This window comes from Aspergillus udagawae, assembly GCF_001078395.1.
Source record: "Aspergillus udagawae IFM 46973 DNA, scaffold_5, whole genome shotgun sequence".
NCBI lineage: Eukaryota > Fungi > Ascomycota > Eurotiomycetes > Eurotiales > Aspergillaceae > Aspergillus > Aspergillus udagawae.
The window spans coordinates 428221-1504307 of NW_025091268.1; the positions used below are offsets into that span (position 1 = coordinate 428221).

General features: G+C 50.2%; 355 protein-coding genes and 3 non-coding genes across 358 annotated transcripts; 180 read left to right on the forward strand and 178 right to left on the reverse strand.

Annotated features, from left to right (window-relative positions):
• Positions 1–2002: 2002 nt before the first annotated feature.
• Positions 2003–3843, reverse strand: Aud_006966 (uncharacterized protein; the record flags this gene model as incomplete). Its single annotated transcript, XM_043291862.1, has 2 exons — positions 2003–2006; positions 2114–3843. The coding sequence occupies 2 exons, from the start codon at positions 3841–3843 to the stop codon at positions 2003–2005; spliced, it is 1734 nt and encodes a 577-aa protein (XP_043147797.1).
• A 186-nt stretch (positions 3844–4029) lies between these two features.
• Positions 4030–5028, forward strand: Aud_006967 (ketopantoate reductase family protein; the record flags this gene model as incomplete). The annotated part of the gene is made up of 1 exon (XM_043291863.1): positions 4030–5028. One exon carries the CDS (start codon positions 4030–4032, stop codon positions 5026–5028), a length of 999 nt encoding a protein of 332 aa, XP_043147798.1.
• Positions 5029–7204: 2176 nt separating this feature from the next.
• On the reverse strand, positions 7205–7747 carry Aud_006968 (GNAT family N-acetyltransferase; the record flags this gene model as incomplete). The annotated part of the gene is made up of 1 exon (XM_043291864.1): positions 7205–7747. The coding sequence occupies one exon, from the start codon at positions 7745–7747 to the stop codon at positions 7205–7207; it is 543 nt and encodes a 180-aa protein (XP_043147799.1).
• A 1693-nt stretch (positions 7748–9440) lies between these two features.
• Aud_006969 (uncharacterized protein) lies at positions 9441–12050 on the forward strand (the record flags this gene model as incomplete). The annotated part of the gene is made up of 1 exon (XM_043291865.1): positions 9441–12050. One exon carries the CDS (start codon positions 9441–9443, stop codon positions 12048–12050), a length of 2610 nt encoding a protein of 869 aa, XP_043147800.1.
• A 732-nt stretch (positions 12051–12782) lies between these two features.
• On the reverse strand, positions 12783–16228 carry Aud_006970 (putative ubiquitin conjugating enzyme; the record flags this gene model as incomplete). Its single annotated transcript, XM_043291866.1, has 2 exons — positions 12783–16012; positions 16066–16228. 2 exons carry the CDS (start codon positions 16226–16228, stop codon positions 12783–12785), a joined length of 3393 nt encoding a protein of 1130 aa, XP_043147801.1.
• A 3079-nt stretch (positions 16229–19307) lies between these two features.
• Positions 19308–20170, reverse strand: Aud_006971 (oxidase ustYa family protein; the record flags this gene model as incomplete). The annotated part of the gene is made up of 6 exons (XM_043291867.1): positions 19308–19406; positions 19463–19506; positions 19556–19591; positions 19646–19748; positions 19819–19958; positions 20029–20170. The coding sequence occupies 6 exons, from the start codon at positions 20168–20170 to the stop codon at positions 19308–19310; spliced, it is 564 nt and encodes a 187-aa protein (XP_043147802.1).
• Positions 20171–21668: 1498 nt separating this feature from the next.
• On the reverse strand, positions 21669–22181 carry Aud_006972 (uncharacterized protein; the record flags this gene model as incomplete). Its single annotated transcript, XM_043291868.1, has 2 exons — positions 21669–22042; positions 22103–22181. The coding sequence occupies 2 exons, from the start codon at positions 22179–22181 to the stop codon at positions 21669–21671; spliced, it is 453 nt and encodes a 150-aa protein (XP_043147803.1).
• Positions 22182–23065: 884 nt separating this feature from the next.
• Aud_006973 (uncharacterized protein) lies at positions 23066–23772 on the reverse strand (the record flags this gene model as incomplete). The annotated part of the gene is made up of 2 exons (XM_043291869.1): positions 23066–23701; positions 23758–23772. 2 exons carry the CDS (start codon positions 23770–23772, stop codon positions 23066–23068), a joined length of 651 nt encoding a protein of 216 aa, XP_043147804.1.
• Positions 23773–24534: 762 nt separating this feature from the next.
• Aud_006974 (uncharacterized protein) lies at positions 24535–28772 on the forward strand (the record flags this gene model as incomplete). The annotated part of the gene is made up of 8 exons (XM_043291870.1): positions 24535–24820; positions 24852–25135; positions 25191–25265; positions 25322–25501; positions 25555–25562; positions 25690–25931; positions 25992–26645; positions 26911–28772. 8 exons carry the CDS (start codon positions 24535–24537, stop codon positions 28770–28772), a joined length of 3591 nt encoding a protein of 1196 aa, XP_043147805.1.
• A 3467-nt stretch (positions 28773–32239) lies between these two features.
• Aud_006975 (CRAL-TRIO domain-containing protein) lies at positions 32240–33743 on the reverse strand (the record flags this gene model as incomplete). Its single annotated transcript, XM_043291871.1, has 3 exons — positions 32240–32769; positions 32818–32959; positions 33009–33743. The coding sequence occupies 3 exons, from the start codon at positions 33741–33743 to the stop codon at positions 32240–32242; spliced, it is 1407 nt and encodes a 468-aa protein (XP_043147806.1).
• A 1326-nt stretch (positions 33744–35069) lies between these two features.
• Positions 35070–36285, reverse strand: Aud_006976 (glycoside hydrolase family 28 protein; the record flags this gene model as incomplete). Its single annotated transcript, XM_043291872.1, has 3 exons — positions 35070–35528; positions 35582–36001; positions 36058–36285. 3 exons carry the CDS (start codon positions 36283–36285, stop codon positions 35070–35072), a joined length of 1107 nt encoding a protein of 368 aa, XP_043147807.1.
• Positions 36286–38080: 1795 nt separating this feature from the next.
• Aud_006977 (MFS transporter) lies at positions 38081–40072 on the forward strand (the record flags this gene model as incomplete). Its single annotated transcript, XM_043291873.1, has 3 exons — positions 38081–38607; positions 38702–38826; positions 38886–40072. The coding sequence occupies 3 exons, from the start codon at positions 38081–38083 to the stop codon at positions 40070–40072; spliced, it is 1839 nt and encodes a 612-aa protein (XP_043147808.1).
• Positions 40073–41049: 977 nt separating this feature from the next.
• On the forward strand, positions 41050–42743 carry Aud_006978 (uncharacterized protein; the record flags this gene model as incomplete). The annotated part of the gene is made up of 4 exons (XM_043291874.1): positions 41050–41145; positions 41202–41345; positions 41402–41744; positions 41797–42743. 4 exons carry the CDS (start codon positions 41050–41052, stop codon positions 42741–42743), a joined length of 1530 nt encoding a protein of 509 aa, XP_043147809.1.
• A 698-nt stretch (positions 42744–43441) lies between these two features.
• Aud_006979 (putative MFS transporter) lies at positions 43442–45021 on the reverse strand (the record flags this gene model as incomplete). Its single annotated transcript, XM_043291875.1, has 3 exons — positions 43442–43793; positions 43854–44498; positions 44546–45021. The coding sequence occupies 3 exons, from the start codon at positions 45019–45021 to the stop codon at positions 43442–43444; spliced, it is 1473 nt and encodes a 490-aa protein (XP_043147810.1).
• Positions 45022–46892: 1871 nt separating this feature from the next.
• On the reverse strand, positions 46893–48309 carry Aud_006980 (uncharacterized protein; the record flags this gene model as incomplete). Its single annotated transcript, XM_043291876.1, has 2 exons — positions 46893–48065; positions 48112–48309. 2 exons carry the CDS (start codon positions 48307–48309, stop codon positions 46893–46895), a joined length of 1371 nt encoding a protein of 456 aa, XP_043147811.1.
• Positions 48310–48860: 551 nt separating this feature from the next.
• Aud_006981 (putative nicotinamide N-methyltransferase) lies at positions 48861–49877 on the reverse strand (the record flags this gene model as incomplete). Its single annotated transcript, XM_043291877.1, has 1 exon — positions 48861–49877. The coding sequence occupies one exon, from the start codon at positions 49875–49877 to the stop codon at positions 48861–48863; it is 1017 nt and encodes a 338-aa protein (XP_043147812.1).
• Positions 49878–50759: 882 nt separating this feature from the next.
• Aud_006982 (uncharacterized protein) lies at positions 50760–53463 on the reverse strand (the record flags this gene model as incomplete). The annotated part of the gene is made up of 6 exons (XM_043291878.1): positions 50760–51993; positions 52047–52595; positions 52643–52667; positions 52715–52888; positions 52941–53017; positions 53069–53463. 6 exons carry the CDS (start codon positions 53461–53463, stop codon positions 50760–50762), a joined length of 2454 nt encoding a protein of 817 aa, XP_043147813.1.
• A 499-nt stretch (positions 53464–53962) lies between these two features.
• On the reverse strand, positions 53963–55457 carry Aud_006983 (FAD-dependent oxidoreductase; the record flags this gene model as incomplete). Its single annotated transcript, XM_043291879.1, has 3 exons — positions 53963–54069; positions 54117–54793; positions 54841–55457. 3 exons carry the CDS (start codon positions 55455–55457, stop codon positions 53963–53965), a joined length of 1401 nt encoding a protein of 466 aa, XP_043147814.1.
• Positions 55458–57345: 1888 nt separating this feature from the next.
• Aud_006984 (uncharacterized protein) lies at positions 57346–58259 on the forward strand (the record flags this gene model as incomplete). The annotated part of the gene is made up of 2 exons (XM_043291880.1): positions 57346–57700; positions 57784–58259. 2 exons carry the CDS (start codon positions 57346–57348, stop codon positions 58257–58259), a joined length of 831 nt encoding a protein of 276 aa, XP_043147815.1.
• Positions 58260–63489: 5230 nt separating this feature from the next.
• Positions 63490–64844, forward strand: Aud_006985 (TauD/TfdA family dioxygenase; the record flags this gene model as incomplete). The annotated part of the gene is made up of 4 exons (XM_043291881.1): positions 63490–63739; positions 63785–64271; positions 64330–64635; positions 64685–64844. The coding sequence occupies 4 exons, from the start codon at positions 63490–63492 to the stop codon at positions 64842–64844; spliced, it is 1203 nt and encodes a 400-aa protein (XP_043147816.1).
• A 2577-nt stretch (positions 64845–67421) lies between these two features.
• On the forward strand, positions 67422–69066 carry Aud_006986 (putative MFS multidrug transporter; the record flags this gene model as incomplete). The annotated part of the gene is made up of 3 exons (XM_043291882.1): positions 67422–67661; positions 67709–68203; positions 68251–69066. The coding sequence occupies 3 exons, from the start codon at positions 67422–67424 to the stop codon at positions 69064–69066; spliced, it is 1551 nt and encodes a 516-aa protein (XP_043147817.1).
• A 42-nt stretch (positions 69067–69108) lies between these two features.
• Positions 69109–70757, reverse strand: Aud_006987 (putative MFS multidrug transporter; the record flags this gene model as incomplete). Its single annotated transcript, XM_043291883.1, has 3 exons — positions 69109–69658; positions 69707–70527; positions 70575–70757. 3 exons carry the CDS (start codon positions 70755–70757, stop codon positions 69109–69111), a joined length of 1554 nt encoding a protein of 517 aa, XP_043147818.1.
• A 3163-nt stretch (positions 70758–73920) lies between these two features.
• Aud_006988 (uncharacterized protein) lies at positions 73921–74498 on the reverse strand (the record flags this gene model as incomplete). The annotated part of the gene is made up of 3 exons (XM_043291884.1): positions 73921–74102; positions 74161–74245; positions 74310–74498. The coding sequence occupies 3 exons, from the start codon at positions 74496–74498 to the stop codon at positions 73921–73923; spliced, it is 456 nt and encodes a 151-aa protein (XP_043147819.1).
• Positions 74499–76034: 1536 nt separating this feature from the next.
• Aud_006989 (uncharacterized protein) lies at positions 76035–76516 on the forward strand (the record flags this gene model as incomplete). Its single annotated transcript, XM_043291885.1, has 2 exons — positions 76035–76231; positions 76306–76516. 2 exons carry the CDS (start codon positions 76035–76037, stop codon positions 76514–76516), a joined length of 408 nt encoding a protein of 135 aa, XP_043147820.1.
• A 1468-nt stretch (positions 76517–77984) lies between these two features.
• Positions 77985–79079, forward strand: Aud_006990 (uncharacterized protein; the record flags this gene model as incomplete). The annotated part of the gene is made up of 1 exon (XM_043291886.1): positions 77985–79079. One exon carries the CDS (start codon positions 77985–77987, stop codon positions 79077–79079), a length of 1095 nt encoding a protein of 364 aa, XP_043147821.1.
• A 1030-nt stretch (positions 79080–80109) lies between these two features.
• Positions 80110–81304, reverse strand: Aud_006991 (uncharacterized protein; the record flags this gene model as incomplete). The annotated part of the gene is made up of 3 exons (XM_043291887.1): positions 80110–80364; positions 80414–80834; positions 80892–81304. The coding sequence occupies 3 exons, from the start codon at positions 81302–81304 to the stop codon at positions 80110–80112; spliced, it is 1089 nt and encodes a 362-aa protein (XP_043147822.1).
• A 1235-nt stretch (positions 81305–82539) lies between these two features.
• Positions 82540–86274, forward strand: Aud_006992 (ankyrin repeat domain-containing protein; the record flags this gene model as incomplete). The annotated part of the gene is made up of 3 exons (XM_043291888.1): positions 82540–86010; positions 86039–86044; positions 86113–86274. The coding sequence occupies 3 exons, from the start codon at positions 82540–82542 to the stop codon at positions 86272–86274; spliced, it is 3639 nt and encodes a 1212-aa protein (XP_043147823.1).
• Positions 86275–88600: 2326 nt separating this feature from the next.
• On the forward strand, positions 88601–89824 carry Aud_006993 (putative extracellular sialidase/neuraminidase; the record flags this gene model as incomplete). The annotated part of the gene is made up of 1 exon (XM_043291889.1): positions 88601–89824. The coding sequence occupies one exon, from the start codon at positions 88601–88603 to the stop codon at positions 89822–89824; it is 1224 nt and encodes a 407-aa protein (XP_043147824.1).
• An 836-nt stretch (positions 89825–90660) lies between these two features.
• Aud_006994 (putative polyphenol monooxygenase) lies at positions 90661–91796 on the forward strand (the record flags this gene model as incomplete). The annotated part of the gene is made up of 3 exons (XM_043291890.1): positions 90661–90749; positions 90792–90917; positions 90965–91796. The coding sequence occupies 3 exons, from the start codon at positions 90661–90663 to the stop codon at positions 91794–91796; spliced, it is 1047 nt and encodes a 348-aa protein (XP_043147825.1).
• A 14-nt stretch (positions 91797–91810) lies between these two features.
• On the reverse strand, positions 91811–92869 carry Aud_006995 (putative glycosyl hydrolase; the record flags this gene model as incomplete). The annotated part of the gene is made up of 1 exon (XM_043291891.1): positions 91811–92869. One exon carries the CDS (start codon positions 92867–92869, stop codon positions 91811–91813), a length of 1059 nt encoding a protein of 352 aa, XP_043147826.1.
• A 293-nt stretch (positions 92870–93162) lies between these two features.
• Positions 93163–94468, reverse strand: Aud_006996 (uncharacterized protein; the record flags this gene model as incomplete). Its single annotated transcript, XM_043291892.1, has 2 exons — positions 93163–93861; positions 94019–94468. The coding sequence occupies 2 exons, from the start codon at positions 94466–94468 to the stop codon at positions 93163–93165; spliced, it is 1149 nt and encodes a 382-aa protein (XP_043147827.1).
• A 1101-nt stretch (positions 94469–95569) lies between these two features.
• mep20 (putative penicillolysin/deuterolysin metalloprotease) lies at positions 95570–96695 on the forward strand (the record flags this gene model as incomplete). Its single annotated transcript, XM_043291893.1, has 2 exons — positions 95570–95789; positions 95842–96695. The coding sequence occupies 2 exons, from the start codon at positions 95570–95572 to the stop codon at positions 96693–96695; spliced, it is 1074 nt and encodes a 357-aa protein (XP_043147828.1).
• Positions 96696–98012: 1317 nt separating this feature from the next.
• Positions 98013–98451, reverse strand: Aud_006998 (ubiquinol-cytochrome c reductase complex assembly factor 2; the record flags this gene model as incomplete). The annotated part of the gene is made up of 2 exons (XM_043291894.1): positions 98013–98387; positions 98440–98451. The coding sequence occupies 2 exons, from the start codon at positions 98449–98451 to the stop codon at positions 98013–98015; spliced, it is 387 nt and encodes a 128-aa protein (XP_043147829.1).
• A 456-nt stretch (positions 98452–98907) lies between these two features.
• Aud_006999 (metal homeostatis BSD2 family protein) lies at positions 98908–100122 on the forward strand (the record flags this gene model as incomplete). Its single annotated transcript, XM_043291895.1, has 3 exons — positions 98908–98931; positions 99000–99488; positions 99544–100122. 3 exons carry the CDS (start codon positions 98908–98910, stop codon positions 100120–100122), a joined length of 1092 nt encoding a protein of 363 aa, XP_043147830.1.
• A 606-nt stretch (positions 100123–100728) lies between these two features.
• Positions 100729–102870, forward strand: Aud_007000 (uncharacterized protein; the record flags this gene model as incomplete). Its single annotated transcript, XM_043291896.1, has 2 exons — positions 100729–100936; positions 101018–102870. The coding sequence occupies 2 exons, from the start codon at positions 100729–100731 to the stop codon at positions 102868–102870; spliced, it is 2061 nt and encodes a 686-aa protein (XP_043147831.1).
• A 490-nt stretch (positions 102871–103360) lies between these two features.
• mpkA (mitogen-activated serine/threonine-protein kinase SLT2) lies at positions 103361–104944 on the reverse strand (the record flags this gene model as incomplete). The annotated part of the gene is made up of 5 exons (XM_043291897.1): positions 103361–104007; positions 104058–104372; positions 104427–104493; positions 104550–104682; positions 104832–104944. 5 exons carry the CDS (start codon positions 104942–104944, stop codon positions 103361–103363), a joined length of 1275 nt encoding a protein of 424 aa, XP_043147832.1.
• Positions 104945–106014: 1070 nt separating this feature from the next.
• Positions 106015–107460, reverse strand: Aud_007002 (glycosyltransferase family 31 protein; the record flags this gene model as incomplete). Its single annotated transcript, XM_043291898.1, has 1 exon — positions 106015–107460. The coding sequence occupies one exon, from the start codon at positions 107458–107460 to the stop codon at positions 106015–106017; it is 1446 nt and encodes a 481-aa protein (XP_043147833.1).
• Positions 107461–107992: 532 nt separating this feature from the next.
• On the reverse strand, positions 107993–110449 carry Aud_007003 (threonine--tRNA ligase THS1; the record flags this gene model as incomplete). The annotated part of the gene is made up of 5 exons (XM_043291899.1): positions 107993–108147; positions 108203–108872; positions 108930–109505; positions 109566–109830; positions 109902–110449. The coding sequence occupies 5 exons, from the start codon at positions 110447–110449 to the stop codon at positions 107993–107995; spliced, it is 2214 nt and encodes a 737-aa protein (XP_043147834.1).
• Positions 110450–110712: 263 nt separating this feature from the next.
• Aud_007004 (H/ACA ribonucleoprotein complex subunit GAR1/NAF1) lies at positions 110713–111647 on the forward strand (the record flags this gene model as incomplete). The annotated part of the gene is made up of 6 exons (XM_043291900.1): positions 110713–110788; positions 110851–110898; positions 110958–111058; positions 111119–111264; positions 111321–111349; positions 111403–111647. The coding sequence occupies 6 exons, from the start codon at positions 110713–110715 to the stop codon at positions 111645–111647; spliced, it is 645 nt and encodes a 214-aa protein (XP_043147835.1).
• A 491-nt stretch (positions 111648–112138) lies between these two features.
• On the forward strand, positions 112139–113147 carry Aud_007005 (CDP-diacylglycerol-serine O-phosphatidyltransferase; the record flags this gene model as incomplete). The annotated part of the gene is made up of 5 exons (XM_043291901.1): positions 112139–112190; positions 112250–112307; positions 112367–112404; positions 112533–112714; positions 112779–113147. The coding sequence occupies 5 exons, from the start codon at positions 112139–112141 to the stop codon at positions 113145–113147; spliced, it is 699 nt and encodes a 232-aa protein (XP_043147836.1).
• Positions 113148–117546: 4399 nt separating this feature from the next.
• Aud_007006 (WSC domain-containing protein) lies at positions 117547–118529 on the forward strand (the record flags this gene model as incomplete). Its single annotated transcript, XM_043291902.1, has 3 exons — positions 117547–117862; positions 117924–118444; positions 118506–118529. 3 exons carry the CDS (start codon positions 117547–117549, stop codon positions 118527–118529), a joined length of 861 nt encoding a protein of 286 aa, XP_043147837.1.
• A 3486-nt stretch (positions 118530–122015) lies between these two features.
• Aud_007007 (uncharacterized protein) lies at positions 122016–123726 on the forward strand (the record flags this gene model as incomplete). The annotated part of the gene is made up of 3 exons (XM_043291903.1): positions 122016–122391; positions 122588–123585; positions 123691–123726. 3 exons carry the CDS (start codon positions 122016–122018, stop codon positions 123724–123726), a joined length of 1410 nt encoding a protein of 469 aa, XP_043147838.1.
• A 2838-nt stretch (positions 123727–126564) lies between these two features.
• On the forward strand, positions 126565–130287 carry Aud_007008 (PE repeat family protein; the record flags this gene model as incomplete). The annotated part of the gene is given in 4 exon segments (XM_043291904.1): positions 126565–126723; positions 126743–126971; positions 127038–127289; positions 127340–130287. The coding sequence occupies 4 exon segments, from the start codon at positions 126565–126567 to the stop codon at positions 130285–130287; spliced, it is 3588 nt and encodes a 1195-aa protein (XP_043147839.1).
• A 9140-nt stretch (positions 130288–139427) lies between these two features.
• Aud_007009 (uncharacterized protein) lies at positions 139428–140588 on the forward strand (the record flags this gene model as incomplete). The annotated part of the gene is made up of 5 exons (XM_043291905.1): positions 139428–139553; positions 139608–139633; positions 139685–139792; positions 139860–140409; positions 140466–140588. 5 exons carry the CDS (start codon positions 139428–139430, stop codon positions 140586–140588), a joined length of 933 nt encoding a protein of 310 aa, XP_043147840.1.
• Positions 140589–141858: 1270 nt separating this feature from the next.
• Aud_007010 (uncharacterized protein) lies at positions 141859–143298 on the reverse strand (the record flags this gene model as incomplete). The annotated part of the gene is made up of 3 exons (XM_043291906.1): positions 141859–142626; positions 142681–142999; positions 143060–143298. 3 exons carry the CDS (start codon positions 143296–143298, stop codon positions 141859–141861), a joined length of 1326 nt encoding a protein of 441 aa, XP_043147841.1.
• Positions 143299–144207: 909 nt separating this feature from the next.
• Positions 144208–146202, forward strand: Aud_007011 (gamma-glutamyltransferase family protein; the record flags this gene model as incomplete). Its single annotated transcript, XM_043291907.1, has 4 exons — positions 144208–144372; positions 144434–144452; positions 144510–144859; positions 144919–146202. 4 exons carry the CDS (start codon positions 144208–144210, stop codon positions 146200–146202), a joined length of 1818 nt encoding a protein of 605 aa, XP_043147842.1.
• Positions 146203–146928: 726 nt separating this feature from the next.
• Positions 146929–147900, forward strand: Aud_007012 (putative thiol methyltransferase; the record flags this gene model as incomplete). Its single annotated transcript, XM_043291908.1, has 2 exons — positions 146929–147420; positions 147541–147900. 2 exons carry the CDS (start codon positions 146929–146931, stop codon positions 147898–147900), a joined length of 852 nt encoding a protein of 283 aa, XP_043147843.1.
• Positions 147901–148030: 130 nt separating this feature from the next.
• On the reverse strand, positions 148031–149026 carry Aud_007013 (deubiquitinase OTU2; the record flags this gene model as incomplete). Its single annotated transcript, XM_043291909.1, has 1 exon — positions 148031–149026. One exon carries the CDS (start codon positions 149024–149026, stop codon positions 148031–148033), a length of 996 nt encoding a protein of 331 aa, XP_043147844.1.
• Positions 149027–149509: 483 nt separating this feature from the next.
• Aud_007014 (short chain dehydrogenase/reductase family) lies at positions 149510–150476 on the forward strand (the record flags this gene model as incomplete). The annotated part of the gene is made up of 4 exons (XM_043291910.1): positions 149510–149539; positions 149601–149835; positions 149892–150195; positions 150257–150476. 4 exons carry the CDS (start codon positions 149510–149512, stop codon positions 150474–150476), a joined length of 789 nt encoding a protein of 262 aa, XP_043147845.1.
• Positions 150477–151776: 1300 nt separating this feature from the next.
• Positions 151777–153994, forward strand: Aud_007015 (putative potassium uptake transporter; the record flags this gene model as incomplete). The annotated part of the gene is made up of 9 exons (XM_043291911.1): positions 151777–151780; positions 151844–151988; positions 152054–152181; positions 152233–152262; positions 152326–152634; positions 152688–152802; positions 152873–153590; positions 153645–153688; positions 153742–153994. 9 exons carry the CDS (start codon positions 151777–151779, stop codon positions 153992–153994), a joined length of 1746 nt encoding a protein of 581 aa, XP_043147846.1.
• Positions 153995–154921: 927 nt separating this feature from the next.
• On the forward strand, positions 154922–157390 carry Aud_007016 (alpha,alpha-trehalase; the record flags this gene model as incomplete). The annotated part of the gene is made up of 5 exons (XM_043291912.1): positions 154922–155047; positions 155118–155190; positions 155265–155386; positions 155464–157205; positions 157261–157390. 5 exons carry the CDS (start codon positions 154922–154924, stop codon positions 157388–157390), a joined length of 2193 nt encoding a protein of 730 aa, XP_043147847.1.
• Positions 157391–158196: 806 nt separating this feature from the next.
• Aud_007017 (oxidoreductase, short-chain dehydrogenase/reductase family) lies at positions 158197–159351 on the forward strand (the record flags this gene model as incomplete). Its single annotated transcript, XM_043291913.1, has 5 exons — positions 158197–158286; positions 158322–158732; positions 158803–158989; positions 159047–159160; positions 159209–159351. 5 exons carry the CDS (start codon positions 158197–158199, stop codon positions 159349–159351), a joined length of 945 nt encoding a protein of 314 aa, XP_043147848.1.
• A 1653-nt stretch (positions 159352–161004) lies between these two features.
• Positions 161005–162802, forward strand: Aud_007018 (isocitrate lyase 1; the record flags this gene model as incomplete). The annotated part of the gene is made up of 4 exons (XM_043291914.1): positions 161005–161208; positions 161265–161420; positions 161491–161833; positions 161889–162802. 4 exons carry the CDS (start codon positions 161005–161007, stop codon positions 162800–162802), a joined length of 1617 nt encoding a protein of 538 aa, XP_043147849.1.
• A 1119-nt stretch (positions 162803–163921) lies between these two features.
• Positions 163922–165670, forward strand: Aud_007019 (hexadecenal dehydrogenase; the record flags this gene model as incomplete). Its single annotated transcript, XM_043291915.1, has 4 exons — positions 163922–164067; positions 164141–164371; positions 164434–165233; positions 165303–165670. 4 exons carry the CDS (start codon positions 163922–163924, stop codon positions 165668–165670), a joined length of 1545 nt encoding a protein of 514 aa, XP_043147850.1.
• Positions 165671–166387: 717 nt separating this feature from the next.
• Positions 166388–168424, reverse strand: Aud_007020 (putative AP-3 adaptor complex subunit mu; the record flags this gene model as incomplete). Its single annotated transcript, XM_043291916.1, has 3 exons — positions 166388–167795; positions 167890–168309; positions 168378–168424. 3 exons carry the CDS (start codon positions 168422–168424, stop codon positions 166388–166390), a joined length of 1875 nt encoding a protein of 624 aa, XP_043147851.1.
• Positions 168425–169561: 1137 nt separating this feature from the next.
• Positions 169562–170380, reverse strand: Aud_007021 (uncharacterized protein; the record flags this gene model as incomplete). The annotated part of the gene is made up of 1 exon (XM_043291917.1): positions 169562–170380. One exon carries the CDS (start codon positions 170378–170380, stop codon positions 169562–169564), a length of 819 nt encoding a protein of 272 aa, XP_043147852.1.
• A 690-nt stretch (positions 170381–171070) lies between these two features.
• Positions 171071–174701, forward strand: Aud_007022 (putative SNF2 family helicase/ATPase; the record flags this gene model as incomplete). Its single annotated transcript, XM_043291918.1, has 4 exons — positions 171071–171190; positions 171271–171501; positions 171568–174528; positions 174588–174701. 4 exons carry the CDS (start codon positions 171071–171073, stop codon positions 174699–174701), a joined length of 3426 nt encoding a protein of 1141 aa, XP_043147853.1.
• Positions 174702–175139: 438 nt separating this feature from the next.
• Aud_007023 (RNA methyltransferase) lies at positions 175140–176600 on the reverse strand (the record flags this gene model as incomplete). Its single annotated transcript, XM_043291919.1, has 1 exon — positions 175140–176600. One exon carries the CDS (start codon positions 176598–176600, stop codon positions 175140–175142), a length of 1461 nt encoding a protein of 486 aa, XP_043147854.1.
• A 451-nt stretch (positions 176601–177051) lies between these two features.
• Positions 177052–181634, forward strand: Aud_007024 (putative chromatin remodeling complex subunit (Chd3); the record flags this gene model as incomplete). The annotated part of the gene is made up of 3 exons (XM_043291920.1): positions 177052–177411; positions 177480–181068; positions 181123–181634. 3 exons carry the CDS (start codon positions 177052–177054, stop codon positions 181632–181634), a joined length of 4461 nt encoding a protein of 1486 aa, XP_043147855.1.
• A 1174-nt stretch (positions 181635–182808) lies between these two features.
• Positions 182809–184616, forward strand: Aud_007025 (uncharacterized protein; the record flags this gene model as incomplete). The annotated part of the gene is made up of 3 exons (XM_043291921.1): positions 182809–183300; positions 183357–183426; positions 183484–184616. The coding sequence occupies 3 exons, from the start codon at positions 182809–182811 to the stop codon at positions 184614–184616; spliced, it is 1695 nt and encodes a 564-aa protein (XP_043147856.1).
• A 945-nt stretch (positions 184617–185561) lies between these two features.
• On the reverse strand, positions 185562–186772 carry Aud_007026 (mitochondrial 37S ribosomal protein mS35; the record flags this gene model as incomplete). Its single annotated transcript, XM_043291922.1, has 2 exons — positions 185562–186160; positions 186220–186772. 2 exons carry the CDS (start codon positions 186770–186772, stop codon positions 185562–185564), a joined length of 1152 nt encoding a protein of 383 aa, XP_043147857.1.
• Positions 186773–187101: 329 nt separating this feature from the next.
• On the forward strand, positions 187102–187826 carry alg13 (N-acetylglucosaminyldiphosphodolichol N-acetylglucosaminyltransferase catalytic subunit ALG13; the record flags this gene model as incomplete). The annotated part of the gene is made up of 3 exons (XM_043291923.1): positions 187102–187426; positions 187498–187636; positions 187688–187826. 3 exons carry the CDS (start codon positions 187102–187104, stop codon positions 187824–187826), a joined length of 603 nt encoding a protein of 200 aa, XP_043147858.1.
• A 644-nt stretch (positions 187827–188470) lies between these two features.
• Aud_007028 (actin-related protein ArpA) lies at positions 188471–189736 on the forward strand (the record flags this gene model as incomplete). The annotated part of the gene is made up of 3 exons (XM_043291924.1): positions 188471–189238; positions 189295–189609; positions 189674–189736. The coding sequence occupies 3 exons, from the start codon at positions 188471–188473 to the stop codon at positions 189734–189736; spliced, it is 1146 nt and encodes a 381-aa protein (XP_043147859.1).
• A 1068-nt stretch (positions 189737–190804) lies between these two features.
• Positions 190805–191290, reverse strand: Aud_007029 (DUF3602 domain-containing protein; the record flags this gene model as incomplete). The annotated part of the gene is made up of 1 exon (XM_043291925.1): positions 190805–191290. The coding sequence occupies one exon, from the start codon at positions 191288–191290 to the stop codon at positions 190805–190807; it is 486 nt and encodes a 161-aa protein (XP_043147860.1).
• A 3389-nt stretch (positions 191291–194679) lies between these two features.
• On the reverse strand, positions 194680–195927 carry Aud_007030 (glycoside hydrolase family 16 protein; the record flags this gene model as incomplete). The annotated part of the gene is made up of 3 exons (XM_043291926.1): positions 194680–195024; positions 195079–195529; positions 195578–195927. The coding sequence occupies 3 exons, from the start codon at positions 195925–195927 to the stop codon at positions 194680–194682; spliced, it is 1146 nt and encodes a 381-aa protein (XP_043147861.1).
• A 1156-nt stretch (positions 195928–197083) lies between these two features.
• Positions 197084–197893, forward strand: Aud_007031 (putative U1 snRNP complex component Yhc1; the record flags this gene model as incomplete). The annotated part of the gene is made up of 3 exons (XM_043291927.1): positions 197084–197150; positions 197215–197343; positions 197424–197893. The coding sequence occupies 3 exons, from the start codon at positions 197084–197086 to the stop codon at positions 197891–197893; spliced, it is 666 nt and encodes a 221-aa protein (XP_043147862.1).
• A 729-nt stretch (positions 197894–198622) lies between these two features.
• On the reverse strand, positions 198623–200850 carry Aud_007032 (transient receptor potential ion channel family protein; the record flags this gene model as incomplete). The annotated part of the gene is made up of 2 exons (XM_043291928.1): positions 198623–200415; positions 200478–200850. The coding sequence occupies 2 exons, from the start codon at positions 200848–200850 to the stop codon at positions 198623–198625; spliced, it is 2166 nt and encodes a 721-aa protein (XP_043147863.1).
• A 3796-nt stretch (positions 200851–204646) lies between these two features.
• On the forward strand, positions 204647–206763 carry has1 (ATP-dependent RNA helicase HAS1; the record flags this gene model as incomplete). Its single annotated transcript, XM_043291929.1, has 5 exons — positions 204647–205277; positions 205344–205425; positions 205483–206122; positions 206180–206440; positions 206512–206763. 5 exons carry the CDS (start codon positions 204647–204649, stop codon positions 206761–206763), a joined length of 1866 nt encoding a protein of 621 aa, XP_043147864.1.
• A 2874-nt stretch (positions 206764–209637) lies between these two features.
• Aud_007034 (uncharacterized protein) lies at positions 209638–214604 on the forward strand (the record flags this gene model as incomplete). The annotated part of the gene is made up of 3 exons (XM_043291930.1): positions 209638–212913; positions 212978–214390; positions 214449–214604. The coding sequence occupies 3 exons, from the start codon at positions 209638–209640 to the stop codon at positions 214602–214604; spliced, it is 4845 nt and encodes a 1614-aa protein (XP_043147865.1).
• Positions 214605–215267: 663 nt separating this feature from the next.
• Positions 215268–216292, forward strand: Aud_007035 (putative metallo-beta-lactamase domain protein; the record flags this gene model as incomplete). The annotated part of the gene is made up of 3 exons (XM_043291931.1): positions 215268–215383; positions 215458–216055; positions 216104–216292. 3 exons carry the CDS (start codon positions 215268–215270, stop codon positions 216290–216292), a joined length of 903 nt encoding a protein of 300 aa, XP_043147866.1.
• Positions 216293–216473: 181 nt separating this feature from the next.
• Aud_007036 (uncharacterized protein) lies at positions 216474–217364 on the reverse strand (the record flags this gene model as incomplete). Its single annotated transcript, XM_043291932.1, has 1 exon — positions 216474–217364. The coding sequence occupies one exon, from the start codon at positions 217362–217364 to the stop codon at positions 216474–216476; it is 891 nt and encodes a 296-aa protein (XP_043147867.1).
• A 485-nt stretch (positions 217365–217849) lies between these two features.
• Positions 217850–218915, forward strand: Aud_007037 (putative haloacid dehalogenase-like hydrolase; the record flags this gene model as incomplete). The annotated part of the gene is made up of 5 exons (XM_043291933.1): positions 217850–217977; positions 218100–218132; positions 218190–218399; positions 218475–218637; positions 218706–218915. The coding sequence occupies 5 exons, from the start codon at positions 217850–217852 to the stop codon at positions 218913–218915; spliced, it is 744 nt and encodes a 247-aa protein (XP_043147868.1).
• Positions 218916–219305: 390 nt separating this feature from the next.
• On the reverse strand, positions 219306–221295 carry Aud_007038 (zinc knuckle domain protein; the record flags this gene model as incomplete). Its single annotated transcript, XM_043291934.1, has 2 exons — positions 219306–220232; positions 220330–221295. The coding sequence occupies 2 exons, from the start codon at positions 221293–221295 to the stop codon at positions 219306–219308; spliced, it is 1893 nt and encodes a 630-aa protein (XP_043147869.1).
• Positions 221296–222367: 1072 nt separating this feature from the next.
• Aud_007039 (ORMDL family protein) lies at positions 222368–223064 on the forward strand (the record flags this gene model as incomplete). Its single annotated transcript, XM_043291935.1, has 3 exons — positions 222368–222500; positions 222600–222958; positions 223011–223064. 3 exons carry the CDS (start codon positions 222368–222370, stop codon positions 223062–223064), a joined length of 546 nt encoding a protein of 181 aa, XP_043147870.1.
• Positions 223065–224057: 993 nt separating this feature from the next.
• Positions 224058–224141, reverse strand: Aud_007040. The gene has a single exon. It is a non-coding gene; the product is annotated as a tRNA-His (tRNA).
• Positions 224142–224436: 295 nt separating this feature from the next.
• Aud_007041 (uncharacterized protein) lies at positions 224437–226159 on the forward strand (the record flags this gene model as incomplete). The annotated part of the gene is made up of 2 exons (XM_043291936.1): positions 224437–224539; positions 224598–226159. The coding sequence occupies 2 exons, from the start codon at positions 224437–224439 to the stop codon at positions 226157–226159; spliced, it is 1665 nt and encodes a 554-aa protein (XP_043147871.1).
• A 219-nt stretch (positions 226160–226378) lies between these two features.
• Positions 226379–228317, reverse strand: Aud_007042 (calponin homology domain protein; the record flags this gene model as incomplete). Its single annotated transcript, XM_043291937.1, has 2 exons — positions 226379–228092; positions 228151–228317. 2 exons carry the CDS (start codon positions 228315–228317, stop codon positions 226379–226381), a joined length of 1881 nt encoding a protein of 626 aa, XP_043147872.1.
• Positions 228318–228871: 554 nt separating this feature from the next.
• Aud_007043 (uncharacterized protein) lies at positions 228872–229604 on the forward strand (the record flags this gene model as incomplete). The annotated part of the gene is made up of 3 exons (XM_043291938.1): positions 228872–228944; positions 229012–229128; positions 229201–229604. 3 exons carry the CDS (start codon positions 228872–228874, stop codon positions 229602–229604), a joined length of 594 nt encoding a protein of 197 aa, XP_043147873.1.
• Positions 229605–230247: 643 nt separating this feature from the next.
• wetA (developmental regulatory protein WetA) lies at positions 230248–231957 on the reverse strand (the record flags this gene model as incomplete). The annotated part of the gene is made up of 1 exon (XM_043291939.1): positions 230248–231957. The coding sequence occupies one exon, from the start codon at positions 231955–231957 to the stop codon at positions 230248–230250; it is 1710 nt and encodes a 569-aa protein (XP_043147874.1).
• A 3183-nt stretch (positions 231958–235140) lies between these two features.
• Aud_007045 (uncharacterized protein) lies at positions 235141–236241 on the forward strand (the record flags this gene model as incomplete). Its single annotated transcript, XM_043291940.1, has 1 exon — positions 235141–236241. One exon carries the CDS (start codon positions 235141–235143, stop codon positions 236239–236241), a length of 1101 nt encoding a protein of 366 aa, XP_043147875.1.
• A 785-nt stretch (positions 236242–237026) lies between these two features.
• On the reverse strand, positions 237027–237142 carry Aud_007046. Its single transcript has one exon. It is a non-coding gene; the product is annotated as a tRNA-Leu (tRNA).
• A 274-nt stretch (positions 237143–237416) lies between these two features.
• On the forward strand, positions 237417–237532 carry Aud_007047. Its single transcript has one exon. It is a non-coding gene; the product is annotated as a tRNA-Leu (tRNA).
• Positions 237533–240244: 2712 nt separating this feature from the next.
• On the forward strand, positions 240245–243951 carry Aud_007048 (uncharacterized protein; the record flags this gene model as incomplete). The annotated part of the gene is made up of 2 exons (XM_043291941.1): positions 240245–242746; positions 242803–243951. The coding sequence occupies 2 exons, from the start codon at positions 240245–240247 to the stop codon at positions 243949–243951; spliced, it is 3651 nt and encodes a 1216-aa protein (XP_043147876.1).
• A 776-nt stretch (positions 243952–244727) lies between these two features.
• Positions 244728–245691, forward strand: Aud_007049 (emp24/gp25L/p24 family protein; the record flags this gene model as incomplete). The annotated part of the gene is made up of 4 exons (XM_043291942.1): positions 244728–244940; positions 245065–245191; positions 245292–245592; positions 245673–245691. The coding sequence occupies 4 exons, from the start codon at positions 244728–244730 to the stop codon at positions 245689–245691; spliced, it is 660 nt and encodes a 219-aa protein (XP_043147877.1).
• A 641-nt stretch (positions 245692–246332) lies between these two features.
• Positions 246333–247291, forward strand: Aud_007050 (succinate dehydrogenase assembly factor 2; the record flags this gene model as incomplete). Its single annotated transcript, XM_043291943.1, has 2 exons — positions 246333–246792; positions 246864–247291. 2 exons carry the CDS (start codon positions 246333–246335, stop codon positions 247289–247291), a joined length of 888 nt encoding a protein of 295 aa, XP_043147878.1.
• A 534-nt stretch (positions 247292–247825) lies between these two features.
• cpcB (40S ribosomal protein RACK1) lies at positions 247826–249261 on the forward strand (the record flags this gene model as incomplete). The annotated part of the gene is made up of 4 exons (XM_043291944.1): positions 247826–247905; positions 248046–248172; positions 248289–248606; positions 248836–249261. 4 exons carry the CDS (start codon positions 247826–247828, stop codon positions 249259–249261), a joined length of 951 nt encoding a protein of 316 aa, XP_043147879.1.
• A 448-nt stretch (positions 249262–249709) lies between these two features.
• Positions 249710–251146, reverse strand: Aud_007052 (TPR domain protein; the record flags this gene model as incomplete). Its single annotated transcript, XM_043291945.1, has 1 exon — positions 249710–251146. One exon carries the CDS (start codon positions 251144–251146, stop codon positions 249710–249712), a length of 1437 nt encoding a protein of 478 aa, XP_043147880.1.
• Positions 251147–251449: 303 nt separating this feature from the next.
• On the forward strand, positions 251450–252843 carry Aud_007053 (SOS response-associated peptidase; the record flags this gene model as incomplete). The annotated part of the gene is made up of 3 exons (XM_043291946.1): positions 251450–251476; positions 251534–252068; positions 252128–252843. 3 exons carry the CDS (start codon positions 251450–251452, stop codon positions 252841–252843), a joined length of 1278 nt encoding a protein of 425 aa, XP_043147881.1.
• A 289-nt stretch (positions 252844–253132) lies between these two features.
• Positions 253133–254024, reverse strand: Aud_007054 (uncharacterized protein; the record flags this gene model as incomplete). The annotated part of the gene is made up of 5 exons (XM_043291947.1): positions 253133–253193; positions 253246–253276; positions 253335–253414; positions 253466–253872; positions 253929–254024. The coding sequence occupies 5 exons, from the start codon at positions 254022–254024 to the stop codon at positions 253133–253135; spliced, it is 675 nt and encodes a 224-aa protein (XP_043147882.1).
• Positions 254025–254509: 485 nt separating this feature from the next.
• On the forward strand, positions 254510–256873 carry Aud_007055 (RNA polymerase II mediator complex middle subunit MED1; the record flags this gene model as incomplete). The annotated part of the gene is made up of 2 exons (XM_043291948.1): positions 254510–256159; positions 256217–256873. 2 exons carry the CDS (start codon positions 254510–254512, stop codon positions 256871–256873), a joined length of 2307 nt encoding a protein of 768 aa, XP_043147883.1.
• Positions 256874–261366: 4493 nt separating this feature from the next.
• Positions 261367–263051, forward strand: glnA (glutamate--ammonia ligase; the record flags this gene model as incomplete). The annotated part of the gene is made up of 6 exons (XM_043291949.1): positions 261367–261375; positions 261425–261460; positions 261556–261648; positions 261999–262503; positions 262561–262982; positions 263034–263051. 6 exons carry the CDS (start codon positions 261367–261369, stop codon positions 263049–263051), a joined length of 1083 nt encoding a protein of 360 aa, XP_043147884.1.
• A 627-nt stretch (positions 263052–263678) lies between these two features.
• Aud_007057 (putative MFS transporter) lies at positions 263679–265481 on the reverse strand (the record flags this gene model as incomplete). The annotated part of the gene is made up of 4 exons (XM_043291950.1): positions 263679–264269; positions 264326–264917; positions 264971–265282; positions 265336–265481. 4 exons carry the CDS (start codon positions 265479–265481, stop codon positions 263679–263681), a joined length of 1641 nt encoding a protein of 546 aa, XP_043147885.1.
• Positions 265482–267465: 1984 nt separating this feature from the next.
• Aud_007058 (uncharacterized protein) lies at positions 267466–268657 on the forward strand (the record flags this gene model as incomplete). Its single annotated transcript, XM_043291951.1, has 2 exons — positions 267466–268192; positions 268251–268657. 2 exons carry the CDS (start codon positions 267466–267468, stop codon positions 268655–268657), a joined length of 1134 nt encoding a protein of 377 aa, XP_043147886.1.
• A 575-nt stretch (positions 268658–269232) lies between these two features.
• Aud_007059 (sugar porter family MFS transporter) lies at positions 269233–271142 on the reverse strand (the record flags this gene model as incomplete). Its single annotated transcript, XM_043291952.1, has 5 exons — positions 269233–269527; positions 269578–270517; positions 270590–270778; positions 270846–270979; positions 271054–271142. 5 exons carry the CDS (start codon positions 271140–271142, stop codon positions 269233–269235), a joined length of 1647 nt encoding a protein of 548 aa, XP_043147887.1.
• A 3263-nt stretch (positions 271143–274405) lies between these two features.
• Aud_007060 (putative zinc knuckle transcription factor (CnjB)) lies at positions 274406–276710 on the reverse strand (the record flags this gene model as incomplete). Its single annotated transcript, XM_043291953.1, has 13 exons — positions 274406–274584; positions 274643–274714; positions 274781–274857; positions 274911–274971; positions 275031–275107; positions 275155–275302; positions 275384–275591; positions 275657–275755; positions 275836–275966; positions 276023–276153; positions 276206–276286; positions 276345–276489; positions 276632–276710. 13 exons carry the CDS (start codon positions 276708–276710, stop codon positions 274406–274408), a joined length of 1488 nt encoding a protein of 495 aa, XP_043147888.1.
• Positions 276711–277760: 1050 nt separating this feature from the next.
• Positions 277761–279374, reverse strand: Aud_007061 (uncharacterized protein; the record flags this gene model as incomplete). Its single annotated transcript, XM_043291954.1, has 5 exons — positions 277761–278906; positions 278976–279008; positions 279078–279116; positions 279165–279209; positions 279264–279374. 5 exons carry the CDS (start codon positions 279372–279374, stop codon positions 277761–277763), a joined length of 1374 nt encoding a protein of 457 aa, XP_043147889.1.
• Positions 279375–280966: 1592 nt separating this feature from the next.
• Aud_007062 (DUF846 domain-containing protein) lies at positions 280967–281678 on the reverse strand (the record flags this gene model as incomplete). Its single annotated transcript, XM_043291955.1, has 3 exons — positions 280967–281115; positions 281177–281463; positions 281539–281678. 3 exons carry the CDS (start codon positions 281676–281678, stop codon positions 280967–280969), a joined length of 576 nt encoding a protein of 191 aa, XP_043147890.1.
• A 570-nt stretch (positions 281679–282248) lies between these two features.
• Aud_007063 (HpcH/HpaI aldolase/citrate lyase family protein) lies at positions 282249–283392 on the forward strand (the record flags this gene model as incomplete). The annotated part of the gene is made up of 3 exons (XM_043291956.1): positions 282249–282288; positions 282406–282626; positions 282682–283392. The coding sequence occupies 3 exons, from the start codon at positions 282249–282251 to the stop codon at positions 283390–283392; spliced, it is 972 nt and encodes a 323-aa protein (XP_043147891.1).
• Positions 283393–283789: 397 nt separating this feature from the next.
• Aud_007064 (CCCH zinc finger and SMR domain protein) lies at positions 283790–286100 on the reverse strand (the record flags this gene model as incomplete). Its single annotated transcript, XM_043291957.1, has 3 exons — positions 283790–284360; positions 284413–285117; positions 285175–286100. The coding sequence occupies 3 exons, from the start codon at positions 286098–286100 to the stop codon at positions 283790–283792; spliced, it is 2202 nt and encodes a 733-aa protein (XP_043147892.1).
• A 1507-nt stretch (positions 286101–287607) lies between these two features.
• On the forward strand, positions 287608–289007 carry Aud_007065 (TVP38/TMEM64 family protein; the record flags this gene model as incomplete). Its single annotated transcript, XM_043291958.1, has 3 exons — positions 287608–288077; positions 288157–288576; positions 288641–289007. 3 exons carry the CDS (start codon positions 287608–287610, stop codon positions 289005–289007), a joined length of 1257 nt encoding a protein of 418 aa, XP_043147893.1.
• Positions 289008–290312: 1305 nt separating this feature from the next.
• aof2 (putative lysine-specific histone demethylase Aof2) lies at positions 290313–293345 on the forward strand (the record flags this gene model as incomplete). Its single annotated transcript, XM_043291959.1, has 1 exon — positions 290313–293345. The coding sequence occupies one exon, from the start codon at positions 290313–290315 to the stop codon at positions 293343–293345; it is 3033 nt and encodes a 1010-aa protein (XP_043147894.1).
• A 578-nt stretch (positions 293346–293923) lies between these two features.
• Positions 293924–295192, reverse strand: trr1 (thioredoxin-disulfide reductase TRR1; the record flags this gene model as incomplete). Its single annotated transcript, XM_043291960.1, has 3 exons — positions 293924–294123; positions 294183–295082; positions 295171–295192. The coding sequence occupies 3 exons, from the start codon at positions 295190–295192 to the stop codon at positions 293924–293926; spliced, it is 1122 nt and encodes a 373-aa protein (XP_043147895.1).
• A 1074-nt stretch (positions 295193–296266) lies between these two features.
• Positions 296267–300738, reverse strand: Aud_007068 (uncharacterized protein; the record flags this gene model as incomplete). Its single annotated transcript, XM_043291961.1, has 4 exons — positions 296267–297036; positions 297088–297383; positions 297438–297640; positions 297886–300738. 4 exons carry the CDS (start codon positions 300736–300738, stop codon positions 296267–296269), a joined length of 4122 nt encoding a protein of 1373 aa, XP_043147896.1.
• Positions 300739–302492: 1754 nt separating this feature from the next.
• Positions 302493–305091, forward strand: kexB (kexin kexB; the record flags this gene model as incomplete). The annotated part of the gene is made up of 2 exons (XM_043291962.1): positions 302493–304243; positions 304308–305091. 2 exons carry the CDS (start codon positions 302493–302495, stop codon positions 305089–305091), a joined length of 2535 nt encoding a protein of 844 aa, XP_043147897.1.
• A 517-nt stretch (positions 305092–305608) lies between these two features.
• Aud_007070 (sorting nexin-4) lies at positions 305609–307203 on the forward strand (the record flags this gene model as incomplete). Its single annotated transcript, XM_043291963.1, has 2 exons — positions 305609–305905; positions 306007–307203. 2 exons carry the CDS (start codon positions 305609–305611, stop codon positions 307201–307203), a joined length of 1494 nt encoding a protein of 497 aa, XP_043147898.1.
• Positions 307204–307467: 264 nt separating this feature from the next.
• On the reverse strand, positions 307468–307861 carry Aud_007071 (uncharacterized protein; the record flags this gene model as incomplete). The annotated part of the gene is made up of 2 exons (XM_043291964.1): positions 307468–307584; positions 307637–307861. The coding sequence occupies 2 exons, from the start codon at positions 307859–307861 to the stop codon at positions 307468–307470; spliced, it is 342 nt and encodes a 113-aa protein (XP_043147899.1).
• Positions 307862–308077: 216 nt separating this feature from the next.
• Positions 308078–310354, forward strand: Aud_007072 (putative ubiquinone biosynthesis monooxgenase (Coq6); the record flags this gene model as incomplete). Its single annotated transcript, XM_043291965.1, has 3 exons — positions 308078–308132; positions 308644–308913; positions 308991–310354. 3 exons carry the CDS (start codon positions 308078–308080, stop codon positions 310352–310354), a joined length of 1689 nt encoding a protein of 562 aa, XP_043147900.1.
• A 320-nt stretch (positions 310355–310674) lies between these two features.
• On the reverse strand, positions 310675–312553 carry Aud_007073 (histidine--tRNA ligase; the record flags this gene model as incomplete). The annotated part of the gene is made up of 2 exons (XM_043291966.1): positions 310675–310995; positions 311060–312553. 2 exons carry the CDS (start codon positions 312551–312553, stop codon positions 310675–310677), a joined length of 1815 nt encoding a protein of 604 aa, XP_043147901.1.
• Positions 312554–316600: 4047 nt separating this feature from the next.
• Positions 316601–318962, forward strand: creB (ubiquitin C-terminal hydrolase CreB; the record flags this gene model as incomplete). Its single annotated transcript, XM_043291967.1, has 3 exons — positions 316601–316681; positions 316755–316768; positions 316859–318962. The coding sequence occupies 3 exons, from the start codon at positions 316601–316603 to the stop codon at positions 318960–318962; spliced, it is 2199 nt and encodes a 732-aa protein (XP_043147902.1).
• A 1682-nt stretch (positions 318963–320644) lies between these two features.
• Aud_007075 (dolichyl-P-Man:Man(7)GlcNAc(2)-PP-dolichol alpha-1,6-mannosyltransferase) lies at positions 320645–322465 on the forward strand (the record flags this gene model as incomplete). The annotated part of the gene is made up of 3 exons (XM_043291968.1): positions 320645–320660; positions 320724–320999; positions 321063–322465. 3 exons carry the CDS (start codon positions 320645–320647, stop codon positions 322463–322465), a joined length of 1695 nt encoding a protein of 564 aa, XP_043147903.1.
• Positions 322466–322664: 199 nt separating this feature from the next.
• Aud_007076 (dynactin subunit 2) lies at positions 322665–324241 on the reverse strand (the record flags this gene model as incomplete). The annotated part of the gene is made up of 3 exons (XM_043291969.1): positions 322665–323999; positions 324072–324131; positions 324203–324241. 3 exons carry the CDS (start codon positions 324239–324241, stop codon positions 322665–322667), a joined length of 1434 nt encoding a protein of 477 aa, XP_043147904.1.
• A 795-nt stretch (positions 324242–325036) lies between these two features.
• On the forward strand, positions 325037–325939 carry Aud_007077 (uncharacterized protein; the record flags this gene model as incomplete). Its single annotated transcript, XM_043291970.1, has 4 exons — positions 325037–325090; positions 325153–325194; positions 325296–325751; positions 325817–325939. The coding sequence occupies 4 exons, from the start codon at positions 325037–325039 to the stop codon at positions 325937–325939; spliced, it is 675 nt and encodes a 224-aa protein (XP_043147905.1).
• Positions 325940–326711: 772 nt separating this feature from the next.
• Positions 326712–328660, reverse strand: Aud_007078 (CoA-acylating methylmalonate-semialdehyde dehydrogenase; the record flags this gene model as incomplete). Its single annotated transcript, XM_043291971.1, has 3 exons — positions 326712–327128; positions 327196–327833; positions 327907–328660. 3 exons carry the CDS (start codon positions 328658–328660, stop codon positions 326712–326714), a joined length of 1809 nt encoding a protein of 602 aa, XP_043147906.1.
• An 838-nt stretch (positions 328661–329498) lies between these two features.
• On the reverse strand, positions 329499–331449 carry clxA (calnexin; the record flags this gene model as incomplete). Its single annotated transcript, XM_043291972.1, has 5 exons — positions 329499–329996; positions 330053–330706; positions 330772–330902; positions 330962–331244; positions 331324–331449. The coding sequence occupies 5 exons, from the start codon at positions 331447–331449 to the stop codon at positions 329499–329501; spliced, it is 1692 nt and encodes a 563-aa protein (XP_043147907.1).
• Positions 331450–332365: 916 nt separating this feature from the next.
• On the forward strand, positions 332366–333207 carry mde1 (methylthioribulose 1-phosphate dehydratase MDE1; the record flags this gene model as incomplete). The annotated part of the gene is made up of 3 exons (XM_043291973.1): positions 332366–332500; positions 332564–333039; positions 333096–333207. 3 exons carry the CDS (start codon positions 332366–332368, stop codon positions 333205–333207), a joined length of 723 nt encoding a protein of 240 aa, XP_043147908.1.
• Positions 333208–333775: 568 nt separating this feature from the next.
• Aud_007081 (sorting nexin 1) lies at positions 333776–335808 on the forward strand (the record flags this gene model as incomplete). The annotated part of the gene is made up of 6 exons (XM_043291974.1): positions 333776–333809; positions 333872–333925; positions 334000–334487; positions 334552–334932; positions 334991–335593; positions 335650–335808. 6 exons carry the CDS (start codon positions 333776–333778, stop codon positions 335806–335808), a joined length of 1719 nt encoding a protein of 572 aa, XP_043147909.1.
• A 531-nt stretch (positions 335809–336339) lies between these two features.
• Positions 336340–336861, reverse strand: Aud_007082 (mitochondrial 54S ribosomal protein bL31m; the record flags this gene model as incomplete). The annotated part of the gene is made up of 1 exon (XM_043291975.1): positions 336340–336861. The coding sequence occupies one exon, from the start codon at positions 336859–336861 to the stop codon at positions 336340–336342; it is 522 nt and encodes a 173-aa protein (XP_043147910.1).
• A 398-nt stretch (positions 336862–337259) lies between these two features.
• Aud_007083 (flavin reductase family protein) lies at positions 337260–338174 on the forward strand (the record flags this gene model as incomplete). Its single annotated transcript, XM_043291976.1, has 2 exons — positions 337260–337311; positions 337378–338174. The coding sequence occupies 2 exons, from the start codon at positions 337260–337262 to the stop codon at positions 338172–338174; spliced, it is 849 nt and encodes a 282-aa protein (XP_043147911.1).
• Positions 338175–338855: 681 nt separating this feature from the next.
• Aud_007084 (putative ubiquitination network signaling protein) lies at positions 338856–341979 on the reverse strand (the record flags this gene model as incomplete). Its single annotated transcript, XM_043291977.1, has 2 exons — positions 338856–340168; positions 340230–341979. 2 exons carry the CDS (start codon positions 341977–341979, stop codon positions 338856–338858), a joined length of 3063 nt encoding a protein of 1020 aa, XP_043147912.1.
• Positions 341980–344799: 2820 nt separating this feature from the next.
• Aud_007085 (thioesterase family protein) lies at positions 344800–345953 on the reverse strand (the record flags this gene model as incomplete). The annotated part of the gene is made up of 4 exons (XM_043291978.1): positions 344800–345153; positions 345214–345383; positions 345511–345523; positions 345594–345953. 4 exons carry the CDS (start codon positions 345951–345953, stop codon positions 344800–344802), a joined length of 897 nt encoding a protein of 298 aa, XP_043147913.1.
• Positions 345954–347463: 1510 nt separating this feature from the next.
• Aud_007086 (class I SAM-dependent methyltransferase) lies at positions 347464–348633 on the reverse strand (the record flags this gene model as incomplete). The annotated part of the gene is made up of 1 exon (XM_043291979.1): positions 347464–348633. One exon carries the CDS (start codon positions 348631–348633, stop codon positions 347464–347466), a length of 1170 nt encoding a protein of 389 aa, XP_043147914.1.
• Positions 348634–352183: 3550 nt separating this feature from the next.
• Aud_007087 (CCR4-Not complex 3'-5'-exoribonuclease subunit Ccr4) lies at positions 352184–354497 on the forward strand (the record flags this gene model as incomplete). The annotated part of the gene is made up of 2 exons (XM_043291980.1): positions 352184–353243; positions 353308–354497. The coding sequence occupies 2 exons, from the start codon at positions 352184–352186 to the stop codon at positions 354495–354497; spliced, it is 2250 nt and encodes a 749-aa protein (XP_043147915.1).
• Positions 354498–355223: 726 nt separating this feature from the next.
• On the reverse strand, positions 355224–356734 carry Aud_007088 (tRNA (adenine-N(1)-)-methyltransferase; the record flags this gene model as incomplete). The annotated part of the gene is made up of 4 exons (XM_043291981.1): positions 355224–356225; positions 356286–356356; positions 356418–356564; positions 356629–356734. 4 exons carry the CDS (start codon positions 356732–356734, stop codon positions 355224–355226), a joined length of 1326 nt encoding a protein of 441 aa, XP_043147916.1.
• A 650-nt stretch (positions 356735–357384) lies between these two features.
• On the forward strand, positions 357385–360792 carry Aud_007089 (uncharacterized protein; the record flags this gene model as incomplete). Its single annotated transcript, XM_043291982.1, has 8 exons — positions 357385–357472; positions 357534–357547; positions 357600–357676; positions 357742–358044; positions 358109–358257; positions 358316–358413; positions 359092–360467; positions 360528–360792. 8 exons carry the CDS (start codon positions 357385–357387, stop codon positions 360790–360792), a joined length of 2370 nt encoding a protein of 789 aa, XP_043147917.1.
• Positions 360793–361168: 376 nt separating this feature from the next.
• Positions 361169–362486, reverse strand: Aud_007090 (FAD-dependent oxidoreductase; the record flags this gene model as incomplete). Its single annotated transcript, XM_043291983.1, has 3 exons — positions 361169–361652; positions 361703–362091; positions 362145–362486. The coding sequence occupies 3 exons, from the start codon at positions 362484–362486 to the stop codon at positions 361169–361171; spliced, it is 1215 nt and encodes a 404-aa protein (XP_043147918.1).
• A 1072-nt stretch (positions 362487–363558) lies between these two features.
• Aud_007091 (uncharacterized protein) lies at positions 363559–364667 on the forward strand (the record flags this gene model as incomplete). Its single annotated transcript, XM_043291984.1, has 3 exons — positions 363559–363791; positions 363905–364204; positions 364262–364667. The coding sequence occupies 3 exons, from the start codon at positions 363559–363561 to the stop codon at positions 364665–364667; spliced, it is 939 nt and encodes a 312-aa protein (XP_043147919.1).
• A 461-nt stretch (positions 364668–365128) lies between these two features.
• Positions 365129–366345, reverse strand: Aud_007092 (GATA transcription factor LreB; the record flags this gene model as incomplete). The annotated part of the gene is made up of 2 exons (XM_043291985.1): positions 365129–365172; positions 365238–366345. 2 exons carry the CDS (start codon positions 366343–366345, stop codon positions 365129–365131), a joined length of 1152 nt encoding a protein of 383 aa, XP_043147920.1.
• A 944-nt stretch (positions 366346–367289) lies between these two features.
• On the forward strand, positions 367290–367766 carry Aud_007093 (uncharacterized protein; the record flags this gene model as incomplete). Its single annotated transcript, XM_043291986.1, has 2 exons — positions 367290–367414; positions 367490–367766. 2 exons carry the CDS (start codon positions 367290–367292, stop codon positions 367764–367766), a joined length of 402 nt encoding a protein of 133 aa, XP_043147921.1.
• Positions 367767–368465: 699 nt separating this feature from the next.
• Aud_007094 (MRX complex DNA-binding subunit) lies at positions 368466–373024 on the forward strand (the record flags this gene model as incomplete). The annotated part of the gene is made up of 6 exons (XM_043291987.1): positions 368466–368471; positions 368730–368767; positions 368981–369071; positions 369131–369214; positions 369267–372956; positions 373016–373024. 6 exons carry the CDS (start codon positions 368466–368468, stop codon positions 373022–373024), a joined length of 3918 nt encoding a protein of 1305 aa, XP_043147922.1.
• A 294-nt stretch (positions 373025–373318) lies between these two features.
• Positions 373319–375057, reverse strand: Aud_007095 (putative DNA repair protein Rad1; the record flags this gene model as incomplete). The annotated part of the gene is made up of 5 exons (XM_043291988.1): positions 373319–374464; positions 374653–374692; positions 374753–374807; positions 374872–374901; positions 374955–375057. The coding sequence occupies 5 exons, from the start codon at positions 375055–375057 to the stop codon at positions 373319–373321; spliced, it is 1374 nt and encodes a 457-aa protein (XP_043147923.1).
• Positions 375058–375365: 308 nt separating this feature from the next.
• On the forward strand, positions 375366–376946 carry gcnE (histone acetyltransferase GCN5; the record flags this gene model as incomplete). The annotated part of the gene is made up of 7 exons (XM_043291989.1): positions 375366–375387; positions 375452–375546; positions 375602–375658; positions 375719–375927; positions 375987–376101; positions 376155–376862; positions 376926–376946. 7 exons carry the CDS (start codon positions 375366–375368, stop codon positions 376944–376946), a joined length of 1227 nt encoding a protein of 408 aa, XP_043147924.1.
• A 1059-nt stretch (positions 376947–378005) lies between these two features.
• Positions 378006–379249, forward strand: rgsB (putative RGS domain protein (Rax1); the record flags this gene model as incomplete). The annotated part of the gene is made up of 3 exons (XM_043291990.1): positions 378006–378160; positions 378235–378961; positions 379013–379249. The coding sequence occupies 3 exons, from the start codon at positions 378006–378008 to the stop codon at positions 379247–379249; spliced, it is 1119 nt and encodes a 372-aa protein (XP_043147925.1).
• Positions 379250–379966: 717 nt separating this feature from the next.
• Positions 379967–380996, reverse strand: Aud_007098 (PCI domain-containing protein; the record flags this gene model as incomplete). Its single annotated transcript, XM_043291991.1, has 2 exons — positions 379967–380676; positions 380738–380996. 2 exons carry the CDS (start codon positions 380994–380996, stop codon positions 379967–379969), a joined length of 969 nt encoding a protein of 322 aa, XP_043147926.1.
• A 1635-nt stretch (positions 380997–382631) lies between these two features.
• ctpA (Cu(2+)-transporting P-type ATPase CCC2) lies at positions 382632–386204 on the forward strand (the record flags this gene model as incomplete). Its single annotated transcript, XM_043291992.1, has 1 exon — positions 382632–386204. One exon carries the CDS (start codon positions 382632–382634, stop codon positions 386202–386204), a length of 3573 nt encoding a protein of 1190 aa, XP_043147927.1.
• A 414-nt stretch (positions 386205–386618) lies between these two features.
• Aud_007100 (uncharacterized protein) lies at positions 386619–387998 on the reverse strand (the record flags this gene model as incomplete). The annotated part of the gene is made up of 4 exons (XM_043291993.1): positions 386619–387121; positions 387179–387830; positions 387889–387937; positions 387991–387998. The coding sequence occupies 4 exons, from the start codon at positions 387996–387998 to the stop codon at positions 386619–386621; spliced, it is 1212 nt and encodes a 403-aa protein (XP_043147928.1).
• Positions 387999–388529: 531 nt separating this feature from the next.
• Positions 388530–390440, forward strand: Aud_007101 (phosphoribosylaminoimidazole carboxylase ADE2; the record flags this gene model as incomplete). Its single annotated transcript, XM_043291994.1, has 4 exons — positions 388530–388995; positions 389062–389159; positions 389215–390172; positions 390244–390440. 4 exons carry the CDS (start codon positions 388530–388532, stop codon positions 390438–390440), a joined length of 1719 nt encoding a protein of 572 aa, XP_043147929.1.
• A 296-nt stretch (positions 390441–390736) lies between these two features.
• Aud_007102 (uncharacterized protein) lies at positions 390737–394037 on the reverse strand (the record flags this gene model as incomplete). The annotated part of the gene is made up of 12 exons (XM_043291995.1): positions 390737–391707; positions 391769–391808; positions 391863–391979; positions 392040–392394; positions 392446–392576; positions 392627–392766; positions 392828–393110; positions 393163–393344; positions 393403–393727; positions 393805–393830; positions 393886–393925; positions 393987–394037. The coding sequence occupies 12 exons, from the start codon at positions 394035–394037 to the stop codon at positions 390737–390739; spliced, it is 2661 nt and encodes an 886-aa protein (XP_043147930.1).
• Positions 394038–395902: 1865 nt separating this feature from the next.
• Positions 395903–397895, reverse strand: Aud_007103 (Zn(II)2Cys6 transcription factor; the record flags this gene model as incomplete). The annotated part of the gene is made up of 3 exons (XM_043291996.1): positions 395903–396782; positions 396842–397447; positions 397498–397895. The coding sequence occupies 3 exons, from the start codon at positions 397893–397895 to the stop codon at positions 395903–395905; spliced, it is 1884 nt and encodes a 627-aa protein (XP_043147931.1).
• Positions 397896–401156: 3261 nt separating this feature from the next.
• Aud_007104 (putative C6 transcription factor) lies at positions 401157–403825 on the forward strand (the record flags this gene model as incomplete). Its single annotated transcript, XM_043291997.1, has 4 exons — positions 401157–401303; positions 401385–401883; positions 401944–402706; positions 402763–403825. The coding sequence occupies 4 exons, from the start codon at positions 401157–401159 to the stop codon at positions 403823–403825; spliced, it is 2472 nt and encodes an 823-aa protein (XP_043147932.1).
• Positions 403826–405300: 1475 nt separating this feature from the next.
• Positions 405301–406721, forward strand: Aud_007105 (uncharacterized protein; the record flags this gene model as incomplete). The annotated part of the gene is made up of 3 exons (XM_043291998.1): positions 405301–405823; positions 405940–406574; positions 406638–406721. The coding sequence occupies 3 exons, from the start codon at positions 405301–405303 to the stop codon at positions 406719–406721; spliced, it is 1242 nt and encodes a 413-aa protein (XP_043147933.1).
• An 882-nt stretch (positions 406722–407603) lies between these two features.
• Aud_007106 (DUF4202 domain-containing protein) lies at positions 407604–408206 on the forward strand (the record flags this gene model as incomplete). Its single annotated transcript, XM_043291999.1, has 1 exon — positions 407604–408206. The coding sequence occupies one exon, from the start codon at positions 407604–407606 to the stop codon at positions 408204–408206; it is 603 nt and encodes a 200-aa protein (XP_043147934.1).
• Positions 408207–408412: 206 nt separating this feature from the next.
• Positions 408413–409440, reverse strand: Aud_007107 (VIT1/CCC1 transporter family protein; the record flags this gene model as incomplete). Its single annotated transcript, XM_043292000.1, has 3 exons — positions 408413–408920; positions 408979–409315; positions 409371–409440. The coding sequence occupies 3 exons, from the start codon at positions 409438–409440 to the stop codon at positions 408413–408415; spliced, it is 915 nt and encodes a 304-aa protein (XP_043147935.1).
• An 882-nt stretch (positions 409441–410322) lies between these two features.
• Aud_007108 (uncharacterized protein) lies at positions 410323–411152 on the reverse strand (the record flags this gene model as incomplete). The annotated part of the gene is made up of 2 exons (XM_043292001.1): positions 410323–410914; positions 410974–411152. The coding sequence occupies 2 exons, from the start codon at positions 411150–411152 to the stop codon at positions 410323–410325; spliced, it is 771 nt and encodes a 256-aa protein (XP_043147936.1).
• A 1525-nt stretch (positions 411153–412677) lies between these two features.
• On the reverse strand, positions 412678–412977 carry Aud_007109 (uncharacterized protein; the record flags this gene model as incomplete). The annotated part of the gene is made up of 1 exon (XM_043292002.1): positions 412678–412977. One exon carries the CDS (start codon positions 412975–412977, stop codon positions 412678–412680), a length of 300 nt encoding a protein of 99 aa, XP_043147937.1.
• Positions 412978–414636: 1659 nt separating this feature from the next.
• Aud_007110 (uncharacterized protein) lies at positions 414637–415431 on the reverse strand (the record flags this gene model as incomplete). The annotated part of the gene is made up of 1 exon (XM_043292003.1): positions 414637–415431. The coding sequence occupies one exon, from the start codon at positions 415429–415431 to the stop codon at positions 414637–414639; it is 795 nt and encodes a 264-aa protein (XP_043147938.1).
• Positions 415432–416776: 1345 nt separating this feature from the next.
• Positions 416777–419332, reverse strand: Aud_007111 (guanine nucleotide exchange factor VPS9; the record flags this gene model as incomplete). The annotated part of the gene is made up of 5 exons (XM_043292004.1): positions 416777–416822; positions 416877–417508; positions 417571–417746; positions 417814–417891; positions 417943–419332. 5 exons carry the CDS (start codon positions 419330–419332, stop codon positions 416777–416779), a joined length of 2322 nt encoding a protein of 773 aa, XP_043147939.1.
• Positions 419333–419747: 415 nt separating this feature from the next.
• Positions 419748–421563, forward strand: Aud_007112 (asparagine synthetase domain-containing protein; the record flags this gene model as incomplete). The annotated part of the gene is made up of 2 exons (XM_043292005.1): positions 419748–420458; positions 420511–421563. 2 exons carry the CDS (start codon positions 419748–419750, stop codon positions 421561–421563), a joined length of 1764 nt encoding a protein of 587 aa, XP_043147940.1.
• A 1173-nt stretch (positions 421564–422736) lies between these two features.
• cpcA (amino acid starvation-responsive transcription factor GCN4) lies at positions 422737–424674 on the reverse strand (the record flags this gene model as incomplete). The annotated part of the gene is made up of 3 exons (XM_043292006.1): positions 422737–423470; positions 423522–424129; positions 424568–424674. The coding sequence occupies 3 exons, from the start codon at positions 424672–424674 to the stop codon at positions 422737–422739; spliced, it is 1449 nt and encodes a 482-aa protein (XP_043147941.1).
• A 2230-nt stretch (positions 424675–426904) lies between these two features.
• On the reverse strand, positions 426905–428818 carry Aud_007114 (uncharacterized protein; the record flags this gene model as incomplete). Its single annotated transcript, XM_043292007.1, has 5 exons — positions 426905–427581; positions 427639–427932; positions 427988–428189; positions 428277–428475; positions 428547–428818. The coding sequence occupies 5 exons, from the start codon at positions 428816–428818 to the stop codon at positions 426905–426907; spliced, it is 1644 nt and encodes a 547-aa protein (XP_043147942.1).
• Positions 428819–432285: 3467 nt separating this feature from the next.
• Positions 432286–435687, reverse strand: Aud_007115 (sulfate transporter family protein; the record flags this gene model as incomplete). Its single annotated transcript, XM_043292008.1, has 5 exons — positions 432286–433467; positions 433515–433748; positions 433807–434006; positions 434059–435402; positions 435456–435687. 5 exons carry the CDS (start codon positions 435685–435687, stop codon positions 432286–432288), a joined length of 3192 nt encoding a protein of 1063 aa, XP_043147943.1.
• Positions 435688–436638: 951 nt separating this feature from the next.
• On the reverse strand, positions 436639–437418 carry Aud_007116 (DNA replication protein PSF1; the record flags this gene model as incomplete). The annotated part of the gene is made up of 3 exons (XM_043292009.1): positions 436639–436732; positions 436814–437340; positions 437392–437418. 3 exons carry the CDS (start codon positions 437416–437418, stop codon positions 436639–436641), a joined length of 648 nt encoding a protein of 215 aa, XP_043147944.1.
• Positions 437419–438662: 1244 nt separating this feature from the next.
• Aud_007117 (HMG-box domain-containing protein) lies at positions 438663–440316 on the reverse strand (the record flags this gene model as incomplete). Its single annotated transcript, XM_043292010.1, has 3 exons — positions 438663–439934; positions 440001–440075; positions 440128–440316. The coding sequence occupies 3 exons, from the start codon at positions 440314–440316 to the stop codon at positions 438663–438665; spliced, it is 1536 nt and encodes a 511-aa protein (XP_043147945.1).
• Positions 440317–449055: 8739 nt separating this feature from the next.
• On the reverse strand, positions 449056–449927 carry Aud_007118 (uncharacterized protein; the record flags this gene model as incomplete). The annotated part of the gene is made up of 3 exons (XM_043292011.1): positions 449056–449227; positions 449295–449410; positions 449478–449927. The coding sequence occupies 3 exons, from the start codon at positions 449925–449927 to the stop codon at positions 449056–449058; spliced, it is 738 nt and encodes a 245-aa protein (XP_043147946.1).
• A 1180-nt stretch (positions 449928–451107) lies between these two features.
• On the reverse strand, positions 451108–453915 carry Aud_007119 (putative PHD finger domain protein; the record flags this gene model as incomplete). The annotated part of the gene is made up of 5 exons (XM_043292012.1): positions 451108–452286; positions 452342–453184; positions 453249–453468; positions 453533–453630; positions 453745–453915. The coding sequence occupies 5 exons, from the start codon at positions 453913–453915 to the stop codon at positions 451108–451110; spliced, it is 2511 nt and encodes an 836-aa protein (XP_043147947.1).
• Positions 453916–455000: 1085 nt separating this feature from the next.
• On the reverse strand, positions 455001–456425 carry Aud_007120 (Rcd1-like cell differentiation family protein; the record flags this gene model as incomplete). The annotated part of the gene is made up of 4 exons (XM_043292013.1): positions 455001–455178; positions 455255–455630; positions 455704–455859; positions 455936–456425. 4 exons carry the CDS (start codon positions 456423–456425, stop codon positions 455001–455003), a joined length of 1200 nt encoding a protein of 399 aa, XP_043147948.1.
• A 1159-nt stretch (positions 456426–457584) lies between these two features.
• On the reverse strand, positions 457585–458708 carry Aud_007121 (uncharacterized protein; the record flags this gene model as incomplete). The annotated part of the gene is made up of 2 exons (XM_043292014.1): positions 457585–457664; positions 457721–458708. The coding sequence occupies 2 exons, from the start codon at positions 458706–458708 to the stop codon at positions 457585–457587; spliced, it is 1068 nt and encodes a 355-aa protein (XP_043147949.1).
• A 1529-nt stretch (positions 458709–460237) lies between these two features.
• On the reverse strand, positions 460238–461407 carry Aud_007122 (uncharacterized protein; the record flags this gene model as incomplete). The annotated part of the gene is made up of 2 exons (XM_043292015.1): positions 460238–461020; positions 461249–461407. 2 exons carry the CDS (start codon positions 461405–461407, stop codon positions 460238–460240), a joined length of 942 nt encoding a protein of 313 aa, XP_043147950.1.
• Positions 461408–462491: 1084 nt separating this feature from the next.
• Positions 462492–463000, forward strand: Aud_007123 (putative prefoldin subunit 1; the record flags this gene model as incomplete). The annotated part of the gene is made up of 3 exons (XM_043292016.1): positions 462492–462521; positions 462581–462747; positions 462832–463000. The coding sequence occupies 3 exons, from the start codon at positions 462492–462494 to the stop codon at positions 462998–463000; spliced, it is 366 nt and encodes a 121-aa protein (XP_043147951.1).
• Positions 463001–464599: 1599 nt separating this feature from the next.
• Aud_007124 (uncharacterized protein) lies at positions 464600–466199 on the forward strand (the record flags this gene model as incomplete). Its single annotated transcript, XM_043292017.1, has 3 exons — positions 464600–465799; positions 465862–465927; positions 465990–466199. The coding sequence occupies 3 exons, from the start codon at positions 464600–464602 to the stop codon at positions 466197–466199; spliced, it is 1476 nt and encodes a 491-aa protein (XP_043147952.1).
• A 361-nt stretch (positions 466200–466560) lies between these two features.
• Aud_007125 (putative mitochondrial carrier protein) lies at positions 466561–467652 on the reverse strand (the record flags this gene model as incomplete). The annotated part of the gene is made up of 2 exons (XM_043292018.1): positions 466561–467504; positions 467601–467652. 2 exons carry the CDS (start codon positions 467650–467652, stop codon positions 466561–466563), a joined length of 996 nt encoding a protein of 331 aa, XP_043147953.1.
• Positions 467653–468727: 1075 nt separating this feature from the next.
• Positions 468728–469867, forward strand: Aud_007126 (ceramidase; the record flags this gene model as incomplete). Its single annotated transcript, XM_043292019.1, has 4 exons — positions 468728–468823; positions 468879–469065; positions 469120–469636; positions 469690–469867. The coding sequence occupies 4 exons, from the start codon at positions 468728–468730 to the stop codon at positions 469865–469867; spliced, it is 978 nt and encodes a 325-aa protein (XP_043147954.1).
• Positions 469868–470181: 314 nt separating this feature from the next.
• Aud_007127 (putative toxin biosynthesis protein) lies at positions 470182–471697 on the reverse strand (the record flags this gene model as incomplete). Its single annotated transcript, XM_043292020.1, has 4 exons — positions 470182–471058; positions 471119–471227; positions 471291–471429; positions 471485–471697. 4 exons carry the CDS (start codon positions 471695–471697, stop codon positions 470182–470184), a joined length of 1338 nt encoding a protein of 445 aa, XP_043147955.1.
• Positions 471698–472506: 809 nt separating this feature from the next.
• Aud_007128 (uncharacterized protein) lies at positions 472507–475272 on the forward strand (the record flags this gene model as incomplete). The annotated part of the gene is made up of 4 exons (XM_043292021.1): positions 472507–472599; positions 472666–473105; positions 473163–474555; positions 474625–475272. The coding sequence occupies 4 exons, from the start codon at positions 472507–472509 to the stop codon at positions 475270–475272; spliced, it is 2574 nt and encodes an 857-aa protein (XP_043147956.1).
• A 222-nt stretch (positions 475273–475494) lies between these two features.
• Positions 475495–476167, reverse strand: Aud_007129 (ESCRT-II subunit protein VPS25; the record flags this gene model as incomplete). The annotated part of the gene is made up of 3 exons (XM_043292022.1): positions 475495–475607; positions 475659–475734; positions 475787–476167. 3 exons carry the CDS (start codon positions 476165–476167, stop codon positions 475495–475497), a joined length of 570 nt encoding a protein of 189 aa, XP_043147957.1.
• A 521-nt stretch (positions 476168–476688) lies between these two features.
• Positions 476689–477879, forward strand: trm8 (tRNA (guanine46-N7)-methyltransferase; the record flags this gene model as incomplete). The annotated part of the gene is made up of 3 exons (XM_043292023.1): positions 476689–476858; positions 476914–477101; positions 477170–477879. 3 exons carry the CDS (start codon positions 476689–476691, stop codon positions 477877–477879), a joined length of 1068 nt encoding a protein of 355 aa, XP_043147958.1.
• Positions 477880–478213: 334 nt separating this feature from the next.
• On the reverse strand, positions 478214–480820 carry Aud_007131 (LIM domain protein; the record flags this gene model as incomplete). The annotated part of the gene is made up of 3 exons (XM_043292024.1): positions 478214–478537; positions 478593–480598; positions 480721–480820. 3 exons carry the CDS (start codon positions 480818–480820, stop codon positions 478214–478216), a joined length of 2430 nt encoding a protein of 809 aa, XP_043147959.1.
• A 1209-nt stretch (positions 480821–482029) lies between these two features.
• Aud_007132 (MCT family MFS transporter) lies at positions 482030–483636 on the forward strand (the record flags this gene model as incomplete). Its single annotated transcript, XM_043292025.1, has 2 exons — positions 482030–482257; positions 482308–483636. 2 exons carry the CDS (start codon positions 482030–482032, stop codon positions 483634–483636), a joined length of 1557 nt encoding a protein of 518 aa, XP_043147960.1.
• A 230-nt stretch (positions 483637–483866) lies between these two features.
• Positions 483867–487022, reverse strand: Aud_007133 (exosome catalytic subunit DIS3; the record flags this gene model as incomplete). Its single annotated transcript, XM_043292026.1, has 2 exons — positions 483867–486775; positions 486827–487022. 2 exons carry the CDS (start codon positions 487020–487022, stop codon positions 483867–483869), a joined length of 3105 nt encoding a protein of 1034 aa, XP_043147961.1.
• Positions 487023–487444: 422 nt separating this feature from the next.
• Aud_007134 (carbon-nitrogen hydrolase family protein) lies at positions 487445–488437 on the forward strand (the record flags this gene model as incomplete). Its single annotated transcript, XM_043292027.1, has 5 exons — positions 487445–487507; positions 487582–487865; positions 487922–488000; positions 488074–488376; positions 488423–488437. The coding sequence occupies 5 exons, from the start codon at positions 487445–487447 to the stop codon at positions 488435–488437; spliced, it is 744 nt and encodes a 247-aa protein (XP_043147962.1).
• A 371-nt stretch (positions 488438–488808) lies between these two features.
• Positions 488809–489261, reverse strand: Aud_007135 (uncharacterized protein; the record flags this gene model as incomplete). Its single annotated transcript, XM_043292028.1, has 2 exons — positions 488809–488896; positions 489002–489261. The coding sequence occupies 2 exons, from the start codon at positions 489259–489261 to the stop codon at positions 488809–488811; spliced, it is 348 nt and encodes a 115-aa protein (XP_043147963.1).
• Positions 489262–489903: 642 nt separating this feature from the next.
• Positions 489904–495113, forward strand: Aud_007136 (bifunctional ATP-dependent DNA helicase/ssDNA endodeoxyribonuclease DNA2; the record flags this gene model as incomplete). The annotated part of the gene is made up of 5 exons (XM_043292029.1): positions 489904–491499; positions 491557–491652; positions 491708–492202; positions 492255–492516; positions 492577–495113. The coding sequence occupies 5 exons, from the start codon at positions 489904–489906 to the stop codon at positions 495111–495113; spliced, it is 4986 nt and encodes a 1661-aa protein (XP_043147964.1).
• Positions 495114–495413: 300 nt separating this feature from the next.
• Aud_007137 (ribonuclease P protein subunit p40) lies at positions 495414–496941 on the reverse strand (the record flags this gene model as incomplete). Its single annotated transcript, XM_043292030.1, has 7 exons — positions 495414–495642; positions 495707–496043; positions 496093–496239; positions 496299–496400; positions 496452–496514; positions 496587–496731; positions 496798–496941. 7 exons carry the CDS (start codon positions 496939–496941, stop codon positions 495414–495416), a joined length of 1167 nt encoding a protein of 388 aa, XP_043147965.1.
• Positions 496942–497930: 989 nt separating this feature from the next.
• Positions 497931–499258, forward strand: Aud_007138 (WD repeat-containing protein; the record flags this gene model as incomplete). The annotated part of the gene is made up of 3 exons (XM_043292031.1): positions 497931–498046; positions 498128–498440; positions 498557–499258. The coding sequence occupies 3 exons, from the start codon at positions 497931–497933 to the stop codon at positions 499256–499258; spliced, it is 1131 nt and encodes a 376-aa protein (XP_043147966.1).
• A 451-nt stretch (positions 499259–499709) lies between these two features.
• Aud_007139 (putative C6 transcription factor Prf) lies at positions 499710–502570 on the reverse strand (the record flags this gene model as incomplete). Its single annotated transcript, XM_043292032.1, has 6 exons — positions 499710–500384; positions 500456–500695; positions 500746–501237; positions 501317–501836; positions 501890–502181; positions 502267–502570. 6 exons carry the CDS (start codon positions 502568–502570, stop codon positions 499710–499712), a joined length of 2523 nt encoding a protein of 840 aa, XP_043147967.1.
• Positions 502571–503494: 924 nt separating this feature from the next.
• Positions 503495–504776, reverse strand: Aud_007140 (mitochondrial 54S ribosomal protein uL2m; the record flags this gene model as incomplete). Its single annotated transcript, XM_043292033.1, has 2 exons — positions 503495–503596; positions 503664–504776. The coding sequence occupies 2 exons, from the start codon at positions 504774–504776 to the stop codon at positions 503495–503497; spliced, it is 1215 nt and encodes a 404-aa protein (XP_043147968.1).
• A 1614-nt stretch (positions 504777–506390) lies between these two features.
• Aud_007141 (B-type cyclin nimE) lies at positions 506391–508118 on the forward strand (the record flags this gene model as incomplete). The annotated part of the gene is made up of 4 exons (XM_043292034.1): positions 506391–506399; positions 506512–507765; positions 507825–507963; positions 508021–508118. 4 exons carry the CDS (start codon positions 506391–506393, stop codon positions 508116–508118), a joined length of 1500 nt encoding a protein of 499 aa, XP_043147969.1.
• A 1012-nt stretch (positions 508119–509130) lies between these two features.
• Positions 509131–509911, forward strand: Aud_007142 (HIT family protein; the record flags this gene model as incomplete). The annotated part of the gene is made up of 3 exons (XM_043292035.1): positions 509131–509418; positions 509471–509585; positions 509640–509911. The coding sequence occupies 3 exons, from the start codon at positions 509131–509133 to the stop codon at positions 509909–509911; spliced, it is 675 nt and encodes a 224-aa protein (XP_043147970.1).
• A 178-nt stretch (positions 509912–510089) lies between these two features.
• On the reverse strand, positions 510090–511823 carry Aud_007143 (tRNA (guanine-N2-)-methyltransferase; the record flags this gene model as incomplete). Its single annotated transcript, XM_043292036.1, has 5 exons — positions 510090–510152; positions 510210–510334; positions 510391–510596; positions 510649–511541; positions 511710–511823. The coding sequence occupies 5 exons, from the start codon at positions 511821–511823 to the stop codon at positions 510090–510092; spliced, it is 1401 nt and encodes a 466-aa protein (XP_043147971.1).
• Positions 511824–512372: 549 nt separating this feature from the next.
• On the reverse strand, positions 512373–514108 carry Aud_007144 (putative histone deacetylase SIR2; the record flags this gene model as incomplete). Its single annotated transcript, XM_043292037.1, has 5 exons — positions 512373–512555; positions 512614–512793; positions 512851–513405; positions 513464–513774; positions 513856–514108. 5 exons carry the CDS (start codon positions 514106–514108, stop codon positions 512373–512375), a joined length of 1482 nt encoding a protein of 493 aa, XP_043147972.1.
• Positions 514109–514501: 393 nt separating this feature from the next.
• Aud_007145 (ACL4 family protein) lies at positions 514502–515757 on the reverse strand (the record flags this gene model as incomplete). Its single annotated transcript, XM_043292038.1, has 2 exons — positions 514502–515144; positions 515201–515757. The coding sequence occupies 2 exons, from the start codon at positions 515755–515757 to the stop codon at positions 514502–514504; spliced, it is 1200 nt and encodes a 399-aa protein (XP_043147973.1).
• Positions 515758–516173: 416 nt separating this feature from the next.
• Positions 516174–516956, forward strand: Aud_007146 (RWD domain-containing protein; the record flags this gene model as incomplete). The annotated part of the gene is made up of 2 exons (XM_043292039.1): positions 516174–516240; positions 516316–516956. 2 exons carry the CDS (start codon positions 516174–516176, stop codon positions 516954–516956), a joined length of 708 nt encoding a protein of 235 aa, XP_043147974.1.
• Positions 516957–517626: 670 nt separating this feature from the next.
• On the reverse strand, positions 517627–518599 carry Aud_007147 (LYR motif-containing protein; the record flags this gene model as incomplete). Its single annotated transcript, XM_043292040.1, has 3 exons — positions 517627–518259; positions 518330–518490; positions 518551–518599. The coding sequence occupies 3 exons, from the start codon at positions 518597–518599 to the stop codon at positions 517627–517629; spliced, it is 843 nt and encodes a 280-aa protein (XP_043147975.1).
• Positions 518600–519240: 641 nt separating this feature from the next.
• On the reverse strand, positions 519241–519819 carry Aud_007148 (E2 ubiquitin-conjugating protein MMS2; the record flags this gene model as incomplete). The annotated part of the gene is made up of 4 exons (XM_043292041.1): positions 519241–519360; positions 519420–519545; positions 519602–519681; positions 519747–519819. The coding sequence occupies 4 exons, from the start codon at positions 519817–519819 to the stop codon at positions 519241–519243; spliced, it is 399 nt and encodes a 132-aa protein (XP_043147976.1).
• Positions 519820–520400: 581 nt separating this feature from the next.
• Aud_007149 (putative endosomal peripheral membrane protein (Mon2)) lies at positions 520401–525867 on the forward strand (the record flags this gene model as incomplete). Its single annotated transcript, XM_043292042.1, has 5 exons — positions 520401–520478; positions 520537–520603; positions 520891–521097; positions 521153–521241; positions 521293–525867. 5 exons carry the CDS (start codon positions 520401–520403, stop codon positions 525865–525867), a joined length of 5016 nt encoding a protein of 1671 aa, XP_043147977.1.
• A 324-nt stretch (positions 525868–526191) lies between these two features.
• Aud_007150 (vacuolar protein sorting-associated protein 26) lies at positions 526192–527968 on the reverse strand (the record flags this gene model as incomplete). The annotated part of the gene is made up of 5 exons (XM_043292043.1): positions 526192–526406; positions 526880–526996; positions 527102–527126; positions 527190–527662; positions 527749–527968. The coding sequence occupies 5 exons, from the start codon at positions 527966–527968 to the stop codon at positions 526192–526194; spliced, it is 1050 nt and encodes a 349-aa protein (XP_043147978.1).
• A 2790-nt stretch (positions 527969–530758) lies between these two features.
• Aud_007151 (gluconokinase) lies at positions 530759–531541 on the forward strand (the record flags this gene model as incomplete). The annotated part of the gene is made up of 2 exons (XM_043292044.1): positions 530759–531004; positions 531086–531541. The coding sequence occupies 2 exons, from the start codon at positions 530759–530761 to the stop codon at positions 531539–531541; spliced, it is 702 nt and encodes a 233-aa protein (XP_043147979.1).
• A 779-nt stretch (positions 531542–532320) lies between these two features.
• On the forward strand, positions 532321–534616 carry Aud_007152 (terpene cyclase/mutase family protein; the record flags this gene model as incomplete). Its single annotated transcript, XM_043292045.1, has 3 exons — positions 532321–532467; positions 532545–534260; positions 534332–534616. The coding sequence occupies 3 exons, from the start codon at positions 532321–532323 to the stop codon at positions 534614–534616; spliced, it is 2148 nt and encodes a 715-aa protein (XP_043147980.1).
• A 998-nt stretch (positions 534617–535614) lies between these two features.
• Positions 535615–538309, reverse strand: Aud_007153 (uncharacterized protein; the record flags this gene model as incomplete). The annotated part of the gene is made up of 3 exons (XM_043292046.1): positions 535615–536341; positions 536401–538111; positions 538174–538309. The coding sequence occupies 3 exons, from the start codon at positions 538307–538309 to the stop codon at positions 535615–535617; spliced, it is 2574 nt and encodes an 857-aa protein (XP_043147981.1).
• A 464-nt stretch (positions 538310–538773) lies between these two features.
• On the reverse strand, positions 538774–540180 carry Aud_007154 (putative 2-oxo acid dehydrogenases acyltransferase; the record flags this gene model as incomplete). The annotated part of the gene is made up of 3 exons (XM_043292047.1): positions 538774–539844; positions 539910–539981; positions 540037–540180. 3 exons carry the CDS (start codon positions 540178–540180, stop codon positions 538774–538776), a joined length of 1287 nt encoding a protein of 428 aa, XP_043147982.1.
• Positions 540181–541450: 1270 nt separating this feature from the next.
• On the forward strand, positions 541451–542899 carry Aud_007155 (phosphatidylinositol-specific phospholipase C; the record flags this gene model as incomplete). The annotated part of the gene is made up of 1 exon (XM_043292048.1): positions 541451–542899. One exon carries the CDS (start codon positions 541451–541453, stop codon positions 542897–542899), a length of 1449 nt encoding a protein of 482 aa, XP_043147983.1.
• Positions 542900–543218: 319 nt separating this feature from the next.
• On the reverse strand, positions 543219–544283 carry Aud_007156 (mitochondrial 54S ribosomal protein uL10m; the record flags this gene model as incomplete). The annotated part of the gene is made up of 1 exon (XM_043292049.1): positions 543219–544283. One exon carries the CDS (start codon positions 544281–544283, stop codon positions 543219–543221), a length of 1065 nt encoding a protein of 354 aa, XP_043147984.1.
• A 359-nt stretch (positions 544284–544642) lies between these two features.
• On the forward strand, positions 544643–546000 carry Aud_007157 (anthranilate phosphoribosyltransferase; the record flags this gene model as incomplete). Its single annotated transcript, XM_043292050.1, has 2 exons — positions 544643–544972; positions 545041–546000. The coding sequence occupies 2 exons, from the start codon at positions 544643–544645 to the stop codon at positions 545998–546000; spliced, it is 1290 nt and encodes a 429-aa protein (XP_043147985.1).
• A 450-nt stretch (positions 546001–546450) lies between these two features.
• Positions 546451–546779, reverse strand: Aud_007158 (Rpo12/RPC10 RNA polymerase subunit family protein; the record flags this gene model as incomplete). The annotated part of the gene is made up of 2 exons (XM_043292051.1): positions 546451–546475; positions 546577–546779. The coding sequence occupies 2 exons, from the start codon at positions 546777–546779 to the stop codon at positions 546451–546453; spliced, it is 228 nt and encodes a 75-aa protein (XP_043147986.1).
• A 560-nt stretch (positions 546780–547339) lies between these two features.
• On the reverse strand, positions 547340–549200 carry nar1 (iron-sulfur cluster assembly protein NAR1; the record flags this gene model as incomplete). The annotated part of the gene is made up of 2 exons (XM_043292052.1): positions 547340–549025; positions 549096–549200. The coding sequence occupies 2 exons, from the start codon at positions 549198–549200 to the stop codon at positions 547340–547342; spliced, it is 1791 nt and encodes a 596-aa protein (XP_043147987.1).
• A 604-nt stretch (positions 549201–549804) lies between these two features.
• On the forward strand, positions 549805–550818 carry Aud_007160 (uncharacterized protein; the record flags this gene model as incomplete). The annotated part of the gene is made up of 1 exon (XM_043292053.1): positions 549805–550818. The coding sequence occupies one exon, from the start codon at positions 549805–549807 to the stop codon at positions 550816–550818; it is 1014 nt and encodes a 337-aa protein (XP_043147988.1).
• A 135-nt stretch (positions 550819–550953) lies between these two features.
• On the reverse strand, positions 550954–552121 carry Aud_007161 (putative formamidopyrimidine-DNA glycosylase; the record flags this gene model as incomplete). Its single annotated transcript, XM_043292054.1, has 2 exons — positions 550954–551464; positions 551529–552121. The coding sequence occupies 2 exons, from the start codon at positions 552119–552121 to the stop codon at positions 550954–550956; spliced, it is 1104 nt and encodes a 367-aa protein (XP_043147989.1).
• Positions 552122–552643: 522 nt separating this feature from the next.
• On the forward strand, positions 552644–553307 carry Aud_007162 (MIX23 family protein; the record flags this gene model as incomplete). Its single annotated transcript, XM_043292055.1, has 2 exons — positions 552644–552716; positions 552796–553307. The coding sequence occupies 2 exons, from the start codon at positions 552644–552646 to the stop codon at positions 553305–553307; spliced, it is 585 nt and encodes a 194-aa protein (XP_043147990.1).
• A 652-nt stretch (positions 553308–553959) lies between these two features.
• On the forward strand, positions 553960–556618 carry Aud_007163 (peptide alpha-N-acetyltransferase complex A subunit NAT1; the record flags this gene model as incomplete). Its single annotated transcript, XM_043292056.1, has 3 exons — positions 553960–554041; positions 554124–556103; positions 556155–556618. 3 exons carry the CDS (start codon positions 553960–553962, stop codon positions 556616–556618), a joined length of 2526 nt encoding a protein of 841 aa, XP_043147991.1.
• A 652-nt stretch (positions 556619–557270) lies between these two features.
• On the reverse strand, positions 557271–558804 carry Aud_007164 (Tim22-complex subunit TIM54; the record flags this gene model as incomplete). The annotated part of the gene is made up of 2 exons (XM_043292057.1): positions 557271–558652; positions 558705–558804. The coding sequence occupies 2 exons, from the start codon at positions 558802–558804 to the stop codon at positions 557271–557273; spliced, it is 1482 nt and encodes a 493-aa protein (XP_043147992.1).
• Positions 558805–559929: 1125 nt separating this feature from the next.
• On the forward strand, positions 559930–562126 carry Aud_007165 (serine/threonine protein kinase CBK1; the record flags this gene model as incomplete). Its single annotated transcript, XM_043292058.1, has 4 exons — positions 559930–560582; positions 560652–561155; positions 561280–561756; positions 561814–562126. 4 exons carry the CDS (start codon positions 559930–559932, stop codon positions 562124–562126), a joined length of 1947 nt encoding a protein of 648 aa, XP_043147993.1.
• A 690-nt stretch (positions 562127–562816) lies between these two features.
• On the reverse strand, positions 562817–563593 carry Aud_007166 (spliceosome assembly protein PRP11; the record flags this gene model as incomplete). The annotated part of the gene is made up of 2 exons (XM_043292059.1): positions 562817–563521; positions 563582–563593. 2 exons carry the CDS (start codon positions 563591–563593, stop codon positions 562817–562819), a joined length of 717 nt encoding a protein of 238 aa, XP_043147994.1.
• A 216-nt stretch (positions 563594–563809) lies between these two features.
• On the forward strand, positions 563810–565780 carry Aud_007167 (putative tubulin-specific chaperone; the record flags this gene model as incomplete). The annotated part of the gene is made up of 4 exons (XM_043292060.1): positions 563810–563981; positions 564036–564480; positions 564527–564617; positions 564680–565780. The coding sequence occupies 4 exons, from the start codon at positions 563810–563812 to the stop codon at positions 565778–565780; spliced, it is 1809 nt and encodes a 602-aa protein (XP_043147995.1).
• Positions 565781–566146: 366 nt separating this feature from the next.
• On the forward strand, positions 566147–567105 carry Aud_007168 (putative formin binding protein; the record flags this gene model as incomplete). Its single annotated transcript, XM_043292061.1, has 2 exons — positions 566147–566170; positions 566263–567105. The coding sequence occupies 2 exons, from the start codon at positions 566147–566149 to the stop codon at positions 567103–567105; spliced, it is 867 nt and encodes a 288-aa protein (XP_043147996.1).
• Positions 567106–568936: 1831 nt separating this feature from the next.
• Positions 568937–571609, forward strand: Aud_007169 (putative C6 finger domain protein; the record flags this gene model as incomplete). The annotated part of the gene is made up of 3 exons (XM_043292062.1): positions 568937–569971; positions 570259–570676; positions 570744–571609. The coding sequence occupies 3 exons, from the start codon at positions 568937–568939 to the stop codon at positions 571607–571609; spliced, it is 2319 nt and encodes a 772-aa protein (XP_043147997.1).
• Positions 571610–572141: 532 nt separating this feature from the next.
• Positions 572142–573406, reverse strand: Aud_007170 (D-mandelate dehydrogenase-like dehydrogenase; the record flags this gene model as incomplete). Its single annotated transcript, XM_043292063.1, has 5 exons — positions 572142–572240; positions 572309–572548; positions 572605–573014; positions 573074–573288; positions 573354–573406. 5 exons carry the CDS (start codon positions 573404–573406, stop codon positions 572142–572144), a joined length of 1017 nt encoding a protein of 338 aa, XP_043147998.1.
• Positions 573407–574301: 895 nt separating this feature from the next.
• Positions 574302–576484, reverse strand: Aud_007171 (putative cell cycle control protein (Cwf19); the record flags this gene model as incomplete). The annotated part of the gene is made up of 2 exons (XM_043292064.1): positions 574302–575123; positions 575186–576484. 2 exons carry the CDS (start codon positions 576482–576484, stop codon positions 574302–574304), a joined length of 2121 nt encoding a protein of 706 aa, XP_043147999.1.
• Positions 576485–576779: 295 nt separating this feature from the next.
• Positions 576780–578078, forward strand: Aud_007172 (putative ATP binding protein; the record flags this gene model as incomplete). The annotated part of the gene is made up of 2 exons (XM_043292065.1): positions 576780–576822; positions 576901–578078. The coding sequence occupies 2 exons, from the start codon at positions 576780–576782 to the stop codon at positions 578076–578078; spliced, it is 1221 nt and encodes a 406-aa protein (XP_043148000.1).
• Positions 578079–578590: 512 nt separating this feature from the next.
• On the forward strand, positions 578591–579245 carry Aud_007173 (uncharacterized protein; the record flags this gene model as incomplete). Its single annotated transcript, XM_043292066.1, has 3 exons — positions 578591–578596; positions 578663–578780; positions 578836–579245. The coding sequence occupies 3 exons, from the start codon at positions 578591–578593 to the stop codon at positions 579243–579245; spliced, it is 534 nt and encodes a 177-aa protein (XP_043148001.1).
• Positions 579246–581320: 2075 nt separating this feature from the next.
• Aud_007174 (S8 family peptidase) lies at positions 581321–582726 on the forward strand (the record flags this gene model as incomplete). The annotated part of the gene is made up of 4 exons (XM_043292067.1): positions 581321–581644; positions 581702–582146; positions 582213–582301; positions 582373–582726. 4 exons carry the CDS (start codon positions 581321–581323, stop codon positions 582724–582726), a joined length of 1212 nt encoding a protein of 403 aa, XP_043148002.1.
• A 759-nt stretch (positions 582727–583485) lies between these two features.
• On the forward strand, positions 583486–585295 carry Aud_007175 (putative MFS multidrug transporter; the record flags this gene model as incomplete). The annotated part of the gene is made up of 3 exons (XM_043292068.1): positions 583486–583697; positions 584003–584332; positions 584392–585295. The coding sequence occupies 3 exons, from the start codon at positions 583486–583488 to the stop codon at positions 585293–585295; spliced, it is 1446 nt and encodes a 481-aa protein (XP_043148003.1).
• A 551-nt stretch (positions 585296–585846) lies between these two features.
• Aud_007176 (glutathione S-transferase family protein) lies at positions 585847–588519 on the forward strand (the record flags this gene model as incomplete). The annotated part of the gene is made up of 7 exons (XM_043292069.1): positions 585847–586595; positions 586670–587249; positions 587381–587625; positions 587681–587858; positions 587924–588007; positions 588064–588409; positions 588458–588519. The coding sequence occupies 7 exons, from the start codon at positions 585847–585849 to the stop codon at positions 588517–588519; spliced, it is 2244 nt and encodes a 747-aa protein (XP_043148004.1).
• Positions 588520–588612: 93 nt separating this feature from the next.
• Positions 588613–589625, reverse strand: Aud_007177 (uncharacterized protein; the record flags this gene model as incomplete). Its single annotated transcript, XM_043292070.1, has 3 exons — positions 588613–589270; positions 589334–589446; positions 589560–589625. 3 exons carry the CDS (start codon positions 589623–589625, stop codon positions 588613–588615), a joined length of 837 nt encoding a protein of 278 aa, XP_043148005.1.
• Positions 589626–589987: 362 nt separating this feature from the next.
• Aud_007178 (uncharacterized protein) lies at positions 589988–590587 on the forward strand (the record flags this gene model as incomplete). Its single annotated transcript, XM_043292071.1, has 3 exons — positions 589988–590063; positions 590109–590447; positions 590535–590587. The coding sequence occupies 3 exons, from the start codon at positions 589988–589990 to the stop codon at positions 590585–590587; spliced, it is 468 nt and encodes a 155-aa protein (XP_043148006.1).
• A 1135-nt stretch (positions 590588–591722) lies between these two features.
• Positions 591723–594034, forward strand: Aud_007179 (uncharacterized protein; the record flags this gene model as incomplete). Its single annotated transcript, XM_043292072.1, has 3 exons — positions 591723–591775; positions 591971–592338; positions 592410–594034. The coding sequence occupies 3 exons, from the start codon at positions 591723–591725 to the stop codon at positions 594032–594034; spliced, it is 2046 nt and encodes a 681-aa protein (XP_043148007.1).
• Positions 594035–596242: 2208 nt separating this feature from the next.
• Positions 596243–597277, reverse strand: gldB (putative glycerol dehydrogenase (GldB); the record flags this gene model as incomplete). The annotated part of the gene is made up of 2 exons (XM_043292073.1): positions 596243–596812; positions 596870–597277. 2 exons carry the CDS (start codon positions 597275–597277, stop codon positions 596243–596245), a joined length of 978 nt encoding a protein of 325 aa, XP_043148008.1.
• A 1604-nt stretch (positions 597278–598881) lies between these two features.
• Positions 598882–600318, forward strand: Aud_007181 (phosphatidyl synthase; the record flags this gene model as incomplete). Its single annotated transcript, XM_043292074.1, has 1 exon — positions 598882–600318. One exon carries the CDS (start codon positions 598882–598884, stop codon positions 600316–600318), a length of 1437 nt encoding a protein of 478 aa, XP_043148009.1.
• Positions 600319–602735: 2417 nt separating this feature from the next.
• On the forward strand, positions 602736–603773 carry Aud_007182 (zinc-binding alcohol dehydrogenase family protein; the record flags this gene model as incomplete). Its single annotated transcript, XM_043292075.1, has 1 exon — positions 602736–603773. One exon carries the CDS (start codon positions 602736–602738, stop codon positions 603771–603773), a length of 1038 nt encoding a protein of 345 aa, XP_043148010.1.
• A 3011-nt stretch (positions 603774–606784) lies between these two features.
• On the forward strand, positions 606785–608849 carry Aud_007183 (Leucine Rich Repeat domain protein; the record flags this gene model as incomplete). Its single annotated transcript, XM_043292076.1, has 3 exons — positions 606785–606989; positions 607051–607383; positions 607441–608849. 3 exons carry the CDS (start codon positions 606785–606787, stop codon positions 608847–608849), a joined length of 1947 nt encoding a protein of 648 aa, XP_043148011.1.
• Positions 608850–609472: 623 nt separating this feature from the next.
• Aud_007184 (TFIIH subunit TFB1 family protein) lies at positions 609473–611679 on the forward strand (the record flags this gene model as incomplete). Its single annotated transcript, XM_043292077.1, has 2 exons — positions 609473–609830; positions 609893–611679. 2 exons carry the CDS (start codon positions 609473–609475, stop codon positions 611677–611679), a joined length of 2145 nt encoding a protein of 714 aa, XP_043148012.1.
• A 258-nt stretch (positions 611680–611937) lies between these two features.
• On the forward strand, positions 611938–612951 carry dscB (the record flags this gene model as incomplete). The annotated part of the gene is made up of 2 exons (XM_043292078.1): positions 611938–612204; positions 612313–612951. 2 exons carry the CDS (start codon positions 611938–611940, stop codon positions 612949–612951), a joined length of 906 nt encoding a protein of 301 aa, XP_043148013.1.
• Positions 612952–613150: 199 nt separating this feature from the next.
• On the reverse strand, positions 613151–615320 carry Aud_007186 (putative PHD finger domain protein (Ing1); the record flags this gene model as incomplete). The annotated part of the gene is made up of 5 exons (XM_043292079.1): positions 613151–613209; positions 613259–613822; positions 613878–614086; positions 614148–614860; positions 614922–615320. The coding sequence occupies 5 exons, from the start codon at positions 615318–615320 to the stop codon at positions 613151–613153; spliced, it is 1944 nt and encodes a 647-aa protein (XP_043148014.1).
• Positions 615321–615955: 635 nt separating this feature from the next.
• On the reverse strand, positions 615956–619325 carry kgd1 (alpha-ketoglutarate dehydrogenase KGD1; the record flags this gene model as incomplete). Its single annotated transcript, XM_043292080.1, has 4 exons — positions 615956–616494; positions 616548–616921; positions 616983–619027; positions 619110–619325. 4 exons carry the CDS (start codon positions 619323–619325, stop codon positions 615956–615958), a joined length of 3174 nt encoding a protein of 1057 aa, XP_043148015.1.
• Positions 619326–620378: 1053 nt separating this feature from the next.
• On the reverse strand, positions 620379–623480 carry Aud_007188 (uncharacterized protein; the record flags this gene model as incomplete). Its single annotated transcript, XM_043292081.1, has 1 exon — positions 620379–623480. One exon carries the CDS (start codon positions 623478–623480, stop codon positions 620379–620381), a length of 3102 nt encoding a protein of 1033 aa, XP_043148016.1.
• Positions 623481–624403: 923 nt separating this feature from the next.
• Positions 624404–627103, reverse strand: Aud_007189 (uncharacterized protein; the record flags this gene model as incomplete). Its single annotated transcript, XM_043292082.1, has 1 exon — positions 624404–627103. One exon carries the CDS (start codon positions 627101–627103, stop codon positions 624404–624406), a length of 2700 nt encoding a protein of 899 aa, XP_043148017.1.
• A 2483-nt stretch (positions 627104–629586) lies between these two features.
• psf3 (DNA replication protein PSF3) lies at positions 629587–630417 on the forward strand (the record flags this gene model as incomplete). The annotated part of the gene is made up of 6 exons (XM_043292083.1): positions 629587–629628; positions 629683–629751; positions 629802–629860; positions 629922–630111; positions 630185–630293; positions 630350–630417. The coding sequence occupies 6 exons, from the start codon at positions 629587–629589 to the stop codon at positions 630415–630417; spliced, it is 537 nt and encodes a 178-aa protein (XP_043148018.1).
• A 1735-nt stretch (positions 630418–632152) lies between these two features.
• Aud_007191 (uncharacterized protein) lies at positions 632153–635362 on the forward strand (the record flags this gene model as incomplete). Its single annotated transcript, XM_043292084.1, has 5 exons — positions 632153–632291; positions 632366–632449; positions 632504–632581; positions 632669–632952; positions 633008–635362. 5 exons carry the CDS (start codon positions 632153–632155, stop codon positions 635360–635362), a joined length of 2940 nt encoding a protein of 979 aa, XP_043148019.1.
• Positions 635363–636073: 711 nt separating this feature from the next.
• Positions 636074–637540, reverse strand: Aud_007192 (uncharacterized protein; the record flags this gene model as incomplete). Its single annotated transcript, XM_043292085.1, has 1 exon — positions 636074–637540. One exon carries the CDS (start codon positions 637538–637540, stop codon positions 636074–636076), a length of 1467 nt encoding a protein of 488 aa, XP_043148020.1.
• Positions 637541–637926: 386 nt separating this feature from the next.
• On the reverse strand, positions 637927–638912 carry sod2 (superoxide dismutase sodB; the record flags this gene model as incomplete). Its single annotated transcript, XM_043292086.1, has 4 exons — positions 637927–638017; positions 638088–638155; positions 638208–638614; positions 638789–638912. 4 exons carry the CDS (start codon positions 638910–638912, stop codon positions 637927–637929), a joined length of 690 nt encoding a protein of 229 aa, XP_043148021.1.
• A 391-nt stretch (positions 638913–639303) lies between these two features.
• On the forward strand, positions 639304–641607 carry Aud_007194 (putative G-patch domain protein (TFIP11); the record flags this gene model as incomplete). The annotated part of the gene is made up of 1 exon (XM_043292087.1): positions 639304–641607. One exon carries the CDS (start codon positions 639304–639306, stop codon positions 641605–641607), a length of 2304 nt encoding a protein of 767 aa, XP_043148022.1.
• Positions 641608–642057: 450 nt separating this feature from the next.
• Positions 642058–651739, reverse strand: Aud_007195 (membrane morphogenesis protein VPS13; the record flags this gene model as incomplete). Its single annotated transcript, XM_043292088.1, has 4 exons — positions 642058–642098; positions 642157–642573; positions 642624–644244; positions 644306–651739. 4 exons carry the CDS (start codon positions 651737–651739, stop codon positions 642058–642060), a joined length of 9513 nt encoding a protein of 3170 aa, XP_043148023.1.
• A 1085-nt stretch (positions 651740–652824) lies between these two features.
• Aud_007196 (DUF3429 domain-containing protein) lies at positions 652825–653984 on the forward strand (the record flags this gene model as incomplete). Its single annotated transcript, XM_043292089.1, has 4 exons — positions 652825–653052; positions 653106–653162; positions 653276–653500; positions 653559–653984. The coding sequence occupies 4 exons, from the start codon at positions 652825–652827 to the stop codon at positions 653982–653984; spliced, it is 936 nt and encodes a 311-aa protein (XP_043148024.1).
• A 3589-nt stretch (positions 653985–657573) lies between these two features.
• On the forward strand, positions 657574–659508 carry Aud_007197 (glycerol kinase; the record flags this gene model as incomplete). The annotated part of the gene is made up of 4 exons (XM_043292090.1): positions 657574–657836; positions 657949–658943; positions 659004–659170; positions 659239–659508. The coding sequence occupies 4 exons, from the start codon at positions 657574–657576 to the stop codon at positions 659506–659508; spliced, it is 1695 nt and encodes a 564-aa protein (XP_043148025.1).
• A 679-nt stretch (positions 659509–660187) lies between these two features.
• On the reverse strand, positions 660188–662825 carry Aud_007198 (i-AAA protease YME1; the record flags this gene model as incomplete). Its single annotated transcript, XM_043292091.1, has 5 exons — positions 660188–660586; positions 660643–662360; positions 662418–662532; positions 662590–662733; positions 662796–662825. 5 exons carry the CDS (start codon positions 662823–662825, stop codon positions 660188–660190), a joined length of 2406 nt encoding a protein of 801 aa, XP_043148026.1.
• Positions 662826–663560: 735 nt separating this feature from the next.
• Aud_007199 (uncharacterized protein) lies at positions 663561–664658 on the forward strand (the record flags this gene model as incomplete). The annotated part of the gene is made up of 1 exon (XM_043292092.1): positions 663561–664658. The coding sequence occupies one exon, from the start codon at positions 663561–663563 to the stop codon at positions 664656–664658; it is 1098 nt and encodes a 365-aa protein (XP_043148027.1).
• A 1353-nt stretch (positions 664659–666011) lies between these two features.
• Aud_007200 (mannose-1-phosphate guanyltransferase) lies at positions 666012–667381 on the forward strand (the record flags this gene model as incomplete). Its single annotated transcript, XM_043292093.1, has 5 exons — positions 666012–666018; positions 666084–666127; positions 666211–666357; positions 666423–667299; positions 667362–667381. The coding sequence occupies 5 exons, from the start codon at positions 666012–666014 to the stop codon at positions 667379–667381; spliced, it is 1095 nt and encodes a 364-aa protein (XP_043148028.1).
• An 833-nt stretch (positions 667382–668214) lies between these two features.
• Positions 668215–669681, reverse strand: Aud_007201 (3-keto-steroid reductase; the record flags this gene model as incomplete). Its single annotated transcript, XM_043292094.1, has 2 exons — positions 668215–669493; positions 669614–669681. The coding sequence occupies 2 exons, from the start codon at positions 669679–669681 to the stop codon at positions 668215–668217; spliced, it is 1347 nt and encodes a 448-aa protein (XP_043148029.1).
• Positions 669682–678029: 8348 nt separating this feature from the next.
• Aud_007202 (putative C2H2 finger domain protein) lies at positions 678030–679151 on the forward strand (the record flags this gene model as incomplete). The annotated part of the gene is made up of 4 exons (XM_043292095.1): positions 678030–678083; positions 678213–678404; positions 678479–678558; positions 678614–679151. The coding sequence occupies 4 exons, from the start codon at positions 678030–678032 to the stop codon at positions 679149–679151; spliced, it is 864 nt and encodes a 287-aa protein (XP_043148030.1).
• Positions 679152–685959: 6808 nt separating this feature from the next.
• Positions 685960–687099, reverse strand: Aud_007203 (sucrase/ferredoxin-like domain-containing protein; the record flags this gene model as incomplete). The annotated part of the gene is made up of 2 exons (XM_043292096.1): positions 685960–686682; positions 686743–687099. 2 exons carry the CDS (start codon positions 687097–687099, stop codon positions 685960–685962), a joined length of 1080 nt encoding a protein of 359 aa, XP_043148031.1.
• Positions 687100–687423: 324 nt separating this feature from the next.
• Positions 687424–688686, reverse strand: Aud_007204 (DUF4129 domain-containing protein; the record flags this gene model as incomplete). Its single annotated transcript, XM_043292097.1, has 1 exon — positions 687424–688686. The coding sequence occupies one exon, from the start codon at positions 688684–688686 to the stop codon at positions 687424–687426; it is 1263 nt and encodes a 420-aa protein (XP_043148032.1).
• Positions 688687–689032: 346 nt separating this feature from the next.
• Aud_007205 (pyridoxal phosphate-dependent aminotransferase) lies at positions 689033–690780 on the reverse strand (the record flags this gene model as incomplete). Its single annotated transcript, XM_043292098.1, has 4 exons — positions 689033–689652; positions 689714–689999; positions 690094–690569; positions 690699–690780. 4 exons carry the CDS (start codon positions 690778–690780, stop codon positions 689033–689035), a joined length of 1464 nt encoding a protein of 487 aa, XP_043148033.1.
• Positions 690781–692728: 1948 nt separating this feature from the next.
• Positions 692729–695676, reverse strand: Aud_007206 (Rho family guanine nucleotide exchange factor CDC24; the record flags this gene model as incomplete). The annotated part of the gene is made up of 4 exons (XM_043292099.1): positions 692729–694062; positions 694134–694320; positions 694396–694644; positions 694702–695676. The coding sequence occupies 4 exons, from the start codon at positions 695674–695676 to the stop codon at positions 692729–692731; spliced, it is 2745 nt and encodes a 914-aa protein (XP_043148034.1).
• Positions 695677–698127: 2451 nt separating this feature from the next.
• Aud_007207 (F-box and WD domain protein) lies at positions 698128–700852 on the forward strand (the record flags this gene model as incomplete). The annotated part of the gene is made up of 2 exons (XM_043292100.1): positions 698128–698365; positions 698451–700852. 2 exons carry the CDS (start codon positions 698128–698130, stop codon positions 700850–700852), a joined length of 2640 nt encoding a protein of 879 aa, XP_043148035.1.
• A 587-nt stretch (positions 700853–701439) lies between these two features.
• On the reverse strand, positions 701440–702903 carry Aud_007208 (uncharacterized protein; the record flags this gene model as incomplete). Its single annotated transcript, XM_043292101.1, has 1 exon — positions 701440–702903. One exon carries the CDS (start codon positions 702901–702903, stop codon positions 701440–701442), a length of 1464 nt encoding a protein of 487 aa, XP_043148036.1.
• A 440-nt stretch (positions 702904–703343) lies between these two features.
• Positions 703344–706169, reverse strand: Aud_007209 (involucrin repeat protein; the record flags this gene model as incomplete). Its single annotated transcript, XM_043292102.1, has 3 exons — positions 703344–703454; positions 703514–705937; positions 706008–706169. The coding sequence occupies 3 exons, from the start codon at positions 706167–706169 to the stop codon at positions 703344–703346; spliced, it is 2697 nt and encodes an 898-aa protein (XP_043148037.1).
• Positions 706170–707901: 1732 nt separating this feature from the next.
• Positions 707902–709555, forward strand: Aud_007210 (putative cell surface receptor/MFS transporter (FLVCR); the record flags this gene model as incomplete). Its single annotated transcript, XM_043292103.1, has 3 exons — positions 707902–708048; positions 708122–708583; positions 708692–709555. The coding sequence occupies 3 exons, from the start codon at positions 707902–707904 to the stop codon at positions 709553–709555; spliced, it is 1473 nt and encodes a 490-aa protein (XP_043148038.1).
• A 674-nt stretch (positions 709556–710229) lies between these two features.
• Positions 710230–711032, reverse strand: Aud_007211 (cytochrome b-c1 complex subunit 6 family protein; the record flags this gene model as incomplete). The annotated part of the gene is made up of 3 exons (XM_043292104.1): positions 710230–710294; positions 710396–710518; positions 710729–711032. The coding sequence occupies 3 exons, from the start codon at positions 711030–711032 to the stop codon at positions 710230–710232; spliced, it is 492 nt and encodes a 163-aa protein (XP_043148039.1).
• A 521-nt stretch (positions 711033–711553) lies between these two features.
• Positions 711554–712450, reverse strand: Aud_007212 (uncharacterized protein; the record flags this gene model as incomplete). Its single annotated transcript, XM_043292105.1, has 3 exons — positions 711554–712072; positions 712130–712301; positions 712440–712450. 3 exons carry the CDS (start codon positions 712448–712450, stop codon positions 711554–711556), a joined length of 702 nt encoding a protein of 233 aa, XP_043148040.1.
• A 2880-nt stretch (positions 712451–715330) lies between these two features.
• On the forward strand, positions 715331–717790 carry Aud_007213 (putative glycerol-3-phosphate acyltransferase Sct1; the record flags this gene model as incomplete). The annotated part of the gene is made up of 4 exons (XM_043292106.1): positions 715331–715504; positions 715617–716211; positions 716275–716543; positions 716597–717790. 4 exons carry the CDS (start codon positions 715331–715333, stop codon positions 717788–717790), a joined length of 2232 nt encoding a protein of 743 aa, XP_043148041.1.
• Positions 717791–718798: 1008 nt separating this feature from the next.
• Aud_007214 (undecaprenyl diphosphate synthase family protein) lies at positions 718799–720110 on the forward strand (the record flags this gene model as incomplete). The annotated part of the gene is made up of 2 exons (XM_043292107.1): positions 718799–719023; positions 719124–720110. The coding sequence occupies 2 exons, from the start codon at positions 718799–718801 to the stop codon at positions 720108–720110; spliced, it is 1212 nt and encodes a 403-aa protein (XP_043148042.1).
• A 363-nt stretch (positions 720111–720473) lies between these two features.
• On the forward strand, positions 720474–722230 carry lys9 (saccharopine dehydrogenase (NADP+, L-glutamate-forming); the record flags this gene model as incomplete). The annotated part of the gene is made up of 5 exons (XM_043292108.1): positions 720474–720525; positions 720609–720662; positions 720841–721127; positions 721195–722058; positions 722135–722230. The coding sequence occupies 5 exons, from the start codon at positions 720474–720476 to the stop codon at positions 722228–722230; spliced, it is 1353 nt and encodes a 450-aa protein (XP_043148043.1).
• A 421-nt stretch (positions 722231–722651) lies between these two features.
• Aud_007216 (AHA1 family protein) lies at positions 722652–723925 on the reverse strand (the record flags this gene model as incomplete). Its single annotated transcript, XM_043292109.1, has 4 exons — positions 722652–722766; positions 722823–723478; positions 723561–723643; positions 723703–723925. 4 exons carry the CDS (start codon positions 723923–723925, stop codon positions 722652–722654), a joined length of 1077 nt encoding a protein of 358 aa, XP_043148044.1.
• Positions 723926–724701: 776 nt separating this feature from the next.
• On the reverse strand, positions 724702–728883 carry Aud_007217 (uncharacterized protein; the record flags this gene model as incomplete). Its single annotated transcript, XM_043292110.1, has 3 exons — positions 724702–728237; positions 728333–728781; positions 728876–728883. The coding sequence occupies 3 exons, from the start codon at positions 728881–728883 to the stop codon at positions 724702–724704; spliced, it is 3993 nt and encodes a 1330-aa protein (XP_043148045.1).
• A 3831-nt stretch (positions 728884–732714) lies between these two features.
• fbp1 (fructose 1,6-bisphosphate 1-phosphatase) lies at positions 732715–733864 on the forward strand (the record flags this gene model as incomplete). The annotated part of the gene is made up of 2 exons (XM_043292111.1): positions 732715–732836; positions 732925–733864. The coding sequence occupies 2 exons, from the start codon at positions 732715–732717 to the stop codon at positions 733862–733864; spliced, it is 1062 nt and encodes a 353-aa protein (XP_043148046.1).
• Positions 733865–734274: 410 nt separating this feature from the next.
• On the reverse strand, positions 734275–737075 carry Aud_007219 (H(+)-transporting V0 sector ATPase subunit a; the record flags this gene model as incomplete). The annotated part of the gene is made up of 4 exons (XM_043292112.1): positions 734275–735174; positions 735231–736699; positions 736798–736876; positions 736950–737075. The coding sequence occupies 4 exons, from the start codon at positions 737073–737075 to the stop codon at positions 734275–734277; spliced, it is 2574 nt and encodes an 857-aa protein (XP_043148047.1).
• Positions 737076–737806: 731 nt separating this feature from the next.
• On the reverse strand, positions 737807–743823 carry Aud_007220 (proteasome activator BLM10; the record flags this gene model as incomplete). The annotated part of the gene is made up of 3 exons (XM_043292113.1): positions 737807–737869; positions 737929–743335; positions 743396–743823. The coding sequence occupies 3 exons, from the start codon at positions 743821–743823 to the stop codon at positions 737807–737809; spliced, it is 5898 nt and encodes a 1965-aa protein (XP_043148048.1).
• An 847-nt stretch (positions 743824–744670) lies between these two features.
• On the reverse strand, positions 744671–746198 carry Aud_007221 (DUF409 domain protein; the record flags this gene model as incomplete). Its single annotated transcript, XM_043292114.1, has 3 exons — positions 744671–745100; positions 745155–745773; positions 745844–746198. The coding sequence occupies 3 exons, from the start codon at positions 746196–746198 to the stop codon at positions 744671–744673; spliced, it is 1404 nt and encodes a 467-aa protein (XP_043148049.1).
• Positions 746199–749076: 2878 nt separating this feature from the next.
• Aud_007222 (uncharacterized protein) lies at positions 749077–750849 on the forward strand (the record flags this gene model as incomplete). The annotated part of the gene is made up of 1 exon (XM_043292115.1): positions 749077–750849. One exon carries the CDS (start codon positions 749077–749079, stop codon positions 750847–750849), a length of 1773 nt encoding a protein of 590 aa, XP_043148050.1.
• A 398-nt stretch (positions 750850–751247) lies between these two features.
• Positions 751248–752505, reverse strand: Aud_007223 (aldo/keto reductase; the record flags this gene model as incomplete). The annotated part of the gene is made up of 4 exons (XM_043292116.1): positions 751248–751754; positions 751818–752183; positions 752255–752405; positions 752474–752505. The coding sequence occupies 4 exons, from the start codon at positions 752503–752505 to the stop codon at positions 751248–751250; spliced, it is 1056 nt and encodes a 351-aa protein (XP_043148051.1).
• A 2646-nt stretch (positions 752506–755151) lies between these two features.
• Aud_007224 (carbonic anhydrase) lies at positions 755152–756015 on the reverse strand (the record flags this gene model as incomplete). The annotated part of the gene is made up of 1 exon (XM_043292117.1): positions 755152–756015. One exon carries the CDS (start codon positions 756013–756015, stop codon positions 755152–755154), a length of 864 nt encoding a protein of 287 aa, XP_043148052.1.
• Positions 756016–757033: 1018 nt separating this feature from the next.
• Positions 757034–761502, reverse strand: aarA (L-aminoadipate-semialdehyde dehydrogenase; the record flags this gene model as incomplete). Its single annotated transcript, XM_043292118.1, has 4 exons — positions 757034–757337; positions 757402–757726; positions 757806–761085; positions 761134–761502. 4 exons carry the CDS (start codon positions 761500–761502, stop codon positions 757034–757036), a joined length of 4278 nt encoding a protein of 1425 aa, XP_043148053.1.
• Positions 761503–762186: 684 nt separating this feature from the next.
• Aud_007226 (uncharacterized protein) lies at positions 762187–764072 on the forward strand (the record flags this gene model as incomplete). The annotated part of the gene is made up of 2 exons (XM_043292119.1): positions 762187–763922; positions 763997–764072. 2 exons carry the CDS (start codon positions 762187–762189, stop codon positions 764070–764072), a joined length of 1812 nt encoding a protein of 603 aa, XP_043148054.1.
• A 787-nt stretch (positions 764073–764859) lies between these two features.
• Aud_007227 (putative xanthine dehydrogenase HxA) lies at positions 764860–769119 on the forward strand (the record flags this gene model as incomplete). The annotated part of the gene is made up of 4 exons (XM_043292120.1): positions 764860–765096; positions 765160–765363; positions 765428–767385; positions 767436–769119. 4 exons carry the CDS (start codon positions 764860–764862, stop codon positions 769117–769119), a joined length of 4083 nt encoding a protein of 1360 aa, XP_043148055.1.
• A 425-nt stretch (positions 769120–769544) lies between these two features.
• On the reverse strand, positions 769545–771767 carry prm1 (pheromone-regulated protein PRM1; the record flags this gene model as incomplete). Its single annotated transcript, XM_043292121.1, has 1 exon — positions 769545–771767. The coding sequence occupies one exon, from the start codon at positions 771765–771767 to the stop codon at positions 769545–769547; it is 2223 nt and encodes a 740-aa protein (XP_043148056.1).
• Positions 771768–773593: 1826 nt separating this feature from the next.
• Aud_007229 (uncharacterized protein) lies at positions 773594–776055 on the forward strand (the record flags this gene model as incomplete). Its single annotated transcript, XM_043292122.1, has 3 exons — positions 773594–773873; positions 774063–775514; positions 775580–776055. The coding sequence occupies 3 exons, from the start codon at positions 773594–773596 to the stop codon at positions 776053–776055; spliced, it is 2208 nt and encodes a 735-aa protein (XP_043148057.1).
• A 492-nt stretch (positions 776056–776547) lies between these two features.
• Positions 776548–778275, reverse strand: Aud_007230 (kynurenine--oxoglutarate transaminase; the record flags this gene model as incomplete). The annotated part of the gene is made up of 8 exons (XM_043292123.1): positions 776548–776838; positions 776891–777381; positions 777426–777586; positions 777637–777709; positions 777761–777866; positions 777925–778009; positions 778071–778139; positions 778202–778275. The coding sequence occupies 8 exons, from the start codon at positions 778273–778275 to the stop codon at positions 776548–776550; spliced, it is 1350 nt and encodes a 449-aa protein (XP_043148058.1).
• Positions 778276–778926: 651 nt separating this feature from the next.
• Positions 778927–780546, forward strand: Aud_007231 (ssDNA-dependent ATPase MGS1; the record flags this gene model as incomplete). Its single annotated transcript, XM_043292124.1, has 1 exon — positions 778927–780546. One exon carries the CDS (start codon positions 778927–778929, stop codon positions 780544–780546), a length of 1620 nt encoding a protein of 539 aa, XP_043148059.1.
• A 1076-nt stretch (positions 780547–781622) lies between these two features.
• On the forward strand, positions 781623–783525 carry Aud_007232 (uncharacterized protein; the record flags this gene model as incomplete). The annotated part of the gene is made up of 2 exons (XM_043292125.1): positions 781623–781950; positions 782000–783525. 2 exons carry the CDS (start codon positions 781623–781625, stop codon positions 783523–783525), a joined length of 1854 nt encoding a protein of 617 aa, XP_043148060.1.
• A 598-nt stretch (positions 783526–784123) lies between these two features.
• On the forward strand, positions 784124–785032 carry cdc31 (putative cell division control protein Cdc31; the record flags this gene model as incomplete). The annotated part of the gene is made up of 2 exons (XM_043292126.1): positions 784124–784408; positions 784541–785032. The coding sequence occupies 2 exons, from the start codon at positions 784124–784126 to the stop codon at positions 785030–785032; spliced, it is 777 nt and encodes a 258-aa protein (XP_043148061.1).
• Positions 785033–785472: 440 nt separating this feature from the next.
• On the forward strand, positions 785473–786426 carry Aud_007234 (ankyrin repeat domain-containing protein; the record flags this gene model as incomplete). Its single annotated transcript, XM_043292127.1, has 1 exon — positions 785473–786426. One exon carries the CDS (start codon positions 785473–785475, stop codon positions 786424–786426), a length of 954 nt encoding a protein of 317 aa, XP_043148062.1.
• Positions 786427–787319: 893 nt separating this feature from the next.
• On the reverse strand, positions 787320–789745 carry admB (ADAM family of metalloprotease ADM-B; the record flags this gene model as incomplete). Its single annotated transcript, XM_043292128.1, has 2 exons — positions 787320–789607; positions 789676–789745. 2 exons carry the CDS (start codon positions 789743–789745, stop codon positions 787320–787322), a joined length of 2358 nt encoding a protein of 785 aa, XP_043148063.1.
• A 1140-nt stretch (positions 789746–790885) lies between these two features.
• On the reverse strand, positions 790886–792836 carry Aud_007236 (putative DNA polymerase iota; the record flags this gene model as incomplete). Its single annotated transcript, XM_043292129.1, has 3 exons — positions 790886–792352; positions 792413–792700; positions 792792–792836. The coding sequence occupies 3 exons, from the start codon at positions 792834–792836 to the stop codon at positions 790886–790888; spliced, it is 1800 nt and encodes a 599-aa protein (XP_043148064.1).
• Positions 792837–794829: 1993 nt separating this feature from the next.
• On the forward strand, positions 794830–796044 carry Aud_007237 (uncharacterized protein; the record flags this gene model as incomplete). Its single annotated transcript, XM_043292130.1, has 1 exon — positions 794830–796044. The coding sequence occupies one exon, from the start codon at positions 794830–794832 to the stop codon at positions 796042–796044; it is 1215 nt and encodes a 404-aa protein (XP_043148065.1).
• Positions 796045–796956: 912 nt separating this feature from the next.
• On the reverse strand, positions 796957–800864 carry Aud_007238 (C2 domain protein; the record flags this gene model as incomplete). Its single annotated transcript, XM_043292131.1, has 5 exons — positions 796957–798432; positions 798485–799972; positions 800030–800404; positions 800458–800493; positions 800550–800864. The coding sequence occupies 5 exons, from the start codon at positions 800862–800864 to the stop codon at positions 796957–796959; spliced, it is 3690 nt and encodes a 1229-aa protein (XP_043148066.1).
• Positions 800865–802195: 1331 nt separating this feature from the next.
• Aud_007239 (uncharacterized protein) lies at positions 802196–803148 on the forward strand (the record flags this gene model as incomplete). The annotated part of the gene is made up of 2 exons (XM_043292132.1): positions 802196–802331; positions 802397–803148. The coding sequence occupies 2 exons, from the start codon at positions 802196–802198 to the stop codon at positions 803146–803148; spliced, it is 888 nt and encodes a 295-aa protein (XP_043148067.1).
• A 3518-nt stretch (positions 803149–806666) lies between these two features.
• Aud_007240 (acetate--CoA ligase) lies at positions 806667–808970 on the forward strand (the record flags this gene model as incomplete). Its single annotated transcript, XM_043292133.1, has 6 exons — positions 806667–806705; positions 806773–808017; positions 808077–808337; positions 808397–808526; positions 808581–808855; positions 808908–808970. 6 exons carry the CDS (start codon positions 806667–806669, stop codon positions 808968–808970), a joined length of 2013 nt encoding a protein of 670 aa, XP_043148068.1.
• Positions 808971–810408: 1438 nt separating this feature from the next.
• On the forward strand, positions 810409–817310 carry Aud_007241 (nucleoporin family protein; the record flags this gene model as incomplete). Its single annotated transcript, XM_043292134.1, has 6 exons — positions 810409–810505; positions 810770–810862; positions 811226–815001; positions 815163–815399; positions 815455–817131; positions 817197–817310. 6 exons carry the CDS (start codon positions 810409–810411, stop codon positions 817308–817310), a joined length of 5994 nt encoding a protein of 1997 aa, XP_043148069.1.
• Positions 817311–818239: 929 nt separating this feature from the next.
• On the forward strand, positions 818240–820045 carry Aud_007242 (putative MFS transporter; the record flags this gene model as incomplete). The annotated part of the gene is made up of 2 exons (XM_043292135.1): positions 818240–819333; positions 819421–820045. 2 exons carry the CDS (start codon positions 818240–818242, stop codon positions 820043–820045), a joined length of 1719 nt encoding a protein of 572 aa, XP_043148070.1.
• A 648-nt stretch (positions 820046–820693) lies between these two features.
• Aud_007243 (NADH-quinone oxidoreductase subunit NuoF) lies at positions 820694–822353 on the reverse strand (the record flags this gene model as incomplete). Its single annotated transcript, XM_043292136.1, has 3 exons — positions 820694–821851; positions 821917–821988; positions 822093–822353. 3 exons carry the CDS (start codon positions 822351–822353, stop codon positions 820694–820696), a joined length of 1491 nt encoding a protein of 496 aa, XP_043148071.1.
• Positions 822354–822602: 249 nt separating this feature from the next.
• Positions 822603–825118, reverse strand: Aud_007244 (SET domain protein; the record flags this gene model as incomplete). Its single annotated transcript, XM_043292137.1, has 4 exons — positions 822603–823843; positions 823895–824154; positions 824249–824821; positions 825078–825118. 4 exons carry the CDS (start codon positions 825116–825118, stop codon positions 822603–822605), a joined length of 2115 nt encoding a protein of 704 aa, XP_043148072.1.
• Positions 825119–825920: 802 nt separating this feature from the next.
• Positions 825921–830091, reverse strand: Aud_007245 (uncharacterized protein; the record flags this gene model as incomplete). The annotated part of the gene is made up of 4 exons (XM_043292138.1): positions 825921–826619; positions 827210–827884; positions 827942–829351; positions 829411–830091. The coding sequence occupies 4 exons, from the start codon at positions 830089–830091 to the stop codon at positions 825921–825923; spliced, it is 3465 nt and encodes a 1154-aa protein (XP_043148073.1).
• Positions 830092–831927: 1836 nt separating this feature from the next.
• Aud_007246 (putative SNF7 family protein (Cta1)) lies at positions 831928–832654 on the forward strand (the record flags this gene model as incomplete). The annotated part of the gene is made up of 2 exons (XM_043292139.1): positions 831928–831993; positions 832070–832654. 2 exons carry the CDS (start codon positions 831928–831930, stop codon positions 832652–832654), a joined length of 651 nt encoding a protein of 216 aa, XP_043148074.1.
• Positions 832655–832875: 221 nt separating this feature from the next.
• Aud_007247 (NRAMP family metal ion transporter) lies at positions 832876–834747 on the reverse strand (the record flags this gene model as incomplete). The annotated part of the gene is made up of 3 exons (XM_043292140.1): positions 832876–833689; positions 833757–834028; positions 834094–834747. The coding sequence occupies 3 exons, from the start codon at positions 834745–834747 to the stop codon at positions 832876–832878; spliced, it is 1740 nt and encodes a 579-aa protein (XP_043148075.1).
• A 1665-nt stretch (positions 834748–836412) lies between these two features.
• On the forward strand, positions 836413–839118 carry Aud_007248 (uncharacterized protein; the record flags this gene model as incomplete). Its single annotated transcript, XM_043292141.1, has 3 exons — positions 836413–837456; positions 837519–838111; positions 838173–839118. 3 exons carry the CDS (start codon positions 836413–836415, stop codon positions 839116–839118), a joined length of 2583 nt encoding a protein of 860 aa, XP_043148076.1.
• Positions 839119–839771: 653 nt separating this feature from the next.
• Aud_007249 (uncharacterized protein) lies at positions 839772–840542 on the reverse strand (the record flags this gene model as incomplete). Its single annotated transcript, XM_043292142.1, has 4 exons — positions 839772–839867; positions 839931–839992; positions 840062–840380; positions 840435–840542. The coding sequence occupies 4 exons, from the start codon at positions 840540–840542 to the stop codon at positions 839772–839774; spliced, it is 585 nt and encodes a 194-aa protein (XP_043148077.1).
• A 964-nt stretch (positions 840543–841506) lies between these two features.
• Positions 841507–842896, forward strand: Aud_007250 (3-ketoacyl-coA thiolase peroxisomal A precursor; the record flags this gene model as incomplete). Its single annotated transcript, XM_043292143.1, has 3 exons — positions 841507–841516; positions 841580–842030; positions 842098–842896. The coding sequence occupies 3 exons, from the start codon at positions 841507–841509 to the stop codon at positions 842894–842896; spliced, it is 1260 nt and encodes a 419-aa protein (XP_043148078.1).
• Positions 842897–843072: 176 nt separating this feature from the next.
• On the reverse strand, positions 843073–844057 carry Aud_007251 (RraA family protein; the record flags this gene model as incomplete). The annotated part of the gene is made up of 5 exons (XM_043292144.1): positions 843073–843249; positions 843305–843403; positions 843461–843780; positions 843853–843928; positions 844001–844057. 5 exons carry the CDS (start codon positions 844055–844057, stop codon positions 843073–843075), a joined length of 729 nt encoding a protein of 242 aa, XP_043148079.1.
• Positions 844058–845069: 1012 nt separating this feature from the next.
• Aud_007252 (arylamine N-acetyltransferase family protein) lies at positions 845070–846147 on the forward strand (the record flags this gene model as incomplete). Its single annotated transcript, XM_043292145.1, has 3 exons — positions 845070–845479; positions 845536–845581; positions 845641–846147. 3 exons carry the CDS (start codon positions 845070–845072, stop codon positions 846145–846147), a joined length of 963 nt encoding a protein of 320 aa, XP_043148080.1.
• Positions 846148–847558: 1411 nt separating this feature from the next.
• Positions 847559–850881, forward strand: Aud_007253 (putative histone acetyltransferase; the record flags this gene model as incomplete). The annotated part of the gene is made up of 4 exons (XM_043292146.1): positions 847559–848049; positions 848118–848197; positions 848256–848303; positions 848363–850881. The coding sequence occupies 4 exons, from the start codon at positions 847559–847561 to the stop codon at positions 850879–850881; spliced, it is 3138 nt and encodes a 1045-aa protein (XP_043148081.1).
• A 6415-nt stretch (positions 850882–857296) lies between these two features.
• vosA lies at positions 857297–859182 on the forward strand (the record flags this gene model as incomplete). Its single annotated transcript, XM_043292147.1, has 9 exons — positions 857297–857381; positions 857472–857541; positions 857607–857752; positions 857811–857895; positions 857967–858013; positions 858071–858182; positions 858251–858572; positions 858705–858827; positions 858898–859182. The coding sequence occupies 9 exons, from the start codon at positions 857297–857299 to the stop codon at positions 859180–859182; spliced, it is 1275 nt and encodes a 424-aa protein (XP_043148082.1).
• An 865-nt stretch (positions 859183–860047) lies between these two features.
• Positions 860048–862938, forward strand: Aud_007255 (uncharacterized protein; the record flags this gene model as incomplete). The annotated part of the gene is made up of 2 exons (XM_043292148.1): positions 860048–860185; positions 860305–862938. The coding sequence occupies 2 exons, from the start codon at positions 860048–860050 to the stop codon at positions 862936–862938; spliced, it is 2772 nt and encodes a 923-aa protein (XP_043148083.1).
• Positions 862939–863058: 120 nt separating this feature from the next.
• Aud_007256 (ribosylnicotinamide kinase) lies at positions 863059–864146 on the reverse strand (the record flags this gene model as incomplete). Its single annotated transcript, XM_043292149.1, has 2 exons — positions 863059–863878; positions 863953–864146. 2 exons carry the CDS (start codon positions 864144–864146, stop codon positions 863059–863061), a joined length of 1014 nt encoding a protein of 337 aa, XP_043148084.1.
• A 719-nt stretch (positions 864147–864865) lies between these two features.
• Positions 864866–868587, reverse strand: Aud_007257 (DEAD/DEAH box helicase; the record flags this gene model as incomplete). Its single annotated transcript, XM_043292150.1, has 2 exons — positions 864866–868420; positions 868534–868587. The coding sequence occupies 2 exons, from the start codon at positions 868585–868587 to the stop codon at positions 864866–864868; spliced, it is 3609 nt and encodes a 1202-aa protein (XP_043148085.1).
• A 739-nt stretch (positions 868588–869326) lies between these two features.
• Positions 869327–871511, reverse strand: Aud_007258 (putative HMG box transcriptional regulator; the record flags this gene model as incomplete). Its single annotated transcript, XM_043292151.1, has 3 exons — positions 869327–870802; positions 870870–871015; positions 871070–871511. 3 exons carry the CDS (start codon positions 871509–871511, stop codon positions 869327–869329), a joined length of 2064 nt encoding a protein of 687 aa, XP_043148086.1.
• Positions 871512–873621: 2110 nt separating this feature from the next.
• Positions 873622–874485, reverse strand: Aud_007259 (uncharacterized protein; the record flags this gene model as incomplete). The annotated part of the gene is made up of 2 exons (XM_043292152.1): positions 873622–873706; positions 873770–874485. The coding sequence occupies 2 exons, from the start codon at positions 874483–874485 to the stop codon at positions 873622–873624; spliced, it is 801 nt and encodes a 266-aa protein (XP_043148087.1).
• Positions 874486–876933: 2448 nt separating this feature from the next.
• On the forward strand, positions 876934–878136 carry Aud_007260 (40S ribosomal protein eS6; the record flags this gene model as incomplete). The annotated part of the gene is made up of 7 exons (XM_043292153.1): positions 876934–877038; positions 877174–877246; positions 877334–877354; positions 877417–877462; positions 877526–877578; positions 877653–877971; positions 878040–878136. 7 exons carry the CDS (start codon positions 876934–876936, stop codon positions 878134–878136), a joined length of 714 nt encoding a protein of 237 aa, XP_043148088.1.
• Positions 878137–879116: 980 nt separating this feature from the next.
• On the reverse strand, positions 879117–880288 carry Aud_007261 (ribose-phosphate diphosphokinase; the record flags this gene model as incomplete). The annotated part of the gene is made up of 4 exons (XM_043292154.1): positions 879117–879543; positions 879605–879977; positions 880063–880154; positions 880218–880288. 4 exons carry the CDS (start codon positions 880286–880288, stop codon positions 879117–879119), a joined length of 963 nt encoding a protein of 320 aa, XP_043148089.1.
• Positions 880289–881290: 1002 nt separating this feature from the next.
• On the reverse strand, positions 881291–893806 carry tom1 (E3 ubiquitin-protein ligase TOM1; the record flags this gene model as incomplete). The annotated part of the gene is made up of 7 exons (XM_043292155.1): positions 881291–881385; positions 881444–881788; positions 881859–885704; positions 885765–885845; positions 885898–889728; positions 889809–893685; positions 893759–893806. 7 exons carry the CDS (start codon positions 893804–893806, stop codon positions 881291–881293), a joined length of 12123 nt encoding a protein of 4040 aa, XP_043148090.1.
• A 1134-nt stretch (positions 893807–894940) lies between these two features.
• On the reverse strand, positions 894941–898508 carry Aud_007263 (peroxidase/cytochrome P450 family protein; the record flags this gene model as incomplete). The annotated part of the gene is made up of 7 exons (XM_043292156.1): positions 894941–895267; positions 895331–895457; positions 895507–897685; positions 897737–897929; positions 897982–898030; positions 898085–898182; positions 898242–898508. The coding sequence occupies 7 exons, from the start codon at positions 898506–898508 to the stop codon at positions 894941–894943; spliced, it is 3240 nt and encodes a 1079-aa protein (XP_043148091.1).
• Positions 898509–900427: 1919 nt separating this feature from the next.
• On the forward strand, positions 900428–901494 carry Aud_007264 (trans-2-enoyl-CoA reductase (NADPH) TSC13; the record flags this gene model as incomplete). The annotated part of the gene is made up of 3 exons (XM_043292157.1): positions 900428–900464; positions 900521–900736; positions 900812–901494. The coding sequence occupies 3 exons, from the start codon at positions 900428–900430 to the stop codon at positions 901492–901494; spliced, it is 936 nt and encodes a 311-aa protein (XP_043148092.1).
• Positions 901495–901925: 431 nt separating this feature from the next.
• On the reverse strand, positions 901926–903029 carry Aud_007265 (putative alpha-1,6-mannosyltransferase subunit; the record flags this gene model as incomplete). The annotated part of the gene is made up of 3 exons (XM_043292158.1): positions 901926–902156; positions 902229–902662; positions 902729–903029. 3 exons carry the CDS (start codon positions 903027–903029, stop codon positions 901926–901928), a joined length of 966 nt encoding a protein of 321 aa, XP_043148093.1.
• Positions 903030–903702: 673 nt separating this feature from the next.
• Aud_007266 (mitochondrial 54S ribosomal protein bL28m) lies at positions 903703–904341 on the reverse strand (the record flags this gene model as incomplete). Its single annotated transcript, XM_043292159.1, has 1 exon — positions 903703–904341. One exon carries the CDS (start codon positions 904339–904341, stop codon positions 903703–903705), a length of 639 nt encoding a protein of 212 aa, XP_043148094.1.
• A 413-nt stretch (positions 904342–904754) lies between these two features.
• On the forward strand, positions 904755–906309 carry rvb1 (RuvB family ATP-dependent DNA helicase pontin; the record flags this gene model as incomplete). The annotated part of the gene is made up of 4 exons (XM_043292160.1): positions 904755–904898; positions 904969–905188; positions 905244–905791; positions 905845–906309. 4 exons carry the CDS (start codon positions 904755–904757, stop codon positions 906307–906309), a joined length of 1377 nt encoding a protein of 458 aa, XP_043148095.1.
• A 220-nt stretch (positions 906310–906529) lies between these two features.
• Positions 906530–907003, reverse strand: Aud_007268 (uncharacterized protein; the record flags this gene model as incomplete). The annotated part of the gene is made up of 1 exon (XM_043292161.1): positions 906530–907003. The coding sequence occupies one exon, from the start codon at positions 907001–907003 to the stop codon at positions 906530–906532; it is 474 nt and encodes a 157-aa protein (XP_043148096.1).
• A 2409-nt stretch (positions 907004–909412) lies between these two features.
• Aud_007269 (v-SNARE protein VTI1) lies at positions 909413–910067 on the forward strand (the record flags this gene model as incomplete). The annotated part of the gene is made up of 2 exons (XM_043292162.1): positions 909413–909592; positions 909657–910067. 2 exons carry the CDS (start codon positions 909413–909415, stop codon positions 910065–910067), a joined length of 591 nt encoding a protein of 196 aa, XP_043148097.1.
• A 416-nt stretch (positions 910068–910483) lies between these two features.
• Aud_007270 (DSC3 family protein) lies at positions 910484–911422 on the reverse strand (the record flags this gene model as incomplete). Its single annotated transcript, XM_043292163.1, has 1 exon — positions 910484–911422. One exon carries the CDS (start codon positions 911420–911422, stop codon positions 910484–910486), a length of 939 nt encoding a protein of 312 aa, XP_043148098.1.
• Positions 911423–912157: 735 nt separating this feature from the next.
• isa1 (Fe-binding Fe/S cluster assembly protein ISA1) lies at positions 912158–912907 on the reverse strand (the record flags this gene model as incomplete). The annotated part of the gene is made up of 1 exon (XM_043292164.1): positions 912158–912907. One exon carries the CDS (start codon positions 912905–912907, stop codon positions 912158–912160), a length of 750 nt encoding a protein of 249 aa, XP_043148099.1.
• A 905-nt stretch (positions 912908–913812) lies between these two features.
• Aud_007272 (ARMH3 family protein) lies at positions 913813–916226 on the forward strand (the record flags this gene model as incomplete). Its single annotated transcript, XM_043292165.1, has 8 exons — positions 913813–913893; positions 913949–914071; positions 914131–914211; positions 914264–914417; positions 914483–914595; positions 914666–915000; positions 915060–915470; positions 915539–916226. 8 exons carry the CDS (start codon positions 913813–913815, stop codon positions 916224–916226), a joined length of 1986 nt encoding a protein of 661 aa, XP_043148100.1.
• A 415-nt stretch (positions 916227–916641) lies between these two features.
• Positions 916642–918018, reverse strand: Aud_007273 (MRG family protein; the record flags this gene model as incomplete). The annotated part of the gene is made up of 4 exons (XM_043292166.1): positions 916642–916853; positions 916910–917294; positions 917406–917637; positions 917855–918018. The coding sequence occupies 4 exons, from the start codon at positions 918016–918018 to the stop codon at positions 916642–916644; spliced, it is 993 nt and encodes a 330-aa protein (XP_043148101.1).
• Positions 918019–918977: 959 nt separating this feature from the next.
• Positions 918978–919574, forward strand: Aud_007274 (Cnl2/NKP2 family protein; the record flags this gene model as incomplete). Its single annotated transcript, XM_043292167.1, has 1 exon — positions 918978–919574. The coding sequence occupies one exon, from the start codon at positions 918978–918980 to the stop codon at positions 919572–919574; it is 597 nt and encodes a 198-aa protein (XP_043148102.1).
• A 476-nt stretch (positions 919575–920050) lies between these two features.
• On the reverse strand, positions 920051–920650 carry Aud_007275 (uncharacterized protein; the record flags this gene model as incomplete). Its single annotated transcript, XM_043292168.1, has 1 exon — positions 920051–920650. One exon carries the CDS (start codon positions 920648–920650, stop codon positions 920051–920053), a length of 600 nt encoding a protein of 199 aa, XP_043148103.1.
• A 1112-nt stretch (positions 920651–921762) lies between these two features.
• Aud_007276 (Ctf8 family protein) lies at positions 921763–922248 on the forward strand (the record flags this gene model as incomplete). The annotated part of the gene is made up of 1 exon (XM_043292169.1): positions 921763–922248. One exon carries the CDS (start codon positions 921763–921765, stop codon positions 922246–922248), a length of 486 nt encoding a protein of 161 aa, XP_043148104.1.
• Positions 922249–922981: 733 nt separating this feature from the next.
• On the forward strand, positions 922982–924314 carry Aud_007277 (4-hydroxyphenylpyruvate dioxygenase family protein; the record flags this gene model as incomplete). Its single annotated transcript, XM_043292170.1, has 3 exons — positions 922982–923646; positions 923710–923874; positions 923930–924314. 3 exons carry the CDS (start codon positions 922982–922984, stop codon positions 924312–924314), a joined length of 1215 nt encoding a protein of 404 aa, XP_043148105.1.
• Positions 924315–925596: 1282 nt separating this feature from the next.
• Aud_007278 (Dabb family protein) lies at positions 925597–925966 on the forward strand (the record flags this gene model as incomplete). Its single annotated transcript, XM_043292171.1, has 2 exons — positions 925597–925698; positions 925754–925966. 2 exons carry the CDS (start codon positions 925597–925599, stop codon positions 925964–925966), a joined length of 315 nt encoding a protein of 104 aa, XP_043148106.1.
• Positions 925967–926591: 625 nt separating this feature from the next.
• Aud_007279 (putative GTPase activating protein (Gyp5)) lies at positions 926592–929389 on the reverse strand (the record flags this gene model as incomplete). The annotated part of the gene is made up of 4 exons (XM_043292172.1): positions 926592–926654; positions 926710–927651; positions 927716–929287; positions 929354–929389. 4 exons carry the CDS (start codon positions 929387–929389, stop codon positions 926592–926594), a joined length of 2613 nt encoding a protein of 870 aa, XP_043148107.1.
• An 838-nt stretch (positions 929390–930227) lies between these two features.
• Positions 930228–931527, reverse strand: Aud_007280 (Rab geranylgeranyltransferase BET4; the record flags this gene model as incomplete). The annotated part of the gene is made up of 4 exons (XM_043292173.1): positions 930228–930613; positions 930668–931256; positions 931344–931454; positions 931519–931527. The coding sequence occupies 4 exons, from the start codon at positions 931525–931527 to the stop codon at positions 930228–930230; spliced, it is 1095 nt and encodes a 364-aa protein (XP_043148108.1).
• A 377-nt stretch (positions 931528–931904) lies between these two features.
• Positions 931905–934862, forward strand: Aud_007281 (WD40 repeat domain-containing protein; the record flags this gene model as incomplete). The annotated part of the gene is made up of 2 exons (XM_043292174.1): positions 931905–932916; positions 933223–934862. 2 exons carry the CDS (start codon positions 931905–931907, stop codon positions 934860–934862), a joined length of 2652 nt encoding a protein of 883 aa, XP_043148109.1.
• A 573-nt stretch (positions 934863–935435) lies between these two features.
• Aud_007282 (uncharacterized protein) lies at positions 935436–936053 on the forward strand (the record flags this gene model as incomplete). Its single annotated transcript, XM_043292175.1, has 2 exons — positions 935436–935716; positions 935798–936053. 2 exons carry the CDS (start codon positions 935436–935438, stop codon positions 936051–936053), a joined length of 537 nt encoding a protein of 178 aa, XP_043148110.1.
• Positions 936054–936439: 386 nt separating this feature from the next.
• Positions 936440–939059, reverse strand: Aud_007283 (WD40 repeat and Utp12 domain-containing protein; the record flags this gene model as incomplete). Its single annotated transcript, XM_043292176.1, has 2 exons — positions 936440–938429; positions 938488–939059. The coding sequence occupies 2 exons, from the start codon at positions 939057–939059 to the stop codon at positions 936440–936442; spliced, it is 2562 nt and encodes an 853-aa protein (XP_043148111.1).
• A 2618-nt stretch (positions 939060–941677) lies between these two features.
• On the forward strand, positions 941678–944298 carry Aud_007284 (putative transcription regulator BDF1; the record flags this gene model as incomplete). The annotated part of the gene is made up of 3 exons (XM_043292177.1): positions 941678–941781; positions 941852–943910; positions 943966–944298. The coding sequence occupies 3 exons, from the start codon at positions 941678–941680 to the stop codon at positions 944296–944298; spliced, it is 2496 nt and encodes an 831-aa protein (XP_043148112.1).
• Positions 944299–945148: 850 nt separating this feature from the next.
• Positions 945149–946484, forward strand: Aud_007285 (uncharacterized protein; the record flags this gene model as incomplete). The annotated part of the gene is made up of 4 exons (XM_043292178.1): positions 945149–945292; positions 945399–945497; positions 945559–946133; positions 946190–946484. The coding sequence occupies 4 exons, from the start codon at positions 945149–945151 to the stop codon at positions 946482–946484; spliced, it is 1113 nt and encodes a 370-aa protein (XP_043148113.1).
• A 245-nt stretch (positions 946485–946729) lies between these two features.
• dph3 (CSL family zinc fnger-containing protein) lies at positions 946730–947072 on the forward strand (the record flags this gene model as incomplete). Its single annotated transcript, XM_043292179.1, has 2 exons — positions 946730–946924; positions 947013–947072. The coding sequence occupies 2 exons, from the start codon at positions 946730–946732 to the stop codon at positions 947070–947072; spliced, it is 255 nt and encodes an 84-aa protein (XP_043148114.1).
• Positions 947073–947688: 616 nt separating this feature from the next.
• Positions 947689–948467, reverse strand: Aud_007287 (frataxin family protein; the record flags this gene model as incomplete). Its single annotated transcript, XM_043292180.1, has 2 exons — positions 947689–947961; positions 948090–948467. The coding sequence occupies 2 exons, from the start codon at positions 948465–948467 to the stop codon at positions 947689–947691; spliced, it is 651 nt and encodes a 216-aa protein (XP_043148115.1).
• Positions 948468–948913: 446 nt separating this feature from the next.
• Aud_007288 (uncharacterized protein) lies at positions 948914–950500 on the forward strand (the record flags this gene model as incomplete). Its single annotated transcript, XM_043292181.1, has 1 exon — positions 948914–950500. One exon carries the CDS (start codon positions 948914–948916, stop codon positions 950498–950500), a length of 1587 nt encoding a protein of 528 aa, XP_043148116.1.
• Positions 950501–950748: 248 nt separating this feature from the next.
• Positions 950749–953025, reverse strand: Aud_007289 (SNARE-binding exocyst subunit SEC6; the record flags this gene model as incomplete). Its single annotated transcript, XM_043292182.1, has 1 exon — positions 950749–953025. The coding sequence occupies one exon, from the start codon at positions 953023–953025 to the stop codon at positions 950749–950751; it is 2277 nt and encodes a 758-aa protein (XP_043148117.1).
• An 814-nt stretch (positions 953026–953839) lies between these two features.
• Positions 953840–954124, forward strand: Aud_007290 (mitochondrial 54S ribosomal protein uL30m; the record flags this gene model as incomplete). The annotated part of the gene is made up of 1 exon (XM_043292183.1): positions 953840–954124. One exon carries the CDS (start codon positions 953840–953842, stop codon positions 954122–954124), a length of 285 nt encoding a protein of 94 aa, XP_043148118.1.
• A 619-nt stretch (positions 954125–954743) lies between these two features.
• Aud_007291 (sphinganine-1-phosphate aldolase DPL1) lies at positions 954744–956692 on the reverse strand (the record flags this gene model as incomplete). Its single annotated transcript, XM_043292184.1, has 4 exons — positions 954744–955755; positions 955816–955949; positions 956004–956481; positions 956598–956692. 4 exons carry the CDS (start codon positions 956690–956692, stop codon positions 954744–954746), a joined length of 1719 nt encoding a protein of 572 aa, XP_043148119.1.
• A 725-nt stretch (positions 956693–957417) lies between these two features.
• hcsA (homocitrate synthase) lies at positions 957418–959059 on the reverse strand (the record flags this gene model as incomplete). Its single annotated transcript, XM_043292185.1, has 5 exons — positions 957418–958372; positions 958430–958497; positions 958561–958641; positions 958710–958939; positions 959002–959059. 5 exons carry the CDS (start codon positions 959057–959059, stop codon positions 957418–957420), a joined length of 1392 nt encoding a protein of 463 aa, XP_043148120.1.
• Positions 959060–960550: 1491 nt separating this feature from the next.
• On the reverse strand, positions 960551–961551 carry Aud_007293 (DUF4448 domain-containing protein; the record flags this gene model as incomplete). The annotated part of the gene is made up of 2 exons (XM_043292186.1): positions 960551–961362; positions 961431–961551. The coding sequence occupies 2 exons, from the start codon at positions 961549–961551 to the stop codon at positions 960551–960553; spliced, it is 933 nt and encodes a 310-aa protein (XP_043148121.1).
• Positions 961552–962509: 958 nt separating this feature from the next.
• On the forward strand, positions 962510–963397 carry Aud_007294 (uncharacterized protein; the record flags this gene model as incomplete). Its single annotated transcript, XM_043292187.1, has 3 exons — positions 962510–962827; positions 962903–963300; positions 963358–963397. 3 exons carry the CDS (start codon positions 962510–962512, stop codon positions 963395–963397), a joined length of 756 nt encoding a protein of 251 aa, XP_043148122.1.
• A 439-nt stretch (positions 963398–963836) lies between these two features.
• Positions 963837–964548, forward strand: Aud_007295 (aminoacyl-tRNA hydrolase PTH2; the record flags this gene model as incomplete). Its single annotated transcript, XM_043292188.1, has 2 exons — positions 963837–964146; positions 964244–964548. The coding sequence occupies 2 exons, from the start codon at positions 963837–963839 to the stop codon at positions 964546–964548; spliced, it is 615 nt and encodes a 204-aa protein (XP_043148123.1).
• Positions 964549–965344: 796 nt separating this feature from the next.
• Positions 965345–967366, forward strand: Aud_007296 (U4/U6-U5 snRNP complex subunit SNU66; the record flags this gene model as incomplete). The annotated part of the gene is made up of 1 exon (XM_043292189.1): positions 965345–967366. The coding sequence occupies one exon, from the start codon at positions 965345–965347 to the stop codon at positions 967364–967366; it is 2022 nt and encodes a 673-aa protein (XP_043148124.1).
• A 1405-nt stretch (positions 967367–968771) lies between these two features.
• On the forward strand, positions 968772–970379 carry Aud_007297 (putative aspartate aminotransferase; the record flags this gene model as incomplete). The annotated part of the gene is made up of 6 exons (XM_043292190.1): positions 968772–968891; positions 968958–969036; positions 969121–969761; positions 969823–970110; positions 970166–970225; positions 970278–970379. The coding sequence occupies 6 exons, from the start codon at positions 968772–968774 to the stop codon at positions 970377–970379; spliced, it is 1290 nt and encodes a 429-aa protein (XP_043148125.1).
• A 5762-nt stretch (positions 970380–976141) lies between these two features.
• Aud_007298 (uncharacterized protein) lies at positions 976142–978295 on the forward strand (the record flags this gene model as incomplete). Its single annotated transcript, XM_043292191.1, has 1 exon — positions 976142–978295. One exon carries the CDS (start codon positions 976142–976144, stop codon positions 978293–978295), a length of 2154 nt encoding a protein of 717 aa, XP_043148126.1.
• A 1377-nt stretch (positions 978296–979672) lies between these two features.
• On the forward strand, positions 979673–981883 carry Aud_007299 (RMD1 family protein; the record flags this gene model as incomplete). Its single annotated transcript, XM_043292192.1, has 4 exons — positions 979673–979723; positions 979805–981344; positions 981414–981599; positions 981660–981883. 4 exons carry the CDS (start codon positions 979673–979675, stop codon positions 981881–981883), a joined length of 2001 nt encoding a protein of 666 aa, XP_043148127.1.
• An 853-nt stretch (positions 981884–982736) lies between these two features.
• On the reverse strand, positions 982737–984193 carry Aud_007300 (putative C2H2 finger domain protein; the record flags this gene model as incomplete). Its single annotated transcript, XM_043292193.1, has 3 exons — positions 982737–983522; positions 983585–983724; positions 983785–984193. 3 exons carry the CDS (start codon positions 984191–984193, stop codon positions 982737–982739), a joined length of 1335 nt encoding a protein of 444 aa, XP_043148128.1.
• Positions 984194–990468: 6275 nt separating this feature from the next.
• On the forward strand, positions 990469–991494 carry Aud_007301 (3-demethylubiquinone-9 3-methyltransferase; the record flags this gene model as incomplete). The annotated part of the gene is made up of 1 exon (XM_043292194.1): positions 990469–991494. One exon carries the CDS (start codon positions 990469–990471, stop codon positions 991492–991494), a length of 1026 nt encoding a protein of 341 aa, XP_043148129.1.
• Positions 991495–991973: 479 nt separating this feature from the next.
• Aud_007302 (putative RING and UBP finger domain protein) lies at positions 991974–994212 on the reverse strand (the record flags this gene model as incomplete). The annotated part of the gene is made up of 3 exons (XM_043292195.1): positions 991974–993200; positions 993261–993934; positions 994002–994212. The coding sequence occupies 3 exons, from the start codon at positions 994210–994212 to the stop codon at positions 991974–991976; spliced, it is 2112 nt and encodes a 703-aa protein (XP_043148130.1).
• A 3066-nt stretch (positions 994213–997278) lies between these two features.
• On the reverse strand, positions 997279–999714 carry Aud_007303 (Zn(II)2Cys6 transcription factor domain-containing protein; the record flags this gene model as incomplete). Its single annotated transcript, XM_043292196.1, has 4 exons — positions 997279–997379; positions 997438–997636; positions 997692–998543; positions 998602–999714. The coding sequence occupies 4 exons, from the start codon at positions 999712–999714 to the stop codon at positions 997279–997281; spliced, it is 2265 nt and encodes a 754-aa protein (XP_043148131.1).
• Positions 999715–1002540: 2826 nt separating this feature from the next.
• Positions 1002541–1004449, forward strand: Aud_007304 (CAAX farnesyltransferase subunit beta RAM1; the record flags this gene model as incomplete). The annotated part of the gene is made up of 7 exons (XM_043292197.1): positions 1002541–1003064; positions 1003137–1003292; positions 1003345–1003419; positions 1003481–1003608; positions 1003663–1003780; positions 1003832–1004110; positions 1004170–1004449. 7 exons carry the CDS (start codon positions 1002541–1002543, stop codon positions 1004447–1004449), a joined length of 1560 nt encoding a protein of 519 aa, XP_043148132.1.
• A 2663-nt stretch (positions 1004450–1007112) lies between these two features.
• Positions 1007113–1007840, forward strand: Aud_007305 (uncharacterized protein; the record flags this gene model as incomplete). Its single annotated transcript, XM_043292198.1, has 2 exons — positions 1007113–1007137; positions 1007422–1007840. The coding sequence occupies 2 exons, from the start codon at positions 1007113–1007115 to the stop codon at positions 1007838–1007840; spliced, it is 444 nt and encodes a 147-aa protein (XP_043148133.1).
• A 715-nt stretch (positions 1007841–1008555) lies between these two features.
• On the forward strand, positions 1008556–1010075 carry Aud_007306 (uncharacterized protein; the record flags this gene model as incomplete). The annotated part of the gene is made up of 2 exons (XM_043292199.1): positions 1008556–1009006; positions 1009057–1010075. 2 exons carry the CDS (start codon positions 1008556–1008558, stop codon positions 1010073–1010075), a joined length of 1470 nt encoding a protein of 489 aa, XP_043148134.1.
• Positions 1010076–1010197: 122 nt separating this feature from the next.
• Aud_007307 (uncharacterized protein) lies at positions 1010198–1010820 on the reverse strand (the record flags this gene model as incomplete). Its single annotated transcript, XM_043292200.1, has 3 exons — positions 1010198–1010286; positions 1010334–1010634; positions 1010719–1010820. 3 exons carry the CDS (start codon positions 1010818–1010820, stop codon positions 1010198–1010200), a joined length of 492 nt encoding a protein of 163 aa, XP_043148135.1.
• A 1920-nt stretch (positions 1010821–1012740) lies between these two features.
• Positions 1012741–1013366, reverse strand: Aud_007308 (Hpt domain-containing protein; the record flags this gene model as incomplete). The annotated part of the gene is made up of 3 exons (XM_043292201.1): positions 1012741–1013029; positions 1013087–1013262; positions 1013322–1013366. 3 exons carry the CDS (start codon positions 1013364–1013366, stop codon positions 1012741–1012743), a joined length of 510 nt encoding a protein of 169 aa, XP_043148136.1.
• Positions 1013367–1017488: 4122 nt separating this feature from the next.
• Aud_007309 (protein tyrosine phosphatase-like domain-containing protein) lies at positions 1017489–1018346 on the forward strand (the record flags this gene model as incomplete). The annotated part of the gene is made up of 3 exons (XM_043292202.1): positions 1017489–1018021; positions 1018079–1018218; positions 1018273–1018346. 3 exons carry the CDS (start codon positions 1017489–1017491, stop codon positions 1018344–1018346), a joined length of 747 nt encoding a protein of 248 aa, XP_043148137.1.
• A 150-nt stretch (positions 1018347–1018496) lies between these two features.
• Positions 1018497–1019831, reverse strand: Aud_007310 (adaptin-binding domain-containing protein; the record flags this gene model as incomplete). The annotated part of the gene is made up of 3 exons (XM_043292203.1): positions 1018497–1018576; positions 1018624–1018929; positions 1018997–1019831. The coding sequence occupies 3 exons, from the start codon at positions 1019829–1019831 to the stop codon at positions 1018497–1018499; spliced, it is 1221 nt and encodes a 406-aa protein (XP_043148138.1).
• Positions 1019832–1020355: 524 nt separating this feature from the next.
• On the reverse strand, positions 1020356–1020875 carry Aud_007311 (putative small nuclear ribonucleoprotein SmD3; the record flags this gene model as incomplete). The annotated part of the gene is made up of 4 exons (XM_043292204.1): positions 1020356–1020458; positions 1020506–1020635; positions 1020697–1020757; positions 1020819–1020875. 4 exons carry the CDS (start codon positions 1020873–1020875, stop codon positions 1020356–1020358), a joined length of 351 nt encoding a protein of 116 aa, XP_043148139.1.
• A 488-nt stretch (positions 1020876–1021363) lies between these two features.
• Positions 1021364–1022122, forward strand: Aud_007312 (phosphatidylglycerophosphatase; the record flags this gene model as incomplete). The annotated part of the gene is made up of 1 exon (XM_043292205.1): positions 1021364–1022122. One exon carries the CDS (start codon positions 1021364–1021366, stop codon positions 1022120–1022122), a length of 759 nt encoding a protein of 252 aa, XP_043148140.1.
• A 983-nt stretch (positions 1022123–1023105) lies between these two features.
• On the reverse strand, positions 1023106–1025028 carry Aud_007313 (homeobox domain-containing protein; the record flags this gene model as incomplete). The annotated part of the gene is made up of 3 exons (XM_043292206.1): positions 1023106–1024385; positions 1024438–1024637; positions 1024694–1025028. The coding sequence occupies 3 exons, from the start codon at positions 1025026–1025028 to the stop codon at positions 1023106–1023108; spliced, it is 1815 nt and encodes a 604-aa protein (XP_043148141.1).
• Positions 1025029–1030117: 5089 nt separating this feature from the next.
• On the reverse strand, positions 1030118–1035160 carry Aud_007314 (aminophospholipid-translocating P4-type ATPase DNF3; the record flags this gene model as incomplete). The annotated part of the gene is made up of 1 exon (XM_043292207.1): positions 1030118–1035160. The coding sequence occupies one exon, from the start codon at positions 1035158–1035160 to the stop codon at positions 1030118–1030120; it is 5043 nt and encodes a 1680-aa protein (XP_043148142.1).
• A 2011-nt stretch (positions 1035161–1037171) lies between these two features.
• Positions 1037172–1039962, reverse strand: rfeF (putative transcription factor RfeF; the record flags this gene model as incomplete). The annotated part of the gene is made up of 7 exons (XM_043292208.1): positions 1037172–1037582; positions 1037631–1037698; positions 1037761–1038610; positions 1038720–1039139; positions 1039386–1039451; positions 1039588–1039713; positions 1039957–1039962. 7 exons carry the CDS (start codon positions 1039960–1039962, stop codon positions 1037172–1037174), a joined length of 1947 nt encoding a protein of 648 aa, XP_043148143.1.
• A 1370-nt stretch (positions 1039963–1041332) lies between these two features.
• On the forward strand, positions 1041333–1042478 carry Aud_007316 (Gfo/Idh/MocA family oxidoreductase; the record flags this gene model as incomplete). The annotated part of the gene is made up of 1 exon (XM_043292209.1): positions 1041333–1042478. One exon carries the CDS (start codon positions 1041333–1041335, stop codon positions 1042476–1042478), a length of 1146 nt encoding a protein of 381 aa, XP_043148144.1.
• A 314-nt stretch (positions 1042479–1042792) lies between these two features.
• Positions 1042793–1044934, reverse strand: Aud_007317 (signal recognition particle subunit SRP72; the record flags this gene model as incomplete). Its single annotated transcript, XM_043292210.1, has 4 exons — positions 1042793–1043996; positions 1044051–1044195; positions 1044252–1044525; positions 1044614–1044934. 4 exons carry the CDS (start codon positions 1044932–1044934, stop codon positions 1042793–1042795), a joined length of 1944 nt encoding a protein of 647 aa, XP_043148145.1.
• A 1888-nt stretch (positions 1044935–1046822) lies between these two features.
• Positions 1046823–1048280, forward strand: Aud_007318 (glycosyltransferase family 31 protein; the record flags this gene model as incomplete). Its single annotated transcript, XM_043292211.1, has 1 exon — positions 1046823–1048280. One exon carries the CDS (start codon positions 1046823–1046825, stop codon positions 1048278–1048280), a length of 1458 nt encoding a protein of 485 aa, XP_043148146.1.
• Positions 1048281–1049275: 995 nt separating this feature from the next.
• Aud_007319 (putative C6 transcription factor (AmyR)) lies at positions 1049276–1051286 on the reverse strand (the record flags this gene model as incomplete). The annotated part of the gene is made up of 3 exons (XM_043292212.1): positions 1049276–1049719; positions 1049792–1050242; positions 1050310–1051286. 3 exons carry the CDS (start codon positions 1051284–1051286, stop codon positions 1049276–1049278), a joined length of 1872 nt encoding a protein of 623 aa, XP_043148147.1.
• Positions 1051287–1053854: 2568 nt separating this feature from the next.
• On the forward strand, positions 1053855–1057015 carry Aud_007320 (glycoside hydrolase family 31 protein; the record flags this gene model as incomplete). The annotated part of the gene is made up of 4 exons (XM_043292213.1): positions 1053855–1054555; positions 1054620–1055027; positions 1055089–1055259; positions 1055326–1057015. 4 exons carry the CDS (start codon positions 1053855–1053857, stop codon positions 1057013–1057015), a joined length of 2970 nt encoding a protein of 989 aa, XP_043148148.1.
• Positions 1057016–1057231: 216 nt separating this feature from the next.
• On the reverse strand, positions 1057232–1059394 carry Aud_007321 (putative glucoamylase/glucan 1,4-alpha-glucosidase; the record flags this gene model as incomplete). The annotated part of the gene is made up of 5 exons (XM_043292214.1): positions 1057232–1057834; positions 1057896–1058533; positions 1058582–1058678; positions 1058737–1059023; positions 1059112–1059394. 5 exons carry the CDS (start codon positions 1059392–1059394, stop codon positions 1057232–1057234), a joined length of 1908 nt encoding a protein of 635 aa, XP_043148149.1.
• A 998-nt stretch (positions 1059395–1060392) lies between these two features.
• Aud_007322 (alpha-amylase) lies at positions 1060393–1061992 on the forward strand (the record flags this gene model as incomplete). The annotated part of the gene is made up of 7 exons (XM_043292215.1): positions 1060393–1060490; positions 1060545–1060653; positions 1060701–1060929; positions 1060985–1061147; positions 1061202–1061348; positions 1061407–1061647; positions 1061711–1061992. The coding sequence occupies 7 exons, from the start codon at positions 1060393–1060395 to the stop codon at positions 1061990–1061992; spliced, it is 1269 nt and encodes a 422-aa protein (XP_043148150.1).
• A 603-nt stretch (positions 1061993–1062595) lies between these two features.
• On the reverse strand, positions 1062596–1064765 carry Aud_007323 (uncharacterized protein; the record flags this gene model as incomplete). The annotated part of the gene is made up of 6 exons (XM_043292216.1): positions 1062596–1063167; positions 1063224–1063453; positions 1063511–1063936; positions 1064011–1064412; positions 1064530–1064569; positions 1064645–1064765. 6 exons carry the CDS (start codon positions 1064763–1064765, stop codon positions 1062596–1062598), a joined length of 1791 nt encoding a protein of 596 aa, XP_043148151.1.
• Between the last annotated feature and the right edge of the window lie 11322 nt (positions 1064766–1076087).

The window sequence follows — 1076087 nt, forward strand, 5'->3', positions numbered from 1 at the left end:
TCTCGGTAGCGGAGGGTGTCTTTTCTTCCCAAGGTCATGTGCCGGCCATTCCATGGTATGACGATGGGCGGACATACTGCTTTCGCGATGAGTGATAATAGACGGACTTCAAGTGATGATATTAAAGTATTTGGTACGGAGAATTATTAGGAAGTAAATAAGCCCCGTTGACAAAGACTAAGTGCACAAACCCTGGCGTTGATCACCATGTCAACACCCACTCCATTTATCTATCGCAGTGTTTGAATAACCTTGCAATTGGTTTCCATTCTCCACACTCCTCTATCACTAAAACCGCATTATTAGGTATACTACTTCATCTGAGTTCTCTAGCAAATCTTGTTTCTGATGCGTAGGTGGGTCTAGATAGGAAAGAGCCTTCCTGTATGTGTGGATTGCTACTAACGCGTACGCATAATATGTTCTGTTCTTCAGAGAAGCAATCAACTGGACTTGATGATACTCCCTCTTGTAGTATTAGTAGAGACTTTCTCAGCTAACAAAGGTGTTGCATCTGTTCCATTGTGTCAATTCACATCAACAAACAAGATGGTCCGGTACATTCTCAAAGAATATACCTTTGACATTCAAGTATGCTGAAGAGATAGCATGTGAGACATTTCCATGAGTCAAGTCTCTTCCCAATCTCAATGTAAAAGACACTTTTGGCTTTTTGCCAGGCGCTCGCCGCTTCTCTTTCCAACACAAAATCTGCCATGCGAGCGAAGGAGAAGATCCTTGTATTATCCCATTCATCGGCATATGGACGTCCCTTCCACTGCACAGCAAGGTTGGTTTTGCCGTACTTTTTCCGATAACCCTCAATCAGATCTGGAACCATACAAAATTCCTTTGGGCTGTACCTGGCGCCTGCCCGGTCATACTCCCATTCGTTAAGGGGGGTTTCCCTAGGGCGGAAAGGGTTGAACAAGGGCAGCGGATCATACTCTTGCAATTCAACCTCTGGATACAACAGGCGAGATACCAGTTAGTCTTGCAAGTTACGCAAAAAAACATCGTCACAGTAAGAGGGCTGTCGGACCAGCTCAACTTTCAGAAAACTCCCTCAATACTCGGACTGATGACTTCAAACAAGTCGGACGTAATCTCATCCATCCATGTACAACGGGATGCGCGAACCTCTCTCCCGGTTCTCCTGTTCAGGCGGTAGGGTGCCATTGGGGTGACTATTTGCTGTCCTTCGTGGAATCTCAGGTCAATAGACTCGTATATGATCACGAGACGTCTGAGCTGACATATGTTGCGTCTTCCAATGGTCTCCAGCCATCCAGATAACATATCCCAGTCAGCCTCACCATGCCTGATGCCGAGTCGGAATGTGTTTTCCCCGAAGAATACTCTAATTGCTTCGTGGTAGATGCTGCTGAAGCAAAGAAACAAGGGTAGTACTGAGCAAGGGAGATTTACTGCTGCAAAGGTGGATAATGCGCGTCCCCACAGATGCCGTAAGCCTCTGACCTTGCGTTTCTGAACGGGATCAAAAATCACTTCCTCTCAATCTTCCCAGTTCCGTGGATCTGTATCTTTGGGGTCAGAAACATATCTCTCACTGACGGCGATATAGCGTCCTGTCGGGATAAGTAAGTATCGGTAGATTTGGAGGCGGATCTCCGGGGGAAGAAACAGGAAACTCTTGGACTTATTGGCTGACTCCATTTTGCTGGATGAAGGGGAGTATGTTTCAGCAGTGTTGATGCGAAACATGTTTCTGGAAATATGTAGAGATATCACGACCTCTTGTCCTCAGGCAGCAATGACATCCAATTGTGTAATTCTGATCGCGACACTTTCTCCCAAGGGGCAGCAAAGTTCGAACCACGGCGTACCAGACTTTGTCCCCTACCCTTGGCTTCTAGCATGACTTGTTATATTATGGAAGAACGCTATATTCATTTTCCTCTCCCCTTGAGCTCATTGCGTCTCATCTACAGCCAGAGGAAAACTTTTCCAAACGTCCCAATACCTAATATTAGTGAAGTTTCTATCTTGTGTGATAGGCCAAATCCGCAAAAACACCTTAGTAACCCAAGGATACACATTATCATTATAGGAAAACTGGAAACGGGAATTCAGAGACATTCGCGCTTCGAACCTGTCCCGGTGCTCGTAGCGGATATCGCGATGGATGGTCCACTCCGAAGCGAAGAACCTCACAAGATAAGAGAACCAGCATTGCGGACGGTAGCGCGGGACAGCCTGCCCTTGTATTGATAAGGTCAGCCGCTCGAGGGCTGGTGCGTCGTGGGATTTTGCAGTCGAAATGACCTCGAAGATCGAGGACGCAAGAGGTTCGTCAATGAGGGTATTGACCAGAAGGTTCCGGATGTGTCCGTTGCGGCTCTGGTTGATACCTCCAAGATCTTCCTTGGTGTATTGATTGTCAAAGTCGTCCCAGTCCGGGTCAATGGAAGCCTCCTGGTACAAGGTCGGATCAGAGACGTCCAATGTCAGGTCGAGGAACTTCAGGTTTCTGATTGTGCCCAACGCCTTGTAGAGAGCCACTTCCCGGGCGTCTCCTTGGGTACGGCGGATAGGGATGCTCATCTTCTCCAGTAGAGGGCAATATCTGCCGAGCTGGAGGATATCGTGCTCGCTGAAACATTGCCAGGGCAGACCGGCCACAGACAGCTTGCGTAAACGAGGTCCGTGATGCTTCGCTAACGCCCCTATGGACAGCTGTGAGTGCCATGCAATCAGGTAGATCTCTGATAGTGACGGCAGGCTCTGGAGAAATCTTGTTGCTTGCGGGTAAAATTCAGGTGCTTGTTCTACTCCACCCTCTTTAGTACCAAGGAACAAGCGCAACGTTCGAAGGGCCGGGAAATGAAGATGGTCTGACCAGGCTGCGAGAGCTTCTCCCTGGATGGATGACCCCAGGTCAAGAATCTGCACGGTGGAGAAATCAATGTACGGAGCCCATTCCTCCAGTGCAGCAGCAAGCATGGGGTAGTAGGAGTGTTTGACTCGAAGACATTCTATTGCGGCTGGATGTTCGTCGCCTGGGTTTCGTGTCAATTTGGTCATTCCGGCTCCTGACGCATTATAGGAACCATCGTCTGCCCTTGGATATATCACTTTCAAGTTGGGGGCGAGGCCCAGGATTCGCACGAAGCTTTGCTTCTGCCAAATACCTTCTGGTCTCGATGTGACATAGTAGGGAGTGATACTATGCAGAGACGGCGAGGTGACTAGGCAATATTCATGTTCCTCAGCGGTAGGCTTCCATATACTCCGCAGCACGAATGAATGCAAATGCAGTCTGCACTCAGGTCGGTATTGATGCAGTGCCTGAAGCAGGCAAGGGGGAAACTGTTCGTAGTGCAAATGATGAAGGTTGTCAAGGGCAGGGAGTCTCTTAATCAACTCCGCGACACTTCCCCAACATTCATAGTCAATGTCTCTGTCGCGACAACATACGTCCAATCCTGTGCCGTCGAGCTCCTCTTCAAAATCATACGCATCTCGCGGATCGCGATTTAACGGTGAGAAACGTGAGACTGGGGCTGGAAACCACTCGTCATCATAGTCCACTTCAGGGGGATCTTGCGCGAGAAAGCCCTCAATGATCAGCCGCCTGACATAAGGAAAGGCATCAGCCTTTTGCAACTTCGCGCAGACCGTTGCGACTTGATGGTCAATGCGTTCACGGTGACAAAATTGCAAGCGGATTGTATGGAAGACGAGTGACTTTGCTACTGACAGAGCTAAGGCGAAGCATCGCTTGTTGACTCGCAGCAGGCGAAAGACACTGAGAGGATGGACGTCAGCAACGAAGCGAACAACCAAGGAAATGATCTCTGGAGGAAGGGCCTGAAAAGACATTGTGCCATTTCGGAGGAAAAGGGGCATGAGAAGAGCAGAGCTGCCCTCGTGTTCAGCCGAGGGGCCCGAGATAAATAACCGACCCCACCAAGAACGAGAATAATAATGACTCACCGATTTTGCAACTTCACCCACTGATTGCCATCCGAGTATAAGGTCCCCCATTTTCTCATCATCAACTCAGCCATGGGATCACAGCCTCATATTCTGCTGCTTGGGGTCGGCAGCGTTGGCGCCATTCATTTACTGCAACTGCAGCGTGCGGGATGCACCGTGACGGCCGTGTGTCGGTCAAACTACGCCGTCGTCAAGGAGAAGGGATTTACAATGAGAAGCGTCCGATTCGGCAATGTCACATATCGGCCAGATTATATCGTTCGCACTATCGCTGAATGCCCAAAAGATACTGTATATGATTACGTCCTGGTGACCACGAAATGCTTCCCCGGCAGTAAGCCGTCAGTAGCAGATCTAATCAGACCGGCCCTTATCGGCCGTCCAGAGACTGCCATAGTCCTAGCACAGAATGGCATAGAGATTGAGAAGGATATAGCAGACGAATTCCCGGAAAATCCTATCCTCAGTGGTGTCGTCTACCTCCCAACCACCCAAACTAGCCCCGGCGTCATCGACTACCCAGAAATGCTGAACATGCTCGAACTGGGAACTTATCCCGCCAATGCACCCGCTACACATAAAGCAGCGGCCAGCAAGCTCGTTGCCCTCATGAATCAAGGCGGCGGCGAGGCGAAACTTCACGACGACATCCAAATCGCACGGTGGACCAAGCTGCTCATTAACGCGTCGTGGAATCCTATCTGCGCGCTGAGCATGTGCTCGGACGGTGACTTCCTCCTCAGTTCCGAGCCATTCGCAAATGAACTTGTCTGGGGGATTATGATGGAGATCGTGGCACTGGCGAAGAAGGTGGGTATCCCAGGGGTGGATGAGGAGGCGGCGAGAGTTCGGCTTCAAATAGCAACTCGTCGGGCGGAAGCAGGAACAGGCCGCGATCCAAGTATGCTGCAGGATGTCAAGCAGGGCCGATTATTTGAAGTCGAAGCGATTGTCGGGAACACGGTGAGACTGGCTCGGAAACATGCAGTGAGCATGCCTCGGTTGGAAACAGTGTATGCACTGGCGAAGGGAAGATATGAAGCCTTAGCGCGGAATCAATCGCACTGATGTATTTAGACCCTATCAATATTAGCGATCAGATAAGATGATAGATTAGCGCTATGCTTAGCATTCGCTCTCTGCTATAAATCATCACTTTCAACTTTCTTTCGCTAACTCCCATATCTACCATCTCCCTCACTCTCCCATTCTTTACAACAAATCTTTTTCTGTCTGCGCTTATTTCTTGATTGAATTCAGTTAAAATTATCTAGCTTGCTTAGCGGTCTCTTGGGCTGTTTACTTTTTACAGGAATGTGATTACTTTCCGTTGGTTCTCTCACTATGGTGTGTCTGGATTGCTCCAGCAGCCTGAGATTTACCCGGCTACAGCTCACATTCAATGCTAGTTCTGAGTTCTGAGGTCTCTGGATTACGTGTATTGTCCTAGCAACTATGGTTGGCTAACACAAAATGACGACATTTCTTGTGATTCTTATCCGCTATTTCGTCCGCGGCTTGACCAGTTTGTTTGATTCTTTACTGGCGTTTGGAATAACGTTGAAGTTCTCGTCGTACCATCTGTTTCCTCTTACTTTTGGCTGCTAGCGCGCGTATCTAAATGTATGTTTTCACCTATCCGAGCCTGATGGAGACCGATACCTGGAAATCTCACCCTTTCAGCCTCGAGTTAAAAATTAGCTCTGTCAATAATGTTCGGTAGATGACGAGCGACTCGACACGTCGCTGTGCACCATCGACGGCGTTGGGTATGATCATAAGTTCGACGATAACCTTGAGGACACGGCGCAACTCTGGGACCTATATTTCATAGATGAAGAACACTTCCGTGCTATGAGCGATGACGTGTCCTCTGACTTCGTTGAGACTACGGGCATCATCCGCGAAAGAGTTAAAAGTAACGTCGGCTCTGACACCATGAGGGCAGCCGGAGAAAGTTGCCAATCCTTCTTAATTACTCAGGGGAGGGGAAGGCCAGGACACATTTCCTGGGGGTGACGGCCTAGGCCTCGTCACGGCCACCGATGATGAGTCAGAGTCTGCCTTGGGTATCACTGCGACATGGACAAGGAGGCAGCAGATTAGGGACAGAGACTGGACATGGGCAGGGGTAAAGGCTGCGGAGTATGAAAGTGATGCCAGTCGCATGGGATGGACCGTATGCACCTCGTCCTCAGCACAGGCCATCCAACAGTTATGCTTGAAGTGGGCGATTCGTAGTCGGCACGGCGGCTGGCAATCTGAGAGGATGGCTGACATCTGGGTTGACCATCAAAACATGCATAGTGGCCATTTAGCAAAGCAAACACTTCACTATTATTGTTTGGAGGGTCCGCAGAAGGGATGATGCGGTTTCCATTACAAACCTCCCCTCCCCCGCCGTTCGGGTGCACGTTGAGCACGTTGAGATTCTCAATGGAGATGTGGGACCCGAGATTACATGTTTGGAGGATAGATCAAAACCCAGATGTCGCCCCTACGAACGAGATTTAATTGGATTTCGCGATGCTTGTTGGGCGCTGCGCTACTACCGATCTAGAAAACATGTCGCCATATGTAGGAATCTTCTGATGGCATTCGCCAACAGATTCTGGATGCCTTGATGGCCTGCGTCTGCAAGGCTGATAGTCGCTTGGCTTTTAACAATTTGCCTGTGTCGGAGAAGGTGTTAGACGGTGCTTTTGTGAACGAGAGGCGAGCCGCTCCTTGGTTGGTGGCGTTTAGCTTGGCAGCAGGAGAGCCACTGCTCATCGCAGATCGATAAGGCATAGGGGAGTTTCACTTGAAAGGTGCCCTCGTACGTCGTGTGCCGAAAACGAAGCCGGTTAACATTACGGCGCCTGAATGTGGATTCTCCACGGCAAAATAATTGAACCAGAAGACGTCGGGAGTTCTGGGAATGCGCTCTCTTATTAGGTCTTGGGACTGGAGCGGTTGGCGAAATTTTCCTCTGGCTGTGAATGAAGGCACAACGGGACCACGGTTTGAGGTAAATGTATAGAAGTTTTACCTGGAGTGTATTTGGAACAGTAGTAGACAGTGGAAGGGATCTAAGGATTATGCCCTGAATCGGATCCAATTTTCACCAGTCACTCTTTGACAGGGGAAAGTGATATACCTGCATCTCAAGGTCTTCAGGAAGTGGGGTGTAGATTCGGACTCCTCTCGCGATAGGTAATCCGACGAAGAATGTCTTTTCCATAACGTATGCCAATCCACAATGCTACACTGCGACACTCTTCCGCATCACACATCTCCTGGCTCTATCGTGGCCACACCGCGCCTGCTCCTCCAACTCCCGTCCATGTCCCTCACCAGCGATGTCCACATCAACCTCCTCGAACCCCATCCTCGCATAGAACCGTCCATTAAACTCCAAATCCCGATACGTCGTGAGAGAAACATACTCATATCCCCTGTCTCTCGCCTGCCTTTCCGCCTCCTCAAGCATCATCCGCGCAACACCCCTCCTCTGCCAGTTTGCATGAACATCCATCTCAGCGATGTACAACATTCCGTCTAGCTCCTGCACGGCAATGAAACCAACTTCTGTGTTGTCTGCTGTGACTGCTACCCATACGTTCTGCTGTATGATCATTGAGCGCAGGGTTGCCGGATCCAAGGGCGGAGAGTCGGCGACCCAGGCGAGATTGACAGTACAGAAAAGCTGTGCGGCGGAAGTTTCGATGGTGTTTAACCTTGGGATGTCTTCTTCAATGGCGGGTCGGATTGAAATTTTGACTTTTTGGAAGGGAGTAGTGGACATTGTGATTCGGGGTGGTTTTTGGTTGAAGAGATACAGCAAGGTTGTGAGGTGATTGTTCAGTATTGCGGGGAACGGCAATAAATGAAATGATAGGGCTGTTATATAGATTCAAGTACCCACTGTTAGCTGATCGTAGGCAACGCTACAAAAATGACCAATCAAATACGAGCGTTCCACCAATTTTAGACAGTTTGAGTCATACTTCAAGACTATTAACTAGACCACGAATCGCGATTCCCAATCTAGCCCTTAGAGCACTATACAAAAGGTGGTAGGTCTTGATAGTCGAAGACCGGCCGGGTCACCTACACTTCTCAGCTTCTAAAGTGCGTCTTTGTGATTCCCGGCAGAACATACTCCAGTGCTGCCCGGCAAGCATCCTTATATTGAGGCACACATCCCAGATACAACACCTATTGGCCAATCATGTGGACGATGTGTGATAGGGCCATGTTCTGCTGACTTTCCCGACTTCAAAGTTTTGAAGCTCGGCTCGACCTCATCCTGCAGGTTGCGCAGAGTACAGGTACCAGAGTAACCTGCTCCGGTGATGGCGCCATCGGGTTGTCAGCTATGCAACCCACTTCCAACAGCAGAGTCTCAGTAGATTATGCTGTCAGATTTGGACTGGCCCACAATAGAGATTCTCCAGTTGGGCAGTGAGAGTATTCAACCATCAGATTGAGGTAGACTTGTCCTTACCTATAAAGAATCTCCAGTGCGTTATTCAGCCCTGTCGGTCATGTGCAGCAAGTTTTTGTCAGGCCAGGACACCGGATATCCTCTGCTACAGACATAGCCCATTTTTGAGTGGCGAAATTATGTCTAGGTCACCCAATCCGTGTAAACCGGCCTATAATGACAGGGGTAAAGGGCAAGGTTGCGTAACCAACCAATGCACGGGTAGGAGGCGATCGTTACGGTATAATAACCCGCCGAGGGCGTACGGTGAAGTGACATGGGTTGGTAATATCATTCATACCCTGTCTCTTTTGCTTGAAATTGAGGAACGTTCAGAATCCCCTTTGCTCATGCAATTCTTGCCTACGACGCAGAAATTCAACTCAATGACTGGGGACTAAACGATATGTTTCTCTGGTGGGAAAAGTGCAGGGATATGTATGCAGCCAGCACTTGACCTCTCGAAGCGCCAGATCGGCGTGCCGATACAAGCTGGCATTGGCTCACTGTATCTAAGCGCCCATTAACGGACCTCCTCAGCATCCGCCACTTTCAGCTATTCTCGAAGCCTTGCCCACCACAAATTTGCTTCGTCTTGTTCATTTGATAGCATCTTCCAGGACGCAGCCTACATCTCATATAAACGACCAGCGCATTCAGTGGACGGTCAGCGATATATTCCCTATCTCGCTCGAGTTACCGACCACCGTCCAAGTCTCGCTTTGCTATTTTTTAGCTCTTTGAAATCAACTGTTGTCACGTATTTCCCCGCCCCACCGGCTGCTTCAAGGAAATGCTGAAGCGCTTTTCTCACAATGATTACACCGTCGCATGGATCTGCGCTCTGGCCGTGGAAATGCGGACCGCGGTAGCCTTGCTTGACGAGGAGCACGAGAGCTTACCGCAGCCAGATACTGACCAAAATGTTTACGTGCTTGGGGAGATCTCCGGTCACAGGGTAGTTATCGCAACTCTGCCTGCTAGAGTTTATGGAACTACCTCAGTAGCCACCATGGCCGTGCGACTGAATTATTCGTTCCCCAAGATTCAGGTTGCTCTACTGGTAGGAATTGGAGGTGGCGCGCCCAGTGAAGCAGTCGATATTCGATTAGGAGACGTTGTGGTTGGGGTCTCTGAATATGGAAACAGTGCCATATTGCAATACTATCCGACCAGGCGACCTATGGGTTTTATAACCGCCCAACCGTCCGTAAGCGTCCTCAACGCGGTGCGCTCCCTTCAATACTACACTTTAACTCGTGGCAACCCACTTCCCAAGACTTTGAGCAACGTGTTGAAGAGACATCCGCGGTTGATTGATATCTTTTCCTATCCAGGAAGTGAGAAAGACCTGCTTTTCGCTGCCTCATATGAACATGTGGATGGTTCATTAGATTGTTCTAATTGTCGTCCCGACAAACTAATTAGTCGACCCCCAAGAGCTCCTCCTTGGCCGCAAGTACATTATGGACCCATTGCGTCAGGAAGGAGCATCATGAAAAATGGCCTACGTCGAGACCAAATCGCACAAGAGTACCGAGTACTTTGCTTTGAGACGGAAGCAGCAGACTTGAACAAGAGATTTCCTTGCTTGGTCATTCGCGGTATATGTGACTATGCAGACTCACATAGGAATAAAGACTTCCAGGAATATGCGGCAGCAACAGCAGCTTGTTATGCAAAAGAGGTCATCTCCCGTCTTCCTCGGGATGGGATGCAAAGCACCATCGCGCATGGACTAGGCGAACCTACGAAGTCTCACGCAACTGAGGTCAGGCAAGATCGTGCAGCGGCAACGAAACAACATCCTGACAACAAGAAAGAACATACAGTGGTAGACGCGCTTACTAATTCCTCAGCTAAATACCAGGGCATTCTTAATATCCAACAAGCCGAAGTTGCACTTGAAAGGCTTGTCCAACGAAAGGGGCTGGGATCAGGTTGGCGGGAATCAATGGTTGACCTTCTCAACTTACTTGGCCTGGACAGCAGGCTTCAAACCCGCTATCTGCTAGCAAACCTTTTAAACGTTCATACTGGCTCACCAAATTCGGCCGTGCAAAACACCTCACTTCACCAGGCAGTTCTTCAAGAGTTAGCACGGAATGGTGGTGAGCTTCCGGCGAACATGAGAAATCAGTTAGTCAGTGCCAAATTTCGCGCGACCAAGCAAGCATCGATCAGCGACGAAAGCGACGTTGAAAGCATTTTTTCAGATGATTCAATAGCCTCTTCACAGTCCTCGTCAAGTCTGACCGCAAATCCTGCGTTGGAGATAGCAGACCTGCTCTTGAAAAATGAAGCTTTGACTCCCCTCTTTGAGATCGCGTTTGCCAAGTACGATATTAGCAGATTGAGAAAAAAACTGAAACGCTTAATTTCTGATTACGGGAGTGATTTGGAATCGGAGGCTTCCAGTGACGTCCAAACTGAAGTCGCAAAGTTTGTTCAAGGAGCGGCACGACGAGTCACAATAGAGCTTACCAGGGCAATGATGCCAGAAATAAAGTATGACTTCATCTCAAATCGCAGGGGAATCAACAAGCTTCTTGAGGCTTTGCCAGCCAATCAACAGACACCGACGAATCCGGTCGAAAAGACGTCTGATCACTCCCAAGAGCCATTAGCTGATAGCGATTCCGATCAATCGGAGCCTGAGAGTGACGTTGCTCTGCAGACTCTCGAGGAGGTTGAACACTTTATGGTTGTATCCAGGGCATTCAACACTCTGGTAGGCAAATTGCGTAAATGGCTTGGGGTATTGGACCAAGACCTTGATGAATCAGCGCCAAATAGACTTTCAGAGACGAGCCATGCCATGCTCGGTGAGATGGACGACAATAACAACACAGACCGGACAGGTACGCCTTCATTGCCCGAAACATCTCAGCAGCAACTCGAGGTTGGTGCAAACCAGACCACGTCTCAAATGACGGCGCCAATCCTTGTGCGCCCACTTGTATCAGCACTTGCCTTGTTGGAACCCATGTTTTGGCCGAAGCCTCCAGAAGGGTTCAAACGCATAACATGGAGGAGTCCTCTTGGAAAACCTCTCTACATTGATGTCAGAGAGCGCGTAGATGGTGCAGCAGAGCGACTGCAAGAAAAATTCAGAGCATCTGCTCAAAAGACCTCCGCTACTTCTTCTTCGCCTTCCTCATATTCTTCTTCTCCAGGGCCGTCTTCTAGGAGCACATTCGTTACGACGCCAAGCGCGCCTCCGCCTGCCCATATTGTGGGCAGTCCCTCTAACCAGCCCCCTAGGAGGGAACATGATGCGCCTGGTCGGACTGTGTCAGCAATAATACCAGACCATGTCCGCCAGATGGACCGGAAATATCTTCTTGTTTGTTTCAGCACACATAAATCCGAGATTCTCAAGGGAATCGATGTGACGTTCTTCGCGACGGATCAAAGTCTCTTTGATAATCTTCGCCTCAATTACCATGCTATTAAGACCGAAGAATCATGGGTTTCCAATGTACCATTCCTAAGATCAGTGGAGATGCCGTCTTGGCTCTCCTGGTGTTTGGGTGACTTGCACCTCTTTAAGCCGGAGAAGATTAACTTTGTATCTGTAAGTTATCAAGCATCTGTCAAACAGCAGTTCCTTATATCTTAAGCCACTGACAGATCGTTCTCTTGCAGTTCAAATTAATGCCTCTTGGTGAAGTCCCCACGCCCTTTATATACGGGCCCCGTCCCTTCCCCCCGAGCAGGAAGTACGCATGAAGAAGTGGCACTACTCCCCATGTCCCATCGAGGTCGAGGAGTGGGCTATAAGTAAAGCTTTTGCGACCAAGCTCCTCGAACCAGGGCATGCCTTCCGAGATGCCGAATGGTTGGAACTCTTTCCGAAGAAGTTACGCTTGTCTTTTACCAACGAGCCTGGTAACAAGACTGTCTTATGGGGAATTAATATTATTGAAGGCCTGGACAAAGCGGCTGTTGCATGGCTAGCCCTATTAGTGATGATCCTGAGCGCAGCATTAGGGCTTATCTACTCGCTTGCTTCGCATGACGTTCCCGCGGCTTTCACGTTAGCGGCATGGTTTGCGACTTTTGCTTCTCTTTCCATTACATATTTTCAATTTAGCAGGTAATTGGGGAATTCTATGCATCCGAGGTTCTTTTCAAATATTGTGTAGTCAGCAGCTTTTATAAATCTTTGACGCCATACCCCTCCGAACATGGTATTGTACTACAGCACTGTGTGATTAAGCAATTTCATTTCATTTTGTTTTATCGAGCAAAGATTAGTATATTAAAACACCTTCGAGAAGAGCTAAGCGATAGATTGCTGTGTGTCCCACATTCATAAATAGGTCGTTTGTCTCGTAAAACATCAACCCCATCACGCCCACGAAAGCCGCTGAATATCCTCTGGAATCTGCCATCCATGCGCCAGGCATGCCCTCTTGTACGCTTCAACTGCCTCGCCAACAGAGTAGTCCCTGCGAGACCGGTTCAGCGCCAGACGCGCAGGACGGGGTTCAGTGTTAGTGATTGCCATTCGGACCTGCAGCAACACGCTCTCGATGGATGCCGTCGGGAGCCAGCCTGAATTGGTCAAGAGTTCCATACACATGGCCCCGCCGGCTGTGACGTGCCCGCCACCACCATTGGCAAATTCCAGGAACCGCGGCCGGATCACGCGGACAAATGGAGGAGACATAGGGAAGCCGGGGGGGAAGCGAAGTTCGAGCACGACGCTTTTCATATTCGCTTGCTTGAGGTCTTTTGCGAGCGGGAGTTTAGGGTCGAAGCTGTGCAGCTCCACGATCCACTGGTATACTGTGGTTATAAAGTCTGGGTCAATGTACCAGCCCAGGTCGTGAAGGGGCTCTCGAGCCTGGACTTTGAGAGTCGCTCGGAGATGTTGTTGTAGGACTGTGGTCGCTGGTGTGGTTGCATATTGGGGAGGAGTGAGCAAGGGGAGCGATTCCTTTCTAAGAGTTCCGGGTTCGAAGTCACTTTTCACATTGTTCTTGGACGGCTTGACTGTCGAGAGCTCCTCTGTCTCGCCCTCGTCTTCTGAGAGAAGGATCTGAAGATCGTCGAATGCCGTCGCCACACTAACAACGTCATCTTCCTCCAACACTAGGTTGTTTTTCGAGGCGTCAGGGGTAGGTATCTTATCGACATCCCGCTTTCGCTTCTTTTTTCCAGGAGATGGGGATATGGCAATGTCAGAATCGGTTCGGCCAGTAACCCCCAAGCTATGTCTTCGCTGGCTGTTGAGAGCAGAGATCGGAATGTAGATTGGAGTTCCATTTGGCCCCAGGGCTGGATACTGCGGATCCTGTTTGTACATGGCTGGTGGTTTCGCATTTGCCGTACCATCGCCCGGCCCTGCACCTTGGCATTTGACGAAGAGATATCTCGACTGTATCCAGTCCAGCTGCGTAATTACGTAATGTGGATTTGTGTGTTTGAACTGAGTTGGCGCGTTGACCAGCTCGTTTAGTGAGACCAGCATCTTAATCTTCAAATTGCTCTGAGGCCAGGAGTAGTCGAGTCCTTCGGGCGCGTAACCCACGGATGTATGGAACTTATTGGACAGGTAAACCCCATCCCCAAAGGCGCGTCCATTTGTAATCTCCTTGAAGTGCAGGCCTTCTCTGAGAATACTGTGCCAGTTGTACACTGGACTCCCGTGCCAGGCAAAGATGGTCGGGTAATCTGTGTTGGTAATGGCAGCGTTGGCGGCCACGGCGGCTCTGAAGCGCTGCTCTTTGTCTGGGGCCCCTTGCACAAGCCGAAACTGCTTGTATGACTCCATTCCAGTCACTCGATAATCGGAATGCCCAGTGGTATCGTCCTCCATGATAAAGGAGCGGTTTGACGCGACGACCCAACGCAGCACATCAAGTGCTGCCGGGGAAATGACGTCCCTCCAAGCAGCCAGCTTTTTGTTATCGGAGTCCGCAAGGAAGGCTCTCATCTTAACGACATTAGGGAGGGTATCGAGGAGCAGTCTGACCGCAGCTCTTTTATCGTTGGCGTCAAGGTCGTCGAAATTCCTCTCATAAACTATGAATTTGACATGTGACGGGCCAGGCAGAAGTTTGGATGCTGAGAGCTGCTGCCCCTTCACGACCGGAGAGGAGAGCTGTACGAGCTGTACCCCACAAGTACCTACATGAATGTCCTGTACTCGACAATGCCAGGGCCCGTCCTTCAGATCCGTCCCAGTCTGAAAAATGACCACCCAGTCTCCGAGTTTCAGATGCGCGTGCTTATCCAAGCGGCAGGCCATTGTTGCAGGGACCAGGTTGCCACTGTAGCAGGTTGGAACCTGAGAAGAATTACTCTCCTTTCCCTTTGTCAGATGATGTTCGATCTCATCAAGCCTATTCATATTTAGGACTCCTGGGACCCTGAGACCTAGGCCTGTGGGAAGATCCGTGAGCCGACCGGATACTGCCCGAGCATATGTCAAACTGATGAGCAAATCTACAACGCTAGGTTGGAATTGGATCTCATGTTCCAAGCTAAGCCCCATGCCGAGCGTCATGTATTGGAACAAACACAAACCGTTAGAGCAAACGTACGGCTTGATTGCTTCAAAACTGTCGCGGATTTTGCAATGACAAACCAGGCAGAATTCCGTGCACTTGACAAAGTGGCGAAGAGTGAACTGCATCGCTATCAACGGTAGGGACAGTTTATCAAGTCCAAGGTCTTGACCTATCTGGTCATCCTGGAACAGGGCCGTTGCGGAGACACTCCAGGTGTCTGGCTCAAAATAGGCTTCACCTAGAGCGCCATCCTCCGGCTTCCTGCCCTGATTTTGTTGAATGTAAAGCTCAGCACCAGTCCATGACAGGCCTAAATGATATCGCAGTTCCATAATCCGAAGGAATCTCTCGTTCAAAAGCGAATCCAGCGGTTGTTCGATGAACAGTGATCTCAAACGGGCGGTCCCTGAGAGGCCTTCTTCAGGCAGTGAAAGATCCCCTTGAAAGGCTCGGATGGCGTCTTCGGCAGTTGGCTTGTAAGAGTCACATAGTCCGATGTGGAACTGGATTGCTGAGTACTTTGAATTTCCGAGCGCCAGCAGTTTCTGAAAATGCACATAGGTCCCTGGATAACGAATGAGCACAACCAGGTATTCCGAAGCCCAAACATTCCATGCTCTCATGGCCTCCTCAGATATGCCTAGTCGCCCGATGCGACAGGAGACTGATACGATAATAGCTCCTGTCAGTGTTCCCAGATAGCCCACTTTAAGACCCGCATTCTTCACGGCGCGAAGGTCGCAGCGCAGTGTTTTCAATAGATCCTTTTCGTCTGTCTCCGAAATGGCAGATGCGGGTTCATTTTCCATATCCCAGTCGTCGTCGTCGTCGTCAAAGTCAGTATCATCCACCCCATAGTCAACCTCCTCGTCGTCATCAACTTCGATTTCCGGTTGCCGCAGCGCATCTTGGACGAGCTCGTCAATGTAAGTCAGGAAATCCTCAAGTGAAACCCCTGAAAACCTGGACTGAGCATTTTCTAGAACTGTAGCGACCCCTGAAGGAGGATCTTCGGACGTGGTGAAGACAAAGTACGCGTGATTTTCGGGGTAGTCTTGAGTATCTACCGAGACGTCAGTTGGTCCCGATCATGAGAGGGTCCTGAAGAAGCCTCACCTGATACTATGGCTTGGAAATCAATCCTGGTGCCGGTTGAGGCATCAACGAACGTAAAAGTGATCGAGCCATCATGATCTCCTGCTCTGACACCGTTCAGATGAGGGAATCTGCCTGGTACTTTTGCACTAATCAGGTCTCTCTGAAAGTCTTTGCGAGGCATGATGCCTCATGTAGAAGGGAAGACTGCAATTTGCAATATATGAGCTTCTGTATTTTGGGATATGTCGCTGTTTTGATCAAGGTGATGGTAAAACGTGGTTGACGTTGGATGTTTTGTCGATGCGTTGTAGTGAGAGAAAAGTCAGTGAAAGAATCAGAGGCGAGGTTCGCATACCTTAGACGGTTGTCCAGGCTGCAGCGGTCATGGACTCATGGATACCTAGTTTTCTCTCTGTGCACAACCATGGCATCGCCATTTCTATCCCTGAGTGACCTTACGTCTGCGCAGTGAAAGACTCTGGTAGCATCTTTGGGAATTGCGTCATTCTTTTCAGTTCTATATCTCAATTTACTTCATAGAGTTGGGTTGTCTCTGTTTGTTCGACGCGTCATGACTCATTTCCATTTGACTCTGAAATGTTTGCTCTCCCCCAGGAACAGTCCACCGTGCATCACTTGGATACAAAGAGTTTTGAAGGTTGTCTCCTGATGGTATATATCGAAGTGGCTCGATATCCCCAGCTCCAACAATCCATCCTCTAGTTTAATTCTGCCTCAGGCAAGGCTGCCCTGAGTCGGATACTCTGATTGGCCAACCCCTGACCAAATGCTTCTCTTGTCACATGACTCATCTCATGGAAACTGCATACTATGGGAAATAGGACAAAATTTATAACCCCTAGTATAGATACTAGACGTTCGAAAACTTAGGATTACTGAATTCACTGTGGATTAAAATTATATAAAATGCTAAATTGCTAAGGCATCCCAGGACCAGGCTAACCTTGAAAATAAATTTAGGAATTAGTTATGAAAGTAAACTAGGTTAATAGTATAATAAATCGGAAAATCCAATAATAAAAATATATCTATTACAAGACGGTAAGACCGTAGAGTAAGAGTGGCATCCTTGAGAGTAAAGCAGCAAAATTAATAATGCTTAGCAGCTTAGGAGGGTGCTAGAATATAACTAAAGCAAGCTAGTATTTAATACTCTAAAGAAGTAAAGAAATTGGAGGCTTATAGAACTTTCCTTGAATTAGCAATTTCTTAGCGGCCCTACCCGAATCCGTAGCCTTATGCACGTTATTACACAGGACAACTCGTTTTGTATTAATGAGCTAGTTACTTGGTTCCAGCACCATATCACTTTTGGATGCTCATAATTTGCAGCAACTGACTTTTGATGGTCCACGGCTAAGCTTCGCCTCACGGCATATCGGGGGCCGCTCCACATGAATCATGGCCCTCAAGATGTTAATCCATCCTGACTATGCAAAGGGCTACTTTGGAGTTTCAAGGTGGTTGCTCCAGTCTTGGAAGCCAAGTGGAGTTCGGATAGCTTATGTTTGCGATATTATTCCAGCCACGGATAGAACACTTCTTGTTGGTGTGGGGCTTCTAGTCAATGTAACCCCGAAGATATTTGGCAACGAAAGTCCGACTACCAAAGTACCCTGCAGCATGGCGGAGAATTAACGCATAACGTAGCAGGGCAGTCTATCTAGAGTCATGCAGTCTCAAGCAACAACTCTGGATGCACATCCTCATCATACCACTCCCCCAAACCTCGCTCCACAGCTGGTCGCGCCGCAATGCGATCCACCCACTGCTGTAAATGAGGTAACTGAGCCAACTCATTCTCTGAGAATCCAATGCGTCGAATATTTCGTATCCAGGCCCAGGCATTTATATCAACAATGCTGTATTTGCCCTTATCTTGCCCAGCCAAATATTCCCGTGTGCCACCACCGTATCTCCCTGAAAGACGGATTTCAAGTACATTGTAAACCCGCAGCACTTCCTGCTTGAAGCGATCCACTACGTCTAGATTTTGTCAGCAAGCACATATCGAAGCTGCACGGTAACACTCACGAGGGATTTGGTCCGCATTATTCCGAAAATAATTATATTGCGCTTGATTGGGTTGCCCTGAAGCATGCCAAAATATTAGCCATTGAAATGCCTCACTCTGATCAATCGGATCCGAAAACCAGAAAAGATTGTTTTCGTCTGCCAAATTGACGAGGTACAAAAGTTCAGCGGATGATTCCATGACTACGTGGGGTGGACATGTATTGTTGTCGACTAAGATTGGGATGCGCCCTGAATTATTTTTTCATGAGTCTTCATTCTGGAATAATGAAATGTACGTATATGAAAAAGAAAAGAGGCACCATCAGGATTTAGTCTGAGAAACCAGTCTTTTTTCTGTTCGTTTTTGTCGAGGTCAATCAGACTTGTCGTCCACTCAAGGCCATAGGCGTCCTTGAGTTCTTCGAGAAGAATGTGGACTTTTCTTCCGTTTGGGGTTAGAGAAGTTATGAGGTGTAGGCCCTTGTGAAAGTTAGCTATAGGCCTTTTTTGCGGGGTCCATGGTAGAGGAGGGGCAAGATTGATTCGTTGCTATGGTAGAAGGTCTGTATCTGACCTTAAGGTACTTACTTGGGCTTTATTCACCCGTTCGGGGGTTTCCGCGGCATAAAACGAAGACATTCTTGATTTGTAAGGGGTCTTAGTTAACCTAACAATTCATTAAAAAGGTTAGGTAAGAATATGGAGAGCTGGTCGCTGGTGGAGGACGTGCACTGAGATAAATATAAAGAAAAAGCGAGGTAATACCGCTTAGCTGAAATCTGAGGATCAACAGCGTCTCATGCTTTGTTTGATCGATTGTGATTGCGTGATAGATGCATTGTATGAGAACGAATTGGCTATGAAGTCCACTGGGTACCCTAAACGCCCAATGGGGCTACTTGCTACGATTAAATTGAACTACTTGTCCCCCACGGTACATGTTTGCTTTGAAATCGCTATCAGCCACTAAGATAAGTCTCCACATCGTATGTTACAATTCTCCTACTGGCCGGAGCTATGGTTTTACAGTTTCATATATTTGATCTAGGAGCCTCTATGGGGATAACGTGTATGTAATTCGCTGTCAATTGAACGGATGTCAATCCCAATGGTGGTAGTTGTTTAGAATGGCGCTTGATTCTCTAATGCCAAAAACGTCGTATATGTACCTCTTAGTTGTAACCAAAAAAGTCGTATACATGACATCTGAATCAGACTGAAGATCAAGGAATAGCAGTATGGTCAATAACCCATTGACGGATATCCCAGAAATTGCGGCATTTATGGTTTGACCGGAAATCCGCACGCTCTCCAAACGGCGCCTGCTCTCGAAATTAGAAATGGAAGGCCATAAAGTGCTGAAGGACTTGGTGCTTACTTTTGGATCTAATTCTATAAGGATCGGCGTCACATCAGACGTACCTGGGATGTGTTAGTTGTCATGGTATATGACCGCTGATTGCATACTTACACATAATGTTTGCTCGTAGAACCTCGATGCAATGATCTGCCAACCACGTCAACATATGTTGCTGCATACATAATCTTTTGCTAAACTTACCTAGATGCATCCTTGTGAGCTTTGGGTCTCCATAGAGACTTCCAGGTAAGTCAAGTCCTTGGTCAAGCCAGTGCTCTTTGTAGGACCATTGTCGAAGCATGTGCTAGAACGGTCGAAGTATAAAACTGATTAGTAAGTGTTCATACAGTCGCCTTTCTTCAAAATGAGCATACTACACAATGCAACTGATGGAGGACTTCCAGCTGAGCCGCATAGCCGGTTCCAACCTCTGGTGGAACATGTTTGTATGTTCTGCCGGAATGTGATTTGTTCATGATACCCAACTTGTCCTCAGGAACCTCAAATGCACCCTCTGCTCCAGTATTCGATGCACTCAGCTTTTTAGTTTCACCCAAAAGTTCATTCATGTTCAGATCACGTACGGTGCCAAAGTTTCTCCCACAATATCTCCCTCTCTGGGGTTGGTGGGCCACGATAGTCTGTTTTCTCGTTGAAGTACAGTGGAAGATCGTACTCGGAATACTTGACCAAGTCAGGTTCTTCAAGAAGAGGGGCTGTGTTCATTAGCTCTGTTGTCTTGTCCAATCTTCTTGGCTCACAAGACGTCAGGCGAAAGGACTTACAATATGCTGATACTTGTCGGGCGCATTGAAGATCTGAATCTGACTCTGAGTGTCTCGTCTGAAGAGCAAGAACGAGTCCAGCTGTCAGCAGAATCAGGGCAATGGCTTCCAGAACGCAAGTAATGCGTAGAAACAGCAGAGACTTGGGTTGGCGGACTTCAATCACGAAGTTCTCGGACTCATCATCCGATTTCTCTGCCAGAGACCCCGATCCATGTGAAATGAAAGGTCGGCTTTCTTCTGACATCTTCAGTGGGAGATGGCAATGCCTTGTATGTCCCTGGCTCTCGAATGTTGTCTTCTGTCACTGTGAAAAGATTCCTTGGTTTTTGCAGAGAACTGGCCTCGGAACATGTTTAAGCAATTATCTTTCTAGTGCAGGTGCACCTGATTGAGTGTGATTAAGGAATGAAAAATTGGTATTGAAAAACAAAGTAATACACACTTCACAATTCATCCGCCTGCTCTTGGACAAATGGAGCTAATTCAGGTGTACAAAGACCCACAGATTCTATATACTAATTCAGAAGGCCATTGTAGGCAAGTGATTGTGATGCAGCCGTTGGATCTCCATAGAAGACGTCGCCTGTACATAACTAAACCATGAAGGGCAATAAGCGAATCATTGCCGCTGTGCAATCAGAAACGCAAAAACCTCTAACTGTTTATTGCGCCTTGCATAGGATCTACATCCCAGTCCCAGCTGCAAGATCAATCTGACCAATGGGGTAAATAACGCTGTGTTGGGCATTCGGACCTTCCATCCGCCTGCTCTTGGTCAAATGGAGCTAATTCAGGCGTACAGAGACCCACAGAGGCCCACAGAACCTAGATGCTTATCAGCCGTCGGATCTCCGTAAAAGATGTCACCTGTAACTAAACCATGCAGGGCAATAAGCCAATTATTGCCGCTGTGCCATCAGAAGGCAAGCAACCTCTTAACTGTTTATGCTGGATGAGGCTGCTCCTTGCAAAGGAGCTACATCCCAGTCTCAGCTCCAAGATCATTCTAACCAATGGCGTAAATAACGCTGTGTTGGGCACTCAGACCTTATGGTGATCTGCATGGTTGGACTTTTGTCAATAATGCCTCGCCCCAGTATAGTGAGACATGGTTGTAGTGAAAATATCGGGCATTATCAGAGAAAGTTATCATGTGGCAAGAACGGAAGACAGTAGGGATCGGTAATGCTTGTTAACCAGGACTTTGTATACAAGCTTGTATATGTGGACTTCATACCTATAGCCTTTGACTATCTTACAGTAGAAGCCAATCACAAATCCTTCTTGGGGGGATTCATACGATCAAAGAAGATAATATCAAGTATGACGGGTTTAGTATTGGATGGGGAACTATCTACAGATACTGGATTCTTCAACGAACGTATAGTATGCAGAGATGGCTACCTCTTCGGTATCCTAAGCTTTATGGCTCAAACCTAGTTATCTTCGAGCAGATCTGCGTAGGCAGCTTGGCATTTCATAGTAACATCATATTGATCCCGCTTCTCGAGCAAGTCCGCATATGCAGCTTGGCATTTCATGGTCACATCGTATTGGTCGCGTTTCTCGATCAGATCGGCGTAGGCAGCTTGGCATTTCATAGTAACATCATACTGGTCACGCTTCTCGAGAAGATCCGCGTAAGCAGCCTGACACTTCATAGTCACATCGTACTGATCACGCTTCTCGATCAGATCGGCGTAAGCGGCCTGGCATTTCATAGTAACATCATACTGGTCCCGCTTCTCGAGAAGGTCCGCATAGGCAGCCTGGCACTTCATAGTGACATCGTACTGGTCACGCTTCACCTCTAGAATATTGTGAGCACAATTCATCAATACTAAACTTAGGAAATGGCTTGGAGTCTTACCGGTAGACACAGGTGCAGCTCCCACAAGAGATGCGGCGGCGAGAATTGCCACGCAAATTGCTTGGTTGAAAGACTTCATTTTGACTTTGATTGATGGAAGAAGATAAAACTGGAAGGCTCTGGCTCGAAATATCGGTTCAGCTAGGTTGGTCTGAACGAAATATTAGCCGTTGCTGGGAGGACCGTCGTATTTATACCAAGCATTCGCCTAGATCCTGAAAGATATTGAAGTCGGTATTCGTAGTAACCGCTAGCAGCTTCCTACTGGCCTGCATTTACGAGTCATAACGTTTTCCTGCCGATGTAACCTCGGCAGGGGAACAGGCATCTGTTTACAAGTCCATTAAGCAGAGGTCCTAGCAGCGAGACCACAGTCCCTCCCCCGCAAGGCTTCCGAGTCCATAGTACCCTGTCAGGATTTGACTAATCCGAGCAGCTGAATACTCGACTGTCCATCGGGTAATTGAAAGGAGTAGTCTTACACCGACGATCATTCATGACCGTTCATTCTAACCAATTAATCTCCCACGAGCTGCATCTTCACACTGGGTTGCATGCGACGTGCAGCGTGCAGCGTAACATTTCAAGGGACAAACATGATGCAAATCAAGCAGCTTCCCCGAGATTCATACAAAATCATTTTCATAGGTCCAAACAATCTATAACAAGGTCTGCGTCTGATCCAAAGCTACCCACAGACTGACGTGCTCACTTGGTCAGCTCACGAAATGGGGCCAATTTGTGGATATACTGGATTAATTAACCTACTGAGGAAAGCCTTTCGACATCTCGCGAGAGGAAACGACGCCTGAGATTTGCCTCCAGAGATTTTGCGAGCAGGGGCCAGGGGCGGAGGTTGAGGGAGAAGTTCTGTCATACATGGGAATGATATGTCCTATGAATTTTGGGCTTCCATTGTCTCAATGCTATAGTTTCGGGTGTAATATCGCAAGACAAGGCCACTTAGCATGACCCAAGAGCAATATTTCCCGGCGTGTTTACTCTGTCATTCTCGGGATCTGCCTTGCTGGCATCTAACAACATCATCACACAATGCTTCGTATGACCAAAGCTCCCCGTTAGATGGTCGATTTTCCCACCTCGCTCGAGGACTTTGTGAAGCCTCAATATCATGAATGCACAATGCACCAGGTGCTCCCTCTGCGTTGACCACCAAAATTTATCCCCTAACTCCGACAACTCATCCGTACTCTTGATTGGATGTTCGGCATGCCTATCCCGATAGTAAACCCAGGTCTCGTTTGCAGAGTAATCGATAAATTCCTGTGTCTCGTCGCGAGGACACTGTTCTGGAAGCCAGTTCATAGACAAGATGTCAAAGGTACAGCCTCTCTGTTTTGCTTCCTCAGTCGAATTGCCGCATGTGTACTTTTGAGATTTGGATTGCGGATAGAGCGACTGCGTGTAGGGTGTCACCGAGTGCCATTGGATTTCTACTGCTAAGAAAGCAATGGCCGCGGCACAGAGGGCGATAGATGCGCCGAATGCAATCCAGATGAGCGTGGGTGTTGGCTGTGTAATAGGGTATTTCGAGGCGGTAGTATCTTCACGCCCCTCCTCAATAGGCTCATATTTTCCCTTGATCAATCTTCAGTCAGTCTGTCTGATAATCATTCGCCATTGTAGGAGCTTACCAATTTGGAAGACATGTTCTAGTAATGGTAAAACCTATCTTTGTGATGGTGATCACGCAAACCAAGAAAAGGAAAAAAAGTACTGAGGGGCTAATGACACATTTGACTCATGAGATGTGTGAAATAGATATTGGAAACTTGTCAACCTAACGTCCAACTTACCCACGAATCTTACTCGGCGAGATTTCGTGGGAACAGTCAGCCTACGGAGTTCTGAGATTCGGCCGACGGAAATTGAAATAATGCTTAATTAAGCTAATGCAGGTTCTGCAGCCTTTCCCTTTCCCGCCTTGAAAGCGAGCTAAATTGCCTTGCTTTTAGCCACGCCGGGAAGACAAATTGCGAGCCGATAGGGAGCGCTCGGGGATGCGTGACGCAGATCCACCGAGGCTGGTAGCTACAATTAGTGCAGATCGCCGTTTCCTTTACCATCCAGAGTGAATCAGTCTTGCTAACGAAGTCCTTTTGCTTTGGGGGCATGGGGGTACGGTAACGACACCAGCTTTCCTGTCTCTTACGTTCTGATTACTTACAGCTAAGTTACACTAGAAAAGCCAACTGCTCCCTGGTTTTTAATTCGGTAAATATGTCGTGATTCAGTCAGCCTGTGCAAGATGGACGACCCCTATATGCACGGCAACAGCGTTACGTCCTTGTCCCAAGCGGATAATACTACTGCATGTGAACTCTGACTGCTTTAAAATCTATCTTCATCTTTGTCTTTTTGTTCATGCGTCTTGTTCTCGTCTTACCCTGCCCAATCCAATTGCGTTTACCATGTTTCTCCATTCTAGTATTCAACTGATACTCCTGGCTTTGACTCACGTGGCATACTCCATTTCCCTCAAAGGCCAAATAGTCGAATTAAATGGAATTTCATTTTACCTCCCACCAAAGGTTCTTGGTACATTCGGCTTCAATGACAATCCAGTTGTCGCGAAGTTGACGGAACCTTTGTATCCTATCACCTTCATAGACACCGCTGGCGGCAATAGTTCTCTGGATGCAATTGTTGCGGGTTATCAATCGTTGGATGATGTTTTCAATATCGGGTTTTTGCAGGGTACAGTTTATCACTACTAACAACTTGCTAGCGGCTAAACTGACCGGCTGTCAAGTCATTTTCCACAATGGGCACTCAAATGACGGTATTCAGGACTTTCAGACGGCCAAGTCAAAATATGGAGTTGAAGCCATATTGCCATACCCGGTTGATGCCTCTAACCCGCCCCTTCCTCCTGGGCCATATTTCTGGTCTCCAGCATCAGGAATAATAAACGCCGCTTATCGACTCTATCCAGACGAGCAAGGGGCCTTTACGCAAGGCCTAATACCCTCGGGGAATGGCGCTTACGATGTGATCCCTGCCGCTGTACCAGTATGGCCATCCACATCAATCAAAAAGTCTCTGCCTCATTCTAACTGCGTACCAGGGAGCCGGGTCGATGACCATCGGGGTACCGTCAAGGCTGTATTCCACGAAGGACCCGGCAAAGCCACTAGCAGGTGTGAGTGCATAATTCCCATATCATCCAAGTATGTTTGCTGAGTAACTATGGCTTAGGTACGTCTTGGAGTGAAGGACATCTTCGATGTTGCTGGCATCAAGTCCAGTGGCGGAAATAGGGCTTACTATCAACTGTCTCCTCCCGCGAATGAGACAGCCCCCGCCATCCAGAAGCTAATCGATGCTGGAGCTGTTTTGATTGGAAAAATGAAGACCAGTCAATTCGCGAATGGAGAGGTAAGTCAGAAAATGAGACTTTTGTGCTCCTGTGTGCTGATCATCCGCGTTAGTGGGCCACGTAAGTTTGATCGGAAGCACTAAGGCACAATACAGAAGCTAATTGCAGCTGGAATGACATAGAGCTGATTGGTACTTACTATTACAAAAGGTTTATCGTTTTGTTTCGTTGCTGATCAAACAAATAGGGTTGATTACCATGCTCCATTCAACCCACGAGGAGATGGTTATCAAGATCCGGGAAGTTCCAGCAGTGGTCCGGCAGCTGGAGTGGCGTCATACGACTGGCTCGACCTGGCCGTAGGAACAGACACTGGAGGCTCCATACGTGTTCCTGCTGGGGTGAATGGTGTGTACGGAATCCGGCCTTCGCATGATTCAGCTTTGCTGAAAGGGATCATACCTCTCTCGCCCGAGATGGATACAGTTGGTACGGAATACTCATCAGACTGCGTGATGTTGCTCAATATCCTCTAACCACGAGCTCCAGGAATTCTAACCCGAAACACAACGCTATGGAAAGAAGCTTCGAAAGTACTCTACGGCGGCCTCGGAGCTGACGCCACTCTGCCACGAAAACTATACCTAGTTGACTTTCCCACTAACCGATCGAGCCAAAGCGATAATATTCTCTTGGATTTTACTGAATCACTTGCAGATATTCTCCACACAACTGCCGAACACTTTGATACAGAAAAGCTATGGAATTCTACTGCCCCGAAGGAGGCAAATGGTGCCAGACTTGTTGATTTCGTTGGTGATATTTTCCCGCTGTTGACTGCAAAGCAGCAACTTCAGCTAGTGGGAAAGAAACTATACGCTCACTATAAAGAAGAGAATGAAGGCAGGCTACCTTTTATTGACCCAAGTCCCTCGATCCGGTGGAACTGGGGAACAGAACAAGCAGACGCATCTATAGATGAGGCCTTTCACAATATGAGTATCTTTACCAGCTGGTGGCACTCTCATGGGCAGGCAGGCGGCACAGATTCATGCTCTGATTCTCTATTTGTCTATCCTCAATCGACCGGAGATACCATGTATCGAGATGGCCCATACCCAATTGATGCACCAGGAATCCCGTCGGGCTTTGGAATCGATCGTGTTCCTTCATTCGTAGGTTCGCCTGATTTCGCATTGCCAAGTAAGTTTTATCGAAATGGAAGAGCTTTGCAAACGTATTGTGTCTGATTTCTGCCAGTTGGAGAAAGTGAATATCACTCAAGGATCACAAACCGAACAGAAGTCCTGCCTGTTGCAGTTGATATAATGGGAGGTAAAGGGTGTGAGGGGATGCTGTTTAATGTGATAGACAAACTGGTCGCGGCTGGAAAGTTAAAGGAAAACCTCCATACTGGAAGGTCATTGTATAATTTGAATTAGCCATAGATAACCTTCTACCTCTTTAGTCTGGAACACGTTGTATGGCCTCCAGTCAGGAGAAGATCTGCATCAAGCAGAGATCACGAATGCCAACGGTACGACCAAACCTTTAGTCCCACGGACTGTCACTAGCGATCAGCGCGACTCGGCCGTGGCCGCCGTCAAGAAGCTGCTAGAAATCAAAGACAAACTCCCAAGCGATGGATCCAAACAGCGGAAACCCCTGCCCATGCCTCCGGGCAGCCCCGAACGTCATCTGGTGACTGGCAAAACGAAGCCTTCAACAGAGGAATCATGGAATGAGGTCAAACTGTTCTGGGGGGACCTGGTGCGATGGATAAAGAAGGCGTGGAATTACGTCGACTCAATATTCTTCGGCTTCGAGGACCACGCCTGGCACTTCTTCGTCGAGGCGGGGGGGTACTTGTACAGAGCAATTATCGACAGCATTCCCGCGGTGGCAGGAGTGGTCAAATATGTCTTCCAGTGGATTCAAGTGAAATATGACGATGCGGTCAAGTATCTTGGTTTCGTTTTTGACTGGAATGATATCCTGCGCACACACAACGTGATCAAGAACTTCCTCCGGCTGGCGGCAGATCGAGTCGTCACGGAGATCGACCAGGTGGAACAGTATGTCAAGAAAACGTTCGAGGGGCTCGAAGAGAAGATTAGTGAATGGGGTTCAATCCCCAGTGACAGCGGGACAGTGGGCCAGCACGAGAGTACGCGGGACCAGGATTTCAGCCATACCTACCCGCAGTCCAACTGGGCGTCGTATCATGCATCCTCCAATCTCATGAATGCCGATACCCCGTATAGCATGCCCGACCAGTGGTCAAAGGATCTCGAGGACGCGCTGAACAACCTCTCTGCTCTCCTGCAAGACGAGGAAACTGACGTCCGGGCCATGGTCAAGGAGGTGAAGGATAGCATCATCGAGTCGTATTCGACGCTCACCGTCACCCAGATTGTGGAGAAACTCGCGGCGATCGTGGGGAATTTCCTTGTGGAGTCGGCTGAGAACGGTATCCTCGCGCTGCTCGTAGTCCTGAAGCTCATAGCCCGCGAGGCCGTCGATCTCCTCGATGCCCCCTTGAATATCCCCATCCTCACTCCCACTTATCAGTCCCTTACCGGCGGAAGCCCCTTTACTTTTCTTGACATGACTTGTTTGCTTTGCGCAATACCAGTAACCGTCATGTATAAAGATATGGCAAACACAACCGCCTTCCCAGACGATGACCTGACGCTGCAATTAATCACCGCCCCAACGTGGGATAGTCTCATCAACGTGATCCAATCGGGCATCACACCGGAACAGCCACGGAAGGCATGGAAGAAATTAATGCACAAGCAGGCTGATGGCAGACTCCGTCCTTCCCCATCCGACGATATCGCTAACAGATTTGTTGTGGTCGCCAACCTCACGGCCGCCGGAGCCGCGTCCCTTTACATCCTCACGAGCAAAGTCAAAAGCGAGATTCCCGCTGAGGAGGAACCCCCCCGATTTCTGCGCTACATGAACACAGCTATGTACCTCGGATACATCATGCCAGACATTGTGGTATCGGATTGGAACCCTAGCTGGGACAAGGATGTCAACTGGAGCATCACAGCCGTCAGCTTCCTGAAAACGTTGGCTGATAACTCAGATACCTTAAACAGTAACAAGGTTCGAAGCAGCCTCTGGTCCACGACCGTATCTCCATTGCTTGAGGTCGTCATTAATGGCGTTTGGCTTGTTCCTACCATCTACGAGCTGTGGCAAAACCACAGCAAACCACAGGATTACGTTGGAGCGGCAGGGAATATCTGCTTCGACCTAGGCGGGATGGCGAGCGTGTTCATGTCTTTGCCCGACCCCAATGACAAGTTGTTGGTTTAAACTTGGTGTATACCGGCTGTTGCATCGGGATGGCCGAGGTTCTGGCACATGGCTAGAACTGATGGTTGGAACAGGGTAAAAAAGTACGTCTGTGTATTGTATAGTTGAATTTGTAGGTTTGTGACAATTGCATTTTTCTGATCCTACACTTTGCGATGCCATGAGCTCCAAATGCTCCCCCCACGGTATTTACATATTTACAATGCATTAAAGCCATAGGTTTCTGTACTCCGCTTTCCTGTGATCCATTTCGTGTTATTACATAGGTATGTACGATATCTGTTCTAATGAGGGGAAGTCATTGCCACCTAATTACGTTACGTTCTATATCCAATAGTCTGTTGCGGCTTCACTTCTTCCCAGCAGGCTTTCTTTGCGGTTCATTGGCGAGATCTTGCAAGATATTGATACGATGTTGCAGTCAGAATGCATAAGTTCTTACCCCTAATAGAGGACTCCGTATATAGGAAGTGAGGGATCTTATGCAGGCAAGAAATGAGAAAGGTAAGTAGATTGCTGGTTCATCTGCTGGTTCCGCGGCTTTACCTTAAGAACCACCAAATCACACTCCACCAAGGTGTTTAAATTGCTTTATTATAGGGCATACTAGAGTTAGATGCCCTACACGTAATAGTGGCTAGATCCAAGAAAATAATATACTATTTTGGTTGGTTTGGATAGCTTCAAGATTCAAACTCGTTGAAACAAGCCCACTCCCTTATGTAAGGACAGAATATCCTGAGATCGCGGATCTTGGAAGACCTTATTTGACAAATCCTCAAAAATAGAAGCGATTCACACCCGTGAAGCCTTTTCCAAGACTGGGACATATTAGCAGTGTGCAAAGAGACAGCATTTGTAACCTACCAGTTTCGTAGGCAATTTTAGAACGATCCATTCCCTGGATCTCAATTGAGATACCCATTAGTGTGCGGCGAAATTCTCCAGTGGAACTGGCATGGAGCATTTTCTGCGATATCCTGACACCGTCCGGGACCCTAGTATCAATAATGAGATCCTGTCATGCTCTTTTGGTATCTTAAGTCAGCTAATAAAAACTATCTTATTTCTTTTGTCACCATCTTTGTCGTATTCAAAGTCATACACCGCCCATCGGCACTCGTCGTCGGGCAAATCCTCATTAAATTTGGTATATTCTTCCTCATAAGAGTTGGTGCTACTCCTTTCGACGGCTTTGTCCACAACAATACTCTTCTTGTCGGCACTGAGCTTGAAGATAACGTATCGGTATTTGTGATTGATCCTGAATTCTTGATACTTAGCTGCGCAGTCACCATCTGGCTTTACCGCAGAAGACATGTTGGTCAAGGAAATATTTCAGATAAGGGTTGCGAGACGAATACAGTCGGCCACAAGGCTGGAATACAGTAGGACCAAGGTAGTATAGTGTAATAGGAAGTCCACAAAATATGGAAGAGTTGCTTGTTTCCCCAGCAATCCAGAATAGGTGACCCAGGTCTTATAGTTAGTCAAGTCGAGAAGTATCTTACTAACCCTTCCGCCAATTGGGGTAATATTGGCTTGCAGGCGGGGTATGCAGATGTAGCTGTGCATCTATCTACCCAATCTGATATATAATCTTTCTGAATTGGCAGAAGCATGGCCTGCCTGTACTGTCCTAGTCCTATGATGACTGCATGAGAACCTCCGTGCGATAGTTTAATACGGTAACAAAACATTATGAATGAAAGGTATAATTTTCAACAGGATAAGTGCAGTAGAAAGATTCAAATGCTGAAAGAATGAAGGTACTCTATAAGATTCTCATCTAGGAATCTGGTCTTAATTGTATGGTCTTCAGTGAGATATAATAATCATTGCTATTTCGGTGAACAATACTTACGGGTTTATACTTTGAACCCAGGAGGCTCGAGCAAGAGCCCATTATTATTTGATTTCCATTCACAAATGTGGTTAGACAATACATGTTTGAGTTTTGGCCCAAACTGCAAGTGTGCCTAAGGACACAAATACATCCTAACATTTATATTGCTCGGGCATTTGGGAATGTGGGAGGTTGCAGCGTGATACTAGAAGGCCTCCTAGGGGGCTTGCTATCAAATGAGAGTTAAAATCCTTAAGAGAGTAAGGAGTCATCTATAATTTATATTAATAACTAATCTAACTACTACCTTGATAAATATCTTGATGCTATTGCTATTGTATAGAGGTTTGGTGGGTGAGTTCTACTAAGCAAGATTTTATGATTGATCACCACCATATTATCTGTATGCCAACGCACCTAATCAGTTATGTAACTGTATTTGGGCTTGCACATATATCCTTGATCAAATTGAAACTTTACTAGTATATCTTCATTTATTAAAAGTGACCACACTGCAGTACTCATGAAACACAGTCTGGACCTATACTAAAAGCGAGAGCTCTGTGGTCTACTATTTGATCAGAATATCAGACGTTCTTTCTTGACCTCTTTTTTTACGCATGCATTGTATCTATATAGCTTGCCACTGTAAGTGCCAAGGACGCTCCCGCCATCCTTCTTTGTCAACATCCAGGTAGCTGTGGGTACTGCATATACCAGCTGCAGCTATCCCGCTGTTGACCCCGCGGCCTCAGTTCGGTTTGCGAGTGACTTGATCCGATGGAATAATGGGAGTTGTCACTTCCAACAAATATTATACGTCTGACCGGGAATGAAGTGGGATACGTGGATAAGTGGACTTTGGGTCAATGGAGGAAGCTCTCCTCCTTCGATATGAACGCGTGCAGTGTGAATGATCGGTCCTAGTGAGAGCTTGCCCTGTACCCCTCTATGCGAGGGCCATTCGGTACAGTGAATCTCGGGGAGCATCGACCAATGCCAACCATGGCAAAAGCAGGGGAGATAAGCACTCCAAGGTCTGAGGGCGTCATTGGGGAAGTTGTACGATGTGATGGCTGTTTAGACTTGAGAATAGTCGCTTGTGGCTTGACAGTCTCCAATCGAGGTCCCAATGTGTCAGGTTATCGTGCCGCTTTGTACGACATGGAAGGCTCTCATGTTGGTTTAGTCACACTTCTTGCGGACTCCGACCGTATCAGGTGCTCCATCTTCTGGTTTGAAGAACTCCAGCTTATTCATGACCTCACGAGGTAAGTTATTTCTCGAGAAGATTAGCCATATCTCGCAATTAATTGTCACGAAGCGCGAGAAGCTTCTGACATGGACAGCTGGACTTCACGGATGAAGCTGCGGGATTTTCGGGACGACCGGGGTAAGATGGTCTAGTTCCAAGGTCTTACACTCTCCAGGCTAACGGAGCTGCTAGGACTGAGGTATTGGGCTTGTGTTTGTCTGACTGATACCTGAAAATTGCATCCGAGGCAACTGTTACGATGCAACGAGCTTGGTGAGCGGTTATGGAGAAATGGTGGGCATGTTCTAAAGATAAAGCTATGAAACTGGTATATCGAAAACACAATTCATACAGAACGGAAACGAATCAGACATTAACAACCTGCGCCTGAGTCTGTTCCACGTGCTCGACCTCCACGACCTTGGCCACCTCGACATCCGACTGCGGTTGGCTCTTGGGGTAGAAGTCGATTTTACCTCCCTCCCGGATCACCCCTGTTCGGTCCAGATAGTTCCGACTCCGCACGTATGGGTCTAGCTGCCAGTAATTCGACCGCAACTGCTCAATCAACTCATCCCGATGAGCCTTGGCAGCTGCTGTCTCCTTCTCATCCTTGTTCTTGATGGCCGTGACCCACTTGGCGGTGGCGTTGAGCAACTCGTCGCCGATGCTGGCGCGTTGGGCCACTAGAGCATCACGCGCGGCTGTGTCTTCCATGCGGTCATTCTCATTCTCGTCAGGCTCCACGTACTCATACGTCCAGTCCTCGGTCCCGCCGAGTTCCTTGACGATCTGGTCGCGGGGAATGAACTTCTCCATATCGGCAATGGTCCTGGTGAACTGAATCTTGGAGACAATGACGGGATCCATCCAGCCTTTGATGAGGCGCCAGATACCTGGTCTCGTCAGTCGATACTCTTCTTGCAATAGGAAACCAATCGTACCTGAGAACACCCATGGTGCGTTGTGAATGAGCAGCACACCCAGTGACTCCGGGTAGTTTGCTTCAAAGCATTTAATGATGAACTTGACGGGAGGATATTCCATGTTTGAGAGACCGAATCCGGTCATATCGAAGACAACAGCCTGCACTCGTCAGTTCCGTCCAGCCAAAGCCGAAAGTGATTTTGCTTACAGCAGTCTCCACCGGCGGCGCCAGCAACAGCCGCACCGACTCGATAACGTGGATAATGAATTGATTCAACGTCTCTTCGCTCTGCGCACCGGGCTTATGCAGCTTGACCCGGATCACGACGATGGGCCGGCCCAGCTTATCGACACCGTGCACGTACGCCTTCCCCATCCGCATTTGCGCCAGAAAGTCCTTGCCATTCTTTGCAGCAACCGCATTGGAGGGATCTCGCGACGCCTTGAGCGCATGCAGCTCGCCCTTGGCGATAACTTCCTCGTCGACGTGGAACTCCTTCATGCGCCACACGATGGCATCCAGCATCATGACAAAGGCCTTGTTGACGTCCCACTTGCGCGCGCGCAGGAAGCGCAGCAGCAGCACGTCTGGATGATCGTGCTTCGCGGTGCTCAGGAGTCCATCTCGAATTTCCTCGGGTGTGATCTGGGTGAGGACGTGTTGGACTTGTTTGATCTCGGGGGCGTGCAGTCCGAGCCCCTGGAGGTGTTGAGAGACCTGAGCAGCGTAAGCGGGGGTAGTGGCGGTGCTGCCCTTGGAGGCGGCCGTGTTGGTCCGAGCGAGGGAGGAGTTGCGTCGGTGGTGAGGCTCATTGGTGTCTGTAGTGGTGGATGACAGAGCGTCGGACAGACTCAAGATGATAGTCCATAACTGCTCGAGTTTCTTCTGTTGGTCTGCGGTGAGATTTCCGAGGAATCCTTCGGGGATGTTCGTGGGCGCCATTGTCTCAAGCCAGGGTCGGTCTCAGAAGAATGTCTGGTGGTCTGGACGGTCAAGCTGGATTAGACCCTATATATTAATCCAGACCAGCCTTATTGCGCACAGGGCATATGAAAGTCCCCCGCATGGATCGGCATACCTCGGTTCTGAACCGATCATTATTGTGGGAGACATAATGTCATGATAAGCGCTACGAGGGATCAGGGGCCGTTGATCCATCCCCGCGATTGTGGATCCACACCATGGCTTATCAAGTTCGTCTCAACTCAAACACCCAAATTTCCAAGTCCCAACGCATGGATCGAACCTAGGCTCAATACACTACTATTATTTTCGGAATCTACACATGCTCTGGCGAAGATCCTTGATATGACGCCCGCATGCTTCCCCTGGTTCCAGCTTCCAGCAATCCTTGACTCCCAGCATATGCATGATATCTCCACTCCATGTACGCGCCGGCCCGCGGAATTTGGTGCTTACCTACAGCAGCGTGTTCTCAAAAATGAGACTTCAATTTCAAATCGCCCTGGGATTTGAATGGATGACCGTCAGTGTTGTTTCTGAATCTACCCCAGAGTCAACAACCCCCGCATTCACGATGATTCCCCAACTGCCGATCGCGGACATCAACCAAATTGTTATGTGGGTTGACAAGGAGCGACCAATTACCATTTGATATGGAAGAACTAGACCCATCGGCAATCACATATGTCCCAGTGACCACAAATTGAAGCGATCCACAAAGACCCACAAAATTCCACGCTTGGAGTACCGTAGATTGCAACTACACTAACGTGTTGGAAAGAGGACGCGGCTAGACTCATTCCGGAATGCACTGCGAGTTTGCTGGAGCAGCTCATTGGCCTTCCGATATACTGTTTGAGATTCACCATTTCTCAGCCTGTAAACGCATCCAGGAACGAAATATTACTCATTTGGGAAAGGAGTGCGATGAGTTCCAGGTTTGACCAAGATGCATGTATACCTTGCCACCACGGTTCTCGGGTATGCTCAGTGTCAGGGATGCATCATTTGCTCCCGACGTCGCAATCGCCCTGCCCCGTGACGGAAGAGTTGTATCAACTCCTCGGTTTCATCTGCTTTCGGACCACCGGCTGGACATCGTTGTCAGATCGGGATTACCTACAGCGACCTGTTTGGATTCAAGGACCTCTGAATATTTCAACTATTAAGTCTTTGAGCACCGAGTGCCTCGGACTTGCCTAGCGAGCTTGGAGTGCATGACGTTGCATCAGAATATCTGATATTACACTATCTCAGTTGTCACTGAACCAACAGGTTAACGCTACTCTCCATCCGATAAGGCTCCTAGCAAGAAGCACCCGAGGGAACATTCTCGCACTTGGAGCTCGTCTTGCCGCCGGTGATGTCCACTCCCTCCCAGGTCCAGTCACTGCAGCTGCCGTCCCCGCAGAGAATGTACACCTCAACGGCGTCGGACTCGACAGTACCGGTGACACCGTCGATGGTCAGGTTGGTGATCGGAACGCCAGTGGTAGGGGTACCGGTCGGGCTTCCGTTCTCGTAGTCCTGCTCAATGACGATACCATAATCGGTGATACCGGACAGCTTGATGTTGGAGTAGGTGACCTCGCTGACGGAGCCAGTAGCGTCATACACGGTCTTGATGCGGACACCATTGGCCGAGTCGGTCACGGTCGAGTCGGTGATGGTGACGTTCTTGACGGTGTTGTCGTCGCGGCCGCCGACCGAGCCGATGGAGAGACCATGGCCGCCGGAGCAGGTGCCGCCGGAGAATTCGATATTCTGGAGTCAATTAGGGTCAACGCCAACCTCCAAGAAACGCCGCAGGAGCATACCTCGCCTGAGTTGATAGCAATGCAGTCATCCTGGTTCTTGACGGTCGCGCCGCGGATGTAGACGCCGGTACTCTCGCTGATGTCGAACCCGTCGGTGTTGTGCCCGCCGTTGTCATCGCCGTCCGAGTTGTCGATGGTGATGTCGATCAGGTAGAGGTTGGTCGCCTGCACACTGATGGCCTGCACGGGGGTGTTCTTGATGGACAGCCCGGTGATGGTCGAGTCCTCGAGGCTGTGCGCGTACATGAACTTGGGCTTTGTCTTGCCGCCGTTGGTGCCCTCGCCATCCCACCAGCGGGAGCCCTCGCCGTCAATCACGGCGCCGGAGTTCTGCTTGATGGTGATGTCCTTGCCGCCGAAGCGGATCAGGGGGCCGCTCCACTCTTCGTAGCCGAAGGTGGTGGTGCCCTCGAAGACGATCTGCGGGGATTAGTATAGTGGCTATGGCAGGTATATGAACAATGGAAGCCACGTACGGTAGTTCCATCATCGACATCAGACAGATCCAGTGTCTCACCGGCAGGAACCTCGATGTTGTCCAGGACAATCTCGGAGCAACCAGAAGCGCTCTCGGTGGCCTGGGAGGCCGCGGTGAAAGTACAGGTCGAAGACCTCTTGGTCAGGTCCGACACGCGGGACGGAGCAGGGGCAGCAACGACGAGGGAGCCCAGCGTAGCCAGGCTAAGGAGCTGAACGGAACGCATGACGAATAAACAAAGCAGAAGTTCCGATCAACAGAACAGTTTTGGTCGGTAAGGAATGAATCTGGTCAACAGGTACGAAAGAAAGGAATGTCGGCTTGGAGGTTGCAGCCTGCTAAGTGAATCATGATTCCATGGACCACTCCCTTATATACCCATTGACGTTCAGCACTGATCACTGAAAATAAGCTTCCACAAACTTGGCTCCAACTTGGCTCTGGCCAAGCCGGTACATGAATTTCTGCACATTAATGATCATTGGTGGGAATTACAAGGTCCATCAACTTCGAACGGCTATCGGAGGTTAGCCGGGTCAGGAGGATGCTTGGTCTGGGAATCGTCGTCATCAAGGAGGTGCGGCGGCGTCTTGCGGGATATCAAAATGCTCCACTGCGAGTCAAGATTAGTGCCGTGGATGGGCCGTAGGGAGGTTCGGTGTCGCACTAGTCTGTTGGGATCTTTCCTTCCATATCTTCCTTCGCCATCGATTAATTTACTGCAGTGATGCTCCTGCGATCCTCCTTGTTGTTGTCAGCCTTCGTCACACACAAATAGCTTGCACTGCAGCAGGGAGCTTGAAGTAACAGCATCATCTCAAGAACCCAGCAGACGTTTTCAGATTAACTCTCCAGACGAGAGAATCGATGAAATGACACAGATACTAGCTACTCGATCCTTTCCTGAACGGTCGAACTAATGTCTATTCAGGGGATTATAGCGACGATCGGCAGTCATAACAAGCATTCGTCAGGTATATAGCACGCATCCACCCATAATATCCATAAATTAACTGCCACGCAATGCTGTCAGAACAGACAGACACACTATTCATGCGTCAGTCAGAGTTCCGAGTCGGCTATTTCGGTATGATGCAGTAGGTTGAAATATGGATGTCGATCTACGCATTAAATTGCATGCACCAATAACATGAGGTGACTTGCGCAGGGGATACAACGCAAAACTGTCCAGATCTTTTAGGCTTGTCTGAAAGTGGCTAGACTCGCGCCATGATGAGGCAAGCGCGCTGAAGTCTCGTGCTGCTGGATGACGCGGCCATATATCGTGTCCTAAGGAGAGTAGTATAGGGGCTGGAATAAAGACTTGCGAATCCAGTCCGAAGGGTATCATACGATATGGGCTGCTCATTCGATTATTGACTGGAGGCCACTTAACTGATGTTTCTGTGAGCCCTTGAATATCTACTTGACTGGATTGACTCCCCTGGCTTGAATCACCCGTTTCGACCCTGGCAATGGATGAAAGCAAACTATCCCCCAGCACTTCCTATGAATCAGTGCATGAATGCGAAATATTTTTTGCAAGATATTGCTCCCAAATTTCCAGCCTTTAGTATACGCTGACGCTTTGATAGGTGGACGATCTCAGTTTCATTCTTCATGAACCGTGCCATATTTGAGGATCGGAATGACACGAAGGAATGTCCCTACTCGTTGATGCGGAGCCATCAACACGTGTTCCCTCATTATTTATTTGCCTTAGGTATGCAAGTGTCTTGCTGGCTTCATTGGCTGGCCTGCACTCCTTCAACGAGGACCACAAGGGAATAGGAATATATCACCTGAAATTGAACAACAGCAATACCACGCTGCTCGAAACAGTTCAATGTTTGTGGTCATCTTGGCGGTGGGGCCAGGAAAGCTCCGTGTGTATGATCGGTCAAGCCAATGCGGGAATGAGAGTATGACATCATGACCAACCACAATCGTAGATCAGCATCGAGCGGACCCTCCTGCATGACCATTACACTCTCTGAAGCACAAGTCAAAGCGTTATCGCCATGGCAAGCTTTGTTCGAAGCAGCTATGCAGGGCAGTTCCTGAGATGGGTCACGGGGAAGAAGATACTGAAATACCCCGAAGAGAAGGGTGGATTTCACCCCCCAGCCTGCTATTCTAGCCCAGAGGCGCTGTTCGAACGTGAAACAGTTGACAGAGCCATGGTCCAGGCAGACAATGGTGAGGAAAGCAGAGGTGCCTCGAGAAGATCATCGTCACAAAGCGTAGGCGCGACTCGCAGCGAAGAGTCGCTGGATAGGCGAAACTCACTCCAAGCGTCAGAATCCAACGCCTTGTCTAGGATCACCACGAGACCCGAACTTGAGAGGGTCTACACTCAGGTAGACCTCGAGAGGCTTTATACAGCTGCGACGCACAAAGAGGAACTGGAGAACGCTCCTGCCCGGCCTATTGCGCCGACAAAGACATCGGATGGAACAATCTTGGTGGATTGGTATACCACAGACGATCCGGAAAACCCCCAAAATTGGCCCAGTCGCAGGAAGAGTCTTGTTGCTTTGCAGATATAGTAAGTCTTGTATTGTCTGATATGCATCGTGCCATCCACAGTCAATATTCTGCTGTATGATAAACCAGGCAGGTGCAGAACTGACCTTTCGTAGCCTTTATACACTTGTAGTATATATGGGTTCTTCTATATATACTCCCAGTGCGCAAGCTGTTGGAGAGAAGTTCGGTGTCTCTGCCACAGCCGCATCCTTGGGTCTGGCTTTATATGTTCTCGGATGTGAGTAAGTCCAAGAGTCCAATCTTCGAATAGTTTTAGTGACTGTCAAGGTTGCGTAGATGGTACTGGTCCAGTGATCTTCTCTCCACTCAGTGAAATCCCCAGTATCGGTCGAAACCCGCCATACATCCTCACCTTTGGCTTATTCGTCATCCTCAGTGTTCCCACCGCTCTCGTGGATAATTTTGCCGGGCTCTTGGTACTGAGGTTTCTCCAGGGTTTCTTCGGCAGCCCTTGTCTGGCTACTGGAGGTGCCAGCATTAGTGACATATACAGTCTCCTCAAGCTTCCTTACGCACTGACCGTTTGGGCCGCATTTGCGACCCTCGGACCGGCATTGGGGCCAGTGATCTCTGGATTTAGCGTGCCCGCAGAGAATTGGCGGTGGTCGCTGTGGGAGATTCTCTGGATGGCCGGACCGGTCTTCTTGGTCATGCTATTTTTCCTCCCTGAGACCTCGGCGGACACTATCCTCTTGAACAGAGCCCAGCGCTTGCGAAAGCTCACCGGGAATAACAAACTCAGGTCTCAATCAGAGATTGACCAGAAGAAGCTCACTGTTTCCGCCGTCGCCGTGGCTGCTCTATACCGACCAGTCCAGATCGTCATTCTGGACCCGGCCGTGCTCTTCGTGAATGTGTACACCAGCCTTATTTACGGGATTTACTATTCCTTTTTCGAAGTGTTCCCGATCGTGTACATTGATATATACGGCTTCAATGTCGGCGAAATGGGCCTTGTCTTTCTCTGCATCCTCGTGGCGTTGCTCATTGCCGTGCCGCTGTACTTCCTGTATCTTCGCAAGGTCTTCGAGCCTGAGATCAAAACCAAAGGTCTCCAGGCTCCCGAGCGACGACTGATCCCCGCTCTCTTTGCCTCATTCCTGCCACCTATTGGCCTCTTTATCTTCGGCTGGACAGGGCGCGAGGGTGTCCACTGGATCGTGTCGGTCATCGGAATCACCCTCTTCACCATCGGCATCTTCCAGGTCATCCAATGTATTTTCATCTACATCCCGATGACGTACCCACAGTACGCGGCAAGTCTGTTCGCAGGGAACGATTTCATGAGAAGTGCGCTCGCCTGCGGCGCCATTCTATTCTCTCGCCCCCTCTATATTAACCTAGGCGTTGGCCCGGGTGTCAGTTTGTTGGCTGGCTTGACGGTTGTCTGTATCGGAGGTATCTTTGCCCTATATTACTATGGGGCCGGCCTCAGAGCCCGCAGTAGATTTACCGCGAAGTGAGTCCCAAAAGGACCGCGAGGGAGAAAAAGTGTGTAGAGCTCTCCGGCATTAAGAGAGAGACTACGATTTATTTCCAATTTCTGCTTTATGGGGATTTTCTTTTCTCAAGTATGAGACCCGATGGCGTGCTAGGCTTGCAATGGTACAGTGCTTCTCGAAATCGCTTTGACCAATATACATTAGCACGGAAAACTTATCAAGCCGCATCAAACTGAGGGGCAAAACAAAAAGGCTCTGATATGGTCCTGTATCTTGCCACCTGAAATTACATGCTACGCTTTTGATTCTTGAACGATAAACCTTAAATGGCAACAGGATTATATGGCATCATAATCTTGCGGCCCTCACTTTGGTACGGCTTCGTCAATAAAGTTATCCGTGCTAACGCCTTGGCAGTGGCTCAGGAATGAGTTGCTCAGTGCATGCTGGTCAAGGCGATTTCGAGAATGAGTGTAAAGAGTTGTCATTAGGGAGTGATGTTACTTACAATGTGAGGGGTGGACTGACCCACTCTGCGGGGAGAGTTAAGTACGTACCTAGGGGAATTTCAGCTATTAATAGAAGCATGAATGAAGGATGACAAAGAAACTGATATAACATTCCTCGTAGAATATCAAAGCAGAACTTAGCCAGCACAGCCAGCGTTCAAGCCAAAGAAAGGCCTTCTACTTACAAGTCTTGGAAGATGTCCACAACGTAAGGAGCCTTGGGCACTGACTATTCCCTGCAGAATACCTCATTGGCTCACTGGGCACCACTAATGCAGCTCTAGTCACCTGATTAGTTACTGGACTGGGAATTCCCATAACAAAATGACATGTTGCCTGACTGACAACTGGTTATTCACAGCTTAGACAAAGAATACATTCACTGCTTTGTTTATCAGGCTGAGCAGGTATTCGCGCTCAGTCATCAAAAAAATATAAGACTTGTGTCCGTCCACTCCTTAGATACTGGCTTTAGGTACTAAAGTCGTCATGGGTAGTCTTCTTGACCTGGCGTCGATGGACGATCTTAGCAATCGTTTTAATCATTTTTTTAAGCAGGACGCGGAAAGGGCCCAGCTTATCGAGGTGAGACCGCCTTCACCGCCCCTTTATCGACCGTGGAAATCACTGATTCTGGCCAGCTTGTGTTAAGAAAAATCAATGAAGATAAAGGACAACTGGATACGCTTACCATTGAGCTGGAGCATGAGCGAGAGTCCCGCCATAGGTACCAGCTAGAGCTCCGCGATTTGCGAGAACAACGGCAAAGATGGGAACAGCTCTATGTAAGTTGAACTTGTCATATAAATTGCCTTCCTTGCCGTCTAATCCTCCGACGTAGAACAAAGACCCATATGTGGTAGTCCTGGTTGATGGTGACGGTGCCATCTTCAATAACGACTTGTTGCAGGACCCCCGACAAGGCGCCCCTGAGGCTGCGCTGCGGCTCACGGACGCAGTGAGGAACTACCTTAAGGATACACCTCTTGGCTCCGAGGACGTTCCTATTGTGGTGCGGATCTTTGCAAATCTGAACGGGCTGGCCAAATCGCTTTTCCACCACAATGCCATCGACTATGAGGATAAGATGCGGGTTTTTGCCGAGCAGTTTACTAATAGTCGTGCCGAGTTTGATTTTGTCAATGTCGGTCACGGCAAGGAGAACGCTGACTCTAAAATGAGAAGTAAGTCGTCGGACCGGCTGACAGGTATCTCACTGACTTGATGTTCTTGTAGAGATGTTCAATCATTTCTATAAAAACTTCCAGTGCAAGAAAATCTTCTTCGCTGGTTGCCATGATAACGGCTATCTTCATGAGCTTCGTGAGCACGCAGGCGAGTCAGGCAGACAGCGCATAGTTCTCCTGGAGACTACTCCTGCACAGCCTGCGTTCGCTCTGATGGGATTTGAGATGACCCGTTTTGATACTGTTTTCCGCACCGACTTTCTTGGATCCCCGCCTATCCCCCCTACGTCTTTGGCCGCTCTCAGAACACAATCGGTGACTGCGGCACCTGCCGACAATGGCGTTATTGCACAACCACCGATCGCGCCTCCGTCTGCTGCTAGAAAGGAAAGTCCTATCGTGCGACCATCAACGACAAATTCTGTCCGCACCAACTCTCCCGCGGTAGTTCCGCCAGAGCGTCAAGCCTCCCCTGCAGTTGGAACGGTGGTGAGCTCCGGCAACGGTGGTGTCTCGATTAAGTATCCCACATACGCCACAGCCAGCGGTGCAAACGGTCATCAGAACGTCGTCATCGCAGCTAGTGCCAAAACTAAAGAGCCGCGGGTCATATACTACAACAGCAATGGGCAGCGCATCGATCCTCCCAACAACAAGCCCGCGAACCTGAATGATCATCGAACCTACAATGAAAAGTGCCTGAGAATCAAGCCAAAAGCCTTCTGTAACGAGCTGTTCCTGGCCGATGGCTGCAGCAAGGGACCGAATTGCCCGCAGGAGCACGAAGTCAAACTGACCCCGGGAGAGCGCGCGGTCCACAGATGGAAAGCCCGGGGCAGTCTGTGTACTAACGGTCCCTTCTGCGAAAACTACCGCTGCTATTTGAGCCATCACTGTCCATTTGGAGACGGCTGCACTCGCGGCCCGACCTGCAAATTCAAGACTGCCCGCTGGGGGGATTTGCATCATGCGAAAGTTGATTTAGAACCTGAGTAGGTCATCGCCACTTATCTTGATCATCCGCTGACATATTCCTAGTACCAAATGGGTTGAAGGTAACGCCTTTCCAGTGAGAGTTGGATAAGTGCGATGGACTGCATACTAGGAGATTCGCAATCCTCTTAACGCAACCTGCTCATGCTCGTGGATGTTCTCACGGGCTCCCAACCTGGAATATCGGTTCCTCCTAATTTCTTTAACTTTAACACGCTCACTTTCCTGCTGATCAGCAAGGTTAAATATCTCAACTGAGTCATCTTTATCTTGGTGTACTTTCGACTGTCATTTCATATCAATCATCTAACTATTATTTCCTAGTGCTACTGATCCCAAACATGATTATTCGTTGGACTCTAAAAGAAGTGGTTTGCTCCGTAGCTGCAATACCTGAACATAATTATAAGTAATTTTAGATTAGCAGAATCCAGCAAAGGACAAACGGGTCATGTCTAAGTGTGAGTCTACTGAGCGCCTCCCATCCTTGTATGCTGTTTCTGAAATGATAGAACACAATCTACGGTCTAGAGAAGTGTGAATTACCGGATGGCGGCCTATTCAAGGCGTTATTACCTAGCAACGGACACCAATGAGGACTGATATTGTATCAAAAGAGAAGTGGTTACAATAAGACGTACATGTATCTCAACATCGTGACACTAAAGAAAACGGATTATAGCCAGCTATATCCAAACAAACTAATACGACCACCTGAAATCAGGACAGTCCGGCCCATCATGTAACCTCTCCGTCGAGACATCCTGCGCCCGAACCTTCCTCCCCTGAACACGATCCCTCCGCGCATTATCCACCATCATCCACCCACCCAGCAACAACGTCAACAGAATTCCCGTGCCCCCAAACGACGCGGTGGTAATAAGCGCAGGCATATACCGCGGAGCGTCTTGGCTCCGGAAGATATTTGAGCTGACGACGCCCATCAGATTCGCCACGGGGACCGCGATGCTTGTCAGGACGACGCGGCGGCCCTCGTTTGCAATGTTGTTGTTGTACCAGACGTCCAGGAGGACGGAGGGTGCGGAGGTACCCCTACAAACGCATTAGCTCATCAATCAAGGAGGAGGGTGGGAGGGAAATAAGATAACATACCAGGTCATCATGAACGAGGCAAAATACGCGACGTGGATATCCGTCTTGACATCAATCGCCGCGTAGATGACGAATCCGATAAAGGTGAATAAGAACCCCAGCGCCACGAAAGGGAACCGCCAGCGGGTCCAATCGCTGCAGAAGGCGAGGATGAGGAGCATGGCTGCGCCCGAGACGTTGGGGGCAACGGTGTACAGGTTTGTTTTGACGGTGTCGTAGCCTAGGCGTTTAATGATGGATGGGAGGAAGAGCTGTACTGATTGCAGGGGTACGCCGAGACAGATCTGGATGGCGAGGATGAGCCATGATGTGCCGTGTCGGAAGATCTTGAATGCGTCGCGGAGGTCGAGTTTCTCGTCGACGATGGCGGAGCTATCGCGCTGCAGGCGGAGGTATGCGAGTTCTTTTTCCTCGGGGGCGAGGAAGGATGCGTGCGCTGCGGAGCGAGGGAGATACCATAGTGAAAATATTGCTACCAGGATTGTTCCTCCTCCCTCGATGAGGAAGAGGTAGCGCCATGATGCCAGTGGGCCGGACTGGATCCGGAAGACGCCGAATGCGAGTAGGCCGGAGAAGGCGGAGGCGATGCTCTGCGCTGCGTAGAAGATGGCGAGACGGCGGGCTAGTTCTCCACGGCGGTAGAATCTGATCTGTCAGTGATGTTCGTTTGAGCATGGTAAGAAGGGACATACGTGGTGAGATAGTAGATCACCAACGGAAAGAACGCGCTCTCTGCCATCCCCAGAAACCAGCGGATTGCCAACAGGCCACTGAAATTGAACACCGCGACGACAAGGATGGTGCATAACCCAAAGGCGAACATCATGCATGGCAGCACGCGGTTAGGACCGTACTTCTTCCCCAGGATACCCAGGAAGGGCGCGGTTAGGACATATGGGATGAAGAAGATGCTGAGAATCAAGTTGTACTGGTTTCCCTTTAGATGGAGCGTCTTCTCTAGTCCGGCGGTCTTTGCGTTCCCCACATTGGACTTGTCGAGACTGTTGAAGAGGTACATGACTGCCAGAACAGGGAGAACGCGCAGATCGAACTTCCAGACTAGGGCACGTTCAGCGCGGGGATCGATGCCTGCGTCCGGGGGAGAGTCATCTTTAGGGAGGGCTATGTCTGTGATTTCCACGGAGGTCTTGGTGTCTAGGGAAGCCATGATGCGTTTATGGATGCTATCGTGCTGTGGGCATGCGTCTCGTCTATATCTATATATCTGTTCCATCTTCCTTATCTCCTCATGTCCCCGTATAATCCGGAGATGTACCGATATCGGGGAACTGTACCCCATATCTCGCTACTGATAAGCACCGGCCAATCAAGGCATTCGGTGGCGCAAACCTTAGATATGATCAATCCGAATTGTTCATTCAGGCAGATAAACAAATTAAAGGAGTCAGTTAACGGGAAAAGAATTCCGATTGTCTATCTTCTACTCATCCTTGTCACTGCTTTCTTCCTCTGTGTGCTTCCACGCTTTCAGCACATCGAAGATGCCAGTCTCATCCGTGAATTTCTCAGGTCGTCCAAAATAGTTCGGAAAAGAAACATCTGGTTCAGTGAACAAAACAGAGGCTTGGAACAGTTCAGCTGCATTATGTTTGAATTCTGAAGTCGTACCAGGTGTTGCCCTTTGGCGGGAGAGGCCCATATCCGTTAAATTCCATAGGAGGCTCGTCTGGGACATCTTCACCAAAGTAGAAGCTCATAAGAAGAGTCCCATCCTGAGGACTTCGCTCATCTGCAATAGCGATAATACTCTGTTCGATAAAGTTAAATTTAATAGGCTGGAGCCACTTGTCTAGTGCCCAGTTCTGGCATTCCTCTTTTGAGGCTTTGATGAAATCTGACTCGAAAGATTCACCATCTTGTAATCTCATTCTGAATCCCTCTCCATGCTGGGGCAGTCCTTTGATTCAACAAGATAGTACAGAAGGGGAGGGTCGTCTGGGTCTGTACTGAATTCACGCAAGGCCCTAGGCACGAACTGGTAATCACAGTCAGCCTTGAGTTCTTCGACCCGTCCCCACACGCTGCCACTACGGCGTCCTGACTTACAGGCTTAGCCTCTTCTGCAATACAGAAAAACAAGGTGCGAGTCATGGTAAGAGATCTTTGCTGTGGCCACAGTGATGCTCTCTAGCATGACAGGAAAAATTAGAGACAGGTAGGACTCTATAATGTCTTTATGCATTCCCAACTGCAAAGGTGCAATGACGTCATCCCTTGTCTGAGGATAACCCATTCCAGGACAAGAAGCGTTGACCCCGGACGCCCGCCCCCGCCCCCAACGCCTAGGCAAGTGTGTAATAGTCAGTGTCCATAGTCTAACACGACGAGGACCCTGAATCCCAAATTAGCAACAATTTTTCAATTTTAAAACACTTTCCCTTGTTGCGAAAACTGCCCCTACGTGAATTATCTAGCTTATGATTAGAGCTGGCAGATATTACGGGGAAAGTCTTATACAGCCTTGCCGCGCCTTTGCACCTCTCCTCTTCCTTCTTCCCCCTGCCTTTCTTCCGTCTGTGTCGCCTTTACTCTCCCTACCCAACATAGACTCTTCCAAATTTGAGAGCTGTAGCCGACCACTGATTCTTTAGAAAAGAACCATCGACTTGAGACGACTATCATATTTTAACCTAAGTAGCAATAACTCTTTTACATGATAGTCCTTAAAGATAGTATAAGAGGCCTAATATATAAGCTACAGAGGGTCATCTTGTATTATGATATAGTAGAAGTACTACGTCACTGGACTTAGGAACCAATTGGATTGATGCTATCATGTTGTGTGCTTGCATCTCATCTAAATCTATATATCAGTTCCGTCTTATCTCCAGTCTGTCTATAATCCGGAGATGTACCGATATCAGAGAATTGTACCCCATATCTCGCTCCTAATAAGCACCAGCCAATCAAGGCATTCAGTGGCGCAAACCTTAGATATGATTAATCCAATCCAGCGCAGATAAGCAATTAAAGTAGTTAATAATGGGAAACGTTCCAATAACAGATAGAGGAGATTCTCTACCATCCAGTTGTTCTCGCCCAGACATCCACTACCCTGGATCCCTCACCATCCTCGCTAGAATCAACCACCAGATACCACCCATACAACGAACCAGTCACACACGCATGGTTCGGATAAAGCCTCACAGCCTGGCCAACCCGCACCGGGATCGCCGGCCCATTACCGCCCTCCCAAGCGACAATCCCATGCTCCTGGCTGATCCGCTCGACGATCAGACGCGACACGCCCCTGTCGTTTTGCCGTCTCCAGTTGCCGACGACCGCCCAACCGGGATATGACTTGCACGGCTCCCTGCCGAGAGCGAGAGTTCCCGCCGCTACCAGCGCCTCGGGCTTATCCCGCTCTCCCTCGTTATAGACACTGCACATTTCCGCAACCACCGAGATGGCGATTTCCTCCTCAAAACTACCCGCGCGCTGCGCGTTCGTTGCTAGCTGCTGCATGTCGAGGAGAGTATACACCCCCGCATGCAACTCTACCTTAACTCTACCCCCGATCTGCGCACTAGGATCCCGCAAAAGGTCCCTCAACGCCTTTGCATCAGGGGTCAAGGATTCCTCCTGCAACAGACTCCGCGACGAGACGACCTGCGGCGTGGCCCCGACACTAATAACCAATGGCCTGTCCGGCAGAAGGGAAGCGTGCTGGCGCAGCGCCCGTCCGCACCCCTCGATCTCTGTTTTTAGGTACGAGATGGCTTCGTCAGGGCTGGTGGCTGCGTAGCTCAGGCTGCTGTGCGAGTAGACCCCGATCAGGCGCGCGTGGCCTATCCTCTCTGCTTCTAACACTTTCTCGAGGAGTCCGTTTTTGTTGAGCCTGTCTGGCGGGACGCCAGCTCGGTGGTATCCCGTGTCGACTTTGAGGAAGACACCGGCGGGGAGGCCGGCGATTTCGTGGAATTGGCTTAGATAGGTAAGTTGATCTGGATGGTCGATCATGACGGAGATGGGGAGAGCATGATCAGTCGTGCGCAGTTTGTGGGCTAATGCGGCGAGACGAGGGACCTGGGACGGGACGAGCGGAATGCCGTAGAGGACATTGATGCGGCGGTTTTGGGCTTGCAGTTCCTGCAGTAGTGGGAGCAGAGTCTCCATCTCGGCGACCGTTGAGACGACAAAGTTTGCGTCACTGGACTCTGTGCCGACTTGGAGACGGGCGATTTGCGGTGTCTAGTTTTGGTCAGTTTGCTGTCTGGAACCCAGTGAGAGCACGTACCTTGTGAGTCTTGATGTGGGCTCGGAAACCGACGCTCAGCTGCTTCATTGTCCGCAGCAGTGCTTGACAATGGCGTTTGACGATTGCGACATCGAGCACGACCGCTGGTTTGGGAACGTCGCCGATGTCTTTTCCAATGTAGAACCGCCTCAATTCCTCATTGGAGGGAGGGTATCTTGAAGGGGGATTGGATGCCATTGTAGAGGTGAATGATTGTCTCCTCAGCGTGCCGTCCCTGCGTTGATGGTAGAAGTGCACGAATTGGCTCAGGAAAGATGGAATGATGGATGAATCACTGCGGGGATAGGCTCCACTTTGCTAACGAGACTCCACAGCGGGCATATAAGACCGCTACAGGGTGATCTGGGGAATACTTGAATTCTCTCTGGGCATTCTGTTGTTGGATAAGAATATTAGATAGATTAAATATATCTTGGATGTTGCAGACTGCATCTTTACTAATATAAATATCTATTTTAGCTAGGAAGTTAAGTGTGATAGTGGCCAGAGGGGGTAAAACACTGTTAAGATAGTTATAGATAGGGAGGGTAAATCTAAGTAGTTGTGCATGGGATGGTCGAGTATCCGCGGTTTCGGTTTGGGGGGATGGAGGGGCAGGGGGTTCGTACGGTGTGTTTTCAGCGTGTCTAGATAAAGTAAAGGACTTGGTATGGAAGATCATATATTCGTCAGTCATGGGAGCCACGTCTACACAAGAAACAAAAGACTGTACTCCGTACAGTCAGATGCTACTCTCTCCTTCGTAAAAGAGCAACCACACACCATCTCCGCCGATTCTCCGGCCCCTCGCCTTCACGCTCGGGCATCCACTCCCGCCGCACCTCGCCCCCATCCTCGCTGGTGGCAATAAGATCCCGCTCGTGGATGCGCTCGATCTCCAGTCCACTCTGCACGGCCGTCTCGAAGAACCATGCTACAATCGCGCGCCCCGTGTGGAACCCTGCCACGACCCAGACCCTCCCGCCCGGCGCCAGGAACCAATTCATCGTGCGCACCAGGTTCTCATGCTGCGAGCGCATCCAGTAGCAGTCGGCCGCGATGATGCGGGTGAAGGTGCCGCGGTGCGCGACGGCCCACGGGTCCGATTCCAGCGTGCCCCATTCATGCGGCTGGCTTGTGACTTTCGTTTCTGTCGTCGCCAGATTACGGCGAATGTTAAAGTCGATAGCGCCGGTTAATGCAGGCGACGACGGGTGATCGGTGATGGTGACAGCAGCAGCGTGTGCACGCGCACATATAACAGAAGGCAATGCAGCGCCAGCGCCGAGTTCCAGCACATGCTCGCCGCGCACCGTCCACATGGCCGTGTCGGCGTCGAGCTCGCCGCGCGCGGCGAGGGTGTCGGCCTTTTCCACGCCCTCGGCGACCACCATCGCAGCGCTCCAGAGGAAATGCGCAAACAGCTTGCGGCCCTCGTCGACGGTGTTCACGCTGCTATCTTTTGACGGCAGGCCGGCGGCGGTCTCCTCTGAGCGGCGCTCGCTCTGGCTCGGGTAGGAGGGCACCATGATCTCGAGGTCCCCATAGCGCGGGGAGGTGTACAGAAGGCGCTGGCCGGGGTCTCCGTGGAAGGATGGCGCGTCGTCGGGGAAGAGATGGGGGAGGAACGCAGAGAAGAGGTCCTCAGCGGAGTCGTCATCGTTGCTGCTGTCTTCATCGTGGAAGTTGGGGGGCGGGGCAGACTCGGTGGGGATGGAAGATGCCGGTCGGCGGCGGGGGAGCGGACGGATGCGTGAATGAAGCATGTGGAATCTCCGTCAACGAGCTCCTTCGGATCCCTTCCTAGATGGGGGAGAATCTCCCTTGGAGGTGTTCCAAGTTGTTGTGTTGTGCTGTATACCAGACGGAGGACACGATTTTTTGGTAGAGATCATTGGCGTAATCTGATTGGCGGATATTTTGGCGGTGAGAATATGCCAGCGGAACCCTTCCGCCTGGTCACATGATTTATTCTCGAGCCACGATGGGCGGCGTTCGATCTACGGAGTAGAGCCAACCTTCTCAAGTCCTACCATTTGAGACCTCGGAAATGCGTGACATAGTGGAGCACTGCACATCGTGGTCAAACCCCACAACCACAATACATTAAGGTTAACGTTCTCAACTACCGAGCCGCGGCCTTGTATTCAAAATATCACTTTTAGAACTGGAATATCTCAGCCATTTCCAAGTTTCACCAAGAGATGTTGAATACGGAGATGTATTAAGTCTTTATTAAGATAATACACAATCTATTTGGCTGAACAATCTCCCATTACCAACTCAATGAGTCAGTACCAAATAGCTACCATGAGGAACTTTAACCAACCCGGGCCTTTTTTCTAAAGAACGCTTTCCTACAAGGGTTAAACCGGCTTCGACGCACGGAGTGGCGGCCAGTCCACGATACAGCAATATATCCCGCAGCGTCATTGAGTCACAGCCAGCGGCATCGCATTCCAAGTATTACTTGTGAGGAATAGTCCTGAAGGACGCATCATGCGCTTTGAACGGTTTACTTCAAGCCCGCATGCATTCGCAGAGGGGAGTTACATATGCACCTATTCTGCACCGGCTATGGCATGGTACAATATAGCTCCATCGGGAACCGAGACTAAGACCTGCTGAAGTAGTCATTGCTGCAGGTTTCAAGCTGGAGACTCAGAGGACACCTGTTGACCTCGTGATTTGCCGGTGATATGACCAATGCGCGACCAAACCCTACCCTTTCGTGGCGTCGAGCTCCCGGAGCTTCTCATACCATGCTGATCAAATAAATCAATCCCACAAGAAGCGCACGGCAGCACAGCAGACTCCATTGGGTTCTGGTACTTGCAAGCCCGGCACTGCCAGTATAGACCCAATGATTCCATGCCCAAGGACTTAGACATGTACGGAAGTAGGTTCTCAACAATAGCACGATTTTGCCTCTTGATTGCCCATTCCAGGCTGCCCATCTCCATTGCATCCTGAATGGTCGGGTCTGCGCCCGCTTCTAATAATACCCGAACGGTAGCTGTTTGCCCTCTGTAACAGGCGACGATGAGAGGAGTTGCGTTGTTACGCCCGCCAGCTGCGTTGACGTTCGCTCCGGACCGGATGAGTCGGTCCACCAGGGGTACGATGCCGTACGAGGCAGCGTAGTATAGTGGCTCCGTGAGGCGGGCTTGTTCAGATGGCGCTTCATACAGGAGGACCTGGATCCAGGACGTATAGTTCCCACCGCCAGGAAGGTGGCGGGTATCGAAGAAAGAGAGGATCTCGTCAATTTCCACGTCGAGGAGAGGATAGCCTGACGGCCATGAGGGACTGCAGTGGCTCGCCCAGTTCTCAGAAGCATACTTGAGCAGCGGGTACGTTTCCTGACGCCTTTCGAGAGTGCGGAAGTTCGAGCAGGGTTGTTTGAACTCGTCGAGCATCAGATACGTCAAGCATTTCTGCCAGATGCGCCGTGATCCCTCGGTCTCATCCAAGCTGTAGTACGCTGCCGGACCGTCTTTGATTGCGTCTGATGTGAGGAAAGCTTTGACTGACGAATGCGCTAGAGCAACAAATGTAGTAAACTCGTCGTAGACAATTAGCCCTTGGCAGATCGAGAGAATTACAAGTGGATCGAACAGTCTACAGTCATCGTCAATGGTTTTATCCCCTTTCGTCAAGATGAGTGCCTCGCTCAGCTCGGACAAAGTGATCTCCTGGTAACCTGAACCAAGCCATAGTAGGGTCTCCCTTGCAATTTCCCGGTCATACGAAGGAATCCGACATAGTATAGTTTCGTAGGTGCCGTGCAGGCTTTCCGGCATGCTGTCCAGAGCGCGAATAACGTCCCGGCCTGTTTTCTGAGCACTTAAAAGGTCGATCTGACATTGCACGTATCGAAACCTGCAGCGAATGCCTTAGCTTGACTTCTTCAACTTACGATAGAGCATACGTACATTCCATTTGCTTTCTCAAGCAAGACTTTCTTGATGCGGGATTTGATGTATTCCGGTAGTCGTTGAAGAGCCGGGACGGACTGCAGCTGAGTATCGAGAAATGCCTCAATGTCAATTCTATTTGTGGAAGGTCTCATTTGCGATCTGAGGATACTAATGGCGGGATTTGACACCGGGGGCGAAGTGGTGCTTGTGACCATAATGCGAATGTTATCCGATGACTCCAGGAGGGTGAGTAATGCATCGAAAACCTTTGCACTCTCACTGCTCTCATTGATCGCATCCACCACGATGAACAATTCTGACAGCGCACCTGTGTATTTTAGAAGCATTTGTATCAGTACGTCTGGTAGAGGAAGGGTGCGTTTTTTGAATGTTTGCAATTCGGCGAGGATGTCTGGACAGGTCTCAGATAGCTGCACCAGCAATGCTCCTAGCAGGTAGACCAGCTCCTGCGACGAATTCAAGTGGAATGAGCAATAGTAGTAAATCACTTGGCCGGAGGTACGGGTGGCGATAGCATCTTTGACGGCTTCTATTGCCGTCGAGCTGATGAAGATTAGCAGCTGGCATGGCACAGAGTTTCCAGTATGTACCATAAAACAGTCTTTCCTGATCCCGCTGGTCTTGGTCAGCATCTCACTTTACTAAACATCAAGATGACTTACATTTTCCCTCTAGATAAAGCAATCGGCACTTGCTCTTCGTCGCAATCCATGACTTGAAGGGTCCGTGGATAAACCACGCTCCAGTACCAGGCTGACAGAGCGACCGAGCCTTGCGATGCATCGAATCGAAGTCAACAGGGCATATCCATGTTTTGATCTTCTGGTGCGTTTTCTCTTCAAGAATGAGACATGAGCGAAGCAAAGTATCAGATAAGTTAGGACCTACCTTCCCGTAGTTGCCTCATTTCCCTGCTCCAGTCGACAACCGCATCAATAGAATGGGCCGTCTCCTTCTCGACAACCCTAGACATCGTCAATATCGCCCATGGTCCTCATCTGCAGGCGCACACGCACGATCTATCATTCAAAATCACCAAAATAAAATACGTCTTTAGCCTCTCGAGCTGGGCAATATGCCCCTCCAGACCCCCCTTCCTACCCGGCCACCCCAACTTCGCCAACCGCGACTGCCGCATGGTTCTTCTCTGCAGATCATTCAGAATTTCCTCCAAGACGGTGTTGGCGTTGAACAACGCATCTCGGAACGGCGATGGCACTCCTTTAGCACCCTTTTCCTCGATGTGGTCTGTCTGAATCTGTTCGACAATCGCTTTCAGAGCGAACAGCTCCCCGAATAACTCGCGGATCTCGCTGTCGGCATTGTTGACTTGCTTTGCAAAGTCATATACTCTTTTCGCAGTATGGACTACCTGTAGTATCAGGCCTAGAACAGAGATCGGGTCGGCCATTGCCGGTCGTTGTTGTCTCTGAGCTAGTCAGTGTGGTGGTGAGGCTGAGCAAGTGTGGTGCTGTCATCCATTAGCTTGCAGTAAGCGACGAATCACTTGGCGTCGATGGATGATCGCGCGGGGTATTCATTTTCTGCCCCTCGTTTCGTTCCTTACGAATGGAATATTGTGTCCTCTGATACTAAAATTGCCAAAAGTAGAGAGGTACACGACTGCAGATCAGTGACGTAGGAAGCATATGGTCGCCGCCCTTAATCAATGAACGATGCTTGTCGGTATTAGTATCATCTGGAGAACTAAACGTTTCATAAACAGATTCATTCCATATCCTCTCGGTATTAAGTAAAATGGTGAGTCAAATGACGAAAACAAACGAGTCGATAGACGTGCCAAAGAATATCAGGAGTAAACCCTGCAGCAACAGAGAATAGACAGATCTCTCCTTTACTTCAAGGAAACCGACATTGGGCCTCGAACCCGCGTAAGTCCAGAATCCCAATCAATGCCTAGATGCATCCATCTCTGCGAGCACTTGGTCCACATGCTCTGCAACATTATACGAGAAGACCTGCTGCGCGGACTTGTTCATCACGCTCGGAAAGAAGCCTATACCTCACAGTTAGCCAGATCTCCCAACCTAATGGCATACATACCGATAATCCACATAATCGAATACATCAGATATTCCTGGACCACTCCCATATCTCGCTTTTGGTTTTGCTTCTTCCTCGCATCGTCCAAAATGGCCTGGATCCGCGGCCGGCGTAGATCCATGTACTGCTTCGCTGCCATTTTGACTGCCTCCTTGCACTCCTTGACACCATTGCCCTCCACCTTGCCGAAGAAGTAGCTCAAAAATTTTGTGAATGACTCTACATCCTCCAGCGCCTGTGACGATCCCTGCCCCGAAGTCGACGGGAGCGCATGCGCCGCATCCCCGACAAAAACCACCCCATCCCGCTCCCACGTCGGCAGCTGCGGCGATGTCCAAGTGGGATACATGCTCTTCACGTGCGCAGACTTGAGAACCTTTTGCACGACGGGATCTCCCCAGCGTTCGTGTCGCTTGTGCAACTGCTGAAGGACATCATCCATATCCAGCGTTCTGGGGTCAGGGCACTCGTCCACAGAATAGGTCGACCACCAGGCAAGAAGATCACCCGGCTCAGAGACATGGTGCGGTGAGTCCCGGTGCGGAGCGGTCGAAGAACTGGTGCTGAAGAAGTAGCCAAAGAAGCCATTGCCACCGAAGATGAAGTTCATTGATCCCTTTTCAACCAGGTCTTTCACTTCACTGGACGGCAGGAAGCCGCCAATACCGCAAACACCTCTACTCTTGTCAGCTCTGATAATGGAAGGGAGAAAAGGATAGCCCACTCGTAATGAGGGGGAAACGGATCCTCCTCCGCCTCAGGGAAAAGGGCTCCCTTCGCCACACTCTTGATTCCATCAGCACCGATCACCAGATCCGCTTCAACCGCTGGACTGCCATCTTTAAAGTAGATGGTATTGCGATCATCAGGACTGGCAATGACCCGCGACACACGCTTCGTCACTATATCCCCGTCGGGGATCCTCGCGCGCAGACACCGCCATAGCCATTCGCGACTACAACCGACCATGTACATCGGCGGCTCATCTCCCGCACCAGGAGCAGAACTGTCCATACGGACGAGAAGACGGCCGTGCTTGCTTTTCAGATTTCCGTGCGGGACTACGTATCCTCCTCGGACAATGTCGTGGAGGAGGTCCTCGTCCAGACGCTTGAGAACACGCAAACCATTGGGTCCGATACCTAGGCCCCCACCGACGATGAGGGTGGATGAATGTGTGGCATCCTCTTCTTGGCTACCCTTGGATGCGTCAAACTTGCGATCCCTGCTGGTATCGTGAGATTCGTAGATGGTGATTGTGTGGGATCCGGGGAGGTGTTTCTTGAGCTGGAGGTAGGCGGTGCATCCGGAGATGCCTGCTCCAATGATGGCGATTTTCATTTTGATGGATCATGGATTCATGCAAGATCTCATTGTCAATGTCGAAGGAAGTCCTGAAGCTCAAAAGGTCAATTTGTCTGCCTGGTGGCGATGCTGACTCATCACATCGTGTTCCTTAGGGAAAGTTTGTATACGAGGAGAAGGGAAGGAGAGACATCATAATAGCACTGAGAACAAGCAGATTCATGGTCAACAAGATCAAGTACGGGCATAATGGTAGTGTGCGATTGTTAAATATTCGCGAGTATAGCATTTATCGTAGAGATGAGTAAATGGTTATTTCAACTCGACCAAGTAATTGGTCCCCCGGCAAGCATATATACATATTCACTCCTTAGTCAAAGGTTCGACGCCATATGCTTACGACACTGCAAGACCTGCAGTACAAGGCGAATGAAGCATCTAGGTTAAACCGAGGGGAACTTTACCCAAGCCTAGGGGCTTAATGCGGGACAATTATTGAGCCATGTCGAGGCCATGATCAAGACGCCGGGGATGCATGGCCGTCTTGCTGAGGCGTGTAGAGAGCATGATGTCTATTAGTATACACTTACTAGTTACTATCTACTTATAACTAAACAGTGTCTACTACTTTAATATATTATTAACTATATATAATAGGTCTATCCTCCCTTATAAATAGCTATTAAAGAATATTCTTCAAAGCCAGAGTTTAAAGATAGATAGGTCCTTAATCTAGACTATAATAGAGATAAGGGAGATGACTTATCTTACTACTACGCTTATATTCAGTCATATACCTGAGTCGTTCATTCCTTGCTTGAAAGACATATCCAGAGGAAGGTGCGGCCTTCTATGGTTAAGAAGCATACCTACCTAATATGGAACAATTCAAATCCAAGCAGGCACGATGGCTCACTCCTTCCTTTGCATTTGTCAGACGCTGAAAATGGAAGGTGCGACCTGGCTTAGCTTAGGGATGGCGTACCTTCTTAGACGGAAACCCATGAGCAAGGAAGGGGAGTGAGTGGCTTGAGAGTTGTTTACTGCAAATCTATGGAGCAGGCAGCCTGGATTCGTTTTTTTGCTCTGCATTGACCATGGACCTCCATCCTATTAAGTGGTTGAAGTCAAAGTAAGCGCCCCATGATAGCAGCATAGCCGGAGTTTGGCATAAGTGGAATCTGCGCTGATTGTTTCGTTTCTTAACAGCTCATGGCTTTCTAGAAGGAGACATAATAGCCTCACTTAGTGCAGCAGGGTGGGCGGGTGTATCTTCATATAGCCATGCATAGATTGAAATGAGGAGGAGCAACCTAGAGGAGAATGAATATGGACATTATATTATGTATAGCTCTGCAAATAGGTATGTATATCCTTTAGATATGTAATGATCGTTTTGGAGGGATCTGTAGTAAAGGGGGCATTGTTGCTAGATGAAGATGGAGAGATTCGGGCTAGGGGGGTGTTCAAGATAAGGTTGGTATATGACATGAGCACATGTATGCAAACTGTGTTAGTACTTAGTGTTAGTGGGCTTTTAAGAGTGGTAAGATGAGAAAAGGCTCTAGATACTGTTTTCCCGCCTGCTTGGATGTGATTAAGAGAGTCAGTTGGGTGAGATAGATGTAACTGCCGGCCCCTAGCAAAAAGTGTGACTAGCAAGCGTTTAATGGTGGTTTCATTCGCGCCCAATAGAAGCGTTAACTTCCCTTCTCCCAATAAACCTCTGAATACTGGGCATGAATGATTGGCTCTTTCTCCGGGGCGCAGTGTCTGGAATGTATGCTGCCTGCGCCGCACACGTACCCTACCCTCCCAGTCAAATTATTCCTCTTTAACCCTCCAGCCCCTGGACTCGTCCATAGGAGCCACGAGCTAGCTCTATTTCATGAATATATTTTATTGTGTGAATCTCATCACCACCATGCCTCCTAGTACAGACCCACAAGACAACATCACCACCAGCGGACCCAGCGAGCCTTCACAGCCAAACGGGGAACAAAGATCAGAGTCTGTTCCAGCCGGCAATGCTGACGCAGCCGCAGAAAGAGAACTGCGAAGGGAGGAAAAGAGACGCGCGAGACGAAGAAGAGAACAGGCAAGATACATACTCCGGAAGCTCGAAACCGGACAGCAAACGCTATACCTGCAAGAGGTGTACGTGCAATCCAGCCACTGTCGAGCTTGGGAGCGCTCGATTGCAAAGGTGACGCGCGAGCCGAATATTCGGTCTTATTATCGATTTGCGTTGAAGGGTGGCAGGAATTCGTACGGTGGAGGTAAGCAGACTTTTCCTTTCTTTTCCATTTCGTGTCAATCAAAAATTAGAACTGTCATGGTTGCTAATCAGCCACTTATCTAGACCTGGTCGAGTACTACCACATCACCTGCATGGAGCGTCTTATCCGCAATCTCGGAGACCTCGCCGCAAACGGGTATCTCAAGATCGATGGCCGGGTATCCTTACGCGAAGAGGGCAAGGTCTCTGAAAAATGCGCATGGGAGGTCATCCAAGACTGGTTCAAATATGGCGGTCGCACGTTCGACATAGAATGCTACGAGAGGTTTGAGAAGGGCAAAGAAAAGTGGTCTGAGGATAGTTATGATCACTGCGTCCGGCATTCGCTCACGCATAAAGCAGCGGAGCCTGTAAAGGACTGCTGGTACTGTGAAGGCGCGCCCCCTGAGCCAGCGAAAAGGGACTATTGTCCTGGGGAGCCGAATGCGATCAGGCTGAGTCAGTTATTGCTGGCTATTACTGGCCTTCCACATATTGATCATTGGTGGCTCTGGTCACGGGAAGAAAGAGGTGGTGGAGGTGTAAGGGATCCTGCTTGAGTTTCTGCTGTGATTCAAAGTAGAGCTTGATGGCCAGGCATAGAGAGCACCACACCATACCTTTGGAGCATGAACTACCATGCACTATGGATGATATTTGAGTGCTATAGATGCATGTAGGACGCCGCTGACAAACAGAAAACACAGTTATTGAGGGATAATCTCATGGTTCAGACACCAATTAAATTTCTTACTTTCCAGTGCTATATGTCTATCTGCGAGATGTTCATGCACACTGCACTCAGCGCCGTGCCTATAATACAGCGTTGCCTATCTCAATCGTTACTCCCTTTTATAAAAAGACAAACCTTTTCCCCTTGAGAATAGCCCCGTTCCTCGCACACCATCGTGTCCCCCAGCGCACAGTAATAAGCACTCAAGCAAGACTTGACACTCTGGCAGAGCATCCCATAAGGCAGGATATTTCGGTCAAGGTAGCAATTGCACACTCCATTCAGACACCCAAGGGTCCGGCCCATGGGGCAGTCACCCACGCATTAGACAGAGTAGTCATAGGTGCCTCCGATCAGGACTTCCGGAATTTTGGTACCCATTGGAGTGGCGGTGGTGGTCCTAGTGGTTGTGGTGGTGCGAGTGATGGCGCCGTCCCAGTCCCCGTAGTAGGGGCTGTCCGGGTTGCGCGGGTCCAGGAAGTCCGGGTTCTGCTTGAGCGGGGAGCCGGCGCAGAAGAAGCCTGCGCAGCTGCTGCCACACACTAAACTAAACTTTTTATGCACGCTTAAAGCGATTAAACTAGCAAGTGGTTATGTGGGCGGTTGACTACCTTAAGAATAAATTAATGTGGCGGTGGCCCGAAGAGGCCGCCGTTCCCCTGTAACCTCCAAGGCGTTGTTCGACTCCAACCATTAACTATCACGGAGCATCTTGGTCAGTCAATTCTGACACTTTTTTTTTTTCACAAACACGGCCAAGACTATTTCCATATAAGTCACGGCCAGCAGTGCCTCAGTTCCAGGTATCTTTCAAGCACTGCCTGTATCCACTCACCTCGCCCACCTCACCCATCCATCACCCATGCTATCTCACACCAGGATCATGTTCCGCAAGCTACGTGGTATTAGCAGCTGTGGTAGCCGTGGCGGCGAGCCCGCGCCATTAGCACCGGCCATGACAGCAGAGAGTGAAACTATTAACCCATCCCCTCATGCCATCCATATCAGCAACGTGAGGCGGTCACTCACTAAGCTACCCTATAAGCCCGGTTCTAATGCACAGTCTGTGTCCATTATCATCATGAATGCCAAAGGCGCCACCAACTCCGTGGATCTTTACAGGGTACGTATCTACCCAGCGCAATATGCCCAGCGCAATATGCCTTGCTCTGAGTACCCCCAGGCTAAGCTCACCCCATGTGGTTTCATTAGCTACTCCAGGGAGAGAAGGATTACAGTGAGTTTAACCCTACAGGCAACTTCAAGATAGATTACCTTTGCAATGGTTACACCTATAATATCCACTTTATTTCAATGCCCAGTGACCCAGGGTCTAGCCTAGCTGACCTCTGCCTCATACAGCATGTCTGCCTTATCTTTATATAGTACTTCATTAAGCAAATCATGGGATGAAATCATTACCACCTATAAGAGGATATATAGCCACTATAAAGATAGGGCCCTCCTTTTCTTATGATAATAATTACCACTATAAGTAAAGGTAAAGGTGAAGACAAAGCTGCTATATTACACATAGAAGCTAAGGCACTTATAACCTAGTAGGACTATTACTTTATTAAGTTCTTATCTATAACTAGGTGCAGCACTTATAATATAATTAGCTTACTTATTAAGCTAGCGCACAGTGCTCATAATCAATATACTATAGATCAGGTGGGTTATACCCAGAGATATAAGAGGGCGAAGGCATTTCAGGCATTATTTTCCAGCTAGGGATAATACCCAGCTTAAGACTGACATCATCATGTATGGATGGATGTGATATACCACCGCCAAGATAGTTAGCAAATACAGTAAATACATTCAGTGGGACGCTGCTTCACCTGCACTTGGTTCGCCCCCGTAGCCAGTCACCAGTCTTGCATCTTGACTCAAGATGAGCCCCTGTCTGTAAGAATGCTGTTAGTGTCTGACATAATATAAGTCTTGTTGTCAGGTAGCAACAAAACCTGCAAGCCCCTCCTACCCCACCCAATTTCCTCCGTCTTGAAGGATGCGAGTTTTCAACGAGGACACCATGTTTCACTCCTCGTCATACTGCAACCCCTTGGAGATCTTATAATCTGATGTTTACTTTTCGTTCCCTCTGGCTCTCTGCCGTACCGTCACGATGACCTCCGAAAGTCAAGCGTCACCCGTCGAGACGACTCCTTTCAGTGACCGATTGGGAGGTCTTGTTAGGCAGGCCTGGCTTGATGTCAAGTCCGACGCTCTTAATACTCCAATACAGTCAATACGGCCGTGGGCGCGTTTCAGTCTATCAGTATCATGCAAGCTCGTCATCGATTGGGTTTTTGCCGAGGTTAGCCATGAGGGAAGTGTTTTCAATTATGATCACAACTAACAATTTGCACGTTGACCTTCAGATTACGAGAGATGGCCATCTTGCACGAGAGTCTTTGTCTAAATCATACGGATACATTTTTCATCAGCCATCGCTTATCTCAGTCACACCTACGGTTTTCATTCCATTGCATATAACACCTGGCGCCTCAGCCAACATAGGAAACAAGGAGATCCTTGAAGGATACTATTATACAGTACTTCAGCAAGATATCATTGAGGTCACTCCCGAGGGAAAGATCTTTGGGTTGGTGATGTTCAAATAGAGAAACCGCGTATACCTACCGAGTGTATGAGTTTGTGGACCACGCATCTTATTTAGCGATACATAAATTGATCATCATATATCAGATGCGAAAGCTAAGTTATCAGATGGCGATTTCTTGATATGTACTCGATTCAAGGCTATTGTCTCCAAAATTAAGTTGCAAAAGCGGCTCTTCCGAAAGGACATCGGATAATCCGAGTTGATAATATGCATCTAGAGATTCATGGCTGTCACAGGGTACGCCGAGATCGCACGAATCAAGATCTGATGCGCTCATGTGGAAAGACCCAGGAGGATAGGGAACGTCTGGGAGGTGACCACCGACTAGTTGAGGTCTCTCAGACTGATACTGATCTCGAGCGTACCCGGAGCAAGCTTGAGTAAGGTGGCCCCTTGCTTTTGACTGAGTAGTAACAGATGATTAAGCCATGGAAAAGGAAGGAGATGATAGGTAAATCGCGTTGTGGGCGTGTCTGCGGGGTCCAGACTCAATCCTACTGCTCATTAGTGAGCTAGCGGAAACCATGCTGGGGAACCCCTGGTCCAGAACGTATTATAGAGAAGCCCAAATGACGCAGAGCCCGGATAATATTGATAAACACGATCCCCACTTTGCTATGAGATGCCTTAAGAAGTCGCCCAACCAGATCCACAAACTACGAATTAGGCTTTATTGTATTCTTGAGGTGCACCGTCCTAACAACAGCCACCGCTCATGCCGTGGTCTTGATATGACTGATGTCAAACACTTCTTTAGGGTATTTCAAATTTCCAAGTAGGTGTCCCGACGGGGCATGAGGATAGTCTTCGGCGGATCAGAAGAACATGTGGGTTTAGATATGATCGACGGAATCATGACCATCTTATAAATTCAGTTTCAAACAGGTATTGCTCAGAATACACTCGAGGCTCAGTTTCAGCTGCACGGGCTTCCGTCTCTCTCCCACTTATCATTAATCTTTCCAAAGCCAGTTGGCGAAAATTTGATGTTGCTAAGGACCGAAGATGATAGAGGCTTGTACGAGCTGCTTCCATTGTCATTGCGTTTCCCGCTTTGTAATAGAAGATGAGAAAAGGGTCTCAATTTCAGCTCCACTGTGGAACCAAGGATCAGTGAGAATCGTATGGTTGGGTAACTAGGAAGCTTGGAAGATGGGAACCTATCTACTGGGTGTGTCCCATGGCCAGAGCTATTACCCAATCGGGCAGGGAGCGAAGCTCCAGAGAGAGTGGCTCAGCCCTCGACATGTTAGACTCGTCTCCGCAGTCAGGCTTTCTAGTGACGCTTATCTTAGGGCGAGAACTCCCAAAGTTCTCGGGAAGTCGCTCCTTGATATAACACTCATTAGTACAATATCGCACCATGATCCGTGGCCGCAGCTTGGGCATGCGCTGCCTAGCTTGTTTCACCCACGGATGGCTCTCAACGGGTAAATACTGAGACATCCTGATAAACACTTCTTGCTCCGACAGATGAGGGACCCAAGCGGAGCCTGGGTTTATCGCAAGAAGGTTGAACTTTTCATCTCATGCCGACTGCCACATGTACGCGAGGATGGTCCATTCGGCTTGTCGTTTCCATACTTCCACGGCCGTTTGGAATCGAGAACTGGTAAAAGTTTCGGAGAGCATTTGCACGGCCGGTTCCTTCTCCAATGCGTGTTCCCAGAATAATGCTTAAATTCCCTTAATCGAGCCTCGTCGTCAGCGTCGACCAACTGAACAGGGGGTCAGAGCTCAGAGCCGCTTCCATGGTGATATGCAGCGAAACCGCCGCCATGGCGATGTCTAGCCTGCTTTGACTCTCCGCACGATACGCAATGTCCGGCACGTCCTTAATTTTTACGCCGCGATAAAGAAGCCATGGGCTGTCGGATGCATCAGCACCATCCAACAGCGCCCCAGCAGGCTTGACGGGATTCGTTGCCGTCCAGAAGAAAGTCGGGGGTGTCTTATTCTGCTATCCGATGCGGGAAGCAGTGCTTCCAAATGAGACGGGGTAGTTCTAGAGGCGGCTGCGAAAAGCAGTAGAAGACATCCATTTGGTAGTTGCTGCCGAAGTAGATAGAAGACAGAAAAGGTCTTGTGGAATAATCGTAGATCAGATCTGTCGGCCCTAAATCCTAGTGGTTGGACCGATTCTAGCCGACCCCGAGAGTGGGTGGTTACTGCCATTCAGCGGTGATATATCTGTCCAGTTACATTTTGGTAGAATTGGGCGGGAGACCTGATAGGGAGGCGTTGATTACAGAGGGGGACATATTTATGCATGGCAGTTTAGTGTGGTGCATGTGATGGTGCAATACTTCGCTATACAGGCGTCCGATGATGTGATGCGGGCGGGGACTTATATACCACCTTTACAGTCCACGCGCAGAGCTGATCATCGGATAATCAAAGAGTATTCCTAGGATCAAGTCACAAAATGGTCGAAGTTCAGACACTCCGTCAGCCTGATATCCAGTATCATCCAGATTACGAAAAGTATCTCGCCCGCGTGCAGCGTCGAAAGGCAACCGAGGATCTGCCCAAGTCTCTTCCTCCTGGCTTCCCGGAGAAACTTTCTTCTCCTCTCGTCTGGGAGGGCAGGGAAATAGAAAAGCGTGATGACTGGATTTATAAGCTCAATGACACGCAGCGAGAGGAGATCCACGCTGCGTTGAATAGCTTCAAGTGTGAGTTTTCCGAACCAGTCATATGGCATATCCTAACTTCCACAGCCCTGGGACTTGGTCCCGGCCACATCAGTCAAGAGACATTCCCCCTTCCCACTCTCCATCCGATTCTGCGAGAACGCTCCAACGAAATCCACAACGGTCGAGGATTCTTCGTCCTCCGCGGCTTAGACGTCGATCGGTACTCCCGCGAAGACAACATCCTCATCTACGCCGGTGTATCCTCGCATATCGGCAGCCTTCGCGGCCGACAGCAGGACCAACGACAAGCGGACGGGACCTCCGTCATGCTCGCGCACATCAAGGACCTGACGCGCACCGACCAAGCAGAGCACATCGGCGGACCCGGCAGCACAGCCGACAAACAGGTCTTCCACACCGATGCAGGCGATATCATCTCGCTGCTCTGTCTCCAGACAGCCGCAGAGGGCGGCGAAAGCCAGATATCCAGCAGCTGGCTAGTGTACAACATCCTCGCCAAGGAACGCCCGGATCTGATCTGGACATTGGCGACTGATTGGCCTGTGGATGGGTGAGTCAGGAGCCCGTCGCCTATAGCCCCCTGCTGTCGATCCTCGCTTACAGCGTAGCTTCAATAACCCCGAGCGCCCGTATACATCGCGGCCCTTGCTCTACCACCAGAAAGCAACGGCCTCGACACCCGAGCGCGTCCTCATCCAGTACGCCCGCCGCTACTTCACCGGCTTCCTCGCCCAGCCCCGCTCAACGAATATCCCGCCCATCACCGAGGCACAGGCCGAAGCGCTCGACGCGCTGCACTTTCTGGCGGAGGAGCACAGCGCCTCTCTAGATTTCCAGAAGGGCGACGTGCAGTATGTCAATAACCTGAGCATTTTCCATGCTCGCAAGGGGTTCCGCGATGCCCCGGGGAAAGAGTAAGCCTTGCCCCTGGGCAATACATACATTATATACTAATAATTGCAGACGACATTTACTACGTCTCTGGCTGCGGGACCCGGAAAATGCCTGGGAGACGCCTGAACCTCTGCGGGAGCGGTGGGATATTGTGTATGGAAACGTGACGCCGGAAGAGCAGGTCTTTCCTCTGGAGCCAAAGGTGCAGAAGAAGAATATAAGTGCTTAATCTAGGACTTATGATAGCGGAATGCACGAAGCAGGAGATTTAAAGTTATTTAGTTCTACGTACCGATTCCAATTTGATAAGTTATCCGTGCCATACGCACCATAACCACCATTTTGACCATAACCACCAATTTTCGATATTTTGATATTTGAGGCTATTCCATCCACCAAACATGCCTAAATCTACTAGAATTGATGAGTCTGACCTCCATAAGGCCTGCGAAGCTGCTCAGGCCCAAAAAAAACTAAATACCTCTAAGATTGTGTGTGAATATGGCGTTCATTATGCCACCCTCCGTGATCGCGTCAAGAAGGGCGCGCAGCCTTAAATAGCTAGAACACTAGCTAATAAAGCCCTTAAAGGATACCAAGAGGAAGCTTTGATATAGTGGATAGTCTGTATGCAAGATTGGAACATGCCAATGATGTCTTAGCTACTAGAAGAGTATGCAAATCAGGCACTTGAATGCGCTGAGCCTGGAAGTGGAAGATGTGTTGGTAAGACCTAGGCATATCACTTTGAAAAACAGCTTCTAGAACACCTCAAGCTAGGCCCAGTGAAGCAAAAGACGAAGGAATTAAGGTGTATCCAGGCTGAAGACGCAGGGTTACTAGGAAACTGGTATAATCTGCTTATAAACATGGTTAAAAAGGATACACCAGCGCGATTGGTATATAACTTTGATGAATGTGGCTTCCAGCCTGGCGAAGGCAGATCTAGGAACGTAATTAGCTCAAGAAATGCCCCTGATCTTGCTGAATCCGAAAGAGGAGAGAATATTACAGCTATTGAATGTATAGCTGCAGATGGTTGGCAGATGGATCTATGGTTTATCTTTAAAGGTAAGCTCCTACTCTTTTAAACTATTCTTTTCTAACCTTTCTTGCTTCCTAAAGGCACCGGTATCTTCATAGAGAGTTGGTTTAATGAGAGCGAGGCCTTACTACTGAATATAATGATAGCTACTCAACCTAATGGCTGGATATCAGATGGAATAGCCATTCAATGGCTTCAAAGCTTTATTGAAGCAACAAATGAGTGTACAAAGAGGGGAGAGAAATGGATACTTATCTTTGATGGTCATAGCTCTCATCTCACTGTTGAATTCTTGCAAATATGTAAAGATAATGGCATTATACCCTTTGGATTCCTTCCTCATACTACACATCTTTACCAGCTACTAGATGGCAAGCTATTCTTGAGCTATAAGCAACACTTCTGACGCATGAATAATGAGCTACCTTACTGGGCTGGTGAGCCAGTAGGGAAGTCAAGGTGATTGGACCAGTATGGGAGAAGGCATTCAATCAATGGATTATCTGTGAAGCCTTTAAAGATCGTGGAATCTGGCCAGTTAATAGTAAGATAGCTGATGATCCTGCTATCCAGGCATGGGGACAAATTTCTGATCTACGCGCCTAATCTTGATAAGACTACTCCCTCTAGACCGCCCTCTCGGCCACCTTCTTCATCTAGCGTTGATATCTCACCTCCAACGACTATCCAGGCACTTGAGAAGAATCAGGCAAAGCTATCTAAGCATGCAGATCTGCTTACACCAAAGCTACAGTGAAACCTTACACGGATATTTCAGCATAATTGAATTGCCGCTGAGCACCTTGCTATAGCAAATGAAATGATTAATTGAATTAGGGCTGCACAAGCCCCTCTACGGCGCTAATATACTAAGCGGCAGGTTAAGCCGCTTAGCCAGACTGGTATATTAAAATCATGTGATGTAAATCGATTAATTGCTTCAAGGAAGGCCAAAGATGCTGGTATGCAAGAGAGGTGTTTACAAAGGCAGTGGGAGAAAGTGCATGATAAACCCCCACCACCAGCACCTACGCAAGAGAATATGGTATCAAATGGATCAGCAGAGGCAGCAGATAAGAATGGCGATTTTTCATATATATATAACCCCTAGTATAGCCTCAAAATCATGATTATATTCAAAATTGGTGGTTACGGTCAAAATGGTGGTTATGGTGCGTATGGCACGGATATGTGGCTGCAGGAACCGACTTGGTACACTTGGCGAACTCTCTGCCTCGAATCATACTTTGTTGCCTAGCCACGGTTAAGCTTCCGGTACTTGGCTGTAACTTTGTGATATAAAAGTTAGAATATTAATTGCACAGATTGTGACTTATGTAGAGAGAGAGAATGATGGCATTTGACCCTATTTGACTATGAATAGATGTCATCACGCAGACAGGATGATTCTGATTATTCTATTCCGTATACATCGGAATCCAGATCGGCAGTTGACCCAGCCTCGGCAAGCCATGACAGCTGTCTTCAGTCACAAACAACCCCGAAACCCCCCAGGATGGTGGGGATCAGCGTATCATACAGCGAGTGGGGAGTCCTCCCCGGATTCCCCCACGGCAAACAATCAGCGACAACTACCGGGCACTAGACTGGATAACTTCATTAGGAACCAATAGTCCTCTCGACTATTGTCCATCACCGTACCATCGCACGTTGATCCCACTGCTCGATCAGCCAAAAGGGGCTCCTCCCTATTTATCCAGGGCATTTATTTAACAGTTGTTTTGCGATTTGATCATCATCATGCCATCTATCGACCTACCAGAGCAGACCTTCGCTATGCCGGAGGACACACCCAAAAAGATGAAAACGCAATCTGACTTTCTAGAGAAAGCAGAACGAGACGTTGACATCGTATCAGACCCAGCCAGCGAACTATCCGAGCCTCATCGTGCATATCTCCTCCAGCGACATGGCACCCTGGACCTCGACCCCCTCCCAAGCATGGACCCGGCGGATCCGTACAACTGGCCCTTATGGAAGGTAATTCTGCCCATCCTGGCTATTCGAACAGAGATTAAAGAAAACAGAGAATAACCAATCTCCTCCTGGTGGCCTTCCACGCATTCATGGGCACCTTCATCGCAGCGAGCATCATCGCCGCGTACGAAGACATCGCGGTCGACCTGGGCGTCTCGATCCAGAGAGTCAGCTACCTCACCTCGCTGCAGATCGCCATCCTGGGCGGCGGCCCGCTGGTCTGGAAACCACTCTCTCATCGGTTCGGACGGAGGCCTATCTTCCTGGTCTCGCTGGTGCTAAGCTGCGCGTGCAATATCGGCTGCGCCAAGAGCCCGGATTATGCGTCCATGGCGGCGTGCAGGGCGCTCGTTGCCTTCTTCATCTGTCCGGCCATGGCGATCGGGAGTGCGGTCGTTGCAGAGACTTTTTTCAAGCGCGAGAGAGCGAGGTATATGGGTGTGTGGACGGTGATGGTGACGTTGGGGGTGCCGATTGGGCCGTTTATCTTTGGGTTTGTCGCGCAGCGCGTGGGTTATAGGTGGATATACTGGATTTTGGCCATTGTACGTTTCTGCATCCAAAGTACCAGGATACCGCTGACTGAGTACAGACCAACGCTATCCAATTCATCCTCTACCTCTTCTTCGGCCCTGAGACCCGCTACATCGGCAGAGACATGGGGACAGGCAAAACAGCCTTCCAACACGAATACCTCTCCGTCCGACGCATCGACCCCACCCCATTTACGCTCCGCGAATTCTACCACCCTCTTACCCTCTTCACCAACATCCCCGTCCTGACCGCCGCGTGCGCCTACGCAATGGTCTTCCTCTTCGGCAGCGTCCTCAACTCCGTCGAAGTCCCCCAACTCCTGCAGTCCAAGTTCGCCCTCAACGCCCAACAACTCGGCCTCCAGTTCCTCGGGCTCATCATCGGATCCCTCCTCGGCGAGCAGCTAGGCGGCCACGCCTCAGACAAATGGATGGCATTCCGCGCGCGCCACATATCCCGCCGGCCGCCCCCGGAGTTCCGCCTCTGGCTGAGCTATATTGGATTCCTGCTGACAATCGCAGGCATGATTGTCTTCCTGGTGTGCACGGAGCACGCAAAGAAAGGGGTCTGGACCGTCGCGCCGGTGGTGGGGACGGGGATCGCGGCATTTGGGAACCAGGTTGTGACGACGGTGCTGACAACGTACGCGGTTGATGCGTACCCGGCTGATGCTGGGAGTATCGGGGTGTTTATCAACTTTGTGAGGTCCGAGTGGGGGTTTATAGGGCCGTTTTGGTTCACGGCGATGTTTGAGAAAGTGGGCATTGCGAGGAGTGCAGGTGTGGTGACGGCGTTGATTATGGGGGTTAGTTTTGTGCCGACGGCGCTGCTGCACTGGAGGGGAGAGAGGCTTCGTTTTCCTCAGAAGGAGTAGACTGTATCGTATGAAGTATAGATGCTATAGATGCTATAGATGCTATGGATTGCTCTCTAAAGCCCTCCTCTCATCAACGGTCAGGTCGCTCTTCGCCCGACTAATCCTCACGAACAACGCATTCACCACCAGTCCCAGACCCGACAGCGCAACCTGGAACCAAAACACAGCCTGGTAACTCTTCCTTAGCCCTTGATCGTCAGTGTTGACCTGCACAATATCTGCAAACCCTAAATGCAGCGCGATCCCTAGATGCAACGTGCAGTTGATCAGCGCCCCCGCCAGCCCTTGCTTTTCCAGCGGCATGTTACTCGTGATGAAGATGTTTGTAACGTTGAAGCTGATGTCGATCCCAATCGTCCCGCAGATCATGGCTGGGAAGACAAACGCCCAGTACCCTCCGTTCTCCGGGAGGAGAGCAAAAAAGAGGCCTGAACCCATGTATCCCAAGCAGGAGATGAGCATGAGGATTGTGCCGGAGATGCGGTGTAGAATGAACCCGCCGACTGTGGAGATGAGCAGCCCCCCAAACGCCATGGGGACGGTCCATGCGACGATTTGCAGCGGACTGGCGTGCATGATGCTTTGCATACTGCGATTGCGTTAGCTTGGCCACAAAATAGATCAGGAGGAGACGTACTATAATGCTCCGTAGAGCAGAAAGATCCCCAAACTGCCGTACAAACTGACAAGCGAGAACAAGAGCGGCTTCATATACTTGACCGCAAACACATCCGCCGTCACCAGGGGGTCTCCCACCACCCACCCCTCCACATAGACAAACACCGCAAGAAGCACCACCCCCAGCGCAAGACACACATCGATATACACCGTCGCCCACTGCCTCGGCGCATGCGCACTCCCCGCGATAGCAAACACCAGCAACACCAGCCCGGGCACCAACAACCCGGCCCCTAACCAATCCATGCCCACCTTCCTCCCCTTCCTGCGCTCCGCAAAATCACTCGGAATCGAGAAAAACGACGTCGCAGCCGTCACCGCGGCAAGAATCCCCCCGATAAAGAAATACCACCGCCAGCTGAGAAACCGGCCACACAGCCCGGAGAAGAAAATCCCCACGAAGAACCCCAGCGCCGCGCAGGCGCCGTACACGCTGAAGACGAGGTTCTTGCGCGGGCCAGGGCGGTACACGCTCCCCAGGATCATCATGCCTGATGGCAAGAACGCAGCGAGCGCGAGGCCCTGTAGTGCGCGGCAGATGACGAGCATTAGCCAGGTTTGGGAGAAGCCGGCGAGAATGGAGGAGATGGTGAGCCAGGCGGCGCCGAAGAGGTAGCATGCGAAGCCGCCGTACATGTCTGCCAGGCGGCCGAAGATGAGGAGGGTGGAGGTGACGGCTAGCGAGAGCGCTGTGGAGGGCCAGATGGAGGAGGCGAGGGGGATGTCCAGGGCGGAGATGAGGGTTGGGAGGAGGATGTTGGAGCCGGAGATGTAGTATTCCTAGTTTGTTAGTCGGTAGCTAGGGCTATCGGGGTGAGGGAGCATACAGCGAGGATCTGCGACATGACGATGGAGAAGCAAAAGGTTAGTTCGGACCACAGGCTGGAGAAGCAGGGTGGTCGCTCGCGGCCTAGTCTTTCGAGGCGAGCTTCGCTGTCTTCTATATCTTGGACAGTTGCCATCCTGGCAGGAACTTTTCTCACAGGCGTCTCCTCCATTGTCATGTTCATTACGAGGAATCATCCTGTCGAGAACATCTCAATTTATATCTACAGGACATTCTGATTTCTAAGCATGGGCGTCGGCCAAGAGACTTGGTAAAGCCAACCTTCCAGAATAAGTTTCTACTCGGAGAATTGAACCCACCTTCAGTCTAAGCAGCTTTAACATGCAGGATAGTGCCTTAATACATAGAAGCTTGGCCTCTTGGCGCTGACTCTGGGCTTCCGTTTTAGGAAGTTGTGAGGAGTGGGTCTGATATACGAGACCCACAACAGTTCTTTGATGGCCTTCTTCAACGCATTTCATCGTAAATTTCTGCTCATACGTGTCGTAGCACGAGAGTTGATTTATAACCAGAGAAATTCTCAATATAATCGTCTGTTGTGCAGTTGCGCCTCTTACGGAAACTCATCGAAACCGCACCAAAATCACTATGATGTGTCGACAGTCTAACCAGGCTACAGGGCTTACTGCGTGCAAGAGTAGCCATAGTTGCCTGGCAAAGTCATTCGAATTGCTCCAAGGACTTGGTGGTCAAATACAAAGAAATCATCAACGCTGCCATCGAAGCACACAGGCATGAATATGAATGCTGCCATACAGGCAGAGCAACAGCCCTAATCCATAAAAACCAAATCTAAGCTTCGGGGTCGATTCTCGCTGACAATTTCTGATGCGAGAAGTCTATTCTTTATTGAGATCAAGTTACAGATTGCTCACAACATGAGCGAGCATCTCAGACTCCCTCGTAACGGGGTACTCTGTTATGCGCTGCGCATAATTTTAAATTACGATGATGGCAGGTGAGAATAGCGTTAGATGGTTTCACAGAGAGCAGTAACTATGACTTCTCCCGACGCACGGTGTGCCGCATCATGTAGCTCATAGTCAACCTTCGGAGTTGTGTGATCAAGAAAGTAAGAATGGGGTGTTCACAGTACCAAAACAGAGATAATTTTCTAGCTCATTCACTGTCCATGCCCAGAGGGTAGGCTCTTGAGTCCACAGGTGACTGTCAAGTGAAGCATAGTGTTCAAATCTCGTCTCTCTGTCTTCTCATCTCTCGCCTTGCCAGGTGCCCATCCATCCAGACACTAAAGTGTAGGATACTTCCATATCACTTCTTCCTTTCTCGGTCCAATCTGAGCACTAAAGCCAGTCCACCATGGCATCCACAACTGCCTTCCTCGATCTCCCGGTAGAGATACTTCTAATGATCTGCGACTACCTTGAACCTTCCTCGGCAGTGGCTTTGAAAAATGCAAATAAGTACCTCCGGTCCACCATCACCGTTGACACAGACGATTTCGATCTTGAAGACTTACTTGCCTACTACATGGCCCTTGAGATGTGGCCAGAGTGAGTGTGACTCCCAAACAACAGTGCAGGCTGCAAGCAGATAGAAGGGATGATCCTTACGCTTACATACCTCTAGATACTGGAACCATTTCTTCTGTTGCGACTGCGGGAAAATCCTCTCGGCAGATAAGTTCTCAGACGACCAAATTACCGGAGAGTATCACGAAAATTGCGACAGAACTCCGTGGAGAGCCTGCATCTCCTGTGCGATAGAAATAAGGCTGTACGAGCCCTATGATCAGCCCATTATGATCAATCAGATGGCCCGTTATTACTGCAAGGGGTGTGGAAGGCTGCAGGGAAGAGGTATACGGTGTGAAAGCTGTGGTCGATGCGATGATTGCATAGGAGTCGACTTTGTGATAGCCCAGAATCGGTACAGGTACAATCTCGTCCCACTTTCATCGTGCTCCAGTTGCGGCGATGAGTATGATCTTATGTATAGTATTGGTATGTGTCAAGCTCTCTGATTTTGAACCTTCTTTTTATTGCTTGAATATACTGATATGAAGATTAGGGGATGGCTCATGGGACCGATGCTAGGTCTTCTAGGTGGTCAAATGGAGACGGGACATTTTGCATTATGCCAACCACGGACCTGCTGGTGCTACGGCCGGTGAGCAGGCCGACAATAGCAGAGTTAGACTCCCTTCTAGCATCTGTGTATTGGATGTACTGTTTCTGTTTGTTTCTGTGGCTTGATTCCGACCTACACTATGGCCATGATCAGCGCAGTGAATCCCAAACCAGAGGTTCAGCCCTATCTCCATGTGGAATTTGTTTGTTTCTCATGGAATTCTTCATGACTACCTTCAAGCCAAAATTGTAACGAGTCATTCACTGTGGATAAAGGCAAGTCCCGCTGAATCAAGGAAACATGCTGACCCTTATGTGTACCTATCCACTCCACAGCCACTGGACAGTGAATTACATCGGAAGTAGATAATATAAAAGAAGATATCTGAATGAGCCGAGCTCTAAATCTCTACAGACTTCACCACTTTGCTCTTCATAATGGCTATAAACCCTTCTCTATCGTGCTTTCCTTCTCTCTTCCAACTCATTGCATTCTGCATCTTTCCACATCTCTGCAGCTACAAGCTTTAATCACTATAATCCTTACATCTCACTGTTCGTGATTACATGCGTCACCAACACATGTCCCGTTCAAACACAAGGAAAGTGAGTCTAGCTAGGAGCCATTCGCAAATTTTAAGTGCGATATGCTTAGTTTGGTCATGAACGGTTGTTGCAACCTGCCGTCGTTGTGTATCACTCTTATCTAGATGGCCAAGCACTAGGGTTGGAGGGATGTCTACAACTTTGTCCAACGTCCTCTAGCTGGTATCGTTATTTCTCCGCCCAGTAGATTGTATATATATAGCTAGCTACAGAGCTGCACCTTCGATGCTGCTAATTATGGTTTTATCCAATGACGTCGCATGCTTCTTGTCGCAGGATAAGGGTAGGTACAATATCCACCTGGGGCCTGCAATTAAAAACCATGCAACTGGGACACGGCAGAGCAAGAAGCCATCGCACATATCGTCCTTGAAAACTCTACATCTGAACTCTTGTACTTACTAAGTATGGTTGAGAACCAGCCATGGATAAGACTACTACCGATCGGATTCTTGTCGATTAAGACTAAAAGGTACGGTTGGTTCATAGGACTAGGGCGGGGCCAATAGCCGTGTATATCACACATTTTACTTTTGCAAAAGACCTTGATAGAGTGTGATAGTTTCAGGGAAGCAAGCAGAGTGATAACCATCCCCCTAAATCATTGTATGGTGTATGAAAGATGGATGGTTATACACACAGTGACGCCGTCAAAGTAATTGGCTGGGGACAACCATAGACCTTCTTGTGAGCCGGCGTACTGTAGCAGCCAGCATCGTTGGCCGCGCAGTCAAATTCCTCGCAGCCTTCTCCGGGGCTCAGCGTGTTGTGGTTTGCCGCGAAGGGGTTACCCCATTCATTGCTCAGCTCATCTGAAAAATGCCGTTAGTGGAAGATTTCGTAGAGGACAAGTGGATATGGAATACTCACAGTACGCATAGTCTGGGTTAGAAGAGAATGAATAGCCAAAGAAGAGAGGCTTATCCAGCGTTTTGGTCTTGGCGATCTTGATGGTCTGCGCATTCGTTCTGGTCAGCCTCTCTCATTATCTGGCTTTAGGGCAGAACAGATAAACGTACCGATCCAGAGGCTCTGAATTTCTCCGAGAATGTTCCGCCCGAGGGAATGGTGGTCAGAGGGCCGGGGGCGCTGCCATCGTAGGGGAACGACTGCACGTACACGGTGGTGCTACAGTCGTTATTCACGATGGCATTCTGGGCAGAGGTCAGGCCGAGGAGGGCACTGAACGCAATCAGAGAAGTCTTCATGGCGGATATTAGTCTAAAGGTTAGCAAGGAATAGTTAAAGTACCTGTCTCACCCCCGATTAGATGAGGGGAAGCCCGGGCTTCATATAGCTCTGCTACTCAAACACCGCAGTACCGATGAGTTACCGATGAGGAACATCCAAGAAGAGCATCCAAGACATCGCGGCGCCCTGGCCCATTCAACGTCCTAGATTGTCAGGCCACCGCTCGGGTATCCGTTTCCCCGCTAATCAACACGGGTGGTAGGTGAGACATGCGCATCATAGCCACTGCATGTACTCCGCATCAGACACCGCACGGGATACCGTTGCATCCCGGCGGCCAGTTTCTCAACATTGGATGGGCGTCCTGTCGACAGTGATCCACGTCAAGTAAGGATGATCTCAGTGGTGTGGAGATACTCCTGGAATCAAGGAATTCATCAGTCTAGAATCTCAGCTGGTTTCCCCACTTCTGACCCCGGCCAAGTAACCCCAAAGTCATTTGCCCGTTCCCCACGTGAATGCGATGGTGGATGCTGTCCCCCATCAGACCGCGGCTCCATTGGTATGTCGCAAGGAATGCTTGTAGTACGATGTGTATATTCTTCCTTCCAGAGTAGACATGCCCTTTAGCTCCCTGATTCATGCGAAGGACTCCAGGTCAGTCATGTGGTCAACCCTCCTGGTTTAGTTTGTATGGTCGCTAGTAAGACGAGGTCCTCTCCGGGCATTTACTCTTTAACCTCTGAGTTCTAGCGACGACAACTGTGTCTTCAGCCCAAGACAACCTTGCCTGATCATTATTATGAAGCTCATCACGAAAACTGAGGATCCGGGATGTTGTCGGATAATTTGCCCGTTTCAGATTCAATGGGGGTTGCGACCTCCCGTAATATTGTTTTGCCCAGGGTCTCGCTGGACTACCTTGCCCTGTGAGATCTTCTACCCCCCATCTACCTCACCATCTCCCTTACCATCTCCCTCACTATCTCCCTCACTATCTATCACTCTGCCTATCTCGCTGCGTGCCTCTCTCCCTGCCTGACGGCCTGCCTGCCACGGGGCCTCTTGGGCTGCCTCTCTCGCTACCATGCTGCCTCTCTCACTGCCATACTACCTGCCTTGCTGCCTACACATGACTATAGATCCTGTCTTTAAGCAGAGAAACAGCCCTAACTCATGAAGACCGAATCTAAGCTTTCTGTCCCGTTCTCGTTGACACTGTGAATCTGATGCCAGAAGCCTACTGTTTATTGAAGACAAGTTATGATTACTCTCAAGATGAGAGAACATCTCAGGCTGCCTCATAACGGATCACTCCGTTATGCAACTGGCAATAGCCGGACAATGCACACTCCATTCCCCTTTGCACGAAGTCAGGATAAAGGGTGCATCACTTCAGGCTTCTCACAACGGAGTATTCCGTTATGCAGCTGGAATAGTCACAGAATGCAAAGCACAATCTTCTATAAAAGCAGTACTGTTGGAAGAATGCAACTCTTTGTCTTCTACTTACTCCTCTCTTGGTCCAACTTGAGCACAAAAGCGACTCCATCATGGCATCCACAACTACCTTCCTCAATCTCCCAGCAGAGATCCATTTAATGATCTGCGAGTACCTTGACCCTGCATCGGCAATGGCATTGAAAAATGCAAACAAGTATCTCCGGTCCGCTATTACCGTCAAGGATCCAAAGTATTTCAAGTCGGAGGACTTCAACGTATATCATATGACACTGGAACTGTGGCCAGAGTGAGTAGGCCTTCAACAAACCCTGCAGTGTCCAGGGAGCTAGATGACCGATCCTTATACTTACATACCTCTAGGTACACAGACCACTTCTTCTGCTTTGAATGTTGGATATTTCTGCCGGCTGACAACTTTACCGACGAGCAAATCACGGGGAAGTGCGGGAAGAAGGGTTATGCAGCGTCGAGGAGATTCTGCATCGCCTGCGGCACAAATGGGGGAACATACCATCCTTATGAGAACGCCCTCGAGGATGACCAGATGACATATTATTACCGACGCGGGTGATAAAGGCTGCAGTGAAGTGGTGTGTTGGTTTACCGCCAATGTGATAATTGCATAGACGACGACTTACGATGCTGCGACGAGGGGATGATTTTATGTTTATTATTGGTGTGTCAGAAACCATTGGAGTGGCTTGGATATACTGATATGAAGATTAGAAGATGACTCGTGGGAGCGATGCGAGGTCTCCTTCTAGGTGGTCAATGGAGACAGGACATTTTCCCTTATGTCAAAGTTGGGCTATTGAGAAACTGGCGATTATACCTTCTTGGGAGCATGCCGAGGGTTATATTTTGATGTTTGAACTAGCCTTTAAGCTTGATAGCATATACTAGGCTATAAGGATCTAAATTATCACTCCAGGGTAATAGAGGTCCTACTAGAGACAGGATGTTCCATCCTAATAATATAGCCTAAGATATCTACGCAACTTAGTGGGTGGATTTGTTGTGGGATTGAATGACCAAATTGTTCATATTAACTTAACTAACTAGTTAAGTAACGTAATTGGTAAGTGAGCCGCCACAGCAAATTGATCTTGGAAGGTGCATTCAATGACTGAGATGTTCCGGTATTACTTTACTGCGCTGACCCTCAAGCTAGGATCCGCGCTTCTAGTTAGTTTTGCCGCTTTAAGATAGGGCTTGATACGAGTACCTCAGGATGAGTAGGGTGCGTGCAATAGAAAACCTGTGGCTCTTATTCACAGCCTGCCACATCATCGGCGAGCGCTTAGACAGGGTATTCTGCATCGTTGCGGATTCATATACCAACTGGTATGCCAAGATTGTGACAAGTCTCGGCTGACCGTCAATCCCGACGATCCATTCTGGCAAATTGGTGCCCCATTGCCCTGAAGCGGGGACCTCGGCGTACCAACCGTGGACCACCCAGGGGTACTTTCACCGATAACCCAGTGCACATAGGCTTTCAAAGATGATAAACCAAACAGACCTACCTGAGAGTATATACTTTCTGGATGCCGGGTCTTATCCGCAGCCGACCATGTTGTGGAGTAATAATTGTCGGGAGAATGATTTGATGCAAGGCTGAGCCTCATGCCAGTCAACGTGCCGAGAACGCACGGTTGGTCTTGGGGCTCGTATTCTGCTGTTACGCAGTATGTGAGAGGCTGGTCCTGCATAGATCCAGTCAGCCCCCAATACGAGAATTATGAAGAGCGCTATCCACTAATAACAACATGGCAATACATTAAACAGGCTAATGCGCATTTCAGGGAGAGCCGAACACTCTCTCAGGAGCATCCGGGGAACTTTGCATCTAAAAACAACCTTTAACCCTTCAACGTCCCACCATAATAATCCAACGTCCTGAACGATGCTCTTCATACCCCTATTCTGAACCGCACAGAGAGTCGAAAGTCACCAAATCTTCGGCTCAGGCCCTTCTTTTTGGTCTTCTGAATACTTTCCGAAGGCCAACCTCTATTTCTATCTCCTGCATCGCAAAGATGGCCCGACTGTTGCACTTCTTCACAGCGCTATACACACTCTACTCTCTCCAAGTAATTTTCGCCTGGACCTTCGTCTGGAGAAACGCCAGCGACACCCCTACAATCGAGGAAGGCACCGGCGCACAGCCGTGCAAGGCAATCAATCATGCGAAAGGCAAAAATTTCAAATTCGATCCTGAGGACAGTCTTGTGCGGATCTACCTGTACGGCTCACCCAATTGCACAGATAACCCCGGCGAGAGCGCCGAACATGATCTCACGCGGAGCTCGACTAGTCTGATACGGGGGTTCGCGGTTATTGACCTAAGAGGCGCGAATACGAGCACTAGTGGGGCACTCGAGCCGTTCCCTGGATCCGACTGGTTCAAGTCATCTCCTAACAGCCCAATCGTGACTGCCATGGGAAAAAGACTGGTGGCGGAAAATTGTGGGAAGTACACCGCGGGTCCGGGCCCCCAGTGGACTGATGCGGACCGGGAGTCTTATCAGTGTTGGCAAAAGAAGCTTGGCTACACTGGTGCGGACGCCGATGGGTGGCCCGGGAAGACGAGTTGGGATCAGCTCAAGGTGCCTCTAACGAAGAGCACCGGGTCTTCTACAACCACGGAGATACCTTCGAGTACGATTACGAGTACGGGTACGGGGACGCCTACGGGTACGGGAACACCTACGGGTACGGGAACACCTACGGGTACGTCTGCTCCGCCTACGAACGGTTCCTCGGGGTCATCACTCGGCGGAGGTGTAATCGCTGGCGTAGTGGTGGGCTCTGCGGTCGGGCTGGGATTCATCGGGGCGATAATCTATTTCGTGCGACGGATGGGGCGGCGATCTCCGCCGGAGTCCAGAGAGGAGGCAGAGCAAGAGCCAGGGGGTGGTGGTGATGATGATCATAAGGTCGATGATGCTGCAGTAGCAGCAGGAGACGCAAAGTCGATGGAGAAATTACCAGCCGAGGCTGAAGCCATTCCAGCAAAGATCCAGAAACACTACGTTGCCGAGCTTCCAGGAGACACAGTGATAGCAGAGTTGAGTGATAGTCGGAGGATCCTTGAGTTGGGAGACGGTCGAAAATACCATGAACTTATGTAGTCGGCCTGTTGGTATCGGCATATCATCGATTTGTTGATGATGGAGCTTGATAGCATCGGCTGGTCTCAATGGAACGCACAGTCTTCTTGCTTGAGCCACGACAGAAACTGCATTTTAACTTCTAAATGTTGCGTTCACATACATTGAAAGACCATGCGCTCCAGATTTGGTATATGTACTTCTCTGGGTAAGACGGCAGCCTACGAGCTTAATCCAAAGGCTCCTCCAGCATTGAGCAACTATCATATGAGTGGAATAAACTGAACCCCATTATTCAGGTACCAGTGTTTCTAATTGACCCCGTCCGTGGCTATAAGGTCATGGCTTTCTCAGGTAATGGTTCACCCAGATGGGTTCCAGCTGGTGCGCCAGGGATCCAGCCGAGCATTAGAATAGGTGTAGCAAGTCAACTGGTTCAACCACGGCTCTGTCCGCTAGTTGAGTGACAACTGCGCATCAGTTAGCTGATAAAGCTGCTTAAATGTATAACATACATGCTCTCATCAACTGCATGAGAAGCGAGATAGAATGGGGTTGGTCCGAACTACAAGAAATTTTCATATCTGATTTCACACTCCTCCATTTTTCTTGAGCAGAAATTATTCCGACCGTCATTGCACGTCAGTCCTACATTGCGAGTTATTAAATATACTGCAATCTGAGAAGAGTAGGTCATAGAGAGTGAAGCTTTCTGGGCATACATGTTGAAAGTGTTTAGTCTTGTATTGATTAACAAAGTGATACATTATACTAAGGTATAAAGACTGCTACTGTCCACCTGAGGATCTACACCTACTAAGGGACAGTTTTTGAACTTCTTAGATGGTGCTGTGACGTGGCTCCTTTCTATATGCCCCTTTGACTTCACACTATAGAGCCGGCCGTTCGTGCTTTTACTTAAGGTGATGGTGCAAGGAGAGATCTCCCCTCATAAAATATCATAGGTCCAGTTGAAGTTCTGCAGCTATACTGGCATCTAAGTGCTTTGACACGTAGTGGCCCAACTTGAGCGCCTGCTGTGACTTTCATGTCACTTGCCACGGCCTCCCAGTAAAATAGAGAAGAGTCGAGGGTCATTAATATTGCCCTGGATATGAGTCCCTCTCTCTGAAGTCGTGCTATGTCCACTGTAAAGATTTCTACTCCCTTCGATATTGGTATTCGGCGCTCCGAGGTCACCTTGAATATGCACACCTTGCCCCATCACGAGGGAAGTTCCAGAGTAGGTATGGCCAGTCGCTGATATCTGAGAGGGATCCCACCCTCCAGTAGAAGCGTTCTCCATCTAGTGTCGATAAGCTTTGAATTAACTCACAAACCGACGGTTGACTCACCAAAGTAGCTTCAGTTTTCTCGAAGGTGTGGTAGGCAAGTAGGTCATAGCCCTTGCGAAGAGCGTCACGAGCCCGTTCCAGTTCGTTACTGCGTACACTGCCATCACCGGGAAATGCTGATTCCATCAATCTTTCTACCTCGGTTAACTTCTCTTGTAAAGCAGTGCCTGATTTGAGGATTTCGTCCATGGTGGTTCGTAGTTTTTCATCTCCCTTTTCCATCCTCTCAAGCCTACCTTGGATCGCGGTCGTGTCAATGGCAATCCCAGTGGACGCTTCCTTCAATACAGTCAGCTGGGCAGTCATTTTGTTTTCTTGCCGGCTGAAAGCCTCCGCAATCTGGTCTTGTAGATTATAGATATCAGTTTGTACGGTTTCGAAGCGACTCTTTTGTGCTTCAGACATTTCTTCCAGCAACACACTATGGTGAAGTAAGTAAAGCTGCAACTTGCAGCGATTTATTATTAGAGTAATTTACCTCGAGTTGGCAGTTATATGTGTATTGAGTTCCAAGGTGAGCCCTCTCAGTCGACTATCTAGCTCCTGGAGCTTTTTCTTATCCCAGATATTGGCAAATGCCACCTTCATGGTCTTCCATTTCGTGACGTTGCCGTGAATCTTCAGTTTATCCAAGGCCGATTTGAATTCAGTTGCAATGACCAAGGAACTCTGTCGGAGGCGCCCTAGGCTGTGGTCTTCATCCTTGCTCCTTTGTCGCAAGTTTCCCAGTATTACCTCAATGTCTCTGACAATGATGTCCCGCTCATTGTTGATTTCTAGCTCCCCAGTGGACTCCTTGAGCTCTGCTGCCACAGATATGATCTTATATCCGAATGAAATCAGATCCAAAACTGCAGTGATGCCTCCGATGATCGTTAGTGGGTCTGCCATCGTGACTTTGATTAATATGACATGAAGTAAAACGAGTGTTACTCGATATAAGGCGGATAATCATAACATACATAGTACCGTCTGCTTTAGGCCACTTTGCCGCGTATAAGTGAAGAGAAAGAGCTCATGTGATAGATGTTGTTTTTGGTAACCTGCGAGCACTTGACCATGATGATGATGCAATCTAATGGAAGAACTTCCATTCAACTGTAGTAAATGGATAGGATGACGATGAAGTTACTCAATGCAGAACTGTTAAAGCAAATTAAGGTTAATGTGTACCTTGGCCCTGGTACAGTCTAGATGTGCCCGGACGAGTTCTCCCAAGGACCGATTTCAAGATAAACTTTCGCCACGTTTTGTGGGTGGAAAAACCACCAACCAAGTAGCTCGAGGTTAATCCCACGTTTATAATAATCCTCGTGCTACAGCTATGGCACTATGTGTCGAATCAAAGTTGTGCAGGGTGTCATCAAGGGCTTGGCGATCATTTTTGGCCTATGGGAGAGCAATCAAGTTGACAGAGATCGAGCCAAAGTGAACCGAATGATGGCTCAGGCGAACTTTGTTGTCAGAGATCGAACGATCGACGCTGTCAGTGGTTCGTTGGCCATGTGATTCTAGTTCTCAGTTCAATCTTGGCAACTGTCAGATAAGGAGTTTGAAATGCCCAGTGTGTGAATTGTTTCCTCTCACCACTTCGCCAAATCCTTTTGTTTAAACCATCAGGATAAGATACGTGATGAGTCAACCTATGGTCCAGGCGAGATATGGTGAAAGAGCCGCAGTATCGGACCGGGAGTACAGCGGTTCAAGTTTTGTTACTGGCAATGGACTGCATATCCAAGGAGATCTATCTGGTCCAGTTACATTCGGGCAAGGTAAATCAGCCAAGTCTTAACTTCCGATATGATGAAACTGGCATCTCTTATCCAACTCGGTACAGCGATATTCTAACATGCAATGACGACATAATTCGCAAGAATGAGCTAAGTTCTTGGTTTCTCTGACTTTTAGGAATTGATCACGAAGCTGAGGCGCGTGAAGCTTGCGAATTATCTCTCTTTCGCACAGACCCAGAAATCGATAAACAGAAGTTAGCATATGAACAGGGCCAGAGGGTACCCGGAACATGTAACTGGATATTCACGAACGAGCGATACACAGATTGGCATCATGCATGGTCATCAAACCTCCTCTGGCTTCATGGACCTCCAGGAGTTGGTAAAACAATGATGGCGAGATACCTGACCGATGTAATCGATGCCAGATTCGCCCCGCGCTCCAAGGACACTCTCGTCCTATATTACTTTTGCGACTACCAAGACGATAAAAGAAACACAGAGATAACTGTCCTTTGCGGCTTAATTTACCTTCTCTTGAAACGACAGCCGGATCTGATCAAACATTTATTGAGAGACTTCAAATTCTATAGTCAAAGCTCCGGTCTCTTCAGCAGGGCGAACAGAGATGTCCTATGGAGGAACTTCATGGTGCTCTTATCCACGGTCGAGGAACCCACTGTGTTCTGTGTGCTGGATGGCCTTGATGAAGTTGGAAAAGAACCGTGTCAATGGTTACTCCAAAGGATAAACGAGATCACAAAGCGGCCTATTTCCGACCAAATTACGAAGTTTATTGTTACCAGCGCAGACTTCGATCCAAAACTTCATGAGCTATCTAAGGTTGCCGATATAAATCTGGACCCTAGGTATAACCCTGGGGTCAAGTCAGACGTTGACCGGTTTATTGATGTAAAGGTTGATGAGCTCGCAATCCATGGGCAGTACAATGCGGATCTGCGGAGAACCGTGAGAGAACACCTCATTCAGGGAGCCAGTGGGACGTTTTTATGGGTTGCATTCGTTGTCCCTGAACTGATGGAAATGCCAACGCAGCAGGTCGAAAGGACCCTAACACAGTTTCCGAGGAAGCTGACTAACATCTATATGCGAATGCTCGAAATTAAAGTGCCAGAAAATGAACGTGCTGTCGTTGCAGGCATTTTACATTGGGTTGCGGTAGCGGTACGCCCATTGACGTTGACAGAGCTAGCAACTGCCACACATGTGAGCAAAAGCCGGCTCCAACACTACATCACATCAACTGGCGGATTCTTGAAGCTGTCCAAGTCAGAAGAAGCGTTTTTGGAGCCGACTGTGCGATTTATCCACAGCTCGGCGAAGGGTTCTCTCGTGAACCTGCGTGTGGGAAACACTCCGTTTCGCGAGCTTTACCTTGACCAGACGCAGGTACATTTACGGGTAGCTACAAGGTGTTTCGAGTATATCCAATCTAGTCCTTTACAGGATGAATGGATAAATCTTCGTCATAACCGTTCGTACCTAGCCAGGCCGTTACCCTTACGTCAGTATCCTCTTCTGGATTATGCTACTCGATACTGGCCGGAACACGCCCGTCTGTCATCACCCGAAATAGTGGACATGTTCAGACGATGGCCGAATTTCTGCGACCGACGCTCTATTATCCGGGATAACTGGCTCAAGACTTATTGGTCCGACTCTCCACTCGAGTGGAATACGCCACGCAACTTTGAACTGATACACCTTGCAGCTTTTTGTGGAATTATTCCTTTACTCGAATCTGAGACAGTGCCCCGACTGCTGGGATTTAACATACTCTATCGAAAAGTCAACCGAACGTGCGATCACAACATGACAGCCCTTCACTGGGCCTCGCGCAACGGCCAGACAGCAGCAGTAGAACGGCTATTGCTTAAGGGAGCCTCAATAAACGGCAAGGGGTACGGAATGACCCCGCTGACCTGGGCAATCCGCAACGGGCATTTAGAAACGGTGAATATCTTGCTGGCCAATGGAGCTAGTGTGGACGAGAGGGATTATGGCATGACCTCGCTGAACTGGGCAGCCTGGGAAGGACACCAGGATATCTGCACAGCTTTACTAAACAAGTGGGCCGAACTTGACGCACCCACCACACAAGGGAATTCCGCCTGGCTAGTTGATGCAAAATCTAGCTCCGGAGAGTTTCCCTGGAGGAGCGCAATGGAGGCTGCTAATTTATCCCGGCAGTCTGAATGGGTTGAAGAGCAGTGGCATGCTAGAGAGAGCGTGATACCGAACCTAACAATTGCTCTTTCATACGCCGTGTTGGCTCTCAACCTGCAAGTTCTTCAATATGTCGGATCCCTGATAATGTCTCGCTCACGGAACTGGTTCTGGTTGAATTCTCGACAAGGGAACATTGGTGGACAGGAAATATGCTGGGCAGCCGTTACACCTGTGGGTCGAGCGCGCCTGCTACTTGATTTATTTAAGGACTGGCGCTATGTCGTTTCAAAGCTTACTCGGGCATGGAGAGAAATTCCATATCACATTGTTGGTTCGCAATGTGCTTTGTTATGCTTCTGGCTATTTGCACACTGGCATGGTCTCACCACATACGCGCTGAGCGCCCTGGTAGCGGGCAGTGTTCTCGTTACAATTCCCGTCTACGTGATACTATTCTCAGTTAATCGTCTGGAAATCGCTCTTTTTCTGCCCTACGCCGTAACGCCCATATTCGCAAGTGGTATGCCGAGTGCACACAGATCAATATGGCGCGTACTCTTCGGTCTACTCGGGATCGGTCTAGGTGTTTGTCACTGGTATGGTTATGGATTTGCAGTCAATTACTATCCCTACTCATGTTACGCATTTTGGATCGGCGTGGAGCTCATCAGGCTGGTTTGGGTTAACATCAGCAAACGCAGTGATGGCTTTACGTCTCTACATCTTGCTGCTTCGCGAGGCCACGACAGCGTTGCTAAACTCCTTCTTCGCAGCGGTGCAGATATAGATGCGAAAGACGATGCGGGCCGTACCGCTTTACAGATTGCAATAGCGAACGGAAATATATCGGTTGAGCGTGTAATACTAGAGCACGAACTGGCAAAGATATCACCAGGCCGGGTTCCAGGCTCGACAGCCTTACAACTTTCGGTTGCGTTGGGACGCCTTGACTTGGTGAGGGACTTGATGACCAAAGGATGTGATCCCAATGAAACCGACTTGGAAGGCCACACGACTCTTCACTCGGTGGCGTATTTTGGACGCACAGCCATGATTGAATTTCTTTTCGAAAAAACCACGCCCCCGATCCATGGAGCCAACACGCTTGGAGAGACTCCCTTACACCTTGCCTGCATTGGCGGGCACCTTGATATTGCCAACTGGTTACTAGGACACGGCGCGAATCCATTTATTCTCACTGGATACGGATTTTCGCCGTTGCACTATGCAATTTTACGAGGCGATCTCGAGGTGTCAGCTCGATTAGCTTCTATAGACAACCTTGTCAATCACTGCGGGGCACGCCGAGTTACGCCACTTCACCTTGCCATCCGTTACAAGAGGGCGGACATTTTGGAGTGCTTGCTTCAATTAAACGCAGATCCAGACAGGATTGATATGTTTGGCCGCTCTGCTTTTGATTACGCTAGTAGTGCGACAGCACTGTTCAACAAAATGGAGGAAGCCCGAGGTAGTTACAAAATGACTACTATTTCAACCAGACATGACACATTACGCAACACGGTGGGCATACTATCTGAAGAGCTACGAGGCAATCCGCTTGACCTCGACCGCCTGGCAGACCTTGGATATGCACTCCTCAACTTGGGAAAGCAAGACCATGCTCGAACAGCTTATAAATATATCTTCGCTGTGGCTGGAAACTTTCTCTGTGTCTGTGATGGTTGTTTATGTTTTATAGATGAGGGTATGCATATCTGCCACGACTGTTGGAGTGTCCATCTCTGTGATGTGTGTTTCAACCTGTATACACAGGGTTGTACTGTGGTGCCAGGGTGCCAAAACCATGAGTACCTGCATGTTCCAGTGGATGATGTACTACGTTCGCCCGATTTGGAGCAAAGCCAAATCCGCCACGCTCAACTCGAGTGGCTCGAGGAGCTACAGCGTGAAGTGAACTATAATGATAGGGAATAGGAGGGAAACGAAAGGAAACTTGCACGAAAGCCGACAGTATCCTTGCTTCCTAGCCATGCGCTAAGGTCTGAGTAGGATCTCTCAAGCGATCTAGCTGATTTGCAGTGGTTGTCGATGATGCTGAGGGTGGACAGATCTATCATGCTCACCTCGTCGATGATCATGGTGGTTTTCCGCGACCATAGTTTGCAGACTCTCGCTCCCATCCCTGTACTTTGGGAGCGGTTCAAGGGAATCCCAAGGATTGCCAGTGCCGCCGAATAAAGGCTTTCAACTCTGAAAAGAACTCCTCAATGGGATTCAAATCCGGAGAGTAAGGTGGCATATACACAAGTTGGACCCCGGCTTGAGAGCACATCTGACTTATTTCATCTCGGTGGTGAAACGAGGCGTTATCCATGACAAGAACAGATCTTGGCTCGGGCCATCTTCCGCAATGAAGACCTAATGAGTCTAAGGAGATTCTCAAATCCATATGGTGAAGCAAGTATTGTACATAGACGCAGATAAAGGATGGCAATGGTCAATGACGGCAGCAATGCACTGAATATGTCAAATTTCTACATCAGAAGTACTAAACCTTTAGGCAAATGAACAGCTGGATATCTTTCTCGCAGACAACATTACTGGCGCCCTTCCTGATAAAAGTCAGTGCCTAATATATAGCTCTTCATGAATGACCTTTATGCAGAGTTACACAGCATAGAATAGCGCTAATTCTTCTCATAATACGCCAACATACCTGCCACAGACTACGGCTTAACCATGATCTCTGAGAAGTCTACGTTTGGTATATAGAAGTAGGGTCTCCCCAGCATTTGTTTGGCTCTTGTTTCCATTGATTATGGGCAATGCATGGCGAGAGCTTGGCTTAACATCGGGCACTGGCTGTCAAGTAATAATTTTCAAGCACACAATCACTATATTGCTGTGCCTGTATCTAGTGTCTTTGGTTTTCTTCCTTGTTTGATAACTTTGTAGTTCCCTGCATGAGAATTACACCCATTCAAGGCAGCGTTTCCTGCACTTGACGGATGTTCCTAGTTTAGGGATGACTATGCACTGCTGTAACTCGTAGACCTCTCTAGTGATAAATCGAGCTAGGGGACTGTAAATTCATAACATCAGATAGGGAGAGGATTCAAGAATAAATAAGGATAGTGGTAAAGTCTTCCTATCTTTCTTCAAATTAAGTACATAGCTTAGGGAAGGTCACATCTAAACAGTAGGTGCTTGTAGCCCTACTTAACCTTTCAGAATCCATGCAATCTTAACTGCTGTGTAAAGGAGAGACAAGTGGTCATATGAAAATCAGGAAGTAATTTTGTCATTAACTCATGCTTATCTACTATAACTACAGTGTATCTGTCTTCCTTCCACCCTATAATTTACCGGTTTTGCTGGCTATTTAATGCCAAAAGAAAGAATTAGAATATCAGGATGGGCAAGCTCACCGCACAATAATGAACCTATATTTCTAGCCCCTAGATGAACACAGGCATCCATCTCCTCTCATTTATCGGTGTGAATGATTCCATGTTGCGAGTTAGCGTGATGATGTTTACAATGGATGTAACTCTCAGTACTTAAGGAGGCCAGTGCAACATGCCTTTGGTCTGTTTTAGATGGGCTGTTCTATACATGGCTTCTCTATCACCATTATTGGATTAAAGTGGTCTGTTCTGTCAAGAGGCGCTGATCCGCGGTCCACGGGCTACCCCTGAAGTCGGGTTTGTATCGCAGATGACAATCGCAGTTGGTTGACTGATCCGAGGTATATCCTTGCCAGACTCGCAGCACTCGTCAGGAGACCACCGTGAACGACTTGCTTTCAGTATATTGTCTCAGCGGTGAACATGTCGAATACCTCACTCCAATGTAACCTGCCCTTGCAGCAAGGAGCTACCGTAAGCCCGTTCGCTCCAGTCAGGTACAATGATTGCGGACACGACGAGTGGCGTCGGCGGATTGCCCTGCATGCTGTGATGACAGAGAGCCATTCTCAATTGAGCATCATACGAATGCAACAAAATGAAGAGCGCCAAGCTACGGCGGAATCCTTAGCAGCTTGACACGGCCGGTCTAATTTCCGAGTTCGTATTCGCTACTTGCCATAATAAGTGATAGAAGGAATACGATGTGCATGTCGATCGTATACGAGGTCTCAACACGAGATTATATTTAGCTGTAGCTACTACACCCACGTGCGTTGATATTCAAGAATGTTTGGATAACCTGATCCGGGTGCTCAAGACGTAATTTCTGGCTATGGCTATAAAGCCTGACACGCGACCGGTCAGATTCACGACAGCAGCAATCCAGCAAGATGCAATCGATGCGCTTGATCATCCTGACGCTGCTTGTGCAGTTCCTCCCAGCATGGGCAATCGATGACCCGGCCAAATCGGCCGCCCCCTACCACGATGAATTCCCTCTCTTCCGCAGCGCCAACATGGCCTCGCCGGATAAGCTGTCTACAGGAATCGGCTTCCACTCGTTCCGCATCCCCGCCGTGGTCCGCACCACGACCGGCCGCATCCTCGCCTTCGCCGAGGGCCGCCGGCACACAAACCAGGACTTTGGCGACATCAACCTCGTCTACAAGCGCACCAAGACGACCACGAACAATGGCGCGTCCCCATCAGACTGGGAGTCTCTCCGCGAAGTTGTCGGCTCCGGCGCAGGCACCTGGGGCAATCCCACCCCTGTCGTCGACGACGACAACACCATCTACCTGTTCCTCTCGTGGAACGGCGCCACCTACAGCCAGCACGGCAAGGACGTCCTCCCCGACGGCACGATAACCAAGAAGATCGACACCACCTGGGAAGGCCGGCGACACCTGTACCTCACCGAGTCCAAAGACGACGGCAACAGCTGGTCCAAGCCAGTAGATCTCACCAAGGAGCTCACCCCCAACGGCTGGGCCTGGGACGCCGTCGGCCCCGGCAACGGCATCCGCCTCACGACCGGCGAGCTGGTCATCCCCGCCATGGGCCGGAATATCGTGGGCCGCGGCGCGCCGGGCAACCGCACGTGGAGCGTGCAGCGGCTGTCCGGGGCCGGGGCGGAGGGGACGATCGCGCAGACGCCGGACGGGAAGCTGTACCGCAATGACCGGCCCAGCGCCAAGGGGTACCGGATTGTGGCGCGGGGGACGCTAGACGGCGGGTTCGGGGCGTTTGCGACGGACACCGGGTTGCCGGATCCAGCGTGCGAGGGGTCTGTGCTGCGGTATAACAGCGATGCGCCGGCGCGGACGATCTTTTTGAATTCCGCGTCGGGGGGGAGTCGGCGGGAGATGCGCGTGCGGATTAGCTATGATGAGGACGCGCGCAAGTTCGATTATGGGCGGAAGCTGGAGGATGCGAAGGTTACCGGGGCGGGCAATGAGGGAGGTTATTCGAGTATGACCAAGACGGGGGACTATAAGATTGGGGCGTTGGTGGAGAGTGATTTCTTCAATGATGGCACGGGCAAGGATTCGTATCGGGCCATCATCTGGAGGAGATTCAATCTGTCGTGGATCCTGAATGGTCCTAACAATTGATTTCATCACGATGGTAGGAATGTTTACACTGTGTATCGATCCGCAAGGGAGACACGAGTCGAGTCCACCCCTTGTTATCCCTCTATCCCTAGTTTGTAAGAAATAAATACTTTCTCCCCGATTCTCTTCTCTATTCTACCATCATACGATTCATACGATTACTCAAAATGCGTCTCTCCTGGGTCATGCTCTTGGTCGTCTCGGCCGCAGCCAAAAACACGACTGTCAGTCATCCACTCTAATTTCCAACGCAGCACTAACAGGGATATTGCAGATCGGGCTGGAAACCATCGAAGAAGGAAGCAAATCAATTAGCGTTCCCTTGGACGATTGTCATACTCTAGAATCCTAGTACGTCCACGGCAAACGGCGCTTGGGGTTATGGTGCTGACTGACCACTGCAGTGAGGTGACGACGGTGTCGCTCAAGAAGCCATGTCGATTCTTCACGTACGCTGCCTGATTGTTGATGAGTCTCAAACTAGTTCAGCATACTGACCAAACTACAGAGGCCCCATGTGTATCGGACGGCAGACACTGCTGAAACCCGGCGTGCACGAGAGCGATGAACCGGTGCCGATCTGGAGTGTGTTTTGCGTGGACGAACCGGAACATAAACTGGAGCTGTAGCTGTGGCTGTCAGCATGTACGTACAGGACAGGCAATAATAGCATGCAATCATCGTATGATATGTGGATATTCTCCTAGACACCGCCAGCGTATTGGCTATGATCCTGATCCCTGTGCAAACAGAAGCACCGTTACACAGCAGGATCGGTCTAGCTGTCAGGCAGATTTAAATAATGGACATGCCTCTATCTTAATCTTCAAGCAATCATGCTTCTTGCTTTTCTTTTCCTCCTAGGCGTGGTTGCATCCCCTGCCCTACCGTGTACGCTTCAAAATGCGCGAGTCAGGCGAGAATGGTATGTGATGCCACCAGCAGAGGACGAGTATTGATTGAATAGGAGCTCCTTGACACGCCTCGAACGACGAGACTACATCGATGCGCTGTTCTGTCTACGGTCTCTTCCCTCGATCCTCCCGAATGACCAGTACCCCGGAGTCCGGGATCGATTCGACGACTTTGTAGCGTATGTTCCATCCTCTTGTCTCTCATGCATTGGTTCATGACAGCCAGAACACACATCAACTACACCTCGCGCATCCACAACAACGGCCTCTTCCTCCCCTGGCACCGCCACTTCCTGCACCTCTTCGAAAGCGCCCTCCGCACCGAATGCGCCTACAATGGCTCCATTCCCTACTGGAACTGGCCCCTACACCCCAACCTCACCGTCTCCCCCCTCTTCGATAACTCCCCTTCCTCCCTCTCCGGGGACGGCACCTACAACCCAGACGAGCGTATCCTCTGCGACGAGCAGGTAGGCTGTATTGGCCGAGGCAGCGGCGGCGGCTGCGTGACAGCCGGGCCCTTCACCTTCCCGGCCTGGTCAGCAAACATGGGCCCGCTGAGCCTCCACAGCCTGGACAAGCTGTACGGCCCGCTCGATCCGTCCGCCTTTAGATACAACCCGCGATGTCTAATGCGCAGCTTTAACCCCCGTCCGCTGCAGCGGTTCACCGGTCACGACACCGTGCAGCGCATGCTTACCGCTCAAACGATCCAGGAGTTCCTGGGGGTGCTGGACCCGAGCACCGCGGGCCGGTTGGGCGCCCATGCCGCGGGGCATGTTGCGCTGGGGCCGACGATGGGGGATGTGTTTTCGTCGGTGCAGGACCCGGCGTTCTTTTTGCATCATGCCATGGTGGATCGGCTGTGGGCGATGTGGCAGGCTGCAAGTCCTCAGCGACGGTATGCCCTGAATGGAACGGCGGGGATGTTTGATCCGCCGTGGGCGCCGAACGTGACGGTCGATACGGTCGTGGAGTTTGGGGTCTTGGGGGGCCCGAAGAGGGTGGCAGATTTGATGGATCCATTGGGAGAGGAATACTGCTACATCTATTCATGACCTAGATAATCTGTCTATACATGTAAAGTCCGTCTCAATGCCATGATTCGCGCCGTGCCGGCCTCAAACTCCTCCGTATCCACCTCCCCTGTCTCCAATGCCTTGGTCAGTGCATCCACAATCGCCTCCCCCTGCGAGACATTCCTCGCCGACGCAAGAAGCAGATCCATCCCCGCCTGCGCAGCAAGCACCCCCCTCGCCGCATCATCGCCATACGCCCCCAACGCCCCGGCCTCAATCGCATCCGTGATCGTCACACCCCTAAACCCATGCCTCCCTCTCAGCTCTCCCTGAATCCATTTCTCACTCAGCCCAGCCGGCTTATCATCCAGCGCAGGATACACCGCCCACGAGGCCATCACCATCTCCACCCCCGCCGCAATCGCAGCCGTATACGGCGCTTCATCCACCCGCCGCAACTCCTTCAGCCCGCGGTCAATCCTCACCGGCACGAGGTCTGTATTCTCGCCTGCCCCCGCAGCCCCGAGTCCAGGGAAGTGCTTTGCCGTAGCAATCACTTTCTGTTTTTGCTGCGCGGCGATGAACGCCTCCCCGCAAGACGTTACCAACCGGGAGGAATTCCCATACGACCGACCATACTCATCTATAAAGTTCCCCGCGGAGCGGTAAACATCCAGCACAGGCGCGAGATTCACATTCACGCTGTACTTGCTCAGTGTGCTCGCAGCTTCTGTCCCTGCTTCTGCAGCTGTAGATGCCGGATCGGCCGACATGCCGACCTGCTTCGCGGAGAGGGTCGGGCCGCCAGGGAGCCGGCGGACTTTGCCGCCTTCTTGGTCGGTCATGATGAGCAGTGGCGTGCCATTGTAGCCTGGGGACGAGGCGTAGGTTTTTTGGATGCTGGCGATGGTGGTGGAGAGGTTGGCGTCGATGTTTTCGCCGAAGAGGATGAGGCCGCCTACTTTGCCGGAGGAGATGAGGGAGAGAAGGCTTGCCGGGGGGGAGGGGCCGGGGTAGGAGTAGATTACGTGGGTTGCTGCTTGGTTTGCAGTGGTAGTTGCTGTCGAAGTAGCAGTGCAGACTGCGCTGAGGAGGAGGGTTGAGAGTTTCATTTTGCTGTGGTTTGGGTGATGGTGAGAAGTAGAACCGAAGGGCTAGTTATATACTTGAGATTCGCTAAATGAAGCCATTCGGGGTTAGATTAGTGCACCCAAGGTTGCATGATCGGCGGTTTAGGTGGTTTAGTCTGGCCATTGGAGATACTAATTGGTTGATATACGATGCTATACGATGCTCGTATAGCTATGCTTAAGATGGCTGAGTACTGGCAGCGTAGTAGATATAAGCTGTTTACTCGTTCCAACTGCGGATGCAACCCTAACTTACACCGGCAACAACAATAACCTCATCTGACACTTGGATCCGGCCATTGCATACCGGCAAACCTCTGCACCACATCACGAATAACCTCATAGCAAGCCCCAACGCGCACCACCCGCATACTCTCGAAATCCACCATGGTCGAACTCGCCCGCGGCCAGCAATCCCTCACCCGTCCATAATCAACCACAATATCCGCCGCCTCGTGAATCTCCGGCTCAATCTCCTCCACCATCGTCTTCGTCCCCTGCCCTGTCAGATTCGCACTCGAGCCAAGCACCGCCCTCCCGCCGGCAGCAGCCACCCGTACCAGCTCCTCCTGGAATGGACCCCCATTAACAAGCATGGCCATGGTGCCATGCATCGAACTCGCCGCCAGTGTTTCTTCGTCTAGTCTCGCAATCAACGGGTGGTCCCGCCGGTACGGAGCGATCACCCCTAGCGGGAAGTTTAGGTCAACCGTGAGCAAGCGCACGAGATCCATTCTGTCAGGCGGGAGGACGTGTATCTCGCGGTGCAGCGCGTAGCTGCCTATGATAGCATGGCGCTTGTGCGGCTGGCGACGCTTCACCGTGTAGATGCGCTGTAGCGCGGTAGACTCCGTGGCTACGATCCCGTAGCCGACGCTCGAGGGGATGATGGCTATCCCGCCTGCTAAGAAGACGGAGAGCACGCGGGCTGCGTCGGTGGGGATATCAATATAAGCAACCATTTCTTTGTTTCGCTATTACACTATGAGTGACTTGGGGTATCGAAGGATATAAGCATACTACAAGCGCAGTGGTGGAGGTTATATACGGGGTCCAGTCGTACATGTACAACATCAACACATCCATTGACTGTCTGTACTTGGTACAGGATGCTGGCAACTACTGAGTAACCTTGAACACGGCCTGCTCGGACTCAAACTCCCCCCTCTGGTCGAGCTGCTGCAGCTGCGAATCCGTTACTTGGTCGCGGGGACACTCCCAGATCCCATGCCAGATGCCCTTTGCCTGCACGGCGTACTCGTGTCCTTCCTCTAGTGGCACATGCGGGATGGTGATCGTGCGCTCCATGGAGCTCTCGGCGGGGATTTCGACCAGATCGTCCCGCGAAGGAGGCAGCTGGCGGTTGAACTTGATGGTGTCGAGGGTGATGGGCTGATCGGCGGTGGTGTCGTTGATCTGGAAGACGCCCAGGAGGTTGGCTTTGGGGTCGAACGGGGTGCCCCAGTTGAGGAAGGTTACTGGGGTCGCTGCTGGGTTGTGGATGGCGATGTTGATGGGGAGGCTGATGGGGGGAGTGGCGGAGGGAGGGACGGGCGAGAGGATTACTTGGAGGTTTGTCATGTCTCGTCGGTTGTCAGTCGTCAGTCGTCGGTTGGTAGTCGTTCAGTCGTTCAGTTGAGGAGGAGGAAATGAATAGTGTCTGATACCGGAAGTAACGGACGAAGCCGGAGAAGCGGTGGAGGGGGATGAGAGATGAGGGGATGGGTGATGAAACCCCAAGCTTTGCATGAAGATATGTAATGCACCAATTATATGCACAGCGGAAGCTGCCAAGCTTTTAAGCAGGAAAATAACTGGGAATGAAAGAGGGGGAAGTGAGACAAGAAGTCTTGGGTTGCATTGCTTCAGTATCAGCCGGATATTAAGGATTGATAAAGTGGTGGTGATCGGCACTTTAATCTATGCCTTTGTCTCTTTCAGTCACCGTTACGAGTCAGCCCCAGACTTCTCTGACAGTCATGGTCAGTGAATCCGCTCGTTTCACCCGATTCTCAGGGGAAACTCAGGGTCTGAGTCTAGAATACGAGCAGATCAAGTCTAGACCCGCCATCATCACTGTTGTTCAGTATGTTGAAGTCAACACACCACAAGAACAATGCTGATATGATCACAGCCGGAAACATGCCGATAGACCTCAATGGTTGGAGATACATTCTGCAGACAGACTATCTCGGCACTCGACACGGACATTCCTCTCCAGGCAGACGGACCACCGGGTAAACTCCTTCTTCATTTATTTACAGGCCGGACCAACCCTCTTGGCGTTCCAATCCAAAGCGGCCAACGCTGATATACCTCATGCAGACAAGAATCTCGCCTTCCTGAACCAACGGTCCTCCGGCGGGCCAAGCTTAATTCTCGGCCCGGCCGATGGTGGTGCTTCAACAAGCCTCGCGGAGTGGTTCTGCCGGCTTGTAAAACGCCATGGAGGTCTTCAGACAATCGGGGTCTTATCGTCCTGTCAAAGTCGCAGACGGGATAGATGTAACCTCCTGTTTTGGACATATCTCCGTTCGATTTCAAGCCCTGTTTGTGATATCGATGCTTCAGTTATCGGCCCCAGGATGTCTATAAATACGAGGATGATCCCAGGTCCAACAGAAGCGTCGGCAAGAGCGATAGCAACAGCAAAGCATCTCAATCCAATCCAATCCAATCATCATGAAGGTCACTGTCCTCGCTTCTGCCATTCTGGCCCTCATCAATGGCGCTCTGGCTCTTCCTGCCAACGCCCCAACCCTTGATGTCACCCTCACCCAGGTCGACAACACCCGCATCAAGGCCACCGTCAAGAACACTGGCAAAGAGGAGGTTACCTTTGTGCATCTCAACTTCTTTAACGATGCGGCCCCTGTCAAGAAGGTCTCGCTCTTCCGCAATGGTATCCTCCTCCTCACACTGCCCCTGAGACAAAGACATACTAACGAGTCCAGCCACCGAGGTTGAGTTCACCGGAATCAAGCGGCGCTACCTCACCCAAGGTCTCTCCAACGATGCCTTGACCACCCTCGCCCCCGGCGCCACCTTCGAGGACGAGTTCGACATCGCCAGCACCGCCGCGCTCACCGAGGGCGGCCCCGTGACCATCCGAACCGACGGCGTCGTCCCCATGGCCACAGACAACAAGGTCTCGGGCTACATCCCCTACCAGTCGAACGAGCTCGAGATCGAGGTCGACGCCGCAAAGGCCGCCGCCGTGCCCCAGGCCATTAAGCTCCTCGACCGCCGCACAAAGGTCACCTCCTGCTCCAGCAGCCGCGCCACGGCCCTCGCCACGGCCCTCCGCAACACCGTCTCGCTCGCCAACGCCGCTGCCAGCGCTGCCTCCTCGGGCTCCTCCGCTCGCTTCCAGGAGTACTTCAAGACCACCTCCAGCACCACCCGCAACACCGTCGCTGCACGCCTCCGCGCCGTCGCAAACGAGGCCTCGTCCCAGTCGTCCGGCAAGACTACCTACTACTGCAATGACCCCTACGGCTACTGCGACTCCAACACCCTCGCCTATACTCTCCCCTCCAACAACATCATCGCCAACTGCGATATCTACTACTCCGAACTCCCCGCCCTGACCCGCTCCTGCCACGCCCAGGACCAAGCCACCACTACCCTGCATGAGTTCACCCATGCCCCGGGCGTGTACTCGCCCGGCACGGAGGACTACGCCTATGGATACGGGGCTTCCACTGCCTTGGGTACCAGCCAGGCTGTGCTCAACGCGGATTCCTATGCCCTGTTTGCGAACGGTACCTCCCCTCTCCTCTTCCACTTTCAAGAGTTCCCCAACTAACATGGACATAGCCGTGAACCTCAACTGCTAGACAGTATGAGATAGTCACGAGAAACGAGAGATGAGATAGTAGCAAATTTGCTTTTACATAACACAATCAATTCATTTCATACTTCATAAAGCATACCATAATCATAACGCAAGCCAGCCCGTAGGATCAATTAAACCCTCCGACAAATCCCCTCCACACACTTACTTCCAGTATAGCAACAGTCCGCATCAGCCTCACACAGCTGGAAATCCTCCGCGCAGGCCGGCCACTTGGGATTCGTGGGCCGGCATTTCGTCGCGGCGCAGTACCCGGAGCAGCAACTGAGGCCGGTACCGAACGAGCAGGATTCTATGTCACCTTGTCAGCAGGTCGAGCAACTCGTATGCATGGCTGGGGGGTACTACGGTAAACGCCTAGACAGGTTGGGGCGGGGATGCAGGTTGTTAGGGTTGAGGAGGGGGAGGTGCGGGTGTAGGTTGTGCAGGTGCTTGGGGATGGACAAGGTTTATCTCCGCAGAGGTTATTGGGGCAGCCGGGGGATGCTATCTTCGTTAGTGGAGTTCTCTGTGTAGATTATGATTGCTGAGATACCTGCTGCGAGGGTGAGGAAGAGGACGGGTGCGAGGTGGGAGAGATGCATTGTGTTTAGTTTGGTTGTACTTGTAGATGTTGATGGTAGTAGTAGATGCGGATAGATGTAAATATATATATCGAATATCTCAGTATGTCTTACATCACCATGTTGCATATGCATAGAACAGCTGACAGATACCCTTCAGCACTGACTGTCAGATATCAATGCTGTTGGTCGCGTTTCAGGGTGTTTGAGACCTGTCGAATTGGAGGTTGTCCACCTCGTATAGAAAGGTTTGCCATGTCATGACATCGCTGTGCGGAGGCATTCAGGTTGAGCTTATGCTTTGTTTTGCAGATACTTGGACACAAATCATTAGTAGAAGTATGTATTTGTTTGGTGGGAAGAATTAGACGACTGCTTGTAGCACAGCATTTCTCAATCTGCTGATTATGCAGGTCAAGGTTGTTTAAAATAGACATAGAGCATAGAGCATAGGATGCAAAAGGCAAGATGCAAGACGCTGATACATCCAAGTATATTCGATCAAGATGGCAGGAATACTATTACATTCGACAATGTCTCGTAGTCATCAACTATAACTTATAGCAAAGTAACTATCCAAGACAAGTAGTATACAACTTCCAGATCATTACCTTCTGCAGCTCAATTATCGAAGTTAATCAACTTTTTAATAGTACAATGACAACAGCTATATACATACACTTATCTTACACCATAACACCATCCATCACGTAAATCTAAACAACCCCCCAAGCCTTTTCCCAACTCTTCCCCAGAAATCCCGCCCCGGTGCCTCTTCAAACTCCTTCACAACATTATCGTAGTGGTCCGGGTTCGCCGCCGGCCGCCGCAGCTTCGGCGGTAACGGATACCGTCTCGCGTAACGGTCTTCCAGTAATGACGAGAGGGCATTGAGCGAGGCCTCTGAGATTTCTGTCTTGGACGGCGGTGCTTGTTGTGGCTGCGCTTGTTGCGGTTGTGTTGTTGGGAGGTGGGATTGGAGGTAGTTCTGAACGGAGACAGAGGCCGGGCGGACGCGGTCGGCCGGCCAGTGTTTCAGGAGATGACTGATGCGGTTTTGTATTGTCTGGGGGTTCAGAGTCTGCAGCTGTTAGTGAGGTGCTTTTTGCACGGTGGTGTTGGAGTGGACTTACTGATTTGCTCATGGTGAGATACTGATATGTTTTTGTCTTTAGTGATGCAAAGACAGGTAAATAGTTCACAATATCTGAGAGCTGAATCAAAGGATCAAGGTGTAAGGCGACAGAGCTGTGGTTCTGCAGTTGAACGTCTGATAAAGCAGATGATGGATTGATGATATCGGAAAATCGGAGATGCCCCAGATTCCAGGCCATAATTTCAGCCACATGGACCACATCAGCCACACTGATGTCCAGTCACCGCCACCGCTGTCTGCCTGATTAGTGAGGAGATTACGGAGACAGCGGTCGATCCCCTTCCATCCTCATCCTAAGTCAACGCCTCACAAGTATCAAATCGAGTGTTACTACATCTCTGCACATTCTTTCATCTGCTTCTTTCTGTCTCCTTTCTCTCATCTCACAGTTGTTGTTTCTTTTGTCGTATCCGAGTGTCCCCTACGTGCACCTGCTCAGCTCGTCATGAGCTCGCAGCGTTATCAAAGGGTAGGCAGCACTCCATCTATATAGACATATTTTTATATCGATCCCTTCAGGATATTGACTACTTGCAGGTTAATGCCCATGACGAGGACGACGAAGTCGACTCTCATTCGTCGATTCCTCTGCAAACCGCCCCTACGCCCTCGTCTCCGCCTCCCTCATTCCATTCTCGTTCCTCTTCCTTCTCATCAAGAAGACTTCTCCAGAATGACCCCCATCGAAGCGATGCAGACCAGACCCTTGCCGACGCCTTTGGTGACGCCAGCGATTCCGAGGCAGATGACGAACCCGATGACCGACAGCGACTGATGCGGGCCCATCCGGAGCAGTCAGCGGGAAGTGGCCGAGAGACTGCCCCTTCATCGGCCGCCAACAACGAACAACCATCATCACAGAGTAATCAGTCGGGTTCGACACTTCAGAGAAGACCAACAATACTGCCCAGTTTCAGCACACCCTCGTCAGGCGCAGGTCGCGTGATCAGTTCGTCAAATGACGGAGTCTTTGCCAACCTGGCGGCCAAGCCAGAACGCGGAGAGAAGAACGAGGATCTACCTCCGGTAAGCATACTATCTGAGTATCTGAGTCTAATATTCGGGATCCTGACGTCTATAGTCCTACGAAGAAGCAGCTGCAGACGCCACACCCCCGTACTGGGAGACCACCATCTTGGCCCCCGGCATCTCGTCCGACGAGGTCTATGTGGATGGACTGCCCGTTGGCTCAATCTTCTCCTTCGTCTGGAACGCCATGATCTCAATGTCCTTCCAACTGGTCGGCTTCCTCCTGACATATCTTCTTCACACCACACACGCCGCGAAAAACGGTAGCAGAGCTGGTCTCGGCCTCACGTTAGTGCAGTATGGTTTCTACATGAAAGGAGGGAGTGATGGGGGATCGGGTGATGGCGGTGCGGACTATGTTCCTCCTCCAGATCCCAACAGCCACACCTTTGATCCAACTTCAGTGTCTGATGGTTCCGGTGGCAACGGCGGCGGCGGCGCGATATCCGATATCACCACGAGCGAGTGGGTTTCGTATGTCTTGATGATTGTCGGTTGGTTCATTCTCATACGCGCCATCAGCGACTTCTTACGGGCCCGGCGGCATGAGCAACTAGTACTACAAAGTCCCGAGCGTGGTCTCAGCGTTCCGATCATCGCGGAAGGCGAACGGTCCGAAACGGTTGTATAGAGCAGTTATTCAATCGAGACCGATCATTCGATCGTCGAATAGGTACAGAACAGCGGATCATTCAGCGGACGCATTGGAGTTCATATCTGATATCCTTGGTTTATCTGGCCGGGCAATGGGACTCGGGCTTTGTCTCCTTCATTTTTATTCATGTTTCATTCAGTAATAATGGATTCAGCAACGGGCATAGTTTCTTTGTAGCTATTTTCGTTTGTTTCGAGATACCAATTCGATGGAAGTTGGCTTCTGCCATTGGGTCCATAGATCTGCAGTCGTACTCCAGGCAGCGATTTTAGCAGACTCGCCGCTCACTTACGTGTCTCGTACTCTAGACAACAAACTTGTCTTTACGACCCCTGTTATTTTCTAGATCCCTCTCTGCTTGACCGGTCATCATCTCTCTCCATCTACTGCAATTCATGCAGATCGTCGCTGATATTTAATCTCTTGGCGGTTTCTCCACAACGGCCCAATCCTCCCGGCTCCTCCGCGATTGTTTGTTTTTGCTCAGGAACAGCCCTCCCTAGACCCTTTCAGTCGTCCAATACAGCTCATTCCGTGCGCCCCGTCACCTACCTGCCACTGCGACTGTTAATAGACAATCAAATGGCCGTGGTGGACGGTGCGGCGGACGCAGCTTCTGCATTATCCCCCGCCTCGGTCCATCCCAATGTCCCTCAGCCTCCAGTCGAGGCTCGTTCGCTCTCGTCCATCACTACCATAGCCTCCAACCCACCGGCCTATCCTCGCAATCCGACGCAAAAGAAGCTAGATCCTCTCGTGCTCTATATTGTGCGCGTGCCTGGAAGCAAAGGTATCTCCTGTGGAGCTGCCCCGCGCCACTCATTCAAGCCCTACTTCATTTGAGGAAGACGGACAGCTCTGACATGTACAGATGTATTTCTCTCGCCATTGAAGCCTCCGACCAAATCAAGCATCTCCGCAGAAGCCATTAACGCCTCCCTTTACTACCTTCATGTTGCGACGCCAGAGGACGAGATCCTGCTGCAGGAGGTCGAGGAGGAGCGAGAACAACAGGCGAAACTACAAAAGGAACAATGGAGCGATGGAGTACCGCCCGAGTTTGCGCGATTGAACAATGTCCGGCGAAAACCTGTCCCCGGTGGTCCTCTTCCACAGACACCATTGCAGCAGGAGAATGACTCGCCGTACACTGCTACTGTCGACTCTCCGCCTCCGCCTCCCCCATCCCGCCCGACGCTTCGTCAAGGCTTTCCCAGTTTAGAGTCAGCTACCGCTGCCTCGGATACCAGCGACCACCTTGGCGACTCGCGTGGAGATACAGGAGAGACTAGAGCACCCCCGTTACCACCGCGTCGGCCTCTGTCGTTTGTGCCAATAGAGGAAGCTACGCCAGGCCCGATCAACAACAGTGCGGCGAAGAGTCATCGATGGAGCGCCCTGTCGGGGTACCTCAATAGTAAAGGGCTCGATAGCTGGAAGGAAAAGTACGAAGCCTTGTCCGCAGGACGACGTAGCCTGGACACCAGTCGGCCCGAACTACGACCGCATACGTCTGACGGGGCAGGATCGAACCCTCGCAGACCGTCGCCGTCAAGGAGCCCAGGGCAGTCTCCTCACAGAAGGCCGCGCGACCACAGCCAGGCCGCAGACCGACGGGGATTCCATATCACTCTCATCCGCCGCGATCCCACTCACGGCAGTCAATGGAATGTTGCGACCATCTCCACGTCCAAGACAGACAGCACCGCCGTCGACATAGAGGTGTCGACTCCGGGGTACAACCGGTTCCTAGCCCAGGATGAGCCTTTTTCCCTGCAAAGTCTGGGCATAAACCTCCCATCAGACGGACAGTCTCTATCCTCATCCACGTTCAAATTTCCTACACAGTCGCACCCTGAAACACGGTCCCTGGACCCGTCCCTACCACGCAAATTCCGCCGTCAGCTCTGCGTATCGCGGCCACATCATCAGCGGGACGACTCGCGAGGCTCCCTGGATATGCCTCCCAACAGAGCCTCACTGGACACCTTTACTGGTAGCCCGACCCGGCCACATTCGCACGCCCAATCCAAGCTGAAAAGCGGCTACTACACCTTCACCTCCCCCTGGAACGGCATCTGCACCTTCTCCACCAGCGTCAACGGCCGCAGCCTCAAATGCAAGCACATGATCCCCACGCCCTCATACCCAGGCAATGGAACGAACCCCTCCACCCCGGCGGCTCCAGCCGTGACCGTCGCAGAAATCCGCTTCAACACCCCCTTTCAAGCCGGCCACCCGTCCAGCTCCGCCCATGTCTCCCCATTCACCCTCAGCCAGACCTCCTCCGACACCCCAGGCCACTCATCCTCCTCTCCAAGCCAAGCATCCCACCCAAACGGACACGCACACGCACACGCCACCTCAAAACGTAACTCCCTCGCCCACCTCCTCAACCCAACAACCTACACCAGACCCCGCTCCCACTCCGGCACCAGCATCTCCTCCGTCTCAGGCGTACCCGGCCACGCACACCCACACAGACAAAGACACGCACACACCCGCAACCCCTCCTCAAGCAGCACCAGCAGCGGCGGCGGCGGCGGCGGCGCTGACGACCTCGACCGTCTCGACTTCTCGCTCGCGCGCGAACCAGCAGGCGGGGGCCTGCGCGGCAAGAGCGCCAAACTAGGCAAACTGATCGTCGAAGACGAGGGGATCAAGATGTTGGATTTGGTCGTTGCGGCTTGTATGGCTGTTTGGTGGAAGGGGTATTATCATTAACTCTAGCGTTTAGCCTTCCTTGGTTTGCTTTGCGTACTCCGTACGTTTTGGATATATAGTCTATATGTTGCTGCCCTATATTGAGATAGCATAGGATAGGATAGGATAGGATAGGATAGGATGGGAGACGGGATGGGTGGTTATGTAAAGAACGGTACTTGATTTTTACACGATTGGATGATAATGATTGATGGATTTGTTTCGTTTATAGAGTTGAATTGATGGGTTAGTGCATGTATATGTATTTACGTTGAGCTTTGAGCTAGACTCTCGAGTTTGGAGACAATGTCTGGTCATGCATCTGCATTAACATTACCACAGGGGATGGACATAATTTGAGTTCCATCCAGACCAGGACGGCTACATGTTCTGCTAGGTGATGTCCAGCGGTAGTGCCTAAACAAAGAGGTATATATGACGTAATAATATACTAAGTTTACGGACTGCAACAATCGACATGACCGAGACATCCTCCAACGACGGTAAACGTCTATTGGACATCCATCCCCCGCTGCAATGACGATTCCAGATCGTTCGCGTGGCCGCCCGCGGCGTGCACCTCCTGAGGTTTGGGCTCCTCCTGCTTCCAGCCTCCCTGCTGGTGGTCAGGGATGGGAACGTTGGTCTGTTGAGCGATCAGCTGTTGCTGCTGCTGCGCGGCAGCGGCGGCCTGCGCCTGGGACTGCTGCCGGACGAGGGTGCGGAAGCGCACCACTTCGTCGTAGATCATCTTGCGCATCTCCTGCACGTCGTCGACGACCTCGAAGTGGAAGTCGAATGTCGTTGGGCAGGTGGGCTCGTCGGAGGCGTCGTGCCAGATGTGCAGGTATGGGTGCTCCAGCGCTTCTTCAACGGAAATACGCGACGCTGGATCAAAGGCCAGCATGCGGTCGAGCAGATCGAGAGCATCGGGGTTAGCGTTGGGGAACAAGCGCTGAAAAGGGATCTTGGGCATGAACGGCAGGTTGCGGACGTATTCCTGCGCACGAGGAGATCCAATGCGGCTAAGAGTCTCCTCGTTGGGAGTACCCAGATAGTGGAGGATCTGGTTGAGCTGGTCAACGTAGTCCCGGCCTTTGAAGAAAGGACGGCCGCCGAGCAGCTCTGCCAAGATACATCCTACAGACCACACGTCGACTACGATCGTTAGCATACCGGCGATCTAATCGCAAAGGAATTGAACATACTAGCTTTGGTGTAGCTCTGGAAGCTCAGCATAATCTCAGGAGCACGGTACCACCGAGTCGCAACATATTCAGTCATGTAGCCGGCGTTCTCCTCAGGGTCGATCGAAAAACCACGGGCCAGACCGAAATCGCAGATCTTGAGCTCGCAGTCCGCGTTGACCAGCAAGTTACCAGGCTTCAGATCTCGGTGCAAGACATTGGCGGAATGGATATACTTGAGTCCACACAAAATCTGGTAGATGAAAGATTGAAAGTGTGCGTCGGTCAGGGGCTGTCCCGAACGAATGATGGCGGCCAGATCACATTCCATTAATTCTGCATGAAATCAATCAGTGGTTGCTGATGCACCACAGTGAACGTGGCACTCACCCTCGTATAGATAGGTTTCGTTGAAATTGTCTGGTCGTGGAATGTCCATGTCGTATAGACAGGTGATCTGCAGTTCCGATCAGCCCTACCGATCTTACGAGTACAAACAAGCGATTGGCGTACGTTGCGGTGGCCTCGGAAGTGCTGGAGAAGCTTGATCTCTCTCAATGCCCGCTTGGCCAGAATTTTCTTGCTGAAGACATTGGTAACCTTCTTGATGGCGACGCCCTCACCAGTATGAACATTTGTGGCAGCACTACAGTCAAGTGATCGTCGTCAGTACTTGACTCAATCATAAATGATGATCGTTTCACCACCTCTTCTGGCGCCACTTCTTTTTTGCCGTACACCCCTCTCGAACCTGATGCTGAAACAGATAACCGCTTGAGAGCGCAGACAACCTACCAAACGATACCGTATGCACCCTGGCCCAGCTCCTTGGTCACATTGTACCGTTCATCCACGATAAAGTCTTGGTTGAAGACCTTGAAGACCTTCCGACCCTGTAGATCAGACATGGCTCAAATCCGATAGCTTTTTTTTGTTCTGGAGCGACCGGCTTATGGTCGACGAGAAAAGTCGGGGTGGGGAATCGACAGAGGAGTGTCGTGTGTGGCCGGAGTTGAATTCGAATCGCAATGCTTCAGTGCCAACGAGAGTGAAGACGAAGGGGGTATCTTAATGGAGCAAAAGGCACAGCTGAAATTTCTGAATGAATTTAAGGAGGAAAATGATCCGGTGCAACTGAGACAGACTTGGTGGAAAGGGAGCTGTCAGTAGTTCGAGCCCCGCAGTACAGGGTGCAGCCGCAGTAACAGATCGAAACCTCGACGGAGCGACGGAATGAGGACAAAACAATAAATGAAATGTGTTCAAAAGGAGAATGAGGGGTAGACAAGGAGGAAAAGGAAGAGAGCAGGGAGGGGGAAAAGGAGAAATGGAATGTGTTTTGATGTGAAGCTGCGCAGTTGGGGATGTGACGGGGAGTTAATTAAGGAATGATTGGGGCCTGCAGCTGCTGGAGCGCCGGGACGTGCATCAACCTAATCAATAATAATCACAGTGCTCCGCCGCAGTCGTAGAGAAAGGAAGGAGACTCCATCAAGATGATCCTAAATCATGATATAAATATATACAAAGGCAAATGAAAGAAAAACCTGCATTTACGGCGAGTCCATGCTACAAAAAAGACTCGTTGTCAAAGAGGAGAGGTGACATCGAGAACAAAGGATAGATGCCTGAAGGCCGTCCGAGACAGGAGAGGGGCTGTGGTGGGGATTCCCATGGCTCCATAATCCATACTGAATGGCTATTCTGTCTCGAAGCTTAGCCAGGAATCACAGTACTGACAAGCCTGATCATATAGCTTGAAGTCTAGAACAGACGAAAGGCAAACTCAATTCGACAGTTTATTATTCGCTACAGAGCGAGGGAGAAAATAATCAAGAACTCAGCCATTGCTAAGTCCCATCGGAACAATGAACGAGTATGGCTTCGGCTCGCCTTCAATGCTAAATAATCTCTCAGAGTATTCTGTATGGACAAGTCGTCCAAGGAATTTTGTAAAGAACTTGGACAGAAGGCAATATCACCCAGGTGCAGGTTTCCAGACTACTTCCAGTACTTCAGGAGGCTTCTCAGGCCCCACATCATGAATATAGACCTGTCGAACTGACCCTGCCTGCAGAGTTGCGCTCTGCAAACGAAAGGACACCTTGCCTTCATCTTTTTGGCGAAATGGACCCAGACTGAACGCGAAGCCGTCCCCGCCTCTGTATTTACTATCCTCCCAGGTCTTCTCCATCAGATCAACATTATCGGGTGAAGTATATTTGATCATAGAGAACCCGTTCACGAGGAACCAGTTGTCCTTCAAGCGCCATCGATGCAGCTGACAAGCGTCGCCGCAGATGGCCGCAACTTGACCGAGCCCAACCATATCTGCCTGGAACCATGATTTCCAGTGATGGAGCGACAGCGGCAGTGGGCGACCGGACTCGTAGAAGCCAGAAGCATCCCCGCGGAGATCCAGCTGATACAGGTCGCGGTCCCAGGTGAGTTTTGTGTGTGTGTAGGTGTAGATACACCTGGCCACTCTTCGGTCGCCGGTGGTTTTGATGCTGTTGCAATCATCATACACTTTGTTGAGTTGCTCAAGGAGTGGTATTGAGAGGAAGATCCCAGCACCTCCGAAGGCCATATAACTCCAACTGAACATCTGTGCGAGATCCTCCGTCAGAGCCCCGACATACTGTGGTTTCGTCGCGTCGTAGGTTGCGAGTCTGTCCACCAGATTCCGCATAGAAGGAAAGAAGGTGTCATCGTCAATCAAGACAGCCCACCGCGTGGATGCATCGCGGTGCTTGAGCAGAACCTGGAGTAAAGAGAAGTACTGATCCAGTCGGTCATCGTCCGATTGAATTATAGTCAAACGGATATCCAATTCGTTGGCTCGTTGCTGCACCCTTCTTATTTCCGAGAGTATTTCGGAGTCCACCAGAGCATATATGCGAGCGTCCGTTCCTGCCGCCCAGTGTGCGAATGCAGGCAGGGAATCATCCAGTCTTTCCAGTGTAGTCGCGACGCCGAACAGAATGTGGGACGCGTTGGGTGGTGCGACCGGTAACGGAGCTTGAATGGTCACTGCGGGAGAGCATATCTTTGGCGACAACGGTGCTTGTTGCTCGACTGTGTCCAAACGAATCTTCTGATAAGCGGGGAAACGGGTGGGCAAGGTGTCAGAGAATCCCGTAAAGTTCCCTGTTCGCCTCACGGCGATCTCGAGCCGTGCATATTTCGCAGTGGAATTGTACCCGTGAGATCTCAAGAGGTCGAGGTCGACATAGCAAGTTCCTTTGTTTTCTAAATCGTTGTTGCTGGAGGGTAGCGAGGGGACCAGGTCGACATCAGAGGGACTGGCAGGTCTGGAGTAGAACACGAGGGAGGCGGACACCAAGATGAAGGCGGCAGCGAGGGCAAAAAGCTTCAGTGGGGATGCGTGTCGCAATTGACGAAACGAATGAAGTCGCTGCATGATGGCATGACTGTTCGTGTTAGATATCGCCTGCTTGCAGCGAAGTCAGGACTCGCTGGAAAAGGAACGCAAAATACTGACCTGCATCTCCCCTCCTGTAGAAGGGAAATCGGGTGAATTCCCCCTTGCCAACCCCAGAGATGATCTTGGCAAAATACAACCTGGAGTCGTTGATGGCGACCAGTCACTACATATCACCACTTTGATTAAGGGGTGATCGAAATTTCATAGGCCCACCATACTCGCGGGTGGGACCACCAGTTGGTATGTAGCGATTCATGCAGGTGGCTTCCATGTATCTAAAGTAGGGTAGATAGATTATCCATAATACAGGATCAGAGAACCCCCATAATTTCTAGATTAGAACTCTCTTCGTGTCTTCATCGCTAAATACTCCAGGTCTACTTTTCTGTGAGAGAGGCAAATCAATGCCTACATAAGTCATAAACTTCTACGCAAGACCACTGGCCGTAAGAATAGCGGCCCTCGAGATACACCACTCAATAACGCTAGATACCAGTGTCGGATCGCTCTACAGAGCATTCACCAGTCTGCGCTCCTTTCTCAGAGCCCGGAGCTTCTGGCGAGCCTCTTCAAGAGGAACCATGACGCCCTTGTTCTGTGTAGCAGGGTCGTCTCGGTTACGGATGTTGACAGAGCGAGACTCCTTTTCTTGAGCGCCGACGACTACCCAAAGTCAATACCATCCAGGAATAAGATCAGGGTTCGCGATAAGTCTTACCAAAGATGAAGTTGTACTGCGCCAGCTGACCAGTACGGATCTTCTTCTGCATAGTGTTACCACTAATGTCAATGTCCACGTTCAATTTATCCCCACGCAGGATTTGCTGCAGCTCCTCAACATAGTCGTTCACAGCAGGCATGACGGGGACAATCAGGATCTGACGAGGGCTGATCCAGAAAGGCCACTTGCCGCCAAAATGCTCAATCAAGATACCCAAGAAACGCTCAAAGCTACCAATGATAGCTCTGTGGATGACAACGGGGCGAGCCCGACCGGGACCAGGTTCGTTGGACTTGGTCTCGCCTTCCTTCTTCGACTCTTCCATAACAGCCTGGCCCTTCTCGTTGGTCATGTACTCGAGCTTGAAGTTGATTGGCGCCTGGTAGTCCAGCTGGATAGTAGCACATTGGAACTCTCTCTTCAGAGCATCAGCAATGGTAATATCGATCTTAGGACCATAGAATGCACCATCGCCTTCGTCAATCGTCCAGTCTTTACCCTTGAACTTGGTCATCGCAGACTTGAGCTGCTCCTCGGCATAGTTCCAGGTCTCGAGCTCACCGAGATACTTCTCTGGACGAGTGGAAAGCTTCAGCTTGAATGTAAAGCCGAACAATCCGTAGATGGACTGGAGGAAATCAAAGAGACCCTCGATCTCGGAGGAAATCTGCGAGGAGTTAGTTGACAATAAGACATAAAAGATGGCGGTAAGATCCCTCCTCACCTGATCTTCGGTACAGAATATGTGGGTATCGTCTTGCTGGAATTTCCGCACACGGGTCAATCCGCTCAATGCACCGGATGCTTCGTTACGGTGCAGAACACCAAAGTCCGCAATTCTCAGCGGGAGTTCTCTGTAACTCCTCTCGCGGTGGCCGAAGAGCACGAAATGGCCCGGGCAGTTCATGGGCTTAAGAGCCCATTCTCTCTTCTCCACGTCAAGCTTGAACATATCATCCTTGTAATGCGCCCAGTGACCAGATGTCTTCCAGATGCCGACGTCGTACATGTTGGGAGTCTGAACCTCCTGGTAGCCGCGCTTGCGGTACTCGGACCGCAGAAGAGCCTGGAGAGCATTAAAAATCTTGGTTCCGTTGGGGAGGAGGAAAGGGCAGCCTGGAGAAACTTCATCGAAGAAGAAAAGCTCCTGGTCCTTGCCAATTCTCAAATGATTGCGCTTCTCTGCCTCCTCCAAGAACTTCAGATGTTCCTGCATCTGCTTCTTATCGGGGAAAGCAACACCACGGATACGTTGCAGAGAGTCGTTAGTCTGATCACCGAGGAAATATGCGGAAGAGTTCTGGACATAGCAATCAGCGATGGGCTTGGCAAAACGGCTTCCGCAGGATCGTGTTCATACCTGCATAATCTTGAAGGTCTTGATTTTTCCCGTGTTCTGGATGTGAGGACCTCTGCAAAGGTCGACCAGGGTACCGCATCTATAAACCGTACTCTTTTCTCCGGTCACAAGCTTGTCAATGTAGTGCAATTTATATTTGCTGTAGGCGAACATTTTCTTGAGGTTTTCTTTCGTGACCTCCAAACGGTCGAAGCTTTGCTTTTCCTTGAAGATCCGCGACGCTCTGCTATCCAAGGCCGGCCAGTCACTCTCTCGTACAACACGGCTATTCTCTAGAGTCAGACTCTTATTCCATCACAAGGCACACGTAAGGAAACGTAGGAATGGCAAACTGACTTGTCAGGCATGGCCATATCGTAGAAGAAACCTTGAGGAGTGGGAGGTCCATGTGAGAGTAGACATCCATATTCGCACTCGCATGCCTCACCCAGGCAGTGCGCGCTCGAATGCCAGAAAACTTCCCGTCCTTCGGGGCTGTCGAACAGAACATAAGAGACGGTACAGTCGCGCTCCAGAGGGCGATTCAGATCCCAAAGTTCCTTACCATCGATTTTCGCGAGGACGACATTGGCGCTGATCTCCTTGGGGACGTCTCTCAAAAACGATCCGGGTGTGGTCTCCCAGGCTTTGGCGGGGACAGGCGAGGGGCTCTCGTTGCCGAGATCGAGAAGGACATTGATTTCCGGGTGAGGCTTGTTCTTGAGCTCTTCAAGATACTGTTGCCACAATTCTTCAAATAGCTTGTTCCGTTCAATCATGAAATCGGGGAGAGAGTCGGTATTCGAGGCCGCATTAGCTTTCGCAGCCTTTGGCGGGGCAGTGGCATTGGCGTCCTGGGCCTCTGCAGGCCGTAATGGCAATTCTTTCGAGTCTTCAAAAGCCATGGCTGTATCTGCAAGTTCAGACCAGCAGTTCGGGAGACGCGCACAATAAGAGGGGGGAAGACTCAGAACGATGACTCTTCTTCAACGTATGCGAAGAGTCATAATAATTCGAGAAGGTGAGGGGAAGGAAGGCGGTGAAGCACGTGACATTAAACTGCCCTGGCGGCTAGCGACACTTTACCGTTTCGAGGCACCCACCATTTGAAAACTTCTCCGGACTCCGAACTCCAGACAGCTCCATCAATCGCAACACCACAATCAAGATGTCGTTTCGTGGAGGTGGCCGTGGCGGTTTCGCCTCAGGCGCCAACCGTGGTGGAAATTTTGGTGGACGCGGTGGTGAGTTCGAATAGTGCCAAAGATGAAGATTGGTGGTCGCTAACGAAATTTTCGTCGGACAGGTCGCGGAGGATTCCAAGCACAAACTGGACCGCCAGCACAGGTTCTGGGTAATTATACAGTTGCGAGTGCAATTGAGGGAAATGATGGATGACTGATTATTTGTCAGAGATGGGAACTGTTATGCACGCTTGCGAGGGCGAGATGGTTTGCGAATCAGTGAATCCCAAGATTCCTTACTTCAACGCCCCTATCTACCTCGAGAACAAAGTATGATACAGAGGCATCCTACCTCCTGTCGCAAACTTAGTGACTAACACTCTTCATCAGACTCCTATCGGCAAGGTCGACGAAGTTCTCGGTCCCATCAACCAGGTCTACTTCACCATCAAGCCTCAGGAGGGCATTGTCGCGACATCCTTCAAGCCTGGCGACAAGGTCTATATTGGAGGAGACAAGCTTCTTCCACTTGAGAAGTACGTTCTGCATCGCTTTGATTCGCATATTTGCGTGACTAACTATCCAATAATAGGTTCCTTCCCAAGCCTAAGCCGCCGCCGGGTATGCTTTTAGTTTCGTCCAGTTATCGTATACTTATTCTAACTTGTGTCTAGGTTCGAAACCGAAGAGGGCCGTCGGTGGCAGAGGTGGTTTTGCTCGCGGAGGCGCCAGGGGTGGACGTGGTGCACCTCGCGGTGGCCGAGGCGGCGCCCCCCGAGGACGTGGAGGACCTAGGGGAGGTGGTTTTGGTGGTGGTGGTTTTGGTGGAGGTGGTTTCGGTGGAGGCGGCTTCCGTGGTGGGAGCAGAGGTGGTGGTAGAGGAGGACCTCGTGGTGGAAGTGGAGGTTTCCGACGATAGACAGTTTGTCTTGACTAGTACTGTCTTATTATGGCGTTATGGGAAAACGGGAGCTCTTTCAGGAACCTTTCTTTTCGAGATATTTTATTATGCATATGAAAGTTTGCTGCTTCAATTTCTGCGATGTTGTAAAGTACACAGCCCGGGTCCAACTGTCGTCCGCTTGCAACAATACTACGTCCATTACCTTTAAATAGAGGTTAACCAGCCTGTAGCATCATCGAATGTTAAAAAGCTGGAAATTTTCCCTGGCATAATGTGGCTTGATCGTGTGGCGCAGCTTTGCACCGCCTTTCCAATGACGTCTGGGCCGCCCTAGAACTGGAGAATCTGTGCGTTTGTCAACACTGGAATCCTCGACCTGTTTCAACCTGCTACTTTCCTACAAGAGCCTTCAGATCGCTCTGAAACCTGCATTTTACTAAAAGTTTCCGTCGTATATCGTCTATTCTTGTTGATACGGATTGAGCATGTCTCGTCGAACAGCAGCCATGTCGTCAAGTCAGTCTTCAAATAGCGGTGTCGCAGCTTCAGGCGACGGTGGTGAGTTCGAATCACCAACAGTGCAATTGTACCGCAACATGCTCACCCATTGATTGCAGGTCAGGAAAAGCAGAAGATGCTCCTCTCGTCGGAGACGGGTCACTTTAGCTTGGTCAGGTTAGCATCTGAGTGCCTGGTGGGAATCAAGATACGTTGCTCATTCAAATTTCGTGCAGGGCGTTGCATCTTGCTGATTTGGTGACCGAGCTGAATGGTAAGATCTATTAAAAAAACATCATTCGTTTTTTATACTGACCATACTTGATAGGATTCTGTGGAGGCAAGACCGCAAATCTCATTGAAATCGAAATTGTGAACCGACACTGACTAGATTCTGAATAGTCATGTCCGTATTCTCGTCGATGCGGTACTGTCTAGGAGACCCACATGATTATGGTGCTATTTGGGCCGCTCTTGGTTTCATGCCCTTTGGTTTATTCTTTGATTTTATGGATGGCAAAATCGCGAGATGGAGGAAGAAATCGTCCCTCATGGGACAGGAGCTTGATTCTCTGGCGGACTTGGTATGGCATCTTCGCACTCCCCAAGGGCAGCGGGACGCAGCTAACCCCTATCTTTGCACACTAGATCTCCTTCGGCCTTGCACCAGCCGCATGCGCATTCGCTCTTGGAGCCCGCACCTTCGTCGACCATCTTCTGTTGGCGTTCTTCGTCCTTTGTGGCTTAACACGGTTGGCCCGATTCAACGTTACCGTCGCCGTGCTTCCCAAGGATAAGACCGGCAAGTCCAAGTACTTTGAAGGCACACCGATCCCGACAACATTGGGCATCGCTTCGCTCATGGCCTACTGGGTATCTCAGGGCTGGATTCTCGAGGATCTTCCTCTTGGAATCGCCGCTCAAGGCACGCCATTTGAGTTTCACCCCGTCATTCTGTTGTTTGTTTTGCACGGCTGCACGATGGTCAGCAAGTCGATAAAGATTCCCAAGCCCTAGAAAGCGTTGATAATCTGTACAGGCGAGTCCAGGCTTGACTGCTCAAGATTTAGTTATCGTGATAGAAAGACCTTTCTACGAACATATATATCGGAGAGGATGTGAAACATCGTTGAATACAATTTTGAAAAGTTGGCGTTTGATTGTGCATATGATTTGTATACCTCTGCTGCCTCCCTCTGTACCGGTTAAGCTGTTGTCGAGCTTCGCCGAACATCTGGTAGAAATACCGGCTCCAGTGCAACAATATGAACCTTTACTGAGCAATTCCTTACCTTTGTCAAATACATCAATTCATATTGAACATCTGTCAAAATACTTTTATACGATTATGGGAGGTTATAGGAGATGCCATATCCAAGCATTTCTTGACAAATTGAGATGGATGACAGTGAGGCCATAGTCTTGGTACAGATAGCGATATATATACAGCCGGCTGCGCTACGGCTGCAACATCCCGCAGCATGATGATATGTGCGGTTTATCCATGGCATGCAACGGAAATCCTTCAAGTCTAATACTCGCTACATCAGACTAATCATCCACATGTTAACATGGGTAGAGAGCCTGGCTAGCCCTTGAGCCTTAAGTCATCGATCGACGATGGGATGCAATACTGATGATAATCCCATCAATTGTCTCAAAGCTCCAGTCAAGCTTTCAAGTTAAAGATAAGGTTGACGACTGAGTACGCTGGCAAACATAACCCAGAGGCCGATATTGGCGCAAGGCCGCCAAGTCCAGGTCTGTGATGCCAGCCGGATTTCTAGTTGTCAAGCAGTGCAATGAAGCAACAGCAGCTTACTTTTTCCCAATCCTAGCTTCAGCGTAACTCCAGAAGTTCTAGACAGTCACTGTGGACTCGATAAGTCGATAGATCAAGAGTTAAGACAAAATTGGACTGGATGGAAGCCTGACTGTTGTGCTGTGGGTCAATTGATGGGTTCTAGACCTGTCTGAAGGCTTTATAATTCTGTCGGTAGTCCGGGACATATCTACATGTCCTTACAGCTTCCGGTCGTTCCGTCTAGGTATTCCATCATACAGTAGTTTTCATGAGTTGAGGTGAACGTGAAATACTGGTGTATCACTTTGTTGTATTGAAGCTTGTCCTTGGCTCGGGGTGATGGTGTTGTTAGGATAGTGGTTGGTCATAAAAAGAACACCACACGACCAGGGTCTAGTCTATCTAGATCTGGTTCTCGGAAAGTGAGCATGATCTATTTATACTCTGTATTAGTGCAAGTTGGTACCGTAGTCCTGGGGAAGCATTCGTACTCTCAAGGTCTGTTGATTCGAGGCTCTGACAGCCACAGATGAATCCGTAGCTGTCTCTTGGCCATGGGCCCAGCCTATTCGCAAGTATCGAACTCCTCTAGTCGTGTCAAGTTCGTCTGGCAGCTCTGATTGAATGAGAGAAATTTGCGATTGAAAAAATCTGAGCCTGTCTCCTTGAGCAAAGGACTAATGTCTCAATGTCTCCAGCAACATTCCTCTCATTTTTGGAATGGCTGGTTCTTCCATAATGTACATACAAAGGAGGTAATTCTCGGCGTATATGCCATGTCATTTCATTGCAAAGCAAGTCATTATCATTTAGCGGATTTCCGGGATTCACGAGAGGACAATGGGTTTCGAGAACTCGCAAATGGAGCGGTGCAAACGTGACTACATTTCTCACTGTCATATCTTGGACAAACATGATCTGAGCGGTTTACTCAGTATTGGGTACAAAGAGTCAGGAGTCAGGGACAGTCTCCTGCTCTCATCACAATAACATCGAGTTCGAACTGGTGACATACAAGGGGCTACCTTTCTCAGCCTACCTCGTTCTCCCATTCAGCAGAATTGTATGGAAAATTTCTTTGGTTGAGCTCCATCGAGATACGCGTCTGCGCAGACAACGTAAGTGGCGAAGCCATGAACTATTATCTTCGATTTACGGAGTAAATCACGCCTGTTGGACAACGAACCGATTTCATTATAATCGCTCACATGGGAATCAATCTCTGCCATTGGCGGACCTTCCAAGCCTTGTCGATCAGAGGATGAGCCATCGAGGTATAATCTCGCTGTGTTTTCGTCGTGTGTTACTTCAGCACCCAAACGAGGTGAACCTTACAGTTTCTTTACGGGTTCCAGAGATCCGCGTTAACCTGCAGAAGCCATGAAGGGGTTCAGACCCACACAGTCCGGGAGTGGCCGCTTGGAGCCTTGGAACTCATGAAAGCGTGGTGAGTTTGGGAGGAGAGTTTTGCACGAGTTCGAAAGTAAGAGAGGAACCTTCGCTTTGTTGGAAACCATACTGGTTGTGATCATTATGGCGTACTGTTGATTTCCTTGAAGAGATTTGACACATGTTGATCCGCGTTATCGGAGGGTACGGAATAAGGACTCGCATCACGGGTCTCTGTGTGTGTGATTCATTGGGGCGCTTGGCCGAAACAGGGATCGACGACGCCGCGTCCTTGTCATTGCAATGTGGCTGACAATGGCTTGTCGGGAATAGAGAGTTAGATACGGAGCATCTACCTCTTAACTACGGCAATAAATAACAAGAGAGAGGCCACGCGGAAAGTAGGCAGATAGATAGTTTGTTGCTAGGTGCTCGGATGAACTCGATTCCAACTTGGGAAAAGAGTGGAACGATGCTACAAGGGCAGCAGGACGCTCTGTAGGTCAGGCAGTGAATCACAAGTTATTCGTTTGCTTTGTTTCATGAGGATAGTTCAACCATGCGACAATGAAAGCCTACCTGGGCTTTGAGGCCAAGAGAAGAACGGTACATAACTTGTGAATACTAGCAGATCACTGGTCCTTCAACTCTGGTTATTCCACAAGATGGGCTTGCATGGACTTTGCCAGGGTACTTTGTACCTGAAGATCTCTTGTATCCTCTCCTCAACTGCACCTATTCGCTCTCGGTCCTGGAGCGTGATTCCTTTATGATAAGGAAGACTTGGTACTATCTAGGTACCTATCTTGGTGCGGCATGGTGAATGTACCTTCACCATGCCTGTGTACCTTACAGTCGCAGGTACCTTACTTAGCACTTCAGGCAATTCATAACTTTAAGTACTCCGTACCTTACGTACCTACCTTACTCCGTACAGCATCAGCCCAACTTTCAATAGATAAAACAGAAAGCAGAGCCACCACAATTCAGCAAGCTAATGCACGCCTTTACCATGTCAGGCTTAGTCTGTACCACACTGGCTCCCTTTTTCCAGCCGGATAGCCAAAGATGGAAACGACCTACTGTGCCCCCTGGTCATAGGCACGGCAAATGCGCTTATATAAACATAGATAATTCATTTCATTTGACAGAATTATGGGTGGAGCTCTTTACGCGGGATGTAAAATTACCGTCAGAGGCGAACCAGGGTCAGGGCCCGTTTGGACACTGTTCCTCCTTAGACACAGAAAATGGCGTACCGCGTATGCTCCTCTCCAATCCCTACCTAGGTACGGAGTACTTTACACCTTTATGTGTGGGAGGGGTCGCATTGTTTACCTTACCCTGTACGGAGTACTCTGTACTTAGGCTAGTCCCTCCTAATAATAATAATCTGAACCTGAAGATTATCGCTTAAGCCAATAATCCCTCCACTGCCTCCATTCAATAATCTGTCCCTCTCACAATAGCAGCCACTGTCAGTCACTCGTTCAGTGTGTCTTCCGTCTTTCTCCAGACCCTTCTCCTACTGCTTGTCCGCTTCCTCCGTTGTCACCCCTTCCATAATAATCCTTTTCCCTCAACTAAATTTCCACTCGTTTCTATCGTATGTTGGAAGGGTTCGACTTCATTAACCACCCTTTTTGTATTCTCTGTCGACGTCCTTGTTAATTTTTCTTCTTCGACACTTCGCTTTCTCTGTTCTACGTCAGACCCAATTTTCTCTTATTGACGTGAGGTGGTTGCCTGACTGGTCACACCGTGGTGCGAGCGATTAGCCCCGTTCAGATTGCTCATTTCAGCTTCCCGACAAAAGGGGTTTGTGAAACAACCGGTCCTCAACTTCTTCCCCGCTAAGGGATTATCTTCTCCAGAAGGATCAACTCCGGCTTTTCATCGATACCACCCTCTTCACTTCAACTTTGCCTCAACTAAACCACTTTGGTCGCTCCTCTCTGGCATCGCACGCCCGTCCACTCGCCATATCAATCGTCTAAGCTGGGTCCGACCGTCGAGGAATCGCGACGACTGTTTCTCGTTACCATTCCTACCGCTCGCTACTCAGGAAGGATAAACGGGGAATAGATTGAAGACAACATCACAAATAATATCCAAGGGTTACGCTGGTCGTCCCTTGTCTCTCGTTTCTCACCAAACCTCGTCAACCGCTTAACGCCTCAACTCTCGCTTTTTGATATTACAGTCACATATACCAAACACAGGATGAAGCCATTCACAATCCGATCCGCTTTTACAGCGTCAGCGCTGCTCCTCACTACCAACCTTCCAGCAGCCTACGCCGCCGACATGGTAGGCGTTGGTTGTTTCAGTGACTCCACGCCCTTGGTAGACCAAGGCCCCTATATGTATCAGAGTAACGGCTACTGTCAGCAACTCTGCTTGAAGAGCAGCAACAACCTTGTCTTTGCCCTGACGAAGGGATCGAACTGTCTCTGTGGAAATGTTCTGCCCGCGAAGTCGGCTAAGACGGACGATTCCGATTGTAACGTCAAATGCGCTGGTTGGCCTGATGTCATGTGTATGCTCTTCTCTGTAACTTCTGCTGGCTCCGTTGCCGTGCTGACTTGATGATTTAACAGGTGGTGGTCAATCTACATTCTCCGTCTACCTGACTGGTCAAAGTTCCAAGGTTCCGTACTACTCGGACTCGGATGATTCGTCTGCCAGCACCAACTCAAGCTCGACATCGACAACCAACGGCGGTTCGACTGTGACTACTGGCAGTCACGGTCAAGTCGTCACGCAAGGGGAGCAGACAGTAGTCGTCACAGCAGGAGCCAATGAGGCGGGCGCGACAAACGGACTCAACCAGCAAAAGAGCTCGAATGGCCCGAACACTGCTGCCATTGCTGCTGGTGTTGTTGTCGGTGTAGTGGGATTCTGTTCCCTTGTTGGAGCTGGATTCTTCCTCTGGCGCTTCAGGAAGCGCACAAACGTGCAGCCGCAGTACTCGAATAACGCTGCCGCTGAGCACTTTGGGAAGCCTGTGTCGCAAGATTCCATGTCCGATTCGCGGTTCGATGGCGACTTCATGGCAAAAAGGCGCCAAAGCAATGGTAGCATTGACGATGACCAAGACTTTTCCCGTCGTATTTTACAGGTGAGGGTCTTCAGACCTGCGCTGGGAATATTTAACTCGGGATACTGACTCGAAATTCTAGGTAACAAACCCTGACCGACGTTAATTCGAAATATGTCGAAGCAATCCCTGGTCGCATTGCATCAAGCGCAGCGTCCAAGTCCACCAAGGCTATCTGAGTCATCGCATTTGCTATGAATTCAACATACTATTACGAATTCCTCAACTTTGTTCCTAGCCGATCACCAGAACAGACTCAGCACTTTACGAACCTGTTGTCCTCCGCGCGTTAAAGAGGCTTATTCTTGAAATCAATCACTCTCCAAACTGTTCGCTATCGGCAATTCTCGGAAATCCTCAAACCACGACGTTCTCTTTGTATGAAAGATGCGAATCAGGGAGCGTCCCGAGTAGGTCGCACCGTTTGGACAGGATATTCGGACGATATCACATCATCCCAAATCAATCATATATACCTTGGATGTTACTTCCGGCAGGATCATTGGTAGGGTCATGGGCCCGATATTGTAGTTGGACGTATGTCAAGGAACTTGTATTATTCAAAAGGCGTTCCACAGTTGGCGTGTCGATTCATATTTTTCTTCTGTAATCAGTTCATTTTCTTTGGTTTCCCCTCTCCTTGAGCTGGACTATCACTTTCATTTTGATTTCTTTCTGTGATGCCGCATTTTGCTTTTCCCAGTCATCACTCAACTTCCTCGTCGTTTCCACCCCTAGGGTGGAATTAAGACTGGCTGAAGCGAGAGTCATGGACAGGTCTTGCAGTTAATGTTTGAGATGAATATGGATACCACCTCTAAACACTCATCTGAAGTGAATAATATATGTTTACCTTATACCACAGTAGCATTTCAACGCAGTGACTGACTGCACATTCAACGACTTGCTGTCAGGAATCCATTCATATCGGATACACGTCGCAGCTGCATGTTTCCTATCAAACACAGTTGAGTTCATGGGATATCTCAATAGTGTATTCTTGCCGATTTCTTCGATCTTTAGAAAATTATACTCTACGCGTCAATTGATGAGTACATCCCTTGAGTCCAACGAGTTTTCAGAATTCTCAGAAGGCAACCCAGCTCTTGGTCGAAGTATTAACATCGACATGGTGAACCTCCCTCATCCCATAGATCCTCTCAGACGTGCTTCTTTTCGTTTATTCCAAGCGATTGCTTGCTGCTGCGCGAGTCCACACTCTGTCGGCATATGAGGCAACTAATATACGTCCCATGCCCTGTGGTAGGTTGTCAAGATTCTAAAGAGATCAGCGGATTTGGCCCGGCGCGTCATATCCGGGGGTAGAGCAGGGACAAAAGCGTTGCGTAATTGGCATCCTGTTCTCAGGAACGACGGCTATGATTTGCTATTTGTTGCGATCTTGCCGTGCGTCCGGGGGCTTGGGATGCACGAGGTATACCAGAAAAATACGCCATTGATATAGACTGACGTCGATACTTCTGTCGATGGGAAATATCCATGGGATAGGGTCCGATCATCGGTTGGCTCGCGCTGGAGAGTAATCTTCCAGAACCTGATGGTATCTGGTTTTTGTATTGCGGCTGTCCTCTGACAGTGCATGCACATGAGTGCTGCTTCTCTCTACATTGGGTAGCGCACAATATATATATTTTGGTGGGGTTGACCCACGCCATCTCACCATCAGCGCCTTGGTGAAGTCCTTGGCGGATATGCCATCTGTCAAGCATTCCCAATTGAGGAGCGAATGGCAGTAAGCCATGAGCAAAGACCTCTTCCGATTCCTCATATCTCGATCGAATCTTGAGGAAGCACTCTCTCGTGCCTCCTCTGCCGCGGAAAACAAAGACCCTTGTTCAGCCGCAAGGCAAGGGCTCCCTTGGTCATTTCTAAGCAATGAGGCCTATGGCAAAGCATCCGATTGTTTCTCACATAGGTCGGTCGCCTTTACAGGCTCCATATCATGCAGACTGACACCCATCTGGACCGGGGCCCTGCGCAGTACCTTATCCGGGTGTTATTCTCATCTTGGGAGGTTCTTTTCAGCACCAAAGATGAGACATCACCTTCCAAAGCAGACTAGTATGCATAGCTTCGGATTGACTCCTTAAAGCAATAGGGCCAACTTAGACAACTGAACAGATAAATGTCGTGAAACTCGGTCATCGGAATCGGCGCACCTAGATACCTCTTCCTCGGCATACCCGAAATCCACTATAAGCTTGCTTGTCCCTCGCTCGAAGTTGTACTCGCCTGCAGCGGCTTCCACTGTTCACTGGTATGGAATTGACTCATTTCGCTGGGATGAGCCCTCAGGGGCTGTCTTTCCGCGACGTTATGGTCTTATATTGGGTTGCATTATGCATTTTTCGTTAGCAGAAGAGTTCCATGGTACGAGATCTTATTGTGCAGGATTTTGATAGACAGTTTCGTGCGCTGAGAGGCTCGATTGTCCCCTCGTCGCAGCTGAGGAAATCATCAGTGACCGACGGAGGAGGACAAACCGGGGTCACATACGGGACAGGCCATGTTGATTCGAGTCGTAGCTAATGTCACTGTATGAAAAAGCTTAGGCCGACGTTTATTGAGCGTTCACCAGTCAACAAGTATACTCCGTTCTCCTAACTTTGTTCCATACCTGACTCGCACACCAAGAGAAGACTGTCGGCTCTACATAAGGCTTGACCTCGGCTAAACTGGGGGGGTGGGAAGCCAAGGGCGGGAACCCCCGCCATCACCAAATGCGGCACTCTCTCCGACTGGTCGCTACGGATCAAACGGCACAGTGTCTCGATTCTTTGATTCATTCTTTTGATTGATGTGGAGACTGAGAAAGTCCGAGTTCGTTTGGACTGTAGATTTGGAGTCACTATGGATCGTATCAGGCAGATTCATGAAGAAAATGGGTTTCGCATGCGGAATAAGCCCGAGAAGAGGGACTGCTCTCCACTAAGAGCAGTATCCAGACAGAAAGAGTGCAAGAGAAAAAGGTGCATCTCTCACTGACAGCAGACATATCCCAGCTATCATATTTTCAATGCTCAATTCACTATCGAAGAGGAGATTGTTGTCCAGCAGCAAGTGGGGAGAACCAGTCCTCGAGTACTCCGTAGATCTACACCTGCCTCAAACGGCGCCAGTAGATAACGCTCACTTCTTTCTCTTTTTACCTAGTAGGCATTTCCCTTTCACTTCCTTCCTTCTAGACACTTCGTTACGCTCAAGAGGACGCCTCTTGGCATAGCTATCCTCTTGAATTTCTCCATTACTTTCTGAAGAACATGGAGAAGAACAGCTGCTCTCTCATATATCCACCAGTCTTATTAACTGACATCGCTACAGTTGCAGGATTTGCACAATATCTTCATTGACTGCTCTACAATTCTCTCATCCTTTCTTCTCGGCTTTGCTCTCTTCTCTTCGGACGAACTACCTGTTGGATCTCCCGGATACCACAAATCTCAACACTGATGCTAGACGGGGTTGCATCTTGCGTCATCCATCATATACTCTCCGTCCGTTTTCAGAGGAACAACCAACCACAAGAATTTTTTTTTTTTATCGCGACGCACAAATTTCCCATCCATAAGAAATGACTACTGCGGACTTGGAGGAAGGTGTTCACGAAATCACGTCGGCTGAAACCGCATATACAGATGCTCCAACAGTCAAAAGGCCCGGAGACGAAGACGTATGTGCCGAAAAAGATGCCCATTCTTCGTTCGGGGGATCGCCCGCGCAGTCGGCCATGGATGTGAAGGGCACAGCGATTGATGTGCCATATGCAGAACATGAAAGCTTGCCGATAGCGGTGCCGAGGCTGAGGCGCAGAGGGCTTTTCGGACAACTTACCCTGCTGGCAGAGGTAGAGAATCCGAAGACGTATCTCCGAAAAACGAAGTGGTTCATCACATTCATTGTCGCGCTGGCAGGATCTACGGCTCCCATGGGTAGCTCGATACTATTCCGTAAGTGGCTCCCAGTTCAACTGCCATTAGAATTGAACCCCGTTGTGGCCGATCCATTTCCCTTGTTGATGCGCTCCCCTTTTCGGTGAACAACTCTCGCCGGTGGCCTCGCTACCCTCACGCTTCGAGAATTCCTCGCTGACCGAAACGGTCTATATATCGTCCATTAGCGCGTGCTAACAGGTTCTCACAATAGCCTCCCTCTCTCAAATTTCCAAGGAAATGGACGCACCAACCACTGTCGTCAACCTGAATATCTCGCTGTACATGCTGAGTATGTCTATCTTTCCACTTTGGTGGTCGTCTTTCAGCGAGAGGCTCGGCCGACGAACGATATACCTCGTATCCTTCAGTCTCTTTGTGTTGTTCAACGTTCTGAGTGCCGTATCCCATTCCATATCGATGCTAATCGTCATGCGCATGTTAAGCGGTGGAGCATCGGCATCAGTCCAAGCAGTTGGCGCAGGGACGATAGCAGATCTGTGGGATCCGCATGAAAGGGGACGCGCAATGAGCATTTTCTACCTGGGCCCGCTGTGCGGTCCTTTGCTCGCTCCCATCGTGGGGGGTGCTTTGGCAGAGCGTTGGCGATGGAGGAGTACCATGTGGCTCTTGGCCGTTTATGGTGGAATCATCGTGATATTCATCTTTTTTGCACTTCCTGAGACATTGGCCAATCGAAAGCCACTTGATGGGGAGGAAGAAGCAACCGTTGAACGACAACTCAGCCGGATATCTTCCCGCCAGGTCGTCCACCTCACTGCCAGATGGTTGAAGGTCCTCAAGATGGTTTTCCTTGACCCTCTTAAGGTCGTTCTTTACTTGCGCTATCCGGCAGTGCTTTTGACTGTATACTACGCGAGTATCACCTTCGGCTCCCTGTACGTGTTAAATGTTAGCGTTGAACATACGTTTGGAACCAACCCCTACAACTTTAGCACCATTATTGTTGGATGCCTCTATATCCCGAACTCGCTGGGTTACATAGCTGCTAGTATTTTCGGCGGCCGATGGATGGACAACATCATGCAGCGTGAGGCCAAGAAGGCCGGCAGATATGACGAGCACGGCAAGTTGATCTATCGCCCGGAGGATCGCATGCGTGAGAATGCTTGGCTGGGCGCATTTCTGTATCCTGCAGCATTGATCTGGTACGGCTGGACTGCTGACAAGGGGGTCTTCTGGTTTGCGCCGGTTAGTTGGTCTAGCGGTTTGTTTTACTGGGAGAGTGAAAGCTAACCTTGTCTCCCAGATGGCTGCCAACTTTTTTTTTGGTGTTGGATCAATGCTCATATTCAGCATGTCAACGACGATGTTGACCGAATTCATGCCTAACAAGTCATCGACTGGTGTCGCATTGAACAACTTTATGAGAAATATATTCTCATGCATCGGATCGCTAGTGACAGCCCCCATTATTGATGCCATCGGGAACGGGTGGCTCTTTACGATCCTTGGGTTGGTCGCTTTCGCCAGCAGCTCGGTGATTCTCGCTATGAAAGTATTTGGACCTCGTTGGAGAAAGTCGATGGATGCTGTGAGTCACTAGTCTGGTCTTCTTTGGGGCCGGAATGCAGAAAGATACCCCAATAACGTTATTTTTATGAGTCATGTTAGCATAGCGTAAAGCAATCATAGAATCATCTGCTCTTTAGGTACCTGGTGTAGCTGATCTGTAAGCGCGCAATTCGCTTTCTGATGCAGAAATAGTAGGTCCAGACCAGGGTATTGACAGTAGGAAGTGACAGATTCTCTGTATTACTATATTCTATCCTTCGCTCTATTGATGTTGAAGCATGATGGCGATACTGAGCGTAGGGAAAACGCCGCCATAACGAGTGGAGGCTATTTGAGATTGGCCTGGTTGACTTGGTGGCGACTGTTTGGATGGGCAAAAGCTTCACCACATAATCTCTTCATTTACTGGTAAATGCAGTGCACTACGCACTGAGGTAGAGAAGGGCCATGACATATCATCGCGCGGCATCCACAGCGCAATCTGTCATACGATTGCCATATGTAGTAGACTCGTCAAGAAACATGTTTGTAGCCTTTTGAACCTCTTTGCGTGTTGTGAATCAATTGCCGAAGGAGCCGAGAATACACTTGAGGTAAGCAGTAGTCGGTCATGGATCAGAGATCATCTGCAATTATGCAGGTAACCACCACAGGAAGCTCTCTCAGTAACCTACTAAGGGTAGTACTACATGTCCAGTTGCATCTGGCTCTATGATTCGTCGCCCTGCTTATGGCTATGGACACCAAGCAACCAACTCTCAACGTCTATCTATCTATCCATCCACCTTCTTGGGTTGAAATTTGTTTTCTGGTAGCATTGAATGGGCTGAGCTGCTCTTTTCGGCCTGCTTCTCGGCGTGGCATACTCCGTAGTCAGGATAGCTCCATACATTATTTTCGCTCTGCAGTTTCTGCTCTCCTTTGCTATCATCAATATCGATTAAGAGAGGAGTGAACGAAGAGCCCTTTGAGATTCCAATGGGCCCAAACTATTCTAGCTAGTTAGTGCTCCATAGTTAGGTGGAAATTGACCACTCATTGACCGCCAAAGCAGCAATCCTCGCCTCATTTTTTAGGTGCAGCAATAGTAAACAAACCGGCTGATTACTGACACATCTTTAGGTGTTTCACAATCAGGACTTCTGGGTAATTCTGTGGCTTCTACGGATTATATTTGTCAGATTATTATTGTTGGCAGGATCCAATTCATGTTGATGATAACATCAACATAGCATTACATGTCGTTTCTTCAAAGGGCAAAAGTAGACTAAGGTAGATGGAGGTTGGGACTTGGGAGTATTTTGGGTATTGCCTAAAGCAGTCTAGAACTGATCTTCGTGGTGCTGAAGTGTCTCGGTGGAGTTGGAACGCCTTCTCTTTCTCCCTCCAAACGACTCGGTTTCATCAAGAATTGTCTATTCTATGTCCCAACTATCATCGTCGATGTCGTAATCGCAGAAATGAAACAGCTGGTGATCATGATTGACAATCTGCTGCAGCGAACAGGACAGAAGGCGATCATGCACTCCAGTCTGATCCCAGCCATGCTGGCCGGTGCTTCGACGCACCCTCCACACATTGTGCATCCTATTCCGGCCGCCGCCCGCAATTTGCGTTGGGCAGGAATCGGTGATTGAGGAGTGTCCCTGAGAGGTTGAACATGATTATCATCCTCGTTGTCCTGCTGGCCACTGGAGGCTTTCCATCTATATTTCTTCTAAGCATAGGAAACAGCCCGAGTCCTTCCGCTCTTCTGCATCACTGTTCGGTCTGCTTGGCATCTATGATGCCGTTAAGATCATGTTTATTGTCTAGCATAGGAGCTGCCCGACGAAAGCCCTCTCTTTGCTGGTCGCTCCTCCTAATGATTTACCCTTTTCGTCCACGCGCGTTGGCTTAGCCGCGCGAGGCTATTGCGGGTTATGGCCAAAAACAGAGAAAGCAACACAGACAATCATGATTTATCTGTCGGTGGCACCACCCCACCAACCCTGCGGTACCCAGTTATCCACAACCCACGCAACTCCACCACTGGACGGCTTCGCTTTCTCCCTATCGTCAATTCCCTTCTCGCCCCGCTACCTCTGCTGGCTACTGCATGCTCTTCCTGCAGATGGCAATCGTCCTGCTTTTTCCTGGCCCTAACGATGCTTTCGGGAGGGGTTCTCCCAAGCTCTTTTCCTAAACTCGTCAAGGGCTATTGGATCTGTGAGACGTGGCCCAATCAAAAATCATGCCGTTGGGTAGTTCGCTGGTGACGTCCCACGGCTATCCGGCCGCAAGACTCAACTGTAGTTTGACAGTATCCCATCCCAATGGGTACAGGCGGACGGCTATACGTCGCCTCGCCTTGGACCTTGGGCGGAACCACCATGCTGTTGGCGGAGGGACAAGAGGTGTGCTGCTTGTTCAATCCCGATTTGGCCTCCCTGACACATGAGTGTCTGCCCCAAATTCGGTTTTCCATGCCTGTTCATGTCTGAATCTTCCATTCCGTTCTCTTGCATCTTCCTTTTCTTTTTTTATCTGATTGATCGTTTCCTACCCCTGAAGAGAGTCTGACAGGGAAGACGTACTTTGTCTATATAAATCGATATATCAACTGGGCCGAACCGAGAGGCTTATAGCTGGACGTACTGTTACTGATCCGATGCCATGGCCAAAAAAGGAACAAAGAGCAAAAAGAAGAACAATAACAGCAATAGGCAACGCCTGCCGGTGAACGATAATAAGTTTTCCCTCCCTGAAGACAGCCCTACACCCGACTCCGGCCTTGAAGAGGCCACCGAGGCTGGGGACCATGGCCAACCTACAGTATGCACAACTTCCCAAGTTTGAATATCAGACATTCGAGCGTCAATATCAGACCTTCGACCGTCAAACTTTGCAATTTTCATTTTATCCCGTCACTGCTACTTCTTCGGATGGTCTGACATCGGATAAGGATCAGGATATCACCAACAACGCGACCAATTCAGAGGAAGGCCCATCCCCAGAGAGTGTTCCAGTAGAAGGATCAAGTAGTTCTCCCGATGACGCTGCACCTGCACCCGAATCTGAAGGTACGTATGCTTGCCAACCGCCACCTTCTCACTTTATCAGGGTTCAACTTGCTCACATTCGTCTAGAGTCATCTGAAGCGGCAGCTGCTCCACCTCAGCCTGAACCGTCAGATGAGCCTGCGCCAGAAGCCAAGGAAGAAGGAGAACCTGCGCCAGAGGCAGACGGTACTGAGCAGAAAGCGGAAGACGCTGCCGCCCCCGACGAGTCCGAGACGCAAGCGGCCACTGACGATGCCGCGCAAGCTCCACCGCCCGAGGAAGCTGATGGTGCCGCAGCTGCGGTAGATGAGAGTCCTCCGCCAGAAGGGGATAGCAACGGTATGCTTGCGGATACCGGAGTGCACAAAGCCAGCTGACCTCATTCCTAGAGGATGATTTCCCAGAATGTGATCCGTCCGCAGAGCTCGATAAGGTTGAGGCCGAGAAAGAGGAAGCGGCTCGGCAGGCTGAGGAGGATGCCAAAGCAGAAGAGGAGGCAGCAGCAGCAGCAGCAGCCGCAGCAGGGGTACCTGATGACGTCGATATTGATACTGGAAATGTGAACTCACCTACAGACAATCCGGACTGCGAAGAAGCTGCTCCCGTACAGGACGACCCACCTACGGCTGGGTCGGCAGAAGAAGATGCGACGAAACCCGTCACGGACGATAGTCCAGCCCCGGACGGACCTGCTGAAGAACAGAGCGACCCGCTACCCGAAAAGGAGGAGGTAGTTGACGACTGGGCCGAGGCTGCCGAGACCGACGACTCAAAAGAGCAGCCCGTCGCTGAAGAACAAGCTCCCACCGAGGAAGCTCCTGCTGAGCAGCAGCCCGCTGCTGAAGAGCCCGCGCCTGAACCTTCTTCTGAGGAGGAGCCCGCCGCGTCAACTGAAACGGCGGAGGACAACACTCCTGCAGAAGCGGTAGCTGCCAATGATGCAGCAGCGGATGACGTTGCAGACGGAACCGCACAGGAAGAACCGACGTTGGAGGAGTCTACCGCTGAGGAAGCCGCTGAAGAGCCTGAGGTTGAAGAAAGCCCAGTCGAGGACAAGCACGAGGAGGTAGCCGAAGCTCCCACATCCGAAGAAGCAGCAGCTGAGACACCGGCGGTGGACGAAGCTGTGGATGAAGATGCTGCCGCCGAAGCGGCTCCGGAAGCATTGCCAAGTGACGAGGTAACTCAATCAGAGGAAACTCCAGCGGAAGAAAAGGAAGAGGAAGCCCATGAAATACCACTCGAGCAACCTCCCGCTGAAGAGGCTGCTAAAGAGTCGCCGCCTTCGGAAGGAGTTGTCGAAGAATCTACTTCCCCCGAACCTGAGGCCGAGGAGCCGGCACCTACCGAGCAGCCCCCTCCTGTAGATGAGCCTGCGCCTGAAGAATCTCCTGCTGCTGAGGAGCCGACCCCGCCTGCGCCTGAAGCTGAAGAACCTGCGCAACCGGAGGAGACCCCAGCTGAAGGAGCTCCTGTTGCAGAACCGACTACTGTTGAGGACGTGGCCCCTGAGAAATCTGCTCCTGTTGAAGAGGCCCCGGCAGAGGAACCTGTTGCTGAAGAGCCTACTCCAGTTGAAGAGGCTGCCCCTGAGGAACCGCCTCCTGCCGAAGAACCTGCTGCGGCTGAAGAACCCACTCCAGTCAATGAGACTCCTGTTGAGGAACCTGCCCCAACGGAAGAACCCGCGGCTGAAGACCCAGCTCCAGCCGAGGAGGCTAACGAGCCTACTCCAGCGGAAGAGCCTGCTCCTGCTGATGAACCCGACATCGTTGAAGAATCCGCTCCAGCTGATCCACCTGCGCCTGTTGAAGAGCCGGCTCCTACTGAGGAGTCTCCCCCAGTTGAAGATCCTGCCCCCGTTGAGGAGCCTGCTGCCGCTGAGGAGATTCCTGCTGAGGAACCCACGCCAGTTGAAGAGCCCGTCGCTGCCGAAGAGCCTGCTCCGGCGGAGGAACCTGCCCCCGTTGAAGAGCGTGCTCCCGCTGAGGAGATTCTTGCTGAGGAGCCCGCGCCAGTTGAAGAGTCCGTCCCTGCTGAAGAGCCTGCTACTGTGGAAGAGGCTCCTGCTGAGGAATCTGTCCCCACTGAGGAATCTGCCCCGGTTGAAGAGCCTGCTGCCGCAGAGGAAATTCCTCCTGAAGAGCCGGCTCCTGAGGAACCTGCAGTCGTCGAAGAACCTGCTACTGTTACTGTGGAAGAGACTCTTGCTGAGGAGTCTGTCCCTACTGAGGAATCCGTCCCCGTTGAAGAGCCTGCTACCGCCGAGGAAATTCCTCCTGAAGAGCCGGCTCCTGAGGAACCTGCCGTTGTCGAAGAACCTGCTCCTGAGGACCAAGAAGTCTCCGAAGAGGCTCCAGCCCCAACGCCTGTTGAGGAAACCTCAAGAGATATCGATGGCTTGGAGCCCTTGGAAGCAGCTTTGCCAGCTATTGTTCCAGCCGCCATAGTAGCCGATCGTGCACGCAGGAGAAAGAGACGGTCCCCGGATCTGGGACAAAGGCGGCATTCGAAGAGTTCCTCTGAGGAAGTACGAAGATCATTGCCACGCCAGAAACTTGAGCGAAGTGGCAGTCTCCTTGATCGGTGGACCAAATCCCTCGAGGAAGCCAAGAGACAGCATGAAGAAAAGCTAAGGCAGGAGGAAAAACGAAGTAAAGACAAATTGCGTGCTCCCGAGAAGGCAGAGAAAGACAGGCATTCCATGGAGCGAGAGCGCTCTAAACGAAGCGAGCGTTCGTCCAAAGAAGAAGCTGCCGTGGATGTCAAGCCCAGTCGACGAAGGTCCGAGCGCTCAGGCACCTATGATGTCGAACGTTCTTCGCGAGAAAAGGCTACCGCGAGTATCGAACCGAGCCGAACCGGAGAGCACTCGAGTAGTCGCGGAGGCGAACGTAGAAGCACCTCCTCAAGGGATGGCCATGCATCGGGTTCGAAGCCGCGAGCCTTCCTGAAATATATGACAACAGCCGAATCAGAAACAAATGGGCCCCTTCTCAAGATCAATGGCAACAAAGCTGCTGCAAATGTATTTGAACGTCGGTCTTCCACGAGCCATACCCACAGTCACCGTCACGCGCACGAAGGAAGAGGGACCACGGACCGTTCCACGAGCTCCCATCATGCGGAGGAGGAAGACCATGCTCGACGCGAGAGAAGGGCTCGACGAAGGGCGGCGGACGAAGCAGAGCAGTCAAAGGGAGGAGAAACGACCGACCATCATCGCCACCGTCATAGTGGAGAGACACGCCATCGCCATCACAGACACCGGAGAGATGAGCCTCCAAAGGAACAGTCGAAGTTCAAGAATATGCTCAAAGCAGTTGTTGCTCATTAACTCAGGCGCCATTTCGCTTGTTATAACGATCTACCCACCTTGATATCTACTCCCATACTACCGTTCAGGTTATTGACAACATGGACGTTTCGCAACCATCTAGCGTCTCAGCGAATGTACTCTCGGCATCTTAGCATAAGCATATGTGGTGTTTTTTTTTGCTTTTACTTTGCCATTCTTCCTTGTATTCAATATTTGTTTTCATGAATGCATCTAGAGGGGTTTTGTACAGCAATCTTGTCGAGCGAGCTTTCTGACATTGGTTCTGTATTTAAAATGTGGACTCCTCCAGCGGGACACTTGTTTCGGAATTCACTGTGACCATTTGCAATGAAAAGAATCAACTTCTTCCACTTTTCTTCCTTCGATTCTCGAGGCAGAGCTGCAGATGCATCCCACGCGTCCCTTCTACCTTCCGGTGCCATAACTTAACGTACGATACAGTTGTCAGACATCGCAAGACCGGTATTCAACGTCTCGTCGTTATCTCTCCTAAGCATTTGCTAAGAAAGGCCACACAGACTAACTTAAACCTAACATCAGCACAGTCCGCGTGCGCGTCTACTGGAGCCTACTAATTGCACTGCAAGTATATATCTGACAGTATGTCTATGCGATGCCGATCCTAGCCACGTGTTTTACGCTTGTATCTTACTCAGAGATATCCAGCCCGGGCTGAATCAATACAGGGCCTCTGCCTCTCTGCTGAATATACGTTCAAGTCTGGCCAGTCTCGTCTCCTATGACCGTGAGAAACATTGTGTTGGCTTAGGGTCGTGCATGATCTGCAGTAATGTCACTCACATCATCCTCGTGGCGTCTTTCGCTACGGATAAGGCTCCGTATTGCTGTGACGGAGGCAGAAGATGTGGCGAAGATATGGTCATACTCGGCAGTCGCGGTATGGGGAAGATCAGTGCAGAAGAGAACCTAGGAGTAATATCCGCCCGTCCACGCACAGCAGTTCGACGTCTGTGGCGACGGGCATATCCAATCTGAGCTCTGGAGACTAGCTGATGGCCTGACTGTGCAGTCACAGAAGTTGGAAGTTGTCGATCGTAGCTGGACTCATCCAGCCGACTGACCAGTAACGCGTCCGTACCTAGACATCTGACTATGGCCTCATGGCCAAGCGCATGATATCATGATAGGCCTTTGGTAGACTCACAGCAAGGGAGCGAAACACGCAGCATTGTATGGAGTAAGATATCACCATCTCACCTCCCCTGTCTTAACAAATCAGCAGGGATGATTGGAAAGATGATGTCAGCTTCAGCTTACTTGTCGAGTGTCATCCTGTAGTCGTAGCCACACGGGTTGTCTATCCGGTGCATGATGACTCGGAATACGAGCAAATCATCGTGTCCGTTCTGCAGGAGAGTGTTGGTTCGCAGTGTTCGCCTGATACGATTGGGTGGTGGCCATCCGTGGACATCCATCAATGTTGGTGATCGTCTTCTTTGTGGACATCCTATAGAACGCTCTATGGCGTGTGGCATCCGCATATGGAATATGCTACCTGAATATTGAGATGAAGCTAATGGTGTGCAGAATGTCCTTCAGCAGTTAGTTGGTAAGATAAGCACTCTCCAGTGACTGCGTGTGCGGGTGCCTTGAAGAGAGCATGACTGATTGACTAGGCAACTGGTATTCTCTCGACAATAATCTACTATAATAAAAGACACCTCAGGCTGTTCCTCAATCGCCTTAAGGCACATGCACGTGTATAGTGGTTACCCATTACCAGTTTCCCATCCAGGAAAAATAAATCGGAAAAATAAAAGTTGGTACGGAGTACGCAGGAGAGAATCCTGGTCTTTAGCTGACACTGGCTTGGCTCGAACAATTGATTTAATCTAACCTTCATATATTTCCATGCTACTCTGTAATTCATAACAGCCAATTACTGAATTAATTCTCTGTTGGCTTGCACTTATGCTGCCACTGGCATTGGCCACGTTGTGTTAGACAATATCTGCATCCCAGCCAGGAATCGAATCCTATCCAGACGCAAAGACGTAGTTAATTAAGGGCAATTTGACATCTTCGCAGCATTTTGGTTTAACAACGTCTCCTTTGTTTATCTAGCTGGACGAGAACCCATCTTTATCAAAATACAAGGCCATTGTATGGAGTATGTAGCGGGGACATGACAGATCTGGTTCTGGATTTTAGTACAGTTGGCGCAGTTCAGGGGGTTACCAAAGCTTCAAGATCTACAATTGCGACACCTGTGATTGGGATGTTAGGGTAGACGGTAGACCATATGCCGCTCCCGTAAAAGTCTCTAAACGGGAGCTAGGCTCATCTTCCCAAGGAAATGCTTCCACATTCAACGGCGAAGGAACATTTCTCGCTTTTTGGCTGGTAGAAAGTGAACATATTCATCCAGCAGTTTTCAGAGCCCACATAGCTCCAGGTAAAGTCATTGTCCAATTTCTCGGCTAGCAGATTTCTATCCAAAAGAGGCAGCTGGGGAGTTGAGATTGCCAAGGCTTTGGGCGCTCTTTGCATGGGTTTGGATACAAAGCTGATTGGTATGGCGCCGATTTGTCAAGCGAGACACAACGGTGCTAGGCAAGATTAAGTAGTCACGACGACGGAAGACTGCCGAGCCAGTTTCCTCAGGGACAGAAAGCTAATATTACCTACTACTGAACTGCAATAGTACAGAGTAGACTAGACTACGCGACTACAGAGTATTAGTGAATCATGCGGACGGCCTCAGATGGGGTGGATTGACTCGAAAGCTTTGACAACCACAGATCCCCTGACAGCAGACTCCTACTCCATCAGGTACACTAGTTACATGTTCGGAGATAAAAGGAGTCGACCTTCAGATCGTTCTCCAATACTCCAATTTATTGCTAACTTCAGTCGCGGCACTTGGCGATAACCGGGCCGCTATTCCACTACTGGTAGCAGCCCAGGCGGTTCCTGCCGTTTCGTCTGTGGTGGAATCCAAACTCTCGCGATAGATTCCAAGGTAGGAGATATCGATGAGAAACTATCGTTAACACTAGAATGGCATTTGGTCTACCAGATCCTGGCTCAGTAGAATCCAAGCAGAATACAGAAGAACGTCTCAGCGTTAGGATCAACTAATCTATCTGCTGGTGAGGCATTGGCTGCAAGCCCGCAAACCGCAAGCCACATAAGTTAGTGGCTATTGAATTCTCAGATGATGCTATCTGGACTATTGATCTTACTTTGTGGCAGAATCCTTATTAATAGTGACACTTATGCTTGGTGAGATTCTGCCCATTTCAGGGGTCGCACCCGCTCAGGGTCCAGTCTTACAAGTCACTCCAGTATCCACGACTCCATAGCATGTCTGAAGGTTGAAGGACAATGAAACGCCAAAATAGGCAATTGGTATGAGCCCGTTAACTTGGCCGAGCTGGCCAGGAGGGTCAATGATTGCGCCAATTGGGAATCTGAAAGGTACGTCGGAGTCCTCTCCGCCATCCGAAGAGAAAGGTCTCAAGTTCTCCACCCTGAGGCTTTTACCTTCTGGTGTCAGGAATCAGGATCAAAAGTGGACCCAAGCTTGTAATTTACTGCACCCCTAAGCTCATGAATTTTTCCAGTACAACGTTCTTGGCGATTTGCAGATCCCAAGTCCCAGCCCACAGCCTGAGGCAATCAGGCCAGGCTGAATTCTCCTGGAGAACGGGTAACCCTATGAGCAAGGCGCAGTACCAACACCAACCTTTCTCATCCTTTCCGTTTCAGATCTCGATGCTTCAATCGATGACTCCATGATGACAGCAGATTTACCTATGTCATGTTTGAGATAGATGAATGACAGGAGTCGGTTGCATGGCAGTGCAAGATCCCTAAACTGTGCACTCGTGCAGGGCTTGGCTGCGAATTGCACTAGAGTCGAGACTCGATAATACAGCCATGATGCCATCGATATTTAGTCGGACGCTAATAAGCCTCATTAAGAATAGACCGTGTCGGGCCCGAGCCCGGGGATTGCAAATCTGGTCTCCATTGCAAATTATTATCTATCTACCATTATCTACCACCTACCATTATCTAACCTTTAGACTAGGCCCTAGTACTAGGACCTTTCGACCGGGGCGAGATTGGGCTCTGGCTGTGGGATCCTTGTCACGGATTGCTTTGTCTACCGATTCTCCGACCTGGAATGGACCTAACCAATCAAATACAAAAGTCCAGGTTGCGGCTTGTTCAAAATGGGAGGCTATACGACGAAGTCAGGTGAAGGGCAATGCTTGTGCAGGTCAAGATCTAACCCTCACTCTTCAGTTACCCTCTGCTTCAATGGTCGACGTTTATGAAGCTCTACCTTCTTATCTGCAACTGTTTTACTGCAACCATGGGTACCTAGTCATGGATACCTTGCCGGTATTGAGTAGTTCAAATTTCAGTTGATCTTACGATTCCTGTTGGACCTTACCGATTACCTGACTAGGCAAGGTGTGGTTGGTGGAGAACCAACTCCATCAACATACCTTAGCTATACCACAAAAGGCTAGCGGTATCCTGGTTCCATACAGCTTCTATTATGATTGAGGAATCACTGGCACACTGGTGACACCAGTGACACCATACTTGACACTAACAGAGGGCCTTTGGCCTTTTCCCCACAGACAACCACGTTGTTGTCTCACTCATAACAATCTCCAGTAACACACGTGCTCCTAGCATAGTACAGACTTGAGTTTTGGAATCTCAGGGTTTCGCGCATCTCGCGACAATCCTTGCCTAAGTTCCCTTGTGTAACGCAGGATCTGGACTTGGAATTGCCTGCATCTAATATGTGCCCTCGTAACACTCTGACTATTTTGGGACACCGCCAGATTCGCCGAGGAAGAAGCACGTAGTGTAAGTAAGTTGGAAGAAAAGAAGCATATTGACCGGTCGCTGACCAGTTGCCATCTCCGTCAACACACCTAGGTAATCATCAATGATAATGACGATTTACGGAAATACTAGTCCAAGTAGTCCGTGGTTTATCAGTCCCAACGCAAACTTCGCCTTTTCCTTGATCCACCGGCCCGCGTCGAAGGATTAGGAACCTTGCATGGCACCCCCGCCACGTGATGGCTCTACCAAAACCAACACGCCAGAGTCTTGAAAGGATTCGCTAGACTGCAGCCTGGCTGCGTTGTGTCAGCGTCGAAGGTTTCATCCATGCATCGCTTGCACACCCCATGACGGCATGGCTTCTGCGAGCACAAGTCGAATGTAATGTAAAATCGTGTGGAATGTTGGATGTTGCTTGGTACGGAGTAGGATGTACAAGGGCGAACAATAAATGTAAGGTTCTTTCGATCTGAGGGACTTAGAGCCAATGAGCTTCGGGTTGCAGCCTCAAAGGCTGGTGCCACTGCCCTACTACTACTCAATAGCTACGGAGTAGATGGCACTTAGTACTTCGCTTACAACGGCCATATACTTAGTATGTAGTATCAAGAACAGTTATCTGCCGAAATCCAGGACTCGAACGAAGTCCGTGTCCCAGTCCGTGGTCCGGGACGCTCAAAACCACATGGCCAACTGGCAAGTTCATGGGTGGTTGGCCACGTATCTTACCCTCCATTAACCCATGCTGCCATGCTCACTGCGGCATTCCTGGCTAATGCACTCTAATGCGGATTATGTCCATGTGGAAGTGACGATCATTTTTTTCGGGAAGAAGGAGGGTTAACTATTGCGTATTGGATGGAAATGTCGAGAAATCGTTAGCTCACTGTCGTATGTTCATCTGCAAAGAGGTTACGGAGGACTGGTTTCCCGAGTGATTGGCTAGGTTTTGCAGTGTGGGTTAATTGCAGAATGAGCCGATAGGACTGTTTGCTTGCAAAGAGTGAGGATGATGATAATGGATGGATGCAATCAATTTGCTGGATGCATAACAGATTACTAGAGGGCTGTAGATAACGAGTAGAAAAATGTTTCGGACGTTGGATCCGAGGCTAACCAATTTGGCCTTGGTTAAGACCTTCGCTGATCGTATCGAGGATCGACTGTGGTTGTTGATTTTCGAAGGATGGAGAATACATGGAGACAATTCCCGCAGCCAGAGTACTGTACACACTGGGACAAGCTTCAGAAATAACTGTGAAATTGAGGTATCGATTTGTTCTTTCCTTTAATTTTGCATGTCATAGACTAGGCAGTCGTCCATTAGATGGCGTACTGATCACCCAGATGAAACAAGCTAAGCCTATGCTTGGATTCTCCATAACAAGAAGTGGCCCACTCCTCCTTTGTCGTTGTCATTTTCTCTAGGAGTCCAGGGATACGGACAATGCGTTATTACAGGTGCCGAAATCCGGAGATCTTGACAGGGAAGTGATGTTTGGAAAGTACAGAGGTGGTACAAAATCGACCGGACATTTGGGGCAGATTGCCGGATCTTCCCCCGGAGGGCTGCATAGGTTTCAGTTGATTGTCAAGTGTCAATGCCAACAAACCACGGATGAGGACTAGTGCCGAGAGCACGAGCACGAGCACAGAGTAGACACTGCAAGCGAAGGATGCAAGGTTCTTATGGCATTTATCCACACGTGGAGGTGCTTGTCCACGTTTACGGAGTACCTTACTGCTCCTTACTCCTTAAGCCATGATCCATGCCTCTGTGGTGGAGGAATGTTACTCAAATGTCTGTCTTTAAATAAATTCGAGCAGCATGAACGAATTGTAAAATACAAGACAGGCCCCGAGAATGCATACTCTGCAGACCCTAGGGTACGTAGCTATATTTAACTGCAAATACGGAGGTCACAGCCCTGGGAGGCAGACTCGACACGGGACGAACCTTCTCCAGCATCTAAAAGAGGAAGTTTGCAACTAATGTTTGACTTATGGCTATACAATAGAATTGATCTGTCAGCGAGATGAAAATAGGGAGTTCCCTGAAATGCTATGTGTTGGTTGCGGGGCAGTGTCATGGCCATGAGGGCCAGACAGATGAACTTCTTCTGGTTGGCTCGTTCTAACTTTCAACAAAAGCGATAATCACAAGGGTCGGAATTTGAAACGACCATTTGGAATAACTTCCTAAAAGACCTAGATAGGTATTGAGGGACGACCAATGGCGGAATCCTTTTTCCTTTCTTTTGTTTTTCGCTGTCTGTCAGAAGCCAAATGAGCCGCCCGAGCTGGTTTAACGTTTGGTCCTTGGCAGATGTCTAGGAGCCCATAAAAGTTCAATCAGCATACTAATTGAGTCAAGAATAGGTAATTTTGTTCCGCTTGTGATAGATTCTGTGCCTAGGGCTGACCTGAGCGAAGCCTGAATGCCTTTGTCCCAAGGTGTCAGCGGTGCGGGAGCAGCCTGAGCGAAAAGACCAAAAAAAAGAAAAAGAAAAAAAGAAAATAATCTTCCAGAGAAGAAGTAAACTCAGAATGGATGGAGAAAAGTGGTATAATTAGCACACATTCCATGGGAAAATGCAGCTAAGATGGAAGTATTTCCGAACCAGCCAATCAGAGTCGCTGTTCAACCAACACTTTCAACCTCGTCCTATGGACTGCTATTATTATATTACCCTCTCGTGATTATTTGTTTTCTGTTGCTTTTCATGCTGCTGCATGGTCTAGGATGGCCACTAAACCCTTGCCCGTCAGAAAATCATCTCGTCATCATGACTTTGAGGCACCTATACTCCGTCCGCTACCTCAGAGTGGTAAGTACCCTGCCTTTGTTTTCATATGGAAAGAAACGTTTGAATTGAAACGTGTAGAGTGCACAACTCTATCTAACATAGACGTAGTGTTCAGACAATTCTACAATCCTTTTGATCCCTGAGGCAACTTGACTTCTAAAAGGTGGCTTGGGAATTGAAGATCCAGTCTAGCTTCTTCCCTGTGGATAAGAATCAGCCTAACCAAAAACCGTTGAAGTATATTTGGGACTTGGTTAATCCTGGCTGTACACGTTGTTGGCTCAAGGGTAAAAATAATATTCCAAATCTTTGCATGTCCATGTTTTTCGAATGCGCCTCAGCCGCATGAGCTAATCCGAGCCCTTTCGGTTCCAGTGTGGATGTTGGTGGTCTGCTTATGGCTGAAATGGGGAGGTATTATTATTTTCAGTTCTATCCAATACTATTTTTTTATTCAAATTTCAGGGGAAATTTTGACTTTCCTGTAAGGTATTCTAGCTCTGTGTAATGTAACCTCCGCAATCTGTCCTCGTTCACTGGGGCCCACCATGCTTCATTCTAATTTATTAAACTTTGAACTTTTGATGCTTCACTGATTTCCACCTTCGAGGTCCAGAGTCCTCACCTCAGTCAAGGTTGATTTCCAACGTAATGAGGACTGTTGGAGCTAATGTGGCTCTGCAGTATTTTTACTCTAGTTTTCACACTAGTTCTGCAGCCGGGAAACACATCGATAACAATGTGTACAAACAGTTTTACCGAGTCATCCAAAGTATACCTGGCTAGTAGGCACATAGCCATGCTTGTATGATCACCCTGCAGATTGATCATCAAACCTGCACCTCTCGCTTACTTACATGATTTGTTGCTATGTTTGACCAAAAATAATCATCATCAATAATACCGTTGTTTCAGGTTTTTTTTTTACCCCCTCCTGAATTCTTCACTATCATCTTCATATCAAACCATCCAATTGTGGGCCTGGGGGTGAGGAAGATCTTCTGGAGCAGGCTGCCTTGGTACCTCGCATATCCACTCCGACGGTTCAAACAATCTATATCAACTTCCTCATTCTCACCTCCATCCCCCCAGTCTCTCCAGTCGCTTTGCCACCATTCCGTCAGTTTCATCTTGACTCTTTCCTTTTTTCTTTTCTCCACTGCATCTCTGTCACTTGCATGCGAGGCTTTTTCTCTACAACATCTGATCTTACCCTCCTCGCCATCGACCAATCTCATCGCTGCTAGCTGTTAGGAACGCAACAATAGCTTTCATCACAGCCTACCTCCCCCATATATTGTCCTGCGTACCTGCGACATGCTTAGAGGTGCTTGTTCAAACTCTGAAGCTATATCTTGCTCTCAATCGCCAGTTCACCTCTCCGCATCAATACACTCCTCAAGCACATCTTCCGCAGCGACAGCCTATCAACCACGACGTTCTGCCTCTAAAAGATCATTGTCCTCCACAACAAGTAAACAGACCACTGTGACCATGCGTCGGAGCAATGCAGCATCAGAAATTCCTCTTCCTATCACTTATACACCTACCACTCATCGTATCAGCAAAGCCAAGAAGGGCAAGCGTGTGCATGCTTGCGAATTCCCGGGATGCAACAAGGTTGGTCCTTGGACATCTGACTGTGTCAGGGACATCTACTGACAAAGTCTTCAGGTGTTTACAAGAGCAGAACATAGAAGGTAGCATAGCCTCTCAATTGTGTCACAACAGACTTACTTATCATCTTATAGACGTCATGAATTGAACCACAAGCCTGAAGCTTTATACCGCTGCCCTCATCAGAACTGCAGAAAGGAGTTTCATCGCTCAGACTTATTAGCCCGACACATGGCAAGACAGTAAGTCTTGATCCTGGCAATGGAGCTCTGGCTCATCTGGAGGCACAGCTGACAGTCGACCTCACAGTGAACTCGAGGCACAGATGGAGAGCCCATCGCAGTGGGAGCGGGACACCCAAATTCCCACTATTTCAGAACCCCCTCGAGTATCCAAGTGCATGCCGATAGATCCAGCCATAAACACATATCTCGCTGCCACACAGTCACCAAGCACAATGTCCATCGGGGCCCTGGTAGGCTCGTCCATCAATTCGAGCCTCGCGAGCGACTGCACTATGATGTGGAACCCTATGGACATGCACTCAACTCCTCAGGTATCCATGTATGGCAATCACCAGATTTTCGAGTCAGTTGAAGACACTCGGTTCTACGCAACTCCAGAATCATGCCCGTCGCCCGCCTCGGACGGCACCTCGCTCTCTCTCCCGCCGCATAGCCGTTCCTCACTCTCATCTACCCCAGCTACAATGGTTGATTCGTACCCAAGTAGCATCATTGACTCTGATCTGACGTCTTCGCCGGTTCCTTTGCACTCCACACTACGGGGTTGGGACCCTGCCGAAGCCAACCTCTCCTCAATGATTCCCATCTCTTTGAATGGAAGCCTACTCTCCCCAGTACGTTGCCATGTCTCTCCGTACTACCCAGTCTTGTGAACTAACAGTTTTTATAGCCTATGACCTGCCATTATCCTTCTCCTACATGGACACCCTCACACCATGTCACCTATGATGACCACCCCCATCCCCAAACCGTACCCTTTCAAGCTGTGCCCTGGAAGTCCTGGACGCTATAATCGGTATACGTTTTTTTAGCCGAGTCTACCACAGAAAAGACTACCGCAGGCACCACCTTCGAATAAATCTCGTCGTCTTTCACCATCTATATCACCAAAAGGGCTGGTTGCAAGGACTCTCAGCCTCTATTATATCGTGCACACCCACACCCCATAGCGGTGTCATCAAACAATGTCTCCAATCATCTATCCTCACCTATATCCTCTGATAAAAAACTCATGGGCCAGGCGTATCTTGTACAGCTCGCCGCAATCATATATTCAGGCTTCAGGTGCTCATCCCGTTGGTTTATGCGATGTTCTTTGCTTCATTTATGTCCTTCCCTATGTTGCTTCACGAGCGTATACCCACGATTCGCTTTACAGAACTGCAGTCAATACGATCTTTTTCAAGTATTGTACAATTACTTTTCCTTCATTTTCACGTGTCTCTGGAGAGAACGCCCTTATGATAGAACTTGTTTGGATTCACGGCACTGGTTGATTTGGTTTCATGCTTCGTTGAGAGATAGAGTTTTCTCTTCCTTTAACTGTTTGTCAGTCGATACTGGTGTTGATAACACAATAACAGCGTTTGTCTCTAAACCTCAAAAAAATTGACATATGTCATGCTCTTGCCTCAGGAATCCATTCCAGACCTCATTAGCACTGGAAGATTATGCATATCAGCGTAATTGCCACCCATTATTCTTCCACTCTTTCGCTTTTGACCTGTTAGTCAATCTAATGTCCTCGTTTCGGAGCACATTCCTGCCGTGGAAAAGTGTCTGTGATTCCGACTGACATCTCTGCGACGGGCTGTACTAGGACTGCGCGGCTGCCGTGCGAGAGATTGGGGGTGTTGTGACAAGCGCAGAGATATGATACAGAAAGGATGCTAAATCGAGATATTGCAGTGCAGTATGTCCAAGTTGTATTCTTACAAATGGGCTTTCTTGGTCAGATAGCAGGATGTCATTACTGCGTGGATTCGTTGTGTCTGAGGAGCGAATCTGGTTGGTCAATAGGTGTACTGTGCGTGCAGTCGGGGATTGATATCATCAATGTGGTCGAGGGTTGATCATGGGATCATGATTTCTTTTGCTCGGTATGCCTACTGGGTTTTGTTGTGCTACTGTCGGGCTTCATTAGTCCTATATTTCGTATCTGTGTGCGCGACGGAAGTTTCAACTTTCGTATTAAAAGCGTATAAAAAGTCACCATGTTCCAACGCCCATACCACACTATCCCTATACACTCCGGCTGATTTACAATAAGACTTGCTATGTCATCACAGTATAGACAATAGATAAGCCAGGTCATCCTTGGATGGGATAACCCTGTAGCACCAACCGCACCAGCTCCTATTCAATCCCTGCTCTTCTCGAGTCAAATATTGACCGGTATCACGTTCATCCTCATACTCCACAACACAAGCTCCGACAGTGATGCGCTTCTTCGCTTTTTGCTTAACTCGTCCGCCTATCCCAATGATTTCCTGTCTGAAGTACCCCGGCTTTTCTTCATCACGACTGTTACTTCTTTCTAAGGACTGACCACGGAAAAGTTCATCGTGCGAACTGAGGTGACCATGTCCGCGCGCATTGCCCTGATGATGGTTGTGCGGACTTCCCAAGGGTGACGACTCGTCTGCCTCACACTCCACCTCCAGCTCAATCTCCTGAGCAGCTAAACAATCCTCTTCCCTCCCGCATTTCACCCCTTGACATCCCTCTCCAATCCCTGTGCCCAGGCCTCCTAGATATGTGCTATACCGAGTGCGCCAAGTCCACACACGGCGATAAGTAGTGTCGCTACTGCGTAGGGTTTTGCCGCATGGATAACAAAGCCATACCATATCTTCGCAAGAGCATGGTGAATGTATAAAAGCTGATGCTGTGAAACTGGAAAGGTCCGGCGGCACCTGGGTTTCAGAAGTAGTTGTAGTGGAAGGACTGCGGGTAAGATGGGCGGCTAAGGGTGCCGTACGGCAGGTGGTACACAGGCGGCGAACGCGATCTTTGAGGATATTTCTGGTAGGGGTTTTGATGGTGCAATTCTGTGGACGCCATTAGTCGAGCTCGTCCATGCCACAAGCTCCATTCGGTCATACCCTGCATACAATCCTGGAGCATCTCCGACACTCCGCTACCATATCCCGAGCACATCTACCGACCTTGCCCCTGACCAGTCTACCGGAAGTCAAGGTTCCCTGACTCACAAGCCGGAGCACAGATCTCACGCTGTCAGGAATAGCCGCCCTGCCATCCAAGAGATCCGAAAGAGTTTCAACATACTCATTCTCGCAACGAAGGGTCTGCTTCACCAGCTGATGACGATATGGTGCTAGATTGACATGAAACTGACGGCAAGTTTGGGAGAGTGCATAGAGCGTATTGAGATCGACCTGTCGGGCGATTTCCTTGACTATTCTGAAGCTTCAGTCAGCACCCAGGTGACGTTGGCAGAAACTGCCGGTCAGCAAGGCATACGGATAGCAACTCAAAGCAGCTGAAAACCCATTACGATTCAGTATCTCATGAGAGCCGTCAATTTTTTTATGATCGTGCATCGAATCAGCAGAATGATCATTGTCAGGAAGAGTTGGCGGATCAGAGCCAATAGCCTTCAACTTTGACAATGCAGGTTTATCGGGCTGAAAGTACCCCTGATATGTGCCCTCGTGGGTTCTAACATATACATCGCGGTCATAATCGACAAATACCACCATTATGCCATCAAAAACAGAAGGTAGAAGCAGGACGCGCTCGGCTCGAGGCAGCTCCACAGATGGTAGAGTCAGTCAGGAGCAGAAGAACCATTGAACGACCAAATCCAATATAGACAGATATCACACCGTTAATAGGGAAAGGCTGTCACTTTTGTATAGCAGCCATCCATGCAGACTATACAGTGGATTGATGCGGATGAGAACGATCGCTCCGTTGTCGGCGGGGCGACGCGACGGGGCGCCAGGCTCGTGGTTCGTTTCGGGAATGGAGAAGCGAAGGCGAACGGAAGACCTTAAGTGTGACAAGGCTCCCTTTGAGGCTCTGTATACACAGTCTCTATGACAATACTGCTGGTTACCCGGAGCATCAACGTCTAGATGAGAGATGGTCGTTCTGTTATGACGCCAGTGTCCCTCCGTCTTATCGGGAGGTCACGCGTATCCCTCCCGCACTAAACCAGAAGCAGTACAGCTGCCCCTCATTCCCGAAGAGGAAGGTGACCCCAACTTCTCCACGTTTTTCTGTTTTCCTCGGGGAGATGTCCAGCGTGTCGTCGCAAACAAGCGAATTCGAGACATTTGATGGTGGCAACGGACGGTATTGATGATGACAGGAAGGTACTTCATGCATGGTATATCTCAAATAGTGCTCCGTATGTTTATTCTGCGAATGTCGCAACGGTATTCCCAAGTTCAACCTACCCCAATACTGATAAGGTTACGGTTGGACTCCAGCGGACGGCGTAAAGGAGCGGAGCATCCCGATAGTAATAGTAGTAGGGCCCTATGAGTCTTCATCTGTTGTCCTACTTAAGAGTCGCCCGCCCCTCATCGTTTAACCACCGTCTTCTCGCTTGCTCAAGCTCACGGTCTACTGCTCTCCGTTTGCCCTTGCCATTTCTCTTCAAAATGCCTCTCAACTCCCACGCTGTTTATTCCAAATTGAACCCAGACTTTGTCCCGTTTGCTAGTAGAAGGAGTACTGTCCACAGTACCAAAGGCATCGTAACATGTACTCAACCTCTGGCAGCCGCTGCGGGCCATAGAATCTTGAAGGAAGGAGGAAATGCTGCGGTATGTGTGCAACGGGACATTTCTCCGGGCATCAGTTCCACTGACTATTACGTATCACCAGGACGCTGCTGTGGCGGTGGGTAAGTGCTGAATGCAATGAGCGATGATGACCAGATCTAACTCGTTTCAAATAATAGCCGCCGCATTGAATATCACCGAGCCTTCATCAACCGGGATTGGTGGAGACATGTTCTGTCTCTTCTATGATGCAAAGTCAAAGAAAGTTCATTCACTCAACGGTTCTGGCCGATACCCCGCCAACGCGACGCTTGAGACGATCAGAAAGGATTTGAACGTCGATGCCAATGAGAAGAGGAGCATCCCAATGACCAGCGTCCTATCGGTGACCACCCCCGGCGCAGCTGCTGGATGGGTAGACACAGTGGAGAGATTCGGCAGTGGCAAGCTGTCCTTGGAGCAGATTCTAACACCAGCAATTGAATTGGGCGAGCAAGGATTCGCGGTGTCAGAATTATCCTCCTACTTTGTAAGTTTCATCTTTTTTAATTTGTCCCGCATTTGTAGTATAATGTATCATTCTGACAGCTTCTCAAGTGGCGTGAGAGTGAAGATCTGCTACGAAATGCATCTCCAAATTTTCGGGAGATGCTCAAGCCTGATCCGAAAGCCAAAGATGGCGCTAGAAGCCCCCTTCCAGGTGAAATCATGAAGAATCCGACATTGGCCAAGACCTTCCGAAAGCTTGCTGCGGAGGGTAAGAAGGGGTTCTATGAAGGCGAAGTTGCAGAAGAGCTGGTCAAGGTCGTCCAGGACCTGGGTGGCTATATGACCCTGGATGATCTTAAGTATCATGCTGAGACCGGAACACAGAATACTGAAGCTATCTCACTCAAATTCACGGGCCAAGATATAGTTAAAAAGCAGACCGATGGAACGGACGGTGAAGCAAACCAAGGGGTGGAGATATGGGAGCACCCACCCAACGGCCAGGGCATCGTTGCTCTCATGGCCCTGGGTATTCTTGAGGAACTTGAAAGGACGGGAAAGATCCCTGTATTTACCGAGGATCAGCACAACTCGACAGAGTACCTTCACGCTGTTATCGAAAGTCTTCGAATTGCTTTTGCCGATGCTTCATGGTGGGTCACGGACCCAGATGTGGAAAAGGTACCGTCGAAAGAGCTGATCTCCAGGGAGTACCTGGCCGAACGGGCGAAGCTGTTCAACCCGGAGAAAGCGGCAGCCATCGTCGATCACGGTAGTCCAGCTCACAATCACTGCGACACTGTCTACTTCGCCGTGACTGATGAAGAGGGCAACGGTATTTCCTTTATCAACAGTAACTACGCTGGATTTGGTAGTGGGATCATTCCGAAAGGTTGCGGCTTTACGCTACAGAACCGCGGCGCCAACTTCTCTCTGGACCCAGCTCATCCTAATGCGTTGGCTCCACGAAAGCGACCGTACCACACAATCATTCCTGCCCTGATCACCAATTGCTCAGATGGCTCTCTCCACTCTGTTTACGGGGTCATGGGTGGTTTCATGCAGCCACAGGGCCATGTCCAGGTTCTTCTCAATATGCTTGCGTTCAACTATCATCCTCAAGCAGCGCTGGATGCTCCACGGATCTGTATCGCGGCTGACTCTGAGCCTGGCAATCAGACCATCTATATCGAGGAGGGTATTAGTGGCGAAACGATTGAAGGCCTCAAGCGGCTTGGACATCAAGTCAAGGTCTTGAAAGGGTGGCAAAGGGGAATGTTTGGTCGCGGACAGATCATTCGCTGTCATCACGACGATGGCCAGTTGGTCTACAGTGCGGGAAGTGACCCCAGAGGAGATGGGATGGCGATCCCTGCAGTATGAAATAGTTGACTCAGCTTTCTGATACCTATGAGTCAATGAACGTGGACCTATCGCAAGTCTCCTCTCTGAAAGATAGACTTGCAAGATGATTAGGCCATCTTGTAGCAGTGGATGCCAATGTCTCCCCAAGCTTCGAAATATTGCTAATTTACGCATGGCGCGGGCGTAACCGTTTAATTCCCTGTGATATCGTTTCCTGTGCATGTTAGGTGACCTGCTTTTAGCATCAATCGGCTTCTTGTGTACGCCGATATAGCAAGGTACCCTCAAGATTGCCTAAGGTTCTTTCGGATCACTTGTCTCCATCTACTACCCAAGGTAACATGCCACCTCAAAAATAATAGGTATCTTGCATATCGACGAATCCTTCCTCTCGAATATGGAGTGGACGCGGAGAGCTTGAGATCGCTCATTGATCCCAAGAGTTCTCAGCACAGTTGTGCATAAATGAGGATTTCATTCTACCGAAGCAATAAACTTGATCGGCTGGCTTATTAATCATTAGTCATTACGAGAGAGTTTGAGACCGTCGTCGATTGAAATCCTGGAGAAGTGGGTATAGTGAGGGAACCAAAAGCGAACCGTTTATTCGGGCCTTCCCAGAACCATAACTTACCCCGCCTCGTACCTAGGCACTATATAAGGCTTTGCGCCTTGATTCGCGGACGAGCTGGATTCGAGCAACGTTGAAGGACAAACCGCCATAGATTCCGTATTATCTCATTGATGTCGAACGACCCCAAACTCCCTTCCAGTATCCCGGGATTCCTGGCGGGATACAAGGAGAATTACGTTGAAGGATGGGCTGAGCTCTGGGATAAGAGTAAGGGTAAACCTCTCCCCTTTGACAAAGGATTCCCCAATCCAGCATTGGAGGATACCTTGATCGAGAAGCGCACTATCATCGGAAGCCCCATTGCCCGAGATGCGCAGGGCAACACGTACCGGAGGAAGGCATTAGTCCCAGGGTGCGGAAGAGGTGTCGATGTGCTTCTCCTAGCCAGTTTCGGGTACGATGCCTACGGTCTGGAATATAGCGCCACTGCCGTGGAGGTGTGTAAAGAGGAACAGGCAAAGAATGGGGATAAGTATCCCGTACGGGATGCGGAGATTGGTCAAGGCAAAATCACCTTCGTGCAGGGTGATTTCTTCCAGGATACTTGGTTGGAGAAGCTGCAATTGCCTCGCAATTCTTTCGATTTGATCTACGACTACACGGTATGTGGATCTCAGTCCAATGCACCCGGCCTAGTGTCTACTTTCTTTCTCAGGAGCAGAGTCAGCTAGCTTCTATATCGCAGTACTGTGGTTTTCTCGCTAAATTGCTGAGTTTGGTAGTTCTTTTGCGCCTTGAACCCGTTAATGCGCCCGCAATGGGCGCTCAGACACACCCAGCTTCTGGCAGATTCGCCGCGTGGGCATCTCATTTGCCTTGAATACCCAAGGCACAAGGATCCGTCACTACAGGGCCCTCCATGGGCCTCTACATCCGAGGCCTATTTGGCACATCTGAGCCACCCTGGCGAAGAGATCCCGTATGATGCAAACCGTCAATGTAGCATTGACCCATCAAAAGCGCCAAGCCCACAGGGGCTTGAGCGAGTGGCATATTGGCAACCAGCTCGGACGCATGAAAATGGGAAGAATGCGGAAGGAGAGGTCCAAGACCGAGTATCGATCTGGCGCCGCCCGAACTAGCTCATCAATCCTTTTGTTCTTTGTGGCGTAATTCGGAACCCTGACAACGATCCTGAGACGCTTAAGAGCAATTAGCAGCTTCGAGAACCAGATATCAAATCGCATGTTTCTCCCTTGTAGAATGGCTGCTCTATGATTGTTTCGTAAGTGCATTATAATGCTCTCCAAGCCCGTACGTATGCCGGTAGTATGCCAACCAGATGACCCGCTTATTTCTTTCCTCCTCATCAATTCCATCCATATTGCCGGCTTCGATCTTCTCTATCCTGCCATCGCCTTGAATGACATTAATGTTAACTCCATACGCCCGAGCGATTGCCTGCAGCTCCAGCTGTCCTCCCCACTCCGCCGTAAGCTTGATCTTCCGTGTATACGAATCCAACGGCTCCTCCATAAAGGGCTCGAAGTCATCCTTGTGCTCGACGATGAAATCCGCTGCCACTGCTCGAACCGCTCTGTAGCCATCATGTTTGGGCGAAGCAACCGTATCAATCCGAGACTGTGTCTGGGGTTGAATGACTATCCTTTGTGGATCAGGCCTTAGCCCAAGCCCTGATTCGTCCAACTGATTGGCAATAGCTGAGTACAGACAGTGCCCATCTGGGTTGATTTCCACCTCTTTCAAGCCGAGCCGTTTGTAAACAGCCTCCATCACCTCCTTTTCGTTACCACGATGGTCAACCTGTTGTGCGGCCTCTTCTGCGGCGAGCGCCGACTGAGCCGCCTGTTCCGCTGCCCGACGTGCCAGACGAGCTTTCTGTCGATTTGGTTTCTTCGTACGTGGGGCGGAGGCAGGTGTGGAGGTCGCAGTCGACTCGGTCGTTGAAGGCTCCGGGAGGCTGTCTGTGGCTTGTGTACCATCTGGCGTGGGTTTCTCTGCTGTATCTGCATCTTCAACATCGGAATCTCGAAGACTAAGGTCCTCGAAGCTAGCGACTGGCTGGATAGATTCGCCGTTGAGCGCTGCAATTTCAGCTTGGTGCCGATCGGAGAGCTCGCGCTGCAGTCTCTCGCATTCTTCATTTATTCCTCGACGTGTCTTCTTTGTAGCCGATTTCTTCTTCTGTGTGATGCGCGCCTGAAGATCTTTCTGCTCTTTGCGATGTCTCGCTAATAGCTCTTCCATTTTTGGATGAACGCAGGCAAAATGCAAGGTAAAGCGTAAAATCTATAATCTTCGGGTATTGAGAGCAAGTCTAAAGGAAATATGCGAGACTGTACATGAAACCAATCAAAAGGTGCTGAAACGATAATGTCATCTATGGTACCAACGCCATGCAACTGTAGAACAATTGCAACTCAAGACAAATATCATGAAACAGCACTTGGCCCCCACAAGCGCCCAGACAGCCCTGTATTTTCCTAGATTAGGCATAGCGTCTATTCGGTGCTTCTGTTGTTCCTGCTCCGAACAGCCTCGGTATTCTTCGCCAAGCCGTGCAACAGTCTCTCGGTCGTCGGATAAGCATCGTAGCTAGACTATATGAGGAGGGCATTTCTCGCCTCGACCATGGCGAAGACACATCTCCCTTGAAAGATTCTTCAGAACTCATTCCCTTCATTCGTTTCTATTTTTCTTCGCCTTAGAATCATTTTTGACACTATTGCCATGGATACCCAGAGCCTCTTCAATGTGGAGGTTAGTATTGGTGCTCATTGCTTGCGCGCCAACATTTTGCATATTGCTAACAATTATGTAGGGCAAAGTGGTGCTGGTCACCGGCGGAGCCAAAGGCATTGGGCGCATGATTTCCGAAGGTTACGTCACCAACGGCGCAACAGTTTACATCTCGTCTCGAGATGCCAAGGCTTGCGAGAAGGCCGTGCAGGAGCTGAATGCTATTGGCCGGGGAAAGGCGTATGCTATTCCCGCGGACTTCTACAAGGAGGAGGAATGCAGGAGGCTAGCTGAGGAGATTGCCAAGCGCGAAAGCAGTAAGTTGGTTTTGGGAGCCCTGCTCAGGCGGAAGGCTAATCTCATGCTCTACCAGAGCTTCATGTCCTCGTGAACAACTCCGGGTCAAACTGGGGTGCTCCTTACGATGAATATCCCTCGTCTGCCTGGACCAGAGTTCTCACCCTGAACCTTCAACGAGTCTTTGATCTCACCAAGCTCCTTACGCCTCTTCTTGAGAAGGCTGGTGCGCCGAATGATCCAGCTCGTATCATTAACATCGGTAGCATTGATGGGTTGAGAGTTCCGGCTCTAGAGACGTTCGCGTACAGCGCTAGCAAGGCTGGCTTGCACCATCTGAGCCGTGTTCTCGCACATCACCTTGGCAGGAGGAATATCACGTTCGTACACCTTATGCTGATTCCGTGCGTCGAAAAAGGCAACTAATATGGCTTCTCGCAGATCCAACACCCTGGCTTGCGGTCCCTTCGAGAGCAAGATGATGGCCGCCACGTTGGAGAAATTCCGGGATTCTATCGAAGGTGCTAACCCACTGGGCCGTATTGGCACGCCTCAGGACGTCGCTGGTGCTTGCCTTTTCCTCAGCAGTCGGGCTGGTGCGTACATCAATGGTGCGACAATCACGGTGGACGGTGGTAGCGCGATTGCTGCGAAGATGTAGACAACATACACAACCGGCTTAGCGCAGACTAGAAAAGCAAAAATGTTCGAATGCACACGCTTATCATGACCTATTCAAGGAGGTGTTGCCGAGATTATCTGAGATTATTTCCCTGGTTGTGGCTGCCTTGCACTGTTACGAGCAGTTGAGCAGGGGTTGCATGCAACAAGTCTCGACCTCTGGCAATAAAAATAGCTAAACAGGGTCAAAGATATCCACGTGTCTAATCTAACTTGTGCACTTCAGTCGATCGCTGGGGGTTTGCATGATACTTCTGTCCGCGAGATAGCCACCCTAACCCAGTTCAGCGAGCGGAATATTGCCTTGGCGTGGATAGACCATCCCGACTCCTCAGCGTCAAGGAGTCAACTGAGCAGATCTTCTGATGCCATCGTACCGTAAAAGTTGGGATAGGTAAACGCAGGTCTTGCCTTGACCCAATTGAGGTTTCCAGGCTGACAGATCGTCCTTTGCGACTCTCAGATCTCATCATTTCCAGCCCGATGGCGGTGGCTCAGTAAAAATATCTTGAGAGCTCGTATTCCGACATTTGTTAAGCAGTGGATGAGATAATTGCCTCTTACATCTGAAGCTTTATCGACGCAGGGGAGCTTCATAGTCGCGTGGGGTTGCTGTTTTGTGAGCTTTGGATTGGTCCAGCAAATCCCTCAGCTAACGCGCTCTATACTATAAAGCTTTAGATGGGCGAATTCGGTGAGAGTCTAATATATTAACGTTCTACTTCAGGGCCACTTAATTGAACGAAACGAAAGCCTCTAAGAGTATTCGGACTAGCATCGGTTCCTGGACTCAACCTAGAAGTATCGACGACCTGGTTGCGAGGGTATATCTCAAGTTGCGGTCAAGATCTATCTTGAGGCAAGGAATGTGGAAGCCACCACTTAATTTCATAACCTTGCATTGTGCGTTAACCTTATCTGACTTACATCATTCTGTGCAAGCTCATCGGAAATTAGATGCATACATTGTTACTCTGGGCATCTTAGGGATTGTTATCCTCTATCCGTACGGCAATCTCAGTGTAGTCGATGCCTACCTTTTCGGAGTGAGCTCCTCGACAGAATCAGGACTGAACCCGTTTGTTGACCTCACTCCGAAGTCCATGGAGAACACTTGCTGATGAAAATCCGAGCAAAAAAGTGTTGACGTGAAGGAGCTGAAGACCTATCAACAGCTATTTCTGTACTTTGTTCCCATTATCGCCAACGCCGGTTTTATCAATGTTGTAGTGGTCGTTGTGCGTCTGCACTGGTTCGAGAAGCGTCTGAAAAAGCTGGGTATGTGTTACAGCTCATCTATCGCATATTCAATCTGATCTAGGCTTTGTTGTTGCTAACTTCGTGAAGCACCTACTCTTCTGCAATCAGAATCATCACGCTCGAAAGATGCAGAAGCGCGACCAGCCAAGTTTAATGCCGATGAGCCTCCAGAAGCCAATACAGGGCAGTTGCACTCGAGCACTCTGTTTGATAATCAGCTGAAGCTGAATAAGTGAGTTCTTCCACTGACTTGTTTTAATTACGAGTGGGTTGTCTAAGCTTCAAGGCGGTTTTCAGGGAATATAATTGCATCGTCAAAGACAATGACAACAACGGCGGCGACAACTCGACCAAACACAGACAGATTTCCTTTGCAGAAGACTCAAAGGCTTTACATATACCCTCGCCGCGCGAACTCGATAGAGGTAATTCCTGGTTTTGAGTTGAGGAACTCAGTCCCGGCTAACAGGGTCTAGGTCATGCTATCACCGAGATAGACGACCACGGTATGATCTCTAGAGAGGTGTATCTTCAAGAGAGATAAACACTAATACATCTGTCAAAACCAGGCAATTTCAAACCCACCGATGATGAAGATCATCAAACGGATATAGCTCGCCACCGAACTTTGGTCAGCGGCATCCCGCTGGAGCGTGTGGCTTCGTCAATGTTTGTGCTAGGGTCTTATCCCTCTAGATCTCAAGAGCGACAGTCGAGGAGAACCATCCCCCTTGCTAAAGACCCGGAGCTGCCGCGCCTTTCCTCACAAGCCAGTCTCGGCAGAAACTCAACGTTCTACAACCTGACCTCAGAAGACAGAGAGGCGCTGGGAGGAATAGAGTATCGCAGTCTCAAGCTACTTCTGAAGATAACATTTGGTGAGGGCCGACTTATCTCATACTCGAACGGAGAGACTGACATATGAGCATAGGCTATTTTGTTGGCCTCCATGTCTTTGGTGTCATTTGCCTGGTGCCTTGGATTCAACATGCGGATCCCAAATACAGGGACTATCTGAAGGAATGCGGACAAGGAAACGTTTGGTGGTAGGTTTGCTTCTGCATGAGCATATGGCAGTCCAAGATCAGCAAGGCTTACTATGCTCGCTGCCGGCAGGGCCTTGTACACGTCCCAGACGATGGTTGACAACCTAGGAGTCACACTCACTCCTGACTCGATGATCTCGTTTCGAGACGCGGCATTTCCGATGTTCATCATGAGTTTTCTCGCCTACGCAGGGCATACTATGTACCCCTGCTTTCTACGCCTCATCATCTGGATCATGTACAAATGCGCCCCGGAACATTCGTCCCTCAGGGAGCCGCTGAGCTTCTTGTTGAATTATCCACGCCGTTGTTACACGCTGCTCTTTCGTAGCCGACCTACATGGGTGCTCTTTGGAATCCTTTTTGTGTTGAACTTTGTGGACGTCTTGCTCATTGTGCTGCTTGATCTCCATAATCCAGCCGTCAACACTTTATCCGGTGGGCAGCGCGTCCTCGCGGCCATTTTTCAGGCTGCTTCGGCACGCCATACCGGAACTTCGTCCTTCAACCTCGCAGAAGTGAACCCTGCAGTTCAATTCAGCTTACTAGTCATGATGTATATTTCGATTTTTCCGATTGCCATCAGCATCCGTGCTTCAAATACGTACGAAGAACGTGCTCTTGGGCTATATCCCTCTGATCAGGATGAGCTGGATGAGAACAATGGCATGAATTACGTGCTAACGCATATGCGCAATCAACTCAGCTTTGATCTTTGGTATATATTTCTTGGTATATTCTGTATCTGTGCCACCGAGGCGCGGAGGATCATGGACCCTTCGGAACCTGTTGGTTTCCAATCTTGTTTCCGTTTTAGACCTCGCACCACTGACTTCTTGCAGGCCTTTAGCGTGTTTTCCATATTCTTTGAGATTGTCTCTGCATAGTGAGTACAGTATCTATTCCTTGCCTTCCCCGAAGATGTCTGATCTATTGCAGTGGAAACGTTGGTCTCAGTCTGGGATACCCCAATGTGACAACCTCATTCTGTGGACAGTTTAGCGTCTTTAGCAAAATCGTCATCTGTGCCATGATGATACGAGGACGCCATCGCGGGCTGCCAGTTCAACTTGATCGTGCGATACTGCTTCCTGGTGAACGCCTTGCGGGAGATAACAGACTCGTTGCTGGGTCTTCTGCTGGACGTCGATCTCAAACACTGAACAGTTTTAGACGATACCATACGAAATAGTGAAGCGGCGTGGGGATATGGAAGAATAATCGAGGAATGACATCTCCAAGCGAATAGCTAGAATTGATATTGGATTGGTATTGTTGATACCTCTGGTAAAGGCCTTCGATCTATCATATGCACCCGTGGTCGACACTGGTAAATTTAACACAACCGTTTGATCGTAACCAACCGATTTCGATGTATTTCCCTCTTATTCTTCGCTCCGATCTGTTACTTATGATTTGTTGATCCGATAAAATTTATTTCATTCGGCCCCTCCCCCTCCATTTGCACGTTCTCAATTCGAGCATATCCTTGTCATGATTGCTATCGATAACTTTCTTTGACTCTGTGGATACCCTATCTACGGGCTACGAAAGATAGTAGTGATGAGCGGCAATGATGTAGTGATGGATCCCTGTGGAGCGGCGACATCATCAGTTCACTATGCCGTCATACCAGCACAATGAACCTCTTTATCATTGTCGGAGTTGAATTGTTCAGGAATTACTCAGAAAGTCCAACTTCGGAAGTCACTTGGACAGAAAAAGAAAGAAAGCCAAATCAAGCGGAATCCGAAGGGGAAAAAAAAAGAAAAACAAAAGTGAATCCCCCCACGGCGCACGTTGTCATTCCTCCGTCCGTCGTCTGTGGTAACTAATAATTGATCGGTGTGGCCAATTCGTGTGGAACTCCCCTTTGTCTATCTTTTCCCCTTCGTCATTTATCACTGAGGACTTTTCACACTGTATTGCAATCTGGAATTCTGACACCAAGCATATAGCAATTTTTAAGGGACACAGAAAGAACGCCACGGACGACTTTAGGCGCGGTCATTGATCTCTCGCTTTCCCTCGTTCAGCCCAACAATCCTTGCTCTGATCATTCTTTTAGCCTTTTTGACTCCGAGATCCATTCCATTTATTCTTCCACGACCGCCAGACGATGAGCTCGTCCAATACACAGCATCGACGAACGAATTCTCTCGATCCATTTTCTGATCCTGACGTTTATTATGGAGACGAGGATTCAGTTGCGCGGATTCGGGACCGCCGGCGTGCGTTTTCTTCGGTGAGTTACAACATGCTTACGAGACGTCGGAGACCGGGGCATTTTACTAATCGATCTCGGTAATACATAGACTTTGAAAGCATTCAACCGCGAGGATATCCAGGACCTTCTGGGCAAGATTCCTGCCAGGAGAGGCAGCCATGGTACGTATCCGAAGCCCCTGCGAAGAACAAACTGGGAACAAAGTTGCGGTGACTGACCCGCACGTGCTCAACAGATGAGCTTTCAGCACATCCACGAAAGTTCCTTATCGATGTCGACACAACCCTGCAGAGCTTGCTGGAACGGGAGGATACGGACAGGAACATGCAGATAACAATTGAGGATGTTGGTCCGAAAGTATGTGACCTGGTCTTCTCATTGGCCCCGAATGGTGCAAGTCATATTTCGAGCGACGGCTGATTTGTGCTGTTCAGGTGTTGTCCGTAGGAACTGCTGCGTCATCGGGGTACAACCGATTCGATGTGCGAGGAACGTACATGCTTTCCAATCTTCTCCAGGAGCTCACCATCGCCAAAGACTATGGGAGGAAGCACATCATTCTCGACGAAGCTCGTTTGAGTGAGAACCCCGTTGCGCGTCTATCTCGCCTTATCAAAAATTCATTTTGGGACGCTCTTACTCGTCGCATTGATGGTTCCAATATTGAAGTCGCCGGCAGGGATCCGAAAGATTGGACTGATGACCCGCGGCCCCGAATTTATATTCCCCCCGGTGCTCCCGAGCAGTTTGAGTACTACAAGGGGATTGCCCAGGAGCACCCCGAGTTGCGACTTGATGTGCAGATGCTCGACGCGAAGATTACACCGGACTATGTGAGGGACCTTAACTCTAAGCCGGGGTTGCTGGCGTTAGCAATGCAGAAGAAGTACAATGAATCTACCCAAAAGACCGAATACGTTGGTGTGCCGTTTGTTGTCCCAGGAGGCAGATTCAACGAGTTGTATGGGTGGGACAGCTACATGGAGTCTCTAGGCTTGTTGGTTAGCAACAGAGTGGACTTGGCCAAAGCCATGGTCATCAACTTTTGCTTCTGTATCAAGCATTACGGCAAGATATTGAATGCCAACCGCTCATACTACCTCACTCGCTCTCAGCCACCGTTCTTGACCGACATGGCCCTGCGCGTCTATGAGCGTATCAAGAACGAGCCGGACGCAATGGAATTCCTTCGCAACGCAACACTCGCTGCGATTAAGGAATACTACAGCGTGTGGACGGCTGCACCGCGTTATGACGAGCTGTCGGGTTTGTCCAGGTACCGTCCGGAAGGAAGGGGCGTCCCTCCCGAAACCGAACCGACCCATTTCACGCATATCCTCACTCCTTATGCTGAAAAGCATGGTATGGGGTTCAAAGAGTTCGTTCAGGCTTACAATGAAGGCAAAGTCGAGGAACCTGAGCTCGACGAGTACTTCTTGCACGATAGGGCCGTCCGTGAATCAGGCCACGATACCAGCTACCGTCTTGAGAGAGTTTGCGCTAATTTGGCCACGGTAGACTTGAACTCTCTTTTGTACAAGTACGAGGTCGATATCGCCAGGATTATCCGGACCTATTTCAAAGACAGGCTTGAGATTCCTCCTGAATTCCGCACTGAGTCGACCAAGGATATTGAAAGCGAGTCATCCTCTGTGTGGGATCGTCGTGCAAGAAGACGCAAGGTGCGGATGGATACCTACCTCTGGGATGATGAGAAGGGCATGTACTTCGACTATGATACGGTTCTGCAGAAGCGGACGACTTATGAGAGCGCCACGACATTCTGGGCCATGTGGGCCGGACTTGCGACACCGCACCAAGCGGCAGAAATGGTGAGGAAGGCTTTGCCCAGATTTGAGGTCTATGGGGGTCTGGTTTCCGGAACTGAGGAGTCCCGCGGTGCTGTTGGTCTTGACAGGCCTAATCGGCAATGGGACTACCCGTACGGCTGGGCTCCGCAGCAGATGTTGGCCTGGACGGGACTGCTGAGATACGGCTACCAGGAGGAAGCTGAGCGTCTGGCCTATAAGTGGTTGTATATGATTACCAAGGCCTTTGTTGACTTTAACGGTGTTGTCGTCGAGAAATACGACGTCACTCGGCCTATCGATCCACACAGGGTCGATGCCGAATATGGCAACCAGGGTGTAGATTTCAAGGGTGCGCCTCGAGAAGGGTAAGTGTCTACGTCTTTCAGCCACTCGCACCAGATGACTGACGATTGGATACAGGTTTGGCTGGGTTAACGCCAGTTATGTGTACGGCCTAGAGTTCCTAAACGCCCATCAACGGCGCGCGCTGGGAGCCATCACCCCTTGGGATACTTATAGCAAAGCTATAGCTGCGCAGGACGCTTATTAGAATCGGTGATTCCACGCTTACTACTTCCAGTTTTCAGGTTCCTCCTGTCTTCGGAGCACCTTCTACTACTGGTTAGAGAAGCATCCATCATGATTTGAGGCAGTTTGATTTCTCGTTTCGTTAGTTTATCATTTTAATCGCTAAATTGCGGCTCGTTTCTCAATATCCAATTCGAGTGGATCGGATGCAGAAGACCCTTTAGGCACCACGGAGTTTGATGTGGTTCTTGATTTTGCAGATGCTATCCTCGCGTCGTTCCAGTCGGCATGTTTCTTCCCAAGCCATATCAGCATAAGCAGAAAGGAATGAAAAATTGTTTTCCTCGTCTAGCTCTGTCTTACCATATGAATATCTTTCTTTCCCAAGTTACAGTCATTTACTCAAATTGCCATCTGTTTGCGAGGAGACGAAATAAGTTTTCTCCGGCAGGAACATCCACATAGATTACTTTTATAAGTATGATCGATCCAGATCTCAATAACATCATCTCATTCACAGGTTTTGGATTCCGATGAATTTAATACCTTCATAAAGACGTTCTTCACATTACCAAACCTGCGTGGGAGACAAAGAAGATATCTCCGCCTCACAACAGTCAGAAGGACGTCATCTCCGCTTACTCGTGCCTTGGAGGTAAAGACGCTATCTCCGCAGTCAGCAGGATGCATCTCCGCATACCCCGAGATTGCCGTGTTGCATCTAAAAAAGTGCCATCCAGCGTGGTCCTACGTATAGAAATAAAACACAAGTCTTCTCAAGATGCACACCCACAAGCTCAATCCAAAAAATCCTTCGCACCGACAATCATGTCTCCCATTGACAAGAACACTCCCGCCCAAGTACTAGTCCACAACTATGCCAGCCATATCAAAGGCAAAGTCATCCTCACCACCGGTGTTTCCCCGGCAGCCTAGGCAGCCACTTCGTGCAGTCCATCGCGGCCGCCGAACCAAGGTGTCTTATTCTCGCCGGCCGCAACAGGAGCAAAATCCAGCAGACTGCCGACGAGATCAAGGCCTCGCATCCAAACGTCGAGACCCGTCTCGTGGAAATCGATCTGGCTTCCTTGGAAAGCATCCGGCAGGCAGCTGCGGAGATCAACTCGTGGCCTGATATCCCGGCGATCGATGTAGTGGTTAACAACGCGGCCATTATGGCCACGGAGTATGCGCTTTCGCGGGAGGGGGTGGAGTCGCAGTTTGCAACGAACCATCTAGGGCCGTTCCTGCTGACGAACTTGATTATGGGGAAGGTTGTGGCGGCGGGGAGCCCCAGGGTTGTCATGGTTGCTAGTGATGGGCACCGGTTGAGTGGGATCAGGTTTACGGATTATAACTTTGATGTGAGTGGTTGTTTGTTCTTCTGCACGGATGCTTCAAAGGGTTGTGAGCAGAGCTGATGTCTGTTATCAGAATGGTAAGGTATACAATAGATGGCTTGCATATGGGCAGACCAAGACGGCGAATATGCTCATGGCCATCTCTCTGGCTGAAAAGCTTGCGTCCCGGAATCTTCTCGCGTTCAGTCTGCACCCGGGTGTGATCTTCACAAATATTGCGAGCCACCTTGAAGATCTGAACTCGAGTTTTAAGGAGCTCGGTATGTGCTGTTCCCTAGCTAGTCTCATCGTTCTTTTGAGTCTGACTAACAGAGCAGGCGCTCTCGATCGCGCGCAGGGCAACCCCGAAGGGTGGAAGGGACTGGACCCGAAACCATTGGAGACAGGCGTCTCGACCCATATCTATGCAGCCTTTGATCCTGACCTTGCTGGTAAGAGTCCTGCTATGCAATTGAGTTTCTCAATCTGACACAACCTAGAACACAACGGCAAGTACCTGATCGATTGCCATGTTGCAGACCCGTGGGTCGACACAGTCAAGCCATGGGCTACGAGTCCGGTCGAAGCTGAGCGATTATGGAAGCTGAGTGAGGAATTAGTAGGCGAGAAGTTCACATACTAGTCCAAGTTCCTGTTCCAGCAATATACCTCGTGACTGTTTGTTAGATGTAAATGTAATCTGACCTACGATTTGCATGTGAAGTTTCACAGAGTAGAGTAGAGCATCTCCGCCTCCAAGCGGAAATATGCCAAAATAGGCACCATACATCACCCAGCTGGCGAGACACGCATATCAAGTAGTCAGTATCGAGTCATCAACCAGACAGGCGATGATGGCATTTTCGTCGACAATGAAACGGAAACAGGACGAATTCCACCTCCTTGTTTTCCCGAGGCTGATTTTCGTGATCTTTTGGACAGATGCGAGTCACTCCTGGAGGAAGCGTCCCGGGCCTGTGATTGGTGCTCGCTGGGCCGAGGTTGATGCCTACCTAGGTACCTCAGGTAGTTTTCTCCATATGTATGGCTATTTGTTTCATCTTGGATACGGAGTCATGCCGAAGTATCTAAGACTTTGTACAATATGGTATTCTTATATCTACTTTCTCTGATAAAATGGGACTGTTTACTTGAGGCACTATGCTGTGATGGGGTATCACTGCCTGAGGCTTTATACACCTGAGGTTGTGTCATGATTTAAGCTCTGCGACGGTAACCGTACGTAGACAGGTAAGGTATGTGGGGTACAATTACCGGGGTCTGACATCGATACATGAGATGACTCAGATTCTGATATCGGCACCGAGTTCACCGAATTGTAGAAGGGCAGGAACAATCGGGATATATTCCTTTTCAGCATAGTACGCTATCCAGGATTTGATAATGTTTGAGAAGGTCACTGAAGCTCCGAGAATCGGTGTCAAGGAAGTGTTCTTTTAAGCTGTCAGATGCTGGAGTACGATCTACCTTAGGTATCTTTGATACTGTTACGTACCTGTATTGTTATGACAATCTACCTAGCACATGTCTTTATGGCAACCTGTCGCATTTGACAGCCTCGCTTTTCTGCTCTATAGCATTTCCTCATAGGAATTCGAATTAATCTGGTATTACTCGACTGGGAGAAGGACTCTAGCTATGAATACTAAAAAGTGGCAATTATATTAGTCAGTCGCATGCAAAATGGTTGAGTGGCAATGGGTATCGAATACTGGGACTCCTGTATTGCTGCGTCCATTAGACCGAGGATCATCAGCAAGTCTCGATCCCCTCTCCCGAGCCACCACCAGTGAGCTTGGCCGATTCTCGGGGCTAGCTTGTGAATTTGGGACATGTTAACCCAAAATTTCCTGATGAGCAAGTCGAATGTATGGATCCCCGCGGTTTACGAAACTCTCTGGTATTTTGCTCAATAATAATAGTGCAATGCTCATATGGCCGGCCCGCATTAGATTCCTCGTTGTCCCGCTGAGCCGAGCGATTACCGACCATAGACCTTCTGACGCATTCGCGATGGCGCATGCTTCAAATGTAATAAGTAGCCTGGCTTTTGGCTTGTGATTCTGGATTTGAGATCGCAATTCTCTTTTTTACCTGTTCTTCGGCTTCACCTACTTTCCTCTCTCCTCTCCTGGGTTCGGTTGTCCTTTTATATCTTGTCTTGGATGTTCATCCTAGTGTAGGGCTAGCTACTATTACATTACTGCTGTGAATCAACCTTTCTGTGGCCAATAGGTTCCAACTCACTCTTTGAATCCTCTTCATACCTGTCACAATGGGCTTCCTTGAGGACGAAGATCAGAAATACTTGGACGACGTCCAAGCCGTCAAGGCCTGGTGGACAGACTCGAGATGGAGGTACACAAAACGCCCGTACACTGCGGAGCAGATCGTGGCGAAGCGTGGAAACCTGAAGATCCAGTACCCTTCCAATGACCAGAGCAAGAAGCTCTGGAAGATACTGGAAAGCAACTTTGAGGTACGCAGGTTCGAGTGGAATGACTGAGAAACAGCACTGACCTTAACTTCCTCCAGAAAAAAGTTGCCAGTTTCACCTATGGCTGTCTCGAACCAACAATGCTCACCCAGATGGCCAAATACCTCGACACCGTCTACGTTTCCGGCTGGCAAAGTTCTTCCACCGCCTCGTCCACCGATGAACCCTCCCCCGATCTTGCCGATTACCCCATGGTAAGCTCATATTCCGCCTCGACCCTATAGGGAAGCTCTGTTGCGCTCGTGCTAATTCTGTATTGGGCAGAACACCGTCCCCAACAAGGTAAACCAGCTGTTCATGGCACAGTTGTTCCATGACCGGAAACAACGCGAGGAGCGCATCACAACCCCTAAGGACCAGCGGAGCAAGCTGCCCAATGTCGACTACCTGCGCCCCATCATCGCCGATGCTGATACCGGCCATGGTGGTCTCACAGCTGTCATGAAATTGACCAAGCTGTTCATCGAGAGAGGAGCCGCTGGAATTCACATTGAAGATCAGGCCCCTGGGACCAAGAAGTGTGGTCACATGGCCGGAAAGGTCCTTGTCCCTATCAACGAGCACATCAACCGTCTGGTTGCCATCCGCGCGCAGGCAGATATCATGGGTGAGTAGACACATGCAGATTGTCATTTTACCAATATCAGCTGACAAGAGCCCAGGAACCGACCTGCTTGCTATTGCCCGTACCGACTCTGAAGCCGCAACACTCATCACCTCTACCATCGACCACCGCGACCACGCCTTCATCGTTGGCTCTACCAATCCCAACCTGCAGCCACTGAACGATCTCATGGTGGCGGGTGAGCAGGCCGGCAAGTCTGGCGAAGAGCTCCAGGCCATCGAGGATCAATGGGTTGCCCAAGCTGGTCTGAAGCTGTTCAACGATGCTGTTGTCGACACCATCAAGCAGGGCGTGCATGTCAACAAGGATGCCCTCATCAAGGAGTACCTGACTGCCGTCAAGGGCAAGAGCAACAGCGAGGCTCGTGCTATCGCCAAGGGCATCACTGGCGTTGACATCTACTGGGACTGGGATGCTCCCCGTACCCGGGAGGGCTACTACCGGTACCAGGGAGGCACGCAGTGCGCTATCAACCGTGCTGTTGCCTATGCTCCATTCGCGGACCTGATCTGGATGGAGAGTAAGCTCCCTGATTACGCTCAGGCGAAGGAGTTTGCCGACGGTGTCCACGCCGTCTGGCCTGAACAGAAGCTGGCGTACAACCTGTCGCCATCCTTCAACTGGAAGAAGGCTATGCCACGTGAGGAGCAGGAGACTTACATCAAGAGACTCGGCGCTCTGGGCTATGCCTGGCAGTTCATCACCCTGGCTGGTCTGCACACCACCGCTCTCATCTCCGACCAGTTCGCCAGGGCCTACGCGAAACAGGGAATGCGCGCGTACGGCGAACTGGTGCAGGAACCTGAGATGGAGCAGGGCGTGGACGTGGTGACTCATCAGAAATGGAGTGGTGCCAACTATGTGGATAACCTCTTGAAGATGGTTACTGGCGGTGTCAGCAGCACTGCTGCCATGGGTAAGGGTGTGACAGAGGATCAGTTCAAGCACTGAGATAGCGGATAGTCAAGAACCGCCCGAAAGTTTTTCTCATGACACTGACGTCTAATTCTTTTCTTGATCTGACATCTCGTTCTTGACGCTGTCAAGTCTTGTCAGTGTACAGTAGACTGTACGCATTGGGATCTATGGAGTTTTTTGTTTTGAAATGTCTTCTCATACAGAGAAAACCAATACCTAGATAGTTCGCATCAAAGTCGTTTCATTCTTCAAGCTCCATTTTCAAGTATTCCATAACAGATTCTCCCGAAATATCCGCGCATTGTAGACGAGCTCTCCGTGAAAGGAACAATCTTCAGGATTATGGCCACTCCCGAGGTCTAGACTTTGCGTGGAAGAGACCCTCCTTTGTACTTCGGACGGATTACTGTACCTAGTCTTAGCAGGATTTGCTGCTGGCTAGTTATTGGCCACAAAGGATGATAGGGCCCGTGTGCCTGATAATAAACGGTGACTTTTGGACAAACCTAAGCAAATCGGCCGAACTGTTGCTCCGGTCAAGTTGACCGATTGAGAGATCGTTGCGAAGGGCGTTGCCGATCGTGTGGAGTTACTCCAAATCGGAAGAAGCATATTGTGAAGTTCCCATAGTTAGGGATGGTGCTGCAGAATGGAACAAGCATCTCTTCTATAAAGATATCTTTTAGAAACTGAGGTTATTGAATCGAGTGATCATCTGAATGAAGCTGATTGACCTTTAGTGGATGGATCAATATCATTTGTGATGGTAGGACAGTGCAACCATGGATGAGGAGAGAGAGAGAATGGAGGAGTTGCCGCGGTTCAAAGATGCGCAAAGCGAAGGGGGGGAAGAGAGGGGGAGAGCATTAAGCTTCTGGCAGTTTGACGCATGTGGTGACGATCTTGACAGACATGATTAATCTAGCCTTCCTGAAAATCGAATAATGAACATATTTCCGGGCTCAGGTTCTGAACAGGTAGATAAATTAACCTAGGTAGTAACTATATCATCTTAGCGTTTTGACCCTCTTCTTCGTCCCCCTTAAATCAATCATCCGATTATAGTAAGCTCCATTTATATAGCTCAGCTCCCTCCCCCGCCCAAAATTTCTTTCTCAGTTGTAGCTCTTCAACTTTCACCCCTGTTCCATCATGGTCGCGTCGGATATTCCCCAGCTTCAATTTACTCCTATTGAGGATATCCAGGAGCGCGCCTCGAGACTGCGCAAGTCGTTTCTGGAGCACAAGACGCGCGATGTCGAATTTCGTTTGAAGCAGCTTCGCAAGCTCTATTGGGCGTGAGTGAACCATCCACTCTATCATTTGTGCATTTCGGGACTCCTTTCTAATGGATTATGCCTTTCTTTTCAGTATCAAGGATCATGAGGAGCAGATCGTCGAGGCCTTGGCCCAGGATCTGGGCAGGCCACGTTTCGAGTCCGAAGTCTCCGAGACCTTATGGATGGAGAATGACATCGTATTTGTGAGCCGGAATCTTCACAAGTGGGTTAAGGATGAGAAGGCCGAGGATATCGACCTCAACTACAAGTTCATGAACCCTAAGATCCGTAAAGACCCGCTGGGTTGTGTTCTGGTTATTGGGTATAAGCTAGCCATTTACGACTTGCCAAAATATACACTAACGTTCGGTGATTCGAGTATAGTGCATTCAACTTCCCCTTTCAGTTGACTCTTGGACCGGTCATTGGCGCTATTGCTGCTGGTAATACTGTGGTAATCAAGCCTAGTGAGAATGCTCCTAAGAGTGCCGTCGTCATGCAGCAGATTGTGGAGGCCTCCCTCGACCCGTCATGCTATACAATTGTTCAAGGTGGACCCTCGGAGGTTCAGGCCTTGCTTGCCGATCGATGGGACAAGATCTTCTTTACCGGCGGCGCCAACGTCGGTCGTATTATCGCCAAAGCAGCCGCTCCTCATCTGACTCCCGTTGTGCTGGAACTAGGAGGCATCAACCCCGCCATCATCACTAAGAATGCCAACCCTCGTCTGGTCGCGCGCCGTATGCTATGGGGTAAAACGCTGAATGCCGGTCAGATTTGCACATCGCAGAACTACCTCTTGGTCGACAGAGCTATCTTGCCCGCCGTGGTTGAGGAGTTCAAGAAAGCCTACAAAGAATTCTACCCCCAGGGCGCTAAAGCATCACCGGATTACTCTCGCATCATCAATGAGGGTGCCTTCCGTAAACTCAAGTCCATGATCGATAACTCCAAGGGAAAGATCCTCATGGGAGGAACCATGGACGAAAACGAAAGATTCATCGAACCGACCCTTGTTCAGGTCGATTCGACCGACGACTCTCTGATCATCCAGGAGAGCTTCGGCCCATTGATGCCCATCCTTCCCGTCGACAACCTCGAAGAGGCCGTTAATATCGCCAACAGCATCCAAAGCACCCCCCTGGGTGTATACCCCTTCGGTAACAAGGCTGATACCGACAAGAGTAAGTCCACCACTTGCCCATGCGCAGCCATACTTGCCATGTGATCAACCCAACTGACGTAATCCACAGTCCTTTCCATGACTCGCTCGGGCGGAGCTGCCGTCAACGATGCCGCCCTGCACATCCCCACGCTTCCCTTCGGTGGTGTCGGTGAGAGTGGCCACGGCGCCTACAGAGGAAAGGCCAGTTTCGAGGTCTTCGTGCATCGCCGCCCAATCACCACCAGCCCCGGCTGGTTGGAGGCTATCCTTTCTATTCGGTACCCTCCGTATGCCGGCAAACTGAGCAAGTTCAAGGTCGCCAGCACCATGGTACCCGATTTCGATCGCGAGGGCAATAAGCTCCGGTTTGGCTGGCTACGCACCATCCTCACCCTCGGCGGAGGAACCGCGAAGGCTGGTGCTGGCAGGGCCGTAGTTGCTGCAGCCGGTGAGTAATCTCTCTTTATCTTTCTCCCGACAAGCCTCTTCGCTGCCAGTGAAGTACTCGTTGTTCCCGACTTCTCACTTCTCCGCGTTACTCGGCAGACAAAGAGTGAATTGCTCCGCCCTTCGCACCTTGAAAGCGCTCTCGAGGAGTCTTCCTCCTCTCGTCCCTTCGCTCTACTACATTTCCTTGCCCTGTATTTCATTTTTTTGCTTTTTGTTCAGTTCTTGGCCCCTTGAATGATTTCTGGATACCCGGCGGCTTGGAGATACCCTCACATCCGACATCTATCGATAATGATCTAATCATCTAATACCTATCATCTTGATTTAATACATCTACTTACGTCTCTGAATATTTAGTGGCCTACCTTGTGCTGCAAATTCTCGAACGTCGATCATCGAAACTCTAAGGTGGTGTGACGGACCTGTTTCTTTTCTCGGTTGCAAATCGCTACTCGATACGGCACTGTTGTCACGTTCTGTTATTTGTACTGTCATACAAAATTGGTCCATGATATAGCCTGAATCTGACAGATGATCTTGAATGTGCGCATGTTTCATGTCAGGAGATGTACTGTTGTCATTGCGAGTCCTCAACCCCCAAATTTATCTTCGTAGCTAGATTCTGCGAACACCGTATATTGCAAAGTAATGATATATCATGGCTCATCTCATGCATGTCTAGATAATGATAGCTTCTGTCCAGGTAGCACGATGAATTTGTGCTTAGCATCTCCCTTCCACGCCCTTCTTGCTGACACACAGATACTTCACGCCCTTGTATGGCTTCACGCCTTCTCCGAGTCCTCGACTGCGCCGCGGGTCGATATTCAGACTGTCGACTCGGAGCCCCGACGGTAGCCAACCTTTGACAGAGAATGAGACAGAGGCGGAGTTCGGCATAAGGCTGGCGTTCAGCTGTGCCTTGGTTTTTCGAGGTGGTGTATAAAATAAGGAGGATGAAGACTGGGAGGCGGGTGGTGCAGGGGCGGGTGCGGCTGGCGATGACGACGATCCAGGTGCAGGACTTTGAGGCTTAGAGGGATTGGGGGAGGTTTGCGGTACGTTGTCGAGATCGGAGGCGACGAGCGCGCTGGCGGCGGCGGATTTGGATGATTTCTTGGTCTTTGTTGTCTTTGTTGTCTTCTTCTTTTTCTTCGTTTTCCGTTTCGTTGTACCTGTTGCGGCTTCCTCCGCGACCTGGTAAGACGCTGCTGTTGAGGCGTCGTAGTACCCTTGCAAGAGATTTGCGTCTGCGTCACCCCCCTCGTTTTCTTCTTCAAGCTCATCTTCCACATTCTGGTGTCCGACGACCGTGCAGCGAAGAGTCGCTGTACCGGAAACAGTTCCGGAGTCTTTGGTAGGTATGCGCCACTCCAGTGTGTCGTTACCGGGCGCGAATATTGCTTCTCCGCGACTTGCCTGCATATCAGTGATGTTTCGAACCGTCTTCGGTATTGGTACTGTGACCACGACTTCTTCTAGGATGGGTGATGAGGAGCTCCCTCCTCCTCCAAGGAACGAGGGAGTGGAAGTGCCAGATCCGCCCCGCCCTCCTCCGGGGCGGTTGAAAGATGAGTATCCCGGAAAGCTTGTATTTAAGATCAATCGGACCTCAAATTCCGATCCCGTCGGTCCGAGTGATTTGCGTACTTCGACAATGGCAGGTAAGAACACCTTTTCCATATGCGTGGGAGGTTGGTCGATACTAGGATCAATAGGAAGCAGATCCACCTCATAACCCGCAAGAATAAATCGTCCATCGGGAGGCACAAAGCTGAGTTCGCCAGGTCGCTCCCTCCATCGAGCTAGTCGGACACAGGGATGGAATACCGGCAGGTCTATCTTCTTCCCAACAGCCTGGGGACCGCTGGGAGTGGTTAATGTGAGGAGCAAGTCGGGTATCCCGGATATTTTAGCCGTGAACGCAATGGTTCCTGATACCAGTGCAGACAGAAGCCGTCCAGATGGAGCAATCGTGATTGAGAGTGATTCAATGATATCAACGTATAACTCATTCGACGTGTGCCGCACATTAGCCTTTCTCCAAGGGATCGCAGGGCCCTGTGCGACATTTGCGGATGATAATGAGTGTTTCAGAGGGTTGGGAGGCCCTAGTATAGGTGTGGACGACCTGTGCGCAGCGTAACCCGGTCAGTAAGGGACTTCAGATTCTGAGAGAGCCGCATCAAAAGACCGGCCTGCACGAACAACAACTCCATACTCACCCCGGTAGTCCAACACCTCCTAACAACTTCCCCATCCATCCCGGCATCTCCACAACTTCCTGAAGCGCATTTGGTTCCGTATTACACACGATGCCCGCATCGCACATTTCGTGGAGCAATTGTGCAACCACATCGTAGTTCGCCTGAAGCTTGGAGGAGAGCAATGGAGCCCCGACAAAGTCCTCGAGCACATCAACAACTCGGTACAAGAACTCCAGCGCAAGAAGCGGCTCGGTATCAACTTCGGAAAGAGCCAAAAACAGCAGATTTGACTGTACGATTGAGAAGACCGTCACCGGGGGCGAGATATTTGGCATGTAGAGGAGTGACGGACGCGGGGGTGAGTGGGCGAGATAGAGGGGGAGGATAGCTGCCGCGGAGGGCGGACGGGAGCGATATACGTGCTCCACGAGCGGGTTGCTTGAGAGCTCAGACAGTCAGCACTAATGGATTTGAACCATGAAGAAAACTATAAAGACAGCGCATACTTGTGCTCATCATAGATGTAGAGCGCATCGACCTCGCCGCTCATCATGCCGGTGTGTCGAGTGTTTCTATCGGTGGGGAAGCATTAGCGGAGATCAGATACAACCGCTGGTTGACGACATTCAAAGATGTCCCTGTGTTTCTGCCGCTGAATCCCGCCTCGTGCACTTTTACAATGCGTTGGGGGGAGCTCCTCGCAGCATTCAAAGTTCATGTCCATCTGGATCGCTGATTAACTTCAGGGGCTGTGTCTGGAGTCGATCCCATTCCGAGACTGGTACACCTACCTTCGCACGCTGATCAGGACCGAATTACAAATGGCGCCATCAGAAAGCCAGAGCGCTGGGGATGCTCAATCAAAAGACGCAAAGCGTCTTCTAGCCGAAGACAAGTACGATGATTGCCTCTCCTGTCGAATAACAGGTACGTCACTCCCATCCTTTCTTTACTCCTGTGCGTAGAGGGTGGCTTTTTGCTTACTTGAAGACACACAGGTTCGGCCGCGTTCATTGGCCTTGGAGTATACAGTTACTACACGGGAATGAATAATCTACGAAAGCAAGAACAAACAATCATGCGAAGTGCGACAAAATACAAGATGGGATCTCGGAAATTGGGCATTGCAACTATATCTGCAACATTAGTAGGCATGGGAGTATGGAGAGCTTTGAATTAGTTCACCGGCAGCAAAGCTCTGGGTATTGTGACAAGCTGTCAACTAGAATAAGCCTATCATTTCTACTATGCTAGAAATGGTCGTCTAGACACCTTTTTGGTGTAGTGGTTTGATGGCTGACACAAGCTCATAATGTACATTATTGAATGTCGATGGCATATTTTATGTCCTGGGAAGAAGGAAGACAAAGGATTCCTTGGCGCGCATGCAGACCAAAATCCAAAATATATACGATTCAAGGTTCACAACAACTGCCTCACTGGGTATCGCCATGTCTGATATCCTCTATATGTTGAAATGCATGAAAAAACAAAAGCATGAAAAGGGTTTTGGAAAGCGTGATCATGTGAAGGAAGGTAAGAACAGAAGATAATAATGAAATGCACAGAAGAAAAGCGTATCAGAAATCACAACTAATACTCCCACAAATGCACCGAAAATCCAAAGTATCAATCAACCGCTGCGTGACTAAAAGAATAAAATTCGTCCCGTCGTCGACAATTATATTCTCTAGGCGAAGCGGCCGCGTTTGCCGCCTCCAAACATGTCTTTGTTGTTTCCCATGCCGGACAGGTCAAAAAAGTCGGGAAACGTGAGCTTCCGCTTCGAGCCTATTCCAACAGATGAGTCGCGGGGAGAGTTTCGAGGATTCGGTCGCGATAGGTTGCTTTGGCGGTTCTGCTGTCGGGAGTTTCGGGGCAAGACGGAGACGCTGACGGGGGAACTATCCTGAGACGATGCTGTAGAGCTATCCGGGGCTTGCATGTCGACGTCGTGTTCCTGGTATTGAGGGAAAGATGGTCCTGCCGTGAATGTGAAAACAGTATGCCTATCCAAGCCGTTGATATCGTTGGCTGTGGGGGTAGAAAGCGCTGGTGGCTGCTGCTCCGGGGCCGCAGGCTCGTCCCGCTGAGACAATCCAGGTTTCTGAGGCGACTCCGACTTCGTTGACTGCCGGACAGCTTCTGAATCTGGCTGCTCCTTACGGACTGTGGCCTGCGAAGTATTTCTGGTCTTCTCGAGATCTCCACGCTCGTCATCGTCACTAGGTGTACCTTGTCCGTCACTTCGCTCAGTGGCCCACTGTCGTACTCTCCACCCTTCCCCATCACCAAGACCAAGGTTTTCTCTGTCTAGAAAATGAAGAAGATCTTCAATCGCTTCTTGATAACCCGCTTGTCTCGCCTGCGCTTGTTCGAGTACAGCATTCTTGTAAAGGTTGGTGACGGATAGAGCAGCAGCTTTGAATGATTGTAGGAGCTGTTCGGGAGGCTGCGGGCGAGGCGTCGAGCTCGGTAAAGATGTGTTCAAAGATCTCATGGAGTCCATGATTGCTATAACTGCGACAGAAGCCGCCCTGATGGAAAATTGAAGACGGCAGTTGCTTTGGTGCCACAAGGAGGGGTGAGGTGAACCGTGCTCCGTGAACAAAAGGCCAATCAAGTCACGATGATGTAGCCAGAAAGAAAGGGTAAAAAGGAGTATGTCAGGCACTGAAACCAATGACTGACAAGGATGCAGATAGAGAAAAGAAAAGGAAAAGGAGAAAGAAAGGCGACGTAGAAGCGCGGATGCCAGCTGGTGATTGATGGACTGTAAACGATGCTCTTGTGCAGGTGATCTTTCTTTTCTTTGCTTTGTCCCGGTAACGTGATCCACCGCGGGGAAACTCCTAATCCGCGGCAGGAGGACTCGGCGCTTAGTCAGCAGCCGCTGCGCGCTTCAACCAATAGGCGCGTCTTGTCGCCTTGCTGCTCAGATGAAATGCAAGTCCATTTGCCATCCCAGCGCGACTGGCGACATTCTATCGTTCCTCAGTGTCCAACTTCCTCTCCTGTCCTTAACCTTGAGGCTTAAGGATTCGGCCGCCATAACCATCATACAAAGTTACAGGACAGCCCAGCTAATATCGGCTCCATCTTTTCAAGTTCTTCTTCGGTCTTTTGTCGTTCTTTCGAAGCACTCTCGACGTGTTTCGCGTCATAAGGAACACTTGCGCTCAGTGCGCGGAGAACGAAAATGGCTCCTTCACAAGTCCTCAACTCCGATACACCTTCACAGGCAGACACTCCAATGACGGATGCAAATGAAGACGCTGTCACGTCAGTACCCGTTGATAATGTAGACGCGCCAATGACGGTAAGTCTGATTCGAGCTTGCTGTGCCTTTGGCACTTGACTTTCATCTATCAGATGATACTAATCGTTCTCGCTCTACAGGGCTATCAAGATACGCCAGACTACACGGTAACTGCGCCTAACCCCATTGATATCGGCAATTCCGACTCTCTAATGGCAGGAAATCAGGACTCCGACACGAACCCTAACACAACGGCAAGCAGTGTTGCTGGCGATGCCGCTCCCATTGATGGCCGGAGAAGGAGATCTGAGGCTTTCCAAATGAGGAAGAGCATGTTCGGCAAGAAGCATGGGCGATTGGACGAGTCAAAGGTGGGTTTTGTGTGCAGCCTCACTGTGTTGGTACAGGCATTTACATTTGGCTCTGCGCCGTCATAGGAAGACGACTCTATCCGAAGATTTCGTTATCTTCTTGGCCTCACCGATTTGTTCCGCCACTTCATCGAAACCAACCCCAACCCCCGAATCAAGGAGATCATGGCAGAGATTGACCGACAGAACGCTGAAGAGGACGCCAGGGCTAAGAAGAAGGGATCTTCACGCACAGGGGGCGCAGGAAATGATAGACGTCGCCGAACCGAACAAGAGGAAGATGCCGAGCTGCTAAAAGACGAAAAAACTGGTGCCGGAACTGCTACGGTCTTCCGGGAATCCCCCCCCTTTATTCAGGGCGAGATGCGCGATTACCAGGTTGCAGGACTGAATTGGCTGGTCTCCCTACACGAGAACGGCATTTCTGGTATCCTGGCTGATGAAATGGGTCTGGGTAAGACATTACAGACTATTTCCTTCCTGGGGTACTTGCGACATGTCTGCGATATCACTGGACCTCATCTTGTCGCGGTCCCCAAGTCCACCCTTGATAACTGGAAGCGTGAATTTCACAGATGGACGCCAGAAGTCAATGTCCTGGTGCTCCAGGGCGACAAGGAGGCTCGTCATAAGCTCATCAATGAGCGACTTCTTGACGAAGATTTCGATGTTTGCATCACCAGCTACGAGATGGTTCTCAGAGAGAAGGCGCACCTTAAGAAGTTCGCTTGGGAGTATATCATCATCGACGAGGCGCATCGGATCAAGAATGAGGAATCGTCACTAGCCCAGATCATTCGTGTTTTCAATTCGCGCAATCGTTTGTTGATCACCGGTACACCCCTGCAGAACAATTTGCATGAACTCTGGGCTCTATTGAACTTCCTATTGCCGGATGTGTTCGGCGACTCGGAAGCTTTCGATCAATGGTTCTCCAGTCAAGATGCCGACCAAGATACCGTTGTACAGCAGCTACACCGCGTTTTGCGGCCCTTCCTTCTCCGTCGTGTGAAGAGTGACGTTGAAAAAAGCTTGCTGCCAAAGAAAGAAGTCAATCTCTATGTGCCTATGTCGGAAATGCAGGTCAAGTGGTATCAGAAGATTCTTGAGAAAGATATCGATGCGGTCAACGGCGCTGCTGGGAAACGCGAATCAAAAACGCGTTTGTTAAATATCGTCATGCAATTGCGCAAATGTTGCAACCATCCGTATCTTTTTGAGGGCGCCGAACCCGGTCCTCCTTATACGACTGACGAGCATCTCGTCTTTAATTCCGGCAAAATGGTCATTCTGGACAAGCTACTTGCACGCATGCAGAAGCAAGGAAGTCGAGTTCTCATATTCTCACAGATGAGTCGTGTGCTCGATATTCTGGAAGACTATTGTGTTTTTAGAGACTACAAATACTGCCGGATAGATGGTACAACGGCGCATGAAGATCGAATCGCCGCCATTGACGAGTACAATAAGCCGGGTTCAGATAAATTCATCTTCCTTCTTACAACAAGAGCAGGAGGGCTGGGTATCAACCTGACGACTGCGGACATTGTCGTTCTTTACGATAGTGATTGGAATCCTCAGGCTGATCTGCAAGCGATGGACCGTGCCCATCGTATCGGTCAGACCAAGCAAGTGGTGGTCTTTAGATTCGTTACAGAAAATGCTATAGAGGAGAAGGTTCTGGAGCGAGCAGCGCAGAAACTGCGCTTAGATCAGCTTGTCATTCAACAAGGCCGTGCTCAGCAACAAGTCAAGAACGCAGCCTCGAAGGATGAGCTGCTTGGCATGATCCAGCACGGAGCCGCAAACGTTTTCAACACAAAAGGTGCTACTGGCACATTAGTTAATGACAAGCAGTTGTCCGATGATGATATCGATGCAATCTTGCGCAAGGGTGAGGAGCGAACTGCTGAACTCAACAAGAAGTACGAGAAGTTGGGCATCGACGATCTGCAGAAATTTAGCTCTGAGAGCGCTTACGAATGGAACGGGCAGGATTTCACAGAGAAAAAGAAAGATATCGGTATCAACTGGATCAACCCAGCAAAGCGCGAGCGAAAGGAACAGTTTTACTCCATCGACAAATACTACCGTCAGGCGCTGGCCACCGGCGGAAGGACGGCAGAAACAAAGCCGAAGGTTCCACGTGCGCCAAAGCAGATATCCATCCACGATTGGCAATTCTTTCCCCCGGGTCTCCAAGAACTTCAAGAGAAGGAAACAGCTTATTTCCACAAAGAAATTGGGTACAAGGCACAGCTTCCTGAGGGCCCTGAAGAGGAGCTCAGTGAGCGAGAAGCTGAGCGTGACCTGGAGCAGCAAGAAATTGACAATGCTGTTCCGTTGACTGAGGAGGAACAGGCGGAAAAGGCCCGGATGTCCGAAGAGGGTTTCGCGACGTGGAATCGCCGAGACTTTCAGCAGTTCATCAACGGGTCTGCCAAGTTCGGCCGTACTGATTATGAAGGGATCGCTACCGAAGTGGACAGCAAAGATGCAGCCGAAGTGGAAGAGTACGCTAAAGTCTTCTGGAAGCGATACACCGAAATTCAAGACTACCCCAAGTATATCCGTATTATCGAGCAGGGTGAAGAGAAGCTCCGGAAAATGAGCCATCAACGCAAGATGCTTCGGAAAAAAATGGAAATGTACCGCGTTCCTCTGCAACAGCTCAAGATCAACTACACAGTGTCGACCACCAACAAGAAGGTTTACACAGAAGAAGAAGACAGATTCCTTCTTGTGATGCTGGACAAGTACGGAGTTGATGGCGAGGGTCTTTACGAGAAGATTCGCGATGAGATTCGCGAGTCTCCCCTTTTCCGTTTTGATTGGTTCTTTCTCAGCCGGACACCGGTCGAGATCGGCCGTCGCTGCACTACACTATTGAACACAGTCGCTAAAGAGTTTGAAGTTGGAGTGAATGGCGAGGCCGGCAAGGGCCGGGGACGTGATCGTGAAGAAGAGGATGAAGAGAACGAGGAAGTTGGCGCACCAGCCAAGAAGAAGAGCAAAAACGGCGCAGTGGTAAGTTGACTGCTTCCCCCACCAAGACGCATGTGAATGGCAACTAACACGGTATGCAGAACAAACAGGTCAAGGCCGTCAAAAGTGGCAGCAAAGCAAATTCCGCCTCGACCTCTCGAGCAGCCAGTGTTTCATCGACTACTGCATCCAAGTCCAAGAGCAAGAAAAAGTAATTCAGTCTTTTCCTCCGTTCTCGCTCCAATCAACAAAATCTTTATGACTATCCTGTACCTTATATTGAAAATTATTTGGCCATGGAATGGGTTGGTATCTTTTCGAGTGTTCGGTATGGCGTTGGCAATAGATGTCATCGACGAGTCGTGGTTCATGAAATTTCCTACTTTCATTTTTCCTCCTTTCATTCGCGAAATGTGAATTGTACAACAAGTACCTTTTCGGATCATTACTCGATATAGAAAAGACGTCAGATGTAGTAGTTTTTCGACAAGGCTCCTCAGTCGTACCACGGTAGTTGGCCTACTTTTCATGGCATCATATCATTGAGTTGTCCCACATGACTGACTGCACTTGGAGAATAAAGATATTAATACGCTAAGGGTATTGTACAAGCTATATACAGATAATGGCTCTAATTCAGAACTATCCCCTGATCATTTAATCACTGTCTTCTTTGCCACCGCCTCAGTGATCAAGATCGGGATTCGTAGAAACTGTTCCATCAGAATCGCCGCAGCAACACTTACGTTGAGGCTGTCAACTCTGGCGGGATCCTTCTCATATCCCCACTCGGTGACGTTTCTTGCCCCGGGAATGCTGACAGTCGAATCTGCGTGGGACTTGATATGGGCACTCAACCCAAACCCTTCACTGCCCAACATGATGACGCTAGGTGCTTGCGTGAGTGTGTTCCTGGTCAGGTCGATGTCGCCGGATGTGTCAGAAAAACTAGAGCCTGGCATCGGCGCATCGGCTGCGAAGAATCGCCATCCGTTGGCTTTGGACTGCTGGATGAAGTCCACCTCGTTGCTGACTTTAATGAGAGGCATGTTTTCCGCGGCTCCGGCGGATGCTTTGATCGTTACTGGGGAGAGAGGCGCACAGTTTCGGCCAGCGAAGACAATGGCGTCAATTCCCAGATAATATGCAGAGCGGATGATGCCGCCAAGATTGCCAGTATCGGTGATCCCGTCAAGGAGAAGGACGACTGGGTATCTGTTTTTACCTGGAAGGTGGCGGACGGGAATGCGGTTGTTCGTGCTGTTCACTGCTGCTTCCTCCTTTGACTGGGGTGCTAGGACCACACGGAACTCATCCGCGCCCAAGGTCGGAGCGGCGCAGAGACTCTTCACGGGCAGTTGTGGTAGAGGGGATGCGTCAAGTATACAGCCGTTGTGGGGTCTGCCAGAGCTCATCTGATCGAACAGCCGGTCCCATCCTGCATATGCCATTTTCACCTTGATGTTTTTGGAGAGGGCGAGTTTGCGTAGCATAGACCGTGTGGGACCAAGCTCCTCGTTGTCTCCCTGATATATGTACAACTTGTACAGCTGGCGTCTGCCGCTGCGCAGCGCCGCCTCCACGGCACTGGTTCCATAGATAAATTCAGACGCAGGAGTCGTGTATGGAACAGAATCAGGAACCAACACGTGTTTCTTCTTCTGCTCGGGTTTCCCTTCTGCGAAACGTTTCTCGCCCCTGTTCAGCCTGGATCGTTCTTGAAGATCCCTCTCCTTCCTGTGTTCTTTGATGGTCTTGGCCCTTTCGTCGGCTTGTATTCTAGGTCGCTTCGGCTCCGGTAAACTTGCATCTTGTTTCGATTTGAGCCCACGAAATCTACCTGTCTTAATAAACTCGTCCTCGTCAAAAGCTTTTATGCCGACGTCTTTGCGACTCTCGGATCGGCCAACATGCCTCCCAAGACGGCTTTGGTCTGAGTTACCTTTGGAGGTTTTCTGCGTTTGGTTTCTTCCCTCCACGTACTGAGTCTTGCGGATGCCGCGACCAATGGCCGAATTCAAGGAGGCATTGCGAATGGAACGGAGTGGGATTGAAGGAGCTCTCGATGGCTGTAAGCAGGTCCCGAGGGCTCTCAGGCGTGCATTCAAAAACATTTCAAGTGCAAGATAGAGTCAGGCAATGAAGTGCCTTTCGATGACGAATATTTAGTAGCACATAGTCAGTGATGAAGAAAATGAGAAACTGTGTTCAGAAATCGTGGTGCTGTCTTCCTGTCATGAATCACTCTTTTTTTCTTCCCAGCAATCAGAAACTGATAAGATAAGCGCATCATCATTGTTCCGGAACAATTTCGCGTTGTCTTTCGACGCGTCAGTGATGAACACCAATTGATTGATGAGGGCGTCGTAATATTACGCTTTTAAGTATGTCAAAGAGATAATCTGCGGTCAAATATGTCACTGACCTTGCATAGCCCTTTCCCATTTCCCTTTGTATTTTGTGGTTGTTCACTTCTTTTCGTGTCTAATTAGTTCTTTTCCCTACTCTTTACTTTACTCGTCGCTGAGTACTTCGTGTGTTGTGGAGCATCCCCTATAGAATATAATGGAGCTATATCACGGAACAGCGTTTCCTTCCCATGGAGACGATGACAACGAGGATCTTGTCGCGGATTTGCTAGCTAAAAGCAATGGTTCGCATACGACGCACACTCAATGGGGAAGACCTCAATCTACGCTTCAACCAACACATCAGCAAGTGTCTCAACAGCAGCAACCCCTCTCGCCAGATCCGACGCCTCGTGAAATGCGACTTGCTGCAGTCGAAATACCTCCCATCGCCAACCCAGAAGAGTATGAATTTCTTCCTGGTCATTTTGCGGTCCGCTATGTGATCAGCAAAATATCACATCCTATAGATGAGCCCTCGTACCGCGTGCGGTTACGAAGTGGTGAATCGGACATAGTGAGACTCGCCTGACATATCTCTCACTATGCTTGAGCTGATCATTCAATTTCCGCCTATATCTATAGGTCACTTTCTCTCACCTTCAGACACTAGACAACGGTCCCGAGGCCCTGCGCCATTTCCAGAACACTGATTACCGCTCGCCATCTCCCACAACTTCTCACATAACGCTTCACTCCTTGGACAAGGAGGATGTTGAATCTAAAACCAAGAGTCGGCGATCTCGACACGCAAAGAACGCTAGCTTCACGGATTTCTTTGGTCCGGTCAGCAGTTATGAGGATGAGTCTGTGAGGGGTACTGCTTCAAGTGACGACATTATCTCTTCCTCTGCTATCACCCCAAGAATTCGCCGCCTCAGGAGAGGTGTCCGCAACCGCGTGTCAGGACGATCAAGGCAGTCAAGTTCAGAGAGCGAGTACGCTGAACCTAGAGGCGAACGCTTCTCAACTCGTATGCGGAAGACCTTGCGGCGGAATCTGCGTGAAAGGATGGAAGATGATATCTCTGAGAAGGAAGACTCTTCCAGAGAAAAGAGATTTGTTGGAGCCAAGGAGATTTTTCAAAGGATTCCTCCAGACGATGCGTTCCGCCTTCGCCATCATGGCATCTGCGAGCTTTGTGGAATCGAAGGCGATGATAGCACTAGAGGCCCTCTTGTTTTCTGTCAGGGTTGTACTAGTGCCTATCACCAAGCCTGCTTAGGCCCCAGATCGAATCGTGATCATCTGGTCACTAAAGTGGCTGATGAACAGTTTGTTCTCCAATGCCGTCGCTGCATAGGAGTCTCCAATGCAAAGGACTCCATATCGCCCCATCAAGGCTGTTGTATGAAATGTAACGATCAAGGCAAGATGTCGAAGCCTCTCCGGGAGCGCTTGACACCGAAGCAAGAACAGCGGATTCGCCAGGACAATGGTGGGAAAGACCCGATTACCCCTGTGGACATGACTACTGTCAACAATGTGGAGAATGTGCTATTCCGATGTACAGCTTGCCACAGAGCCTTTCACTTTGAACACCTACCCCCAATTTCCGACACGACCGATGATCCTCCAACGGCCCGCTTTGAGGAATACTCCTATACCTGGAAGTGCCTTGATTGCTCATCAGTTCCCGGGGAGATTGGTGCTTTAGTTGCATGGCGTCCAGCAGACACCGGACTCGCTGGGTACACTGCGGACGCGGTGAAGGAAGTGGATAAGGAATATCTCATTAAATGGAAGGGGCACTCCTACCACCATACGTCATGGATGCCCGGCAGCTGGGTCTGGGGTATTGTTAGTCCTGCTATGCGAAGGGCTTTCTTCAGGTCAGAGAAGAATCTGCGGCCCCAAATGACGATAGAGGAAGCGGTCCCTGAGGACTTCCTGCGCGTTGACATTGTCTTCCAAGTGTATTATTCTGAAGAAGTGGAAGATCGAAGCCTTGAGGCAGACCTTGAGAGGATTCACACGGTGACCAGGGCGTACGTGAAGTTCAAGGGCCTGCCGTATGAGGAGGCGGAGTGGGACTCCCCTCCTGATCCTAGCCAAACTGAACGTTGGAATGATTTCAAAGCTGCCTATGAGGACTGGGTTAGACGTGATTACATCCATATGCCGGAGCCAAATGCACTTCGGAAACATCTTGCTCACATTCGGAAGCAAAATTTTAAGTCTCAGATTGTCAGAGACACTCAGCCTGAGACAATGACCGGGGGGCAGCTAATGGACTACCAGAAAGATGGGGTAAATTGGCTATACTACATGTGGTTTAAGCAACAAAATGCTATCCTTGCGGACGAGATGGGACTAGGAAAGACTATTCAAGTTATTGGCTTTTTCGCGACTCTCATCCAGTACCACAAGTGCTGGCCCTTCCTTGTTGTTGTGCCGAACTCAACCTGTCCAAATTGGCGCAAGGAGATCAAGTCATGGGTTCCCTCCATTCGCGTCGTCACATATTACGGTTCGGCATTCGCCCGCAAGTTGGCTCAGGAGCACGAGATGTTTTCCCAGGACGAGCCAGATCTTCGAAGTCATGTTGTTGTCACTTCCTACGAGACTATGATTAATGACGCGTCTCGACGGGTCCTCATGAGGATACCATGGGCAGGTCTGGTCGTCGATGAAGGGCAGCGCTTGAAGAACGACAAGAGCCAGATATATGAATCTCTCGCGCGATTCAAATTCCCGTTTAAGCTACTCCTCACTGGTACGCCACTCCAGAACAACACGCGGGAGCTCTTCAATCTGCTTCAGTTCTGTGATCCAACCAAAGACGCTGCAAAATTAGATGAAGAATACGGCACACTTTCAAAAGAGAACATTCCTGAACTACACAACATGATTCGTCCATTCTTCCTGCGACGAACAAAGGCGCAAGTCCTCACCTTTCTTCCTCCCATGGCTCAAATCATTGTGCCTGTGTCCATGTCTGTTGTTCAGAAGAAGCTGTACAAGTCTATTTTGGCGAAGAATCCGCAGCTGATAAAGGCAATTTTTCAGAGGAATAGTAACTCTGAAGGCGTTAAGCAGGCAGATCGCCATAATCTGAACAATATCCTGATGCAGCTTCGAAAATGCTTATGCCATCCTTTCGTCTACAGCGAAGCAATTGAGGAACGCACTGCTAATGCTGCGGCATCGCACAAGCACCTGGTAGAGGCATCAGGAAAGCTCAAGCTACTTGAGATTATGCTTCCTAAGCTTCAGCAGCGAGGCCACAGAGTTTTGATCTTTAGCCAGTTCCTTGATAATCTAGATATCGTTGAAGATTTTCTGGACGGCCTCGGCCTGCTGCATCGCCGCCTGGACGGACGAATGACTTCGTTGGAGAAGCAGAAATGTATTGATGAATACAATGCTGATAACTCGCCATATTTCGCGTTTCTTCTTTCCACCAGGTCCGGTGGTGTGGGAATTAATCTCGCCACGGCAGACACTGTTATCATCATGGATCCAGACTTCAATCCTCATCAGGACATGCAGGCTTTTTCTCGCGCTCACCGCATCGGTCAGAAGAATAAAGTGCTTATCTTTCAGCTTATGACTCGCGGAAGTGTCGAAGAGAAAATTATGCAGATTGGCAAGAAGAAGATGGTCCTTGATCATGTTCTCATTGAGCGGATGGTCGCGGATGAGGATGATGGGCGGGATTTAGAATCTATATTGCGTCATGGAGCCCAAGCACTGTTTGATGATGATGACTCGGGAGACATCCAGTACGATTCGGAATCTGTTGACAAGCTCCTTGATCGTAGTCAGGAAGAGCAAGCGAAGACCCCTGACGAAAGTGCACCGGAGTCTCAATTCAGCTTCGCCAGGATTTGGGCGAATGACAACCAAAATCTGGAAGGCCAACTTCAGGACACTGAAGATAAAGGTGAAGGTCTAGCAATCAGTAATACTCTTTGGGAGAAGATTTTGCAGGAGCGTGAGCAAGCGGCGGCAGAAGAGGCCAGGAGAAAGGCAGAGACGCTGGGTCGCGGCAAACGAAAGCGAGCGGCAGTAGATTACGGAAAAGACACGACGGACGTGTCGCCCGTGAAGGTTCGCCACGAGGCCCATGATGACGTTGAATACAAGGCGGACGAGGCCATAGAATCGGAATCAGACAATGACCCTGGAATGGGCTCTGATGAGATGGGCCGGCCCGTCAAGAAGCCCAAAGGTAACGCGGTTTCCCGCCTGAGCCCTGGTTCCTCGGTACTAACCACACGTACAGTCCGTCCCTTCAAGCGCATCACCGAAGAGGATGAAGTCCCTGCATACAGTGCAACTGGCATGGACGGCAATGTGGAGGCGCGTCAGCCGCCCTGCTTTGTCTGTGCCAAGCATCATCCGCTGGGCTCTTGCCCCTTGAAGCAGGCCGGTGTTGAACACTGTGGTCTATGCGGGCTTGCACATTACGGAATAGCGCGCACTTGTCCTCACCTTCGGTCTGAGACGCAAGTGGCAAGGATGTTAGACGCTCTGAAGCACAGCACTGAGGATCGCGAGCTTATTGAGAAAGCCAAGAAATACCTGCAAGGGATTCGCGGCTCCCTTGCACAGCGTCGAAGGATTTTGGCCAGTAGGGCTGCAGAAAGCCACGCCAGTAATGGAGTTCCTGGTACAACCAACACCGGTTCTATCGGGTCGCCCGTTTTCGATCTGACTGGTTACCCGGCAGGCCATGGAACAACGTCGTTCAGCCCGAGTCAACCCGGACAAAGCTTCTCAACGTCAGAAAGATAATCTGTGCTGCTTTCTCTTGTCGTTTTTGCGCTCTTTGACTCTATGTGGATAGGAATGAACTGGAATGGGGTCCTTACATAGGAGCGGTTGCATCAAATGGCGTACATGGGAATTGGAATGGAATCTTTTCTACGACTTTGATACCATGATGTACTTTAGCTTACACACATTTAGATCGGCATGAGAACGTCCATTCGAAATCTATCATGCAAGTCTTGAGCCTCGTAAAGTAAGCTGGCGGGCTCCACAGTTCCAATAGAAGACATCCTCAGTAGTCAAATGGCGATGCCTTATATCCCGAACAATCAGCCTCATTCGTAGGATCCGCCATTTCAGGAAGACAATCAAGATCGCTGAAATAAGACAATTACAAAAAGAATCAGACCCTTCTTTTCCCTTCCAGAACACCGTTGTCCTTCTCAGAAGAAGACCCAGGGAAGGGGGAGAAAAAGCAAAGAAGGCGAGTGGGAGAGCAAAAACTGCAGCCATCCGTTAAGCTGTTGTACCGATGCCAACACCATATGGTCTAGGATGGAGGCAAACAGTCCATGCTTTTTTTTAAGGGACTAAGATTGAAGCTTTTTTCTTCTTGTTCTTTTGAATCCTTGAGTCCTAAAGAAAAGTGACTCCTTTTCTTCCCTCTTGTTCATTTATTGTTGTTCACTGTCTTGTCTAGGAGCTTGGTCGATATAGTCTTTTTTGTCTTGTATCCAGACTTTGGGATAGCTTCATCCCGTCTGCCTATATACTCTTTTTTTTTTCTGGCGGCTGATTTCTCCTTCCCTTAGATGTTTTTCTTGGAGCCGCTATATACGCTGCTATCATTGATTTAGTAGATTCATCCATATTGTGATCACAACACATAGAAGGTAGTGTGCTTCAGCCTCTGCCCTATTCAGCAGTGAATGTCCATCTCGCTTCACATCGCACACAGAACATCAAAATACCTCACGAGTATTCACTCAGCGATAGACGTGAGGAATATCCTGGCTGACCTCTTCTCGCCTCCCTCTTTCTCTCTCTCTCTCAACACCCACCCTCTGCAAAGCATTTTCCTCAACATTCCACTGCAAAGCATCTCTCAAGACCACATCTTTGATAACCTCTCAGCCCTTCTGAGTTGTAGGCCATTCGGAGCGTCAGAGTCAAGCTCAGGAGAGCGAATTATCACGTCATGTCCTCCCCTCTGCGTCCTCAGTTTTTCTGCGCCAGACCTAATGGTACCCTTGTTCCTCTTATTGCTGTTGATGAGCTTCCTATCCATGTCAATATTCGTTCGGCACCACGCGTTCTTTCTCCAGGTGATACCCAGGGTATGACCAGCCTTGGTACCGTGGGCCCTCGTTGCTCGTTCTATGTTGTGGAGAGTACTCTTCCCTTCTCTCGTTTCCAGTTTCCAGTCGATGTCCCCGGCCAGCGTGCGAGGGAGTATGGCAACCAAGGTCAAGGCCCCGCGCCCAGATACATGCCGGATGAAAACAGTGCTGCTCCACAGCAGCGTCTGGCTATTCAGCCTATGTATCCTCAGGGCAATGGTCAGAACTGGGGGATGCCTACTCCACCTCCGAACCACGGTTGGATTGTGCCCGCTAGCATGGGTACTGCTCCTAATGCTGGCACTGTTGCTGGTCACGCTGCTGGAAACAGTGGCGGAACCCCCAGACAGGTGAGTCGTTCGTCAGTCTAAGACATGGAGCAAGGCCAAGACTGACTATGGCGTAGGGCAGTCATCAGAAGAAGGAATACTGTTCTTATTGGATCCGTCACGGGGAGTGCGACTATCAGCAGCAAGGTAAGGGCCAATCCATGACCACAGGCGATTGACAAGTGAGGACTAACGATCATGTAGGCTGCCTGTTTAAGCATGAGATGCCCACCGATCGCTCCATGCTCGAGAAGCTTGGTCTGCGCGACATTCCTCGTTGGTACCGTGACAAGTACAACGTCCCAAGCCTTTTGTCTGGCGGAGGCAACCAGACCCGTGAGTCGCGTGCTCTGGCCGGCTTGCTCGACGACACTGCTTCCGACCGCGGTGCTGCGAGGGGCTCTCGATTGGCAATCAGTGCAACTGTTGAGCATTCCGAGACTGAAAGAAGTAACAAGGGCAAGGGCGCTGTCTCCATGCACCAACCGACTCCTCTTGCGCTTCCAGGCCGCCCCAACTTCAGCAATGTCAGCTCGCCTAGAAGTTCTGCTCACTCTCACGGTTCCAAGCAAGCACAGGGTGCACAGCTTCAGACTTCTAGCTCACACATCCGCAACCAGGGCGGCCCAGTGCATGCTTCTGCATCCCAGAATCGGGTTCCGAATGTGAACAATAAGAAGATTGACCTGCTCTCCTTCGATCCTTTTCCTGATTACACATCAGCCGATCTGAGTCATTCTGGTCAACAGATTATCTCTGATCCCAAAGAGCGTGCCAAGCGTGACGAGTTCTTACGTGGCCTGCATGACATGTTCGCAGCTACCACCGTGCCTGGAAAGACCAACGCGGTGCCTGCCGATACTGACGTCTTCGCAAGTCAGCCTCGCCCTAAACGCGTGCAACCCAAGTCTCGTCGCCTGTTCCAGGACCGTCCTCCCGCTCCTAGTGGAGGTACGGAGACCAATGCCTCGGATGCCAACCAGATTCGCCAGCAGAGTGTCCGCCTCTACAACCTTGCTGCTGAAGCTATCAAAGACTTCGACGATGACGATGACTTCTTTGTGGGTCCCAAGTCCGGCGTCGTGCAGGGAACTCCCAGGTCCTCCGAGTCTCCCCGCCACCGCCGCTCGTCCTCGACAGAGTCGTGCCTCTCGTGCTCCGAGCCTAGCCCTACTGCCTACCTCAACAGCCGCGCCAGAAACAACGACGGCGACGGACGTCTGAAGCCGCTCCTTCCTCCTATCGGCGTGTTCACTCATAAGAACCCTACCGTCCTCAAACGTCCCGCCGTCTCCTCCGACGACATTTTCGGCATGGGCGGAGGACGTGCCAAGTAACCCCATATAAGTGAGAATTCTTGCCCGATTCGCCTGTCGAACGAATGTCTCTTGCGGTCGGTTTCACCCTCGCGTGACGGCAAGCGGGCCGTGGCTCTCTTCTCCTTTTAGTCACTTTCCCCCTACGACGACACGCCAAGCTGGTCTGGGTGGCTCGTACAATATTACTCACTCGCCCATGGTTAAATATACCCACCACTCGATGGCGGATGGCAACATGGAGAATGGAGGGTATTCAAGTTGATAGCGTCTGCATGGATACCAATTGTGGACATTCGTCGACGGTTGGACATCCTCCCATCTTCACATTTTCGATTCCTGGCCTGTTCCTTGTTGTCTCTCTCTTTCTTAATTTCGTTGGGTGGCTTTGAGTCTTCAACCGATTATTTTAATTACGAACAGAGGAAGAATATGAGATTGAACTGCTAGTTTGGAGGTTCTGAACAAAACCATCACGAGGCTTTTGAGTTGAAGTTGGCTTCGACTTTGGCCACGCCGGAATATTGTTCTCGTGACTTTTGAACTTGGGCGGATCTCTTGTCGTCCTTCTGTGTCTGTCGTCTGTTATAACAACGGTTGAGGGGTATCTATATCTTTAAATAAAAATCACTAAAAAACAAAAAAAAAAAAAAAAAAAAAAAAAAAGAGAGAGAATTGCCTTAATGACATATGATGGTTGATTGCATTTGACTTGTTGGAAGCTTTTCTCGGATTCCTCCTTCGTAGTACAGGCATAAAGCTGAAACGTAGTATACTTACATCCCGTGATAAAAGGTGGGAAAAGCTTATGAAGTAGAATATTGTACAGTAGTGTAAGTGATAGTCTATACGACCGTTTGACATGTGCGCCCGCCCTTGATATTTTCAACTCAAAAATCAACGCAAAGAAGACATCCATCGAATACATGAAGCAGACAAGTCCAATCGACCACCGCAATCAAGGTTCTAACGTACTCTCTTCTTCTGGCCCTTGCCTCCAACCTTGACAGCAACCTTCTCCCGCTCCTCAGCGGCTCTGGCGCTCAATGCAGGGTTCAAGGAAGGCAGTGACAGAGAGGCCTGTGCAACGATGGCGTTCCCATCCACGACCGCCCGCCGTGTTTGCTCGTTGAGCAGTCTCTCTCTCCGTGTGGCGGCGAGTTGCTTCCTCCGCTGCTCCGTCATGGCCCAGGATTCGGGGAAGCGCAGCTGAGTCTTAGGCTTGTGATGGCGGAGGTCGAGCGGGATGTCCACGAAGGAATCGCCTTCCTTCGCCTCTTTGATCAGCGTGTTGACAATGTCACCCAGGTATCGCTTGTTCTGGGCGCGAGTTGTGAATTTCTCGCAGGACATGCGTACAATGTCTGTATCGGGGTTGTAGCGTGTTCCCACGAGTTTAAGGAAGGTCTGGCGCTGTTTCTCGGAGAGATATTTGGGGACAAGATCCTTGCTGGCCAATTCGACAACCACCTTGCTCTCGGCTGGATGCTGTTCACCCATATACGTGGTGTAGCGGAAGCGAAGGATGTGAGTTTCAGGAGGAAGGGTGAAAGGTTTGGCGAGTTCTAGGGATTGAAGGTCAGATTGGTATTGAACCATAGTCGCTCAGAAACGTCGGACTTACTGCTCAATAAAGGCATATCCCAAGCTGCAATGCGAGCATATTCACGGATCTCCCGGTGCAGTTCGACCTCCGCGTGCGCCATGGACGTGATTTCGTCGTCATGGAAATCGTCGTCTGCGTCCTCGACAAGACCGAATTCATCGTCTTCTTCCTCGGCCCAAAAGCCCCGGGATTTGTCTGGCACATCCTCAAAACGCAACCCTACTTCCTTCTCTATGTCTCTCACACTCTTCTCAATCTCCGCAAATGCGGCCGCTCGCACTTGCGGGTTGTTGAATTCTTCAATCATCCGACGTTGCTCCGCGTCAAAGGCCTCCCGTTCCTCTGGGGATAGCATATCATACATTGACCGCTCCTCCTTGCTGAGGAGATCTGGCGAGTACTCCGTCACGTCAGGCAATTCATCCTCCGGCGAAGGTTCTTTGGTGATTGGCGGATCTTCCGGCATGAATTTGAAGGGTGTGACAGAGAATGGGCGGGATTGAATAGCAGCGGGGCCTCTCCGAGCGACCGAGAAGGCCGTACGGCCCAGATATCTTGCGACAAAGGCCATTGCGGGCGAGATTGGCCGTGGGGGTTCTCGAATTCCTCCTGGGATTTGGATGTCGGAGATGTTTTCTGCGGATGAACTTCGCATGGAAACGCTAAGCCCAATCAGGTTAAGCGCATTTACTGCTGCCATCATATCAATGCATCACTCCGCAAGCACTGCAACAACCATTCAATCATTCTCCTTTGTCTGACCTTGATGTTGGTCGATAACGGACTTGCATATTCATTCAAAGGGCATATAGCTTAGAAGCTGAAATGCTTCTGCGGCCCTGTCAAAGCATCGATCAAATTCCTTGTCAAACAGAGCTCCTGGGAACGTAGTTTGCAGTCATGTCAGCGAAGCTCCCGATCAAAGTATGCTTTGTGACAGTGGGCGCAACTGCCTCTTTCGAAGAGCTTGTGCGCGCTGCGCTAGATCCCTCATTTGTGACGGCCCTGGAGAGGAATGGCTACTCACATTTAATGGTTCAATACGGCAAAAATGCAGCGATTTATCATAATTTCCTCAAGCAGTATCCACCTGAGCGCAGGCCCTGGCAAAGAATAGATGTCGGTGGTTTTTCCTTCCACGAGCATGGGCTGGGAGGGGAGTTTGCATTGGCTCAGGCCGACATAAGTAAAGGACGAAGTGGTGGGTTGGTTATCAGTCACGCAGGTATTGATCATCTTTCTTGGCCGTTACCCATCACTGGCATCTTCTGATATCTGACATGGAATGCTTGTCAGGATCTGGCACTATTCTCGAGGTGTTACGGATGGGCATCCCGCTCATCGTTGTGCCCAATCCTTCTCTTCAGGACAACCATCAAGAGGAACTAGCGCGCCAGTTACAGAAACAAGGATACGTGGTTGCTAGCCATTATCAGTAAGTTTCAGGTTCTTCTATATGAGCTACAGTTTGCTAATTACCTGGCAGAAATCTTTGCCAAGCACTGCAGCAGGCTGAACAACTGCGAGCGCGCATGTTAAGGTGGCCGCCTGTGCGTGGCCCTGGTCAGAAAAACCAGCCGACACTGGAGCAAGTAATGTCTGATGAGATGGGATTTGTGGATTGAATACCGTCAGCTCCCTTATGAATGATGATTTATGCTACCTCTTGGCTACTTTCATATTGAAATGTGACACGTCACTGCTACTCCTTCACCCTTGGTGCTCCTACAGTTGGAATTGCTCCAAGCTTGACCTCAGGATATCTGGTCCTAGCTTTTTGTGCCTGGTCCATGTGCTTCCAGGCAGATTTGTCGGTCAATCGAGCTGTGTGGTCAGATAGAAGAAAGGCCGATGGCATGTTTTGAGTAGTGGACGACCGTCCATGAACTTAGGTATTAATATTGTTTTAAGGCTTCAGAATCCCATAGTCGTGTTCTATGATAGGTTTTGTGTCGCGGAAAATAGTCGTAGAAGTACTTGGGTAGTAGCGATAGTCGGCTGGCCCAAGCTCCTTGTTGATGGGAAGAGAGCGGACGCGAAGAGTTGCGGGATTCAACATCCCCTCTAAAAACATCTGTTTTGCCTGCATCGCCATTGTGCACGCTGATGAACTAAAACTCACTTTACGAGCTGCCAGTTATAGTCTTTCACATCTACCGGTCTTACAGTCACAACCAGCAAGAATAGGCCTCAGGGCCTTCGTCACCACAATTCGCACCGCCTTCCCCCTACCAACTTCCTCCCCAAGCACAACCCTTCTCCTCACAAAATGGCCGAGGCAACTCTTCACAACGCCCCCATTGTCATCGACAATGGCAGCGGCACAATCCGCGCCGGTTTCGCCGGAGAAGAAATTCCCTCATGTTTCTTCCCCTCGTTCGTCGGGCGGCCAAAACACCCCCGGGTGATGGCCGGCGGTCTAGAGGGCGACGTGTTTATCGGGCAACGAGCACAGGAATTGCGCGGGCTGCTCAAGATCCGATACCCACTGGAACATGGCATCGTGACGGACTGGGACGACATGGAGAAAATTTGGCACTACGTGTACGAGAACGAGCTGAAGACGCTACCGGAGGAACACCCCGTGCTCCTGACGGAGCCGCCGCTCAACCCGCGCAAGAACCGCGATGTCGCCGCCCAGATCATGTTCGAGACGTTCAATGTGCCGGCGCTGTATACGTCCATCCAGGCGGTGCTGTCGCTGTACGCGTCCGGACGCACGACGGGCGTGGTGCTGGACTCAGGGGACGGGGTGTCTCATGCGGTGCCTGTGTTTGAGGGTTTCGCGATTCCCAATAGTATACGGCGGATCGATGTTGCGGGGCGAGACGTCACGGAGCAGTTGCAGCTGCTACTACGGAAGAACGGGCATGTGCTGCATACGAGTGCGGAAAAGGAGGTGGTGCGGATGATCAAGGAGAAGGTCTGCTACGTGTCGTTGGATCCAAAGCGGGAAGAGAAGGACTGGATGAACAGTTACCACAAGTCGGAGGCGAAAGCCGTCGACTACGTATTGCCTGATGGGCACAAGATTAAGGTCAGCCCCCTCTACGGTCAAGTTTCTGGGGAAGGCGAGCTAATCAACCAGGATAGATCGGACAAGAGCGCTACAGAGCCCCTGAGATCCTATTCGAACCCGAACTCATCGGCCTGGAATACCCCGGCGTTCATCAGATCGTCCAAGACGCCATCACCCGCACAGATCTCGATCTCCGGAAATCCCTATACCTCAACATCGTCCTCTCAGGGGGCTCAACACTGTGCAAGAACTTCCCCGACCGGCTAATGCGAGAGATCAAGAGATTGGCCGTGGAGGACATGAAGATCCGTATCTCTGCGCCGGCAGAACGGAAATACACCACCTGGATCGGCGGTGGTATCCTCGCCGGGCTCAGCACATTCCGCAAGGTACGTCCAAGACAAACTTACCAACAGTATACCCCAAAACAGACCCAACTAACCGCTCCATCAGATGTGGGTAAGCGCAGACGAATGGCACGAAGACCCGGAGATCATCCACAGAAAATTCGCCTAAACATGTCTCACATCAACAAATGCGGTGATCATGAAGGGACGAGTCGTGCTCGTCCTTTACTTTCCTATCTCCCGCCTTCTGGCCCCCAGACTCCAGACCAGCCGCCACCAAGTCCGGCAGGCTCGAATCGAGTCAAACCACTACTTGTAGCGGCTAGGCTTGGGCTTTTGATACCCTTCTTCTTCCCTCTCTTCTTGAGCCATTGATGCATCGTTCGATCACATCACGCACTATACCTTTCTTTTCTCTTGATGTTTGGGCACAATGCAACATACCACATGATAGCGCCTCAATCTACATGCATGAAATCCATGTCCCGCTGCCGAATTGATCAAAGAGCAAGTAATTTACTTTACGCTTCAGTGGGCGGTGGGTGCGTTCAGGTAGTGTTTGCCCTATATCAGCAGGAGCCGTCTGAAGGCAGATGTTGTACATAATAGACATTGGAAATATAGACGGAATGAGCTACATGTCGTACGAATACGGGTGCCTCAGTCGGGTCTAAGTCTAAGGGTGACATGACTACGGACAAGTTACTGTAAAGCATACAAGTAGAGCAAAGTTCCACAATAGCAGAAATCTGTTTCCTGGTTTCCAATTGTTGTGGCCAACGCCAGTGGTACGCTAAGATACATGAGGGATGCAGATGCAGATGGCCTCCCCGATGCCAATCCAAGAATCTGGCATGGCACAAACACGCTGAATAGACTTGAAGAAACAGAATGGATGAGTGATGGGAGATGGGCGCAGGGGATGTTGAAAATCCTTGGGGAATCATAGACAAAGAAGCAGATTTCAGATGTGTCGACAAGAGTAACAGGGGGTATCAGGTCGATACTGTCATGTTGAAGTAGAAGTAGAGATTGTAGTCGCGGATTGTCGTCCAGGACGCTCCACAGCAATCACATTGCATGAAGGATGTTGAAGATGGATTAAGAAAAATGTAGGTGACAGTTGACTTCCCCAAGATAATAATCGAAAATGGAAAAACTTTTTTTGTTGTTGGTCATAAATCGTCATGTCGTTATGCGCAGTGTAGCGCAGTATGCAAGAGGGAATGACGACCCGTTAAGCCATACCCCTAATCTTTCCCCAGCCCTTCTCCAGGCCACGAAGGGCCTTTTCGCGAGCAGAGCCGGTGCTGCTGGCTGATGCCGTGCTGCTGGAAGAGAACTTGCGAGTGAGGATGCTGCTGCCACTACTGCAGCTATCGCTGTAGATCATGTTGCCGGCACCTCCTCGGCCCACATGGTAGACAGGAGCGGCGCGGCGCAATTCCCGTTCCAGTTCCTCATCAAAGCTGAAGATTGCCCGTTCGCTGCTGCTGTGGACATTCCCTGCGCCGCCGCGGCCGGACTTGAAGGTACTTGGGACATTTGAATCCAGGCGTGTCAGGGAGGCGGGGCCGGTGGCTGTTTGCGAATCGGTAGTCTTGGTGTTCTTCAGGCTGATGACATTGCCAGCGCCTCCACGAGCTGTATGTAGGGCCGGACGGGTGGTGTGAGGAACGGACGGGTGAGGTTCAATCACGCGGTAGTTTATTTTCGCAGGCATAATGTAGATAGTGGTGATAGATATCCTTTTGACTGGATTATACTCGAATCAAGCTCGTGGTATGGTATGCGGATCGTGCGATTGACTCAAGAGCCAACTCTCAACAAAGCACCATCTAATGGATGAAGCTCAACGTCTAGTCTATAGCTGACGTGACCACGCGGAATTGTAGGCGACTTCAAGCAAGCAGAGACAGGATGCTCGAATATCAAGTAGAGGAGTTTGTATAGATTGAGGACGTGAAAGAGAGAAGGTTAGCGCTGAGTATTAGAGGACGCGAGGTAATAAGAGGAAGAAATTTCTTCTGTTTGCTGGATGGAGACTGTATAGTATGGGACCCAAACATTCTGGCGGGGAAGGTTTTATATAGTTATGCCCCCTTGTGCCGTCACGGTCTACCATCATTGCACCAAATTGCACCATTAGTGCCTCAGCTGGGGCGTTCCTTGCCAGGCACAAGAGTCACAGACAAACCCAGAGGGGTCACACGCGGTGCTGTTTGTGGATATTGGATAGCCAAGTGGAGTTGGCGGTTAGTCTTGTCGTCAAAACCAAAAAAAATTTCCCCAGCGAAAAATTCTCTCATGGTCGACGTATCAGGTAAGCCTCCGAGAGTATGCGCGCGGTTCTTCGGCAGGCTCTAAAGCGGCAGCAAGAACAATTTGCTGACTCATTCCTGCAACAACCAATAGAAAGCGACAATTCTGGAATTGTGTCAACAGGTCAGTCTCCTATTGGGCAAAAAGTCCGTTTCGCAGCCAACAGTCCTTGCTGCTTTAAGAAATTCCTTGAGATCATCTGACGAGCACACCGTCCCAGCGGGCAGTGGCAAACGTAACAGAAACGGCCTCAGGAGCCAATCATATACGCTCTTTAATTTTCTGGGGGTAATGGAAATTCCTGGATGGCCAGTCACGAGTCGCTTGACCACTCGCCTCCTTCCCAAAATGCCACCAAAGCAATCCAGCTGTTGGTCACGATGAGAGCAGATGGTTCTAGACATGGTAAATGACGACGTTCCAATTCCATCTCCTCACCGGTCTCCGTCGATGCTTCAGATCCTCTCTGTCGGCTATTGCGTTGCAGTTCCTGGAGACTGGATCATGCGGCGAAATCCTAATTAAGGTAGTCTCGTGGCATCTTTATTTGGACAATGCTGCATGGGGAATCTCAGACAATGGTTCCTCACCATCTACAACAGATTCTACGTAGCATAAGATAAATTGTAACATGGCTTATTGTTATTGGACCTTTGGTTGGTTGTTTCTCAAGGCGTAAAGACAGCGGACAAAGCAAAAAGAAACAAAATAAAAGAGCCCCGCATGTACCGAATCCATGTACGATTGCATCATTTTGGTCGTAGAAACTATCATCTCTTAGGACATTTCATGCCCTCATTAATCTCCATAGCAGGCTGCAGAATATTCTCCCTGTACCTACCCCTTTCTAGGGATGAGCACTTGGGGATGGATCTACTATCATAGCACTATTTTCATAGCAAGGCAATAATCCATTCCATCACTGAGTCCCAGGAGAGGAGTCTTCAATACTGATGTCTCGGGGTGCAAATTGTATGGCTTGGCATTTGTAGATCCGACTAGCCTTGCTCGAGTCTAGCGCCAAGATCAAGTCAGGGGCGATCAGCCAAAGGATGAAGGCTCTCAGAATCTTCAAAATCTTGATTCTACCAACTATCTACTGCATTCTGAGGCAATCCTCATCAAGTTTCACGGAAGGAGCCATTTTGTAATTGATACCGTCATAATTACTACCTCGATCATACTTGGACCTTTCTGTCTAGGCACCTCAGATACGTATACTCCGTACTGTGGTAGAGACTTATGACAGGCCTGACCGCAAATCGACAGGAGAACAGACACTAGGCTCGAAGAGGACAGCTTTCCCCAGACTGGAAGAAGCCTGGACTGCAGACAGGTGTGGGTCTCAAAAAATGACGCAAAAAAAAAAAAAAAAAAAAAAATTTTTTCTCTCCTATTTTTCTCCTCTGTAACCCACTTGCTCCCAATTAATTTCCCCATGAGGAGTAGCAAATTTTCTGCCAACACCAAACCAGCAAAACTGTGCCTTCCGCTTTTGCTTTACCAGTCGTCATGTCAACTTGACAAGACAAACAGTCACTGACAAGACAAACAATCACTGGTGGTTCTCGCCGAGTGCCACTGACCAATACCAGCAACCGGATCACCTTACCGGCAAATGGCCGGTCCATCCAAGTCAAACCGAGCGCTCCGAGGCTTCTCCAGCCTGACAAAATGAAATAGGAAATTGCCTTCCCCGGATTTTCCACGGCTCAGTACCACGTATCTAACTGTCATGCTGGCACCACAAGCAAACAGCATCCCGTGACATCTTCCCGTGATCTAACCAGCAGGATATGTATTATTATCATCTATTGCGTTCTAAGGGGTTTGAATACCCCTTGTGGCAGAGCCCCTTTCCCCTAGACTTAAACCCTTCTGCTCTATTTTGAGGTAGTCTCCGGAGTACTGTTAACTGTTCGGGGACTCGAGTTTGGTGAACCCCTCTTCCCCAAACTTCAGCTGACTACAACAGCAGAACAACTAAGTTAGACTTTCTAGTCTCTGCAGTCGGAGATCACCTTCCCAACAAAAATCGCCCATTGCTCTCCACTGATCCATTTGCGACGAGTGTAGCACCAGCATGCATATCAGCATCCAGTGTTACAGTTGTACGAAACCGCATACACATCCCAATATGCGGCATTTCTTTCCCTTGCATCATCCTGCGGAGTTGGAGTCGTCAAGTCATTATTAATATTAGCTAAAGCCTGAAGATCAGGAGGACTAGAACCCTGCAGCCGGCATAATCTTAAGTAACAGAATGCCCCGGGTCTGGGGCCGGCTTGGGGTTCTGACCGCCCCGGTTCCTGGCGACTGGTTCATCTCCCGCTTGATCCTTGACAGGCCTCAAAAGTCAGTTTGTCACTCAAATCAGCTGGAGCGGAGTGGGAACGTGACTATGGTGTTCTCAGTATGGAGTAGAAGCCGCTCTGTTTCATCCTAGATCACGTCATGGCGAGTTGTCCATCAGCTTTGCGTGATTTATGCAAAGTCTCCTGTTGTTAGGGTTCGGGTAACCTGCATCGTACCCTGTTAGGCTTTCATACTAGCACTCCCACTAGTAGTACTACGCTCACAAACAATCAAGTAGAGAAAAGATCAAAAACGGGTATCAATTGCGTGAGACATAAGCCAGGAAGCGCCCCAATCACCAAAACGACCCCCGCAAGTCCATATATATAGCAAGATCCCACGAGCCAGTCGCAGAAGTCATCTCAGAAACACAAAAATTCATCACTCCCACGGAAGTATAGCCAGTCAAAATGAAATCAAAAACAGAATTCCCCCTCACATCGTCTGATAGATCCGGAAACTCCGAAACTCCCAATAAGCCTGCGAGAAATTCTGAGGGTTGCGAGCGACAAACTCCTCACATGTTGCCGGACAATCGTACAAATCATTGTAGACCTCCTGTTGGGCGCCCATCTCGCCACACAGATCAATGTTGACGATGATACTCTGGTTGCTAAAGTGTGATGGGATGTCACAGTGCGTGCTGGGAAAGTCAGCCAGAGCCGTTCCCCAAGAGGACGGGTCAGGCCTGCGCTCCGTATTCGAGATGTCATCTGGAATGGAGTCGCGAGGGAAAACCCAGACTCGGATTCCTGCTTCTCGGAGTTCGACCGCGTACACCTGGAACTTGTGTCAGTATTTTGACGCTGGAGAGGCAGAGGACGGGAACCATACACCGCCGCCATTCTCGTTGAATTCCTCGCCATACGTCGCCGGGCGACCCTGGACAACACAGCCCGCGTTCCCGTTCTTATCGTCGCAGGTTGAGTACTGCGCGCTGCCCAGCTGCTTCCGTCTTCCCTTGATGCTGCAGCCCTTATCGGTGTGCAGGGTGACAACGTTGCCTTCTGTAGCTCTGTTTGTTGTTTCGAGGACGTCGATTTCCCCTTTGAGCGGCCAGTTGTATGTATCCGCTAGCCACAGAGCGGGCCAGGTTCCGCAGCCGTATGGTGTGTGGACGATGTCGAAGATGAATAGGCCCGTGTCGTAGCCTTTTTTGGACTCGAGTCGGACGGACTTTCTGCCTCGAGGCGCGTAGCGAGTTTTGTTGTCGACTCTGATGCTCACAGAGGAATTCGTAGAGTTTATCAAGTCGAGGGACTCTGCTTGTTTGCGATCGACATACCTGTAGATTGTAAGCGCGAGCTCAATGCAGATTGCGTTATTTACTTACTCGACGAATCCATAGGTAGGGTCCTGGTCTGTGAAGTGCCAGAAGTGTTCAAAGAAGGAGGATGGGTGGTACTCGTCGACCAGGGAATAGTCAAGAGGTAAATAATCCGAATATCGAGTATCCGTCGTTCCTAGGACAGTGCCTACTATGACTGCAGCTAGCGCTGCAGTAACCACTGCAACAGGAACAAGGATCTTGACTGCACGGGGCCATCCCCTGGGGTTGTCGCATGAACGCTGAGCTTGACTGTCGACCTTGCAAGGTTTATTTGCCTGAATCTCATGGGACGTTGGATTTCTTTCGACCTTGTACAATGCCTCTCCTTGGTAGGAACTGCTTGTGTCGGCCATGGCTGCCAATTCCTGATCTTGATGTTTTGAGACTTGCAAGTCCGAAGCAGATGCAGCACACTACTGTCCGTGGATGAAGAACATCTTGATACATCGACGCCATCATGAATCACAGCTGAAATGATTCAGAGAAGTTCCCCGGATCTCTCACGATGCTCAACCACAGATCGACTTGACTATAAAGAGTGGCTCAGGCAGATATCCATTGTGAGAACCATCAGATAACGCTACTGATCTACTAAGTATGAGCAAAACAGCTTCAACAACTCTTGCCATTTAATATGGCCAAATTGGGATATCCTCCTTTGAGTGAGAAAGCAATGCGAATGTAAGACGACACTTATTCGCTCAGCTTACGTATTCATCTAGTTCGAGCTCCATCAGGACATGCAGCGCATGGTAAGGCAATGTTGACTTATTCTGTCGGACGAGTGATGGTCAACAGTTTTAGAGTCTTAGCTTGCAATTCCTCCAAATTGCCATTAGAGACATGGTTTTGACCCAGTGCTCTTAATAGCATGGGCCATTACGAGAGGTATTGAAATAATCGACTAAATATCGTCATTATTGCGACCTCATAACATGGGTGTTGTTTCAGGCAACTTCGCTACCCTTTGACACCTTCGAGCCTGAGGACATCCATCGGATTCTGCCACCTTCCACCGCTCTGATAACCTCCGTTAGATCGAATCTCTCCGCTCCGTAGATAAATTTACTTGCGGCGAAATGCTTTGATTAGCAACCCGACCTTGCGACTGAAATATTGACAAAGGAGACAAGAGTTGTACTGCAATCTGAGAGCTGCTCGATTGACCAGCAAAATCTGTGTTGACTCAGCCCACAATCTTCGTCCGACGCGCAACGCGCCTTTTGAGCGCCACCCATTGAACTTCTCCCATACTATTGCAGAAGCGATCGCTTCTACCATTGAAAATGCCAAAATATAAGTATCTCTTCCCTATAATGTGAAAATCCAGGCTGACCTCCGCTGTACTCTTCTGTAGGTCTTCTTCCCTAACATATCAGAGGTGCGGATGCGAGTGCGCATCCGAAAGCAATCATCTATCGATACGGACTTGAGTCTCATCTACAGTGATTCTAACGGTGGATTCTGTATACAGGTGACTACTGCGATGTATATCTCACGCACGACTCGATGAGCGTGCGGAAGGCTCACAATTCGGGTCGGAATCATTTGAGGAACGTGGTGGAATACTATCAACGTATGCACAGTCCTATCTCCCTCCAACCACAGTCTGTCGCTGAAAATGCTGACAATTGGTACAGAGATTGGACAGGAAAAGGCACAATCCGTCATTGACTCGATCACGTCTTCATATGCCGCCGAGGGCCAAGCTGTCCCCAACCCTGCCATGGCTCCCCCAGGCGCCTTTCCCCCACCTTTCGGATTCCCTGGTACGCGAACACTCCCCCTGCTCATCGACAATCCTCTTCTCTTTGTGTTGGAAAACGTCTTACCAGTATCTCTTGCTTAGGTCGCCCCGGTCAACTCCCACCTCCTCCATTCGGCATTCCTCCCCCCGGAGCTCCCAATGGAATTCCCCCAGGCATGCCCATTCGTACGTCCACACCCTCTATATCCCAGTTCTATACTCCCACCCCAATACTGACACTCCCAACAGCACCACCCGGCGGTAGAGGCCTCCCCTTCCCGCCTCCCTTTCCCCCACCAGCAGGCGGCGCTCCAGGAGGTCTTCCCCCACCCCATCTCGCCAACATGCCTCCCGGTCAAGGCTTTCCCCCTATCCCGCCACCTGGCGGGTTCCCGCCTAATTTCCAGATTCCCCCTCCCGGCGCTGGGGGATTCCCTCCTGTGCCTCCTCCGGGCCAGCCCGGTTTCAGCCCCAGCCCGGGGCCTGGTATGTCTGGTCCCCCGGCACCGCCGGGGATGAACTCCTCCAGTCTGCCGGGTCCTCCTCCTGGACTAGATGAAAAGCGATATTGAGTTCGGGCTGATTATTGCGTTGTATTACTTGTGACGTTACTCGGGCATTTCTCGTCGGTAGATCTTCTCTACGAATTCTTCTTTTTGTTCTACTTCAGCGTGGTTTAACAGGATGTTATACGAAAGAATGCATTTAGTGACAATGATTAATCAAACTGCAATACAACCATTGCCACACGCATCTACGTTCAAACCTCGAACTGACAACCATCCGGGTCTATATCATTCCAACATGAGTTCACGCTAATATCCAGTTGGGGTAACCACAAGACGTATTCTATAATAATGAGCATGTTGGGATACCATGCGTGTCTCACGCAAGTTCTAGCGATATGATTCCTGTCCATACATGGAACGCGCGATATGATACACCACCGGACAATGCAGAGCACAAACGACTCTAGGTCCCTAAAATACTCGGGAAAGTCCTCAAACCCAGGTCCCGATATCCAAATCCAATGCTTCAGAACGCCAGCTGTAATCGCAAGGGAAAAAAGAGAACATCCAGTAAGGATATAGCAAGATCAATAGAGGTTGAAAAAAAAAGGATTTTGGAGTATATCACAATGAAGCAAAAGGAAAGGTGGTAGAAAGGGTGGATGAGCAACGAAAGGATCAAAGGAAAATATCAGAGTTCAGAGGACAGGACGATTGGTCAGTCCACTCCCGCGCTCGCACCATAAACTTCATTTCCAGCAAGGCTCAGAGAAAATTAGTCAGTAAGATCCTCTAATGGTCATACCCAGCCCCTCTCTGCCACGGACTGGCATTGTGCTGGGCGCGGTAGGGAATTGGCGATGGTGAACGTCCATAATTAGGCGGCCCCCGTCCATCGCTGGGGAATAGAGGTACCGAAGGATCAACTGGAGAGACTGGGGCCTGCCGGTGCGGCGTCGTATCATGAGATACTTGGAGATTCTGACGTCCAATGCTGGCTCCGTTGCCGCTTGAGAAAGAGCCATTGTCATCGTCGAAGGGACTCGACTTGTACGATGTGTCCTTGACATCGCCACGTGCAGTGGCACCTAGTGCGTCCAACTCCGTGGTCAGTTGGCTCTGCGACTTGATAAAGGAGCCGCGGTCGTCTCTCATGGGCTGGTAACGGGTATCGGGGTTTTTCGATACGATGGCGTAGATGGATGCGATAAGCACCAGAATTAATAGAATCAGCGAGAAAACCGCGTTATAAACGAAGAAAATAACGCCCATGACACCCGTAACGATTCCTGGTTGGTTGAAGACCTCCGAGAAAAACAGCAAAAAGATAGCATTGACAAAGTTGATGGCGGCAATAGTAATGTTGTAGATGTTCGTCTTTTTGTCCATCCAAGGCCGCAGAACGCTGACGGCAATGAGCATAGCGGCCTCGAGGATGACCAGGGCGACGGTCTGTACAACAGGAGCCGGTTGACCAAGACCAATGAACATGCCCTTGACAAGAAGGTACACCAGGACGGGCACCACGAAGTAGTAGGCAGTCGCACGGTATTGCACGTACAAAAATCCCCACTTGTTCAAGCATGTGGGATCGGAGAAGAGGATGTAGGCTGGGTTCTTGTGCATGAGAACCGACCGCTTGGCTAGGAGGATCACTTTGAAAGCAGCCCAGCCCAGAGCACCGAGCACTGACAGAAACATGATAACCGCCAGTACCACCTCAGCGGCGGAGTCATGTTGGGTAAATTCCCAGAGACACAGAACGCACATCTGAGGAAAACCAATCAGGGTCAGTCGGAAGAGGATGCCTCGTGCCACGACTTTCCAGCCATTGCGGAAATCAGAGAATTTGTCACTCTTCATCCTTCCATTCTTGGCGAGGATCTCACACCCGGCTTTGAAGAGAGCGACAATGACCATCACCATGAAGACGAAGAAGACAAAGAAAATGAGACCTGTAAGGAAGATATTGGTCTGTTCAATGCCTGCTACGAAACCGATACGTTCAATGCCGCGCACGACGACGGTTGAGGAAGTAGCCGCGTCGTTGGCGGCACCAGATCTTTTCACGACTTCGTTGACGCCCCTCTTCATCAGGTTCGTTGTAGCTTCAATAGAACGTTTTCGGCGTTTCAGGACTTCGACGGATGTGGTTGACAACTCGGAAAGAAGGGTTGAAGGCGTTCCACCGGTCGATCGTTGATACCAAGTACAAAGGGTCTCCAGGAACCCAATGTGAATGATACCCATGCTCCATTGGAAATTCTGCGTCCATGCTTCGACGATCGGCGGCATTGCAACGGAGATCATGCCAAACATAGCCTGCGACTGCATGAAGCCAAAAAGAGAAAGCGCATTGGCTGCGACATGAGCGGCGGTATTTGAGTGACCGAGACCCGAGGTGATTGCGGAAGCAGCAAGACCCAAACCGGAGATGATGGCTGTTGTCCAACCGACGCCTTTCTGGTAAACCGTCTTGCCGTTCGACAGACTAGCTTCAATGCAAGTGATACTCTTGCCAGTGTCTGTAGAGTTGATATAGATCCGGACCTTGGCATCAAGATCAGGGACCGTGTAGGCGATGCCTAATGGTAAGGTTAGCGAGATTACACCATTTTCAGACAGCAGCCAGTGTAGGCATCCTCACCAGGGATCTGTTTAGCCACATCCTCTGAAACGACTACATTGGCGCTGGGGACATCGATGGGACCAGCGTTCATTGGGCAAAGACCCGCCAGATTCATTTCGCAAGGATCCAGCTCTTTCCTCAGTGCCTCATATCCATAGGCAGTGAGAACAAGCTCCGCGGTAACCTTACCGGAGATCGCAGCGACTCCATCAAAGGCAAAGGCTAATGTTCGATTGTTGGGCGTGAAGGTGACACTGAAGTAGGTTGCTGTGAAGTTCGAACTGTCTTGACACAGGTTCAAGGCATTGGACTCGATGAGCTTTGTCGCAGACACAAGCGGTGTTGCGAGAAAAGCGACGAACAAACTGATGATTAGCGATATTAACCGCATGGTGGCAGGGCCCTGTCGAGCTGTGTTTTTGCACTCGGCAGCGGGGAAGTTCGTGGATGGATGCGAGAATAGATCACAGTCAAAAGGCTGAAATGATCACTGTCGAATGGGAGGTGGTACTCCAGAGTACCAGGTGTGGACCGGCCGGATGCGGAAATGTGGTATCGACCAAAGGTTGTATTGTAATGATGTGGAAGCGAGGGTAACGAGCAGCAGAATCCAGAGAAGAGTGTCGATTTAAGTTTGTTCGAGTAAGCTCTGGTTGTATTGCGGTTGTTCTTCAAGAAGTCATTGAAGGGACCATAGATCGATATCCAGCGCGAGTCTTCTAGACCAAGTAAACGAGAGAAAGAATCGCACGATTCAACACGGCGACGAAGCGATCGGTAACAAATGCCAGGAAAGAGTGACGATTGTCGCAGCGTATATAAAAGAGTGTCGAAAGCGATATTGAAGTCGTTGGAGGACGATTGAAGCGAGCGGGACGGCGACACACAGTGTATGGCCCAAGAGGGTAAGACAACCAAGGGGACGGGGTTTCCCTGAGATATGGCCGTCGTTCTCTCTCCGTCTCTTTCTGTTTTCTCTCTCAAGACGCTCCGATTTGGACCAGTAGTCGAGAAGCGGTAAAGAGAGATACCAAAGAAAGGAAATAAAAGAACGAAGGTAGTAGAAGAGATAAAAAACTGGCACCCTTTCACTCTTGACCTCTCCAGAAACACAAGAAAACGGGGGGTGTGGATGGAACGGGAAGGTCTGGTCGCAGGAGTGACCACAGGAATGCCGATGAAACACCCTCGACAGCTGAGTCAGCACGGGGGTTTGCGTTGTGAGGTGGACCAATTACAGGCGATCACTGCATCTATTAATTAAGGTCACAGACTGAGTCTCAGGCAGCTGTGCCCTGGGTCGAGTGGATTTGCTGCAGTTTCAATTCAAGACAGAATCTTGGGGGTAGGTAACAAGTAACAAAGGATACGAAATAACATTGGAAGGTTACGTCTACAGTGTACTTATGCAGGGAGGGAACTTGGTTTTACATTAAGCCGAAGATTCTTCAGCATGACAAGTCTACATGCGCAGGATGATGGATGACCTTGTCAGCCATCGAGTTTCTTGTTGAAACTGCCGTAATGCTTGGATCATGCTCTGCAAGTTGTCTCGCAAAAGTTCCCTTGGCGGACAACCACCCACTGCATCCACCACCAGAGCAGATCAACCCAGCCCGTGCTGAGCCTCTGTGTGTTCCAATAATGCACGCGCGTCTCTCAGGGGCGCCATATTTGCTGGTCCGCTGCACCAAATCATTGGTTATAATTTTAATCCATTTCAAATTTGCCTTTGCGTCGGCGGCAACAGGAACACTGTCTCCTTTGTACTACGTACTTCAAAACTTTTCATCTTGGTGAAGTTTTTTTTCGATTCGTTCTTTTCCGTTTTCTGGAATCATGCTAGACCCCCGAAAAGGCCAAAGGGAGCAGTATCGTCATTCGTGAAGGCTGGGTATACCCTAGATGGTACCAAGGACCCCACGGATTGCGAGATTACATCCATCAAGGGTTCCAAAGGCACCAGTGGATCTGTCCCATTGTTCCATTGAAAATGATATGCTCATCGTTACTCGCCTTGGCGATTCAGCGTCTATTGCATTACTACTGTATGTTCCCAGCAATCACCCAGCCACGTCCAGGCTGGTTCAGAAATTGAAGCCAAGTATTGACAGGATGTGGACTGTGGACTACCTCAGGGTTGATCGTGGTAGCGGTCTTCCTGCTGGTCCTCTTTCAACCTTGGATCATTATTTCAAGCAGATGCTATTAATAACTCCGCCACCCACGCAAACCTTGATGCGATCATGCAAACTGTCGTTTAAGCTCAAGCCTGAAGTTATATCAGTGACTGATTATCATGATCACAAAATTCATATTTCTTTGGCATTAGCATTATTTGTATGCCCTTTCTCAAACAAGAACACAACTAGATCGTTGATGTAAAGTCTAAGCAGTAAGTTAGCGCCTATGTCTAGGTTCTGCACAGCCTCCAAAAGACTCCTTGGCGCATTTAACGATGGTTATGGTGCAGACGTCAGGATTGTCAGTTCCGGTCTAGGGAGTAGAGATAGATGATTTTCAGTTTCATTTGACAACAACGATCTGGAGGACAATGCATACGATACTACTTCAGCTCAAGCATCATGGTCCGGTGATAGTCGCACCTTGCCGTCCCTGATCTACATCAGAGGCTGGAGGTTGGAGCCGATCCTCCCACTGGAATGCGCGCAATGACGTTCATCCTCACCGATCTTCGCGGCTCGCACTTGTACTCGTCATGCGATGACAACTTCAACAATCTACAACATTAAGGAAACCAAGGAATAGTACTTCGTACTTCAACCCTGATGGACTCAAGACTCAAGGACAAAGAAATCGCAAATGCAGTTTCAGTACAGTGAAACTCCAAGACTTGAACAGACATTAGGTCATAGGCAGCAGGAATTGCTATTTTTAGGATGCTCAAACCACACACTACGTGGTAGAAATTGCATACAGAGTAGACTGATACCTCTCGTAGTTCTCTTTATTATGGCTCACAGCACGTTTAATCTTCTTGCATCTAGCCGAGACTGAGATCAATACATAATGCGTCGCCAAGTACTCGGCTACAAGTGAACGCCCAGCACTCTTCTCCTTGGATTCAAGGCAGCAAAATTAATCAGTTGAATGTATCTTGGCTCCCAAGGTCACACCGCTCCTATAGTGCATAAGCCCCGTTAAAATGACAGTGTTGGCGGCGAGAGTTGCCATGCGCTCTTATGCCTTCATTGGGAAGTGTGATGAGACTTCAGCAATATTAGGAAGTACTGCAGCTTGAGATATACAGCTCCTCCTGTGATCCTTAAAAGTACGTCTTGGTAACGTACCCCTTAGACCGCATGCGATTCTAAGTACGGAACTAGCCAAATCTCCGCTTCGAAATCAGCACCAGGGACTACTGAAGTCAATAGAGAACGTCTACCTGAGAGAAACCAGTCGAGTCCAGAGGACCAATGTCCCCTAATTCTTCATAATTCATCCCTTGGGGTTATGTCTGCCTCGCATGGGACTCACGAAGACATTGATCTTCTCCCAAGCGCAGTCCAGATCACAAATCTACCTAGTTACAGCAAGAGACACTGCGCCTAGATCGATAGAAAATAACCTCGAAGCTAAAAGTAGGATGAGAGCACGACAAAGTGGGCAAGGTGCTCCCTATGAGGTATTTTGCTCATTCGTTTAGTCCAAGCATGAGCGAGCTCAGGACTTTATTCCGATGTGTGCTGTCAACGTCCGCATGCTTCGCTGGGACAATTGCAATACATCAATGGATATGTCATTGATTGCGGAGTTCATATCAGTAGATGGAGGTCGAAAAAGAGAGTCGTGCAACATCAGATATAATGTCATCTCTGCATATAAGATCGATATCATCGAAGATTCGGGTATTGTATCACAATGAAGTGGACATAGGTCTACCTGAACTGAAACCTCACGTACCTTGGAAGTTGAAATGTGTTCCAGTATCTTTAATTAAATTGATGCCTTGGGAAAGTGGCATACAAGACTGCTGACACATCCGACAACAGCAATCAGTGCCTATCAGCACGTGACGTGGAGTTTTTGCAGTGGGTCGACCCCAAGAAAAAAAAAAAGAGCGAAAAATAGAAGGCATTGTCAGTTCACAGCTTAGGCTTTTTTTAACCAGACCACTTTAGCACTCCAGACACAACTCGTCTCTTTTACGATACGAGGCAGTCGAGATGCCGGGCCCTGTGGATACAGCGAAGTCGATTACGAAAAAGCGCAAGAGAAAGCACGGTGGAAGTGCTCGTGCAACAACTGAGACCGATGATGCGACTACTCAGCCGGCCACTGAAAATGGAGCTGTGACCGATTCTCCTGAGAAGATGGAGGATATTAAGAAGGACAAGAAGAACGGAAAAGATAAATCCACTAAGAAGCGCAAGGTCAGCCACGCATCTAGCGACGAAGAGAGTGAGAAGGAGGAACAAGAGGCTGCTCCTCCTCAAGCCGACGGAGACAGCGACGACGAGGAGGATGGCGAGGACCAGTCGGAAGCTGAGAATGGAAACACAGGGGATGAGAAGAATTCTGAGTCCACAGATCTTCCTTCGGCGGACGCTCTTCGTCTCCCAACGGTAGAGGGCGAGCCTCAGAAGTTCACAGAGCTGGGTTTATCGGAGAAGACATTGAAGGCCATCAATGATATGGGTTTTGAGACTATGACCGAGATTCAAAGACGAACGATTCCTCCCCTTCTCGCCGGTCGGGATGTCCTGGGTGCCGCAAAGACCGGTTCAGGGAAAACATTGTCCTTTCTAATTCCTGCTGTTGAGATGCTGAGCGCGTTACGGTTCAAGCCTAGAAACGGTAAAACAATATTCTTCCTTCTTATGTGAGAGCGGTTTATTGACTGGTCATCGTCTTTTCATGCAGGTACTGGTGTCATCGTTGTCTCCCCAACACGTGAGCTTGCCCTTCAGATCTTCGGTGTGGCTAGAGAATTATGTCAATACCAGTAAGTGACCTATAGCACCGACTTTAGCACTCAGCAGTTGCTGACTTGTGGCCGTAGCTCTCAAACATACGGTATAGTCATTGGAGGTGCGAATCGGAGAGCTGAGGCGGAGAAGCTCATGAAGGGTGTCAACCTCCTCATTGCAACCCCCGGACGTCTGCTGGATCATCTGCAGAACACTCAAGGTTTCATCTTCAAGAATCTGAAAACACTCGTCATTGATGAGGCGGATCGGATTCTGGAAGTTGGTTTCGAAGATGAAATGCGCCAGATCGTCAAGATCCTGCCTTCCGAAGAGAGACAGACGATGCTGTTCTCTGCCACCCAGACCACAAAGGTCGAGGACCTGGCGCGTATCTCCCTTCGACCCGGTCCTCTCTATATCAACGTCGACCATCGAAAGGAACACAGTACGGTCGAAGGCTTGGAACAAGGCTACGTCATTTGTGAAGCGGATAAGCGTTTCCTGCTTCTCTTCTCTTTCCTGAAGCGCAACCTCAAGAAGAAGATTATTGTCTTCTTCTCAAGTTGCAACTGCGTCAAGTACCACGCCGAACTTCTGAACTACATTGATCTGCCGGTGCTTGAGCTTCACGGCAAGCAGAAGCAGCAGAAGCGTACCAACACCTTCTTCGAATTTTGCAACGCCAAGCAGGGTACCCTGATTTGCACTGATGTGGCTGCTAGAGGTTTGGATGTGAGTCAATTCTCCACAACGATTTATCTGTCTGCTTTGTGCTAATCATCGTTTCAGATCCCCGCTGTGGACTGGATCATTCAGTTTGACCCTCCGGATGACCCGAGAGACTACATTCACCGTGTCGGTCGTACCGCCCGTGGTGCCAATGCCAAGGGTCGCAGTTTGATGTTCCTGCAGCCGTCCGAAGTCGGATTTTTGAAGCATTTGAAGGAAGCACGCGTGCCCGTGGTCGAGTTCGAATTCCCGGCGAACAAGATCGTCAACGTTCAATCTCAACTCGAGAAGCTCATTGGCCAGAACTACTATCTGAACAAGGTGCGTTTCGTTATTGAGCCTGTAGGCTCAGTTAAGTAGGCGAACAACATGCTGACATGCCTCCAATCTAGTCCGCCAAGGAAGGTTACCGCTCCTACCTCCAGGCATATGCCTCCCATTCCCTTCGCTCTGTTTTCGATATAAACAAGCTCGATCTCGTCAAGGTCGCCAAGGGCTTCGGATTCTCCACCCCACCACGCATTGACATCCAGCTGGGAGCTAGTCTGAGCCGCGACAAAAAGCAGCAACAGCAGGGGCGGCGCAATTACGGCAGCCAGCCGCACAGCAAAGGATTGAAATTCAAGCGGAAGCATGAAGACTAATACACTATTACGTGGTTATAGAGCGTATCTGGAAAGCCCAAAAGCAATCATGTTTGATCATTGTGAATATTGGCGTCATGTCTCATAGGAGTGCAGGAGTCTATACATATTTGTGGATATATAATTTGTCTACATGCTCTAGTCATCTTATGTTCCTTCCTTGAAAATTCTCTCCTAACCATATGTATTCAAAGTACCGAGTTGAACTAACTGGCTCGAAATCGTCCGAGTTGACTACCTATATTTCAGCAAGGAACCCAAGCATCAGTTCACGGTCCTCTTAAGGTGCCCTGTCAGATACACACGAAGCTTCTGGATCTGAGCCTCCAGCGAGAGCATAACAAGCAAGACGAGAGATGAAGCATATGTTCGAACGTCGGGCGAATTCTCGGAGTCACAAAGCCGATACTAGATAACTATATCTCTATAAATGGCATCGATTATTCCCTTGATTCAAGGTGACCCATGTAAGGTACAGTCTTGCACCCAATTTTCCCCTATGCAAGTATGCATCATAAACCCATCCGGCCTTTGCTTTTTCTGTTCCTCTCATCGGAACTGTAGAAAGAGCACAGGGAACCAAGGAAATGCAAGATAGTCAAGACTGTTCGGAGTACCATGGTACTTTCAGGCACAAGAGGTAAACATCCTTGCGATGATTCCGAAGCGATCGGATGTGACTGGTTGACTCTCCCCGATCATCCGATTAAATATTGCTTATTCTCTAAAATTTCGTTTCCTTTTGAAAAAGTGAAAGAAGGATTGTGATACCTGAAGCTGCAAACAAGAACCCGGTGGCTGGTGATGTCGGCCGCGGTGGCTGGGGAAACCCCATTGAATTAACCAACCACATCACGGGCGTTAAGGTGGGATGTGATGAGTTGGCCGGCGCATGGAGCCATCACGCCCAATGATGCAGAGAACACGAGGGTCGTCCTGGAGATGGCTGATCGGCCTTGATAGGTGTCGGAATTTCCCTCGGATTGGGGATTGATTCAGCACCAAGGAGGAAATGAGACTTTGAGAGTCAAACTAACCTTCTACTTTTGGTATGAGTGTTGTTGCCATGAGCCAGTGCTGGTGGTTCCTGGAGAGCGGGTCCTGATCCCGCGCCAACGGTGGATACTCAGAGTTTGTGGTCCTGTTTTGGACATAGATACAAAGCTCACCATTCAGTCTGACGTTAAACAGCTCGAAAGAGTTCAGATTATTCGTGACGGTGGTCATTACGGATTTTTTGTCAGACTGATAACTCAAATTACTCTGGCCGCTGGATCCCAATTAGGGGTTTGTCTGTACCACTAACCAGCACAGGATCTCAAGAGCACGGGTCTGAGAGGACACCAATGATTCTGATCGGCTACTATCTGCCATTGTGGAGGGTAATTGCCCAACTTGTGCTATTCTCCCAGGAAGTAATCATTGATGGCAGATTCAACATTTATTAGATACGATTGTGTGTATATACGCCGCAGACCGGGATACATCTCTATATAATGATAATGCAATGGGGAACTACAGTGCAATGTAAATATGATCCCAAACGAGCATCTGGGCACACAGACGGAGAGAATCTAACACAAGATATTCCGTAGAAAGTCCATGGAGCATTCAATGCGACAGTAACAATTTTCTCAGGCTAGGTCTGCGTACTGTACAATTGTCCCAGCCACCTTGCAGGTTGATGAGATTGGGCGTCACCTCGTAGTCTTGCCAATCGGAATTGTAACGGTAGCTCTTGTTTCCTCCTATTACACTGAGTCGCTACTACTCGGACTAGGGACGGAGTATATACCTTGCATTACTCCAAGGGGACATGGACTCCGAGGAAGGGCTTCATATATACATTGTAGGATGAGAGAAGGGGCAGAAACATTGGAAAAGTAAAATAGAAGTTTCGTGATAAGGAAAAAGATAGAAGAACAAGATCCGCATCTGAGAGCTTCCTTCCCACTTTAATAATAATTGACATTCAAAATTCAACGCGATTCTAGAGCACCCGTCGCCGCTTGGTGTGTTGCCGCTGGATAATCTGGTTTTCTGATCCTCCGCCAGCTGGCTGGCTACTCATCATCCCATCAACACTAGGTTGACTAGCTAGCTAGATAGATCTTGCCTTCTCCTGTCTTTTCCAGCCTTCGTCTTTTTCCCTTGTCTTCCTGGCTTTCTCTCATCTTCCTCCTTTGCTTGCTTTCTGTCTGATTGATTACTGTTATCTTTTCTGCCTTCTGAAAGACTATGATCGCAGCTTCCATCTTAGAGACAGCGAGCCTGTGACTTTTTCGTCTCCACCACCTTATGCGCCAAATCTCCCAGTTAGATACGGTCTGAGGATTAGGCTCTCTTGTCGGTCAAGCTCTATCTATTTCCTACTGTACGCACGCCCATACCTACAGGCTACAGCTGCTGTTACCGTCAAGTGAGGGATCGCCGTAGTCTAGAGGCGACATTCAAAAGTCGAGTTAACGTCTGTCGGCCTGTACACTTGTCTGTTCGACTTTGTGGTTTTCTTGCTGTCTGCTTGATTTCTTTTCAATTTACTCTGCATTGGTACGCTTGGACTCCTTTTTCTTTTCTCTGCCTCTTGTGGTACCAGACCACTATCTTCCCTGCAACAATTCACTTGCTTGCCTCACTCTTCCCGACGACCCCACCATCACCGTCCATACTGCATGTCTACAATCTGTAGTGACAAACCATCGTTCAGCTCTCTGGATCTCGGTGGCAGACCCCTCGTCATCCTACCCGATTGCCTCCATTGCCTCGTCAATCCCCTTTCAAGCTTCCCTTACCCTCAGAAGTATCTCGACAAAACAGACACAGCCTACTATGATCTTGTGTGGCTGAGGACCTCACATACTGGTTCCTACCAAGATGGGTGTCGACACCCGCAGGCCGATCTTACCCGCCCCCACTGAATCCATCGTCGATACCACTGGCGGCAGTGCTACAGGGACTGATTTAGCCACTGACCTCTCTCGACGCACAGACAAGACGTCGTACTCAATCCCTGACGACGGAAGCCCCGTAATCATCTCCACCCGGCGGAGACACCGTGACCGGGGCGACGATTCCAAACTGTCTCGCTCATCGCATCACTCCCAGACCTCCCTTCTTATCGAGTACTTCGAAGGAGGGAAGGGTTCTGGTTCCTTGACCTCGCGGCCAAGCGTCCGTGTCCGAGTGACTCCCTCGTCGGCTCGTAAGGCGAAAGAGCAAAAAGATCATATCCAGATCAGCGAGTCGAGCGGGAACCGAAAGCCGGTCTACTCGCGCCGCATTTCATTCAGCTCCCCTTCGAAGCACAAGTCCCTGATAGAGCCAGATGATAACAGTATCTCGTCCTCCAACTCTGCTATCGACGAGAACCACCACTCGTCTCGGCATCCCCCGGTGGAAATCGAGTTCGTGAATCGGGACCAGGGCAGTGAGCTGTCCAGCCTTTCGCGGGACAGGTATATCCAGCCAACATCGGACATCTCGTCGATGCCCGCGGATAGCATGCTCGAAGCCTCCTCTGCTGGTCCACGACGCAAACGAAGCTCGAGTCTTCATAGGAAACACGATCACGAAACCAAGGACTATCTCAAGACGCCGACCCGCCAGAGAAGCCGCAGTCTGAGTACGGAGAGAATCGCTCATCGAGTAGCTGAGAAATTGAGCAACGATCCACGCGACCGCGCCACCAGCAAGAAAAGCAGAGCCTACCGAGACGACGACATGGCGAGTCCTGAGTCCAGCCTATTGAGCGCTTCAGCGGTTTCTCACCGCAAATCCGGCGACCAATACTCTTTCCGGTCGGGAACTTCCAAATCGTCGATCAACAATCCAAAACTGCTTGAGACGGTTGAGGATGCGATCAGACGATTGATTTTGCCCGAGTTGAAAGAACTCAAAAAGGATCAAAAGGTCATCTCTAACACTTCCAAGTTTGAACGTGATCTCAATGCTTCCTACACCTCCTCTGCCAGCTCCCCGTCTCGGGATGAGCTGGGTCGGCGTCTGTCCAAGCATGCCAGTGCGCCAGATGTGATGAAACCAAAAGTTGTCCTTAACAAGGGTAGCAAGGACGAAGGGATCATACTCTCGGGCGACCCTGTGCCGGCAACGAAGGAGCGCCGCACAAGCAAGGACAGCGAGAAGAAACTCGAACCGACCTACGCCGTCTGGGGCAATCGGCCCGAGCTGACCGAACAAGACAAGTTGCGGAGACAGAAAAGCAAAGGATTGCGCCATGCGGAAAAGGCCGCGATTGTAGGGACTGCATTGACCGCGGCCGCTCTGAGACGTCATGAATCCCAGTCCAGCATCGACAAGGATGAAGGCAGAAGAAGTGTCGACAGGGACCGCGCAGAGGGCATCAATGAAACGGAGCTAGTTTTTCAAAAACATAACGTGGCGCCCATGCCGTTGCGCAGTGCCGTCGAGACGGAATTGACCCGGGACTCTCTGTTGTCTCAACGGACCGCAGAGACTGAAACTCCGCACAAAGAAAGCAAAGTCCAGGACGTATCGCGCAGCTCGCCCTTGCAAGTTAATTCTCCTACTTCTCACACTCCCAATCGGACACCCTTGGGCTCGCGGCATGAATTGGCTCTGAAACACAGCAACCTTTCACAACACAACCTCTCATTGCACAGCACCTCAAACCCTTCTCTTCACGATCGGGATCACTCGCCCGTCAGCGAGGCTGCTGCTGGGGCTATTGCTGCTGCGGCAGCGGCTAACCTGTTAGACGTCCATTCCGACCGTCGAGACTCCGACTTCCACAATGACTCGCGCCGACGCACGCTCAGTCCTATCCAGAGCGTAGCCAGCTATCAGAGTGACTCTCAACCCCAGCAGTATGCCTCTCAGCATGATCAACATGAATATTCTGAGGGCGAGAGGGAGCTGGAGCCACGACTGTCGATTGAATCGCTCTCCTCGGCGCCAAGCACGAGCCTCGCGCGGTCAACACGACCAGACGGCTTGACAAGTCATAGTGAGATTTTGAAACATCGGGACGAAATCGATCATGAGTTGGGATATGAGGAAACGCCGAGGCTAACACCCCATAACGAGAGTTGGCATGAAGGCTCGGAATTAGACGGCCCCAGTAACCGACACTCTATGGCAGACACTATTGACAGCGAGGGCAAACGGTTGACCAATTATACTGATGAAAGCGAAGTCAGCTACATCAAGAAAATTGACCAAGGCCAGCGTGTTGCTCAGGGCATCGGTGCAAATCCTCAATACATCCAACCCATTGCTGTTGAATCAGCGGTTGCTTCGCTCCTTGATCCTTCAATTCTGGATACCAAGTCCAATCAGTCAGGCGGGAACCTTTCACAGCAGAATCTGCCTCGCATACAAGATGACCGCAGCGCTGAGCCGCACCAGAAAACAACCCATGGGTCTCGCCAGGGAAGTCCTCTCAAGCAACGCCAAGATGCATCCAGTCCCGATGAGACCTCTTTCCCGAGAAGAATGGGCGCCACGTCGCCTCCCCAAAGTGTGACTCAATCGCTTGAGGATCAGACCCAATCGCCCCAAATATATGCTGATGATCACCGCAGTGCAGGAAGTCCAATAGGTGAGGGTCCGGACGTGAGCCCAGACTCTGAGTCGGAAATCAATACAAATCCTTCCATCATCCAAGGTCCGATAGGGGGTGTTGCTCAGGATAACTGGACATATCACCAGACACCGCCAAAGGGTGATCAGTCGCCGCATTACCAGAATGCTGACACAGGTGCTGGTGGAGCGGGTCTAGGAGCAGAGTCTATGGATCACCATGGTTACAACAAGGATTACTACGCTGCGGACGACTATGGACCTGACAGCTACTTTGATCAACCGTATGCTGGTGGTCACATGTTCGGCTCCCCTCTGGGTGTCAAGGACGAGGGTTATGTATCAGCCGCCAATCCTCTGTCACCAGGTGCCGATACTCCTGAGCCGGTCAGTAAGGGATTTGGTGGAATCGATGCCAATGGCATGGGCCTTTTCGATACTCCTCTGGAGGCCGACGATCCAACGGGGCCGTCTCACCAGAGGAATCTAAGTGGCTATTCACACGGCATTGGTTCTCCTTTGTATGATAGCGCAACAGGGAGAGGGATCGACAGAATCCAGTCGAAAGATATCATTGCCCTTATGGATCATGTGAGTGTCTCTTCCCTCTCCCTTCTGAAATTACAGAACAATCACTAACGTCTCCGCTGACTAGCTCACCGTTCGCGACGCTCAGCGTAATGCCAGGGATACTGAGATCCTGGTGACTCTCGTCAGAAGTGCAGCGGAGATGCGCAATTCATTCGAGGAAATGAAGAAGTTCATCGCTCAACAGGATGGCATGATCATGGAGGCCAGCGACAAGCAGCATGAACGCGTATATAAAGCTATCGGTGGACCGCGCCCACTACCTGCCAGTGGCTCAAGAAACTTCCGTCAGGCTGCGGAGGATATGGAGGACATGCGTTCGAAGCGAAAGAGCATATTCAAACGGGCGCTCAAGGGGCTGAGTCTCAAGTCTTCCAATGATTTGACCAAGATCGAGGAGATGCTGGAACAGCTTCTCGAGGAGGTTGAAGCCCTGCGCGCAGGTCAAGACGACAAATTCGCCCGCAGTGTCAATCGAACAGCGAGTGTTGATCCGGAAGGGTACGAGCCTGAAGGTCTCGCCGGTTCTGGCTCTCCAGGAACGGGATACCTCTCAACATCTTCTCGACCTTTTCAAGAATCTCATAGCAATGGACAAAGAAGAGAGCTCGAGAACCGCGTTAGCACCGTCCCAGAAGGCGATGAGGACGACGATTACGAGGAACGCGGAGAGTTTCTGAGCCCGAACTTGCCATCTCAGGCGAACGCGAATGGCCCTAGTGAGAGGGCCGAATCTGCGCCTCTTTCAACTCCACCTCGAGTGCCCGTGGCTTCGGGCGCTCTCAGCAACGAGACTAGCCCCAAGACGGAAAAGGCACGCAAGCACAAGTCGAGCAGCTCTTCCTTCTTTCCCAAGATCTCCCGATGGTCGAAAACCACCGCATCTTCTATGGGAGATAATATCCGCAACAGCCTCCAGCCCGGACGCAAGGAACGCCCGTACTTCGATGCGTCACGTTCTGGATCCGATTTCAACCGGCCCTACAAAACGGCTGACTGGTACGATCCGGAAGGCGATGACCGGCTACGGTCCAACTACACCCTGAACGACCAGCAGCAGGAGAATCGACCTCCGTCGCCTCTCGTCCCATCACAGGTTTCTGAGGCTCCGAAGTACCGCGCTCATCGCGACAGTCTCGATCTGCAGCATCCCCAACCGCGCCAAGGGCCTACCGGGCGCTACCAATCCCAGCTGGAGACGCAGGCGCAGATTTACGGAATGCCAATGACCGGGGCGACTTCAGATCAATGGGGTTCCAATCCCAGCATGTCTGCCACCAATCCGAATCAGAATCGGTACAGTGGCGCCAGTCGACTTTCACCGATTTCAGATACAGGCTTCTCGCAAACAAGTTCGAGAGCTGGCCAACAGGGGCCCCCGAGACCACCCAAGATCATGGACGAGGGTCCGCTCGTACCTGAGAGGCCTCCCAAGGTTAAGGAGGAGGAGCGATCGTACGCGGAGCGTGTTGCCTCCCAGGTGAGCTCACTTGTCTACCACATCAGGGACGAGAATATACTAATTATCTTACCTGCAGAGTTCTGCTATGCGTTCTCCACATGGCACGCCCTCTCCTCGCAAACCTACCGGGCCTCGACCTCTCAACTCTGGCTCCCAGTACAGCCCCAGCCGCAGAAAGAGGAGTCAGTATCGAGCAAGCCCCGACCAGGTTGACGTTGAACACGACCATTGATTAGGTGTCACACAACATCATTCAGACAGAGACTTCCAGTGACGCTTCCAAGACGCTACCCAATCTCAGCTAGGGATTGTGATCCTTGTTCTGATCAATATTTAATGACCTTAATGACCTTTGCTGTTGAACATTTACCTGATAATTGATCCCAGCGTTCCTGCATATCACATCTGCAGCCTCTTTTTGCCCTACCTGATGACGTGCTTTTGGGGGAACGGGTGGAGGTTGTAAACATTGATTTCATGGCATTACATGTACTTTTCTGTCCTATTTGCGCACGAATGATTCCCTACTCTCTTCACCCTTCCTGCATATTTCTGTTTTTTGGCAGACCGTCTTGACGGTCACTTGTGATGATGCTGGTGATGAATGTACTTCGCAGTCACATGCATAGCTTAGACATAAAAGCATGCTTGAACTCTTCGCACCAGTTACTATTCCACTTAAGAGAGCCAGCGCTCGAATTCTTGATCCTGAGACGATGACCAAGGACTGTGGCCATCATAGATGCAGTGCGCAATCGAAATGCGGGGTAAGTTATCAAGAACGACATCATCCCCTCACCTGATCGCCTCGGTCTCTAGAACCTCTTAAACTTCTCCCAACCACAGCGACGACAATATTGCATTTATCATAAGCGACAACTTTTGGACCGCAAACATGCCTGACACGTTGGACCTCATTATGTGTTCCACCTGTGGAACACAGTACGATACCACCTCCGAGTCCTCCTGTAAGATCTGCGACGATCCACGCCAATACCTCCCTGCAACAGGGTAAACATTACACCCACTCCTTCTCACCCACCCGAAGACCAGAAGCAAGGTATCCGCTAACATTCTCGATGAAGCCAATCCTGGACAACGCTCCGCACTCTACAATCAACAAACCAATACCACAACGACTTCGCCCCAGACCCGGACCACCCGGACTCACTGATAACCATCCACACAAGCCCCAAAGTCGGCATCGGCCAGCGCGCCTTCCTCTGCCGCACAGCCCACGGCAACGTCCTCTGGGACTGCCTCTCATACATCGACGAGGACACTATCCGCCGGATCAACGGGCTAGGCGGCCTCGCCGCGATCGTCATCTCGCATCCGCACTTCTTCGGGGCGAATGTGCACTGGGCAGAGGTGTTCGGGTGTCCTGTCTACATGGCGGCGGAGGACAAGGAGTGGGTGATGCGCAAGTCCGAAAGACAGATTTTCTGGGAGGGGAGGGAGTTAGGGATCCCCTTGCCCGGTAAAGGCGGTGGGGATGCGGATGCGGACCTGGTAACGGTGAAGACGGGGGGTCATTTCCCCGGTAGCTCGGTGCTGTGGTTCAAGCCGTTGAGGAAGTTGCTGGTTGCGGATTCGATCGCGGTTGTCCCTAGTGGTGTTTATCATAAGGATCGGGTGCCGGGTACAGCTTCGTATACGTTCATGTGGTCGTATCCCAATATGGTTTGTGGTTCTTGCTTGGTTGTTGGTATAGGTTGACCTGCCGGACAGATTCCCCTGCCGCCTGACGCGGTGCACAATATTTGGAAGGCTATCAAGCACACAGAGTTCGATGATGCTCATGGCGCCTTTGTCGGTTGGGAGACCCATGGCGACAGCAAGAAGCGGGTTCTGGAGAGCGCAAAGATCTACGTTCGGGCAATGGGATATCTGGATCATGCCATACACCAAGAAGAGTAGACTTGCTGCTCTTCTGTTTTGGATGAATTCTTACCGATTTGAATTATGGAATCGGGTATTAACCTGAATGCTAACCCTCTGACCCATGAGACTCCAAGTAACGATGAAAACACGGTCAACTCTCCATTACCCCAAACAGGAAAAGCAAAACCAAGAGCAGGACAAACAATCCCAGTTCTCGTCAAACATCCGAAAATGGCCTGACAGAAGTGGTTCCTCGACCTCTTATATGGTGTGGTGCCGTGGCAAGAGAAGTAAACTCCAGTCCATCACTGATGGGAAATTTTCCAGGAAAACTTTCCACCGAGTGGGTTGCTCGCAAAGTCTCCATTTCAAGCAAAGTCTGGTCGTTTAAGGAGTCATCAGTCACTCGAGGCTGCCCTCCATCCGTGGACTCCATCGACATTGGCCGACTGGCGGTGCTGAATTGTGGCCTGCCAGACACAAGCTTGGCATACTGTGCCGCCGAACTTGCCATAGCATGCTGCATACTCGAGGAATGCGAGTACATTCTGCGCACTGAAGTACTTCTTTTTATCGTCGTGTTGGAGTAAAGCGAATCGCTGCCGGTCACTGGAATCATTGAGTCCATGCCACTTTCCGATTTGTTTTTGGCAAGCTCTGCCTCACGATCCACGAGCCCCTGAGACATGCGGACTGCAGGTTCAATACTGGAGGAGACTTGCATCAGCAGACTGTTCTGGTTGGACGATGTCCTCTCGGTAGACTGTGCTTCAGCCGCATTTGTTGGTCTCTGGGACTGCTGAATCGAAATCGAATTCGTTGCGATGGAGGTTAAGGGAAGGTCGTTGGAGAAGAAGTCCCCGGTAATCGGTACGTAGTAGCTTTCCGGAATTGATGATAGAAAGGTCTGTACGATTTGCTGCTCTCTGCGATGAATGGCTCCCCGAACCGGGTGCCGTGCTGCTTCTTGCTCTATGCGAAAGACCAGCGCCACAGCATGCAGCATCTTCAGGGTCAACAGTGCTCCTACTAGCTTGAGAGCCTGTGCCAGACTGATCGCGATAGGTTCATGTTTCTGAGACAGGTCCTTGGGTTCTGAGGTCGTCATGAATGCTGTCCTTGAGATGAAGCGGTAATATCTATGCTGGGACAGGATATGTCACAAAAAATGAATATAGAGCAGGAGGGCCATAAAAGAATCGAAATACTATCCATTATACAAAGAAGTAAGCGTTCCAGTCTCAGGGAATTTGGTAAAAGTAGCAAGCTGTATTTGGAGGAAGGAGCAACCAGCAATGGCATTTTCAGCATATAGGATAGTTTCCCGAGAAGATCGGTAATGTAGGTCGACTTGTAAAATATCATCTGACCTCAATGGCGTCTTCGATAACTCAAGCATCATGGGCATCAATCTGTCACTCCAGGTGCTCTTCTCGGAAATGCCGCTAGTCCTCCTATCTCATCTCCCCCATTCACGTCACTTGATTCGATCCTCACCACCATACCTTAAATCTCCCCCCACCCAAACAACAGCCATTCCATCCTATGCTTACATCTCGTGCTTTCAGCCGATCCTCATCTTCAGTCGTCTCAATGGCTCCCTCACTTGAGAACTATGTCCTCCGACAACGACGCTTCGCTCCCCTCAATCCAGCCCTCGCGCAATCATCTGATGCGCCTCGGCTGAAAGGAATTGTGTTCGATGTTGACGGCACACTATGGTGAGACTTCTACTACTAAGAGAAACTAGCTGGAATATTCTTCTTTATTGTGATCCAAGAGATACACTTCACTGGCATCTGTGTTCCAATAGAATACTCGTAGTCTTAACTAACTGTAACAGCCTACCACAGAATTACATGTTTACCGAGATGCGGTAAGCACTCATCAAACAATACCCTATTAAAAGATATGACTCCCTAACAGCTCCTAGTAAAGCTCTGGGAATTGACAAGAAAGTCGACATTCTGCACCATATCCGGGATCTTCCCACCGCTGCCGAGCGCACCGCGGCAGCCGAAAGAATCAAAGCCATCGAGCGAGAAGCGATGAGCCATCAGCAGCCTCAGCCAGGTCTGGTGGACCTGATGGACTACCTCCAGTCTCGGGGATTGCATAGGGCCCTCTGTACACGCAACTTCGAGTGCGTCGAAGCCTTTGCCAATGCTTTCCTAATCACTCAGGGAGAGGGAGTCGCTAACTCCGCTATGTACGACAGGGCGCCGGTGATGCATCTCTTGCAGAATCACCTTCCTACTCACGTCTTTCTACCCATTATTACGCGCGAAACGCCCGGTCTGCTTCCCAAGCCTGATCCAGCAGGGATTATACATATTGCCCGCGAATGGGGGCTTGACAATCGCGCTGAGAATTTGATCATGGTAAGTCAGCATATCCTTAATTCACTTGTATCCAGGACCTAATTACGTCTTCCTTGGTAACGCCACAGGTCGGCGATAGCATTGATGACATGACTGCCGGCCATACGGCAGGCGCAGCGACCGTGCTGCTTGTCAACGAGCACAATTCTCATCTCAAAGACCATGTTCATACGGATCTTTGTGTAGACCGTTTAGACGAGCTGATTGACATTCTAGAAAACGGTTTCGTTGGTCACCAGGGCGGAGATAAGCCACTCACAAGTGACAGGGAAGGATAGAGGATAGAAAATTACCTTCAATCGTCACATGGTCTGGTTTTGTATAAAGCGTAATCTGGTGTACGGTATATACGCAGGGAAGTATATACAGTCCGGGAATTGGACGCAAATGCGTATTCTCAATGCCCTTACGCGTAAGATTTCAAGAGAACATGGTGATGGTCATGGTGTCCGAATCAGGACATGATGGAAGATAATGCTATCTAAACAAAGCCCCCAAGTCAAGACTCGAATAAAGTTGGTGAACCCATCAACGCCATTACCCTTAATACACCAACAATAGCCGCATGCAATATACAAGGTCATCTGGCAAGGTCAAGTCACTCACAGACTTTGGCAAGGTAACCAGGCCCCTGCAGTTTCATGGGTATCATTACACTGTCCATTTCATTATAGTCGGTACCTGTCCCAATTCTTTTTGGCGGCACTAGGCATCGGACGATAGCCATCGTTAGAACCTCCGCTGGCACCGCCTCGTTTGTTCCCACCTCCTCCTCCACGCCCGCCGCGACCGCCGCGACCCCCGCCGTTTCCTCCACCTCTTGTCTGACGCGACGGCTCCGGTCGATTCCGAGGAGGCGAGCGAGGCGGTGGCTGCCGCCGATAATCGCTTCTACCTCGGCTCGAGCGTGCGTTAGGAGACAGGGAGCGCTGGCGTGAATTGGGGCCCCCATAGTCCTGACGGTCTCGGTACGTCTGACGGGTATCCCGGTCCGAGGCGCGAGGGCCAGCGGGCGCAAGATTCTTGCCGCGTCCTATCCCGCTGCCGATTCGAATGCTGGGCCGGTTTGCGTTCGCGTTCGCGTTCCGACCGATGGGTTGGCGGCGGTCTCCCCTGGGCATCATGTCCTCGCTGTCCGAGGATGCCGAGGGCCGATCCGCGCGGCCCCGGATTTGCATGCCGCTCTGGCCTCTTCTGGGGACTGGTCCGCCTTGCCTGCCGCTGGTTACTGAGTTGATGTTGGTCACCATGTGCGGGTCGATGCCTCGGAGGGTGAATGATGAGGAGACCATCGATCCTGAGAGGGACGGGCAGTCGCCTACAAGGTGGCGGTTGCTGGTGCAGTGGGAGCATGAGATTGAGACTAGCACGGGCCCTGAGGGCAGTTCCTGCCGCGGAATCTTCCACATCATATCGCATTGGAGTTCTAGGTGGTTGGATGACCCACAGAGATCGCAAGGTATCTCGGATGCGGAGCCTTTGAGGAGCGAGGAACATTGTTCTTCATCGTGACCGCGTTCTCGACATCGTTGACATCTCCGCCAGGATGGGCAGAATATGCTTTGGTGCTGATTCCAGGCACCACAGTGTACGCACTATAGGTAGTCAGTAATCGCATTTGATAGACTGCAATAGACCTTGAGTGTCATGGGAGGGCATATGTCTGACACTCGGTCGAATTCGAGAACGTACCTCCTTAGAAGGACACACTGCTGAAAGATGTCCCTCGTTTAAGCATTCGGTGCACGATATCGGTAATTGAAGGTTGATGTCGTTGATTTCGCGGTCATAGAACAAGCACCTAGCCTGTACCTCCATATCATCGCGATCGAGATCCGCCAGTATTGTCGGTGCGACCGAGTACTTTTGGGAAAAGAGACGATGTGATTCTTCCTTTGATATTGTCGATCGGTCGCCTGAAGCTATTCTCTCTGCGGCGGTACCATTCACAGAAACAAGGTTTGCTTCAGCGGACAAGCCATCGGTTTGATCATTCTGATCGCCAATATTCAGCAATATGGAGTCATCAGCCTCGGAATCCAGAGATACTGAGTCATCCGAATCTCCAGATTGATCCATGTCACTTGACTCTGCGGATGTCTCCTCGTCAAGCTCCCCTTCCTCCATGTCACTCTCATTTTCAACCAGCGTAACATCCTGGTCGCCACCTTCACTAGACACGGAAGCACTGCCACTGCGCCAGAATTTGTCGTTAACGGCCTTGAACTGAGAAGAAGCCTGTTTGTTCTCGCCCGTCCTGTCCACTCGCCTGGATAGCGACGTTCTGATGCCACTCTTGCTCGCCTTGTTCCAGTTAATGGCAGGTGCCTGAGGATTCGTCCGTGCGATGTTCTGTTTCTCTGCATCGGACATAGTGGATTCGCCGTCGCTATCGCCGTCGGACGAGTCAGAACCAGAGCTGGACGTGCTGTCCGGATCTACCTCCAGCGATGCTGCGGTGAAAGCAGCGCCTTGAGGAACAAAGTCTCGCACGTCCGGTACCGCAGATTCGCCATTTCTCCGTTGCCTTTTTCGAGGATTTGGATTTGGATCCGATGAGTTGGCGCTCATAGAGTCGGTCGAGTCGTTCAAGCGGCTGCGCTGGACACCAACAGAGGCGGTTCGCGAGTCATTTTCATTATCGGAAGATCCCGTCATGATGCCTCATCGGGGTTTTGGACACCTGCGAGGATTCAGGAAGTCGCCCTGTTGATAAAGGTAATTAGGAAACGGGTTAACATTGTGCATTCTGGGGTTGTTTCCGCTCCAGAAATTTTACGGTAGCCGATAGTGACCAGGAACGTCATTTGTCGCCTCTAGAACATGGTCTACGGTGAGAGAGAGGATGACCATAAAGTACTGGAATCTATGCTGGGAGCCATTGTCGGCCTGCTGTCGATGTTATCCACTATGCATTATTTGAGTATCGATATGGAGCTGCGATTGAGTGTAGCCCACCGGTTTGGGAGCTAACAACTCCGGACGGCGTACGGAGTACTAGTAGATAGTGTGGCCTCAATTGCCATGTGTATAGCCAGGGGGTGATAAAAATAACAATCCAAATTGATGAAATCTTATTTTGTAGTTTCTACGAAGTAGTCTAGAACATATCCAATATAGAAGCGATCTTAAGGTCTTTAGGTCTGGCCTCTTCACTAGTCAATTGACCTTGGTCTATCTCTTCTTCACCATCTTCTACTTCTCCTTGTGAATCTCCAAGCTTTCTTCCTTCCGCCGACCTTCGCTTCTTTTTGCCCCTCGACTACCAGCTACGCATCGACCCTCTCCTCAGGTTTTCTTGTCACTCACTGCTCGAAATTCCTTTTACTTCTTTGGTTTATCATAGTATCGCCATTCACTGTATCCTTTTTCTTCGCTTTTGACCGGACTTCAAGTCTTGTATTTGCCAACAGTGCGGTTGTTGTCCGCTGACTCCTGTGACCCATCATACTGCCGGTCCTCTTAAGATCTCGCGGTCGGAAGTTCTGCGAGAGCATTCTCATTGGAAAAGAGTGAGATTCTTCAGGGAGCAAAAAGAAGGCCTGCGTTCATTGGTGGTTCGTGGTCTTGCTTTTTCTGCGCCTCCCAGCTTATCTTTGGCAACCTCTTCGACCTCGCCCGTACATCCTGACGAAACACCGCCAAAGTGTCTTCCCTACTCGTTCCCCGTGCCATCTCCTTCCCTCCGGAAGTCGGCACTGGTTCGCGCCGGTTGTCACCGGACTCCAACATGTCTCAATCCAAGGCTGGACGGAGGAGGAGATCGAGCAGTATCATCTACCAGGAGCCGCCGGAATCCATCGAGCATACCAGTGATCAGGCTGCCCTACCGAACCTCAATGCTAACTGGGTCAATGCCAAGGGTACGTGAGCTACATATTGTGATACAAGCGAGTCCTTGTTATTTGGAGGGACGCAGCTTGGTATGGGCAAACAGCTGACTCGAGCTCGTCAAATTGCAGGTGCCTGGACAATCCATTTCGTTCTCATCATTGCCTTGAAGATCTTCTACGACATCATTCCTGGCGTCTCGCAGGAGACATCATGGACCCTCACGAATATCAGCTATATGTTCGGCTCCTTCCTCATGTTTCACTGGGTGCGGGGTATTCCATTCGAGTTCAACGCTGGAGCATACGACAACCTCAATATGTGGGAGCAAATTGACAACGGCGACCAATACACGCCCACAAAGAAGTTTCTCCTTTGTGTCCCTATTTGTCTCTTCCTACTCAGCACACATTACACACACTACGACTTGACCTACTTCACTATCAATTTCCTGGCCACTCTGGGTGTTGTCATTCCAAAATTACCATTTGTATGTCCTCTCCTACTTGGTCGCGTGGTCGTTTGGCTAATCTAGATCATAGTCACACCGTCTGCGGATAGGTCTCTTTTCTGACTTACCGGATGAGTCGACATAGTATCTCCTTTCACACTACCACTTGGCGTCTCAGTGTTTCCTTTCCTTGTCTTTTACGAGCACCCCATTGCTTGCTATATTAGTCTATTGGACAGCACCGTCTACGGGATCGCCTTCTCTCTCCAGGTTTACAACTACGCTTACAACAATCTCCTTATCTACTGCATGTTCGTGGTGTGTCTGGGGAGGTAGGGTTAATTCAATAAAGAATACTCGATATATGGATTGGCGTTAGTCGAGTTAGAGTGCGGCAAGGAGCAGTTGTTCCTTGTACTACAATAAAGCCGTGTTTTAAATACCTACGAGTCCATCATTAGCCTGCCTTCTTCTCATGCTTTGCATGGGCTTGTAGCCAATTGTTAGCCAACACATTGACCAGTGAACCACCATTTGCTGAGCTGGACCAGTCCAGGCCTTCTCTCGCAACACTGCTTCTACATCCAGGTGTCTCCGAGTCTATGCCATACTACACCTTCTATATGGCTGCGCGTATTTCTGCAACTGTTGGGCTACGCCGTATAGCCTGGTGCTAATTCCTAGACATGGAAGAAGGGAAATCAGCCTAGCCTCGATCAGCTCAATGTTGGTATGGTGATCCGATCCCGGAGATGGTGCGTCCGAGGCAGCTATTTAGCTGCCTAAAATGCCAGCGATGTATGGTATCTCTATATGTAGCCCATGGTGATAAGATGCTCTACCATATTGGTATTTTAGATATTATATTTGTGCTATTCGGCATGTATCGCGTTGATCGAACGGGACACCATTTCCGACAGTCTTTCTAGTCAGATAAATATATATTCTGCTGTGCAGACGAAAGTCCGCGGTCAACAGGCGCGGTCAACATATGAAGTAGTAAGGCATACTATAGACATGTATCACTCTAGAATGCGTTATAGGAAAGAGGGTGAAAAAAAAATAGAACGAGCAAGAAATGAGGAGGGTGATAAAAAAACATGGCAAAAAAAGAACAAATCAAGTTCCAGACGCCATATGGCGCTGCTGGGAATCGAACCCAGGTCGAGACGGAGCTGTGGGGAGCCACAACGTCGCATGATAACCACTACACTACAGCACCTTGATTTGATTGGGAGGCCCGAGGACTCTCTGCTCGATATAGTAATACGAAGTCGCTGTACAGAAATTCATGACCCGCATTCTCCTGCTCCGTTATTAACATCAGTAAATGACGGAGGAGTCGGTCGCTGTGACTACTACGATGTTGACGTACTCAAAACATAGAAATCGGCCAGCTGCGATAAGCGTCGCGACTTCGCGTTGACGCGCCTAATCGATAACAAAATTATGCGCCCACTGTCACCCCACCTAGAAACTCACCACATCAGCAACGATCAATGCTGATGACGATAGCTATGGCCACAGAAGAAGGGGCGTCTCTGCCCCTATATCGCCCGACCAAGGCGATCCCTTACGAACTCGTACAACATTGTGGCATATTCCTCGAAGAAAAGCTATGTTGGTTTGCCCGCTCACCATATCACGGATGCCACACACTGACATAGAGCCGTACCAGACACACAAGCACTCAATCTTCTACTGAACTTACTGTCACCGGGTGCCATTGCCTCAGGACCCGTCTATGTCCCCTCCCCGCAGCACCTTGCAGTCGCAGCCACGTTTCTCGTCCACCCATCCACCACCAACCGAGCCAAGACAGTAGAGGAGGAAGAGGCACCGAACACAGCGCTGCGGCTGCTCCGACTCACCAACACGCTTGTCGGACCAATCTCTGCCAGATTCACAGCGGCGTTTGCATTCAATCACTTCGAGTCCTCTCGGCAGGGAAGGCGGCGGCGCGTAGAAGACGACGAGAACGCAATTGGCGATATCTCGAACGACGACACGAGGACACTAAACATTGAGCTCTGCCAATCGGCATCTCTCTGGTCTCGCGCAGAAGACTTCTGGCATGCCGTCGGGTGGGCGTTCAACTGCTCTGTCCTACATCCGGAACGGTGGGCAAGATGGCAGATATGGCTGCAGTTCATGTGTGAGGTTCTCGAGGACGACTGGAACGAGCGCAAGAGGCAGAGCACGGGTGCCGTGGATGACGAAGCCCGCCGGAGAATACTTGAGAAAAGCTTGATTTTCCGGTACATCGCCGGCGGGAGCACTCCGTATGGGCGCAATCGAAGAATCCTGCGGGCCATCTTCGCAGATGGCAGCTCGGCCTCCGTCAATGAATTCCGCGAGGTGTTCCACAAGGAGTTGAAAACGCTCAAGCGCAAGAGCAACAACATCAAGAAGCGCGAAGGCGAAGTCAACATTGACGAGGACCAATTTGGTGACTACTTGTCTAAGGACGAGGACGAGGACGGATCAGACGCAACAGACTCCGCAGCGCCGGCCCCGGCCAGACGTCCAACCCGTCAATCCAAGCGTAGCAGGCGAGGTGCCGCCCCCAAAGACACCCCAACCGCAGACGTAGTCACCGCCGACCCGCCCAGCACCGTCCAGGTCCACGGCGGCGTCTCGCTCCTCGGCGGCTTCCCATCCCTCGCTCTCCGCCAACGCCTCCTGCACCTCCTCTCCGCCGTCTCCGAGGACCTCCCCGCCTCGTTCACCACCCTCGAGGAACTCTACCACCTCTTCGTCGAAAATATCCGCCACCTGCCCCTCCCCATCTACCAAGCCTTTGTGAGCCCCTTCGTCCTCCCGCACTTCTCCGCCGCGGCGCAGACCACCCTCTGCGAGTTCCTGCTATTCCGTATGCGCGAGAACGCAGCCCCGAACACAGACGAGGAGTATCTGAATCAGACTAAGCTGGAGGAGTGTTTTCTGCCCTATGCGGCTAGCACGCCTAGCATCGTCGATAATGCCAAGATGTCCATCGCGCTGGAGTCGCTGCTGGTGCTCCTGGCAGACAGTGATATGCTGACTGTTACGCCGGAGCTGAAGGCTGCCGTGCAGGAGGGCATCATGGCCCGTGCGGAGAAGGTCCAGGTGGAAACGAGAAAGAACCAGAGTAGTCGCAAGACGGAGGATATCGAGTGGTGCTGGCTGCTGGAGAGTGGAGAGCGGTTGATGTTTCTGGTGGATGAGGTTCTCTCGCGGAAGCACCCTTCTGCGAGATAGTCGTCGTGGTCGGCACACCTTTCCTATATCTTTATGTCTCTATTTTCATGATACCCCTGCCTCGCACCAGCCTTGTCTAGTTTTGACATTCAATTGATTCACCTAAACATGGTATCTAATGTTAAATTGCCTATGTACAAATGATCGGGAGCAAATCGAGGTTGAAGACAACAGCAACGTCAAGTAGCGCAGTATAACAAGGTAATCCGGCCATGCCATCTATGGCGGCGGGCGAGGCCCAATGATCTGCCGCCTTGCTCCTCCTACACCCAGGCCGGGTCCGCCTCGGTTCTGGTTATCACCACCCATGAAACCGTATTGGTGCACATCCCAGGCGCCCTGGCCCGGCCCGATGCCAACATTAGGATCTTTGAGACCTTTTGCGGCTGCCTCGCGCGTCTGCTTCTGACTCTCTTCCCACTCACGCTGGCGCTCGCGCTCGCGCTCCATTTCCCGCTCCAGCAGCGACTTAGAGGCCCACCCGCCTGCTTTTGTCTTTTGCTGCGCTGCTACTCGGCGGTTATTTTCTTCGTCGACCTCTGCGGTGGTGGTGTAGTCCTGTGGGCGGTGAGCAGCGGGCTTAGGGGCGACAGGAGGAATGTTAGATGCCAGGAAGCGTTCGACACGGCTTTCCTGGCCCTGGGACTTGTTGGCATAAGCGGCTGGGTCGGGGAGAGGCCGAGGCGATGCTGGAGAGCCGAATTCGGCTGCTGATTGCGCCGTAGTCGGTTCCGGAAGTGGTCGGGGCGGCATCTGAGGCGGTGCATTGCTGGGCTCGGACTCGACAGTTTCATCGTGGGTCTGATGCTTCTGCCATTCGGTACGGAGCATTCGTCGTTCTTGCTCGAGAGACGAAAGGCTGTAGCTTGGCTTCGGAGGAACAGGCACAGGGCGGGCACTCTGCGATTGCGGCTTGCCTGTTTCTTTCTCCCTCAGCTCCTGACGCTCGCGCTGATACCGGCGCTCCCGCTCCTGGGCGAGCTCCAGTTCCCGCTCCAATTCCTTGACGCGCTGACTTTCCCTGGACTCCCCAGCAAGGCCGGCTTGATATTGACTGAGAAATTGCCCTGTCAGTCGGACATCACCAGCCTCCCGCTGACGCTGTCTTGCTTTGTTCAGTCTCTCCTCTGCCTCCTTCTCCTCCTGTTGGCGCTTCCGTTCCTCTTCGTCCCACTTTCGCTGTTCCTCGTCCCACTGCCGACGCTCCTCCTCCAGCCGACGCCGCTCCACCTCTTTCAGACGAGCGGTCTCTTCTGCCCACCTGCGTTCCTCTTCCGCCTTGGCGCGCTCTTCCTCCGCCTCCCGCTCTTGGCGGCGGATGCGTTCAGCCTCTTCTCTCTCGATGCGTTGCCGCTCCTCTTCCTCCTGCCTGCGTCTTTCCTTCTCTTCCAGGCTTGGAACGAACGGCGAAGGCGTCGTGATTTGTCGCCGAGCGCCAAAGGCAACTCCTTGGTTGCCCTGACTGGCACCGCCCATGTACCCATATTGATGAATATTCCAGGCCGGCATTGTCACATGCTCGTCTGACTTCTTACTCCAGCTGCTAACTGCCGGCGACTTGGCTGGGCTAGATGTTCCAGAATTGTTGCTGACATTGCTGAGTCCTCGAGATCGTAGAGGAGTATTGGCCGATTGACTTGAGCCGGTCAAATGTGGACTCACAGCGCCTCCTTTGCTCTGAACGCCAATTGCTCGAGGAAATTTGCTGGGTTGAAGCGCATTAGCCCTCCTACTAAAGGCCATCAGACACTGTAGGACCTGCGCGGGATCCTTTGATTCGTAGAGATCGACAGTCAAAAAGACATCGTGTGGCGGTAGGCTGAGAGGGGGGATTTGACATGCGCGTAGGAAATGCGAGATGTTTTCCATTTGTACGAAGGGCATAGATGACTGCTTATACTTGACGCCGGGGGGAACGGCGAGGTTGACGAGCCTGCAAAATTCCATCCAATCAGTATTTAATTGCAGTGTTTCTGCTCGGGGATACTTGCCTGCAAAGCGCGACGCCATCTTTGAGCGCATCCAAGAGATCACCAGCTGGAAGTTTCTCATGAAGCGTCTCTTCGATCCATGCGCGGACCTCTGCGGCAGCCTGCGGGGTATAGCGGGACAAGCGCAAACTGCGCAGGTCCTTATCTAGTGATGTAACTGACGCCATACCGGGCCAAATAGAAATCAATGTGACTCTGCAATCATACAGAAAGTTCACTGAAGACTCGAGGATTCAGGATCCGAAGATCGAGGGATGTTAGCCCCTGTTTATGCTGCCGACAGGTACTGTGGGAAGAACCGCGGATCTATGTGGGCTCCAAGGGGTAGCGTAATAGGGGGAAAGAGGTTCTAGAAGAAGCTTGACTAAGGGGGGTTTATTGAGAAACGATGAGCGGGAACCCTATGTATAAGGAGTTGAAGATGGAAAGTGACTCCACAAGAATAGAAGCGATGGTAAAAATAAAGAACTTCCGAGAAGAAGAGGAGGCCCGGATAGTTGACGCTGATCTATGGAATGGAATGTGGTTGTCGGCCAAACAAATTACGCCTATCGTAATATTCCCAATACGATTACGAGCACTGCCCGATGACGTTTTTCTGCGCCCTCAATATTATCGATAGCCTCCATCTACGTCGCAACACAGCAAGCCACGTTTACATCGCGCCTGATCGGTGTTTGTTCTAGGCTGCCATTAATAGTTCCATCTCCCCTGGGTCCTAATGAGTCCAGTGAACAGCTTGTGGTTCAAGTGGAAAAGCCTTCGATTGCCGTGGCGAAGATCCTTCCTTGTCGGTTGGTATCCCCAGCACTAACTGTCTGTTACGACGTTGCCTACAGGTCCTCTGACAATATATTTCAGGCACCGACCTATCAGGAAACACATACTGGGAATTCAAAGACTCACTGAATGCCGGGCGATTCCGACGGATCGTCAAGTACAACGCCAAAACCCACTATGCGGACGTGCAAGTGACTCGTGAGTGTCCTGAAACTTGCAACATAATGGACAGTGAACTCGTCTAGGTAAGCTAACAGTATGTCTTTACAGCCCAGTGGCACCAATGGCTCCGATACGTCCGCGCCGACCCTCCCTCGCTTGAAGAACAGCAGCAGGATGTCCTCCGCCAGCTTCAAATTAAGCAACTCGCCCATTTAGCCGATCTGCGCTGGGCAAGTAAGCCCTCCTACCTCGACAAGCCACAAACTCAGCATCCAGAGCCCGCGACCAGAACAAGCGATGCCACATTGAATCCACCGATGGGAGCAGTTGGCGAGGGTCCCAAGACGCACAACGCAGTGTCCGGCGCTGATACGACACAAGCAGCGGGAACGACGACGCCAACACCCGATGTGGCACCGACGACCAAAGAGGATCCTTGGGCTAAAGCTCGAACGAGCGACACTGAGAACTGGCAGCCCGAGTCATGGACGCCGTCTGCTTCGCGGAGGTGACTAGGCAAACACTAGTCAATTTCATTATAGACTTCTCCAGATCCTTTCAGAATAGCTGTTCGATCTTCTGTTTATATTCAGTCGGCAACCTGGCGTTTCACTGCAAATTGTTGAAAACATTTGGGGGGACTTTTCCATATCTGTAATATCCCCGTCACCAATCTTTGTGGAATACTCTCCACCCTGTACAATATACGACATTTATTTATCACCAGCTTCTTCCATATAAACTATATGATTGTCCTGAGGTCGACATCCCCTTGAAGAGAGCCGGAACACGAAGCCCCTGACGTTGTACATCTGGCAGGCCTAACCCTAACCGGAAACCTCACACCGGCAGCACGCGTGCGATGAGAGCCTGCTCTAAAGTTGAGCAAGTAATCCTTAGGGAAATCGGATAGCCAGTCATAATCTTCAAGAGCAGAGGAGTAGAATCTTCAAGAAACATTAGGATAATGTATTCCATGATTAGGTATGTGTGTATCAAAAAGCTGTGGAGATCTAAGTACGCTTTTTGTAATCCACTTTCGCCTGAAACTCAATGATAATCAAACGCCCAAACGACCAATGCAATAGAATACAAACAGGTATAGAGCGAAAAAAACACAATGTTAAACAGATATTAGGTATACATGGACAGGATTTAGCAGAGGACAGCCTCGAGTGCTTCCACATCTCCGCCAGCCTTTCGTACTGCATTGATGGCAGCCTCGCTGAGCTTGCGGCGTCGATCGCGGGCCTCCTGTTCGCGTCTGGCTTTAGTCTTGGAACTCCCACTTGGAGCGACTCCGGTAAGGATTTTCTTGCTGTCGTTTGGAGTGAAGTTGACAAACGACACTGTCAGTGACTTGTTGGATCCCGCTTGCGGACTAGAGTTTGGCCCTTTGACGGGCTTGGGTGCGCTCATTGATTGAGAAGACAGCTTCCTGCCATGGTTGCCGCGGCGGTGAGGACTAGTTTTTGTATTGACTCCGTTACGCAAGGGTGATCCTTGCGTTGGTGACCCGCGGCCTCTTGGAGACAAAGATGGTGATCGTGACGGATGTTGAACAGGAGGAGTCGCGTAAGCGGACGAGTTCATATACTTTTGGGGAGTGATGGGAATGTGGTTGTATGTATTTTGATTTTCCTGGGGCATAGAGGCCGAAGCCACGACAGACGAAAATGATGGGTCTGCCGTGGTAGACACATCAAAGGAAGAATCAAACTGGATCATCAATCCTCCCTGCATCAGATCATGCTGGTTGCTGCTCTGAATGGACCTTTGTGGAGCCGGAGAGGACGCCACGTGCTGGTATGAAGGTTGTCGTGGTACCCGAGAGGACATGGATGGCCACCATGCTTGACCATCGTGGCCTTGAAGGTCAGGCGTGAAAGGGAGTGCAGGGCCCCCAAGGGAGTCGGAATGCCAAGAGGACAAGGATTGAGGATCGGAAGAATGTGGAGAGGAAAATATGTCATCGCCTGAAGGAGGGCTCGATGTGGCCATTGTGGAGTTATTCGATTGACTTAAATAGTTCTGCTGCTGCTGCTGATGCTGCTGCTGCGCCAGCAACTTGGCTGACGGTGATGGCATAGAGATGGCCGGTGACTGGTTAAAGATGCCAGTCTCGTAATGCGAAGGCATCTCTGCAGGATTTCTCGACAAGCCCTCGGTCGAATGGCTTAAATGGGTGACAACATTGTCCGCAGGCATGTTCTCATGCTGCAGAAGGATATCAGAGGGAGGGGGTGACAGTGGCAAGTGCTCGTCCGAGCTATGAAGACTGAAGTTCTGAAACCGCTGAGCCCATGCTTCGGGATACATCATTCTGCCTGCCTGCAGTTGGGAGGGGCGCATCAAGCTTGGGGAGAAGCTCTGCTTGCGCAGCAGTTTACGCTCATGGGAATCTCGGTGACGACGGATAGATTTCGGAGTGATCAGAGCACTTTTGGTGGCTTTGTGGCGGGGAGTTGCGGGAGGAGTGGACGGTGATCGCGAAGGTGCTTTGCAGATAACTGCAGGGGCAGGGTGTGAAGTAGGAAGAGCTTCAAGGTGGAAGCTTAAGTCTGAGACAGCTGAGGGATGCACAGTGTCCTGAAAGGTGAAGCTGGCTTGGCTGGCAGATGGGGCTGCATCTTGCGGCAGAGACCATAAGTCTGCGGCCCAGGGTTGCGGTGACTGATGGGTGGGTTTGGTGGGGACTGGGGGAGAATGATCGCCACAGTCGCTCGACAACGAGTCAAGAGCGAAGATTTGGTCAAAGTCGCTTGCAATTGAAACATCTTTGTTGCCATCGACCATTGATGAGTCCATGTCGACATACTGACTGAACAAATCATTGAAGGCATGATCGAATGGTTGAGCGAACATCTTTGGCTGCTCTGGCTTTCCGTTTGCGGCAAAGAGCCGAGAAGTGTCAGAGATTGGTTAACGGGTGCCAGGCGGATCAGATATGATTGGCAAGGAGACTGCGGGAACAAAGAATGGTTCAAAGAGAGTTCGGGTGTCGATCCGGTGTTCCGTCAATGCAAAGTAAAAGCAGTATGGCTATGGTGGAATGCAATGTAGGAATAGTTTGATGGATTGACAATCAAAGAAAACACTGCAGAAGATGCAAAGAAGACAAAGCAAACAAACAACAGACAGAGGGCCCTATTTGAATTGTCGCGATGGCTGCCAGCCTCGAGGATTCTGTGCACATTCCTTCTGCTCTAAAGATGGGAGAGGAATGTACATTGAGGAGTCGGAGAGGGCCTCGATATGGCCCACCTGATCCCCGGTGCGTGATGCGAATGATTCAAGACAGCACCCCAGATGCCCATTACCAATGAGAAGGTATGGAAAAGCAAGTGGCTGATGCAAATATCCTACCCTTATCCACTCTCTGGGCAAAAGTGGACTGGGTTGTCGTTGGCCACCCGCTGGAATGCAACCCTCCCTATACCAGAACCAGAAAGTGGAAGAATAAACAGAAGAGGAATGTGTGGTTCTCAGCAGTTAGGTATAGCGCACCACCTTGGGGAGAGCTCATGACAGCTGCTCGATAGCGGTCCATGGGACGAGAGACGATCATGGGAAATCCGTTAGCTTGAGCGGTATGATCCGTAAGGAACCAGAGCAAAGGATCCAGGATGGCGAAATGCCAATATCAGCGTCCATCTGGTCAATCCCAAGTGTTCAAAGTGTAAGCGTCATACGGTTTTTCCTACACCGTCAGCACGCATCACAAACAGCACACTAGCCAGCACAGGGCCACAATGCCCTGGTCTTTTCCTTTGACTCTTTTGGATCCTGCTTGATGGTTGATGTTTCAGTGGAGCTGTTGGTTAGCAATGATTCGCTCCCTTCAACGGCACAGCCGTCGATAAGCTTGTTGCGAATGTAATGTGTGTCGGAATGTGAGGGCTGGGAGGAATGCGCGCCCACAACAACAATGCAGAGAAGCAGCCTGGCTTCCGGGGTTTAAGGTGCACACACAGTTCTAGCAGCAGTCAGTCTCGAGGCACGGCCTATGCGAAAGGTCCGCGCGATTGCCCTCATGCCATAATTTCTAAAATTATCCTGCTCTATACACGTAACGGATCTCCACTAGGTGAGGGAAGAGTTAATTCCCGGCTTAGATCGTCATGGCTTGCAGACTTTGCCCTGTCAGAAGTGATTTCAAATTATTTAGAGCGGTATTCAATGAGAATCAACCTTTAGGAGGCATGAACCCACTGTGCCATGGTGTGATGCGTTCTTTGTTCTCTGCGGGAAAGCAACTCATGTGGTTGGCAGGCCCAGAAAGTTTGATCCGTAGAAGGAATCTCATGTCAGAGTTAGGTTGTTCTCCCCAGCCAATTTCTTTGTTCTCCAAGATCTTTTTTTTTGTCCCATAGCCATGTAGTAACTGCGAAGCTCCCAGCTACAAGGACACACATGATGTTCAGGCGTTGGGAGCTAACCTTGTGTAGTGATTCCTCAGTCCATTAAACTCGAAGGAGCGAGGGCTAAAGATAGGACAACCGTTCAGAAACCAGAATAGGAAGTGCGAGCCTTGTTTTGGCCTTGTCAAGTCTAGACAAGATCTGTCTGAAAGCGTCGCTGAATGTTCTGTCAGAGCTTAGAAAAATTAGGTTCTTGCAAGGGGGATCCTCCTTGAGTTAGTAGTTAGGTAGGGACAACAGCAAGCCACAAGAAAGAATTCCATGGCTAGTGGTAGTAACTTGGTGTCAACAAAGCATAACCACTGTTCAAATTGTTGTGAAGCTTAAACCCTCAAAGAGAGGGCAATAGAGCACGGTTTCATTATCACGAAAGAAACATCTTCGATGATGGATTGGCGGGCTTAGTAGTGGGAAATAATTCGAGTCATGCGTAACAATCTGCTATGACATAATATGAAAATTTGGGCCATTGGCTCTAGTATTATTCAGTTACGATCAGCATTTTCAGTGGCAGAGATGAGTGTGTGTTCAATAAAATCCTTGGAGATATCTCGAATTTGTCACAGACACACTCATGATCATAACTAATCACAGAACTCATCCTTCTTAATACCGGAGGAAATTTACTCCGGCTCTGGTCAGCACTGCGGCCGCTAAGCCAATTGTGGGAAGCGTTAGGCTAATTGCATTGGGAGGCAACAAGAGGTCAGGTGCCGATGACGGAAATCTGACTCCTCGCAGCCGCCGCGCAGTTGACCTCTTTCCTCCCCTTCTCCCAAGGCACTGGCACTGTATATTGTGCTCAACTTCCTTGGCTTTATCCGTCGCGGTTTCTCTGGCTCGACGTGGAGCGTCGATGTCAGTCTATATCTGAGATTTCTTCGTACGAAAGCCGTCACCAACTTTCGATTGTTACCCCTCTGACCCCCGCTGTTGCCGGAACATCCCACGCAAGTGTGGGTATGACTTGACAAGGACGACTTGGCATCATCAAGGACTCAAACTGATCCCAACTGCTTGCATAAGACACAACCCGTTATTATCGCGATTGAGATACACGAGGCGGAAGTTTTAGCAGTACGCAACGCGTTGTGCTTCCAAAATATAACATACCGGCAACCTCGCGTCCTATTTCACTTCATCATTCTCTGCGACAGCCTATATGTCTTACACCAACCAGACTATCAGAACCAGATTTCTTTTGCAGGGCAGACAAGGCGACAAAGCGAAAATTTCGATTAAACGGAAATCAGTCGATCACAATTGCATGCTCTATAATCATCATATTGCTCGACTGGTCAAATAAAACTTCAATATCATCAGGTGCTTCTGCAATGGGTCTCAAGTTCATTCCAACTGAGGGGGTCCTCGTCTGCCTCCCTTAGGTGAATAATTAGATTCACACCCAAGCTTCGCCATGGACTCCCACCGATTCTTCGGAGGCCTTCGAAGCCACACCTTGAGATCACTGTACTTCCAACTTCTCTCCTTGCACCAATATCCAATCTGCGAACCTCTATCTCATTGAGACGAGGATCGCAATATTTTAGTCACACTGTGATTTTTTTTTTTTTTTTTGTGACGCGGTCTTGCCTCCAAGAAATTAAAGGCTATTCAGCTCACCAAGATGAGCGCGCACACATTGAATAAGAAGTCCTGGGAGTCTCTCTCGTCAACTTTCTCCAACCTCGAAATATCCGTCTCCCAGGACAGTTGCTACGCCTCGGACGAGCTCTCCATCAGTCCAACAAATCCTATCACTGCTGGCACGTCGCTAGCCTCCTTTACGCCAGCCCGCCAGACTTCTTTGCACTCGCTATTGAAGCCAATTTTGAAAAGGCCGTATTCTGATATCGAGGAAGATGAGGAACCTGAGTCTGGCTACGGGACAGACGATTCTGACTACGATTACGCTTCTTTTTCCGATGAACATGACGACGAAATGTATGAGGTTTCCACATGGGATGAGGCCTCGGATGTCTCGGATGCCATGTCCGAAACCTGCGGTGACGATGGTGAATCAGTGGACGGTTCATTCATTTCCTTCGAATCCGTGGTGCGTTTTGACACCAATGTGCGTTATATCGAGGCGCCAGAGCCGCAGGAAGAAGAGGCCGAGACACCGCGAACCGAATTAACCTGCCATGAATTAATGGAAATGGCGAGGACATCTGGCTCTCTTCGGCTCCAGGGCGGACAAGCCGCCGAGTCTGATTCGAGTGAAAAAACCCTCGAATATGATGAGCTCAGTGACTCAATCAAGCAATGGCCAGAGGAGCACCCGAGTGAGATTGTCGACTTGGATAAAAGATTATTCATTGCCTACATCAACGGCATCAACGGGATTGCCGAGCCCAGGTACAACGCGCGTCTCCGCGAAAGAATTGATGATATCAGAAAGGGACACACCCAATCTCCATACCTGGAGTCTGATAATGCGCAGGGGATGTACCTCGATAATGTACTGAACCACGTGCTTGGTACATTCCGCAACATTATTGTTCAGGAGGAGCTTGATGAACTGGCCACTCTCACTGAGCGTAGGGGATCCCGGCAACATACTGAGGCGACTGAAGGACTCGATAACAGGCTACTGGATAAGATTGAACATCTTCTTTCTGAGAGACTGGCAGGGGATGATGTCAAAATCGGCCGGGATGAGCTAAGCTTTTTCGCTGGCGGCGTTGCTTATGCCCTTCAAAATTGGACCTCGTATACAGCGCACTGAACGAGGCTTGTGGACCGGAAGCTCTTCTACGCTGATCGATAAATTAAGAATAATGGCTATATGCACTCAAAAACGTTATGAAGTTATGTACATAAAAGTCCACGTCATTTCGGGTACTCGAATATTATTTGCCTGCTTACTTTCATTTCTGACTCCCTTCATCCTGATTGTAGTGTATTCCTGGACCACTTTCTATTCTAGAGACGCCTGTCCTTTCCTGACACCATCATGCAATGCAGCGTCGAAGACTGGCTCTAATCGTTAGACAGGCGGTTAACTAGGAACTATCCGTTCAGTCTCATAGCTCTACCGTCTACCATCTCATAATGCCAGGATGTTCCATGACACAACTTACATGGATCAACCCAGACACATTGATTAATGACTGTTGACCACATGTGACCAAACACTGTGAAACGCTCCAAGTTTGGTCAAAACAGGACGAAGTTCGACTCATGACCCAAGGCTGATTCCGATTCAGACTAAGAAGTCTGAAGGGCGCTAGCATTGTTCGGTCTCAAGTAGTGTTGGAATGAGAAGTGGGTTGCGTCTCTTGCATTTTTCTCAGATTATGAGCAGTGATATCTGGGAAGCCTTGCTGGTGTATACAAATTGTCGCAGGCATATTGATAGACAGTCTTCCAGCTACCCGCCGCGAGCCCTAGACGATGCCAACTAGTATCATTGTGATATGGCGGGACGCCATAACTCTCTAGCGTGAATAAAAAATCATATGGTCTTTTGTTGTGTCGCACATTGAGATCCAAAAAAAAGCAAAAAGAATATGGTAAGACTGGGAGTCGAACCCAGGCCTCTTGCGAGAGTGCATGACAAATCTAGTTTTCTAGAAGAAGCTAGTACCAGCTTGAGTGCACCACCTTAACCACTCGGTCATCTTACCATTTTGGGTCGATGTTGGCGACATTTTTAACATTGTCAACTACCCAACCAAGGAGGCAAAGGCAATGTTAATAAAGGAGCTGAGAGGACCCTTGGAAGGGCACAATACGGTAGTAATAATGTTGTTGATTTGGGGATGCTTAGGTATGCTGAGAAAAGATTGTCTGGACATACTAGTTAAGTTTTGATCAGTGCCCTCGGATACGGAGAACTTTATTTGACAGATAGTATCTCAGAATTCATAGCAAGATGCCGGCAATATTTGGCATAGTAATGGTAAGATGACCGAGTGGTTAAGGTGGTGCACTCAAGCTGGTACTAGCTTCTTCTAGAAAACTAGATTTGTCATGCACTCTCGCAAGAGGCCTGGGTTCGACTCCCAGTCTTACCATACATTCTTTTTTCTTTTCTTTTTCTTTTCTGTTTTCTTGGCACATTCTCAATGCCTACCTAACTTTCAGTCCTGGCCTTTCCAAGGTCCATTATAGGACCCAAGACCTAAAGATCTAATTCTTAGTCAAGTTTGTTGCCCAATGAATGGACGCTGCTAAAAATGCATGTAAGATCGTATGTGATCAAGTCAGCCTGCGCATACTGTCCTGGAGGCTGTCGGTGCAGTCATCTAACTCCAGTGTCAAAAGGTTAACAGAGCGAGTACCGAACTTCAGTGGCTTGGTTTGCTGGCTCTTGCGCAGTCGCTCAGCTAGTCAGCCCTAACACAATGTTTAGCAGCTGGAGATCCCGAAATGATTACGTTTCCTGCCTAGGTGAATCAGACCAATTATCCATGTCCACTAGGTACTGGAGAGTCTCAAGATAAGCGAGTAGATCCATGATTAACAGTTTAACAGTCCCACTATTTAATGCCCTCTCGCCCAGGATAACGACTGTGTCGGGAGGGAAGCGTGCCAATAAAATGGTCCGAATGCACAATTAATATGGTATGCTCTCCGATCTCGATGAGCCATTTACACTCCGGAGTACTGTATCAGCTGAACTAGTTATCAACTACTCGGCTGCAAACCATGGTTCATAACCTTTTCAGCTAAGTCGCCATCCTGGATACATTTCCAGACCCGGCAAATCGATAGGCCGTTAGTGAGTCTGTCTGACTCGTGGATAGATTCATTGGTTAAGAGGCGACACTGGTGATCCACAAGTTGTATTCCTCCAGAGCAAGGCTTGAAGGCGTTCTGAGGACCACGTGTGGCTTACACTAAATGATTTTTTTACGTGCGAAATATGATTACAACTCTTATGTCATCTTCGAATGTGAGTTGATGATACGGTCATGCAAAGTTGAGACAAATGAGAAGTTACCAGGTACTCTCTGTGTAACTGCTTGCTTGTTACAGTCAAGAGTCAAGTGTAGAGAGTTGATCTTAGAAGGAATGGGACTAAGAGCGATCTTCGACTTGACATGCGATCTATGGAAATTGCAGAGAGCCATGGAAATGATGGATTGCTATTTGCTGCAGCTGGTGGATCACCCCCATCGGCGTTGGCTAAGGTACCTTAATAGTCTGAAAAAAGAGTTTTCAGCGGATGATATTATGGAGTGTCTAGATACGGAGTCACCTACCATTTCGAAGGATTGTCACTTCAAAATTTGTTATGGTCGGAAAGGCCGTCTTAAGCAAGTCTGGAAGAGAAAAAGCAAATAAAATCCGATTGAGCTTGATTAGTGCTTCTTATCGTGGCAAATGATCGGGAATTCGCAAATTAATTGCAGGGGTGTCTGTGTATTCTTCTCTGCTTCTTCTCCTTTTCCATCCAAATTCGGTTTCTTCCCCTGACCCTGGAATCGGGACGCTTAGATGGTGGGGCTGTTTCTGATCCACTGCGCTTTCGTCTTTTTGAATTCGGCCCCATTCATTCTTTCCCTACTTTGGACTGTTACCTTAGAAGTCACCTACCTAGGTACTCCGTATCTCTTGCTTGTAGACCATGCAAACCAGGTTGATTCTCGGTTTCCGATACTGTTGCGGAGTATAGTACTACTATGACCGAGGATTCATTATTTACACCGTACCTCTGGAGTTACCACTACAAGGTGGGCTGATAGACAAATGTACAGAGTGGCAACAGCCGGTGTCGATCAGGACCAGTCCCTCGTGTTGAGTGAAATTGTATCCGACTCGTGGGAAGGTTGGCCATGCTGCGGATGTACGAGGACTAAGAGTATCTACATTGGTTCATAGAAATGTAACCTCATCAAAACTACCTTACTTTACAGACGATTGCCATATGTGATACTTCTGACGTTAGAGCCATGAGAGCCATGAACTTTGTTGTAGTCTAGACACTTGCTATCCAGCATCATTATCCCTGAATGCCTAATATAAGGATGAACATTATTATTTCCTTCCCGTCATCTTTCTGCTACTACTGTTCTCCACTCCCACTCTTGATCCCAATCCTCAAACCTCAATGGTAGAAAGACCGTCTCCACCTCTCCTGATTTGCAATATTTACCTCCGAGCACCAAGCACTTCCCGAAAACCTACCTTGCGATAGTCTGGGCAACTCATACCCGTTTGAACTAGTACTCTGTAGTTACCAAGTTATCCGGAAGACCTCCTGAATTCAAAGTTTCGCCAGTGCCCAGTGCAACTCCAGATTCTTATTTTCCTCTTCCTTCTAGCTCTCTTTTCGTTCCCTCCTCCAAACTTAGCCAGTCCATTCTTTCACATACTCTCTTTATCAGCTATACACGGTTTTCTTCCTTTCGCTCCTCAGTATCCGACCACTGTCAACTCGCTGGAATGAATGAATGAATAGCTACTCCCTTTGAACAGCTGACGGGTAGGTTCTTGGTCCATTGTCCCATCTCCAACACTTTCGTTTGCGTTGCTATTTGCGTACCCATAGTGTTTTAGCAGCCGCAAGAATATGAGCCTCCCTAAAAAGGAGGAAGTGCGCACAGCAACTTCTTCTGACTACAAGGCTGACGGAATGCTAATTATATTTGGCTCTTTCAGAATGATCTAGCGACTCCGTTCTGTATTTTCGTATATCTCTTCAAAGAGACCCTCCTTCTACTCGAAAGCCTCCGGAACCGCGGACGGCCGCCATCAACCGCATGCGATCAATATAAAGAATCATGCAGCACATCAAAGGGCCCGAATTCCCCGAGCTGGCAAGGACACTGTCGCGCTCACGCAGCACTAGCATGTCCAGCGACTCCCAGCTCTCACGCATCCACCTTCTCTCTCCCCCACCTGTGAACCCTCCGCCCTCGTTCATTGCACCATCTGCAGCGGCTCAAATCATCACCGCTGACCAGGAGTTTAACACTGCGGACTTTGTGACTAGCGAAGAAGACAATGGTGCTAACGCGAGTGCTCTTGTCACCCCAGAGGCTCTTTCGGCTCTGAACGGGTTTCTCGACCACCTTCTTTACAACATTCTGGCAACCGCCAAGTCAACTCAATTGGCATGCATTCGACCGGCGATAGCCGACGTCCTCAAACCGCGACTCGCGAAAGAAGTCGTCTCTGCTGCAGATGATGAGCTGCGTGAGTACATGGGCGGCGAAGAAGATGAGCAATCTGAATTTCGCGGCGGGCAGACTTCCGGCAATGACTTTGACCTGGTCCGCTCCTGGAAGTTGACTCGGCTTCGATGTATGGTGTACACGAGGTTGGGCGACATGGAGGAAGACGATGAAGACGAGTACATCGCGCAAGACCGGCTTGTCGAGTCTGACGATGGGATTCCGCCGAGATTCAACAGCCACGTGGGCAACATCACTCCGGCCGCCGCGATATTTCTAACGTCTATCATCGAGCACATTGGAGAACAGGCCCTCATCATTGCAGGTGAAACTGCACGGTCCCGGTTGTCTTTGAAGCTCAGCGACAATCATGACGAAGTGACCGAATCTGGCGCAGAGCGAGGCAGTATGGATAGGTTAGTGGTGGAGGATCTCGACATGGAAAAACTAGCTTTGAACCCCACCCTAGGAAGACTGTGGAGGACCTGGAGAAGACATGTTCGAACCCGTAGCTTATCTCGGACGGTTTCGAGGGAGTCCTTTCAGCGTCGCAGATTGACTGCACCCTCGGCTGGCAGCAGAAAAAGCAGCATCGTTACTGTCGATGAATACCCACCCAGTCTGCCCGTGTCACCGGGCGTTGAGCACAACAAGGAGCTTGATCCGGCATCTGTCGCTCTGCCAATGAGCGAGCACGATGTTGAAGAGATTGAGATCCCGGGATTTGTGGCTGACTTGGATGGCAGCGAAGTGCATGACATACACGAGGTTCGGACCATGCAAGCTGTCGTAGCTCACAAAGTGCGACCTCGCAGCCTTATGGTACTCACCCTCGCACCTCCAAAATCCCCTTCACCCACAGGGAACTCCCCGATTACTCCACTCAGCGCACAGAGTGCCAGAGTTACTCGTCACGTTCGATCGCGGTCACTACCGAGCACCTCGTACCCGGAAGAGGATATTCCAAACGATGTCCCGGCTTCTCAAGCAAATTCCCCTTCCACCACCGAAGAACAGAAGCGCTTGGAGACGATGTATGAGCACGATGAGGATGACGAACCAGCGGTGCCAAACAAATCAGTCTTACGGAAAACTACAGTGACCCCACAAGTCGAGCAGCTTGAAACAGGCTATTCATCTGGTGAGCAGAAAGGCTCTGTTGTTGTGCAGGATGCGGCCACCGCATCTTCACCGTCGGCGGCGTCAGTTGACGCCGTCACAAGTCAAGCGAGTAGCACTGATACGTCAACGGCATCATTGAGCGATGAGCAAGAGTTAGTTTCAGAGGTTATCGAAGGACGTGGGTTATGCGAAGCGCCAAAGCTGGCCGCATTGCAGCGACCAAAACGGGTTACAAATAAGGATGCTTCTCAGGGTACCCCTGAATCGCCAGCGGAAGAAAAAGCGCTGCGGGCTGTGACTGTCGTTGGCCATGAACTGCAGATGCAAGGGGGAAGCTCCAAGCCATCCCGCCCTGCCGGCAGCACTGACGCCTCCAAAACCCCCGACGAGGACTTAACCGCCGCGCAAGCCCCTCCTGCCAGGGCGTCTGAATTTACCGCGGACAGCAAACCCTCAACATTGGCACCGGTCACAGCCGAATCCTCTAGAAAAGAGGTCACCGAACCGGTTTCCACAGCCGGAGAGGCAATTCTTCCTGATCGTCCGCGGACTCGGCCCGTGCCTGTTCCCTTGTCCTTGAACACCACAGGCCAGCAGTCTTTCGGGCCCACGAGCCCGGGATCAGCTACCCCTGTCAGTTCTGGGACTGAGCGCGCAGCGGTTCAACGGATATCACGCCCCTCAACCTCGGTAGCCTCGTCTACGTACCAAAAATCACGCCGGTCCGACAGTTTTGGCAGCCATCGGGAGAAGCGTCCAGTAACTGCCGGGTCAACTACGTCGCAGGTTTCGAGCAAGCTCAAGGGCCTTATTAGTCGCCAAACCGACACCGCTACTTTCCTTGTTCGCAGCTCTTCAGAAACCAGTAGAGCATCCGCTGTCACTCATGGCTCAGTATATGATGATAAATCGGGATTGGATGAATTGATTCAGAGCGAGGAGACAATTCATTATACCCTGACACCCAAAAACATGAGGGATATAGAGGTTTGTTCAAACTGAAAACCCTCTTTTGCAGACCCCCATAGCTGACCCTTGAAAAGGACTTGGACTCCCCCAGACGGCGGCCTCAGCGATCACCAACCGCGGATTTGGCCGATTTTCTCAAAAATACTGGCCCTCCTGGAAGTGAAACACCTAGGCCAAGGACATCCAAATCATCCTCTAGGGAACTGACCGACTTTCCAAGGGCATCGAAGTCTATGTCGTCCGAGAGGGCGAAATACATACCCATTCAGATACCTAGTATAGGGCCCGAGCAGAGAGACGGGAACTCCCCCCGCAGCGGCGCTCCACGTCTGGAAGCGCGTTCAGCTGTGTCACCACGAGGGCATCGGACAGCCGAATTAATTGAATTTCTCCGGGAAGGACCGCCGAATATCGGGGCTCACCAGGTTCCACGCACAGTTGGCCCGTCTCGGGAGACCATGGACATGGACGAATTGAGACAAGGAGCTCCTTCTGTTGCCAGCACACGAGGAGCCTCAATGGCTACTCGGTCACTTGCTTCCGTCGGTTCTCGCACAGCCCTTCTCGAATCCGCCAACCGTTCAACTGCACAAGGCGGCTCCTCGGTTAATGCGGCCAATCTGTCCAGCTATGGGGATTCTACTGATCCTCAGCCGGCGCGGAAACAACGTCGGGTGCGGGATCCTTACGCTATTGATGACTCGGACGACGACGAATATCTTGAAGAGCTTCTAGAATCTTCCAAGCCTAAACGGGAGGAAGAGAGCCTGATAGATTTCCTGCGCAATGTTCCTCCGCCGGAGGTTGAACCCCAGCCTCTAGCCTTGAATATGCCCACATCGAAAAGTACTTCCACAGGATTTGGAAGTGCGTCAGCCATGAAGGCACGGCTTCTTCGGAATACTTCCTTTGACAAGACCCTTTCCGTGAAATCCTCGAAATCATCGCTGCGTCAACAACAACAAGAAGGTTCCTTGACGGGACAGTCGAATTATACTGTCAAGGTTGGCATGGAGCGCAACGGAGGAGCAGTGCACGCTGGATACGGGTTGTCCGCCGTGCCGGAAAAGCAGACCGAAACCAGTGCGTTAGCGAGCTTTCTCAGGAGCACAGGTCCTCCGGAGCCTCCTACTGATCGGCGACCCTCCTTGTCTGGTAGCAGAGGCAAAGATTCGAGTGGCTTTACCCGTCTGTTTGTTCGTCGCAAGAAGGTTGAAGTTTGAAGCACCAGATTATATATACCCCTTCTTCTTTTATTTTTCTCTCGTCTTGGTCTAGACCACTCTTCCAATTCCTTGCGACTATGAAATTGTTATATGGTTGGCAGATGACATGTGTCTTTGAGCGTTCTGAGCCAGTGACGAAACGTTCCTTGCGTCTTATTCTTCTTTGTGATACTCCTTGCAGTGATATGCCTACGATTTCTTTGCGCATGCAAACTTATGTTGGCTTTTTCTCGCGCTGCACTCACTTGGCTGTCTCATGTTTCTTTCCCCTTTCTTGTTTCATTGTCCGCATCAGGACTCTCCCAACTTGTTGAGAGAAGGCCTGCACTGGAGTGCGATTGTATATATAATGCTTTTGGGTCGCCAGTATTCGGGCCGCCCCCTGAGCCGCTACATTCTTTCTATGTCAGCAAAAAATTTCATATTATCCAGGATTATATCCACCATCAGCCCATCAACCGTAGAGACTAGTAGTGCGTTGACATCCGCGGCGAGGCCTGGACGTGCGTCGTCCACGATTCAGTCGTACTTTCCTTCCCAAGCAATTCCATAGAAGACGGCCTGATCAAATCAGTTCCATGTCTTCAATGCGAAGACAAGAATAGCATAGTTTCTGTGTTAGTTTGATACTACTGGAGGAGACGGAAAATCTTTAATCCGGCCATTCTCCGTAGACGCGGCGTGGCTTCAATAATGGTGTAAAGCCCCATCGCAGCTCAAATATACCGACAGAACAAGCCACGACCTCTTTGTCGGCCAATTATTCCTCGACAATGGGCACCTCCTCACGATCCAGCACGAGGACACTCCTCGGTATCTTCTTCCTGCTCCTTGTCCAGCTCTCATCCGCTTTGAAATTCGACCTGCAAGCCAACAGCGGGCACAACGAGCGATGTATACGCAACTTTGTCTTCAAGGACCAATTGGTCGTTGTGACTGCTATTGTGAGCGGGCAGAAGGGTGATGGGCAGGTTGTGAATATGCACGTATGTTGATCCTTACCACTGCCCAGGGAGGTTTTCGGGTTTTGGTCGTGGGGCTACTTTCCGGCTTCGTTATTTACTGTTATCGGGGTTACTGGAGCGATGCTTACTGTTTTCTTTGCTATAGATTAAGGATGCGCTTGGGAATGACCATGGTCGGCCTAAGGATATCGCGGGCGAGACTCGTCAGGCATTCACCTCTGTTGCGGACACCGCGTTTGATGTTTGCTTTGAGAATAAGCTGGTTTCCCACCGTGAGTTTTCACCCTTACTTTACCTAGCTTCGCATGATACCGCGGCGTGGATACCGCGGCGTGACTGTTTTGACTCGGGAGCTGATCTAAACCGGTCCAGATGGTGTTGCAAACCCGTACAAGTCTGTCGAGCTCGATGTCGAGATTGGCGCCGACGCCCGTGACTGGTCCAGCGTTCAGGCTGCGGAGAAGCTCAAGCCGGTCGAAACTGATCTCCGTCGTATCGAGGAGATGGTGGCGGAGATCGTCAACGAGATGGAATACCTGCGGGCCCGCGAACAGAAGCTGCGGGATACAAATGAGAGCACCAACGAGCGCGTGAAGTGGTTTGCTTTTGGCACTATGGGAATGCTGGTCGGACTGGGTGTTTGGCAGGTTATATACCTCAGGGCTTACTTTAGGTATGTTGAGCTCCCGTGTCGCTCTTTCCGTCGTGGAGTTTGATGGTGTCGTGGCTAACTGCTGCTCTTGTTACGAACAGGTCGAAGCATCTTATCTGAGATCTTGTCGTGTTGTGTTTTGATCCCTACCTGTCTCATGTGGACAAGGTTGCTCATGGTTGATTCTCCGTTGAATTACATGACAGACACGGAGTTTTCAGTCGTATTTGAGGGATTCGGCCTCGTGTATTTTCAGGTATATTTATGGTGCATTGCTTCAATTTCCGTACTTATGAAATGACACCTGTAATGAATAGAAGTGCTTCCAGGGTGTGCTCCTCCTTTGTAGTACTATATCACTTGAGAAATGAGCGTCTCACGCCTTCACCCTGACTGTTCTGGGATTTATAACCGGAGACGCCGCTACTCGTAGGGAGTCGTTGTGAAAGGGTTTTGGCGATGAGACCAAGCTTTTGCAACATGCAGTTACATCTGAATTCCTCTAATCCATCTATTTGATACATTGTATCCTTGCTGTCGGTAGTGATCTCAGTCAATTTCGTCTTGTACTCGAGCTATACCAATCTCAATCGGCATGTTTAATTGGTGCAAACGCTGCAAACAGCACGCAGCATTGCCGCGGATGATGTCAATTCCGTGCCATTATCTAATGTGCCTACTTTGGATATTGGGCTTCATTGACTAGAGACACTCCGCTGTTAAGCTTCTATTTCAAATTCGTCTTGACTAGAAGCTTTATAATGTCTGCCCCACGGCTCATTCAACGCCTTTCGCGACCCTCAAGGTCGCCTTTCTCCCTCACAGCAACAATTGTCCGTCGCTCCTTCGGCAGCTCGGCTGTTCGTCCAAATGATGGCGATGGGAAGGATCGAGCGCCCTCCACAGCTACGGAGCACCGCAAATATCAGACTTCGAGGCCCCCAAACCAAGCTGTGCCCCATTCAACTTCGACTATGACCAATGACTTCCCCAGTGTCGGCGAGAGAACCCCGCCCCCGGAGGTCTTGAGCTCGGTCGATCCGAACTATAAGCCGGTAGATCCTTATCCTGGCCGTGTTGAGCATTACACTGGTGGTAGACAGCAGCCCGGTGCGCAGAAACCGGAGCTTGGTGTTGGGGAGATGGAAGGGATTACCTTCAAGGTTGAGCCGCTGAAGCGAACTGGAGAGGACCCGGCGACCATGAGGGCTCGCTTGTTGTGTAAGTTTAGTTCTTGCCGTTCGCTTCCTACGGTCCTTGGTCCTTGAAGCTAATAGAGGGACCAAATGCAGACCAGAGTAGAAAGCGAGGTATCCTCGAGTCGGATCTGCTGCTATCCACATTCGCCGATGTCTATCTGAAAGATATGACGCCAGAACAGCTCCAGGAATACGACCGTTTCCTGGACGAGAATGACTGGGACATCTACTACTGGGCTACGCAGGATCCCCCGTCTGCCGAGGATGGCCCAGCCGAGGATACCGTCACAGAGACGTGGAAACGCACCGGAGCCAAGAGCGGTGAGTGGAAGCAGACCGTTGGTGCTTACAAGGCTGCGTATAGGCCTGTCCCCTCGCGGTGGGCCGACTCGGAGGTCCTCAGGCTTCTGAGACAGCATGTGCGCGATAAGAGCGCTGTTGGATTCCATGCTGCGAAGAACAAGAAGACTGGGGGTACTGGGCTGGGACGAATGCCCGATATCCAGGTCTTTGATAAATAGACTTTTACTGTTACTACTAATGGGCAGATCAAGGTATGACGCAAAGGGACGGATATTTGTGTACTGTATATCTCAGCTTGTACTATATAGTATGCCTTGAATATTTTGATGCACTCTCTGCTCGAGATATCAAAGCCTTCACAGCATTGTCTCTTATGGTATCCCAGGGTACGTGACTATAGTCCTCGGCGTATGCTAGGGTGCTGGTCGTTGTATGCTCAAATTGGTCAACTCGCAGAATCGCGATACGACCATCATAACCTGGATGAATAAGCTCATCTCAACCTTTCGATTGCAGTGAGCTATCGAGATCTTTACTCTGTATAGTTCCGGGTCATGTGACTCGCTTAGGCTTAGGGCTTGGGGACCACACAACCAGCGGCAGAACGGGCTAGTTTAGGGCTTAGGCGGGCAACGCTGGTTCTGCTCCTCCATCCTCAAGCGCTGCGATTTTATCTCAGGCCCAGAGTCAACGACAATTGCTCCGCCCGCGTTCATCCTCCTCCCTCCTCTCGCGGCCCCTTCATCGTCAATATGGCTGAGCAGATGGTTCTTCGTGGTACCCTTGAGGGCCACAATGGCTGGGTTACTTCCCTGGCTACCTCTCTGGAGAAGTAAGGGAATACCGAATATCGAAAAAATTGCAAGAAAATCATATGCCGAAAGGATGAAGAAACGTTTGTTTTGGAAGACTTTGGGCATTGGTTGAGCACATGGACAAATAGATTCTGACTTGGATGTTTCTTTCGAATAGCCCCAACATGCTGCTCTCTGGCAGTCGCGACAAGACCCTGATCGTCTGGAACCTTACCCGCGACGAGCAGGCCTACGGTTACCCCAAGCGCAGCCTCGAGGGTCACTCCCACATCGTCTCTGACTGTGTATGCTACCCGAAATCCCATTGAGCTTATAGAGAGTACAAGGATTGGCAATCGCTGGTGGAGGAAGCCGAAAAAGTATCACGAGATTGGCTGACCGCGTGTGTGTTTCCGTGCAGGTCATCTCCTCCGACGGTGCCTATGCTCTGTCCGCCTCCTGGGACAAGTCCCTCCGCCTGTGGGAGCTCGCTACCGGCCAGACCACTCGTACCTTCGTTGGCCACAACAACGACGTCCTCTCCGTCTCCTTCTCCGCCGACAACCGCCAGATCGTCTCCGGTTCTCGTGACCGCACCATCAAGCTGTGGAACACCCTCGGCGACTGCAAGTTCACCATCACCGACAAGGGCCACGCCGACTGGGTTTCCTGCGTGCGCTTCAGCCCCAACCCTCAGAACCCCGTCATCGTTTCTGCTGGCTGGGATAAGCTCGTCAAGGTACGTTTATCCAGTCTTCCCTGGCGCGATGTACACCCGAATACGAAACTGTCTTCCCAAATGATGTTTTGCATAAACGTATTTGCTACTTCAGAGCCTTCCACGGCCATGAGACAAACATTCACCAATGCCCTGATGGACACTTCGCAATTTGATTTTGCACCTTTTTGCATGGGACTAGCCCGTTTATTCTCCTGCGAGGTTGAAGCTAACACAACGTACCCATTAGGTTTGGGAGCTCGCTTCCTGCCGCCTCCAGACCGACCACATCGGTCACACCGGTTACATCAACACCGTCACCATCTCCCCCGATGGATCCCTCTGCGCCTCCGGTGGCAAGGACGGCACCACCATGCTCTGGGATCTCAACGAGTCCAAGCACCTCTACTCCCTCCACGCTGGCGACGAGATCCACGCCCTTGTCTTCTCCCCCAACCGCTACTGGCTCTGCGCCGCCACCGCCAGCTCCATCACCATCTTCGATCTCGAGAAGAAGAGCAAGGTTGATGAGCTCAAGCCCGAGTTCATCGAGAAGAGCTCCAAGGCCCGTGAGCCCGAGTGTATCTCTCTCGCCTGGAGCGCTGATGGCCAGACTCTGTTCGCTGGTTACACTGACAACAAGATCCGTGCCTGGGGTGTCATGTCGAGGGCATAGATGATGACGAGCGTTTAGGCGGAGGAGAGGAAATCCATGTTTTTTCTTTGTTATAAAAAAGAAAGCGCTGGCATTGGTTGGAATGTATGAGCCATGAGCAATGAAGCACTCCGGGCCTGGGCCCAGGGTTTTTCTCCGACATGTCTAGCTTACTTGATTCGTTATAAACTTCGTACGTCTGGAATCTTGTCAAGGTCGGCATGCCGAATGTTCTAATACCAATTAAAAAAACATACTATAAAAATCTATTTATCTTCCTACTCTTCAATCGTATCACTGCCGGTTGATGGGGGCTTTGTCTACATAGTGCCCTCTTTGAGTCAACTCGCTGCTGAAACATGGCGATTTACGCCTCTTGACAGTCGATAAGGTAGCAACCTCGAATTGTTTTCATTTTTATACTATTGTACAGTCATGACATGGCCTCTGTGTTGTACACAGAATGCCATCATTTCTTCAATTGCGCCAGAGCTTCCTCCACATGCGCGGCATTCTCTTCGAGTCCCAACCCCCGAGCTAGAGACTTGGCCTCCATCCAATACTGTTCGGCTTCTTTCCGCTTACCCTGCAGATGAGCAATTTCTCCCAGGTTATACAATGCCGCAAGGCAGGACATATCACATTCTTCGTCGCGGATAGGAGGCTGCAGTTTAGCAGCAACGTCTAGGGCCTTTTGGGCCCACTGGTTGCCCGAGTCGATGAGCTGTTGAGGTGCGGCAGTAGACCCACGGGAAGGAGTCTTCTTGTGTAATTCCCCGGTGATCGCGGTAGACACGTCGGCGAGGAGCGTCACCTGCTTGCAAGAGGGGGTGCTGCCTTCGTCTGTGCGCAGGAGGTCCAGCGCGCGCAGCAAGAGTGGCATGGCGAGCTCATTCTTCTCCTGCTTTAAATATGTCTGTCCCAGATCTGTGAGTGCAGTGGCAATCTCGGAGAGATTCAGCCAGGCTGTACTGGCGTCTTCCGAGGCACTCCCGACGGGAAGTCCGAGCTCCTGGCGACGGCGGAGCTCCTTCAGACAGAGTTCCACCGCGGCTTCCTGGTAGCTTTCGGCTTTCTTCTCGTCCTGGATGTGGTCGCTTGCGTACAGCTCTGCGAGTTTCATGTGGATGCCGACTACCTTCTTCAGGACCTTGTCTCGCTGACGGTCTTCGTACTCGTCCAGCTCCTTCATCTTCTGATGCATTGCTAGCGCGTCCGGATCGTCGATCTGAATCGCCTCCGTCACCGCTTCAGCTTCAGGCCTCTGTGCATCCTTCTTCTTTCTACCTTCTTCCACCCACTTCAGGCACTCGGTCTTTGTGCGCTCGAGGACCTGAATGGCGGGTTTCACCAGCCCGGCCTTCTCAAGCATCATCGATACCTGGATATGTATTCCTATCATCTCATCAGAGAACGGATGCATGCCCAGCTCGACCGCCTTCCTCAAAGCCTCCTTGTATGCCTTCAGCGCCTTGGCTGGATTGAGATCAACTTCAGTGTAGTAGACGGCCGTCCGGAGTGACTCGGCAACTGGAGGTGGGAATTTGTGATACTGCGGGCCGACGCGTGTCAACTCCACGTAGGATATATATGCGAATATGGCAGTGGCTCCGGCGAGGGAGATAATGGCGAGTGGGAGGAGGATGGGATTCTTGCGCCAGATTCCTTTCGACGCTTCCTGGAAGCCGCGTTTCATCCGCTGTCCATAGCTAAGTTGTCGGCATTGAGGACGGGTATGTTGTAGTAAAGAGAATGGGGTTTGTGATTGTGTTTGAAGTGATGATCTGGTGCTGTTCCCCGTTTGACATCTGTGTGACGCCGTGCGTGTCGAGAGAGCTCTGTTGCATTGTAGGTTTCTCGGCCTAACGATGAAGGCGCAGGCGCGCCGTGATGCTGTACTAAACATTGTCTGATTTTTCTGTGAATCGTCAAGTCATGAACTGGCACCCGATCGTATGTTAGGTGGTGAAACTGTGGATGAAAGCGATCGAAAAACTGCGGCGAGAGAGACTGAAATTCAAATCGAGCATCTATCAAATTCAAGGGTTTTAGTGGTCCAAGCTTCTCCACCTGCGGATATGATATGACGTCGAAGTCATCTCTCTGCGCCAGCACTATCGCTCTTTCAATAGCTGTTTCATCTTCAGAAATAATATTCTAAATCAACGTGCGCAATAACTTCCTGGTGTAGGAACGTGGCGCCTCCAACATGTGTGGACGGTATGCCCTTGGAGTGGTGCGTAGCCCCCGATAATCCCAGTGCTTCTATGTGTCGTGCTGATCTTATCGCTAGCGGATGGCATTTGTCCGACGCCGTCTGCAGGAGCAAGGCATGCAGGTTGACGAGGTCCCGGAGGACGATGAAGTGAGAGAAACATACAATTTTGCACCAGGGTCTAACGGTGCTGTCTACCGAGCCGATGTCTCTGACCGCGGGTTCGTTGACGACGCGCAAGAGCAAGACACTACAGACCACCCGCAGGAGCTATCTTCAGAAGCAGTCGACAGTGTAGAACAAGACCATGATAGGAAATGGAGGTACAAGATTCAGAGCATGAGGTGGGGCCTCATACCATTTTGGACAAAGAGGAAACCTGATTACGGATCTCTGATGCGAACGATCAATTGTCGTGATGACTCTTTGATCGAGGATCGCGGGATGTGGACGTCCATGAAGCGGAAGAAGCGATGCATTGTGATCTGCCAAGGCTTCTACGAATGGTTAAAGAAGGGACCTGGAGGTAAGGAGAAGATCCCTCACTTCATCAAGCGCAAGGACGGGGATTTGCTGTGCTTTGCCGGACTGTGGGATTGCGTGTCGTATGAAGGTATTGAATCCTGTCTGCTATCTTTGCGATGTTCGTCGTCCGCTGACGTCCAGGTACAGGCTCGGACGAGAAGCTTTACACATATACCATCATCACGACTTCGTCAAACCCGTACTTGAAATTTCTCCACGATCGAATGCCAGTGATACTCGAGCCCAACAGCGAAGCGATGAAGATGTGGCTGGATCCCGAACGGATAACTTGGTCCAGTGAACTGCAGTCCATTCTGAAACCATACGAAGGGGAATTGGAATGCTATCCGGTCTCCAAGGATGTTGGCAAGGTGGGAAACAACTCGCCCGACTTCATCATTCCGATCAACAGCAAGGACAATAAGAGTAATATCGCCAATTTCTTCGCCAATGCGAAGAAACAGAAGGGTGGAGCGGTCTCCTCCTCAAGGGATGAGGACGCCAAGGAAACCTTGCACTCTGTCGAACAAAAGGTGGTGAAAGATTTGGATGAGCCGCGCAAGACCCAGGACAGTCAATGGAGTGAAAATAATGCTCCGCTGCCAGAACCAGGCGTCAAAAGAGAGTACCCTCCGGACGGCGATGACATTGGCAATGAAGCCCCGAAGAAACAGAAAACCGAGCCAGCACCTTCACCCTCCCCAACAGAAAAGGCTCAAGAGCTCAAGGCTAAGTCTGAGCGGAAGACGACCACATCGAGTAGAAAAACGCGAAGTGCAACACACAACGACAAGCCTCTAAAGAGAACAAATGGGAAGACGACTGATGGTTCTCAGCGAATCACAAAATTTTTTCAGAAATGACAGCCACAAATGCACAGGCATCATGATGGTATGCATAGTGTTTTTGCACCCTTCAAAATCAGGAAAATGGGTCGTGGCTTGCAGTACAATCTATCCGGCCTCAACACGCGCAGACACTGAGCCTGCATTGCGGCATAGCAGCCCAATCACCTAATGACAAATGAATGTAACGAGCCAACTGTCCAGCAGTTTCCATACTCATAGTGTTCACATATGTGGTATTATAGTACACGTGAGATCATGGTGTTACATAGCTCGGTATAACCCCCAGCGTGAAGCGGAGGTTGCCTTATTGTAGCTCACGTAGTCTTTGTACCAGCTTCTCTCTTAGAAAAGGACTCAATCCGAGTCTGCAGCGCAACATGTCAGATTCAGAACTAGTCGAAGGACGAGGGCACTCACATTCCGTCTCTAGTAACGATTCTGTAAGTGCCTGTTTTCTGGTTAGCTCGAAATTGCGCCAAATTTGCCTCATGAGTATGTAATCGTACCGCTTGGCTGATAATTCCCATTGTCTCCGACAAATTTCCCGTTCGCATCAACTTCTAGACTGCCGAAGATATCCTCGGGCCTACCAGCTCGTTAGTGGTTCAATTGGACACTCGGCGAAAAGGGTTGCTACCATGCAATACGACCAAACTCCGGAGGTCTCCTGCTGTCGGAAAGGTGTATCCAGCCGCCTCTACCAGCAGAGCCGACACCACCCTGGCCACTGGCTCCCCCGCTAGAGTCCTTGCTCTCTCGCCGTCTTCTGCCACCCTGTCCTGTCATCAGGAATCCTCCCGAGCCTATATTAGCCCCAGATGTGGAAACCATAACTTGGGCTTGAGAGATAGCGTCCGGATCTTTGTGGCCGTACTCAGAAATGACCTCTTGTAGGATCTTCAGGAAGTTGGAATTCCCCCTGAAAGAGTCCGTCGAAGGAGGTAGCTTGGATGTGACGCCAATTGCTGTTTTGGGATTGACAGGCTCTGAAGACAAGAGCGACAAGGTATGACTTCCACTTTGGGGTTTATTCGAGAAAACATACTGTGACTGTGAGCCCGAGAAATGGCAGACACTGTCAGAGTGGCCGCAAAACTTACGATATGGGGATTGCCTTCTAGGGTAGACAGTGTGCGAATCTGGCACCATTTCGGTAACCTGAGCGGCTGTCGCGCAAAGGACATGGACGAGATCATATTGTAAATATATCGCTGACTCGAGGAGCAGTCGATCGGTTTGCACAGAATTATTTGGAGCTTCAATTGCTGCTTTGCCTATGACGCTGTTGAGACAAACAAGACAAAATCATGTGATCCTGTGGAGTTCGATACCAGCAATTTATTGTTGCTGCTTTTGTACGCCTTGCGACGGTGTTCCATGCCTTTCCTCCCATTGACGATTTTGCTGATGGCTTCCTTCCATTCTTTATCCGGATAGTTGAAAATGCTCCTTTCAGGAACCTTTCCGTAGGATGCCGCTGAATTAGTGATACCTGACGTTTCGACCGTGGATTCCTGCGCATCCCCTTGTAGCGTGGGAAGTAAGCATCGCAGCCTTAGTTTGGTTGTTGATTGTATCTCATACCTTGCATGATACCCCAATTGATTATAAAGCAGTCATCTTGAGTGGCTGCTACTTGATTTCTTCTCATGTGATTTCTTTTATCAAATAACGGACAACTATGGCGACCCCATCTACAAAACAAAATCCGGGAGCAACCCCAACCCACTTGGCCTCTTCTCCTCGACCTACTGGCGCGCATATGGCAAGACCCATAACGCATAAGTCACCATCAACAAGGACACCATCAGCATCGGGATATGGCCATGGTCATCAGCCAAGTGTATCCGCTCACCAATATGCTACTCCTCTTGCTGCAACAACAGGCATTGAGGATACTGTCACCTTCAGCTCACCATCTGCCTTGCTAGCGCTGGGTGGCTACGGTGGGATCAGTCCGTCTCCTGCCGGTCATGATGCTCTAGTTGTTCCGAGTATGAATGAGCATGATATCCAGGCGCTAGGAATGCAAGGTATCAAACTTGGATCTGCTCGAGATAATGACGAAGAGCGGAAAAGACACATTGAAGATGTTGTCCAGCTCCTACGGACTCGCATATTCGGCAGAGCAGTCTGCAGAGAGGGCATTGAGCGTCTAGTTCAACTCGAAGGATTTGAATCTATCTGGCAGGAGGACAATCTGAACATTGCCGGAAACTTCGTTGACCTTGAAATCGAATTCCATCGCGGCCAGAACGTTGTGAAAGACGTCAGCCTTAGCTATGCAACACCGGACGCTACAGATGGCGAACGGCGGGAAGAAGCTACTGCTGTACTGAAGCGAGATCTTGTGCAAAACCCGAAAGACGGAGAACGGGGCTCATGGAAATCACTGACCGGATTCCATGGAAACTTGCAGTGGCTGTCCAAGCATGACAGACTCAGTCAAGAGGTCAACTGTTTTGAGGCCATTGAGGGCCTCTACCAAAGCCTGAAGCGGATATGGGATGAAGAGCAGAAGCTTCCTAAATTCTCAGGTGTTTACGAACATCTATGTGCTGGATCCATTGGCCGACCAAGCCTTCACAAGGGGAGTCGACTCGGACTAAGCCTAGACTATTGGATCCATCAAGCGCATGTCTTAGACGCGAAGCACGCGAATTCATCTCCTGACGACATGGACATTGATGGGCCAGCTAATCGAGCGCTAAGTGAAGTCGCAGAGCCACAAAATGGAAAGTGGTTTGTAATGATCGAATGCGAAGAAGGCTATCCGTCACTTCGTGTATCGAAAGAATGGCTTGACTCTGATGTCCTCACAGTGGTCAACAATGCTGCAAATGGCTCCTCGAATGAGACTGCAGCTTCAGATATTGCAGTTGTCAACTGGGCTGACCCGCCTCCTACCCTGAGCTCCAGTGGCTCAGACGCAATGGCCCTTGATTCGAACATGCTGGGCTCCTCTGCACTGAACCGCCGTTTTGTCGCTCGAATGGAGCCACCTCTTGATGTTCCGATCCTCGCAGCTTCAGACATTTACAGGCACCTAGGCATTCAGCTTCCACACGAATTCCGAATGGTCACCTATGACGGTCTGCTAGTTCCTGGATGGTCACCTCTGTCAGCAACAGGTGCAGTAGGTCTTGGCACTGAGGATATAGCTCAGCCCGGCCGCAAAAGGCGCAGAACGTCTGTTCAAGGCTTCGACCAAGAAGGAAATACCTGCACGAAGCATCATAGTTACACCTTTCAGGCGTTTGAGTCGGTTGCAGGGCGGACGATGCGTGACATCCCCTTTTCACATCCGCGGCAACTTGCGGACGTTTTCCCAGTAAGTACATGTCGTGCTCGCACCGTACTAATCTGCTAACATTTGTACGCTTTCCAGATTTTGCGCCAGTATGCGTTGCTTGCGAATCTGATTCACAAAATATTTCGTTCGCCGCAAAAGGACGATGGATCAAAAAAGGACGTCGGACCAGCCACAGAGGGGTCTCTTAGGCAGCCGAATTCCTCAAAAGCGATAATGCCAACAAAGAAAAACAAAGTGATCGTTCTGAGCAATAAAGATCCGAATGAGCAGAAACTCGACTTCTTGTTGAATGGAATCAACAAGTCAAATGCTACTGCTACAGGCTCGGGGAAACACATTGCAATGTCACCATCAATAAGCCTGCATGAGCATGCTGCACGTCAGGAAGAGGTCAAGGTAGATGTGACCTTACGGACACAACTTGGACAGTCGCCAGTCATAATGTTACTTTTCACCGTGGAAGATCCTCGTTTGGCGAGTTCCTCTGCAGAGACTGCCCTGAGCAAAGTCTCTATCAGTTTGGAGATTGGCCCTAATGGCCGCATTTCAGTTGTGGACATGACTGGACTGCTGGATAATGAAACAGCGGCGGACAGTGAAAACGGTGCACATAATAGTGAGTCATACAAGCTGCAACAGAAGATAGCCAGGGTGCTGGAAATCTCCCAAGACATCGGGATATTGGTAGAATGGGTTGCGCGATGGGTACGGCAGCAAAAGGGACGTGGGTGAAACCTGTGACGAATGGCGGAGTCCTTCAAGTGGAGAGCAGCGTCTAATCAGCCTGTCGGCTGGCTTACCGTCCAATACAGTGCCTTGACTTCCACGTTGCAATATACTACTTCGTGCTGAGTGATAGGGCTGCATGAACAGCACTAGCCTTGTAGTGTTGCCACAAGGAACCTTGGCAACAGGTACTGCCTGACTGCTCCAAGGCTGCCAAAGATCAACACCGCGTCTACTCAACGGCCCCAGTTAGTTTGTTCAAGTAAGAGGTCCACGAGCCACACATGAAGCTGAGATCACAGAGTTTGGGCCAACCAAAAGGCTCCATATAGTTCACCAAAGGAGTACAGAAGGCACGCAGTCAAAAGTGACCTTGGAAAGGGACTCGCAATTGTAGGGGGCAAGATAGCACCGCATGAGTGGTAATTGAATGAACTGATGGCCACAATTCCACAATTGTCCTTTCTGGGAGGAGGCCATCATTAACAGCATCAAACGGCAATCTAAGGATATCTTCATCCACAACGCAGCGCAATCAAGCCATGCCTGACCTTCGCTTGTCTTGTATGTACAGTCGCTCACCGGTAAAGCAATTCATGCCACTTTGAAGTAAGACGATATGACCTCTTGAGGGACACCAGGTGTACGACGTGCCTGAACGGCCAATATGCGTGATTTATTAACAATATTTGAGTATCATGCAAGGGGCTATACACAAGCATCGTTTTCATTACGTATCAGAAGAATGGATCGAAGAAGTCTTCATGAGTTGCCATGCGAAATGCTTGACTCCTTTTTTGGTGCATGGCAAGGGGCATGGAATGTTTGATCAACTGCGCGAATTACTGTCCCTGACTATTCCGTGCTGCCTACAGTGCCCGCTACATTGATACACCGCAGATTGGGGTTTATGTCGCATGGATCTGATCCTGGTTTGCCAGGTGATCACCTGTGTGGTAGGACATATTCGAAGCATCTATCTATATGATGTTAGTGATCTCGAGTTGAGCATTCTACGTTTTTTACATGCAACTTCGATATTGGGTGGAGTACTCTGTAGAAACGTGCAAATGGTACCTGAGATGTGATAGTATCACAATAGCCGGGATCCAGTCAGCGCAGTTTGTCATGGTTCGACAAAATCGTCCAATCAGCGACTTGCGATAAGCAATTTCTCTGAGCGCGGAAATGACTGCCCAAGCAGCGGACGCGTTTGGCGACGGCAAGAACGATAATAATAATTGCGGTTTTTCTATTTCAAAGATTCAGGGTTCCTGAGATGCTATGCTGGACTGGAAATTATTTATTACCCGCTATCTATTGGACGATGCAATGAGCCATTTCATTGCAACCTAAATGTGTGAAGTAGTCAGTGAGGGATATATTTCCTATTACCCGCATATTGTTTTTTTTGGAGCTATCTTTTGGACATTGACGTTGCGTTTCGACTTTCGAAAAATTACGCCCATTTCGAGGCTTGCGAATTGCAGGACCGAAGTTACCGAGGCCACCGTCATAGACTTCTTTTTGTCCTCGGTCGTGAGTGCCTTCAACGGAACTTTTGAATTCAAATAGATCGTCAACAGTCGGCATCAGAAGTCAAAAAGTCAACTTCATATTATCGCATATGATCAAGGGCGAAACCGGACAGGTGGACACAGATGATGTATTCGATTTGTGGAGGTACGAATGACGCTAAGCTGCACCTGGATGTTTGCAGACCGCCACACACATGTTCTATTTATTACTGCACTAGCCGCACCACTGCGCCGCTATTGATAGAGAACGATGGCTGTGTTTCATTCCTGATCTGAATGTCTCTGATTCTCGTACAGAAAACAGAAGCTTCCAGGCCCATGATGGTAATAGTGACTATCTGTAGTACGGAGGACAGTGCTGCAAGGTTTCTCCATCGTCCACACAAAATGTAAATCAGCCACAGGGCTGAAGCTACAGCCACTCGTTGGCAGCTGATTCCTGAATCTCCCGATTCTACTCCGTTGTCGTTGGCCCTCTTGTCAAGAGAGGCCGGGAAGACTAAGGATTCACATCACCCAGATCGGACACTAGCAAGGGTCGCCACCCAAAAGTCTGGAGAAGATGGGTTTCTCCAGAATCATCTTGACGCAAGTGACTTTCTCACCAACGTCTCTATCCAAGTTCCAGTAAACCCCCAATGTTCCCATCGTTCGCCAATTTCGAGGCGGTGCAAAACGCACAATTATCCAATTACTGGTCCTCCCAAGTCCCAAAGTATACTTAGTAACACCAGTCCGGTTTCGGCGGCCCTCTGGCTGTCCAAGGACCGTTGCCACGCCCCACATTCGGCACTCGTCTCTTGGGTCGTGTATGTAATAGTTTTACCGGGTAAAGTGTACCCAAAATTAAAATTTCCCGCCTGAAGGGATGGTCAGATATGTCTGGAATCGTTATTGATTCCTACAACTATGACTCTGCAGAGAACTCGAACAGAAATGATGATATTACGGAGTAGTAACTTCTGATTCAGCCGCTAAGTTGATTCTTCTTGGCTGTCTAACATGGAATAATGTGGCAGGCGCGCTATGATCCACCCACGCGACATGGCGGGGTTTTTGAGGGGCAGTATAGATAAGGAATTGACTAAGAATATCCAAGCAAAATCCATGGGCTGATAAGTGCAGGTATGCGATTTTACGCTTTGTCATTTACACTGCAATTAATTAGCACTTGCCTGAAAAGTATTTGGAAATCATAATAGAAGGTCTCTTCCAATTGATCCTACCTTAGCCTGAGTATGTTGGATCAATTGTATGCCCAATTTCTCGGAATCATCTTTGTGGTTCCATCTTCTGGAGAGATAAGCACCCAGGGAACAATTACACAGTAGGATAATTGCTACGGAGTACTTCATACCTAACTAGTCAGACAGCCTGTGAATGTCTTCTTAAGGTCTGATGCATCCCGTAGGTTATTATAGCACAACTACCCAATAGGATTTGGGTCTCTTGCATTAGGCGCATGCATGATTCGTACTAATTGGGCGTTGCAATTGATATGCATCTGCCCCTGTCGCTGTTTGATAATACCTTTTAGCAACATAATCAAGCTGCTATCTTTACGACTGCTGTGTTATACACAAGCATCGGCCAATGTCATTGATATTGCTTTTGCGACAGAGTCAGCCGACACGTTATCGCACATCAGTACGAATGTATATTGACGAGAATTGCGAGAGGTCTTTATCAGTATGCATTATTCGGTAACAGTCGTTGCTCTGGCGTGGGGTGGAGTCTGGGGAAGTCCCAATCGCCTCGGTGACTGCAATCGATATTGATCGCTTTGACGGTAAAATTATTACATGATTTTATCAAAGAACTCCAGTCCATACTCCATATCCATCTGCCTATCAGAAATAAAAGATCTCGCATTACATGGCACATGCCTGTTCTGCCCGCGCAACCGGAGAAAGGGGTAGTCATTTTTGATCTATCTGATTTCCTAAACGGGTATTGTTGTATAGGTTGATGGATTTCAGTATGCATCCGTACATGGAGGACATTATTGGATTTTCGAGATTATTCATTGAGTGGAGAAGATCTATGCTTGAGTTAATTCTTGAGTTACAGTATCCTTTCTACAGTGGTAGAGATAATTTTGATATTATATGGTAGATCAGTTATGATGATGCTTATGAGGGATATATGGTTGGTATGGTACTGATTTGGTAATACCTTAATTCTGTACTAAATTCCGCCCACACTTTACTTTTGCCTCATTCCAGTTGAGAACCGGAATAATGAATGAAAGTATCCAGCACTTGATATTCTGGTGAGAACATTAGAAAGTAAAAGTCCTCAAATTTTATCCTGAACCAACAATTTTAGGTACAGAATACTTCGTAGAGGCCAGATGGTTCGATCATGCAGGCAGGCTGTAAATTGTGAACATTGAAGTGGATATGATGCTGACTGGTGGAATTGGTGTATTACGGGAAGGCGCCCAGCAACCAATGGGTAAGGTAATTTTCAAATTGTTTCCCTATCTAATTTTCAGTTTTGATGGATCTCCCAGTGGGTTTATTCTGGGTTCCTTCGTCTTTCCCGTAAAATAACTGATTTTTTGCCCCCCCCGGCGCCCCAAAGAAATTCAGTTGCCCTCATGTCGTCCTGCTTGCCTTAAATTTGAAGGATGTCCTCGCCCCCCCCCACCCGCTTTTCTACTGTGACTCCCATACATCCATTTCGCCTCATCTCCATCCTTCATTGTCATCCTCTTTTAACACTTAACCCTCCTTCTCTCTCTTATCTGCTCTTCAGAGTATCGTCGCTTTCATCCATCTCTGGATTACTGTCATCGTCAATCTCTCTGTCTACTGGAATCGACTTCATTTTGAGAAATTGAAGTTTTTGCGTGCTCTGCCTCTGCGAGCCTGAATTATTCGTCAAGAAAAGAAATCTCTCTATCTTCATATCACATATTCTGCCAATCATGGTGAGTCCTTCAATACATTCAATGCAATGTTTTGGGTGATTTTGTTGAAGACTGGTGTTCTGACTCATACCCTCTTACTATTAGGCTGAAACATCAACCGTCGTCTCCAACACGGAGAATGTGCGTTTCCTCTTTACTGATTTCACAATTTTTCCTTCAGCCGCCTCTGCGGTTCAGAGGAAACAGTCATACTGACTTTTGTGTGCTGGCAACAGCTCATGAAGTACATGAGCCTCGACCAACGAGGACATGTCCAGGCTGAGTACGTCTGGATCGACGCTGTCGGTAACTGCCGCTGCAAGACCAAGGTATGCGATTTTTTTTTTTTTTCCTCCCTTGCAGCAGATTCGATCCTACGTGTTACGTCGGAATGCGATTATGGAACATGAATTCCATATGAATGAGTGTACAATCTTGGTGACGAGATGAATATCTGGATATTGCTGGTTATGGTCACTGTGGGATGCCGGGCTGGCGAAGTGACAAGAGGCGTGCTGTTATCTTAACCCACACCCTCTCCCGATAAGCCCTGCGCACGGTGACTGGAAACTGCAAGCCATGATTTCATATCTGCACCTTCCCGTGACACGTGACAGGCGAAACAACGCAGCGCGATCTTGAGATTCATGTTTGCTAATTCGAACATTCGGCCATCTAGACTCTCGCCCAGCCTGTTAAATCTGTCGATGAGCTCCCTGAATGGAACTTTGACGGTTCTTCCACCGGCCAGGCCCCCGGTGACAACTCCGATGTCTACCTCCGCCCTGTTGCTATCTTCCCTGACCCCTTCCGACTTGGCGATAACATTCTCGTTCTCTGCGAGACCTGGGATTCGGATGGAACCCCCAACAAGTTTAACTACCGTCATGAGGCCAACCGCCTGATGGAAATCCACGCCAAGGAAGAGTTCTGGTTCGGTCTGGAACAAGAATACACCCTCCTCGGCACTGACGGCTGGCCTTACGGATGGCCCAAGGGCGGTTTCCCCGGTGCTCAGGGTCCTTACTACTGCGGTGTCGGAACTGGCAAGGTCTACTGCCGTGACATTGTTGAGGCTCACTACCGTGCCTGCTTGTACGCCGGCATCAAGATCTCTGGTATCAACGCTGAGGTCATGCCCTCCCAGTGGGAGTACCAGGTCGGTCCCTGCCAGGGTATTGAGAGTACGTCATAATCCACCTTACGTCAATACATAAGCCAGTGCTGACTAGATACAACAGTGGGTGACCAACTTTGGATGTCCCGCTTCCTGCTCCACCGTGTCGCTGAAGAGTTCGGCGTCAAGATTTCCTTCGAGCCCAAGCCCATCAAGGGTGACTGGAACGGAGCCGGTCTCCACACCAACGTCTCTACTGCCTCCACTCGTGCTGACGGTGGTATGAAGGCCATTGAGGCTTACATGCAGAAGCTGGGAGCTCGTCACAACGAGCACATTGCCGTCTACGGTGAAGGCAACGAAGAGCGTCTCACTGGCCGTCACGAGACCGGCAGCATCGACAAGTTCAGCTATGGTGTCGCCGACCGTGGTGGCAGCATTCGTATCCCTCGCCAGGTTGCCAAGGACGGCAAGGGTTACTTCGAGGACCGCCGTCCCGCCAGTAACGCTGATCCCTACCAGATCACCGGTATCATCGTCGAGACTGTGAGTTTGCACCTTTCATACCAAGGTTGAACTTTACTAACCACTCCATAGCTCTGCGGTGGCAACTAGATATCTTCGATATCCCAACAAAATGTGCAAACATTTCATTAGCGCTAGTATACCCGCCGGCGTCAACTGGGTGTAGAACTACAAGAGCGGCCTGGCAACGTGTGGAGCAAACATAGATTTCTTTTCTCGTTTTCCCATCCTTAATGTCGGTATTTCAGGTTGTTACTCTTACTCTCGAGATGCCAGAGCCTGCGCCTTTGCGTTCGTTACCCACTGCTGCTGTTGCATTTTTAATCAGATTTCTTTGTCTTCCCATGTGGGTTATGTGTCACGTACAGCATAGAGGACTTCTTTCCGAGGTGAAACGGAGCACAATCATTTGAGTCATGAACAATCAAGGTTCTGTAAAAAAGGCATGATTGCTTTTATGATAGTAGCATAGTGTAACTGTCATGCTATCTTTGCTGTATCCGCTGCAGTAGGTATAAGCTTTCTCTATATATACATATCGCTATATATACATATGCTGTCAAAACCACACATAAAAAGCGAGCAGCTATTAGTCTATTGATTATATTGCATGTACATACACTGCATGCTATCACAGAGTGCAGAAGCCAGTATCTATCTCCATCTTTCCAAAGCCAATATTGAGCAATCTATCGATTTCACCACTTGTCTTAAAGACTACGTGCCCTTGCGGAAGATGCGGAGAAGACCTGAAGGCCCCAAGCCCTGCAAACCACGCTGTTGAGCCTCACGCCTAGCGGCACCATCAACAATCTTGCCCGGCTCATCTACTCCGCGTGCGCGCCGCCTGCGCTCCGCTAGCCAAAGGCCCATCTGCATGATCACCGACGATAGGATGCTGGCGCACAGAATGCCCACCATGACGAGGTTGGATTTGCGGAACTTGGCGCGGCCGGGGGCAGCGCTGTCGCTGGGCCAGCCGGTGTAGAGGGCGTAGGTGGTGAGGATGCTGCCGAGGTTTCCCCAGCCGGAGACGACGGCTGCGGCGGCGGCGACGCCGACTTCGCCGTGGCGGGGCTGGAAGACCTCTGTTGTCCAGGACATGGTGATGGGGACTGTGGGGCCGAGGCCGAAGCCGACGATGAGGAGGCCGCCGTAGCGGGGCCAGGGGTTTGAGGGAGAGCCGGCGTAGGTTGTTAAGAGGAGGCCGAGGATCTGGAGGCAGACGGGGAGGGAGAAGAAGAGGGCGCGGTGTCTGTGGAAGCGGTCGGAGAAGGGGGTTACCAGGAGGATGCCGAGGAGGTCCATCTGCTGCTGTTAGTTTTGAATGTTGGATGTAGGATTGGGGGAGTGAGGGGCCTGACAAGCCAGATTGGGGCTGTGAGGAGACTCAGGTCGATCCCGCTCAGGGACTGATCAATCCCCCTGATGATGACGGTGGCGTAGTTCTGGACGCCGATGCCCACGCCTACCACGCCAAAGTACATGACTAACAGCGGCCAGAGGCGCCAATCGAGGAACACGCGGAGGAGGTCGCGGAGGGACCACTGCGGACGGTGGTAGACGCGCCTCAGGTCGTGGTAGTGGATCTCTGCGTCCCGGCCCGTGAGGGCGGGCGGGCTGCGTGGCAGCCACCGGAGATACTTGCGACGGGGGGGTTGGACGCCGGGAGCCAGGGGCCGGTCGGGAAGCCACCAGAGAAGGAGGATGCCGACGACGATGGTGATGACGCCGTAGACGAGGAACATCCATTGGAAGCCCACGAGGCCGCGCTCGCCGTCCATCTGCTGAAACCCTGCCGACACCAGGCCCACGACGGCGGCGGAGATCTGGGAGGCAGTGAAGTATTGGCCGATGCGTTTGCCCGTCCGCGAGGGAGGGTAGAAGAGGGTGAGGTAATAGGCCATTCCGGGCCACATGCCGGCAATGACGACGCCGAGCAGAAGACGGAGGAGACTGTGTGTGTGGTCAGAAATTGGCAACTCGAAAGGAGCAGGAATTAGACGTACTATAAGCTCCACGCTGCTTTCATGGCCGCCATGCAACTGCCAATGATACCCACGCTGATCACGATCCGGCTCATCCAGACATGCGGGCTGAGTCTGGTCATCAACAGATTCGACGGCAAGTCAAAGACCACATAGCAGACGTAGAACAAGGCGAGACCGGTCGAGATCTGATGAGGCGTCAGGTGCAGCACGGACCCGAGGTTGTGGCCTACTTCCATGTTCATCGTCTGTGCCAGACCGACATTGGATCGGATGGCAGAGCAGAGAAAGTACAGTACCCAGAAGGCAGGGATGATTCGGTAGTCCAATTTTCTGGATGACTGTGAGCGTTTTTCTGTGGCATCCCATGTCACGCTGAAACCCACCTATAGATGCGCTCAATCTCAGCGACGCTGGGCTCATCGCCAGATTCGACGTCATTCTGAGTGTTAGTTGATGGTTCCCGGACATTCTCGGTGTCTTGATGCTTTCCCATATCTCGGGGACATATTTCTTGTTCCGATGAGGACATGTTGAGGAGGCGATGGAATGAGTAGTGAGATACCGATTATGATTATAGCTGCATCGATTATGCAGAAAGACCCAGAGCAAGTAAGAATTCTTAATGATTAAATCAATTAGAAAGAACAAGAAGAACAGTCAAGTCGGAACCACAGAAGATAATGCAAACCTTCAACGTATCGAAGAGATCTGCAAGCCCCGCACGGCCAGAGAGGCTGAAGAGTCAAAATATCAGGACTGTGATGACCAACGTCAATTGCTACAGCACGGACGAAGATAGTCTTTCCACGCTGGCTTGTTGAAGATGGGCCTGATGATTGTCAATTAGCATGCGTCACCGTCCAGATAGACATGTAGAGTCTCATTTTCCGGAATAGGAAATGAGAGAGGAATTGAGACAGCAATAATCTCCTCCAGCCTTCACTATAGATAGACTTGCAGGGGAAATCAGTTCCTTATTCAACGTACCTGGATGATGAGCCAGGAACCGAGGCCGATTTTAGTACTTTATAGGCAGTAGTAAGTACCTTAGTACCCCTGTCAGGACTCAGAATAAGCAACAAGTCCCAACACTGATTGCACAGAACCCGTCAAAATCAACCAAGATCACAACAAAAATTGTAACGAGAAATGAAACCAGGATATCTGAATCTCCCAAGACTCGATCTCAATCTGCTCGTGGAGTGGACTTTTTGCAATCCGACAATCGGACCAACTTTTTCCTTTTTTTTATTTTTCTTTTTTTTAACCTTTTTCCTGAAGATTCGACGCTTAAAGCCGGAGCGGAAATTCGTCCCGCCCAACTTTGTTTGAACGCCGGTTTATCTATGTAGCTTCATCTTTGCCTTTCTTTTCCTCCCATGGCATCGTGAAAGAAAAAGCTCTATTCAATGAATCCTATTCCTTTGTCTTCTCCCAGCACCACTTGTTTGCCTAGCAACGTTACCTGTCGAACCAAGCAAGACGGGCTGGATCTATCTGGCAGTTGAAACATGCCAGACAAAGATGATCTTCATCAGTTGGTCCAGTTGGTCCAGTTGATGCGGGTTAGCCATTTGGTCTCTTACTAGTCTTGGCGAGGGTTGTTTGCTGGCGGAGCCCATGAAGTTGAGGAAGCCCAGATTGATCTCGTTGAGTTAACGAATGTCTACGAGTAAATGAACGTTCATCATTTTCTTTTGTAACTAGCTGTCCTTGAGTACTTAGCTTTAATTGAATGGGTAATCTTTCTTTCAGCTTAATATCTGTCTCCTCTGTCTGCTGTGAAAAACAAACCTTCCAGCTGAGAACTTCCCATACTGCTTATATTGCTTCAACTCTCCCAACCCATACTGCTCAACTTCCATACACGCGCAGACTCATTCTACTCCTACTTTGTGACTTCAGGTATGCTCCACTGATCTACCTAGCTTCTGATCATAACTGGGTTGTCTGCTCCTCCATTGTCTGTCAGTGACATGGTTAGGTCAACTGTTTCTTTGCTGCCTTTGCATCCCAACACAAATATAACACCAGCTCTTGTTCAGTTCAGAAGAAAGACTGATGATATGAATAGTTCATACACAAAGCATCATTTATCATCTGGATTGACAGTCTAAGACTTGAGGATCCTATGCTTAGAGCTACACAGGTACTGGTCAGTCTCTAGCTCTGTTTATAAAACATCTGTTATTGAAACACGCGCTCTGTTCTTCACATCAGCATGTTATGCCTGATTGGTGCAGAGATACAAAGAATGGCTAAGAATATCAGCAGTTGTGAGGTTAAAGTCTGCCTGGGCAGCTAGTAACAAAGCATTTCGTGATTTAGGCTGGTTGCTGCCACCATTAATCCCAGGTGAGCTATTCCCTTTGTTTCGGTCTGGTCCTCCGCACGAGTTCCTCCGAAATGTGCTCTATAAAGCCTCGATGGATTAAGTTGATTCTAACTATTTCCTTGGTTAGGAGCTGCTTCTGAACAGGACCAAATACAGTGCGGTACACGGATTCGACACAATGAAGCCAGTGAGCGTAACGGAAATCTGGCGCGCTCTCGGGGCAAAGGGTTTAGACCAGGAAAGCATCAGAGAGCTGTTAAGAGAAATCCTTCAATCGAATCCGGTTTACACTGGCCGGAAGGTAAACGCGGCTATAGCTGACGCAATTCGAGGTGACATTGAAACTTACATCGACCGCATGCCACAATGCATCAAGGCTAAGTATCATAACAATGGTCCCGAGACAGTTCAGAAGCTCTACGATCTTGCTCTCATCAGTGTTAAGATTGCCATGAAGAAAGACCGAAGGACACCCGCCCCAGGCAGGAGTCAAGCTCCCCAGAATCCAGGGCGTTCGTCAGAACCAGCGGTGATGCCAGCAGTGACGCCGGCATCTTCGCAAGTAACTCAACCACATATGCTCACTCAATTTCGTGACCATCAGGTCCTTATCAAGTTTGGACCCGGGCAGTCGCGGGTTCAGGGCTTTATACTCAGTCAGTTCCGCAAACCAGGCATCTTACAATCCGCCCCATACATCGAGCAGTTGGAGCTCGATTGGTCCATGTTTACAGATGCACTCGAAGAGTGTTGTGGGTGGAGACAGGACACCCACCATATCACATGCGACCTCAAGCTTGATGACCGTCATTATGAAAACACTATCTTTGGTAAGAAGACTTGGATTGGAGCTCTGGGTTTAATGCTGCCTGGCCCCATAATCTTCAACGTTAAGCGCAAGATTGGTAGGTGCCAGTCAACCCCCAGCGCTTTCCCTGGTACACAAACTAATGTTGAAAGCAGATATTTCTACACCCAACCCTGCGCAAAGCCCACAGAGAATTCCATTCCCACCTGCAAGCTCGCCGCCTCCCATCAGTGGCAGTAACCCTTCCCGGCGACCATGCAGCCCAGTCGAAGTGGCCATCACCAACATAAACCATGCCACGCGCGAACATGAGCAGGAGCAGCGGAAGCGGCAGGTTAAGACAGAGAAGTATTCAGGCCCTAAAATCAAAGCCCAAAGCAGAGCTAATTGTGGTCCAGTAACTCCGACAGCGACATTCCGACACGGAAACGTGCCAAACGTGTTGGGCGCAGATAATATCGGTAGACCAAACAACAACAGCCCGGCTGGTCACAACGCCCACCTCCCAACACTCACTGCAGCAGACCCCGCAAACCTTGAAATGGCTCACAGCATAGTTTAGCTTCGAGCTGCCGATGGTCGGTCAAAGCCACTTCTACTGATTATGTCTCGGGTGCGGTATGTCGGTGGTTCTAGCTGCTTTTCTACTCAAACTGCGTAAACAGTAATACTGTTAGTCGTTGTTTCCTATCGAAAATCTGATTTGAGCTGCTGCTTTGCGTGGTACTCCCTGCCTTTCTTTCAACCAGCTGGTATGAAGGACTCGTTCGAACCAGAGTAATGCAAGCCATCTTATCATTCGCTGTGTGGTGAATCGATAGGTGAGGTAGTGCGCCATCTTAATAGGGTTGTAGCCTGCAGCATCGTACTTTAGGAACAGACTAAATGTGGTGCGATGGCAGTTAACCCGACGACGAAGGCTATGATGACGAAAGAACTATAGACATACACGTTACGATGGGCAAGGAAGCCTTTAATCTGATGACGAAAATGGATCAGTCTAGAAGTCTCAGCATAATTAAATTCAAAGCGGGGTATATAGCCATGCAGGTGGACAGTCTCAACCGTCCCACTCTTACAACATGCCTCATCTAGAGGCATTCAGGATAGGGCCTTTCTATTCGTGCGTCAAGCCATCTAGGCCTTTTCCATGCGCTCCACCCTCTCGGAGCTCGTGTTATCGTCGCTGTTGCTTGCGATTTCCTTGTGAGCGTGGCTCAACACGCTCGCACGGCGCACGGCGTCGTCCTCCACATCATCTAGTGTGAGTAGAAGTTCGCCCTTCTTGCCATACATGTGTGGCTCCTCCCTAGCAACGCGAACCACAGAAAAGACGCTCTTGGTCTTTCGGAAAATACGATCCATCTCCTCCAGAGACCGTCTGGTAGTCTCAGGGTAGAAGAAGTAGACAACGGGAAAGATGGCCGCGTTGCTGTCATTGGTTAGCGTCTGTACCGGAAACAGAAAGGGAGCAAAGCTTACATGACGGCAAAGATAATGTAGGTCCGCCATTTGATGTTCTCGAATGCCACCGGAGTAATCATGACGACCATAAAATTGAAAATCCAGTTCGAGGACGTAGCCAAGGCATTGGCCGGGGCGCGAATCTTCAGAGGGACAATCTCGGCAGGGTACAGCCAGGTCATACCCAACCAACCAATGGCGAAGAAGGTGTTGAACACGAAGAGGAAGACGGCACAAGCGACTTTGGATGCGTCGGTGCCGAGGCTGGCAGTGACGGCCAGGATAACCATGGAGATCGACATACCGGCGGCACCAAACAACATCAGGGAACGACGACCAAATTGCTCGATAGTGAACACGGCAATCCAAGAAGCAATGAAGTACTCGGTTCCATTGCAAGCGGCAATCAGCCGGGACTTGATCATGGTCATGCCCAGCTGCTGCTCCAGCACAACAGGAATGTAATACGTGATCAGGTTGATACCGGAAATCTGCTGGAACATCTGGTTGACGTAGGCTAGCACGGTACGATGGAAGTGGCGATCCTCAGTCATGGTGAACATGTCCCGGAACGAACCCTTGCTCATTTCCAGGACAGTAGCCTTGATGGCGGTAAATTCGGTCTCGATAAAAGTTTCATCGGCCTCACTACCCAGCAAAGCGGTCAGAGTCCGCCTTGCTTCATCCTCGCGGCCCTTGAGAACAAGCCAGCGGGGGGATTCGGGAAGCCACATGACGAAAGCCACGATTATCGCTGCAAAGAAGATCTGGAAGGCCAAGGGGAAACGCCAGGCCACTTCGCTGGGGTCCGCAAAAAGCAGACCAAAATCGATCCAGTAGCTGATGGTAATGCCGCAAGTGATCATGGCACCCTCGATCATGACCATCTGACCGCGGCGGTTGGACTTACAGCATTCCGATTGCCATGTGGGCACTGTCGAGGTGTTCATACCATTACCTGTTTCCACCTGCATTAGCACATAGGTCCTCTGGAGTCGGTTATGATGCCTGTACTGGCCGGCGAACTCACCAAAACCAGTAACCAAACGACCGATGATCAACTGCGGAAGATGGTAGGATGTACACTGCAGGATCGCTCCAACCACCATGATCAGGGAACCGAGGAAGATTGTCTTGCGGCGGCCCAGCCAATTACCCACCCAGATGGTTGGAATCGATCCGGCGAAACATCCCAAGTTATAAGCAGCAACAACGATACCTGAGCGAGATGTAAGCGACAGCCCGAGAAGCACAGACCAGTCAAGATATGGAAAATTGATACCCACCTTGGCGCGTAGACTGCGCACTTCTTTCAGACGGGCTCAAACTCTCAAAATAAGGTCCGGTAAGGGCGATTGTCGGGAAGTACTTGATGAATGAATCCAAGGTTAAAAGACCACCAGTGACACCTTGATCGTAACTAGTCGAGGAAGAGTCAGATATCGCCAGCGGAAGGCGCAAATGCCAGAGAAGATGTGTCCATTCCAAACTTACCCGAACAGCAGAAAGTCCATACCGGCAATGATACCGATAGCCAGCTGGAGCTTGTGGCCTTGAAGGCCCAGATACCGTTCGGTTCCCATCTTGCGCAAAGCACCGTGTGCCTTGATACTTCAGTGAATGCTATACAAGATCCGGACGAAGAAATGGGACTGCTTGGTAGGCAAGGCTAGGACCCCGGAGCAGACAGACTCATATGACGGAAAGGGAAGCCCAGGACTGATCTGGAAAGAGGGACAAGAGAAAGAAGTATTCGGAGAAAAAGAGATCAGCGTCGCACGAGGGAAGACATGGGGTTTTTAAAAGGCAGGGATTATTAAATGGATGTTCAGGAAAGAGCCAATAATTATCATCATTACTACTAGGATCTTGGTAAAAAGTAAGAGCTCAAGGATCAAGCAGAGACAACCTAAGGCAGGTACTTTGCCCAAAGCAGCAATGAACGGGAAATGCATCCCAACTGGCGGCATGATTTGGTATCACAGACGAGCTCACGGGCAAATCAGCGAATACCATCGTCGAGGAGATCGGATGGGGACGGTTGGAAATGAACTCCACCATCTCCGGATCGAGCGAGGCAACGAATTTCCCCTGTCATCTCGTGAGTCGGGTAACGGCTTGTTCTTTGCATTGGGGTATGGGGGTTATGGGGGGCGTGGTGTATACAGGTTCCCCACTTTGACCCCGACCCTGAGGGGGGAGACCAGAAAACAACGATGGTGGTGTGGCTTGATTGATCGGCGGGGAATGGCCGGCGCGAAGTTTAGATTTAGCATGTAGAACTGTTGACTGAAAACATTATTATCATTTGATGTCTTCCCAGTCCCTAAGATGATTATGCCGTCATGGCGTGGGTTTGGTTCTCTTGGTTTAACCGCAGACGTCCATGCGCTAACCTGTTTTGGGCAACCCGAGGAATAGTGGTACAGAAGTAGTACTTCGAGTAGATACACGAGAGTGAGGAGACAATTCCTGCGGTCGGAAAATTTGCCGATTCTTCGGATCCTTTATGGTGTCCATCTTTGGTTCTACATAGAAGACCATGCTGGAGGATGGGAACAAATGTTTACTCAACGTGTAATTATCCCCCGCGACCCTGAAGCTCGTGATTGCTCGCGTGGTCCTTCGTGTGGTGTTAGGTGAATTCCAAGTATACTGCGTACCTGTGGGCCATGGCTGACTACCACACAATCAGACACAAGCGCGGTCAAGTGGGTTGATCTCACTTGGCATTTTATGACTTGATTATTCATGAATCTGGGGTTGTTGGAGTCTCGGAGACGACTGATCCGTAGTCCATAGACTGTCTACGTCTTCCGTAACGAAGAAGGTAACAGTATCCTTATTTGCCCGCATCAAGGCAGCGGAGTACGAGCTACATACATCGTGTTTCCCAAGATGCTGTCTCATGCAATGATGCAAGTTCATATCTAGTCGAGATAGTTGACTCAGTTGAGAGAAGCTCAGCCCGATCTCCTCCAAAGTCCAAGGCCGAAACACGGGCCAGAGAAACCCAGTCCGGGATGTCCAAGCGTTCTTCGCCGATAACAAGATCGGCCCACCCTCAAGGCCCGGGACAACCCCAGAAGCAAAAGAAAAGGACAAGCACGCATTCAAGGAAGACTATGCTGCAGAGCGAATAAGACCAATCAAACATACATAACTCTTAGTAGAGACGCGTGAGTGCTTATTTGTGAAATGTAGGTGAAGGATACTAATTACCTGGTTGGGTAGTTGGTTCCTAGTACTCCGTACCTTTGGTGCCTTTGGTCCACTTCCCCAGGTCTCGCGTCTCGTCTTGGACTTCCTCCTCATTAACTTTGACCATTTCAACTTGGACCAAGTACCAACCAAACGTAGAGAACACGAATAGTTGCCTACCCTCCATCAGAGCCCATCTCCATGAATTCTCGATGCTCAAAGCACAACTGAAATGGAACGTGCACAGCCGCTCCACCGTCTGCACCGCTCTGATTGACTCGTTTAGCCGTTACCGAGGACCTGTTGATGGTGGATGTCGCACCGTTACTGTGTCTGCCTGTGCTGGAGACCCGCCGGAACTGCCTATTCAGGCGATTCCGGGCCAGATCGTATCATACCATTTCGCTTCATTTCGCTTCGTCGTCGATAGTTTGAGTCTTGGACAAGTCCCATAAATCATAATAGGCAGTTTGGCTTTCTATTGCTCGTGTCCGAGTCCTGTCATGCTCGCCATTGACTGCGCTTACGTTCGCTGGAGCTCAACCTTTACGTAGCTTTCATCATAACGTCTGACTTTCGACCTAGTGCTTATAATCTTGACTTTCACCCATCCGTTGAATCGTCCGATCAAGATACCCAGGGCTTGAGCCGAACTTTCATGGCCATCATATGCAAATGGAAGTGGAAGTGGCCTAATCTGAGCCTGGCGATATTCCAGAAACGCGGCGGTGTGTGGCGGTTGGTTTCTCAGCCCTAATGACGCCAGTGGCTCAACCTCAAGTGTCTTATACTCTATGGAACCTCTCCATTAATTTACAAACCTACACCATCGGTGCTTAAGCTCCCGTATTCGATCCGTGATACGGTGACGCCACACGCCCAGCCGGAAATCCTCCATGGCCCTAATCTCATTCGATTTTGGCTACCGCGTATGTATATGTTCCATATTTAGATGGAGGCACATTTCTCCCGAAATGCAGCCTCGAAAGTCAAATAGATCGGGCGGTTGATCAATGTAGACATCAAACGAGAAACAACTCCTCCCCATTCGCTCCACTGCATTCAAACTCCAAAGCGCCGCTACGATTCAGGAACGGTACCGGTTCATCAATGGTGGGCTTTCGTAAGACGTGTTAGGACACCTCAAGGGTTTCGGTTGCATCTACACTACTGGAGCAGTCCAAGGCCGATAATGCAGGTGTGAGCTCTACCTAGGACTACAAGGCCGGCTACAGGGAGTCGGGCCAGATCATCTACATGCTACACCGGAGGTCATTCTTATCATGTCGTAAATTCATCATATCCGAGTTCACAAACAGAAAGGCTGCCTTCTGTCAACAGTCAATGCGAGCCCTCTGCCCGATTGTACCCAGATGTCTTCCTTCAGATCTGGTTTAGAAGTTATCCGGGCCCGCCCGGTTGAGCTTGAATAGCCAGCGACGGCAACAAAGGCACAAGGCTAGCGAATATGGAGTACACTGGCAGTAGCATCAAGATTAGACCGGAAATGGTCAAAGCGGTCGAGCAGACAACATCCAAGGACGATCACGACGCTTGCGCATGACATCGGATTCAGACATCGTCAATCTTCAACCGGACGGCAGACACCACCAGGCACAGCGTTCTCCACCATGCACCCTGATATCTACCATCCACCACCACCGCCCGACCAACCGCCCGCTTCGGCGTCTCCGGCAGTGTTTTCATTGCTGACGGGGGCAGCGGTATTCCAATCATCGCCCGCGGCATTGTCTTGCATGTCGTTGTTGCCCTGACCCGAACTTTCACTGGCAGCCTGGGGGCAGCGCTTGATGGTGTGGCCCACTGTTACATGGGTTAACATATAATCAGTACGTCTGGCATCCCTTGACAGAACACTCACTTTCACCACAGTTGTTGCACTTGACTTTGGACCAGTCCTTCTTCTGAGGACAGTCACGGCTAAAGTGTCCAACTAGAATATCATCCGTTAGACTCTAGGTACCAAAACCAGCCGATCATCTCCGAAAATGGTGTCTACCTTCGTCACAATTACGGCACGTCACGGTTGACACATCGCGAGGTTTGTCACAATCTCTTGCCATGTGGTCCTCGGATCTGCTGCAGTTAGAATATCGACGGCGACAACGGCTCCTTTCTCCAAGACTTACCCGCAGTTGCGGCAGGTTCTAGGGGCAGGTGCCTGAGGACAATCTTTTGCAAAGTGGCCCACTGCAGTTCATCAGTATATGCATGTGTGGTGGCCAGCGGCATCCAAACATAGCACTTACTCTCATTGCAGCGCTTGCATTCGACACCCTCAGCAGAGCGGGGATTGGGACAGTCGGCTGCCTTATGCTCCGGGGATCTGTTCAACGTAAGCCTCAGAAGATGAAGAGAGGAAGAACGACATACCCGCAGTTACGACAGGCAAACCTGTCGACGCGAGGCTCAGTGCAGTCGCGAGCACGATGTCCACTGGCGTTACAGTTGACACATTTGACTTCAACGCGCTCAACCAGAGCACGCTCTTCCTTGCAACCACGAGCAGTGTGACCCATTTCTGCCGTTTTTTTTTTTTTTTTTTTTAGCATTATTCCTCCCCAAGAGCAGGGACATTCAAGCAGAGAAAGCTCCTACTTACCACCACAGTTATTGCACTTGGGAATTTGCCTATCGTAAGGGAAGCCAGCGTCTTCAAGGCGCTCAAGGTTCTCGTCGGGGTCGGCGGGCCAGCGTTCCTTGAGGTTCGCGCGCTGCGGCTTAGGGCTGAAGTAGAACGAAACGACATGCTTGCAGTTCAACTTGCCCTGGAGGTTGATCAAGCTGATGCTGTCCCCGACTGGTTTCTCCTGCAGTGATAGACACCATCAGTATCTCTCAAGGAACATACAACGTCAAGGTCTTCCGAACAAACCATGGCAATAAGGTAAATGTTGAAATTCTCCTCGCGCATTTTCTTCTCAATATCCACAAAAGTGGCCAGAGGAACCGCCTTGGAATAGACCTTGAGGCTCTAAAGGGTTGTCAGCCACCAACCGTTGTGTTCCAGGTGTACATATCAACAATACGAATAAGTCGATGAAATTGACCTACCTCACGGAACTCCTCTAGGTCTCTCTCGTCACTAGCCTTTTTGAGGGCAGCCCAGGCCTCCTCGGGAAGCTTGTCAGCGATATCGTTCAGATCGAATTTGCGATTCTCGGTGCACTCGATAGTCTTGTGACCTGGCGCATGCTTTTGTCAGCTACCTTTATCTATATGCGCAAGACTATGCACATACCTTCGGACTGGCAGTTCTTGCACACGTCAGGAGGTCTATCAGGACACTCTGCAGCCGGGTGCCCCTCCTTGTTGCAGATACGGCAAGGACCCTTGAACACACGCGGCTTGGTGCACTCTGCCTTGGAATGACTATACAGCATAAGCATTGACAAACATTGACTTGTAGCTTAGAACCACTTACCCCTCCTCGCCGCAATTGAAGCAAGCCATACCCTTACGAGGTTCGGGACATTCACGCGCAAAGTGACCATCACCTCCACAACTGGGCCTTGTCAGCAGCAGAAACTTTGTAGAACTTCCCAGGGGAGAAAGACACATACTTGCGACACTTGCTGTCATTGCCCTCTTCGCCAGCGCCTGAGGTAGGCTCGAACTGACCACCAGAGTGGTCACCGCCCCATTTGCTCTCGCCGAAGTCTCCAGCAGGGGTGGAGCTGATTGGGTTGACATTCTCGTCAGCGAAACCTGCTAAGTGAAAATGAGTATACACGTTTTCGCAGATGTTATCCTTGCCGGTACCGGCACGAGATGATGGGGCTCCCCGCAACAGAGCAGGACTGCCAACACCTCTGCCACTGCTGGAAAGGAAGTATGAAGGCGTACGTACCAGCACCGTTGTTGTCATTCCAGCTGCTTGCTTCACCGGTATTCCAGGCATCTGCCTCGCCGGAGTTCCAGCCAGACATCTTGACTGTTGGCTCACGTTCGAAACTAAAGAAGATGCAAGTTAGACGACGGTGTTGTCAAGGTTCGCTTCGCAACATATGCTTTTGTGAGAATAACAAACAGATGTCTCTCTTGAGAAAGAAGTGGAAAAAGCAAATGCCGTGACCGGAAACTTTTTAGAAATACACAGATCGTGTTCAAGAGGTGAAAGATGGAAAAGTTGTCCTGGCAGACTTGGATTGATCAAAGCATAGTGAAAAGACTTACCCCTACACGAGACTTCCTAGAGGAATCAGGAAACAAAAAGGGAACAGATTTAGGAAGTTTGCAAATATCTGGAAGAGGAAACGAATGGGGTATGGGTGAAGAGTAGAGAAAGTGAGGGAGGAAGAAGAGTGGGTGAGCTCGAGGAGCAACAAACAAACGACGACAACACCTCAACCTTTGTTTGTTTCCTGAGAAAAATCTTGCACGGACTGCCAATATTCACAAGAGAAGCGTTGACTCCCCGTCATCAAACTGTTGCCTGCGTGTGTCCTCAGGCCAACAACCGAGCTATATGGATTCTGTGCAAAGGCCGATGAATTTCGATGAATCTGCAGTCTGGTTTATATAGTTTGAATATCCGATTGTCATGGTTTTCATTATATCATGTAGGCAGTCGCGAGTATCCTCATGCTGTATGGCTTCATTTCCTCCGTCTATCTATATTTGTCGAATAGCGATTATATTGCACCACCTACTGATAGGCTTAAGGTACACTTCATACTATGCTAGTCCGGTATCGCGACTTAGGCAATCCTACAGTTCTACCTTGAGACAAGAATCATTTGAGAAGTCATAAAATCATCATATTAAGAACCCTAGTTACAGAGATAACTAGGCAGGTTCTCCCGAGTAATGGTAGCAACAACACCAAGATAGCGATAAGTAAAAGTACACAAAGGTCATCAGCTCCTGCTCCAGAATCATTATGCCGGCAACCATATCACTTTCTCACAACCCTATGCAATGACCAAGCTAATGATCAAGTTGGATTGTAAGTAAGTGCACCTGGTCTGGCGTCACTATCAGGCTTGATCATTGCCAGCCGCGAATGCTTCTGCCAAAACCTTGCATCTCTGCTTGATTTTTTTATTCTGTTCGGTTAGAGCGTTGAGGCGGGTGATATGCTCAAGGCAGTGCTCGCATTTGGTATTGGTGGCTCCATTGGCGGAATCGGGAGCACCCTGGTTCTTCTTCTCACTCATCTCCTTCAGTTCATCCTCGAGCTTCTTGACCTGATCGGTTTGTTTCTTGAGGTCGCTTTCGAGGTTTCTGTTATTGACCTTGAGCCCTTCAATCTCTTGTTTCCATTCGGCTTCCTTCTCCTTCAACTCCAGTAACTCCTTCATAAGGAAATCATTGTTCTCTTCCAACTGCGCGTTACGGGCACGCTCTATCGGGAGATCTGTCATGGCCGTAGCTGCCTGGAAAAGCAGGTGCGCTCCGTGCTGCATGGGTGGGTATCCATTGTTTCCAGCTTCCATGGGAACAGTGGTAGCAGAGGGAGGAGGAGAGGGAGGACGAGGAGCCATTTCCTGTTCAGGCTTTGATGGCGAATGTTTGTTGGCAGTAGGTTGTTGATTCTGTGCAGAATGACGATTGGTTGCAGGAGGTAAGCTTGGACGAGTTCTCTGCACCAGTGACGCGATTCCAGAGGTTGCTTTAGATTTGTTCGTTTCTGCGGCTTTCTCGGGAGAGTGAGAACCTGAAAGTGTTGGCTGAGACGAGGCAGATGCAGGTTTAGTAGTTTTGGTAGTTTTGGTAGATTTTTTCGCGTCCTGCAGTGTGCAAGGGTCAGGGCTAGCGGGTGTTGTGCTGAATGAACCGCGTGCACCAGGTCGACCAGTGAATTGCAGCTTTGTAATCTTGGATGGGCGCTTGAGGCCAGAAGCCGAGCGCACGACAATATCATTCAGCTGCTTGCGAGGCGTATTACGAAGCTGACGAGCAGTAGGTGAACGGCCAATGTCACCTCCAGGGTCAATGTCGCCCCCGTCTGAGTCAGTACCCTCGCTAGGATCGAAATCTGGGTCATCATCAGTGTTCGCTGCGGCGTCACCGGTCTTGGGTTGCTTTCTGGGGAGCGTCTCGTCGTCTCCTTCGAGGTCCATCAGACGTTTGTTTTTATTACTGAGCTGAGTAGTGTTGGTCACTTTATTCTGATTGTTCGCCTGATCAACACGAGGATATTAGCATGCACTGTGACTATTGCAGACAATATTACAATTGAGATGACATACCATTTCCTCAGTCGCTTTATTACCATTGTTCGCCTGATCAGTATGAGGTATGTTAGCATCAAACTCTGACTATTACACAAGATATTCCACGAGATAACACACCTTTTTCTGAGCGTCCTTCTCACGTTGAATTTTCAGGTCCTATAAGCATTAGCAATGCACATATTTCTTTATATCATCCCATCTCACAGAGTACTGCTTGCAGAGAGCATTCCCACTGCGGCCTGGAAAAGCCTATAGAAGAGATCAGCTATGATTCTTCAGATATATGAACTATAGTCATATTACCTGCTTGATTTGATCCCAAAGCAAGTCAGGATGACTATCCCGGTAATTGAGAAGCCGAAGTTTCTCTGACTCTGACCAGCGAGTTCTAGAGACTTTCGTGATTCTCCGCATGGAGAAAGACGAGGGCCTTGAGGAAACAAACAAAAAAAGAGCAAAAAGACACAGTCTGAGAAAGGATGTTTACCCAAGCTTTTATAACTGAGTTTGTTCGGGCTGTGGAAGATATTTTCAGCACTGGCTGCGTTTGCCTGGGCTCAGACTCTCAGACTCTCCGGACAAAGACAAAAATGACCACGATAATCAGCTAGCGAGTCGATGTATCTTCTCTGGCAAAGTGCTGGCAACCAACAGAAACCAATTAGGATGATGAAGGACTGGAAAGGCTGAAACCCGAGGAAACGATCGATGCCTGAACTGGTTGAGATCGTGCGAAAAAGTCCTGCTACGCCGAGACTCTGTGAAAAATCCCCTCTACACCGAGACGTTGAGTGCATCTAGCAGACGGTGAAGTATCACCTTAGGGGAACAGAAAGAGCAGATTAGCTCTCTTCTATGCTTACAAGGTGTAATGCATCATTGACTTCAAGTCACTGACTATAAGCAACCCTATATTACAATAGGGGAGTGTCTACCTGAGCTGGTATTGCTCCTCAGGACAATATGCATTGATGAGAACCATTAGAGAGAGACAGTGATACATCACTGAAAAAGGAGGTATGTGAAAATCAAACACAGAATTCCTATTCACAGACTGCCTCTACTTACCAAACGATATCAGGATAATTAGTTATATCAAGGCAGAACCAACAGCCATTGACGCCAAAATAAAAGGGGCAAAAAAGCAGCCGTTTACGCATCCCATCGTCTCGTTTGAGCTAGCTGCATACCCCAGGGAGTTTGTGTATGTGACACGAGGGCGTTGAAAGACCTCCTATCGAAATTGTGGCACAGTCAACCTGCATTAAAGGTGAAATCGTCTGATACTCTTTCGATTTCCGCCTTGCCGTTTGACATGGATTCTTCCAAGGCAGACATTAGTGTCAATGGCGCTTGGCTAGAATATGGCAAAACGCGATTTTCTCGGGATTTTTGGATTATTACTACGACTGTGATGGAGACTTTAAGATATAATCTGAGAGTCCTGTCTTGGGTTTGATAAGACAGTGTGAGATCACACACCTCTAGTATATCAAATCTGTGTAATCCAACAACTAGGCCTGAGGTATGTAAAGTTAGGTTCCTGTCTAAGACTTAAAAGTCCCTGGACGGGAATCTGAGTAGCATTATCTTGGGTCATAGACTCTCTTAAAAATATTCCTGCTGCCCTAAAACTGACACACATGTGTAATCTCTATGTCAGGAGGCATAATACAGTCTGAAAATTGTCACTTTATCTCAGCTGTAGGTAGTAAAATTCCCAGTAATAACAAAAGTACCTTGTGCTGACGAAACCAGCTTAGTATCTGTGTTAGACAGATCCATCGACATACTTGGTCATCAACCATATTATACCCCCAGTAATAATCATTCGATCCCTCTTGACCGAGTATCACCTATATTCATAGTATAAAGTTGTGAATAGTCATACAACGCTCCAGCTATCTGTCTCTTCCCTAAAAATGACATAAAAGTAAGGAGAACATCGGACCACTGTCCCCGGAAGGAAATGACAAAATCATACATGGCATAGATTCGACCACAGTTTACTTGAAAAGTCTGCCCAGCAGACCCCCAGCAAGGTTATTCACAATGTTGCCCCCAAACGCCCGGTTAGCGTACGTAGAAGCCTGGCTAAAGCGATCGCAGCGAGAGAATGCAACCGTATTGGTGATGGTCAGCACCAGCGCAATGGCTGAGACTGTATTAGCCTTTGACTCCGTTACAACTGCTGATATCAGAATAGGACAACTCACCCACTAGACTCAACCAAATAACACTGCTCAGTCTCACGATCGCCAAAACGGCGAGTCCGATCCACAGCGCAGGTGTCACGTACAGACTGAGCCAGAAGAACCTCTTATCTGTGGCCGAGATGCTGCGCGTGGTAGGGTCGGAGGATTCGAAGACCCAGTGGGAATCGCCGGTAGCGGTGTTGACTTCGTTCCACCAGCGTAGGCCGACTAATCGACGACCGGCGATGTTTTTCAAATAGTAAAAGTCCGCGGAGAGGAGGAGGAGAGTTAGGATGAAGACAAGGACGCTGTGAATTGTGTTAGCGGAAGAGAAGCTATGAGACGGAGTGACCAGTGAACTCCAAAGTACCTGGGAAACTTACAAATTCTTGATAAATAGAACACCAAATAGATACATCAACAGCGCACTGGTGCGGAACCCCAGGAAGAACAGAAGAGTGATCGGATGGGCGCTGAGACGCCAGTTCAGTTCACCCTGCTGCGCCTGGAGAGGTTGGTCCATGATGCCGTACGAAGAGTCTTCAACCTCTTGCTAAACAGAAAAATAGCAATCGCTATAAAGCTCTTACGTTTTAAACGGAGATCAGCAATCCGCGTGATGTGTATACATGATGCTGCGTGTCTCTTGCGTACGTATGCAAGGCGGTAAATGAGGGCAGAATATGCTCCACAGCGGAAAAGCAAAACAAACTCTCTGCATGGGGAAAAGGAAGTTGTGGAATTACGGAGCAAGATCGTTTTGCCATTAGAGCCTGGCTTGCATGTTTAGATGGATATAATTGGACATTGGATGGCCAACGGATAAGGCAAGAACATAATTGCCAGCAGAATTTATGGCAAATGACGTCGATTAAAGGGCCCGGCTAAGCTCTCAGGTCCCAATCTAAGAAGCCTACATAGTATGCTTAAGACCGGACCTAGACTATATCTTATCTCAGACCGAGGACATAGCACAGCAATATCCTTTTCATCCTGGCATGCTCTTCAACTGGCAATAAGTGCTTCGAAGACACTGAATTACTCCGCGCATATCGTCTTGATTTAAATCATATATATATTCCTTCAGACAGCAATGGCGTCGAGGAATACCCTCCGTCGCGCCCTTCTATACAGTATGTTAATCGTTAATCCACAGAACAAGCTCTCCCCGCAGACAACCATCCCCCTCTTGGCGCATACAAAACAACCTCGATCCTGAGTAATAGTCCTGGCTGACGCCTAACTGATAGTTCCCGGATCTTCCCAGCGTTTTATTGACAAATCCCGCTCATTGACGGCGGATTGCGTCGCCTACGACCTGGAAGACAGCGTGACTCCGCACAAGAAAGCGGAAGCTCGCTCGCTGGTGCGGAGAGCGCTTGACCAGCCCGCTCCCTCGGGTATCCGCGAACGCACTGTTCGCATCAACTCAGTAGATAGCGGTCTCGCATTGGCAGATCTGACCGAAGTCGTATGTGGAGTCTCAAATCCTCCAAAGTCAACAATCCAGCTAACGAAAAGAACAGCTCCAATCCCCCAACCTGAGCACCATCGTCATCCCCAAGGTAAATTCCGCCTCGGATCTCACCTTTGTCACGGATGTCATCTCCCACACGCTCTCGCAACAGCCACACTCGCAAGATGCAGCCTCACGGCCCCCTATCTCACTTCTGGCTCTGGTTGAGTCGGCTAAATCCCTGACGAATCTGACCCAGATCTGCGCCGCGACTCCCCTTCTCCAAGGTCTGATTTTCGCGGCGGAGGATTTCGCCCTCGACCTCAGTCTTACCCGCACTCCATCTCTAACAGAATTCTTGTTCGCTCGGTCCGCCATCGTGACTGCAGCTCGCGCTGCGAATCTGCCGTCTACAATTGATCTGGTCTGTACAGCCTACAAGTCTACCAAGGGTGATGGGTCTCCACCGGCGGTTTTGGAGGAAGAATGTCGCGGAGGAAAGCAAATGGGATTCAACGGGAAGCAGTGTATTCATCCTTCGCAGGTAGAGACGGTACAGCGTATTTTTGGTCCGGAACCAGCCGAGGTCCAATGGGCTGTGCGAGTGACGATTGCGGATGAGAAAGCAGCCAAGGCAGGCCGCGGCGCCTGGACTCTGGATGGAAAGATGATCGACATCCCTGTCGCGGAGAAAGCACGCGCGATTGTGAAGAAGGCGGAGGCTTGCGGATTTGATGTAGAGGAATTGCAAGATAAGTGGCGGCATCAAGAGCCCGAATGAAAAAATGTTGCCTGCCGCACCTCTGTCCTTGCCGTCACATGCAGGTTCTCAGCGGCTTTACTAGGAAGGTTAATGACTCATCTCGAATAGCTGATGACAATATAACGTTAGGAGTGTTTGTTAAATGTATCTAACTCGTATATACGTCGTAATTGAAGAAGTACCATCGCGATCGAGGCGCGATTAGGCCTGTCCATAGAGCAAGCAACAGCAACGAACTAATCTCATAATCGTCGTCTGCGTGCGGCGAGAATATGGTGGCATACTTTGCTCTCCCGATGATGGTGAGAAGAAACGTTCAGTCAAGGTTTTGGGATTGAGAGGTCCTTCGAGTCATCTCCTGAGCGCAATAACGGACAACAGCGCACGTTGTCCTTCAAAAGAGAACGACACGCGATTATGGACTCTTCGACTCCAAATCTTCGCGCTTTAACAATTGAATCTTGCCCATTGTCATTACAGGTTGATTACCATTGCTGTCACCGCCATTCTCATTCTCACCCTCTTCCAGACTTTTCGCGAGAGTCTTGTCATAGCTGGTGGGATCGATTCCCAGGATGCCACCTACATATCCCCCCCTCTCCCCGGGCACGCTAAACTCACGGAAGAGGTACTTCCACTCGTTGAGCCAAGCCTTGACAGCCTTTCCGATCTTGTCTTTGCCATTCTTCGAGTGATGACCCGTGCCTGTGATGGCGTAGATCACGCGGCGTCCCTCACGAGCATGTTTTAGAAGGATCTTCTCTAAATATTCAATTGCCTCTTCAGGGTGCAGGCCGTGAAGGTCGACGTAAAGTTCTTCGGACGACTCATCCAAACCGGCAGTAAGGAGGTGCTTGTTCCGCTCTTCATACAATTGCCGTGCCGCTTCGCGATGGCACTTACGCATCGCTTCATTTTCTGCCTGGCCTCGAAGAGACAAAGCTTTTGCGGCTCTAGCGTCGTTCCGGTTCCAGGCCTGAGCAGCGCTAAGAGACATGTTAGTCTGCGCAATTTATCACGGTTACCTCATCCCCTTACCTTTGAAGAAATTTGTTTCTCACTGTACCATGGCGAATAGCCTCCGTACGGTATTTGATATACTGCTGGTTGGCTCGAGAGCCAGTCTCAAGCCAAGGAATATTCTGCGGAGCTGGGATAGACTGCGCAGCAGCACTGTTTTCGCGGCTTTTGGTCCCATCTCTGCTATTTTTGGACGGGGGTTTGCCTTTGCCAGGCGCAGGGGACGGAGACATACGGACAACATCCGCCAAAGATGTAGGCAGATTCTCTTTGAGGGAACCAGTTTCTCGGTTATTGCGTTTTCCGTGCTTCTTACTAGCATTCTTTGCGCTCACTGCAGCAAGCGTGGGGAATGCATCTGGATCATCTACGGAAAGCGCTGTAGGGTTCAATTCACGATGTTGGTGACGGCTCGTTGGGCGAGAATGCGGACGAGACCCGTGGCCGTTGCGTTTCCCTGGGGCAAGCTGCATTGTTTGTGGAGATTTGTTTCCCGCAAGACCTGATAGATGAGGATACTTGCCAATGTAGTGATTCGTCCATTGCTCCCCAGCTCCTCCTGCAGACTGTAACGGAGGGAAAGCTTCTGAGGTGTTCTCTACGTTAAATGTCGGACCGCCCTGTTGGCTGCCATCTCCCACACTGAGGTTCGCAATTAGTGCTGAAGGGTCGTGGGAGAAAGGACATCCATCGCCCGCAAGGCAATTGCCCATGATCCAGTACCTTTTGAAGCACGTATCAGTGTGAAGCCCATACACCATATACGTTTCATTTACTTACTTGCAGACATGATTGGTAAGATCGTGGCTGAACCGACAGTCTGCACGAAGGCATTGCCCAGTAGACAGCCAATACTTACAGACAACAGGACTTCGATTGTGGTTCGGGGACGTGCTTAATCTCGGTTGCTCCATGGTCATAGATTTGCCGACGACAACACGACCATCATCCGACTGACTGAAGCTGCCTCCACCGTGATCCTGTGAGAGGGACGCAATAGTCGCGCCGAGATCATAACCATTTGCCTCCAGCGCAGCCTCAATCTCTTCATTGGATCTTTTATCTCCAAGCACAGTGCGCAAGATATCGTGGGGGCTCATATCGGGAACAAATTCCGGGGCAGTGGCGCTGAGGGCACCCGAGGCGCTCATTGTCCCCACAGACGAGGTGGTGCTCTGCGCATCGTCTGCAACCAGCCAATCCACATTGCTATCATTGCCAAAGTCACTGTAAAAGTCCGATACTTGACTCTGATCCGAGAATTCGTAAGCATTAAGGTTCGGCGAATGGGGGATAGGTTGCGCAAGGGCTAATCTTGGGGATGGTCGCGGGGAGGTGAATGGTGATACGGTCGATGAAAGAGGTGCGCGAGAAAAGCCTCGTGAGCCTTGGAACCAGGATGAGCCGCCAGGGCTTGTGCCTAGATTGGAGGGAGGAGACAAAGGTGTAGAGGAGCGTGCCATCTGCCATGGCGCTGGTGACGTCCGGCGGATCACCGTATGACGAGGAGGGGGAGGGGAAGAGTCGGGCAATGTGCGATTTCGATGCCGCCAAAGGACATCGAGCACCGCATTCTCCAGCGATGCTCCAGACAAGGAGGTGTTTTCCCGCAGGAAACTCTCAACTTTCTCTGCCTGTTCTTCTTCATCAAGAGCTTTGTCCTGAAGGATCTGTAGACAACTGTCAAGAAGGTCGTCAGAAATCATCCTGAGTAGATGCTTCGATGAAGCGATAGACGACTGGGTGAGAGCGAAAGAAGCGGAGCGAGGTAAGGCGGCACAGTAATATGAAGATGAGGGGTAAATGTCGTCAAATTCTCGGACGGCGATGAGGGCGTATTCGAAACTTGAGATTGAGAACCTTTTCAGAGATGAGAATCCATTGTTCTCCAAAGACAGAAAAGCGATGCGAATCACAATCGGTTGGTGGTGGTGTCAGCTAACGGAGGGGCGTAGGCATGCGAAAGGGGGACAGATTGCGGAACTGTGAGGATGTAAGATCACATCGCATCTGTCAAAGGAAAGAACTCATCAAAGACGATGAACGAGAGAGGCAACAGAATTCAACTAAACAGTATAAATGAGAGATCAACGCTTGCACAACAGAAGGAAGATATAAACAAGGATGAGAACAGAAAAGAGGAGGATGGACGAGAGATCGGGAATCGTGGTCAACGGAGCTTAAGCTACTGGATGGGAGGACGGGACTCAGGCAGGGAATTGACAGCCATAACACTGAGGCGCTCAAGCTACTGGCTTCCAACAAGGGATCTACTCTGCTACGTATCTGCTCCTACTAGGACGAAGAGGTCACCCTTTCTTGTGTTGGAGAAAAGCATGATTTTCTCTTTTTCTTTCCAGATCTTTGACAAGATCAGGCCCAAAATGTTCGAGACACTATCTTCCACAATTGTTTAATGTTGTTCTCAACCACGAAATGAGGTTCACGGATGTGGGGGAAGATCTGGAACCTCAGGCCTAAAGGCACCAAATTCCTTGGCTCGAGATAACAAAAGGATCGTCAATCAGCGGAGGAGATGCAATACTTACGACATCTTGATATCCATTATTCTTCTTTCCGGGGCGCTCGCAGCTGATGTACATCATTGAAGATCTGCTGACAAATATTTTGTAAACAGAGATACATAGACATCACCTAAATAACAAAGTTCAGTTGCGCCTGAGAGGTGAAGGCGTAAATGATGAATGCCTTAGTCACTCACCTAGGTATCGGGTAACTAGTTAACTAGCGACTAGATAGGCTCTGTGTGTACAGTCAGCAGCTGAAACCTCCAACTTCGAATGGCCAGGTACAACATCACGGCGTCAGCCTAGAGATAATCTCACTATGACGGCTAATTTCAAGGGTTAATCAAGTTGGGTAACGACATCTCCCTAATATCCTTCCATTTCGACATCTGATGGGGGTTTCCTGACTTCAACTCGATTACTCTCTCGGCACCCCTGCTTCGCGGCTCATCGATCATTCCGTTACCTACCTACCTATTTTACTGCACACCTTCGAAGCTTCCTTCCCTAACAGAGCTCCAGAAGGCTCATATCTTTTGCGCAGTTGATCGCAATCTTGCGATTGGCATATTCTCGAATGTTGGCCGGCTTGTATCCATGCTCCTACTCCTCTAAGCGCCGACCCTGTCATTGCCGATTCACGATCATCGGAGGACAATCCGGATAAGATTCCACGCTTTTGAAGATGCCTGCAGATTATACGTCCACTGCGAGGGCTCTATCGCTTCCAATGTCGCCTGCGGAATCCCTGTCGCCCGCCGAAGAAGATACACAGCCATTATGGAACCACCTGGCATCCAGCAGACGCAATACTGCCAGCCCTTCTGCCCGTGAATCAACTGGCCTCCGTGATCAAGTCGTCAATCAAGTCACGAAGATGTTGCGACGTACCAAAAAGACATGGCGGAGACTAACATTCTGGCAGAGAATTGGGGCTATTGGGGCAGCTTTGCTTGCCATTCTGCTAGGGTTGGCATTCATGATCTTCACGGGGCAAGTGTTCTTCTGGCTGGGGCCTGTAGCTGAAAAATGGGAACAGTCATGGCTGGCATTTTTCGTCCTCTGGCTGTGCGTTTTCTTCGTTTCTTTCCCACCATTGGTAGGTTGGTCCACGTTTGGAACAATAGCCGGTTTCATTTTCGGCATATGGAAAGGGTAGGTTTGGCTTATTTTTTTCTGCTTTATTTGATCGATTACTCTGAGCCTATGAGCCTAGAACTAACACTCATCTTAGCTGGATCCTCTATGCCACTGCAACAGTGCTAGGATCCACATGTTCCTTTATCGTGTCGCGGACGATCCTATCAAAATTTGTGAACCGCATGATGGAACGGGACAAACGATTCGCTGCTCTCGCGTTGACACTCAAGTACGATGGTCTTAAACTGTTGTGCATGATTCGCCTATGTCCCCTACCATACTCTGTTTGCAATGGTGCGGTCTCAACCTTTCCGACGGTCCACCCTTTGATGTATGGACTTGCAACCGCTCTCATCACACCCAAACTGCTTATCGCGGCTTTCATTGGAAGTAGGATTCGGATTCTCTCCGAGAAAAACGAGGAGATGAGCGCCGGGTCTAAGGCAGTGAATATTTGTAGTATTATCCTTACGATTGGAATTGGTATCTTTACAGGCTTGTATATATACAGGAGGTAAGTTTTTCTGGGCATGGACACTACGTTGGACTCTTCGGAAGACTAAAAACTATGGTTATAGGACGTTGGCTCGAGCCAAAGAGTTGGAAGCCAAAGAGAGAGCAGATATACGGAGGTCGTTACAAGCTGATCATGCTGCTCACCGTCCTCATGGTTCTTTCTCCGAAGACCCAGACGTCAACACCGCTGCCACTACACTCGCTCGCGATGAGGAGGAAAGAATCGGGTTCAACGACTTTGATGATGACAACGTCGATCTTGTTATTGATGACGAGAGTGGCAGCGAAAATTCGTCCAATCTCACGAAAAAGCAGTTCCACGGACCCTATAGGGATGAATTCACAGACAATGATTCGGACGTTTTTGGGGATGGCGATGGACCCGACAGTCAGGTGTTCCGTCTCCATACACACGTGCGATCGGGCTGAGATTTGTCCCGTTGTCCACGAGTCATATCTTCAAGATGATGTACCTAGTTTATGTTGTACACACTGTTATTAGTATAGACCTGCCAAATACAAGCAATGTCACATAGTGTCATTCCGGCGTAAAGCGAAGGCAACGGATACGGTTCAAGAGCTTATTACACCTCAAAGTTTGCTTGGACTAGACGCAGCAGGTGAACCTTTTCTCGGTCCTAGTCGTGCTCTAAACGGCACATACAAGGAGAGAAGAGCATATCGAATCACTGGAGACGCTCTCAAGGGTAAGCTGCTCCTGGCTTGGGCTTTGCAATGCTTTTTATGTAAGGAAACGGGGAAAAGAATGATTGAATAGGTAACCTTGTTAGTTCCAGACCTGGATCTGATAAACAACCCAGAGGAAGACTGTGAAATGACAAATCTGAGGTGATTGACGATATGAAGAACAGTGAGAGACTGTAGAATGCGGCTTTCCTTCAGACTGAGAAATACGCTGGGTTCGCCCGAAGCTCCCGTCCAGCACCATCGAGTCTTCCTGCTCAGACCACATTTGCAGGGAGAACGCAGAAGCATCGTGCACAGCCTTTGAATTATTCTTACTCTCTATTGAAGCACGTCCTTCGATGAACTCGTTATCTCCATTTAATATCTTTGTAAACTAGATCGAAGGGCGTGCGTTGTTTGATGACCTAAGATCATACTTTTCTGTCGACCTGCAGTGTTGTACGATCTATCTACTCTTCGCCTCAAGGTAAGATGAAACCGACTACATATGTTTCTGCAATACAAAGCATCTTTGTCTCTGTTTGGATTATTCACGTGGATGATCACTCTGATCTGACAATCTTATAGATAGTGTATCATACTTTGCACTATTCCAAGAACCCCTTCCCTCTGTTTCGGCGCCCTCTAAGTGGACCCACCATGGATGGAAATCCTGACATCTAATATCGCCATATTCATCTTCAGAAGGGAAGGGGTGCTGGTTTCCAAACCTAACAATAATCGGCTTTCATCTGAATCGGTGAAAGCCTGTCTGGTTAATATCAACTTTCAAGTGGGCTCGTCCAATGCCCATCAAACCCCTTGTTACGGAGGATGGAGAGTACCACTTCTTTGGGACTGCAGGGTCTGAAGGGCCTGTCCTACGATTTATCACAATTCGACCATTATTTATCTCAGGCAACTTCATACATCAATGGTAACCCACACTTGCAGTATCCATCATTATCAAATGAAACGATATCTGGAATTGGTGACCAATTAGAGCCTCCGGCGAAGCGGCTTCGCAGCTCTCCTTCGTGCAATGCAATGAATCAATTGAATGGCGAGACGTCCAGTCCTGCCGCGATTTCCCAACCATCAGCAAGGCCTCAAGATCTCAATGGAGTTCTCGATAGAGTCGCTGGTGGATCTGAGAGCACGGATTGTATGACACATGACTCCAATGAGGATACGAGTAATATAGTTAGTGGCTCAGCTACCTCCGTGTCGTTGATGTATGAACCCAGTCAGAAAAACTCAACTCCACCGTCAACTGTCAACATTTTGCCGTTCTCGTCTTCTGTTACGTCTGACTCCAGAGGGCTCAGTGGCAGTGCAGACTATGCCAGATATCGGCCAAGGTCGTCCATACCTTCTAAGCTCACAGCTGCTGTCTACGCTCAGCAGTGTGTTACCGCAGCTTATGCATGCAGACTCAATCCCTACTCTCTACACAAGAAAGAACAGGAAGCATTACAGGATCATCTGTGCCATCTGCATGTCACAGCTTACCTGAATATACGAAACGGAATCCTACGCCTCTGGACGCGAAATCCAATGGTCAGTGTTACAAAAGATGAAGCTCTAGGCTGTGCCAAAGACTACCGGTGGATGGGATTGGCTTCGTTTGCCTACGAATGGCTTGTACGGAATGGATACATCAACTTTGGTTGCGTTGAAATACCACCGGCTCTAGTTGCCCCTAAAAAAGGAAGACGCAAGGACGGCCCTGTCATTGTTATAATCGGGGCTGGAATGGCAGGACTGGGTTGTGCAAGACAATTGGAAGGTCTTTTCAAGCAATATCATGATCCACTGACCTCACCGCGGGTTGTCGTATTGGAGGGAAGGCGGAGAATCGGAGGCCGTATTTATTCTCACCCTCTACGGAGCCTTCAGTCGTCGAAGTTAGCCCCAGGGTTTGTGCCCAAGGCCGAGATGGGTGCGCAAATCATCGTCGGTTTCGATCATGGAAATCCATTAGACCAGATAATTCGAGGGCAGTTGGCGCTACCCTATCACTTATTACGTGATATATCGACTATCTATGATATCGACGGCTCGGCAGTCGATGAAGTTCAGGACGCGATGGATGAACGGCTGTATATTGATGTTCTTGACCGCTCCGGACTCTACCGTCACAAAGCTGTTATTGTACCTACCGCCGAAGGAGATAGGGGACTGATAGACTCGGGCCGCGATTTGACAATGAGCGACGGTCTAACCGTAAGACAGTACGAAGAGGCTCGCGCCGCTGGTACCGTCGGGCTTCTGTTCCCCAATAAAAAGGTCCGACGAGGTGTGGGCCACAAGACAGCGGAAATAAAAGCAACTGTGCCCCCTGTGCCGACTGATCTTGATCCCGCAGAAGAGCAGCCCGCAGCTCTTGCTTGTCAAGCCATGGGATGGAAGCTGAAGGATGGGGTGCCTCCAACAGCATCTCTGAACTTAGACCCTGTTGCCAAAGCTTCAGGGTGGCCAACTCTGGGCGCCGTAATGGACGAGGGGGTCAAACAATACCAACGCATGCTTCCTCTTACACCTAAAGATATGCGATTGATCAACTGGCATCTCGCAAACCTGGAATACGCGAACGCTACCAATATTGGCAAACTCAGTCTCTCTGGCTGGGACCAAGATTTGGGCAACGAATTCGAAGGCGAACATTCACAAGTCATCGGCGGCTATCAACAGGTACCCTATGGCTTGTGGTCGTTGCCGACGAAACTCGATGTTCGAACGAACAAGATCGTGAGCAAGATCGCCTATGATTCTACGGGCTCAGGGAAGCGGAAAACTGTGGTTCATTGTGAAGACGGCGAATCGTTCGTTGCAGATAAAGTAGTCTTCACGGGGTCACTTGGTGTCTTGAAGCATGACTCTATAGAATTCTCGCCGCCCCTTCCTGACTGGAAGCGTGGAGCTATAGAAAGGCTCGGTTTTGGGGTCATGAACAAAGTGATACTCGTATTCGAGGAACCTTTCTGGGATACGGAGAGAGACATGTTTGGGCTGCTACGGGAACCCAAGAATCGAGACAGCATGGTGCAGGAGGACTATGCTACCAACCGAGGCCGATTCTACCTTTTCTGGAACTGCATGAAAACAACAGGCCTCCCAGTTCTAATCGCCCTGATGGCTGGCGACGCAGCCCATCAGGCGGAGTGCACACCTGACGGGCAGATCATTGCAGAGGTGACGAGTCAGCTTCGGAATGTCTTCAAGCACGTCGCGGTGCCTGATCCGTTGGAGACCATCATCACGCGGTGGGCAACTGATAGATTCACTCGGGGAAGCTACTCCTACGTAGCTGCGCAGGCGCTGCCGGGTGACTATGACCTGATGGCAAAGCCAATCGGCAATCTACACTTCGCAGGAGAGGCCACTTGCGGCACCCACCCGGCCACCGTTCACGGCGCCTATCTCTCCGGTCTGCGAGCTGCATCAGAGATCATTGAGTCCGTCCTCGGACCTATAGAGGTCCCGAACCCATTGGTACCCGAGAAGGGCAAGACAATCGAACTGGGCACACCAGTAGCAACGGGGCAAAAGAAAAACGAACCACATTTCTCAACCGGTTTCCCCGGCCCCGTTTCCACATCAGCAGACCCCACCGACGCATCGGCGCCTGCTCGTTCAAACAACTCCTTCTCCGGCGATGCGGCTCTTCGACAAGCCTACGAACAAGCCATGTGGGCAGCCATCCACGCCGAGCTCGGCCCTCCCGAACCCCGACCGGCGAGAACAGGCCTCAACCCTTTCCTCCTCTACCAGAAGGACTACTGGGGTAAAGCCCGCGCCCAATGCGACGAAGCCAAACAAGCAACGACCAAGGACCCGAATGCCAAAGCGGCACGTGACGAAATCCGACAGGCCTTGGGCCTCATGTGGCGGCAGGCCGGCGAAGAGGAAAAACGGCCGTATATCGAACAGACAGAGGTAAACCGACAGACCAACACGGAGATCTGGGATCGATGGAAGCAGAATACGAAGGAGTGGGAAAGGAAGTCGCACGAGGTCAAGGAGCGATGGTGTGCGGCCAATCCGTTCGAGACGTGGCAGCCGCCGGCGAAGAGGTGATACCTAGACTCGAGTATGAGTATAGTTTACCTTTCTAATGTCAAGGGGACATGGGTATGCAGGGGCTGGCGCTGAAAATGTGCTAAATAAGGTCTGGTGCTTTCTACTAATACTGAGACAGCGTTTTAGCTACGTAACAAAAGTATACTCCTAGACCGCTGCAGGCAGAATTGATACTAGTCTCATTGCTCAAGCAGGATTATATTGATATCAACCGGGTTTTCCCATGCACACGATGTACCGAAATCTAAGTCTGATTTCCAGCTTTGGGATTAATTCTATGTCTATTCTATGTGTAGAAGTAGATTCCCAGAAACGATCTCATCTATCTAATCCTGGAGAGAGTCCCGTCGATGGTGGGACCAAAAAAAAAAAAAAAAAAAGAGGCATTAGGAAAATTGCAACAAACGCTGAAGTCTAGTGGCGAGAACCAACGCGTCCATGAGGGTCATAGGAAGGAGATATCAAGATGATATGTCGAGGCAGACAGGTAATGAGGGTGTACAAGGGGTGGCGGCGAGGCGTGGAGAAGGCGGGAAAGAATGCCATTGCAGGATAGTGAAGATCCGACGATTCATTTAGAGAAGAGGGTTCGACTTGTATTCTGGAACGGCGCCGTTGATGTCCTCCTTGACTTCGCCGTTGACCTCCTGAGCGGCGGGCTGAACAGCGGACTTATCGACGGATTTCTCAGCGGATACAGCGACGGGCTCTTCCTCGGGGACCCCGCCCTCAGCAATGAACTTTTCGGCCTCGAGAGCAGCAATGCAACCGGATCCTGACGAAGGGCAGTTAGTATTAAAATCAAGCAGGACTTGGAAACCGGTGGTCACAAACCTGCACTAGTGATAGCCTGGCGGTAACGCTTGTCCTGCACGTCACCACAAGCAAACACACCCTCGCGGCTGGTGTAGCTGGTTCCCGCCTTGGTGATGATGTATCCATCCTCATCGAGGTCGATTTGCCCCTTAACGAGGGCGGTGGCGGGGTCGTGACCGACAGCATAAAAGAGACCGTTGGCGTCGACAACCTCCTCCTCGCCGGTAACGGTGTTCTTGACTCTCAAGTGAGTCATCAGGCCGTTGGCCTTCTTCTCCCCCAGCACCTCGGTGGCAACGGTGTTGAAGCGGACGGTCACCTTGGGGTGAGCCAGCAGACGGTTGGCCATCGCCTTGCTGGCGCGAAGTTTGTCACGACGGACGAGCACGGTAACGCTGCTGCCGTACTTGGCCAGGAACATGGCCTCTTCGGCAGCCGAGTCGCCACCACCGATCACGTACAGGGGCTTGTTGCGGAAAATGGGCACCGCACCATCACAGACGGCGCAGGCGCTGATTCCATTCTGCCAGTACGTCTCCTCGCCAGGCAAGTTAAGACGACGAGCGTTGGCACCGGTGGCAATGATGACGGCATCCGCAGTACAAGCGGGCTCCTTATCAGGGCCATCGTTCCATTCCGTCCATAGCTTGAAAGGTCTCGAGGACAGGTCGAGTCTGGAGATAGTCTCGGTGATCACCTCTGTGCCGAACCGGATGGATTGCTTGCGCATGTTCTCCATCAGCTCCGCGCCACCAATGCCATCGGGGAACCCGGGGAAGTTCTCAATGTCGGTAGTAGTTGTGAGCTGGCCGCCAGCGGCCGTGCCATTAGCCAGCATACCCTCATAGAGAACAGGTTTGAGTTCCGCTCTCGAAAGATAGATAGCAGCGGTGTGGGCAGCGGGGCCGGAGCCGATAACTATTCAAGGACACCACGTCAGCAACGGGGACAACCAATTAAGCAGACAACTGAGATCCTTTGGGTTGCAGGACGGGTAGATACTTACTGACAACTTTTGTGTGCACCATTCTGGAAGCGGAGGTTGAATTGACGCGCAACGGCGTCGATAGCGAGTTTGATAGAACCGAGGTAGGCGGGGAAGACTTTTGATGCAGTGAGGACGCGGCAGCGGCAGTCAGTCCAAGAGAGGATCGCAGAGAGGAGGAAATCCGACGAAAAGCGAAGGAAAACAGTTTGACGGTTTTTGCGAGGACTGGAGGGGAAAGAGTGGTGGGAAAAGGGGGGGCAAAGGGGAGGTCTTAAGCCAACTCAAAATCAGGAATTGATCGGAGGTGAAGAAAGAGAATGATAAATGGCAAAAGAAAGAAGAGGGGCTCAAGGATCGAAATCTGGTCTGGTCGGTATTAGTGATGGAGATTCTTATGCGGTTGGTTATGCAGTTCTTTTATGGTGGGGACGAAACAAAAAAGTGGATCGACGGATTTGATTGATAATAAATGATGTGATCAAAGCACGGCGGCGAAGGATGAAATCAGTTAATAACAGAGGAAGGAATACGTACAATACGTACCTGGTAGAAGCTTTCGGTAATAACTCGCAAGACACTGTTGATAAATCTCTCGGCGACCGAAATTCTGCCCTGCTTGAGCTCATCCAGAGCGTCGATTCTTAGGAATCCAGAAAGGAATCCATTCCCGGCGAGACCAGGTCACGTGCCCCATGCTTAGAAAGCGAAGTGGCCCAGACTCTTTCATTACCACCATCACCATCGGGTTTGCAGAGAGAATACTGCTTTTGCCTGCCTGGAAGAGGTACAAGGCTGATCCATAGATCTGACAGCAGATTCGATTCCATTTCCCGTCTCACCAGATCATTCATGCACATACGGAGTACTAGGGGCTGTTGCCGGCTGTTGTTGTCTCACTTCTCGAAGCATCTGGATATCTGATCCGATCCACTTCATTACCTAAGCATGTCTTCATAACTCCATGGTACCTCGATTATCATCAAATGACGACCTTCAGGACCCTGCGTCGGGACAACCAATTATGTACAAAATAACAAGTTTGGCAAAAACACATGAGACGTGAAAAGTTCATAAGGCATTCAATCATTAAGAATCATGAGAGGTCATCGTACGTTCATACCAATCGTCCAAACCACTTCTTCTTCCGCTTGATAGTCTCCTCCGGCCCATCATTGACGGGCCCCGGCCCTGGTGCATGACCCATGCGTACCATTTGCTCCGGCAGCCTCTCATCAGGCTCATCGAGATCACTTCCTGCATAGCCTTCTTCATAGTCAGGGTCATCATCGTAATCAGTATCCTCCACATCGCCAGGGACAATTTTGGCGAAGCCACGCTCCTTCTTACGCCCTACTGCCAGCCATTTCTTCCAACCTTTGGCAACTGGGTTGGCCGGGGGGTCGTATTCAGTGCCTTCATAACGCAGCATGGGCACAAGAAGCTTGTACGGCGTCGTGATACCTGATGGATCTTGTGGGTTGAGCTCCAGGTTGAGCGTGATAGCTAGGCCCTTTTCCAGGTTCACATATGCGCCTACCCCGTCATCGCCCCTTTTTGTAGCTTTCTTGGCTGCCTTTTGGCTCAACGTCGTAGGGCGACGGTGGAAGGGGCCCGGGCGAATTTCTGGTTCGGGAGCAGGGAAGTAGCTGCCTTCGGCCTCTGCGGGAGGAAATGGTCCGTCCATACTCATTCGGCGACCAGGTGTATTTCCAAGATTAAATTCTTTTGTCGGTGGAGGTCCACGCAGCGAGAGCCGTCGCAGCAAACCACCCTGAGGTCTGTCACCTCGCCCTAAGGACAGAGTCCTTTGCAGTTTACCCGGACGCGGCTCCTCAGCCGGTGGAGGGGCCTCTTCGGATTCGGGCGAACCTGGAGGTGTGGAACCTATGTTCAGTCAGAGATTGATATCTCGTAAGGAATGGGACATCGGCTCACCTGGTTGATACTCTCGAATTGCGCACCAATTTCGGCGTGGAAGTAAGCGCTTGTTGTTACGCGGCTTGCTGTTGACGTCGTGCGTGAAGATGGGAATCATGTCTTCATCTGTGTTCGTGTCCAAGTGGTGAATGTGGTTGCGCTTGTTCAGCACGTCCGAAACCATTTCGGTTTCTGGCATGTCTGCAATCGCAGAAGATATGACATTCGGCATGTATCGGTAATCCTTGTCTTTGGGCAGGTTTAGTTTGGGATTGGAGTAGAATTGTCCGATGGCTGCCAGATGGACATCACCGCTGGAGCGTCATGTTAGTTCCCTGCCAATTCACTGCTCAGGAGCATATCCTCACCTCAAGATGGTCACCCGAACGGACTTTTCTGCTGCAAGGTCTTGAAGATCCTCGAGCAGATAAGTGCGTTCGGCTTTGTGGTGTTTAGCCGTCCAGTGATCGTCGAATATCTCTACCTTGCTGCCATTCTTGTTCACGAATCCTCCAAAAAATCCGGCCTTCCCCAGCGACTTGCGACTATTCAGAATGTTTTTGAGCATTGCCTGTGTTTAAAATGTCAGCAACACAACCCAGGTCATGGTGGGTTTGCGGGAGTACAAGCCATTCTTGGGTATGCGACGGGAATACTCGAGAGAACTATCAGATGCTTGGTTTCTCCACGGACAATCTCGCGGTGGCATCGGTCCCAGATCAAATCACATGTCTGCTCGCTGAGTATCTCATCGCTCTGAAAGATTGGTCAGCGTCTGCCCTTCTCCAGACCACCAAGAAAGCATATTCTTCTTACCAGTCGCTCTGTCCTGCAATCCAACCCCAGAAATGCTATTTCCTTGCCCATTGACATGAACACGTTTCGACTTCTCTGGTTGATGTAGGGCCCGAGCTGCGCGCCAAGCAGCCAGCTAGGCTCATCTGCCTCTGTCTCTTCAGTGACACTGTGATGCTGGAACAGCAGATAATACTTGAACGCTATTCTACCCAGTCCTGAAATCACCGGTGTAGCCATGAACTCGTCCGGATAAGACCCGAAACCTTCAATGATGTCGTGATCGTTCCAGATGTTAACCATTGGGATTTGGGAATTGGCCAGAGAGAAAAGGCCCTGTGAGAACCAAGCCGAATAGTTCTCGAGGTAGAAGCTCTCTATCTCCGCTCGAAATTCTGGGTCAAATGGTGTGTCGTACTTGTCAGTCAGGTTCTTTATCTTGACCCATTCGTGGAATCGGGGCGATTCCACCATAACTTTGTCATTAAAGATCTGGTCACCGCCCCCAACCATGACGTGGAAAGGGCGAGTCTGATGCTCATTCAATACGTCGCGCCACAGAGGGTCAGGACCGCAGAATTTGTTGGAATCGACTCCTAGGCTGAAGCCATTGCAGCTATGGAACATAATGTTCATAGACTGCCCTCTGGCCGGTACCCAGAATCCCAGGGCCGGTCCGCGGTTCAAGCGGTATGCGATTCGTTGTTGCGTCTCGCCTAGTTCGATTTCGATGTTGAACCTCCAGAATGTGACATCTCGAGCTGTGTCGGCATACAAGCGCGCTCCGGGAACTTCTTTGTACGCTCCCACTGTTTCTCCGTCCACTGAGTGAAGCCTGTCGGCGGGGATCGATTGTTTGACGCCGTCACTACTATAGTCCAGGTTACTAGGGGACATCTCGTAGACTCCATCGTCATTCTCCACGAATGACAAGTCCAATCCTTCCTCGGTATGGTCAATTGGCTTGACATAAAGCGGCCTGCCGTCCCTACCCAGCTTCATGAGACCTGCTGTGGGATCGACGTACTCTGGTGCAAGCTGAGCGCCACTGACTTCGACAGGCGGGGGCGGCAGGAGATCCATCGGCTGCGAAAATAACCTCAGGGTGGGCGGTGACTCATAGGAAGATCGTGAATCTTTGGTAACAATCATAATACTACCTCTCCAAGTCTCCTTGTCGAAAGAGCCGTTTGGTCCGTCAATACTGACTCGTTTCAGTCCTGTGTAGCGGAGCAGAGGGCCACATTTCAGGAAGATCGGTGGCTGGAAGCTCTTATTCTCTGCGTGGATTCCGTGGTTAGTGGATGGGAAAAAAGGAGAATATGGGGCCGGACAAATGAAAGAGTCCCCCAGTGTTGGGTAAAACCACTTACCCGTCAACTTTTGAACAGGCTTCTGATAAGCGCTGGGGAGAGCTCTGCTCTTCCTGCGATTATTGCCACCACCTTCCCACCAGGCTTTGCTTCGGTCAACGTCGAGATGTTGAAAGTCGAAGTCAGAAGCACCGAGTCGAGCAACCGGTGCGTTCTTCCACTCTGAAAGTGGAGGAGGCGTTGGCGGAGGCACATTGAACGAAACAGTGTTTCTCTTGGGCTTTGTGTGAGAACCTAATTCGTCTTGGGAAAGATCGTTCAGTACAGCATTGTGAATATTTGTGATTAGGTGTTCTGGTTGCTGAGAAGCTATGCCTTGTGCATAAGGGTCATTTCCCCCAGAGCCCCTCTGGGGTGCTCGACTCTGTTGGACCCGAGCATCAGCGTATTGTTGTGAGTGCTGCATCTGTGCCACACTTGGCATGGCATGGTGTTTCTGTGATGGCCCAAGTACCGCAGGAACGTCTCTCCCATCTCGAGACGTGTTAGGATCTTTCGTAGTGTTCATGGTATGACCTCCGGGTCTGTTTGTCACCGACACAGATCGCCTGGGAACGCTACCGTGATTCAAAATTGGCCCTGCCAAGGGCTTTGAATTGCTAATCTTCGAGGTTTGCATCTCAGGAGCGACCAATAGGGCGGGTGGTCCTGGCTTTTGGGCGCTAGACTTTGCCTGTCTTGGAGCTCCCTGGTCACGGGCAATCGTCGCTTCATACCCCTGGTGAACAGCGTTCTGCCCAATGCTTGGTTTGGTGTTTCGGGCCCGATTCTCCTGCTCTCCTTGGCTGACATCCCGCTGTGAGACTGATTGCTGAGGCATCCTACTTCCAATTGGGCCTGCGGCTGAGTTGCTATCTGTAGGTTGTGCGAGAGAAGCATTTCGATTTTCTGCCTCCATCTGTTGACGTGCCAATCGTTCCTTGAGCTTCATCTCGGCCTCCAAGACGCGCGCCCTTTTTTCCTCTTTGCTAATCCCATTCAATGTGACTTCGAGCTTCTGAAGAGGGGATCTATCTGGGGCCCAGTCATGCTGCTTACTTGTTGAAGACCGTAACGTGCTAGATCGGCTCAGCGGCGACATTTGGTTGACAGAGTCTACCGGCGATGTCGCTTCGACGTCCTCCATTTGCCTCGCTGGTCCCGAGGCAGCATCTTCTGGGTCGGTTGGACGTCTCGTAGACGCTCCATTTCCTTTGATGGAAGGAGAGGTGGATGTAAGATAATCTTCCGGTGGGATTATGTTACCCTCTGGGAGGTTATGAGCTCTTGCAGAGAATGAACTGGAAACCTGTCTTCTCCGAGTTGCAGCAGAATTGCTACGGTAAGGATGCGACTGGCCATGGGCCCCCTCTGGATTTCTTAGCATGTGCTTGTCATTGTGCAAATAGTCCATATGGGCAGTTCTGATATTATCATCTTGATGCCGAGCTTCGTTGGGAGGCATCTGTTGAGATGACATGGAGTCTCTATCGATAGGTCTTCGATAGGCTGCTGTAGCCATTCTGCGACTCGGTGGTAGCCAGGAGCAATTCTTAAAGATCCGTACTCGAGAGCATGATAATCAAGTACCTAGTCCTGAGTGACGATTGTCAGATTTGATCCGAAGAGTTGTATTAGGGGGGTAAATCGAGTGTCAGGGTTACAAGAACTAAAGACATACCTTGAAAGTCAATTGCCTGCGATTGACCTCTCTCACTTTAGGATTGCAATCGGGACCGAGAAAATGAATGTGTTGGCGATGACTGTAGAAGATGGGCGAATCAGTAGAGAAAGGAGTCTAATCTGGGCCTGTACGCCTATTCGAAATTACGTCTGAGCCCCGAGGCTGTGGAATGGCGAGATAAGTTCGGCGCTGGTTGTGATAATGAAGTATACAGATGTGGAGTATACATAGAAAACAATGGAGAATCTCAATGCAGAGAATGAGCTATGGAGCTCTACAGAAGGAAAAAGGAAAAAGGATTAAGGGAATAAAAGATGACGGAATGATCAGAGTAAAATGTGATATGGAGTAATGCACAATAATGATATTATGCCTTTTGCAAGATTGATCGTGCAGGGCCAGTCCGGTATGGATTTCGATTTAAACCTGGTGGCTGGCAACTTGATTTACTCGCCCAGCCCTCTTTTCTACTCCTTCGCCGCGGGGCAGTTGTTGGACTACGACCTGGAACTTGGACCTGCAGCAGAATCAACCCTGCCAGGCACCACCGATCTTCTATTAAGGGATCCTTGACCCTTTTCACTGTGTCTTGAATACTATGGCTCGTGTTAGCAGCACTGCCTTACTTAAGAACGTGCTGAAGATATAAATAATGGGATTGGATGATCTGTATGCCACGCTGCTCTGACAGCTGCCCAATTTTGTCCTAAGAACAACGATCCTGAGGCAGTCAGAGTATATACGTCTAATTGAAGCTGATGTACCACGAAAAAGGATAGCCAGTGTTCTGCTGTAGGAACTCAGGTCGCTCCGTCTTGGTTAGCTTGGGGGTAAGAATTGAGTGTTCTGGTGCCACAAATCTATAGAAGCATCCAAAGCATTCAAGCACGAAGGTCACATCGCCATTTCCAGGAATGGGATGCAGCAGAGCGACAGTGGTGTTAAGGCTGTCGGCCACTTAGTCTTTGACAAGGATCTAAGCAATCGGAACGTGGTCTTTCGGACTGGTTGAACATTCGAATGACCTGCCTATGGAGGTTTATGATAGATGATGGCCCACCGATACATTTTAGGGAAGTATTATTCTGCAGAATTAGTACGTAGTTGCGAGTACTGTAGCTTTCTTTCATCTGATATCAATAAAAATCAATACAGTCTGTATTTTCGCCTCCTAGAGATCATTTTGCCGCGGTCGCATACCCGTCTCTTTGTCTACTCTTTCTTAGTGGTGAAAGCCCCTTGTTTATGGCCCCCGAAGGTAGATCAGCTTGAATAGGCGACACTTGTTAAAATAGTTAAGACTCTAACCTCTAACTCCGCAACTATCGTTTCTCAGTCATCGACATTGACAAAGCTGGGATTTTCATGAAGCAAGAACTGACGCTCAAATTCTTCTTCTTCTTCTTTTGCTTATTCTTATTATCATTAATTGCCAATAAATAACCTGGACTCGGAAAGTCCTCTCTGCGATCTCTGATCTTCTTTGAGTGGATCTTGTTGGGTTCCCGTTAATGGCAGCCAATTCGTTGTCCTTTATTCCGCCTCACTGAGGACACTTTCCTTTTGTTCAACAAGACCTCCTCCCATTCAAGATGCGATTTGTTGGGGGTGCAGCTCTAGTCTTGAGCTTCATCTCTGCAACCACAGCAAACGTCCAGCCTCGATCCTACGATACCCACGAGTTCTTCGCTCTCCACCTCGACGACTCCGCTTCGCCATCCCATGTCGCTCAGCTCCTGGGAGCTCGCCATGAAGGTCAAATCGGAGAACTCTCAAACCATCACACATTCTCGATACCTCGGGAGAGCAGCTCAGACTTAGATGCGTTGCTGGAGCGTGCACGTGCTTCGAGGAAGATTCGGCGGCGTTCGAGAGACGATGCCACGTCGCAAGAGCAGGACAACGATGCACTGGGTGGGATTCTCTGGTCACAGAAGCTGGCACCCAAGAAGCGTTTAGTGAAGCGAGCACCACCGCTGGAGAAGCTTGCGAGAGCTTCCGCGACCGGCAAAGAGGACCCAGTAGCTGCCCAAGCTCAGAAGCGAATCGCCTCCACGCTCGGGATTGCGGATCCCATATTTAATGGACAGTGGCACTTGTTTAATACTGTACAGCTCGGTCATGATCTTAATGTCACTGGTGTATGGATGGAAGGCATAACTGGAAAAGGTGTCACTACGGCGGTGGTCGATGACGGATTGGATATGTACAGCAATGACCTGAAGCCGAACTACTTCCCCGAAGGCTCTTACGATTTCAATGACCACACCCCAGAACCTAGGCCACGACTTATTGATGACAAGCATGGTACAAGATGCGCCGGTGAGATTGCGGCGGCGCGAAACGACGTTTGTGGAGTCGGCGTTGCATACGACAGCAGGATTGCTGGGGTCCGGATTCTCTCTAAGGCTATCGACGACGCTGACGAGGCGAAGGCCATCAACTTCGCTTATCAGGAAAACGATATTTTCTCGTGTTCTTGGGGTCCTCCCGATGATGGCGCGACCATGGAAGGCCCTGGCACTCTGATCAAGCGGGCATTTGTCAATGGTGTCCAGAACGGTCGCGGCGGCAAGGGCTCGATATTCGTGTTTGCGGCTGGGAACGGTGCAAGCTTCGACGATAATTGCAACTTCGACGGCTATACGAATAGCATTTACAGTATCACTGTGGGTGCTATTGACAGGGAAGGAAAACACCCTAGCTATTCCGAGTCTTGTTCCGCACAGTTAGTGGTAGCTTACAGCAGTGGCTCGAGCGACGCAATCCACACCACCGATGTTGGAACTGACAAATGTTACTCTCTGCACGGTGGAACATCGGCGGCAGGACCTTTGGCCGCGGGGGCCGTAGCACTGGCTCTCAGCGCTCGTCCGGAACTAACATGGCGCGATGCGCAATATCTCATTGTGGAAACGGCCGTCCCGGTTCATGAAGACGACGGTAGCTGGCAGGTTACCAAGGCTGGAAGGAAGTTCAGTCATGACTGGGGCTATGGCAAAGTTGATGCGTACGCCCTGGTTCAGAAGGCCAAGACCTGGGAGCTGGTGAAGCCGCAAGCCTGGTTCCACTCCCCTTGGCTCCGTGTGCAGCACAAAGTCCCTCAAGGCGAGCAGGGTCTAGCCAGTGCATACGAGGTGACTGAGCAGATGATGAAGAATGCGAACATTGCGAGGTTGGAGCATGTTACTGTGACCATGAATGTCAATCATACACGCCGTGGTGATCTTAGCGTCGAGCTACGCAGTCCAGAAGGCATTGTCAGCCATCTGAGCACCCCAAGACGGTCGGATAATGAAAAAGCGGGCTATGTCGACTGGACTTTCATGACTGTTGCTCATTGGTAAGGAGTCTTTCCCTACACTTGGCGATTCGAGATTCCTAACCACTTTTTTTTTTCTCTGCAGGGGTGAGTCGGGTGTGGGAAGATGGACTGTAATTGTCAAAGATACCAACGTGAATGAGTACACCGGAGAATTCATTGATTGGCGACTGAATCTCTGGGGAGAGGCTATTGATGGCGCCAACCAAAAGCCTCATCCCTTTCCCGATGAGCATGACGACGATCACAGCATCGAGGATGCTATTGTGGCTACCACCAGTGTGGAGACAGGACCTACCAAGACCGGTGCCCCAGACTCCACGGACGACACAATCAATCGTCCTGTGAACGCAAAGCCCACCGAAACTCAGACACCGTCGCCCGCCCAGGCGACCGCAACAGAACTAGCTCCTCCGGCCGAGACCAGGCCGGCCGCCACGGCGACATCTTCTCCCACACCTACTGCTGCGTCGGACAGCTTCTTGCCCAGCTTCATGCCCACATTCGGCGCTTCCAAGAGGACGCAAGTCTGGATCTATGCCGCCATCGGGTCCATTATTGTGTTCTGTATTGGTCTCGGGATCTATTTCCAGGTCCAGCGACGCAAGCGCATTCTCAATAACCCGCGTGACGACTATGATTTCGAAATGATCGAGGATGAGGACGCGCTCCGCGCCGCCAACGGGCGTTCCGGTCGCACTCAGCGCCGAGGTGGGGAGCTGTACAATGCCTTTGCGGGGGAAAGCGACGAGGAGGAGCCTTTGTTCAGCGACGAGGATGATGAGCCTTACAGAGATCGGGCTCTAAGTGAGGATCGTCTCCGCGACACCTCGAGCGATGGCCATAGTCCGAGACGCGGCGACCACTGACGCATTTATCCCTTTGTTTACTGTGGAAAATCCCATTTTGATTTTTCTGATTCCGTACTTAGTAGGCGTTTCGATCTATCTACAATGCGATTCAGCCTGGTGCTGAATGAAAGACCTGTATATAATCATCTTGTGATGAACAACAATTCAATCATGAACATAATTGGAGATAATACATGGCTAGCAGTAAATAAGACCGACGACGGTTTTGGGAGATGGAGTGGGTGATGGATCATGGATAAAATCGAAGGACTGGATGCTCCTCTAGCCTTGGCCGATGACGCTGCGGTTCTCCAGCTCCCCAGCTGCTCCACTAAGCAGATTGATGGCTCCTCCGCAACTCTCCATCATCAGCTACAACCAACCAGCACCCGATAGGATATATTATTCACATATTTCTCGTTTACCATCAAACTCTCGATACCTATATTTTCCTGGGTCTTTGTTCATCAGATCCCCAGACAGTGTCAGTACAACAACGCCGTAGGCCAAGACACCGCCGGACGGGAGCCCCTCGATGGATCAGCACGACGACTTCGATAGCGTCTCGTGGAGACAGGACCCAGAGAGCGACATCTCTCGGCCCACCACATCAGGGACGGATGCGGATGAATCGCAAGGGTACAATCGTGATACCAATGGCAAGCGGAGGATGAGTTCAGTTCACGAAGACCCGCCTCAGGCTGGGCCGCTGGCGGACGCCGTGGACCTGGCGGGTATCGGGGACGGGGTACTGGAATGTCGAGTCGACTCCCCGTTGAAGGAGAATGATGGAACTAAGGATGCCTACATTTCGTATCTCGTCACTACACATGTGGGTTACTTTCTTTCTCATCAGGGGGGCTTGTGCCCGTTTGCCGGCTGCCTGGCAGGAGATGCATGCGTATGAGGTATTGACAACATGATAAAATGCAGACCGATTTCAAGTCCTTTCAGAAGCCAGACTTTGCTGTGCGGAGGCGATTTACCGATTTCTTTTTTCTGTACAGGACGCTTTACCGGGAATATCCTGCCTGCGCGGTCCCGCCGCTGCCGGAGAAGCATAAGATGGAGTACGTGACGGGAGATCGGTTCGGACCGGAGTTCACTACTCGTCGCGCTTGGTCGTTACATCGGTTCTTGAAGCGCCTGACATTGCATCCTGTCCTTCGTCGAGCTCCGTTGCTCGCTATTTTCCTCGAATCGCCAGACTGGAATGCGCACATGCGACTGCACACTACCCGCACCTCGACGGGCAACTCGGATGGTAGCGGAACAGGGATTTTTGACAACTTCACTGACACGTTTGTAAATGCATTCACAAAGGTTCACAAGCCAGACCGCCGATTCATCGAGGTCAAGGAGAAGGCGGACAAGCTGGATGAGGATCTCAACCATGTTGAGAAGATTGTCGCCCGGGTAGCGCGTCGGGAGAGCGACCTCGAGACAGACTACAACGATCTTGCAACGCAATTCCGGAAACTTGTGCCCCTCGAGCCGGATGTCGAGGTCCCGCTACAGATCTTCGCGGCATCGGTGGAGGAGACCGCACGGGGGTTCAAAACGATCAAAGATCACACGGATCAGAACTACCTGGGCTCTCTACGGGATATGGAAGCGTATATTGTCTCTCTCAAAGCCCTCCTCAAGACCCGTGAGCAGAAACAGCTCGACTTTGAAGCGCTGGTCGATTATCGCAACAAAGCGGTGGCTGAGCGGGACTCGCTTGCCGCCAACCCATCTTCCTACTACGCCTCTAACCCTCTAACGTCATCGCCTGCCTCATTCATCCGCTCCAAGATGGAAGACATGCGCGGGGTCGACCACGAACAGTCGCGTCGGGAGCGCGTCCGGAAGCTGGAGCTGCGCATCGACGAGCTCACTCGGGAGGTGGAATCGGCCAAGACCACATCAGAGATGTTCGACGAGGAGGTTGTCCGCGAAGTAGCCGACTTTGAACGGATAAAGGCTGTCGAGTTCCGAGATACGCTGGGGTCTCTTGCTGAAAAGCATATCGACTTTTTCCAGGGCGTGATTAATACGTGGGAGAGATTCGTTGCTGAAATGGAAGGTGACCTTGATAATGATCCCGAGACGTCAGAACGTGGTCACGGGGAGGAAGTGGCAGCTTAGAGCAAAGGGGAACTGTAAGGGTACTGGACAGGTCGTTCATTACTTTGTTTACTTCGTTTTCTTTACAAGGCAGCGATTCTTGTTACTTAGTAATCACCGGACGGCGTACTTCTTGTCTGTTCCGTGACAGCTCATGCGGGTGTATAGTTTGGTAGTTATCAGTTAGTCCCCATGCCGTACCCTCAAATCAATACATACACATCCAGGTCAGTTCCTGCACGCCGGGTAGGACTCTATATATCGTGAGGCCAGACACACACCAATCTACCAGTCTCTCTTCGACTGAACCTCGGCGCATTCAAAGTCAATCGGACTCGGATCGCCCTGCGGATCTAAAATAGCTGGATCCAAAGCCCTCGTCGTGCGTCTTCGGGCTCGCTCCTGCAACAATGTCAGTCGCATTGCTCCTCCTTGATCAACCACAACCACACACCTCTCGGAATACCTGATTCGGCGTCTTCTCTTTCGCTTTTTCGCCCACCGTTAACTGGAGATAGATCTCATGGTCGTATCCCACGGCATTGGAGTTTCCCGCATGGGACTTGGAATGCGCGCCTGCAAAGTTGGCGCTGAGATGGAGGGTGGATGGTGTTGGGGCTGTGGCCGTAGTGCTTGATTTGGAGGTGGCAGTCGATGTTGACGTTGATGTAGATGCCATTTGTTGACGACGGAGGTGTAGTGTGTGGTGGCACTACCCCTCTACTGGTGATCTTGATCTCAAGGCTAACTGAGCAGAAATACGAAGATGCTAGGAGCAAAGAAGCGAATCAACAGGCATAATTGAGTTAGTCAATCGAGGCGTTATAGTTTAACGGAGATCATCTGCCAGTTACAGTAGTCGTTCACGAGATATCGGCACAATATATCTCTCGTGATGGACCTCGTCTCAGCCGCCTTCTACAAGTACTTCCCGGTCAACAAGGGAAATGGTATTACAGTGCGTTCGCAATGCGGATCATGCATCTCAGTGGCAATGGGACAGCGTTTCAGTGCTTATTGTGGCATCGGACCAGACTCTGTAACGATCATTCAGCTGCAGTAGGGTTCGAATGAAGGAAGTTGTACGGCTTAGTCCGAAAGGAGACTCGTCGTGGTGGCGGAGTTGCAGTCTGCCGCAGCACCGCGTCCTGCTTCGGGTGTGGCAGTGAATTGATGAAGAAATGATAGGACGGTTAGAGATCATGTCTGGTTACATTGATGCTTATTCGTTGGGAGCTGGTCCCTCGGGGCCGACTAAGGTGATCTCCATAGGCGGTTGTATTCTGGGACGTCCGGATTGAGCATCCAGCATTGGACAGGAGATGACTGCAAGACAATTGATATGGTGTTAATGCAGCTGTGTGACAGAGCTATACCTCTCTATCAGCCAGCATTTGGCCGTGAAGAATAATATGCTTGATGGCATGATGCTCATCATGTTATGCTAATAATACCGGACAGTGTTTGTTGCGTTTGCATCTCCGTCAACCGGCTCAGCGCCATCACCGAAACGAGATGATCTGATCGACTTTCAAATTGTACTCCGTACGCTTACGCTCATCATGCGCCCTCTTTCTCGGTCGGCCCTTCGGCCCTATATCTGTCCCTCTTGTCGATCGGGGACAGTCACACGCAGGAGATTCGCAACTCAACCCTCCTCTGTACCTGAGATCTACGATGTAGTTTGTGTCGGAGGTGGTCCTGCGGGCCTGGGGCTGTTGGCCGCTCTCAGTATGGCATCCTTCTTCGCCCTCGATTCGCGCAATTGAGTTAGTATTCGGCGACTTGGCGATACTAACCTCATACAGGAGCTTCTCCAGCCACTTCAAAACTCAAGGTGGCTCTTATTGAGACACAGGATCTAAGCAAAGTCCGCTCGTGGAAGCTCGAACCGCACCAGTTCTCCAACCGAGTCAGCAGTCTGACACCATCATCTGTGTCGTTCCTCCAGAGAATTGGTGCGTGGGATCATGTCGATACGAGTCGTGCTCAAGAGTACCAGGAGATGCAGGTATGGGACGGAGAGACAGGATCGCGCATATCATTCGACTGGTCCATGGAAACATCTCCCTTTGAGGATCTCCCCACTATAGCGACGATGACGGAGAATGCGAACCTCGTCCGCGGACTGGTATCACGTATTGAAGCATCAGGCGAAGAGAACCTGTCGATCTTCTCAAACACAACGGTTTCGTCGATAGAGAATGGCGTTGACTACTCCAGTGGGCCTAATCTGTCGGCTTGGCCGGTTCTGTCACTCTCTCCTACTGGACCCGCGGGACAATCCGAGGCGCCGTCGCGCATCGCTGCCAGGCTCTTGGTCGGTGCCGACGGTATTAACAGCCCCGTTCGTCGGTTTGCCGGCATCACGACGGATGGGTGGGACTACGATAGGCATGGCGTAGTAGCCACCCTGTCTCTGTCGGATCCAGTTTCGCCTACATTTCCCATCGGCACCAGAACCGCCTACCAGCGTTTCCTGCCCTCCCTAGGGGGTCCCATTGCTCTGCTCCCTCTTCCCAACAACACCGCCACTCTAGTGTGGTCCACCTCGGTTGAAAATGCAGCCTACCTCAAGTCTCTGTCACCTAGAGCTTTCATCGCCATGGTGAACGCTGCCTTCCGTCTTTCCATGGCCGATCTCAAGTACATGATAACCATGGAACGCCCAGCAAACTCAATCGCAGATGCCGAGAACCCCCACGAAGACGAACTCACATGGCGCCTGCAACATACCCCTCAGCCATCCCACATTCCGCCTATGGTCAACGGAGTACAAGAAGGCAGCGTGGCCTCCTTCCCGCTGCGCTTTCGCCACGCGTCGACCTACATCTCGCCCCGAGTAGCTCTGGTTGGTGACGCGGCCCACGTCATCCACCCGCTGGCCGGACAGGGTCTCAACCTCGGTCTCGGGGACGTGGCCTCCCTCTCCAAGACGATCGAGTACGCCGTCAACCACGGGATGGACGTCGGCGATATCCTGACTCTGGAACGGTATACAGCAGAGCGATACGCCACTAACGCCAAGATCGGCGCTGCTTGCGATGTCCTGCACAAGCTGTATAATGTTCCTGGCCATGGGCCGGTTACGTGGGCTCGGAGTTTCGGTCTCGATGTCATTGACCGCTTACCGTTTGTCAAGAATTTCTTGATGAAAAATGCGCAGGGCTGAGACTGCCTCGGCCTTAGCATCCCCACGCCTCTCCCTCTCACTTCTATTATCCATTGTTGTTCGTCTGTATGTTAGATTTTTGACAGAGACAGAATCCTTTAGCTTACGATACTCCACATGTACACTATGAGGGTTGGGAACGCAAATACACGGAACAAGAAAATGAAATATTAATAAACTTTTGCATGTCATGCTCCAAATTCGACTGCGATCTAAACCGGGTATTTTGGAATCTCGCAGGTACTTCTCGGTCCTGCTTTCTCGTTTTCTATAGGGTCCTTTTTATGTGAATAGCCTGCTATATGCGACGCATCCCCTGCTTAAACCCCCGCATCCTCCGTCTTCGGAGCTTCAACCTTGACGGCCTCGAGCTGTTGCGTTACCCCAGAAATATCCGCCTTAGCTGACGTCTGGCTCTGTTTCTTGGCCAGTCTGGCCTTGACTTCGTCGGTGAGGGCGGCCAGGTCGACCAGGACACCTTCCTTCTCGGGATGACCTTCCTCGAGACCCAATTCCTTAATACGAACCTGGCCGGCGGCGAGCTCGTCCTCGCCCAGGATGACGGCGAAGGGGACGCCTCCCTGTTCGGCGGCCTTGAATTGTTGGGGCAGCTTGGGCTTGATCTTGTATGAGAATTCAGCCTACATGGGAATGGTCAGCTGTCTTTCTGCTTTTACTGTGTAAGGCAATCGTGGATTGGCTTACCTTGATCCCGGCGTTCCAGAGTTTCTGGCATACATCCATACGTTCCTTGAGCATACCGGTGAAGCCCTTTCCACCAAAGGCCATGACAAAGACATCGACTTCGCTGCTGCGCAGTGCCGCGGTGCTCTTTTCCCGCTCGAGTCTGGCCTTGGTGATGGAGAAGATACGGTCAACTCCGAATGAGACACCAACACAAGGAATCTGAGCCTTGGGCAAGAACATGCCAACGAGGTTGTCATAGCGGCCACCCGCGGCAACACTGCCAACACCTAGTGTGGGGTCGTTTGATCTGTCCTCATCTTCAAGGTTCCCGCTCTTGGACTTGTCCTTCTTTCCGGACTTCTGGAGCTTCTGTGCTTCGGGGGCTGAGGACGAGACGGCGGGCGCAGAACCTTCAGTAACAACCTCGTAAATCACTCCGGTGTAGTAGTCCAGGCCCCGAGCCAGCGACATGTCAAACGAGATCTTGTCGAGACATCCGAAGGCCTCGAGGTAGTCCATGAGCAATCCCATCTCCTCCAGACCAGCCTTAGCCGACGCGTTCGCGATCAAAGACTCGTCCTTCCATAGAGACTCGAGGAGATCCCGAGTGCCCTTCCCAGCCACGTACTTCTCAATCAGGTCGGCTACCTTACCATCCAGTCCCTTCTCCTCGACCATTTCCTTCCGCACATCGGCCCAGGACATTTTATCCAACTTGTCTACGGCGCTGGAGATAGGACGGATCTTCTCTGGTGGCACACCGCAGACTTCGAAAACACCGTCCAGGATCTTCCGGTGGTTGACCTTGATAGTATAACGACCCTGCCATCCAAGCTCTTCAAACACTTCTGTCACGATCCGCAGAATCTCAGCATCGGGAACCATAGGATCAAAAGCACCGGCGATATCAAAATCGCATTGGTAGAACTCGCGCATGCGGCCCTTGCTCACAGCAGGCTGATCACGGCGATAGACCTTGGCAATGTGGTAGCGCTTGATGCTGCGCACGTCGGGGTTCATGGCGAGCCAGCGGGCAAAGGGGACGGTCAGATCGTAGCGGAGGGAGCAGATCTCGCCGCCCTGATCCTGAAGATCGTAGATAAGCTTCGAATCCTCGCCATATTTTCCCGCCAGGATCTCACGCAGCTCGAAGACGGGTGTGTCGAGCGCCGTGCCGCCGTGCCGCTTGAAGACGTCGGCGATGGTCGAGAAGATCCGGTCGCGGAGGAGTGCATCGGACCCGGACCAGTCCTTGGTGCCCTTGGGCGTCTTGAGGTTGAAGGAATTCTTGTTATCCTTGGGCATCGTGTCTGCCAGGCGCGAAGATCTGAGGGTGAGGGAAGAAGAGTGGCGGTAGTGGGGGATGGTGGGGTCGCTGGAGGAGAGAGTGAGGGTTGTTGGGCGGACGGCCGCTGCGCTGGGAAGGGCCCGACGGACAGGTACAACGACAATGGGATCAACAATTGCTTGTCGTGCAAAGCGCAAAAAGCCCGATTGAAAGGTGAGCTTCATCCAAGGGATTCAAATGGTGAAGCAGAGCCGGCTGGTAGACGATAAATCGATGAGCCTCTATTTATCTCTGGCCAATCTGATGACCTGATGTTGTTTCTGACTCAGTTCCTCCTACTTTTTCTGAAGAGTTGCTTGAAAGAGCAAGTTTCTCCGTGTCCGGCCCTCAAACAGGGATTCAGGGCTTCCGCTTAGGGCAAGTCACGTGTGGCTCTGTCACTCTCCGATGTACCTCTGTAAGACTTGCTACTGGGGAAGGGACACTGCTCTATTATCGTTCTATGAAGAGCTTATTCAAGACAAGATGAGTACCGAGGGAAGCTTTGGGCACTCAGCAACCCGAGCGAAAAGACTCCGTTATATGCAAGCCGAACCCAGTTAACCCAGTAATCAAGATCGACAAATGCAGTGTACACTGCGCAGTGATGAACCAACACAAGGAGAGCTTAGGTTCTCGACAGGCTCTACTCAATCTCGACTGAGCGCTTACTTAGTCGCCCAAGAAAATCCAGTTACTTCGCTCCAGGAGCCCTTCTGATAACCTATATTTACCAGCGGTGTACATCCTGAAGGTATAGTATGCTTTTGAAGCCCTCCCTGCCAGAGCACTGGGGTAAATCCCGACTGACAGGCATCATGGAACAGGAAAATACAGAAGCATCACAGATAGTCCAATTCCACAACCCAGGTACATGTTCTGAAGGTTTGAGACTACCCCATAGTTTCCGTAAATCGAGCTTCAAGGAAGTGGGGTAGATGTCATCCGTACGATCGTCGATCTACATGTCCTTGACGTGAGACATGTCAAAGTCCTTGACGGAGCTGCTTATTATAATCCAAGTGGCATTGTTCATGTTGTGTGAAAATACACCATAAGCACAGTTATCTGCTGCAAGTTTAGCCGGTCGCACAATCAAGAATGATTCTGGGCAATTAAAAAAGAGTATCATCCTGACGGCCTAGCCTACTCTGTACTTGCTGTTGAATTCGCAATATTATCTCTATGACTAAAGTACCAGGCTGAACATATGGACCAAGTTCAGGACCAGTCTTGAAATGCATACCGAGATCTTCCCTGTACCAGTAAATCCAAGAACAATGAGGTATTTACGCCCCCACACTATGTATACTATGATTGGCTCAAAGCCTAACCCCACGCGAGGGGGTGGCACATGGCCCAGAAAACCAAATGCAAGCCAGCATTTTCATTCGTCCTCTGCTATGAGCCCTTCCCCAGGTCCCATTGGATGTCACTGCGGATGTTGGTCCTTGGGCCCCAGTACGTAGGACTCGGCCCCTGGTCGGGAATTCTGACTGTTTCTAGATTTAACCAGCCGCTGCCAACCTGCCACTCAAGAAGCAAGTTATGGCTGGCTCGCGACACTCAACAGCGGGTTGGTCGCTCTTATTCTTTTAAGAATGCTCAAGGTAATGGGTACAATTATTATTCCAGGGTGTTTTCTAGAACTAGCTTCAAAGTACCTAACAACTTTGCAGCGTAGTTACCTTAAGACTAGATTCAGCCTATTCAGATACCTTTTGAGTTTCGTACCGCAGCAAAACATACAGCATTGTGCATTTCATGTATTGCCTAGTATCATAGAACAGTTAAAGTACGGGTTATCGAACAATGTGGGGTTGATTAAATTTGACGATTGGTTTAGTGCATAACCGGAATTGTCTTATCATCCTTGTGTTTCCACGTGGTTCGGTAGCTGGATTACCTTGATACATACGATACAGTACCTTACGTCCTCTCCCTCATTTTTCGAGGGTCGAGACAGATTCAGTCCATATGTGGGGTAAAATGTTCCAAGGCGACTATTTGAGCAGTAATTCAACATCTCAACAATAATAATAGGACGAAGTCTATCGAATTATGGCCTTAAGTCTCAGGCTGTCAGCACCCTATTAGTACGACAAGGAGTGCCAAGAGGGTCACTGAGCTCAGACTGGTAAGGGTTCATGCTGTATTTCACCGCAGCATTACTATTAGCAATCCAAGAACTCAAAGTCAGCGATGCAGGCCTTGATCGCTGATACAGAGTAGAGAATCACGAGTGGTCAGACTCCGAAGTCCAAGCGGAAGATGATCCGACCCTGAGAGATTGACTTACATATCTGTGTCAATGGAGGATCACTTGTCCTAAGCCCCCAGGAACTCGGTCCGCTGACTGTGCGACCGTAACACAAGGTAAGGCCAGCTAAGCCATTGCCAATGGGCTGGCATCAAATCAGAATATCTTGTCTAGCGAAGACCAGGTTTGAAGGTGGCGTTTCAAGATACAGTGACATGTACGCCATGGCATCGGACTCTGGTCTCTGCTATTCTTAGTGATATATTCGAGGTCAGACTGGTTCTCAAGAGTGATGTAGTCACTTCATGTACATCTCCATGTAGGTACGCTTGGCTTGAATTTATCCGATTCTCCTGTATCAATCATTTCAGGTTGTACTCTGCAGATGAACATCCAAGGCAGCAGTTCGGACACAGTGGGTCGACTGACTCGGAGATTCCATAGCATTACAGTGGGTTCCTTGATCCTTGGTGATTGATCCTAAGGAACCTATCGACTTATGTCCAGTTTTCCACATAACTATTGAATGGTTAGAATAATCTGATGGCAATTAAAGTAGTATCGAAGGTACCTCTCCAATCTGTAAGAAAGGCAGAAGGATACCTTACAGCTTCGGGTAACCCACTTAGTTACAGATACCTACCCGTCCGTACCTTACTGTCACTGGTATTGTGATAACATACTCCGTCCCATGGAGGGCATGGAGGTATTGACAAGAGTTCTCTCCATGATGACAGTCTCTTTGGGTATACCCTGATCGGATCATATTGTATGGAAAAGGAACATTCAAAATTTAGAATAATGACTCTTGTACATAAAGATAACAGTTTTATGATTTTGCGGACTCTAGAGAACCATACTTACCATGTAGACACAGAGAAACGTCTGACTCCAGCCCACCAACGACGAGAGCATCCACTGGCCCAAAACGGTTCATTCGCCCCCCAAAACTCGCTCAGACCCGCCGTTTACTCTCTCCGTCATAACTAAACGACTAGCAGTGGGCTAACTAGCCGTCTAGTATGTCTCCCAGTCCGGAGATTAATCATTGTTCGGTCTTATTAACTCCCGTTTGTATGGAGAAACGAAGGTAGGTCAGTGCTTCGTCGACGTCTTCTCGGTGCTAGCCTCGTCTGCTCTCAGATAACCGCCTGCCCACTCGTTCTCTCTACCTCTCCCATCCTCCTATCCACTCTCTGATTTCTGTACTCATCTCCTTCCCAACGAGGTCTTGCTGTCAACCTGTCGCCTCAATTCGTTTTTCTCACTCTCCACAACCTTCGTGGAAGCCACTCTCAATCGCTGTATTCCTCTCAACATATGGGGTAGTCCCGCCTCTCTCTTCCGCTACCGTTCAACGACGATCCGCCGCAATCCTCTCTCTCTCTCTCTCTCTTCCCCCCTCGAATTTCCACTCCTTTTTCCCTTCTCCAGGTTGTGAGTTCTTTGAACTTATCTGTTGACTGCAAGTCTCTGGAATTCCCCCATATCTCCTGCTTCTTCTTTGGTCGCCAACTGTTTCTTGTTCGGTCACTACCCGCTTATTCTACCGCATCCTCATCCCTCGCGCGTTCCCTGCGACGAACTCCGCACACGTCCAGCATTGCTGGCATCAGCTTCCTTTCCAGCTGAAGGCACCAGATGAAGCCAGATACTGCGAATAGAGATACTTTGTGACAAGCATGGGGTCGTTCCTGAGGAGTTTCCGTAATAATGGGGTATGTCCTTTCATCTGTTTCTGTTCCTACTTGTCTGGTTTTCTAGGCCGGATGGCTTCCCTTTTGCCATACTGGCGCTATGTCTGTCTTTTTGTCAGCTTTAAGGAAGCAAGAGAAAGACACTCTATCTTTATCTTCATTGTTTCTTCATCCTTGGCGTTTTGGTCATTGCTGATTTGTCACCTTATGCCTAGGGATCTACTGCGCCTTCGCTCGGAGCGGTTCCCGCAAAGAAAGAACCACAACTTCCCCCGATGACGCCTCTAGAAAAGAGACTGCTGGACATGGGCCCAATCAGGGAGGATGGAAGCGACAAGTTCTATGGCATGGAGAATGTAAGTGTACCGTCGTATTGCTGTTCTACTGTGCGCTCAGTTCTCAGTTTGCTGACATTTCCTCCTGCTTTAGTATGGAAATACCTGGTAAGTCATCTCGCGCATTAAGATCGAGTCGCCCTAGAAGGATAAGAAAGACTATGGAAAGAAACACTGCTAAGACTTTTATCTCGACAGCTATTGTAATTCGATACTGCAATGTCTTTATTACTCGGTTCCTTTTCGCGAAGCGGTAATCAACTACCCTACGAGGACGCCGATAGAGAGCTTGGAAGCAGTGTTAGCGAAGAGTCTCCGTTATCCGAACCCGAATGCGCACCTGGAAGCGGAAGCTCAAGCTGAGAAGCAGAAAGCCGCCAATGCTCAACGACCTGGCATGCCGCCAAATCCGCAGCAGAAGCCCGAGGACAAAGACTCGCCGGAATATAAGAAGAAGATGGCACTGCAGACCCTCCCTCTCCTGGAAACACAGAACAACGCCGCGAGCTACGGCATGTCTGAGTCACTCTTTACATCTTTGAAGGACATTTTCGAGTCCGTCGTTGGGAGTCAGTCCCGCATCGGCATTGTTCGTCCGCAACAGTTCTTGGAGGTCCTCAGGCGAGACCACGAAATGTTCCGGACGGCCATGCATCAAGATGCGCATGAATTTCTGAACCTACTGCTCAACGAAGTTGTCGCTAACGTCGAAGCCGAGGCTTCTAAGCAGCCTCTCATGGAGAAAAGCCTTCCTGCGCCAGAGACTGCTGACTCCGGGGATCAATCATCTAGTTCCGGGTCGAAAACCCCCAATACTACTCGTTGGGTTCACGAACTATTCGAGGGACTCTTGACATCGGAAACGCAGTGTCTTACATGCGAAAAGGTGTCTCAGCGTGACGAAGTATTTTTAGACCTTTCCGTGGATTTGGAGCAACATTCATCGGTTACATCTTGCTTGAGGAAATTTTCCGCGGAGGAGATGCTCTGCGAACGAAACAAATTTCACTGTGACAACTGCGGTGGTCTTCAAGAGGCTGAAAAGAGGATGAAAATTAAACGCTTGCCGCGCATCCTAGCATTGCACCTGAAACGGTTCAAATACACCGAGGACCTTCAAAGACTTCAGAAACTGTTTCATAGAGTTGTTTATCCATACCATCTCCGTTTGTTCAATACAACCGATGATGCCGAAGATCCCGATCGCCTCTATGAGCTGTATGCGGTTGTGGTACATATTGGTGGCGGGCCTTATCACGGACACTATGTTGCAATCATCAAGACTGAAGATCGAGGATGGCTCCTTTTCGACGACGAGATGGTTGAGCCGGTGGACAAGAACTATGTCAAAAACTTTTTTGGCGATAAGCCCGGTCTAGCATGTGCTTACGTTCTTTTCTACCAAGAGACCACCCTTGAGGCTGTCTTGAAGGAACAGGAACAAGAAAATATGGACTCGAACCTGGCCGCTACCGACCCAAATGACACTATCTTGAAACAGAATGGGTTCCCTCAGTCGCCTTTGGCCCACGTTCACAGCGCTTCTCAGATCCCTTCTCATGAAGACAACCTCCAATCGAACGGCCTCAGGCGAGCCCCTACCGCGCCTCAACTTTCTACTCACCACGAGCATGGGGATCCCGAGAGCACTCCTTTCAGTCCGCTTTCTCCGATCCCTCAAGTTCCTCCCATTCCCGAGAAGGTAGCCACAGCCGCAATCCCACCAAAGAATGATGCGCAGGCCAAGAAGGAACGAGCCCGGGAAGAAAAGGAACGAAAGGCGGCTGAGAAGGAAAGAGAAAAGGCTGAAAAGTTGCGCCGCAAGGAACAGGAAGCAAAATTGAAGGAAAACCAACGCCGTGAGGAGGCCGAGCTAAAGGCTGCTCTAGAAATGAGCAAAGCGTCCAAGGCCGAGGAGGACCGTCGCCTTAGCCCTGAAAACGGGAAGGAGAAACAAGGTGGTGGTCTGAGCCGACTGAAACGGGGCAGCAAAAGCTTGAGCCACAGACTCGGCAAAGACAAAGAGACGCGGAGTGTGTCGTCGGATCTACCACCTGTGCCTATCCCCGAGCATCCAACCCTTTCGCGAAGTGGGCCGACATCCGAGCAACAACAGCAACAACAGCAACAACAACAATCGCCTCCAAATCACGACCAGCCCTTAAATTCACCCCAGCTCGGCAAGCCTACGATAAAAGAGGATGAGCAAGTGAACCACAAAGACTCCAAACATGAACGTACCGGTCATGGAAAGTGGAGAAGTTTCAGCCTCAGAAAGAAGTCGTTCAGCATTCTCTCATAGCGGCCATTATCTCGAAGGTCGACATTGACATTTCAACGGACTTGCATAGTTTTGCACATAATACCCGGATGGTTACCGTACATATTTTTGCTTGATGTATCATCATATTTTCCCCTTCGGTACCGGTATCTATGATCTGCGGCGAGATGACACCTACGGCACAGTTTGCTGTCAAAGTAGCTGCGATTTCAGAGGCCGATCTTGTCTTATTTTTCTTTCCTTCGATGATCTCTTTACATTTCACGCATCTATGTGTCTATCTGCTTTTCCATATGGTCGATGTTGTGATACCCATGCCCGGGTCACACAGTGGCGTACATGGGGCGTTCAGCGGACTCTTTTTACTCTTTTCAGGTGGCACGGGAACGGTGTACAGGTAACATGTACTTCATGGTCATGAGAATATTCATACGGCTTTCGAAAAGTCAGTGTTCTCTTGGGACATGTGGGTTGTGGATCTACAAGGTGAATATTGTCTTCTAAGTCCGGCAGGTACTTTGTTATAGGACCTGTCTTTTTTTTATTGCCATAGAACAGTCGAGATTTATCTGTTGCGGTTTTTAAGAGATCTATGTAGCAATTTAAAGTGAGTAGATGCATCTACGATTGAGAACATCAATGATGAATATACAATTGTCGCATGAATCTAGGAAGGAGTAACTAAAGGACAACTTGCTGGGAATCAATCATATCATCTGTCATTCATACAATTTGTGACTCGAGATCTCGTGGTCGAACAATCACTGACGAGGTATCCTTTTTCTCAACTTCGTTCAGCGCATAGCTCACTCATCTTATACGGTAAGCTCCAGCTTTTTGTACCCATTTCACCGCGTAGAGACAGGCCGATCATGCGTGTGAAGAACCCGTGATTTGAAGAACCAGTGAGACGAGACTATTATCCGAGTATTTCTATAAGGTGAAAACAAGGTTATGCAAGCGCAACATTCACCCAAGAATTAGCTCGTAGATGATTATCGTTGTATTGATCACGATTAGGGGTACTGCAACCAAATCGATAACGGTCAGCTCAGCCTCATATAGCCCGACTCCCGGTCGAAAGAAGAAACAAAACAGGCAGGAGGGAACGGCAGAATCGGAGTGGCTTACTTCGCATCACGGTCCGGACACTAGCGATCAGATTCACGGATTTGGCCTTGACACTTGTGCTGTCGTATGCCGCGCCGAAGGCAGGGTCTGTCTGTGTGCGGCCCCATCCAACTACGGCAGTTGGTTAGTCTCAGTATCGGTATTGTATTGGTGAGGCTTTGGAAAGCGCGTAGAAATAAAGAGTAGAGGACGGGATAGAGGAAGGGAGATAGCGTACTTCTTGCCAGGAATCGGTCTTCAGAGAGGATGGCTACGGCGTTGATTAATAGACAGCATACTGCGCTGGTGTTAGTTGACTGTGGCTGTATGGGATAAGAGCCTGTGCGTACCGTAGACGAGCCTTCCGAGGCCGAAGAGGAACATCTTTGCGACTGTTCTATACGCTTGCGCGTGGTGAGAGGGAGAGTGTGGAAGGTCGGAGTCGGACTGTGATGATACAGGTCGAGGCGGAGATGACTTGGCTCGGCGGTCGATGTTCGCTGACGTGTGGGGAAGAAGGGGAGCTCTGCTGGAATGCCTTCACTTGGCCTTGAGGTAACGGGGTTTATGTCTAACCTTCTTGCTGCTGCACAATGGGGAGTAATGTTGGTAGGAATGATCCAATTGCTATGCTCGATATGCAACTCACTAATTGCTGATGATCTCGTTTAGTGTTTCTGTTGTTGATCGTGTCGCTTCCGGTCCTTGTTTGTCTCCACCTGCTCGTTGCTCCCTACACCAAGGTGGAGGAGTCGTTCCATATACAGGCTGTGCATGATATTCTGAAATATGGCATTCCTACGAGTGATGTCTCTGGTATCCTAGCACATTATGATCATTCCACGTTTCCAGGAGCGGTGCCTCGAACCTTTGTCGGAGCTGTTGTTTTGTCTGGGCTGTCGCAGCCGTTCATCTGGTTGAATGAGAATATTGATAAGCAAACACTCGGTACGCGCGCCCTAGCTTGCGCTTTGATTAGCGAGTCTAGCAGCTGATGTTATCCTCATATAGCGCGAAGTATCCTAGGCCTGTTCAATGCTGTGTCGCTGATATTGTTCGCGCTCGGTGTACGGCGAGCATTCGGAAAGACTACGGCCGTTTGGTATCTGCTGTTCCAAGCGAGCCAGTTCCATATCATCTACTATGCCTCGAGGACTCTCTCCAACATGTTCGCCTTTGGCATTACTACATTGGCAATGCGAGCTCTTCTCCCGGAACCTGTAGCTCCCGATGTCTACAGAAAGAGATGCCGAGTGGCGTTGTTCCTGTTGACGATCGCTGGCATCATTTTCCGATCCGAGTTGGCCCTATTTTTGGCTGCGCATACACTGTTTCTCTTTGGTACTGGTTGTATCCGAATCGTCCAGGAGATCATCCCGGCCGGAGCTCTGGGCCTTGTGGTTGGACTGGCCATCACCGTGCTGGTGGATTCGTTCTTCTGGCAGCAGTTCCCGTTGTGGCCAGAGCTCGCTGCCTTCAAGTTCAATGTCATCGCAGGGCAAGCCTCCGCATGGGGAACGCACCCGTGGCACTTTTATTTCAGTAGCGCCATCCCGCGCCTGCTGCTGAACCCCTTGACCTATCTACTCGCTCTCCCCTTCGCCCTCACGCATCCATCCACCCGCTCTTCCGCAGCGTACATCATCATCCCATCCCTTGTCTTTGTTGCCATCTACAGCGCTCAACCGCACAAGGAATGGCGTTTCATCGCATACACAATCCCACCCCTAACTGCCGCCGCTGCCCAAGGCGCTTCCTACATCTGGACGCACCGCACAAAATCCATCATCTACCGTCTGCTCTCCCTCGCGCTAATAGCCTCAACTGCCGCTTCATTCTTCCTCTCAAACTTTGTCCTCCTGCCCGCCTCATCGGCAAACTATCCTGGCGCTCGCGCCCTCAACACCCTCCACAACCGCGCCAACAACACCAAACCCGTCATCAACGTCTACCTCGGCAACCTCGCCTGCCAGACAGGCGTCACCAGATTCCTGGAGATGCCCCTTCCCCAAAACAGCGAGCTGACCGCCCTCGAGAGCGCGGGTTCGGGTTCAGTCTGGCGATACGACAAGACAGAAGATGAGACCGCCAAGGCTTTCCCTCCCTTCTGGAAACGGTTCGACTACGTGCTCATTGAGCCGAGTGAAGAGAAGAAAGTCCGGACTGCATCGGGCCGGCCTCAAAGCTGGGAGGAGGTCGAGACGATCCATGGATTCGCAGGGCTGAGTGTCCTGCGTCCTGGCGATGGAGCCACTGGGCAGCTGGAGGAGCGGGTTTTCGGCCTCATGCTTGGTCCCGAGGGTGCTCAGTACTGGGCGATGGTTAGGGATTATGCTCGGAAACATGTCACGCGTGGCTGGTGGGCGGAGTTGAGGATGGAGCCTAAGATCAAGATCCTGCGTCGGATTAGGTGATATTGGTTATTGGCAGTGTATGTTTGTTTTCTATCTTGTTGGGTAGGCTATATGAACCAAAGAGCCAAAAAGTTACACCAGAATCAAGTAATTGGATATCACTGCATGCGTAAGTCACACCAGCGATAAGTCAGCGTTCTTACTACCGTTATTACAAGTGTTTTAAAAGCAGGCCTGGGTATAGTGTTGGTTTCTCTCTTCAATCCTCATGGCTTTCCAGCCGTTCCAGTCTCTTTTCCAGGTCGCGGACCCATGGCTCGACTAACTCAATGTTGCTCTTCATTGCTGCCTCACTCTGGCCCATCTTCGCCTCGACCACCTTCAACCCTTCACGCCATTGCTCGATCTCCCGCGTCATCTCCGCATGTCTCTTCTCGAGCTCATTGAGTGAATCCGCTGCCTGCGCGGCCCCCGCGTGGATGGCACGGAGGGAACGTAACCGCTCGAGCACGCTGGGTAGAATAGGATGAAGGGACTGGATAGTAGGGAGGGTAGCGTAGAGGGCTTGGATCTTCGTGGCTTGTTCGTCGCGCTGAGTAGCTGCTTGGTCGATTTCGGTGGCCGACGAGGATGACGCCGACATGTCGGAGGTGTGCTCTATCGTGGCGGTCGCGATGCGGGCGTTCTGAGCGGCTTTGGCGGCGTCGACCGCGCGTTTCCGCGCCGAAGCCAGTGCCTCCGTGTCCGCGGTTAGTCTTCGGACACGGCTTGATAGGGCCTCGAGGTGGGTGGTTGTGAATGTTGTCGATGGTGGAGCGGACCCAGTAGTTGGTACGGCTGATGCGGGGGTTGGACCGACAAGGATATTTGTAAGTGTGCTTAGTCGGGAAGTGAGGTGGTCCAGGGCCGGTAGGACGGGCTGAAGTGCCGGCTCCGAGATGCCGTCAGAAACAAAAGGATTGGAGGAGCTGGAGATGCCCACGGCGGCTTCAATCAATGCTAACCGGCCGTCAAAGGCTGCAGCATGTGCCAGAACGCCAGCGGACGACGGAGTCCCTGCATCGTCTGTCGCAATCGTCTCGTCAGTTCCGTTCGATTCGCCTGCAGCACCTCGGGGAGAAGTCGACACGAGCTTCTGGGACAGCACTGTAGCAGCGGAGTGCGGTCCTGACGCATTTCGAGAAGATCCATGAAGGTTGTCCAGCGCCCGGCTCAGTTCCAGCACACCGTCGTCGAGCGCTTCGACAGGTTCCTCGGTGGATTTCACTATTGTTTGTCGTGAGGCCATCTCATCCTTCAATTCCTCAACTTCCCTACGCAGACGAGCCAGCTTCCTCTCGACGCTCTCTTCCTCTGTGTCGCTGGTATCACCCACTTCCTCTATCCCATCAGGACCTCTCCGTCGTCGACGGCTTTTGCTTCTGTATGCCTTTCGTTTGAGAGCAATGCTATCGGAGAAGTTGACATCGCGGGCGTCTACAGTAGCCCCCAGGAAATGAGCACGCGCGTCGTCCACATCGACTCCTTGTCGGTCAATGTCGGAGTTTGAGCCGGCGTCATCATCCGCGTCGGAGGCGGTGCGAATCGTTGCAGTCTTCAAGTTTTTGTACGTTAGATTATTAAGTCATGGGAGTATAACCTTGCGTTAAATTGGCGGGAAACTAACGGGAAGTGTGGATGCATCATCGGTCAGGTCTGGGGTTTCATAGATATCGGGAGCTGGATCCTAACGCGACACGCATTGTTAATTGAGGCCCAAGGACGTTGACACGAGTGGGGCGAGACTCGGCAACTTACTAGGTCAGGAAGACCGGCATATTTCTTGTTAAATGACATGCCGCAAGCATGCAATGGCAATCTGCCTATTGTACAAATTTGAATAGACGATGATGTTATTGTTGTTAACCCTGAGTTTAGTTTGCGTGTATATTTACTCCGGCTTTCGATACCTCCGCCTTGGCACGTGAAAGGGGTATCCACCCCTTGCGGCCTGAACTATCAGGTACCATCCATAACAACTCCCCACCTTTTATTGATTCCACATTTTCATATGATAGTGGTTACTGCGTCATACCAAACACTAGAGGGGTAGACGGAACATTTGCGTCAGGCATGAGATCTGAGATGGACTATATTTTGCTATAGAACTTGACTTAGGCTAAAGCTGCTGTACTCTCAATACACGCATCAAATATCAACAAATAGTAATTCAGATACTACCTTATGTAGTCGCAATGAGTCTAACAGTAACAAACCCCGGCCGCTGTCACTGGATCAGTGAGATGACAGGGTTATGCCAACAGTTTGTGCAGTCTGCGCCAGTAATAATCATGATCAAGACAGATCGTGCAGTAGTATGGACTTCAGTCTTGCACGTGTCAGCCTCGGTGATGAGTGGGGGAAGCAACGAGACGGGAAGGGTTCCTTTACGGGGAGTTGTGGAGAGGAATGCCCAGACAGGCACATGAAAGTCATTGTGACCACTTCCCCCGGACGCCCTTATTTTAATCCCATTCCTCTCCCTCTTTCAAGTGTCAAAAGACATCATTTTTCCCTTCCCTCCATATCTGCAATCGCTTCGAATCCATCCCTATCCTATCATCTGTCATTTACTACCCCTCATCATCCATCATGGCCGCCCCCGCAGACGTCACTATCAAGAACCTCACTGGAGAGTGGACGATGGTATGGGATGGTTGCGCTCAAGTTCTATTTCGCATCTTGCTGACCACAGATGATCCACCTAGGAGAAAAACATCTCGGACCCCTCCGATCCTATTCTCACATTTGTATGTCATGAAACCATATTCCCTGGTCTCTTGAGCTTAATTGCATAACCTATTTCTGATCGATTCATTGTCATTCCATGCTTACTGGTATCCTCGTTTAGCAAGGTGTTGGCTGGGTCACTCGCAAAGCTATCTCATTGGCCACTGTCACCCTAATTATCAAGGAGTATTCCGACTCGCAAGATGCGAAGCTCATGCACGTCGATATCGATCAGGTCCTGACAGGGGGGCTCAAGGGCACTAGCGAGAAGCGCCAAACCGATTGGGTAGAGCGCGAGCACACCGACCACATTTTTGGCAAGCTCATGGGACGGTCGCGGCTGATCCGCGGCTCCAAGGGCGATGATGGCAAAGTCCGCCCTGCCGTCGATATCAACACCAAGATCGATGACCCCAAAGTGAAGCAGTTCCTGCGGGGCGAGATCCTCATAGATGGTAGCCCGTGCGAGGGCTTCCTCGTGGACAATGAGGGCGAGGAGTATGGTGAAGGCGAAGGTCTCTTCCTGCAGAGCTTCGTCGTTAACCAGGACGCTGGATACGGCTGGACCGCAGAACAGGTTCGTATACTTTCCTTGGTAAACAATTTGCCGGAGATTGGCGACAGATACTAACCTTCATATAGATCTGGGGCTTTGAGACAATCAACGGACAGCGTTACCACACTCGCCGTGTGGTTGTCGCCAAGGATGGCCAGTTCAAGATGGCTCGTCTTGTTTATACCTATGTCAAGAGGCTGGATGCGTAAACCTTGTCCTCTTTACTAAACCATGTATGATAGCATCATCGAATAGGTATTGACTGTAGACCCTATCCGAGGGTCAGGAGGACTAGTTGTGTTTGCAACTACGAAATGTCACGTTATGGGCAGCGGCCTTTGGTCAAACCCCCAATCCTATTGACCTATTGTTAGTTATAGAATTGACTACGTGTCCACAGTCCCCTGCTCTGTATCCATGTAGTTTTCGCCTGTTGGAGTTCTGTCCAACCGATTTCGTAAGTTGCTTTAAGCCTCGGGGACCTGGCGTACACACCAAAGGCAGGTGACGAAAGAAGGCGGAGCTATCTACGCATAGATAGGGACTAAATAAATTGACCTTTCGTCTCTTGCAGGCTACACATTTGATTTTCCTTCAGCCAACCAAAACTGCCTGAGCGCAGCCTCTTTAAGTATGCAGCGACTAGATGGAGGTATCTGACCTAAGTACCTACCTACTATATATGGTGGGACGATAATCGTGCAGCTGACTTCATTGACACATGATCTCATAAGCCAAAGCTCAGTACAATTTCCCATTTGTCCAGCAACAAGTGATACGTAAGTCTCGGAAGCTAATCGAGAACAAAGGCCCTATGCTCGTGGAACCATGCAGAAAAAGATGTCAATTTATTCCCGAAAGACGCGGAAATCAGAGGCGTGCATGTCATCAAAAGGTATATCGAATATTAGGTTTTGCAATTTTGGTCTTTCCCTGCTATATATTGCTTTTTTTCTTGTTTCTCCAGGCTGTGACGTGCTTTCATGAATGCGTGGGCATCACAACATGGGCCTTAGTGCTAATGGCATCTTCGCTGCGCCACAGGCTGGTCACGGTCTTCTGCTGGGTGTAGAATTGCAGGCCGGGCTTGCCGTAGAAGGTGTTCGCACCGCCACCGGCGATACTCTTCTTGTTGCCGGTGAAGGAGAACATGGGCAGAGGGACGGGGATGGGGACGTTGATGCCGACCTGGCCGGCTTCAATGTCCTTCTGGAAGCGCGAGGCGGTCGAGCCGGAGCAAGTGAAGACGGCGGCTCCGTTACCATACTCGTTCTTGTTGATGAGATCAATGGCGTCGTCCAGAGTGGGGACGTTAAGGCAGACGAGGACGGGGCCGAAAATTTCCTCCTTGTAGCATTTCATGTCGGGGGTCACGTTAGTGATGATAGTTGGGCCGACCTACGCGGGCAATGGGTTAGTGGAGGCGAAACGAAAATGAGTTCGATGAGAGGAATGTTGAGCTTACAAAGTTGCCGTTAGGATACTTCTCAGGCTTGTAGCCCCTGCCGTCCAGAAGGATCGTGGCACCCTCCTGTTCGGCACTGGCAATCAAGTCTTCAATGCGCTTCTTGCTCTCGGGGCTAATGACAGGGCCGACATCGGCACCCTCTTCGAAACCGCCGTTGACGTTGAGGGCCTTGGCTCGCTCTGCCATTTCGGGAAGCCATTCTTTGGTTTCACCGACCATGACGACCGTGCTCAGGGCCATGCACCGTTGTCCAGCAGCACCAAAGGCAGCACCGACGATGGCGTTCAGGGTGTGGTTCTTGTTGCAGTCGGGCAGCACCGCGGCATGGTTCTTCGCACCCAGGTTGGCCTGAACACGCTTGCCATTGGCAGAGCCCCGGGTGTAGATGTATTCACCCGCGCGGTTGCTACCAACGAAGCTGATGGCTTTAATGGCTGGCTCGTCGAGGATGAAGTCAACGGTCTTGGCAGAGCCATGGACGATGTTGATCACACCTGGAGGAAAGCCGGCCTCCCGAGCCAGCTCCGCCAGGATCATAGCAGCTCCGGGGTCCCGCTCCGAAGGCTTCAGGATTATGCAGTTACCAGTAATCGTAGCGATAGGAATGCACCAAAGAGGGATCATTGCGGGGAAATCTGGGGCGGAGCGGTTAGTCATGGAGAAAGGACGGGGTATCCACCAGACAAGCGGTAAAAGGCAAGGGCTTACTGAAAGGGCAAATGGCTGCAACGACTCCCAGGGGCTCCCTGTAGCTTCTAGTCTCCATATCCTTGGCGACTTCCAGGACTTCACCGGTCAATTGGGTGGTGATGCCACAAGCGGTCTCTGCAACTTGAAGACCGCGAAGAACGTCACCCTTGGCGTCGGCAAAGGTCTTACCCTGCTCGAGGGTGATGGACGCTGCGAGACGGTCCCAGTTTGCACGGATGAGGTTGACAAACTTGAACATAATCTGCTGTTTGGCCATAACACTGGTTGCCCGCCAGGCAGGGAACGCCTGTTGAGCGGAGGCAACGGCGGCACGCAGCTCCGCATCGGTGCTCTGAGGCACGCGGGTGACGAGATTGTTGGTAGCGGGATCATACAGGTCAATCCATGTGGTGGCCTTGGAAGACACAAAATTGTTATCAATAAAGTTGGTGGTATCGATGGGGTTGGCGATCTGCGTGTGATCCGTCGGGTATTCGGTGGCGGTCGTAGCCGCGGAAGTGGTTGCGGGGGCGAGCTGCTGCGCAGTGGCGTGTAGTCTGCGGGTAGCAACAAAGGACGATGATGATGCCGGCATTGATGCAGAGGCGCGCTGAGAAGCCAATACTGAAGAAGAAGAGCCTGAGGAAGTCGCCAGCGACCGCGCTGCGGATGAAGCTGCTATCCTGGCGGAAGAGATGGTGGCTACGGCCGTGCGGGGAGAAGCAGCGCGGAGAGCGGGGAGAGAACGAGCAAAGGACCGACTGGCGGCCATGACGATTCAAGAAGGGCGAGGGTGGGTGAGGGTAGGGAAGGGTAGGAGATGGAAAGCGTGCGAAACTGGAGTCTGTGGTTGAATGAAAATCAAAAGGTTACAAGAGAGCTTCGTGGGGGGGATAGAGCAGGATATAAGTGGAAAGTCCAAGGAAGGGAGCAGCTGTTTGTGTTGCACCCGACTCCGGACTCCGCGGTTGTCTGCGATCCTGAGGCACGGCCAGCAGCGCCGAGGTCAACCGAACCCCCTTCGGCGGGGAAAACCAATCATAACGACAGGAATGACTTTCCTGCTTTAACCTTCTCCAAAGGCTATATTCATCGATGGATCTGATCCAACGCAACATGACAATCAACATTGATAAGCTCCGTCAGCGCTTATCTGAGTCTATCTTCTACTATCTATATCCTTCTCGCAGTCTATCTTAATCAGGACAATCTGTCAAGCTTTCTGTACTTAAAATGAGGGTTTGTCCGTATTCCTTGAAGCACGGAAACTATGGCATCTGGACGGCCCACTATGGCTAAGATCCGAAATCTGATGAAATTCGCTATCTCGAATTGAATACTAGTTTACAGAATCCATCGCATCAACCACCCTTTCGGAAGCTGGCAATGGTCTTCTTTTGTTCTCATCTCTCGTCACAGGTGGCCATCTTCCCTCGAGAAGTCTTGCCTTACCTACCATGAACAACCAAGGATATCAGAGTACAACGATAATTTGAACGCTGCAATAAATATAAAATTGGGATCTTCAATGTCTCCTGTTCCATTTTTCAAGCTTTTGTCTTGATGACTTATTGTCCCCCATCTCTTCCCCAAGCATTGGCACATCTACTTTACTGGGCAGACGACCGGGTGTTACGCTTGGTAGCTGCGCCCTTGGCAGTGTCGGCCGCAGAGCTGACAGCTTCGCTGGCCTTCTCCTTGGCGGCGGAGGCGGCCTCCTTGCCCTTCTTAGCGGCGGCGGCAGGGGCGGGGCTGCTGGCTCCAACAGCGCCCACAATGACGAGGATCATGGTCAGAAGGAGAGCTCCCAGACCACCGGCGACCTCAGGAACTTGCTTGACAGCGTTGACGGGGTCTTGCTTGGCAAGACCGATGAAGTAGTCGACCTTCTCACGAACGTATGTCACTGGGGCCTCCTTGAAGCTGACGCTGGGAGTGGCATCCTTCTCCTCGGGCTTGGGCTTGGAGGCTTCCTCCAGAGCAACTTCAACGGGGTGCTTGAGGTCAAACGTCTCCTTGCGGAGCTTCTCAGCATCTTCAATGGAGTGGCCAATGTAGATGTTGTCGAAAAGAATGTCGTTCTGCATGGTCCAGATCTCGAAACCAACCTGCTCACTTGTCAGAATGCAGCAAACAACTGCGAACACAGAATGAAGGTACTTACAGCGCCCATAGGCTCGAAGTTAGAAGGAGTCTTATCCTCGAAGTAGGCGGGGTTGGGGATCTTGCGAGGCATCCAGATGCCCTTGTAGGCGGGGTTGTCAATCAAAGGAGCGGTCCACTTGCCCTTGTAGGCAGGGTTCTTCTTCATGGGAGGAGTCCAGGGGCCACATCCGGAGACTTCGTTGCACTTGGGGTTAGGAACAGTAGGAGGAACCCAGTCACCGTCCTCCTCGTCATCCCAGTCCTCCGGCTTCTCGGCCTCGGGATCAGGAATGCTGGTGGGCTCGTCCTCAAGCCAGTCCTCGGGCATAGTCGCCTCCTCATCCACGATTTCATAAGGAGCTTCCTCATCCCAGTCGTCAGGCTTCTTGGCCTCCGGGTCGGGAATCTTGGCTTCGTCGACCCAATCGGCGGGCTTCTTGTCCTTGGGGTCGTCGATCTCCTTCTCCGGGTTGACCGGGGGGTTGAAGTCCTCAAGCAAGGTACCATTCTTGACAGCCTCGCCGTCAATCAGGATCTGGAAGGATTGATCGGGCTTGACGATCAACGTGTACAACGAGGTGACCTTGGAGGTACGAGCGGCAGGAGGCGCGGTCATGTGCTTCTCCTCGTACTCGCCGGTCTTGGGGTTCTTGTGACGGAAAATGAAGTGAACCTGAAGTATTGTAAGTGATAATTCGTAGAGAACCTTGCCTCGGTAAAAAGGCACTAATTTCATACCTTGTTGGTAGCACCGCACTTGTCGGGACCGAACATGATCACGTACGGAGTAGCGTTGGAGAACTCCTCGGCGTGGAGCTTCTTGTTTTCCTGGAGGAGCTTCATGTAGGCACCACCGCAAACAAGGGAGTCTTTTTGTGGACAGGCATCAGTATATTCCATGCAATTGCCAGGACCTGATATGACCTACTCTGTGGCTTGACTTCATACTGAACAACCAAGGTCTTGCCCTTGTTGTCGATCTTCTTGGGGAACTTCGCAGAGATAGCATGGTGAGCTGCGACGTTCTTGACAACCAGACCCTTGTCGCCAACCATGCCGTTGAGCACGGTAGGTTCCTCGACAGCCCATTCACCAATGTAGGCCCAATCCTCCTCTGACTTGGAGTCCTCCTTCTTGGCATGAGACGGAGTCCATCTCGAGTCCCAATCGGCGGTGAATTGCTCGAGGAAGGGAGCTTTAATGGTAGTAGGCTAAGAGAGAGAGAGAGAGTCGATCGTCAGCGATGCGGAGCGACGATGGAAAATAGTGGAATAACGGGACGCTACTTACGGTGAAAGTAGGCTTCTCCACGAGCGAAGTAGCGTCAGCCTTCTTCTCAGTCTCCTCAGCATGAGCTTGGCCCATCAAAGTGGCCGAGGAGACGAGGGCGCCAGTGATAGCTGCGTTGAAACGCATGATGGACGATGACGGGATTGAGACTGATATTCCCCGAGAATCTCTGAATACAAATGATGGACAAGTAAGCAATCAGACAAACAAACAAGCAATTGAACCTCCGTAAAGGAAATAGGAAGGTGTTTTGTTTGGGGGAGGGAAGCTGTACCACAAGATGATCCACACAGGATGGAGTAAGGCAAGGGAGGAGAAGGGAAGAAGAGGACAACTGGGCAAGAATAACTGTTATATACCTAGGTAGTAAGAAGGGATAGAGGTGAGGCCAGGTGTGATGGTCCACTGACTACTCAGAGCAATTAGACTACAGGAGCATTAAATATGCAAGCGACAAAGCAGCAGTGCTTCCAGTGAGTGCCGGGAAGTTCAAGGTGGCCTCTTCTTGCTTGAGCCTGGATTGCTTCTTGGGGTAAGGTCCCGCCTGCCTATTGCGGTTTAGCGGTGCTTCTCCAATGTTCTGTCGATAGCCAGAGATGATCTAACTTTCTGGGATAGGAGAGTAGATATCTGCTATCAGATGGTATCTAAAGCAGATAGTTAGGAAGATCATTGAGCTCTATACTTACTTTGCGATATCATAACCTCAAGCTTATAACGGATATTCTGCTTAGGTTATCTTCAGAATTTATTACGGATCATCCACGAGGAGTCTACCGCCTGATCAATTGGACAATCTACTATGGATAAGGCAACGGAGATTGCGCGATAGACTCCCCGCCAAAAATATTTCCATTCCCCGCGCAACGCAACCATATCATTGATCCTCTATCTATCTGCCCTTTTGATTCCAATTACCCTCGTGTGGGTGTCACTTGAGTCATATTGACTCTGCACAAGCGTAATCATTCGAAATTTATGCCATTATCTCAGCAACGACTGCGTAACCACCTCAGTCTCTCATCAGCATCGAGCTTACAGCATGGCCCAAGAAGTTGAAAACAACAACAATGACCATCTGGTCCAGTCTTCTGACCCAGAACACCCAGCCAACTTGATCCCCGAGCTCTGCCGCAAATTCTACAATTGGGGTTGGGTCACTGGTACTGGTGGTGGAGTGAGTAGTCGCGTCCTTCGCGAAGCCGACTGTTACACTGACGAGAGTACAATCAATGCATAGACTTCGATCCGTCGCGGCGACCATATCTTTATCGCGCCTTCAGGAGTCCAAAAGGAATTGATTCAACCACACAATATTTTTGTCCTGGAGTTCCCTACTCCCAAGTACCCTCCTTCCGACCGCAAGTACATCCGCAAGCCCCTCGAACTGAAGCCGTCCGCATGCACTCCACTGTTCCTTACTGCTTTCGAGCGTGGCGCTGGATGCTGCATCCACACGCACTCCCAGTGGGCCGTGTTGGTGACGCTCTTGGTTGAGCGCGAGAAGGGTCCAGACGCTTGCTTTGAGATCAGCAACATTGAGCAGATCAAGGGTATTCCTCGAGGCAAGGGCAAGGGCATGCTGGGCTTCTTCGACACCCTTAAGATCCCTATCATCGAGAACACTGCGTTCGAGGAGGATCTCACTGGAAGCTTGGAGAAGGCCATGAACCAATACCCGGACACCTACGCTGTCCTGGTGAGGAGACATGGAATGTGAGTTGTATCCGCTCGTGTTATATTGAGCCATTTGAGCTGATGACTGTATACAGTTATGTTTGGGGTGATGACGTTGCCAAAGCCAAGACGCAGTGCGAGAGCTTGGATTATCTTTTCCAGCTCGCTGTTGAAATGCACAAGCTCGGCCTTCCGTGGGTCAAATAAAGGCTCAAGCCAACAACAAGGATCGGAGGATGAGGACTAGCTCAGGAAGGGGAGTACATCAGCAGTATAATGACGAAGCACGCGATATGATGACTAGGGATGCACTTTGTATATGACGATACATGAAATTTGTCTAGACATTTGAGAACCTCTCACAGGTTAGACTACTTAGTAGTATTGGTCCTTAAGCCGGCAAAAGTGTATAGGCCTATCTGAGATATTCAAGCCACGATCCGATCAATCAGCGTAATACAAGCTCAATAAGTATCAATTATCTCTCGATCACCTGTGTTGTCGAGAAATAATGGTTATCAAAGCTCAACAGTAGCTTCCTATGCAACCCAACCAGGGAAGCCTTGGCGGGGAGCTAGGCTGTAACTTAGTCGCAGGACGACCGCGCGGATCATTCCGTCCGACTTCTACATACAATCTCCAGCTGTCAACTGCAATCGATAACACCCCATCGGCTTTGGGTCTTGTCGTCGTTTCGAGTTTTTTTTATACAGACTGTTAGTCTCATCATCTCTGCAATATTCGCATCCATTGCCTCTAAACCCATACAGCTATCATGGATCTGGATACTGGAGACTCCCCGTGGGGCGGTAAGCAGGCAACCCAGTGTCACCAGTCAACTCCAAATTGCCCTCTCTGATTGTAAGCATAGATGTGCCCTCGCAGTCAAGTCATGGTGCACAGAAGCCAGAAACTGAAGAAGTCGGTATGTTCACTCGCGGTATTACATACCGCGCACTCCTCGTCACGTCCTGAGACATGAGCTCATCGCTTCTGTAGCACCGAAACGATCAACACAACCAGCCAGCCCAAGCGCTACCCGTTCTCCTGTTCGACGAAACCTGCGAGGTGCTCGCAAAATCAGCGCGCAGGCCACCAAGCTGGAAGCCGTGGATGACGCCGTAGATCCCCTTGGTCCACTCGGAGACAATCCCACCGACAGTCTCGCTCCAGTCAACGAGCAAGCACCAACACCACCCCAGAAGGAGCCTTTTGCAGGTCGCAGTGCTCGTCCGACGTCATCTACATCGCAATCATCTAGTGCTGGTGGTTTGGGAGACTCAGTACATCTGGAAGAGGATGGTGCGGGGTTCAGGGGACCTCCCCCCGTACAGCCTCGGGCAGACGCGGACGGGACGAAGAGGCAATCTCAGCCCAGTATCAGCATTGAAGAGGCTGCGAAGCCAACATTCGAAATCACAGTGGGTGATCCGCACAAGGTGGGAGATCTGACAAGTAGCCACATCGTGTACCAAGTTCGAACGAAGGTGAACCTCCCCGCTCTACATTTCCATTCATAAATGGGGCGCAAGGCGCTGATACTGGGTACAGACGACATCAAAGGCGTACCGACAACCAGAATTTACGGTCAGCCGCAGATACCGTGATTTCTTATGGCTCTACAATTCCATGCACAATAACAACCCTGGTGTTGTTGTGCCTCCTCCGCCCGAAAAGCAAGCTGTTGGCCGTTTTGATACGAACTTCGTCGAGTCTAGAAGAGCTGCACTCGAGCGCATGCTCAACAAGATCGCGACACACCCTATCCTGCAGCATGACGCGGATCTGAAGATATTCCTGGAAAGTGAATCATTCAATATGGATGTCAAGAACAAGGAGAACAGGGAACCGGATCTAGGTCAGAACAAGGGAATGTTCAGCTCCTTTGGAATTAGCGTAGGCGGAGGTGGAAAGTTCGTAGAACACGATGATGTGAGTGCCTTGTGGGTTGCATACTGTCAAGTCATTAAGCTAACTCGAGTCGAAATAGTGGTTCCACGATAGGAAGATATACATGGATGCGCTGGAGAATCAGCTCAAAGCTTTGCTGAAGGCGATTGATGTCGTGGTCGCGCAGCGTAAGGGATTAGCAGAAGCGGCTGGCGATTTTTCGTCTTCACTTCACGCCTTGGCGGCTGTCGAGTTGTCTCCGGCCCTTTCTAGTCCATTGGACGGACTTTCAGATTTGCAGTTGCGCATCAAGGAACTTTATGAGCGCCAAGCACAGCACGATGTTCTGACACTAGGAATCACCATCGATGAATACCTTCGCATCATCGGAAGCGTCAAGACGGCTTTCTCTCAGCGACAAAAAGCCTTCCATAGCTGGCACGCGGCCGAATCCGAGCTGCAAAAACGGAAGCATACCCAGGAGAAGCTACTCAGACAGGGAAAGACGCAGCAGGATCGCCTCAATCAAGCCAACGCCGATGTGGCCGACGCGGAAAGAAAAGTGCACCAGGCCAGGCTGTTATTCGACGATATGGGCCGTTTGATGCGTAATGAATTGCAAAGATTTGAGAAAGAAAAGGTGGAGGATTTCAAGTCTGGTGTTGAGACATTCCTGGAAAGTGCAGTAGAGGCGCAGAAGGAGGTGAGTTTTACCGGGCTAGTCAAGCTTCTGATCAGATTCACTGATGAGTCTTGCAGTTGATCGAATTGTGGGAGACGTTCCTCTTACAGTTGGATGCTGGTGAAGAGGGTATCCCCTTCTTTGCGTCTCCTCCTGTGGCAGGCAATGCTCCTGCGCAACAGGCGACAGACGAAGCCAGCGGTACAGCCCCAGTAGCTGCGGAGGAGGCGACGTAGCTCGTCCTGGGCTATCTCTCGACCTTTTCTCGCCATGTATAACTGAATTGCGATGATTCTTTGGCCTAGCTTGACCCGGATCTACGTATTGCTTCGCTGGCGAGCCGCCATAGCCCTTTAAACCGCACTCACTTGTTCCATCTCGATCTCCCGCTGAGCACGCAAACCAGATACCGTTCGAAGCGTAGTATGATTGATGCTTTCTCTGAACTGTTGATTTCCGTGTAAACTCTATCTGTCTCCTTCAAGCTTTGGTAAAAATGACATGTTCAAGGTCCAATTCAAATAGTGTGCTGAAACCCCTTCAGAAGGTATGATATACATGTACATAGGCCATAAAACCGACAGACGAACGAAAAAAAAGCTGTGGAACCAGAAAGAAAATAGAGAAATTTCTCCGCACAACATCAAAGGTGGCCCTCCGTCGTCAACGCACCATAAACCCAGATAAAGATTGCGTTGAAGTCACCCGCCCTCCGTTGCGTATTATACACTCAAATCCACCGTAGAGTCAGCCCCAATAGGATCAACCTATTTCTTCTTCTTCGGAGGCTCCTGCTCCATCTCCTGTCCGAACGAACTAATCAGGTCCAGCAAATTGTCGTCTTCTTCCTCTGCCAGCGCGGCCTCAGCAGCAGCAGCAGCAGCAGCAGCAGCATCAGCATCAGCCGCCTCCTTGCCCTTAGCAGTGGCCTTGGTATCCGTCTCTCCTTCAACAGGCGTGTTCGCATCCCAGCTCCGTCCAAACTTGGCTCTGAAGGCGGCGAGTCGACCGGCCTCGTCCTCCTCAACGTTCATCAGCTTGCTGGACGAGGGGTTCCAGAGCAGCGAGTTGCGCGTGTCTCGGGTCGAGCGGTAGACGGGTGTCGGGGAGGTCGTGCGATGTGTGAAGGTGCTTCCGTCGGAGAGGGTGATGAGCTGCGTGAAGGTGTAGGGGCGCTTGGGGCGCCGGAGGAGTGTGGCATGTCGACATTGCGAGCAGATGTAGGTGGTGGATGTCTGAACTCGGGCGGTGCTGACCGCGCTGCGGCGGAGGGGAATGTGGATTGACATTTGTGTTCACGGATAGGAAACCCAGGCTGCAGAGTGAGGATAGTTAATTCCTGGGGTTTCAATCGGATTGGGTATCAGGAGTAGTGTTGCGATGGTTTATCGGTCGATGGGTTTTGGCCGAGAAATTTCGCGGATTGTTCACGGATCTGCTGTTATGTAAGCAGTAAACCTCCGCTGTTTTTTTCTCATCGTCCGGGACCGCGGAGGTTTCTGCGTGGATACGATCTGGTGCCGAATTGATGATGGCTGTCAATTGAAGGTTGTCGAAGATTTGCTGGGCTTTCAGGATGAGTGTTAAGAGACTTGTTGGTCTTTTCTCTGATCGTTCCCTCGTGCTTTCGCCCATAATACCCTGAGCTCCACTCGTCGAGAGCTCCGTCCGCTCTCTCATCGGCGGGATGAAGCTGCCATATTCGCTATCCGTGCTGTGGGCCAGAAATATCGGCGTTGGTATGGAAGATTTGCCCTAATTCTTTGCATTTGTCGCCTGTTCATCGTCTAACCAAGCATGACCAGAGCAACAAGCTATACTAGCTCTACCTAACCGGCTGTCCAACCTCACTGTCCGATGCGGAGCACCGAAGCAACCATGGCCTCGCAGACAATACGGAACTTCGGCTCCAGCTTCGCAAGCTGGCAGTGAACCCAAGAAGCTGACATCAGCCCGTAGCGCGCTTCCACTGACCGACCAAGTCCGCCTGCTCATGCGCCGTGTACCCTACCCCGTGGCCATCATCACAGCCACGGATCCGCAGGGCCCCATCGAGAAAGCCTTCCGCGGCATGACCGTCTCCTCCTTCAACACGGTTACCCTCCATCCCTCACCCGTCATCTCCTTCAACGTGCGCCGCCCATCAGAGACCCTAACCGCGCTCCAGTCCTCAGGCCGGTTCCTCGTCCATCTGCTTGCCCCGACCCCAGCAACCGCAGCCCTGGCCCGGGATTTCTCCAGGGGAAACCACAATCTGGCCCTCCTAAGCGGAAAGGGAGACTTTGAATTCGCGCAGCATGTCTCTGCCGACGGGTCCGTCACGAGACCGCTTCCCATCCTGCGCCGGAGAGCCATCAGCCAGCTAGGCCAGACAAACACCGAGGAGAGCATCGAGGACTTCCCGTTTGTGTTCGAGTGCCAACTCAATCCGCAGGTTGTGGAGGTCCACGACCACACAATCGTCGTTGGAACCGTCGTGCAAGCGCTCTTGCGGCATCTTCCTGAATCAGAGGCGGAGACGTCAGTATCGTCCGGCTCTGCAAAGGATTTATGCCTGACATATGCTAATACAAAATTTTGGGGAATGGGCCATGAGATATAACTATCAAAACCTAGGGTATGGGTTTCAACTGGGACCCACCACTCTGTCCACACATATATATTGCTTCCTGGCGTCCACTGACGGGTGAGTGCAATAACACTCATGTCTATCGAGAGTGCGATGTGTCCAAGATTTGCACCGCCTACGTATTTTTCGCCATTTTGTACATAGAATTTCTCTTACATGTAAGAGGGAAAAAGTGCCACTTATCGAAAAGACGCGGCGAGAAATGTACAGATTATCTACCTTTCACACCTTCCCAGATTGACGGATCTGTACCCTTGAATTTGTAACCCAAACTATGCAGGCATAGTACTCACTGCCGACTCGGTAGGCAGATCCTCTACGGCAGATCAGATTCTGGCACCGAAGATTGATCGGACAGAATTGATATTGGGTACTTTGGAACGATCAAGTGACGGCAAATGGTAGGCTTTTCGATTCTTTTTATCCAAGAAATCTACACAGGATGAAGGACGCAGGATCGACTGTTCTCAGGCGACGGGAATTGAGCGGAGCACTAGAAGTCGGGAGACCTAAGAATCCCATCTCGACATCAAGCACAACATCACACCGAGAGAATAACACAAGAAGAAATTGGAGACAGAACACACGCAACCAGGAGTACCCTTGGGATCCGCACAGAAGACTCCGCGAAAGCCTCTTGAACCAACCCATGTCCTAGTTGGTTTTACCATACACAGAGCTAGGACTGCCGCTTCCGCTACCACTTCCACCACTTCCATTGCTTCCGCTACCGCTTCCACGGCTACCCGCCCGTTGAAAAGGGCTGGAAACAGGTCTCAAGCCCGAATTCAGAGCGGTATTGCTATCGGATCCCGGGCTTCTCTTGTCAGCAAGCAGCTCGGACAAGTCGAGCTGGAAAGGCTGACGACGACTTGAGTCCATGAAGTCGGAGCCATAGAGGCTGCTCCGGGCAGATCGGTTCGAGAAAGATCGATCGCGATAGACAAAGTCCGAGTCAAGGTGAGAGCTGGCATTGACGAGGGGGGAAGTTGGAAAGTTGAGATACGACGGCTGCTGTACTGGACTCGTGGGGTGAGAAGATGACGCACCAACAGGAGAAGACGCGGTCTGAAGGGGACTAGACTTCAAAGACGGGAAACTGAGCCCTAGCAGTGATCTGTTGCTCGGAGCAGTCGATGTCAATGCGCCAAGTGGTAAGGCCGCCTCGGAGAAGGGATTCGTCCCAGGCAGATTGCCCTCGGGAGTCAATGGACCAGGATCCAAGAGCATCTGCTGGTGTTGCTGCTGGATGGCTTGCTCGATAGCGTCACATTGTTGCCAGATCTGTTGTGCGCGCAACTGGTACTCCTGCACAGACTGCCCAATAGTGGCAAACTGCTCGTTGAAAGTCGCTTCGAGTTTTGCTTGGTCCTGCTCTCGGGCAAATTGTTCTGCTGCGCGACGCTCGCGCTCATTGAGCCCTTGCGCATTAGCAGAGACAATCCTCTCATATTGTTCGTTGATCCTAGTACGGCGGCTTTGAAGACGCTCCCGCCTCTGGATCGCAGAGCTCAACTCAGTTTCCAAGGACGACACTTCACGGGCAACAGCGGACCGAGCAGTGGCGAGCTCCTCCTTTGCCGAATTGAGAAGGCTCAGCTCGTGTTCGTATTTGGCTTTCTGATCCGACCACTCTCGAAGTTCTTCCTCGGGGACATTCTCCAGGTTGTCAAGCTGATCCTCAAGTAGAGCAGTGGCCTCTTCAGTTTGCCGAATGTTCCTTTCCAGTTGCAGCGAGCGTTGTTTCTGCCTGTTTTCATCTGTTCCGCTGTGTAGACGATGGTTGTAATTGTCAAGCTCCTTCCTGATTTTGGAAATGACAAGCTTGTGATCGTTCTTGGCCTTTCTGAGCCGAGACCGCTTCTCATTCAACTTGGCTTCAGCGTTGACGATAGAGTTCTTCAGCGTAGTCGTTGGGGATGAAGGACGATACGATGGCTGGGGTGGAGTTGACACCGACGAGACTGCTGCTTTGAAGAATTAATAAAACTTCCAGAGTGTGAAAGATCCACAGAAGGTCGCTCTTACCTTGTTCCGCATCATTAGTCGAAGGAGTTTTGACACTAATGACGCAAATCTCCTCATCGGTATCGCTCCGTAAAAACGAGCAAGTGTAAGCACAATTGGGGGCCAGACCAGAAATCTCGCCCCGCCAATGTACCATACTCGATCCTTTCGGTGCATCATGCACTTTGCATATTGTGGCGGTGGCCCAAAGAGCTCCATTCACGCACACATAGAACGGTTCCGTATCCTCGCTCCTTAGACATCCAGCTTCGCAAGCTCCCGAACCGGTCGAGTCATCCGCTGAAGAAAAATCACCAGCTGCAAATTTTATTGTTGAACTGTCGATTTCCGTAATCCATACAAGTCCATCGTCCAAGGAAAGACCTTGAAGATCATCCTCGGTCACGGGAAGACCGCGAGCTGTCTTCGACAAAGCCCTAGAGTGTTCATACTCTCTCATGACGGTTATCTTTGTGCTTGCCAGTGCCGCCCAAAACGGTTGACGACTCCGCACCTGATTTGCCTGTCTCCTGCGTTTCTTCGCCGAAAGTAGTCGATCCCTACCATCCTTGTGCGCTGTCGGAGTGACAATTTGCCCATCAGCACCGATATATGACGAAACACTGGCCCCTGACTCGAAGGCAGAATCGATTTGTGTCTGCGAGCCGGCGGACGCTTCCGTGTCGATGCGCTTGCCGGTGCGAGGAGGATTAGGCGTTCTGTTCTTCGCCATTGACCGTCTCGCCATGGCGGTGCCGGCTTGGGCCAGTATATGGACTGCGAGTAGACTCCGAAGCCAGCTCGGCGACGTCTGCGGTTCAGTGCGTCGAAACTCAGTAGGCAAAAGATGCGAATATTGCGACAACATATCGGGACTGATGATGTTCGAGGAAAGAAGATGACCTATAACAAAATCCTGTATACCTTTGCTCCGCACAAGGTGCATTATCAAAACTATACCAACACAGAGGGTGTTCACCCCCCCGTTTTTCCCAAATCCCCCACCACCTAGCGTGATGGCAACTTGAACGTGGGCCAGGTCAAGCGCGAAATTTTGCGCCCAGGTCCACATGAACAAGCCCCATATGAGTAGACAGAATCCATCCATCGCAATCATTGTACCGAGGGAAGGAGTTCCGGCGGGCCCTTGAAAGATGTCGAAATTGGACGTCAAGGAACCAGCCGACGCACCACTAGGAGGCAAGAAGGTCAAAGAGGCGAACAAAAACTGAACCAGAGTGAGAACCATCGGTGGAAGTTGGAGCAGAAAGATCAAGATGGCGATCGTGTCGTACATGGGGCACGATTTGAGGATGGTCGACGCGAGTTGGAGAGGGTTAATCGATGCATTCGAAGGCGACCTCTTGGCACCGGTTGCCGACTTCTCAGTACGACGCGAAGCCAGTCCTGCAACATCGCCACTGGTCTGCGAGGCGACACCATTGTTCTGCACATACGACATGTCGGCATTGCCCTTGGCGTATCCGTTCAAATGATCAGGCCCATTACAATCCCCTTTGGAGCTGTCCGGCGTTCCGTTGAGCTTGGTCGATGCTGCGGTCGTTGTGGGGATGACCGGATCGCTGGAAGAGCGAGACGACGGCAAATCGACTTGAGAGGAGGAAAGAGAACTGGACGCAGAGCCGCCGTTGAGATTACCGTTCAGATGTCCATTGGATTTCTGTTTGGCCACTTTTTTCCCTGTATTTGCGGTGCCATTCTCATGCCGATTGCTATGACTCTTCCTAGCCGTAGCCGATGAACGTGGCATCGACGGACGAGCCTAACACCCAGGTCCGAGTCAGCTTGGCAGATTAGAGCCAAGGACTTGGACCAGGCAGGTGAGTGAAGATGAAGACAATTTTGAAGGAAAAGGAAAATGGAGGAAGGACGACTTGGAAGGGGCGAGCAGGAAGGGAGAATGGCGAGATATCAGGTTGGCAATATGTGCGGGAGCGGGATGAAAAGGAACGACAAGAGGGGTCTCGCAAAGGCGGTAGAGAGGACTAATGGTAAATGAAGAGAGAAAAAGGAAAAGACAAGAGAAGACTGTAGAGAAGGAGGAGGAGAAACTGAAGGCTGAGATAGCGTGGCGGGAGGGGCGGGTTTGGAGAGATGGTAAGGGAAAGAGGAAAGGGAAAAAGAACGGAGGTTTTTTTGGTTTGGTTTTCTCGGAATCTGGATGGACGAAACGAGGCGGGAAGGGAGAGAGTGTCTTCCTAGGTAGACGTAGCCTCTGTAGGAATCTAGTCTACCTTTTTACCGTAGGAGTCTAGTTCACAGGAAGGTTGGAACTGATCGTCAGAACCGGACCAGAAAAAGAAAGAAAAGAGAAGACGATTGAGCCAATGTAAGCTGCTCAGCCAGATTTGCTACTAGAACTTTGGGAGAGGAAAAGGACCCTCAGCCCAAGGCAGTAAGGCTTCCGCGTCCGCTAAGCACCAGAAGGGTAAAGCCACGAGGCCTGAGGCATCAGTAACCAACTTTTAAATGCCACATGCTTCACCAGTTGGCGTGTAATGTTTGGGAAATACGTAATACACAGTACAGCAGATCCAGGCGGGCGGATTACAGATTACATTATTACGGCCAGATGGGCTGATGGAAGCGCAGACCAGGGCAGCGCCTCATTCCGGTTGGCTGCCGAGGTTTGTTATTTTTGGGATCTTCAACCAGAGATTGTGTCGATTGCTGGTATGTTCTGTCCCACACTTGCACAAGGAAATAACAATGAATCTGGAGCATCATGGCACTATTCAGATCAACATATTCAGATTACTCTCATTTGTTAACATTGTGGCTGTGTTATGACAAGTCAATCTGACATAAACAGATCTGCCTATAATGTAACTAACTACTGCATAACGCTTGTTTCAAAATGATTGCGACGGTAACGGGGCAAGCTTCTTCTAGCTTGGCGGTTCTCTAATAAACTCCTGCAAGTCTCAACCCTCCCGTCATATCTACTTCTCTATAATCAACCTCAAAAACAGATATTCGGGGTCTAGAATCCGTCCAAGATGGGTTGCATCTGATTGATGCCAACTTGTTCAAGATGACCGTATAATTGACTCACCAAGTCTTCTGACACTACAGTACTTGTGTGGCTAAGATACTGACAAGCTGATATAGATGCATCCACTATCTCTGGGGTAAACGGGAATAATTCGGCCTTATTGTCACTCATCTTTCACTGCTCTTAGCACGACTACGTGTGCGGCATCAATCGCAATGAGATTGCTGCCCTGATAGGCCAAAATTTCCATGGCCCATGGAACATGACCTACTGCTTACTTTCCAGTTACCCCTCACTGACGCAGAAACTGGCCATACAAATATTCTCTTCTCCGTCGAACTATCTTCTGCCGCCATGCATAGGGGATGTGCTGTGCTCAAAATCTTTCAAAGCAGGAAGACGATCATCCGACGATCGAATCCTCCACTTTCTCAGCGGGGTTGACTTTCCCAGATTGACAGCTACAAAGGGTACAACGTCTGATTTTGTAGTCGATGATTGGAACAGCAGAGTTTCGCTCACCAATTCGAGCAATGACCCTTGACTCCGATGATTGAGTTGACTGTTTGTATTAGTTGCTTTTGAGGTCATAATATGGCTCGGTGCATGATTAGCCAACAAGTAGAGAGGTAGACGAAGATCTTTTGCACTCAGCATATTACCTACATGACTTTCGATTCTTGATTGTCAATCAATCTTTCTTAGGCCGCTCTTCATTGGGTAAAGGGAAAGAAAATGGGAATAACGACGAATGATCGACCGGTTTTACCCCAAAGAGGATAAACGTGCCAAACTTATTCTGGGTATTTTGTCGGGGATGCCCCGGCTCGCTGGCTTCGTCGAGTATCATATGATACTAAAGTTTTGTTCGTGGCTTAAATCTACCTAGGTAAGCTATCAAATCCACGGACCTGGATGTACATCGATGATGGTTCTGCGGAGCCGATAATTGTCTATGGCGCCATACCCTTCCCTGGTACATCACTGTATGGCTCGGTACCCATACAGAGGATATACCTATATATCCAGGAACTGTTGTAAACATAATTGAAGAGTTTTTGGTTTTCACTCAGAGCTCGTCAAAACCAAGTCTTTCAACGAAGGGCAACAGACTGAACGATAGAGCTCAATGAGTAAATTGATGCAGCGTTACAAGCTTTGGGTTGACATTTTCGCTCTGAGTTGCGTCTGTTGAACTTGTGCTGATGCATGTACATCGTTTAGCAGCAGTCCTCACCCCGCGCCAGAATGGTTTGCCTGCATGGCAATGATAACATGCATCCCGTGATTGCACACTTCTACCAGCTAGAACATTGGGTACCAATAAAAAATCCACGCATAGTCTGGAGAAACACGACAATGCACTTTAGTACCTTTGAAATATTTCCTTGAGCTGGCCAAGGTACAAACACCGAGGGGACGAAAGACCCCCGCAAAAGACGACATTCCACACTTACTGACTCTCTTCATTACCCAGTCTATGGCTGCCCTACCTCGGGACTAGCTTCTACACACTCTAGAACATATGAGAATAACGCTCTTGAGCGAGCCACCTCACCTTAGAGCCTATAGCGCTCATTTCCTCGCTGAACCCATATCCTCAACAGCATCCTCCCGATCCCAGCTTTCCACCTCCAATTGGCGGACTTGCGTTTCAATATCAAGGATCTGCTGCTGCCAGTGTTTCCTGGCTCGCTCTTGGAGTTCCCACATGGTCTGAAACTGCGCCTCGACAAATGGCGGCAGGGTAGTCTTCTTGTTCTGCTTGTAATCGTACACGACAATGTCCTCGTGCACACGAGCAGCAGGTCGCTGACGCGCTTCGGATAAAATCATAGCCTGAAGGTCGAACGCGTATTGGGATTGCTGAGCTGACGGGTCGTGGACCAGTTTATGGTAGACGGTGACTTTGTCGGGGTACGTCATGGGCTGCAGCAACAGGGACACTCGTCAGCAAAGAACCTAGGGGAAAATGACATGCCCACGTACGAATTTGTAGTCGATTTTGAGACTTCGGACGATGACGCCAACCCCTTTCGGACTAACCAGATTCATCCATTCCTTCTTGTGGGTTGGGTCTATGTGTACGGCGAAGTTGCGAACGAAGTATACCCTTGCGGTTTCGGCGTATCGGAGGTACATGACGTTATTGACGTGTCCTGGATAGCATTGTCACAAAGCTCAGCTACATCCGCAGCTATCTTTGATTGTATAGAGCGGAAGTTCACATACCCTGGTCAATGGTCAGTTTATCTCAGTATAAACAACAGGAGAATCGGGCATTACTCACCATGCTATCCTGTTGCCAGCGTAGAACGTCCTCCATCAGCATAGTTCCGTTACAAGAGTCTTGCTTCCGTAGGCCCTACCATTTCTCCCCAAGCCACCGTCTGCCGATATAAACCCCTCCTCCATTCATCTGTCAGGTAGCCCTCACTGCCGGCGATCAGCTCGCGCCAATCCCGCGCAATGCGCTGAAGTATGTTTCCAGCTTCCTCGACCTGTGGTGGCTTCAGGCCGAACATCATGCATTTTCCAATCCGTCTTTTGATCATGGTAAGCCATCGCGGATCAATGGAGTGAGGTTTGGATGGCGGTTGTCTCGAAGTTGAGGTGTGAGAATCCTGGGAGGTGGGCGATATCGAGAAGAACCGGCAATAGCAACTTGAGGCTCGAGATGTGATCGCAGCGAGGCTCTGCCTTTTGAGTGTTTGGATTGCGATCATCATTCAGCTGGACTATTGTACAACAGGGATAGGAGAGAGTCTAGGATTGTTTGCAGGTCTAGTCCCCACTGACACTCGGAGGGATCGAAAAAGCATGGGGCAGACGGCTAACCCCGGGCTCTCCCCACTCTCCACCTGAGCAAATGCCGAAATCGAAGATATTAACCTGACGTGATTGCCAGGTCAATAGGCTAATGGACTGCCATCCAGGGAAGCAGAGCAGCACTGTTCTTGAGTAGCATCCGATAATAATATCATGAAGATGGTCAAATCAGGCCCAATTTGAGGAGCAGTGCTATTACTTCTTTCCATAATGAGCTTCTCCGCACCGCATCAGCTATATATATTCCGCAAAATCTCGAGGATAGTTCCTAGGCAATAAGTACGAAACCATGTACTATTTAGGCGCGAGTCCTCTGCTAAAGATCATTGCTCTACCTCTCCATAAAGCTAACAGAATGATTTCAAGGAAATTTGGCCGAGGCTGCAAGGCTGCAGGTTGGGGAAGTGTCAATCCACACCTAACAGCAGGCCGCCCGCCAAACGACGTCACCGACATTTTCCGGCTGCAGAAACAACAACATCCCGACAACGTCTTGCAGCCATTCCACCCTGACGCTGACCCTCCTTGTCTTCGAGTCGACGCAATAACAATGACAAATCCGGAGCTCCGTCGACAAGTCATCAATATTTACAAAGGTATTTGCTCCGCATCTTGCATCTCATTTGTTCTGCTATTTCGACACTGAACCCGGAATGCCCTTCATCAAACGACTATATGCGATTATCTCATTCGAAACTGATTCAGATACTACAGAACTCCTCTACCTCGGGCGAGAATACCCTCTTGGATATGATTATTTCAGGCAAAGGCTGCACAAAGCGTTCTCCGGCCAAGCGCATCTGACCGACGAAGAACAGATTCGGACAGGGGTAGCGAGGGCACAGTTTGTAAAAAAGGGTATGATTGAAGCCGTCATCTCCAGAAATTTGGGAGTCCCTGGGTTGGAGTTTCAACTGCTAATTATCTGCGTATCAGAGATTGAAGCTATGTAAGAACGCGGATTCTACCTTCACCCCTACCACCCACCAACGCCGAGAGCCTACCCTTCCACAAACCACTCTCTACACGGACTCCGAGCGGGATGAATTCAAAAGAGCAAAGTTATTATATATATTCTAGGATAGTCACTGCTGGACCACCGTTTATCATGAGGGGATCGTTCATATCATGCATCCACACACCCGAACCTTCAGACATGATGCTGATGAGCAAAGCAGGTATTATCTGAAGCGGTACCGCACGCTGAAACAGCGGTATGAGAATAAATAAATACAGTGGCGCTGCCTGAAACTTTGGATGAAGGTTCTGAAAATGTACAAATGAAAACACAAAATAGACTTGGGGTATCACCAATAAGGATCGTGAGCAATAGTCGATGGACTTTTCTGGCATCCAAAACACCAAAGCCTCTTTCTTTATGACTTCATCGGAAGTTTCGTCAAGCCGGGCCTACCTTTTCCGACCCCACCAAGCACTCACTTCCAGACACTCTCCACTCGCGAGACCTCCTTTTTGAAACAGGTCGTTTATCATGGCGGTCCACCACCTGTCCCACTCGTCCCTACTTTTCCCGCTGGCCTCCATGAGCATTGGCTCCATGCCTTCGATCATCTGAATAACAGTCAGAAGTGCAGTTCGTCGGATTGACATCTGTTCCGCGGTCAATTGCTTGCGTGGGCGACCCCCTTCGCGTTCCCATCGCAATTCACCCAATGGAATGGCGATACGACGACTGTCCACCTTTTCAAGGACGTCAACTTCGGCATTGAAAGACAACCCAATGGTGGCGCACGGTATAGCAGTGAGTTTTCGGCGATCAAAGGCTTTCTCAACCCACGAATTATAATCCTGGAGAAACTTGTTCTGAGCTCCGGTGAAGGGTGTGGCTGGCGAAAAGGTATACGTCGCGGTGTTGTCCGCGACTTCCTGCTCTCTTGAAGCTAATTTGCGAGCTGGGGCGGGATTTGGAAGCAGTGATCGAAATACCCAGTCAGAATCCCATACTTCCAGAATTCCTCCAGATTTGAGAACACGCAATGGTTCGCTGAGACCAGACGCCTGCTGTGCGGGACTAGACGGACACATTCCTGCATCTTTGATGAACACAAAGTCAAAGTAATCGTCCGGGTAAGGCAGGCGAGGCTTGCGTAGGTCATGCCGCTTGAAATGCCAGTTCACACCTTTTTTGCGCAAATCAGGGGCCACTGAGACGAGGTCGATGCCGTGAAAGGCGATGTTGCGATGGCCGCGACGGGTGAAATAGTCATGACACATACTGGACCATAATCCCGACCCGCATGCGATCTCAAGGACCCTCTTGGGGGGCTGCTCGTTTAACGATGGCGTACAAAATGGGCCCCCGAAGACACGAATGAGCATAAGGGAGCGCAATGTCTGGCGGTTAATTTCTGGCAGGTCGCATGGCAAAGGGTATAGATTTTCCGGGTCTCTGAGATAGGTGCGGTCACCTTGGCGGATGAGCGGGTAGGAGGAGTAGTCGTTAATGGACGAGAGGGAGGAAGTCGAAGTGCCTGCCCACGTAGGACCTGTCGAACTCAGGGTGGAATGAAGGTCGGACCCGGAGGCCACGGGCGTGAAGGTAGTTGGCATGATATCCATATTTTTGAAGTGGAAGCTCTATTTTTCTATTTTTCCTTCACCAGTCGAGAAATGACGAAATTCTGCGATGAGCTATATGCATTCCGGCCCCTTCGAAATATACTGTTGGAGGGAGAATTGAGCGAAGTGATTATACCATTGTAACAGGAGATGGTTTAAGGACAGTAGGAACGGACGGAGAATCAAGGGTCGCAGGAGACGAGACAGGAGGGGCAACGCAAGAAACGAGAGCTCAGATAACTTAGTTGGAGCGAGTCTGGACTGCGGAGAATGAGAGATTGATCCATGGGACTAGAAGACAAGAAGAGAAGGAGGGGGGCAAAGACCATCGCAAAATTGCGCCTCAAGTCTTCGGTCCACGACCCTAAAATCGGCAGTGGAACTCCACTGGGATGACTCCGACAAAGTGCCTGAGTTTTTTCTTACCTAGCTCCTGGGAGATTGGGACTCGTCGGTTGTCGGGAGTCTAAAGACTAAAAGGAGAAACTATAATGTCGTCTAAATTACTGCTCTGTAGTTACGACTCAACGGGAAGAGTACACTGAACAGTCCCAGACATCAGCATGATTTCAAGACCATCCAAGACACAATCAAGACCAATCATTCTGACCATTATCGTTCATATAAAACTAGGATGCCACCGTCATCACTCTCATTTTAGCCCGTCCTTGTGTTGAACGGAGAAAGGGACGATACTTCCGTGAGTGGCGGAATTCCAAGCCTGACCTACGTTCTCCGTAGGCTAGAATCAGATATCCCCGCTGGCCTACGCCCATCAATTTGATCAGGGGCTCTTTTTCTGTCTCTCATTTTTTTCAATTTTGAGTTTCCGTCTCAGTTACATATCCAGACTCCAGACGATGGAGGCTGTAGATAGATGGATAGTCTGCACTGATTGATAGTCTGCAGGGACTGCTAGTAAAAGTACATCCTACACACTAGTACAAACAACTACACAAAAAAAAAAATGTGTTGAATGCAGATGCAGGAGCACCGGTCATGTTACACAAAATGAAACAATGGAACGGCAATAGTCGATCATCTCATGATTGATGCTACATTGTACTACTACAAAGTCTGGCGGACTACACTCTCGAACAAGTAATACTACCTATTCTACCTATCCCATAAGGAGAGATCGTCCGAACAGGAACTCGATGATGAATGGCCGTTGAACTAGAGATTTTCAAGGAAACAAGTTCTCCCCCTTGTAATAATAACAATATTATTTAAAGTATTGAACCAACCCTCACCCAAGACGGAAAATTGCTAATGCAGATTGCCAACTGTAACGGACACCCAGCCCAACCAGAACGCCTTGGTCTGTGTTCCCGAGCAGGCTAACGTAGGTACGGTACAGCCTACATGGGTCTAGTCACACTAGTGGTTCTAGTTTAGGACATTAGTCTCTCTTATTGGAAGTCTCAATGTCACCGAATTGTACCTGAGGAAAGTCCAGGAGAGGCGAATACGAAAGAAGTGCAATTGTCCAGCGTCTTCTATTTTTCATGTGATTAGCTGGGTACTTGTAGCCTATCTACTTGTGGTGCAGAAGGAAGTATGATCCGATGGCAGATGGGTGCAAAATCCGACACCTCTATCCGATGTGTCTATCCAACAGTGCTGAAAACGGGCGAACAAGGCAGATGGGCTCTTGCAGATAGGAATTACGGGTGGCGGTCCGTTGCAATATGTACACGTGCCTGCACAGGTCACATTGTGTACTGAGTACGCTAGTCGCCAGCACCAGTACCTAACAGGACCTAGGCGCTGTCATAGCTTTCTGGCAGGTTGATCGTATCTACGGGTATTTGCTCCGTAGCTTGAAGGGCTCAGAACAGAAGGATGAATTATGAAGTTGATCAAATAATCCCCGAAGAATTATCATATACCGTGGGTTACGATTCCCCATCTCAAGGCAGACATTCCGAATGAAGAATGCTGCTCCAATTCTTGACTTATCTTGGCATACTGAAGGCGATCAACATGGCCGACTGACGACTCGGGTTGTCCTCGTCTCCTTAATCATGATAGTTTCTGCTGTCGCTGATTTCGGTGCTAACAATCATCAAATATGTGCAATAATTGTCTGTCTCTTCCTGTCATTGATCCAACAGATGACTACGCCATCTGCACGCTGTTTTATCCATCATATTTAGTTGTCCAGTCAAATTATGGCGTACCATTTCCGGACTTGATATCAGCTGCAGCCCTTGAGTACAGTTGTCTCGTACATGTATGTATCAACTGCACGTCCTTGCGCAGCTGAAGGATTCACAACTAGCAAAAGTCCAACCGTATTTCCATTCTTGCAAAGCAAGTTCGGATAATAGTAAACTTATCCCCTCTGCAGCTAGCACATAGTACAGTTGTTCTTGTTCACGCGACGCTGAAGCTGAAACAAAGTACATCCGTGGTCAGCAAGTACTACGGTGAAGCGAACTGGTGGCGGCCGTCTGAGCATCGTAGGTCGGCCTCTGTTCTCGATGGTCGATGATGGTGCACTGTGGCCCCTGTCGTAAGCAAACATAAAACCAGGAAAGGCCGATCAAGTATAAAGCGCTCTTAAGCAGCTCACGACGGTGTACTGGAAACACAGAAGAGGCTATAGTAGGATGTTTATAACATCGTAAAAACAGCATATATGCTTGCAGAATGAGACGAAATCGTCAGATTATTCATTGTATTGATAAGCATGTCTTCCAGGATGACAGTGACATTTCCTTCCAGAAATTGTTGGCCAGCATACTGGACCAGAATCGCGGACGTATGGAGTAGTGCAGCACAAGTCCGGAGTCTTCGATGCGGAAACAGCCTCGATAATCGCTTTCGTCTGAGTAAGTTCATATGTGCGGCTCAACTGCTCTGACAACCTGAAGAGACCCATTAACAAATTAATATAGCGCTGATGCGATCTACTTCAAGATCTGAAGCCAAGTGTCGAGGGGAAAGTTGGAGATTTGGCGTGTCGGGCTGGGCTTGGCACTCTCATTGTTGGCGAATCATGTTCTCCGGCATAACATCACGTGACAATCGACTCCCGCCTTCGATGCAAACCACTTCGCAGCATCAAGGCGACAAGACTGCCATCTCGACCAGACCCTTGATGCTTCTACTTCATCAATCGATAAAGATACTTGTTCGCATTTCCCAATCTCCTTTGATCATTTACACTTTGGAACCTCGATAGCCATCTGGTACAGGCTCATTGCCCGGGACCTCCTCCCTCAGCGCTTGTGACTCGTTCGCCCGCCCGCTCTTCCGCCCCTATCGTTTGACCATCGCTTGCTCGGTCGGCAGATTAGCGAATATTAGAGACTGGAAGGAGGCTGTTTGTGGTAAATTCCGCTGCAGTCAATACTTCGGAAGGACTATCTAGGGGGCGGTTCCGCTTCAGGACCCCATGTTGAAGAGAAGGAGAGACCGCATTATTCGATCCTCGACTCCTCCTTTCTCTCCCTCTGCTACTCTCAGCCCTGCGTCGTCGACTCGGAGCATCTTCACAATCTCGCTTCAAGCAACCCGCTCACGGTTTCATCTGCCACGTTAAATGGCAGATGGTACCTACAGGTTCCAGCAGCCTGGGGCCGGGCAGTTCTTCTTTCAAACGCAAGCACAACAGCACTCTCACCAACGACACATCGCACGGAACGGGACGAATTCACCCACTGGAAGACTGAAGTTCAACCACGATACTCCCTCACCTTCCCGATCTCCTCCTCTCAGTCAGGCCGCGGCTCTCAATCCATTCAACATGTACAGCCAAACTCATCAAGGGCAGCATGTCATGATGAATGGCGGCCAAGCCCATCAACGGTTTGGCATGCAGATCCCCAAGTTTCAGTCGCAGAGTCATCACCCGCACCATACGCAGCAACATCATCACACGCATCACAATCAAGCTTCACACAACATCAACCACCAACACAACTTCTCGAGCGGGGCATTGGCTTCCGCGACTCCCCACTTTACCCCGAGCCACATACAAAATGGGGCTCACACTAATGTTGACGAAGATATTGACGAATCGATGAATGAGCACTGGCAGCAACAACTTCAGTTGGCCGCGGAATCACGGCAGGCCAGCTCTCCCCACTATCATGCCCGGTCTGTCGCGCAACAAGCTAAGGGCATCCAGATTGCCCCTAGCCAACCGGAGACACAAGAACAAGTCCCCGACGGGCAGAACGGGGTGGTCAAGGCCAAGACATCTTCACGGCAGGGTTGGCACGCCTTGGATTTCGGCGGACAGGGACTGCGCGCGCTGTCCACGTCTCTATTCAACTATGTTTTCCTGGAGAAATTGTATTTGAATCATAACAAGCTGAAAGCCCTCCCACCGACCATCGGGCAACTTCGAAAATTAAATCACCTGGACCTGTCAGGCAACGACCTCACCGAGCTTCCAGAGGAGATCGGCATGCTCACGAATCTGAAGAAGCTCTACCTGTTCGACAACAATATCCGCACACTTCCTTACGAGATGGGCTACCTTTACAGGCTGGAAACACTCGGTGTTGAGGGCAACCCTCTGAATGATGTCTTGAAGTCCCACATCATGAAAGAGGGTACCAAAGCTTTGATCAAATATCTCAAGGAAGAGATGCCAGGTTAGTAGAATTGCAATTATTTTAAGCCTGCTTTCTTGCACAAACATACTGACACTGATGGAAGTTCACCTCCCACCCCCGGACCGGGACTGGATTGTCCTCGACGAAACCGCCAGCTCCTCGAACCATCGTACTGACAAAGTTACTGTCTTGTCATACAACACACTCTGTGATTCCTCCGCGACTCAGTCACACTACGGCTACGCTCCAGCTCGCGTTCTATCCTGGGAGTTTAGAAGGGAGCTCATCTTGAACGAGCTCAGGTCTCACGATTCGGATATCATTTGTCTTCAGGAAATCGACCAAGGAAGCTATAATGAATATTTCCGAGAACAGCTGGCTTACAATGATTACAAGGGTGTTTACTGGCCACGAGGAAGGGCTATGGGGATGCAGGAGGAGGACGCCAAATGTGTGGATGGATGTGCCACCTTCTTTAAGGGCAGCAAGTTCATCCTTCTCGACAAACAGCTGATCAATTTTGGCCAGACAGCCGTGAGGCGCCCAGATGCAAAAGGTCAAGACGACATCTATAACCGACTATGGCAGAAGGATCATATTGCAGTTGTCGTATTTCTTGAAAACAGGCAAACCGGCTCGCGTTTCATTGTCGTGAATGCCCACCTCTACTGGGACCCAGCGTTCAAGGATGTGAAACTGATACAGACGGCTATTCTGATGGAAGAACTCACCAAGCTGTCGGATACGTATGCCAAATGGCCCGCGTGCACCGACAAGGCGGCTTTCCGATTCTCCAAAGAGGAGGGACAGTCAGAAACGCCACCCCTGGAGGAACCGGCGCCATCTGTGCAGTATGCCAGTGGCGAACAGATCCCTCTCCTGATGTGTGGAGATTTGAACTCGTCTCCGGGGTCCGCAGCATACAATCTGATTGCGCATGGTCGGCTGGATGAGGAGCACCCGGATTTGGAGAAGCGTCTTTACGGCAATCTCAGCAAAGTCGGTATGACACATCCCTTCAAGCTGAAGTCCGCATATGGAGCTATTGGCGAACTTCCCTTCACGAACTACACGCCAGACTTCAAAGATATCCTTGACTATATCTGGTATTCTTCAAACTCGCTTCATGTTTCGGCGTTACTCGGAGAGGTGGACAAGGACTATCTACAGAGGGTGCCCGGATTCCCCAATTATCATTTTCCAAGTGATCATATCGCATTGCTGGCGGAGTTTACAGTTAAAGGGAAAAAGGGTAAGGTTGTGGAGGCGGACTTTGGGCCGCAACGGAATTGAGGGAATGGAGCATGTTGAACGTCATGAGACTGGTGTTTGTGTAGCCGGTTTGTCTTGTTCTTTCGGAAACTTTGGGGTCCTCTCGTGTATCTCTGGTGTTGTTATTTGCTTTGCTCTGTCGTTTTCTACATTTTGTGTGGTTTCATTCCTTGCTTTTGCTGTCAACCGAGGGCACTTGCTCAATTGAACTCGCTTGTCATGTTCTTGGAAATTAGTCAATTGTGCGGTATCCTTTTCTGCTCCTGGATCTTCTGGGCCTTTGGTGTCTTCTCGAGTGCTGCTTCCCTGTCAACTCTGCCGTTCCTTGTCACCATGGACTCCATAGGCAGCGAATGCGGCTTGAAGTAACGGAAGAACATCGCCCTGTTTTTTTCTCATCTTCTCAATCTAGGCGAATGGGGTTCATCGTTGCCGTGTACGTCTTTCGTGATTTCGCTACTCCATCCATGAATAAACGCCGTGGCCTCTTGAAGCGAGAGGACCGGCCTGCTGCTCTTTGGATTTTCAATTGCTGGTGTGATTGTAGCGATAAGTGAGTGAGATTCACTGAATGACTGAACGACGTTGTACCGCCTAAGGCTTAGAAACAAGTCAGGAACGAAGGTAGTATACATTTCTAGTCTAGTGTGTATTGTACAGTGCAGGAGGATGAGGGGTTTGCAATGCAATATCTGTCTCAGATGGGTATCCTGCCATGTTCCTCATCCAAGAAACAGGCAAAACAGGCTACTCCTTCGCCAAATCTTCTATCCTTCTCCACACGCCGACGAAACCTCCGCCTACGATCCTGGTCCCGACCTTAGGTCGGCAGACCAGCACGCTATCCTCTTGCCTCGCAGCTTCTTCAGGAGCAGCAGGTGCACTTTCTACACCGGCGTCAGAAGAGTCTTCCTCGGTCTCCACCGAGTCCGCGGCCTCAGTCCATGAGGACGGGTCCGCACGCGACTTCTTCACGGCAAAACGCACATCCCAGAGCCGACCACTGCTGATACCGGAGCCGAGCTCCACGACCTTCTCAAGGATGAATGGTAGCTTTTGTTGCCGGATGAGGTCCACGCAGTCGCCGACCTGGGTCACGCTCGGCATGAACACGACGAGGATGCCGTCTCGTTTCAGGATGGGGGCGACGTGGGGGATGCGCAGGTGCGCGGAGGGCATGTCGAGGATAGCGTAGGAGAGGAACGGCTCGACTGTGGGGCCGCTCGAGAGGAGGGATCTCGAAGCGCGAGCCTTCTTCTGCTCAGCGATCCAGTTCTCCACGTGGCCGACGTAGAAGTCGACATTGCCGGCGTACAATCCACGGCGGAACCCGCGGACGATCTTCTCGGCGTGGGCGGAGAATTTGGGGGAGACGTCTACGGTGTGGATGATGGCTCGTCGGTGGGCGCGCCAGGTGTCCCATTGTTGTTGTTGCTGAGTATGCTGCTCGACGGACTCGTCTGGTGATTCTCGGGCGGAGGTGCTGCTTGATTTGGGGTCTGCCTTTTCCGCGTCGGTTCCGGGCCGGATCGGTCGGCCTTGGAGGTATTGAATCTGGGATTTCTGTGGAAGAGGAGGTGGAACTGAGTTGGCTGCTTGGATCGCGCGCGCGAGGTGTAGAGTGAGGGAGCCATGACCCGTGCCAGACTCGAGGATCTCCAATGGTGGCTCTTCCTGGGATCCTTCTGCCGGGGGAGTGACGTGGATATCGAGGAGGGAGACAATTAAGTTGGCATCGGCGGAATAGATCTACTGGGACGTTCGTGAGTAGGAGTGTGGATTATAGAGCAATGGCAATTGATCTCATACTGGTGTGACGAGACGGGGGGTCATGGAAACATATTCGTCGAGGGTCGGAAGGCTGAGTCGGTAGTCAGGGCCTGCATTGCGACGGGCAATTAGTTATATATTCCTGGCGGCCAAGAGTCTCAATTGACCTACCCTTATGTGCCTTGACAAGATCTCGTACTCGCTGGCCGATGATGCTATCGTGCTGCAGTACTCCTCGTCGCACATCGGTCTTCTGCCCTCTTCGAAGGGGCTTTGTTAAGGATGGAGTTTTGCCATGAACAACAACCCTGTCCCCCTCTGACATGATATCTATCAGTATACACAGGCACAATGAGGTATTGACGATCTGAATCGGCTGTACCTCTAAAATAGGAAAAATTCGTGTCAATTGACCCCGAAAATTTGGGAACGGGTTTAGAGGGAGTCAGCCCCAAGGCTCGGCGCAGAGATTGAAAAAGACGAGCCATCCAACACTGCTAGCTAATAGAGGAAGAATTAAGAAGAATCAGGGCAAAGTCAAGAAAAAACAGTTGTTCAATTGCGACGGGGGGGTTTGGCAATGGCCAGAATCAAAAACTTTTTGACGGTTATCGGACTTGGTCGCTATCGGCACTTCTCTATCTCTGTCCACTTATCAAAACAGGGGCGCGTGGGGACTGGGGGAGTTCCATCTTCCCACCCCACATTAACTGGCCCAGAAGAGCATCGAAAAACCACCCAATAATCATGCTGAATTCTTTCACCAGTACTTAAAAGTGAACGGTGAAGCAAGTAAAGTGAAGAGGCCGAATCAAATTGAGTTTAGTTCATTATAACCGATGCGCGGGGCAGTAATAATTGTTGATCCCACCCCCGCGGGATGATTCATGGGACGCTTATCTTTCTTTCACTTCTTCGATTCATGATCTCAATCCATTGAGCCATCTACTTATCACCCTGATTCAACCTCGCAATCTTCAGTCTTACACTCAATTACCAGCCAATTTGTGTGCCATTTGGTAGTCTCCCCTCTCACATGGGTCTCCATTGAGATCATCTGCATCACTGAGCTAGCATCTTACCATAACTCTGTCTGTATTTAGGCTTTCATCGTACTCAAGGACTACCTAGTGTTACAATGGGTTTCACCGAACTCCCTTACATGAAGACCAATCCCAAAATCATCTTCTTCACTGACTTTGATGGGACCATTACACTCGCGGATAGTAAGCCCACCACGCTCTGAACTATACTATCAGAAGCTAATTGTCCGCCATTGAATCTCAGGCAATGATTTCCTGGTAAACTTCTGACCTGAAACCCGAATTGGCGTCTCAGGGCTGATATATTTAGACCGACAATCTCGGATACGGACGAGAAAAACGTCGCCAAGGGAATTACGATGTGCTCAACGGCAGAGCTAGCTTCCGGTATGTGCAAGTGCATGACATTGCTCCAACGAAGGCGTCCGCTGACTTCTTCGACTGTTCTACAGTGATGCCTTCCGCGATATGTTGGACAGCGTCAAGACGCCTTTCAACAAGTGCATCGAGATCCTCCAGGAGAACATGAAACTTGACCCCCACTTTGTCGAGTTCTACTACTGGGCCGAGGAGAACAACGTTCCAATTGTGGTCTTGTCGTCGGGGATGAAGCCCATCATTAGTGCCTTGTTCGAGTCATTGCTGGGACACAAGCCTCGAAGCCATTTGCACATTGTTTCTAACGATGTGGAGAGCCGCGACGGCAAGGACATCAACACCGCAGGCGGCTGGCAGATCAAGTACCACGATGACAGGTGAGGACACCAAAGACTCGGATTGTAAATGTTGCTTCTAGAACCTAACTTGCGCCTTCGATAGTCATTTCGGACATGACAAATCCTTGGAGATCAAGCCGTACGCTGCATTGCCGGTCGACAAGCGTCCTACTCTGCTCTATGCTGGAGATGGTGTCTCCGATCTGTCTGCTGCCGCAGAGACTGACCTTCTTTTTGCCAAAAAGGGGCATGGTAAGCAAAAACTCCCCTGGACCTTCGATCTTCCAGTATGCGGCTAATCCCAATTCAGATCTGGTGACCTACTGCGAAAAGGAAGGAATGCCATTCACCACGTTCGAAAGCTGGGAGACGATCCTGGCCACTACAAAAGACATTCTGAGCGGCAAGGTATCATTGAAGAAAGTGGCTGAAGAAGGACTGAAAAAGGTGCATGAAGACAATTGACGTGATTTCACCGCCGCTCTATAGATCCGGGAGACGTTGGATTTCTTCGACTGGTTTTGGATTTTCAATAGACAAGGGGAATATCCTCCGATAATATCTATACATATATAGAGAGAGGGATGGCTGTATAGAAAATTGATTAGATGAGTCTCTCTGGCCTAAGATATCATCGGACAAGTGCTGAGAACAACCATGACTGGCCAATCAGGAAGGCTTCATCAAGAATTCCCAAATAGGCTTAGACCCAGGAGGGCCCGCGGATCAGGGACTTCAAAAGGCCGAGAATCAAGAGGTAATGATAAACTTTAGTTCACATGTGACCGCCTTCCGGACTCGAGTTTCTTAGTGCTACAAATACGGGGGCTCGGACAATCGACTCTTCCATCCCCAGATTTGGCCCCCTTGAGATGGACTGACGGTAATCAGGTCTTGTCCATGGTGTGGCCTGCTTTCATCTTATAACATCGTGTGCCCCATCATGCTTGAGCGTCCAGCTGCTTACCATCCGCTCGAAGATCACCAGGGGCTCCTTTCATTAACATGACTCGCCGGCTTGTATGGATCACTCGTTGAGAGTCGATTATTTCAGGTTTTCGCTGCTAATGTTCTCGATGATAATAGGTTCGGACGGGCGTGCAGCTCGCTATCATCGCCTCAATTGCATTACTTCTTGTGGTGGTTCTAGACAATAAATTCCGTGTTCTACCGGCGTCCATCCATGGCCACCTTCCCACTCATTATGCTGGCTACGTCGTTACCGATGTGACCGTGGTCACTTGCTCTTCTCTCAGCCTTTTTTCCAGTTGCAAGGCCGACCCGAAGGCATGGTCTAGAATTGAAAAGGACCTCTATCTGCGCTTGGGGTGGACGTCCAGTGCTTACGTACAATTCCAACGGAAGAAGGAAGAGGAACTACTCGCATCTGACAAGGTGGTGATCGACTTGAAGATAAGCCGACTGACGCCGCAGTCCTCGAATGACCCACATGGAGAGAAAATTGACTGGGAGCAGAGGCCAGGTGGCATCTGGCTGAAGCGGACGGCCAAGCGTCATGCGAGTGACTCGCAGAAAGCGATCACCTCAATCGATGTCTTGTTCGGTGCAGACGCGGTTGATCCGCGTGTGGGCTGGGAGGTGAAAGATACTCCGCTGCTCCTGGATAGCAAGACGGAGGAGTTGGAGGCCCGCATCAGTATTCGAAGGGGAGACCCGCCAAAGACCAAGAAGCCCATTCCACGCATTAATGAGAATGGGAAATTCAAGATCATGCAACTAGCAGACCTTCATCTGAGCACCGGACTTGGAGTGTGTCGAGAGCCAGTTCCGGTAGAGCCTGTGCCTGGTCACAAGTGTGAAGCGGATCCTCGGACATTGGAGTTTGTGGGAAGACTCCTCGACGAGGAGAAACCCGATTTTGTTGTCCTGAGCGGTGACCAAGTCAACGGTGAGACTTCGAGAGATGCTCAGAGTGCGCTCTTCAAGTCTGTCAAGTTACTTGTCGACCGCAAGATACCCTACGCAGCCATATTCGGCAATCACGACGACGAAGGCAACCTTAGTCGAGAACAGCTTATGACCATACTTGAAGATCTCCCTTACTCCTTGTCGACCGCCGGCCCTGAAGATGTGGATGGGGTTGGAAATTATATTGTCGAAGTCCTCGGTCGTGGAACGACCGCGCACTCGGCTTTGACTCTGTACCTGCTCGACTCGCATTCCTACTCTCCAGATGAACGCCAGTTCCGAGGCTACGATTGGATCAAACCGAGCCAGATTCGATGGTTCAAAAACACTGCGCAAAGCCTCAAAACAAAACACCATGAATACAGTCACATGCACATGAACATGGCTTTTATTCATATTCCCCTTCCAGAATACCGTGACTCCTCAAATTACTACAGAGGAAATTGGTCGGAGGCTCCCACTGCACCGGGCTTCAACTCTGGTTTCAAAGATGCCCTAGAAGAGGAAGGAATTTTGTTCGTGAGCTGCGGGCAGTAAGTACCCTTTTGGATATTCGGGGGCGACCTGGGTGCCGTTTGCTAACATATCTCTAGCGATCATGTTAATGATTACTGCATGCTTAACAAGGATCGAGATCAGAAGCCGTCTCTCTGGATGTGCTACGGAGGTGGTGCTGGTTTTGGAGGCTACGGAGGTTATGGTGGCTATGTCCGTCGCGTTCGGTTCTATGATTTTGACATGAACCCCGGGCGTGTTGTGACATACAAGCGACTTGAATATGGCGAAGTAGAGGCCAAGATCGACGAGATGATGATCGTCGACGGAGGTGCCGTGAAAGGACCTGATGAACATCATTGAGCGTTCTGAGTCCTTGTACATGTGTCAAACTTCCTCATCTTGACTCGCCGCTTCCGTCAGGGGATGATCTTTACATGTGGCTTCGAAGCAATTTCGCAGTGATGGGTGTCGACACCCTCATACTATGATCTCGCCGCATAGATACGCTGTCTATGCTTTACATCTTGCTATCTCGGGCGCTTCTTTCCTGCAGTTTTGTACCTTATATATTGAGTTGAAAAGGCAGGTTAGCATGAGTCTGAGTTGACTCATCATTGGACAGAGGACCAGGGACTTCAATCCACAGCACCATTCATCTAGAACATTTGTGATTGTTGCAGCGCTAGCATGCCTTGCCTCAATGCACTCTCCCACATCTTACGAATGGAACACTTGATCACCACCATTTTTCGAACAATACCCGCTCCTTACCATCTCCCAGCAAACCTTGAAGAATACTCGCAACTTCGTCTGTCATCTTGGGAGGCGCACATATATAGCAGACCGTCTCCTCAGGTCTAATGACACCATCAGGTCCCTGGAGCGCCTGTCTCAGATCATCGGGCTGCTGTCTTCGTGCATAAATAGTCAAATCCTTCTGAGGTTCCGACAGAAGTGGCGCAAAGTCATCGTGGAGATTCGTGAGGAAGAGCCGTAAAGAGATCCGCAGACGGCCCGACTCTGACTGGCAGCGAATGATTTCGCGCAGCCGCGAGAGGAAGAGGATTTGGTCCAGGCATGTCTGGGGGCTTTTTTCAGGGAGGGACGGGACAGCTGACCGGGGAATCTTGGTGGAGTAGAAGAAGTGAATGTCGGAGTGCTGGTGGTGTAGAGCTGTTTCGTCGTTGTTGTTCAGGTGCGAGAGCATGGAGATGAGAGGGCTGGGCGTTGATTAGCTACCAATCTCAAATGACTTGGAGGGTGTGCATACTTGATACCCACTCCGCCTGCAATGAAGAGGACCTTCTTGGTTTCATCCAGGTTGATTCCCGATGGGGGCCAGACGAAACTGCCTCCGATGCGAATGCTCAGTTCCTGTCCCTGAATCTCGTCCTTGGGTCTCCAGAGCCATGCGCTGGCTGGGTTGGATGGGGCATGCTGGACGGCTAGCTCCACGTACGGCGCTCTGCCTCGCGGGTCCATCGGAGGCAAGCCCGTTTCCTCGTCCATGGGAGACTCCACGGGAGGTTCTGGCGAGGGGAGGACCTGAGCATCTGCCGGGGTGGAGGTGATGCTGTATCCCCCCGCGTCGGCGAGCCCGGGTATATGCACGTCTACCCACTGGCCCGGTAGGAACGTAAGTGGTTGTGGTTGATCAGACTGAGGTCGTTAGTTATATACAACCAAAGTGGCATAGTTGCGAGACAGGATACCTCTGCATCAGCTCGCTCCTCTTGCTCCTCCAGGCTCTGCACATGAGGAGGAATGGTTAGTTGTATCAGCCGCACAGTAGGATTGACCTCGTCGATATGTGAGAGCCTGACGGTATACATGCGGTTCTGTCGGGGCTCTGCCGCCGTGCGCACCAGATGCGGCACAGAGGCCTTCCTAGTTGATGCGTAATCCATCTGGCGTCGGATCGTACCCGGAACGGACTGGTGAACGAACAGGGGTTGAAGCCGCGCGAGAAAAGGCACGCGCTGAGAGACGAAGATGCTTGGTGGGTGTGGTGAACGGCGGAGTCGGTGGCACCACAATAGTCGGGGCGTCTGCATTCGGATGCTCGACCTACTGCTTTTGACGTCAAGTATCTATATCTTTCAAATTATCCACGAAGACTAGGCTGTAACCGAGGAGACGTTGTTAAAACAACATTGTATGATCAGTCTAGATTGAGTACACCTCTGATGGTCGATGAGTGAGTGGTATGACGTTTGCCAGCGTGTCATACTGGAATCATCCTCCATTACTATTCCATCTCTCTTCCTTAGCCCTTCCTAACAGTCTTTGAGTTAGATCCGATTACTTTCTGCGATGAGATTCTGTAAGAGTACGAATGCTTGTTTACATTAGTCATGCCAATTACATCTCGGGGTTGAACAATAAGGCAAATTAGACAATGCTGCGAAGACAATCACAGACACCCATGATCTCCTCCCAGTGGCGCTTCACTTTTCAACTAGACATGGACCATTCGCATACTAAGAGTTGGTTTGGTGACAACTACTAGCTCTTGGTACAGCTCCTCAGCTCTACGTACTACTAAGACCATCCGCTTAGACATGCAGATTGATCTCCTCGTCACACGGACTAGTGTGTGATGGCGGGCAGCCAATGTGCGTGTTCTGCAGCCTCATTGGCGATAGATCCCGGGCTTCGTGCCTGTGCTGGCGCTTTCAAACCCGCAAGCATTGGCCAGATGCATCAGCAGGAAACTTTTGCATGTCTTGATCCTCAACTTTTCTGGCTTTATCGTCGTTGCGGTTGGTGCCCCTCTTCAGGTCTGCTATCTGCTTACAGGGCACCATGGACGACTAAGGGTGCGCCGTAGGCCATATTTGACCCCTTGTCTGGTGGTGCTTCTGTTCTGTTCATATCTAAAGCGTGTTTCCGGCTGGCCTACGGAGTCATTTTCTGTGATTGTTGCTTGCTTGACTTATTCCTCTGGTTGAGTGGTTTGGGTTCCTTCAATGCGAGTGAACTGAACGCCCAGCCAGCCGGTCTGGCCGCCAGTGGATAGTTTATTTTCGACTACACAATTGATAAAGACGAGGTCTAGCTCTTTCATACTTGACTTTTCAGATTGGCCGTTTCGTGAGTTATCTGAAGATTTCGGTTTCGGTCGCCATGTATTTCCCACGGAATCATCGCCATCGCAAAGTACTTTTGTACTTGATGGCTGCCGAGCTTCCGTTTACCATTGTTATCCTTACATTCACTGGAATCGCTTCTCATAATCTATACCGTACGAAACTGTGGCAGGATGGCGCAGACAACGGATTCAACAGTTCCCCCGATGAGCAGTTGTATGCGGCTGCCAACTATCGGCCTTACAAGGTTCCTACAGTCTGGAGCGGATTGTACGTTTTCTTTTCTCTTGCCTTTCGCTCTGGTTCTTTCTCTTCTCCAACGCCCTTGTTGGCTTGATCCTGAAATTGGAGAAGAATGTCGCTGACGCTGGCTGGGGCTACAGCATCACCAATTACAACCTAGTACTTGGTGTTTTAAGCACATTTTTCCTCATCACCAAAGTCCCCCTACACTTCCTTCGACTGTTCTATCCGCCCTTGTCGGTTATTGTCCACGGGGGTCTTGTTGCAGTATACATCGTTTCAGCTCGGTACCAGGCAGGCAGTGATATGTCGGATCCCGCGCACCCGCAGCCGGGTGCGCCGTGGTACATTACGAAGAAGTGCACCGTTGCTGCGAACAAGGACAATATCAATTACTGTCGTCAGGCGAAGGCCCTGTTTGCGTTCACAATAATAATCATGTGAGTACCATGTTCCTGCGAGTCGACCCTCAAGGCTGTGATTGACGGAAGAAACAGCGTCCTCTATTTTGTCGAGTTTGTTCTGAGTGTCCACTCCCTCGTCCTGACTCCGGAGGAGCGCGCAGAACGATTAGAGAAGGCCGAAGAGAAGAGAACCTGGAAGGAATATGAAGAAGCCATTCTCAAGTCTCCCGCGGTGATTACGATGAGCCCAGCTTATCCACAAGAAGGCATGCCTGCTATGACACCCCGTAGCCTTGCCTTCAACCGATTAGGAGGAGACAATTCATCCGACCTACCTCTTCGTGAATATCTCGGTGGTTCGAATCCCCGCCACTCGATACAGCAGGATTCGTCGGCGGAGACCCTCGCATCAGGGCAACATGCCCAGGCTGGAGCAACGACCCAGCCTCAGCCTCAGATGTATTTCCCTCCGCCTCCCAAGAAGGCCGCCAAGACGTGAGGGCGCATTTTCGATCGTGTTGAAGTGTGTATGGGATGTGTGCGGCCGTTATTAAGCGTGAAACATGACCAGATTTGTTGATTGCTGCTCTATTCCCCTATGTCTGTTCATCCTTTCGATCAAAGTTCTGTTGATTCAGCTGGTTGTGAGCCATCGATGTGCCATCGAGAAAGCGTCGCCCTCGTCTCTTAGATGATAGGAAGGATTTCGACTGGTATCGATGCTGTAGTTTAGTTGATCGTAGTCATTCAACGTAAACTGAGATATGATCCGTGAGCACGAGAGACTCATACTATGTCCAGCCACATAGGGGATTTGGGCTGATCTATGCCTCGAAGCCAACGAGAGGGCGCTCAGGTTCGCCGCATATGCTAATCGGTCAAGGAAACGAAAGGGTATCTTTTCGCAGAAAGGAGTATAAAAACTCGATGATACGCGCCGATATTGCCCAGGGTTGATAATCAATTTGATTCCTGACGTTTCTTCTCTTTCTTAGCCCAACGTACTATTGAAGCCAGCAGTCAGTTTCAGTCGAGTAACAACCGGAGCAGCTTTAGCGAAGCAACTTACATCCGCAGGCATTACACAAGGTCTTTGGTCCGTCCGGTCCCTTTCTCCACTCGGGGGAATCAGAGGTCCCGCAGTCGGTACACAGATACTCTCCCTTCAATCTCTTCCTTCGGTCGATCTCCTGTGCGCTTCGAGCTTGCTGCTCGATCGTGGCTATATCAATATTGCAATGGACGAGACAGCCTTGGCGCATGCCTGTGCTGAGGCCATGAGACCGCTCGCCCTCACGGTAGCGCAGCCCTGTCATCATCTCAATTCCGTCGATGTGGGCCAGATCTTGCGCCTGTTGCGTAGTGCTTTCAAGAAGCGACCCTGGTTCTCCATCATCGGTGTTGACCGTATCGGACGACTCATTCTCCTCACCTGAACCGGTCGCATCGTAAGATGTGAACGGAGGCAAGTTCTGACGCAGGGCAGATGATCCCGAGTATTGCTTGAGGTATGCCTGTCGACCTGAATTTAAATATTCCTCCTCTTCCGCTCTGAGTTGTGAGATGCGCTGATTTAACCGGATATTCTCGATCTTGTGTTCGAGAAAGGAATCGAGTAGCGCCGAACTCCTGGTGGGATACGGCCGGCAGACCAGGAAAACACCGTTGCAGGTATTATTCTCGTCTTTGACATGTGGATGACCGTGCGCTTCTATGACGCCAAAGGTATTATTCGACTTGTAGAAGCGGAAATGGCACCGCAGCGGACGGGCCGTGGCGATGCACTCTTCGAGTTGACGGGTGAAGACGGACTTGTCGTCATCGTGAATGAACCGGGATAGGGCATCACGTTCGATCTGCTTCGACTCGTATCCGGTAATCCACTTGCAGGACGGCGAAGCGTAGAGAACCGTGCCATCGGGACGAAGGAGGAGGAGCATGTCTGTCATTTCGGCGAGGGTACGCTGCACCCAAACCTGTTCTGTAGTCGCATCGAGAGACGGCTGCGGTTCGGCATCTTGGGGGACGGCATTCGAAAAATCGTTGCTGCTTTCACTGCTAGAAATTGACCCTTGAAGTGCTTGCACATCCATCGAACCTCGAGTGTCTCTCTCGTTCTGCAATGCGTATGTCTTTTTTGATCTCACCGTGTCCGCCTCCGGAGGAGCGAACTCCATGGTCGCGCGGAACCAGGAATGGCGAAATAATTGTCACTATAAACGATTCAATACATTGAGCGAGAGTCCTGATGATACAGGTGCCGATAATGTAAAGAGACTGGCGAAATATTATCGTTCAAGATGGAAAAGATATGCACAGAAAAAAAGACGAAAGAATTCCATATGGAATGTGAGGACCTGTGAGATCAACGCCGAAAATGACCGCTGTTGACGCTGTATACGGCCGCATTTAACCCGTAACTCCCTGCGGCCCTGCTCTCGCTTGCACAGAAAACTTTTACAATCTGAGCGAACGAGTTCTCGAACTCTCTGAAAATTGTGCGCAATGTACATCCAGGTGTCCTCTCATTTCATAGGCATCCTTGGGGGAGGAGGCGAAACAGATGACTGGCAAGACTCTCGATATGCGAGATAAAGACAGAAGCTGCGCTTGGTCGGCTGTAATAGTTAACTAGAGAAACAGACAAGATGAAGCACAGCGAAGTTACAGGAGCCATGACTTCTTGAAACTTAGTTTGCTTTGATATTAGTTAACTCTAAGTGGGCCACGGCAGGATTACCTGGACGGGATTTCTGTAGTAGTTTGTGTGGACGTCCAGACAATACACTGTTCTATCTTCCCTTCTTTGATCATGATGAAATATTGCCCATTGAGTTAAAATATTTCGTGTGTTGTAGAAGCCGAAGAAGTCCAGATCCCCATTTCTTCTGGCGACAAAGGAAGTCAATCGTCGGTCGACACTGAGAACGACAGCTGTGGGAATGGTATCCCTCAAGTTTGCAAACCATCATCTTACGTCCTGATGGAGCATGATCAACGACTCTGAAAATGCCTACCAGTTTGAAAGGAGGCAACGGGACAATGAATTCTCGCTTGATAAACTCCACGCCTTGACGCAGCTTCAGCCCCATGTGCCAGTTTTAGAGGAGTGTCAGACGCTATGAGATTCGTCGATGTCCGCTGCACTGGTCGGAAGCCCTGTAATGCTTTGACATTTGGCAGCGAATTACTCCGTGATATCGTGATGACGTCTGGCGATCTGCTCCATCAGATGAGGAATGAGAGGTGTGTCGTCAAGCAGGTCCAAGATCAGAGCATGCCCACCGCCGTCTAGAAGACTGACATACCATTAACACGAAGGAAAACAACACATGCGCAACTTCAAGTTGCACGGCAGCAGGCACAATGCTTCCAGAGGACCGGTTTCATCGCGTCCAACTCGCAGTTGATACTGAAGGGTTCAACTGAAGCCGGGTCGTATTGGTTGGTTCACCATCCGATGCGGTTCGGTGAACATGACATCCATAAAGCCATTGAGCTTGAGCTGTGTGACAAAAAATATTCCAAGCTGGCTTTGGAAAGTGTTCTCATCGTGGCGGCGAGGCGAGGCGTCGAGTTGCTGATGGGCTGCAACTAGCGGAATGGAACGCGGTTCAAACCAGGCAAGCATGGGCCAGTGTTCAGGTTCAGTCAGGCGTGCAGCCTCATCCACAGCAATCATATTGAAGGGGCTGCTGCCTTTCGCCTTGCGCCGACTTGCATTGAGTTATCAAAAAGGAGCGGCGTGTTCCCGGTTACCCTCATGGTATGGGACACTGAAAAGCCACTGATTCCCCCATACTGAGTGTGCATTGCCTGTCGCTGTATAATACAGCCGATGACTGGATTGAAAACCCAGTTCGAAATGCAGTTCCAGGCTCCATTCACAGCTCCTCAACACTGCGCGGGTTCAGGCGACGTGTCTCGACAACTATGCCTGATCCATTATCGATCAGTCAAAAGAATAGACATCTCTATCAGAGTCCAATATGTACAATACTTTCTACCCTCGCAGGATTTGATCGATAACAGTCATGTCATTGAGTTGGTTGGGTTTTGGGGGTCAGCCAAGGGAATAGACTGCTACTGAGGCTATTCACAGCTGCAGTTCCACACATCCTTGCCACCTATATAACCACACCAATGTTCCACTCACGAGCATTAACTAGTAGTCACCACTCTAAGGTGACGTTGTACCTCCTCAGCAAGCACCCCTGTTTATTTCAACCAACAAGTGGAGCAATGCAAAATATAGCTTACTCTCTTCTCAATCAGCACATGTCAGGCGCTGTACAAAATGCTAGTCATCCGTAACCCCAAAGCAAACAAATCCCATTCATCTTGAGCACGCTATTTTGTGGAGAATAATAAAGATAAAGTTGCAACATACAGTCTCAAGCTCATAAATCCATTTGTATATATCACGTGACTTCGCGCTTCCTTTCCGCGTCTCTGACGCGCAGGCAGAAGCGGCGATATTGATAACGAGCTTCAATTAGGCTTGGGATGCACCGACAGTGTTGGGGCGGATAGTGGCTTGACATCCTTTAAAGACCTTTAGAGTCTTGTGGGCAGCACTGTAGTGCTTGATTTCAAAATGTGAGTCCTGCGCGCTTCAGAACAAAATAACATCGAAAACTGATAAGATTGGCAGGTGTAAGTGATGCGGAGCTCGATGACGAAGCACAAGCCTGACGCTTTGCTCCAACTATAGCGAAGATAGACAAGCTATCAATCCTTGGGTCCGTCCATTCCTACAGAAGCATACGCTCAAGGTTTTGATTTGTATACTGATTCGTGATTCTTTCTCAGTGTTCGATCATTTGACAACACCCGCAGTGAGACCATCCAATTTCACACACCTCTTACATTGATCGTCGGTTATAATGGCTCAGGGAAGACGGTAGGGGCTTCAATAAGCGGACGGCTTATGAACATAATTCATGCTGAGTGGGAATACAGACAATCATTGAATGCCTCAAATATGCTACGACCGGCGATCTTCCACCAAACAGTAAGGGCGGTGCATTCATCCATGACCCCAAGGTAAGCTTGGAGCTCTCTCCTATTATAGAAATATTACTGAATTATTGCGCAGCTTTGCGGAGAGAAAGAAGTCCTAGCCCAAGTGAAATTATCCTTTAAGAGTACATCTGGAGCGAAGATGGTTGCTACACGGAGTCTACAACTTACAGTGAAGAAAACGACTAGACAACAAAAAACACTCGAGGGACAGCTTCTCATGGTCAAGGATGGCGAAAGAACAGCTATCTCATCACGAGTAGCGGAGCTGGACCAAATCATGCCTCAGTATCTTGGCGTTTCGAGAGCTGTCTTAGATTCCGTCATTTTCTGCCACCAAGATGAGAGTCTCTGGCCTATGAGCGAACCCTCGGTGCTCAAGAAGAAATTTGATGAGATTTTCGAAGCTATGAAATATACGAAAGCCATCGACAATATCAAGGCCCTCCGGAAGAAGCAGAATGAGGAGCTAGCAAAATACAAAATCATGGAACAGCATGCCAAAGAAGACAAAGAAAAAGCTGATCGTGCAGAGAAAAGATCCATCAAGCTACAGGACGAGATTGAAGCGCTCCGCGCTGAAACCCATCAGCTCTCCCAAGAGATGCGCCGTGTTGCGGAACTCGCCGACAAAGCTTGGAAAGAGTCTGAGAGCTATGCTCAGGTTTTAGGGACTTTGGAAGGAAAGCGTATCGAGGCAAAGAGTTTGCAATCGACAATTGACAATCTCAAAAGGCACCTGGTTGAGCTTGATGATCCGGATGAGTGGCTGCAATCAAATCTAGAGCAGTTTGAGTCTAGACAACTTCAATACCAACAACAAGAGGAAGCTCACAAGGAGAATTACATGGAGATCAAGGATCAGATTGAGCAAGCCCGTCAGAAGTTGGGAGCCAAACAAGCCGAATACGGAAAATACGAGAATGACAAAGCCAATTTCGAGCGCCAGGTAGAAAGGAGACAGAGGATGACAAGGGAGATTGCTCGCAGTCATAACATCCGAGGCTTTGATAATATCCAGGATCAATCAGATATTGACGACTTCATGCGGAAGATTAGAAAGCTGTTGAAGGAGCAAAACCAAGCGCTGGAGCGCGTTAAGCGTGAGGCGCAGACAGAGCTACGCGAAGTACAGTCTACTCTAAATGAGGTCGGGCAGCGAAAGTCTGCATTGCAGGAAAGTAAGAATGCGGCCAAGCGTCAAATTGCTGCAAATGACAAGGAGGCCTCCAATTATCAAGCGAAGCTCTACGAAATTGACGTTGACGAGGGCGTCCAAGCTGCACTTGAAGCAAACATTGAGGACATTTCATCTCGACTGAACGACGCCAAAGATCGTGCTCGATCGGCCTCACTGGACCAAGAGATTCAGGAGGTGAACTCAGAACTCCACACCCTCGAGGATGAAGGCACACGCCTCAATGCTGAATTGATCGAGGCCACAAAACGAGCCGGGGATTTTGCCCGGTTAGATCATCTCAAGAAGGAACTCAAAGAACGAGAACGCAGCTTGGAAACTATGAAAGCTGCACATGGCGAACGCCTTGCAAAGTACATTGGTGCAAACTGGGGTCCAGCCACTGTAGAGCAAGAGTTTCAGCGTGTCCTTGAAGAGGAGTCCAGAAACGTCTCTAGTGCTGAAAGCCAACGTGACGGCGTCAGCAGGGAGTTGGAGCAGGTCGAATTCAAGCTCAATACTGCCAAGAAGACACTGGCTCAGCGACAGAAAGAGCTCAATAGCTGCGCCAAAGAAATTCGTGAAGCCATCAACGAGGAACCCGAAGAGTATCCCGATGCACTCAAACAACGACAAGCGCAACTCGACGTCGCTAGAAGGGACGCCGAGCAGAGCGCCGGACTCGGCGACTACTTTATGCGTTGTCTGGAGACAGCCAAGCAGGTAAAAGCCTGTAGACTGTGCCAACGAGCGTTCAGGGCCGACGCAGAATTCACCGTATTCCAGAAACGACTAGAGGGATTGGTGAAAAAAGCGCAGATCGGTGTGGAGGAAGAAGATGTTGAAAGATTTGAAGCCGAACTCGACGCGGCCCGCGCAGTAAGTACAGCTTACGATACGTGGACTCGCCTCTCCAAAACCGAGATTCCGGATCTAGAGAAAGAAGAAGACGAGTATGTTCGTCAGCGGGATGAGCTCCTGGACCAATTAGAGAATCATGACAAGATCGTCAGCGAGAAGGTTGAAAAGAAGAGAGACGTTGAGGCTTTATCGAAAACGGTCAATACGATCGTGCGATACGAGAGCGAAATCAAGACCATCCGGTCCCAGATACAGGATCTGTCCGCCAATCAACAGGACAATACTGCTACACGTACTCTGGAAGATATCCAAGAGGAGATTGCCGGCATTGGCGAGAAGTCTAGAGCTCTGAAAAAGACCCTGTCCAAGCTCACAAATGACAGAGAGCAGGCACGGACTGAGATGAATACCTTGGAGTTGCAGCTCCGAGATGCTAAAAGCAGGCTTGACAATGCGAAGTTCCAACTAGAGAGAAAGTCAGATTTGCTTGCTCGCATTGAGGAATATAGGAACCTTAACAACCAGCAACGGGAGGCAATCGCAAAGGCTGACAGAGACATTGAGGAGCTAACACCGGAGCTCCTCAAATACCAAGCTCAATATGACGATATCAGCCAGCGGGTTGAGGCCAGAGAGAGGGAGATGCAGCAAGGAATATCTCAACTGTCGGAAAATATACGCCAATTGGATCTGGCGACGGAGGAGATTGATTCTTACAACGAACGAGGCGGACCGAGTCAGTTGGAGCGTAGTAGACGCGAGCTTCAAACGATTGAGACTGAAATCAGCCAGCTTGAAGCGGAACAGGCCAATATTACCAAAGAGATCAATAAGATCTCGGCACAGCTCAAAGACAGCGAGAACACGAAACGCCAATACTCCGACAACCTGACATACCGCCAGGCAACTCGAGCGCTGGCAGAGGTGTCCGCAGAAATTGAGAATCTGGCAGCTCAGAACGCAGAGGTGGACCGAAGCCGCTTCAAGGAGGAATCAGAGCGCCGAACCCGCGAGCACAACGCGCTTGCTGCCAAGCAAGCGAGCAAGATGGGAGAGATGAAGTCTAAGGATGATCAACTGATGCAGCTTCTGGCGGATTGGAACACGGACTACAAAGACGCCGCTTCCAAGTACAAGGAAGCGCACATCAAGGTGGAGACTACCAAGGCTGCTGTTGATGATTTAGCTCGGTACGGGGGTGCTTTGGACAAAGCCATCATGAAGTATCATTCGTTGAAGATGGAGGAGATCAATGCAATCATTGGAGAGCTCTGGCAAAAGACATACAGAGGCACCGACGTTGACACGATCCTTATCCGCTCAGACAACGAAAATGCAAAAGGAAACCGATCCTACAACTACCGCGTCTGCATGGTCAAATCGGGCGCAGAGATGGACATGCGAGGACGCTGCAGTGCAGGACAGAAAGTGCTCGCGAGTATAATCATTCGGTTGGCCCTGGCAGAGTGTTTCGGCGTCAACTGCGGCCTGATCGCACTCGATGAGCCGACGACCAACCTCGACCGGGACAATATTCGCTCTCTTGCTGAGTCCCTGCACGACATTATTCGGGCGCGTCAGCAGCAAGCAAACTTTCAGCTTATTGTGATTACTCACGATGAGGAGTTCCTGCGGCATATGCAATGCGGTGACTTCAGTGATTACTATTACCGGGTCTCCCGCAATGAGAAACAGAAGTCGATCATCGAGAGACAATCCATTGCAGAGGTAAGTTAAGATTATCTGTATTGCTAGCATAACCGCTTCCATATACTAATGATTTCTAGGTCATGTAATTTACTGTCAAAACCCGTACGATGCTTTGCTTCATGCTATAAAGCGACTCCAGCTTCATGATTGAACAAGGGAAGATGACCAGCGCATGGACCAGGCGACATGCATTGTTAATTGTCTGCTTTCCCTGTATATTATTAGCTGAGCCAAGTGATCTTGGGTTACATATCGCATTTGTACTGGCGTTGGGGAAGGGAAACAGTCCTAAACAATTGATCGATATTATTGATGTCATTATTTTCAACGTTCTCTTCCAACCTCGACCAAACATGCCGCTGAACTCGAAGCACTACCCCCTAATCCATTTCCAGATCAACATCATCTTCGTCTAGTAATGGTACAAAACGAAAGTCCACGAAAGTCACAGTGCTCCCAGTACTTGCTCCCGACGACCGCACGGCACCAGTAACGTTGTTGTCGAACTCAATCATGAACTGCAGACTGAGAACGCCTTGTCTATCTCCTCGGATACTCACTTTATTGGCTACTGCCATAGCGCGAGCTGCCTTCTGAATCATGGAGAAACGATAATTCTGGTTGATGCGAGTGCCCATGGAAGACGGCGGGCTGACGAGAAAAGTTTCGGTGACGGTAGGTGCGAGTTTGGTCCTCTTGGCCCGCGCTCGTGAGCCATCATCAGTGAGTACCTTATGGGTTTGAGAGGGGCCATTGTTGTGGTTCTGCTGTTCAATCGAGAATTCGACCGTCGATTCGCTGAGGGGACCACCAGAGCCTGACAAAGCGAAAAAGGGTTCTCGTGTCGCCGAGGCCGAGAGTTTGAGGACAGTGGGATCAGTTGCGCCGAGCTCCATGATCGCGTTGTGTAGCCATGCGGAACGCATGATTATTTTCATTACTATGCCGTCGCGCTGGAAAGGGATGTCGGTGTCGGTGTCTTCGGGTTCGTAGGTCGTCAGATCGCAGGTTGTTTTGACTCCTGTTTCGGAGAGGGTGATGCTCAGCGGAGCGCCTTCGTGCGAGTACTGAATTGTGCAGGAACGGTCGAGGAGGAGCGCAGGGGATGTGAATGCGCTTGATGCTGAAGGGTTCGGCGGTTGGACGCTGACTGCTCTGCTGAAACTTCCAGACGACGCGTCGTTAATGTCAAAGATTTTCAGCGTTTCCAAAAGGGCAGACAGTGATACCACGAAACATGGGTAGTATGCGGTCTCTGCGGTGTCGTCATGGTGGCCTGCGTCATTGGCCTCATTGCTTGGGGTTGTCGGGGGATTGAAGGTATAACTGGTGAAGAGCGCTTTGTCGAGAAAGGCAAGTCCTTGTATCACTCTGGTCTCCTCTGCTGAAAACCGGATTCCGTCTGGAGTTATTTGCACGGTGGCTTTTGGAACGAATCCAATGCATTGTAGCAGAGTATAGAGCTGGTGAGCGTTGCTGGAGACAGCTGAAAAGATGGGGCCTGTATTTGCCATGGCCCTAGGACTCTTGTCTGTACAGATAGCCAGGGAAACGCATAGAACATATGAGCTCGGAAAGATTGATTATGAAATAGGCTGGTGGGCTTGTAAATGCGTGGCTAGTAAAGCAGCTCTCGCCCTGTTACACGTCTTTTTGTCTTTCAACTTTCCGATTTATAGTACATAGAAAGGATCGGTATGCGAGTCACTCAAACGTAGACACCAACGGCGCAGATCATGTATACGGCACCGAATCTGTAGAAGTGTAATATGAGCGACGGGCGTGGCTCCAAATCAAAAACTGTCGTAGCTTACCCGAATGCCAATGACGCCGGAACCCCGAATGTTGCGATGCTCAAGAAGGAGCGATCTATTTAGCGAGCAATGGTGAGCTATAACCCGGTTTGACTTGGATGCGCAGAACGAAAACATACTCAGACCGAAAAGACCAGTAAGAACCAATGCTAGAGTGCCAATTAGTTCTGTCAATCTTGACGGAGGCCATAACACCTCTTACCACTCAGCAGCAGACTGAAGCCAACGAAGAACTGGTGATCTTTCGATATCAGGGGAGAGTAAGGGCTTGCGGAGGCTGCCTCCCAGACTTCGTTCAGAGACATGAGGATAAGCTGAGTAGACTTCAAAATCGAGCAAAATCAATTATCAGACAGCTTATACAGCAATTGATGTCTGTAATGGAAAAGAACAACTAGTCTACATTACTCCGCCATCGCAGAGCTTCTAGATAGACGCAACACGTCAGGCCTAAGTAGCTTATGGTTGATCTGGCCCAATCAATCTCGGATCAACATAGTCCCGATCCTAGGTCCTCCCTCGTCTCCCCCTGTGACGCGGAGACCGCAATTCGGCGCCGCTTGGGCACAGGCTGTTGAAGAAGACAGTTTATAACAGAAATCTCAAGCCCAATATGCCGGCACTTACATCAGAGAGTGAGTCCGCGTGCCGGGTGTGTTGGTTTCTGTGGTTTTCAGACTTGATTGACCATAGATACAGGCTCCAAGCGGAAAGCTTCGGAAGATGCGGCTTCCCCGGATTCCCAGAAACAGATTAAAAAGGCGCGCACTGACTCTCCTGAAAGAGAGCCAAAGGTTTGTCTTCACTTTGAACTCGTTCCATTGCCGTTCTGACAGTGTTTGTTTGTAGACCGAAGATGAACCTCTTGGAAAGCCACCACTGAGGATCGTTCCCTTCCCAGAAAAGGTAAGCTTCACCGGTGGATGTTGATTCGACGCGGAGGCTGATGTTGATCCCCCACAATAGCCCGCTGTCTTAGAAGAACGACGAGGTGAAATCGAGTTCCGAGTGGTCAATAATGATGGCTCACGGGATAGTTTTGTCGTTCTCACCGGGTTGAAGTGCATCTTTCAGAAGCAACTTCCAAAGATGCCTAAGGATTACATCGCGCGACTTGTCTACGATCGTTCGCATTTGTCTATCGCCATTGTGAAGCACCCACTAGAGGTTGTAGGGTATGTGTGGGAGAAATGGCTGGGTTAGTTTCTTGAAGAGCTCACCAATTGTTTTCTAGAGGAATCACCTACCGGCCGTTCAATAGCCGCAAATTCGCGGAAATCGTCTTCTGTGCCATATCTTCCGACCAGCAAGTCAAGGGTTACGGTGCGCATTTGATGTCTCATTTGAAGGTATGGCTAGGAATTAAAGCCGCAGCAGGAGTGGTAGCTAACTTTAAGAGCAGGACTATGTGAAAGCGACCTCGCCCATTATGCATTTCCTGACTTATGCGGACAACTATGCGATTGGTTATTTCAAGAAGCAGGGATTCACCAAGGAAATCACGCTCGACAAGTCTATATGGATGGGTTATATCAAGGATTACGAGGGAGGAACCATCATGCAATGTACCATGCTCCCCAAGATCCGATATTTGGAAGCAGGTCGCATGCTTCTGAAGCAGAAGGAAGCGGTGCAAGCGAAAATCAGGGCTTTCAGCCGTTCGCATATTATCCACCCTCCGCCCAGGGAATGGAAGAACGGAGCTTGCAAGATCGATCCTCTGAGTATCCCTGCCATTAAGGAATCCGGATGGTCACCGGATATGGACGAATTGGCGCGGCAACCGCGCCATGGGCCGAACTACAATCAGCTTTTGCACTTGCTCAACGACATGCAGAACCACAGTGCTGCGTGGCCGTTCACTCAGCCTGTCAACCGCGATGAAGTTCCTGATTATTACGAAGTCATCAAAGAGCCAATGGACTTATCGACGATGGAAGAGAAGCATGAGAAGGACATGTACCCGACCCCCCAAGATTTTATCAAAGATGCCATGTTGATCTTTGACAATTGCCGGAAATACAACAATGAGAATACACCATATGCGAAGAGCGCGAATAAATTGGAGAAGTTTATGTGGCAGCAGATTCGCAACATCCCGGAGTGGTCGGTAAGTATTTCTCTTGGATAGTTCCCTCAGAGGGAAGAGCATCTTGTACTGACTTTGTCATAGCATCTGGCCGATGGGCACTGACTTATTTAATGGTTGATCGATACTTTCTGATCTTGAAGCGATGGAGTTTTGGTTTGGTTGGCGTTTATTCTTCTATTCAACGAACAAATACCCAATGGATGCATGGGGGAGCATTTTGGCCATTCCTATCTAGCCTTCGATGACTGAACAAATGATATGGCAATATCACAAGAATCACTTCGTACATTCCTCACTCTCTGCCGCGGAAACCGCTGCTGTAAGCTTTAATTCCTAAGGAGCCCCGAGACGAAAAGAAAGGCTGGAGAGCAGTCAAAGCCGGCAAGGGAGCTTAGAATTTGGGCGAACTGCTGCATTGAGACGCAAAATGATCTATCACAACATGTGGGTTTGTCGCTGCCCTTTGCCTCTAGCCACCAGATGATTCTAACATCATAGTCCATCCCTCCCTTGCGTGTAATCTTGGAGAACGTGGTGAGCTGTTGATGATCATTAGCTGGTGGGTCCTTCATTTCGGAATAACTTTGCGGCGAGCCGTTTGTTGGCTTGCGGATCATGAAGATGGCAGGTCAACAAGAGGAAGACAATTACTATCTAGTATGAGAAAGTTGCTCTGCAGGTGGTCGGGGCAATCCACCGTCCTTCTTTTGCTGTTATAATTATTATTATAATATCGCAACGTGTGCCCTGTTCCTCCTTGTCCTTATTGCCCGTTGTCGTTCCCACTGGGCGGCTGGAGGGATTGTTACTTTTAGCCGTCTTTTCCCACTTCAGGCGCCCTCTCCAGGGGCTCCTGAGCCTGAAAGTCCTAGACTTACGAATCTCTATCGTTCATTGCTCTGATGTCTTAATTTGGACTAAATTACCTCCAGTCATTCGTTAATCTTCTAATTCTTTGCGATCCTTTAATCGTGAGCTGGCCATCTTCTTATTATTATCGAGACGTTGGTGGAACAGTAAACACGGGCCACTCCTATTCTTGGACCAAGACGATATTCTCCATCATTTCCAACTTTTTCGCTCTTGATCTCACGCCAATTTTCGCTCGTTTGGAACTCATATTGGACTTGCCTTGTTGGTTGCCTATCGCCCTCCCTTACAATGGCGTCGCCATCACTTTTGGACATGGAGCCTAGGAATCGGCTCCCAACACTGTTTGAGGTCCTAAGTCGTCGCACTTTGGCTCCTGTCGACCTATTCTCTTTCTACATATACATGCGAGACCAACAGCGCTCGGTCGATTACTTGGATTTCTGGTATGCGCAAGATCTCTGCTTGAATATTGCGGCGCATGGATCACGGGAAAAGTTCTGACCTCGAAGTGAAATAGGCTCGATGTGTCACAACATATGTCTCTATGTCGCCATTATGTCCGCGAACTGCGTCGGTCTGTCTTAGTTGCGACGCCTGATCTTGAAAAAGCAGACAGTAAAGGCTCATCCGCCGCTTTGGATAACTTGGAACATCTTGGCGATATCCCGCTAACAGAAGCCGGTCCCTCTGGCTTGCGCCGGGGCTTTCGTGATTACGACGACAAGGACGCCGATCAAAGGCTGTCGGCCTTCCTTCGCTCAGATGGTCACACATCCCAGCATTCACCGCAGAGTAGCCTCGGGTCACAGAACGCTGCTCGCCTTCCTTCCAATGAACAACAGCCTCGTCCAAGCTTCGGGACACAGAACGAATCGAATTCGCCTGGCCATACAGTCACGCGACACGATATTCGCGCATCTGCAGAGAAGATTCTCTACACGTATTTACTTCCCGGTGCGGAAAGAGAGATCGTTCTTCCGGAGGAAATGGTGTCAACGATAATCAATCTGATTGAGGATGACGGGAGAGACGATCCAGAAGTGTTCGACCCCGCCAAAGACTATGTTTTCCAAGCAATGGAACGCGACGCATACCCTGGGTTTTTGCAGGCAAAAGCCTTGGGTAATCTTGTGCCATTGACCGTTGTGACTCGCTTGGCTTTGGCTTTGATTAGCTTTGGCGGTGGTTTCTGGGGCGCCTTCTACGTTGTCCTACGAGACAAGCCGCGGCACATTCGTTGCTGGGTAAGTTCTTCTTTCATGTTTCCTTGCGCGCTTTTGCTAATGAGGGACCAGGTGATTTTGCCTTTCATTGTGGCTGCATATTTCATCGCTTCGTACCAGTACAAGATCGACCCGGTAATGGCGTATTTGGGGTACAGTGAATACACGTTCATGAACTGGGCTCAAATTCGCGAGCCTTATGTTCGTAAGCTCCTGAATAAACGAGCTACTGCAACTTTATTCATCGCCCTACTGGTCGCTGCCGCATTGAGCATCCTGTTCATTTTTGTTCCCGGTACTATGCTCTGATTTAGTCATTTTCAGGCTGTTAGGCAAACGTCCGCTCTACGAGGCCTCACTTACGGACGCCCCTCTGATCCATTGAAAAATTCTGGTGACTATGATCATGCCATGCGAGCCCAGCTGTCCTACGCGGGACCGGCACGTCAGTTCAGGCCTTCTTTTTCGGCCTGGCAAAGCAGCTGTTACATAGGCTAGCCACTCGGTTTGTTCTCGAAACCGACACTTCTGGATATCCTCGTCCTAGTTGCGCTCCGTTGAGCCCTTCCTCACGCTTGGGACGATTCGAGCAAAACGCGGTACACCCTTCTGGCTGACGCCGTGTCATTCGGCTCAAGGCCACCCCATACCGGTCCCTCCAGCCACAACAGACTTTCCTTGTCGCTTCGTCTTGTGAATGTTGCCTTCTTGATTGCTCCTTGACCTCTTCATCTTCTTACAATACCCATTTCTGTCTATCCTGCATGATGTTCAATTTCAATGATTGCCAGTGAAACGTTTGGTGTTCCGGCATTGGTCCTAATCTGCTATAATATGCAATCTTAATGGCAAATAAATCTCGATCAAATGCTGATATTGCATTTCGTAAGTAGCCTTGGCATGATGGCTCTATGCAGAAGAGTGAACCATCCGGAAGAAGATACATCATGAGCTCGTAATGACCATTACAGGTCCACTGTTAACCTTGCAATTGTTCATCTCTTTCAGTCAGTAACAATGCTACTATTAGGATTTCTTTCCCAGGATGCGTTTCGCATGTCTCGCGCCAGCTCCGCTCAACCCGAATCTAGAAGATCCTGCACTTTCATCAATGTCCATACGCGAACCAGCCGCGTGTAGATCGATACCGCCATCATTTCCATTATCCCAGTACCCATCATCCTCATCATCGTGGTCGTCAGCGCTGAACTCGCGCTTATTGCCCCCTCCTTGGCCAAACCGCTGCGCTCCGCCGAACTTCTTGGGCCCGGTCCCGCCTCCCGCCGCGTCCTTTGCGCTCCCATCGGATGCGGAGGCCAGTGCTTTTTCAAGCAGAGCAGCCCGGGCCTGTTCTTTCGCCCTACGCTTCGCGGCATTGCTCTTGATCTTGGCGATTTCGGCCTCAATGTCGCTGATGACGTCGCCGCAGCGGCCTTCCCACTGTGTCAGAAGCGAGATCATCGTCGGCAGCGATTGGGGTCTGATGTCGCGGAGGGGCGCGACAGAGGTCACGTTTACGAAGGGGGGATTGGAGGCGGGGGAGAGGCGGGCGGTGATGAGGGAGGAGTAGATGGCTTTTGTGACGAGAGATTCGAGCTCAGCGGGGACTGAGATAGAAAGGGCGTCCATGAGGGTCTTGTATGTGAGGGGTTTGAGTGTTGCGGACAGGGTGAGGAGCGAGAGGAGGCGGAGCTTGAGGGCTTGTTCGGCGTTGAGGTTGGGGAGGTTGGGTGTTGCTGATGGGGTTGTTAGGTCTTATCGGCCTAATGGTTCAGCTTGAAGGGCTGGCGTGCTTACTCTGGTAGTCCTGCCATGTTCCCCAGGCGAAGATTTCCAGGAGGGTCAGGTAGCCTTGGAACTCTTCTGGGGTGTTTGGGGAGCGGAGGGCTTGGATTGTAGGCGTTTCCAGCAGCTCGGCGAAGACATAGGTGTGCGGATTTGAGGTTGCATTTGTGATTAGGTTCGCAACGAATCGTGGGGAGGTAGCACTGTTTGAGTCGGCCAGGTGGATGAAGGGTTGCAGGGCCTCGATGGCCCGAGTATGTATTTGATCCATTTGGGGCTTGGTTGTCTGGTGCTTGATGGAGGTCAGCTGCTGCTGCTCAATCGGCGAGATAGTCGAGCGTAAACCTACATTCAAGGCAAAACTGAGATGCGAGAGACTAAGAGTCGTATGTGAGACTCACTGGAGCTGTCTCTGATAGAATAGTTGACATCGATAATAGTGGGGATGTTGATGGTGATGATGATGCCTATCCAGCTGTCATCCGAATTGGGGTTGTTTGTTTATGATGCAAACAAGTTCTGTCACCTAAGATTTCTGAGAGATTCAAGAATAATTCTGATAATAATCTCCAGATCGATATGAAGTATTCTGCACTACTCTAGGTTGGTTGATCGCTGTTGCTACATCAGATCCCACATTATCTAATGGAACTGCGAATTGAGACGTTTGACACTCCGTCAATCAAGCAGCTCAATTCCCTTCTCCTCAGCATTATGCAGCCTTTTGCTTATTATTGTTGACCCCTGGGAGAGAGGCGAAAGATTAAGACCATATTTCGCATGTAGCTTGTCCAGTATCTAGACGTTGTGATCAGGTCCAGTTAAGTCCTGCTTCATTTAAGGAGGCTATCTGAGGGGCTAGACTGTATCATGACTAGTAGAAGCCTTTACTTGAAACTGGACAGTATCCCAATGAGGATAGGGGACTCTGGGATTTGTTTCATGAAGGTCAACCGTAAACTGTACTGCAATTGTACATGGCACCTGCCATAATCATTCTTACTGGGGCTTTTGCAAACTTGTGACTATCCTCGGTAATGGAGGTTGGCGGTTGATCATGGTAGCAAGCCGTCAATAGTGTTTAAAATCGTGTAGTGCACGCAGAGCAGACTCGTCACACAGCAAACAGAATCTATAGGACCAGACATGAAAATCTCGGTTAACCTTTTCTGGGCTGGAGAGCCGAATTTTTGAGTCAGACCCAAGTGATGATCCAGGGAAGAGACCAAGGAGCGGCGATGAACCCCTTGCATATCGAGTCAGGCATTGGAAAGGTGTGACACTGCAGCTTGGTCGCAGTCAGCCCAAAAAGGGTGGTGTACAGACTTGAGAATTTCTGCTTCAGAATGGATCGCAAATATGTGACATTATTCGCAAAAACAAAACAATGGAAAAGCATTCCCCACAATAGTATCGAGAAATGTACTCAGTACGGAGTACTTTGGGCAAGAAGCGACTACTTGATGATCCTGTGATTTACCCGAGAGGCCGACCAAGAGGGACTAGGAGGAGTACTGACTGATTAGATTAACATTAATAATAGCGCCAAACAGCCCAAACCACAGCCATTGCCGCTGATTGATTGTGTTTTAATTCTTTATGCATTATGGACCTCTAGCCAAGACCTTCCGGCTGTTTCTTCAGTTGCCCGCAAGAAATATCCAAGAAGGAAGGGATAAAATGATATGCCCTTATCAAACTTCCGACTACATCCGTTCCTGTGCTCCCTTCGTCGGTCTTTTCTCCGCTATTTATCTTTGACGTCAACCCAGCTCGCAGTAGGCGCCGGCTCCTGGTCTCTCTTTTCATAAACCTGTGGTCTCCTTTCCATAACCAACCCTCATGCGGTAACACGCTGCAGTATAAGCTTCCGTTGCGTAGCTTTCCTGAAGTCAAACCCCGCGCGATGGCTGCCTCCGATCTTGTACGCGCCCACGATACCGGCTCCCCCGCTGCCAGATCCCCAGCGCATATGGCGACCACAACAGTCAAGGTGGATGGAATGACATGCGGGGCATGTACTTCTGCTGTTGAGGGCGCCTGCAAGGGTCTGGAAGGCGTAGGAGAGGTGTCAGTTAGCTTGATGATGGGCCGAGCCATCGTTCATCATGATCCGACCATCATACCTGCGGAAACGATAGCCGAAAAAATCGAAGACTCTGGTTTTGATGCTGAGATCATCTCCACTGACGGTCCGTCGTTAGGAGCCGATATCCCCAGAGATGCGCAGAATCCGACGCCGCTATTTTCGACCACGACGTTGGCGGTGGAAGGGATGACGTGTGGTGCCTGTACGTCTGCTGTGGAAGGAGGACTCAAAGAAGTCAAAGGCGTCAAATCGATCAACGTCTCATTGCTATCAGAACGAGCAGTGGTGGAGCACGATGCTTCTGTGATCACGCCTGAACAGCTCGCGGACATCATCGAGGATCGCGGCTTCGGCGCGACGGTGCTGGAAACCTCAACGCCGCAGGACGGTCCTCGTGGCTCGCAGGAAGATGCGGACGCTAAACCTCGCTTCATGACCACAACCGTCTCTATAGATGGCATGACATGCGGCGCTTGTACATCCAGCGTCCAGAGTGCCTTCGATGGTGTTGATGGTGTGGTTCAGTTCAACATTAGCCTTCTTGCAGAACGCGCTATCATCGTCCATGACCCTGCTGTTCTCTCAGCCCAGCAAATCACCACAATTATCGACGAGGCGGGTTTTGATGCAGCTATCATTTCTTCAGAGCCTAAGCTGTCTACTTCTAGCTCTATGAACAGCGTGACCCTGAGTTTACACGGCTTGCGCGATGTAGTCGCGGCAAATGATCTAGAAGACTCCCTTCTCCGGAGACTGGGGGTCTACTCGGCGTCCATCAATATGGGCACATACAAGCTTAAAGTTTCTTATGATTCCGCGAAAATTGGGATTCGAACCATTGTCGAGGCGATTGAGGCTGCCGGCTACAATGCCTTGCTGTCTGAGTCGGACGACACCAACGCCCAACTGGAATCTCTTTCCAAAACCAAGGAGGTCCAAGAGTGGCGACGTGCGTTCTTAGTCTCTCTCTCATTCGCGGTGCCCGTTTTTGTCTTGAACATGTTGCTTCCCATGTGTCTACCGATGCTCGACTTCGGCAAGCTCCCATTATGCGCAGGCGTGTACCTCGGGGACGTGCTATGTTTGTTGCTCACCATCCCCGTACAGTTCGGTATTGGGAAACGATTCTACCTGAGCAGCTATAAATCACTCAAGCATCGCTCACCGACTATGGATGTTCTTGTCATGCTGGGCACATCTGCGGCTTTCTTCTACAGTGCCTTCATCATGCTTGTGGCCATGTTCTCAATGGCTGACAGACGGCCCGGCACCGTGTTCGATACCAGCACCATGCTCATCACCTTCATTACACTCGGAAGATGGCTAGAGAATCGGGCTAAAGGTCAAACGTCAGCCGCTCTCTCGCGACTCATGTGCCTGGCTCCGTCTACGACGACAATTTATGACGATCCCATTGCCGCTGAGAAGCTCGCCGAGGAATGGGAAACTGCCAAAGTTTACCCCGATGAGAAGAAGCCGGCATCATCAAGCGCAGAAAGATCTGGTCCAGGTCCCAGAGTGATCCCAACTGAGCTCGTTGAAATAGGCGACATAGTTGTCCTGCACCCCGGAGACAAAGTTTCTGCAGACGGGGTTGTCATTCGAGGCGAAGGTTACGTGGACGAGAGCATGATCACTGGTGAAGCGTTACCCATTCGTAAAAAGAAGGGCAGTACCGTCATTGCTGGAACTGTGAATGGCACTAGTTCGATTGACTTCAAGGTCACCCGAACCGGCAAGGACACTCAGCTCAGCCAGATTGTGAAATTGGTTCAGGACGCGCAGACAAGCCGGGCTTCTATCCAGCGGGTGGCGGATATCGTCGCTGGCTACTTCATTCCGGCTATCATCAGTCTCGGTCTCATCACGTTCTTCGGTTGGATGTTCGTTAGCCACGTTTTGGCCCATCCTCCGAAGATCTTCGTTGCCGAAGGCAGTGGCGGAAAAGTCATGGTTTGCCTGAAGCTGTGCATCTCTGTCATCGTCTTTGCTTGTCCGTGTGCATTAGGCCTCAGCACTCCAACAGCCGTCATGGTCGGTACTGGCGTTGGTGCGCAGCAGGGCATTCTAGTCAAGGGTGGTGCTGTGCTTGAAGGCGCGACTAAAATCAACCATGTTGTCTTTGACAAGACTGGCACCCTGACTACGGGGAAGATGACTGTTGCAGAGGCCAGAATTGAACGCCAGTGGGCCTCCAACGAAGGGCGTCATCGACTTTGGTGGTTGATCGTGGGTCTCGCGGAGATGAACAGTGAGCACCCTATCGGCAAGGCCATCCTCTCAGCAGCAAAGGCGGAATCAGGCCACTCCGAGGGCGACGGACTACCGGGCAGCTTGGGCGACTTCAATGCCCATGTTGGTAAGGGTATATCTGCATTGATTGAGCCCGCGTTCAATGGAGAACGGACAAGGTATCGTGTTGTGATTGGCAGCGCCGCGTTCTTGCAGTCTCAGGGTGTATCAGTTCCAGAGCCTGTCGAAGCTGAAGATCAGCCCAGCAGCGGCCCGAAGCCTACCGCTGGCATCACGCAGATTCATGTGGCCATCGATCACCAGTTCTCCGGAACCATCTTCCTCCGCGACACTGTGAAATCGACTGCCGTGGCTACGATCGCTGCTTTGCATCGCATGGGGCTCAAAACTTCGCTCGTCACTGGAGATACCATGTCTGCTGCCTTGTCTATCGCTTCGGCTGTTGGTATACCCTCTGAGTTCGTTCACGCCTCTGCCTCCCCCTCCGACAAACAATCCATAATCGCTTCGATGCAAGAATCCGGTGACCGCGTCGCCATGGTAGGCGATGGAATCAATGATTCCCCGGCGCTGGCTACCGCATCAATCGGGATTGCTCTGGCTTCGGGAACAGACGTCGCCATGGAAGCCGCCGACATCGTGCTCATGCGACCAGACGATCTCCTGTCCGTTCCCGCTAGTCTGTCGCTCTCCCGCGCAGTCTTCAGACGCATCAAGCTCAATCTCCTGTGGGCCTGCCTCTACAACGTCATCGGCCTTCCATTCGCCATGGGTCTCTTCCTGCCCTTTGGCGGCTTCATGCTTCCGCCCATGGCCTCAGGCGCGGCAATGGCAGCATCAAGCGTCTCCGTCGTCGTCAGCAGCCTGCTCCTGAATTTCTGGAAACGTCCACGATGGATGGACGCCGAGAAGCTGGAGAAGGAAGCCCAGCTCGCCGGCGCTAGCTCCCACGCCTCCCGGAAATACTTGTGGGCGGCTGCTTTCTCTGTCTCCGGTCCCGGCAGTCATACAGGCCCGTTGGGTTGGGCCCGCCGGACAGGCGCGAGAGTCTGGTCGGCTGTCACTGGACGGAGTCCAAGAACAATAGAAACCAACGATGGCTATGTCCCTCTACAGGCGGTCGAGCCTGTCGTTTAATTACCTCTGTTCCCCTTCTTGAATGTTTTTCGGTGTTTTTGTCTCATTGTGCATTGTTCATAGCTAGGATTCGGCTTATGAAGTACCTGCATGATGGGTGTCTCTTCTTACGCCTACTAATGAATAGGATAGAGATATGTGCTTTCCGAAGGGCTTGCCAGATGTTCAATGATACGTAGTGTCTCTACGACTGCATTCTTAGTATAATGCAAAATTCCAAAGGATACGAAGCAGCAGTGCTTGAATCTTTGGAATAGCTCTGTAGTCGCACGTAGGTAGTGAAGTCACTTCATATCATTCATCATTGAAGGCCAATAGTCAATATATGACCTGTAGACTGTCGCTCATAGATTTCCTGATCATCATTATATGAAACAATGCAAGCCCAAGAAGCACAATCAATGCAAGCAGCCTCTAAACATCCTTGTCCTCTGTTGCCTCGGAAGATTGAGTAGCTTCTGCCGCCGCTGCTGTTGCTGTTGCGGCAGGAGCCGATTCCCCCGCCTCTTTTGCATCGTCAAGCTGGATATCCCCGTCGCTGTCTGCATTAGCCCGAGACGCCGGCTCCCGGTTCTCCGTTTGATCGTCAGCAGTGGAACTAGGTTGTTCGGCCTGTGCTGGCGACTGAGTAGCATGGGCGTTTGCGTCCTGTGCCAGAGTCATCTCGACTCCCTTGCCGTCCTGCAGGCCCATATCCGCTACTCCTAGGATCGGCGGCCCCCGAGCGTGGGGGATCTCCTCGGACGGATCGGCTGGCGGGGGGCTAGTACCACCCATAGTCTCGTTGTGTGCTGTCATTCCTGAGGATTGGGCTTGTGCTGTCGGTTCCAAAGCGGTGTCGCCCTGAACCTGCTGTTGAACCTGCTCTGAGTGTGGTGCTTGCGCGACCATTGTTAATGAGTCACCTGAGACTAGACCTACGACGCACGACTGTCAATATGGAATGTATGGAGACGAGTAAGTGAGAGCGTTACCTTCACTGAGAGTAGCTCCACCGTCGTTGCCCGGGGAAGATGCGCCGGCCAACCAAGGGATCGGGGTGAGCAGGGCTCCACCCAGCGACTCATCGCTTCCTGGGGCATGATCTGGAAACATGAAACTATGCCCTCCTCCGTTCAAGACACCATTGGCCTGACCGGCGCTGGTTTCTGTTTGAAGCGGAAATACATCAGCGGTACTTGTGACGGAGACGACTCGATCGACGGCTCGCAGGTACGCAGGGAGGGTTCGATAGTGTGCATTAGGTCGGAGAACTAGTTCTGCCAGTCTTTGTATGGTGTGCGGAGGCTTCGACGTAAAAAATGTCTTTAATGTGAACTTGATGGAATCCAGCAATAACATAAGCGGTGGGGGGAGCGTATTGGTTGTGGAATCAACGAATGACGGTGGTTTGGAGTCTGGAACACGCTCGCCCGATGGAGGCGGTGTGGCAGCTGATGCGGGTATTGTCGACTGTGAGGGGTGTTCTAGCTCCGTTGGAGGAGTATTCTCCTTGTTGCTGCTCGGTGGCACTGAGTCGGGTTCTTGCGAGTGCGAAGCGGGAGGGTAGGAAGATGGCCGCTGCTGAGCGGCTGGTGACTGGGTTTCGGCGTGGAATTTGGGCATGGGAAACGGGTTGTATACATTCTACTTATCTGTCAGCCCTCATGCAAAGTGGATAGAAGGATGAGTAGAGCCTGCGCACATGTTCTAATCGCTCGAGGAGAGGCTCGATCATATTGGGCCATTTGTCACTAGACAGGGTATTAGTATTCGATCACGATATATATAGATTGACAGCCCGTACTAGTCCATTGAGCCGCCATTGGCGACCGTCTCTAAGCTTTCTTCATCTATAATTGCAACATGTCAGCACAAAATAGCTATAGCAGCTCATGGTGGCATTCCCCAGGCTATGTTGCCAGGGATAAAAGGACACGAACACAAAGCGCGCTCATGGGCAGATGTTCATTTTATGAGAGACGCTCTAAGCAGCTTACCCAGTGACATTTTAACTCCACGCTTCCTTCTCGTCACTCTGTTGTCGAGGTAGCCCGCAGACGCAAATTGCTTGCTCCAGGTTAATAAATGCAATGGAATGCTATACGCGTGGGGAGCGGCTCTCCCGGCAGTCGAAGCTGGTGATTGGCTGTAGTAATCGCTTATCGGAGCATCACGTGATGGTTATCGGGCCAAATTTTCGGAGGAGTCATCACTTTCCCCACGGCGGGCAGAGGGAGGGGCCTTGTTTCACTCTCCCCAGACGTTGCAAGCACTGTGGTCGGTGAATGACCTTTGAAGCGGATCAATTCTAATTTCCTAGGCTCCGTCATCAGTCTTTCCAAAATGTGGAACTCTCCAAAGGTGGGAGTCCTCGGTGGAGGTCAATTGGGGCGAATGCTCGTTGAGTCGGCGAACCGACTTAACATCCAGGTCAATGTTCTGGACGCAGATAACTCGCCTGCGAAGCAAATTAGTGCCCACGACGGCCATGTGACTGGCTCATTCAAGGACCGTGAAGCTGTGCGGAAATTGGCGAAGACCTGCGACGTTGTGACGGCCGAGATCGAGCATGTCGATACCTACGCTCTCGAGGAGATCTCCTCGGAGGTCAAGATTGAGCCCAGCTGGCAAGCGATCCGAACAATCCAGAACAAATTCAACCAGAAGGAACACCTGCGGAAATATGGCATACCAATGGCGGAGCACCGGGAGCTGCTTGAGAACACACCGGCTGAACTCGCCAAAATCGGCGAGCAGCTTGGGTATCCATTGATGCTTAAGTCGAAGACGATGGCCTACGACGGACGTGGTTAGTGACCAAGGACAGGATAATAAAGCTATATAGTATGTTCTTGTGGCTGACAATGGACGCCAGGAAACTTCCGTGTCAATTCCAAGGACGATATCCCCGAAGCCCTTGAAGCGCTCAAGGACCGGCCATTGTACGCGGAGAAATGGGCCTACTTCAAGATGGTTGGTCTTTTATTCACTTCATAGGTGGCTTCGGACCTAATACCGACGCTCATAGGAATTGGCCGTAATGGTTGTGAAGACCAAAGACGAGGTCCTCTCATACCCCACAGTCGAGACAGTACAAGAAGATTCGATATGCAAGCTCGTTTACGCACCTGCCCGCAACGTCTCCGACGCCATCAACCAGAAAGCTCAGGAGCTAGCCCGCAAGGCAGTCGCAGCCTTTGACGGCAAAGGCGCGTTCGGTGTGGAGATGTTCCTTCTCGAAGACGACAGCATCATGCTGTGCGAAATTGCCAGTCGCATCCACAATTCGGGCCACTACACGATTGAAGGATGCGCCCTGTCCCAGTTTGACGCCCACCTCCGCGCCATCCTCGACCTGCCGATTCCCCCACAGAGCCTCGAAATCCGCCAACCGTCCATCATGCTCAACATCATCGGCGGAGCCGCCCCAGACACCCACCTCAAAGCCGCCGAGGCCGCTCTCTCCATACCCAACGCCAGCATCCACCTCTACAGCAAGGGCGCTGCCAAACCCGGCCGCAAAATGGGCCACGTCACCGTCACCGCCCCCACGATGCACGAAGCCGAGAAATACATCCAGCCCCTCATCGATGTTGTCGACGAGATCCGCTCCAAGCGCAGCGACATCAAAACGCAGCCCGCCAAGTCCGGCCCGTCGAAGCCCGCCCCCTCCGTCGCCGTAATTATGGGCTCCGACAGCGACCTCAAGACCCTCGTTCCGGGCCTGAAGCTCCTCCGCGATTACTTCGGCATCGAACCCGCCGTCGACATCACCTCCGCCCACCGCACCCCAACGTTCATGGCCGAGTACTCGGCCAGCGCCGCCGCGCGCGGCATCAAGGTCATTATCGCCGCTGCGGGCGGCGCCGCCCATCTTCCCGGGATGGCTGCCGCTCACACCGTCCTGCCTGTAATCGGTGTACCGGTCAAGGGTAGCTCGCTGGACGGCGTGGACAGCTTGTACAGCATCGTCCAGATGCCTAGAGGTATGCCGTCTTCTTCCTTTCATCCTCTCTCTTGTTCCCCTGGAAGGCCCGCTAATCGGTCATCCCTACAGGTGTCCCCGTCGCGACGGTAGGAATCAACAACAGCATCAACGCCGCCCTCCTGGCGGCTCGTATCCTTGGCGCATTCGACCCTGCTATCCAGCGTAAGGTGGAGGCGTATGCTGAGCAGGCTAGATACGAGAACATGGAGCTGAAGGGGACCAAGATGCAAGAACTCGGATGGGAAAAGTACTTTGAACAGATGTAACAGAATATAATAGCTAGATTGGATTACTGATGAGAATGGCTGAATGACTCTACCGACTTACGGAATATCAAGGGATGAACAGCAGAACGAGACAGAATTAGAGATTACGTACTCGAAACTAATCATACAGATCATAGCGTGACAGCCACAAGACATCATACACAAGATACTGCAAGCACAAAACTCAGAAAGCGAAAACATGATATCTCAAAGCCAGTACATGCGTCATCAGTCAGGAACAAAGGAAATATTTAAGGGAGTGGGCAGACATTTGTCCTCATAGCTAATGTTACCTTTTAAGCGGTCTGTGGGTTGAAAGCCTCGGGCGTGCCTCGGACGGTAAGTCCCTCGCCAGTGACCTTCGCAGCGGCCCCTTTCTGATGACCGTTGGTGTGGCCGTTGGTGTGGCCGTTGGTGTGGCCGTTGGTGGCCCCGTTGCTGAAGGCGTTGTCCATCTCATCTGCGAATCCACGCGAGGGAACTCCAGTTTTTGGATATCCATCAGCACCGACCTGACCACCCTGGGTCGCTCGACCATCGGCTCCCTCGGTGGGTCGGCCAGCAGGCCTATCTCTCAGCCGGCTCTCAGCCGTCTGGTGAGGCTTGCGTTGGACGGACGCGAGCTTGGGAATGTCCTTGGACTCGGAAGCGCTGCCGATAGAGAAGATTGGGCATTCCCAGCGCTCTCCTTTGCGCGCGAGCTCAGTGTATTCAGTAGCCTTGGTGGAGACTACTCCAGGGAGCTTGATGTCTGGGAACATCGAGTCGTGAAGAGTAGTGACTGTCTGGATCTTGGTGTCACGCTGAGCAATTTCTTGAGCCTTTTGCTTCTTCTCGGTCAGCTTCGCGCGGGCAGCGTCCATGTAGCGCGAGTAGATGTTGGGGGCATTGGCAGGATCCTGCTTGGTAGCTTCCTTTGCACGCTGAACCTCTTGGTCGACTTCAAAGGCAAATGCATCACCCTTGACGAAGGCGTCATGGATCTGCTTTTCAAGCACCTTCTCCAGGGTAGGACGAACAATGTTAAAGAGCATAGGCTTGAAGATGGCAAAGAGAATCTTGTGCTTGGACTTCCTCAACTTGATGTCGAGATCGTGAATCTTTACCGTCACCTTATCCAGTTTGATAAAGTGCTGACGGTCCTCCTTATGTGCCGTGGAGGCCGCGATCTTGAAACCAAAGCCCTCATTACCAAGGAAGATGTCCATGACACCCTTGTCTGTGATTGAAGGGAATCCATGCTTCTTCTTGATATAGTAACTGACATCTAGTGAGGAGTTAGTAAAACATAAACCCATAAAACCGTCATGCTTCGATAATGAACCTACCTCTGAGGTCGGCTTGAATACCCGACACCGAGATCATGATCTGAGCAAGGAATTAGTTTAAGCAACGGACATAGCTGGATAACGCCTGACGAACCTTGTTGTCTCTCTTGTTACTGATGTTCTTCCGACCCCAGCGGAAATAGTTATCACTACCAAATTCCACGACATTCGGCATCAGATTGTCACTCTCGATGACGAGATTCTCAACAACCTGTGAATTACAACGTTAGTCACCTGGAACTCGCAAGACAGATCCTTGAAGCAGACTCACCACGTCGGCCATCGGATCGGACACCTCAATGCGAGGCACAGGGACGTAGCGAACGTTCTCAAAGATCGAAGGCAATATGACATCTCTGATATCCTTAAGCAGGTGCTTCTTGAAAGCAACATTGCCAGTAGCGTCTCGACCAAGGTCGTTGAAGAGCTTCTCCAAAGCTGAGCGGAATGCCCGATTCTGAGGGTCTTGATTGAACTGATCGCCTAAGAATCTAATCTCATCAAGGATCCGATCGGTATGATCCTTGTAGCGGTCGCGCAACAGGTAACGACCGTGATCGTACAATCTGTCCCATTCACGGTCGCAGTCCTCCTGCATGATGTAGCCTTGTTCCTGCAAGGTTTTCCTGCTCGAGTCAGAACTATCCGTATAGTCTACCTTGGCGGGCCGGACTTACCTGATGAAGGTGTCCATGTTCTTGAACCAGCCTCTGAGTTCCGGGTCCCTGTCGGCATCGCGGTAGATTTTGTCGAGGGAATCGAAGAAATCATCCAAGGACGTGCTGTTTGCAAATCGTTCAATGAGAGTCTGGCAAGAATATTAGCTTCACCGTCAGCGCTCTTCTTCTGGTCACTCACCTTGAGATTCGTTTCCATCGATCTGATTCTCTCGTTGCCACGAAATTCCTTCGTGGTTCCAGCACCTTGTTGGGAGATGTCTCTACTGTGGCGACCATACTTTTCAGCGAGAGAAAGGAGCGTGCCAACAGCTTGCTGGTCTATTTGTAGGCCGCAACGTTAGCGTCTATCCAAGGTTTCTGGTCTCCGAATTGAACTTACAATCAGGATGACCCTGGATTTCAATAACCATCTTCTTCAATCGCCAGATAACTTGCTCTCGTCTCTCTTTAGGCATTTTCTGCTCCAGGTAGCTACGAGTCCGCTCCTTGAGCTCCTGGGCCCGACTCTTCGCTTCTTCAGAAACCTCCTCTGGGACCTTCTCTTTGGCCTTCTGGGCTGCCGCACTGACGCCAGCCTGGGCATCGACATCCTTAGCAGTGGCAGGATCCTGGCCACCCGTTGCAGACTGTGTCGCAGTGTTTGCTACATCACCAGCTTCTTCCTATGAGAGAAGTGAGCACGCGAGCACATAATCTGCCAGAAGAGGGTCTTACCTTGCTTTTCTGAACGCGGGACTTGAGTTGGTCCTTGGGGATATTGGGCTTCTCGTGCCAGACATTCTCCTCAGCGGGTTGGTCGACTTGGGACAGCTGCTCTTGTGAAGGTCGAACCCTGTCGGCAGCTTGCTGCGAGATATCACCAGCCATGTCACGAGCAATGATCATAGCATCGTTCACTGTGAAACGTCAGTACGATATTTACCTCGGCACTGACTTCCAAGTGATTCCACTTACAGAGCTTTCTGAACTCCCCGTTTGTGATCAGGAGAGTACCCAGGGTTTTTAATCCTTCGACAGCCTTGTCGGCGTCCTGCTGTGCTGATTCTTTGCTCACTGGAACATTTGGCTGTACCGGCGCTTCGGTAATCTTTTGAGCTTCCCAGATAAAGTCTTGCAATAACTGGCCCTCATTCTTGCTAAGAAAGAGTTTCTTAGCTTCATCAATGACCACCCTGAGATCCTCAACCAGGGCCTGGCCCTCGCTGGACAGTTCTTTAGAAGGCGACGACAGGGCCTTGGAGGTAATGGCACTATTCAAGGCGACATCACATTGCTTGTTCTACAGAAACACTTTATCAGTATTACGCACGACATACGCGCCTTGACGCATTTTGCGAGGATGATCCGTGGACTAACTGATGGAAGCTTGCCGTTTTTGAAAGCTGTATGGTCCATTAGCCTGAAACGATTGCTGAAAGATAGGTGCTCCAATCTTACCTTGATATATCCCGAACAACTGAAGCTTCTGGTTGATGTCCTGGAGCAATATCACCGTCAGAGTATCCCTTTGGAGTGTAGGGTTGCATTGGTATGCGTACCTTTTCCTTTTGCTTAGGGTCCATAGGACGATTGACAGTTCTAGACGGCATGATGAGGTCTGTTTGCACCGCTAATGGACGGCTTGCGACCGACAATGACAGTCAAATAATGTTGAGATAGAAATTATGGCTGCCACAAAGAGACCTCGATGGCCACTTGAGAAAAGGGATAGATAAGCTCCGCTAAGACTTTATTTGAGGGAAGGAAAGAGACGAATAACAACAACAGACGAAATCAAGTGAACTAGAAGAGAAACAGATAACGAAGATCGCGTCACAGGGGTATCACCGGAATGGAGGGCGCGAAGGGCGAGAGGAATGTGTGTTCAGTTGAGGTATGAAGATCAGTGGTGAGGAATACAGGACAACTATGGATCAGAGTGACGAGGCCAAAAGTGTTTGGAAGTGGGTGAATTGTGGTGACCTATTTAAATAGTTTCCAGACAACTGAAATCAGATCAAAGGAGGGGGCAAGGAAGAGGAGAGAAAAAGTTGTTCGCCGGTGACATCGATTAAGACTGTTATTGATAGGGGGCTGCAACCCTTCCCTGGATGCTTGACGTCACCGTGTCGTGGGTTATCTGCCTGCGCTGAGGGTTACGGCTACTAAGGTAGGGAGTACCTGAGGTAGGTACCTTACTCTTGCTTTTGGTTGGGTTCCTGAAGCATGAACGATACGTAAGAGAGGACCTCTCCTGTAAGCATTGTTCTTTTTCTTGTCTTGGAATTTGGTTCAGCATGTGCATATGAGTTCCGACGAATATGAGCTCATACATGATCTTGGCTGAAGACAATCAGTCAATCGATGGGACGAGGCAACTAAACCAAAGGGGCCAAGACATCATCTGTGCTTGGTTATGAACATGGCCTAGCTATCACCTACTCAATAAAGTTCAGAGAATGACGAAAAGCTTGAGCTCTACCTAGCTAGCCATTGAGTCTTGACGATTCCATCTTACGTTTACAAGAAAATGTACATGGTAGAGCCAAAGTCAGCTATCAATGCTGATTCCCCCATCTGCATCAGCCCACGGTTTGCAGCCCACAAGGCAGAAACAAAATTGAAGCCGCTGCGCTCTTGTTGGCTCGATCTCTTCTACGGAGCAGGGACTTTCGTAGGGCGTACCCACTTGGTAGTTTTGTCCCAGTAACCTTGAATCCAGAAGGCTTGGCACTGAGCATCGTTTTCGTAGCCACAAGGCACGAATTATCTAGTGTAGAGTTTGAGGTTGGCAAAGAGAGTAAGTCCGCAGCGAACAATGTGAAATCATAGCTCCATAAGACGGGCTACGTGGTCTATTTGCCATCCCGAGCAGGTTTCGATGCGCTGGGAATCGTTCCGCGATGACTTGGTCAAGGTCCAGACAAAGTTGTACTGTAGCTTTTTTGTGGATCATCAGTCTGACGTCAGGAGTCGATCTGCCCACCACTTCAGCACTCCGCAGTCCAGAAGTCTACAATCGCTGCATACTACCCGGTATATGGTACCTCTTATTCAGCCCAATACTATGGCCAATTGCAGGTATTTCTTCCGTCGAATTTCCTGGATAAAGAAAGTGGGGACGGGGAAAGCAGCTCTAAGTACCACGTAGTAGAGATCGCAATCAATTGCATGCGCACCAACTAGAAAAGATAGCGGTTGAAGGTTCCACTTCGTCCCATATCATGCAATGTGGAGGAATGGTTGTTGAGACAGTCTAGCTATTGTCTCCAGGTCATGTATTTTGATGCCTGAATATTTACAGAACTCCCAAAATAGGCGCATTTCTGCAGCTTTGAGTAGATGAGCACAGGTTAACTCGCACTCAGCTGCTACCATGTTTGTCCTCGACAGCCTTCTCTGGAGAACGACAAGAAGTACCTCAAAAGGGTAGGATTATTCATTTAGCGGACTAATATTCAGCTCTTCGATTCGTTCATAGACCATAATGGCCAAGATCATAGCCAGGATATCCACCACCCGCAGATGGGTGCAAGGGTGGTCCGGCCACATAATGCCCTGCACCTGGAATGTAAATCGCGGGTGACTGCATGAGCCGTTTTCGAGCAGACGCTGAAACTGTGTGGAATGCGTCAAGAAGCGTTGCGATTCCCCATTTTCTAAGGCAGTACTGGAGGAGATCCTGGGTATAATCCAGGCATACGATCGCTCGTGCGTGACAGTTCACGCGGTCCTTATTGTCAATCATGGGTGGTTCTGGTGTCTCAAAAGGGATGTTGGGAAGCGGTGGCACCGAGGGGTTCAGGACGAGTTCTGAATGTCGGTCCAAGAGGCCGAGAAACCAGCTACTGACCTGGTATGCTCGCTGAATGTCAAGATATGTCATCAATGGCACTAAGCTCGGGGTTTCCAAAATCTGGTGAAGTTTGCGGATGTAATCCATGCAACGCTCGAACAACAGAACCTTCGAATAGTCGGATGTCCCGATAAATCGATGCATGGGCGACAAAATTATGACAGTCGTGTAAAGCGACTCCAGTGTATACAAAATAGTGAAAGGCCCTGCAGTGTTCTGAGGAGCATTCTCGAGCCATTCCTGGGCTTTATAGCACAGACTCCAGGTGGAGGTCGCATTTGGGAGGGATGCCTCATTTTCGTATTCGTACTTATTATGATAAGCAGTGGACAGTATTTGCCGAATTTTGACTATATGCCAAGCAGGTTGCGCGCTGTGCAAAAAGACATTGCTCGCATCTGCAAGAGCAAAGCCAGGTGCCGTGGCTACTGACGGTAAAGCGACATTGACAGACCCATCAGAAAAGGAGAGTGCTCTCTCCAACGCGGTGCTTACACCCCTATTCTCAAACAAATCAGTGAAATTGAGCTTGTATCAGAATGATGTAGAGGCACAAACCTATCCAAGCAGTAGACGCAATGATAGACGATCCGGCGAATATCTAAACGATCAGGAGTAGACAATACTTCCAATGGAGGGTCTTGATGCAAGCCAAGATCAACCATTGCCCGGACGGCCGTGCCTACAAGATACCAACTGCGAAAGCGGTTAGGGTCAAAGAAGGAATACTGGGCAAGCAACAGTATCCCCTGAATGCCAACCACGGATCCTGGGCGAAGAACTTCTTCGGCGTATTTCAGCGCACCAGAAATCAAAGATAATGCCCTTTGATGATCTCCGTCGCCAGGCTGATACGACGTCGACGCAGACGAGATGGCTAAAACAAGGCGTAAAATCCAATGATCAAATGGCTTGGCAAAACGGCCACCGGACTGATATACGGCATCGACAGACGTCCAAAAACTTGTCTCGACGAAGAAAGGCAGCTGTGTGTATATGTTGTCGAAATAATGACGCAAAAGGGGTGTTATTTCATGGCGTGAGGGTAATAACTGCGATGAGGATTTCGGCAGCGGATCGGCAATTGCCAGTGATAGTAGAAGATTGGCGAAAGACGTGCTCGAAGTAATACCGTGGAAATCTCGTGAGGTGGCATTGACGGACCTAGTAGGGCTGGTCAGCAGCGAAACGAGAGCAATCGAAGATGAACGGACAAAAAGCCGAAATCTCCAACGAGGTCGTCAATGTCGGAAACCTCTTTGCGATGTGACTGAGCGAGACAATCCGGCGATGAAACTGTGGTGATAGAGCTTTCCCGGACAGTTCCTATTTCATCCGTCGATGAAGATTCCCTGCGATACCGCAGGCTCGCAATCTGTTTTTCAAGTCGCTCACAGTAGCCTTCCAAGGACGCTACATAACTTCTCTCTTTTCCTCTGGCAAACTCGTCACTGGCACCAGAGCAGGTGCTCGCTTTCCCTACTCTTTCGCACGCGGAGCAGGCAGGAAGCTTCCCATCGCATTTAATTTTCGCTGTTCGGCATCTCGAGCAAGCGGCAACCGGCCGACTAACTTTGAGAAGTGGTTTATCTAGAAATGAGTTTGCCGACATTCTAACATAGTATTACCTGGGCTGCATGTCAGAAGACCGGGAAACAGATTGCAATAGAGTATGACGCGTCTGAAAACACCAGGCGCATACCGAATGGCAGACGGACAATGGCTGAGAATCATGTGAAATGCGTGCAGCATGTCAGATATAAGAATGGTGGCTAAAATATGGCCTGCCGAAGCAATCAGAAGTTTTGCGAGCGAAGAGCGTGACCAAAAGAAGATCAGAATAGAGGCTGATTTCATCTACTACCTTAATGACTTTGGGAACAAGGAATTCAAAAAGAGATGGCAGAAGTACCTCGGGATCGATCATTAGTTGCTTTGACAGACTGCTCTTATCAGAATATTCGGCTCCTGCGGATCTCTTTTGCTTTTTGTGACGGTGTACCTTTGTAGTAGTAGCGAGAGACCCAGCAGAGGAGAATATCGATGTCAATGTCAAGAATAGCCGACTACCATATCCTGTAAAAATAGTTAGTGATATTTACCGAAAAATCACGAAATCATCAATTGAGGAAGTAAGTAGCGGATTGGCTCCGCGTCGAAAGTCACTAATTGGGGTATCTGGAGGAGATGGAAAGGGATAGGTTTAGGGAAGGCAAAGCGGTAAATGGGTTACCTTGACCAAAAGGGGAAGTACGTAATTGAAGGCGACAGGTTCATGCCATCAACTAGGTCAGCCTGCAGTGGTGTGCATCCAACAAAGCAGCATGACCGTTATGCGGCGGGTAAGGCAGTAGTAGTGTGAGCAGTAGATACGTCGTTGTAGGTAGTCGAAGTAGGAGAAATCATCATCTGCTGATCTTCTTCCTAGACTGATTTGGCTCTTCCTCTTCCGTTGGGTTTCCTTTTTTCCCCACCTCTTAAGAACACCCCACCTTCCGTACTCCGTACCCTCTCCACCATGCCCAGCAGCTTATCTCTTCGGCAATGGAGTACTTTATCTCTGTACCGATAATCAAATACAAGAGTAACTATCCTAATTTCCTTCCATGAATATTACAGGCGTCTCTGAGGAGATTGTAGAACATAATTGGGGGCTTTTCTCCTGAGCTTCAGATGCATGCTACAGACCAACGCATATGAATATCCTCCACCAGGCATCTTCTTCCAGACAAGGAGACAAGGAGTCCTGTCCCCGATTAACAAGCTTCAACACAGACAGCTGTCATGCCGCAGCACTACCACCCTGGTTCTCTCCGCTATGAGACTGTCGGATGTCCGGAACGGGCTGTTTTGTGTCCCTTGTCTATAGTGCATGCTTGGTGTACGTGCATAACCAACACGCATCTGTTATACACCTTACGCCTATCAACTTATACAGGTTCCAACGTGGGTCTTGGCTGGTTGTCGTTTGCGATCCAATTCCAATCAGTTTCTAAATGTCCTTCCTTTCACAACAAGCTTGCTTGACCCTGCAGCCTCGGATTTCTAATACTTGAGGACCTCAATGACAGTTTTCAAATCCCTCGTTGCTGATAATGAGATATTGGTTAGGCACTCGCTTGGTCAGCTCAAACAACTCGGTCAGAACTTGAATATAGCGGGCTACAGACTTATTGCTCTCCCTAGCGTCATCCTTCCCTATAACCCCAAACTGAATACAGTACGTCCACCCTTGAAGTCTGTGGTTTCACTTCTAGTGAAGGTTATCAGTAATTCGGATGCCTTCGATTCGGTGAAATAACCCGACGAGTCACTTATCGATCGTGGCGAAAGACTGGAACCTTCTGGTGACTGCTCAGAAAGTAGGCGAGCAACTTCATCCACATTGCAGCGGCATCAAGAAACATAGTTTAAGGTCTGTTTGCCCTCAATCATGGCTTTGAGAACCTCCGCAATTTGCTTAGTCACGGAAGTCTTATAGTTAAGTTAATTGAAGACAATAAGAATTCCCAAGTCAGCCATCATGTGATCTCCTGAAGGACGCAAGGAAGGTAGGTTAGGAAAAAGGCATAAGCAAGTCACTGGGAAACGCATTGCACTGAGTTGACGGCAGTATTGACTTCGCCAGGATCTGGTTTCCGCCCGATTGAGGAAGCAAGTCCTATAAGACCTGGAGCAATGCTTGTCACTGTTAGCAATAATGCCTTTCGTGATGGACCGTCAGACACGCAAACAGAGAGAAGTATAGTCGTAGTCGCAGTCGCAGTCGCAGTCGCAGTCGCAGTCGATGTTTCAATCAGAGAGACCTGCTGCAACAACAGCAGCAATGCTTGCCATCTAGCATGGATAGTCTCCTCAGAGCAACCCCTTCGCTGTGTGGAGTACTTCAACGACAGCTGTAAATTTCAATAACACTAAGCATCCCTGCGAAGGGGCAACAGGAAGTAGAGTTCCTGCTCAGGAGCATTCATCCATTCAGGAATATGACCTAGTTATATGGTGCGGCCAAACTCCTATTTGCTGAACCCTGTATATTAAGTCTGTGGCAATTGCTGGAGCTAAGCAATATCATCTAGCAACCTTTTGCCCGTAATTCTGAACGATAGAGACTTTCCTTATCGACGACCACGGTTGCCGGATAAAGATCAGAAGGTCGTAGTCTCTATGAATGGCCCCCTAGCAACTTACAGCTATGGGTGATTGAATACGGTACATCTGGTCAATTCAAATCCTTAGCAAAGACAGAAATAATTCCCACACTTTGTTCTTTGATGATCGGAATGATGATTTAACTAGAGCATGTAGATATATCTTGGACACTTGTGAGCTTGATCATTGTGGTGGGTGGAATAGAAATACTCACCTGCGACTGGTTGGTCTCAAGTGGTTAATGTTACCTTACCTCCAGTACCTACCTAACGAGTCGTTGGCTCATCACTTGACTTAGCGCCTGTGCTAATCCAACGGGATCTGGACCGAGGAGGTACCACCACGTCCCTCCTTGCATTCAAAGGATCAAAATATATACCGTGTCGGCCATGCTCACAAAATAATAGAATAATCGCCTGCGAGCATTTGAGACGAGTCACGAGTGCTCTGATTCAACGTTTCAGATTGATGGTTTCCTACGGGTGCTGCCGCCTACGCCTCCTTGCAGACGAACCCTGAATATGTCGACCGTGCTCTGTCGTCAACATTATTCTGCCGGTGCTCGAAATATCGATTGCTACTGTGGGTCTAACTTAAACTCAAGAACCCCTCACAAGGGCAGCTCCATGTGAAGGCATGGAAGCTGTATTGCGTAGTGCTTTGTGACTCGGAATCCCTTTGAACGTGCGCAACAACTCGTGGGCTGTCTGCCCAACGCACGACCATGGCCACACATTCGAGTCCGCTAGAATCACATCCACGATTTACAAATCCGTGGAACGAGCAATCCGTCAAATCATCACAGCAGACAGAAGCTGCTCCCGACGGGCGGATTGCGCATACACTGACCGCGTGTACCAGGTGCCGACAGGTATGTTCCTTTTGTTAAATTCATCATCTTTCATCTACCCCGCCTCTCGAATTCCTCGTTCCTAAGCTAAGAGTTACCAAGCGAAAATCTAGGTGCGATCCAGGTATTCCAAGATGCTCCCCGTGCGAACGCAGTAACGCCAAGTGCGTATACTACGATTCCACCCGCAAGTGCACCATACCGAGAACATACATTATCTCCCTGCGTGAAAAAGCTCGGACGTTAGAGAAAGAATTGGCCGATCTGGAAAAAGATATTCAACATGCTGCAGATGCCGAGCTGATGGTCCGAGGGGCGGGGCGCATTCGATTCAAAGAGAATGATGAGTCGAGGTACCTTGGGCCATCCAGCGGTATCGCAATTACTCGTTTGGTCATGGAGATGGCCAAGCAGAACACAGACTCAAAAAGCATCAAAGATGTTGTTCCTGAGTTCACAGCACAGGAGATCAAAGCAGCATTTGCGCTAGAAAGCTCTAAACCGACATCGAAAGTTTACCCCATGATCAGCTCAATCCCTCAACCTAATTTACCCCCGCGTAATCTGACTTATCGACTGATTGATGTATTTGTAGTCAAGGGTGAGTTCTGCCCCTCTAAGTCGACGGTTCCTGATGCATTTCATTTGACCATATCTGCAGCGCAAGCGATGCTACCGACCCTGCACGAACCTTCTTTTCGCCAGGAGGTTGAACAGGTCTTCAATGGCTCTGATGACCCTTGCCTCAATTTCCAACTCCGCATGGTCATTGCCATCAGCATGCAAAAAATGAGCACCGAGTATGCAGGACTGGCTGACAGTTACTACTTGGCAGCACTACCATATTTAGAGGCCTCCCTTAGGCGAATGGATCTTAGGGCTCTGCAATGCCTCGTTCTCATAGCCCAATACTCGCTGCTGACGCCCACAAGAACGGCTGCGTACTGGGTTGTCGGGATGGCGGTCAAACTCTGTCAAGACCTCGGCCTGACCGAAGAAGCGACAGTTACCAAGTCGCCGGATGGGCGGCTATTGAACCCGCTGGAGGTTGACATGCGAAGACGGTTATTCTGGATTGTCACCTCGATGGAACTCGGCCTCGCGCATAGCCTTGGTCGGCCAAGTTGCTATTCCGTGCCACATGATTATATCAACGTCAAATTCTTCGAACTTGTGGACGATCGATACATCACAGCTGATGGAATTCTTCCAGGAGGCACACCAATCTTAGCCAAGTGCATAGCCATCCACTTTTTCAAGATGAGATTGCTACAGTTAGAGATACGGCGAACTCTATATTTGAACAAGTGTGACACCCCGGCGAATGATCAAGACCCGTGGTTCTCGCAGATGCTAGCCAAGCTTGACCACTGGGTGGCTTCTTGTCCTAAAAACGATGGCGGTAGCGGATTGAGCGAAAAATGGTAAGAAATAAATCCCATCTGGTTGACTTTGTTGATCACCGACCTTTTCCCAATAGGTTTCATGGCAGACGGAATACGATGATCGTCTTCATGTTCCGACCATCCCCTCAAGTTCCCGAACCCTCCGTTGAGGCTGCACGAAAATGCTATGAAGCGTCGGTGTTCAATGTTGCAATGCAACGAGAGCAGATCGCAACTGGGTCTGTTGATTTAACCTGGATTTTCACACAATCACTCTTTATGGCGCTCAATACCATTCTCTGGTCCCTATCGTACCCCGATATTCGAAGGGAGCATCCCATAGAGGAGGTCAGGGCTCATCTCGACGTCGCTCTGGAAGCGATGATGCTTGCTGCGGAGAGGTGGCCCGGGGTTGAGTCCGCTTTGCTGCTGTACAAAAACCTTGTGACTGCATGCCTCAAGGCTTATAATACTGACGAATCGTTTGTCGTTCATTCGCCCTCCAACCATGCAACACCGTCATCCACACAGGACGTGATGACTCCGCCTTCCATTTCCAGCCCTTCTAGTACGACAACTTCATTCCGAGCTGGAAATCATTCAATTCATGACACTGTCTCAGTCGGCACTGTCTCAAGAGGACACTCCGCGGACCCCACTTTCCCATACTCGCAAGCATCTCCGGCGGCAGCCGTGAGAGCCGAGTCACAAAAGCCTCCATCCTACTCACAGTGGGAGACCGAACCCCCTCCATTGCAATCGTCTGACTCGAATTCTACGCAGGCCTCATACACACCTCAGGGGTACACCGAGTCATCCACTGTATTCTCCGATGTCACTTTCAATCCCACAACGCCATTTAATTCATTTCCTTCAGTAGTTCCGGGGTTGCCCGGTTGGGATCCTAATTTCACTGTTGCCTCGACGACAGCGAGCCATTTGACCTATGTTGATGCTGCCGTTGACCCAATGCGCTGGATGGACACGATCGATGATCAATATTCTCAGTATTTCAATGGAGCTTTTCCCATTCCACCATGGCGAGGAAGGACGCTCAGTCAGCAAGAGCAGATTGAGCTTATGGCATCATTGGAGGAAAATATCCCCGACGTTTCCGCACAACTTGTGAGAGACTCGGCCACATTTTATCAGTCATGACCTTCGCGAAATTCCCGGTTGATGATCACTCATCTCAGAGTTATTCGCGATATACATGTCTTCATTGTCTGCAAATCCATCTATACCCCATCCTGCTCTGTTCAATATTCTGGAATAATGTGCTCGGCTTGGTGTTGGGGCAACCACTCACTTCAGATCAATGTCTTTACTATCCTAGATTTAACGTACAAGTGTTTGAAGGGAGAGGGGTTATTTTTGTATTTGAAACGATTGGCCAGCGATTTGACGGCCATGGACTCTATTGAGCGGTAGCGTATCGTTTCAAATCCATTTCATGATTAACATGGGCAATCCAGCGCTGGATCCAACACATTTGAACAGATTCCACTTGTACCCAGATACCACATCCAAAGGTCAATTTTATCAGGCTTGCGGACGCATGTTCATGAAAGCAGACAATAATACGGTAAAGCTCAGAACCTCCATATGACCTCTTGAGATGCATTATCGCTTGAAGCAATACTTACAATCTTCGAGACTTCACCATCTCATTTTGAGTTCAGAAATCCGTAGGTTGAGTCCAGATGATTGAACAATGAATCTGCGAGCACTGACTGGGAATTAAGCGTAAGATCTCGATGGCTGACATCTATGATCCATAAATAAGCGCTCGTCCGCTACCCGTGAGAGGTTGGCTGTGTCTAGGGGATTACGGCTGTACAAAAGGTACCGAGATTCTTGCAAAGGACATACGGAGACTTCCAGTCAACAATCTGCGGCGAATGCATACACACTTAATGTTATTCCTACTGTCGAAATCAAAGAGAGATTATTCTCAAAACACCAGGTCAAGATCTGAGGTTCAACATGTTTTGCCGTTCCGGGGCACCGAAGGTCTCTATACTCTGTACGACGCATTACCCGAATAGGAAAGTAATTAATCCCGGCGCCGAGTGCAAGCGCGAAAAGACACCCGATCACGTGTGCGTTCTTTGCCGTCATCCAACATCGCCAGTCGTTTCTCCTCCATTGAGGAGGATCAAAGGGCATCACTATTCACCACCAACACCAAACATCGCCTTCCACTTCTTCCTTTTACCTCAACAAAATATTGATCCCTCGACTCTTCAGTTACAAATCGTCTGATTTGATTGGAATGCGCGGCATTTAGACGGTCGTGGAACGTCCTACTTGAGCGAACCTCGACCGGCGTGATCACATTCCGCCCCCCTCTCAAAGCCTTGATCTGCCCTGGCTTGCTACCCCCGTATCAAAGGTCTTCTAGATAGGATCTTTTCACGGTTGGTCGCAGGGATCAGGCTGCTTGGGCTTCTTGCCTCTCCCTTGTTCTGGATCTCTCGTCTAGGATCCCCATGTCTGATTGCGCCTCATCAGCGTCATTCCGAGCAGGGCCTCCTTCACCATCATCTCCCGCTTCCGGGTCATTGAAAGAGAACCATCCACCGTATATATCCTCTGAACATTTTCCACAGACTCCGACATCTCCTCCGTTGATGTCGGTAAGCGCTTCTAACTATGCCACCAATATCGCATCCTCCCAACCTCCCAGCCAGGCGACGTCACAACCTGCGAACCTCTCATCCCCCCCTTCCTCAGCTCCGATGTCTACGCAGACTTCACAACAGCCGACCGTAGGTGCAACGAATTCTTTTCCTACTCCGGCCAGCAGTGTGAGCGGCCACTTTATTGGACCGACTTCCGTGGAGGATTCAGAGCACGCGGGAACATCATTTGAGCACGTGCAAGCAGACTCAGGCACAACTACCGCTTCAGGTCTGCATTCATCATCTACACAACAGTCAGAGCACAGACGGACCGATCACGATCGGGAGGTGGAAGGGCCAACTCCAGGGATAGATGTCCGCGACTTTGCAAGCATGGGCGTCCCGCATACTCGTAGTGATACAGATGCCATGGATGTTGACAAGGACGGCAACGCTTCTTCTAAATCCGATGGACTGAGCCTAGAGTCCCTGCAGCAGGATTTTTCTTCCGCATTCCATCTTTGCAAAAGCTGTAAGGATACCCCTGATGACTTCTCTATACGGCCATTCGTGCCGTTTCACAATGCACTATGTTCCATATGTTACTGAACTGAGATTTGTTAACGCTGCGCTCTATGCAATTTACAGCCCATATTGCGACCGGTCCGGACCCAGCGCTAGATCTCATCTCACTTTACGGTCTAGGTCCTGTTGCGAAATCGGTTGCAAGGATGGATCCTGTCACGGGGGAGAAGATCAACAGGCTCAGGAAGTCTTACGAGGGCAAGCTGAAGGGGTTGGGACTCGCAGGGAGAAACAAACCCGTGAAGCACGACCCCTCTGCTCCTGGCGGGCTCCGACATCTGACCATGTGGCCCGAGGAGGAATGGCAGAATCAGAAGGTTTATGGAAAGGAAATCAAGGTCGCCGACATTGACTCCGCATTGCATAACCTTCAGATGAAGGCGATGCAGATGGAGCCGGGCACTGTTCCAAACAACGAATACTGGGAGGACGTCTTGGGTCACGAGAAGCCATCGAAACATGCGGGCCATGGGGATGGAAAGAAAGCAGCTACAATTCCTAATACCGCCCGATCGCCTAGCCAAGCGAATGAAACACCTCTTGCTACGGAGCCGGACCGTGCACGTCCTAGTCGCGGGCGCAAGAGGCATTATGACGATAACAGCTTCGTCGGGTATGGCGAAGGCTACGCCGATGACGATGATGACACCGCATTCTACTCCAACAGTGAAGGACTTGGAAAGAAGAAACGAAAGAAGGTAAGATCACATGCCATTTGGGATGGGTCGTGGACACGACTGATCGTTCTTGTTTTCCTAAAGGAGCATGTTTCAAAGGTTTCGACTCCGCTACCCGATAGAGGCGGCAGCTATGGCGTCGGTATGTTTGGCATTGGAGCGAGGTAACCGAACGGCCATAAGATCTACGGCATGAAAAGCAGTTTTCTATTTAATGCTCCTCTTCGTGAATAAGGCTTTGAGATGTTCCTGAACAGGGGGCGAGGCATTGACTATCTGCGGCATATGCATGGATATGCATGCGATAGAGAGATATCGCTGTGGTCGGATATCAGGCCGATGACCTTGTCCTAGACCCATTTATTACTTCTCCGTACATTTTGTTCTTTTTTTGCATTATGGTGCTGGATATACCCGGCTTTCACAATGGGACGGCGTTCGGTGGGGAGCAATAATCAGCTGCGGAAATGGATGCTCTTGCCACTTTTGAATGTTCTCACTTCATTACCTTGTTCTTTTGTGTTTCAGCTTTTTCTGCTGGATCTTCGATGGGTCAATTGTTGTTGAATTGTCCTTTTTCCGTCGCCCAGGTGGATGACTTTTTGGTCAAGGCACATCAATCATGCTGGTGATATGGCGGTACACTTCTCTTTTTCTCTCTTGAAGGACCCGGAGGAGGTTGTGTATTCTTTTTCGTCTTTTCCTGTCTACGGACAAATAGCTAGGGAGATTTCGCTGGCACAAGGATGCCGCCAATGTGATACAATATCTAGATGAATGCATATGAATGGTTTTGCCTGAAGCCTCTCTTTACTATTGTCATCTTAAAAGTCTCACCCTCAGGCTCTCACCCCTCAGCGGGGCAAGATCGATCCAATGTGCTATCAAGCGGGGCGGAGAGGAGGACCAATCCCAAGGTTCCGATTATCTACAACACTATTGCAGTGTGCTTATTACATGGGGAATCTCCTATCTTTCTTCAGTCTCTGTCAACACATACCAATACAAGCGAAACCATCATCGCGAGCAACAAATCGCAAAACTCCAACCATGACAACAACCACCCCCAGCGACAAACTCACCAGAGCCCTCGCACTCATCGACGAAGCCCACGCCCAAGATCCCCGCCGCATCACCGTTGCCAACAATGGCACAGTCCCCTACGAGCTCCACTACGCCAACAAAATGACCACCTACCTGCACAAACGCACCGCCAACGCCTCCGAGCCGCTCCAGCTCGCCATCCGCGCCCAGCATCTCAAACGCTGGGAGGTACCCCGCGACTCGTACCCGGCCACAAAAGCAGGCTACTACGCCTGGCGGACGTACCTCGCGAAACGGCAGGCCGAGCTTGCGGAGCAGATCTGTCTGGAGGCGGGGTTCTCGGAGGCCGAGGCGGGGAGGGTGGCGGCGTTGGTGCGGAAGGAGGACCTGCGGAAGGATGAGGAGACGCAGGTGCTGGAGGATGTGGCTTGTCTTGTTTTCTTGGATGATCAATTTGAGGAGTTTGAGAGGGGGCATGATGAGGAGAAGATTCTGGGGATTCTAAGGAAGACGTGGGGGAAGATGTCGGAGCGGGGGCATGAGTTGGCGTTGGAGATTGAGATGTCGGAGAGGGCCAGGGGGTTGGTTGGGAGGGCTTTGAGTGGGTGATGAATTGCGCGTCTAGTAGAAGTAATGTCGAAGATACCCTGGTCTAGGCATATTGTGATTTAAGGAAAGTTGTATAAAGTCAAGTATCGTACATGTCATCATAACATTAAGTATCATTCCCTGTCCCATTCCCAGACGCCGCGCTCGGTCTATATGCTCCTGGACTTTTGATGTATAATAAAATCAGAGTCTGTGGTATCATGAAGTTAAGCAGAACCATGGTCGATCAATCGCACAAGCGCAATAGCAGCACCAGCCGCTACGCCTCCAACAAAGCACATCTGCACGCCACCCTTGATACCCGCAATGATGTTGTCCCTACCGCTCCAACCCCGGACGACGCAGGTTTTGATGTACCCAAACGCAAGCAGCGTAACAGCCATGACGCCGATACTCCAGTACAGAGCCACGATGACCTGGTCGACTATGAAGTAGGGTATGAGCGGGATGAAACCTCCGACGAAGTACCCCAGGGCGAGCGTGATGGCTGAGATCCAAGCCTGGTTGCAATCTGGCTGGGTCTCCTTGTGATGGAACGAGATGAGAAAGTCAAGGAGACGATCGTGCGATGCATGCAGCGATGCGTTGATCTGCGAGATGGCGGCTTCCGGTAGACCGTAAGCGGAGAATGCATCGTGGACGATGGTGCTGGTCTCGACAGAGGAATTCTCAATCAACTCTTTAGTTTCGCGGACAGTCGCTTGATACGACTCTCTGTATGCTGTTAGTCCACAAGCATATTACAACAAAAACGAGAGCGGAAAAAACGTACGCTTCACTCTTGGCCCCGACGTATCCACCCAAACCCATGGAGATGGCACCAGCTGCCAACTCGGCAAGTCCACCCAGCACGACGACCTTGGTATTTCCCAGCGCAGAGAGACCGGCACTCAGCGCAAAGGGGACAGTGAGGCCATCGGATAGACCCAGGATGGCATCCGAGACGATACGCGGGTTGATGCGTGATCGGGGAGTAGAGGAACTTGATGAAACGGAGTCGGAGTCAGGTCGAGATGTGTGGAAGGTACGATAGGATCTTTGAGCTTCGAGGTCTTGGTCCGCATCGCTACTTAGAGTGTCGGAATCACTTGCTGATAAAAGAGGCTTGCCTGTTGCCTGGTTAGCGTTGTGTATACTTCGGTAAATAGCCCGTGTTCAACAAACCATAGGAATCTGATCGGCGTTGTTTTCCTTTATTCGGGAAAAACTTTTGTTTAAGAAATAAAAGCGCCATTTCAGGAGATGATTTATGAGCTCGACCGGGAAATGGGTTCGAGGGTCTGAAGCCCCAAGAGGACCAAAATAGGAAGAAGTGAAATATACAGTATTGCAGCAAGCAGTGGCACTGACGTCAAAAGCCGCAGGTGATTCTAGGCTTCTGCAGACGTAGACGCGAGTTGATAGTGAGATGAATTGATAACCACAAGTCACAGCAGAGGACTAATATGCTTAATGCCCGTTAAGAAGCGATGCTTACATCTTTTATTTGTCGTCCAGTCTCAAATATCCCTAGACTCTTATATGGTATTCATATTGTGTGTAGCTTCTCTTGCTGATACATCAAGGGGGTTCTAGCTTTGTGGCAATCCGCCAATCAACGCATCCGTAATTGTCAGCATTCGCAGATCTGGATCGTAGCTTCGTATCTCCCACAGCTGGTGGTCTGTGTAATGACCATCCGCAAAGTCTCATTGGCGAATGACTCAAGATGATGACCTTTGCAGCGTCTAGGACTGGCTGATTGTGTCTCGAGGATTTCAGTCTGCATGCAAATGCGTTACTCGAGGACCACCTTGCGGGTTAGGATATTGCAGTCTTTATGATTGGAAGAGAGTACGACCTAATATTAGGGCTACCCTTGCCTCCAGTCCAAGCTATGGAAGTCATTGCCGCCGATGATGATGCATTACAACTGGGTTTTAGTAGGACTTTCACAGGAATGATAGCAAAATGCTAATAGTTTTCTTAGTAGTCCGCCGCAACAGTTAATCTAACATTAAGGTATTATTTTCAAGAATTAAATATCATAATTCTCACTAAACATTCCAGCCAGTTCAATATCATCGATAACGAAGCAGAAGCATTGTCAACCAGTCAACTCTATACGTTGATCAACCTACAGGGCCAGGGCAAGACCAAGGATACCAGCAGCACCCGCAACGCTAGCCGCAATGGCACCAGTGGCAGCAGGAGCAGCGCCTTGCGAGCTGGCGCTCGACGCAGAGCCCTGAGAACCAGATCCGTTGGATCCAGAATCAGAGCCCGATTTACCGGTGGCCGTTGCTGCGGCTCCAGTCATGGAAGCATAGTTGGTCGAGATCCACTGCTTGACGCTGTTAGGCAGAGCGGAGTACCACGCAGGGTAGTGACCGTGTTGGATATCGTTGATAAGGGATGAGCGAGCGCTGGGATTGGTGAGTTGAGACATGTATGAGGAAGGAATAGCAGTGATGAGCACAGAGGCAATGGATGGAGGAGGCATGCCGTCGTAGGTCAAGGCGGGGGCGGTTGGCATGGACAAGCTTGGCATGGTTGGCATGGAGAAGGAGCCGAGACCTCCCAGGTCAGTCGGGACGCCGCCCATCTTGGTGTTGGTAGGAGCATGGCCAACGGCGGTATTGGTGGGGAAACCACCAAAGTCGGTGTTGGTCAAGTATTGGTTGTAGTCGGTGTTGGTCAAGAAATTGCCCCAGTTGTTGGTGTCAGCCCTGTTGCCGCAAGATCTGTTAGTATCGTTCAGCTTACTTGCTTCTGGGGATATACTGACAAGCTGTTCAGATCGTTCATGAGGCTCGAGTAGTAATCATATTGTCTCTTGCCAAAATCCTCCGGGGAAGCTTCGGGAACGGCTTCAGGAGCGGCTTCAGGGTCCGCCTCGGGCCTGGCCTCTGGTGCAGCCAGGGCAGTGGCAGTCAGAAGGAGCAAGGAAAGGGTCTTGTACTGCATGGTGAAAGCCGAAAGGACTGTCGTGCTGAAGGTAAGGATAGTATGTGATCGATTTGTATTCAACGGACTACAGGAGTATGCCCTCTTGAAGATGACAATAACCTTTAAATGAATGAAGTTTGGAGGAAACGTGAAGAATACTCAAGTTTGCACACGACGATTCAGCCTCATCTACTGGCGACACGAGACTTTATACTGCCCCATGGCCATTCAAGTTATATTATTAGACTCGAATGCGGCTGGAAACGGATTTTCAAGCCCCATGCAAATAAATTGCTGCTTCAGGCCTCTCAGACGAACGGCTCCCAACGAGGAGCCTATCATCGCACACTGGGACGGTCATTGTAGGCCTTCGCCTGACTATCGATGGAGAGAAAGAGTCTCAGATGGCTCCTACAGAGTCGAACAGATATCCCAATTGGGAATGGTAGTAGTCAAACCCTGAATCTGAAAGTGGGAGCGGCAGCAAATGAACGGATAGGGGTCCTGAGAGAAAGATTTCGCTTGGATGATCAGCTCCCAAAATGGAACTTGAGGCTCGTATAGGCGGGAACTTTAGGACAAGTTGATCTGAACCCAAAATACGATTTTCGCTTGTCAGCATCTCCAGCGCTAATCACATCGCGAGGAAAAGTAGAATACGAGGCCCCATTTAAGCAAAGTTCAACTTCAATCAAACTAGATTCTCAACTTTGGTACCCCTGAAAACCCTTCAGCACCCTTGATCACATTTGCGAGTTGTCACCAGGCACCAGTCACATCTAGGGATGAATGCTGAAAAGATCTCGTGCATTAGTTGACATCTGCCTGCGTTTCTCCTTTCGCTGCCTTCATTTCTTCTTGTGGCTTGGAGGATCCCGCTCATATTGCTCTTGAAAATGGCTCTCTACGTCGTCGGAGCCTGAGGTCAAGTGTGTAGTACCTCCACTTTTGCAGGACCACATAGCCTCATAATTGTTACCAGGGTTCACCTTGAAATGGCCCGTTCCTCAATCTCGTTGCGTCGCTGTCCCAGGGCCATAGAAGGTAAGGTGAGTTTTGGTGTTCCTCACTCCCGCTTACCGACCAATCATGCCGCCGGAAACCCTACTTCTGAAATGCATATAAACCATTTTAGTTCCTACTCCAGTGCCTTCGGGCATTTGGTCAATTTGAAACGATACAGAGAAGATTAGCATGGCCCCTGCACTAAGGATGACACGCTCAATCAAAGAGAAGCTACCAGTTTTTTTTCCACACTTACAGACCTTGTTTGGAGGTAGGCGTGTCAGCCATCTTGCTGGAGCAACGCGACTACATCCGTTCGAAACGGACTGGCTTCGCACTTTTCTTTTTTCTTGCACTGTCAGCTTTCTCAGTTGCTACCTACAAGCTACAACTGAACGCCACGCTCTGCCAAGAACATGAACATCATTTTAGCGCGCGAACAGGACTCATCTATGATATGCAATCTAATTCAGGAAACTATAAATACACGGAGAAGAGATTCTTAATTAACTTTGTAGTGTCAGCATCGCCATATGGTTCAAGCACCACCCTCTCTCTTCGCATATTCCTCTTCCATACGCTGCTCGTACATCCTATCGGCCTCCTCCTTGCTCATGGCGCGATCGCTCTCCGCGTTCTGCAGGACATCCGAGCTCAGGGCGGACGAATACTCCGGCGATGTGACCGTGCCGCCGGTGCCTGTACCAAAGACTCGTCCGCTGGCGTTGCCTTCTCTTGTGGATAGGGCATCTAATGATGCATAGCCGGCGGAGCCAGTAGGTCGAGTTCCAGTCGATGGTTCCTTGCCTTCATTAGAGGGGGGATTTAGGTGAGGCATCTTAGATTTGTGGAGATTACTCCGCGGTAGTCCGTAGAAATAGACACAAATAGGAGGAATGAAGTAGTAGTTCAAACAATTGTAGCCTGCGTGTGATGTAGACTCAGTACGGAGTAGCTGACAACGATGTGTTTATGTAGTCCGTGGTGGATACCGACTGACAGCTGTGGCGACAACGTCACTCTGTGCACTAGTGTGGCTGAGTCGTTTACTCACACGCCACTGTATGCTGTGGCGCAGTCTGATTTTCCAAAGCAAAGACAAGTCGCGAGGTCAGCGTACTTCGAATTGAAACGAGCATTTTCAAAATGGCATCTTTGTTGATCACATAACGTCTGGATACAGACTTTCCGGAAACTGGCTTTACCACCTGTACCTCTTTAATTGTTTCCCATAGCCTAATGCCAAGTTGTCTATATCTCCCCTGCATTGGGTATAGCAATAACAAAAACTGTAGTACCGGCACCAGCGCTCAAATAAACATTTCTCTTTCAAATAAGCTGGCTACTTTGAAATGCATTAGCCGTACGCTCATCCTTACTTGGAAACCTATCGGTCAATCTAGTTTCAGTGCTCGGGGTATCAACTTGTAATATCCATGAGCAAATGCCTTAGAACAGATCAAATGTCTCATTTTCATGTTTCAGTCAAATGGTTACTGATATTCTTTCAGGAGGTTTTCTGTTTCCGCAGGCGAGAGTTTTGGGCAAACTCATACATAAGAGCCTTGATGAGCAAATGAAGCTTCTAGTCTCGAGTTACCTGCCGACACACCTCCCGTGGCTTTACTATAAATTTCTTGTCATTATGATATCCATGATAACACTCGGCCTTCGTATTTGCCGAAAAAGGATACATATTTGGATCCCACCTCGTCGCCAACAAACAATTTGCGAGAGATAACCCCCCCCACCCCCCCAACCACTCTCTTCGCGAGGAAACCAATGGAGTTACGCAGGATAACATGCGATGAGTTGACCATCTTCACCTCCCCCCACACAGGACAAGATCAGTACAGATCATTACTGCAGATTGGTTCCAGCGCCAGCGATGCTAGACCGAACGGTGGGGGAGCTGGTGCCGATCTTCATCAGGTTCTGCTGAGTGACGATTGCCATGCTGCGCTGTCCACTGCAGCTGAGAAGACAGTGATGATACCTTTTTATCCAATATTTAATGGCCCTCTTCTCCTGCTGGTTCTAACCCTCAGCTTGTCACTACCCACTCCATCACTAGTCTATAACGACACTCTCGAACCAATTTCCAGAGTCAAGCAAAATTGGATCCCAGCCTAGACCGCAGAAGAGAGGAGATGAAACCCCTCATGGAAGCTCAATACGGACGAATGTACGAGGACTTCTGGCAGCGGGGAGGCCGGGTGCCGGCATAGGCATGGTACGGCCAGACTGCTCATCTGGAACATGCACCACAGCAGAGTCCATGATCTGAATAAGAGGAGGCGCGATCTCCCTGGACAGCGCTAGACCACAACGGGCATGAGGATTCCCGCATGGGATAGGCAGTGGCGCCCAGTCGCAAGTAATAGCTTCGCCACCGCCTAATGGCCACACCACGCGGCACTCGATAACGGCGTGCTACCAAGGAGTCCTTTGAGTCGACATCCACCCCTTAGTCTCTAGTAACAGCCTGGCCACCGCCTCACGCCGCCCTCAACGCAGCAACAGATGATGGCGTGCAACCATGGGAGTCCTTTAAGTCGACATTCGCTAACCCAGTCTCCAGTAATAGCTTGACCACTGCCTGATAGCCTCTCCACGCAGCAATAGATAATGGCGAGCGACCATTGGAGTCCTTTGAGTCCACATCCACCCCCTCAGTCTCTAGTAACAGCCTCACCACTGCCATGTGGCCCCCAAACGCGGCCCATGATAATGGTGTGCGACCCAGGGAGCACTTTGAGTTGATATCCACCCTCCTAGTCTCCAGTAACAGCTTCACCATTGCCTTACGGCCTCCCCCCGCAGCAAACGACAATGGCGTCTGATCATTGGAGTCCTTTGAGTCGACATTCACCCTCCCAGTCGCAAGTAACAGCTTCACCACCGCCTCATGCCCCCCCAACACAGCAATAGATAGTGGCGTGTGACTGAAAAAGTCCTTCGAGTCGACATCCACCCGCCCAGTCTCCAGTAATAGCTTCACCACCGCCTCGTGGCCAAACTTAGCGGCCCGGAATAAGGGGAGGGTATAATCAATCGTTCCAATGTTAGCTGCTTCTGAAATGCAAATTCGGGCCGTCGCCTCTCTCCCTCGTGGGGCTGCCCACGACAGCGCTGAACCTCTACAGTTCAGCAAATTGCGTCGATATAGGTATGGATTGAGGAGAGAATAAAACTCCTGGTTGATTTGAGCTAATGAGTTAATGTCTCTTTCTTCCTCCAGCAAATTTGCAACTAAGAGCCGTAATTCGGCAGGTAAATGAAGAAGAGACATTTTCACATTCACTCTCGTGATCCTGAAAATGCTGGATCCTGATTGTGAAGAGAATCGGAAATTTGGCCAATCTTGGATCTTTAGGATGTTTTGGACAGCTGGCCCAAAGACATGTCTTGGTTTAATGAGCTTCTTGGCCCGTCGGAATCGTTTGACTTGGACATCAGGTAGGACTGAAGGAAGGCAAAGAAGAGGAGAGATCCTCTTTTCGAGTTCGTAAATAAGCTTCTCTGGAAATTAACTGTCAACGCTGCACTGGTCGAGGCGCGCTTCCTGGCGGACCCGAGCAGCCGTCACAAGCTGTATCTTTCATACTTGGATCATGAAGAATCCAGTATTATTATGTTGCATGTACAAAACACATAATTTATTCGAATTTATATTAAGTTTAGCGTATCAGGTGATTAGGCTTTCAAAGACAATCTCCATCTTTCCGACATGGAAGGCAATAACGATCGTAACTCTACCAAGGGATCTTGGAACATTTTACGAAAGCGGCTAGGAGTTTCATGAGGGTCCCTGAAAGTGGTTAAGAGAATAACATTTGCGCCAGATCTGCATCTACCTGCAGCACACAGCTCGAAAACTAAGGTACATTACATACATTATTCTGTAATGAGTACGAGAACACACCATATCAGACCTCTTCTCCACCCTCGAGCCACTGGCCCGAGAACTGATGAAAAGGAAAGTATGATATCCACGAGGTGGAAAGTGCCAAAGAATACGCCTGTCAATGACCCGAAGGCCGTTGAACGGATTGTTCCGCCGCGCTGTGCAATGCAGGGACCAATCCGTGGTGGACCGCCTTCTTGATCGCAGCCACCCAAACAAGGTAAGTATGAAGAAAAGAAAGAAGAAAAAAGACAAAAGGAAGGGGGGTCGACCAGACTTATATATGTTGTGGTGGGGAATGCCAAACGCCGCTAGCAGCAAGCGAGGTGGTTTGGCGCGCTCCGATTCGCCACTAATTTTGATGAGCTGGAGCCTGAGCCATGGCCATCCATTATCAAAGTCGAACACCGACTATAGTAGATCACGTGATATACTCGACAATATATAGTACTACCTTATACTGTTATATGACGACTCGGCTCGGTTAAATACTGGGACGAATTTACTGCGACATAGCTCACAGATGACCACAAGTATCATTCGGTCGATGTATTAGAGACGGCACTGGGAGGTCATAGCTGCCCCGAGCGATATATGCACATGCATGACTAGAAGAGCTGAATAGCTACAAGATAGGCGACATGCTGCGACGTGTGGCTATCAAAGCAATAGTATGACACCCTCAAAATTCATGTAGGCTTTCCAATACCCTACTAGCAGTAGTACTCTCCTACTCCGCACTCAGAGCGAGGCATGCGTCGACGGCCAGACCAACCCTGCAGCAACAGCGTCAGCAATGCTTCTCTACCTTATATCATAGAAAAACCAACCTTCCTTCTTTCATCTTGACCACATCATCAATGACGTCGCGATCAAGATTCGGAAACATGTTCGACAGTGTCTCCACCACGTTATTGTGTTCAGCCCGCTGAATCCTTCGTGCCTCCGCATCCTCGGCGCTAGCTTGACGTGCAGCGGCATCTTGCGCATCCAGTACCCTGGCCAACTGCGGCTGTGCCGCATTACGGGGCCCCTCGCTACTACTACGAGGCGGCTGATATACGTGAGGGGACAGTCGCGGTGGTGCCCCCGGCTGCGGGGTGCTGGCAGGCTGCATTGGCCGCTCGTGCGGCGAATCTGGCTCGTCCGAAAACATCCTTCCGATTGTTGATAGTGGTTTCTGAATAGTTCGCAATAGTCCTGCTACTGGTGCGCTCTCCTCGTCACTCGTTTGCGGCGCCTCTCTCCGCGCCGCAGGTCTTTGTGTATCGGTTGAAACCCGCGATGGAGCCTGAGAGCTTTCCGCCGTAGGACGATCTGCTCTTTTCGGCTCGAAAGACTCGGACTCGCGATTCTGCTCGGCAATAGCAGACACGGCAGCCTCGACGTTGCGCTCAAATTCCTCATCACTCACCGTCAGGCTTGTGCGATCCAGGGTCTCGATAAATTGAATAGCACCTGACTGTTTATGAAATCAGCTATGTTTCCTACATTATCAGGGCAAATAATGTCTGATTGACATACCAGTGAAGATAGGTAGTACCCAGCTTCTCCTCCTAACTTATCTTGATTTCGGAAGCGAAGAATGTACTGGATATTGGAAACCAGATGCTCAGGACGAGCTTGTAGTACGACGTAGATTAGAAGGGGAACGAATGAATCTGCTGATGTGTCGGCTTGTTTTGAATTTTTTAGCAGCCCTGCAAGAGAAATCGGCATCAGCGCTGTACCTTTCATGCTCAGGGACTACTCATTCTGCTGCCTCACCGAAGATAACTTTGCAACAATTCAATATGCAAATCACTTTATCACGTGGTGCACGGTAGCCGTTGATCTTCAGAAGCTCTACGTTCAGTGTCAGATACAGTCCCAGCATAAACTGACATCGAGACTTACCCTGCTGTGCCAGGTTCAAAAACCGACGGCCGTGAGCGCCCACAGGCGGTATGTCAAGATGCTGCTCTTTCACCCAACCGTAAATCCGCATCTTTTGCGCCAATACATCATCCCGTTCGACATCTTCCTGGTGCTGACCACGCCTCCATGGCCCATGAAGTCGTTCCATTTCTCTTCGTCTGCTTCTGCTTGCACTTCTTGGGATTGAGGGAGGAGCCGGTATAGCAGGTGAGAAGGTCTGCGAATACAATCGATTCATGACCAGCTTCTCCATACCCTCTTTCGCGTTATCGAATTCGCTGTCGGATACATCCCTCCAGACCTCACACATGGCCATCTTATTCGTAATAAAGGTCAAGAAGTCGCTAATGATCTTCACTTGCTCATGTACCATCCACTGTCTTTTGCCAAACTCATTAAGGAACGAGCGGAGAAACTTGGCCACAGGATCTGCAGTGCGGTGCCTGAGCTGTTCCAGAAAACGATGGAAATCGAACGGTTGATCGGGCTCAGGTTCTGGCGGAGGTGGAGGGACAGTCGACGTAGAAGATCGTCGAGTCAGTGCTGGATAATCTTCCGAAGTTCTATGTGCGCTCTTCGAAATAGGAGCAGGTGGCTTCTCGACTGCCGAAGGTGGTGTCCCTGCATTCACCTGAGGGCCTCCGTCCGCTGACTTTGAAAGACTCGAATGACGCGGCGGAAAATGACCCTGCCCTCCAAGAAATTGCTCAGCCAGCTCCAAACGAGGAGACATCAACTGCTCCTGGCTGCCCCTGCGTTCAGGATCCTGAAACTGACCCATGATGCTCTGAATCTCGGATTCAGAGTCATCCTCTCGAGCACCTGCCATGCCAGCGTCCTGTTTATCTTCCTTCTCTCCGTCACCCGGTACATCCGGTAGCTCTTTCTCGCTCAATTCAGAAGTCGCATTCACAGACGTCTGCAGGGGTGGTGCAAGCTGGGATTTCGTACTAAGATAGGATTCGTCTTTCTCTGGGGGAGGCGGGGGCATATCGCTGTCTACTAATGAGCCGGTTTCTGTTGTATTCGTCGAGACCGACAATCCTTCCATACGCGCTGACAACGTCCCCTGGGGTTCGGGTGTTGATTTTGAGGAATCTGGAGCGGATTTCTCAGACGTCATGTTCGGCGAGTCAAATGCAGAGGTTGGTGACCCATCTTGATGTATCTCCTTCATTTCACCCAACTGGTCGCTCTGATGTGGATCTTCGTGTGTTGCTGAGGGGTCATTATGTGCCGACACCGATGATACGGTACCTGAGGATTTCGTTTGCTGTTGATTCGATTTTATTTGATCGCCATGAGTATCCCACTGAGAGTCCGGTCGTCCATCCGGAGCCGGGGTCGTGGAAATCGCTTGTTCAGACATAAGCAATCTGCATGCACGCCGACGGTCAATGTAGAAGCTCGGTGGGGAAGAGACGGAGATTCAGACGAGGTCTCGGATCATTATGAGGAACATCCAGCACACACAGCGGTCAAGCTCAAAAGCAGCAAGGAAAACTCATTCAAATAACAATGGGATAGATAGCGAATGTCTATTTAACCTAGGAGAGGGCACGAAATAACGTCGATCGGACCTATGTTAGGCTGCTTAGGCAGAGTGGAGTATTTGGTTATCACTACCAGCGCAGAGCTATGTGGATCATCGTTGCCCCGAGATCCGGCCACAAAGGAACCATAACACCGAGGTTGAATTTCTTACAATCTAATTTATCCTTTTGATCCCCTAATCGCAAGAACCAGGATATTTGCTATATTGTATTTGCAGCCACTGTGCTGCAATGTGTGGCATTTATTTCTCATTGAGCACTAATGGGTCAGTGCTCCCAAATGAGGAGACCTGCAATCTACTGCGCAACCGGGGACCCGACAGCTACCAAATACATACAAGACAACAGGAATTGTCTTTGAGTCATAAGGGCCAGACAAAGGTGACTGTCACTCTCACATTCATCTCCACGGTGCTTTCTTTGAGAGGAGATCATGTCTATGCCCAACCACTCGTGGATTCGTCTACTCAATCCGTACTCTGCTGGAATGGCGAGGCCTGGAAGATAGCTGGCGAGCCTATCCAAGATAATGATACTGAGTCCATTTTCCAGTCGTTCCTGCGCGCTACCCATTCGTTGTTGGACGCTGTCGATCATGAAGATCCCGTACGGAAAATTGCTGGTGTCATAAGTAACATTACAGGTCCCTTTTCCTTTGTTTTCTATGATGCAGTGAACTCGAGGCTATATTTCAGTAGGGACTGCCTCGGACGACGGTCCTTGTTGCAAGGTCTAGATGAATCTGGAAATCTGAGAATTTGCAGTGTCTGCGATAGTTCCTCATCATCACATTTCGAGGAAGTTGATACAGATGGCGTGCATTTTATTGACTTTGAACAAGACGTACTGCAGAATGCTCTTGTATCAGGTGCCATTAAATTCAATCCTGACGCCATCCAAACTCTTCGCTGGGAGCATAAAGATGCAACTACCAGCTTCCTGGTATACATGCTTTCTTCTCCTCGATCAACACAATCGCTGACAGGAAGGACAGAAAAGCCCAATATCGCAGATGAACAAATCTATTCCGAATGGGACGCCCCCATCATTGACAATCGACTCTTGCCCCATCCAAGAGCTCGAGCGAAAACTTCGTCAATCTTTACATCTTAGAATACAAAAGGTACCCGAACCACCGTCCATTACTATAAGTGATGTGAAAGTCGCCGTTTTGTTCTCTGGTGGCCTTGATTGCACTCTACTTGCCAGACTGTCCCATGACATACTTCCCAAAAATGAGACGATTGATCTTCTCAACGTTGCTTTCGAGAACCCGCGAGTCGCTGCCGCAGCTGCTGGCAAGGAAGGTGGCACATCATCAGTCTACGAAAGTTGCCCGGATCGCATCACGGGTCGCGCAGCATTCGTAGAACTCCAGAGAGTCTGCCCAGACCGCAACTGGCGCTTTGTTGCGATAGATATACCCTACACTGAGACTGTCGCACACCGTGATATGGTGAAGCGCTTGATGAGGCCTCACAATACAGAGATGGACCTGTCCATCGCGTGCGCGCTGTACTTTGCTTCTCGCGCCCGAGGCACGGCGCTCAATAGTCAGGATTCCTCGTGCGAACAGACCCAGTACACAAGCCCAGCGAGAGTACTTCTCTCCGGCCTGGGAGCAGATGAACTGTTTGCGGGCTACGCGCGGCACGGAGTAGCGTTCGCCCGCAACGGGTTTAGAGGTCTCATTGATGAGATCCACCTGGACGTCAGTCGTCTCGGCAAGCGAAATCTCGGCCGCGATGATCGGATCCTCTCAAACTGGGGTCGCGAGGCGCGATACCCGTTCTTAGACGAAGACTACGTATCTTACGTGCTTGAAGCCCCCGTATGGGAAAAATGTGGCTTCGGCGTCCCAGACCCATCAGAAACTACCGGTGTGGATTATACCGGCATCGATCCAGAGAAGAAAGCGCTCCGCCTCCTAGCCCTCAAGCTGGGCATGGCAACCGTCGCTCGGGAAAAGAAACGAGCAATCCAATTCGGCTCCAGGACAGCAAAGATGGAAAAGGGTAGAACAAAGGGAACCGATGCACTGAGCTGAATACAACAGTCCTATCCTCGACCACACCATCTACCAACCCCATGTAATCCCCTTGCATGAATTGACCAGCTGTGATGACAAAACACTGATCAGATACTTCCGAGACCGCCTCTTCTGTCCCTTTCTCTCACCCTCTCATTGTCCATCATCCCCTTGTCGTGCATTCTACCATATAGACCAGGCTCGCCCTCTCTACCGCTCGTTTCATCGCAAGCCACTCAAACCGGAGATGTAGTCCTCCCACTGTGGGACTGGATTATGTATTTGGTTGGGCGTGTTTATGAGGGACGAGATTGGTAGACCGGGTATCGGTGTCACTGTGTTCCTTGTGGTATGTCAGGGTATGAATGACGCGGCGATGGCAGGTTTCCGAGAATCAAGAGGTTTTGAGTCGATGACGGGTTAGAAAGGCAAGTCTGAGCTGAGTCGAGCAGGGTTAATCATAATCTTCAACCCCCGTAGTTATAAGAGATTTTTGCAATGTATAGGCAGAAAATTCAGCCACTTTCGGTACTGGTAGCTCTTCACGGAGTAGTGCTGGCGAAGATGTTCGCACGCTGAGGATGGAGGTGACCTGCTACGGGAGATGCAGCTACGCTGGAAAAAGAGTAGAGAGTGACATAGTTGAATTCAATTTAGTAAAGACAGTCTCTGGTTAAAACGCAGGACATGTTGAAACAGAAAGCCAGGTCAACAAAACTCGCATCCATGGAATTGAGCGACTGACAGGGCAAGAGCAAAGGAAAAGTATTAATTGGCCACGAGTCAATCCTGCTTGACAGGAGACATCAGAACCGACCATCAGTAAAGAAACATAAAGAAACAGAAACAGAAACCCTAGACGTGGATCAGGATGACTGTAAGAAGCAAGCCAGGTGACGAGTACCCGAAAAGATAGAAACAAAATGGTATTTTAATTGCCCACCATTCAAGGCATCAAGTAAAGAAAACTTTTATCCTGCCAGAAGCGTCATCGTCAGGTAACCATCATGCGGAGACTGACTGGTACTTCTGGCATTCGGTTGACGAGGGGCTCGAGCCCCCGCCACCACAGATCCCATTTTGCACGTCCCGATTTTAGAAGCCAAGGTAGAGAAAAAAAACAGCCAAACAAGGAAACAAACAAGATATCACAAACGAAGCATGTCGTCAAGGTAAGTTATCGATAATCGCTCAACCCCTGTTCTGGGCAAGGGCCTTCCAGTACTGTTCACGCTGCTGAGCTTCTTCCAGAGACTTCTCAAGTTCACGAATGCGTCGCTCCATCTCATCCTGGCGTTCGAGCTTGCGAGCACGAGACTTACGAGCAGCTTCGGTGTTGCGAGCACGCTTCAACGCGACAGGGTCGCTGGTGTCAATCTTGATAGGGGGCAAAGGCTTGCGTTGACGAGCATTGACACCAGCGACGGTGGAGTGCTTGACGCCCGACTTACTTGGCGCAGGAGAAGGAGCTGGCGACGCAGAGTTGCGAACCGCAGGAGAAGGAGGAACAGAGATCTCCTTTGCGGGCTTAGGCTCGGGTTGGGAGAGAGCGAGAGCAACATCCAAGGCAGCGGAGTCGAAGGCCGTGGAGAAGTCATCTTGAGCAGGGAAGAGCGGACCCCACTCCTCGGAACCAGGGCCCAGCTCCAGATCGGTCGGGAACATGGGCGAAGTGTCCTGGCTGAAATAACCAGGAGACTCGAATGAAGGGGTGCTGAGATCAGTGAATGAAGTCGACGGGGGTGCCGACGCATCCATGAACAAGTCCTTGGGCGAGATGGTGCCCGAAGGGGCACCTGCCACAGAGTCCTTGGCAGCCATGAGGCCAGTGGGGATCTGATGGGGAGAAAGCATGGTGGGTTCAGTGCTCAACTCGAAATCATCCCCAAAGTCATTCGAGGGCAGACCGAAGAAGTCAGACATATCTGTTACAGATTAGACCAAGTCGAAGCGAATAAAGTTTTCTAGCAGCTCACCTTGAGCGATGTTGGGGGTCGACATGATGCGGCGGTGATAAAACTGTTGTAATTGCTGGAGCTGTTTTTGACTGAATTGAGTGCCGTTGGCTGCTGAAAACAAAGGGACAGGAGGACGATTGGGATTTGGTGAATTCGAAGGCGCAGACGCGGCGTGGACACGCTGAAAGTGCGTCCGGCTGGAGGGACTAGACCGAAGAGACGAGGACAGATAATACCCGGTAGACTGTGAGTGAAGCCTGGTCGCACGAGGAACCTGGACAGGCGAACCCGAAAGTTTCTGTTGCTGGAGATGCTGATACAGACTGAGCGAGTGCCGTCTGGGCTGCTGGTACTGAGGTCGGACCAGGAAAGGATTGTATGAAACAGATCTAGGGGCTGTACTCGGAAGTACTGGCGCACGCGAGTCTCTCAAAAGAGGCTGCGGACACGGGGTGGGATAGAGCACAAAGTCCTCCTGCGGGGAACTGTTGCTGTCGTTGGAGTTCGAATTCAGATTCTGAGCCGTAGGCTGCTGGGGCGGGGGCGTGGGGAGCCATGATTGCTGGTGGTTATCCGTGGTGAACGACGTGACGTCGAACGGGAGAATGTTCAAAATAGAACTTGAGCTACGCGAAGCGATGCTTAAGTTCAGAGGTCCTGGGACAGGAGACTCTGAGTAAGGTTGAGAGGAGATGTTGGAAAGTGACGAAGACCGTAAAGGATCTATGGTGTCTGTCTCACGAGAGAAAGACGAGCTCGTTCTGGGCGAGGAGCTTAAAAGGCGGCCATTTTGCAATGGATACTGACACTGATATTCTTGATGATTGTGTGGTTGTATGGTGAAGATGTTAAAAAAAAATAATAGGTGATGATGGTTTGAGAGGAAGAAAAGATGGAGAGAAAAGAAAAAGGGAGAAGAAAAGCGCCAGGCAGCGACGGGAAATCAGGCACTTCTTAAAACTTTGAGTGTGCCAGTGTCTGGCTAGCTTAACCTGTCTGTGTGCGCCGTGCGTTTCCGCCAGCAGCCAATGGCGCCGCAATGATGCCCCACTCTTAGCACTAACCGTGTCGGGATAGCGCTCCTTGACGCAGTCAGCAGGTGTGAGTCATAGGACCATGTGCCGCTACGATTGGTCCGTCGGGCCCGCGGCAACACGCCCCAGGGCGGCATTCCTGTGCAGGCAGGATGTACTTTTCTGGTACGTACCTGCCGAGCAGGGAGCAGCATAAAGATGCCTTCAATTGAGCTCAATATTCGGGTTTATCGAACACTACACACGAAGAGGATTATCAGTATCACTACAATCCCATCATTGGCAATTATCAGTCCTGGAATGACGACTCCATGATGCTGGCAATGCAATGCCCTGGTCTGGATCCCTCGCAATACGGAAGCGCAATCCTTACTCCGCCCCGTACTCGGTACCGGTTAACAGGTACCTCTTCACGACCCATTGTCCAATAACATGGCGCAACATCGCATCCAGAATCCAGGCATCAATTCCACGACAGCACTAAGAAAGCCGGTCTCATCACAGCCTCCCTAACCCGTCTCATTGATATTACATTGGTGAATCCACGCAAGCCCACAGCTTCGTGTCCGTCATATAAAGCCAATTTTCTTCTTAGCCTCGGGCCCATAGACCTATCTACTCCACACTCCAGACGGCATATGCAAGCCGTTAATCAGTCCAAGTCACAAGGGACGGGGGGCTGAGCCCTCATACCTGACAGCCTGGTGGCCTGGGAGCCTCATGTCTCAGCACGCCATCACCAGATGAACCAGTCAGAGCATTAGACAATAAAATGGATTAATAAGGAAGCTGAGAAAAAAGGGCAAAAAAAACAGGAAAACCGGGGATCGGTCGGGTTATTCCACTCAGATCACTTTCCCTTTTCTCTCCCCGCCAACGCAGGTTTCACCCACCTGTTGCCCATTCGGGTGTTGGTGTCATCGAAGGGCGTGCACTTCGTTTTACTATCTCCGAAAGCCCAAACTCTATCAGCCCGCGCACAGTCCTGTTGATTTTGTTTCCATAATCTTTTTTTGAGGAATAGCGAGTATAATTGTCTCACGCCTTCTCAAGGACAAGTGGCTCGACCGTTTGGAGAAAAGGACACTTGTCTGCATCTTATATATACTCTTACTAACTTTCTGGCCTTGTGAAAGTACCATACATATCCCAACCTTCCTTTGTGACAGGTTTCCTACGACCCTGTGGTCAAGGAGGGTCAGATTCACACTAAGCGAAGCCAAACAGTCTAGAATAACCCTTGGGTCAATCGTGTCCAATGTCCACATTCTGCACCTCACGGAAATCCACCTCTGCAGTGAAGGACCCATGCACGAACCTACGGATCCTCCCTGCCGGGAATCGCCGTAGACGTCGGCGACACTCGCCAACATTTTGTTCCCTTGACCGTTTCCGAAGTCATCTGCCCTTGTAGACAGGAGGTTGTAGTAGTAGTCCTGCGCGAAGTCTAATAATCAATAGAAGGCGCTTGCGTTCAGTGATGTCATCTCCAAGGCACAACGGTCGGGAGACCATCAAAACTGAAAAAGGACAATTGAGTTTGAACCTCAAGGAATTGTTCTCTTCGTCGTCCATGGTGGCTTGGCCCACAATTGAGCCCCATTGACAGAAAAACTTAGTCTGCCTACTTTGAAGTTTGGGAGCAGGGTATTGTGCACCTTGGATCCTTATGCTACTTCTCACATGCAAATTCGGAACGGACATGTCGAGGACGGGGTCTAGTGGAAACTGCCGAAATCATACAAACGCATTATTGAATCTATTAATTATTACTATGATGCGGTGCGCAAGTATACATGGCGTACACGCTCCAAGCAAACAGTCAACAATCGGGCTCGATTTGAGTAGAAGCCACCAAATCCAGTCCTCCCCTTCGGGTATCAACACAAAACAGTGATCGTAGATCAACCAACAACATAAAAGCAAGACAGCAAGTGGTATCAATCTAGTTGCACGGCGCAAAACATAAACACACGCAAGCCTCGGTTTGGATAAACCTGCGCGAATGGATATCATTAAGGAACGAAATGCACCGGTGACGTCGATGCAGTGAGAAATGACCGCCAAAGCAGCATGCGGGTATCATTGACATTCCTTGCACCAAATTCTCGTTTGACCAGTCGGCAACGAGGTTGGCCAAGGAGTGCCTGCGGAAACGATTCGAAGACAGCAAAAAAATGGCAGACCGGATCCAGATCGACATATGTTTTTTTCAAATATTTCTGAGGGTTTTTTTTCTCTGAACACTTTTTCGTTTTCGTTTTCCGTCATGGTAATGATTCAACAGCATGCAGAGGCGTTGGGAGACGCAAAACGTTGATCCCACCATTTCTCAAACTCGACGACACGCCTCTGAGAATGAGCACTTCATGCTGCAGCCTGGACGGGAGTCGAGGTAGCAGCGACGGCCGCAGGCTTGGCCTCCTCGGTGGCGGGGGCCTCAGCGGGCTTGCTAGCTTCCTCGGCGGGAGCCGCCTCAGCGGAAGCCTCCTGAGTGGTAGGCTCAGCCTTGTCTTCAGCCTCCTTGGCCGCAGGGGCTTCCTTGTTGTCGAGCTTCACGGCCTTGCTGGGCTTGCGGAAAAGACCACCGAGCTTGTTGCCCTTGGCCTTTGACTCGCCGTCGGTGCCCTCGTTGTCAGAGTCGCCCTTCTTCTTGCCAAAGTTACCGAAGAAAGAGGTGCGACGCTTGTCCTTGCCAGCAGGAGTCTCGGCAGTGGGAGACTGAGTGGCGGGAGTCTCCTTGGGAGCCTCGGTCGCAGGGGCAGCGGCGGCAGAGGTCACGGTCTCGGGCTCGATGGGCTTCACGGCAGCCTCCTCGACGGGATTCTCCAGCTGGGGAGCAGTGCTGGAGACAGCGGAGGTCTCAGCAGGAGCGGCGGCCTCCTTCTCAGACTTCTCGTGGGAAGGGCTGGTAACCTTCTGGAAGAAGTTACCGAACAGAGAGGTACGCTTGGACTTGGGAGCGGGGCTCTCGGCCTTCTTCTCCTCCTTCTTTGCCTCGGTCTCGTCCTTCTTCTCTTCGGCAGGAGCAGCAGCAACGGGAGCTTGATGACGGTCAGCTTTCGGCTTCGTGTGAGATTTTGAATGTTGATAAAACATACCCTCAGGAGCCTCAGCAGCAGCAGCAGCAGCGGAGGTCTCGGCGATAGGCTCAGCGGCGGCCTCGGCGGGCTTGGCGTCCTCGGTCTTCTCTTCCTTCTTCTCCTCAGTCTCTTCCTTCTTGCCGAGGAAGGAGCCGAAGATGCTGGCCCTCTTGCGAGACTGAGAGCGGCTCTTGGCCTTGTCCTTGGCCTCGGTGGTCTCCTTAGCCTCCTCAACAGGAGCAGCCTCTTCCTTCTTCGCCTCCTCCTTAGGCTCAACGGGCTTCTTGGCGGGCTCAGCAACAACAGGCTTGGCTGCAACAGAATTAGAATTGATCCGTATTCAGCAACTCGATCCAGTATCACTTACTCAGCTTCTCCAGCTCAGCCTTGTAGCCCTCGCTGGCAACGATGGTCTCCTTTTCAGCCTTGGCCTCAGCGGCCTTGGCTTCGAGAGCAACAAACCAGCTGTCACGTTCAGCGGCGTTAGCAGCCTGGAAAGTGTGCTTCTGGCCATTAACCTTGAAGAGGAATTCGTTGGTGCCCTCCTTGGCAAGGTCGGAGATCTCGGCCTAAAGAATATCAGTACAAATAACCATGCTATGTCCCCAAAAAAAAGGTGGGGGGGAGGGGGGGGAAGAAAGAAAAAAATTGCTTACCAAGTTGAAGATACCAGCGGGGGTGGCCTTGTCCTCAGCGCGCTTGGTCAGGAACAGGAGACCCTTGCCGGTCTGGGTAGCCCAAGCGACGATGGGGTTGGCGACAGCAGGCTTCTCGTTCTGCTGGAAGACGGACAGGTGCTTGGCCTCGACGGCCTCGTCGCTGAAGTAGAAGAATCGCTTGGAGAAACGCAGACCCCTAGTGACCAAAAAGGAACAAGTCAGCCATCGCTCCACATCACCATCTGAAGGCTCGCAAGTAGCGCTTACTTCACCAGACCAGGTCCCTTGTGTCCAAGCACACCTTCAGTCGCAGGAGTGATTTCCTCCTTGGCCTCTTCCTTGGGCTGCTCGGCAGGCGCTTCGGTGGTCTCAGCTGCCGCGGGAGTGGCCTCGCCGTTCTCAACGGGGGTTTCCTTGGGAGCCTCAGCAGCGGGTGCCACAGTGGCAGCGGCCTCAGCGGCAGCAGGAGCTTCAACGACAGGCTCGACGGCAGGGACGGCCACGGGGGTCTCCTCAACAGGCTTCTGGACTTCCGACATGGTGACGATGGTTGATTAAAAAGTTATTATGGTAGTGAATTTGATTAAGTAGCCGTTAGAGAAGCTATAAGCGCTTCGGGTATCAAGGTCGAGTATGGGTATCTCAAGGGGGGTATCTCAAAAGAAAGGAAACAGGAGCTCTCTCAGCACAAGGCAAAGAATAGCTCGGGTATCACAAGGGAAGAATGGGTAGAAAGGTTCGTGGGAAACGAACAAAAGCGTGATAGCTTAGTTATCAGGAATGGAATGGAGAGGAGAAGAAGAGAAGAAAGAAAGAGAGGGAGGGAGAGGAAGGAGAAAAAAGAGAAAGAAAAAGAAGGAGAAGGGGGTGAAAGGAGGGGGGTGAGTGGATGCAGCCTGGGTCGATGGCGCATCAGCCCAGAAGGGCAATGAGCTGCAGGGCGGTCCTCCTCACTATGGCCTGACTAGGTCTAGCCAGAGCAGAAGGATGGTAATGATAGGCATGGTTTATTGGTTAATTTGGTTACTATGGTACAAAGCAGTCCTTTGGCTGAAATTTTCTTGTTTGTGTCTTCGGAAGCAGTTGATACCTGATACTTGGGTACACTTTAGGGGTAGTAGCTCCATATGCTCGTATACACCTCTCTAGTCAGGCCCATCAGAGCTCCAGCTGCTCAGGACTAAACATCTCCAGATGATTAACCAAACGATGGATGGTCTTATCCTTTCACAAGGGACCCGTGACTGTTTGTTTGTTTTAACCTTTCGGGAAGCTTTTTCGTATGTTTTGGATGCGCTGCAGGTGTCCCAAGACTTTCGACCAACCCAAGGGCAATCCCATTATTGAAGGTAATTTGGTCTCCTCAGAGTATCAGAGGACTCGAAAATTTTGCTTTGTATCTTTTATCTACCTACCTCCTTTTTTGCCGCCATGATCCTCTACTAATAAAGTCAGAACAAGGAAGAATAATGAAACACTGGTGTAGTTCAGATGCTAAGGAGCACACTATGACAGCTAGTCCTTCAGACTAATTACTAAGGTCGCTTTTCGACTACGTATGTGGATAGCTCTGTGATCAACTCAAGGAGCTGCCCTACCGGTCGTGCAGATAGATAGGTCGATATTAAACGGCTCTAGACTAAGTAGGCCTTGCTTGGGCGGACCCATTCCGAACTAACCCACTAATTGCCCCTAAATTTTTGGGCCGATTTCAACTTAATTTTGGTCGGTTTTAGTGCCATTTAGCGGTGTTCTACGAATTATGATGGTGCAAAAATCCTTCAACTTGCGACTTGAGGATACGAGTACAGGCCCATAGGTACATTAGGTACTATTGTTGATCCCACAAAAGTGAGCCCTAATTAGCAATGTCAATGGCATCAAGAACGAGTCTCTGAGTGGCAGTCTGATGCGATCAACAAACATGTCACCTGGCCCGTCGTCACTCATCTGTTTGTGGGACGCCAGCCACCACTGGATCCTTTTGATCCATGGGTCTTCTTTCAGATCGTCCTTAGAATTGTGAGACGCTAACCTACATGGATCATATGGTCTGGTCGTACAGAGAACTCCTTCAGGCATCTGCGTATTATTAACCAAGATATCCTCCAGCAGAGAGGAATAGACAACGAGTACAAAAAGAAAAGAACAACAGTCTCACTACCCTCTCATTCATCTCTCGATATCCGTATTCAACACTTCAATGACGATCCAAATCCTTGCGACAAACAGCAAGCCAACTACCAAAAAGTAGCACCCCCTGACAGGCCGACACACCCTCAGACTCTCACCCTGTCCTTGCGGGATCCACCTCGAAAGCTCTGCATTTTCGCCTGGGAACCTGCACTCTGCATTATTTCCGATTCAAGGAGGCGATTGGAATTGAAACCCGCCGCCACCTTGTATTCTGACTCTGCAAATCAGAAGCAGCGTCCGTGGTTTGTCGTTCGCACCGCGCAATTTGGAACATTCTAGTTATCCGCGCTTCCGCGGCTTTTCCAATCATTTTATCTACCCTGCAACTTGCGAGAGGTGAAAGTAGGTTTTGCGTGAGAGTCCACGCGACTGCAGCCCCGTGACTCCTGCTGCGATCTTCGCGATTGACCAACCACGACACGCTGACACCCTCCATGAATCCATCCCAATTGTCACGTATAGATATGCACATGCTATTACATACCCACCTAAAGTACCTCTCGAAATCGTGCCTGTCAACTATTAGAAGTCATAAATACCAATGAGGGGCCCAACGTGGTTCCTACCCCCTAGACTCGCTTTTCTATATTCTATCGACAAAGGGGAAAAACAAAAAAAAAAAAAAAAAAAAAGGGGGTGTGTGGATCAGCGACCAGCAAAGCGAAAGCGAAAACGAAAATTTCAATAGACCTAGCTCCAGGTCTATAGACAAACTGCCTGAAAGATGAAATTTAGTCAACTTCCCGCCATATCTTAGCATAGGTACCTTAGGTACTGTGTCAAGGAAAAAAGAGCCCCACTGAGTAACCCGCTCTCGCTCAAGTCGCAAATTGCAACCTATCACATTCTTCAAGTCCCACCGCGTCGCTTAAAGGTGCCTTACGGTACGAGGCCAGCCCTATATTAGGATGACCCTGCATTTTCCGATGGCTTACTGGTCCACGCTTGGCTGGTGACGTCGAGACGAGATCCGTTGACTCACTACCTATGCACCGAATATGGGAGTACGGATACACAATATCTAGGAGTAGTTACGGGGCGAGACCCTGAGCCGGTGAGAGAGAGAGACAATGAAGATCATGAAGATCTACACCTTCTTGGCCGTTTCAAACCGTTTTCTCTTGTCACCAGTTACCAGTCACAATCTCTCACCAAGCGACGGCCAATCATGCCACTGCTGTTAAATGTCGATCCTGCACATCTGATGATCGCTGCTTGTCCAGCTTTTGACAAGTTGTCGCCGACTCCCCGTATCTATCGTGCATTCAGTAGCAGTCTTATGCTGTAATTATCTATCTGAATTGCGGATCATGGGGTAGAAGAGTAGTGAGCTCCGTACGTCGAAGTATCTGTAGACACCAGCGCTGGACTGTCATAGCATGAAGCAATCAACAGCGTGACAGACGACTACATACGCAGGACCTACCCCTCAACTCATGCGCGTGCTGCCATGCATCGCATCATCTTGCATCAGAATACGGGATATGACGGCAAATAGAGAATGAAAGGCGTCAAGCATGCATCCGTCTAGTCTCTTGCATGCTTGGCAATACGGTCTCTAGAGTTCCCAATCTTCAAGGAGAAATCACATTATCTACAGAGCCAGGAAATCCAATATACATGAAATAAGCTAATGCGAGTATTCAAATGCTCAGGAGGCCGCCAATGCGAGATATGCAATGCCCAATTGCTTCATTCAAGTACACCTTACATATCAAAAGTGTATAGCGATCAAGCTGCCATCGTCAAGACATACCTAAACATAGCCGATTAGTTATTGTTGGCAGGTCATGTTGTAAAGCCAAGGTACTTACGATGTGATGCTATCCATTCTCTCACTCGTCAATTTCAAGCTCACCGTCAACAGTTCCTGCGCGATCTCGGGCTCTTCCTCCTTCAACTGCTGCCATTTGTCGGCATTCAGACACCAGGCCACGCAATCCTGTTCCGCCTTGACCGTCGCAGTCCGTCGGGTTTCGCTGAAGAACGGCAGCTCGCCACACGGCCGTCCCGCGACGATCAGTTCGAAATAATGGCCCTGAGGCAGCTCATATTCCGCTCGGAGCATCCCTGACTCGAGCAGGTAGAATCCCTGGGGTAGGTCGCCCTCTCGGAACAGCACGGTACCCGCAGCATAGCAGACTCGAGCAAAATATGGGCATGCCCTGAACCAGAAATCCTCGTTCTTGGTGGTAAGCCCCTGGAAAGTCTGCAGGAGCAAAGGGAGCGGTTGTCGCATCGCCGACCATGCAACTGAGGCCATTGCTGCCGTCTCGTCCTCGCGCAGAGTAGTCGTGGCAGCTTGCTGGAGGTACAGCCGGCGGGGAGAGCCAACGATCCCTTCAGCGGCCTGCATTTGGTTCTGGGACACAGGAACTTCAAGATGTGGCGACGACCCGCTCTTCTTCCGTATCAATGCCTCGCGATGGCTGTAAAAGACCTTGAGGTAATCGTTCTCGCAGAATTCAAGGGCCGAATTGAGGTCCTTGAAAATCTCAACGCCGCCCTCGCTTGCAAGAAGCCCAACGTTCTGAAGGCTCCTCCCCACCTCACTCGTCATATCAAGCCCGGATATAGTCATCTGCACGTTGCGTCTCCGGAGAATCCGGTTTATACGCGTGAAGGCCTCTGCCGCGGAAAAGTCCAGCCCGTACACTCGCGAGAAATCCAGGATGAGGAACCGGATAGGTCGTCTGTTGAATGCTTCCTCTTCAATGAGTCCGCGCATGGTACTCTCAACGCTGACTATCGTCCCAAAGAACAGATAGCCAGCGAGCTTGATGATGAGTGTCTGGTGCCCTGCCTCTTTTAAGAATCGCTGTTGGATGGGAGGTCTCCTGACAGTCGAGCCCGTTATCTTGCCAGAAAAGGTAGCCCGAACAGCTGATTTTCGTGACGTTTGCACCACAAAACTCACGCATGCCAAGATAATTCCGACCAAGATGCCAACCACAAAGTCCCAAGCACCCATGGTGACGACGATAATGACGACCTGTACGAATCAGAGTGCGGCTCACTGACAAGTTAGGACTTACTTACTGTTAAGTATTCGAATCGGTGCAATTTCCCCCACGTGTCGATCAAAGCCTCTTCCATAAGCTCAATGCCCAGCATGAAGATCAGAGCTCCGACGACCATGACAGGAATAAATCCAATAATCACGGGACCAACAACAAGAACGCCCATTGTAGCAAAGGCAAGTAAGATACCTGCCAGTCGGGAATTGCCACCGCTGGCAATGAAGAGAAGACTGTTAGTGTATACTAGGTAGTTCTAGAATTGCATGAGCATATGTAACGAACGATGTCCCTCGAGGATGGCTCAACCATACCTGTATGCTTCCTGCGAAACCTGACAGTGCATTAGTAATGCCATGAGCGATGAGCTCACGATCAACGTTTAGATTGTCCTCCCCAGTTGATATACCCAGTGCCGGTACATTGATTGGGACGTGAAGAACTCCGAAGAACGTCAATGCAAACATCGCTGGAATCGTATCAACGAATGCGGACCAGTCGACGGCCGAGAAATCTGTAAAGAAGGTTAAGTCACGTTCGATTGGATAGCCTGAAGAGATACCCACCGTAGAGCGTATAAAAGTGATACCAAGGGTTGGAAGACGATGGAGCGTCAAAGACCCATCCTCTGCTACGCAAGGTATCCATAGACACTCTCGCGCTGAATTTGACGACATAAAAAACCATGGTCACCGCAATGAAATAACCGCCGACCAGGTAATTGGACCGCACAAAGCGCTTCAAAACAAGAAAAGCAATCGCAAGTAACAAGGGTATCATCCAAAGCAGCAATGTATCCATATGAAAAAGCTTCTGCAAGGTCGGTGCGTTAAGCTCGAGAGAGCCGGATAGTCGCGCAGATACCTCGACCCCGGTTTGCATCAGAAAGAATCCTACACCACCAATGCATCCAATCAAAATATGACGCGGGAAGAAGCCAATGAGAGAACCAAGCTTGCACGTTCCCATCAAGAAAAAGACAAGCCCCGTAAGAATTGAACTGGCGGAGAATGAGAGGATGGTTGTTGCCAGGACCGATTTCGGATTGTCTTCACCAACCCGAGCTAGAATTGTCATGGCCATTTTGTGGAAGAAGGGAACGACCTCGATCATTTCACTCCCGATACCACCACGAAATATTGACCCTCCGCATGAAAAGACCAGTTGAGCAATGACTGTGCTGACATAAAACATCGAGATTCCGTCTGACCCCAGCTCAGAGAAGATAGGCTCTCCCAGTGGAAACAGGATCATCCCGTAGGAGAGCGCATCGAGGATATTCAACAGTAGGCCGAGGAACACCGAAGGTAGCAGGCTGACGGGATAAACCACCCCCTGCTGCCATACTGCTCGCCGGTCCCAGGACTTTGGGCTTGCTATCAGACGAAGACAGCTTCTGATTGTCGTTAGGGCATGAGGTTGTGTGCCCGACTCGCGCTCTCTCAGTAAGTCCTGGCTTTCAATATCGTCTGTAACCCCGTATCCATGGAACGGTTTAGATTGCCCTGTCTTATTCAGCAACGATGTCCGTTCGGTACTTGTGTTCTCTTCCTCGTCATTATCAAATGAGAGCCTTGGGTTTTCCACACCAGCCGCGCCGCTTGGGCCCAGGTTACCTCCATAGTGGTCGGTTTCATCCCCGAACGACCCAGAAGGGGGACTGCGTATCATCTGGGTCAATACCGAGGAGCCGGTAACAGGAGCGGGGATCGGCTCCGGGTCAACAATGGTTAGCTCCCCCGCAGTGCTGGAGTAGCTTGACGAAGTTGGGGCGACTTCAGTCCTTTGTTTCGAATGAAAGATATCCAAGCTTCGCGGAAGAGAGCTCAGTTTGTGAGGAAGCGACAGCGCAAACGATGCTAATTCAGCTGTTTGTTCTCTCAGACCCTCGGATGAATAGTGTGCCGGATCTAGACCGCCAGTTAGGACATTGAACCCCTCACAGAATTTCCTATTATCGTACCCTGAGGACCTTTGAAGGACCGATGGTAGAATGACCGAGTCGGAGTCCTGAAGCTCGACCCGCCGTGGATAGAAGGCTCGAGTCCTGAAGTATCCGGAGTACTGCCATAATTGGCCCGCTCGATCGGTATTTCTGTCATACTTGGAGCAGGAGTGTTGATTAAAGATGGGCGACGGGCTAAAAATCCTGACGCACGAGAATCACTGCGGTCTCGACGTCCCATGACGCCCATCGCAACCCCGAGCCGTTACTGCCTGCGCCACACACAATCCCTTTATAGAGATGAAGAGTGAGGGGATAAATTGAGAGCAAGAAGCCTAGGCTTCTTTCTCGGTGTCCGTGCCGCACCCCAACGGCCGCAGACGAGGAAATTGGGCGGGATCCCGGATGACGCAAGAGTCAAGGAACGAGGAGCAATTGGCGTCCTATGGTTACCACACAATTTGAGAGGAAGAAGGCCTGCAAAAACCCGATGCATCAGAGGGGGTGAGGATGATGGCGGATTGAAAGCGAACATGTATCATTGGGATGAGTTATCCATATCAAAGCTCCAAGTCCAGAAGCTTGTCGGCGTTATCAATCCTGGTCCGTGGGTTGACTAAAAGAGTCTTTATCACCGGCCGTTATCAATGTCGCCGCCGGGGCGCTTTACCGGATTCTGGCAACTGTGGATCAGGAACTACTCATAGTTCCTGGAATTGATTACCGCACGGATAAAATCGTTATTATTATTGAGTAATCGCCTCGTGAAGCTGTGGAGGCAAGAGTTGAAACTTGAAAGTTGGGCAGAAACAAATTCTGAATTGATGATGTACTCCGTAGTACGGAGTTATGATCGTCGTGGTTGATCAGTGCGCAAGGACGGAATATGCATGCATGCTTAGTCTGTGTCTTTGCTTCTTTGGACATACCAGCAGACCACAATTGCAGTACTCAGTTAGTAGCTTCCGTCGGCTATAGAATGTGACAGCAATCACTGTTCTCGAATGCCAATATGATTAAAATCGATCTACTGGCGTGATCATTTGGATCACGGAATCATATCGAAAGCCTCGTACTCCGCATATGGGAATACCTCTACAGACTATACGACAATCCTTAGAGAGAAAGTTCAAAGCGCCGTATATACAATGGGTATCATCAAGTCGTCAAGCCACTAGTTTTCATCATCGTCCAGATTCCATCAACTCAGTCGCTCCAGGAACCCTTGCGCGATCAGCCGTTCCACATCGCCCTGTCGAACGTAGAGTTGACTGTTTTTTGTCAAATTGATAACCCTGTAAACGCACAAATTAGCTGCTGCTCTCGATGAATGAAAAGAATTGACCAGCCAAACGGACAACACAAGCACAACATACCCATACTCCGTCTGAATCTCCCCTGCATCCTTCAAAACCCGCACATCAATAAACAGATCCCTCGGTGGCTCCAAACTTCCCGTCAAATCAATGTCCGTCCACTGCCCCTTATACGCCGCCAGCATATCACTATACTGCCGGAAATACTCCTCCTCCTCGGGACTCAACGAGCTATGGTTCCCCGCCTGCGAACTCACCACCCCATGTGCCGCCGCCCCTTCCTCTGCATTCGGCTGCTCCTGCTCCAGCACATCAACCCCATTCCAGCAGAGCTCCTCGAGCTTCTCCGTGCGCACGCGATGATACGCAAGGAGACAGCGCTTGTTGCGGCGCGTGCAGATGTGGTCGACTAGCAGGGCGCAGGCGGTTGCCGGGTCTGCGGAGGGGTTGAAGCTGCCGCCGAAGGGTTCGAGGAGACGGGCGACATCGCGGTCGAGATCGCGGACTTCGCGGGCGACGGTGCGCACTAGTTCGGTCTGGTAGGGGGGGAGGTGGACGAGGGATTGGGTGCGTTTGGCGTGTTGGACCTGTGAGGGCTGTTAGCGGCGGGATGGCTTGGGGAGTAGGACGCGGCGGACCAGTTTGTTTCCCAGTTCGCCGTACATGGTCGTGTGTTCAGAACAAGGATGGCTGGTGGATGGATGAAAGAGATGTCGGAATCCTAGTTGCAACTTGCTGCTGTATATTGTTGCCTCTGATGATCGCGACTGGACGCGTGTGTCAATGATCGCCCCGATAAGTTTATTCTGCCGGGTTGAGACAATTCCGAGCGTGCCAAGCCTCGCGAAGGCGGTCGTTTCATAGGAACCTACGAAGTAGATAGCGATAGTGTATAATTACTCTGTCATTGGGACTAATCATTCTTGCATATGGACTGTTGTAGTATTTTGCACAAAATTATCACCATCTGCGGACAGACCAAGATGATCGGCTCGTCACAGAGAGGGTATGCCTTATATCACACAATCGAGGAGAGACAACAAAGCAGGAGAGCTCAGTAAAACCAATAATGCGGAAGACTCGATGCCAGAATGCATTGACTCAAAGTCTCAACGAAAGGAATATCCGACCTAATGTATCAGCCACATTATTCACCCGTAGTTCGATTCCTCGTTCAAACAGCCTCGTTGACGACTTGTGCATGTTCAGTGTTGCAAGGAGAACATACTGAATGCGCTGATGAGGTAGACTTGAATAGTGCAAATCTGGCTACGAATAAGTGGTGCGGTAGCCATCGAGGATCTGAGTAGAGAAGATGCTTCTTACCGATTGACTTCCGAAAGCACTATGGGTTCAATCCATGGGTTGGTTCACGATCCAACGGACCAACAGCCGTCTGGTCAAGCAAACCCCGGCGGAGAAGATACTGGTTATCGAAATATTGGTTATCCTTGGACAAGGTAGTGGCAGTGCAGAGCAAAGGAGATGTCCACAAAGAGGAGAGCCGAGCAGAAAATAATGATTTGCGCCATTCAGTCTAATATTGTGTCAAAGCCCAAGATACCAACAACATAAATAGCAGAGATACTTCCATAGAATATCAAAGGAGATTACCACCCAGAAAATGATCAAGTCCAACAGACCGAAGAAAGATGTCACACAGACCACCAAAGAGACAGGAGCACCAGGGGACCTGAAGAAAGCAGGGTATCACACAGTCCCACCATACTTGACTCCGCGCCTGTACAACTCCGACCCTGAGGTTTTCTTCTAAATTACAAAAGGCCGGCCCAATGACAGAAAGAAATCACAAAACAAACATCAGTATTCATGTCATGAGGCTCATCGTGTCGTCGCAAAAAGACAGGGACACCAAAGGAAGCTGCCTTGATTAGTGTCACATAGTCGATTAAGGATATCCAGATGCTTGAGAGTTGATCCAGTGTTCGAATTCGCCATTGGAAGCATCGAAACTGGTCTCGTTGTTGGCAGAATCCCAAGTATCGCGGCTATCCCCTAGAGGCTGCATGCCTTGGTGATAGGTGGCGCCGACATGGTATGTGGTTGGCAGCGGAGAGGGAACAGGGACATAGCAGTTGCTCGTCGGGACTTCTTGCCAGATTGCATAGTGTGAGTGGTTGAACATCGAATGCTCACTAGAGTGGTCACTTAATGACAGCAACTGAGGATCCAGCTGCCCAACGGGCCCAGTTCCAGGGGTGTTCTGGGGCTGAAGAAGGTCGTGGTGGGCGGCTCCAGGCAGCCCGGCCAGCGCCGTCGATGAGGTGAACTGGATGTCCTGGAGTCCAACATGCTTGAATCGAGGATCTTCACTGGGAGGGCCCATGAGGCTCTGATGCATTGGCTGCTGGATATATGAAGAGGGCTTGGGAGCTGACAGCATGTCTTTGCTGGGATGACTGGTCTGCCACGAAGAACCGTAATATGTCGTCGTGGGCAGCCCATGCTCGAGGAAATCGAAGGGCGTTGAGTCGCGGCTGCCCCAGCGATTGCTGTCGACCTCAGACGTGCCTACGGCACGAACTTGGAGGAACGCCGGGCTAGATCCAGAGGTCATCTCGCCACCATCTACGGTCAGCTGGTCGTCATCCGTTTCAGATCGTTTCTTCTTTTCCTTTGAAGGAGAGAACTTGTACCCTGGATGTGCTTTGAGATGGTTGGTCTTTTCGACGTTCGCTAGAAGCTCATACTTCTCGCGAATCTCGGGCGTTTCGATGCGCCAGCTGTCGCCTGCGACCTCTGAAACAACTTGGTGGTTATTCTGTGCAAACCACTCCTTGGTCCGATCGGCATATGCAGACCGGTAGAGCATGAACGAGTTCATGGGTCTGGCGACTTTGCCATTCTTTTTGGCAACCTCCGCGTGACGCACCTCCTTGGGCCGCTGAACCCAGCTGTCCATGTCTCTGAGGGGAACATGTGTCATATGCTTGGTAACCTCACTTAAGGGACCAGGTAGCTTAGGTTTCGATTCCCGATTGCTCGTCTTCTTGGTTCTGCGCCTAATTCTGGGGGGTTTAACCACTCTTACTTTCCCTGGGGAAAGCTTCAAGGCTGATGAAGATGGCCAGCGAGGAGGATTTGCTTCTAATCTGCTAGGAACAACTCCATCTTCCGCCGCAGGGGGCGGAGTATTGATCTGAATACCTGAGGGTACCATCTGCCGTTTGTTAGCACATGCTTGGCTAGCTAAACGTGTCATTGAGAACGGGAGCGGGAACCCTACCGAATGCTGAAATGGTAGAGGTGTTGAGTACTCGTGCTGGGAGACATATCTCGGTGACGACGAAGGGCCATAGGTCTGATTAACGGTCAGTAGGTAACCAACAAGCTGGAAAAGGCTTCCAACTCACCGTCGCTTGTGGCTTAAGCTCGCTGTAAGAAGCTTCAGCGCTGCAGGGTAAGCTAGATGTGACAAAGGGGTTCTGGGAGCAATATAGTGAGCTGAGAATGCCGCACTGTTCAGAAGCGGGATCTCCATCTGTCGACTGAGGGGGAGAAGGAGGTTGGATGAATTTCGCAGTCACAGCTGCTGCAGCCATTGCGGTAGCAGATCAGAGGTGACGATGTTACAGAGATGCTGGGAGGAAAGGTCGCGAGATAGTGGAAATATGCGTCTTTAGGACGCAGTGGGAGTGTTTGTAGGACTTCCGTCAGCAGATCAGGTGCTTGAAAGGAGATCTGGAATTGTCCCCTTTCTGACTCTTGTGCGAAGGTTAAGACAGTCCGACTGTGAAAATGATACCCCCTTTACTTGGACAAGCGGGGGAAACAATCTGGCGAGCCGGAGAGAGAAGACACCCGAGAAGGTGAATGGAATGACAAGAACTTTCTGATTAGGTAGAGGATGCTTGAGAGGCAAGTTGAGCATTTGAGGCTCCAGTGAATTGATGCCCCACAGCAACAGAGACCCCGACGAGAAGATTGAACGCTGTACCACTGGAAATCAGCGCTCAAGAGTAGAAGGAGGCGGGATAGATGAGACCAAGAAAAAGAGAAGAGGAAGGATAGAGGACGGATATGAAGGATATCTTATGAAAGATATTCAGCAAACAGAATGGAAGGAGGGATCAATTGGAAGAGAGGACTGATTGATTGACAGACTGATTGATCAGGGTATGGGGATGTGAACAAGAAGGTGAATCTCAAGAGCCTCGTCGATCTTTTTTAATATTTTAATGTCTGATCTGTGGATAATAGTGGAGAGTATTATGGTTCTTCCATGCATCGTGACTGCAGACCTAGAGGGCCAGACAGACACAGACATCAGTCAGTCAGGAACTCCTTGCTGGTGCACTGCACTCCAGTAGGCTGAGGCCCTGAGTCAATGGCGGTGTTGCACCTGCTCTGGGCGCTGTCTTTGTTCCACTGTGCTGGGACGAGAGGAGACCGGGGATTGCCATTAATATTATCAGGTCTTATTCCTATTCTTTTCTAGTGTGCCCTTTGACGGCTTGAACTAAACATACGCCAGTGGATGCTCCTCCCAAAGAATCAAAAAAAGAAAATAAAAATCAGAAAATAATAAATTATTATTATAACAAAAGAGACAGAGAGGGGAAATGCGCCCCTCCTTTGTGCCAATTCTAGATACAGATGCTTGGAACTGCTTCTAGATCCCTTGTTAGTGAATCAGTACGGGACTGAGTGGCTAGAGTGGGTGTAGGTAGTGCAGTGTGGATGGAACTATCCATGGGTCATGATTTGATAGAAGTTGAATAATTCTAATATCAAGGACAAGAGAGAGGAAGATCCAAAGAAGAATCTAATTTCAGGCTCAAAGACATGATTCTGTTATGAACACTCTTCTGTCTATCTAGTTGGACTGTTCAATGTTCAGGCATTATCACGCATGGCCGGGAAGATCCTTAAAGGGCTCTAGCTCCAGATTTACCTGTCATAGAAACTGTTTAATGGTAAGAAAAGGGACGTCTTTTAAATTAACTATAGGAAACTGACAGTACTTTAGTAAAGGATCTATCAGTCTCGAGACGGAGGGAAGAGGAAAAAAAGAAAAGAATCTCCCAAAAAGTAAAAATGATCTAAGTTGACTGGTACATACTTACATAACCTACAGTAGATGTCGTCAATACTTCACTATCCTGAAGTATCAAACAGTGGTCAGTCGTAAGAGTTGAGCCATAGTACATACCGGGCACCAACTATCTCTCCACGACTTGACTTACGATCCAAAGTGATAGCGTGAGACACTACGGGGTATGTACGTGACAAATCTAGACCATATGTATGATACAGGGTCTCATGATTTGCTTAGGAAGTACAGAAGGGGGGGAAGACATCTCCACTCTCCGCGGAGACACAGAGTACCTATGTACTGATCATGATATCAGGACCGATGTTCCATGGTTCTGAGGATATAAAAACTGCATATCATTGGAATTCGGGGGTGATATTTCAAATATAACATGAGGCGCTTATTTTACCTACTTCCTAGCTTCAAAGAATCCCTCCCATCGAAAAGGTATATGGTGAAGAGACATCAGGACTCGCCCATGGAACTGCACGTTTTCCACATGGCTTTTTGGGACCTTCATGACTTCCAGCAAATCATCCAGTCTGAACTAGTTGTGATAATGTACGTATTCTCAAGAGGACCATGAACATCTCCCAGTAGTCAACCTAAATTGCGCGGAATATGGGGACTTGAGATCATCGATCGCCGTCGGGGCCGCCATTCTAGGAGAGATACCTACCTGTATGTAGACGTCCTGAGTGGAAAACGGAGTTGCCGCTAATGTTGTCATTGATAGGTAGTTGGTTCGGGCGCAAGCAGTTCCGTGTTTGGAGATGCCCCATAGTCGGACCAAACAGTGAGAACGGGTCCGATGGGTACGGGATTTAATTCGATCAGTTTTGCGGGGAGCTTGATGCTCAGGAGTGACAGGACCTCGTTCAGAGGAGGATTTAACAACCTGTAGAATGTCTCAGTATCAATACTCTCTTCCTTTCTCTAACTTTTCCTTTTTCCTCTCAGTCGATCCTCCCCTGAAGTCTGCCTTATGTTGCAATTCGTAGATGCCGAGCGGCAGTTGCTTAGCCAGGCTATCACTGGGCATTATCCAATTTGTGGTGGCTGTATGACAATTAAGTTACCTCCCTGCCATGCCACGAGCGTCTCATTGGTGCTTATTATTGGGTGGGAATTTGCACCGCACTAGTACTGCTGGCTCTAGCAGATCGCCGAATCTTACCTTACTAGCGTAGATGTCTGTAAAAGAAGTGTCAAAGACAGTCAGGTCTGGTACCTTATGTCCAAAAATACTGGTAGCCTGACGAACTGCTTCCTATGTTCGCCTCCCCTTTCGTCTATAATGTTAGGAATTATACATGCTACCCTTGAACATCCCAGATCGATGTGCCTAAATGGCTTGCTATCCTTGCCATCAGGTTCCTTACACTTGGACTCCTTTCAGTCACGTGTTGACTAGGCCATATGCAGCAGGAACGAATGTCCATAGCCTACCTTGACTTGAGGAAGAACTTGGCCGGACTCTGTACGCAAGTCGCATACAATGTATCATGACCATGCATAAGGTATTTTACTTACCTGCCAGAATTGTCATTCCTTGATCTGCTTCTGGAAAGGCTTGTGGTGTACCAACTAGTTGATAGTACATATCCTTGCAGCTATTGGACAGTGCAGCAAGCCCTGGCATGTGGCTGTCATGTGTCAACCTGAAAGCGGTGACAGTACCTAAGGTGGATACCGGTCACGAATCGATGTGCAGAATACTTAGTCTTAATAACTTTTCTACTTCTGCTTCATTCATCTTAATTGATATTTTTTGTCGATTGTCCACCACATCAGAGGAAGCAGGCATACTGTCGAGTGGAGGCTTGCATAGACCCATGATCTGCGGCTGTCAAGTGGACTGCTGCTGCTGATAGGCTTGGATAGGCCCCATATGGCTTGCGCAGGAACCAAAGTGGCCCTGCGTCGTTCTTTGTTCGTGCTTAATCTACACAGGAACCTCTGGCCTTTGACAGTAGGTATCAGCTCTCGACTCGAGATACTTCAACAACCTGAAGCACTCGTTTTCTAATTCGGTCTCTTGTGGATGCAGTTTGTGTTCTCTATTTTTGCACAAGGCATTCATGGGTTATTGTGGGCAGGGCTGGTTTCATCAAGGATCTTTGCCTCAGAATGAAAGCACTCATTGTTGAGGTATCTTGCAAGTTTCAGAGTGGTTCATGACTCCTGCAGGGACGCTTTGACCGCTTGAGTTGATGTCAGCCCCGTTGGTGTCACCATGCAGGTCCTTTGGCAAAGCCGCCTCCAAATGAAAGAGGATTGGCAGCAAGCATGATCTGTTAGGACAATCTGGACAACCCCGGGTGTCCGACAAGCTTCTGGAATATCACTAGATCTACGCCAAGAAGCGAGTCTTTCCCATTCCGTTGAGTGTAGTATTTCGAGGACAGTAGACAGAGCAAATCCTCGATGGTCTGGTGACAGAGGCCTGTCAAGTCGCTGGTCTCGACCATGGCGTTTATCATCACATCTTGGTTCGTTGCACCTTGGATAGGTTAACGGCTTCTTTCCTCGCCAAATCCGGCGAACCTAATAATAATCGCGTTTCACGTTTGAATACTGCGCCTCTTCTCTCCAAACATTCAACATTGAATATATTTTTGAAACAAATCTGTGAAGAATAGGATTCCAATTAAGGGGCAAATGGTGGGAAGAAATCTGGGAACGAGCCACGGAAAGCTCCTTCCAAAAGTCGCCGATCAAATGTCTCCGAGAACATGGCAGGATCAGCTGTTTGGAAAAGGCTATTGACTTGGGGCGATTTAACAATTGGGTAAGGACTCAGGATTTCATGATAAGCTAGATGACAAAAAGCCGATCAATGGACACAAACCAACGGCCGAAAAGGATCTGTAGTCAGGATTGCCAACAGGATGCCTGCTATTGTCCAGAGACTCCAATCATATGCCATCCCCCATCAGGCACAGCAAACTGAGAGACCGGTAGAGTAGGTACTCAACGGACAACACCCACATGATCAACCGCATTATCCGTTTCTGTCCTAGCTACCATACTTTTGCTTCTGCATACCTTCTAGTAAAACTTTTCACTTGAGCGACATGTGTCAAGTATGGAAGTGAGAGACGCAAGAAAGTCTGTTTGGGACTAAGTCCTTTTTGACATACTGCTTCCGTGGTCTCTCAAGTCTCAACCTCATGGCAAGCGTGTATCGCCGAGCAAGACCTTCCCGACCTGCGCTATTCATGGCTCGATTGGAAATAAGGTGCAGGGTGGCTGCGATCAACGAAAACGTGGCCTCCCAGAAACATGTGGTGGTGGAAGGGAAGCCATCACAACCACAGCCAAAGCGCCAGCGTTAGGCTCGAACCTAAGTTTCACACCTTATGCCACGAGTTCTTTTGGGTAATCAGAGGATGGAAAAGAAAAGGTAATTCGCAAGGAGAGGAGTAGGCACAGTTGAGTAACCAACAGGGCGTTGGGTCAGTATAATTGGTGACATAGATCACACCTGCGCCTCAAGGCGAACTTTCCTGCTAGATTGCGGTGTGATAGCGCATAAGTTGGCCCATTGAGTGGCAGCGAGGCAAAAAAGAACTCGACCGATTCACCTTCAGTCGGTGGTACACATCGCAGGATAGCTCAAGGATGCTTTCCCTACTCTCACGTCCGCCCGGTGTGCTGGCCCTGAGACTCCACAACGCAGAGTTGGTCCTACCTTGAATCTACAGTTCTACCCCGTGCGGACTATGGAGCAACGCCATGGCGATCCTCCCGCGTGGGTCTGATAGGGGTTGACAAAAGAATACAGAGTACATGGGTTCTTATCCAAGCTTAAATGGCAGAAACCGTTTTGTTACTCGTGTGGACAGTATTGAAGTTAAAACACGAGGATAGATAGGACTCATGGAGCCCGGGGATAAAGTCGGGTGGAATATGGAATGGCTTGAATGAGGGTACGTTACAAAATCACCTGCCAGCGTTAGAGTTATCCATCCAGCCCAGCCAAAGTGATTCTCTCATTGGGCAATGAATAAATGTGCCGCAGGTGCCTAGTTCACGTCAGCCACATCTCTCAATGGTTCGCATCCGCGATCAGGCCAAAGGCACATGACTAGAAAGTAACAAACGGTTACTGTTATGTAAATCAAAGATGATTCTGCATGGAACGGTAGAGGTTTAGACTCAAGCTTCGCAATTTGTCACACTTTCCAGCCTTTGAGTTGGCGGACTTGCTACATCGAGTGTCGGATATGCCGATGGATTATTCCCTATTTGGGGCATTCAACTCGATAGTAGACGCCTTGATACACAGGCCAATATAGCTATACTCAAGTACTCTGGTTGATTTACTAGTAAGACTGCAAAAGAACCGTAAGGACTAACTCAATGCATCTTCTTATCACTGGACTGAAGCCTCTAGAGACATAGGATTCCGCGAGTAGACGCGGTCCGTCCAGGGTGCTGGTAGTGGTAAGGGTGCGATACATGGTACATTAAGGAGTCTCTCAGCGTATGGACTCTTGTCTAAACGCTATTTTATAGCACGAGGATGTCCGCGGCCTGTGCGTTAGCTTGCGTGCCATCATCGTCATGATGTACTTTGCATATGCAGGGATGTCTGATGCCTCGTTGCCACGCGAAGTTACAATAGATATTCATTGCCAACCTATGACGAGCTTAGGAGCTTAATCTGCGGCTGACTGGGACAGTTTACCTCGAAGATCCAAGTTACGAGGTGTTTGCAACGCTGCACCTGAGAATTAAGTATGAGGCATATGTGACAACGTGCAGGTGCTCCAGTACGGAATAGCCGGTTGATTGTTCCCTGTGGGGTACCTTACTAATAAGGTTGCTTACTCGTATCAGTAAGTAATATGGACTATGGTGCAGTGACACGGCTTTCTATTGGAAACCCCCCTAGTGGCCAAAATAACGTTGACTTTCAGTGACAGATAACTGACTGTTGACTTCTAAGCATCATCACCTTCAATACTGGCTTGTCAGTGGTCCGTGGCTGACGATCAACGGCTTCATCGTTTCTTAATAAGCAATTTGCCTTTAGATCGGATCCGAACCGGATACAATCGGTTTTCACAAGCTTCAAAACGTCCAAGTGAAATTGAAATACTAGTACGGAGTATCTACCTTAGTATCATAGTCCAGCGAGTCTACGCCCTACGCCTACGGAGTACTCCGTACACTCCTGGGACAAGATCTGTTTTGAGGAAGGTCGATCCGCATACCTTAATAGTTCGACACCTATGGAGAAATATTAGGCTTTCGTGCCAGACTAGAGGGGTACTCTAGATTTCGATAAGATATAATTTCATTAGACTTTTGAGCAGCTGCGGCACTTTATTGTCAATCGACAGCGGATCGAAAATTGAGGAATGCCGCGGCTAATGCGATTATGCGAATTCGAGACAGATAATCCCTGCTGTCAGTGCCCTGTTTAGTCCACTCTAGTGTCGCCGGACTCCATCCGGACCACTTGGAGACACTTGGCCTGGACCGTGTTGCTTCTTAACCCAAAGTACTTACTCCAATTTGTACGACCGAGAAGTTCTCCAACGCATCCTCCAATGTATTACTGTCCATATCCTTCTTCCATTCTGATTGTCTGGCACTGCATATTACAGACAGACCATGTGCATGACGATCTGCCTACGCCGTACAGGCTAATGACTTGAGCAAGAGATAAACGTCACGGCGTTAAAGCGTGGGACTTGATCACACTTACAAGCCTAAAACTGAAGCCGTGGATGCTACTAGTTTAGTACGGGATCACTCTGGACCCCTTGCATATGTCGACATCTGTACGTATTGGGATCTGTTTTCCCGTCTACCCCAATCGATCACGAACGGAACAACGAGCGTCTTCTAAGATGTGCATGCTTGACTAGCTCCACGGGGTGACGGGAACCACTCTAAAGTGCCCTTCCCCGAGTCATGATCCGAGAGAACGACGCTGTCACTGTCAGATTTCTTGAGTTCATACAATCTTTGGATCATGAGCTGCATCACGGCCGGGCCATCACCCGCCATCGTCAATCTAGTAGTCTCATCTTGCTTCACTAGTCCCTCCTTGGATGATATAGCCGAGTACCATAACCCACCATGCCCATAATACGAGATACGACTCATAAAGTCATGGGAGGCTCACGCTTGCACCGACCGAAGCCGATAGCCGACATTAGATTCGATAAGATATTCCGCCAAGCATACATGATTTGGAATGATTTCCTCGAGTGCGTTTTAGCTATGGCCAGTGAGGAAGGGGCCCGCTAAATACTTCATACTTACTTACATTGGTTGTGGTACGGAGGTGCTCCGTACTAGATGCTCGCTCGTTCATCATGTGTGTTTGGCTACTTGCATTCACGTCCTGCTGTGGGAACGAGAGAGCTTGTACTGAGTATCCTGTCTCATCCAAGCGGCAAATCAGCGCAGAGAGAATAAAAAACAAAGACGGGACAAAAGTACCAGCAGCTGCCAGGATGTCAATCGGCCACCCCGGTCAGCTAACGATTATTCATCCCGTGTGCACTGTCCGTTGCACCATAATAGTCCTTACACTAAACCGACAGATTGATTGATTTCACAAGAATTGATCGAATCAGATTGTCTAGACCCATCTACTCCGGACGGTCAACTGCTCCTCCTCATTGCGAAGTGCGGACCATCTTATTAGAACAGGACTCTTATCCTTGACGATCTATTCAGGCGGAACCCGGACGTAATTAGACCATCATACAAGTATGAATGGAGTACGGAGTACACTCCTTGAAACGCAATGTTACACAAGCAAATAAGGCCCTAGAGTCATCGACAGCAGAGCAAATGTCACAGGCCTACGGAGTATCCATAAATCACTCACTCAGTCACCACTCACCACAGGCCAAGCATCAGAGACATGCCTGCTTGCTTTGGCTAAACAATGCACATACACCATGCGAAGGGCGAGCACAGTAAGGCAATTGTCCTGTCCTCCATCTCCATCCCCATGAGCAGCATATTCCCCCCCAACAAGAACGAACCATCCAGTCCGGTCTGAAATGCCCCGTCCGGACTTGCTATGGGACCATTACTAGAACACATACATGTACTGCTGCATTTCGAAGGACCACTGGTTTGGGATTATCAATCCTCATGTCAGAGGGTAGGAAAAGTTGTTATGCAGTGTACATCGTGTATGGACTGGCTTCTATGGGAGGCAAGTACACAATAGGAAACCTACTGATTGAGTTGTCTTTCGCCCCCTACCACGCTACCATGGCTTTTCATCACCATCATACTTGAACAACTTTCCGCTGTGGGTTTCGCGAGTAGACGAATCGATCACATTGACCACACCTGTAGTACTCTCTTCGACAGTCATCGCAGCCTTTTCAAAACCAAAAACAGCTGCGCCACGGTTACCAACGTCTGTCTGCACCCAGCTACTCCAGCAAATCTGATTAGTCACCAGCTTATTGTGGAGATAATCATACTTCTATAAAGACTCACCCGGGGTCAACAGCAAATGCGGTCAGCCAGGGGTCTTCTGCGGATATGGCCTTGGTGTACCAGTGTTGAACTGCCTTGGTAGGGGCGTAGGCGGCATTCTTCAAAAGGATGGAGTTCTTCCCCACAGAATAGTTAGCTAGACAGATCTCTCAGAGATCTCTCATAGTAGGCTGTAAAGCTTACCGTGAGACATGCTGAGCCTGACCCAATAGTCACCCACTTAGGATCCTTGACCTGCTTCAGAAGACTCCAGAAGGCTTGATATAGATAGATGAAGCCGTAGACATTCACGTCGATATGCTTCTGAATATCCTCGACCTTGACCTCAGCGACCGTAGGCCAAGAGAGGGAGATAGCAGCATTGGCAATAAGAATATCAATATGATTAACTCCCTTGGCAGCAAGCTCCTTCACAGCAGCTGCAGGGTCAGTAGGAGAGGTGGCATCAATCTTGACAATCACCAATATGGTGCCCTCAGCTCGCGGAAGATCGGCTAGAGCCTGAGAAGTGGGGTGGCTTGGATCACGGTTGGCAGCAATAACAGTATGGCCTGGCTTCTTTAGGTACAGCTCCAAGATCCCCTTGCCAATTCCCCGATTGGCGCCAGTGATGAGGACAACTTTGGAAGCCATGATCAAGTGTCTTAAGACGTGTCAAAATGGGATGAAGCGTGGGAACAGACAGGACAAAAACAACTCATATATAAAATAGGCAGAACTCCACACTCTCACGCACGGACTCTACCCTTTGCCCCAGGTACAGCGGGTGTGCCAGGGTCTCGCTGTTTGCTACCGGAGTAGACTCTCCGTTCTTGAGTCTTTGCTATTGTTTATCTGCTTAGCTGCACCTGAAGCTATCTCACCTCGTCCCAAGAATGGGGTTGGCCTGCGCTATAGGCGACTGGTATATGTAGATTGTAGACTGCCCTGGTTTACTGTAATCCCTCTAGTTGTACTTGAGACAGGTATGCAGCTCGCCAGATAGGGGTTTCGGATTCGTTCGGACTTCATGGCTGAAGTCTACGCCTGAGGCAACCAAGCGATGCAATCTCTGGAGGTCTGTTGCTCCTTATAGTGTAATTCAAGAAAGTAGTCATGAATGCATGTTCATTTTCTGCCTTGATGCTGAAGCCATAACCGCACCTATTGAAACATACAGAAAGAACCATCCGATCCGTCAACCTCTATAAACTCCTCAATCAACCCGGTGCAACGTCTTTGACTGCATTGTAAAACTCCGTGGATGTAATTCAGAAAACCATCCGGTCAGACCAACAAAGATAATGTATCCCGGCGTACGGCAGGAGAAAAGATCGATTGGTACAGTGACATGCTGTCACGAAAAAGCCAAAAGGCATTGTTGCTCATCGACCGCCCGACCAATGCGAAATCTCAAAGTCGCCCGAAAGTAGTGCTTTGATCTTCGGATATTTCAGACGTCCATTTAAACTTGCAGACTAGAATTGGCGATCCGCAGGTAGTGGTCAAATAGACGATATGACGTTCCGTTTGCAGGTGTTGGATAATGTCCATTTGCTGGGGGAGATTTTTCCAGCCTCTCAGTATTCGCCCATCGAGGGAATCACAGCGCCAACGTTTAGTAAATCTCCACTATCGCGAACCCTAAGTTTTGTTTCAGGTTAATGAAAGGTATCGCTTGTCGAAAGATCCAGAAATGAAGCACACTTCGGCCATGTTGCAGTGTAACAAGTGGTATGAAATCCGATATCAAAATGCAATGTGGAACTCCAAGCCGACAAAGAATAAGCGCCTGATTTCAATTCCCCCTCTAATTTGTGTCCTGCCAAGCCGCCTATGACTGCGGTTCGTTGTTCCGACTAAGAGCCGACGGGCCTAAAGGGTGTATCCGATTGAGCGATGGGGATGACATGGCGGAGTACTGGCGATTAGATAGGGCGTGAGGCTGAGACTGGAACATCAGAGCATTTTCCCTTTGCCGACGCTCTTCCTGCTCAGGAGTCATCGATTTCACTGGGGGTGGAATGGGCGCGTCGGGCGAACTTCTGCCCATCAACTTCGGGCTCGGCTCAAGTTTCTGAATTGGAGGCAGGATTGGGGCCCCAACAAGGCTGCCCGAGGTCATGGGTCGCGGAGACTGCTTGGTGGGGCTGATGCCAGAAAATGGTAGACCATGCGAGCTCTGCGGGGGCGAGGACCTGCTGCCACTAGGAGTTGCCGCTGAGAAAGATGGCCGACCGCTATGGATCGAAGAAAAGGAGGCATTATTGCCAGCGTCGGGCCGCGCAGCCGCCCGATGGGGTCCAAAGGGCGTCCAGGGAGCCGAGCCGTCCGAGGGACCTGTAGGTGGGAATCCCGCAAGCGGACCAACATCATGATTGCCCTGGGTGGGAGACATTGAGGGACGGTTCTGAATAGGCGAGGGAAGACTCGGGCTCTGAGCTGAGTGGGCAGACGACGGCCGTCCAGAATGCAAAGAACTGCCACCAAAGGTGCCTCGACCGATCGGAGGGAGATTGGTAGCTTGTGAGATGGATGGAAGCCTAGAAGGCAGTCCCTGAGACGAAGGCGCAAAGCCATTCCTGCCCTTCATTGGCGACGACAAAGGCCGAGAGTCGCTAACAGGAGCTGACTGTCCGTAGATGACGTGCTGCTGGGGACGTTCAGGCGGTGATGGCACAACAGCCACTGCCTGAGCTGTACTTGAAGATGGCGCGTGTGGTTCTACCTTCGGTGGCTTTGAAGGAGAGCTCGTTTGCGCTGTTGCGGCGGCATTCGTTTCCTCCGAGCCTTGATAATGGTGGGTAGCAAAAGTAGCGGATGGTGGTGAAGAACCAATTTTGAACTTCAAAGGTGGGAGTTTCGGCAGCTTCGCCTCTTCCTCCCGGCGCTTGCAGTCCCGACAGATGAAGTGGAAATCTTCGCGCTCGGCATCATCCTGTGCAATACCTAGACACCTGCTATGCTGCCACACATTGCACCTTTCGCATGCTACGCTATGTGAGCCATCATCCTGTTTCCTTGTTAGCAAGTTGCGGCTGATACAGTTGAGGATGGCCATTCCATACCAAGTTTTCCCCATGGACTCCACAACCTGAACAGTCAAAAATCCAGTGATCATCTGACTGAAGCTCCTCCAAGTTTTTCCTCTGCTTCTCCATTTCAGCCTTGAGCTGCCTTTCTGACAGTCTGCTCTCGCCCCTTTCGAGTCTCTCCTGTTCTTCTGCAATTCTGCGAAGTTCAGCTTCATGCAGAAGACGCTTCCGTTCCCGGTCTTTGATGCGCTGCTCACGCGTCATCATCCGAGTGCGTCGTTCTTCCTCCATATTCCTCAGCCTTTCCTCTTCCTTGCGCGCTGCGGCCAAATCCGTCTCGTACTTCCGAGCAGCTTCGGCCGCCTCTCGCTCTTGTCGCTCCCTCTCCGCCTTCTGAGCGAGTCGACCCGACCGTTTGGCACCTGCAAGCAGCTGCATGTTCAAGAGCTCCTTCTCACGCTTGGCTCGCTTCCGCTGTAGAGCTTCTTCCTCCCTCTCGATGACCGGTAGCACGTGCTCTAGGATCCTATCCCGCAATATCTTCTCGTCGGCGTCTTTGGTCTTACGAATCGTGTCCAAAAAGCGGCTATAGTCCTCTAATGTGATGGCGATGCATTCCCACTTCATGTTTTCAAATGGATCTTTAGCAACGCCGTCATTGACATTGTCAGTGTCTTCACCGAACTCTTCAACCGGCGCCGCGCCTGAGACTTTTCGTCGCTTGGAGGCTCGTGATGCTCTTGTGCTTCGGCTCTTCGGCTTCGACTTTGCAGGCTTCGGGGGAGGAATATCAGGATCGGTTCGACGGTACAACCGGTTATCATCTAGAACGTAATAGTAGCGGCCTTCGCGATCATAGCCTAACTCTTCAATGCGCTGCAACGAATCAGCATTTCTGTGGAAGATCATGATAGATAGCTGACGGCGGGAGGTTACCCACCCATTGTGTTTGGTCAATCTCTTTCTGCTCTGGCATCTTCTCGCGGATGCGGTCCGGGTTCCAAAAAGTCCAAACAGACAGCTGATGGAGAACACGAAGCTTTTGGAATAGGTCAAATTCCGAGAATTTGTTCGGGACCTCGTCGTAACCAAAGGGGTTGGGCAGATGGGGAGCTTTAGCATTGTATTGGCGTCGCGTATATTCGTCAAAATTGTCGAACCTAGATTCAAATCCTCCCATCAGCTGAGGCGACATAGAGAAAAGGTAAGAGACCGTTCACATACGTAAGACCTCGATGCGACGAGACCCATTTGAGAAGACAGAGTCCAATCTCCATGAGCTTCTCCGATGGTTCAGGCTTGAGGCACTCGGTTTCCAAATCCTAGCGAGCGAGGACCAAAAATCAGCTTCTGCAAGAAAGAGGGGGGCAAATAGCACAAAACGGTCGCTCGCGCTATATGGAGCTGCGCAGGAGCATAGGAAAGATAACACTCACATCAATTCCAAAGTCTTCGTCAATCTTCATGACTTTACCAAAAATCGCGATATACTGCATGAGGTTCGCGAACTCCCAGCAATTCCGAAGACGGCTCAGCAAGCCATTTTCTTCAGATGGCTGCTCCGGAGGAGCTTCCACCTCGGAGCGGGTGCGCTTTCGCGATACCATGGCGGCGACTCAAAACTATTCAAGGCGCCGCAGCGCAGATGGGAATCCAAGGTGCGAGGTTCAATGCGTGGGACAACCTGGTCTTCTGCCTAGATTAGAAAATTGAATCTGTGAGCCAAATGTTAATCGCCGATGGATGGGTATTAATGACTTCAGTCCATCCCCAGTAAGCTGTTGTAATTGACCTGGCTGGAAGGGCGGCGGGCAGAACGGCGGAAGTTTTTCCCAGGGCGCGAAACGGTGATGAGCTCAGAGGGAGGCGCGTCGAAACTGGGGACGCCGTCAGGTGATTGTGGTCCAGACTAATTACACCCGATAAGGCACTCCATGCTAGCCCGTCGTCTTTCTGTATGCTCAGAGAAGTTGAGCTCTCAAGAAATGGAAAGGTGTAAATCAGAATGAAAATAAAAATCATTCATAAAGAAAAGATGCATTGGACAACATTGTTCCACAGAGTTCCAGGGCAAACACTGGAGATCTCAACCCTTGTTAATTGCATATCTCGCGAGAAATAGTTCGCGAGAAACAGTTCAGCCACCATCCATCTTGAACAAAAACTTATATATATTGGTATCTCTTGCTCAAAAGAGGGTCTATCTCAATGGTATACGGATTGGTAAAAGAATCATGAATGAAGAGAAGGAAAATGCGCAAAAGAGAAGATAGCGCCCAACCATATCCACGCCACCGAGGAGCCTGGTACCATTGCAATGAAAGATCAGCAGAACCCGTACAAGAAGGCAAGAACAATGAAGCGGACGAAATGGAAACCAGAGAATTGATACACTCGAACACAGAAGATCACTCAAGCACCAAGTCACCGAAATGAAACCAACTCAGATGATCACGTTAAAAAAGGGGAAAAGGAAAATAGAGAAAAAAAAAAAGCTTTTTTTGAATCGAAACCATGGCCTCATCGTCGATCATGTCCCTCCCTTCGCTTTTCTTGTTTCAATGTGTAGAGATTGCCATTTTGAACACTATTTGCGCCGTGTGATCCGTCTTCGCCTAGAAACCGTCCCATGCATGTCGTAAGGTGGCAAATATACCAAGCATATTAGATGAGGAAGGATACTTTTCGTCGTCTACATGGTGACTCCTGCAGCGCCGTCGGAAACATTATCAGAGAGATTGATGAGGAGCTGTGCAAGGCAGCGCTTCGTGGCCGCATCGTCGCGGAGTACAGAGGAGAAGGTGGCGTCGCGAAGCGGTTCGGGGAGGCACTGGCGTAGAGCTTCACGAGCCCTGCTGTTGTCACTGAGCCTAGTGCGATATTAGCATACGGAATCCGATCGGCAGACAATTGCCAGGATATCGGGATTCAGAGGTCAAGACTCACCGAAGGAAGCAGCGGACAACATGTTTTAGCAATCTCACAGTCTGCTGCTCCACAAGCTGGGTAACCATATTGCTCAAAACCGTTCCCACAGCGTAAAATCGTTCGTATGTGGCGCAAATATATGCAAGACCGATATCATCAAGAAGAATTTTCTGTACAATGAAAATGGCGACAGTTTTGCTAAGCTCCGAGCCTGTCTCCATGATGCGAAGGCACAGAGGGATGATCTCGGTCGTTAGGAGGAAGTTGATCACATCGGACGAATCATTCTTGACCAACGCCCCGATGACTCCCAGTGAAGTAAGTCGCAGGTATTCAAAGGGTCGGGACTTCGAAGTTGTGTTGAGAAATGGGTAAAGAAAAAGAGGGATATGAGCTAGAAGGCGACGTTACTCGTCAGCAATGCTGTTTCTCAAGACACGAAAGAAAATCAAAGATGAAAAAAATACCGTTCAGAAAAAGAGTGCGAGTTTCGTTGTGAGAGGCAACACATTGTAACAAGGCCAGCGCATTGCAAACTCGATTCGACGCCGCAGCGGTCAGCTGGGAAGGATTGAGTAGGGGGTAAACAGAGATAATTTCCTGGAGTAGAGCAGTCATGACTCCTTCGAGAGAACGTTAGTACCGAGCGCTCAAATCACCCACTCCACAGAATCGCGGGCAAAACTCTGAAAGTCATACCAAATGAATGCCAGATGACCAGCGCCAACTCGGGAACCTGCTCTCTCTTCTTGCTGAGTTCCATCAGAGCCGCCTCCCGGCGATTCGGATCAAGCAGCTCTGCAACCCAAATGAAGACCTTTCTGTTCTCATCGCTGATGCCACCATCCATGACCGACACCGCACCGGACAAAGCGCTTTCTCCATTCAAGGCTGCGGCACCGGCACCTTGCGCTGCGTTCCCAGCACCACCGTTCCCAGCCATAGCGATGCGATTATAATGTTGCTGTTGAGCGGCAGCCGCTGCGGCGGCAGCAGCCTGAACTTGAGCATGTTGAGCCACCAACGACGAATGCTGCTGTTGGGCTTGGTGTGGATGGGGCTGGGCCGGATGGTGCTGTTGCTGTGGCTGTTGCTGCTGCTGCTGCTGCTGATGCTGTAGCCAAGAAGGATCAGCCTGCGGATACTGATGCTGGTGGGAAAAGACGTGCTGAGACTGTGTCTGAAGCATGGCGGGCCGACGAAGGACGTTGGTACCCTAGGCGACAAATAGAGACGGTGAAGCGTCGCGAGGATAGGTTAGTTCAGATTGTCAAGCAGGAAACTCGGAGATGTAATTCATGGATAAATCTCTGCTGACAGGAGTCAGATGTAGCGTAGAGGTTGTGGATATAATAGGAAGCAGAAGTCGGGAGTGACAGATAGAGGAGGGTTATTGAAGAGGGAAGTTCGGACTTCGGGAGGCGGGCGGGGAGCGCGCGCAAGTTGAGCTTAGGCGGTTTAGTTGGGTTTGTGACTTTGGCGATGAAGAAGGGTCGGGTCCTGTGTGTTGTGGAGCCTCCACAAGTTACTCCTAGTAGTACGTACTATGATCTTGGCTTTCTGCTGCCAAATAACATCAAGAACCCTTCGCTTCTCATCTCTCTCTCTTTCTGCTGGCTTCATATTCACCATCAAGTACAGTTCTTAAGCTATTCAGAAGCTGTTTTGAGAGCTTGCATTCCTCAAATACCTGACCTAACTAAATAAAGTACCGACTTGCAGGTTACACTTAAAGGCGCACGAGTTAGGCCGGCAGGTGCATGACTATGAAGACCCTTGCTCTCACCCTCGCCAAGTTGGGGAATCAGAGATTCAAAATGCCCTTTGGCGATGATGATCAGAATGCATGAAATCATAACCACCGTCGGTGTTACGCTACAAGGGTACCTGCGTCCAGATGCCCTCTTCAGCTTCGAGCTCATGATGCTTTGCGGTCCGGGTATGGATATATTTGTCCCAAGACAAACTGATAGCATCTTATGTGCGTGGCAGGTCAAATAACCCTGCACTGATTAAAATTTGTTGGATAGATGGGTTTCGGTATCTCCGTATAACTCGGATCATTCGTATTCGTTGCTCATATTTACATCATTTTTCTCGTCCAATCCATCAAGGCCATAAAGGTAAAAGTTTCATAATCACATGAAGATAATCGTCACACATGTCCGTCCCAGAAATCACAGATAACAATGGAAAAAGAGCAAGCATACTTATAACATACAAAGCCAGCGCCGATCTATGCATTATCAGTTGTTGGAGAAGCTCCTTGAGAATGTTCAGTCATTCACAGGGAGACGGAGAATTTGCTTCAGAAGATGTCGTCGGATCATTGGAAGCAAGTCATTAGATCATGATCGTCGTGAGCGCGGCGTGCGAGATTTTCTGGATCGTCTTGTGTCTCTCGTTCGCCTATCCGAGCTTTCGCTACCTACAACGCAGACGGTTAGCTACTGACGGTGAATTGGAGGAGCGAGGGAGACATACTTGCGCTCGTGTAGTAGTCGGAGTAATAATAATAAGAGCTGGGATAAGTGTAATCACTCTTCTCGTCTTCATCCTTGCGCCTCTTCAGACCTAGACACAGCGCAAGCGCGCCGAGTATAATGCCAATGGTCGCCAGACTTCCCCATTTGGACTTCTTTTCGCCTCCTTCTGAGGCAGATGGCCGAGTGCCAAACCAGGTACGGCCTTCGGGTTTGCTTCCGTGCGCATGGTGATGGTATCGCTCTTCGACATACGTGGTATCCTTTCTCTTCCTTCTACCAGGACAAAGGCAGGCGAACAGGGCGTCCAGAGCTCCCTTGCAACACATACAGGCGCATAGCAGGAGCAGGATAAAGACACCAGCAATCACGCCGATGACTATACCCGCAATAGCGCCACCGCTCAGTCCTCCTCCGGCAGCATGAACTCCTATCAAAGTTGCGCCGTCTGTTCCCACAGGTGGAATGAAACCTTGTGTGGTCGTCGCAGTTGCAGTCTGGGTCATAGTCGACTGGGTTGTTCCCCGCACTGGAGGTGTCGCAGTGGCTGTTACCCACATCGATGAACTTCCCACAATACACTGATCATTGGCGCAGACATATGCAGCACCACAGCATGTTTTGCCGCAAGCCGATTCGCCGAGGTCGGTCCTGCAACTGGTCGAGCTTGTTGCGGTAGGTATCAGTCTACTCCATGTAGAAGTAATCGTTTTAGTATCCGCCTCGGTGGTAACATAGGTAGTGGTATAATATTCCCAAGTTCCGCCGCTGCCACCCGACGAGTCCAAGCAAACTGCTTGTCCTTGACTGTTGGTACCGCAGGTCTGGCTTGATGTGCAGCATAGCTGACCGTAATAGCCGCAAGGGTTCGCGCAGCGCTTCTCGAGACTGGCCTCGTCGAAGTCAAGCGGTGTTGCAGTTGATAGTTGCAACTGACTCAGAGCAGCCAGTATCGAGATCGTTGGCCGTACTATGCGAGATGTCTTCATGGCGAAGGAGCAGTTTAGAGGATGCTTGAACAGCTGGAGCAAGGGTAACGATCAGTCGCCCACACTGGACTGTTCGCTGCGATCTCTAACCAACCCAGCTTGGGCCCGTCAGTCGTTGAGCAGTCGACCAGCTCAGAAGCAGTGACACTTTTGACAGGCTATAGTTCGGATAGTTCCGATAGCAGGAATGCGATAAAGCAGATTCCACGAGGTTTCGAAAACGAACGGAATGTAAAAATTCTGTGATAATGATCGACGTAAACAAAGATGTTTCTATGAGAGAAAATAATGGAAGAATGAGAAGCGATCCGGCAGCTCGTGGAGACTGTCGAGACCGAGTACAACTCCCAGCCTCCTCTCATCCCAACCCAACCACCAGATTTCCTGATAACAACAACCAATAGCTACGACACAGCTGACGCACAATATATTGCAATAACTCAGACTCAGACACTATCTACCTGAAAATCTAGGAGGCTGGGAGTAATATCATATTTCCTGTTCTGTCCTATCAGCTTTTCTAATAATACTGAGCACCATCCGTCGGTGTGATTGGCGTCACATCACTGCCCCTCACATGGATTCCTCCCCGCTCTTTTGGGTGCCGTCCCTGACGGCATCACTCCTAGGTCACTGCGATCGGCCTTCTGATCGCCTGGCTTTCAACGGCCGGCGTGACTTACTCAGACCGTCAGACGGGCGATTGAGCGTCTAGAATCTCCACCAACAGCAACAGAAGATCCCAGAAATTACCCGGCCTTAGTATCAGCTAGCAGAATTGCATCAGCCATCAGGTCGATGTAGGACTGTCCACATCGGGCTTTCCAACGCGTTACTTGTTTTCATTGATACAGTCCTTTTGTCTTTGGTCTCTGAGCTAGCTAAGTATTAAGACTCACTGACGTGTCGGCTGCTCCGACTCGAATCGCTAGAGCGGTGTATGCACAGATGTGCTCCGTACTGATGTAGGAACAACACATCTTCAGGCAATCCGGACACGCTAATGCCTTGGAAATCCGAAAGTTTGAACTTGGGCATGAGATTGGGCATTTCCTGCGCATAGGCAAGGCATTGAGTTTCCCTGTATCCACCAGTTCAGGCCGCACTTGCTCCAGTCCATTCTGACCGACCAATGACTGAGAGGGAGGGGGGATTTTCACAAGAAGCCTAGTTCTGAATGAATCTATCAATCTTGAACAGCATACAGAATACCTTTGAATATGTCGTCAGAGACAAGGCAGGGAGCTGAAGCTTTATCGGATCAATCTGGTTCTGCTCGTCATGTGGATCGATGAAAGTACCTCGTCTTCTATATACAAGCATATTGGTAAACATAGCGCCATTTCAAATACATGCGTACATATCATCAGTCAATCGTTTCATGGGTCATCCAAAGCGTAGAAGAGAAAGAATCGTGAAACAGGCCAATCTGTGCGACGCTCTGTTGGAACTTCTGTCAAACAAATTTAAGAGGGCGTCTCATACTGTCGACCTCATAGTTCGACCTCGTAGTTGAGCGCCTCAAAGGCTCAGATGAACATTCCCGCCACCCCAACGACCATACCAAACACTAAGTCCTGCAAGCTGGAGGTTCGGCCCGATACAGCAATGTTCGGGCTGCTTCCTCCCGTGGCATACGTGCCGCAATACGCCAGGTTGAGTCCATGGCAAGCAGCTTGGCTCAGACTCGAGCAAACAGACGCCGCGGTCGTTGCACCACCGCCCGCAACCGTGACTCCCGCGCCGCCTCCTGCGACGGTGACTCCGTAGCGACCTCCAAGAGCCGCGGTGCACTGCGAATACTCGGTTTGACATACGGACCAGTACGACGAGCATATGCCTGCATTGGGGAATGTGGTGGGGACATAGATGAACGGGTAGGCCCCCGTCAACGTAGAGCCGGTTATTGTAGCGTCGTTGGTAGTCGTAGTCGGTGCCGCGGTTGCGGTGCCAGGGAATTTAAAACTGGCGTCTGTGCCAGTAGACGCCCCCGTAAGGCTTCCTGTGCACTTTGCCCCAGAAGGGCAGCAAGCGATATTATCGGCGGCGTCTCGAGAGCAGATAGAGTCGCTTCTGCAGCAAACATCGGAATGGCCTAGGTTGGTGCAAGGAACGTAACCCCCCGGGCAATTATTATCGGCGCGCTTCAGGATTTGCAAGACATCGTATGCTCTTTTGCTGGTTTCTGCGAATTGCGGGAGAGAGAATGGCAATGTCTCTATAGATAGGACTGTGGGAGCGAGGAATGTGGCCGTGATCCACAATGAAGCTTTCATTCTGGCTGCCAGAGGCTGCGATCCGCCCACTGGACCCTATCACACCCAGCTGTTCCAGTATCTGTCGGAAACAACGATTATAATGGCGTTCCAAAAATGGTTCTGGAGATCAGGAGCCAACTAGGGCGATGACTTGGCGGCTAACAACAAATGACTACTATATGTAATAAACCAAAACAATTAGTATTGTTTGAACAGATGGTGGAAACTGCACAGGGAATCGACGACCCAAAATGAATGATGATGGGGCTTTAGCAAACTCACAGTTTCTTTCTGCTTGATCTTATCTTTGAAACACTCAGATCGGTCAACGAAATGGAGAGCGAGGCGTGGATGATGTATGCCTCCATAGTCCACAGCGGGCTGCGCTTCCAGCACAATCTCCACCAGCATCCCTGCCACAGCAACGGAGCGATGGGCCATCAGCTCCGACGGCCAACCGCAGAATCCCTGCCCACATGTACCTTTCTTCCTGCTGGTTCTTTTGCTGGAGATAAATACCTTATTTTGGGCTCTTGGAGTCGTCCAGAAATACATTGTTTCGTTAATCATTGTTGATTCTGGTCACACCCACCACCTAAGTGCTAGTAACCACTAGCCTTACTGACCTTAGCCTTGTCCTTGGTCATATCGTCATAGCTTTGAAGTACGAGATTCTCACAAAGACTGACTGGCCACCAGCCTATACTGTTTCAGTCATTGCAGAGCAATGACAATCATAGGCAAAGGCTACACTTGTACTTGTAATGTGATTCCTATGAATTAATAGGACATTGTCATAGAGACTCGGTTGTAAAGCATACATATTTGACCCTGTTTGGTCTCGTCGTTGTCCTTTAGGCACAAACTTCTGGCTGTCTGGTCATCTGCTGCTATACCTAATTTATGTATCATGACCAGCCCAGGGTTCAAATTTCTGACAGAATATGCTCTAAGTCAAGCTTGATCTTCTTGCTTCCCTGCAATCACTCTTTCCATTGACTCCTCTGCGGTGGATTTATAGTCATTGAAGTATATAAATCCTGACTACAACATGGATAATCTCAACCCCTAATTGATCCACAAGATCACAAACCGATAGCGAGTAGGCACAAGACTTGCATATCTTCAGAGCCCATCTTAACTAACTATTGCAAAATAAAAATAAGTTCCTCGAGAGATACTATAGATCTGTACCTCTCATGAGCCCAAACCCTATGCCCTAGATAGCCGTATCCGGTAATTTCCCCTACCGCCCAGCCATCGGAGGAGCTCAGGCCAAGTATGGTTCATGGTGGGGGGGGGGTACAACCGTACAACTCTTGTACATTGGTATCGTTCAACTCCAGCTAACTGCATCGAGGATCCGCGGATAGTTGGGACAAACACAAATTCCTGAGGAAACTTCATAGTTCAAATCTTTAGTACTCACTGCCGCCACACTCAAATCGTTACAAGTAATCAATCCAAAGGACGCGAACCTTTCCCCTCATCAACTACCCCTCCTCGTCCTATATCTGCCCTCGACATGTCTATCCCCAACGAAGCTCTCCAGAAGGTACGAGTTGCCACGGGCGTATGTCTCCACAGTTTCGCCTCCTAATACTGGTTTTATAGTTGCTACAAGAGATTGAAGCTCGGGCGATCAGCTCGCAGCAGCAGATTGGCGTCACCAAGGCACAGATCACGGCAAAGCAGAAGAATATCCGCCTCCTCGAATTGACATCGAAAGAAATCGGATCGCTATCCAAAGACACAACGGTCTACGAGGGTGTTGGGAAAATGTGAGTACAGGTTCTGCGTGGCTATCAGCTACCCTAGAGAGTAAGGACGTCGAGACAAGGCTGACAGTTCATCTTTGGCTGTAGGTTCGTGGCAGTTCCGATGAACACCGTTGACAAGCGGTTAGCGGACGAGAGGACTGAGCTGAAAACAGACATCGAGGGTCTGGAGAAGAAATTGAATTATCTCGAGATGACGCACAAGAACAGTCGTGAAAATCTGGAGCAGATTCTGAAGTCCGGTGGACGAGCATGATTAGAAGTCGAACACAATATCACACATGCACGGCAAGCTGGCAGGTAACAACTGCCTCAATCATATATTTGGGAAAGCCTGGGATGAGTTGAAGGCATCGCCAAGCATGGGGGAGAGCAAAATGCTCTACTTGATCTGCAAAATGCTTCGATCTGTCAGGTCACCGGGGCTTTTGAGCAGACGCAAGTGCTGAGAACCCTCCTGATGCCCTGAACAAGCTACCGTATGATCGCTATTTGGGAGAGTGTACAACTACTCGTGAAGGATGCCCAGGAGTGTGAAGTATGTCCGGCGGGTCCGATTGGGTTGGGTTAAACGAAGGCAGGCCACTCCTTATCAGGGTACCGATACAACTAGGGATAGTGTGGGTCAGAACCATATCTAAAGATGACTGGGTCTGATACCAAAAACCATATATGAAGTATTCTTCACATAATCATACTTCTGCCCATTGCAGGGCATCAACTGTGGCCAAAGTGAACCCTGATCAATCAACTGCAAAGCCGATAAACTAGCCATCGATATCCCAAGGAGCTGTCGGGCAAAAAAGGCAGCTCCGAGAGTGGAGCTTAATCATATCTACGCATAGTCTCATATTTCTGGCACTTTAAAGTAAGGCCGAGAAGGGAGATAGAACCTCATCCGCCACAGGCCCACATGAATCTAGTATTAGCAACCTTGAGTATGGCGTGGGTGGCGTCATGTGCAATTGGGCAGCAACAGCACCGAATTACAGTGTACTCATCCTCATCACGAGGGATGTCACGCCCTAGTGTCAGATGTGTGGATACACAGATTGCAGCTGAGGTAAGTCCTGACAAAATTAAGTAGAACGTTGCCTCTGGGAATAACTCTTGGGTCACAGCGGGATCAACCGATTAGTTTCCTTGGATCAGGAACAAGGATACAGATCTGGGGATTTGCACTAGAAGTGATTAGGCGCCTAAAGCAGTGAAAATGTAAGATTGACATCCAGTCGAGGTTAACCCCATCTAGATCGTTCTGGTCGATTGTTTCTATAGCCGCCAGTTGCCGTTTCACCTACAATGACAATGTGCAACTCGAAGGACGGTGCATGCGCACTAGATAGATTTCTAGGAGAGTCAATATTTTGGAGCTGTCTTCCATTCTCAAATCCACAGTGTCAGGCAAAAAGGAAATAGATAAGAAGAATCACTAGTACTCCATAGTTAGGCTGCTGCGACCGTTTGTGACGGGATGATCTCTCAGGTCTCCTGCGATACTTAAACCTGCTTCCTCCCCCACTTCAGCTGAATGTCATCATCCATTCAACCTCGTCTGGTCTTCGTAGCGCTGGCCGTTCCCGCTTTTACGAAACGCTGTGGCTGGTTACTCTTCTCTATTTTCTAGGGCCAGTCCTATTTCCGCCCTTGCCTTTCATCTCTTCTTTTCTTCTCTTATCGACCTATCCTTCCTCTCAAGTCCCTGCAACTCTATACAACTGCCGCCGCCCCTCATATATAGATTCCTGCGCCACCCCGCTTCGATACCCGACGTGATTCAGCCTTGTCAGCCTCGACCGCACAATACGATCACATATATAATTAAATCTCTAGACTGACGCAAACGCTGATCGAGATGCCTCGTCATGCGCGTTTAGTCACCGAGTCAGAGTCAGACTACTCGGAGTCGGACGTCTCCATGGACATTCCCCGCCACAGGCACTCCGTCAGAAGACGTTCGATTTCTCGTCATCGCTATGATCCTGAATTCAGCAGCACGACCTATCTCAGCCCTGTCTTGCATGAAGACGTCCGTATCCATCGCTCCGCTTCAACGGGCGGTCGGCGCCGCCGTGAAGTTCAGCCCCCTCCCCCTCCTCCCGCAGTCATTGTTGATATTAAAAACGACTCCCGCAACAAAAGCACCAACAGGAGTGCCAACAAGAACCGCAAGCAGCGCCAGGAGGACACAACCATTGTCGATATCGAGTCGGAGGATGAAACTGTTCTCCGAAAGCACCGTCGACCTCGTGCTAGCACCAGCGTGTCTCGCGAGCCTTCTCCTCGTCACCAACGTGATTTTGAGTTGGTGATTGACCAACGGATGCTCGAGAAGAACGATGTACGCCAGGACCTCGAGCTCGTGAAGCATCAGATGGAGATCGAACGTCTAGAGCGGGAGCTTGCTCGCCGGCGCGGTGAAAATGAGAACAACCAGACTCAACTTATTAAAGAAGAAGAGGACTGGTACGAAGATGAGATCAGTGAACGTCTAAGAAGACTTGAGCGGTTCGAGAAGAAGAAGCGCATGGAAGAGGAACAGCGGCAGGCCGAGTTCCGCTTCAAGCTACGAAAATTCGAAGAGGCGGAGCGTCAGGCTGCGGAGCAGGAAGAAGTCCGGGCCAAGCTGCGTGAGGAGAAACTTAAGGAGCTTCAGCGCAAGATGGAGGAAGAGGAAGAGCGCGAGCGTCTCAAGAAGCAACTCCGTGATGAGCAAGCAAGACAGCTGCTCGAGCAGATGGAACGTGACAAGAAGGAGGCGGCCATGAAGCAGGCTGCTATCGAGGAATACAAGATCGCCGAGGAGCGGAGGCGCATTGCTGAGCGGGAGGAGAAGGAGAGAAAAGACCGCGAGTTCAGGACTCGACTAAAGATGGAGTTTGGTTATACCGAGGCAGAGATTGAGGACATCATCAACAAAAAGAAGAATCCACCCAAGGAAGAGGAGAAGAAGAAAGACAAGGAAGAGAAAAAAGAGAAGGAAAAAGAAAAGGAAAAGGAAAAGGAAAAAGAGAAGGAGAAAGAGATTGATCACCACAAAACTACGTGGATCAAGGTAAGTGATCTGGATTCAGCGGGCCCAAGCTATTGCCTGAGATCTGACACCATCGATTGCAGGTCCACCGCAAGTATATCCTCCCAGAGACACTGATTGCTTATCGCCTGCCGTGGGATTTCGATGAGGTAAGTCATCTGTATACCTACCAATCAAAGAGGGGGGCATACTGACATTCCTTTCCCCATAGCTCGACGGCAACTACATTATCATCAAGCAATGGATCTCTGAAGATCTCCAGGAAGAGCTCTTTGCCCACACACGGCGGCTACGCGAAGGCAAGGTCATCACTGAGACCTCAAGCACCCTAACCGAGCTCAAAGTCAATGATCGCAAGAAGGACAAGATGTTCCTTGTGCGCAAGAAGAGCCCCAACCGGCGGGCATGGATTTTCACATAATGAGCCTATTGATGTTTTTGGGTGGTATATTGGAATGATACCAGACTGTCTTTGCCTCGGGCCTTATCGCATTGAATGCTCAACCTCAACTCTCATGGGCTTTTGCTGAAGACGGTGTCCTTTTTGGTGATGTCTGATGATCTATGATACGTTATTAGCAGTCAAGTTGTACTCGGTTTTGAGTTTGTGTCTTTCTTTGGTTGAGATGGGATATTCATCGTTATATATATGATACAAGAAGCTCAATATCAGGATGAGACGCTATGTTCTGTTCTCCCGTAATTGCCTGTAAACCGCTGCACGAGCACCGAGAAGTCTCAAAGATGGAAAAATATAGTATGGCAAGGTCATAATATTATCATCATAAGTTGATCTTGTCCTTTTCAGCCCAGTGAGCCTCAGCCCGCAGAATCAGTTCTTCATAGACAGTCCAGGCAAGTGCTGAGCTGAGTGCCTTTCTCGTAATGCGAAGCCCCAAACCGCCAAAGAGACTTCGGATGCCATCCTCGCGGATCATCAACCGGACAGCACGTATCATGTTCCCGTACTTGCCAGGCATGAGCTGCAGACGGGTCTTGACGGCATCGAAAGGGTTGGTGATCGCCGTGGCCAGGCCAGCGGCCAATCCACCAGACACAAAGTTGATGGATGAAGACGAAGCCGATTTGTGTGGCTGCTCTGACTGCTCTGAGCTTGCAACCGAGGCTAGACGTCGTTTCAATTGCTCGTAGAAAAGAACATAGAGTCCTGCATACGGGGCATCCCGCGCGGCAGTCGCCCCGAATCCTGAAAATAGGCCCCGTACGCCCTCTGTACGGACGATATCGCGCCCCGCACTGTAGAGACTGCGATACGCATAATAATCGGATTCATAGCGTACCTTGAGCACGGTGACCGGCATCATCACGAAACCCGCAGCTGTCCGTGCAACGGCGCCGGTGGCTAGGTTGCCCCAGTTAGACAACTTGGGTAGCGCAGACGACGAAGTACGAGATTTTCCATCATCGCTTGATGCGGCGACGGCCATGGAAGCCTCCGTCTGCGCTAAGCCTTGGCGTAAGGCATTCAGACTGGTGAAATATAGAGCTGAGCCAAAGCCCGTTCGAAGGGCTGAAGGAAGTGTACCACGCCATAGACCGCGGATGGGATTAGGAGAGGAGAGAATCGTCTTGATAGTAGGTAGGAGAGAAGCGGTTTTCTGAGACTGTTGTACGCGGGTCTTGAGGAGATCTGCGGGTTGTAGAAGGATGGAGGAGGTTAAGCCGGAGCAGAGACCAGCGACGAAATGGAATGTGGTTTTGGATGCTGAACCAGAAATAGAGCATTAGCAATCTTGTCACAGAGCTGAGACCTTGGGTTTGGCAGTCTTGTTCAAAGAAGAGATAGTCACAACGTTCGTACATGTGGAGGTTGTTTTCACCGGTGTCACTGCGTATGTAGCATTGTTCGACATGTCCCTTGCAGGAGTTCCACAGGTCTACCCCGGGAGCTCACTATCTTCTATCAAGGTTGACGATATAGGCTTGAGCTCATTCGTGTAAGCAACGGCGCTCCAGCACCGTATATGAACAAGAAATTGGAGACCGCTCAGCGGTCGATTTACAGAATATGCAGTGACCACATCTTAAGAGAAATCCAGTGCCAATGAAGTGCGATGAAAGGTCTGGGACAAATCTGAGTCACTTCCTAGTTATGCAAGTGAGATCAATAAGATTTGACTGTGGCTTTTCTCCGCGCAGAGGGTCTCCAACATTTTCCTCAGATGCACGACTATCGGTGAAGTCATCAGGTTTCCGGCCAGTTGCGATGTGATTGGCTGCAGATGACCAAGCACCAGCCACATTTGGATTTACCTTACCGTCCTTTACATAACCATACGGCGTATCATACGATGATACAGAGCTGCCTGATGTACCCAGCTAGATACAACCTCTAGAGCGCTACATTATATCCATCCATGTCTTCTGAGAAAAATACTCCATAGACGAAGTGATATATTGAAATTGTTGTATTCATTTGCGATAACTCTCTGCAAGCGTTCCATGCAGGTTAGGAATGCATGGGTAATCTGAAAACAGCATCCATAGTTAGGTAAAATACCCTATCAAATGCGGATACCTAAGGCAGGTGGCTCCAGTAAGGTAGGTACTTACCTTTCAGAGCGGTAATCCCATGACGATACGCCTTCCGCCGGGGCTTCGGCAGCCTGCGGAGCTTCTGTCTGTCCAATCGGCACACTGCAAATCGGAGTTTACACTAATGGGTCCCGCTGGTTTGTGTAATAAATCGACGTCACAGGCTTGTGTGGAAGCGTAACCAGTAGGTTCCTTGCATACCTAGGTAGGTGAAGTGTAACCTGACCAGGGAATAGTATCTGTCTACCTAGACAGTGTACATGACTAAGGTGCCTCTTTGACTTCTTCTTACATCTCTTCTTTCCCCTCCTCTCTGCGATGCCATCCATATCCTAACCTTTTTACTTGGCGCAGTTAAAAGAGGCTGTCCTATACCCGCCGCGGAGAGCCACTATGTCTCAGTGGTCTTTCCCAACGTCCATTCCATATTCGCCTTCCAAGGCCGGATATTGGAGCCCCGTCACATCGACATTGAACTGGTGTGAAGAGGTGTGTATAACTTCCGCTGGGATCCTGTCTTGTTGCTCACGTGTTATGAGTATAGGACTACTATGTGACCATCTACTCTGCCGAAATCGTCAATAGTCTGACAAATCTCTTGTTCATGTGGCTTGGATTCAAGGGCATCCGGAGCTGTCGGCGATATGGACATGATACGATCTTCCAGGTGGCTTTCTACGGATATCTCATAGTTGGGACTGGAAGTTTCCTATTCCACTCGACTCTCAAATGCAAGTCCAGTCACTATGAAAGGATACGTTCGGATATTACTGACTGCCTACTAGATCCGATGCAACTAGTTGATGAGCTCTCGATGATCTACACGACCTGCTTGATGTGCTATGCCTCATTTTCTTACTCAAGGCCGCTCGGCTTCCGTATTGTTCTCGCCATCGCATTGACGAGTTTGGCCGTCTTTATCACTCTTTACTACCATTACCTCCAGAACCCCGTGTTCCATCAAAATGCGTATGCGATCTTGACGATTGTTGTCGTGTTGAGAAGTATGTACACCATGGAAGTGACACTTCGCCCATCTTTGCGGCACTCGACTGAGGAGGATCGGCTGGCTCGTCAAAAGAAAGGTCTCCCCGTGTCTTCCAAGGAACAACAGCATTACGAGAATGTCAGGGACTTGAGGATTCTCAAAACAATGTGGTTCATGGTTGCCTATGGACTAACAATGTTTCTGGGGGGATTCCTTATTTGGAATCTGGATAACCGCTTTTGCCCTACGCTCCGCAGATGGCGTCGGGTAGTCGGCCTTCCTTGGGGTATTTTCCTTGAGGGCCATGGTTGGTGGTACGTTTAGTTTATTAATCCAGTACTCGGCTTTTTGCTAATGTCTCTTGCAGGCATGTTATGACTGGTATTGGAGCTTACCTATATATCGTATGGGGTATCTGGCTGCGCCATTGCATGAACAAACGGCAAGAGGAATATGAGCTGTGGTGGCCTCATTTCTGGAACTTCCCGGAAATTGTCCGCGTCAGTACTGACTCCGGAAGTCGACCGGCCAAGAAGTCACTCTGATTTAACTATTCCAAATGCCCTTTTGACTCGAGCCTGCCCCATTATCTGCGACACGTGGAGCCAGGCGCTCCGGACTTGCTCGAGTTCCTTTAACGGTCTACGTTGGTCATTAAGACTGAACTTGCTTATAGATCCCTCAGGGTTGTCTTATAGACGAGAAATGAAGTATATAAAAAAACAGGAAAGTCGCTTGACAGATTTCGAACCAAATTTTGTCTACGTAGCATTCACGTCGCGTAGATGATTCTTTGTGTATTTGTCTATTATACGAGCACTCTTCTCGCTGCATGGTAAAATAGGAAAATCTGAGCCTCTTACAACTTGGCCTCAGAATCCTTCTTAGGCCTCACGGGCGCTGGTACATGCTCTTTCCACCGTGAATCGATAGTCACTTTCTCGACCTTTGACTTCTTGCTCCACTGCTCTCGGAAGGCTTGCTCCTCCGCCCTCCATCGCTCCAATTCTTTGCCGAGCCATCGGCTCGCCGCCTCACCGCACTCAGTGGGCGCCTCTTGGGCGAGCAAATGACCATATTTTTCGAGATAAACGTCGCGCACACGTCCCTCGGCCGCACCGCCACTGCCACCAAGCCCCGTGCCTGTGTTCTTCATCTTATCGGCCATCATGTCGGGAAGACACATCTCCGACTTGCCGGCGAAGATATACAACACGCTCGGACGGAGGTGCTCAAGCTGACCGAAGATACGGGACGGCTCCGGCCGATAGAAAGGAAACGAGCCAACGTGCTTGGGGTTCAGATCGGGATGCGTTACCCGGTTAATCGGGACGTTTTTGCCCGGTGGCCCGTCGTAGTTGGGCCGCGAAAAGGTGAAGACCTCCTGGTGGAGAGTCGTTGTGAGAGTGACTGGCCGGTCACTGCCTTGGGAGATTGTGGTCTCCTCTAGCGGGTGGATGGCGGTAGGGAGGTCTCGGAGGCCGTATCTGATCCAGCGGTCGAGGACGCGGGGGTCCCAGGTTTGGTAGAAGGGGTTCTTCTTGAAGGCTTCTGCGGCGGCTTTGCGGGACGGCCACTTGTCTCGGCGGTAGGTGGAGAGTTGGGTGGTTTTGGCGATGACGAGCTGGTCTTTGAACAGGGGTCGCGGCTCGAGTTGGGTGGTTTGGCGTTGGATGACTGGGTCTAGTAGCACCAGGGTGTGGATGAGTCGGGGGTGCATTAGGCATAGCTGCGCACTGCGATAGCGTTAGAGTCACTTGCATGAGCTTTCCAAGGGTTGGGTCAGGTAGACTCACAGGTGAGCGCCGCCCATGCTGTGGCCGATTCCGACGATTGGACGGGGCATTTCCTTGCGCTTGACATTGACGAGATGAAGTAGATCTCTGGGGTGATCAAACCAGCTAGCTGTTGACGTGGTCTAGTCAGTTTATCACGTTCGAGAGGTTGGCCCGATAACAATCAACGCACGATCATTTCCTAGAAGATCCTCATTGAGCACGCTGCTTTGTCCTTGGTGCGCCACATCTGCCATCCAGATACTTCTAATGCGGAACCCATTGGCTTTGGAGCGCGCATATATCTCCTCCCAGAGTGGTTCATACAGCTCCTGGTTATGAACTCAGTATGCGCTCGCATGTGATCCGTAGAGTATCCAGATATACCTTTGGGAAGCCATTGGCGTGAGCGGCGAGTATGGTCACATCGCCAGGCTGGGGCTCAGGGTTATCGAGTGGAATGTATTGTTTTACTGCCAGATGCAGTACGTCTTCTTGTTCGTTCGCAGTGGCTCCGGGATACTCTCTGATATGTTGGCATTCTACCACATGTTCCACGATGCGGAAAGGCCCTGAGATTGATGACGACGACGAAGACATTTTGAATCAATCACCCACAAAGAATGTGATATTGTAAAGGAGAAAGGGCAGAGAGAGATTGCTGGATTTCAATAATAGCTATTAATCCCGTCATATCGATAAACCGGGGACCCCACTATTATGATCATTCTTGGAGCCATGCAGTACTAGTTGCCGGGGTTTGGGGGATGAGCCGAGGAAGCTGAAGGCCGATGGGGACAGAAAAGTGACAAGACGGATCAGCCCAACTGCCGGGGCGAGTGGGTTTAGTTGGTGATCGGGCCAGATTGGCGGTAGTAATGAAGTCCCTTGTTACCATATCCGGTGGTTATTCAACAAATTATTTGGAAGATCTCATAAATCATCTGGATAGCTGGTAATTGTGTAATTAAAACCGCTGTCTCCATCAATTCAGCTCAGGCGTTGGAGTCTAGCGCAGAATGCACTCTCGAATACTAGGCTCGAATCGAACACTGCATCAATGATGTGGTAGCATTGCAATGCAACCAATAATAATAATAATAAAACAGTCAAACTATGCTTAATATCACTAATCCTCGTGTTGCCTTGTGAGGAAAACGACAGATCACATTCATCACAGGATCACGTGACATGGCGTCGTGATGCCTCGCGTCGGCGCGTCGCATCCCTCAGGCATCATTTGCAGATTCTCAATCGCAAGGACAACGTCTAGGTGCTGCGCCCATGTACGCTTTACCTACTTCATCGTCATGATACTGGTATTAGTTATTTGTCAGGAGGATCAATAAATAAACAAGAGTCTCAGAAAAAGCCGACATTTTCTACAGACTGCTGTTTCCATTTCCGCCATGGCGGGCCGCGACGAAGAGTTTCAGCTCTTCGACCAATGCAAAGTCTGTATAATTTGCTCCAAAGACCTCAGTCCTGATACGGCTCATCAGGTACGCCTATGTCTTCTTGGTACCCGTTGACTGTACGACTTACGTCCGACTGACTACTCAAACCAGCTCGCGTCAACATTCGAGGCGCATGGCGGGGAGACCGTAATCTACGAGCCGCCAGCAGACTTCCCGCCCCTTACAGAAGGATTCACGCATTTGATATCAAATACTGTGGATTTTCCTGCATTCGATGCTGCTAATGATGCTCTCATTCCCGTCGTCAAACCGCAATGGTTGCAGGCGTCTCTAGCGAAGAAAAAGTTGGCCAACCCGCGACAATACAACCCGGATCCCAGGCTATTCCTGAACGACGTTGTCGTTATGTGCGGTGATATTCCAGAAGGCGATAAGGATGCGATTATTGGCGGCGTTTTGGCCAAAGGCGGTCTCTACAGTCCCAGGGTGTCGGGTATGGTCACTCACTTGGTTGATCTGACAGTGGATTCCGATAAGGCGCGAATAGTCACTTCTAGGAAGCTGAACATCAAGATTGTGCTTCCGCACTGGTATGACCGTGTTGACCCTACTATTTTCATTGTATTCTGATTGACCTCAATTAAAAGGTTCGATGACTGCCTCAAGCTAGGAAGGAGAATCGACGAGCGCCCATATACTCTTCCAGATCCTGAAATCCTCCGCGTGGGTACAGACGCGCCAATTCGATCATCGGAGAGTCGCGATATCATTGGCGCCTCGACGCCTGAGCCGACCAACCTACCAGCGTCAATCGTCGCTGCTCACCCACGGCCAAAACTCGATGTTTTCCAAGGGAAAAAGATCATGCTTTCGGCAGATCTTGGGATCGGCATTCATTTAACTAACACGATTGTCGAGGTAATCAGGGACGCTGGCGGCCGTGTGACATCGGACGTTTCGGAAGCAGATATCTACATCTGCCGTTACAGATCTGGATTCGGTTATCGCTTGGCGTCAAGGTTAAATAAAGACGTTGGAAACCTATCATGGCTCTACCATATGATCACCTACAATGCATGGACCTCGCCGCTACGACGGATGTTACACTACCCCATCTCGCGCGTAGGAATACCCGGGTTCGAAGGGCTCAAAATCAGTCTGTCCAATTATGTCGGCGAAGCGAGAATCTACCTGGAGAATTTGATCGCAGCGGCAGGCGCAGAGTGTACCAAGACACTAAAGCAGGAAAACACGCACCTAGTGACCGCCCATGGTAACAGTGAGAAATGCGCTGCTGCCAAAGAATGGGGGTTGCACGTTGTGAATCACCTCTGGTTGGAGGAAAGCTATGCTAAATGGAAGATGCAACCGGTATCTGATCCTCGCTATACTCACTTTCCTAAGCGGACGAATCTAGGCGAGGTTGTCGGTCAGACACGCCTGGACAGAGCTGTGCTAGAAAGCCACTTCTTTTCTTCTTTGGAGGGCACAACTCAATCATCAGATAGCCCTCGACGAGCAATGCAGACCAAAGACCAGAATACTGATGCCGGAAAGACATCAAGCGCTATGCAGCCACCTACAGTCAAGGCCGTCGATGCTCAGAATGCGACGCCACGAGCAGCTGACAAGTCACGTAAAATTTCAGAGAACAAGAAGCCACAGACGCCCGCACGGGCTCGGTTGGAGTCGGAGGGCAAAGAAAACGACACACCATCTTCAACGAGCAGTCGCAAGTCAAAGGAAGCAGCTTTCAATCGACTCCAGGAACTCGCACCAGATATCGCCTTGTACGAAAAGGAGAAGAAGCGAGTCGGAGGTGTGATCTATGGCGGGCGAAGAAAGAGCGACGAGGACAGAGTCATGCTCAACAACGCTAAGAAACGCAGATCAGTGGAACCACCAGAAGAAAGCGACGAAGACAATGATGCGACGGAGGCGAAGAGACAGAAGAAGTCGAAACCTCCTATTGCCATGCATCTCCTTATTACTGGATATCAGAAGTGGGTGGGCAATTTGAAGAAAGAGGATGCAGACAAGGTATGTTGCCAATTCATATTTTAACTATATGCACCCGCACATATTTGGCAAAGAGTTAATGATCATCAGCGCCAACTTCGCGACCTTGGGATCATGGTTGTGCAAGATGCACGAAGATGTACACATCTCGCCGCCCCGTCTATACTGCGAACTCCCAAATTCGTCAATGCGCTGGCATACGGTCCTGCGATTGTGAACATTGATTTCATCACAGAGTGCCTCAAGAAGAATGAGCTTCTGAACCCTGACGACTTCCGCTTGGTGGACAAAGCCGCCGAAAAGAGGTTTGGCTTCTCTCTTGAAAAAGCGAGGACCAAGGCAAAGAAGAACAAGAACAAGCTCCTGCAGGGCTATCAAATCTACTGTGTGGAGTCCATCCGTGGAGGATTTGAAGCGTTCAAGTCCATAGTAGATGTCAATGGAGGGACCTGCACCCTTTTCCGCGGAAGGGTCTCCTACCACTCGCAGCGGGAAGAGAGCGAAGATGATAGCTCATCTGAGAGTGACCTCAGTCGCAAAGAGGTTTACCTTCTTAGCAGTGTATCGCCCGAACATCAGAAGCTCTGGCCACGATTTTCACAGTTGGCACAGAGCATGAGCAAGACACCACGAATTGTGCGCGTTGACTGGCTTCTGGACATTGCCATGTCCCAGGAGCTGCATGCAGCTGAGGGATACGAGCTGAGGGAAGATATGGTTGACCAGGGCGACCACTAGACAGCGCGTTCGCCTGGTTTCGGTGTTAGGGTTGCTGCATAGCCAAGCCGGTGTTTTCTCGGGTACTTACCTTGTACATGGTTATGATGGATCAATGTCTGGGTCTTTAGGTATATTGGGATTTCTTTTTTTGCGGACAGATTTGATGCTGCGCTTAGCAGCTCCGTGCAAATAGTCATGCAGCTCGAAAGTTTGGCTTTAGCGTTTCAAAGCGAGTTCAGTTCAGAAAAACTTGACACCTTCCTGGCCTTCGCTGCCGAACACCTGGGCCTTGCCGCGTTTTACAAGAACGTTCAGAGACTTGAGCATCACGTCTGCATCCATACCATGCCATTCTAGAAGATGTCAGCGACGACTCACGAGAAGGACAAAAGTCATAACCAGACCTTGCGACATCGTAGCCTCTCCCTCCAGCAGCTCGTACACCGTCAGGACAACATTCTTCTGCCCTGTCGCTTCCACCTAGACCAACCATCAGCAAGCTAGCCAACAAGCAGGGAAAGGAAGTACCCACCCAATCCGCCACGATTCCCGCCCACTCCTCTGGCCTCCTCCACCAAATCCAGGCCACCGACTTACTCCCCCCGTCGATCCATTCCGCCCGCTTCCCACCACCCCCTTCCTCTTCGGGCTTGGCCATCCAGTCCAACACGGCCCTGGCCTCACTCAGACCCAACCTTTTCCGCAGCGAAGCATTGTGGAAGAGCGGGCTGTCAATCGCTTCAATCAGTGAGAGGCGGTAGGTGCGATGGTGGCGGCACCAGGATTGGATGAGCGAGGACCATTTCTGGAGTTGGGAGAGGCGGGTTGTGCTGTTGGGTTGCGGGGTGAAGAACGGGGGGAAGGAGTAGGTTGGTGGGAACTGAAAGGTTGTTGTGGCGTGAGACTGAGACATCTTTTTTCGTTTCTGGAGGTTTGATGCGAGGAGGAACTGGTGATATGGTTAGTATGTGGTTGTTGTGGGTGTGTTGTAGTTGTGTGCTGTTGACATACACGAGGCCGATGCTGATACTGCGGATGCGGGGTTGGCTGCGGTATGGAGGATTGCTGGAGGAATAATGGTGAGGTTATTCTATCGACGGACTGTACATTACTTTGCGGGAAGTCAACAGGACAGTATGATTTGGCGAAAAGAAGAGAGCGATGAGCGATCAAGGCTGTGCGGTGGTTATCTTCTCGGAGGTGTAGTCTTGACTCCGCCAAGCTCACCTCCGGCTCACCTCCGCCATCCTTGAGGGACGTCACGCTTCCGCTCAGAAAAAAAAAGTGCAACCCTCCGCCAGCACACCTCCGGCCATTGCACGGATATTTCTCTACCAAGGGATTGCAATTGCTCAGCAGGTCTCTGATTGTCTTTTGTAAAGGGTATTCTCTTTTCGGAACCATCCAAATCAATCCCAAACCAGAGTTCAAACCATGACACCACCCCCGCCTAAACGCCAAAAGCGCGATGAGTACCGCAAAGCAACAGCAGAGGCCGCCTCGCAACCCGGCCCCAGCGATGTTGCGGAGATCAAGCTGCCCAAGAAAAAGTACTATCGCCAGCGGGCGCATGCAAATCCCTTCTCGGACCACCAGCTGAAATAGTACGTCCCCACGCCCGTCTCTACTGGCATTATCCGTCACTAATCTGTAATACAGCCCCCTCAGCCCGGCGCATATGGACTGGTCATCTCATTACCCTGCCTTTGTGGATCCGGATCCGTCGCATACCAATCTCGCCGGGGCCCGGAAGCTCCTGAAGGATGTTGAGGTCGTGGATATCGGGTGTGGCTTTGGCGGGTTGCTCATTGGGCTCGCGCCTCTACTGCCGGAGTCGTTGATAGTTGGTAGGATACGGGACACATACGCATACACATACTCTGCTAGAGCAGTGCTAACAGAGCATGGAAACCAGGCATGGAGATCCGCGTCTCGGTCCTCGAATACGTGACGACGCGCATCCAAGCCCTCCGGGCCCAGCAGCATAAGCTCAGGGCTGCAACTGAGACAGGAGCAGCGGCGGAAAATCCATCTCAGCAGGAAGCCCAGCTAGATGGGAAGCCTACCAACGCAAACGCAGCTGCAGATGCAGCCTCCCCTGCCCCCTCCACCGACACCGAGCACACCCCGACCACGCTCGTCCCGGGCTCCTACGAAAACATCTCCGCAATCCGCAGCAATACCATGAAATTCTTCCCTAATTTCTTCGCCCGCCACCAACTTTCCAAGATCTTCATATGCTTTCCGGACCCGCACTTCAAGGCCCGCAAGCACAAGGCTCGGATTATCTCCGAGACGCTGAACGCCGAGTACGCCTACGCTCTGCGGCCCGGTGGGCACTTGTACACTATTACCGATGTGGAGGAGTATCATCATTGGATTCTCAGGCATTTTGGGGTGGAAGCTGGTGACGAGGAAGGGAATGAGGAGAAGAGCGCGAGTGCAAGCGCAAATGCTGGGGTGACGGACCTCTTTGAGCGGGTTTCGGAGGAGGAGCTGGAGAAGGATGACTGTGTACGGGTTATGAAGGAGGCCACAGAGGAAGGGAAGAAGGTGGCTCGGAATAAGGGGAATAAGTACGTGGCTGTCTTTCGGCGCAAGGCGGATCCTGAATGGCCTGCATGACTCCTTGGTTGTTGAGCATTTCGACTGCAGTCACCAATATGATACAGGCATTCGCAAAATACAAACTGAGTACGGATGGTAATGGCATTGATAGATTTGCAACATGCTATTCTGAAAAAGACGCTGCCGGTCGAACTCCACAGTATGATTCAAACCAAAAAATCACAGTCTTACAGCACCCGCTGCATGCAGAAATCATACCATATCGCTGTAAATCCCGCTTGCTTGCATATGCAGTCATCTCAAACACAGTAGGCAAAATCTGAGAAGATCAATCAAAAATGCAGAGTGTAGATCGTAATCTTGAATGGCAGCGAGCCTAGGTTGAGCATCATCACTTGGATGATGCCTTGAGTCGGATGCTCTCACATCGCTCACATACAGCCAACTGAACAGGACCCCCAATGATCCGTCCTTTGGACGTTCGCTTGGGCTCACCCTCTCGCACGAAATACCGGCCATCCGGACCGAAGCCGTCGCCACACTCGTGACAGACGAAGCATTCACTGTGCCATTGGCCCCCGACGGCGCTGACCACGACATCCTCCAGGACAGGACTCTTGCAGCCCAGGCATCGAGGCGCGGTCCGTCGAGAATGGCATTGAAGGCACCATGCGAACCCGTCCTTTTCCACAAAAGGAGTGTTTGAATCGAAGGGCTATAACAAAAATTAGTCGGGTTCGCTTACAGTGTTGGACAAGGTCAGAACATACATCACCACATTCGGCACAGAAAAAATGACCGACATGCCACTCGGCTCCGCATGCCACGACAATTTCGCCTTCAATCGGGGTCTTGCAGCTCTTGCACCTGGGGCTGAACTTCTCATGGAAATCCAGATGACAATAGAAGCGCAACATATGCGCCTCCTCGTCGTCACTTGGTGCCTCCGCCAATCGCTCATTGCGCTTGGCATCGGGCTCCTGATAAAAGGCCACACATTCTAAGGGCGTATGGCAATGATGGCACACGAAACACTCCGGGTGAAAGCGAGCCCCCGCCGCTGTGACAATCTTCCCTGCAATGGGAAGCGAGCAGGACTCGCATTTCGCTGTTGGTACTCCAGAGCGCGTGTACGTTGACAACCAGGTTTTCTCTGAGGACTGCGCAGCTTTCGGAGGAGATGATTGCGGGCGGTGCCTTGTGGTCACTGGATCTGGCAGAGGCCTAGTACCTCCCCTTCCCTTCGGAGATGGTGCTGCCATTTCCGAAATGGTGGGCGCCTTCTCGTCCGGAACATTGATAACCGGTATCGCCGGCGGCTCGGATACTTCAATAGTAGGGGCAGCAGGCTGCAGTGGTGGTGTCGGGGAGGCCGAATCCTGCCTCAAGCTGTCACGCTTTTGCGGCGACTGGGCCTCAGTGGGCTTCCAAGTCGGGTCAAAACTCACGATCGGCCGGCCAACGCGATTACTGACGGCTGTGGGCATAGGCAGCTTTGTGCTTCGATCTTTAAGCTTCTTACTTGTAGCCGCCCTGATTTCCTCGCTGCGAATCTCAATCCCATTCTTCGTAGGGACGGCCTGGACCGCCTGAACGGCCTGCTCTTTGTCCGCCTCTTCATCCGGGACTGCTTGCGGGAGCGGGCCATTCGTCCTATAGTCTGGATTTCTCGATTGGGTTGGGTGTTGTTTATGTAGCTCGAACCGCGCCAACTTGTCAACGAACGGAAGACTGCTTAGTCGTCCCGGAAGGGGTCGAGAGCCTCGCGGTAGGGCATTGCGTGGCTTTGTTCTGAGAGCTGATGAGTCGGATCTAGAAAATTCCGGTCGCCCATCCTCCTCGCAGCCATGAGGGTCTTTCGGTTCCTCGTAAATAGAGTCACGAGGATTTCGAAAAATCCCTCTCGATGACTCGGTACCGAATCTGGAAAGACATGAGTTGCCGCCGCCTCTAGATTTCGAGGGCGATTCCTCGGCGGGCAACGCAAAATCGACTCTGACATTCTTCCGCGGCCCCGAGGACTTTGTAGGGCTGCTTGCCGAGTCCTCTACCACTTGCTGGCGTTGTCGGTCATGCTGTAGAGCTAAACCTGTCCCCCCAGCGTCAGCACGATGGCTGTCAGAAGAATTTTCTGAGGTCGATCGATGATTATTCATGGGCCCGCCAGTCTTGTCACTTTGGGTGTGAGAACGGTCAGCGCTCTTTGGCGACTGGGATGATTTGTCCAGGTCGGGGTTATGATACGGCGCATATGGGTTTTTGTAGGGCACGCCGGGGTTCTGATGTATCCAGACTAGCTCCGTGGCTTCGTCTTGTGCAGCGTGATGGAGGCGTATCTCATCATGCAAGTCCAATCCCTGCAACGCATCCCGCAAGGAGCGTGCTTCCTCCTTCTCTACCCGCCGCTGACCACTTTCACGATAAACAGGATTGGGAGATGGAGGCGACGGGCGCGAGAAAACATGCGATGGCGAAACAGTCTTGCGTATCGGCACCATTCTTGGTTCCTGTACTAATGGGCGCCCGGCTGAGCTCCCCAAGGAGACGTGGGGTTCGAATGGGCGATGGGATGACAGAGAGCTGCTGGCTCGAGGGCGCTCTGCCTCGGGCGACGTAGGCTGGGCGCTGGGGTGTCCATACATTGACATCGACGACGACGCTCGAGGAGGGAGAGCCTCTCGAGGGGTTGAGCCTGATCCTGCTGCTCTTGGTGGAATGGGTCTAGATCCACTCGGTCGGGCTGGTCGATTCGTTCGCAAGTCTTTCAGATAGTTTGCTGGAGATTAAGTCACATTATTAGCTCAAGGTAATCACGGAGCCAACCTCAAAAGTGTCACACTGTCAAAAACCGCGACAATTTCCAAGAATGTCATGAGTCAGCCAGCAATGCAAACTCACCGAACTGATCGCTGGACATATAAGTCGGGCCCGGGGGGGAAACCTTCCGCTGGCCCTCTTTGGCCTTAGAATGGCCGGGAAGATGAGGTCTATGCATCATCCTGGTCTAGCTTCTTGAGATGTGAAGAAGTCTAAGACGACAGTAGGGACTCAATGGAGATGGAGATCTCTCTGATGAGTTGTACTCTCAGCTCAAAGCTAAGTAGATAAGGTACCTATGGAGTCACGGCAGAGCCAATAGGCTCGCAGACGGTGGCTGGAGTGACAGGGATGGAATGAACTAGAGAGATCTTCTAGGTTGATTAAAATTATGATGAGTTTAGATTAGAATATGCTTAGATTGGATTGTTCAAGTAGATTAAGAATTTGTAATTAATGCAGGGTATCCAGTGATACTCTACTAACTCGTCTTATTATTGCTATCGTGCTATCATCCCCTCGTCCTGGGAGATGGAAGCTATGACCACCACAACAACAAAGGTGCAAACGGGTCAAACTTCCCGTCGCGAGGCAACGCGGGGTTGTGCTTATGTCAGCTGTTGACACCTTCTGGCCCTAAGCCTGGATAATTCTAGCGCCTTTCGGACATTTGTCCTCCTCGTGGCGATAGTACCTCGTTAGTATGTACCTAGGGTACACTGCATAAATAATCCCGAGGATGAAAGATATTGGACATGACTATGACTGGCGATGGCAGATGTAAAGGAGATGTCTGCCTATCGAGTACAGAATCATGATGTGAAAACCATGCTTAACCTGGTTTCCACCGAGCCTTGCGTTCTGATCCGTCTTCCCCAGAGTATCAGCCCAGTTAGAGAGGTACTCCACCAGTTTAATCTCTACCTTCAACTTCCAGTCTCCAGAAAAACAACAAACTACCTACAGAGTATCTACAGACTTCAAAGAATCCATGACTCCGCACCGCTTAATCGGCACGGTAGCTGCTGGTTGATCCATGTGCCGTCTACCCAATGATGACGCATGGACAGTCGGATAGATCGCCGAAACCGTATGGCCAAGGGGCCGTTTCTAAAAAGCGTCAAACCGATGACAAACCGTTTTCTTTTTGACTCCTTCTCACCGCAAGAGATAGACTAGACTGAATATATTGTCCTGTGCTTATATCTCTCTTGCTAAAATCCGTCATGCTGTTCCTGATCACCTTACGTTCCCTCTTCCTCGAACTACTCATGGGGTCCAAGTTCGGATTCTGCTTGCTGTGCTCCTGATGTGTATGATCGTGGTGTTGACAAGCATATTCAACTCGAGCCAACCTGCCTTTGCGTAGGATTCACCATTCCAAGTTGCAATGGCAGATAATCCCCCAATCGATATTATTCGTTCAACAGATCGTGACCGAGATCCGGCCGCTGAGGACCCTCTATACAAGAGGGATCATCGACAGGATCTGAATGAGTCAACGCCAGTAGCAGAACCGGACCACAAAAATTCCCAAGATGTGCCTGATGGCGGTTATGGATGGGTCTGTGTGGCTTGTGTATTCTGGATCAATGCGCACACTTGGGGCATCAACAGTGTAAGTACCAGTTATGCCTGGCGGAATGAGGACTAATCATTTCTATGCAGAGCTACGGGGTCTTTCTTTCTTATTATCTCTCACACGATGTCTTCCCTAACACTAGTGCGCTGTCGTACGCCTTTACTGGTGGTCTGAGTATCTCCTGCGCGCTCCTCGTTGCACCTCTGGCCACACATCTGATCCACCTCTTCGGAACGCGGTCCGTCCTCAACCTAGGCGTCTTCTTCGAAACCCTCTCCTTGATTGGATCCTCCTTCGCCACGCAAAAGTGGCATATCTTCCTTAGTCAGGGCGTCTGTTTCGGATGGGGCATGGGCTTCCTGTTCGTTGGTAGCGTGGGGATCACTCCGCAGTGGTTCCAACGGCGAAGAAGTCTTGCAATGGGCATCAACGCCGCCGGCTCAGGACTGGGAGGCCTGATCTGGTCTCTAGCGGTAGGCGCCATGATTCCCTGTCTTGGTCTAGGTTGGACATTCCGAATCCTCGGCCTTATCGCCTGCGTAGTCAACCTGGTCTGCGCCAATCTCCTCAGAGACCGCAACAAAGCCGTCGGCAGCCGCTTCAAAGCCTTCCACATGCCCCTGCTGAAACGGCCAGAGTTCCTCCTGTTCCTCGGTTGGGGCATCCTAACCATGCTCGGCTACGTCGCACTTCTCTTCAGCATCGCCAACTTCGCCCTCTCCGTCGGCCTCTCCCCGCACCAGGGCAGCATCGTCAGCGCCTTGCTCAACCTCGGCCAAGGACTCGGCCGTCCCTTTGTGGGCATGTTCAGCGATAAGTTCGGCCGCATCAACATCGCCACTTTCCTCTCTTTCCTCTGCGGCCTGTTCTGCCTCGTGATCTGGATCTTCGCCCGGAGCATGGGTCTCGTTTCCTTCTTCGCCGTCCTCGTCGGCACTGTCGCAGGCACATACTGGGCTACCTGTACCCCCGTGGCGGCCGAGATCCTCGGTCTCCGGGACCTTCCCAGCGGCCTCAGCATCACCTGGCTGACTCTCGTGCCTCCAACGACGGTCTCAGAGGCGATCGCCCTATTGCTGCGCGATAACAAGTCCACAGATTCGAAGTATCTAAGGGTGCAGATCTTCACGGGCTTCATGTATATCGGCAGTGCCCTGTGTCTTTGGCTTGTCCGAGGCTGGAAAGTAGGCGACTTGGCTCGCGCCAAGGAAGAAGCTATCGCTGCGGTTGACCCCCGACAAGCAGGTGATGGTGCGGCTGGGAATGTGCCTTCTGCCGAGCCAGCCGAGGACGCTGAAACCGAGAAACATGGTCAAGCGGTTGATCCTGCATTCTCCATGCGCGGGACGTCGAATCTGAACCCCTGGACGCCTGCAACCTTGTTACGTGGAATGGTGGCTTTAAAGCGGGTATGACAGAGATGCGCAATCTACTCGTTGTTGCCGGGGTTTGTTTGAGTCCGCATTATGATACCCTACATCCAGTTTTCAATCCGTCCTTATTACATCACTCTAGGCTTGGAAGTATTATACATTTGAGTGATCAGGCAGCCGTCGCAAATGTATTTTCGTACCGCTGAACGCCAGTAACCCTATGTCTATGCTTCACATCCGATATCGTAGTAGTATGGCAAGTTCGAAATTTTTTAGATCCCTGGCCCCAGAATCAATATCCGCACACGTCTCTTTCCAGCTCCACGGCCACCTTCTTCCTTCACCGAGCTGACATTCACCTTGACTCGCTGGAAGAGCTCGACGGTAACGCCACGTTCCTTCTCAGGATGTCCCTTCTCGGAGACACGGAGCGTGTACTCCTCGCCGTCAAAATCGCTTTCCCGTCGCACCAGCAGCTCCCGCCTTTCCTCGACGGACCGGACTGCCGACTCGCCGGGAAGTACGAAATCCTCCAGGCGGACAACGCCCTCAATTCCAAAGCGGGGAACGAAGACAACCACGCCGTTCTCAAAGACGCGCATGACGTATCCTTCTTCCTCAATACCCGCATCAGCGCCATCGGCCGCCATCTTCTCCCCACGTGCCTTGAGCGCCTGTCCAACGTAGTACTCGATGCTAGCACGGCCGGCGAATTGGGCATTCCGATGCCGGTAGTTGATATTCCGGCAGATGTCCTCGAGCCTGTTGCGTGTCATGACACCTTCAACCTGCGCTCGGCCGTCTTCGCCCTCGTATCCAATCGCAGCTGCGAGCTGTCGGTGAACGAGCAAATCCGCATATCGTCTGATAGGAGAGGTAAAATGTGTGTAGATGGGAGAGGCCAAACCGTAATGGCGGAATTCAGACTCGGCATGTGCACCCGCACAAAAGTATTCCGCGGATGTCATGCACCTGGTGGCAAGGATACGGACCAGAGTATTAAAGAATGGGTTCTCTGGATCGACGCATCGGTCAAGGGAGTCAGCGAGGGCCCGCGAGCTCGACACATCGAGTTCCAGATTGCGTTTCTTCGAGAGCTGGTTGATGAGCTCCTCAAAGTTCTGTGGCGGGGGAGTGGCGTGCCGACGTAGCAAAGCAGTCTGGGAAAAGCTATCGTAGATCTTGGCCGCGACAGTGATGTTCGCATGAAGCATGAACTCTTCAACTAGACTGTTAGTTGCAAGCATTGCCTTCGTCTTGACATCCGTGAGCGGATCGCCCACTTCGTCACTGTCCGTTTCGATTCGAACTTCCGGTGACGCAAGATTCAGCGCTCCTGCATCCATTCGCTTCTGACGGAGGATTTTCGACAGACGGAGTAGGGTGCGCATGCTCTGAGTCAGCTCATCATTTTGCGATGGGTCGTCGATGCGCATTTGTGCCTGTTCGTAGCTGAAAGCCTCTCGCGAGCGAATAACGGACTTCGTGAATTCAGCAGACACAACCTCAGCGTTCGGAGTCATCTCCCAGAGGACGGAAAAGGCGTAGCGCTCGACATATGGCTTGAGAGAGCAGAGATCCGTGCCGAGAAGATGCGGAAGCATGTCAATACGCTTGTCGACTAGGTAGACTGTCGTTCCACGGACGCTAGCCTCCAGGTCCATGGCATTGTTCGGTTTGACAAAATGTGACACGTCTGCAATATGGACGCCAACTTCAAAGTTACCGTTAGGCAAAGGCCGCGCGTGGAGGGCGTCATCAATATCTTGGCATCCAGGAGGATCAATACTGCAGACCAGGATATCCCTCAGGTCTCTCCGTCCTTTCCAACCCACATTTTCTTTGTCGGCAGGCACTTTCCAGTCGTGTCCTTCTGACGGAAGGCAATCCAGAACGGCCTTTGGGAATGGTTTGTACTGCACGTCATACTCAAGAAGTAGGGCTTCCGTCTCTGCTCCTTTGGTCTCTAGTTCTCCCAGAGAGCGAATGAAATGTCCAGTGGGATACCGAGAATCGCGATCCCAGGCGTCAATCGTGACTAAAATCCGCTGGCCCAACAGGTCGCTAGCCTGCCGAGTACGGACCCGGATCTTTGGAATACGTTTATCCATGGGTAAGACAAAGACGTTCTGTTGCCGCCGTCCAGAGCTGGCTGACGCACCCGTCGAACCTTGATCAACATGTCCGACGTACTGACGCCAGTTCCGCTTGATGACACCAACAACCTTAGCTGTGGGTTGCGGCCTTCCTTCAGAATTCTTGCCATGCGCCTTCTTGACTTCTTCCTGCAGAGCCTTCCGCTCCTTTTCTGTCACCACCTCTTCATTATCTTCCGCCTCGGGATTGTCGTTCCGCGTGACTGCTTCTTCGTCAACAAGCTTTGTGGATGGTGACTTCCACTGATCTTTCGGTAAGACCTCAATAACAACAATGTCCCCTGCAATAGCACGATTGCTATTATCCCGACCAAGGATGAGGAGTGGCTTATCAAAAGCTCCGACATTCACAGACCCTTCCAAGTAGTTGTATGGCGAGACATTGAAAACGCCCTGATGCAGCGTGCCAGCTCTCAGTCCAGTCATGATTTTCGACATCGAGTAATACTCTGGATAGAAAAGCTCGCCGCGAGCGCCCTTTGCGTCCCTTGCCTCCCTCGCCTCGCTGATCATGTCAAGTAGCCTGTCGGCGTCCTCCAAGCCGGAGACGTAGTCGGACAGCGACAGCGCTGTGACACCTTCTTCCTTTGCTTTGCGGAGATTTTCCTTGTCATCTGTGATAACAACAATAGCTGGTAGCGACTTCTCCTTCTTGCCCTTCTTCAGCGTGCTGCGAAGGTGTTCAGAGTACCATTTCGCCACTGCCCGTACTGCTCGGTCATTTCTGTCATTGATGGACTCATTCTGACCTCTTCTCACGTGAGTTTCCAATCTGAACTCATTGAAGAATAGGTAAAACCGTTTTTCGTCTGTCTTAATTAAAGAAAGCAAGCGGTTGTAGAGCGGCAGCGACTGGTTCTTGAGTTCCTCGAGGACCGTCTGAAGAATGATAACGTCGTAGAAAGCTCCCGTATGTTCAAACAAATCCATACCATTCAGCAGCGCGTTTGTATCAGGGACGAGATAGTGACCGCGAGGGAAAGCGCTCGTTCCAGCGGGTTGCTCTGAGAGGACGAAAGGCGCAACTATCCCACATTAGCAATCAACCTTCGCATACGCCAGGAACTCCAACTTACTATTCCCATTCGCATCTGCTGGCGCGATTGTAGGACATAGCGAACACAACTTGGACGAGCAAGGAATATCCTGTCTCAGATAAAGCTCACGTACAATCTTCTGCACCTTTCCACTTTTCGTGGACCTGACGAAGATTTTGCTGGTGACATTAGCGGCCTGCGGATCAGAGGAGAATTCCCTCCGTAGGCTCTTCATATTTCGTGAAAAGTGATCTGATACCTGTCAGACCTGGTTTTGCACAGAACACTGTGTATTTCCTAGCCGCAGCGCAGTGATTGACGTTTGTGCATGATCTGCTCCGGCGTTGAATCTCTGTCGGCGGAGCTTGGCGGTTTTAGGTAAGCCCCTCTCATATCGCTATCATACCTGTTATCGGTACTCGGTACGGAGTATTAAGCTAGGTATTAACAACCCTTGTCGATGACCATCCTACTACCCATTACTCGTTGTCCCTGGATTGTACATAGACACTTTTCTATCAGAAAGGAATCATAGACTACCCTGTAATATAACAATGGCCATTGCTGTAAGAGCCGAATAATCCCAATTTCAGCTCAAAGCCACCTTACTAATGAGATCCACAACAGGCAATCGGGCAACTATGCTCGACCGCGAGTATGACTTCGAACCTGGCTCAGTGTCAGGTTCTGGTGCGCAAGGCTGTGGCATCTGGTGCTAAAGTATGCTACACTTTGCCTCCTCTCTCATAAAAGCTCAGGCGCTCTTGAGACTTTGATAGCCTAATGCTGAACAGGCATTGTTCCTTCCAGAGGCATCAGACTACATTGCCTCTTCACCAGCAGAAAGCATATCGCTTGTGCGATCCGTGCAGGACAGCGTGTTTGTGCAGGGACTTCAGCGTGAAGCCAGGCAGGCAAGCCTGCATATCAACGTTGGCATCCATGAACCGGCGCCGAATGGCAAAGTCAAGAATACTCTGATCTGGATTGATGATAAGGGTATTATTACTCAACGCTACCAAAAGATTCATCTATTCGATGTCGAGATCAAAGATGGGCCGGTCCTCAAGGAGAGCGCGTAAGTAGACCCTAAGTAGAAAGCATGCATGCACGACTCACCTTTGCGGTAATAAGGAGCGTTGAAAAGGGTATGGAAATTCTGCCACCATTCAACACCCCTCTAGGAAGTGTTGGTCTCTCTATTTGCTTCGATGTGAGTCTAGTGGCCCAAGTTCCAAAGCCTGATGGAGAAGTTATCATAATCTTACATGCTACTTGCTTTACAGCTGCGCTTCCCTGAAATCAGTCTAGCATTAAAGCGTCAGAATGCGCAGATCATCACATATCCATCGGCTTTCACGGTTCCAACGGGACAGGCTCATTGGGAAATATTGCTCCGAGCAAGAGCTATCGAGACACAAACGTATGTGGTGGCTGCGGCTCAGGCTGGTCCGCACAATGAAAAGCGGAGAAGCTATGGCCATTCAATGATTGTTAATCCATGGGGAGAGATCGTGGCGAAACTCGGAGACGAATATCGAGAGCCAGCAATCGCTACCGCAGAGATTGACCTCAATCTCTTGGAGAAGGTCAGGGGAGAGATGCCCTTATTAAGGAGAACTGACATATATCCAGAGGTATAGCACCTGATTTAATTGATAAGACATTCAAACCAGGCCCAGTAGATCTTGTGCATGTTAAAGGCTACTCCGTAATACCTGCTACGTAATGCTCGTCTTAGGCGTTTTTGAAGGTAACCAACAAACATTGCTCTATCAGGCTAAAAGTCTTTCCTTTGAAAAGGTTCCTTGAGTGACTTCATTTTGAGACTTTCAGAAATACAACGACGACAAAAATCCCTTTGCGCAGAACAAGAATTGAAGGGACGAACAAAGAATTTGAAAAAGCACGTCGTCTAGGTTGGGCTCATACGCCATATGTATCACAGACCAGGTGGTAAGGCGCTTTTCATAGCCGATCACTCTATGTACAGTGTACAAGGAAAATCGGGAGTAATGCGATCACTTCTGCTGGACCTTGTCAGGGTCCTCCAGGATGCCCTCGGCCTCCAGCCTTCGTCGAGCCTCCTCTAAAGCCCACGTTTGTATCCTAGAAGACAATCAGTACCTATGATCTCGGAATAACGCAAGTCGATATGGTACGGCCGCTCATAAGAAGGGCCTCGGATGAATAGCACGCGGGAATGAAACGTACGAGGTATCAGGCTTGAAAATGTATGCAACACCAGCAGCGAGCAAACTGCCAATAAATCCGTAGTACCAAATGTTTTCCCATCCTTCCTTCACGTATTTCTGACCTGGCTTGACGCCGAAGAGCCATCCGGTGGGAGGGTCATAGTGATTACCGTGGTCAGCGGCGCGGAGAGTATTCCGGGTCGAGAAGCCCCTAGTGTTCTGAGGTCCGCGGAGAAGGCAGCGAGCACGGAGGGCTTGCGACAAAGGGCGAGCAGACATTGTGATTATTGTGAAGGAAACTGGCAGTGTTCCTTTGAAGGGCCGGTTGATAGTTGGAAGGCAACGCTAGGTAGAGGACCCCTGCCAAATATGCTAAGGAGGTACTTCGGAGGTGTGTAAAGAATGATATAGACTGGCGACAGCCACCCTGAGTTCAATTGGACAATAGCTCGATTCGCAGCTGTTGATGAGGCTGCGGTATGTGGAGGGGCGCTTGGTGTCCAGCGGTTGATGGTCGTGAAGCCGCAAAAGGCCGATAGAGCGGGAGCTTAGAGTCACCACGCTAGTCCCTGTTGAGGCAATCTAGACGCCGCCTTTCTGCCTGACATTACAGGCACCAGTATACACCTCAGGCAGGAGCCATCAACGCGCGACGCGTCTCCGTGTCCGCTTATCCCATGTCCTCATCGAAGGCAATCATTGTACTACGTCGAGACGATCACCAGCCATGATCTGGACGAATATTATACTTGGACTTCTGCTTTGACCAGAAACAACCCTCCTTTGTCCAACTTCCTACTTCAATGGTAGAGACGAAACTCTACTCATTGCTACAGCTCGTGTGAATCTGTAGTTCTTGAAGTCAGGCCGACATGAACCGATGTCCTACAGAAAGCTGAAATCTCGAAAAGCTCTTGAGCCATGGCTGGAAACTCGAACTCCTACCCGATATCCTCCAATTCACGTTCCAAGTTGAATGCCTTCCGGTTCAACAACCAACATACGAACAATGGAGGAAAGTCGCCTACGGAGTCGCTATTAAAGGCAGGTCACGAAGACAAGGAAAACCAAACTTCGTGGTTGAATGGAGTAATCAAACCATTGCAATCAGAGCCACAGAAAGAAGAGCCTTCTGGCGAACCGAATGAGCCAAAACCGGCCAAGGAGTGTCCTCAGACGCCAGGGAACAGGATACCCCTGGCCGATCTTATTAGCAATGCAGAAGACGCATTTAGCCGAGCACCAGGACAAGAATACACGCCGGAGGATCATGTTATCTGGCAGCATGTACCTGCGAGCTCGAACCCGGACACACTCTCTCAACCTTCCGCAACGAGAAAGAAACGGCGTCACAGCTCATCCCCCACCAGCTCTCCACTAGGTGCAAGCAAGAAGGGTGAACGGAAACGGTCCTTTGATATGCAATCCTTCCAAGCGCTCCTCAGAACACCGCAGAGCGATCTCGCAACAGACCTGTGGAACAATTACCTGGGCAAAGCTTCGATCAATCCAGAGGAAAGCTTTCCTCCTCCTCGCCTAGCTAACCTTCTCTCGTCTTCACCCCAAACACCTGCCTCGGCCGGCACCAGTAGGGATTCTTCTGGTTTGAGGAGGTCAATTAGTTGCAATGCGGAATGGCCCACCTCTAAAGCAAAACGGAGAAGATTGAATGGACAAGAGTTTGGTAGTGGGCGCAATATTTTCTCCCGATCTAAGAGTAATGTACTGGAGTCCGCAAAGACGAAATCTTCCAGACTCAACTTTTTGTTGGAAAAAATTGAGAGAAGCTTGCAGAAGCCCTCTGTCGCTCCAGCAGAAATGTCTGATTCTTCACCCGTGCCGAAACGCAAGCAAGTGCGACGGAGCCGATCAAATTCCCCTGTCCAGAGAAAGGCCGCCGCGCAAATGCCAGAGAAAGTCATTGGGTATGACGATGGGCTCGGTCACACACTTGTACAACCAAACGAACCCGAAGGCGTAGGAGCCTCTTCATCTGATTTCGGTGATGATGACTTGGATCAGGACTTTCTCACCTTGGCCGAAGCGTCTGAGGACCCATTCCTCGAACCAACCCGGCCCAACAACTATACGAATCCAATGAACGTCGAAGCCCCTGTTGAATCTACGGTGGAACAGCCTCGACGTCAAGTCAGCTCTTTGGGAGACTCGAACCATGACGCAGGAGCTCCTGGTTCGGGCAACCGGGAGTCCAGTGTCCGCAAAGCTGTGAACAGTGATGAATTCGACGATGACTTTGACGATATAGAGGATATTCTTGCCGAATGCGAGAGAACCGCAAGCTTGACTCCTCCAGTACCAAAAGCGTCAGCGAAGCAGCTGGCTAACGAACAACATTGTATGAAAACGAATACGAAACGACCATCTGAAACAGAAGGATTTTACGGCATTTCCAAGGGGAACTTGGAACCGTCCTCTGGTGACGAATTTGATGATGACGACTTTGACGTGGAGGCTATCGAGCAGTCTATGAAGCCAGGTAGAAATGGATCAGTCAACGTTTGTCGCTCTTAGTTGGTACTTTCAATAGGATTTTGCTAAATACATCAGAGCTAGATTCTTACAGACCGGCAAGCTATCAAACGATATTTGATTGTTGATATTGCAGAGAATGAATATGTCACTCAAAAAGGTCGCAGTCAGCCAGAGCAGGTTTGTTGCGGCCAAACTCATCAGATATGCCGTTGCTGGCTAACAAATCGGACAGGTGCTGTTGGTTCAGGATGAAAAGACTAAAAACAAAAAGGCAGTAATCTTGCGAGAGTCTTGGTTCGACAGCCCATGCAATAAGGGTGCATATATTCACCTGACCGGCGATTTCGACGCAACAGGGCAATGCATTGTCGATGATGCCCATAATATGATTATACTTCATCCAGACCATCTGATATCTGCGACCGTTGTCGCAGACTCCATCAGTTGCCAGCGAAGAGCAGTTCTCCAGGACCGTATCAAGAATTCAAGCGATATTAGCAAGCCTCAGGTGTTCGGAAATATCTTTCACGAGCTCTTTCAGGAAGCTATGAAAGTCAACAAATGGGACATGGGTTCTTTGAGAGCTTTGGTAGAAGCTATTCTTGTCAGACATGTCGAAGACTTATACTTGATCCAAATGAGCATGCCGGAAGCCGTCGAGTATATGATGAGCAGAGTCCCAGCTTTGAAAGCCTGGGCAGAGGTCTTTCTTCGAACTACTCCGAGTGTAAGTGCACCCTGCAGGCGTTGGGATGCTTGTTGATTAATCGCCACTCCAGGCCGAATCTGTTGTTGAAGACCGGCATAGCTCCAAGGTCAATCTGAGCATCAATAAGCTGCTTGAGGTAGAGGAACACATATGGTCCCCGATGTATGGGCTCAAAGGCAACATCGATGCTACAGTCCAAGTTGCATGCAATGACGGGGAGGGCAACAGAAATCTGGTTGTCCCTCTGGAGCTCAAGACGGGCAACAGAGACACAAATCAGGCGCACAGGGCTCAGACTGCCCTTTATACCTTGTTGCTATCTGATCGCTACGGTAAGTTTTTAAGCCTCAATTATGCTCCGTACCTTGTCTCACTGATGCTACTCTTTCAAGACGTTGACGTAACCTTCGGTCTGCTCTACTATCTCGAGATATCGAAAATATTCCGCATCCGTGGTGTCAGACATGAGCTCTTGCAAATGATCCAGGAACGTAACCGCCTGGCGGGTTTTGTCCGTGAAAGACACCAACTTCCACCAATGGTTAAGAAACCGGGAATGTGCAACAGATGTTACTCAAAGACGCCTTGCTTGATATATCATAAGCTTGCGGACGACGGAGATGGCGAAACCAGCGGACTTGGCGACGAATTCGTCAAGGCTATGGACTATTTGACGCCACAGCATCGAGACTTTTTTAAAAAATGGGACGATTTGCTGACGAAGGAGGAACAGAGCATGATGCGATTCAAGCGAGAACTCTGGACCTTGTTGAGCAGTGAGCGAGAGGCTCTCGGGCGTTGCTTCGGCAATGTCGTGATACAACCAGGGTCTGCATATGAAGACAAAGAGAGCACAAAGATTAATCGCTTTAGATATACCTTTGTTAAGAAGCATACCTTGCCTTCGTTCTCTTTCACTGAGTCACAGCTGACAGTGGGAGAGCCGATCGTTGTGTCCGATGAGAAAGGTCACTTCGCGCTCGCCAATGGATACGTTGTGCAAGTCAGCCCAAAGCACATAATGGTCGCAGTCGATCGGAGATTGCACAATACGAGAACAAAGACAAAGGGATTTGATGCAAAGAAGAATCAATCATTCCGAGGCATCATGGAAGTACTGGAAGATAGCTCTAGCTCCTTCCCTTCATCCACTTCTAACGACCCGGAGGAGGAGATTGTTTACCGACTGGATAAGGATGAATTCAGCAATGGCATGGCAATTGTTCGAAACAATCTCATTTCCATGATGGAAAAGGACCTCTTTCAAGCAAATCGACTCAGAAAGCTTATTGTCGAGGGAGAAACACCCATTTTCAATCCCTCACCATCAGCTTTTCCGTTGTCTGACTCCGCCAAAGCAAGCCTAAATGTCGATCAGAAAAGAGCCATAGACAAGGTCATGAGTGCGCGAGATTATGCACTAGTCCTTGGCATGCCCGGCACAGGAAAGACGACAACCATTGCCCATATCATTCGAGCACTGGTGGCGCAAGGAAAGAGTGTTCTCCTGACCTCCTACACGCACACCGCAGTCGATAATATCCTACTAAAGATCCGAGACGATAATTTCCGCATTCTGCGGATAGGAGCTACTGCAAAGGTGCATCCTGAAGTACAGCAATTTGTCGATCTTGCAGCAGTCCCTAAAACCACCGTCGAAGAGTTAAAAGCATCTTATGAAGAGTCACAAGTAGTCGCGACGACTTGTCTTGGCGTCAACCACAATATCTTCAATAGACGCATATTCGACTATTGCATTGTTGACGAGGCCTCGCAAATCACTCTTCCGGTATGCTTAGGGCCGATTCGAATGGCGCGAACATTCATTCTCGTCGGGGATCATTACCAATTGCCACCTTTGGTGCAAAACAAGGAAGCCCAAGAGGGAGGACTCGATGTCAGTCTCTTCAAGCTCCTTTCCGACGCACATCCTGAGTCGGTGGTCAATCTTGAGCACCAATATCGCATGTGCGAGGATATTATGGTCCTTTCCAACAATCTTATTTACGCCGGGCGTCTGAAATGTGGAACTCCTGCGGTTGCATCGCGCTCTTTGGATCTGCCCAACATTGCCGGTCTCAAGTTGCACCATATCAACCAACTACCGCAATCACCGAGTCAACGGCAATTTTGTTTGGGGACAAACCAAGGTCGCTGCTGGCTACGGGACGTGCTTGATCCGTCTGCAAAGAACCGTTTCATCAACACAGACACGCTTGCAATCCCAGCCCGAGACGTAGCAAACGGTGCCAGGATTGTAAATCCAACTGAGTCTTCTATTTGCGCACAGCTCGTAGAGTCATTGGTTTCGTGCGGCATCCCAGCACGTAACATTGGCGTCATCACATTCTACCGCAGCCAGCTCTCTCTATTGAAGCAGAATCTTCGTCGATTCCTACCCGAGCTTGAAATGCATACAGCCGACAAATTCCAAGGCCGAGATAAGGAAGTCGTGATACTAAGCTGTGTTCGAAGCAACGCCGACAATAATGTTGGCGATCTTCTCCGAGATTGGAGACGGATCAACGTCGCCTTTACGCGCGCGCGGACAAAGCTTCTCGTTGTTGGAAGCAAGAACACTCTGCGAGACGGCAATGATCTACTCCGCAAATACATAAGCATGGTGGAAGAACAAGGATGGATATATGATTTGCCCAAAGGTGCTTTGGAAAGCCACATCTTCGACTGCGACGTGAGCTTTACTCCATCCCTCGATGCAAACAAATCATCATCCAAGGGGAGCAGAAGTCCCGCAAAGACTTCTCCTTCGCCAAAGGCATCTCGCAATCCACTCAGCCCAATACAGGGCCAACAAACGCTTCGAGGTCTCAAAAAACCCGCTAAGAAAGGGGCCAAGCTTCTAAGCGGGAATAAGGTCATTGGGAATAGACCTGTGTTACAGGACGTGGTAAATGAACTCTTTGGTTAATGACTCGCGGAGTTGGTGCACCTATGGATGACTTTTCTCGTTGTTGCTTCGTCGCTCTTGAGTTTTGTATAACTGTTTTACCTTGGTTAACTGTCTTCTTTCACCGAATTGGGGTGATAACCGGATCTCATGGAGGTTTCTGATCCTTGCAGGCTTTCTTTTGGATAATACCACAACTACCACAGCCTTGACTTAAACGATAGTATAGCTTGAACAATGATGTATTAAATTATTGTCAAGGCTTGCGCCATTTGTTACGAAAAGAAGGGAAGCTTCTGTGGAATGATAGTCATTGTAGCATTATAAGACCGAGGCTCCCACATATTCCCAGCAAATACAAGTACGACTGGTTTTGGTAGGAGTGTCTGCTCCTCCTTCTTGACTGTCCTGAGTACTGTCAGTGTGTTGGGATCGTGGCAACAGCATGACCGTATATCCATCCTTCGCTTCCACAGCTTCCCTTCCAAGTGCACTTGATGAGAGTGCAAACCATGTTGATGCCGGCGAGGATTTTGAGGCGGTCTCACGCCTAGTAGGCAACCGAGTCAGTAGAGCCGTTACAGTTCTGGCGAATATGGCAGAAGAGGACTTACAGCATAGTGATGAACAGATCTAAAATCCAGCTGGCGGGGACGAAACCGTGCCATTTCAGGGAGACCAGATTGGTAGATCTGAGATGTCCGTCATCCGGGACGCTGTAGCGGCTTAGGTATGGGTCGATGTTGTCATCTTTTGATACCCGCGGAGACCCGAGGGCTACCATTGCCAGCCATTCAGAAAGATTCTCTGAATCCTCTTTCAAGGTATGTTCTGAGGATGCTTCCGCGAAGGTCGTCTCGCAGAAAGAGGGAGCGATGACGTTGGGGTAGTGGGTACGGGGGACATCACAGTCGATGATTTGTGGATGATTGCCTTTGAGGGTGGGATCTCCTTGGCTTTTGTCAGTTCTACTATCTTTGTCATGAGATTTAGGTCGTACCTTCGGAGATTCCGTTGGCGCCTGGTGCCAGGTCGTAAAAGAGCCAGGCTACGGAGTGGTCAAGAACGTTTTTGAATGCCCAGACGATTCTGTCAAACCCCTTCTTGCCGTGCAGCATAGAAGGCAGCCGCAGATTGATTTCCACAACTAGTGATTCATTTCATTAGTTTCTGAGTGAGCATGGGATGATGACGGGTCTGACGTACGATATCGCTCTTTGGCATGTTTCCTTCCCCCGCTGCGGATGGGTTTCCCTGTCAGTCCTGTCCGTTCGTAGACCTCCTTGCCGATCTCTAATTTCAAGATCCCTGAAGCATTGTCAGTTCGGATATACTGCGCATCTTCCTAAGTGAACGTACCATCTTTGAGCGTGTAAACGTTGTCTGAGCCTGACCGCCCCTCGGATATCATGAGGATATTGCCTGAGTAAGAGGTTAGAACTAATGGAGATCGCTTTGCGAAGAGGTCATGAAAGGCAAAAAAGAATGGTGTACCAGTCTTGATGTACGTATTGAAGAAGTCTCCTTCAAGCAGTGCCGAAGGAGACATGAACACCCTCGCATATCGAAGCTTTTGGACTTTCGCATCCAACGAGTCCTTTACGCTTGAATAGACCTCTTCTGGAAGTATGACCTCTACCTGTTTTCAACGATTAGTTCACCATCGCTCAGGAGTCCAAAGCAGTTCTTTAATTCTTGAAATTACCGTGTGCACAAATGGATGGTTCACGATAGCTGAAAAGGGCGACTTTTTTGTCGGTGGCTGCTTAGAGTCGACAAACGCAGGCAATTGCGCTATGGTGGTGAAGCACTTTTCACGCCTGGACGCGTCGTCATCGAAGTCCAGCATGATAGGATAATCCCCTGCCAATAAGTTCAAAATGTACGTCTGAAACTATATCAGAGAGTAGTCCGACTCGAGATGAACTCGAAATGGCGCTCTATGCCTCGTATACTTTGAGAATGTGTTGTTCTGCCGTTTGGGTCGGAAAAGTGTGATTTGTAGATAGAGCTTGTGGACCGGAAACTTCTTCAGCCCTACAGGGCTGTCCTTTGGAGCATACAGGTATCCAGATTTGGTCTTTTGGTTTATCGTTCTAAGTCTATGCCTTATAGAAAGCTGAATAGTAAAAAGACCTCCTTTGTCTGAATGGATACGGTATGAGTCTACTCAGATATTCCTATGCCCGGTTCCAACCAGAATATATCGACGGATATTACTGATTCCCGTGAATGGTCTTCCCGGCCTCCTTAAGCAGCCAGAGTTTTATTTTGTGGTGATAGAAAGCGTCAACACTTGAACAAAAACGATTAGATTATGGCCTCTTGAAGGCGAGTCGAATACAGTTGAATTGGCGAAGACAGTGTAGACTATATTAGCGATCGGACCACAAACAGAAACCCTCTTTGAAAGCCGATCATGGAGGTGGCCCCATATGAATCTTATACAGCAGATGTGATCATGGACCTCAAGTGATAAATTGATTATTGCGTGGATCGCGCTCAACTTCATAAGAGAGGAAGAAGCTTGTTATACATGTTTGTGCCTGAGGCATACATCCTATCTTTTCCTGATAACAGATGCAACGGACGCATTTGTTACCTATTGGTTGTTCCCCAACTTTGTCAATGCGCCCTTACTGAGCGATCCTCTGCAATTGATCTCGCAAATCAATATTAGTTCGGTCTCGTATATATTTTGGGCTTTCTCTTGCCAGTCGCGAGGGTCAATTCCTAATAGCACGAACCACAGCCCTTCGGGGCATGCATGTGGGTTTCCACTGCTCTCCGCAGTCGCACGCACTTCTGCCCGCAGCTCCCTCGCAGCAATAGCAAGCGATGGCTCCTCCACCACGACGAAATCTCCTGCCAAAGGAGCGATTCGCATTCGCGTTCGGTAGCCTCAAGACTCAAAGCTATCATGACCCCATTGCGAGGGGTCCCGGGTCCCACACGTGCGTCTTCATCTTAGTCCGCTTGGTGACCTCACCTTCAGAACCTCCAAGCTGACCGCGATTGTTGCTTCGCTACCATAGGATCCGCACGATAGCGTGGAATCCTACCGGGCAGCTCATCGCTACAGGCTCGGCCGATCGCACGCTTCGCATCTGGAACCCCGAGCGCCCAGCAGTCAAATACTCGACCGAACTGCGCGGCCATTCCGCGGGCATCGAGAAAGTGTTATTTAACCCGGTTAGAGACTCCGAACTGGCAAGTTGCTCGACGGATGGTACCGTCAGGTTTTGGGATGTGCGATCGAAGACGTGTGTAAGCCGTCTCGATGTCGGCGGAGAGGCCTTCACAATGTCCTGGTCGGCGGACGGGAGGGTCCTTATGGTGGGAAGAAAGGTGTGTTGAAACAACCATGGGTTACGCCTGGGACTTCAAATTCATAAACGCGAACCGGAGCATGAGGCCATGAGAAGCGACGTATCGAAAGGGGACTGACTTTTTCCGGATCCCAGGACGACACCTTGATCCCCATTTCGATAGAATCGCCCTCTTCCTCGTATATTCTGACAGACGGCGTCACCAACCTCCCCCCTGCATCATCTCCAAATTCAAAAGAAGGATCGACAACATACACCGCACTAGAATCACATCCACAACCTGTACAGACCAACGCAACGACCTTCTCCCACCACATCCCCACGCCCAGCTCTCCCGACTTGCATCTCTTCGCCACAACAGGCGAAGGCACCGTCAAGATCATGTCGTACCCGTCCTTCGACATCCTCCACACCCTTCACGCACACACATCTGCATGTCTCTCTATAGCTCTCGCGCCTACAGGCCGGTACCTCGCCGTCGGTGGCAGCGACGCCCTGATCTCGCTCTGGGATACAACAGACTGGATCTGCCGACGCACAGTCTCGAGTAACAACGGGGGTGCCATCCGCGGCGTAAGCTGGAGCTTCGATGGGCGTTTCGTCTGCGGCGCCTGCGACGAGGTAGGCTGCGGCGGGAACGGCCTAGAGATCTTCCATGCTGAAACGGGAGAGAGCGTCTACACAGTTCCTACGGGCGGCAGCAGTGCTTCCGGCATACCTGCTGTTGCGTGGCATCCCTCGCGTTACTGGCTTGCGTACTCGACCACGGCTGATGGGCCCGGAAGTGCGGGTGCCGGAGGACTGAAGATTGTCGGTGCGGCTGGTGGAAGCTTATGAGGCTTAGTTATTATATGCCATGCAGCTTCCTCAGCCTTGCTCGCCTTACTGTAGTATGTACTTGGTTTGGAAGATTGACTTGTTGGCAAAACTGAACCACAGGAGTGGAATGGGATCTTTGCTCGTGGGATGTGATGCACTGAGGCTATTTCCAAGTATTAAATCTGGTATGTGCTGATAAGAGCATTATACAAAACGACGATACTTCCTCCATAGTTGTTATCATGTTACATTAGGTAAAGACTCCAAATAGTCATATACACCGGAACTCCAAACGTCAAAGGCCATTGAAAAAATCGTTACTTGGCCGCTATCAGACACCCGCCAAGCGTAAGGGTATCACGTATATCCAGCAGATGAGCTTGAAAACTCAATCAATTTCCGAATCCTGCTTTTTGAGAAGCTTGCAGGTTGCCTCAACAATGTCAGCCGTCGAAAGCAGCCTTCTCGGTTAGGCTTGGTTTCGCCAGGCGTCCCAGTTATTGGAACTGAGGAGGTCTGCCCACTGGCTCTCAGTGAGAGACCCCATTGTCGCGGGCGGTATATTGGTATTTCCTCCGTCGGAAGTTTGCATAGCAGCAATATCCCATGATGGAGGAATGGGGAATGGTGGGTCTGGGACAGTAGTGTCGAGAGATGGCATAGCGTCAGTTGAAAAGATGTTATCATTATAAGCGAAATTGTCAAACTGCCCAGTATTCGCGGTGCGTGATGGCATTTGCACCGAATCACTGTTACCGAGCACATGGCTCGGTGCTTGATTCGAGAAATTGAAGGGCGAATGTTGCCGTACCTTTGGCGATGATGTGCTACTAGCACCGACGTAAGATGTGTTTGAGGACGATTTGACGGCCGACGATGTTGACCCTTCTGATATCGGATTTCCATTGTCGTCGAAACCCGGCGAAAGGTCCATATCTGTCCCTGAGCCTACCGTCTCAGGCCCGGAACTCAGATTATATGATAGTTCAACGAAAGATTGCGAAACTCCAGCCATTGGTGCACCTCCCGAGTTCTGGCCTTGCGCTGGTGTTCGCCTTTGGCGATTTGGAAGTGAAGCAGAGGTCTGGAACTCGTTGTGAATAGGCACAATGGACGTGCATTTTCCGTTCACAAAACCAGGCAACTAAAACAAGGTCACATTAGCAATTCCAGTCTGACATTGGCCATTGAAAAAAATATGGTGTGCGGCCTTACCCTGTCCGGCAGCGCCTCACCCATTGGACGCCGTATATCGCGGAACGCCGTTCCCTCGATGTCAACGTCGAGCTGTACAAGGAACGACTCGGTCATGGGATTCTTGTTCTTCAAAGCGTCAAGGGCTGAGAAGAAGAACTGCAAGGATGAACGAGCAGCCGAGTCATCGGGCCGCGACTGCAGATACTGCACAAAGACCCTAGCGGCGACGTACACACAGAAGGACATGAAGGGATTCATCTATGGCAAATTAGCGCGGTGGCCGCTCAACGAAAAGTGGAGGGACTAACAAGAGTCAAATCTGTATGACTGATCATTTTCATGATGCTTGAAATTTGGTCCGCCGCAACAATACACCTCCGCTTACTCTCGGTGATAATCTGGTCGGGCATCTTGTTCTTCTCCGCTTTAAAAATGGCAGCTTGATGTAGACAAATAGTCGACGTATGGATAGCCATGTTGCAGAAGACTACATTCGGATCCGCTATTCCATTTGGAAGCCGCAGATGGCTGGGCATTGTCAACGCGAAATGGAGCAAAATATTGTCAAGACATCTGTGCCTTTTCCAATACTCGCCATTTAGATCGTGGTCGTTATCTTGCGGATCAGGGCGATGGAGATGGTTAAGATTGCGACCGAACATGCCTGACATCAGTACAACACTTGCGAGAGATGACAAAGTCGCGATTCCCTCCCCTCGCATAACGCTGCTGAGACGTAGAGTACGCTCGGGCTTGCTCTTAACAAATGATTCTTCACTGGCGGGTAAATTTGTCATGACCTATCGCCAACGGTCAGCAATTGCTATCAACCAGGGTGTAGCATGTTAGGTGCCGTGGGAAACTGGGTACAAGACTGACATCTTTTTCATCAATTATGACAGGCCATCCGGTTCCCGCACTAGCGTAGCGATCAACGCAGAATGCCACCCAGAAGGTTCTTCGTCGCTCTTCTTTTTCTGTCCAGTCTCTTGCGGGGGGCATCGATTGCTTCACTTCGGCGCCCAACCCATCTAGCCGATTCAGGCCCATCATGAGCGCCAGTCGTGTAGCTTTGCCGCTACTAAGCCACGCTCGCGGGAAATACATCATTTTGAACTCGTATGCGCTGATCAAGATCCAAGTTTGGCAGTGTGCCAGAGAAACAATGCTCTCCCCGAAGCCTTTCATTTCATCCAATTCAGCATATTTGCGCGCCCGCCGATAAAAAAGAGCATGCAGGTTTGAGTACTTCTCACTGACAGCGGCTGCATGGCACCAGGTCATATACTGTAGGCACACAGCGGGCCGTATGTTGTAGGCTAAGTTCATGGCTGCTAGATGTCTCGGACGATGCAAGATGGGTAGCGAAGGATGCACTTTGTCGAAATAGATTTGGTTCCTGTCAACGCATGAGTTATTGATTTGGAGATGTGAGAAATGATATAGGCGTACAATTCATCGATAACATCCTGAGTTGGCAATGGTTCCTCGAGTCCCAGACTCAACATATCCCAACCAAAGTTACCCTCAGTATTGAGTCCTGACGGTAGGTATGCCTGAGATAAAGCTTGTTGCTCGACTATTGGCTGCGGAGGTGACAGAGATGTGCTCAGATCGGTTGCGAGTAACGGAACGTCCGGTAAGCTCGTCATCTCATTTTCATTCGACACTGGAATATGGCTATGATTTTCTTGAGCCTGGGCTGCACCCGGCTCTTGGGTTCTTAACAGATTTTCGACCTGGGCTTCACGAGGACAAATATTAGCAATATGCAGGGTGCAGAGTCTCCTGTTCAGAGACAACGCCGAAAGGCAAAGGGTATCACGTACCAAGGCGAGCTTCCAACTGCTTCACATAACCCCGCTTTGGGCCACTCTTTTTGCGAACCTCATCGTAAGCACATTCATGACCTAATCGCGAGCAAGTCCCGCAGCTCGGCCTCTTCCCGTCGCATCTCAGCTTCCGTCGCCGACATACCACACATGCGATGCGCTTGGTACGAGGAAGATGGAGGTTATCCGCGTCGCCATGGCCAGTGGATGCTGATGGTGGGTCATAATTCGTCGGTGTAGGCCGTGATTGGGAGGAAGAGGAGGTAACACTTAGGAAATTCTCGCCGAAGAGATCTGCCATGGCCTGGTAGTAGAGCAGAGGTTTGTAGAAAAGGTATCGCTAAAGGTAATCCGCTGGCTTTCGGGACTATGCCGCTCGACAAAGGCGCAAGAATGGAGGTTTCACGACCTCAATGACGAAGCACGAAAAGACATACCAATTCAGCATTGGAAGGGATGAAAATGAGTTGAAGAATCAGGAGAGGAGGGTCATGCTCAGGTCGAGAACAGGCAGTAGGAAGATTCGTTGACGTTGATCATTTTAGGTTGGTGACGGGCTGACAGCGCCACGATTGTTCCCCAATCTGGAACTGGTGGTCACCCCGCGTCCTCAAAGAGCCAGCCTCAAAGCATTTGTAATGGTCTTATTGCCAGCCTAAATGAAATATGGATCCTATCGCGATGAGTATCTTTTTGGAGTCTAGATACAACAAGCTGTCCCAGAGAGTGGTAGTCTCGTTATCAGTAGAAGCCACGTGAGTCATCTGAATTTGCGTAATCTAGGTTGGTCTACATCACGGCTTCAGGGCTAATTTGGGTTTGAAGTATTCTGAACATGCTGTTCGATAAGAGAACTGGGATCTGAAGAGGAGGCTTTTTTGCCCAGGTGATCATGTGTGTCTCGACCGTAGACCAGACAGCCATGGCAAACGTATGGGAATACAATCTATCAACCATAAGAGCAAAGGAATAATCACAAGAATCTTGAAAGATATCGAAGCATGCCTGGCGCCCAAATCGAGTCAAAATATGATACAGCGTGAGCGGAGGACCCATCCTCCGCAGTTAGACATGAATACAATGAGGAACTGAAGGAAGCAAGGACATGTCACAATGCTAGATCAATGAGCCACAGCCTTTGCACGCTTCCCCGGTGGAAATATGGTTAAACAGTCCCCCGATGCAATAAAGGCGGGAGAAACGTCAACGAACAGAATAGGGAAGCTCAGTTGTAGCCTCTGCGACGCTTGCCCTGGTTGCGGACTCTTGGGACCACCACAGCCTTGTTGATCTTCCACTTGGGCCGGGTTTTGTAGCCGGATTTGGCCTGGACAAGATGTCAGTAAATGAATGATCATAACAGCATTTGGTCCTGTGATTTCGCATGTACGTACCGGTAGACCCCAAGGACTCTTTGGATCGACGTTACCCTTCGACTTACCACGTCCACCACCGTGAGGGTGATCGGCGGCGTTCATGGCAAGACCACGGACTGTAGGACGGATATTCAACCAGCGTGACCGACCCGCCTTACCGAGCTGCCGATACTGATGGTTAGGATTGCTGGCGACTCCAACCGTTGCGCAGCAGTCCTTGTGAATAAGTCGAACTTCACCGCTTTGGAGGCGAATGGTGACATGTTGAGCGATACGTTCTTGCTTCTGCTTCTCCCGTTGGGAGAGGGGTTTCTGGACTTCCGTTCCATCCTCCTGGGTTTCAACCTCGTTGGCCCGGGTTTTGGTATCGCTGCCCTTCGAGATGACAGTTGCGTAGGTGCCCGCGCTCCGGCACAGCTGACCCCCTTTGCCGGGACGAAGTCCAACGTTGAATATCAAAGTACCTACAGGGATCATGTGCAAGGGCAAGCAATTTCCTCTCCAAGCGGTCCTGGCAGCGAGAACACCAGGATCAACGGTACCTCCCATACTCTTCCAAAGATCCTCCGGAATACCAGACATATAGCTTTGAACAACGTCGCCAGCTCGCATACCTTCCGCAGCCAGGATGTAGCTCAGCTTCTGGGTTTCTTGACTGCGCACAAGCGCGATATGGGCACTTCGCCCAGGGTCGTGTTCGATGCGTTCTACCAGATGTGGCCCCGGAGCAGTCCGTGCAAAGTCAACAATTCGAATGCGGCGTTTGTGACCACCACCACGGTGCCGAACGGTGACCCTACCCGTGTTGTTTCGACCACCCTTGCCCTGGCCTCGTTTGGGGAATGTCAACTTGTGCACCGGACGTCCCTTCCACAGATGGTCATTGACCGGCCTTCGCAAATGTCTGATACCGGGAGTCCGCGGCTTGTACGATCGAAGGAGAACGCCAGCATCATCACGGGTTGGTGGAGGGGCAAAAGCAATGCTTGGATCGAAGGTTGAGCTGGATGAGTCTTCAACCGGGGGCTTCTCTTGCTCGTGGATGACTGTTGCATATGCTCGTGACGATACTGAAGACAGGAATCTGAAGGGTAGGCGAAGACCCGTCAGGGCAAGCCGAGGTTGAAGCATGATGTCAAGTTGTATCTCGATTGATCGGAAATATTCCAGGCGCTGCCGGAGCTGCGAGATTCGGCCTGCGCGATTTAAGGAGCAAGTAAGCAATCAATGGTGAAGCATACCCCCTCAATGCTGAACGATAAATGCAGAGACAAGATCCAGACACCCTCTCAACCGATGACAACACTCCTTGGCCAATGGGAGTGTCGTCGTGATCTGCTTGTGCTCCAGAAAATGTCTTCGATTGCCTGGTGCGGATGTGGCTCGCGAAAGATCACCTGACTTTCTGCACGGCCACTGCATGTCAATTGTGGCGCAGCAGGGGGAGAGGGAGATCACGGGACTGCGCGACACGGGAACACGTCGAACGAAAGGTTCAGAGGTTCAGCCGGTTGCTGGGCAACAACATATTGTTTGGGTGGTCGGGCGCGCGCTGCATCACGTTTGATGCCCGTGATGGCGTCTGTTCTGACTTTCTGCCTGGGGATAAACTATCAGGCATCGATACTTGTTTGACAGAGAGCCTCCACCGCTGTAAATTATCGTTCTGTCGATGACGATATCTATACGGAGATTTCCGTACCTTGCTTTGCTTCCTGCCGGTGACCTTCAATGCATCCTGTATCAACATGTAGAGAGTAGTCACTGTATGAATCTATTAGAAGTAGTAGCTAAGGTATTTGGGAAGAGAGATTGAATATGCCCTATAAGTTGGAGCATTTTCAAGAATAATTAGTGTCGAGCCGTAGCCCTGTAGTAGGTACGGGGGATTTCGATACTCCTTCTTGCCCATCCAGTGAAGATCCATACAATACCTATTACCTTACCATCTGGGTGACTTCTTTTATTACCGTCACGACCCCTTTCCGTCCATCTTTTACTCTGGCTCTTTGCATTGTCTCACGAGGTGTCCCGTATTTCCCTTTTATCAGAGGCCATTCTTCACTCACAGATTATATTAATTGAGCCAAGTATCTCATATCTCATACTTCATACGGGGTTTGTCAAGATCAGCTCTTCCATCTTCTACGCGGTATCTACATCATACAACTTGGTGGTTGTGCTGTGGGGCAGCTTTGCCAGCGTAGGTTTGTTTCCACGCTAAGCGTAGGGCCAAACATCGCCTTTGCCCTGTCAACTTTACCAACCTTCTTTACACCACCCCAGCAGTACTGCTACTTCAAGACAGCGAAGAGCACCTCGAAAACACATAATCATCGGTTCTTCGCGCGTCATCTCTAGCCATCGGGACTTTTCATGAAAATCTGCTCGCTGACACGAAGTTCTACTTGTTTTGCGCGCCCGAATAAGACGTGATTTGAGACCTCAAAGGGTTCTGTCAACAACATCATTGGACCCATATATGCGATTATTTTTGACGACTCTGCAACAAAATTCCCTTCCTATAAGTAGGAATTCTCCTTCAAGTTGCATTGCTGGTCATTGAACGTATTTCCACGCGTGGTACGTGCAATCTGCGCCTTGGCTCTCAGGTATTCTATCCCCACCGGGGTGATCTGGAATGCTGACTGGAGAGCTTCTGCAGGTCGACAATAGCTACAGTATATCTCCTTTCTTTTTCCTTCGCCTTCCTACGTACTTCTTCTCTCTCTTCTCTTCAGCATCATGCCTCCGGTAAGTTCTACCCATGAGAGACACGCGTAATGTTTCTATCTACAATTTTTCGAAAGCCATTGTGCTCTTTGGTTTGATGATTGCAATTGTATTCTGATTGACCTTGTAACAGGCCCGAGGTCTTCGTACACGAGGTACAATGAACGAAAATGACGAGAACGGGCCGTCGACGCGTCTGACACGAGCAAAGGCTGCTGCTCTGTCAGCAGGAGATGTTCCAACAACCACCGCGGCTGCTAAAAAGCCTCTTCAGACCAAGAAGGCCGCCACCAATTCAACGACCACGGGAACACAAAGAAGACGCGCTGCCCTTGGAGATGTCAGCAATGTTACAAAAACTGAAAATGGCGAGACCAAGGAAACGAAGAAATCAGCGTCTGGCAAGGTCGGCTTGACGTCGAAAGCTACCATGCAGACTGGTGGTGTTCAGAAGCTGAGCAAGGCCAACGCATCACGTACGGCCTTGGGCGCCAAAGATAACAACGCGAAGAAGCCTGCGGTTGTTGAAGGAAAGCGTCCTGGAAGTGGTTCTGGTATCGGCAGCACACAAATGAAACGGACGTCCAGCCAGAAATCGGTACAGGAGAAAACCCTGCAGGCTGGGGAACCGCCGCGCAAGAAGGTCGAAGTCGAGAAGGTCAACGAAAAGAAGACGGCCGTGGAGAAGGGTTCCACAGTAAAAGAAGATGCTGTGATTGCCGCTGAGCCTGAAGTCGCCAAGAAGTCTGAGGACGTAGTCGACGACTTGGACACTGAAGATTTGGACGATCCTCTGATGGTCGCTGAATACGTGGTGGAGATCTTTGACTACCTGAGAGACCTGGAGTTGGAGACATTACCCAACCCTCAGTACATTGAGCACCAACCAGACCTTGAGTGGAAGATGCGTGGCATTCTTGTCGACTGGCTGATTGAAGTTCACACACGCTTCCGTCTGCTCCCCGAGACGCTTTTCCTCGCTGTGAACATCATCGACCGTTTCCTTTCTGCTGAAGTCGTCGCACTTGATCGCCTTCAATTGGTCGGAGTTGCCGCCATGTTCATTGCTTCCAAATATGAGGAAGTTCTTTCACCCCATGTGGCCAACTTCAGCCATGTCGCAGACGAAACATTCACAGACAAGGAGATTCTCGATGCCGAACGCCACATCCTAGCCACCCTCGAGTACAACATGAGCTATCCCAACCCCATGAACTTCCTCCGTCGTATTTCGAAGGCAGACAATTATGACATCCAAACTCGTACCCTTGGCAAGTACCTCATGGAAATTAGCCTTTTAGACCATCGCTTCATGTGCTATCCTCAAAGTCACGTCGCCGCAGCCGCGATGTATCTCGCTCGGTTGATCCTGGAACGTGGGGCTTGGGTAAGGACCTTCGCACTTGCGAGGCAGAGTGATTTCTTCGTAACGCTAATTCAAACTAGGACGCCACCCTAGCGCACTATGCTGGCTATACCGAGGAAGAGATCGATCCTGTCTTCCGATTGATGATCGATTACCTTCACCGTCCTGTATGTCACGAAGCGTTCTTCAAGAAATATGCAAGCAAAAAGTTCCTCAAGGGTGAGCTCTCCACGATCATGCCGTCGGAATTCAGCAGCAGCTAATCAGTCTGTCTAGCCTCCATCCTTACCCGGCAGTGGGCCAAGAAATACCATCACATGTACATTGATAGCGCACTCACGGAACCGTACAACTTCATCAAAGAAAGTGAATAGGCGCGCATCGATGTTGTGCTAGCATGCTGATCATGGCCTCGATATGCCACATATCTCCGTGTTAGAACAACGGATTCAATTCAAGTATATGTCGGCATTTGTTTGTTTGTGATGGTAAAAAGGCACCTCTTGCATACGGTTATGACGGCATTTCTATTTTTCAGTTTGCGTACGTTGGCATTATCCGCTTCTCTCGGGGGTGTCTGGCGCGTCGTCTGTTCAATTTCTTTAGCTCTTTTTGGTTTCGGCACTGTCTTCGGGGTTGTTTCGCACAAGCTTTGATTGATACCTTCTACACATTCTTCTTCTTGCCCGCCTATGGGTATCGCAACTGTTGAAAGCTTCAGGGTTGGAAATGTATTTCCATTTGACTTAATTTTTGGTTCGATCACCTCTGGCCTTCCGTATGCGCCGAATGTTCCTCGTACGCAGCTAACTTCACGAATCAATGACGCCTCAATGCCGCTGTAGTCTAAAGGCGAGGATTCGGAGTGTCAAAGTCCTGTCGAGATATACGGATCAGCAAAGAATCGCAGCTATCAGTAGTCGATATTAGAGTATAATTTGAATTCGAACAATTCTGCATTGCTCTACCTTGGTTAAGTTTCTACTAAAATTCTCGAGTGTTTCTCCCAGCTAAAAGTCCAAAATTGTGGTAGAGCGACACCACAGACCTGTGTAGAATGGTTGGTAGTTGTGAATATTTAAGCCGAGGTCCAGAGTGAGGAGTATCAACTCTAACCCCAACCACTTTGACTTCATCAGGCCAGAGGCACCACTCTTCCAAAACGATCGAACAGTTGAGGTCACAAGTTTCCTGATACATTGGCTGAGAGTATATACCTTTTATGCCTGTAGAGATACCCCGTTTTGAGGTCAATCGTCCCCTCAATTCGCCCTGGCAGAAGGGCCTCTGCTTCAGACTACCAAGCACTCGCTACTATACTTGGACCTCATTGATGCTCTCATCAACAGAGACTTCATCTAGGCTCTATTGAGACAGAATATCCAGATGGCTGTGCCGTCGCCATCAGCGTCATGCCCCTTCTGCAGCATCGCTGCAGCATATCCTCCCATCCCACCCTCGATATTCCATCCTCAACAGAAACAGGATGGCGCACAAGAATCAGGTACCATCCCCACAGATACGGCGCAGGAACCACATGCACATCTTGTACTTTCGACTCCATATGTCCTGGCCTTTTTGGATATCATGCCCTTGACAAGGGGCCATGTTCTCGTCGTCACGAGAGACCACTACGAGAAGTTGAAGGACATGGACGTTGAAGTCAGCAGAGAGGTCAGTACACCCTCTAACCCCCTCTCTCAGGCTAAAAGAGCAAGTCCTAAAGGATCCGGCCGCGCAGATTGGCCAGTGGCTCCCTATCATCTCGCGGGTCGTGATGAGAACTGTCTTTGGCACAGAGCCAGAATCCGAGTGGAGTTGGAATGTGGTGCAGAATAATGGTACGTCATCTGTCCACTTTGGCTGGTTCGGATTCTCGCTCAAGCATCGAACAGGCATCAGGGCCGCACAGCAGGTGCCTCATGTGCATTTCCATGTCATTCCCAGGCCGCCGTTGGATCCTGCGCCTACTGCAGCCAAAATGAGTTTCGTCATGTTTGGGCGGGGGCAGAGGGATGAACTGGATGATGAGGAGGGAGAGACATTAGCCAAGGCGCTGAGAGAAGAGCTGGCGAAGGAAGTTTGCCGAGTGGAAGAAAAAGAAGGCGTTGATTTGAATTTGGAGGCTACGGATGTGCGTTATCGGAGGATAAAGGGGAGGCTGTGAGGTTGCAGCCTCGTGCTACTGTTCGTTATATCTGTTTTGATGTACGATACCTACGTCGCGTTCTATCTTGTGATGCTCTCAAATGGGACTTGACGTTGGCTCCGATGAGGGGCGTATTATAATCCATTAGGTGACAATGATTGTGAGCTGCCTTCAGATTTGTACACAAGCTTTTATTTCATCGAGATACATCGCTTTCTGTGCCGGATTTAGACTTGGAGTTGGGGTTCTTCATGAAATACTGGACCTCTCTGTTAGTCAAATACTCTCTGCAGATATAGAAAAGACAATGACTGACCTTTCTCCTGAAGGCATTAAGCTCATCGGCATACATCCCCTCTGCATCAGCTTTCCTCCGTCCCACAGAGACGTCTGAGGTCTCTCCTTCCGGGAGTCTGCGGTAAGTGATGAGGCGTCGGGACCCTAAGGCGCCAAATCAGACATGGTGCTATTGAAGTGCGTTATTTCCATGAACTTACAGTTGTTGAACGGCTGTACAGAGACGCACACAACCTCCAAGTTTGGATGCATCGGGATGGCCAATTCCCCTTCCTCGTCGCTGGATGTTGGCATCCACATAGCCAGCCGTCCATTCGTAACTAAGGTTCGCGAGGCGAAGTTGAGGATGTCATTCTGCATGGCCTCAAATCCATAAGGTTTCTTCGGTGCAATGTAGTCCGGCAGCCTGGAGATGCATCAGCCCACCGTTGACCCATACGTCCTTGATGCGAACTTACAGATGAGCTGGAACCCCGTCGATCAAGATCTCTTCCTTCCCACGCCCATCGCGAGACCCCAAAACTCGAAGCCCTTCACGCACACCGTAAGGGGGATCACAAATGATGCCATCTAGGAACTGACTGGAACGGAGAGGCGTATTGGTCAGATCGGAAGTGAAGACATCCATGAATTTGCTTTGAGTGCCGTATTGCTGGAAATTCGACAGTACTCCCATTGGTTTACCCTTCCCCATCTCTTTGCCGCGAAAGCTACGTCCGTCAATGTCTGAGCCGAGAGTCAGCGCGCCAAAGTGCGCAGCAGCAACGCAGAAGCTTCCTGTTCCAACAAATGGATCAAAGAACAGCTTTCCGGGCGCTGCATGAGCCATATTGGCCGTAACTAGGCTCAACTCAGCGTCCATCGATGTGGTGCTGATATACCGACGCTTCTTAAGGTCGTACTTGTTGACGACCTCGCGACTACTATTAGCAACCCAGCGTCCGAAAAAGATCTTCTGCGGAATTTGTAATTCAGCCGGCTGTGTTGTACTTGGTGAGGTCGTCGTCTTTGACGTTGCAACGTCTGGGATGTACTCCTCCAGCACCCAGAAATCCTCATCTGGGTTCTTCATCCGAATGGGACCCTGGAAGTCAAGATAGGCGAACGACTGGATAATGTCTCGTTTCTCTTCATTACTTCGCTTTCCAGCAAAGCTCTCGATGGTAAACCGAAATGATACTTCCTTGTAGTCGCTCCAGCGATGCTGGGTCCGCCTGCGGACGTCGCTGTGAACTTCTTCATAGTTGGTGCCTTGGGCCCAGAGCTCGAAGATATCCTTCGCTAGGATGCTACGATCAATAAGTCCGCGTGCAGCTTCCTCATTTGCCAACTTGACAATGCAATATGGTGACTGCTCTGTCGGTCAGCTGTGCATGTAATGAGATATCGATATATTTCCGTCGAATGATGGAGGCGCGGGGAACAAAAAAAAAATCCAACCTGAACCCCCTCCAAGTTCAATACGATCCGACGTGGAAGGTGAACCGCGGTCAGGGGAAAATGAGAGAAAAGCACCTACAAATTCGTTGTAAGAAATAATCTCGAGGTCGATTTCAGCCAAAGCTGCCAGTGCTTGGATCTCCGGCCGTCGAAAACTTTCGTGCACTTGAGCGAAGCGGATCAAGTATTCCATTGCGATGCAACCAGGCCAGGATGCGGCCTTTGCTTCTGGATAGACGATGTGAGGACAATGAATTACTCCTAAGTTTGCATGAGTATGTAAGGATGAATCCAGACCAGCCTTGGCTGTATGCTGCGTCAAATGGTGATTGCGTCGACTGTGATGACTTCTGTTCGATTCTTCTACTGTTGCCGCGAAACGGAACCTGCTACTATCCGTCCAACCCACACTGCAGGGAATGGGCAGAAAATTGAGGACCATACGCTACAACACCTCTTCTCAGTGCCAAATTTATCTTGATTACTATAAAACAACTTCAATGACCTTAAGCGCTCTATTCTTGGTGAGGGCTCGCTTCTTGCCAGCTCCAGCTCTTATGTCCTTTGTAAAACAGCGAAATAAATGACAAACAAATCCCTAACTGAAGTTGAACTTCAGTATAACCTTGTATAACCTCTGACAGACGACACTGCAAGATGCGAATATTAGAATAAACCCACAGACCTGCGCCATCCCCAACCCGATAGACCGTAACGAAATAACCAGGACAAGACTCCGCCGCTATGCGCCCACAACCTTAAATACATATCGTGAATCATATCCTTCAACACGACTAATCTCAACCTTCTCATCGGGGGGTATCATGTCATGTTTCAAGTCCCAACCGGCCTGACGAGACAACTCGGAGACTACAACATCGCAATCACCCAAGAGGTCAATATCGAAGCACGTATGCGTCACAGGCTACACAATGGGTCAGTTCCAAGGCGAGTAATGTCCATGGGATTGGAGCGTAACGTACAGTACGAGAAATGTAGATCTGAGGGACATGACGTGGGAGAACACCCGGCACTTCAGCCACAGGTGCTACTTTCAACGATGTACCGATCACGATTACCAAGTCTACTTTATCACGGTCATGATGAAGAAGACGACGGCCAAACTCGTCGGGCAAGTCCTCGCCAAAGAATGTAATGTCAGGCTAGATAGCAATTAGCTGTCAGTTGCCATTGGGACCTCAATGATAGCTGACGCTCACCTTCATAACGCCAGGAGTGGGAATCTCGTAATCTTCCTCCTCTGAACTATCCTCGCCGTCCTTCTTCCTGCTCTTCTGCGTTCCGTTGGACAGCCGTTTGCGTTTGAGCCCCTGCGGCTTCAAAGAATCGTCTTCGAGCCTCTCTTTGCAAGCCATGCATTCGGGCACAATGCCTCTTTTGATGTCGTCGAAAATCTCTTCGCCTTTCACTTTGTGACGACACTTGACGCACGTAGCTGTCGCAAAAGAGCCATGACATTGCAGAATTTTCTCCGGCAGAATACCTGCGTTGGCCTCGATGTTGTCGATGTTTTGAGTATAATTGGTCAATAGTTTGCCTTGATCCTGGAGGAGCTTGATGAACGCATGAGTGGGAGAGAATTTCTTCTCCGTGGGCAATATATCCTTCGCGATTGAAAAGAAAATATTTGGATCCTCACGGAACACATGAATATCAAAAACCTCCTGAGGGTCACTTAGCCCCAGGTGTTCTAACTGAGCATAGAGTCCGGTATCTTTCGAGCGAAAATCGGGGATTCCAAGACTCGTGGAGATCTTGCGAAAATTGTCAGTACCAAATTAGCCAAACAGGCACCTTGATCTGAAAACCTACACCTGCGCCAGTCAACACAATGATATTCCTGGATTCCTTGAGCAACCGGACGGCATCGTCAATTGTATTGTACTGAGGAAGCTTCGGCCGCCTCGAGAATTCGCGCGAAATCCCGATCGCAAGAAGAGGGTGATATGCTTCGTCCGGGGCCCCTTCCAGGAAAACTGGAGGCATAATTCCAAACGCAGTACATAACTTTTTCGCGGTGACTGTATCACGAGCGATCGTTTCCTCAACGAATGCAGCCTTTCCGATTTCATGCAGTCGTTCGCGATAAGCTATGGCTTCTTCCAGAGTGCAAGCACCCGGCACTGATCAAGATCATGGTTAGTGAAAAGACACTACTGAAGGCAGTGGCATGTATAAGCCAGGCGCGTAAAGAAGGATCTTACCGCCATCGCGAAGTTGCTCATCCTTCAGTACTTCAATCGCATCTTCGTACAGGGACTGAGCTTCCCATTCCTCACCAGAGTCATCGCTGTCAGTCTCGTACTCGGAATGGGATGTCTCGCCCACCACAGCAGCCTTATCTTCGGCCTTGACCGTCCCTCCCGTCTCCCCGGCTGCCATATCAACGGCTTCCACTTCGACCACCGGATCCTTCAACGACGCGCTTTCCCTGCCGGGCACTGATATTACGTCCATCCTGAATAAAGATTGGACACTTCCAGCTGCCTCTATGAAGGACCTTCACTCACATTGAGCTTTTTGCCACTCAAGTCGATCGCTGGGATAAATTTGGTTCTGGGTATCTCTGGGTAATGCGGTCGGAGTGGACTTAATCCGATTCCGACTCCGATATTGAGTGACAAAGAAGTCAGGGATTATTGATATAGCAAACAGTTGAGGCTGGCGTTTACTGGTCCAAGGCTGGTCCACTACAGACTTGGGTAATTGTCGAACAAACACTGCCATTTCTACGGAAACCCCCTTTTGTTAACGGAGACAAATGCAGTGTGTCTTCTGTGCATTGATAAAATCATCTCTATTGGTATCATGACAGATATTCATCAAACATATATGACTTGTAACTTTTTCTCAATCCGCCATCTCGTGGTCTTCATCTGACTCGCCCTCAATCTCATCTTCCCAATCCCCTTCCTCCCCTTCGGCATCCTCTGCGTTGCTGTCATCTTCCATATCCTCGCCTATTTCTTTGTTCATCTCTTCAACCAGCTCAAGAGCATGCTCCTTGAGTCTTTCATCTTCATACTGGACCAGGTCGTAGAGGGTCAAACTCTGTTTCAACCACTCGCGACTGGCCACAAGGGAAGCTACTCGCTGTGACTCGGGCGATGCTTCTGCTTCTGCGTCCTTTGGCGCCTGTCGCTTTTCCGCGAGAAGATAAAGACACCAACCACCCAGGTACCATGCTTCCACGCTCTGATCATCTTCCAGGATCAAACGTTCCAAGACTTCGAGTGCTTCCAATTCCATTGCAACCTCCATAAGTAGACGCGCAAGACTGACTCGAGTTGCAAACTCCGGAACCTTTGGATCTTCAGGAGGCAAGTCTTTCCATAGCTCAAGACTTCGGGAGAGTGCGGCTCGGGCATCATCTTGTCGTAATTGGGATATCCTGATAGATGCTAGTGTCTGGAGGACTTCAGGCGCTTGAGGATCAACCAAGAGAGCTTCCGTTATGAGAGATTCGCACTGGTTTTCGGCATCTTCTTCCCAACTGGAGGCTGTCAGATTATTCCAAGAATGAATATGTTTGGGTGTAATGCTACTCACGAGAGATCTGTCATGTAGATTTCAGCTACTCCGCAGAGTGCGTTCGCCATCTTCTTCTTCTTTTCTGCCAACTCAGCAGCAGCCTGGGGATCCTGCTTTTCCTCCAACTGCTGGATGATTGTTCTTAGAGCCGAGACACCTTTCTCAAACCACTTGACGCTATCCTTCCCTCCCGCTTCGCTCAATTGAGCCAGCCATAAAAACTTCTCAGCACCACCCCCATCAGACTCGGGTATTGTGCCATTCGGGTCGAGCTCCACCGTACGTAAAAAGCATTCTCTCGCAGCATTGATATCCCCGAGTTCGACGTGAATCTCGCCAATAGTGTTGAGGGCTAATAGTTGACTGGGGGAATTGGCGGGCGCAGAACTGAAAGCCTGCTGAGCTGCTGCAAGCGCAGCATCTGGTTGTCCCGTTTGAAGTAAGACGACCGCTTGCTCAAGGAGTGTCGCAGGATCCTCGTTCATTTTCTGTTTGGATACTGAACCGCCAGCTCGGAGAACGGACTTTTCGCGCGATTTCGCAGCCTTTTTCTTGTGAGGTCTAGATTTGCCCATGGTATCTTATTGGACTGGTATGTCTTAAACGTACTGTAGAATTCTTTGAGAATAGAAGATGTCAGTTCAAATTATATAGATTATCATAACAAGTATCCAACAGCGTGGGCTCTGTCGAGTTTGTATTTCAGATAGGCGGAGAAGCATTGGAATTATTCCCTTTTTTGGATGAAATAATTTTGGTCGTTTCTTATCTGTTTGCCTCGTTTGCATGCGGGACCGCAAGATCAGTCTATGGGCATTCCTGCGCATCCAAGCTTGAGAATAGCTGTCAAATGAGTATACTTAAGTCTTTGGGGTCAGGACTCTTGTAGTAATTCGAACGTCCGAGTGTTTGCACTTCTGTCCTTACTGTGCATCTGTCTGCGAAAACCTACTCGCAATACCCCACCAACAACTAGCACGTTTGAAGCAGAATGGGCCGTGAAGAGCAGGTCGAGGAGCGCGAGGTGCTTGACTCCATTTTTCCGGAAGAGATTACAGGTTGGGCTTCAGCTGTCTTGATTCGCAGTTGCGATCTTGAATGCACTCAGCTGCTAATGGTGAATTGACACTCAGATATTTCGGACACCGCATACCGGATATCGATTAATTTAGAGACGCCCGAAAATGACGTCCGAGATGAGGAAGAAACCGAGCAGCCAGTCCTGATTCTTCAGGTGTCATACCCACCAGAATATCCCGACGTTGCCCCGGACCTTGACATCTCGGCCCCTCCAAATGCACCCAAGCACCCTCTGCTAGACATCCAGGAAGATCGTGCTCGGCTCCTTGAAGCCTTACAGGCAACTATCGAGGAAAACTTGGGAATGGCTATGGTCTTCACTCTGGTCAGCACTTTGAAAGAAAGTGCCGAACTACTCATGGCTGAACGGGCGAACGCTGTCCAGGCGCTGAAGGAGATGGAAGCTGCGAAGGCAGAAGAGGAGGAGAATCGGAAATTCCAGGGCACGGCGGTGACTCCTGAAACATTTTTAGAGTGGCGAGAGAGGTTCAGAAAAGAAATGGACGAGAAGGAGCAGAAGGAGCGTGAGGAGAAAGAGGCGGACGAAAAGAGGCCAAAGAAGACACCGGTCAAAGAAGAGAAGCTTACTGGCAAGCAATTATGGGAGAGGGGTTTGGCAGGGAAAGCAGACTATGATGAGGACGATGAGGATGCTATTCCAACCGCTGTTGAGAAGATGAAAATAACCGCATAAAGAGGTGCTTTGTCTTAACAGAGTGCTGGTATATCTGGATTGATTTTGCTCCAGCATTCACCTGTACATATCTGGATCTAACATTAAATACACTTGCTGCGAGTAGCGCTGGACACTGAGAAGATCACGCATGTGATAACCTCACCGATGACTTTGTAGATGGTTGAAGTATTCCACCTATAGGCACCGTGGTATCCGTATAATTCGTACCATGTCCTAATTGAGCTAATCTCGCTGTCCCCCAGGACGAAAGGTATGATTGGACCCGGGATAGACTGGCTGATCAAAAACATCCCATTTAGATGCTTGCTCATACCGCAAGCTGCAACAAGGGTAGTAGAGCTGGTTGTCTTTAGTCTCTCTAAGGATTGACCACCCGATTTTCATGTTCAAAACACTTAGAAAGACGTACTAAACGCCCGCATCAAGTATTATGGGGATGAAATTGTTGGCCCACATTTACCCCTCAGCATCACAGGCATTTCGATGCTGTTGGAATTCTCGCACAAGCGAGCTGCTCGGCGACCAACGGTCAGCTGTGCTCCCTGCAGCAGAACGAGACGGCAATCTCTCGTATAGTACGATAGGTTATGGAGCTTCGCAGAGCGCAAACTTCACAACATGAGGAGTGGCTTGGAAGAAAAGAAGACCGCCTTTTTGATACAACCCTTCATCCTTGGGTTGACCCCTGTGTTTCTTCTTCCGCAGCCAATTTGCGCTCCGCAAGGACGACTTGCCACATCGCCTCGGCAAGCTCCTTATTCTTTAAATCTGACTCCTTTAGCTGCGTATTCACCTCGGTCAAAGCTTTCTTGATTTCGGCAGACCATGTCTCTGTCTCTGGCCGACCAAGAGTCAACTGATCCCACTCATCCTCGTCCTTGGCGAATAATATTTCAACACCGAGCTTTTCCCGGCGCTCTATCCGACGCCAGCGCTTATCGAGTTTTGTCCGAATGACTCCGCTCAAATTTTTGGGCTGGGGCTTCTTGATGCGCAGGAATGGGATTCCCCGTGCGCTGACGAGCACAGGGACCCGGCGTCTTCCATTCACCATGGGTCGGGGCCGGGAAAGGATAGGGGTGGCGTCTGGATGCCTTCGGGCAGTCATTTCTTGAAAGCGCCTCGATTCTTCTTTCTTGAGTTCTCTCTTGGATAAAGGCCTTGGTTGAACCGTGCTAGCTAATGCTTTGTGGAACTCAGTGGTCTGTTTTTTAATCAATTGGCTCTCCAGAACTAGTGTCGCAATACGGTGGCGGTCATGTTCATTGCCCTGAGACGCTGAATGTAGTAAGTCGAGAGCCTGGCAGATTGAACGGATAGTGTTAGTCGTAATGAAACGGAAGATGACACTGAGTGACTGAGAGCCGTACCTCATATCCAGCTTTCAGGGCATTGACAGTCTGTGACGGACTTTGAAGATTCTTGTACTTATGGAACTTTTGCTGGATTAGCGACTTGGATGGCTGGAGCTCAGGTACTGCACCTGGCAATCTGCTGCACTGGCGGAGCAGTGCTCGATACAGTGCCAGACCTGGAGACGACTAGTTAGCATGTGCCTCTCAATAATAAAATCTTCTAATATAATACTCACAAGCATATCGATGCGTCCCGGAGGATTTTGGGACGATGAGTCGATGCATAGCTTGATCAATTTGACACAAAATAATGATTTGCTTTCTTTTAATCTCCAGAACATGTGATTATGGACAAAATAATGATGTATACGAAGATCACGTGATTGGTATCGAGCTATATACCTTAGGTACATCCGGATATCGTTACATATCTGGAAGATCCCTTTTATCTATCAGTGTACTTTCCACCTATTATCCAGCCATCTTGTCTGGGAGTCGTCGTTACGCTCTCAATCGCATTTTCCTCCTCATGGCTGACATTCGAAAGCATGTCTGGTCCCATTGTCTAGGTCTATATAGGTTGGACGCAAATAACCGCTGACTGAAATATTAAATATGAAGCCGCATTACTCTCATAGTCGCTGTTACCAGGTTAGAGTCAGATATAAACTCTGGCACGTTTCGCTTTTTGATTGCCTGAAAAATGGGCTTCTAACGAAACCACGCCAATACCTGCTGATATGCATAGACTGTACACGCTCTAGAACTCAATGTGGCAAGGAGAGAGACCTAACGTAAGAACCGACCTGTTACTCCAATGATCATTGTCTGATCCATGTACAAGGAGATAGACTCAGAAGTTGGTGCCTTCTGGGGGCTGGGGAAGCTTCTTGTGTTGCGGTAGGGCCATGTATCTAAGCGATTGGTTAGCCGACTCGGAAGGTGAATGAAAGGTCGAATACTCGCCTTCTGATCTCAAGTAGGATCGTCTCCATGGTATATTCCCGTTTCCACTGGGCTAGACAGGGAAGTTTGTCGGGATCGACCTAAGCGACAATTAGGGGATATCCTTATTGATTGAGAAGCAGTAGGCCAAGGTTCATACTTTTCCCGTTTTCTGGTCGACGCATGGGATGTTGACGCGTGAAATGAATTGGATAGTTGGGGGTTTATCAGGATAGTCAGGACCGCAATGGATCTGGACACTGTATATCCGATTCTCGTGGACGCTCTAATTTCCTTAGATCAGCTGGCTTGTAGGTTTGACGATCGGAAGAGAGGACGAACATGGGGTGGGCCAAGAATGGTGCCGTTCCAATTGCTCATCATCATATCCTCGCCATCCGCAAGACCGTAGGAGCACGCCTCTAAATTGGAGAGCATCATGATATCAGTGGGGTGATGCGTCATGAGAGACTGGTCGCATGCTCACCTGCTCCCAAGCCCTTCTCTCCCTTTTCAAGCTCCTCAAGAAGCCTAAAGTTTCTTGGAATCTTTGCGGCCATTGCAGTGACAGTTGTTGAAGACGGGACAATACGAGTTATTTACTCGGACAAAAAGTTGTTGGAGAGAGCGAGGTTATCCTACCTTATCAAGGCGGGAGGAAGAGGGGCACTCTGAAATGCACCACTTATTTTGGTTAGCCTGCGTGCCTGAGGTAACTGTCACTGCTGCCTTGATTTCAAGAAGAGTCATCTCACGTGATGATAACGCCAGCCACTTGTATCACGTGGGGTCGGCGTATCCACTGACGTCTTGGCATTCCCTGTAGAAGCCACCTAGTACCAGATAGAGCTATCTATCACAGTAACGGTGTATGTGGATCGACACGATTGCATTATCTTTGCTGAGTGGCTGCAACACAATTATCTTTCCCTCTACTCCTTGACGACTCATGGCTGTTATTTGGGAAGTAACGCGCTGAGTTCTGGTTCGGGTGTGGAATTTCTTAGTCTCCTGACAATCCACTAAATGCTCCATGAACGAATAACAGCCAACACCTGATCACCAGTAGGGAGAAAAGTCAAGGAGATATTCCTCGGACTGGCAGCGTTGGGCATGGTGCGACTGTACACACTGATCGGAAATGTCCTCACAGTTCTTGCAAACAGAACTCTTGAATCTGATTCAGGAGTCCAAACGGAAGAATTCTGACTTGCGAAATGTTTGCTTCCCATCTATTGAAGGAAGTTTCATGAAACTCACGCTTACTGACTGCCTAGGCTGCCGAGGAGTCACTGAATGATTTGAAGGCGTTGCCTTCAACTTCCGAGGCTCAGATATCTGCTGGTGGGTGTCAAGCAATGCCATACGCCGCCCTTGTTGCTGCTTGGGAAGATTACTGAGTACCCAAGAGATCTTGTGCGCAAACTTAGATTTGTCGATCCCTTCATCTTAGCTTGTCATAGTCGACATGCAAAGCTTGCCGGAATCGGAGTTGTCTGCTTGCAGAGACTTGTGGCTTCGCGGTCTCTACCTTCTGAGAGGCTGAAGGATGTCCTTGGAGGGTTGAAAGAGTCAACTAGCCTGAGTAAGCATTCATAGCTGATAGTCCTTCAAATCACTAACTCATCCAGGTCTGGATATCCAACTCAAAATTTTGCAGTCTCTGCCCTCACTTTTGCAGCATTATTCCAATGACCTAGGAGGAGAGCTTCTTGCAAGTACATTAGAGATATGCGCTACGTTGCAAGCAAGCAAAACCCTTGCCGTATCTAGCACAGCAGCGGCCACACTACAGCAGTTAGTAGTCTCGACATTCGAACGAGTTGCTGAAGAAGACAGTTAGAATTTACCTTTGTTTGGCCTGGCTTTCTATGTCTGCTGACTTATCTTCAGAAACTCTCAATGAAAGCAAGCCACGAGTGAGTATCAAGCTTGAAGCTGACTCTGTGAACATCGGATACTCTGCATACGATGCATTGCGGGTAAGCATCAGACTCCTGCGTATTCGGACTTAATTGACATAGCGCATAAAGGTCTTGGATGATCTGTGCCGGCTTGTAGATGGCGAGCAATTGCATTTTCTGCGTATCAAGTCACTTTCTCAAACATTCACATTGGAACTCATTGAGAGCGTTCTCACTAACAGCGGACACTTATTTATTGGTCATGCGGAGCTCACGCATGTCTTGCGGACTCGGCTCATGCCAATGACAGTCAGGTACCTCTCTGAGAGGCACGGCTTTGCCCTTACCAGTCGCGTTGCTCGGATTCTTCTTATACTTCTCAAGCGTCACATGTCCCTTCTGACAGCGGAATGCGAGATGGCTCTTGGGTTGCTGACTCACCTTCTCGAACCTGATGGAACGTCGCCTTGGAAAAGAGTACTCTGTATGGAAGTTTTCAGAGGACTTTATGCCGAGCCGGGGCTAGTTCGGCTCATTTATTCTCTTTATGACGGAGAAGACAACAGGAAGAATATTCTCAGGGATCACATGGCCGCTCTCGTTCGTCTAGCGTCTGAGAAGCCTTCGTTAATTGGAGTCAGCAGTCGTTCAACTGTACCCCTGCGAGCTGAACATGCACGATCCATAACAGAAGAGCAGATAACACTTGAAGCCGGCGGAGTTGCTGGGGTTATCGGGGCCACTGGCCCTTCTACTGAGACTAGTTTCCAGGGAATTAGCAGTCAGTGGAGCACAGTCCGCACGCCGTACATCGAACTGCTGGACAAGACTGATCCGCCATCTCCTCCTGAAACATACATCTACAACCTAGTGCTCAATTGTATTACCTCATTTGCAGAAGGGCTGGCGAAATTCATACTTCCATTAACTGTCCCAGACCCAAAGCAGAAGCGGAGAAGTCGGATTACGAGCCCCGACAAATGCATTTCTACTGGGCCTTCACATGATCTTCAGAGGATGGATTCCGGCAAAACTATACACAGATCGAATTCCAAGAAACTCGCGATGCCCCTTAATCCCTTGGACCTAGATTCTCACCCTCAATTGACCGCAATCAAGGCCTGCGCCGGCATCATTGAGAATTGCTGGCCTGCTATACTTGCAACCTGTTCCACATTTCTCTACGCTTCGCTGGATGAAGAATACTATCACAACCTTGTTCGATCTTTCCAGAAGCTCGCTCATGTTGCCGGCCTTCTCAGACTGTCCGTTCCGCGGGACGCTTTTTTAACTACTCTAGCGAAGGCTACAATGCCAGCTGATGTGGCTGGTGCTTCGACTGCAGCCGCCGTCTCAGATTCTCACAGCATTACCGCTATGGATGAAAAACGCAAGGGCGGCGCGGTGACACTTGTTAGCTCCCCATTTCCTGCGAACGGCCCGAAAGCATCTGCGGACATTGCTTCCTTGTCACTAAGCACTAGAAATCTTCTGTGTCTGCGTGCTCTCTTGAATCTGGGGATTGCCCTCGGTCCCACTTTAGACCAGCCGGCCTGGTCGATCATTCTGGAAACGCTGCAGAATGTAGACTTACTCATCGGCATGGCCTCCAGCAAAACAAATAACTCTATTAATAATGCGGGAGATGTGTCAGGCGATATGTCTAAAGCCAGCTTCGGGGCAGAAATTACAGCTGTCCAAGCAGCCTCTGCCAAGTTGTTCGAGAGCACTGGTGACTACCCGAGCGATTCGTTTGACGGTTTGCTGATTGCTCTCCTTGCCCTCTCCGGCATGACTGAGGAACCAGTTAAGGATGGGCCATCTGACTCGTCACCGTCGCAAAAGCGCATCGGTCGGGCACGGAGGAAAAACCGGGGTGTGTCCTCTGTGGTCGAAAAGTCCAGAGTGCGGGATGAAGAACTGAAGTTTGTCTTGGACAAAGCAAAAGAGCTTGCCCAAGCAAACCTTGAACGCTTGTCGTCGTTGGTCGACTCCGACCGTGGCGTCTGGCAGCTGCTCACTGAGAGTTTGATTGCCACCGCCGCGAACTCAGAGATAAGCCAGAGACTTCGTCTAAAAGCGAATGGTGTACTCAGCTATGTCGTATTTGAGACTATGAAACAGAGAGACAATGCTGATGATTCAGTCCGAAACGCACGTCATTTCAGAAACCTGGAAACTCTGAACATGCAAGTCTCCACGCTTTATTCGGTTAACGCTTCCATGCCAGGGTTACCACCATCTACCTCCGTCATAGAGATTCATGAGCAGAGTCTGGAGACATTGAAGAGTATCCTGGAGCAGTATGCAGAGTCTTTCAATGATGCATGGACGCTTGTCTTCAGTCTGATCTCCAGTGTTTTCGGAGACGTAATCAACGGCGAGAGTGCGACAGTGGCAGATGATACCTCTAGCAGGGCGCGTGACACACGCTCGGTAGCCAATTCGCCTCGGCTCGTTCGTGCGGCATACAAATCTCTGCAGTTAGTCGCTTCTGATTTTATCGCTCTCTTGCCACGCCAATGTCGGTTGGACCTCGTGAACTCATTGTCCCGTTTCGCTTTACAGCAAGAGGACTTCAATATCTCATTGACAACGACATCATCTTTCTGGAATGTCTCTGATTTTCTGCAAGGGCAAATCGAGGAATTCTGCATTGAGTCGCATGTTGAATTATCAGTCAGCGAGGAGACACTTTCGACTCTTGCAAGAGGTGATGAGCCCTCAGTCTCACGAAATGCCCTGTGGCTGCTGCTTCTTCTTCGGATTGTAAGCCTTGCGAGGGATAGCAGGCTGGAGATCCGAAACTGCGCGATTCAAACACTTCTAAGGATTTTTGATGCGTACGGGCAACAACTTTCACCCAAGGCATGGCGTCTGTGCCTGAATCGTGTTTTGTTCCTAATGGTTGAGGCCATCGAACTTGAACTCTCAAATTCTCGGACAGCGGAGAAGGCCAGGAGGTCTGAGGTGCTTCAGTCTTGGATAGAAACAGCAGTTGTCACGATCAAGGGGTTTTCCAATCTGATAACTACATTTTTTGAGCCTATTGTCGGAGACGCTGCCTTTGACGCTTCCTGGGAACGACTCCTGGGATATTTCCACAAGCTTATCAGCTCGAACTTTTTGGAGCTAAGTGAAGCAGTATTCTCTAGTCTGGCAAACATCCTTCTTCGTGCACAGACGACAGATGATATGAGCAAGAAGGCTCTCGAACTCGCTTGGTCGCTGTGGGTTGCTGGCCATCCTGCTTGTAAGGAGGACATGATTGACCTCGAACGCCCAAATCAGGAGGCATCATCTGCATACTTGCAGACATTTCAGCAGTTGTATCATCTCTATAAGAACGATTTAGGAGACGATCATATTGAGCATATTCTCCTTCATTTGCGCCTCCTCGCTTGGAACTCCATCTCCCCTCGTTATTCGCCGGATGTGGATCGGGTTTCGGATCTACAAGCAATTATCATCGAGTGTGTGAAATTGCTGTGTTCAGACAAGCCGGGGGCTCAGCCAAAGATCGTTTTCTGTCTCGCTGACTTCGTCGATTCCGCATTGACAAAATGGTCCCCAGATTCTGATCCGAGAAGGCCAACTTTTGTTGCGTTCTCGAAAAGCGCGGTAGAGCTCCTGGGCTGGTATATTGCTGTCTTCGGTATCAAGAAAGATATCTTCTCCAATGGCTCTCTAACCTCCGCCTTAGAGCATCTTGGGAACCCAATTGTTCAAAGATACGAGTGGGCAGGAAAAGACCGAGATCCCAGTTTATGGCAGAAATCGACCACTGCAGTGCTGGATATTCTCTATGTAGCGGTTCCATACGTCGAAAAGCAATACGAAAACGCAAATTTGGAAGAGATATCGCGGTTCTGGAAGTGTGTGGTAGACATTGCGAACGGCATTGCCTCTGCGAAAGGTTATCGAAACGGTTCAATCCCTCCAGCAAAAATCCACGCAGACGAAACCTTCGACATCGATGCTATGAACAAGCTCAAGTCGATCATCATTCCATCTCTAGGCGCATCCATCATTCCAGAGGATATACGACGCCAATTTGCACGTACGATATTTGACTCATCTTTCATATACCAACAACAGCGTTTTGGTGCTCCTATCAAGTATTCGGAGAAGGAGCCTTTGGAGGGCATATACGATATCCGGCCTGGCCGAACCTTTGATCCACCGTCAACCCCACGCGCTCGGATGGCATACGTTCTACTCAACACACTATTTGAGCTCGCATCAGCCCCCCAGCCTGAAATCTCGCCGAGCAATGACGATACATCCAGACAAAAGACAACCAATCCGGAGCAAACGGCAGCCCGCGTTCTACTCTCACGCTCTGTCTCCCCGTATCTCATACTCCGATGCGCCGTATCCCTGAAGGCATACATCGCGGATCAGCCACTCCGCGGACTCATGCCCCAGCCCACGCCGGCACGCAAGGCGCTTCTACATCTTCTCCGCGGCATGATCGATTTGCGGAGCGAACCAACTGCCATTCCTGCTCCGCCTATAATCAGGACAGTGGTCATGTCATCCGGCGACTCATGCCAGGCTGGAAATGAACATCACAAGAAACATCTAGAATGGATATATCCACTCGTTGTGAAGGCGGTGCAGGTCGCTGGGAGGGAAAAAGATGACGGAGAGGTTCTCCAAGTTCTTGGAGCGGTTTTAGATCGGGTCGGCAACGATATTTAATTTGTATACTTTGCATTTTACGCTGTGGATCATTCCAAATATATCTCAATCGGGCATAGTTTAAGAGATAAGCATTTGCGGAAAGCGAGTGTTGCATTCTCAAACCTCATTGGGCACATAGAGCTACTTTATTTAAAGAATAAATCATTGACCGTCACCTACAGGGTCAGTTTATCTGATGGCAAGGATTCATAATAAGCACAAGGTACGGATATAGAGTCAAATAGGGTATATGTACGGAGCAGAAAATGTCGCCAAATCTCAACAACTTCCATGAAATAGAAATGTTAAGCGAGACGCCATGCGACATACTCGGCCTACTAACTAAGCGGCAGGGGCGGATACTTTCTGAGTGTGATATGATTCGCGTCCAGGCCCGGCGGTTGCTGAGCCTTCTGGTAGGGGCTGTTGCAGCTTCTGTTGCTGAAGAAGCTGCTGCTGCTGGATCTGTTGCTGTTGAGCGATTTGAGGGGTGGCTGCGAACTCGGGAGCTTGTCTGTACAGAGTAATCTCGGACTGCTTGAAGTACCGACGGGCATCTGGACAAAAGGTGTTCAAGTCAGTACGTTGTCAAAACGCAGGGCGGTGCAAAAACAGAGCAAAACAGCTGTGTTTCGAAACAAAAACGTATGAAATGACGAAAACCGGGGGCCTAGTGGGGCCGCCACGCGAGTTGTATCAACCAAGTGTGGCTTAGCGTGGGGGGTTTTGCCGTTCGGAGAGAAACTTCAGAGTCAGCCGGCCCGAATGACCACCATGACTGGTCTGAGGTGGTTTCAATAGCCGACCGGCTATTGAAATGTCCAGTGGGATGCCGTGGGATATTATTGGGCAGTGTGAACATATGGAATCCTCAGGTACCAATGCAGGTAGCAAACAACGCCGCGATAATGGTCATGCGCTTTCCAAGTCGCACGGACTGCGAGTTGCTTCGCCAGAGAAATCGATCGGGCAGATTCCGTGCCAATGAAGAGAACATTCGAACGAACAAGTGCTTTTTTGTTCTGCTTACCTTCATCGATCAACACCAGGCTCAGATAGTATCTTGTGGAGTACTTTTTGTTGACATCACGGAAGGTGGGCGTCAGATCGAACCCACCAAGGAACAGACGAATAGGAATTGTCTCGCCTGGCCATGATCAGCAGAAAGATCTTTCCATTTCAACAACGTATATTGCTTTTTGTGGGGTGCGAGCAGTGTGACATGAAGCAATTTCAGTCGGATGCGACTCACCTCGCGAAGGCGACCCGTCCATGATCTATCAGAAGAACAACGTCAGCAAACATCCTCTGTGTTGTGCCAAAACAACGGGCCGACCTACCTCGAATCGTACCAACGTCTCGCTCTCGTTGTACTGATTTGGAGGAGAACCCGTCGTCTCACGTCGAATTATGGATAGTTCCATGTGTTTGATCTTCAGCCGCACGAGGAGGAAATAGATACGCCCCACGATGACATCTTTCAGGTGATACTTGGATTTGGAGTATTCAAACTCAATATGCAGGCAGTCTTCGATACCGACATCCATCTTGATTGGGCTGTTGGTCTCCGGGGGCATGCGATAAGAGTAGACCCAGAGATCCTTCTCGCGAATCACATCTGCCATCCGCCTCGAGACCGTCACCCGAACAAAGTACCGCAGCTTCACATTGATACCATTGTATGATTCGTATTGTTTCTCAACATTCTTGAAGTTGAAGGGGAAGGTCTGTGGGTGTTGCAGCTCTCCGGGAGCTGCGAGTTCCTGCACTAGCGAGAGAAATTCGTAATGGTTGCCTCGATCGTAGAACATCTCTGCTCGGCAAAATGCTTGGTCAGTTCAAATCTCAACCACCAGTGGCAGTAAGTGCTGCAATCTTCGAACGGGCAGGCTCCCATACCGATCGTGCCAATGAATTGCACCTTGATGCCTGTGTGTTCTAATCGCTTCCCATCCTTTGGTCGAACCGTAACAGCACCCTTCACCGACTCCCCATCCATGTAAAGGGGGACTCGCTCGCGGCGGCCCTTATCGAGCTTCACGTCGACAGTCTGGCGTTCATCGCTGTCTTCGAGCACGACGTCAATGTCGACGGGAGTGGAGAAGAAGAGAGAAGTCATTTCGGAGGCCGGCTGGCAGGGTTTAGGAAGGTTAAACCAGATTGGAATTCGTGCGCACGTCAAGTTCTTGCAGTCAAATCAGATAGGATCACACAATTGCCATGCCGCTTAGGTTCGCTCAAGCTTCCATCTGGGTTGGTGACCGCAGAAGGCGATGATCCACGACTGCCTGACGGTTAGCCCGTCATATGGTGATTACGTAATATCCGGGCATCGTAGTAGACGTTATTCCATCAACAGTTGCGTCTGCATATGCGGAATTCGTAGATTAACAGTTGAACACATACGAGTCACTTTCCCCATGGCTTAGAAAATATGAAGCAACTCGACATCTTCAGTGCTAGGAGCAGTTGTAACATACTACTATGTTGTTACGCGCTACAGATGCTGACCAATGGACTGCATACTTCCTCATGTCATGTCCGTGCTAAAAATTGGCTAAAGAGCAATGCTCTGGATACCCACCCATCTTGAATCAGGGTCCAGGATGGAGAATAATGGGTGCAGTGTACCATCTCTTGAGTAGGTCAAAATACAGACGTATGAGTCCCTAGGTATCAGTATTGCTACCGCACCCCGCCATTCGTCGCGAAATATATTTTTGCAAAATAGAGGGCAAAGATACTACAACTAATATTCAAAGCGGGTTTCAGTACGACCTGGAACCTTCGAACATGGGAGACGCGGAAAATAATGCAGTTTTCGACAGGTTCGACACGTCTTTGTCCTGAGCTTGACTGGAGGAACGGATTTGGGCAGAAATTCGCCAGCCTACCAGTAAGGCAACTGGAAACACATTTCCGGAGCCCTTGTGTCCCGAAACATATCGTCCTCTGAGGCTGAGACCCAAGTCTCGTGATACCCGCCAAGTTCCAAGTTCCAACAAGGTTTGGATAAATACGGGAGTCCTCAATGTAGGAACTTGAAGATGTTGGCCAGCGAATTGTTTGCATGCAAGCTGGCGGGTTTCCCCGGATTGAGCCACGTCCCCCTGCAAGCCACAAGGACCCAAGATCAATCAATTAGGCGGTGGGCCACATGGCCGGCACTGCTGTTCAAACCATCTTTGACTTTTGAGTGGTGGAGTGTCGACGCTCAACAGTTTGAAGAAATGGCGGTATCGGACTTTCAGGTTCGCTCTTTTGTTGTTTGGAAAATGATTGTCTGCTGAGCGCCTATCAGGATGAGATGCCAAACTACCTCCTGAAGTGCGGAGTACTAGTCCGTCCATAATGCACTTATTATCGTTTGCTCCTTGTTCCTTTTGTCCACGGGATCAAACATTGGCACATTGAAGTGTTGTACAGCCATGCTGTATCGTCAGGGATGAGTTAGAAATGAACGAGCAACACATTACGCAGTGTAGCTAGGGATAGATACTTGCACTTTGATTGAATCATCCCACTTTTGTTGTTGATGGTATTGAAGATCTCGCAGAGTGCGTGGGGGAGTATTTCCGATTACAGAGTTAATACTAGGTGTACTCCATTCGTTCTTACCATTACTTGCAATCAGTATCGATCAACTTCTGGTCAGTAGACGGATAATAGATAGATATTATGTAGAGGGGTCTGTCAGGCCGCGCTACCTTATTCCCGTCAGCCCATACTAGCCACAGCATCCTGGTGTCTGGTCCCCGGCGATCATTTTTGAGTACTTCCTGAGAGTCTTGTCCACATTCCCCGTCCTTTGAAGTTTGAACTTTATAGTCTTCCGTTAGATAGAAGGGAATAATAAATGAAAATAACACGGGAAAATTGCTTCGCCCTGTACATAGCACACCCATTCTGGTATAGCGTGGGGGCTTTTTATGATGAGTGTTTGTAACTCACTTGTAATCGTATTATTGGCTGTATCAGTCCCGGATCCCCGGTGCAGGACAACCTTCTTTTTACCCGTGACATCATGAAAAGATGGGATGACACGGGGACGTAATTTCGTACGTATTTGATGCTCATCCAAAAGATACAGTGTAACAATTGGTGTATGGCGATATACAACCTGCTCTGCTGCTTCAAATTTTTGGAATTATTTCAGATGGTACCTTTCTTTCTATTTCCATTCTGCAATGGTGAGCCTCTTCAAATAGCTAGGATAAGAAACCGATCTCCCACTAACGCCCGAGCTGGCGGAACCTCCTATCTTCTCGAAAGTCCCCCACCTGTCGAATGTTTCGCTGTTTTCGCGATTTCCCCCCACTGAGCTGTAATCTATACTTTGTACTCTGTACGGAGTAAGGCACCTTAAGATTAGGCTATGGAGAAACCAAATAGAAGTTGTTCAGACTTTCCAAATAAAAGTCGTCGGAAATTTCCCGTTACGTCTGTATGATTCGATATTTTTGAAACTTCAACTTGAAAGAAAACAATAGGTCAAGATTCCCTACAGGATCGGCTTTCGACATGAGAGTCCCCACAGACCCAGGTTTCATACTTAATATCCGCCTGCTGGATTTCTTCCTTTTTATTTAGCCATTACTCCCTTGTCCCTTCTCTTATTCCCCTTATAACTTGCATGAAAGATACTGGTATTACCTTTGATTGCAATCGCTGTTCAACAACCCGGTTTGCTGCATTTCACCTAGTTCTAAGCACTCAAGACACAAAAGCGTCGCCTTTTATATACATCCACTAACTTCAACAACATTCACAAAAGTTGGTTGAACCATCCGGCACCGCCCACCGAATTCCGTGTATCACTAGAGCGTCATAGTCTTTGTTCACTCCGCGGCTCTCTTGTGCCGTTGTTTTCTCTTTTCTGTTTGAGCCGTACTCCTTTGTTGTACACACTATGCTCTCTGCTGGGGAAAGGCCTCAACCGCCTATAAATACCAATGCGGTTGTAGATGCCTCTCGGACGCCAGTCACCAAAGTTTCTCTGAATCACAACTCGGCCACCTCAATGCGGTCAGAGACATCCAAAGCCGAGAATATCCAACATATCTGGGTCGTCACTGGGCCTGCAGGATGCGGGAAAAGTACCGTTGGACGGATACTGCAGAAGGAGCTGGGTCTGCCCTTCCTCGAAGGAGATGATGTAAGTACTTCTCATCCCCCGGATATTCTATCTACGGCCTTTTGCAAAATGCGCAAATCGAACTAACAGGCACCCATCTAGTTCCACTCACAAACCAACCGGGAGAAAATGGGCAATGGCATCCCTCTAACCGACGAGGACCGTTGGGACTGGCTCATCTCCTTGCGCAAAGCCGCCATCGAGGCTCTCTCCCCTTCGCAAGCCAACAACTTCCACCCTCCGTCCGGCGTCGTAGTTGCCTGCTCCGCCCTCAAGCAGAAATATCGAGACGTCATGCGCGTCGCCGCCTACGGCTCCCCCTCCGTCCAGATCCACTTCATTTATCTCAAGCTGGACAAGGACGTCCTGATCGAGCGCGTCAAGCAGCGTGATCCCTCCCACTATATGAAGAGCGGCATGGTCCACTCGCAATTACAGGCTCTCGAGGAACCCCAGGGCGAATGGGATGCGCTGACCGTCAACGCCGATGGTCCCCGGGAGGAGGTTCAGAAGACGGTTCTTCAGTTGGTGTCGGAGAAGCTGGCGGAGTACCAGTAACCGGGTTTTCTGAGTCTGCGTGCTTTATGATTTTACTGCTTTTTGGCTGGGTTCAATTACACGGATTGCATGGATCCCTTGCGCCGTCAGGTGTCTTTGGAGTTTTAGAGCTGCCTACTCATGCTTTTGGAAGCATCATGATCTGTCCTTGTCTACGGAGTCTGCATCATATCCTGGAGTTCCCATCGGTTTGATTCTTTATGTCCTGTCATAGTGATCTGTCTGCTGTTATGATTCATGTACACAAGAGGGTTTCCCTGCGTTAGGCATAGCTGATACCTTGAACTAGAAAGATGAGTGCCTTGTTTTCTACATCCTAACTTGATTCACAGTGTTTAAACGCTGGTATTAGCGGTTGGTGGTAACTGACGTCATCACGGATAGTTCCCTTGAAGCCGCCTTCCTTAGACGCTCGCACTGGCAGTGGCGGGTTCATGTCGTTCTGCATAAATTCGCACAGCCGACTTCAGCCTTACAGCATACATTATGATTCCTAGGTGGCTGAATTTAAGCACGTAGCCATAGGGTGTGGAAACAGGGCTTCCCGCCCGTTGACCTGTACTGAATTGCCTTAGGAACCTCAGGGGTGTGTAGCATGTGACAAGCCTGGACGACACCCGCAAACTAGTGTCCGTTTCGTCCGCTGTTTACCTACCTAGCCTAGATTGGCTAGATAGGGGCCGATTGCACCAATTCTGTCCTCGCAACACGCAACAGCTGGCTTTGTTTATTTGTTTCTCTGTCTGTTCACCTTGGTAGCATTCCAAAGGATACCCGGCATGAACGGAGTTGACAAGACGGATTACTCGCGCTGGCGGATGCTGGACGAGGATGGAAAGCACACATGGCATTATCTCGACGACGATGAAGCGGCTCGAAAGTGGCCCCAAACACTCGCTGATAAGTATTATTTAGGGCTTCCTCTGGTATCTCCACCATACGCGATTAACTTTCTTCAATGGCCCGGGCTCCAAGTACCAAATTCTAATTTGATATGAAATAGGATCTCCCGGATCTTCCTACTGCTACTTCACCATTAGAGAGTGCGATTAATGGCCTGGAATTCTTCTCGAAGCTACAGCTTCCACCGGGGAATTGGGGCTGCGAATATGGCGGGCCAATGTTCTTGCTTCCCGGGGTGGTGATTGCGTGGGTGGTGACGGGGACACCCATTCCGCCGGCCTATGCGACAGAGATCAAAAATTACCTGATTGCGCACGCGAACCCGGTCGATGGAGGATGGGGTCTCCATTCCGAAGGTGATAGCACTGTGTTTGGCACATCCCTGAACTACACCGTGTTGCGGCTTCTTGGGGTCGACAGTGAGCACCCGGTCATGGTGCAGGCGCGAGGTCTTCTCCACCGGCTCGGAGGCGCCCTGAATGCGCCACACTGGTCGAAGTTCTGGCTAGCAGTCCTAGGGGTGTGTGACTGGGAGGTTGTTAATCCTGTTCCTCCAGAAGCATGGCTGCTGCCCGACTGGGTACCAGTAGCCCCATGGAGATGGTGGGTGCATATCCGACAGGTCTTCCTACCTATGTCGTGGATCTGGTCTAAAAGGTGGACGGCCGCGGAAACGGACCTTGTGAGGGCCCTGCGACGGGAGCTGTTTGTCCAGCCGTGGGAGAGCATTAATTGGGCGGCACACCGCAATGACATTGCCCCGACCGACAATTATCATCCCAAGTCCTGGGTATTGAACTCAGCGAATTGGTTCCTCTCGAATATCTGGACACCATACCTTCGACCGAGAAGCCTGGCTACACGGGCAGAAGAGTGGGTTAGTAAATTGATTGACATGGAGGATTCGAATTCAGACTATGCCGATTTAGCATCCGTTAATGCACCTATGAATCTGATTGTTTGCTATATCCGCGATGGGCCCGATTCCTATTCTGTTCGTCGCCACCGGGAACGCATGGAAGAATTTCTTTGGGTCAATAAAGAGGGAATGTTCGTTAATGGGACGAATGGTGTACAATGCTGGGACACAGCATTTCTGATTCAGGCTGTGTGGTCGGCTGGCCTAGCTGAAGACGCGCAGTTCAAGCATATGCTGGTACAGGCGCTGGAGTTCCTGGATCGACAGCAGATCCGCGAGAATTGTCAGGACCAGGGCGTCTGTTATCGTCATTTCCGCAAGGGTGCCTGGGCTTTCAGCAATCGCGACCAGGGATATGGGGTGAGTGACTGCATTTCAGAGTCGCTGAAGGCTGTTATTGTGCTTCAAAAAGAGGCCGATGGATATCCACAGCTGCTTGACGACCAAAGGATCTTTGATGCCGTGGACACCTTGCTCACTTATCAAAATCCGTCGGGCGGTTGTGCATCTTATGAGCCAACCAGGGGAAGTGAATATCTCGAAATGTTGAATACAGCAGAGGTCTTTGGGCGCATTATGGTCGAATATGATTATCCCGAGTGCACAAGCGCTGTGCTGACAGCTTTGGTATTGTTCTCCAAACACTGGCCGGACTATCGGCGAGGAGAGGTACAGACATTTATCCAACGGGGAGTGAATTATATCAGGCGGGCGCAACGCCCTGATGGCGGTTGGTATGGAAGCTGGGGAGTATGCTTCACATACGGCACAATGTTTGCTTTGGAATGCCTGGGATCGGTTGGGGAGACATATGAGAACAGTGAACATGTCCGCAGGGGGTGCCAGTTCCTCCTTTCGAAACAACGTGAGGATGGTGGATGGTCAGAAAGCTTTCAGGTGCGTACTTTATATCAACAAGCCACTACCCCTATTCTGCGTTAAGATGCCCGAGAACTAATCCCATTCAGAGCTGCGAACAAATGACATATATCGAGCATTCTATGGGGTCTCAAGTTGTTCAGACTGCATTCGCTGTCATCGCACTCCTGAGTGTTGACTACCCCGACGTTGAGCCTATCCGCCGTGGAGTTCGCTTGATTATGTCTAGACAGCAGCGAAACGGGGAATGGCTACAGGAAGGTATAGAAGGCATCTTCAACAAGAGCTGTGCTATCACATATCCGAATTACAAATTCATCTTCACGATTCTTGCATTAGGCAAGTTTGGAAGAAAATACCCCCACCTCATGTAGGAGGCGGAGGCGGTGGGACCAAAATAAAGCAGTAATTATTGTGCCTTATTTCTTTCTTTAACCAGGAGCTCCGTAGATAGACAGAGAATCTGAAGTCTGAGTCTTCCCTTCTCCTCGGCAGACCTCGTATATGTCACAGACGACCTGATAAAGAAAAAAGCAGTTTGGTGGCATGTCATATACTACTGTCATCCGCTGCATGCAGCTAAAGGCCTAGCCAGCCCCAACCCTATTATTACAACCCGTGCCGGGCCGCCCGCGGGCCTGCAGAGGTCAAACCCAAGGTTAATTGTTCCCAGATATAATTTCCCCTTCGATTTAGATAGTCTGCATCATGATCTCAAGTACTTTGCGCTGCTACCAAGTGAGGCAAAAGAGAGATTGCTTAAACGGGTGAAGGACGTATCAAGTTCCCCAAGCACGGATGTTCATCACTCTACAAACTCTTATCGCTGAGGCAACCTCATTTGTTGTTATACTGATATTATGTATATGGTTGCACTCCTGATACATGTTGAGGCCTTGGTGCCCCAGGGCAGGGGGGGTGGGGGGAGGGGTTCCCCTTTGTAAGGGTTTCCCTGCGCTGTAACGCAAATGCAAAGGCTAGGTGTAATTGCATGTATATACCAGATCTCTATTCAAGTGTTTAAGTCTAGGTAGTAAGGACGCACCCCTGCGAATCCTGGCTGTTGTAGGTTTTTGATATTTCCCTTTTTTATCTTGCTTCATTAGCTACGTATAGTCAATTGACACATTTCACACTGTTCAGAATGCTCCATAACTTGCTGGTCATTCATCCATCTCGGTAAACTAACAAAGTTCCTCGCAGCATTGTATCGGCTTCCATAAAGGATGGTGTACGGAAGAAAAGACTGATATGGTGACCTCAACAAGAATAGACAGCAAGAAGGCGGAAAGATAGCGAGGAACTATGTAGGGTCGCATCAAGCTACTAAAGAGGCAACATTGGCTGACTCAATCTGACTCCCACCTGTCCGTCAATTTTCGTGCCCTTCATTGCGTTCTCCATTGTCTTCTCCATTGTCCTCTCCACCATCCACCTCAGCGTTCCGCTCAAACTGCTCGGTGTATGGATTGTATTGTAGTGAGCTGTTTTTACAGAGAGATATGATCCAGCTTTCAAACTTCATCCTGCCATCATCGTCTCTCAGATCAATCGGATATTCTCCGGCAATGAGCTGGACAAGCCGACTGCGAGGATCGGGGTCAGTGCACTTGGCAGCGATTTCAACCGTGTATGAGTTCGCATTCCAGCAAATCGCAGGCTTGGCATCACAATGAAAGACATAATAGAACAGTTTGACTTTTGTAGAAAAGGCCACAATGACGGGATGACCCCATCTTCGGAACCTAACTCTGGGGCGAGCTTCAAGTCTGGAAAGCTGGCGAACGACATACTGAAGAGTCCGTTCCCACTCTTCTGGAGTTTCATCACGCTCGTGGCGGAAGAATGCGTGAAAACCGCTGCACTGGAAGGGCTCCATCCCTAACTCACGGTATCCAGGGGGCAGAAGACAGCGGTACAGCCTGTTGCGGAGCATAGTACTGAAGAACCTTGAGTGGGGATCACCAGCGTCTCTTGCTAGCTTGGACAGGTATTGCCCCCAAGCGTTCTCCACAGCACCGAGGTACGCATAACTAGGCAGGTTAAAAATCGAATCACCATCTCTCTCGTTCGGAGGAAAAGACCAGCCGTACTGTTCTCTACGACATATCAGCTTTACTGCCTTCCTAACAAATTACAATTGAGATGTACTACTTACCTGGAAGGACCTCCTTCTGTCTCAGACAACATTGGATCCTTTGGCGTCAAGTCCGATAACTGAATGGCCACGTCATCCATGATACTGAGTCTGTCTGTATCCGCGACGCCTATAACAGGACTCAGTTTGAGTCCATCTGTGATTGCGTGGCCAAGCCAATTCTCTTGGTACATGCTGAGCTTAGAATAAATCGTCTTCCCTGAATGCAAGTCTTCTAGGACGAAGGTCTCAGGATCTTTGCCACTCCCGATCACAGCGTAGTCATCGTTCAGTCGGAGCTTGTGATGGCTTATCTCGTGGCAGAAAGCAGATGTTTGTGCAAGGGCCAAATATGTACGCATATCCGAAAATTCCATGATCAATGACAAGATCTCGTTGGGAAACAGAAGAGACCTCGTACCAGCAAGCCTCTTAGCTGTAGCTGCATTGAAGACGTGATACATTAGCATGAAGGCGAAATAACCCGCTGCCGCTGGCTCCGCTGATTTATTGGAAGCAGCATCGTCCTCTTCTGAGGCATCATCCTCTTCCAGGGATATGTCTTCCGGTTTGGCGTCGTGACGATCTGGTTTGTTGAGACCCTGCTGGGACTGAGATGGGCGAGTACGAGGCCCATGAGCATATACAGAGTTTTCGTCAGTAAACTCAAACAGAGGCATGAGAGGAGACCTCCTAATGTATGGCTTTCCGTCACGTCCCTTCTGCACGCGGATCAGAACAACGTCTAGAATCGAGAGTACCATGGCATCGAACTCCTCGTATCCTTGACCGAGTCCATCATTCACCACCGCTACCACTGATGCTTCTTCGACATCATTGAAATCAAGCCTAGAATTTAGGTGAACGAGAACGTTGTGAAACCAGAAGCTAGTGCTTTTCGGTGCTGATCCAGGCTCGATGCCAGGAAGGTGACTCTCATGTAAGAATCGCGAGAGCATTCTCGTATGGTATTTTTGAGTCCTAGTATTCGGAAGCAGGTAATAGCCATTTGGCCCGTACTTCGCATCGAGGACTTCAGGACATTCGAAGAACACTTCTCCAGCTGCGAACGACAGCACAGCGAACGCCATTTCCCTGAACATAAAACAGCTGGGTTCCCACTCAAGTACAAAGCGGTCAAGAAGCTTCCGATACGCCCTACACATCTGCAAAAACGTAGTCATCAGAAAGTTGATGCGGGCAGGCATCATTTGTTTGACAGCGGTGGAGGGTGAGGCGGCATCCAAGCCCAAGGGGAGCATAGTTTCAGCAGCAAAATCTGTAAGCGAGAGAAGTTCAATGTTGAGAGCTTGGCCCAAAACCTTCAATTTGGGATCGATGTTTGGTTTCCAGGAGATATCGGCAATGATGTCCTTGGGCGTATTGTCACACAGCTTTCTGCGCTGTCGGGCGTCCTCGGCGAGATATCGGATCCACTGTCCCCCATGGGGTATCTTGGACAGCTTGAAGTATGCGGCATCATCAACAGCGAACATCTCCCGGTCAAGGTCTATGGTGTAAGTCCATTCAATGAAGAGGTCATTGGAGTATCTGTTCATGATCGTCTGAATTGGAGCATATTCAAGGCGGTCATCGACGGCCAGATAACACTTTGCATGACGCTCACTGATGCTAGGATCGTCTTGCTCGATATTGACATCCACCGTGAGTATCTGATCTTCGAACTTCTCTGCAGAACGAGAATACATCTCCCTCATCGAATTAAGCCAATCTAGCGAGAACAGATGCGTCAGTGGGTGCGCACAGCATCCAGAAGCATAGCGTTTCTCTTACCGCGGTAGCCCACAGGGTCAGTGGGTATTTCATGAACAATAGCGTCTCCAAGTCCCTCAGGATAGCTGTCAAACTGATTCCAGATGACGAAGTATCTGCCGCGGCAGCGGATAAAGAGAAGTCCTCTTGTCCCCATCTTCACAGTTCGGTGACACTATCAAGGACAGAAACAGGCGCTACGGGGCAGACTGAGGGCTACACTCCTTCTCACAAAGTAGCAGCAGTAGCGCAAGAGGAGTACAAGCAGGAGTATCAAGTAAAAGGAAGAGAATACCAAGGAGAAAATCAGAGGTTAGAGGTTGGTGAGTAGTGAGAGGCTGAGAGCTATGAGGGGTTGTTGCGCCAGCGCGCAGGCTTGAGCAAACAAACAAAGAAAGTCCAAACACCAAATTCAAAAAGGACATGACAATTCACTACTAACGGTCTTGGGATAAAACAACTCTTCATCGAACACAATAGTAGGTCTTGGTGTTGACGGCTCATTCACAGACCCAGAAGCAAAATTCCTGTTGACCTTGAATCGCTTTGTCAGATGAACTCTATAACTAAGAACTATATCTTAAAACCTGGTATCACTGTGATGGGAGAACTGCTCTTGCTCTATTTCAAATTCAAGAGCATCAGCTCTGGCGACTCGATAAACTCGCGAACTTTGCTGGCCATTCTTGCCATGGTTGCCCCATCCACAACTCTATGGTCTGCACTCCAACTGAAATTCACTAGCTCACCCTTGGTGACCTGACCAGCATCATCAAAGACTGGCACTGTTCTTGATTTTCCCACCCCCAGAATAGCCACCTCAGTTGGTACAATCACCGGTCCAACGTAGGTGCCGCCGATGTTACCAATGTTTGAGACAGTGATCGTGCCACCACTGAGGTCAGCGGGTGTGAGTTTACCCTCTTTGCCCAGTGCACTTAGCCGCCTGATTTCTGCTGCTATTTCCATGATTGTCCGGTTTGCGACATCTTTGATATTCGGGACGATCAACCCCTGTGGAGTATCCAGAGCGACTCCGATGTTATGCTTCGGCCGCATAATAAGTTTGGGCTTCTCAGGATTACTCAAGTCCACCTTAGCGTTAAGAAGCGGGTATTCGTTCAAAGCAAGGGACACAGCCTTGATGACAAACGGGAGGAAGGTGACCTTTTTGGGATCTTTGGGGTCAGATGCCAGCTTCTTCCTCAAAGCTGTAATGTCGTTGATCTTGAGCTCATCCGCATAAAGGAAGTGCGGGATAGTGAGAGAGCGGGTCATGGTCTTGAACATTTGTGATTGGATCGGTGTCAGGTTAACCGTGGTTTCTGTTTGCTGACTGGCAGGTGCCACAGGACGCGCTTCCGCTGCTGCGTTGCGCATGGCAACAAATTTATTGATGTCTTCTTTAAGAACACGACCATCCTTCCCCGTTCCTTTGACGTCGAGAATATCAACATTGTAAGTCTTCAGCAGCCCGCGGACTGCTGGGGTAGCGAGCGAGGCATACTTTGACCTTGGGGTTTCAACAGCCGTCTCATTCACCTGTGAAGAGAGCAACGGAGCCGATGCTGTTGGCTGTACAGGAAGAGTATCCGCGGTAACGGGAGCTGACTGCATTTCCTCGGGTTTGGGGTCAGTGGGCGTGTGATCATCCGGATATTTGCCATCTTCAACTTCTATGTCACAAAGTGCCTGGGAAGAGCATGATGTTAGACGCGGATAGTTCTCGTCTCCAACTTGTACATGAACATGCGTACCATTCCTGTGGGAACAGTGTCATCTGCCTGAAAGTGGAGCTTCTTGACTACTCCTTCGTATCTCGAAGTTATCTGATTCGTAAATTGTCAGATAGGTAAATAGTGGGATAGAGGAGAGTTCGCTCACATCATCGACTGCTTTATCGGACTGATACTGGCACAGTGGCTTCCACTCTTCTATGTGAGCGCCTTCCTCGACATACCACTGAATTATCTGGACTTCGGTGATCCCTGCGTAGAGAATCCGGGTGAGCAATTGAACGACATACATGAGGGTTGCATAGGAAACAGTATACCTTCGCCCACATCCTTCAGTATTTGAGATTTTACGCCCCACAGAGGTAATGCAGCGTGGAATCTCCGTCGAGGTATTAAGATCTTTGACGATGGGGTGGTTGGGATGACCCTGTGAGGCCGAGAGGACCTGAGAGCCCCAAGAACACCTCTGTTGCAGCGCAAAAAGCTCATAGTCAAAATCAAGCAACTGAGGAACGAGAATAAACAAAGGGGGTAGTTTTCCAAAGAAGAAAACCGCGAGGCATCATGGAATTGTCCCTATTAGTAGGAGGAGGACTACACAGGGTCTCTCCGCATTATTGCTTCCCATCGCCGATAGTAACCGAGCAGAGCGTCACCTCACGTGATTTTACTCCGCATTATCAAGCAAATACTCCGTAGTCCGGTCCGTCTCTTCATCCGGACTCAAATACTGTGAGCTTCAACAGGCAAATGGTACCTTGGTAAATAGCTCGGCTTCATTCTTTCCTCTTTGTATGAGCAAAAGATTGTGGCTGAATTGAATTTGATTGGAATTTGCGAGTCAATCAGGCAGAGTCAAGCTTGCTTCAACTCAAGTCCAGCGACAACCAACTTTCACTGAGTGCTCGTTTGTTTAGAGCAAGGCATACATGTTCGGCAAGTGGTATTTTATGCAAGTGAATACAAGTACTTTCATCATCATCAAGCAGAGCTATCGGGTATTCAAAAATAGCGACGATGATGTTCATTGTCGAGATTTTTATCTCCACGGCTAGCTTAACTTCCCCTCCGTTTTCAATTTTGTGAAACCCCACCATTATCTCAGCACAGTGGAGCTGAATACGACAAGTGAGCGATAACAACCGACCACCCTCATTTCGCCTATGCTGTGAACGAGGGTCTCTGAGTATCTGACGTTGGATGGCAGTGAAATTGCTATCTGTTCAATGCTCACTCTCCAGTTTAGAGCGGGTAAAGGTACTTCTTGTCCGTATACGGTATTGATGTGTCTTGGAAATGAACCTTAGGGTTCCAGCTACCGGCATTATGGACGTGGGACTGGGAGATCGCATTGCGGAAGATCGAACCATCATTGGTGCAACCTAATCTAGCCCTGTCATGGCCAAGCATCCCTGAGGTTGGTTTGAGAAGAGCAGGCGGCAGTATTCTCTTTCTCACTCCCTGCTCGTTCTCCGATCCATCTGTTTCATGTTTTGCATTTCAAGACTGGCTTCCGCTGTACTTGATAGACCGTTCAATTGAGCACCGACTTGCTGCACACAATGGTGGCCGAACATTTGACGATTCGCAACCTCACCACAACGCCGATAACCCTCAAGGTTATTGAGCGTTTTCACCCCCATAAGGATCCTCGAGATGACATGCAATTCTTGGCCAGGAATTTCACTCGAATTCTAAGCAATGTCACTCGCACCAATGAGACCGTCGCTGCGATTACTGATGACAATGAACCATTTGCTCACGAGGAGGTTGACATTCATGTGGAACCTTTCAAAACAGTTCAGACAGAACTTCGTACATTCATTGATTCGGACAAAGAGCGCCTGCGCTGGATCTTTGACGCCGAGGGAGAGCGTCATCAAATTCAGACGCCGGTTCCTACGACCGAGTCTGCCGGAATGAAGGCGTTGTGCGATAATCCTCGATTTCGCTTCACTGGCGTCTACGTGACACCTGAATCCCATCTTGCAATCTACTCCTCGGCCAATCTGCAAGCATGGATGGGAGAGCTCAAAGATAGCACATTGCTCTCCTCGCTTTCCATTCCAGGAACACACAATTCTCCTACGTGCCATGTTGCGGCGCCGTCTGTTCGCTGCCAAGCTGTCAGTCCCCGCGAACAGCTCCGAAATGGTGTTCGCTTCTTCGACATCCGTGTGCAGCCTCAGTTTCCCGAAGACCCGTCCAAGGACGAGCTTATCCTAGTGCACAGCGTGTTCCCCATCTCCTTGACGGGCAACAAGTACTTTCGCGATCTGATGCGCGAGGTCAATGAGTTCCTCGACCAAAACCCATCTGAGACGCTCATCATCTCTCTAAAGCGAGAAGGCCCAGGGAATCATACGGACGAACAACTCAGTCGGATTCTGCGCGACCATTATGCTCGTCCAGATAGCCGGTGGTACACAGAACCCAAAATCCCTACTCTGGGCGAGGTGCGCGGGAAAGTCGTCCTGCTTCGCCGGTTCAACGTCATAGAAGAGCTAAAGAATGAGCACGACGGCCGCGGCTGGGGCATCGACGGGAGCGATTGGGCAGATAATACTCCAAGCGCAACCTGCAGCAGCGGTCAACTCTGTATCCAGGACTTCTACGAGGTTCTCGAGACGACGAACATCGACGTCAAGATCAAATATGTAACGGAACACTGTGATCGCTCCAGCGGGCACTGTTACCCGTTCGGTGCCCTCCCGGATCCCGAAGCTAGCAAAGCACACCCATTTTATATTAATTTCCTCAGTGCAAGCAACTTCTGGAAGGTCGGGACGTGGCCCGAGAAGATTGCAGCGAAGCTGAACCCGGCAACTGTTGACTATCTTTGCCGGAAACACAGCGATAAGGATGGTGACTGGTCGACCGGCGTTCTTGTCACGGACTGGGTCGGCCACGAAGGCGACTGGGACCTTGTGCGTTGCATTGTCGGCATGAACGCTAAGCTGAAGATGAGACAGATGATAGAGGAGCAGGAACACTCTAACGGCGACGCTTGATTTGTGCTTTCACGCGTGCCCTCGTTGACCTGAGAGCCTGATCATGCAGTTGATTATTTCCCACCAATGCACATAGGTTATTATGATATGTCGAAAACTTAGTCTCATACATGCACTCATGTGTAGGAAGGAAATAAATTACACCGTATGACGGCGGAGTGGGAGGGAAAATAACTGATCTCACGGAATGGATCCTGATTGATCAAAGGGATGCTATTCAAGTTCGAGAAATGTAACCGAGCGGTTTTCCGAGGAAGCCTAATTGAGATAAGTACAAGAAATATTATACATGGATGACCTGGCAAGATTTGCTATGTCGTTAAGATTCGTTCTTGTCACCGTCGGGACCCTTCTGCTCATCTTCCAGAACGCTCCTCCTGCTCTCGAGGGTGAAATAGAGGCTTTTTCCAGCGCCTTCCAGGGTATTCGTAATGCTAGATCCCATGCTCTGCAGAGCCATGATGAGTTGAGACCGCAAGCCATCCATACCACCTTCGATGCTGCCGACCCATTTCGTCTGGTCGACATCGAAAACCTGACCATCCACTCGAGCAGCCAGCAAGCTCAATTTCTGCAATCCATTTTGGACAGGGAGTTCATGCCACGCCGGGTTCGCTCTGCGAGTGGGAGCAGGGAAGCCGGTTGCCTTGGGGGCAAGAATCGACATGGCGGCTTTCAAATGCTCAGGAGACACCTGTGGGATAGAAAGGACTGCGACGGGACCAACAAGAAGCGGTGAAAGTTCATGCTTGCCTTTCATGTGCATCACAGCGTCATGGGCCGCACGGGAGAGGTCATGGGTCAAAGCCGGGTCATCCTTGGATCCCGTTAGAGGAATCTCGGCGGAGGTCTGTGTAATGGGGTCGATGGCTCTGGGAGGTTTGGCACTGGCCACTGTGGCCCCATCTGGGCGGAAGTATTCAACAATGCGGAGAGCGACCTCGAAGATGCTGGTTTGCACGATTTGCACCTTGATGTGAGGCGCCAGCGGTGCAGCTTGCCGTCCCTCAGCAGCAATCTTTTCATCAACCTTCTGCATGGCCTTGCTCAGTTCTCGCCGGATTGCGGTCCATTCCACCGACTGAAGGTTATCATGCTGGAAAAGAACCATGAGAGGTGTAGTGCGGATAAGCGATGTGTACTGGCGGAGAAGCTGTGATCGTCGGTACTCGGGGTTGCGATGAGAGGGAGGCTGAGAAGGGGGATATCTAGCGATTGGAGGAATGGAAGTAGTCATCTGCTCAATAGATGCGGCTGGAGTCGTCGCTGTGGCCGCAGTGCTTGCATAACGAGCAGCGACTGGTATTTCGAATTGACATAGGACTCTCTGGCGTCGAAACGACTGAGAAATGCGTCCATTGGAGAGTCGTAACCGGGGCGGCATCGTGAATTGAAGTGTAAGATTTGGTTTTCCGAGGGCGTGATGATATCTGTAAAAGCCCTCAAAAAATACAGGGCGAAATAGTCTTGCGCAATGGTCGACGCCGATAACCTTCGCCGATGAATTCTTGAAAGCACATACAGAACTTCTCTAAAGAAACCAAAATCTGGAAGAAACAATGGCCGATGCTCCCAATTTGGTATAGACCATTGGATGGGCGGTGGAATTCTGCCAGGTGCTGATGACTCCTCCAGTGATACAAGCTGAGGGGCTGTTTGCGACTTCACTCTTTCTTTTTGTCACTGCTTACAATTGGAGTCATCTTCAAGTGTCTTGAAGAGTAGAGCTCCACTCAGGTCGCCATGTTGTCAGCGCATGAATTTGACCAGAAGCCTAATCAGGTTTCGATCTCACCCCTCCTTCAGAAACTTGCCTACCCCACTACCCAGGTCCCGATTGAAGCCTCCGAAATCGCTTCAGCATTCGCATTGATTTTTGAAGATCGACTATCGGCAATTCAGACGGCCGCTCTTCTGACTCTTTTGCATTCTACTGGAAAAGATCGAGATGCGCAGGTCATTGCATTATGTTCGCTTCGCATGAGAGAGGCAGCTCGCCAGATCGAGAAGAGCTCTTTGCAAAAGGTCATCAATGCTCGTGGGAAGAAGGAAGGAAACTATGGGGGCGGCCTGGTGAGTGAATTGAACTCGGAGTCGATACCTTGACTGCCTTGCTAATTCGACAACTCTGTTTGTTCCAGTGTGATATTGTTGGGACAGGTGGTGATTCACATTCTACATTCAACATTTCGACGACTGCCTCTATCATCGCCTCGCCGCTCCTTATGATGGCCAAGCACGGCAACCGCGCGCAAACTTCATTCTCTGGCTCTGCTGACGTCCTGAACGCGATCGCTCCAGTTCCCCCGAAGATCTCCGCAGTTACTGCCGAGAATCTTGCCCAAGTCTATGAAGCGACGAGCTACGCGTTCCTGTTCGCCCCCAATTTCCACCCCGGTATGATGTACGCTAATCCAGTGCGTCGGGGCTTGGGCCTGCGAACTATCTTCAATCTAATGGGCCCATTGGCAAACCCAGTCGACTGGGCGCTGGAAGCGAGAGTGGTTGGTGTGGCTTATCAGAGCCTGGGGCCCGTGTTCGCAGAAGCCTTGCGCACCGGTGGGGCAAAGAAGGCCCTTGTTGTCTGCGGTGCGGAGGACATGGACGAGATCAGCTGCGCGGGTCCAACAAACTGCTGGAAACTTACGGAATACCCCAATCCCGACTACGAAGGCCCCGATGAGGAGTGTTCCTGCGACGAGTATGAAGATGTTTCCCGGACTCTGGTCAAGATTGAAACCTTCCAGCTTCACCCGTCTGATTTCGGTCTGCCTACACATCCTCTGAGTGCAGTCTACGGTAGAAAGATGCCGAAAGAAAACGCAGCCAAGATCATGAGTATTCTGCGAAACGAGCTGCCTCCGGATGATCCCATCCTTACATTCGTCTTGATGAATGTTGCCGCCCTCCTGGTGATTTCGGGTCTTTGTGATGCAGACACTAGTAACATGGGCCCTGGTGATGATGGCAAGGTGATCACCGAACGCGGTCCGGGCGGCGGTCGCTGGAAGGAGGGTGTTCGACGAGCAAGATGGGCCGTCGAAAGCGGTTCGGCTCTTAAATGTTTGGAACAGTTCATCGAAGTCACAAACAGACTTTAACAAAACTGTCCATTGATGACGCAGGGTTACGTGTGATGCCTCATGCCTTCCATTTCGGGGTTATTTCTTTAGTTCTTTGCTGGACTGCTTAAGTTGGATAGATCAGGTATATACTGGGTTACGAAATTTTGGAATACTTGTGGGTTACTCAGAGAACATATTTCATATGACGGAAATTCAACACCGTCCGAATGGGGTATATTTTAGCATTGAATCAGGTCGGACTGAAAATATTTGTGATCATAGTATAGGAACGGAACGTTGCCAAACATATCTGCTGGCTGTCGTCCTCAGCGCTGCCTTTGCAGAACGTCAGGCATGCCCGCAGTTCTCAACTTTAAGATAACCAACTCCAAAGCGCCACAGAATGCACATCACTGTCGTAAAAAGGACGAGACGGGCCGAGGCCCTGCAAATCTTTGCTCGAAACACGTTGTCGTGCAGAGTGCTTTAACGAGCTTCGAATTGGACCATTCTATTCCGAAAAAAAAGATAGTTAGCGACCGTCCCATAGCAAGAGTAGAATGAAGCATCCGCACACGGACGAATCCCGACTTCGCGGAAGTATAGACTCACCTCTTCGTTCTCTCCTTGTAAAGCACACGGTGGCCGCAATCCTTGCAGCGGATCTGGTCGCCTCTCTTCAGGGAGACGCGCGCATTGCATTCGCCGCACAGGTAGGCGACGATAGGCCCATCCATCGAGCCAGCGGTCATACCCTCGGTGCCAAAGGCATTTTGGGCGCCGAGAGAGGGGACCTGATAAGCTTCGCGGGACATGGTTATCGGAGGTGATTTGATTTGATCGAGGGCGTCTCCTAGGCAAAATAATATATCGCTGGCGAAGGTATCGCTTTGAGTGTAACTCGAGATGTAGAGTGATTGAAGTCGAATGGGAGAGAGTTCAAGCATGGGATAGAGCACTTTTTCTGCCAAATGCTCTAGGCTGCTTTGTCATCCCGCTCGAAGGTTCGGGGGGAATACGCTAGCCGGGTCGGAACTAGCGCTTTATGCCTCAGGTACCAATCTACCATGTGTTTAAGAGAGGTAACTCCGTGCTTTCTTGTCCGCACTCGAAGTATTAAATTCAAGCGTTTGATCCATGACCGTAGTAGAAAGCTATGGAGGCATGCTTTACCCTGATCTATACTTCTTATACCTGTCTCATCACTGATAAATCCTCCCAAATGCCCAACAAACCTCAATGAGAAATCTATAATGAAAGGGTATCTCTCCAAATGCGTACCATGAAACCAGTGATGCAAAAAAGCGCTCTCCTCAACAGCAAATTGATGGGTATGAATGATATATGCAATGTTTTCCAGACAGCGAGTGCTGTCTCACCAACCACCTCCGATCTTTCCTGCCAACTCAACAACACGAGCAGTTTCGTTGGGCGCATTCTGCGTCTTACCCACGTCACTCTCCACTTCGCGATAGGACGTGTACGCCAGCCGGGAAAGGGGTATATCGATCTTCTCCGACCAATACTTCAAGAACTCATGAATCTCGATATCCCTTGACAGGACAGAAACCGGCTCCGTTGTGCCAGATTCCTCGCTATCCGAGTCCGCAGAGTAATACGCCTCATCTACCCGGGCAAGCCAGGCGCGCTGCTCATGCGGCGTGGGTTTCGACGCAGCCACAGGAACTTCAGTCAATGACTCTTTTAATCCATTCGGAACAGCTTCCCTGGCATCTTCAATTCTCATTTGTCCACCTCCATTGGTACAGCCACCAGGACAAGCCATGACTTCAACATATGCATAGTCAGTGCCTGTTCCAGCGGGAGCTGCGTTCCTTGACATGTGTTGTCGTCGACTTGCATTTGACGAAGTTGCTTGCGGCTTGGCACCTGGAAGCCTGGACACGCGTGCAGGTTTAAGCTTTCTGACAAGGTTTTGTATATTCCTGAAGCCGTAATACCGAGCCGCCTTCAAAACAGGCTCGTCCCCAGACGACATGAGCACATATTCCACAACATCAGCATTGCGCCCACGCTGTATGACAATCTTGCTGCCGGGGTTCCTGGCCTGGAAGATTTTGAGGACGTGATGAAGATAGCCTCCAGATGTCCCCGATTCGACTGTTTGACCTGACGAGCTCTTCGAGAACAAAAATGAGTCCAAGGCTCGGTCTGGAAACGGCGTGGAACACGACGTGGGCAACGCTTTGAGCGGCAAATTGGACAAAGGGATTCCCCTAGCAGAAGCTAAGGTTAGTAGCTCACGGGTGGTTATGACACAGTCAACGTCGCGGACGGGTGGTTGTGACTCAGTGGAGGCTGAAGCCCATGCGATGTCAGTGAGCTCTTCCCGGCTTGCCTCGAGCTTCTTGTCGAAGCATGGCATGATAGCTAAATGCCATATCTGAGAAGGCGAGACCCCAAGCGCTTTACTTAACACTGACTTCAGAAACGTGCCAGTCAAAGCCTGAGGAGACTTGAGGCGAGATAAATGAGGAAGGATGAAAGGGTGTGTTTTCTCAGCGTAACATATCCAGCCGGGGCAAGCGGATGAAAGGATTGGTCGCTTGGGAAGGCTGCCCGGTTCGGCTGATGATAAAGAACTGGTGACCTCGTCCGCTGTCAGAGCCAACACTGCTTCACGCATGATGTTCGTGTCCACAACCCAGGTAAACCCATTGCGGTGTTTTCCACCAGCCCTGAGACCATGAGGGCCCATGAGGAATTGATCAATCATATATTTTGCCTCCCGCTCGGTAATTCCGTACGTTGCTGCCAAGCTCGCCCTGACTTGAGGACTGATGCTAGCAACAAAGATGCGACAATCGCCGTCTGCTGATTCCACATTTTGGATAGCTCCTTGATCGCTTCCAAAGTTCAACGGCAATTCAGGGTACGAATCAAGAGTATTGAGAACCTCCGTATGTGATTGCAAGGATATCAACACTGCTTCCGCCGATGTGACACATCCGGAGCATGCAAGACAGTCAGTCAATGAAATCTGAGCCGGGGGAAGGTTTTCCCGTTGAACTTTGTCTTCCGTTGTCACTTCATAGGGATTCTATAAAATTGGAAATGAGCGTTAGCCTATTGGCTGATAACGACCGATGATTGGTAAGAAGCAAACATACCTCCGATTGAGATTCTTTCTGTGGTAGACTCTCAACGGGTTTGATGCAAGCAACCCCCGGAGAGATGAAATCGTTCAAATCGTCTGCAGAAAGGATTGCACTCATCGTGGCAGGGGTTTTTGGTCGAGCTCCCCGCTATGCGATAAGGACGAAGAGCGCCACCCAAGAAGTATGGATCTCGCAGCGTTCTTCGAGCCCGTCTTCTCTGTTGTAGCTGCAATGCGACCAAAATAGCGACAAAGAAAACAGTAGTGAGGGTCTGGTGAACAACTTGGCCAAAGGAGCGCTCTTTCAGAAGATAAAGAAAAGAAAGCCGACAAACCCAAGTGTCCGATAAAAAAGTAGGCTGTTTAGTAAAGCCAATCTTGCGCTTTGTCATGGCTGTCGAAAGTGGCGACCGACTTGATTTGCTGCTCCACCCCGCAATCGGCGTTGATAAGCTCACCGCCCGCGTGCTCAAAGAACATTCCGCCTCTTTATGCTCCCCGTTCAGGCGGTTCTGCCGTTTCTTTGTCTAGTAGCCTCAGGCTCCAACACGACGACGCAGGTTTGCTTTGCTCTACTCTGCCAGGCTGCTGGCCTGGGATTCGGTTAAGGACAGCGAGAGTGATAGACATATATAACTTAGGAGAAGACTCAGAATCTATAATATCTAGTTTTTTAACTTTCAGATTACTCCCCTCTGTATATTTCAGATTTCCTCCCAATCATGGCTCGTGCACCAGCCGATGGCTCCAAGCAGCCAGTAACTGCCAAAGTACAACAGAAACGGCGCACAGAAGTCGAAGAGGATGAGCCTCAAGATTCCGGCACAAATGACTCGAATGACCGGCAAGAAGACCAACGGCCGGCAAAGATCCAGAAAACCGATGAAGGCGAGGAAGACAGCAACGCAAGGAGAGTGCGCCTGATAAGAGCCGCCCAAGAAACAAAGACCATTATCCCGACGATATTGACGGTGAAGCCTGGGGCTCCACCCGATGGGCATAAATATTTGCTCGATGAATTGCCCCAGTTGGATCAGAAGAACTGCCCCAAGGTCCGCACATTCGTCAAAGTTGTGGAAGGAGACACCTTCAACACCGCGATCAACCTTGCCAATGCCGCCCAGTTCCTAGGTCATGAGGATACCAGACCTGTCTGCGTCTTAAACATGGCAAATGCGGAGCATATTGGAGGCGGTTGGGAGCATGGAGCAATGGCTCAAGAAGAGGAGCTCTGTTTCCGCAGTAGCCTCAGCTTCACTCTCAAAAAGGAATTCTATCCCATCGGCAGCCTTGGTGCTATCTATTCACCGACCGTTGTTGTTTTTCGGGAAGACACGCGAAAACGACATCGCTGGATGGACTTGGGAAAGCCAGAGTGGCTCCCAGTAGTCGGTGTTGTCAGCATAGCGGCAGAGGTGGGACCGGCTGTCACAATCGACGATTCCAAGAAATATCGGTACGCAAATGCGGAGGATCGAGATCTGATGAAGGGCAAGATGCGCCTTGTGCTGCGCATTGCTGCAACCCATGGCCATCGGAGGCTCGTTTTGGGCGCCTTGGGTTGTGGCGCGTTCCAGAATCCCAAGCATGATGTCGCGGATTGCTGGCTGGAAGTCATGAAGGAGAAGGAATTCAAAGGATGGTTTGAAGCAATTGTATTCGGCATTGTGGATCCAGGTCATAGAACAGGGAATTTGGGTATCTTCCAAGAATGCCTCAATGGAGTGAAGTTGTGATGAGATACTAGGGATATCTTTGTTTTGTGTTTCTCGTGGCCATATTTGAAGTTTAATATGTTCAAGATATGTATATGAAGACGGATGGAATTGCGTCGCTATAAGTTCATAGATCTGCGAGCAGAAGAAAGGTCCTCATTTTCTGAGACGCGTGGATCGTCGTCTCCCCTCCGGCTTCGATTCCTCCTTGATTTCCACTGCATCCTCAGATTTACTGGGCCGCGATCCATGTTTCTTCGGTTTGGGCTCCTTCACATCGTCATTCACATCCTTCTCCTTTTTAACAGCTGTTTCTCGCTTTCGTTTAGTCTCGCTCTTAGGGCTATTGGCATCCTCGTCGCCAATATCTTTAGCAACGGGGCCCGTTTTCTTCTGAACACTTGGCACAACTGCGCTCGTTCTACCTCCGACAGTCAGAAAAGCGATCTTTTCACCATTTGGCAAGACCGTTGGCTTGTTCTTCTTTCCCTTGCCCCAACGATGCTTGAACAGCCAGTGCTCAGGGAATTTCTCGGAATCGCCGAGCACATCTACCGACGTGGTACAAACATAATGGATGGAAGAGTGAAGCTGTTTGATCTGCTCATCATTGAGAGTATTGCTGTATTGCTCCGGGTGTATCTTGGCATGGTACAAGATCTCATCACTGAAACGGCTGTCAGCTTTTTAGGCTCATCAACGCGGCAGCATACGTAGCTGTGTAGCCTTACCCCATCCAATTACCAATCCCACTGATGTTAGCCTGATCCAGGAGAAGGGCCTTAATGGGAACCTTTCTGCTCCTGAGCTTGTCTGCCAGCCACTCTTCTGTGACGGTGTCTTTATCTGCCACCGGGTCCGGGCCATTCTCTTTGAGTGGGCTATGTTTGCGGATCTCATCTGCAGGACAATCCACAAGTCGGATTCGGCTTAATCTGCGGACGTCAACGAAAGCTGCCTCGGTTTTTGGATCCCCGTCTGTTTCCAGCAAGAATTTCCAATATTTCGGTGGCCATTCTTTATCTTCGGGTTTCTCGACGCGGTAGTAGTATGTGTCGGCGTCTCGGATCTTGAGCCAGCCTGACATTCCGAAATGCATCACTGCATGAGGAGGTTCGTTCATGATGAGCCAGAAATACTTTCCTTGTTGACCTGCGCTGACGACCTTTTTCCCTTCCATGGCCTTTTGAAATTCCGACGCGCTGGTCCCAACTTTTCCGTAGACAATATCATCGTTCTGAGCAGAAACCTTTGTGAGAGTCTTCCCAACAAGATGTTGATCGATAAAGTGAACAATGCGCGAGACTTCGGCTAATTCAGGCATGGCAGCTGAAGGATCTCTTAAGAACCACACCCGTTGATGTATATGCAGAATTATTAATTGAGATGTATGATAATGATACTTGAGGTCTAATGATAATTACAATGAGAAACGTCAGCTTATGTGAACACGAGGTGTTAAAGAGAGACGCGTTGATGGTCACGAAGTCCCGTGATCCATAGCTCCCTACTCAATTGGGATTAGCCACTATCGATAAGAGCATCAGTCGCCGGATTGCCGCAGCCACCTTCAATATCCAGACTCATCCTTACGTCTTTCGGATTGAAGAGTGTCCAGCCTGCCACATTATCAGACTTGGAAGATCCTTACGTGTTTGCGTGCTTGAGAGCTTCTTGAATCAAGAGGCTGATCGTTGTTTCCATATCCCGCTCTTGTGCTCCTGTACAAGTCACCCTACAGCTTACTTCATAGCACTGGTCTACATAACTCTACAAACTGGAGTGGTTTTGGGCTCTTTCTACTTCTGGAAAAGACGGTGGACCTGCACCGTCTAGGGCTGGTGAAATGTCTGGGGCATCGTCGACATCAACCCCACCATTAAGTCCTCAGTTCTGCTTCAATGAGAGGGTGCTTTTAGGTACTTGATGCTCAGCTTAAGATCGCTCACAACTGCATGAGACTAACATCACTGACTCTGCCTTCTCTGGATCGAGCAGATTTTCTGCGGCTTTCTAGGGTGACCATTGATGACTCCATTTCGCAGAATCTCAATGCCCTGATCACCCCGGCCCGGGAAGGGTTTGATCCCTCGTCAACTGCAATCCGTCAAACAGACTCCAGAGTTGGAAGGCCGATAGATCCCGAAGGATGCCAGAACTTCAAAGACAATGTCCTCTTCCAGTCATGGCAAACGCGATCCGATGTACTGAATTTCTGCGCTGGGGTGGCGACCAGTCCCGATCCGGACGATCCGGATCTTATTCTTCGACAGGCAGAGTCAGCTAAGGAACGGGAGAAGATTGTCGATGAAAGATTGGACCCTTACTCTGCTCGGTATTTCCCGAAAGAGCTGAGAACAGAGTCGCTTGCGAACTTGGTTCGGAACCAGCGAACAGTGGAAGAGATCATACGAGCGCGAACCTGGAGCGTGGTTACTGAGAGGTGCACTGACTCGGCTTCCACCTGGGAGGAGGCTTTGAACAATTGGCGCCAGAGGAAGCAACGGTGAGGATTGTGAACGGCGCCAACGGAGACCAGTATCCTTACGCCGAAAACATTTAGGATACTTCCCCATTTATTATTCTGCTGGCACAGGAGAAGTTGATATGATTCGAGATGTTATATCTCTTGATGTATATTTCTGTATATTATACTTGCATATCTCAGGCGTTTGGTATCCAGACACAAGCTATCTCAGCGCCGTTATGATAATCTCAGCTTGTCGAATTACCATAAAGCCAGACATATACCCAAAGAGAACAAAGGTACAGTAGCACAACAACGGACTTTAATTTGTAGAGGGTTCCCTGGGCCACATATGCACGCAAGCGTCGTGTCGGATACTTAGGCTGACTGAAGGTGGTTCAGCCCTCGTTGGTTGAGGGCGAATGCAGCTGGAGAGGGAGGATTATACAGGCAAGCCATCCATTGTGTTACGAAAAAATTAAGCAGGGGAGAGAAAAATTATCCATTGTCTTCAATTAAGTAAATAATTGCCGTAGAGTCGACGTTGATATTGTTCAGAGAGTATGAAGAATAATATAAGTGCTCGTCATTGTTCCCGGAGCGAAGAGCCCACTCCCCGCACAACATCCACCAGCTTTATCTACGCACAAGTAACTTGGCACCTTCAACTCCGCCAACCTTGCACAACAGCCACCATGCCGCAGCCTTTGAGCTCCAAGGATGCGTCCTCCTTCCGACAGGTGGTTCGCCATTATGAGAACAAGCAATATAAAAAGGGTGGGTTGGGGACCGAACTGAGTCGCTCAAAGTTTCCGGAAAGGTGGACTCGAGAAGACTGACTCCATTGCGTCTTGTATAGGCATTAAGCTTGCCGACCAGATCCTTCGAAAAACCCCTAACCATGGCGATACGCAGGCGATGAAGGCTTTGATCATGAGCAATCTCGGACAACAAGAGGAGGCATTTGCGTTGGCCAAGGAAGCCCTCCGGAATGACATGAAGTCGCACATTTGCTGGCACGTCTATGGGCTGCTGTACCGAGCAGAGAAGAACTATGAGGAGGCAATCAAGGCATACAGATTCGCGTTGAGGATTGAGCCGGAGTCCCAGCCCATCCAGCGCGACCTCGCTTTGCTCCAGATGCAAATGCGGGATTACCAGGGTTACGTCCAAAGCAGGAGTGCGATGCTGCAAGCCCGTCCGGGCTTCCGCCAGAACTGGACGGCTTTGGCGATTGCACACCATCTTGCAGGTGACCTCGAGGAGGCGGAGAAGGTTTTGACCACATATGAGGAGACGCTCAAGCAACCGCCGCCGGTATCCGACATGGAGCACTCAGAGGCTGTTTTGTACAAGAACATGATCATGGCGGAAGCAGGCAAGGTCGAACAAGCCTTGGAACATCTAGAGACTATTGGATACAGAATCACGGATGTGCTTGCGGTCATGGAAATGAAGGCAGACTACCTTTTGCGGTTGGACCGAAAGGCAGAAGCCGAGGCAGCCTACACTGCCCTTCTTGAGCGGAACTCGGAGAACTCCATTTACTATGACGGTCTAATAAGGGCGAAGGGGATCTCGGAAAACGATCATGCGGCGCTAAAGGCTGTATATGACGCTTGGGCGGACAAGAACCCTCGAGGAGACGCTCCTCGCAGAATTCCGCTGGACTTCCTAGAAGGCGAAGAGTTCAAGCAAGCGGCGGATGCATATCTGCAGCGCATGCTCAAGAAGGGCGTGCCATCACTCTTTGCGAACATCAAATCTCTGTACACCAACACTAGCAAACGCGACACGGTGCAGGAGCTTGTGGAGAGCTATGTGTCTGGTAATGCGACGGTACAATCAAACGGCTCCGCGGAAGGAGAGGCGGCCAAGGATAACACTGAGTTCCTCGCTTCCACTTACTACTTCCTTGCTCAGCACTACAACTACCACCTGAGCCGCAATTTATCGAAGGCCATGGAGAGCGTCGACAAGGCCATCGAACTAGCTCCCAAGGCTGTTGAGTACCAGATGACCAAGGCCAGGATATGGAAGCACTATGGCAACCCTCAAAAGGCTGCCGAGGAGATGGAGAAGGCCCGACTCCTGGATGAGAAGGACCGCTATATCAACTCGAAAGCGGCCAAGTATCAACTGCGGAACAACGACAACGAAAAGGCTCTGGACAATATGAGCAAATTCACCAGGAATGAGACCGTGGGAGGGGCATTGGGCGATCTTCACGAGATGCAGTGTGTTTGGTATCTTACCGAAGATGGCGAGTCATATCTACGACAGAAGAAACTTGGTCTCGCTCTGAAGCGCTTCCATGGGGTGAACAACATCTTTGATGTTTGGCAGGAAGATCAGTTTGACTTCCATAGCTTTTCTCTTCGCAAGGGCATGATCAGGGCGTACGTTGACATGGTACGGTGGGAGGATCGTTTGCGCGAACATCCCTTCTACACCAGAATGGCTCTCTCTGCCATCAAAGCATATCTTCTACTCCATGACGAACCGGATCTGGCTCACGGCCCGCTGCCTAGCGGACTGAATGGCTCAGGCGACCAAGACGACGCCGAGAGGAAGAAGGCTCTCAAGAAGGCCAAGAAGGAACAGCAGCGCCTGGAGAAGATCGAGGCCGAAAAGCGAGAGGCAAGGAAAGCTGCCGCCGCTACCGCGAAGGGCTCCGATGGGGAGACAAAGAAAGAGGACCCTGACCCTCTCGGCACCAAGCTTGTCCAAACGCAAGAACCGCTCAAGGATGCGACCAAGTTCTTGACGCCCCTGTTAGAGCATAGCCCAAAGAATATCGAGGCGCAGTGTCTTGGATTTGAGGTGTACCTCAGACAGAGTGAGTACAATTCTTGGAATACCTTTGGAAATTGGCTAACACGTTCGATAGACAAATACGCGCTTGCACTCAAATGTCTTGCCGCCGCCCACCAAATCGACGCAAGCAACCCAACTCTCCATATTCAACTTTTGCGCTTCCGCAAAGCCCTTGACAATCTTTCTGAGCCCCTTGCCCCTGAGGTCGCTGAGGTTGTCAATGCTGAATTCGAAAAGCTGCTGCCCAAATCGCAGAACCTTGGAGAGTGGAACGACTCCTTCTTGTCCACCCATAAGGAGAGTCCTTTACACACACAAGCCGGCCTCAAATGCCGCCACATTCTGCAGCCCGACTCCAAGGCACAGTGCGAAAAGGATCTGGTCACCACGCTTGACTTGAATAATGCCTCCATCGAGACTGCGCTGGCGGGTCTCGAGATTCTGTACGAGTGGGGAAGTGATCAGGCTGCGAAGACCGCATACACCGAGAAGGCCGCCAGCAAATGGCCTGAATCGACAGTTTTCCAGCTCAGCTGAGCCACTGCACGAGTGACAAGAGGAATCATCCATCGGCTCCCGATCACCCATATATCACGGCGGTGGATCTCTGGGGCAAAGGGTTCGTCAATCCGTTGCCTTGGTATCTGACCCGGTCTCGTCGCGTTGGAAATTGATGCGCCTGTAGTTGAGGGCTCAAGGGGACAAGGAATCTAGTCCAGAGTAGCGGAAGAGATACAATGTGATTGATGTATAAGTAGGATACTATACTTCCCTTATCTTTTCCTGAGGCTTGAATATAAAAATGAGATACGACCGACTTGGTATTTACTTCGCTAGTTCCTCTGATGAGGTTTTCCTTCGTCTTTTGTCCGGAAAAGATCAATAATCTTGTATGTTATGCACCATTGATCGTTGACCTTCTAACTCACTAGTATCAAGGGTTATCCGGGCGCTGTCCGCTGAGGGAACAGGACGCTACCTTAGCTGTTGAAATAGGGCTACCTGCACCGGGCTGGTTATATACTATGTTGTCATCCTCCTCTAGATGTCAGCGACATGGTCATCTACCTCAGTCAGGATAACTTACAATATATATGACCTTCAAGGTCGCACTAATATACAGTCTAAGTGAAAGAGTATGGTACATCAAGAAGTTGAGAGGCTCATCCTCCAATGACTAGACCCGTCTTCATTCGCCATCCGCTCCATCAAGATTACCAATGATAGGCTTCATCTTGATGGTTTCCTCATCCTCCCCGTAGCCATACTTGATCCACATTCGTTGCCAGAAGGGGACGGAGGCGGGCCTCTCTTGTCCTAGAATGTATTCCTTGCCCTCGGTAATGCGTTGTGAGCGTGCCTCTTCATCAGCGGAGAGAAGGGAGCGCTGCATCCGAGACGCAATGCGTGGGTCCATGACGATATCATCTAACCATTCGCGTTCCTTGTCAGGGTTTTCCTCGTCCCGCTTATGCACTGATTTGTGCCATTCGGACTCTTCTTTTTCGAGGACGGTTTGCTGTTCGTAATTGGCGGAAGAGGAAGGCATCGAGTCATCGGATGAAGACCAAGGTGAAGCACTGGCGTCGACACTTGCACTGCTCATTTCGGAGTCGGAGCTGAAGGAGCTGTCAAGATATGGCCTGCTTGACGAGGCGAGGACAAGCCCCGCGACTTCCCGTCCAATCTCATCGGCTAGATGGCGTCGGTTAAGGTAACGGTAGAGTCTGATAGGCGTATTCAGGAAACCCAGCAAATGTGGGAAGGGGATGGGGACGGAGTTCTCCAAGGAGTGCGGAAGGGTGGGTGGGAGACTCCGCGATGAATATTCGGCCGGAGAGATATATGCTGGTGTCGGTCCACTAGGCTTGGCGGGTTTGTCATCCTTTTTCTCCTCTTCCTCCTTCTTCTCAGTGTTCTCTGCAGCAGACGTGCCATCTGCAGGTGACTCTGAGCCTTCAACAGGAATCAATGGCTCTTCCACAGGTATCAACGGCTCTTCTACAGGTGCCGCTGGGGGACTCGGAGGATCAAGCGGCCCAAGCCAACCTTCGTGAAGCCCGCGGATGTATTCTCTCCAAGTATGCCGTCCAATTACCAGGTCACCTTTTGGACCCGGTTCTTCAACAACTCCGATCTTCTGTCTCGCGTCCGCGATGATGTCTTCGTTGCCAATCTCCTCCACAACCGAGCTTGGCTCACCAGCCTTCCTTCTGTGCTTGCGGATGTGTTCTGCAAGTGTTGCACGCACATCGCCCTCCCTTCTGCCTTCGATGACAGTGTAGTCGAGAGCTGCCGCGACTAATATTGGCTTCACGTATTCCTTAAAATGTTCGCGGGCAATGCGAAGTCCATCACCCGGCGGCGCCGCCAAGAACACCGTTAATTTCCGCCGTGTCTGTTCAATGGGGAGGGTCTCCTTGGAGAGGTGTGCAACCAAGTCACACCACTTCTGTTGTACGCGACGCCTTTCCCGGCGATCATAGACGATAGCAGCAGTAAGTGAGCCGGTGATGGTGAAAAAGATCATCCAATTCCGGGATGGAAGCTTGAAACGGAAGTTGGGCAATCCTGTAGAGCGATTAACGTCAGCTAGCAGGGATAGAGTTCGACCAGCAATTACCTAGCATTCTGAATGCTGGATTGGCTGGCTTCGGCGTAGTTTTCGAAGCAGCACTCTGAGCCTGGCCCGAGGCAGCGGCGGAACTGGAGGACTCCGCCATGGCTCAAGATATTGATGGAGGTAATGGGGGGGCAAGTGTGAGGGTCAGTAACTTCAATTTATACTAAAATTGGGCCAAGCCCAAAGGAGGGAATTTCTTTAGAAAGTGAGCAAATCCTCTTTGAAGAACACTGCATAGCTTCTGGTCATGGCTCGAGATTAAGTCCAAAAAACTTCGGGGATCCTCCAAAGCTGCACGGGACGAGGTTTATCCGGGCGGTATGCATTGTTCAAGAGTCAGTGACTGTCCTGTTAGATAACCGAGAATGCTCAAGAATCAGACTACATTGATTGCACAATACAATAGACATGCTATTGATCTAAAGTGTTTGACGACTTTCAGTGATATTGATATTGCCCTGCTTGAATCATCTAGTTTGTGCTTCTGGGTCTTAGCCCACTGCTCTCTGTGAAAACAGAGCCCGTCCATTGTTGTTGGTTAAAGGCCTAGTAGTTCACGATACCTTATTCATTCGCAAAGGCAAGTTCCTAGGGCATGACTAAATAGTCTGTGATGTAACGCGCAATGAAGTGTGGTGAATTTGTTTAAATCCTACATTGCAGACGGAGACAATTATTGAACCCTCTACGTGGATTTGTGCCTGACTGCCCCAGGCCAACACCACCCCCTATCTTGCACTGTTGGTCTCTGTCGTCTGCCGTATCCCGACAGTCCAGACTCCGCAAAAGTCGCAAAACGAACCAAACATCGCGCAGAGTTGGAGTGTAGCAGGTAAACTAGACACAGACAGTAGCCTCTTGGTCGTTTGGCTCTGACACTCGTTGTTTCTTCAGATTCTGTCTTCTGCTTGTTAAGTAGAGACATATTTTCTCAATCTCTTTCTTGGATTTGCTAGATAGATACCCTCGTTTCTTGTCCTTATTCTCCTGAACGTGGAGGACGGAGCAACGTGCGGCTTCTCCCCCGTCCGACCCTCCCCCCTCTCTTCCCCCAAAGGGCTCTTCGTACTACTCCTGAGCCACCGCTCCTTTGAATATTGACCCGTGCCCTTCCCCTCCCCCTTGGGTCGTCAACTTTTTCGTCTTCACATCGACAACCCTCCGATCCCACTCCCCCAACGTCTGTCACGTCGAGGTAGTTGAGTCGAGGAAAGGGTGTCACAAAATGGATCCTAACAATAATCGTCTCCACCTGAATTTCGGGTTCAACGATCGCAATGGATACAATGCAGCGACCAACAACCGCGCATACCCAACAACCCCTTCTGCTTTTCCTCAGCCAATATACCAGAATCAGGGTCCTCAGGATTATGTCGATGCTCAAAATGGGGCTTACAATCAAGGAGGATACTTTATGGCCAACCCTTATCCTCCCCAGTATTCTCAGGCGCCTTATGGCCAGCAGCAGCAACAACAGCAACAGCAGCAACAGCAGCAACAGCAACAGCACAATCTGGCGTCCCCTCAGCCCACCTACCAGTCACGGATGGCCTACAATGCCAACGATGGGACAAATGGACTCATCCAGCAGTTCTCTAACCAAGATCTGAACTCCACGCGCACAGGCTTCTTTGGTCGTTCTGCCTCTCCTGCTCAGAGACCTCGCACTGCTGGTTCTTCTGCCCCCGGACAACAGCAACCGGCCCATCTGGCCCCTCCTATGCCTCGGAGTCCCCGAACCCCGGCTGAGAACGAAGAACTTCAACGGTATCCCGAACGCTACTCTGAGAACGTTCATAAGCGTGGCAAGGCGGCGAAAGAGTTGGTGAATGTGTTCTTCCATGAGAACATTGAGCGGGCACGCGATCGCAACATGCGGTAAGTGATGAAGACAATTTTCACGTCGCCAGGGAGCAATCGCTAATGCCTTCCCTTCCATTTCAAAAGTTCTGCCGAGCTCGATAAGATGATCCGTGAACCTAGTATCCCCAAGGAAAAGAAGCGCCAGGAGGCCGAGATTGCTGCGAGGAAGGAGTCGACCTTCCTACGATTCCTCCGGACCAAGGAGACGCCTGCCAACTTCCAGACCATCAAGATTATCGGAAAGGGTGCATTTGGTGAAGTCAAACTCGTGCAACGGAAGACCGACGGCAAAATCTATGCCCTCAAATCTTTGATCAAGACGGAAATGTTCAAGAAGGATCAGCTGGCTCACGTTCGCGCTGAGCGTGACATTCTGGCGGACTCCAAAGACAACCCGTGGCTCGTGAAGCTGCATGCTTCTTTCCAAGACAGCGCCTATCTTTATCTGCTCATGGAGTTCTTACCTGGAGGTGATCTGATGACCATGCTGATCAAGTATGAAATCTTCTCCGAAGATATCACGCGGTTCTATATGGCAGAAATCGTAATGGCCATCGAGGCCGTCCACAAGCTTGGCTTCCTCCATCGGTGAGTTATCCCCACAATCAGAGCGAACTATGGTTTTTAGTCAACTTCTTTGCCTTCCATCTACGCCGAGGGCGTTATCCAACTATAATTGTCATACAAGTACTAACTCGGCGGCGTTGGACAGGGACATCAAACCTGACAACATTCTGCTCGACCGAGGTGGTCATGTCAAGCTTACTGACTTCGGTCTCTCAACCGGAGGCAAGAAAACACACGACAACTCATACTACCAGAATCTTTTGAAGAACTCAACTTCGAAGGATAAGAATCGCAACTCTGGATATTTCAACGATGCGATAAACCTGACAGTCTCGAACCGTGGGCAGATTAACACCTGGAGAAAGTCCCGCCGAGCCATGGCTTATTCGACAGTCGGCACGCCTGATTACATTGCGCCCGAAATCTTCAATGGTCAGGGATATACCTATCTTTGTGATTGGTGGTCAGTTGGTGCTATCATGTTCGAATGCCTTGTGGGTTGGCCCCCGTTCTGTGCCGAGGATACCACGGATACCTACCGTAAGATCGTCAACTGGAGAGAATGCTTGTATTTCCCCGAGGAACTTACGCTGTCCCGCGATTCGGAATCGTTGATACGGAAGTATGTTCCAGTTACAGTTTTCATTGTTTTGACTTGAAAGCTAATCATACTCTGCAGTTTCCTATGCGACGCGGAGCACCGTATCGGCAATGAAGGCGGCCAGTTCGGTGGTGCCACACAAATCAAGAACCACCCGTTCTTCCGGGGAGTGGTGTGGGAGCAACTTCGTAATATTCGCGCTCCCTTCGAGCCCAAGCTCAGCTCGAACATCGACGTTTCGTACTTCCCCATCGACGAGATTCCGCAGGAAGATACCAGCGCTATCCACCGTGCTCAGGCCCGTGCCATGCCAGAGGAGCAGGAGGCTGAGATGAGCCTCCCATTCATTGGATACACATACAAAGCGTTCAATGCCTTCCAGGCGAACTGAACCTAAAGCTGGCCTTCAAGCCTTCATGTGGGTGGATTGTGCATGAACCGAACCGGGGATTCTCAAAGCGGGCTGGCTTGCGCGGAAAACCCTGGCAGCGGTGGATGTTCAATTTTAGACGGTTTACTCGATCCATTGGTCTTCATCATGAGCATATAGCGCATTTGATTTTCCCTTGTGATAATGACCTGAGCATATTTGGTTCCATATGCATTTTCTGTCGCAAGACGACAACTGCTGGGTATAGACAGTATCTAGCAGCAAAGAATTACATACGAGTGCATTGTTTGTTGGTCGTCAAAATTCGTTGATACACTGAAGCGGACAGACTGTGGTTTGACTAGCTGTTTTTGTCTTTTAGCTAGGTCGTACATATGGCGCTCACCGCGCCTCAATGTATTCACAAATGAAAGTGAGACCTCGGAGAGAAATGCGCCTGAGAAACAGCAAAGCCTTGTAGGGCATAAAGTAGACAAGCTACCTCTCTATGCCTGGTAGAAAGTAAACCAGTGAGAAAGAATGGCTCCTAAAATTTTATTCGCAGGTAAAAGTCGCCCATTCCGAGAACTAAAATCGATTCACAATGCGAGGAAAATCCAGCAATAACGCCCGAAGGAAAGCCCCAGTTGAATAGTACATGCCGTTTAGATTTGCTCAGAAAAGCACCCTACTCCTTCAACACCCCCTTCATTAAGTCCTGGGTCCCATTGGTGCCAGACCGGGAACACCACTAAATCTCTCTTCTCGCTCGGTTTTGAACATGATCTGGATCCAAAACTCCTTGCTGTCCTCGTCGAACCAGCTCCAATAACGACCCTCTCTGCGGTCGATCTCCCTGGCCTGCAGTTTGAAACCGCACGTCTGATATGGCTCGGCAGCGACAACCAGATACTGGAAGTTCTTGTCAGGCGGCTCCTCAACCTTCTGCTCGAAAGCGGACATAAACCGTACTCGGGGCTGGACCCCAGGCGTGATCTCCTGATACTGTAACTGGAACAGCAAACCGAGCTGCCTCGTCAAGGGATCTCTGATCTTGGTAATCTTGTAACCGGGCCGTCCGATCTTAATAGTCTGTTTCTTGACCTGCACACCCATCGCACCGGGCAACATCGCCGGATCTTGGTTTTTGCCCTCGCGCTGCTCCCGCGCGGCACGTCTGGCCAGGTTTGTCTGGTGCTTGCGGCCCTGGGTATGGGCCAGATATGAGCCATCGTTCTGGTGGACCGTCAAGCAGAGACGGCATTCAAAGCTTCCGACATGGTTCTTGAAGAAGTAGGGGTCCTTATCGAGGTCGATCGTCTCAAGGGCGAGCTTGCGAAGACGCTCGCGACGGTCTGCGTTCGTTGCGGAGTGCGATGCAACACCACCGCCACCGAACTTGGATCCTGCGCGGTTCTAAAAGAGAGAGATCAGATCAAGCCAAAGAAGGTGGATATACATGCTACTCATGCTTACCTGGTAATCCATCTTGAATCGCGTCCACGGAAATCAGAGAACTGAGGGAGTGGCCAAAGTGGGTGATGCGCAACGATAAGCTTTGAGTGGAAATTCGGAGATCGCGATATATTCGGGTTATGTAAGCACCAACACGGGCTTCTCATTGGGCTTGGGTAGCTATCAAACGATGACCCAGAGTTTCTGAACCTAACTCTGGGGGTGTATGTCGCCTATTTGTTTTCGATGATGGACATCGGAAGTTATGTGAATCAGCGGCGATCCTACAATGGCGATCTATGCACAGTTCGTTACTTGGGTAAAGTCGAAGGCACCACCGGCGAGTGGCTCGGAGTGGAATGGGATGACCCCACGCGGGGAAAGCATTCTGGAGAACACAACGGAGTGAGATATTTTACATGTATGAAAGTATTTTCAAGTCTGGATAGAGCGCGTTGGCTGACTTGCACGGAAGGTAGAAGAAAACACCCCACAGCTGGGTCGCTCGTGCGTCCTTCGCGACGACCCGACAAACCTCGAGGCTTCCTTGAGGCAGTGCGCCACAAGTATGCTTCTGAGTTTCAAGAGGAACTTGCAAGACAGCAGTCAGGCGAAGTCTCTGCTGCACGGGACACCATCAAATTTAGTAACAAAGTAGTGGAAGAGGTCGGCTTCGACAAGATCCGGAAGAAGCTTGCAGAGCTCCAGGAATTGAAAATCGTGCTCGTGGATCGCCTACGTGTCGCAGGAGTTCTGGCTCATGCAGCGAGCCCACAGGAGCTTGCAGAGGCTTGCAAGGAGATAGAACAGACATGTCCTAAGATCGTTGAGCTTGATCTAAGTTACAACTTATTAGAAAGCTGGGTTGACATTGCAAACATATGTCGGCAGCTGAAGCGGTTGAAGACATTAAAGCTAATGTTCGTCATTCAGTACGTCTATGAGAAGCATGCTGACGGTTGACAGTGGAAATCGTCTGGGCCCTCGCCAGGAAGGTCTGATATTCGAGGGCATCACGGCGCTCCACCTGGATGAGACTCTACTTGAATGGGACGAGGTATGCTGCGGAAAGCTACTGCTTGGTAACCATCTAGCTGACTGACTCTTGATCCCCTTCAGATTTCGGCTTTAACATATCAATTTCCATCACTTTCTGCTCTGTCAGCCTCCGCAAATCAGATTACCCACATCTCCTCAACACCTATTACGGGTACTATCACAACTTTGACACTGGAAAACAATGACATCTCTTCGCTATCCTCTTTAGCATGTCTCACCGCTTTGAGTAAGCTCGAGCATCTCTCGCTGAGAGAGAATTGCATTGAGAAAGTCTATGCGCCTGGCATGGAAGGAAGCCCTATTCAATTTTTCGAAAATCTCAAATCGGTGGATCTATCCAGAAACAGCATCGATTCATGGTTGTTTCTGAATGAGCTTCAATCTGTGTTTCCTGGGCTGCAATCTTTGCGGATATCGGGTAATCCTCTTTATGACAAGCCTGTTGCCCCTTCCAACGTCACAAACCTGCCCGAGAAGCCAATGACCGTGGACGAGGCCTACATGCTAACTCTCTCTCGACTCGCTTCCATTCAAACCCTCAACTACAGCAAGATAACTGCCCAAGACCGAAGTAATGGGGAACTCTATTACCTTTCCCTCATTGGTAAGCAGCTATCCGCGTATCCTGAATGCGCAGAGCGCGAGATTCTTGCTACACATCCCCGCTATCAGGAGCTTTGTGAGAAATACGGCCCGCCCACAATCAAGAGAGCCGAGTTGGCAGGCGCTGCTATGAATCCGCGCTCTGTTGCTGCCCGATTAGTGAAGTTGGCTTTTCGCTTGCACTCATCGATTGGTTCCGACCCAAACCAAGATCAAATTCGAGTTCAGAAGATCCCGAGATCCTTTGATACATATCAAGTCAAGGCTATCGCCTCCCGCCTGTTCAATCTGCCGCCTTACCAGTGCCAACTAGTCTGGGAGACCGATGAGTTGGACCCTGTTAATAAGGAGAAAAAGGATGATGAAGAGGATTGGGATAGTGACGAGGATGAAGCCACAGCTACCGGTTTAGGAGAGAGCATCAAGTCCATACCTACTACTGAGGATGCAGAGTTCGTCAGAAGAGAGGTCGAGCTTGTGGATTCAACACGAGACATAGGCTTTTGGTTCCAACCCGATATTGTTGAAGCAAGGATTAGAGTAGAGGTTGCAACTTAAGATTGACAACAATTTCGAAATAAGAGTTTTGAAGGGTATCTTAACTTGCAGTGTTCTCGTGGGGAATGGATACATATAGTTGACCGCAGTTCGCCATGCAGTGAGGAAGAACGAGGTGAACAACCACTGTAAATTTTAATATCCCTTCGGCAAGCGCTTGTAGCTTCTGTTACTCGAATGTATTCGAAACCACTTGATTATTCCTAAACAACATGATATGTGTGGCATACAATCAAGCTAGAGAGAAACACTGACTGCTGTTTTAGGACTAGGTCGACTTTGAGTGGCAGATTATCACCCCGACTATTTTGCGATAACGGTGATATCATTTCCCTCTCATATAACATATTCAACACAGACATCGCCATGGCAGAATACTGGAAATCAGCTGTAAGTGCACATTTTCCAGTCCCGGAACCTTCCTCGGGGTCATCTTTAAGTGAAGGAAGTTCAGCATCAGCTGACAGCGTAAATCTATCTAGCCCCGATTCTGGTGCAAACAATGCAAGATATTCATTCGTGATACACCTTTCGAGAAAACCCAGCACGAAGCGAGCGCCAAACACCAGGGAAGCCTTAAGCGCTTTCTACGAGATATTCACCGGGAAAATGAGCGGAAGCAACGAGAGACTCAGAAGGCGAAGGACGAAGTCGAGCGATTAAGGCAAGCTGTCGCAGGAAAACCAGGCGCAAAGGACAGTGACGCAGCACCTTGGAAACGCGCCCCGGCTGCCCCTCCACCGGCGGAACGACCTGTATCCCTGGAAGAGAGAAAGAAGCAGATTGCACAGCTGGCAGAGATGGGAATAGCTATCCCAGATGGATACCGTGGTGAACTCGCCCTCGCTGGCGAATGGCAGACGGTATCCGAACGGGTGATCCGACCCGATGACGATGCAGAGGAAGGAAAGCCTGGTAGCTCTATCGGGGTTCGCAAACGCAAGATGGAAGGTGATGAGGAGGAGCAGGAGGCACGACAGGAGGCCGAGAGATTCGTGAGTCAGGGTTGGGGCTCGAGGACTCGGCAGTACCCTGGTGCGCAGAGCGATGCAGATCTGGATGCCCTTCTTGATTCTACCAAGGATGTAAAGAAGGTCAAATTGTCAACGCCGGATGAACAGTCCAAAGAGAACGCTACCAAAGAGGGTGCTACACCAAGCAACGATGCTGCGGCACGGGAGTCAGAACTACCATCGGTCAAGTCTGAGGATAAAGAAGCGGCGCAGCTTGCTACATCAGATAATCCAGCGGTGAAGCAGGAAGACGAGGCGGCGCCTACAGGAGTTGTTTTCAAGAAGCGCAAGCCGAAGGTTCTGAGAAAATAGCCAGCTTGTGCGGCCACGGAATATCTATTATCTCCCCTGCGAATAAATCTACGAACGATGCGTTATGGTCGCACATGGTCCAATATACTGGTGTTCCAATGATGCGATCGTGGCACTCTTCTCACTAAAAGCGCAGTGTTGGCGAACCAGGCATGATGCATATGGCCTCAAATCGTCCGTCCCTGAAGAAATTCAGCTCATGGTTTGATTTGCTTCAGGAAAGGCCTTGCTGGCCTTGTGTTAGCCTACATCCAGATCGAGTGTACCGATTCGAACCCACGCGGGTTCTCAGACGATATGTGGCCATACGTCGGCAGAGAGACGTTGGGGCGACTTACGTTGGACGGAGAATGATCAGTTCTTACGCATCAAATATCAGATCCAGCTCACCAAAAGAGTTCCATACCCTATGCAACTCGTTGGTGACGTCTCACATCTCCCTTGGACGTGCAATCTACGATAGCATGAATACGAAACAAATTTCATGGAAAAGCAGACTTATGACGAGAAGAGCAATATGCTGAGCCAGATCAAGCTTTGGTTGTCAGGCGATAGTTCCACGGTCCTACTAGACAGCCAGTATCAGCTACTAGTGTATTAATGTAAATGATTAAGTCACGATAAGTGGATAAGTATGCCTACTAAGAATGAGAGGCTAAAGGCACGGTGCTAGAATTGAAGAAATTAGAAGCACTATGAAACCAGCAACGTGAAAGCTGAAGGAGATATTTTTGATAAAAAACTGTTATTCATAGAGGAAGTTTATAGCAGGTGTGAAGCTATTTTATCAGTGAAGATTAGATACTTCTGCGGTATCTGCGGTGTTGAGTGATTCTCGCCACTGCCCTCCTTTTTTCCCTCCAATTTTTTTTTTCTTCCCTCTTGTAGTCAATGGCCGGGGCTTCTTCTAGTGTTGTTCCGGAGCTCACACCAGAAGATCTTCTTGACGCGCAACGACCTCATTGCAAACCATTCTCCCCACACTTGATGCGGAGGTTTTCATGACCAAATCGAGAGATCTGGTGGAATATTATTGACTCGGCTGGCTACTCTCGCTTCTTTTCGCTTATCTGGACCAGTAGTAGTACTTGGTAAGTAACCCAGACGGGACCTCTCTGTTTCTTTGACGGGCGCAATCTTGCTCGCTTGCGATATTTCTTTTATTTCTGTAGCTTCATTAGCTATTGAGTTTTGTACTTGTTCTGTCAAAAAAGCAATCTTTGCTTGTTGAAACTCGTTGCGATGTTGCTACGTTATTCTGGAACTTGTTTTGCGGCGTCGTCTTTGTTTTACGTTTGCCCGAGCGGAGAAGGTCATGACAGCCTCGCCCGTCAACATTCCTGACCCATGCCTTGTCACCCTTGAGGTCCCTATTTGGCGAGTCTCGAGTACTGCACAAGTGTCCAGATCTATTGTTGGAAATATTTCTGTCATTCAGCCGCAAATGCGCTTTTGCGTTGCGCAAGCGGGCCTCTTGAGATGACAGCTCATGGCAATCAGAGAATGCGCCAACAAGAGTGATCGGCCAAAACCCTCATTTTCCGTTCCAATTATCCCCGTCAAAGGAGCACTACTGTGGTTTCTAAGCGCGCGATTCTTTGTATTCTAGCCTATTCGCGGAGTTCTTGATACTAACATCGCATTGGCCGAAAGACCGCAGGAATAGATGCAAGCTAGCACCAAATATTCAGGCCACTGTACGAAGTCACAGAACCGTGGATAGGCGTGTCTGCCAAGTTGCGACGTCGTATATCACCCGTTGCATCGAATTCCCACGCTTTTGCCTTCAGAGGGCTCCATTGCGCGCAGAACCCTATCCTCGTCAACAGCCATGGCAGAATCAGCGGAATCGGCGGAATCGGCGAACGCGCCTGGGGAATCGCCCAAACAAGCAGCTGGATCGACCGATCAGCCCGCTGCTGAGACGGTTCTGGATCAGACACCTAGGCCTACGGTAGAAAGTGCCGCTGAGACCGCACCTCAGCCAATGCCCGAAGAAGCTCCTCAAGCGGCTGTCGAACAGCCTACGGAGACCAGCAACTCTGCTCCAGAACCAGCACTACCAGCCTTCGACACGTCACTTCCTCCAATTGACAAGTCTATGCCGGCCGTCGACACGACTCTGCCCCCAATAGATACGTCTTTACCTAGCCTGGATTCTACACTGCCACCATTCGACTCGAGCGTGCCATCTTTGCCTCCAATCGATACATCTCTTCCACCGCTAGACACAACTTTGCCTGCTGCAGAGGCAAATTTCCTGCTTTCAGGTACACGAGCGTCCAACCCAGAACCTGCTGCTTCAGAGTTGACTGGCACTGTATCCGGGGCGACTGAGCATCCCACATTCCACCTGTCAGGCCACCCTTCCGCTCAAACGCCATCCTATCAATATTCGAATGGGACTTATCAATCGCAAACCGCTCAACAGCAGCATCAGGGGTCACCACCGGAGCAACCACAAGATTTGCACTATCAGCAACAGCAGCATCAGTCGTCGCAACAGTATGCGCAGCCGCAGCATTCTCAGCCACCACATCAGCAATACCAGCAACAGAATCATGATGTGTACCAGAATCATCAACCCGCATCATCGCAGATGAACGCTCCGCCACAACCATCCCATATTCCTCAGGCTCCCATTGGGTCACCTATGCCCTCGAACATGCCCCCAATGGCTTCTGTAGGCCAGTATATGACAGGATATCCCACCAATGTATCGCAAATGGGTATGAATTCGAACTCGCAGATGCGCTACCAGCTCCCTGGCGACCCCAACAAGATGCTGTCTGGTGGAAGGCACAAGAAGGAAGTTAAGCGAAGAACGAAGACCGGATGTCTAACGTGCCGAAAGCGCAGAATCAAGGTATGTAATTGTGAACATGAGACAACTCATTGGCATGGACCTTCAGCCCGTGTTGTTTTGGATGCATTCCGAAGCGAGGGCGATCATCGTGTGCGGGGATCGCGGGCGGGCAAGCAAAGTTATCGCTTCGCTTGTGCTGCCCACCTGCAAAGAACCCCGCTCTCCTGTCGCCCACTGTTTTCCTTCCGCCCCAACAGCAACAATTTTTTTTCGTGTTTTCAATTCGCTTATTTGGTTATTTGACATTGTTTTGAAGTGGCTGACGGAGCATTGGTGTTGCTCTCTAGTGTGACGAGGGACACCCTGTTTGCAGAAATTGCGTCAAGAGCAAGCGTGAATGTTTAGGTTACGATCCTGTCTTTAGACCGCAGGCGTCGACTCCCTCTGCAATTCAACCTGCCCCCAATCCTGCTCCTTCACTCGTCGTCAATCCACAGGATCCAACGCCTTCCTACCCCTCGGCGCCTCCGGGTTACGTACCTGCGGCATCCCAGCCCTTCGCTCCCTCTCTTCATTCAGAATCGCCATCTACATCCACAGACCAGCAATACGACTACAGCGCTTCTCCCGCTGACCCTTCGCTGGGGGGCAATAACTCTGCCAATATGGCCAGCACCCAGAATGTCACTCAAGGAGGACTGCAGCCGACCCTCAATGCGACGACAAATACCGCGGTCACTCAGTCGGAAACTTCCAGCTACAAAGGTACGCCCTTCTCGTGCGGTATTCATCCCTTGATATACCCTTGTGGTACATACTCACACAAAAGCAGTGAAACGAGTTCAGATTAGCGATCTACTGGCGCTGAGAGGCATTCCTCCTCCGCCCCCTCATCCTATCACATCTCTTCCCCCGAATCGTCTCGAAGAAATCAAGGCCGTGTTCCTCGCTACATATGCCCCTGCCATTGATAGATTCTTTGAGACTCGCTGGTTTTCGGAGAAAGCGCTCGGTCACCTGTTGGCGAATGCGCAGCTGATGGCCGAGTACTCTGCTCTTATTGATGCATTCAACGATCGGAATCTCAACGATCCCAACGTCGTCGCGCAGCTGGAGAGCTTTGAAGCGTCCGTCGTTTGGAGTACCATGACACTGTGCCGTCATGTGATGAATGTGTCGAACGGCAACCACGGAAAGGATTTCGAGCTGTTGGCTACCGCATCCAGACTTGATGTGATTGAGGCTCTGATAACAGGCGAGCATTTGGAGAGAAACCCACTGGCCCAATGGCCCGTTCCAGAGCCGGCAGCTGATCCACCCACTCTTCCTGATCAACTGATGCGAAGAGCATTGGATTTTTGGAGTTCGCTTGGTCACTTCTTGACACTCCACGACAACGAAGCCAGCTCTGCCAAAGAAATCGATGATACTCTGGCTCGTTGCAGAACGCTGTTGGACACCTTTGAGAATCGCGATGTGATTTATTCCATAGCCATTGCCCGCCACATTGGACAGCGCTGGGCAGACTTTCCCCACAGCATCCCTCAGCATGTTACCACGAACGAAAAAGATGCTGGAGCCAAGCTATATGTAGCGCAGAAATTCCTCGAGCAAGAAGCCAGCGGCAAGGGCACCACACAGGTTGTCAAACGCATCTGCGGCATGGTCGTGCGGTCCTGGTACGTTTCCCGGGAGTAGTCGACGCTGCATTCACCGTGCTGGCGTTGCGGCATTGGCGACATCTCCTTACGGTTGGTGATATCTGGCCATCGACTTCGCTTTCTCTTTCTCTTTCCCTTTTCTTTCCCTACATGTACGGGCTTATATTGCTCTTCGATTTTTCACGCACCTTGTCCAATCGGCTCAGCGAAAGCTATCATGGCATAGGAGTTTTTCTCGGTTCTCAATTCTCTCTGAAGCTAGGGAATGGCAGCATCACGGCGTTCTGGCTGCTTATCATTTCGAATCAAGACTTGGTTGAGGGTTTGGCTCTGGCATGCTTCGCTCCGGGGGTGTCCTGCACATGGACGAGAAGAACCTCGGGGATACACGTCCGTCCGTTGATCGAATAATAACAGCGATCGATTTGATGTGTGTATTTTAACACACAGTGACAAGTGTATCCAATCATCTACTCTATCATCAAAATCATGTACATATCAATAATGAGAAATAAGTACATTCGCCAAATTAGGGTGGGCATAGTGCAACATTCTCGTGGTATTCTCATTCAAAGGTCGGCTTGCTCCGGAACAGGACTCTTCAGCTTCCCTGTTTCAATTGCAAGTCGCACGTTTTCGATAGCCCACTCTTCCATAGCCGTTTGAGTCTATCGAAAATCAATCGGATTAGTATATGTCTGCCATGTTGACTTCAGTGCTATAGACTGTCTCTCACCTCGACGGTCCATGTGCCCATGTGCGGAACAAGAAGAACATTGGGGTTCCGGATAAGGCCCGGGTGCACCTTGGGCTCCTCCTCGAAGACATCCAAGCCGGCTGAGTAGACCTTGCCGCTATCGAGGGCCTGGACGAGGGCCTCTTCATCCATGACTGCGCCTCGCGCCGTGTTGACAATGACGACACCATCCTTCATCTTCTCGAACTCGGCTTTGCTGATGATGTGGCGAGTGTGTTTCTTCTCTAATGGTTAGGATGACCGCAGAAGTGCCAAGAGCAGGATAGGAAACTTACATTCAGGGGCAAGTTCAGACTGATCACGTCGCTCGTGGCCAGCAGCTCATCAAATGTCACATACTCCGCTCCGGCGGCCAGCTCCTCGCTCAACCGGCGGCGATTGTGGTAGATGACCCGCATACCGAACGCCTCGGCCTTCTTCTTGAGGTTGCGCCCAATTCCCCCCATGCCCAGAATCCCGAGGACCTTGCCCTCGGGGTCGTGGCCAAGCGCGGGGAGGGGTTGGCCGCGCCATTTCCCCTCACGCAGGGCCTGCATGCCCGCGTTGAAGTTGCGCAGCGCACCGATGATCAGGAACATGTTCACGTCGGCTGTAGCGTCGTCCACGGCTGTGGGAACGTTGGAGACGCGCAGGGGGGGATTGCGAGCGCTGCAGGCGTGGACGTCGACTTGGTCGTATCCCGCGCCTGGATGGAGAGTTCAGATCACTGGGATACCTTTATCGAGGAATGCGAGGAGAGCTTACCGCAGTGCGCTAGGAAAGTGACTGAGCTGGGGAGTGCGTTGACGACTTCCTCATCGATAAAGCCGGTGATGGTGACGGAGTCGAAGGTTCTGTATGCGGCGACAGCGCCGTCCAACTTGCCGGACCGGCATTCCTGCAGGAACTCTGCGCGGTTTGTGGCGGTGGGAGTGACCAGTTCTGCGATCTCGGATAGCGATTGCCATGTCTTGTGTGCGCTAGATGGAAGAAAAGGCTGGGTCAGAAGAGTGATTCATAGACAGGGAGAGAGACTAGTGCGTACTGGACGATGGATCCAAGAAGAAGGACCTTGGGTTTGGTACCGGCGGAACCCATTGTGAGGTTTCTGTGTGACTTCAAGTTAATCTAGGAATCTTTCTAAAGGAAAATTGAAGATAGATAAACACGAGTTTGACTCACTTATTAGCGAAAAGCGTCGCACCTGGAATTATGCCGAGCGAGACTGTTGGCGGACAAGCTATGTCCGAGAGAGAGTATATCAGGGCTGCCAGCTGTGTCGATGTCTATGAGAACAATTGATAGCACCCGGAACAGAATCTACGAGAAGAATATCCACATGATCGTCAGAGATGAGAAGAGGTAAAGAAAAAGTGCAAGGAGCAGAAAGTATGTTGACTAACATTCGGCCGTGAAAGATTGCAGTGCCCCACCTGATGTTATCATCACAGCGCCTTCTCAGTATTTCTCCCCCGCACTATCTATCTATCTATGGAGTTCCCAGTCCCAACTGAGCAGTCAAGATCTTGTGGAATTGAACGATCTCACAAAAAAGATTCTAGATGAGGCGATATTACCGATGTCGGTAGAATCCGTTCTGGTAAGCCCTGGACTTTCCCGAGTGAGAAAAGCTACCACAGACTTGCCTGCGATATGTGAACGCGGGCGTGGGGGTTATGCGGGGAGATCCATACGAGCATCGGGTCTAATTGCGAGACACAAGGACATCAGTCTGGAGATGGAATGGCCTCGAACTGGGGAGGTCAGCTGTTATTTGGCAGTCAATAATTTTCCGAGGAGCGTTAATGTTCCTGAAAAGCTGGAGCATGCGCTGCGTGTTCCATTATCACAAACCTGGTACGGTGATAGAGGCCAGCACTGGCTTCCCCATTGTTTGATCTGGTTTGGAATCGGAGTTGACAGTCATATGATGTATATTCATAATATCAGCTGCTCTTGGCTTGGATAACATTTAATTGAACGCTCTCTCGACCTATCCCTCCACAAGCACTCGCGTCCAATCGAACTTCCGCCATCGCTTTTTAAACCCGTCCACTCTACGATCGCCTCCTCGGTTCCAGCGGCCCTGTCGTTTAATCACCTCTGGGCCTAGATCGAGCATGCCTCCAATAACCTCGCGGGCAAACAGATCGCCGCGAGGCCAGCGGTGCTCATCCTCCACCACGTGGCCCAATCCTCCGTCTAGCTCAAACCAAACATGGAAGTAGGGCATCTCTTTGACCAGAGTGCGACGGAACGCATTCCGACCCAGACCCTGCTTAGCCTTGGCAAGGGTGTCGATCAGCTTTCGGTGCTGCGTCCATTCGGAGTCTGCTGCGAGAATCGCTTCCCTGAAGAAGGCGGGCGATGTTTCCCCGAGACTGTACGGCAGCGGAACGGCTTCCATGGCTGCATGTCTCTTCCGCTGTGGCTGAGCTGCGTTCTCGTAAAAAATGACATCGCGGCCTTGATCGTGGTACATCCGGGTTAGACTCTTCATGAAATTCCGGATCTCTTCCCACTCATCGTCATCACATTCCATCAGGTTGGTGCGATGCTGGATAGGAACTATGGTAGCGCATCCCTCGCTAAGCTCGGGTTCGGTGGGGAGAGTCAGATAGGTTCGGGTCGCCAAAGACACCACAGGAGCAATTGGGGGGGTGTTGGTATCTTCATGATGACAGAGTGGGCAATTGTCCAAGATCCGATTCATCTTCTGGAATTCGCTGATGGTAGCATTCTTGAGGTTGATCTCAGACCGATGCACCCTCTTGGCGAGTTTGGCGGCATTATCGTCCATGTATTCCAAATCATTCTAATTCAGACAGATGTAATCAGTAACAAGTCATAGCTGCATGAGTCAGGGGATGAACGGACCTCGAATTTCGAGTCTCTGGCGATCCTTTCCGCCAGTCGTTTCCCATCTCCACCAAATTGATCCCGCGTCCGCCGCTCTTCTCGGACCATGTCTTCAATAGTCATATCCTCATTTTCCTCCAGCTGTCCTCGCTCCCGGCCTCTCTTAGTTTCCACGGGCTTGGCTTCGTTTCTTTGTCCTGCAAGCATTCGGTTCTCCATGACTCCGAGCACTACAACATCGGACTCCTTGCGATTAGCCATCGCTGCTGCGGCCGCATTGTAGCGCTCCTCAAGCTCTGCTGCCTCAGCTGATCCCTTGAGCTTTGCCTTCATCATCTGCGCTTTGAGTCGGTTGAGAGCTGTCAGATCAAGGTGCTGGGTGGCGCCGGAAGGAGGCACCGTGTCGATCTTCTGACCTTGACCACGAGCTGCAAGCTCCTGTTCAGGATCTCGAACGTGTTCAAGGGGTTCCCTATGAACGCCTTGTTCAAGCTTTCTCTCCTGAAAGAGGTCTCCTGTTGGCTTTTCTTTGCCCACGTAACCCTCGCCATACCGTGCGCGACGGTCCAACTCCGCTTCTTCCTCGCGCGCATCATCAAACGAGCGCAGATCCCCAAAGCGCTCAATCGCAACTTCCTCCACAGATTTTCCACTCTCCTCTGCCTCCCGGTATACGCCTCGGAGCTTTGTCATTCTCCACTGGGAGCCAGCATCCCCGATAGTGTAATCCACCTCGTGCTGTGCTGGCTTTTCCTCTACTTCAGCCAGGTCTTTCTCGTCTTTCAGATCACGGAGATGCTGGTTCAGTTCTCGGTCGTGTATCTTCAGCTCAAAGTCCGCTTGGAGCATCTTGGCTTTCGGTTCTTCCTCCAACCGTGTAGTGTCACGTCGGTGAACATAATCGACATCGAGGGCGGAGGGAGCTTCCATCCAGGCATCCCGCTGCAACCGACTAGGCTCCTGCTGAACTATCTCCTTCGCCGGAGCTGTAGATTCTGATTCATTGTCTTTACTCTCCCTCCTGTGCCGGCGCTTGTGGGAATGATCCCGATCATCGCCGTGATCTGTAGAATGGCGTGATCGCTTGTGTCGATGTCCATTTTCTTCACTATCACGCGACTCTCGAGGGCGATCTGACTCTCGTTCTCTCGACCTCGACGAATGGCGCCGATGGTGGTGATGATGACGATGATGCCTTGACCGTTCTTTACTGCGATCTCGGTCTCGATCTCTGTGTCGATATTTCTCTCTGTCGCTTCGTTCGCGTCGTCGCTCTTGATCTTCCGCCAGCGACTTCTCAAAATCGTCTAGAGTCATGTTTGATATGTGTCAACACGATTGCATAGAGCTTTCGTGTGGGAAAGGAGCGGCCGCAGCATGAAAAACACTAGGATGACGTCTAGGCGGTCCAGACTACGGGCTCCACCCGCAAGCAGATCTCCTCAGATCCCCGCGACAAAAGAATTTCTGCTTCAAACCGCATTATTCACTTATATGTTAACATCACTTTCTCCATCAAGCTAACTACTTTCTTAATCTGAGGAGAAATATTGTTTACTACTGAGATTTTAAGACAGTGCTCAACTCTATCATATTTTATCCATCTCTCATCATGGCGACGACTCCCGTGTCGGTGGTTTGCGTCGGCATGGCAGGTATATCATTTGACAGGGCGTTCTAGCTCGAAGGCCTGCTGGGAATGAGCGATAATTGCTGATGCTGCTTTACTTTAGGCTCGGGAAAGACGACCTTCATGCAGAGAATCAACTCGTACCTCCATTCGAAGAAGAAAATCCCCTACGTACTCAACCTCGACCCCGCTGTATACTCGGTGCCGTTTGAGAGCAATATCGACATCCGTGACTCGATCAACTACAAAGAAGTTATGAAGCAGTACAACCTCGGACCTAACGGCGGTATCTTGACATCATTGAATCTGTTCGCAACAAAGGTTGATCAGATTATATCATTACTGGAAAAGCGTACCGCACCCAATCCCGAAAATCCATCGGCCAAGCCTATCGAGCACATTTTGGTCGACACGCCCGGACAAATCGAAGTCTTCGTTTGGAGTGCATCGGGGAGCATCTTACTCGAGACACTAGCCTCTTCGTTTCCTACTGTCATCGCTTATGTTATTGATACCCCGCGTACGACTTCCACAAGTACCTTTATGAGCAACATGCTTTACGCCTGCAGTATCCTGTACAAAACAAAACTGCCAATGATCCTCGTGTTCAACAAGACAGACGTTCAGGATGCAGAGTTCGCGAAAGAATGGATGACCGACTTCGATGCATTCCAGCAAGCATTGCGAGAGGAGGAGGAGTCTGGTGCTTTTGGAGGGGAGGGCAGCGCCGCGGGCTTCGGGGCAGGCAGCGGATACATGGGCTCGCTTCTCAATAGTATGAGTCTAATGCTGGAAGAGTTCTATCGCCATCTGAGTGTCGTGGGCGTAAGTTCCATGACAGGCGACGGCATTGACGAATTCTTCCAAGCAGTGGAAGAGAAGCGCCAAGAGTTTGAACGGGACTACAAGCCAGAACTAGAGCGCAAGAAGAAGGAGCGCGAGGAAACTCAGGCAGCTCAGCGCGAGTTGGAGCTGGGCAAGCTGATGAAGGATATGAGTGTCACTGGATCTTCGCGGAAGCCACGTGCCGCGAACGAAGCCGAGACCGTCAGCGAAGCAGAGGAGGAGGAAGAAGCAGCCGCTGCTGCTGCAAGCAAGGGGGATCTGGAGTTTTCGGAGAACGATGATACCGACGATGACGAGGAAGACGTTCCTCCAGCTGGTGACGAGGCGGGGCTCTCCCAGCGATACAAAGAAGCTCTTTCAGAATCACAAGGTGGTCCGAACGACGAAGACCTGAGCTTTGCACGGTACTTACGCTCTAGTAATATCAACCGATAGATTTCTCGATCAAATTTCATGATTAATGTCTTTCCTTGCTCTTTTGAGCTTTCTTGTTGATCCCGTCCTCCTCGGGTTTGATATGGGGTTATCATACTTGTCATTCTTATCCAGCGGTATCGGCTCCTGCAGGCACGAAGGAACAATAAGATTGCATAACATATGGACCTTAACTTTATGGATATTATTCTGAATCCTGGATGCAGGTAGAAAAAGAAAACAGGATAATGTATCCAATGCAAACAAAACAAAAGGCGTGCATTCCAAGCATTCATGATGCCATGTGGATGATGTCACACCACCGCCGTGCAGAATAAAACTGACGTATCACTGAATTGCTTCAGATCGCTTTCTCTAGGTACTTATACTGCACTTGGGAATAATATTTTTATGCTAAGACTTGTATCTATCTACAATTGACACATTTGTCGAACTTCCAATACTGAACACTCAGGGACCACGGCAACATAATACAAACAATATACCTCTCGAGAGGTATCATTTCGCATATCATGGACGTATGTGTTAGGGATGCCTATACTGCTCAAGCACTTCTGGTGGCTGATAACTTACCCTGTACTCAGGTATTCTACGCTTACACATACTCAACCGCGGGATGGCTCTCGCTGCAAGCCATACCTTTGATTGGAATGCCACAGATGATCGTAAGAATCATGTTAGAAGAAGCCAGGCAGCCGTCGCGTAAGCACCATACTCAGAAAAGACATTCAGCAAGAACCGGTGCTAACCGTCGCAGAAATTGAGATCTACTTCGCTCGTTGCCTTGGCTTCAGTCTGCTCACGATCGCCATCTTGACCATCATGCTGAGTGGTTCCATCCCTCTCAGCTCAGCCGTTTCAGAAGCAGTCTCAACCGAGGACTCCGACCCTAAGGCTCCGTATGCCGTTCCTACGTTAGTAATAACGTCCGTCTACCACGCCATATCGGCCTTTTATGCGTACACCTGGTATACCACCACCGACCAAGTTGTCTTTGCGGCCGCCATGGTGGGATACTTCGCCGTCGCGTCCATTGGATTGTGGTGTACGCTCTTTGCCAGCAGCCATGGGAAGATCAGTCGCAAGACGGGAGCTGACAAGAGGACTACGGGGTTCCCGCTTCACAACAGAGTGGCGGAGAGGAAGCATGTGGAGAAGAGTGAATAAGGAACTGACGTTTGTACTAAGACGACGACGAGATATTTGTCGAGTTTGGTGACATGGTCAGCCTGGGAGGGTGATTCGACTGGATTATTGCTCACTGCACTTGCCAAGTCAACTCTCTCCGAGGTCTCTTCACACTATATCCTTGGGAGCTCTGTCCTTGCTGTTCATCAGCCATATCCAGCCTTGTACATTAGAATAGGTCTTGGCCGCAGTGTAGCCGGCGTTTTTTGTCGCCAACGTTATTATCTGGTGTTTCTTCATCATTGATGGAAATGACAAATGCAAGGGTTCAACTGTAGTAGATGCCTTATCTTTGAGACATATGCGTGTATACATGCATGTCGTCATCTTCACAAGTATATATGCATATTATTGCAACATATAAGTAAATGGTGTAATAATAATAAGCCCCAACGGATTCCCGGTGGAACAAACCGTGCCAAGTCGGCATGCTGCACTGAGACCCTTGGCCTTTCGCCCACAAGGTACAATCACCCCCATGATCCCACTCTTTAGTCGGACCTGGCCGACTGGACAGATCCTCTTATCAAGATCACGAGCTCAATGTGACTGGGATGAATCACCAGACATGCTAAGCTATTGGCCAAGCCGGAGAATGCGCCCGCGAATCCTGCTTGCCCAGATGGGACCTCCCTCGGCGCTCAATGTCTCACAGAGCACTTACTCTATTTCTCTGGAGTTCGGGCCCTGAAACTATCATCAGTAATCATGATTGTCTCGCTGTTCCTAATCTATGTCACGGTATAGTCCCTTCATGCCAAGGCCCAGGGCTCCTCGGACGTCCGCCGGCGAGTAATGATACCGGGATGTATCTAGACTAGCCACAAAGGTCAAAGGAACTGCTTACGTTCACCAATTGCCAGTCTGCCGTTATGACTAGCCGAGGCCATGTGGAGAGGGGAAGTTGTTGGTCCCCTTCGTTCGACAGTTACCCCGAGCCCTCGTCGGCGTGCTCGAGTCAGCGCAAGGGTCACCTCGAGATGTTTGAGTGTGTTGCCCTCGAACCATGACTGCATCAGGAGATCAGTAAGAGCACATGTGCGCACGTATGATAATGTGTACTACCCTCGTTCATAAATCGAGCCGGCGAGATTGCCAGAGAAACAGTACCTACGCGTCGTACAGGGCTTAATACCAGTGCTATCTGCTACAAGCCGGCACCGCTGGCTGCTCGCTTGGCGTTTACTGGGCCTCCGGTCTAATGCAAACGTTATTACGATCTGCAGTCCCATTAAGCATGTCATCATGTGCTTTTCCCCCTCTTGCCAATCTCATGCGACTGGGTCGCGTCTAGGAAGACCCTGGCACGCCTTCATCAGACTGAGCCACCTAGTCAATATCCTTATCTCGAGTGCGTGCAGAAATGCCAAGGAGGAAATCGCGCGAGATTGCCAAGTATCCTGGTAGGGTCACATCTGTCTCTGCAGACGAATCGCTTGACCCGTCCTCCCCGAAGCTTTGCCCGTGGGACGGACCTCAGTGGGCACAATGGCGTGAGGAGTCGCTGAGGAAGCCAAGAAAAGACATATTACCTTCCGTAAGGAGAATGCGGGCGCAAGAACATTCATGCCGCTATTTGCGCATCTAATGAGAGAATTCTCTTGTGCTCGGGGTGTTCTTGCACGAATCAGTGGCATCAATTACTATTCACCGTGGTCAACGTCTTCTTTCTGATGACCCATCGATTTCCTGTCCGGGACTTGGTCATGTCGGCCTGATGAAGATCATATCCATCATCTGCATAGTTCATCTCACCTCATGCTCGCTACATACACTATCTGGCTCTCCGACGGTGTGCGATGCAATGTTACCCTGTTAGTTCCCATTGCACTCTCTGGATCACTCTCCGGGATGTCTCCGTCCTTGTCTCGCGGTGGTGACTGGGAGATCCGGAGGCATGAAAATGGCGCAAGAGCAGAAGAACATGAACGGAACACGAAGAGGGAAAGGTTATAAATACCTATCTGTCCTCCAGAAATCAGTCTTCATCAGACCATTCAGTCCAACATCTCCCAGCCTGATCCGGTATCCAGAGTCTCCTCGGTGTCTTCGCCATGCTTTCTATCAAACGCACTTTGCTGCTCCTTGGAGCTGTCCTGCCAGCCGTGTTTGGCGCGCCTGTCCAGGAAACTCGTCGTTCTGCTCAGAAGATTCCTGGCAAGTACATCGTGACCTTCAAGCCGGGCACCGATGCAGCTACCATTGAGTCTCACACTCTTTGGGCCACGGATCTCCACAAACGCAATCTGGAGCGTCGTGATGCCACCAGCGGCGATGCTCCCGTCGGTATTGAGAAGAACTACAAGATCAAGGATTTCGCGGCCTACGCCGGCTCCTTCGATACTGCTACCATCGAGGAAATCCGCAAGAGCGCAGATGTCAGTCCTCTTCAGAACCCTACCACATCATGAGCTCAGTGACTTACAAGCCCACAGGTTGCCCATGTCGAGGAGGACCAAGTCTGGCACATTAACGCCCTAACGACTCAAAAGGGCGCCCCCTGGGGTCTTGGCAGCATTTCCCACAAGGGTCAAGCAAGCACCGACTACATCTACGACACCAGCGCTGGCGCTGGCACCTATGCCTACGTTGTCGACACTGGCATCAATGTCAACCACGTCGAGTTCGGTGGCCGCGCGTCCCTGGCATACAACGCCGCTGGTGGCAACCATGTCGACAGCGTCGGCCACGGAACGCACGTTGCTGGTACCATTGGCGGCTCGACCTACGGAGTGGCCAAGAAGACCAACCTTCTGTCCGTCAAGGTCTTCCAGGGCGAGTCCTCCAGCACCTCGATCATCCTTGACGGTTTCAACTGGGCTGTCAACGACATTGTGAGCAAGGGTCGTACTAAGAAGGCCGCAATCAACATGAGTCTTGGTAAGAGCACCCCGTCTTGCTCGTTCGACTGGATTGAAGGTAACGGCTGCTGATGGATAATGACAGGCGGTGGCTACTCTTATGCCTTCAACGACGCTGTCGAGAACGCCTTCCAAGAAGGTGTCCTTTCTGTGGTCGCTGCTGGAAACGAGAACGTATGTGAACCGTCTTCGAAAACTTACATATGAACATTGCTAGTTTTAGTGCGACTAACATATCGTGTCAGAGTGATGCTTCGGAGACAAGCCCTGCCTCCGCTCCTAACGCTCTGACTGTTGCTGCGATCAGCAAGAATAATGCCCGCGCCTCCTTCTCCAACTATGGTTCCGTCGTCGACATCTTCGCTCCCGGTCAGAATATCCTTTCCGCCTGGATTGGCTCTAACACTGCCACCAACACTATCTCTGGTACTTCCATGGCCACCCCCCATATTGTTGGCCTGTCCGTCTACTTGATGGGTCTCGAGAACCTCTCTGGTCCTGCTGCTGTGACCTCTCGTATCAAGCAGCTGGCCACCAATGGTGTTGTCACCGATGCTAAGGGTAGTCCTAACAAGCTTGCTTACAATGGCAATGCTTAAGCTTATGCCGAAGGGCCGATAGGTTACAGAGACTGCGCAGGGCGAGTCTTAACCGAGGGATGATTGGGAGGGCTAAAGGAGTGCGGAGGATGTCCTCCGCAGGTTGATGAATCTATGAATCCTAAGTTATATAACAAAGCAATGGAATGATTTGAGTGATTTGATACTCCACCCTGTAAGCAGATAATTTTTTTCCTCGGCTTGATCTAACAATATGTGATGGGACGCAGGGAAATAACACTTCAACTATGTCCGCTAAAGTTCATTAATCACCACCCACGCCTCCAAGGTTTTTTCACTCCAGATGACGCTCACATCCTCGTACATTACGCCTCAAGGATACGAGCGGAAGATTGGCGATGACGAACAGTGTGACGAACACGCCAAGGAAATGGGCAGAGCATATCCATCCGCGAGGAATGTTGATCGTGATGAACCTTCCGACTTTCCAAATGAAGCATGCTCATGGCCCACACGGACACGACGAGAGCTGGGTATTCTTGCTCAGGGCCCAATGAACAGCTCGATATCAATAGGCTATGGAATGCACATTGAGGGAGCGCTTACCTCATGAGAAACGTGTCGCATACCTCCCTAGAAGCCTGCTCTGAAGATAGCAACAGCTCCTACATCGTATCCCTGGCTCCGGTGCTCTGAAGCCCTTCAAAATGTCTCTAGCTCTCATGGATGTATCTCGTTCACGAGATCCTTTGCACCTGAATCTCAAATTGGGCATCCCTATGACCTGAACCCTTCCTGATGCAGACCACAATCGCAATCTCCGAGGAGAAGCTGAGCCCGCTGAGCAACCCGGACTCGCTGCACATCCATCTTGCCCAATATGGGCTAAAAATGACCACCGATGAGCTTTATGTGCAATGGGCAATAGGCAACCGTCGACATCCTCGTAACTGGGATGTCTCTCGGAAGGTTTATGATATCAGCCTCATCTTCTTCCTTGAGTTTTTCACGTAAGTGCCTGTCTGTCTGGGACGACGTTATCTGCGCTAATTTGAAGAGCGTATCAGAACAGCTGTTAGCACTTCTGGTGTATGTTCCTTCATGTCGTATGAACTTATCCAGCAGACCGTCGACTTATTCGATCATCTAACTAGTCAACCGCCGCCGGAGCTGCAGCTGCAGAATATGACTTGGAGAAGACAAGATCCATCTTCATATTTGTATCAGTGTTCGTTACCTGTCTCGCCTTCTGAGCTATTCCAAGCCATCTGTGAGAGTGGATGTGCTTGCGGGTGCCATTATTGACGTGCAATAGGTATCTTCTCGGGCAAGCATTCGGGGGTATCCTCTTCCCGCCCTACTCTGAAGTTTTCGGACGCAAGAGGCTCTACATCGTCAGCACTGCGTTGTACAGCGTCAGCTGTCTCGTCGTAGCCGCCGTTCCTTCACTTTGGGGTGTGGTTGTGGGCCGCTTCGTCAGTGGGTTTTTATCGGCGATTCCCACCATTGTGGTAATAGGCAGTATAGAGGATATGTTCAACGCTCGCGACCGTGTTTGGATGGTATGTATCTGGGCCGTAACAAGCAACTTGGGTCTCATCGTGGGGCCAATTTTGAGCATCTACATAGTTGCAGATCTGGACTGGTAAGCGTTGCTTGACGTTTGATGGCCCGGAAAAGCTGCTGACGGATTGACTTCTAAAGGCATTGGCTATATTACATTGCAGCCATTATAACAGGTCTCCTTACCTTCGTCCTTCTCACCATCCGAGAATCCCGCCCATCGCTTTTGCTGGCAAGAGAAGTTGCGCAGCTCCGCAAGGTGTCAAAGGTTGAGTCGCTGGAAGGAGCGAACCCAGACCATACACCGGATCTGCACAGCTTTGTGCGGCTTGCCCTATCTCGGCCTGTACTTCTTTTCTTCACCGAACCTATCGTGTTCATAGTGTCTTTGATAAGCGCAATCTCAATTGCACTAGTTTATCTTTTCACGGAAGCATTGCCTCCCATCTATCAAGCCTTTGGTTTCAGCCCCCGACAGGCCAGTTTACCCTTCATCGCTATCGGTGTTGGGCTTAGCCTTGGCTTGCTGACTCGCTACATTGACCTGTACATCATCGACCAGCACCGGCATCAGGGCCGCGTCCTCCTTCCCGAGCACAAGCTGCTTGGTCTGTGGCTGGGAGCACCTATCCTCGCAGGCGGGCTATGGGTCTTCGCCTGGACCATTCCCCCCGGCGTGAAAGATTTGCATTGGAGCGTATCCGTGATTGCGCTGTTGCTGGTCGGATACTCGCTGACCGAGTTAGACTATGTCCTTGGGGGCTATCTCACGGACAGCTATTTAAGCTACGCATCGAGCGGGTTCTCTGCACTCAGCTTCCTCCGATCGATCCTATCGGCTGTCTTTCCGTTAGTCTCGCCCCATCTGTTCTCGGCTCTAGGGGCCAATCTTGCTGTGACCGTGCTGGCGGCCATGGCAACCATCTTCTGCATTGTTCCGCCCTTGTTTACGCGGTATGGTGAGAGGCTTCGGGCTCGGAGTGCGTTCGCCAAGCAGAGTTTGACCATGTATCGTCAGTATAGTGTTGACGAGAATGGATATTGACGTGTCGAGTCTTGAGGAGCGTCGCTATTGGACGCCATTCAGCGAAATCGAGCACTGGACCTCAAGGCGGCAGGAGGAGCCTGACATAGGTCAAACAAAGATTGCCTGGGGGTTCTTGATATGACACAAATAACGTGGAGTTGTCCTGTTGATATGAACTGTCAATTGTAGAGCTTGACTAGTTTGCTGGTCGGTTTCCCTGTCACAATATCCGATAGTTGCTTTTTCTTTTTTTGAGCTGTTTGATTTCACCGTGACAACAGATTCGGTAGAGTCCCACAAAGGGGAAGTGGAATCAAAGCCATTGCGCAGCTTTTGGGGGAGGTATGTATAAATGTAGATTCATCCTCTGTGGGATATCTTTAGCAACTTTGCAACAATATGATTCTCCGCCATATTACCACCATCCAGACTAGACTAGTATCAGCTCTCCACATCAACACGCCGCTTCAACTTCCCCACCAATTCCCCTTCCGCTCCCCCAAAAGCAGCACTCGACATGATCCAGACTCGCTGATCCCGCCTTTGTGCTTTGATGTTCCGCTCGAGAAATGGACGGCCCGGATCTTCAGCGATTCCGCGTCGACTCTCACACTTCTGATGGACAGCCCCAGTCGCTGTCGTCCCTCGCAGACGACGCGTCCGCTTTAGCTGCAACCCAACAGCAGCATCACCAGTCACATACACCAGCGCTTGCAGATCCTCAGGACGCGCAGTCGCTTCAGCCTCTACAGTCTGCGCTTGAACACTCGAACCTCCATCTCCATCATCCGCAGGAGCAGCGGCACCATCACAATGCGGTTCACCCGCTCAATACACTGGCGTCTATGCGGCCGTCGCGGCCTGGCGAGTCGGTTAATACCGAGCTGATATCTCCTCAGCAGTTTGAAGAGAAGCTGCATACCTACCACCACACATCCCGAGACCAGGCGTTCCCGGGTTCCCTTTCGGATGATCAGCGGATGCAATCCTGTTTAGCTCACGGCGGCGATCACGATGCACACCACGCGCAGGTCCTGTCGCAAGCACGTTCAGATCTTGCGGATACCGCCGTTGCGTGTAATGGTAATGGCGCCGACGATGACGCGCATCTGCGCAACACCGGCTTGCAAGTATCGCCATCCTTTCCGCATCATTTGCAGCTACAGCCGCAAAGCGACGACTACTCTGTAGCCCCGGAGCTCTCGAAACAGGACGGTGGTCTGAAAGACATGAAACTGGTCCCTGACCCTCCCGACCTTGAATACTGGAGGGAAAAGCTATTCAACGTGGACGAGACGATCACCTTGACTGAAGACCAGTACGTTCTACGCAGTCCCCTCCATACGAATTGAATCCCAAACGCACTTATCTAACCACTTGCCCTGCAACTAGATTCCGAACCTACTTCCCCCACGTCGACAACGTCTACTCCCACCGCTCCACACAACGCTACAAGCGCAAGCCCTTCGTCTCCCACTACTGGGACTGCAGACTCAAAGGCCGCCCGCCCGGAACCCCCAAATCCGACGATCCGAACAAGAAGAAGCGGAAACGCACCGCCCGACAAAGAGACCTCTGCGACGTCAAGATCAAAATCACCGAATACTTTCCCGGGTACGGTGTGGCTGCTGTGTCGGACTTTGCCGCGACCGGACCCGAGACTACCTTTCCTTCCTCGGAGTTTCTGCCCAGCGTGAACTCGTTGTTCCATGAGTCGGCCTTGGGACAGAGGAGGGACAGTCAGCCGTTCGGCGTGCTCACGCCGAATCCGACCTTACCTGAGGGTCATCCCGGGGCGAATGGAGAGAGATTCTTTACGATCCAGCGGGTCAATGGCAATGGTGCGAATGGGAAGAATGACGGGGTGGGCGGAGGCCATCGGCATACGTTGGAAGAGAGCGACCGGGTCAAGAAAAATAGTGTTCAGCGGTATTTGCTGAAAGAGGCCAAGGAGAAGAAGAAGGCAGTCACAGTAAGTGTGCGATCTTTCTTTTTACTACGTTGGTTTTCAAGTTTGCGCTGTGGTGTGACTGTCATCCTTTGGTGTGTATGTGATTCCGCTATTTACGTCACTGCTGGATGCCGTATTACAGTGACCTCCAGCTTCCCCGCTTGTCGCAGCTGCTACAACTGGGACACATCCGCGAGACGGTTGCTCGATTGAAAAGACTTGCTTCGACTCAAAAAGTATATCTTGAGACTAACCAAATTTTAAAGACTAGAACGATGTCCTCCCAAAATGAAGCCCAGCAAAAAACCTACCACACCAAAGCTACTGGCTTAGCGGCCTTGACCGCTATAAATCATTCCAATGAAGCAGAACTCAAACTGTTCGGAAGTTGCTTCTGGTATGTCTGAGCATCCAGTCTTTCAGCCCGGTGTCAGCTAAAACGTATATTCTAGCCCTTTTGTACAACGCGTTTGGATAGCCTTGGAAATCAAGGGTATCCCATATCAATATATCGAAGTAGATCCATACCAAAAACCTCAATCTCTATTGGAGATGAACCCCAGAGGCCTGGTGCCAGCGTTGCGGCACGGTGATTGGGGATCGTATGAAAGCTCGGTTCTGCTCGAATATGTAGGTTTCAACCCACACTTTCCTTTCCCACGGGGAGGCCGTCATCTCTTAACCAGAATCTGCAGCTCGAAGACTTGGACGTGGGTCTACCCCTTCTGCCGCCGGGCGATGCGAAGTTACGAGCTCACTGTCGGCTCTGGACTGACCATGTAAGTATCATGTGGTCCGACATTAGTTTCCGAGACTAGGTGCTGAATGGCTGCAGATCAATCGTCACATCGTGCCCAGCTTCTACAGGGTTCTCCAGGAACAGGAGGAACAAAAACAGACGGCGAATATGCAGGAGCTCCAAGACGGTCTCAAGACTCTAATCACGGCTGCCAATCCCGAAGGTCCATTTTTCCTGGGACCGAGCATCTCCTTTGTGGATGTCCAGATTGCCCCTTGGATCCTCCGACTAAGCCGGGTGCTCAAACCGTACCGTGGCTGGCCAGACCCCGAGCCTGGAAGCAGGTGGGCCGCATGGGTTAGCGCAATTGAGGCCAATGAGCATGTCAAGGCGACAACTAGCTCTGACGAATTGTATCTTGACAGTTATGAGAGATATGCCCGTGAGTATATCTCCATGCCGTGACTGGCACAAGACTGACATCCCGCAGAAAATCGACCCAACACGTCGCAGGTTGCAAACGCAATCAACTCCGGAAGGGGGCTGCCATGATTTCTTCAGCAAGCCAAGGTAGTTGTGTCACTAAAGACACATCCCGGCGCGAAGGAAACAAGGCCCCGCCCCGGATGGCGCGACGTGCTGTGATCAAGTGGCCCTTGCACCTCTGTAGCCTGCTCTGAAACCACCTCGTCCACCGGCATCTGGGCCTCTAGGACTGCGAATGGGTTGCCGCGGAGATTGTGGCTGGTCATTCAATACCCGCTCGCCAGCTTGCTGTCTCTCCTTCTTCTGCACGTAGGTTGAATTGGGTTTGGAGGAATATGAGGGGTCGAAGAGCTGTTTTGACTTCGTCGAGGATGCAGAAGAGTCTCGCTTATCTCTGTTGTTGTCTCTGCCATTGCCGCGGCTCTTTCCCTTACCTCTGCCCTCAAACTGTCTGGGAGGAGTCGCGCTTCGCGGTGACGATGCACCCGAGGTGGTTGCAGACGGACTTCCAAATAGTCTCTCTCGCACTTCCTCATATTTCCGTTGTTTTTCTTCCAGGTTCTTCAGAGCAATGGCATGCCGTTCTTCTGGAGTCGGTTCTGGCCGGTTCTGGTCGTCATCTGAATCCTCCAGGCTATCATTAGTCGCCAAACCGAGCCGACGGATTCCCGCAGTCGCTGAAGAAACTCCGCTGGACGATGACTGGCGCGTCATCAATTGAGGTGTGCGGCTGAGTACAGTCACCGCTGGTTTGAAATCCTGCTTCAAAGGGACATCGGAACGAGCCTCTAGGTAGTGGAAAGTTTGCGGAGATTCACTATCACATAATCAACACATAAATATTCAATTGAAATTGATAGTAGAGGGTGTATGCACGCACGCTTCGGCCCATAGCTGCCGGTTGAACTCGGCCTGTTGCGCCCTGCGCTGCGCCTTCGTAACTTTCGAGGATACCTTCTTCTCTGGAGGAGGGGTTGGATCATCGGATAGTTTCTGCCGAGGAGAAATTTTCCGGTCAGATGCTTCTTGTGAAGGTGACGAGTGGACGCAAATTGTAGAATGGCTCTGGAGGTAGATAACATCGTGATTGGAGATAGAAGACATACATCTGCCTGTTTTTCCCAGTCATCTTCCCAAGCATCGGGGGAGCCAGCAGTAGGCTTTGCGCTCATATTCACTCGGCCGGAATGGAGTTAAGAACCTGGATTGACTACCACACTAGGGATATAGGCGACAAGTCAAGGTCTAGTGGTGTAGATGGGAGCAAAAAATGGGGAGAGAGACACCAATTCAAATCCAGCCCAATATGTCCATTGATAGCGGTCTTGTTTCGACAGTTGTTGCGTGAGAAAAAAGAAAGTGAGCAAGCAGCGGGGAAAGCCAGCGAAGACGGGAAAATCATTGTTGCTTGATTAGTTAAACTGCGGCGGAGCTCAGGCGTCTCGACTCCGCCGAGAGCTGCATCTATAACCAACGATCACTGTCTGTTTGCCAGCCTCATCTTCGCTTGTCCTGCTTCTGGAAATAGATTAAGATGCCGACTGGTAAGTTCTGGGCTCAGATGCTTTCCCCACCAGCCCTTCACGGCTTACCCTACGCCTCCGCACCCAGTACGTCTAAATAGCTGCATGACTCGCTTTGCTAACGAAGCTCAGATCTGGACGGCGACTCGCAAATGGCTTCATCCCCCGAATCTTCTACCGACTCACCGGCCGGCTCCCGCACGCCTACGAACAACAATAGTCTCAATGACTCCACGCCAGGATTTGCTGGCGCTTCCGAACTATCCCCGCCAGGCTCGCAGACACAGAACTTCTCTGAAGCTACGGAGATGGCCGCACTCGAGAAGAACAGACCCTCAGATTTCTCGACACAGGTTGCTGGACAGCAGCAGCAGCAGAAAAGGCAACCCGGGGCACGGTGGATGAACAAACGGGCAGAGGAGGAGTACCAGCGAGCGATGGAGTATATCGTTGATAAGGACTTTAATCTGGGTAGGTTGAGTAATCAAGCGCTGCTTGCTTACTGTCATCATTCCCCTGGTACTTGTCATTGAGGACTATGGCTAATGGTATGCCTAGATGAGTTCGGTGACCCTTTCGATGACCGAGACATGGAGGAGGCGGTATTCTAGGGTTTGCAGTTGAACCTACGGGCCACTTTATCTGTCTCTTGCTTAATGCAATTTTAGAGACAGTAGTTTACGACCTTATGAGTTATGCTTACCGGGGTATGGCCCAACTAGTGCCTTTTCTTTGTCTTTCGACCATAATGGCTAACCAGTAAGCCAGAATTGAATGATCTTAGCTATGTCGCTTCTCAGAGCACTTTATTGCCATGTTAGACCGATCAACGCTAATTTGGCGTCGAAATCCTTTTAAGTAGCCCCTCTGTTTGAGTGAACGCCATGGTTTGCCAGTGGCGTAGTCAAAGAACGTGCCTAGACTCAGGCTTGACACAGTCGGAAAGGCTCGTTTGGAGATTCGGATGTGAACAGGTAGATAAAGGCAGTGTGTCCTAGTTAATAGCCTCATTCTAGCATTGCGAAAACAATCTCTTCTTGACTTGGTTGCTTTTCAGTGATATATTGTCATATTATGCGAAGCTGAAAGCCGAGCAAGTCGAACAATGACAAGCCTGTTCCTGCCATGGATAAGACGAGTGTAGTGTGCCGTAGCACAGAGCCAAGTAGATGGGACGACGCCTGAATTTCTTCAATCATAACAGTAGTGCTGACTATCCACTTTCTCACCAAGATCAGGGTGTTGGGGGGAAACCGTGCTGTGCTGCTGTCCGACTTGTCGATTGTCTTCCTAGGTTTATCAGGGCATAAGAAGGACCACCTTTTTCTTCTTCACTACACATGAAGTAGAGGATGACCAAGTCGCCCATGGTATGGAACAGAAAGAGATACCCTAGATGATTCAGCGTCTCCAGGTGAGTTGTCCGTATGTATCTCGTAGTTTATATCTGATAAGTGGTTGGCACAGCAACGGTCCGCCCACCGCCAATCAACACGTCCGTCCGGCTTAATTGTTAGGTAGTCTTACCTTTTATTATGATTTCTTTTCATCTTGGCCATGACGCGTATTTGTATTGCTTAGGATAGACGGTTTCTTCTCTATCAGCGTCGCATTTATGCTTCAGTTATTAAGCTTGTATCCTATTATTGCAGTATTCTAGAAGCTTGAACCTCTAGATTGCATTCCCCGTCGACATACAGTTGAGCTCCGTCACGGCGTCGACATTCCTCGGGGCTCCAAGCAGCGATGGCCGCCAGCCATGATCCATCCCTTCAACCGTGCCCTCCGTCGCGAGCATGGTGAGTTGCTTCTTTTGTCCCTTCTGACATCCTTGTGAATTATAATGGGTGCTTTGACCGGGGAAGCGCTGAAGAATTCCCACTGCCCCTTTTTCTTCCCTTTCCATTACTCCCGGAGACTAAGGTACGATCGCTGATACGATCGCGACTGTGTGCGCCAATCGCGCGCGCTTTCGCTGGGTTGAGTTTTCATAGCCAGCTTCAGAATCAGGACGAAAAGTTCAGTTTCACGCCCGTCAAGGCCGCCGCCGCCCCTCGTCTATGGGATCGAAAACCCTCGAACGCGTTCCTTGGGCGTTCGAAGTCGCGCAAAGTCTGGAAGCGCTTTCGTTCCTCTTTTAACAGCATGAAAGCGCTACAACGTCTCGTCGCTGCATCGCACGAGGACGTTGATGAAGATCTCTTCACCGAAATCAACTTGTCCAGGAATCTGGGGTTTGTCCGCGGTGTCAAGCGACGGTGCTTTGGGCTGGAGGATCCTGAGAGTCAATCGGACAGTAGGGTTCTACGAGGACGTTCGTTCCTTGAGACAAAATGGGAGTCTGAAGCGACGGGGAGAAGACGTATGCATGCTCACTTGATGTTTGGTTTAGCCAGGCTTGGCGACTACGAGACACGTGCTGATTGACTATAGGGAAACTGCCAACGAACCCTGCCGACTTTACTGATCTTCAAATGGAGCCGATGAATATGGATGCTGAGGAGGTGGGAGATCACGCTGTGGCTGACAAGGATGAGCCACGGGACGAGGCCACGTCAAGCGCCGAACAGGACACGGACGCATCCTTTGACTCGACCCCAGACACACCCACGGACTCGGATCTTTTATCAGCGAATCTCCGCACGCTACATGGCAAGTCCGTCAGTGCAGATCATTGCGCTGGACACTACGATTTCGAGATAAATGCCACCGGCGAGGTCGCTCAACCTGACTCCGCACTTGACATCAGGGTAGCGAGTCTTCATACCAATATTGCCCCAGATGCAGCCGTGGATACATATATGACGGACGATCGACAAGATCTGTCAGTCTGGGCAGAATCCACAGTCACAGCAGAAGTCACAGCGGAGCAGGGTCTAAGTGTGCAACAAGAGTCCACTCTGGTGCGTTCGGCACTACGCAGCTCGCTGGGAGCGGAGGATGCCGAGTTGCTCAATAACTTCTTGTCCAAGGCCAAGGCAGCTCGCGCCGCCAAAGCCGCAGCTATGACCGTGCAGGATGTGGCCGCAGAACCAGCCTGCCAGGAAGTAAGTGACGTACCAACTCCACAGGCTCGACGGGCTCTGGAAGAGCTGGACGCCAATTCGCCCTCGCCATCGAAAGTCCAGCTGTCTCCAGTCAAAGCGTCTGATCCTGCAGAGGGCCCTGATCGGGATGAACAACCACGAAAAAGCGTTGATGCCCGAGAGGACGAAAATCAAGCCGCCAGCCCGGTTCGTCGAAGTTCGAGGAACCGTGCTGCCAAAGTTCCACCCCAGACCACTACGCCCACTCTTCGTACCCTGAGTCTTCGTCGCGCAAAGGGGACGGAGTTCGTCTTCCTGCAGCGCACAGAAGCCCAGGAGCTTGCGCTGGCGACGCGTCGAAACACTCGGCACAACAAAGGAGATGCGGTCATGCCGAAATACGTGCTTCAGGCCTTGGTGGAACAATCGCAGAACACCAACCTCGATGTCGATGATGGCAAAGCTGCAGACCCTGGTCGGAAGCGCACAGGGGCCAAGAAATATGTGACATGGAACGAGGAGCGCCTTGTGCAGTACCAAGGGGAGAACAACAGTGAGGGAGGGGAGCGGAAGCGCAATGACGTCGCTTTGAATCCAACGGTGAAGGGCACCGATAAGAAGAAGGCAGCCAGTAACCGCAGCACCCGGTCCCAGACAGCTAAGACCGGTGGTGATGAAGAAGTGGCTGCACCTGCTACTGCAGCTCCCAAGGCGCGGCGTGTGCGGCGGCTAGGAGGGCCAAAGAGTAATTCCAGTCCTGTCGCGGCCACAGGCACGAAGAAGGCGTCGCTCCTCCCCACTCTCAGCACTAGCAACAGTGTTGAGCAGCGCAAGAAATTGATCCCCAAGCCGCCCAGCGCTGTTGCAACGGGTACTCCCGTTTCGAAAAAGATGCTACCTTGCGCCAACACCGACGATAAGAGCTCGTCTGACTCTACCAGCGGCAGCGCTCCTCGAATGAGACCCAAGAACATTCTCAAGGCACATGCTGGATCGACACCGATACCGAGACGTATCCGTCCCCGCCCTTGATTGTGCACTTCAACTTCTATCGTTATCTTGTTTTAAATACTGATCCTCCTTTGGAGGTTGTACATAGCCTGGTCTGCCCATCAGTTGCTTACGGGATTTGCAAGGCGCATGGACTGGCGAATCCGGCGTTGTTGTATTGTGATTGTTATTGTTGCGGTCGACTTATCAGTGGGTAAGGCGTTATGTGTAAGAGCCACACCTTGTAATGAGTTCATCTGCAGTGGTTTGTTGATCTGTTGATCTTCAATCCTGCTTTCATGTGAATATTACCGCCATCACTTCGGTTTAGTTTCTGTCAAGGTGGTGAAAGATCAAATCCAACCAACCATATCAATCGTTTGGATGACACGACGATCATCTTACAGGTATTGTATACGACTGAAGAATCTAGTTGACTACGTAGTTACCAACTGGGGGTGTGTTCATGGAGATCTCGCTTAGCCTTTGATAGTCCAGCGTAGTTTGTTTAGTGCGGGGGAGAAGAGATGCGTCGCATCGTCATTTGTTGGACTATGTATATCACCATTATCGTATATGCCGAGCATTACCGACGATTGTCTCCGTAGATCCGACTCGTTGCAGGAGCAGGATGAAGTGTGAGGATGGTCAGGTCCGATAGCTATGCAAGTGGTGCCTAATAGAGCTATACAGGCAACAGGTGGGCAAAGGTACCGTCAAACCAAGATGACGGCCATGCTCTTGGCTGAATCTTGTCATTAATATTCGCATCAGCAATTGACTTTCGGTAATTAGATAATCCTTACGAGGAAGGTTTGCCTGCTGCAGATTGCATTCTTCTGATGCATCAGAAGCCTTGCAGAACTTACCATATGTCGGAGCGGGAGCATATCAACGAGGAGTAAACTATCAGTACTGCATCTATACAAGAATAATCCCTCATCCTTCATTTTGATCCAACTCAGACGGAATGAAACCGAGTCTCATTTTACAGAAAATCACTCAAGGGATGGAATCAACCACTCAAAGCAACCTGTGAAGTACGAAGTACTCTCTCAAGTATGGTTCATTATTGACAGTTTCGAGGATGGACAAATCATTGTCGGGGACCATGTGGACCCATATGTTCCTGTTCATTAGGGGAAATGATGTCCATATCCATATCCATATCAGCTCCGTTGCTAACCTTGAGCATGAGCCTATGAGTAGGATAGCCTATCCAGTGTTACCATTTAAAAGGAGGTGTAGGGAGTAAGTTAGGTGACAGCGGCGACGTAGTAACAGTAAGGACCTCAGTGATCCACTTGGCCCATATACTCAGCCCAATGAATCTCGTACCGACGTCATGACCTGCTTCCCGTCATTCCTCAAATGATCCTATCTAAGTACTTCTAAGAGTAATGTTACTAGTGTAGGGCTACAGCCTTTATTGCTAAGATAGGTGTGTCTCAAAAGTCACGGATCCACGGGCTAAACTCGGTCATTCCTGTTCAGGAAGCTCGGTGTTTAGGGCTTTTCCGTTTTTGCCCACCGGGGCGTGGCTGAGTCCCGGGATTTCCCGATTCTCGTTACTCGAGGCTGGTGACTGGCGGTGCACTGCATTGACTTACGGAGTACAGACGATAGTAATGTGTCGGACTCCAATGAGCTTTCGCAGTAGTAAATCTTTAGGTAAATAAGGCTGCAATATACGGTTGGCTGCATCGGCTTGAACCCCTGACGGAGCTTCTTGGACATCCAAATTCGGCCAGGTGCTAATGTTACAATGGAGACAGCAGCAGAGCATAGCGTCATACTGCGTGGCTAGTTCTGACTTGGAGGACAGTCCTCCGAGTCGTTGTATTACATTTACAGCAGCCTCTTGATACTGCATGCAGTTACATTGACGCTGCAGCCTGTAGGAAGCTCGGCATCTCATTGGATTTACGGCTGCGTTTTTGAGTTGAAGAGTTTTCAGGCAATTTCGGGACGGATTTGACAGGAGTGTGCTATTGGTGGTTGGTGACATCTTGGGCGCATCTTATCATTACACGGAGTACTTTGCAGTTTCAGTTATTTTGTCTACTGTACTCTACTGTACTTTGTAGAAGTGTACTGGTAGATACTACTAGTCAGGACCATGTGTTGTGACCAGCTAATCCAGCTAGCTTATTGGAATTGTTTCATATGTAGCTATGTACCGTGTCAACGATCATGATATTCGTCCCAACATTAAATTGATTTTTTATGACCCGCATAAAGCGAAACCAATTAAGCAGACATCTGCTTGGCCGTCTCCTCGGGCCACACATCGTAACCAAAAGTATCCTTCATGTTGACGAATCGGAAATGACGGCCCTCGGCGACCTTGTTGACCGCCTCAAAGTCGGCATCCGACAGCTGAATGCTCTTGAAGTTGGACTCGATACGAGCCGGGTTCGAGCTCTTGGGCAGCACAACGTAGCCGCGGCGCAGACCCCAGGCAATCAGCACCTGCGCCAGCGTGTTGCCGCCCTTCTTGGCGATCTCGTTCAGGGTCGGGTTCTCGCTGACGCGCTCGCCGGTAGTGGGGACCTGGTTCTGGGAGCCCAATGGCGAGTACGCCTCGGGCAGGATATCGTGCTTGAAGCAGTACTGAACGAGCTCCTCGTTAGGCAGGAAGGGGTGAATCTCGATCTGGTTGACGTGAGGCTTGACCTTGGCGAGCTTGAGCAGCTGCTCGAGCCCTTCAATGGTCCAGTTCGAGACACCGATGGCCTTGGCCTTGCCGTCTTCGTAGAGCTTCTCCATTGCCCGCCATGTGGGCTCGGGGTTCTTGGTGAGGTCTTCCAGGATGACGTACTATTTGTTTGCTAGTTAGTAAGGGTTCAGGCCGAGATAGATACTGGGACAAATTACCTTTCCGTCAGGACCGATCTTGGGCTTCTCCTGCGTCTCCTTCTCGGCGGCAATGGGCCAGTGGACGAGGAAGAGGTCCACGTAGTCGACCTTGAGCTTCTTCAGGGAGTTCTCAAGCGACCAGATGACATCGTCGTAACGGTGCAGGTGGTTCCAGACCTTGGTGCAGATGAAGATATCCTCGCGCTTGACCGAGGGGTTCTGCTTGAGGAAGTCTTGGATGGCATCACCGACCTCGTCCTCGTTCTGGTAGAACCAGGCGCAATCCAAATGTCTGTATCCGGTCTTGAGAGCACATGTGACAGCATTGTAGGTCTCGCCTTTGGCACCCTCGCTGGCGAAGGTTCCGAAACCGACGGCGGGGATCTTAACGCCGTTGCTGAGAGTAAAAGTGACACCGGCCGACATTTTGCAGAGAAGTAGAGGCGCAATTGAGGTAGTTGAAGTGGAAGGATTCGAGGATAATGAAGAATGGAAAACTGATCAAAAGAAACAAGATGTTCAGGGGTACTGGAATGGATGACGGATAGGTGGGAGAGAGGAAGGAATTATTGGGTGGTTTTGAGGCAGAGGGGTAGCAGTGTAGTAAGAAGCTTAGGTGGGGTTGCAGAAGACGACCGAAGGCGGCAAGCTGGGATGACGATGATGATTATGATGCTTTTCTCTCCTAAGATCCTTATGATTCTTTTTTTTTAAGCTACACAATCTTCTATCCTGAGAATCAATTCCTGTTTGTTCCAGCTTAAAGGAGATAAGCAACAAACATGCTTGACTGCATATCTTCTTCACTAGAACTGCCTCTATTTTTCTGCACTCAATTGCTGATGATGTGTGAATAATAACTAACAGCTACTCTGAATCTCCTGAACATTTTTGAGAATTAATTCCCAAAAGTTAATTCACCATTATTACTCTGTAACTCTGCTCTCTTTCTTTTCTCTCCTTAGTGATGTGATGCCCCACCAAGACACACAGTCCCTCAGCGATGACATCATATCTGCCTACCTGCAACCAGCAAATCAAAAGGACGAAACGGCGCGAGCGTTTGACCCGCCGCTGCCCGCTCGATCGTCATCGGCTCCATCGATCTGTAGACATTCCATGGGTGGAAAACACTAAATAGCCAATCATAGCAAGGATGGGTGGGTTCCTGTCCACTCAGCGTGCAAATTGGCCTCATGCTGGCTGAGAGGATCATTTCTTGGGCGGTTCGTCTGGTAAAGAAATTTCCACTTTAAGCCTTTATCAGCCAATGGGTGGGTGGGAACGTCAGTGATGCCACCTTCGGCCACTCAGTCCCCGCCCCGCCCTCTTTCCATTCTCTGATGAATAATTTCTTGATAGATGTTACAGACCGTATCAAACAGGGTCTACCTTCTATAATGAAACTTAAATACCTCCTTTACGAAATACACAGTACAGCCCAAGTACCAAGACCCACGGCAATCCTGCCTGTCGGGGCTGAAAAGGGTTTAGCCAGCCCGACGCCGGCTCCGCCGTACCCGCTGGGCGTATCAATGTTTCCCTGGTACCAACCATTATTGGAAACAATTACAGCGTAGTCCATCCCGCAGTCATTGCTGCTACCATGATACCATCCCATTTCCCAGATACCTAAAACGTTGATGACGATAATTCCTAGGAATGATGATACGCCTGGGTGGAGCCTGATTTTCTCATTATGCTGCTGCGTTGGATAGAGGGAAAGACAGTGACAGTGGAATGGTTGACCGCCACTGGTTCTGGTAAACCACGTTCAAGTTAATAAATACCTGATCTCCTTCACTATCACCTTGAGTTTTTCTTCATTCACCTTTTTCCTTCATCCTATCCTTCCTTATCTTCTCGGGAAGCCGTTTAGTGAATCCTTCAAACAAACACTGATCCGGCCCGCCCCTCCATATAAGAGTGATATCATCTCTCCTTCTCTTATTACCCACTCATCTCCCTCCTACGGTACTCTACCTTAGCTCTACATCTACATACTCTCTCAACTCTCATCTACCATCACCATGCCTCGCTTCGACGATGCTGACTTTGGCGTCGAGCCTGCTCCTCCCGGTGCTCGTTCGCCCAGAGATGCCCGTGGCAGTGCTTCTGGCTCTCTTCCCATCCCCAACGAGGCTGGCAACACTGTCGAGATCCCTGCCACCAGAAGCTCCATCAGTGATGCCGCTCAGTTCATGCACAACCTGAGCTTGTCTCCCTCGATGCGGGATCGTCGGGGTTCTCGCAACTCTTTCGGCACTTCCCTCCCCATCCCCAGATCCCCTCGTGTGTCTCGCCTGTCTTCTGTTCGCATGGCCGACGCCGCCTCTGTCTCTCGTGACCTCCTGGCCTCTCAGGTACAGGACATGTCCAAGGAGAAGGTCGCTGCCGCCAAGAACATGGCGTTCGCTTTCGACATCGATGGTGTCTTGGCTCACGGCAACCACGCCATCCCCCAAGCCAAGGAGGCCCTTAAGATGTTGAATGGTGACAACGAGTTGGGCATCAAGATCCCCTACATCCTCCTGACCAACGGTGGTGGTAAGACTGAAGCCGCCCGTTGCGAGCAGCTGTCCGAGATCCTGGAGGTGCCTATCTCGACGGACCAGTTCATCCAGTCTCATACTCCAATGCAGGCATTGTCCGAGTACTACGAAACTGTTCTCGTCCTGGGTGGCGAGGGTCAGAAGATCCGTGAGGTGGCCGAGAACTACGGCTTCAAGAACGTTGTTCATCCCAAGGATATCCTTGCTTGGGATGAAACCGTCTCCCCATGGCGCACATTCACCGAGGAGGACCGCGCCGAGGCCAAGCCCCGCGACTTCTCCAAGATCAAGTTCGATGCCATTCTCGTCTTTGCCGACTCTCGCGACTACGCCACCGACATGCAGCTGATCATCGATCTGTTGCTGGCTGAGGACGGCAAGATGCTGACCCGCGCCAAGGACCCCGTCTCCTCTCGCATTCCCATCTACTTCTCCCAGGGTGACTTGCTTATGCCTACCGACCACAAGGGTCCTCCTCGGTTGACTCAGGGTTGCTTCCGTATCGCCATTGAGGCGCAGTACAAGGCTTTGACTGGCGTTGACCTGGAGCGAGTTGTCTACGGCAAGCCCGAGCGCGCCACCTACACCTACGCCGACGAGGTGCTCAAGGCCTGGATGGAGCAGATTCACAACGAGAACCGTCTGCCCAAGAACATCTACATGATTGGTGACAACCCGCAGTCGGACATCGTTGGTGGCAACATGTACGGCTGGAACACCTGCCTGGTGCGCACCGGTGTCTTCCAGGGCGGCGAGAACGACGAAAACAACCCGGCCAACTTTGGTGTCTTCCCCAACGTGCTGGAGGCAGTCAAGGCCGCCGTCCGCAAGGAGCTTGGCCAGGAGTTCAAGTTCAAGTGGAACCCCAAGGTCAACCCTGTCACCCACGGTGATGGCTCTTCCGCTGTCGAATAAATCATTGACTTGTGGGCACTACAACTTTGCTACGTGACAAATGATTTGAAAGCAGGGAAAAAGTGGCTGAAGGGGTTGAGCGCTTTATTCTGGGCGTCTGGTTTATTGTCTGTTCATTGATTTACGGTCATCATTATCATCATGTTGATCTAGACGATTTTTGCATCTTGGGTTTATGGGCTAGGACTACTGATATCCATCGGCGCTTGTCTGGATGCCCTCCGGCAAGTCGACCACTGCTACAACTGGTTACAATTTGATTTTCTTTTTGCTTGCAAATAGACCTCTTTCGATTTGCGTCATGAATAGAGTTTTCTAGTTCTTTGCATTGAAGTCATGCGGTCATCGTTGACGCCATACTGACGAGTGTATCTGTTCAGCGAACTTTGTCCAATCAAGGTTATCTGGAAAAGTGTAAACAAGCCAATTTCTCCGAGAATCATCCCCGATACGGAGAATTTAAAGATATATTGTTAGTATCTATCCACCAAGTGGCAAAAATACCTCGGCAGCGTCCGAGTCATCTGTCAGGGACAAACAAACAGATAATAGAAGAAAGAACTTTCTAGACCGTAGATCTATCTACATGTGCACAAGAATAGCAGGGTTTGCTTCTGACACAAATTTTGAGCCGGGGGGTATTGCCTCCAATGTGGCAACCGCAATGGCAGCCGCAGACGACGTATTGTTATTAGTGTTGGGTGCAGACACCAATGCAGACTAAACTAGACCGCAGCCACGACGCAAGCCCAGCCGGCTTCTATCCGGTCGGCATGGTGGCTTTTTCACTTGCAGGGATTTAGTATCATTTAAGATTTTGATTTCCAGGGCGTGTGGCGAACTCTTACCAAGTAACTAGTTTCTAGTCGGAGAATGACATGATATGGACGGAGTGGGATTGGGATTGCTTTGGCTGTCGGAAATATCATTTGTCGAGCGAAGCGTAACATGTCTTAGATGGTGTATACAACAGGGATGCATATACAAAGTAGGTTCGGTGTATATCCGGTTCCGCTTATAGACGGATAGCATTGCTCGTTTAGGGCGCTGAACAACTGATCCGCCAGGATGATACTCCTCTGAACGCTACGACTATACAGACGTGAGCAAGACACTTCGTACTTTGCTATACTCGACTGGTTGAAAGCCAGTTTTTCTCCCTCGCCGGACGGGAACGTCCGTGCCGCTTGTTGATACCAGGATGGGCAGGTGTCCGTCAGCATGGAACCATTCTTGTCAAGTGGTTGCTTGTGGTGAATGATTGCCCTGGTGGTAGCGACGTCGTAGACACGATTTAGGACGGTAGTCCGTCAAGTAGAACAGTATTCACAGGGCTGTAACGATCATGCGTCTCAGTACTCCATACTTAGCTAGGGTCTGGCTCCTGGCACAGCTCCATTGTGAGGGAATCTCTGGATATGTGCAGCGTCTCGTCCCGCTTTGCACTCAGAGACAACCTTGCCGTCGCTGTATCCCTAGGATAGTGCGGAATCAATGAATTACACTCATCTTGGACATTGACCTTGCTGGTCCAAGAAGAATTGCTCAACCTGGTAACGGAAGAGCTGGACTGAGGAACCAGCTTTGTCTGGCCAACAGTCGCGCAATGAGTCAGTGGGGTTCCTCGCTAGCTGGACCTGTGGCTCGAACATACGACTGATTCTGCTCATGGACAAGGTAGCATGCAGGATGTTTGTCACGCCAGTGATCATCTTGTCGTAGACTCACGGGGCCGCCCCAGGTTGTGTTGGCAACCATAGTGAGAGCATCGACATGGAATTCACCGAGAGCTCTCCGTGCCATGTCGAGTCCATGTGCAGAGATGATGTACAACTTCTCCGCGCGTGGTAACTGACAATTGTGTCTGGTGCCAGAGACTCTGCTTGGTTGTATGCCGTTACGTGAGACCAAGCTTCTTTTGAGTCTGCTGGGTAGCGTCTTCGGAAGGCTTGTCCTATTTAGTGTGATATCGGAGATCCACATTGATCGCGTGCCACCAGGATTACCAAGCTCGATTGATCGTTGGACAATAAGAAGACGAGAATTGAAGCCATCAAATGAGTTATCTGATTGCGGAATGGCAGTGTGCCCCGGCCCTATCCATATTAGTCACGTCCCAGAGCATTGCAACCGCCAACTGATCACCATTACAATGAGCTCATGCTGACAACCTTCGTCTGTCAAGTTGCAATCATCGGCTACGAGAGCAATATCATCGAACTGCCAAAATAAGCCGATCCGAAGGCCCCGAAATGATGGTCGTCCCATAGAACATAAGGGACAGACCTGCCCCCATGCTTTGGCTCCAGGCTTTCCAGACTCCAAGGCTTTAACATTCAGCCAGTCAGACCAACATTAATCATCTCTCATCTGTTACGATTGTCGTGCCTTTTATCCGCTTCTGGTAATCTCACAGAATGCACCCAACAAATACCGCCGCATGGCAGATTGCCGAAAAGGCCAAGCCTCTTGAGATCAGGCCCGTCGCCTACACCCCTCCCAAGGAGAATGAGATCGTTGTCAAGAATGGCGCCATCGGCCTGAACCCCGTCGACTATCTCCGCCAGGAGCAGGGTGCCGCGCTGTTCTCCTGGACCACCTATCCCACCATCATGGGCACCGACGTGGCGGGTGAGGTCGTCGAGGTGGGCTCCGGCGCCGCAGCGGCACGCTTCAAGCGTGGCGACCGCGTGCTGGGGCTGGGTAGCGAGCTCAAGGACAACAATCCTGCCGAGGGCGCGTTCCAACACTACACGGTCATCCCCGCGCAGGTGGCGTCTCCGATCCCCGCGGACCTGTCGTACGAAAACGCCGCCGTCATTCCGCTAGGCATATCGACGGCGGGTTGTGGGTTGTTCCAGAAGGACTACCTGGCGCTGCAGTTACCCACGAGCCCGCGGGCTGCGTCGAGTGGCCAGCTCCTGCTGATTTGGAGCGGCTCGTCAAGCGTCGGCAGCAACGCTATCCAGCTGGCTGCTGCGGCGGGCTACGAGGTCGTCACCACCGCGTCGGCGAAAAACTTTGAGTACGTCAGGTCTCTCGGCGCTAGTCATGTTTTCGACTACCGCAGCCCAACTCTCGTCGAGGATATCAGGAAGGTCTACGACGGCAAAACCGGAGTTGGTGCGCTGGCAATCGGCACGGAGGCGGCAGGCCCTTGCTGTGAGATCCTTTCCAAGGTCAACTCGCGCAAGTTTGTGTCCTTGACCAATCCCCCGAGCGGTGCATTGCCGGAGGGTATCGAGTCCAAGTTTGTGTTTGGAGCTGCTGTCAAGGATAATGAGGTTGGACCAGCCATCTTCGAGGCTTTCCTCCCCAAGGCGTTGGCAGCAGGTGAATTCAAGCCTGCCCCGACTGCCGCGGTGGTGGGTAAGGGATTGGGATCGATTCAAGAGGGACTCGATCAGGTGAAGAAGGGAGTGTCAGCCAAGAAGTATGTTATCAGTCTGCAGTAGAGCTCTCAAGTTGTTAGTTGTCCTTTTTTGTCGTTCGACTCAGACTCTAGAGTACTGGCTTAGTGGCATGCAATCAGTAACTTTTTTTTGTCAGGTGTTGGGATCATATCGCACGACGACCTAGATGTTTCTACGGAGTAGGTCAGTACAGATTCAACAGTTGCTACTGGGCGCAGTTCTAGATTATTTTTTCGTGAATAGCCCTGCAGGACTGCCTGTAATTCCTACGGAAGCTCGAGACCATTCAAGGCCGCAGCTCAAGCAGATGCGCGTAGGCCCTTCCTCCCTAAAAGGTCGATCAATTGACCATGATAGTACTGATGTTTCAGAGATCAAATGAGGTTCTCTAATATGGACTAATTGAGCATATCGAAGAGTGTTTCTCCTTCACCTGGAGGCGAGACCCAGGGGCCGACATTGCGATTTCGAGCGTGCATAATTGTTACAGCCAGTCAGACATAGTCGTAAATCGAGAGGTGATCTTCCCTGGTTATGTGCCAGTAGCAATGAAACCCTTGTCTTCCCTAGACCTAGTGGACTAGTTGACCAGTCGATTGCACTAGTTGCACATCATTGAACCAGTACCCATCGGTAGATGCAGTGTGTATGACACAGCGGACTGATCCAAGGAATCAAGGGGTTCCGACCAAGAATGAAAGGGTCTAGGCAAGTGACCTCCGTACTCCTTGGGAATATGGGATAGACAAGGACCAGGCGGACGGAGTAGATAGTTCAGGTCTTGGCTGGATGATCCTCCTTGGCATTTTCTTCCTTGAGCGGACAGAGAGGTAATGTTGACCACGAAGGGATGGTTATGCGGTCTAGACATGCATGCTGAATGCTAACTTGATGATCAACATACCATAGCGAGGAGCTGGGAGAAGAAGATCGTCATCCAAAACCCGAGAAATTGGATATGTTGCAGCTGCAGAGGATGGCGAACTGCAAGGAAAAGAAACGCCAAAAGAGATCAGGTCATGTGGTGTTTCCTTGAGAAGACAAGGACGGACTAGCAACGGAGTCCGCAGGCAGGACTATCCAGACTAGTTAGCGTCAAGTCCAGCCATTGTGCAATAATAGTCCACGTATTTGAGCTAAGCATTAGCATTGTTTTGCTGGACCGAGTCGAACCATTTTCCGGTCGGAGATCTGTTGCCAGTTGGATGGAATTGTTGGGATCCCCGGGTTTGCTAAGGGAGTTGGTCAGGTGATGACTGTTGCAGAGCCAGGGGATTCGGATTGCTAATAGAAAGGTCAAGTGACAAATCAGAGACACAACTCATCATGATCCTATAGTGCTGTAAATGTAAGTGTCAGACCTCCGCATGATCATATCACCACCCTGAGAATGCTTGACGAAACGACGAATGACAGATCAAGCTGAGACGGCTAGTGTGGAAGCTAGCATAACTGTTAGGTAAGGCAAAACAGGGGGCGCAGGTTTAGTTTTGGGGAACGTGGCTGGATCTGGGGTACTCGAGACTAGTCGGTAGTGCACAGTACTCAGCAGTACAGTACATACTCTGGTCTATGGGAGTCTGACGGACGACGGATCTGCCTTCATTTGGATCCATTTCGAGAAAAGGACTGATTATTGTTTGATTGACTAATTGAAGAAGACAATAGATATTCAAGATGTCTGTCTATGATGTCTGTCTATGATGTCTGTCTATCTGCTGGATAACATAGGTGTTTAGAGTCGTATGGTGTATAAAGTGATTATGTAATTATGTTCCCACCAAAGCGCTAATAAGGAGCTAGTGGAGCGTTCGCATTATGTCATAAAAATGCTTGCGGCGATCCCAAAGAAGATTAGGCCAAGAGATGGGCCATGGTAGATTTCAATAATGACATTCATACCTTATGTCTGCTAATAGACAGACAGGCATTATTATCCCCTGTAATACTCGCAGTTAACCTTGCTTATAAGCTATCAAATACCGACAGTCAGTGATCGGTTTTCCACCTCATCCATGTTGAGGCTGTCGTGATTTATGACGCAATATTTTCATCGCAGGGAAATGCCTATTCCAAAGTGATACTAGCGCACACCGCAAGGTCCGATTGATAAATTTTAATTCCAGATTTAGAGCATTTTAGAGGCACAAGAAAAAGAAAAGAAGGGCACGAATGCCGATCAGTGCAACGTCCTTCTTCTTATGTATGAAGTACGGAGTACTACGGAGTACTATCAATTATCTACCAACTACAAACGAAAGATGTCTCTAGATACACCATACGTTGTTTGCCGCATTCATCATGGCCAAGTCGCCCCATGTGGCCGCATCTTGCCCTTTCCATGGCGCCCAGCCGGCTGGTTCTCATTCTTTCTGTGTCTCTTGATCTCTGTCTGCTTTTTTTTTTTCGCCGCCTCCGCTTTGCTGTCACTTTTTTCGAGAGAGTTTTTATTTAGAAGCCGTACCGTACTACCTAGCTAGGTAGGATCAATAGCAATAAAGTTGGATTTTGCCTTAGCTTCTCCGGTCTCCTGACGTGCTCTGACTCCTCTCTCCCGTTTCAACTCTCAACCATTCATCCTGCCTTTCATCAATCTGCAAACTGCTTAGACTTACTGTCCGCAAATAACCTTCTACGCGAGTGACAGTCCGTCCTGTTCCTCCTACTGGTCGCATTCCCACCATCGAATCGCGCATCCGTTCGGGAATTGCGGTGGTGTGCCCGTCCGCTGCCATCGCACGTTCATAGTTCAATAGCGAATTTCTGTGACTAACAGCTTCCTCATTCTCCTCACCTTAACTGTCTCCGCCGCCCCTCTTTTTCCCTCTGCTTCGGTAAGGAATTAAGAATCTGCTGGTAAATCTGGGGAAAAATGAGACTAATTAGCTAAGAGAAAAAAAGGAAGGAGAAAAAAAAAAAGTCCGTTTGTTCGGCCTTCTTGTGTTCCCCTTTCCTTCCTACGCATCCGTATCCCGTCCGACCTTCTTTCTCCTCAACTAGCCGGCGGATTATATAGTTCAGAGGCTTCTTTGCAGGCCCCCTTCCAGTCCGTCATGTCTTCCGTCGCGGCCTCCTCTGCCATTCCTCTACAGAAGCCTACCAATCCTCGGTTTACTACGGCTCCGGCTCTAGACACTAGTCATCCTCAACTGTCGCGCACTTCCTCGTCTCACTCGTCCGCTTGTTCCTCACCCAACGGATCCAGATCCAGCAGTCGCCGCCGTCCGTCGTTTGGTTCGATCAAGGAGGACGTCGACGGTAAGCACTTGCACCTGTGTCGGGGCAAGGTCTCTAATGCTGATTGATACTCTCCGTACAGGCATTGCTCAATCATTCGTTGATACACACATCACTCAGTCTCCCACGGAGCAGACCAAGCAGACATCGCCGTTAGCGATTGATATGCAACACACGCCTGATTTCTGTTGTCCTTGCGGTGGTTTTCTTGGTTGGAAGCAGATTCGACTCGGAGGAAAGAGTCTCAGTCGGAGCTATGGCGATCTTCGCGCGTTGGGGGCTATGCACACTCGGGGTTGGGCGTGGGAGAACAATGCGGTGGTGAATAATCCTCCCACGAAGACGGTGCAATCCAAGTCTCAGAAACCCCCTCCAGGCTCCTCGCGGCTAGAGAAACTGCCCCCGGAAGTTCTCGGTGAGTCTCCCGTCTGCGTGCCGGCTATCAGCTCGTCCACTGACAATGTCACTACAGATCAAATCATTTCCAACCTGGCTTTGGATATCCCCCCTAATGGGTACACACCACGAAATGTCGACCTGGTGTCGTGTCTCCTGACCTCCCGTACGTTGCACGCTGCCACACTTGGTGTGTTGTACAGAAACATGACCTTCCCGCATTCCATCATCTTCTCCAAGGCTCTCAACCACATGTCGCAGTATCCCGCGCTCGGGACGCTCGTGCGTCGTCTGGATTTTTCCCATTTCACCTCCGTAGGACTCGGACGCACCAAGCAGATGAATGCAGCGATCCAGAACCTCACCTCCACGACGTTGCTGAAATGTTTGGATCTTCTGCCAAACCTTAAGGAATGTCTGCTGCAGGAGCATGTGGAAGGTGATATTAGCGTGGAAATCGTGCGGAAGATATTCACCGGCCTGCCCAACCTGCATGGCGTTGACTTTTGCGGTTGCGCTACCCAGTCATTCTCGGCGGTTTTCCAAGAAGCCTTGACCACAGGACCGGGTCTGCCTCTGAGCCTACCGAATCTCAAGCGGGTGTCCCTACACGAGTGCAGCAGTCTGCCTCCATCCGCCTTTGAGGTTCTTCTCCCTCGTCTGATCAATCTGACCCATCTCGATGTTACACACACACAGATCAGCGAGTCGGCGCTCTCCTCCATCCCCGAGACCGCACAGATTACTCATCTCAGCCTTTCGCGATGCACTCGGTTGAAGGGTTCGAGAGTGGTCGAGTTTTTGACCACGCATCCCGCAGTGTGCAATTCGCTGGTGTACCTCAACCTCCTGACAGATCCCACTCGCTACCGGATTCTCGAGGAGGAGGATGTCTCTGCTCTTCTTCCTCGGTTGCCCAAAACCCTCCGCTCGCTGAACCTGGGAGGTGCCAAGATCACCTCTGCTCACGCGCCTGCCCTAGTGCCTTTAACCAAGCATCTTGAGGAACTCGGCTTGAGCTCGGCGGATTTGTCCTGCAAAGACCTCAATATGTTCTTCGCTCCGCCTCCAGTGTCGGACAATGCGGGCTCGACCGAGGCGCAGGAACCGTGGGTGCCATCGTCGTTGTGCTACCTGGATCTCAACAAGGTCTCGCAGTTGTCGATTGGCACCATCTTCAACACCAATACTTGCTTGCTCCTTTCGCAGCAGAGTTATCCTCTGCAAGTCATTGAATTCAGTGACAAGCTCATTGCTCCCCTGAGGGAGAGAATCAAGAACAACCGTGCCTCCAGCGGCTGGACCGTCCGTGAGCTCGGCAGACGCGGCTGGTACGTACGTGACCCTGCATCTATGCCAAACCAAGTCCCTGACGACGGTTCTCGTCCCTGGAAAATGGGTGCCCGTTGGTGGGGGATGAGGAAGATCCCGGTTGTGGTAGGAGACGTTGGAGGCATCTATGGCCATTACATGTTCAAGAAATAAGTCCTGGAGACAAAGAGTGTTCCTTGCTGACTGTTACTTACGACTTTTGATTGTTTAATACCCTTGCTATGCTTCATTTTCTTCTCTTGCTGTTCTTTGATGAAAAATGGGCGGACTCATTCATGATACCAAATTGCAAGCGTGAGCGACAAAAGTGCGGGAGGGTCACTGGTTACTCTGTTTGATAATCTGATTTGCTTCCCTTTGCCATGAATTGTCCAGCATCTTGTGTTCTGCATAGCGGGAGTGATTCTCATAGCGTTATGGCTGTGCTTCTGCGGGATGGTTGCTAGTCTCTTAAGGTTGTTGATCAATCCTCGCTCCATGACACGTTCCCATTATAACCTCGAGGTCAATCTTAGCTGCGTGCTATTCCCAGGGCAATTCTGGCTGTAAAGAGTCCCTCTTGGTCTGCTGTGACGTTTGGGGGTTTCATGAAAATGGCGTCATTGCTCTGCTGTCTGTACATTTCGGTTTGACCTTATAGCTAAATCTCATCTCACGTCAACGCTAGCAAGAATATTTAAATGCTGTCAGTAGCTCAGTTTCGTAGTCTCCTTCATCTTGTTCCAACTTGGGGGCCGTGGGATTCTGTGGATTGTGTCTGACGTGCAGACGGCCACATGTCACGTGACCTTTACAGACTTCCCCCAGAGCTGCAGAGCCCATTTTTACACGACCTGGAAATCATCCCACTTTCCCACCAACTGAATCTTCACAGAAGGCCGCTGACCTTCCTCTTCGCCGGCCTCGCCCTTGGAAGGACTTTTTTCTCCTCTCCCGATGGGCGCATCGCGATACGCCGCTCAGGACAGTGGAAGCTGTCGAGTTCCAGGACGATGGCACCTCCGAGTGGATCGGCGGCATACAAGAAGAAAGATGGCACCCTGACCATGTCTCAGGACTGCCAGTCCATCTCGTGGATTCCAGCAGCTGGTGGCGCTACCGGAACGATTACGATTCCAGTTTCCCAGATCACTAGTATGTGAGATGACCGCTCGGTTGGTTTCTTTCTCTTTATATATGGTTATTGACCAAGGCAGATCTACAGCAAACCCCGGCTAGTAACCCCAAAGTGATGCTCAAGATCTTCGTTCTCCCTCCCGCCACGCCGAATGATTCCCCAGATCAATACGTCTTCTCTTTCACGGCCGGGGCTAACGCCCGTGCGGAAGCGAACGCCATCAAAGATGCACTCAGCGCCGCCATTCAGGCCGCCAAAACCGCCGCGAGCGCGACCCCGACTCCAACACCCGGTCGGACGGGTACGCCCGCCGGCGGGGAAGGGATGTCAGCCGCCATGGCGATCGCGAGCGCAGTGTCCTCGGCCGGGCGGGCCCCAAAACCCTGGGATGACGACCAGCGGCTCAAGGTGGACGTGGAGCTGCAGCAGTCGCTGCTCAAGGCCGATGCGAACCTGCAGCGCATGTTCATGGAATCGCTGCACACCAAACCAGACACTCTGTCCGCCTCGCAGTTCATGTCGCAGTTCTGGTCAACGCGGCTGCACCTGCTACGGGCGCACGCGATCGAGCGGTCGCAGACCCGCGGCTCGTACAATGTGCTGTCGTCGCTGAAGCCGCGCGTCGAGGACAACGTGACCAAGCTCAATATCAGCAAGGAGCAGATCCAGCTCATTTTCAGCCAGCATCCGCTTGTGAAGAGGGTATATGATGAGAATGTGCCGAAGCTGAGCGAGCAACAGTTCTGGTCGCGATTCTTTCAGAGTCGACTGTTCAAGAAACTGCGCGGTGAGCGCATCTCCGAGAACGATGCCACAGATACCATTCTCGACAAATATCTGCGCGAGGACGAGCAGGCGAATCTCGAGCGGGAGGCGCACGTACCGCACTTTTTGAATCTGGCGGGGAATGAGGTCCATAACAGCCAGAGGCGCGGGAATCGGCCGGATCTGGACATGCGGCCGTCTGGGGTGGACAAGGTGCCCATCATTCGGACGCTCAATACGCTGAGCGAGAAGATTATGGCGAATGTGGCGCCGGTGGATCGCGACCCGTCGGCACCCGTCGGTATGGACGAGGAGACGTACAATGAACTGCAGTTGCGGGACTTGCGGGGGGACGATGAACAGAACCGGATTCTATTGAATATCCGGGATCAGAGTCGGTTTTTCTCGCAGGCCAAAGTGACCGAAGATGAGCAGAGCCGGCTATTTGCCAAGCAGAATCCCGACCAGATTATCCGTGACCTGCGCGGCCAGATCGACCGGGACCTGCCGACCGATGGCACAGCGCCACTGGGAAAGCTTGTGGAACCAGAGGAACTTGAAGATGAGGACGAGCAGAAACATGATCCGCGGGTTGGATCGCAGGCCAACTTGCACCACGCATCGAAGCAGATCCTTGACGCCATCCGCGACCGACGCAACCAGACAGAGGCGTCATCCACTGGAGGGACGTACGGATTGTCGACCAATCTCTATGACAGACTAACCCTGACCCATGCGACGACCACGGAGTTCCTCCATCAATTCTGGCAGGCTTTTCTGTCTGGAAATCCCGACCGTGCAGCCGAGGTGGCATCGCTTGTGGAATCGCTGAACCGGGCGATGGAACGCATCCAGTCTGTCGCAAACGACGCCGAGGCGGAACGCCAGCTGGAAGTAAACCGACTCAAGCAGCATGCGCGCGAGGTACTAGAGGCTACGGGTAGGAAGATCCGCCTCAATCTTGCGGGAGTTACAGGTGGAGAGAAGGCCGTCAAGCAGTTGCTGGGTCCCACGATCCGAGCATTGGAGACCGCTTTGGCCAAGTACAATACGGCATACACTGAAGAAATGCAGCGATTGCAATCGCTGGAAAATAGATAATGTATATGATCTTTTATCTTCGTCCAGTTAGAGTGAGTGCAGACGATTACGGTATATGTGTAGTTCAGTTGATCGGCATGCCGACTGACTCGGCTTTCGGCCCATAGTTGGCGCGACGTGTCCAACCGTCATCTCCCCCTCACGATCATCATCAACACCACCACAACACCAGCAGAGCACACTCCGTACAATTCAGACCACACGGTCTGCTCCCTTGCAATAAAGGCAAAAAGAGAAAATAAGAAAACACCAAACAAAATGCTAACCTCCGGTCTAACCAACGCCCCAATCACCAAACTCCTCCTCATCTACACCATCGCCTCCTCCATCGCCCTCTCCATCCTCGACATCAAACACCTCGCCAGCATCCGCGTCTCCCCCCACCTCTGGCCCTACGCCCAATTCTGGCGCCTCGCAACATGGCAACTCGCCGGCTTCGCCAATTCAACCGAGGCCCTCTTTGCCGCAATGCTCGCCTACCATCTCCGCGTGGTCGAGCGCGCATGGGGGAAGCGCAAGTTCGCAGTATGTCCCCTCCTCGCCCTTCTCCCGTTTTCTTTTTCCTTTTCCTATCTCAATGCTACACTTCGCTTCGTAATAATGGTTTAAAAGAAATACTGACGAAGGAGAAAGACATTCATCCTCTCAACGTTACCATATACCTCCCTCCTCCCACCGCTCCTGCTCATCCTCCTCCGCCCGCTAACCCTCTATAAAATGAACTATCTCCCCTGCGGGCCGACGGCCACGCTCTTCGCCCTGCTGGCGCAGTATCATGCGGGGATACCGCATACGTTCCGGTATAGGATAAGCACATCTACGAGCATATCTACTTCTGCGACTACGGCGTCGAATACAGATGAAAGAGAAGGAGGACAAGGCCAGCAAGGGAAATACCTCACGCTCCTCCTTTCTGACAAGTCCACTACGTACCTGGTTGCGGCGCAGCTGGCTCTGTCGCAGTTTCCCGGGATGATTCTCCCCGCGACGGTGGGGTGGTTTGTTGGGCTGGCTTGGCGGGCGGAGGTGTTGCCGTTGCCTGCGGCTGGGTGGAGGGTTCCGGCTTGGGTGGTTGGGGAGAAGGAGGTGGGGAGACGGGGAACCCAGGGGGGAGAAGCGGGGGAGCGGTATGAGGATTTGAGGAGGAGGTTGGAGGGCGAGGCTGTGGCTGCTGCGGCGGCGAGTGGGAATGCCGGGCTGGGGAGCGAGGCATCCGGGCAGAGACAGCGGAGGCGGGAGGGAGGGTTTATGGATAGATTGAGGGCGTTGTAGCTCTTTTGTATCAATCTGCTTTAAGCTGGAGAGAACACTGGATCCCTATGAAGACAATGCGCGTCTCAAAGATCTGCCGCAGAAAATCAAGTCTATTATGCTATGTCCATTAACGTGCCCTACTACCACGCCAAATCAAGAAACCATTCCAATCAACACAACTGTACCTGAGCACAGTCGACTCTCATACAGTGACTGGTTACCGCCCATTCCGACTTCTCCGCATATTCTCCTTGCATTCATTGCAGTACCATTTGACTGTATCCGATCAGCAAGTTTCAATCAATCTGGGCAATTGTGAACTTACCATTCTTCCCCGGCGGTTTGGTCAACCCAACACACGACAGATGGAACCATTCCCGCGGGCACGCATCGTTGTCACAAGCAACCATCTCACCGAAGCTGATCTCATTGCAGTAACAGTACCGCGGCTCGCCATCTTCATCTTCGTCGTCCCCTTCATGCAGCGAGTCTTCCTCCTCAGACACCGCTCGCTGCTGGGCCACCGCCACACTGCCACTCTTCTTATGTGATCGTTTCGCAGGCGCGGGCTCTGTGTTGCGGGTAGGTCGAGTACGCTGGGAGTTGGGTTCTGAGAAGGTGGAGAGCACAGGCGTGGACGTCTTCGACGACCGGCCCTTCGGAGCTGCGGTCGAAACTTGAGGTACTGGTGTTTCCCGAGGTTCGACCGACTCCGTAGGGCGAATTTCTGTATCTTCGCGTTTCATGCTGACCGGACCGACAGCCTTAGCTGCAGCTGTGACGGCATGCTCTTCCTCTGCTTGGCGTTGCAACTCTGAATTAAGTGCAGCTGCAACCATGTCCGCTTTGGGAGTTTCTTTGGGTAATGTCTTAGGTTCGGCGACTTTGCCTGAATCGAAAATAAGATTAGTCAAAAAGAAAGACGAAAGATACGAGTGACGTACTGTTGCTTGCTAAGCGATTGGATGCCGAGGAGGATGGCCGCTGGCGACCATTTGTGGACTGTCCAGTACTCTGCTGGGCACGAGAAGACTGGGGCCGAGCCACTGCTCCAGGTCCGGGACTGGCTGCGCTACGCACAGCATTCGACGCCCCCGCCAGAGGAGCAGGTGCCAGGACAGGCGAATTCGCCGCGGATGTTCCAGTGTTATTTCTACCAATCTGGTTAGCAAAGGCACAAAGATAAAATTGCATATCCCAAAAAAATGGCTCACCTCTTGCGAGCGGCTGCATTCGTGTTGGGAGCACGAGATCTCTTCTTGGTGGCATCTGAAGCAGTCGCGTCCTTCGATGCACCACGCCCCGAAACATTCCCAGCACCGCTGGCGGATCTTTCCATCGCTGCACCAGTATCGGCCGCTGGGGGTCGTTCAACCTTCCGGCGTTTCGTCGCACCCGAGGCCCCCGCGACACCCGAGGTTTGTGCACCATGCCCGATTGCAGACGGATCCCCAGTAGCCGCACCAGCGCCGCTACGAGGTTTGCTAACCTGCCCCTTCCGCGAACCAGAGGCACGAGCATCGTCAAAATCTGAATCGGCATGCGTGCGCCGCTGTTTGCGAGCGGCATCCCGTCTCGCATCGCTACGGGACCCAGCTTCGGTTTCGAGGGCATGGTTTAGGTCTTGCTTGTTAGACGCAACTTCCCGGCGCGGACGCTCATTCGTAGTAGTTTTCGCGGCGTTCCTGTTCGAGTAGGCCCAGTGTGTAAGACTGCCGAGGCGCGCCTCCTCACTGATCTCCCCTGCAATGAATGGAAATACGCCGTCGATGCGCAGAAGCTGCCGGTCTAGTTCGTCGTTGGCATTGGAAATGACATGGTTCTTTTCGTCCGCGGTCATCATCAGATCCACTAGGGTGCGCCGCACGCGATCGAAGAGAAGACGACGGTTTTTGCTGTCTTGCGACTCAGGAGGTTGCGAGGGATCCTATTGTAAGCAAACAGGTTTTAGCCAAGCACATTGATTGTTGTAGATGTCCACCACCAACCGCTGGCACAATATCATCCCGAACCACCCCGTCAACAATAGGCGCCGGATTCAACGGACAAGGAACAGGTTGCGACTCCGAAGAAACCTTCAGCAACTGGAGAAGATTATCCTCAAGCGCCCAAGCCTTTGCATCCACTTCCTTCAGCAACGAATTGTGACGGCGAAATTCTCGCGGCAGAGCGGTAATGGCATCGGTGAAATGAGTGAGGGCGGGATAGAATCCGTGAGGGGCAGGAGGCGTTGGGGGCGCTTCGATCATTGAGCCGTGGCCGTAGGCAAATGACGACCGCCCCAGCGTCTTGGACGTTCTGGATGGATTCGTACGTGTCTGGCGCGCTGACTGGCGAGCATTTTGACCCTGAGCGTTGATGGCCGACGAAGACACGACGGATGCCATGGTTGAAGAGGAAGTTCAAACGCAACAGGTCAGGAACCGCTCAATCAGGTGAGAAAAAAAAGTACAAACAAAGGTTTGGGATACTTCTTGAACCCAACAACATGGACGAAGATGTTGATGAGACGGTATGTCAGATAATGGGGTGAGAGGAGACGGAAGTTCTGCAGTGCGGAGAAGCAAGACTTTCCCCTTTGGGCCCGCATCAGGTGATTGGTGCCTTGTATTTCAGGCATAATAAACTGCTTACTCATTTTACTCGATTGGTTACCTTGACGTCATCAGCATTGTGTATCAATTCAATAACACAAAGTACCTCTCTACTCCGTAGGACAGGATAAGTTCACGAACAAGAAAATACTGCATATCTAGTAAATCAGGCCTTCTTAGTTTACAAACACATGCTCCGGCATGTTCTAGGAATAGACAAGTCAATGCCAACCCGTAACAGGGGTGCCAGGGAGCATTCAAAAAAAAAAGATATCAAAAACAAGACAGCATGACTGTAGGATGAAAGCCGCAGTAGATGCTGACAACAGAATGAATTCATACAAAGGAGACAGAAATGAATAGACGCTAGCTCCTACAAGTCAAAGCACCTAAGATGATAATCCAACAGTGGCTACAGCTGTCCCCGATCACTCGCCCTTCAGACGTTCCTGGTGGATAGTGAATGCTTCCTCAAGGAAGTCCTGTTCCTCCTTGGCGTGGACGGACTTGAGACCAGTAGCGACGGAGGCGCTTGGGGCCCGACCAGCGTAGAGCACGTGGCGACGGTTGTGGTGCTCAGTCTCATTAAGCAGGGTCTCAATACGAGGTTGAGTGTAGCTCCAAGCACCGGCGTTCAGGGGTTCTTCCTGAGCCCAGACAATGTCCTTGGCGTTGGGGTAGCTGTCCAGGTTCTCCTTCAGCTGAGCCCAGGGGAAGGGGTGCAGCTGCTCAACACGGGTGATGGCAGTGTTGCGGATACCATTGGCCTCGCGGTGCTTGACCAAGGTAGCATAGACCTGACCACTGCACAGAATGACGCGCTCTATCTTCTCGGGCTCGTCAATGGCGGTACCATGGGCCGGGTCAGGGATGATCCACCGGAAGTGGGAGTCACCAGTGAATTCCTCAATATCGGAGCGAGCAACAGGATGACGGAGGAGGGACTTGGAGAAGAAGATCACGAGGGCTAGGGCAAGTGAGTTAATGAGTCATTCATAGAGGGAGAGAATCAAAACTTACGCTTGCGGAACTGGCGGTGGATTTGGCGACGCAAGATGTGGAAAAGGTTGGCAGGAGAGGTCATGTAGGCAATCTGCATATTGCAATCCTGATGCTGACGGTCCAACTTGTCCTGAGTGGGGAACTGGCGAGGTTCCTCGTTGCAAAGCTGCAACCAACGCTCCATTCTACCAGAAGAGTGCTCAGGACCCTGGCCATCATAACCGTGAGGGAGGGAGACGACGAGACCGGAGCGCTGCAGCCACTTGGTTTCTCCAGAAGCAATAAACTGGTCGATAATGCACTGAGCGTTATTGGCGAAGTCACCGAACTGGGCCTCCCACATGACCAGGGAGTTAGGCGAGGTTAAAGAGTAGCCGTATTCGAAACCAAGGCTTACGAGAAACATTAGCTTGAGCGAGCAAAAAGTAAATCGGTCACTGGAAGTCAACTTACGCTCCGAATTCGCTGAGAGAAGAGTTGGAGATGACGAAGCTGCCCTGGTCCTCACCAATGTGCTGCAAGGGGGTGTAGGTAGCCTCATTCTCCTGATCGTGCAGGACGGCGTGACGCTGGGAGAAAGTACCACGCTCAACGTCCTGACCGGAAACACGGACATGGTAGCCCTCCTTGACCAGAGAACCAAACGCAAGGGCCTCCGCGGTGGCCCAGTCAATGTTCTTGCCCTCATCGACGGCCTTCTTGCGGTTGGCCAAAATACGCTTCAGGTTGCGGTGGACGGTGAAACCCTCAGGGGCGCCGCTGATCTTGTCGGCAATGTGGCTCAACAAAGAAGTATCAACAGCGGTAGGTAGATGAGGCAGAACCTCGGTGGCCAGCTCCTTCGGGGTCTTGAAGCCGTTCCAGGCAGAGGTCAGCCATTCCTTGCCGGTGGGCTGGTAATCCTTGCTGCGGTCGAAGCTGTCGTTAAGCATACCCCAAACCCACTTCTTGTGCTCGTCAATGTCCTCCTTGGTGAAGGTGCCCTCGGCAATCAGCTTCTCGACATACTTGTCAAGCTGGGCCTTCTGCTCGGCGATGCGCTTGTACATCAAAGGCTGAGTGAAAGAGGGCTGGTCGGTTTCGTTGTGACCCTGCTTACGGTAGCAGACAATGTCAATGACAACATCGCGCTTGAACTCGGCACGCCAGTCGGCAGCAACCTGACAAACGTAGTTCACGGCCTCGACATCATCAGCGTTGACGTGGAAAACGGGGGCGTCGATGGACTTGGCGATATCCGAGCAGTAAGGGGTAGAACGCGAGTAACGGGGGTCGGTAGTGAAGCCAATCTGGTTGTTCACGATGATGTGGATGGTACCACCGGTCGAGTAGGCCGGAAGAGAGTGGAAGCCCATGGTCTCGTAGACGACACCCTGACCGGCGAAGGCAGCATCACCGTGTAGCAGAACACCCATGGCGCTATTGAAGTCCTTCTCGTCATTGTTGTAGTGCTGAATAGAGCGAGTCTTGCCAAGAACAACGGGGTCCTCGGCTTCGAGATGGGAGGGGTTGGCGACCAGAGAAAGCTGCACACGCTTACCAGAGGGGGTGGGACGTTCGAAATTCATACCCAAGTGATACTTGACATCACCCGAACCTTCATCCGAGGGCTCGGCAGATCCGGAGAATTCACTGAAGATGGACTCGTTGGGCTTACGAACGACGTTGGACAGCACATTGAGACGACCACGGTGAGGCATACCAATGACAATGTCCTTGATGCCGTGTTCGACGCTGCGGTCAATCAACGCCTTCATACCGGGCACTAGTGTCTCGCAACCCTCCAGACCGAAACGCTTGTCATTGGGGAACTTGGTTGCCAGGAAGGCCTCGAAGCTGTGACTCCAGATCAGGCGATCAAGGATACGGCGCTTGTCGTCAACCGAGTACTTGTAGGGTTCGGGAATTTCAAAGCGATCACGGATCCAGTCGCAGGGCTTTCGGTCAGGAATGTGAATGTATTCCACACCGTAAGAGCCACAGTAGATCCTCTCGCAGGTGGCGATAATCTCACGCAGAGTCATCTTCTTGCGGCTCTCAGTAGCGAAGCGGGGTAGGATACCGGGGCCGAGGGTGAACTCCTGGTCGAGATCGCGCTCAGTGAATCCATAGTGGTCAAGTTCAAGCTCCTTGGGCTTGTTGTAGCCGAATGCCTCAGCTTCGCCGCGGATGCCAAGGGGATCGATCTTGGCCTTGTGGTGACCACGAGCCTGGTATGCGCGAACCAAAAGCTGGACCTTGAGATGATTTGTCAGGTCAGTGCCAGCGGCGAGGCCCAATCCCTCGCCAGGCATAGTCTGCGGAACACCACCGGTGGGGGTAGGCACAAGAGTCGGAGGAGGCTGGAAAGCTTGGGCGATGGGCATGTTGCCTTCTTCCATGTTCTTGAAATATGTCTGCCATGAGATGTGAACGCTGGAGGGGTCCTTCTTCCAAGCCAGGTACATCTCGTCGACGTAGTTGGCTGTGTTTCCGGAAAGGAAGTTGTCATTGGGATCCTAGAGACGGCGGATTCGCGCGTTCAAGTCAGTCATGCCTTCAGAATAGCTAAAATAGTGTATTAGGGCGCGCTAGGCTTACCACTCCCACATCAGTAGCAGCAGCATAGTGTCTCCTGCCGTTGGACAAACGGTCAACAATGGCGAGAGGTCTTCTCGTGGTCAAGCCAAATTTCGAGCTATGGCTGGAAGTAGCTCTGGCAGTGGAAGTAAGGGAGATGGACCGCCTGCAGGCCGAGCAGGCGGGGCCACGCAGCAGACCGCTGCTGGTGGCCTTGACGGCTGCGGTACGAAGCATTGCGGGATTTTTCCGGTTGAGGTGCTATAAAGCTGATGCGACAAGCAGACTCGGGCGCTTTGTAGTACTGCTCAACAACACTGGAGAGCAAGTGTATAGTATAGAGACCTGTTTCGTAAATTGTCAATATAACTGTGCAACGCTCCCAGGAGCTGGTGTAGATTGAACGGATGAAAGGAAGACACACGGTAGTCTAAAAAATTAGAAAACAGGTGTCGACTAGGATTGCCGTAGCACCTGCACAGAAACAGAACTCATCAGAGAGCAAGCACTCTCTTTAGACAATCAAAGCTTTTTTCTTTTTTTTTCTCGCGAAAAAAAAGAAGAGAGGGGAGAGATATCCGGAGTACAGAGAACTAGGAACTTCAAGTTACGATGGACTAGGAGAAGAGGTTTGCCGAATGTCTACGGTTATGACGGCCAGCGCGGATGTGGCTGATCAGTTCCTGCTGTCCTCCTGACAACAGCCACAGCTTACTCAGCACACCGCCGGGCAGCCGGCCCGCTGGAGAGCAGCAAGTACGGCTGGTCGCCAATCACATAGAGCAAGATGCACCGCCACTGGCCGGCTATGAACATTTCCCGCTCCGGGTCTTTGCGGATGGACTTGCAGGCCAATCATCGCCACGGATTATTTTACTCATAGTAACCATCAGGACAGGACAGAAAATCCATACTATGACTTCATTATGCAGGAGCTACTTATCGTCCAGAAGATTCGATCACTCATGGGATACGTCTTTCTTTTTGGGGCGCCAGCAGAAACTCTCTACACATGCAGTAGATCCTGATGGGTGCATCGAATTCATGACACTATACGGTCAATTACCCCATCGGCAGGAAGAAATTAAGTAACTCTAGGTTGTCAGGACTATGTAAGACCTGGAGAGAGGAAAACGGCATAAAACAAGCAGAGACCCTCGGTCATCATGAAATCCATTTAAACCAAGAAAGATGTAAAATTGGGGGTATAATCATGTATATGTACTCGCCACACTGCTCCGTGTCGTGATATCTCTAGGTCGGCAGGCTCGTTGACGTGGGTGGACTGCATCATCTGGGGACAGCTTCTTCAGGATTCGTTTGTGAGTCCGCTTCTCCAAATACCGACTGGTCCATCCGTTGGGCGACATCTCCATTTGTTGGTCTTATGATCGGCGATTCAGCCGCGCTTGGTCCTCCAAAGAGGTAATCCGGAGGAACCGTATATACAGTCGGACTCACATCAGAAAAGGCCGTGAAGCTCGCGCGATTCGACGATGGGTGATGGTGAGGTGGTGGGCTTCCGCTGCTGCTACGAAGACTTCCATTACTGCCACCCCAGGCACCGCGTCGCAGTTTCAACAGGGCGCTCAAGGACATCTCGTCGTCCATGGTACCCATATCAACAAGCTGCGCCAGTCCTGGACCAGGGAGGGCGGGATTGGAGTGAGCCGTCCCGTGCGCTGTCAATGAAATGACCGAGTTCCGCGTGCTCCATTCACTTCGTTCAGTGATAGGAGTCAAACTGGGTTCTCGGAATTTGCCTCGGCTGCTGTGGTTACGCGAAATGCCTTCGATGCCACGCGGACCAAAGTATCCCCCATTGGTAAGTTCTGAGCTGTACGCCCCATGAGCCTGGGCGTAAAATCCAAATTCTTGCCCATAGAAGCCTTCGTCGTCGTTTTCCAGTGCCTCCGCATTGGCAGCAGCGATAATAGGATCATCGTAAAAGGCATCATCGTCGTCGTAGTTGAAATCGTCAAAAACCTCTTCAAAGCCCATTGCATCCATAGCTTGGCTCAGATGGCTGTCATCCGATACGAGCCCTGAGTAGGAGTCCATAGTCTGGTTCGTTCTGGCAACGCTGTCCTGGCCTAGGGAACTCTCGCTCGCGCTTGTGGTGCGCTTGAATCTGTCCATGTTGGCTGTCTCATTGGCAGCCTTCTCCAGCGCATTGTGCAAGACCTCAAGGTTATGTTCGGATAAGACCCCCCCATGGGATTTTATTGTTGTTGTTAGGTTATGCGTCATTTCAGCGTCAATTTTACCATATCTGGCAACTGTTCGGTCTCGAAAATCACTAGCAACGCTCGGTGCGTGCTTAAGACCATCTCTCTGATCCAGCTCGGGGCTCTTGCTGTGGGATCCAGGTGCTTCACTTGATCTAGACTTGTCGTCCGTCTGGTCCGTCGTGGCTGGATCAACCGGCACAGCATGTACAGCTGTCGTCTTGTGAGCATACAAATGACTGGATTCGTCATCGAAAATCGATTCGTCAAACGTCTCGCCGCCTATATCAGCAGCCAGGTCGCCAAACTCCCCGTCGTCAAAATACAAGTCGTCGTCCTCTTCGGTTAGCTGCGATGTAGAAGAACGAGTTCCCGTCGGCATTGAGCATTCTACCCCTGCAGATTCCGAAAGGGTTGTCGTCGGGGGAAACGATGCGACTTTGTCTTTGGTGACAGAAAGCTCTGATAACTGAGGAGCGCCGCCTTGATCCGGTTGCAGATTTAAATCGACTGCCGGACCAAAACCCGTGGCGCTGATGGGACTCGCAACGACTGGTGAAAGGCCAGGCGCATACCATGAGGTAGTCAACGCGGCTCCGGGGCCGGAGAATCCACTGAACTCATCTTCTTCAGCGTCGGTGTTGACTCCAGGGATCTTCTCTTCCAAGCCGTCAAAGTCATCCAAAAGGTCGTTGTCATAATCGTCTTCGACGTCACTGTATTCCCTATCTTCGAGCTGAGCCTTGGCCCTGCGAGCCGCCTCTTTCTCCTTGTGCTTCTCTTCCAGAAGTCTCTCCTGTGCTGATGATTCAACTCCGTTCATGTCAAAGCTGAACCGGGATGCATTGCTTTTGAAGTGCTTCGGTAGGCCAGAAGGTTGATGGGGTATTATTTCAATTGTATCTGAATCTTGCTGAACCGCTGGTTCTTCTTTGCTTGGCGGTCCTGCTCGGGGCTCGGATCGGTGAGGGATGGATTCCTCAGGGTGCTCCTCATGATGAGGTAGTCGCGACGGGAGTCGCCTTGCAAATACAGGGACCGATCGATCATCGCTACGAAGAGACGGGTTTGTGAGAAGAGATGACTGTAAATATGCTTTGTTGTCAACCTGTAGCACATTCTGATCGTCCTCAAAGTGCTCCTTGAAAATTGGGGAGTATTCACTGTGTTTCCTCCTGTGCTCGCTTGATTGAACTACTGCATCCCCATTATGCGGAGGAGACACATACTCAGTCAGCGGAGTATTGTAGGGATTATACTGATTTGCAGCATCTTGTAAGAGGACTGGGGCTGTGGACAAATTCCGGCGCGGACGAGGGGCAGAGAAGTCGTGCACGATGTTCCCACGTATCCTAGGATCATAGTCATCGGGTATCGCGGGGACCACGTTTCGAGCTCCGATGCTGATGTCCTCCGCTCGGAGGCCAGCCAACTGTGAAGAGCGCCGCCGGGCCAACAGAGACATCGGGTTGAGGAGGTGAAGCATTGCCTTCCCAGATTTATGCGATGTATGTTCCGCAGACGAGTCTCGGTCCGTTTGACGACGGTAACTCGAGCCTTCCGGCCTGTACTCCTTGTGCATTGTATTCGATTTGTCAACGGTAGATGTCAACACGGGCGTCGAAGATCGCTTAATACTGGCATCGAAGGATTGATTCTGAGAGTTCAGCAGTCCTTTACCGAAGGACAGCCGAAAAGGCGAGTTCGGCTTCGAGGAATCACTATCGCCATACTCGGGACGGGAAGCCGTAATGGACACTTGCGATGAGTTTGGCTGAGCAATCAGATCCAAGTTCTTTTCGCGGCCTTCCGGACTGGATCGAGGCCGCGCTTCCTTGTCCGAAGTAGAGGACGGTACTGCCAGGTTGGTCGCAGCAGATGACGGCGCATCGGTCGAGACTGTAGAAGCCACACCATGTCCCTTATCAGTGTCGCCATCTGCAGGCGAGTATTCGCTCGAAGTAAGGGGAGTCAGCGCATCGGGGCACGGAGATGATTCCTCGATCGTCGTCGCAAGTATCGGCGTGTGTTGAATAACCGGGAGCTGAGGAGGGTTGCCGTTGCTTTTGCCTCTTGAAGAGACCTGTCCGGACGATGAGACGGGAGGTGCACTCGAGCGACGATGTTCACGACGCCAGTAGGAGAAGACTGTGGATGGTGGCATGATTATCGGCGCCCCAGCACGCAGTGCTTCCTTATGAGTGGTCGCTCCGTTCAGGACTTACAGAAATCATCCATTCTGTCTTCGGATTTGTCGTTCGCGTCCTGTTGAGCTTTGCAAAGTTGATGAATTCGATATATAGAGCTGTGGGGCTTGTCTCAGCCGTGCACGGGGTCGCCGTTCTAACAATAGTTAACAAGCAGAGGAGACAATTTGAGGGGGGGAATTAATTATTAGATTAGGAGGGGGAACTGGTAATATTCGGTATTTAAAAGATAATAGTCATCCAAAAGGCATGATAAAGAATAGAATCATGAGAAGCACGATTGCCAATAATGAAAAGTGACTAAGGGGTTAGCCATGAGAAGAACTTGGTGTTATTCCATTATTTATTGTTGCTGTTGACAGAAATGGTGGAAGAAGGAATGTCATCCGTTATCTACCTATCATCCGAAAACGGATAATTATCATCATCAACGGGTCAGCCCAAACTTTCAGCAGAAAAGTCTATGTCGTTTGATTCAGCCGGTGGTTTCGCTAGGCAGCACCTATTTTTGATTCTTTAACATACATCAACCTCACAGTTCTGGATTGAAATAGTCATGTCTTAGAAGATCAATCATGCTTTGGATTGGTTATAACATTCGCAAAGTAAATGCAGAGCATACCCCTACATACGGAGAACCGCAGAGCTGCAGTTTCATGCAAGTACCAAGGGTTGGACTTGAATAAAGGTCTGTGAAGAGATCGAGGTTACACAAGACAAAGCAAAATCGCTAATTCTACATGGATATCACCAATACAATGAGGGCTTATGCTTTCAATGCATCACAACCATGGCACACCGCTTAGAATCAGATGCAAGAGCGTAAATGAATGAAAGAAAAAACAGCATTAAAAGCAAGGCTGAGGTCGCTAGAGGAGAATTATCGGATGCTTTGCCTCCAACGATCAATGATCTCCCGCTGGCCATTATCAATCACTGGCTGTAGGGCTTTGGAATGGTAGTTATGAGGCATAGCATAGCTCAAATGATTCATCCCCAAGATAGCATCGCTGTAGAATGTATTCGGGTGCACCATCCCAAAAGTCTGAGGGTTCGCCGCCGCTAGTCCCTGGTTCTGCGCAAATCCTGCCGAAGCTGGATTCCCAAAATTTAACGGCAATTGCTGTGTTGATAGACGGTTGTCGTATGAACGCTGATGGGTCGGTCCACGACGAGCAGCAGGCTCGTTCGTTGGCGGTTGCCCGACGCTGATCGGACGGGCATGAAGGATGTCCGCCATACTTCTCCGGTATCTTGGAGCTTGGGACGACTTCTTCTGAGCGGCGGCCTCCCTTCGAAGCCGCTCTCGCCGTTGAGCCAGAGTCTCGTCTTCCGGCGCGGCTTCGGTTTCCTCGTTCTTCGGTTCGTCCTCGTGTAGATGGCTTATTTCGGCAAGAATTTCACTGGCAAACTCACTCTCTGCGACAGTGCTGGTGCGGTCCTTGGCTTTCAACCGCTTAAGGCGCTGCGCTAGGGTCTCTTCCTCGTCCCCGCTGTCGGGCTGGGTGGGCTCTGGCATATTGTGAGTGTACATGGTGGTTGGGCGCTTATCAAGGCTGGCTGACGGCAAGGGATCTCCTCGGAGCCTCGCGCGACGTCTGCTCAGCGGCTCACTCTCCTCCAATTCCCTTTTCTCCATGAGACCTAACGGTCTGGCCTCGTCGGGGACATTGGCTTTCTCAGGGAATAGCACGGCCAGGGGAACGTCTTCATCCTCATCCTCCTCGTGCTTGTGAACGTCGGGATCTTCCCAAGCTAATGTAACCGGTTTCTGTCGCCTGTGCTCACTTTGTTTCTGGGCGACAGCCTCAAGCTGAAGAAGGGTGGAGTGCATTCCATTGGAGGCAGCGGCTGTCCGCCGCCGCTGTTTAAGTTCCTGCTTTCGCATTTCTAGCTCTGCTAGCAGAGTATTCGGGGGTCCTGTGTATTCAAAATCTGGTTCCTCCTCCTCTGATTCTTCATCGCCTGTTTCGGAATCATCGCTCTCTGACTGCTCATCGTAAGCATCATCATCGACATGTGGAGCGGCATCTCCATGTCTAACTGCAGCGTCTGCTTCAGTTTGCTTATGTAATGGATGGGACGCGATGGAGGCCGCTCTAAGGTCAGGATTGGAAACGTGATACTCAGAGACGAGATTGGTTCTAGATGCACGTTTCTTCCTTTGTTCGGAGAGATTCGGATGGGACGACTTGGGCTTGGCGCTCCGATACACATCTGGCCCTAGGTTTCCAGCGAAGGGATGTTCTGTGAAGGCAGTGACAGGGGCATGCGCGGACGCATCCAGTATACTCTCAAGCGTTTCAACGGCCGATGCCTGTTTCACCTCGATTTCCAGTGGTGCGGCCGGCGTGTCGAAGAAGACACTCGCTCGAAGTTGCGGAGGCAAATCCTTGTAATTTTTCTGGCCGGTCGCCTCTTCTTGAGTTTGACCAGACAGCCATGGCGCAGATTTTCTGTTCTCCGGAGCAACTGTGCTGAGGAGCTGGGTGCGACGTTTCTCCCGTTCCCGTTCCGCATCACGTTGTTGCGATAGCCGGGGCGGTAAATTCAGCATCATCGGAACAGGTGCAGGGTAGTATACCATATTATTTCCCGCCTGTGGTTCCTTGTACGACTCGGAGCTACTTGCGAGAGGCGGTCTGGTCAGCGACACATGGCGCATGTGGTCCGGACCTTTGTCAACAAAATGAACGCCGTCAAAATCAGTGAATAGAACTCTCGCTTGTTGAAAGGTGTCACCAGAAGCTACAGACGAAGGCCTCTCAATCTCGTAGCCTGCACCATGACCGTGTGGGTCAGGAAAATCGGCGGCAAACTGGGGCGAGAAGGTCTCTTGAGGCGGAGAAATGTGCTCAAGGGCAGTCCTAAGCGCAGGCTGGGTGAAAATACCCTCATTTCCACTTTCCGACACTTGTGCCAAACGAGACGCCGAATGAGTGGAGCCCTGAGGGCTGGAAACGTTGTTCCTCAAGGGAGAGCCTTCCGTGTTGTAATGGAGAACAGAGTTGGAGACGGAGCTGCACGAGCGCCTCTTCTGCTCGAGATTCATCTTTCGAATTTCACTCGCAATATCCGCCGAGCTCGAGCTCAAGCGTTCCGCACTCCTCTCCAATCTCTCCACATTAGTGACATACGCTCCTTGTAAGGATTGAAGATCTGGCGTCGGATGGCTGAGAGGTACCGGCGTATCGGTGATCGGAGTCCGCAGGGGTGGTTCATCGGAGTCTGTCTGCACTTGTGGCTGGGAAGTAGTATCGAGCGGAGGAATCACGCGACGAAGATCGTCGGACCGTCGATCTGCACTAAGGTTCGTTTCCTCGTAGTCGTCGTCCTCGACCATGTCGTAGCTGGTCGATGTCATGGACTGTAACATGGAGCTCAAGCTGCCAATCCCAATATCCTCTGCGGTCTTTGCTGGTTGTAGATAACTTCCTCCTCCGATATGGTCTGTACCTAGGGGCAGTTGCTGAAAGGTGGGGCGCTGTTGCGACTGCGGCGATGGGCTGCGGGAGGCGTCAGAGTCGCTCGCGTTGGAGGCCACTTCGACGTCGGCCTGGGAAACGGCGTTGTAAGCCATTCTGTTTGGTGGTGGATAAGTAGTGGACGTCCCCAAGGGCCATCAAGAGCACAAGGCAGCCGGTAAGGTCTAGTGGAAGTGAGGGGGATTTATCGATAATTGCTTGAGAGTTTTTGGAAAGAAATAAGGCAAGCCTCATGCAGCAGTGCACAGGAGTGTATCAGATGCAATTCTTTCTCAAAGGAGGCGAGTGATAATATGAGGGTAATAGAAAGATAGGGGCAAGCTGAGAGTGTAGGAACGAGGGTGAGAAACAAAAGAAAAGAAAGAATAATATGGAGCTTCTAAAGGAGCTGATAAACAAAGGAGGGAGAGAAAAAGATGAAGATGTGGACTAGATTGATCATTGGAGAAGGATTAATGAATTGACTGCTGAACGTTCGATAAATTAAATTACGGTAGATTTCGCAGCGACGTATGTATGTACGGGATTGTAAGACCTCCACTCCGGCTATCAGGATAAAGTGCTATATTTGGATGAGAAGGAACTAGCTGTTTAATGTTGCACCTGTTTCGTCCCCATACCGCTTGCATGATTATTACACTGCCGTTACACATAACAACCCAAGTACGTGCTTAGATACCTACCTACCTAGGCAGGTAAGGTAGGGTTTAACTGGTACTACGCCCATCTCTGGATCGGGATGTGACTGACTCGAATATATGCATACAATGGAGCAGAAGAAAAAAAATCTTGCAGGGTATGATGTAGTCAGAGCCACATTCTTACTCAAGTCTTCCCAAAAACAAGGAACTGGAGAAGGATGATGGTTTTCCAGACATCTTAGAACTTAGAGAGGGGTCTAGCAGCTCCTAGTCTCAAGATATTAGATGCCTCCTAGCCAGTCAGCATTAACGGACAAGAACTAAATACCTAGGCTAGACCCGATTACTCGTAGCTGGCACTCATTTTAAAACCCAGCGCCAAGCCATGCGATGATGGTAGATATGACTTGGAGACACGAACAAACAAAGTAGCTGTCCTATCTGAACAAAGAGAATGCTGAGATTTGTAGATGATGGTGTTCAGACTGCATGGCTGCGCATTAATACCGGGGACAAGACGCATGTTAACAGATTCTGACTCTCGCAGATCACTATCTGTCCGAAAACAGAAGGAATGGTGGTACCGTACGTATTCCAACGTTCCCTCCCCAATTTTCCGCTTCTATACCGTCATTTTAGGGTTCAGGAACCGGGTCTGATTCGAGCGATAAGCTCAGAGAACAATCAAAATGCGGCCTGTTGTCGTATTGATACCATGATAGGCTCAGGTTGCGATTCGGCGTCATTGGTAGTGTTATCTGCCGAGCTATCTCGACAATTGGTTATATAGCTACCTACAGAAGGCGGATGGTAGAGTAGCTGCTCCGTACCTATCAAGATATCGTCAGCTTAAGACACACGGCATCGAGATGATTCGAATTCGTCTCCATGAATAATAGATAGACAATTCCCAGTATCTAAGACATGTTTGCAGTGTGACTGTCGGGTGGAGTCGCACTATTAACACCCCACTGGTTGGCCCTGAAAATCCCTAGTTCTAGAACCTCCAGGTTCGTCCTGAAATGGTAACAAAAGCGTTCTTGCTCGAACCGACATCTCATGCTTTCTTTCTCTGGCCGTCTATATCTACATCAGTCCGCCTATTTCAATTCAACCTAAATCCGTTGACTTGCGACTCTTTTAATAGGGTCCCATTAAGTTTGTGATGAAGACAAAGGAACAAAAAGATCAATGTTCACATAGGTTCATTGTGACCTCTGGTCTCGGTACGGTGTACCTTCAGTAGTGAGACATCTTCGAAAGCTTTGAATTCGCTTGTCAGATCCTCTAGACTAAGCTGCAGGATGTTCGTTGTCCATCGGTCGTCGACTTCAGAATCTGCATTCAGTAAACATATTCATTCAGGGCCCTCCTTGTTGACTGCGTTGTCGTAGATGCGTATAGTTCTAGGATGATACCAGCCGCCCGCGATATGCTTCGAGATGGTCCAAGGATCAAAAACCGCGTCCAAATCAAGCTCCTTTGTAAATTTTTTCAGCATATGCTTCTTGGTCAGTACCTATCGTCGGAGTTCGTGTCCATCGGTTAGGCACAAGGAGTTTTCTGAAATCAAACGAGTCTGGTACTGCTTAAAAGGAAGATGGTCCAAGATTGGCAACCATATCTTTCGCGCAGTGGCAGAGAACCTACTGATCCTAGCTTGGGGAGTGTCGTGATAATGCCATTAATTCTGGTTACAGATTGTCAAACTACTCCGTAGACCTTACATGACGCCCCTGAGATAGCCGAAGCATACGATGGTCAAATGATTATGAGAAGTGCCAAGAAGTACCGAGTATCACTGCATAATCTCAAGTATAATGATCACGTGATCACGCGACAACGGTACGCGCCGCTGAGCAAGAATGATCACAATTAATGACATTGCCTTTGAAATTGGCACCTTGACAATCATACTACTCAGAGAAGACTTCAAAATGTCCTACTATGACGTTGACTCTATTCTGACAGACGCTCAAGTATGCCAGTCGGTCCCTTGACACATTCTCCTTGATCTAATGGTCTCATACCAGAAACTGCCCTGCACATTTGAACTTGAGGTGCCCGGGCTTGGCATCTTAGAGGGCAATCCTGGAGAAAATGTGAGTAATAATGGCCGGGTAGAAGGACTCAGAATTTGACGATTGTATAGATTAAGGCAGGGAGTCGAATTGATCTCCCGTTATGGCTGGGGGTGATGTTGTCAATTGGGTCAGGATCTTGCGCAACATGTGCTATTGATGAAGTAGATTCCCGCTAACTCCGAAGAAAGAGCACGTCTGGGGACCTCACGATTAGTTACACTTGACCTTCCATCAGCATTATCAGACCGAGTAATCAATGCGCTGAAAGCCGATCCCCGAACCGTCGATCTGCGCTCATTGGCACCGCACTTCTACAGTCTGAGCGAGCGGGTGCTCGACCTCTTTGAAGAGGAAGAGATGGTGGATGTTCTGATCAACGTACGTATAATCTACCAGGCTGCGTGAGTTGATGAACTTCTCTACCTTTCTCTGCTAATTTTGGTCTTGGTAGACATTCAAAAAGCGCGCAGCGGAGATTGCTGACCACGCGCATAACCCCAAAGGTGCTTTAGGGGAGGGTGCAGATTTTCTTCGAGGACTTGATGAGACGGAAAGACAGCGTATGTGAATTAATCCCCTGACACGCGATTCTCGGCTATTAATTGTCTTCAACTAGTGTTCCGCGTGGCCCATGATAGTGCAAAGGAGACACGAATCTGGGCGGGGGAGGCCAAGAAGAAATGATAGAGCCAATTTCGAAAAGATTGTAAAGGACTGAGCTGTGCTCGTTCTTAATGTGTTAACAATAATTCTTTTTGATTTGTTCATGATAGAAATCCAAGATATTGATTCCACGATCTCATCCCGTAGGTGCATGGGACAGGACTTTCAAAGAATGAGCGTCACGGTATTAGTTTGTCCGAATAGTCAGCCCTGATTCAAGCAATTGGCTCGACATTGACTCATATAATGCTGGCCACCATGCAGGTCATGGCTGTCTGTGTTCCTTGGGATCCGATATTAACCAGATCGTTTGACTAGCACATCATTGGAATACTTGCTTTCGGGGACCATCAATTGCCTTCAGTAAACCCAGAGAAGTGGAAGCCAATGTCGCCGTGTGCATAGTATGGATACTCGTGGTAGCAACCCAGTCCATTGGGTCTATAAATTTGCAGAACACAATTGAATATGAGCACGTCGTACATATTGAAGCGCAATTGTGGCTGAATATATTTCGAAGCAAATGCTAGGATAAGCAATGGGGCGATGATATAATATCCGTAGTCAGGCAGATCCTCTTGCCGACCAATCAATCAGATGTCTTCAGAATATTCCTGTTTTGTTCCGTATTCTATTGAAGTGCAGTAGATAGATAGATCTGGGGTACCGCACATGGGCAATCTGTGGTTCATCCCGCCTGGTGGGGTCTACGGGGCTTTGAGGAGATGCGTCATATTCCTTTTGTTACTAAGGGAGGTAGGTACGGGGGATAGTCCGTACCGGAGCAATTGAGCCAGAAGGAATCATAGTTCGAAGTACATAGTACACATTCCTATTATTGAGTACATCAGTATCTTTCAATCAAGTCGAAGGTGAAGGGATATTTGCGACCATGGCAGACTTCAAGGTTGACTCCTATTCAAGATAATAGTCGATAAGAGTCCAGCCCCTGAGTTCTGACAGGATGAAAGGCTACCTACAATTTTAGCCGTACCTTAGTCTCAGTGCTTACTCTTTAGTGGACACTAGCAAAAAGGCGCCAAAGATGATTGGCAAGAGATGAAACCCCATTGGTACTTTCTTTGATCCCCCAAGAAGGGGAACTCAGGGTGGAGCTTCACTTTCTCCAGGAATTGATATCCTGATAGCAGAAGTGAATGGTGACGGACTCAATTACCTGTATTATCTGAGGTATGAGGATGAATATCGACAATACAACGAAGAGTGACAACAGTCGCAATTCAAGGGATAGAAATTAATAGATCAGCCACTGCTTGAATGCATGACAATCGGTCGCATGGCAACACCTGACATTCCCCAACCAGCCTCCATATCGTGGGAATCTCCGTTTCTTGCTTAGCTTAATGATTTACAGTCTCACAGTTGACTCGTCACAGGCGCTTGTCATCGTTCTCTTCATCTTCCCCTCACTTGATACCGCGCCAAAAGGCTATGTGACGCTGTGCTTCTCCAATATCACCACCTTCCTCTCTCCTGCATTAGGTGAACCGTGAACCCACCGTTCTTTCTCCTCGTTGATCGTTGCGCCTCCAGCCTCAAAGTTCGGGCCCCTCGCATCGCCAATCTGCCCGTACTCCGTATCGCGAGAGCTCTTTGAGTCAACCCTTGCTGGATCGATGAAGTGATTTCCCCAATTTGATGAAGAGTTCTGCCATCCCTGGAGGACACACGGCTGGCCGTCCTGTTGCAAATTAGTCGGATCCTGCATTGTGGTAGCTATCTACATCTCATCAGCATGGATTCGAAACCCCAGCGGCGTAGCACAATTTCCGTGCAATCAACTACCCCTTCTTCCTTGCGACACTCCTTCGTGCCCTCTTCCTCTGTGCCTGTCCCTGCTCGCCGTACAGCATTCCTGAGACACTGCTCAAACAGTAAGTCCGCCCTTGATTTCGCAAGTCGCGTTTGAAATACACAAAAGAACTGATTTGGCCGCTGTGTTCCGCAGACAAACCCGATCTCCCAATTCCTGAGGCGCTTGCTCGTGTCAAGGGCAAGTCCACTATGAATAGTCCGTCGCGATTGGATTCCGGTAAAGCTTGCCTGAGTTCTACAAGAGTATCTTGGCGCTGATGCGTGTACACAGAAACGTCCTGGTTCAACAGCCAGTCTCCATTGACTGGAACACCTCGTGCCACAAGAAGGAAACATGGGTCCAGATCAGGTACGAGTTGTAGTTGAGCTGCTCTTGCACTCCGCGAAGCTGTACCACCATGGAGAAGAGAATGCTGACAACTACTTTGTGCGGCAGGAACCCCAGAACCTGCTTCTACACCTTTAGTGAACCCTTCATCTACGCTTTTACAAGACCTTTTAAGAGAGCAACGTGCGACTCGAGTTTCGCGGGGTCCTCCTCCTCCAGACGACTGTGCAGAGTACATGCCTCGTACACCCGAACGCTCTCAACAGTCTCAGACCCAGACTCAGTCTCAGTCCCAGGAAGATGCAGGTTCTGAGAGACAACGCAAGATTAATAGCGCACTATCGGCGGGACTCAAGCAGCCGCGAGAGATGGGCTTCAGAGAGATGGACCAAGTAAGTTACCCGCGATAAGAGTCATGAGCCAGGGCATAAATTGACACCCAGCCAGTATATTTCAAAAATAAACAAACAAAACTTTGACCTGAAACTTGACATCTTCCATCGCGCGCAGCAGATGGCCGTCTTGGAGAAAAAACTGGAACGTATGCAGCAGCTGGAGGAAGACATTCAGCGCATGCGCGACTTAGAAGAGGAACTGCAAGAGCTTCGTGATGTGGAAGAGGACAATCAGAGACTTCGCGAGTCCAACGAGCAGCTCCGACAAGAGATCGATAAGCGAGACCAAGCGGTCACAGAAGCCGTGGAATTGATCTGTCAACTTGAAGCGAGAGTGGAGGAGCTGGAGGCTAGTACCCTTTCGTCCAGAGCCTCTACAGCTCGTCCTTCGTCCAGCAATGGGCCAGACGCAGCCACACCTAAGAATTGTGTCACTCCAGATATACCGGAGAGATCTTCATCTAAGAAGGCCACTGTGCAAGGGGACAACCACAAAATTTCTTCGGGAGGTCGTTCTCTCACCAGGGCTCCTTCATTCCTCCGTGAAGAGCAGCAGAGCACCGCGGCTCTACGCAGTCTCTACGTTACCTCTGAACATCTTTCGCGCTCTGCGAGAAGCGCTATGACGAAGACGGAGAGCATGAACTCGATGACTGAAACCATGGAACCAGAGTCGCCCAGATTGAGTGCTCTCAGTGAATGTAGCGAGCTCATGCCCTATGACACTATGAACGAGGCGCCCCTTTTCAACAAAGTCGACACTCCCGTCCACCAGGAAAAATCAGTGGGAACAAGTGAGACTACCCCGAAGCCTAAAGGCGAAATACAGGCAAGCGGCCATATTCGCAGCTCTAGTTGGAATCAGCCTCAAGTGGAACTATTTCCGACAAGAAGCATCCCAAAAGAAAGGGGACAAGATCACACCAATGCTTCAAGGGAAGCTGACGACTACACTATTAAGAACGGCATGGTCTCAAGTGCCCCTCGCCAGAAGATACGGTTGGATGACGTTTTTGGAGGGTCAAAATTACCCCCTACTCCGGACACAATGAGTACGGCCTGTGCGTCGGGGACGAATAGATCGAATGGCAGTAGCGCCAGGGAGAAGGTTCAGCCTTACCAGCAGTTCTCTGCCCCGCGAAAACTTGGCCGGCCACGGTCTGCGGACGAGCTGACAACGAGAAGTTCAGATCAAAGAGATTTGGAAAGAATTGACCCTGCGATGAGTGATGTGACTCTCCCTCGTCTTAGTACTGAAGAGCGCGAAGCGACCCCGGCTATCTTTCCCTTGAACGGCATCCCATCCAAGACGGACTACGTGTTTGACCAAGCTTGTCCAAAACCAAGTATGCGTTATTTCAGCGACGTTGATGACGTTATTTTCAACCCTGTGGGGATTGAGAAAGTCATATCAAAGATGGAGAAGAACTACTACTCTCCGCCAGCTCCCATAACTCAAAAGCCAACAGCAGACATGTCATCTTTATCGCCGCCGTTGACTCCTCAAGACTGGGTCGAGGCGGCAAAGCCAGGCCCTCGGCCCACGAAGAATAGGTCTTCAAACACAAAGACCTATACCGGCCTTCCGCCGAATCCTTCTAAAGCGGCCGGGGCACGGGCTCCCAGCCAATCCACGTTCCTAACCCGTAGGCATAGTGTGGACTCGACTTTCCGTGACGCGGGAGTCCCAGAAATACCCACGCTTCCCTTGCCTCCATCAGATACAAATACACAGCCTGTACATCAAGAACGGGAACATCGACGACGGATCAATCTTCGGCCACCATTCCTAGGCCGTCTGGCGCAGCCTCGTCGTCTTGAGCCATCCCCAATAACTGACTCGGAGGACAGTGGAGACGGTGCGCCCTCCCCTGTCATTCGTAAAGCCAGGGTCATGGAACCGCCAAAGATAGCCAAGACCGTCGAGGCTGTGGATGCTCCCCAGCGGGTTCATGGGGAGCTTTGTGTATCGGCACCGACCTACGCTGTTGCGAATACTGCAAGCAGCCCCAGCAGGACTCTTCCCCATTCTTTCACAGAATCGAACTTCTGGTCACACTCATCAACGGCCAGGCCGTCAACGTCCGCCAGCAAGGGGCATAAGAGACGTAGCTCCCTTGGCATCTTTGGCTTTGGTTGGATGAAAAGTTCGAGCGGCAGTGGTTCTCATAATAAGAAAGCCGGGACCGACTCGACGGCAACTACGCAAACTACCAGCAAGGAACGGCCGATGTCTCGGTGGGGCCCTGACAGCTCCACTGCCTTGCCTGAGGCAGCGAAGAGCGTCGGTACATATGGGGCTTTTCAGGAAACCTCAGCATCCGCCAGACATATGGCTCAAAAGCAAGAAGACGACGATCTGACACGTCGGCCGCGATATATTGAGCGAAGAACCCGTCGACCTTGAAGGATACAGCGAAGCAACGAAAAAGTACCCAAACCCGGGAATACATGACCCGTCCTATACTACTTTAAATTCTCTTATCACGTCGCATGTATCTCATGCATGACTTTTATGACCTGCTTTGATACCCCGAGACTTTCATTCAGATAATTTCATGTGGGACTGTACGACTACCGATTGCATGGGCGGTTTTCATGGAATGCAAGCATTATTTACTATCGAGTTATGACACGTCTCAGACGGTATACTAAGCATTTGGGCGTTTTTCTGCTTTTTGTCCTGGTTATGGTTCAGCAGGTCTGCCAACTTATCACCAGTGCACCACCTCTCTTTTTGATTTATGTTCCCTTTGTACGCCTTTGCACGGCGAGCCTTTTTCAGCACCACTTGCTCTCTGCTTTTTCACAAGTCGCACATGATAACGATTTCATTTGACTTCAAGGGCGAGCTTGTTCAAAACAATCATTTCTATTTCAGAACTTATTTGTAGACTACCTGAGGCAGCTAGGATTTTTCATAACGAATTCAACGTTTGTAAGATTTTGTCCCAAATATCAATCTAGAAAACCAAACCGAAACCCAGTCTATATCATTCCAAAAATGCACCCAGTGCTATCCGGACAATACTCCTTTTCTTTTCCTTTCATACGCCATGACAAATGATAAAAGCCGTGCAAGAGCCCCAGAATTAGGGGGGAAAAAGAAACCAAGCACTCAATACCAGCTATTCCCCGCCTCCCCGAGCCTTTTCCCCTTCGGATTCATCGAGATGATCCTCTGCCCCGGTATATGATCATCCGTGAACGCCGACTCAAACACCCCGGAGATGGACCGCTTCCCCAGCACCGCAAACGAGTCATACCCGGTCAGATGGCCATTACACGCGGCCCACTCGCGCGATGCATGCGGCGAGCTCCCATCGCCCAGATCACACCACCGTGTCACCACAATCGCATGCCGGAAGCGCAAACTCCGCGGCTCGGACCGGTCCTCGGTCAATTTGATCTCGACCATGTACTCGGACGGACAGTCCGGGCAGCGGCGCATGGGGCGGCATTTGGCGCACGGGGTCGCGAACTCGTTGGGGTTGTACGTGCGGCCGTGGTAGATGTCCTTGGCACGGTGCTCGAGGCCCTGCAGGCCAGCTGTGGCGCGGGGTTTGGGGACGTGGCCCAGCGCGCATTTGCAGACGTCCATGAGCTCACCGTCGCGCCAGTGCGCGCACGCGGAGAAGTACGGCCAGTAGTCCTCGCGCGAGTACAGGAGCAGGCGCATCGAGCTGGGCGCCATGTCTGGGTCTGCGAAGCTCGAGCTCACCACCCGCATCAGCAGCTTGCCCTTGTGGATGTGGTACCGGGTGTGGTGGGACCAGCCGTCCCGTCGCCAGCGACGGGAGAGGGACTCGAGGGGGATGCCGTATCCGGGGCCGAACCGGTGGGCGCGCAGCGCAAGCTGCACGAAGGTGAAGTGCAGCATGCGGGAGTGGGTGATGCGGTGGCGTGGGGCGGGGAGGAGGGGGTTGCGGGCGTTCGGGCAGTTGTAGAGCGGGTTGACGACCGTTGCGGGCTCGAGCCTTTCGTGGCCCTCCTGCGTGCGGCGGTGGTATCGGCCGCAAGTCATGCAGAGGAGATGACGGGGTAGGTATCGGTCCTGTGGGACCAGGAAGTCGATTCTGTACTCGCGGTTCTCGGGGAGGTTCAAGGCCATCCAGGGCCCCCGGCCGAGGCGGAGGAGGAGCGTCTTGCTGGCCAATGCTAAGCTGGCTCGCTCTGCCGGATTGAGATATTCTGCAACAAGCGACCACAGATCTGGTGATAAACTTGCAATCATCGGCTCCCCGGGGGGTCGATTGTCTTTTTGTAAGTCTGATGCGAAGCCATCCGAATCTTCCGTATCAAGGATGCCTATCGAATGTAGCATAGCTGTAGGGTCGCGAGTCTCGCCTAGCTGGGTATCCACCAGTGCATTTTTCTCCCGATACTTGATCCGATGAGCCTGCAAGGGCGCAAGAGGAGGAACTTCAGGAACTTCATCGCTGGCAATGCTCGGTTGTGCAGCCGCTCGGAGATTTGGTGTAGATGCGGTGTTCTTGCGGAGGACTTGGCGGGATTTCTTCGGTCGCAGAGCGTTTGTCAAAAAGGCTCGAAAGCCAGTTTTCTGTCCCGGACTCTCTGCAGACATCCTGCTGGAAAGGCGGCGGGCATAAGTGGGAGGTAGTTGAAGAGTTCATGCCTTCTTTTTTTCCCTATATGCTCGTCATACTGCGGAACGGACCTGGAGGATTGAATTTCCGTTTTTGGAGCTTGGATGATGCTGTCAAGAGCTCAGTACGGTAACAATACCGGCTGTTACGGGAGACTATATCCGCGACTATCCGGAGAGCTGCAGGACTCGTGCTGTGGCTACAATCTATGAGGTAAAAATTGCAAGAGTGACTGGCAGTTGTTGGTGCCTTTGTTGATTAGGGCTATATCAGATACAGGAAATCATTATACAATCACATGCGCCAAACCAACAAAAGAACGCTCCAACCAAAGCTGTGTCAACATACAATGCTCTTGGAAAGTCTATGCGGAGAAGCGCTTCTCCACACTCTTCCAGTTGATAACCTCCCAGATGGCCTTGAAGTACTCGGCCTTGCGGTTCTGGTATTGCAGACTGCGAAGTTGTGTTTGCATCAGCTGCTGTTGACCGACATTGGACGGCAAGGCTAGAAGGGGCCACTTACTAATAGGCATGCTCCCAGGCGTCAATGCCGAGAAGAGGCTGGAACTGGCCAACAACAGGGTCTTGGTTCTAATTCAAAGTTAGTTGTCTGGGATCACTTCTTCAGAATGTTCATACTTACGGCATAGGTCTTAATGCCAATGTGTCCGGTCTGCTTGTCCTTGACAAGCCAAGCCCATCCGCTTCCCTGGATGCCAGCCAGAGCGGTGTTCATCTTACCCTGGAAGTTTTCCAAGCTGCCATATGCCTCGTCGATGGCCTTGGCCAGAGCACCACTCGGGGGCTCACCACCACCAGAGCTCTTAGGCGCCAGGTTCTCCCAGAAGAGAGTGTGGTTGAGGTGACCACCGCCGTGGAAGTTAACCAGGGGCTTCAGGGCGATCTGGGATGCAATGTCGTTCTTGGCCTGAGCCTCCTGCAGCTGCTCGATGGCCTGGTTGTAGCTGTTGACATAGGTCTGGTGATGGTTCTTGTGGTGGAGTTCCATGATCTTGCCAGAGATCGAAGGCTCCAGAGCACCATAGTCGTCTGTAATCCATGATTAGTTCCATTCAGAGACTGCAATTTTAACGCTACGCTAGTAGTTATATGTGACGGGTGAGATTGTGTAGCTCAGACAGAGCGTCGGTATTGGACTTTGCACGAGAAAAAAGGCTCCTAATTTGAGACGAGGGGTGCAATGATAAGGGAAAGCCAACATACAAGACAGATCAGGCAGAGTAGCCTTGCCCCGAGCAAAAGTCAAGCTCGCAGCAGCTCTTGGAGCAGCCGAAGCTCCGGAGCGGAGGGCGGTACGCCCAGCGGTACGGATGAGAGAGGCGGCCATTTTGTAATTGATAGAAGTCGTCCACTGAAGAGATGGAAGAGACAAACCGGAATCTATTCTGATGCTTCTCAAAGGCAGAAGAAAAGAAGAAATGAAGAGAGAAGGAGAGAAGAATCGGCTTGAAGGAGTAGAACGGGAAACAAACGTCATTGTTTCTTCTCCCCTCGGAGCTCGCATTTCCCCGCCCCGTCACCGCCCGAGCGATTACGAAAGAAATCAGATACGGTTATTATTGTCATGTTCTAGAAGCGGATCACACGTCGTCGTTGCCAGCTCGTTTTTCATGGATTTGTCATTGATCTGATCGGCCTCACTTTGCATGCCGTCAGTTAATCTGAAAAGGCTGTGACTTCAGACATACTCCATTGCATTTGGCCCCGTTAGACCGGCCATGGAGTCTCCGACCTCCTCGTCATTCGCTGGCCAGAAGCGTAAAATCGTCCATATGAGCTCGGATGAGGAAGATGCTCGCCCTCCTACAGGCTTTCGCGGCTTTGCGAGAGCTTCCTCTCGCTCTGCATCGCCCCCTTCTTTCGGCCTGGGAAGTGCTCGTCGCAATCCTTGGAATAACAACATGCAGTCAGCGACTGCTGCCCCCCGAGGCGGAAACGCCAATACCGGCAAAGGCACCACCGGTGGAGGGAATTCTTTTGCTGCGCGTATGATGGCTAAGATGGGTTACAAAGAAGGGCAAGGTTTGGGTGCGAGTGGACAGGGTATCGTCAACCCGATCGAGGCACAAGCGCGACCGACGGGCGCTGGGTTGGGTGCCGTTCGCGAGAAAACAAAACAAGCTCGAGAGGAGGAGAAGCGACAAGCAGCTGCCCGAGGGGAAGTCGTCGAAGACAGCTCTGATGAAGAACGGAGGAGACGACGGAAAAAGAAGGAAGAGCGTCAACGGGAGAGTAGGAGTGGGACGGGGACACCGGTCCCTCGAGCAAAACCTCGTTTCAGGACCGCGCGCGAAATTGAGGCGGACATGGATGGTCTGGAGGTGCCAAACGTGTTAAAGTCGCTGATTGATGCTACTGGCAAGGAACAGCGAGTTCTGACCTCCACAGCCGGCCTGATGACTCCTTTGGAGTTTGTCAATCAAGGTGAAGGAGAAGCGTTGAAGATCGCACGACGAGCGCGTCATGACCTCGAAGCCTTTGCCGATGAATGGAAAGGATTAACTGAACGAAAGAGGTTTGCCGAGTTGGAAGAAGCTCAGATCGTGGAACAACTGGACACCAATCAGCTCAAGACAGATCAACTCACGGACCTTATCACCGCTATTGGGCAGCTGGAGATTTTCGAAGGAGACAGTACGCTTGCACGGTTTGACGAATTGACCATCAAGCTCGAATCGATAGAGATGAAGTACCGAAGCGAGATCGACGAGTATCGACTATCAGAGACGGCGGTCGCTGCTATTCACCCCCTCTTCCGCCAAGCGATGGAGGATTGGGATCCTCTTCAGGAGCCGACATTTCTTGTATCCAATCTTCGTCGTCTTCAGCCCCTTCTGAGCAGGAAGAAAAACGACGAAGCCGTGTCAAGGCAAGCGACATCGCCATATGAAACTATGATCTACACGCTTTGGCTCCCCCGAGTCCGCTCTGCGCTCATTAACGACTGGGATGTGTTCGACCCGTCCCCTGCCACATCACTGATCGTATCCTGGAAAGAGATCCTACCAAACTTCGTGTTCGCAAACGTGCTCGACCAGCTCGTCGTTCCCAAGCTCAGTAGCGGCTTGAAAGAGTGGAAGCCCAGGAGCAGCAGCAGGCGTCATCCCTCGTCCCATCAGGGCTCGCGCTCTCCATGGTGGCTCTTTACTTGGCTCCAATACTTGGACGAGCGTCACACGAACCCGAGACAACCCACCGGTCTCCTTTCAGACGCGAAAAAGAAGTTCCGTGAGATCCTGCGTTCGTGGGATCTCCGTAAGGGTCTGATAAGTGGTATCGAACTCTGGCGAGACGCGCTAGGGTCCGAGTTCGATGTTACCCTACGTAACCAGCTGCTGCCCCGACTTGCGCTTCATCTGCGGGACGACTTCGAGGTGAACCCTCAAGATCAGGACTTGACTGCTCTAGAGGATATCCTCAAGTGGAAAGGATTCTTCAAGCCGAATGTCATTGGCCTTCTTTTGGTGGCAGAATTCTTCCCTAAATGGCATAAAATCCTATACATCTGGCTTACCAACGATCCAAACTTCGAAGAGGTCGGCGAATGGTTCACCTGGTGGCGCTCTCAGATCCCAGCAGAGATCAACGAGCTCGCCGTGGTCGACGACGAATGGAACAAAGGTCTTCAACAAATGGACCTTGCGTCCCGCCTGGATGACCCTGCCACCGAACTGCCAGCCCCCAACGTCACAGCGCAACCCGTCCCTACAGAAGACGTACCACAGCCTGTTCCAGAGGCACCTGCACCGCCTCGCAAACCCAAGGTCGTCGAGGAAATCGCATTCAAGGATATTCTCGAATCGTGGTGCATGGAACAGGGTCTTATCATCCTGCCCCTGCGGGAAGCGCACCCCCAGAACGGCCAGCCTCTCTTCCGCATCACGGCCAGTGCCACCGGGAAGGGCGGAGTGGTCGCATTTGTACAGGGAGATGTCGTCTGGGTACAAAACAAGAAAGCGAAGGACATATGGGAGCCTATGGGTCTGGAGGACCGGCTTGTGGAGCGTGCCGAGGGCAAGTGACATATCCGTCTTTGTCTGGAGCCTCTGTTTCTGCGCGTTCATCTGGGAGATTGATGATACCCATGTTCACTTTATTTTTCTATGATAAATCTATCTTTACAGATGCGATGAAATGAAAGCTTCGTCTGATCACGACTATATGAATCTAAGCAAGCCCTTCAAACACACTGGCAAATCAATTTGAAACCGATCTAGTCGCGGATGGTGGTGTAACAGATTCTGAACACTACTTTGACGGTAATGAGCCGTTCTGTTTGAAAAAAGTGTAATTATTTACATTGACAATATCGTGCTCATCACTAAAAGGGCTCTGGTAGGATTATATACTTTTGAAAAAAGGAATGCGAGTGTAGAATCTGACCAAGTATGTTCAATGCATCATGCGTCTTCGTGTTGGTCTTCGTCTATGATAGACGTGGCCTGATTATCTAAGATCGAGGGAATCCCAATTCAAACTCTCGTATTGTACCTTTCATTGAATGCGTTCACAGCTTTCGTTGCAGATGGTTAGCATTGGTTCATTTCGCAGGTAATCTGGGATAGACCTACCAATGGCGATCTGGCGGTACAGCCAATTCCTCGAGCTTTCGTCTTGCACCGGAATGAAAGGGCCGTTTGCGCCACCCTTGAGCGTAATGCTCATACCAGTCCGCTCCTTGGAAATGGTTTGGATGTCTGTCAATCGGATATCCCATTCTGTTCGAAGTCGCTTGCTACGCACAAGCATTATTCTGTCGTACGTCAACATGACCAGCATGTCCTTGCCCGGCAGCTCCAAGTGCGCAATATAGTCTTCGTTGAAATACTTGCCATCGTCGGCTGTCTTAAGCCAAAATTGACCCAAAGCCTCGCGCTGTGAGTATGGTCGCACTATACCGTCCGTGGCAATGAAACGGGTCAGGCGAACACGGTCGAGACCTTCCGCATCAAACACTGTCGTGGTGTTTCGTACACCCTCGGCGAGATCTAGACAACAGTCAGCATGAGTATCTCTATTTTCCTAAGTATTGACGTACTTGAAGCAAGGTCAAAGGCGCCTATTGCCGGCTTGGTGGCCAGACCAAGTACACCCTTGCCGACCCCCTTGATGAAACCTTGGAGACCTTCTTTCTCCGCACCCTGCAGCGGGTGGCGAGCAAGTCCTCCGATGCCGCTTGCTAAGCTGGTTGCGAACGCATTTCCACCGGCCGTGATACCATACAATGCATGCTTTGGCCGATTCCGAGATTTCGACATCCGTCGCTGATCTTGAAATTCCTTGTCTAGCGTGGCAGCCGCAAGTCCCTTGGACATGCTTCCGGTGAATTTGGCCATACTGTCTGAGAAACCAAAGACGGACTTCTTGACAAAGCTTGTAGCGCCCTTTGCAATACCCATGCCCAGTTCCTGAGGCCGATCGGTCATGACCAGTCCCTGATACGGCTCGTAGAAGATAGCAGCAACACCAGAACTGACATTGTTGAACAGACCCACTGGATTTCCCAGGAAATCCGCCGACCCAAGAATGACGTGGACTTGACGAAGGAATTCTTGAGTGTAATGTCTCTGAATATTGTTCAGAAGGATTCCGAAAGAGACACGAGCGTTCTCTAACATAAGGGCATTGAGGCGAACGGGGGCGTCGTTGATGTTGCCCATTGACATGGATATAACATTGACGAAGAACATGAGAGGGTTGGAGGGCTGCATGGTATTCTCGGCATTAACCCTCTCTGTCCGCATGAAGGAGATATCCAGCTGCATGGGCTGCAAATGAAGGAGCTCAAAGTACACATCTTGGCTAGCACTTTCATTCTGCGGTTCTGGGATGTTTAGATCTTCATCGCAGAGTTTTCCTTCCTGCTCCTCGGCCCATGAAGCACCAGGAACCTTTGCAAAATCGAGCATGGCGAAGATGAAGTCCTCGTCAAGCTCAAGTGTCATCTGCTGAAGAAGCACCGTGGCATATTTGATGTAAAGTACACCGTAAGAGTCGTCTTTTACGCGTGTAACCATGGCGTGAAAGATAGGATGGGCCTCCATTTCCTTTCCGGTCTTTGGCACAACGCTTGGATACAACAGGATGGGGAAGATGCCACCATAAAGTTGGTTATCGATCTGGATCCATTTGATCGTTGTGTTCAAAGTCTGGTAGACCCTTGATTCCCTGAACTTGATCTCGATTTCGCGGAAAGTGAGATATAGCAGCTCCTTCAGGTTCTTGTTGATCAACGAAACTCCAACGCCCGCCAGACGTAGCTGAGCTTTGAAATTGACATCTGAGTCCAATTCCTTTACCTCAAAACCCGTTGACACACTAGTCTGGGACGTCTGTGCCTTCTGTTGCTTATAAAGACTTCGAGATTGCTTGAAATTTGACAAGACGAGGGTCTGGGTCGGCCCGTCCGCCACGATGTTGATATCAACAATCTTTTGCGGCTCCCCAGGTCGTGAAGGCGGTATTCTCATAGGTATCAGGTTGCCTATCTCGGTAAGTCTGATATGCCTTTCCTTTCCATTACATGTCAAGACGAGAGACTTGTTCTTCGTAGCCGGATAATCCCATGCATAGGGCATGATGCTGCGGGGAGGGAGCCGGTAGCGAATTGGCCGCCAGCCACTTGTTCTATCATCCTCGTCATCCTCCACGTTTGGGTTCTATAAGGGCAGTCAGTGTGTTAGCATGTATATGAGTCGTGTGTTGCCCAGGGGTGCTTACAGCTTGGTAGAAGATAAATTCGGCATCACTCTCATTCCGCATGGAGAAGGGCCAATTTCGAGTTTCCAAGCTGAAGTGAATAAAAAGTGTAGCGCCTTCCATGACGATATCAACCTTGATAAGTCTCTGACGTTGATTTGCCTTGGCAAGTTTCACATGTACGGTTCCAACGTCTGCAATGTTGAAAGGCGATGACCATTGATTGTTCACTCCGGGGAAGCACAGGCAAAGTTGCTTCTCTGCGATCTGGCGCAGGAAATGGAGGGGCACCAAATCGCCACTCTTGATGGTAAGCACGTTCGATGAGCCGGGTTCGCGAACCAAAATGTCCTCACTCAGCTTATTCTTCAGGATGAAGCGAGGAGAAATAGTGACGACTTTGGTCATCTTGTATTTGCCTTCACCCTCCATAACAGACACCCCCGCATGGAACTCGCACTTCCCTTGCCTATCGGGCAAGACAACTTCAAAGTTGCTCCCAAGAGCCTCAAAACTCTGTGGCTTGCTCCAGGCGGAATCTCCTATCTTCAAGATAGATCGGTTCTTCGGATCTTCCGATTGATAAGCATACATGTATGGGAGAGCCCGCCCGCCATATCTTGGGTCGGGGTTCAGGCCCTGACCAGCTGCGGAACGTGCTGATTGCAAGAAGGCCTTGCTCTGGATCTCCATTGGCAGTCCTGTCTTGTTCAAGATAAGGTACGGACTGTAAATCGACACCTTGAAAGCGCCCCCACTATCTGGAACGTTGAAGTAATGGAGCCTCAGTCTTAACGGAATGCCTTGTTCATCCTTGAGTGAGACCATGTGTTCCCTTCGGAAATCTTGCGCATTCCCGTTAATGATGGCGAATTCGCTTTGCCTAAAGACACTGTCCTCCAGGTCAATACTGAGAAGCAGTAGATGAGATAGCTCAACAACATGGACCGGACTGACACCGCCCTTCCTTAGGAAATTGGTCCAGTCCTTCTTTGTGTTCTTGTCGTAAATGCGGTATTTGAAATCGTATGGTAATAGATTCTCAATCTCCACCGGAGCGAAAATCCGTACACGCATGTAAGGATAGACGTTCGTCAAGGAATCCTTGGGGTTGTAGGTGGCATTCATTTGGAAGTAGAAGGGGGGAGCCTGCTGTCCGCTTTCGCTGATGCACTTGATCGTGCGAGTAGGTCGCCGCAGAAGATCTTTCCAGTGCAGTGGCTCTGTTGACCATTCATATCCAAAGCCCTGATCAGGACGGATGAGGACTGAATGCAAGTAGGCGGCACCTACAGGTGCAGGTCGAGCTTCCCCAGGAAGAATCTTCTCAATCTTGAGGAGATGTCCTTCTTTGTGATTTAAGATGCCCAGCTCTACTGGTATTTGAGTATTGTTTTCGATAACCAGCGGCGAGCGGAAGGTGATATACTTGACGTTGTCGGTACCCAGCTTAACTTCGACTAGAAGCCTATGGAGAACGCCATCTGCCTTGGGTTTGAGGCTATACAAGAATTCGCCCTCCCTAGCCACAGGAATGCGGTTGATGCTCTCGAAGCCGCTCCCCTCGAGTTTCACCCCGACGACGCCGCCTTGGCCTTCAGGCGCGAGAGTCTCACGTACTGCAGTCGAGTCTTCGAACCTCCAAGGGTATTCTTCCCCGTCAGAGAGTTTAGCAGCCGGACCTTCCTCTCCGGCGCTGACATCCGCCCAGACACGCAGATCGAAGCCGGTATAATTGCGAATCCGATAGGGTGCGTCAGCTCCGCGGGGTTTGGAAAGAACATCTTCATCGGTAGAGAGAAATTGGAACGACTTGGATGCCAATGCAATTGTAGCTGAGGTCAAAGTGAGCTCCATGTTCTTATGTGAGTAGGCATCGATTGAAAAGACTTCTGGGTCGACCTCTTTGGCGACGTGAAAACCGAGTTGCCAGGGCTCAATGAGTGGTTCCCAGGCCGACTTAGAGAAATTGTAAACGTTGATGAAGGTATCAAAGCTAGTGTCAGCATTCAGTGCAGACGACCAATCACGAACATCGACAGTGAATTTCTTGACGCTCCAGTCTAGCAAGGGAAGATCATGCAGATCCCCAATGAGAATCACTCTGACGCCATCGATCTGCGCGCTCAGTTCTTCGCGCTTCAGTATAGCTGAGCGTTGCGAAGAAGCTCCTTGATTAGCAGGTTTGCCGCTCGCCCCCGACGCTCGTCGTGATTTCAAGGCAGGGGCATGTGACGAGCGCGCAGCACTTGACCTCCTTCGAGTGGACTTCGCGCTAGGTTGTCTACCATCAGACACCCTCTTCACGTCGCCACTCTCTATTTCCTGTAGCCTGTTTTCTCTCATTTCGGAGGCCTTATTGACAATCTGTATTGCCATCAAGATGTCTCTGAGGGAAAGGCGTAGCACCAACGGTTCAATGTGCACGTCTATGGAAGTTAACGATGAGCCTTTCTCCTGGGGCCGGCTATCCATGGACAGCTCCAGTGTGAAATCGTCCAAAATCCGCAGCCTACTGGTCTCGAATTTGTCCATGCGACACAGGAACATGCCGACTTTGTTGATCTGCAATGTAGAGACGTTTTGCTGGGAGAAGAGTACTTGCTTTGTACCAAGCACTATAGCCTCAGTATGTGCAATGGCAGGGTTGGCAATCATGATAATCTGGGCGTCAACAAGGTTCACTCTGAATGAAATTGTTGTCTGTTCGGCCGAGCTTGTCGAGTCCTCACCTGGGGTGGTGATGGCAGTTTGGTCTGGACTTTCTGTGGTACTGGATCTTGGCTCAGAAGCTTCATCAGTCTCCTCAATATCTTCTACGGCCACCGGCTCCTCTGCGGTGAAAACCGAGTTCATAAACGACTGCAAAGCGGACAAATAGTCCAGCGCCAGTATGATACGTGGGCTGTCGATCGTCAACATCGCAATAAGATGCTTCTCTGGGCCAGGCGACATAGACAGACTAGCCATGAATTGCTGTTGCACATCGTTATTGATTAGTGACATGATCTTCCTGAATTTGTTCGTGTCCTGATTGCGGCTGTCGCGCACAGACAGGGAGTGAATCAAGAGCTCGGATTCCAGAGACCCATCGGTAAGCATGCGCAATTTGACTTTGGTGTCATTCAGCGAAAACTTGGACAGACTCGAGTCCTCCAGATGACCCACTGGCTCGTCGTCCTTTGCAAGAATAAGTTCCAGGCCCACACTATCTACCTTGAAAATCATATCTAGCTTGGCCCAGGTCTCGTCGTCCAAACCCGTTTCTTCGGCGGTCTTTTCATGCTCCTTGGGGGTTTGGGCAATTTTCGAACCTGCTCCTTTGCTTGTGTCTGTTACAGACGTAGGGAGATCTTCAAAGGCTTCGAGTTCTTGCTGCTCATAATCGGTTGAGAAAGCACCGGGCACAGTTTTTGAGAGCTCTAGCAGAAATTTGAGTTGCTTTTGCGACACTCTAAGGTTTATGGGAGACATAGACCCTTCGATTTCCATATCTGGACGTGGATTATTCTTCTGATGCTCGAGATAGCAGATGCTGAAGTCCAAGTTGACTTTCTGGATCATCTCCAGCTCCTCGACTACATCTTCCCCGAAGTGGAACTTGGATGTCAGGCGGATATTGCGTATGCCTGAAGAAATCAGGTTAACGGCGGGACTTTCCATATGTTCGTCCAGAGGGACGAAAGTGTTCTTAGCATAAATCTCTCCAAGATGGGCAGTGACTGTGTCGCGGGGTCGATCAGGTCTCACGGTACCGGGAAAGACCAAGATTGGAGTCTTGACAACGACGTCAAATCGCATCTTAGAAGCATTCTCTTGCAGCTGGTTGGCTTGATTAGCAGCGGCCTGGCGGGCAGCATTAAAGATAGCTTGCATCTTGCCGAACTTGACAAGGAAATTGATAATCTTGCGATATGGCTCTTCCAGGAAATTGATTTTGATAGAACCCGATCTCAGATAGACCTCAGAGTCGTAACCGGGGTAGTTTGTGCTCTCGGGATCGAAGGTCTCATATTTAAAATCAGCGAAGTTGTCACCCTCGATGGTCAAAAGCCTCCGAAGGTCGGAGGTTGCTGCCGCGCCGGTATTGACATCGTCTATGAGGGTTAAGCTACCGATTCGAGACTGGATAAGCATTGAGCGGCCAACAAGATTAATTCCCACGTCCGCAGTGTTAAGGCTCAATGTACCAAGTCTGACGCCGTCATTGTTTAGGATGAGGGCGATGCTCTTCAGGTCGGCTTTGATCCTAATCTTTCCCGGCTGTTCGGTGTCCTGAGTGAGAGACGTGGTGTCCTGGACAGTCGGTTCGGAGGATGGTTCCTGGGTTCTGGGCTGCTCTGGACTTGTGAAGGTGAGGAGAACGAAATCCAGGAGAGTGAGAAGTGTCTTCCTAGTGACGACAAGGTTTATGGTAGATATGGACATATCAAGGTTCATTGCTATACCTTCGTAGGTAGACAGAAACTCGGGCGATTCTGGCTTGACTCGAACAAACTTGAGGTGAAAGAGGTCCTTATCTTCGTCTGCGTCGAATCCCTTGGAAGAAATGATCCTCTTGAAGTCAGGAATGGGGTTTTCCTCAATATAGTCGTCCACGCTCAGAGACTGCAGAACGATCTCTGCCACCATATCGAACGGTCGCATGTAATAGTCTAATTCGAAACCTTCAGCAACAAGCTCAACCAACAATTGGTCTCGAAACTGGTCATTTGGATCCGACCGGAACAATGAGCCACGAAGACAGCCAACCGTGAACTTAAATTCAAAATCTTTGCGGTGAATGTTGGGTAGTCTATCAACACTTTTTTTCGTCTGCTCATGATCTGTCTCGGAATCTGAGTCTTCGTCGACGACGGGCAGTTCCCTTGGTATTGAGGGCTGGAAGGAAGCCGACCTTGCTCTATTCCCTACTGTTGTCGATTCACCCGAGCTCTTTGCGGGCGGACGATCGGAAACACCTCCGTCGTCAAATCGTGGAATCGCGATGTCGATCAATTTCATCAGACCCTTGTACTTTGTATCAGACATCGAAGCGTGTAGCTCCGGCAGATGGCCTGATATTCGAGTCCTGGTGAGCTCGGTGCTTTTCGGTACTATACACAGTTCCAAGACAAAGTCCACGTTTATACGATCGATAATATGAAGGTTTCGGGTCTTCACGTCGGACGTGAGTTGGGATTTAGTGCTCTCAATTCCAGGGCCGATCAAAACCTGGGTGGAGTCAAGCTTAAGCAGGAATCTATCGTATAGCAAATGCTCCAGTTCCTTGTAATCGTTTTCATCGTATTGACGCTTCTGCTTGGCCTGGAGGTCTCGCATGGTCTGCCTATCGACCAGTTCACTATTGACACTGATGTGACCTGCGTCCAAGATGAGACAGAGGGAGCTTTCTTGTGTTATGCTTTCTGGCACGATAATGAGAGGCGCGTGTATGTCGAAGTGAGCATCAACCTTCTTGTGCTCCTCCAGGGCAAACTCCAAGCCTGCTCGGGTTTGCTGACGGATTTCCTCGACAGTTGCTCCTGCCGAGTCCAAGAGGGCACCAATGGACTCCATGTGTCGTTCGGGGGGCTCGAAGAATTTGACAATCTCCACAAGAAACCTCGGATTATAGATGACCTCGATACTCTTCATCTTGACTTTCACCACCGAATCGGCGTCACCCTCCAGAGGGTTCTTCTCAAGCTGGAATTGAAATAGGTTATCCTCAGCCTCCTCATATTCATCATTGGCCTCCGAATGCAACTCGTCACCTTCAGGAGACTGCGGTTGACTGTCCTCGGACTGTGGAAGAGAATCCTTGACTTTGACTATTTGTGGAAACAGACTACCTTCGGTTGTTCCGTCATACACTCTGAGCCCACCTAGATCAACTTCGATGAAGAAGGAATCTGGGCGCTGCAAAGCCTTCGCCCGTAGATTGTCAAACACCAGTTTCATGACTTCGCTACACTTTCCGTGAGGATCACGCCTCAATGTGAAACTTCCGGCTCTGAGACCGGAGTTGACCTGAAGCTTTACCCACTCTCTTGGAACTTCAACACTCTCGGCAATCGCTTTCTTCTCATCCCAATCAATAGCATTATAGAGCTCCTGCCGTTGCTCCTCGGTCATTGTGGTCTCTTCAGACTCCTCCTTCTTGGTGCCCCATATCCATTCCGACCAAGTCTGTTGTTGTGCGGGCTTCTTGACGCCAATATTCTCCTTCCGCAGCTGATTTCTCGCCAATGACCTCCAGAATCGAATATCCTCGTAACTGAGCTTTCGTTGTAGACGTTCGAAATTTTCTGCCTCCTGCGGAGACAAGGGTTCGTCCCGCTTTTTCTTCTTGAACAGATGAATGTAGGCTATACGGTCGTCCCGTCGCTCTTTGATATAATCCCATGACCAGCGCCTGTTTCGATCGTGGATTTTGCTGAGAACCGCTTCTCCGGCGAATCTGAACCATGCCAGAGGGTCCTCTTTCGGTCTGCATTTCGGCTGGAGCTTCTTGTACTCCTGATGACGGAGGAAGTAATGAAAAAGATCGACTAGCATTAAAGCATCACGATATTGATCATCGTCCAGAACGAAACTAAGCTCGTCAAACAGTAACCGTGTTTTGACGGCTGGCCGGTCATGCTTTCCTGACTTATCCAGCTCCAAGCCAGCACGACCACTCACGGGGCGGAGCATAAACTGGTGGCTCTCTTCACTCTCAATGGCAGTTCTTAGTTTCTCAATCAGCTCCGCGTGACTGATGCCTTGTGCTTCTGCGCCCAGGTCAGAGCCTCGTCCTGTGCCCAGAAGCTCGGCATCGGTGTTCCAATATACCGATAGAGCACCCAGTGTAGCTAGTTTGTGGGTGGTAGTGGAGGTCGACTGGATGAAAGTAGGGTTCCATTCGGAATCAGTGCTCACAGCGCTGAGTTCCTTCAGTGTAAGACCGATGGCGAAAGGGTGACCCGGTGAAGCAATCGAGTCCTCGTATCGGAAGTGCACGTTCTTGATGGATATTTGCAGGTTGTCAACCACGGCAGTGACGAGGCTCTGGGTGAAGCTCTGGTTCCGTCGCTGTTCCTCCTGGCTCATGCCCTCTGTATTCCGCTCTCGCAAGATTTCTGCACTCTCAATCTTTTCCATCTTGAGATTATAAGCTCTTCGTTCCTCTTCCTCCGGATCATAGTCCGCATCTTCCTTCGGGGCTGCTAGGAGAAACACATCCTCGATTTCAACTTTCACCGGTTTCCCTCTCAGATTAGACCAGGGTATGGACAGGGTGAGCTCGCCGAGGTGACCTTCGACGACATTTAAGGGAAGGTGTAGTTGATCAAGAGCCTCCCGTCGCAGCTCGAGATTGCGAAGTTTGACATCGCCGGACCAGATACCGATGTTCAATTGTTTTGCATCAAAATTCTTGACATAATAGCCCAAGAAGCGATTGAGCAGGTTTGCGACCAAGCCTTCCAACATGACTGCGGGGTGCGACCGTGACCCAGGTCGGGACAGGGAAGGCCAGAGGTTGCTGGCGGATGATAACAATCACTCGTACCTAGTGATGACGGCGTTAGAAAGATGAGGTATATATTTATTTGAACGAGTTGATGGATGGTGAAAATATGGAAGTCTTGAGGAATAAACTTGCAGGAAATGGCATACCTGCGCGAGCTCTAGATACACTCGCAAGTAACGATAGCCTTAGCCATCCAGGTGGTTGGCAAAATGCGCATTCAAGGTTGATGCGGGCCAACCAGTTCAGAAGAAAGTCTATTTGTTTTCCAAACCGCTACGATGTCGTGGATAATGGGGCAAATATGAAAGCAAGCTGTCAGAACGGTAGGTCGTGTGTCCACTTGACAGAGGAAACCTGGATGAGGTAATGGTGGTCAGGGCCGTAGATAGTTGGGTATCAAGGCAAGCTGATTACCCAATTGCGTCGTAAAGAAAATGTATGGCTCTCTGGAGAATCTCTTCTGTGCCTGGGGAAACATGTATTGGCCGACTGATTAGGGGGTCTGCGTACCAACAGTAGCCGTTGAACAGCCGTGACGCGGCGGATCTCGAGCGGGCAACCTTGCGAGGAGTGACGTCGGTCCTTTCCTGGAGACCTTGGTTCTGACTGGATCTAGTTAGATGCCTAGGGCTGCAACCCTGTAAGCTGAGCTGACTCATCCACGTGACGTCGGGTCATCCCGCTATGGCGTCTATTTTTCGATCCGAGGTCACCAAACGATTTAATGCCTGAGGCAACAATTGCCAATGACAGCTACGGGATTGGTCTGTATGGTGTGCCGAAGCCAGACGTTACCACACCTCATCATTGTATCACTTCATTCCTGGCCCTCAGGATTGACTGCTCCCACGACCACAAAATCTCCACTCTTACGAGTTCAGCTCGGTAAAGCATCAGGTAAACAGTCTTGCCTCTATCTCCCGAGCCTTTTTGTAGCATTTTCCAGCCTCAATTGGGTCCTCGGCCGGCTATGTCCCGCCTATCCGAGCTTTCCAGACCTCATCACTAACCAAACATTGGAAAAAATTAGCTACCCCAGTCAACCATGCTATACAGAAACTCGGTTGCCCGCTCTGTGCTCAGGGCTATCTCGAGCTCCAATGCTTCGGTCGCCCGCTCGACTTTCTCCAACAATGTGTTCAAGGCTCATCTGACATCCTCCGCTCGTTTTCCCGCTCGCGCATCCAGCTTGGCCCTGGCTACCCGCAAGCCCGTTACCACTGCGCTTGTCCGCTATGCCTCCAGCGTCCCCGGCTCTACCAACGTCTCCAAGGTCAGTACTACTCATGTCGTGAGTTCTGTTCAATTGCTGATGTTTGTTTGCAGGAAGCCAAGGTTGCCGAGGAGGACCATGACATGATGGCGGGTATCAAGACCGAGGCGGTAAGTTCGTTTTCTTTGATATACTTCCGGCCTGGCATTCATGACGGGGGCCTGCCTTGCCTATGGTTATTTATTGAACATATTACTGAAACTTGGCGTTTGATGACCTTCAGAAAGTCATTAAGGACACTTTCAGCCTTGAGGGAACCCCCAAGGAGGCTATCTACCTCGGATTGGCTGGTGTCATCCCCTACCTCGCTACTTCCCTCGAGACTGTCTACCTTTCCTATGAGATCAACCGTGCTACCGCCACCGGCGATGGCCTCATTTTCTCCGGTCAGACTGCCGAGCTGATGCTTCACATGCTCGAGCCTATCCAGGTCGGCTATGGTGCTGTGGTGAGTTTGAATCCGTCTGGCTGTGCAACTCCCTATCTGACGCGAAGCGACCCTCAAGATCCTCTCTTTCCTTGGAGCTATTCACTGGGGTCTTGAATGGGCTGGATACGGTGGAAAGCATGGTTACAGGCGCTACGCTGCCGGTGTCATCGCCCCCGCCGTTGCCTGGCCCACCCTGCTGCTCCCCGTCGAATATGCATTGATCAGCCAGTTCCTCGCCTTCACCTTCCTGTACTACAATGACGCCCGCGCTGCTGCCCACGGCCGTGCTCCCCACTGGTACGGCATGTACCGCTTCGTCCTGACCTTCGTTGTCGGAGCCAGCATCGTGGCCAGCTTGATCGGCCGTGAGCAGATCGCCAACACCATTAGCACCGAGCACACGATCACCGACAAGATCAACGCTCTGCTCTTCCTGCAGAAGAAGGAGAAGGAGGAGGCTGATGCTCGCCGCCGCGCCGAGCTCGGCGAGGAGTCTGAGTAAACGATAGACCTGCAGGATACATGTGATACTCTGTGCATTTTGACATGCTCATAGCACATGGTATGACCTATGAAGGGGTGGGTGATATCCCGGGCTGCCTGTGGCAGCTCAATGTGACAGTAGGAAAGACGTCGCATTGTTTTGACCGAGTTTTTGTAGATTACATGCGAATTCAATGACCTGGCGGACGCTGGTGCTTTCTTTTGTTTAAATTTCGATTGGACTGTATATGAGCAGTTTAGACTTATTCGGTGGGTTTCTCGAAAATTGCTCGATTAAGCTGAAAGAGGGGTACGGAGAAGTAGCGTCACGACGGTTAGTCTGGAGAATTCAAAACCGTTCCATTTGATTGGTTCAATTAATCTAAAGGTACAGAGTAGAATAACCGTACCAGAAGGGATAGATAGGATAAAAGGTAGAGACTACCTTAGGTATGAATGAGTCGAAAAACTAGAGACATATTGCGTGATCAGTCGAAAAAGCTCGATGACGAGTTGCAGTTGCAATTGCAGGAAACAACAGCCTTGCAAGATCAGAACAGACTATCTCAAGTACTATGAAAGCCTCGGAACAAGAGTATAGTCTAGTCTGGTAACCTGCGAGGGGCGCAAGGGTCAATGATTCTATCTTGGCAAGGTTGGCAATCAGACCAACCCCCAAAGTCCAAAGCTAAGTGCGGAAGGTATGTCGGACTCGGCCCGCTTTACGAGAGAATTGCGATTCCGTCCCGTGAGTGCCTGACTGCCTGTAGGTCCCGTACTACCGTCCGTTTTGGCCAACTAGGCCGAACTGTGCGTCTGCTGCTAGTACAGTGCCAGTGCCAGCGCCAGCATCCTTCTCTTTTATTTCTTTTTGTCTATTTCTCTTTAAATTCAGTCTAGCACCCTGTTTTAACCCGGGTATCACGAGGCTATTTATGATGGACTGGACGATCTACCCTTGCAGTGTCAATAGTCAATGTGTTTGCGCAATCATCTAAAGGTGGAACAGGTCGTTTCTTGGCATTGGGTGTAGAATAATGATCCAAAGAGGCAAGAGAAAAAGAGAGAAAGTCGGAATAGCCGGTTAAATCTGGTTGAAGACGTCACAATCCGCCCACTATCTGGGCCATAACTACAGTTCTACTGGTAGTACCGTTAGGCCTGATCAACGTAATACTGTAGATGAGGGGCGTGCCATTAACCTCTTCTTTATCACCATATTTATGGCTAGATAGATATCTAAATATCTTGATGCCTGAGCCTCGTTCAGTTGCTCTGTGTTCAGATAAATCTTCCGGCTCTATAGACCAGGACTAAAATAGCCGAACCGAGTATCCGGATTTGACAAAAATTTCTCCATAAATCACAGCGCTGGACGAGCTGCCAGCGTGCCACCGTTCCTAGACCCTTCGCCGCCCGGGATATCACCCAAGCTTATTTGGATCTTCTCTGTCCAGAAGCAATCTAGATTCTACAACAGGGGATAAATGCCGATGTAAGGAATAAAGAGCGTGTCCAATAGGGGGATGCTATACTGGGTACGTAAATTCACAGACCAAGTAGCAAGGAATTATTAATGGAATTGGGGGTCTAGATCATATCATAGTATGGAGTAGTACAAGGTATATTCGGACGAGAAGAAAATTGAACATTGTCATGTGGCACATGTGCTTGATCGACAATGTATCTATAGGATGATAGCGGAGTACGCGAACAGGAGGGTCCCCTTCTGATCTCTCTGCAGGTTTTATGGTCGTTCTCGGAGTAAGGTAGACTGTCCTGGTAGTAAAGGGATGAGTTCCAGTCTTCCAGTTCCAGACTCCGTGTCTGGATCTGCATGTGTCTGCACGCTGCAGTCCAAGACTAGTCGCCCCAAATAATACAGAGAAGAGGCGCTGCCGGGTATAAAAGATGTACCTACCTCTCCGACTCTGAATGAATTGAGTTTGTAAATGAGCTTATTTTAATGACCCTAGAATTTTTGGCTTGACCGCTTGAGCAGTCGCTCGAAGATATATGGCTTTTGGGGTAGGCTGGATAGTGATGATACTATGGGACAAGTTCATGAAATTTACAAGACCGATGGGTCTGGATCGATGTCATGTGCAAGTCCGAAACTATTCTTAGCGGCTTTGATGGAGTCTTTGGCTGATTCCCAAAATGCGTCCAGAAGGTCTAGAGTTCCATATCGGATTTCGGGTACCTTGCCGATTCTGACCTGGAGCCTCTGAAGGTCTGTAACCACACCCAGGAAAATAATAGCATTCAGAGGTAGGAAACAAGCTAGACACTAAGGACAAAGAGTTCAAAATGAAAATAAAGACAAAATGCGGATAAGATAGGATTGGGACGAAGTAAGGGTGATAATAGCACTCTTAGTTACTACCAGTAGGGGTACAGGTACTGGACTAGATATTATTCTCTAAGAAAAGGGAAAGGTCAACGCTGACGAAGACAGATGGTCGTCTGATCAGAAAAAAAAACACTAGCTTAAAAAGATGCGAGTTAACAAGAGGCAAAGAATAGGATTTGTCCCCCACGCACCCACTTCTCCGCCATGAATGAATGGATGGACTTTCTCCTGCCTCTAATCCTAACGCCAGGCAGTCCCTACAGAGAAAACGTACAGATTGTTCTACTCTCTATATGGTACCTGATCTAGTCCTCTTCCTGTAAGCCTGAAGGTAGAGCACGGGCATGTAGAAAATAATTTTTAATCCTTCCTTCCTCCTCCCAAGAAAAGATCCACCCTCTTGGATAAAGAGTCTCCCACGTCCTGATGTGTGTTTATGGAACAATTGATTGATCTCTTCGTTCTTCTTCATATCCTCTCTTCTGTCTCTTCCTTCTACCTCTAATAACTACTACTAATCAGCACCTCTCTAATCCGAACTCCACCCCACATCCCGCCAAATAAACCACACTCAATTACCCAACCGGTGACCTCATCGTTCTCTTGTCCGGGTCCTGTCTGTCGCCAGTCAAACCGGATCCTCCAACTGACTCTCCATAATACCTTAATATTCCGACATCGACATCATCATCATCATCATCATAATTTAGAGCACCTACCGACCGAGGGGTAAAGAGGCACACAACAGGAAAGGCATCATCTTAAGATCCTCTTCTGCCTTATTCAGCACTCCACCCGAATCTCCTCCGATCTTCAACCACCGTCACCCCTCCTCTCCCCGCCCTGAGAGTCACCTATACGTCACTGAACCCAGTCTTGACTCTGCTCATTCAAAGTTGACCAAGAAGAGAGTCTTTCGCCCCCGCGTACCACGCACCGCCACCTCTCCTCATTTGTAGATTGAGATCGACCCTTTTTGCGTCTCCCAGCTCTCTCTTTCCCTATCATCCATCCTCTTCGCTGTCTTATAGATCCGGAGTTAGACCAGATTAGGGACTGTAAATTTTCCCACCAGTCCCGTTCCTACTACCACCACAACTACTGCTGCTACTACTACTGCACCAATCCCCAATCTCCTCAATCTCGCTTGCCATCTACCTTTCCACTGGTCACTTTAGGAAAGGAAGAAGACGACAGATTTATATACATCTCACTCTCGCTCTATATATAGCATCAACCCACTGCAACCGACACAATGAGGAACCCTTTCGATCTGACGGAGCTTGATAATGCCGTCGAAGAGCAACAACGTCCCATTGATATTTCCGCCTATCAATCGCATGACGGCAACCGCTCACTACTCCAAGATGAAAACCGTCGAGGCGACAACCTGAAAGACCGCTTTATTGGTGCCATCGATCAGGGTACTACGAGTTCACGATTTATCATCTTCGATTGCACAGGTGTTCCTGTGGCCAAGTATCAAACTGAATTTCGCCAGATCCACGAGCATTCAGGGTAAGTTCCATTCTGTCTTTGTGGCTAAGATATATACCTAATCACCTGCTCCGCTCTGTTTTCTTGCTACTTCGTGGATTGTAATTGACCATTCTCTTGTCCTCCCCTTTAGATGGCACGAACATGATCCCCTCGAACTGGTGGATTCCGTTTACACATGCATTGAAGAAGCGATGAAGACTTTCCTGGCTCTAGGCCACAGCAAATCAGACATTGAAGCCATTGGGATCACCAGTCAACGAGAGACAACACTTTGCTGGGATTGGGAAACTGGCGAACCGTTGCACAACGCGATCGCATGGCCTGATACCAGGACCAAGAATCTGGTTCGAGAGCTTAAAGGGCAAGAGGGGGCGGATGAGCTTCCGGGTATCTGCGGTCTACCTCTCTCCACATACCCTTCTTCCGTCTCACTAGTATGGCTTCTTCGCCATAGCCCCCAAGTTAAGCAGGCTTATGACGAAGGACGACTTGCTTTTGGAACTGTTGACTCTTGGCTTCTGTACAACCTCAACGGCGGGCCCGAAGCTGGTCGTCATGTCACTGATGTTACCAACGCATCCAGAACGATGTTCATGAATCTCGAAACCCTGGAATATGATGACAAACTGCTCAATTTCTTTGGTATCGACAAGAAGAAGATCAGGCTCCCCAAGATTCTTCCCTCGTCAGACCCTGATGGCTATGGATACGTCCGGTTTGGGCCTCTCGACGGAGTACCGATCACCAGTTGCTTGGGCGATCAGTCCGCAGCTTTGGTCGGTCACTGCGCCTTTACACCGGGCACAGCGAAGAACACATATGGTACCGGTTGCTTCTTGCTCTACAACGTCGGTGAGAAGCCCGTCATCTCCAAACACGGCTTGCTTGCCACCGTTGGCTTCCAGCTGGGTAAAAATCGAAAGCCGGTGTATGCCCTTGAAGGAAGCGTTGCCGTCGCCGGAAGTGGTATCTCCTTCCTCATGAACAACCTTGGATTCTTCCGTGATTCGCGCAAAGTCAGTGATCTTGCCGCCACTGTCCCCGACAGTGGAGGTTGCGTTTTTGTCACTGCCTTCAGCGGTCTGTTTGCTCCCTACTGGATTGACGATGCCAAGGGGACCATCTGTAAGTCCTTTGAACGCATTTTATCCTTGGACGAATTCGTCATGCTAACCCCCTACGAAGTTGGTATCACACAACACACACAGCGCGGACATATTGCTCGCGCGACCATGGAAGCGGCCTGCTTCCAGACAAAGGCCATTCTCGATGCCATGGCAAGGGACAGTGGACACAATCTGTCGGAATTGGCCGTGGACGGCGGTATGAGTAATTCCGATATTTGCATGCAGGTACGTCTCTGAAAGAAAGCTCTCCGCATCACGACGCCAGTGAAACTGACACTCATTTACTCGTATAGACACAAGCCGACATCATCCAAATTCCCGTCGAGCGCCCCGCCATGCACGAAACCACCGCGCTGGGCGCGGCCATCGCGGCCGGGTTTGCCATCGACGTCTGGAAGGAATTCAGTGAGCTCAAGAACATGAACCGCGCAAATCGCACCACCTTCACACCCCGCATCTCGCCCGCTCAGAGCGCACGGATGTACAAGCAATGGTCCAAGGCCGTTGAGATGTCCCGGGGCTGGCTGGACACGAGCGAGATCGAGTCCGAGGGCCAAGAGTGACGACATCTCTTCTAACATATATATCTTGTGATGATTGTGTGCAATGTGCTTGCGATTGAGCGTTTCCGTTTACATTTTCTTGGGGTAATGGTATTTTGGCATTGTTCTCTTGGTCGGTGGTCAGTAGGTCCATTTCTAGGGTGGAGGTCTAGGTCTCTTCTTGGATACCCGCTATCATCAGTATATACTCCTACACTACACCTATATAAACCGTATTCCTACGGATAACTCTGTATACATATCAATCAAAACGGAATCTCAGCGGCATCATTTCTGTGTCTTTGGTTGTCGTGTAGCCTTTTATGGGAGCTGATTTCAAGCAAGATGTAATTTCTATGGGCACAAGTTCAGAGTTCCAACTTTACACAACTTTATTGATATCGTATGAATATGTCAATAAGTATGTATATGCAATACAGTACACAGATCGCTCATTCTTAAACAGATAATCCACACCTCATATGCAACAATTGCTGTTTTGAGACTTCTTATCGAAAAGACGAGAAGCACCAAGAAGTCAGAGACGCGACCGAGGAGAGGAGAAAGAAAACATATGGAAAATAGGAATCGAGATACGGAGAACACGACAATTTGTTCAAAGTGCGCCGCCTAATTTTGGCAGAGAGTAGCTGGTGATGGACGGGATATGGAGAGTACAAAGTCATGAGGGAGAAGCCAATTATTTGGCTGTGGCCGACGGTTCCTCGGCCTGGGTGGATGGATGATTCAATTTTGCGGTCTGCAGAGCGTCGGGCAGCTTGAGCGGAGCCGATGGTACGGACGCCATCTTCTCCAGCTTCTCCCCCTTTAGAACCTTCTCCATCTCCTCCTTCGTCAGCGTCTCATACTCAATCAGTGCCTTGGTCAGAAGTTCCAGTTCGTGTCGCCGCTCGGTCAGAATTTTGGTGGCACGCAGCCGCGCTTCCTCGACCAATCGTCGCACTTCGGATTCGATTTCCTGCTTGGTTTCAGATGATAGACTATCATAGTTGGTCGACAGATCGACATTGCCAAGTTTCTTCGAGTAACCGAATCGGGTGATCAGCGTGAATGCGGTTTCAGTGGCTTGTTGAATATCCTGCAGACCATTAGTGATCGTGAACATCCTCTCAAAATTTGACGAACGGAACTTACCGCCGAAATACCACTTGTGACCTTGTCGGGACCGAAAACCAGCTCCTCCGCTGCTTTCCCGCCCATGGAGACGTCGATATCGGATAGATACTCGGTGTAGTTCCGGGAAACCATGTCCATCTCAGGTAGGAAGTGCGTCACTCCCAGCGCCATTCCGCGGGGAACAATAGTAATCTTGTACAATGGCGTAGACGAAGGAGAGAAATAAGCAACGAGAGCATGACCCGCCTCATGGTAGGCGGTCAGTAGCTTGTCCTTATCCTGGATGATTCTGCTACGAGCCTCTGCGCCCATCATAATCTTGTCCTTGGCCCAGTCGAGGTCCTTGGGTCCAACCTTGGCCGCCTTGTTTCTGCTAGCGTAAATGGCGGCCTGGTTAACCAGATTCTCCAGATCGGCGCCAGAGAAGCCGGGAGTACCGCGCGCAAGCACTGCAACGTCGACATCGGTGCTGATCTGAATGTGCTTCAAGTGGTGCTTCAATATATCCATCCGACCCCGAACATCCGGAAGATCGACGACCACCTTGCGATCGAATCTGCCAGGTCGTGTCAAAGCCTTGTCAAGCAGCTGGGGAAAGTTGGTTGCGGCGATGATGATGACTCCACTGGTCTGCGAGAATCCGTCGAGCTCCGTAAGCAATTGGTTCAAAGTCTGCTTCACATAAGCCGCATCTCTCTCATTTCGCTTGGCACCAATGGCGTCCAATTCGTCAATGAAGATGATGGCGGGCGACTTGTTCCGGGCTTGTGCAAACAGCTCACGAACACGCTTAGCGCCGACTCCGACATACACCTCATCGAATTCAGAGCCAGACATGTAGAAGAAGGGAACACCAGCTTCTCCAGCGACAGCACGGGCGAGCAAAGTCTTTCCCGTACCAGGAGGTCCCACAAGAAGCACGCCCTTTGGCAATTTGCCACCAAGAGAAGAGAATCGCTCCGGATTCAACAAGAATTCAACGAGTTCCTGGAGCTCTTCCTTGGCCTCATCGCATCCGTGTACATCGGAAAATCGGACGGTCTGCTGTTGAGGTTGAGCCTCATTGCTCTGCGGACCCTTGATATTCTTCAGGACGCCAGTTGTTTCGACAAGAATGGTGATCACGACAAGAGAGATGTAGGTGAGGAAGCCGAAAACGAGCAGAAATTTGACCCATCGAAAGACAGCGCTGCCCAGCGACTCTTCGACAACCACATGCAGAGGATTATCCTTAGCACCAGTACCGGATTGCTTTGTCGCCAGCCCAATCTGACTACCGTGATTCCGTGCTGCGACGGCCTGACCGATGGCCTGCAGCTGGTCAGGGTTGAGATGCTGGTTCTGACCTTGGATGGGTGCCGCCGCTGCTGAATCGGCGCCACCGACACGCTGCAACGCTTTCAAATAAATAGCTTCAGACAATGTATTACTCGCAAAGTGACCGCTGCGGTATCGTTCGACAACAATAGCAGGCATGTTCGCTCGGAGCAGTGCCTGATAGAAAGCGTTCTGTGCGTTGGCACTGCTTGGGTTGTTGTTCGCGGTCTTTTCCTTCTGCGCTAACAGACTGTGAGATGGGCCTCCAAACATGAACCGCTGCTGTTGGAGCTTCGAAAGACCGTTGGGTTTCGGAGCCTGGCGGGTCCGGTTCAGGGTGGCGGATAGCGTCGAATACGATCGAGCGGAATGAGACACAAGAGGACGGCGGGATACAGTCGCGGAACTCCAGAGCGAATCTTTCATGGCAATAGTAAGTATCCCAAAATGTATGGAAGTCAATAAAATCAGCCTACCTCTTAGAAAAGTCCGCGACAACCCATTTTGGACATGTCGCTGCATGACGTTCGACTTCAAAGCCTCAAGGGGGACTGTGTCCAGGCACTCAGGTAGCGAAATCCGGCCAGTTACCTAGCTTACTGTCAATAAGTCACTCGGGAAAGTCTTATGAGCGCAGTAGAAGCATACACTTGGTTCGTTTCCCCCAAGCGTCCGCTGGTGCAGTTGTCGGGTTGTAGGAGATGCGGTGGCCGTGCGTTGGATGCTAGTCCAAGGCGCATTTAATAGCTTTGACATAGATGGCCAAAGATCGGAAGTGACGGCCGCAAAGTTCTGTGAAAAGCCGAAAGTCAGAATAGATGCCATAGAGGCATAAGAACTGTAGGGGCCCATACAGGTCTTGAGACCGGGACTTGGAAAGCCATAGTTGTCTCGAGTCAGAGCGGCACTAGGCCGCAGCAATCGATTCGACCACGCAAAGAGTGGCAGGTACGAAGACAATATAGATAATAGCTTATTATTTGTTCGGGATGACTGCCATCGCCAACAAGATTCAAACGATGGCGAATGCGAGCTAAGATGAGGAATGAGGAGTAGTCCGTTCTCCGGCAGACTGTCGGCCAAGGATGCGGCGGCGAAATTCGTATGGACATTGCCACTTGCGGGTTGAACGGGCGGCCGTAGCTGGTGATTGTCACGTGGTATTATGCCTCAGGCAGAAACATACGTCCTTTATCTTAATTCGAACTTCCATAGTGATTTTCCTTTTCAAAGGCAATGGCTATAGACTAGGTATATAGGTTGTTTTCTCACCCACATTATTATTGGCACTGCTATCCAAGTAATCGAGGTGGTTGATTGAGGTCGGAAAACGAAGCATATGTACAGTGTTATACAACCTAAGATAAGTCGATCGTCTGCGATCCGTGGTTCTGATCTGTCAGACTTCGACATATGATTTACTGCCTTTTGCTCCTGTGCCTGTGATGGAACATTGCTCCTGGACATATCATGCTATTTCATCCTAGAGAACCAGGCCCGAAGCCATAGCAGCGGCTTCCTACAAGCCATTTCCCACGGATTTTATAAATATAGTGCGTGCGAGCCATGCTTGTTGATTATCCGTTTGTAGCGCCTCTCTCACACGAGCCCTATCAGCAATGTCGACAAAGCTCATTTTCCTCATGGGTGCTCCAACGCAGCAGAACCTCTGCTGGGATGAGGAGGAGTTGCTCGACAGCCCCATATTTCCCTTCTCTGGTCCAGATGTTGAAGTACAAGTGAACCAGCCTGTCTCAAAATCTCATGCTGTTAAATGGAGATTGTTACAGGATCCGAAGGTCCAAGAGCAAGAACGAGGAAACGCTTGGCCCGAAGCAGGCAGACATGCTATATTCTTGAGAACCCAAGATCTCACGACCTTAAATGGCATATCATCAATTTCGCCAGATAACTCAGCAATCTCTCAATTCTACGACCATTCCTTTGCAGTACACGAGACGTCCGAGATTTCTGTACCTGGAGCGCATCTGGGAGACTCTATGCAGGAGAGTGGCTTATCGGCCGACAGTACAGGAACATCCGTTGCATCGTCCAGTGACAGAGAAGCGCCAGAATTGGGTTCCCTAGCGATTCAAGGGTGTCTCAGTGACCTGAAGGATATCCCCAGCGCCACATATCTACAATCGATTGTGCCTCAGACAATGACAGTGAACCTGATTGTCGGTATCATCGCCATTCATCCTCCACGCCGCATAGTGACTCGGCAGTGGAAAAGGGAGCTGGACCTTGTGGAAGTGGTGGTGGGCGACGAGACAAGAACAGGATTCGGAGTTACCTTCTGGTTGCCCTTGGGTGATGAAACAAATGCCAATGGCCGATGCGACATCGAGGCTCAGAAGCTTCGAACGTCTTTGTCTAGTCTGCGACCCCGAGACATTGTTCTCCTGCGCATGGTAGGATTGAGCTCATTCCGAGAACGGGTATATGGGCAGAGTGTGGGCAGGGGGGTAACAAAGGTCGACCTGTTGCATCGCCAGCGGATTGACGCAACGGACGCAGGAGGCATTTACAGTGCAAGGCGCCTGCAAACCTTCAGAGACGATGAAACCAAGCATGGTGATCTGCAATTGATGAAGGTGTGCAAAGTGCGGGAGTGGATTCGTCTGTTTGTGGACCCTGCACCGGATCTAGTAGGCGGTGGGCCTCGTACGTCCAGCAAACATGGCCAGCCTCTGCCTCCAGACACGCAGGAGTAATTGTCAATTCTCGATGAAGCTGAAGGACTGCAAGTGTTAAAGTTGTGATAATGCAAGGACGAGAACAGAGTCTCCAGCACAAGGTTGACAACAGGTAGTCAACTCAACGCTGGATAACGATATATATATCTTAGCTATGTTTCTCTGGGTTAAACAAACATTTTAACGGTAGTAATTGACTGATACGAAGCATGGCAGATGATCGATCGTGGTATCCAGTTAGGAAAAGATCCCCAAGGACCTGAAAGTAGCTTGAAATGAAGGAAGTATTCGCATGTAACCCAAGTGCATCAATATACATTGTTCAGGGGTGTCATATTGTCCAGGTGTCTTGCCCGATGCGGTTACCCCGATTATCGCAGTTCCTCATCCACATTGTACATCCAGACATAACGCAAATGCGATAAAAGTTGGAAACCTCATATAGATTCAGTTCAGAGTCATACTGTAGCTACTCATTATTCTTCATTACTAACATTGTTATTCAAACCCATATGGAACGGTCATTTGCATCCTGGATATGCAGGAAAGAATCCTATTAATATAAACCAAATAATATCAAGGGGCATTGGGGTTGCTCCACCTAGCACCTGATCCAGTGGTTCTGGGCCTTTCCTAAGATTATATCCCCCTTTAAACTCGCCCGTCTTAAGATGAGATACATCTCGAATCGAACCTACGGAGTACGGAGTAGAATACCTGATTTGCTACAGGCTGCAAGTGGCGTCCTGGCTGAAAACGTGCAACTGCCCGCCATGACCGTACCAGTTGTTCAAGGTAAGGTGGCATTGACTGATTCAGGTGGAATCGCCAATTAGCGGGTCAAAGTACGGAGCAAGTACCTTACTGTTCCATAACCCATTTCTTAGTGTGGTGGTCCCATAGACTGGGCTAACCATTGGAACCTGTCGTCGTACGCAGAACTGCTTTAGTGGTAGTGCCCCTGCTCATAATTGGGAACATCATGTTATGCTATCCTTAGTTAGTTGTTATTCTAGGTTATTATTAAGGAAGAAACAACGCCAGGTGTTCGTTCCTGTAACTTGAGCTTCTGCTTCTCGACTCTTTTCTATAATAGTATTATTTTCTTTCTCTATCTACACATCTTCTATCTTTTTGATCCGCCTTGCAACCTCAAGAATCGGCATTGAATCGGTTCTTAACTGTCGTCGACTTTGCTTCTGACATTCGTTGTTCGCGGGACCTCCTTTTTCCCTTTTTCTCTTTTCCCTCTCCGCAAGCCCCTCGTCCTCTCCTGACACTTGTCGCAAAGCCAAAACACATATACCTCTACCAGCTTCTAATATTTCTCTTTTGACCTATCTTCCTTACATTATCTAATCAATCATCACCATGAAGGGTACGAATTTCTCCATTTGCAATCAAGTGCCAATGCGTTCATTCTGATTAACCTTTCGATTGTAGCTCTCATTCTTGTTGGGGGGTTCGGTACCCGTCTGCGCCCTTTGGTGAGTGTCTCTCCCCCGCAGTTGAAGCTTGTGTCTGTCTGTTATTTTGAATTGATGCTAACATACTTGTCTTTCAATGCTAGACTCTGACTCTTCCCAAACCCCTGGTGGAATTTGGAAACCGCCCGATGATCCTTCACCAGGTCGAGAGCTTGGCTGCTGCTGGTGTCACAGATATTGTTCTGGCCGTCAACTACCGTCCGGATGTCATGGTCTCGGCCCTCAAGAAGGTACACCGATCTCTTCTCTTCCGTCAGCTTAAACACGTTCCTAATTTTGTGATTTTCGTCTGCAGTATGAGGAACAATACAACGTCAGAATCGAGTTCTCCGTCGAGTCCGAACCCCTCGGTACCGCTGGTCCCCTGAAGCTGGCAGAGAAGATTTTGGGCAAGGACGACTCTCCCTTCTTCGTCCTCAACTCCGATATCATCTGTGATTACCCCTTCCAGCAGCTCGCGGAGTTCCACAAGAAACATGGTGACGAGGGCACCATTGTTGTTACCAAGGTCGACGAGCCCTCGAAGTACGGTGTCGTTGTTCACAAGCCCAACCACCCCTCTCGCATTGATCGCTTCGTCGAAAAGCCCGTCGAGTTCGTTGGTAACCGCATTAACGCCGGTATCTACATCCTCAACCCCAGTGTTCTCAAGCGCATTGACCTGCGTCCCACCTCCATCGAACAGGAGACATTCCCCGCCATCTGCAGTGACGGTCAGCTCCACTCCTTTGATCTCGAAGGTTTCTGGATGGATGTAGGTCAGCCCAAAGATTTCCTGACGGGCACCTGCCTCTACCTCACCTCGCTCGCGAAGCGGAACTCCAAGCTACTGGCTCCCAACAGCGAGCCCTATGTCTATGGCGGCAACGTCATGGTTGATCCCTCGGCCAAGATCGGCAAGAACTGTCGCATTGGCCCCAATGTAGTCATTGGTCCCAATGTTGTGGTTGGCGATGGCGTGCGTCTGCAACGCTGTGTGCTCCTGGAGAACAGCAAGGTCAAGGACCATGCTTGGGTCAAGTCGACTATTGTCGGCTGGAACAGCTCTGTTGGCAAGTGGGCTCGTTTGGAGAATGTCACCGTCTTGGGTGACGATGTCACTATTGCGGACGAGGTGTACGTCAATGGTGGCTCTATTCTGCCCCACAAGAGCATCAAGCAGAACATCGATGGTATGTTTCCTCGCTCGCCTTTTACAAACGTTACGAATTGCGAAGACTAACGCATTGCACAGTTCCCGCCATTATCATGTGATCTTCTCCTCCTTCTAATGCCGACATGTCCTAATTTACCTCGATCTTCATTGATTCTACCTACCTCGCGATCACCCAGATGCATATAACCGGAGTCGTTGTTGTGGTTGTCATTTTCTTCGATTCTATTCCAGCGCGACTGAAGTGTGGCTCCTCGGTCGGCCGAGTCTGGTGCAAGTCTTTGGGTACAATAATTTACGCCTCGTCTCCACTCAGCTTTTCCTCGCACCAGGCACAGAACAGTGCAGCAACCTTCACGTCTTCCTTTGCTTCTTTCCTACCCCGTAGCTCAGCACTCCCATAGCCTTGACGGTGAAGGCGTGTCTCTGCGTCGGCATCTTCCTTTTTTGTTTCTGTTAGAGCCCTTTAGTCATCTTTCCCCTCGACTGACTTTTATCTTCATCGGTTTCTGCCAACCTGTCTTCTCTGGAGAACGGCGCCGTTCGACGATATAATCTTCACAGTTCGTCCAGCTCGAAGCTGTCCCTTGCTGTGTTTCTCTTCTTGTGGATTATGTGCTTTCCGTTCTCTCGCGTGCTCCGCTTGTGCTTTCTCGGGGGATGGTGGGCAAAAGGAATAATACTACACCTGATTTAATGATAAACGTGGACATGGGGTTTCTTGGAATGTAAATAGTGAAGGCAGATATAAAAGGTGATAACTGTTCCCGAAGTATGTGTTTATGGATACAGAGTAAAGCCCTTATCGACGACACCTGGTAGGTCTCAGAATAACCACGCTGAGAGGCGGGCATGTACAATTACACATTAAGCAAGCTATAGACCCGAAAAAGTACAAGAGGGCCCTTATGGAAACAGGGTGTTAGAACGCTGGTCAGGCCTGGGATCCAGCCTGGGCCTCAGCTTCGTCGAGAAGCCCGTCCCATTGAATCCTCAACTCCTCCATACGCTGCCAGCATTTCCTGCCCAGATCTTCATACTGCAGTCTCTCTTCCGCAGTGAGATCGGCCGCGCCCCTCTTCCGGCGACGACACCGGTCACCGTCCAGGACGGCCGGCCCAACCACACCACCATACCCCCACCCATCGACTTCGGTGCATACCGGCCGGTCCTGGCCGAGACGGTTACAGGAGGAGCCCCATTTCACTCGCCCGCCGCCGTTGCGCCGGTACGGCGCTTCGGCGTCGTCGAGGACGGCCTGAGCGGACAGGGCGAGCCAGACGGGGGCACAGGCGCCGGCGAAGGTGGAGATCGTGTGCCAGGGGGATCCGAGGAGGCGGGCTAGCCAGAATGCCGCGAGCATGGAGTAGAAGAGTGGCCAGGAGAGCGGGAGGATGCCTGTGCCGCAGATGCCGGGGTGGGTGAGGAACATGTTTGGGTGCGGGAGTTCTTGCTCTGCTTCTTTGTGGTGTTCTGGCTGCTCGTCGATCGAGTAGAAGCTCTTAACCCAGGGTGCTGTACTGGGGAGATCCGATGTCAGAGCCAGGATGTCGGTTAAAGCCTTTGAGGACTCGTAGGGGGCCAGGGTCCGGAGGCCCTGGATGTCGTCGTCGTCGAGGTGTTTCACCGTCGCCTCGAGACTGGAGACCCAGATGACGCGGCCGGGCCCGTGGAGCTGGTCAGAGTGTCGCAGCAGCGACATCACATTGTGTGCTAGCATGTAGTGGCCGAAGACGTTCGCGCAGAAGACCGCGCCCAGGCGCGGTTCCTTGTCGTCGCCCAGCGCGGTCTGGGGATCCGTCACCATTCCCGCGGGCGCGATCTTGAACGATGGCCAGGAGACTTCGTGCACCAGGTCTGTCATGACGCCCCAGATTGCCTTGGGCCAGTTGATGCCCGTCCATCCGCCCAGGCCGGCGTTCAGCACGATCGCATCGAGTTTGGGGAGGGTCTGGTTCAGTCGGCGGGAGAGGGCGCGGACGGAGACGAGGTTCGACAGGTCGACGTTCTCGGGCACAAAGGTGACTCGGGCTGATGCTGCGGCGGAAGCAGAGGCAGAGGCGCCGCGAAGGTGATCCTGTAGGCGAAGGAGAGTGTCATTTCCCTTCTTGGTGCTCCGCGTGGTGAAAATAACGGTCAGAGACTGGTCGGGATGTCGGTGAGATTTCAAGAATTCATCCACCAGTCGACAGCAGATTGAGAAACCAAGGCCACTGTAATGAGAGAATTGCAACCAAGGGAAGGAACAATACGTCAGGAAACGATGAATTATGGGTATGCGATGGTAAAGTCACCACCTTGGGGGAGGGAGGACGCGGAGAAATGAACAATACCTGTTGGCACCGGTTACCAAGACAAAGACCTTGTCTTGCAGGTCATTTGGGGTATCCCTGTCAGACATGTAGTCAGATCCTCCAGGCGCGAGTATCTGTGCGGTCGCGGCTTGTCAATTGAGTTGCTGTTGTTGTAGCCGATGTGATTATCAAAGCTGCCCCATTTCAAAGATAGACCGACAAAACTAGAAAATTGTTTATCGCTTTTCTCCCGCTCGACGACGTCATGTGATCGTGATCCATTGGGACTGTTTGGTATTCACCTTCACTTTTTGTTTCATACTCATCACTCAAATAATCGGAAATCGTAACTTCATACATCATTTTGCAAGTACCATTCATTAAAGTTGGTATACGAGCATAGCTGATGACTCTACACGGAGATGCATGTCTAAAAGCCCATAGCGCATCGCAAGCATGAGCTCGATAAAAGCACAAATCCAGCAAACTTCTGCACTGGCACCTGGCTATGCCTACTTTTGAGGGACGAATCGTGGTAGATGTAAGTCAGGTGGACAACTGCAAAGGCTTCCCGTCCCGTTGTGACATCCTATCCCCAGGGTGTCACGAGCAACTCGACGAAGGGTGTGCACCCATGGCGTTCGGTGCCAACTACCATTGATTCCATCGATTGGTTGAAAGACGAGCCTGTCGCTTGAGAACACCTCGACTCGATCCATCGAGGTAAGCATAAGTGAACAAAGTGACAGCGTCTGGACTCAGTTGAGGGACGCTTGATCTTGAGAGACCCCGGGAGACTCGTATTTGCCAGCCAGCCTCAATATAAGTAAGAACCAACCAGAAGTTGTTACGCAATCTTAACACACTGGGGTGTGCTCACGACATAATAACATCCATTAACCCTAATATGTGCGGGTAACACCTCAATCCATGGAGTCATCAAGGGGTTGAAGTGCTGCGTCGTCTCAATGATGTGTAGCGATAACAATCCCTGTTGTGCACCCGGTGAGTACAGTTGATATGCGACATTTTGCAAGTTTCGTCTCAATCAGGAATTCATTAGTTTGTTTCCCAGAATTTTCGACTCGTAAGTTATGAGATCATGTCTCATAAAACGAAGCGGATTGGAGGCAATTGGCTCACACGCAGAGTTGCATTGAAGCAATACAGTGTATGGAGCAGCCATCGAATGAAAGCGGATCGGCCGCCTCTTCCGAGGTCCCTATCAGGAAAATGCTTGTGAAGCCATGTTCGCTCAATCCGACCGTTCTGGTCCCTAATAGTGGGGTTTCTTGATAGGTTCCCTGTCGAGCGGCAAGACGGCGATGCGATGGACAACATTATAGTTAAGGTGACATCGCCTAGAACCTGCATGCATAAATTTAGAAATTTCCATCAATCGGTCAGCCGAAAGTGGTAGTGTCTTAGTTCAACGGGTAAATGGAATGATCTCCGGAGGGCAAGGGAACGAAAAATCTGTCGAGATCCCAGGGCGATGCGGCCGTTTTACCGGGGTGGGAAACTGTGCGACTTGGAGCAGGGAAGGTCGATATATGGTATGATATCATGTTCTGCATTTCTCTCGCACCAGAAAGTTCAAGCAATTGAAGGCGAATGATCATCAGGTTCCGGCCCAAATCGAGAAATATCCTCTCGCCAAGCCGTGACGGTACAACTACAATCAATGTCAAACCTTAGGATAAATGCGAACCCTCAAATCAACTGTTATGCTTACTTCGGATTGATTCTGGACTGTGATATCCAAGATTTCAGCCGAACCGTCCAGCGCAATCAAGGATTGTCATCAATCTCCAGTCTCCATTCAGCGTTCAGACGACATGGCCTCGGAAGTAAGTCCCGTGTTGCGGTTCAGGAGAGCGATTGAGTTGAGCAAATTTGGATGTGGCTGGACATGGCGATGTTAATGAAGAGAACCGGCGCGGAGACGACCAAGAAGGTACTTCTAGTGTGAGAGACGGGACGCCTAACCGCCTAGCCTGCTGGCGTAGTCTTCTCTAGCACAATTGAATTCGAATCGGACGGCAGCCATCCGTTTTCCGTTCGAAGTCTGTCATATAGAAAACCCCGTGTTCGCGAACTTACGAGCAAGTCCATGGGGAAGCTAGAGAGGATCAGGTGGTCCCTCTGGGATCCGACAGGTTGGAAGCGAAGCGTATCTGTACAACACAGCACAGCCGTATCCCGCGAGAATTCCTCGTCAGCATCAGGACCTTTGCTATGGACGCTCGGAGTACTCCGTACTTTTTCCAAAAATGAACTCTGAGTAGTGGTAGATACACTGCTGATACTTCAGTCCCCAACCATACATATGTACACGGCCTGACCTCCTCCTTTTGAGTTTTCGTTTTTCAACTGAGATCCAGCCACCAACAGGCAAGTAGTATGATGTTTATTGGACAAGAGACGCCAATACGGCAAGCGAATGGACAGCAGACACATTAACAACATGTGGCGCTGCTGATGTGACTAACTTGGCTGAAATATATTTTCAGCCTCAGTTCGCGTCTTGACTCGTGAAATCCTAAGGGCGCTTCCATACTGGTCCGCTCGCCAAAGTCGGAGGATTACCACCCCCGTTTTGACTGATATCTTCAAAGAACCTTGGAAGAATACTACAGTACTTGGAGTAGTACTTGCAAGTTAGACCAACCCTGCCTGCAAGGGGGGCAAGACGCCTTCGAATCGGCGGTTTCGCTAACTGGATAGGTTGCGTGCTCGCTTATCCAGACGCCTCACCGACACTTGGGAAAATGTTCCGAACGCAGATCATCAAAACAGCACCTGAAGTAGTAGTTTATCTCTATTATCAATTAATTAGAAAGGCTGGTGCAACTGTAACCCTGTACCTGTTTGGACGAAGAAGGTTGGATCCGTTGGAAGAAATTCAAGTCTCTTTCGCTTCGGCTCAGCTCCCAATTAACATCTCAGTGGCTGCTCTGAGCCTGTGATAGAGAACTGGAGAAGTTGCCCAACAGGAAAGGCCGAGCCGAGCCGGTCGTCTTTGTGTGACGGTGGCCTAGATAAATATAACATAATCCACTAGAGGCAGTGCATAAGTCTATAAGATCCATGCAAGTCGGAGATTTTCATACGCTGGCAAGGATGTCGAGTAGTGCGATGCACGGCTAGTGTAGCAATGCATGTTTCGCATCGTTGAGACAAAGAGGGGGAAGTGCTTCGTTAGTATCTTCCTTCGGCATCGTACTACTAGCGGATAATCCATGCATCCCAACATTAGACGGCCTGGGGAGACGCAGAGAAGCTGCTGTGTCCCAGGAATTTTGTGTGGCCATTCAGGACCTTTAATATTTAGCCACATCCTTATTGGAGGGCAGGGGAAGAGCAAGTGGCCAAATACAGTACATGCTCCGTACCCAACGGCCTGGTTTCTATCAATTGGCTGTCGACGCAAGGGGTCCGTAAGCCATTAAATGTCTCAATGCACGCTTGTGAAACAGGAGTACATACTAATATCTAGTTTCGCCTAGGACCAAAGCCCTTTAGTGCATTTCCATGGCAGAAAGTGGATGATCATGGAGGGTATCTTTGATTCTCGGTTCTCGGATCGACCTTTCAAGGACAAATTGACGGGAAGGGAGGACTTTGACGATTGTGGCTGCAGCGACAAGTCGTCCTGTACAGTTAAGTTGGTAGTGTGTGTCAAGCTAGAGATTGCAAAAATGCGGGGTATCGTTATACTTTCCTGTTTATTGCTTCGACGTTCAGCCCGCTTTCATATGAATGAAGATGGCCGACTGTTCCATAAGACGAGTGGCATAAGCGAAAGAACAGAGCTCCCGTTTGATCATAAAGTACCACTCTAGTTCTGACGGCCATTGGCCCAGACAGAACCATCGAACAGATGCATAAGAAACCTATCTTGCAACATGAAAATTCCGATCTCCATTGTTACTGCCGCATCGTCCAGACTAGATGAGGTAGTTGTGGAACGACATCTCTCTTTAGATCATCCGTGACGTAGACTGGTGAACCTCTTCCTCGGCATTTATTAAGCGAGCAATGACTCTCCCCATGTCCTTAGGCACTTATCAAGCCTCCTAATCGCGAAGCTATTTGCATTGGAACCAATCAGAAGCAGTCATGTTTCGAGTGGTCTTTTGCTCTTTCAGCCCCATGAAATCACGACGTAGAGATCAGCGCCCTACGTAGACTTGCAGCGTGAGCACGATGCATCCATGCCAATGCTTCCATCTCATTGACGGGTTCCGCGTCAGAGTTCGCAAACGATTTTAAGCGCAACGATTTGTAACACAGATAAGCTGTGGCACAGCACTATATCGCGCCACTTTAGAGTATTATGGGCTCTTAGTAGGATAGCTAGTGGTGGGTTTGGGTGGGGGACGGATGGGGGCTGCAAGTCAATCGGATTCCCAGAGGGAATTGAACGGCGCAATTTGTCTTGTGAGGATAAGGGAAAGGGGATAAACGTGCACTATCTACCCAAGAGTAGAGGCCAGTAAGCATCCTTCATTGAGGATAAGGCATGCTTGCATTTGTCGTGAGATTGTTCCTCGTTGAAGCCTCACACATGGTGTCTGAGAAGCTTGCAGTGAGCATACCCCAAACTGATGTTGACCTCCGACTAATCAGTGCCGCTTGGAAATAATTTCCATTAGTCTACGTTTTGAAACAAGGCAGGAGCATTAAGAAGAAAAAGAAAATATCCTCATCACGATAGCATGACCAGGGAGGGATCTACAGAGTACCTAACAAACGACATTTCGTACAACTTAACTAACTCTGTGGCTAGTTGTAAGGGATCACTTTTCACTTCCCGAATATCCAGACACTGAGCAAATTGACTGCAACTACACCAGAGTCAATTCAAAATTCGTAAGTACGCATTAGATACGCAGTACGCGTGGAATAAAGTAGTAGAAATTCTATTCGACTGGCGGTGGTGATCTGTCACTTTTCAACCTCCAAGGGTTGCCTCGTCATCCTTTGTACCCCGATACAGAGAGACCTCGTACATTGAATTTGGATAAAGTTGGGATCAACATTGGAAGACTGCTGGGTAAGCACAGGAAGGGTGAACTTTCCGCTGATGAAGGTGAGATGTATCATTCCTTCAGGCATAAGTGAAGGTTTCCAACATATGATGCCTCCACTATAACACAAACCAGCTTGTTCATTTTCTTTTTGTGTTTTTTCTTTTCTTTTTTTATTTTTACTTCCAACTATATGGGCAGCATGCCATCAACGGCCACAACACTCTGCCCCTAAACCATGTGGATGCTTTGATCAAAAATTGAAAACATACAATTTTGCGACACCATATGGCGTCGGCACAGTAACCTTGGGCATGTGGCAACGAAGACTCTAATCAAATCAAGTCAGGCCATTCGGCAATGGGGAAGACCATTTTCCTTCTGACCGACTTCAGCAAAGACATCGGTAAACTTCGTATGATACCTGATACACCAATCCTCGAAATCTCGATAGACCACGTGTGAAATGTTATGCAGTATGAATCCTGTTCAGTTTGCAATGTCAGAATGGTCAGATTTAAGCTCTCATTTCACTATCGAATTCAGGCAATAAAGAACGTCGTTGATTCGCGGGCTTAGTCGAGTAGGCAGGTCGATAAGTAATTTACTGTTACCTCCAAATGATGCCGATCTGTTCTTCATAATCATGTCAGAAAGGCCATTCTTTATCCCTTGCTGGCACTGTCAATGTACGTCTGCTCTTTCTCCTTCTCGACCTTCCTTTGCGAGAGTGTCAATCATAGTAATTGCAATTGCAGTCTGCCTCGGGCTGGCTTTTGTATTGCATACTCAGTGTCTGCCGACTCGCAGCAACATTAATCACCTAGCTTTCTTGTAAAGACGCATTGGATGGAGCTTGACACAAGCTGACAGGCTAGCTCCAAGCATTCCTAAGGTAGTGTATAAGTATGGATTATGGAAAGCCTTTCAAGGTACTAAGTGCTTATGTGGGCGACTGGGTGGTACAGAGTACTACAGACTATAGAAGAGGTACTTGAAGTCGTCGTCCCTGCCTAGGTAGACCCTGCTACATCATACAAGTTACGCGCCTTCCAAACTGGTCGAACAAGCTAAATTACCTTAGTCTCCTCTTCTGTTCAATTGAACCTTATTATAACATCTTATGATCATTAAGGCCATACATGACTCAGTCTAGTCATCCTGGGGTATGGAAATAGTAGCCTCAACAGCAGAGCCAGAAGTACACCACCATCCGTTTTATCAGTAATTACATAGGTAAGGTCGTATTATTCTTGAAACTTATCCATGGATGGATTGGAAACCTTACTGTGCATACAATACAGCTGAATCGGACAATCAAATAGGTTGTATTGCGCCATGCAGAAAGACTAGACCTTAATTGCGCTAGTTCAAGTCTCTTCCAAGGCCAGCGTCCATTTTGACGTGAATTTATTGCTCCTGACAAGCCACCATTCTCCATTGACTAATACTGTACTCCCACTTAGTCTGTAAAGAGTCTAGGCCGGTATTGGGAACCCGGGTGGATACCTCCGATCCCCGCTAAGTAACATTGACCGGAACACTGTTCAGTATCTAGTTGGCACTTTTAGGAGAAGTCGCACTTCAGAGTCAAGAGCCCTTATGTTCATGGCACTAGTACTCCATAGAGACTAGACTAGAGTTGTAAAGGTATCTTGGTCTAGGTCGGGACCCACGGAGTAACTTACTGGAATGATAAAGTTACTAATATAGTGTCCCGTGCTTAACCTCCCACCACAGTCTCTAATCCCTCTGAAACTATGGGTGTCACTATCAGGTACTGCCTAATATGGTAGCTGAGTACTTTATCAGTAGGTCCATGGATACAGTTGGAAGTACCCCAAAGTAAGTTACGTAGGGACGTAGTTTGTAGGCAATCAACCTTTGTAAGACCATCTACGTTGACTATCTAAATGACTGTAGGTACCTGGGATTCGTGTATCGATGTTTTCTTTTATTTTCTTTTCTTCCTTTTTGCATCCTTTCTACGACCTGTACAACGAAAATACGAGGACAATATTTAGGACCCTGACTATGGGACTGGACTACCCCAGCCTTGTCATTCTCGTCCGCCCTACTCCGTAGAGTATGGTAATGTTCCTGTAAAACATCCGAACTAAACTGCTCCTCTTGTTTTCCGCCATCATTTCCCTCTGCATTCTGGTACCATTGATCCATTACCTTAATACCCAAGTTATATCTAACACTGCACCTACAAGGGTATCTATCTACTACTCCGTGGTCTGTACCTAAGAATGGCTGACTCGAGACTACTAGCAGCCACCAGCCTTCCGGGTGAAATTGCCAAGTCTAGTTGTCCACTTAGGTAACCTTGGTTAATGGTAGTTGGTTATTGGTCTGAGGTACCTACGGGTTCTAAAGACACCTTGTACACTAATAAGAATAATATTATTTTGCTGTACATTATTACCTATTGATAAAAATACATGCTGTACGTCCTGCTCACTAGAAAATAAAACCGATCGGAAATGAAAAAAAATAAAAATAAAAATCAATAAAATAAAATAAAAAATAGAAACGAAAATTAAGAATCCAGACACTGAATCGTCCTGGCTTCCTCTCGATTTTCACTTCCTCTTATTCTCACCCCATTTTCCTTATTACCTCCCCCTTTCCATCCGATATCTGGATATTCTCTTATCCTTTTGAGTGTTCCAGTGCTGTTATAGCGATCGTTTGGGAGTACCTGTTTTATCTTTGGGTCTGCCTGGCTTGACAGCTGTCCCCAGTGATATTGAAGTATAGAAGACACACCCGCCCGTATCACCAGTGCGCTACAACTCCACCCGACCAGACACCTTAATGTCTTCTATTTGTTATTGTTCGACTATATAATATCAACTATTACCACCACCACTACCTACCACTATCACAGCAGTTTCTCTTATTATGCTTCTACCTGGAATCGAAAGCATAGTCTGATCCAGTTTCGCCATCAGCCCATCTTCTGCTTGTACCGTTAGCGCATCGGGCAATCGTTTCTTGGAATTTTCTCTTGACTGAGTCTTGACTGCTTAACTTTCGAGTTATCAAAGCCGAGTATCTCCAGCCTTTGGTTGATACTAGCTTTATTCTTCATTCTTTGTCCCCCTTGTCTGCCTTCGATCTGCTACTGCGTCTCCCAAGCAGATTCCTGTTCAACTGCCTCATTATCCACCTTCCACTTGTTTTGAATAACCCTCTCCATGCTCGTCTTCGTTTTAGGGTCTGTGACATTTGTCTCCCTGGCATAATTCCTCCTAATATATCTGCCTCGACCTGCTAGTACTGCTTATCTCCCCACACCCGACCTGACTTTGCCAATTCCAAGTCGAGCCACAACCCCGCCAATCTCTATCATATCTGGTCCACAGCATTTATTTGCATATCTACCAAAGTCATATCGCTCCGTCGCAACAACCATGGCCCCAGGTGTTGGACGTGATTTCAATTGTTCCTGGGAGCACTGTGGAAAGGTGGGCTTCCCTATTTCTTGGGCCTTTTTCCCGCCCTTGTTTGTTCCCATTTTGTTGGAAATCAATGATGCCAGCAGCTATTATGAAGCCATTTGCGCTAACTAATGGTTTATCACTCTCTTCCTTCAGTCGTTCAACCGTAAATCCGATCTTTGCAGACACTACCGGATACATACCAATGAGCGGCCTTATCACTGTACCGTCAAGGACTGCAACAAGAGTTTCATTCAGCGCAGTGCGTTGACTGTACACTCGAGGACACACACTGGCGAGAAGCCTCATGTCTGTGATCACGAAGGCTGCCACAAGGCCTTTTCTGATGTAAGTCGATGATTACCAACATAAATTTGACCGGGCATTGCTTTCAGGAACTATTGCTAATGACAAATACGCAGTCATCAAGTTTAGCCCGCCATCGGCGGATTCACACTGGCAAGCGACCTTACATCTGCCAGGAGCCAACATGCGAGAGAAGGTAAGCAATATGATCTTGCACCCAAGACTGCAAAAGCCTCTAACATCTGGTCCAGCTTCTGCCGTAAGACCACTCTAACCAAGCATCAACACCGTTCCCATCCGCCAGGAACAATGACCAGACCGCCATCTGAGGATGCAATGTCGGAGCAATCTTACCAAGCCCCAGTCGCTGCTCCAATCCCAAACGACCAGTATCTACTTGCCCAGCAACAGTATTACCACCAGCCCTCGACGCCAAGTCAGGACTTTTATCCCCAACAAAGTCTGCCAGTGACTCATATTCCAGTACACGATACGCCGCCGATGATGTCCCAGAATATCCCTGTCACGTCACCGCTTGATGTACAACACGCGCAACAGCAGTACATGCAGCAGCTCATGCAGCAGCGGTACGATACAACGCAGCAGAGCTATATGCCACCTGGGTTCCAGCAGCAGCAGCAGCAGCAGCAGCAGACATTTGTTGCGCAGCCTATGGCTGAAGGGCACCCGCTCATGATTTCGTACAATCCAAATTTTCACTACAAACAGCCGACCCGAATTTTAAATCAACCTGAAGGAACAGACTGGGGCTTTCTCGGAGTAGGTTGATGTGGCCTCGAGCTTGACCCTGGAATTGCAAATGGACTCTCAACGTTACGTTTTTGATATATTGCGACATGGATACCCCAGGCTTCTGCTCTTCCCAATGCCTTTGCGCCTATATTGATCAGCAATTTGAAACTTCCTCCTCTGTACGTCCTGTGATGCTTGACCCCGACGCTATCATGGAGTTTTCTTCGACGCCAGATGTCTTCGAGGTCTCGAGTAATTGTCTTATTCGTGCACTCGGAGTGCACTCGATCCACGCTTGATTTTAGCCCTTGCGACACTGTCTTGCATTTGATTACCCGATTTAAAAGGCTGGAGAGGCGTTCTGTCCTTATTGATACCATATGCCGCAAATTGAGTTTTGCGCTAACCCTGTCCCTTCTCTACCGTGGCTCTCCATAAGTTCAAGTCCACCGTTTAATCACATTGCTATCTAATAACTACTATCTATCCTACTGCAAAGCTTAGGGACCTAGTATAGTTTACAACTTACCGGGTTCAAGGTGACTACTCGAGCCAATCAATAAATGAATTGAAGCCGGCGGTTGCCTTTCTTTGACAACGGCCGATTAGATGCAGCAATGGCAGGTAAGACATCAGAATAGTTGATCGCGTGAAACCGCACTTTGTAATTGGGAAGCCCGAGCTCCAGGGCGCCGCTTCTTGATCTCTCAATCTTTCTTTGCCTTTCTGATACCTTGTCCTGTTAGGCACAACTCTCTTTGATTGCTTCTCCTTGTGGCGGGCTGGAAATGTCATCCAAAATTGTTTCCTAGGTCCAGGGGCTTATTACACTATTACTAAGTGAATCGCAGAGAGCTCGAGTCAGGTGGGGGCCTCATCATAAAAGGTCGCAAGTCGTCGAGGATTCCAGTTTCCACCTGCCATAGACGGGAAACGTCAGCCAAGGATCGCCACATCGGAAACGGTTTGTGGCTCCGACTTAGTGTCATGTAAGTAGATAGACTAATTCTTCCTTTCTTTCCCCTCAGTAGAGAGGTATTTGTTTCAGAATACAAGATAACGACTCATGTCAATGTTTGACAGTTACCTTGGTGGCTCAGGATTTACAGAAGGCCAAATCTTTTCTCTGCTCGATTTACTTTATCTGCTGCAAACTCCATTCCACAAAGGTAGTGGAGGAGGGGGCGCGACCAATTAGAATCCGAAATTCGATATCCAGCACTTCATCCCCTCCTCCAGCCAGTATCTATCTGAGGAACTAAGGAAGGTTCACCACGCAGCCACCATTGTGGCTTGCACGATCGACAGCACAAAAACATCTCGCAATGGTTGGCCAAGTCTATACTTGGTCACTCTGCGGTCTGGCGTGTAAGATGACTTGTGGGTCCGCATAGATTACTTGAGACGAAGGGAAAGAAAGTACATGCTGCTGTTGATCGTCCTCTCCTTGCATTTCCGGATATAGGATCCGGGGAGATGAGATTTTCTGGATTTCTGGATTGCGGCGGGAGGGGGAATGAATAACATTCCCTTAATTCCAGGGGAGAAGGGAGCCTGAGAAAGGAGAGCCAAAGAGGTACCACTTTCAACGACGGACACTAGTAGATTCGGGGGTTAGTCTAGCACAAGGATGTGCCGATGGCCGATGAAGGTGAGGCATTGATGCTGACTGAATTATCACGAAACAATCACACAGCATACCCAGTGTAGTTAGATAGCGGGTAGAATTACCATTTGGTAGAGGGGTAAAGGGTGATGGCTTATCCCCCCATTGCTTGCTTTGATTATTATTGACACTTTGTGCCACTTGCGGCGGGAATAATGGGATTCTCATGCACCGATACATTTTTGTGTACAGCCCAGGTATCAGCTTTTGACTCGAAAAATACCGGAGACGTTCATAATCATACATAATTAGTTACCTTAGTCTAGGTCCTACCAGGCGTTTCACTTCCACTAGGATCAAGGCCAAGACATTCGTACCACAACAATCAAACTGACAGGTCATGGAGCATGCTGAAGACAGGAGACGTTGGGCTTATCTGACTATCCGTACTCAGGACCCTCATCGGACTTTGTACGACTTGAAGGTCTAGATTCCATGCGGAGATAAATAGCGGTCTCCAGTGTGGACGGGAATTAGAGTGATCAATGTATTTTCGCGCCTTTACGGAATAGCGCACGGCATCAAGTCCAGCATCTTACATATGTCTACACCTGACTACAGAGCGACTATAGAGTACGGAGTATTGAGCGGAACTATCTCTGTCAGCAAGGATCATGCTGTCACGGGGTACCAGGAGATTGGAAGCCGAGTCTCATTGTCGACACGAGAAAGGATGCTGCTAGCGCAGTCGGAGCTGAACAGCTAGCTGCAGCTGTGGTTGCCTTGGGGCGCGACAGAAATCGCGGGGTTATCAGCTAATCACCGCCTTTTCTTAGCCATAGCTACTTGACTAACTACTTCTTACTGTAAGCTGTCAGTGTTTGTGATATCTTACGGTGATTACCTTGCGTCAAGAAGACCTGGAAATCATTCCTGCGCTTGAACCTTGCTTTTTATGATAAGTTGAAATAAACTTTGCTAGGTACTCCCTGTCACAGAGAAGGCGCCTGATGCAGCGTTTCCCTCTGCAATCACGTTGTGTCCACTGTAGGCCTGTTCGGTCGCGATGGAGAGTCCCATATGCAGGTAGAATAGCTTCAACTCTCACGCTGATTCTGCGATCTTGACTCCGACTTGAATTGGCTCTAAGGGGTAGTAGTCTAGTGAAATGTAAGTAGAATGGACTCCGTACTCTGATTGCGTTGTTCCACTGAATTTATGAAGCTGCAACAGAGCTCACATTGATGCGTACCGTTGGTCATCATCCGCAATTCCTGGTGTCCCAGCCACCTGGCCTGGAAAACCTTAGGTAAGCTTGTTTGTGTCAGAATGAGGCTAGACAGTTTCAGCATATTAGTCTTTGTTGGACAATAACATTCCAGTAAGTACTCCCTATCCTGTTCTTGATCATTTCCCCCCCTGGCTCTCTCCGAACCAAACCTTCACGCTGGATCGACGTATCCACCCCGTATAATTGAGGCGGAGATACAATTGAATACTCGACCGGCGAGTGTCAAATCAGATCAGACTGACAATCTTGCTTAGCTTGAGCAAAATTAAGGAGCGCTCTATTAAGGTACGGGACGACAGGAGCCACCTCGACTTAACAATCCACAAGAAAACAATTGAGTTGTAGGAGCCTTGAATTGTTTCGGTGAGGTTAACGAGGCCACTACCCCCAAGGATTGGGGATGCTGTCTCACTTGATACTGGATGTACTTCATACCGCATAGCTGATCGCTCCCTAGTTCATAGCCACCGATCATTACGCTGAGCATCCACATGTCCCATGTTTGCCATGTTTACACTGCCTACTTCGTACTTTGTCACTGGCTTAATCTCAACTCCCCATGCAGGGACTTGGACTGTCGGACAAATCCGGCGCGTGGGGATATCGGCCAAGACGAAACAAAAGACATGAAAATGGACAGGTAACGCGCTGACACACGGGCCAGTCGCAGGGTGTTTGTCTTGCTCGAGTTACGAACTTTGGGTTTTTCGGGGATTCGAAATCATCGAATCAACAATGAGAGCAGAATCACCTGTTGCTACTTACCTTTTGCTTCTGATGATCGAGCAAAGTGAAGCAATTCTTGCTGGTTACCACAAATGCCTTGAACTCTGATCTGGATAGAGTGCAAGAGCTTGGGCCATGCACTGGCCAGGACTGAGTTGTAAGTTTGATCTCAAACTCTGTGATCCTGTGAGCCCACATATCAAGGTTCAGGACAGCTTGGCTCTAAGCTTTCTACGGGGACGGGTCCTACCACTTAAACTCCAAGCCGGCTCCATGGGTTTGCCTGTCGTGACCCACAATGTTATTTGACGGGCTGACTCGTGTAACATGTGTTTCTTGGTATTACAAAACGTACGGGACCGTTTCATTCTGTGGTACGGGGTATACAAATTTACATACACAGCCCGTACCTACTCCGTACAGTGGGCAACCTCCACCTCATACACTTCGATAATCTAACTCAAAAAGTGCTGGTTCTATATACAGATCCAAGAGGCAAGATACTCCGCTGCGGCGAATGCCGATGACCCTTTTCCGAATATCTCCGACAAAAGGTTAAGCTAACTCAGGTCCAGATAGGCTAAGAATCGCAGTACGAGACTTATGGCCTGCTTGTGCTTCGTCTTGCCGCCTTGATGAGGATACTGGTTCACCAGTGTATCTCCGGAGTACCTCTGGGGTACTTGCTGTAGAGATGCATGTTATAGCTCCTCCAGCTTGTATCTCGTAGGTATATAGCTCGGAGAACCTGGTCAAGTACTTCCAAAATGTCGCAGCGAAGTCCGGAGAACTTGACTTTTCAAGGTGGCAACTGAGATTGAGTTGACTCTGCGGACGGTTATGCACGGCCAATCTGTTCCTGCTGTTGCGGGCGAGGACGATTCCTGGAATACACCACAGGTGGAACCAGCCGACAGATGAGGCAAAAGATTGCCTGGCCATCGCGAAGATCTCTCGTCTTTCGTTGCCTTGGTGGTCTGCGTCGTCTTCGCGAAGATCTAGTGGTCTCAAAGGAGTTGCGGGTTCCCCGTGTGCCAGTTAAAAATGCCCATCTTTGCTTTTGCAATTGCTGGGCTCGTTCTCGTCCTCGGCGTATACTCGGTGATGACAAGGTGATTCCTAATATCTGCTGTGCTCCTTCCAGGGGCTCACCATTCCACCCTATAGGATCAATGCCTTTGGACCTTCCCCTATGTCAAGGTGGAGAATTAGAAGTCACTTTTCAGTACGATACAGCTGAAGGCGTTTACCCGCATCTAGATCATGATACAGGGTCCAGGAGACCAGTCTCGAACTATCCACTGCAGTCTGCACTGTGCACAGGATGGATTGGCATTTTCGCGGGTTCCACCGAGTAACATTACCTATGTACTCCGTTCAGAGCAAGTGGATGCTGAGCCTGTGGCTTGTGCCGGGATTCGCTATGAGACGAGACATCTACACAGGCCATGTGGACGAAGGTACGGAGTATTTGACGGGCATTAATGGATTGCTCACCTCTCCATCTGCTGTCTCTCTTAACTTTTGACTTTGGTTGATTGAAACCATGAACCAGAATCGAGTTCCTGGTGATCGAAAAGTTAGTGATTAAGCTTACGCAATCGGACGCCTTAAGCTTCTTTGTATCACCGAGTCTAACCCGGGAGGAATCCTTGTTACCTGATTCTCTGTACCCGCTGGATCTATCACCACCATCATCCCCGGTATCAACGTTGTACGACCCTCCCAAGGTTACACAATACAATGACTTGATAGTGGACAGTCACACAAGTCAAGTATTGTAACACGAATCTGTCTAGCCGTCTAGCCGTCTAGCCGTCTTGAAGTCTTGTGTCCAACGGGCCGTTTAAACTTTGGTAGTCAAATGAGCTCCTCGATCCTGATATTGCAGAGAGTCTCCTTACTGTAGCAAGTATTGAAAGTGTTACTCCGTGTTGTAAATGGAATTTGCTTTTTATGTCAACTGTTGTGCTACTGACCATACTGGAAGACAATAGTCCTAAAAGTAAGGTGCCTTGGGGTACCTCAGTGTACTCCGTATTCGTAGAAGGGTCAAATATTGTGGCACAACCCACCATCCAATCAGAGCACGGCAGTGTCATACCACCTGTGAATGCCTAAGGTTAAGGTAAGGTAAGGTAGACACTTAGCGTCCCGCCTCAGGCTCCATCCATCCACAACAGCTAGCAAAGCAAACTTTCCATAGTATGTAGTACACACTACAGGGGGCAGTATCTAGGTATGACACTCCAGGTGAGATTATAATTTACAGGCAAATTTGCAAATTGCATCTGGCAAATCCATCCGTCGTCTAGATGTACCAATAACGGTATGCTCTGCTTTTTCTCGAGTCAGGATCGAACACCCCGTAGACTAAATCTTGTGGCCATGGCCATGGCACCCGACCCTCTTTACGAAATATGGATACTTCTTAGCCACGAGCCACGCCCAATCTTACCTAAGAAAAGTCAACTTCAGATTCATGATTCATGATTCATGAGACTCACGAACCCAAGCCCCCCCGGGCTTCATGGCAGACGACCGAATAACGAATCACCACTCGGCAAATACTAATCTCGTCGACTGAAGGGGACTTCGGGGAACTTCACGGGCTAACCTCATTCGAGTAATTTTTAACGAAAAGATCCGCGCATGAACGGTTCTGAGTGGTTGTTGGCTTCGCTGGCTTTACTAATCAGGCTGCTGTTGGACTTGGGACTTGGCGATGGGAATGTGGCGTGGGGCCCGCGACTGGGACCGTTAGTTATATTAGGAGCTCGTATTTGGGCAGGGAGCGGGACTCGTTAGCTTGACTTCTGGCTTCTGGCTTCTGGCTTCTCTTGAATCTTGAGCAGCTGACTGAGGCCGAGGTTCTCCGATTTGGTCTGGATCGTACGGGGGAGATTATGATTATCATCTTGACCCCATGTTTGATGGTGTATGCTGTATACCGTATTACACGACCTGAGTGAATGTTGTGGAATATAGCGTTCTCTGGGGTAGTGGGATGCTGTGAGCGTGGGGGTGCCACAGCGATAGTACGTGGGTACTTTGTGATGGTGATTGCATAGTATCCTTAACAGCACAATGCCCTTCTCCACGGCATAACCGATATGCAGATACTTTGTAAAAACCCTCTTTGTGTGTCGCGAAATGTGTGCCATACTCTATATGCGTCCAATGTCATGATATCATCACAGTATACTTACAACCCTCGTAGTCTACCAGCTAATCTTCCCTCGTTCGCGATCAAACCCGCCTCGAAGCTGCAGCCCGGGTTTGACCACTTTCCCCTGCAGGACCGTATACTTGACGATATTCTCGCAGTCCTCCGGCCGCACGCGCGCCAGCCAGATGCCCTGCGCCGCGCCCTCGTCCGCCTCGCCCGTCGTCTTCCCTTGCGCGTCCTGCCCCGGTTTCTCCTTGCGATACCATTCAAAGTCCCGCCGCCGGTAAACAATCACATTCGCTGAGTACTTGTGGCCCCCAACGTGGCTGATGAAGTAGATGCCCACGCCGCCGGGCCGCTCATCGTTCAGATCGCGGTACAGCTCCAGGGCCCGCAGATGGCGCTCGAACTCGCGCCGCAGTAACGGGGCGGACTGCCCGCAGCGCGCGTCCCGGGTGCGCTGCGAGCAGAGAAGGATCACGGCTGCATGGCCGCAGGGCCGGGACCGGAGCGGAGTCAGCGAGCTGGTGTCCACTGGGGCGGGCTGCTCCTCGCCCTCTGTCTCTGTCAGGGGTTCCGGGATGCTTCCGAGCGGTGTGGTGGTCGTCGGCGCGCGGCTGACAAAATACTTGATGAGATCGGGCGCAAGAGCCGGAGTCACCTGCTCCACCACCGTGAAGGCGGGCAGGATCAGGACATTGGTAGGCTGCTCCCCGGGCTCGTGGTGGTGATACTCGTCCGGCACGGGCATGTTGGACGCAGACAGCTTCAGATTCTACCAAATACACATTAGCAAGACTCATTTCGTTGAAATGCTGAATGCACAGCGACATACCCCATTGCTCGGCTCGAGTCCCCCCTTCTCGATCGCCTCCATCACGCTGCCCTTCTCGTCCGCAACATCTCTCACCCAGTCTGTCTTCCCGGTCGCGACGAGCAGATGCGTCGCCCACCCGTTGACGTGCCCGTAGAGCTCATCTTCGTAGTCCACGTCGAACCTGGCGGGGTACTTCACCGTACACGACGCACAGTCGTGGAGGCATTCCTCTCCATCAACAGCCGGGTCGACCTTGGGGAATAACACGTCGTGTGACGGCGCCTTGCGGAACTCATCAAAATCCCCACTCTCCTTGGGGGAGCCAGATGGCGTCGAGCCGAATAGCGAGGCGCCTCGGCGGAGAAAAGCCTGCATGTCTGGTTTTGAATCAAAGTTACGCAGTGTTGCATGCAACAAGGCAATTGTTTCGGATGATTCTATCTGATTTTGATCAGATCTTATCAAGATTACGTTGCTCTTGTGCCAAGAACGGAAAAAGGACCGGCAAGTGGGCACTACTGTACATAGTGTCTCATTCTCAGGTACGGAGGACGAAGCTGTGCCGCATCTCCGATTGGCTTACGTCACAGCTATGTACATACCACGGCCAGAAAACGTGCGAATATTGACAGCCCTGGCTACCTTTTAAGGAATTGAATTGAGGCCAAAGATGTATTAGTTTCTTGTAACCAAAAAAGCTCATGATCTACTATTTGTAGGACCCAAGTTGTAAGCAAAAGGCAGATCCGACGGGCCGCGGGGATCTACCAAGCGAATGACGCTGCCCCCCGATGAAACGCCCGACACATTCGACTGTACGCGTCTGAGCGATCGGGTCGACGGCGTGCGAGGAGGGGCCAATGTACGATACCGATCGTGATGTCTGGATGCGACCGGCGATCCACGACTCTGCGCCGTAGGCGCAGTATGCACCGAGCGGCTCTCCCAGGTCGACGAGGCGACCGAAGACTGCAAGCTATTGCTACGGCGACGAGACAGCGCGTCACTGTCGTCCAAAAACTCCATGGTATCCGTCTCGCCTTCTTCATCAGACGGTCCAATCAGGGACTCGCTGTCACCACGAGAACTTCCTCCTCTGATGTCATCCAGTATCCGAGCATCCAGGTATGTCATCCCCCGCAAGACGTCCGCAAAGACGTGCATCAGCTCCCTGAATTCATCCTCGTGGAGCTCGCGCGACGAAAACCGGGCCCGTTCGTAGTGAGCCAGAAACTTCGCACCAATTTCAGGGGGATTGACCAGGTTCAATGCCGTAAGATGCTGAATATACTCCCGCAATCCCATCGATGCAGGTCTTCGTAGTACTTCCACCACTCGCGTATCCGGAACTGACTGCCCACGATCGGAGAGGGAGGAATCGAACCGATGATGGGCGGCAGCCGACAGAAAGGGATCCGGAGGCGCAACCGAAACCGCCTTGGCTTCGATCAGGTGTGGTAGTTCCTGCACAACTGCGCGATACGGCAGGTCCGGTAGATCAGGCGACGAAGGAGACGACCATCCTGGATGTTCGACCTTACCCCAGGGCGGCTGGTCACGATCCACCAGGAGCATCGGATAGTCAGCGAATTTGTCCCCATCTGCCGCTATGTCTCTCGGTCGCGCCTGATAGGCGATGATCGCACTGCGAGCGAGACCCTCCATTACTAGCCGGCGGACGCTCTTTCCGACATCTTCCTTCTCGACGGGAATCCATGCTTTGGGGATGGCAGATAGGACGGTACGATTCGTGTAAATCCGTGTCGCATATATGAGCGCTGCGAGGATGAACGTCGCCACATACGCACCGGTGATGAAGAAGATGTTAATGAGCCGGTGCGTTTTATAGCATTGGTAGATCGCGTCGGCGGGAGTGAGTATTGCTAGGCAGATTAGGAGCACGGAAAACAAAATGAAGGCAGCATAGTTGAGGACGCGGTACAAGTTCAGGACCATAGTCATGGGCGCAGAGTACTGCGCTGCGCAGCTCTCGCCCTCATTGAATGTCAAAGCTCGAGGAACATGGATGATGGAAGATTGAAGATCGTCCACGGTTGTGATCCTACCCCAAGATCACGTGACATTGAATAGGAGAAGAAACAGTGCTCGTTGCGCAGGAACAGAAGGGGAATACAGTGGACGATGCTAGACACTCTCTTTCAGCTAGAGGGAGCCATAATCCGCAACGTGATATCTATCTATGCTGATTTATCCAAATTCATATCGGAGGCTTCTGTAGCAATGTTCTACGTGTGTGGACGAGGAAACGAAAGAATAACAAACATGAAGGTTAATGGGATGAGACCGCCTAATCCGCCACGGCAACCTCGTCTTCCCAGTGAGGGTCAATCTTAGGCCGAAGCTCAACGGATTCTCCACGGGCACGACGGATCACCCTCTCGATGCCGTCTAGACCCATCTTGAGGACATCCATCTTTGGTCCATAACTCAAACGAACGAAATGGTGGCAAGGACTGTCGAACAGATCTCTTCTCTTTGCCGGGTTCAAATCGAAGAAGATACCAGGGACCACAATGACCTTCTCGGTCAGAAGGGCATTGAAGAAGTTCAGTCCGTCGGAAATATTGGCCTCCTTGGGGAGAGGTGGTTCGAGGGACGTCAGGTCGAGCCAAACATAAAAGGTGGCCTGGGGCACATCTTTGACGCGGAAACCAATCTCGTGCAGTCGCTTTAGGACATAGTCACGCTTCTCCCTGAAGTGCCGCTGCAACGCCTTCATTTCCGCGCGCACGAGGGAAGGCTCGAGCATAGGGATGGCAGCCTCCTGGAAAGGCACATTGGCACCACCGTCCAGGTAGGAGCCGGCGGAACCCAGTGCGTCAATGAACTCCTTGGGACCGACAATCCAGGCGATACGCCAGCCAGGGAGACGGAAACGCTTGGTGAGACCGTCGATCAGAAGAACATCTGTCAGAATTAGCCTCACAGTCCTTTGATTCTACGAAAGGAAGGGCAGAGGTTGGCGAACCGTCTTGATTGACGTCGACGACGTTGGCGGCACCGCTGATCGTCGAACCATCACAGTCAGTGGTGTAGTTGTAGCCACCGTAGAATTCATCCAGAATGAGCGTTGCGCGATCTCTGCAGATGTCCTGGATCTGGGCAAGCTCGTCATGTGAGACGAAGTGTCCGGTAGGGTTACGGGGGTTCGATGTCAAGAGGACAGAGGTTCCGCGAGCAATCTCCTCCGCAATCTTGTTGGGATGGATATGGTAGTGGTCATCTTCGGCGAGAGGAATGGGAATAGGTGCGATCTGTGTAGGAGAATGCTCGTGAGTGACCGTTCTCGACCAACAGCCCCAGAGGACCCAAGACTGCCTGACGATGCGACAAAGATGGATTACTCACATTCTTGAATAGCGTCAACATCTCCGAGTAGGCAGAGTAATCGGGAATAGGGAAAGACAGGTACGAATTGCCCAGAATGGCGGCAATTCGAATCAGTCCCGCTCGACCTCCAGGGACAATGCAGACATTCTCCCAGGTATACTGGCTTTCCTTTCCTTGACGGTAATGCTCGTTGTATAGTCTGGCAACTGCCGCGCGCAGAGGCTTGATACCAGCAGTAGGACCGTATTCGCGGGCAGCAGATGTGATGGGGATACTGGTAGGTCGGGGAAAGCTTCCCTCGATCTCATCATCGGCTTCGGGGGCACCCTGGCCCAGGTTCGCCCAACCCGAAGGATCCTCTGCGTATCCGTGTTCTACCGCACGTTCTGTACACCAGACGACGCCAGTCGAAGCACGGGAAGCATCGAGACCGGCATGGGGACGGTGACCTTCATGGGCGGCTCTGAACTGACGATGAGTTTCCGAGCGAAGTTCTGCAGAGGTCCAGCTTGTCAGCGCAGTTTTTCTTTGTAGGAAGCTTGTGTGGATAAAGTCCGTAATGCCTCCAGCTTCCAGGTCTTTTCCTCAAGACGAAGCCGCAAGTGTACATATGAGACACGCACCATTCTCGGACAATTCCTTTCCAAGGGAGAACCGCCGGTTAGAGGGCCGCAGGATGCTCAAGCGACGACCGGAGAACGACATTTTCGTCGACTGTCTGTAGTCCCGTCCTGATGTGGCAGTATGTATAGTATGCGAGGAATGTAGATCCTTCTTGGCGACCCCGTAACTATTTCGTAGAAACAAAAATGTTCATGAAACAATAGTGACGATGATGGCCTATTGTTGATAGCAATCTTTCTACTCCTTCTAAGAGAGGATCAATAATATTTATTTATAAGTTTGCAAGATGAACGGTAGAAAGAGTGAAAAAATTTGGGACAAGGGAAACCCCGCTCTACTCCAAGTTTCTCCTGCTAAATCGGAGACTGCCAACTGAACCATATTACGGAGTTATCCATCGGCCAGAGTTTGTATAGGCTCTCGTAGATACTTCAGTTCCTGGGGTGCCACGGCGTCTAGTCTACCAGATTCCCTTTTGAAAAGTGACCAGAGACGTCATTAATTTAGGCCTCATGAGATGAAACAAAATATCACCGGCTCATTCACCCGCTGGTGTCGCTTTCCGCATACATAAGAAACCTCAACCCTCATATTTCCTAATTCTCAAAGACCCGGACATAGATGAGGATTCAACTCTCTCAAGCAATACAAGAAGAATCGGCTTCGCTTGCTAAAGACATTGGCCATTACGAAGTGAACACATACCAGCATCAACCCTCTAAGAAGAACTAGATGGATCTCAGTAGAGAAAATGCCTCATACAGCAACAGACCGCCGTTCCTTCAAGGCTGATCAGGCAGTCCAGCCCGATCTTCAATCCCAATTGACGAGTCTGGAAACGTTGGGCGCCACACGAAGAGTTCGGATTCTACCCGACCTTATCAGCTAAGCAGCCGCTTGCCCCATGCACTGGGGTTCTGGATATGGATCCCGCGTCGCTGCACTGTTCATATGGGCTGCTGACAACAGGATTATGTATCTAGATGATAATTGAATGGCTCTGGCACCCTTACAGGGAGAACCCGTACCCAAACCGACTCGACTCCCAAGATCCGGCATGGTCGTTGTGGTTTGCACGTCCAGAGTCTTGGTTGACGATGGAGAGAGGTGTGGAGACTAGCCTCCATTTCTCTCAGGCTAAATTAATAGCGGCCAGGTTCCATTGGGTCCACAACTCCTCATCACGGGTTTACTTTTCATTCTGATACAATGCTCAGGGGGCAGGAATCTGTTGAATGATGACGTTGAAGCTCGAGCACAGAATAATGCATAATGTCCAAAGAGGCTCTGAATGATACATAGTATATCACTACCTGCCTAGTTCTATGTTGAGAATTTGCTACAATTACGAGCGAACTTGGGAGTATTGGATAGGTACTATATTTTTCCATTAAACCTTCTTACTCAAGAAAAAAGAATGGAAAAAACAGACTAGAATGCAAATGTGCCGCTTCTGCTCAATGGAAAGTATGAGTCGAACCAAAAAGACAAAGAACCGGCCCTAAAACGAAAACCACTGTACATCTTGTCTCTCGATAACCTGGAAGAAACTGTCTGCTCAAAAGAGGAAAACGAAGAAACGCAGCGGTATAACATACATCATGCAGTCATGGTTCATGGACGTGGCAAAAAGATAGAACAAGTCATGATCAAGATCTCCTCGACCTGGGGAGAGTAACCCCGTGGATAAAATCAGGGGCAGGTATGGTTGAGCATCGGGAGTAGATGGTAAATATCGCTCTTCATTGTGATCAACACAGGGACAATGCAAACGGAGTTGATTCCCACTTTGCCTGCAAGTTTCAAGATTGACATCTTGACAGCCTCAAGCCAATCCAGTTGGGGGATGAGCTGGGAAATCCAGGAGACAATGGAAGGCCGAGAAATCTAGGGGATATAATTTCGTCCTACTGCCGATTTCCCCCACATCAATGGAAGACAGGCAACGGACGATTCGAGAAAAACCAAGCAAAAAAAGGGACAAAAACAAACATATGCAGAGCAGTACAATGCTCTAGCTCTATCGAGTCTAATTCTCAACCACTTGGCAGTAGAGTTGTATCTCCCCTACTTGGCCCTTCGCAAGCATGTCCCGATGCTGCTCGCGCCATTCCATGAAGGCTAGCTGCACAGCCTCGTCGCTGTCAATCGTAACAAAGTCCCCATCCTCGTCGCGGTAGCGCAACCTAACCGACTTATTGCCGATGGATCGATTGGTGAACCGTGCCAGTTTGGCGTCCACCCGATCAGTGAGCGATCGAAACATGATGTTACTGGCGATGACCAAGGTCACGTAATTGTCATCAAAGTTGACCTTGGCTTTGAGCTGGGTCGGCATGAGAGGATCTTCGTCCGGCTCGCGGCTCAGTGGAGACGTCGGTTGATCAGACGCGGGCCCTGTGGCCCGAGACTCCGAATATTGAGGCTCGTGGAAATGGGTGGAGGCTTGCTGATTGTGGCCGTTGCGAATTGGAAGGTTCATACCGGTAGGCGAATTGTTCTGGCTCCTGTTCACTGGTGCCTTCATACTGGCCATATGAGCAGGAATGGGTGGTACCGGGACGTTGTCCACGGTCTGCATCGTGTGGGCTCCCATATACCGACGCGATTCGGAGTTGTGATGATGAATGTCTGGGCTGCTAGCGGAACGCATTCTTTGCGCCATGCCGTTCGCATTGGCCTGTCCTGCCAAAGGCGGCAGAGAAGGTCGAGTACCCCGTCCATTGGGCGCGTTGTTGAAGAAGTTGGTACCATCTCTGGATACGCCGCGAGACAGTGCAGGAGCGGTGTAGCGATTAGGCTCCTCATTCCAATTGTTCGACGGTGTGCCCTGGCGGCCATACGAGTAGCCCGTCGACTGGGAGCTTGATCTGGTCGACGGTGTCTCGGCGACAGGGGAGAAGTACGAGTTCATATTCCTCTCCGCGGGTGACATACTACCGGGCGTGAACTGTGTGTGGACGGACAGACTGGGGTCAGGCGGGAAGCGAGGTTGCCGGCCGGACGACAGCGGAGGTCCAGAGCTCCCGCTTCCTCCTGTTGCGGACCGGGTCCGAAGACTCGTGCTGGACGCATTACGGCTCATTGGGAACTCGGAGAAGAACGCTGCCTCCTTGGTCCCCTGCTCTTCAGCGTCGTACTCTTGTTGATAAGGGTTCGGTATGTTCGCAATGCCCTTCATGTACATGAATTCCGTTTCGGAGGTACCAGTGTTTCGGGCGCTGCGTTGCTCCGCTTGAATCGCTCGCTGCGAGTCAATCTCCTTGTACCATTTGCGCATTACGTCCTCATTCTGGAAGCGAATGATGAAATTGTCCACAACGCCAGGATCGCCCTTCCAAAAGATCTGAATCCGATAGGATCCTGCGGGGAGGGATTAACCATTAGAACTGTGGTGGCCATATTCCCAAGGGTAGTGAAAAAAATGCTCATACCTGGCTTTTGAAGGCAAACAATATCCGTCACATTGGCCATGTAGATGCGACCCTTCAGCTGCAGACGTGGCTTGCCCTTGATAGTTGTGGCCGGCTTATCCTTGCTCACCATCAACTTCGTTTTCTGTTTGTTTGGATTGATATCCTTGCAGCAGAGTAATATCCGTTCGAAGAGATAGATGTGATACTGGACGGACGCAGACTGGTTAGCTTAACGAGCGCTAGCTTGTCAAATAACAAGATTCGCAAAACAGGTACAAACCTCTCTTTCAGAATCCTTGCCAGTGTCGCCTTTCAAGACAGTGAAGGTGCCAAACCGGAGCAATTCGCCGAACGAGTCGATCTTCAGAGACTTCCAGTCGTCTACTCGTTCATCTAAATCGAGAAACGCCGACGCCAGGTGCTCTTTGTCGATCGCGTCGTTTGCAGAGTCGAGAACAGTCTGGATGGTGTCAATAGCTTTCGTGATATCAGCTTGGAGATCCGGATCCTCGGTTTGTTTGCGCAGTTCCTGCAACAGGCGGTTAGTGACGGTGCTGCGCACACATCAGGTCGGAAGTCAACACACCATAAGCATCAGGGGGTACTTTGTCATGCGCTGAAAAGGCTTGACAAAGAAACTGTTCAGGGTCGCAGGCTGAGCGACCATCTGCTGAAGGTCGAGCGGCCGCGGTGCTGACCGAATCTTGTCCCACTCTTTGAGACAGGCTTCATCACAGCGCATCTGATTCGAGATGAACGGCTCATACTGTCGAAAAGCCTCCTCGTGCTGAATGAAAAGCTCACCCCAATTTTGCCGATCCTCAGGCAGGGCGTAATGTTGCTCCATCCGAATAAGAAACCGTTGCGCGAAATCAAGCAGATTGTTCAAGTTGAGAAAAATCTGGTGGCTAGCATCTCCAGTCAGAGCCCCTGTCTCCTCCAGCTCCTTCTTTAGAGCCTGCAGATTCTGTAGGTGGTGGACGTAGTCGCGTTCTGTCTCCAGTAACTCCTTGAGAATGAACTCCCTCTTGGTGAGCTTCACCGCCCCTTTCGCCGGAGCCAAAGTTGTGGGATCCGAAGACCGCTTCAACTGGCCCTGCATCTCCAGTATATCCAAAACGCGATTCACCATCTTGATCACCTTGATAAAGCCAGTCGTGCTGTCGCCGTACAGATCGGTGATCAAGAAGCAGTCCTGCTGGGGAAAGGCCAGCTCCTGTAACGAAGCCTGTAGGAACTTGAAGGTGGCGGCTTTGGGACGTTTGGCCTCTGGAACCTTGGAGGTATCGATCTCCAGGAGCTCGGGGGGATCAGAGGCATTGTAGATAGTCAACAAGGGGTACCCATTCCGAAGGCAATTCCAGAGCGATGCGACAGGGTCGGTGTTGCCCAGCTTCTCGTCCTCCTCCTCCATCTCTCGCAAGTGGGGTGCGAAGTTCGGTACCTCAGCCAGTCGTTTTTTGAGGTTTACACAGCTCTGATAGATCGATTCACCACCGCGACGGTTGATGATATTGTCCTCGGCGACAGGACCGCCATTCGATACCACGGGCTCCATCATCTCAGCTGGCCACCACTCGACGTCGTAGTGGCACCGAAAACCAAAGTGCGAGTCGAATCAGATCCGCGCAGCAGACCGGAGGTCGAAAGAGATGCAAATCGTCGGTCAAAGGGAATAATGACGATCATGGATCACGGGTTTTCGAGCTGGTGGACTGATGCAGGATGTATGGGTGTGAGCAAGCAGAGAGGTTAATGTTGGTGGTTGTTAGGAAGGGGAGTGGAGATGGGTCGATAGATAGTTAACTAATAACTATCCCTTTGGTCGAGCCAAACGACGAAGCTTTCCCGCGCCCTAACTCTTTGGGAGAGATGTCAAAATGCGACCAAGAAAGACCTCGCGTCCTTTTCAACGCACAGAATTTGCAGGACTCCTCTTTTTTTTCTGTTCTTTCTTATCCTCCTTGATTTATTTTGGTAAATTCCCCGACCCTTGCTGCGAACAGCTCCAGGTATCAATAAATCGGAAATTCTCAGGAGGGATCTTCTGTACTGAGAAATTAAAAAAAAGGGTGGATGTGGGGTTTGCCGCTGCGGGCGTTCTCAAGAAGCCCAAGAACTAAGGAGGCGTTCCCACGGCAAAAGGGAGGGGAGAGGGGCAAAGGGGATGGATATCTGATGTTGTACCACTGCACCAGAAATCAAGATAAAAAAAATGCTAGAAAGAAAGACAAGACAACAAGAGAGCAGACTCTTTTGAGCAAAGAGGCAGGAGGGGTGGGAGAAGGAGAAGAAAGGTGAGTAACAGAGCGCCAGAGACAGACCTCGCGAGAATCCAGGCCAATGGATTGCTTAGTTGCTGAAGCAGGGTAGCGCGCGTTAGTGCTATGTATATCTAGTTATAGAAGTATTACTACTGTGGTCTGTAGGCAGTACCTGAATATTTAAAGTAGCTGTGGAGAGGTGGGGAGAAGCAGACTTGGAATACCTAGTATCAGCTACAGAGTCTTCAGAACTTTGTTCTTAGTTTGTGATTAGAATAATGTCACAGAAGAAGGGAAGAGAGAGGATCCTAGAGGAAGATGAGGCCATCTAAAGCTTATTGACTAGGGACAAGAAAGAAGCATGATGATTCTGTTACAGATCCCCCAGGCTTTACAGAGGCGCATGACCCTGATGATATGGTGCAGACATAGTAAATGTATGAACTGCATGGGAGGCAGGGGGCATCAACTTTTAGACGGAATCTCTTCCAACTATTTTTAATTAATACCTACTGCATCCAACTTATCTACAGTATGCTTAAATTTGAGAAATGTACTTCTGCTCTCTTTTGTCAGCTCCTTGGCAGTCAAGGTGACACTGCTTCATGTTGTCCCGAAGTGCTACGTCTGTCTATCTACCAAACCTCTCGAGTGACAGGCGATTCAGAACATCAAAATCCGAAACACATCAATGACAATGGAGCCTTGATCTAACCTAATAGACTCTGATATTGATTACTGGATTGGGCGGCGGACCTGGGAAGTGGATACCTCGATCAGTCATTGTTTCGGCTCTTAACTCTATCAACTTATGGAGTATCTATCTAGTGCAGAGAAAAGGGAGGGAGACTGGGCAATTGCATGATACATATGCTTCTTCCGGTTCCAAGTAAGTCCACAGCATTCGAAGTAGATAGGTATTAAGCAGTCATGATGAATCTGGTCTCTTGACCTCAAAAGTCAAGGAGGGGTGGGAGTCCTTGCTGCTGTATCTATCTATCTGATACCAGAAATGCCGCACGGTACTTCCTTCCACTCAGATTCGATTTTGGGTTGGATAACCAGTATCTTTCTGACTATCTCCGAAGACCTGATATTTTCGTTGAAAGTAAGGAAGGAATTGTTCGGTCACAGTTCTCTCTGAACGGTGTGGCATTATCCATGATATGGCCGTATTGTCCCTTACAGACAGACAGCACCGCCGGGTTCTCCGATATGGTGCTTTTTCGCTGTAGGAATAGGAATAACGGTCAAACTTCTACCGGAAAAATCAATGGAAAATGAGCTAGAGATCAATGACTATCACTTAGATAGAATTTCAAGAAACTTGATTATCGCTTGCAATCTTAGATGCTCAACCTTCAAATCGTGGGATAGGATATACGTATTTGCGTGTATTTCTGACATGATATACCGCTCTCAACTTGACATAATCGACACAAACAACTTCCACTCTGGCCAAGCCTTCTGCCTGCCATCACCAATACTGTAGGGGTCCGATCCATTGAAGATAATTTTATCGATCTTCGAATTCAGTCTTGATTGGCATGATCCATTATTCTGATCGGTTATCCCATCCCCTGACTGTACGATCAACGGAAACTACCTAGCTTTATGTGTTGACAGAACAGTCACCGACTCGATCACATCCTAACCCAAGTCAACCAAGCTCATACTGAACAACGAAGATTCATTATAGTAGACGATAATTCGACCACACGACTGTTATCTGACAAAACAATTTTCACATGGAGCAAGAGCCCGCTGCGGCGGAGGCTGCAGCTCCTCGTCTCATGCGGCTGCGGGACCCCAGTTGCTCCTCCGATTTCACCGCCCCATCATTGTCTCCAGCAGGCTTCAAGCTTGATGAAGGCTATGCTGACGAGACAAAAAGCCAGTCGGACAATGATTGCTTGAAACCGTCTTCAGGCGATGCGATGTCCCTTCCGGATTGGCTCCTGGCGCTCCGAGAAGCGGACAAAGCTGGTGAGTTAGACGTGCGACCAGAAGTCCCGGTGAAAGCCCTTGCTGTGACCATGGAGACTGATGGGCAATCATCTTGGCTGTGCAGAATTCGCTTATAACTTGCTCCGGACCCTACGAGCCTCTACTGTTGCGTCGGTCGTCGATCGACTCGCTCCTTTGTTGCACATGGACCCTGTGCTCAAGCTACCGCCCGAAATCACATCTGAGATCTTCTCCTACCTTGACCCCAAGACCCTTTTGACGGCCTCATTAGCATCCCGTGCTTGGCGGAGCCGCATATTTGACACTCGACTATGGAGAGACCTCTACATCAGCGAAGGCTGGCGTGTCGACATCGACGCCATCCGCACATTCGAACAGAAGCACTCTGCGCTGTCCTCGCCGCAGAGTCGCAAGTCCCGGTCGAGACATGAGGATCCGGACGCTGGAGAGCCGAAGAATAAGAAAAGAGTCCCTCAGGGTTGGCTGGACTTGCGTGCTACAGAAACAGTATCGGATGACGCTCCAGCACGGGACTTCGGAGCGCCCGTGGAGGCGGATAATGAAGGAGACCACCAGATGAGTGATATTATGAATGACGGTGCCGTGTCGGCAGCCTCGAGATCGTCGCCCCTGTCGCCCAGTAACAGACGCGGTTCCCGAGCTGTCGATTTACCCAAGTCGAATGGTCAGCCGCTGTCCACTTCTCCGAAGTCCCAAATCATGATTCGAATGCCTAATGGCGCCATGCGAATCAACTGGCCCCACCTCTACAAACAACGAAGACGCTTGGAAGAAAACTGGGCGAAAGGCAAATTCACTAACTTCCAACTTCCGCATCCGGCCCACCCAGAAGAAGCTCATCTGGAGTGTGTATATGCAATTCAGTTCACAGGCAGGTGGCTCGTCAGCGGTAGCCGAGATCGGACTGTTCGCGTTTGGGATTTGGAGACCAAGAGACTTCGGTATCGTCCCCTCGTCGGTCACACAAAGTCAGTGCTATGCCTACAGTTTGACCCGCGGCCGTCGGAAGATATCATAATATCGGGGAGTAGTGACAAAAATGTCATAATTTGGCGATTCTCTACCGGTGAGAAAATCCATGAAATCACGTCCGCTCACGACGACTCCGTCTTGAACCTCAGATTCGACGAGCGCTATCTTGTTACGTGCTCTAAGGATAAACTCATCAAGATCTGGAATCGGCAAGAACTTACACCACTAGACAAAGATTATCCCAGCGTTCGTCAAGGACTCGGGGTTACGTATCCGTCTTATATTATTGACACAAGCGAAATTCCATCGCCCGTTTTGGAAGCAGAGCTTGCCAAAAACCACATCAGAAGCTTGAGACCTTACTCTCTTTTGATGACGTTGGATGGACACGGGGCGGCCGTTAATGCCATACAGATGAACGACGATGAGATCGTTTCTGCGTCGGGAGACCGTCTCATCAAGATTTGGGACATCCACAGCGGAGCATGCAAGAAGACTCTCCCGGGGCATGAAAAAGGCATTGCGTGCGTGCAATTCGACAACCGCCGTATCATCAGTGGAAGCAATGACGATACAGTCCGAATTTTCGATCATGCCTCTGGTGCAGAGGTTGCTTGTTTACATGGACATGCCAACCTGGTAAGAACCGTCCAGGCTGGCTTCGGTGATCCACCGGGCGCCGAGGAAGCCATGAGACTTGAAGCTCTGGCAATCGAAAATGAATTCTGGGACGCTCAACGCTCCGGCGAAGGGGTAGACTTGAGTCCAAGTGCCCTCAGACGCGCCGGCTATCATCAAAACACTGCGGGCTCGCGGAACCCTCGGGACATCAAGGCCCTGGGTGCCAAAATACCTCCAGGCGGAGGTGGCAGTCAATGGGGTCGGATTGTCTCGGGGTCATACGACGAATCAATCATCATCTGGAAAAAAGACAACGAAGGCCGATGGGTCATAAGTCAGCGCTTACGGCAGGCCGACGCCGTCGCCAACGCTTCACAGGCGCACCCGTCCTCTTCACGGACAATGGTTCCTCCACCGCGAGTTCCGCAGAATCAGGGCCCGCATTTGCCTCAGGGGCAAGCTGCTGTGCCTCCACCTGGACAAGCACCTCCCACGCAGCATCTTCCCCCCATCACCCAAATTCATCAACAGGCTCCTATCACTCATCCTGCGCCTGGTCAACAAAATGCTGAGTGGGACTCCTGGAATCCAGGCAACGCCAACGCTCAACTGGGGCACGCTGCGAATCCGGCACTGTTGATCCAAGCCCAACATCACATGCAGAACGCGCAGCTGATGCCGAACCCCGTACCGCCGCACCACCACCACCATGTCCGCGTGAACCGAGCTCTAAACCCGCAAGGCGGCCACCCTACATCGAGGATCTTCAAACTGCAGTTTGATGCTCGCAAGATCATCTGCGCCAGTCAGGATCCCAGGATCGTGGGATGGGACTTTGTGGGCGACGATGAAGAACTCAATGAAGCGTGCCAATTCTTTACCGGTCTATAATACTTTAATCGACCTTCGTTCCCGACTCGAGAGCGCTTTCTCTCGGGCCTTATCTCTTCACATAGTATTTTCTCTGTCCTTATTAGCATGACCACTTCACTTTCTGTGCATCGATGCCAGTCATTCTTCTCTATGCCCCGATAATCCTTGCCTCTGCATCTCGGTTTCATCGCCTTTCCTTCCAAGCCTTTCGTTACATTCCACGTTCTTTCCACCACAGCACACGCATATCGTCCCTTACTTTTCTATGTCCAAGCATATTTGCATGTGAGCAGCGGAGTTGCCTGGTATACGCCTTAGCCATTTTGGATGTCTTTATTGGTTCTCTTTCCAATCATAATGAAAGAAATAATGATACAGTTACAAGGCTTGGTGCTTGGTTGTAATGCAACACCAAAGGGAGCCAAGTACAATTTATGATTAGCAACAGGTTCTGATGTTTGATTATCCCACGGCTCTCCGCGTTTTGTAGTGATGTAACAATGCCAATCCGAGCGTCCAGAGAAGGATTTGGCTACGTGATTGCCCTATTTGACAGACCGAGATTCTGCGTGCTCAGGTCTGTAGAAGTCGCTTGACGGATAGTACTAAACCCTACAGTTAATCCCATTTGCAGGCGAGCTTCTTGCAGTGGTGTACGTATCGTTCGAAGATTGCGAGTATATGATATCGTCCTGTTCGCCGAAGCCTGGGAGGCAACAGCAGAGAGAAAGCGCGCTGTTCTGCAGAAACTGCAGCAAAGGGTCTGCCGACCCGTGGACTGTTCCAGTCATGTCGAGGGATCGACGAGTCTCGCCAATCCAGTCTGAACTCTGTTGCTGGGGCGCATTGCCACTCAGTGAAGTACGATCATGCTGTGCTTGGGAGATGCTAGTCTGTCGAGGGATCAGAATTTTTGCTCGGGATACCGTAGCAAGTCCTGTGTTTCGAGATCGACCAGTCACGGCCGGTTTAGGTATTGCTGGAGTGACACTAGAAGAATCGAAATGATGAGTCTCTTCAGCGGGACGCGAAGTCGGCATTGATGCTTCGACTTGCACTAAGCTTGCGAGCTTCACGAACCTCGTACCATATTCATTCGGACGGTTAGCGTCTCTTTCCTCCTCGACAGTCTCACAATCAGCCGCAGGAAGCGCTCTCCGGTGGAGAGGATGGTCGTCCAGTCGTCTGACCAAGCTCGTACCATGGGCGCTATGCCGATAGGGAAAGCGTCCTAGCACTGCCGTACCATCTTCAGCCCTTGCAACGGGGATCGGCTGTCTAGTAGGCCGAGGAGGGGAAGGAGAAGAGATTCCGAAGAGCCTGCGAAAGGTTTTCCCACAAGATGCCACACCCCCACCATTCGAAGTGAGTGTACCTGTGGTTGGCAGAGCTCTCTGTTGGATATGTCCCTCGCGAACAAAGGACCGGACGAAGAACTGGGTAGAGTAGGACATCGCTTCAGGGCTTCCGAAAGATGGAAGGCCCGGAGGTGTGGGTGATCTATATGGTGGAGAAAATCGCGGAATAGCAGGACGCACTGGCGACCCTTTACGTCCTGGCCATCTCGGAACTCGTTGGACGTCGTCTACGTCATTGAGACTAGCCACTTTACGATGACGAGACTTATCGCGAGAGTGCTTCCTCAATGAGACGTCCGACAAAACAAGTTCAGATTTCTCGTCACACCGCGCGGTCGCTGCGACGCAATTGTCTGTTAACGGATGCGAGTCCCGCGTTGGACCTTTGATCATCTGCTCATTTGAGAGATAGAGAGCATGAGAAGCATGTGCTTCATGGGCTAAAGGAATGAACATGGCCATATTCGGTGCTATCCCACTGTCTAAGATTTCGTCCATGGGGTTATCAGTGCTACGAGTCAATGAATAACGGTCGTCCACGGAACCCGCTCGCGCAGCATTGTAGATGGAGCTTTCGTCGCTGGTCAATGGCACAGAGAGTCCTGTATTAGTGTTTCGGACATTTCCATGATAGGTCTTTCGACCACTAAGAAATGACTGTCGACTGGAGGATACAGACTCGATCGAGACAGGATGACATCGGAGTGACATGTTCAATGACAAACAGGGGTCATGAACGAAAGAATAATTATCAGTAAGGCTGCAGAAGACGCTGTGTACCAATTGTGAAAGAGGATCGGGGCCGTGGGATACAATCTTCGCCAGCAGACCTCCTTATGGCCCTGTGCACTTTCCGCATCATTCGTATGCGATGTTTGTCTTCGTCACAGGGCAGGAGCAGGAATACGGATACAGCATCCACAAATGGAAAGCGAGCGAAAGCAAGGCGATTGATAAAACAATGTCAACTTCGTTATCATATGTGCGGAGACAAATATAAGCACAGATGGCCAGAGTTCGGAAAAAGTACATGGAGGGAATTAGAGAATTAACATGCACATCGAGAGTATTGGCTGTACTGATTGATGGGTGACATGAAAGCCGGAGTAACCGAAAAAAGGAAAAAAAGGAAGGTCTATAGGATATCATGTTCATAAAGCCGTGACGCTGTGGCTGAGACTCGACTTGCCAGCGCTTGCTGCTTGTTCTTTCTTCAGATTCCGAATCTGAGTCTCTAGTCGTCTTCGTTCTTCTTGTTCCGCCTGCACAAATAGGTTAGCATGGAAGAACAGCAAAGGAAGGTCGCGGCATTGTAACTGACCTTGAGGATCTTCATGTTCTCAATGCGAGTGTCTCGCATCATTTTCTTGAATTCATTCTTCAGGACCATTGTAGAAGTGGTCTCATACGTGCCATCTCGTCCCACTGCGTTGTTGACACCCATCCAATTGATTCGCTCCTCATTGAGCTGCGTCTCCAATTGCTCGCAGCGGTCACGTAGACCGTCAATCATGCCTTCGTACCTCTCACGCTCTTTCTCGAACTCGATGCTGGCCTTGGTCATGACTTCATAGTCGTCAATAGTTTCCCGGAGTTCCCTTTCCAGCATCTGCACTCGCTGATGCAGATCGCTGCTTCCAGGCTTGCCGGCTTTGAGGGCTGCGAGCTCCTCCGCAAGCTCAAGATTCCTAGTGTTCAAGGCATCAAGTTCCTTTTGGATAGCTGGATTGGCGGCCACCTCTGCTGCTCGTTGGGCTCTGCTACCGTACGCGCCATCGAGCTCCGCTTTGGCCATTGTCAGTTCCGTTTGTACCCTGACTATTTCGCCTTCCATTTCTGTCAATTCAGCCTGCAGACGACTCGCGCTCTGTTCCGCGTTTGTACGTCCCTCAGCTGCTTCTCTGAGCCGAGATTCCATGTTAGTGCGAAGCTTTTCCATAGCGTCTTGCAGCCGAGAAACCTCGCTAGTCATCTGACTCAATTCAGCCTGCAGCCGAGTCGCACTCTCTTCTGCTGCGACACGGGTATCTAAGGCTTCCTTGATCCGTGCGTCAGCATCGTTGCGAACTTGCTGCATCGTCTTCTCCAGCTGTAGTACTTGTTCTTCGGCTCGGTCCCGGGCCTCGGTAGCTTCCTCCGCTCTGGCGTTTGCCTCCTGGCGAAGTTGATCAACCAGACTCTGCAGACGTGTGACCTCACTGTCTGCCTTCAAGCGAGCGGCAGTGAGTTCCTCTGTTTGAGTGGCGCTTTCGGATCGAAGTTGTTCAAGATAGGATTCCAGACGAGCGACCTCGTGCTCAGCCCGCACACGTGCTTCATGAGCTTCCGTCTGAGCGTCCCTCCCCTGCTCAAGTTCCTGCATGACAGTATGTAAGCGCGACAGCTCCGCCTCCGCATGCGCTCGAGCTTCCTTTTCGGATGCCAAAGCGCTCGCGTGGTCTTCGGCGACGCTCTTGTGTTGTTGAAGGTCGTTGAACTCCTGACGTAGAGCTTCAAGTTGCTTGATTGCCAGGTCGAGTTCATCCTTTGCACTCTGCGTCTCCTGCTCAGACAGCTCGAGGTCTTTCCGGAGATGAGCAATCTGCTCGACCAGATCGGCTATGTGTGCATCTCGCTCCGCGTCCGATTTAGAGTTCAGTTCCCTCTGTTGCTGAATTTGAGTGGTTAGGATACTCTTCTGTTCGAGGAGCTTCTCAATCTGGCTGTGAAGATCATCAATACTAAGATTCAGATAATCAAAATGTGCTTGCAAGCCATTCCCGGACGACGCCGGGGGAGGAGAGAGTGCCTGTGAACGAGACAACCCAGATTGCCCCACAATGTGGTGTAGTCGGGCGTTGATGTCCATTAAATGGTTCTCTGTACCGTGATCCAACTCCAAGGCGCGCGGTGTCTCAGCTGATTTTGCAGCGATTATATTCAATCCACGCTCAATGTAAGTAAGAAGCGCTTCGACTGTCGCTGTGGGATTGATCGATGTCGCATCGCCCGAGGTTTGAGGAATCGCATCATAGTCGCTCTCAGGTTGCAGCCTTAAAACCATGTCGCGCAGGTTCTCACTCAAGGCTTCCAGCCTCCTTTCAGTATCACCAATAACTTCAAGTGCAATCATGTCTTGGCTACCGGAGCCAGCTGGCCCATCAAGATTGTCTGACGCCTTGTATAAGCTTCTGTCGTCAAAGTCGTCGATACTGCCGCGGGTGTTGTGGCTAGAGAGGCTCTCCGGGGTGTGTGGGACATTCCTCAGGTTCTTCTTCAACCCCTTATGCGTCATCTGTAGAACACCGGCTGTATGTTCCAATAACCTTTGGCGTACGTGCTGCGCCTTGCGTTCCAACTTCCAGACTTCCTGAGCAAGCTCCTCGCACTTTCGTGTGCTCGCTGCCAGTTCCTCATCCGTTTTGTCCAATGAGCCCGTAGCGCCGAACCCATTACTGGGGCTGTGACGAGACCTCGGCGAGATCCCTGCGTCGTATTCTTCGCTAGCCCTACGATTTGTTGAGTTGTTTAATCTGCTGAGCGACAGAGCCGCGTCGCGCAGTTTCATTTCCAGGGCTAATTTCCGGTTGGTTGCGTTTAGGCGACTGGACAGAAAAGAGTAATCTTTCTTCAAAGCCTCAACTTCCTCCAAAGACATTATTTCATAATTCATGCTGTCCCCCATAGCGGTTTCGGTGAGTAGGTACATGGCGACGGGGTCGTTGGCGTTCAGCAAAGCTGGACTTCGCGGCTGGGTCGGATTGAGCTACAAAAAATAGCTGTGTTAAAAGCATGGTTTAATGTGAGAGAGAAACCGAGTGAGAGTTTCAACGCACCGGATTGTATCGCAATTTCTCCGCATATTGGGGCTCGAACGTCTCGCGGTAGCCGTCCATGAGAACCTTGGCTGGAGGCGCCTGAGGGGCCTCGAAAGAGGCGGACGATAGGTATCTCGGGTCGCCATAGGATGACTGACTAAAGCGATCGTGATCGTTCATCTTAGGTTCTCGAGAGGAGATATTTTGATGAAACGCGCGATGGAATGCGGCAATGGATTGGTGTGGAGAATTGTCTCAGGGACGACCCGTCACCAAACAGGGTTCATTATCATAAAGCAGCGGCTACTTCCACGTCAACCGAGGTCGATGAATGGCAATTTGTGTGGAAAGAGCTATAGCAGAGTAGTGGCAAGTTATTCAGAGGATATTGAAGTGGATAAGGTGGGAGGGAAAAATGACTTTGGGGGAATTGAAGAGCGACGATCAGCAGAAGTCTAAATTCTATCCCAGAAGAAGAGGATGAGGAGGCTATCTGAAGGACAGGCCTACAGACCATAATATGACGGATCGACATTCATAAGTACATCATTGATATGATTGATAATATAATAACAGTCGCACGAACTATCTAGATTCTAGGAGAAGAGATATGACTGGTAGTAGCTACATGCATATGCTTTCTTTTCTGCATCTCAGATACTTAGGAGGTGCTTAGATAGGTAACAAAGACATGGAATCAGCAAAAGCCTGTCGCATTCTAGGCCACTAATTAGACTTGTGGACTGCATGAGACAATCTTCTCTATCTGATCGATCTCCTTTTGATAATAGATAATATTCACTTGGAACTTGATACTGTGATCCTATGAAAATATGGTTCCTTAACCAACCCCTGGTTCAGCCGCGGATGTTCCCCCTGAAATCCAGACTTACCGAAGGTACGAGTATCTAGCCAATGATCTCGTCCTTTGCTGAGGTGCAGGAGACTTGCGTGTTCAGAGAAGTATCAGATCCATAGTACTCGATATCAATGATCAGAATGATCAGTGGAATTGCCTTAATGGCCGTCTGAACTTTGAAGAATTAGGTCTTTTGCACAATCTAAATCCTAAGATGATTGCGCATCTGAAGTGATCTCCTTGGGTACGGAGTGCTTGGAATACACAAAAGAGGTGTCTCAAGTTGACAGAGCAGAGCATGTATGTTGTATCTAGCGGGTAGAGGAGGTTCCCTTGCAACATTAACTGGTATCGGTCCATCTTCAGTTGACAGTTTGATAATAATCCTTTCAGATCTTTTCTGGGCGGACGAAAGTACAGGAGACATGTTCATGTAGATAGTATCTCGCCAGCGTCCAGGATATAGTTCACGTTAGACTAGTCTACTTAGTCTAGGATTCAATCAGACTTTGATTATTATTATGACCTGTTCGAAATTTGATGAAAAAGTGGTACTATGCTACCAACTAAACCGATTGGCAGTATGATTATTGCAAGCGGAGCGTGATAACCCAACCCAACGAGTAGCTCCGGAGGACTCCGTATCTAGCCTAATACCCCACAGTTGATCGCACGCACCCACATGATCACTTTATCTCATCTGTCTTGAGATGACTCGGACTCACGTTCACTATCTATGTAACTACGTACTAAAATTAGGGACCTCGGAAGAAACCAAAAGGAAATCAAAAGGATTAAATGATTATCTGCTTAGTGGAGGAAATGAAACACTCTCTCTCATGAATAACGCCGGGGTTCACTACGGACAAGGATGTCGACGAACTAAAGCAACTAACTGATATTAACCAGCATGTGGACGGCCAGTGACACCTCTCATCGTCTAGCAAAGTCTCGCTCATCTCCTCGTTGCATTAATAGATATCTCCTACCCCATCCTCTGCCGTCTGGAGTCATGGTATTCCAGCCGACCTGTATGTGTCGCAAGCATCCAAGATGCCCACAGGTCATTTCGCAGCCGATTCCCAAGATGGCACTCTATCACCCGACCCGCTTTCTACGGTGACTGTGTACAAGGTGTATAGACGACGATTTTGGGGGCTGGCTCAACTAGTTTTGTTGAATATTGTTGTCAGCTGGGACGTAAGTGCGCTTTTCTAACGACAGACGCAGAACCAGCATTTGGCTAATCTTTGCATGTTCCTGGGAAACTCAGTGGCTCACCTTTTCTTCTATATCCACCACCGCATCGCAGCATTTTGGTGTCTCGGAAAGCGCTATCAATTGGATGAGCACTGGCTATCTTTTTGCCTTTTGCGTCGCCAGTCCAGTAGTCATCCTCACTCTTAACAAAGGCGGTCCCAAACCTGCCATCATCACTACATCTGCACTCCTGCTCGTGGGCAACTGGATCCGATATGCCGGAACGAAAGCCCGGGGAGGCATCTTCGGTGTGGCCATGTTTGGGCAGATCCTCATCGGTCTTGCGCAACCATTCTGCTTGAGTGCGCCGACAAGGTACAGCGATCTTTGGTTTTCTGATCGAGGGCGCATTAGCGCAACGGCTGTTGCAACTTTGGCCAATCCATTGGGGGCAGCCTTGGGGCAGTTGATCGATTCGTTCTGGGCGACAACCCCCGAGCAGGTTCCAGATATGGTTCTGTACATATCGATCATTGTAGGTGCATCGTGGATCCCATCAGCAGGAGTGAATTGTCACGCAGTGCCAATCATGGTAAAACAACCCATATCAGCAGCAATACTGATGACATCCATAATTTGACAGGCAACCGTCGCATCAATCCCATCATTCTTCATTCCAGCCGCGCCCCCAACGCCCCCAAGTGCTTCATCAGCGGGCAGTAAAACACCCCTCCGTCCGGCGCTCATTCAGCTCCTCAAAACCCTCGAATTCTGGCTCATCCTGATCCCCTTCTCTGTCTATGTGGGCTTCTTCAACAGCGTCTCCTCCCTCCTGAACCAGATTCTCGAACCATACGGCTTCTCCGAAACAGACGCCGGCATCGCAGGCGGCATCCTCATCATCGTTGGCCTCATCAGTTCGGCCATCATCTCTCCCATCACCGACCGCTTCAAGCACTACCTTGGCACCATCCGGATCCTGATCCCTATCGTCGCCATCTGCTACATCGCCCTCATCTTCGCCCCGTCCAGTCCAGCAGGCATTGCCCCGGCATACGTCGTCTGCGCCCTCCTCGGCGCATCCTCCTTCGCCCTCCTTCCCGTCGTGCTAGAGTACCTCGTGGAGATCACGTACCCTTTCTCGCCGGAGATAGGAAGCACCATCTGCTGGACGGGGGGCCAGCTCCTGGGCGCGGCGTTCATCCTCATCCAGGACGCCCTGAAAGCTTCGGATAACGCCTCGCCGCCCCAGAACATGAAAAATGCTTTGATTTTCGCTGCGGTCGTGGCCGCCGTTGCGGCGCCGTTTCCGATTTGCATCGGCTTGTTTGGGCGGGATGTCCGCCGCCGCCGGTTGGACGTCGATCGCGGCGTCGCCTTGGAGGATACTGTTTTCCGGGGCCAGGAGGCGGCCAGTGCGGGCGTGCGCATAGGCGACGAGAACCCCAATACTGGACTGGATCTTGCTTCTGACATGCCGAAGCTGGCAACTAAATACTCATCTTGAGGATGATCTGAAAATACTCTTGGATACCCAGTCAGTGTCAGGGAATGCTTTGTGCGATCTAGTTTGGTTATCGTCAGCTGTTTTCCTTGTTTTATGCAGTGCTCCTTTTTGACGGTAAAATTTCTGGTGAAGCCTATCAATAATGGACCTTGTGAGAATTTAATGTCTTCAAGCATACCAGTTGAGGTGAAATTTAACGTCAAAGTCCGCTGTTGAGTACTCAACGTACATTAATTCATGGAAGAGCAATCTACAGCCACCAGGCCTCGGACAGGGAGAGCACCACAAGTCTAAGCAAAGCGGAAACATTGATTCTAAAACAAAGAAAAATGCAAAAGCACAGTTTCAAACAGGCGAAGACCAGCTATCTGTACATACAGGCAAAGGATGCCATTTTTTACCATCCTCCATACCGTAACATAACAAGGCCAGCAGCAGAATGATAGGGCCGTCCCATTTCCAGCATATATCCCGGTCAAGAAGGCCCCGTGCTCATTCGATGCCGGATTCTATATCGGCAGGCTGACATTCAATTATGCCGGCCATCATGTACTTCTATTCAACTCCTCCCGGCTCTTTTTCTATCCGATCAGATAACCAACGTGGCATTTTGGGTTTCGCTTGTCATTGAATGCAGAAAAAGAGCAGTAGGAATCAGTCCGAGGGCGAACCGCTTATTTGAGAGCCTTCCAGAGCTTGGGGGCAGCGCAGTTGGTCGCGCAGTGGGCGAGGTGGAAGACTGTTAACAGGCAAAGCCAGCGTTAGTCGGCGATCTCACGAACACATCTTGAAGGCCAACGAAGCTAGCCAAATCTCAAATATTCCAATCGAGTCACTTACACTCCTCAACACAGTCCTCCTTGGGGCCCTTGTGGTCGGGGTCCTCCTCCTGCCGGGTCACTCGCTCAACGCACTCATCGTAGTGGTGCTTGTAGGGGGCGCACTGGGGACCGTTGGCGCAGTCTGTTTATGATAAGTTCAGTAAGTATCACATAACAATGTTGGATGAGTAAATAGAAATGGGTCTTTGCGCCGGTGTCCAGACAGCCCTACGATGAGGCGGACAACCGGAGACCTGAAAGCGTGTGTATTCACTCATGAAGACGCGACAAATCGACCCAACGTCGTAGATGGGCCAAAGGGAAAACCACAGGTCGACAATGAGTGACTCACCCTCCTCAAGCTTGGGCTTGATGTCCACAGCCTCCTCTTCCTCCTCTTCTTCCTCCTCCTCCTCTTCTTCTTCCTCGGGCTCTTCCTGGCTTTCCTCGGAAGACTCCTCAGCGGGAGTCTCCTCGCCAGATTCTTCCGTGCTCTCGGTGCTCTCTTCCTCGGTCTTCTCCTCGCTCACATCGGACTTGTCCTCGGATTCAGCCTCCTGGCTGGTCTGCTCGACGGTCTCGGCGGGAGCCTCAGCCTGAGCCTCGGGGAAGCTCAGGGAGGAGATCATATCGGAGAAAAAGTCGGCGAGACCCATCCTGACCGTGTGAAAGTATCAATTGACGAGAATGGAGGGCCTGGAGTCGAGAGTGTGGGGTGCAATGTCAGCAGCGAGCGAGATTTGATGAGGATGGTGGTTTTACGAAGCTTTGGCTCCGACCGTCCAGGAAAATCGGAACACCCCGGCGCCGGGGAGGTCGAATTGTCGCACACGTGATTGGCCGACGCTTCGGGAGGGATGCTTCTGTACCTGTCGTTCAATAAATACTTCATTCTTGATTTCTCTTCAGCTCACACTATCTGTACGGCTGGATGGATCATTCATAGAGAGGAGTGAATTCCCGGCGAATTATTTCTCGGACGACTCGAGCCTATGTTTTGTGCTATTTTATCGCGATGAGTGATTAATTCCCCAATTATTGTACATTAAACCTGAAGATATCTCGTAATGTAATGGGAAAACCTTTGACAAAAAGATGAGGGAAAGGAAACAATCGTAGAGATGGAGAATGTATAAGCACAACGTCTAGAATTATCAAAACCAGCTCCCACGCGGCGTCAACTGGCACGGCGTAGCCTTTCTTCAAGTTCGTTGGCAACACTCTGTTGTTGAACTTCTTCATAACCTGGCGGTGGATCCATTGGTTCTGCTTCTATCCCTGCACTGTCCTGGCGACTATATGAGTCGGGTGATAGATTTTGGTCGTGAGAGTGAACTCCAGACGTATCAATCTGTGGCCCCGTGTAGGCCGGCAGCTCTTCCAGATGTATTGTAGAGAGGTCCACATTTCTCGATCCTCGGCCGCTTTCTTGAGAGAGCTCAAGTGCCTGTTGCATACGCTCCTTGAGTCTCTCAAAGTTATTGTGGAAGTCAAACGCGCCTCCCTCTTTAAACGTTAGCTTCAGTTGAACAGCTGGCAATGACGGGGGAATTCCTCCTCCAGACACAGGCTGAACAAGGGCTAGCCACAAGTTTGGACCGAAAAATGGTGCAGTAACGTGCGAGTCATGTATGTTGAGAAGCGGAGCCGAGAATGATTGAAAGTCTTTTGATTTCTGAGAGGGAATATAGACAACCTATCATCAATGTCAGCGGGCTTTCCAGGAGAAGATGATGGAAAGACTCATTCGGACCCGCTGATTGGTAAGATAGATCTGGCCGGCACCGCTCTGCAGGGATATTGAATCACTGCCCGTGTACGAACTGAGCGGTTGCAGAGAGAGACTCGTGCGCGGTGGAGAGGTGTATATCAACTGCTCATTTGGAAGTTTGACGAAGCCTTCACGGTCATGAAGCATCACCCAGCTGTACAGTCCAACGTTAGAGATGTCTCAATGCATTTCAGGGGCAATCAGGGTGAAGGGACAATAACTGCGACAAATGACTAGCGATGCAGGTACTATGCATAAGAGACGGCGCTGAAGCCAGGGTAAGTCCACATACTTGATTGACATCTTGCCTGGTCAGCTCCAATATTGCGTAAAAGTGTCGATGTATGCGCTCGCGCTCAGGCTCAAGCGCTATTATCAAGTGTCTCGGAGTTGACTTGTTGAAGGACTCTTCATAGAAATGTGGCTGCTGAAAGCCACACAGAATGATCCAGTAATGTTAGCGCTTTGTCGGTCTTCACACTGTGCCAGTTGCGTATGTAGATTCTGCAGGACCCAACAGTGGCTCGAGGCGTTAGAAAATTGTTGATGAAATTAGTCCGAAAGATGTCCTAACATGCGCTCATCAAAATCCTAGACTTGTCGAGACCCGTGGGAGAGCGAAAAAAGATGCGCTGACCAGATGGTCAGAGCTGTTGGTCGCAGTCCAGTTTAACAGCCTTGCTACTCCACGCTGCGTAAATGCTGCAGCTAAATAGAGTGATGGCAAACTCTTCACCTTCGGAAATTTTGTAGCAAAATCCGTCGCCGTGTTTGAGAATAACCAAGGTAACGTCAACAGCGGCAAGCCGGCAGTTTTGGACTCGTAGCTGCGTGATATTCGTGACGATCCGCACTATATACTCGCCATGTACTCCGTAGCGTGGGGCAGTCCTTGAGCGGGGAGATTGAGGACACTGGAATTGGGTCTAAAAGCGGCAGTATGATACGTATTAGATGTTCATGAGCGCACAAGATAGAGCGTAAATCTGATGGCCTTTGCCTTGAGTCGTTGTCTCTGACCTCACTTCATATGGACAGTTAGAACCTGGGTGCCTTATCGGGATGGCAAACACTGAAAACAATGGAGGCTGCTGCGAGAACTTTCTTGCTGTATCCACCAGGATTACCGACGCAAGCCGTTTGAGGAGCGCATTCCCAACACTAACTTATTTCTCTTTGATGCTCCTTATCTTAATCTGATCAGCACCTATTCATCAGCTTTTTGGTAGTATCAAGTTACTGCACTATTTCTCTTTCTAAATCTGCGGAAGAAATGTTGTGCTATCTGTCACAAGGTAGATGACGTATTTATCCGCTATCATAGTGGACTGCACATAGGATTGTTTGCTCAAAACACAGCTACTGCGCACGCTCGGTGCAATCACCCTGTATAAAAAGAAACCTCTCGTGTCCAAAAGGTAGTGGGTATACTGTTCGCCTGGGTTCCTGAGAAAGGGGATCCCCCCTTCGTCGAGGCGCGGTCCATTGGACTTTAAGTCTATGCCTGCCTTTGCAGCTTGCCTGGTATTACCCAAAATGCTTCACTCCGTGGCTGGTGTTTGTAAAGTGGACCGATTGCAGCGCGGCAGGGCCTATGTCAGGCCGGACCTTGGTGCCGATAGGAACACGAACAGGACTGAAGCTGTCGACATAGAAGAGTCGCAGGATAGAGTCTACCAGGCGGGCGCGTACCGCGAAGCTCAGCTGTAGGTGAGCATCGGTAGGAGAACATCGACCTCCAGTGAACCCTGAGTTGTAGCTATACACTACTCATATGGTGCATCGTCCGGTTTGTTTCGAAGTCTTTGCCTTAGGGGTGAGAATACAGCGATGACACCAGTCAGACACCCAGGTGGATAAGGACGCTTAATCCAGTATATGGATGAAGATGCCATTCTGAGCAGGAGTCTTTCTGTGGGCTTTTGCAGCGCCTATGACACCGCTGACGGTGCTTCCTGACTGCTAAGGTGGCTATAATGACAACGCCAACGTACTCGATGTGGATGACCAGACCTATGTATATTTTCCCACAGAAAAAGTTGCAGTGCTATCAGCAACTTGCATCTTGGAGAAAGCAAGCAGCGCATCAACCTTTGTAGCTGAAGAGCGACAACTGTATATGCCATGCCTTTGCCAAGAGACCGTCGAGCATACCTATGTAATCCTCAGGTATTTGCGAAGAATGTCAAGTAACAAACATCTCCTCAGATTACTCTCCAAGTCATATTGATGCACAGCGAGCAATCTCAGGAGATTGTTAAATGATCAGTCCTCTCCAATTAAGAATTGATTGGGCACCGAAATGTAGAGATCGGGAGCTTGCCCGTGTGTATCTAAAGCAAGCTCCCCGCAGAATTGAGTTTAGGATCAGATCATCAGACCCATGGACACTTGCTGGAAGCTCCAGGTCTCGTGCTACGTGGAAGGGCAAAAGTGATACCTATGAGTTCTGACTGTATGTCACCAGTTTTAGTAATTTACTATTGCACGACCCTGATGATCCTGGTTGTAACGGACGATAGGAAAGGGGAAACTCGGCTAAACGAAAATCTGCTGTGCGATATAGTGCAACAGTGATGCAGCTAATACTGTCCCCTGAGACATTAGAAGATAGATGCGTTATCTAGACAGTATCTACTCTTTGCTTGGTTAAGAGGTGACTATGGTTGCAGTTCTAGAAGCGTCGCTCTATTTTCAACCAATCCGGTGTGCAGTCCGTGCACAAACGGCGAAACCGCAGGTTTTTGGGACGTCCTGCGCTCCCCCACTACGTATTATTAAAAAGTTATCTATGACATTATTATTTAAGCCAAGCACTGTCACATGGGCTCGACTTTGCTCTCTACATAGCTACGTTTCAGCTTTTTCCTAGGCCTCTGATTTCAAGATCTTAACCAAAGGGAGTAAGACTTCACAGCTCTTATACTCCAAATCCTAAAAACTGAGTGAGATAAGTTCCATCAAAGTGGTTTGGTTTTGAAGGCGCATGTCCGGTTCGGTCGCATCGACGCGTGCTTCCGGCTTCATCATATCGGGATCGGACAGCGACTGGGAAGGGACTCGCAATCTTGAGAGACTGGTCCATCAAAGATCCCCATTGTTTCCCGGCCTTGAGCCATCGCCGCAGCTAGGTGCAAAGAGGGACGATCGGCTCAAGCGCATTTAGATCTATTCTACGGCATCATGGGGACGAAACAACCATATATTCCCCCCTTAATTGGGTGGCTATATGATTTGGTCTTATGGTCATTCTCGGTGCTAATTGACCTGTTCTTCCGGGAAGTCCATCCTCGGGGGTCTTGGAAGATTCCTCGGAGGGGTCCGTTGATCCTAGTTGCAGCGCCTCATGCGAATCAGGTTGGTTTCGTTCATGTTTCCTTACATATATATTTGTCTTCGGCTGTAGTGCTTGCTTCATGCTCATACTTGTTAAATCGTCTAGTCGCTGACTTTTGCAATCCTATGATAGTTTGTCGATTCGTTGATTCTAATGCGAGTGTTGCGTAGCGAAGCCCACCGTCGCATTTCATGGCTCATCGCAGAGAAATCCTTCAAGCGCAAATTCATCGGATTGTTGGCTAGGGGAATAGGAACTGTCCCAGTGGCCCGAGCGATGGATAATGTCAAACCTGGTGTTGGAACTATATATTTGCCTGATCCTGTTAATCAGCCGACTCTTTTGCGAGGAGTAGGGACCAACTTTGAAGGGCCTGAGTTTGAAAAGGAAGGCACAATCTCTCTTCCTACCATCAATGGTATTTCGCACAGTGCTACCATCGCCGAAATTCGGGGTCCAGAAGAATTGATACTCAAGAAACCGTTCAAAGCCAAGGACGCACTTTTCCAGCTTACAGGACGTCATGATATCACTGACGATGGAGCATTTACCGGGGACGGCTCGGCCAAAGACCCCAACTTTCAAGGATCCAAGTTCAAAGTATCACCTCACGTCGATCAGACGGCGGTCTACCAAGCAGTATTCGGCAGACTCAACGCAGGTGGTTGTGTGGGTATCTTTCCAGAAGGTGGCAGCCATGATAGGCCAAACCTACTTCCATTGAAAGGTATAGCTCTTTCCCTTCGATTCGCCTCGTTGCTTGCGGAGACCTGGGCTGATTGAATTCTAGCTGGTGTGGCATTGATGGCGCTGGGTACTCTGGCGGACAATCCGGACTGTGGCTTGAAGATCGTTCCGTGCGGAATGAACTATTTCCACGCTCATAAATTCCGTTCAAGGGCCGTGATTGAGTTTGGTAACCCTATAGAGGTACCAAGGGAGATGGTAGATCAGTTCAAACGAGGTGAAAGAAGAGAAGCCGTCGGCGCGCTGCTTGACACCATTTATCAGGGTCTTGTATCTGTAACTGTACCTAGTCCTGATTATGAGACTTTGATGGTTGGTGAACCGACCCTTTCCAACCATGGTATTTGTGACTGACATGTTTCTAGGTAATTCAAGCCGCTCGTCGCCTATATAACACCAAGGGAAAGAACCTCCCGCTTCCCATGGTGGTCGAACTCAACCGCCGCCTTGTTAAAGGTTATACATACTTTAAGGATGACCCTCGTGTTATACACCTCAGAAAGGCTGTTGCCGACTACAACAAGCAACTCCGTCTTCTAGGGATCCGTGATCATCAGGTAGATTATGCGAAGTTCTCGTGGGTTCAGGTCATTGCTACCTTGATATATCGTCTGGGCAAGTTAGCTCTCCTGACCATCGGGACACTGCCTGGCTTGATTCTTTTCGCACCTGTTTTCATTGCAACGAAATATATCTCCAAGAAGAAGTCGCAAGAAGCACTGGCCGCATCTACCGTGAAACTTCAAGGACGTGATGTCATGGCAACCTGGAAGCTACTCGTCGCCCTTGCTTTCGCCCCGGCAGTGTATGCATTTTACACTGCAGCCTTCACCTGGTGGGCGTACCACAACCGTATCCAGGGGTTTGTTCCTGACTGGATGCCTTTGTGGTTGATCGTGCCTATCGGGATGATCTTATTCCCAACCATTACTTTCGCAGCGCTTCGCATCGGCGAGGTGGGCATGGATATCGTGAAATCTCTGAGACCATTGGTGCTATCCTTGAATCCGTCCTCGGCCAATACTCTTGTGAAGCTGCGTGAAAGGCGCGCTGCACTTACTCAACAAGTCACCGAACTCATAAATACTCTGGGCCCAGAGCTATTCCCGGACTTTGATGCTGCAAGAATCGTCACGGATCCCTTCCGCGAAGACCACCGACCAGCCGGAAAGACAGAGGTTGATCATGCAGCCGTGCCTGAAATCAGAAGAACAAGTGCGACGGAGACGGAGATGGAATCTCCAACACGAGAGCCTCTTCCTCGCAATGAGTCATTCCACAATCTTGCCAACATTGGCTTTTTCTCTACGAGACCTTCGAGCCGTTCTCGAAGCCGTAGTGGCTCGTTTGGTGGTCGACCTGGCTCCTCAGGGCAACAGTTGAAGCCATTGAGCCAGGTGACAACGAAAGACGGGTTTGAAGAAGTCAGCTCGAAGATTCGCGACGCTATGCGAGAACGGGGCGAACGCAGGCGCCGGAGAAGCGAGGACGGAAGCTGGGACATGGCCAGCTCTGGTCCAGGCACGCCTTCGAGTGAAGGAAGCCGGAGAGACTTATAAAGTTGGAGATGTGCGACCAGCGCGATAGCCATGTATTCTGTACACAAAAGCGCTAGGTTGGAGCATGTGTTTAGGTCCTTTCACTAATGTCAATGAATTATGGGATGAACACCTTGTGTATTGGCTAGCCTACGTTTTGATACCTGCTAGAATATATATATATATATGTAATGAGATAGTGATCTGACTCCTGCAAACACTCCGTTTCTTACACAGCAACTGCCAGTATAGTCCTCCTGCCCTTCTTCCCGGCGGTATATCGATAGCATCAACTCAGTGTCAGAACTGGGCACATTGATACAATCAGGCGGTCACTGTCAGGGTTTTAAGAGAGGAGGGAGCTATTCCAACGGTATCCGTGATTCATGAATGCATGATGCTTTCAATATGAAGTACATAGGTCTATTGCTATTGCGGATAACTTTGCCGTCGCCGCAGGCCAGCCAAGACCTCGGACGTTGGAATTTTGAACCACAGTTTACACGTGGGCCAGGAATGTTTCACTGGAATACATCATTGCCCTTTGACCCACCATTTTGGCGGACTGGATGATCTGGCCTTCTCATTATTATTGGCATTAATTATCTACATATCTATTGTCCTTTTCTTGTCAGCTCACAACCGTCGATCAGCTAGCTATCTGTCTGCTCATTTGCTTGGCGATTTTGCCTCCTACGACATACAATCACCGCCCGCTTGCGTCCAAATTTAGCACCTTCGATTCCGCGTTGGCAGGAAAATAGTGTAGCCTGATGGACATAGCCCTACGACTTAAGACCTTCTTCCTGTCATACCGTTCTTAGTCGGTGGCGTTTCCGTGTGAGAGGCCAGCGTCAGAATTCCAGTTCTCTTGGTGTCGAGAAATTTGGGACAGTGTTACGACGCTCTCTCGCATCCATCCGCTCGTTTGGCAGGAGAAGGATTCCACCAGCGTCGCCAGTGCTCTGAAGCCACGGCCATCATTCCTTATAGATCCTCCGACCAGACTCATTGACAACCCTATTCACCATGGCCACGTCAATGCACCTATCGAAGCTCCGGAATTGGTTCCTCGCGTCTCCTCCTGCCGAGTTCATCATAGCCAGACTGCGCGAGCTATTGATCGGAGCGCTCAAACAAGGGCCGGTCCCGCAGCACATTGCATTTGTTATGGATGGGAACCGAAGATTTGCAAGATCGCATGGCATTGAGACTGTAGAGGGGCATAATCTGGGATTTGAGGCTCTGGCAAGGGTAAGCTACCCCTTTTTCCAATATTTGCCGGTTGCTATAAAAGCGGCCACCGGGTTCTCGGTCATTCGTCTGGTACTGACTGGTCGTGATTGGTTGCTAGATTCTTGAAGTCTGCTACAAATGCGGTGTGAAAGTTGTGACGATATATGCGTTTAGTATCGAGAATTTCAAACGCTCAAAGTTCGAGGTGGATGCATTGATGGATATGGCCAAAGTGAAATTACAACAAATGGCACAACATGGGGATCTTTTGGATCGCTACGGAGCAAAGGTTCGAGTGCTGGGTCGGTTGGACTTGTTGAAGCCGGACGTCCTTGAAGCGGTTAATCGAGCTGTGGAAATGACCAGCCGCAATGGCGAACGTGTCCTTAACATCTGTTTCCCGTATACGTCACGAGACGAAATCACCGGTGCTATTCGCGATACTGTGGCCGATTACAGCAAGCCCTTGCAATCCATCCGCTCAAGCTCTTCCGCGCGAACACCATTTTCCGAGGCTCAAATCGCTCTCAAAATCCGTGCTCAAGCACAGAGTGCGAAGGTGGAACAAGACACAATTAGCGATAACGAATCTACGTCTGTGTCGTCAGCACTAGAAGAAGATGCTAGTGACAGAAGCGAAGGCCCAGACAAGGTCTATGAAGCGGGTTCCGGGTTCTCCTCCTCTACAACCCTACATCTCGGTGGGCTTCAGGACGCGGCGAATGGGAAGGCTCCAGAGCCGGGGAACCCATCGGGATCGGAAAAGATTGTCTTTCCATCACCAGATACCATCACCCGTCAGACACTAACAGATCATATGTTGACCAAGGGCAACCCCCCACTTGATCTACTGGTCCGAACATCTGGAGTGGAACGTCTTAGTGACTTCATGCTCTGGCAGTGCGATGAGGAGACGGAGATTGTCTTCCTGGATGTCCTGTGGCCGGAATTCGATCTGTGGCATTTCCTGCCTGTCCTTCTCGGCTGGCAAAGGAGGATCTCTAAGGCGAAAAAGAACCCCGACGCCGAAGGAAACTTTGATGGTGACATCAGTGAAGTTTCTGATCCCGAACTGAATTCTAGCGGAAAGGCCAAGGGCTTGTAAATAATAACGCCATTGCATGGGGCAGCTGGGAGTTTGGAGTTTTTCCTAGAAATAACACTATACCAAAGTATCGATTTGTATATATGACAAAGACACCTAACCTGATATTAAAATAATAACCACTACAAATACATCTCCCTGTGGGCAGTGAATTTCATCACAAAAGCAGACTGATTCTGGCGATACGAAGTCTCCGATACCGCAGCTCTTATCATCATACGGAGCGCACGTGACTACACATGACTCAACTCCACAAGAGCGACAGCGGGGAGGTGGTGGGAAAGGAACGGTCGAAGCACAAGTGATTTCCCTGTCTTGGACTCAATTCACCTATCTGGCATTCAATTGTCATCAATCACCACAATGGTCAAGCAAATTGCTGGTTCCAAGGTCCTTCTCCTGGGCTCAGGCTTCGGTATGACTCTTACTCTCCTGATAATGCTCCAGGGACATGGAACCCCGCACTCTCCTGGACTTTTTTGGCTGATAGACTGGTAGTCACCAAGCCCACCGTTGAAGTTCTCTCCAAGGCTGATGTGCATGTCACTGTTGGTACGTATACACTATGCTAATATAACCCCTTTTTTTAACTGGGAGGTTGCATATGCCTTTCATGATCCCCACTGGACCAGTGGCAGCTAGCCGGATGGATGTATCCTGGACGTCTCATTTGCATCACAAAATTTTGATTTGCATAGACTGACAGTATGTTTCTTTTCTGTGATTGCAGCCTGCAGAACCCTGGAGAGCGCCCAGAAGCTCTGCGAAGGCTTCCCCAACACCAAGGCTATTGCCCTCGATGTGAACGATGCTACTGCTCTGGACAAGGCTCTCGAGCAGGTTGACCTCGCTATCTCCCTGATTCCTTACACCTTCCACGCCCTTGTTATCAAGTCCGCCATCCGCACGAAGAAGCATGTCGTCACCACCTCATACGTCTCGCCTGCCATGATGGAGCTGGACGAGGAATGCAAGAAGGCCGGTATCACAGTCATGAACGAGATTGGTCTAGACCCGGTATATTCACCATGCACATTGCGTTATTATGTTGGCATCTGAGTTGTTCTTCTGACTTTGGTTGTAGGGTATCGACCACTTGTACGCTGTCAAGACCATCTCCGAGGTACACGCCGAGGGTGGTAAGATCACTTCCTTCCTCTCCTACTGTGGTGGTCTCCCTGCCCCCGAGTGCTCCGACAACCCGCTGGGTTACAAGTTCTCGTGGTCCAGCCGCGGTGTTCTTCTCGCCCTCAGAAACGCCGCCAAGTTTTACAAGGACGGCAAGGAGTTCGACGTTGCCGGGCCCGATCTCATGGCTACCGCCAAGCCCTACTACATCTATCCCGGCTACGCCTTCGTCGCCTACCCCAACCGTGACTCCTGCCCCTACCGCGAGCGTTACCAGATCCCCGAGGCCCAGACTGTCATCCGTGGTACCCTGCGCTACCAGGGCTTCCCCGAGATGATCAAGGTGCTGGTGGACATTGGTTTTCTCAGCGACGAGGCCCAGGACTTCCTCAACTCCCCCATCCCTTGGAAGGAGGCCACGCAGAAGATCCTGGGCGCCAGCTCCTCGGACGAGAAGGACCTCGAGTGGGCCATCGCCTCCAAGACCACCTTTGCCGACAACGACGAGCGCAACCGCCTCATCTCCGGCCTTCGCTGGATCGGCCTCTTCTCCGACGAGCAGATCACCCCTCGCGGTAACCCCCTGGACACTCTCTGCGCCACTCTGGAGCGCAAGATGCAGTACGGCCCCGGCGAGCGGGACATGGTCATGCTGCAGCACAAGTTCGGTATCGAGCACAAGGACGGCTCCAAGGAGACCAGAACCAGCACGCTTGTCGAGTATGGTGATCCCAACGGATACTCCGCCATGGCCAAGACCGTCGGTGTCCCCTGCGGTGTTGCGGTCAAGCTGGTCCTCGATGGCACCATCAGCCAGAAGGTGAGTCATGTACATTGTTTTCCCGTTTCAGAGCTAGCGACGAGCTGAGACTGACTGAATGTGTGCTTCAATTCAGGGTGTCCTTGCTCCCATGACCTGGGATATCTGCGAGCCTCTGCTCAAGACTCTCAAGGAGGATTACGGCATTGAGATGATCGAGAAGACCATCTAAGCTTCCTCTTATATAAAATCATTAGACTTCTACGGTTATGAAAACTATGTTCACGATCAAAAAAAAAAGATTTGACATTTGGTCAACCAGCTTGAAGTCATTTGAATATCGTAGAGAAATTAGAACGAAAAAAGAACTATCTCATTATGATTATATTTGGCGTTGCTTAGACCGAGGATTGCATTCTAATTCGTCTGTACATTGGCGTGATCATCTCACTTTCTATCGTAACATCATCGAGCTATACCCCTCATGGATGTGAATGAGTGAGGGTCCAAATTACAAAGGGCCTGCCATCAAAAGGCTTCGAAAGCCTTGTTTGAGATACAAAAAGCCATGCCAGCCCGGAACGAGCCACGCTCTGGCGTGCAGCTGAAGGCACGGCCTTCAACGCCTTCAACCCCCAATCGGCAAGTACTATTTAATACGTGGTTTCCAGTATTTGGTGGATGCGATCAGAGAATAGTGCCAAACCTATACCGACAAAAAGAACAAGCAAAGCAATCAGCAACTGTCTCCAAGATGTAGGATGAGATCTGGGAGGACATGGTAAGGAAGCAATTGGATGTTGGAACAGGGAAGAAGGACATACCCGAAAGTCTGCTTGATGCTGCGGACGTAGTAGACATCCCAGTTCTGTTTGGTCACATCTTCCTGGCCGACAGGAACACCGGTCCAGGTGACACGCATCTGAGTGACTCCATCAATGTCGTTTTGATCGAAGTTGATCTCGAGAGTGCTGAAGTGACCTTCAGGCCACTGCGCCAGTCGCCATTTCTGGACGATCTGCTTAGGCTTGTCGAGCTTGACAAATTCTCCAGTGACATTGCCATCGAAGATAGCGAACTTTCCACCAACTTGCGCGCCGTCAAATTGACGAGGTGCTCCACGGGTGAAAGCGGCGAGACGTTGAGGATCAGTGAAGGTGGTATACATCTCCTCAGCGGTGGTACGAAACTCATCCGAGGCTGTGACTGTGGTGGTATTGACCGCGACCTTATTGGTGGTTGTCGTCGTCGTCTGAGGAGCAGGGCTAGCACTCTTGGAAGTCTGGGGATAGGATGGTGGTGTAGCAAAACCGCTGGAAGGGTTAACGCCAGGAGCATGTTGGATGTCCTTTCCGTGCTCAGCGATCAAAGCGGGAGCAAGCTTGACAAGCTCTTGTCTGATTTGGGGAACAAGCTTCGAACGAACGAGGTCCTTCACTGGTTGCTTGGAGGCAGAATCAGAGTAGTTCTCGATCTCAAACTACAGCAAGAACATTTTGTTAACTCCGTCGAACTACGAATCCAGTGGTACTGATGTATGACGGGGCGGGCGGGACACATACGACGTACTCATCCTCCTCCGTGTCATGGGCAACCTCAGGAATAGTAATGGTGCCACTAACTGACTCCTCGTCCTTCGTCTTACCTATGGGGGAGCTATTAGTGATACTCTCGGGATAGCTAAACCGCAAGAGTCTTACGAACCTTCGTACTCTAGCTGTAACTTGACATCGAACAGAGTGATGACCTTGCCCTTTCTCTGGCTGACGTCTACGTCGCCGTCCATAGTCAGTAGGTTCGAAATCTTCACCGAGACGCCATCTTCCTCAGCGGACAGCGTGCGAAGCTTCTCTTTCAAGTAATTTTTGGCCCAAGGAGAGGCATCCTTATTCACCCAGTGCCAGTTGTTGGGGTTGTGGAGGACCATGATGATCTTTTGTAGCTGGAGGTTCTTGATATGGGAACGATTTGCTCGCGGGGGAGAAACAAGGTTACTAGGTTCTGCAGAGCAATCACATTAGCAACCAATGTCTCGCAATTGACGTGAGTGGAGCGAAGAGTCCAATGCAAAATGAGTGCTTCTTTGTCAGGGATCTCGGGTAGCGTTCCCGGACCAGAGCTAATCAGCAGTGGAAGTGGTTGATAACCACCCCGTCTGACTGGTGCCAGCTATGATATCTCATCATATGAAGCGAATCTCAAATAGTTGCGAGGTCCAATGGCCTTGCAAACGGTAGGGAAAAAGGTGAAAGGGGTAGATGGAAGGTTTACTCACAGTGACACGCAGACTAGGTCCAAAATTAAGGACGCTGCAGAAGACGTAGATCAATTAATCTTTCTTACTGCGGAGATGTGCTGGTCTAGAGAGGCAGAGAGGAAAATACCGTTATGGGGGAGGGGTGGTTATTAATACAGCAGTCTGCCCTCGGGAGTGCAGCAGAAGTGGGAAAAACTTCGAAACTGAGCAGATTCAAAAGGAAAGCTCTAGAAGCCAAGCGATCACGTGATATGGACCCCAGGAGAAAGTGGGCACCGCGCAGTATGACGGGTCGAATACGCCTCTGATGATAAGATTGAGATTGATGGGCACTCTTCTGCATTGTAGCTTCTGAACATGTGTATCTCATAACGAACGTATATGGGTATCTTCGCAAACACAAAACAAGTAGATAAAGCAATGAAGGAGTGAGCAGTTGTCCTGTCTCATGCCTCTTCCAACTGCTCCAATTCATCCCAGCCATTTTCATTCATAAGATATATCTTCACTCGCTCTCGGAGGTCCTGTATCTGACTCCCCAAAGCTTCAGTCCATTGACCCTCCACTGTAGCGACTTTATCTTTAAGATCGTTGGTCAACGCGAGCTCTTCATCTGCGCGGGATTCTTGCATTTCACGCCGCACAGCATCCTCTGCTTCGCCCTGGCGGATACGCTGAGCCTCCATAAGCTTACAGTTGGCTCCCATCACAGCAGACTTCACTTCGTGCAACAGGCAGAACAAATTAATCTGGGACTCGATGAACTGATAGCTGGATTTCTCCGCGTGAGACAGGAGCGTGTAGAGGTACTGTAGCGGGTGCTCGTGGTAACTCGGGTTCTCTTCGAACTCTTTGGCAGGGATCTGGATCTGAAAGCCACGAAGGTCGTTCGGCATTTGTTGGACCAGGGCCAGCAGAGAGGGCGCAATGTCCCAGAAGGCTGACAGCTGCACCTCGACCCCCCGAACCACATTCTCCTCTATTACATTTAGGAAGCATTCGAGACGGGACAGTGCTTTCGCTTCGTACGCCACCCGTCGGTCGAGAGCATCTTGGGCAAAGAAGGCGTTGGTCTCGCGGATCTTCTCCTCGTTTCCCTTTTGTCTATATGGTAGCAGGACAACAGCTTTATACTTCTCATCGCGATCTGCAACAAGGTCGTACGCTTCCCGATGCAACCCTTCCCGGCCTTCGAACAGCCATTTCAGCTGCTTAAGCTTCTCCAACAACTCCGGTTTTTCGTCGCCCTCTTCTTGCGTCTGGTCCGGAGTTTCGTGCTGCGCATCATCAAACAATTTTCCGATCAATTCGTCAATGCAGGTGGTAGCTCGGTTGATCCGGTCCGTTAGGATACCATGTATCGGGTTCATGACCGACTCTTGGTATGTGTCCAGCTCTTTCTTAACCAGTTCCCTCTCAAGTCGATTTTCTTCTTCGATCAGAGCGGCTTCAGCCTCGGCAGCCTCCGCGAAGGTTATACTACCTTGTTGAATCTGGCTTTGAATGTTGGCTTTGAACTGTCGGCGACCTTCGTCAACTGTCTCCCGGTGGCTCTTTAATAAGCGTTCCACTTCGGATTGATGCCGCTGTCTTGTTTCTTTGATTTCAGAGAGATCGCTGATTGATCGCACCAGCGTTCGGTATGCAGCGAGGTCCGGGTGGCTGTTGTTGACAGCAGGATGATGCCGTGGATAAGGTGGGGGCAGAGTAATCAACCGCGAGACATCGAGTTTCTGGACTTCCCTCGTCCGTCCAATTCCATGACGTGGCGCGGAGCTGGCGAAATCCGAGGGAGTAGGCTCTTGCTCTTCATGCCATCCGACTTTTTCAGGCGGATATTCGTCTGGTCCATAAGCGGCGTATTGACTCGTCGCATTCGATCCGTAGCTTTGTTGACTCGCGGCGAAGGACTCCTGCCCGTCCGCCCATTGCATAGCTTCCCGAGGCACTCCCATGTACTTTGACTCCCGCTTTGATCGCTGAACCTTTCGATCGCCGCCCTCGCCCTCTGAGCCAGTCTTCGACTCCCACCAGCGACTGGGCGCCCGGCCCCTGGAGCTCATCTCGTCGTTACTCATACTCATGCTCGCGATGGGAGACAAGCAAGGCTTGTAATTACTCCACCAGGCAGATTCAGGGCGGCTCGTAGGTATGTCTAATGCCGGTACTGCTCGTGGCCCGCGTGAAGGTTGCCGAGAAAGGGATACAGTTGCTGCAACGTTGTCCTGGGATTCGACAATCGGCTTTGGCGGTAATTCAAACAGCTTGCGGCGCGCTGCCTCAACGTCGAAAGTTCCTGAGTCCCAGACTTTGCTGTATCTCTCGCGTCTGATCTGAGACTCGGCAATGATGAAATCCGCGAAAATCCTCAAGGCCTCCGTCTCATTGACAGCGCTGGCCTCCTTCTCGATGAACTCTTTGTGTCTTTGCATGGCATCACGGATAAACCCCAGATCCTGACTGAGAACAGAGTCCAGGGACGATCCTTGCTGTGCTGCCAGGCGTCGCGGAGACAGCGGAGCGACAGCGGACAAAGTATCGTTAGGAAGGTGTAATATGTGGGAAACCGGACGTTCCTCACTGGGGGTCAACCGAACCGATGTTCTCACGTCTTGACTCGACTGCAATGGGGGCGTTGGGAGAGCTTTTGGCGGCAAAGCCTGCGAGGCTGCGGCCTTAGCGAATGTTGGGGATACTTTCTCATTGTCGGGTGAGAATGGTGGAGTTTGTGCAAAGGTCCGAGACGGCCCTGCGGGACTGGGTTCCGCTCTGGGAGTGGAAAAGGAGGAACGGCCTGAGAATAGACCTGTAGAGGATGCCCTCGACCGTGTCACAAGTTGCTGCCCGTCAGAGCCGGCGCTAGCGGTGCTTCGAGGCGTAAACTTAGTTGAATTGGGGTGCCGCCCGTTTTCATGGCTAGAGTTTGAGTTGTCAAGGACGAGATCGGAAGGCTTCACTTGATCTAGAGCATCGGCCCAAGGATTGCTACTGCTCGAGACGGCGCTGAAATCTTCGAAAACTTGACTCTGTCTATTTCGGCGTTCGATACGCCTCTCGCGAATACCTTTGGCGCTTGCGTCTCGAATAGCTGGGCTACGGAAGAGACCACTGCTGGCTGAACTTTGAGTGGTGTGGTTTGGATCCCTGGATTCTGACCCAGTAATCGTGCGATTAGCTAGGGCCGCGCTGGATGTATCAATGTTCGGGAGATCCCTATCCCGCCCGTGTCTGCTATCCCCTGATCCCTCATCGACCCAGCCGGCGGGAGTTGGAGGGATGCTATCCAAACCTGTTCCCATCACCGCGGGCGGCCGTCGTCGCGTCGAGATCTGCGAGTTCCGCATCGCCGATGTCTCTGACAGGCCACTCACACTTTGCGACCTGGCGGTAGGGGGAGGCCCCGGAGGTGGTGGTGGGAGCGGCATACCTGGCTCCCAGCCATGTGTCGACGGCGAATGGCTGCGAGATTGACTCGTGGCCCTAGAAGAGCTCGCACTGCCGACCATGGGACCTGCAGAAACAGCTCTTTTGGAGCCTGGTGCACGAGCGAAGTTATCAAACTGAGGAGTAGGAGTCACATGGTACTGTTCACTGGCCGAGGATGAAGACTGCAGACTCTCCTGAGAGACGGCAATAGACGGTCTCTGCCCTGCGCCAAAGGGAGCTGGATCGCCATATGTATCAACGCGGCTCTGGGATGATGACCTCGATCCTGTAGCACCTTGCGGTAGTGGAGGAGGCGGGGGAAGTGACATGTGCCTGCTGTGCCCTGCATCGCCTGTATTAACCATCGATAGGGGGCGAGTTCGGGGAATGGCTCGTTGCCTATATTCAACATGCGGTTCAACGTGATATGATGGCACGGCGGATGGGGATACGGAGCCTCTATTCGAGCTGTCATGATTTACATGCTCTCTTGACTGTCGATGCTGCTGTTGGCTCGGAGGAGAATAAGGCGGGGGCGGCGGTGATAAAGATTCTTCTATTAGACGTACAGATCAGACACTGGTTCGCCTCGGAGTGACTTCGAAAGAAACCACAACTGGCGTATGAAGTAAAGAATAAGGTGGTACAGACCTGAATGACCTGCGACCTGTCGCGGATGTGACACGACACGGAGCATACTATTCGTCTGTTGATATGTAGCATGTCCGTTTAAAGCAGCACCGCTCACCGGCCCCCAATCCTGAGGATTATAAGGGACATTGTACTGTCTGGACGTCATGGGAGACGATCCTAACATTGCACCACCTGGGGAGGCAACCGCAGGCGAGTAGGCTTGAGTAAATGGACTCGACAGTGATGTCGTTGAGAGGGGCGTGGATGCGTAACCAGCACCCGGTGCTACTCCCAGCCCTAGAACCTGATGAGTTCCTAGCGAGGTCGTTATAGGTGGCGGCTGCACAGCATGTTCTCGGCGATTTGGGGACAGCTGATTTCTGGTACTGACATGAGTTGACGGCCAGCCGGTGTGAGGATATGAATTCAGCGGCGGCCCGTTACCAGCATTACTTGGAGACAACCAGCTATAGACAGCCAGCAATCAGTACGACTATCCTTTTTTTGAGATCGGGACGAGAAAACCCAGAGAAGAGTAGTATGCAAGAGGGGCTTGCGCACCTATTCATACTGGCAGGAAGATCAAAAGGGAGCGCAACAAGAGGCCATGGCTGTGATCCGCGCACAGGAATAGGATCAGAATCTGGAGCGATAACACAGACCCTGGAACTTACCAAATGCGACGGATCAATGGAAAGATACGAGAAAGTGATGCAGATTTCTATTATTTGCAACACTTAGTGCCACCAGCCGCGGAGGAGGCTTGCACGGGAGAGACGAATCGGCCGCTGAACGGGCATAACTCGTCGGATCCGCAGTTGGGGAAAGAGATAAAAATAACATCAAAGACCTGGGCCTATGGAACCGTCGGCCAGGATGAGCAAGACTACAAAGAGTCTGCAGAATTGGGCATAGCGATTCTGCCCTGATACTTTCATGAGATGCAGCCTAAGGACGCCCGTCACACGCGGCGTGGTGTTGGCGCTTAGCCCAACGAAACCGCACGCTTTCACTGGTTGACATCCCCGTCAATCCACGCCCAGGATTGACCTTAATGAGCAAATGAGGTTTCCTATCACATCTAGAGTTCTCCAGAATCTAATAAGATTGTCTGTGGACAAACTAAAGTTGCGGTAGCGCAGACCAGGTGAGATGGTCCTCAGGACATCAAATAATCAGCGATCCCATTCAATAGTGACTGCGGACGATGATAAGGGCATGGTGTTCAGTATCATCCTACAAAGGAATAAAAAGCAGCTGAAACGGAGACGTATAAAAATAGGATCTTATTTCATTGAGTGTATCACTAAGGCTAACCTGCTGCAAATCAAAGATGTTTGTATTGTGAAGATCTCATGAACACCCAAGATAACAACTTAAAAGGAAGCAGGATGGATCTGGGAGAGCTTAAGGCTCTGTTCAAGCTTTACGACACCTGTTATGTTCTGATAAAATGTTAGCATCCAGTCATGATGATGTAACATATTAGATTGATATGAAAAGGAAGGTGTCAGATACATGCCCTGTCACAGGCGGTGGTCATCAATGAATGATTATGTTGACCGTCGTGATTTAAATAAAAGTAAATCATCATTTCAAGATTGGGAACAGAACGAAAGAAAAGTGAGGTACGTACTGTCAGATATGATTTCAAGTGGTGCTTAAAATTTTTGGTCGAAACACATCGCCAAACTCCATCTTTCAAAAAAGAGGGACGCATTGGGACAACTAAGCGAACAACATGTCAGCATCGAACGCTAGATATGCGCAACAGACATGAGCAAAGTATTGCGACTGATCAGTCATGACAATTATCGTCTTGGTCAGCGATGCCGACTTGGACATATGCTTGTCTTTATAATATGTCGATTCATCATTGTAAGGGTGGTGGTGAAGATTGGGTGTCTACATACACCTCTTTCCATCTTTCCGCACACGTCAGCAAGGTAGTGAAGCTTAAGAGTCTGCTAAATGTATAGACCTATCAAGGAATTAGCTGCGGAAGAGGAGCAAAGACCAAGAAGGATCGAGGAACACATGTTGTCAGAAATGCATGAATGGTAAAAAAAAGATATTGTCTGCATCGATAACTCGAATAAGACTCGTCATCTAGGGAATCATCACAGTGTAGGAGGGACCTCAAGAGAAAAAAGACTAATAATTTACCTGTTGGAAGGTGCAAGCAGATAACTGTGCGTCGAAAGTAACTACATGCTGAGCATGACGATCAGTAAGATTCTGAGATTATGTTGAAGTAAAGATATCATAATGAGAAGGTATCAGTGGGCGAGGTTTTCTAGGCCTGCCACAAAGAGGCATATCCATCACGAACCGGACGTCTGTTCGACGCCGTCGGAGCCCAGTGCCACTTCATCATCGAATCTCGGTGTCTGAAAAAGAGCTGGAAAGCCTTACCGCCGCACCCAGTACTACTCAAGCTATCCTCTGTTTGTTAAAACTAGTTGCTGTCAGCGTACAGCCAACTAACAAGGCGGTTATAAAAAAAAAATGAATGGGAATATCATCAGAAATAGCCATTTGATATCGTCGACGACCCGAAGGTCTCGGTCGGTAATTTCCAGCGTATAAAAATACGAAAGCATCATGTGATAGGAATCAAAAGAGGGTTCAAGGAAAGTAGCATTACATACCATTATTTAGAAGTAACCCAAAACTCCTCGTAGAGCTAATCAGGAATTGTTAGTCCTGGAACGAAACATTAGCACACTGCAAAACCAATTGGGTAATGAACCAATGAGGTTATTGCAAGCAGCATCAGACTGACGTGCAAAACCGAGTTTTCATTCCCTGAAGGGGTCAAAGACTCTAGTTTGAAAAATGGTTGTAGGTTTCATCATGCTAGGGAGGAGCGCGAGGGAATGATCAGAACTTACCAGGCCACATGATGTCTGAGAACCAGTCAAGTCAGCACATGAAAAGGTGAGATGAGCAAATTTAGAGAAGCAATGTAGAACATCGCTTAAAGGCAATTCCCTATTCATCAAGGAAAGCCATCATGCATCAGTGATGCCAGAATCCTGCTGGTGTTGGTGTGAGTGAGTGAAAAGTCTCAAGAGGAAAATCTGTTTCGAACTTTTTCAAGCTCCCTTGACCAAGCTAATTTTACCGAGCACACACTAGTCTGAAGGGAGTTAGAAGCAAAGACAGGGAAGAATATAGTGATTATATAATCCTCCAGTCAGCTGATCTGAAAAAATCGCCGCTCATCAATGGAGGACTTTCTTTATTCCGGGCGCATGACCTTCCTCAATTTGGGCGCTAGAAATAGCTGACAGGAGCCGGAAGGGGCGAGACTCGAATAGTCTCAAACTCAGAGGGCATTATTATCAATTTTTGCGAATCTGCTGACCATCTGAATCCACTTACTATTAAGAGGGATTTTTCTGGGGCCGCGACGGATTAAATGGAGGGACGAACATTTACATGGTACTCAGTAACTCTCCTAAATCAGTGTGTAAAACATATGTTTCCGCAGCACGCATATCATCGGCTCATCGAAGTAGTACAGCGTCGGCATGTAACAATAGACCGAGCGTCCAGATACTATTGAGCTCTGTACTATCTGTAACTGCTAGATATCTATCTAGTAATAAAAATAATACCTACTTATAACTCCATACGCAGTATCAACTCCTACCAGGGGCGCGGGGAATATCGGGGCAACGGGGCGACTCGGACAGAGGAAGAAGAAAAGCCGGCAAGTTTCCCGAAGAGGAATAGAGCGGGGAGGGAGGCTTGCGGGGGTCTCTTTATGGGTAATGACGAAAACAATGATGTTGATCAGGTCAATCTTGCTGAACCGCCACAGAATAATGATATCGAACTATGGAACTCTTATGGATACCTTACGTACGGATGAACCATCTGGTTCTTCTGACTAAGGGAAGAAAGGAGAAGAGAGAAATACAGAGAGGAGGACTGATTGCGTCAAATCATATGGGACCGGTTCTGCCCTGTTATCCGCGGGGGCTCTGACGTTCCTTGTGATCCACCGGCAAAGAGTAATTGCTTCTTGCCCTGGAGTAGGAGTACCCTCTGCTCTGGATCTATAACTATAAGAAGGGACAATCCGGGTCCTCTGGTGTCGAGCTGATAGATTTTATTGTTTCCCATTTCTACCACTCTCCACCTGGCTCTCTCATCTCAATCCAATTCCATTGCCACCAACCGTCTCTTATCACGATTTGCCGCGAGTCTTGTAGACCTCCATTCTCCCGTCTTTGTGCTGTAGCTCTCTGCTCAAACTCTCCTCATTTCTCCGTGGAACCGAGGTTGTACGTTGAATTGTACTGGTTCTGCTCCCCTTCAGGACTATTCTAGCGACATCGTCTCAATTCTCTCTTCTGTCCTATACACCACCACATCCTTCCACCTTCAGAATGTCTTCGACCGGCAACAACGGCGCTGTGGGCCAGGAGAACATCAACCCAGATATCATCACCCTCACTCGATTTCTCACTGAAGAGCAGGTCAAGTTCCCAGAAGCCACTGGTGACTTCACGTAAGTTTGTTGTCCCCTTGTACGATTTGTTGAGACGAATTGAATCATTCAGCGCCGAAACTAACCACACTGCCATGGCTGCGAACAGATTGCTCTGCCACGCTCTCCAGTTCGCATTCAAGTCCATTGCCTACTACATCCGTCGTGCGTCATTGATCAACCTGACCGGTCTAGCGGGCTCGTCAAACACAACCGGCGACGACCAGAAGAAGCTGGACGTGATCGGAAATGACATCTTCGTTTCCGCCATGAGAGGCTCCGGCAAGTGCCGTATACTCGTCTCAGAGGAGGAGGAAGAGGCAATCGTATTCGACGAGCACCCCAACGCCCGCTACGGCGTTGTCTGCGATCCCATCGACGGCTCATCCAACCTCGACGCTGGCGTCTCGGTTGGCACCATCTTCGGCATCTTCAAGCTCCCCGACGAGTTGGTCGGCCCCAACAAGAAGGTCACGGCCAATGACATCCTACGAGCCGGTACCGAGATGGTCGCTGCCGGTTTCACCATGTACGGCGCCTCCGCGCAGCTCGTCATCACCATGCGCGACGGCGGAGTCAATGGCTTCACCTTGGAAAACTCCCTCGGCGAGTTCATCCTGACCCACCCCAACATGAGGCTCCCCGCCAAACGCGGCATCTACTCCGTCAACGAGGGTAACAGCATGTATTGGGACGACTGGGTCAACGAGTACTTCCACTCACTCAAGTACCCGGGCGAGGACCAGAAACCCTACAGCGCCCGGTACATCGGCAGCATGGTCGCTGACGCCTACCGCACCCTGTTGTACGGCGGTGTCTTTGCTTACCCCGCCGACAAGAAGAGCACCAAGGGCAAGCTGCGTATTCTGTACGAATGCGCGCCTATGGCCATGCTGTTCGAGAATGCCGGCGGTCTCGCCATCAACTCCCGCGCCGAGCGTCTTCTCGAGGTCGTTCCCGAGCACATCCACGACCGCAGCGGCGTCTTCCTTGGCTCGAAGGATGAAGTGCAAAAGGTCATTGACACGTACAACAAGCACAAGAAATAAGTGCACAGTATCCTCGCTGAGACGGAACGATGACGGGAAGGAGTTTCGGGTTTCTGCAATAGCCTGACTATTGGCGTTGGACTAAATGATCTGCATGTATGGAGTAATGTGTTTTTAAGACCTAAATCAAAAGAATATAATCCAAATGCACGACATGACATGTTGTCTGTAAACAAGGAACGATGTAGGCTGGACCATTCTGTCCGGAGAAGTCAAAGCCCCCACACTACATTTGGCAATCTATAACCCTGGTGATTGTGTCTACAGTCCCTCTGGTATAACCGGGAAAATATTAAAGGTCCGAGCGGCAGAAAGCCAGTGTACCAATGACATCTAAATCAAAACCATTTCTTCAGAAGATACAGCTATGGATCTATAAAGAAAGACACAGAAAGAATGTACAACCCGGTTTAGTCAACTGGGTCTTCTTCAAGAAGAGTCTTGAAGCTGAAAGGAGCGAAGGGTATACCATCACCCATGAAATGCTTGCTCATTGCCTCGACCCAGTGTAGACGAAGGGAGTGAAGCATTGCACTTGTACCCTCCATGACACACAGGATGGCAAATGTCAGAGTGAACCACAAGTAGAATGTGACGACGATCATGATAACGCGAATTGTAGGCGACTCCTGCTCAAAGGCACCGCCAAGAGTCATGTCCCACAAGACGATCGAGAGCTGCTGGTGAGCGAGAGAGAGAGCCCACAGACGGAGGTATGAGGCGGTGTGGGAGATACAGTTGAGGCAGAACTCGATGGTGTGGATGACCTGGTGGATCATGATTTCGGAGAAGTCAAATTCCTCATGCTCTTCGTCACCAAGGTCTTGGGCAATCATGGCCACGCCTTCACCGTCGCTGGCCATGCTATCACGGGGCCCTGACACCCCACCGTTCATATCGGTGTCATCCTCCAGCGCACTCACACGAGCATGCTCTCCAAGGCCTCGGTATCCGAGAGCACGGGCACGGTTGTGTTCCCAGCGAAGGTAGAATGGCTTGAAGAAGAGCATGATTGGAACTTGAACAACAGCGAGTAACAGCAGCACAACCTGGACACCGGCTTGGCCCTTGTACAGCTGCTCCTCCACAGTTCCAGGAGAGAGGAACATGAAAATGAGCATGTTCAGAAGACCTGGCGGAGATTGGCCCCGGGCCTCCCAGTTGACGGACCATTTGTAGATGATGGTGAGAACAAGGTAACCAAAGATTGACTGGAAGAAGATCATGCCGGGAATGAAATTTCCAATAATGTCGACCTTTGACTTAAAATGGCGCGCGTTGACATACTGCAAGCAGAGCGCATATGTCATCTACAGAGTGTTATTGTCAGCCAGGCCCTCTTGACAAGCAGCAGAATAACACTTACATGTGACCAACCCAGAATAATACTCATCTTCATCTTCATACTGTTGGTAAAAAGAAGAGAGTTCTCAGCCTCGTGCCAATTCCAGTCCAGACCGAACGGGTAGCGGTAGCCATCCGTCAACGAAGCCTCAACTGTCTGTCCCTTCTTGATGTTATCAGGCCATTTCCACTGACTACTGAACACGGTGAAAGACTTGGAGAAGACATCGTTGTAGATCAAGCCGGTGTACATGGAGAAAAGGCCCATCATCAACATAATGTAACGACCATAGAAGGCCATGTACGTCAACTCGTCGAGCTTTGTCTTCTGCAACTTCCGCTCCCAGAAGATCATCGCAGAAGCGGCCATTGCCATCAAAGCGCCGTGACCGAAATCACCGAACATAACAGCGAATAAGAAAGGGAATGTGACGACGGTGTACAATCCGGGGTTTGCTTCCGAGTACTTAGGGATACCGTAAGCATTGACAATGGTCTGGAAGGCCTCGGTAAACTTGTTCGTCCTGACATAGGTAGGCGGGGTCTTGTTCGTCCGAATCTGATTGACAATAGTAGGCACGCTGAGTCCAGCGCGGTCATTGACGTCTTGCAGAGTCGACTTGATCAACGCGAGGGAGTTGGTTGGGCACCATGCCTCGGCAATCAAAGTCTTTCTCGCTTGGTCATAGGAGAACCTGTTGAGCGTATCGTACACAGCCTTCTCCTTCTTGACAATGATCATCCAAGCCGCAAGGGAGCGGGCAATCTGGGTAAGCTCGGCATCCAGGGTGTTCTTGGTGTTGCGCAGAACATTACCCACATCACTCAGCCGGGTGTTCACTTCATGAATCTGATCCCTTCTCAACTCGCTGTTCTCATCAACACCATACAACGAAGCACCAAGAGATTCGGATATCTTCCTGATCTTCGAAATGATGTGCTTTCCATGAGCGAAGATCACAAAGACATTCTTGTGCGATTCCTCATTGGTAGTCGGGTCAATGATCGGCTCAGGAATCTCCGACTGGTTCATGTACAGGTTGCCACGCAGAGTTCGCCAAAGGATCCGCTCAAAGGCACCAATACGATCCCGGGGAATAACACCTGCAACAAACCCGATGTTCATCTCAAGGAATGACTGCTGAGCCTGAGCATCGCCATTCGGTCCACGGCTAGGTTGATGTTCAACATCTCGCAGCAGCGGAGCTTCATCGTTATCGAACGACTGGCGGATCTCGTCCGTATGCGTATGAGCGCGATCAAAGAAGCCGCCGGCCTCTCTAAGAACCCACCGCCACTCCGTAAGCTCAACCTCGCGCTTCTTCAATGTCTCGTAGCTATCGTTCAGGGAGGCGATTCTCTGCTCGAGGCTCTCACTCCGCTCGGCGAGTTCGTCGATTTCCGAAGCCAGGGGAGCCGCCAAAGTATCGGAGAATTCCGTGGAAGATCTCATGGGGATCCCCGCCTTGGTCATCTGCGCATGGAAATAGCCTGCCAGGAAATCATGGATGTTCAGCCAAATGCCATCACCACCACCACCAGGATCTTCGCAATGCACTGATCCTCCAACCACAGGACAATATACATACGCAGTTGTCTCTCCACATTGTCCAACCGACGAATCTCCTTGGTGAAAGTCCGCTGGAAAGCATTGGTGTCGGGGTTAAGCTATTGTAGAAATCCAAATTAGCCCCTGTATCTCATCGTATCACCCACCTCGTACAGGTACGGTGCAACTTACATCCCGAAATTGAACCTGACCAAGTTCTCCTAAGGCGCTAACAACCTCTCGTCCGATTTCATTGGCGATATAGAGCTGTGTCAAGCTCATATCAGACGAGCGGAAGAAGGTGTCCCGAGGAGCCATGGTGAAAGCGTCGCTGCCTACAGCAGGTTCTTTCCACCACAGGGACGGGTGTTGCGCGAGGACTTCGTATCTAAATATATAGTTGTGACAAAACGTCTCTTAAAGATAGAAAATGACAAGAAATGACGGGAAGAACAGCGCCGCTGGCAAGGAGACTGCTATGGATTGCTCAACCAGTGATGCACTGAGCACTCTCGGAGAGCGGCGTGGCCGCTCTACATCACGTGGTTATTATGTCATCATCTTATCCAACCAGCTGTTTATGGGGAAGAACAATGGGAACAATGGCCATTAGAATGGCATATTTCATGCCATGAATATTGGCACAAGGACCAATCCGATGAAGGAGATCATGTTTCAGTCTTTTTCTGGTTCTTGAGGAATACGAGGTCTGATACTTTTGGAAAAGCTCATTTGTGCTCATACCTATGGGATGGTTGGAATACAAGAACATATATAATTCTGTAATGTCCTAGGCACCGAAGGACGAATGTTAATGTACCGTTGGGAAGGTACCTAATCCCTGAAATAAAAGGCAATACATTTGAAGAACTACCCAGAGTTGCTTTTATTGCTATGTACAGACCATGTCCAAAGCGAAGATGAAGCTGCTCACAAGCAAGAATCACATACAAGGATTAAAGCTCGATTTTTTAGAAGAGTAACCCGACTACCTATCATACAGACCATGACCAGCCATCGTTCTGCTCTACAGCCTTCCGACCGCTGCTCTAAGCAAAATAACTCTTCCACAGCACCCCAGATAGGTCTTCAAGCTCATCTGATGTAAAAGCCTATTTGATAAATTAGCTTCTGTTTCCCTCGAAAACCTGGTGGTACGTTTGTCACTAACCTTCGCGTCTATATGCCAGGTATCTTGTCTCGTCTTCTTGAATTCACTGATGATTGACTTGACGCTTGACCCAACAATGCCAGGGTCGCTTGCGGCGCGGGTACTCAAGGTGGTCAAAGCCTCAGGCATCCACCTCGGGGGTGGACTATCGTAAGGGAAAGCTTGTATCAAAGCCCCAAGACCCAAAACTGCGCCGTGTCTGACAATGATGAGTCTAGTATGCTCCGGAGTCGGTGTACCGGATCGAGAGGAGACTGGAGAAGCCAATGCAGAACGAGCGTGGTTCTTTGGTTTCCTGGGTATTGGGTTCTCAACCAAAATCCTTGTGAAGCGCTCTTGTAGCTTGCTGACCATGCGCCGCCGGAGAGACACAGGCGAGCACCGAATCATGCCCGAAAGGGTAGCTGATGCACCGGCCCTCACCTCATGTTGTGTATCCTCAAGCATATTCGCGATACAATCGAATAACTTGTCCCGATCGACGGGAGAAAGTAGGAACAGACGGCGGAAGTAGATGATCTGGATGTTGATCATCACTCGCAGGCGCTGATGCCACGAGGGTGACGTCTGCCCAATATGTATCAAGGACCTGATGAAGCCGGAGTCCTGCTCGGCTGGGTACGGGATATTTGGCAAGTGACGGAATACATGATAGGCCAATGACTGAAGTTCCGGGTCTTCTTTGACATCCATCATATGCAAAAGCTGCCCTGTAAACACTTCAGGGAAGAATGGAACAAGCTGAGTACATTCGTGAGATGAAAGAGTGGAGTCGAGCCATAGGAGAACTGTCTTGCTGCCAGAAGTGTAGGATGATGGGGTCTGTTGACCCGGAGATCTCTCATGGCGCCATTTCTCGATCCGGGCAAACACTTCGCGCACCATCTTAGAAAACTCCTCATTAGGGAGGTACGCATATGAGCCGACTGGTGAAGCAGATTCCTGTGCCTTGAGCAGACGCTGAAGGTCTGCGTACGACTCGTGATACCGTGTACGGTGGATCGTTGCAAGAGTCTGACCCATTGCCTCACGGACTCCCTTGTACGGATGATCGAGATGTGCAAGGAAATCTTGGACAATTGGCTTCTCCAGCTGGAAGTGCCAGCCGGCATCTATAATGCATTGATGCAGCAGGTTGATCTTGGAGCTCTCTTTGAAGGCTGCGTTGGTTGCCATATCCAGCCGGAAGCTCGCAAGCCAGTCAACCAAGGGCCAAGCTCGTCGTGGATCCCGACATTGGAGGACCATATGAAGAAAAGTGGTCCAGTAGCCTGAATTTTCTGGGGTCAATCCATCGGTGAAGATCCTTTGCACGATCGGGAAAGCATATTCCCAAACCAGTGTCCTCTTCTCCACGCTTGAATCCGCGACAGAACTAATAAGTCCACCAAGAATTTCTGCAGTAGCTCTGTGTTGATGCTTGTCACTACCGTCTTCAAAGACTGCTTCAACCTCTTCTTGAATGTCTTTAAAGGTCGCAGCGGTGAGCCCGTCGCGAAGCATCAATTCAAATGCGTAGAGGAGCATCATGGCACAGGGCATGCGGAATTTGTCGGCGGACGGGTCCCGCGGCTCCTGCTTCAGGTACATGAAGAACTTGGAGAACCACCCTCGATCAAATAGTTTACCCATCTGTTTGCGTACGTTCCATTCCACCTCGTCGTACTCAATGTCGCGTTCCAGATTAGACTTATATGCAGGCATAGTATCCGACCATACGAGCCATCCGGGAAAGTCGTGGTCAATATAGTATTCGGCCTCTGGCTTGGCGAAGCTTGCCAGGTACTGCTCTGTCCAACCTTCTTCGTAGCGCTTGGTGGCGACCTTGATTTTGGATGGGAAGTGCTGATTGCCCAAAATATAATTCTTATAGTCATGGCCGCAGATCGCTCGGACATCTATCATAGTAAACAATGCAATGAGAGCCTGAGAGTACATGCCACGCAGCCCGGGATGGTCATCGATGGACCCTAGAGTGACGAGCTCTATGAGATTGCCGCTTGCGATGTAGTCAAACCTCAGACCCATTGTAATTACAATGGTGGCTGCTCGGCTAGCGACCTTCCAGTGGGAGACTCTTGCCAGGTTGACCAGTTCCTCGGCCATATCAGCCTTCTTTTTCTCAATGACAGCACGCTTGTTGTTGATACTCTTGCGCTTTTGTGTAATTTGGTCTTGGACATCCTCTTTCGGAGCGATTGCTTCCACAATATCTCTGTCAAGCACGGCCATTCTTTCCATTGCACGCCCGTAGTCCATGATTTGAAAGACTGCACTAGAACAGATCTTCTGCACAGATGGTTTATCAACCGCGCTTGCGTCAATGAAAGTTCTGATCAGAGTGGGGGCATATTTCCAGTGGCGTCCGACAGTTTTCGCAACACTACTCAGCAGAAGAGAGAATAATGCACCTTTAATTCGCGCATGATCATTCTCCTTGATACCTTTCTGAAGGGCCGTGAGCAAAGGCGGAATGACAAGAAGTCGTGAACCCCAGATAGCCTTGAGAGCAGATTCGCCGGCGCTCTGAGCGTTGCGCCGAGTCTCCGTGTAAAGCGAAACGCACGACTCGGCCAGATCCAGGAGCAGGATTTCGTCAAGGCGAGACCGTGGTCTTGGGGCGGCATTGTGCCTCAGGCGCTGCAAGTGGTATACATTGGCTCTCCGTACCAGTAGGGGACGCGGGTAGTCTTTCCGGATACCGCTCATCTTGTAAGGATGAATATCGGCCGCAAGAAGGCGCGTGACTCTGTCTAGAACATGGGCAGACCGTTCCATGCCAACGTCAATGAACCAAGAGCGGAAAGCCGAGTATAGAGCTGCGAAGCAAGGTACATCGTCCTCTTGCTTATCCGATAAAAACCTGTGGACATCGTGTAGGACCCAGCCAGCTCTCTCCCGAAGATCGTGAATGCAACTGTAGAGCACGTCATTCTCCTCCAGAGGATAGCCCGTAGGGTAGGAGAAGCTTGGCCTGACAGTTGCCTCGTCAGAGGTGTCGAGTGATGCGTCAGGGTCCTCGTCTCCAACACCATTTGCGACTGGGAAATCTTTTGCATCGGACATTTCGACGTCATTCGCTGGCCCGTCCACTCCTTCATCTTTCGTTTTCGACGCTGCTTTGCTGTCGAAAAGAACAGAGATTCCCGAAAGAATAAGGCGCAGTAAGACAAGATTCCTGGAAACTTCATCTGACCACTCTTTGCCGCTACCGTCCCTTTTCACACTTGCTGTTCCATTGGTAAGTGCAGTCAACGATTTCAGAGCAGTTTCTGCTTGATTTCGGAAAAGGTCGACAGCAAATTCAAGCTCCTCACGTTTCGGAACATGCCATTTCACAGTCAGATTATCTGGATCTGGTTGATAACTCCAGAGGTTAGGGGTTATTCCCTGGGCGAGGACCTCAGGCTCGTACAGAGCGTAGTCGGTTGTATATGTGCCCGTAAGGTTGAGAAGGAGGTGGTGAATAAAGTTCGATATGTGAACAGTGGGTATGCCTCTGCATTTTTGCTGCATGTAAACAGCAATATCAAAAAGCTCCTTCCTGTGAGCTAGGACCGCGTCTCCAACGTGAACAACGCACATGCTCAGCATGCTGATGTTCCAGACCAGAGCACGATCCCGCGGGAGAACATCAGTTCCGGTCGTCCGGGTTGAGCCTGCGCCATTGTCGTCAATTTCAGTTCGGATGGCTTGCGTCAACACCGGAATGAACCGCTTCAGAGCCTTGTCGGGATTTACTTTGCAAATGGAATTGCAAATAAAAGCCATTGCATCTCGTGCCTGGTGAATGACGTGATTTGACACGAAATCGACAACCTTGGACAAAGCAATATCGAAGTACTCAGGCGAAAGGGACGAGAGGAGGGGCATGAATGTTGCAGGAAGTGTGTTCACGATGTTCTCCTCTGGCGACCCATTCCGCACTCTGCTCGCGTCTGGAAGATTCTCAAGCAGAGTGAAGACACGTCCCAAGAACGAAATGATGAAATCTCCAAAGCCGCATGTCGATGAGCGCAAGACCATTTCTTCGTTCTCATCGCTCAAGTCGGTGTCATAGTTCAGCTGTACCTCTACACCTTCTGCCTCCATTCGTCCCATTTCACCAGCAATCCACTGCATAGCCAGCATGTCACAAGTGACGTCTTCTCTGCCTTTTGTTAGGTCAAAGAAGGGAATGTTGTAGCACGCAGACTGAATGAAAGACAGAGCGTGAAGAGACTTCTCCAAGTCGTTAGCATCGATACCTGGTAGAGCGAGTCCAAGCAAGGTTGTCATATGGCAGCGGTAGCCTTTCGTCCGCGAAATAATTCGAGACAAGACTTGAAGGGCCCGGAGAGAAGATGCGGTGCGATGAACCTCCACGAGACCTTGTAAAGAAGGATATATTCTTTGTAAGGCTCCCGGAAGAATTAGGTGCGGTTCTAGGAATGCAAGGTTCTGCAAAGTTGACAATGAGAAGCTGATGGCGGTGCCGCTCTTGGCATAAATGCCCATGAAGACCACATCGCGCAAGCAGAGCACAAAACGGCGTTTCAGTTGCTCAGTCAATCTGCGTCCAACCGGCACTTCCATCTCACCACTCTGCTCTCGGTTCCACCGCATCAGGAAGAAGTCAGAGAGATAGTATACAAGCTGAGACAATGTCTTGGTCCAACCACCCGAATTGGAAGGATGAAAAAATGTTTCCACGGCCTGAATAAGGCCTTCGAGCTGGGTCAGAATTGACTCCTCAGCCTCAGCGCTTTCCGGCGAGAGTGACATCACGACCCATCTAGCAATGTGATGCGCAACGGGATGCTTTCGAGCATCTCGATCGAGCATGATGCCCAAACCCGACGAGATATCCACCAGAGCACTGTAGGGAGAAGTCGATTGTCCCACAGGAATCTCCAGCAGTCTCAGGATGGCAGTGAAGATGAGTGCTGACTGCTCCTTGGTGAAGAGACCATATTCGGAAAATGGTATATGCTCTGCAGGCAAGGAATCTCGAGCCAACCGGGAAAGATAGTCCAGAAATGTCATATCAAAGGTCTTGGAACGATTGACGAGCGACCATAGGTGGAAATGTGTTGGCAGGTAGTGCTGCGGTAGAAGATCTTCTCTGGACTGGGGAGGCGGGGAGGTGGGCAGAAGTAGATTGATTAACCCAGCAACGACAAAAGCGCCTTCTGAGAAGGACGTTGAAAAATGAGGGAGAAATTCCTCTAGCATGGCCGGCAGCTCACACGGGTCAACGTAGAGCTGAACGAACGCACAGAGCTTCGTCAGCGTCTTGACGTTACGCTTCAGGTTGGTCGAATGCACTAGACCCGACTCTGTCGGCAAAACAAACGCTTTCAATTCTTTGTATAAGGGCCTCCAATCTAGGACGAGATCTTTCACCGGCCTTAGATAATGCTTCCGCCTGCATATTGAGTCAGCGCCCCGAACCCAGCTAAGCAACACCGCGGGAGAATCTGCTCACTTTGTAAGTAGCATGAACATGCTAGCGAAGCGTTCCGCAACATTGGGGTCAATCCCGGGGGCCAGGGAGAGCTCATAGTATAGCTTGACCAGGTTGATTCGCTCTGTACGAGTGGGGTCGAACTTGAGTGATAGCCAACCCCTAAGCTCTCGAGTCCAGTGGACCGCGCCGGGACTGAAATCCCCTGCTTCAACGGCGATGTAGAGCTGATTCAATATCTCTCGTAGATTTCGTTCCCTCTCAGCCTCATCTTCTGTCCGATATGGGAGGTATTTGAAGTAAGGATAGGTGCGAGGACGGACACGGGCTTTAGGCTCGCCCTCCCCGTTCACCCCGGCGGGCTCACCACCGGGTGAAGTGGCTCGGGAGATCTCATGCGGAGGATAGACATTCTGCGTTAGAATCGCCTTGGGTCCTGAGGTGTCCATAGTTGCGTAGGGTGTGCGGCAGTTACTGCGGTGTAGGGGTCAAATTCGTGGGAGGACCAGATGAGCTCTGGATACAAAAAAGACGTCAGCTACAAATCCCGTCGATCAAACGAATGGAACAAACCGGCGAGCGAGAATGCAGGGTTTATTGTACACTAGTCATGAAGATTGTAACCGGATATCGAGCTGTAGATATCGATACCAGACAGTAGGCTGCTGCCAGTCCTGTTCGCATGGGGCACCTCAGCGAATCTCGGTCTCAATCAGCGAGGCGGCCGGGGAACAACGATCAGAGCTTAGAATGATTGGAAATAAGCAGGAAAAACATAAAAAACGGGAATGATCTCTTTTTAATAAGCAAAAATTCGTCAACATTAGCTGCCTAACTTGATTAGCAGCGAGGTGGGCGATATTAATGTGAGCTCACGCGAAGCAATGAAGTTGAAGGTAATCAGTTGAGAGTTCCGTCGACCTGAGCGACGACTGATGACATAATTCTACGTAACAGCACCGCAGCCTAAAGCTACTTTCATTTTCGGCCACCAGGAGCGGAACGCCCACAACAAATGGTCTGGTCAGTAGGACATGAGAACGAAAATTCATTCTCTGTGGATTAATGCATGGTAGTTTCAGACATTCTGAGCGCAAACATGGATGTTTAGGTGATTAAACCCGTGGACTCTTGTACCTATTTCTTTCCTCATCTTATCTTCAATCTCTTGTCATTTGTCTACCCTATGCTATGGATCAATTCATTTCATGCCAGATAGATCGGCTAACAGTATAATCTGGTGAGCTTCATTGAGTTGCGCAGCCGAAATAAATGGACTTTGCCAGGTACATATCTTCAAGCGGGAGGGAGAAATGAACCGAAGAGAACCGCTTGGATTAAACCATAGACCATCATCGCTTGGATAGCAACTGCAGAGATGCTGGTGCTCTTATTAGTGGGCTGAGAGTCTTCAAGATCGCCTATTAGCTCAGCCGCCAGGTGCCAATACCATAATGGATACCCAGAAGATAACCGATTAATGATCTGGACATGATAGCTGGTGAAGGCTAGAACAGCGAGCAGGGCTTGAATGATTGCCAAGCGAGGGAGCAACCACGTGGCTTTAGTTGATGGTGCATTGACAGCATTCTTTGAAGATTTACTGGTGATCAATGGCAGTTTCCATGCCCAGAGAGCTGACCGAAGAAGCAATGCTAACATGGGCAGGGCTAAGAGGAATAGAGGGATATTTGGTACGACCCAATACCGTAAGAACCCGACATTCCTGTATGACAGATTGAGCAATGGCCATGGGACAGTCTGGTATATCTTCACTTACCAGTATTGTTCTTGGACAAAACGGTATATGCTCGGGATGGTCCATCCACACCATGGACGTGGGGCGTTCGGAGTCATGCAAAAAGCATTAAAAGCGATGAACTGAGGTACAGCCATGCCCAGTGCGATGACACAGCCTCCGAGGACAATGACCGCAAGGCGCGAGACAACTGCCCATGACAGACCTCGACTGAGAATCTGCCGCAGCTGTAGAAGAGCATCATATGCGAACAAGGTTCCACCAAGAATTCCGTTGCTGCGGACCGCTGTGGCTGCTGATATTAGTACAGCAGCTGTAAGGAGTTTCAAGTCCCTTGAAAGTCGCCGGTTGATACTATCATCGAGACCAGATGACGAGTAAAGATAGAACCCAGAGATGCTGAGAAGGGAATAGAGAGCTTCCCCATAGGGTGCCGAAAGAAATGCACCCGCTGGGCTGATGATGTGCAAAGCAGCGGAGAGAAAGCAAAGGGTTTTCTGCTTGGCAGTGTCACCTCCAAAGATGTTGATTGAGAGCCTGTATAGAATCAGGACTGATAGGTAATGAGCGATGTGGGACAGCACAACTGCTACAGATGCAATTCGGGCTGATTCTCCTAAGCTGGCTGATCGAGGTAATACTGAACCCTCATAATTAGCATTTGTGGTAGGAGGTCATTTATCACTCTAGAAGGAAATTGTTGTAAATACCAGACGCAAGGAAGGCCAGAAGCCTGGTATAACCATACCCAAAGGCCCATTCTTGTTCAAAAACATAGCCATGCTCGGCAGCGTGAACGAAGTAGATGGAATCCCATCTCACAAATCTGAGAGAAAGGGGAAAGTGTAACGGAGCAACGTCCGATACGTCTCTGGTCGGATAGAGGAGTAGACTTGTTGATGTGTCATAGCCTAGTCCGGGGCAGAAAGCTACCACTAGGAAGATGAGAGCTTTCCATAGCCCAAAGAAAATGGATAAGCTTCTGAGAGGGCGGCGGAGATTGACAAGGCTTAGACCGAGCGAGGACGCTGATTGAGAATCGGCGCGTCGAGACGGCGAAGTCATCACTGTTCAAGGGAGACAGGGTCTATCTCTTTGCTGTGGGCCCATGTAGACCAAGAAGGATACCGATAACCGTGGCAAGCTCATCAAATCAGCAAAGAGGAGAAGGATGCCGCCGGCACTCTGTACTTCGAAATAGAGCACTAGAACGGCTTTCTTGACATACCGAGGTGCAGTGCAGCAATGATCAATCAGCAGCTTCCGACTGGCGGGACCAATAAGTCATCAAAAGTCTGCACCATTAATCCATGCCAAGACTCGTCAAGTCAGGTGGACCAGCATGTCGGATTGCTCGGCTTCGGCATAATGCAACCGCTGATTCAGCGCAGCAGTGAATAAATTAAACTTCCTAATGCGCTGTATTATTAGTGGCAATACGGGCATTACGTCGATCGATTTGGTGGCGATCCTTTCAGACATTTAGGTAGTTTTGGCAGCATGTTTTACTACCTTGTTGAAGGTGTTGTAGTAAGATTAAAGATTACTGATCGGAATGCAGATAGAAATTGACTGGAAGCGCTTGTGAGTCATGCCAATCACTTATGGAGGAAGAAGAGTGTTCACTGGTTGACTAGACATTCTTTTGACACATTTTTACCTAGGCCCCAGTCAGCCCTATGGGTTAATTTGGGTCTGGAAAAACCACAACATCCAACATAATTATCTTGTGCTGTCAGCAGCGGGATAATCTACTGATAACCAGATAGCCATGCGGCCGTAGCTGGGTCTCTTCAAAGCTACCTAATACAGCGAACTCAAATTATTGTACCATGGAACGATTCTTGCTGTTCCGTAGTCTAGGTCATAATCGATCTTCATATTTTTTCAACAGAATGGTGAAATCAAAGCTTCTGACTCGCATACCCAGCAAAAGAATGACAGGATCTTGCAAGAATTACGAACACAAGCCTATCATACAGATATTTCTGGAAAAACAGTGGTAGCCTGAGCAGACCTATCCTCTGTACGGATGTAGACTGCGCCATTACAGAAATGACCTCACCTTCATCAGTGGTCGTGCTTTTATAGAGTGGAGTTTTGCCTTTTAACTAGTAAAAAGTCGGTATTATCTTCTTCTCTTCTATAGGTAGTACCTGTGTGATAACACCAGAGTATTATTGTTATGCAATGTCCAGTACATGTTCACAAGCCAAATCCAGATTGCTGTGGCACCACAAACTTCACTTTCAGGGATCCATCGGACCATCGACACGTCTGACCAGTTGATCTCTCTTCTTTTGTAGCGTTGAACTTGTATAATTGTACTACTAGTATACGCGTGCCACTACGGGTGTTAGCTGGAGGAGGAATGCTGCATGAAGCTAACAGTTTGGGTTAAAGTGATACATCCAGGTAGCTAGTCTGCACCGTATCTCATGGGATGGCGTCGTCTCGCATTCCCACCTCATTTTCAATCGGACCAACCTTGACTTGTATCCCGTGGATGAGTTTGTTACCTTTTGAAGTCTGCCAAGGACGGAAGCTGGTGTAAGGGAGGTTCCATACTCCCGTACTTTACAAAATTTACCGGCAACTCGGACGTCAACATCTCCGGTTCAACGACAAAAGCCGTCCGATTCCGAGCTCCGGTTTCTGATTAGACGCAAGCCATCGGTTGCTTTGGGCTTCAGCTTCTGAGGCACTATGTGGTTATGCTGGGGATGCTAATTGCTAGTACGTGCTAGGTAGTAAAATGTCATGTTGGGTGATCATCGCGTTTGTGCAAGACTTTGGTCCACAATCAAAGCAGAGAAGACAGAGTTTGGATTTCTAAGGTAGCTCGGCGATGTTCTGAAGAGTTCTTCCGTGCCCCGACAGGGCAACCGTAAGTATGACTGACGGACTACTACTGTTATGGCAATCAGATCGTGAAGATTTATTTTATGGCTTGGACTCCACAAGCATGTCTCGGTCTTTTCCTACCTTTCAGCCCCGAAGATCGTCGTCTAGACCGATTTGGGTCACGGATGCGAGTTGTCGCCCATGGATTGGCCTGGCTGTTCCGATATCCGACGAACGGGTACAGTTTGATTAGTGATGGCATCCATAACCTGATTTGCAATTTAGTCTACTCTGTGCAATTCTCTGGATAGATTCATAGATACCAAAAGAATAATGATTATTATTGTAATAATGGATACCTTGACACATGTGGTTCTAATGTGGATATCCTCTCAAATTTCTAGAAAAATTCTTTTCAACTGACCGCCATCTTCATACCTTCCTACTTATACACATCATGCAGCCTTCCTCTCTGGCTAGTTTAGAGGTACAAAGTGACTAGTCTTCTGGTCATCTCTCATCGTCTTCAGCACCTGCATCGTCAACCCAGCCAACTAGTCTCCATACCAAGACTTTCTTTCCCCCTCGACATTCCAGCTAATTCTCTTAAGACAGTTTCAGCCTCTTCCCCTTGCATTACTGCACTTTATTCTGATCTCTTGCGTCTCTCATTTTCTAGCTTAATTCCTTTCTTCCCCGCGTCCATCGTCGCTGACTCTCGTTTTCCTCCGATACTTCCACACTCCACAGCTCAGCCTCAGAACTGGGGGCGGACAATTTATTCTTACTGTTGCTGTGCAGGTCACACAGAGCTTACGACTTCCCACTTTTGTCATACAATATCATCTTTCTCTCTCTCTCTCTCTCTTCTTTATTCTCAATCTCTCATTACCTCCGATTAGAATACTCAACGACTTTCCCATCCGTGTGGGCACCCGATTTCAATTCTCCCATCTCACCACATCTCAAGTGGGTTGAACTTTGTGCAATCTATCAATCCTTGGCGATTACATCACAAGCTGCCTCTGCATTCGCCTCTGCCTAGTCAATCAATGTTCCACTTAATGGGTAGACAGCAGTCTTTTGAATTCATGAAATAATGCTATTCAACCTTGGCTGGACGGCGGATGCTGCTGCTGCCCATGAGAACGACCTTGTCGCACCCTCATCCGAGTCACGACTCTCCAGTCCGGCACCGCATCCCTCTCCAACCATCTCCTTTCCTACTCTATCCTCTCTGGGACTGGCGGAATTATATCATCGATACAAACCAACGGAAACTAACCAATCGCACAAAGCACCACTGCGTACGATGCCGCTGAGCCAAGTGGAATCGATCTCGTCCAGCGATGACAACTATACAATTGTGGCCCCAGCTGCAGATCGGCCTCCCGTCAGCCGCGCTCACTCAGTTAGGAAACAATCATCACGCCCGAAAACTATCTACCAATTGGCCCACCCAGCGGCCCACGCACGTCATCGGCGGCTGAAACTTCGACCAAAGCTTCTTCTGCAGCTACAGAGAGTCTCTCAGACAGCACGGCCCCTGCCTGTCCTGGATGTGCTACCATCAACAGTTTTCCTGCCGCGGTTGGCTCGTAAATTCCCTACAATTTTTAAAGGGAAAAAAGGACTCGGACCGGATGATTTGATCGTTGTGACAAGCGATTTGTACGAACGAACGGTAGGAGATATCGCAGACAAGTATCTCAGCTCGGACGAAGAGAGCCAGGAAAACCGGGAGGTTATTGCGACGATCTGTCAAATTCTCAGGGAGGATGCTTTGTCCCAGGGAAGAGCGGAAATATGTCTGAGCTCTGGTCCAGCCTGGGAGGCGATCCCGTTGCCCAATGGGTCGTATGAGTTTAGAGCGCAGACGGATCAGGGGGTGCAGGTTTTGCGTTGGGTCTCGCGTGGAGCAAAAAGCCGCCGGGTATCAGCACCTCCTGGGGGTTCCCTGCACGAGGATGGCAAACGTTTTACATTCAGTGTTATCAACCGCAATACCCGTCGACATCCGGTCATCGCATCGATGACTCGCAATGTCCTTGAAGTGTTTGACGAGTATTCTATGCCTTCTGACCCCACTCTTTCACCTAGTTGTGGCATGTCGGTGGTCAGTGACTCCTCGGAATTGGACATCCCCCTGGACCAAGAAGTGATCAAAACGGATGGTAGTCTTCGGACAATCATTATACTGACCGCAATATGGGTGGCATTTAGAGAAGGTTGGTCGCAAAGTTTTACATATGATGACTCGGCTGTAATGTTGAATCCGAAAGGACTTTGTTCGCCCGGAGGGTCCAGACAGAGCTCTCCAACGGCCGTAAGACCGCCGGACGATTTTCTTTCCGAGAAACGGGATACATATTTGGACGAATTGGTGCTCAACAAAGCCGCGCATCGATCGTCGGTGTCGAGTACATTTCCGTTGCAAACGCCGGGTCCTTCTGAGCGTGCCAGGTCGATGAAGTACGCCAGCTTGCCGAAACGCTCGAGGTCCACTGGCGCCGCTTTTATTGAGCGGTCCAATAGGCGAAGTGCCTCCGGGCTGGAAACCCAACACAGTAGACATAGCATGTTTCCGGCGACACAGGAATTAGGCAACACTGACGCGACGGAAATCCACACTGCTGGCGGGTCTTCTCGCCACAAGATAGGCGATTTCACGACTTCTGACGGTCCAGACACAGCGCCAGACAAGTCTACTGATACGAAACGTCGGTCACGGAAGCATTCGACGGCGTCCTCGGAAAAGGGCAGCAGACTGCTCGAAACCAGAGCGATAGACTCTGCCCCGTCCAAAGGAAAGCGACGACATCGACTAAGCGGTTTCTTTGACTTCTTCACTAAAAAGAGCGGACACCACTAAGCGAAGACTGGTGCTTCGCTGGTTCTTCGCCATTTACGCAACTTGCATCATGTGCGCGAAACCATGTTTCCATGCGGGCCCATGGACTATGCATGGTTTCGCACCCACCGGCTCTGGAGGCCTTCTCACTCATCATCTCATCTCCTCGCATTTCTAGCATTATGATTCCCACGGTATCAATGACTTTTTACTTCCACTTTTGCATTTTCCTAGTTTTGTATCCCATCTGTGTGGTTACCTAAGGGGCATCTCATCTATGATATAACTTAGAAGAGTGTACATAGAAAAGCGTCTGAAACTAGTGTTTGACCCTCAGCAGCTTGACTGCATAAATGCAACCACTTATCTACCCAGATACTGACGGATACCACCTTGCATGTATGTATGTACACGACCAATCACCGCTCAAGAGCTGTTAGAGCCTTGGGGCGGTAAGGTTCCTCAAGGTACTTTATCTCCTCCGGCGTCAGCTGCACCTTGATAGCAGCAACCGCCTCGTCAATCCGCTCCTTGCTCGACAGACCCAGAATAGGGTTTTCCTTGGGATGACTTAGCACCCAAGCAATGGCGACCTGCGCCATGGAAATATTCTTCTTCTTCGCGATCTCCTCGACCCGCTCGACGATGGCCTTGTCGGCTTCGGTCTCGTGGCTGCGGACCAGCAGCTGCAGCGCCCCGTCGGTGTTCTCACGGACGGAGGAGCGCGAGCCCCAGGGTCGGGCCAGGACACCGCGCGCCATGGGCGACCAGGGGATGAGGCCGACGCCGGAGTCGAGGCAGTACGGGATCATCTCGCGTTCTTCCTCGCGGGCGAGGAGGTTGTGGTAGTTCTGCATGGAGATGAACTGGTGCCAGCCGTTGCGGGCGGCGATATTCTGGAGCGTTTGGAATTCCCAGGCGGCCATCTGAGAAACGTTAGCGGCCAGGGTTCAATTGTGACCAGCCAGAAAGAAGACGGGGGAACGGACCGTGCTGGCGCCGATGTATCGGACCTTCCCGCTCTCGACCACATCGTTGAGAGCCTTCATGATTTCCTCGCGGGGCGTCTCCCGGTCCAGACGGTGGATTTGCAGCACGTCGATGTACGTGCCCAGCCGCTTGACGGAGGCATCGACCGCATCGAAGATGTGCTTGCGGGAGAGTCCCACCCGGTTCACCCAGTCGCCGTCGTTTCGGCCGCAGGCGGAGATAAGAGGCATAGTGCCCTCGTTGCCTTCGTCCGTGACGCCAAAGTAGCATTTGGTTAGGATGACGACCCGATGTCTGGGGATGGAGTACTTTTTCAAAGCCTTGCCGATGATCTCTTCCGAGAGGCCGTGGGAGTATGTGTCGGCCTTCAAATGCATTAATCGGGTCAGAGGATATGGCTGCGTCGCTTTTTTTGTGCCCCTGAGCGCTCACTCACCGTATCCCATGTGTTGATGCCTCGTTTGTAGGCATGTTCAATCAGAGGAAGGGCCTCGTCCTCGTCGAGGACCCAATCCTGCCACTGTTTGGAGCCATAGGACATGGCTCCTAAGATGATCTTGGAGATCTTAAGGCCCGAGTTGCCCAAACTATTTCCATCGGGTCAGATTAGCCGCGCGAGGACCTGGACGAACAGCAAAGCATTGAAGGAGCATACCGGACATATTCCATTTCATTGTTGGAAGCCATTGTATGCACTCTTGGTAAAGTATCAGAAAAAAGTACTCAATGCGCAGCAGCGACGTAGAAGACAGGTAATAATACGCACCGAATCGATAGAGTCAGTATTATGGAATAAAAGGCAAATACACCAAAATGACCAAGGGTTGAAGCAAGTCCGTCTGTTGGTAAATAACTCCATTCTCAAAAGCCGCGATTATTATTAAGCTGGCCTAAGCTCCGGGCACTGACGTAGAACGAACCAACCGTGACTCAATTTTGGTCTACTGGATCTGCCGAAAGTCTGAAGCGATGATGCGCTTGAGCCGAAGAGTAACCGATCAGTGCTGTTGCGGGTCTCGGATAGCTCATCGTCCGGTCCAGAAAGTCGGTTAAAGCATCAGCTTGGCCCCTACTTCTTTTAACGGTTCACATTAAGAAAAAGAAAGGAAATATGTTTAAATAGCCGAGTGCTGGAGCAAAGAAGCATGTCGGATGAAGCCATGCTTCTATGGGCTAAGTGGGCCTGCAGTCCTAAGTAGCTTGCTTCTACGGAGTAAACGTACCAGACGCTAGACCCATCACCTGCTTATCTCCGATCATCCTCACATCTTCAACTTGATGATCGCCAGAAGCCATGTCACATAGCAGGGAGAGTCACAGAGAGAACCGAGATGGAGAAATCATTTGTGCGAAATTGTTGGATGCCAGCTGCCAATCCTTTAGTCGCGTCGGTGTGGGGAAGGCAATTCAGCAAGGTCTCAAATCCGAGAGCTTGTCGAACTTTTCCGAGACCGTGCTGAACTGCAGACTGCGTCGGTGCATACCTATTTAATACCAGGTAGCTGACCGCGTTCCGACCTTATCAATAATCTCAGAAGAACAAGTAGGTTAGTCCATAGCAATGGATGCGTTGACAATCATCGGGCTCGTATCGAATGTCAATCCTTCATCGACTTCGGATCTACATTTGTCGAAGAGGAGCGCGAGATGCACAACTCCGCCTCGGGGGCCACAGGCGATGCTCTCAGCCATGGGCTCATTGCAGGGGGAAATGCGGAAATTCGTCAATGAGCTTGTACCATCAGGTCAAGACCAAGCCGTCAACAAGAAGTGACGAAGCGATATGTGATCTCGCCAAAGAATGCAAGAGTGTGGCGGAAGATATATCGAAACTCTTAGATAAGGTCAAAGCAAAAGTATCCAGTTCGAGCTTCCAGAGCGTCCGTAGCGCGATTAAAGGTCTATGGTATGAAAAGGACATAACGAACATGCAGGATAAATTGGAAAAGTGCCGAAGTCAACTGGGATTGCGACTCCACTATATCACAAGGTGCGTGTTTATTTCTCAATGGCTCACATGGAGTGCAGGCTTGCTGCTTGGAACAGTTTTCCGAGATCAAAGATCAGCTGGAGATACTTGCGAAGAATCCCCAGGAGGCTGGCACTTGGGTTGTGATGCTCCAAGGCCAGGTGCAAATAACATGTGCCGCTGGTGCAACGAATCATCTGGATGTATTAAGATTTGCGTTTCTAGCAGGGTATATAATGCTTCTATGGAAACACTTCCCTGATCGAAGACGGATCCGCATGCAATATCCGACGCAAGTGGACATGAAAATGGGGCCAGCTGGAGAAGACTCAGCCTGGAGCTTGATCATGCTCAAGCATTGAGTGAACTCTTCGGCCACATCATATAATCAATTGACCTCTCTGACCGGAAACGGGTGTATCCAACCTTCGCAATGCTGCGAAAAGCAAGAAATACGATTTTCCCTTACCACTGCCCTCTTATTCTTTCATCGACTGTTCCAGAATCTCTTGATCAGTGGAAAGAGACGATATGGAGAAATCCCTTGGAGGGTTTTGTGCCGAGGATGCTGTTTCGCAGTTTTTTTTTCCCTTTTCCTAGCTGTATGATATATACCGCTAAGCAGTGTCCCGGAAGCTGTGATAGCTTCTAAAGCTGGATTGATGACAGTAATGACAATGTATAGTTAACTAATCTCTCCAACTATGTAAGTCTTCTGCAACAGTCAATGCTAATGCTGGTTTTCCATATTCGGCACACTATCGCCCGACACAGTCCCGCTTCGGCCGGGACCATGCCCAAAACAGCAACCGTCGGGTGCGAAACACCAAGGCCACAAGGTTCTCCTCCCCGAACGAGCGAGTTTTCATTGGCATCCTGGCGGAGACGGATTGCCTAGCAGGGTATAAGTTGCATGCATCCTCTGGAATGGCGTAGTTGCTGCGTAATTAGCTGATGTCTGAATAAGCTAAATCAAAATTGGGTACCCCGTAGTCGTTTCACAATCGTTTTTTCTTTCTTGTGTCTTTCTCTCCCTTCCTGCATCTGTGCTTCATCTCCAGCTTGTGTCTGTGCCTTTGGACGGTAAGGACGCTTTCTTGAGAGGGGCGATATCTGCAAGCTACGGTCATTGACATGGCTTCCCTACTGGACTTGGAGTTGGACTTCTCCTTGAATTAAATCGCCCTAGATTCAGAACTTTGACCTAGGTATTTAACTATCTACATCCCGTGGACTATGCACGCTCCAATGTTGACCTCTCGCTCATAATCAACAGTCAAAGGTAATCCAACATCCGACCAAAAATGGAATCCGAAAATCGCTGAAATTGAACACACACACAACACAATGAAGATGCCTTCCGCCTAAGCATCGGTCTTGAACGTTGTCAATCGCAGCTTGATCGCGTCCTCGGGCTCAGTGGTGTCCAGCTCCCGAAGGACGCCAGATCCGACATCATAGATGAGCCCGTGCACCTGAAGGCCTCGCTCCTGCATCGCCTCCAGCACGACGCTCTTCTGCGTTAATGCCTTCAGGCCCTCCTTGACATTCAACTCGGCCAGCTTGACGACAGCATCGTCCTCGGACAGAGTTTGCAGTTCACCGAGGTGCTGCTCCCGGAGCTGGCGCAGGGGAATGAGCCAGGGGTCGAGGATGCCCAGGCCCTTGTTGCCCAGGGCAGCGGCAACACCTCCACACTTGGTGTGGCCGCAGATTACGACGTGCTTAACGCGAAGATGACGCACGGCATACTCGATGACGGCGCCCGAGCTGAGATCGGCAGGGTGGATCACATTGGCAATGTTACGGTGGGTGAAGACATCACCGGGCAAAAGGCCTAAGATGGTGGTCTCGGGGCAGCGGGAGTCGGAGCAGCCGATCCAGAGAATCTCAGGATGTTGACCGACAGCAAGTGTGGGAAGCAGCTCAGGGTGCTCTTGGGAGCATTTGGTAGCCCATTCCTTGTTCTTGGCGAGCGCGGCAGAGAATTTATCTGGAAGTGAGTCATTATTAGCACTCGTCTGGGCTTCCGATTTTTGACTCGATCGCAATGGCGCTGATGTGGAACAGGGCGAGCGATGCATTAAGCTGACGGTGGAGGTTGGACACATATATACGGTCTGAGATGATGGTGGATATACGCCTGCCCCGCGACCCCGAAACGCTCGTGCGACTGCCGTCGGCAAACACAGAGCATTGGAGCGCGGTAACAGCCTCGTGATGTTCATTGTGAAAGATGCAAATATACAGCAAGTATTGTGAGAAGGGCTTGCTGTTTGCGAAGCAGCGACGGGAGCGGGGGAAGATCCGATGGAAAGCGATCGAAGGGGGGGAAAAGGAAAAAAAAAAGGAAAAATGCGGGAAGGGCGAAATCGGAAAAGGGACAGACGGGCAACTCAGCACAACCGCCGCAAACCGATCAGAAACAATCTTCGTTGGATGGATAATTATTGAGAGAATGACGATATCCAAATGATGCGAAACGCTCGAGGGGCAGAGAAATGACAAAGACCACGAGTTGATCAGGGTTCAGGAACAGAGCATCCGGAGATGCCAAGAAAGGAAATGGGCACGTACCGGAGTGACTCATTTTGTCGCAGCGAGGGTCTATCACCAATTGAGGGGATCACGACAGCGGTTGCAGAGAAGATAAAATGAGAATATTCGCGAGGAAGAACTGGAGAGATGAATGGCCTGGTTGAGAGGGAGATTAAAAATGATGAACAGTTGGCCAAGGACGGAATTGTCCATGGCGCCGTGGGGGACCACGAAAAGGCCCGGTGAGCCGGAAACAATTGCCAGCGGCATCGCGGCAATGCTTAAATCAGACATCTCGTCGCGATCGCATGATTTTGCCTGTACTATGGAGTACAGAGCACCAATATCGCGATACGTGGCTTGCTTCAAATTAGAATTCCCTGATTACCGCTTTCCAGCATCATCCGAGTCTCATGATTCCGATCCTGTTCGATGGGTAGATTTCAGGAGTCAGGAGTCAAAGTGAGCCATTTCGATTCCGCCGCTCTATCCGCTTTGGAAATATGACAGCCATGAGGCACCTTCTGAATTACTCTTTATAGTAGGACTCCTGTATCACTCTGAAAATCGCGCACTCTCCTTTTATTTCGTCACTTCTATATATACATACATACACTCGTAATTTTCTGGCCAAGCTGAACCGCTTATTTTATACACCAGAAAGAAATGACATCAAATCCATACAGATCCGCCCAGGAAGAAACTCCTTCAAGAAGCACCTCCACGTCCACCGACGTTCGCCAGAGCCTTCTTCTGGTCTTCGCTGAGCTGGACCTCAGGTAGTGGACGCGCCCCGGTCGCAGAGGCAGATGGTGGGGGTAGGAATCCAATTGTAACGAGGTAGGAGGCGTAGAGACCGACAAGCTCCTCGGTCACGCCAGCGCCAGCAGAGGCATCGATACCCGACCAAGTGGCGTCCGCACGGAGGGAAGCAGCGGCGTGAACGTCATCCAGCTCAGGAGCCTTAGTGTTGGAGGGCAGGTCTGCCGTCACGAAGTGGTAGAGAGGCATACTGAGGCAGCAGTTAGTCCGTGTTTTGCACTAGATGTAACGACCTCCATAGGGGGGTGACTTACAGTGCATGCTGTGACTCGGGATCATCGTGCTTTCCGTCATTGACGTAATGCTCCAGAGACATCTTCCATGGGACATAGTCGACTTGGGGTACGTCGTATCCGTAGGCCTGCAAAGCGCCCAGGAACTGGTTGAAACGAAGCCTGGGGTGTCCGGTCACCTGTGCGACCCCGATTGGCGTACAAGGGGGCCGGAAGGCACCAGCGATGACGACGCGAGCAACGTGGTCGACGGGCACCATGTTGACAGTGTTGTGGATGTTGGGGCGGGCGGAAAGCTGAATGCATCCCTTCATCATTCGAATGAGGAAATCGTCCGTGTTTGTGGCTAGAGAGTAAATGTTAGTTAATTTTTTCAGTCCAATCTTAAGCGCAAAACCGGTCGGGGTATGATGGATGATGCTTACTTCCGGTCTTGGAGTCACCCAGAACGTAACCAGGACGAACAATGGTTCCCTTCAATCCTCTCCGGCCGGCCTCTCTGACGAGGTACTCGCCAGCCCACTTGCTTTGTCCATAACCGGTTCCCAACCCGACGCTGCTACCCTCCAGATCGTCATCCTCGCTGATACCCGCACCGCCGGCCGCAATGATACGTTCCGACTCAAGGACATAATGGTCATTGTCGAGTACACTGGTCGAGCTGACAAAAGAGAACTGCTTGGGTTTTCCGCTAGCGCAAAGCTTCAAAGCATCAATGGTACCCAAAACGTTGGCTGGCTTGAGAGTAGAGTAAGGGTACACCCAGTGCACCAGAGCACCGTTGTGGATCACAGCATCCACTCGTTCGGTCAGATCATTCCACAACGACTCCGACAGACCGAACCGTGGCTCTCCCAGGTTACCACAGACGCACTGCAGCCTGCTAGTCCAGGTCTCGTCCCAGAAGCCGTACGCTCTGCATGTAGACCGAATGCGATCAAGAGCCTGCTCGTCGCTCTTACCACGAACGAGTGCCACGACCCTTGCCAAAGGCGACTTACGAGTGAGAAGGTCACGGAGGATGTGCGCACCGAGGAATCCAGTTGCGCCGGTTAGGAACACGGTAGGTTCGCCCGAGAGCATGTCCTCGGTTCGTCCAGGGAAGGACTTGGGCAAGGTCTCAACTAAATTCCTAGCATCTTTGGAATATTCGTCATCAGCTTCGTTGGAAGTGGCCAGAGTATCTGCGGTGGCATCAGTCTCGTTGGCATTACTGGCGAATGACTCGAAGTTGATCAAGCGATCGATTTCCGCAGCGAACCCTCTGAGGGTAGGGCTACGGAAGATGGCATTCATGCTGATGTCGATTCCGCGCCACCTGCGTCTCAGATCGAAGAACATCTGCTGAGCCAGGATACTGTGTCCTCCCAGATCGAAGAATGAATCGTCAGGTCCAATCATGCGAGCGGTGACGTTGGTAATGCGGTTAGCCCAGATCTGGGCCAAAACCTGCTCGGTCTCAGACAGAGCCTGCAGGACGGATGACCTGCGGCGAGGCGCTGCCGCACTGAGTTCGGCGGTATCTGGAAACGGCAATGCAGGCTTGTCGATCTTGCCGTTGGGATTCAGAGGCATCCGCTTCAGAGGAATGAAGACAGTAGGCACTGCATACGCAGGGAGCTTGCTGCGTAAGTGTTCCCGAGCGTCATCGCGAAGAGGCCGGAAGCGTCTGAGCATGCCAACCATTCCTTCGGCAGAATCATCATCCTTGAGGCCCTTGCTTTCGAGCCATGAGGACCACTTGCTCATATCTGGCACGAAGTAGCTGACCAAAGTCGGCTCCTCAAACTTGTCCCTTCGCACCAGAGTGACGTTCTCCCGGACAAGAGGGTGCCGAGAAAGGTGCGTATCGATCTCACCGAGTTCGATGCGGAACCCTCGGATCTTCACCTGATCGTCAGCACGCCCGGAACACTCAACATCGCCAGATGGAGTGTATCTACCCAGATCTCCACTGCGGTACAAGCGATCTCTGGGTCCAACGTAGAATTGCCTCCAGGGCTCGTTTGCGCCCTGGCTTTCAGCCTTGTCCTTGTCGACCCACGTCTGCGGATCAACGAACCAGTTGGTGAGGAATTTCTTCTTGTTCAATTCCTCGTTGCTTAGATAGCCCTCTGCCAGGCCACCCGCACGAACGTAGATCTCACCAACTTCGCCAATGGCGCAAATGCGGCTAGGGTTGAAGCGGTTGACAACCAACATCTGCACGTCGACCATTCCGCGACCCGCAGGAATGACGTCCTTCATAGTATCCAAGAAGCCCTCCTGGCTAGAGTAGCTGGGGATTTCATAGTAACTGACCGCACGCTGAGTCTCAGTAGTTCCATACATGTTAACAATGTTGACATTAGGAGCCAAGGCCTGCAGAGAACGGCAGTCTCGCTTGATCAGGATATCACCAACGAAGAAAGCATGATGAAGAGCAGGGAACTGCGCAGAGGCACCACCGACAAGAATTTGACCCATTGCAGGTGTCAGGTGGGTAACAGTAGCGCTATACTCGCGCATCCACTCCGCAAGTCTCTCGTTCTGAATATCCTCACGGGCCGGAACCAATAGCTGGGCTCCCAAAAAGAGCGGTGTGAAGATGTCTCGCTGAATAGGATCGTGAGCGATACCACTCAGCATAGTGAAACGATCATCGGGGTTAAGCTTGAAGGTCTCGGACATCCATGGGAAGTAGTACGCCAGAGAGAAATGACGTCCTCTGACGCCCTTTGGTCTACCCTCAGAACCGGAGGTGAATGACAAGGTCGGGGTCGAGTCGGGACCGACGACGACGCCCACGGGCTTGTACTTCAAAGAAACTTGATTCGCGAGGACGTCTTGACCGTCAACAGATCCTCCAACCAAAGCACCGTCATTCTGCAGTGCCAGCGCGGGAATCTCCGTCCGCAGCTCAAGGTTTTCATCGATGAAAGACCGAACAAGCTGAGTCAACTCACCAGCTTCCTTCGTGGCCTTCGCGATGTTAATGAGTGCTCGCGGGCGGGCAACATCGAGGTAGATGCACTGCCTCTCAGGCGGATAGGCAGGATCGATGACCGAAAAGGTTGCACCGGCCTTGAGAATACCCATGACAGCTACCACAAGGTCAACGCCACGGTAGGCATAGACCATGACAACATCTCCCCTCTCGATGCCAGCTTGGACCAGGTGGTGGCCTAGGATATTCGACGCCTCATTGATTTGCCTGTAGGTGAATTCACGGTGAGGAGACTGCTCCGACTTGGTCTCCACCACACAAAGCTTGTCCGGATGCTTCTCGGCATTCTGTGCAAAGATATCATGGATGGCTCCGCGAAAGTTGGACCAATGCAGATCTGATGTGGGGTCTGGTAGCAGCGACAGCTGATCCTCCGTCATGAAATCAATTCTTCCAACCGCTTCCTCGGCATTTTTAGAGGCGTTATGCACAATCTGTGCAAGCTGCTTAAGAATGATAGCAATCCTGGCGCTTGAGAACAGACGCTGATTGTAGTATGCACCCAGCTCCGCCTCGGACGCGGACCCCTTCGCGTTTGCAACATTGACAACTAGGTCGGTGGTTTCGAAGGTATTGGCAGGGTATTCTTGTGATGACGCAGGGGCATCGTAGGCAGCAAAGCGGAACAGGATCGGGGCACGTTCTGACTTGGTTTTTTCCTGAATGTAGGACCGTAGGCTACCCAACGGAACTATATCGGCAGCTCCTTGATTGAATGCCTGCTAGATGATCAGAGATGGCCAACAACGAACGACAGTACCACATACATTCTCGACTTTAGAGTATAGCTGTTGGAAGGTCTCAGACTGCTCAATTGAGACCCGTAAGACAAATGGCCGGCCGTCTTCTGCGGAGCTGGTCGCAACAGCGATATCCTCATCGCCAGTCAAACGAGCTACGAGAACAACAAAAGCAGTCAAGAAAGCAATGAATCCGGACGATGATCCAGAGAGTTTTTGCAGTCCGGTATGCACATCCTTTGGCAGCTTGAGAGATTCAAAGGCCTCAATTGCTCTCTTCAGATCCGCCTTTTGGTTCTCGGGATAGTCTCGGGTCAGAGGAGACACTGTTAAATTTTGTAGCCTCTGCGCCCATCTCTCGAGGCGATCCTGTAAGGAGGCTGTTTCAACACCCATTATTGCGGTTCAGAGGCCCGAGACTCTTGTTTGGGCGCTCGACTTCACAACAGGGGCCGGATATTGAGTGACAGGGCGGAAGAATAATAATAGTATGAGTCAAGAGGGGCATCTAACTATGAGAAATGTGCCGATTTCGCTGGCCCAGGCCCCACCATCATCTATCTGTCGCCGTCACCGCCTTTTGGAGTTTCAGGCATTAAGGCATTAAGGCATTAAGGCACCATGGTACGTTAGGATGCCAATGCTCGCCGCAATAGGCCTAGTGTACTCCCTATTTTTCCTATACTCATGGATGCGGCTGTGCAGGTACCTGGTACCTAACTTGTTTAGGCTACGACCATACTGTTCCTGGGTCCAACGTACCGCTGGTCTGATGAGGTAGTAACGAAAGACCTGGGTCAAGGCCAGGCTACGTACCTACGCTGTATAGATACGAATGGCCTTCACAGTATCAGCACTGGTTCAGCTCTGCTCGTTGCTTGCGATGACCTGAGGCTTCATCTTTTCTACGCTGTTGACTCGTTGCAAATGTAACGGTGATGCCGATTTGCTTTTACTCCGAAATTTCCACTTGAATTACCGCGATCGCAAGCGCAACGTCGTTCTTTACGCACTTTCCTGCAGGAGTCCAACCCCTGTCGTAACCATCAGAATCTGCTCTCTCCCTAGAAAGAGAGAAAGATGATTCCGCATCGAAGCACCGCTCTCTTAACCATTATCGTTTTTGTCGCCCTCGTACTGGTAATATTTTCGTCCTCCCCCAGCTCCGCATCATCCTCTGCAGAAGAAGCGGTCTCTGGCCCAGCGAAATATGTACCCCGGCCGAAGCTCCCGTCTCTGAGTGACTATCACCTGCCATTCTTCCGGCCAGCTTCCCATAAACCTCCAGAACAGAAGAATAGTACCAGCGGCGAGTCGAAATGGTTCAGCAATTTTGCATGGATCAACCCTTTTTCGTCGTCCATCACTCTCGATGAGAACCGTTCCGTACTGCCTCCACTTCGAGAGAGACCCTTCATCTATACCTATTACGAACCGATTCACGGAGATAATAAGGATGCAGAGAACGCCGACGCGCAGCTTCTTCTTGCCTGGCGTCGGGCTTGGTTCGCTCAGGGGTTTAGGCCAGTCGTGCTCAGCCGTGGCGAGGCGATGAACAATCAGCTCTACGAGATGGTACAGACCTTGAAAATCAATAAAGATCTTGAGTATGATCTGTTCAGGTGGCTTGCCTGGGGTCATATGGGCACCGGCTTGCTCGCCGATTGGCGCTGTTTCCCAATGGCGCGATATGATGATCCGCTGCTGTCTTACTTTCGTCGGGGGGTCGATCCTGCGCAGATTACAAGATTCGACCACATTGGCAGTGCTCTTTTCGCTGGCGAGAAGACACTTATCAACGACGCGCTCAAGAATGTGGTGCAAAATGCGCTCAAGAGTGTGGACGAAAAGGCGAGATCCATGCTGGACATCATGCCCGGGGAGATTTTCAAGGTCGAACAGCCGAACGCTCTGGCTTTCTACACCTCTGCGACCATCACTACTCACTATCCGACACTCGCAGAGAAGATCGTTTCCTCGCCGACCGCTGGGAGACTGGCGCTCGTCGAGCTGGTCAACTCACATCTTCATAACACATTCCAGAACTCCTTCCAGGCCGGCATTGCTGTTTTGAAGCCCTTCCCTGAGCATACGACCGCCCTAGTGGAACCCGCCCTGCGCCTTGCCAGAGCTCTCGGTCAATGCCCGAGCTCGCCAATACCCGAATCTTGCCCTCCAAATCTGCAGAAGTGTCATCCGTGCAACCCTGACCGGCCGATGCATATCAGTCAGCCCGCTACTTACAAGAACTCATCATACGTTTTTACGATAGGCACTCTCCCCCACCCGTACACTCTGATTAGCCTGCAACAGGGATCTGAGGAAGTGACCACTCGACATATTCGCCGCGAAACTGAACGCGACCCATGGCTGACGGAAGTGACTAAAGACCGACTGAGTAATGAGTTTGGAGGCGCTGCCCGAGCGGTCGTGCTGAAGCAGGCCGTTGCAGACGACTCGGCAATCGGCACTTCATTGTGGATGACTGTGGAATCGTTGCCAGCAAACAACGGTCAGGTCTTGCCTTCGGCACTTCTGGACGAGTTCGAATGGCAATTCGGATTCAAGATCCCTCGCAGTGGCCCCCCCGAAACCAAGAAAGAAGGCGAAACGAAAGAGTCTGCGCAAAATATCAACAAAGGCTCAATGCAGAACGCCAACCCAAGCAAACAGGGCATCGAGAAGGAATATGATCTAATCACAAAGGCAAGGGAAGTCTTGAAGAGCAAGGAGACCAACAGGATTGGCATCAAAGACGTGGCTGAAGCTTGGAACCTGGCGGACACTGAAATCTGGCGCTTCGTCAGAGCTTATCGGTACGTGCTTTCATGTCCCTTCTATACAGTGCGCACGAATGCAGTTCATTGACTAACTTTACTACTACAAATAGGGCCCGAAGCGTCGTTGAGCGAAAGAAATGGGAGGAAGAAGAGAAGGATTTCGTTGGTGCTAAGCTCCGAGAATAGAAGACCAACCTGAAAATGTGGCTTGCAATGTTGGACATTATCTCCTGGCTCGTGTGTCCTTTGATACATGGGAAGTTTCTTCTGAGACATATTTCTATCTTCTTGTGTTATAATATCTGGCTTATATAGGCGATAACCCGTGTCCCTGGGCGGAGCACATGGATTGGCGTTGCTGCTTGAGGAATTAAATCAAGCTTTCCTCGAATTGTACCTCTCGTGGTCTCTCGATATTAATAAAAAGCACCAGTGATGTCCAATTGATTGGATATGCGCACATGCCAAACAGTCTCACGAATCTCGAGAAATAATGAATGCTACTCTGGAGTACGCTGTTCCACTGCTTTCTCGTCATTGGCAGGAACTCCAACCCATGGATGGAGGCCGTTGCTTTCCGCTCTCCAAGTGCATTGCCCATCGGATGGTGGCGATCCCCGCGAAGGGGCGATAACGAAGCGGGGTGGGGTGGAAAAAGGGTTGATAAGAGGCGATAAACTATTTTACTAGCCTGTGCATCACAGTTGTAGACACTGCACACATATCTTTTCCATATCACTTTAGGTGATGGATTCATCTGCTGCTGCTTGAATTATTATCACAAATATCATTACCGTTGCTCATAATCCGGATCTCTCTGATTATTGATCCGTCTCTTGTGTCGCCCGCTGGACGTATGCATTTCATCTTCTCCGTTTGACTCTACAACGAAACTATCCCCTGAGCTGGGAGAGCTCTCTCTGAGAGCATCCACACATAGGACATCAGACTTTGAGCTCCGTCTGAGACTCCAATGGCGCCCGGAATCTTGAGCTCGCCACTTGTGGTGGAGGAGGAGCCTTCCAAGGCTATTTCCTTGGCCCAGTTGACCGAGGACTGGGATGACACAATTCGATTCTACCTCAATGGCACAAAAGTCATACTCGATAATGTCGATCCAGAGCTCACTCTTTTAGAATACTTGAGAGGGATAGGATTGACGGGAACTAAGTTGGGTTGTGCAGAGGGAGGCTGCGGTGCCTGCACAGTTGTAAGTCAGGACGACATTGACGGCTGAGCCTGTCTTCGCGACAGAAATTCTTACACCGTACAGGTCGTGTCCCACATCAACCCGACTACCAAGAAGATTTACCACGCATCTGTCAATGCCTGCCTGGCACCGGTGATAAGTGTCGACGGGAAGCATGTTATAACGGTTGAGGGTATAGGGAATGTGAAGGACCCTCACGCAATTCAGGAGCGGCTGGCGATTGGAAATGGCAGTCAATGTGGCTTTTGTACACCTGGAATTGTGATGGTATGATCTTCGTACTCCACAATATCTTTGTCGATTAGGCTGACTTGATTGATCAATATTCTAGAGCCTTTATGCACTCCTTCGCAATACCCCCGAGCCCTCGCAACATGCGGTGGAAGAAGCTTTCGACGGTAACCTCTGTCGTTGTACAGGGTACAGACCGATTCTGGATGCCGCCCACAGTTTCACGGCCACAAATGTATGTGGGAAAGCAAGTGCCAACGGTGGAACAGGTTGCTGCATGGAAAAAGTGAATGGTACAGGAGGGTGCTGCAAACAGTTGTCAAACGAGGATACCAACGATGGTAGTTCTCCGAAGTTCACACCCCCTGACTTTATCAAATACGATCCAGGGACGGAATTGATATTCCCGTCGGCTCTCCAGAGACACGAGTTTCGACCCGTTGTCTTTGGGAATAAGAAAAAGAAGTGGTACAGGCCGGTCACTATGCAGCAACTATTGGAGATTAAAAGCGCACACCCTGCGTCCAAAATCATCGGTGGAAGTACGGAGACTCAGATCGAAGTGAAGTTCAAGGCAATGAAATACAACGCGTCTGTCTACGTGGGCGACATTCCAGAACTTCGTCAATACTCCCTCAAAGACGACCATCTCGAACTCGGAGCCAATGTGTCTCTCACGGACTTGGAGTCAATTTGCGACGAAGCGGTTGAAAAGTACGGCCCGGTACAGGGTCAGACTTTTCAGGCCATCAAGAAACAACTTCGGTATTTCGCAGGAAGGCAGATCAGGAATGTTGCGTCCCCCGCGGGGAATTTGGCCACGGCATCTCCCATCTCCGACCTAAATCCTGTGTTCGTCGCTACGAACACTGTTCTCATCGCCAAGTCTTTGAGAGGGGAGACCGAGATCCCTATGGACAAGTTCTTCAAAGGTTACCGGTTGACTGCCCTTCCAGAAGATGCCGTCATTGCGAGCTTGCGTATTCCGATTTCATCCAAACATGGAGAATATCTTCGGGCTTATAAACAGTCAAAGAGAAAGGATGACGACATCGCCATCGTCAACGCCGCTCTGCGTGTGTCACTTTCTCCATCAAACGATGTGACGAGTGTGAACCTAGTTTTTGGGGGCCTAGCACCTATGACGGTATCCGCGCGCAACGCAGAGTCATTCTTGATTGGCAAGAAATTCACGAACCCTGCGACGCTCGAGGGGACCGTGAGTGCTTTAGAACGGGACTTTGACCTAAAATTTAGCGTCCCTGGTGGGATGGCAACTTACCGCAGGTCTTTAGCCCTTGGATTCTTCTACCGATTTTACCACGATGTGCTCTCTGAGATTGAGGTCAAAGATACGGATATTGACGGAGATGTCATTGCTGAGATTGAAAGAGCCATCTCCTCAGGGCAGAAAGACCACGAGTCCTCGAAGGCCTACCAACAAAGGGTTCTGGGTCAAGCTACACCTCATGTGTCTGCGTTGAAGCAAGCTACTGGAGAAGCGCAGTATACGGACGATATTCCTGTGCAGAAGAATGAACTGTACGGTTGCCTGGTCCTCTCGACCAAGGCTCATGCGAAGATAGTCAGTGTCGACACAACAGCCGCATTGGATATCCCTGGAGTCTATGACTATGTGGACCACCGGGACCTTCCTAACCCAAAAGCGAATTGGTGGGGTGCTCCAAAGTGCGATGAAGTATTCTTTGCGGTGGATGAAGTCATGACTGCTGGCCAGCCCATTGGCATGATACTTGCAAGCTCTGCTAAGATTGCCGAGGAGGCTTCGAGAGCTGTGAAGATCGAGTATGAAGAACTGCCCGCAATCCTCACAATGGAGGAGGCAATCGAGGCCGAATCATTTTTTGACCACTTCCGCTTTATCAAATGTGGCGACACGGATAAGGCTTTCGAGGAAGCGGATCGCGTATTCCATGGAGTATCAAGAATGGGTGGCCAAGAGCATTTCTATCTGGAAACTCAGGCTTGCGTAGCCATTCCGAAACCTGAGGATGGGGAGATGGAGATCTGGAGTAGTACTCAGAATCCCACGGAAACGTGAGTTTTATCCTTTTGCTGCATCTCGATGCAAACTAACTTCCGAATAGCCAAGCATATGTTGCTCAGGTCACTGGTGTGGCAGCCAACAAGGTTGTGTCTCGAGTCAAACGACTTGGTGGCGGCTTTGGCGGCAAAGAGACGCGGTCGGTACAACTAGCAGGCATTTGTGCCACAGCAGCCGCAAAGACCAAACGACCAGTTAGATGCATGTTGAATCGGGATGAAGATATTGTCACCTCCGGCCAGCGCCACCCTTTCCTTTGTCACTGGAAGGTTGGCGTGACAAAAGAAGGGAAACTCCTCGCACTTGACGCCGACGTATATGCCAATGGAGGCCACACGCAAGATCTGTCTGGCGCAGTTGTAGAACGAAGTCTCTCCCACATCGACGGAGTTTACAAGATTCCAAACGTTCACGTCCGTGGCCGTGTCTGCAAGACAAATACTGTTTCCAACACTGCCTTCCGTGGGTTCGGTGGCCCTCAGGGCATGTTCTTCGCCGAATCCTTCATGGAAGAGATTGCCGATCATCTTGGCATTCCTGTCGAACAATTCCGTTCGCAGAATATGTATCAGCCGGGAGACAAGACTCATTTTCACCAGGAGCTCAAAGACTGGTATGTTCCGTTGATGTATAAGCAAGTACTGGAGGAAAGCTCCTACGATGAACGCCGCAAGGCCGTGGAGGAGTATAACAAGAAACACAAATGGTCCAAGCGTGGAATGGCCATCATTCCCACGAAGTTTGGCATTTCCTTCACAGCTTTGTTTCTGAACCAGGCTGGCGCATTGGTCCATATTTACCACGACGGCAGCGTCCTCGTCGCCCACGGAGGAGTTGAAATGGGCCAAGGACTGCATACAAAGATGACAATGATTGCAGCAGAAGCACTTGGTGTTCCCCAGTCCGACGTCTTCATCTCGGAGACGGCTACAAATACCGTCGCCAACACATCTTCCACAGCAGCGTCCGCCAGTTCGGACCTCAACGGCTATGCCATCTTCAATGCATGCGAACAGCTGAACGAGCGACTGCGTCCGTACCGTGAGAAGATGCCCGGGGCCAGCCTGAAGGAACTCGCCCATGCAGCCTACTTCGATCGTGTTAACCTCTCCGCCCAGGGCTTCTACCGTACCCCTGATATTGGGTACGTCTGGGGGGAGAACAAGGGTCAAATGTTCTTCTACTTCACGCAGGGTGTAACAGCCGCGGAGGTAGAGATTGATACACTGACCGGCGACTGGACGCCTCTGCGCGCCGACATCAAGATGGACGTCGGACGCACCATCAATCCATCCATCGATTACGGGCAGATTGAGGGTGCGTTCATCCAAGGCCAGGGCCTCTTCACCACCGAAGAGAGTCTTTGGCATCGTGCCTCGGGCCAGATCTTCACCAAGGGTCCCGGAAACTACAAGATCCCTGGTTTTAGGGACATTCCCCAGGTCTTTAACGTCAGTCTTCTGAAGGACGTCGAGTGGGAGAACCTCCGCACGATCCAGCGATCACGGGGTGTCGGTGAACCACCGCTATTCATGGGCAGCGCTGTCTTCTTCGCCATCCGGGATGCTCTTAAAGCTGCGCGCAAGCAGTGGAATGTCAATGAAGTGCTTAGCTTGCAGAGCCCGGCCACGCCCGAACGCATTCGGGTCAGCTGTGCGGATCCCATCATTGAGAGAGTGAGGGTTACGCCTCGCGAAGGAGAGAAAAGCTTCTTCGTCGCGATTTGATTATTGTCTATGGATGAGGGGGTTTATGATTACGACATTTTGGCTATACACATCGCATCAAGGCTTCTGGCCTCTGTTATATTTCCACAGATCGGTCTATATATGCATGTTTCAATGCTTGCATAGCAGTTATGCTAGGGTATGAATGACATGACGCAGCGATCTGCATTTTTATCTATTTCGAACACTGTTCTAGATTCAGTTTAATGCTCAATATCTTGATTATCCTGTGAAATCTAGACTGAAGGCATGACATCTGTACTGCAGCTGTCATGATGTAAACGAATATCATGCCGAATAGATCAATAACGTGCATGAATGGGTATGATAGCAACGCTTCACGCCAAAGATGCTACAATACAAATGAAAAGCACCAGAAAAGATGACGAACGAGACGTCACCGTATCAAAATTCGTATAATCCAGCTAGCGCTTCTCCATGTCATACTCGACATAGCTACTTCCCCGCAAGTCCGCAGCGCCATCCACCTTGAGCGCAGACCCGTATTGCCTCTCCCCAGCAAACCCCAATTTTTCATCCTCATGGCGACTACTGCTCGCGGGAACAGCACGTGAAGCCACCACGGTGCTTGTGGAAGCCTCATACCGAGGAGCCGGCGCCGAAGCCGGCATCGAAAGAGCGTCTGTGTTTGTGTTTGGAATAGCCGTCAACGGTACGTCGATGAATCCTCCTGAGTCTGACTCGTGGTGGTTGACCCGGGCTCCTCCTCCCTCACCGCGGTTTCGGTCTCGGACCCAGAACAGACTTAGGGCTCGGACGATGCCGATGAGCGCGATGAATACCCAAATGAGGATGATGACCGCGGAGATGATTGTCTCTGTGCGGAGGCCGTCCTCGACCTTGTTGACGACTCGGATGACTACCTCGGTTATTTTGTTTGAGGTCTGGTCGCCCGCATCAGCGAGGAAGCTGTCTGAGGGATTGGAGCTATTGCTGGCGATGCTGGCCGCCGCCCCGCGGGAGAAGGTATCGTTTGGGAGTAATGGGAAGTCGATGTGCGCGTGGTCATGGACCCAGGTGAGTCCCTTCTGGATACCTTGGACTTTGAGTCCAATGAGACACTCGAATACGTCCATGAGAGGCTCGTAAAGGAGGGTTCCGCCGAAGGTGTCGTTGAGGACGCCGGTCGTCTTGTCGACGAAGGTGTTCAGCGTGACGTTTAAAGCGGTCGTGCTGGTGTTGACCCAGCCAAAGACGTTCTCGTTCAGGTCGTGGTTCATGTGTCCGATGACGCCGTTGGCGTCGTTTGCCCACTCCGCCGAGGCATTCTGTAGGCTGTCGACGACCTTGTCCGCAAACGCGCCGACTTGCGTCGATAGCTCGGGCACGGTTTTCTCAACGGCTTGCAGAAGCAGATATTGACATAGACAAGAGAGTAGTCCGGCTACTCCGAGACAGAGAACGAACAACGCTGCGGGCGTTGTTGCATAAGCAACCGCCCAGCGTACAAGGATCTGCCTGCGGCTATTGCTGAATCTGCTCGCAGCTTTGATGCCGGCTGCGGCAGTGTACGGTCGAGACACGATGTAGACAACGTCCATGGGGTCATGGGCTTCCTTCCTGACTAGTTGAGAGCGTTCCTTCATCGAGCGCCAGCGACGGATCTCCTGCCATGCCATTGGGAAACAAGCCAGCGTCGCCGCAACGATGAGAACAGCGATGAAAATCTTGCGCGCTGTCATGACCAAATTTGCCACGCTGTCGAAGAACGAGTCTATGCCGTTATTGCCTTCACAGAATGTCAGCTGTTCTTTTGCTGGAACAGGAAGCAGAGATCGATCGAAAGTGTATGTTCCGAGAGATTCATTGACGAGCTTTTTGACCTCTTCAAATGGTGTGCGCAAGACTGTTTGGGTGAAATTGTTGACTTCATCAAAGGTCGGAAGTGAGCTATTGAGCTTGTCAAGCCCTTTGTCAATTGAAGAGGGCAGCTGGAGGTTCTCCAACGTGCTGATCGAGCCGTTGAGGTTCAATGTTGGTACGCTGGCTCCAAAAGCACTGGCGACGTTGTTCACGCCATCAAGGAATTTATTGAATGCGCTTTCGAACGTGCTGACGGCTTTACCAATGTCGTCTCCGACCTCCTTAACAGTGGAGTTCAAAAAGTCCGCGGCCTCTTCAATCACGCCCACCGCAACATGCACGCTGCCTCTAACCGCCAGAGTGAAAAGACACAGATAAGTCTGGTACAGCACTTTGATGATGAAGAGGACCAATTCTTCGACACCAGTGATGGTAAGCATCAGCATCGATTTGAGGCCGCTCACAGCCTTCTCGACTCCGGTCGCTGTTAACTCGTTGACACCTTGGGATAAATAATGGGGCATAGAAGCCATCGAGCTACCCATGGATTCGACGCTCGTGCAAGCAGAAAGGGCTTCCCGTTTCGCCGTGCTCATGTCTGCCTGCAGACCTGAAGCAGCTAGCAAAACTCTGACCAGAACGAGAAGCAGCAGTATCGTCCATCGATTGATCCATACTTGCGATAAGCGAGCCCTGAGGCCAAGGTAAGGGGTCAGACCGTCCGGAGGCAATGTGATTATATGTCCCTGGTTCGGACTTGGGGCGTGAGCTGCGTAAGGGGGCAGAAGAGGAAATATCGATCGACCAGATCTTGAGAATAACATGTCGATAATCTATATGAAGAACAAGGTTGAGCGATAGGCGCTCCGATTGAGGTATGCAATCGCAAAGAGAATGTGCAGAGAGTGGAGGTGAAAGATGAAGCAGAGAATATAGAAGAACCCGTAAAGATCAAAGGAAATGTTGACCGGCAACTGTGGACTTCAGAGAATGAATCAGTCTATTGAGGTCTCATGACGCATGCTCGAGTCTATCAAAGATGAATGAAAGAGGCTGTCGCGACAAAGAATGGAAGTGTTAGCGCTTGTCAAGACAACAACAAAGGAAAGGCAACAATGACTTAATAAAAGCACAATGAATAGAAAAATTCGGGGCGAATAGAATTTATATCTGCAAAGCAGCTGCCTGTTTTCCGCTTCAATGAAAATATTCTCCTTCTGACCTGAGCAGACATCTGAGACAGCCATTAGAAGCCTGCCACCGAGCCCGACCACAACCCGGGAGGACCAAAAAAAGTAGCTGCTACTCCATAGATCAACATAGATCTAAGGTTTCCGCAACCAGGTCGTTTCATCTTGCGCGAGATGTTGAGCGGCTCATCTAAGTGGTTTCTTCAGAGCGCTGGCAGGCCAAATATAGCCTCCCAGGGCCGGCGCTTAAGCTCCAGGATCGCTCAACCAATCCTTCAAGTAGTGCAGAAAACGTCAGCCAATCAATTAGAATATGATGAACAAAGGTCTGCTTAGTGGAGTGAAGTAGGAACAAAAACAAGGGCTCTATGTTCACTGCCGTTGACATCTGCAGAGCTTCTTGTTCCATTTGCCGCTGGCCTGTCGGATGTTAGGGTATCACCTATCATTTGACTGGATATGAGAGATAGAGGGAGCAATTCGACATGGAAACAAACGCTATGAAGGAGTTATTTATATTTAATGATGGATATAACAACTTCTATTCCACAAAACAAAATCTCGAGATGGTGGACGATGGTTGTAGGATGAAGCAATGGCATTCGCGAGCGCGACTGGAAGAAGCAACTACCACGTGATCATAGGGACTGCACGTAGAATCAGGCAATCCTAGACATTAGGTACTGGAATAATACAGATATATGAGGAATGACGAGGCTGCCTAAACTGTTTAGGACCAACCAGATATTCTGTTGGCATCTAGGTCTCCGGGACTTTTATATGGGACAGAGACGAGCACATTGTAAAGTTGACATTATGCGCTGTCCTATATCCGAAATATGAGCCTTAACACTTGGGCAATCAATATCGTCCGCTTAGAATCAAGAAGCTCGATTGTGAGGAGGAGCATGTTTGATTGTTATCCAGAATCCAGCCACCGGGTCCGTAAATATCTATGGTCACTGGAACACGAAGACATCGTCTATGGGATTCAAAAGGTCACTTATTGATAATAAAAGCTTGTTAAAAAGACAATGATAGACACCCACAGCCATCTAAGCTCATCATAACAGTCAATCTTTGCCCAGACCTATGATGTGTACTCAAAAACAGGAGAGAAAGGCAGACTTCAGACAGACTCTTCCGAAAATCAGTTGGTGACCATCGCCATGGCGATGTTAGTGAACAAGAACACGGAACTTTCTCTGGTAGACTCTTTCATTTCTTTTACTCCTTCAGAGACCCTCTTTAGGAAGAGCATCGAATCTAAAAGGAGAAAATGATTCATAGACTTTTTGTTGAGATACCAGAGATCGAAGTATTGTCAAGACTGACAGACATTGCAATATCCCACCAGGTTTACTCTGGATTTTACCAGCGCTGAACAAACAAGCAGGTAACGCGTGATGATATCGCATCCCGAGGGAGCTCTGGGCCCCCCAGGAGCCTCCGGAAATAGGATGGCAACCCCGGACTTAGAGGGCTGGGTCCTCGAGGCAGCAGAGTGCTCGCCCAGGATGATGCAGAGAGCCTCAGTGACCAACGTCCCTAGAAGCCTCTCTGATCCACTGAACCTGAGCAGCCTGGAACCGAGCGTCAAACACCAAGCAAACTACATGCTGACGGACCACTTCACCTGTCTCATTGGCAATAGCTTGGAGAGTGACAAAGAGACATGCTCACCCACCTCCCCAGTGAAGATGAGTAAAAGTCATTCTCCAGCTGAGAGCAGTGACGTGGGTAAGTGGGCTAGCATTCACTTTCTTTCCACCAACTTCTTGAGATCCCTCTCAGCCGCAGGTAAACGCGTCGCTAACTGATGCAAAGAAGTGGAAGAAAGGCAGAATATCAGTCCAGAGCAGCTCATTACTCGTTTATCTGCAATCAACTTGATACGCGCAAGAACCATCACTCGCTTGTCTCCAACAGATTCCATGTCCTCAGGGGACACCTTCAGCCCATTCAGCGACCGTTTTCACTCGTCTAGTGCGCATTCTGCAGAGTCAAATCCCACCTCTGTTGTCATCATGCAGCCAGTACCAACGTCGCAAAAGAAGAAGAAGAAGAACGCCAGGAACAGGAATAGAGTTCGGAACAACCAGGATTCTCTGGGCGAAGGCCTCTCTGGGGATAGAAACGAGACCCACATGCGCCAGACACCTCACGTCAGACCCAATGTGGGCTCGAACATTCAAGCCCATGGCCAGACGGACAACCAGCACATGAGGTCGCCAGCACCACATGACCCTGGTATGTCTCAGCGCAATTGGATCTCTGCAGACTGCGCTCTATCCCAAAGTGATTTTCAACAAGGCGATGCAGACCTGAAGCCCGGGCCCAGCACTGTTGAACAGCATTCGAGTCACATGCTTGACCTAGGACAAAGTTCTGGTAGCAGTGTTACTTCACTGCATGACCAAGTGATCTCTGCTGGAGAATTTTCTCCGGTGCCATCCTCCTCTCAACATCCTGGTGCCAATAAAGACAGTCGCAGATCCGCGAGTGCAGCAAAAGAAAGGCTGCCTCCTATAGAAGAAGCTGCGAGCGACGCTATAGAGGATTCCCTGAGCACTGATGCGTCTACTTCCATAGTGGAAAGCGAAAACCTGTCAGCCAGAACGCAGATTCGAGAAGCCTCGCCATCTAAGACTGTAAGCCCAATATTGACGACTGACAAAAATGCCCCAAGCAAGCCAGAGACAGAGAAGGACTCTTCAAGTGTTTCTAACTCTGAGATTGAGCAGAACTCGCAGCAGACCACCCATTTTGAAGACCGTGAATCGCCTCATTTCAGCAACAGCCACTCTCACCCGTCGCCCCTGGCAGCCAGTGACATTTCCACGCTCTCCACACCCAAGGCTCACGGAAACGTCTCCAGTCAGAGACCGGAAGCTTTCTTTTGGCAACTCGATAGTCATGGATTTCCGTGCGCAAAACACAGCTGCGACAAGCGTTGCAATCTCTGGGACGGAAGGACCGCCATCTGCCCTAAGTGTGGGCCATTCTCCGAAGTTCGTTATTGCTGCAAAGATCATCTTCTCCAGGACATCAAATGGCACTGGATCTACTGCGGACAAATGACCTTCACACAGCCCTGTCGAGAGAACTCAGTTCCTCGAGACGTACGGGATGGCCCACCACTGGTGCCCTGCCTTCATCCCTATGATACGCCAGAGCGTCATCGTCAGGCTGTGTACTTCAACATCAATATTCGTGAAGGAGATTATTTCGTCTTCTCAGACTATGCAGATTGGGCACAAGCAGGTTTTCCAGAAAATAATTTCGAGATGCGTTGTTCCCATAGGGTCCTCTACACAATCAAGCTCGAAGATCGGGAGAAGAAGGATAGATTTCGACGCATCCTCGCAGCATGTCTTTTCAGTAAGTCAAGATCATCAGCCACGCATGCCACTGAGGTTGACTGCTAATTAGAAGCCTCATCACAGTGACTATCGAAGTCCACGAGCTTGTCGATTACATGTACCGTCTAATCAGGGATGATCTGCGGTCTCAAGAGATATGGTCCCCCGAGATCGAGAACATCCTCAAGTATCAGATCCACTCTGAATTCGCAGTCAACATACTGCCAGATATCACTGGAGAGAGACACGCTTGCGAGACCGACTGGACCGGAAGAAACCGGCGCCACTGCCCAGATGCTGTCTGCCGCGGTGAATATCGTCGTCTTCTCGGTTCGGTAGGAGGAAATGGTCATCGCCAGACTGTCGAACATTTAGAAGAATCTTTTTGGATCTTGCGGGCTGCAAGAACGACTCATCCTGGTGTGACCGACGTGCATGCGCGCATGAGAGGTGAGGGCTTCGAGGGTGTGGCGGAGGAAGATAAAAGGGTCTTTCAGCGCGGAGAAGGATGGGATGGTGCTGGAACTGGACCTATGGAAATTGAGGGCATCAATGCTTGAACGTCTCTCTGGCGACTAAAGACTGGCGTGAGTTGTTCTTGGCGGTTTTCATCTTGAAGATAGTCGCTCGAGGTTTTGGTTATGGTGGCTTGTGAGAGTACATAGGAATCTGGAAGTTAGAGTAGATAGACATTGCTGGTCAGCTCCTTCCTTTAATGGGCATAATGAATCCTCCGTCATACTAACTGTCTCCACCAGCCGAAAGCCTCAGTGCAATCTGCAGAAATGATATGCAATGATGATGCCAATATGTTCTTCAAGGTTAGATTGACATGTCCAAGAGCAAGAACAACAAGACGCTGAAATATCTGAGATACAAAAGACAGAACGAAAACCCGCTAGTCTGGATTTTAAAATCCTCCATGACCTGCCAGAAAGCTTCACTGCAGCCCCTATGAATGCGGCGCAAGTCCTGGGCACACAAAGCCCGGGGAGTGTCCATCCGTCATTTGCAGCACATTCACCGAAGAACCCACCGAATTTTGAGAGATCTTACTTCGAAATGTATTTCTTCAGACCGCGGAGCCTCTCCTTCGCCGTCTCCAAGACATCATCGTTTTTACAGACGGCGAAGCGAAGGTAGTCTTCGGCGATGTGAGCATTCGTGTCCGTGTAGAATTCCGTCGGGGGGATGGCTGCCACCCCGACTTCGTGGATCAGGAACCAACAAAGTTTGAAATCACGAGGGCGGCTGGCGACATGGGGAGGGAATGGGTAATCTTCCGGGAGTTTGACGGAAGACATATTTGCAAGAACGAAGTAACCACCCTCAGGGTCAGAATACTAGTAGTAGTCAGTAACGGTAGCTCTCTTGGGCCATCTGCAATCGACTCACGGGAATGTTGAGCTCATCAAAGACTTCGCAGAAGCGTTCCATTTTCTGCTTCATTTCCGTCCGGCTCTGGTCCCAGAATCCGACCTTGTCCGCCTGCTCGAAAGCCACAGCAGCAGCTTCCTGGAGGGGTGATACAGAGCTGTAGCAAATACGCGTGTGTGCAGCGGCGACGTACTTGACGAGATGCTCCGGTCCGATCAGGTATCCAACACGCCAGCCAGTAGCGTAGAAGGCCTTTCCGGCAGAGCCAACCGTGAGAGTACGCTCCCAGAGCTCTGGGGACAAGGTAGCAATTCTAGTGAAAGGGACGTAGTAGAGGCGATCATAGACCTCGTCGGAGAGGATAATGAGATTGTGCTTCACACACAGCTCTCCGATGCGTTCAAGTTCCGCGCGCGAAAAGACTTTTCCCACGGGATTATGTCTGATGTTGCTGTTGTCAGCTTCATACAAATGTAGTTGATCCGGCTCACTTACGGCGAGTTCAAAACCTACAGAGCGAGTCAGCTATTGTCGCAATAAGGGAGAAGGCTACTTCTTACAATCATCTTTGTCTTCGAGTTGATTGTCCTCTCCAGTTCCTCAAAGTCTATCGTCCACTCAGATGCAGGCGAAGTCCGTGTGGCACCGTCCTTGGGAGGATGAAGGGGGACGTATCGAATTGTACCGCCAGGCATCTCGATGTTGCTGATGTACCTATACAATGCTTTAGAGAGATCCGAGGCACAGGGTCAAGGCTCCCTTACTGGTCAAAGAAGGGCTCGAAGATGATGACCTCGTCCCCAGGTTCAATGAATCCCATGAAAGCACTCAACATTCCTAGTCCGTTGTCAGCAAGCACATCCAAACGGAGGTCTTATTGCGCCCGACCTTCATTTGCACCAGTGGTGATGGAAACTTCTGTATCTGGGTTTATGGTACGACCGAAGGAGGAAGAGTATGCGTCGGCAATGGCCTTCTTAAGTCGCGGACGGCCCTGTACCACATTATAAGCCGAAGGCCAATTGCCAGTTCGCTGAATCGCAGTGTTGTACCTTTGTGGGCGAATACTGGTTGCAGTCGACCCGGTCTAGAGCTTCCTTGGCCGCGTCTAGAGCGAATTGAGGAGGGTTGTAGCCGCTGTTACATAAATTTATATCAGTCTTCTACCCCTTACTCCTCGGAATGAAGTGTCACTCACAAGAAGCCTTGACCCATGTTCACAATCGGCTGAACCGGCGAAGCGGCAGCAGCTTCGTTCACAATTGACCTGTTGCACCATTAGGATATAGTTCCATTATGGTCCAAAGTGCTGCAAAAGGTATATCGCACCAGACATCCTGTCTCTGGCCGGCAACTCTCTTCGCTGGACGAAACGGATCTGGTCTCGCTGCTGTCGCCGACATCGCTCTCACTGTTCGGCTGTGAAGGCGGGGAGGTACAGCTCTGAATGCGGATACTGATGATGATGATGCGCTGCTGAAACTGTGAAGGACTGCTGACGAGGCTGGACTACGAGAAAAAAGGAACATATGGACAAGGAGAAGATTATGATTGCAAGTCTACAAATGAATAAGAACGGTGGGTTCCTGGTCAATGGGGGGGCAGTATGGGGCATTTCTGACTACATCCATGGGCGGTGATTACCGATTAGCTCAATTGCGTGCTCAGCCTTCTGTCGGAGGTTACATTCTTAAGGGCATTGTGCCACAAGACTGAAGTATTATTAGATGACCGTTTCTGTAGCATTCAAATGAAGCTTTTACTGGTTGCCTAGGATTGCTGTTGTGCTTCATTTATCTTCAGCGTTGCTCTTCTGTGTCCTCAAAGAAGCAACATTATCAGGCAACAAGGCTGTAAATGTGCGTCATTTCATGAACCTCGGATTACTAAACATAGTCAAGCGTAGGTGTTCAGACGCGTTCACGCGTCCAAAAAGCTCAATACTTAGTTAGGGCCAGGATGTGGTGATTCTCATTCATTCTTCATGCTATCTCCACGAAACTTGTCTGATTGATCAATCCAATATAGTAATCATTGCTTATGGGCCAGTCATCATGGTTTCCTGTCCCATTTGCGGGAATTCCGTTCCGTCCCTAAAGATCAACGACCATATCGACTCCAATTGTGAGAACTTCATTGAGGAGCCGACATCGAGCACGGGGGAGCCAGTGTCTTCTCAGAAGACTCCGGTGCCCAGATTTTTCCAGCCGACCTCTGCCCGAAAGGCTGCCTCCCAAAGCATACCGCAAAGCGATTCTCCGTCCGCACCCTCACCGCTACGACCCGTCAACGGGAAACGAACGATTACACATGAGAAGGAGTCTGTCTTGAACGGGAACAAGCCGGATCAAGATGAAGCGCAAAGAGATCCTCATCCGAAAAAGCTGAAGGTGAACGCGCTTCAGAAAGCAGCACCGTTGGCTGAGCGCATGCGGCCCCGGACTCTCGATGAAGTCTGTGGCCAGGAGCTTGTCGGGCCAAATGGCGTACTCCGCGGACTAATTGAACAGGATCGGGTCCCGAGCATGATTCTCTGGGGCCATGCGGGGACGGGTAAAACAACCATTGCAAGGGTCATCGCGTCGATGGTAGGGAGCAGATTTGTGGAAATTAACAGCACCAGTACCGGGGTTGCGGAGTGCAAAAAGATATTCGCAGAAGCCAGAAGCGAACTCGGTCTGACTGGAAGGAAGACGATAGTGTTCTGCGATGAGATCCATCGCTTCTCCAAGTCACAGCAGGATGTGTTCTTAGGCCCAGTAGAAAGTGGGCAAATCACACTCATTGGCGCCACGACCGAGAATCCGTCTTTCAAAGTCCAGAATGCTCTCCTTTCCAGATGCAGGACCTTCACGTTGTCAAAACTGAGCGATGAGGACGTTAAATCTATCCTTTACCGAGCATTGAGAGTCGAAGGGCCCAACTATTCACCGTCCTCAATCGTAGATGATGAGTTGATCGAATACCTTGCTCGCTTTTCTGATGGTGACGCTCGAACATCCCTCAATCTTCTGGAGCTGGCTATGGACTTGTCAAAACGTCCGGGCATGACCAAAGAAGAACTGAAGCGATCGCTCACCAAGACTTTGGTGTATGACCGTGCAGGGGATCAACATTATGACACAATCTCAGCCTTCCACAAGTCGATCAGGGGCAGTGACCCAGATGCTGCTCTATACTACCTCGCACGCATGTTGCAATCTGGCGAAGACCCTTTGTATATCGCACGTCGCCTGGTTGTTGTGGCTTCGGAAGATATCGGCTTGGCAGACAACACTATGCTGTCACTTGCCATTGCTACCCACTCTGCTGTTGAAAAGATCGGACTTCCAGAAGCTCGCATCAACCTCGCGCACGCTACAGTAGCCATGGCGCTCTCTAAAAAGAGTACTCGAGCGTATCGCGGCATGAACAATGCTTTTGCGGCGTTGGATGAGCCGGGGGTTGCGGGCTTGCCAGTACCGATCCATCTGAGGAACGCCCCCACTCGACTCATGAAGGAGTTGGGGTATGGGAAAGAGTACAAGTACAACCCGAATTACCTTGATGGTCAGGTAGTGCAAGATTACCTTCCAGAGAGGATACTTGGCCGGAAATTTCTTGAAGACCGGGATCTAGGCACTGCGATTGACCGTGATCTTATAGCTCAGGATGAACAGCATCTGGAGCCTTGAAGTGTGGAAGTGATTACATCGCTTCCTGTATGAGATCAAGAAGCGAATTTGATAGAGCAGCGGTGCGCCTTCAATCGCAATCTAGGGACAGCTAATGGGCGATTTCCGACTTCTCTTGGCAGGGTCATCTACTCTCCTGAACGGATATTGAGTCGATTTAAGCCACGCTATCCTTCCCATGAACAACTGATGATGCTATCAATAAGTGATCAGCGACGGGACGGTCAGAAGGCTTACACTTTCTGGTCGAGAAGTGCTTTCTGCCTTAGGCTTCAAGCCCAGTTGTGTCCAGTCAACTCAAGCGCAGACACTGCCAAAGAGGAATTGGTCTTGTTTGGCGTTGATGTACACCCAGAAAGCAGTCACTGTTCTGCTCATGTACTGAACACTCAGCCTTGCCCCGTTTTGCTTGCTGTCGGTCTTGATTGCAGATTGCTGAAGGATGGTGGTTGCTTGGTGGAAGGTTTATTGTCGTCATGCTGGTCTTGCCCTAACTTTGGGTCTACTATGACTCCTGCCTTCTCGTCATACTTCGACGACAACACACCTCGACCTCTTCGGACAGTGTCTCCTGGACTGATCATCACCATCTCACTTCTGATGTCCTTCGTTACTTATCGAGCTTCTTTGAGACTGTCTTGAATCTACCTATACACTATCTTATCGACTCCGATCATCTTTACTACGCACGTAACGTGATAGAATCCGATACTATGTCTTATATTCCAACCTCGGATCTTCCCTTCGTTCCCTCGCAGTTTGAATCGTTTCAAACATCGTTTGACCCTCGACATCAGAGCATAAAACTTCCAGATGGAGGTGTAAGTTATTCCCGTTCCAGACTTGAGGATGTCTCATTAGTCCTTCTCGGTGCTCAGATATCTGAATCTTTTCAGTCAGTATTTACTAACTCGCCCCAGCCGACTATGGAGAGTCTTGCGTCGTCATCACACGAAGCTATGGCCCATCATCAAGCGATACACGATACGCCATCATCTCATAGCTTCAATTTACAACAAGTACAGTCACTACAGCATGTACACCATAATCATGTACATCATTTCCCTCTTGCTGGAATGGACCCTCCGTTCGCGCGCGGCCCTGCAACTGAACTCATGGTAAACCACCACACTTTCACAAACAGCATGACAAACCTCGCCAATGCCCATCCAATGAACTTCTCCCAAGGCTTCAGCTGTTTTACTTCTCCCGGGCCCGTCATCGCTCCAGTGTCAGTCCCTTTTGGTACACCGATTCATACGCCAAATCCACCAGCATCGAACATGAATTTGGAACATCAGCTATCCGCCTGGCCAGACGATAACCTTGAAACTCGCACAGTGTCACCAGTCGAGCATCATGTATATGACTTCGCATCATCGGCCGATCGGATTCCGTCCGAGTGTAAGTGACTCTTGCCCACGCTATTTGTATATATATTAACCGAATTTAGTCACATCCCAAGGCTCCATGAACCTCACGGGGGTTCACTCTCTCCCTTCAGCCGGGTCACTCCAGCATGACCGATCTCCTGGCAATGTCTCCGGGTTTACTTTTGTGATGGAGGACGGATTAAAGCCAGCCCGTCATCGCGAATCGCGAGTACAGACCAAAGAGGAATCAGACGAGAGAAGAGAGAAAAATAAGAAGCTCAAGGAAATGGGAGGTGTTTGCCTCTGGTGTTACCGCATGAAGAAAACCTGCGAACCGCAACTTCCTTGTCCTCGTTGCCAAGACAGCAAATCGAATTGCATCAGAAGACCTGCAGAGCTGTCCTTGCTTCCCTGCACGATTATAACACTTCAGGACATGAATCAAGACAGTACTTCGTTCCAAACGACGAAACCTGAAGATATCTTTCCTTGTCTGCAAAAGATATCTCGATGTGCCTCTTCCCAGGCTGTTGTCAGCTTCTGCCAATGCAACGGAGAAGTGATAGATTACTGGGTCATGCATGCGGCTGACCTGGACGCTACAAATATGGACACTTCCAGCGGTTTAAGCCAACAGCTAATTCTTATGATCCTGAAGTGCGTCCAATCTGAAGAGATGGATAAATTTGGGACGCAATTCCCTGGCAGCTCTCTTGTGCAGACTGCTGCGACCATGCACAAGCTGCTTTCGGCGATTCTATGCCTTTCCAAGACGCAGGTATATGTGCGAGCGACTGATGTAGAGCAAACAAGGATCGTGATATTCTACATGCTGGCTCTCTGCCTACGAGGACTCTGCGTGCTCTCAGGCGAGCTGGGTTCCGAAGCCTACAGCTTAATCAAACAGAAAACAGACTGCGACGGTGAGCCTGCTGGCATGAAGAACGACTGCAGCGGTGCAAACTGCTTCAACCCAGTTTGGGTCGCTGTTGGCCTTTACCAGCGAGTCCTGGAAGCCCTTTCCAGCTTTGAACTGCCACAGCCAATGGCTAGCATATTCGCTGGGGTTAAAATTCGCTCAAACATGGTACTCTCCAACATATATTGTGTGAAGGAGAAGATCCCGCACATATTCGGGTCGAAGCTGGAGAAAGAAAAATTGGAGGCCGAGAAGAAGGCGTTCTTTGAGAAACATATCCCGCCAGTCTCCTGCCGTCAATACTTCAACGTCGCGATCTGTTCACTCCCTTTTGGTCAGAATCTGCCATCCACAGCCGTTCACAGACAAACCCATCAGTCCTCGGATGTCTCATACGACGCTGAGTTTCTTCTTAACGAGAGTTTTTGGCCTCCAAATCTTGCCGAACCTTTCCTCGAAAGCCAGCCTCAAGATCCATCGCAGATGATGAATGGTGCGAACGACTGTGAAAATTTGGAAGCAGAATTATCACAGATTTATCCCTTCGACGAAGGTCTCACCGACCTTGAGGCATTTGGAAGAACCACGCTAATGGGTGACTGTTCTATCCCTTCCCCAACCGACTCCTGGGGTGGCACGACGTTAGTTAGTTCGGCCGAATCCAGTGTGATGGTGGGAAGCTATTAGCTGTCATCTACTCGCTATTTTTTTTTGGCATGATCATTTTGCTGCCTGAATCGAATCCCGAAATCTGGGAACAAATGTATTTTGGCTTTGCTCTATGGATTTTTTGCGGGAATATCAATTGGCTATTGTATTATGAGCTCTACAAGCTTCTTGCAACGAAGCTGCCTTCCTGGGTGGATCTTGCTACAAGCTACACGATATCAAAGGACAAAGAAAGTTTTTAAACCAATACCATTGAATCTAAGTGATCGCGATTCTCTGTGCTAGTAGTAATATAAATTAGAATAATTCTCATCGGAGGTGCAATGACCATTGATACCTACTCCGTAGCATTTTGTTGTATGATCGCCCAAGGAACAACAACAAGCTCTGTCCACCGCTTCGCGTTCTCCCCGCTGCGACAGCTCCAGCGCGTTTCTCCGCAGACAAAGACGAAACAAATCCCCACAATTAGGACACCACAGCATTGTCATATTTCCTTAGCCTCAAAAATCGCTGCTAAATATCTTCCTAGTCCAGTCTCTCCTTCTACCAGCACAAGACAGTTTCTCTACCGACCCGTGTCCTGGTGACACGCTTTCGGGAACCAACACCCATCATGGCCTCATCAGCCCACCAACCGTTCGGATCGCGCTCATACGGAGGCGGCAAATTACCCGATCGATCCGTGAATGCAAATGCGATCCCCTTCAGCGCGTCGTCCTTCTCTCGGCATCGCGGGCTGGGAGCGACGGGGCCCGGCGAATTTGGCGCAGAAGGCGCCAAATCAACACAGCAGGCACCGCCGCCTCCTCCAGTGCATTCGCAGACACATGGTCCCTCGCAGGACTCGAATCCGTTGAATCGGTTGACGGAGGAGCAGAGGGAAGAGATTAATGAAGCTGTAAGGGGATCTCTTACTTCGTTCTGGCCTGTGCCTCGTTCCGGGTTCCGGCGACGGCGGTTCCAGACGAACCAAGGCATATGGGAATGTTTTTGTGGAGGATCCAAGCTAATGTGATCTGGTTGTTGATAGTTTACGCTCTTCGATCTCGACCGAGACCGGCATCTAGATTACCATGAACTCCGTGTCGCGTTCCGCGCCCTCGGCTTCACGCTTTCGAAACAAGAACTCATCTCCCTCCTTACGACCTACGGCGTCCCCCGTCCCCAAGTACAACAGCAATCTGCGGCACAGGCAGCGCAGCATCAGGCGCAGTCGAAGACGACTCCCGCTACGAACCCCCAGCACCCTTCCAACCTCCTCATGCCGCTGTCTTCCTTTCAGGCCGTGACGGCCGTTAAGATTCTGGAGCGGGATCCGCGGGACGAGATCCTCCGGGCGTTTGAACTGTTTGACGAGGGCGGGAAGGGCTACATTGATCTTGAGGATTTGCGGCGGGTTGCGAGGGAATTGGGGGAGACGGGGTTGGAGGAGGAGGAGCTACGGGCGATGATTGAGGAGTTTGATTTAGAAGGTGTCGGTGGTGTTACAAGGGATGCGTTTGTGAGTATTTGCTGGCAATGATGATTGTGCCGCTATCTGCTTGTATATGCTTCTTCTCTCATGCTTGCTCTCGTTCTCTTTTTGAGTAATGAAACATTTTACTGTCCTCCATGATCTCTTCACCAGATACAGAGACAATCGATGGGCGTGTCACGTTCTTGAAGTAGCTTCATGTCATCGACATACTCGTCCTCGTTGACAAGTGCAAAGAGGTCATTTGGTTGAACATGCTTCAATATTAGAATTGGGTCAATCTTTAAAAAAAAACATTCAAACGACGGCAAGTGATATTTCGTGTCAATCAGCCTGATCCACGCGCTACAGCACCTAGGACATGTTTTTCACTCAAAGCAACAGTGGCAGTACTACGCATTTCCTACCTGTACATTTGTATCCTGGAGAATCGAGCAAGTCTGTTACTTTCTGTCATCAACGCATCTTACCCTCAAGCCTCAGCCAACATGGTTTTAACCGGCCTCCCCTCTGAATTGATTATTATCATTGCGGACTTCCTCGAACCCAAAGACCTCAATGCTCTCGTCCAAACCGCCAGCTCCTTTGCAAACCTGCTTGGCCTTCGTCTCCTAGACCGTGGCCTTGCTGACCCCAAGCTGGAGATACTCCTGTGGGCTGCTGCGAAAGGTGACGAGGCAATAATCAGCAAGATACTCACACGCGCACAGCACAAACGAATCAACATCCCTCCCCAGGCCAAAGACAGCATGCTCATGACCGCCGTGTCGCATAACCGAGTTGACCTTCTTGAATACCTCGTTCGGACAGTTGGCGCCAATCTCTCTGCCATGGTACCTCATAAATATTCGCTATCGCCAAGGACAGCATTGCATGAAGCCGCTGAACAAGCGAACAAAGTCGTGACGCAAAAGTTGATCGATCTAGGAGCAGACGTGGATGCCATTGACACTGGGGGCCTATCCCCGCTGCATTACGCGGTTTGGAAGCCTGAACGCGAAGACGCCTCCGCCGGTGAGGCCTGGGATACGGACGAAGAATTAGAGTACGGTGTGAACTCGATAGCCATTCTACGATTGCTTTTGGGGCACAGGGCCCTGACCGAAGTGGCCGAGCCCGATCGACGGCAGACCCCCTTGCTCTGGGCTAGTATTGATGGAAACACCGAGGCCATAAGACTGCTTTTGGATCATGGAGCTGATATAACGGCAAGTGATGACGAGGGCTGCACAACTTTACACTTTTCAGCAGAGTCTGGAAACCACGAGGCAGTCCAGCTGCTTGTCGATAAGGGAGCTGATATATTCGCCATCGATCACAGCGCTTATACCCCGCTTGACCTCGCAGCATCCGCGACGGTACGGAAAATACTGAGAAAAGCGGGTGCTCTGACGGGTGCTCTGACGGGTCCTGAGCTAGGACGCGAGCTGGAAAGTCTTTGAAGTGATCCCGGTCCCAAAGAGGAGTTACAGCTTCCACTGAGTGATCCGCTTCTGTATGCGCAGCATCCCCGTTGGTATATGGATCTCACAGAGCGTGGCCTTTACGAAGCGGTCGTCTTGCTGCTCGAGGGAGGGAGCGATACCAACGCCAGGGTGTTTACTGGATCGGGGGCCTTCTTGATATAGTTGAGAACAATTGTTTTGATCGGATTTCGGAAACTCTCCAAGGCCAACGGCGCACTTACGCGGTTTGTGGCATAGCCTACGCCACTGGGTGGGAATGGGAATGATATGATCCTATTCTTAGGCAGTGACAGTATATTCGGCTGGTGCAATCTCTCAAAGAAGGAGCTGCAATGTCACAAGCGGAGTGATCTTATAGTCCGCGATACGGCGAGATATTGAGGAGGAAAAAATATTCCTCCATTGTCAATGATGCAAGCAGAGGAAACAGGATTTGGGGAAATCCCCTCATATCAACAAAATACATCTAGTAGCTTAGGGAATGCTAGTTGCTTATTTCAGCTGTAGATGAAGCCACCATGGACCGAAGTTGTAAACGTCAATGTTTTAGGATGCCGATGATGGCAGCAATACACATATAAGGCTAACCGCATCTGCCCGCAACGCGGTTTACAATTCTCTTAGAAAAGCGCAGATATATGCAAGTAAAACCAACCAAATCTAACTATGAAATCAGATATGTAAACAGGTCTGACATCTAATACGCCCACGAAAAGTCACCAGAGCCCTATGATCCCAGTTGCCTCAATCCAGACCATATATAAAGTCTCTCTAACTCCAAATCATATACAACCGGATATAAATGATCGTGTTATGCAAGTGCTGCGGGAATCAATCCCGCGTGAACTATGACGGCGAAAAGAAAAAGATCAGGCATATCGTGTTGCTGGCTGGTACGGTCCGGGGTAAGGGGGTGGCGGCTCAGCCCGGAGACCTTGGTATCCTCTATTGGGCGCAGCCCATTGTCCCATCTGAGGTGGCGGTGGTGGCACAGGGCCTGGCCAAGGCCGCATCGGTGGCCGTTTGACGACCGTTCGTGGCCGGCGACAGCGGTTGATCAGACACCAGAGAATTGAGAGGACAAGCAAGCCGCCAACACCGCATGCGACGCCAATGACGAGATTCTTGTGTTCCTCGATCCAGGACCCGATGTTGGAGCCGTCGCAGCGCCCGTTGTGGCAGTAACCCCCGCTACCGCAGGGGGTGCCATCGAGGAAGTTCTGGTTTATACTGTAGCATGAACCCAGGGACGGTGATGTACAGATCAATTCGCATGACGAATCGAATTGCGGGCATGCGTACGTGTTATTGTCGTGGATCAAACTTCCCATGAGGGTCCGGCATTGATAGTCACGGCTGGTGCATTGGCCACTGGCGCAGGTCAGGCCAGAGTTATTACCACATTTCTCGCCGTCCTTCTTGAACGAATCCGAAGGACAGGTGCTTGAATTGCCAGTGCAGGTCTCTTGCAGATCACATTCCCCGCGACTAGCTCGGCAGACGGTCCCGGCGGCGGAGAAGTGACACTGCGAACAGCAGCTGTCGTTGGCATCGTCGCACACGGCTCCACTCTTGAATTTGCAGGTTTTGGCGTCGCAGCAGGGGTTGTTGCCGCAGGACGACTCACCGCCGCAGTCACAGTCTTCGCCGGCTTCAACAATACCGTTGCCGCATTGGCTGCCGGTGTAGGTGACGACGTTGCGATTATCAGACAGACAGCTGGACTTGACACTGTTGCGACCCAATGCAGAGCAAATGTTTCCAATTGTGCAGGGTGAGAACGCCGTGATATCTGTTCCAGTACTCGGGTTCATGATGTACTTTCCATTGGCATCACATCCCCCCTTGCTGTACGGACAGCATTGAGAGGATGCCGCCAAGTTCTGCGCACAGGTCATACTGTCGCAGTCATGCACCGCTCCGAAGGTGTGACCCGACTCATGTGCAAAGACCTGCCATCCACCACCCGAGACGCGGACGACAACGTTGGCCCCGGATACCGAGCTGCTGCCATCACTGGTAACTTCTGCATTGCAGAGTTGTCCAAGCCATGCCAAACCCACCTCACTGCCGGTAGGGCAATTGCTCATGAGGGTCCAGTAAGCATTGCCATCGTTCTGTTGTCCACGCCACTGGGAGAAAAGGTTGAGCCGCTGAGTGATGTTGCTTTGATCACATGGCATGTTCCATTGCGTCGAAGCCGGTGCAGTCTGCGGACATGTCTTGTCGGTTATGGTGAGATTCCGCAGGCCGATGGAAATATTGAACGACTTTTCATAGACGTCCGAGGCACTGTTGACCACGTTAACGATCCATTGCTTGGCAGCGTCGTCATTGTCGAACGAAGCCCTGAATGAACAATCTGCCGCGATGCCGACCAAGGCTACTTGTTTGGTCTTGGGACACCCGGACGTGCTACCGATGGTTTGGGCCAGGTTAACACCACCCGCATTTCCTGAAACACCGCCAATATCCGACTGCCGTTTGCTGAGGCCAAACAACGAGTTCAGCGGCATGGAACCATAGCTGCTCATACCCAAGTCCATGTCTTGAAACTCGGAGCGGAAGATCGGATGCTGCGGGTCACTGTTAAAGCCGAGCTTGTCGGCCTGGCAGGACGACGAGCTGACCAAAGAACGCTTCAACTCATTGCGGACCTGTCGCATCATATCGGAGTCACGGTACACAACCATATATTCGTCCTTTCGGTCGGGAATGCTGGCATCTTCGACGCGCTTCTTCTGCAGGTAAGTTGACTTGAGTTCAACGTGATGGTTGTCATTGTCGACACTGAAAACGCCTTCGAACAATGGTTCGGAACCGTCCCGTTGGACATATATCCGTGCCCATCCCACAGGCCTCCACAGACCATTGTCTCTCCTCAGCAGAGATTGCCCCTTGAAAACCTTGTGTTCATGTCGTTGGATGGGCTCCTCACGACGAATGTTTCCCTCCGCGTCAAGGTACTGCACGTATGCATCATCGGCTAGGATATCATGATTGGGTTCTAATTCTAATTTTATTGTTTGGCGTTTATCTGGAAGTTCGAATGTGACGTCGAAATCTGTAAGGTGGTCGACCTCATGAGAGGGTGTGTTGATTACCGCATGTTCAAGTATCGAGACATGTTGAATGGCACTAGGTTCTTGCGATCGGGCTGCACGACATTGATGATAAGTTAGCTATCTTTGATGAAGTCTCGTCGAAGAAGTAATGCGAACTAACCTCCAACCTGAACAGATAAGAGTGAAAGTGCACTTGCAACAAATGGCAGAGCACTTTTGAGAAACCTCATCTCCGTCGACAACTGGACGGAACCCCTAGACTCCAATCAAGCAGGCTGTGGAACGTAACCTTCTCCGAATATTCTTTCAATCTCTCAAGGGGTTCGAATGATTAATACTGGCATCAGGCAACAATATAAAAGAATGACCGAGGAAGTAAGATGAAACAATGTCTTAGGACTTGGTCCGATCAGTCGAGAACATCAACACAGAGATATGCACCCTGCAAGAATCGCTCGTTGTCTATGAAAAGGGAGAAAGCGATCAATTCAGTATCGACGGAAAGACGACTGATTGATGCTCACAGTCTGAGACACTTAATTCACCCTTTGATGGAACAATGGCTGACAAGAAGCCTCCACTAGGATAAGACTAATAGGGATGACGGTCGCTGGGCGCCAGGCAGATCCGTTTTACTGGGGCGCAGCGGCTTGGCGGTACCGAAGTTGACGAAAGAAATGCCGGAGAAGCGAATGACTGAATTATGCAGAGAGATGAATTGGGGTCTGATCAAATACGCAGTAGCAGGGTGAGAAGGTCAGGAGGAGAGGTTGCGGAGGGGCGCGGTAAAGGTAGAGCGAAGATTCCTGATGCAACAAAGGGTCTTCAGGGTCTTGTAAGAAACTGTTGAGAGGATCAATGCCATTGCCATCGATAGTGCTCCGTAATCATGGAGGATAATTAAGCGGCTTATTAATCGTCATCTGAATACATTTCTGTAAGCACAATCCGGATACATCGTTAAGTCTTATTGATGGAGCATTAAGATGGCGAATGGCCGTTGTGCATTCCGTCGTCCAAGACAACCCTCCACCATAACAAGGACCGAATGATCACTGCCAAGAACCATCGGCGCCTGTGGCTGATGTCCTGTGGGCCATTTTTAATTCAAACATACGTATGCCTATCTTACCAGATTGAGTTAGAACGGAAGGTTAGGAAGCACTGCTATTGCGAAGCATATCTCCCCTCTGAGGGATTTGCATGGTTTGCGTTGGATAAAGTGGTGACAGGGCTATCAGACATAATGTTGGTAACAAAGCAAAATAGAAAATGGATAGGTATCAAGGCTACAGTTGTGATCATAAAAAGATTCAATCACACGTTCGAAACTTAGAAACGTGGTACCTAATGGACATAACCCAAGGTTCTCAATCATCCGGTGCGGTGTGGTATGTCTCATGAGCAAGCATGGCAAAATGTGGTATCAACATCCCGCAAATTGTACAGGCAACACACGGCGTATCGCCATCTTCGTCGCTCTCCTCCCAAGTATCGTTGGCTCTGGTGGACCAGGTGGAATCAAACGTCTTCGAATCCATGTCTGCCTGAGCAATGCCACTGAAGGTAATCTTCTCCAGCTCTGGCGTAGGATCATCCTGCTGCATCGCTTCCTGTTTACGGAACATCTTCCCAATATCTCGACCGCTGCTGTTCTTCTGGTCACCAGCACTTTCTATCATATTAGTCACGGCAATATTCAGAACACGGAGGTTCCAACCCGAGTGTTCAGGGTGAAGCTTGCGGAACATGGACATCGCCAGGTCCTGCACAAGTCGCTCTGCCAAAGCATCCACGTTCTCATCGAGATTGAAGACGTAGGATGGAAGAGGCGCGGAACGAGATATCCGGTTGAGACCATGGCGTTCTGACTGGTCGGAGCCTGGAGATAGGCGAGGACACGTCGAGAGACGAAGAGTTTTCGGGTGAGCCACCCATCGGAGCTGTCGCTTTGCATTAAGACCATCAGCTGCAGCGGGTTCGCCGGCTGGGGAATCGATGTCAGGGTCCATCTCAGTCAGATCAACCCGCATGCGCCGGATCAAGCTGACTGTCAGAGCAACCAGCTCTTTCCTGACGTCTTTGAAGGTGTCTAAGCGACCGTAGGAGTCTTCGATGCTGATTTGCGTCGGTAGATCTCGAGCTTGTAGGACTTCAGTGTTATCCACCCCGTGTATCAGTCCCCATATCCGCGCCCCAATGCCCCTGGGAGATCCTGGGCCGCCTAGAATTTCTTCTAGTACCAGAGGGCCCATGCTAGGGAAGAGACGGACGTCCCCAACCGTGACGGCGTGGTCGTCTGAGTTTGGTCTCGTATCGCTAGCCTGGTCAACCTCTGTTCCGGCCCCAGCTACAGCCGTAGTAAGGTATGACTTGATTCTATGCCCGATTTTGGAGCCTATTCCAGGAATTTTCCTGATCTCATGAGCATCAAGAAAGTGGAGCACGTTGCTTTTCGCCCCATGCTCCGCCACAGCATAAGGTGGCAGGAGAGTTGTCTGACTGTTGGGCTTATGCGTATTCCCGACTACCTTTGAGAGAAGCTTTGATGTGGAGATGCCCACAGTGGCAGTGTAGCCCTTCTGATACTCAAGTTGGTTTCGAAGATAAGCTGCCAAATGGGATGCAACCAACAGTCTAATGCGAAGCCACTCCGAACCCGCGTCTGTTACATCGTCTGGAACAGCTGGATAGGTGTGTCCATGAAAGCCTGTTGCATCGTACGTAAAACCTACTGTGGGATCTCGACGGTCAAGATGAAAGAACGAGTTTTTGAGGTCATTACGATTCAGCATCTCGACATTGTAGGTAATCATGTCAGACACATCGAGGAACAACTATGCTTGATCATTAGTATCGGGCCAAATCCTGAAAGCACAGACGGAGTATACACTCACCTCGTCGAAGCCCAATTTCTCAACTCGCTGTCCCCAGATAAAGTCCCGAAGGAAGAGATATAGCTCCTTGGAGGCATTGCGAAATCTGGTGAGGTCTTCACCCAGAACAATGACAACGTCCGGACAGATCTGTTTCGCTTCTTTGATCAGCTGCAGTTTGCGCAGTCCTCGTCGTCGAGCTTCGTAGTTACAAGTCACCACGATTTGCTTTTGTTGAACTGCCAGAGGCAAGGATTTGAGCACTGGCTGTTCCGCCTCAAACACCGAGGCATAGAAGCAATCATAATCCTGTATTTTTCAGGGGTGATTAGCGTTCATTACCATAACCTAACCAGTCACTCTCCAGGCTTTTCTGCTCATAGTTATGAAGGGCACTAACAAAGTGAACGACGATTCGACCGTCATCCCTACGAGGCGCAGCCATCTAGATTGGTCAAAATTTGGAGTCGTAAGGATCCGTCTTCGTTTGATACGTGACTGTACCCCATCCACTTGACGCTGAGGTAGTGGTATTGTGCGGCATTGGTCCTGTTGGCGGACTATCTAACAGTAGGCATTATCGAGGTTGCAAAGGAAAGTCGGTGGCAAGAAACCCCATTAATTACTTGACATATTTAGCAACCACTTCAACAGAGTCCGTGTTGATGGAAACGGGTCAACGAGAGTGATCACGTTGTCTGACTCAAGAATAGAGCTGCTGAGCGGCGAAGATGTAGTTATTCCAACAACGAATTCGGCTGAAGATGATGATTGGACCGAAGCGGAGGCTGGGATTGTGGCACGGGAACCTAAGTGGCTGAATGGTGGAGATGTTCACTCACCAATGCACCTACTCAATGTTGTCTTGAATTATCTTGATTGATCTGAATGGCTACTCTGTAAAATCATTGAGGACTTGAAGTTGGAAAGCCACTTCAACTGCGTATTTCGCTGACCCTTATGTTAGGCATGCCCTCGAGCACTTGGATGATCCTCGTGGTGAGAAGAAGGGAAGGGATATGCCATCAAGCCGAAATAAAGCCTCTTGCAAGCAATTTTGGCGACCTCCAAGCGTTCACAGCCCACTCTGAATATATGAGTGAGTACACTGACGCGCCGTATGAATCAGTGCATTCTAGCTTCTTTGAGCACCACACAGGTATGAAGTTTCTTCTTCACGATGGGGTTATGTTTGATTCAGTCGGTATCCTGGCAGAGTTGAAACATACATGAGACAAGCAGTGGAAACACAAAGCCTCGTGCTGGACAAATCCCATGACTCAGATATCTCTGAGGGTGAACAGCTCGAAACATTGTTCTCTGTTTAGACCATGTTGAGCAGGCACTGTTTCTAGATAGTTCAAAAAGGTACAAACTGAGGGACTGAGAAACCATGGTTCAAGTCAGTCCAGACTCCGGACGCATCAAATGTTACATTACCTTACAACATTTGGATACCGTTTTGTGACTAGTACGTATTAAAACGTAGTTTACTAGAAGGCTTCCCCACCGCCTCGTGTCCTTGATCTTTTTATAGTACCTAATCCGTACCTGATCCGTACCTGGATATGGGACTGGAAGTATTCAGGTACGTACAAGCTATCATGTTTTGTCTATAAACGGAGTTTAGGTTGCAACATTCTGTGGATAATGTGACGATCCCATCAGTAACTGTATCGGATTGTCTGGTTTTGATAATGTTCTGACAGAAGTTCAAGTGTAGTGGTGAATAAGTAGGACTTGACGATCGGATCGACAGTAGACACAGGCAGACATACGTGTGAACACGACAGAAATAGACTGGCTGCTCCAGGATGGCGTCCAATAGTCTCTGCACGATCTGAATAACACGCCAACTACGGAGTATGAATGTGATAGACGGTTTTTACTTCTTTTCAGGTCAGATAAAACTCTTCTGGAGTATTTTCACTCGATGTGTCTCTCTTCTTCTTCTTCTTTTCCTTCATATTCATATTCACATCCATACCTTTATTCCTACGGACTTTGACCGCAGAAAGACTGCTCAAAGTCATCCGTCGCTGAATTTGCCTCCGCAGTTGCATTTCTAAAATAGGAAACCATCCAAGCGCCCACCTGCTCTCCTCTACTGCTCTTCTTCGTCGTTGTATTTCTATTCTTGTTTTTTTCAAAAATTTACCCTTCTCTTAGTAGATATCTTAATATCTCCATAATTCCCGCTTAGCTCCAACGTCTCCTTCGATTATCCGACGGTTGTCTTATTGTTGGAAACGGTCTGGCCAACTGTGGGCTTTACTTACAGTCTACTCCCCTCCATCGCCTCTTCGTGCGGGGCGCAGTCCGTCCTTTCGCTCTGTCTGTCTCCTCTTCTCTACCTTGATTTTATCCTTATTTCCTCGGGCTCTCCTCTCGATCATCTTGCGGCATTTCCTAGGTCTCCCTCTCTCCGTCTCTTCGCCATGCTCGCAGCCCCCATGCCGCCGTTACTGTCGCATCTTCACCCTCCTTCCGATGTTGATCGAGCGAACGCACACACAATCTCACAGAATTCGTGTCAAACTGGCATCGCTTCTACAAATATGTCGTGCGGCGTATCATCAAATGCGGCAGGCGACCGGCGGCCGACCATCCCACAGAGACCGAAACTCACACTTCAGACCAAATCACTACCAATGACGTTCGGTAGTTCAACAACAGGGCTGTCTCTCTCGTTAGCAGCCGGTGCCACAGCGTCTCCCACTGTGCGCAACACTTTTAGAAACGCCTATGATGTCTCCTCCTGTCCACCTTCTGCTACCGTGTCACCCTCCAAATCTACCATGTCAAGATTCGGCAAACCCTCATCACCATATCCCACTAGTGCTAATGGGAATCCATATCAACAACCTCTTGGGGTGAAGAGTATTCTTCGAAACTCGCCATTAGAACCTACAGCTAGACGGCGATCGATATCCGTGGCCCCGAGCGGGCCTAATGGGGGATTGAGCTCGCGCAGGATGTTCTTCCCCGCCGAGAAACGGGTAAGCTATCGGTATCCACTCGAGGAGGAGATCACGACCGTGCACTACACCGCGCGCCATTCCGACCTCGCTGACCAGGAGGAACATTACCCTTCCGGAGAGGCTGGCCCTGGCGAGGACTCGGATGCCAATTCTAGCCTTACTTCGTCCGACAGAAGCACCTCCGACGAGGACGAATATCGCGCCACATCACAGTCTCAACGCGAAAGGAAGAAGAGGAAACCTTTAGCTGCGGAAAGACAGATTCGAGCAGTGGCAATATTGGATGGGATAGAGACTGATCCGTATGGTTCCTCAACTCCCCAGACACCCCGCCAGCGTCGCGTCAAGCGCCGTTGCGAATGGAGATGGACTTTGGGACCATTGGAAAAGCGGAACGAGCTTATCCAAATACCTCAAACACCCGAGGATGCATCTTCTAAGCTTCTTGCCGCACATGCCACACCTGCATCGGATGTGAGGACTCGCGATGACGAGGACACCGAGAGCTTGGCCACGAGCGACTCGGAGGACAGTCGGTCTTCCAGCGCCTCTCAGAGGCTCCCCAGTCCAACTTCATCTGTCGCATCTCCCGAGGACAAGGTCGATGGCTCGAACACGAATCAAGCCCTTGGGACTGGCCCACCAGATACCCATAGATTTCAAGATTCCTGAACTATACCACCTCGCATTGATGATTGATTTGGTTACGATTTACGTCATATAGACACGCATAATCCTCATACTGAGCCTATTCAGCGCCTTGCATTCTTATCTTTTTTTTTCTGGAGTTCTTTGCTCTCAGCATTCCATGTATTACCTCAAAGCATTCGTCGCTCGGTTGTCTGAGACCATCCGGACCCCTGGTCGATGGCTTGACAACCTCCAGTTTATGATACATTTTTGTTTTAATTTACAGTATATACACACTGTCAGATTCTAATATCGCCTTGATTGCTGGCAATCTAACTATTCTCTTCACGTCTTTTCAACTGTCCCTTTCCACTGCGTCATGAACCCCACCCTCGCCAATACGAGACTCTTCCCGAGCACGAGGATAGGCGATCACCAACAGAAGATTAATATAGTAACAACTAAACCTGTAACTGGTAACAAGTGGCAAACCTTTGAGAGTCTGAAACCTTGTAGTGAAAAATGCAGTCCTGCGTCACTTATTCGAGGTGTTTTCGGGCGATCACATCAACCAACCATCAAAATCTGTCCCAGGATTACCCACTAGGCAATAGTCTTCTCTATAATCAGTTAATTAAGGCCAGTACGAAGTATTGGCAGAGGCTATTCGGCTGATCTGATTGCTTGCCGCTGTGATAAGTGATAAGCCTGCAGATACCCTTGCTTAAACCCTTATTACGGTAATTATCACTTGGGGTGGATTGCAGACTAATAACTTCTGTATATTCATGAACAACTAGAACTAAATAGACTACTCGTAAAGCAAGTACAATACGGTATCCCGGAATCAATTGAAAACCAATCATGTACCACGTACCGCGTACAGACATTTTTCGTTAAGACGATGATGGAGTAGCATCGTGCACGCAGTCAAAAGCAGAAGCATTAAACCGACTACGTTCCCGTCTCGGTCTCGATGTCCGGCTCTCGTCCGGTCAGACTGCCGGTGAACTTGTGCTTCACTTTGCGCAGTGCATACTTGGCTTCGTCCCGCGCGAACACCGCGTTGCGCGCTGGCTTCCACTGCATCAGACCGCGCTGCTGGCGCTGCTCGCTGCGCTTGGCTGCCCGCTTCGACGGGGCGTTGCTTGAGCTGGCTTCGCTGGGCCTCGGCGATGTGTTGTCCGTGATGGTTTGAGGTTCGGAAAGTTGTCTCTGCTGCTGCTGCTGCTCCTGCTGCTGCCCCTGCTGCTGCTCTGGTTGGGCGTCCTCGTCTGATGACGACTCCGATGAGTCCTCCTCAAAATCGCTGGGGTGCGCGGCCCCGGTGATCTCGACATCCTTGGGCGGTGGGTTGACTGGGTCTTGCGGGGGCTGGTCGCGACCTGGCTCCGCGATCTTGCGGCCCTTGGAATCGACATAGGCGGCCGGGTCGTCGCCAAACGCACCGCTCCAGTCGTTTCCCTGCTTGTCGATCCAGCGCTTGCGCTCTCTGGGGTGGCTTTGTTTCAACACGTCGCGGCCGGCTCTAAGGGATTGCTCGTGGAGTTTCTCGACGTCCTCGGGGATCTCGGCGGTGACTCTGTGAGGCCGCACGCCTTCCGCCATGCAGGCTTCCCATGTTTCAAAGGTCTCGCGGGAATTGCTGTCTACCACGTATTGCTCGTGGGAGTCATCGATACCGGGGGTGAAGAGACCCCGAAGCTGCAGACGACCAATTTGTTGGAGGTCTTCCAGGCCTGGTACTTCCTTCGCTTTCCAGTTTTCCTCAGTGATGTAGTTCTGGGTGAGTCGGCGTCCACCCTTTGTCGACCAAATAGGTAGGTCGATTTCGGTCTCCTCGTTATCCACGAGGTGTTGCAGCCAGAGAACCGCGTAACCCGCAGCTCCGTGTTTGCCCTGCGTGTGCACCTCGAATACGACTGGGGATCGATAGCGATGCTTCACCGGAAGTCGGATGCTCCGACGGAAGTCTTCATTAGTCAGGTCGTAGTATGAGTCGTTCCCCTCGATATGGCACTGGCCACGCGGGATCTTTCCACTGCTTCCACCGGTGCGCAGTTTGATCTTAGCCCGATGGTTGAAACCTTGCAGCGTAAGCTTGTCCGACACAAAGTGAAACGTTCCCACATCCCACCCGAGCATGTTGGGGGGGAGCTTCGTTTCGACGTGCCGGAACAGTAGCGAGATACGAATCCGTCCGAAGCCAATACCGCCATCGAGAGGGTACCATCTGGTGACTTGTGAGGAGTTCTGGAAGAGGTCGGTAAGTTTCAGTTGCACGATGCCCAGGATTGGATCGTGCTCCCGATATCGTTGGTCCCTGACGGTCACGGTGACCATTGCTGAACGCCAATCGCGGACGAATCGCTCGGTACCAGCGTTGAATATGGGCTTGGAGCTGAGTGCTTTGGCTCGGGTCCGGTATACCTACGCGAGACGTTAGCTATTGTTTATTTTAGAAGCGCCAGGAAGCACTCACCAGCTCATCATTGAGCATAATCTTGCAATAGCTGGAGGGCAATTCTTTGCCTTCCTCTTCAGTGCTTTCGCCGTAACTCTTTGCCGGCTCGTACTCCCTTCCCTTTCGAGAACCGCTAGTACCTGTAATATTGGCAAGTTGCAGGTGCACGATTTGATGAACCACAACGCTCAGGATACCGCTAGGCCACAACGGATCGGGTGGCGTATGCGTGATCGCATCTTCTTCTTCAGTAATGATAGTGCCCTTCTCGTCCTGAAACTCGGGGATGTTTTGGAGATTCTCCGGAAGGTCTTTCTTCTTGCCATCCGTTCTCAGCTCCGGCCTTAACTTCGGCTTTCCAAAGAACCCAACTTCCCAATGCAGCTCACCGGGCATCTCGCTACCATCGTTCAGACCCTGGAGCTTGGAGACTTGGGGATACATGCGGCCTGGGTGCGCCAGCAACTCTCGGATGGGCAGCTCCACTTTGCCGACAATGTCGTCGGCCGTGTTACGATCCGAGTCCCACAGCTCAACGCTGAGGTTCTCATCCGCCTTGATTAGTTCCGGAGTGACAAGCAAAGCTGCAGTCTCTTCCCAGATCGGATTCAGATCATCTGTAATCACTCGCGTGCAGTACATAGGTTTGCCGTATTTGGAGAAGGAAAGATTAATATAAGGATCACTTCCGCCACCATGGCTGCCACGCTTATCCTGCTTGCTCAGTCCAACGGCACGGTGGATCCGAACCCACATCACACCGATAGCCTGGGTTTCCTTGATGATATCGTCACCCTTGAGGATCATGCCCAGGTCCATGGTCATTGATTTGGGTGCAGCGAAAAGGCTGCAGGCGGTGCCGATGGCATAGTTGACGAAGTTGGAGAGCAGCGGTAGATTTAGGATATTGATACCATGTCTCACCATCGGCATGCACCCGGCTCTAATATGCGGAATGCCAACAAGACTGTAGGTAACCTCCTTCATAAAAGGGGCTTCTGGCATCATCTGCAGTCTCAAGCGTACAGTTCCAACCATCTCAATCAATTCCACAAACACCGGGAAAGGCACTCCGAATAGACCTGGGATTCCCAGGAAGAATATAACCTGCATATGCATGTTACGTGCTTTGGAGGAAGCACTTTGCCCACTCGGCTTTGCATGGTATGCAAAAGAAGCTTCAAGATTGTAGTAGCTGCCACCCTCTTCAGCAGCTGCTGCCTCCTGAGGATCCTTGTTTTTCTTGTTCTCCTCGCGGATATTGTCTTTCAGTTGCTGCACATGCTCGTCTGGAAGAGCCCGCATGCTCAGAATTCGTATAGGGTTGTTTCCTTGGTCGATTTCAGCGATACGGACGTTCTCCACCACACCTGGCGCAGAAGCTTGCATGATGTCCTCGATAGTATCGGCTATGGGGGCCAACATATCGGGGTTCAGCAGGCCCCAGACGACGTCGAGGAAAGAATTCATCCATTCGACAGACTCCGGCAACAAGTTGGCGGTAGCCTGGTCGGCTTGGTTTAGTCAATGTTCCTTAAACATGTACAGAACGAAGAACCTTACAGTTTGCCCTCGTAGCTGTTCACTGCTCCATTCCATTTCACGACCACTCCGGATGACCTCTTTCATCCACAACCAGATCCCAGTTGTGGTGCAACAAGCCAAGGGTATGAGACCCCATAGCGAACCACCAAAAAGACGACCGAGGAAGAGTATACCAAGAAAAAGACCCAAGCAGACTCCGGCCGCGCGCTTTTCCAACTGATCAAACATAGGCTTGTAGGAAATCGTCGGTGTAGGGTGAAACAGAATGTTTGTTTTCTCGCCGTGGAGCGGCACGTCGGATGTGGTGCCTTCAGCGATGGGATCAGGTGGTGCAGTCACATCCTGGTTCTCTTTGTATTCGGACAGGTTCTGGCACGTATCGGTTTTGACTTCCTTTGTCGCGGACGTCAGACACAATCCGGCATAACTATACTCCAAGGACTTACTGTTGGCTTTCCCAGGTTGGCATTGGGGACGACTAACTAGAATATAATTTAGCAGAAGCTCCCTTTCGCGTCGCATGAAGCGGTCAAAGTACCTTGGGATCTTTCACGGTATCCATTGAGTGTTCGTCCTGGTCCTCTACCTCCATATCTTTGCCGGTAACCGGGTCTCTCACCTTCCGAGTCTTACCCTTGGCCTTCTTGCGCGGTTGATGGGGACTAGCACCACCTTCGGCCTGTCGTTCTCTGGCTGTCTGGGCCTCCCCATATTCCTTCTTTTCCTGTTCTTCACTCCTGAGACGCTCCATAAACTTAGAAATCGTCGGAACGGGATTGGTCCCGCTCCAATGTTCTCCTACTTGATGTTGCTGTGGGGAAGTAGACCCCTTGCTATTAGGATGAGGCCCCATTTCGAGCGCCAGTCAAGTCTTGAGTGAACTGGGGAAGTGAAGAAAGACCTTTATGAGCTGTAGTATAAATAGCAAAGGAAGCTCTCATCCCATTCAAATTGAGTTTGAGGAGTTCTGGATAATGGGTATACAAACAAGACTGAAGTTGACACGAGAGACTCGCGTGAGATCCTCAATGGCAGTTTCTGCCAGTGATAGTATGGACATCGGAAAAGAAGACAAGAATTGACTGGAAAAAGCATCTCGAAGAGTGAAATAGTCCTGTAGAGAGTGGTACAACGAGAGCTGACCTTACGCTCGTAGAACTACGTCATTGTGGAGGGAGGGAACCAAAACAGCTACCAATTGTCTGGACGCGTCCAAGGCTGATCCGTGACACAAGAGGTCATTGTCCTATGATCTACGGAGATCCCTGACATCTTGCCTTAAGAGTGCCGAGAGCTCCAGCTGGCGAGTCAGCGTGTAGATGTAAACTGTGGAGTGATGCGGTGACCTGCTGTAGACTTGGAATCTGGCTGTAGCTAGTAGGTCACTGATGCGGTGATGTCACCATTGTGCATGACACAAATTGGAACATGCCTTACTATTTGTCCTTAGGATGGCATGAGCTTGTGAACTGTCGTAAAATTTGCAATTCTACTTTGAATTGTGCCAGTCTTTGCTAATATATTAAAGGGGGATGTGATATATATATTTGTACCTCTCGTATAGTTTGGCCATCACCCGTAGCTAGAGTATGCAGGTGCAATTACTTAGAACTCAAACTGAATGTACCATGTATGCCTCTAACAGTATAGGTATAAATTTGTAATTCATGTACTTATCTTGTTTATTTATACGCGTTGGAGTTTGGTCTGATGTTCATGGCCTGTGCCTGAAGATATGACCACTGCAAGGTCACTGAGAAATTGACATAGCAAGCTTGTAATGAAGCAAAAACAAATAGATATTCCTTAATATAATAATGCCAGTTCTATACACTTAAGTAGTGTTGATTGCAGAGGCTATTGGCATTAAGGTACAGCGCAATTCTGCACTTGTCCACATGTAGGTCTCAGAGATGCTAAACTGCGCCACAGCGGCGGATAATTGACAACCTTGTCGTGTCAGTGCTAAATGTCAATCCACACTGGCACACAATAGGTGGGCAGCTTTTCCTAACCTAACCACCCATCAAGCTCCCGCTCTTTTTGAAGTTGCAGTTGGGAACCCAGAGCTTTATTCTGCAAATCACAATACCTCCCTTGTCGCGGTAGATCGCTCGAAAACATCCGCCACGCCTCAGCATCGGCACATCTTCAACAGCCATCGCCGAAATTCACAGCCTGAATATGTCATCTACAGAAGAGTCGCCCGCTCAACGAGCAGCCAGGCTGCGTCGTGAGCGCCGTGAGGCCAAAATCCGGGAAGGTGGTGCAGCACGCTTGGACAAGATTACAAGCTTAAGCGGACGGACACCGCAAAGTTGTACGAAGTTTTAAAGCCTTGCTTTCTCGTCAGCGTTCCTTACTGATTCATCTTGCAACTGCCAGCTCGCGAAGAATCGTTCTCTGCCCCGTCACTCTCGCCTTCACCCTCACCCCAGCCTCCTGCGCCTGTCTCCGTCCCCGAAACAGGGGCACCCCGTCAAACACACCCGGCGCCCGTTCGACCAACAGCTAGCGTCGAGGAGGAGACCCCAGAAGACCTCCAAGCACAACAGGAGTATATCCGGGCCCTCCTGCGCCAAAACGCACCGCCTGCAGCACAGGAAGGCCCCGATGAAGACCCCACGATGAAACTGCTCAACTCCCTCATGGCGGGTGGGATGCCAGGACTGGACCAAGGCACAGGCGGCGGCGGCGGCGGCGGCGCCGGACCCGGAGTCTCGCAAGCAGAACTAGCATCCGCCCTTGGCCTGCCGCCATTCGTCTCGAGCATGCTCGGCGCAGCGACACGACCCAAGACGGACCAGGAGAAGCGGGAGATCTGGACGTGGAAGGTGCTTCATGTGCTCTTCGCCGTCGTCATGGGGGTCTACTTCCTCGTGGTTATCAGCGCGTCTGTCGCGACCTACGGAAGCCAGCCGCCGCCTCCTGCGACAGCCCGGAACCCGTTCGTTCTCTTCACGACAGGGGAGATGGTGCTGAGCGGGGCGAGGATAATGCTAAGGAGTAGGGGCGGGGGGCTGGCTGGGCCTGGGATGTGGATTCAGTTGTTCAGGGATGTTATCCAGGATGGCAGTATAGTGCTATTCTTTCTTGGAATGAGCGCTTGGTGGCATCGAGATTGGCTGGCTTCTTAGATAGCCACGGCCTGGTTGAGTCGAGGGGCTCGGTCCTCATTGACTAGTGGGTTTGAATTATTCCGCAGCTTACGAATGCATCGAAACAGGCTCAAGTGTTTCCCTTGTGCATGATGATTTAATTACGGATTTTATTGAGCTACTGAGCTGGGGGCAGTCTGTCAAGAATAAACACCTCCTATCTAATGCCTTACTGCACAAGAGTGCTTCGCATTCAATGCCCTGTGATAGCCAGCGACACTGGTACTTGTCCATGGAGCGGTGGGCTACAGCAATAATAATTTCGCCTCAACTTACCTTGTCCTGGATAACAATATACGAGTATTTCTGCAAGCTCAATTTATAAGCACCCAAATCTATCATAATTTCTAACGTCTACGGAGTAGCCGTTGATCGATTTCCTTGTCTGCCAAGTGACCAGCAAAGAGCAGGTGTCTCGACAAGTCCGCGTATCACTACTAGTCAACTAGAGCCCCAGAGGTTAAGATCAACAAGGATAGCGTCAGGTTAGCTCGCGTTGGGTGAGTGGAATAATTGCATTATTGAAGCGCGCCAGGTGTTTATCATTTGTCTTCGGCGGCCGAGCTGTGAACATACCTGGACTAATGTAAAAACGACTGGGGACCAGGGACGAGAAAATAATACGCCTGATTGCTCGTAGGAGCAGTGCAAATTTCTTTCCCCCCAAAGGCCAGTGACAATTTGATTAAATGTTGATCTGACGCCGGCGCATCTGCTAAAGCAATCGCGGTAGATTGCTGTCAAGGATTAGGTGGGGGAAAATTGTCGCGAGTACGTATTCCTAATTGTACGGCTATGTACGGAGTAGAGTGGTACTCATTTCCGTACCGTACTTTTAAATCTTTTGGACGGACCGTGCCTGGACTGCGCGGAAGAGCGTTAACGTGAGGTACCTGCTTTGGGATAATGGAAGCAGTCGGCTCTCTGATCCAGTGTATGGCAAGGTATCATGGGATACGTATCATTGGTCCCATGTCTTAGGGACGTAACATCGCCAGGATGCCAGTCCCATACACTGACAGACAAGCCAGGGGAAGGAGGGTGCATTAGAGGCTCTCTAAGACTGCAACGTGGGCGAGCTAAAGCATCTAACGAGGGTCCGTCAGGTCCATACTAGACATGCCGGAAGGAGGCTAACGCAACCGAGTTGTCTCGAAATCAAAATGGTGTCCACCACAAGAGATGGTTGACCTCCTAGGACTACTTGAGAACTGAGGTGAACAGGATGAAAGGAAAACAAGCAGATATATCCATGCCGAATCACAAACGACCTACGGAGTATATACCGTAACCTCGGTCCTAAGCAGTACATGACATTGTGTACCCTTGGACTGATGCCCGGGCTTCCGTGCGACCGTATTCAATTCAGCCGAGCGGAAAGATCTATTTCATAAGCAAAGTCATAGCCGAGATGATAATATTCGTGTTTGTCAGTCTCTCACTCCAATTTGCGAAGAAGTCCAAATGAACAATCTTTAGCCCGAGGAGTCTAGGAGGGGAACACATCTTCCCCGCCGTTCATGCTTGATCATTTTTGATGCCCGGTTCAAGCCGCCAAGAAGACCATGACAAGCACCAATCCGTCAGTCTTTGTAAGGAAACTTCATTTTCATCATGTTGGTGTAGAGCTACAGAGGTCTAGAGTTGATCAACTTGGTAAGTACAACCAGTCGTGCTGCTAGGGAAGTAGGTAGACTCCTAGCGTTACCTAACTAACAGGAACAGACTATCTCTACCTGAACAGTAACATCCACTGGCCCCGCCTGCTCGTTGATTCTCCTAGCTGCATGGCCTAAATGGCCTTGTCTGTTAGGTATTCGAGGGAATCAAATCTCATTCTGGAATAGAATTGAACGTTGCCACCGATAGAAATAGTCTAGAGTATTAGAAGAAATATCTAGACGGAACTATCATTCTATCTATATGTCTAATTGCCAATGTGGATTGACACGACCGAAAGCACAAAATCCCAAAGTAGTAGTAAACTTTATGGCTCGCCCCGCATGCTTACGGCGTTACAACCTGAGTGTATTGATGACATTTACGAGATTCGACTAAGTGTGCTTAGGTACTACAAAGGGTAAGGTTAGTTCCATTAGGAATCCAGTCCGAAGATCATCAGTCGAACGTAGATACTGGGTATCTACCCCTCCAAGTTACTTAGTTCCATTGATCGTGGATTGACCTGCCTCTTTGGCCATCAAATAGCAGGTATGCTCAAGGATTCGCAAACATACTAATGGGACCTGTTCACTGGACTCACCAACCTAAGATGGTGATATGACAAGCATATCCGTATGATAACAACTGTGGCGGGGTAGCTACCTCATGTATCCCAAGGTAGGTAGGCACGTAGGGACCGCCAAGCGACATGAACCAATAAGCTGCACTTACAGGAGTTCTCCAGCTATTCTTATTGTGCAATACTTGTAGCTAGAGGGCTGTTTCCGTCTTGGACTACCCAGAAACCATCCCACCCTCCAAATTCCTTCCCCGGAGCAACGGAACGATCACCTGTCAAGCCCCGCATGGCCGAGCCCAATTTTTGGATGCGTCCGGGCCAGTGCGTGTCGAAACCTGGAGACTCGGGAGAGCACTTCGTAGCTAGCTAGCTTTGAGTAGACAAAATTATTGTAACTACCATCAGTGTTAGTTGAGGGGGACAAAATGGATTTGGAATGTGCCCTTGCTATTATGGAGAGAAGCTATAGACCTATTCATTCACATCGATCGTCTGTTCTGTTGTCACTGTCAACGCGGTCGCCCGGAAGGAGATGTATTCTCCCCCAAGTTCCAACTCCCATGGCCGTAGAAGTCGTATGGATCCTTGGCGTGAATCCGACCTATTATCTTAGACTCCGTAGACTGATCAAATGCATCTAATCCTTAGACAGGAGTAACAAACATTAGGGACAAACCATTCGTCGTCTCCACCGACCACCGGACAGCCGGGCAGCGGGACCTCAACACTATCCTCTTTAGCGTCTCTCTCACCAAACAGTAGTACTGAACGGCTAATAGATATAACGGCCTGGCCTTCCCGTCTTCTCTGTACTTTCTTTTCTATCATTTCCCTCGTCTCCCTTCTTCTCCTCATCCTAATCTCTCCCCTCTTACATTTACCCTCGTGTCGAAGGTGGCCCATATCGTACTCTCGAGTAGAGTGATACGTTACCACCTTACTGCTACTCCCCCTCGCTACCTTAGCTCTCTCTCTCTCTCTACGGTAGGTACCTAGCATCGGCTCAGCTTTACCCCACCAAAAGCAAGTAGCCCCTCGGCTGCACTACTCCTGTCTAACTGCGTTGCAATTACTTAGCTTAATTTTCCTTGTTCTAACTCACGTGCATTTGCATGCTTCCGGTGCTCACAAAAGCTGACCCCCGCATCTTTAGCATCATTTCTCAACCAACTCAGCTTTCTACACTTCTTTTCTTCTGAACTTTTCAAATTTCAATCAGTTGAAGTTCAGCCATATTACTCGAGAGCTCGCGAACATGTCTGACGGCGACGTTAAGCCCCCAAAGCCGGCCGTGGTGAGCAATTTTCCTTCGGATTCCTCTCGGGAGTTTTTCGGCCTGTGGGCTAATAACATTTGTTTAGGTGCTCGAGGCCCACGAAGTCGACACTTTTCACGTCCCCAAGGCATTCTATGAGAAGCACCCTTCAAAGACTCATCTGAAGGATTTGGACGACTACAAGAAACTATACGACGAGTCTATCCGTAGCCCTGACACCTTCTGGGCCCGCATGGCCCGTGAGCTGCTCAGTTTCGAGCAAGACTTCCAAACCACCCACGTCGGCTCCCTCGAGAATGGTGACAATGCCTGGTTCGTCGAAGGTCGCTTGAATGCCTCGTTCAACTGTGTGGATCGTCATGCCATCAAAAACCCTAACAAGGTCGCGATCATCTACGAGGCCGACGAGCCTAATGAGGGCCGTATCATTACCTACGGCGAGCTCCTCCGCGAAGTCTCCCGCGTTGCCTGGGTCCTGAAGCAACACGGTGTCAAGAAGGGTGACACTGTCGCTATCTACCTTCCCATGATTCCTGAAGCCGTTGTGGCCTTCCTCGCCTGTGCCCGTATCGGTGCCGTACACTCCGTTGTCTTCGCTGGTTTCTCCTCGGACTCCCTTCGTGATCGTGTCCTCGATGCCGGATCCAAGGTCGTTATCACCACAGACGAGGGTAAGCGTGGTGGCAAGGTGATTGGCACCAAGCGCATTGTCGATGAGGCCCTCAAGCAGTGCCCTGAGGTTACCAGTGTGCTGGTCTACAAGCGTACTGGTGCTGAGGTTCCCTGGACCAAAGGCCGTGACATTTGGTGGCACGAGGAGGTGGAGAAGTATCCCTCCTATCTCGCTCCTGAGTCGATGAACTCCGAGGACCCTCTTTTCCTCCTCTACACCTCCGGTTCCACCGGTAAGCCCAAGGGTGTCATGCACACTACTGCCGGCTACCTCCTTGGTGCCGCGATGACCGGCAAGTACGTCTTTGACATCCATGACGATGATCGCTTCTTCTGCGGCGGTGACGTTGGTTGGATCACCGGACACACCTACGTCGTATATGCGCCTCTTCTTCTTGGTTGCTCTACTGTCGTTTTCGAAAGTACTCCCGCCTACCCCAACTTCTCCCGCTACTGGGATGTCATCGAGAAGCACAAAGTCACTCAGTTCTATGTCGCCCCCACAGCTCTGCGTCTGCTGAAGCGTGCCGGTGATGAGCACATCCACCACAAGATGGAGCACCTGCGTATCCTGGGCTCCGTCGGTGAACCAATTGCCGCTGAGGTCTGGAAGTGGTACTTCGAGAAGGTCGGAAAGGAGGAAGCTCACATTTGCGACGTAAGGACTCCCAGACTCCCTTTCTAAACCCCCTACTCTGCGACTAATGCTTGAAACAGACATACTGGCAAACCGAGACCGGCTCCCATGTCATCACTCCCCTCGGTGGAATTACTCCCACCAAGCCAGGCAGTGCATCCTTGCCCTTCTTCGGCATTGAGCCCGCTATCATCGACCCCGTTTCCGGCGAGGAGATTTCTGGTAATGATGTCGAGGGTGTTCTTGCTTTCAAGCAGGCCTGGCCCAGCATGGCCCGGACCGTGTGGGGTGCCCACAAGCGCTATATGGACACTTACCTGAACGTCTACAAGGGCTACTACGTAAGATACTTCATTCGCTTGATCTCTGCAAGGACATTTGGCTGACTGTATTGTTCTAGTTCACTGGAGATGGCGCTGGCCGTGACCACGACGGATACTATTGGATTCGCGGTCGTGTCGACGACGTGGTCAACGTCTCTGGACACCGTTTGTCTACTGCCGAGATTGAGGCCGCTCTTCTTGAACACCGTAAGTAGCATTGCAGAATCCGATGCGACTGTCGCAAACTAATTGTCGCTACAGACCAGGTTGCCGAAGCTGCAGTTGTCGGTATTGCCGATGAGCTCACTGGCCAAGCTGTCAACGCCTTCGTTTCTCTCAAGGAGGGCAACGAAACCACCGAGCAAGTTCGCAAGGATCTTGTGATGCAGGTTCGGAAGTCAATCGGACCATTTGCCGCACCCAAGGCGGTTTACGTCGTAGACGACCTCCCCAAGACTCGCAGTGGCAAGATTATGCGCCGTATCCTACGGAAGATTCTGAGCGGTGAAGAAGATAGCTTGGGTGATACCTCGACCGTGAGTTGCTTGGCCTATATTTGATTACTATCTGTTGCTGACCGAAGCCTAGTTGTCGGATCCTTCCGTGGTCGACAAGATCATTGAGACTGTTCATGCTGCCCGAGCCAACTAGATTTGAATGATGACACGACTATCGATGACAGAAGAGACATGATCCAAAGAAGCGTTTGGAAAACAAAATGAATCAAAGGAAGGGGACTTTTTAGCATGTTGCGCTGATGTTTCAACCCAGGATTGTCAGGAAGCAGAGCCGTCTTTTCTTATACCGTGATTCCCTGTTGTGCCCACTTTGAAATTTGGCGTATAATTTAGCCATAGTCATTTTATCTATATATACTACACAACTTCGAATGTTCCGGTGCGCCTTGTAGGGAATGGAGCCTGTTGTCCGCCTCTTCCACTATAAATGGGAACCGACTGGACAGAGAAGAACGCTAAACGGAATTGTCACGGTAGGCTTTGCCGCCAGTACCTCATGGGCATCAACAATGTCTCGTTCTAGAAATTATGCGATTGTTTCTTGATCCCCAAATAGTAAACGGAGTATGAATGACCAGTATGAGCAATATAGGGTTGTGAAACGAACATATCGAGTCACTTCATCACAGCGAATGACGAGAAATGGAAACCAGTGTGGCGCTCCACATTATTTTCGACGGAATTATGTAGTCCAAAGGCGACGATGGCCCTATTGATTAGACAGGTTTTCTGTGCTGTATCGGGTCGTCTGTTCACATTATCCATTCATCTATTGTGGAGTGCAGTAATCCGCCAGAGATGCCTGGAAACTACTCCCTCTGATGCTGCCCGCCTGATCAGGCACCTATGGTCACATGACAGTCGGTCGACAACGCTCCCCAGTAAAAGTTCCGCCGTTGAATGGGGTATTAATAAGGGAAACCCACCATGGGAGCAACTACTACAAAAGCACAATCACTTTTCTCCTGTTCACTTTCCTAGTTCAGATACCTTAGTAGCGAGTAGTGAGTAGTGAATAGTCCTCCAGGCCCAAACATATCTACAAAGTACCTTGAACTACTACAGTACCTTAGGTGACCAAGGTGCCTCGGAGGCTAAACCGCAACAGGCAATCCACTGAACTCTCCCATCTCACTTCGCTCTGGGGCAGCTTTCTTCCTCTTTTTCTTGATCTCTGCGCGTCACTTCTTCCCTTCCACCCCCCGTCCTCTTTGCCATCTTTCCTAACCCCATTGCCACCATCTCTTTAGATTCTTCGCTCTCTGGCTTTGACGGTCCTTTACAATCCGTCTTAAGCTAGGGTTGACTATTTCGCCCCTATAAAAAGCAGAGCCAGCGATCCGAGAGAAAAGCTAAAACAAACACAAACTCTTGTGAGCTTCCCTCTTGCGCGTCGAAGCCACTCTGACTCGCAAGTTTTCTTTCGAACTTTGACTTCGTGCGAAGGCGTCGCGATAGGTCACCTTTCTAACAGTTTATTCACATTCAGCACCTCTAATAACTCGGTCAACGATCGCTCTTGGCTTCTCAACTTATGAATTCTTAATCCTCAAAGAACGTCGTCAATCATCATGTCTTTCGGTGGCTTCGGAGGATTTGGACAAAACACCCAGCAGAGCTCTGGCTTCGGCGCCGGCTCTGGCTTTGGTGGTACAACTTCTGGAGGAGGTAGGTCTCATGATCCATCATCATGTTTCGATATCACCCATATCTCGCCCATCGTTCATAATTTGTTTGTCGTGCCTCGTTTGCTTTGGATCTCAGTCCAGGACTATGCTGGTGCCTCTGATGTCGACCCGCGACGGTCTCTCACAACCACTGGATCTCGCCACCACCCCGCGGATGACTCGCGACGAAGGGCGACGCAGTAGCCACAAGAGAAGGAATCGCAGCTTGACTACAGTCTCTGACCGCATCTTCCCCGTCATCTAGGCTTTGGATCCACCTCGTCCCCTTTTGGTGGCGGTAACACATCAGGCGGTAGCCTGTTTGGAAACACCTCCAGTAGCTTTGGTTCCGGCGGAGGTAGGTGCACAATGACGATGTTCATCAGCTTAGCGGTTCTTCTCTTCTCTGCGTCCCATCCTTGGACAGATCCCGGGGTTCTGCGCGCCTTTGGTTGGAGGAGTCTCGCAGTTATAAAGTGAACTGCGACCGTAGTTGCGTTACATACCAGTTGACCCAGTACTCAAGGGTCCAGGTCGCGGACTCTCCACTTCCGGAATACTTGATATGGTCCGCGCGTGTTGAGTTGTCCGGGAATATTGCCTCCAAGGCTTACATGGGATCCCTGTCCGAGGGCGGACTCTTTCAATCATTGATGCTTTGCCATTTTTTTTCTCAAAAAGACCCTCATCTTCAGCTACTAACACGGGATTTTATTTCTAGGCTTTGGAGCAAATACACAAACCCAACAGAACTCGCTATTCGGCAGCCAAAATCGCACTGGCGGTTTTGGCACTGGTACAACATCTGGTGGTAGTCTCTTCGGCGGCGGAACTTCCACCACAGGCGCTACTGGATTTGGTGGCTTCGGTTCGACGGGAACTACAGGAACGACTGGAGGCTTTGGAAGCACTGGAACAACTGGTGGTGGACTGTTCGGCAACAAGCCTGCTGGCGGCTTTGGCACCACCACCACCCCCCCCACTACCGGTACTACTGGTGGCTTTGGAACAGGAGGCGGTTTCGGAGGCGCTGCTGGCTTTGGTGGCACAGGAACCGCTTTTCAACAGGCAGTGCCTCCCTGTGAAGGCACTGGTAGCACTCCATTCAGCCCGTTCTCGGAGAAGGATAGCAGTTCCAATGTGACCAACCACTATCAAAGCATCTCTTTCCAGCAACCATACAGCAAATATTCCTTCGAGGAGCTGCGATTGGGCGACTATAACCAGGGTCGCCGGTTCGGAAACGGAAGTGGACAGGCCGGTGCTTTTGGAACCTCAGCCTTCGGTGGATCCGGTTTCGGAGCTCAACCGTCCACTGGATTTGGCAGTACGTCTTCGCCATTTGGCGCCGGCACCAGCGCGCCCTCCGCATTTGGCGCGACCCAGACCACTGGCGGATTTGGCTCTACCTCCACTAACCCTCTGTTTGGAGCCGCCAAACCAGCAACCTCCCTCTTCGGAGGAGGAACCTCCACAACGTCTCAGCCTAGCCTGTTCGGCGGTGCCACTGCCACGACTGGCGGCTTTGGTTCCACGCCAACTGGAACAACTGGAACAACTGGATTTGGAACGGGAACAGGAGCGGGAGGCTCGTTATTCGGCGGCAACACTCAACAGCAAGCTAAGCCTTTGTTTGGCGGAGGTGCAGGCACCGCTACAACTGGTACCGGCACCGCGTTCGGCGGATTCGGCGCGCAAAATACCAGCACGGCCAGTCCGTTCGGTGGTACTGCCGCAACCTCCTCTCCATTTGGCGGTCAGCAGCAGACCGGTGGTACGGGCGCGTTTGGTGGGTTCGGTCAGCAAAACCAGGCTCAGAACCAGACGCAGAACAAGGGGTTATTTGGCGGTTTCGGCGCGACCACCCAACAGCAGCAGCCTTCTGGCACTGGCCTCTTTGGTGGCGGTACAGCTGGTACTACGGGTACTTCCCTCTTCGGTCAGAATGCTCAACAGCCTCAGCAGCAGACCACAGGTGGTGGGCTTTTCGGAGGTAATACTCAGCAAACTGGAACAAGTTCACTTTTCGGTGGAAGTCAGCAGCAGGGCCAAAAGAGCCTGTTTGGCGCGGGAACATCTGGCACTGGCACAGGCACTAGCGCATTCGGAGGTTTTGGAGGAACCCAGAATCAACAGACGGGTACAGGCGGTCTGTTTGGTGGTGGCCAAGCTCAGCAGCAACAGAAGCCGAGCCTCTTCGGCGGCGCCACTGGTACCGGTAGCTCTCTGTTTGGGGGCCAAGGTACAACTGGCCAGACCACGGGTTCTTCGCTCTTCGGCAACACTCAAGGCCAACAACAACAAACTGGCCTCGGCACCAGTGGCCTCTTCGGTACAACTCAACAGGCACAACCCCTGCAACAGCAGCAGGCACAGCAGCCTGTTCCTGGAAGTCTGCAGGCTTCTTTGCTCGATGGCAATCCGTATGGCAACCAGTCCATCTTCTCCGGCTTGCCTGCTCCTAGTGCCCCAAGCCCTGGCCCCCTGGCCACACCGCTCTCTTCGTCAATCAAGCAAAAGCAGCGCACTCCACTGCCCGTCTACAAGATTACGCCAACTGCAGCGAATCGCCTTATCACACCCCCAAAGCGCCAGGGATACGGATTTTCCTACTCCACTTACGGATCACCCTCCAGCACTACTAGCACCCCTACTGGCCTGGGAAGCAGTCTCTTAGGCGGCAGCCTTCGCGGGAGTGTTGGTGGCAGCCTTGGAAGGGGTAGCTTCAGCAAGAGCTTCTCGACAAGCAACCTACGCAAGACTTTCGACCCAGAGACTGACAGTGTCTTGTCCCCCGGTGCGCTTTCTGGTACTTCTCGCTTGTCCAGTGGAAGCCTGAAGCGCTTGACCATCGATCGGTCCTTGCGCAACGACCTGTTCGCACGTCCCGCAAGCACTGCTGCTGCGCCGATCACTAATGGCGAGGATGCTACTCAGTCGACCGACAAAATGAAAAAGCGAGTGAGCTTCGATGCTTCATCTTCAAAGGCTCCTGACGCAACCACTGGCGGGGAAATCGTTCCTGTGGCATCGGAGAGCCCGGAACCTACGCCGGAGGAACTTGGATTCCTGCGCTCTATTCGCAAGCCTGGAAGCGTCAACGGAATCAACGGCGTAAAGACGTCCACTGAGATGGTTGCCCGTCCGGAGATGGAATCCGTCCGTAGCAAAGATCTTCCCTCTGTTCCAGAAGACTCTGAGCATGCAGCCATTACCGACAGCTCCAGCAGACTTCACTTCGTTCCCGGCAGTGACCCCAAACCTGGCGAGTACTGGATGAAGCCATCCCGTGCCGAACTCAGTAAGATGAGCCGTGAAGACCTCAAGCATGTTGTTGGCTTCACTGTCGGCCGTCAACGCTGTGGTCAGGTGACTTTTGATGAGCCTGTCGATCTGACAACCATCGACCTCGACCAGATTTTTGGCGGGCTCGTGGAAATTGGCGTGCGTAAGATCACGGTGTACCCTGATGAAGCAATTAAGCCTCCAATGGGCAAGGGCCTGAACGTGCCATCCATTTTACGGATAGAAAACTCGTGGCCGAGAGGTAGGGACAAGAAGTCACCTTCACCCCTTACAAGCGGGCCCCTTTTCGAGAAACACGTCGACCGGCTGAGAAAGGTGCACAATACTGAGTTTATCGACTACGAGACGGAGACGGGAACATGGATCTTCAAGGTCCCCCACTTCACCACCTATGGCCTTGATTATGAAAGCGATGATGAAGGTGAGAGCCTCAACCAAAGCACTTTAAGTGCTGCTCCTGACACTCCGACTCCGAAGGCCCAGACTCCCGCCCATCTCGCGAACACCGTGGGCTCGGAGCCAACCTCCACATTCACAACTGACGACTCTTTTGTTGGATCTGTGGCCGGGGTCGAGGACGACACTTTCGATTTCAAGAAGCGCAAGATGGTGCCGGGGGCGTTTGGTAATCAAGTAATGGAAACAATCGGAGACAAGGACGCGGCTTCTGTGGAAGAGGATGAGTCTTTTTTAGGGGACGGCTCCACGGGTTCAACTACTGAGCAGGATGGCGACGATGTCACCGAGAGCCAGCAGTCTGGCGAATCAGATGTTGAATTCGATGAAGGCGAGGAAATGGATATGGCGGGCACCTTTCCCAACCTTGATCATACCGTGGAGCACGACGATGCCAACAGTACCGACAGCTATATTGACAACACCCAACCCTCGTTGAGACCTTGGGAAACTCCCTCAAAGGCACGTCTCAACCTTAGCGGCGACTGGGCCGAACAGCTGCAGCGGACAATCAGTCCAAGGAAGCAAAACCGGGATGCACTTCGCGAAATACAAGCAAATGCCTTTACAGACCGACCTCTTCACGACGAATCGCCGAAGAAATCTGTGACCGACAGCCGACAGAAAGGGTTTGCGACGAGCATCGATCTGATGAACTCTTTGTTCCAGCAGCCGCGTAAGCAGCAGGGGCAATCTCCTCTGAAGGCGCAGCCGGTACAGCCAAAAGGTTTTGAGGTTTGACTCCCTTGATTCATTGCTATCTGTTCTTTGCCTTTGCGATTCGCTTGTTTAGGATGTAGTTTAGACGTTGTCCGCTGCACGCGGTTATTACAGATAGTCGAATGACAGCTAATTTATAGTGGAAATCTTGACTAATTCTCTTCTTCTACTCCTAGTGGCCTTATAACAAGCAACCGAAAACCTTCGCTGGCGAATCGAATGAACTAAACGAGGACGACCTGGCCTTTCACCACTCCTTCAAGCCGCGCTGGGGCCCAATGGATTCAATCATCTGCACGAGGAACGACATGGCAGAAGTCTCTCCTCAGACAGGTACCCGTTGGGAGGAAAAGTTTTCTGTCACCAGCGAAGAGAGAGACATTAAGGTGATGGTGTTCATGAAAGACAGCGAGGTATGTACCGATTCTGTACATTCCTAGGATATTTCACATGCTGACGGAGTCGTAGCTCAGCGGGATGGTAGATGCCCAAAGAAAGCAATCTCACATCCAGCGCGTTGAAGACATTCCTTTCGCTCGTCTGGCTAAGGCCGATTTTGGACAGTTCACGCAGACATCGCTGAGCTCGACACAATCGGACCAGGAAAGACTCATCTGGCAGCTCGCTAACATCTTGTTCAATGATGGGATCGAAGATGATATCTCTGCTGGGGTGCCACCACAACTCCGTCCCAAATACCTCCAACGTATCAAGAAGGACCGACTCAGTCGTCTATGGGAGAGCATCGTGCGCGAGAGACACGCCCATGACCTGGATAAAATTGAATCTTCTGAGGAGCGGGCTGTCCACCTTTTGTGTTCTCACCGAGTCGAAGAGGCATGCAAAGTTCTGATTGCGAGCCAAAATATTCATTTGGCTACGTTGGTCTCGCAAATTGGTCGAGATGCCACAACTAGATCAGACATGGCGAGACAGATTGAGATGTGGCGCCAGCACAACGTCTATTCCGAGATGACCGAATCGATCCGAGCTCTGTACGAACTCCTCGCTGGCAACTCACTCCGCAGCGAGGGCAAGTCCGGTGGTGCTTTGGAGGATCGTGCATCTACATTTACCTTCACCGAACGATTCGAGCTGGACTGGTTCCAAGCCTTTGGTCTCCGTTTGTGGTACGGTATTGCCGATGACGAGCCCATCGAAAATGCCGTTTTGAAATTCGCCAAAGAGGTGAGGAGCGGGGACGAATCTGCCTTTCCTTACCCTGCATCCCACCTGGAGGGAGATGTTATGTCGCGCGCGGCGTCGGACACTCTGGGCCGGGAGTCTCCTCTCTGGGTCTTGCTGAAGGTCTACTCGAGTACTACTGCTGCTGCCAAGAGTTCTGATTTGCCAGCACTCGAATTCCCGGCTGCCCTGCTTCCTGAATCTGTCACTGGTGACAAGCTCTCTAACCGGTTGCCGTTCCAGCTGTATCAGCTGCTCACGGCCGCTGTCGGACAACACGACAGTTTCAAGATCAACTCGTTGCGGGCTGACCAATTGGTGTGGGATTACGCTTGGGAGCTTAGTTCTAGTGGGGAGCTTGGGCAAGCACTCTTCGTTCTACTCCATCTCTCTCAAGCGTCGGATCGTGAACGTGCTGTCAAGGAAACGTTGGCACGCTTCGCATCCTCCTTACCCGAACCAGTGACTGCGGAGGGTGCACCAGATGCCACCTGGCAGTATCTCACCACGGAGTTGCAGCTTCCCGAGGCCTGGATCTGGGGTGCGAAGGCTTTGTTTGCTCGTGATAGCGGCGATGCCGCCCGAGAGGTGGATTGTCTGATCCGTGGTAAGAATTGGAATGATGCGCACTCCACTTTCTGCCACGTCGTGGGACCAACTGCGGTTATTGAACGGGACTACGCCACTCTGGAGGCATTGATCTCGGGCTTTGGCGAGGGACCGGAACGCAAGGTCCAAGGCTGGGCGAGCGGCGGTGGAATCTACGACGATTTCCTGCGCCTTGTCACTGCCAAGAATGGAAGGCGTGATCCTAGTCGGTTGAGCCGCTTAGTGAATGCGCTTGTCACGATGGGGGAGACGATTGGCAAGGGGTCTGGAGTGGAGGGCTTGGAGGCAAGAGTCGCCTTCAAGGAAATGAGCCGAGCGGTAGCCGGTTGGACTACACGTGAGGACGTCAGCGTAAGTACTGCATCTTTCTCAATGCTACTGTTGTCCCTGATTCAAACATAACTGACGAACAACAGACGATCGAGTTGCCCTCTGTGCTCAACCTACCTCTTACTGGCGACGCGCGCATCATGCAAACAGCAGAGATGAGTCGGAGGTACTACAATACTATCATGGCTGGAGGTTATTGAAGAGGGAAAAAAGCAAGGAGGTCCTTTGTATTATGAAAGATATGTGTGCATTTGTGACCATTGAGGTGACTTTGATGACGTTTGGTTCTCCCTCACTCTCGCTTTCTTGGATTTGCCAGCTGTTGCTACGGCAGCTCTGCCTGCAAATGGGTTTCTCTACGCTATTGCTTGGATTCGAAAGACAAATGCAGCGTGTCATCCAGAAAGGGAATCGAGTCAGTTTTACGAAGTCGCGTTGTTCTTCCTCTTTTTTTGCGTGTATCTCCCTACCCTGTTTTACCGTTAGATCTAATCAAGCATGGTGTTTCTAGTGTCTTTCTAGTGTACCTTAGGAATAGATGCCTCAGGTAATCTTGAATCGTGCCTGCCTGATCTGGTCGTCATTCTGTGCTCATTATGAATAGAGAGAAAGAGGAAAGAGCGGTGGGCGACCCCCGGTTCAGGCTTCTGGCCCGGTTCCGGCTTCGTCTTGATTGGGCTTCTGGCCAGTGATACCAGTTCCCCGTTGTGCAAAGGCGACACAGAGCTTCGACTGAGAGAAGACGACAGCCTTCCTCACTTCGGGTCTGGTCTTGTCTTGTCTTCTTGCCAAAGCCCTTCACTGTCCTGTGCCTGGCTAGGTGCATCACTGTTTGTCTCCGTTGCCAGTCAGAGACCTGGATACGCACTTCAAAGCGCAACATAATCAGTCGGATTTGCCAACGTATACAAGTGTCCGGATTCTCTATACGAGATCGCAGTCCTTGAGGGCAGATCTATCCTTGCTTCTTTCAAGAAGGGGCGGAAGCAGAGAAGGAGAGAGAGACCGGGAAGTAACGCAATACAGCAAAGCAGATGCACGTACCCTTGTCCTGGCTCGGTGTCTGTGTTTCCTTCCGAGGGCTAATCTCTTTCTTGTAGCAACCCCACAAGTACGGAAACCATCGACAATGTCTGGCGGAGTGCGCGAAGTCCAGGAGAGAGTCGCGCCCTCCTCTTCTTCCAACGACGGCGAGAATGTGATTCGGTACCATGTCGATAAGCCGGCAGAGGCATCCTCAGGCTCGGATCCTTCTGCTCTTGAAGCTCAGGCCACAACCCTGCAGGCAGACGGCGAGACCGAGGGTGAAGCTCATTCGGCCTTTAGCAAGAATGAGAAACGCTTCATCGTCTTCATGATCACCATGGCGTCGTTCTTCTCTCCTCTGTCCGCCCAGATCTACTTCCCTGTCATGCCCACGCTTGTTAAAAACTACCATCTCACTACTGCCTTGATCAATCTCACCATCACCACGTACCTGATTTTGCAGGGTCTAGCTCCGAGTTTCATCGGCACATTTGCCGACTCGGGAGGTCGTCGTCCGGCATACATTCTTGCGTTCACTGTCTACCTGGCTGCTAACATTGGCCTCGCATTGCAGAATAGCTACGCGGCGCTGATGGTTCTTCGCTGTATCCAAAGTGCGGGTAGCAGTGGAACCATTGCCTTTGGCTATGGAGTTGTAGCGGACATTGCAACGGCAGCGGAGAGAGGGAGCTTCATTGGACCTGTGTCTGCGGGTGTTATGGTGGCGCCGGCTCTTGGGCCTGTCATTGGAGGTATTTTGGCGAAGTTCCTCGGCTGGAGAAGTGTTTTCTGGTTTCTGGTTATCATCAGCGGTGGTTACCTGGTGGTGTTCATGATCACGATGCCAGAGACTAATCGCAATATCGTCGGCAATGGGAGTGTCCCTCCCAAGCAGTGGTGGAGGATGTCTGTCATTCAGTACTTGGCCGCACGTCGTCGACTAAAGAAGATGACAGCCGAAGAACGCCTCACTCATCAGGAGCAGGGAGCCAACCTCAACCATGCACGTGAAGAGAAGAAGCTTTCGTTCCCGAATCCACTCACGGCTTTCGCGATCTTGCTAGAAAAGGATGCATTCATCGTCGTCTCATATGTTGGATTGGCCATGTTGGCTAACACTGCGCTCCTGACAAGCACACCCAACCTTTTTGGCAAGCTGTATGGCTTTAACGACCTTCAAATTGGTCTTTGCTATATGTAAGTGCTCTCTGTTGATCCAGCCCTGGGAATGGCTTGTCAGACGACCAGAGATATGCTGACTATATCTGTCTCATGGAATCCTAGTCCTCTCGGTGTGGGTTCATGTATCGCAGCCATTCTCAACGGCAAGCTGCTGGATTTCAACTATCGCCGTATTGCTCATAAAATAGGCATGCCAGTGAATCGAAAGAAGGGTGACGATTTGCGGGGCTTCCCTATCGAGAGGGCTCGTCTGCAGGCTTTCTTCCCCCTCATGGCTCTCGGTGTAGCTGCCTTCATCCCGTACGGCTGGGTCCTTCAGCAGGGAGCGCCGCTGGCGGCACCCCTTGTCCTGCAGTTCATCATCGGATTCAGCTTCATCGCCTCCCTCAACACGCTAAACACGCTCATGGTGGATCTGTTCCCAGACCGAGCGTCTACCGCGTCTGCGGCATCGAACCTCGTTCGATGCTGGCTGGGAGCCGTCGGAGCCGCTGTGATTGACCATATGCTTACCGCCATGGGCTGGGGCTGGTGCTTCGTCTTCTGGGGCTTGTTGATGCTGGCTGGCCTAGGCCTGCTGTGGGTGGAGTACCACCATGGCATGAAATGGCGTCTGGCAAGACTCACCAAGCTGGATCAGAAACGGGTGGAGAAGGAGACTCAGAAGGCCGCAAGCGAGAACAAGGACGTGCACCGAGATGAGAACGAGACAAATTCGGAGAATTGAAATCGAGATTTTCTGGTTGACGTTCTCTTGACACAAAACGACCTTGGGCTGAAAGAGATGGAGGAGTGAATATCACACTGGCATGATGGCTGAGATCGAAATATGGTTGCTTTTTCTGCCTGTCCGACACAATAATACTAATTAATTTGCTAGAAGAGGTTGATTGGTTTTCGTGCTAGCTATGCAGCCTTTACAAGGAAGAATTGAAGAACTATTTGAAGCTGTTGCAGCTAGAGGCCTTATCTGTAGTAGGACTATGGGAATACTCTCGTAGCCGTTGCTGCATAGCTAGTTAGGTAGTTACTTGGAGATGAGCTTATGTAACCGAACGCTTACTCAATTAGGACTCCTTAAAAGACGCAAAATACTTCAACAGATGAGATTATTCGATTTGCTACCAGGGAACTGTACATGACTGAACGTAAACAGAGCAGGAGGAGAAAGAAAGATAGAGGTTATACGCGGACACGAAACACAAATCACTCCATGGCTTTGTGACGGGCGGGTCTAAAGGATGTATGTTTACCATATCTTTTTTATATCCCGGCTATGGTTGGGTGAAAAGTAGGCGGGGGGAAGATGAGAAACCATTTTTATCGCCGCGGGATGGGATCAAAGACAAAGAGGTATGGAATGGTTATGGTAAGTTTACATGCCAGGGGAGATCAACTTGCCCTCGGCCTTGCTGTTCGGGTGCCAGCCACCAGCAAAGGGCTTCGCGCCCAGCTCGCGCTCGTACTCCTTGATTCTGGCCTCCAGCTCGGGACGGAAGTGTCTGATGAGACCCTGGATGGGCCAGGCGAAGGCCTCGCCGAGGGCGCAGATGGTGTGGCCCTCGACCTGCTTTGTGAGTTCCTGCAGCATGTCGATCTCGCGCTCGCGGGCCTGGCCCTTCTCCATGCGCTCCATCATCTGGGCGGTCCACTTGCTTCCCTCGCGGCAGGGGGTGCATTGGCCGCAACTCTCGTGCTTGTAGAACTTGGACAGACGGGAGATGGCGCGGACGATGTCGGTGGACTTGTCCATGACGATGACGGCGGCAGTACCCAGACCGGTCTGGGAGTCCTTGAGGGAGTCAAAGTCCATGATCTGGTTGTCGCAGACGGACTTAGGGATGACGGGGGTGGAGGAACCACCGGGGATGACGGCGAGGAGGTTGTCCCAGCCGCCACGCACACCGCCGCAGTGACGATCGATCAGCTCACGCAGAGGGATGGACATCTCCTCCTCGACCGTGCAGGGGTTGTTGACGTGACCGGAAATACAGAACAGCTTCGTACCGGAGTTGCGCTCGGCGCCGAACGAGGAGAACCAGCTGGCTCCACGACGCATGATGGTAGGGCAGACGGCGACGGTCTCAACGTTGGTGACGGTGCTGGGGCAGCCGAACAGACCGACGGCGGCGGGGAACGGGGGCTTCAGGCGAGGCTTGCCGGCCTTCCCCTCGATCGACTCGATGAGAGAGGTCTCCTCACCACAGATATAGGCACCCATTCCGCGGTGGATGTAAACATCGAAATCGTAGCCGGTGCCGCAGGCGTTCTTGCCAATGAGACCAGCCTGGTAGGCTTCGTTGATGGCCCGCTGGAGGACGGTTGCTTCGTGGTAAAATTCACCACGGATGTAGATGTAGGCGGCGTTGGCGTTCATCGCACGACCGACAACGAGGCAACCCTCAATCAGCTTGTGGGGATCCTTGCGCATGATCTCACGGTCCTTGCATGTGCCCGGTTCACCCTCATCGGCGTTGACAACCAGGTATCGGGGTCTGGGGTCCTTATCCCAGTCCTTGAAGTTCATGAAAGACTAATGCAGATAAGATATTAATGGGTTTCCCGAAGCTCACCGTCTTGGCACGGAGGAGGACTTACATATTTCAGACCCGAGGGGAAACCAGCACCACCACGACCACGCAGACCAGAGGCCTTGATCTCGGAAATCAGCTGCAGATAAGTTAAGCTCATATTAGCTTCAATGTCCAGTATAACCCCGCAACATGAATGCACGACCACAGAATATCCTCGGTGGGTGCAAAGGACAGGCGTACCCAATCATGACCCTTCAAAACAATGTCCTTAGTCCTGTGCCAGTCTCCAAACTTCATTGCCGACTTCAAATCAGCGCCGTGATGTCCGTAAAGGTTTGTGAATATCCGGTCCTGGTCCCGCAGGCCGCCATGATGTCGTACGGGGTGTGCGTTGTCCTGGACACTGGCGAAGGAGCGGGCAGCCGAACCCTGAACGCGGAGAGAGCGGGAGGAGAGGTTGGCGATTGAGGAAGGCGACGGAGCCGCCGCTCGAGATATCATGGTGGTAGATGGCCCACTTGCTGGGAATTGACGGGGGATAGAGGAATTGGCTCGAAGAGAGAGAGGTGGAAGGGTCAATTGGGGATGATCACCGTCGTTGAGCTTCACGGCGCGGCAATTCCTGCGCTTGCTGAATATCCGCCTTTGGCTACCCGCTGATTGGTCCGTATCAGTCACGTGCTCAATGCTTAGTCATATATGCGTTACATCAGATTTCTGGCATTCTGGATCTTCTGTTTCCACTACGATCTATTGCGGAATATACAAATAAGTCATCGTAGACAGCATAACGGAGCCCTGACCTGATCCTCCTGCTCGTAACAACGCCAAGGGATCTTCAGGCGCCTGCACACATTCCTCCTCTGTAGCCATCCAGGCCCATCGCAACCAGTTCGGAGAGAGCCACCAGTTATCTGTTTTCCAGTCTCCGGTGAACGAAGCTAGGTTCGAGAAGATGTCTGGATTCTGATCTCTCATCTGATCGAGCATGTCATCGAACAAGCTGACCATCTTTTCATCATCTTCATCCTCCAGCATCCATGCCACATCCTCTGGGGGCGGTGGATACTTCTCAAGAAGAAAGCTAGCCCATGTAGACAATCTGGCAGAAAGTTGTGATTTATCAGCCGTTGTGTTCCTGTGGGTGGCGACCACGAAACACAAGAATATCGGAAAGGCAAATGGCGATGTCTCGTCGCTTCCTTCTAGCATGGGTATCGCCTTTTCAGAGTTGCTCAAAACGTCTTGGAAGAACACTTTGCAAGGTCGTTGTATCTCAGCGGGAAGAGCGCCGGACAGTTCTTTCAAAGTGAAAAGTTCGCCGTTGTTAGCAAGGAGCGATTTCCGTTCAAGGATTCTCACTTGTATACGGGACTTGACCTCGTCAGAGAAATTCTTCGCAGATAAACGAGCCATATGAGTGCTAAGCAAACGCTTGGTTTCTTCCCAGCTTCCATCATAATCATGCTGCCGTGCGCGGTTGAGCGTCCAGGCAGCAATAACGAGAGCTGTCTCTGACAAGCGGATCTGACTGTCACGATAAATCTTCGCATGTGTCTGTTTGATGTTTTCGGGATTTCCCAGGCCTTCTGATGAAGACCTCAACTTCACAATATGTGTGATCAATTCAATGATTATCTGGCTGAGAGCGGCTAGGACCGTCCGGGAGTTGCCATATGCATCTGAGATTCGGATGTCCTCCTCGGTGATTTCAAGGGTCTCTAGCTCCCTGTTATTGGCACCAAGTATGGAAACGGCATTGAAAAGGGCTGGCGAGAAGATTGAATGTTCCATGGCAGTGTCTGGTGCGAGGAGAGGATAGAAGATATTGAACACGTAGTAATGATTCTCTGTGGCTTTAGGCCTCTCGGGATACATCTGCTGCTGATAGGATCTGGCTTGATCGAGGGGGCTACCTGGAGGTTCTCGCAAGCTGACGATCCGATAGTCGCACGGGTTGTCTGGAAGGCAAAAGCCATAGTTCATCATCACTTTGAAGTTAACTTTCAATTTGTTACATAGTCATTCCACTTTCGACTTACACTGTTCGTTGTTGCGAGGCCCGTAATTATTTGAGATTTCCTGCCCGGAGGCAACGTCTTCCAGCACCACAAAGGCGACATCTTGCTTGCCAGCGCGCCACTCTACCTTGGCAAGAGGCCGATGATTCATCAAGTCAATGCAGGGCAGAAGTACTGACACACCATCTTCAGGCAGCTCTACATCAGTAACTGCCTCGGCAAGCACCTTGGCTGAAAACGCCCGCGATACGAGGATGGACGAAGACCAGAGGTAGAGATCCCTATTGTGGGTTTCGTTAATACACTTTTGCTGGGCAACGCCGAGCAGCGTGAATCAACATAGAGAAGGGAGGTTGTCCAAACATCTACACATACCATGTGTACTGATCAACGTCCTGGAAGCCGGCCTTCCGAAGCTCAGTAATTCCATTCTCGTACTTTTCCTTCCATACCCCCATTCTCTGCTCTCTAGCCGGTGCCAGACTCGTCCCATCCAACCACCGCAAATCATCCCCCTCATAATACAATGGCGTAGTCAGGGAAAGTGGCTGAGGAAGCGTCCGAATATACGGGAACCAAAACCCTTCTGAGCTCCTCAGATACTGACCGATCAAGAAGAAAATAGATGATTCATGGGGTCCAACAGCATCGACAAAATCGCGCGGAAGCTGCACCCCATGAGCAGAGAAAGAGGCCGTCCCATTGCCTTCCTCGTCGGCGGGAAGAGGATGCTCGACAATGTTGAGGTATGACATGGTTGCAGCCACTGGGATCTTGATGAGATGCGTGTCCTTTGGGACACCAGTTTTCCAGTCTTTCTTGACATTGAAATGAACACCTCGTTGTTCGTCTTTGGCGATCTGAACACTTTCATGCAGGTAGCCGCCATTGCTGGTCATCCATTCCACGAGCGTGATCCATTTTTCTAGGTCCTTATCACCAGTAGACCTAGACGCTTCCATTAGACATAATGACAGAATTTGGGCTGTGTGAACCAGGAATGATTAGGGATATTGAGGGAAGTCTGTCTCATCAGAATGCGAACGCTGAAGGGCAAGATTGCGCTATTACGAATAGAGACGTCCAGCTTCGCACTTCCCCTTCAACAGAAGTTATAGGATTGTATACGGGGATGTGAGTCCATCTCCGCGAGAACGATCCCAGGTAGCATAGCAAAACATAAAAATTCGAGCTTTAAACCTACCCCGGTGGCAGCAACGCTGAATGATCACCACTGTCCGCCATGGTGCTCAAACCAACTAGCGAGTCTTTCCCTGTTTAACTGACTAGGCAGCCCTCGCGACCCTCGCAGCTGTTCTCAAGGGAAAGACTAAGATCGTGGGGATGTCAACGATGGACACGGAGAGCTCATACAATTGCTTGGAGGGGCAATTTTGGGATGATGAAATGCGGCGTCCCACTTTTTTCTCGGGCGTCTCGAAAGTCATGGAAGCCATCAACAGCTTGTAAGTATGGACATGACAGCGAGAATTTTTTATTACTCTAGAGTACATTCTCATACATTTAGATAACGATTTTAGAAGCTTGTTTTTAGTTCTCTAGCCTTATAGTCTTCAATCACCAGGGGTCAACTTCTGACATTATAGTACGCAAAGAAACATTGAATTGGTTTCGCTCAGTTATCGTACAAAGTCCAGTAAAGAGAAGAAAGGAAAAGACAACAGGCTATATCAATAAACACAGAGCCATTTAAGTAAGAAATGAAACGCCAGTAATGTTGCACTTGCCGCCACACCGGTCAGTCGCTAGAAGCAGATATCACCATTCAGAACAGCGCATGGCCACCTGTAGGTTAATCCTAATGCCAAGATCTTCTTGTTTAGAGAAGGTCATCTCTATTCCGCTCTCAACAGTATACAAGTTCATGCACATTTCGATAGTGTACATCGTCATGAAAAAGAGAAAGGAAATAGTCCATGCGTCCCAGAGTGCCAAACACAATTACCGCCAGGAAATGAAATGCAGAGCAAACCAGCGCAGATAATAAATTCTAGAGGACAATCTTGGTCATATCCATCCATGGCAGTTAAGGTGCGGAAGATTTTCTCCCAGGAACCAAGATTTCGACTAGTCCATCATCTTCGCCGTCACTGCTGTCATTGTCATCGTCGTCCCCAAAAGGAGACGGACCAAACTGTGATCTTCGGAAGCTCCTGTAGCGGCCAGGCCCGAGATCTGGGTATCCTAGAGATTCGTTCATGATAGCTTCGTCCTCTTCATCTGAGTCGAGCATTTCAGAACCGAGTGAGGGACCGACCATCTCGCCCATGTCATCCTCGTCATCATCAACTTCCAGAGGAACGCGCTCCTTGCGCCTCATGTCTACCCTGCCTTCCCCGTCATCATCCGAGGAATTAGTGGACATTGAATCGGGTGGGCTGAAGCCAGACTCGGGAAAAGTGGGCGATGAGAACGGCTCGTCCTTGCGCGTATGTGGAAAGTCGCTGGAGGGGAAAGCGGCTCGGGAAGGCGAGTCCGTACCATCACCGTCATCGTCCAAGCCCGCAATCACAAAAGGGTTGGATGGCCACTGAACATCGCCATTCTCATGCTGGTTACTTTGGTTTTGAGGCTCGCCTTCATTGCCGCCCGTTTCAGCAGCTTGCTGTTTCTGTGCGGCAAGCCGTGCTGCCAGCTGCCGTCGCGCGCGAGACGGTCCGAGGCTGAGAGGAGCAGGAGGTGGAGGAAGAATTGGTATAGGTTGACTTGTTGAGTTGGAAGATGCCTAATTTCACAACGTCGTCAGCACATGCTGTGGCTTGTATTACAACAAAGGGGATTGGATCAACTATGATGGCAGGGAGGAAGAGGGTCTGCATGAGTCAAATCGTCCGGGCTAGAACAGTGTCCAGACAACTGAGTGACTCAGGAAATTGAGAACAGACCCAGAAGTCCATAACCCATCATCGGTCATCATTCAGATGCAGCTGGTCCTCTAGAAATGCATGAAATCAAGTTTGTATATCAATGCCTGAAGGAGCAGCCAATGGACTAAATATCCAACTAGACCATCCGTTCAGACGGGTGCCGCAGGACCTCGCGGGATTCGTCACCAAGATTGGTCTGTACATGGACAAGAAGCGCTGAAGATACACGCTCTATGCTTATGCTCCCCAATGCCATCACATCTCCTTCACCATCAACACCTATACGGCGCCAGTCTTCATCGACCGTTTGATGAGAGACAAGAAAGTTTGATCAGGGAGGGGAAGTGGAAATGGAGTAGAACTGGAGGAACGGAGTTATTTGGGAGAAGACGAGAGGGAGCTCTCATGCATCGTTCATGTCAATGTCAGTAAATAGATCATCACCCACATTTTCAGGAACACCTTCGGCGGATTGTTCGGTTAGGTTTCTGTCGTCTTGTTCCTCCATTTCCTCATCCTCATCGTCGCTGGAGCTTCCGAAGCCGCTCAGCAGAGAGCTGCTGCCACCACCAAGACCAAAAGCGCCACCAGAAACACTGCCCTGGTTCATGTCGAAGTTTTGGAAGCCTGAATTGCTGGCGCCACCATTCAAGCCAGCCTCGGCGAGCGCTGAAGAAGCGTTGCTGCTTTGACCTTGATTTAGCAGGCCCTGACGGTGCCCGATAGCCATATCTGGTCGTACACCGCCGAGGATTGCATTATCTCGCTCTCGTGTCTCGGAAAGAGTTTGCTCCACGTAATCGATCCACTCCGGGTTCAAGACGCTTTCCATCACCGTAGGAGAAAGTAGCTCGGGTGGATGACGCTCGCTGAACTTGACAACCTCTTCTGCAATGAGGGTAAGATGACCCATGTAGCCGAGTCTGATGCGTTGCGTCCGCTGCGCTTCATCGCTTCGCTTTTGTCCAGCAACAATCGCCTGCGTAATGCGCCCTGTCTCAAAAAGATCGATTGCAAGACATCTATTGTAACCGCGCTCCATAGGTCCGTTGAAAACTTGCTGAATAACATCATACACAACGTTGTGAAGAAAGTTGTTCCATGGAAAGCGGAAGAAGAAATCCTAGAACACCCAGAGTCAGATTTCGACACAATGCGTATGTCGCGCGGACTAACTTACCAGTATCGTGGGCACGACCTTATTCTTCACAAACATAATCTTGAGATAATCACCAACGACCGGTTGGCCGTTCGGATCGAGCTGAACGTAGGAATTGAGGTGCGCCCGCAAGTCTTCAGCATCAGTGTTTGAGGGCACCGAGTCTAATCCACGGTCTGTGGAATCCTGAAAATTCCCGACCTGGCCAGCAGTATCAGGTGTTGAAGCTACTGAATCCTTTTCCTGTTGTTGTGTGGAGAACAGAGGCGCTGGTACAGCTGCGGGGTCGGACGACATCTGTGCAGCAGAGGGCGACTCCGAGTCATTCGAGGGGAGAATCTCAGACTTTCCGACATCTCCCTGGGCCGTGGTTTCCTCGGAGGCCCGTTGGTCTCCCAAATCCATTGCATTGAGCTGGTCTGTTAGGTCAGAAACCGTAGGCGGGAGACTTTTGTCAGAGCTGTTTCCTTCTTTTGTGTCCGTTTCAGCCTCGGCATGATCATGGGCTTCGCCGGAATCATTTTCTTTGTCGTTCATCGAGGCTGATGTTCTCGATGCATCGCTCACTTCCGGCTCAGTCTGCCGACTATCAGGCTCCGTTCTCTCGGCAAGTTTCTCCTTGTCGACTAGGACGCCAGAAGAATCGACGTCTTCGAACCCATCCTCACCAGTGTTCGATATTTCAAGGACTCGAGAATCCTCAGGGGAACCGGTGTCGAGAACAGAACCATTGATAAAGTCTGCGGTAGAATCGTTGCCTTCGAGAGCAGACGACTCTTTGTGCGGATTGAAGGCGCCTTCGCGGAAAAGTCTTTCTCGTTCAGCATCGCGTTGGCGGACATACTCATCACTTCCGGGTTCGTTCAGAAGACCCATGTTACTGCAGTGCAACAACTCTGCCATCAATTCGCATGTCTTGAAACGGTCAAAGCCGAGAGGCTCAATTTTAGCGCCCCAAGCAGAGCTGAGCTGTCCTCTCTCCACGCTTCGTACTTTTCCATTGTCATTGATCGTATGCTTGGAGCTTCGAATCAGTGCCATGAAGTCTGGTATGTGTTTGGCAAAAATCCGAAGCAGGTTGCCCAGATAGATAGGGTCGTATGTCGTAGGAGGCGAATCAGGGCCACCCATGGTCTCTGGGTCGTAATCCGAGTTATTTTTCCGAATAACTTCAATCACGATACCAACGCCCACTGTCAACGGGTTTCCACCTTGCAACATGGCCTTGATTAGAGTCTCTACGCACTGTGCGGAGACGAGCTGGCGAGTGAGGCTATTGGGTCCAATGCAGGATTGGTCGTTCTGAGTCGCATTTGCCGAAATAGTGATGATGGCCTTGAGAAAGTCTCCTGCAGAGGTTTGCACGGAGGCCGGGTGCTCTGGGGTTAAGAAGGACAAAAGAGTAGGAATCAGGTTCTGTGTTTTCAGCCACTGCGATGGGTGTCAGTCTTGACCATTAAAAAAAGGGGACTTTTTTCTGATGAACACACATCCACAATTCCCTGGCCTCCTTCGGCCTTCTCCAGACTGATAATCTTCAACAAGAGGTCCATGACCATGGGATTGTCGACATGCTGGAGGATCGCCGGGACAATACCGTCCAGAGACTTGAAGAACTCCAGCATCTCACTGGTCTTTCGATCAAACAACGTTTCGTTGACTTTCGTGAAGTAACCCGCCTGAATAGGGTCCAACGAGGGTCGCCTCCTCACAAAGCCCCAAAAGTCGCGCAGGTAGCTTGTGTTCGCCATTATTGACTCCAATATTGACCATGTTTCAGACGAGAGAATTTCGCACGCGATGTACGCATGCTTCAAACGGTTCTTCTCAGCTCGGTCCAGATCTTCAGGATGCAAGATCTCCTTCAGCGGGTCGACTTTCTTCTCTCCCTCGGTTGGAGCATCTTTATTCGTTTGAAGGTCATTAGAGTCGTTCGAATCGTCCTCGTCGTCATCATCATCTTCGTTCACCAGGCTGGGTGCAATCACGTAGTCCATAAGGCGTTTCAAGACATTATCTTCTCGTAGATATTCTATGAGTTTCGTATTATGTTGCTTGAGCTCCTGAATCAACTCTGACTCGTCCAACAGCTCTTCGAGACTGACATCAGGCTTGTCGAGCAGGGTATCAATGGTGGAGACACTCGCGTATCCCCCGAAGCGCCAAAACATCTTGAACTGTAGATTCGAGAGAAAATCGTCATGGAAAACAGGTAAGGTATCACAATCACACTTTTTGTTCTTGGGCTGATCCGCTCCGAGAGTCGTAACGGAGACGTCTAAATGATACAGCGCAGCGAGTAAGAAATGCCGATTGGTTCAACGTACGGAAGTTATTCCTGCTAGATTAGAAACGTTTCCAAAAAGGTTCGATTCGTGAGCTTTGGCTCAAGAGAGAGCGATGATAATTGTTGCGGAATGTATACGGTCGGAGCGGCCAAGCGCTGCGTGTCGGAACTCAGTAAGTCAGCAATCATTTACTAGTTAGAGCATATTCAAGCGGTTGAATGGTGCAAACCAGGGTGTAGCCCAGTAATCGGAGCCTTAGGGGCGTCATTCATTCTGAAGAGGGGAAAGGGACACTAAGGGATAACAGCAGGGGGAGGCTGGCAGGAAGGAGGCAAATACGCCAGGTCAAAGACGAGATAGCGATTCAACAGGACAAGGGAATAAGAGTGAAACGATTCATACCTTCAAGACCTTATGATAAGTGAGTGACAAAGAATGAGAAGGCGGCGCCAGACTCCTTATGGAGTGTTTTGTAGGACCGGCGTAAGTTGATCGAGTCCGTGTTTCCTTGCGTGGCACAGGAACCTGTTGCACAGGCGAGACCAGTCGGTCAAGTTGGTGGGAGAATCAACCGTCGGTCGTCAAGGTACAGTTGTAGACGGTCAATAGAGGACAGAGTCACAGCTGACGTTCAGGGATCACGTCGACGTGCTGCGCTGGCGGCTGCGTCTGGATCGGCCGGCAACTTTGATCCCTGGAGGACTGATGAACCAGGCTGAGCGGAAATACCCAACGAGATCCGACAAGCGGCGGCGGGGAAATTCCACGCGACCTCTAGGCGAGAGGTGGAGGGGGAGATGAAAAGAAGAGCTGGAAAATGTGACAGATCGTTTCAGGGTGGTTTTGAAGTAGATAAACTTTATGACAAGAAGAATGAAATCATATTTTCTATATTCAGGTGTACTCCGTAGTATATGAGTCGATGGTCACGACATCTGGACTCTTTCTCTTCCTTTCGTTGTCGATGGAGGAATGTTGGTGCTTTCCGATGCGCTGCGACCTGAACGATCTCACAATACTCGGTAGTCGCTTGCTGAGTGCGTCGTTTATGACAATTGCAATGGGCAAACTTGATAAATATAGATCAGGTACCGCACTGGGGCTGCTTAGTGTTAAATACTTCGAAGTCAAGCAGGTCTCCGTGATTACGTCCCACTGAGGTCGATGGACAACAAGGACTTTAAAGGGACCATCCACCCACACAGACAGACAATAATCAACGTGGTCACACGTGCTATAAGCCGCCAATTATTACGAAATGCCAGGTGGTAAGCGAGACTCGTTAGCCAGGATGATCGATACTACTCTGATTGGAGTGAATGGCTTAAATTGCCGTCAGATGATGGTTATTCCGCAGGTTAATGGACTCCAAGACTGTTAGTACGGAGCCTTATTTGTTATGGAATCTGACGAACTGATGATTCCATCACGTGTCTATACTTTTGATCAGTATATGCGGGATTCAGGCAACCATACTCACAGAATCCAGTTCTAATAGACCAATTAGTATGTCAGACAATAGAGGTTTTCTGTTAAATTCTATTGAGGTATTATTGACCGTTCGAAGACCTCTGTACGACCCCCGTTGGTAGCCATCCTCCTGCGCCCTTAGGCGGCAACAACCCCTGCCACTATCAACTGGTGCTTATCCCCGTCACTACATCACTCCGCACTGTACTCACCACACTATCTCATACTTGACACACAACCTCAAGAAAGATGAACCGACTATTTGGAACAAAAAATACGGCTCCCAAGCCAACGCTTGACGATGCGATCTCTAAAGTAGGTCCCCTCCCGACTCTCTCCAACTAGCCACTCTACCTCTCCCCGCATGAGCTAACACCCCGCCGTTATAAAGGTGGACAACCGCGTCGCGAGCATCGACGTTAAACTAGCCTCTCTCAACGCCGAGCTCTCAACCTACCAAGCCAAAATCGCCAAGATGCGCGACGGACCAGGCAAGAACGCACTTCGCCAGAAGGCACTCAAGGTCCTGCAGCGCCGCAAACAGTACGAAGCCCAACGGGATCAGCTTTCCCAGCAATCTTGGAACATGGAACAGGCAGGAATGATGCAGGATAACTTGAAGAATGTGATGACGACCGTTGACGCGATGAAGACGACGACCAAGGAGCTGAAGAAGCAGTATGGCAAGGTCGATATAGACAAGATCGAGCGCATGCAGGATGAGATGGCCGATCTGATGGATATCGGCAATGAGATCCAGGAGAGTATTTCGCGAGCGTATGATATCCCCGAGGATGTGGATGAGGCGGAACTCGATGCGGAGCTGGAGGCGCTGGGTGAGGAGTCAATGTTTGAGAGTGCGATGGGCGAGAGTGCCATGCCTAGCTTCATGCAGGATGAGGTGGCACCGCCGCAATTTATCGACGAGCCTCCGGAACAAGCCAAGGTCAAGGAGCCTGCTGGCGGTCTGGGCTAATACATGAGTGGATTGACGATTGATGTTCTGGAGCATGAAAGCAATGGCGTTTTGGGAATGTTCATTTCATTTTTTGTTTGTCTCTGCTCTGCGAGACGCTCTCAATTGCGCTCCTCCGGAGGTTATCGTTCTATTCTATAACACTTGGGGTGATTTCCCGAAAATCTTCGTCTAAGTCTAAGTCTAATGTCATGTAAGGCGAGGCAACGGCCAATTTTGAATCAGGTCTTGCCCAATCCAACGAGAACTAGCAACGCCACGTTCATCACCGCGATTACCAACCAGATTAGTATGGCTAGAGCGGAAATCAGAAAGTTATTTCGCATCTTGACTCCTTCGGATGGAATGTCCGCCTCGTCTCCGCCAACGCGATCAGCTGGCACGGTCATATAACGGTTGCGACAGGTGAAATAGATCAACGGCGCCGTCACGAAGGGTAGAATTACGCTCAGTACTACTTGACTGGCGGTAAGGGTTTTGGTTAACCCGTCCTTTCCCACAGCTGCTGCGATGATGATACTGGGAATTATGCTGATGGATCGAGTAATGAGTCTGCGAAGCCAGGGTCTGATGGTCCATTTCAGCATCCCCTCGCTCACCATTTGACCCGCCATAGTGCACACGATCCCTGCCGAAATGCCCGACAGGAGCAGCGCCAGCGCAAAGATCAAGCCGGCAGCCGGAGCTATGGAACTGGATAGTAGGTCGTGGATACCCCAAAGGTCAGCGTCGTCAGCGCCGGAATTCCCGTATAGGGAGGCACCGGCAACGATCAGGATGGAACTGTTTACAAAAAGAGCAAAGGTGAAAAGCGAGAGCGACAACTCTATGATCGAGTACTTCATGCAGCCTCGGATGGCGTGGATAGATGGCCTGTACTCGACCTCGCCGCTAGTGCTTCCAAGACAGACGGCCGGGTCCACATATCCCTTTGTGACATCGAACTCCTTCAAGCGCGGCTGGACAACACCACTGCCAAGAAATATGGAGTGAGGCATGACCGTAGCACCGAGAATGCCGCAGCTCTGATACAAACTGGATGGAAAATGAGCTTCAGTCGGTGCCTTAAACCTAGACATAGCTTGCGCGGGAATCCACTCACCCCTTGGACTGTACTATGGCGGGAGAGGGAATATAGCCTCTGAACACATCACCAATGGACTGTTCTTTGATAAGAGAAAGCTGTATACAGAAGCATACCACCACCCCCAGGACCAATGCCATAACAAAGTATTCAAAAAGCCGCAGCCCCCAGATGGATCCGTTGGGTCTATAGAAAATGAGAAGGAAGAGAACATCGGCGAGCGTGATGGCACATCCAGCGACCAGCGGAATTTTAAGAAGGAGGTTGAGAGCGATAGCTGAACCCACGACCTAGGCATAAGATCAGTCAGCGTTTGGAGAGGGAAAGAAAGTACAGTCGAGTAGGCAGGCCATACCTCGGCAATGTCAGTCGCGACAATGGCGGCTTCTGACAGAAAGTACAGAATGTATACCAACCATTTGGGAAGATGCTCCCTACAATTCTCCGCCAGGTTGAGACCGGTCACACTTCCAAGCTTGATACACAAAGACTGCAAGAAAATGGCGAAGAGATTAGAGAGCAGGACAATGAAAAGCAGCGCATATCGGAACTCTGCACCAGCAGCCACATCGGTGGCATAATTTCCGGGATCAATGTAAGCAACAGCAATCAAGAACCCGGGGCCCACGAAGCGAGAAAATTTGACAAGACTCTGCCCGACACGGAGAATATGGGAGGTGATTATTGAAGTGAAATCTGAATGACGGCGGGGTGATCCGCTGTGACTCTGGGGATTTTCGCACCCAGAGGCAGCAGCAATCACTCCGCCTAGCGTCTTCGTCTCCACGATTTCGGATTCGGTACCGTCTTGACAGTGTGGCTGACAGTCTGTCTCCATGATGTCTTGTCCCGAGACTCCTCCCATTCCAGACGCATGCTTCCGGTGTACCTTGGAGTTGGCAATGCCATTGAGATCATTTCGAGTAGTTATATCTGCATTCAACGCGGGAGGATTCTGGTTCCAGGCCGGATGCTCAAGAGTGTCGTCGGTTCGTGACGGACAATTCATCGCTGGGCCGCGGTGCAGATCGTGCAGGCATCAGGCCAATTGCTGAAGCAAGATTAAGTATGATTGATGCTCGTGCTTGGATGTCGAAAGTGATTTATCTCATAGACGAATCTAGAATTGTCGACATATGTCGGGATTAAAGCTGAGACGTTGCGGGGAAGAAGGCCCGAAACTGCCCGATTGCGCTTGTTCGCTGTAGACAAATGCGCATCAATGTCCTAGATCCACCAGGTCGACACACAGAAACGACCAGAGCGACCGGCAGGATACAGCGAAGAATTTGGAATTTCTCGACACAAAACGATTGATAAAATACGGCGAAGGTAAGGTCAACGATGACGGCATGGTGGCCTAGCCTTTGCATCAGAATTTTTAGTGAAGGTCCGTCAGTTCCATACTAGGAACGATAAGGTTAAGATCAAGCAGAGAAGCCATGAGGCCCGATGCGACAAAGCAACATCGATCAAATATGCGGAAGACTGAACCGACTGCACTTACTTGTCGTACGATAGATAAACGATGGTACATATGTAGAAGATAAAGCAGATTATTGACTACGATGAGAGAGAAGAATTAGGAGTGGTAAGGGATCTACCACCATTGGGCCACCCCCGCGAACCAGAAGATCGCACCGATGAAGCCTTGCCTTAGCGTCCGCATGTAATTTTTCTACATTGCGCGGTATCTATGGAGTACCATCTCCTATCTATCTCCTTACGCATCGTGATTTAGAACCGCAACCGAGTCAAGAATTGACATCGAAATCTAGATCATTGAGACTTTCGACCGGGATTGGTGATGAGGTCAAAGAACGCTTGAATTTCATATGACGCAGTAGGATATCACCCGTCTCAATATACCGTCATCCGATGGATTAACTTATCGATAGAGAGGTAGATCATAATAAAGTGACGACAGTCTCCAGTAACCTCGAATGTAGGTGGATGTATGGGATTAAGACAATCAATTATTGATCAATAATTGATCATCGTCATGTCATCATCATCATCACTTAGATAGTCTAGACACAATTCTACCTTGGCTTGTCGAGTATAGACAGATAGACTACTCCGTCTTGATAAGTATTTTCCTCCCCCTCATCGTTGCCCCCAGCAACCTCACTGCCACTCTGTGTTTACACCCTCCACCACCCTCGATTCCAGCCACTGTGCAACGGCGTTGGTGGATAAAGTTGGTGGATGAATGCTGCATGCGCCTGTTGGTCACCTTTTTCGACTCATCCGAGACTCTTCTCACTTCCGGACTATCCACCTGGTGATCATTCGCTGTGCCGTGCTGGGTCTCGCTGTTCCTTCGATGTCACCGGCTTTTTATTACTTCCTGCTGTCTGCCCCCATCGAGTCCTGACTTCAAGCAGATACTACCTGCTCGCCAATGTCTTGTTTTTATCCATCTTGCTGTGTCTTTTCGCTTGCTTGCAATTTGTGAATTTTTGTCGTTCTTGCTCTGTCCTGTGCTTTCTTGTCCAACTTACCATTTGATTTGTTACATTTTCTTCTCCCCTGCGATCGGAGCATCTTCTCACCGTAAGTTTACTGATGTCTACCCGTCCCAGTAGAGTTTCGTCTTTGCATGATCTTTATTTGCAACATCACTGACGGCTGTCGTTATGCTTCGGTTAGTTTCTGGTCAAAGGCGATAGAAATGGCTCCCAACATGCACCCCCCAGAGATCTTCGATGATGCCACCCGAACTCCTACCAAACTTGGGTTCAGAGCGATTCTCTCCAAAGCTCATAGACGAAACCAATCTGCGGACGATGCTATCCCTCCAAAGATTTTCCCCAGGTCCACGCCGGCGGAAAGCGCATCTTGGTCACCAGCCGACCAGGCCTACCCTGCTCTAAACCAACATCCGCTGGGCGAAAGAGCCCACAACCGTGACGCGGCAGATGGCACTTCATTCCAGCAGAAGCCGCCCGAAAAGACAGGAAAAGGGGGCTTGCACAAGAAGACGAAGAGTACCGTGTCGCTGAAGTCGTTGAGAAATTACATGGAACGCAAGGAAAACAAGGCCGGTGGTGCGCAGGAGGACGAGTCGTTGGGTTGGAAGCCTAAGAAGGCAAAGTCGGCAAACAGCCTCAGTGCCATCCTGAAACGATCACAGCGGGGAAGGAAGGCCGAAGGATCAAAAGACGTCCGGGACAAAGAAAATCGAAGTCCCTCTGATCTGGTGGACAGCATGCCATCTGTTGTCTGGAACCCGTACGGGTCCGACTCCTTCCACGGCCAGACTGAAGTGCCGCAATCCCCAAATAAGCGCCGAACATTGCAAGAAGAAGTCTCGCTGTACACACCTAAAGGCTATGGCCCAGCGCAACAGCGAAATTTTTATGATTACCATCAACCCTCTCTCGCTAATCGCTCTGATGCCAAACCCCGTCCGAAATCTGATAATCTTTCGGGAAATCGAAAGTTAAGGGAGGCGCTGGGTAGTATCCAAACAGTGCCGTATGACAAACCAAATGCGGTTGATCAGCCTGAGACTGAGTCCCAGCGAGGCCAAGGAAGGCCTCGTATGTCAAGGTCTGAATCGCACCCCGAGCCTGAGATGAAGCCAGATGCGAGCCCGAAGAAACCATCACGCGTGCAGGCGGCAATCTCTGCCTTCAACGCGAAGGAGAAGGAAGCAGAGGTACAACGACGCTTGAACCCGAAGGACCTGGAAAGCGAATTCGAAAAGCTCCTTGTCAGTTGCCTAACTAAGAAGAACTACTTTGTCCAGCATGCACATGCTGACTAGTGACATAGGATGCGCGGAACATTCCCCACAATATGAGGGACAAGATGAGGGCCTTGGACACTAGCATCAAGGCTGATTTTATTCAAAAGGATAGAGCAGAGAACAACACCCCACAGAGCGCTGCTCCTTCCTCGGCCAATGATAGCACTAGTCGCCGAGGTCGCAAAAGCGAGTCGAAGGATGAGCGACAGAGTCACGACGGAAAAGGGTCCCGATCAAGGTCCAGGAGTCGCGGATTTACCTTTTCTAAAGGTGGCTCCTCACCAGGGAAAAAGCAGAGGCCTGAAAGCGGAAGCTTCTATCGGCGTCCAAAATCTGCTGATTTGTCCCAACCGGCGAGTCTCTCAAAAATCCTGACACCGGCGACGTCCACCGTCTCTCTCTCCGCTACAGCCAGTCGCGACACTGCTGCCGATCCATCGGACTTTGTCCACTATCTACGCGAGATACAAAAGCCCGAGATGATCGAGATTGGTAAGGTACACAAGCTTCGTATTCTATTGCGCAATGAGACCGTCAACTGGGTTGATACGTTCATTACCGATGGTGGTATGGACGAAATTGTGCAGTTGCTTTACAGGATTATGAAAGTTGAATGGCGGTATGTTTTTTTGTGGCCCAGTCTGATGGCTTTATGCATAAAATACTGATATCTTCGCCAGGGAGGAGCATGAGGACACCCTGCTTCATGAAACCCTTTTGTGCCTGAAGGCTCTTTGCACAACTTCTGTCGCATTGAAGCACCTAACCAAAATCGAAGCCGAACTATTCCCAGCATTGTTGAAGATGCTGTTCGATGAGGAAAAGAAAGGACCGAGCGAATATACCACTCGTAGCATCATCATGAACCTCCTTTTTACTCAGCTTGCTACAGCCTCCTCCGACGAGATGGCGACAGCATGTGCCTCACGGATCCTTTCCTACTTGCAGGACCCAAGTCCCCCCGAAGAAAATCAGCCCCTCTCGTTCATTGCCAATATCTACCAGTCTCGCCCATATCGAGTGTGGTGTAAGGAAGTCAGCAATGTAACCAAAGAGGTGTTTTGGATTTTCCTTCATCATCTCAATGTCATACCCATCGTCAAGTCGGACAAATCGCCATCAGAACTGGAGCAACAGACGTTCCGAGAGCGTCATTTTCCGGCACCTAGACCGCCTGTGCCCGCTGCGCCGTATGTAGGTGGGGTTGAATGGGATGCCACCAACTATCTCGCAGCGCATCTTGACCTCATGAACGGCCTCATCGCATGTATGCCGTCTGTCGAAGAACGCAACAAGTTGCGTTCAGAACTCCGCGCTTCCGGGTTTGAGAAGGTTATGGGTGGTAGTCTGAGAACATGCAAGGAGAAATTTTACTCCTCCGTCCACGATTGTCTCCGGACATGGACTGCAGCCGCTGTCGAGGACGGGTGGCCGTACACATTCGTTCGGGAGGGTCCGCCTCGACCGGAACCTGGATCTCCTGTTAAGTCCCCAGTCAAGGCCGGAGGTGGTAGCCCTAAGAAGGGTATCCTTGACGAAAAACCTCCCAGGTTGGAGCTTGCACTGGACTTGCCCTCCAACAATCAAGTTTCTCAGAAGGGGGATGGCCTAGGCAATTGGCTGTGACAAGCTCGTCTGGTGTTACAGCAGGCCAATTCATATTTGTGGCGAATCTGCTTTCATGAGTTTTGATGTCTTGATTCAATAACTCATCGACTTTCTCTGTGAAGTCAACTCCATCATGCGATCATGACCCGGCGTTATAGGTCCTGCTTTCTGTTGCTGTTACTCTCCGCTGCCTTTTTTTCCCCTTTTCCCCTCTCATGAGCACTCCCGTCACTCGTTCACCTTCATCTGGGTTTGGTGACTTTGTCTTATTGGAGCAATTGGATACTGAACGGCGTTGGCATTTCTTTGGTGTTTTAGGCGCATCTGTCAGCTGAACTACGGCCATGGCGACACGACTTTTAATGAAGCAACAGGGCCAACATGATGAGATTTCTCCTTTCTCCTTTTCAAACTTTTCAGACTGCAGTGAACTCTCATGAAATTATTTTCTTTTGGACATGCAACTCGTAGTTCAGATTGACACTGACCAAGTCAGCGATCAGTATAGCGGAGGTTTCAGGTTTGTCAGCTAGGGAGTTGCCCTCCTTTGGTAGTCTTTGCAGATAGTACATTGATTTATACATATGGTACAATTAATATGTACAGCAGCACTAGATTGATTATCGACTTGGGATAAGCGAGACTGCCAATTGATCTTCTATGGGTGATGTCTACTCCTGAGTAGTATCATCAACTCTCCTGACAGGGCGTGGAGGCGGCGGAGTAGAGAATGTATCCTTAACGCCGGAAAAGAACGCCCGTCGAATCTGTTTTTGTAGATCAAGCAGGTTAGCGACACCTCTCAGCAGTATATCAGGGGAAGCGCCTACCTCATCGAACGGACTTCCCCTCTCATCCCACTCCATAAACAGCAAAGCATATATTAAAACGACTACAAGAGACAAGCCACATTAGCGCCTATCCTTTCTATCCTTTCCCCGGACCAAGACAGGAAACCTACATCCGATTACCCCCCATTGAAGCAACTTGGTTATCTTGACCCACTTAGGCCGAGCGAACTTGAGCGCGGCGCGCCGTCGGTACTTGCGCTCGAGCCGGAACTGGTGTTTCGGGGAAAGCTTGGACATATCCGGGGGCCATTGGCGCTTTGGCTTGTAGGGGCTGTAGTAGGGGGCCGGTTCGCCGTCGAGGGGTGGTTCGGGGGGGATTGTGTGGTCGGTGTCGGGTTTCGAGGTAAGGCGGAACGGGGATGACGAGACGGGAGCGGAGTGGGAGAAAGGTCGGGATACAGCTGATTGTGAAAGACGGTTCGGGTTCTGCTAGGATAGGTGGTTAGAAAGGAACGACGAGGGTGGATATAAGGAAGATCGTACGCTGCACGTTGCTCGGGATGGCCTTAATGAGGAGGATTGGATGTGGATTAATCGGGAGGGGGATTCGCGTGCGGCTGTTGCCAGACTGCGCAGTATCTGGGAGCGCATTATGTAGTTGTTAAGCAAATTGAAATGGATCAGTGGAGGTGAAGTGAAGGAAACTGGGGAGCTATTGTCTATTGAAACCTTGTGGAGGTGGCCTGGACGACTTTGATCTTGGATACAATGCAATGCGGAGAGAAAAAGATGTCGGGGATTCCGCCGCCGACCCTCCGCTCGGAGTTAATACCTGAGCTCTACCTCTCTATAGTAGAGAGAGGTATGGAGTGATCAATTCTGACAGTTATTTATGATTCTTTAATATAAATCTTGAAAGAGGTCTAAGCGGAGGAAGCTTGACAAGGACACTAAAGTGCAGCAGTAACATCATTTGTGTCTGAATGTTGAATTCCACAAACATGATGAAATTATATTAGGTTCAGAGTATTCTATGATCACATTTTCAGGTACCATCACAATAAAGACTCCAACTTTGCCAGTACTACTATCTAGACAGCGGATTATGTAATGATAATTCCTGTCAAAGATGCATAATGATGGATATGAGAAGGCATTCACAAGACCATGTATAGTCGGTGTCAAAATAGCTGAGTAACTCGGATCAAATGACGACAAGCCTACAATAGCTCAGTTTCTTCATTATTGCCTAGGCTCCAAGACACAAAGAGAAGATCATCTGCAGTCTTCTGCACCATCATCTGCTGATGGGAGGACCCTTCACATGAAAATCGAGAGAGATGTTTCCTAACCGGAGATCCCGTGACTCTAGTTCTCAGCCGGAACAACATTGATGCGACTGGACCTCGGTACTTTCACAGGTTTTGGATACACGACCACTGCAAAGGGTAACAAGACCGAGAGACTGGATGATTACTCCACGTTCGGTTTTTCTGGGGTTATAAAGGGGGCTCCCCAGTTTAGCATCACTTTCGTATTCCATACTTTTTGAAGAGCTCTACTTTGTTGTCCTTTGGTCTCTTTGCATATACCCTTCGTTTATATTGACGTCATCATGTCTTCTGGTAAGTGGGATACTCTTTCACCTCGGTCAACTGAGATGTACTGACTACGTTGTGGGTTCACAGCTCAACAGCGTCTTTCTCAGGTCTCCTCCCACTTCAGCTTGGGAGGCAAGAAGGGTGTCGCCGCCATCACCGAGAAGCATCCCGATGATATTGTTGTCACATGTGCCCTGCGTACTGCCCTGACCAAGGGTGGAAAGGGTGGATTCAAGGATACCGCTGCCGCTGATCTGTTGGCCGGTGTCTTCAAGGGCGTCATTGACCGCAGTGGCATCGACCCCAGGGTGGTGGAGGATGTTGCTGTTGGCTCCGTCCTTGCCCCTGGTGGCGGTGCCACCGAATTCCGTGCTGCTGCCCTTGTTGCCGGGTTCCCCGAGTCCACTGCTGTCAAGAGCTTGAACAGACAGTGCTCCAGTGGTCTTCAGGCCATTGTGGACATTGCCAACGCGATCAAGTCCGGTATGATTGAGGTTGGTATTGGTGCAGGTGTGGAGAGCATGTCCTCTCAGTACGGGTGAGTCGAACCATTCTTTTGCAATACGGCAAAAACGCCCGAATGCTGACAAACTTCCGTCACGTAGTCCTGGTGCCGTTACCGAGTTCTCTGAGCTCCTTGAGAGCCACCCCGAGTCCGCCAACTGCAAGGTCCCCATGGGTGTCTTGTCGGAACAGATGGCTAAGGACCGTAACGTCTCTCGCGCCGCGCAAGATGCTTTCGCTGCCTCTTCATACCAGAAGGCCGTCAAGGCTCAGAAGGCCGGTCTCTTCAACGAGGAGATTGTTCCTCTCCAGGTCAAGTGGACTGATCCCAAGACCGGCGAGGAGAAGACCATTACCGTCAAGGCCGACGATGGCATCCGTGACGGCATCACCCCCGAGTCCCTCGGCAAGATCCGCCCTGCTTTCGCCAAGGATGGTTCCATCCACGCCGGTAACGCCTCTCAGATCTCTGACGGTGCTGCCGCCGTGCTGCTGATGAAGCGTTCCACCGCTGAGCGCCTCGGCCAGAAGATCATCGGCAAGTATGTTGCCGCCAGCGTTGTTGGTGTCAAGCCCCTGCTCATGGGTATCGGCCCCTGGAAGGCCATCCCTGTCGCCCTTGAAAAGGCTGGCATCTCCAAGGACGAGGTCGACATCTATGAGATCAACGAGGCCTTCGCTTCTCAGTGTGTGTGGTGTGTCAACGAGCTTGGCCTGCCTCAGGAAAAGATCAACCCCAAGGGAGGTGCTATCGCCTTTGGCCACCCTCTTGGCTGCACCGGTGCTAGACAGATCAGCACCCTTCTGACAGAGCTGAAGCGCACCAACAAGAAGGTCGGTGTCACCAGCATGTGTGTGGGTACGGGTATGGGTATGGCCGCTGTCTGGGTCGCCGAATAAACAAAAGAAGGAATGAGCTGGTTTCATTGCTTTTCTTCTCTGCATTTCTTTGTATAGCGATGACATATATCATGTTACCACCTTCTTGATTGTATTGAATACTTGTTCGAATACCAACGACATGATGGTCCACCATTTCATATTGATCACTCGTCTGTATACAACCTTAGAGTCTCTCAAATCTTGTTACGGTACATCTTGAACGCATCAAAGACATTCATCCCCTGAGACACAGCGTCTTTGACCTTGTCATCCATGGCCACTAATTTCGGCATGAGTTCCAGCACCTGATCCAGGAGCCCGTGAGGAATAGCAACCACGCCTTCCAGAGGGTCACAAAAAATAATATCGCCCTGCAAACGTCAGCATCACCATCCACACTCCGTTCCTACCCACAGAAAACCATACCGGGGAAACAGTCACGCCCCCCACATCAACCGGCACGTCCCTCGCCCACGGCTTCGCCTCCGCGCCCGACCCAACCGTTGACGTCCCCTTCGCCCAAATCTATATCAATCAGCCCTGGCCGCTTCGATCCAGGATTGGGATTGGGAGTCACAAAACCGGTAGCTTGCACTCATTGATCTCTGCCAGATCCCGTACGCGCCCGTTCACCAGGACCCCGCGCACACCCAGAACCTTCATCCGCACGGCCATGATACCGCCGAGGACGGCGCAGTGCTGGTCCGCGGGCTGCTCGAGCACGGCGATGGTGCCAGGCTTAGCGAAGTCGACCCAGTGAGTGCCTGCCGAGAAGCCATGCAAGTCATCGGGCTTTGCACTTGGTGGGTTGCGGTCGTCCTTGGAGATGAACCTGAAGGTTGATGCTGGGGCGATGATTTTGGGTTGTGTTGCGTTGCGGCCTATGGAGGGGGAGAAGGGGGCTGGTTACTTTGTTAGCGGGATGGTTGGATTTAAGATGGGGAGATTGATGCTTCAGAGTGAGGTCTCCTTACTGAAGTCGGCCAGGTGCCCAGCTCGGGCGGCTGTTCCTTGCGGTAGTTTCTGTAGTTTGAGGAGAGCATCTGATACCTAGATTTTCTTTGTGATTAGTGGAAGCTGGCTAGAGATCTAGAGGGGATGATCGCGGTTTGTAGCTCCTACATCACATGCAGAGTATTTTTGCAGTTCGTTCAGTTTCTGTTCGATCAAGTTGGACATGGTGCGTCTTGGATGGGAGGATGGGGCGGGGAATGGGTTGAAGATCAGTCGTGGTCGACAAGTAGGATGAGAAGGGAGCAGTTCAAGGATAGCACGGTTCCGCGACGCGAAGTTCATGGAAGCCGGTCAATAGGTTTTCCAAACTGTGGGTGAGATCGTGCTGGGATGAAGATGGAGCTCCGGGATTGGGGGCAGTGTAGATGCGACGTCCGTTTGTCCGTTTGTCTCTTCCTCGGACCAGCAGTCTTCTTGCTGAGAATGTCTCTATTTGAGCTGCATTGGTTTATACAATACCTCTCTATGGCTGTCTTGCGTATGTCCTTCTGGTCCTCTGGAATAAAAACTACTGTATAATGTGACTAGCAGAGATTAGGTAGTTACATCGACCATTCATCGTCAGATGTCTCCCATTTCCTGCCACTGACAGCCGAGGATCTGATAAACCAACAGTATCATACTCTATTAAAGACGTCTAGATATCTGTTCATCCATGATACCTTCAAATCTACCTTAGGGGACATGCTTCCTGTCCAAATATGGAGTACACTATCCATGCGGACCTGTCATCTTCATGATTATTCAATGTCAATCTACATGGTCCGTCCTGATACTATCATGATGTCTCATTCTGCCGCAGAGTTAAAACGCGGGGAAGCAGAACCATGGAGGCACCATCACACCATCATTGTGATTGCTCTACAGGCATCGACTTTCAGCTAGAAATGATCAAACTAAAAAGTGCTTGAATCATACTAAGTCTACTAACTCATTATTTTGACACACTCATTCTCTGTCCAACAGATATCTTCTCCCGACCATCATCGGCTCTCTAATGGGCGACCCGTGGGGCGAACCTTTGCGGCCTCTCGCGCCAAATCTGGATCTGTTTATCTGACAAACTATCGCTTGGTAATCATAATTTAGAATACGAGACCAGTCTTGGCTTTGAATATATATGCCAGTGACATAGCCTCTTTCTTCCTCATTGTCTCAAAGATCATCGCACTCCATTATGGCATCGCCACCGTCTACATATACTCTTGATCAGATAGAGGCCTATCTGCAGCGCATCGGGTATGCGGACTCCGCCAGTACATCTGGAATCACCAGGCAACAACATCTCCAGCAATGCATCGAGAAAGATCCGCTGGCCGCACTGACCGAGCTGCAGAGGCGCCATCTGGGCGCCATCCCATTTGGAAATTCCGGTCTGCATTACACCCAACACCGCGCGATCTCCATCCATCCAACGTGTGTGTTTGAAAAGTTGGTCAACCGCAAACTAGACGGGTACTGCATGGAGAACACCAATCTGCTTTATGTCGTCCTACGGTCATTGGGCTACCAGGTCTATCCCACGGGAGCCCGAGTTAGTCGCGCGGTAGCCACTGGGAACAATGCCGCGGCGGGATACCTGGCGCTGTATGTACCTTATCTCCTAGAATCTGTGGAGTCGCATTCGCTCACGCAGGGCGCAGTTCACACATGATTCTCATCGTGGCCATTGATGGCCAGAAGTACACGGTAAGGTGTCTCCTGCTGTGAGTCTCATCGCGGGCAGCTACTAACTGGGCTCGCAAAAGGTCGACGTTGGGTTCGGCAGCAATGGCCCTACCAGTCCGCTGCCATTGAAGGAAAACGAGGTTGCAGTCTGTATTGCACCCAGTGAGATGCGCCTGATCAAGGACAGCATCTCCGACTTCGTCGACAAGAGCCAGAAGCTCTGGATCTACCAGTTCAGGCATGACCCGGAAAGCGAATGGGTCCCGTCGTACGCCTTTTCGGAAGCTGAATTCCTGGCCCAGGACTTTGCAGTGATGAACTTTGCGACAAGCCAGAGGCCGACCAGCTGGTTTACCCAGGCGTTTGTCTGTACCAAGGTGATTCTGAGTGAGGATGGACTCGAACCCCGAGGTTTATATGTGATGTCAGGAAAAGAAGTCAAGAAAAGGCTGGGTAAGGAGACACAAGTTGTGGCCACACTGGCAAACGAAGATGATCGGAGACAGGCGCTGGCGAAGTATTTCGATATGCACTTCCAGGATTATGAAGTTGAAGGAATACAGGGCTTGAGCTCCCAGATCAAATAGAATTCTTTTGACAATTGAAAACTAGCTTTGCAGCGTTTCGCTTGCCCAGTGATATTGTACAAACGACATTGCTCTAGGACCGTAGCGTGGATATTGATTTAGGAAATGCAAGCGAACACAAGCTAAAACAAAAGGTGTAAAGACATGACGTGGCAACACGTTGCCGTGACTTAGTAAATCCGTTTCTCAAGCTGTAGAGAAGTGAGCACTTCGCATTACCCGAATAAACGCATCGAGCCGGTGATATGACATACCTTCCATGGGTTGCTGACATCGAATCCCTTTGGCGCTACGGCATTGCCTGACTGGCCTCGTAAAGTCCCTGTGATTCTCAGGTCTCTTTCCATCACTATGGCAGATATATATCGTCAGTTTCCGGGACCTCGGCTGGGTAAATAAGGAGAAATATTGCAAGTATTGTAAGTGGTAGGTCACGCACTTTGCTAGATGGATATTAGCCAATTCGGTCACTCGATCGCAAGCCACAGGTGAAGCAGCACTTACTCTGTCCCACAAATCCTTGTTCCACCGCGCCTTTTTCCCTTCATTTCCAAAGTACTTAGCAGCAGTAAGGCCGACACCGGTGACGCCGAACATCTGTCATGATCCATCAGTAATTCGTGCTGGCCTGGTCGGGGCTTGCGGATACACACAGCGACGATGATCCCATAGGGGATAAGGGCTTCGAAAGGAACACCCATTTTGTAAAATACAGATCTTCAATTCGTTGCAAGATCAGGAAGAGCCTCGAAGAGATTGAGCCAGGCGTCAAGGGACCGCTTCAATCACGAAAAAGCAGACCAGAATGTTTGCCAGCGTCGGTTCTTGTGCCCGCTTGATTCCGCCCGACGTCGAGGTCTGGAGGACTTCCTAAATCGGTTTAGTCCGCCCTGGGTCAATCTGGATGAGTCAGCAGCTCCGTGAACCTCACTGCAAGAGAAGGGGCGTGAAGCGACGGCGGATGGCGTTGGAAGCTGAATAATTCCACAAACGGCGTTTCCGCTGCAAATCTACGCGTTTGTCATTGCTCTACTCTCGCATATCTACTAGCACCTCTGATATCACGGCTCTAGTTCCTTCATAACACGCGTTGTTTGCTTGTTGTCTTGGCCGCCTTCTTCCAGCGCCTCCAACTTGGCACCCTCCGCGCTTGTCTTGCTCGCGCATCCGTCTCCGACGCTTGATTACGACGTATACTGCGACTTGACTGATTGGCACGTTGAGTTGTTGGAATACCGCCTTCAAATCAGCTCGTCATTTTGTCCCCCCATGTCCCGTTCATGCGCGGCCAGATGATTGTTCGCCCTAGCGGGAAGCTTCTATAGCCTCAACTTCTCATTTAAACATCGCGAAACCTTGGTAGATCCGTGAAACACAATCGCTCAAACTGGCGACTACGGCGACCTACACCATGCCGGCGACCGTGCTGCCGGCCATCGACGATCCAGAGACGAGACCGCCAGCAGATATGGTGGACAGTGATCAGGACGCAGAAGGGGAAGAGGAGACCGACCTCTATGAGATGGACCAGCAGCTACAGAATGCAGTCCATCGGGCATACTCTGGGGAGACCGCCGATGGGGTTCAGGATGCCGATTACGACGAAGACGAAGATGCAGAGGGGGAGCCAGATACGGAGCTGAATATCAACGGGGATAATGACGATGCAGAACCGGTTGGTGCTGTCAAAATACCTGACGCAGCTGGCTCTCTTGACAACGATGATGCTGCTTCTGCGGCTGCCGATGCTGAAGATGATCCGGCGTTTGAGAATCCAAGTGACAGCGATGCACCCGCTGCCTCTTCAAGCAGTTCAGAATCGGAGGCCGATGAGGAGTGGGAGGCGGAGAGTAATAGCCGGGAGGATGCGGAGGTGGATACCACTGTTCGCGGCAATTGCATGTGAGTTCATTTTCCTTCCCATGTCCACTCTCTTGTGATTAGGTCCGATGCTGAGACGGGAAATGCAGCTATTGCGGTCAAGACGAGGATAATGATCCCAGTGAGGAGTTCGAAGAGTATTTAACCTGCACCGTCTGTGGTGACCATTGTACGTTGCACCTTTCGAGCCAATTTTGAAGAATTGTCGCTGATATAACTCTCTACAGCTCATCGACAATGTGCGCGCGAACAAAATGCACTCGATGAGACAGAAGGTATGTTCAAAGCGATTCGTCTTCTCTACCTGGAAGGCGCCGCGACTGACATTGTATAGATGCTGGTCCATGGAGATGCCCTACCTGCGTTCGGGAGAAATTGCAGCCTAGTACTGAGCAGAATGGTACAGCCCTGCGACAACCTCGTCAAAAGAAGATGCGCAGAGAACTTTTACCGGCACACACTGGAGAGAAAGACCCTGGTTTTCATTCAATTTTCAGCACGGTGGACGTCAGCGATGAGCTCTTGACCAGCTCCAGATCATTGCGGAAAAGGAAAGCCTCGTCGACCGACGTGGGAGAACCAACATCTGGACTTCGAAAATTGCGACGGCAATCATCAATGCGATCCGCTCGGGCTGAGTCCCGAGACCAGGGTTTTGGAAATACAGACGGTCAGTCCCCGGTGCGTACCCGTTCTCGGCGAACGCGCGGCGAGGAAAAGGATACCTGCCGCGTGGTTTTGAGGCAATTTGGGAGATTAGTCCTCGCTTTTCGTCTCAACGAAAACAAAGTGTCCAAAATTCTCAACTCTCGGAGCCGGTCACAACTCAGAGGCAGAAGAACGCCCAAGCCGCCACCAGCGGTACAAGAACCTCTATCCCATTTTGCTCCCATTACACCTGCACCCTACATCTCCCCCTTCTACTCATTCAACGACCGCGAAACAGACGAATCAAAGTCAAAGCCGTACGGCGGTATTCTGTCGGAAGCGGATGCGGACACCTCAAGAACCCTGCCGACACACGCAGATCGTGAAAGGTTCGAGACCGCGCGACAAAAGGCCGAAGAGGAATGGCAAAGGAAGCTCCTAGAAGCTGAAAACAGCGGAGAAGCCGTCCCGCACGCTTCCCAGAAGCTTTCGGGTCCTCCGTCCAGGATTAAATACATTAACTTTGGAGGATACGAGATTGAGACCTGGTATGCAGCGCCTTATCCTGAAGAATATAGCCGCAACCGGGTGCTCTACATCTGCGAGTTTTGCTTGAAGTATATGAATTCAGACTATGTGGCCTGGCGACACAAGCTGAAATGCCCGGCAAAACATCCCCCGGGAGATGAAATCTACCGAGATGGTTCCATCTCCATATTCGAGGTCGATGGGCGAAAGAACCCGGTCTACTGCCAGAATCTTTGCTTGCTCGCCAAATTGTTCTTGGGATCCAAAACGCTCTACTATGACGTGGAGCCGTTCCTGTTCTATGTCATGACTGAATTCGACGATCTGGGCTGCCACTTTGTCGGCTATTTCAGCAAGGAGAAACGGCCCAGTTCGGCAAACAATGTTTCGTGCATTCTCACACTGCCCATCCATCAAAGAAAAGGCTACGGGAATTTGCTTATCGACTTCTCATACCTGCTCACTCGTATTGAAGGTAAGACCGGCTCACCAGAGAAACCTCTTTCCGACATGGGCCTGGTGTCCTATCGCAACTACTGGCGATTGATACTGTCGTATCAATTACGAAACCAAAAAACTCCTATCAGCATCGCGGAGCTTTCAGAGCGAACAGGCATGACGGCCGATGATGTGGTTTCTGGTTTGGAAGGGTTACGAGCCCTCGTCAGGGATCCAATTACCAAAACCTACGCATTGCGACTCGACTGCAAGTACTTTGAAGAGTGTATCCGGAACTGGGAGGAGAAAGGCTACGTTCAGCTGAACCCTGATGCTTTGGTCTGGACACCATACATCATGGGTCGTAGCAATCAGTCACAATTTGACCGGGCTCCATTACACACCGTTGCACAGAGGGAAGACCCGGAAGAGGAGGAAGGCGAAGAAGTCAAGAAGGCCGATGGTGCGGTCGTTCCAACGGCGAGCTGGACGGGGCACGCCGACTCTGGGGGTCGCTCGACCGTGGCCGCTGGGCCCCCTTCAACCCAAGCGCTCTCTAACACCAGCGGTTTCCATCACCACGCGACTGCTACAGCGAGTTCGAGTACATCTGCTCCCTCCAACCCCGCCGCGGGCATTCCTCCTTCTAGATTCGAGATTTATCCTCCTGTTCAAGCTCCTGTATTCAAACGAAAGCCGGGACGACCCTTTGGCAGTAAGAGCGTGTTTAAGGTGGGCGGGACCCCTACAAGTGCCCGGACGAGTGGTCGCGGTACTCCCCGCAGAACCTCAATGTTGGCCTCGGCGACGCCTACGTCGAATCCAGGTAGTGTTCGGCGGGGTCGGAGCGCCAAGCTGATGGACTCCCCTGCTCCAGAGTCGTCCAGGGCGAAGACCAATGGACTTGTAAATGGCGAGCAGCATTTGCAGGATGGATCCGAAGAAGCACAAGATACAGACCCCCAGGATGCTGCACCCTCCGAGCCGGAAACAGGCACCCCCAATCACACCATCAATGGGACTCATAGCTCAGGCGCCGTTGTAGCCAAGTCAACAGTCGATGTCTCTCTTCCCGACGGCCCGATTACACCCAAGGGAAGGGGAGCCGAGAATAGAGGGAAACTTTCGCGGTCAGCAAGCCGAAAATCGGTCGTGGAGATCATCCCAGATGATGGCGCGCCTCAGGAAAACAACATTGCTGCTATGGACGCCGATGGCGACGCAGTCATGCAAACATGACGATGCTTGAAAAACAGATAGTAAAGGGGAAGTCAAAACACAAGCGGTAAGAACATTCGGTCTCTAAAGGCGTTTGACGACGCATTTGCATGGGGCGTTATTTGAGTTCATGCAGGAGGGTTCCTCACTTCAATTATTGGGCTTTTACTTCTTATTCATTTCATGTATCCTTCTCATCAAGCAAGGAGTAGGCTGAGCATTTGGCGTTTCGGTCATGGCTTCATTCGATTCATTCGCAGCGCTGTTTTGGGACGTGCGCTGGTTTCTTGCCCTATCTAATTCGGCCATCGCTGTCTTTTTTTCGTTGCTGCACGGCTGCTTCTCTTCCGGCTTCTGCATCTCATGATCCGAGGAATTCTGTTCTAGAGGACGCATTCATAGGCTCGTTTTCTATGATGGCAGCTTTGGGTGGTTCTTTGCTCCCATCAGCATTTGTTGTAGCATATACCAACGAAGCCAATCTTACATTGTGCTGTTTTAAGTTTCGATCGCATACGGTCGTAGTAATCAAGGAGGTTGTCCACAGGGTGCGTTTATGTGAGGTGCTCGTACCTTAAGAGATCCTGGACCCTAAATATTATTGGTACGTCGCTTCGTCATTTACATGCAAGCTACTTATTTATTATCCGAGCGACCTAAAAAGTAAGCGTGGATGCCCCAAGACCAAGGCAGTGGCTCTCGCTGTGCGACGTTGGGCACTATGAAAGACAGTGTTGTACAGCAGTAAGGAAGGCATTCGATGCATTAGATCTATCTGCTGTGACTCGAAGAATGACTCTTGGTACCTTTTTCCAAGTGGAGCCATACAGAGACGAAGAGTGACGGTCGAGCCAGGCTTAAGCATTGTGTGACAAACTCCGCCTTGGTTTAGCTGCAGATCAAGGCCCCCATGCGGGAGTGGGAATACGGATACCGTTGCCCAAGAACCAGGAAATGAGTATGGTTTTGACTTTTCTTTCGATCGTCGTGCATGATGGAGATGACTGCAGCGTAGCTGATTGCAGGAGGAATACTAAGGAACGTAGGCAGGCTAGTGGTACGCAGTACTTCAAGCCCATGCAGGAGCCAGGAAGGCAACACCAAGAGCTTAGAGTCTTGGCTGGGGCGCCATGAATCACTGACATGGGCAGTGCTACGTATAGATACACCTATCAAGGCCGCAGGTAATAAAAGGTACTGTTGAGCTATCTAACGACCACACCGTTCCTAAACTGTAGTTATTTGCGATAGGTCTAAGATGTCCCCTGCCAATGGAGCAAGGAATTTGGTGGTTAGCATGCTCTGTTGTCAGTTGCCTGTTCCGAGTCCTGATTGTCAAAGAATTGAGACTTCATATGGCTCAGGATCGGTTTTTAACCCATCTGTTGATTTGTACGATCAGTCATAATGACCTTTTTCTTTTCCGCTGTGAGTCTGTGGAGAAAGTCTGTGAGTACTTCGGGCTTTGGACCTGTTCAACATCTTTTCGATGTTCTTCTGCTTCCCTTTGTTCAGGAAGTCCTTTACGGACTACTTTTAAACAATTATATCGCTGGGTAATTTGACCCTGCAGATCATTTCTTGCTGATACCGATGAGAAGCACATAGGCAGAACAGGCTGGTAGTTGTTAATTGTCCCCGTGGATACTTGGTGGATTTTGTGGAAAAAGCGCCAAGTTAGCTGCGAATGCAATACTTACCTGGTAAAACCAAACCTCCAACGACTGCTATCAAGACCATGAATCTGATTCTGTTGAAGACATGGCACTCACATGGCTAGTCTAGGGACAACTATAAACGGAGATCCAGGGGAATAGGGGGTAGGCAATTTGAGTGTGTGTGCCATTGTGCTAGACCAGCTGGATGACAGTTCATCCTGCAGCTTTTGATCCCCACTTCAATATGTAGTAGGACAAAAGTAGAAGCTGGCATAATCAAAAGGTTAAAAATCGTTCGTCGGTCGATTTGAGTCCAGAGTGTGTTTATTTTCTTCTCTGTTCTTTTCTTTTTTTCCCCCCCTTCTTTTCCCGCCGTCTCTTCTCCCCTATTGTCTCAATCTCGACTTGTTCAGAAGTGACAGCGTAGGGAAAAAAGGTCTGAAACTTCGTCCTGTTCTCCTATCCACGGTGCAGATCGCAAAGCCTTGGCCGGAGCTGATTTCCAAAGAAAAAAGGCAGAAAATATTGACATCTCGCGCGCGCCATGGATCAACAACCAACAGTGATGGCTGTGCTCGTATGCAGCATGTTACGCCTCTGCAACGTGGCTCGCGCGGGTACGGTAGGATTTTGACCAACTGCGAACACAACAATAACTGACGTCCAGAAAGTTGTTTCCAGAAATCACTCCACTGCAATATGGATATTGGTCAGTGCTTGATAACCTTGTGTCTTTAACTTAATTATACCGCTGCGTCCCGTCGTCCCGAACCTCGAGGGTCACTGTCACCCGTCATAACTGCCCAGCCCAGAATGTCAGTTGATGGATCATCCGTTCTTCCTGAACTCTCGGTGTATTATTGTCATGATTGCTTTTGTACCATCTCCCGGAATTGAGATCATCGTTCAGCGGCTTGATATTATTGAATATTCAACGCTCCGCCGGATTCTCATTCGTCACGGCGTTTTACATATGCAGGCATTGGCCCATGCCGCCCTTGCGTGTTTGTCGCCAATAGCGACGTCTTCGCTTGCGCTCAGATCTGGACTAATACTGCGATGCCCGCATCGTCACGTCAACGTTGGGTTTCCTGGATTTACACAAAGTGGCACATCGATTCCATCGTCGTCAACCCGCGGCGGGAATTTGCTGCTAATGAAGGCACCAGACTGCCAGCACAGTGAGGCCAAGATTTCGAGAGCAGCTATTGCGGGTTTCCTGATATTCTAAGTACCTTTGCAGGGGTGAGGGCAGCTGAGGGCAGCTGCAGAATCCGTATTTTGTCCGGGACATTGGCACGTCGATTTGTGAGAGGTGAATTCTGAAGGTCCAACGACTAAAGAAAGCCCCGTCCGCTGTATGGCAAAGAGAAAGGTGTAATACTCAGCCGCACTACCAGTATTGCGCAGATGCAGCGTGCATGAAGGACCTGTACCCTTGGGTGGGGGAAGGCCAGCGTAGCTCAGCACTATTTCAGTAAGGTCAGCATCTCGACTGCAAAAAATCTATCTCACACATTAACCACACATACTACTGCACTCGGGTGGTTCGTCGATCAAGAGATCTGTCGTTTTGCATCATATTGACTTTTTAACCCCTTGGCCTCGTCAATTTAGCTGCATGCACTAGGAGGTGAACTATCCTCTCAGCACCGTGATTTGCGTGCAGCCATCGCATCCTGCATGTCAAGAGAAGCCAATGTGATACATCCACCGAGCTAGATCCCTAGGACCCAGGCTAAGATCATGCGAGCTTTGGCCATTTGCGGCCTGACTCTCATTGCACAAACTGCGCGGTGAGAAAAAGGCACCCCGCTCCCATTTTCTACTCCAGATCTCTGGTGAAACTGTTCGTCACTCCCTCTATATGACCAGAAGTCTTGTTGACCGATTTCCGATTTACCCCTTATCCCCCACGCAAGGATTCCCTTGCATGAAGACTGTTTCCCTGACGCAGCCGAACCGGTGTTTTGTCTAGACTAACGGTGATCGAGTCGAGAACAGTGGAGCTCATTAGGGTGAAAGGAAGAAGGCTTGACTTGGTTCAGCCGTACGCGAGGAGAAAAGTGATTCGGCATCTCGTGGCCTGGAGCGCATTTCGAGAGACTGGAGAGAATCCTCCGACAATCACCTGGCGCTGACGGACAAGGGACTCGCGACACAGAAGGATATCTTGATTCTATTGAGCGACCAGGATAAGCAATGCCATTGCTTATCTGTTGATGAACAACCCTCCTAGTATCGGACAGGATTTTCAACGGTCATCGAGTGGGCCTTGGTCCCCTGGGTTTCCCGTTACTGGAAGTGAGCTCCTTCCCTTGGATCCTAGCTCAATTGGAACACGGAACCCATTGGATCGACATCAGGGGAACAAGAGGATTTAAGGTATGTTCTGTTCCCTTGGTTCTTCTCTTATGACATATGAGCGCATTGTTGATTGATTCAGACTTTACGTTGAAGGAAACAACCTGGACGGAGAGCCAGGGGGGATCAAAAGAGGGAAAAGGAGACTAACGGATCTACGAAGACGATTATTCCCCCCAACTGCCAGTCAAGAGTCTAAGAGACGATCAAACTTTAGGGTGGAACGAATAAGCGATGGGAATTGTGCGACCAGACTCAGACTGGAATGCTTAGGCGCGCGCACCAGCCTCCCACGCTCTGCGGCTCTGGCGTCTGCAAGGGAGCCGGGAGACCCTGCGCGGCGTCTAGATAGTGAGGAAAACGGGTCTGATCGCTTGCATAATCGGCTCTATCTCCGCGCGCAAGGCCGAACCGTTGCGCCTGTAGGTTGGGGCTTTGTTCGGGGAAGCGAGTAATGGTTTGCCGCAAACGCGGTGGATTTCATGCTTAGCTCGATCAACTGCCCCAATCGATCCGGCCTAGACGAGGGTAAAGTTTGAGACTTGCGCAGGTGCTCCGAACTGAATCTCAGATCCTGGCTGCACTCCCTCCTCTATTCCTTCGTTTCATTCGAGCATTCAATCCTCCTACCCCTCGAGGCGTGCCAATGTGCGCATCATCTTCAGAGGTTCTACGGTTCCTGTCGGATGATCAAGACTGATACACGCTTAGCCCGTTTTCTCAACCGTGGTCGAGTGTCGACCCGACTGGTAACGATTCTCCCTCAACTTCAAGAACGACTGGACTGCCCGCCGAAAAAGTGACCGGCGTTGGTCTACTGTCCTGGTACTACTCCACCGGAACACATTATCATTATCTGGTTCAGCTGGTTATCTGAAAGCTCAAGTAAAATTTTCCTCTTTTTTTCGCCTTCTTCTCTTGGACTTCTGTGTGTCAAGAGACCCTCAGACCTGTGGGAGGCGACTTTTGACCCATTGTTCAGCTGTGTTCTTTCAACACTGGGCTGAAGCGGTCTTCTGATCCCGCCCGAACCACACCCAATAACCTTCTTGCTTTATCCTTTGACCATCCAAATTTTTTTCACCCTCTATATCGTCATATTATTCAAGCATTTCGACGACCAAAGATAAACAAGAAGAGGGACAGAAAGAGCGTTCGCGCACCCATATCACAAGCATCGAGCATATACGGTCGGCAACGGTTGTCTCGAATCTTCATCTTTTCCCTTCTGACTTCGCTCGTTTTCCATCATCTTTCCTATCCCTGGACATCTACTTGTCGTCTCAAGAGCGAAAACAGACAAGAGAATTTTGAACTGCTACCTTACAACATTTTTTTTTTATAATTTTTCCTCTCTCTATTTTTGCTGGACTGTGCAAATCCGTCATTCTTTCCTCGAAGCCCAGGTTAAGGTTTGTCTGGAACCGTGCTCGGCTGGCTCTTGCCGCTTGCATTCTGACGACACCATCCATCCTCTCAGTCCACCTTCAAACTGTTCCTTGGGTCCCTGCGGCGCCGTTTTCGTAACCCGCCTTTTTCCATCACACCCAAGGCAAGGAAGGGAAAAAAACCCCCCCAAAAAAATCAAACAAAAAAGAGGGAAGAAATAAAAAAAAAAAAAAAAAAGAAAAAGAAAAAAGAGGCAAGCGACGGAATTGACCCATCACACTACCACTTGCCAGCTTACGCACAACACCACCTACCTCACCCGCACGACCTAAGGTACCTACCTACCTTACCTAAAGGTAGCTGCCCTGCTCAGCTTGTCAAGGCTCAAAGCGGTTCCGGACTTAGAGCTGCTGGTATTGAAATTCCCACAGCTCGTCTCCACCCATGGTACTTGGACCTTGGACCAGTTCCATTTCTCTAACTACTACTTAGAATCATCAATCAATCATACTCTGTCGTGTCCGTCTTTAACCAACGACAATTCCTCCCCCTCTCTTCCCCTCTTCTCTGGACCTGTCCCTTCACCCCCACTGGGTACTACTACTACTAGGGATCGTCCTTTTTTATTCTATTCTACCTGCCTTAGTGCTCCGTCGAACCACAAGTGTCCGCTGCAAGGTTCCAGAGAGAGCCGAAATCTCCAGCCTATTATCTCATTTTTTTCCCTTGGTATCGTAAAACCACATATTCTTCCGTTGTGCATTTATCCATCTTTGCTCGAATTTGGTGAACCCTGTACGATACGTACGTGGTTCGTTGCGCGCTCTTCTGACGGACAACCGCGACCTGGATCCTCTGGCTCTACTCTACTTGGTACTTCTGTGACAAGACCTTCGCCTTGATGAGTGCGTCGACGTTCTCAGACGCCTCTCTTTCCCGCGAATCCCAGAGGTTTGTCCGACCTTCCTTCGCACCGGGATGGTCTTCTCGACTCTTACTCAGCTGTCCAGGGTCTCCAACTGACAATGTTGTCCAACACCAGTTCTGACTTCGAGTTGATCGTTCGCCAGCAGCCCAATCGGGCTCGTGTGGCCGGTGGGAAGGAGAAAGGTACGTGGAAGACTGCAGGCTCTACTTATAGCTATCATCGAGCCTCCTTTGGGATCAAACAGACGTTGACATGGGAAATTTGCTCTTCAGAACGCAAGCCAGTCGATCCACCGCCGATTGTGCAACTCCGGGTAAGAGAGGAAGGGAGCTATCTCGCGCAGTAAGTTACAATGGGAGCTTGTCTCGGCTTGCTGGGGAAACTCTCGGGCTAATTTGCACGAGTAGACACTACCTACAGAGCCCATATTATTTCATGTGCTGCAGTCTGTACGATGCCAATGAAGATCAGCCAGTTCCCGTACCGCCGGCCACAGCTTTGGCAGGCACTCTTGTCTCGTCGCTTCACCGGTTGAAGGATGTGGATAATAATGGTAAGCCTACTTTTATGTAAAAGGTGGTTCTGCTTCGTTGCTGACTCGCGCGGCGCAGACGGCGGATTCTTTGTATTTGGGGATTTGTCGGTCAAAATCGAAGGGGAGTTCCGACTGAAGTTTACCTTGTTTGAGATGCGAAAGTGAGCAATCTCTCGCCTTCCTTCATTGATTGTTGATAAGTATGACAGGACGCTGATCTCCCCACGTGTAGGGATGTGGTTACCTACCTGAAATCCATTATCTCTGATCGCTTCACTGGTAAGACAATCTTGCGCCCATTGATTCTGCGAGGTGGTGCAGACTAACAGGATGCAGTTTCACCACCAAAGACTTTTCCTGGAATGCAAGAGTCCACGTTCCTTTCTCGGTCATTTGCCGACCAGGGTGTCAAACTACGGATCAGAAAAGAGCCTCGCACACTGTCTTTGTAAGTACTCAGCGAGCTGCGCCCCTCGGATTGGCCCCATAACAGATAAGGCTGACTTCTTTCGTCAGGAAACGGCCGCCACGGCCGGAAGAGTATCCCCAGCAGCCATTGCCTCGCTCCCCAGACCGGTCTTCAATACAGATGTCAGGGAACGCTTTCACTGGCTATCCGGCAGCAGGCAGAGATTATGCATACTACGGGACACCGGTCAAACGTCAACGGACGTCTGTGGACTACGGGAACAGAGGCATCTATGACGCAGAAGGTCGGATGCGCCAGGTGGATGCGTATCCACAAACCACCGCCATGTATCCGAATCAGCCAGGAACATACCAGACCCCTATGATGCAAGGATATCCTGCGGGACATGCAGGAGTACCAGATTATGCGGTTCGTCAACAACAACCTTCCGTAGCTGCCCTTTCATCTTACGGTTCCCCGGTGGAGTCCATGGTTACAGTGGAATCCCCGGGACCCGGTAATATGGCACAAACTCGAACACCTGCTTACATTGATGCGCAGATTTCGTATGGGATCCCACCATCCGCTCAAGTGTCCCAGATGCAGGATCCAACGGCCCAAGCACGCTCCAGCCAGCAAGCAACGATGCAATCTCTAGGCATGATGAACCAGCCTGGTACTCCTGTATGGTCCCTTCACAAGCCGATGACCCCTAAAGACGAGAGCTAAAGGATTCTCTGTTCATCTGAAATAGACCGCAGATTCGACGGCCGCCATGATGCCGCAAGGATATCCCCAGCCGCGATCGCAGCAGTACCAAACCAGTTCTACAATATTACCACCTTTGCAACGGAATCGCAATTATCCACAAGGGACTAACGGTGCATCCGCACGAGGTTACTTTGATCAGGCGTCACAAGGTGCAACTCCTATTCTCCCATCACAACCTATGGGTTCAACCGAAGGGGATCGATATGGTGCTGCGCCCGGTCAGACAACCTTTGAGCATCCTGGCTCGCATAATGGGACACCCCGATAATGAATCTACGCGATTACGGATTACTCTTTTACACTTTCTTCGGCTGATGTCTTTTTACCACATTTGTACTCCATCGGGGGTAAAAAAAAGTCTTTCTGAGTGTCAAGGGCCTTTCTCGGAGGACTGTATTTGTTTCTGCTTTCTGTTTGATTCTATCTTTATCTCGTTTCTGTTTTGGATAGACCGATGGGCAGGTGTTTTACGGGAACTGAAATCGGTGGCTGGTAGGGTTATACATGGCGCATGGGACAAAACAGGAGTGACCGTGCTGGCGGGTTTCTCTGATTCTTGTTTTCACTTTGCTTCTTTCTATTCCTTCTCTGCCATTGTTCGCGTCTGAGTGACGACGTTCAAATATTCTTTGTACATATTGGCTGTGCCGAATCAGGACCTGCATGTCCCGGTGAGGAGGCTAGCATTTGAGTCTGCTCACTCAGGGCAACTGTTGAATTATCAACTCTTACAATAATCTTTGAAGGATATAAAGTCATCCTGTTAGTATGTGCCTAGGAAAGAGTGGCATAGCTTGAAGCCCGCCTAAGACAAGATATGGAACGACAACATAAAGGTTATTGTTGTTCTAAGCGATTGTCATGCGTAGGTGCCTCAGGTTGGCATAAACACAGCGTTCCTTCCCTTCCTGGACCAAAGAGCGTGTGTGTCTTGGGTCTTTGCTCCCCTGACTTTCACCTCATTCATCTTTTTCCTCCACTACCTTCGCTTGCGCAACCTTCTCCCAGCGCGGTGCATCGTCACCGTCTTCGGTCCTTCAATCGCTCTACCCTTTTCGACGATAGATAAATCGCAACTAGGATTTATCTCTGTGGTAGCTAACTCAAAGGCAGACAGGTGTGTCAGGAAGCACATGGCTTCTCCAGCAGAACGGGGAGAGGCCCATGTGAGCTCATTGCCTCAGCGGTCGTCCGAGTTCAACTGTTTGGAGATACGCGGTACCTGGAATGGCGACGAGCTTGAGCCAGTAGGCCTTAGAATCTCCCTTGAGGTAAGCTGATATCGCTGGATACTGATTCCCGTACCTTTCCAGTTGGTGGACTTTCGTACTGATCACCGGCATTCTTTCTGTCAACACAGGTTCGATGCGTACCAAACACACAACTCCAGCTTCTCAGCACCAGATCGGCAAACATATCTCTCATCAAGACCTCCGTCCGCCTCCAGTCTAACGAATGGGGCCAAGGAAACCAGTCGAGTGACAGTTCGCCTCAAAGCCCATTGTTCGCTTTTTCCGCATCAGAGTCTGATGACGGTACCACCTTTTACAATTCTCGCACTCCAGAGGGAGATCTCTTTACCGCAGCACGAGAATCACCCACCAGCTCTCAGGATGCAACTGTGTCTTCTTCCCTTGAAATTGTTGCAGACTGCGGCAACGACGAGGAATTTGAGCACTCGTCGCACCTCTTCACCTCACAACCCTATCTCTCTTCTGGCCTGCGCTTGAACGATTGTGCCGATTGGAACAAGATGCAGAACCCAGGCCGGAAGAGGAGTGCATCTGACGCATCCCTTACTGATTCTGGGTCTGATTCGGAGCGGGCCAAGGTTTCTGGCATGAAACCGTCCGCAGAGTGCATCATCAGCGACGTCGGCGATGTTAAATCAACCGCAGGGCCTCATAAGCGAACTCAAAATGCAAGCGAAGGGAAGGAAGGAACGCTCCAGTCTCCAATTCAGTATTCAGAGCGAAATTCTCCCAGGAAACATTCCAGAACACTTAGCATGATCCCAAAGCCCGTAACTCGGCTGGACAAGGATGTGGAGAGAGGAACGGTCTCTATTCCAGCGCCAAATGCGTTGCAGGATGCATCAACCGCTGCGCGTAGTAAACAGCCTACTGAAGAGAAATATGCTCCCGCCCCAACCCAGGCAACCATGACTGAAACATTCCGCAGAAAGCGGGGAGACTCAGACATCATCGTCACGTCGATTTCTGAGGCATTTCCAGGCTCTTTTGAAGCGAATGAACCGATGGCCGCAGAAGTCGCTAAGTGCACAAGATCTAACCCTGACAATGACTTCCCTGGGTCAACCCTTGGCATGCACGATGTCCTAGATGGTCTTCGTACTTATTCAGAGCCCGAGGGTCTGAAAATCACCATTGACCAACATGTTGAGCCTACATTGAGCCATAAACCTCATCGAGACATGACGGCACCTAAAACCCCAGCTCCAGAGCACGATGATGCGGACCAAGCTCTGGCGCATGGTCCTAAATATCACCTAGCCTGTGACTTCGAAGACTACCAATCGTCCATGAGCGAGCCCAAGCTTGACATTAAGGATGGAATGCTCTTCATTCGAAACCCTAAAAATGTGAGGCCAGCAATATACAAGTTCACCGTGACTATCTCTGTCCTTCTTGAGAAAGACAAGTCGAAAGGATGGAGGAATCTGGTCATTCCTGGTCTTCCTAGGATGAGGGCTGGCGAGAGTGGATTTTTCCTGTTTCAGATCCCTGAGAACCATGGCTTAGAGTTCCGCACTACCAATTTGCAACGCTACAAGATTGTGGAGAACTGCTTCTTCGCTGAATTCGTCAACCACGGGGACCTTGTCGTTCCTTTACGGGTCTGCGACCAGAAATTCTACGGCATTGTCAAGGACTTCACCGTGGACCAGGAGATTCGAGCCGACCACCAAGTCATTGCCAGCGCCGATCATGAGGACAATGGCATTCAAGCAGATGTGATCATAAAATACATTGCGATGTGCTCATTGAGGCTGCATAATCGCTGTTTCTGGGCGGAAAAGTGTTGCTTCTTCCTTCGTTTGGATGGCGGCCCTGACGGTCGTTTCCATTGCCGGCTTGAGCCTCAGGAGACGGGCCTGCAGATGATCAACTTGGAAAATAAAGGAATTCCAGTCGGAGTTTCTTATCTCCAGGTCACTTGCTCTCCCAAAAACCTGGATACGTTTGGTGTGACTTGGAAGGTCAAACTTCCTGGTCAACAAGCTATAAACTGGCTACCACGGATCTATCCAGTCTCATCAACCACTTGTGAGAGTAATAGGAACAATCTTCGCCAAATATTTACTGAGCTGGAAGCGGAATATCGCAAGGAAGCAGCACCTCAACTCGCAAAGCTAGTGGAGTTCGATCGAGAAGATGTCCGGGGGCAGCACAACGCAGACAAGTCGGAAGATCGCGAAGAAGATCTTATTCAGTCAGGAAAGGATTTCTTTGACGGACCATTTCCGCCTGAGGCAAAAACCCAGACGTCGATCGCGAACGTAGTGGTTGACTCCATGGCATATTGCATGCAAAGCTTAATTATAAGCCTTTGTATCTCGATGATCTGGGTGATCCTCACATCTTATCTTGAGATCCCTCCTTGCCCTAGAGTGTCGAACTGTACTTTGAGCGAAACATACACGAACTTGACTGTTGCAACTAGCGAGATAATCGGACTGGCTTTTCCAAGCGATGAAGACCGGGAATCTCAGCTTGAGCCATTGGATAATGAGCTTGCGCCAGAGCGAGCCATTGCGAGCCACACGCCAGAGATCTTTCAACAGACTTATATGGCAGGCGTCGGTTTGAATGGTCTGGAATCTGGACACGCGGATCACAATGAGACAGGGGACATTCGAGAGAAGGTTGGGGAAGACAAGGACACGCCAGCAGCGAATGTCAAGTCTGGTAACAGCCGTTATGAGGATCAACCTCGTTTCTCCCTCAGGGATAGGATTGATTACTGGCTTGGATGGATGGGGCCCGTTGCCGATGAGCTCTAGCCTTCCCGCAGAATGGCGGCAACATTGAAGGCTGGAAAAATCGTGCTTGGTTGATGTCATTTAGATATTCACATGACTACAACTCTGAAATGAAATATGTTGCCAAATTATTAACCGTGGTCATCGTTCGGCCATCTCCAATGGCTTCATCACCTCCTCTATGGCCCATTTCAATACATCGGCCATGGGCAATGCCCCTTTCCCAGGAGCGACAGCGACACCGGCATCAGTTCTCACGTTCGTCCCTTGCCCCACAATTCTGACCAACTCGTCAATATCAGAATTCCTAGCGTTCTGGTACCGATCATTGTCAAGACCGCTTTCAGGTAACAGCAGCCATGCATGATCTCGTACGTATCGTGGCCAAACAATATCATCCACATAGCCCGGGGGATCCGTCCAAAAGTTCTGTGGTGGGGCGTCATCCTCCGCCTCCAAATCAACATGCTGCTTCACATCGTCAGAAGCCGACGATCCCCTGTGCGGCAGCGGGGGGACAGGAGCCGGCCCAATGGTCACATAGCCACTTCTTCTCTCGCGACGGTTCTTAACATAATCATACGGCGCCGGCAAAAACAGACGCACATCGATCTGCTCATGCACTGGCCGCAGGACATGCTCCCTGACCTCCGCCTCTGGCGGACTAAACAACAAAAACCCCTCGAAGAAGACAACCGTCCGCTTTTCCCCATCTCCCACAAGGACCGGTCCAACTTGCTGCAGTTTTTCTGAAACCTGGCGCTGCAGCTGGGCAATCGTCTCGTCGCTGACGCCCGAATCGGACGCCTCGTTGAGATCCTCCTTGCTCTTCAGGCGAGGCGGGAGCCGGCCATGCTGCCGGACGTAGGACAGCGCCGATGCCATGAACGGCACGTCAATTGCCTCGACGGTATCCCAGTCTTGGACTGTTTTGCCGGAGGAGGTTGTTGTGTATGGGATTCTGGATTTGGTTAGCATACTAGAAAATTTGAAGGGCCAACTCCCGTTGAAGGTAGGTGAGTCGTGTGTACTGACCGATCATCAGGGAGGTAAAAGTCATCCTCGTGCATGATAAACGTCTGCAGGTTTTCGCTGATATGCGAGAATATCCGCTGCAGGAGGCGGGCTAGGGTTGTCTTGCCGCTGGATGAGGGGCCGGAGATCCCGATTACGGTCACAGGGTTTTTCGGTCGCGCGCTGGCTTTGACTTCGGCTTCGGCTTCAGTCATTTTGAGGTTTGAGGCTGCTTCTGCTTCTTTTCTCTTTTTTGTTTTCAGTGGGTGCTTTTGAGGTGATGGGCGGGCTATGCTTGGGGTCGAATGATAATGGGTGGTGGGGGTGGTCGTTTGCTCTCTTGGGTTTATGGACTGAGTACCTGGTCCTGCAAGAGAGCTAGATGACAGAATACAAGTCCTATCCAATGGTTCATAAGAATCGAAGAGGCATTGAGCAAAAGAGGATAGGCAAACGTTGATATCGCACTTCGCGCTAGTGTATTGCTTAAATCGGCGGTAGTGGGGTAGCAACTAGTAGTGGGGTAGATCGAATCCGAGACCTGGGCAGAGAGCACTCTCAATGTTGACAACACATGTAGTTGAGATCGCACAGATTCCCGGGCCATTTTCAAGAAAACGCTCGCAAATGCATTGTAGACATTATTCTCCTTTCACCTTGGAACGTGCAGTATGTTGACAGCCACGTGATCGCCGCTGCTGGGGTGTCTACAATTACCCTTGTCGGTAATCATATGGTACAGCCATTGATTAAAGGCGAGAAAGAAAGTGACGCAGCAGTATATTAACGTTTGCAACGCAAACCATGGTATCTATCCTCCAAATGAACACCAATAAACAGAAATACGAAAATATGTACCCGGGCCCCTCTCTCATAACCAATCCCTCAGAAGTAATATACGTTAATGGAAATATTGTGGGATCTAAATGTTCTCTCAAGGCCCAAATATGGACCCAGGTCTCTGTTGGACACCGTTTGGTGCCTCAGATCCTGCACGGCTTCCGCCTCTTCCCTGGTCGATGCTGCTGAGTGAAGGGGTTTTAGATTGAGATTTTCTACTGGGCGTCATCAAGATACCCCCCGGAGAAAGAAACACCAAACCTGTCGAAGATTTTCGCTTCTTGGGCGTGATGATGTCTGGTTCGACGTCCCCAATAGCCTTGCTGTTAGACGACGGACGTTTGCGCTTCGGAGAAGTCTTTTCCGCGTCGCCTTCGTCGTCAGGAATTGCCAGTTTATGGCGGTCAAAAAAGCCTGAAGGTGCAGAGAGATATGCGACATGGGCCGATCCGTCCCGACGGTCTTCGGGCATTGGAATGAACCGTTCGTTCTGGATAATTGAGCTCATCGTGCTGTCGTCAAGAAGATCCTTCTCAGCTTCTTGCATCTCCTTCTCTGACATTGCCTTTCGGCGCTTTAACATCTTATCTTCCAATGTGTCTTTGAGGACAAGAGTCTCAACGTATACCGGCCGAGTTTGTCCGATTCGATGTGCTCGTTTGATGGCCTGGCTCTCCACATTCGGCTGCCATATTGGATTGACGAAGAAAACACGGGACGCATTGGCGATATGGAGCCCGTGAGATGCTTGATGCAAGTCCATCAAGAATACTCGGATCTCTTCGCTCTCTCGGAATAGATTCAAGTAACTCGTCCGGAGCTCGGGACTAAGCGTACTCGCATACATGCGGTATTCAATGCCAAGCAGATCAAGACCTTCGGCAATCCAAACGCCTGAATTCGTGCTGTCATAGAATATGATAATCTTCTCCTCAGTGTGCAACTCCATAACCCGACTAAGTAGATACGACAGCTTAGCCGACGTTGTACCAAGCAACTTGGTCTGTGCCAGGGGAGAATCCGGTGGCAGTGACTTCATAAGACCTTTGGAGAATGACTTCTTCGGCGCCTTCTTCGAAGACTTTGGGAAAGTTGCAAAGCCTAACTCAGGGCCTTGCTTCTCTGCAGCCTCCGCTTGCTCACGGCGGGCTTTGATGCCCGCTCCAGCAAGGCCTTCGGCTGGGTCAACCGATTTCAGGTGTTCTTTGACAAATTGCTGCGCGCGACAAGCCTGATAAATGCCCATATGGAGGGGCTCAGTATCTGACTTCGAAGGGTCAAGTGCCCACAAGTCTCGAGCATGAGAAGGGAAATCGCGAACGTAGACACCTAGTTCATTCAGCTGCCTAAAAGCATTCCAAGATCCGCTGGAGAATGCCTTCTCGGCTATCCCTACTCCCTCGGTCAAGGTCGCGATATCATCATGGCTCATGTGAGCTCTCTTTTTCTCCAGGTATTCCAGAGCATGCTTCACGGTCGCCGAAAGATCCAGATTCGAGCCTGCCCACCAAAATCCAGCCTGTCGGAGATTGTTGATCAGGGTCCTCAAGTGCTTCTTGTTTTTCATATGAAACATGTAGTCATCGCCTTCCCGTTCTGAGGTTATTGCATTGACTGCCAAAACGAAGATAAACAAGTTCAGATTCAACTTGTCGTAAAACGTTGGCTCCAAATAAACGACCTTGTTGTAAAGCTTTGGCAGAGTGATCTCGCTATGAATCACTTCCATGCGATGCCGTACGACAAGGCTCTGAAGCGTGGCGCGAAGAGACTGCACTTTTCGACGTTTCCCATCCTTCCCTACGAGTCTCATGTACTTGGCCCAGTCGGCATGGTCATTGGCCTGAGGGTTCGACCATGGCTTCAGATCAAAAAAGTTGACCACAATCGGTTTCAGCTTCCTGAGATCTTGGTCATCTCTCGCCTCTGTCTTCTTCTTTCCTTGAAGAACAGCTTCGGTCGCTTCTGATAGATCGGTGTCGCTGCTAGTATTCGTTTCGTGCGAAGCCAAGCTCACCTCCACTCCATAAAGTCCACTGGATGGTGTTCCAGACACGATCCAACGGCGCTCAATATGCATTTTGTCCAGCAGGTATCTCGTTCTTGAAGTTTGGCTAGATCCAGCTACGTTGTGGCCTTCGTCAATGATGATACGAAGCCAATGAAGGGTAAACAATGGCGACTCCACTGTGTTGAAGACGCCGCGTCTGTTGTCAACTGCCTCGCCAGCCTCCTGGTCGAAACGCCATCTTGAAAACAGAATGATGTCATACTGCAAGAGGTCATCCGAACTGGGGGTAGCATTCGACATGCTTCGTAGGACGAGAACTTTGAGCCCTTGGCTGTGCCGAGCAATTTGTTCCTCCCAATGGTCAACCAAGTTGGGAGGTACAACAATCAATGTCCCCGAAGTAAGCCGCACAAGTTGAGGAGGTGGCCTGGGATATGCGACGGCAGCCCGACCACTGTGCCTTGTAGGTGGGGAAGGAATCTTATACGCGCCTCTGTTATCCTCGCAAGCTTTGATGCACCGTGCAAAGGTCATTCCAGAATGGCCGAGGCGATCAAAATAGCTCTTCCATGGCATCGAAGACTGGCCAGCAGCTGTCGCCGCCATCTCGACAAGGCTCGCACATTTTTCACGTTTGACTTCCCCTTCCCGGTACAGAGGCGGTATGGCAGGGACATGACAGCGTGTTGCCAGGATGACAGCGAGGCAGATCAATGTCTTACCACACCCCATAGTTTCAGCTAAGATGCCCCCACAAGTTTCTGAATACAGCTTCTTTTCTTTGTAGATCGTGCCTTCTTCTTCGTCGTAGTAGTACTCGCGTCCATTGGGACCCTTGAACAGCTGCAGACGAGGGTCTAGCATCTGGGCTGGCTGCGCTTCACGTTGAACCATGAAAGCCGCAGAACGACGCTGGTATGGGTACAAAGGAGTCTTGAGCCCTGCGACGCCAGCATCGAGTACTGTGTCGCCAGCGTCCTCCGCAGAAAGTAGTTGTCGCATGGCGAACTTCGCGTAAGGGTCTTTCACGGCTTCAACCCGCGGCTCGGGATTTCGCAGTGTATTGAATATGTACCATAGTGACTCGTCCTCGGTCCCGGTATCGTTGGAACTGCCATCGGTAACTCGCTCATCCGAAAAGAAGATCCCATCCCATGCATCGACAGACCGATTGACTTTCGACATAACAACTTTAAGTGCCTCCCTCAATGTCTTACTTGAACGGTCAATGTACTTGTGCCCAGCATCGTCGGGCAGGACATAGACACGGACATAGCACCATCGCGGATGCTTCGCATATGTATACTCGCATGTTCGCACCCAGTTGCTTTTCTTCAGCATTGCAATCTCTCCAACTGGATAGTTCTCGTCTTCCGCCGAAGGCTCGACATCAGCACTGTGGCGTTCGTTGCGCTTTCTCAGGACACCGACGGCAACGTATGAATTCAAATTTGATAAGAACAAGTCCTTTTCTTGGATGAATTTCTGTGCAGAAACAGAGACCATACCCCTATTTCCAGAGCCAGATAACAAAGATGAGGGCGTGGGTGTGGTCGCAGGTATGATTTGCGACGACGAGTCGCACATGGGAGATCCGCAAGGACGCTCAGTTAATCTTATGGTATCCGTTTCCATCATCTATGCCATATAATTGTCCTGTCAGCGCATGGATTAACCAGATTTCCTCTGCAAATCCATGTGGGATAAACCCAGTAGCAGGAGAGGCGAATCCACAGATTGGAGGAACATACCTGCGACTGAATTGATGCAACGCGAGGTTGCGGTCCCAGACCAGCCAATGCCATACTTTAAAAGCAGCAGATCTCGCGAAACACAATAATCGATCACTCCGCTTCCATTCAAATCCCCAGGTCGATTCTAAAGCCTTGCCGCGAGAAATCCGCTATTAGCAGGAGGCCATTGAGCGTCACAGATGGGAGTTGGGAGTTGGGAGATGATGGTGACAAGGCGTCTCACAGACCTGCTGGAGTTGACTCAAAGTCTCAAACCAGCGTCATCCTACAAATGGAAGCATCCATCCTGGATGTGGAAACCATAACTCTGTGACAGTCAGTGAACAATCATTGAAGCTGCGCCAGGACCGCGATGAGAAACTCCGCGAGCTGACGAACGCCATTGGTTCGTGCCTTTCACCGCCCTCGGACTTCCCTTTTAAGTTATATTAGTTGTGTTCAGATCCACGTGACTTATTTTGGAATGAACCTCGAACAACAACAGAGTTTGGCTTCAAGAACATTAACATTGTCATATTAATCTCATTCAGATTCAGCCTACTTAGATGATTAATATACTCTCATATTTGATAACAAGTTAGTTGAACGAAGAAAGGATAAGTGTTAAGTCCACCAAACTCCATAATTCTCAACCAAAATGACAATATATATGAACCAGAACAACAGCCCAGATAGAACACACGAGAGCCTCCGGAAATGGGATTGATGCTTATGTTGACTAAAAGCAAAAAGCCGCCTCCGCGCGACTAAATGATCCATGCTAAATAGAAACGAGAATGGCAGAAAAGTCTTACTGAGTGAGGAAATCCTCAATCTCAAAACTAACGCGCTTCAAAGCTTTTTCTTCCAGCTCCTTCTGGGAGCCGGCTAGTCTGCGCACGACCACAGTACGTGCATCTTGCAGACGGACCTCGACCGGGTTGCCTCCGTAGCGATCCAACTCGTCTTTCTCGCAATCCCGGATGTAGACAGTGATATCCGGCCCAACGCACGCTCGCCAGAGAGATGCCATCCACTGCCAGTGATCCAAGGGAGCGTACGAGTCGTTGATCGGTACGGAACACGCGAATGCATCTGCGTTAGTGAGTTGGTAGCGAGGGACGAGTGCAATGGGGACGCCAGAGCCGGGAACCGACGAGGCTGATTCCGAACCGTTCTCGCTCGATTGAGCTGGAGAGCTTATCTTCAGATCAGCCGTCCTGGGGATGATGGTCTTGGGAGAAATCTCAGACGCGGAGTCATCATCCTCCGGCTTTGATTCTGAGGGCTCCCGTGCAGGCTTCACGAAGCTCACAATGTCATCCGAAATGCGATGCCATACCGAAATGGTGTTGAGATAATCGACGGTGGCATCGCCCATCTGTCCAGCCGCAGAGTAACTCTCCCGCGAGCGGACCTCAGGGCCTTCGAACACGCGGGGTTTGTATTTTCCTTCCTTCTGGAAAGCAGTGTTGAGATAATCGACCATTGCTTTTACTAGTGCAGGATCTTGCCCGTCAACAGCAATCACGGCTCCTCGCCTCGGGATACAATTGTCACGGAAGGACGGAATGAGTGGTGGGGATATCTTGGCGAGAACTTTGATTTTGTTGAGGAAGGGGATCGTCATGACAGTGGCCTCAAGACTTGATCCATCATGCGGGAACGGAGTGATAGGTGTCACGGAGCCGGGGAGAGGTACTGTGGTCTGTAGTGGTGGAAGCTTCAGACTTGGATCATGCGGGGGATGATCTCTGCTATATTGAACCGTTCTCGATGGATGGACCATTTGATGCAGAGTCCGAGCGTTGGGTGCATCCGTACGGGGGGTATAAGGAGACATTGGATATGAGGACTCGGGGCTTCGGTCCCCATGAACATCTGGTTTCAACGATACGTGAGAGTTGAATCGGCGACGCTTCGAGTCTGGGGACCGGCAACCAGCCTCTTCCCATGGTATTTGACGAGGAGGACAAGAACCGCCATGATTATCTACTCGGATGGGATTCAGTTGTCTGTCAGAATCTCTAGCCCGGCGTTGATAACTTCGAGCCATGACCATATCGGGGTGTGGAGATGCTGCATTCGCAGATACACTGGGCGTGAAAGGGGCCTCTGGCGACACAGGTGGGGTCATCACTCGCCCACCGCATCGGTTGCAGACTGCAGAGCCCGGAGGGCTGTGGCTAATGCCAGAGCCGGTCGCACGCGAATTGCCATCTCGGCCATAGCGACGGGGCTGGTACCGGTATTCCGGGTACTGCTGCTGATGGCGAGCTTTTTCTTCCTGCCAATGAAGGTCAGCAAGAACGAAAGTGAACAAACAAAAAGAAATCAAGGTCTAGGCTGCATACCTCTGCAAGAGCCTTCCATTCATCCTTAGTTTCTTGAGGGAGCTTCCTCCATTGCTCTCCAATGATCTTGGAGATGTCCGGGTTAGCAAGCCCCGGATTCTGAGCCACTACTGCGGCTTGATAATGTTGCCGATACAGGATAAAAGCTAACGTACTGTCCGTCAGTTTGTGGCCATACTTAACAACGGATAAGGCCTTACCGTTCCTTGGCCTGGGGATCTTGGGATCCGGTTGACAGAGACAGAACTGCATGACTGACTCCCTTGAGGCTGTCGACTTCACAGGACTGGAAGAGGAGGATCTCTCCGATAGAGAGGAGCGCTCTCCCACGGGCATGCCCTTGGTGAGCACTGGTGTTGCAAGCTTGGGAGACTCGGTAGGAGAATCGGAGGCTGTCTTGCCCAGGGCGAGCTTCGTCCGATTCAAAGAGAGATGCACCTGAGGCAGCCCAGTTGCTGGTACTTCAGCAGCGTACCTGCACGAACCACCCTCGACAGGATGGTCTACCATTGAAACTTTGGTAGTTGGCTCGTCGTTCATGATCTTGTGGTCGAGGAGGCTACTGGACCGTCTGGGAATAGGGACTTGAGGAGTGTCATAGAGCAAAGCAGGAGGTTTGGGAAGGACTCGATCGTAAGACATTTAAGGTGGTAAGGAGCGAAACCGCCTTGGGATGGGCAGGAATAGGTCGCTGTGCTCGGCAGAGAGAATAGGACATTAGATGGATAGATGACAAGGCGCAGGAGGCGTTGTTGGTAGAAAAGCCCAGGACAGGATAGGGAACAAGAAGAAAGCCTGAACGAGAGAAAGAAAGCAAGCAAGAAAGAATTAGAGATATAAGGTTAAAGAAAGACAAGAGAACCCTCGTAATTCGCTGGCCCTAAATTTATTTAGACCTTAATGCCTGTCAAGCTGTCAGTTGTGATTTGCTTGACTCCGATATGGTTGATTTTTTTTCTTTGGAGACCCTTGTCTTTTTTCTGTCACATTTCTCTTGAGTTCTTTTTTTTACTTTTCCCCCCTTCTTTGACAATGAAATGGAGTTATCTATTGAAGAAAGCCCACCGAGGGAGAGAATACGATTTGATAAAGCCAGGATTGGCGCTTTTTCCAAATTGCTTTGTTTTAAATCTATCTTTGGGTCTATTGAGAGCGCCCCCTGTTGCTGTTGGATCTACCTTGACCCTACGAACCACGTTCTTTGTCTTTGGATGAATGACACATATCCCCTCGGATTGCTCCCTTCCCCCACTGGACACACTGTCTCTGGGATCAAACGGATGGAACATGATGGCCTGGCACCACGATCCAACAGATAGGTGGACGAGCAGGTAACAAAGGAACTGTGGTTCTGGTTTGGTCAGGTAGCGATCAGGCTGGGGCGATTGTACAGTGCGTACGGCTGGGATACTCCCTACATCATCACACAATAGAAGCAACCTCAGGCTGGTACCTCGAGGGCGACAGTCCAGTACTACTTGTACCTTTTTGGAGAAGTCAACAAAGACAGCCTGGATACGGAGCACCTAAAAGGTAGGTAAGACCTGCTATTGTGCTGTTCACCAGTACAGACTCGGCCACTCTCCTCGTTTTGATGTCGCCATGTCATTCCCTAAAATTCAATAGTTACTTTACTTTACTTTACTTCATTATTCTTTCAACTGGTCGTCGCCATAATGTTGTTTCAATGTTTGGCCTGAGCTTTTCTTTTCTTTGTCTTTGTCGACGCATGCGGCGTGCCGTAGGAGAGTCCCCGAGCCAATCACCAAAGACGGCGGCACAGCCAATGATTGGCGGCAATTTGTGACCAGTAACATCCGCCTAAGTCACTGGAAAGTCACCCTGGTCTGGCCCTTTAGCTTGCCCGCTAACCTTAATCCAGCGAGCTTACTGATTACGTAGCTAAGTCCTAAGGTATCTTTGCTTAGCTGGAGGAGCCTATTTGCTGCCCCCCTTATCGCTTCCCCCATGCTCTCCCACCTAACGCTAAGACAACGCCCCCAGACCCCTTTGTTCTCATAACTAGCATCATACCTGAAGGTACTTACGGAAGGGGAACAAAGAAATATCGATGAAAGAACCGAACAGAAAAGAAGATGAGAGATCGATCCTCCACTCGACCCCTTAGCCCACCTACCTACGGAGTACTCCGTACTCCGCACTAATTATTACCAAATCAGGGGACCTAGACTAGAAGCTCGACACGCGTAGTGACTTTCAGTTCTCATAGATTGGCGGCACGTTTTATCCAACTAACACGAATAAAGGAGAGCATCTTCCCCTTGACTAAGTATGATACAGTCATGTTGCTGGCCCCTGCCAAGTTATGATCGACGATCCACCCCACAATCAATGTTGCACATCGAACCGTGTGGAGCAGAAGCCAGCTCCTTCCGCATGAGACATACCACCTTGACCAGAACATTCGGTCTCGGCCATGATGCTTCGTCGAGAATAGGAGGGGCTCTATCTTTTGGCCCCATCAAAGAAAGTAAACCTGTTCCGGACTTGGTCTTCATCGGACCTCCATGTAGCCGCAAGGAGTATAGCTTCTGGCCGGGAGTCCGCTAATGTAAGATCGATCTCTGCCATGGCTTGCCTTCCTTGCCGTCATCGACCGCTGCAAGGCGTTTGTTGTATCGGGGAGTAACCAATGTTTTGGCTTCTACGCTGCTCTTCCTGGCAGTCATTACGTCAAGATCTCGAGGGTTCCATCGCGCTGCGATTCGGAGAAAACGCCATCTACCTAGCTTTACCGGAGCCACATCTCTTCTATCCCATGGAACACTTCAGTTCCCATGAGACGATGAGCCGATGGACCGAGATGCATTTCGTTCCTGGAGATAACGTCAGTATCCAGCTAAATCGCTACACGGGGCGCCGCTAGGTCTGGAACTCACCAGAAAAGGTACTTGTCCGGATTTTCACATCGTTTCTCCTTGGGGACCATTACCCATTGCTGGGCAGTCTGGACGCATGCGTCTTCAACGTTCTCCCAGCCCGGATCTTGATTTTTCCCAAGCCCGTTGGGTTCCTCCACCCCGGCAGCGAAGAGCTGCCAGTCTTTGATAAGGTCTGCCATAAATGCGTTAGTGTCGAACAGGTAGATGACGCCTTGATCCCATTGTTCCGCGGCATCACGCAGTTTGCGATTCCAATATTCCGTCAGCTTGACCGTGTCTTTGTGGCGACTGACGCGCTGTTCGGCTGCTGTCGGCCTAAATGCCGGAAGGAAAGTCACATCGGGTGTGAGCGTGAGAATGACTTTGGAGTCATTTGTGACCCAGAGCTGAGAGAGCACATTGAGCTGGTCCATGATCACCTGGATACTATGATCAACCATACTAGACGAATCTTCGTAGCTCTTTCCGATCATGTTCCATAGGTCCCAGACTCCAAAGGAGACAACAATAATCGTATTATTTTGACGAGACGCGATCTCCTCGTCCGACAAGGACTGCAGGGCTGCTTTCTCGGCCGTCATCCATTGCTTCACCTGCGCCTTGAAATCCGCCAGGGGTGCCTTGTACAGATTGAGCATGGTGCCCGAGAGCTCCTCGTTATCCACAACGGAGCCAATGTAATTTCCTCTTAGAGATTTTGCTGTTTGCGCCATGTTTTCATGGTGACAGGAGTACTGAGTCTCATTATTAGCACATCACAACGTAGCCTCTCCGGTTGAACTTGGCCAGGATATCCCTCACCATTGAGCACAGCCATTCAGTCCATACCGACCCCTGAATGTCGCCTGCATTGTTGTCGCTCCACGAATCACCAAAGACAACCAATCTTCGATCAAACGAGCCCGCAGCGTGGAACTCCGTAGCCGCCAAATGGGACGGAACTACTCGGCGATAATAGTGCTGCGAGGCGAGGAACAATGTTGACACCAGAATGCTACATACAGCCAAGGCGCACAAGGCGTAGAATCTGTTGAAGAGTCTCATCGCAATCAGCCGTCGAGGCCGAAACCGACACCACAGCAATCACAAGGTGCGACGGGAGGCTGTTCTCCCAGCGTTCGTCGATCGGCGGTCCTCTTTGTTCTGCCTCCTGAAAGACACCCGGGACGATCGGGAGTAAGAACGAGACGGGAGATGCCGATACTGAGTGGCGTAATGGGAGACAGGTCCCCAATGATGGATACGCTATTCCCTCCGTTGAAAAGCGACTGACTCGGGGATACGGAGTAGATTGTTATATACTAAGACAATGGTCCAGGGAAAAGGGCAAGGAAGATGAGGATAGGACCGGTTTTATTCTTCTTTCCGGCAGTACCGTTCCGTTCTGGGACTGAAGAGCATGACAGGAGAATTTAGCGTGCAATAATTAGCAAGTTCGGACCTAGCCAAGTGGGGGTTTGGATAATGGATCAAGTGTTCCAAAATTGGCAGAATCCGCAGAAATATAAGATTTCTGAAGGATAAAATATAGGCGATCGCGATATACAATGGAAAAGGGATAAGGGGGACGCTGTCTAGGAAACGAAAATTGGATTATGACACCATCAATTTTGGTCACAAGCGCTGGACGCCTAAGCAGGTGTAATTTGGTCGGTTACCTTAGTAGATAAAGGCTGGTTAGATCCAATCACCCAACCAATTTCATGACAAGTACCAAAGGTGGACAAAGTTGGATGATGTATATAGTGCAGACTGTGCCTCCATAAGGCTGGCCGCGCGGCAGTGGTAACCTGTCGCGTGCACACTCACAACCTCCTATTCTGCAGGTCCGCATGTGTAGACAGTGATGTATTTGTCATATCTTCAAACTGATGAAACACCGATAATGGCCAGAAATTCAAGTCGCTTCAGCCTCAATTCTATCTTCCGAGAACGATTTCATGGATGCGACAGAAAAAGGATGACGACTTGGGGTTGCGTACTGCGCCACCAAGTCGCTAAGCACTTACGTTTCTGGTTTTGTTAATCTTGCGCTTCGGCTGGCTCGGCCCTTGCAGACTCCGCCGGACATAAGGTACTGTTCACATCTCGCATTTATGGGCAGGAGGTCTTATCCTTGTTAGATCGTCAATACGTATACCACGTAGGAAGAGGATCAGATGCGTTTTGAGGTCCGTTCTCTGTCTGCAATTTATTCGCTAATAAATACATTGGTCAAGTTGAGGAGCTGGTATGCGAGCTATTGTGGTGTGAGGAGTATAAATACTATCAATGACGATCGTGAGATGCACTCAGTGTTTGCAACTTTGGACCGGAAGTCTATCGGTTTAGTGCTCTCAACTTCTATTATGCTAAATTCCAGCACTCGTTGACCTAGGTAATTTTGAGTGGCCTCAAGTACACAGATGATGGCATAATTTTAGTCTGATATTGTTACATAGTGTCTATCGACAATATGTGCCAACAGAACAGACATCGAGAATAATATCGGTTCTTGCGACAAGAGCAGAATTATAGTCAGTGAGGATCTATCCATTGCTGAACAGCTAGTGCAGTTCGTTCAACCCCCATGGCTACCATCTGGGATCGGTCAATACAAAGGTTCAACAGGCCTTCGATATACGAGCCATTGGTCCATTCGAAATGGCTCAATTTAAGCCCCAGGACCATGAATTTATCTTCCCGGAGAATGAGACTTCATGCCCTATATCTATAATGTGCTTTTCATAGGTATCAGTCCAATAAGTGAAACTATCCAGATTCTGAGTGGATGCCTAAGGAATCAAACACTGTATGTCGGTAAAGTCGCGACCACAATCTGTAATTTTCTGATCATCAAATAAGAACTGAGACATGTCATAAGAGATTGAAGTGATTAGTTCATTAACGGACCAAAGAGCCATTCGGACTATTCTTGCAATAAGATTTGATTTCTTCTATGAAGACAAAGATAGGTTAGAAGTTGGATGGGCTGACATAAGAAGCCCTACCGAGAGGCGCTGTGCCCGACTCGGCTAGTGCACCTTAGTCAGCCGCCCACACAGGGAAATCTCGCTACACCACAGCAAAAAATCCCACGAAGAACGAACCTCCGACGACCTGAACCTCCTCGACCTGTCGACAAACCCGCGCCTCCGTCTTGACCGCGCACACCCGTCAAGATGAAGCTCAACATCTCCTACCCGGCCAATGGGTCGCAGAAAATCATCGAGCTTGACGATGAGCGCAAGCTTCGTCCCTTCATGGAGAAGCGCATGGGAGCCGAAGTTAGCACACCCCCAGATCTATTTTGCTTTACGTATCCGGCACCTCGAAACCACGCAAGAGAATTTCTTAAGCCGGAAGAGAATTGGATATCGAATGGAGAACAGAAGACTGATTCGGACTATTTTTCTCACTAGATTCCCGGCGACTCCCTCGGTGATGAATTCAAGGGTTACATCTTCAAGATTACCGGTGGTAACGACAAGCAAGGTACGATTCCAGAGTCCTGCTTGCCAGAAATCAAGCAGTTATGAAATAGCGACGGAAGGATTCAGTTTGCTGACGCTATAACTCTAGGTTTCCCCATGAAGCAGGGTGGTACGTAACGACTGCAAGAATCGTCATCAGACACAAGTCAGAAAACTTACGGATATCACCAGTTCTCCTTCCCACTCGTACCAGACTCCTGCTTTCCGACGGCCACAGGTAATTACGCACCTGCCAGTATCGAAAATGTCCAGAGAATGCGTCGCTGACGAGTCATTGCAGCTGCTACCGCCCCCGCCGCACTGGTGAGAGAAAGCGCAAGAGTGTCCGTGGTGGTATGTCTCGAACCGTCCTACAATCAGAAACACCCAGAGAGAAGGAAACGCGTAGTTGACACTTGTCATTACAGCCATCACCAACTTCGACCTCGCCGTCCTTGCCCTGAGCATCGTCAAGCAGGGTGAGGGTGAGCTCCCCGGTCTCACCGACACCGTTGTCCCCAAGAGACTCGGTCCCAAGCGTGCCACCAAGATCCGCCGCTTCTTCGGTCTCGACAAGAAGGACGATGTCCGCAAGTTCGTCATCCGTCGTACCGTCACCCGTGAGGGCAAGCCCGACTACACCAAGGCCCCCAAGATCCAGCGTCTGGTTACTCCCCAGCGCCTCCAGCGCAAGCGTCACAGGATTGCCCTCAAGCGCCGTCGCGCTGAGGCTGCCAAGGAGGCTGCGTAAGCTCCACCCTATTTCCTTCAGCCCTAACGCTCGGTGGGAATATGCTCGCTAACATACCAAACAGTAACGACTACGCCAAGCTTCTTGCCACCCGTGTCCACGAGGAGAAGGCCAAGCGTGACGAGCTCCGCAAGCGGAGAGCGTCTTCGATGAGAAAGTAAATGTTTTTCTCCGGGGGTTAATGGTCGGGTTACGTCTCTATTATGGCTAGGGAAGAGGGGTTTTGAGTTCAACGCAGGGGCGACCCAAGTGAAAATGAAGGCCCTTGGGGGACGAGCGTCTGCGGAACCGGGCCGCTTTGGTGTGCAAAACTAAAACTCAATTCTAAGAATTCAATTTCACGGAGTGAATGGGAAAAAATGTTAAAGAGTTCTTGTTCCTGCTTGCTTGGGTTGCCTATTCTCAACCATCGACAAAAGGTCGTTCCTTTTTCCCCCATTCTCATCACTCAGCATGGCATGGTAACGGTTCCGCGGGTTGCTTAGCACTGCTTACCTGAATGAAACGAAGCTCTTTCTTTCTCTGATTTTTCTCCTAGAATGTCTGTATTCCCATCGCAATCTGATTATTTCTTCCAGCTTCATAACACAATCCTGGTTTCATAATCATGGAAGAGCCTTGGCTTACCACGCGGCCACGATTACGTTACATGAGTCCTAGGCTAAGCATCCAAGCATCATTGAAAGACATTCTTATTCAAATAAGTATCGATTTGGTTAGCCATTGGCCCCAAGCAACAAAACTCAATATCCTCGGTGCTGCCGTCTAAATATCAAGTAGACTTCAAAGCAATCAAAAATGCACCCGGCAGCCATTCAGTCTCTATATATGTACAAAGGTATAGATTTCAAATTCAGAAGCAAAGTGCCTACTTTTCCCTTCATCCATTCTCTTGTGTCTCATGCATCATGTCCAGTATTCATGTTATAGATAGAAAAAGAAACGAGCAAAACCGAGGCTAACATGCCCTACAAAGCTCGACAAAAACAGAGCAAACTGATTGACAACTTCCGTAGAAGAAAACGCAAATGCAGTGGTAGAACAGAGCAGTCAAGAACAAGAAGCCACCTTCGACCAGTCATATTAGACAAGACTGGAGTTTCTCTCCAATGACTTCAAAATTCTCCGATTCTGCCCAATTCTACGCGACAGCGTGCGAGAACAGGAAACTCACAGATTCACCATTGTGTGTGCGTCTGCAAGCCTCCGCCAACGTAGGACTGATATCAATGGTGTCAATCTTGTCGCACATCTCCTTCTTCTCCTTGTGGGGCACTGTGTTGGTCACGACGACACGGTTCAAGCAACTGTTGTTGATGTTCTCAATGGCATTGCCGGAGAGAATGCCGTGTACGACAATGGCGTTGACTTCCTTCGCACCGTGCTGCATGACAGTGTCGGCGGCCTTGACGAGAGTACCACACGTATCAGCCATGTCGTCGACAATGATCGCGATCTTGTCTTTGACATTTCCGACGAGAACCATGCGAGAGACCTCGTTGGGACGAGGACGTTCCTTGTGGATGAGAGCGAATTGCAGGTCAAGACGGTCCGCAATCCCCGTAGCACTATCGAGGACACAGTCAATACCTTCGCGATCGCAAACTCAGGTAAAACAATCTTGCTTACCGCTTCGCACCACCGGCATCGGGACTGACAATGACACAGTTCTTCACATCCAAGTGTTCCCGGATCCACTTCAACATGCTAGGCTCGGCATACAGGTTATCAACAGGGACATTGAAAAAACCCTGGATCTGACTGGCATGGAGATCCATTGTAATGACATGGTTGCAGCCAGCAGTTTGGAGCATGTTCGCCATCAGTTTCGCGGTGATCGGCGCACGGCTCTTGTCTTTCTTGTCTTGGCGCGCATAAGGGAAGTTGGGGATGACAGCCGTGATGCGACGGGCCGAGGCAGTCTTGCAAGCGTTGATCATGATAAGAAGCTCCATCAATCCGTCATTGATATCGTTGGGTTTCGTGGACTGCAAGATGAACACTGCAGGGAGCAAGAAGGAGCAGGTTAATTCAATGTCCCGATACCATCGCCTGTACCACCGGACAACAGGAGTGGGAGACAGTACCATCCTCGTCTCGTACACTTTCACCAATTGTGACACTTGTTTCCGAATTCGAATACTGCAGGACCATGATCTTGGTCAACTCGATGCCGAGCCTGCCGTGAAGAAACGCTGTCAGTCACCGCACCGCAAGGCAAATATTCTGTGGACGCGCATACCGAGCAGCAACAAGATTCGCAAGTTCGGGATGACTGTTACCAGTCAAAAGCTTGATCGAATTCGTGGCCATGGTGTCGAAGGCTCAGAGTGACTGGAAACGGCCACAAAAAGAAAAGGATCCAATTAGATTCGGGTTCAGCTGTGGACAGCCGCTGGAAGATACCACTAGAGTCAATACGGTGTATATTCAGAACAAAAGGCGTAGAGTCATGCTAGGGAAAGATCTAAATATCGGTAAATGCAAGGAGAAAGACGTCGATAAAAGCCCCGCGGGCAACCAACTTTGATCGAACTTTTTTTTCCCCAGTCGAACCATTGCCGTCCCGTGACTTCTGCCTGCCAGTCCCACTCCGACTCACCGCCTTGTCCTGAGATAAATGAAGCATTGCGAGGAATCCGTTACATTCCCAGATTGACTGAAGCGCGGAGGCCAGAGGGACGCATGGCATCCTTGGTGCTATATAAGATAGAAGCCAGATAGTGTGAGAATGAAACAATACGCTCAGACAAAAGACGCGAGAGCTGCGCCATTAGTCTGATAATAGTAGTGGTCGATAATCCCCAGATAAGAGGAGATAAGATCATGCATATATTTTCGAAGGGTATGATGACAAGCACTGATCCTATGAGACCAAGCTAAAGAACAAAATCTTGTTACGCAGGAAAGCCTTGCAGGGGCGCTAGTACCAGAGTGAATGAGTGGGACGAGACTGCTTTTGTTTATTCTAAAAGATCCGGAACTACATACATGGAAAACAACTTCGAAGAAAGGTAACAGTGCATGGATAACCAGCCGTTCCTGTCCCTCATAGAGATCTGGTTGACCTGCACTTCAACCAGTACCCTGACAGGAGACCGTCCAAGTCTTAGGTCGTTACCCCCTGCAGTGCCATCCTGAAGAATTTGACCAGCATAAATGATACACACGAGCAAGGAAAAGAAAGAAAAATATCTTGAAACGCCATCAAATGCTAGAGCATCAGAGAATTAGAAAAGGAAGAAAAAAAAGAACTTGCAGAGAACCAGAAGTCATTATCCGACGAAAAGGATATGAGAAGAAAGAACCATCAGTCTATGCGAATCCGAAATAATCACTGCCAGCCGTCATTGCAGTATACAGACGCTGTCTCAAAGTCTCGTAGCTATCATATTCTGGAAGATCAAGTTCTGATTGCTCAAGTTAGTCTCTGATTGCCATAATCTCAATTTTATACCGAAGACTTACGGTTGAAGCATGTGTGCGAGCTTGGAAGACGATCCTTGTTGCCATAGTCGCGATGAATATTGAACTTGCTGACCCCGTTCATGCCTTCAAGTTCCTTGAAACCGTTGAGTGGCACTTTGCTTGTTCCTGTAACGAACTGCAGGAGTTTGGCACGTTCCTCCTTGTCAAACGAGCGGACAGCACGCCAGAACCACTGGATTTGCGGTGACGAGGCGGAATAGTTATGATACTCGGTATTCGCTTTCCAGTCGTCCACCTCAATCTCAGGGAGACCGGAGATAAGAAGTTCAAGCTCTTGTTCGTTGAAGATGGAAATCAGCTCAGGAGGAATGATCTCGTGGAAGCCTATAAAGATAATGAGTATCTGCAGTCATGATTGGATCGAGCAAAGAGGAAAGAAAGGAAAGCGGCATACCTTTCAGGAAATTGTCAAGCTGGTCCTTGACAGACTTGACCAAACGGTAATCCACCACACGTTGAACGTATTCCTCCTTATTCTCCTGAGTCACCGGGATGTTGCGGCCATTTTCTATGAGATCAATCACCTGCTTCTCGCCAAAGTCATCAGTTTCGACGGCAAAAGTCTCAGTGATGATGTCGGTAATATCGTTCTCTAGCATCCAGAGAAGAGACTTGTAATAATCGAGGTCAAGCGTTTCCATGTCCTTGATGGAGACTGATCGGCCGAGAATGCACTTGTAGACTGCTCGGCTGAAATGGCAGTCCAGAACGCGCCCTTCGTAGAGAGCTTTGCCGATAATGCGTCCAATGAACTTGAAAAACATCAGGTGCTCCGAGTTGACACCACTCAGGCGATTTGGATGGAACGTGGTACGATCAGCAGCAACGGGGATGAACAAGGCATAGTTGGGATTGAACATGCCACGAGCAAGAACCTGGAACCATTCTCTGGTCACACCTCCGGCATCGACGCCTTCCTCACCATGGAAGCGCACGTTCAACTTGCCGTACTTCAGCTCATCCGCCGACTTAAAGTACAGAGACTTGAAAGAATCGAGGAAGACTTGGTCTCTCCTGACAGAAAGTTGAAGAGGCGGATGAGGGTGGCGAGGCTCAGCTCCACGAGAATGAAGCTTGCGAGTAAAGTAATTGCGCTTGTTGTCAAACTCCAGAACCTTCGGATTTTTGACCAACAAAGAAAAGCTCCCACTCATCAGTCTAGGATTCTGACGAACAAGTTCGTTCAAAATCTTGCGATGATCTTCTGTGAATCTGAAAAACAAGCCTTCCATATTCAAACCGGCATCGGCCGAAGTGGTAGACACAGACAATTCTCGGCTGTTGCGAGCGATGGAGGTGTCTTTCAACGTCGTGTTCTTGCACACGACCATCAACGCCTCAATCAAAGGTAAGAGGATGGTGGCCACGTTCAGCATATTTTCCTTTTGACGGATGACAGTCAGGCATTCGCTGAGCTTAGTCCACAGAGGTCCGAAAGTCGAGCTCTCGTACAACGTTTGCAGGACATCTTCCTTAGCGGTAGAGTCAGGTTCAGGCGCCTTAACCTTATCCGCACGGTTGGGATCAAACAGATAGTCGAGTGCCGTCAAGACACGCAACAATTTGGCTTGGTCTGAACTGGCTGGTGAAAACTTCGCCAAAGCCAAGCCCTGCATGTCTGTGCCTGTTCGAGCTTGGTGGATATGAGATAGAAGTTCGTCCAAATCCGTTAAAATCGTGGTGCAGAGACTCAGGGCTTGGTTGACAAGTTCGTTGCCAATGACGTCCCTAGCGCCGGGAATAGCTGAAAGATTATTGATAGTCGAGAGCGTTTCTCTGAAAGTCTTCCCGTTGCACTCTCGAGCAGCCAAAATGTGGACAACTAAGCGAAGATTTTGATCAGGAACAACAGGAGGTTCAATAGTCTTCCTCTTCGGTTTCTCATCTTCCACTGTCTCCTTTGCTGTCTCGGCCTTGTCTGCCTCGACCGGCGCAGCGTCTTCTTGTGCTGTTGCCTGAGCAGCTTGGGGCTCTGCACCTTCCACAGTAGCGGCGGGCGCATCAGTCATGGTTGCGTCGGTGCCAGCTGCCGGTTCCATAGTTTCACTTGGCTGAGCTGCATGCTCCTGGTCAGCACTTGGTTCCGCCACCTGGGCCTGTTCCGGCTTTTTGTCTTTGCCTTCTTCTTCCTCTTGTTTTTCCTTCTCTCGACGAAGAAGTAAGGTCAGTGGCTGTGTAATGCTATTCAGTAGACTAGAAAGTTGTTCCATGCAGTTCGGATTTTCCATGATCAAGCTGCGGTCAAGTAGATTAAGAAGAGCATTCAGAGCAAATTTGTTTGCCTTAATTTCCTTCCCTTTGCCTTTGCGGGATGGCTTCAGTTTCAATGTGGAAGCAGGATCATGCTCCGTAAGGAAGAACCACGCAATGTGGGGATTGTACTGGGATAAGAAAGAAAGAGTGCCCAGGCACTGTTGCACAACCATAATTGGAGTAACATCGCTGCTGACACTCGATGAAGTGTGGAAAGCCATGTTACGCTTGACGGACTGAGGAGTCTTTTGGACCGAAGAAGGCTTTGCACGTAGCGAAAGATGAGCGAAACTGCGTTCAATCGCCGGGACGTCTACACTCCCATCCTGGAGGACAGACAGAAGAAGGCTAATGACCTCAATGCGATTTTGGCGATTTTCACACACGTTGTGAAGGATGTCGTTCAACTGATGGCGCGCATTTCCTTGAAGAGGCATGAACATCAGACGGAGTAAAGTAGCAACGCCAGCTTTATCGAGCATTTGGACAATCTGGCGGCGTTGTGGCTTCTTGGTCTCTTGATCTTCAGCTTGTTCATTTCTAGGACGATGATCAGCTCGGGTAATATCGCCAAACTGAGCCAATCGTCTTCCTGGCAAGGCGCGTGCCTCGGTAACAAATTCCGGACCTAGAGTCGCAAGAATTTCCTCGGGTTGGTCAGCAAGTACAGCTTGTCGCAAGGAAGGATCCAGGGTAGCAAGGAAGCTGGCAGCGTCCATATCTTCGGCGTGAGCTGGGGCATTGGCAGCCGCCGCTTGCCTGCGTGCGCTCTCGCGCTCTCGGCGGCGACGGTCAGCTGCTTCTTGCTGCAAAAGTTCTTCGCGAATATCCGGAGGCAATGCCTCTAAGAACTCCTGGTTAATTTCGCTGGGCTCTTCACCAGCTGCGGCAGCCTGCGAACGCTGCTCCGCGAGTTGTTGCATGATAACCTCTTCTCGAAGCTCTTCAGGCAGTGCCTCGAGATACTCAGGATCTATTTCCATGCCAGTAATATCAAGCTGGCGGCCGCGGATCGTTGTGTGCACTCGACGAGCAGGCTCTGACGGGCCAACTTCAGCCTGGGTCGATGGTTCCGCAGCCTCTTCCATAGCTGTTTCTTGAATGTCGTCCATTGGCTCGGAGACGATTCCTGCGGCTTGACGCTCTGCCTCCTGCTGCTCCATTTCTTGCTGACGTCGAGCGTTTTCTTCCTCATCCTTTCGTTTACGCTCTTTTTCCTCTTCCTCTCTAGCGATGCGTTCTTGACGTTCACGCTCGGCCCGCTCTTCCTCCCGTCGCTTGCGCTCCTCTTCCATCTGTTTTTCACGTTGCTTCTCTTCCTCAATTGCAGGCGGAACAAGGATCTTCAGCAGAGAATTCACGACACGCTGTGTCTTCTCGACGTAAGTGCTGCTGAACAGGATGCGAGCCTCCTCTTGCCAGCGACTTCTAGTGGTGGCCAAAGCGAAGCTTACGGCTTGAGAAGGATCGTCGCGAGTCCGAGCCGGAGGAGCCTGTGGTCTGCCAAGACCGAAGATGTCTTGAATACTACGGTTTGGTAAAATAGCGCGCCTATCGACGTGGACATGTATCCCGTCTGGACGAGTTATGACGCCGAAGCCCGGCGTCGCTTGTCCGGAAATTGCCTGCATGATTGCGTTCATGAAGCTTACCGGGCTGTCCATGGGAACAAGACGTCCGGTAGAGATAGGTTCCATGCCATGGACCCAATCGGTGAAAGCTTCATTGCCGGGCAAGCGGGGCTGCGCAGTTTCTGCACCCCGATCGGTTCGAACAAGAAGGGGATTCGTGCCGTCGTCGGTACCACGAGCGGGAACTTGCGTTCGATGGAATCGGTAGGGCTGAATTGGAACTATGCCATGGCGATTCGGGACCATTCCGGTAACGGCAGCCCAGGTCGGTTGGGGGCCGCGGAATCGCTGGTGATGTCCACGGTGCAATGGAGGCTCGTCGCCATCCCAACCCCACGGATCGATTAGATCTTCATCTATTAAATAATAATATCAGTAATCTTCTAGAGATGCATAGGCAGTTCAAGTCATCGTACCATCGTCGAAGCCTTGGTATGATCCTTCGTCCTCATCAATGCCCTCTAATTCCTCCTCAAGCTCGTCAATTTCGTCATCCTCTAAAATACTGTCAGCAATTTGCACAATTCCTATGGCGACCAGATCACTGACCGTCGTCATCATTCAGATCATCATCGACCATGTCATCATGCGCATCGCCGAGGCTGTCGGCCTGAAGATCCTCGACACCCCCTGCAGCTTCGTTCAAGACGCGGAACAAGTCGTCAAAACGCTGGCTATCACCACGACGATCTGCTTGCCGAATATCGGCTAGCTCGTCCTCGAACTGATTCATGATTTCCGCTTCCTCGTCATCTTCGGACATTTCCTCGCTTTCCCATTCATCTTCATCACCTTCCTCCAAGCTATCGTTGTCATGATCACCGGTTATCTCACCAGCGAGGATCTCGTCATCGTCCATATCGGACTCGTCATCTTCTTCATCGTCATCTTCATCGTCTTCATCGTCTTCGTCGTCAATCACGACTTCAATATCCATGCCGGAGTCACCCGGAAGGCCTTCGATAGGTCCGACACCCTCGATCTCGTCCTCCTCGTCGCTAACCACCTCGCCGTCATCTTCGGGCATGTCTTCATCGTAATCCATCTCGTCACCGTATTCGTCATCATACATCTCGTCGTCCTCCTCCTCCTCCGATTCTTCAGAGCTGGTCTCCTCCTCATGGCGAGGCTCCAGCATCCCCAATGTAGAATGGCGGAAAAGATCAGGAGTCTCTTCCCGGTCATCATCAAGATCAGAGACAGATGTGGCCGAGGAGATTTCGTCTTCCTCGGTATCTCCAAGAGTAGAAATATCCGACGATTCACTTAGGATGACGGCAGTTTGTGTAAGCTTGTTCAGCGGGCGCAGGATATACTTGATGACCCGCTTGGATGCCGGGAAGTTGAGGTCAATCTCAGCAATCGAGGCGGTCAAAGCAGCAATGAAATGCTTTTCATACATGGTCTTGGCGAGCTGCCTGGTGGAGGACGGGAAAGTCGTGTCACCCGAAACGAAGGCATACCCGCTGAGCATTTTATCGAACAGATCCGCAAGCGACATTAGCCTGGAATACTTCACATCCAGCTGTTCATTAGACGCATTCGCTTCCTTGTATGTCCGTAGCGCATGCTCCAAGACAAAACGCCTGACGAAAGCGAGCTCGGGCTCATCTTCCTCATTCGCATTCTGATCGTTGCGACGTCTTCCATTGCCCCCAAACTCACCAGTTTTGGTGCACAGAGCGACGAGTACCCGCATTGTCCAAGCAGAAGTGTTACTTCGCTTTTTGAAGGCAACTGATTCGTCATGCTCCATCGTGCCCACAGGCACGAGAACATTCAGCAGGTAATTCAGAATTCCCGACCGGGGTTTCGACGGCGTCGTTGCAAGGGGATCAGCCTTGCGCGAGAAATTTATGAACTCGACTTTTGTGCGATTATAAGAAGACAGCAGTTCGGTCAGGCATTGCAGGAGGAAACACCGGTAAATGTAAATAGGATGCTCGTCCGCCTTAAATAAAGGCTTTTCCGATTTCTTGGAGGTACGCGCACCCGGCAGTTCGGCGCTGGAGACGGACGGGGTGGGTTCATCGGTCGCCATTTCTATGTCGGTCTGAGTTTCTGATTGATCGTTTACAGCTGCATCCCCGGCTTCAGCTGGGGGTTCCTTGTCTTCGACATCCTTGTAGGACAAGAGCTCGGACAGTAGATAGTGGATAACGCCGTCGGGGTTCTCTACCACAGGTGGCTTCAAATCCGCAGCTTTACCCTTCTCTTTGTCATCCAATGAAGGTGCACCGCTTGCGACGTTATTATTGCTAGTGCTCGTGTTTTCAGCACCTTCTCGAGCTGATGAGGACCCTGGTGAGCCATTGGTCTTGTCCGACTTCAAAGTAAGAATCTGTGGGCGTTGACGGTTATCGTACCGCTGCAACTTCAGCTTCTCATTGGATACTTCCACGAAAAGTTCCGGCGACCTCAAGACCAGATGGTACATCTGTCGAACGTAACCGGTAGTATCGATCTGACGAGATGATTTCGACTCGAAATTGGCCACAATCTCGCTCCTCATGATCTGACGAATCGTGTCCTCGTCTTCGACGATATGTCGCAGGATCAACATAAATGCGCTCTGAAGTTTCTCATTCGTAGAACTCGATAGTTGCTTGACCATAACGAATAGGCGCTGCAAGCTTCGCTTCTCCCCGAGTCTGACAGCTATGCTGCGACTTCTGGTGAGAATGACGAGAATTCGACACACAGACAGAGCTAAAGTGTCATCCTTCCCAATCCTAGGTAAGATTTCGACTATGGCTTCATAAAGTTGAGTCTTCTGATCCAGAGAAATCAGAGGCTCCTCAAGCTGCGCCGGTCCTGCGTCATCAGGAGTCGAGTTGTCGCTGTCGGGCAGATTCCAACGAATTTGAGGTGGCTGCGCATCGTCTGAAAGCAGCTTCTCCAGGATAAGCAGCACATGCCCAATCCAAGGGAAAGACTCGTCTGCTGACTTTTCTGGAGAGACTTTGATGAATCCAAGGAAGGTTGTGAAACATTCCTTCAGCTCGTCCAATGTAGCAGTATACATGTCTTTGTCTTGCAAAACCAAGGCAAGCAAGTGGGCATAAGCTGCTACCTTTTTACCAGCAACTTGGAAATTGTCCATCTGCAACGAGACCAAAGACTGAACAAGAATCTCACCGACCTCTCTTCGGAAGCTCTCGGGGTCACTGTGCTTCTTTGTCGCGGACGCGATGAGGTCTGATAACTCGAAGGACACGTCATGGTGTTCATTAAGAACATCCAGGCAACGCTCGATCAGATTTGAGCGAACCTTTTCACGTTCCTCGTCCAAGTCTTCAACCGTAGTAAGCTCACGTCGTCTTGAGGATTGTTCTGTAGGTTGCTCTGAGAAGGCCGTTCCTGCCTGGTTCGAACTCTCAGATGAGTTTCCTGAGGCATCGGCGTTGCGAGCATTTCTATGCGAGGACATATCACGATCCTCGCCAGCCACGCTCTGCTCATCATTGAGAATTTGAGTCAACGCTCTGGCCAGAAATTCAGTCCCATTGCCAAGCTCATTATCGGGTCTGTCCTGGTCTTGCTGCTGGCGAGGACCGTCATCAGTTGACCGTCCGGATGCCTGAGCAAGGAGCATGGCAAGAGTGGAGCGTTCCAAGAATCCGCTATTGAAAGGCGGTGCGTCACCAAGAGCGGTATCTTCTGACGTCTCGCCACCAGCAGAATCAATATCTTCGGGGTTTGGTGGGACTCTTGGTGGAGCTCGCAACCGGTTCTGGGCCTTGCAGTACTCTTCAGCAGCGAGGTATACGTTGTTGCAGCGATAAAGAGCTTCGGTAGCCAGATCTTTGTCGAATCCTTTTTCTTCGTGTAAGTGACTAACGCGGTCCTTATTGACTACAACCGTCTTCCTTGTCGCTTCTGCTAAGAGAGGAGGAGTGTCGGAGCGACGAGCAGCCCCAGTCTCATATTCGCCGTCCAGTGATGAACGAAGGATATCAACTAGACATTTGACCACAGAGCTTGACGACTGCGTAGCAAAGTCGGAATTCCACAAGTCTCGAGCCATTGGCAATATTTCCATCCGAAGATCAACCAAAAACTGGCCAGGTTGAAAATAGTCCGGTCGATCTCGATCCCGATCACCAGTAGTAATGGCCTGTGTCTGGCTGGAATCAACGATGTTTTTGCCCGAGGCCAATTCCGCGAAGAAAGAGAGAATGATCTTGATGCCTCCATAAGCAGATGTAAGTCGTGCGGAAACATCACTCTCTGACTCAGGGACAGACTCAGGCGGCGTGAGAGCCTTGACCTCTCGCATGAAGACATCGCAAATCTCTTTCATGACTTTCAATCCGTGCCTTTTCTTGAATGCAGATAGAACAAGGGTGAGATAGTGCGAATGTGGACGTTCGGCTGTAGCTGTTACCACCAACAAATTAGTATCAAGACGACCGGTTAGATCTCGCAAATCTGCAAGTAGGAAAGCTAGAGCAACGTACCTTCATAAAGCAGATGCGAAAACGATGAGAGGATGACAATAAGGTAGGCGAATCGGTGCTTAGGATTGTCGCTTGAGTTTGGAGGAGTAAACTGTAATTGATTTAGCACAGCCCCAGCAATGGCGTCCGCTACCATCGTCGCATTCTGTCTTTGGTATGAGTCTACCCGCCGCTTTCCTATCAGGCCGAGCCCTAAGTTGTGGAAGAAACCGGTGATCGAAGAAGGCAGGGAACTAAGGAGATAGCGGAGTGCCTGCACATTCTTGAAAGCTGCCCCACCCTCTGGTACCTTGGTGATATCGTTGGACTGCTGCGCAGCGCCTTGCAGTTCAGGTCCACGGTTTGCTGAGCCTTCTGATGCAGGCTCAGCAGTGCCACCTTCCGCAGTAGGTAGTTCAGTCCCTTCGTTGGGCTTGTCCGTGCTAGCTCCTGCTTGCGCTTTGGTAGCCTGGTCCCAAGTGGCAGGAATATTCTTTTCGAGAAGGATCTCCTCCCAGACGCAAGCAGCATGCAGACTTCCCAGAGCCGAGACGAGCACGCAGTATCGATCGGCTAGGTTGACTTGAGCAAAAGCAGAAGTGTGTTGGCTAGGGCGGGTCTGATACAAAGGCATGGAGAAGATTTCACGAAGCAAATCTGTAAGGACAAGAGTGGCAGCCATATGCTTTGCAAAGTAGGTTCCATTGGTCTTCGCGATGTCCAAGATATCCTTGCCTTTCTCCTCGGATAACTTCTCGGTGCCTGGTTTAATCAGAGGTGTAAAGAAACCCGAATCCCTGGGTTCAGACCAGAAAGCAGAAAGACTGTTGACAGCAGTCTCCGCTCGCGTGACAAGGGACGGCAAGACCAGGTGCGGTTTGGTTTCCGCCAACATATGTACCAGTACCGTAAGCTCCTGATTTGCATCTGAATTGTGAAAGTCGAATGGAAGACTCTGCAGGGTCGCGAAATCCAAAACAAATTCAACAGCCCCCGATTCGATGAAAGATGAGCAATTGGCTTGGTTTTCAAAGAAAGCGCCGAGGAATCGTACAACAGGGTAGACGTAATCTGTAACTGTGAGGCCAGCTGCGTCCTCGTCCTGAGGTTCTGCATACTCTGGCGAAGATGGAAGAAGTTGAGTCAGATCCCCTAGGTTGAGTCTTCCACCGTTAGGAAGAGTATTGGAAGTCAATTCCCGCACTCCAAGGTTTCGAAAATCATCCAGGGATGCGTCCATTGCGGCACCGATCTCGAGGGCCAGCACATCGTAATCGCCAGAAATCTGAGGCTTTCCTTGAGGACCTTCCACCCACATCTTCGTTCCCATGCCATGTGCCCAAGCCTTGCTCTTGCATAGTAGACCGACCCGTGCTACCATTACAATGATGGCGGTCATGATCGATGATTTCAGTGCTGGATGATGCCTCACCAGCTCGTCGAAGGTAGTGCCCAATGACCGGACGAGGTTGTGGTCATCCTTTAGACACTTTACATGCTGGGGATTTTCGAAGATCTCAAAAAAGCTTTCTAACGCGTTCGAAGACTGAAAGAGCTCAAGACCAGATGAATTGAGACATATGGCCCCAAAAGCAGAGGGTACGCAGGATAGTGCTTCTGCAGCAGGCATGATACCAGGAGCAAGACGCGCATCCTTCGACCTAGCCATATTGTATTCTCGGTCGTTCTGGTCGCCATGTGGCGATGGACCACTCACGGCATCAGATGGCAGAGGAGTTGGTTGGTCACCAGGCTGAGCCTCAGGTGCAGCACCCTCCGTCTCGACAACGGGTGTTTTCTCTGGAGTCTTGAGCTCAGATGAAGTCACAGCTTCCAGAAAACTCTTGCTCAATCCTGCTTCAGCAATGACCGCATAACTGGTTGGTTCATTATGAATGAAGCTACTGAGAATGTTAACGGCGTTGCTCCAAACATGTGACCCGAATACGCGAGCATTCTCAAACACGAGCCGGAGGGAAGTCAGCAATTGAGGCGAGTCAATCAAGTTCCGCAAGACTCTATCAAATCCACCGCCATTGTGTTGCATGATGTGGTTGACAAAGCGGAACATCCATCGAAGGGTTTGTTGTTGGAAATATGGAATCTGATAATCGATCGACGGAGTTTTGTGCTGCGGGGGAAGTCCAGCACCGCTCGAGACACTCTCAAAAGATGTCTTGGTCTCGTAGTCAATAAGGTCTGAGATAGCGTCAAAGCCCTTCGCATTCGTGAGCGTCGCGAGAGCATCACGGACCGCATGAACAAAGGTATCAAGAAATTCCATGACACGTGAATAAACGCGGCGAGCCTTCTCAGTGCGAAGGTTCAGAATATCAACAAACATCGGTATCAACCCAGCTGAAACAAGAGTTTCCGGAGTTCGAGTGCTTGAACCAGGAAGCGTACGCAGAAGAGCGAGTAGAGCGTCCCGCCATTCATCCTGGTAAGCTTCGTCCTTGTCACTTTCGTCTGATGCTAGCTCGTTAACAGCCTTTCGAGTCAGGAACATGAGAACTCCGTGGTTGACATTGACGCTCAGCGCGGCACAAACGTCAATAGCTCGTGACTTGTGCTTTGCTAAAGCATCAAGCGCGTTCAGAGCCAAGGTCTGCAGAGTACGGGAAACCGGAAGATCGCCGCTTGCGCCGAGATGAACTAGCTCGCCCAACTGGTATGCAAGCTGAAGGCGTTTCGGTTGTTCATTATCATACTGCAAGATCCTCTGTTGGAACAGCGTCTCGGGATAGACATAAGCTAAGTTGGTAACTGCAAGAATTCGGATAGCAAGAATCTGCTCTCGAGTGGAATTGGATGTGGCCACACCCTGGGCGGTACGGATTCTGTGAAGTAGTTCGTACTTCGACTCATCCGGCAACTCGTCCAAATGTGCAGCAAGAAGATCTTCAGCTTTCGATGCCGAAACCTTCGAGTAAGGGATGTCAAGAACTTTGCCTCCGCGCAACGCTTCCTCATGTTTTCCGGATGGAGAATTGGTGACGGAGCCCGGTGACTCTTCCACAACAGTCGTACGACTTAGCTGGGGAGTAGGATGGGTGTGACTTCTCCGAAGAGGCGTCGGTGTAGTGGGAGGTTGTGATGGCAGTCCAACTTGCGCATTCTCCGATGCCAACTTAGCAGGTTCAGCCGGGGCCGAAGGATAGTAGATCAAGCGCACATGACCCCACTCATCCCAGATGTCAGATTCGCGAGTAATGGAGATCAAATCATTAGCATTATGTCTGGAATGAGCTCCTTTCTCCTTGCCTTTGGTCCCGGCAGTAAGAGGAAGAGGCGCCTTGCCGGACGTGTAAGGACGGGGGAAAGGTGCGGCAATCTTCTGCAGCTTCTCTAGGTCGATGTTATAGTGAGCTGCCAACAAGCTCTGCTGAAGATGGGAACCGCCACGCTGACGGGAATGGTATCTTTGTGCCAGGCAAAGAGCCAACCGGAGGGTAGACTGAAGAAGAGAGAGTGAAGTGGTGTTCAGAAGCTCCCCTAAGCGCTCGCTGCTGTTATACAAGCTACGATTGCCGCATTTCTCTAACAGAAGCCTGGAGAAATCAAGAATCGCTTCCACAAGTTCCCTATCGCCTTCCGGCCCATATCCCAACGCATTCAATTTGGAATCTGCATCCTCAGAATTAGATTGACCGTCGGAACTTGTGTACGCGTCGATCAAAACGTATCTGCCAAAAGGCTTGGTCTGCGGGCCGGCGTTGAGAGCATACTTCTCGATGACGGACGCGAGAATATCGTCAAAGCGGTTCAATACATTGATCCAGTGATATAGATCACCTCTGGGAAACGGCCATAAGCGAGAAAAGGTATTGAGGTGTAGGGGAAGCTCTGGTACGGAGATAGTCGTGGCACGAGCTACGAATTCTGTCAAGTATGGTGACTGGGACAGGAAAGAAATTTTTCAGTCAGCCTGCATTCCAGAGCTGGAGATCGAGCGGGGTGAATGAACTTACAATTGTCGCCTCATGCTTTTGGCTCGCCACCTTCTTAATTCTCCCCATGATGAAGTTTTAAATTAGACAGCAACTCATGAGGAGGTTCGCTTCACCCTTGGTTTGCTCCTCCTGGTGAGGGTGGGGAGGTCGTGAAGACCCAAGTCGCGCAGAGGGTCGCGGAGGAGCCTTATGACGTTTGGGGTCTTCTCCTTCCTCAGCAAAAGCCTAACGAACGGAGCAGGACTAGGGTAGAAGCAATTAATGTCGGAGATGGATGGAATGAATATGAAGTAAAAGAGGCTTTTTCCTCCAACTAAAAAAGTCGGGTTGGGTGAGGGAAAGGTGAAGTGAGATGGTGGATTCTGTTGCAGCTTTGGAAGTATCGATAGGCGTTAAAAGTTCAGAGAAACAAAGTGCAGGTCGTTTCTCTGAAACTCTAGCAACCAAATCGGTCAAGACCTAATGAGATGAGTATTGAGAGACACTCCAAAGCCGAGACAGGATGACAGGAGGCGGTGCAAAAGGTCAAAATGAAGGGTGTGTTGAGGTTTGGAAGGTTCGTGAAATTATCCAGATGATGGAGCTCTGGTGCTCTTCCGTTGCAAGCAAAGCAGAGAACAGCCCGGAGCGGGTGTTCTTCCCCACCGAACAACTCATTCACTGATGCAGGCTACACCCTAGAAAAACTTCAAAAACACCCATTATCCATGGCGGCAGGCATCAAGAAATTGTATAATATTCTTCATACCTCAATTATTCATGAGGCTCTCGCTGGTTTCATCTGACAAGATTGAAAGCTATCTTTTCCCGTATGATGTCAGGCATGTATAGTAGGGGCTGCTTCAAGACCTTCCTAGGGTATTTCTGGCTAAGTCCATCTTCGACCATGATGCTTGATCCCTTTTGCCCTTCCGCAGGAAGCCAGCATATGGCATCTGTCATTCCCAGCTACCTTCCTCCCTAGTCCTACACCGTCAGGAAGCAGTAGTTGGTGTCTAACATCCACTACTGGAACCAAACGCTTCAGATGCGTCGTCCATTCGCCCAGATAAGCAAATCGATGCCTTGTAAATTGCTATTTGACTTATATGTATACACAGAGAGACATTGAGAAACGCCAATTTTATGTCCAATATAACGGAGCCCTTCCAGCGAGCTGCGTCAGTCAATATAGGATCCAATTATTATGCACCGTCTCGATCAGTCCTTTAATTCCGGCAAATCGCCATCCCACTGAATCTTCATCGTCGTTGGGAAGGGGAAAAAGCCAGTCTGGTCCGCAGTCATGTACATGGCAATCCCACCAGGACCCGAAAGCTTCTTCAGGTGGCCTTGTCCACCAGGCGCCCGGCGAAGGTTATCCAGCCGTCCAATGACCTTTAGCATGGTCGTAAGCGCGGTTTTACAAAGACCAAGTCCCAGACACTGGTGTGCCCCAAAACCGAAATGCGCATATAGATTCATGTCGCGGTCGAGTTTAACCTTGTCGGGCTCTGGAAAACTGACAGGGTCCATGGAAGCCGAAACCTAGTGAATATATCGTGAGCAGGAGGATCGCCAATTGCGAATTTTGATTCGTGGACTACTCACCAAGTTACAAATAATATGCTGGCCTTGTTTCAGTGTGATCTTCTGGCCGTTGTCCTCGACAACTGTAGGTTGTGCAACCACTCGCGGCAAGGCAACCGACGACCGCATCCGGGCACCCTCCATGAAGCTATCAAGTGTTAGTAAACGAGGACGACAGAAAATTTGATAATACTCACTATCGCAACAGTAGATCGTCGGCTTCAGGGGTGTCTTCCTTGGCCAGCCGGTTGATCTCAGGCAAGTGAACGGAGCCCTCTTCTGAGAGGTAATAGTCAAGAGATTGGGAGAAAAGCTGTGCTTGGTTGGCTACCATTCCTCCAGCAGTTGGCAGAACGTGTGTCCAAACGATTTCGGCAGCTGGCTTCCCGCTGTCAAGCAGGCGCTGAATCATATGGACACCATATTCGCTAAGGACATCGTGCCGATGCAGACTATTGACAAGATTGGCAATGAAACCAGTCTTCTCGATGAGCTCAACGTTAGCCAGCGTCAGCTGGCCAAGCTGTTGCGTCACGCCCCGAGCCCCTTGGTTAAGCTCGAAAGATTTCCCAACATCTGCATCGTAAAAGATGGAAGTGAACACGACTGCCATGATTTGGTACAACTCCGACTCAGTGAAGATGCCTCGGGGATTGGATTCGGTTTTCAATGGCAGCGAAAATACGGAAGCACAGAAGTGAACCTGCGCCAGGTTTGCAATATCGCGGACGATATCAACTTGGTTGACACCAGCAAGCTTGTAAGAGTACCTGTGCAGCAGCTTCAAAGTAATATCCTCATAGAACTTCTTCACTTCAGTTTCCCATTTATCACGGTACAGGGCCTTGCCCATCATTTGACGCGACATGGCGTTCGGGGTCCTGTCACCGGATAGCATGAAGTCTCTGCCATAAGGCTGATTATTGTGACGCATGAGAAACTCAATCTTACTACCCCAAGTAACCTTGAATGTCTCCTGGTCCGACAATATGGACATGCAGGCCGAATGGGAGTTGATGAACTGGGGCGGGGGCGTATAGTTGGGGCGATCCCAGCTATACTTATCGGCGGTTCCAAGTTTGGTCAGGATCTTCTTGTTCTCGGATGGTATGACAAGGGGGAAGTGAGCATAGATCGAATCGCCCCTGAAGTGGTTCGGAAAAGCTCGCAAGACGAGTTTGTAGAAGACATGGGTCTGGTCAACCGAATCCTGAGGCTGAATCTCATTGTACGCCCAGTTTGTGAGATGTTTCGGCGTAAAGTCGACGGTGTGAAAGCGGTCACCACGAACCAAAGCGACGGCGTCCGAGAGAATGGCTCTAGAGATCGTAAAGTTGGTGCATAATCCACTGCCAGGGGCCATTGACTCTTTCGCGTCTTCCACAATGATACCAGGGTATATCTCAACCCGATCAGGATGGTCGTAGAGTCGCTTGAGCTGGTCTGCGACGTGTGGATCCGGGTTAATTTCTTCAAAAGTCTTGTAGGGAGCCAAATTGAAGTATTTCCTGAATTCGTTCAGAGTAGCCAGATTCCAGGAGCGGGCTTGTTGAATCCCAAGCGCCTCGATGCTCCTGAAGACGGTGGGAACATGCAAGGCACCGAAAGCACCCGCGCAGTCCTCGACGCTTTCCTCGAAAATCTTGACTAAATCATCGTCGTCATATGACCCATCTGCCTTGCGCTGCAGTCCAGCAAACGGACGCTCCTGAGGCTCTTCTGGTAGCTTAGCCTCCCACCGACCAAGTCCTCGCAAGAAGTCCTGTAAGGAGATGTTGCTGGGATCCTGTCCAGGGAACAATTCTTGATACATATCTTCAGTCCATCTCTGATCTCGCTGAGAGATGCAAGCATGCCAACGATACACGAGGTTGAACTCAGCAGCAACTTGATTACCAGTTGCTTGAGTAGCTGCGCTGCCAAGTAACCCGTCCTTCATTTCAGAACGGGGGTCCAAGCTCCAGATGCTGTCTGTTCTGTTAATATTCAAAATGGTGCGAACATAATCCTTCAGAATGATGTTGACGTAGAGGCCGCATGTCACAAGTCGACCGGTTTGAAAAAGATCGTTGTCATACTTCGCATATGCTGCGGTGTCGGACTCTTGCGGCTTTGTAAACCGGCCTCCTTCGTTAATCATTGCAAGCTTCTCAACCACGTAGTTATGGAAACGATTGAACATCATCAAAACTACGCCAACGCCCGGAGGGAAGCCCAGAATGCGCTTTGTCGAGAAACAGTCTGGCTTGAGCTTACCATCCTTGAACGTCCTGACGAGATCCTGTTCTTCTTGATTGTTGCCATACAAAGGTGACAGATCCAAGTATGAAGAAGTTAGGCTGATTGTTGGATCTTTACGATCCGTCTGGAATAAATCTGCATATTTGTCAGTCCCAATTATTGTCCCTTCATTTGCCCAAGACTTACCATGGATAATGATGGATGCAATGTAGAACAATACACTAGATATCTTATTCGGATGTTCTTTGTACTCTTTGCGTGCCAAAAGACAATCAAAAAGAGTTTCAGGATCTGGTAGGTTCGGAGACTGCGTGGTATTGGGCCGTACAGATCTTGCATACGGAGTCCCAGCCGCACCAATATGTGGCCAAAGCACGTTCTGTTCAACTGGTCAGCAAGCATTTCCAACATCAGATGTAATTGAGCCCTACATTGCCAGAGCCATCCGCTCTTCGGTACATTGCGTCACGGCCAAGATAGCTGCTCGTGCGGTCAGAAGTAGGCCACAGAAGTTACTCCACGAAATCCACGTACGAGATTGGTGGGTGCTCCAAGTCATTCCACAGAGTGGTCAAAAAAGTATTCGTCAATTCTTTACCAATCTGGGACGTTGAGGGTAAACCAGCGGCGAGCTAGCATGTGGTCAGATTCAATAATCCAATTCGCCATTAACTTACGCGCATAGACTGACCTGGACAACTCGCTCCATGATATACTTCTTGTCGTCCAAAGCCTCACCAGTCAAGGCACTCTTCGATACATCCACGAGAGTCTTGAGATCGCCCAGGTCAACGTGGGGAAGATCTTTGAGAATGCCTGTCTTCACTTGCTCGGTGACATAGGTGCCATCGCCTGTTTGGTTAGGCATAGGCCGCAGCGACGCCGAGACAACCTGCTCGAGCTGAGCCAGGGCCTTTCCAAGTCCACCATTGACTGAACCGGTTTGCTTCTCAGACATGGCGGATATAGTGTGCAAAACAAAAGTGGTTGGGATGAAATACAAATGCACTACTAAGTCACATCAGCACTGGACATCTTTGCGAGAAAAAAAAAAGGCATATAAGAGGCCACTATGCGCTTTGCTTGTGGGACATCATTGTGGGGGGTGATTTATATAGTGTGGTTTGTACTCACAAATTTGCTAAATATCAGATTCGAGGATATATGTGACATGCAAAGCAAATATCACACTAGATATACAATTTAATACAGCCAAACAAGCATACAGAGGCAATAGCTTTGCTTAGCAAGTAGGACCATCGAGGGGCCAGAGGACTGGAAAGAAATTGAAAAGTGAAATGGGGCCTCTTGGGACCAATGTCCCATTAAGTATGAATAATTGCTCATGGACATAGGAGTACCGAATTATCATGCGGCAGCAGCAGTGAGAAACAAGTGCGGCTGAAGGAGCCTTGCTCATGGCTGACGGGGCCAGCAATAATCAACCCCATAATCATCATCACTGACAAAGCCACGGCCATGGCGACTAAAGCCCCACAGGAGAGTGTGCGCGATATGGCCATTTGATTCGTGCATGCACAAGAAGACCAACTTAGTTTGGCTGTCAGCTGGGGACATTGCCCATGGCTGAGAAACAGGCCAGAACATGGCTGATGGCAACAGCCTGGAGAGCTGAAAGACTAATGAATAGTTATCAGTAAAGAATGGAACATACTCCTATGAAGGATGAATTTGCAGTCCACATCAAGTGCAATCTATCATAATAGCGCTCGTTCATCAATGATGAAGATCCTGCAAGGGGTTTGCCATTTTCGCCAACCACTGCTGCTGCAGTTCTTACAAAAGCTGAGAATATGTCTGAAGGGAAAGATAACCCGGTTGATCTGCGAATGGTGGGTTGCCGCTCTACCAACACCTTGGTTGGCAAATGCGCAATCATATTGTCATAAGTTCATAAGTCAATAATTGAACGAGACACGAGGATAGGTCAATTCCAGATTCCAGATTCCAGATCCCCCGATCCCCGTCCGCTCATGAGTCGTGACGCAGCTGATAGGCTGCTCATGTGATTTCCTGATCATCAAAAGCTGTATCAAGGCAACAGTTTCTTCCGGATATACAGATATAACAGTTTCTACATTCAAATCACTTAAGATTGGCTGAGAAGGAATGGTGATTGAAGCCGACGGCAGTGGGACCCTTATGCAAGCTAAATTGCCCCTAAAATAGTCCCGTAAGAACGAGGCTGGCTGAGTCGTCCAATTCACAGTGGTCCGCTTAGCGGGTAGTACATAGGTAATTCATATACTGGAACTCGACAGGCAACGGAGAAGGCCGGCTGACAGGCTGACATCGAGCAGGGGCCGAGGCGCTCCTTGGTGCTACGATAGCTGACTGAGGTCAATTAGTGTGTCCCTATCTAGGTAGGTACATGTTGAAGGCCGCATTTAATCGTAACATTATCTCTATGTAAACATTCTTTTCTCACTGCTGTTAATTGAATGCATGCGCCCCCACCAACCTGCCCCCACCCGTAGTCATTCTTTTTCGATGGAAGTCTAAGGACACGAATTATTCTCAATATGGCACAACGCAGCGTCGTGTGCCCTCGACTCCCAACTCAGTCTCGAGGGTAAGTGCGTCAAGTTCTTCCGAAACATGTCACTCATTGAAATCACGTGACCAGAGACTTGCCGAGGTGCCTGAATACAGTGATGGATCCAAAACCGTGGACACTACGGAGTAGTTGTTTGTTAGCCTGAAGTATTTGCGGATCAGCAAGACTGCAGACAGTAGAATCTCGACCATCATCTCCTCACCCTTGTTGTTGCGGAGTGTGTTCACCTCACTTTCGACCGAGTTTACGGGCACGAGCTATCGTGAGATCAGAAAGGAGTGCGATCGCGTTCAATTCCGATGGCGTCGACAATCACGTTGGTCGTTCAACCGAGGGGTGCGCTTTCATCCTCGATCTAAGCATTTGCAGCGCACTGATTCTTTTGCTTCCAGGAAAACCCATTAGGAAGCTTCCCAAGGAACTTCAGATTGGTCCCAATGCTTCTACACAAGAAATTTATAGCTCACTCGCGGAAGCTTCGGGCTTCTCCATCCACCGTCTGAGGATTACCAAGGGCAGCGACCGAACAGTTGTCCCCAATTCGAAGGGCACAAATGTCAATGACATTGGACTCAGGGATCAGAGTGTAGTTCATGTCAAGGATCTGGGTATGTCGAAATTTGATCCAGCTATACTCTCTGAACACGATGAGAACTAACTTGGTATTTTGCATCACCTTTCAGGCCCCCAAATTGCATGGCGCACAGTCTTCATTATCGAGTACCTGGGGCCTCTTCTCATCCATCCTCTATTTTTGTTCCCTCTCCGGCCATATATCTACTACAACTTCGACAAGCCTCTACCCGAGCCTTCCAACCTGCAGCTACTGATCTGCGGGCTTTTAACCGTGCACTTTGTCAAGCGAGAGCTCGAGACTCTCTTTGTCCACCGTTTCAGCAATGCTACGATGCCTGCCAGTCATATCTTCAGGAACAGCGGTCACTACTGGGTCCTTGCCGGCTTCAACATCGCATACTGGATTTTCCGCCCGGACGCGGCTGCTGCTACCAACAAACCCAACCCAGCCCTCCTCTACAGCGGTCTTGCCCTCTTCGTCTTCGGCGAACTGGCCAATTTGAATACCCATCTGGTGCTTCGCGACCTGCGTCGACCCGGTACCACCGAAAGGGGCATCCCATCCGGATTCGGATTCAACCTTGTGACTTGCCCCAATTACTTGTTCGAGATCATTGCCTGGATTGGCGTCTATTTGGTCAGCGGAATGAGTTGGAGTGTCTTGTTCTTCATCGCTGTTGGAGCTTCTACAATGGCTAGCTGGGCCGCCAAGAAGGAACGCCGCTATCGCAAAGAGTTCGGTGACAAGTACAAGCGCAAGAGGTTTGTCATAATTCCCGGAATCTTCTAAGTATATCCGGTGATTGGACCTTGGAAAGCCAGCCATTCCCGCAGGAATGGCCAGGTCATGAAGCATCCTGTGAGATACTTGCCAGCTAACAAGGGTTGCTGTGATGCTACGCAACAAAGAGAGAGTGCTTGCATGAAAATACTTTCTACGCACGTCAAACTGCACTTGCGGCAGTTCACGAGAAGACATGTACCCTTCATTAAAGGCTTGCAAACTGGCAAACTCCTATAAGCCTTACTCCAAATAGTTTATAGAAACAACATGTGATGAAAAAGAGAAGTCTCATCATATAACCCAATTAGTCAACAAAATCCAAAGTTTGAAATGATAGCTACATCCAGGACCCATGAACACCGATCTATAATGGAAGACAGATATGAAGAACGAGGCGCAAAATCTCATGAAGATCAACTCAGGAGAAGAGGAACTGCTTATGCACTCTTTAACTTCTTCGCCCAAAGGTTGTAGTACGGTTCCATCTCTTGCTCACAACTGCGCTTAGGATCGAAATCACATCCGAAAAACCGAATGATGAAATCTCCGTCCTTGTAAGTGCCGTCGGCAGAAGCAGCAGGGGAATCCTTGCTGTAAGCATTGATGCTTCGTTGAGGAACAAGCGCCATTCTCGCGAGGACAGTCGGATGCCATTGCACTATATGATCCTAGTATAAGAGGGGCAATTGTCAGGAAAATCATCGCCAGCCATTTTGAAGGAAACGAGGAGGAAAACCTACCAGAGCGTGCATCTCTGCTTTCTGAAAGTTGTACTTCCGATACAGAGGATCAAACCACATATCAAGGAAGAACCGCGCAAAGTCGCCCTGTCGAAGCACAAAGCTTCCGGGGTTTAAGTCCTCATTATCCGTGCTGATAATCAGATCGACGTCCTCTGGCTTCAGGTGCGAGAAGGTCTTGATGATGCTATCCGGCGGTACAACGGGAACGTCCTTAAGCATTAAAGACTGAAGGCGATTCTTGTCAAGAATATGAGACTGCAATGATTTGCTAGGGTTCACGATCAGAGCATGAGCATCGAGGTGAAAGAAATAAGCTGAATGAGGATGTGATGCCATTGCATGGCGCATCGCTGGGACTATTGCCCAGCTCCGCGGGGCGTTGTCCAGCGCGGGTTCGTAATCAGACAGAGTTGCGAAGAAATTCGTATAGCCTGCATTTTAGAAAGGTTTAGTCGGTTCCCGAAGTAGAGCTGATGCACTGCGTGTAGTTCACCTACCATGTCGACTAGCATAATGCTCTCTGTTCTTGATGATCTTCTGGATGTAGGTATCACTGAAACGGGCCCGATCTAGAACCGTAACAATGACAATGCTCGAAGCTCCCGCGGGGGCAGATATTGACGCTGTACTCGAATGGGAGAAGTGCGATAAATGCGATAAAAGGAAGAACAGAGTGAGGATAGCAAAGCCTAAAATTGCAGCGGCCTTGAGCTGTTTCTTGCGTTGTAAAGAAAGCCTGGAGGAGCGGGTGTGGGAAGAAGTATGAAGACTCCTCCGAGGGGGTAGAGCAAACTGCATGTCGAGATGACTTTGTCCCCAGCGACTCTTGCTGGGCGACTCTGTATAATATGAAGATGTCTCCTATCAGGACATGGTGGGAGTAATATCCGCAAGCCAAACCGGACGAGCTGTATAGATTGAACTGTCGTACCTGGAGGCGGCCAATCTGCCGAATCCGGAAATGAGCGGCGGATCATCGTTCGCCCGACCTTGTATATGGCACGTTCCAATCAACGATCTGGACTCACAGGAGGTTCCATCAGACGGAATGTGGGTTGTCTGAGATAAGGGCGTCAATTTACTTCAATGAAGAAGAGGACTTGCAGCAGGGCTCAGCGATACTTCTCTATTCGTGCAGCTGAGTGATACATGCCTTTAACATCTATCTTCACAGACCTATGAGCTATCCGGAAAGAGTACCTGATATTTTGCCCCGCGGAAGATGGCATATGCATTGAATATTTCAAGCAATATTGTATTGCAGATATGATACATGAAGCGTTAGACGGAAAATGGGCGGTTTTCGTGACTGCCGGCCAGTGATTCTTGTCTGAAGTGGTGTACATTGAATTCCAGAAAATAGTCGAAGATAATAGTACATGACGCCCAGTCCTTGGCCAACAGAATAGAAAAAAGAATCGACTGTCCATGGTATGCTGATCAGAAAACTCCCGTCACATCTTTTATTCTCCTAGTACTGTTTCTCGTTGTATGTTGGTTTCGTAACTTCCTTGATGTTGGTCTCTTCCTCCACCTTGGCTTTGATTTCTGCCTCCTTCTGCTTTACCCAATCCTCGAACGACGGTGGCTCGGGGAGACCAAGGCGTTTTCTTTCTTGGCGAAATTGCTCTTGGATCTTAGGTGTCTGCATCACTTTCCATCGCAACTCCCAGCCGAAAATACCCAGTTCCTTGATACGGCCGGGCCGGTCGTCCAGAAGGTAGTTGTCGAGACCGCCCGACTTCCAGATTGTTCGCAGAGCCTTTCGCGTAACTTTGATGTAGAGGTACTCTCCGAGGGCTTCACTCCAGAGCTTCTTCCGCCTGACGTTGGGCTTCCAGAATCGTCGCGTTTTACCCTCGTTGCGGCCCTTCGAGATCTTGTTTCCGAACTGGATCATAGTCCCACCATAAAGACCGGAGTTCGATTGCTTGAAGATGTAGTTGGGTCCATAGGGGTAAGGAGGGATATAATCCGGTAATTGCTTCGTCTTTTGCGCAGCCAATGTCGTAGAGAACGAGCGCTTCGGGACTGATAAGGAGAGGTTGCGAAAAGCTGCGGAGAGGAAGCAGGGAAGAGTCATGGCGGAGCGACTCTGGAGGCCGGCCATTGTGATAATCAAGTTATAGAAACAGCATCAACAATGGCAGGACAGTAGGAAATTAATTGTAGAGAGCCGACAAAAGGCTGCGGACGAGACGAATCGTAGCCAGATAGACACCGTCCGCTAGTAAAATGATCGGGAAGTCCTGGTAGAGGGAAAGAATTTGGGCGGATTCTTTGGGGTGCTGACCGCCTTGGCAACGCATCGCTATCATTGCTTGATCCCTTTGAGCTGCGCGCTTGAATTTCGGCCAGAAGCATCACCTCGCTGGATATTAAAGCATTAGTTTCCTTACTGCAGGTTTTCCTTTGCATGATCCCCCTTCACAACTATTTCTAATATTTGATCAGGCTGGGAAGGCTTTCGTTTCATCCAGAGAATTACCTATCAGCTTCCACGCCAGGCCGCAATATTTCGCCATGGTTCAGATCAGTGAAGTGAAGGGCAGTTCGCGGGAGAACAGAACAGCGGCACACACTCACATCAAAGGCCTTGGGTTACGTCCAGATGGGAGTGCGGAGCCGTCTGCCGATGGCTTCGTGGGTCAGGCAGCAGCCCGCGAGGTGCGCAGCATGCAACTTTTTCTTCGCCTTGTACGATGAGCTTGGGCTAACTAGCATGTTTCTCTAACAGGCCTGCGGTGTCGTCGTGGATTTAATCAAGGCGAAGAAAATGGCAGGACGTGCAATTATGCTTGCAGGTGGTCCGGGGACTGGAAAAACGGCCCTTGCTCTGGCTGTGTCACAGGAACTGGGAACCAAGGTCCCGTTCTGCCCGATTGTCGGCAGTGAAATTTACTCTGCTGAGGTCAAGAAGACCGAGGCCCTTATGGAAAACTTTCGTCGGGCGATTGGTATGCTGTATTCATCGCGTATTTCTGATTGATATTGCGACTAACAAATCCTCAGGTCTAAGAGTGCGCGAGACGAAAGAGGTATACGAAGGAGAAGTCACAGAACTCACGCCTGAGGAAACCGAGAACCCCCTTGGCGGCTACGGACGTACCATCAGCCATTTGATTATCGGATTGAAGTCGGCCAAAGGAACCAAGAAACTGCGTCTTGACCCTAGCATTTACGAAGCGATCCAGAAGGAGCGTGTAACCGTAGGAGATGTCATCTATATTGAAGCGAACACCGGGGCTTGCAAAAGAGTTGGACGGTCCGATGCATATGCGACTGAGTTCGATCTCGAAGCGGAAGAATACGTGCCTGTACCGAAGGGAGAGGTACACAAGAAGAAGGAAATAGTGCAAGATGTGACGCTTCATGACTTGGACATGGCCAACGCACGGCCACAGGGTGGACAGGATGTCATGAGTATGATGGGCCAGCTCATGAAGCCGAAGAAAACAGAAATCACGGACAAGCTGCGCCAGGAGATCAACAAAGTGGTCAACCGCTATATCGATCAGGGTGTTGCTGAGCTTGTTCCTGGCGTGCTCTTCATTGATGAGGTATTTCGAGCTCTTTTTCCCGTCCCATTCCAAGTGTGCTGACTCGTTCTCAGGTTCACATGCTTGACATCGAATGCTTCACCTATCTCAACCGCGCTCTCGAGTCTAGCATCTCCCCTATCGTCATTCTCGCGTCCAACCGGGGTCACACTGTTATTCGTGGCACAGACGATGTCACTGCTGCGCATGGAATTCCCCCGGATCTACTTGCGCGTCTCCTCATTATCCCAACGCATCCTTACACCCCTGACGAGATCAAGACCATCATCCGGTTGCGCGCTAAGACGGAAGGCCTTAATATCACCGATCCTGCCCTCGACAAGGTCGCTGAGCATGGCAGCAAGGTCAGCTTGCGGTATGCTCTACAACTGCTCACCCCTGCTAGTATCCTCGCGCGCGTGAATGGACGACCAGGAGGCATTGAGGAGGCGGATGTTGCAGAGTGCGAGGATCTTTTCATTGATGCGAAGAGAAGTGCCGCCATCGTGAGCCAGGACAGTGAGAAGTTCCTTTCATGAAGTAATGCACTTGATTTAATGGGGTTTTGGTCGATCGAGGGAGTTACAAAACCACGCAAAGATGTATGCTATGTCTGATATGCAAATTCTTATGTCACGTAATGGAAGGGATACTTTGGCTCCATAAGCTCTTCGTGTCAAACAGTACTCGTTCAGGAGATAGCCTGGCTTTATTTCTCTAGCTTGTATTTATCCAAACCTGATATTAACAAATGGTCCTTCACTTTCTCGGGAGGCAAAGTTTATTCTTCAGTGAGCCTCGCAACGCACCCAGTAGGATGAGTGAAATTTCAATGACAAGGATGTAGACACGCAGTAGGCTAAGTAGTGTCCGAATGACATGATCTGCCAGACTCCAATGCAATTGTGGTAGCTCAGTTGCATCCAAGAGGTCCGGATGATGCTCAATAGCAAAGGGCACTTTGGCACCGAGATGTTCAACGGCAACCGTGAGGCCAGAGGTAATAGCGTCCTCGAGAAACCCACGGCCCGTCCATGAGAGGCAGAAGCTAAGCCCTCGTTTGTTCTGAATGGCAGGAAGAGAGTTTAGAGCCTGGAGCGTGTCGGTGCTGATCTCAAGATCAGTGAGCTCCCAAACTCCTGCGACAAGCAGAGGATGTGGCGGAGCGAATGGATCCAGTGTGATGAGGACTGGGCCGAAGAGCTGCATTGGAAGATTTTGCTCGTCATTCATGACGCAGGTGAGGCATGTCCTGGGGGTTATATTGTCAGGAGGGTCTTTAGGATGGTTCCTATTGTGTCTGTCCCAGTAAGTTACTATGAAACTACTAGCAGGCCATGACTGGTCGAAGTTTGTTGTGAACTGGGAAGTTTGTGAGTACTTTGTGATACAGAGTGGTTCGGACACATTACAGTGAGATTGAGGAGCCGAAATTACTCACAGGTGAGTCTGAATGCAAGACCATGATACGTCTTGCTGTTCGCAACTTTTGTAAGATCTCAGTTTCCTCAGTAGTAGGGATTTTGCCCCAAATGTGCTGGATTTCTCTGGCAGAAATGGCAAAAATAAGGTGGTCAAAATGCGCCTTCTGTCCATCAGAGGTCATAAGCACAAAACGCTCCTTTGTCGACTGCGATATACCTGTCACTCGGGTCTTGACGTGTATTCTATGAGACGGGAATCCCCTTGCCATTACCACGACCAACTGCCTGGCTCCATCATTAATGCGTTGCCATTTCGGCCTATTTGGGCGTGGACAGAGAATGCTATGGTCCAACAGGCAGCGGACGAAGGCTTTGACAGGCAACAGATCTATAATCTTGCCAGCATTGATTCCCCACAAAGCCGATAGCATTGATGGCAAGTACTTCGTATAAAATGAGTTTGAATATTCCTCACTTGAGAAATGCTGTCGCATCACTGGTTCGTGCTGGGCATGGCCCTCACTCCGCTGATGACCGTCAGCCAGTAGGTCTAGATACGTATATCGTAATCGTGCAATATCGAGCAACATGCGCCATGTTTCAAGTTTGCGCAGAAGCCATGGCCGACGCATAATGTCCCCAAGTATACTTCCAGTCCATTGATCAGCCCCAACACCATCGGTGGCTCCAAAGGAGAACTCCGCTGTCGATGTGGAAATTCCTAGACAGCGAAGCAGTGAAACAAGGCTGGCTGCAGTGGAATTAGTCTCAGGGCTGGTTCCGTTGCGGATGGCACTGACGAGAAGCTGTTGCATTGAATACTGGTGGCACTGTGTTCACAGCGACCGTATTTCCTTCGTACTCAAATGGTATTGTCTTGATACGCCCACCGAGCGTTGCAGAGGCCTCGAAAAGATGGACATCATGCGGAGACTTCTGTAAAGCCCAGAACGCGGTGACCCCGGCGCATCCGCCTCCAACAATAGCGACACGTTTAGGTTGCATGGGAGACATGAGGCGATCTGTCAGATCTGGGGCCACGGAGCAGTATCATTGCATCGCGATTGAAAACAGAAGTGCTCGTGCTCGCCCCAGCGAATAAAGGCAAGATGTTGATGACTGTGGATTCTGAGACTGGAAGCGCTTGCTTCATCACAAAGCCGCAGAAAAGCGGTTCAACCCGTACTACGGCCTGGACAATGTGCACACTTAGATGCTACCCAAGAGGGAGCGTTAGAGCCTCGGATACCATTACCAGGATCATCCACGCGCCCCGTTCCTCGTTCGGATGAAAGTTCATCGCAGACGAGAGCAGAAATCCAGCCATACGGAGATTGAATCTGGAGACGTTGCTACTGATGATAACAGCCGACAGGTTTATCAGAGGCGGCGGTTAGGTCAGCCTCCGCTTCGGTTCCCAGCGAGTTTTAAGTGTGACAACATCAGATGACAGCAACTTGAGACTCAACCAATGATTACCAATGAACGTGATGGTCATAGAGTGATCTCGAATATTGTGTCAAAAGCTATCAGCAGTGACGAACTCAGGAAAAGGCAATGAGTCGACGGAATTTTAAGGTGTAGACTAAATGTGACAAAGCAAGAGAGGGACACCTCTGGGGAAATGCTATGACGTCCATCTACAAGAAATGGAAACGCAAAGTACCTTTTTGCGGATCCAATAAACTGGTTCCATGCCAGGGGTACGAGTAGGTATGGACAAATTATAAGAGTGCTTGCGCTCTGTTTGCCCTCTGAGTAACAGTAGTAAGTGAGAGAAGATATACTAAACTGTTCTATTCTACCTCTTGACACTTCATCCTCGGCCGGTTGTCACGTGTTCGCGGATGGCTGGAGTGAGGTTAATCGCCGAACAATGAACGATCGTCATTGCAGTTGCCATCGTCCAGCCTCTTCTTTCTTTTTCGTCGTCGTTGATTCGGTTCTACAAGTTGTTGATTTACCCCTATATCAGTTTCTGTAGGCTGTCAGCTGCAAATCAAGTAACAACTTCTACCAAAATTCAAAACGTTTCCGCCTGGGGGACAAGTCCGGCCGTTAAGGGAGACCCGCCACGAAGATAAGGTGGAAGATATCCATCATCACAGTCCGCTTATCAACGACACCTGTTGGTCCGTTGCGCCGAGATCGTTTCAGTCATACTCTTCTCGCATTTTCCTGCCTTTAGTTTTGTGTTCTGACCCAATTCACGAAGACAATGTCGAACCCGCTAGACACCGATGCCGGCTCTGAGCTGTTCAGCAGTTATGAGACGGAGCTGAAGCTGGTACAGGCCGATCTGAACCAGAAGCTGGACCAGATAGCGGAATCAAGTGGTGAGCAACGGAAATCAGCAATAAGACAGGCTGAACAAGCCTTGGATGAGGCCAATGAGTTGGTTCGTCGCGCTTTCTGGACTCCCGCCTCTACATCTCGTCTAACATCTCGTTGAATACGTGCAGCTAGATCAAATGCGCATGGAGAAGCAGAACATCCCCTCAGCAGCACGGTCAAAGGTCAACATTCGTTTTCGCAACTATGCCACCGACGTTGACGAAGCCAAGCGGAAGCTCAAATCGCTCTCCGACGATCGCACAGCGCTCTTTGGCGACCGCTACACGGACGAACCACAAGATGAGCATCTGGAGCAGAGGCAGCAGCTTCTTTCCGGCACCGAACGTTTGGAACGGAGCTCTGCCCGTCTACAGGAGAGCCAGCGGATTGCCCTCGAAACGGAGGATATCGGCCGTAATACATTGGCCGACCTCTATCAGCAACGGCAGACCATCGAGCATGCGCGATCGGGGCTGCAGCAGAGTGAAGGATATGTAGATACGAGCATCAAGACTCTAAGGGGCATGGCCCGTAGGTAATGACTCTCCTTGGAATCCACGCCTTCTGATCTCAAATTTGCTGATCTCGAACTTTTTCCTTCTCACAGGATGGCTACGAATCGGATAATCACGATCGCGATTATTACTGTTTTGGTCCTTTTGATTTTTGCTGTCATTTATAGCAAGTTCCATTAGCGTCGGGTTCTGGACAGGCGTAGATACGAATTCCTCTTCCATATTATCCTCTCATGACTTATTCTTGTTGTTTGCGCAGGCACTCCTACATGAATCGTTGTATGATAGCATCCGCCAGGCATTAATACTCGTCAAACATATTACTACTATAGCCAGTGGTCACTCAATCGATCGCTTCGCGCATTCTTCAGCATAAGGGTATCATTCGTAGCAAATAAAACAGCACTGAAGAAAGTCGACTTCTAAGCTGAGTAAGTCATCTAATTCATGATGCGCATAGCGCCAAATGCAACATTTATGACGACGCCCACAAAGACCGCCAATCCCTTCCGCCAACTCCATACACCCTCCTCCCTCCTCAACCACATGGCACAGCCCACAGGCCAGAAGAACCCCATCACCGCGCCCCAAAGCATGTCGTCCATAGCACCTCGGGAGCCAGCCCCAAAGCCGCCATCATCATCCGCAAAGGAAATGCCTTCACCTCCGCCCCCCGTGCCCGCCGCCATCGCGGATGATCCCTCATCCATCCACCGGTCTTCGAGCTCGCGCAGCTCTGCCCCAGTCGGCATGGTATCCGGCGTCCGCGATACAGACTGGATCGCCATAAACTGCGATCGGAGCGCCGACACCTCGGAAGGGGTGAATCCCGCCGATAACAGCCGATCAAAACCGCGGGGGGCGGCCGTAGTGGACGGCGGAGGTTGCTGCTGTTGCTGCTGCTTTTGTCTACCTGTATAAGCCTCGTCCGTCTGCTCTTGCTGAATTGTGGTAGCTGTTGCCGCCTCAGCCGCTAGATCGGCGTCTGATAGAACGATATCGCCTATTGAGCAATGAATGTAGAGCCGGGGCTGCTCCCGGATGGGTGCTTTGCCCTTCCCCTTGGCAGTGGTAGCATCGCCTTGTGCGACGGGAGTTCTAGAAGGCGAAGGTGGGAGCTTTAAAGAAACACTGAGTGGGGTGGCATCTTCCAGACCACGGCCAGCGTAGATCAAACGGAGGCGATGTGATGAGAGGTTCAGTGGAAGGTGCGTTCGAATCAATTGCTTCAAGCCGGCAGCCGTGGTTGTATCGGGGTTCGGGATGTCGAGAGGGAGGTCGGGAATCGAGGCAGAGAATCGGACTGTCAGGAGAAGAGGCCCATCTGCAGAATCCCCATCCCATGTAGGATCTGGGGTTAGAAATGCGGGGGAAGTCATAGCTTAACTCTTGGGTATTTAAATTTCAAAGCGCCGACCGATAAAAAGCCAGCTTAGCAAGTTTGAAGAAACATCCTGGTTACGGTCTGCCATCCATCGTTCGCGTTGCTTGATCACATAGTCAGTAACTGCATACTGCCAATCACAGACGGATTGAAATGACGACTACTGGCAGATTTCCGCTTTCCGAGACCTCACGTGATACGAAGATATCCGCTTAGGGAAAAGACATAATAATAAAAGTCAGGAGACAGGAGACAATAATCATAATATATATTTCCATTATAGATCTCAAGGTAGGTATATGTACAGTCTGTCTGAAGTTCGACAGGTCCCTGTAACCTCTGCCCAAATGTATCTCGAGCGTCAAACCGGAAAACTGCTCCGCGGAAGAAGACTACATCCGTGCCACATAGGAAAAGAGAAAGAGCGGCGAATCGGCGCTGGGGACTAGGTTCTAAGAAGGCCCCGGTCTTTCCCTCTCAATGCTGTCCTTGCAGAGCTCAGCTGGGCCAAGTATAAACCTCGTGTTGGCGGCGCATATAACACCAGAAAAGAACTCCGTAAGCCCCGGGATCAGATGTATGTGAATATCGTGAGCAAGCCGCAATAACGCCGTTAAATGCACCTCAATGAAACCCCAATTAACCCAATAGCAAGAGCGAACATTTCAAGAACGATGTTCTAAACCATGAAGGATTCGCCGCATCCGCATTGCTCCTCTGTAGCTTCACGTTAGACAAACTGCATCGTGGCAAAGATGTATTCAAATGATGGGGGCTTACTAATATTGGGATTTCGGAAGACAAACTTTCGGCTCAGCTTGTCCTCCTGCCAATCCATTTCGCTACCAATTATGCTGAACAGAGCCTTGCTGTCAATTAAAACTTTCACTCCGTCTTGTTCAACAACTTCATCGAAAGCTCCAGGCTTTTCAACATATTCAAGGTGGTAGGCGAGCCCAGAACATCCCCGATTCTTGACACCCACCCGAATAAATTTGGGGTCTGGCTGTGACAGAAGCTTTCGAAGTTGCTCAACTGCGAGCGGCGTCAACTTCATGGCCGCCTTTCTTGCCCGTAATTTTCTTCGGGGCTTTTCCGTGTGTGTCGAGCTTGCGGGGGGTGCGGTTGTAACAGGTTTCGACTTCTGAGCTTCACCTTCTCGTAGGCTCACATGCGAATAGCCTCCACTCTGTTCTTGTTTTTGCGTCATCGTGTTAGGAGTTGGCGGAAATTCTGCAGCGATAGACGTGTCTGGGGTGCCGGCGTTTCGGGACGGAGGAGGGAAAACAGATGGTAAGGTGTGGGGTCGGTAGGCAGTAGCGGTTTGCATATCACGCTTCGATGACCGGTATGTATTCCCAAACGAGGAGAAACTCCTGAGCGCTTGCGCGCATGGTGTATTGAATGGTCTGCTCGCGCATCTCAACATCGTGGCGGATGATGTCACTGAAGAGTGCATAGTAACCCTGTACAACGACATGATAGAATCAAATCTATGTGTATAAGGGAGAAAACTGCAATCTATAATAATGAGAAATAGGAGGTAGATGCCTTCGTATCTGCGATGGATTTGCTGCTTGCAGGGGAGGGTAATTGTCGTCAAATATGGAGAAATGGGTAACTTTGGGAGAGGAGATTCTGTTTTGTAGGCGGAAGAGAGTCGGCGGTTCGGCAAAGAGTTCAATGAGTAATGAGTCACCAGCCAATCAGCATTGAGGTGTTTCTACGCATCCCGCCCTTGCAAATGTCATTCAGACTTCACTCTGGAGGTGGCGCCACTCCAAATCATGTGATGGCAGTCGAGTCTCTTATGTAGTATAACCCTCATATCATTCTTGATTGCTCTTCAATGTTGAGGAGATCAAGGGTAAATTGGCTTGTTCAATAGGATTGTTATCAACTGATCTACATCATGCCCAGTTTGAGATTCCCTATCTCTCTATCAATGCTTCCCTATTATGTGAAGGTCCTTAAATAACTGAAGTCATACAAATAACAAGGATCTGGGTTCTTTTTTTTTGACAGCATTAATATTTCAAAATTCATCGAAATAGAGTAACTCCTGCTTCTACAAGATCATTAAGAGGTAAAGCATCTGATATTCAAAGGCTGGTTTTGTTGACTCTCCTCAATAAGGAAAGTCAATGAAATGTGGCTTATTGCTGACAACGCGAGTGCTTATGTGGCTAGTGCGTTCTGGCCCAAAGAGGCAGAAATGGCTGGAGACAACTATTATTATGCCTCGACACTTGTACTTATGATACATTGGATATTTTTATATTCGGAATCTTTCCATCATCATTTGTATTGCCGTTCCTAAGTTGTACTGATTCCCCAATATTGCTGCCATGGTTCTACACTCTTTGGAGTCTCGTGTATAACATCATGGAATCCCCCTTAACACAGCAAAGTAGACCGGAGACTTTCAAGCCTAAAATTGTGCAACTATACGAAAATCTCTTTCAAGTATGTGATTCATTTACAATTCTTCTGCATGTCATGCTAAATTATTTTACCCAAGACTTCAGATCTTGCAGAGCCATCCGAAGGTTTCTGGCGAGAGTTCTTTTTGTTGCCGCCTGATCGAGCCCAGCTTGCATTAATTCTAGATAGACTCGGTCCAGAAGATACTCTTCACTTACAGGTATTTCGTCAACCCTATAAGAAATTCCAGCTTGATATTGCTTGCTGACTCTGTACCAGGCTCAAACCCAGCAGCTATTTGCGCGTGCAGTAAAGGAGGCCAACTCTAGAGTTAGCCCAGTGAACGCTTATGCGTTAGAGGTGAGCTTTCAGATGGGGGAAGTTACACTCCAAGCTCTAATGCCTCAGCCAGACCTTGACAGTCTTCTTAGCATGCGTGCTGAAGAAGAAGTATACCAACCCCAGCTCTGATGTTATCACTGTCCTTGCCGGGCTTGATGAGGTTGACCATGTTATCTCCAACCTTGTCGCCGTTTTAGATAGTATCATTCGCAATGGGAGCAGCTGTGAGTGCCCAATCAGGAGATGGTTGCCTAAGTTGACCAGATTATGGCCGCTAATGAGTGTGCAGTTGATATTCGGATTAAAGCCATCCGGGTAGCCATTGCTCTTACCAGCGGCGCATATAAGACGAGTCTCGTTTCCTACTTTACTCATAAGGATCTGTTCCCCTCCCTCATGAAGGTATGACTGTGCTAAGCCGTAGTTGCTCTGCTTTCTTGGATTCGAGAGTTTCTGCTGACACACTCTGAAGTTTGTGCACGAATCTGATACCCCTATTCAAATATTTGAGCCGTTCCTCCTTCTCGGACTATTAGCGAACTACAACAAGTTCGAGTTTCAGAACCCATATCAATTACGCCTCGACGATTTTGTCAACGAGTTGAGCATTCAAAAGATCGTCAAAGGTGTCGGTCTTTCGTGCGCTGCCCTGAGGAACGGCTATATTGCTGTACAAGACGATGCACCTGAGGGCTGGACACTCAGCAGCACCCTGGTCTTCTTTGGACTCGGAAGACTTGCTCCAGGCGCGAGGAATAAACCACAGGCGCTAACGGTGGAGGAAGCGAAGGAGATGTTTGCAACTCTGTAAGATCGCTTTGGGTCCTCCTCGGTTTACATTTTCCCCGTTGGCTAACAGGAATCAGGCCGGCTCAGGAAGCAGCCATTCTTCTAGCAACTTATGACTTTGCAAATGCAAATAAGCTCTTTGGATATCACCTCATTAACTCCGTGTCAGAGAAAGAGAGCGAGGAATCTCCATTTGCCAGCTTTCTCTCTGTTACGAGCTACCTGTTGCAGCACGCTTACAGATCCCCTCGGGTTGCACACTATGCGGAACTCAACCTCTTCACTCTTCGCATCCTTTCTGAAGACTCATCCTTGTGTAAACAGCTTTGCAGTGACGGGGAGAAAAGGCAAGTGCGCCTTTGCCGGCAAAGGCAGCCGTATCTTCCGCTCGTCATCGGGGACAGGGTTCTGGCAACAGTTATTTTCGACATTATGATTGATACAATTTCCCATAATCTCCGGCGGCGCCTTGATGCCAACATCTACAGGTAAATTCTCTGTTTTCTTCGTTTTACCTAACAGGACGCTTGGGACTAATCTCCACCCGTCATTCAAGTCATTCAATCGCTATCCTTCTTCGGCTCCTAACCTACCTATCAATGAACAAAATCCGTTTGACATACCACTGGTCGGAGCTCTGGAGGACTCTGCTCTCCCTGATGCGGTTCCTCACTACGTACGCGTCGGACCTGTCAAATTCTCCCAACATCGCCACTCTCACCACCTCCCTTGTAGACCTGGTGGCATTCTGCGTCTCCGCAGGGGACACCTTTCTCCCAGACCCGGCATCTTACGACGACTTGTTCTACAAACTCGTCGAAACAGGTCCCATCATCACCCGATTTCGCGACGTCTACTCCCTCAAGCCCCCAACTCCTTCTGCCTCGAAGATTCCCGACCCCACCACCGTCGCCAGCAAGGACATCCACGTCGCCGCCGTCGACACCCTGATCTCCGTCTCGACCCACTTCTACACTTTGCTTTTTGACCCAGACAAGAACGTCGACGCGAGCTTGAAACCTGGTGGCGAAGTGTCGAACCCTGTACCGATCCCGGCTAACCGGAAGAAGCATCTTTCGCCTCGGGAAGTTCACAGGATCATCAAGCAGGGCTACGACACGTTGAGTATTCAGCCGCCCGAGGGGTTGAGTGCGTGGACGAGATGGCGTGAGGCGGACTGGAAGACGGAGTTGAAGCGGGTGGCCAGATGCGCCGTGGAGGATGCCCGGCAATTGGTTGCGTAAAAATTCCTTCTGTTGAACCTCAGCGCAAGAGCATGCTTGCGATGCCCCGAAAGAGGCCTATATGGTTGTAAATTACAGTTTTGTGGGTTGTTCATCTTTGAACTATGTCATCCTGTATAGCTATAGGACCAGAAACGATGAATGAGAACTGGGTCCTGACTTGTATGCCTAGGACGCCAGAATGCATATTGTGATGAAGCAGTGTCTTCTCGAGAATATGAAATCTGGCCAATTCTAGATCTAATAATACAAGTTCAAACGTGGTAAACCATGAGGCGCATAGCTGATTGCTAGCCTTCGCTGCAGATGAGCAGCACATTAACCAAACACAACGCAAAGAAAGATCGACAACAGGTGCATGTTATCCGTATACGAAGAAAATATCTCAGCGATGACCCCAGCCAACCCATCATTCTCAGACGAGCCGCGTCGTGGCAGCTACAGCTGCCGAACTAGGGTTACCTCTTGACTTTTCCACGTACTCATTTGTTGCAGTCATGTACCTCGTGGCGAAATACTTGTCTGAGTTCTTGCTGAGCCAGAGCGTGAATTTTGACAGCTCTTCCCGGAGTCTGTTGGTGGACTGGAGATCCATGTTTGTCTGCGCAATGAGCTCCGGCATGGTTGCTGGACGAATAAATAAGTAAGTAGGCTTCTGAAGGCCAAACGATGGAGAAGCATACCAAAAAGTCTCGTCAAATGCTCGGCCCCGTAGATATCGAGGGGCCCCTTCTCGGAATATTCACCAGATCCCGCCTCCCATTTCTTGCGGAGGGCTTTGTACTGCTCGCGCTCGAATCGGTAGAGCAGAATCTTGTCAAGGGCTTTGTCAAAATACTCCTTGATACCCATGATTACTTCTTCGAGGACATCCAGGTCAGCCGCGCTCGTACGCTTGGGCTTCTCTTCCACGGTGAAATCTTCCAAAATCTGGTTGACTGATGCTTTGGCCGGCAAAGCAACAACCTGCTGATTTTTCGTCACATTTTCCCAGTCATCTACGAGGAGAGATTTCAAATTGTCCGGCATTACAATCCGCACGGATGGTCGTGTATAGAAATGTTCTTCCTGTAGCCATATCGTGAGTATCGTGTGCACAGAGCAGCGAGACTTGCAATATCCCTCAAAGACATAGCGGGCATGTCCCAGCAGTCCGCATGGTGGAGAGACTTTGCTTACCTTTTCAATTTCATTGTCTCTGGCCCTCTTGGTCGCGCGACCAGGAACTGATGTTTGTCGCTCCTCGCTGTCCCGGGCGGAGCCGCGGTCGGAGCCTGCTTTTCTCTTCAACGTAGTCTTTGTGCTCTTCTGGCGAAAAGCAGCCTCTGCCTCACGACGGAGCGTAGTAGCGAGCTCCCTATTTTCATCCGTGAATTTCCGGAGCCGATCTTGAGGCACCCAGTCGTCCCATCTGCGTGGAATAAGTCAGCTACAGCCATTCAACGTACCAAATCTTGCGATTCGGGAGTTCCATCAATGTACTCAAACAGGTGCATTCTAGCACCTTAATCAAGACAGAGTTCGCTCAAGGCACGCGGTAAGATCGCGAATCTGAGGTCAACAGAGCAGCATGGTTGTAGGAGACCGCCACCCGCAACAAAAGAAAGCCAAAAAAGGATCGTACTTACGTGTTCTTCCAACCCTTGTAGTGAACTAGGTACTCGAACGGACTTTTCTTGTCCTCAGCATCGGTGTGCCTAACGTCGAGGATTTTTGCCTCGTATAGAATCTCATGATGAAAGCAAAGGACTCTTTCGTCTTTTTGGTAAGTAGATTGGCTTGCTGGCGCCATTTTGAATGTGGCGAGATTGATGATGTATGATAAAAGGTTGTCTGCTCCGGAAGAACAAGAGGAGGATGACTTGGTAGTATTGCTTTAGCCACCAACACGGGCTTCCCAGAAGGATGAGAATGATGAAACACCAAGGAGTATGTTGCTGGCAATGCAGCCTAAATAAGGCTTTTTGAGTCCGCAGAAGCACGTGCAACACAACCAGGGATATCAGCAAATACTGGACGCAGTAATTGTGTCAATGAGAGGCGGACAAATGCAATAGACTTGATCTTCGTAGAAGAATGATTGGAATCACGATACGAAGATATCAGCTTCGTACATCAAATAGTTCCCCGCGTTATACGCGAAGGTTTCAATGCCCACGGAAGCCAGATGCAGAAAGTGGAACACCTCCTCGGGAGACGCGACAGGGTCAGATCAAGCAAGTATTCGATTGTTGACCGCTGTGAAGAAGGTAGATGCTTCTGACCGATTCGTGGTTGAGATCTCGATGACAGTTTGAAGGAATACAGAGAGGCGTCGGGGTGGAAGGTAAGAATGAAGCGGAACCCAAAAATGGACGGACTTTTTAGAGTTGCGCGCGTCTACCTTTCTGTCCGGCGTTCGTTTTCTCTTGAACAACCATGCTTTAAGGTAATTGTTGATTGTTGCACAATAGTCAGCAACCTCTTTATGAATTCTTCATAAGTTTTCATCTCCTTGAGTCTCTGTATTTATCTACCAAGCGTTATTCAGAAATTTCCTCATCAATCTGAAGACGCGTCTTGGCTTCAACATCCCTAATCGCCAAGCGTCCTGTTGTGTTGGAGTCAGAAACCAACACAAAAGACAGGAATATAATTGTCGAAGACTAGCAAAACAGACCATACGAGTCTGAATATATTTCCCGCCCTAAATACGGAAAGGAAAGAAGAGAAGCCTCATTGACACTATTACTGGTCTCCCATCACTTCAGTATGGCACCGTCTGAGGCATCCATTCTGAGCAATTTTCTACTTTCGCCTGCTTCATTGCCAACCATCATTTCGTTGCAACAATTCACTGAACTTTTTCCGAAGAAATTGCGGGCTCATCCGCATATCAGAGTGCTTTACCGGGAGCTCCAACAATTGCGAGAGCAAGACATGGACACCGTCAATGAGAATATTGATAAGGAAGTCCGTCAAGGAGAGACCCAAAAAGCCGAACTTCGAAAAGCAATCATGAAGACAGGCGTTGACGGCATGGAGGAGAACGACTGCCGGGAGATGGACATGGATGTCCAGCTCTTTGGTCAGGGGATTAATGCTGCTTCCAGTGATTACCACTCCATTTCCAGTCTTTTGTCCGCAATGGAGACCGCATGCTCAAATATCGAGCATGAGATTTCTCAAGTGGACCAAGATGCAGCAACTGTCTTGTCCGGACTCAGCGCTACAGTTGGCGAGCTGAGTGATTTGCGTTACGGCAAAATGCAAGGGCCTGCAGGGTCATCTGGGGAAGAGATGGTAAAGGAGGCTATAGATGGTCTCGAGCATCTCGAGCAAGTCTGCTATCGTAAGGTATCGCAGTGAATGCTGCTACGAGCATTCATTTTCTATAACGGAGCGCTCCATCCCTTCTCCCGCCGTAGTAACTCCTGGGATACAAAATTTTCGAAGACCGCAGCATGCTAAACATCGCACAAACTACACGATGGACTAAACATATTGCCGCCCTCCGGAGACTACCGGTATACCTTCGACGATTCCGGTGTTCTTCTGAGGATGACCTTCGCACATCATCCACAGGAGGTTCTCAATACTTTCTTGCGCCCCCTTCGTTCGGGGAACTGATCAACATTCAGAATTTGAACGGCCTTTCTTCGTCAAGTAGTCCGACATCTGATCAAGAAAAGAGAAAATCTTTCACAGTCAATGAAGTGCACTCAAATTTCAGGACCACTTAATACACAAAGAATTCAAAGAGAATCGTGCGGTCGCCGCATCCACGTATCTCGTCCTCATAAAAATTGCCGCGTTACAGAATCGTCTGTCCATTCAGGGCCGGTCTAGAATTCATCAACATTGATCTCCTCGAGCAAGGCCTGACCCACGAAGAAAGCCATCTCATCTTCGGTATCTGGCGCGCCCGCGATGTGTCCTAGACTGGGCATTCCAAAAGTATCAAACGGGTACGGCGTTATTGGGGCTCTTTTTCTCCAATTGACTGTCTCGTTGCCTGGTAGCCTCGGCAGAGGGGGGAAACGGGAATATCCAGACATACTTCTCATGGTACCGTCGCGCGTGAGCTCGTCGCTGCAGGGCCAGGGAGCGACAGGCCGTTCAAGATGGAAGCTCGTAGAAGGCAGCCATATCGTCTCCATTGCCAGCACGGAAGATCGAGTGTCTCTGAACGTCCTGCCACCGAAGGGCTGAATTGAGGTTTTCGCCTGGCTGAGTTGTTGTGAAGCTCTAAGTGTGCGGCGTCGAGATTCTGCCTCCTGGGTTTTTTGATTGATGAGCACCCGATGTTCAAGCCATTCGCAGTAGGCTTCAGGGACATTTGGCGACTCGGGCGCGGTAAACAGAGTGTCTTTCAAAATTTTCGCGAATCTGTCAGATTCCTTGATTATGTCTGAGATCCATGTCTTGGAAGAAGTGTACCACATGTTTGCAATTGTATGTGTCTGACCAGTGTAGCCTTCGTCCTTGTTCGATTGTTAGCCTACTTGCTGTCAGTCACATAGCAGGGTTTTTGTCGTACCTCCTTAGGAAGCTCTAACAGCTTGATACTGGAGTACTTTGAATTAAGATCGCTCGCCTCTGGTAAGGAAAGGTCAGTTATATCCTTGTGCAGAGTTACGGAACGTGTCTGGACTCTCTTAGCAGTCTCAGCTTGCTCAACAGAGAAGGAATCAAGACGATCGACAGATACAGACCTCTCATTTCTTGAACTTACATACGAGTCTCGGTCGATCACATCGGAGAGAACCGTTTCCCTCCTTTACATGGCGCAGATGTTTTCCGAATGACAAATATGTTTGTGTTGTCGGTGTAGAAAAGCACCTGAGAAAGGCGATATGGCAAGATGCAGAAGGACCATCATAGAAGATTCTGTTTTATAGACAGCCTAACAATCAATACCTTGTACAGCGCTAGTGAGTTCGTGAATGTGTTGGTCCATCATCCGTCACTGGTTACGCTAGTTCACGGAAATTTGAAGGTATTGTCTAGCAGGCATTCAGTGTTCATTCACGTCACACCTTATTATTTACGATGTGCCCTCGTTGAGTAGCTCTATATGGCAGTCAGGAATGTCTCTCTGTATCTATGTCCTTAAGAAACAACAAACTAAGGAGTGGCAGGCCTGATGTACTTCAACTTGGGCCATGTACAGCACTTACTTCTGTTGTTTCTCTGATGAAACCTGGAAACCTTAAATTCTGGTGCTTCTACCAGTTTGTACTGATCAATGCAGCTAATTGGGAAACAAGATATCTTAACATTCGAAAACATAATAGATCGGCTATGTGCAGTGATAGAGGACACTATATACCTCCATGCAATAAGCATATTGTGGATATTATATCTGCTTATCGATAAGCGATAAGGCGAGTTGAATCTGAGCAACGCGCTATTACCTCCCCCCAGGTCTACAAGACCTATACATCATTTGCCTATTGTATATTGTGTCAAAGCCTAAAAGCCAAAACATTCCCAGGAAATTTCTTTAGGGTTGAATATAATCCCCAAGAACCACCAGAGAACCTCTCAAGCCAAAATGCCGTCAATACCCCTCCATCCTCACGCGTCGAGCTCTCCCTCTCAACCCCACAATCCACTCCCCCATATCTTACAAACGCCTTCGGGTCTGGCAATCCTCGAACTACAAGGCACAATTAACCTCCCATCTCTCGACGATCAGGGAGCGGTTCCTCGCCCCGCCGACGCCAAAGATCCCGACGCTGCCATAACCGCGTTCGAGACACCAATTGGCAGACTCTTGTTCCCTGACTACTCGCCGCAAACCACCTCACCGGACGACACGAAATGGATGAAGCGAGTCTATCTATACGTTGGCAGGTATCAGCGGATGACGGGGGAAGTGAAGAAACTGGCGCAGCCGCTCGCATTGGTGCAGAAGCGTAAGACGCGTCCCGACGACGACAGGACCGCCGAGTCCGAGGGCGAGGAATTGGAGATCGTGGAGATCATCAAGTACAAGTTGCTGTTCAAGAATCGGCCGGAGCCAGTCAATGATAGTTGATGGGGTGTGCTGGAGTGGTGCAAATATGAATGTGATACAGATGCCAGTGTTCGAGAGTTACGACGGACACTAGTTCTATCCCAGGAGAACCTAGAAGCGTCGGGACATCTTGTCGCTATGACCTACAGAATGGCCCTGGAGATCAGGGGCTTCGATACAGAGGCGCGGATGTCGCGGGTGTCTTACTCGAGACCGGGAGCAGGTGATATAGAGTCTCACTGACTTCTGCCTCCTAGTTTTGAGGCAATACCGGCTCCCAACGGCCAGCGTCAGAAATGAGAAGGCCAATTTGCTTCAAAAAGAACAATTTCTCCTTTAGTGAAGCCAGCGAGTAGAAGTTTGTCCTACAGAAGCTGATCAATATGCCATGACATTAATTGTACCAGTGTAGCAATGAATAAATCTGACCTAGGATGCATTCTCCAGGTTTCAGTCATACAACGTCAGGCCTAAAATGAGACCAAAACCGTTAAAGAAGCGTCGCACTATTTAAGCGTGAGCCAAGTCTGGTTGGCTGGCTGGTTGCAGGGATCCCGGAACACTGAAAGTTTATTAACAATTTGTGACGAAGGGCCGGGACGGGATCGGGTCGGTGAAGTGATAGATCTAAAGATAATAACACCTCAACTGCCAATAATGATTATGAGAAGATGTGAAATCTTCACCCCTCCATTCTCTTTCCCTGTGCTACTCCCAAGGCAAACAAATTCGAATCCCCCATGTCACCAAAACCATGACAGTCTCAAATAACATCGAGGAGAACATCTTCGCTTCCAATCTAGGCCCGGAATATGTGGGATTTGACCACATTACGTGGTATGTGGGCAATGCGAAACAAGCAGCTTCTTACTACGTGACCCGGATGGGATTCAAGCATATCGCTTATCGCGGTCCCGAAACTGGTTCTAGAAGCGTCATATCGCACGTCGTCTCCAACGGCCAAGCTATCTTCGTTCTCACGTCTCCCATCCGTTCCTTGTCAGAAACAGGCGAATATGATGATGATGTTACCGAGGCAGATCGGAGATTGTTGGAGGAAATTCACAGTCATCTGAACAAGCACGGTGACGGCGTCAAGGATGTTGCATTCCGGATCGAGGGCGATATCAAAGCTGTCTGGAAAAGAGCGGTAGATCACGGAGCTGCTCCAGTTGCGGCCCCGACAACTTTGAAGGATGACCAGCATGGTTCAATCACCCTGGCCACGATCGGTACCTATGAGGATACAGTGCATTCGCTGATCAATCGTCACCACTACTCCGGCCCCTTTCTACCAGGCTATGAAGCTGTAACAGACGACGATCCCATCAATCGGTTGCTACCATCGATCGACTTCATTGAGATAGATCATTGCGTTGGCAACCAGCCGTGGAACGGTGTCGATCCAATTGTCAAGTAGTACGTATAGCTGCTGTTCCGTGCTGTCTTAAGAGTGAAGGTTGCTAACTGCCGTCATCTCAGCTACGAGGACTGTCTTAACTTCCATCGGTACTGGACCATAGATGACTTAAACATGTGCGGAGAATATTCCGCCATGCGGTCGATCGTCGTTGCTTCACCTAACGAAGTGATTAAGATGCCCATGAATGAGCCCGCTCAGGGTAAAAAGAAGTCACAGATCGAGGAGTAGGTCATTGCTGCACCGCCTGGTAAACAAGTGTTTGAGCTGACCAACGGACAGGTTCGTGAACTACTATAACGGCGCTGGCGTCCAACACATTGCTTTCCGAACAAACGACATCGTCACAGCTGTCACTCGACTCAGAGAAAGAGGCGTATCCTTCCTCGAAGTTCCCAGCGCATACTACTCGGACCTGCGTCAGCGACTGTCACACACCGGGCTGACACTCGAGGAGGATATTGCCGTTCTAGAAAAGCTTCATATTCTGGTGGACTTTGACGAGAAGGGATACTTACTTCAAATCTTTTCCAAACATGTGCTCGATCGACCCACGGTGTTCATCGAAGTCATCCAGCGCAACAATTTTGACGGCTTTGGTGCTGGAAATTTCAAGAGTCTGTTCGAGGCTTTTGAACGCGAGCAAGCACGACGGGGCAATCTTTAGACTAATTCCTTGATATCCGACGGCCCAGGTCTCTGTAGACTAGACTAGCTTAGATCAACATCCGCCGTCACGGCAAGAGACTGAATTAATGGATACTCCACTCCATCCATCGTTGATCTGAATATTTCTAAGCCATCCATCGTTGCTGGAATCCGCGGCTAAATCATCTCACTCTCCTTTACTCTTCTTACCGTTGTCATATCCACCTCATTTTCTTACGGATCGCTCGCTTGGCCATATCAAAGGATGTAGTAATCGCTTCCAAGGCCATGAAGTCGTGCGTTAATAAGAAACTGTAGGAGTGCAGGCATGGTATGCCTTCTCCATCTGCGAAGCTGAAGGATCAAAGACCTCATTTGATCGAAGGACCACCTCGAGCCTCTCAGAGCTCCCACCACTAGCGTCCAACCGGCATACCTCCAATATGGCGGTCACAAGCATCCTTTCATCATTGAGCAGTGTCCACCATCCCAATAGGTGTAAAGAGCACTTCACAGCTGATACCCTCTATTCACGCAGTTCACTGTATAGTATCTGATAGGTTGGAGACCGCATATATGCGTTAACTATCTCACTACTCTGAATTGAAAACAAAGTCCGACTACCTCCGAAGTCAGGAACGATGACCAATACGCAGATGAAGGCTGAGTGGAAAAAGAGCGAGCGCACTTGTGGTAACTCACTTAGCCGAAGCTCATCAGAGAACAAGGCGGAATATGGCGCTTGCAACGGAGGATTTCCGCGCTTCCTCTTCATCAGCGCAACAGTCTACTCAAAGGTGTACAACTATGAACATACAGATCAGATGTGCGAAATGGTAGACGACGACGACGGACGACACCTCTCGTAGTATTCAACGTCCTAGGACTCTGTAGTTTTAGACAAGGATTGCAGAGTACTTTAAGTGGCTGTTGAACCGAGGGTAGATACTACTCCACACATCCGTCGGAAGAGCTCCCTCATCGGCAGTCGGGCCTGTACTACACAGTACCTGCATAATAAATCAGAGCCAATTCTCAGAAGCATGTAGACAAAGACTCCAAGAACAATCATAGCGATCATTAGGAAACCCGGAAGTCCACACATACCCCACATCGCGGGGATTCCCCATATAAATAGCCGATGATATCCATCCGGTAGCGGAAAGAGGGTGTGGCTCGAGCCTATTTGAATCAACCCTCTCCTCCTCTCTATTTCCATCTCAAGTACGTTAGCCTATCTTGAGAGATCCCCTCTTATAAGTATATACGCCCGCGGAGAATACGCGCCCCGAGTCTCGAAAATGGCCCCCATCGAACGCATCACTCTTTTCAACGTCCCCAAGGCGGAAGACCGTGCCCGCATCTTGGAGCAGTACAAGGTTCTTGCGAAAACCGCTGTGAAGGTTTGTTTCTTCCGGCTCTGAAGCTGGATGGTTACTAACAGGAGCCTGCGAACAGGATGGGAAACCGTATATTCTCGGCGCGGCGGCTGGCGAGTCGTTCCCGGATCCTCGTAACAAGGGATTCAATATCTCTGTGAAGACGACCTTTGCCTCGATGGAGGACATGGAGTACTATGATAATGAGTGTGAGGCGCACAAGGCGCTGAAGGCTGTGGCGGGGCCAGCGAAGGAAGATGTTCTTACGACTTATTTCGAGAGTGTTCTGTGATTAACTCAATCTTGTTTAATTCTCTTGAAGACTTATGGTGAAATGATTACGGGAATAGAGGACCGGTCATGCTTGTATAGAAAATCTAGGCGGAATGCCGAGTTCATGCACATATTTGGATAATCTCTATTCGATGATATACATGGCATACATCAAGTATGCTCTTTGCCATAATCGCAAACCCAGCACTCTCCGGGCCGGCCTGGGAATAGTATCCAGTCAACACGACGAAGATTATTGCTTCAGCATAAACGCGGCAAACTGAGACCCAGTAATAGCAATTGTGTCCTTCGCAAGCGGCCTCGCATTATCTCGTCGAAGCTGTCGAGGACAGGTGCCTGTAGTCTTCCCTTCCCAGTAATCACAGGCCGAGGGGACGAAAGTCGTAGGGAGACCACAATGAAACAACATTTTCTACGCGTCGACATCCATGTAATTGCACATTGGAGCTCCCGTAGACATGAAGTATAGGCTGGTCATGACCGGCGATAGGCGTCAGAAGTGTACATAGAAACTGCCAGTGCCACAATGGCTCCGTATAGCGGTTTGGCAAAATCGAGTTCGGAAGATACTGCTGAACATGGTAGAGGACGCGGTCTCGGGTTGTATAACACATTTCGCAAGTCTAATCAAGAGCTTTGCGAAGATCACTCCATTTCTGTTTGAGGTTCTCGTAATTTTCGTGTATCTGCAGCAAGACGTTAGATTGGGACAGATCATATCAACAATCGCTGAAGGCTTACCTCAGCCCATTGCATCTTCGCCTCCACGAGCTCCCTCTCCATCTCTGCCATCTGCTCTGACAACGATCGATTTTCATTTTGAACTTCCATATTGCGCTTCATTATCCGGTCCATTTCTGTGCGAAGCTTCTCCTCAACCTCTGCGGGCTGCTTGTCCACAACAATCTTCAACTCGCTAACCTGAAGTTTCAGAGCATCATTGACGTCGGTGAGCTCCTCATTTTCCACCTTGAGGTGCACGAGTTCTGAAGCAAGCTGTACATGCTCTTTATCAGATGCCTCCGCTTGTTCTTCTAGGAGGCGTATCCGAGCACTTTGGTTGGCCACGGTGTTCCTGAGCCCTTCCAGTTCAGCTTCACGCTCTCGCTCCGTCCGCACTTTTTCTTCCCACTCCGCAGTGTAGGCGTTAATCGTTCCGGCGGCCAGATCAATCGCACAAGCGTCCTGCACCATAATATCCGCCCTATAGACCTCCTTGTCCGCTGCGCCAGAGCTGCCGAAGAACCCCGACTCAAGAATCGAAGATGGCGAAGGCTGCTTGTCAATGTAGACATCGAATAGGCGTTCTTTCAGGAAAGTAGTCAGTGGCGTCATGTCTTTCATTGTCAGTAGGGTCTCAGCATTGCGGCGCATGATTGCGATTGCAAACTTGAGAATGGTGCTCTGAAGTCCTTCTTCGAATATCAAATCATAGATTCGGAGAACAAGTTGTAGCGGGAAACGGTATGCGAAAAGGGTCAAAAACCATTGAGTCGCATAAAGTTGGGGATGAACACCTCGCCGGCGAAGGTGACAGTAAAGGGCTGGCTCCCAGTCCTCCAGCAGACGTTCGAAGACGTACAAATTGCGATGGAGACCAGGCATGTCATGAATAAACATCTTCCGGAGGCCATACTTGTTCATCAGCTTCACTAGCAGCGTGAAGGCCTCGGCCTCATCCATCTACCGGGACTTGTAGTTAGACAATACGATTCTCCAAGAGTGCAAGTTAGGGTTGAGTCCTTACGTTGAACAGGAGTGGCATGACAATAAAGTTCATCCCCTGCGCATATCCCACGGCCTCATCGTAGAGAGCGTAGGCTTTACACAGGCCAAACAGGCCTTCTTGGTTTCCTTGCGAGACAAAGTACCGAGAATAGCTGGTGCGTGCACCAAGATCGCGACGAATAGCCTTCTCCAGCTTTTGGAGCGCCACGGCATCTTCCTTCGCTTTCTTTTTGCGAGCTATCTCGTTAGCCGCTTGCTCTTTAGCCAGCTTCTCAGGATCAATCTCTTGGGAGGGGCTCGAAGAAGATCCGTGGTTCGAGTGCGCGGTTGAGTTCTCCGATCGCACAGACGCGCGAGACGAAGCTACTGACTCCGGTTCCCCTGTACCATTTGTGTATTGCTTTTCTTTATCCGTGCCGCGAGCAATTAGATCTCTGTAGACCTCTTCCAGCTCCGGATTTCTGCTGTCTGCCAGAATCTGCCAGATGACACCTCGAATGGTCTGGGGGATTCCTCGCTTGATTGCCGCATTAATCTCTTCTGAATTCGGCCCTTTGAGCGCCTGCGGACCATGGTTAACAAGTTGCTGCCACAGCTCCCAATCGACAGGTGCAGACGCATCGGTGGCAGAAGCAGATAACCCCGAGACCGTTCCCGGAAGCAGATTGGGATTGACCGTAGGTGGAACAGTGGGTGGCGATGCAAGAGGTGGAGCAGAGGCATGTTCTTCTTCTTCGGGTATACTGGGAGGACTTCCAGCAGAATGACTGATGCTTGCCCGTCCTGACGCGACACTTGCTCCGTCGTTCTCCGGAACCAGTCCTTCATCCCGCATCCTTAGTAACTTGAATTGGTCCTTTAGGCTGCTGCGCCTTGGCCTCCTGGCCGCTGAACCATCCAAATCTTCTCCGTCATGCTTGGTCAACTCGGAATTGCTCGAGAGAGTAGACACGGACGCGGCCGTGTTCCGCCGACTAGTTTGTGGTGGAGGCGACTTGACCTCGCGACTCGCCGTTGAGCTGCGGGAAAGCCAGGCGAATGGGCCGGTGAGTTTTCGGGTCATGGGAGGCGCTGGAGCTGGGACTGCTGGCGCCGGGGTCTTGTTCACGGGAGGTGATCCCCACGAGTTGGAAGGGAGGTTGCCAGATAGTCCCTGGAGGGGCATGCTTTGAGCGGAGGATGCTGAATTTCGGGAAGGTACAGGGGGAACGTCGGACATGGGCTCCTGGCCCAAATTGTGATTCTGCAGGGTAACGTCATCTAAATTGTTACTGGCAAGGTTCACCTCGTCAAGTGAAGTCGTCGATAGTCGGTGGGCCGTCAACAAGGGCGATTTTGGAGATTTGGTCCTGCGAGGCGTTTCATCCGTCCCGGACTGCTTTTCTGACCTGGCATCTTCCGTGTCTTCATCTTTCTTATCTTCGTTCTGAAAAACAGGTGGGAGAGATGGCGCATCGGTGAACTGAGGTGTTGCACCTGTTCCGCTCGGAGGGCTGTCTGTGAGAGAGCGTGTAGATGAGCTCTGAGGAATCGAGACGGTGAGGTTGGGGTTGCTGGTAGTCTGCACTTCAGAGGCGTCATCGAATGAGTCCTTATCAACATCATCGTCAGTCAATATTTTCCCAAGTAGGAACAAATGCCAGTAAAGACAACTCACCCCGTTGTACTCGGCACTGTTTCGTCCGGAAGACATGGTGTACTCGACCGCCTGGAGCCAGCTAGGCGGACGATTTCGATCTTAGAGAAAGCTCTTTAATGGTTTCTAAAGTATTTTGATTATGAAATAAGAGGTGCCGGGAGATCAGGGCAACAAAAGTCCATGATAGGGGAGGGAAGGGGGAGGCAAGCAGTGGGCGGAGGTGCGATAAGTCCGAAAAGGGAGCGGAGGTTGGATGGTCAGAACTCAGATGGATACAAAGCCACCAGGCAACTCTTGGTAGCTAAAGGGGGGGAAGGGTAACAAGTAAGACTGGCAGAAGGTCAAACCCAACTTCAAGAAATCCAATGTCTTGATGGTTGATTACCTTCTTACTCTTGATCTCTCCGCTCAATAATGGATCTAAGGTACCGTTATTTTGATGGGAGAGCCAAGACTGTTTCTGGCTAGTACCTTGGTGATTCGATTGGCAGGTCTCGACCTCGTTCTACGGTTGGGAGAGGCCGAGTTGGCTGGCCCACAGTTTCAGGTACGAGTTGTCCACTGTTCTTATTTTTAAGCTCTCATCATAATTACTCGACTGACTTTGATGGTCGTCTACGTGACTACGTCAATCTACAATCTGTTCGAGAGAGGATGTAGGTAACAGCTGTTGTGACCACTGAGACGCTCCCATCGTGTAACTGAAACGCTGTTGCCACTTGTTATTCTGAAACTGGCCCGATGTTAATTTCGAGATGAGTGTCACCCGCTCCACACTCGATCGGCGGAACTTCAAGAGACAATAACGTACAAGGTAGATAAATAATCTAGATTAAGCGGTTGGAGATTATCATGATATCGTTGTGGAATCTCCACTACACAAGCAACTCGTTCATACATTAGCACAGAGCGACTTCTCAAAATCTAGCCATCGTCCACATCTTAGCGGATCCAACTTCTTTAGTTCGGAAAGCCAGCTTAAAATGTTCTCCTTGTCGGCACTGGACATAGTCCCTCCCACTTTCCTCGCCAAAAGAGCACAGTCGATCAGCGCCTGGTATATGTATTTGCAATCCTCTGCCCCATCAAGCATGTCTTGAATTTCGTCGATCTCCTTGCGCAAATATTCTAACCGTTCATCATTACTGAGATTTGGCGCCATCGTCTGATCTGATAGTGAAGGATCAAAAGCACACATCAGGTTCTGGTGATAGAACCACAGTGACTGATCGTAAGGGTCGCACAGAGCACGGTGGATGAGATCCAGTTCTGCTATCCCTGTCAGCATCGTTCGAGCAGTAGACGCCTATTCAGATCGAAGGGAGAACTGACCATCATCAAGCATCTTCTTGCGTGTCTCGTCACTGGCGGACTGCTCGCTCAGCAGTCGCTGGATGAGCTTCGTGCGATAATGCCAGGCAGAGAAATTGGACAAATTCGTGCCTATCATCTTCTTCGCGTACTCAAATTCCCCCTGTGCCATGCTTCGCACTTCCTGGTCTTCTGGTGCAAGATTTTCCAGTGACTCTACGACAAATCGTCTATAACCCCAGCCGTGGAAGTTTCTGCTATCCAAGCTAAGCATCTTACCCACAAGGGCAAGCTCCTCTTGCCAGAATTTCAGAGCAACAGCTCGGGGAAGAAGACGCTTGGCTTCGTCAAGAAGCCACATGCGATAATTCCATATCCAGTAGCACTTGGGAAATTTCCGGAGGAGGGGTATCAGAAATTGCAGATCATTTTTGATCAGCGCTGCTATCTGTCCTGTTACGGCTTCCTCTGAGTCGTTTGATGATGCCAAATTGAACTCATGTTGCAGAACCCTCCGTCGATAGTTCCATACAGTATAGTATTCTGGGTTGCTGCTCAGTAATTCAGAGATCTTTTGCAGAGTTTCAGGTGTATAATCATGTCCAGCGATCTGGCAAGCTTCATCAGACTTTTGCCGTTTATTATGAGGTATGGATGAAGATAAACAGGAAATACGAACAGGAGTCTCAAATCCTACCTTGTCACGAACAAGCCGGTCAAGCGCTTGATATTTTTGAATTTTGCGAAGTTCCTGTTGGAGGGCCTCTTCGGATCGCTCTCCCAACGAGCTGTAGCGGGGAATTCCATGCTACCGAACCAAAAGTTAGTCCAAATGTGTACATATTACATTTGGTCAGATCGTTGAAAAATACACCAGCCATATTGAAGTAATGGTCACATCAGCATATGCAGGTCGTTCCGGTCTTTTCCAGCGAAACACTTCCTTCGGGGATTGACAAGTATGATGAAGCAGGAGTAACGCTTGCCTAAACAGAAGCTGCCTTCCAGATTCAGAAAGGTCACGTGTGGTGCCCTCATAGAAGGACAACCTACACAACCAACTCCATACATTGCCTATACTTTCTCGCATCTGACAATGTCGGGCCCTGTTATGATTCAACAATGTACTGGTCATCAATAACCTTTACTTACGGCCCCGTGTTTTGCTAGCGGCACGATATTTCATTCCTTTTCCACTTTCCATAGCGCTTATCAGCCCACATAGTATATATATTTTGTCTCTCGAGCGCGTTACAGAATGACCAATTCGACATGTCGCTCTTCAAAAAGCTCAGAAGTCTCTGCAGCAAGCAGCTTCTTGCATGATACACGATCGACTACCCAAGAACGCGAGTCCATGCGATTAGTCGACTCTGCTATCATTCCTTTGCCTCTATCTGACACATCAAGTGAATCTTCGGACGAAGTACAATCTCTTTTGCCTTCCTTCGAGAAGCTCTCCATTGGCTCGTTTGCTTCTGAAAGTTCATCCATGAAGAACCGCACGCAGCAGATCCCCAGTAGCACAGACGATTTTGGAGCTACGACGCATCTGTCCACAGTCAGAGAGACCGCTATTGAGAGAGGTCGCGGAAGATATAGGCGGACTTTCAATGGTGTTGTAATGGCAAAAGGCTCTAGGAGTCCAAAATCTCCAGACAGATTCATCCCTTTGAGAGAATTCATTGATCCTTTGTCCACACCGTTGCGAGTGGGAAAGCCTACGCAGAGCCTGACCCCTGAAGAAAAGCTCCTGCGACAACGCACACCGAAGTCAGATCCCTTTATGCCTGAGCGGCCACGCAGATCTGCAAGTGTCCCGAGGGTACAATCCGGGCGTACCTTCAGCCCTCACTATATTCCCCACCTCATCACCGGCTCAGCTATCAGGAGTGGCAATGAGTTTGGACCACGGGACCCTCTCAGACAGGTCAGCGCTGGGGCCGTATGGAGCGTCGGTGGAACGTCTGCCATGCTAGGTAGACAATTTACAGGGATACCTGGTGACACGAGAGGTCGTCTTGCGAGTCGAGCGACCGCTCCAGTGCATACGGCCAAATTTTTCTCTCAGGCTGCGTCGTCTGAAGAGCCAGGAAAGCACGAGTCGAGAGTAGCTCTTGCTTTGAATATTGACCCGATAGTCAAGATACTGAAGTGCAGGCTATTGCCTCTGCTCGAGTCCAAGCCGAGTCCGTCTCGCCCTGATTACGAACGTTTCTCTCCGTTAACATGGAAAGACAGTGCCTGGAAAAGGGGTGAGGCAGATCAATGTAAGTGAAAGAATTTGCTTTCTTCCTTAAGTGAAACTTCAACGTTGAATGACGCAAAATCTCAATGATGGGAGCTATCATTCCAAAATCTATGAAATCGTGTTAGCTTACAGGACAATGCTTGATGCCACCACCCCTTTGGCACAAAAAGATACTTGTGTTTGTCCGGGTCACTCACATATCAAAGACTTTCAATGGCATATATACCACAAAATTGTTCTTTGTAGAATTCTTCGATGAGATTTGTACAACGTGGAGTATCGGCTCCAAACCATCTTCGGATGTGCTGACATTTGTGCATGACAGGGGCGTCGACGGATGCACGAGAGGACGCTGAGAGCATCGTACCAGCACGCCCATTCCGGATCCTGGACGCCCCTTATCTTCGCGATGACTACTATTGCACAACGCTCGCGTATTCACCTACCTCTGGAGTTCTCGCCGTTGGTCTTGCCCATCGCGTGTATGTTTGGTCGGAGATTTTTGGCGTGCTGTATCCCCCGTTCGTGGACCATCACCCCTCAAATTTCGTAATCTCTCTATCTTTCTCGTCCGAGAGCGGAGGCAAAGACATCCTGGCCGTCGGTAGGCGAAGCGGACTGGTCACCCTCTGGAGTGCTCCTGAAGCCGAGCCACGCTATGAAATTAATCATCCCAACAGTATCACTTCGGTGGCGTTCAGGCAAACAGTGACGCGCAGGTTCTCTGAGCGATTCCACAACGTTGAAGTCAATACAGAGGACCTTGCTGTCGGCGATGAACTTGGCAACATATGGTACTACTCAGTAGAATGGCCCAGTGAGGAGATTCGAGAGCAGTTTGTATGGAACGGTGCTATCACCCTACTTGCCAGAATTTCCGCACATACTCAGAGGATTTGTGGTATAACCTGGTCTCCAGATGGTGCGTACTTGGCCACTGGAGGAAATGATAACGCTTGTCTAATCTTCGAGCTCCGTGACTTCATGCCCTGGCGACAGCTCAACCGTACAATGAAGCCTTGTAAATCAGCTCAAACTTGCCAGTCGATAAGCGTGCAATGTCAGAATGCATTCTCTTGTCTTTCTACGACCACAAGCAAGCGACTATTCAGGCGGCGTGACTTTCTCAATTTGCTTCCTTCGTGGTCTCACTTTCGCCTCGGTTCTTCGCAAGCATCACTCCTTAAACACACCGAGTCGCTCGCCTTGGGGACTGAGAGAACGGTAACGATACCCCCAAATAGGCAGAAGCATATATTGGCGCATGCGGCAGCCGTAAAGGCAATTGCCTTTGCGCCATGGCAACCGTCTCTCCTTGCCACCGGAGGCGGCTCGAACGACCGAGCCATTCATTTCTGGCACGCTCCGTCTGGGGCGTGCCTGGCGACCATCAATGTGTACGCGCAAGTGACCAGCCTTATTTGGAGCAAACGACGAAGGGAGATTGTCGCCACTTTTGGGTTCGCACAGCCAGAGCACCCGTACAGGATCGCTGTTTTTGCGTGGCCGAGCTGCGAGCAGATTGCTGCAATCCCCTGGGGTCCGTATGGCACTAGTTGGGATGGGATAAGCAACGCTGGCGCAGTTCATTGTGGGCGCGCTATCTGCGCTGTGAGTTATCCGGGAAAGTCACATGTCCTTATGCAGGATCTTCTCGATCGTGCGACCAGCATCTCGTCTTCAGCGTCCACGGTCCAGCGCAGGCGAGCGCAAAGCGAACCGTACCGCCGTACGTCGCACCCTATTCAATTACGACCAAGCGCAAAAGAAGGAGGCTTATGGTGTCCTCGCACGCTGGATGAGGGATGCATTATCGTTGCGTCAAGTGACCAGACTGTCAAATTTCACGAGGTGTGGAGCGGGCCAAAGAAAAGTACGGCGGCAGCTTGCGGTCCTTTCGGAGGAAGCCAGATTCTTGAAGGACTTGAAGGGCTAGAGAAGCTCGGGGACGAAATCATCCGATAGTTGGGATCTTTCTCATGTGGGAATGGCCCCTGTGTTCCAGTTCTGGTGCGATATAAATTCATATCCACGAAGGCAGAGGACAGTGATGGAAAAGTTGTTCATAGACCAGAGAAGAGTAAATATTTTTAATGTATTCTTACGTATTTCTATTCAATGTCCATTGGCCATAGTCTCCTATCCTCGCCGGTGCTTATCGAGTCCAGAACCAGACCAATTATGTGGTTCGTTTCCAAACGACCTTGGAATGGTCGATCATCTGATAGTGTCGACCATGTTGTCTTTGCCCTGTGCACCAGTCGGCAACTGTTGAACACAGTATTAGTCTCGTCTGTGGGCGATCATTGGGTCTTGTCAACCTTTGCAAGGATTGACTGGGCATGCATGCCTCATCGCGCGTCCTCCTACTGGCTCAATAATCAGCCAGCATGGATCGACATTCCGCAGAGATCAAATAGCGCAATTCAAGTAGAAGACTTGTCTGGTTTGGTTGAGATTGATGGAAAGTGATACTCAGAAGCTTAGGCTTGCGAATTACAGCCTACAATCAACTTACTCACGCAGCCTGTCGCAATCATGATGTCCTTCTTGCAGGTTGTGGCATCCATTCTCCCAGGTGCCATTGCGACCACAGCCGTGACATCTATGCCTACCACCCTCAACATCACAGTCATCGGCGCCCGAAACAACCAGTCGACCCTGGAATGCTGGTCACTCGAACCGGGTTTCTCTTCATCAACTCAGCCAGGTATTACAGGCAGCGCTACGCTTTCCCTAGGACCTGTAGGAGACAACGCGACCTACAGTATTGTTCCTGCTCAATTAGATGGTGGGATACACAATGCCCCCACGAGACAGTATGTATCATTTCCAGCCTATCCTACTCATGTCCTCCACAAAAGCCATATAGGAACGGAGCGTTGCTGATTAGAGGAAAGATGGGTGGTTTTCCTCTCTGGACTGGCACATGTCACTTTGCCCCATTCAGATGACGAGGCCTGGATACTGGGGGGCAAGCATGGGATGATTCTGGCGTTGGATACGGCGGATGTTAGTGCGGATGGGCATTATACGGAGTATCCAAGTGATGAAGCGACGGTCGCAATGACTGTGCCTTTGAAGGATGAAGACGAGGAACCAGCGCATCGAGTGTTGTATCAGGGTGCTTGTAAAGCGACGGAGGTTGATTTGTGAGGGTTGGTTGGTTGCGATCACCAGGAAAGAGAGTATATATTTATCATTCGCACCGTGCAGATCAGTCATATTGGCTGAGGGGGTCGTGATCGGATGGTCGAGAAGTCGTATGAGTCTCATATCCAATATGTCTAGGGCCAGAAAAAATCTTGAGATTAAGTGCAGCATATACAATAATCTAGGTAGTAACTAAATGTATACAGCGAACGGTGTGCCCTTCCACCTTCTAATGCAAACACAGTTGGCGGCCCCAACCCAGAAAAATGAAAGTCTCTTTTACTTTTGTTCAAAAAAAAAAAATATCCATCCACATAGCAACAGGTCACAGAAAATTGAGAAACAAGGACCAGACATGAGAGCCCAAAGCGGAAGAATCAGGGTATTATCTATCTCCTTCCCGACTTCTTCTCTTTTCCTCCACTACCGCCAAACTTGGCTTTCTTGGATGGCGGGGGTTGCGCAGAGAGTCCATCGTCATCCGACTCGTCGTCTTCGGTGTCGGCAATGAAGTCTGCCATCGAGCCTGCACTTTCCGCATCATCATCTTCCTCCTCGTCCTCGTCCTCCAAAGATTCCTCAGCATCAGAAGAACCAACAGACTCTTCCGCCTCAACGTCGAACACGTCTTCCTCGTTCTCATCCTCCTCATCGCTGCCTTCATCCTCTTCATCATCTGACTCGTCACGACCGGACTGCTCACCGTCAATCATGGACTCGTCCTCGTCGTAGGTCTGATCGCGTATCGACTTGGTCCGCGGCGTTACTGCGTTCTTCGCGGTGTCGGCATCGCTATCCTCATCCTCCAACTCTTCCTGGCCTTCGACGTAAATGATGTTGTCCTCATCCTCACTGTCCATGCCCTCGGCTCCGCCGCGGAGGGACTGTCTAAGTCCCAGCTGCGCATGCAACATGTCAAGTTTTCCCTTGAGCAACAGCAAGGAAGACAGACTCGAGGAGCGCTGGTCCATAACCTTGAACAGGGTAGACATCCGCTTTAGCAGTTCTGGCTTGCCGGCGAGAGCGCCACCATGAGCAACACACGTCCACTGTACCCACACGAGAAGGTGTCCGTACCGACCCGGGCGAGACGAGAGACGCTCGGCCAGCTTCTGGAGCAGAGTGGCAGCGAGCGACGAGTCGAGACGTTGAATGGTTTCACGGACAATGGTAAGATCACCCGTATGGAAGCATGATTCGAGCATCCCATTGTCGTTCGTCTTGAGCGACTGCGTAAGGACCGTAGACAACGTGACGCCAGAGGTGATCTGCTGCACCGCTGCGCTGGGTTTTCCAGGTACGAGAGATCCAATACGGACGTCGTCCTCAAGTTCGGCTTCCACATCAATTTCTTCCGAAGCATTGGCCCGCAAAAGCTCGCCAAAGGATGGCTCTCCCGTTTCGTCCTCTTCCGCATCCTCTTCATCTCCGGCTTCTGATCGCATCTCAACGTCACTATCCGCATCCTTCTTCTGCTTCCGCTGCCGAGTTTCCTTCTTCTCAACCGGCTTCTTCGAATCATCGTCGTCGTCCTCCGAATCCTCCTCACTGTCGGCCACTGTTGCATCCGCCCTGGTGTCTTGCATCTCGACATCGTCCTCCACGAGGTCCCCTTGCTCGACCACTGCTCGAGATTCATCGACTTGCGTTTCACCTGCGGCTCGAATTCCATTCGTTGTTACGGAGGCAAGAACCGAGCTAGACTTGGTCTTGACAATCTTCTTCAGCCCAGTGAAAGCTAGCTCCTCAGTATCTATATCAATACAGTTGATGCGCTCAAAGACCGGTATAATGCCTCCTTCGGCCCAAACAATTAGAATATCAGTTCCTTGGAAAGTTGCTGCGACGACAGGTACGGAGGCATCCGAAGTCTCAGACTGAGTGATCTTGATTGATGACTCCGCCCGCCTCGTGAGCTGCCTTCCCCTAGCTTTGAGACTGGTCTTGGAGCTCTGATCCTTTGGCGGCACGAGTGGTTTTGTGAAAAGTTCAATAGTGCCATCTTCGGTCACAGCTGCGAGGATTTGCTTCTCCATCGCCAGAGCGTCATCTGGTCCTTGTCCTGAACCCGAAGTCAACGCCAATGATGATACTTCTGTATCTGCAACGAGGTTCAACACAAGCTTGCGACCCTCAACGTCAAAGACATTGATGTAGCGATCGCCATCAGAGGCAAGAAAGACAGCTGTCGTGAGGGATTCCGTGGAGGAGGTGATAATTTCCCGAATCTGGTTCCGCATCGCTGGGAATGATGCTGTCGATTCATCTCCCTCAACGTCGATCAGGTAGGGCGTTTGAGAGGCGCAAACGACGGGCGGGTTGGAGGGCACGGGGCGAGAAAGGGTGCTATAACCTGTGGATGCTGGTAAATGGATTGTTCTATAAAACACTGTCAGTTGGATTTATATTGAGGCATCAATTAGTTGAAGAAACCAACCTGGTACTCTTTCCGGTGCGCAGATCCCATTGCACTAGTTTGTTATCACCACCAATACTCCAACCTTCCTGACCCGGTCGGTTCGCAGTGAACTTGAAATCCACAACACCTTTGTCATGTACACCCCCGAGTGCCCCCACAATCTTGTCTTCGATAGGCGAGTACATGCGGATTTCGGAGGCGTTTGTACCAAAAGCAACAACTACATCCCCTTGCTCAAATCCACTGCTAGCACCATTGATGTCAGAATGGCGCTTCCGCTTCTTCTTCCCTTGCTGATCACGATCTCTTTGTCTGAGAGGGAAGTAGCCCCAATCTAGAGACGTGACAGTCTCCTTGGGACCTAGGACATGTTCGCATTGTAATCGGCCCGTATTTGTGTCGTGAATTCGGAGGTGCTGAGCATCGAGACCCTGAATAACAGAGGCAAAAAGCGCCAATTGATACTCAGAGGGTGCAAACGACGCTTTCAGTATCGAAGACTTATTCCCGGTGTATGTGAGGCCGGACACTGCGGGCGACGCAGCGGACGAAGTCTTCGAAACGGGAGGGCGAGGAGCCTTTTTGCCCATTTTTACGGATAAAGGTGACTCAAGACAGACGCCGAGAAGTATGAGGATCAATGCAGACCTGAATGTTTTGACCTTGTCGAGCTGCCAGCGGTCGCCGTATCTGGGCAGTGTTACTGAGAAGGAAAAAAAAGTTCTGTAGAGGTTATATTGCGCTAGTCCGTAAACGGTCTAGTGTCTGTGAAGTTCCGCGATCAAATGTCTTATCTAATCCGCTACTGTCCGCTTTTGCAAGCTTTCTATGGAGTAAATACTGCTCAAGGGTTTCAAAAATTCAGTCAGCACGAGTATGAATAGTGCTATTTATGTCGCCTTGCCAGATGATTTCTGGATCGTCGCAGCAGAAGAAATGGCTGTGGATTGTCATCTGCCTAGGCTTCAAACATGAATACCTTTCGCTACTTGAAAGTTTCAGTCACGCTTGTCCCCCAAAAAATTTAAGACCGCGCCCGTGAGGAAAGAGAATTCATTGTCTCCTTCACTTCTTTCATTTCATTTCATGTCACAGTGAGGGCTCATGGCATTTTTTGGCAGGTTTCTGTTGACCTCGACATCAAACAACAGCATCAGACCACCAGTGCTAATTGACTCCTCCTGAATCAGTTCGACTATGCTGAGCAGGTTAATGCAGTCGGCCTACTAATCACCAATTATGACGGACCTTTCTGAGCAGGAAGCTGTATGTTTCCAACCACCCTGTGTCAAGCCACCCTGATAAACAAGCGTTCAGTCAAAGTCAGGGAGGCAGCTCAGACACGGTCATCTCCAGATTTCAATTACGGTACAATGTGCTCTTCAGGATAGGTTCTTCGCTGGATGTTGATTGTCAAGGCTGCGGCAGCGACACAAGTACTCTCGGCTGCATTTTGATACGGAGCTATGGACTCTTGCTGTTCAGAAGTAGGTGTGTTGAGTCAAATCGTCATTTAGTATGCCTACATTGAGACATACAATCTGGGTCTACTACGCTACTTACCTCTGTCATGGTCAGCTATGTTCATATGAGCGACTGCCAGAACAAGAAAAGGGCCTTGGGCGACTCTTGTTTACCTTGCGCAATTTGTGGTACCTCTTGGCACCAGGCAGTCTTGCATCATTATGTGACACGCTAGGCCTGATACGAGCTACAAGCCTACAACGCAAGGGGTAGGAAGGAAGGCTGGCTCAGGGCTCAACCCTGACTTCCATAATCAGAAGGCGGCCAGCACATGGGTCTTTTCCCTGAGTAAGCCTCAGCACAACTCTTTCAAAAACCAAGGATTTTTGTGATGCTACTCTTCCTGAATGTGAATGCCTAACAGGTTTGGGTATGTCATATCTAACCTCCCAGTTGACTAGTTTCACCTCAAATTCATCCATTATCTCACAGACCTGAAATAGCTTTGTCTGCAGTCGCCTCACTCCATTACAGCCAGGTCAACTTTTGCTCTGACTTCTTGTACAGCTTGTTTTGATCTATTCGACCCGAAAATTTTGTGATCATTTTATGAGTGTCTTTTTTGGAAGAAGGATGATGGTTCCGACAGAAAAACTTCTGGTACAAAGGCCCCACACTAGAATAAGCCACAACCAATAATATATCATATCTCGTAGAACGCGTCATCGCGCAACCAATCAGCGATTGCTAAATGGCTTGAACTAGAATGATTGGGATTAGCGCCACAGATGGGGCTAGCGGCAGAGGACGGACGAGCGCGACGCGGCCGTTCGTACTTAAGGATTCTAGCACCCTCCTCGGATTTTCTCAGTCTCTGTTTCTGGAGCTGAGCTGAGAGCTGCGTTGCACCCGCGCCTGGTCACGCCTGGCCCTTCCTATTCACCTTGACCCTTATCTGTTACCCCGTCTGCCTGCTGAGTGCTGACCGCCTTTATTTATTAATATTCCATCTTATTTTCTCCGTATCCTCGGTTACCGCCCTCACATTCATCAAGTTACTACCTCTTATCATCACAACGCGTATTTCGCGACGCGCTCTCACATCATAATCCCAGTCGCAGCCCCTGCACCTACTTATTTTCTGTCAAATAACTCTTATTTCTGAGCACACCAAGCTTCAGTTTCGCCGTGATCCTGCTGAACGCTTTGCTTTTCCTCAGGCGTTTACAGAGGCACGTGTCAGAGAACTGTTACGTGAAGATCACCTGATTCTCAGCTTTCTCAGACTCCTTTTGGTTGACGCAAAGTTGTCCGCTTTGCTAATCTTCTATCTCTCCGTTTCTCCTGCGACTTTGCCTCCCGCTTAGTCAAACTGAATTTGCCGCCCACGTGACTTCTTACTTACCGCCTCTTGGCAATATAAAATCCTCCTTGTCGCATTCTCCACTTCCGACCTGCGCTAATCTTTCTCGTTTTTGTATCTTCCGCAACACTTCTCGGCGTCGCGACTCTTTGCGACCGCTAGAGGCAACACTTCTCCTTGTGTCTTCTGTCATCTAACCAGATTTTTCTGCTTGACGGGTTACCGAATCGAATCATTTAGTCTGTGTTAGCGCAGAGAATACCTATTCAGTGCATTATTGTCGTTGTCGCTATCTAAACTTCAACTGAGAACAGCCTCTTCCTGCTCCGTTAGATCCTTGTATTACGGGCTCCCCAAGAAAGGTGATAACTGTTGTCCCCAATGGCGACGCCGCCTCCCGAGGCTCCTCCTGTTGTCAAGGAGGACAAGCCTCAACTGCCGCCGTCGCCAAATGGTGCCTCATCTGTTGATATTGGTCGCACAAGGTACGTTTAACAATTCTGAGTTATCCACCACGTTGATATATCGACGAGCTCGCTAATTTCCTAGAAGTAGCTCGCAGAATCATGTGAGGGAAGCAGCGCCGACTAATGGTACGAACGAGGAAAATGACAAGACCGCGGCGGTGAATGGCCACGGTGCTGAACAGCCATCGTTGACGAATGGCGCCGGCTCCACTGTGTCGCCCCCAAAGTCACCTACTCAACCACCTGCGGACGTCCCTGCACCATCGACAACGACACCAACGGAGAAGGAAGAAGAGAAACTCCTTACTTCAACGCCTGCGGATGGACCAAACAAAGAGCCAAACGGGGACAACTCTATTCCTAATACGCCTGTGATGCAGGAGACGGGCTCAGCTGTTGGTAAAAACCAGGCCTCACCGCAAGACACGGAGGCATCGCAAGATGTATCAAAGCCACCGACTGATTTGTCATCCGATGCCAAGGTGGAGAATAATCGACAGGATGCTGGCGTGAAGTCCGAGCTGCCTCATCATCCTTCTATTAGTGGGAAGCTGGACACCATGCCCGGTGATGACGCTACGAGTCAGGCGCCAACTGCACCGAGTCTGCAGACTATCGACCAAGACATGCCTGACGCGCCAGATGTTCCGATGTCTCCGACGAAGGTATCTCGGGAGCGCGATGCAGACGGCGATGATGAGCCCGCTGCCAAACGTACCAAGCTGGAAGATGAAGGCTCAGCCGAGGTCAAGCTTCCTGATCTGCCAACACCCGTGACCGAAGCACGTGCCCGCACCACTGTGAATGGGGAGGCGACCATGACTAAGGTCCAACATAAATTCGTCCTCAAAGGTATTCAGAGTTTGAAGCGCATGAATGATGCTCGCTTCTACCGCGAACCTGTTGACCCGGTCAAGATGAACATTCCCCATTATCCGCAGATTATCAAGCATCCTATGGATCTTGGAACAATCGAGCGTAAATTGAAGAATAATGAGTACAAGACTGCTCAGGCCGTCGTGGACGATTTTAATTTGATGGTGCAAAATGCAGTTGCTTTTAATGGACCCGACCACGTGGTGTCACAAGAGGGATTGAAGCTCAAAGGCACATTCGAGAAGCAAATGATGAACCTACCCAAGGCTGATGAGGTTGAAGAGAAGAAGCCGAAAAAAGTCTCCACCAAAACTTCAGCGGCACATCGGGAACCGCGCACTAGCATTGGGACGTCTACAGCTCGCCCGGCCGCCACTTCCCCTCAGGCCACGACTTTTGCTCTTGGACCAGAAGGCCTACCTTTGATCCGTCGTGACTCTACCAATACTGATGGCCGTCCCAAGCGCTCGATTCATCCACCCAAACGGGATTTGCCTTATTCCACCAAGCCCAAGAAGAAGAAGTACCAGTGGGAACTGCGATTCTGTCAGGAAGTCTTGGATGAGCTCCACAAACCCAAGCACTACAACTGGGCTGCCCCCTTCTACTTCCCTGTGGACCCGGTTGCACTGAACATTCCGACTTATCACAGCATTATCAAGAAGCCAATGGATCTTTCCACTGTCCAGTCCAAACTCAAGACTGGCCAGTACGAGAATGCCAAGGAATTTGAGGTTGACATGCGTCAAATATTCAAGAACTGCTTCAAGTTCAACATTCCAGGAGATCCTACCTACATGGCCGGACAAAGATTCCAGGAGATATTCGAAAACAAGTGGGCTCAGAAGACGCGTTATCTAGAGGCTCATGAACCCCACCCAGAACACCAGAGCGTTAGCTCTTCCTCCGAAGAAAGCGAAGAAGAGGAAGACGAGAGCGACTACGACAACGAGAAGTTAACCATGCTGCAGAAACAAATTGCTGAAATGTCACGTCAAGTGGAGGCGATTACACAGAAGAAAAAGAAGACTCCACCTGGTTCGAAAAAACCTAGCAAGTCTAAGTCCGGAAAGAAGGATTCGAAGAAGAGCGGAACTATCCCCTTGGGCAAGAAGGACAAGAAAACTTCCTCCAAGTCATCTAAGCCGGAAAAGCAGCGCTACGTCACTTATCACGAAAAGCAGATAATCTCGAACGGAATAAGTAGTCTTCCTGACAAGAAGATGCAGGAAGCCCTCAAGATTATCCAAAGTAACGTTCCAGCTTTGAAAGTGAGTTTCAACTTCTACCTTCGTCTCAAACGTATGTGCTAATGTTTCATTTCAGGGTACACAAGAGACCGAGATCGAACTTGACATCGATGAGCTCCCTAATGAGGTTCTATTGATGTTGCTGAAGTTCGTCAAGAAGAACGCTCCGCATGTCATAGAGGAGGAAGATATAACCGCTTCTACTGCAGCAAATATGGCTGCTCCAAAGCCAAAGAAGAATAAGCCTATGAGCAAGTATGAGCAGGAGGCTCAGATTAACATGCTCGAGAGCAACCTCTCTCGCTTCCAGGGCGGTGGCGGCCGTTCTCCCGATCCTCTCCCGTCTGTGGAAGCGAATGAAAGTAGCGACGATTCAGAGGATGATTCTGAAGAAAGCGAGGAAGAGTAGGCCCTTTGTCAGCTCCAACGCGCGTGAACTTCATGACGCCCTCCTGTGGCACTCCATGACTAGTTACTCGTCAGCATTTTTCCCTGAATCAACGCATGACTTTTGAGATTCTATTATGCCCTTTTAGCGACTCGTTTTGTCTTGGAAGACAGTCTGGCCTTGACATCAAGTTCTGGACTCTCTGTACATAAACCTCTTACTCTCGTCTTCCGGTTTCGAACCTTGCGTGTTTTCCCCCCCCCTCTTTTTCTTTGCCTTTTACTATTCTATCGGGCGAGTCTGCGCAGGTCCAGGGAGCGAAATCCACAATTTAGGATCAGCTCACGTTGCGGATGGCTTGAATTATTTTGAAGGTCAGCAGCATGGCAGTTTCTTCTACCCATTACCTTGTTTCTATGATACCACTTCATAGCTCTCGTGCTCGTACTTGTGGTTCTTGGTTGAGGGAACAATGTGTCACCTCGCACACTTCCAAAATTCCTAAGTCGGCCATAGAGCTTTGAGTGAGGAAACTTGGGACCAAGGCACGAGCGTACTCGTCTATTGTGAGTACTCAGAGTGCTTGGGGCTGGCAGGACGCCGCCCGGATACGTTGGGAAAAGATTATGGCGCAGCAGATACATGTATGATTACGAAAGAAATGTGAAAATGAAAGCGCAGAAGCCTCGAAATCCGACCTTTCTTGATCTGGTTTTTTACTTGTACCTAGCTGTAGTCTGTGCCTTGTAGTTGTAGACACATCCGCAGTCACGGGTCGACCTGGCGGTAACGCGGGAGCACGGAAAGATAGGTGATTTTGCAGCTTTGTTTACACATCTTGGGAACTTCCAACTCCAAGCCAGTTCCCAAAATGATACCACCCTGCGACCCGGTTATCCTTGAAAATAATCCCCAATTCGGAAAACTCTATCAGCATTTGACTACCAATTTACTCAATGCCGATGGCTCGACACGGGCCAGTGATGAGCAGCCAGCCAGAAAAGAAGTACTGGAAGTACGTTCAAGGCGCCACTTGACTTGAGCATTGGCAGCGTGGATGAATCTGGCCGTGCAAGAATCGAATACAATGCAGATTTGACCCGTGGTTTTACTGCTTCTAGGAACTGAGAAGATGTCGAGTGCGAAGCGCAAGCAAAAAGATCAAGCAACAGACGCTACAGCAGCTGGCTTTTGACGCTGACAGTGGGCTGCCGGATGATGTCAGGATAAACTTATCTGAGTCGAAATATGCGTTACTTTACTAAAAGTCTGTTTGGACAGTATCGCGACCCTCTCGCCGTGATTACCCTCTACCTGGAATCGTCCCCTAGTCGGCTTGACCTCGAGGATGAGGACGACCACGAGAGCGCACATTCTCATGCTCTATCCCTCCTAGCTTCGGATATGGACGCCTTCTATTCCATCATTCCTGCACTAGTCATACCTTTTTCGAACGCCTTGTCGTCCGCCCTTGAAGATCTCCGAGCAATCGCGAACACCGGAAAGAGCCCAGATTGCGCGGCGTCTGCACCCGCGATACCGCAAATGTCTACATTGCCTACACGAGCTCGAGTTCGAACAAGCCGTAACCAATCGAAGGCGAAACCACAGGCTCCTCTCGCATCACAGCTCCGGGAGCGACTACAAAACCTGCGTCAGATACAGTTGTCGCGAATACCAGCTGCTCGTGCACGGATGGCGATAACAGCGGCAAACGTCCTGGAATCACGCGCTGAGATACTGAAGCATACGGTTGTGTTGCTGGAGCGCGTTAAGCACGGCGCGCTATCCAGGGCTGCCAAGGCTAAGGCTGAACATCTTGCTCTGGTTGCGCAAGGTGTGGAAGCGAAGTTAAGGTATGTTTGATCAAAACGATTACTCCGAGGTCCCTTGAAACTCATGACTTCGAAAGTATAATGAAACTAGACACTGCAGCAACACTCTATACTCCCGAGGTTGTTACTGCCCTTGACCGATACCGCCAACATCTCCGGGAGACTCGTGAACGACTGGAGGAGCAACAAGGGAAGGTTCTTGAGGAGCTGAAAGCCTACGAAGGCGTGGACTCTGAGGCCCACGAGCCATCTGCTCGTAGCGACAAAGAGCATTTTGAGTCTGGCCCGATGCGAGAGATCGCCCGACGGTACGGATCGCTCATAAAAGAGATCGAGGCGGTGAAGTTGGAGATTCAGAGACTAAGTGTCTAGAAACCCTTTTACATTGTTTGGAGATACCCTTGCTCATGAAGAATACAATGCCATTCTTTTAAACTTGTTGATGCGTCAGTTGCGGAGTCGTCCCTGTGGCCCTTATCTGACTCCATGCAGTCACATGATCGACCCACTAAAACTTTTCTGGTGATAAAGTTATAGATTGCCTTGAACTTTGTCATTACAATAGAGATATCATAATTTGACTCGCCAGCGCACACGAGAAGATACGATCGCTCAATATGGCCGACGAAGCTCTTTCCATCTACGACGAAATCGAGATCGAAGACATGACCTTCGACCCAAATCTCCAGATATACCATTACCCGTGCCCCTGTGGCGACAGATTCGAAATCGCAATTGATGACCTGCGCGACGGTGAAGATATTGCTGTTTGTCCTAGTTGCAGCTTGATGATTCGGGTTATCTTTGAAGTGGTATGCATCGCCAATTTCTGCCTCGACAGAATCATAATTTCCTCAGGATCACAGAATATGGGTCGCTGACAATGTTTTCTACTTGCAGTCTGATCTTCCCAAGGATGATAATCAGCCGGCACCAGGTGCAGTTTCCGTGCAAGCGTAAATCCGCTAGAGACTGTAGTTATCATCAAGAGGACACAAGGTCTCTCGTGCCGATTCCTGAAACGCTGCACGAGTTACTCAACTTACCGAACCGAAACGACTGCCCTCAGAGTAACAATTCTTGTCCATTGATGTGGGATATAGGAATCTTGCCACAACAGCAGCCGTCGGGCCTTCGTGGCTTTTTCTGGTTTCACGTATCCAAGCAATGCATGTGCGCACAGTGCGAGCGACTCTACTGTTGACTACAGTGTCTTCGCCAGTGTCAGGACGCTTTGCCTTGAGGCAAAGGGACATCACTGCTATATCCGACCCTGGTCATAATAAATGTTGACCTAGGTCACGTCAAGTATGACACATATGGGCGTTTTGGTCGTGAAGAAATCTGGCTCTGGGAGAAAAGAAGATCGTTATGCCGGTGAACTTTCGATTCATGATTGTATATCTGCGCAGCAAGTGAATATACACTTGATGCGGGTTTTTACATCGTTCCCATGGACGAAACTGAAATGTTGAACAAGATCTCCATATCATACACCATAACTTCTTCGTCATAGAATATGGTAACCTTAAACATCGCCTGATCCACATACTCCTTCTTGGCCAGTCGACAATTATTACACAAATTCGCTGTAGACATCCTTTGCGATGGTCAACGACAGCTCCGCATTCAACAGATCCGTTAAATTGGATCCGTCGCGGAGGTAGATCCATTGTCCATTGCCGAAGGGACGTGAATCCTGCTTCTCATGCATGTGGTCTCCCTCGACGACCCAGTCGTACCGCTTAGGGCCGGAGATTGGCGAGCTGAGCCAGATCTGCTTGTTGGGAGGCTGCTTGTTCAGGACATAGGTTCCTACACCCGGAACTGCGATATTCATTACACCAGCCTAGAGTTAAAGGTCGTATATCGAACCGAGTTAGCCAAAGATATCTTGCAGATTACCAGGGCGGCATGAGTTGCCTCGGAGAGGAAAGGGAAAAGAAAAAATCTAGAACACAGGTCCGCAATACGCACACTATACTCTGCCTCGATATCAGATCCCTCCTCCTGGGCCTTCTCCACTTCATTCTGAATCACGTTGAGATAGTGCTCCGCGAATTCATGATACTGCGCGTCATCCAATGGCGAGGGTTCCGTGACATGGGTGAACGCGCCGGCGACATTATTCGATTGCGGGTTCGGGGCGGGAGGGTCTGCGGAATCAGGGAAGATGCCCTTGCGGATGCAACTGGTGGATTGGAACCCTCGACGGGATGCTTGGGAGGAGTTGCTGACGCTGTTCAACCGGGGTAGAAAATGGATGGCTGCGGGCGCCGTTGCTGTGATCCGGCCTACATGGAGTGAAGGACGGGCGGCGGAGGAGACAGCAGATCGAGAAATGCGCGAAAGCATTTTGAATAATTTTGTAGCTATACAGCTAACCTTCAATTTGCTATAAAGGGGAAGCGTGAGTGCCGAAGAAGAGAGGATGGAGAAGGTTACGGATGAAATGCGGAGGAGAAACGAAGATGCGCGTCATATGTCATAGTCTTTCCTTGATGCAGCTTAGCTGTGGATAGCTCTACTTGAGCTTCCTTTCCTCCGTATCCTCATGTTCTTCAAGCAGCTGATGACTCTGATCCATGTCTATTCGTACTTATTGTGGTAGCATCTGATCATTTATCACTATCTTTTCGCATTTGGGTGGGATATTTTGGCTATGGCGAGTTTCCATATGACACTTTAGTACTGTACAGCTTCGAGCGGCATAACTCTTATCACATATGAGAACCCTCAGGCCTTTTAGGCCTCTGCTTCAACCATCAACAAGCCCTTTTCACCGTTTTTATCACTGGAACATGGCCGAGAAGAAGAGAAATGGAGCACCACAGACTTTCCCTAAGAGGGAAAAGAGGCCTCCTCTGACACACTTTCTGTGTCTTCCACTGGTGAACGACATCTCGCTACCTCAGCTGGAATCTTCGTTATCAACATTCAAAGCTGCAATCCCGTCGGTTCCGCATTCAGATGACAATGGCTCCGTACAACAGCGAGTTTGCTCTGAACGGCCGCTCATCCCCGATGGCGCGGTGCGTCCCGTCGGCACTCTCCATCTAACGCTCGGGGTGATGAGTCTTCCTACGAAAGAGCAGCTGGAAGAAGCGATCGAGTTCTTTCACTCACTCGATTTAGCGTCCATTATGCATGAGGCAGAGGAGATTGTTAAGAAATCAAGACGGTCCCGGAAAAGAAGTTCGTCGCCCCGACATCAGTCTAACTTTACAGGCGCAGTGGGAGAGCGTGAGGAAATTCAATCATCAAGACGACTAGAGCATGAAGGTGACTCTGCTTCCGCCATCGTCCCACAAGGCACCTACGAGCCGTTGATGATTTCTCTCGAATCCTTACATGCGCTTCCGAGGGGGCGCGCGGCTACGGTCCTACATGCCGCTCCTGTGGATTCCACGTCTCGCCTCTATCCCTTTTGCGTGCTGCTGCGGAACAAGTTCTTAGAAGCAGGGTACTTGCAGGGCGAACATATCAAGGAAAAGCCAGGCTCAGATGAAACTGAGCCCCAGAAGTCAGCCAAAGACATAGAAATGGAAACCGGAGACGCAACGAGTACAATACCCCGAGCTGAGCGAAATCTAGATCAAGGCAATCAAACCCATACGGATACACCAATCGAGAATCATACAGCCCTTCTCCAAGAAATGCCCGTCGATTTGACGGACAAGTTCGCACAAGCACATTCGCAAACTCGCGAACCCATCACGACCACGGTCGTCACCTCCACGCAAACGAAGCCTAAGCTCAAAATTCGACCGCTTCTTCTTCATGCTACGGTGGTGAACACTATCTACGTCCGTGGTCGACGGCGAGGAGGACGGCCTCAAAGCAGCGGAAGCCGCCGAAACAGTCAATACACCTTCGATGCACGGGGTATTCTTGCTCACTACAGAGACTATTACCTTGATAGTCAAAGGACAACGCCACGGTCTACTTCCATTACAGTGACCTCTCACCCCACGGAAATAGAAAGGCAACAAATCGTTAACAACGAGGCTGGTACCGAAATTGGGTCAAATGTCGCCAGCAGTACAGATGGCAGTGGCAGCGAGATGCGCAATTCACCACCGGGAAAGAAACAGAAAATGTCATCTATGAAGAGGATAGACGCATTCCCTTTCGTCTGGGCGAAGGATTTCCCACTAGAGACAATATGTATATGTGAGATGGGCGCAAAGAAGCTTGATCCTGACGATAGTGGGATGAATGCACGTTTGGGAGAGAAATACCGAGTTGTGGCAGAGAGAAGCCTGGATTTCACACCTTCGGGAGAATCAACAGTGGTCGCCAAGGGCAAAGCTTGCCACCAGGATAACCAAGAATCTAATGACGTCGGAAGCAGCGATGGGAGCGCTGAGGGCGGCGTTAAAATCTAGAGCATTCGAATGGCCTCTTTATATACTATAATCATGGCATGCTCATTAGAGGAATCTCCTGTCGTACTGACAGTTGAGATCCGTGCCTGAGGTAATTTCCCTCGAACAAGAAAGACACCAAAACGCCTCGCTGGTAGAATATCTCCCCGAGAGATCCAATGACAGATGACAAGTCACAGTGTCACCATAGAATGGGAAAAGAGCAAACACCTTCAATGCCTTCAACTTAGCCTGGCAAACCAACAACATCACCGCACGCGGCTCATGAGCGTCTCTGTTCCCCTCTCTATTGACAATTCCGCCGCCTTTGTTTTAATGGCGCTGATCATGCTTCTCTCGAAATCATCCCTAGTCCTCAGCACTGCTTCAACCCAAGACAACTGTAGATCCCAGTATTCCGTTTTGAAGTCCTCATAGACTGCAACCAGAGCCGGACCTTTCTCTGCTTCGAGCAAACGGAGAAGCCAATCGACCAGCCGCCACTTCTGCTTGATCGAAGCAAATGAGTCGGGGTATTTCTGGAAGAAAGCAAAGACTGTAAGGACGTCGTCCTTGAATTTGTCGGTGTACGGATCGACGTGCCGCTTGAACTTGACACCCTTGTTGCGGACCGATGATAGATATCGGATCAGAAGTTCGTCGGATAGTTCTTCAACCAAGATGTCGGTCAGGGAAGGATGGAGGACGGCAGCGTAATCTGTCATGTAGTCCTCAAAAGTTGAGGTAATTCGCTTGATGGCAAAGTCGCCATACCATTTTTGGGTGAAGAAGTCTGGGATAGTGGTGCGGAAGTCGACAGCGAAGACCAGTTCGACGAACTGAGTGAGACAATATGTACTCAAGTCCACATAGCCGTCCCGCAGAGCGTCGAGTTCAGGTATGGCTCGTGAGGCCATATACTTCGGATCCACGGATGGCTCGAAATCGCGCTTGAATTTGCTCAAGTATCCCAGCTGTCCCGATTCGTCATTGTCGTCAATGCAGGCGATCTGGTCGTTGGCAACGGCAATGAGCCAATCCTGCAATAGCTGGAGACCTTCGAGTTGGTCGCCGCCCACCGCCTTGTATTTCCCACATTCCTCGTCAATAAGCATCTGCCAGTTCGTTTGGCGACTCTTGAGCACTCGGAACATAGCATCAATGATGCCCTCAACAACATCGGTTCGAGAGGAAGCACCGGAAGCCACAATCTGTTCGTGCAGCATACGCCACATATCTGGAAGGGTCTTTGTACGGAAGTATCCTTCTGCGTTGGTGTCAAGGGAATCGGGAATGCGCTCGACGAGTCCTTTCCTGTCTGTTTCGGTGATACGATCCATCCATTCCTCCACAGCTTTGATAATGATGTTTTGCCACTGTCGGATAAGCTCAGGCTCACGGTCGTCAAGGATGTTCGGTTGGAGCTCGGATTGCTTCCAGCCGAGCTTTTTCATTTTCTTATAATACCTTTCGCTCCAGTGAAGTATCGCAAGCAAGTTGTCTGCAGGTAACTCAGGGTCATTGATGAGCTCGATTAGAAAATCATGCATCATTCGGTGATAAATATTCGTATATGTTTTGTAAATCTTCCACTTTTTCGGAAGCAGCGCTTGCATGCCTTGCTGAACAGAAAAGAGGTCGTTGAAGTACCACTTGAAGCTCTTATCCAGAGTCTCAGGATCGCCTAAAAACGCCTCCTTAGTTTCCCGAAACTGGTTCTCCGCATACAGCTCGATTGCTTGCAAGAGTTTCTCTTTGTAGCCACGAACTGTTTTAGGACCAATGTTCATAGACTTAAACCGGCCTGCCAGATCCTGGTGATCCTTTTGTGCCTCCTGAAGAGCGCGCACCGTCGCGTCATTCTTCTCCTCAGTCATGACAATCACACCCAGGCGAACAACCATACTCCGGTTGTCTGACTGCACTAGCGGAATGAGATTCATACAAGCGGTTCCGAGATGCTCATCAAACCAATCAATTACAGAATCCAGGCCATGAAAGTAGTCCGTCAACGTCGCTTCGCTGCTCGGATCCTGAGCCTTGCGAATCTGGTCCATTGCCTCGTCCCGAAAATCTCTCAACCGCGAGATCTGCATGTGCACCCGTAACAAATTCGGCTGGTTCTCGAGATCCTCGTCATCCTCTCGTAGAAGCTCCTCGACCTCAGCAAGATCTGTACTGAAGTTCTCCAAGCCCTTCTTCATCATCAGGGTTGCTTCGAAGTTCCGCTGTACTTTAGCCAATCTATCAATCTGCGAAAAGTCCTCGACGCTCGTTTGTGATTCCGCGCACAGCTTATCTATAATCTGAAGTTCGTCTCTCGTCTTCGTGACTTGTCGCTGGCCCTCGGTCAAGGCATTGATACTTCGTTGAACCGTTTCCAATTGATGCCGGAGACCTTCCCGGAGCTGTGAGTCAACTGCTCCCTTCTTTCGCGAGTATTCGGCTTTCAATCCGGAAATCTTATCCAGGTCTTCTGGGTGGCGCAGAATTTCGTCTAGCCGGGGCATGGCCAACGTGCCGTCTGGGTCTCCTTCTCGCGCCATGTTGCCAAATACGTAACTGAGAAGTTATAATCAATGCCCGAGTGTGCCCACTATGCGATGTTTTTGCTTCTGGCGGGGCGTTGGAAGGATAGAGCAGCGCGTGAATCGAACCGAATGTCGCTTAAGTATATGAGACTAAGCAACCTCCGAAGAATGGTAAATCCAATACAAAAGTAGCCAGAGCAAATACGGCGCCCGAGACAAACGTAGCGAAGGATAAAGCGCGCAGCGTTCTTATCACAGCGCGTGTATCCGAAAGGAAGTGGACCGCTTCGACCGGAACCTTAGATTATGGAATCCACAGGTCCTGTTTCGGTTTCCATACCCAGATTGCTGATTGCTGGACGCAATTCCCAGCAGCAGCCCATAAACTAGATACCGTGCTTTTGATGAATGCAAATGACGCGGAGTACACCTAAGCTACAAAGGTCAAGCTTCCCCATGAATTCCACCCGCCCCGGCAGAACATAATGCACGTGACTCTCCGCCTGGCTGACCGACCATATCAGGAAAAGAAAATCCCGCTATTTTGCGGACAATAGATATATCAAGCTAATCGAGATAATTGAGCGGGCGAGGAGCGTAAGGCTTTATTCCAATCCGAAGACTCCATTCGTTCCTCGCATATATTATCCATTGCAGTTCTTAAGTTGTTGCGTCTTTTCGTTGGGAGGAAATTCCGCGAGGCCATTTTTACACTTCATATCCGCACACCGCAACTACAAGCAAAGACAACAGACAGAAGCCGATTGATTCCACATTCCGAGCACTCCGCAGCCGACGAACCGAACTGAAAACTCATATACCCATCAATATGAGCTACTTTCGCGTCACCCTTCTCCGCTCCGCCATCGGTCTCCCCCGACGAACAACAGACGTCCTTAAGGCCCTCGGACTCAAAAAGCGCATGGCGACGGTCTTCCACCCAGTATCGCAATCAGTAGCTGGTCAGATCATGAAGGTCAAGGAACTTGTGGAGGTTCAAGAAGTCGACAGGCGGCTCACAAAGGACGAAGTTCGTGCTGAGCGGAGACCGGATCCGGGATACTATGTCGAGAAGGCGTCGAATGAAGAATGGAGCGAGAATAGGTCGGCATAGAATGCGAGCCTTACTACCAACTTGTTGCTCTTGTTTCTCGGCCATGTGAGTCGACTAGGATATTTCCGGCTGTTTCATGTGAGGGTATCGGTTTTCTAAGCATATGTGGACGCCTTTGAGACGGTGGTTTTCAACATCCTTCGATGCAATCGTTCTGCATGGAAGCTCCGGTGCCTAGTGTGCTGATGCTTAAAAGCCCTTTTGGAAACCAAGGAAACGTTATATCTCATCTACACTTCCTCTCAATTCTGGCCATGTCGTTCCCATGGCCAACCTAACCCTGTATCCTCCTTTTCAACGATTCATGTATTATACATATCTTGTGCCAGCATTGTTATACCAGGATGTCAATATTGGATGTTTTTTTTTTCTTCCACAATTTTTTTATTGTACTGGTGTTGTGTTACTGAATTTCGAAGGTCTGATGAGAACGATTGTACGATTTAAATAATGTATAAACAGTAACCTGCTTGCACGCCTTAAACGCCACTGCCGTAGCTATCTCATTTAATGGAAACCCAATATCTCAAAGAATTAGCAATTTACAGGTGAGGAAGCGATTCAACGTTTCGAGCGACTTGCGAAAACCCTGGCAACCATCCAATCAAGCATGGACCTTTTAGGCTTTATACAGGGTGTCCAGGAAGCCTTCAGCAAGACGGCTGACAATGCTCTTATCGGGAATGCTGCCAGCAACACCATACAGTGCGGACGTCTCGCCACGCTTGAGCACATACGATTTGCCCTGCCGCTTCCTCTCCTCGGCCTTCTCTAGCTCTTTCTCCACCGTCTCGGCCAAGTCAGTGGTCAACTTTTCGACTGCAGCCGCTGTCGGAATTGTGAATGCCACGTGAATCGCGGGGGGAGACTGGAGAGCATTTAGGTGCCAGCCTTTGGCTGACAGACCGTCGGCAACGTCGTAGATATCAATGGCACCATTTTGACTCTGGAACGCGACCACGCTGACCATGGGCTTCCCGACAATACCGAGATTCTTGGACAGAACTGGATGTTCTTTGATTGATGCTTCGAACTTCTTCGCCGCGCCCATGATTTCAAGGCAGCTGTTGATGTAGCCAGTCTCACCAACGCTCATCAGACTGGTCCAGCAGCCTGCGATCAGAGCACCTGGCCGAGATCCTGCCACGGAGGGAGACGCATACACACCACCGGACCAATCAGGGTAAATGAAGTACTGGTAGCTGCGGTATGTCTTGTTGCGGTAAAGGAGCACGGAATTGCCTTTGGGTGCGAAACCGTACTTGTGTGTGTCCACACTTATACTAGTTACGCCCGGAAGGCGGAAATCGAACCCTCCTTCTTCCTCATAAGGTGAGGGAAAGCCGGCCTTCTTAAGGAATGCAATGACGAAGGAGCCCAGACAACAGTCGACATGAAGAGGAATCTGGTATTTAGTCGCAAGTCGGGATAGAGCAGGGATGTCATCGACAATTCCATGAGGGAAATTGGGGGCAGAGCCAACCAGAAGAACAGTGTTGGGATTGATTAGGCGCCGCACAGCAGCAATATCGACCTTGTACTCCGGAGCTGGGCAGGGAACGCGATGAAGTTTCATTCCAAAGTAATTGCAAGCCTTGTAGAATGCAGCATGCGCCGTATCTGGAATAATTCTACAGTGAATGTTAGAAACTCAATCCACTCAGCAGTCCGAGGCATAGGACAAGACTCACATTTCAGGTTCCTTCACACCTCGCTCTGTGAATGCCTTCTGCCTAGCTGCCAAGCAGGCCATAAGAATACTTTCGGTACCTCCGCCGGTCGTTACACCAGCGCCATCCGAAGGAGCATTAAACAAGGCGAGAACCTATAGATACTCCTTATTAAACAAACACGTCACCAAACAACGGCGAACACTTACCATGGCAACCACTTCAGCCTCCATCTTGCGAACGCCAGGGAAAACATCTGGGTGGATGGGGTTTGCGACACCAAACTGCCCAAAGGCCTCCGTTTGAAGCTTCAATAGGTCCTGGCCACCATGGTAGACAGCTCCACTGACACGTCCGTCCTCCCAGCGGGTATGCTCCATGCTCGCCAGTTTATCGAGTTCGGCGCGAATCTGCTCGGGCGTCCACCCTGTCTGGGGCAGAGTCAGATACCTAGTGACACCGGGACCACTGGCTACTAGTTTGTTCTCGAGATTCTCGATCGCCGTTGAAACCTGCTTGTCGACCTGGCCACGTACTCCGGGGGTACGCAGGAATACGGAATAGAAGAACAGCCGGATTGAAGCCCAGACATTACGGATGCTGCCAATGATGCCATAGCCGCGGAGAGAGTAATAGGTCTTGCGAACATAACGGAATAGAAAAAGGATGAAAATGATGTTTCGAAGTCTGTAGTTTGCGTATCCACCGTGTTAGAGTTCGGGTGTCAATGCTCAGAAACGGTCGCTCCATGATCTTCCCTATGGGCGGGGGACCAGGAATGATGGGTTGCTTCGTCCACTTACAGGTCGAAGTTCAAGGCCGCCAACTGCGCATTGGGAGCCCTGCCGTAGCCAAGCAGTTTGTTCTGCAAAGCAACAGGAAGAACCGAGGAAGCCATTTTTCAGACTTTTTAGGAACCAGAAGAGAGTGGATGAGGATAGGTCACCTCTAGGTAAGTGATGACGATGGTGGATTAACTAACTGGAGGAGAGCGTGGCTAAATCGGAGATTCCGGGAAGTTGACTGCGGAGACTAAGAAGAGCGCCAGTCGAAGCTGCCTCGGTTCATCATCCACATGCTAATCATGCCCAATAATGCCAAATCAACATCAATATCAATTTGGATCAAGCAACCGCGATCGATCTGATTGTGGAAAAGTGCATGGGCAATGGCAACCTAGCTATTCCCAAGATTGATAAGAGAACATCAACATGAAACGAGACAGGTGGGGTCCTTCCCTACGATGTAAGCTTGACAATCTTACTATCAACAAAAGGATGACACTAGAATTGATAATGCATTTGACCTTGGAAAGACCTGCTAGCTATATACAGCTTAGAGAACCAACGCTCTCCTTAACACCAATCTCCCCTTTTTTTTTTGAGGGACAAAGGAAGACTTTTGAAAACCCCGCGTAAATATGAACATCCCAAGACATACCGTGACATACCAAAAGAAGAAAGAAAGAAGGAAAACATCAGATCATGACGGGAGGAAATCAAGAGCTTCCTTGTTGTGAAACGCTGAGGAAAAAACAGGGAGCCAAAAATTCTAAACAAATGGACAGGTCGATTCAACCAAGAAAGCTAGAATCGAACAATGTGCAATACAATGGCGTAATGCTTAAGCAATAACACCCGAGCCAGCAAACTCCTTCTCCTTGGCAGCGAATTGAGCTTGCTCCTCAGCTGTGAGGTCAAGAAGAGGCTTGTTCTCGCCTGACTTGAGGTTGCGGTAGTAGGCACGGATGATGCTGTCAGCGTCGTCAACGGCAATGGGACGGATATCGGCAAGAGCCTTGATCTTGGCAGTGCACTCCTTGTACTGAGCATCGGTCATCTCAATCTTGAGCTGCTGAGCACGAGACTTGATAGCGTTCCAGCCCGTCAAGCGCGAAGCGAAGTGAACGTATCTGGTCATACCGAAATCGGCAGGGTTGATAATCTCGTATGTGCTGGGGTTGTTGAGGATGGCCTTGGCGTGGATACCGGCCTTGTGGGTGAAAGCGCAGAAACCAGTGATGTAGTTGTTGAAGGGAATGTTGACTTCAACGGCAGCGGCAACAAGATCCTCGATGTCCTTTAGCTTCTCGAGCTTGTACTTGCCCTTGACGTACTCGGGGTCGGCAACCATCATACGGGCCATGAGACCACCAAGGGGAGTGATACCGTTACGCTCACCGATACCAAGGACAGAGGTATCGATGTGAGTGGCACCAGCCTCTAAGGCGCAATAAGCGTTGGCGATGGCACACCCGGTGTCATTGTGGAAGTGAGTTTCAATGTCACAGCTAACAACACCTCTCAGCACACGGACAAGTTCGTAAACCTGGCGGGGAGAAGCGCAACCGACAGTGTCGGCGATACCAACACGGTTAACGCCGACCTTGTCGACAGCGGAGTAAATGGACAGGAGGTCAACGAGGTCAGAGCGGAACGAATCCTCGCTGGAGAACCGGATCTCAATGCCCTTGGACTTGACGAATTCGATGACTTCAATGGCAGTGTTCTTGATATAGGTCATGTCCTTGCCGTGGGAGTGGTCCCGGAGATAGGATGAGGTTCCGATAACGACGTCACTGTATTAAGAAAGTGAGAATTCAGCCATGATTGTCAATCATGGTAGGCCCACTTACACTCCGTCAACACCAGTCTCGACGGCAACCTTGGCGTCGTCCATGTGACATCTGATGTGTGTGAGGATCTGTGACAATGACACTTTAGAACTAATGCGAGTTGAGATCGGGATCTAGGGTAGCGAACGTACCTTGGCCTTCAGGCCAAGCTTGCAGATAGCCTCGCAGTCCTTCCTTGACTGCTCGGAAGCACAGGGACTGGTGAGCTCAATCTATATTGCATGTCTTGGTCAATGCACGTCTCTCAGCAACATGTTGACTCCAGCTGGCTATGACTCACGTAGTCAACACCAAAGTCATCCAGAGCCTTGGCTATCTCGATCTTCTTCTCGGTGTCGAAGAAGGCGTTGGCGAACTGTTCACCTTCACGAAGGGTACTCTCAATGATCTTGAAACGAGAGACATTGCTCAGGAAGTCGGTCACGCCGACGTTGTGGCCGTAAGGGTTGCGAGAAGCCGAAGGGTGAGGGTTTTGACGTGTCTCGACGGCAGTGAAGCCGGGGTGAGCATCTGGGGAGAAGGGAGATTAGTCCGGATTCAGGCACGATATTTCTTTGTCCAGGTGAGAATACCGGTGCCATTGGCGCCGTTGGTGTGCCCATTGGGCTCATTGTCTGCACCGGGGCACATTTTGTAAATTGAGAGCGGGGTGATTTCTATTACAATGTCGGAGTGAACTAGACTGGCTGTTTGACGGATCAAAGGTTAGGTAACAATTGACAATCAGTAGAATGGGATGTAAGTCAAGAGACTGACACTGGTGATGTTCAAAGAATTCAGGGTTTATATGTGTAGTAGGAGGTAAGAGTCATACGCTGGAAGAGAGAAAGTGGGTGGAGTTTATGAAGGCGGGCGGTCTGAAAAGGATGACTATGACTCGGAGGGGGGAAGCGGACTCGGACTCGCTGGGCACTTTGAGCGGCAACGAAGAAAATTTCACCGGCCGAGCTTGGAGAGACTCGAACGATTACAGTTTCATCTCTGTGGTTATCTGAGATTCTGAATATGGGCTTGTGTGGGGATTTCCTCCGCCAGACCAATACTATTCTGCATTTTGCTTCTCCCAGCGCAACCGGAATCCTGATTGCTCCATCAGTCGAAGATCTTCCCCATTGATTACTCATTACTTGGTGGTAATATCATGACTCGCAAATCAGCTATCGACATGGTACATGCGAGGCAAGCCTTGGAAGGAATGTACGTATGTCGCCACATGTCTCTTGACTGAAGCCTATTCGGCAGAAATTAACCTCATGTTGAATTAACATCATCTGTTTGATTTCCTGCTTTGTGGAAAGGAAATTTTTGTACTGAAGAGCAGCAAGTCGAGGTGCGGAGTACCTAGGCCGATGTCGGTCTAGGTAAGGTAATTTGAACTGAGAACTCAATGATTGGAGGGTTTCGGCTGCGAGCGAACAATTACAGGAATTCATTCTGACCAAGCATCGAAAATCCATTCAAGCAAAAAAACACAAGGAGAGAAATGTCTAGAAGAGACATAATTGATAGTCACAGCGATTCAAGACCTCGATGTAGAGAGGTATACCGTACAGACTTCAGAGCCTCTTATTTCATAGTTATTATTCTCCGTCATAGATACCGAATCCACTGAAAAAGTTGATAATAGTGCGTCAGGTCCTAGTACGTGGCTGCAGTCTGCACACTGGACAATGCATGCATTATTTAATAGAGGATTCTCCTACTTGACCGAGATCGCACTACACAGCATTTGTTTCATGTATCATGAAGACATCATACTTTCTTACTGTTGCCTATGACTATCTGAATGCTGCCTGTCATAAATAGAGAGGTAGCTGGATTTCTCACTGTCCTTGCAGATGCGCATGATGAACAGGATGAAGAGACAGACAAAGTATTGTCATACAATAATCACCCGTTCAAGCAAGGCAACGACAGAATCAGTCTTGCCCCTTAAAAATACGTCAACCATCGCTTAATAAAACTTTCGAACCCGAGTCCCTTGTTAACTACTGTGAGGCATCAAAGTGAATAAATCCTTCCAGAACCGTATGGTCGAGACGAAGGTAAATGAAGATACGACACCTCTTGCTACCCGTTGCCCTCCCTACACAAGGCGAACGCGGAAAACTCGAGGCCCCATCAACTGCTCCATGACTTCAGCTTTGACACCTCTTGTGTACACGCAAAGCTCCCGCTGCGCTCGAGTCCGTGAGACTTCTCCGAACCCTCGAATTCGGAGCATCCTCCACCAGAGTCCTCTCTGTATTTATTCAAAGCTGCAAAAGAATCCGGCCCATTAATCTCCCTTTTGTTCCCAAGGCGTTGGTTCTTGGATTTCCCAATTCCGTAGCCCCTTCCTCGGGCACTCACGACGTCTCTCAGTCCGGTCCTCCTGCTTTTACGCATGCCAAAAGCCAGGCCCGCAACAACAGCAATGACAACACCAAGGCTTACTGGAAGTCCGATATACAAAGCCGTCCTGTTAAAGGGTATCTGAGGGGAAGGCTTGTAGTGTTCAATCGGCTTAGGATGGAGTATGACAGTTGGGCCTTGCCGGGCACTAGCTCGGCTACCCGAGGTAGGATCCAGCTCGATGATATAGAGTGTCAGAGCATTGTATGGCTTTCCTTGGAGCCATTCCTTCTGCATAGGAAGCGAGATATAACCGTAACTGTTATCGGTCTTTTCAGACGTGAATGCCGAGTCTCCCAGAGAAGAATTTGCGTATCTCAACTCAATTGTGATCGTCGCGTTCAGAGGGTAGAAGTCGGCATTCCATGTGACATAGTACGTCGCGTCAACTGTAACATCTGCACCATCCTTAGGGAGACAAAAAGGCGCTATTGGACCATTGAAATCGGTACAGATAGGGAAGTCGCCTTGGAATGACGAGATATTTGTAGTGTTGCGCGACTCCTGTGAAGGAGCCTTGTTCAATAGAGTCGAAGTTGCTTGAGCATGTTTGTGAGCTACATAAAGCATTGGCAATATATCTGATCGGTATAATGAAGCCACTCACCATGAGGAATCAAGGAATCCGCTCTTCTTCGTAGCGCAGCACCAAGGCTGTAGCCCATCAAGGTCGCTACCATGAGCAACCATGCCATCGGGGCTGAAGTGGGAACAAGTCGACACCACATCTCCGTACTTGTCGATGGACCCTTAGATGATAGTCTGGTGCAGATCAATACTTTCGACTCTGTGGTGGATACTGGATGCGTCTGATAAAAACTATGATTCTGCGATGCAATGTCAATGGCTAGAAGGCCCCTTTGAGACACACAGGTTTTGTGAGGACGAGGCAATTAATGCAGTTCTACTGCGAGACCTTAAGGAGAAGCTACTATATGAACTGAACGCTGCCATTTTTGGAAGCCGCGGCCAATCGACATCGGCTCAGAAGATTCAAAAGATGATAAGAAGTCATCAGGTACAATGGAGAGCATCAAGACTCCTTCGATCTGGAGCTTTCCTAGGATTCTAACCCAGATATTCAGCGACCCCTGTGTTGAAAGACATTACCCTGTCAACCTCTTGCAGGGGCGTGAACATCGAGAAAGCCAGAAACCTCAAACAGACAATCTTGTTGGTAGGGTCGAAAGAAACAAACTATATCAGGGTGACATAATCAATGGCATCCCTAAGACATCATATAAACAAACACGAAAGTTCTTGCGACAGTGATGTAGAGGCAACTTTTTCCAATTGATTTGATTTTATATCTGGCTCAATAAGTAATGCCATTAAAGATTTCATCAATCAAATCAAATCCTTTGCGCTTTAGACCATCTATTTAACTGCTCCGGAAAGCTGCTCCCCCTCTAACATTAATAAGTTGGCTTTCCCGACGCTTAGGCCAGCTGTCGCCAATCGCGGAGACTAAGTCACTTTCATCCATCGTGGGTTTCACTTCTTTCACAACTCAGGAGCCCGCCTTCCTAGCTACCTGCTGTCCGTACTTTGGCCTTTCAGACCATCCATTCAATCCCAAAGTGCGCTTATCGTCATTCAGGTTCGTTCGATTTCAATATAGATATGCTCTATAGGTAGCACCTCTTCCGACCGTTGCTGACACGCGTCATAACTGCTAGCTGCACCATGCGATTCATTCAAGCTCTCGTTATCCTCCCAGCCCTTGCTGCGGCGCAAGAACAGGTTCCCCTTGCGGATCGAGTTCAGGGATGGTTCAACAAGGCCAAGTCTTACCTACCAACTGCGACTCCTGTCGTTCCTACGGTCGATAAGGTCGTAGAACAGAAGATCCAACAGAAGGCTGTCACGGTCACCCCTTTCAATATGAACAACTGGCAGTCTATCTTGGAGCCATCTTCCGAGCCCCAAGACTGGCTGCTGTACATTACTGGTGGTAACAAGACATGTTTCGGTCGTTGCGGAGACGCGGACAAAGCTTTCAATGTAAGGACCTCAGACAGGGGTAATGAAAGATGCGAGTACCCCAAGAACTTATGGCTAATCATCTTTATTTTGAAGGAATCTCTCCTCCTGTTCTCCGCAGACCCTACCTCGCCTAATCTTGGTTATCTGAACTGCGAATCGGACCAGCTCCTGTGCTCCACCTGGTCTGCAGGCGCCCCGTCCGTTTGGTACTTCGAGGTTCCTCAAGCTCAACTTGGCGAGAGTCGTGCTGCGACACCTCTCCACATCGTTTATCTAAACACGACCACTGTGACGGCCAAGGACATCTACAAGATTCATTCCGAGAAGACCTACAAGAAGGAACCCGCTTACGAAGGTGCTCTCCATCCAACGGACGGCTGGTTAGCCCAGAACAACCTGCTTGTTCCCGTGGGCTATATCATCCACGGTTTCAGCGTTATCCCCAGTTGGCTCTTCATGATCTTCATCAGCTTTGCCAGTCGAACCCTGATGTAAGGATCCATTTTTCCTTTTCTCACCGTTTTTCTGGTTTAGCTAATCCAAAACAGGAGCCGCCGAATGGGCAACACGGGAGCTCGCCCTAACTAGAAGATGACGGTGATGTTGTTCTCTAATCTCAGCACTGTCGGGAATGTATATATAATCAATAGCGGTGTCTTTTGAGAAATTATAATCTTGGTTGTGCTGCGTTGGACCTTTCGGTGCATTTTCACAGCCTCCAGCTTCAGTGGTATGCTGAGGGTTAAAGCTAGTTAGGGAAAAAAAGATGTCATCGATCCATTACTATTTGCCTTAAATGGGATCTCGATTAGAGAAGTTTATTACTTGCTTTTAGATCGTGGGATGGATTGATTTAGAATAGTCAACTTCGAAGGTACCGTATGGAAGTATTTGACTGATCGAGAAGCAGTTGTGGCGGCTGCCCGAGCTCAGATCGGATCTTAGTTTACCACTAGGACCAGCTAGAACATTGATGCAAAATACCCCAACAGCTTCTTCCACTCTTGCACCTCCCAAAATAAAAAAGATGGCTGAATTAGACCGGATTCCTCCCTCCACCACAGCATACGTGATAGCTACGGCTATCCTCGCTGGTATCACTGGTTATTTTATTGGACAGGGCGCCTCATTGGGATTATTTTCCTCGGCCAACGAGAAGGAAGGTTGGCCCAACAGCTACAATGTGAAGGTCCCGCAGCATTCCTCCGACGAAGAGGACGAAGATTACGAAGATGATAGCGAGGAGGAAGGCGATGGTGGCGAGCTGGCCAATTTCGACGACAACGAGGAAGTGAAGCTTGTGCTGGTTGTCAGAACGGATCTGGGCATGACCAAGGGTAAATCCTTACCTTGTGCTTCCCTTCCTAGGCTGGTTTTTCGAGATCCAGCGCCTGAGTTTGTCGAAGTGAATACAGCTAACACGACACAACATAGGCAAAATCGCCGCTCAGTGCTCGCATGCAACGCTCGCCTGCTACAAATACCTCATTGCGCATAACCCGCAGTCACCTATCCTGCGGAGATGGGAACAACAGGGTCAAGCTAAGATCGCATTGCAGACAAAGTCGGAGGAGGAATTACAGTTGCTGCAAGCACAGGCGATGAGCTTGGGTCTCTGCGCTCGTGTGATCCAGGATGCTGGACGGACACAGATCGCCAGCGGAAGCAGGACGGTACTTGGAGTTTTGGGGCCAAAGAGCGTGGTTGATCAAGTAACAGGGCATCTAAAGCTGTTGTAAAAGCAAATCGTCATAATGGGACGAGTGTATGTATCTGAATGTAGAATCCGCAAATGCTTCAACCAGCGAGTTTCTGGAATGGGCAAGGTACGTGGCTGTACGCTCCAGGCGATGTCAGGTTCGTAGGTATCTACGAGACCATCTCTTGTAGTTCATTCAATCTACACAGATCCTACAGAATAATACTGCGCAATAAAAAAAAAGATTATAGGAAAAAGGTATGTTGGCTAGTCATGGTTTTTCCCCAACCTCACAAGCCGACGGCCAAATCGGTGAAGGGATCAGGAATATGACGCCGCTAGTAATAGGCCCTCCAGCCGAGCTCACCTATGCGGGAGCTCAAGACCGAGTGATACCTAATGCCAGCATTCGATCTGAGATCTGTCGACCGGAAATAAAAACCATCCACGAGGAGATGGCTCCTTAAGTCGTCGAACTGTCCAGCAATCAACCGAGACACAGAGGCAGCTCCTCCGTGAAGAGGAACAGCTCCATGCTCAGGATCGCTGGACACAGATCCGTGTATGTTCATTGGTGAGGAAAAAAAGAAGAGAAGAGAGGTCTTGAAGAAAATCCTGGCTTTTTATGTTGCCGCCAAGTGCGCGCTAAGATTCTGCTGCGCTAAGCCTTACCGAGACTGGACATGATTATGTAATATCAATGGAACTCAAGGCCTGCGGGTTGGAGGCAATCTATCAACAGTCAAGCCGACCATCCATGCCAGTCTGCGAGACCTGACATCACCAACACACTTCCTGGCCGAGTCTGAAACAACTTGATTTTTTAATCGCCCAAGATGGCGGACGCTCTTTCCATTGAGCAGAACAACAAAATCCGAGTCGCCCTTGGGCTCAAACCTCTCCCCGTCCCTGGTGCTGACGCCACCTCCGGTCCGGTGTTTAAAGACACAAGAGACGACTCTGCATCCGAAGAAGATCTCGGAAGCACTCTCGAATCGCGGCAAGCGCTTGCTTCGGAGAACTGGAAGAAACTTCAAGAGGAGGCTGAGGCGAAGCGGAGACGAGAGGCTAAAAATGCTGCGATCAAGAAGGCTCGTGATGCTGCTCAGCGCGATCGGATGCTCGAAGGCGCTACGCTAGGAGAGTCTGGCGATGTGGATATGGACACGAAGACCTGGTTGCTGCAGGCGAAGAAGCGACAGAAGAAGATCGAAAAGGAACGCGCCCTCAAAATCGCTCGAGAACTAGAGGAACGCGAACGTGCTGCGGAATACTCCACGGCGGATCTGGCTGGGCTGAAAGTTGGGCATGAGGTTGGCGAGTTCGAAGAAGGAGAAGAACATGTTCTTACGCTCAAAGATACGACTATAGATGAGAACGAGGAGGAGGGCGATGAGCTGGAGGACGTCAATCTGAGAGAAAAGGCGAAGGTGGCGGAAAGGCTGGAACTGAAAAAGCGGAAACCTGTCTACGATCCCACCGAAGAGAATACCGGCATACTCGCGCAATACGATGAAGAGATTGAAGGCAAAAAGCGGAAACGCTTCACGCTTGACGCTCAAGGGTCTACAATCGAAGAACGAGAGGCTAAACAACAAGAGGTCTCGGACAGGCTCAAGCAGAATCTTGTCAGCCTCGACCTTGGTGTAATTGAGACGACTCCAGTTTCTGATTACATGGATGTGAGCGAGATTAAAATCAAGAAGCCGAAGAAAAAGAAGGTCAAGACAACCAGACAGAGAGTGATTGACGAAGATGATATATTTCCTACAACTGAGTCGACGCAGAACGGGGCTATGGAAGTCGATGCCAGCAAAGGAGCGCCCGCGCCAGCTCCTCAAAAATGGGAGAGCAGTGAGAACGTATCTTTTGTCGACGATGACGATTTACAAGCCTCTCTTACACGCCAGAGAAGGGCCGCGTTCAAAAAGCGGCAGAAAGTGCGACCCGAGGATATCGCACGACAGCTCAGAGAGGAGTCGCAAATGCAAATGGAGGTAGAGAATGAAGAGACTGAAGAGCCTGGCTTGGTCATAGATGAGACATCAGAATTTGTTTCCAATCTGCAGAAGCCGACCCTTCCAGAGCGCCGCGAGAGACGACGAACAACGACACCTGCCGAGAGTGTCAAAGAAGAACCGGCCGAGAGCATCAAAGAAGAATCAGCCGACGGTGACGCTGACGTGGATATGGAGCGTTCATACAATGATATCGAAGATGAAGAAGACCTCAAGGAACGCATCAAGAGGGAAGAATCTCAGCTCCAGCAAATTTCCGGAACCGGACTGGAGGAAGAAACTACATTGGATCAAGGGCTTGGTGCCACATTGAATATGCTCAAGCAACGCGGACTGGTCAAACCCTCCGATGCTGTTGAGCACAACGCGCTCCACCGGGCTCGTGAGCGTTTCCTGCACGAGAAGACTCACCTTGAAACGGAGGCCGAGAAACGAGCTCGGCAACAGCGTGAACGCGACCGAGCCTCCGGTAAACTCGATCGGATGTCGGCCCGCGAGCGTGAAGAATACGCGCGGTGGGAGAACAAGCAACGTGACCAGCAAGATGCACGACACATGGCGGAAGTCTTTAACCGGGAATACAAGCCCGACGTGCAGCTCAAGTACGTTGACGAATTTGGTCGCTTGATGAACCAAAAGGAAGCTTTCAAGCATCTTAGTCACCAGTTCCACGGCAAGGGCAGCGGCAGGATGAAGACTGAGAAACGGCTGAAGAAGATTGAAGAGGAGAAGAAGCGAGAAGCCATGAGCGCTTTGGACAGCAGCCAACACACTGGCATGAACAATGCTATGGGGGCCACGGCTCGGAAAAACCGTCAAGCTGGTGTGAGGTTGGGATGAGTTGCCAAATACTCGCCCACTTTCTCGTATCATATGCAATTGTTAATGATGATGTATTAGTTTAGCATCGATAGGCCACCTGAATATACCTTGAAGCTCATAAGACCAGAGGATTCCTCGTACGCCACGATTTGCTCGTTTCTGAAAATACTGTTACTTGATTCACTATCTTCTTAAGGTGTTTAAGGAAGTTGGTGTACTACGTTTGTCATGGGAAGACGGTCCTGAATACGTACGGGCTTGCAATATCACATAGCTCAACTTACAGGTATGAGCCCTATCTGGATAGATCTCGATCTCCTCAGGAGTAGTGCAAACATCCCCGATTGACAGTCCAGCTTTTGGGGGCGGAATTTAACCGACCATTGACAGCAGCTCGGCAGTTCTCCTCGCTCTTCTTGATATTGACTGGTCTGACCTCCGTACGCTGTAGAAGTGCAATAAGAAGTACGTTCCAAAAAAGGAAATAATTCCACCCGCGGCGGAGTTTGTCGCAAAACATAGTATCGGTAAACACCAGTTGTAACTTGTAACTTGCAGCTTCTCTAAGGTCTAGATAAGTGGTGAGCAACTCCATTTACCCCAATTCTCGTGAGGGGAAACACAAGCATGTCGGCCAGTCAAGCAGTGCCTCAGGCTCCAGCCAGTGGGCCGACATGCTCAATCAGTTCACCGGACGGCGGGCACCGGGAATTGAGGTGAGGAGATGGCACCATGATCGATGAATATCACCATGATCGATGAATATCACCATTATTGTTATGGATACTCCGACATCAAGAATTTATTTTGCTAGTGTTATCAAGACTCATCTTCGTTCATGGTCTCACGTAAGGAGGAACTACGAGATCTTCCGCTGACCAGAGAGAATCCCGACTGCTGTTTTTGTTTTGATATATATCTCGGAGCATTCGGTCCCTTGCCTAGAAACAAGGATATCCAACCATGTCATGTGACTGCATGGTACAGTGACATATCAGACATTTCCATGAAAATTACTTAGGTTATTGTGTTTATACCTCTTCGTAGTCATGTTTAGGAGTCTCAATGCCCTTAAACAGGAGGTAGCAGTACCGGAGAGCCTAGGTAACAAAGTAAGGTACCTCAAGCAGGACCCAATTTAACCGCGATGCGGAGAAAGTGACCAATCCGAATCAGCCGCTTTTCTCCCCGGAATTTCCCTATGGTTATTCACATGAGTCAAAAAAATACACAAACTCACCCGCTGTATCTCCGACTTGGATCTGCTGCTCGACTCTTATTAGGACTGATCTCCAATCGGTGTCCTTTTTGACCTTTCTCCTTCTCCCCTGCTTCTCTCTTTGATTCTTCCACTACTCCTCCGGCCCTCTTGAGCTTCTGGTTCTATATCTTAGATTTCTGAATTAGCGCCCTTGACACCGCAATGTTGTCCACTCTCAGAGTCGCCAGCCGCAAGGCTGCTTCGCGTGAGGCGAGCATGCGCACCGTGGTCGTCGGTGCTAGACATGCCTCTGCCTGGTCCAATGTCCCTCAAGGTCCTCCGGTAATACACTCTATTCCCCGGAAAGTCGCTCTGCGGGTCATTGTTAACGTATTGGGATGATTTCAGGACGCCATCCTTGGTATCACCGAGGCATTCAAGGCCGATACCTTCAAGGAGAAGATCAACCTTGGTGTTGGTGCTTACCGTACGTACTATTCATGTCTTGAATTGCTTAATTGCCGCCAATTGTTTCGTGCAACGACTGATTTTTTATATTTGGAATGAATAGGTGACGACAAGGGCAAGCCATTTGTTCTGCCCTCGGTTCGCGCTGCCGAAGACAAGGTCGTTGCGTCACGTCTCGACAAAGAATACGCCGGTATCACTGGTATTCCTTCCTTCACCAAGGCTGCTGCGGAGCTGGCATATGGCAGCGACTCCGCCGTCATCAAGGAGGACCGTCTCGTCATCACTCAAACCATTTCCGGTACCGGTGCTCTGAGAATCGGAGGTGCTTTCCTGCAGCGCTTCTACCCAAACGCCAAGAAGATCTACCTTCCCACTCCCAGCTGGGCCAACCATGCTGCCGTCTTCAAGGACTCGGGAATGGAGGTTGCGTCCTACCGTTACTACAACAAGGACACTATTGGCCTTGACTTCGAGGGCCTCATCGCTGACATCAAGGCCGCTCCCAACAATAGCATCATTCTGTTGCACGCCTGCGCTCACAACCCCACCGGTGTTGATCCCACCCAGGATCAGTGGCGCCAGATTAGCGATGTCATGAAGGAGAAGGGTCACTTTGCTTTCTTCGATATGGCCTACCAGGGCTTTGCCAGTGGTAACGCCGATCGTGATGCTTTCGCTCCTAGACATTTCGTCAAGGAGGGTCACAACATTGCCCTGTGCCAGAGTTTCGCCAAGAACATGGTAAGCTCGGGCTGCTCGACCTCATGGAAAACAATTCAGGAACTGATTATGGAACTAACAGGGTCTCTACGGCGAACGTGTTGGCGCTTTCTCTCTCGTCTGTGAATCTGCTGAGGAGAAGAAGCGTGTCGACTCGCAGATCAAGATCCTCATCCGTCCCTTCTACTCCAACCCTCCCGTACACGGTGCCCGTATCGCCTCTACCATTATGAATGACCCCGAGCTCAACCAGCAGTGGCTGGGCGAGGTCAAGGGAATGGCCGACCGTATCATTGAGATGCGTGCTCTCCTCAAGAAGAACCTGGAGGACCTTGGCAGCAAGCACGACTGGTCGCACATCACCAGCCAGGTGAGGAAACTGTTCTTTATATTCGCAAGAATATATCAATGCTGATTTGTATTAGATTGGCATGTTCGCCTACACTGGCCTGAAGCCCGAGCAGATGGAAGTTCTGGCCAAGGAGGTAAGCATCTGTGGTATTGCAAATTTGACCCAGCTCACTGACATGACCTTAGCACTCCGTTTATGCTACCAAGGACGGTCGTATCTCGGTCGCTGGTATCACCTCGGGCAACGTCAAGAGACTGGCTGAGGCCATCTTCAAGGTCACTGGTTAAAAGCTGAGCTAGGCGACCCGGGTATGTGAAAATGATATACAAAATCCTACAGGGCCCGGCCCTACTGTACTGATATCCATGTCTGTTATATTAGCATATTCTTGAGCATGATTCGTCTTGGTCTAAATTGGATGAGTTCCTTTTAGTTTGGGTCTCGGCGTATGTTATCCTGAGCTAGCACTATCGACGTACAACAGAGTACTCGTACAAGCATGCTTCTGAAAGCGTTCGAATTTTCAAGAGCTAGGTAGCGTAGAGTATTTGAAATCGCCTTGAGAACTCTGTTGCGATTGGCTTCGTCCCTTATTTCCAGTTCTCGACCTGTGCCACCAAACATTTTCACAGACCTCCAGGCGTACTCCGTACCTACCGCCATGTATGACAGAGTCCGCAGACAACGCGATCGCTATCCAGGTGGTGATAATGCACGCAGTGCTTGTAGCACCCTGTACACCATGACCATACACTGCTGCATGCACTGACTTGCCTGTGCGACCAACTCGCACAGATCAAACCATTTCCCAGTGATGAGAGAGAGCCATTTGAAGTGATTCGCTCCAACGATTTGAGCTCTGACGGTTGGAGTTGGGCCCGCGAGGAGGACGTAAACCGCCTTGGAGTGAACATGCCAAACTGGGTCCTCTGGACAAATGGTCCTGCGGCTTGTTACCTGGGCGATGCTCGCTAGTAGTACTTATAGCCCAGCCCCCTACGGAGTCACCTTGCCTACCTACCTACCTGGACTGTTAAAAGGAATTTTGCCCGTCGGATGGGGTGTATCTAGTAGCCCTTGTATGTAATGGTATTTCAGAGCAAAGTAAGCTACCTGAAGCTAGGTACCTACCCGTCCACTACCTACCTTGCCTTGTAACAGTGTTTGCCATGTAAGGTAGGTAAGGATCGTTACCACTCAGAGCCCATTCATAATGATGCAATAGCAGCAACACCATCGTGAGAGTTGTTCTGTTCGGTAGAGCTCGAAATTGCGGAACACGAATCTGTACCTAGCAGGAGCAATTGGAGCGTAGCGCGGCTGCGCCATTCTCAGTTGCCCAATGTCTTCCAACTAGGTACCGAGATGTCTCGCCTTAGTGGCTTATTATTCCATGTTTATTACGGTTATTAGATGGGCGTAATTAAAAGATGCGCTAATAAGGTAGTACGGTATTCCCAAGTGAGGATGGGTAGAATACTGAGGCGCATTCAGCGATGAGGCTTGGGTGTCTTGAATCTCGCAGATCAGGCCCGGCCATGGTTCAGAAAGTACGACGAAGTGACGGCTAATTTTAGAAGTAAATTTGGATATTGGACTTCCAGGGAACTAGCAGAGAATCCTTCAATTTGTTAATTAGATAGCACATGAGTATTGAATTGAGTTGAAACAGGGGTAAAGGGGCAACTAAATAGTTCATTCGTGGGAGGAGTCGGAATACACTGATATGGAGACACTTGGTTTCCAGAACCTTTAGACAATAGGGAATTTCCTGAACCAGGAGTGAGTACAAAATGTGGACCTACTTCCAAGCATAGGGTCCTCACTCCTGGTAGTCTTTTATCACTTATAAGAGGTAGAGTAGCGTACGAACAATTATCTCATTATAGATATGTTAGCTCTCCCTTTGTAGGAGTCGAAGTCATGGCTCTAGTTGGTATGGTATTCAGCACTTGGAATGGAAGTCTATTGTCTCCACTAGTAGATTTAAGAGGTAGAGAGGTACTTCTTTACTGGAAATCTTGATGTGTCGACTTTGCTCAGAGTGCCTGATTCATATAGGACCCACCAATGATCGACCTTCCAGCCAGCCATCTCCTCAGTTCTGGAAGAGAGAGATAACCTCACTTATTGAGAGTTAGACTAGGTACCTTACGCATTGAAAAGCAGATGTTCTCACTGCAATTCAGTGATAAACCTGGCGAGGGCCTGCATTTTCTAGTTCGTGGTCGGTACATACTATATTCATCATGGTAGCGCTACGTGCTCTAAACTGTCCACAAACTCCGGTAAATTTCACTGTGATTTACAATGTGAATCACATAGCCTACCCCTCTATCTACGAGGAGATTGCGTCCAACCGTACTGTTCAGTATATCGCAGTGACAAAACTGAGCTGAGCTGTGCTGTCTAACCCGGGCCTCGTCCATTCCTGAGTCACTTCCTCTCTTTCCTTGAGCGCTTTTACCGCTAGCCAACTAAGTGACTGCGGAAGTTGAGGCCGAGAAACACGTGGACGACCGTCTCGCAAACGAATAATACGAAGAGCAACGCTGTCTGTTATGTTACGTAGGATAAGGCATACTGGAGAATTCCAAAGATGTGACAAGTTTTGGCCTGTATCTATGGCCAGACTTACTCCTTGTAAGGCGATCGCCGACTGTCATGGAGAAACCTGATTCGGGGCCCTAGCTCATTCCCTGGTGACAGATTCTTCGGGAGTAGTCTAATCGGTATTACAATTTCCTACCTCCTTGACTGGCGCAAAACAAACGACATAGGAGTCTACGGTAGACAGGCCCAACTCCGTACAGCGCATCGAATCCTGTCATTGTTACTAGAAAGTGCGTGTTCTGCTATTACATGACCACTATTTGCGAGGTTACAAGGTGTCAGGTATCGATGACTAAGCTCCACTTCCAACTTCCACTGCCTTTCCCCCTCTGGGTGTCCGATTCGTTGTCTCAGTCATTCCAACAGGTAGGTTGAACCTAGTGGTATCGGAAATGCAGCTGCCGAAATTGGTTCCCAGCGTCAGGCAAGAAATCCATCTCGCAGCTGATATTGTGCGCCTCAAACGCTTCATTGCAAGGATAGTAGATATACCCATACGAATCAACGGGGCGGTCCTGTCCAACGACTGTAGATCGCCTCAACCTACCATAAGTACCTTCGTCGTTCGGTAGATAATAATCTCCATTCGTACACAACGTCCGCAACCCCAGAAGCTGATGCTGTTCCACCAAAAGGTTGTAGACAGTAGTGATCACAAGCAGAATGACCAAGGGAACACCTCCCAGCCAATGGAACTGCTAGTGCAGAGCCACTATCAGGTTGGTCTGTTTCGGTTAGATCCCGGCCGGCTATTGGGGATCGGATCATTGCACATCATCATTATTTCTAATATGGTTGATACACGCTACATTGCCTTATGTATGTGCATTTTCGTTGTCGTCCAATTGCATATTTGTTTGCAGGCATAGAAAATTGAGTGGGAAACAAGAAGTACATTTTTGTGGCTGTCGAAGCACGCTCACCAAAGTACATACTCGGAGTTCCCTTGCATTCCATTACCTTATCCTGGACTTGTGGGGAAGTGATGTCGCGCGAGTTGTAGTAATGATCTGTAGTGTCAAGTAATACAGAGGAGCGAGAGAGAAACAGGGAGAGACCGAGAGACTGAGGGAGCAAAGGTCGAGACTCGCCGTTGGTATGGACGGGTGATCTACGGAGTACCATCAAGCTGAACCAGCCCTTCGATGCTGATCGCGGTACCCTTTGGTTTTCTACTAGGCAGAATCGCGAATCACACGGAGGTCAGGAGTTCACTGTCAGCAGCAGAAGTGATGTAACTGCTTTGACTTACCAATCTCCAGAATCAATCATCAGAGGATTTCCTGGTTTCTCATAGTCAGACAGCCTGGACTGACTTCTTCTTGGATCGTTAAGTCGATACAATAATGATATCTCTTGTCTCACCTAGTATCCTTAAGGTATACACACAAAGTCAGAATCATGCATGAATTCTTCAGGTAATATTGCCTCATTTAATAAAGTTTCTCTGGTTGATTTCCCCTCTCGAACTGCGTCTGTATTACTTTACCAAGAGTGATTGATGGAAGTCAAATTTTCTCCGGTCCATGGCCACACTGTACCTACCGATCCTGTACTCCGCTTCGTATTCTCTCCTCGGCATACGGAAACTGCCCTTCCTGGTCAGAAGACTGGAAGAACGGAATGAAGAACGTAGACTATCTTATCTGCTCAATTACTTCCTTACTAGACATTCTGCAGTCTATAATAATATGAATCAAATGAGATGACGAAGAGAATGATCCATCAAGGATCGATAGATGGATAAATGATTGTTACTGGAAGATTAGGAGCAAATGGTGGATCCATTCTTGTCACCCAGTGATCCTGGTTGTGGTGGGGGCCACAAGCGGGCATGGCCATGGCGTAAGGATAGCGTCCGTAGCGTTGTCCAGACAAGCAGTTCCGTCATCCGTAATTTATTCAGCCCAGCTTTACGCTGTTTGGAATGGTACTGCGTATCCATACACAATACAGATTACCTTAAGGTACCTTAGTAGCTTAGGTTTACCTCATACGCATTGTTCCAAGGCGTCAAAGCCACTTTGACGCTGACAAAAGAAATGGACAAAAATAGAAACATAAAGAAGGAAGAGATTCAGTCAATAGAATATAGGCACTATGAAAAATTGAAAGGGATAGCTTTATATCACAAAATAGAAGCAGAAACTGTTAGAAGTAACCATAATGATTAGCAATCAATTATTTACTACTCAAGAACAGCAGGTACCTTAGGTGGTTAAATGGAGGTAACATTACATACCATGGCGTATCTCCCTTACGCAGATTATCCTCTGTACAGCCATCTAAATGTAAACCTCCAGGCTGACCAACAATCCCATCTACCCAAACTGCCCTACCATCTGTTTAATTATCTCTGAACGAGTCGTGTGGAGTACACCAATCATGACTAGTGAATCCGTTATTACAGTGACCATTTTTTCCCTCTTACTATCATCAGACCAAAGGTACCATCATTTCCCGTGCGTTTACCCTTCTGATTACTTTTCCAACAGATCTTGTATGTGTTATGTACCTACCTCTGCCACCTGCTTCTGTGCCTTAGGATCAATGCGGCCCAGGAAAATCTGAGTAACATAGGCATCCAATGGGAGTCATTGTCTCTAATGCTCGTGATGATGACTTTGTTGTTCGGCCCTGACTTGCCACACCTATTGTTTCCATACGACGTAAAGCCCATTGTGGTGGTGGCTAAAGAGAATAATGAAGAGAAATACTCCCTCCGTACTTAGCATGAGAAAAGAAATCGAAAAATACAATAGGTAGCAGGTAGAAGTCAGACTACTGTACTAATGAATAATGAACGAGGTATGATAATTACCTAGCTTTATGGGCTCCATCCTCATTCATTACCTCTACTTCTGAATGATTGGGTTAACCTTCAGCGGGCCTGACACTATCATCCGGCTCGAACTCGGCCCTGAAAGGGTACCCAGAGTGATACCGCTTCCTCTCCCCACCCATTGACTGTGTTTCTCCTCGCTCTTTTCCTCCTCGTCGCTCTTGTCCTCCGCTTCAAGTCCGCCTAATTAACTAACAAAACACTCATTGCTCAGCCTGGCTCATTTGGCATTGTCCCATCTCATCGGTCTCTCCTCCCTCCACTCCCTCTCATTTTCCCTTCCTCCACTCTCCTCTGCTACAACTTCACCACCAACCTTCCCTCTGCCATGGGTTTTGGTGACTCTCGATTGCCCTTTGTTCTTTGACATGCAAATTCCTCTCTGTCTTCTCCGTTGTCAATCATCGCTTTGATCTATGGCGTATCGTCTTACATCATCCTTTGTTGCATTCGGCCGCTAACCTGCAGCTTCCACGCTGCTGTCCGCCTCTGTTCCGGATCTCGCAACCGCTCACCTTACCAATCCCTCTCCTACCTCCGAAGTTTGGACGTATCGGCCCTTCGTACGTCAGTTTACTTTCTGACAATCCCCCCATGGCTGCTCTCGACGTTCCCGAAACTGGGTTGTCTCTATTAAGAGATAACCCCGGAAACAATGCCACTGCCAAACCGCCGCAGATCATGCGACTGAATTTGGCTCAGAGTACTCTCGATGAACTCATACAGGGCTTACGGAAAGATCAAACGGCTCGAATTCGATTAGGCAAACACCCGACCCTGTATTACGGTTCCAAAACGCAGCAATTTCACTCCGCACCCGAAAGTCACCGATCCGAGGTCTACGCCGCTAGCTCCGCCGACAAAGAGAACCTATACTTCGCAGGCGTTCTGAGTCACAGGTTAGAGGTTCAACGGGCCAAAGAGGCCACCGCGGCCACCGATCAGGCTTTGGCGAACCTTGAGCAGAGCCTGAATGCTTTCGAAAGAGGGAAGGAATCAAAGAAAACACACATGATTACGAGCATTGATGAAGTCAAGGCTCTGCGAGCGGGTGATCTCAGGTCCAGCACCGGTAGAGAGGCTGCCATCCTGGCTCGAAAGCCGACAACCAAAGTGGAAATAGAGAAAGATCGTCTACTCAAGAATACCGCCAACCGTTCCTTATCCTCGAGCCCAGCGCTTGGTGTATCTCGCTCTCCAGCCCCGATACCGCCCCTCACTCCGACATCCGCACCCTCCTCGCAAAACAAGGACCGCATTCGCCTCGATGCCCTCAAAGTACCTTTTATTCATCTTCTCGCCGTGCGTGCTGTCTCTGCGAAATTTCTTGCACGCCAAACGCGATCGTCCCTTGAAGACTGCTCAGCTCTGGCTCGGAAATATGGCATCGAAAACCGGATTGATCCTGAAAAGTTCGATCTTAGGGACAAGACTTACAAAGAACTGGACGTATGGAGTTTCCCATACCCTTCCCAGGAGGAGCGGCAAGAAGCTATCGAAAATGCCATATCGGCGTTTGATCGGATGCGGATATCGCGCTCGGATAAACTCTGGCAAATGCTGCTCCCCAAAGAAGAACGGGGCAAGGGCAAGTGCTTGTCACGATTGGACCTGCGGACAGGGCCCATCAAAAAGGCTCTCACTCCAAGAATTCAAGTCCATGCATCTGACGATAATGGAAAGGATGGCTATACGACCGGCCACGAGACTGATAGGGCCAGTGCCAACGGCCCGACTCCAAAGCCAGCTCCCAAGTCTTGCACGCCAGCTCCGAAGAAACGGGCCAATGACAAAGATTCTTCTACAAAACGAACAAACCCTGCCAAGAGCAAGACTTCCACGAATAGCACGCTGACGGGACGGGTCACCAAGAAGGCGGAGCGGAAACCAGCATCGAAGACGGACGGCAAGTTCAAATCAGCAGAATTTGTTCAGGAATCGGACGAAGATGACACAGACATGCCGGATGCACCGGTACCCGCACCGGCGCCAGTGAAGGCGAAGCCAGAGCAATCAAAGATCCAGCCTAAACTCAAACAGACTGCGCCGAGCAAAGTCGGAGATCTCTCCCATGCGTCGACGCCCAAGGTGAATCAGTCCGAAGCCCCGCCTTCCAAAGCCGAACCAACTTCCCAGCATGCCACCAAGTCTGTCGCTGCGAAGAGACCACCGTCCAATCGAGCACCGAACCAGAGATCACCTCAAAAACCCTCGCCTCTCGGATCCTCTCCCCCAGCCAATGTATCGGATGCCCAAAGTCGCAGTCGTTCTTCGAGTCAAAACCATACCTCTAGTTCCTCGTCCTCTCCTCTTATCACGCAGTTATCCAAACCGAACAAGGTCACACAGTCGACTGGAGCGATCAAAGTCACCAAGACAACGGAGTCCGTGAATCCTTTGAAGCGCAAGGCAGAGACAGACCGACCACCTGCAATTCAGTCCAAGACGACTGGCCGCACAACCGGCAACCTAGAACACAAGCGGAGGCGAGCAGTCAGTACTTCGAGTGGCAGCACTGGGAGCGCGTCGCCGCCTCTCAGTCGTGAGCTACTGCGCCAGCAATTACGAGAGAAGTCGCAGAAATTCAAGCAGTACTACGCCAAGTATCGTGCACTGCATGATAACATGGCTTCGCATCCAGACCCACCGCGGGCGGAGTTGGAGCGATTGCAACGACAGCATATTCGTCTACAACGAATGAAGAAGGAAATCTGGGACGAGCACGGACGACTCCGGGATGGTCTCTAAAGGCCCGGAGCCAAAGCAGTCCTTTGCATATTGATTGAACGTTGTTACTGAAGTCAGATACAGGTATCTGACATTTGGAGATGCCATTTTTTTGCACGCCTATAATCTTCATACAGCTTATTGCATATGGAAGCATAGTGAAGCAAGCTTTTCTTTTGACCATGCTTCAAGGCGTTTGTGATAATAATTTCTTTGCCAGGCCTCTGCTTTTCATTTTTGATTTTGTATATTTGCATTTTTGAGGCCTATCATATCGTGCTGCAAAAGCATATGCATGTAATTCAGACAAAAGAGGATTGTTGTCACGCAAGGAGTATCTGCAAGGTGCGGGCCTTCAATACAATAACTATTGTTAGAATCAAATAGAAGTATGAAGTTATTTCCGGATGTAAAAAAGTTCTCGGCCACATTTCTGATGCTATTCTCTTGGTGGTACCTGCCGTCTTCTTTTGCTCTTCTACTCAACCCCAAAGAGACCGAAGTAATCGGACTTTTCGTGGCTTCAGACTACTGCATCTAATCCGTTTCGGTTCCAATTCGGGACTGCCAACTACGGGTTATTCAGGAATCCTTCCATTGCTACCCCTCCCTCTAGCCTTCCATCATTGTTCGTCAGATTCATTAGTTTCTTCCGCTTCTAAATGAATGCCGTTCATCATGTCTTACATGGTCTTCCTCCGTTGGAAGATTGTCCCACACCATCTGTAATTCACACGGCCTCCCTTTCACAGCCGTTGAGCCCAACCCGGCCTCTTAGTCCCTTTCCAATACGAGAGACGTGGAACTTACTATTACCCCGGATCAACCTAGAGCTAATCCACTAAACCGCACTGGGCCTAGCTCCACTGTAGCGCACGTGGCTGGCCAAAAGTCCGGGATTGGGATATGTCTGTATTGCAAGGTATTAATTACGCAGTCTCAGTACGGTAATTTTGGTAAGAGTACGCTAAGGTATGGGCTCGACGACGTCATTCTGTGTTCAAGCCAGTCTGAAAAGGGCTTAGAACCGTTTTGTTCAATAGGCGGTGGGCGAGGCGAGGTGAAGCTTTGAAGGTCGGAGTTTGAGCATCAACTTACCTTAAGTGATTGGCGTGGTTCATTCCTCTTAATCTTGTCGCTATATTAGTGAAGAGTATGGTGCGGATGTCGGTTGCCTGCTCTGAGATTGCTGAGACTGTGGATATGTTGATTTAAGTCTCTTTATTTGCCCGAGTTTCGATTAGTCTCGGAGAAGACTCGTTGCAATCGGAGACGAGGACCTGAGGCACTACCTGGACCTGCGAGTGTACTCTCATCTCTGAGACAATACAATCAAGGAGTCCTTTGGGCGGCGGAGTTGATATCACGACAGGAAAGTAATAGTAACTTGCTTTAACCATGTCTCCTGCCAGTGGACGAGTGCCCGGCCAGAGAAGCCCCCACGTGCTGGTGAGCTTTCTTTTTATCTCGCATATTAGGTTCTTCCTATCCCATACGGCATGCTAACTATGGGATTACACGGCGTAATAGGTCACGGACTCGCGCGAGCAACAACCTCAAGCTGTTCGTCGTGGCGCCGGCACACGCTTTATAACCGTCGATAATGTCCTTCAATACGCTTCCGACGTACCCTCCATGCAACAACGTCTTCCGCCCCCGACCACAACACAACCACGGCCACGCTCTCGTCTAGCGTCTGCAGCTGGCGGGTTGATCGGTGCAGGAAGTAGTGCAGGTGGCTCTGGTCCTATTGGAAGTGGAAGTCGGCTGGCCAACACCGCAGCAACGATGGGACGACTTGCCGCGCAACCACGTTTACCTCCGCGTACGACAAAAGTCAGCGAGAAGCTCGTGCTCCTGCCGGAAGCAGAGGGAGTGGAGGGGGAACTGAACGAGGAGGAGGAAGACGAGGTGGACGAGGAGTTCGTCCAGAGACTGGCCAAGGAGAGGAATCTAGATCCCGATTCTTTGCGACAGAGACTCTTGACACAGAAGAGGCTTGGGGGTGATTTCGGCGTCGACAATGACATTGCTCCTTTGCTGGCCGAAGAGGAGCTGCTGCGCCGACGCAAAGTTGCGCCCGAAAAGGCCAAAAGCTACGCAGAGCGGCTACCCAAGGCCCGTCGTGCTGAGAAGTTGGCGCGTGTTACTGCTTATTGCACGGCGCAGGCTTACAAGATGAGTTCCTTGGCGGCTTTTGTCAAGGACAAGCATGGAGGACGGACTAAGCTATACGATGATTGTCTGTATACGGCGTACCATTTACCGCTGTTACCTGGTCTTGAGGGCTATCGGGTGCGAAGCAGTCCGATGGTGAAGAAACCCGGAGGCAAATCCCTTTTGGATGAAGAAATCGAGAGGAACGAGCTTCGCGACCATCATGACGACTATGTGATGGATGCAGAGGAGCATTCCGTCGGCGGCCACCATCAAAGACACGGTTCATTGCGGGATGTTAGCGACTCATTGGAGCTTGATGGCACATTGATCCACAAGTTCGACGAGGACTTACACCACTCGGAGAGTGACACGGTGAGGGATACCAGCAGAGTCTCAGTCCCTGGTCCTCGGCCAGCCCAGGCACCTCTTGCGTCAACAGGGCCCGCACGCCTACCGTACGATGTCGCAGAGATGTTTGTTTTCAGCTACGGCGTAGTGGTTTTCTGGAACCTGACAGAGAGACAAGAAAAGGATCTCCTAGCCGATCTGGCGTTTGCAAACTCCTCCGCGACAGGATCCCGCATACCCCTGGCAACCATGCCCTTGGACGAAGAGGACTTTGAAACAGAAGAATTTCACTTCGAATACTCGACGGAGATTTCACGGCCACGGGTATTCAACGACATGATCACCCTGCGCAGCGGCGACCACATGATCAAACTAGCCATCAGCCACGGCATCGCACAAAGCACCAAGCTCTGCTTCTTTGAAGAAGTCATGGCGCGCCAAATGGCCGAGGCGAAGGACGTCCCGCGCAGACTCGCCATGACGGGCAAGCTGGGCATGAAGCGCGAAGAAGTCTTCCGTATCTTGGGCAAGCTCTTCAAAAGCCGCGTGGAAGTCAATCTCTGTAAGTCCATCCCACTACTACCTCGGCCCCGGCTCCTTTCCTCAAGCTAACAAGCACACTCCGCAATAGCGTCCAACATGCTCGACGTACCCAACTTCTTCTGGGAGAGCGAACCAACCCTCTACCCGCTCTACAACGCCGTCCGTGAATACCTCGAGATCAAACCCCGGATCCAAGTCCTCAACGAACGATGCCGAGTCTTCCTCGACCTCGCGGAGATCCTCTCCGACTCGATCGCCGATAACAGAACATCCCGTGCGTCCTTCTCTCTGCTTAACCTATCTGACTGACGTTCTCACTAACTGGGTCCACTAGATCAAACCTGGATCATCATCGTCCTCATCCTTATCTCCATCGTCGTTACAATCTCCGAGGTCTTCCTCCGCTTTGGTCTGCTCTCGGCCCGCGAAAAGAACACCTCCTCCACTTCCTTTGGCGCCATGCTTTTCTCTCGCGCTTCGAATCCAGCAACCTGCTCGTGTCCTGCGCAGGGTGCGTTTGACATGAATGCAACTGGGGTTGGGACGCTTTATTCCTAGTCGTCTCATCTTAGTTTGCCCGAGTCAGCATTATCCAGGTTTTCCATTATGTCTTGGCCAACATCCATATATCCGATTTCTTAGCATTGACTGCTATGATTTACTAAGGTATCCAGGATCTTGTTAATATATCTCCATCTCTCAAAAGCCATCCGGCAGCTTCGATATTTAATATGCTTCTATCATACATACAGTTGTGTAATGCTCATTTACAAGGTTCCTGTGTTGATTCTTTGACAAAGGAAAAGGTACAAAGGAAATTCGAGGGGTAAAACGAGACAAGCGATAGGGGGAATAATGTATCAACAACACAGACAAAATTAGGTATAGGGGGTGATGCAAGGGGATTGAAAGCACGCAAAACCAGCAGTATCGATGACAACACAGATAGAAAACAGATACCCGAATTCCAGAACCCCGTCCTACCTAGCCATGAGCCATCCAGCTCTCTATTGATGCTTCATCCTGGTCGTGTCACACATTAAACAGAAAGAAACGAATAGAGAACACAAATCAGAGCTAGCCCGGACTCCTCCCAGCGCGCTTATGCAAGGCCTTATCAATGCAAAGTAACAGTGAACAGAAAGAACACAAATCTGCAAAGGGAGAGAAGGATGATTATGATGAGGGATAAGAGCAAAAACAAGACCAAAAGGAGACGGGTGAAACGATAATGCAGAGCCATTTAGCTTCTGCTAGGATTACAAGAGGAAAAAGACGGATGGGACAAGTGACAAAGGAAAAGCGGATATCCTGTGCGCAAGAGTCATTTCGTTGCGCAGCAAGGAATCGATTCGATAAGACCGAACCAAATGCCGGTAGATGACTGCTGTCAAATACGGGAATTCCCGCATTACACGGGAGTGGACCACCCGTTGTCCCCCAATCTCGGCTTCAGTTCGTAGTTCTCAGGCTCAGTGCTCGTTGGCCGCCTAATGGTCGAGTTGGGGAAGTACATGTGCGGGGGCATGGAGCTGGGATAAGCTGGACCACTTGGCTCAGGGTAGTTGAAATCATTCACAGATCCCGGAGACGGAATGCTGCCGTGAGAGGGCGAGGCCCAGCCCAGACTCGTCATGTGCGGACTGCCGCTGACGCTGTTGGGCCGGTGATCACTATTAGCAGGCGGCTCAAGCGGCTGAGGGGGGGCGTAGCCAGAGGGGTGCGACGTCATAGATGGTCGTTGGTGCGGCGCACCGCTGAAGCTCGAGAGAGACGGCGACGTGGCTGTCGGCGAGGAGCGAGGGCTGGCCTGCGGGAAATCCCCCCGAACATGAGGAGGGATAGATCCGTTCCCCATGTAGTAGTCGCCAGTGGAACGAGACATGTTCAGAGGTGGCAAGTCACCGGGAGGTGGAATGGACACAGGATGATGCGCAGGGGAAGGCGTCGAGTGAACAGAGGCGTGCTCGGAGAAAACCCCATCACCAGGTGCCCTTGCTCTCTCTTTGTTCTGTCTCAGGTTGGCTTCCGTCTCTGCGGCGGCCTCCTCAATGGTTCCCGTGTGATGGTTCTGATGACGCGTCAAGGTCGTGCGTCGAGTGAACGTCTTTTGACAGTTCGCATATGGACACTTGTACGGCCGTTTTCCCGAATGTATTCTGCGGTGTCTGGCCAAGGAAGACGAATCGCTGAAAGGCTGTCAAGATATTCGAGTCAGTAAACGGTTTATCAGCTACGGAATAAAGTATGTCTGCATACCTTGCCGCATCTCTCGCACATATGCGGCTTCTCTCCAGTATGAACGCGAGAGTGCACAGTCAAAGCCGAACGTTGAATGAATTGTTTCCCACAGCCGGGCCAATCGCAAGCGTGCGGTCTTATCCCTGTGTGGATCCGCTCTATAATGTGGTCAGTGGCTCGATGTTTACTTTTCGCATGTATTTCCATGGAAATCTTACCATGTCTAGCGAGGTCACTACGCCGAGCGAACCCCTTGCCACAAGTCGAGCAGTGGAAGGTTTTCGGCGGAGGATCTGCCCTTTGGGGCGTTACACCACTGGGAATTTGACCACTGCCGGTATAAGCTCCAGGGCCGTAAGGATTCTGCAGAACCGGCATTCCACTATTAGGTTGTCCATGAGGCGGATACCGCATGTCTTGGGCCATGTTGGGCATGGGGTTCAGCGGAGCGTGCGAAGGATATGACAAGACTTGTTGATCGGAAGCTTCCGGCACACCAGGCTCAGGCTTCATCTTGGGTGATGAGGAAGGACCCAGGTTGTGGTGCACAAACTGCTGTTGAAATTGAGCTTCTGCAGCGATAGCGGCAGTAGACCCTTTTCTGTTCAAAATAGTTGTGATGTCCATGACCCGACCCAGCAACGAGCTGAGAAACGGCGGTCAAGGACACTTGAAAATGTCCTGTTCTAAATTTCCCGATGAGCAGCCGCAGATTCGTCTCTACGGCTTTTGCTGAGTCTGACGAGGTGCGTGGATATGTTGAGCAGCTAGAGTAAACGTAGTGAGTGGCTTCCGTGGTGCCGTTATGTTGTGAATGAAAAATCGTTTCAAACTTGGATTGCGCGCTGATTTACCAAAATATCCGTCAGTAAAGTGAACGCAAAGAACCCGGGAAAGAATGCGCTGAATCCAGCTAGATGGACAAATACAACAGCTGACACATCTTGAACGTGACAATAGAGAGGATGTTCAAGAGAACTCACCAGATGCCTCCTAAGCTGCCTGATAGGGGCTTTTCCTCCGACCACGGCGCGATGAGAGAACAGTCCAGACCCGTCGAAGTCGTACACTGGAATGCGAGCAGAGTGTAGGACGGCCGCAAGTCGTGAATTTCCTGGCGCGAGAGAACAGACTCCTTGTTCTTCTGAGCGGCGTGATATTCTCACGAGGTTGAGCGTCCTTCGCAAATTGCGAGCTCTGGAGCTCTGACTGAATCGATCAAGGAAGACTGAGACACTAGTTCATGCCCCCTCGGAGATCTGCAAACACGAGGAAATCGCGAATACCCGCGAACTCGACAAACCAGGGATTCCAAACTTTGTGACTCTGTGCCAAACTTCAGAATGCTGCACGCTTCTCGCTGTGTCCCGACCTACTCGGGTCGGTGCCGGTAGAGATTAAGAGGACGTAGGTGATTTTCCAGCGACAGACAGGTTGTATTCGGTTTCGAGCGCGTCTCAAGCGAGGAGGGTCTCGAGGACCTGAATACCGGAATGATCGTACTGCGAGGCGAAAAGTCACTAATGTCTGAGAGTGTACTGTTAGCAGGTTGAGCTTTCATGAAATCCATAGTAAATATCTGCGCTCCGAGAGCACCAGACAGCTGCGAAAAAACGGTTGCAAAACATTGTTTGCTGAGCATTCCAAAGAACCGAGTCTCTCAATCTACACAAAGTATAGAGAGGGGAATCAATGTCCGCAGAACGTTCACAGCTTCCAACCATTCTCCCCAAACTGAACGACTTCCGATGCGTCAAGCGATCTCAAGCGCTTCAAGAGCGAGTCGAGCGGTTGAGCAAAGAGTCTCATATCACAAATGAGGCAGACGAGATAGCGGGGACCATGTAGAGTCCCGGCGAAACAACGAGGGGGAGAACATACGGGATAAGCAAACTCGGGAGAGGAAAAGCAAGTCGAGCAACCAGCGACAAAGAATCCGTATCCAGTGACGAGCGAAAATGGAAGAGAAGATCCTGTGCTGAAGCTGGCCGCGGATGGATAGGCTGCGAGCGGTGGCTTGGATGGAAACTAGAGGCCGAGGGAGGGAAAAACAACTGCGACCAGAAAAAAAGTTCCGTGGGTTCGAGATGATGTCGACGGGACCTCTTCCGCTTGGGAAACAGTCACCGTTGGTCGGGCAGGACAAAGGTGCTTTGACGCTTCGATGGATGATGGACAGTGAGAGAAGGGAAATACGACCAGAAGATTTTGATGATGATGATAGTGGTACCAAGCAACAGCAATAATAAAGGGACGACTACCGGAGATCGAGTACCTACTTAAGTTATGATGGAAGGCTTCCAGAAAGACGTTCTTCGGCACCATACCACTACCGTATGGCCTTTTTTTAATTTATTTAACAGTTTAATCTAGTACGTGATTTTTAATTGCGATGATTATTATTAGCAAGTATTCACCGCGTTTTATTTCAGTAACAAATCATTTATTTGATCGGGTTATTATTATTATTTATTAGTTTACTGACCTGCTACTGGTTCAGGACTGAGCAGCCTAACTAGACTACGGACCCTACTACTGGTATCAGCACGTTTCCTCTAAAACGCCGCCCCCAATGAGGCCTTAGTGGCTCCCGTTGAACTTGAACTGTTTGAACTTTGAGCAGGCCCCCGAAAGGAAGCTGGCGGCAGCAGAAGGTCACCATCATTTTCCCTCGGCTCCACAACCTGGCCTTCCCCGTCCCCTTGGCTGTGCGAGATTCGGCTCTGGTGGTGGAGACCGTATTCAGACTGGTGCCGATCTGTACGAAGAGTAAGGACTAACAAGCGATGTGTAAAGATTGAAGACGACACACAAAATGATCCCTGATGTCTTTTCTGGCACTCCTGTGATGCCTCAAGATTTCAATCTCGTTGGCTCATTAATTACTCCGTGAATGGGTGTTTCTCCATCCCTCCTAGTTTATCAAATCTCCTATCGAGACTCCTCGTAAGCTCAGGGATGGGCCTGCAAGGTTCATGACGCAACAGGGCCAGCGCTTTCGGCTATGATTTCTTTCTGATTCAGGAACCGAGACGAACCAGTGCATGGCCATGGCCCCCTGAGAAGCTTACTTTTTTTACTGGCTACCCCGGAATCTCTTAAGAGCATCATTCTGCAAGGCTGACCTGCAGAGAGAAAAAGGAGATATCAATAGCAAGTGGGTGGATAATACATACGCCATATACGATCACTATTTTGAGACACTTTATGGCTCCGTAATTATTCCCCTGCTGCAAAGACTACTCGCCATCGTGCGACGCATGGAACCTTACAAGTGCAGACGTACTAGTTTACTACCGGCAATGAGTGAGGATCAATTACACAAGGCTGACGAAATGTTGTGATATTCAGGAGACTAAGAGAAATAGGGACAATGCTCATTTGTTGACAGGGAGGCCCTTGCTCAAACTTCAAGGCTGGATGCCGCTGACTTCTGACTTGGCGAGTGAGCGATCAGCAACGAGCATCGTCTTCATAGGACGGCCTGACGGAGTAACCCCAGTCGAAGCCTCCAAGGGTCACAGAATCACCATTGTTTAACCCCTTCGGCGAAAATTACAATTTGCACATGGCGTCAGATTAGCGAACAGCAACGGTGGGAAAGTTAATTTCCTTCTAGAAAGTTTCGAATTGTGGATGGTGGGCACAGGGCACTAATTGGGTAACAATGCAGCGCTAGGCCCCTGGAGTGTGAGAGAGTACTCTGCAGTATGTATCTACTCCATGGCTGCTGACAAGCCTTTGCTTTTGGGATAGCAGTCTGTTACGCGGATTTACCGCCCCGGTCCATTCACTGATCAGTCTGCACGTCACATTAGGCTGCATGCTTACTGGGGCATCACAGACTTCACCAACTGCAGCATGAAGCCGGGGACTTCATCCACTGAGTCGATGACATGGAATAACCATGTGGGCTCATACACGAAGGGAGCAGTATGGGCTAGTTTCGCCTAGTCCTGTTACTAACTCACTACTCCCTAGTCGCCTAGTGCTGGCTGGAGACACTAAAACCAGACTATGTATCTTAGTTGCATGGACCATCCGTATCGACGGTACAATAATAATGCTAACGCCTGGTCATTCTCTCCTGATCAGGACTGATGATTGGTGAACTGTCCAAATTGACTTCTACTTTAGTACGGAGACCACGGAGTGCTTCATAGGAGTCAGGAGTCAGGACACAGGGGCCACGGGAATAAACGCCAAGACCAGTCCGGGCTTCCGAAACCCTTCTAGAAGGAATTCAGGGACGCAATGGAAGCCTTGTTCTCTATCTGTCTCTATTCTGTTTCCTCATTTCTGCATCCATCACAGCCACCTGCAATCCTGCGAGTAAGGTTCTAGGAGGTCTGAACATCAACTCTCAAGCACTACAAAATTACTGACCACTCTCTTTCGTATACTTCCCCTAATCATCACAGTGCAATCTGAGTGCTGCAGAAGTCTGTGGTGGGGAATCTCGATCAACATACCATCAGCCCCATGACGCGCATCGTTTTCCCCTCTCCCTGTCGTCTTGCCTTGTAAGGAATAGAATCATCTTTGACTCGTCTGATCGTCAGCAGCAATTCAGTTTATACTTTATACTGTACAGGTTATTCGGAGCCGAAAGTAGCCGGGAAGTCTATTGTTGACACCCCATGATCAGTGATCCCATTCATGAGGTTCAGGATTCTGCTATTATTATTGCCTCTTCTCGATATCTGAATACCACCGACGGAAAGTCACTCTAAGCATTCTCATTGGACAAATTGCTTAGTCCATCAGCGCCTCAATGTTTGACATGGTTTCAGGTTTCCAACTTTCGAGCCGTGCCTCTCCGTAGGGATCCGTAGCCTACTGCCAGAACAAGGCTACGAAGATAGGGGAGAACCCACCCGCTTGTGGTGGCTGATACACGCACTAAAATAATTAAAATGGGTCTGTGTGTTTCTCTATACTACTAGTACATAATTTATAAGAATATCATAATATCGATCACCATGAGACATGTTATCACGCTAGGCATTAATTCACAAGCCACTCCTGTACTAGTACCGACTGCGTAATGTTCCAGAAAACTTCCATGGGTGGGATCGTCTGTATCCCCTTTCTGCCTGCGCTACTGTCGTTATTTCTTACATCCTCATCACTCCGCTGTTCTGGGGGATAGATACTCATGAGCTGTTGTACTATTTTGTACACTGATAGATTGTACAATCATCTAGCCTTGGCCCGTCATTGCAGGTCTGCAAGCATATACGTTGTTCAAGTTCATAGATGCAGTACTCCATAGCAACACAACACACCACAACACAACATACAAGTACAGCAGCGTGACACCGCAAAAGTAGCCAATGTAGCTTTCCAACCAAACTGCAGCGGACGCAATTGCGGCAAGACACCGTGCATCCTGCAATTCTCCCTCACCGTCCAACCGGCGAAGACTGCCAGATTGAGAGCACCCGATAGGACTAGAACGTTTGATCCGTAACGGATGGCACAGGGGGAAAGGGAAGGTGGACGAGATCAGGTACCTAGATACTCCCTCGTCAGCAGTCAGCACTGCTTGGTAGATAGTCCATGGAATAGGAGTACTGCTATCCATAGTTCGTACTCCGTACTCTGGTGATACCATCCCTAAATCAACATGCGAGCCCACCTATCACTCAACTTAGTCGCACAGTTGGCCTTTTCCTACGACAGACTTGGTTAGCAGGTGGATAGGACGACTCGTCCCCTCGCTCCATAAACCATACTACTCATCCAGAGAATATTATTAAATCAAAAAAGGAAGACTTCTGGAAGACGCGTAGAATTTTTCTGTCTCCCAGGAGGATCCACCAGCACTTGGCTGCAAATCAAGAACATTCTGGCGTATTTCCTTTTCTGGATTACGATGATGTCCATTGCCGCGATCTGTCTCACTTTGAGTCTTGACTACTAGTCTAGTATTGCCCCTTTTTTCCATATTCTGTAGTCTGCACGTCTTTTGTGGCCTTTGCTTGGATGTACTTTTGTCATGGACTTGTCGATCGTACCAGATGTCTCTATAGGAGCATGATGCCAGGTCGACTGTACCGCCTTGTTTCCGAGCTGTAAGAGATACTGAGAGAGTGTAGCTCCACTCGCATTTCATGCCTCTCACAGGATCTATAGATGTTATTACGACATTGTTGGCTTAGTATGTGCCATACTGTGTACAGGTCCATCTAATGGAGATATATATTGAAAGTTGGGATATCCGCATGGAGCAAAACCCAGCTGTAGTTCATTTTGACAAATAACCTGAAGGAGTGTACAAATACTTCCAGGCATATAGTCAGCCATAACTGCCAGAGCTAATTATCATGTTCGAGGAATAAATGCAGAAAACTGACAAGTATAACTATATGTATCTGCGGCTTATGTCCTACTGCTAGTACTCCTCCATATTTGCTTCCGGCTCGACTCTCACTAGAAAGAAGCTCTTGTTCGAGATCGCTATCTGAGAAATATCGAATACACAGAGGAAGATGGAAAGCCAATCATCCATGTATAAAAAGTGTAAGAGCAATCGTCTAAACTTCAAGCCTGGATAGATGTACAGTCCTTGTCAAAGGCTTGGCATGTTTGTTATTCTTTACATTTACAACCACCGCGGAACTGGAATGGCTTCATCGTAACGGTAACTGATCTCGCTTCCACAACCTCTATCTACAGAGCAGCGATGGATAAAGCCAGCTTGCTATAAGATGTAAGAAATGCTAAGACCATAATCAGCTGTAGCGACTCTATGTTCGCGAGTCCGATTGCTTCCACAGGCCTTACGCTAACATGTTTGTCCAGACAACCTCGCATCAGCCATAGGCAAGCGCACTTGCATTGATCCATCGCAGAGACATATCGAGGCACGTATCGACAAATCCTCGACTTAAATCAAGATGAACTCTCTACGGACAACTTCATTTCGCTCGTTCGTCCCCCTCCTCCGCCGCCTCGACACTCCCCGCGCTCATTCCACCTCCTCCGTCTCCGCAAATGAACTCTCGCATTTCTCCGCCCTCGCCAGCAGCTGGTGGGATCCCGTCGGCCCCTCGCGCATCCTCCATCTCATGAACCCTCTCCGCCACGACTTCATCGCCTCCTGCCTGGCCGAGTCCCTGCCCGCTCCTCGTCCGACCACCCCAACCACCCCAACCACCACTAACACCCTCCGCTACCTCGACGTCGGCTGCGGCGGCGGCATCTTCGCTGAGTCCCTCGCCCGCACAATCCCCACCTCCCCTTCGTCACCGACAACCCCAACCCGCGCCGGCTCAATCACAGCTATCGACCCTTCCCCAACCCTCATCAAGATCGCGCGCCAGCACGCCCGCCTCGACCCGAATGTAGAATCCCACCTCTCCACCGGCCGCTTCAGCTACCAGAACCGCACGCTCGAGGACCTCGTCGCGGAGGTCCTCCGCCAAGATACCCCGAGCACCGACTCTGTACCCGAGACAGCGACGGAGGCCGAAGCCGACAGAAAATTCGACGTCGTGACCCTCTTCGAGGTTCTCGAGCATATCGACTCAAGCGCGGGTTCCTCCCCTCTTGCATTCCTAACAGACTGCCTTCGACTCGTCAGGCCGGGCGGCTGGCTGATCGGGTCAACGATCGCGCGCACCCTGCCCTCGTGGTTGGTGAACCAGGTGATCGCCGAGGCGCCGTGGCCGATTGGCGTCGTGCCCCGCGGAACGCATGAATGGAGCAAGTTTGTGAATCCGGATGAGCTGGAGGGGTGGATGCAGGAGGGGTTGATGCGGAGTCTGGATGGGGCTGCAGCGCGTGCGGGCAGTGATGCGCTGCAGGGTATGAAGTGGAAATGTACGGGTGTTATGTATTTCCCTGGCTTGGGATGGAAGTTGGTTCCCGGGTCCGAGAGTTGGGGCAACTATTTCTGGGCTGTGCGGAAAGGTGGATGCTGAGCTGGAGGTTCGTATACTGGGCATGTACAACACTGATGCTACTTGTATATTATGTATAGACCTGATTTAGATATCAGACAAGGCAACGGAAGTACGATCCCTCACACTGAGGGCACTGGACCAGATGAGCTGTGATTCCAGTAATGAGCACTGACTATCCTGCCAGAAAGTGCCTGATTCTGGTGGAACAATTTCACACAAGAGCGAATTGTCAATAACCTCAAGCGTGCCCTGCACACGGGTTTCCTCACTAACGTAGGCTAGAAGGCCAAGCAATCCCCATTCACGACGCAAACGAGGAACTGTCCCTCCGACGGCACAAGGTACCAAGGGGGACAGTGTGGTATACCTGACTTGTAGCAACTGGCCCAAATTTCCTCTGCATACCTTCTTGATCAATGGATCAAGGCACTGCGTTGGGGATACGACAGAGAAGTTCGCCGCGAATCGACATACAACCATCACGACTGATGTCCGAACTACTTCTTCCCCTTCCCCCTGCCCTTCCGCTTATTGTTGGCCGGGGGATCCGGAACACTGACAGTCCCCTGCACCACGTCCTCACCTTGATCCTTGAGCCGTTCCGAGCCGCTGATGAAGAACGTGAGGTCACGATTCTGCTCGGTCAAGTCTGCGTTTGCGGCTTTGAGCTCCGCGACTTCGGTCGTCAGATGTTCGATACGCTTCATAAGGCTCTCGTTCATCGTCTTCTCTTCCCGCCATTCCTTCTCCATCTTGCGCGTCATGGCCTCGAATTTCTCCGCTCGTTTCTCCGCTCGAGCCTTGTCCCGCTCGAGACCGGGGAGGGTCTCTGCAGCCAGTTTATCGTACTGCGCCTGCAGCGCCCGTAGACTGGCTGTCGCCTTTTCGGCCGTTTCTTGTGCCATGGAGGCCGCAGCGGCAGCCTGCGATGCCTTGTCGGCAGCTCGCTCGACGATTTCCTCGAAGTAAGCGCGTTGACTTTCCAGCTGGCTTGTGAGGAGATGTGTGTACTCAACGCTCATGTTCTCGAGCTTTTCGCGGGGCACCGCATCGGTCCAGTCGGGCGGATCAAGTGCGCTATTGTCCGCTGCAGGTAGTTCCACCAGCTTGCCGTCTGTCTTGCTCTGGATGATTCGGTGGACATACGCATCTCCTACATAGCTCCACACACGTTGACTGGCAAGATCCATTGCAAATGCATGCGAGGTTTCATTGTAGTGTGCAAAGGCGTGCGCTCCGTCATACCGACCGCAGCCGACATTTCCACAAATGAGGCAGACCCAGAGGTTGATCTCGGAACGACAGACGCTGCACTCTGCCGGCTCATCCCCGTAGGCCGCCCCTTGACTGCCCCTGCGGAAATCATCTTGGGTATATCGACACACCGGGCATCCGCTTCCTTTCCACTTCTGTAGACAAGTGCAATGAAAGACATGTTGACACAATATCGTCAACAGCCCCGTCGTTTCATCCATGCGTTCCAAGCAGACAGGGCAGGTGGGTAACTCGATGAGCGCGGGCGTGGGAGGCGCCAGCGGCTTACTCGAGAGGGTGGCAGTGGGTATGGAGCTCGGCTGACCAGAGGTGGATATGGGCGTCCGCTGGGGGCTTGTCGCAACGTGCGAAGCGGACGGTGCGCTCTGCTGGGAAGCTGAGACGTCAGAGTCGGAATTGACGGCTTGAATCTCAACCGTCTTCACAAAAACGACATGGCACGTTTCCGGCTGTCGAGGGAATCAGCATGCGACACAAATTGAACCAAGCACTAAGCCGACGGCACTCACCTCCATGCTATTGAAGACTTTACCGTTCCACTCCTTCTGCCACTCCATCGCCTTCTTCCCGCTCCGAAACTTCATCAGAACCATATACCGATTCGCCCTCGCCGTCCTGATCATTCGGAAATGGCTCACTTCATCCATTGTCGCCTTGCCCACGAAGCCCAGAAAGTCAGAAGGGGACATGTAAGATGGCACCGCAAGTATACACAGAGTCGTACAATCCTCATCCTGGCGCAGTGAAGGCGAATGGCCCTTGGCTGCATCCTGGCGCCCAGCGAGCTGATCATACGGCTGTCTGGCCGCCGCCGCTGATCCTTTCAGCTCCAGGGGGAAATCCTCGCCGACGAGGAACGGCGTCTCCTCCGCATCTCGGTAAAGGTGCACAACCCCCCAGATACTCTCCGACGTCTGCTGGTCAAGTGGTATGTATTTCCCCTTGGTGCGTAGCCCGCCGAGAATATCGGTGCCGATCCCGGTCGCAACTGGGTTGTCCTTGACGTCTCGCTTGCCAATCCCTTTTGAAGCCGTCGCGCTTTCGTCTTCTGAGGGTACCATATCAACGCATTCGATTGATATCTTGTCTAGTCTGAGATCGTTCTCAAAGTCGCTCGCACTCGTGGGTGATTTCGTGTAGAGGTGGGGTACAGTGGGATGCGTCGTTGCTGTCGCGCTCGCCGCTGGATTTAGCGTTAGAGCTGCATGATGAATTTCAGAGTTCTGCAAATTCTAGGCTATGAGACGTACATTGAGAAGAAGTGGTTCGAGACTGGTGGCTGTTATAAATCGTTGATATCGACTGTCGCGCCCGCTTCTGAAACGGTAGCAGAGCTTCACATGCGGAGTCAAATGCTAGAGACGTAGGTGATCGATAGTCGACACTCTGAGAGGCGACTCCAAGACCGGACTGAGGACGAGCAAACAATTCAATAGCCAAATGATAAAAGTAGGAGGGCATCCCGACCGATGCTCATTCACATTGCTGAGTTGCTCGTAGTATTGCAGCTCGATTGATTACCTCCCAGTCTTCAGGATATATTGTTGCTTATCACTCCGGTTTTGGGTCCTTGGTTACACTGAAGTCACGTGCATTGTGGCAAAGACCATTGACAAGGAACTACTCCGTACTCACCAGATCATACGACTGAAGAAGAGAATGGAGTCGCCGAAGGATCATTTGTGAACTTCTACAAGCTTCTACAAGTTTTGCGAACTGAGTGTTACCAGAGATATCAACTGGTCCATTGATTCTTAGATAGAGTATGTAATGCGCCGTAATCGAGGCGATGAGAAAAGAAAAGGTATGCCCAGCGTAGCCTTATCAATAGAAACCGTAAGCCATCCAAACGCCATGCAGGCCCATTCAAGCCGTAAAATGTCGTCAAAATCAGTGAAAGACAGCCTTCTCTCGTTTAACATCCACCGCGCAGACGCAGCACCAGGTGGAGAGTGCTCTCCTTCTGAATGTTGTAATCGGAGAGGGTCCTCCCATCTTCCAACTGCTTACCAGCGAAGATGAGACGCTGCTGGTCTGGGGGAATTCCCTCCTTGTCTTGGATCTTGCTCTTCACGTTGTCGATTGTATCAGAGGACTCAACCTCCAGTGTAATGGTCTTTCCGGTGAGTGTCTTGACGAAGATCTGCATACCACCACGCAGACGGAGGACAAGATGCAGTGTGGATTCCTTTTGAATGTTGTAATCAGACAAGGTACGACCATCTTCAAGTTGCTTTCCAGCAAAGATGAGACGCTGTTGATCGGGAGGAATACCCTCCTTATCCTGAATCTTGCTCTTGACATTGTCGATGGTGTCTGAAGACTCGACTTCTAATGTGATAGTCTTTCCGGTAAGAGTCTTCACGAAAATTTGCATACCACCACGCAGACGAAGGACGAGGTGAAGAGTCGATTCCTTTTGAATGTTGTAGTCGGACAAAGTGCGGCCGTCCTCCAGCTGCTTACCAGCGAAAATCAGGCGCTGCTGGTCAGGAGGGATGCCCTCCTTATCCTGAATCTTCGACTTGACATTGTCAATAGTGTCGCTGGACTCGACCTCCAAGGTGATGGTCTTGCCCGTGAGAGTCTTGACGAAGATTTGCATGGTGAGGACGATGTGAGGTGTGTTTCAGTCTGTTCGTTAAAAGGATGATGATGGAGTATTCAGCAGTGGAGGAAGACTGTAAGGAAGTAGTGGAATACCACGAAGGGAGAGAGAGGATATAGGGAAGATGATGAAATGATGAAAGAGTGGGAGCGAGAGATGGAAGGAGGAGAGGTTTAAGTACTCCTAAGAGGTGAGGGGAGGAGGCGGAGGCGAAGCGCCTTAGTCAGGCCAGGCCCGGACCAGAAACGGCGAGAGTGAATCAGTGATGAGATAGGCCGGATAACGTGACGCAAGGAAAGTTTGAAAGGAGGAGCGGCAGGAACATTTTTCTGGCACCGCCTGGCGCATTCCCTGGGTTCTGTTCCTCTGGCCATTCACAGCCTGCGCCTGGCCAAACTCTCTACAGATACCTGGGGGAAACTGCTAGAAAACTGCCTTTCCGGTCGTCGCTCGGCCCGATGACTCAAAAAGGCGCCTGAAGTACCTTGTAAGTATCTTGTATCATAGTTAGTAGCTGAGTAATAATAATGGTTCTCTGTTGATGACAAAAGGAGCTGATTTTACAACCTCCTAAAGTACTCTTGAAGTGAGGATATGTCGATACGGAGTACAAAGGGCCGAAGTTCATCACTCGTTAACCTTTGCCCCTATTCGAAACCTTCCAATGACTTTTCCGAAAAGTCCCATTATCTGCAAAAGTCGCGACTACATATCACTTACTTTCAGTCTATCACTAGTCTGAAAAGATGTTTCCTATACTCCGTAGTCTGTCTCCGTTCACACCCGCCACTGACGCCACTGGTTGGTGTCTCACACCATCTCGACACCCAAGACCCGTATAGCCTTGCCCAGATTCAGAGAAAATTCTTCTTCCGAAATATCTAACTTTGATCCAGCCATGATTTCCTTGATACTGTCAATTATCACATTTAGCCGCCGGGATTTCTGTGCTGCTTCAATTCTCAGTTTCTTACTGCGTCATACACCGATGACGTGCCTTATCGGCCGGAGGGGGTGGAAAGTGGACACCTCAGCTGATAGTGCGTTACTAAAGACGGCCGCCCCAGGCTACCACAAAAGGTAATGCGGGAGAGCCAACAGGCGTCATGTGATCTTCGCATTCGGTATAATCTCTGCCTTTACGCCTCAGGCAATACGTGATTAAAGCAACTGTATCCACTTCTCCCAGATTCTCCAGAATGCGGCGTTGTTCATAGAATACTGTTTGAATGACCCTCGACCTAGTGGTACACAATGATAATTCCAATGCTGCTTGAGAAGACGGCTCTACAATCTTCAAATCCGAGTCTATTCGAGCAAAGAGAGAAAAACCCAACTGGTGAACCTATAATATTCATGGATTGCAAACTGCCTTGGTATCCAGCGAAGTTCAATCGGAGGGTAAACAATGCTTAGCTCCTAGTTTTTCCGTGGAGCAATCATAATGCCCCTCATAGTTAAACATGATAATTCAAACAAAACTCGCTAATGAAAATGAACATGCAACACTCGGTGAAATGACGCGAGAACTAGCCTCCAGCATACGTCTTGCAACTCAGTTGCGCACTCATCATCTCTGCTGCCAGACATTTTCGCGCCCATACAATATCATGACGTTCGTGATACTCATCATCGCTGTCGAAACACTATGCGAGAAACGTATATCACTGAGAAAGAAGCAAAGGAGAAAAAAAGAAAACTAAATGTCTGTCAATCAAAATCCACAAAAGGTCAAGATAGCAGGAAAGTGGCCGTAAAATAAGACAAATGCGAAAAAGAGTGATAGTCGCTTTCGCTTCATGCGAATCTCGTAAACATCAAGGTCGACATGTCTCATATTGGGTTGTATTGCGCTGGCTCAGCCGTAACACATTTGAGTCGATGTAGGTCGTGGTTTTTCATCCTCATATCTCGTCATCTTAATTTGCGCGGACCACAAGTCTTGAAATGAATTTGTTCGACAAGCAATCAAAGTCATTGCGGTCGAACTTCGAATTCGAGCGGCTTCTCAGATAGCTCTCTGTTTGGGCAGGTTAGTATACTCAGCAACAGGTAGGGCGTAACAGACGGCCGCTTACCGTATTGCTTTACATGTTCGCGAACCTCGGTCATGGTGTTGCAAACATCGGGATTCGAAAACAGCAAGTGGTGGTGCTTTTGTGTTTCCCAATCGGTGAAAGCGGGGAGTTTCTGCGAAATCGCCTGGAACAAGCCAACGATGACCCCGACAGGGATATTCTCCATATCATTGCAGAACTTCTCCACAGCGGCAGCATCCTTCCAAGACGTCAGTAATTCAACCTCTTACAGCAGCGCTTAGATTGCGACTCACCGGTGTGCGGTAATGGCAGTCGAATTGCATTTCCTCCCACACTGCCAATAGAATGCATGCTAGAATGAAGATCGTAGGCCAGTTCTTCAGTTTTTCTCCACTATACACGCTTGAGTAAAGACTCGAGAGCTCTTCAAGGACATCCTTCTGCAGCTCGCGCCACATATTAGCCATGGCGCACTTGACCTGGAAATTGATCATGACAGGCGCCATGATCTTGCCCTTGAACTTCGATGATGGGTCCTCAATCTTGCCAAGGAAGCCATCTTCCTCACCTATACCCTCCACCATTGTGACATGGAGAGTCAGGTTGTAGGCGATGATGAGCTTCAACGCTTTCCGGATCACAGGTAGCTTGGTGCGGAAGTAGTACCGGAAGGCAGTCTTGAGCATCTGCGTCAGGAATGGTGTGCCCTCGAAGTAGTCATCGACGAACTTCTCAAAAGTACCATTGCCATCAATGTGGCGGTCGAGATAGTCAGACAACATGGCATGTGAGATACCTTCCATACCGGCAGATAGTTTGGCGGTTTCGACCTCATACTGAGTGGGTTCTCGGTGCATTGATTCGACCCAGTCGACGCTGAAGCATTGATCATCCCGAACATAAACCTCCCGGGCGTTAATGGGAAGAATCTGGCCATAACCATGGGTGATGAACAAGGTCCTTTCATGCTCCGAGAAACCCTTGATATTTCCAACCGAAAAACCGAGCGTGATATGACGCTCGTAATCCGCTTTCCAATCCTTCATGAAATACCCGATTTCCTTGATGTCAATCCTTGTGCAAGGAACTTGCCATAATCTAGCATGCGAGGGTTGGCAACCGGCACAGGGCTCGCCTTTATCACACTGCGAAGATTGCCCTGTCAGTCAAGTGCTGGCAGATTTACGATTTGGAAGAACTTACAGTCTTTTTCAAGAATTTGCAGCGCAGGCATGCTCTCAACTTGCGAATTTCGCTAGCTTGCTTTCTCTGATCCGGCTTGAGCGGGCCCTTTCGCTTTCCAACACGTTTCTCGCCTTCCGGCTTTCCAGCTTGTGATTGCTTGCGGATCTTGGTCTCCGCAGTCTTGGCAGCGATTGGGCTTTTGCGCGAGGGTTTCCTACTGGGAGGCGATGAGGACGACGCCTGTGATCCAGCGGACCTGGTGGGCGAAGTGGACTTCTTGGAGGGAACAGGAATAGGTCGCACAATTGCTACAGGGCTGACTGCAGTAGGGGATTGGGAGCCGTGGGAGGTGTGATCGTAAGAGACCCGTCTCGGCATGCTGAAGGCAGACTCGAAGTTAAGATCAGAGGTGGGCGAGTTGATTGGATTGGAGATGTCAACGAAACTGCCGTAGGAAGTTGAGTACGATGACTCAGAAAGACTCCGGTCGTGCAACGTCTGCGTGGGATTGATGAAGATGCCCTGATCGGGGAACATGAATTCGTGAGAGTGACGGGGTTCGATGGCGCTCCAGCCGTTATCGCTGCTCGACAGAGACCGTACTTCCAAGTAAGTGTCCGTGGGGGAGCTGCTGCCTATTAAGTTGCGTGGTGCAGCGTAAGATGACAAATTTGGCAGGCCGTCCGGGAAAGACATCAGCTCAGTTTGGAGATCCTGGTAACCAAATGGAACCATGTCGACTGGCGCAGGCAGAGGCATATAAGAACTTTCCAAAAGACCGGAGCTCATCTGGCCCTGGGGCGGAGCCATGATATCCACAGGAGACGAATGGATGGGCATTCCGTAGCTTGAAGTCGTGTATTGCTGAGCCGACGAATGATCCTCCTGAGTGTACTGAAGGTGGGGTTGCAGCTGTTGGAAGTGCCAGTCGACCATCAGGTTGGGATCCTGAGCTACCGACTGTTCATAAGCGTGACCGCTGGTTTGCAGAGGAGAGATGTCTCGCGATCCGTCTGTTCTATGGGAGCTCTGATGGTCCACCGCCACGGGCCATGACTGAGGCTGGATATAGTTTCTCGAGTCGTAGTCAAGCCCGATGAAGCCATCGTTGGCTATATCAACATTGGACATTGTCAGAATCAGCTATTTACGAGAGATCAAGAAGGAAATAAATGTAATAATTGAAAAAAAAAAGGAAAGTCTCATCAAAGACAGACCAGACAAGGTGAGGGTGGTACAAAAGAGTTCACAGCAAGAGAGGTTGAAGGTAAATTCGTCGCAGAAGCCTGAGGACAAAGGCCACTCGGATGAGCAAAATGCCCAAAATCCGGGGGTATGAGAGGAAGAAGAAGAGGGAAATCACAGGCATAGAGGAGGCGGTGGGGAACAAAGCAGCGGTGAGCGGAAGCTGCGTCTCTCAAAGCTGCGCTAGAGGATCCTGGGAAGGAGTTATCGCTATCGTGGGTGGGGTTGTTGTCTCTGCTGATGGTCACCCGTCGAGGATGAGTGAGGTGATTGGATGTAAATTGGGGACAAAAGTAAATGCCACGCCGGTTTCCTGCTAAAGCCTCACTCTGACGATATTACAAGCTAGGCTGTTTTGGGGAAAAAGACAGGTATTTTATTGACTGAGAGTCTGAGACAATGAAGATTAGGACGAAAGAGGTGCGCTTTGCTTACCGAACGTATAGATACGTTGGTCAACCTCATGAATCATGATGATCATCTTGGAATCGCCAAGTGGGCAGTACAGTGATTTGACAAAGTCTTCAGAGACCTCCGAATCTAAGGTACGATGCATCCGGTGCAGCGCGCTTCTGAAACATGTATCTACCTCGACTTTATGTCCTGACAGAGTCTGAAAAGTCAGCATCAGCATACTCTTGAGTAAATACTTCCGTACCGAGTTCTTTTGAGATGCTTAGTACCACGGTAGCGCTACGGACTGCTCCGTGGACGAGACCCAGGGAGACTCTCGGGAACTGGAGATCAGTGGACCGTCAAAACAAGATTAGTCCCAATGGTAAGATACTAGTCACTGTTTTACCAGTTGATTACCTACTGAGCGGATTGACTTGAAGCTATTATTCGATTATCAATCGTGATTGGCAGAGTCTTTCACTTCTACGGTCGTGGCAATACTCGGACAGACCCCGCTGACAAGCCATACAGTATCGTACATAGCCATACATTACGATCTGTATGGAGATTATGAGGCGATCATGGATCATATGTGAGTGTAGTCTGCCGTACATGCGACTAACGCGGTCCAGTTCTCAATCACCGGTGATAGATTGGACCACCAACCAATTATGACCAGAATTCAGACCAAGCGTTGGATATGTGGACAACTAGGGTGGCTGACTGTGCAGCAGCTCCATCTTTGGCGGTACGTAATGATACGGATATAATCGTACCAAAGACTGGGATACTGCTTGTTGTCAGAATGAGACCATAATTGCCTATGTAGCAAGCATATCAGGCCACTTGTTCGGAGATGCTACCTGTGGTGATGCTAGGTAGAAAACGAGATTCGGTGATGATTATTGTTCAGAGGAGAGCTCTGGACTCCCTTGATAGAATGCTTGTGTTTTTTTGCTCTGCCAAAGGCCCCTCAACTTCGTACTTTGCCAAGCAAGTATTCGTCTTAGGGACGATCAAGTCATAGAGTTTGTGCACAGACCGGGATCTATTGGTCAATGAGGAGGTCTATTCGCGGCAAACTTTCATAGCAAGATCGCGATAGATCATATTTCTGAGCACCCTTGAAGTCTCAACAAACCTGGAAGATCGCAGCGTCAGTGACAACGCTTGACAGCACGGGGTCATGCACGTCTTCTGTGTTCCAAGTGAGTAAGGCGTCAAAAAGGGTCTTTGGGAAATCGACTTGACAGAGCTACCGTATTTCCGTTATTACCAATTGGTAGTAATGGAGAGACAGGTACTTTACTGACACTCCAGTTTGACAGTGCAGACGAGTTCCCCATTCGCTCCCTTCATAGATATCGACATCCTGTTGGATCTTACTTGCAGCGCGCCACGCCAGCAACCGCAAGTAGAACATGTCAGTTGCATTCTTGTTTAAGGTATTGCTTTTGCTGAAGGACGAAGCGTTGATGACGTTGCGACGTCGTTAGTGATTACTCTCTTGATTCATTAATCCGAGAAATAGAGTTTCAATGCGCGTTCGTGCTAAGAGACGGAAGGTCTTGACGGAGTACACAGAGTGACAGAGTGATCACGTTGTCCTCGGCAGGAATGCAGAGCTTTTCTCACTGATTTCTTGATGTCCTCATCAATTATATCATTGGAATGACCTCTTACAGACTTTCCTTACGTGTCTTTGTGCAGTGGTAATTTGAAGGCTGACTTTCGCTCCCAAGGGGAGGCAGCACAACGGTCCTATCTACTCCTTCACAAAGGCATGATAGCATCAAAGGTTGTCGAGTAGTTTGTAAGGCTTGACCTTGAGAGGTCAAGGGCTTGAAATTTGAACGGCTGGAAGAAGATCCATTCAGGGATCAGCATTGGCAGGAGCCTAAGGCCGGGAAGAAAAAGAAAGCAGAGACGGAGAACGGGATCTTCCGGCTATGGATACTGGGGAGCAACAAAGCAACCGATAGATGAACTGGATGATTATTCCGAATTGAGATTGATCGAGTTAGTCTTCTAAATGTAAAACAAAAAGACGTCGACCTTGATCCCATCTGTTCTTGCTGGAGGCGAACAAAAAAGGTCAATTCTTCCGCTTGGAATTTTGCTTGTACCCGCTTGTCATGAGGGGTCGAGGCCCACCACCTGACTTGACGGAAGAACAATGGACTGACGATGGCAATATTTCCATTGACGAGGAAAAGAACAATGATTAGGATATAGCAACATCGCAAAGAAAATTGCTCTAATCCCGTGTATAAATGAGTGTACGATCGGAAGCTTGATTGCTATCCTAGATTTCCTATGCCTGTTATTGCAGCGACTGGGAAACACCGTCGCAAAGTCCTTTTCTCTTCGACCAGTCAAGGACCATCCGTGACCGCAGGAAAACCAAAAGGTCGAAACTTCAGCGCCAACCTGCAGGTCAATAGTCGCTCCCCAGCGGCCACCAGTTCCCACAACCATTCATCGTCCACCCAGAGCGGAAATATGGGGGAAAGCCAAGTCCATCCCGGAATTCCAGCGCTCTTCAGGGAGCCCCCTCTGATCCACGACTCGCTCTCCACAGAGACCACTGACCTTCAGAATGAAACAGTCAACAAATGTCTGCCGTTCCTGAAGGGAATCCACAACAGTCAAAAAGGTCCCTTTAACCAGTATGGGGTCCCCGCTCTTCAACGCAAAGATCACGTTGAGTATCTTTACGACTCACTGGAGGACTATCCGGCCTCCTTTGTCGGGCTCGATGCTAGTCGCCCTTGGATGGTTTACTGGGCCTTGGCAGGGCTATGCCTTCTAGGAGAAGATGTGACTCGATTCCGCCAACGGTAAGCTTGCCACATATTACGTAGCCGTGCTCCCTGCCCGACATGAATCTCGACTAACATCTTTATTGCCAGCGTCATATCCACATTCACGGCTGCGCAGAATCCCAGTGGTGGGATTGGAGGAGGGCATGGCCAGATGTCGCATGTTGCATCGAGCTATGCTGCGGTGCTGTCTATCGCGATGGTTGGTGGTGAAGATGCATTCAAATTGATTGATCGAAATGCAATGTGAGTTATTATGAGGCACCCCTACCAGCAAGTCATCGCTAATCTTGTTGAGGTGGAAATGGCTCGGAAAGCTGAAGCAGCCTGATGGCGGCTTTACCGTCTGTGAGGGTGGAGAAGAGGACGTGCGGTAACATTTCCCTATCAGCCTCTCTCTGCATATGTAGCATTTCACTGAGTCGCCAGCTCAGCGGCGCCTACTGCGCAATGGTAGTCCATGCCCTCCTCGATTTGCCACTAGCATTGCCCCCGGAAGCCGAAGCTCGGCAGAATGGTTTGGAAACATTCACCGATGGCCTTCCTGAATATCTTTCGCGATGTAAGTGGCGTCCTTTGCTGAGCTTCCTGGTTGTGATTGACAGTGAAATTGCAGGTCAGACCTATGAAGGTGGTATCTCCGGGAGTCCGGGCACCGAGGCGCATGGCGCTTATGCCTTTTGTGCTTTGGCCTGTCTTTGTCTCCTTGGTCGGCCTGAAGTGGTTGTGCCAAGGTAAGGATCCGCATCCACAGATCAATGTTTTACCCTTGCTGAGTGTATTAGATATATGAATGTTGCAACACTCATTCCCTGGCTTTCGGCTCGACAACATGCACCCGAGGGAGGTTTCTCCGGCAGAACCAATAAATTGGTGGACGGCTGTTACAGCCAATGGGTTGGGAATTGCTGGCCCCTCGTCCAGTCTGCGCTAGATGGCGCTCAGCCGATGGCAGGGTCTAAGCGAGCTTCCGTCGGCAATCTTTACAGTCGAGAGGGATTGACAAGATATATCCTTTCTTGTTGCCAATGCAAGTTTGGCGGCCTTCGAGACAAACCGGGAAAGTATGTTAATCCATGGCCGGAGCATTCGCAGTTACTGTGCATAGTCTGACTGTCTACAGACACCCGGATTCATACCATACATGTTATGCCCTCTCCGGGCTCAGCACGGTTCAATATCACCATTACTGTACTGACTCAAGTGCGAGCTCGAAGGATGACTTCAGCTCAGCATTCTCTTGGAAGCACGACCCTAACCTCGCCTCGGACGATCAGGGATCCGACATTGGCGTATTCGCTGAGAATGACCGACTCGTTCCTTTCCATCCCATTTTTGTCATTCCACACAAGTCAGCCGAAGGTATACGTGTCTGGTTTGAAAATCAATCTTTCGACCTGTAGACTAGCCGAGAAACGTAAGGAGTAAGGGTTGGGGTGTTGGAAAGGTCCAAGAAAGGTCCAAGAAAGCGAAGAAATGAAGCTGATAGCAGCGTGTGCACTGCGCTCTGACAGTCTGGATGTACATGTAACTCGTCCAAATTCAAGTTACACTAAGAGCAAAACTAAGGGCTATGCTTACCATGTCACATGGGTCGCACATTATCTATTCCAACGTGCGCTCAGCGTCATCAAGGAGTGGCTGCCCACCGATGTGAAGCTGGTGATTTAGAAGCAAGGGATAGAAGGCGACTAAGCTAAGGATTGCGGAGTGCAGTCGCAGTCTGCACAGTCCCTACCTCAACATTCATGAGGCAGGGGACGGTGGTTTCAGTGATCAGTCAGAGTTTGACATCCCAGAAGGTTGAGAGCATCGATAGTATCGCTGGTATGGGTATCGAGGCCGTCGGGAACATGAGGTTGATACATCGCCTTGACATCTTTCCATCACCCACTAGTTTCTTTAAGCGGATGTTGCGACTGAGGCAGCGAGGCCTGTTTTCCTCCTCATGACTTGCCGCTTGCTTAGCCGCCCCCTTCTCCTTTCTATCTCTCAAGTTACCTAGTTTATCATTTTTTCATGATTAGCAGCATTTCGACGAAATGAGACTGCATGAGCTATTCTGCCACTGGTCTAGCTCCCATTCTCGGCGCCTTGGGGTGAAGAATCTACGGACATGTCAGATTGCTCATACTCTATTCGTTACTTGAGCACTCGTCCGAGCGCCTGTATGGGAGAAGGAGGCAGACTTGCGCCATGCACCGACAGTGAAAGTAAGTTTGGCTTCCATGACAGTCATCCTGCATTACGTCCACAACTGGGTCGTCAGCAGCGAAGTTGACTGTCTACTCGGTTTAGTACCATCAAGATTTCCTCCCGATTTATGAGGTATACTTCTGTGGAATGCTATGCACCGACATCTGCAATCTTCATCAACGTTTCCTATTCTATCTGCTGCTCCTTGCCATCAGCAGCGATTGCTCGTGCAAGGAAAAGTGGCATGGATTCCCCACTGCACCTAGTGAGAACTTGCCAACTCATCATTGCATCCGATGCCTGCCTGTCACAACATAGACGTTGGGCCAATATCGTCCGTCGAAAATCTAGGACTAACCTATTGCATTTGTCTAATTCTGCATGGCAGATTATGATGGCCACCACAATCAGACAGGCAGACCGGCTCCTCTCATCCCGTTTTGTTCTCGACCCTGGGGTTGGAGCTCGTGTGCCCCTCCTTTTCTCGCCTCCTTAGTCCCGATGGAATTTGAGGCTGCTCTGAGTCCAAGGACAGTGAAAGCATTATCCCGAGAAAGCGGTCGATATTGGAAGAGGAGTCCTGCCCGGGACACTAGCCGAATCGTCATGACTTCCCCTTCCCGTTGTGGCGTGGGAACGAAGTTCTTTCGCAGCTTTACGCCTCTTTACAGCGTTTGCAAGTCTTCTGCTGTCTAGTGCTTTGCGGACAAAAGCCTTCAGCCCGCTCCTAACGCCCTGTAGTAACAGTTATATAATAATTTTTATTTCTCATTCTTCTAGGTTCGAGCTAGAATTGGGATTCCTGCCGTCCTGCGTGGCATGCATCTTGTTACGAACGAAAGCGCATTAGTGGTTTTCTACAGCGCCTTTCATTAAACGCGCTGATGCGATCCAATGTCTTGACATGAGAACAATAGTAAATGTCCTGCATTCTTCTTATGCTGCGGGGTTTTATGGGATCCCCTTCGCACGACTGTGCATCACCGCCGAAGCGAAAAAGGCACCAGAAAAATCCGATTAAACATGGCCTCCGCTCAGATGGCTGGGCATTCATTCTGCAGCAGCGCAGCGATAGCAGATTGAGACCACGATTTGCTCGGAGATTGTTATGCTGCGCGACATGCCAATCTTTGCCGCATGGATCGGCGGCGAATAACACCGTGGCGGATGGACCAGGAAGCTCCATTTTCCCAAGCTTAATCACTGGTCGAAAGCCATGCCAACGCATCAACGGTCCAATATGGCTCGCGACTCGGAATTGAGAGAAAGCAAAGGAGAACACACCCAGGAAAGATCCTTAGTGCAATCATGATTAAACCGACATTCGACCTTCCTAGTCCAGCCAATATGGTGGAACAAAGTGCATTCCTAAATTTTGTTAATTTCGCTTGGAAACCTCTGACCACTTCTTGCCTTTGGACATCGGACTTGACGTCTGCTTCTGGAGCCCCACCTGTTTATTTGAGCCGATTATACCTAGCCCGATGGTCGTCGTCCTTCTTTTCTTTTTCGATCGTTCATTATCATCATTGAAGCCGTCTATACCATGTTGCTGTCTTTCTTCGGCCGCTAGTTCCAATGTGCTCACGTTTTGGTGACCCTCTTTGTCACCATTGATCTATACTAAGCATCCTCAACGCCGATTGACTCGCTGCAAAGGACTTTTGATTCTTCCCTGCTAGCAAATCGCATCATTTGTGTGAACAACGGGGGCATTGGGCAGCAACAAACACTCTTCCAAGACGCTTGTTGAATGCCTCTGGATTGATTGCTAGGATTGCCGCGCAGGGTCAGCATAGCCAGGGCAGCGAATACCAGACCGATACCGCTCCGTCCCATACATTTTATTGGCCGCTTATCTGTATACGCGATGTACTATATTCTCTACCTTGCCAGTATGTCACCCCATCTGCCCTTATCGGCGCCCTGCCGATTGTTGTATACACAAAACCTCTGTCCTATGATTGGGCTTGGGACTGTTTGAATTTGGCCTCGTTTTAGCTTCCTTCAAGAACCTTGCAAGTTGCAATGCGGCTTCACTAGAGGACCACATAAATCGCGTTATCCGTGATCACTCTGATTTGTGGTTGACCCCTGACTACCACGGCGTGTTTCTTTCCATCCTCTACACATTAGCCCTGAGCTACCGTTTTGAGCGGCCAATAACCATGAGAAACAGGCCTTTGTCGACGCCGCCGCTGGCCAGAACCTCTGTACGAGTCCTACGAAGGTACAGGCGGATACTCCTGCATTGTGCGCGTCAACAACCGCGAATACCAAACAGATTCTGTGTACGAATCCGAGACCCTTGCCCGTGAGAATGCGGCCATGCGGGCGTACTTGATTTGTCGGAACTTCTCCGTCAACGACGGCATGTATCCAGCGGGCCATGACCACGGTGGGATCATACAGGGGATCCCGGTGGCCATTGGTACGGGCCGGAAGAGCCGCTACGTTGACGATGCGGATACCTCGACGAGCGGGGAGAGCAGAAGCGGTGGGAGTAGCCCGGAAAGCCATGAGGGGAGCCGGCTCAGTCTCGATCGACGGACTCTGGGCCCAGCCAGGACACTCACCTTCAGCAGCCGGGCACGGTAATGCCACGCAATTCAACTGGCGAAGGCTAACCGCGAGGGATTGGAAGATCGCCGAACTCAAACAGGGGAAGGGAAAAGGAAAAGAGAAAACAACCTTACGACGTTACGATTGATGACTTGACTTGAAATATCCTAATAGATTGAGGCGACGACTTTTGCCAGAGTGATTTTCATGCAATGATGATATGTAGTTTCCCCTTTATAGATGACGATGATTCGGCTGGCTGATTGAGTTACTGGAATTCATGTTGAGCCTTGTCTTATCCTTTTCTGCATGTGGTGGCCAGCACTGCTTGATGGTGGATGTCTCTTTGCTACTATGATTCAGTCGAAGCAATATTGCAGTTTCTTAAAGATAACACCTGAGCACCTGGCAATAAGAATCCTTGTACTGATGTTTCCGAAATCGTGGTAAACATGAAGCATGAATCTAGAAACCATATGGCTGGTTAGTGTTATGTTTGCAGTGTTTGCCTCATCCGCTTAGGCATCATGACGTATATCCATCTGTTATGTTCCAAGGCACCGACTCGGGTCGGAATGACTGGATTAGCAGCAATTGATCTCTCCAACAAGGTATTAGAAGGGGAGAACTGAGATAAAAATTTCTTTTCAACAATGGTCATTCTTTTCTTCCAAATTTGCATAGATCTCGTTGATTCTCTCGGTAAAGCTCCAGATTACTTTCACATGGTTCACAGCTGACACTATTTAAGATGCGGGCGCTTGTTAGTCGCACACCCATTGCGGCTGCATTGCGGTTTGCAACGCTGGGAAGTCAGTGTGCTACAATCCAATATAATAGTTTGAATATCCTTGACCGATTACCTCAGCCCCTGCCGTCGAGATCATTCCGAATCCGATACACAGGAGTGTCCACGTCGAGTCGCGTGACACAGACAGGTAGACGGAGTTTCCAACTGAGTGCCAAAAACAGAGATGAGCGGGAGCCTCGCAAGGCCGAACCAGATCCTCTGGAGAGGCTCGAGGTCAGAAAAGTGCAGCAGCATGATGAGACTGAGAAGGACGAGTCGGGCCGAAATACGAAGTCTGGAGGGAAACTTGCGAAGGCGATGACGAAGGGCGATACGATTGCAGGCAAGCTGTTGACGACGCCGTCGAGGTTGTTCAAGCTTCTCATTCCATTGACGACCATCAATCGCAAAGGTATGTTTATCTGTAGTCGAGGGGTTCTGGCTGTGGCTAACAATTTCAAGACATTGAGCAGATCGCCATTCTGATCCACCCGCAGCAGCCCCTATCCCACCTAGAACGTCTAATCCAGTCCGAGGTACCGCCAATCGAAGACGAGAACGGTCAGAAGAAACCACCTGCTGTATCGTTCATCGCGCTCCAGCTCGAACAGGACGCCATCAGGCCGAAAAGGGGTATGTACGAAGGTACCGATGCTGGAATTCACAGAATCGAAGGAGGAAAGGATGACGCGACAGTGGCAAAACGAGCGGAAGACTTCCAGGAAGTGGACGAAACGTTCAGCTATCTGCGACGGCCAGGGCCCGGACAGGGTGACAAAGAGCAGCGCTTCATCCGGTGGTCGCAGTCCACCGAGATTGGAGACTTCATCCGGGATGCCGCGCGGGCTAAGGAGTTCATCGTGACGATCGAAGGTGCACCATCTGGGCTGGAACAGATTCACGTTGCCGTGCCCTCTTTCGACGAGAGGACGTATTTCCTGCGGATGAGGCTGCGGAAAATCTCTCGCAGAATCCAGGGTCTTGCAGAGATCAAGCATGAGTGTGACGCGCTGGCGCACCGGGGTGCTCAACGGGTGGCCCTGGGCGGGTTTGGCGTTCTCGCCTCTTGGTGGTACATTGTGTACAAGCTGACCTTTGAGACGGAGCTGGGATGGGATACGATGGAGCCGGTGACCTATCTTGTCAGCTTGTCCACTTTGATGGGCGGCTACCTTTGGTTCCTGTATCACAACCGCGAGATCTCCTACCGTTCAGCGCTTGATTTTACAATCAATGCGCGGCAAAAGAAACTCTACCAGATGAAAGGGATTGACCTTCAGGAGTGGGAATCACTCATTGATGAGGCCAATGCGATACGGAGGGAAATCAAAAACATCGCGGCCGAATATGACGTTGATTGGGACGAACGAAAGGACGAGCAGGACGACCGCGTTACCGAGGCATTGAAGAAGGAGAGAAGACTCAAGAATGGATCGCAGAAAGAAGAGCGGCCAAAGGACGACAGAGACGACGATGATTGATTGATTGATTGATTCATTGATTGTATCAAAATTGACCAGCGACGGAAGGGTTGTCTATATAAAAGAAGTTTGGAAAGCTCAAGCCAGCACCGTTGCCTCATTAAACATTGAAACACACCGCATCATCCATTCCTCACCGGGTCATAATACGTCTTCTTTGTCAGTCCACTGTCCGATTGTGCCGTCTGCTTATCCCGTTTCGAATCCTGGCCTGGGCGCTGTCAGCACTGGATCGATACTGTGACTTGGACAGCCTACCATGATCGTCACCCTTCCGCCGATTACGGTTGTTGCGAACATCCCTCGACCGAAACACGCTGTAAAGCAACCAGCCAGCCACCCAGTTGGGACCGTACTCGCCCGTGGTGTTCCCGCGCTCGAACAGCGGCCGCGTCAGGGGCCCGGCGTTTCGCGAGATCTCCATGATGCCCCATCGCTGTCTCTCCGGACGGATATGATGCCAGAAAAAGGGCGGTCGGGTGTTGGGGTCGTTTCTGATGCTATCCAGCAGATCCGAGGTATCTTGGTTCATACGATTGTATACGACGATGGCTTCATCCTGTACATACTCAGCATACTGTACAATACATTCTCGCACCTGCACATAGACATATGGATAAACTGGAAGCAACGACAGACATACTCTCATAGCCCTATAGTACTGCTCATGCTGGGGATCATGCGAGTTCAGCCCCAGCGCCTGCATAAACTCCTCCTTTGACACGCGGGGTCCAACTGCCGGCATCCCGAAGATCGACTTAGCAGGTAGGCAGGTATAGATACTGGCCTCTAGACGTGAAGCAAAAAGTAGATACAAACTTATACCCAGGGGGAAGCAGAATGAGGCAAGCATGAATGCTCCTGAGGACCGGGAGCCATCGTAGTTAAAAAAAGGAACGTAGCACAACGCCTGTCTGCCCATCCCATCCCCCCCAAGCCTCGAAGTCTACATGACAGTCGCCTACGACAATCGGCTGCGAGCTCGGACGGTCTGTGATTGGCAACGAGGACACGGAAATGGGTTCGGTTTGGGGCATGCATCTGCAAGGCCGTTGTCGATTGTCGATGGGCGAACGAGCGATTGAGATGTCGGCGGTTGCCGGGCTGTAGGTATCCGTCCGTTTCTCTGTGGACCTGTGCTTGACATGATACTTCCTCTACTGTCTTGTCTGTTTCTTTTCTGCTTAGTCGCTCATATAAGCGTGCTCTTAGCGAAGTACGCTCTAGCGAGGAATACCACAACTATATCTGTACTTGACTGGAGACGAATATAGCATCCAAATCCAAACCACTCGTTCGACCGACTGAACATCCGAACCAGTCCTGACTCCAGACTCCAGACTCAAGTCCCCAAACCGTTTGATCAAGCACACACGACCCGGGTGTCGGTTTGTTTGGCTGCACATATGCCGGTATACCGTCCTTGTACTGTACTTGTACTCGTACTTTGAACAGCTCCTCATCCCCCTATTGCATTCCCGTTCCCCTGCGTTTGAGTAAGAAAGCCCTACTCAGGGTCCATCCTAGAGGTGAGCTGCTACTACATTCAACTCCAAATGTCCCAATCTATTCTCCAATAACGTTAGAAACAAATCTACAAATTCTTTTCCAGAGAAGGTTGGGTTGAGTTGATTCGCAAATGTGCAGAATTGCCTGTCCCACCCCCCATCCGCCTGCTGTGTAACCATCGCCCCTAGACTAAGCTACTTGCGCTCTCAAGGTCCTTCCCTCCCTGATAATCCGTTTTGCACAGATGGCAAGAGTCCAGTCAATGCTAGGTACCGAAGAGTAGAATGAGGTAGGATGAGATGAGATGGTGGAAGTGGAAGGGTAAGGTCTCGGATCGGATGGTCGATTAGGTACATAGGTACTCCGTCATCTATCCGAGTGCGCTGCGGATGCGGGTATGTGTTTGTATTTGCAGTTGGATCGTTTCCGGGACTACATTACCAGAGAATAAGAAGCCAAGAAGACAGGGCATCCAATCTTCTTCTGGCTATGATGAAAACCTCTCGAAGCTGGCGTGGTTTGCTTGGTTCAGGGGGCTGAATGTCGTGCAAGTCTGCGCTGGGCCTTTGCATACTCTGGATATATTAAACGGTGACCAGTGAAGCTACCTGACTGTGGTACGGGGCAGGGTTGTGTTAGACAGCTGCTTGTGACTGTTTGGTGGCCGCACGCAGGATGACATGTTGTACATTGCTCATTATTCATGACATTTCCTGCTGCTATTCTGTTGGCCCAAGGTTGTCCTCTATCTGTCTAGCAAACAGAAGTTAGAATGTTGCATGCTGCCTGCCTACCGCGGTAGTATAGGCACTGGCTTTGGCAAGGAGAAGCAATATCCGAGGACCTGAAGAAATCTAATCCTGCATGCTATATGGATGATGGCTCATACACAAGTTTGGTAGGCGCTGGACATCATTTAAGTAATCCAATGGTTTGATACTGAAAGGTAGTGGTGGAAATTATCTGTCGCTTTTGTTCTCCATTCCCTCTTGCAGACTGGTACTGTTCATGGGTATGGGGACTGAAGTGAAGAGTGATTGTGTGTATATGTGTGTAGGACCCCGAACCTGTCGCGTGGTATATTCAGAAGCACATCCCTCTCCATGCTCGTTCCGCCTCTGCTCTCTATGTGCAAGCTCTTCCCCTTGGCCAATCACTATTTAGAAGAGGGCGAGGTGACCTCGGGCGACTTCGTCTCGCCGTAATAGCTGCGGAGAAACTGCTCTACTTCTTTATAGTCCTTCTTGACTTCAACCAGGGTTTCCTTAATGTGCTTCAGCGACTTCTCCTCGTCGGGTTCGTCGACAGTGCCGGTCTCATCTTTACCGGCACCGTAATGTTGGATCTTTTCGCAGTGATCTTTGACCTTCTTCAACCCCAGAGTCGCTGACGATCCTTTTAGGAAATGTCCAAGCGAAGAAAGCTCATCTAGATTCTTGTCCTCTCTGTGATTTCGAATGTCAGTCTAACTGGAGGGTCAATACGGAGCAACGAGCACTTACAAAGCCTTGTCCATCTTCTCGAACGTGGTTTCGGCTTGATCGAAGAATCCATACACAATACCCTTGCTGAAATCCATGTCTTCGTCGTCGTCCATCTCCAAGATCTGGTCGAAAGTGGCCTTGTCGATGACTTCGCTCATCTCTGAAAGCTTCTTCGGAGGAGGAGTCTCCTTGGGCTGTCGAGATGTCAGTGTCCACTCAAAAGCAGTTACAACGGTCAGTGGCAGCAACATACAGGATCCTCAACGGCTTTGGTCTTGGTAGTGGTTGTAGGAGCCATGTTTGTGAGTATGTGATGCTTGGCGCTGTTCCTCCAGCAGATGAGCGAAAGATGGAACAAGAAAGACTCGTTGAAGTTGGTGCCTTGCTGTACCTTTCTCCTCTTCGTGGCCTATGTGGCTCTTCAAAACACGATCTTGGAAACCGATTCAATCTACCCTGTGCAAAACAGTTAGTTCAAGTGCCAATTCACGTGTTTCATGCTTCTCGAGTTTCAGGGCGAGATTACGGCAATATCAAGCGACAGGCGCTCAGCGCTTGAGACTCGATCGCCACGGGTAGCCGCCCTACGCAGTGAGAAGGTTACTGGGTCGAGGGGCTATGGCAGTCCAGACAGCCAGGAGGGAAGAGATATACAATCAACAGGGGAGGGTGGTCAGGAGGCTCAGCATGATGGGGGCTGATGGACGAGGGGTAGGGGAATCAGGGAGAATCACCTCCGGTACGTTTCCTTCCTGTTGGTTGCTGAGGCCACAGGATGTAGCGGGGTTGTTTCCAAGGTGGAACCAATCGAGCACAAAGGCTTCGGGGACAAAGGTAGCTTAACAGGCCGCCACAACAGGCGGTGGTCTCAGGGATCGGAGGTTGGTTTAGGGGAGTCACAGGAAGAACATCCGGTATTAATGCGGACAGAAGAGGCTTGGGGGAGACCGACGAAAAGGGAGGGATGTATGGGGCGGAAGTATTAGATTAACAGGCATTCTTAGGACATGACGAGGAGCAGCAGTAGGAGGGGACGAGGGATGACCCGAAACCAAACCACACAGACAACCTAGACGGAGCCTAAAGGGGAAGGGGTCCACATGGGTCGAGAGGAACAGATCATAGTAGCTGACAAAGGAAAGAAAAGAAAAGAAAAGAAGCACAGCTGTCTGGACTGAGAGGACTGATTTGATGATAGGACAGCAAAGAAGCAGAGGATGAGAGGAGGAGGACGAGGAGGGGTAGTAGGTATTGGGGTATCCCACCTTGTATTGGTATTATTATTATTGTTGCGGTAGTAGACGAAGATGATGATGGTGATGCCGTTGATGCTGATGACCGACAGTGATGGTCAAAGAGATCTGTCTGCAGTCTAGAGAGTATATGATTTGCTACCAAACCACCCACTGAGGAGTCAGTCACCGTAACAGAAGCCGAAAGAAGGTATTGCAGATTAGAGATTCGACAGCGCGCAAAGGTAAAGGAACCCAAATAAAGATAAAGTGAGGAATCAGAGCACAAGGAAAAGTAAGAGCACAAACAGCCAAGATGGAATGTGGCTGATTGTTTGACTGGAGAAAAAGGGAAAGCGTGACAGTGTTTCTTTTACCTTCAACAAACTATCCGTAATAATTTTAACAATTCCCTTTTTTTCCTTTTTTTCTTCCGTTTAACCCTTCTGTTGGCGCGCTTGAAGAGGTCAAGACTCAAAAGAGGAGACTACAAGAGAGTTGTGTGGAGGGGCAAAAATGTGGGTGGGCTATTTTTTTTCCTTTTGGTGAGCGGCGGGGACAAGACGAGATAGACTAGTCCTTGGGATTAGCGATGACTATGTTCGATTGACAGTTGCAGCCAGAGGCTCGTGTCTTGCTGGATGAGCTATGGACAGGGAGGATTTCAGAAAACTACCACAATATCCGAAACGTAGGAAGAGGGAGGAAACTCTTTAGCTGTGAATGCCCTCAAGGCTCGAGTAGTTGCATTCAGGTAGAGGAATAATAATGAAGCTATTTCGATAATAATAATATTAATACCAACTGTCGGGAGGATGATCCAAAAAGGCTAATAAATGGGGTCAACCGACAGCGACAAGAGACAAACGGAATAGTCGTTCTTCTGATACTCCCGTATCCCTCTCCATCCAATCTTCACTCATCATGATTGAAGACGAGGACTTGAGAATCTACTTAGCTTCATCTGGCGTCATTTTATGACCTCGTGAGTATGCAATCTCCACCAAATGGTGAATCTCTGGGTAGCCTCAGCAATAGCCTTCAAGAATCTAAAGATAAATTTTCATCATATGTTCTCTCTCAGAATCATCCCCACTTTTTCGCTGGAGAAGCACGTTGAAATCATCGCACTACAGACTGACGTAGGGTGTCAGCCAGTCAGCCTCTCATTGGCGTTGGGGTTGTGTTAGGTTCACCGGCAGGGGGCAGGTTCGATCCACTGCGACATCATCACCGGATGCCTCCCAAGTCCTCGTTCCCCCGACCCTGGCCATGCTGTCATATTATTATCTCAGACATCAACATATCGCATCCAACGGAATCCGTATTTCTCGGCAGTCTGACATCACAACCGGCAGCATCTCAGGCCATGGGCTGTTCTGGGCCCTCAGGAACCGTCCCAGATATAGTGGACGTCCGGAAAGGACGTACCGGACAAGCAAACTATCCAGAGTACGAAGAAGCCCAAAGAACGATAAGGACTCGCCAATTCGCCCTGCATTTTCTTGGTGCTCAGCCTAGCTGTGTTCTTGCCAAAGAGAAGCCAGCGGGGGGTTGACAGACTAAAACAGAAACGGGTAATCCGTCCAAGTGGAATACCCAAGCGACAGTGTCGGTGCCATACCACAGCCTTGGTAGGCTTCGCATTGACACCAGATGAAGATGAGGCACTGAGGCACCTGATCGAGTTATCTAGCACTCTCGCATTATCTTTCTTGCTCCCCCTTCGCCAGATCCAGTCGAGAGGCATTATGTGGCTTTATATCTCCTCCACGTCGAGGGGGACATTTTCTCTCCCCATCGTGGCTTCAAGCCATTTCGACAATCGAGGGTGATGAACTCGACTGCTGTTGGTCAGTCCGGCCCTGGCTGTGACTTCCAGCCAATCATATTTGGGAAATGCGCAAAAAATGACATCACAGTGGGTTCGATCCGAAGTTTGGAGAAGACAAACGGCCAATTCGGGAATTTTGGCTCGCCTATGACGTTAGGGGGTCATTGCCAAGTCTCGCTGAAGCTCGGGCCCTCTCGGCTGTAAGTATGAAGAGGGGCCGACTGGCTTTCGCACAGCATATATCTGTTCAGTGTTCACTAATCTTACTATGAAGAGGTGATTGATATGGAAAATAGGGATGGACTGACCGTCAGAGACACTGGCGATCTTGAATAGTATGGTAAAACATGGAGAATGGATCGGCTGAGAGTGAAAGACGGATAGACATTCCCTGCCTACTGTCTCATGCATTCAATGTTATCTAGATACTTGGTGTAGGACATTCATGACTGTTGACCACAGTGTGGACACCCTGATCGGCCTGACTAGCATACTGTTATGTTTCTCAACATCCCCACATCGACCGATCAACTGAGCTGAATACCATCTAAGATATGCATAGGGCTCAGCATAACTACAGATTGATAGAGAACAAATTTATCAAAGGATCTGATCCGAGAAGCAGAAACAGGCATATCACTAACTATTATCATTTCGGCATACAGTCAGCGCTCAAACCTCACCACTTACTACTTTGTTTACATGACATCAGACCGCATGGCTGGAAACCTTGTCAGATGACAAAAGTCAAAAAAATCTTCGTCTGTTCTTAGCGTCAACATGAAAGCATTGTCCTCTGCTCACTGATATCTTTTGGTATGGTACAACAGATGCATATATCTAGGCTGAAACATGAGTCAATACCGATTTGTTACGCCACGCAGAGCTCAGACGGTCACTGTCTTCAACCTCTTAAATTGAATATCAGACATTTTTATTAAGCAATTCATGTCTCTGCCTAACGGTGACCTCGTTATCTGCTGCCATTCTTCAAGGCAATATGGCATTCTTTGCATCATGATAGACCGATGATGTCGAACATCGTCTCCGTATATTGAAGGAATCGCACGTGGAGCACATGAGTTGATTGAGTTCCGTCTTGTTGCATCCGAGGATCGATCTGATCTGACTTATTACATAATCACCAACCATCCTCCCATCAAATCAACAAAAATAACCACCTTCACAAGCTTCGGCGTTGCGTCCACCAGTCCATTGACAAGGTAATTTAGCATAACTTGTGAGTTTTAACGCTGCCTAATATCTGCCCCTTTTTGAAGCTTGCCGGTTTCCCTTCCCCTGCGGCTCAAGCAAACAACACATCTACTGACACGCAAAAAGGGAGTACGCGACAATGTCCCAGTCCACCACAAGAGCCTCATCGGCTCCCCGGGCCTCGGCCTCAGGCCTTACTCGCGTCTATCTCCTCGCCTACAATGCAATCAGCTTCTGTCTCTGGGCCACCTGCGTCATCCGCGGCGCAATGCTAGCCCTCTCGCTCGCGCCCAACGGCCACCTCCCCGCTATCTTCCACCACGTCTACTCCCCGCTGCTCACAACGACCCAGACGCTCGCGGGCCTTGAGATCCTGCACAGTCTGCTGGGCATCGTGCGCGCCCCCGTCATGACAACGGCCATGCAGGTCGCCAGCCGCCTGCTCCTGGTCTGGGGCGTGATGTATCTCTTCCACGACCGCGGGGATGGGCACGGCGGCATCGTAGGCGGAGATTTCCACGAGGCATTGCCGTATGGACCTGGCGCCAAGGTAGGCGATTATGCGTTCCTGGGATGTCTGGGGGCGTGGGGCGTCACCGAGTGTATCCGGTATGGGTTCTTTGCCTTGCAGGTTTGGGGCAGTGGTGTGCCGAGTTGGTGGACTTGGCTGCGGTATTTTCTTCCTTTCTCGTTGTATATACAAATGTATGTGTTTACTGACGATGGCAGGTACAATACCTTCTATGTGCTCTACCCAATTGGTATTAGCAGTGAGTGCATCATGGTTTGGAAGGCTCTGAAGCCCGCTGCAGAATGGAACCCGCTCTACTGGTGGTTCTTGGTGGCGGTGCTTGCCATCTATGTTCCCGGTATGTTGGTTTTTTGGAGAAACCGTGCGAGCAGCCGCTGACTCTCTTCTTCAGGCTCATACATTCTCTATACGCACATGATTGCACAGAGGCGCAAGGTTATGAAGAAGAAGGGAAGAGCCGAGTAAGTGTCAGGCCTTAAGGTTGCTGTAAAATTACCCTGGGGGATACTGGAGCTGTCATGATGTACATCTATGTAATCAATTATGGACAGCCAACGACTTGGCTGTATCCATTTTATCTATAGCTTAGAATTTTCATATTGTCGTAACATGGATCTATAGTTCTTTCATGATATCTCGTACAGCTTTGGCAGCAAATTTCTTGCGCTCACTCTCCGGTAATTCGGAACTCATGTCTGGTCTATTAGCCTTCGAAATTTACTTTCCTGGTGAGAAGACATACCTCTGATAGCTTGCATCCGCATCATCAATGCCTCCAAAGACTCGACCTTGAGTCCATCGTCGATTTCCTCATCCTCATCCTGATGATCCACGTCATCGCCCCCATGCTCAATCGCCATCCGCAAACCCAGCATCTCGCGTTCCAGCTCGTTGACTTCAAGATCGAACCCGTTCTCCCCGCGATCCAATCCAAGAAGATGCTCCTCAAGACCATCGTCGCTAAATCCACCGGGATCCGCATCCTCAGACGGCGCAGCCCAGTCATGCGTCTCGAGGATTTCCCTAATGCGCCGCATACCCTGGTATTCTGCCACAGCAATCAGTCCACACTCCCATCAACAACATCCACAAAGAAAAGAAAGAGAAAGACGAACCCCCGTAGACATTCCGCTGCTCCCCCTCCTCCCCCTTGGGATCCCACTCGAGCACCTCCACCCCCACCATCCCCATCTCAAACAGCTGATCCTCCCACCACCCAACAGAAAACGGGTCATCGCTCGCATCCAACTCGTCCAAATCGCCGTCCTCGGCGCGCACTCGCCCACCTTTATGGCCCTCTCCTACTAAAACCAGCAGCACAGGAACATCCCCGACCTCCCCGCGCTCCTCGTCGATCACACCTTTGACCCGTCCAACAGCAGAAAGGAACTCTAAGAGGCTTTTCACGTCGGCTCGAGACTCGGGTGTACCTGCATCTGCGACCGTGCCCGTGCCCGTACCCGCAGGCAAACTCGCGCTCGTATCCTCCAGATTCCTAATACAAATCACCAGAGCCCCGATCGCGTCGCGGACAACCTGTGCATCTGCGCCGGAGAATTCGACCGCCCATTGCGCGGGCGCGGGCGCGGGCGCGCTTTCCCCTTCTCGCTCTGTCTGTTTCTGCGTTTGCGTTTCTGCTTCCGTGTGCGCGAGTGTATGCGCGTGTTCATCTGCCGCCGCAGGGAGAGGGATCTCGTCGACCCATATCGGGATGTCGGCGGTGTAGTACCTGTTTGTGAGGCGGAGGGGTGGATGGGTGGTGTACCCTGCGAAGGAGGCCGGGGGGTCGGCGACTCGGGTTTCTGTTAGGGAGTGCAGGAGCGATGGGATCGTTGAGGCCGAGTGGGAGCTTGGGGAGAGGATGAGGAGACGGCGTGGGTTGCGGATTTGCGGTGCGGTGGTGGTGGTCTGACTTTGGCTTGCGGAGATGGGGTGGGGTGCGGAGGTCATTTCGGTGGTAGGGTTGGGTCGGCTTGCGCTGGATGAGAGGGCTGTCGCTGAGATTTGGTCTATTTAGAATTGTTGCAGGGGACTTGGTACTTCTTGCTCTGCTGCCATGTGGATTGGAGAATGTGGTTTGTTGCGGGGAACTTTTGGCGGAGAAGATTTCGGAGTGTTGGATTTATCTACGGAGCACCAGGGGCCAGTTTGGAGAGATTGATCGCTTGGAACGCCAGTCAAACCAGAATTGGGCTACTAGCAAGACATTGAGAGAAGCTTTATCTGTTGCCATGCCAGGTAATCGCCACGACCAGTGCAATTCAAGATGGTATTCGACACATGCATGTCTCGCAGTACGCATCCTCCACCGGGTCCAATTCTTTCCTCCAGAAGTCAAAGTCTGCTATCGCAGGGTATCGCCCCGAAACCGGTCTTCTCAAGGAATCACATTTTTCAATCCCACATAAGTACCATTAGGAATGACGAAAAACCACACAGAAAAAGGAAACGCCAACGAAAAAGAATCCACCAGATCAACCCCTCCGTTGTCCCCGAGCCCTCTGCACCGTCGCCTTACCACGAGCAAGACCGACACCTCTACCACGCTGGCCGCGCGAACGGAACATGGGTGCGTTTCTGCAAACGTCAGTACGTAAACCACATAACCAGTAGAGATGTAATACCTCAACATATCCGGCACGATGAAGAACTTGACGTGGCTTCCGCGAATGTAGACCTGGTCCAGGTGCGACACGCGACCATCACGAGCAGTGACTGTGATATCCTTGAGCTGGACGTTCATGTTATCCTCAGCTGGGAAAAAAGTGTTAGCATAATCCTGAAACCACCGGGCTGATTGTCACGCGCGACGAACCTTCCAAGAGCTTTCCTCGATACACCACCCCCGAAGTAATCTCCAGCGTTACGACGTGGCCCTGCGATTGCAAGTTAGCTCGAGTCCAGTATACTTTATAAAGGCAGCAGAGTAAAGCGGACCTGAGCTTCATTCAAGAGCTTGATGGGGATACCGATGGTGCTGGTCAATTTGCCCATGTTGAAGGATCGGATGCGATTCGAGCAAAGTTAGGCGAAAAAAAAAGCAGAGTCGTCGCGAGAATGGATTGAGCGGAAGTGACAAAAAACGAGTGCTTTTCTTAATTCCACAATTCGAGCTGACCGTTCTCCGAGACAGCAAAATCCTGAGTACGATGAAGAGAAAGAATGCGGCGCCAATGAACTGAGTTGAGCGGGTTGAAGCTAGCGGAGGTCCAGTCAAGGCGGAGAGTCCCCTACTTGTGCGGCTCTGCTGCAACTCTCTCTGTACCACTTGTAGATCGTCAATTCTTCAGCTTCATCAAGCAACCTCAAGTACATAAACATGGACTGTCCTCATTGATACCTTGCCTCAATCATGAACACATAATTACAATTACCTTGACTCTCTACTTTCACCACTTTCGGCCCACTCATTCAACTGCCTCCAACTCGCTAAATCTTCCGTATACATACACAACACCTTCAACTGCAGTGAAAGAAGAAAAATGGCCAGCACACCCAACACCAACCTCCGCGGCTTCAACCACGCAGTGCAAACACTCCTCCGAAACCCTTCCCAGTTCCTCCCCCATCTCACCATCCCAACCTTCACCCACCTCCCCGAACAACTCGGTCCGCATCTCTACAGACAACCTCCAGGCGAAAAACCCGCGCCAGCAACGACAGCAGCAACAACGAAATCACCCACCATCCGTGCCCTCGTCCTCGACAAAGACAACACCCTCTGCCCGCCTAAGACAACCACCTTCCCTCCCCAGATCCTAGACAAGCTCTCCGCGCTGCGCACCTCGCCCACCTCGCCCTTCAACCAGTCCACAGCGCCCGACTCGATCCTCATCGTCTCCAACCGCGCAGGGAGCCATCCGCGTTTCGACGCCGAGGTGCGAGAGATCGAGGACCAGTTGTCCTCCCTGCGGATTCCGGTCTTCCGATTGCCCGAGGGCAGTGAGAAAAAGCCGTTTTGTGGAAAGGAGGTGGTGGATTGGTTTCGGAAGCGCGGGGTGGTGACGCGCGCGGATGAGATTGCGGTTGTCGGGGATCGGCTGGGGACCGATGTGCTGATGGCAACCATGATGGGTTCTTGGAGCGTCTGGTGTCGTGATGGGGTTTACGAAGGCATCGATCCGAACAAGGGGAGGCCGAATATGAATATCCTCGAGAGGATGGAGGTTTGGATCGAGAAATATCTGAGGGAATCCCGAGGATTGAAGGCGCCGCTGCCAAGAGGATGGGAGAGCCAGTAGAGAAGCTCTCTCATCTCTTGTACTATATTCATTTGATACCCGCTTTTACTAGCTATATGTAGATATACTCAAGAGGCCTTGTGCCTCCAAGTCAACAGACACTGTACACAACATGCATGCCATTCTTGGTCATGATCCTAAGATGGATTGGCCCTGAAGCCAGGCAGGATCTTGTCTGCCGTTTTCCTAGCAACCAACCGGCCGTCTGCGCAACATTTCTCGCAAAAGGAGTCCCTGCGATTTGGCGTGACAGCTGGCTAGGTATCGGCCAAGTTACCCAAGCGCCTACATGCGTAAATGATGAATCGAAGTCAAAAGGAACAAATGTGAGTAGGAGACTCAAGCTCAAGAATCCCAGAAGAATCGCACCATCACAAAGTAAAAATGCAAACAATTCCTGACCCGCCGACCCGGAGAAGACCAAAACCGATAAAAGTAAAAAAATTCCCAGCAGAGATCGCCCATTTTGCTCACTTCCTGGCATAACCACGTTAAATGACCCTGGCCATGGTCAAAAATGAAATCAAGAAGTAAAAATGGACAGGGATAGTAGGGAAGAAAATCAACAAAAAATTGTTGAGAAACATCAAGAACACGAAGTGTCAAAAGGCGTCAGGACCAGCCGCAAGAGAGAAGGGTATAAATACAGAAGAGGAAAAAAAGAAGAGATGAAAAAGAAGGGGGAAAGTATCGGTAGCAAATATCGAGAAATGTGACGACATAAGCATTTATTCACCTGCGCCGAGGGCCGAGAGACGCCAAGTTGCAGTTTGAGGAAGACAGCATTTCTGCCATCCTACCGGGATGTCATATTGACAGTCCATCCAATGCCCCAGGGGCATTGAAAACATGGCCAACCCCGGTAAAACTCATAGAGGCTTGAGAAGAATAGCCACCTCGTTGCTTCAGTTACTATCAGGTGTAGAGGACGACAGTAGAGTCATTTCAGATAGGGTATGAGAGGACAACCAGGGGTAGGGTGCTCATGATCCCGGAGCCATTGAGTTGACATCAACACCCTCCATGCTTTGATAGTCGGTTGCAAGCATTGGCGAAGTTTGGCCAGACAAGGTCTGCATGGGCAGTTCGAATGTGTTTCCTTCAAGTCCCATGGTAGTGGGGACAGAATAGTCCATGCTCTGCTTAACGAACATGTCATTCATAGCCATCCCATCATCTGCAAAATTGGCCTGCTGCTCGGTTCCCAGGGTGTACATATCCTGCGGGGTATGTGCCATGTTCGACAAGGGAGGCGAATGTTCAGCGATCATAGGATCGGCATGGCTGACATTGGAGAAGGAAGAAACGGCATGCCCCATGCTGGACGAATCCATCGAAGGCGCCACAAAAGGCAGGCTGAATGAAGGGCCGCCCATGTGTGTAGCGACCGGGGTAGACTCGCCGGTCGCACTGGTGGCGAAGATGGATGGGCTCGCAAAGTCGGAAGGAGAGCCGGTGGTCGTAGCAGACATAGGATGACCCCGAGGATCGAAACCATACGAGGGGGAAGTGTCGATGCGCAGATTCAGGGCTAACGGTTGAGCCGACTGAGGGACAGGCGCAAAAATACCCGAATCCGCGTTATGGTATGGGGCCGGAGTCTGGGACATGGTGTAAGACGGGAAGTGAGACATCTGCATGGCTGAGAAGTCAACAGCAACCGGAACAGAACGACTCCTTTGCCGCTTGTGACCGCGCGCGACTGGAACGTTCAGGGTCGACTGATCCTGATACATGTTCATGAATGCCGGCGCGAATTGGTTCGGCTGGGAGGCAGGGCGCTGAATGAAATGAGGTGACATTGGTGGTGCCATCGCAAGGTTGCTGTATGCCAGACGGTTTTGGAAAGACTCCAGCGACACTAACTTGGCCAATTGGACACTCAGAACCTTGGGATGACCTCCCAGATGGTGCACCAGGATCTGGCTCGCTTGCTGATCCTCCGTAAAATCACCACATTGATAGAATCCGCCGGAGTTCGACGAATCCATGTAGAACAACGGAGGACGATTGAGTTCCACGAGGAGGCCAGCGGGTCTGGCGGGAGCCCCGTTGGACGGGGCATTTGGATCACCCGACTCGAGCGTGATGTTCTTGATGTAGGAAAAGGGATACTCGATTTTGTATCCGGCAGAATCGTTATTGATGTAATAAGTCATACACGCCTTTTCGGGGGAGTAGAAGACAACCAGATCCATAGCGTTTTGCCCGATGCGCCGCCAGCTTCCAATGGTCAAGGAACGACAGGTGAAGTGATGAATGACTTGGCTACATCAGCAATCGCTACAAAGCGAGATGATTTAGTTTGAACTCACCGACTTTCCCTGAGGGTGCAGACTCGTTCGGGTAAGCACCATTGGTTCCATATGTACCTGTGCGCCCGAATGGGTCTCTCGCACCGGCCTTGCTCGGGTCGAATTGCATCGCCAGATACTGTCTCATCGACTCAGGAATTGAATCACAGCCTTCGCCGGTTTCAATACTCTTTTTCGCGAGCATCTTAATCTTGGCTCGTCTGTGGTCGCGGTTAGTGCATACAATCAAGCGAGGCCGGATCTATCTTCCACCAACCTGTTCTGGAACCAGATCTGAACCGAACGTTCAGTCATGTTGATCTCCTGAGCGATCCGCTCGCGCGTGGCTGCTGTGGGAGTAGGGTTCTTGTTGAATTCAAGTTCCAGAGTGACTAGCTGATCCTGGGTTGCCCGTTGTCGCTTATTGTTCTTCTGCTGTTGCGTCAGAGTGCTCTTCCGGGGCGGACGGCGCGATGCCGATGTTGAAGGAGCCGTGGTAACACTGGAGTTGGAGGGAGAAGGGGTCGAAGCGGCCGAAGATGACGAAGCTGTGTTCGCCGCGGTCGAGGTTATCGACATAGTCGAAGGGTCGGGCGTGCCTGTCGAAGACATTGTTTGCAGAGTATAACTCGAAGTATATAGTTTTGAGAGAAATGAGATATAACCAGTCTTGTCCGATGGTTTCAAGGGAAGGGTAAGGAGAAATATGACGATCCGGCCGACACGGTAGAATAAAAAAAGAGAGGCAAAGATGTTTTCTTTCGAGTCTCTCAAAGCAGCGTCAAGCGCGAGAGGATTCAAGGTGATCCAAGAAAAGGCAACGGTATGGGAGTAATCGGAATCAGGGCCGAATTGTTTCCAAGACCACAAGCCTAGATGGATGGTATAGATGATCGCGTCGCAGAAGCGTCAAGCTGGACGGCGAGAAATGAGGCTGTCAAAAAAGGAGAGCTGGCCAAGCAGCTTATAATGATCAAAGGAATCCTGAAATCTTCGCGACAGGGTGGATCTCTTGGATGGAATTGTCAGCACGATAAAGGAGCGTAGGGAGATGACAATCCGAGGATGTGGACGAAGAGAGCGGATTCCAAGGTCGTCGTAAAGGAGTGCAACGAACGACCAGGAAAGTCAATAAAAGAGGTTGGAAGTGAAAGGAGTGGACTCAACAGAGTGAAAGAATGGAAGAAACGAAAGAGTGAAGCGTAAAGAAAAGAGAGAGGGGAAGGGAAAGGAAAAAGGAAGGCTGACAGATGACTGGGGGGGGAGGAAGAGGGAGAGGAGAGGAAGAATGAACGAGTGAGAGACGAGGGAAACAAACGGGTGGAGGAGTGAGACTGAGAGAGCCCCAGAGGAGAGAGAGTCTAGACAAGGACAAGTTTTAGTGCCTGAGGTTGACCGCAGTCAGGAGATGGGAATTGCCGAAAGGGGCCTAGTGGGGCTGGCTGGCACGGCTGTTCCTGACTTTTATTACTGATACAGACCAGATACGGAGTTACTGTCGGTTAAGTGTGAGTGGAGGTTCTTTTGCTCTCTCTATTATGCATGCCTGCTGGGGACATCCAGAGTGTGACGGTAACTGTCATGTATTTTTCTTTCCTCCTTCCCTTTTCTGGTACTTTCTAGACGCCGGGAGCCCCGAGGATCAGTTCAGGAACAAAGGATCCCATGCGTATTGACGGTTGGCAGATCGCAGGCTGGTCTCAGATCGTCTGGTATTGATGTTTAATGTCCACAGGGATATCCCTTTCCTACCAGCGATCTGAGATATCATCTGCTATCACGATCTCGTTCCGATTCTTCGATCATGACTCGTTGCTGCATCTGTTAGGCCTGGAGCTCTGGCCTTTTTTTGTACCGTACCACAGAAAGAAAAGGATAAAAGTCGGGATGGCGGTCGCTTCGAGTAGGGGGGCGCAACAAATAATCAGTCACCATTTTGAAGGTGTTTTGACCCCTGCATCGGGAACTGCATCTGCTGCCCAATGCCTTTTATGACGCATAAGTAGAGGGGCGACTACGTATCTGTCGCCCTAGTACGGGAGTAGTCTCTACTAGTCCTACAATGCCAGGTATGTCCGAAGTTCTGATAATAGCACCCCGTATCGATAGTAAGTTCGACTAGAGAAACTAGCCTACATTCATAAACGAAATGGTAGACAGTGTCTATCCTTGGACTCCGGCTTGTTATCATCAGTATCACAACTCTGGAGGTTGATGATCCAAGGAGTACGATGAAGTACATCCAAGTCCAGTCCAGCGCCCAACGTGGTGCATTGTAGTCTGTACAACAACGGGTCGGGCCAGTCCTTCATCTGGTGCGTAGAAGCACGTTGTCGGGAGGCGTTTGGAAACAGGGGACGCTCGGAGTTCGCGGTATTCTCGTCAATTATGTACACGTAGCACCGATTACTCCGTACTCTTGTCCGTATAGAGGTAAATGTTGCAGAAAAGGAAAGAAGAACGAAAAAAGCAAAACAAGAAAAATCAGATCCCGACAACGACAGGAGTATTCCACCATGGATCTGATCAGTGGAGCAGCCACTCAACTATTGCAGACCTCCAAGACCCCGATAGTACTAAGCGACGTCCTAATTCTAAACATCAAGATCCGGAAGACTGCTGCCGTTCTGGTTGTTACAGTTTGCCAGTTTTCAATGCAACCACTAACTGACGTGCGAAGTCTGGTTTCAAGCTTGTCTTGCCACCGGACAGAGTTTCCAGGACAGAAAAATTCTGTCTTTGAACCAACCTTGTTTCTCAGTTCTATTGATAGTACCCCGAACCTAAAGACGAAAGGATTCGGAGTCAGGCATACGATTTGCGGACCAGAACGTGAGTAAGTCCGTCCTTGCCGGGAAGGGACTAGATCCTTGAAATCAATTGACACGTTTCCGAGTTTTCGATCCAGGTACCCGCCCTCCCTGACCCAGCCAGCAAGAAGCCACAATGTTCATTGGACACAATTGTAGTGACAGCGCCAAATAGTAAGGTACCCAACTCCTTCTATTGGGTGTTCTGCGGTGGGGGTGCAGCCTATCCGGTAATGTCTCGTGGTTACGATGGCTCACTGTCGTTTAGATGACGCCGTCCATAGGGATACGATTCCTTTAGGCCACAGAGCCTGTGCACATAAATCTACTCCGTGCAGCGTCTCAGGCTCCTACAACCGATGCGAGCAGCAAGGAGACCAGAAACATCAAGTGACAGACTCAAACATCTTCTTCAGTGAGGTGTTACGTACTCTGTAAGGTACCAGACACTCACCACCTCATGGTTCCTCTATCGACGATCCGTGCGCCCTCCCGTCCGATGGTTGACATTATCATTGGTCCAACCCACCGCTAGTTCATCGCAGCCCATCGACCCTAGCCGCTAGACCACTCTGGGACCGGGACCAACCACACCAGTAATCGCGGCCTACAGCCACAGAAAAATCAAGGAACCGCGACCACTCTAAACAGGCAGTTGAAGCCTGCTCGGATTGGAAAAACAGTGAGCTCTATTCAAGAGTGTGGGATCAAAAAGGTGGGTAGATTGATTTTGTCGACGCTCAAACTAAGTTTATGTGCAGGACAACCGAGGTTTCACATCTCTTGTCTGATAGGCATGGACCGACTCATGGTGCCATGCATCCGCAGACTAAGAGCATCCTTATAACAATGGACTTCTGCCGAAGCTTACCCAAGGTAGAATTAAAGTCCGGATCCGGGATGTTCTTCTCTAGAACTGTGCCATTGTTGAAAACAGTTCTATTCTTTAGGATTTCGACTCGTTCAGCACGCGAGCTCGGTGACGGGTGCTCGGGGACAGTCCCAATCGCAAAGACGACGTCGTCCAGGACTTTGTCATGTCCTTCAGCCTGTTTAAGTTGGCTATTCAGGCCGACCATGGGGTGGTAGCAACGGTGATCGGCGCTTCCAGATGCCACAATTCTCACTGATCAGTACAAATTGAGGTCAATGCTCAAGGTGTTGTTGGTAGAGGGCGATACCCTGAATCATAGTATTGAGTTGGCAAGATGTCAGCGGATTCAAGCCACTGACCGATGAGCAACTGATCCCTCATACTGGTATCCCCACTCCGACAACAGATTCGCAGGCAGCTATTTCGGCGTTTGCTATCGTCTTCGGTGTCTGCTTTCTCTGACCAGTAGTCCCGGTAGGCCATACGTGAGGCACTTTAGATAGTCATCCATACGCTCAATGCCACGGTGCAAATTTCCAACCAAGAGAAAGATGACACAGCCCTTGTCACTATTTTGTGCATGAAGAGAGGCTTCTACTTCTCGAAGCTCACATCGACGTTCAAGTTCCCACAACGGTTATTGACCTTCTTTCCGCTGGGAGAAGTCATATGCATCCGGTCGAGCTAGTCGTAGATGTTAAGGCTTTGATTGACGAGAAAGACACAAGGATAATGATAAGTCTTTACAGTGAGATATGTCTCGCTAATATGCAACCAATATGGCAGCATAAGCTGGTCATATTGCCAAGATGAGGTACGTCCTGTTCTGTACATACTAGCATCGCTAAATAGACCGCAAGGTGAAACTTGACCAGTTACCACTGTCGATGAATCATGGGTCTTGAACCCCAGATGACTCGGCCCTTTTACTTTAAATCAACCTCTATACACAATATAGTCCGATAATCCGATTAGCATTGTAGATGGATGACATGGATTTTAAAAAAAGAACCCCCCCTCCATCACTCACTCCCAGATTCTAAGTTATTCCATGTGCGTGTCCATGTATACCGTATACCTCTATGACCAGCATATCCCTAGCCTTAGCCTTCATTCTATGGCAAGCGTCAGCGCCGCCAACATGATAGCCAGCGAGACAAGCTTCCCAAGTACAAGTACAAACACCACAACCACAACCTCCCTCCCAGCGCTCACAACACCCTTCGTACAGCCCCCGAATGCACCTCGATCTGGGATAAAACAAGCACCGCAATAAGAATTAACTCTACCCTCTCACTCACCGCTATCCTAGTCTCAGACCCCGCTGACGAGCAATTTTTCAACCTGCCAGCCCCCAGGATGGGACAGCAATAGCATGGGCCGCTTCTCATTCAGCCCAGCTGTGTCCCCCAGCGAATGGACATATCACCAAATGGGCCACAGAACAATATGACCACGGCAAATACGTTTATAGACAATCAACAGCGTACTGCTGCTCCAGGTCTGGCTAGCTATTTCCCTTGGCTCGGACAGCCACCTCCCTTCCTCCTTTACAACTGCGAAGCTGACCTAGCACTGCGGCTTCTCCCTTTCAAGATATCTGACCAATTTCAACAACATCAAAGCGTCGTGCTACAGTACACTCGCGACTGGAGGAATGGCAACAAAGGGGAGTATTGGCCGAGCCGCCCGGAGTACACACTACACCACCACCATTGTAGTCTGCAGCATCATGACAGGCTCCATGCAGATTCTGTCAGTTGCTCCGTGAATACTGAGAGAAACTCTAGATTATACTCCATGGACAGTAGACGTCGTATTCTATTGAGACACACAGTTAATACAGTGGGTATGAATATACTGATCTCAGGCTCATGTACAGCAGTGCAGGGATGGTATATAAACAGTAAAACCAACAAACTATAGACTGACTAGCATCCCGGGGTATACAGTGCCAACGCCATGACGCTCTGTAATGACAAATGTCGAAAAGAGAAAAAGAAAAAAGCAAAAGCGATCATTTCAGCTGGCCCTTTCGAATGGCTCCAAACCCTTTGGAAAACATCTCGTGAATCTCGACTGATCGGCGTGGCATGCTCGTTTCCTCGTCTTCCGTCGCGTGTCCAGAGACATCCCTGCTGGAACTGTTCAACTCGGTCAGATCGATCTCTTGCGTTTCAATCTGGCCAGAGCCAGTCTTGGTCATGACTCTGGGCCGCGCCAGAAGCTCTTGGACCTGTTTTTCACGCGCCTCCGTCTCCGCCGCCTCTCGAGCCAGCTCGAAGCTCGACTTCTTCTTGCCATGATCCCAGCCTTGCTGTAACTCAGACGCGGCGGCCTCTTCGAATCTCTTCCGGATCTCCAAGTCCTGCTCGTACTCCTGGAAGATGTCGACGTCTGTGGGGAAGATGTTCGCTCTGATCGCGCTGACAGACACCTCGAAGACGACAACAGCGACAACCGTAACGAAGAGAACCGCCCAGAAAGCCAGGTCGTGGCCGGAATGCAAGATGAAGTTGCCTAGCACGTGATAAATGCCATTACCAGATTTGACCTGGTACCGGCGGGAAAGAATCAGGTTCCACAAGAACCATCCTCCAACTGAAATCACAATGACGATCAAAGAAAGATAGGTCTTGTTATGCACTTCCAAGGCCTGTAGTTTTGTGTTGATGATGATGACGCAAGCGGTGTAGGTGAGAAGCCCGGCCGAGAAGAGGTCACTTCCAGTGTTTGTGAAGAGGACGTTCCCGAAAAGTCCATACATGACGAAAAACACAATCATAGCTTCGCATGTGGCCATGAACGTCCATCCAAGGTAGAGCTTGATGTTGAACCCACCATGCCGCTGACCTTTGGTGTATAACTCTGGGACAGCCAACAGCGTGGAGGCAGACAAGTCTTTGGTAAATATACCAAGAAAGATGACAGCGAGTGATGTGAACAGAGTATTAAACATACTCAAACTCCATGGCTCATACAAGCTGGTTCCAGTGTAGCCGTTCCAGCGCTGATACAGTGCTTGGGTCAAGTAAAACAGCATTTCCTTCCAGAACGTACCAAGCGTGTATTTGCAGGCTCGGATATAATTCCACCGACCGTGAACAAGTAGTAGCTTCAGCAAGAATCTGAACTGGGCAATCGAGTAGTCGGAGATCCGGGCTGCTTGCAAGCCTTCCTTGCCAGTGATTCCAATTCCAACGTGAGCCTCCTGGATCATGGCAATATCGTTGGCGCCATCACCAATCGCAAGAGTCACAGAATCCTTGACTTGAAGCCGTATCGACTTGACAAGGAATGCCTTTTGTTTTGGACTCGCACGGCAGCAGATGACAGAATCAACCATGATGGCCAGCTTGAAGAATTGAGCCCGAAGAGTCTCGTCGGATTCGATGATCGACAGAGTCTGTCCATCAACGACAACGACGGAGTGAGCCACAGAACCTCGACTAATATCTGCAGTCATCTTCAAGATTGAGCGTTCAACATCTCCAGTTTCATGGTCGAGAATGACAAGAGTAGAGTAGTCTTTCACGAGACGGCAAGAGTGGCCGACGTTGATGGCGGTTTCACGTTTGTCGCCGGTGAGCATCCACAACTTGATATTGGCGCGTCTCAATTTGTCAATGGCCTCGGGTACACCCTTTTGCAACTTGTCCTCAATCGCAGTAGCGCCAGTCAATTCGAGCTGTTCTTCAATTTGAGCACCCACCTTCTCGATCTTTGCCTGACGGTCAATGAGACTGGTGCTAGCCTCGTGATAGGCCGCCTTCCACTCGTGATACGTGGAATCGTCGAGGAAACGATGGCCATACATGAGCGTACGTAAGCCCTCCGTAGCAAAATCATTCAGATGCTGGAAGCATCTCTCAAAGACTGCCGATTCGTTTACTACCAGAGCCTCCTCGACCAGATCATTTTGGTCCTCCTCGTTGACAGAGCTTCCCGAGTCTGAGAAAGACGTGGATTGCCTGCTAAGCTGAGCAGACGGACGCGGGCTGTAGTACTCATCATCGTATTCCCTGGTCAAAAGACCACCATCAGTCTCACGATCACGAAGCCATACATCAATGCTTTCTCTCAACGTAGAGACGTTCTTCCCGGAAACACTGGAGCGTCTGTTCTTCGTCATGCTAGGCCGACCGAAGCTGGGACGACTGAAGCTTGGCCGGCTGAAGCTGGATCTGACCCCACTATCCTTCCGACTCTGGTGCTCGCTATTTCGTCTCATTACCTGATTTGCCTCGGCTGCTTTGCGTTTACTGGCACGCCGCTCAATCTCAACTGCTTTTTCATGAGCAAGAGAGGCTCGTTTGAGCAACCGCATCAGCGTGCTATCAGCACCCTTACAGAAAAGACAGATGCGTTGGTCCGGCATTCGAACCACAACAGACATGCGTTTCCGGGTGCTTGTGAACTCGATGACGTCCAGAATTTCATAGACCTCATCCTGGGGCTCTTCTTCTGGACCGTTGGGGTAAGTCCGAATAGTCAGGGTGTTTGGTTGTCGATCAATGACGAGATAGCCAAGGTCCTGCGCAGCCATCACCAGAGCTAGTTCATCAGGGGATGCTGCCTGGAAAGACACGTTTCCAGACTCGTCCTTCTCCGGTATACATGTATGGCACAACGCTATTGCCAAGAGGAACAGCTTGGCTTTCCGCGCGAACAGGGTGTAGGGCTTGAGCTGGATGTATCTCAACATATCGGTGGTACGGCGATCGGCCATGGATCTCGCGATCTTTCGAGGGCCCATGGACATCGAACCAGACACATCCAGAGCGTTCGAAACATTCGAGGGTCTGAACACTTCTCGAGTATCGGAAGCGTTGGACTTACGAGGCACGGCCTTCTTGCCTTTGACACTCCGTTTCTTGTGGATCAACTTCTCTCGATCACCTTCTCTCGCAGCTTCTTCACGGAGATCGAAGTCATGAAACCACGCGGTCCCCGCCACGCTCATCATACGGAAGCGCATCGAGTTGTTCGTTAATGTACCGGTCTTGTCAGAAAAGATATAGCTGACCTGTCCCAGCTCCTCGTTGATCGTGGATGTTCGCGCTTCAAGGGGTGTGTCGGTTTCCTCATCATACATGTCGATGTCGTTCAGCAAGAGCATCTGAACGACTTTGACGATCTCCATACTCACATAAAGCGAGATCGGAATCATGGTATTGAACATGATCAGGAACGAAGTAAAGATTGGGCCGTAGCTGACATTAGCCTCTTCAAGGTACCAAGCGCGGCGCTCAACATCCTGTGACCAATATTTGTACGCAACGGTACAAGCAACCGCCAGGATAATGACGAGACAAACAATCAGCATGACAACCCGGTTGACCTTTGCCTGTAGGGAAGGCGACTTGATCCGAGGGTTCTTGTTGGCGTTCATTCGAATCTTGCACTCTTCGCCGGTGTAGATGACCATACCAAGGGCACGTTCCGTATTTCGAAGAATACTGCCGCGGTAAACAACTTCAGTATTCGTCAGGGGCAACTTCTCCGCGTTCACAATCACATTGCCATCAAATTTGTATAGATCGATGTTCGGATCCTCCACGGCAAAGTGAATGGAGTTGCTGCAGATGTCTTCCACGGTCCCGCACACTTTGGCCACTGGCTGGCAAGGCTGCTTGCTCTTGAGGTTGGTCTCGCCATCTAGGGCCATAGTCTCAATGTAAGCTACACCGTTGGGCCCATTTGCATGAAGCAAGACAATGTCAGCTGGGACAGGCTGATCACGCTCTAGCCTGATCACATCGCCAACTTTGATATCCTGCCACTTGATGAGAGCCCAATCCTGCGCATCGCTTGAAACAGAAACGGTGTCGCTGGCACCAGTGGCCGCAGCAGCGGTGAGATTCGTACCGGGACGAAGAACAGATGCAAGTCGATTATTCTCCTCCTTGTCCAAGCAATAACGACGCCAATCATCAAACCCTTCTTTGCCCATCGAGATACCAACGAAAATCAAAAGAGGGATCAATGTAGTAAAAGTACCTGTGGTACTTAAACCCGGAATCATCTGCAGGATAGCCACGATCAAGAAATAGAAGTTGGCCAACTTTGTGAACTGAGCGAACAATTGTCTGGGAAAGAAACTCCAGAAGCTATAACGACTGGACCGAATCCAATTCCCAATGTATGGCTTACCAGTCCTTTCGTCAATCAAGTCCTCGGTGTGAGTCACATCGAGATCAATATGACGACCGTCTTTGGTCGGAGGAATGTCCTTGATCCGAAGGATGGCCTTGCGCACAGTTTCAATCGCGTTCTCTAGTCGGACCATGAACATAGTACAAGCAGCTTTCCGCTTCAACCAGCTCTCATACGAAACACTCATAGAAAGGTGCCTGCCGTCCTTGGGATCAGAGTAGTATGTCGTTGAGCCGTCATCCTTGTGGGAAGATTCTGACGTGATTGTTGGACGCACGACTTCCGAGTGTTTCTCGTCGCCTGTCGTCGGTGGCTGATTATTCGTTGTTGATGTATCCGGCAGCTGCTGCGAGCCAACCGCTGGGCCCAATTCAATAGCCCCCGGCGATGTCACATCAGATTGCGTCGGAATGTTCTTTGCGAAGATTGTACGCCGAAGTGAATATCCGCGATTTCGGGATCGTGAGCGACCAACATCTGGACTTTGCGGAGACGTTGGGGAAAGAGCGCTATTGGGGGATAGTGGTGAAGCCGGCCCGCGCTCTGCTGATGTGACAGGCGAACGCACCGGGGATACAGCAGTGTTCGTGACGCTCGTATCGATTGTTAGGCCCCTGGAGCCAGGTCGTGTATTCCCGGATTCCTCCACGATACGTCGCTCGAGGTCTGTGGAAAACCGTACATTTCGCTGCTGAGATGGTCTTCGGCCGAGATCCGACGACATTCGAGACGGCGACATGGAAGATCGACGATGAGCAACATCTTCTCGCGCAGAACCGTTATTCGGGGATTGAGTCGCCGAAATATTGAAGCCGTGTTCTGGATGGGTCACTGCCTGATCCTCCTCTCGAATCGTGTTTTCCGTAATCCGAGTCTCATCTCTTGATGCATCGTGTCCGGACATTGCAAGGTGCCGCTCGCTAACGATATCTCTCACTTTGTTGACTCAAGATCCGCCCATCAATCTACCACGTTCTCTTTATCCGTCAACTGGAGGATCAGAATCGAGCGAAATATGGGTATTTTCGTAAGGATATAATCAAAACCGACGGTACTGGCTCATGCTTTGATCCCGGCGTCCTACCACGACTACCACATTTGCTGCAGCCTGGGGCAAAATTTCGGATTTCGTGAGACTCTGCTGTTGCGATTGCCAGATAATTTGCCGACAAAGTAAGAGACGACTTATTTCAAACAGAAAAGACTGTGGTGGGTATTGCAACAGGTCAATGAAGACTGACTGTAGACCAACACGATGGGTATCGGAGAAAGAAAGAAAGTTGAAGAAAATAAACCAGCTTGCAAAACCCGTACAAGAGAGAGAAGAAAAAGTATAAACAAACAAAAGGCGTCCTAAACCAGTAGTGTAAGATAGAGATCAGAGAGAACGAAGAGAAAAAAGAATGAATCCTTTCCGCAGGCGGCGCCCCAGGAAGCGGTTTGTTGCAACAGACTGGCGACAAAAGCTCCGCGATTGAAGAAAAATGGCGGGGGGGAACCGAATCCGGAAAGATGGCCGACTTGACAATTCGCTGCTGGCAGGCGAGAATTAGAGATATGCAAGCAACGCGGAATGCTACAATGATCTGAGAGATTGATTCAAGAAACGATCGAAGACGACACAAGGAGACATGAGCGACAAGCTATTTCATTAGATATCTAGATCCTTGTCCAATTTCCTGTCTCTTGCAAGACTTGGCTCGCTCTGCGGAGAAACTCCAGAGTCCAGGACTGGGAGGGCGTGGGTCAACTCTACTATTTCATTTACGGAGGACAAATTGCAAAGTAGATACTACCTTAGGCTAGACAAACTTGGCTGGCCACACAACGAACGTGGCGTGGGCAGAATGACCTAAGAATAATTAGGATTAACCTCGAGGTTTAGGTTGGCACCTCCAACTCCCACAACAGCGACATGTCTACCTCCAGGCTACAGCATTATCACTATTTTTAAAGAAAAATAAATTCAAACATGAAAAATACCTATGGTCAAGTAGACTACAAGTCTTGCATCTCACAGCCCTTGGAGACAACCTAGTTGCAAATGGCAGTAGTGCATAGCCCCCCTTGGCCTATGAGACAGAAAAGGAAGGCCAATAAGTTCTCGAAGAGACCATGTGGATACTTCTGGACGACCCTGTCGAGTGTGGCGGGATAGAGCGCTCCATGCTTCAATTTTGGGCCACACGTTGAACCTACCACAGAAATGCTTCGGGCGAAACATAGGTACATAGATACGTTACATCTGAGGAATCAATCTCAATGGACATTGAATAGTGGTCCGTAAGGGGCTACCATGGACATGCTTGACAGAAGTTTACGCAGCTTTGTGGGTGCTGTGTACGAAGTACTTGGTAGTGTGGTGGCAAACTTAGTTTCTTGGCCTGGGTCGCTCCGTCTGAACAAAGTCGGGCTCAGGTTCGCAACGTCTTCTGATGTCTTCTGATTTGCATGTCTGTGTACGGAAGCAGCCACTGATCATGTGACTGGCCGCCCACGCAGTGCTCTAGTGGCCCTACGTCATGCGGGTAAACGATAACGGCTCTCAGGTGCGACGATCCCTCTGCACGGAATGAAGTTCTATTCGCTAGTCATCCCAAACATCTTGTCTGATAGTGCAGATCGAGGAAGCAATTGCCCTCCACATGCATGTCAAACAACTTGCACAAATTATCATAAATTGAAGGAATACAAGTCTCGTGAAGCTATGGAACAACGTCGTCACCATATCTAGCCTACCCCAGCAAGTGTTTCCCATAAGGATGTCGCCCATTCATCTTTCTCAATTTCCTCATGGCCGTATCAATTAGCAATATCGTGGCAAGGCTCTACGTATGCTGCCATAGCAAGGAAAAAGACAACGACTACCACCGGCTCTGAAAATACAGAAGTCATGTGTCATCCGCATTTCGCGATCAGTACCTCGGAGGTGGTGGAGGCTGTCCATAGGGTCTCTGCTGTGGGGGATAGCCACTGGGGGGAGGACCAGAGGGAGGACGTCCGTATGGGTCAGAGGGAGGAGGGGCTCCATATCCACCGTACGCCTGTCCATAGCCAGGCTGTGGAGGTCCACCCTGGCTTTGAGAGTAAGGTGCTTGGTTGTAGCCTTGTCCCTGGCCATAGGGTCCTGGCTGGTTGTATCCAGAGGGTGGAGGTTGATTATAGTAGCCGGGCTGCTGGCCATAGTTTTGGCTTGGGTTGTAACCTCCGTACTGGCCAGGAGGTCCAGGAGGGGGAGGACCGCCGGGACCACCCGGACGGGCTGCAGCCTTTTCGTCCTTGGTATCGTACGAGGAATCAATGGCACCGAGCATCAATTTGGCGCACTGAAAATGGTCAGCCAGTTACGACAAGGACTTCCTGGAAGGACCTACCCAGAGCTCGCGAGTCAGATGAATTGGGGGGTTGGCGCGAGCCATCTCATCCTGTTCGACTTCGAAGTCTAACCATTCTGTTAGCCTAGTGTCTGTGCTACGGACGTGTTGCATGTGCGACACAACTTACTGGATGTACAATCGATCAAACTTCCGATCTGGGGATCCTCATCCAAGCTGGCAAGGAACTCGCGGGCCTTGGTGTCGGTGCCAACCTGTGAAAACTGGAACGAAATTGCACCTCTTCCGTACTGGGTTCTGGATACCTCTTCGCTGGCATATCGAATGGTGCTAGCGACAGTATCGTGTGGCTCACCGGCAGGCTGACCATCAGTGATGGTAATGATGAGGACAGGCTTCTGCAGACGACCGGCCCGGGCAGGAGCAACAACCATTGGTTCAATAACCTTGTTCCTCAAGCTTGTACCCAATGGTGTCAAACCGGCGAAGCGAACACGTGAGACGAGCATATTGACATCATCGATGCTGCGGATACCATCGCCAATTTCATTGGAGTTCATGAAGCGCACAGAGATGCCATCTTGATCGAACGTCGACGCACCGCTCGCGACGATGCCAAGAATCTGTCTCAGCTGCTCTTTTCTCATCCCCTTCTCTTCGAACTCGATGGAACCACTGTCATCGACATAAAGGATAACATCAAAGAGAGCGAGTTTCATGACGTCCATTGCCACTTCCTGCGGCACTGACCACTCATGGACAAGTCTGTCCACCTTTGCCGGAGCGTCATTGGCCAACGACTGGACAAGTCTGTCTAGCCTGTCAGGAGGGTAAAAGCTTTGCAAATTCTTCTCCTGAATGGTGCCAATCAAAAGCTGTCTGTAGGCACCGATCTGCTGCTCAGTGGCACGGGCGGGAGGAGCGCCGCCAGGGTGGCCATATCCAGCCTGTCCTGGGCCCCCTGGTGGACCTCCGGGTCCGCCTTGGTACGGAGCGCCTTGAGGAGCATAAGGCTGTCCCTAAACAAGCGATCACAGTCAGCAATCATGATAGGGACAATAGAGTCGCACAGTAACGCAAAAATTGCAAAACACGGCAACCGAATCAATTTGGGAACGCAGTATGTACATATGCCTGTTGCTGTGGAGAATATGGCTGTCCGTAGGGCTGAGCCTGTGGTGGAGGTGGGGCGGTTCGTCCATAACCCTGCTGGGGCTGCCCTTGCCCATATGAAGGTCCAGTACCGTAGGGTGAACCTTGAGGGTAGCCCTGTGACTGTGGATGGGGGCTATACGGTGCTTGCGGATATCCCTGAGGTGCAGGCGACTGAGCAGTAGGGTAAGGAGAGTGGGATGTAGGTGCCGGGGAAGGCGAAGGAGCTGGCTTGTTCGGAGGCACCGAGGGTGCGTTATAGGGCTGATATTGTTGCTGTTGCGGCGGCGGAGTAGATGTTGGATAGGGAGACTGGGGCTGAGCCGAACCAGGTCGAAGCTGAGAAGGATATCCTTGTTGGTTATAATAAGGTCGAGACATGATGATGGACGGCGTCTTCAATCACCGGAGCAGTAGCAGGGAAAGTTGAAGGTTGTAGTCCCAGGAATTGGGGGTTCGACAATCTCTGATGGAAGGAGGGGCAGACGAGCAATGTGGAGTGACAATGTAACCGGGAGGACAACTTTCATTTGATGGAGAGATTGTTGGGCGCAGCGGGCATTTGTTTGAGGAAAGACAAAGAAATCAAGAAAAAGGGAGGGGAAAAAAGACGTCAAGCAGTAAGCAAGAAATTGCGCTTACCGGATTGCTAGGAGCAGACGGCGAAGGAGCACCTGAGTAAGCTTGATACTGTTGTTGCTGTTGCTGCTGGATAATCGAATATCAGCGTTAGCAAACTTAACATTGTTGCGACCGTAGTTAACGGCGATGACGCCGATAACATAATTAATGATACTAAAAATCGTAAAACGAGGGGCAAAAAAAAGTAAAAAAGTGGACTCACATATCCACCAGCACCAGGCTGCAGCGATGCAGGAGGACCTCCCGTGTAGCCAGCAGGCGGAGCTCCCGAATAAGAACCGCTCATCTTCTGCGTGTTGTTTTGAGCGTTGGCGATTTTGGAGGCAAACTGTATACAGAAGCAAGTAATCGTCAGTCTTCAGCGAGCAGAGGGTTGATATTCATAATTGTTATTATCATCATCGTCATCGTCATCATCGTTGTCATACACAGTCTTGTCCTTCTGATATCTGTCCTTGTTTTGATCGACTGACAACCTCTCATCACCCTCCATTTCAGACAAGTCAACTCCGTTTAGGGGGAGCGGGGCAGAAGACGCGGGGCACTCTTTTTAAGAGATGGCAATACTTACCCCCATTGCTGTGGTGTTGCAGTCTTGAAACTGAGGTAGGAATGTCGGAGTTCAATGGGACAAATAGAAGGGGTGAGAAGGGAGAATGTCAAAGATGGAATGATCATGAAGTCCAAATGAAACTAAAAGATGGAAGCTCGACTGGAGCAACAGTGTAATTGATGACGACTTTCAGCTGGAACTAGCCTGTCATGAGACCCGCTTATGGGTGGTATTATTCTTAGTATCTCTAAACTAGCACAATATAACTCAACTTCGGTTGAGGAGGAAAACAATTGCATTTTTACTATATCATATGGGCTGAGGCAACATCAAGTACTTGTAAGGTATATATACGTACAAGAGAATAGTTTGTAGAGGGCAATAGGAGATGAATGTAGTCCACCAAGCAAAATGCGACAAAGCACAGCGATAAAGCTATCAATCTCATCTCGAGGCTACAATTGCATAGAACACTGAAAAACATCGCGTCGAGTACATCCCAATGCGATGATTTCCTCCTTGAAATCAACCATGGATCCCCCCTGTGTCCGAAACCCAACCAAACCATTGAACCATGGAGGCTCCAGGCTGTGCTGGGCTGTACAAACCTTGGCTCTTGAACCCCTTCTTTCCACCTGCTGTGGCTGATATCACTTAATGTCGCCGAGACTTCGCTACCTTGTGCGCATTCATACACTGCTTTAGCTGGTTTAGAGATATATCTCTGGATCGCATGAAACCTGACTGTTTTGGATAAACAGCATAGTTGATTTTGCGTATGAGGTGACAATATTCAAGGATACTTTTGTGTGCTCATCCACAAGTTGCATAATTTTGATGCATTAAGGGAGCTATGCGCTGCTTACTGATCGGTCCCATAACTAGCGAGTCATCAACTACAAACTAGTTACGTATAATCTGTAAACTAGCTCACTGTACAACAAAACACCATACAGGACCTGAGATAGGGATATGCTGATTTGGTAGTATTCTGTTAAATGGCTACGGTCATATGACCAAGACCATGCGATCTCAGCACATGTACTCGCCATATAGCATCTATTGGCCACTAACAAACACTTGGTATGGCTGATGTCATCCCGTAACGAGATCCGGTCAATTGACGGAGGAGGTTTAAGGAAGGGGGAATGCAGGACTCACTCCCTTTATCATCTCATACGTGGTCTCTTAACCCTTCCGTCTAAGACTTTCAATAAACAAGTCCCTTACTCCAGATTCCGATCCCGTGTCCCTTCTCTTCTGGAGAGATGATCTCGAGTCGCTATCTTCCAATGGACAGCTCCTGTCAAGATAGCTTCCTACCTACCTAAGTAGCAGCCAAGTACACTCGAAGGTATCTCGGCTCACTCCAATACAGCTGACAGTTTGTGGAGATGACTCAAACACCCCTCCGAGTAGGAATCCTCGGCGCAGACAGCGAAGTAGTCCAGACCATCTACTTGCCTGCCCTACAAGCCCTGGATCAAAACTTCAAAGTCGCAGTCCTTCATAGCACAGCCAGCAGCGCCAAAGATGCGGATTCCCCCCGAACCACCACTTCGATCGACGATATCATCCATGATCTCAATGTCGATCTCATCTTCAACTTCCTCCCTAACGAGTACCACGAGACCTACACCATCGCCGCTCTCGAGGCTGGCAAACATGTCATGGTCGAAACCCCTGTAAGCCTCAGCATCAGAAGCACCAAACGGATCATCGCGGCCGAGAAGCGCGCCCCGAAAGGGGCTAAGGTCTTCGTCGCCTGCGCGCGCCGCTACGTACCTTGCTTCGAGGACGTGTTCCGGAAAGAAGTCGCGAGCCTCGACCGGATCTACTACGCTCGGTGTCGGAACATCGCAGGACCGCACACGGCGCATTCAGCCACGACGCCCCAAAAACCGACGGTACCCAAGACGTACAGCAGCAGCAGCAGCAACGGAGCGGGAACTGGCGACAAGCATCTCCTGCAGGCGCTTCTGGAGGAGGTGTTCAGCGGACAAGAGCTCAGCCAGGACCGCATCGCGCTGTGCCAGTTCCTCGCATCATTGGGGTGTCATGATCTGGGCCTGATGCGGGATACTCTGGGGCCGCCGGATACGATCTCCACGATCTCGGTGAACGATCCGTTCTACTCGGCCATTTTCCACTACACGGATACTGCGGCGAGGGGCGGACACCCGTTTACCCTGGTGTATGAGACAGGTACCGACTCCGTGCCGCGGTGTGATGCGCACCTGGCTATCTACGGCCGTACGAAGACCGTGAGCATCTCCTACGAGCTTCCGTATGCGCAGGGCCAGCTGTTGCGGGTGGTGGTGGAGGAGATGGATGATCAGGGCGTGCTCAGGAAGACGGAGAGTATAAGTAGTTGGGAGGATGGGTATCTGGAGGAACTGAAGGCGCTGTATGCGTTTCTCGTGGAAGGAAAGCCGGCCAAAACGACGGCTGTAGATGGTCTCGAGGATCTAAAGTTGTTCCGGATGATGTTCGAGCAGTATGATCGACAGTGCGGGACCATTCGAACCCCCCTTGGCTAGAAGTTTTTTGGGTGGTAAAGCCGTGAAGGGGATGAAAGCTGGAATTCATCGACTGTTTTGAATGATTTGCCAAGGTCACTTTAGCTGACTTCGTTCCATGCCAGTCGTATCCTTAGAATCTCGCTCTGGCGAAGCTTGGATATTCTGATTTTAGTTCTTGGATATGTTTCTGTACCTTCTTGAGTATCAATACAGGAAATTGAAGATCCGTTAGGAAGGCGAAGGTCATCTACAGGCTTCGCAAGCCACAATTCACCGTAGTCTAGATCGCTCCCATGCAAGGCATCTCTCATAACGCTCAATGCAACATGCGCCTACCGCTTTCCCTTCTTCTTCTTCTTTGAACTGGCGCCTCCACCTTGAGCCTTGGGCTGTGTGATAGCCGGTGCCTCCTCCGCCTTCTCATTGACAACACCACCCTGCATTCTCTCAGCAGCACGCTGCTTGCCCTTTCGCCCCTTGGGGCGATACGTGGACCGGTCGCGGAGTGGTAGCCACCGCTCCGGATCCGGAGTCTTGCTAGGATCGTAATCCTTAGGAAGACGCGACTTCCTGACCCGTTTCGTCGCGCGGGCCTGGCTCTCCGCTGCAGTCCTCTTTCTTGCGCCGGCAATCGCAGCGGCAGCGGCCGCGGCTGTCGCCGAGGAAGGAGCGATGCCCGCTTGCTCGAGGGTGGCGATATCCACGTCTGCGGTCAGATCCTCGACGGCAGGTAGGCTTTGGAGCTGCGACTCTACCTTGGAGTAGTCAAGGGTGGCCTGTGAGGCGACGTAGCCGGCCACTGCGAATTGGTCGCCGTTGTTATTCCGGTACAGATCCTTAAACAGTTCTCCGGATAGCGTCAGGTCTGTGTGGTCAGAGGAGTGTAGTAACGACGCCGCTGCCGCGCGGAGGAGGGGCACTGGGGCTTCGGCGCGGTTTCGCCAGTGGTTCGCTGCCTTGGCTAACTCTGACCGAATCTGACCTTGGCGGCCTTCAAGCTTGTACAGGGACACCAGCACCGTAAGGAGGCCGGGGCTGAAGCGGATGTCCTTGTCCTGCTCGGCAATGGACTCGTCCAGGTTCTGCAGCAGTTTCTCCAGAGTGTTGATGGCGGAAGTAGTATTGCCTGCATTGACGTAGAGCTGAACGACAGTCAGGACCAGCCCGATATCCTTGGGCCGTCTCTCCAAGACCGGGAGGATGGCTTTCAGGGCCTTGGGCCCGGTTTGACCTTGTGCGTGTGCGGCTGCACTGTAGACCGAGAGCAGGTTGGTCCTGGCATCGAGTGAGGGACAGGCTGCTTTAGATAGTACTTTGGATGCGGAGCGGATAATGCCGTCGTACTTTTGTACTAAAATATCCGCTGCGTGAGAATTACCCATCATCACATTATTCTGGTAGTCAAAGAGCTTATCGTTGTCGGTGGAGTCGGGTGTCTGATGCAAGGCTTTGTACAGAGTATAGGGATTGGCAGCGGTGTCTTGAACGAGGGTGATGTTGTGTTGGGCAATCTTCTTTGTGGAAAGCTCGGGGATACTGTATCAAGGTAAGCTTTGAGTTGCGGTACAATGAGCAAGTGGGTTCACATACTCTTCTACTGAGATTTCCTTGAGCACCGACTCGGCCTCCTCAGACTTGCCTTGGCGGAGTAAAACGTACAGTTGCTGCACCGAAATGGGGAGCAGCTCAGCAGCCCTGTCCTCCGGGGTGAGGTCTTCCGAGGTTCGACAGAGTTCTGCAAGATGTCAGTGCTATGCTCGCCAGTTGGAACGGTATGCCATCGGTACGAACCCTTTGCCCGTTTCAGCAGCATTTCACCCTGTGCAAAATCTCCCTTGGCGATGCTCAGACATGCCGCGTTGTATACAGTCTCAAACGCTTCCAGATCCTCTCTTGTTGGCCTAGCATGTCGTACGAACTCGGGGTATCCTTTCCACTGCAATTGCGCGTCGGCAGCCCACGAATTGATCCGAAGGTCGTTCTCTTCATTACCCATCGACGCCTTGTCCTTGGCCAATTCCTCATAAAGCTCAGCGGTCCGGCGAAACTTCTCGGCGCGATAGCTCTAGATGTAGGAAAATACATTGTAAGCCGCGTCCGGTTCCTCATGCGCCGTTCTTGGGGGCTATAAATGAAAAAGAGAAAGGACTTACAGCTTGAGCCTCTAGATGGTTGGCCCCTCTTCCACGAGCTAGACCGGAGATGACATGGATCGCCTCATCGGGCTGACCGTGCTTGTAGAGGGCATATGCGTATTCCAACGCAGCCTTCTTCTTCAACGCATCCCCGCTTTCTTCAAACACACGCAGGCAGTCCTCGTAGCGGTCAAGTTTCAACAGGGCCACCAGCTTGACGTGTTGGGCGTGGAGGTCCGCTTTGGACTTTGCCAGCACCGCGTTGGCGGAGCTGAGCATCTCTTCATGATCGTCAATGGAAGCTCGTTGCAGCAACGAGCTCAATGACTGGGTAGCCATGGCGGCGGGGGGGTGATTGGAGCTGCGGTTGGAAGATACCAGCACGAGAGATGGGTGCTGCGGAGTTTGGTTATTGTTGATCAAGTCCTCCGGACGTAGTTCTGCCGTTATGACAGGGCTGTCTTTGTGTTTGAGGGGCGAACTGAATAATCCGGGGTTCTGGCTCTAATCCTCCACATGCCACAGTGTGCGGAAGACAGATATTTCCGTATTTGGGAATTTGCACTTATGGTGCTTGTGGACCACCGTGAACCCCTGCAGACAGCGGATGACTAAGCCGCCTAAAGTGATGGCGGCTTCTGGCACCAGAAGAGAGCTATTCAGGCTGCATTGATCTCTGTTAAAATTATTCTTGGTGTGCTTCAACACTAATAATAATAATACTATTACTTCGTAATTATGAATGGTAATGCTTCTAGTCCATGTGAACACTATCTAGGTACTCTGTAGCGCTATTTCTTGAACCCACAGTGTATGTTACCGATATTCTTATTGGCTGAGGGTGCCTACCAATTCACACTCACCTGAGGCTCTCCCTATCCCCCGATCCCTTTGAGGCACATTTCATCTCTATTCACCCATGAACATATATCATTGACATGAACTTTGGACGAGCAGAGAATGGTCGTAGCATCCAGCAAAAAGGTTGCAGTTACACTAGTAGTAAGTGTTTCCGCAGGCCTAGATTAGACACGCGACCGCCAAGCTATGCGTCGTCATCCCATATCTCCACTTGCTGTGTTGAGCATCGTTTTTTGTCAGAATGCCTCGTTGCTTGGATGTCTTGGGTATGGAACTGTCAATTCTTACGCGATCTGCTGGATGGCGCGTCATTGCGTAAATAATAATAATCCAATGGTAGTGGTGATGGGTCGCTTGAACCCCCTTCTCCAATGATCCAATTGAGTCGTCTTTGCCACTGCCGTTCTCCGTTCGTAGTTTAGGTTAGAGGTATACACTCTGGAGGTTCGTTCCAATAATAGATAGATATTACTACTACCTCTCTAGTATATTGGAATAAACTGACAGGCCAAGAAACGATAGGATTGATAGTTGATACACTGTTGTACCTCCTAATTTCAAGAAGAACAGATTCTCTGTGGTATTCCCACTGAAAATAAAAAACCGCCACTACTGGAGTGAAGACAGATGAGGTAGATAGATAGTCGACGAATGCTTCAACATCCATTACTCCGTACATGGACCATAATAATGACGAATGGATGAGAAAAGTGAAGCCCAGCATCTAAGGAACAGGACTCCATGAGAAGCGACCTAGAAAATCAAAAACGGCCAAGGTCAAGGGAACGCGGCCGCTGATCCATAGTCCACCGGCCCACTTTCCTGGCCATTCGTCTCTTCTTATTCGCCTCTTTGCGTCTCCATGACGGGGCTTTTAAGTGGCAGTCGGCGTTGCATCCCACCATGCCGTGGTTGAGGCCCAGGCACATTGGAGATACTTTTTCTTTATCCGGAATCTTAACTGGAGACGGACTTCCTGCTTGCCTCTCTTTTACTTCTTTTCTCTCTCTTTCTTTATCTTTCGCCTGTTTCCTTCGATTCTGAGGTTAAAAAAAAAGAGAAGGGAAGAAAGACTGCTCCTCTATCCTCTCTTTCTTTCTTGCTCCCCCTATATTAGATTTGAGGTCTAGACCCGCCTGTGACCTCCTGACCGGATTAGTCTCCCGTCCCTTTTACCTACCACCGGAGGGCTCCTATATTGGCCTTGCTGAGTCCGCGTCCACCAACTCCAATTCAGATTCTTCGCAGTCGGGCGAGATGCTCATGCCATTGTCGACTCTTTAAATCAGTTTCTGTCTATATCGTCGCTGTCCATTCGAGCTTGGGTTGAGCGAGGGAAAGCGGAACGCTTACAAGACAAACTCAAATGTGGTCGAAACTCGAGGAGAAGCCCAGACCGGCAATGGGTGCATCATGGATGTGGAAAAGGAGAGTGCTGCGCTTCTCTGTCGCGCTGCTTCTCGTCGCTGGTTTTACTTATGAACTGTGGCCCCGCGTCGAGTATTTACCCGAGGAACCACCAACAGTTATACAAAATATCACCATCGCCTCGGGCGTCAAGTGCGAACCTGACTTCGACGTACTCCGCCACCTGGAAGTTCGGAACCTTTCTCAGTATGAACGGCGTGAGATGATCGTCGCTCGTTCCTCGGAGTCGAATCTGCCCATCCGACAACGGCTCAACATCCCCTTATTTCAGCAAAAATCGTCGAGCGATGAGGCTCGTAGGCTGGGTCTGCCATTACAGGACGATTGCTACATTGGATCCCCCGTTACGGTGCAGGTGCCTCCGTCACCTGCGAATGTGGATGCTTCGCATATTGACTTTGGCGTTGCTACGACGTTAGAACGGTTGAACGACTCGTTGGACGCCTTCAGCCACTGGGCTGGTTACACACGCACTCGTATTTTCGCGTTAATCGAACCGGATGAGCGAGTAGAGGAAGTCCAAGCCAAGGCCGATAGCCTGGGGATCAATTTGTTTGTGACACAGTCGGAGGAGGAGTATCAGACTCGATACTTCTCACTGGTTGCGCATCTGGCGAAGAACATGCGGCCGCGGACGCGCTGGGCCTGCGTAATTGACGATGACACCTTTTTCGTGTCAATGGCGGCCTTGGTGGATGCGCTTGCCGAATACGACGACACGAAGCCCATGTACATTGGAGGTGTGTCGGAGAGTGTTTCACAGATTGGCATTTTCGGCCTGATGGGATTCGGCGGCGCGGGCGTCTTCCTGTCTCGTCCGCTGGTGCAGCAATTGAGCAACCACGACGTCTTCGAAGCCTGTCAAGCCATGCCTCACACCGGGGACCGGAGAATCTCACTCTGCATATATCAGCACACGGACACGAAGCTGACTGTGGATTATCGACTGCGGCAACTCGACATGAGAGGCGACGTGTCGGGGTTCTTCGAGTGCGGGCGCGAACCACCGCTATCCGTGCATCACTGGAAGTCATGGTTCCAGGCCGACATGGCTAAACTCAGCGTCATCACGAACCTCTGCGGGGATAAGTGTTTTCTGCGCCAGTGGCAGTTTTCAGACGGCTGGACCCTCACCAATGGCTTCTCCATCGCCAAATATAGTACCGAGATCGACGTGGACGATAGGACCATGGAGGTCTCCTGGGTCGGCGACAACGGAGCCGTCGACGAGTCGTTCCTGCATGCGCTCGGTCCTCTCAGGCCCAAGGACATGGGCAAAATCAGCTATATTCTCGAGGACTCAGTCTTCTTTGGCAACCAAGTGCGCCAATGGTACGTCCACCGAGACGCCGAGAACGGCGATCGGATCATCGAGTTGATCTGGAAGACGGCATAGACGTTATTCCCACCATGAGTTTGGCTTTGGTACACTCACTGTGCGGATATCGTTTTTTTTTCCTTCTCACAATTTGCTTATGCGATGGCTGTTCTAGACGACGCCTTCATGCCTGGCACGTTTTCACGTACATAATTCTTCCAATGTCCATAGACTTTGAGACCGCTGCACCTCCTTTACCAATATTTAATCATCTCCTATGGCTCTAGGGTGGCTTGCTCTCTTGCTGATAGTTTCATAATGATATGCAATATACCCATTCTTGCTCCCTTTGTTTTCATGTCCATTATATCGTATGACCCCACAAATGTAATCGGTTTTCAGAAAACCGAAATACCCAACTACAGACCGCCATGTCTATACACCCCGTGCTCGTGCTCTAATAGCACGCATGGCCTCCACAATAGGCATTACAAGCTATGGATCTAACTGTATATCAAGCACCTCAGAGATCCAAATATGGCCGCCTCCCTTTTATCCATGTCCTCATGGTTCATCTTCAACACTATGTCTAGCTTGAGATAAAGGCTTGAATGTATTACAGAACTGATTCCCGAGGTGATAGGGAACGCTTATGCATATGCCTACGGTGAAGAGTAGCGGGGGACTACCCTGACTCGACCCCTGCCATGATGGTCGATCAATATATTGAAGTCCATAGCAGAATTACACAATTCTTTGTTGGCTAGACCGATAAATTAATAGACTCTGTCAACTTGGGGGCACTCCAGGCAGCCCACCAAATGCTTATTTGTTGCTTCCGCTTACTGATTATCTTCAAGTCAACGTATGCTGAGTATAGCAGCTGGGAGCCAGTGAATATGCCTAACTCCGTACACTTGTAATCCGTTGTCCATCCTCGGACCGCCCAGTCATATATAAACAAACATATGTACAGATAATCAACGTAAGGATATACATCGAAGCCAAAAATACAGACCACAACGCGGGTATCCAAATCCATATCTACATCCGTTTCTCTGCTTCATAGCCGATTATCGTGGCGCCCGGAGAAGATGGGTATCGTGAAATGCCAACGGCGATGGAATGTGCGATACCGAGGCAGGAACAGAAACAGAAACAGGGATAGGGACACGGTCCGATTCCTCTGGCTCTGGATCTGCGGCCGTAAGCAGGTCCCATCTACTCTGGCTTTCGTCGCGCCAGGAGGGCGTGGGCCCCGAGGGCGGTGCTGTGATGAGGGGGAGAAAATTGCTCATATTAATGGAGCAGTCGAGGCCGAGGATGGTCTTTGAGCGGTTGAGGAGGGTGGGGAAGAGGTATGAAGGGGAGCCGCGGATGCGGGAGAGAGTGCTGAGGAGGCCCCAGAGGAGTTCGCGGGGGCCAACGGGCGATTCGGCGAGATGGTGGGAGGCTTTTGAGCCGAGGGAGCGGGTAACGTCTGCGACGGCCATGCCTATGTCGAAGAGTTTTTGTTCCTGGAGAGAAAGGCAAGTCAGTCAGGCGATTGGTGGGTTAGGAGATCAGGAGCCGGAATTGGAAAGGCTCACCATGCCGATTCCATGGGCATCGACAGACCCCTGGGATGCAGCACTGAGGACGTCCATCACTGCTTTTCCTACCAGGAGTGGGAGATGGAAGGGAAGGACGGCGTCCTCTCGCGACCCGGGCTGCGAGGCGTGCGCCATGGAGAGCTTCCAGATCATCACCTGCAGCCACTGCTGCGTCACGAGGATGTCGATTCTTTGAATCTCTACTACCCCATCTAGCGACATGGGTTTGCAGAGACTCGACTGGATGGAGGATATGGGGGGCATCTCGGAAAAGCCATCCCCGCCACCGGCAGAGATCCAGTCGTACAGGTTGGGTGTCAGTTTCTCGAAGAGGTTGATTAGATTGATGAAGCCATATGTTAGAATGGGATCGTCCGAGCGGAGGACTTGTGGTTTATGGATGGAGTTGCGTAACATGACCGGTTTCGATTGCTGCAATGAGTAGCCCCTGGATCACCCAAGGCGTCAAATTCGGCTTTCAAGCAGTAATTACCGTCAAATGCAGATAAACTCACCTCTCTGTGATGAAGAGCAGCCAGAAGACACGCCTTTTTTCTTCTGCTTCTTCAGGACCGAATTCTGAGTAAGTCACCTCCCGATGCAGGCCCAGAGTGAAAATCATTGATGTAGCTTGGCACAGGTAGAACCACGCTTGTTCCTGTTTGTCGAGATTGCCATAGCAAGCAAACAGGAAGAAAGAAGTCAAAAGACTCTCGATGCTGACTTCGTCCACCGGATCACACTCCTTCCTTGCCCGTACCGCCTCCGCGAGCAACTCTTCGCCTGACATCATGTACTGTCCCTCAGTGTTAAAGGAAGAGGGATCCATGGCACCATCAAACTTGAGCTGTATATGAGTTGCGGCACACAATGAAGCCAGAAAAGCATACCTCCGTGAAGAGAGTCTTTCCAGCTGGTGACAGTCCGCCTGTATTTCATCCTTCCGTACCACTGGCATGATGGGAAAGAGGTATTTGAAATAGACGTTCACGTGTGCCAGCAGAACAGGCGACGAGAGACGTCTTGAAAAAGGAGAGCATTGACCGGTTCCAGAGTCAGACATGGAGTTAGTCGAGTCAGGGGATGAGACCAGTTCCGGAGGCGCGAGTCGTGTAAATGAGTCCAGGAACTCCTGGGAGTTGAACTGGGCATCCACCACGGAAAACGGAGGAGACGTGGGAGAGGCTCCTATGGGGTAACTTCCGGCCTCTGGAAGGAAATCCTTGTCCAGGGTATGCTGTCGAGGGCCATAATGCAAGGTATCTCGAGGTCGTGAAATGAGTGGATGGATAGGAGCCAGAGGATAGAGAGTCCGGAACTTGGGGCCTTTACGGCGCAGAACATCGCTGTAGGAGCAGGAAAGGAGGAGCCGGGAGCACTTGTCGCATGGGAGCTCCCTCGAGCACTTGATCTTCCGACGCCTACAGTTGTCGCAGGCTTGCTTGCCCGGTTTCTGTTCGGATTTCGGGGGGGTATCGCTGGGGGAGTCCATTGCCAAACGCGGACACAAGCAAATTTCTCACAGAAAATTGAAGGATATAGTATGTAAAGTCTGGAAGAAGATATTATGGACACGACCCTTCATGACCAGAAAATCTCAACGTCTTGAGGTCATTGTAGATCGCTTCTTCATAAGACGATGAAGTCACTTGTAGAATTCAGTCATAGATACAACCATGACCAGCACGATATGAAAGTCAACAAGCAGATGTCGAGGTCGAAGGAGGAGATAAGTTCAAGGAGGGAAAGTAAACTATGAAAAAGGACAGAAAAAAATCCGGGGAAGAAGCGGGGAGCTGCAAGGAGCAAAATGAAGCCTGTTTAGAGCACTTTTTGAAACCGCTGATAGACTGGGCTCGATACTACCTACTATTCACAATTCTATGCAGCTGTACTGCAGGTACTAAGCACGGCCGAGATCAGGGCACAGAAGTTTGTAATGGGCGTATGGTTGTATTGTAAACTTGTATCCATTGACTATGGTCAATACACTAAATTCGTGTACTATGGTACCTGTCCAGGCTAGATCAGGTCAAGACGGTACATGCGTACTGCGACCCATGGTATTCTTTGTAACATCCATATATTATATTATTAAGACTAGGGGCTGGGTGCCTCTATTAGGTTGGACCCCGCGCATTCTCATCATCCACTAGCCTAGGCTTTCACTAGAACCTTCACAGAACGGGATCGCAGCTTGTTCTGGGAGAATACGAAGGGCGAAAAAGAGAGTTGTCCAAAAGCCTCTTAAAACTCGCTTACTTCTACGCGAGATGTGGCATCGATTCAGCTTGTGTAAGGAGGGGAATAGTTGGAAGATAGTCTAGCTGGGTAGTGGAACTTCCTATGCTTCATCCCCACAGGTTGTGTTGTACATCACCCCCGGATCTCGCCGCCACCGAACAGAGTTTCAATCATGGGCATTGTCATAGAGTAGGAAGATGGAACCTGTAGTAAACAAAATAACAGGGGTTGATTGAAAGGGCTGACGCCAGCATGGTCTGCGAACCAACCGATTAGACATGGTGTTATGGATGCGTTATTTTGTGCAATGACCCCTCAAGCAGCACATAGGCATTAGGTATAAGAGTCATACCATCATATGTGATGATGATGCATCCTGGTTTAGGTGCACCTAGTGGATCTAAGAACGGATATTCGTAGGTATCCTGGTCGCCATAAGCTCGAGTTGATATGGACGAGTGAACTGGCATATCATAGCGCCTTGTTAGGCACTAGTTAAACTAAGACCAAGGCCACAGCCCACAGAACGAATGGGAGTCCGTTCAACTGCCGTTTACTTGCTTTGTCGCACTTTGCCGAGGGGAGGCGTACTGACATCCACGTTAAAGATGGGTTCGGGAAGCCGAGGACAAGCACCAAATGACGGCCTGATGACCTGCCGGTCATAGGATCATGAGATGGTTCCTCCAGCTCGAGCTTCTTGATTGCTCCCGTAGCCAATACATGAGTACATCTGTGGTCAAAGGTCGCTGCAGATGGGCTTAAACACGATTGACCCACAAGGAGAGTCATACTGAAGTGAGCCCATTAATATCCCATTGATATTATACGGATAAGATCAGAGAATGCCAGTCTGTTGGACCTCACCGAGAGATCCAACTAGGATATATTATCAATGATTCGGTTGCAACCTTAACTAACATTATCCAATATTTCCACTGCCTCGGGAATTTATCGGGCTCAGAACCAATCAAGTCCTTGGTATCAGATGATTGAGTGAGCGGATACGGGTACCCAGGAGAAGGCCACTGTCACCAATGAGGGTCCTTTTCCAGTCCTGCAACCTGATTCCAAGAGGGTAAAGCTTGAGGCAATTTGTGTTTGTTTTGGTTGCTATTTTACATCCACTACATCATTTGACTAAGGTTTAGAGCGTGGCAAAGGCTGCCGCGGAAGAGTTAACTTCGAATATCTTCCCTGGCTCCGGCCGCTGTGGGTGACTTGGTGCTCTAGTCGGTCCGACATGTAATTTTCGTGTATTGTAGTACCGGAGCTTTGAACATCGGCTGTAATATACACGGTAACATCGCCGTATCCACAGCCGGGCGCAAACCCCGGGCTCGGAGGAATGCTTTTCCGGATCCCCCGTCCCCTTTCTCCCCTCTACTGGGGCATAAGCTTTCCCCCCAATCCAATACTCCAGTGGCCGTACCGCCCCCGCACGAGCCTAGAGTGGACAAGCAACAACAGCCAGAATAGGAAGCCCGATTCTTAATAATCCTGCGAGATGAAAGCTTCTTTCTCGTCCCAGCTTCCAGTTCTGGGATGTTCTCTGCGGAGCTCTGCTCGGGCATTTGACGGAGTAACCATCAGTGTCCCAGGATGATTTCTCTTGAGTCTCTACTGTCAGGCCAGCATACCACGCATAGCAGTAATGTAAGTGGGGTTCCGTCACAAAGACAGGAATTCGCTCTCCAACGTATCTGCTCCATACCTGGGAAAGATATAAAGGCGACGATGCCTCGCTGGAATGACGTTCACTTTTCTTTTTATCGGCAACAGCACGGTTTGGTCCTGTTTCCCTGAGACTTTCACCATGGCCAGCCTCCTGGGCCGCGTCGTCGCCAGTGCTTGGCTCCTCCCAATGGCCTATGGCGCAAGCCATTCGCTTGCCCCTAGCACGTCCGCAACCTCGGCATACGCGCAGTACACCTTACCATCTTCTGTTGACACTGGTGTTCAATTGATCGCCAACATCGACGATCCTCTTGCCGTCGACGCGCAGTCTGTCTGTCCGGGCTACAAAGCGTCAAATGTGCAGCAGACATCCCGAGGTTTCACCGCCAGCCTGCAGCTCGCGGGAGACCCATGCAATGTGTACGGGACAGACATCGATTCGTTGTCGCTAACGGTGGATTATCTGGCCAAGGACCGCCTGAATATCCAAATTGTTCCTACCTACGTGGATGCCTCCAACGCTTCTTGGTACCTCCTCTCGGAAGACTTGGTGCCCCGGGCTCAAGGCTCTGGCGTGTCCGCCTCTCAAAGTGACTTTGAAGTGAAGTGGTCCAATGAGCCTTCTTTCAATCTCAAGGTGATTCGCAAGGCTACTGGAGATGTCCTCTTCGATACCGAGGGCTCCGTCTTGGTCTTTGAGAACCAGTTTATCGAGTTCGTCTCTTCTTTGCCTGAGGGTTACAACCTGTACGGTTTGGGAGAGCGCATGGCCCAGCTGCGGCTGTTGAGGAACGCGACCCTAACCACCTATGCAGCGGATGTGGGAGACCCGATTGATAGGTATGTTGCTGACCATTTTTGAACCCAATGAACAAAGTCAACAAGCTCACAATCAGCTCTCCAGTAACATCTACGGACAGCACCCGTTCTATCTGGACACCAGATACTATACCAAAGGCGCGAATGGGTCTTACTCGCTTGTCAACACTGACGAGGTGGACATGTCGGAGGACTATGCATCATTCTCCCACGGTGTCTTTCTGAGAAACTCTCATGGTCAGGAAGTTCTCCTGCAACCCCGCAACATCACTTGGCGCACAATCGGTGGTAGCATCGATTTGACTTTCTACTCCGGTCCTACGCAAGCGGACGTCACAAAGAGCTACCAGCTCTCCACTATTGGACTTCCTGCAATGCAGCAGTACAGCGCCCTCGGATATCACCAGTGCCGCTGGGGCTACCAGAATTGGTCTCAGCTCGAAGAAGTGGTCAACAACTTTGAGCGATTTGAGATTCCCCTGGAATACATCTGGTCAGTCTGATTTCTGAGCCTATACATGTTTCCCATTTTCTTTTACTTACATTGCTTCCAGGAGCGACATCGATTACATGCTTGGCTACCGTGACTTTGAAAATGATCCAGAACGGTTCTCATACGATGAAGGCGAGGAATTTCTGAACAAACTGCACAAGTCGGGACGACACTACGTTCCTATCGTTGACTCGGCAATCTATATTCCCAACCCCGACAATGCATCGGATGCGTAAGTCCTTGTTATCTTATTCCTCATTGTTAGATGGTCAAGTTCTCACGATAGTCTGCATTCCAGGTACGAGCCTTATGCTCGAGGGGCAAAGGATGACGTTTTCATCAAGAACCCCGATGGAAGCCTCTACATCGGTGCAGTGTGGCCGGGCTTTACTGTCTTCCCCGATTGGCACAACCCAAAGGCATTTGACTACTGGGCCAACGAACTCGTCACCTGGTGGAAGAAGATTGCGTTTGATGGCATCTGGATTGATATGAGTGAGGTATCCTCTTTCTGCGTTGGCAGCTGTGGAACAGGAAAGCTACATCTAAATCCTGTTCACCCACCATTCCAGCTTCCCGGTGAACCTGGCAATATCGGCTACGATTACCCCGAGGCCTTCAACGTGACGAACTCTACCGAAGCTGCCTCTGCCTCCGCCGCCTCTGCCAGTCAGGCTTCGGCTGCTGCTGCTACCCAGACCGGCACTACGTCAACTTCTACATTGTATCTGCGGACGACGCCCACGCCGGGCGTCCGTGATGTGAATTACCCTCCTTATGTGATTAACCATGTTCAGGAGGGTCATGACCTTGCCGTTCACGCAATTTCTCCCAACTCTACTCATGTCGACGGCGTCCAAGAATACGATGTTCATAGTCTGTGGGGTCACCAGATCCTCAATGCCACCTACTACGGACTACGCCAGGTCTTCACTGAGAAGCGACCCTTCATCATTGGTCGGTCTACCTTTGCTGGCTCGGGCAAGTGGGCCGGTCACTGGGGCGGTGATAACATCTCCAAATGGGGCTCCATGTTCCTGTCCATCTCGCAGGGTCTGTCGTTCTCGCTGTTCGGTATTCCCATGTTCGGCGTGGATACCTGCGGTTTCAACGGTAACACTGATGAGGAGCTCTGCAGCCGGTGGATGCAGCTGTCGGCCTTCTTCCCCTTCTACCGCAACCACAATGTCCTTGCGGCTATCCCCCAGGAGCCCTACCGCTGGGCCTCTGTCACCCAAGCCGCCAAGGCCGCCATGAAGATCCGCTATTCCATCCTGCCCTACTTCTACACTCTCTTCCACCAGGCCCACACCACCGGCTCTACCGTCATGCGCGCTCTCGCCTGGGAGTTCCCCACTGACCCGTCCCTCGCCGCCGTCGACACCCAGTTCATGGTCGGTCCTTCCATCATGGTCGTCCCCGTGCTCGAGCCCCTCGTCGATACCGTCAAGGGCGTGTTCCCCGGCGTCGGCAAGGGCGAAGTCTGGTACGACTGGTACACCCAGACCGCCGTTGACGCCAAACCCGGCGTCAACACCACCATCCCCGCTCCGCTGGGCCACATCCCCGTCTACGTCCGCGGAGGCAGCATTCTGCCCATGCAGGAACCTGCCCTCACTACCAGAGACGCCCGCAACACCCCCTGGTCGTTACTCGCCGCTCTGGGCGGCAACAAGACTGCCTCAGGCTCGCTATATCTCGACGACGGAAGCAGCGTCGACCCGTCCTCCACCCTCGACGTCGAGTTCCAGGCTACTGGCTCGAGCATCCACGTCTCGGTCAAGGGTACCTGGGAGGAGAAGAACCGCCTGGATAAGGTGACTGTCCTCGGCGTGGCTGAGAAGCCTTCCGCTGTGACGTTCAACGGCCGCAACGTCCACCCTGGCTCAGTGCAGTACAATGCTACCTCGAAGGTGCTGTCTGTGCAGGGATTGCAAAGCATGACGCCCCATGGCGCCTGGGCTGGAGACTGGGTTCTGAAGTGGTAGTTTCTCTACAGATCATACGTTGTTTGGTGAGGAATGACTTAATAATTGTATAGATACTCAGATTTATATAGCAGAAGAACTAGCTCATCATTGTGGACATACTACGGAATAGTATCGAAAACGTAGCTCGAGAAAACAGCTCTATGTGTAAGCCACGCAGTAGCCCGAAAGCTCCATAGGATTGTTGCTCACGAGATATATAGTGAGAAATTGAAATCACCATCTCCAGGCGGCATTGATCGTGGCATTAGCATCGCCACACTCGCTGGGCACCACAAACGCTCGATTCTGGCCTTCTTCCCAGATAACCTTACCATCCCCGACGCTCTTCCGAATGAATTTGAATTCAAACTCTTCCCCAGCATCCAACATCACGGTCCCGTGCCACAAGGGCGTGATGCTCGAGTACTCATTCGCATCCAACTTCAACGCCTGATGCCGAGCATCCCACTCGCCCAGCGGGGGAATGGATCCGACCAAGAAGATTTCCTCGCCAATGACGGTGGTTGCCAGGATATTGAACCGAACTGCTACGGTACGCCGGGGGGAAAGGCACTCTGGGCTGGGCCACTTGATCCGCTTAACAGGTCGGTAGGGTCCACGTGCGGAGGAAGGGGAGCAGATTTGGGGAAGCGTGGTGGCCGTGTTTGAGGGGAAAGCTTTGATTTGCGATGCGGAAGGATTGAGAGCACGCCTTCGCGCTTGGATTGCAGTGAGAAAGGATGTGTACGACCAAGTGAGGTCTTGCGCTGAGATGGGAGAGCCGTCATAGCGCGAGAACTGTTCTGCGAGAGCGCCATTCGGGGGGGTGTATTTTTGCTGTTGGTCATGTTAGTTAGTACTTGGCACGGTTCTGGCAAAGAGTAGAGGGTGACTCTACCACGACGCAGAGAAATCCATCTGCGTAGTCTCTAACTGCTGCAGTTATAGAGGCAAATATGCTGGTGTCCTTCGCGTAGGTTCCAACTGTAGCTGATGGGTACAAGTCTTGGAAGAACGCGAGGCTTATGTTTGTAACGGTGACGGATCCCAAGCTCTCCCACTGGTAAAGTGCATCGTATAGCTGCTCAGCTGCTGCCAAAGTGCACAGATACCAAGGGTGTCCGCCTTGATAGACATCCTCAGGGTACCGACCCACGGCTACAGCTCGGCCCCCAGGGACATCCGCATTGATCGGGTAGAGCGAGCGGAAAGAGTCTACAACTTCTTTGTGGCCTGCAAGCGCCCGATCAGAACACGGTTGGAACGTCTCTTCGTCGCAGCCCGCATTAGGGTCAAAAGTATGTATGATGCCTAGTATGGAATTGGCATCTTTCCCGGACCGATCACTATCCAGATTTGCCAATAGGGACGAGCCAGTCCAGTAAGTCTGCAGAAAACAGAGGACTTGTGGTGCCTGTGACAGGCAGTTCGAACATGATTTACCAAGCCTCTGGGCAAGTGCTGCACCCTGGCTAAGGGCTTGACGCTGGACTGCCGTGGTGAAAAATGAGGAGCCGCGGACTTCCTCCCAAAGATCTTTCGGATCTGGTCAGTGGATTATCATCCAGTATCTGAGAAACGTACCAAAAGTAGAAGAGTTCCAAAACTCCGTCACATAGGAAATGTCGTTCTGAATGATTGGCCAGACGCTTGACTCAACCGTATAGAAATGACCATTATCCTATTAAAATTCTCATAGTTAGGAAGCTCAGCCTTTACTGAAGACAACAAATACATACAATCATCAAGTTTGCATAGGATATCAATGTTGTTGCTCTCAGCGCGGGCCCATCCCTCTGTGGACGGCCCCAGGAGCCGCGGAATGGCGATCCATCCACCCTCAACTTAGGTTCCCCCAGGCCTCCACTTGAAAGATTTCCAGAAGGGTTAGAGACGTTCTGCAAGCGCGCCTGTGAGTCTATATAATCCTCTATGATCTTTTGAAGTGCAGGATCGTTATCAGCCGCAAAAGAATCAATGAGGTATTTGATAGTGAGAGCGGCATCTCGAGTCCAGGTATAATAGTCTCAACCACAGGTCAGCCTGGACCGTTGCAGTAAACATTTGCAGTAAATGAAGAAATCATCAATTGTAAGGAGGATATGACCACTCACAGTCAGGGTTGCTTTGACTAGGACTAGCGATGACGATGCCAGAGCCAGCGCCGGTCGCCTTGGCCCCGTTCGGTCCGATATTGTTGAACACCCCATCGAGGGCATATGAAGTTTCCTGCGCTAACCATAACTCCAGAAGATCCGTCGTCTGGGGTGTTATTATTGCTGGGATCACAATCTGAGCGGGGTCCGAGAGAGCGCTGACAGTGGTCAAGACGCCTATGGCGATCGTCAGGAACTGTCTCGTCGTCATCTCGCTCGGGCGCGATGTTTCATCTTTCATTTCATCAGGGCCGACGAAGACTGCCTCGCATGCACAGCTTCCACATGCTTTTATTGATGAACTGCCTCGAGTCGATCACAGTAACGATGATGGAGGGGAAATCAGGAAAATGAGACGAGAAGCTCAGCGGTCACACTGCAAGACTGAAGGAGAGCCGGGGACCAACCACCTGATGCCCCTTCTTGCCGGCATACACGATACACCACCACATCTTCCCCACGTCAGCCTATCGGTGGAAAATGCGATCGGTCCATTTTCCATATGTGGCGTCGAATCAGCTGCTATATTCCAACGACGATGTTGATCTTCCTCTATCGAAGCTGCAAGGGCGGTGCAGTAGTCCACAAACTGAATACCGACCGGCAGATCCTCGTGCTGGATGACCAGGGGCGGACATTCACAGGGGATTTATTTGAATCCTTAATGGCACTCTCGTCCGCTTCTGAGGTTATTCCGTAAGATATTCTTGATAGCTGACGATTCGAGATGGGTGGAAACCGTGGAATGCGCATTTGGTGGTGATCTACTTTCTGTTGGTATCCTATTCATCTTCATCTGAAGGTTATAAAAGCACCCTAATGAATCCCCTACCTAGCTCTTGCCAGTCCTGACATGAGAAGAGATTACGGGCTTGCTCAGCGTTCACCACGGTCAGCATGCCTATACATTGGTCATTCTTGATTCTCTCTTGCCTTGCTGGGACAGCTTTCGCGGCCACTCCAGCGCAATGGCGATCCCAATCCATCTACTTCTTACTCACGGATCGATTCGCACGGACTGACGGTTCCACGACGGCCTCGTGTGATACTAGTGCTCGAGTCAGCTACATCGAGCCTCCCTTCGCAAGCTATGGTGCACTGACACGTGAAACAGGAATATTGTGGTGGTACTTGGCAAGGCATCATTAAACAAGTCAGCCAGCGTTCTCTAACTAGTGTGGAGTTTGAGAGTATAACAATGGCTAATTTTGGTCAATATAGCTCGACTATATACAAGGCATGGGCTTCACAGCAATCTGGATAACGCCAGTCACCGAGCAACTTCCCCAGGATACGTCGGAAGGCACTGCATACCACGGGTACTGGCAGCAAGACATGTGAGCATCAAGTCATCCCCATATACTGGTATCAATTCCTGCTGACTCGGAAAGTTATTCGGTCAATTCCAACTATGGAACCGCTGACGACCTGAAAGCCCTGGCGTCAGCCCTTCACGACAGAGGCATGCATCTCATGGTTGACGTTGTTGCTAATCACATGGTTCGTTGGGTTCAGCCCACCGATGTGCTGCTTGCTGATTGAAACAGGGATATGCCGGTGCAGGCAATTCGGTCGACTATAGTGTCTTCAAACCTTTCAATTCTCAGACCTACTTCCATCCGTTGTGCTTCATCAGCAACTACGATAATCAGACAAACGTGGAAGACTGCTGGTTGGGAGACAATGTAGTTCCTTTGCCAGATCTTAATACTACAAACTCGGATGTCCAAAATATTTGGTACAATTGGGTGGGCTCTTTAGTGTCTAATTATTCCAGTAAGGACGTACTCTTAGTACCTGCATAAGACAAGAATTGACCAATATGCTACAGTCGACGGTCTACGAATTGACACTGTGAAGCACGTCCAGAAAGATTTCTGGCCGGGATTCAATGACGCTGCGGGCGTCTACTGCATCGGGGAGGTATTTGATGGAGATCCAGCGTACACTTGCCCCTACCAGGAGGTCCTGGACGGGGTGCTGAATTACCCTATGTGAGTGGCATACACATATAGACCTGTGCATCGCCGCGCATCTAACTAGAGCAGATATTATCCGCTTCTGAAAGCTTTCCAGTCCACAAGTGGCAGTATGAGCGACCTCTACAATATGATCAACACGGTCAAGTCGCAGTGCGCCGATTCAACCCTGTTGGGCACATTCGTAGAAAATCACGATACCCCGCGGTTGGCTTCGTAAGTTTCTTCCTAGACTCTCCCTCACTCCAGCGTTCTGATGAATCCCTGCTCGCAGGTATACCAACGACATGGCTCTCGCCAAAAATGCGGCAGCATTCGTCATTCTCTCCGATGGGATCCCAATCATCTACGCCGGTCAGGAGCAACATTACAGCGGCGGTGCGGATCCCGCAAACCGCGAGGCAGTCTGGCTATCCGGCTACTCGAACACCAGCGAGCTATACAAGCTCATCGCGACAGCAAACGCCATCCGGAATCATGCCATTAGCAAGGACCCGGCGTACGTGACTTATAAGGTACACGGCACTCACTCCCAGAGCCACCATACGCGACCAAGCCCGTGCTAACTCAGTCCACAGAATAACCCGATCTACCAAGATACCTCCACCATCGCCATGAGGAAAGGCACCGACGGAGCGCAGGTCGTCACCGTCCTCTCGAACCTCGGTGCTTCCGGAAGCTCCTACACGCTCTCGCTGGGCGGAACAGGCTATGCGGCTGGAACACAACTGACTGAGGTCTTTTCCTGCGCCACGCTGACCGTAGACTCAGGTGGGAAGGTCCCCGTTGTCATGGCTAGTGGCTTGCCCCGGGTGTTTTACCCGACAGCTGGGCTGAACGGAAGTACAATCTGTACTTGAACAGCAGGCATCGAATGAAGGAAGATACGATCTCTCTGAGACTTCACTGGAATTGAATTCTTTGTGTGTGTCCTGTCTTGGAATTATATATATATATATCATGAATTGCATGGCTGCTTTATCTTATATCGATCAATACGGCTAGTACTTTTACCATTAAATATATATTGCGGAAAGATAAGATATATCACGAGAGAGAGGAATGCCAAGTGTCGTTCGAGGGTTCAATGTTGGACGATGCGCCCTTGCGATCGAGATTTAGATGCTCGTGCCATAATTGGCTTTAAAAAGAGTATTTATGGTAATTGTGGCCTAAGGTCTCCTCCAAGAGTCATTACCCCCTCCAAACGAAGGATCGATTGACTTGAGACCTGGACCTAGCGCCAAAGACGGAGCGAGTTCAAAATTGAAAAAAGACCAAAGTTGGATAAATAACATAGTTTGAAATTAAATAGTTCGACGCCGGGAGGTGAAGCCTGCTTCGCCCTGTGGAAAGAAGAAACGAAATATATTACTGCCGCGCTGTACGGACGGCTGTTTCGCGCACGAGGCGCTTTCAGAGGGGTCTCACTACATGCAAGCATTCCATATACGATTGGCATATCATAGTATCGCTGTACGAAACGCTTGCAGCTCACCGGCTACACTGGTGAGTATATCTGGCAAGGAGTGCGGAGGAACTTCGGGCATGAGATGCTCCAAGCCACCATACTCCCCCATCATGGTATCCATCAGCGGATTCATGAATGGTATTTGCTGCCCCATGCTCAGTTTCCGAGTATCCCCGAATGCACCTTTGACAGCACTATTGGGGTTAGGACCTGCTGCGCACCGCCGCTTGAGCTCTGCGATTGTATATGAGAAGCGGTAGGCAATGTGATCTTCGTTCGGTGACAGGTGAAGGAGAAAGGTTTGGACCTGGTCGATAAGCGGATCCATTGGGCTAAAGTCGCAGAGATTCAGGGCGGCGTAGCCCACAATGTAGTATATCTGATCTGGGAAGGCGAGTGCGTTTGGAAACCGGACCAATAGAAATCTCGAGAGAATGAGGCGCGAATTACGAAGGATTTCTGAGATGAGGTGTTCGGACTCCCAATGGAACCTCATTGCCGTGCGATAAAGTAGTAGTTGGCAATACCAAAGGCTAAGCTCTAGTGTCGAATGTTGCTCGCCAGCTGCTCATTCAGTTAGTCCACCTCGTATGACGTATGATCGACGGTTATTTACTTACTCAAGAGATGTGCCCACTCCATCTTCCAGCGTTCGATTTCCTCATATTCGAAGTCTCCCAGCCGCATACGGTGGCTGAAATTCTGCAGCTTTAGCGCGATCAGGTATAACTGGATCTCCGCTACAATTTTTCCATCTTCAAAGGTAGCAGCTGGGTGCTCAAGAAGTCGTGGACAATGCTCCATGTACCTCTGCTGTATGTGAAAGGGACGAGCATTTCCAATGGCAGACCTAGGAGGCTCTCTTAGCAAATGTCGAGTAAGATTTTTGAATACATTGAACACATACTGTAACTGAGTCAGGCATAGAGCATTCCACAAGCGTAGTTTCGCGACCATGTCATTGTCCACAATAAGCTCGGCAGGAGCATGGTTGAGAAAGTCAAACGAAATGATAGCGTGGTTGATCGAGATCCCGCTCAGCAACCAACTATCCATGGGAGTCTCTTTTTGCACTGCTGTTGGCCATAACGCAAGAAGAGTAAGAGCCTGAAGAGTCTCGTGCTTGAGAGGTGGCTTGTTCCAGAGGATGTTGACTGCTGCATGCCGTACCTGAAGATACATAGCATGGATTACGGATGATGGTATACCGGGGACGTAGCGAGACGCTAGCAGACAAGCTGTACTATAGAGCAGCGGATCTGTGGCTCTCAACTCATTATGGATATCGGACGGACTGTCGATCGAGATCCAGATACCAAAATGATCAACAAACCTTTGGGACGAGTAAATTAGCGGGGAGTTTCTCAGGACAGATCAGAATCAGACGAGGGGAAGGGAGTGGCATACACTTGAATTAGTTTCTGAGATAATTTAGGGTCGATGATTCCCTTAGTGAAAGGGTCACCGAGCGACCTCGAATCCGCAGGTAGGACATTTGCCTCTCCCGTGAAGTCGGACTGCAGGTCCTGAATGAGACGGATAGGTCTAGGAGCGAAGGAAGACGATTGACTTCCTTCGATCGAAGCGGTCTCGTCGGTGATACCACTCCTTGTCAACATGGATACCGAGCTGCCAGATATACTGGGCGACCGGTCCATCATCTGTCGCATCATGCTGGTCATTTCTGTCATACTTCGCTCCAGCGAGTTGAGGCGCTCTTCAATGGACGGAATAGCTGCCGTTGCATCCGACCACATTGAAGCATTATCTTGAAAGCGCTCAGCTGTCTCAGGCAGCTTGCACTCTATCCTGCGAGGAAAACATGTTCAGCAAAATTGCGATCCCGGCCGGTCAATTGACGCGCGAGAGATTTTCAGGATTTGAACATCTCATATCCTTCAATGTAGACTTTTCTATCGTACTAACCTCAAGGAGAGACAGCGGCGGCAAGCGTGACCGCGTGGATCTAAATCGCACCGGGTCTTCAGCTTACGACAAGTATTACAGGCCGTCATTGATCGTCGTATGCGACCTTTTGGACGAATTGTGTCGCCGCTGGCACTCGATTCTGGTCGGCAGCTGCCGTCAGCGACATCAACATTCGTGTTCTCCCACGTGGGGATCTCAAATTTGACATCTTCAACAGAAGTGGTGCGCGTCATGGCATGAGAGAATGGGTACTGATGGATCTGCAACCAACAATGACAATGACTACCTAATAGGTGGAGAGGGAACAGGCAGGCGTGGGAATCCAGAAAACGAAGATCCAGCGCAAATCATAAGTAGCTTGGGTATGTGGAGCGAGACAATTGCCTTTTTAACAGGCCATGATGGGCTAGGGGCATGAAATGGTGTTAGCTTGCTGGCCGTTGACGAAATAGGCTCCGCTGGAAGTTGGGTATCCTGCGCCGCCACGGCCAACCAACCTATCTTGAACCTGGGGTAAAAGCTAATCAGGGGCGCGATGCAACCAAGCGGCGCCTCTAGCGGGCTTCTAGAAAAGTAGAAACAGGCAGAAGAAGGTGGTAACAATACTTGCAGGCTGCAGTCAAAGAGGGGTTGATTGACATGCGCCATCTTAATCCTCCTGCATCCGACGAGAACCGGATTCTCTGAAATTCCCGCTTCCAAAGCAATGAGGGGTTAGGTTTAGCGATGGAAAGAAAAGGAGAAAAAGGAACCCAAGCACGCAATTAGTTGGAAGACATTGTCCGGGACACTTTGATTTGTTGATAGACAACGTTGCTTATCTTGATCATTCAAGATGGTAATCTTGCGGAGGGTCTGGATGGTGCATTTGAGTCTTAATTTTCCCACAGTGGAGCAGCGATTTCGATGGGCCTCTTTCTGGTCCCATCAAATCATCCTTAATCAAATTTCCCTTCACTTGTCTCTTCTGTTTCGCTATCACTCTTGTGGAGTTGAAAAGAGACCAAGCATTTAAATTTAGTATGGCCAACCGGATAGGGGAGATCATGCAAATCAGTCCTGAGCGCCTGCGAATCTGCGATCGCAAAGCAAGCCTGGTGACTGGTGAGCAGGCGCGATCGTCGCCGAAATGTATCTATATCGAACCAACCAGTGCGAAGATAGGTAGCCATTATCTATCTCATACGGCCAACGCTGTGATTTCGACGGTGGAATAAAACGGCTAGTTACGGTAATTATTTTGCCGGTTACTGCCTGATCGGAGATTAATCTCGATCCATCCCAATAGGAGTGTTGCAAATGGTACAAGTTGATGCACCTTTCGTGTTCGGGCTGTAAGCCATGGGAAGCTTCTGAACGGACTGGTTATGGAGTCATGGCTTCAACTGGAATCCTAATTCGCTTCTGCACTTGTCCTGCTGCAGCCCACGGTCAGGTACTTGGTGAACAGCCTTCACTTTCCAGGATTCAGTGATCAGTAGCGCAGGACAGGGGTTCGACTGTTCAGTGCAAAAACAGGTCGTAAAGTCGCATTGGTCAATCCTCTGCCATTGGCCAACCCGACAGGCACTGGACATTAACAGCTGACTTGTGGACCCTATGTGAATCGGAATAGGCTGCTATGATGTTCCCGACATCCCCGCATGAAAAGTCTCAGACTTACGAGCCCATTCCCAGACAGAATAATATTGGTAACTGAAAGTCAAGACTCTGGACCACTTTAGCCAATAGACTATAATTCCTGTCTAATTAGGAAAAAGGACTGTCCGAACTTACTTTCAATTTGTGGAAGACAAAGGCCGACCTGCTGGAAAGGTACAGGCAATGCCAAGACGCTTTAATCATTGTCGAGATTCTGTTAAGCAATCTCTAGCGCAGGATTCTACCTCGGCCACCGGCGGATAGCTTATTTTGGAAGGTGACAAGCCGCAAGGAACAGCAGATGTCTGAGCGTAAGGGAAAAAGGCGCGTTTTGGGGCTAGTTCCTGCCGCTAACATGTGCCAACCTCCTCACTGGTCTCTGTGAGGTATTTCGTTGGACAAGACACTTGGAGCAGGAACTGGCGGTCTTGAAGAACAGGGATCATGCTTAGTGTGCCTGCAACTGAGAGGACAGGCGACAAGCCCCCTGCACGGATGAATGTCAGCCAATAGCTACTCATTTTTGCGATAGACGCCAAGCCAGCCAGCCCTCGTTCTTTGCTGCCATCGTGCTGTCCAAGTGGACCAGTGGGACGCTGGTAACAATTGGCATGGGCCTTGGCAGCTCATGTACTGCGTACGCCCCGCAGCTTTGATAAAATGGTTGCATTATTAAATAGACATGTCTCACATGCTATCGCGCAATAATGCCGTCCAATTGACCGTTGAAAACGAAAGATCAGCTATCACACCACCGAGACCAAGACAGATTATCGCAAATCTGAATGACCAAGAGCTTTCGGAGAGCTCCGACTGTAGAGATAACGCAATCCCTATCGAGGATTGTACCTGCATCCGAAAGTCTGTTGGAGGTTGTCCTTTGCCAATCTGATTGCTTGATGCTCGGATGGCCTGATAATCACGATTTTCTTCGAAAACTGCTGCAAGGCAGCAAAGGAACTGGCTGCAGAGAAGCAGAAGAGGAATTTGAGGGGAAGCTGGTGTAGTATGGGCAAATCAAAGTCCTTATTCTTTTTTTGCGTTTTTGTCCCTTTTCTTTTCTTCTCTATTTTTTTTTTTGGCTCGTTCATTAGGTGGCACACTCGTATTTGGCAAACTTTCGCGATCGACGATCATCCTCCTAAGCATGTTGTCAAGTGACTGGTGGTGTGAACCCAATCTTTCAACATCCAGTGGGAAAGTAAGATTCAGCTCGATGACAGAAGGAAACCGATAGGCCGAGATCAGTGCGCATCAAGCCCATCTTGTATGTAGACTAGCCCAGGAACGGATGTCAGATCGAATAGATTTCGTCAGAGAGAAGAACAAAGGCGATGATAAACTGGATGTTGAGGGCATTCTGTAGAAAAGATATCCTTACCGCTGTGGTTCTGTGCGAGTATAAATACTGTCAATTGAAGAAACGTGAAAAGGTCTAGACACATGATATTTGCTTCCTCAGGCAACATACGACTCCATTCCGTGCCGCCAGTGTAACACTGTGATCCTGGCCAGTCGTGCTTGGTAGAATGCATTTACCTAATGTTTTTTGGAAAGGGGCGCCAATTCGTCCTAATTCTGCAACGCCCAGGAGTAAACAGAGAAAATCTTTTTCTCTTGCATCAATTGAGCGACTTTGGCCGGATATCGACGGTCAAAATTCCTGTAACGTGTTCTCGAGCTTTGCGTTGAATGGCTCCTTCCCATTACCATGAGCGATGCTAACCTTGATAAGTGTATGACAGGTTTGAACTGACCGCACCCTGCGAGATCCTTTACCTACGGAATCCGTTAGAATCCCCCAGCAAGTGCAGGCATTCCTCCTTCCCGATCAGGTTGCCACACATGGGGACCCTGGTGGCTAGAAGCAATTGGAAAGAAGCAACGCCGGTTTTCTAAAGCATCTCTTCTTCAGGTCTCACTGACGGAGGCCCCTGCTGGACATCTGGCGGTCAAGGAAGTTCGAAGACTTGGTGACAATCATGAATTGCCACTAGCGATGGACATGGTCGACGATGCTCAATTTCTCTCCGTCCCATCCCACAAGTTGGGTCTTAGCGAATACTGGGGATGATGCGCATCATACGCAGAGAAGAGGATGAGCGCTGAAACAGAAAAGGAAAAGCCTACTTGAAGCGAGCATTGTTCGCTGATGGATTCATCCAGCGGACGAAGAATCTTACTACGTTCTCAGCGTAGGACTTTGCAAATCTAAATTGAACAGAAACGAAATGCTACCTCCTACGATAAACAATGCGAGATAGGATTCCGCACGTCAGTGTTGACCTTCTGATGCAGTATCAGTGGAGTCAACCGGAGTGGTGAACGCACGCTGCCTGCTGCCCAGTATCCAGCCAATATGTTCAACCATGACATTGGTTGGTACTCGAAGGCCTCGCTACATCCTGAGCGCTAGTAACACGCTCAGCCAATATGTGTTCCAAGCAGTCAAAAAGAATTGGGATAATGCACCGCAAGTATCACTCTTCTCGAGTTCCAACCTGGGTCTCAGTCGCTTGTAGCGGAGACTGTGTGGCCGAATACCCCAAAGCCACACCAGGAAATGAAAAATGCCCTTTCATGTCGACACGATCGCAAGGACTACTACAACTGTCAAGCATCATCATTTGTTACAATGGTCGTGATTCCCATTTTGCGGCCTGTTGAGTATGAGATCTTCTTCGAAGGCTGCTGCAAAACTGAGATCAACAACTGTCAGTACGCCATCACCCATCAGCGAAATGATTGGGAGAAGGAGTACAGAAAAGTATCCCTCAACCAATTACAATCCCATTGGACTTGTGTGCCTTCTGTCTTCCAAAGCTGTATGTGGAAACACCTGTGATGCAGTCCATAGTGCATGTCTGGACAAGGGCAAGAGCATTTTTGCCTCAGGTAGACTATGACCATCGCAATAAAATGAATGGGCTTGTCTCTCAGCGAAGGATCAAGTACAAGTGATTTTGGCACTATTTCGTCTGTTCACTCGGCGGATTCTTCCAATGCCAGCCAGAGAAAATACCAACCATAGCTGGACTATGGCTCATATTTGTTATTCAACACTGCAGTCACCCAATTTGGCGCACGTCGGATGATCGCTGACAGAGTCCTGAAAGGAGAGCGCTTATGTATTGTGGCCATCTTCCTTGTTTGGTGCAATGATAGAGGACTTCGCTTGCGAGTTCCGAACGAGGCTTGGTCCTGATCTCTGCGGGTAGACGGCGGTGAGAAGCGCAGAACGGGGCGAATTTGAGAACGCACATCATTGAATCACGTCCTTACATTAAAGCTGAACCCACAGACCAACGCTGTCCTCTGGCAGGGAGATTGAGAAAGGGTTAGCAAACAGGTATCGGGAGGACAGGCGCGGAAATTGTTACTCCAATTGGCATTTATTGAGATCTCAGCAGCGCATCGCAACAGACCCCGACGATGTGTCACGCAGGGTTCTCCTTGGAGACTTTAGGGAAATAGTCTGTCTCGGCCCTGACTTTTGTATATGCTTTGCAAGGAACTCAGGTATAACCGATGAACAAATAAAACGTAGAAATGGAAACCCATCAGGGATAAGGGGCGAGTACGCTGGCAATATGCCATGTATTGAATGCAGGAGCCGCACAGGTAGGAGAAACCCTCCACTGGAAGGCCGCTGCCCCATCTGATTCTGACAGCTTTCACTTCTCTCAGATACACGTTTTTCCTGTCTTTGATCCCAAAGAAGATATTAGGCGGCAGGCTCGTCGGACTCAACTACCGATAAGTTGGTGAACTACCGAGGAGAGACTCGAATATTGAAATAAGGATCTCTCGTTTCCGAGAGACCAGGAACCGAGAAGATATCATGACAGATACCGTGCCTCGGTGAGTATTGTGCAGATCATGATTGAAGAAAAACGTGGCTCTCGTGGTGAACCCATCCCTAGGCCACAATTTCCACAGTCGTCACTTCTAAATGCTACACATCGTGGAGCCGTAAGGGGATGAACGGTCAATGATGATGCCACGCCGATTGTCTCAGACACGGAGAGCTTTACGAGACGAAAAGCATGATCAAGAAAACGGTCGTGAGACGATCATGAAGTTCGTGAACTCCTGTCTGCAGGTAAATCAGCCGTCGATCATCCGCACATGACGGACTAGTACAGTGTGACTCGACGAACACCATTGCTAGCTAACCCAATTACCGAGAGACTTCGGAGTCGAAACGGGGCTGGAGAGAGCTAATGTTTCTGACCGCCCCCAGGGACCAGGGTGGCATTCTCACCATGACTTATTCCAGAAAGTAGTGCGAGGCGGGGAAGGTTTGTTCGTTTGAGAGGGGATGATTTGCCAGCTACGTTGGGGACTATGAGACAAATCTCGGACTATTGGATTCAAGGTTCCCCAGTTCCAAATATGGCAAGCTCGAAATATTGAGAGTTTGGGAAAACTTCGGAGAATTGCCATAAACTAAATGGGTGTTACTAGTAGTTTATCTATGGGGCGTTAGAAGACCCGTGGAGGCGTGGGCTTGTTGATGAGACATCTTGCATCCAAAAATGATGTCAACGGTCACTTGCCCGGGAATGCAAAACCAAGTAGATAGTGGCGAAGAGAATAATACAGAGTAATCTGTATCTGAATGTTCAATAGATATTCGAAGTTTCGAACCCAAGTTTTCTGAGATATACGCCATACCCGATACAGTATAAGACAACCCGTGAGCAAGATGTAATTCAAAGTTCATACTATCCCGTCTACTGCTGTAGAGGTTCTAGATAATTAGTAGATAGATGCTACTTTACTAGATAGCGAAAGAAGGCTCAATGTGACAATGACAAGAACTCTTTTGTCTGTGCCAGACATGGCCCAGTTCGAACCAGCCGAAAGTGAGACGAACCCAGGTACCAGGAATGCTCTCGGTCGAAAGGTGACACGGCAGCTAAAGATGACAAATTCCATTCCAACTTTACACAGAGGGCAGAGGTACGTTCCGAAATGTGGACAATGATATCCTGAGCAGTAGGTAAGGTAGATCCGTTCTTCAATATCTTACCGTTCGTTCCAATCATCTCTTATGGTAGCAATTCTCTTGGGGTAGGCATGTAATACGTTGCAGGGAAACATTCCGATCGTATCCCGTCTTCGAGAAGGTAGATTCTTCATCCTGCAAGATCCAGAATTGATCTGCACATTTACTCCATTTATGCACGATCTGAGTCTTCTGTGATGATTGGTTCTTGTAGGGTGACTGGCTGACTTCACTAAAGCTAGTGCGTAGTACTATTATGTAGGAAGTGGGTACGCCTGGCACTGGCACTGTGGCAGGCTGGCAGCGCCACCCCTCTCCTAGACTCGCTACACCTATCTAGGTAAAGGTAGTAGACACAGCCTAAGAGACCTTACGCCAGGGTTACGAAATACCCAGTATCCCCTACCTGTAATCCCGCCGTAATAACGTATCTACTATGATATTTTCTCAAAGCTGCTTCAGACTAGAGAGCAAAAACTAGTGGCGCCTGGCGTCCTGTCAGGCTCCATTTCAGCCTCGATCCAGTCCTCGGCTCTCCCCTAACTTTAGACACACGGAAAGGCAGTCCTTGTCCAGTCCGTCACCTGCAGGCTGCTGCTGGTAGAATTTGGAATTCAGTTCCAAGATATGGAGTGAGTAGGTATGGGGTCCCGATGACGGAGAACCTCAGGAGTTTCAGAAGTCAGGGCTGAAGTGCAATGCAAACACCGTAGCGAAGCAGAATCCATACTGCTACTATTTAAATATTCTCTGTAGAAGTATGTACTGCGGACAGACTCGGTGCCAATGATGGGCTGTCGTATAATTTTCGGAAATGGGACCAAAACATTCCCATTGACCTGGAGCATCCGCTGTCAACCTTGTTCATCAGGTTGAATGTCAGCGGCTTGATCATCGCTTGTCAGAGTCTAAACTACCAAGCGTCATTAATCAGGCTTACCGACTTTCATTGGTGGCGTCACGCCGACATTTACCCATGCATACTGATGATGAATCGGCATCTGAAAACTGGAGAAATAACAAAGCTTAGTTTGTATGAGTGTGTAAAATAAAATAAAATAAAATAAAATAACCACGCGAATCAATACATGGTTGCACATCTGAGCGTGCGCTGAATATAGAATAATATCGAGTACTTCCATGTCTCTCTAAAAGCAGGCTAAGCATTAATGGGGGCCGAGGCCGCCGAGGGGTTTGCAGGTTGAACTCTATCCAACAAGAGGTTGTACGCCACCTCCAATTTCTTTGGCTGTACCAAGGCTTCATTCCTATTTCAGAGCGGTGTTTATTACCATTTTCAGTAAGTGAACAATGCTCTTTTCAGGTATCGCCCGACATCATCATTGTTCCAGACAAAACTTTGACCCGTTCTCTCTGAGTTTGATCGTGGACTTCCCTGTTCCCCTAGCCAAGTTCACTGCGCAATGTCGGTGAACCCTAGACAGTCATGGTGACTGCTGGCCTGAGCCTTATGCTAGCCGCACGAACAATTAGGACATACATGGTTAGCGTTCAGAAACGAGGAATGGTATCATTTTAAGTCATGGATCAATTCATTGGTGCGATAGATCAATCAGGTACGCTGGGCTGGGACTTGCCCCATGGACCTGCCGTTCCCAGGAAAATGCACCCCTATCTATGAGGCTATGGGACGGGTTCAGACTAGAGACCGATCCAGGATTTGAGGCTTCCTGCCACTGTCCTGCATACCACAGCAACCCTTACCTCTACTTTTCCATCTGCCGTAGAGCATGGATGGGCAAGTAAAGTCTGTGTCTGTTACTCCTGACTAGGGAACTTCATTGTGATCTGCAAGAATTGGGGACAGTCGTGAAGTCATGATTAGGATAAGACTAGCGAGAAGATCCTTCGAAGTCATGTCTCGTGGGTGACAACTCCCCACCAACGTTGTCATCATTATTAAACAACTCGACGTATGCATTGGAACCGCTATGTCTTAGAACCATTGAAGAACTATGTGGCTTTTCTGGAAATTTTGAAAATTGAATCTTCCGATCGGCCCACAGCTCCAGCTCAATGGAAGCCTGCGACTCCAGCCTATTGACTCCGCTCAGCTTTCTTGTCACATGGAACTATCCGCAGTAGTGCAATGTGTAAGCACTCCACAGCTGAAACCACGAATCCAAGCAGTTCATGGTACTATCTTGGTTAATTCCATGGTTGTATTTATCCCCCTCGACTAGTGGTATTCTCATCTCATGTGGCCCTCCAAATTGGAACATCTGACGATCTTGGCGCAACCTTGGCACAATGCGGGTCCATTTTCAAGATATCCCAGAAACCCAAACGAAGGAAAGCCAAATCGTCCGCCTTCTGGTTCCAGAACTATGGGACTATGCCATAAGTCGAATTGGTTGCAGCCAACGATGGTCTATCGCGCACATCATATCGTTCGTTTGTACAGGCTGCAGAAGTGGTGATGGCTGCTTTAGCTTAGTAGTTACAAAGTATAGGGTACGGAGTAGATATCCGATACACTTTCGATCCCTGATGGTATGGAAGAGCAAAACCCAAACCACTAGTCATGGTTCCGTGTCTGATGATATGGCCGCATGTCAGTTTCGCTACGCACCCCCTAGCCGAGAGCTGAGATGTCATATGCACGGGGCAGCGGATCTTGCATATTACCGCCTGTTTGTACAGTTACTACGGAGAGCACACAGTATGGGGCACCCTGTTGTCACACCAGTCAGTCTGCTTGACTCCTTATCGGCGTCATGCATTTAGTCAATGACCTAAGCAGCACGCTGCCAACAGAACAACTATCTTGCCTTGACCTGGCCCCTTTCTTGCGCAATCAATTATTGGAACTCAGTTGCCAGGCAGCAGTGCGATAATTCGAACGGTACGCAAGGAACTTTCTTAGCCCCCACGATCCTCCGACTCCATCTTGTCTCTGTAATCAGAGTCATGAGGAGCGGTCCTATCCAGCAATTGGATGACCGGGGATGTGAATGATGTGCAGTGGACTGCATGTAACTAATGTACAGTGATGGAGGAGACAGGACGACGTGGATCCTGGGACACCACATATTGCTGCTCCAATCCCAGTGTAGGGGTGGGGCTCGTACAAAGGAACACCTCGGGCGATCAGCCCTTCCTTGTCCAGGAAGTTGGGAAATGGGATGTCCGGATTCGGCCTAGTCTCAGATGACAGTAGGCCCTGCCGACGTCAAACAAGTTAGGGTTCCAACTGTCACCCATTCGCCAAGTCATCCCCAGTCCAGCCCTCGAAGCCCATCATCATCTGTTCTTTTTGCCACACAGTTCGATCGATCTCGCTGCGACGCTCTGAGCCGTCGATCGGTTGGTTCATGCCAGTTACTGCTACTTGCAGCGGGAGCCCGGTAAAATGGATGATTGGAGAAAGTGGATTTCTAAAGGGGTAGTCTGTACCATTAATGGATCTCATGCTGCAATCATGATAAATCTTCATTCTCTTTCTGGATTAAACCATTGCTGTCATCTATTATTTTATGTTCATCTCAGGTGACACGGTTTCTGTCCACAATTCATGCTCTACACTATCTTACTGTTATCTCACCTAGACTACTGCCTACTAACCTCTACCATCCTGATCTGCAGCTGTTGTGGTCCTCCCACTCTTTGCTCGTCCAGGCTCCGCGTCTCTCTGACATAATTACCCAAGTGGGTCCAACTCAGTGAGGGACACCTGGCGATCACTTTTCGGTTTTCCGATAGATTCCACCGATATTCTGAAAGTCAAAGCCCATTTGTGAGTCCCTTATTTCTAGTTGCAGCCTCGGTTGTACTTGTGGACAACTGCCCTGGACATGAATCTAGGTGGATTGGCATTGTAATTATTGAAAGTTTGAAACAATGTCAGCCACCGTCCAGCTAACCTTCTATCCGATTCAGATTACAGATAAGCTACCACGTGTTATTGGCTATTTGGCCTCAGAATCCTTCTGGAAACAGTATCTCCCACTCTTTACTTCATCCTCACCATGTATTGCCATCAAAACACTGCAAGATGATATTGCTAGGGGCGAAAATGATAAGTTGACAACGATTCAGGAGGCAAAGGCTTGAGCGCCATCATCCTTGGGCCTCCAAGCCTGAGTCCGGTGCCTGGGGATCCCGGACTATGGGGGCAAGAAGTTCATAGATGACAGGGTGTTCAGACATCAGGAACGACACCCTGCCACTAGCAATATTCGTAAAAAGCGCCTAAAAAAAGTTAGAAGACACTAGAGCCTTTTAGTTGGTTTCTGGAAGGATACTAGTAATAAATCATTGGGCATGAGGGGAGTTCAGGCTCTCTGATCAACCTGACCAGGTTTGAGCTCAGGATTGGGGATGTCTCCATTTTTTTTTTCTGACAGAAAGATATGCCGACAACTGACAAGGCTAGGAAACCTATCGGTTCAAGATTCGGATTTGTGGATTCTGACGGCTCCATCGACCATTCCTGCTGTGCATAGGATGGTCATACCTCTAATTTGATACATTGGTAAGCCTATGGATCTTAAACCAGGTTTGTGCTCCTGGTTTGATCCCTTTCAGTGGAGATAGCCACTATGCCTACGAGCATGTGGAAAACCACCTCTGACACACAGATCGTCGTCAGTAGCCTCCTTGCAATGTGTGAAGGGCCGTTGTCTCTCAGCGTGACCTTTTAGGTCATCGACATTTGGTGCTGCAATCTGACTGGGATATTAATCTACTACATACTACTAATTAAGGGCAGCTCCAGATCGTTGGCTCCATCTGTCAACCACTTGGGATATTTCTGATAGGGCTTAAGGAATTATTCTCAAAATGAAATTTCGTTTTCGGTTTCGGCATCACATTTTTATTTCTTATTCTATAAATTATCACTTTTCTGCCAATACGTACTGATACCTTCCCCCTGTGCGGG